This window comes from Molothrus ater, chromosome 4 (assembly GCF_012460135.2).
Source record: "Molothrus ater isolate BHLD 08-10-18 breed brown headed cowbird chromosome 4, BPBGC_Mater_1.1, whole genome shotgun sequence".
NCBI lineage: Eukaryota > Metazoa > Chordata > Aves > Passeriformes > Icteridae > Molothrus > Molothrus ater.
Window position 1 is genome coordinate 35,467,734 of NC_050481.2, and position 1,153,433 is coordinate 36,621,166.

The following is a 1,153,433-nucleotide window of genomic DNA, read 5'->3' on the forward strand; positions in this document are numbered from 1 at the left end:
TGGCCGGGAGTTTGGCTTTATACATGTTGAAGGTCAGAAAAGATTGAATGCCATTGAGGGTCTTCACTTGTCTTAAACTCAATTTTCCTGATTATCTTCTTCCAAAAGGTTTCTATGAACTTTAAACATTTCAACAATATGAGGAATGGTGCTTTAAATGAAAGATTTGTGATGATGATATGTAATGTAATAAATCTTGTTTTGTAAGTTTACGCTTAGAGGGTTTTATACTTGTGAGTTGCTCTACAAGTACAAACCTTTGAAAGGTTATTTTATCTCACAGGTATCCTAGGGACAAAATAATTTCACCATCATAGATGAAAAAAATTTCTGTGTTTATGTGAGGTTTCTTCAGAGTTTTTCAGATAGAAGAGGGAGAACTCTTCATGAAAAGCACTTTGTTGTCATCATCTGTGAAATTGACTGATAAAGTTTGGTCTCTGAAAATAAGGAAAAAGCTGAAGATACTAGATAAATTGGTTTTGTGTACTGGTGGTGCTCTTTCTTTGTGGGTGGGGATTTTTGGTGGTTTATTTTTTAATAAACATTTCCTATAATTTGTAAATTTTCTTAAAGATGTTATGGTGGTCCAAAATATTCCATAGCTAAGTAGTACTGGTTGTTTGCCTTGAGGCTGGAGCAGAGTATTTTCTAAACTTCTTAAGAATGAAAGAAAATAAGTGGTAACTAGATTCTAAAGATTGCATACTAAACCCAAACTTTTCCTTAGACAAAGCTAAGATCTTTCTATTTGTTATAAAATATTATCTTATTTATTGCATTTAATTGTTTTGGCAGTACCTCAATCCAGAGTGTAATTAGATACCGGCCACATATTTTTTTTCATTGTTATTAAAAGGATATGTGTAAATGTCTTTGGTAATTCTGTAGTATTTAAAATCCAGATTTCATACTGTCAGGGGAAGTGTCATGCTTTTGCTTCATAACCAGACAGTGTATGTTTTCAATAAAAACTTATTTAGGAAAGTACAACACATTCATCCTTGATATTTAAGCAAATTCACATCGCAGAATGATTAATTGCATTCAGCCTTTTCATCCACTTCTAATTTTTCAGGGGACATAATTGGATGCAAATTGGCCAGTGTTAATCATTAGATACCCCTAATTAAAAACAGAAGCTGTAGGTAATGGTATGATTATTGGTAGAAATAAATGAAGCAGATCAGGTAACACTTTTCTTCAGGGACTCATGACTTGTGCCTGAGCCTCATTAAATTCCAGCATGTGAAGGTGCCCTGCTGGTAGAGGCTGCAGGAGAGCTGTATTTATAAATAACTTAAAAGTTACATAGGAGGGCAGTGCCTGAAAAAGGAGGTGTGGAACATTGCTGTGGCTCAAGGACTTAATAGTTTAATGAATTAGAAACTTTAAAAAAGCAATTTAATTAGGTGAAAACTGGTTTTGCATAACAAAAAGCCAGTTAAAAAGGACACTAAGGGCATTTATTTTCTGACAGTGTTTCTGAAGCATACTGAAATCCTATGTTCTGGAAATTCAATGGGTACTTTTTTATCCAAAGAATTAATTTCATACTTTGTCTTTTAAAACTGTGATGTTAGATGACCTGTATACTGACTGAAATGGAAGCTTGCTGAAAAAACTGTGATCATTCATTCAAATCAATAACTGTGGTTTGTGTGGGGATTCAGAGGAGATAATTTCGTCAAGAAGAATCTTCTGACTTACCTTTTAATGACTTTCAAAATACACTGATGACCAATGAACCCTTTCAGTCCTCTGCTTTGGGGTTTTTTCCATCATAATCACCAAAGTTCATCAGGAATAAGCATTAGTAATAACTCCCTTTAAGGGATTCATACAGTGGTGGAAAACACCATTTCAAAATACAGATACCAAATAAAAGATGCTAATAGTAGGTCCTGCACTCTGTTCAGTCTTACAGACACAACTAGGGAATTAGGCATTTTGGTTGGGGGGGAGGAAAGAGCTATGAATTAAAACATTTTAATTTTCACTATTCCTTCCAGTTCCCCACTGGTGCAATGTTCATCAGTGATGTAGGCAGTGACTTGGAGTTAAGATCCCTGGTTTTGGATGCGTGACTCTGTCCAGCAGCTTTGCTCTGGCACTGATGTTTTCTGTCTGTCAGCTGGAGTGAAGGACCTGCACAGATGGCAGAGACAGAGGATGGAGATGTAACAACCAGAATTAGCACCTAAGCTTAGAGCTGTGCATACCACGCATTTGCATGTGTACCATATTTCATCTTTTTGATAATGGCTGCTCTTATATAAACTTAGAGTTGTAACTGCTAGTGTGAAATCAACATCATATCACCACTCATCCACAAACATTAATGATGGCTTCAGCATAAAAAAGCAGAAAACTGAATCCTCTTCGTTCCTCCCCGCAATCCTGTCTATTGAACCCTGCCCATAGGCAGAGTTCTCTGCCTATGGAGAAAACCAGTTTTTAATTTTCATTGCAACTTAAAGACAGGAGGTAAAAATCACTGTTGAAGTGAATACCAATGACTTCTTCAACGTGCAAACTAAATACCATCAATGCAACAAAACATTTCTGGTGTTAACAAAGCTATTACTGTGTTTTATATCTACATGGTCAATGCAACAGCTGCCACTGGTCAGGTGACAGTCTAGAGTTAAACAGGCTGATGAGCCAGTCCATCATCATTAGAAATCAATGGGAAGGCTTCCATTGGCTTAGTGAATAACTTCATCAACTGTCATTGTAGCAAATGCTCTTCACCTGTACATTCAGAAGAGCAAAATAATTGCAATAACAGCTCCTCTTCAAGCACATCTGGGCTGTTCTCTTTTGTACAATAAGTTACCAAATGGAGAATGAAGATTCAGGGTGCCTCTTCTAAAACACTGTCAGTCTGCCCACACCAAGCTGGGAAAGGCAAGTAGTAGTTCCTTCGTTTTGTTGTGAGATCATCAAAAAGGTGGACCAAGTAATATATTTGGTTTTCCAAGCAGGAAGCTGGGTAAATCTCACACTGATTAAATGAGTCTTCATAAACCTATTTTGCCTGCTGTTGCTGTGGGTTGTATAGCAGTGCTGAGTAAGCACTAGAGCCCCAAGACGCGTTTCAGATCTTTGTTGCTTCCACGACATATAACTGTGTCCTATAAAAAAATCAAATACCCATTAATTAATCCCCTTTTTTGTTCTAATAATTCTACATTGTTTTTCTGTAACTATGAAGAAGATTATTCTGGGTTTTATGGGTGATGACTAATGTTCACTAAAGTTTATTTGAAATGGTTTTCTAGAATGCAGTGCCAATTTCATGTCACCTATGCGTTTGCACTGAGTAATACAGTATTCTCTTTCTCAAAGGCCAGGAGCTTGTATCATCCTGAGTGCTCAGCATCTTTGAGTTTTTCTGAAGAAAACTGCTGTGGCACTCTTGGTGGCATGAAACATTTAACACTGCTTGGATGTGATGCATGGCTTTATGCAACTTGTCATTCTTGCTTAAAAATCATTAAGATATGTTACTATGTCAGCATCATAAAGGGCCTACTTTGTCTCAATGTGACCTAAAAGTTGATGCATGCTGTTTAGTAGCAGGTCTGATTGATTTTTTTCAGGCACACAACAGAGACTGTATTTACATTTTGTGACTTGTTAGAAGAAGAACTAAGTTTTTTGAACTCATATCATTAGTGCCTCAGTCACAGAATTTCAAACTTGTTCAGACACAAGAGGGGGAAAAAAGATGGTGCCAGTCTTTTGTCAAACATATTTTTTTTCCTCTCCTTCCTCCTTCTACTTTCATCAGGACTTGTCTTTGTCAAAAACTGCACTGACTTTTTCTGACATTGCAATGGCTCCAGTCAAAAGAAAGTGGGGGAGCAAAAGAGCTGTGGAAAAGCACTAAAGCCCTGAAGTGACCAGGAGCTGAGATCCTGCTATGTGAATCCTGCAGGTCCTCTTTTCAGCTGGCTCTGCATTAGTTCCTCTCTCCACCTAAACCAAGGAGAGGGAGAAAGAAGGGAGTAGGGTTTTTTCCTTCCAGATTCTTGTTTTTTAACATATTTGCAGTTGTATAATGTGATTGGCATGAATGTAAGTGTCGATGGAGTTAAATCTGAAAACATATATTAAGAGAGGAAAAAATGTGGGGCGACAGAATGTAAGTATTGAAATACATCTCGTTGTAAATGCAGCTAACATTTCAATGTTAGTAGTCTACCATATAACTCAAAATGACAGGCTACTAATGATTAGGTTAAGATCATGTGAAATTTAGAGATTTGGATGTTTTGATAATTTTTTTTTCTGCAAATGATAATCTCAATATTGCACAATCTATAGCCCTTCCAATTTGTGAAAATGTCATGCTTTTGAAGTGCAAATAGCAGTGATTTCTTTGCTTTATCCACAGTGATTAAAACAGGGCTTCTTTGCCCTGCTGTATGTGTATATCCTCTATTTTATCTTTCAGCTAATCTGTTTTACTGCAATAGCCCTGTAATTGGGAATCTCTGCTTATCTACCCCACGCCCTTCTTTCTTCTTTTGGAAGATTTTAGTATTTAATGTTTTATCTTGTTTCAGAAAGTAGAAATTTGTGTCTGTGGATAAATGTGAGCAAGTTTTCCAGCTTAAAAAAAAAGCACCTTTTTGCACTATACTAACCACTCATAACATTACATTCATATCATCATTAAATACTCAATATATGCACTCTTAATCAGCAGAAAGTGGTACCCCAGGTGTCCTGTTCTCATTTCCAGTAAATTGCTGTTTAAGCTCCTATAGATTTTAATACTTTTGGCAGATACAATATCAGGTGAAATATTTCATGAGATTAAGTGAATTTATTTCTTTATTCTTTTGTTTATCTTTCAAAACAAAGCTCCCTTTCTTTTATATGTCAACAAAATTAAGCTAGCTGCATCTAATTGCAGACATGAGCCAGCATGGCCTATTTTCTATACAAATTTAATCCAGTGTAGTGTATATTATCCATGACTCAGAATAGCATAACAAAAAAAGCCGTCAAAGATTTCCATTATGAATGAAATGGCTGCTAGATAAGATAAATATTCAAGACATGATAGCGGAAATTAAAATTTTATAATTGGCCTTCTACAATTAAATTCTAAATTGAGAAGGAGTTTCTTCCCATTCCATCTATTCTTCACAGACACCATTTATTACATTTTTGTGTAACTTGTAGAGGGGAAAATTCATTAAAGTGTTTTTTTTTTAAAGGATTATTATGATGCAAATTGTTTCTTGTAGCATGTGGTTCCCAATGGTGCTGAGAAAGAAGTTAATTAGAAGAAGAATGGACAGCTCAGTGGACTATAAATGGGAGAAGATGCCTTTTAATTGTAAGGAAGGCCAGTTTTAAACTGACTCTGTTTTGGTGGTCTCATCTATTTTCCAGTAAAGACTAAAATCAGCATATCTGATAAATATGATCATTGTTTATGACAGCAGTCTCTTTTCTGAATCCTTTCTTGTGGGCAGCATTGATTAATTAGTAATACCAAATAAACATTACATGGCCCTTCCTGTGTAATCAGAAAGTATCTTTGCTCTTTGAACATTTAAAAGGAAACAAATAGGGAAACAAGAGCTTCCCAGCTCATGTTCAAAGAGGAATGCTAGTGCTAACATAAGCCCTAAAGAGATGGCACTATGTTTTATTTAGCAAGCTGTTTTTTGTTCTGTTTTTAAGGGCTCAGTCTTTATTAGGTCTTGTATGAGCATAGAGCACAAATGACCGTTGTAATGGCCTTTTGTAGTTTTGTGCTTCTTCGTGGCAATTTTAGGGGTAAGCAAATCACAGGCATGAAAAAAATTCTTGGGGAAAATGTGAGTGGAAATATGGTGCTGAAAGCAGTCTATGGAGAGGCACTTCTTACATTTGGAATGGAGGCTGCCTTTAGAGATGGGAACATGATGAAGAGGACAGATGCACACTGGAAAGGAACGCAGGAAAACTGAGGCCAGGGGAATGTACAAAGAGAAAAGTGAAGTTTCACCAAGCTGACCTCTCGGGACTTTAGCTGGTCAGAGTGACCCCAAGAAACGTTAGAAAGTTTCTTTTCCCAGCCCAGTGGGTAAAGAAGGAGTCAGAGCACTTCAGTTCTCGGTCTCAAGGTTGTTTATTGTATCTTATCTATAAAATTCTTTCTCCTGACCTGCCGAGGTCTGCTCAGCAGGACAGTCAGAGGCACTCTGCCTGCCCCAGGGGCGGCGTTATCTTTTTATACATAAAACTACGTGTACAATATTTACAATTACTTTCCAATACCTATCACCTATGTTAGACACCAATCTAAAAGTGCCAACATCACAACAGAAGATGGAGGCCAAGGAGAAAGGCTGGACATGCCCAGATTTGTCCATCTTGTCTCCTGAACCCCCATTCTAAAAACCCCAAAAATCTATTTTTCACCCCGTGATAAATTCACTATGATTCCACTTAAACTTTCGCGGCTTGTAACTCTTCATATAAGGTTGGTAATTATTTTTTCCAAGGGCTAAATCAAAGGCACAGGGGTCTTGGGCTTTGTGCCAAGGTCTCTGAGCCCCTTGGCAGGGTCTTGAGTCCTCCAGGGCAGCCAGAGGAATTTCTTGGGTTCTGACACTGATCTACTGGAAATTATACTAGAAGACTGGATTACTAGGTAACCCTGTACTGTGGGCAAGAAATGCAAAAATACCTGATCCAGTGCCAGAGCTATGAATCCCTCTTGCTATTTGATTTTCTAGAAATTCAAATTTTCAGTTTTGCATAAAGGCTTTTCTACCTACACCTCATCCATTACCTTTGTCTCTCTCATATGTGGAAATATGGAATATGTATCAGAAAGCACCAGCCACAGAAAAATATTGCAACTGTTGTTTGATGGAATGAATAAGGTAGTAAATGATGAATAAATAAATCAATGTAGCTGGGAGTTAGACATACTAAAAGACCTGTTTGAATTGTGATGCTCTCTTTGCATACTGCTTTGGCTGTGTTTGCCTGCGAATGTAGGTGTTTAATGCAAAGGTAAATGAAAACAGAGATTCTCAAGTTCTAACAGGTAAAGGGAGCTTGTAATGTAACTTACACTGATGGGTCTTTTATCAGCAGTGACTCTTGCATAATTTATTGTTCCAAGAAAATAAAAAATGTTGCATACTCCTATCATATCAGATGTTATGCTTACTGAAAAATCTTTACATTAATACTAATTAGTCGTCTTTACTTACAGGCTAACTCACAAGACATTTAATTTCCTTTTCATCACGATTGTGTTCCTGCTGTCATTAAGGAAAAGACTCTTAATGAAATGGGAACACCCCAGAGTGCTGGTCTGCAGTGTCTTTGAGCAATGGCTCAGAGCAGTACTGTGTGATGCCCTGGAGTAAACAAGGCAGTGAGGAATTCACTCTGCAGCTGGGGATGCTGTGAGCCCCACTCTGCCTGCTCTTCTGGGCCTGCTTCTCCTGCTGCACTTACATTTCTGACAGCTGATTAATACATGGTCTTCTCTATATGGGACTGCACTGTAGATGTTCCATAGTCTTTCTATACTTGTTGGTCACTGGAAGACCATTAGCAAGGACGTAGATTGGCAAAACAGGATTTCGCTCTGTTGGTTTTACAGTTCTTATGCTGCTCTGGATTTTGATATACTCTGGATATAATTTCTTGGGATGATTTTTGAGATAGTACAAATACAGATTTAGCTGAGAATGCAGACATCTTTTCTCCTCGCTAAGGAATATTCTTTGAAGTGATATCTCTGATATGAAAATGCAAGAATTTTTTGTTCTTGTTTGTTTAAAAAAGTAGCAAAAAGCACTCTCCCAGTTTAATAAACCTTATGAAAAGTCCTGTTTTGAACATACATCACAATTCATGCATTTACAGGTATTTGAAGTATACAGGTTTACATATCCATTAAAAAAAGAAAACGTTTTATCAGACAGATCTCTTAAAGACAGCCCAAGAGGTTTCCTGACATGTAGGGAAAAAAGTCCTCAATTTCTAGAACCATTAGGGAAATTCTCTGCTTAATGATGACTGATCTGGAAATCCGTTAAAGATACTAAAAAGAAGTTTATCTTGGAAGCCAGTCTGTGATAGCAAATATAGTGGCACACTTTTGAGTATGCAGAGGTAGCTATGATTAACAATTTACATTGTTTTGATATGTATCCTACTCTTTTTGTTTCCAGTGCACTCTTACTGGTAGTGACAAGAATGAAGTTAAAGATACCAAGAAAAATAGCTAATTTAGACATTGCCAAACTCTAAAAAAAAAAAAATAGAGGAAGTGTTTATACTATTACAAGGAAAATACAAGTTATTCATTAACAGTTTTAAAAGTCTTTACCTCATTGCAAAATTGACTTGAAAGAGTAATAAAACACAAGAGATGGCTGTGTTGTGTCTTGAGTCAAATCACCTAGGCTTATTGTCAATGACTTACAAGTACTGGAGAGGGGATGCCTTGGCTGGAATAATCTGCAAATCCATGCTTAAGTGCGCCCAGGAGACCAAGGAACTGAAATAGTGAACCAGGTGTGTTAACAATGATGGGCCGTCAAAGAGCAACACATTTATTATGTGTCAGTTTTGGGCCATCCAAATAAGATGCTGAAGGTTAAAACTACATTGAGGTTTAGGCTCATGCTGTGAATACATGAGTCATAAATAAATCTCCACTGGCAGTGGTTGTCTGGCATGTCACAGAAGTGAAGGACTGGCCCCAAGGAGTAAAGCAGGGAGCTTGCAGAGCCACGTGAGATCCTGCCTTTGCAGCTGCGCAGCACTACTGTGGTAACTTGCCTGGTAGGGGTGAAGTCTGTGGATAATATAGTTGGTTGGGGTGATGTTCTTTGTCCTTTGGGAGGACAAGGCATGGAAACTTAGAAATTGCTTAGAATTTATGTTTTATTTCCTCTAATGTGTTGCAAAATGTGGGCTGAGTTAGAATGGTAGGAAGTGATGTTGATAGACAGTGGCTAAAACATGGCTAAAATCACTACTTCTCATTACTTCTGTCAAGCAACAACAGTGCATTACTCATTCTTGCTCATTTCTAAAATTAGTCAGTAAAAATTACTCTGCATTCTTGCTCTCTGAACGATGACTGAGTTTCAACCATGGTTTTTAGGCATCAAAGCCAGTGAAACAGAAACTTCTAAATGAGTCTGAGTGACTCAATAGTATTATGTGAGCAACTTACAAATGACCTTGAAAATACAAATGGGATGCAAGAACTGTTGGATACTGCTTTTTTAGATAATGACTTTTCTTCTTCCTGAAAAGCACCTTCCAAAATTAGATTGCTCCCTGGTTAGTATATTGACAGAACATTTTACATGCTTAAAACTGAGAACAGCTAATAGGTATAACAGCATTCATTTAATCATTTAACTAAATAATTATATCCTCAAGAAACAGCCTGATGTGATGACATGCCAAAGACAACAAGAAGACCTTTTAAAATCTGCAGTGATTTAATTAAATAAACACATTTAATATTTGAATATAGAGATTATATTATTTATAATTAACTTTCCAAATAATGTATTTTGCAGCCCTTCAATTTCCTCCATATCATTCTGCCTCATTGATAAGTCCAGTCACATTTGACGGCCAGAATTGGGCATTTATATATGACCACAGTAGACAAAACAATCATTCTTTAAAGAACTTATTCTGAGCCACATATTAAAAAAATCTTAAAATCAGTGCAAACAGACACTTTTGCCTATAGCAGTCATCAATCTGGCCATTTTGAGGCCAAACACATTTTATTATTATTTACTGTATTCTGATTAATTTTATCTACAGTTTAAGGAGAACTAAACTCTCTGGATGCCTTCTCATAGGAAGCAGTAGCCAGGAAACATTACAGATAACAGAAAAAAATTCTGGTTTTAATGGTAACTGTCAGTGAAGGAGTAATTCTTTTTAAGTTATTTAAATTTGTATCAAAGACCACATACAATCTTATTTTATCAATACTCCATCTCACTATCTAGATTCTTCTCTATCTCCAACTCAGTTGTTGATCTTTTCTTCTGACATTTCTGAGAAATACAGAGGAGTTTTACTATGTGGCTCTTGAACTTTTAGTGTCTCTGCTCACTCAGCCTCTTCTCAAGCATGGAAAGTGATGTCTGTGCATTAGCAGATTTCAGTAAAACCCCTGTAAAATTGCATGAAAGGTTATAGTAAATGAGAATCGAACCTCTCCTTATCCAATTGCCTTTATCCTGCTTCATCCAGGTATGCCCATCACAATTTTTCCTACTGTTTGATTTCATGATATAGCCTAGTTCTCTATTGTCAATCTACTTCCAGAAGGTTAGAATGGGTGAAAGGGAATTGCTTGAGAAAAGAGATAGGGGAAGGGCATACAGCAAAGTGGAAACTGCTCTGGAGTCAGTGTTTCTCCCTTTGACCCACATTATGCACCAACTTGCTACTGAAATTATTAAAATTAGATGCTATATTTTTTTTTTTAATTTTTTTTTTTGCCTTAATGGCCTTATGGCCATATAAACTTCATATTCAGTGTTCCTAAAATGCTGATGTTAAGTGTTGACAAATACATGTTTTCAGGAGTAAATATAGAATGTAGAGGACAACTAGTTGAACCCAGTCTTTAATATCTGGACTCAAGTTGTAAGTTCTACACCAAAATTCAAGTCATGGTTTTGACCAGACATACATTTCCATGACTTAATCAAAGAATAAGCAAGTATATGGCTAGCATGGATGCCTGGATGCTTCTGCCAGAAACTTTTGTCTCAAGAACTCAGTCCTTTTCATCAGAATTGTTACTTGTCAGTTAAGTAGAATATAGGGTGCTGGTGGGCTGTCATGAGTGGTCTGTCCCTATTTATATGGGTTCTATTTTTGCTTTGTTCTGGTTTTAGGCACAACACTGCTGTTGACATCTTGGTTACCTGTTTTGTGTGGGATTGAGCCACAAAGTGGTTACCATACATTAATATTATAAGAGATAGTACTCAGTTGCATTTGCTTAGAAATCTAACACTTTTTTTTCTGAACTGAAACTACTTTTAACTTAACATTGTAATATTTTACTATCTGCATCTCTACCCAAAGGCATATTCATTTCCTCTAGGTGTATCTGATGGCAATATGATAGCAATACTTTTACTGGGTGTGATGAGGTGCTTTTGTAAATGTGGATCCACTGATTGTACTGACATTAAAAAGAAGCAGAAAAAGTTATCTTGTTTTGACTGCTTAATGAAAAAATATTGGCTTACTGGCTGCAGAAAAGCTTTCTGCTAAGAAAAAATAAATAGCCTAACTGAATTGGGAAAAATAGTAATGATTTAAAGGTTCAGCTTCACTGAGGTACAATAAGTCTTTTGGAAGTGATGAAGCAATCTTGTGAGACCTAAATCTTATCTATGATAGCTTCTATTCAGATATTTAGTGCGTGAAATACTCATCTTGTCAGAATCATGATGGATTCTATGATTTTTATGTAGAATGTTGCTGTAAGGAGCTGTATTTTTTGACTGTCAGGTGAAAGTGTGGTATATAAGCAAACTGATTTTGTAAGGCAACATCTGTTTGCTTTATAGGGCCTTATTCCAGTAAAAGTTTCTGCAAAGTCATAAAAAGAGGTTAATTTGGGGTAAAGCTCATTCCTCTTAATACAGCCTAAAGGCAATAATTAAGTTTTTCCAAATGGAAAGAAATTCACTCAGAATAGTTATGGTAAATGAAACATCCAGATGTGGATGAATGTGTTGGATGCAGCAAAATAGACTTGGCCAGGTTAAAATTGTACTGGTGCAAACCTTTACATCAAATTTTGATGCAGTCTCTCTTATATTTTTTGTTTAGAAAATGGATTCAGCTTTTACTTTGTGTCTTGAAATGTCTTTTATTTCTAAGCAAACACACTGGAGATGGATGTGCTTACTGGACAACTGTTTGGGACTTTCAAGTTTGTTGGGAGTCTTCTGGAGTTGCACAAGCTCCTTGGTATCTCCATATTTAGTTGATGCTCACAGATACACTGAACAACAAATTAGGTTTTCAATTACAGTCATTTCCATTACTCTGTCCGACTGTGAAGAAAATGTTGTAGATTTAAATGTGGGCAAAGAATGAAGGGTATGATCCAGACTCCAGTGAAGTCAGTGGTATTTTTCTATTTAGGAAGGCAATTTTCAATTAATTCAGGCCATGCATGAAAAACAGATGTAAAAGTTAAAAGGGAATTGGTACTTTCAGGTATTGACAACTTGCTCTCATGTCAATGAACTCTAGCACAGTTCCCAAGTACTTGCATGATTAGCTATTTTACCATTGTTTATTACTCTGGTGTTACTATTTCTCACATTTTCCATATGATAATGAGATAATGAAAAATAATCCCTCATGTGGGCCATATGTGAATAACTGTAGCATAAAAGTTGTACTAAAAAAAGTCCTGTTAAATTAAAATTACAGCTACATTACCATATATCATATATTATGCCTCTGTAACAAATGGGAAACCAGCTCTATTATTGCATATACTCTACTTTTTGTTGATGATAGTAGCAAAATGCATTCAGAGCCACATGAACCTCTGACTTCAAGCCTAAGGCATGTGACCAGTGTAGCAACCTGCTGCTTTCTAGAAATTAAGTGTGTGGTAAATCCCTGAAGCATTTCACATCCACCATTTCTTTTGACAGTCTTTCACAGGACTTCACTGATTAATTATCAGACTGAGTATGCTTGAACTAAGTCATTAATTTTGTCTGAAAAGGTATCATTCCAGACCACTCTCTCTGGTAAGATGATATTGCCTGCATTATTAAATACTTTCTCTAGTGCCTGTCATACACAAACCCTCTGCTCCCTAAGCTCCCTTCTATTTACCTGCTGTTCAAGGGTAGAGACAATGAACTAAGATGAGATTTTGTACTTCAGGTGTCCTTTGATGAAACAAATTGTTTTTCCAAATCTAGAAGAGCTGTAAAAGATAAAATTTGGATATTTTGAAGGTTTTTATTTTGTTTGAAGTGCTTGTACTTAGCTTTATGTATACAAATTTTTGCAGAATTTAGCCAGAGTTCCCTGTTTTCCATGAAGGAACTCCCAGGCCTCTTAAATGTGGCCCAGCAGTGAAGTGAGTAGGAAAATCGGAGACATACTGAAGAGAGAGGGAGTTAAAATGTACTTATTTTTGCTATAAAAATCATAGCATATTAGAGACTTTTGGGAAATAGTTTGTTTTCATTTTAATTTAAAGTATAAATAAAGTTTTTTTTCTATTGCCATTCACATGCCTTAATTTATCTGGTGTGATCTGATATGAAGTAATAAACTGCTGAGGCCTTTTTAATGAGTGTGTTTTCAGACTAATATAAACTTTTACATTCAATAGAAGAAATAAGGATCCTGAGCCTTATTAATTTAGGGAGCTAAAATTATCAGAAGCTGTGATGTTCCTTTGCAAACCTACTTACGTGGCTCTGCAACTGCTCAAGCATTCACTTTTGGCCACTGTTGTATACTATATTGGGCTAAAATGGCTTTTACTGCAGGCCTTTGGCTTGTATGTTCTTCACTGAGATAATTCAGCAAGGAGAAAAAGAAGTTAAGTTTTATGAGTCAGTCATGGTGAGAAATATAACAAGATTAACCCGTATTTAATTGGATCTTTTGAAGAAAGATGTTTTTTCCTCAGAAAAAAGCTAGCAAGACGGAACACTAAAGACTAACAAGCTGTTTGGCATACTGTCTACTCTAACTTGCACATTATATGACCTCATAAGTACATAGAATATTTTTCAACCCACAGTCTTAGTATTTTACAGAAATTAGCTGGAAAAGTTCATTTGAGTTTGAGATGGCTCTGACACTGTTGCTGGGTTAAAATGATGCACATGTTCAACTTTGATCCATGTATTTTTTAAATTATTATTAATTATTATTATTTTGATATTTTTTTATAAAAAACGTAAAGATCAGACCAGAAAAGAAGGTTTATCATTGTGGGAGGTTCCTGGCATGGGCAATTGGAAGGTGCAGCTGGCAGTGGTTGAGCATTCTTTAAAACCTGAAGGGTTTTCCACTTGTAACACATGTTGATTTACAAGCACAGGCACAAAAAGTATGGTGATTAAGGAATTTATTTTCATTCATTGTACCCTGTAGGCAAATGTCTTCAATATTTGACCAAGAGATCAATGAAAGCAAATTTTTCACTGACAACCAGCTAGTTACTTTCCTTCAGGTGAAATACTGCTCTAAGTACTTTGCCATTATGAAGACAGTTCTCTCTCTCTTTATTTTCCATTACTTCCCACATTTCTTTTCCTCCCTATTTTTATTACCTCTCCTTCACGAGTCTCCTTACAAGATAAAAGTGGAACTATGTGGAAATACAAACCAGATAGTTGCTACAGAGTTATATATCAGTCAAACTCCAGTAGGGAGCTGCATGTTTCAGTTTCATGTACACTGATAACTGTCATTTCAAAATGAAGTATAGGGCCCAGAGTGTACAAATGTAGTTCAGGACGATCTGTGTGCCATGTCCCCAACTGTCCCCAGTGCTATTTCACTTGTGTGACAGCATTTTATGCTTTGTTGCGCTAAGAATTTCCCAAGTATCACTACTAGCCAGTACTGAAGGGGGCACAGCCCATGTAAAAATGAATGCCAGCATTTCCAAGGAAGTAATTTTTCTTTCTCAGAGCCATAAGGTTAAGTCTGATGTTCTTTATGATTTTTTTCATAGAATGCAGGTAGTGATGAGAGACTCCTCTCTTGTCATATCCTTTCCTTGCTATGGGAAGTGTGACAGTAGTTGTGAGATTCTTAAAATAGCTATCAAGCTGGGACACAGTACATTTCAAAAAAAGTTGCTGTATATCTTAGAAACTAACCATCTTTTTATATTTTGTGCCCTTGTGGCTTGGAAAATGGCAACACATTGTTAGCTTACAGAATTCTCCATGAGAATTGTTTGGGCAGTGATTTTTTCTGAGGGTCATCGATAAGAAGCTTTTGTTCCAAAGCCAAGTTTATTAAATCTTAAACACTTGTAAACCTGAAGAAGCTGACCCATGTGGAGGGCTATCAGCTTTCAACATCACATCAGTATTTAGAACACCCACGATCTTATCTCTCTAGTGTTCTACATAATTGCTTTTGTCAAGAAACTGCCTCCTTTGTTCAGCTCTCATGTGCCAATTGCTGGTACTAGATCCTGACAAATCACTCTTCTCAAGGAGTAAACTGCATCTTCCACCTATCTTCAGCAGTTACTCCCTCAGGTGTAAACAAGAAAACAACTGAGAAACAGTTTCACATCAAGAAAAAATTATATTTAAATATGAGCTGCTTCTGAATGCCCTCCATAGATATTCTGCTCTGCCCTAGAAGCTTTTCTATTTTCTATGATCCTATAGTGTTTTGTTCTCTACAAACACAAAAGCAAACCACATATCTTGTAGCATATGTCATTGCATGTTCTGAAAATCACTTTATAAAAGACTTTTCAAAAAAATCTATAGTCATTATTCGTCCAAGTATGCTCCTTGCTTAGTTAATAGAAATCTCAGTGCTCTAATGAAAATTGAGTTCTCAGAATTTTGATAGAGAATGTTTACAGAAGCTCCTTATTTTCAGGTAATTTTCTTGCTTTTAAGAAATATGAATTTAGAGAAAGTGTCGCTACCAGAATTGGTAGCATTAATTCAGAAACATGAAGTAATAGTGGAAAAAAATAATATTGTGCTGCTAAAAATCCTTAAATGGGCTCTAAAAAGTCTGGAATGTCTAGAAATAGGGGAGGATACTAGTAAAGTATTTTTTAAATTAAATATTTATTTTCAGACTTCATTATACATTGCAAATATTTTCCCCTTAAATTAAAGGTTGCATTTCCATTTATTTTAATAGCTCGGTATTCAACCCTGTTGATTATTTATGAAATGCCATGATAATAGCAGGGTAAAATAGAATTGGTCAAACAGATCTTTAAAGGAAGATATAACTCAACACAACAATTTTGACAGCCAGAAAATTTCAGCAGTTGAGGTTTTACTATGACAAACACTGAGGTTTTGTCCCTATGTGCTGTGCATGTTGCTCAGTTTTCAGTCTGTCTTTGATGGAAATTTGCAATCAGCGTCACCATCTGAAACACCTATACCTACTAATAATCACGTAAGAAGGGTAGTTTTGGGTCAGGTCAGGTGTTCATCTAGTCTGGCATCCTGTCTTTGTGGCAAATGCTTAGGGAATGGTCATCCAGGTGTGCACAACTTCCCTGGGTAACCTGTTCCTATGCCTCAGTACCCTCTGAGTAAAGAATTTCTTCTCAACATCAAATTCAAATTCTCCTTTTTTAGTTTAAAACCAGTGGCTCTTGTGCTATCAACATCTGCTTGAGTAAAAAGTTGCTCTCTTTCTGTAGTGGGATAGAATATAAGAAATGAAGATAGTGTAGAAAGTATTCTCACCCCTAAGGAGTTGCAGCTGGGCCAATTAGCAAAGATTAGGATCAGGCCTGACTTTAACAGGCCACAGCTGTAACCAATGAGAAGAAGAGTGCTATAAAAGAGTGGGGTGGCTGTTTGAGAAGGGAACTGGAGTCAGTTGGCTGCTTTGTGAAGAAGAAAGACTTGGTGCTCGGAGGAGCAACCCACGAGAAACAGCAAGAAGGTAGGCAACTTTTGCGATAGGAGACAACAGTATGGAACCCCTGCAATAAGATGACAAGATCTTTCAATTTTGTAAGCCCTTTTTAGGTACAGTAAGGCTGCTCTTTAGGTCTGAACAACCACAGCTCTCTTAGCCTTCTTCATAAGAGAGGTGTTCCAGCTCTCTGACCATCTTCATGGCCTTCCACTGCTCTTATTTTAACAGGTCCACATCTTTCTTGGCTGAGAAATCCAGGCCTGGACCACACTCTGGGTGTGGTCTCCAAAGGGCAGAGTAGAATCTAATTTCTCATATAGACCAGAAGCCTTCTATAAAATAGCATAGATACAAATTAGTTATAATACAATATAGTTCTCCTCATAAATCCCTAGTCCTGATATCCAGGTATATTTGTTCTTGTTATTGTGTCTCTGAAATCCATCCATTAATCACAATTTCACAAAGTTGGTTTTCTGTTTTAATAAGCTGTAACTCCACAACATTTTGTCCCATATCTATTTGCTCTAAAAAGGTAGGTTAAGCATTACTCATCTTCCAGATTTTCTGGTCTCAATTCAAATGCACTAAACTTTGTTACCTCAGAAGGATCATCTGTGCATACCTTTCACTTTAGGTTTTCCCATTTGTGTTCATTTCCCCTTTATTCCTATTAGTGTTGTATTGTCATGACAGTTCCAGTTGGCTGTTTGCAGGCTGTTAGTCTGAGCACTGGGCAGAATGTATATTTGACAGCAACTAACTGGGCTGGTAATCCATAATTTGTTGATATCAATAGATACAGGGCATTAGGGGATTGTAAATGAAGTGCTAGTGTAGCAGTAATTACAGACTCTGCAGCATTGCCAGAGTAAGGACTGACGTTTGCTTTAAAGTGTGTTTCAGTGGTTTATGTAATTCAGCTAGGATAATTTGCAGTTGAATGAAACCTGACATGGAAATTGTAAACTCAAATACCAGTTTTCTCTGAAAAGAGTTCAGACAAGAACTGGGAACACAGCAACCATTACAGAAGTTCATTCTACCAGATATGGTTAGATAATTAATCAAGCATATGCTTTTTCAGCTTCCAAGAGTTTATTTTTTGAATGAGTTACATCTTCGTTTTTATAATATATGATCAATGAAATAGTACTTGCTACTATTTTATGAAGCTGTCAAACAACAGCCACTCCCCATATATCCATGAAATGAAGTGTTGTGTTGCAGGCTGGTGTGAGACCATAACCAGATGAATAATTAAACTTTGAAATTAGTTTTGGGTCCTCATATGAGTAGCTCTAAGAGACTACTCTTAATAATATTCTTCACTCTTTCAGGTGAAGCTTGGTCTCCTAAAGGATCACAACAGGTAAAAGCTCAAGAGGGAAATAACAGAGCCTGTAAAAATTCAAATGGATTTTAAATGAAGTTTTCAGCAGTGTTGTGGCTGCATTTCTTAGAATATCAGATTACTTTTATGGGTCTTCACTCCCTTCATTTGGAGCTTTCTCTGTACTCCAAAGTAGAAGAAGAGGTTGCTGGCCAATCAGCACAGCAAATGGATTGTAATTACTTCAGCCCCCAAAGGTAATAACATTTTCCTTCAAGTGACAGGTCTGCATAGCCTTGTGGTAACCAAGGTCACCTGAAAACTTTAATCCTATCTAAATACTTCACTATGAGAAAGGAAGCCCTGTACTTAGGAAGACCTTTCTTTCTTTATTAAAACCTCTGGTGTTCAACATTAAATGCTGCTCAGTTCAGATTTGCCTGTAGTGTATTTATCTTCCAGTACTGTATGCCTGTGCTTACTAGTATCTATTATGCTTACTATTATCTATTATTACTATTATCTTACTATTATTTTTTCAGAAAATTACTACAACAACAGATTAGGTATTTGGTATTGAATGTTAATATTACTTTATGAGACTTAATGCAGTGTCATCCTCTGGATTATGCTTTGTCTTTTCAAGATCTCCTGGCTGTATCTGTGTTATTGAATTTCTAGGTAAAGATAAAATTATAGAATCACAGAATGGTCTGGGTTGGAAGGGACTTTATAGATCATCCAGTTCCAACCCCCCTGCCATGGGCAGGGACATCTTTCACTAGTCAGGTTGCTCAGAGCTCCAGCAAACCTGGCCTTGAACACTTCCAGGACTGGGGCATCCACAACTTCTCTAGGCATATAATATTCTACTTTAATAATGAACCATGCTAAAGCCAAATAGAACAAACTTGCAATAATTTCTCCCTGGGCTCAGACCTCTTTAGTTGCAATCTCAAGTGTTGTTGGCATTCATCATGATGGGATTTGCTCCTCAGAGGTTGTAACACAAAATAGAAAGTGTTACAGGCACTATTACTATTATCATTTCTTGACCTGAGCAGCACAACACTCAAGCTTGTTTCATTATAAGGAGGTATTGGATGTGTTTCCTTGATGTCACTTTATTTATAGAATATGTTTTCCTGAATATGGGATGAATTAAATAGAGGCATCTTGTGTTTATAACCTCAAGACTTTTTCCACTAACTTGTGATACAGAACACTCTTACTGTTGGTTCTGACGTTGCTTTGATGATACTAAGCACTTTATGGGAGCTCAGATTTGATTGGTCTTGAAATGCTCAGCCCCAGTACACTGCTGCATGAAGGCATCTTTATTTAGACAGACAAACTTGAATTCTGTGAATGTATCTTTGTGATACATTTTATTAATAACTTTTCTTGGTCAGCTATACCAAGCTAAGTACTCAATTATGTGTGGTAAGAGTGTACTGACTGGCAAAGCCCCAGTAACCTCTGTCTTCCTTTCAGCTGGGATTGAGCTCATTTTCTTCTCAGTAGCTGGTACAGGCCTTTGTTTTGGGTTCAGTATAATGTCGGTAACACCCTGATGCTTTGGTTGGTGTTTAGTAGTGCTTGCCCCAGCTGAAGGACTTGTCAGGGTCTCGTGCTCTGCCAGTGAGGAGGTGAATAAGAATCTAGAATGGAACATAGCTGGGGTAGCTGACCCATAAGGCCAAAGGGATATCCCATACTGTAAAATGTCATTCCCAGTGTAAACTGGGGAAGTCCCCTGAAATGGGCCTGACGTGGGGGTGAGCTGGTCATCTGGCAGAGAGTGGGTGGTGAGCAATTGTATCATGCATCGCTTGCTCTTCTTAGCTTTTATCTCTCTCCCTCCTTCTTCTTTTTTTATTAAAATTTTTGTTATTTTTATTGCTATTATTATATTTTACTTTGTTTCAATTATTAAGCTGTTCTTATATCAACTCACAAATTTTACCTTTTTCTTTGTGATTCTCCTCCCTGTCCCACTGGGAGGCAGGGGGGAGTGGGCAAGCAGTCATGTTGTTGTTAGTTGCTGGCTTTCATGCTGAAATTCTTCAAAAATAATAGACCCTATTTGACGCTCCTTTCTCCCTGTCTTATTCCTCACTATCTCCCTCTCTCTGTTAGTCTGCATTGCTGTGTGCTTTTGTCTCTTTCACTTTAGTGTGTTCTGTCTTAAATGGAAAATACTGTGTAGTGCTGAGGGTAGTTTGGATTCTTGATAGAAATAGCCTAGAACTTCTGATATTTTCAACCTGAAGAAAATTAGGGGGAGTGCAGGTGAAAAATTGTTACTGTTACTCAGTATTTTTTCTATAAATGAAATGAAGGATAGGTGGTATATTGCTGCTAGTTTTAAGTGGGTTGTTCAAAATAAAAATCAAAATTTCTATCAGAATGGAAGAGGGGAAAAAAATAAATGTAGGAATTCCCAAACACTCTCAAGGTTGCTGTTTTTCAGAACCTGTTTCAGAATCTGAAACTTTGAGATCTGTGTTGTGGGTTAACCCCACTGGTTAACCACTGTTCAACCACTGTTCATGAGACCTCTACTCAGGTGGCTTAGATTCTCTTTTGGACTAGAACTGTAGAATAGGAGATCTTGGAAAAATCAGTACCCTATAGAAACATGGGTTGCTTGGGATTTGATATTTAACCCAGTAGTACAAGAATTCCATACTCTGAGCACCATTCAATGTGTGGGGCCCTGCTTTGCTATGGCTGCCCTTTGGAAAACTGCATAAGTCTCTTGCAAAGGGTATTCATAGTGCACCTAGGGGAACTTGACAGCTTTCGTTTCCAGAGCATATAAATAAACTGCAGCCAACCAGACTGTAGAAAGGTGTTCACTCTTCAGAGATGTAAAATTCACACGCCTTCTTGTTCTATCTAATTGATAAATGGTATGAGACACTTTCCTTGTCTTATTTTCCAGGTAAGAAAGGAATGAATGAGCAGACTTTCTCAATATGAAAATCCTTGAATTTGGTCTTGTTTCTTGTCATGTTCCCACTTAACTTTGAAAGATCTTCTGTGATACTTTTGTGTACTTTATGTCAATCAGTTAAATATGTACCAAGAAGTTTGATTTCTCTCTGCTGTGCTGCTGTGAGAATTCTCTTGGTACTGTGTCCTTACATGTTGCATGAAGCACTGAGTAAATTACAATTTCAGTTCTTGTCACCATGTGGACAGCTTCTAAACTCTGTTACCTCACACAGACTTGTGTTCAATCAATAAAGTTGAAGCACATGTGGTATTAGCAGAAAATCTTTGTCAATTTACAGTCTTCATTTAGGATTATGACTTCTTATGCTGCATCAACTAGATTTAGACAACAGAGGAACCAGTGCCTAAAAGCTGCTAGACTATAACTGTATGTTACTGGTTTTGAGTGGGGAAGGAGAAGAAAATCCTCCAAAGCTTGAAAACTACTAAAATCTCTTGGTTCTTTGTCCATATGACATTAGTCTTTCTGTTGATATAAGCTTTTCAGATTTCTTCACTCAGTTTCGTAGCTGTTTAATGCAAACCATGATTTAAGTGTGCCTTGGGGAATAGCAGAACTTGTCTATAAGGGTGAATTACTGAAAAAATAAAAAGAAATAAATTCATCTATATATTTTGTTTTAAGTTCTCTCTTTATCCTAGCCTAGCCCCTTTCATAGGTAATTTTAGAGCACATGTCCAACATGCATAGCAGAGAACTGTCCGTGCTGGCTTCAGGAATGGAAGCAGTGACGTGGGTGTAGCTGTGCTCATTTTAGGTTGAGCTGTTTCATAGCTCTGTATGTCATGTGCTTGTGCCAGCTTTGCTGGAGAGAGCAGCAGGCTGGATGTGCTATGTGCTGCTGAAGGGTGCTCCTTGCATGCTTGTCAGTAAAAGAGTATGTATTCTTGCTTAGATTAAATTAGGGTTGTTAAATAGGGAATTCTCACAAAACGTGCTGTGCATTGTGTGTTTCACACAGGTTAGTGTGCAATGTAGTCTCTCTTTGTGGGCAAATCATCAACCTCCAGGATAGAGACTGTGTGTCCCTCCTTGCCTCTCCAGATTACCTAAAAGCATTTCTGGAACCAGGGGCTAGAAAAATGTTTGAGTTTAAATTCACAGCATCTCTCACTGGAGTGCTGCAGCTGTTGAACAGTTAAGAAACATTTGTATGGCGGCAGGAGAGTATCTTATTCCTCTGTTTGTTTAGTATCTACAAAATGAGTGATTGCTTGTGTTCTTTATGTGTTAATGACACTGCACAAACTATACTTTATGATGCACTTGGGTGCAATAACTTAGCTGGATGTTTGAATACAATTTAAATATGCAGAAAGAAGGGACTAATGGAGTATCCTCAAGGACTAGCTAATACCTTTATTTATAATTATGTCATGCTATCTAGATTTGAGAAGATTTGTGTTTGTCACAAACATTTTGTTGAAATATAGCATTTTAGATTTAAGTGTAAAAGGACCTCCGTATTTTCTCTGTGGAAATATGTTATTTATATTTGTGTTCGGGTTGGGTTTTTTCTTTAAATCTGTAACCTACCACCAATTCAAATGCCTCCTGACAGTGGGGTCTGAGAGTGCTTTTAGTAGGTGCTGCTTCTCTGCTTAGAAGAACCCTACAGACAAAATAAAAATTTAAACCTAAGCACATTTAGAGAGGAAAGGAGCAATGGAGAAAAAAATAGCAATGTTTTATATGCAAGGGGAAGAAAAGTGCCTAGCCTGGGAACTTGGAGTAGTCTATGAATGTGATGTGAGCTCAAGGAGTGACTGTCTAGCTAAACCTGCTTCATGTCCCCTTTCCTGCTCCACATCTACCAAACGTCACCTGTAAGGGGTGAAATGTCTTGAGTGCTCTGTTGGATGATCTTGTGAAGGGCAGGTTCTTTTCTGGGGCTCCCTCCCCTCCCCTCCCTCTGCTAGGGTAAAGGTTCAGGTAATTCCTTCAGGCTTGCTGAAGCCAGTAGTATTGCACCTTTCCAACAACAGCTAACTTGTGTCATGTCTCCTTATTAAAGTCTCATTGGAGGCCCTCTGTTTGGGAGTTCTGAGCCTCACCTATTGAGCAAAGCTTAATGTGAGTCTCTGTGTTCAGAGGAAGAGAACCAGTACTGGGTAGGAATGTCAAATGTTGGCCTTTATGGTGGGCATTCCTTTCTCTTCTGCAAAGTTTAAGTGGCCGTGTTTTGGAGATTCACAAATAATAACTCAAATAATTTGCAGGTGAATATCTTTCTAACAACTGTAAGATATTTACCTAGATGCCAGCTGGGCAAAAGTACCAAAAACTGTGGAAAACTCCTTATTTCTTAAAGATTAAGTGCATGATTATAAAGTTTTTCATCTTTTCCTGGAAGAATATATGGCCTGAAACATCTAGAACATGCACTTTCTATCAAAGAGCAATGAACCAAATGTGTATGTTATAGCCCCAAGGAATAAATGCTGCCCTGAAGGAATGTTCTTTTTTAAAATTTAAATGCAATTTATTTGGAGCTCTCCCCTAGGTGCTTTCACAGAAACTCATATTCATATGCAGTGAAATCTAGTAGTTTTCCTGATATTCTTAATCAATATGATTGTCAGCTACTAGTTAAATAATCATCTTGGACATAATTACATTTTTTTCCATCTACAATCTGCTGGGCTTGTTTCTATTGCTCTCCAGTCTGCTTTTATTCATTACAGGGAATTTAAATACCCTATTTAGTGTGAGTATAATACTAATTTCCCTTGTATCTGCAAAAGCAGTCATCTTAAAGAAGTCATTAGGTTTCATGTTAACTTTTAATGTGGTATATGTATATGATGAACTATTCTGATACATCTGAAGTTTGCATATGATATTTCTATGTTGCCAGTCCTGTCACTGACTAGCAACGTAGCAGTGCATTTGCAGTTGCAGAGCAGCATCACAGTTTTCTGAGGCTTTTTGAATTTTTCTTGTGAAGTAGTTTTGGTCTTGCAATAGTCTATTGACTGTTCTAGATTCTTTTTCAATGAATATCAAATATTACAGTGCTCCAGTTTTGACTTGCGGTCCCACTGCCTGCTAATGCTGCTACACTGAACCTTTGAGCACTGCAATAGTTCTTTTTCCTTTCCTCCTGGAAGAGCTGGAGGCATTAGACATTTATCCCCTACTTTTCTGTACCTTACCCTTCCAGCTCTCACTGGGCACTCTGGAACACGAGCTGGTGTAATGAGCTGCAGCAAGAGCGTCTGTGACACAATAGACAATCTGCTTAATAAATGTTTATTGATTTAACTTACAGATTATACACATGCATGAGATGGTGAAATAAATTAAATTAGAGCTGGTTATGCATCTGTCTACACTGAAGAGGAGGGGAGATACTGATCTCTCTGTGGTGACCAGTGACAGGACCTGAGGGAATGGCCTGAAGCTGTGTCAGGGAGGTTTAGGTTGTATATTAGAACAAGTTTATTCACCCAAAGGGTGGTTGGGCACTGAAACAGGCTCCCCAGAGGAGTGGTCACAGCACCAAGCCTGACAGAGTTCAAGAAGTGTCTGGACAATCCTCTCAGGTGCATGGTGTAATTCTTTGAGATGTCCTGTGCAGGGCCAGGAGTTGGACTTGTTGATCCTTGTGGGTGCCTTAGAGCTCAGCATATTCTGTGGTATGCCTAAAGCAAGCTAAAAGGATTAACTGGTTGAGGGAGCAGCTGGTGGATTGTTTCTGAATTTATGCCCAGAGGATGAAGAAGGTTTTTCAGGTGCTTACTTTTTGTATATTTTCAAGGACCTCTACCTGATGGGATATTGCTACAGACCAGGCTATTGCTGATGAAAGTCTAGAAATAAAGGCACTTGCTCTATGACCAAGCAGTAAGTTTGGCTTTTTGTGTCTCTGATTTGTGACATATTTCTATGGCCATATTTTATGAGAAAAATGATTTTTCTCTTCCGCAATAAACTGTTGACTTCATTGAACTATTAGTGGTACAGTACGTGTAGCTATCCTAAAAACTTTCTTATAAATTTTGTGCAGAATTAGTTGTCCATATTATTGTTCTTGGCCTTTATACTTTTTTCCTCCCCAAGCCTACAGTTTAGAGGTTGTTAAGCTGTAGAGGATGTTATTATATTCATTAGAAAAGCACATCTGTAAGCTCTACTTTCTAAATCACTGCCTTTGTGATTTGATAATTTCTGGATGTTATTGCCAATAACTTCTCTGTGACTGCTGTAACTATTTGAAATAATAAAAAACTAATCAGAGACAATTTACCTCTATGATTTAGCTTTAGATTGTTTCTTTCAGAAGTTCTGTTCCTAAGAGAAGCTGTATTTATTGCAGAGCAGTGTGTGTAGATAGCAGTATTAATTTGTATCAATTTTATGAAGTAGCCAAAATGATCTGATTTTGCTGATCGAAATGTTCTCCCATATATCACAGTGGATCATGCTTATAGTTGTGCTAACAAATTGAAATAGGTCTGTAGTTTCATTTCTGTGGTACTTTCTAAAATTATCTTCACCCCAGAATCCAGTTAAGCAATCTGTAGGATCAAAATTTTAGGTGATTATTAGATATTTCAGGATGTAGATATCTGCTTTTTTCATTTCAGGGGCCTGGTACAGATCTTACTGAGTTAAAGTCTTAAGCAAGTGTTTCTGTCTGAAAATCTTCCTATCAGTTTTTTCCCACTTGTGAACTCATCCTGTGGTTTACTAGCCTCAAGGTATTTTCTAAGGGGGAATAAAAGGGATTTTAGGATGCTCAGCAATGACTGATGTGTGATATACATTACAAAAGAGTTTCTTACTTCCTTACTGTTCAGATTGATTCTCTTTAGAAGGTTCAGAGATTTGACCTACACAAAAAGAACCCAAATCTCACAGCAAGTTGAGGTGTGAACTGCACAGTCATAAGTATTTCCTCCTGAGTGGCCTCAGAGTTAGTGCAGGCAGGTCAATCAGAGCAGTGCAGCTCCACCCAGCCATGCACTTGCCAAGCTGATAAGCCCCACTCAGGCTGGGGGTGTTGCTGTCAGCCACCTCCAAGTGACATGGATACACTTCAGGGTTTGGCCCAAGGGTGAAGATGGGGCCAATTCAGATTTCTTGGAACTGCCAGAACTGCCCAAATGGAGTAGATTGTGGTTTTAGTTTTTCTCAATAGATATAACCAAGAGTCAGCAGGCTGTGGGGGTGGGAGATGAGGGATGGGTTAGAGGCCACAGTGAGATACTCGATGTGGTTCTCTCTGATCATGTTTCTCACTTCTGCACGTGCTGTCCAGCTGAGAGCACTGGTGGGCTGGGTGAAAGATCTGGTCCAACTCAAGTGCAGCCATGTCAGCTCCTGTCCCTGTTCTTTTGTTTGGATCATGTGAAGTTTTATGTTTTACTAAAAAATGAAGCTGGATCAGTTTCACTGTCTGATTTATCAAGCATTGGCACAGGCTGGTGGTGGGGAGGCTGGAGCATGTAGGAAAATAGCAGGCAGGCAAGAAAACAAGAAAGAGCAATGACTGACTTAATGATGTTGGATGTGTTCTCAGTGTTTTAATGGAGTTGCTTACTTGTCCTGATGCTCCATCTGCTTTACCTTTTTGCAGGTGAGAATCTCAATAACTTCTCATAATTATTTTACATTTGGGTTTATTAAATTTGGTTTTGTCATATAGCCTTGCTCTGACTGCAGTCAGAAGTTTCTCTTCAATCCTCATAAATACTTTACTTTCAGTATTTTTGATCTGAATCTCTTTCTTGTGGCTATGTTGACTCAATGAATGGTTTATTTCATTTAGCATGCCAAGATAATTATTAGCAAAAAGGGAAGTTTAATGGTCCCCTTTTATTTGGAGAACTATTGTGTCTCTTACTAATTATGCTGACTGCTGAGTTTTGGAAATGTCATCTGTGTTGGATGTATCTTCCCTTCATAATAGTAAATACTAATAGCAGTTACTACAGAAGGATGTTGCATGGCTAAATTCATGTTTGTAAATTACTCTGAATTCCTAAGATGCTGAATTGTCTAATGTAACAAGAAATGCTGCTAAGGTTAAGTATCCTCCAATTTCTGTATTACATATTCATGTCCTTTAACAAGGAAAAGAAGCATAATGAAATGCTCATTGATGTTTTTAAGTTCTTCATTGAAACTAATGTCTTATTAATAGCCTGGAAAACTTTGCAAATATGAGATTTAGTTCATTTTCCTGCTACTTTTGAAACCTAAAAACTCTACAAAGCAGCTATTACTTCTTCATAAATAGTTTCTGGGATGAATTTGCAGATTTACTAATGTATTATCTTGGGGTAATCCTAGAGATACTATTTCATGCATATGTAAAGCATGTTTGCTGTCTTTTTCATATTGTAGATTCATGGCAAATTCCAAGTTTATTCAGCAAGTGTCTCTTTCTGCTATATCTTCTGTATATAACAAATGCTTGTTTCTTTGGCAACTCAGACTTCATCATTGATAGGAAATGAGTCTGCAGTGCAGCATTACTATGCTTAGAAAGCATTAAAGTGAATTTTCAGTTCTTCTGTTCTATTACAATGAATACTGAATTTTTCTTTTTTAAATAATTTTCTGATACCAGATTTCTCTCTATCATTCATGGTTTTGCTTGACACACCACAGATAATTTTCTGTTCAGTTATCTCCCTTCCTCCATCTTTATGAACACATAAGTCTGTGTTACACAGAGATCTTCAGAACTATAGACAGTTTTGACAGTTTTCCATCTTTTTTACACTCTCTTCAGTTCTCATGACCACATTAGACTGATATATATTTCAGTTTCCTTCTCACTATCATTTTCTCACTGAAGATTTTTCTAATGAAGTCAGAAATGGAATATCACAAAAAGGCATTTTAGTTTGAAATTAGCTGTAATCTATGAAAAGAATGAGACAATCTTGCAGCTGAGATAAAGCAGGACTTAGAAGAATCTGTGTATTACTGCAGATAGTAGTTTTAGAAGCAGAAATGTCTACATGAAATAAGAAACCCTTTAAAGTAAGCTTAATAGAGTTCAGTGGGCAGGAGTGTCATTAATAAACTTGGAAGGGGAAAAATGAACAGAAATTTCCAGAGTTCAAAATATTCATGGAATTCAAATGGGAATGTAAACTCTCTACAGTAGTTTTTGAGGAAAATACCAGTGGTCATGAAAGCAAAATTGTTGTCTGAAATGTTATTCAATGGACTGCTATAGAGCAGACCAAATATGTTACAGAATGATAAAAACCCAGAGGGTATTATTAAAATTGGATTTTAAATAAAAGTAGAAATTGTCTTGTTTTTTTGATATCAGTCAAACATAAAGATAGAAGAATCTGGACTTCTACTACAATGGATATTTTCTTCCAAGCTTATTTGGCACACTTAGTTCTAGGTAGATACCTAAAAATTAAATACATGAATAGTGCTGAAAAAAGACCACCTGAGATATTGAAATAATTGTTGTTGTTGCTCAAGTGTATAGGAAAATTACAGATGGTACTGTTTACAAAGGCATCAAGAGAGCAGTACCTAAAGAATTATATAGCTCAAGTACAAATGTCTTCTAACATCATTAAATTACAACATAACATGATTTCCAATACAAAAGACTGAAAGTTGTTATGTATTTTTGTAAAAGAAATTGCTTCATAAAACGGACTAGCTGGGATAGCAATCTTCTGAAAGCAGGAGTGGAATGGAAATTTCTACAGAGAGTGTGTTTTAAAAAAAAAAAAAAACAAAACCAAAAAAGAATAGCACAGAAGTGGAGAAAGAAATGTTAACTTGTTGGATGTAGGCAGGAAAACACCCCCAACCCAGCAATATTGATCTTGATTGCAGAATGCCAGTGTTTAATATGATGCTGCAAGCATTAATAAAATTCGAGTTGTGGGCAGCTAGCCTCCGCTTCGCTTCCGTGTGAAAGTGTAATTCTACTGGGTGATTTCCTGTGCTTTAATTGCCAGGTTTGTGGGTGTGATTATGGGGGGGATATTTGAAAGTAGGGGCTTCCTGCCAGCCATGAATCTCCTGTTATGCCTTCCAAGTGCAAAAAAAGAAAAGTTAAGATCATCACCTCACACAGTGGACTTCCACATTGCGAACTGAATTGCTTTTGAATGGCTCAGTAACTCCAGAAGTGAAATTTCTGCTTTCTATAACCTGCTCACCTGCCCTTTCAGCAAAGGGCTTTTGTAAAAAGGAAATTTCTGTTGAATCTAGTCCTCCTCTGTCACAGGTAAATGCATCATTTAATTCCTTTCATTGGTGGGTTTGGTTTTTTTTCTTTACTTTTTCTGTTGCTGGTATAGTGCTTCACTCCTGTTATAAGCTTGTTACTTCAACAATGAGAACAGCCAAACTCTTCATTCCCTTGGATGTCGTAATAGGAGGGAATGTTCAGGATGCAGCATGTCTGCACTGTGTGCTGTTCAGAACATAGAGGGGAAGTTTGGTTCATGCACTTCTGCACTGAAACCTCAAGAAGAATCAGTCAGGAAGTCTCAACTGCTGTAAATGATATAGGTGCTTAACATGGCTACATTAATACTATTTTCAGTTACAAAGATTCCTCTGTTCATTTTGAGACACTTTTTCATTTCACCATTAATGTCTTTTATTTTTCATTTCCCCCTTTATTATTTATTCACAGCCTTTATATTTCTATGATTAGCACAGGCTACAACATTGTCTTTTTTTTTATCTTACTCATTTTTACTACAGCAGTGAAATCCACACTCTTTAGACTGTAGCAAATTCTTCATCCTGTAGTAGTTTGCACAACCCTTAAGGCAGATTATTCACTTTTTTACAACTCACTTATTCAGTCTTTTCCTGTACAGGACATATAGATGCAGATAATTTAAACCTTGTCCACCCATTTGAGTTAGACACATCCTCTGGAAAGGATTCTATTAGTGTAGAATTTCCTTCTGTTCTCATGATTCTCTCAGTTTTGTCTTTATTTCAGTATTTCAGTTTCACCACTTTCTATCTATTAAATGTTAATGGAATTCAGGGATTTAAACAAAATTTAAATGACGTTTAAAAAAATGGCATGTACTACTTTCTCCTCCCATTTCACGTCATCACCACTAATTTTGTTGATCAAAACTGACTTCAAAACTCAAGTATATGGTGTACCAAAAGCAAACCCATTGGCTGGCCTTAAAATTCCAAGTTAACTTCTGTGAAATGTTAGGGTAAAACATAAAACCTCCATATAAGAAGTACTATGTATAGGAATGTTACAGTGAAAAATATGTGGAGCTTCATAACATCAAATGACATGAAAGTGGTGAGAATCATTAGAGTGAAGATAAAGAACATTAGGACTAGTAGAAAAAAAAAGTAACTGGGTAGTTTAAAACAAATATGCTCACTAGTGTGTCCACCAAAAGTACCCATGGGTTCCACCCTTCCCTGGAGCAGACATTGCTTATCTCCAGGTCTGATAGCCTGTGATGAGGATATCCGGCTTCCTAGAAAGCTGTGTTGGGAAGTTAGCTAAACTCCAGTCCACAATAATGTGTGTGAGTGTGTAGCTTTCTCCCAAGTTCACAGGTGTTTTGCAAATATTCTTCTCCCATCCCCTACACCATAAGGAAAGACAATTCTAGATTTATCATTTACTCCAAGTTAGGCCTATACCATTTGTAGGAGCTTTTCATGTTGTTGTTGGAACTTGGTATCAAGGCAGTATGTCAAAATTAATCAATATCCATAAATATACTTATTTAGAACACAACAGTTCCTTAGAAAAGTAAAATTATTTAAAGATGGTTTTTAATTCAAGCAAAGTCTCTGTGTGCTTATCTCTTCCATCGATAGCTGTGGACTTGGAAATACCCAGCTTTTGATATAAGTGATAGTGAAATGCAGAAGTTGTAGGAAAAAAATCAAATAAAATAAACTAGAATGGGTCAGAGGTAGAGGGGCACTCTGGACCTTGCTGTGTTGCTGGTACTTGCTCTAATGAACATTGCTGCTGAATCAGTTTGCTTTTGGAGTTTGCTTTTGTTTTCTTTGTGGAACAGATAATTTGCAGAGGCATGTAGGTGAAAATGCCAGACCGTAAACTATTGATGGGCCCCTGCACTGCTTCATCATTTTTTTGGCTTGCTAAGTCTTTGTTATCTGCCCTAAAGGGGGATTCTACCAAGTTGGATCTGGAGGAGACCAATGTGCCCTGGAGCAGCTGAGCCTTTGATTCAGTGAGAGGAGAATGATTTACATATAAGTTACCTCTGCTTGACTGGAGGGAATTTACTTGCAATTAATTTATCCCCAAATCTTCCAAGGCACAACTTCTAGAAATTTCTGAGACTGGCACACAGGATAGTGATGACAGAATGCATGAACTACTTTACTGAAATCCTTTCTAAAACAAATTTAATTATTTTTGGAACAAGGTGTTAGAGGATGAATAGTAGTATACTTGAAAGCTATCATATTAATTTACCTTTTATTTCAGTGTAAAACGACCAGCTAAGACCATTGTAACGTCAGATGCTTGTACCTGCATGGTATTAGAAAGTTGAATATCAGATACAAGTATTAGTGGTTTTTCTCAAGAAAAAAAATGCTTCTTTCTGTCTGAAAGCCCTTGGAATTTATTCTGATTTTCAGATTTTTGTGTGTTTCGTTAATCTCTGCATCTGTCTTGTACTGTTTTATGGAAAACAGTGTTTGAAATACTCACATATTGTGCCAATGCTTCCAGTCTGCTTTTCATAGAGCACCCCCTGATGTCAATAACTTGCTGAAAGATGACTTTTAGAGAAAGAAAATGAGGCCACAAGTACAGAATTATGTTAAAGAGAAATCAGAGCTTTCTGATTAGTACTTTATGGGGAAAGGTAGTTTTCCAAGCATATGTCAGGTACGTGAATTGGTTTTCACAAGAGAAAAAGAATTTCTAAAATTGTATCATTAAATGAAAACAGAAAATAAGTAGTAGCTTCTTCAGATACCAGCACACTGTTTCCTTGCACAGCTATAGCCTGGTAGAGATCATATTTATCTGAGAGATGTAGGTGCTGGGCTTTGCTTTAATGAATACTGAAGTGTTTTGCACAAAATGGAGCACCTTTGACAGCACAGACTGAAAAATACTCTAAAGCTTTTAAAAAGTATTCCATGTGTTCTTCTCATTCTAAAGTGCATGCTCATGTGTGAACTGCAATGAAAAAAGGTCTTTTTAATGCTCACAGTGTTGCTGTATCAGGCAGCAATGAGTAGGTATCTACTGTGTCAAGCTCTGAAAGGAAATGTAACTCCTGCCTTAGGAAATAATTTATGGTGAGTTTGGAAAAAAATCAGTTTTATGAAACCAAACAATACAGCATTCTAGGGAGTATCACTCAGTATTGGAAATAGATATAAATTCTTCAATAAGATGAGAGAATAAACTATATACATATATATATATATACACGCGTTGACTTCAACTTGAAGTAGTTTGTCATGTGCCTGTGATTCCTGCAATTAGTCTTGAACACGTTGAACTTATTTCAACTTTTCTGAGTAAGGTTTGAAAAATTAAATAATTCAGCCTTATCTTAATGGCTTCGTTCTTGGCACTTACTCCTTGTCAATACCCATTGCTACTTTGCCTATTGACACCTCTTATGAGAATGTTGTTTATAGAGATACTGCAGAGCTTCAAACGTTTTAATGGTTCTGTTTTGGTTTTCTCCATGTCTGCTTAAACCTCAAAATCATGGCCAGGAATATTTTGTCAAAATACTTCTTATTTTTTCCTATTAAAAATATAAAAACTAAGTTCTCAGATCTCTGGCTTTATTTGGCTTTCTTCTATGGAATGCTTAAGTTTGTTTTGGAACCTGCACTAATAGTTAAATGACATTTAAGTAGTACAGAGACTTTGACCTTCAGCGAATGGTCTTCTGAATAAATGAGAAAATATATGAGTGGATGAAATGATAAATGCAGTGCAATTTTCCTGCTTTGTGCATAGTCTTCAGAGGATAATATCTGGTATTCGTGGCTAGACTAATTTAGTAATATGACAATTTTGTTTCCTGGCAAGTAGGTATGACTCTGTGAGATGATGCCTACCTAATTTAAAGGGGTAGATTCTCTACTAAAACATAGGACATTCCAGTTTCAAGAATTTTCCTGTAGAATTAGTAGGAAAAAAACCTTTTCTTTCCCTTACTATACCTGGCTTCTAAATTATGAACATCATGTCTAGATTTTTGACCAGCTGTTTTTTCAGACGTCAGTTTCTTGTTGCTGAAGCACTCTGGATGTGTTTTTCTGCTAACAGAAGTAGTCTCTTAGGAAGACTTTCAGAGAGATGTTGAGGTGCCATACACATAAGCAGGCAACCCAAATATCACTTTATACTTGTATAATATTGCTGTCATTCTGTTGCATTAAAATTTTGGAATGTCAAGAAGCTGTAGTTATATGATTAGGTCAGTGCAGAACTTTACAGGACATGTCAAGTTATGACCACAATTTCATTCATTAAAAGTAAAGTAAATTTCAAATTCCCATGATGAGTCAGTCATTCTAAATAAACTGTATTAGTCCAAAATAATTTAAAATCAAACAAGCTGAAAGTGTCTCTGGGTTTTGCATAATGATTGGCAGCACATTATTAACATTTGAATTATTTTCATTCTTCTATACTGATGAGTTTTTAACCATTTAACTTGGGAAAGGGAGTTTAATGATATAGCTGCATGCTCTATAACAGCTGTTAATAATTTCTTTGCCTATAGAGCTGCTGTAGGTTGAGATCTTGCTGCAGTTCTTGGGAGCTCCCTGCCAGGAATTTTACCTGAAGGAGTGCTTCATTGTCACACCCAAGACAATGTAGTAAATGAATGATTGAGACATTATCTCCCTCTTTGTTTCTAGTGCCCAGAGACAAAAAAAAAAAAGAGAAATATGTACCACAGGAGTGGTACCGGTAGAACATGAACAAGCATGAATGCATTACAAGCAGTTCCAAAGAGATTTTACAGCTTAATAAATAAGCTGGCTCTAAAAAGCCTCATAAACTGTGCTTGACATGTATGCCTTACATAGCAGAAAAGTTAAGTGAGGTATTTATAATTGCTCTTGTGATCAAAATCATGCAGTTAATAAATTCTAACAATTCACAAAAATATTTCCATTAGTGTATCACTTTTGGCATTCATACAAAATTTGTTAATTCTTGCTTAGCAGTGGTAACAAAGACCTTGTTGTGAATTGTCACTGTATGTAGTTTTTAAAAAATCCTGGTTATAGGTGAATTTACAGATGAAAAAACCATTTTTTGTGAGTTGGCAATTTAACACCCACCTGATGCATGATAATACTCATTCACAATGATAGTGTTATGAAATTTCAATCTTTGATCATGCACAAACTTTCCACTTCTCCCTAAAAACACTCATATTTTTGACTGGTGCATGAAAAATAAAGAACAAAAGTATTTCAGAAGGTTATAAGACCTGATGAAGCACTAGGTATGAAATGGCTGTCACACTTTACTTTCACAACTTCAGACATAATTATTGGTGCTTAATGGTTGACAGGCTAGGGTCAATTTTTACAGTCTAAATGTTAAGAGTGGATGATTGCAGCAATAAATACCTTTCACCAACAGCTTTCAAGTAATAAAAAAAAAATCCACTTTTATCTGGTTAGAGTGATAAAGCACATGAAGGTGCACCAATTAAATGCCTTTAAAAGGATTTGTCAGGTTGGAACTGCTGGACATCACTATTTATCTCTTTTGAATAATATTTGTAGCTAAAAATTAGCAACTATTGTCAGAGAGAATCAAATCAGACATGAGGAGAAAAGCAAGTATGAGTTTTTTCCTCACATTTTATTAGGCTACCTGTACTTATGAATAGTGTATGTGGGACTTAGTAATAAAGTGTCTGATCTTATGCTGTTGAGGCAAGAAAAAATGTTCAGCTGTGGGTTATAAATCCAACTCTCAAGTAATCAGCAAACATATTTAGGATACTAACATTTTAATGTATTGGAACTTAAATGCTGTTACTGTAGATTATATTTCTTATGGCTTCTATTGCCTTTCAGCTTTGGTACTAGAGATACAAAAGATGAGTAGTGTCTGACACCTTGATTAACCCTTAGGTAAGGCACAATAAAACTTTCCAAGTTCCTAAACAGAGAATAAGTCTGACAGCTGCTTTGTTCACTTTGCCATTTGGCTTAGATCATGGTGGAAAGGTGGGAGGGAGGGAGGGATGAGGTGCCATTACCAGAGGTGAGTGAGAACCAACCTGCTTTCTGACAGGATGTGTCTGGATCATCTTAATGTTTAGATCCAAGCTTTTAGTGCAATGTCATGGCGCCACAGTAGAGGTCAGTGACTGCTACTTCCTTCACACTCTTCCCTGCTCTGTTTTTCTTGCTCAGGATCTGCACTGTGGCTGGCACATGTCCTCCATGCCCACTCCTGACTTCTAATATGCCATCTCTCTGTGCCAGACTTCTGCTGGGCTGGAGACATGCCTGTGCTCTCTGCCCACAGCAATGAAGCCAGAACTCAGCCCCACTCAAACGTACCTGCAGTTGGGAGGAACCTTGTTTCCAGTTTCCTCTGACACTTTTTCAAGGATTTAATTTATGCTATGGCCTTGAATTCAATTCTGTAGTGGCACAGCTCTGTAAGCCCTGCTGTGGTTTTCCATGTGCCCCTACTTAACCGCTGCTATTTTGGGCTCCTGTTGTCTCCTACTCCTCTACAAAAAGACCTCTCTAAATAGATATAGCAAACACAAGAAATAAAGCCCAAACAGTAGAAAGTTGCACAAGGCTTCCATCAGAGCATTCCTAAAGGTTACCTGTTCAGCATTTGGCTCTTAGAAATCTCCAATTCTGCCTTCTCACTGGAAGGAAATAAAAATGTTTTACTTCCCTGCTTGCAACAATTCTCTCACGTTGAAAGCCCCTTCAATTTTAGGCAACAGGTTTAGCTTTACTAGGAGTAAAAGGTACCTATGCCAGACCATTGTTCCCAGCTCAGTGCTACCATCCTTTTTAGTTTCTCTTTTGGATCTTCAAAGGATGCAATCTTATTTGTGTCTCCTAACCAAAACCACATAGGGCCCATAACCGAAGAGCTGCTGAGAGACCGTTCGCTCAGAGATAAGACAGTGTTTCATCACTTCAGCAAGCTGAACTCTGTCTCCCATACCCAGAGACCTGGGAGTTTTGAATCTGCCCTAAGCCTCAAACACATTTCAAATCTTTTTTTCTTTTTTAATCACACAGCTTTTCTTTCTGCTAGAATTTTTTCCTGACAAACATTTCCAAACTTGTTTCCATAGCACACTCCTTCCTTCAAAAGAAACTACTTGCCCCTCCTGTTTTCAAAGTAGCTGAATATTTCACAAGCAGTGTACCCTGGCTGTGCCGCTATGAACTTGGATCTGAGCTCTTGCCCAAAGATTTCTGTTAAAATACTCATCCATGCTTTGTATGCTACAAGAGTCCAGCCTGGGCAACTCTGGAAAATGCTCTCAAAGCCGCGTTTGTCATAATAAAGATCAAGCCTTTGTACAAAATGGGCAGGGAGTGCAAACCTTGTGTTACAAATATTCAGCTGCCCAGTGCACATCAGCAGATAATTTATAGAGACATATACCTGCAGAAGTACATTAACTGGCATCAGTCTATCCAAGTGGAAATGTTTCTGCTGTTACAGATTTCATGAATGTTGCTTTTCAATCTTTCATCAGATTTCAAATAACTGTTCATTTGCTTTCTTCTTCTGCTACTGTGCTTTGAGCTGTTTATGCATTTGATTTATATAAATTATATTGCTTTTGCATTGTTTATTCTGTGCCTTATGCTGATTGTTACAGAGTTCTTAGGCTGCGTGCACTGCCTCACAGCTCAGCAGACGTTGTAGTTACAGCAATAAAAAGATTGCAAAAGTATTTTAGATTAGTGCTAGAATTGAAAAGATTGACTACTAGACAAGGAGTGTTTGAACTAAACACAAAGAGATTTTCACATCGCCTGTAATCAGAATAAAATTAAGAAACTTCCCAAGTCATGAATTTTCTGAACATTGTCCCTTCTAAACTGTACTGTCTTGAACTAATCTTGAAAAAGGCCCAAATCTTAAGGGTTCCCTCCTGACTGGCAGTGTTCTTTTGACCCCTGATCCACATCTGGTTTAACATGATGCAGTTTGAAAACAGTTTGAGATAAACCATTGTGGCAGTTCTGTAGTTCATAAGGACTGTTATTCTAGGATAATTATCCTTTTCACAGAATCATCAAGGCTAGAAGAGACCTGCATGATCATCTAGTCCATCCATCAACCCAGCACCACCATAATCACCCCTAAATCATATCCTCATCCTATGCCACATCCAGGCAAATTTGAACTCTTCCAGAGACAGTGATTCTACCACCTCCCTGGGAAATTTATTCCAGCACCAAACCACTCTTTCAGTGAACTTTTTCTTTCTGATATATAATCAGGACCTCCTCTGGTGGAACTTAAGGTCATTTACGCATCCCCCCCCATTCTTTTGCAATCTAAGGGCTGACAAGTCAAAAGAGCCTGAAAATAGACTTCACAGAGTGTTTCAGTGCATGTAGACTGGAGACACTTGTGTGTAGAAATCTGCTTAGCATTAACATGGGTCTGGGCTGTTGAATTAGCAAAACTTTGCTTTGTACTCAGATTTAAATCCTGAAACTAGTTCTGCCTAGAATAATGCATAAACTGTAATGTTATCTCAGTTTTCTGTAGGCCTTAGGAAAAATTAGTGGCAACTGGCCATCTGCTCCAAATTTATATGCATTTAATCAAAACCTTTCTGTACTGGTAAACTACAAAGAAAGTATTTTTTAACTCCGCCCTTTGTACAGTTCTATAGGTATTGCCTCAATATGTCTGGTGAAAATGCATGCTTAACTGCAGAGAGTTTTAGAATTTCCATAGCATTTTTTAAAACTTTTAGGCTTTGTTTTATATGTCTGAATTTTAAATTTTTCTGCCCGATGGCTTTTAAATTAACTGTAAAAATGTGCATTAGTAAATCCTTGCTTTTCCTCTAGATAAGTAAAACTGATTTGAACTTGTTTATTCTAGAAGTCCAGAGTATTTCTAATTAAATTTTAAATCCTGTATTTCATATATTGCTTTATTTACATCATGCTTTTCAGTTCAACTGTCAGACACCATTTATCCTGACAAAAAAAAAAAAAATTAAAATAGGACTATGTATGTTTAAAGAGCATTAAATGTTGGTTAAATTATAGCCCAAAGGCTAAATGTTTGTGTCTGTGAATATGTAACAGAGTTATTCTGGCAAAGAGTAGTTTTGAAAATCTATGCTATGTACCTAATTCCCAATGATTTCCAATAGGTGTCAGTTTCTTGTGCTCTGCAGATGTTGTAAAATTATTTAAAGAATATACCTGAATCTGTAATGGAATATCATTGATTCATAAGGATGTTAGCAAATTAGCAAATCACTCACAGGCTAAGAGTGATCTCATCAACTCAGCCTAAGAGATCAGGAGATGCATTCATGGTATACTGTTTTTAATACTTTTTTGTGTTGAAGTAGATTCATAGAGCTGTCTTAGTATGTTTTAACCTTCATGTCTGCTAAACAGATTTTCTGAAATAAATACCAATGATTTAATTACTTTGTATTTAAACATAACATAGCAAAAAAGAGGATGTAGTCTTCTAATGCAGAATTCCATCACAAGACAGTGATTATACTCTGAGCTAGATGATGATGCACTAAGATTAATTTTAATATTGCAAATTGAGATATTTAACATCTGCTGCTTACAAGAGGATCAAGAATGTTATTACAACTGCTAAAGGTCTGAGCCAGAATTTCTTGTAAGTAATGTACCAGTCTCTAGCAACCTCTGAAAGATGCTGAATTCCCATTTCTGTAACATATTTTACCTCAGGGGAACTGTGATATGTTCTCACAGTTTTCTAATGAGAGAAATAAAACTGGAAGTAAAGTAACCAAGTATTTACTTCCACCTGCACCCTTTCCTCTTTCTCTGGCTTTAGAACTGTTTTCCACAACTGCTAATTTTTCTTATATATCTGGGGCAAAATGTAGAATCAAGCAATGTGTTTCAGGAGGAAATAGAATATATATCACAGAGTTATAGGTATAATAAACTTGAATAATTTTTTAAATAATAAGATTCAGTTTGGAGATTTTTAACTTGGAAAATTCTGTCTAAGCTTATGGAAAAAAATACTCTCCTATGTTCTCATATTAGTTTTTCACTCAATTAGACATTTCAAGACTGTGGTGGTTAGTGAGCTATGTTCCAAGTGCCAGAAAGAAAAGTTGTATTGTAGACTATCTGATTGTAGATGCTGACAATGAGATCCTGTTTTCTGTCCCCTACTGAGTTTATGTCTAGATAGGAAGAGGGAGGTGAGAAAATCTGGCCAACTTTTGTAATGCTTTACTTTCTCTGCTTTTATAGCAGGCAGGTTAAAATCCATGTTCCCACAAGTGCTCTCAGCATCCCCACAGGCAGCTGCCTGCTTCTGCTTATTTCTGTAGTTGGTCTCCTTTGTCTTGGTGCCTGCTCCTGAACCTGCCCACTGCCTGTGCCAAGCCATCCCTACTGTTAATTGAAATCTCACAATTAACTGTTTTGTTGCATCAGCACAGTTGGAAGCCTGACCTCAGCTGTTAATGACAGCTCACTTATTGAAAGTGTTTCTTGAAACAAAGGTGGTAAAAACATTATACAAATGATTGATTGAAATAATTTTTCTCTCTCACTATGAAATAATGTATCTGCTTGTTTTTAATATTTTCATTGTGGAAAGGGTTGGATAGCTTAAATATTGGAGTACATCCAAATATATTTTATATACAGTCAATGTATATCAGTAGGCAAATATATTTCATGTAAAACTTTGTGTTTAAAATGAGTAAAGGACAAATACATAAGAATATTTTAATTGAAAATTTATTATTATAAGACCAGTACCATTCCTATACTAAGAGGTATTTGACATAGGAAGCATTTGCTTACCCAAAAATTGTGTTTAGGTCTTTGACTATGTTCTTGCATTTCATGTTCATCTTTCATCTGAAAAATAGTTTTCATCACAGTGTATAATTGCCATTTTTCTTGGCTCTGCTCCATGGTGTAAACCATAAGAAACAATTGAGCAGGGGCTTTTCTAATGGTCTCTGCAGAGGATTTCTCTTGCCAGCACTGAGTGCTTAAAACTATGATGAATTTTCACACTTTCAGGGGTTGGTTCGTGAGCTTTGTGTTGATATTTTTACCCAGCCTGTAGGAATGAATGTATGCATGTGTGTGTATTTATATATCTGTATGAAGCCATGATGAAATTCTTGTTATATCAAAACTGCTTCACAGAATTTTACATGTCTTGCTGAGTAAGTTTCTGTGAACAAAAGGATATCTAGTGAGCCATTACATAATAACTTGCAAACTGGGATTAAAGATACCTACCTGGGTAATGGAAGAGAGTGATTCAAGTCCTTGCTCTGCCAAAATGAAAGCAAAGACATAAACCTGAATCTCTGCTTGAGGGGAGCTTCTTCTCTTCAGTGAATACTGAGAGTTAAGCTAACCCTGTTGCTTTCTAAGGTTACTTGATGAAGTAGGCTGAGTTTTTACCTTTCTAGTACTCCAGTAAATCACTGTCTCAATCAGAGTGAGCAGAGCAGGGTGGAACAGTGTGAGCAGGGGGGCTGGCATCTCACTCAGTGGTACCTGGGTAATTCCCTCAGGCTGGAATATCAGGGTGAGCATCACACTGCCCTGAGCACCACAGTCACTTCCAGGTGAGCCAGCAGCTCCTGCACTGCCAGCATGGGCAACTCCACATCCTGATTCCATGAATGGGCTGGATGGCTTCTGTTTCTGGCCTTGAACTGGCAGAAGTGGGTGTCTGAATGTGGATTTCCTACTGTGTTATTCCAGCCTTCTCTGAATAATGGGCTGTTTGGGTAAGAACCAAGGGAGAGAAGGAAAGTTCTTGAGCAAGATAAAGAATGTGTGCCTTAATGACTTCATTCTTCATGCTGATGAGGTACTGCAGGATGTTTTGAGGCAATAAGATTCTGTGACTGAGCATTGGAAAATTTCAGAATAGAAGACTTGTAAAGCTAATAATAATAGTAATAAGTCAGTTAAATAAAGGAAACACTGGGAGAATGTAGCAGACAAACTTCCTCTTAGTTCAAGGACATTCAGGACTAGGATTTGGCTTCTCATGGACTGCATAGATAAGAATTTGTTGTCAAATAAATTGCTTAAGTGGCTATTTTGTTGATTTTGTTGTGAAGTAGCTGGAGCAGTAAAGCAAAGCACTTTGGCATGTACAGAATGTGAATAAAGATTAAAAAAATCTTTAGGTAAGAAGAGAAGGTTGAAGCAAGAAGGAAGAAAATCCTGATTATTTATTATCAACTTTACTAGGACTTCACTGGAATATGACAAAACAAGATGATAACTGAGATGATTTTTTAAAGTGTAAATTTACAGTTTAGTAAAGGAATCAAATTAATATAGAAATTAATTAAATGACCACTGTGTTGTACTGAATTGTCTGTACAGATTTAAGCTGATTTTTATGATGCACTTTTTTTGCCAACTGGTTCTATACTCGCACACAGTGATTCCTATGCTTATAAAGTTATAGTAAATGTTTTCTTTACTGTTTAATTAGAGCTATTAACTTGGCTTTTCTGTTTATCTTTTGTGATTTTACTGTCCTTACACCAAGATCTCAGGTCATTACAATTCTATTTTAAAAGGAATATACGTTTTTACTAGCTAATCTGTAATTGATGCAATGGAAACAGTAACTCAGCCAAAATTCCTGTTGATTCACTAGAAGAAGGATCCAGTCTTTAAAATCAAAGTGGAGGATTCAATAAAAAATACCTGAGCAGGCCCAGAATTATTTATATTCACAGCAATGATGAATTATATATAAAATGAAATCATTTGATCCACATTGGGTATTTTATTTACAGTACCATTCTCAAAAATAAGTACTTTTGCTTTAGAAAGCAGAGCAGATTTTTTTGGTTTACATGGAGTTAAACTCACAGCTATTACAGATAATGAGAAATTTGCAATTAGCTTTGGTTACAAGTGAGTTCAGGTGAAGAGAACTTGGAAATCCTTCTAATTTCAGGCTGAAAATCATTTATACCAAAGTGAATGAATTGTGTCTGATAAAGATGGAATAATTTAAGACACTAAGCTCTGTTTTCCTGTTCTGCAATTCTGCCTGATTCTGTGAACACTTACTTTCTAATGAGACTGTCAGTGCACTAAATCCTATCTAATCTTGAGAAAGACTTTTAAAAACCCTCACCAAATATCTGATGGCAAGCTGGAGATAGATTTAAAGGGGCTTTTGAGCTACTTGTTGTTGTCTTTTTGCAGAGATTTAGCTACTAACAAAAATACTAGTATTTGTCTTTTCAAGCATCACAGACAGTGAAAATCTGACTACTTATCAAATTTCTTTTTCAACACTTTTCTTTCTATCTCGACCTACCTTGGGGCTCCCTATTGTCTTGAATCAATGTTTTTCAGAGCAGTGGCTTCTGTCAGTCACTCCAGTGCTTCTGTGTCTGGGCACGCTGATATTTAACAGTGGGAAGCTGCCATGGAAATGGCCGAAGCAGGAAGGAGGTCTGGGCTACATTTTCAAAGATAACTTAAAAAATAAATCATCATTATGGGAAAATGAATATTCTCTTAAAAGCAGGGCTCATTTTTACCTAGACCTTTCCAGTACCTATCCCTGAGTCATATAAAGAGTAAGCATTAGAAAAATGGAGTAAGTAAACATTATGACTGTCAAAATAAGATGCATTTAGATGAAGAATCTTTACAGGAGTAGATGGTATTACTTTATGTATTGAAATTGATTATATAGCCTTGTCAAATTACCATGAAGGGTTTATTTACATTTGGCTTATTTCCTAGGCATCATAGCTGCCTTTCTAGTACAGACAAAGCTTATTGAAATCTTTGTCATGGATTTTTCGTGCTGTAGAATTGCACAATTAAAACCAATAATATTTTCAGCAACCCACTGTTAATTTTGCATTAAAAAAGACAATCAAAAAACTTCCAGTATTATATAAATCCCATTAAATGTTCAAGGAAAGAGGCTCCAATTTATTCCTTTACATAAACAAGCTCTGCAGGAAGAGACTTAAAATTGTGCTCAGTACTTCTCAGGAAAAGAGGAAAAAATAGTAAAACCACTAAAATTACCCCTTTTTTTGCAGAAGAAAGCAAAAGATTGTGGCCCTCTTTCCCAATTCTAAATTTCTTTAATATGAATCATTCTCTCATACATTTGGACTTTTTTTTTTAAATCAGGGAAATGATTTTTTTGCATCTATTGCAAAAAGGGATGTTCAGTACTGGCTTGATTGCAACTTAATTTTGAAAAGCAACTTAACTTATTTAATTATCTATATATTCCCAGTGAGCTTGACTTGCTGGCTATTTTCTTGCATGAAGAAACTTGTGTGATGTCAGAGTTTTTATCAGAGGACTCCCCTATGAATAATAGCATCAGGTAGCAGTGAAAAGGCATACAGCAATAAAAAGGGAGATAATATGGATTTTTCAGGCCTCTTTTGTGTTTTTCTTGGTGAGTGTGGGGAAGGTGAGAGGAGTTGCAAAAAAGCCCTTGACCTCCTTATGAGAATGGGGAAAAACCATGGGAGTGAATTCATAAAACTGGATAATAAGTGAGAAATGGCTTGGAGAGCTTCCGTTAAGTAAATTAGGTGGTGGTGAAAATCCAATGCATTCAGTCTTCTGCAGGAGAAGAGCTGGCTGAAGCACAGGAAAACAGTTTAGACTGGGATAGTTGGGCTTTTTCTGCTAGATTATTTTTGCAGTGTCATCTTTATCTTATTTTTCTGTCCATAGTCTGGAAAATTCTTACAGATCAAAGTCAGGGAACTTGCAAGAGTGGGTAGCTTTTGGGCAGGAATTTTGCTAATTTGGAAAGAGAAGAAGGAAAAGCTTGGGGCAAAGCAAGAATATTAAGTTATTACAAATCCTCCACTTTAATTTGCAGCAAATTGAAACAAAATTTTACATTTACTGTTATGCAAACATTATGTTTATCAAATACCAGTGAGATTTACTTATGCTAATAATGACTGTGAAACCCCATACAGAATAAATCATGTTCTTAAATGCTTTATTTGATCAGTAAGAAATGATTGGTGTAACCATATGAATACATGTGAATTTCACATGTTATGTTCACTTCTAATAATAAAAATAATCCCATAAGAGGACAAGTAATTTCCTGTAAAAAAAAAGGAGAGTCTTCTTTGCTACATTATTTAATAAAGCTGAAGTCTCTGGAATACTAGGCAGTAGCTAGTGCTGTTTTCTGCTTTGCCACTGTGGTGACATATTCTCCTTGATGTACAGTTTTGGAGATTGCAGCAATTTTTTTCCAAGGTTTAAATGGGAGTCAACTATTTAACCCTGTTTATAGAAAGAAATTGATCTTATAATAATTGGTATAGGTCTGAAATTATTTTAAAGAGGAAGTGCAATCAAATTACAAGTTAAATATTGTGTCCCATTATTAGCATTAATATAATTCTCTTCTGTGCAATGAGAGCTGTAGAGGTGAAAATATTGGAATTAATATTTTAGTGAGGTTTCTGTAAGAGCTTGAATGTATTTTCCAAGACAGAATCTCCTTCCTGAAGTGAGGGCAGTTTTTTTAAGAAGGTAATATGTGGTGGGTTAACCCTGGCCAGTGACCACACAGCTGCCTGCTCATCTACCCCATCCCCAGCTACCCCAGCAGGACAGGGGAAAGGCTAGGAAGAGCAAAACTCATAAAACTGCTAGAAAGAGCAAAACTCATAAAACTCATGGGTTGAGATAAGGACAGTTTATGTGAAGGAAAAAGGGGGAAAAAATGGAGAAAGTTATGCAAAAGCAATCGTTTACCTCTTTGCACAAGCAGAGTAGTACCCAGCCAGTCCCTCAGAGATGGCTGCTTTTGAAAGCCAACTTGCCTTTCCCCTTCTTCTCCCACTACCCCCATTCCACAGCTGAGCATGACATTCCATTGTATGGAATATCTCTTTCACCACTTTGGGTCAGCTAGCCCAGCTGGATCCCCTCACAACCTTTTGCTCACTTCCAGCCTTCTTGTTACTTCTGCAATGCCTTGAAAACTGCTACTGGTTCTGGTGTAATAAATGTTGTCTTTGTGTTTTCCTCCATCTAATACCGTGAGTTTGAGGGACAGATGATTCAGTCTCTGAAATCTCATAACATACAGACAAGCAAGCCAGAGAATGTGCCAGTTGTTATTTTTCTCTCTGGACTCCCCCATATCACTATCCTTGGAGCCAAGTGAAACAGAAATCTTGGACACAGTTGCTTTCATTTCCCATCCATGTCAAGATAGAACTCCTCCATCCTGCTGAAAAGGCTTTTTTCCCCCCATAATTCCTCTCACTTTTCTTACATGAAGTGGCAGATAAATGTCACTGCATAGATTTCAAGCAACAAGTTTGCTTCATGTTACAACATCTCTTCTTCTCCAGCAATATGCTCTTTTATATCCTGATAAAACATGATCGGACGAAGGGCTTGAGTCAGGGGTGATGGACTGTCAGAAGTATTTGACTCTTTTACACTTAGAGTTTTTGTTTGTGTAAATGTGCCAGGAATTAATGTGTTCCATTTCTGGAGTCCCAGCTGTTTTTTTAAAGATTTACCAAGTACTGTAACAGTACTTGGTAAATGCCTTCAGGCTTGCAAACGAAGAGAGGTTGCACATCCAATTGGAGAACAGGCAGATGGGAGAGACCCTTCTGTGGAGGGTCTTTGAAACTCCATCAGTTGCACTTTGAAAGGTTTGGCTTCGTCAGAAAATTCAGGGTTGTCCTGTGGACTGGAAAGTAGGGTCTGATAAAAAAAAATGCATTAAATCTTCTTATCTGTCTACTTAACAAGATTCTGGCTACTGGTTTACTCATTTAAAAACGTGACTGAATGGAAACTACTGAAATACATTTTACTACTAATAAAGAGGTAAGGATTACATCAGTTTGAAAATTGCCGTGGCAACTTGAAAGCATCTGAACAAACACGGAAAACTTTGGAAATTACTCTGTTCATATTAATTGGATATACAAAAACCTTAAACTGGAGTGATGTAAATTTATAGAGCCCCACTAAACATAGTTATGCCTCTCTTGTATGAGCTACAAGTTTGGTTTGGTGTTTTCTTTCATGTAGTTTAGACATCCTATTCCCCTTCCTGAAACTCAGCTTCCACAGTCCCATTATCTGTCCCTAACTCACAGAGGTGAGAAATCAGCCCACTGAAGAGATCTGCCTTCTTGGAGATGGCTCCAGGCAAGGCTGCCACACAGCAAACGGAATGTCTCTGCCTGGGGTGAAGGATGAGCCAGGTTTTGGGATGGAAGGGCTGGGACCAGACTTCCCTGCTGCTATTTCCCTCCCAGAGGAAGGATGTGGAAGGGAAAGCTTCTGCTTCTCTGAGCAACAAGTGTTGCCCAGCTTCCCCATGCTGGACCATGGAGCAATGGGCAGCAGAAGACAGCCATCCACATTTCTAGATATTTCTGTCATGTGAGGCATCTGTTTTTCTCTGCCTTCAGCTGGAAACAGGACAGCTGTAACCCAAAGTGGTAATGAATGGTAACAGATCCCAGTTTTCAGAAGGCACATAATGTATAATATTCATCTGCTTCCTTCCCTCAGTTACTAGGTTGTAGTGCTTTACATCTAAAGAGTAAATCACAGTTGGTCAGAATATTTAGAATATTAATATATTTTAGGAATAAAGTATTTTCCAATTCTATCTATATGAAACAGCAACTTCTGTTTTACCAGTTTGAAAATTCAGGGGCACACTGAGTTTTTCCTCCTGGTTTTGAGCATTCAGGTTAGTGACAGTTATGAGCTGTCCCCACAAGTGAACTTCAAGGTTGTCTGTCTTCCTTTATTTTATTTATAAAACCTGAACCTTTGTAACAGTTCCTTTTTACTCAGGAAAACACTTAAGTACCTGCTAGAAATTGCTCTCCAGAACAGCACTGTCATCTATGGAAAAAATTAATTAATAATGCAGAGGGTTTGAAAACACCTTTGTGATAGTTCAGAACTAATAATTGATGTGGACATAACTAGGCAAGATAGTTTTTTTAAAAAGTTATAATCTTAAAGTCACAGAGTTTAAACCTACAAAAGTGGTTAATATTCCTAATTTAATCTTTTTGCCATATCTAATGACAGAGACTCCTTGCCTGACCAGAGTAGCCTTGGAAAACTTCCCTTCTTTGGCTATCAACATTATTTTGATTTTTTTCGTAATAGTCTGATAGTTTATTGCAAGTAGGCAAAAATGATGCTGTTGATTCCTTCATACTAAGAGGTAAGGTGATTACAAGTTCTTTTTTCATTTCTAAATGTGGGAAACATACAAAAGTAATTGCTCTTTGTTATACAGTATTCCCTGTTTTTCCTATTTCTGATTGTATTTCATTATTAACATAGGTCAGACATACATTGTGGATGTATAATGTACTTCATATCTTTGCAAACCAAGACCTACAGAATATATCAAAATGTATGAGAGTTGGAATTATTAAACTTAGTTTATTATTGATAAAATAGAAAATTTTTGTAGCTGGTGTGAATTTTGAAACACATGCTTGCTCTTATAGATTAGTGCCAAATGACTTTGATAATCATATGTTTTGGTTCATAATTAATGCTTCTGAGGAAGATGGTATAATTTAAAAGATATTAGTTATAGATGGCATCTGTACTTTAGAGAACAAATTTTTTCCCTATGCCTATGGAGACAGGTTTTATCATTGTGTAAATCAAGTCTATATTTCCCCAGTATTTGTGTATATATTGGATTCTTTTCAGAAAATCTGCAGCAATTTCTGCAACTCACGGAAAGCATTTTGTGGTGCTTTAATTTTGAATTTGTTTGCATGTGCATGAGATTCTGGGAATGCAAACATTTAGAGATGGTGAATTTTAAGCTCAAATGCTATTTCCTTTCTCTGTATTAATCCAGATATTTTAGAACATGAAAAATGCTTAGAAGTGCTGGTATTGAATGGGAGTAATTTGTAAATACTGGACAATTATGGTTGGTCAGTTTTACATCCATTGCCTATAATGTTATTACCTATTACTTAGGTAATATTTACCTATTACAATCATTAAAAATTAGAAATTTTTACAAATATAAACAATTATTACAAATTACCTATTACTTAGGTATTTAGATGGTTTGTCATGGATAGGTGAAACATCTCCTTTTTGCTCTCTGAGTAAGGAAATGTATATATTTGTGTGTCAGGAGAAGAAAAATATGTGGTTTCTGAACCTATATGTTATCTATAACTTAGAGAGATTGTGCAGAAGCTTGTATGAGACTGTCTTATTCCTCCTTGTATTTGGCAGATTCATTTCAGAACATTAGCTGTTGGAAAAACTGTGTGCCCAGTGTGGGCTAATTCATCTGGCATAGATTAGATAAAGGTCTGAGCTTCAAAAAACCAAATTATTTGGTACCAGATCATTGAGTACTTCCCATGAGATATAACTTGAATAAATTGGACCACAAAAGATCACAAAAACTATGGTGGGTGGGAGAAGACCACATCAGACTTCCATTCTACCTCTACAGACCACAAATTATGCTGAAGCTGAACCACACAATTACTTCAGACTACTTCAGCTGAAAAATAGGGAAGAACTAGGCGCCACCTCAGTTTTGACAGATGGGTGTGTAGGACCTAAAAGTGATATTTGTCTGTCAAGATGCTGGTCTCCCAGTGATAGTGTGAAATTCATTCCACTGGAGGTAGCCAGCTAAACATGCACATCTTTCCTACCCCCATGCAGAGAGTCAGCACCTGCTTGAAAATCAGGGAATTTTGGAGGCCAGCAATGGCAGGAGCAGACACATTACCTGGGGTGAAAACTCTCCACTTTTGAGGCTAACAGCAAGGGCAGTAAGCTTGAAGATGTTGGCATGAATACCATGATAATTTTGAATAGATGCTTTCAGTGGGCAGGGGATTGGAGGGTGAACAGCTTTTGACAGCCAGCTGGGGAGTGAATAGCATCGTCTTTGACATAAATGTGCAGGGAGGGATGATGTGCTGCGTGACTATTCCTATTTCTGTGACATAGTGATGCATCTTTCCATGCTAGCCTCAATGAAATACCAAATCTAGGGAGTGGATGATGTCTTCTTATGAACTAGAAGAGGATTTTAAACATAATGTGCCAGAGCTGCTGATTTCACAGGTGACATTGAGCAGAAGGCAGGAAGATAATTCTCACTTACCTTGTCTCCTGTAAAATGTACTAAAGGACAGACATCCCTTGGCTGGATGCACAAAGTGCCTTCCCATGCCAGAAGGTTATGTGAGACTTTTGTTGCCCTTGGCCTCAGCACAGAGAAAGAAACAGGCTTGAGTTCTCTAATGAAGGGCTTCTGATCACTGACCAGCAGCTGGTACAAAGCTCCTGCAAACAGATTTAGCACAGACATGATGATGATGATGAGCTGCAGCCCCCTCTTAAGGGGGTGTGTTTGGAGAGTCTTGTGGTGGGACCACGGCACAGGGAGTCAGCCAAGGAGTGCAATTTACACTGCACTGGTGGGGACAGCACCATAAAGGGACTGTCCTCTGCAGTGTCTTCTGTTCTCTTGAGCCTGGGGGTAAAAGAAGCTTGCAGAATGCATACTGCTGATGCACACAGCACTTGTCTTGATAAATGGAAGCTTGAATCTAGGCAAGTCAAAGGCAACATTACTGCTGAAGCTGATTAGAAAGCTTCCACTCAGTACTGTCCAGGCCACCCTTTGAGTTTGATTACAATGCTGTGATTATTTTCTAACATGAAAACCCTATTTCTTCTTGCCTATTTATATGTCAATCTTATGTTCATATAATTTTTGCAGGTGAAAGTTTCTCTGCATGGATTCTATATGGAATGAGCACAATCCCTCTAGGAGATGGCATATTTCATAATAATCTATTCAGTGTGGATATAAAGGCTCCTGGTAGCATGTTGTATATGAAAATGCCTTCAGGGCTTACCAGGCTTGTGATATGCAACCATAACTCACTTTCCTGCTCTCCCTCTCTTTCTATGGAGGTCTTTTTCATTTTTTGTCTTTTTTTAAAAGATAATTAAAAGTTTAACCTTTTTTATCTGATTCACTTTGACAACTTTTATTCCTTTTGTTCTTACTACAGTGAACATGAAGAACAGGATTTAAACAACTGAAGAGTGCAGAGCATTTATTGATGGGTAAGCACACTGTAGATAGCAAGGACTAGTGAGCTGGTAGGTAAGGGTTAATGTTACCAGATGAACATTATATACTCTCCAATCTGATGAGATTGTACTTGCTGCTCAGGTAAGGAGAGGGCAATAATCTTTGCTTTTAGATTGAGCTTGATCCTTGATCTTGCTGAATTTCCGTCTTCTGCTTCTCCATTACCTTTTAGCATTTTAAACCTTTTAATGTCAGTATTTTTTCCTCTTGAGCTCTCATACTACTAACTATCCCCACATCCACACTCGACTTTTTTTTTTTTCTGTGTTTTTAGGCTTCCTAACTCACATAGCTTTTCTTTTTTCACTTCCTTTCAGTCATCTCAGCAGTTTTCTCAGCAGGCTGACCAAAAGTCACACAGCTTTACTGCCCCAAACTGCTCTTTGGTTCATAGACTTTGTCTGAGGGTTGCATATGAATGGTGTCCCCAGATACTCTCCTTTTCTGACTTGTTTCTTATCTGAAGTTTTTTAGAAAATATTAATATTTGCAATCATGGATTTATCTACATCCCACTAAGCACAAATAGTATATATAAAAAGCCAAGAATAAATTTAGTGTCTTTTCAGTATGCAAATCTTTGCAGAATATAGAATGATAAATCAAAATATCATTATAAAAGACTGAAAATAATACTTAGGCTTCTCATTGTGTTTTGCTGTTCAAGAGATACCCAAACATTAAATAACAAATCATGAAATAAAGTATATTTAAAATAAAACATAAACCACATCCCACTGTTCAGAAGCCAAAGAGTATTATGCTATTGAGTATGAATTATATGGTGAAAATTACTTGACAGAGTTTTGCACAGTAAATAATATAGTATTACTTTCATGTTTTGCCATTTCCTGGTGTACAGAACATTCTATGATCAGCTAGAATTTTACCCTATAACACACTATACTAGAAAGACCAAATAATGATCTCCTCTCAAACAATTTACAATCTTACAAAATGAGGTATGATAGGAAACAAAACTTGAGGATTTGGTGAGATGCATTAGGCTGTAGCATTGGTAGTGTCCTGCTATATGACCTGCCTAACTTCAACCTGGCTTTTCTTAGACATTAAGCAAAAGAGGTTATAAAGAAGGTGTGTGTGTGTGTATATATATATATATATATATATGTATATGAATTTAAGGAGTGAGTGTTGCAGCCTTTTTATCATGTTTATGAATCTCAATCACAAATGTCACGGGAAGCCTGAATTCTATTTATTAGTAAGACCCCAGTGGCTGAGACTGCTGCCTTTACTGCAAGACTGACATTCTTCTTCCCACGTTGGAAGAAATGTCAAGTTAATTATAATCAAAATAAATTAAAATTTCCTGATATTTAGTTGCATTTTTAGAATTTAAGCTTTTAGAATTTAAAGCTGTGATTCTGCCAGCATTTGAACAGGTGTGCACCTTGGCTCATGTGAGCTGTTATCATCTGACATGATGAAGTGCGTCACAAATATCTTGGCAGCTCTCCCCTCTGAAAATACACAGCCTGTAGTTAAAATTTTGACTTTTTGTTATGCTGTGAAATCTCCTGCTATTAGGTCTGCAGGAGCATTTTGAAATAGTCTTCAAAGGTTTCTTGTCTGGTTTTCACTGTGCTTTCTCTTTAAGACTGAAACTTTAGAAGAAATTAAAATCTTCTTAGATGGTTGCTATTCAGAAGTCTCAGAATTCCTCTGGAAGGCTCTTTGGTTATTTTGACAGCCTTTTTGTGCTTCACATATTGAAGTACCAGAGAAAGCTGGTGGGGCGTCTACTGCTCTCTTTGAGCACCTCACCCATTACAATAAGCACACAGTGGTGTGTTAAAGCTTAATCATCTAAGATATTCATTGATATAGACAATGGGATTAAGGTTTGGGTTTTATTTGCTTTTGGTGTATCCAAAGACTCTCAGAAAAAAAAAATTCTCATCATTTAGGGCTTGTATAGTTTCGCATCTGTCTTTGATCTTTCAGCTTTCTTTATACTCCTGTGTACAGGCTGCAATCTGTGTGCTTCACCCGAGAGTAGAGTGGAACCATGTGCACAGATAATATCCCTGTCTTCTCTCCTGAAGATGTATGTGATTAATGATTTCCAGCCTGCAGAGCTAAGATGTGGCCTCTGCCAGGCTGTAGGAGGTTTTCCACCAAGGAACCTTGATTATTGAGATGAATGGATTATTGATGACAAAGAGGAACTCCTTGCCACAAAACATTAGGGGAAGAAATGGTTGGAGTGTCTCTTATTCATCTTGGGATGCACAAGTGGGCTGTGTAATCTCTCAGGATTTCTTTCATCTCTACTTTTTATTATTTTGTTTTTCTGGAAGAAATGTAAGATGCCAGGCTTAGTACCTGTCTGCATGCAATGTTGTCCTGCCTTGAGATCCCCAGGGAACACTCTGGCAGGGATAAAGATTGAAGTCTGGAGCTCATTGCTGCAGTTGATATATGGACCAAACCATTTCTTCACATAACTAAGAATTTCCACATCTGTGCCTTGATCACATTCAGCAGCTACAGCCTCAAACAAAAGCCACAATGAGTTTCATAAGAGAAAGCATTGAGAAAATTATGTGTGTTTTGCATGACCATATTTAATAACAGAAAAACTGGCCTGGAAGGGACCTCAAGAAGTTGTGCAGTCTGTATTGTTCCAGTACAAGTTCTGTGTCCAGCATGTTTGCCGAACTATAAATTCTACAGCTGTAAAATGTGTGTTACTTGTCAGTGCAGATCTCAGCTTCTTAATAAGGAAATCTGAAAAGTGTGGCTTGAGTTTCATCCAATGCTTTCAGAATGGTGAGGAATAAAGGAGTAGAGATAATCTTGACAAAAGAAATTCCTTGTGCTTGTAGAAGGAGCTGATTCATGATTAAGTTGGAAATAGAATTTTCAACGTATGTTGAAAGCTCGTGCTATGTCAATGTTACAATTATTTCTTTTTCTCTTTCAACAACTTTTTAAAAAAAGATTTTCATAAGCCATTTGAACCGTTATGTAAATCCAGCAGCCATGTTTGATTTCAGACTGTGTACTGTCATTTCCCCTGTGGTTTCCAAACATGACCAGGATGATTCAGAAAGTTTGGTCCTTTTCATCAAGTTTGTCCTGAGACATTTATGGACCAAATTGAGGTAGAAGCTGCTGGTGTCTGAACTGAAAATTCTGTGTCTTTGGGAAAGGGGGAGGGCATTTAGAGAGAGACTAGAGCTGAGATACCTCCCAGAGACTGAGGCAGTTCTGCCCAGAAACAATAAAAGCTAAGCTACAGCGATGTATGGCGCTTCAGTCTTGCACAATTAACCTCACTGTAGCTCTTGCTTTCAAGAATAGTTTCTTGTGTTACTTGATTTCCTGGAGCTGTCTGACATTTCCACTGTATTTCTTTTCCTTTCACTCACTTTCCAAGACACTGTTAGTTGTGTCCTAACATAATTTTTTTACCACAGTGTCTGCAGAACAGGCTAAACACACAGAGAGAAGAGAAATTTTGAAAAGACTTGAAGACACTGAAATGTGTTTTTATTTTCTCCTCTCCACCCCTCCTCCCCAGTTAACAAGTCCTAACATTTTTTTTTTTTCTGCTAGGAAAATCTAGATTTTTTTTAAGTTAGAATAATCAAAATGTATCTTCAAAAAAATAAGTGTTGTACATTAAAATTTAGACTTTTTATTATGACATTATACAAACTCATGATGTTGAACAAAGAATGACTGGACAGTTAAAGGCCAGAACTTTTTAGCTACTTTAAATTGCGACATAATCCAGTTTTTGTAAATGTTCTGGTTTCAGCAAAGGAGCCAATTTTTGGAGTTTCTCCATCAGTTTCTCTTCCATTAGCTATTGTTGAATAGGCATGAAGAGAACACATTCCTTGTCAGAAGAGGAAATACTATTGTTAAGCAAAGACTTGTGCTGAATACCCACCACTCAATGTACAAAATTAATTTCAGTGTAGTCTTTTCTATTAAAAAACTGTGATGCAGCTCAGCTTCTACAAGAATAATTGCACAAAAACGCCTAAAAGGAATTAAAAAAAAATAGAAAAAAAAAAAGGAGTTAAGATAACAGGCATGCAGGATAAGAACTTTCAAACCAGTGAACTGGAACCTGAGGTTTCTTATCAATCCTGCTATCTAGATAGTAAAAAGTTCGTGTTTTTTTCCAGAAAAAGACAAAAATACATCTTAATAATATTGAAGAAAATGGTGTTCGTAGTCCTGCCAGGTTCTGTGTGCAAAAGTCTTCAGATTTTACTGCCACTTTGGTTAATTCACTTGCTGATGTGGATAACATAGTAGATGAGGTATTTGACATTACATCACTTATGGTTTGAGATGAAATGTTTTGTGGTAGTTTGGGTAATTTTTAGTTTTGCCTCCTGTTTGTTCTTTGGTATGTGGTGAGAGATTTATAGATGTTTGAGTTTCACACGAGTTAAGGTGGTAAATTACCTTTAATGCTCTCTGGAAGAATAAATACTTTAATCCCTTCCTAAAATCCCCTTTATACCTTTTGTTTTCAGAGATCAAATGAAGGGTACAGACTAAGAAACTCAGTCAAATCATGCAGTTGAAATAAAAAGTAAAATACTGATGAGAATGCCAACCTCTACAGCTGAAAATGATAGAGGTTAGGAGCATGATGTAACACACAATTTATTATAGCAGCTTTAGAAATTAGAAATATCTAATTAGAAAGAGTAGGTTGTAAATAGACATGAACTGGACCTGTTTTTAATCCAGCACTCAAAAGTGTGCTGCAAATTCAGAGAAACTTTCACCTTTGATGCACACAATTAGGAAGGCCCTTGGGAATGCTCTTAATACTGCAGAAAATCCAGCAATTGTGGTGTGCTTAGTGTGTGAAGGCACTCAGATTAAAATCTGTTAATACCTTTGGATTACAGTAATTTGAAGTGACAATATCTTGCTCCCTGCATTCAGTATCACTGAAATTCATACAAAGAACATCTCCTTTCATTCATTAAAATAATACACTGTCCCAGAGCACACATTTACTCATAAGCCTTACTGCTTTCAAAATACTTTTTAATCAATGATGAAGAGATTGGAGATGTCCTTTTATGAAAGAAAAATAATATATGTAATGCTGTTAGAAACGGAAAAAGAATAATAAATGCTATGCTGTTAGAAATGGAAGCAACAAGATTTTTGTGCGAAACTAGGGAAAAAAACCAAAATAGCTCAAAGGCTTCCTGAGAAACTGGGATTTTTTTTTTTTGTTATTCTGAGATTAGCTTGTCCTTAAAGAGCTCCCATGATACCTCATGGTACTACAGAGAAATGCCCCGTTGTTTCCTAATGGAAATATTCCTGCAGAATTGCTTCCACATTTCACTGTGGTCTGCCCTTTGGTGCCTGTGGGATCCATCAGGAGAGCAGCACATTCTGGGTTTGTCCTGTGGAAGAGACTCCTGTGATCAACAGCAATCCACAGTTCCTCTACAGTTTTGTGGAAGTGTATGAGCACATCATATAAATGTTGAGGCAAGGCATAAGTGAAAACTTTCTATTACTCTGATCTTTCAGTACCTCTCCTGACTTTCAGAAGAGCTGTGAAAATTCAGTAAAAGATTACTCCATAACAGTTATTTGGAGTTTGAGCAACTCTATTGTTATAAAGTGTTTCTCCATGATTGTAGAGTGACTAACACAGGAAAGACCTCATTGATGACTTCAGTCTCTGTATCTCACCAAAATAGAGATGATATTGGTGACAAACTGTGGTTGTATGGCACTTAGCTAAGAGGAGAGAAAAGAGTGCTTGATCTGCATATAAAAAAGTAAATGTGAGAGTGTCGAGACTAGCAAAACACAGTCAAGGGATCAGAATAAAACTCCCTACCAAGAAAATTGGATTTCTATAGTGACTAAATGAAAACTCTCAGAATTCTGCCAGTTGCCTTAAGAGGATTGAAAGGATTCTATGTCATAATTTTTTTAAAGAATCAGAAATATTTAGAATAGGAAAGGAGTTCCTTAGCATTCTCATCTCCTTGTAGTATTTTGAATTGCTAAGTGCATCACAGAAACACAAAGCTAGGAAGCTGGGTAGATATCCAAAGGCACTTTGGAGTGTCACTTTTGGCACTTTTATTCTAAATATTCTTTGATCATTGTTAAGCCAGCACAGATTTTTAGAAATTGCTGGAAAAATATTTTTGAATTTCACTAATATTTCACAAAGGGGAATGTAGATATTTTTTCTTGGTTTTGTTTTGCCACCTTTTGGAGTTTAGCACATGGATACATTGTGGAGCTGATCTGTTGTGATGTCCAATGATCCTAATGGTCTCGTTCATATTTATTACAGCAGTTTATAGACTGCAAGCAATCATAAAGCATAAGTCATGTAAGTAGATAAAAAAATTATGTAAAATTTTCTCTAAGTTGCTTTGAGAATCAGAGTAATTTGCGAGTAGAAATGGCTCTGTAGAGTGGTTGGTAGCTTTAAAGGGGATTCACAAATAGTAAAGCTTTTCTCTAATTTATTAACAAGACAAATCATTAAAAAGTCAGTATTACTAGAACTAGTGAATTCAATAAAGTAAGACCTGTTATGTTTTCCTAGAACAATTATGAGGATGAAGTTATATGGGATAGTTGGCAAAAAAGTTCAGCTTGTTCTCTGTAAAAGAATGACTTCTCCATATAGACAATATTGCTTGTGCTGTCTGTTTCCAATATGTAAATCATGCCTGGGCAATATGAGACTTCAGAAAATCAGAGTTATTAATACTTGCCTTTCTTTTTTTCGAAGTTCTTTCATGAAATTGGTAGGTTCTTTCAAACTTTTTTCCTGTGAAAAAGTTATATGTATTTTTACTTGAAGGATTTTAGTAGACTGTGCCAAGTCTAGCACTGCAAAAGCCAGAATGCTTGTTGCAAATCACAAAACATAAAACAATGTTAAAATGCTTGTCTCACTAATACTGAATGCAAAAATCACCAAGATGAATGGACATAAACCTCTGACACTCTCTGGAAATCTGATGTGATTTAACCCCAGACAAAAACCAAGTTGCATAGTGCTGTTTGCTTACACCCCCAGTGGGATAGGCAAGAGAACTGGAAAAGTGAGAAAACTCATGGGGTGAGTTCAAGATAGTTTAATTGGTAAAGCAAAAGCTGTTTGTGGAAACAAAACCAAGCAAGGGATTCATTCACCACTTCCCATGGACTGGCAGCTTTCCCAGGAAAGCTGTGCTCCATCACATGTAGTGCTGACTTCTGAGGATAAATACCATCACTCTTCCCCCAGCTTTAGATGCTGAGTCTGACAACATATGCTATGGAATTTGGAATATCCCTTTGGTCAGTGCAGGTCAGCTGCCCCAGCAGTGTCCTCTCCCAACTCCTTGTGCACTTCCAGCCTTCTTGCTGGCTGGGATGAGGAACACTGCTCAGCAATAATGAAAACATCCCTCTGTTATCCACACTGCTTTCAGCACAAATCCAAAACACAGTCCCATACCAGCTTCTATGAGGAAAATTAACTCTGCCCCAGCCAAAACCAGCACTGATTTTTTTTCTTGATTCTCTATATGGAGAGCTCTTCATGTGAGCAAAGGTTTGGCTGTTGATGGCCTGAATCCAGAAAGATGGGAGTGGAGTGGAAGCCAAAAGACTATAATGAACAAGTCATTAATGTTGTAGGATTGGAGTAATTCAATACACAGGATCTTAAAATAAGCAGATGTACAGAAAGGTTGAACTTTTGTCAATAGGATCCTCAGTACTTATGCCAACCCTAGGGGCATTTTAAAATGCAATTGAATAAATTTTCCTCACAGATGACTTAGAAGGAGAAAAACTGTGGCTGGAAAAACATAATTAGAGATTAAGATGCTAATAAATCTCTCATTTTGAATTGTTAATGCATTTATTGGAAGATAGTTATAGTTTTAATTATACTAAGAAAACAAATTACCTTAAAAATGCAGTCTAACTCAGTTTTGAACCTAAAACATGGAAATGGGTTTTTCACCTTGAGAAAAGAAGAAAATCCTATTTCAAAGACAGGAAATCATTTGGATTATGTCTAGAAATTTATTATGGATGTTTTTGAAATACTATTGGTATTGAAATTGCCATGTGCTATTATTGTCCAATGTAATTATAATTGACTTGATTGCATAATTTTACACATCATGATAATAACATTTTCAGAGGTAGAGATGGTCTAATTGAAGTCCAGGCAGACTTAAATTTTCTGATAATACTGTTAAAAATCTACAGCAAATTGTAAAGGAAGTACATTTTCAATACTGCTGCATAGTTATAATCACAGTTGGACATGTCCATGAAAAGAGAAGATTCAAGGTGCATAATTTAAGGAATTATAAGATTGAACATTATGTGTTATGTGCAGACAGCAGACATTCCAGTTATGAATGGACCATTTTTGGTAATTTTTCTTTCCCAAGTTCGAGAGACAGATTACTAATAATGATTTCTCATTGTACAAAAGAGCTAAGGTGCTGCTGTTCAAATTGCAGATATTTTGGGTATTTAGGCTCATAAATGGCAGTTCAAGAAGTAAAATTTCTCTCCTGAACTTGGGGCTAGTCCAGGATCTTGTTCCCCAGTTTCTGTTGCTGGCAGGCCATAAATAAGTGGGTCTTCATTACTTTGTGTGAGTGTGGTGGCACACAAACTGGCTCCCACCTTTTGGTTGCCGCTCAGCAGAACACACTGCAATCTTGGCTTCTCAGTATCCAAGGCTCCATGGCTTCATGTGGCCATGGAGACTTGCTCTGTGGAGGAATGTCATAGGAGTCTAACCCTAAGTGCTTTACTTCAAACATGGCAGAAATTTGCTGACAGACTCAAAACCTTGTGCAGGAGGGATAAACAGACAAACTCACACCACCACAGTAAAAGCTGCTTAGGAAGCTGAGTTAGAAATGATTTATGAAAATGTTAAGAATTAAAACTTTTAAAAGTGAAGATTAAAAATGCTTTAGAAACCTTTATTTTTTATTGTCAATGCTTTCTTCTTCATTCTTGCTTTTATTTTTCCTTTAATAATTTTCCCTTCACTGAAGTTACCATTTTCATTTGAGGATGTTGAATAAGTGATGAGGATTATGTACAGATGGACATAAGTGGGGAAAAAAGGTGTAACATGTAACCCTACACCTGAATTTTAAAATGGATCATTTTGGCCCCAGATTGAAAAATATGAATCATTGCATGGCAAATAAGTTTAAAGGAAAGACACTAACAAATAGAAAATGGTTTTTTAGCAGCAAAGTGTCGAACTCAGGCTTGGTTACAGGAGGATTATAAACAACAAGCATTCTTATTTCAGCATCACTACAGAAGTGCAAAACCAGATAGTTTTGAGCCATGTTTTTCCACTGTTGTTGTCTACTTTATTTTCTCCATATTGGCCTCTACAAGATTTTGTCTATACTTCTATTCAATAAATACTCTCTTTGACCAGTGTGTTAACACCATTCTTGTTTTGGTGATAACTGCCTTTCTCTCTCCTAATTTTCCATAATGTTGTCTTGCCCAAGACAATCTTTGATAACGTCTGTGTGCTCCCAATCAATGGTTTTGCTCTGTCAGGTTTCTCTTTACTAGGCTCTTTACTTTCCTTCAGTACTGATATGTCTTCATGCTTTTTGCTAGCAAATTGCACAGAATCAAAGTCTAAGCTGGTGGAGTCTCTTCTGTAGATCATCTAGTCCAACTCAGATCATGCTGCTCAGGGCCCTGTTTTCTAGTTTTGACTATCTGCAGAGATGGAGATTGCAAAATCTCTCTGGGAAGCCTAATGTGTGCTTCAGCCTGTGACCATTGCCCCTTGTCCTACCACCATCCTTATCAAGAAGGATCTGTCTCCATCTCCTCTGTGTCCTCCTGAGTGCTGAGCAGAGGGGAAGAACCACTCTACCTTGATCAGTGGGCTGCACTCTTGCTGGTCAGGACTACTGATGCTCCAGTCCTTGCATGTCTGTTTGAGAACTTCTGCTATTGCTAGAGGCACCTAAAGGTAGAATTAAAGCTATAGTCAGTTTTTGGCTTTGGCCTGTTCTGCTTTGCTTCATGTGTGGCTTCTTATGGACAAATCAGCAGCTGCTGTTGCTAGGACTACACTGACACCTGCAGCTATGGACTGCAACAGAAGAAGCACGTGCTCAAGCATTAGCCAACCTCAGTTTTGACCCCTCAAAAAAGAATTATTTCAAGAACAACTCTTCTGTGGTTTATCCTGGTGTGCAAACCGGAGGAATCTTGTGCTGTTGCATTTCACAGAACAGCTCGGTAAAGAGAAAAAAAAAATTAAACCTACAGTAATCCATAAAGTTAATTTCAGGCTCTCATCTTCTTTTTTTTTTTTTTTTTTTTTTAAGAAAAAATACTTACAAAATCATCTTAACTGTAGCTCTGGCTGCATGAGATAAGGAGTAGTTCCAAGACAATCTTGTTTCTTCCTTTCAATGTACACATCTATACCTGTGAGCAAGGACTTTGCATAGCAAGATGAAACTTAATGCATCTTGCTTACGTTATGTATTTGCTTGAAGAGTTTGGTAGAATTGGCAAGGAAGGGATGGACTTAAGGGCAGCATATAGATGTTTACTACTACATCCAGTATGGTCTGTAAAATGAAAATATGTCTTTAAGGAAACACATTCCAATGTTGAAAAAGGCAAGTAAAACTCTTTCCTATGTAGTTTTCTCTTAGTGTTTTGATGCCTGCATTCACTCTACATATGGTTAATGTAGAGTTTCATTAAATCAAACTATTAACACAGCATTTTTTTCAAAGATATTAATGGAAGTGAAACTTGCCATTTCAAAGTCTTGGAGGCAAACCTTTGACCGCAAAATATTTAACTACTGGAAAATGGCAAGGGAAAATTCAACAACAGTGGGCATCTTTTCTGTTTGTGGCTCAAGAAGGACTTCTCTTGGATTCCATTATCACATTCTTGAGCTTTTTTAGTGCCCAGTGTTGAGGACAGCCCAGGTGAGGCAGAGATTTGCTTCAGTCAGGCCTCTGGTAAAGTAAATGTGTAGTTCATACACATTTGTTGTGTATGAACGTTGTTGTCATGAGTGAATGTCAAACATCTAAGCAACAGAGTTTTTCAGAACTGTCCCTACTTTAAAAGAAAGGGGGATTATTTAATGGTTTCAGTAGTCTAGTTTTATGTTAGGCTGCTTATATTCTCTAACATTCTCCTCGCTATTTCATAGATGACCATCAGGAGATCTGTAGCTACCAGTTAGCACTGCAATGGTTGAGGCAAAATATTTTATCTATAGCTGCATGAACCATACGAGCATATATTCTTAGATGCTTTTATTTTGTTGAGCAATTAAAAGCATATAAACTTAATGGAAGTTGCAGATAATAGCAGCCTGTTTACATTTGCTGTGTCTGTAAGATGCAATGTGTATTCCTGACTAAGCTTTTACCTTCCTTGCTTGTTCTATCGCAGAGTGTTTGTTTTCCATAAATATTAGGAAGCTAGATTTAATTATATTATTCTTTTTCAAATAAAGAATACTGAAATTTGACAAAATGGTGTTAGCTTCTAAGTCAGAATGTGGCATAGAATGTTGATAGACACACTGTATAGGGGATTATATCTGTGACCACAGTATCTGTAATTTTTTTTTAAATGTACTCATCAAGTTTTATGACTATACCTTGATAATATGCTGCTAAGGAAATATTCCTGAACCTTTTCCTAGAATGACTTCTCCTTTGAGAGACCTGAATGAAGTACAGATGATATTATTGGGATGTATATCTCACTGAGAAGGGCTGCCCAATTCATGTAAAACATTGACCATTTCTGCAGTGGTCTTATTAACAGGATAATAAACTGAGATAGCTGTAAATCTAGAGCTGTGAGAATGAATTACACATTGAACACACTCCTTTATGTTACTAAAAATAAAAAAACTGCTCTAGAGTCCTACTCAATAAGTCCTTGTTTCTAGAATTCACTTACTGTATAACTGTCTGTTAAGCCAACACCCTTCCCTGACAGTGATGGGACTTGTAATTAAGCATTTAAGTGAAAACACATGATCTAAGCTCCTGGGATAAAATGACACTGTGTGATGCTCTATCATAATAGTAGAACTGAGCTGTGGAAAAGTTGTGTATCTCTGGAAAATGTGGTTAGGAATAAGAATGGATGAAAATTGTTTTTCTGCATGTTGAGAAAACAAGCTGGGAGCTCTTGGAAATTGCATTTTCAGGTATGATATAGACTTAGCATTTTGGTTTTATTATAGACGTTCAATGTTTTAAGATTTCTGTTTCGCAGGAATAGTATTCTGGCTGAAGGTAGTTTATTGATTTACCCTAAAATGAAGGGAGACACAGGAGAAAATGGAAAATGGATTAGCTGAGCTAGCAGGTATTTCTAAGGCCTATGCCTCTTGGAAACCTTTTAATGGCATATCCAAACTTTTATCTTGTTTTGGTTTTTTTCTTGTGTGTTGTATTGGTTTTTATGGCCGGGTTTTGGTAGCAGGATGCGACAGGGGTGGCTTCTGTGAGAAGTTGCCAGAAGCTTCCTCCATGTCCCGCAGAGCCAATGTCAGCTGGCTCCAGGACAGAGCCACTGCTGGCCAAGGCCAAGCCAACCAGGAATTGAAAGTAATTCCTCTGTGGCAACAGATTTAAGAAGGAAAAGAAAGTTATTGCACTGATGTAATTGCAGCCAGGGAAGAGTGGGGTGACAAAATGTGAGAGGAAAAATTGCAGATACCAAAGGTGGTGGAGAAGGAGGGGCAGGAGGTGCCTCAGGCACTGGAGCTGAGGTTCCTCTGGCATCTGTGGTGAGGGTTATGGAGAAGCAGCTGTGCCCCTGCAGGACCATGGGGAGGCAAAAATCCACCAGCAGCCCAGGATAAGGCCAGTCTGTTATCACAGAGGCCTTACCACCATTTCTCCATTAAATTGGCTGGCCTTGGTCAGTGGCACTTCTATCTTTGGAGCTGCCAGGGATAGACTCTCCTGGACATGGAGGAAGCTTCTGGCAGCTTCTTTCAGAAGGCACCCCTGTAGCCTCCTGCTACTAAAGCTTGGCCATGCAAACCCAATACAGGACCATTGGTTGGACCATTTTTAAAGTAGAAAACAGAAAGTATTGACTTTCTAATGAAAACACTCCCTCTGATCCCAGAGAAAATAATTTCACTACCATAGAAAACTAATGTATAAATCAGAGTTTGTATCTGAGCCAGATATTTTGGGTAGTTTTACATGGTGTTTTTTTTCTTAGTGTATATAGCCTATGTGTAATGAATTTTGGAGTGTTTATAGTTTCCTCTAAATGAATTACTCTCTTTAAATGGAAATGCTTGAAGTTTTGGGGTTCTCTTCCTCCTCTTTCTCTCCTTCCCCCTGCCTTCACCTTAGCTGAGGGCACTATTTTAGAATAGTTCTGCATATAAAAGCATCTGTCATTTCTTTTAGCGGGCCTTATTTAGCTGAATAATATATGTCTGTACTCTGTTTTTTGTCATTTCTCAGTTTTTCTGGGGAGAATGAATTTTCTAACCCGTAGAAAGTATTTGATACTGGGTCCTGAATGTATTAGCCAGCAGCACTGAAAGGAATCTAAAATATACTGTCTAAAAAGAAGTACAGTTTTTAAAATTAGAATTTCTAAACCACAAACCTCGTTTACTAATCATGCTTTTTGTTAGGGCAGTAACTTGATTAAAATAATAAAAACAATGTCTGGCATGCACTGTGTTATATATTAGCATCTGATTCAACTATGCTTAAAAATTAACTTTGTCTTGAGGCTTATTTCAGGGATGTTGATGTCAGAAGCACTTTCTTTGCTATAATTTAGGGCCACAAACTGAATTCCTACTGTGTTATCTGTCAGATCCTAATTGGCTGAAAATATGAGCCTCTCTTGTTTTCTCCATGCTAATTCTCATTAAAAACAATATAAAGGTGTAAAATAGGTGGCTAAAATCCTGCTGGGTTTTAGTATATAGACTACACTTTTTAACAGTATTAAGCGTTTTTATTTATTCTTTCATGTATCAAAGAAGAGAAGGAATTTTTACGCTGAACTTCTTGAGCTCTCTTGATATGGTTAAACTTGCATGCAAAAAATTCCTACGCTCAAGACAAACTGAATTATCTGAAGAACTGCAAATGTAATATATGCCAGGTTTTTCTTAGTCTGATAGGTGAGGTTTTGCAGCCCTTGGAAATCTGAGTAGCCAGGCTGGCAGGATGCTCAGTGTTTAGGAGAGAAGCATCAGTAAACAAACTGCAGTGACCATGTGAAGTAGTGGCATAAGAGTGAAGGGAGGTTACTGTGGGTCCAAGGTGTTGTAGCAAGATAGCAAGAGCCCATGTCTTGCTTTTGAAAAGGAACCAGGAATAAAAGTGTTTGAATACTGAATGTCAGAGCTTTGAATATTAATGTGATATTAGAGTCGTTTTTCAGAAGGTACTTGGAGGAAATGTTGCATTTTGTGTTCTGTGTTGCATTAAATAAAAATTGTGTGGGAAATATTAGTTGTGCTTAAAATCATCTAATATGTATCTAAATGTCATAATGGTACACAGAGTAGGAGAAAAGTAATAGAATAATTATATTATAATATAATAATTATATTCTTCTTTCAAGTATAATAACTTTTTTCACATCTTGTATAAACAGATGGGATTAAAATCATGGTTTTAATCAGAAAGCATATTTTCCTTTTTTTGCATATTTTCCCTAAAAATATTCTTACTGCAGATAATATTTCAAAGTAAAAGTATTTTTTTATAATTTTTATTGTAACTGTTATTTTAGTGCTAACTTGCATGCTTACTTTCCTTGGGTGTAAATATATTATGTTAGATTTCCACTTAAGTCTTGGGTTTCATAAAGGAAACAAATGGTAATGTGATGTTTTTATGCCAATGCTAATCAAATAAAACATATTAATGTCATTTTTCCTGCTTGTACCATTCCTGGCATATACACAAAAGCTCTATAACATTAATTTATGCATGCTAGATATGTATATTTCAGTGCTTGAGAGTATTTACTGCTACTACCCTTGCCTACAAATACACACACAGGCATAAACACAGAAATGCCCTTTGTTATAGTTTTGGGCTTTTAAAGTATCTAACTTCAGAGAAAAACTTCACCAGCATTTCTCTCTGCTGGATTTTAGAACCATTAAAACAACCAGTTTTTTATTCTTCCTGATAAACCACTACCACCTAACAATCCTTTACATGAATGCAGAGCTTATTAATGGGGTCAGGCTGGAAATGTTGTTTATGATGGCTTTAATGGAGATCTCATACGTTCACAGTGCCTGCATAAGCAAGTAAAAACAAATTGCCAAGAAAAATCAGAGGACTACGGAGTCAACTATTTGTTTTAAAGAGGCAACATATTCTTAAGTGATTTCAGCAGCCTTTGTAAAGGACTGTGATACTGCATGGTAACAAAGTCTAAGAACACTCTTGGGTATTCCTGGTTTATGGACCTCACTGCAGCTCTTGGCTGCTCTTTGCTGAAACTTCTGTGCTCACTTAATGTTTTACAAAGTGACTGAGCTGTGTTTGCACAGCTAAGGGAAGGTTTCTGTTTCTGCCCAGCATCACTGACATGCACAGCCAGTAATTTCTGCTAGGATGGGTGTGGCAGGTAACTCCTGTAACCCTAGTTTGGGGCTCTCCAGGCTTGGCCTATGACATGTAAGCATCAGGGAGCAGTTTGGTCAGTGCAAATGTGGTCAGTTGTGTGTAAGAGTAGCAGCTTTATTTAGCTCATAGCCTTTATCATGCTTAAGTGTATAATCCATGCATATTGGTGCATGTAATCAGAGGACAGTCACATCACTTGGTCTAGCTGCTTTATATAAACACCAAAACCATCACAGTATCCAGTATTTCTGTCCATGCTGTGTGGCAGTGAGCGTGGTTCCCAGGAACTATTGCTCACAGCCTCCATACAGAGATGAAACCAAAAGAAAACCCCAACCCTGAAGCAATAAATTCCTAATTAACCACGTGTTTTCATGAAATATTAACACATTAATTCTCCTGCATAGTGCTTAATGTTACTAAATGAGTTACTGTAACTGAATGAGTATTGAAGATGCTATAATCTATGAAGTGCAAGGCATCACTGTTAGATGGCATTAGTGCAAATTAGAGCAAAAAGTAACTAATATATTTTTGTGGCCTCTTCTTGGCATGTACCCTGAACAATTGATGTATAATTGATGATACAGGCTGGTTGCATTCATGGATGTAAAATGAAAACATTGATGTGCAAACTCTTGGATTAATTATTCTGCAGCAAATATCAAGGGAAAAACTAATATGTCACATCAATGATCTTTCTAACATGATCTTCACTTCCTCATCATTTGGGAGTGCCTAATGATCCTTTGCATCAGTAGGATGTATATGAAACAAGTGAATTGATTAAAAAGACTTAATTTCACTTTTTAAACAGCAGAAAAACAATAATCAAAAAACAAAGGAAGATATTTCTAGCCTTTTTTTTTCTTTTTAGAAGACATGCAAGCTGGTTTTATTTTTCTTGTTTAAATCAGTTTTCAAAAAACATATGTTAAAATGCCAGTTACTTCTCAGACAAAATCCTAAACCATGTAGCAACTTCTCACAGGTTTATGTTTAATTCATTAGCAATTGTAGTGTAATGTTCACCCTGGATCTGGAATGTGGACTACTTTCTCCTGTGCTATTACTTTCCTTTCTGGCCAGACACTGAGAAGCATTCCAGAAACAATCTGCATTTCATCCCCTACTTTATCAGATTGTACACAGATGCTTTTCTGTGATCTAATGAATTTTAGCAATTTTTGATCCTTGTTTTACTTCCAGAATGCAGTTTCCATAGTCACCGGGGTTCTTAAATGAAAAGTTAAGTGTAATATGCCTCGTTTGTGTAAGTATTAGCAGAACTGTTCTTTCTCTTTGTTCCAGTATCTCTGCTACAGAGAAAGTGACTTATTGAAAAGAAAAATAAATCTAGGGAATGGTGATGCAATGAAAGCATCATTATGACCAGTAAAGAAGGAGGATGTTAGACTTCTAAATATATTAGATATATAGTTTTGATTTGAAATAATTCATAATTTATGAATCGTTGTTACAACCCTAGCTATGTGCAGTATTGTTGGATTTTCATTGTCTTTGCAAAGATGATGGAGTTTTGTACTGATAAACTAGATTGAAAGTTTTAGAGAATGAATAGTGAGAACTCTAATTTTTGGTAGCTCTAAAGCTGGCAGATGACTTATTTGTGAATAAGTTCTGGACAGAATTTAAGGTGGCAAAATTCTTCCCAGTAATGCTTTTCTAAAGGAAAGTAGCCAGTAATGTGGGAGTAGAGAGGACAAAAAGAGGGGGTAAAGGTCTCAGGGTTAGGCTGGCTGACACTACCAACTGATGGTAAAGATGCTGAAATTCACAGGTTGTGCAAGTGAAACCTGATTTCTAAAAGTCTGTGTTCAGACATTAAATCCTTATATATGAGAAGCCTTTGCCTTTTCTTACAGGAAAAAAAAAAAAGAGAATACAGCAGAGGAAAGTTTTTTAAAGTTTTACATCTGTTTTCCATTTACTGGAATGAAAGACGGGATATGAGTGGCTGAAAACAATTCAGGCTGGTGAGATGCCTGATCTTGCCTAAATTTATACTGTCACAAGTGGTTAAAACTCTTCATTTTCAGACATTCAGCTTAACTTAAATAGAGTAATGGAAAGAGGTGCTACTGTTAGACTTGAAGTACTTACTGGAGGCAAATAGATGGTGGCCAAGTGCAATTGCATTATAACTCTAAGAGTAAAACATGAGTTTTTCTTCTCCTCACAGTAGCCAAAAATTATGGTACTCAAAGTATCTGGAATTAGATGGCCCCAAACTGAAATAATAAATTCAAGGTAAAGGTTGGGAGCCAGATATAGAAAGGGAAATATGAGGTTCTTCAGAAAAATGTGTTCTGCGAAAGTTCTGGGTCATACTCATAGAACTGCAAGACCATGCATTAGCACAGCATTCTAAAACTAACTGTCACCTGAATACAGCACCAAGCCTCTAAAGCTGAAGGCTAGAAATAAATATGGAGTAAAAGGTTCATTATTATTCTCTTTTATGCTGCATAATTTGCAAAGAGCTGCGGCAAACAAAGGAGTTATTAAGGCCTCGCAAGAAATGGTGTAAGTATTTATGTTTATTTTAGTCTCCCATAGTGTGCTAGAGCCTTCCACTACATTAAGAAAAGGAATTCTAGCCATGGTTACTTAATTTTAAAATGAGACTCACTTCATTCTGTTAATCTTATTTCCTAGCCCAACCTTTTGTTTTATTTAGGGCTGTGATTTAAAAGACTCTGGACAGCTAACAGGGCCCATTTATTGTTGTCAGATTTATTATTGAAGAGAAAACACGGGAGAGATATTTTTGAAGCTCTTTGTAAGGCTAAAGGTTACCAAAGCAAGCAATTTTATTACAGAACTGACGAGACAGGACTACTAACATTTTCCTTTTTGATATGGTCAGCATTAGGAGCAGAAAACCATCCATTTTAGTGAAGTAATTTCCTGAAGTGCACAGTTTATTGAACTCACAACGTTTAACATCACCAGCTGGCCTTTCTGTTAGTGCCTTCAGGAAACTTCTGGGGAATATGAGAGGTTGCTGTTCTGCTTTACACATAGAAGGTTGTCTTGTGCTAATCTGTGGAGTTACAGCCTGGAAAGCTGAAAAGCTGGGCTGCCTGAAAAGGGAAGGCATACTTATCTCTTTGGCCTGCTGAGCAGGGCTGTTGAATAAATGGGGTATGTTTGCATAGGCAACAGAAGAACCAAGAAGTGTTTGAGTCCAGGTTCCCCTTTAATCCAAGGTTTAGAGTAATTTTTGGTTTAAATCCAGAAAGATAGGAGTTTGAATCTTGGTATCTCACCTACTTCAGAAAAAAATCTGTACATGTGTATAGAGAATAAAAGTATGACAAAGATAGGCTTTGTCACAGTTCCTCCATTTTTTTACAACAATACTGTTATTTACTTAATATAGACACAATATAGTGTTTCTGGGTGTGAGTCCTGAGATGTATCTGGAGGGGAATGAGTTATCCTGTGTATGTATGTGTTTTGATTTTGGGGGTTTGTTGGTTGGTTGGTTGATTGGTTTTTTTAAGGGGTCTGAATTTCATCTGTTCCGGTGGATGCTTAAGGAGCAAGTCATTCTTCATTCTGTATTGTAATAGTACCTAAACTCTTCTATGCAGTGAGACCTCATGCTTTCCTTTGGCTTGTGAATATTGCTGAATAGAGTAGAATCTAAATATTAGGCCTTGTATTGGTCTGAGCTAATAGCTAAATTGGCCTTCAATGGTCTTTAGTCTTGAAACTGGTATTCAGATCATCTAGGGAAGCAGAACATGAAGATATAAGAAAACATATGAAAGAGATGATGCTGCTTGACTGGCTCTGGAAGATGTCCACAAAGATAATCAGGGGCCTGGAGCACCTCCTGAATGAGGACAGGCTGGGAGAGCTGGGGGTGTTCGGCCTGGAGAAGAGCAGTCTGCAGGGAGATCTTAGAGCAGCCTTCCAGCACCTAAAGAGGGCCTGCCAGAGAGCTGGAGAGGACTTACAAGGGCTTGCAGTGACAGGACAAAGGAGAATGGTTGTAAACTGAAAGAGAGTAGATTTAGGTTGGATAATAGGAAGAAATTCTTTACTCTGAGGGTGATGAGGCACTGAAATCACCAGTTATGGATGCTGCATCCTTAGAAGTGCTCAAGGTCATGTTGGATGGGATTTTGATCTACTGGCAGGTGTCCCTGTCCATGGCAGGAGGATTGGAATTAGATTGCCTTTAAGGTCACTTCTATCACAATCTGTTCTATCATACAGAACTGGAAAGTAAAATTGTTTACTTGTATATCCTGAACTGTATATCCTGTGCCTTTGTTTTCACTGGTGACGTCAAAAACTCTGCAATTAAGGTTTGGTGAAGGCAAAGTAACACATGAACACTCCAAGTGACCTGCCATAGAAGAGGAGAGTGTCTCATCTTGAGGTCAGGCTCAGCATAGTGCTGAGAGTAAATTAATAAAAAAATTTCTTCTTTCTTTTCTTAGTTCCCCCCATACCTCCCCCAAGAAAATTTGAATTTGCATCTAATAAGGATGTCATTTAAAACCATCAAGAATAATCTTTTATGGGAACAAAAGATTTTATAATAAAGTATTGCTGTCGTCCCTCCTGGCCTTTTTTTTCAGACTTGAAATACTGTCTTTTGGACTCTACCATGCTGTTTTACAAGTAAGCGTGCACTGCCTGTTAAGTACAGGGTTCTTGAGCAATTTGTTCTCAACGAATTTTTTCATTGTTTTTGCACATCATTTCAAGGCTTATCTATCTTTGCATTTGTTTTAATTTTGTTTAATTACACTTGGGAGGCAAGTAATATCAAATAATAATTAAGAAATTTTATTCAAAAGAGGAAGGTTCAGAATTACAAGGAGGTGGAAGGAAGAAAAATGCAAGTGGAAGACATCTCATTTCACAGTCGTGGTCTATTAAACTTTGCAGTGCAAACAGAAGTGTTCCCAAAATAATAACTCTGCTCATGTCATTGCACGGTATGTTTTCTTCACATACCAGCCTTAGATTACTTTGATATTTGCCCAACAAGTCTTCCAATTTCTCTTCAATAATATCTGAATTATTTAATGCTTAATTTTTTTTTCTTTGAGGAAGAACTTAAGAGTGAGAACTTAAGAATGTCTTGGCAGCATGACCCTGACCACCAACATATAAATAATGTAAGCTGCTGTATGCTTTGAGAGAGATGATTGCCTCTGTAAAGATATTTGGATAAATGTGTTTGCTGTTTGATCCTCATCCACACAAAAAATTATCATCCTACAAACAGCCAATGAAAGAAAAATAATAAATTTTTGCAAGAACTATTGATACCTACAATATCTGTTTTGAAAAAGTAGTGAATAAAGGATATATATTAGTGAGCAAATTTTGATGGATAAATCTGTCATTTCTGAGGGCTGAAAAACTATGGGTGTTACACTTATTGATGCAGAGATGATGGTCATTTGTATTTTAGTAACCAAGAATAGTATGACAAATACAAAGTCAGTAAGTGATAAATCATGAGACAGGACGATTCAGGTAGCAACTGTGAAAAAAGGCTTAATTTAAAGAATAAAATTTAATTTATTTTAAATAGAAGTATTATATCTGAAGCTGAATACTTTTGTGTGAAATGTGGTCCCCTTCTAAATTACTAGGGGAAAGAATGTCAGGGTCTTCTACCACATATTTTAGTGACCTAATTGCGAGGAAAGTGCAGGGCACTTCCTATGTGACAACCTTACTTGAGGAAAATGGATTTTATATTCTGGATCCCTTAATTACTGATGCAAAATTCTGAAAAAAACCCTCTAATTGGTTTATCTGTTCATTGCCTTGGAAGTGGCATGACCTAGATATGTAGAAGTCGAGCCACTGAGCTCCATTTGCAGATCTCCAATAATCTGATTTGTGACCTTGTCTTGCCTTGGCTTCCTTTTTGATTTGTGCTTCTTTCTGCTTTATTTAGGAGTTACTCTCCCATGCAGTTGCTCTCCTCTGTTCTCATCGATAGCTTCTATCTAAACTGTTCTTTAAAGCCAACTAAATCCATCATTCAGGTGAAACATTGTCTCTTTCAAACTCCTCCAAAAGCCATTTCAGGTTTGGTTGGAAGATGCATTCTCATGTCTTCTTTGGGTTACATAGCCAGATCTTCCAGGTTATGTGCATTGCACACGACAAACTGACTTGTGTGTTGCACACGACAAACTGACTCTTCTCTTCACACAGAAGAGAAGAGAACTTAGAACTAAATTAGCAAAAAATTCAGGGGCACGGGGACTTTGAAAGTCACTATTACAAAGTGATGCACACCCAACTGTAGTGCCCACTGTAAGATCTTGTGGTACTAATGCATTACAAATAGTGAAAATGAGGCATTTCAAGTGTCAGGGGCTTTGATGTATACACTGAGTGTACCTATTTATTTTGTTGATGGTCCTGCCTTGTAAGTTCAATGAAAAATGAGTTTCATAATTAATTAGGTTTAGGGTTCATGTTGGACATTCATATGCAACCAATGCCTTTGGGATGACCAATTGGAATTCCTGCTGAGACATCATGGTCCTTTTCTACAGCAGAGAGAACTCTAATTCAGAACTTTAAATATCTATGTGTTAAATAGATGTAATATGAAGCTCACTGTATGCTCTCATCTGTCTTGTATTACCTAAAACCTAGAATTTAATGAGGAGATCAAAGCCCTTTTCATCTGATAGTCTTAATGTGAAGTTTTAAGCTGCTGCACTTGGAGTGTATTTCACAAAGTGTCAATGAAGGCAAAAGAACTTTTGTTGCAGAATATGAGTAGCCCATTGTGTGTGTTTGTGATTGTGTTATTTTAAGAAAACAAGCTATGAATAACTCTTTGACATTATTACATGAAGCCTGGTTTATTGTGGTACCTGAAGTATTGGAAAATCTGGAATTAATGGACAGAACTTTGGTGTTTTTTTGAATTGGTGGCTGTTTTGGACAAAGAGCAGCAAGACTTTTTCTGAGGTCCTGGATGCTCATGCTCATTTCTTCCTAAGATTGCTGATACAGCATCTGGTGCCTTCTTCAATCAGCCAGTGGCTCATGTTCTTGCTGACAAAAGAGAAGGCTGAGGAGACCACCCTCTGTTCCTCAGTCTCTGCTGTGACATTCATCTTCCTTGAGTGTATTCTTCCACATCACTGGACACCCTGTCTGTCACAGCTGGGAAAAAATCATCACAGTGGCCAAGGCCAGACTCATATTTATTGTATGAATATGATTTAAAATTTTAACAAGAAAATGTATGCATTATTATACTTAATCCCTGAGACCTGGTCCTGTTCTGAGGAGCTGAGAATCTCCTCAAATGTGCTGGGCAGCATTTTGGCAGCATTTCTATCTGATCCATTAATGGTGCAGGAAGGCTTCATGCTTCTTGAGTCCAGTAATGTGTTTTTATTTTCTTGCCAGCTCAGAAGTATCATCTGAGATCTTCTAGGACGTCTACATGTAGCTGGTAAAGGTGACATAGGACCTGTAGGAGGTCTGTTAAGAAGCTGTTGACTTCAGGAGCTGATAGGGGAGGTTGTCTAAGGTATCCAGATGAATTTCAAATGGCATTTCATGCCTGTGTAAGGTAAATGACTTGAGCCCTAATTGCCTTGTGCTTCACAGGGATTCTGAGGTTTATGAAGATTAGGAAAATGCCTCTGATGGCTAGATATATCAAACAAGTATCTAAAAGCATAACAATCTTGCAAAGAATGTATCTTGTGCTCACATGAATGCTTGAGTTAAATTATATTTTCTATACAGGAGAGCATTTGAGAACATCCACTTAATTAGTCATGTATCTTTCTTTTGTCTATACTGATTGTGAAATAAAGATAGTAGGTCTCAAGAATCTCAATCTATGATGTTGGCCCCTAACCTGGATTTGTTATTCAGAAAAAATTGGTCTTATATTGAATTTTATATTTATTTTGTGTCCACAGTCACAGATTTCTTAAGCAGTAAACTTTACTGATAATTACAGCAATATCTGTCCCAATCTTCGTTCTTTTTGCTTCCAATACAACTGATATTTTAATTATGATTAATTATGATTTAGGTATTGGGTACTTAGTGTTGTAATATGAATTTACCAAATAAGAAATAGGATATGTTTTTGTTCACTAGTTTCCTGTGTTTTGAATTTGCAAACAGACAAGCTTTTGAATCTTACTAAGTTAGACTTTGATTCTTATTCTTTTTTTCTTAAGTAGAATTATTATTTACTCAAGTTCTCATTATAATCCCATTAACTGACATTTACCAAAAGTACTTTAGCAAAATCTCAAAAACACTGAAGATTTCAAATTAGTAATAAAGCATGAGAATGTAAAAATAACTGACCTGATTTATTTGTATGACAAAAACTAATTTCATGGTGATACTGGCTTTTAATCAGAGGAATATGCTCAAACTGCTTTGATTTGTCCTTTGTATTAAAAGTAATGGTGAAACTTTGAACAGTCACTAGATAATTTATAGTATACCTTTCTGAAGTATTAGTTAATATTTGCTCACTCTAACACCCAAAAAGAACTGTGATGCATATTTAGTTATACATACAGAAGTAACATTAAAAAAAAAATTACTGTGGGAACAGTGACCACCATAATGGCTAGCAAAGTCTGATTTGCTCTTCAATCACTTGTTAATAATGTAAAAAAAAAAGTTACAGTTATTTCAGACCTCTCTTCGTGCTCCCCAAGTACAAATTGACACAAAAATATATTTTTCTGGATGTTGGGTAGGTTTTCTTTTTCTGGTGAAAAAATCAAGAGCAGCATTATGGTATATTTGACAACTAACTGGATAAAATTATTTAAGACTTAGTTTTTACTTTTTTGTGTCACTCATTATCATCGCTTGATAATTTAAAAAAAACCAGATTTAAAATATTAGATATTTTTCTGGTATTTGTGTCACAGTATTAGGAATATAAATCATTGAGCCATGCAGAAGAAACATATTCTTAAATAAGGCAGAATGAGTATAGTGTTTCATTTATTTGAATAAATGCATTACCTCTTCTGAGATGTACCTATAAGGAGAATTTCATGTCTGGGGGTTGTTGTTCCTCTCTAATGAAAATTGCAAATACTGTTTTTTACAATGGAAGCAATACTCTTGCTGTGGTAAAGCTCCACAATGTCCACCTGATCCAAGGCTAATTACATGTACAATTAATAACTTAAAAGTGGATTAAATTTCCATTATAAATTCAGGATATGAGCAGGTAGGATTCCACTGGAGAGCAAGGTAGTCAAAGTATGCATTTTGAAATCAAGATTACTTACTTGTTCATTGACTTTGCTTATGTTTTTAAATTTTAGTTCCACTTTAGGTAATTAATTAAAGTTAAAGCTTAAAAAAATAATGAGAAAGAGACACTGCCAATGTTTTCTTCTACTTGCACGCAAAAAAGCCTTGAACAAGTTAGAAAAAATCCAAAGGTCCCTAAAAACTTTTACATTTCCTTTAGTAAATCATCCGTCCTTTGAATTCAATGACCGCTTTTTGCAATGATCTGAGTAAAGTGTGAATGAAGACTGTAGGCTTTGAACCCCTGAATGCTTGAAGTTCATCATTTGGCTTGCTACTGATTCTTTAGCAGCCCCAAAAGCCGTGCTGGTCTTACTGCTGTTATTGAGAGTTTATAACACAGCTGATAAGTTCTGTATCTAGACAGATTTTGTTTATAAACATATGCAGATATTATTATGTAAATTTATTTTCTTCAGTTGGCTGGGGACAAGTTGATCCCTTTATGGTAATCTGAGTTATCTGGTTAGATGTAGTTTTAAATCCAGCATGGGAAAAGCACAGGAATGGATTTGCACAGCCTATAGCTGCTGATTTTGTTTTCAAGCCCCAGAGGTTGGCAACTGGTGCTACAGAAGCTGCTGCAGAGGCAAAAAAAGTCAAAAAAAGTCTGTGAGGGAGTCTATGGTCAATCTCAGAGTCATGCCACTGCAGCATTTTCTTCTCAAGCAGGCATTCACATTTTTCACTCTACAGAAAAAGGCAATAGCCTGGATTTAAGGGTCCCTTGGGCTGGACAGGTTTCTAGACTGCTACCAAAGATCATCTTGTACACATCTGTATGCAGAAGTCACTGTGACAGCAGGGAGAAGTTCCACTGCTGGGCAGCAGTGGTGCTTCAGTCACAGCCACTGCCCTGTGAATACAGATTTCTTCCTGTATAAAATTATTGCTCCATTAAATTGTTTAAAATGGACTAAGGAGTTCTCAGAGACATCAGCAACCATGTATTGAATGTCCTTGGAAGGACAAATATTAGATTTAAGCCTTTTTCCACAGGTATTTTCCTTTTAATACACAGATTGTCTATAAAGGTCTATATTCTTTCAAATCATGCTTGCAGTTCCTCAAGTTAACATCTGATTTAATTTATTAATTCCAAAGTTCATGGTAGAAAGAGTGTGTTGATGAAATTCATTGGCAAATGGTTAAGAAATACCACTGAAGTTATTCCAGTCACTGCTCTTTCCAGTACTGTTTCTTGTCTGAAAATCCTTGTCTAAGCCACACACTAAAGAATGGATTTTAGGATCACATCTGACATATTAGCATTCAGAGCGCTGTCTCAAGTCACATATTTTAGGTGTCTGTATTAGGCATAGATGGGTGTGAACAATAAATTATTCTATTAATTTATTATTCCTGATGACTAGTCAATTATTTTAATGATGTTTACTGTCCTAGTCATATGTTACTTGAAAGTGATTGGAAGCATATTGCTGTCAAAAAGCCTTTGCAGCTGCAAAAAATTACACTTCTACTTTTATTGTATTCCCTTTACTCCTGAATAGAATACACTACTTCTGTCTCTCCACTCAATGCAGCCATCTGTCACTCACATATCCACGGACAATTACAATGCATTTGCATTATATCCCAGCTGCCTGTGATAGGCTTGTTTTGTCATGCACTGCATGCAGGATAATCTCTCAATATCCATTTCACACTGGAAGATGTTCTTTCATTGGTCACACTCTTTTTCACATAAATGTTCTATGATGTTCTGGTCAAGATTCCAGTGTGTCTTAATCTAAGATTTTTCATGATCTCTGTAACACAGGGCTGCTAAAATCAACATCTCACTTATATTTCCAATTATTTTGTTTTCAAAGTGAATTAGAAATAGTTTGGTTTGCTTTGTAGAACTTCTAACATGTCAAATCAATAATCTATTTTGTAAAGAACATACTTTGTCAGTAACACAATTAGACTGTAGATAGACTGTAGAGGACCAGATCTAAGCATGTTTTGTCTCAAATGTTCTGACTGTTGTGATAGGAAAGGTGTGAGTGGAAGAGAGGGTCCAGTGTAGGTGTGGCATCACAGCTTCAAAAATACTAAAGGTATTAGTGTATGTTCTACACTTTCTTTTTTTTTTTTTTTCCTTTCCTTCTTATTTAGAGTAATTGTGTTTCTTTGATCCTCTTCCTTTCTCACAGATAGTTCTTACCACTCTTGTTTCAACTTCAGGCTATGAACTTCAGTGAAGTCAGTAAATAATGACTTTAGAATCAGTGGAACTTAAATCATATGGTCTTTATTGACAGGAAACATGTAAGTGAATTAGGGTGACATCCAATTAACACAGCCTTTTGCAGGTTTAATGAGCAATGATAAATTTAAATCCTTTTTTTGCACTTTCAAAGTATGTGAAGTTACAACTGAAAGAGCTAGCGAGAGATTGTTGCTCCATTGATTAATAATAAATTATTTTAAATATATTTTGACTGGGATAAGAGGCATCATCTTTGAAGATACTCATAGGTTAGTTATTTGATAAGGTGTCTCATCATAGAATGCAATAAAAATTAATTCCTACAGCATATGGAGTTATATGATAAGATGAGTCATTCTGTTCCCTTATCTGTTTCTTTGAGGCCTAAATGTTTAGTTTGTATAGCCTATACCACTGACCATGTGTCTTTCCTTGATTTCCAGTTGCCATTACCTATTAATAACTCTGAGAAAAGGTGTTCCTGGTTTTGTAGAGCAAAATAGATTTTTCAAAGCAATTAATTACTGTTTTAATTAGCAAGTAATGCCTCTTCTTTTTAAGGGAGAAAACTTTAAAGTTATTAAAAAATAACAACAGTTATGGAATATAGTGCATTTGATTATTTTGGTTCCAGTTTGAGTAGACAAGCTGTTTGTGACTGGAGTTTCATAGGATGCTTTTTGTTTTCCTTCAACTTTTCCAATCAAGAGCAGCAGAAATACTTTTTATTTTTCTATAAGTTGTCTTTCTGGTGAAAGCATTTATGCTTTGTGCTTCTTGTGTTTTCCTGGCATCCTTCTATAAAGCCAGTCATTTCTCACATTAAGATACCCCAAGTGTAGGAGCAGGTTGGTCCGTCTCATTATGACAAATACAAAAAAAACTACTTAAACTACTTACAGGACAGATTCAATCTTTAAATACTTTCAGTGAGTTCTGTGGAGCCTAATTGCCTTATTCCTTAGTATGATTTCATTAGCTTTAGGTGTTATGATTGTTTATAAATAATATCAGAGTTAAGGTTATCAGAGTTTCTAAGAATACCTCTGGGATGCTGATTTGAGGAATTTTTCACTCATCAAATAAAGAAACTAATCCAAAGATTTTTTCAAAAATTAAACCCAAAACTGAAAAAAAAAAATGCCTGAAATAGTGCTTCAGTTCACTGTGTCTTCTTTTGAACAAAAGTTCATGTATAATGTGTATATTGATTATATTTGTGGTTATGATAAACCTTATGATTGTGCTTCATAATTATTTTTTCCTTATGTATCTCAAGAGAATGGTGTGAAATGCAGTTGATTAAAGCTTGAAAAACACAGAATTTTTGTTTGAAGGGTAGAGGTATGGAGAATATAATGAAGATTCACCTAGTTGTAATTTCCATGTTTGAATACTAACAGCTTTAACCAAACATAATCCAAAAGTAACTGTCTTATCTTGGAGAATGAAAATGAAAAGGAATGGTGGGTTTAACTGCTATAAAAGCCCCTAGAAGCCTTTTGGAAACTCTTCATGAAAGGTGTTTTCCACCTGTAAGAGCAGCGTATGAGACCTTAATGGAATGCTGCAGATCTACAGTTTGAATGTAAGCTCATAGATGATGGCTCTTTGTTTCAAGGGGAATGCTCAGAAAGCCTTCATGAGTATGGCAGGAAAAATTATTATTCTTCCACTCTGTGTAATTATGTGATCATTGTACTCTATCATTTCCACTCTACCCCATACCACTGATGTTCCTAGTGAGACTCACATCAGAAACTGCAAAGCAGGATCCCTTCCTTCTAAAATATTGTAGTGCTTCTTTCAGTTGATTCCTTGTAAGTGGAGTTCTCTTGACATAAGTAAGCCTCCCAAATTGTATGAATTTACATAGTTATTGTTCTTAAATCTGAACTTTTGTGTGCTTAATGCCATTTGAGGGACCACCTAAAACCATTTATCATGACCCCAGGGACTCCTATACTTCCACCTTCAGGGTTTGAGACATACTCTTTTCCTCATTATTTTAATGGGAAACAGTCATTGCACACACTAGCAGCTGTCTTATTTATTCTCTTAGTTATCTCATGTTTAGATAGCTGAAGTAGAGTAGAAAGAAAATAGATGAGAATGAATTAATTTCATTTGCTGCAATCCTATTTGAGAAAATGAAATATTTTTTCTTTCACTTAATTTCCTATGAAATGTTTCAACAAATAACTGATAGTCTTTGCTGTTAAGAATTATGAAGAAGGAAACATCCATATCTTGTTCATTGACACTTTGCTAAATTATAGAAAGCGCTTGAACTTCTTTAAATAAAGTTGTTCTTGTGTGTGGTTAGGATATTTAAAAAAAAAACCAGCATAAAAATATTTCAAAGCCTTTTGTTTTATCTACAATAGCCCAAAAATAGTGCTAATATTTTTCTTCAAAACAGTTTGTGTTTCTTTTTTTTTTTCACATTTTAAATAGATTTGTCACAAATGTTATATTTATATTCTTTTTCTCTTAATTTCAGCATTCTGTTGCAGGCTTCCTGTGCTAATACATACTCAACAGTTTACACAAATCCCTTAATTTTTATAATTCTACACTTCTGCCAAAATTGTTTCTTCTATGATGAGTTGGCTTAATTTCCTTAGGAAGTACCATAAAGCTTCATATCCTTTTAAGAGAGAAGACTGCTTTATTGTTGTTGCTTTTTATTATTGTGCTTAATCCAACATTTCAGACTAAAGCTCATATTGTATCATTGATCGCAAAGCTAAAAGCTTCACTGAAATCGCTGAGTAGCTAAAACCCTGAGCCATGAATCACTTGGAGAATTAAGACTTTGAATTGGGAATAGAAAAGCACTGAGAATCCATGGAAAGACTGGCACTTGGGGGATACCCTTGCAGTCACTTGGCTCAATGACGCAGCAGGCAGCTGGATGAAATGCAGGCAGAGGATCCTGACTACTATTTTCACAATATGTCCCTAAATAAAATGAATTATGGCAATGCTCTCTGAATAGGGTGATTTTATGGTTCATTGTGGTGATCTTAGCAGGATAGAATGCATGAAAGACGTTGGGGAGCTGCTGCAACAGATTTATTTTATCAATACATTAAAGTATGCTTTGCCTTAGCAATTATTGTAGCAGAACAGACGTGAAGAGCGAAGACAGGGAGAGCTAGATAAGGATGATGCTCAATCAGGGATTTTTTATTTCCCTTTGCCCACTGTCTCCTCATTTTTCACCTGCTTTAGTCAAAGCTGTGTGTATTTCATCTAGCAATAGAGTGCTTTTCAACTTTGTATGCTCACTTGGGAAAGTGGAGCCAGTGGTGTGTAACTCAGAAGTCCAGCCACAGACAGCTGAATTTGATTGCATTTGGGAATTTTCCAGTATCTTAATTCTTCTTTGTTTCTTGGAGTGAATGGCTTGAGCAAAGGAAATATTTCCAGGCATGTTTTACACTATGCACAATCAAAAAATTCATCTGTAAAACTCAGTAAAACAGAATTCCTTAAATAGTTGGTACTGAAAATTTTAGACTATGGTGCTGTTTTTACATCAGTGTTATGACAGTTCTGGGAGAAATGTGACAGCATTCAGTTTCACAGCAGTGATATTTAATAGGACTGGGGCTTCAACTGATGTTGCCAGAGGAATTATAAATTTATCAAAACCTGCAAGCATCATATTTTTTTTTCCTACAGCAGTTGTTTCATGACCACATTGGATAGACTGGTCTCTCCATTTGTTCATCACTAAATGGCAGAGGCTGGATAGTGCAGTGCTCTGTTCCCTGCCCAGGCACGATTTTCATCATAGAAAGTAAGGCTTCAGTGCTCTTGAGCTTCATTAAAGATAGTGCATCAGTCTATAATCCTTTTATCTGATGAGCTTTAAGAGGTTACTAGGTTTTCTGCTTCATGAGGGCCCATTAGATAGATAATAAACCTTGCCCTGCCACTAACCAGCAAAATTATAGACCACTAACACCCTAAAATCTCCAATCAGACAAATTTCAGACACTTATTTCCTGAAGATTAAAGATTGACTGTAATCCAAGAGGCTAAATTAGAGGATGGGTGTATAATAGCTGTCGATAGTTGAGGAACAGCTATATATGCTGCACCTGTGAAATTTTTTACTTCTAATATTGTTTTTTATCTTTTCTCTCCTTCCTTCATGTTTTTTGTCCCAGGTATAAACCACCCAAATACTCTTATCTTTGTAAAACTTTCCTTTCAGGAGAGCATTCATAACCAAAAAAAACGGCAGATGACTATGGGAAAATGCAAATCCTTCCTTCTCATTTTCTTTTAGTCGTTGTTTGGTGAAGCAAGTCTTTGTAAGAATCCCTTCTCTACTGTATTTATGGTATGTTTTATGCTGGCCTTATGAGAAGTAGTAAATTTATAAGTTTGGAACTTGTGTACAAATCTGTTGCTCTCAACAATCGTGTGCTCAAAAGGAAGCTGGATGTAAGCCATTCCTGTGCAAATAGGGAAATACATTAACTGATTTATCAAGGGATAATTTGAAATATTTATTTAAAAGAAGTAATGAATGAATATGAATGTGACAGCTGTTGAAATTTTTGTACCATACGTTTATTGTAATTGTGGCCTAAAAACCCCCAAACAACAAACCCAAAAACCTCACCAAACCTTTTGTAAAACCCTGCACAGCTTGAGGCCTTTTTCTAGAAATATTCCTGGATATTTGTTGGGTTTTTCTTTCTATATGTAATTTTCCAAGGTTATTGTGTATGCTTTAGAAGCAGTAGGATTTGTACATAATGGGGGCATCATTTTAGAGATGAAATATGAATACTCAACTTCCCAAGCTATTTGCTTTTTTGGTTACTGAAAAATTAAGCTAGAAAGTACAAAATATATGTACGTAAGTCAGAATCATATATATCTAAGAGGCAGATATAGTCTTGGAGTGTATATATTGGAATTTATTGGACTGTATGCATAGTATCCTTAGTATTTCTATTAACAATGACTGTTCAAACTCCTGAAAAATTACAAAATTGGGCTCTGGTTATATCATGTAAATTATAAGCACCAGATTGTTTGAATTTAACCTTTCTTGTTGACTTTCATCTAATTTTGAACACTGGGAAATTTAACTAAAGCTAAATGCCTGGAGATCATAATATTTTTAGATCCCAATCATCTTGCCAAGTAAGAGAGTTTTGAATGACCTTCTGAAGAACACATGAGAAAATTGCCTACTGTAGATAACACAGTAACTGTGACCAAGGACAGAAAGGACATGTAATTCTTTATAGTGAACTTTTTACTGGCTAGTGGCAATCTATTACCAGCAGTTTGAGGCTGAAATGAATATCAGACAGTTTCAGCAAAAAAACTCCATCTTTCACATCTAAGGAAGCGACGCACCTTTTGATTAGTACTGCATCAGGCTGTTCACCAGAGGTTCAAACGCTTGCAAACAAGTCTCTTTAGATAAGGATGAGTGAACTGGCCTTTTTGACAGTTCAGTTCAGCCTGCAGTTCAAGTAATTCATTTTATTCTGGGACAGAAACAGTTTCCTGGAGTCTTTAATAGAAGATAGAATCCCATCTATACCCTTTTCATTTACTTTTTTATATTATTTCATCTCAGCTAACTCAACCTGTTTGGACTAAAAAGCTTATCTTTTATCTGTGTGAAGGCACTGCTGTGTTTACTGGGCAACTCACTCATATTTTTCTATGAACATTTATTAAAATATGTAGCATAAAAAAAAAGAAGATAATATTGAGACATGACCAAGGTGAATCCAAATAAAGAGCTCTAAATCACTGGAGATGATCTATAGGCAAATTCCATGTTTTTTACAAAAGCTTCATACATTTTATTTTCAACTTCTCTACAGTCTGGCCCTTAAGAAGCAGTTTAGTGAAAAAACTTTACATTTCAGCTCTGCTGTCACATTTTGACTGATGTTTCTTCCAGTAACTTATGACTGTGAGAAACAGGGTATTTGGTAGAATTTTTCAGAATCCTCTAAAAAATATTTCAATTCCCCTTGACAAACCTTGAATCAGAGATAAGCTTTGGAACCCTGTCCAACCTGAGGTATTCTGAAGGAAAGGTAGTGAAATATTTCATAGCTATATACAACAGATAAGACATTGTGCAGCATTATCCAGAATATAGAAATACAGTTATTAAGAGCATTGTACTTGAGTCACATATTAAAATGATCAATATTTATGTGCTAGATAAAGTTCAAATGAGAGAAGTTAGACAATCTATCTCAGCAAGGTCCAGAGTATTATTATAGCTATTCATCTCAGTTCATATGTTAGAAAGAAAAGTTATAATTCCTTGAAAATACCCTTTTCTGTATGAGTAAGGTTGGCTTATGTAGTTTCCTGTAATTGATAGAATTTCATCATCTTTTGTCTACTATACCTACTCCTGGGGGGCAGTCAGGAGAGAAATATAAATCTCTCTCTAATCTTAGTCTTTCTCTCTGGAATACATTATCTGAGCATGAGCAACTATGGAATGGCATCTTAGCAATGTTAAGTCTGCTTTTATTTTCACTGCTTGTCACTTTGACTGATGGAAACGGGAAAATATGTATTTTAATCTAAAGGCAACACAGACTAGGAAGAGGTTTAGAGCCTCTCTCTTCCATATTTTGTCAGCAAAACTTTTAAAAGTGGCAAGTTTTCACAGTTAATTACCACAGACAAAGGCTTAAGCAAAAAGAAGCTCTTATTGTCAACAGTCTTTTTGTGAAAATATGATTTACCAAAGAACACCTGCTTACAGGATACAGAAACCTATGTATAGAGTGGTATGCCAGGAGTCTTTGGGGTCTTATTCTTTTGCCACAGTGTTGCACACCATTGGCAAAAGTGGCTTAAAATCTTTTCTAATGTAGACTCCATCTTAAAGACCATCTTAGGTACCAGCTGACATTGCTACATATGCAATTATAATTGAGTACTAATATAAATAAGGCAGTATGTGACTGTTTAAAGGCAGGTAGAGATAAGGGGAAAATCACTAGTACATAATTATCAGTTTGCCACAAAGATTACTCTGTGGATGACAGAAACATGGAGAATATTCTGCCCTGTTTTGTTCTTATTATAAGGTTTAATGTAAATCCCATAGTACATTCATCCTTCTAGTAATTCATAAAGCACAGCAACATGAACACGTATTTCTTTTTACAGTCTCTGGTATAAGTCATTGCAGTATGTTTTTTAAGGTCCACTTATATTTGATAAATTATTTTTTAGAGTGTATTTATGTCTTGGGTGATCAACCAGGGAGATCCACTGGTAGTTTTCAGATCATCAGCTTTGGAGAATGGTGCCATCCTATTTTCATTCTTTTGACAAATGCTAAAATCAGCTTAACACATAGCTGCTGTCAGGGATGGATAAGTAACTAATTTCTTCTGTCTGAATATTTTTTCTTTCTATCCAAGGTGCAACAGAAGGAGGACTTCACATTTAGAAACACTAATTTTCCTGCTGAAATCCAAAGGATACTGAATTAACACTACCAGTTTATCAGTCATGGTATTTTGTTTTTCAGATAGAAGCTTTTTTCAGTATTTAATTTGCATGTGAATAAAGCTGGTAGCTGTTTAAGAAATCTCAAGTTTTCATTCTTTTGACATACTTCAAATGTGCTATCAAAACAAATATTAAGATAAGCAACAGCAGGATGAATCTATAAATGATATAATTTGATTCCTCAATTTTCATATCTAGCAAATGCACACTATGAGGATCTCATCCAAGATGTGTTATTTCTGATCTGTCTGGATCAAAGCTTCTAACGGTCTCAGTAGAAGTAAAACTTGATGGAAATTTTTTTGCAATATACAGATTGCTCACTTTTGTTGACTCTTTTTATATTGTGATGCTTCTCCTTCCCATTGTTTTCTGCTTCCTTTGGAAGATTTGATTTTCCTATCTAATGAACTTTCTTTCCTTCTTAACTGCATATTTATTTTTCTGCACTGCACTTGTGCTATCCAATTCCCATATTTCCAGTAGTGTCCTTGTTCCTTAAGCTCTGATGGAAGAGCTGTCAAATTTCACACACTCTGCACACCTTGGGCAACGTTTTCACACCTTGCCACAGCCTTCATACCCAGCTGGAGTACTGTAGTTCCTTCCTCTCTTGATAGCCAGACAACTTTCCTCTATTTCTCTCACTGAGGTACTTTCAGACCATGGTAGAGAAAGGGATTTAAGATTTTAGCTGTGCTTGTATTTCAAATGCTCAAGAAAGAAAGAAGAAACTCTGAGAAACATTTTATGAAGGCAGCCTAAATTCTTATGCACTTGGGAATACAATGAAATACTAATAATAAAGACAAGAAGCCTTGAGGGAAATCCTTTAAAATGTAATAGAAAATAATAACAGTTTGAGAAACCTGGGATATTTGTGATGCTCTGTCTCTCCCACTCCTTTACTGAAGTAAATTGTTGTTTTGTGTCTAAAATTTAATGCATGATTTTCTAGTGAGTGGATACAAGAGTTTGTGGATCTTTTTGGGGTGGTACTTGATGGTGGAGGCTTGGTTCATTCCCTGTTCTTTAGTTTCTGAATCACTCTGTGTACTCTGATGGTGGTTATATTTTGGAACTCTCTGATGAGTAGTTTATTGCTTCTTACAGATTTCAAAGGAAGACTATAAATTCTCCCAGAGCTTATCTCTGTACTCCATAGGAGTTGGCTATAAGGGAGCCTAAAAACGTACTGGATTTATCTCATAGTACTAACCTTCTTCACATCCTATCCGCATCTTTATATACATATCTGGGTGGGCATGTGAGAGTACGAGGGAGAATTAATGGTGGGAATCAAGTGGAAACTCCTTTTCAAATAAATTGTATCAATAAATGGTTATAATTATGTTGGATAAAGAATGAAAGCCAGATGATGGAAAGATGATAACAAGATGGATGGCTTCTAGTAAAATCCAGAAGGTTCATAAACTGTTCTGCAGACTAAATAACATGAAAAAAGAAGATATTTTTTTTATTTTTTTAGCCTAACCTGATATTACTGGGGTAAAATGCAAATATAAGATTAACAGATCTTTATCATTAATAAATCTTACCTAAAGAGGATGTGGCTTATAGGTATTAGTGGCACTATTAATCACAGAATCACAGAATAAGCTGAGTTGCAAGGCACCCACAAGGATCCTCATGTCCAAATCCTAAGCCTGCACAGCACCATCCCCAAGAGTCACACTGCGTGCCTGAGACCATTGTCTGAACACTCCTTGAGCTCCATCAGGCTTGGTCCTGTGACCACTTCCCTGGGGAGCCTGTTCCAGTGCCCAGCCACCATCTGGGTGAAGAATCTTGTTCTAACACACAACCTTAAACCTGGCACAGCTTCAGGCCATTCCCTTTTTTCCTGTCACTGGTCGCCACAGACAGGAGATCAGAGCCTGTCCCTCTGCCTTCTGTAGACTCAGTTGTAGACTGCAATGGGGTCTCCCCTCAGTCTCCCCTTCTCCAGGCTGAACAGACCAAGTGACCTCAGCCACTCCTCATATGGCATCCCCTCAAGGCCTTCATCATCTTTGCTGCCTTTCTTTGGAATTCTCTAATACTTTCCTGTGTTGTGGCACCTAAACCTGCACATGGGCTTTAAGGGGAGGCCACCCCAGGGCAGAGCAGAGCAGGACAATCCCCTCCCTTGTCCAGCTGGTGATGCTGTGCCTGATGCTCCCCAGCAAAGGGTTGGCCCTCCAATCTCCCACTGGGGGCCTGAGGTAGAACCCTTGCCTGCATTTCTGTACAGGGAGTCAGCTACTCTAATGCATCAGTGTTGATTTACATTTAAAGCTAGTTAAGAGAAAGAAAGATGTGATGACTTCTGAACTGGAAAGTGTATGAAATATAAGCATTCATTGCAAATTGTGAAAAAACTTAGGAAATTAATAAGGGTGGAAGACTGAAAAATATACATCTTTATTCAAGATTATCTAAATAAAAAGAAAAATATCTTTGAGAAAGCAGCCAGCTCAAAGTTTAAGGGTTCAGTGGGATTTTATCATCAGAAAAATAGGCAGAAACTTGTACACTTCAAAAATCTTGCTCTTAGGATCTCAGACTCCTGAGAAACCCATTTGTCTTCTTTAATAGCTTTAAAATGCCTTAGACTCTGATTGAGTGACGTAAGTATTAATTAAATTAGAACATCTAACTGGAGCCTTTATTCATTGTATCTCATCCTATTCATCATAATCAATCCATATAGATTCTTCAAAACAAGAAAAAATGTCCATGAAAGAAAGTTTCTAGTAAAAAAGCTGACAATCTAATGGATGTATCAAATCTATGTTATTCATTGAAAGGACTGCAAGCTCAAATTCAAATCCTGAGTTGAGTGGATTATGTCTACTGAGAATTGCATTTCTTCCCTCACATTTGTGTTTCTTGGTGTCCTTACTGGCTTCACTAATCCTTTGATTCATAAAGACAGAAATTTCCTCCAGGGTTCAAGTTATACGTGATTGACTAGAACATTCCCTGTTCATCCCAGCAGGGTATGAGGCAGACCAAGATAGTCTAGAGTACTATGATTGTTTTACAAGAGAAGAAGCTTTCCTCTTCCTTTAAAAGAATAATAATACAATCAGGGAGAAAAATTGTGTTCAAATGGGGTTCAAATGTTTAGCATCATGTTGAGCCCTTGCAACTTTCAAAATCATATTTCAATGTTCTCAAGACAGTTATTTTATTGTGCTATCACTGTCTAAAAATTAATTTAATAAAAATAAGAAAGCCATGTGCATATTCTACAGTCGACTTTATCAACATTCAAGCTCTGTAAATGATGCTTGTAATGGCATGTATTCAAACTTCATACTTCCTTTTATCTTTCATTGTATTCATTACACATAATTCCCTTCAGTCTATGCTGTGTATTTTTCACCATTCTACTTTCAGTCTCTCATGTCAGGAGTTAATATTTTTTGTTATTTGTTTCCTTAAGATGATTAAATTAAATAAAATGCATTATTCATCACCTCACGATATGAGATTTTATCTCCAGGACCCTGATGTAATAAATGAGTTTCCTACTGCAAATGTCACGTAGGTCATTTTTCAGTACTCTCACTTCCAGCAAAGTCTGGGTGTGCAAATACATAACTCCAGCTACAGGAAGAGAAGTAATTAATCTGCAAATCAAAAGCAGTGCCACACAGTTAGAATCAATGGCATTTTACGGTAACACATCCTGAAGGTATCAGTTCAATTCCTTAGGTGAGATCCTGATCTTTTTTTCAGCTAAATTTCTTTACAAACCTTTTGGCCATTCTTTTAAGGTTTCTGTGAAATGTCCCTAGATTCTTCTCTTGCAGTTATGGCTACAACACTGTCAGGGCTAGTAACTACAGGCTTTAGATCCAGATCCATCAGAAAAGGAGCAAGTCAAAAGCTGAAGAGAAGTATCTATAAGTTACTTGTAACTTAAACTTAAAACTTAAAAGTATTTCATTATAGATATTAAAGTACTGAAAATTACTTGTTTCTTCCATTTAAAGCGTGGTAATTTTAAAATCTTTTTTTAAAAGGGATTGTATGAATTTATGGTTATGCATTAATTTACCAGCTGTATACTGGGGCTCATGATCTCTCATAAAACTTTTCTCCACCTTTTTTCCCAAGAACAATTTTTTCTAATTTTTTTTCTGCAATAACTGGTTAATAAGCATTTAGATCTATTGTCAGTAGAGTGATAAGAGAAACATGAGTGGTTGAATTCAAAGTATGCCATGAAGTTGTTTTCTGTGTGTTTTCAGTACTGCAGCTTGTTTGACAACAGCTGTCTGTCCTTTGCAGGTATTCTGCTGGACTTTCTTATCTTCATTTTCATTTTTTGCTTCTGCTAGCAGCTTGCAAGTGTCTCTCCTTCATAGCCAATACCTGTCCAGGTATGTTCTGCTATTTACTACTGCTTTGTGTTTAAATGATACAAATGTGTGTTGATCGCACAAATAAAGTAATAATTTCTTATAACAAGGGAACAGCAGCAGTCATTGTCAAGGAAAGTTTTGGAGCATCACAAGCAATGCTAAAACCCTGCAGAAAGGTATATTAAGGGGTTATTTCAGATTAAATAGGTATAATGCAAAGATGCAGAGAAATATTAGAAGCAGATTGAGATAAACCCAGGATTTTTTGTGTAAGGAAATGTTACAGTGATAAGTCTAAGTGCAAAGTGCAAATAAACCTGTCCATCTGGCTTATGAACCCTTTTCCCTTTGCTTTGTGCTACCTTTGCACTTATGTGGACTGCAGGATCATGCAATTAGGACCATATGAGTGCTTGAACTGGTTTTTACTTTTTGCTTGACTGCCAGGATAACAGTGGATGCAACAATCTGTGATATCCCATATCTGTGACAACATCTGGCCATCTCATTGGCAGGGCAAGTCTGCATTGCTTTATCCCACCTAGTGGCAGTGCAAAAGGTGTGAATCAGGTGCATCTTCTTCCAGAACTGCAGCAAGGGAGATCTTGAGCCTGGGGGCACCTTTTGCTTTAAGATATGGATGTAATGTTTACTTCGTATATAAAGGTTTTAATAAAATAACCATGCTTTGAGATCTTTGGCACATTATATGACTAATGAGGAAAAAGGTAAAATTTTTGTGATGATATTAAAAGCTAGACCTTTAAAAATCGTGAGAGAACTTAGCTCCACTGGCATTTTACAGCATATCAAGTGCATGCCTCGAAGTCAGGGAAGTTGCACTGACAGTTGATTTTTGGCTTGGCATTTTACTGTTGAAAGAAGTCAGGAGTGTGTTCACTGCCTTAAACTCTGTAAGGTTATTGTTAGTCAGTTAGACTTTGAAATGCTGTAAGATAAGAGATTTGAGCCAAAATGGAGTGCTCTGTGAGATTATAACTGTGCTTTAAACTGCGAAGGTAGGAAACTCTCAGGAGACAGTTCCATATCTATTCTGTGCACTCCATCAAATACGGTACTTTTAATTTTCAAGATTAACAGTCTTCACCTACAAACTACTGAAGGACAGGAAACTTTTACAAATTTCTTTTCCAGTTTGTGTGACAGCATCAATGCATTTGTCACTCTCAGCAGTACTTTCTTCCTGAAACATTTTGACAGAATTGGGAAGCATTAAAATAATTTTTACCTCAAAATTAAAGAAGTCTAGTAACAACTTGGCATTTTTCCACTTTATGAAAAGTACGAGTGACAACACCTGCAGTACATTTCCAGATCATATGTGCATTGTGAGTCTGAAAGACATCACTGGTGTTCTGAGCATATCATGAAGGTTGAGGTACACAGACTTGATCATTGTAGGTCAAACTCTACATTTGGATTGTTGCCACTGAAGTTGTTAGATGTTCCTGATATAATGATGTTTTGCTCCAGAGCTAAATAAAGTAAAATGAAATGGCAGTCCAACCTGATCCATTTGTCATCTTTGGAATAATGTATGTGCATTGTTTTTGAGTAAAATCTGACAGGTGTATGCGGTCATTGCTACTGCAGGGCTATTAATTTAATTACAATTACCTATAAATCTTAAATTAAGTCAGTAACATTTGAATTTGCATGTATCTTCCTTACCATCTGTCTATTTCCTTTTGTTTTTGTTGGTTTTTTTTTAATCCCTTTTCATTTGCCTAAAAAAATATTGCAGGGATCAATTAGCACCCGCTTGTTTGCCTAGTAGCTTGCTGCTGTGTTTGGGCTGCAAGAATAAGATTTACAGGACAGAAACTTCAGAGAAAGAACATTTAGGAAGAGCAAGGAGTCTTCAGTGGGAGAGAGCAAAATTTTATATCTTTTTGTAAAACATTATGAGAGCAGTGACTTTCAGTATAACAGAGCAACATTTACATATTTGTGGAAGATGAAATCCCCCCAAAGACACTTTTCATTAGTGAGTAGGAGGGTGACCATAGTCTTTTCTATGCAGCAAGAGAATACAATGAGTTTAAGATAAAAGATACTAACTAAACTGTTGTCAGATGCCCTGAGTATGGACAAGGGTGGATTACTCTGATTTAGAGACCCTCTTGTAGATCTTGACATATGAACATGGAAAAGAGATGCATATTGAGCTGGTTGCTCCTGGAATCAGCAGGGCATGGATAAATTACTTCAGAGGCTCTGATCAGTGCAGCTTTGAGGAACTGTGACAATCTAACATCCACAGCCCCTTGCAACTGCTGAACTCCCCATAACCTTATGCAAAAATGATTTAAAGTCTGTTTCATCTGCAAGAGAAAGACATTTAAACTACATTTCTCGGCCAGTTTAATGTAGGCCTAATATTTTAACAAAGAGAAGAATTTATCGCGAATTAATATGTCCCTGGTTTTGCACACAATATCTGTTTTCAGAAAGGTGTGGCTGTATGTACTTAAGATGTTAAATACAGAACTGATTTAGGATTACTGCTTTACTTTCAATTCATTCATCAGATTAAAGAAGGCAGAATATACTTTTCTACTGAATGAATTGCATATTGTGTATGATGGGTTTATTTTCAAGAAATGAAGCTCAAGTTCACAAAAGTTTAAAAATTAATTGAACGGAATGAAAAATATTAAAGGAATGATTACTTTTTAAAAGGAATTCAGAAAAAATGCAAGTTTCAGAAAATATTTCTATAGCTGCAGTTGAAAGAAATATTGTAAAATCAAACTTCTACAACCGAATAAATAATGAAGGTTTGATAAGATGTAATAAAACCAACCTAAAAGGACAGTAATTTGTTTGCGCATATTAAATGCAATTTTTTTAATAGAAGATTAAAAGGGAAATTGAAGAATAAGATTGCATGTGGACTCAGATTTGTGTCAATGTGAGTAAATTTTAAGATAAAGTACTGCTTTTAAGGTTCTGTGGAGATAAATTGCAATGAATTGCAATGAATTGAAATGTTGCTCCATTTTTTTCTGTTTTCAGTATTGTAAACAGCAATCTAAAACTTCAAATACCCTAGTCCCTTATGCTCAGTCTGTTATTTATTTGTTTTTTCTCATTGAAGCCAGGTTATAAAGTTTTATTGCCATAATCTCTTAATTGTTTGTTATATCACAGTTTCAAAGCTATCAAGTGACACAACATGAATATGGAAAGATGGTGAATGTTTGCCACTTTCCATGATGTTGGTATGTGTCGCAGATTAGCAGCTGTGCCTTTTATAACATGTCCCCCTAAGTAAGCAAAATGTAATATGCACTAACCTGTAGAAAAAAACCTTTTGAAACTGGCAAACAGCAGATGTAATTTCTTGATCGGGGTTTAGGGGTTTTTTTGGTGGTGGTGATGATGGCTTTGTTTTGTTTTTGTTTGTTTGGTTTGGTTTTGGTTGGGTTCTTTTTTTTTTTCCCTGAAGGAAACTGTTTTTATTTAGTTTGCACTTCTTCTTCTGGCTTAAACCTTTGAGGAAAAGCTGGATCATGTAGCCAACTGGGTACCAGAAGCAGCAGAGCTGTCCCAGCACGTTAGGTGAGCCTGCACTGCACGGTCTCCTGGCTTTCTCAACCATGTTACTTGAGATGAATGACACATTCTAGCAAAAGGCACTTTGGTTTGTGACAACTCCTGTCACTGACTGGCAGCACTGATACCTGAGTTACTGACAGCATACAACCCATGCAGAAACTTGAGACAGGGACTCATAGTATAGAATCAAAGAGCAATGCTTTTCCACTCTCACACAAGTTGAACAAGTAGACCCAAAGAAAGAGCTATTCTGACTGTGCACATTTTCTGAATTATCTGAACATTCTAGTACAATTGTGGAATTCACTGAATAATCAATAAAATAGTCACTGGAAGATGAAAGGTCAGATTGTTTCCCAGCTGTCTCCTTCCCCAATAGCCTCAATAGTACTCTAGCAAGTGGCCTGGCTGTCCTGCTCCTTAGGCATAGGACTGGTAGAAAAAGCAATGACTGCTCACCTTCATCTCTGCATTCTGTTGTCCACCCCTCAATCTGAGAAGAGCCCAACAAGTGGACAGGTTTCTATGAAGAGATGTTTTAATTTCCCAGGCTTTAATTTTCCACACTTTTGCATCAGTGTGTTATAGTTACTATTCTGGTCCTGAAGGAAGAGAGTTCATGAGGGTCGTTACTGAACTTTAGCATTATTCGTTCAATTGCTGGCCCTCTCCCAGTTTATATTAATCATGCCTATAACACAGAATTTCCAGTAGCTCGGATCAACTGCACCTTTGTTGCTATGTGCCCTCTTTTGTTAACTTTATCAATAATCTCTCATATTAGCTGTACTCCTCATTTTTTCTTCTTAATTTGTAATATTTTTTAGTTTTGGATAATCAGCTCTTCTGCAACTGCACTTAAAAATCAATTTCTCAGTATCAGAAACTGTGGTGCTTTCGATGGTCAGGCAACACAGAAACTTTTACTGTTGTCTTTCCTGGTTATCAGTCGAGCCATTTTGAATTTCTGAATGGGAGTGCTGGTTCTGCTATGTCTGTTTTCCTCAACTATATGAAAATCTGTAGTTGCTTTAGTGTAGTTTAGTAGTATTCTGTTCTTCATATTTGGTGGCTTTACTGTAAAAGGTGTAATGCTTCAAAAGTACCCAAGTCATTACAGATCCAAGAGTTTTCAAGAGAAAACTTGTGATAAAAATTCATTGCTCATACTTTTGAAAATATGTCTTTGTCTCCAGGACTAACAAAACTGAAGGGATTAAGCAAGGCCATTCCCTGGCATTACAGGCAGGAAAAACAGATGGTGTGTGTTTTTTTAAAAAAAATGTTTTAGGACCTGTACACTGAAGGAATGATTTTACTTTGTAGAATTACAAACATTTAATGCATTGGGTTTGCATACAATTGCCTTATCTCCTAAATAGAATAGATTTTCATATTATTAAGAATTCATAATCATTAAAGTAAATGTAGCATATAAAAGTACTTCCCACCAACTGAGGTGGGTGGCAGGCACAATGTGGTGAAGTTTGCTACCTCAAAACTTGAAATCTCCCTCAGGGATCTAGGAGGGGAGTAGCACACCAACATCAAACAGAACAAAAACAAAAGTATTGTGCATCTCTCACATAAACACACTTAGAGAAGAAGTAATTGAAATGCTGAAATTTTTGTAGAAAGATTCAAACTTTTTTATTTTATTCTTTTATTAATTGGCATAACTTTAATGGCTGGAATATAAAGCAGAATTCATTGCTTATAGATTTCAGATCTATAAGCAGTCTTCCCCAGGCTATAATTAGTAGTGTTGTGATGTATTTTTTTGCTTCATTTCAAATATACAATGCCTGACCCTACTTCAGCTTAAGTCAATGGCATTATTTTCATTAACTCTCTCCTGTGACAGTCTAGTTAAGCTCAGAATTAAGGAAATGATTACCAGGGTGCTTTATTTAGAGAAATGGCTTTAACTGAGGTAAAAAACCTGAGATCAGCTATATAAAGAATTTAAGATTGATACACATAAACTGACTTATTTCTCTCCATATGATAGACATCCCTTAGTGTTTGTATGTGGAATAATCAGTTGAATAATCAGATTAGAAAGCTTAGATATGCAGTACTGTGTTAGTAAAGGGCTTTATGAAGAGAAGTGAAAGAAAATGATATGGAATATCTTTTGAGTAACAAAGAAGTATATGGAATATACAGCAGCCCCATAGACAAGTGCTAGAAGAATATTTATTGTCAACAGGAATTACTCGAAAGAAAATTTCTGGACTGTTATTGTGATTGATCAGCATAGTACACAAAATAATTTTAGTGCAAATATAATTTTTGGATCAAAAGAAGCATTTCATTTCTTCTTGGCAAGTAAGCCTTGCCAACAGAACTCAACACATCAGGCAAATTTATGTGTAACTTATTCAGATCAGGGCTTGAACTTTACAGTTTATAAATAGAAATGGTAATCTTTCTAGTCTTTCCCTCTTAACCAGGAGGTGTTTAATCACTTTTCAGTAGACTTCATTCAATCCTGCTAATCTAGTCTCTTAAAATTATATTTCTTCTCTAGCTCCTGTTTTGAAGTAGTCATAAATATTCTTGCTCTGACTACTCACTCTTGATCATATGTTGAAAAAATGCCCAAGTTTCATTAAAAACTTTAATGTTGGGGGACCTGAGTACTTTGAAAAATTCTCAAGTATCCTGTAAAACAGCAACCATTTCAAGGTATTTATAAAGCCGCATAAAGCAGGACTGCCCATTACAGCAACACAATGGCAAAACATTAGAAATACAAACCATGTGAAAGCTGGCAAAGTATTTTCAGAAGTGACTGTAGAGTTCTCATAACTTGATATAAAGTCAAACAACTCAAAGCATACCAGAACATTATCAGACATTTAAAAAACAAAGCAAACCCAAAGACTCAGAACTAAAACCCAACCTAAAGCTAAACATTCTATTTCTTTCCAAAACCAGTCCATTGCAGCTTATTATTTTCCTGTGACAACCAAGTGAATTTTTAACATGTGTGAAAATATCTTGGGATTGATTGTATGTATTGCATGTCTGAGAATATATTATTTTGGAGTTAATTGTCTGCACACCACATTTAAAAAAAGTTCTAGGATTTAGTCTGGAAGAGTTTGGATGGCAAATACTTACTATGTGTAAATGGCAAATTTAAAGAGTTATTTATAGAATCCTAGGTCACAGGATTAATTAGGTTGGAAAAGACCTTAAGGACCATTGATTCCCACCATTAACCTAGCACTGCCAAGTTCACTGCTAAACAGATGGTGACTCAACTACTTCCAGGAGAATGCTGTGGGAAACGGCATCAAAGGTTTTCCCCAAGCCCAGGTAGACAACATCCACAACCTTTGCTCATCCACTAAGTGGGTGACCTTGTCACAGAAAGATCAGGTTGACCAAGCAGGACCTGCCTTCCATAAACTCCTGCTGTCTGGGCCTGAGCTCCTGGTTATCCTGGCCATACTGAGAGATGGCATCAGGACGATCTGCTTCCCCTGCATTGAGGTCAGGTTGACAGGATTATACTTTCTCACCTTCTTCTTCCAACATTTCTTGTAGATGAGTATCACATTTGTGAAGTTTTGTTTTACTTGGACCTCTCCAATCAGCCAGCACTGCTGGTAAAGGATGGAAAGTGGCTCAGTGAGCACTTCTGTAAATTTGTCTTTTTATCTGGGGTTGCATATTTCTTTATGGGCTTCACTGTGTAAGGAGAGGTTTTGATTTGCTGTTGTTATGGTATCACTAAATGTTCTTTCACTGAAGCTGATTTCTGTTGAAAGTAATTGGAGAATTTTGGGGAGTTTTTGTGTGTGTGAAATGCAGTAAGATTTAATATAATTATATTAGCAGGAGTTTAAATGCTTCGATTTTTAAATTAGCAGTAATGAATATGTTAAAATGAATAGTTGACACATACTTTGTGAAACAGCATCTTAAGGAATTCATCTTTGTAGTAGCTGACCCACATAAGAGTCCTACTCCTGAATACACTAGATTAAGAGGGAAGAAAGAGAAATTATTTTTAAAACAGGATTTGCTGTTCCCTGCTAAAAAAAGTGCCCTATATCTGTCTCTGCCAGCAAAATTCAGGCTCAGCAGTTTGATATGACACTAATTTACTTGCAGAGAGATTTATAAACCTTCATAAATAGCAGAACAATATGATTAGATAGTACTTCTGTTGATTCCATTACAACAGAGGTTTAAAGATACTAAGAAAAAAAATCAAATGGCCCAAGCTGGAATTAAGCTTTCTTAATGGAATGGGAAAAAAATCCCAGCAGTAATGAAAAAGAAACAAAGAATTTCTGCTGTGATCAAACAGGAAAACCATTTCTTAGGCTTTGATGCATGAATTGCATTAAAAGTTGGAAATCTGAACCGCACATTGTTCTTCTTTGAGATGTAGATTTCATTTATAACTTTATTGAATTGTTTTAAAAATTATTTATTTCAGTTTCCACAGGCTATTTGAATCTTTTCATACAGATTGGGCTAGGTACTGGATAACGCCCTCAGAAAAGCACCCAGAATACTGTGAAGACTTTTTTGGTAGTGATGTATTGTACTTTTATTCCTTTTAATGTGCCATGTCAGCAGTTGTCTGACCATGTCTTTTTTTAAGCTGAGCAAGGCAGGAGTTACAAACTGACAGCCAGCATATGAAAGTGTTTGGAAGCTGAGCCATATGTTAGAGATATGATGTGCCTCTTGCTCTTTGTCTTCTTTGGACAGTTTCCTGTGAGGAGCAAGGGTTCCTTACTGAAATGAATGCAGACCATTCATATGGCTGTAAACTTCAGCACATGGCTTAGCACCAGTAAATCTTCAGTCAAAAATCTCCACTGGACAAGGATTTATTTAGTTCAAAGTTTTAAGTGCCACTGTATGAAGCTTGGCTCCACTCTTTTGCTCAGCTACTTGTTTGGAGAAATTTACATATATATATGTATTTGCACATAGAAAGTTTTTTCCATATTTTCCTGGCAAAACATTTTTAGATGCTTATTAAGATTTCTTTTCTCGAGGAAATGAGTATTGAGTGCTATCAGTAGGTAGGGAATTTATTTAGAATGTTGAATACCTGTATTGCAACCCTAACAGTAACAAATATTCAAATATCACATAATAGTTGGTCCTGTCATTCCAAGAAATACAAGGTTTTTGCTCAGCCCACCATCAGATTGCTTTTTCCTGTTCTTGTCCAATAAAAATTAGCAGTTTGAGCAAGGATGCTGGATTCCAATACAAACTTAAGTATAACATACTCTGCTGCATACGTTGGAGACTAAGGCAAAGATAATTTAGTGTTTCTATTTTTTTTAAAAGGCTCATGTTCAATCCCCCTATTTTTGAAGCTGATTGCTTCTCAGTGAATATAAAACTGAATGAAAAATAGTCTTGTGAACTGTATCTTTGGAGGAATGGTAGCATAACTGGTTAGGAGCATCAGGGAACCGTTATCTGGGCTCTGGAGAAGATTAATGCAGCTGGAATTGAATACAGGAGAAAGTGGTTGTTTTGGAGAGGGTAGGTAGGCTGGAGACCCCTCTTTCTGGCCAAGTCCTTACTCTGAGCCTGTATCTATTTACATCAATGAAGATTTTAATAACATTTAACTGTTGACCTCTGCATTGGCAAACTCAGCAAAGAAATATGCCATCAGGGCTAAGCAAAACTCCAGCACAAAGTTACCAGAGGTCCTGTCAGGACATGAATTAGTGGGGCCTGCATTTTCTTTAAAAGTTGATTGGTTTCCTGGAAAAGACAATGGAAATTCCACCGGTCCTCGTTCTGCTTTGGTAGAAACCATAACATTCCAGTAAGGTTGCAAAAGCCATCAAATGAAGACTCCATAGAACCAAATGCTACTCCTCATTTAAAAGAAAAAAAAAATTGGTCTTTCAACATAAATGGTCTTATGTAAAACAGTTCAGTTACTTGCAGAGGAAATCCTATATTTCTGATATAGTTTTCTGTAAGAAATATAATTACACACAACTTGTATAGTAACTAAAACTTGCTGGTTTTTAGGACAGCTATGTTCTTTAATACTCTTTCATTAAAGTGTTTGGCTCAATCTGCTTATTACTCTTTTATTTCCTTTTGAAAAAGCCACACCCTTTCTGTGAAATATATATCCCAAATAGGTCTGAGAAAATATGCCCAAAATGTCCTCATGTTCTCTGTAGTCAGAAGAGTTATGGCTATTTTTTTCAAATTAGAAAATTAAAATACAGACATACACATGCAACTTAGAAATGTGAAGATATTTTCTTAGATGCAATCTATCCTTTGAAGGAAAAGAAGGAAAAACAATGTCTGGTGGCTTTTTTTTTTTTTGGTATTATTTTGTCTTAAAACTCTAACTGCAAGTAGACTGAGAGGAAAAAACATCCAGAGGGAATAATACTAAAGCAAGGGTTATGGGTTTCCAGAATAAAGGTTTCTGCTTCCAGCAAAGTCAGTATCTTATTAAGTGATGAAAATATCCATTTTTTGGATTTTATCTTTAACAATGCAGAGGAAAAAAACTCAAATCCCCGAACGCTCTTCCAAGTGCATCTTTTTTACAAATAATAAAGTGTAAAAGGGTGGCTAATAATTTATAAAATTATGCATTTATAAATTTAAAAGAATTATTTTCTCTATAACTTGTTTCCAAGTTATATAGAAGTCTATAGATAGTGATGAGATAACTTGTTCTTTCAAAGAAAAACATTTTAATGGCAGGCAAGAGAGACTAACTTTACAGCTTTGCTCTATTCATGTCCTGTAATGTGTAACAGAAAAATACAAACAACAAATTATTCACTCAGTCTTGTATGTGCCATCAAACCAATCTTTTGCAGAAACTGGCAGAATTGAATGTTGCTTGTTTCAATGAACTTTTGCTTGTCACAAAACAGGGTAGGAAAAAAACATCCTGAAAAGTTGAAATCTCTCCTTACCTTGACAAACACAACATAAATCAAGATCTCTAGGTTATCTGCCAGTAAATATAAACACATAAAATGCTCAGAAAAGGTTTGTTTTAAACAGAAAATTTTATAAAAATTTATTTGAAACTTCAGAGTTCAAACATATAACAATGTCAGAAAGCCTTTGTGGCAGTGACTGACCCCACTTCTTTCCTGCTCCCTTTGATAAAATATATAATCCAATAGACTTTCTATAAAAAAAAGTCTTAGGCTTCTTTGATATGCTGGACCTTTATGTCAGAAAGCTGTGACACTGGGCTCTGGGAATGCTACTTTTAGTCTCTCAATATGCTTGGAAGAGGAAAATCATCATCTTGAAATTTTCTGTAGGGTTTGAGCTAAGGAAAAATGCGACAAAAATGTCCATTTACATTTCCCAGCATAGACAACAAAGATACAAATGTCTGTAAGAACACCATTGTGAAAGGAAAAGAAATCAAGTTTAAACAGGATGTTTCAGACAAAATTGTAATAGTTTCTCTTATCAGCTGGGAACCCTGCCCTGATTTCCTGATGAGATCCTACTTATATGCATAATTTCTGGTATCTCAGGTTGTCCTCCTTGGAGAGAATGCCTATTGGCAAAGTTTAGTTTAAATTTTCTATCCAATCCACATGGATCCTTTTTTTCCTCCCTGCTCCTCTTATCTGCACCCTATTTCTTCTGCTTCACCCCATTTCTTCTGTCTCTATTTCATTCAGGAAAAAGAGCAGTATCCAACTTGAATAAATCAAGAATGAGTGCACCTTTTTTGAATAAGTAGATATTCTGCTGACAGACAGAGTTCTTCATCTTATTGATGATTTTCCAGCTTAGTAAAAGTAACCCCTCAGAGCTCCATCACCAAAATGATGAAGTTCTACATTTGCACAACTTTACATAAGCTTACTGAACAAAGCTGTTGTTAAAAACACTGCAGTGTGTTCAGGCTGTTGGGCACTATTACTAATACTTCTGACATATGATCTGTTTGCAAACTCTTTAGAATGTTGATAGGTTTTAGACTGAAATTCAAGGCACGTTTTTTGAGGAATATAATAATGGCAGGAAACATATCCTAGCAAGTAGTATTTAAATGTTTGAAGCTTAGCTTTATAGAAGCAGCATTACCTTCATATCTGTATACACTTGAGGATTTACATGCGATATATTAAACTGGGAATTTAATTGCTTATCTTTCATTATTTCATATTTCATTATTCATTATTTCTGTAAACCTCATAGAGAAATTATGCCTAGGTTTCTTGTCTGTATTTACAAATGGTAGAATTTAGCTAATTAAACTAAATGTCTGTGCTAACTGACTTGCCTCTAATTTACTGAAAAATTTGCAATGCACTTATTGGGTTCCAGGGCATTTCACTTACAGCATATTAGTGTAACAAGAGCACATCTGAGTTCCCATGTAGATTCTGAAAGCCACGCTGTGACCAAGGTGTTATTATCTCTGTTTAACTCCTGCATGTGTTTCATTCACCTGTCATTTTCTCATTATTTTTTCATTCCAAACAAGCTCCAGCTGCACTCCTCATAAGTTGGTTTTATAAAGAGACACTTAGAAAACTTTTAGGAATTCACAAGGTGATTAATATCCTAATGTGGGTTATCCTAATTACCTCATTGTACCTAAAATCTGTACTATGTAAGGTTATGTAGTAAGACCTTAACACTGTTTGTACAGAATTAGTTGTCCAGCTGTCCTATTACCTTTGACAGCAGAGAAATATGTATGATTTACTAAGCTGGAAATCAGTGCAATATGCTGCATGTGTTAGAGCACATCAAGGTGCACTTCACATGAGTGTTAAGGGACTACCACCAAAAATTCTTTTCATATTCACATTCAGTTATTGAAAAGGAGCTATTTTTTTAATGGCATTGTTGGGCTTTGAAGGTTTTCTAAACTTTTCTCTTGAGAGAATTCTGTCCTGTTATTATTCTTCCTGCATTTCTACATGATATACTCTGACTCACACTCAGAATTTCATGGCTTTCTTAATTTGGAGGATCTGTGGAGGAGCTGAATGGAAAAGGTTTGTTGGGCTACACTGAAGTTTGCAGATATTGAAATGGCCATTTGAATAGCACTTAAACAGTTAAATCCTAAACTGTAGTCCTGGAAACTCTGCTGAGCTACTGCCTAATCCCAAGAGAATCTGAACTATAAGTGGACTCCAATTTCAACTTCATGGAAAATCTTCTTGTAGCTTGAGAGTGATATCTTCCTGTCCAACTCACCTGACTGCTCAATCAGGAAAAATGCCCATGTCCTCCTCAGACCTATTCAGAGCTCTTTTTCATGTAAAATATAGTAATGGTCCCTGGCTATCACCAGGGAGATAAAACAAAACCAACAACTCCAAGTAACTTCCTCAGTTCTTCCCACTACTTTTATTCATTCTATTTTCTTCCTTTCTTTTTTTTTCCCCAGCTGTCTTCTACTTCTTGATTCTGACTAGCTTGTCCCAGTCTGATGATCTGTGGTTGTCTTTGCTTGTTCATACTCTAGCCTCTGCCTCTGTTCTTTCTCTCCAGGCATGTTTAATTATGGATAGGCATCAAGTTATCTCCCTGCAGTTGGAGTCCAGAAGTGACTTGGAGAACCAGGGGGAGAAAAAGCATCTCCCTTCCCTTAAGAGAGCACAGTAACTTCCTCTTGGAGTACCATGAATATGCTGAATGTGATGGTTGTGCATGCCCTGCACAGCACAGGAACACAGTCAGGGAAGGCAAATCTCTGCAGAATTCACTGCTAAATTCTGACCTATGTTGCTTCAGCATATGCAAGCTTCATTTTAATAGCTGTATAATAGAGGAAGATCTTAAGGAAATATGGAAAAGGCAGATCCTTTATCTCTTGTCAATCCTCTTTCAAGTTTCATGTTCTGCTGCAGGTTTGAGGGCTTCTGTGTGAACTGTGTGAAATAAGAGTTTAATAGGGTATTAAAACATGTTTATTTTTGTTTCTTTTTCTTAAAAATAATTGAGCTTTTTTTGCCTGAGATTTGTCTAAAGATCTTAGACCTATTACTTGCAAAATTTTAATGTCTTGTTTTAAGTTTTTCAAAATTAGTTATAGTTAGTGAAATAAAATAAAGCAAATTGCAAACTTAGACGTAGCAATATTTGACAAAGAAATTCTTTTGTGATTATTTCAAAAGCCAGGCATAATTTCACCCAACACAATAACAGGACCATTCAAGTGCTTCTCCTGGGAGAAAAATCCCGTAGTGCTTTACCTCTCTTGAGACAAAAAAGAAACTGTATGAAGATTTCAGAGACAGAAGGACTTTTTTTCCTGGACTGGTCTCTTGTTACAGTATCTTGCAGTCTTGCTGCAGGTATACTAACAATGTAAACTATATTTCCATGCTTCATGTGGCAGTTTTGCCTTTGGATAGCCACTGGACTGTTTTCTAAGCAGCTGATGAATTCAAGCAGCCAGCTGTATTCACTGAACTAGATGAGGTTTCCCTAGTGTGGCTGTAAGCAGAATTTGACCGATAAAATGGTCTCTTTCTTCTCTGCAATATTGCTTGTGTCTGCTGGTGACAGGGTTGCTTGTTTTATCTCAGTGCTTTTATCTGTTCTACTCACCAGTAAGACCCTTCTTCCAAATGGCTCCATGCTTCCAGGCATATTTTAATAATTCATCACAAAAAGCTAGAGTAAGCAAGATAAATAACACAGCACGATCTATGGCTGTGCCTCAAAGGCAGGAAGCACAAATCGTGTTTAACCACATAAACATCAAGCTCTCATCTCACTTTACAGACAGGGAGGGAGCAGTACACTTAGTGAAAAAAAATCAGCTAATCTATAAACACCTGACTTTATATAAAAAAAGGAGAGAAGAAATGAATGGGAAAATTCATAAAATAAATGGTAATTATTTAAAGGAAACATTATTCAAAAATATAAAGATGCATTCATGTGCATAACAGTTTTTTAAAAAAATGATTCATGTGGAACCAACTAAATATGTCAGTGGTAAATGTCAGCTCCATTTCTCTTACATCGTATTTTTTGGCTTTCTGGGAAGAAAACCCTCAATAATTATTTAAGGTCTTTGTTGAAACTGATGACTCTGCATGTTATTCAGGATTATTTGGACTATTTATGTAGAATGGCTCATAAGAATATACCTGACCCTACAACTACTTGACAGTTGACCTCTCTTTCTTTGTCCTCCTTCCCTGCTTGTTTCAAAGATCCTATCCATTCACCTTCCCAACTTCTCTAAGTTCTTAGGAAATTCGTACTTGTCCTAGAAAATTCTACACCTGTCCCCTCAACTCCTAGCTCTTTCTCTAAACCCTTTGTGGTGATATAATCTGTCCAATTAATGATATTTCTAAATACTTATCAAAATAGTTGATAAACTGTTCATGTGTTCACTGTATGCTCCAGGGACAGCAAAGACATAAGCATCTCCAAATACCTGGCAGTGGAAGGTGAAGCTATAAAGTGGAAATGTGTAGTGGAAAAGAGGGCAGTTTTTTGGGGATACCCAGTGGGAAAAACAAGTGGCAGATTAAAATGTTCATAATAGCATTATCTACTGCTCTATGCCTTCTGTTCCAGCTTTTGGATGAGACGAGAGGATTAGGAAACCATGGACAGAACAGGGAGATAAGGTTCATTGTGCAGGCACCCGGAACAAACTCTGGCCATGATACAAATACACCAGGAAATGGGCCAGAAATGTCCAATAGCCCCACAGATCTTCAGGCTCACTGGCTTTTCTAGAATTTTTCTTCTTTCTTGGAGATTTGCAGAAACATTCATTCTCAACAATTCCTCACAAATCTTGTGCTATGTCTTAAAAAATTCCTTTAACTTAGGTATTTGTATACAGCAAGTTAGCATTCTGAGAACCTCTTTCTCTTTAAACAACACTTTTCCTCTGGCCCCAAGTTCATTATTTGCAGCTTTCTCTTCACGTTCTGTATTTTTTCCTGTAATTCTTTTAGTCTCATGAAGTTCCATTCATTTGTACTACAGATTACTCACAAATTGAGTCATTGGCTCAAGATAGAGGACAGATCAAACAGCTGCTTTGGTGTATTTTTAAATAACAGTGATAGTGTGGATTGATAAAGCTCTGTTTAATCACCAGGACTTTTGATTTCTCCACCAACTGTAAGTTGTGCAGAAAAATCTGTGATACCCATGGACATTTTCACATTGGCATTTGAGAGGGCTTGTTACAGGTGAAGAACATCCATGATAGCCATGATGAGAAGGACTTGGGGGGATGAGAAGTTGGACATGAGCTGGCAACACACACTTGCATTCCAGAAACATAACTGTATCCTTGGCTGCATCCAAAGCAGCGTGGCCAGCAGGGCAAGGGAAGGGATTCTGCCCCTCTGCTCCACTCCGGTGAGACCCCACCTGGAAAACTGCATCCAGCTCTGGGGCCCCAGCACAGGCAGGACTCATTGGAGCAAGTACTGAGGAGGCCACCAAGATGATCAAAGAGCTGGAGCACACCTGCCACGGGAAAGGCTGAGAGAATTTGGATTGTTCCACCTGGAGAAGAGAAGGCTGTGGGATGACCCAATTGCAGCCTTCCAGTGCCTGAAAGGAGCCTCATAGAGAGACTATTTACAAGAGCATGTAGTGACAGACCACGGGGCAATGGCTTCAAACTGGAAGACAGTAGTTTTAGATTAGATATTAAGAGATTCTTTGAGAATGATGAGGCTCTGAAACAGATTATTGAGAGAAACTGTGGTTGCGCCATCCCTGAAAGTGTTCAAGGCCAGGCTGGATGGGGCTCTGAACAGCCTGGTGTAGTGGAAGGTGTCCTTGCCCATGGCAGAGGGGTTGGAACTTGGTGATTTGAAGGTCACTTCCAAGCCAAACCATTCTATAATATCATTTAAACAGTATGAATTTGGATAGTGCCCAGAGGGGTTAAAGCAGGGTGAATGTTTCCAGCGCTTTTCTTTTTTTTACACTTTAGTGATCTTTCTTGAGAGAGTCAAGTAATCCTATTGATCAGTAACCATATAATGTACAGTATTAATCATGAAACTATCAAATATAATAAATGCTGAAGGAAGTAGTCTTGAGGTTACATGGCCAGATTTTGGTAGCCGGAGGGTTACGGAAGTGGGTTTTGATGCCTAAAGATTTTTAGCCTTTTTCAGATTTGTAGCTTTGTAGATTTTTAATATATAGTTGCATAGCTGTCCTTTCTCACAGTTTAGCTATGTGTGCATATAGCCATATTTGTGCACACTGGAAAGCTTTAAATTAAAGAGTTGCTTTTTATCTTATCATTCTTAATATTGTTTGGAAAGGTTTTGTCTCTTGATTCCAGGCAACAGTTACTGTGAGAAGCTGCAAGAAGCTTCCTCCATATCCAACAGAGCCAGTGCTAGCCAGCTCCAGGACTGATGTGCCACTGGTCAAGTAGAAACTATGAAAACCCCTCTGTGATAGCATATTTAACAAGGATAAAAACCAAAAAAAGTTATTGCATAGGTATAATTGTGGCCAAAGACAAGTAGGGTGGAAATATATGAGAGGAGCAACTCTGCAGACACCAAGGTAAGTGCAGAAGCAGGGTCAGGAGGTGCTCCAGCCACCAGAGCTGAGATTCCTCTGCAGCCTGTGGTGAAGACCATGGTGAAGCAGCTGTGCCTCTGCAGCCTATGGAAGGACACAGGGATCCAGATATCCACCTGCAGCACATGGGGGAGCCCCATGCCAGAGCAGATGGATGCCTGAGACAAGGCTGTGGTCCTGGGAGGCTCGTGCTGGAGCAGGCTCCTGGCCGGGACCTGCAGACCCATGGAGAGGGGAGCTCATGATGGAGCAGATTTCCTGGTGGGATTTGTGACCCTGTGGGGAACCCACCTGAGAGCAGGTTTTGCCTGCAGAACTGCACCCTGTGGAAGAGTCACCCACACTGGAACAGTTTGTGAAGAGCTGCTCCCCATGGCAAGGACTCACATGGGAGAAATTCTTGGAGACCTGTCTCCTGTAGGAGGCACCCCACACTGGAGAAGGGGAACCTACGTGGAATGAACTGACCACAACCTCCATTCCCTGTTTCCTTGTTCTGCTGGGGAGAAGGATGTAGAGCCTGGGAAGGAGGGAGGACTGAGGGGAAAGTGTTTTTAAGATGTATTTTACTTTTCATTACACTGCTCTCATTTTGTTAGTAATGAGTTCCATGAATATCCCCAATTTGAGCCTGTTCTGCCTGTGAAGGTATTTGGCCAATGAACTCTCTGTTCTTATCTCAAGTCATGAACCCTCCATTATATTTTCTCTTCCCTGTTCAGTTGCAGATGCAAGTGACTGAGAGGTTTTGGTGGGTGTCTGGTGTCCAAACAGGGTCAACCCACCACTTACAAATACACATTTGACAGGGGTTTATGTGAGTGTGTCTATTGTCATTGTTTACCTTTTCTGTGTTCTTTTTGAGACAAACTGTTCCTCTGCCATATTACAAGTCACATCCTCCTGTGACTCCTTCATGTTCAAAGTGAAATGTACAAACTCCCAGGACTTGGGACAGAGGAACAGGAAGACTTTTCTGGTAAATTCTGCTTGGTGTGAGAAGAAATCTTTAATTAGCATTTTATGCAGTAGCTAAATTCCTTCCCTGATGTGTTTCAGATAATTAAGTGCTGCCTATAATGTAAACTACGGGATTAGACTGCAGGTGTTTGCTTCAGGTAGTCATAAACTCTTTCAAAATACTTTGAAATATCAATATCAGTTAAAAAGTATTAGTGGGAAGTTAGCTACTGTGGAGATTTAATGGAAATTTTCAATACAGTGCCTTTGTTCAAAGAATGATATCAAGTTATCATTCAGCTGTGACAGTCAACTGGATGCTCAAAGAAGCATGCATCCTCTTCTGAAGGCCATGTGTACTGGAATTATATTTTAACACCATGTGCTATTTTCAGGACAGTGCTGGTTTTGTCAGACTCCTCATTTCCTGCATGCATGACATACCTGCCAAGGATTCTGCTTGAGGCAAAACCATCCTGCATTTGGGTTTTTCATCTCTTCCTCTAGCAAGCCTTTCCTAAATTTCTTATGATTTTTGTTGACCCTACTCTTAGCATGCTATTCTTTTCTTCCTTAATTTCCATACTTCTAAGGAAATACTTTAGCTTTTCAATCATCTGAATTATTGCTGAGATAATGAGTGGTTATTGCATGTTAAACATCCAGATGACGTGAGTTAGCAACAGACATCTTCCAGTTGAAGGGATCCAAAATTTGTGAAATGATTTAATTTAGGGAAATTTTAATTAAAAAATTTGAAAGTAATCAGCTAACATAAAATGAATGTGCAAAATATGGTACATCTTTAATTTTTTCCCCAGCATATAATGTGCATAGTAGTTTTGACAGAAAATTGTTATTTGCTAGCTTTTTAAGGAATAGACATATACAAACATATATACTAATTATTTCCAAGAGCTAGGAAATATTTACAGTGGATTTAAATGCAATATATCACATGAGCAATTCTTTCCTTTTTACCTGTGATGTTCTCAGAAAAAGGTACGTTTCGCTCTGATTTATATTCCTGCTGACTTAGCTGCAAGAAGATCATGGTAGGATAAGTGATCAATACTAATGCACATTTTAGTGACAACACCATCAACAGAAAGGAACCATAGGTAGTCCCTGATGCTATAAAATGTTGACTTGGATATACTTCCATGATACTGCAAGTTTGTAATGGATTTTCTAAAGTTTTTTATATTTTAATAGCATATTCCTTTTTACAGCACTGTTTATTTTTTCCCCAAAGGGACATAAGAAAGAAGACGCTTCAGAGTACTTTTTTAAATATGTAAAAAAATATGTTGAAGCTTTTGGAAATTTTCAAAGAGATTTTGTAGAACACAAAACAGGAGCAAGCATTGTGGAAAATAGCCATTTTGTTGGGAGTATCTCATGCAATTCTCTATGTATGTCATGCAATTAGTCTGTTTCTTCTTCTTTTCATCACCTCCTGCAAGGTCCTTTTTGTGAGATTTAATTGCAACAGAGAGGTGCTGAAATGCAGCGCCAATCTTTTACACACAGACTGCTCCTCAGTTTGTAATTCTGCAAGAAATAGTGGTGAAAACATTTTACCCATTGTTTTTAACATTCTGGTGCAACAACACTGTTATAAAGTTACAAAGAAGAATCCGTTTTGTCCCAATGTTGTTATGTAAACTGCTTTTGGTAATCTGGTTTTCATTTTTACTTTAAGAGCTGGGCAGGAGAGAGGGGTGAGGGAAAGGTGCTTTTGAGGTCTTAGGTTGCTTCTCATTATTTTGCTCTGGTTTTGTTTTAGTAATAAATTCAATTAATATCTCCAAGCTGAGTCTGTTTTACCAGTGATAGTAATTGGTGAGTGATTTCTCCTGCTCTTAATCTGAATCATGAACCTTTTGTTATATTTATTCTCTCCTCTCCATTTGCAGAGGGGAGTCACAGAGAGGCTTTGATGGGTGCTTGGCATTCAGCCAGGGTCAAGCCACTATAGCTACTTTTATAAATAAATCATTATTTTTGTTGCTTTAATTCTCAAAATTGACAACTGTCCTCCACATGCATTCCTGTTCATTGACAGTTAAGATGGGACTTTATGCAAAAGGCTAAGTCAACACTCACAAAGTGGGGAATCACATTTTCTAGGTCATTGTGTCTTTTATTTTCTATAGAAGAGCCAAGACAACCACCCTCAACCAGATGTTTGACCTTCAGGCATGAAAATTTCAGTGAAATGCCTCCCAGGCACGGCACGAAACTTCCGTTCTTGTGGCCTTTCAGACCTTTGGTTTCAAAGTTGGCCCGTTCTGTGCAGTCTGTAAGAATTCAGCTATGAAGAGGTTTCTTTATAACTTTGAGTTCCTCTGATTGAAAGTCCAGTGCAGTGGAAATGAGTCCAAGTAAGAACATGGGTGAAACAGGTGAAGGTGCACAGACCAGGCAGCTGCTCTCCTGACCAGATTGTTTTAGAGTCTGTCTGACAGAGACATTATTCATGGTAGGTAGCAATGTACACACAGCTGAAGTGTCATGTCTGATTTCATCCTTTCTAAGCATTTCATTTTGACAGTGATAGTCATAAGGTGGTTTTTATGAGTTTTAGATATTGTGTTGCCATGATTTTTCCAAAGAAATTGATTTATGAACAGTATTTGATGAATTTTCTATTTTTCAAGGTTCCTTACGTGAAAAAGAAAACAGTATCTTCAAGCTAGCCTTAATAATAATATTTACCTAAAAAAAGGCCAGTTTTTAAAGATCACAAAATCAACACTACAGATAAGCATTGATTTCTATGACAATTGCAAAAATATTCATCAATGTGGCAGTTTTTATTTTTATTTCTGGTCAGTTTCTTTCACATTATGGCTTACTTTGACTTTATGTAAATAGTGGTAAGGATAAAAGGCCATTCCTAACATGGTGAAAAATGTTTCTTAATTTAGTACCTTCCAAGAGATTGATTTGGATGTGTCTATGCATTTTATTAAAGGTAATGGCCCCAGTGTTTCTGATGCTGAAATTAGTTTTGGAACAATTTTCAAGCACTTTTTAGAACATCTTATTATCATCTCTTTAATTGTGCCTCTCAAATGCTTAGATGAAATATCAAATATTATGTGCACATGTTCATGCTGTAAATCTTCGATTATTTTACTTGTTTATTTGATGGTCAGCAGACACGAATGCTGTTCTATTTTACTATGCTTTTATTGCTTTGTCACACCAATTGCAAAGGGATATATCTGTTTCATCATTTTTAAAAAGGTTAATGTGACCATTAATCTCTGTTGAATGTATGCTACACACAATATCTGCCTTAGTGCATATCCATTACAGAACCAAATCTCTGCACATTTGATCAAAACCAAATAGACCTCAAGACCTCTCAAGACCCCTTGTTTGCCTGAAAACCTAGTGCAACTATTTTGTTATAATCCCTTTAGTATTTTCAGTGAATTAGCTACCTGGTACTGTAAGAGTGTCTAGATGACAGATATGCACATTTTCTTCTCTATCAGCCACAGCCTAGTTTAAACTGTGCTGGCAGTGTTACTTCAGTGGAAGATACTTTTAATTTGTAGACTCAACTCTTGATATTCCTTTGAAGGCAGAAACGGGATTTACCGTTTTCTTCATTGATAATGGTGTCTCAGGTTTAAAAAACCCAACTTTGCTATGTGGAACATTTGGCAGATGCCAGAAACCCTCAGATAAGGCTCTTCCACTGTCCATTTCCATCTATGTGCACCCAGCTCTGTTTCTGAGTTATGGAAAATGTTGTGAGCCCCCCGAGGTTATCTCTTGCAGGTGAGATGGAGAGCTGCAGCAGTAGGTGGTGAGGAGACCTGGAGCCACCTTGTAGTGATACAATGGGTGCTATCTCTGGAATGCCTGCACCTGCAAGAATGGATTTAGTTTATGGAAAATCCATCAGTGGGTGCCAGAGATTTGGCAAAAGACAAGTGAATAAATAAATAAATAAATAAATAAATAAATAAATAAATAAATAAATAACAGCCCCATGGAGTGTCAAAGGAACTCTAGTGAATTTGAAAGGGAGGACACCCTCCAAAGAAGTGAGCCACTGGTGCAGATATTTGCAAGGTGTAAAGCACAGAGCTGTGTGCTACCTCACAGATGTGACAGCTCAGGGGCAGAGTGTGGTTTAATCATGGCTGCATGCAGTAGCCACATGTTTATGAACTCTGCTAGGAGGATTCTACAAGAATATCTGCTTTTCTGTTTGTGCACAGTTGTAATCCTTTGGACCCCAGCTGGCTCTTTGTTAAACCAGTGCAGATGCTTTCTTATCTTATTTTCCAGCAGTAGTATTGTGCTTAAATCATCTACTCTGTAGGTGCCTTGCAACATTGACAAGAAAAACCTTATCTATTCTTGCTTAGGTAATCACTGCGAACGGCAAAGCAATGTGTACATTACTTGTTTTGCAATCGTTCTTTTCTTCTAGGTATTTTGTTTCCATTGAAGTGTAAATAATACATTGTTTTACATTGACCATCTGAGTTTTAGAAAAGAAGACTCACAAATACTTGAATCTATTTAAATATGTTTTCATCTAGTTGGGACTTGTTACAGGTGTAGGAGAATTGCAAAAATACTTAACTCAGGAAGGAAAAAATAGCACAGTTGATCTATAACTGACAGATAGTACCCGCTAAAATAATATTGTTCAGGTTTTCTTATTAGAAAGCTCAGCTGGCAAAGCCTACTTTTAAGAACAAGAAACAAAGTTAAGTACAGCATCTGCCATTCAGTTTTGGAAGGCACATCAGTACTTGCTCTGGGATGTTGGACTGGTTTGCGAGTTTATTAAAAAACAGCCAAGAAATTGCCCTATGTATTATTAGAGTCATAATTAAAGATAATTAAATATTTCAGACATTCGAAGTTATCTTCTTAGCAAGAGCCATATGTGTGACACTGAGCAAAAAATGCAAAACTTAAGACTTCAGGCTCCTTTCCAAATCGAGCTTTTTATGTTATCTTCCTCTGTAAGTTAAAAACAGGAAGGATCCCTCCTGTGCTTTCAGCATTTTAGTTGCTTTACAAGCATAGTAAGCATGATATGCCTGCATATCCATAAACACAAAAGGAAAGACATGTCAGCAGCATTTTCAGCCTTATTTATTACCAAGAATGTCAAGGGGATTAGCAAACTAAGTAAATCTATGCTATTATGAGTAAACGTTTCATATTCTGCAAGAAAAATATTCATTTTAATTCCACTACTTTCTCTTCTTGCACAACAGTCTCAGTTATGACTAATTCTTCATCTCAGCTATCTATTCATTGCCCTCTGTATTTCATTCAGAATCCCAGGGGTGTCTTATAAAGGCTAGATTCAGAGTTGCTTAAGATTTACCCTGGAAAGTGTAAAAAGAAACAGAAAACATATCTACTCTTCAACCTGTTTTATTCCCTGAAGGGGTCACTTTCTGATCCATGAGTTGTTTTTCTCTCTCTTTGAAACAGAGGAAGTCATTAACCCTGAAATATATCTTCAGTTGTCTTGTGCAGTGAAACAGGTTCAGACAATTGAATGCCTCTTCAAGTCTTCAGCCTGTGTCCCCAGTAAGCATTAGAAGACAAAGATCAGCTTCAGCCGTGATACTCATCCTTTCAATAACTTCTCATTTTTTTAAAAATACAGCCAAAAGGAAAGAGAATATTTATGGCAGTGTGATATTCCCAATATGAAAAAGTCCTAAGATTTTTCATGACCTTTGTTAATCATATTGGAATTGAATTAAAAATTAATTTTTAAAAAAGAGCATTAAAGGCATTTTCCATCTAAAAGGGATGTGAGTCAGGATTTTCTGATACTCAATAACCTGGACTCTTCAAATGTTTCCTTCATGGAAGGCAAACATGTGGATGAATGAGAAAATGAGAAAATAAGAAAATAAGTTAACTTAAGCCCCTTGAAAAAGAACAGCAAAAAGACCAGTTTTTTGCAGTCTGGCTATGCAATATTAAACAACAGAAAAACTGATCCAAAAAGCACTCTCATTCTTAACTGTCTTTTCTGATGGTTTTTCCTACTTTTACTTTCCCCTCTATACATAAAGCTTTGATGAAGAGGAATGAAGGGACAGACCTAGAGACAGATTTGCCTGATGGTGCAGCAATCAAGTTATATCTTTATCAAAGTGACATCCAGCAGTATGCACTGAAGATCATTTAACAATATGGCAAAAATACTTCACAGACATATAGTGCTACACTGCAGAGAATGATCAGGGACTGGCTGTTGCAGAAGCAAGATGAACACCTCTGATCAACCTGTCGGCCAAAAAACCCCAATAATTTTCTTTTTTCACCTGAAAGTTAAAGGAAATCTATGTTTCTTCTTAAGAATAGGAGGCTAGCTGTGATACTGCCTTTTTATTATTTATTTTTTATTTTTACTCTACTTTGGACATGCTGATCACTTCTAAAATTTAAAACTGATTTTACAATTCAGTAATGGAGAATGCTTAATTTTCTTTTTAATTGAACAAAAGGAATGCTCAGTACAGGAAAAGTACTTCCAGTCCAGCCCTGCTCATAGTGCTTTTTGATTGCTCCTGGAGATGTTCTTTGGATGAAAGCTCCTGTCAAACTCAATAAAATGACTGACAAGGCCAAATTGGCATGCATTAAGGGAAATGACAAGAGAGAGGCTTAATCATGCCTGTACCAATAAATTGAAGCTGTTTCAGTGATCACACTGCCATCCTGTGTGTGTCAGTAAGGCTTCACTTTCATCTCTGTAGAAAAAGCTATGAGGCAAAAAGGCAATTGGCCTTGATTGTGTGCCAAGAGAGCCAAACAGAAAAGCAAAGCTTTCTTGGCACTGATAGCATAATGGGTCACACTAATAAACTCTGCTGTGTTCCACAAAACAAATGGGTAAATTCTAGCAAAATGCAGGAATTAATTCTTTTTGCATGAAGGAAGCTTTGAAGTACACCCATTGGCTCTCTCAGTCCCTATCCCTGACCCAGTTCTGTCAAAAAAAAAGGTCAGTGCTAAGTGTGGAATGTTGTTAGATGAACAAAAACCAGCTGAGTAAACATCAGGTTGGTCCTATATAATGGCTATTAGTACAATACTATTACTACAACTAATATTAAATATAAGCTCCTAATTAGGGAAAGGATAGCCCAGCCCTCTTTTATAGTTCCAAGTGAGTTCATTGAAAATCCACTATGAAGAATTTGGGTTTTTCCACAACCACAGCCTGTACTGAAGTCTCAAAACCTCTCTAATGAGAAATTTTGAGTGACATATCTGGCAAACCTTTAGTTTCTTGGGGCAGTATTGGAAATACAGGAGTCCAGCTTGCAGATAAAACTCCTGAGTGTCTCCCCCGTCATGTTGATTTTTTATATGTTAATGTGCAGGATAGTTATGATAGAAGCATTATTCTGAGAAGCTGGAGGCTGCCAACCATACTACAAGACAGCTCTGGAAGCAGATTTTATTCCATGGACTATAGCTGGCTACCCTTCAAATATAGGTGGGCTGAGTTGTCTTCTTGAATATTGTTATTCTGTTTTCCTTCTTTTCCATAAGTATTGATTAGCATTACTATTAGAGAAAAATAATCTCCACAGCACCTCTGCTTTCCTCCAACCCTTTACTAAATTCATAGGAGAGTTGAAAGTGCTAAAGAAGTACTGATTCTTTGTGTTTTGAAAGTGAAAAGGATGCTGCTGTGTCACTCAGTAGTTTATCAGGAGCCATTCTTAAGCCTAGTTTCAGTCCTCCGTATGGGACAAAGCTCAGATAGGAGAGACAGAATCATAGATAAGAATTATTTGCTTTTCTCAGTTTTGGCTTTTTTTATGTCTCACTACCATAGGGTTAGGATGCGAGGTGAGGGGTACAGAATGTTGGTGGATTTCTCCTATTGCTCTCCAGTCCATTCTTGTATTGTCTGCTTTTATTTTTCTGTTTGCAAATTTCTTCCCTTCCATCTCTTATCTAAGTTTGATTCCCATTCTTTTATTTCTTCATTGTTTAGTTTTGCCTACTGTAAGAGACACCATGATTCAGAGGTATGATCCCTCTTTCTTATATTAGATCATCAATGATTTTTACTTACCACATCTTCAACCTCTCCACTTTATCAACAAATTACCTTCTTTCTAGATACTATGGGACTTTATCACAGTTTGCCTCCTCAGCCTTCTACTTTCACTTTTTCTGACTTATGTTTTTTTTCTATTATTTTTGACCTGGTGTCATTCATTAAGCTGACTCCCCTTTATGGTATGGGATTGTTTTTACCTCTTGCTGTAAAACTGCAGAATCCTTCTGCTGGATGGTGGATATTGGAACATCTCTTTCTGATATGTTTTTTTTTCTTTCCTACCCTAACTAATGCTCCTCGTTTTCTATTCTCACTCCAGTCACCATGGCCTTTTGCTGAACATTTTTAATAGTATTAATATCCTCAGGAGGTTTCTAACATCTGGTTAGAGCCATGAAGTGTCTGATGTGTTTGTGGACTACAATGCTATTAAAAACATAGTTGCTATATATTATGAGAAGAGCTGCATCAAATTATAAGAAAAAATCTTTCTCTAAGATACAGCAAAAAACCCACCCCAAATTATTTTCAGATTACATATAATATATGTAGTACATTAACAGAATGAGTTCTTCATTTAAACAGAACCAGCTTTCAAAGGTAACAATCCCTAAAATCACTGTGCATTAATTGTAACATGCATGACTTGTTTATTGCTGACAACCTGAACTGTAGCAGGCTTATACAAACACAAGGCTATTATAATGCTCAGTAGGATTAGGCTATTAAAAGTCTTAGTTGATATCTCTTTTTATGATGAAGATTTTCAACAAAACTTGGAAATTTTGGATTGTGTGTCCCACCAAAATTCAAGACCTGAGATTCTGCCACTTCGACATTTACTGAATTCCCTATCCTACAGAGTCACTGTGTTAACAAGTACTTAAATGAAGTTCAGGTTTCATTTATGAGTCTTTTTCTTTCATTAACCTTAATGGGCTGTGAATCAGAGCTATTGAACAATGGCAATGAGAAATCAATTACTTATTATAATAATAAGGTAAGGTGTGTGAGACAGAGGCAGATCCTACCCTTATATTTCATGCCTTCCTATATCTTCTCGGTTTATTTTTCACTTATAAACACATAAACAGTAAATTCTGTGGATTCAGAAAAGCACAGATGAGACTCAGAGAAGAGTCCCTTTAAAGTGGTAACGAAATCTACCTAACACATATCATGTTCAATGAATTAGCTAATAATATATCTTAGTAGGTGGTAAATGAGCTAATAAAATATGTAATATATTTCTATGCTGGAGTCCAAAACAAGTGTTAAAATAACATTTACCTTTATGTTTGTAGTAATTTGTATAAGCTGCCTGGTGGGAGGTGAGTGCACTGCGCTACTAAAAAAACTGTAACAGGAAAAATCTCATTATTTGTAGGTGGCATGAAAGGGAGTCTGTAAATTTTTCTCACAAAATGTGCTTTAAGGAAGACCAACTAAGCAAAAAGGTCAGCATTGCATGCTAAAATTTAAAGCCCAAGAACTAAAACTGACACTATCCTGTGACTTAACAAGGACTGGAGTAATTGATCATGTTAGTCAATGATCAACAAACAGAATAAAAATGGAACATTGTATGCTCTGAAAAAGTCATAAAATGAATAACATAATGTTGATTTGAGTAATTTTTGCTGATTCAACAGAATTATAAAAGAGATTAAAAATTTCAATTGAATCCTAACTGAAAAATCTAAAAGAGAGTTGTATCCTAGGACTGCAAATTCTGCAGGAATTGCTTTGAAATGTATTAAGTGTTGTGTAGGGAAATGATGATTCTGAGCTTCCTTCTGCACATTGATTTCAATGGGATTGCATTTGGTTAAACCATCAGGATTGAGCAGCAAATGCAGGATAGAGCTTGAGTTGGTGGCAGTGCCACTCAGCTCCAGTCCCATAGTTACTCAGATGGACTGAGAATAGAAGAGTACTCCCAGAATTTTTTCCCAGTGTAACTAGTGCAAATATGCTCAATTCTTTTGAATGAAGGGTCAGGTAGGTTAATATTTAATTGAACCTGCCTCGAATATTAATGCCCGGGGATGCCTGCTCAGGAAGACACGTACATCAATGTTTAAATATAGTTCCATTCCAAGAGGCACTGAAGCATGAACTAACCTTTGAGCTTAGTTACTCCACCTGTGTAAGCACTCTCTTCTGCTCCCTTTATCCCACAGACTACTGCAGCTGGGACTTTTTGTGGATGGAGGTGTAAAATGTAGAATATCATCTCACAAATGAGTCAGCCGTGCTCCTTTGGGCTGGAGGAATGCTAACAGCAGCTGAGCTGTATTAGAAAGACAGTAGCTAGAGTTTAAGTGCCATGAATATTCCCTTTTGCTTGGATTTCTTTATGCTATACCCAATATACCTTGTTCACTTTTGGGCTACTTGATTCTAGAAGGGACTTGTTTATCTTGGAAAAAAAGAGCATGTAGTAAAACTAGTTTTCCTCCAGTACTTAGGAGCTAAGGAAGAGCTGTGACCAGGCTTTTCAGATAAGTACAGTGAAATAAATGATCACAGCACCACAGAAGCAAGATGACAAGTTTGTAGTTTTACATATGAAAAATGTTTTTCGTTATGAGATTGGTGAGGTACTGAACAAAGTGGCACAGGAAGGTACTGGAGTTTCAGTACCTTCTTTAGATTTTCTGAAGATATTCAAACTTTCACAGCACAGATCTATTTTGAAGTATGAAAATAGCACAGATGTATTTTGAAGTACGAGACTGGATTTTTAATATAATTGGTAATATTTATTGTTTAATTAGGTAATTGCAATCTTCTCTAAGTCTTTTTAATGTTGAAGAGCGATAGATCTGGATATTCCCAATATCTGGAAATTAAACTCCAGTATACTAGTGTAGATTTTTGTTTCAGCTGTTCATGTTATCACTTTACTGGTTTAGGACATGCCAGTAGGTTTTGGGTGTCCCAGTATATAGCTAAAGCAATGTTCAGAAGGTATAATTCAAGATCATAAAACAGCATACTTTGTACAGACCTCAAAATGTAGATTTTCATAATTTACATGCCCCTTTAATTCTCAATATTATTTTATGTTCTATTGAAGAGTAAATATTGATTACTGTGAGTTTTCTGTAATTGCAAGTCATAAATACTCAAAAATTCTAAAACCATTTAATAAGGAATATTTTCTCAGAAACAGGACCATTTAGAAGAATTAAATTGGAATATTGGAATTATTTTTGGCTGGAAAAATCAGGTTGAGATTGGCTTTTAAATATCTTCCGTGTAGAACAATGTAAGAGTATTCTATGGAGGAACATGTGAACATAGTGGTATTGAGATTCTCATTAGAGCTGTAAATGTTACAAAATGAACTTTCTCCTATTCCTTTCAGAAGTGAAGACCTATGATTCATAGAAAAGTGTTTTCATTAAAAGAACATAGTAAAAGCAATGGTTAGCTTTTATTTGACTCATATTTCCTCTCAGTATAATAAATTTTGGTTCTTCTTTATGGCTAAGATGACAAGTGCCTTTTAAGACACGTTGTAAATGCTCTGTATCTTTATATAACCTTCATGTAATAATTTCTTAATACTCTTGTAGATGAATAATTACATGATTTATGAAAAATATATTGAGGTCATTTGATAATACAACTAGTTATTAATATAAGAATATTGATACCAACTGGAGAAAGTAATTACCTGGCAACACTTAAGCAAATTCCTTCCAAGCACAGCAAGGCCAGAACACTCTTTCCAGAGGATGTTAATACTGTTTCAGAATTTAGAATGATTTATATCAGAATCTAATATTTTTTTTTTAATAAAAAGAAAAATAAGCCCTCGTTAAACCCAAATGAGACAGCTTAAGCAGAATATTAAATGAGTAAAAGAAAAAAAAATACAGCTAATACTTAAAAGGCATCTATAATTTTGGGGAAAAAGTTTTAATCATTCTTAAAGACTAATTTTAAAACACTTAGGTAAAGCTAACATGGTTTACTGAAGTTGTAGTATAGCAGTGAAAGCAATTCCTGTGAAACACCAGGTTGTTCAGAGATCTTGTGTGCTCAGAGCAGTGGCATAAGCTAAGATTTGGTGGAAAGAAAGGGACAGGACAATTCAGGACTCCTGCTCTTCAAAGACTTGCTTTAACTTCTTATGTGCCTTTTGTGCCTTTTCTAGGCAATTTACTTGACTATTATCTTTGGATTTTTGGGAATTGTTTTTAGGCTACAACCTCTAGACCTGTTAAAAGATATCCAGGGTATCCAGTCTCCCTAAGGCAAAGCTAACTGACATGAAGGAGGCTTACCTATTTACTTCTTGCTTTAGCTATTTTTAGTAATTCTTTATATAGGAGGCAAGACAGCCAGGTCCCTCTCCCCTTAGGGCAGACACTTCTGTGTTTTTTAAGTCTTTCAATCCAAGGTATGAAAGGGCCCTGGAATTCCTTTTTGTTTATTTTGTGGGTTTTCGGTTTTGTTTTTCTGTTGTCTGTTTTGTTTTAAATTTTCACTTTTTAATGTAATATTATTACTAGGACTAATGTTGATCATTATGATTATTTTACTTCTTTCAACCATGATAGCCCTGGGGCTGGGCAATAAAAATAGTGGAGTTACCATTTGATAATTGCTTCCACAGAAACAGTAAATAAGAGCTTAACCCCATCTTTTCTCAAAACTGCTGGTAGCTGTTTATCAGATGAAATTATTTGACATTTATCTAGAGACATATAGTAAGCAAAATTGTATGAGCAGTGATAGGGAAGTTGAAAGAAAAAAATCCCCTTACTAGGGACTTACTCATTAAAAAAAACAAGAGCCCTTTTTCCTTAAATGAATAGACACAACAGCTGTTAAGAGAGGAGGAAGTCAGTGGCAATAGAATTGAAATGATGGACAGTAATTTCTGTCAAAAACAAAAAGGAATTTTTCTTTCTTGTTTCAGTCTATTAAAATCACCCTGGAAAAACTGTTTTGGATTTCTGTTTGTAAAATAACCCTGCACTAGTATAGAGTGAATGGCAGAAAATAGGCAAAATGACATAAAAGGTCTTATGAGATTTTAATTAAATGAAATTAAAGTTGAGAGGAGATTTTTGGTTTTGAACTACACTAAATATTTAGACTTGTGTTGAATGTACTAAAATGTAACCTTTAGTGACAAGGAAATATAGTGGTATAAAAAAATTTGCCTTCTGCCTATTGACATAGCTAGATCAATGTTTGATTAGCTCACAGATGGTAATTGAATTAAAGCTTGGAAGTGTAATGGATAGAACATTGATTTTTCCTGTTGATTAATCAAGAAGCAACAATTTAGATGCTGAGAGTGAAAAAAAAGTTTGCCAGAAAGTATAATTGCCACTAAAACACACATTGTAAGGCAATGACAAAATCAATAGAAGACTGAAGCCATGCAATTCTGGGTACATCTAATTGCTCAAGATTACTCAATCTAAATTCTGTATTGGCTTTACACTACCTATAAACTTATTGATTTCAGCATGAAATTTGGTCTGGTACCTACAGAACACTCTACTCTTTTTTGTTTTCCTTTCTCACCAGGGGTCATCCCTTGCTGAAATCAATAGCAGAACTCACATTAAATCTCAATAATGCGTGATCATGGAATATTGATACTGAACATCAATAAGAGACATTTGTATGAAAAATGGGAGAAACGACTGAAAAATGGGGATAAGAATGGCAGCTATAATGATGAGGCTGTTGCTTCGCTACATTAGTTGCCTGGTTTAAATCCACTTGAAAAAAAAACCCAGTTTGCATACAGAGGCCTATGATAAGGATCAAGACTTGAATAAAGGATCCAGGAAAGCATATCTGTGTATCCTTAACTTCAGTTGTATGAGCAAAGTCAGTAGAAGTAAAATAATGGTTCATTCATGTATAAAACTAAGGATGTGTAAAAAGATTTTTAGCTTGGTCAGTTGAAATATACAAAATATGTAACTACCCAAATATTTAATGCAGATGTCCTTCAAAAGCTTTGTCTTTTTCTCCATGTGACTGTGGATTTGTAAAGATGTACATTTTGGAGAAGGAGCCTACCATTTGTGCTTTTCTGAACTCATATTTGTTTGAACAAATGCATCATATTTTAATTTTCTTTCTTTTACTGTTCCAGAGAGCTCAACAATTACTGTGTGATGAGAGTCAGGCAGTACTTAAAATGTGGTTTTGTTGTCCCCACATGCCTTTCAAAGTCTGTCCAATATCATGATTTTGTATTGTTCCCCATGTTCCCATTTGGGCTAGTCTGTGCAACTGTCAAACTTTGTAGCTGAGTGACATTTAGAGATGAATACTTCTAATGTTTCCACATAGTGTACTTTGCTTCCCTATTGGAACTATAAAGACACTCCTTTATTATGCTTTAACATATAATCATTACCAAAACGGGCTCCATTTAAACAAAAGTACTTTCAAAATCCAAAGCTTTGATAATTTGCTGAGGCCTCAGTGGCTGAATGCAAATGTGCCTGCCTGTCTATTATGCCAGATGTCCCATTAGAGATATGATAGCTCTTTTCAATCTCAGTGATTAATATACTGTGACATCTATAGATGGATGGGAATTGAAGCTGATTCTGTGTTAGAGGATACTATCTGGTAATTTAGGATATGCATCTATCTCTCTATATACATGCACATGCACCTTTTACATATGCAGATGTAAATGGAATTCTAGAAGATGTAAATGGAGTTCTATCAATTTGGCAAAATTTAATTATAATTAGAAATATTTTTAAACCTGTCTTGTTTTTAAACATAGTAATTTTCCTCTAGACATCATCCTGCCTTCACATGTTAGCCTGCTGAATACCATCTGTACTTATATACATCCCACATTTCATTGAAATGGAAGGCTGCTGGAAGCCTCCAGTCCATGAATGAGGACTTACAAGTTTGAAGGAAAGTATTTTTTCCCATGTCACAAGAAATTAACTTTTTTATCATGGCCATGGAAAATGAGAGATGTGGACCCTGGCTACTTAAAGAAAATGCATTATTTTGGGAGATAAAGCAAAATCTTGGTCAATTATATTAACAACACAGAAGTTTAATGGGATCAAAAGTATTGCTTGATTGGGAAAGCTGCAGATCTCCAAGCAGATCATATCACATACCCAGCATCACAGTAGAAAGTAAGGTGATTAACTGAAAATCATGTCTTCTCAGATAAGAGAACCAAATGGTTAAGTGAGGTGACTGAGAAAAGTAGAATGCAATTTTCAAAACTGAGACATAAAAAGCAGCTCGTTGAATGCAACTCTCTGCCCTTAAAGAGATTCCTGTGGAGAGGAGAATGTAAGATACATGCTGGACTTGCAAATTTAGGAGTGAGTTACTTCATGAAAAAAATTATTCTAGGAGCAGAGGTTGGTTCAATTGGACAAATCATAAAAATCACAGAATATGCTGAGTTGGAAGGCATCCATCAGGATCATCGAGTTCCAACTTCTGGTGCAGGACACCCCAGGAATCACACCATGTGCCTGAGAGCACTGTTCAAACACATCATGAAATCTATTCAGGCTTGGTGCTGTGACCACTTCCCTGGGGAGCCTTTTGTAATGCCCAACCACCCTCTGTGTGAAGAACTTTTCCTTGTACCCAACTCAGCCTCGTGCTTTTTCCCTGGGTCCTGTCTCTGGTCACCAGAGAGGAGACATCAGTGCCTGCCCCTCCTCTTCCCCTCACAAGGAAGTTGTAACTGCAGTGAGGTCTCTCCTCAGTCTCCTCTTCTCCGGCTGAACAGACCAAATGAGTTCAGCTGCTCCTCATTTGACTTCCCCTCAAGGCTGTTCCAGCATCCTTGTGGCTCTCCTTTGGCCTCTCCTCTTCAGACTGGTCTTGGGTAAAGTTATATTTGTGAGACTCACTGTTACCTGTTAGGTAACGTTCAGCCATTTTCTGGCTCAAAGTCCTCACTATCTTTCCTGTAAGTGCTCTGACCTCCAGGCTAGAGAGAAAGGTTTGGTTTTGTGAGGTTCTTAAGGAGCAAGGCACCCTTTGATTTCTCTTTCTCACTAAAAATATTCATGGGATTCTGGCATTTGTCATGTGGATGCTTATTGATGGAATGAGAAAGAAATAACATTCACATTTTAGTTGTTTATAACAAAATCCTGGTATTTTCCTCACTTATAATGATCAAGGTATTAAAACATTAGGGTAAAAATATATCAAAGGCCAGTTACATAGCACAAGCAATTTATGCTCACAAATGTTCTTATGAAAATAGTTTTTTCAGAATATTTGGGGAATATATATATATTGTAGAAACTAATAGTTTCCTCAAAACCATTATTCTAAACTCAGAAATCATGATAGAATTAAGTATACAGATATATATTTTATAAAGGGTAGCATCTGCTGTGTACATGCATGCTTATGTATACAAATAGACATGTACAACTGCTATAGAACATGTAATGGGCAGTTATGTTGAAGGCCACTTTGAGGTGATACACAGCAACCAGAAAGCAACAACACACAACAGTAATACCTGAGCAGCTTTCCTTGCTCACAATCAGCTCAAGAAATCTGCTACCATTTCATGCAAAGTCATGTTAATTCAAATCTGCACTTCAACTACTTCACTTAATGAAGCCTTGATCTCTGCCGGGAAATATTGGGGAAGGTAATTTATTTCTCTGTTTTCTGTACAGGGCATGAGATTAGGCATCTGTACTTACTTGAATGGATGCTGCCAAGTGGTCATCACTCTGGACCTTAAGTCTCTTGCCCTTTGACCTAAATACAGATACCTAATTATTTCCCCCATCTTTAAAAATTATCCTGCCTGGGGGTTGATATGAAATCCCATCTGTTAGTTATAGTTAGTGGGTACAACGTTGTGATTGTTGCTTTATTAACTAAATTTATATTGTTACATTAACTCATTTATATTGTACACTTTTAGTTGCATCCCAGTATCTCATTTATATTTCTTGGTTTAGCCACCCAATGGCTACAGAGTTTAAGGATTTGTCTGTAATCGTTCCCAAATCTCTATTTAGGTCGATGCCCTGATGCTCATTTTCCATTTAGCAGCTATACACTGTTACTTTTTTTTGATCCAAACTCATTAGTCTGCATTTATCTGCATTTGTCATCCATGAGCCAGGTGCATTTATTTTTTACATCATTATGTATTGCATTGCCTTTCCTAATTTGTGGTTCTTTCTAAGCACAGCTGATACAGTATTAGGAACTAATTCCAAACTCACCAAATTGCTATATTTCTTTTTACTAATTTGAAGAAAAGAAACACTGAAGTTGGTTCCATACAATTTTTACAGCTGTCTATAACTTGGACAGGTATTGGTAAATCACAAATCTTCATTAATTACTCTATATTCATGAATTATCAGCCATAAATAATTGCTCACATTGCCCTGTCTGATAGTTACTGTTCTTTATCTTTAAAAAATTTCTAATGGGTTCCCATTAGAATTGAATTCCCATTGCAAAGAAGAAATTGGCATGATGTGTTGAGGCAAGTTAGCATATACCTCAAATATCAATAATCCTATTTCACATACCTTCAGTGCACTTGCTTACCTGAGGGTGAATGGTTTTCAGTCATTAGCACAACTGTATATACAGTGCTTCTAGGATGCCTGTGCAAAAATGTGTGAATACTCTATGAACAGCTACAGAAATGGACATTGATTTCTTGCCTGCTAATACATAACCTTTTCATTAATTTTTTTTTATTCAGTTTCAAACTATATAATTCAATTGGATCGTATTTTACTGCTTGGCAAGGTATAGAACTCCTGATTATAAATCAGATACCCCCTTCAGATATCTGCTGGAAGCACAATCTGCTCTGTGTAAAACACTTCTTATGTGGGTTTCTGTTCATGTTTATCCCTACATTCCACTCAATCTGATCAAACACCACCATAAAAAAACACTGATGGTATTAAATGCTGCTCTCCTACAGTATTATACTCTTTAAACTCTGTTGGTTTGTTTGTTGATTTATTTATTTAATCTTTCTCCTTTTCTCACAAGGAGGAAGGTCCTGACTTGTGTTGCCAGGCATAGGTCATTAGTTGACTTTTTGCTCAACTCTATAGTTTTGGGAAAACATACAATTTCAAGTGGTCTTTTGGATTCTGTATTTAGCACATTCTTAGTGAAGTCTGGCCTGTAAGATGTATTCAGCAATATCTAGTAACTCACAGACAGGCAGAGTAACTTGATAAATGCTGGAGACAGGAAAATATATTTCTCATTAGATACAGTTGGAGAGATACACTCAATGCTAAAAAGAGTGTATGAAAGTTATCTTTTTATTTACATACTTAAAGATGTTTTCCAAAGCAGTCTTAAAAAATCTGCTCTCATATTTAGTGCATGAGAACCTATTAATGAAAAATACAACTGTGAAAATTAAATGCATGAATAGGAGAGAGGAAGAGTGCTGTTCTGAGCCATGTCAGGGACATTTTTCCTCCTGGATGAGAAATGGTGTACAGCAGTTCCAAAACTCCTATAAAGCAATAGAAAGACTTTTGGCAGATAGATCAGGTTTGTACAGACCAAAGACCCAAAACTAAGCAAAACATGATCATTACTACAGAATGGTAACTACCCAAGTAAAATCAATTCTTAGTAAGTTTTTCTGCCCCTGGTCATTGCATTAGCCTAATGTTAGCCTTCCATTACAAGGTGAATGCTAGGTTCTCTTTCTCTACTCATATATTGAAAAATATTGATATTTATAAAAAAATCCTCCATCATCCTTGCATATTATGAACCCTTTTCTGTTCTTTTGTTCACATCAAATCCCCTCTGATTTTGTCGTACACATTTTTACTTGGATACTGCAATTGCATAAATAACTTCTTAGGGAAAAATCTAGTGTATAATTTCCAGAGCTTATTTAAGCAGGTATTTTAATATTTATAATATATTTAATCTAGAAGGCAGTTACATCCAAGTATCTTGATAAACTGATATTGATTTGTTTTTCTGCCTAAACAAAATGGATAGTACAATTTCTCTTGTTGTTAATATTAACATTAATAAATGCTCTGTATTTTCTGTCTTTTTCTTTAATATTGGTTGACAGAATGTTTTGGGGAAACTGAAGTATCTTTTGAAAACTGAAACATTAATTTTTAAAAAAAATATTTTCATGTTCTATTTAGAACTACAATCATTGCATAGATTTATACTCTCGCAAAATATAGTGATGAGATTTCAAAAAAGTAGATTTAATAGTTCCCTTTAGAGAACATGAAAATTATTTTAGGAAGAAGTAACTGTGAATTATATACAGTGAGATCTATAGTATTCATGTGAAAAATGTACAAGCAAATGTGAAATTCATGAAAACACCCAGTCATTCATTGTTCCTCAAAACTGAATGAAATCATAAAATTGCTGCTGGAGCATTCTCAGCAGGCTTCAAATGTACTTTTCAATTATATAAGATCTATTCACCCTCTGTCAACCCCCATATCTGGTTATTTATCTATATGATGACTCACTGCAGGGTGCTGTAAGTATCACCATTATTTAATCAATACTCTGTCTATTTGCACCCCTCTTGGCAGCTTGTGTCCATATCATTCATTCATTGCCAGCCTACCATCAACATGGAATAAAGGGCATCTCTGGCTGCTGTCTCATGGCACCTGCTGCCTTTGGACACATCTGTCCTGCATCCTTCCCATCACTGCTGAGTCCATTCCCATTGCAGCACCAGTAACCACAAAGCTGCTCCAGCCCACACTTCTCCCAAAGGAGGAATGGGGTCTTGCCCAGGGAAGTTGCCATCTTGAGGAAAGACAATCATCTGATATAAAGAAAGAGTGAAAAGGCGATAGAGCCTCTCCATGGGAAATATCAACAAGGTCTGGTGCAAGAAAATTGCATGGAGGTTCCTTATTCCTCATGTAATTCAAATTGTTCCTTGTGGGAGAGGATTCCTCTTCTCAGTCCTCTCATGCAGGAGATCATGGAACCAGACAGACTCTGTGGAGTGGAAATACCTGAGATTATTAATTAAAAGCTGCCTGCAATGCTGAAATTTGCTCAGTATGAATGCTGAGTAATTTGCTGTTACCAACATGGGAAGGGCCTGTAGAGAGATTAGAAAAGAAAAACTTGTGAGACAATGTGCAAGAATTGCAGATAGATTTTGAAAAGAAGCTTCTGCTACTACACACCACAATTTCAAATTTTATTAACTCATGCAATTAAAATTCTCACAACAAATCAGCATGTATTACTACGAAGTCATTAGACTGGCATCAAGTTTATCTATCTTTGCAATCTGGTAGTTGCATGCCATCCCTTTTCCCTAGGAAAGTTGAGGAAGGATCCTCTTTGAAGTCAATTCTGCTCTGTTTGTATGCTTTATGCAAGTAACCAGCCTGGATGAACTTGATCAAGGGCTTTTAATCTATGTGATAGGAATCTGTTAAAGAAAAGTTTCCATGTGGAATAATTAGTCAGTGGACAAGATCTCCCAGCTACAATAGCCTCCTGGAGGATATACTTACAAACTAATTAATTTTCATCAGTGAGGGTGGAAAGAAAGGAAAGAAGTGCAATTTTTCTTTAAGCAGAGTAAAGAAAGGAACGTTCAGTTGCAACAGATTTCCATTTGGTTAGTTAAATTTTACAGTGGCATAAAATATGGTGTCTAGATTTGTTATTAATTGACTATAGAGTTTTGAAATGTATCAGAAGTGAGAGTCAGCTATATAAATGTTAATTTCACTGGTAGAATGGAACAGAATTTAAAGTTTAATGAGAAATGCTTATCTGGAGTGGGAATAAGAGAAAAGTTATTACAACTTCTAATGGTATAGGTGTACAGGTGTTAAGATTTAACCCTGCTCATGGGAGAGGTTGAAACAATTCTCATCAATAATGCAGAATAATAAGGATAATGGCATGAAATTCATAGATCACCCTCTGTTTGCACCTAGAGTATCATAAATTATTACTCTCTGACATTAGGTTAATCAGTGTACACAGAACCCAGGAGAAGATTTTCCAGGTCTTTTCCTCTTCTGGCTTGTTTTCTGCCTCCACAGAAGGAAGAGTCACCTTGGAATTTGAATGACCTTACTCTTTTCCCTCAGCTCAACACAGAGCATCCACACAGAGCATCCTTCTGTCAGTGATGAAGCAACAAAACACCTTTCTTAGTTATTTTAAGTTCAATACTCTAAAGCATAAGTGCCTAAAATATAGGAAGTGATTAGTATTCTAAGAGGGGATACCATGAGCACAATACTTCACCTTCTATAAATAAAGCAGGTAATAAATATAAATGAGGAGATAAGGCTACAGCTAAACTATGCAGAAGAGATGTAAGAAATTAATGTATGCTAATAAATTTCCTTTGAAGTAAGGAACCATAGCCAAGAAAGGAAAACTTGTCCTAATGATATTACATAGAAAAAATATGGATCACAATTGCTGGCAAAGATTCTAAATGTGGAAATTCTCATCTGCTTTCAAGCAATTTTATTCCCAGTATTTGGCCAGCATTAGCCAAGTGCTGGTTAGCCAGGTGCTAATCTGACACACATGAGTGGTCAAAACTGGAAACTGGCCCCCAGCTTTGAATATGAACTTCAATACAAAAGCACATTCACTTAGAAAATCCTCAGAGAAAACTTAGAAAAAATCTTGACAATTCTCACTTCAAGTTCCAGCCCAAGACTGATTATCAGGGATCTTCTCCCCACTGCAACAAAAGTAGCAATTAAAAGAGGAAAAATAAGTCACCCTAGATGGCCAGATGTAACCTAGGCAACTTGAGAAATATATGAGGAAACACTCACAGAATACACATAATGTGCTTAAGCATTCTTGCAAATACATAAAATAAAATACTTGTTTTCTTTAAATAAACAGAACAATAAGTTCTGAAGCATGTTGCCTGTTATTGTACAAAACTGGCAAATAATGGAACATTTTTAATGCTCACATAAATTAAATAAATATGAATGCAATTATCTTGAATGAGTTGGGACTTTCTCAGAGTACTCTAAGGAGGCACATTCCTTCTTCTAACTAAGAAATGAACGAAAACGGCCTCTTGCTCAATAATAAATGAAACAGATTGGTTAATCAAGCTGTTATTTCTTGGGTTTTGTGGCGTTTTTTTACATTCATATCAGAATAAACAGAATCAAAGCCAAGTATTCTAAAATATTGTCTAATATTTAGTACATTTTTTTCTTTTTGCTGTTGTTTGGAGGAGCAATAATCTAAGAAAAATAATTACACACTTTTTCCCTGATTTTGGAAAACGGAACTCATTACCTCTTCAAAATGCTTCTAACTGTATGATGTAATCACATTGATGAACTCTAATTGTTAATGTGTTTTTTTTCACTGCATAGAGAGCTGCAAGTCAAATTACCCATTTTTCAGGCTTTTGCTTTGTGATCCACTAGCCTAGAGCATCAGAAAGAGGTTCTTTGAAAATGTAAATGCTAATAACCTTTCCATGAGTAATCTGTCCAGTCTCTGGTGCTTTAGTATTCTGTCAGTCTAGACAAAAGCAGATAAAGAAAATGAAGTTAAAATTAAATTCTACTCATTTAAATTGGACACTCCGGTAGAATTGCCCACATTGGCACTCAGTTCTTCTGGGACCTCCTGCTGCATTTTTGTTCAAAGAGTAAGACCATTAATTCACAAAGTTGAGTTCTTTCGGCTCTATACTTCAACATGATCAATGCTTAGTGCGTATATTTTATTTAGATTCAAGTTACATTCTACTAAGAAGCTAGCTCTAAAATTTTGTGAGAACTCCATTTTAGAATAGTTTTTCTAAGCAGATGGCTGAGATGGTTAAACAATTAGGCTTTCTCAGTCAGTAGACCATTTTTCAGCAAGGATGTAACCCATCACTTAGTATCAGAGTGATCTAGACATGTCAGTCCTTACTGAAGTTTGACAACAATTCTGCTAATTTATCAAAAATAGATAATGTGTTGGTTAGACAAGAGTAGAGTCAAAAGAGTAGGGCTTATGTGTTAATGAGCTGGTGCAAAGCTACCCTCAGCACACTTGATATCTGGTGAGATTTCTTGGTATTTATTAAACACCAAATGGTGACATTTAGGAAGGCCAAATACATAACCTGCTACTAATAAGCTGTCAAGATGCTATTGCCTATATGAGCATTACTAAAATAGCAGCAGATATGTTTATGTATACACATGCATAAACACACATACACCAGGACCTACAAAATCACTAAGCCATGTGCTGGTCCATGTATTATTTAGCATTTTATTATTCAGTTATTATATTCTGTCTTCAAAAGGTTTTAAGGTGAACAACTACTCATCCCCTTTGTCCATTCACACCACTTGGCTCTGGTATATCTTCTGATATTGATGGGCATACTGGACTTGGATTATGTTTAGTCACACATCCTTTAGAAAAATATTCATGGGCAACCTGCTGAAAAATTCTGAAACACTTCAGAATCTGAAACCACCTCTTTTTTTGGTCTCTCCTCTTCTCTTCTCTTCTCTTCTTCTCTTCTCTTCTCTTCTCTTCTCTTCTCTTCTCTTCTCTTCTCTTCTCTTCTCTTCTCTTCTCTTCTCTTCTCTTCTCTTCTCTTCTCTTCTCTTCTCTTCTCTTCTCTTCTCTTCTCTTCTCTTCTCTTCTCTTCTCTTCTCTTCTCTTCTCTTCTCTTCTCTTCTCTTCTCTTCTCTTCTCTTCTCTTCTCTTCTCTTCTCTTCTCTTCTCTTCTCTTCTCTTCTCTTCTCTTCTCTTCTCTTCTCTTCTCTTCTCTTCTCTTCTCTCCTCTCCTCTCCTCTCCTCTCCTCTCCTCTCCTCTCCTCTCCTCTCCTCTCCTCTCCTCTCCTCTCCTCTCCTCTCCTCTCCTCTCCTCTCCTCTCCTCTCCTCTCCTCTCCTCTCCTCTCCTCTCCTCTCCCCTTCCCTTCCCTTCCCTTCCCTCTCTTTTTTCTTGTCATTTTATATCCACACTTGCTTTTTCAGACATTATGTTGCCAGCCTCTTCTAAAACTCATTTATTGGTCTTGTTGCTCTGTAGATATGTGACATCCACATAAAAGCATCAGCAATAGGCATGCAAGGTTTTGACTCTGTGTTTTGATAGTTTACTAAAGAGTTAACTGAGAGGAGGCTTGGATTGACTGTTTTTTCTTACCATCAAGGCAGAAAGGATTTGGTAATGATAGACCTTGTGCAAAACTGATTTGCTTGAGGTTTCTTTCTCTATTATTTTCAGTTTAATACAATTTGGGTTAAAGTTGTTTCTAGCCTGAGACTGTTACATATTGACCAGAAGGAGTTTTTATACAAGAACTAAGCATAGTACATTGCCAATAAAATGTATCACAGATGATGTGTTCCAGATATCTAATGCATTATTCTTACCTTGGACTATTTTTGAACTGTTTGGGAATATTTGCTTGTAAATCCTGATGATATATATTCTTTATTTATATGTACCTACTGCTTGGAATTATTAAGCAGATGCAGTACAAGAATAAATGAATGAGGGAAAAGAGATGTAAAATAAGAATGGGCAGAATGGAATGTTATTCGATTTTTATTCTAGGGTGAAGCAAGTTGTTTTGTGTGCTTTATCAGGACGTGATCTGCCAATGCCTGCTTTTGTAAACCTGGGGAGTTGTTGCATATGTATCAGAAAAATAGACTAAAAAAACCCAGGCTTTCCTTCTTTGTAGGTTTTTTTTAATAGCCTACAAATATAAAAAACAAAACAGTGATTTTTACTAAAAAAGGTCAATATTTTTACTAAAAAAGGTTTAAAAATGGGGTTTTTTAACTAAAAAGGTAAAAGGTAAAAAAATTGTCTTTTTCAGGCTTGAAAAAGACAATTGTTAGTTTTTGTATTTGCCAAATTATTAGTGGGAGATGGTAAACAATATCTGATAAGATATTAATGGCTTTTTGTAGTCCATAAAAATAATCAAAGTGTAAACAGATAAGAAGGCTTTCAGGAAATTCTGGAATAGCCTCTGAAGTGTCAGTGACACCTTTAGAGATGGATGCATAGATCACTTATGCACATACTGGAGAGAAGATCCAGCAGAGTCCAAAAACTATAAGAAAATGCACAATTCTATGTACAAGGCGCCAGTTAAAAGATTTGTATCCAGGTCTTTAGGCTGGTAACTCTGCCATTATACCATTTAATAAGCTGCAGACTAATGCTACAAAAGGAGGAGACACCACTGCATGAACGGAGACCCTGGAAGAGACTAGAAGCAGACTCAGAAGCAATATCATGGCCAGTATGATTAGCTCCCCCTGAATTAATGGCTGGTAGTTCTACTTGGATGTCAGTGATTCCTAGAGATCAGTAGTAAATCAGTGTCATGAAATTTCAGAAGTCTCTGGTATGCCTAAAAGTCACTTTTGGGATGAATCATCAGGCAATAGAAATCAAACATAGTTAATTCAAACATTGCAAATGACGTTAAAAGCAATACACAATTATACAAGATTTCTAGCTGTGCTGTGACATGACCTATTTGCTACCATCACCCCAAATTTAAAAGTTGATCGTCAAAACCAAGTGAGATAGAACAAACATAAAATGAAGCCACAAGAATAATTTATCCCAATCTTAATTGCAATGATTTATCATTGTCCAGTGGGCATTGCAAAAAAAATTAACAAGTCTTGCAGAAAGATTAATCGGTACCCAGTAATAAACCCACTCTCCACATGATACATAAAATTAAACATGGTTTCCTCATGAGACTTGGATTATAATTTAAACACTTGAATTATTATCACTTTAGTTTTTTATTCTGCAGAATTTCCATTTTTGCTTTAGCTTTAAATGAAATCCCATTTGTGCAGAAATGTCTTGACAGCCTCAAGAGCCATGAAACACGCAGTGCTCAGTGCTGCTTTGTGATGAGCTTGGCCTGCAACATTCTCATACCTTGCGTCTCTCAGCAGGAGAAGCCAGGAACCTGACGAGGTCCCACATGGATCTGTCTGCTTAATTCCACCCAGCTCTTTCCTGAGGGGTTCAGAGTCCCACCACTTGTGAGTGCAATCCTGTTGTGACAGGCAACCACTAAATGCTGCTGGAGTCATGTGAGCCAGCTGGTGCTGAGTGACAGTGCTGTGGTGGGAAACACTGTTAGGACACATCCAGTGAGGGCAGCTGCACTGGGAGCTGCAGGTTCAGCTCCAGATGTGGGAGCTCAAGTGCTGACACTTGGCATACCAAGGGCCCTGTGGCCCATCCGGGTGACCAGACACTCAGGGACACAGCAGGAGCCAAGGACGCCAGACTTTTGTCCCCTTAGACTGAAGTTATAAAATCCCAGGTTTTTCTTTTTTGGGCTCCTGCCTCGGAGGCACCAACTCAAGCTGTTACTCAATTATTGCACAGAGATTAAAGGATAAAGACTTTTGAGACTCTGCTATGAGAAATCTAGGATTGAGCTGGTAAGGAAACCTCATCTGTCTGTGTGTCAGGTGGGGTGAGTGTGACTGCCAGACTGTCTCCTGGATGGTTGAACAGGGAAGTTCCCCTAACAGCACTCAGGGCTCTGTCTTCAAGAGATCAATGCAGAAACCAGCTGGGTGTCCTATGATGGAAAGCATCTTGTGATGAACCCAAACTCCTGAGAGATGAAGAGAAACATCCAGTATGGCAATTCAGTTATTTATATCTTATCTAAAACTTACTTTGAGCATAAACAAGTGACTCATAACTTTGAATGAGGATCTGTCTGTGTTTAGCATATATAGACCTGAAATATTTTTTGAAAACTTTGTGTAATTTTTTTTCAAAATATATTAGTAAGCCCACATTTTTAAATGCTGGCCTTTGCTTGAAACTATCATAGTAAGTCATAAATACCAAGTGGGTTAGTGCCTTCCTTGTTCAGAAGACCTAGTTATCTTCCAAGTTTGTGGCATAGCATGCTAGGCATGTACAGCGGGTGAGTGCAGTATCTTGCCATCAGGAAGGGCTTTGCATCATGTTTTCCTTGCTGGGGTTACAAGGGAGCCCATGAGACTTCGTAGAAAGGGTGGAGTTGGGAAAAGGGGAGGTTTATTTTGTGGAGTTTATGTAATACAGAAAACTGTGCTCTCCTAATTTAGAGGGGCTTCTTTCTCAAATAGGTAATGACATATCATGTCACCATAGGAGTAGCAGCTTCATAACTGCAAGATAAGTGGAAGTATTTCTCCTCACAGATTGAACTGGCAAATAATGGATGTTTGTATGACATGATGAATGTCATGTTTAATCCCTTAGGCAAAACACAGCTTCTAACAAGAAACATTCATTAACTGCTCCTCCTACCCTCAGGTAATTTCTTTCTGATGTCTTTAATTAGACTTTTAAAAATGGACTGATCTTATTGCATGACATTTTCTCCAAAATTCCTGTGTGAATAGAATTTTATCAAATGCTTGAAAGTACTTCATCTTTGAAGCTTAATCAATAAAACAAACAAGTAGGTTTATTAGGGGAATGCAGCTAAAATTAGACAAAATTACATAAACAATAATCAACATGTTTCTTAAAAGAGGATCTTATGTTTAGGTATAAGAAAGGGTTTTGCAAAAGTTATCAGATGACCATATGAGTCATTCATTTTGATGTGTGGGCTGAGATCTGGCGGATGACTGAGTTGCTTGTTTATGTGCTTAGGTACTTTATTTTTGGAATCCTCAAGTGTTATCTATACTAGAAAATTTGCTCAAAGTTATAGTGTATAGCTTCTAGTAATGAAGTAGCTGAGAACTTGTGCATAGACAAATATGGTAAGAGTTGATAGCTGTTAGCATCCTGATTGTGTCATATTATTAATTCCCCCCTCTTTTTCTCTGGATGTGAGTTTTTTGAAATGATGGAATAATTGGTTTGAGTTAAAAATAAAATATCACATAAAACAATCTGAAAAAGTACAACAATAAGCAAGAAAATACTAAACTACAAAATGACACGCTACAATAAAATGATAAACTGCAAGGCTGGCTTTTCATTCAGTGTTTATGGATGTGCTGAGACTTTATAGTGTCTCCTGCTGTTAACAGCTCTTGGGCTAATTAGCAGATGCTTAAAATCTCTAAAGATTTGGCCCAGAATTGCTAATTACCTCCTCTATAGCCCAGACTGAAGAGAGGCTGTAAATACGAGGTATGTGCCATGTACCTTTCAGGCATGCACTCACTCATAAGAAAAATCATGTGAGGTTTTCTGAAACTCCAATTTTTGATTGCCTCAGAATGCATTTTTTTTTAAAGAGGTTAAGATCTGATCACATTCTCACATCTAATCTCTCACATTCCAAGAGAAACCCGATGAACCTGATAGCAGTGATACTAGCTTTTAAGTGAATAAAATCTTCAAGAGAAATGCTTGACTGTCATGGAAACAGCACCCATGCTTATAAAGATCAAAGCTGCTCATTGTGTTAAATAGTGTCCATGCAATGTTCATGTCATTTAACACGTACATATTTAAATCCCAGAAAAACTAACCGAGCAAAGCTCCTCATTTAAAATGGAAACATCAGAAAGTGACTTCCTTAGCTAGTAAGCTGATACTTTGTTTGGAGATGACTGGGAATTTATAAGGTTACATTTCTGCATTTAAAAAAAGGCATCACAAAGCACTGACAGCTGACTCATCTTTGAGAAAAAAATCTTTCTCAACAACCTACATTTTAGGGATGTATCTACAAACAGGTACTTCTGTGTGAACATATGTATAGTACAGGAGACACACTGCCATGGTTTGAATTTCTGTGCCTAGTTTTATAATTTTTTTCACCTACTTTAATAACTTTGTGTAATGAACAGAAACACCTACCTTCAGTAAAGCTAGTTTTTCTAATACTGTTATTAAATAATCATGGCTTGTGTAAGGCTCTGATAGATTTTTTTTATCTCCAGTGCTTTTTACAGCATAAGCTATTCTTGTTAGCTCAGCATAACATAACAACTATCAAAACTGGGCCCATGTTGCTTAGTACTCCATTAGTCATGGTGACAAAACACTTATATCTATCTATGCTTAGTTCAGTCCCACACTATTTAACATCTCAAGGCCTAAAACCTCCTAAGAGCATAGAGTGGTTGTACGTGCCAGAGGTAAGTGTTCCAAAGATTGCTTGAAGGAAAGGATCATATCGGTACAATTAGAAGCAAATTCAGGTTGAGAACATTTTGAAGATTTTCCTGCAAGGGATGTTGAACCTCTCCCAGGATCACCTCTCCTTAGAGTTGCACGTGGAAGTAATACCCACATAATGGATGTGACTTCTTTTACCAACGCAGAGCTAAAATCTGTTCCTGGCTGTGCTGCATTCAGCTAGGATAAAGATGCTTTTCTTCATAGGAGTTGGTATGAGTCAAAGTTTCGAATCCGTGCTGTACGCAGTATTGATAACACAGAGGAGTTACTGCTGAGCAGTGCAGAGTCAAGAACTTTTCTGCTTCTCACACTGTCCCACCAGCAAGGAGGCTGGAGGCACTCAAGGAGGTGGGAGGGGACACAGCTGGGACAGCTGGGACCCCTGTTGACCAAAGGGGTATTCCATAGTATATGGTGCATTGGTCAGTATATAAAGCTGGGGGAAGAGAAGGATGGGGGGGACATTTCCTGGGGATTGCTGAACACCTGGCTACCCGTCAGTGAGACATAGTGAATGAATTCCTTGTTCTGTTTTGCTTGTGAATGCAGCTTTTGCTTTACCTATCAATCTGTCCTTACCTCTACCTGCAAATTTTATTATTTTTACTCTTTCTGTTCTCTCCCCATCCCATTCACTCTCAGGGGTGAGTGAATAAGTACCAGTGAGGGTCTTGTTTGCCACCTTGGCTTATGCTATTACTTTGACCTAACAGTTTAATTTTGTTTGGAATACTCTTAATGCACAATTTTAGGAATTCAAGTGCTGCTCGAAACAAGAATTGTTAGCCTTTGATGGCCATGTATGTTTTAGGAAACATGAGAGTAAGTGGTGAGGAAATACATTTTATTAATCAGTAGCTGACTATTAAAATTTTCTTCAGACTAAAGATATGAACTGCTAAAACCCTTTTCACTTTAATAACTGTCTTTGTATTTTTAACATCTAATCATCCTAATGAATCTTGAAGATGTTACACATAGATTTATTTCTTCGGGAATTTTTATGCATGTCTTATCAGTAAGCTGAAACCATTCCTGATTGAGTTAATTTGATGCACTTAAAAACATACTAGGAATAATGAGTAAGCAGCACATAAAAATCACAAACCTTAACAAGAATTAGGTGGCATTCTATAGTGCATTTTATGTCTGATATTTATCAACTGGCTCAACTTTTCTACTGCACTTTATCCTGATATAAAAGGGTACTGTTCATAATTAGTGACACTGCTGTCTTTATAGTTTCACTGTTGCACAGAAATAAAATAATTTTTGCCTGAGATTCAGAGGCTATATTTTTCCAGACAAAGATGCAGGCCATTCAAATGCACAGGGATGGGTACCAAAACTACAGTAGCTAAAGGGATCTTTCACTTATAGGACAAAATCTGGGGTTTTGCCAGAAAAGAGGAATGAAAGCTCTTGTGCCTTTAGATGCCACATTTAATTCACAGTTGTGTGCTTATGAGGAAAAAAAACAGTTTGACAAGAGAAAGAAAAGTTGAGAAACTATATATCCATTCATTAGTATCTTCCTTATTGACACTCTGCTATAATGTCTGCATATATAAGCATTTTCTCAGAACACCAAATTGAATACATTCTAGGTTGGTTCAATCATGGTTTCTGTCACAGTTGTAGTAGTATTGAATAAGATCATAGGATTTGTACAAGGAAAGTGCTAGTTTAGATTCTAAGGGATGTTAAAACCCTTATCATTTAGAAAGAAGAAACAGTTTTGGCTCCAGAGAAGCTGTGACTTCTCTGGTTGCTGCCTTGTTTGATGGATTTATTTGGTATTTGTACTTAGGTTGTATTTAAATGCTTGATATTTTAAAAATGTTTTAATTACTTTAACTTTGTAGAGTATATTTAGAAGACATTAAATGTCCAGAAAGATGAAAACAACCATCAAAATAGGTATTTGAAATGAACAATATAAATTTACTGTCAGCATTTAGGATTCTGCTTGCTCAGAATTTGCTTATATGGAGAATTTCAACATTAGGCAAGATAAATTATGTCAGAATAAATCTGTCATTCTCTGTCATGCTGTTTTCTTGTTTGAATTGTTGTTGTAGAGTGTCAGTCATCAATGTGAAATATGTGAAAATTTATGGATCAAAAATGTTCTATGAATTCTATTTATTCAGCTAGCAGGCATATTTCTTTGTGTTTTGTAATTTAAATACAAAATTGTGTGTGACCCATGGCACAACTCAGTGCATTGATCAATGCATAATGAAGCCTACTGAAAATGTGGACTGAGTAACAAGCAATAGCAGAGATGGAAACTGTAGCTAGTAAGTCAGAAAATATTTGAATGTTTCTTCCTAGCTTACAATGTTTTGAAGCAGAAATAAAATTTCTTTACTATTTACATATATATATATATATATATATATATACAAAGTCCCTGAGAAAGGACAGACTTGAAACAGACACAACTGTTAGAAATTAAGGCACTGCCATTTCCCACACATTCCTGGAAACGCCTTACATTAACAGTTAGTTTGTTTTTTCCCGTCCTTTGTCTACTCATATTTTTTTATTTAATATATTTCTTATTACAGCAAATAGATGGCATCAAATCTCACATCATAGTTTCTTCAGAAATGTATACAAAAAGCTTTGAATGGATTTAAAATAGAATGGAAGGGAGTGTAACGTGGAAAGTATTAAGAACAATTTAAAAGCAAAGTATGAAAATACATTCATGAAAATGTTAAGAGAGTAAAGAGGCACCATTGTTTGTGACTGTCTTAAGATTTGAGTTCTCTTTTGAAAGTTAACCACTTAAAGAAGGGATCATTTTCTAACTCTGATCTAGTTAAACTGAAGTAATTAATTGCAACTGGACCACAGAAAACCCAACGTTTTATTTTGTTTGCTCTCTAGTCAAACTCCCACAGAGCTTCTCTCTTCTCTTTTTTTTTTTTTTCTTTTTCTTAAGGGGAAATGAATAAAAGCCTAACTTATGTGTTTCTCTCTCCCTGACAGAATAGGAATAGAAAATGGATGAACAGCTGTTACAGCCGTAAGAGTCTGGCCATACTAAGCCTAACAGGTGCCCTAAGGGGTGTTTATGAACGCGGGAGCATATCAGGGTATCAGTAGCTGACCATAAAGGGTCGCAAAATCAGACTAAGAAGGCAGGGTAATCAACATACCTATGCAGTGGTAAATCATGTCTGCTTCCTACTACCATAGATGCCTAAAAATTTTGCAGCTTGTTATATATATTTCATATATTTGTAGCCTTGTAGATTTTTAATATATAGTTGTATGGTTTATAGTATTTTTCCTGCCCTTTCTCACAATAAGCTAACCCTTACTAACATAATTTTTAAATTCTGTTTAGTCTTATGCCTAAGAAAGTAATTTTTGACAAGGAAATTTTGTTTTGCACCAGAACTTAAGAGACATAATTAGAAATGGGGCAAAGAAAACCCTGACCTAACTCTGAGGGACTGACCTGAGGGTGAGTTACTGGAGCAACTGATCTCCTATTGGATGTATCTGCCAGATACATTAGTTAACTAGCCTTATAAAACTTGTAGAAATCCTTTATCTTGGGTGCATATAGCCGTGTTTGTGGGCCTGAAAACTTTCATTAAAGAGTTGCTTTTTATGTTATCCTAATACCGTTTGGAATTTTCAGTGTTATTTTTAGAAAAGATTTTATGTTTTCTTATCCTTTGTCCTGCAAAAGTGATGGGTAGTCCTTGTTCTTATCCTTTGTCCTGCAGGTCATGGGTGGCTTTATAAGGGAAGATAAATCCATTTGCAAAGGGAAAAGGCAAGATAGACATTACCTTAGATTCTACCCTGAAGATAAAGCTTTAAAATGTTTTTTCAAAGTGTTTGAACTGTTTTGACAACTTGCAATACATTTTTAAAATGTTTAACATTTTTATTCAGGTTAGAAATTTTGTATAAATGCTATTATTTACTTTTTGTTTTTTTTTCTGAAAAGTTAGTGCTAATTATACTGATTCCTTCTGCTTGAAATATCTAAACACTGAGTGAAAAAATTTCTTTGGTCAGTCTAAAACACAGCGCTTTACAATGAGTACTGTTGTGCTGTTTGGTGGCTACTGTTTCTGCTTGCATAGAGCAAAGCAAGGACAAGCTCTAAATGTAAAAATTTCAGTTTTGTCTGCTAATAAACCATTTTTAAATGCATTTTCTTTTTCTCTGGCAAATACCCTACCTAGAGACATTACCTTATAGAGGAATAAAAAACTTTAAGATAATTCATAGTTTAAATATAAACAGATTAGTAATAAACAAAACACAAATAGATTCATTTACTCTGGGAAGCTCGTGGAAAAAATGGACAGACAAAATTGCCTAGAAAGATGTAGGAAATGTCTGTGACTTTCTGTGTGAATGAGCTAAAAACAGTAGCAATTCAGTGAGAAAATGTATTACTTTCCAGGAGAGTAGCTATTTGGAGCAATATTTTTTTCAAGAAAGTCTAAGAGTTGTTCAATGGGAAGCCAGAGCTTCTGCTGCCCAAAGAACTGGTGAGAGGCACAGAACAAAGGCAGGATATGAGGCATGAAACACAATGTGATGGAAGCCAACAGGACAAGAAACAAAGATAGATCTTTGTTTTATTGGAGGCTGAGGTGGAAATTTAAAGATGATTTGTTATATGCTGATTGAACGCTATTTCTTTTTCCCTCACACTGTTTGGTTTTGGTTTTTTTTTCTTCAAGGAACCACAGAGTTCAAAGCATTTTTAGGCCACATGCATTTAGTGGCAAGAAGTTTAAAGAGATACTGTTGGGGATGGCAGAAGAGGAGAAAAAGATACTAAGTAGAACTTTTCCTCCCCAGACATAACTGGAAACATTCCAGTCAGTGTCAAGCCAGAAGCAGCCTTCATTCTTTTTGTGCAGTTACCAAATGAGGAAAACAAGTTTAGTCAAAACTGTCTTTTGGACTCATCACTGGGACTTTACAGTTGTACACAGAAATTCTTAGATTGTCCCCTCGCACCCGAAAACGTGCTTCCTACATGGGGCCTTTTCAGTCTTCAGATGATATCCTGGCCTGTGTCAGGAATAGTGCAGCCAGCAGGAGCAGGGCAGGGATTCTTCCCTGATTCTCAGCACTACTGAGGCCACACCTGGAGCACTGTGTCCACTTCTGGGCTCCTCAATTCAGGAAGGACATTGAGGTGCTGAAGCATGTCCAGCAACTAAGAAAAGCAACTAAGAGAAAAGCAACTAAGCTTGTGAAGGGTAGGGAGCACAAGTCCTATAAGGAGCAGCTGAGGGAGCTGGGGTTGTTTAGTCTGGAGAAGAGGAGGCTCAGGGGAGACCTGGTCACTCCCTACAGCTGCCTGAAAGGAGGGAGTAGCCAGGTGGGCATCAGTCTCTTCTCCCAGACAACCACTGACAGGGTGAGCCAAAGTAGGTTTAATTTGGACATTAGGAAGAAATGTCACAGAAAGCGTGATTAGGTGTTGGAATGCACTGCCCAGGGAGGTACTGGAATCCAGGAGGTGTTTAAAGAAGTACTGGATGTGGCACTTGGTGTCATGCTATAACATGACATGGTGCTGTATGGTTGTAGTTTGGACTTGATCTCAGAAACCTTTTCCAACCTCATTGACTCACTGATTTTGTGATAAAAGAGTTTCTTAAGGTCTTCTTGTCTGGACCAAAATTTTATAAATCTCTTAAAATCTTGAACCCCAGGTCTGGAAAATAAGGTTATTTTTACTATCTTCACTTATATATGTGGCAATAAGGGACATTTCCCAGTAGGCACATTCTAAATCCTTAGGTAACGATGAGTAATATATTGTTATACAAAATGTATTATTAAATTTCCTGTGATGTGTCTTTTCTATCACTTTACTTTGAGTCTTAATGAAAATGGAACTTGGAGTGCTTCCATCCAAATCTGGATCATTAATTCTGTTTGTGTGATGGTTTATGCTCCAGCTCATCTTTTTTTTTTCTTCTTATTTTTTTCTTTTTTGTCTAGTGTTGTTTCTTCTGGCAGTACCACATGGGTTTGAGTGGAGCTTGGCTTGTATTTGAACTCTGTCCCAAATCTGTATTACGACTGCATGTGAGTGCTCTTCCATAGTTGCCCCAGCACAGCTGATGTCTTGCTTTACTCTTTGTGACATATTCAAATACTACTTTAGCATTTTTTACTCTTTTTCTTCTTTCCTTAGCCTCACAAAGATAAGAAAAAAACCCAAAGCAAATAAAAAACAAACAAAAAAAGAAAGCCAAAAGGAAAAAAGGGGAAGAAAGCAAAATAACTGCGAGATAGTTGTAATCTACTGCAGGATGAATAACTTGATTGTTAAAAAGACTGTAAAGGAGGAATACCAAAACATCTTCTGCGATCTTGTCTGTGCAGACCAGTATAAAATACTGGGGTTATGTCTAAAACATAGGACCTTCTATAAAGCCAAAGGATCTTCTATAAAGCTAAAGATATTAAGAGCAACAGAGAGAATATATCTATTATAAAATCCCAACATAATTTAATAGCAACATGGATTTGGTGGTGCTCCATGCCCTGGAGCATCCTGGGTCTGTCCCTGCTGGGGCAGTGCAGGGCTGGGCTGTGCTCTCCGGCCTCTCCCGCAGTCCCTCGGCTCCGGCTGCGCTCGCTCTTGGCCAGATGCAGCCACAGACGGGACACAGGAGCAGGACCCTGCCTGTGGCCACCTCTGCAGAGCACTGAAGGTACCTGCAGCCATGCCCACCTGGGCTGGGCCGGCACAGGAGCAACAGGAGGGCTGTCACTGTCATATGTTCTGAAAAATCCCTTCACCAGGATTTCTTCTCCTGGGAAGATGAGAAGCCTCAGAGAAAAAACAATATTATCTCATTTGCTTCTCCCTGCTTTGCTGCTTTGGAATGTGGCTGGAGATTGTTTACCAACAGGTGCATGTTTGACTGTTTTTTTGTTTTTACTCAATGGCCAATCACCATCAGCTGTGTTGGACTCTGAGGAGTCAGTCACGAGTTTTTAATTTTCATTCTTGTTAAGCCTTCTGTCTGTATCCTTTCTCTTTTCTTTAGTATAGTTTTAGTATAGCCTTCTATAATATCATATCATCATATCATATCATAATAAATTAGCCTTCTAAGATCATGGAGTCAGATTCACTCATCTCTCACCTTGTCCTGGGGACTCCTGCAAATACCACAGAAGGCAGAACCAGAGACCGTCCGGGCTTCACAGGGAGCTTTGGGTATGCCTAAGGGCAAATGAAGCAGCAGCAGCAGCACAGTGGCCAAGACTCAGATGCAAGACCATGCCGGTATCCGGAGCGCTGCCAGGCAGTGCCAGGATCCCATGTGTGTTCTAGTCCCCACCACTGAGGAATTGCAGCCCCTGCCTCAGACCCAGTAGGAAAGCAAAGAAGTGAGACCAGAGGGAGGGCACCTTTCCAGTCAGTCTCTCTTGGGCATGGCTGCAAAACAGCCCCTGCTTCTTCTTCCTCCGCCTGTGCTTGGGGTGTGCTGAGGGCAGAGCCAGCCAGGTTGTGCTCTGTGCTCCAAAGCCTTTGGAGAGTGGGCATGAAAAGTGCTGCTCCCACAACAGAGAGTATGCTGTGTTTCTTCTGTCATACCGATGTCCAAGAAAAGTTGAAAAATTCTGTTTTTAAAGGATTATAGTTTGGTAAGGGTACCTACACCAAAGTGATTTGCAAAATGTTTTATGAGCATCTCAATGCTTAACAAAGCCTGTTAAGACTTAGTCATTACTAGATACTTATATACAGTGCTTTGGTTTATTTATTTTATCCTTTCAGAAGACTGATGTTTGTTAGCATATTTTTAGCTAAAAATAGTAGCCATGATATTTTTCTATCACTGTCCAAGCCAGTAATAGTTTGGTGATGTACATACTATATTTTGCTACTGGTAAATATAAGAGGTTTTAAATTTAACATTGCTTGCCATCAGATGTCATCTGAATGCAATATACATTCCCCATCCTCTCCCCCTACATTGGTTCATAGGACAAAGGTTCAGCTGATTCAAATAAATAACAGTACGTTTTATTTTTAGCTTCTGCTCTAGGTCTTCCATACTAAGATGTCAGTGAACTGAAAGGACAGAGGTAAAAGCTCTATGACAAGGGTGAAATAATATTTTTCTCAGGGGAAAACCAGCAATATAACCCTGCCTCACAATGCTTAGTGGATGGTTTAATTTACCTTTCAGTGCGTGGTTTCATTCTCTTTTCCTTGTTAATAATTCTAAGAGACAACCCACCCAAAACTGTTAATTTTCTGCAGTGTTTCTAATGGAACAATGTCAATAACAAAAAAGGGATAGTGAAATGTGTTTCATTTACATACACATAAACATTTTTGAGTTTTGATCCAACATTTTTAGCTAAAAGGGGACAGGAAGACCTCCTAGATGAAACAGTATTTGTTAACACTCTGAAGAATCAGTTTAAAAAATAATGCCAAACTTCTTTGGTTTTGTTTAATTGGGTTCTTAAGTTGATATTACATTGCAATTTAAAATCCAACAACAAAAAAACTTGTATGTCTTGTCAATGCTTGTACGTCTTTCTAGACTGAAAAGGTCTTTGTACATTAGCGTACAGGACTGCATATTTTAATTTGCTTCCACATTTAGAGGGAGATAAAAAGCACAGAAAATGTGAATATATCTTTCCTTCTTTTCTTCCTCAAAGCCTGTGTACCTTATACAAGGCTATTATGATTCAGGAGTTGGATTTCCTTCCTGGCTGATTTCATCCCTTCACAAAGGTGGTCGCAGTCTCCCACAATAATTTGGTAGTTAGCACATTTGCCTAGAATATGAGTGTGACAAATTTAATACCTCCTTTTTCAGAAATGGATCCAAATCCACATCCTAGGTCTTTTGGGAGAGCACCCAGAACACCTGCTCCCATGTAGTGCTGCAGCACTGACCAGGAAGGGCAGTGCAGAATCCTAGCTCTTGCCAGAGACTGTGAAGTTCACATGTCTGATGTACAAAGGCCCATATCAAGTTAATCTTCACTGAGGAGGTGAAGGGCTGTGCATAGATGGACAGTTTGGCTTTTTTCATTGCAAAGTTATATTCAATTATGATTTTTCAATTTTCTTTTAAAAATACTTCATTGTTTTCCCCGAAGAAATCATATCCATTTAGATGAAGACAGCAGTACAAAGTTGGGAAAATTTCTCAGGTATCATGACCTTAATCTTTCTCTCAAGTACTATAATCCACAAGTCCCTGCTCTTTTATCTGGACTAGTGTTGTGTATCCTGATTGCTTCCTTTCTATTATTATCCAAGCAGCATTTCTTTTCAGCTTCTATCTACTTTCAGTTTCCATTAGAGCTCTGAGATTCATTCTTGCTCCTCTATGTACTACATATTGTCCTCAGGCCACCTCATCTGCTCCCATTCACAGATGGTGTCACTAAAACCACCCCTGAACTGACATCTTCTAGATCTTCACATCCCACTTCACCTTTCGCTGTCAGACTGCTTTCTGTCACTTTCTGTGCCTGCTGCCAACTCAGATTCAGACTGGCAAACTCATGTTTATGCTCCAAAGCCCTGCACATCTCCAGTGAAATGTGATTTGAGGGGCAGATTACCTCTCCTCCATCCCTTTTGATGATAAACATACAGCCAGTACTGCAAGAGCAATAACAGTTTTTTCTTTCCTACAGAAGAACCTGCAAAATGCATAGTCAAGGTTCAGTTGTGCTACACAGGAAGCTTCAAGCTGAACAGTCAAGATGGAAGGACCCTTTGTCTGTGAAAAGCATTGCTGATTTCAGGATCCCTTAGTGGAAATCCAGGTGCTGTGCTATTGAGGAAATTATTTCATCCAAGCACAGCTTTTTTGAGACCATTGGTGCTTCTAGACAGGTCATAACTTATTTCTTGATCATTATGTTCACTTAGTCTTTGAATGGGAATGATAGCAGGACCAGGTAGATAATGTCAGTTCTAATATCAGAGGCTAAACAATATTGCAAGCAGCAGTGAGGAAGATTGCTGTGTGCTGCATTTTTATTACAGATACTGTATCATTGTAATGTATACATGAGGGCTCCCTGTGCCCTTCAATTGATCAAATTATGACATACAGAACTGTTGAAATAATTATGAGTTGAGAATACAAGTATAAAGATCCTCCAGAATTGACTATATTTCTGCATAATTTAAATGTTCATGTCAGCAAATATCATTGATTGCAATTGATAGTGTGCTATGATCCTGTTCCATTGAACAGGCAGAGATGCTAGCAAAAAATGTTTAGTTTTTTAATAGAAAGGGACTGGAAATATATTTCATGTTCTCACTTAGTCTTCTTACTTATAATTTGACTTTGTACATATATTATTAAAGGGTAAGTATTGATAGCCAGGACACTTCTGAAGAATGTATAAATAAAACAATTGTTTAAAACTTCTTTGGCTTTGTTTAATTGGTCAATAGAAAAGTGAATTAGCTCACTGTATCTTGCATGGTGAATAATGTTCCTTGCAATAATGCTTACACCTGGAAAGTCACTGGCCATCTTTGGCTACATAATAAATCATAACACAGATTTATTTTTTCTCTGTAGCCTTAGAAGATATAATGGTTAGGACACAATTTTGCTTTGTTTAAAAGAGCCTAGTATAAGACTGACTATAAGCCATTCTTAATTTATGTCATCCTGTGACCATAAAGAGATTTATGTTATTAAAAGACTTAAAGAAATTCTTCTAAAATATCCCTTCTAGTTTCTTCACTTTCTTTGTCTTCCTCAACATTGCTGCTCTGATTCTCTGAATCTGAAATTTTCTATGATTTTCTGCCTTGTTCCAGTGCTGCTCCCAGTGAAGTCAGCAATGACCTAGTATTCATACATTCACTATCTAGAAATTTATTAAAGATCTATGAAATACTTTTTTCTACATAGGTAAAGATATTTACATGCTCTGTATTCAATAGGCAGATTTTTCTACTGTAGAAGTGTAATTAAAGTTTAAGCATAATTCCCCATTTCTTTCCTTAAAATGGACTTATTACCTATGGAAGATGTTGTGGCTTAAAATTTGAAGTAACTGAGGATTAGCTACTTTTATCAAATTGGGAAGAAACTTTGCTGAGTTTCATTTAGTTTGTTTTGGTTTTTTGTTTTGTTTTGGGTTTTTTGTTTGTTGTTTTTGTCTGTTTGTTTGTTTGGTGTTGGTTTTTTGAGTACTAAACACTTTTTTTTCCTCAATGTGAGGTAATGCAGCAGGAGTCATTGTCTTTTCAGTGCTTCATCCTGTTTTTCAATGCAGACTGAGGTGAAAAAGTCTGTCTTCAGGTTTTGTTCAAGTGAGGGAAGGCAATGGAAGAAAAAAAGAACAGGAAAATGTGTTTCCAGTTATTATAGCAAAATCATCTTGTTTTTCCCAATTCCCTTTGTTATTGAGATAAACATGTGCTAATTCCAATGGTTGGCCTTCTGCCCCTGTTCTTTAGCTCTGGAAAAGTTCTTACCCACAAAGCACAGGACTGCCCTCCCCATGGGGTGCTGCCCTACCAGGCAATTAGCTGCTTAGTCTTGAATGCCAAGCTGGAAATGACATGACAATTTCAGTACCATTTCACTCAAAGTTCAATGCTATTCAGCTCAACCCTTTTCAAAACACATTAGACTTCCTTAAAAAAGAATAAAGAAAATGCTTTTCTTAATTAGCTCTTCTTGAGAGGGAGGGTTTGTTGTTAAGCCATGAAACTCTAACCTGTGGTCTTTTCTGTTTGATTTAAGAACTATGTGTGATTTTCTGTATATCACATGAATAGTGACTGTAAAAATAATAGACTTTGAAAGTAATCAGTTAGCTTAAAAAAACAACCCATGCTTCCAGAAGCTGTACCATACTTTTCAAGAGGATGTTTCTAGACCATCTTTATGCCACAGTCTAGATGCAGTCCAGCTTCTAAAAGTACTTAGGCAAAATTTCTAAGACACTAAAAAATATAGTCTTATTGTAATTTTTCAGCATCAGTTAGATCCAGAACAAGTTTCTGTTACCTTGATGGTTCAGATCTAGTTTCTTTGTGCATAACATGCATATTTGCCAGTTCTGTAAGGTATTAAAAAGAAATTGAAATCATTAGTGCAAGGACATGGAACTCAATGATGCGTTCATGATGCTTGTGACTAGGCAGTGCTTTTCAAACATTCCCTGCAAAACACAATTACAGATACTGCAATTTTAAATGCTTTCTAACATTGCAGAACAAAAATTTCTAGAGAAACATTACATAATAATTTACATTAAATGAAAAAGAAAAAGAAAATGGCTGTTTTAAACCCAAACATTTAACAAACTAATTCAAAATGTTTCTTACATAAATGCAGCATGAAGTCATGTGAAAAAATAAAGTAATGACATAGAATAAAGTTGGTATGTTTTTGAATTCAGTGTCTTTAGGGTTTTTTAATATATTGGAGCATGTCTATAGAGATAGTATAAGAATTTGAGTATAGCTTTTGAAAGTTTTTTTCTTTTTCCATTTAACAACAAAGTGAAGTTTATATTTGCAATGGACGGAGATCATTCGGGTGAAATGCAAGTCTATATGTGAAGATTGTTATAACATTTTGGGAAAATGAATTAATATACTTCAAACAATTTAGTTCTATCTATACATTAACATTTGGATAGAAAGGATCTTAAAGAAAACTTATTTCACAAAAACTGTATCTGTCATCAGCAAATTTGATATAGTTAAGATTCAAGAAAGTTTATTCTTTGGTAAAAATTACTGATTACACAGCTGTTCATTTATTGTATGCAGATTAATCAAGCATGAAAGATAGAACTCTATTAGCAGAAAATAAAAAGGTAACTGGTTGAGTTATGAGAAATGAGTCACAGATGTTCTACATTCAGGTTGTAGTAGAAGTAGACCATTAGTATTACAGAGAGATCACACTTCTGTATTTGCTATATGAAAAATATATCAAGATCCATCAGAAATCCTGTCAGCAACATCCAACAGCAATGTCAAGGATATGACATTGCCATGGGAGTGGGATTAGTTTAGGTCAGGAAAAACAGCAAGCACTGTGGAGATATTCCCAAAAGTGTCCTCTGCAACGAACAAACATATATTTTATCAGGAGAAACTACAGCCAGGAAGAAAAGACCCATCATACTGTGTCTAAAAGGAATGGAAATACAGGAAAAACTTCCAGCGAGTTTCCCAGACCATTCTTGACTTATTTGATAGAAATTCATAATGTGATGTATCTCAAAATTACATTTTATATGACTTTAAAAATGTGTACAGAACAGTGTACATCTGATAGCTTACAACTGGACATTTCATATACCTCTGGGTACCTTCACAGTGCTGGGATGAGAACAGGGTTAATAAATGCTTTGTTTTGCCCTTCTCCCAACTGCAAATGAATGCAAGATCAATGGTACCATTACTGGTCTTTTTTCTGCATCAAGGTATTTCTGACAATGTGCACCATGAGTGTAAGAGGATGATTTGACCTCTTTATTGTAGTGGGATGTGGCAATTAATTTTTTTATTGAAATTTCAATTAGCTTTTCTCTTCCCATAATGTTTTACCTAAATCCTCTTTTTAAGTTCTTACTGAGGTTACCAGAAAAGATCATCTAAGCATGACTGTGTTAAAAAGTAGAGGTAAAGAAAACAAATTATTTCTATTGTGTTCAAAATTGAGGTCACTTTAGGTTAACTGAATCAGATTCCTTGAAGAGATGAAGACTTTCCACATCATGAAGAATCATTCAGAGAATTCTAATTGAAAAAAGAAAGACACAAGCCTCTGATAGAAAGAATAAGATACCAAGATTAGTACAACTGAGTGAGAAAACCTGAAACAGATTTTACAGACTGTTGCCTTTATGACCCTTATAAAAGAAGAATTGCCAAATGAAAAACAATGGAGAAAACCCTGCAGATTACTTTAAATTTAGCTGTCTAGCATCCTGGACCAACCGAAGAATAAAGGAATTAGGTTTAGAATCCAATTCGATTCCTTATGCATTGGAAATACTTCCGTGCTAGCAGAAATGTTAAAGAAAAAACTACAGCAAAATAAAGTATATTTCTCACAGATAAAATTTTGAATTTAGTTTCTCAGTACCTGTTTTTGTTAAGTATAATATTTTTTCTCCTTGAAAATTTATTTTTGTTATGCATGTCAGGAAGACCTGTTATACACGTCTTCCTGAAAAACAGAGTGTTTAAGTGAAATGTTATGTCATTAATGAAAACTCAAAACACTCTTTTCCCAATCTTTAGCCTGCATCATGCAGAACTCATTTTGTAATGAGAAATTAAGCTACTTTGAGGAAATGTATGTATGTTTAATATAGGGAATCTGAATTTATTCAGTGGTAAACCAACATTCATACTTAAAATCAGCTTTACTCAATACCAAAGCTGTGTTCAAAAATATAACATTATTATGGGATCTTCTGTTCTCTGTGAAAATGTATGTAATTTCTGAAAGTTGGTCTCTGGGACATGAATGCATTTAAGAAGGAGAAGTTCATAAATTACATGGTAGTGCCTTCCATAATAACGTAACGCATTCTTATTGTTTTGGCTAAGACGCCAATAAACCCATTTTCACAATGATAAAGCCAATATACCTCATAGGGCATTTAACTCTGTCCAAGAAAGGAAGAATTGTTAAATGTGTGCCTGTGCATGTGCCTTTGCTGCAGGACAGTGTTTACCAACTATTTCAGGGGTATTGAGTTCCTCTCATGAAGTGCAGGGGAAAATAAAAAGAGGAGGCCTATTCCATACTGAAATGAAGTTTTGAAAGGACAAAACAGGAAGAAAATAATTGTAGCTTAGGGTCTCGTGCCTACCCTCCGATGTGCAATAACCACAGAGATTTTCTGGAGTTCACAGTGACTGAAAATGAATGCAAGTCCTCCAAGTGGGGGGCATCCTGCCACCCTTGTGAGTGAGCAATGTGTATGTCCTGGGTTTCCAGCTGGGGATAACAATGCTGCATGATGGATGAAATTGCTCTGTGGGGTTTGAAACACAAATCTGTACCTCCAGAAAAGATGTATTTTCCTCAGTTCTTATGTGGCCTGTAGGGGTACTGCAGAGAAGAATAATGTCAACCACCTCCACTCATAACCAAAGCCAGTTGCCATAGAAATAGCACCTTCTTTTTGTGTTAATGGGGGTCAGACCCTGGTGTACTTCCTGGCTATTTTTCAGTGTCTCATGGAGCTACTCTCTTAAACTTTGCAGATGCACACCAGGTGATATGAGTCCATTTTTACTTTTTTAATAATTTAAAAGAAAATATCTCAAAATACATGAGTGTTACTGCTGCACATGAAAAGCTACCCTACATGAACAGCTCAAAAGAATAAATAATTCCTCCAAAAAAACATTGCACACATGCATTTTTTTCATCTATCTTTACAAACCTGAAAGTAATTAAAATCTGTGATTATCCAATAACAATAGGCTGATAGAAACACAAGGACAACTTTCTTCTGTTCTATATAATTCTCCCATAAACAAAAAGTTTGCCCATCAAAAAGAAAAATTATTCTGGGAATTCTTCCAGGGAAAAAGAGTGTAATTCTTCTGATGCATCCTGCTTTTCCTACATGCAGCAGTGAACGGCACCATGACTGTCAGGTAAGCCTCTCTTCAGGTATGCAGTTGGCATCAACCATGATTTTTTTCCCATTAAACTATCAGGTTTGACAATTTCCTATGCTATCATTTGTCATCTGTCCATGACTAAAATAGTTGGCTGCTCTGCTATCATATCACACTTTTACAGGTAAACCTTGACTACATTCATGACCTGATTCTTTGATTAGTCCACAAGCTATATTGGCTTGCTGAGCCTGCTTAGGTGACTTGCTAAAAGTCACCAATCTTGGTTAGAATGAACTTGCAGGTTAAAATTAATTCTTACTTTCTAGAAAAAAATTGTGGTTTTTGCTCACTTTTCTTTTCAAAGCCTTATATTTTTTCAGATGCTTGGATATACTGATTTCTGTTGGAACAATGAAGCTGTAATTCATTAATATCCTAAATGCATTTGTGTTATGTCATCTTTGTGATTTGATGGCTATATGCATATAAAAATATATGAATATCATAGCTTATCATACTACATAAAGTCCTTCTGCTAATGGTGTTTTTAGCAACAGCCTACTGTTTACAGGGTACACCTGTGACATTGTCAGTAGAGAAAAAAGGTCTTTAAACCCCACCCACTGAGCTACCTGGGAATCTCAGAATACTGTAATTGAGGGCAATAATGATCAATGCTACTTTTAGTACTCTGGTTTTCAAATACCATCATGGAAACTGGATTCCAGAAACCCTAAATAGATAACACATCTGATTTCCTTGCTGTTAGTCTGAAACTCTTGGAGAGTAGCACCTGCAGCAGTTTAGCAATCTAATTCATAGGGATAAAGTTCATACACTGCCTACCCTGTTTTACTGAATTTCAGTTCAAGATCTCAATTCCCTTTCATGTATCTACAAAAGAATAAAAGAGAACTGGTGTAACTATGAATAAATTCAATTTTTACAGAAGTGTCCTAAAACACTTAAGAAAAGTCAGTATACATCTCTTTCTGGATCCTTGTCTAAATTAAACAAATATACTTTCAAGACATTTATCTGCTAGATTGGTGATGTTATGAAGCACCTCCCTGGGTCTTAAAAGATTGAAACATTGATCTCTGAATTGTTAGCACCTGCTAACCAGCTGTCCTGATAACTTCTGACGACTTTCAGCTGTCCTGATAACTTTTGATGACTTTCAGCTGTCAGGAGTTAGGTAATTCTTAGCACTGTTAGAGCAACCATAAAACATTCGAGAAAGAGTTAGGGCTGTGAAAGGACAGATTTTTTTGTAGCGGTGTTATAAGTTCAAGGTTTTGAGTTACTAATTTATTAATCAATCTTTTAACAATGGGATTTTTTTTTTCTCTAAAAAAAGTAAAAAAATAGATCAGAAACTAAAAAGTATTCTAAAGGTAGCAGGAGTGCCTTTGTGGCTTGGAGAAGAAACCAGAGCAAAATGCTCATGAGAATTTGGATTACACCCAAAATGGTGAAGAAAGGTAAGAAATAGAAAGAAGAGGGCTCTACTGCTTGTTTAATATATGTTTGTGTACTTGTAGCCTTGTTGCTTAGGGGCTTGCTTTTTCTTTGCTTTTGCATCGTCTTATGTTGACTTAGTGAGTTCTTGTGTATTTCTTTTTAATTTTCATTCTGTAAAAACTCATTGCTTTTTGGAATGCTTTCATAGGGCCTGCTGGCCATTTGGTTCTGTTGCAATGGGCATCTGAAGAATTTACTTGATTAGCTTTGGTTTTAGAGATTACTTTTCTAGTCTGCATTAAAATAAACACAAATTTTGAGTTTAGTGTTTCTCTTCAAGGATGAGAATGTGGGGAAACATATAGTGTAATTTGGTTAAGTAGTAAGTGAGGTTTTTAAGAGTGCTTCTGTTGACTATGGATTTAATTGCTACTTTGAATGTGTTCCTTTTCTTGGCTATAAGTTGTTTTTGAATACAGGCTTTGTTCCTACCCTCCATGTGTTTTGCCCTGATAATTGATCTTCCACCTATTTGTTGTGTTCATTTTCTTGTTGGAGGTGTAGTGTTAGGTCATGTAGTGACGTTTCTGATTTTTTTTTTATGTTTTAGTGACTATGCTACTAGATTAGCTTCTTATGACAAGCAAAAGTGATTAATTTCAGATTGGGCATAGGCATATTAGTGTTGAGATTTTTGGGTTTTTAAAATTGATTTTCTAAATCTTTAATGCACCTGAAACTGTGAGGAGAGGTAATTTGCAATATTATAGAATCAGCATGCTCTTGCAGTTAAAATGTTTTAAAATCAGAAAATGTTGCTGTTGGCATTACTTTATGGTACAATTAATTGGCATTCTGGAGAAATATAATATCCAGATATATTCCATATGTTAATTAGGAGCGGTTTCTTTTTTGTGAGTGATGCTACCTAGGAAAATGAACCCGGAAGTGTTTGTGTCTCATTTGAGAAATGGAAAAGACATGTTTTTTTCTAAAAACTTTTATTCTGAGCAATCAGAAAGTCAAATATCTTTAACACCCAGAGATGCTTTGAGCTATGCATATTTTAACTTGTTTCAAATTAGTATCAGACTTTTTTCAATATGTGCATCTCCCCTAATTCCAAGATGATAAAAACATTGCTGCACTTGGAAAAGAATCTACTTTTAGGGGGTGGTAGTTCCTGGATTTCAATAAATTATGATGATGCAATTATAATAGCAGGTGTTGAATAAAGTTATCTGCACTGGAAATTTTAAAAAACAATTTTGCTTGGACTATCAGTGTTACTATAGTAACAGCATAGGTATTATGCATTAAAGGTATACAGGTTATTTTGTTTGCTTTTGTTTTGTGTTAACAGCTAGGGAGTTGTTTTTTTTCTACAGAGAAATAACAATTTAAGATAGTAATAATTCAAAATATTTCATATGCACTGATCAGTTCTTTTATTTTTGTCACATTTCCATAGAGAAAAGTGCTTCAATGCTGTATTCATATAGATGAAAACCTAATGCAGTGTGCACTGCAGGCAGAAGAGTACAAATGCAGAGAGTTTTGCATCAACTTCCTCTCTCATCTCTGACATTCTGTATTATACTTTTTTGACTAGTGTTGATGATTTTAAGGCAACCGGTAGAGATTTGTGAAGCAGAAGTTGTGGGAAAAACAAAAGAAAAAGCACTGAATCTTGTTTTCAGAATATGAGTGAACTCTGAATGGCCAGGAATATGGGAATTCTATGCAAGATGCTTATGTTATAACATAGAAGAGCCAAAAACTTCCCTAAGGAAAGCAGTAATATTATTCCACAGCTTACTCATTTTAAATTAGCCACATCTTTAAATGAATGTTTGAAATTTTATAGTGAAAAACAGAAATGGAAATGACCTTTTTTTCTCCCCTCTTTCTTTTGTGTCTGATTTTTAATATTTATTTTTTCTTTTTTATCCCCCTAAGCAAGACTAGACTCAAAGCACTACAACTGAAAAAAATTTGCTTAAACTTTTGCCTGTTTTGTAGAAGGGCAGTTAACACTGTCTTAATGTAATGTAATGTAAAGGCTGTTGAACAAGAGCATGTCGTTTTTGCATCTGAGAGGCATGAGATAGAGAACACTTAAAACTCCGGTTTTCCATTCTGTTGTGTTGTTGCACTAAAATCAGAAATTGTGCTTGAAATTGCATGATTTAAAGTCCAAACTTCATTCTTCCACAGTAGTTCTCTGAACAAAAATTTTTCTTGTGACAGTGATCTTTCTTTCAATAGCAGAAATCTGTTTCAGTGAGAATGTGGTATCCAAGCTGCAACCTGAAATGTAGCTGCTTTTATGAAATGTGGAATTTCATAAATGAACTTGGACACATGTCTGTATATGGTCAGTTGGTCTGCAAAGGCTCTTGGAACAGAGCATTACTAGGGATGTGAAAAGAGTAACAGATGTAGCTGGGCATAAAGGCTCTGAATGTGTGAAGACTATGAAAATATAAACACCCATTAGCTTGAATGACTTGCCACGTTTGTGGGTCTGTACTTGTGCACACAGACTGACTCCTTGAGACACCAATCCTTCAGGAAACTGGATGAGTCAGAATATGGCTTCAATTCTCATGGCTGGGTTTCCTGGCATGCATGAAAGAAGATGGTGACAATTTACATGGGAGCATGATAAACCTGGTTTAGTAAACAAACTACAGTTGCTTCTTGGTCAGAATCCAGTAGAATGATTCCAAGTTTATAAAACTTATTTTCACAAGAGAGGGGATAGAAAGCAAATGCATTTCTCCCAAGAGTGTGCCTTACACCATATCATGCCCCTCACTACCCCCCACGTCTCCTAGTCAGTATTGTCTGGTGTATCTCTGTGATAGTTCCATGGTAGAAGTTTGTGAAAAAATGGGAGAGGGAAGACACACATGACACAACACATCTCGCCACAAAACAACAAATGAAACAGCAAAACACAAAAGCCAACTTGGTATCAGTAACTAGCTGAAAATTCTAGTGTGAGTAACCAGGGTGTTTAAAGAACACTAGTAATGCAAGGTTTATATCTGGCAATTAAACTGGACAGTAAACTTCTGCTGAAGGCCAGGAAGGGAAGAGGTAGTGACTCTTGGCCAACAGCCAGTGATTCTTTTAGATTGGTACTAACTTCTGTTTGAGATGGTAGAGAATGACAAAATTTTGGCCATTTATGATTTTGTAAAGTAATTTTTCAGTCTATGAAAGCCAAGTTCTTGTTTAGCCAAGAAACTGTATGTATTACTTGCATACTGAATTCCTTTTATTGGTATTTCTGTCAAGTGCAAGCCACTGTGCATGTTAATGTAATTTGTTTATAACATTCATGATTCACTCTGTGATCATTCACAAGGAAAGTGCTCTATAAACATTAAAGATGACCTATTACTAGGGTAATTTATCTTATGCTGCCTGCTAACTTCCCTGCAGTGTAGGAAATGGAATTGGATCCCATTTAGCCCTTCTTTATCCACTTCTCACAACTTGCAGTACAATAACAAACACTATAAGGTGATGTCTTCACAGCTCTTTTATCTTACTGCTTACTTGTATTTTCCCCTTAAATATACACATAGCCATCCATAAAGATAAGGTATTGTACTTTATTTTGCATTCTTGTTACAAAGAAGATGAAGACAATGCATCTAGATGATGTAGAGACTGTTGCCATTCATGTAAGAAGGCTGAATATAGCTTGGTGGTGTTGGAGAAGGAGCTCAGAGGTACCTGATGCTTTAAGTTTGTGGTTAGATTATATGTGGTTGTTATATTTTAAGAATATTGGCTCCAGGGAACAGGAGAGCTTCACTTCTGTGCTGGTTTTAAAACCAGCCAGAAATGAAATTCCAAATAAGATCTCACAATTCAAGAGTGGCAGCCAGCTTTTCCTGCTGAAACCACCCCTTCTTTATGAAAAGGTGCATGGTGTAGAACAACAACCTGGCCATGCCCATACAGTGCTCAGCTCCACCCCTTCTTTCAACCAAGACAACTTCCAAATCTTGATTAATTTGGTTTTGGTTTTGCCTGATGGTTTGCTGTAAGAATGTGGGGAGGAAAAAGAGATGGGGTGGAGCATAATCTTGAAATACTTCAAAAATACTAAGAATCTTTCAGAAGAGAGGATGCAATTCTCCATAACATTTTCCTGCCAAAATTATCTTTGCTCTGAATATTCCCAGGTAGCCATAGGGATAGCCTAATTTGAATATTCCAGCAGCCTCTGGATATGATTTTTTTTTCTGTGTTTATTACTCTGCCAAGACACATCTTTGATTTAAACATATGAATAGACTCCTTTGTTATTTGTCATGATTGTACTGTTTAGTCTCAGTATTTGGCCTAATTTACGTGGCAGTGATGCTCACCACATTGCTCTTTGCTCACCACCCAGTTGCTGATTGTCCTGAGTAGCCTTGAAGCAATGGTCAGTAGCTGTTCAGTGTGTGCCCCTGTTACAGGAAGGTGTTGAAGTCATATTTAGAAGGGGTTATTTTCTGTAACATGGATAAAAGGGAGTTGGTGGGCTTCTCTGCCTCGTAAATCTGTAGGAATTGCAAATGCTGTGCAGTGGGTAACACTATAGTAAGTAAGGTGTGTATACAGAGCAAAGGAAAGAATTCTAACATTCCAATCTAGTTTGTATTTTAAGAAAATTAGGACATGGGAAGCTCCATTTTGAAACAATCAATGGGATACCTGCTCACTTTTAGAACAACCCTGTAATCATCAGTTTTTAAACAGGATCACCTATTTTGATTTGCCTCTGTGACATCATTGTCATTTTTCAGTGGAAATGTTATGGCTCCAGGTAAAGAATAGGCTTCTAGTGAGAAGAACTTGTTTCAATGCTAATATCCAAGAGAACAAAAGTAAGAATAACAAAAATAAGAAATACAGAAATGCTTCTCATAGCATTCTGAATTAGCATTTGCTTCTCATAGCAAATTTTGTTGAAAATTAAATAATTGCCTAGAGAGCCTCAGTAAAGCTTTTGACAAAAGGAATAATATTCTTGATCAACACATAGGAATGTACTCACAGTGAGTGCTGCAGAAATGCTTATGTTTGCACTTGTAACAATAGGATTTTTGCTGTGAATTTTAATATTTTGAAGTACCCTTCAAACCCAACCTTTCAGCCTTGGTCTTTGTTGTTACCTTCTATTACATGGTTTTGTCTTTCCCTCACTTCCTTCCTAGTCTCATCCTTTAGGGGAAATGAAAATGGATGAAATGGTGCCTATCTTTTTATGAAATTGTACCTGAAAGTAACCACGTTAATTTATTACGGAGAGAATCTTTTTTAATGCTAAAATAAATGTACTGCTGCAAGACTTTTTACCCACATAACAGTTATTCAAATTATTTTTGGAGTGATCATGTCTCTATCCTTTCTGTAAATATCTTGGGCACACAGAAATAATGAAAGGAATCACAAATAAAATGAGCAAAGATACAAATAAATTGTATGCCAACATTTTTTAAGAAAACACAGGTGTCAAGCATCAAATACTTTGTATTCATAGTTTGTATTTACTGAGGTATGCCTAATTCAGAAAAAAATTCAGGTAACTCTTGGGTTCTATTGGTTTTTTTGTTTGTTTTCTCTAAATCTATTTCCTTGAGGAAAAAATACTTTAAGACAGTGACATTTAAGATTTTTGCAAAAAACTACCAAAACATGGAATCATTTAGGTTAGAAAAATATCTTTAGAATCATAGTCCAACATAAAAGCAGGAGGAACCAGAAATTCAGGTTAGCCAGTGGAGGTGATGAGGTTTAAAAATTTTACACTTTGCAAGAAGCAGAATTGGAGGTTGTCTTAAAGAATGTTGGATGGTACATTCTTGTGGGCCTTTGGCTTGCTTATATATCTTGCTTATATTTTAAGCAAGATCCTGATGGTTTTCTGATGGAGGAAGATGCATTTGGGTGCCTGACCACACTGAAATGTGTACCTTTAGAGGTGTGCCATATATCAACATGTGAGCAGAGAGCAAGTGGAGCACTGCACGTGGTGCTCAGCTACATTACTTTTCTCAAGAAAGTTTTGGTGTTGAAAGAAACTGGTGTCTCTGGCGAAACTTGAGATGTCATTTTTTCTCTATGTTGGAGTAGTTGTCTGTACCCTTTCTGTAATTTCAATTTTGCTCCAACCTTTTAAGACAATTTTTTCCTGAAGAAAAGCAGAAGTCTTTCTCTGTTATTTCTGCATTAAGGCATAGTCTCCTAATAACTGCTCTCTGCATCTGTTGATGAAATCTGCCCCATACCAGCAGGAGGTTACAAGGACCTTGGGATATTATTAGTGTGTATCTTTCCACTACTGTGCTCCAGAAACTGTTCTGGCACCATGTAATGAATCTTTTTTCAAGCTGTCAGTATTCAGTTAATGTTCCCATTTAGCACTCCCTATACCTGAGGACTGTGTGAGAATTTATTTTAACATATTTCAATTTACTTTTACTCAGTTAAGGAAAAAAACTATTGAGTTGAAATTACTGCATGTTTTGTAGAGTTTGCTCTTATTGCAGTTACATCAATGGTAACCAGTTTATTTTTGAAGGAGAAAATATATTGGGGGAAAAAAAAGGACATGTGAGACTCAGAGGACCTTGGTGTGCAAGGACAGAAAGATTACCCAAAGCAAACACGTCTGACACTGGAGGTGCCTGCTTTTCAATGCCACAGTTTAGTTCCCTTCCCTGTACACTCAGCTCTGTGTTGCACTCGGAGTCCTTTGGCTCAGGACTTACGAAATCATATTCTCAGGTGAGGTTAAAATGGACATGACTAACAGTTTAGGTGAGGAATGGACTGTGTTTTCTAGCCTTCATTTGTGAAAATGTGTGTGTTTGTGTGTGCAACTCATTGCTCAGAGGCACTTCTAGCACTTCTGTTGGCAGGCTAGTTTTGAATCAGATTTTCCTCCCACCTCTTACCAGTATAGCAGACCAGAAATCAAGGGTCTCTGATCAGATAAAACACTGTGCTGTAACTGGTGCTGTCAGCTGGATCTCTCTAAAAACCTTTTAGACATTCTGTAGTCTTGTGAGAGATGGGGCTTATAAGAATTTCTATTTCTGGAACCCAGCAGATGTTCACTCTTGTTAATGATGCCTGAGGCAGAGGTGCAAACAACCACTATAATGTGCCCCCTCTGTGTCTGCCACTTGGAAGTACTGTGTCACCACTGAGACTGAACATTTTTTACAGCATCAGCCACTTAAATGAAATACAAGAGTGAAGGAAACAAGGAAATAATTTAAGTACAAATGGACCAAATATAAAAAGACAAACTTCCCTCTTCTGTTCTGTGAGAATAAAATATGACCTTGACCATCATTTCAGCAGTGATCTATTTGTATCCTGGATCCATCACATTGACCCCAGTCCTGCCAACTGGAATGGGAGGATGGGGAGTGATGCCTGGTTGAACTATTCTTCTTTCTGTGGAGCAGTGCAGTTTGGTTCTTTCCAAAGTTCCTATTGCTACATACATATGTATGTGTGTGGGTGACAGAAATATATAAAGGTCAATTGTCATTTAATGTGGTTATAAAAGTGCATGTGTAGTAACTGGATGACTCGTTGCCTTGTTCAAAGGGCTATTGCATAGGTTTTTGTTGCTATTTTTGAAAAACTGTAATTTTACCTTTAGAACGAATGAGGCTGCTTTTGCTTTTCTCCTACTTTCACTCTGGGTCTTGTAGAAGGAGCCTCTTAGCTGTGAGTACTAAGACTGGGAAATTCCTAAAGTGTGGATTTGAGCATGCAGAGGGGGATAGGCAACCACAGGAGCAGTGCAGACAGAGACACAGGCTTCTGGGCAGACCAAGAGCTAAGCTGCTCCAAGGCAGAAGAAATGAAACTTTTATAAGGATTCAAGAGGACTCAGAATTCAACCATGAGAGCCACTGAAAGTATCAACACTAGAAAATAGAACTGGAAGAAAGGGTTCTAGGCAATACTGGACAGAGAGGACATTTTCATCTGCCTCATCAATGAGTTCTCGTTTTTTGTTTAGAGGGCTCTTGTTTCACTTTGACTGAGACAAGTTGTCTTTAGAGACTAAGAACACCTAAGGTAGTCTGAACTCCTGTGAAGGAAAATATGGTACAATTCTCCCTCAAAGTCATACTTGTTGAGGGAAGATTGAGGATTACTGGAAATAGCAAAGTATGATCAGGAATTACCATGTTAGCAAAAAAAAAATAAATTGCTATTTACTGGATAAAATCAGTAAACAATTTGATATACTTAGACTTCACAGTAGCAATTTAATACTTAACCTTTCTGAGCTTTGAAAAACAACATCTAACTTCAAAAAAAGTCTTTTGAACTAGTTTGAATTAAAATCAAAAAGGTGATCTGCACAAATTCAGGGATGTTAGTTGGTTTTATCCTCTCAGAATTAACATTTACATTCAGGACATCTCTATCTGACACTCAGAAATGTTGCTACTCATGCTACTCCTCCACAGGACAACATCATTTTAAAATCTCTTATTTTGTAGCTCATAGTCAACCTAATAATATAAAGAATTTAATTCAAACACCAGCTAAACAATAACTTTATTTTGTCCTTGCATTGTACATTTTCAACACTTCAAACTTATTTACTATGATGTTTCCAAACGCGACTTCTTATTCTTTTCTGATGACATTTGAATTATTGAAAGATTGCATCTAGACTGCAAAACTCACTGAATGTCTGAAAGAATCTAAATCTATTCCAGGCAGTATGAATAATTCATGCCCAATTCTCCTCTCAGCTGTGGGAATGCTGCTGCTTATTTACTGCACACTTCAAGGGGAAAAAAACCCATCCTGTTTTATTAACACTTCTCTGCTATTAGATAAAGCTGGTCATATGTTCCTATAGAAGCTACTTAAATATATTTACTGTGATTAGATGTAAATGATCTTTAATTTTCTATTATAATTACTTCGTTCTCCATTTATGAACCTAAATTACCAACTTTGGGCTTTTTTCTTTTTAAATGTGATTTAAATGATCTAGTAAATGAGTGTTCTCCTGTAAGGGAATCCCCCCCATTTCCCTTTTAGAACCAGATATTGAGAAGGATGTGGGAGGCAAGAGTTCAAGCTCCCCCAGGCTTTGACTTGTGTCTGCCTGCCTAAGGACTATGAATATACCCATGTTAACATGCAGGGTCTTGCCATTACTATTCATTCCACCCTAGAATGAAAATAATGCTTTTGAACTTCTCTGTGAATCAAAGTTGCACAAACACTTTTCAGCTGAGTCTTAGATTTAGGTTTTTTTTCCCCTTTGTATGATTCCCTTCTTCAGAAATGACCATAAATTCCAGCCCATCCTAGCCAGTGCCCTGCAATAACTGCTGTTTGATTACCTTCCAAAAAGTTTCTCAGCAAGCTAAGAAATGTAGCTTGCTGGATTCCCTTTGGTAAAATGTGTTTGGATAGGCTTTGACTCTTGTGTCTGATTCCATCCAAAAAAATTAAGGGGAAACTAAAAAAGAAATATTTAGTATGCACTTACCAATTCTTCATTTTCTACATTATTGGTGTAGGAATCTTGAGGAAAATGCTATGTGTAAGTTTCTAACTTGAGGTCTTTCTTTCATACTTCAGATGGGGCATCTCAAAGTGCAAATGTAGATGTAAATATCAACTATTAAAACTAACAAAGACCTCACAGATTTTATTTTACACTAATGTATCATATATTTGTAAGATAACTTTGAGGACTGATACTGGAAGAAAAGGTGCTGCTACTATCATTATGTTATATTGACACTTATAATCCTTTTCATAAAGTTACATAAATTGATAAATCCATAGTTATAGTTCTGTTCTCTGCACCAGATGAGCTATTTCCCCTTGTAGCTGTAAATCCAGATGAATCCTATCAATTAGGGGAATAAGCCACAATGAGTGTAGGACTATACTTCTTTGCTTGGAATGGAAGTAGTTACTGTTTCAGAGAAAATGATTTCATTTGATTCTGGAAATAATATAACTACCTTTAAAGGGCATGACATTCCCTTTTAAGGAGCTTTCCCTAATGATTGGTATATATATCTTAACTACCAATTATAGATGTTTTTGTTCTACATAAAATCTCTAACCCTTTTTAGAGTGTTACTGCTTTTTGGAACTTCTCTCAGTATGTATCCCACCACAGTGTCTTACAGGTTAACTGAGGTCTATGGAAGAGTTCCTTGAGCATTTTGCATCCAATTTTCAGTGGCATTGAGTGGGTGCAGCAGTTGTGTCAGAATCATTCACATTTCTGTTCTCTCCATTTCTAGTTTACTTAAGGTAAATACAAAGCATTCTAATAAAATGCATCCTTTTATTTTAACCTCATTTACTTCTAGAGAGCCTTATAGATATTTTTCCTACTGACAAATAGGATTCTTTTCCTGACTAGTAAAGAATAGTACAACAAATGAACATTTAAATAAATTGATTTAATAATTAAGTTACAAGGGAGGCATTAGATATCACTCTTTCAAAATGCCTGGACATTAAAAACAAAGTGGTATTGAGTTTTTCAAAGGACTTCTCCTCACACAATGCTTTGTGTTCCTCTGGGAATAAATTACATCCACATAATGTTCCATACTTTTCCTCTGGTCTCCAGGGCCTGGGATTGCTGATAGATGATTTTACTAGTAGAGACAAGCTGATAAGACTTTGAGTATCTCAGTCTTTTCCATGCCCTTCCTTTGGCTGCTTATGTATTTCTAGAATCCTTTCCTATTTCCCTTTGCATTGCTTGGTGGTATTGACTCCAGGTCAGACTGGAATTGCCTAACTCTATTTGTGATCCATCAGAATAACTTTATACTTCTCAGAGTATAATTGCATTTTATTAATGTACACTTAAAAGATAAGAAAAGCATGTAATGAATTTTAAAAAGCATATTTAAGAATAAATCTTTAACATAGATATTTATATTCTGCTTATGTTTGCCAGTAGAAGATATTATTTGCCATCTTCTGAAAAAATACAAACATGAACTAAATTTATTTGATTAAAATCTACTGTCAGCTGTATGAATTCAGTTACCCTGTACTTTTTAGTGGGGTGCTAGATTGACCACGGTATAGCAGCACACAGTGTATATCCCATTACTTATCTGTTGGAAAGTAAATGTTAGAAAAACGTGATGGAGGTTCTTCCCTAACCCAGGCTGTTATTACCCATATTACTCTTCAAAAAGCTTTCAAAATCATAAAACAGCTTGGAAAGAACTTTTAGGATCATCTAGTTTCAACACCTTGCCATGGCAGGGACACCTTCCACTAGACCAGGTTGCTCAAAGACCCTGACCCTGATGCAACTTGTGACTATTTAGTGATTACCCATCTCTTCACAACAGTGGAAAGAACATTGAGCAAAGGACATAAAACAATGTCAGTTACATGGAAGCACTAAAGGGTGATTCAGATTAATAGCAGTGAAAACCAGTTGTGGAATTTTTAAGGTACTTGTTATGAAAAATTGCATGGTCAGAGAAGTGCAGTTACTATTTTCATTCTTAGTGTTTGTTAGGTGTAAAACCCAAGTGCTAAAAAGTGAATTCAGTGTTTGATTTCAAAAGCTATTTTCAGGCAGAATCTTCAAACTTCTCAAAGTAACTATTAACTACTTCTGTTGTTGGCATTGGTGATGCAGGCAGGAACATTCTAAGGAGCAGTAAGATTACAGAGCCCCCGGGGTGGTGATAAGGGACTTGCGCTTCCAGTGGAGCCCTGTGTGTGTGGGAATGAGCAGTGCTGGGGAATATGCCACCAGTGTCATCTGCCACTTCTTCTGTAGCATCCTCACAGGGATCTTTTGCTCTTGCTTAGGGTCTCAGTAGCAAGCTAGTGCTTTTCACTCTGTCCTTTGTGCTCAGCATCCTGAACACCATCGTAGTCTTTATCTCCTAAATGTAGTCATCAACTGCTGATAATCCACCTTGCTGTCATCTTCTTTGATGATGGCTGGCTGAAAGCTTTCACCACATGTGCTTCCCACCTGACCATGATCAGCCTGTTCTTCAGGACTGTTCATTTTATTTATGTGCATCCCAGATTCCATTTCTCAGTGAATGCAAACAAAGTGGCCACTGTGATCTATACCTTGATGGTCCTCATGCTGAACCCTTGTTCCACAGCCTCAGAAACTAGAGGTGAAGACTGCACTGAGGAGGATGACACACAGAGTAATAACACCAGGGAAGAGACAGACCTTGACTCAAAACAGAGCCTAACTGAAGGCCAGCTTCTCACAGCTGTATAAGCTGTTATTTCATTCTGCCATTATGTTCGGCTTGCTGAAAGATTAACATTGCCTTTCGCTTGGAGAAGTATTCCATCCTCTGTAATGGAGCAGCATAGCACTGCCTGTGTTCTTCCTCCTAGTGTGTGAGCCTGGGACTCTGGCTTTGATAGCCCAGGTGAGGAGCACCTCATGTCTTATGTTCACTCCTTAGCTAATACACTTTAATTTAGGATGAGTGACTTCTGGGGTCATTTTAGATATCAACACACAGGTGAGACAAAACCTTGTTTGGCTCAAGAGCACAGTTTCTACTGTTTGCATTACAGCTGGATCATTTTTTCCTCAGTAGTTGTATTACTTAATTTGGGTAATTTTATATGACAGTACATTTGGATGCAATTACTGTTCCTCTGGAAAAAAAGAAGGAAAAAACCCTAAGAAAACAAAATAGCAGAGTAGCTGTTACACTTCTTCAGGGCATGAGATCTCTGGAGACATGAAATAGAGGGGACAGAGTCTGAGTTCACCCAATATTCACATCCATACACCCAGCATAATGTGGCTCCTGCAGTCTCTCCACAGCTAGTTCATACCAACGTCCCAAGTCCTCATGTAGCCAGTGCCTCCACCCACCATATCACACCATAATTTGAATTGTTCCAACTTGGGCCCTTGTCTAATACTTATTTTTCTGCCTCTTGCCCTGCTTCCTCACCAGATTGGCTTGAGGTAAGATGGAGTGAATGGTAAATTGCCAAGAGTCCTTTCTAAAACAACAAAGTCTGCCCTGAAGAAATAGAGAACAGGACAGAGCAATTGATATTGATGTGCCTTTCTGGACTAGGATGTCTCCTGGTATAAATATCTCTTGACTAGTAAGAGCAGTAGCTAAAATGCTATCTGTATCTCTCAACTCTGCCTAGAGTCCAACTGCAGCCTACAGTGCTCCCACTAGTGTCCCAATTTTTGTGTCAGCAAGAAAGATCCCCCTGAATTTACTGATGTGGAAATAGGTCTGTAGTCCTCCAGGGACTAGAGGAGCAAACACTGTCTAATCAATTCAATTTCAAAGGCTGATATGTGCTCCCACTCAGACGTGCTACTTGAAGATGTGTGTAAGACACTGGACAGTTTATTTTGTACAGTTACATATTAACAGTTTCTGTGAATTGCAAAACTGCATTGATTTCTTTTGATCACCTTCTCAAAAAGTGCTGTGGAAGAAATAAATGCCAATATGCCTCTGTGTGTATTTATATGTATGGTATTTTGAAAACCATGGACATTTATTTTAATGCTTGTCTTAGTAGGCCTTTTCCTTGCTTTTGTTGTTTTTTTGTTGTTGTTGAGGGTTTGTTTTGCTTTGGGGTTTGTTTGTCTGTTTTCTTTGCGGATTTTTGGTGTTTTGTTTTTTGGGGTTTTTTTTTGGTATTTTGTTTGGGGTTTTGGGAGGGTGTGGTATTTTGGGGATGTTTGTTTGATGGGGTTTGTTTGGTTGTTTTTGCTTGTTTGTTTTAGGTAAATTTAGTGTGTAGTAAAGAACGCAGACTGACTGAAGGCAAACCAAGAGATCCTGCTTGTCACTTCACTGCTGACAGTGCAGAATTGTCTCCTGGGGATAGAGGGGAGTGTTTGTGTAGAGAAGAAATAGCAAAATTACACTTTTTGGTAGTCCTTCAGAAACCTAGCCTAACACTCCACTGTCTCTGTGCCCTCCATAATTGTTGTGTTTTCCTCTATATAAATCTTGAGATAGATAGGAGTAATCTGAGTGAAGGATTTTTTAATTCAGTATCATATTGCTAATCCTAAATACCATTGGTGTTTGAGGTAAAAGTGATTGCCTGCATGAATTGCTCTTTAATAGCATAACTTTGAATAATTGGACTATATTAGAATGAAACTTTCTGTTCAGAGAATTGAAAATGTCTGAAAATATTTATGCTTAATTTTATACTTGTAGAGTGAATCTGACCTTACGTCATTTCTGGTAACATTCAGCTTTGTATTAAGCTGTGCTGTCAGTTTATACAGATTTTCAGTACAAGAATACCTGCTCTTATGGTGTCTCAGCTGTTTTCATTTCAAGGTCTTATATGAAATGCGTGTAGGAGCACAGGTATCTTTGTTTATACTGTTATTTGCTCCAAGATATCCTTTAAAGGTTCAACTAATGTGGATTCCGTCTTGCTGTAGTGTGGGATTGTACTTGTTTAATAATCAAAATAATTCTGAAATACTGCCTAATACATAAAATTATCAATTAAGCATGGTCTTTTATGCCTTAATAGTTTTTGTTCCCCTTCAGTAGCTCTCTTTTCAGGGTAAGCTCTCTCTGCTACTAACAATATCTCAGTAATGAAGGAACATGCCTCTTCTACGGAGAGATTCCTGAATCTTTCCCCAGTCAGATGTTCTAGTGCCTATTCAATAGCGTCACTTCCCTTTTGATTTCTGTGTGCTCACTTTTCCCAAAATTTGAGAGCATTTCCAGTTTTTTAGTAAAAGTAAATACTTGCTCCAGGAGAGATGGGTTCTTTCCTAGCTAAGTCTTTCCTGTCATGGATTATTTTGATTTGCTAGGTAAGCCCCTAAAATCAATGCTCAGGGCAAAAACCAAAAAAAACAAACCAAACAAAATAAAACTGCATTCTGGGCCAGTGATGGGAATATTGGAAAGCTCTTGCTCACAAAGGAAAAGCCTGTCTTTCTTCCAGGTGTTCTAAGACCCAAGTCTTGCTGGTGTCCTAAACAGAAAATATTGTTAATACAGCCTTTCCTAAATATTATCCTTCTGATAGTGGTCAGCACAAAACACTGCACATTTGATAAGAAACAGGTAATGCCAGGTTCCTAGAAGACCTTGTTACTGATCTGAAAACTAAATATAAGGCCTATATTAGATACATCTTTTTTAAAATAAGCAGAAGAAATACTTGCTAAAGTATATTTCCTTCTGAAAAAAGCAACTGATACTTAAAGAGGAATAATAAAGAAACATGTCAAGGGCATATTTTCAAATGTCAGCATATCTTGACATCCAAGAACTTTGCTTGTTTAAAGTATTTAATTTCAATTTATGCTCCATGATATATTATTTTTACTTTGCTTTCCACTTGTATTGCAATGATAAGTGCATTATAATAAAAAATTAATTTCTTGTTGCTCCTGTAACAGATGTTGTATGAAAAATGTTTCTGGGAAGGGAAGAAATCCATCTTATTCATACCAATTTTGAGGGTCAGTACAGTGAAAATGCACGTGAGCAAGTAGAAAATCCTTTGAATCTTAGAGAGCTCACATAGTCCTGCCTCAAACTGTTTCAAGTCAATGTCTTCACAAAGTTGAATTTGTTTGATTCTGTTAAAAGTCACAGGAACACAGCAGATACAGGTCCTAATCAGTATTCAAGAGAGGGAAATGGACTCAGAAAAGGAGAAAGAAAATCAACCTGAAGCCATACTGTTGATGGGGAGGCCACCTTGACTCTCTGACAAGTATAAAGGAATCTTTGTGTCATGTGAAATCTCTTCAGAGTAATTCTTCTGATGTAGTGAGTTTGAGAAGAACCAGGGGACACCAGTCCAAAGATCACATTGAAAATGAATTATTAATTTCCCTGCTTGTTAAAATCTTATTTTCAATCACAGGTACATGATCTTCAGTTCTTCATTTGTTTGATGAACTGTGAAAGAGCAAACCCCCTAACTCATTTCTTGAAGTGTTTTGGGTTTTTTTTGACTGTGCTTGATCCTTGAGAGGAACAGATGAGAAGGAAAGAAAAATATTTTACAGGTTTATTAAATTTATTTGAAGATGGGTAGTACACTTTGCTCTCTAGCTGATATGACATGAACCAATGCCTTTCTCTCTTGATAAGGGAGTGGGGATATGTTGGGGGAAGGAGAAGGACAGAAGGGTTTGGGCAATAATCTTAGACATATATTGTAACTATTGGGTATGGTGCTGTCCAGGGCAGAGAGTTGGACTCAATGATATTTGTGGGTCTTCCAACTTTAGCTTATTCTGTGACATAAAAATATACAAAGTGATGCTATCCTAGGTTGTGTTATGTTATAAAAGATAGCTGGGATCAAGTTTAGACTTTGTTAGATTTGAAATCGATCTCTAGATGTCTCATGACCTTTACATTACAGGTACTGGTTTTGGAACTAGCAACACTGACAGAGTGGACTAGGAGATGTGCTTTCTCAAGTTAGAAAATTACATCATTTGCAAAACAAACTAGATGCACACAGCAGTGAATTCAGAATCTACCAATGCTTTTCTCACTGACACTCTTTCATAGTCAACATGAGTTACTTTCAAGTCCTCTGAGAGAAAGTCCTCATTATCTGTACAGCTAAACAATATACAGATAGGTAATATAGCTAGATAGAGATGTATATTTTGAGTTAAAAACTAGAGATAGTTTTGAAAGTACACACCAGTACTTCAGACTACTACTGGATGAAAGTCAAGTCTTCCTCTGTGTGGCAGTAGGTTGTAAAATCCCTAAAATCCCCATTTTAGTGTTCACTGATAAGGCAGAGTAGCAGTGCTCTGAAGTGTGAATGCACAGGCATGGGTATATCTTGAGCACAATTTACAAGTCATTTTGATATATTAGTTCTGCAGAAATTTGAACTCTGGTAACAAAAATGTAATTCCTTTAAATAAAATACTTATTGACTCTTTCTGGGGTTCCTTCATGTGTTTTTTAGCTGATTACTTGTTAATTAAAGACCAGCTTAGTACTTGATACTACTAAAGAAAAATTAATAGAATATAAGGGTGATATCTCAAAAAAGCAATGTACTGTGTTACTTTGAAAAACTCCTTTTCCATTGGATGAGTGATGCATAGCTTAGCTCTTGTAGACCACCATTACTGCCAAAAAAAAATAGTAACAGGTCTTGATCTATTTCTGGCTTGAGACTGGGATGTGATCATTTTCAGGTTTCTTATGCCTCTTGTAGAGCAATATTGATTTCACTAAAACATCCTTTCAAGTGTTTGTCTAAGAACCAAGAGGATTTTTTTCTGTACCCATAACTAGTTTTAAGTATTTGGGTCTGAACATGTCTTTTATTATAAAGTCACTGATGGAATGTAGCATAAAAGAAGGAAAAGAATGGATGTCAATGTCTTGTGGTTAGTAAGAAATTGCAGAGTCCTTCAGGTAGTGATATGTGAGGCAAGGCAAAGAAAAGTGCAAGATAGAATGTAGAACACATTTTCACCTTCTCAGTACAAGAAAGGCTTGCTAGACTGGATCAGCAAAAGAAATGTGAGTTTCTAGTAGAGTTTTGTATTAGGCTTTATGACCAGTATGATTATTAGTTAGGAGGATTAAACTTCATATGGGATTTTGTACACTTCAATGGAAATTAGGAGTTCATTCCTGTCTGCTGGTGTATTTACTAATTTCTGTGAGGCCCCTGGAAATATGTTCCACCAGGGTAAGGAATTCTGGCTTTCTCAGGATGTTGCTGGAAATGATACATTATTCCACAAAATGGATGGAGAAATTTTCTTAATTTTATTTTCTTAGAGAATACATCAATTCCTGATTTTAATTCTACAGATTAATTTTTACACTAGAACTTGCTGAATAATTTAAAGTTTGAAGATTTTTTTTTTAAGCAAAAGAAAAAAATCCCAGTCATTGGTACTATTTGGGACAATTAATCCAGACCTATGTTGTACAGATAAATCAATTAAAATAACTGTGGGTTCTTCCTCTCACAAAAGATCTTTATCTGGTCCTGCTCTAAAGTCTGTGGAAGCCAAAGAAAACAGTTTTTTTGAATTCAGTATATTTATTTTTCCATTCAACATTGGTCATCCCTGTCTGTACATGAAAATAATGTCTTCTGCTCATTTCTTTCTGACTGCTGTCCCTGACCACATATGCTGTCTTATATGGCCAATGTAAACCTTACCATTTTAAGTATTGTGGCACCCCTGTTATATGCATGCATCTTTGCTTGCTTGTGGAATTTTCTGTTCCATCCTGGAGACTTTTTGCCTTGATTACCTGGCATATGTTTGATCAGAAGTTGCCATTCTTAGCCCTAAGCAGCAAATTGTAGGGTGTTGTCACCTTCATGCTGTTTTGGCCTGTTCTGGAGGTAAGAACAGAGATCATACTAACAGTTTGGATTAGGTCTGTGCTTAAACTGTAGATATCTACCAGAACATGGAGCACTTCCTCACTCATTTCTAGATGATTCCCACAGATTGTGAGTAGAAGGGCTGTTGGCGTGGCGAAGAATAGTTAATTGATCTGACTTAGAGCTAGAGTTCATAATAGGTCTGACAATTTTTTACACGAGAAAGTATGTTTACTAGAAAATGCTTCTCTGTTAAGATCGTGAATTTGCAGTAAAACTTCATTAGTTTAAAATAACATAATCTCTTTCCATGTGATGATTTAATCTCAATATTTTCAATAAATTATTGAAACTCTACTTGCTCTGTGAATACCAAAGTTAAGTGTTAGAGTTGGTCTATACCAGTGTTCCAATAAAATACTAGAAATTTTTGTAGAGTCTGCCAGTCTTGATTGAATGAGGGTTGGGAACTGACCAATACATTCACCTTCTCCACTCACAGTCTGCCTCTGAGGTCTTTTATTTAATCCAGAGGCTTGCCCACAAGAGAGCAGAAACCTTTGCATATAATCAGTTTTGTTTGTTCATTTCTGTATGGCTTCCACCTGCTTCTGTTAAAAATTAATAGCTGTCTCTTTCCTCATAAGTTATTACTTGGTACTTGAAAATATTGATTAGTTTCATGTTATTTCTGTTTAGGTTTTTAAACCTTACATAGGCTTTCAAAAAAGTTATCTATAAGTATCAAGATTCTAAGATAAAAAAATATAAAAGCATGCAAATCCCCACAGCTTCATCTAGCAATGAAATTGAGTGGTTGTTTAATTAATAGAAGAGAAATAGGTAACCTTGACAAGCATTGTCAACTCAACTGAAATACAAACAGAAAAAATTTATAAAGCCTTTCTCAGCAAGTCAAGAAGGAGAAGGAAACATTTTAGAGCATGAAGTATGCATTAAAGAAATCGAAAGTTTAATTGATACTGCCATCTTTTTTTCCAGTTGGTATCCAAAATTAGGCCACTTAACCAGGATGATATCTAACTTTATTGTTTGAGTATCTCTGTTGTGAGATAACAAAATAGTCATGGAAATTTTTTATTTCATCACCGTGACTCTATTTTCACTTTTTATTTTGCCTTTGCAGTTTCAGAATGTATATGCTATAATATTGTTTATTACAATCATCAACTATATCACATAACTTATCCTGTTGGAATATTTGAAATGTGGAATGGGCTGTGCTATTTTCAGTGTGAAATAGTAGACCAGTTATGTGTTTTAGGGTGTTTATCTGTGTTAGAAGAATCAAGCTCATGGTGGACTAGTGAAGACTTTCATTTTAAGAATTTTTGTATTTATACAACTTTTGTTTAAGGGAGGCAACCTTCATCACAGAGTTATACTTTTAAAGTACTGATGAAACAAAAATTAAAATAACAACAAACAAACATAACGAAAATGACTTTATCTAATATATTAGAAGAAATAGAGAATGGGGTAGGCAGGTATAAAAAGACAGTGTAATGTTTTAATCTCTTTTGATGTATTCAGCAGAATCTTTTGCTGACTGTGGTTTTCATCAGTGGTCACCCCAGATGTAGATTAGCCATAGGTGCTGCAGTCACAGCAGCAGGCCAAGTCTTCTACACTACAGATAATAAGTTACAGGAGCCTCTGCATATGAATAATGGAAAAGGTTTGAGTGGTTCAGTGAGGGGAGAAAAAAGGCAATGCAAATGGATTCTTCTAGTTACAGGTTTTAGGGTTCATTTCTAAAGATTTCACCCTAACAAATTGGTTGCATTTAATAGCCCAGTAAAACTTAAAGCTCTGTTACTACACTGCATCTGTTCTTGGTACAATGGTTTATTTTGAAGCATTTAAACTCTGCCTGTCAAGTAAATTACATACCCAAGAAATACAACCAGCAAGTACATTGGATGGAATACAATCTGAGCAGCTTTGAATTTTAAGTACTGTGATATGTGGTATTTCAGAAACTTTGTAATGAAAAATGTCCTTACCCTAGTGAAATGTTCGCATTCATTGCTACTCTGGTTCTAACTTGTCCTCTCACTCTGAAATCGTAGCAAGGAAGACGTCCCTATTTTCTTGGGATCCCTCCCCATTGTTTCTTGGCATGTTAGTCTTCATATTGCTCAGGAGGTTTTTTTTCCTTTTTTGGAACATGGAGAGAAAAGTGAAATCTCACAGACAAATTTATGGAAAAAACTTATGCTTTTAGGTCATCATACTTTAAGGCAATGTTTAAATTTTTTGCCTTTTATCTCTGTTGTAAGATAACAAAGCCCAGCAGCAGAGTGAATTTGAACCTCTTGATCCTTGTTTTCAGACTATAGTAAAGAAACTGATCTGCTTTAGTATAATACACACTATGATTCAGAATGTATGGTATTTTGCCATTCAGAAATCTCAGATGCTGCTTCACAGTAGTTACCATGTTACTTCAGAGTTTCTCAAGGTTACTGAAGTAACATAAATAAGTATTTCATTTACAATATTAATTTCACTATCAGTCTTACTGCGATATGGGAAGCTAGAATGCACAATGCAATGATTCTTTCAATGGGTGGTAAAGGAGGAAAAAGTCAACAGACATCAATAGGTAATTTTTGTCATACCTGGGACTTCTGCATATCATTTCACACATTGGCATGTGTGAATACCTAACTTCATTTTGATTTGCCTGCATGGTTGCTGCTGTAACAGAAGGCAAAAAAAATCACAAATCAAAAAGGTATAATTGTATTCCAGAAGGCTCTCTCTGGGGTTCAGCTCTAAACTACCATACTAAAAGCATAAGCCTGAATAAAATAGCAATTGACAGAGCTTAAAGATGAGAAGATAATATGAATATTCCTAGATAGTAAAAGGCTACAGGGCTATTGATACTAGAACAGCTTGAATGCACGAAGATATGCAGCTCAGGTAATAGTAAGAAGCAGCATCTTCAGCCTGAGCCAAAAAAGAACACAAAAAATCCTGCAGATTGTATGTAATATCCTGAGCCTGTTGCTACAAGTTCCCTACCCCATTACAGAAAAGAGTGCTGGAGAACTCTTCTTGTTCTTTTACAATAAAGATTAATGATAGTCATTTAACAATATATTTTAATACTGAGTTTCTTAAGGCTCGTGTTCTAAAGTGGCTGAAGGGCAAGTGAAGGGTCAGAGTAATTGACAAATTTAATCTGCTGTGGCTAGATTGAAGATCACAAATGGCGCTTAATAATGTGGTAAAATAGAAAGGCCAGGCTCCAGCTTGTCCCAGAAGATATCAGAAGATATCTGAAGATACCAAGATGAAGAGTTCTGTTTGACCTGGTGTTCTTCTATTTTAAAACAAAGTATTATAGATGAAGGGTTTAGGGTACTTTGAGCACTTCTAGAGAAACGCAAGTGTTTTGTAATTGATTTCCTTTAAAGTACTACAAAAGGCATGGAATGTGGGCAAGTCCGAAACTGCCTGTTTCAGCCATTTTTGGAACGAGAGCACTAACTTCTCTGGTGTCATGGGACAGCACTAAAATCATCAGATTGCAGTAAGGCAAACTGATGTTTCATCCCCACAATGGTCTATCAGAAAGAGCCAGAAGAAGGGAAGAACTTGAAGAAAACTTAGGTTTTTTTATTATAAACACATCACTAGAAATTACTGGGATCTTAAGAAGTTAGGGAAATCAGGACCTTTGCAGTATTTTCAGTTTCAAAAAATGTGGTGTTCTAGAAACAAAGGGTTTTTTTGGAGAGTTCTCCAAGTAAAAGCTGTTTTTCAGCTTCGTCTTGGTCATCAGCCAGGTTGTTAGCGTTCAAAAACACATAATCACATAAGCGGTTATATGCGGTGCTTTTTATCGAAGAGCTCTGGGAATCGGGGTGATTTCCACCCAAATCTGATTCCGACCATACATTCAAGGTGAACGTGTTTTATACTCTATCATTATATAACTTTCATGATGGTTATCAAACTTATATTGTTCTATTGTATGCACAGATTTCAGCTAAACATAGCCCCCTTAAAATTTCCAACATAGTTTCTCACGATTCTTCTTATGGTTATATAATAATTACATTTAACTACTAAACAATCATCACATCTAACAATTATATCATTTATCATACTGCTTACGCAGGTGCAGTGATCTGAGAAAACACAAGGCCTAATATTTTCAAAATTTTTAACATTTTCCAGGGCTCCATTATCAAGGTGGTGGTTGCAGGTCTCTTCTTCCCTCCCAATTCCCATCTCTCTGTCTGTAAGAGCTCTTCAACTGCAGGGTAAAGACTGCTCTGAGCTAGAAACCTTCCAAAGTCTTGACTGAATCAAAATTATTTCTGTTTATTGCTAAGTGCAGATACTTCACTTGATTTTGGAATGGCCATATGTATTTTTCTGCTTTGCTTTATCTATCTGTCTCAATGTTTCACTTTGTTATTAGGTCTGAAACTGCTAGAATATCAATATGCCAATTTCTTTGTCCCTTGTTTGTTGCCTTGGCATCTCCTTTTGTTTTTCTTATCAGTCTCAGCTGAGTCTAAGAACTGCATGTCAAGGATGATATGGCTAATAAAATATATAATTGTCTCCTATCACTTGCTTTTATTCTTTAAAAAAACAGAGGATTTTTCTTCTGGTTGGAGAAGCTTTGTTTTACTTTCAGGAGGCAGGAACTTGATTCAGATGAACATTAATTAAGATAAATAGTCTTTCTTTTCTCATCATTTCAATTGAATGAAAAGATGATGACTGATTTCCCCCTTCCCCCATGTCCTTTTCCTTGCTGTTCCGTATAATGAAAAATGTAATATCAGTAATGAAAGGGAATATGGACAGGAAAGTACTCACACCTGTGTTTGTGATAGTATGAAGAATTTAATGGAGATGGAAGACTCATTATTGACAATATTCAGCCAATTTTTATTTAATGCTTTTTTCTGGAGTATAATTGTAGTTTCAATAAGTTTTATGAGACATAAGACTGATTGAATGTTATCTATACTTACTGCTTTGAAGAAATGGCTAATTAAGACAGCATGACCCTTTTATTCAAGGCTGAATTCTGCTCAGTTAAAAGGAGTCGTTTCCCATATTAATCAGGGAAAGATAGAACACTATAATTCATTTTGTAGGCAACGTGAGGTGGGAATTGCATCTACTTGGACCATAATCTGACACAGATATACTGATAAACAGTACTTAAAGGAAAACTTAGTTCAGCATTTTATAAATTTTCTTTTTTTCTTACAAATCTCTCTCCTGTTGCATTTTGTTATGTAACTTAGCTGACATTGCATGCTGAGAAAGTCAGCTATTGAACTTTTTGATGTACTCAAAATTATGTTTTAAATATTGTCAGAAATATTGAATATATGAAAACAAAGCAATCCAGAGAGGAAAAAAATGGGATCTTTTAAAATGGATTTTTTAAAATTGATTTTTACTTGTAAAAGTAAATTTAGGGTAGAAACCAGCTCTGCGTTGTTTAAGAAACTTCAAAGGATCACTGCTTTGTATTTTAAGTAGGCTGTATAGAAACCTGGATGCTGACTTTTTGCTTTCATCTTTTTCAAAAGTTTGTTATCAGCTCTTTAAGACTAGATTTCTTCCAAACAGACAATAAAATCCACAGTAAGTGTATGAGTATACGAGGGTATGTTGGCACAAACAGAAAGGAATTTGGGGTTCCAATGTGCATCATGCTTATACAATGTATGGAGAGTTTAAGATGCAATGGTTTTGCAAGATCCTTACCCCTGGGTGAATTTAATTAGCAGGCAGACACATTATAATAATAGGGAATACATTTAATTCCCTTTATAGCTGTCCCCACTGTACTTTGCTATCCTCAGGCACTCACAAAACTGAAAATCTGATGAAAACCTTTTTTTATGGTTTGTCTTCAGGAAGAGCAGTTATGAATTGTTCATAACTGTTCATTAGTCTGAGCTCTTGAACTCCATTAAAATGCTTCCGTAACATTTCATTAAAAAAATTAAAGGAGAAATGAGAAATTAAGCGAAAAACTAGTATGAGTTGGAAGACATTAACATCTGTTGAGCTCAGGCTTTAGGGTATTGTAAGAGGAAAAGAGAAGACAAAATACAGTCATAGTGCATCAAGGGGTTGACAAAAGAGAAATAGGGTGAGTACAGTGTTTGGTACATAAGGAAAAATGGTACATATACAAAGTTATGCAGTTTTAGAACAGCAAAAACACAAGAGGAACAATGTAGAACTGAGAGAAGTCATGAACTAAGCTGATAGTGATTTCAGCCAAGTACTTAAATGCTGTCACAAGAAGCTTTGTGTAGACAAAAGTTTTGGGTTTGTGGTTTCTTTTTCTTGAAGGGGTAGCGGTATGGTATGTGTGTTTTTGCTTTGGGGTTTTGGGTTTTTTTGGGTTTTTACTTGTGGACTGGAAAAGGGATGCTCTGGAGAGTTTCTGGTCAATGTTTGGGTAAGAGCTTCTCCCCACATCTCTCCCAGGGCTGTTTCAGCTCTGGTGCCCTTGGAAAGACAGATCTGCCAGGTGGGTGTTGTCAGCATTGCAGGGCAGACCAGACAGCAGCCACAACAAACAGTGCTCTGGGAAAATCAACACCCTGGTGAGCCTGCCAGGCTCTGCAGTCCCAGCCTGGCCTGGTGGATGACAGTCCTAGTGTCCACAAGAGTGGCTTTGCATCCCTTACCAAAGTGCTGAGTTTTCCAACTAATTTTAACCACTATTGCTATTAATTAAAACTACTAATTACGTAAATACAAAGAATATAAAATTAATCAATCCAAAATAAGGATGTTTTTTAAATTAAAATAGAGTGCCACAGTGTTTTCTTTCAACTTTGTATAGTAATCAAGATACTCAAGTAATATGCCTTGTCATGTCTTTAATCATCGGACTTCTAACCTACTAAACAGCAAGTTAAATGTGACCATATATCAATGTGCTTATATTTTTGGAGTGTTACAGTAAGAAAAATGCACATAGAATTGTTGCTTTTTGCAGTGTTATTCCCTGTCTGTCCAGAGGAAATACATAATACCCTCCTGAGACTTAGAGAATTCAGGTGAAAAAGATAGAGAAATAATTGCTACTGCACCAGAACACTGCATCAAAGACTAAAGCAAGGTGGGGAAGTGTAACAATGTTTTTAAAATGGATTTAGAAAGCATTATTTCATGACAGCACCATGATTACTGAGAAATGTACTGCTAACAAATTAATTCACTTTTCTGGGGTGTATTGAAGGATGATTATACATATGATATTTAGTACTTCAAACTTCTAATGTAAAATGATAAGGTGAGGAAGTGGCCAAAAATTGGAGGGGAAAAAAAAAGGCGGGGGGGGGGGGGAAGCAACAAACTTGCATATATTTTTTACATTGATTCAGTGTCATCTTTTCACTTCTATTCATTGCCATCGTGACTATTGACAGCAAGACTTAGCTGAGCATTTAACATCTCTAGTTGAATTCTTCCTGTCATTATATTTTGTACGAGACTTTAGAGGTATAGCCTCTGTCCTGATAATCTTATTTCTGCTTTGGTTCTCTCCAGTCACATGTCTAGTCTACTCTGCAATTGGTTGGCAGCTGTCTTTCATTGGTTGAATAGATATTTAGGTGATATAAAATGCAGATTGGCCACAAAATTATCTGTGTATGGGTGGTATATAGTCACAGAATTTAAGGACTGCTTGTTGTGTTCCGAACACTGAGATGTGTACTGCTACGTTAAAATTAGCTAAGCTTATCTAGGGCATGATTGTGCATTTTAAATCTGACAGAAGGCTTTAGTTGATAGTGCCTTTTGTTTAAGCAGGTGTTCGCCAAAATAAAAGGCTATTGTAATGTGACTTGTCCTCTATAATACATTTTCCCCTTTCCTACAAGCTCCATTTGGAACTACAATAGTTCTACTTTAGAAGAATTTTTGAGTATAGCAATAATCAATGGAAGTTTCAGAGGGTGTCATGGAGAAGGTTTCCTGTGTGTTCAAGAAGTGTGAGATAAATTGAAAAGTAGCATTGGAATGTCTGTGGGAGGGCATGAAATGGATCTATACTTACATGATTCACTTCTAAGAGAAGCAAACAATGAAAGACTACAGGTACCCTTCTCTTAAAACTGTTATAGTTTTACTTTGTCCCTTACTAATCCAGTGTGTTTTGCCTTCCTTGTCAGGTAGCACCTCTCCAGGTCATCTGGAGAATCCATTTTCCAACCCATTGTAGTTGAAGAAAATTCTGTGATTTTTCATCAGTCTGTTTTGCCACTTTCTTTTGAACTAACACCAGTAAAAAAAAACCCTAAAAATTAATCTAGGCTTTTTAAAAAAGAATTATATTGAGATCAAATAAGAAAATCAAACCCAAATTATACTGAGAGCAAAATAATACTTTAAATTTTTATTTTTTTCTGAGATAGGGCTCTTCAGTTTTATAGACACCTGACTTCAATCTTTAATCTGCAGAAGGTATTTCTTTGCACAAAATTTCATTAGAACCGAAAAAATATACTTGCATTCAAATAAAACTGTATATCATAATCAAATTCTGCAAATCCCACAAAAATTCTGCATTATTTAACTTCTGGCTTAATAGTGTTTGTACAAATTTAGAACTTAGGTTTTATACTAGGTGAAATTGGGCAGAATTAATATTTTCCGCTGTACAGGTGTCTCAATTCTTTCTGTGAAGCATCTTTGTAAAATCCAGCATGATGTGCACTAATAATAACTATATTAGCTTTAAAACTAAAAGAAATTCAACAAAATTTTTCCACAATGTGTTGGATGAACAGATTCCATCTCTGCTGCATAAATGTGCAAGCCAAACTCAGTTTTCTTAGTCACACATAATAACAGACATAAGTTAATGCTGCCAGTAGTGAACCATGTTGTTCTTGTGGACTTGGGAACCTAAAGTAAAAGCTACTTGAAATTAAATAAATACATAAAATAAATGTACAGTCACATATATGCACATGTATAGAGATCTAGGACTCTTCTCCCAGGCAGAAATAAAATAAAATTTTCATTAGCTAGCCTTAAAGATTGCTAGGCTTTTTATTCATGGAAAAGTACCTTTGCTGCATGATGACTGTTTCTTATTGTTTCTCTCTTCTGAATTTCATTGTAGTGAAACAGGAATACTTATGTACTTAAAGCTCTTGCTCTTTATTTTAGAAATTACTATGGAAGAATGGAGTAATTAGTGAGTTTCATAGGAAGATGCATATGTGCAAGACAGCACCGAAGCAAAATTAGGGCTAAGCACATCTTGAGACAGGGAAAAAAGGAGTAGTACTCATTTAGAGCAATAAGTTCTTGGGATGAAGGACAAGAGAAAGAAAGAAGAAGATGGATGACTTCTTTGAATCTAGATGCTGTTATCAGGGGATTTATCCCATTCTTGGTTATACCATTCATCAGTGTCGAGCTGGAGACTAGTAGTGCTTGTTGCTACCCATTATTGATCAGTGGAACTGACAACAGATTTATAACTGGACATGATTACATGGCTCCAGACAAATGAAAATATCACACCTCTCCTTCTCCCTTGTCTTCCAGTCAGGAAGTCATCTTTGTATCTTTGTTCCAGTCATCTTTGTATTCTGCAGTAAGTCTGATGGAATGGTAAACCCAGCCTTGGTTTAGTACAAAATAGCCTTTTTTAACAAAACCAAGTTATGTAAACTAAGTTGCTGTATGCCTAGTAAATTAACAGTTGTTTACCTCCTAGTAACAAGACAATTTAACTCTCCCAATAAATCATAAAAGAGAAATAATTTCAGTGATTCTTTCAAAACCTTGTTTCTGGACACAGCTACTTATACAGATCAGTAAAAAAATCACACAAACTCAATGTACTTTAATGTTGTCTGCTTTGCTGCTCTTTTCACAAATACAAGCACACATGCACACAAAAAAAAAGTAGAAGAAAAGAAAGACAAGTAGTCCATGGAAACATGACCCAGAATTATTATTCTGGTAGACTTGATCCTCATTATGTCTTGCAAAAACTGTTCTCCAACATACAGATACAAAGCTGCCATTTCAACCTTGAGTCTGGGAGTATGGTGTTTTTTCTTTGTGATGCTAACTCTGAAGTACATAGATAATGAGTTTGTAGACTGGTTTCTGTTGAGATGTTTATTTTGGATATTGTTGATAACTTACTGTGTTGTTCTCAAGACCTATCTCAGTCTATTCAGGCTAAGCAGCCACTTTCTAGTGTCCACATGGACATTTGAATCTCTCCTGTGAAAAGGCTCTGAATTAGTTATCCACCTCTGTGTGTACAAGTAGGTTAAGTTGTTCTTTCCAAAGTACATTCCCGTGTACAACTTTAGAGAAAATGCTTTGTCTGTCATTCTGATGACAAAATGTGTGAACCAACCTCTTCTGGACTTTTGAACAACTAACAGATTAGCACATCTTAACAGAACATCACGTATTTCTCCCTCAGAAATGAAAGCATATATATACTAGCTTAATGCATTCCATGCTTCTTCTCACATTTTCCCAATTCTCCAACAGGAATTCAACTTTTCACATCATCCAATATTTCTGTAACTATGCTGTTTATTGTAATATTAGACAAGGTCCACATGTATGTCTTGACTTTTTACTACATTTTTTGTAATAGCTATACATACTGCTGTTCATGTCCTCTTCAATCTGCCTTCAGTAAGAGCAGAAGTCTTGTCCCAGCAACTGTTCAACCACTTCACCAATCTTAAGAGTTCTAATATGAGCTGCAAGACCAAACTCTGACATTTTCCTCCTAAATTTACACATTATTTTTTGTACTCAGCTGATGAACATAGTTATTTTTATTAATTGATTTATCTAACAAATCTCTTGGCCAGTTCTTCATGGGGTCTTTGGAAGTGAAACACCTAAAAACAAGTCTCTACATTCAAAGACCCAGATCATTTCTGTGTGTTCTAGGTATATCAGTTCCCATTCTGGTGCCTGTTTTCACGTTTTCCTCCCACCTGCAATCAGAATTGAGTCAAACATAAATCAACATAAATTTTGGGTGATGAATCTCTTGTTTCTATATTAAATGGAAACTGTTTCACAGTTCCTTTTTTGTATCTCTTAGTGCTTCCAGATTACTGTGCAGAACTTAGTGACATCAGTATGGTTTGGTCTCAGCTGGAGAACACAGAACCAAAAGTTCAGGTTGCAATACTGGCAGCTGAGGATCAAAGCTAGACAGGTTTTTTTTTGGTTGGGTTTGCTTTGGATTTTTTATTCTTTGCCATTCTGAGATCAGGTTCGAGTTCTGCTTAAGGCAACGTGAATTCAAAGTGGAAGACAGGCAACTAGGATATAGAATAGTACGTTCTAGATAAACTTACAATAGCAATACCTCTGGCAGATGTAAAAGTGAAGCTCTGTCAACTCAGATAGAAGCACAACTGAGTGAAATGGAAAAGAACATATGTGATTTGACAGTACTAAAATCCTAAAAGTTTTTTAGTCTCTGTGGCATCAACTTGATTTTTTTTCTTCATCATCATTTTCTTTGTTAAGAAGAAATGTTTGGATTTTTTTGGTTTGAGGGTGCTTTTTTGTTGTTATTTTTTGGTTTTGGGGGAGATTTTTTGGTTTTTATTTGGGTTTTTGTTTGTTTTGGTTGTTTGGGGTGTTTTGGTTTTGTTTTTTAGTGGTTTTGGGTTTGGCTTTTTGTTTTTTTTTTTTTGTTTTTTTTTTTTTGTTTTTTTTTTTTTGTTTTTTTTTTTTTTGTTGGAGGGGGAAAGGTTTGGTTATAAAATTCTTGTTTCCAAAAAGTTTTTAGATCATGAGAGCTGAACACCATCTCTCATTTTGGTAGGAAAGGGTCACAATAAAAGTCATTACATTTAAGTTTACACCATAATAGTGAGACTCAATTCTGAGCATAATTACTATCAGAGTATCACTGAACTAATAAAAAACTCAATAGTAAGGCAATAACGTGATGGAATAACCAAGTCTGTGTCTTGGATATATTTCTCCCATTGCCTTTAGTATGTCTAAGATCTCCATCAGAATAAATTATCAGCCAGCTCTGACAAGCTCCCAGGTCTTGAGCAAGTTATGTAGTTGAGACATGTTTGACCTTGAATAATCTCATCCTGTGCTAATAACAGAATATAATTCCAATATTCATAGAAAACTTCTCAGGGGATTTTTTGTTTGTTTTATCATCTTTTTAAAGAACTTCCAGATAAATTTTCTAAACCTACTGTGGCTTTTCCAAATGCTTTGAGAATACTGACCTTCACATAAATATTTGGCACTGAAGAGGTCTAAAATCTGTAGCAGTCCCTAAGAGTTCTTTAGACTGTGCAACTAAAGGCAATGTTTATAGTGACTGCTTATTTTTGTCATTGCTAATCATTGTATTGGATTTACCACAACTGATTTTATTCACTATGTTATTCACTATGTATTCAACATGTTTTGTATGGAGTTATATATCTCAACTTTTGAATCTTTGTTTACTTCTGCCTTTTTTGCTGTGGTAAATAATATTCTGAAGACTATCAGTGTGCAATTGGTAAAAGATGCATTTATCACATAGCTACCTGGATTCTTGTTCCTCTTTTAAAATAGACAGTTTTCAGCTTGGAATGTCTCTCTATGCTCCTTTATGATACAAAATCCCAGATGATCAGAACAAGAATGATCAGCTTGCTGCTCTGATGACCCAATTAATAGCATAAAAGGAGGAAAACAAACTCTGTGGTCATATCCTTAAAATTCACTTTTGATTATTCTGCTTCATAGAAATCTAAGTTTAAATGTCTAAGAAGAGGGTTTGCTGAGGAATATGGAGGTTGGAGAGCAACTTGGGTAACAGCCAGTTTATTTAATGATCAGCTAACTTTGAAATTCAGTCTTCAGTCAGGCTCTCATTTAAATAATCAGTAACAGGCATAAAATTGAGAATTAGTAGTATGCCTAAAAAAACACCTGGTTTCAATCTAAGTTTAAAAATTTAGTTTAGCTTTTAGTTCAGTTTAGCTTTGTCAACTTCCCCTCTTCCCAAATCAGTATTGCTAAAATCATATTTTAATTTGTTTTAAATTACAAGAAATTACTATTTTCCTCCACGGGGAAATTTTCTGGGTTAATTTTCTTAAATTACCTCTGAAGTATTCTGCATGATAGTTCTAGGTAGCTAAGGGTCAGTTCCCTTTATATAAAATGGTGCTACAATGCCAGAAAACAGTGGCAGGGTTATGCAATTATCTGAGTTGCTTTACTCTACAAGAATCTCAAAAGTTTCATCTCATGACTGGAGAGGTACAGATATACTTTAAAGTTTCTTGTTGGTAGCAACAGTGATAAATTATCTCCAGAAACAGATATTACACCTAAATGGCACTTGAATTTTAAATCCCTCAAACTATTTAGCCCTTTTTTTCTTGTGCTCTAATTTCATTGTATGGTTTGCTTGGTTTTTTTTTCCTTCTTAGCTTTCCTCTTGGGTCAAGTAGCTCAGTAGTCTCGTTCTGTCAGTGGTCAGTCAGGAAAAATTTTATGAATCAGGATCCTCAAAAACCCAAGCTTCTCTTACTACCAATCACTTCTTCAGTACTTGGTTAGTATTATGTCTGAAAAGATCTTGTTTCACTATTTGAAAAAAATGACTAAATCTTGTCTCAGCCTGTTATAGCTAACTCGCAGCTATATTCATGGCTTGATGCATACCTTCTAACATAAAATATTTGTTCCTGGAAGTTTACTGATAAGCTACTTGTCTGATAGGTGACTGCACAAGGTAAACAAAATATGGTTAACCTGGTCAACTTCAGGAATCTGACTTAATCTCCTTAGGCTCCCTCTAGACTTATCAACACTAAGGTTCTCAAAAGACAATTAATTCACTGATAGATCACAACTTGGATTTTCTGAACTCCTTTTCCAGAAACCCACCATCCTCACTTATGAGGTGGTAACCTTATAAAGTTTACAGGATCAAGTAGTAGCCTTTTAATTTTTGAGAATACCTGTGTGCGTCACCAGTGTAGTGTAAGAACTTGAATGAAATTCAGACTGAGAAAGCCAGAGAGGTAAAGAGAAAGAAGTGGAGAGGAAGGTAATGATACATAGTATATTAGACAGACCTGTTTCTTGTATTTTTCAGATGGAAACCATATTTTTTGGGGTGGTAGAGTGGGTTTTATTGAGTGCTTTTTAATTGTGATAGTATTTGTGAAGTTAATATTTTCAAACTGGTTTATAACAGAAAATACTCTTCAATAAAATTGGAAATCGTACTTTTTTTCCCCAGAAGAATCTTTTACTTTCTATAACTAAAATAAATGAATTGTGCTGATTTCTGCTAGCTTTTTATAAAAAATATTTCATTTGAAATAACAAGTTTTTAAGGTCTAGTAAAATGTAATTTCAAAACTTATTTGCACTTCCAGTCTCTGTAGGAGTTTGTAGATCAAGATTTGCCGCTATATTTTCTGAGTATTTTAGCTCCCTTAAGAGGAGAAAATTACTTTCTCAGCCATTTTCTGCATGATACCTTTAAGAAGACCAGCCCATTGGGTGGTGCAGATTACAAGTAAAACTGTCTTCACAGTACAGTGGGTTAATATGGAAAAAGTAATGTTTAAAGTAATTTTAAAATAGAAGTAATTTTAAAATCAAAACAATCCTAACTGTTTGAAGAAAGAATCATTTATTTGAACATTGCCACTTCTTTAAATCTGCAAGTTAAAAATAGATATCCTAACTGGGATTTTCTCTCTTAGAAAAATACACTCAAAATTTGTCCTTACCTATCTCAGTCCAAATCAGTACTATTGTTCACAGATTCAGGTTTTTAGGTTTTTTCACTTCCAATTCAAGCCTGAGGCCTCATGCATTGATTGCTGTTGCCCTGAACATCTCTAATTTCCCAGCTCCTGTTGTTTAATGAGCAATAGGAACATGTGTAGGCAGGAAAAATAAAGGTCCTTCCAATTTCATACATCAGTCCCTTGAAGTAGTTTTGCTTAATCTATTTTTGGTACAGCTGTCTTACACTGTAGGATTGCTTTTTAATTAGTTTTAGTATCACAGCTTATCCTTCTATTCCTTCAAATCTTTCTCTGTACTTGATGTTTTCAATATTGTCAAAACCTGTGGGTCAAGGTGACCACACAAATCTTTTCATACCTAATTTCAGTGAGGTTCTATCTGTCTTGCTTTTCCTTACTGTGTGGGTTGTTGTTTTTTTCATTTTCCCTCCTTTGGCCATATTGGCTTTTTAAACTCCTCATTTTATTGCTGTATGTTATGCATTCCACATCCTTTGGGCACACTTTAATCTCATTATACACATTTCAGTTTCTCTCTGCTGTTCCCTCTCTGCCATTTCATTACACTCGATTTCACTCAACCTGCTGATTTTTTCCCCTAAACTCTGTTATTCTGCAATCCAGTATCTTCATTTCCCCCCTTTGGTTTTACTGTAGATACAATTTTACACTTAACTAGATTAAAATTACAGTGCAAAGCACTTTACTTGTTCTGTAAACTTTGTGTCAAATACTGTCTGGAACTAAAACATTCAGCACAGTAAGAAAAACATAGAAAACCAAACCACAAAAAATAATTACATGACAAATGCATTAACTGTTCAAACCGATCTAGAAGTGGTAGAGAGTAAATAACAGGAACAGGAGAAAAGTGTAAATAATGGAACAGGATAAAAGTGTGCTCAAGAAACTGGAAAATTAAATCCAAGATGAGTGTTCTGATGTAAAAAAATACAAAAGGTACCAAACATAAAGCAGGTAAATAATATGAATCAAGTTAACAATAAGCCCACTAGCACCAAATGATTACAATAAGAAGAGAAAGATGTCACTTGTCCTCACTCACTGCCACTATGAATAGCTGCTTTCTTCTCCCAAATTGTCAAGTGTTATGTAATTATCTGACTGAGAGAGAGCCAAATGGGACCTGAAAATTCTGGAGAGGATTTCCAGGTATTTGAAATTGAAATGAACTTTTTCTTCTGTGCATTATTTGGAGGGCGAGAAGATTGCTTTTTCACTTGTCCCATAGACATGACATTATTCAGAGGTGACATACCCTTACACACCATTGCCTTTTATATAATCTGCATTTTATTGTGGAGTTTATCTAATATCTTCATTTCCTTTCACACTCAGGAACATTATTAATAATTAAATTTTTATTACCCATGCTGTCTCCTTGCATGTGCTTTTCTTGTTTTCTTATAAAGAAAAGGAACTCTTTGACTAGAGCACATTGTTTTACTAGTCTAGAGTTTGACCATCACAATAATTCAACATAAATGGAGTATTTGGATCATTAGAACTTCCAGAGGAAGAAATCACTGTTATTTTCTTCAAAGAGCAGAAAAATAATGAAAAATCACAATTTACTTTAACTGTAAACTTTGAGTATTGTATCATTGTGTTTCTTTACAAGAAAAATTAAATTGTAACAATAAAAGGCTTAGTGCTTCGTGGAAATATTTTGATTTTTTCTTCTGTTTAGAATATCACTTCAAATTCAATTTTTTTTCCATCTATATGCTTCTGTTTGTCTTATCTTTGCCATTTTGAGTGATTTTTTTTTTTCTTTCATTCAAACATTTCTTCTAAGGCAATTCATGTTAGATGCTATATAAGAGTTCTTTAATATACTGCAATGTCTTCATATAAATTAAGAAATATGGTGACCTCTTTTTTCAATGGATGACTGTCTCCCTCATCTTTTTTGAGAACTAATGTCACAGCCATGGTCAAGTTCCTAATTCTCTAATAACTTCTAGACTCTGGGTACAATCTGAGTTTTGAAACACTGACAATAACTTTTGAGTCTGGCAGTTCAGGTTTCCACCTACCTTATTTATTTATCCCACTCGTATCTCACTGAATTAGTCATAACTGGACTATAAGAGACTGTATCAAAGGAAAGACTGTATCAAAGGACTTGATAAAAGTCAAGGTAATGGCATTCACTGCCTTGTTCTTAGACACACTGCCATCCATCTCATCTTAGATAGCAATGGAAGTTAGGCAGACATGATTTGCCCTTAGTAAATTGTTCCCATTGCTCCTAGTCACTTTCTTGTCTCTTGTTTTAAGAAATAACTTTTAGGGGAAATTGCTCCATAACCTTACTGGGGCATAAGGCAAGGCTGACCAATGTGTATGTTCCTGAATCCTCCTTGCCCTTTTTGAAGATGAATGACATTGGTGTTTTTTTCCAGCAATCGGGAACATCTGATGATTGCCATGATGATAGAGAACAGTCTCACAGTTACACAACCAGCTCCATAAACATCAGTTCCAAAAACTTGAATATGTACAGGGCAATTAAATAATCCATAACTCTGGCTTCCTCTACTCTGGGTACGACTTCACTCCTTCAGATTCTGCTTGGAGGATGACTGAGAACAAGTTTTACCTGTGAAAACGGAGTCGAAGAAGGCAGTGAATACCTCAGCCTTATTTTTTGTTGTGTAAGATTTCCTGCCCTAATGACCAATGGGTTCATATTTGTCTCCTCTTTCCTTCCATTACTGAGGAACTTAGAAAAATCTTGCTTATTATCCTTTAGCTCTTTTGGTAGGTTCAGATTGATATGGGCTTTGGCTTTTTTCTTGGTGTGATTGGTCTTATTCCTCCCATACAGCCTATTCCTGCCTTCATCCCCTATATGTTTCCTTTATGTATTTAAGGTCAAGTCAGGAGCTGCACATTCATCAATGCCTGCTTAGTTTTCTGCAAATGTAAGCCTGCTTTCTGAAATCCAAATTTGTTGTTAATCTCAGTCACTATGCTTCAGATCATAAACTTCACAGTATTTTGATCACTGATGCCAAGGCTGCCCTTGACCTTTATATCATCCAGAACTACTCGTTTGTAAGAAACAGATAGAATTGAATATCTCTTCTAATCTGCTCATCAGTCACCTGGATCACTCACCTTTCCCCTGTTGTGTGGATAATAGGACTAACTTAGCCCAAACCTGAGGTATCCTAATAAGTCTTGTTCTCACCAATGACCAGAACATTCAATACACCTGGACCTGCAGCTCTGCAGGGAGCCAGGTGCTTCCAGTCTGCCCTGCACCAGCAGCTCCCATACTTACCCCAGGATGGGCAGCAGAGCACAGATGGGCTGCAGCAGGTCTTGGCAGCATTGCTTGCACCTTCTCCGTGCTCTAACCAGACTCATGGATGTTCTTTGGAACTATTCTGTTTCTGCTCTTACCACTTAGAGACTAGGTAATCAAGATGAACAAAATTTTTCAGAGACTTTCAGTTTCCTTAATTTACATAATGGAATTTTAATGTGTTTAGTGTTAGTCTCATCTCTTATGCAACCTAATACTTTCTTTGCTTTCTGACTGTTTTGAGCTGAAGTTTTCACAAAATTTCCAGAGCTGCAGTCACATCTCAGTTGTTTCGGCTCATGTTGAAGGTTATGAATGTGTATAAACCTGCTGTGCCTTAAAATCTTTCCTAGGTGAGAATGGCTTCAGCAGTTTTTCTGTAGATTTTATGATCTTGTTTTGTCGTCTTTTTCGCAGGTTACTCTAAATACACTATGTAAAATACATGCTTAAATGATAAGCATGCGTAAATGGGCATGCTATATACAGAAAATGGAACTTGAACCTCATGGTATGTTTGGACTGTATTTATTAGTGTGCTGACTGTTTAGAAGTGTAAAAAAAAGGTGTGTGGCAGGCAGAAGCTAATTTGGCCAATGAAGCTTTAATACACTGCTTTACAGCTGAGTGTCCACCTCCTACTTCTTCTAGTTTGTATAAATAATACTTGAAAATTAATAGAATAAAAGGTATAAAAAGTACTGCAAACTTTTAAAATATTGCAACTGAAAAACATAGAAAAAGAGTAAATAGCCTAAGGAGCTAATATGTGTGAAAAATTTAAAATATGTACTCTGCCCTCTATTGGTCTGCTCCTCTCCCCCTTCTCTTTTGTCATACACAGACAAGACTTGCAGAACATGGCAATTTCATATCAGTGTGCTCTAGTTTTTGTGCATTGCTTCATCCTTCCTATCATTCTTACTCCTCTGCTTCACCCTAGTCAGTTTTTGCTCATGTTGACTTCCTTTTTGGTAGTACTTTTTATAAAAGAAATGCTTGTGTGTTTTTCAGTGCTGCCATGATATATGTTCATTCAACAAATTTGTGGGCTGAGTGAAGAACTGTGTGATTAGCACACTGGGTGGATAGATAAGCTTGTTTCTATTCATTAAATAATGGTAAAATTGGTAAAAGCTTTATGGAAAATTGGTAGAAGTTTCAAAAGTGAGGCAAAATTTTGAAAATTAGAAGAGAAGCTGAGAAATGTTATGAAATTTGAAGGCCATATAGTTTGTGTAGAATGGTGTTTCCTTTCCTAGTGAGATTATCAGCTGTGATCTAGCTGTGACTAGTCTTAGGCTAGTTCCAAACTGGGAGTTGCCTGCATTGTAATTTTAATAAGCAGCCCTGATCTCTGAATACTATGTTGATAATTAAATATTAGACACTGGTCCTCTTCAGAGTTGCAATGAAAATTATGTGACGTGTAAAGTAATTCTGCGCAAATGTTTTGAGGCTGGACACTCATGGAAAAGACTGAGTGAACTAAGTGAACTAAGAAATGCTGAATGTGATGGATGCTATTTCATTGCATTTTGGCCAGGCAGATGTCTGGTATCAAATTCACTAGACATGTAATTCGATTAAAATTCTCAACTGGGAACACAAATTAGAGTTCCTTTGGAAAAAAAAATCTATAAGGTCTTTGAATGAATATGAGTCCAAGCATAGAGCTGATTGGGGTCAACTGTGGCTACTCTAGGCAGATATTTAAATTCTGGGTTTTATAGACATGGGACGTAATTTATTAATTTTGGGATTTTAATTCCACCAACAGCCTAATCCCTGATTCTTTAAGAAACTTTTCACACCATTTTTCTGCAAACATGCACATATACTGTAAAAGGGTATATGTTTTAGATTTGAAATAGAGGCAATTAGGGTTACGGTTACCTACTGGATATCTGCTTAGTCACTGAGGTAGGCTACATCCTTATATGCATCCTTATATCCTCCACTTTAGGTGGAATGGGTTAAGAGCTGCTGAGAGAAATTTGAGACCAGTTCTCTGTCTCAAAAGATAATGGCAAACTTTGTGGCTGTTATCACACTTCTGGAGAAAAGTCTTTCTGAACAGGTCTTAACAAGTAATAAATAATCAATTAATATGTAATAAAATCTGATCCAGACCCCTCAAGCTTCCCACCCACTGATGTATGTCTGATGAATAAGCAGAGAAGGATGTTGGACTTTTGTAGTCTTCTGTACTTGGATTCAGATAATCCTCAGGTTTTCTACAGGGACTTGAATAACTTTAGATGGAAGGACTGAATGTGTGGATTTTGTTCATGTTAGTGGATTTTGTAGTTAAGAAACCTTCCACTGGTGGGGAGCTGTGGCAGTTTCTAAAGAGGAAAAGGGAAACAAACCACTCTGAGTTTGAACCCCCAAGCTATAAAGAATTAAAGGAATACAAAGGACCTCCTGCCCCATGTTTAGAAAGAAATGAACAATTTTGAGGAATAGAATAATTAAACCAGACAGGTTAATCTCTGGTTTCAGTGATTTATAAATAGACTGTTCCCTTGATGTCATAAGTTAAAGCTTACTGTTCTTCCATGTGGTCAGAATTGGAGGAAAAATTGAACATACTGTTGAGCTTATTTGTGTTGCTATTTATATACATTTCTGTGAAGTTACTTGAGTGTTGAGTTATTTGATTGTTCTTTTGTGTAACTAACTGATAGCAATCATGTAAAATTGATATGTACTACCTTGGTAGCTGAGGATGCAGGTTGAAAGAATTCATTTCCTTTAAAACAGTATCATAAAATACAATCTAACTTTCTTGGTATTTTGAACTATTTCAAAACCAAGACTGACCAGAACATAAGTTATGAATTTTCTGCTGATTGTGCTGAGATAGAGAAAGTAATAAACCCAGAGAAGAGTGATTTCATCTATAAATCTGAGGAAGGGAAATTTTAAGAATGGTTCAATGTCTGAGCCATGAGTATATAAAAGTCACACTGCTGTGAGTCAAACATATTTTAAAAACAAGGCCTTTAAAGCTGCCAGAATCACTGTATAATGTTGTCTTCATGCTGACAATTTCTGTTGACTTATTCTATGTGCTTCATAACATCTCTATGTATATAGCTCATCTAAATGAGAGGACATGGAGAAGACTGATTATTCCACTGCCAATACTACCTTATTTTTATCAGAATCCAACCATTATGATAAAAACCACCTGCCTAATTTCATAGAATCATGAATACCTTGAGTTAGAAGGGACCCATGAGTATTGTCCTCCTTGCTCCTCAGAGGACTATCTACAAAACTGTATGACTAAAAACACCATCCAGACACTCCTTGAACTCTGACCGGCTTGGTGTCATGACTGTTTCCTTGAGGACCTTATTCCAGTGACCAACCATCCTCTCAGGGAAGAACATTTTCCTGAAGTCTAGTCTGAACTTGGCCTGACACAGCTTCATACCTTTTCCATTTGATTTTTTCTTTTATTTCTTTGATTTTATCATTCAGCCATTGGTTCATGTTTCCTATATATTTTTTTAAAGACCTTGTGTTCCTTTGCTGCTGTTGGGTTGGGTTTTTTCCCTGTGAAGCTCCATAAATTCTATAACTATTCAAATCTCTCAATAAGTCTTCCTGAGTGGTAGGCACACTCTGCTACCCTGTTTGTGTAGTCATTTAAATATCTTCTGCATAATAAGTTTTTTTTTAAATCTCGTTTTAGGAAAATATTGACTGCAGTTTTGTATTGTCTTTCAGTATTATCCCACCACTATGGAAGACAGCTGTGCGATCATATCTGTGTTCTAGCTCACTGGTTAGCCACTTCACTAGGTTGCCGTATTAGTCACGCAGGTTGAATCTTTTCCTAGTGGTCCTCTGCTAATGCTCCATTCTGAAAAAATGTGTAAGTTTTTTCTTTCTCTAGGCAGAAATCAGAAGAAAATCGCAATTCCTTTGTGAGCTCCATGTTTAGCATTTTCATCCCTGGGTAAGTTACCATTTCTGTGCATCATTGATTTTATTCTCAGGGACCTACATATGCAGCACACAACATCCTTTTGACAGTGTGCTGGAGGCTGGATGGAAGTTAGCCACACAGTGCATCCTGCCCTTCCATTTGGATGTCCTTTAAGGTAATGAGTAGTCTGGAGACCATACCAGTCCTGAGCTACTGTAGCCTCCTTTCCCCAGACCACACTTAGGAACTGAAAGAGAGACACCACTAAACCAAAACTGGTAAAATAATTACAGCCTCCACTTCTGTTGAAATCCATCTGTGCAATCCATTTATGATAAGAAAATTTCCCCTCCTGAGCCTTGCAGTGCATAAGCATGTTTCACAAGAGAGTAATCTATGTAACAGGTAAGCAAATGTATAAGAGTCTTGTGATAAAAATAAAAAAGTTAAGTATAATCTGGCAGTACTTTGCTTACCAAAGAAAGAATCAACTATAGAGTGCTACACTGTCTCTTGCAGAAAAAATAATTCTTTTGATAACCATTTATTTTTCATAAGTGGATGGGAAAGCTCAGCTGAATTTGACTATGTTTTCAAAAAATTTTTACGTCTTCTTTTAAGAACATTGATTAAAATATTAACAATTATTTACAACATAACTGGATAATACCTGTTTCATGTTAACCCTTGCAATAAAAGTTGGAAATTTGAGAAAAATATTTTATGCCACAGAGCTGGTTTTGCCTATTGCAACTGAAGGTACTGTTACTATAGAGGTACTGCCAGAACTGGGTCTTGGGCACTCACTGTTGTTTAGAATAACACTTTGGAAGGTTTTTGAGGTAATTTACAGGAAAAAAATATACTTCAGAAATCCCTCCCATACAATAAAGGCTGAAACTATTCCCAGCTAGCAGTAATGTTGCATTGTCAAATCCATGGATACCTTTTTGCAAGTTATGCCTAGGATGAGGACATCACAGACAGTTGTCTAAATATATTAAATGTAGGATTTGTCTTGGAGTCTGTAATTTTGATTGCCTCTTTCACTTGCATTTACTTTTGAAATATGTGAAAAAAATTGAGAAGGTTTTTTTGTGAGTGTTTTTCACAGCCATATTTGCATTTAACTTTTTTATGCTTTTCTTTTTGAAAGGAATATAGAGCACATTCAATAGGTACAATCCTAAAGTCTATTCTTATGTTTTATTCAGGTAAACTCAAAAGAGTTTCAAAATGACAGATTAAGAAAGGAACTTGTGTTGTCTAAGTGAACAAGGCTTTGCATCACAGAATTTAGCAGAGTAACAAAGATCACTCCAAAATCGAAACCACAAGTTCTGACCAAAAGCTAACATTGATAGTAAGAAAAGCAAGTGGACTTCTGGGCTGAATGTTCATTATGAGAAAGAAAGAAAGAAATAATAATTTAAAAAACAGTTTTCCATGGAGAGAATATGTTTTAACTAACTGGAGTTCTCTCTTTAGTTTTCCTACCCTTTGGAACTCTCTTATGCTCTAAATTAAATCATGTGTATCTTCAACGAGTTACATTTCCAACATGCCAGTTCAATATCAAAGATTTGATCTCTAGAGCAACCAGTGTATAACATAACTAGAGCATATGTTTCCTTCCTTGATCCATGTATTTTATTTATAACATTATCCTTTCCCTAGAGGATTTCAGATGCATGTTGATGCCAAATGCCTTTCCAAAAGTAGCTGTCAAAAGAAATAAATACTTTTGGAGTGATTGACTAGAGAGAGAAAATGTACAGATATTAAGCAAGTCAGCAACATACATTTTTATTTTCAGATAAATGGTCTGAAATTGGTGGCTTGTCCTCCCTAGGATATTAAAAGGGATCATAAGATTTAGTGAGTGGGAAATACAGAGTGCATATTGCTTCCATGGTGCTCAAACATCTAGGGTCTTGGGGAAATGCTGTGAGCAGGTACAGTGGCCTTAATATTTTTTCCTCATTGGGAGCACCTGATATCACATGAGACTTGAAACACTTTACTGGAAGATTCTTATCCAAAATCTTGTCTCAGTATTTCTGAAAGTTAAGATATTTGAAATGCTCATAAAGGCTGATGAGGTTAATGTAGAATGAGGGCCTAGGAGAGGTCTAGGTTAACATGAGATTAAAGATACCAGACAGCTTGTGATAAATTAAAAGTTCTCTTTCATTTCACCGCAGTGAATCAGTAAGAGTAAAGCCATGCTCCAAAGGAATTTTTCTTAGTGAACTTCAGCTTCATGAGAAGCCTATGCCTAAACATTACAGCATTTAAAATGTACTGCTTGGCAACAGCTTTGCAAGTCCTTCTTCATTTACATTATTGAATTTCTTTTATATAAAGTTTAAAGAACTAAAATGATGTTCACACATTTCCAGTGTTTGGGGATTAGGTGTGAAACACAAGGATCTGGTGTTTGTTGTTGGTGTAATTAAAAGTAACTGTTTTTCTGTTGGTCACGTGCTACTGTGAAGCAAATATGAGTTCTTCAGCAGTCTTCTTTCCTGTTACTGTCTTCAAATGTGCTCCTTTTCTTTTCGTGGCAGCCTTTGATATCTCCTTTAGTTATTCTCGTGGTAATAAGGAAGATAAGCAACCAGGTGTTTGCCATGTCCTTTGGACACTGGCAAAGTATTTTTGCAGTGGAGCAGCCTCAGATCATAATGCTGGTAGCCCTTAAGTGGGATCATTTGCATGCAAATCTGTTGAATACTTGATGATACATATATTTGTTTGCAAATTTTTCTCATGTAAATTAGCTTGAGATAGAAATTGCGCTTATCACTAAAGAACAAGGGCCAGATTCTATAATTTTTACTAAATTGTCTTGTGTAATTATTATAATGATGAGTAATTGCATCCATAACAGTACAGGCCTTGGGGAACTTGGTCTTTAGCAAAGTCAAAAAAACAAATACATTTGATAAATATTTTGTGAAAAAAAATGAATGCCATCATTCAAAACAGCACCTATGGGATAAAGAAAAAATCCTTGATTCAGATATTTCCCTTAGTGATTTTCTGCTTTTCAAATTGTGGTCTATCTTTTCTCCATGAAATTGTAAAGCAGAATAAAATTTCTAAGTTCTCAACTCCAGTAAAATGCACAAAAAGCTGCTCTATATTCCCAGATTTTACCTTCCAGTGTTCAGCACTTTACCATATGCATTTGAAAAGCAGTGTTGAGTGAAAGTGAAACAAATTCTGGCATCAGAAGGTATATCGATTGCTCTGACTCAAGTTGATTTTAATATTAATTAGAAGCAAGGTGGACTGATATTCTCCTTGCAGTGTTCCATGTGCTTGAGTTCCTTCTTCTCTAGACCCTTCACCGGGTTCACTGCTGTTTTAAAATGTTTTGGAGAGTCTTTTTTGAATGCATGTCAGGACTTCAATGTCTGACTTGTAGTGAAGTGCACAAAACCAGACTATTTGAGGTGCAGCCTCACCAGTGCTGAGGATGAAAGGGAAAGAAGCAGTGGTAACCAAGACCCCCCTCCACACCTGACAGAAGCCCTTAGGGAGCATTAGCAGCCAGGACTATCACAAACAGGGCAGGCAAACAGGAGATGGTAGGGCAGGGTGTGCAGGATGGACCTGCAGCTCTGTCAGCCAGCCTGAGCAGGGAACAGCGGTCTTGATCCAGCAGAAAGTCATGGCCTCTCTGAGCTCTGCCCCCACTATGGCTGACACAGATGCTGGGAGAAAGCTTCAGTGGGAACAAGCTGACAGCCAGGTGCCAGGCTGTAGGGCGGCCCTTGCTCCTAGCTAGGGATGGCAGCCTTAATTAGAGCTGTGCCAGGTAGAACTCCTCCACTTATTGGCAGGGCTCCAGGAGGAGGTGAGTAGACTAAGTAGGAAAGGGAGACTGAAAGAGACTACTGGAATCATGCCCTGTCTGCCCCGGGCCAGGCCCCACAGGCAGATGAATGCATGACACACAGGCTTCTCTCTCCTCTTTCTGCTGAGCTGAACACAGCATCTTAAGGGAGAGGGAAATGGCAGCATTTACACTAAGTATCTTCCTTTGTAGCCTCTTCTGTAAATTCATGTACTCTATTTTCTCCTTGTACATTCATGAATTTTATGGCAATATTCACCTTGATGTTCACTAATCTCCTGGAAATAAGTTAAGCAAGAGGAAGGTAGCGAGAAAGGAAGAGGATGGTTTCAGCAATGCCAGGTCAGTAGTGTCTGCTTCCTTGGTAAGCACATTTTCCTTGATCACCACTTGTTCCCTGCTTTGCTGACAGTTGCTCAGAAATGGAGAAATGTTCAGTGCTACTATTTCCTCTCTGTAGCAAACTTCTTGATGTGCATGCTTGGAAATTGCCCAGTTCCTGAATAAATGCCTTCTCTGTCCTTGTGGGCCTAAGGATTTGTATGTGATAACCATCAGCTTGAGCGATGTAGCACTTGCTTGTAACGCCAAAGATTAATTTATGGGGTGGTTTTTTTTTTGGTTCAATTTATTGGTTGTAATTTTTCTGTGAACAGTTTTTCATGTGTATCTTTTAGATAAAAATCTGATAAATGGATCCAGTTGTATATCTGTTGTTTTTCCCCTGTTGGATCAGGATGGTTTTTTAGAAATAGAAATGGCATTACATATGCCAACATAAATTTGAAATTCTCCTTCTACTTATCACCATTTGATAAATATGCTGAGTTTTCAGAGTTACTGCAGGAGGTCAGCCTGTCTTCTAGCATGAGAGAATGTATATCTTGTCCCATGGCAGCTTTGCCTGTGCTTGTTCACAGCTCAGAGCTGAAGAAGTTGGACAATCCTCCCGTGAGAATATTCTTGGAAGGATATTTTATCTTCTGCAATTTTCCGTAGCTTTTACTGGGATGAACGATCTTTGCAGGATAGGTTTTCCCTTCCATTTTCATTTAACAGTCTGTGTATATTATGACTATTAAAAAAAAAAGCTGACTATGGTATTCTATTAAAAATAATAATAAAAAGTCTTCTAACTTGAAGCAGGAATACTTTCCCTGGAGAAATGAGAGCTTTTTACTTAAGTGAATGTTATATATATTGAGCTGGAAATGATCCAGACAGGAGATTGACTACTCAAAATAATTGCAGTCCAGTAGGACAGGCTTAATTAGGTTTTTCAACAAAATTTTGGACTGGGTGGAAGCATCTGAGCTTTATCAGCCTCCTACTTTATCATTTTCAAGACAGCAGTCAGGATTTCCACAATGAAATTACTGTATTTGAAAGACATGGTAGTGGTGCTGTGCTCTGACCACACAGCAGGGGATTCTGAAAGCTTATTAAACAATTTGTCTCCCCTCAGTCTGACCACCCTCATGTATCTTTTTTACACTAGTGAATGTATCACTTCTGAATGCTGCTTGACCTTCTCATCCAATTGAAAACAACTGTAATATAACTGTGCTCACAGAGTGTTTCTATGTTTTAAGAATTCTGGACAACCAGAAACTTATCATAGTAAGATTGTGGAAAGCTAAGATTTCCTGATATGTTTAAGATACAATGAGCTCTGCTACCCAAATTGAAATAAAAAGAGTTTTTTGGGTTCCCCACTCCATAATTAATATCTTATACATTAGAAGACATAAATTATTATAGTTTTACTGACTTGCATGGCCTTACACTAATTCACAAGAGCTATGAAACTTCTTCAAAATATCAGGATTAGTAGAGGATACCATCTTAGAAATTGCAGCTCATCATGGGATGTTAAAACTCGTGCTGTAATTAATTAAACCCTTTAACTATTTTGGTGTGAATAAAAGTGGTAAAATGTTATTTAAGATGTTTTCACAAAAACTTGCAGCAATTAATATACTGTGGGCTTGAAATGAGAGGGAAATACCATAAAAAAGGAGCTATCTGATAGATGAGATATACAGATATAATTTAATGGGCAGAGCAGTGTAGTCTAATATTGAATGAAATATTGAATAAACACCTTTGTGAAAAAGGAGAGTAAATAAGGACATATTCTTGTTTGAGAAAGACTACAAGTTGCACACACTCCTACAAAATGAAATGTCTAATAGTTCTGTGGAACTATTAGATTTTTTTCTGTCTATAACTGAAATTTCTGATCGTGCTATAATTTCATGGCATTGGTGCAGACATCTTTTTGTCTAAAAATAATTGCTCTTCCAGGGTAAGTTTTAAAGGACACATGAGTAAGAGTGGACAAAGTGAAATCAAGGCAAGCAAAGTGGTAAAACCCCTCTGCCTATCAAACATTACTGAACGCTCTGATATGGAGACGTTTGGAGTTGCTTTTTTTGCCTGTGTCACTTCCTGTGTATGCACTCTGCAGGATTTTTGTTGTCTTGATGTTCACACTTGAACTTCATCAGTTCTCATAATGCTGATTCATCATTTTAGGGTTGAGGAAAACTCTGTATTGGGGATATGACAATTAAGTGTTATTTCTGTTAATTATAAGGTTTTATAGGCCTTGATAAAGATGAGTGGGGACAAAGTGCTTCAGTACACTGCAGTACTGAGTCCCAAGATTATTTAGATGCCTAAGCAAAATTGCAGGTGTCTACAGCATTCAGAAGAGCTTACCTCAGTAGTTTGGCAGCTAATTTAGCAAATGACTCTCCTGCAGTCTTGTTCGGAAAATAAACAAAACTGTAAGACAGTAAAACAATAGAAACATTGGGGCCTTAATTCTTTGGTGAAATTAATGTATATCTATCTACAGGCCATAAAATATATTTCAAAATATTTCTGTCTCCTTCCTGTCTCGAGACCAATTAAGGGAATTCTTCTAAGGTAATTAGCAGCAGATATACTAATCTGACCTCTAGAAAGATCAAGAATGGTCTATAAGAGAATGCCACACAGGCATCTTTTCTACTGGACTTGGCATTCTATCATGCTATTGAGCTGAACCCTCAGAAATTACTTTTAGCTTCAGTGTTGCATTCAAAATTTTAAGAACATTTCCCTCAGTAATGCTTTCACGCAACAGACAGCTTCTTGCCTGTTACTTTTTTAAAAGTCATTGTCTCTATACCTGAGATTTTTACAAAGTATTCCTGCTTCATAACTGGGTCTTTTAGCTCCAGAAGTTGTTTATAATGAAGCAGGCTAGACACAATGTATTTGTGTTCATTTACTGGTGCTCTCCTGAGTTACTTGTTTTCCACCTTTCATTTCTGCATTTTTAAAATTATATTTCATTTGTCTTGTCTGTTTAGATTCAAGTTGGTGATGACTATTATTTAACCTAAAAATTTTTATTTTGAATGGATTTGAGCTTAACTCACTTTGATCTTTACTGTCACCTGTTTTTGAAATTATATTCTTTTTCTGCCATTTCTTTCTGTTAAAATGGCCTATTATAAACTATGTCATTTGGTTGAAATGACGCTGTTTCATTCATATATTGCTTCAGATGCTATATGTGAGATCTAACTAGTATCAGTAGTACAGTGAGCAGAGGTTAAGAATGTTTGACCATTCTTAAAAGTGTTAAACCAAAATTACAAACAATTTTCTGGTTCAGAACATTTCCTTGCAAAAACCGGTTCTGTTATTATATGTTTGAAGAAAGCAGCTATCTTCTTTACTATTTCTTCATGGGGTAATGAAAACCAAAGGAGAATGTATATTTAATTTATGAACTATGTCTGCAGCACTGGACATTTGTCTTGCATTAAATTTTACCTTAATGCTGCATGAGCGTTAAAGATATAGATCACTCATGCTGTGATTGCATTGAGTTCTCCAGAGAAGTGGACTCTATTTCATCAGGTACAATAGTCCTTGCCCTTTTTTGCAGGGTACACATGTTCAGGGTAAAGATAGCAGGAGAATATTTATTAGGACTGCAGAGAACACAGGCTGTGAATTACAGCAAAGGCAGCCAGTTTACCTACAAAAACTCCAGTGTGGTGGCTCTAGTTTAAATTGGTCCTCTAAAGTCAGAGTGTGTTCCTTGTAGCCAGGCAATGGTGTTTCACAGACTGTGTTTCTTTTATATTCAACGTCTTTCTGCAAGGTCAGACAGAATCCTGGTAATACTGGGAACATTTGACCCAAACTTCTTTTTCAGTTTCTGTGAGGGAACAATGTGGTCTCCTGCACACACATACAAAAAATTATGTAGTAGAACTTCAAGGTCTTCAGTAAAGGTCAAAAATTATATGCAGGTTTTGCCTGTTGATAATGGGTTTTATTTTTTCCATATTCTTCTTGGTAAGTGTAGGAATTGCATACAGAGACTTCTACTTGGAAGATTATTAAATTCCTCCACCTATCTCCCACAGACTACGCATTCAATTTTATGACAGTGGCCCTTTCTTTTGTCAATCAAAGCATGCTTTTAACAAAGAAAATATTTACATTGTTTTGATTTTTGTTCAGGGGGGCATTTTATTCACCTTTGGAAAGCATGTAAATTATTAAAGCTATCCCTGATAGTCTGCAACTGAATGGAACTTCTAATCCTAGTTTAAAAATATAAATTATTCATTGTAAGATCTAATTTGAAAGTAAGCTGCGTGGTTCCTATGGTTGCTTACATTGCACTCCGGTGAAATTGAAAGCACAAATGAATTCCACTAGGTTTTGTTAGAGACCTGACTTAGTATATCTGAAGGTTGTCTTTTATTTCTTTAAATATATAATCCCTTTGTTTTTGCTTCCTGTGTCAAAATAAAATATAGATAAAAGGAGAAAGTTACTAAGAGCTTTCAGCAGTAGCATTTCACTGAATGCTGTCTTCATTCACACTGGCCACAGTTGACTCTTGGATGAAAAACATCCAAGGAAAATTGCTATCTGTAGTTGTAATGCTAATACTTCCATATGTTGTGTCTCATTGTGAGCAAGAAATAAACTGATTTGCTCAGAACATGGTCATTTAAAGATAGTGAACAGTCTATAGCATTCTTTTGAGAGAGGAGTAATAATGGGAGAGGGAATAGTAATGGCCTAGGGCTGAATGAAGTTTGTTTAATTCAGCATAAATACCTTTATCCCCCATTTCTATTCCATCTAGTGTTTTGGAAACATTATGGTTATAGCATTTTACACTTCTGATGTCTTTCAGTAAACTTAGTATCTTCTCTTGTGTCAGTGTTGAATGCTTTGGTATTTTATAGATCAAACTGTGTAGATCCAATGTCCCCTCCCCAACACGTAAAAATGAACCTGGGCTATGCCACACATGAAACAATTTCCTAGTAACTCTTAGAGCATGAGAGAGGAGATAGGGAATTGTCTGAGTGAGTTCTCTGTTTCCTTGTACTTTTCAAAAACAAGAAGTAGGGGAAAATGAGCTACAAAATCAAGAACAGAGCAAAAATAAATATAAAAGCATGGCATCCAAAACAGAATATCCCTTTATTTTAGCCTCATAGAAAGTGAGCCAAAAAAGCAAGTAAATTAAAGAGAATATACTAGATGAAATCTCAAGATTTTTTCCTCTGATTCCATTAGAAATTTTCATAAATTATAATTTTTATTGCAATTTTATTGTGCATCACTTGTTCTTCTTGGAGTTTTTTTTGTTATTATCATTATTACTTTTTCTGAGTTAGATGAAATTGTTCACACCTCCACCCATGAAGTTTTTTCTGATTCTCCTCCCCATCCCACTGAGATGGGGGAATTAGTGAAATGCTGCAGGGTACTTAACTGCTGCCTGGAGTTAAACCGTGTCAAATAAGTGGAATTATGAAGGAGAAAAAGACTCCATACAGGTTCAGTTACAAATTAGTGTGACACAAGAATCAACTAAGTTCCACGCAGAGTGACTGATACATGATAGTTTTATGGGAATCTAGGGCAAAATTGGTCCACAGAGCTGTTATTCTGTATTGAATTGTGTTTAGCTGAGATCAGAATGCGGCACACTGCTGCCTGGGTCTGTTTTGTTTAAGTTAATTCCTTCTGTGTTCTGTTTAAACTCAGTCCTCTTGCTTTTCTGACACAAGTTCCAGTGTATACCCTTTCTGCAGTGTGATGCTTTAGCATGTTTTCTGGGAAAATGCTTAGTTTCTAATTCCCGCTTCCTTTTGATCATCCATACTTAAATATGTTTGTGGTTCTCTAGAAAGTGTAATGTAGCAGCTGGCTGTTACTCCTCAAGCAGATTTACATGCCACAATCCTGCATGGTGCCCCCACCACAGGTGGAGAGCAACCCAATGCAGTCAGGTTTTTTATAACTCTGTCATTTCCCATCACATCAACACTTGCCTTTCCTCTTTTTTAAAAAGAAGCACTTAAGTAGAAAGTTTATTCAAAATGTCAGCTGACACAATCAAAAAACTGTGACTGAGGCTGTAGTGCAGGGAACACTCTGAGATTATGATGTGTGTCAGCATGTCTGAAAACTAAACGAAACTGTGGGAGTTTTTTTAATGTTTTAGTAGAACAGGGAAGAAATACCTCTTGAAAGATTTCAGGGGCTTAGTTAATTTCTTGTTTCCTTTAAGAGACATAATTTCATTAAAAAATAGGGCATTCAATTTTGTTTTTATGAAAGGTACATCCTTTTTATGAAAGGTACCTCTCACTGTGTGCAGAGTTTCCCTCCAGAGTTTCACTAATGATATTTACCTTTTGCAGTGTTCAAGAACTGTCAGGAAATGTCATTTTCTTCCCTACAGGATTTTTGTCAGTTTCAGTGAAATGCGCTTAAGTAGCTTTTCATGGGGGGAAAAGATGGAGAAAAGATTTCTGTCCTCAAAAAATATGTACTGAAGTGACATGACTGAAAGTTGTGAAAAGCAACTTCAGTGTAGAACAGGAAGTGAAAGTGTTTGGGCTTTTTCTTTGTTTTCCCTGAATGCTCTGGATGAGAGGTCATGGATCTGTCAAATATCATGGACAACTTCTGCATGTGTAGGAAGATTTTCCTTTTTTTTCTCTTTGTTTAATGTTTTTTTTTCATTAAAAAAATAGAATCATTTAGGTTGAAAATGACCTTTAATATTACCAAGCCCAACCAGTTTCCTGACCTCCTTTACCACAGAAGCAATATCCCATGATCTCCAGGAGCCTTGCTGCATTGACTGTAGAACACTTACTATAACATTGTAATACACGTTTATTTGTCAAATTTGTAGTCTGTATATTTGGGTTGGTGTTTGATCTTTTCTCTCCCCACCCCACATATCCCTGATTCCAGTGAATGGAACACATTATTGCTCATGGTTTTCTGCTGTGTCTGAAGGATCCTCAGTGATTATTTCTGTATATTCTTCTGCTTGCTCCTAAAAGTTGATTATCTCACTGTCTGTAGTTTTAAGCATGCAGCTACAGCATGTCAAATAGGCAGCTTTGCCACCCTAAGGTACTGACATTTGAATGCTGAAGTTCCTCCTCTCTGCATCATTTATGTAAAACAGAATACGGAATCCATTTTTTTTTCCCTATACTTATAACCAATCTTAGGTTCTCTAGGAAAAGATAAAGCAATATCAAAAAGCAACTCTTTCACTGAATAATTTTCTGATCTTCTAACATTGCCATGCCCATGGCATGGGCATTCCATAGCATTTCTAATCATATAATAAAACACTTTCTAAAGCATACTATTAATGCTTCTGGAATCAAAAGAAGAGTTGTGCAGTGAATATGAGTTGTGAATGCTTTAAATTCTGAAAGCAAGGATAGTTTTGAGGATTTTCTGCTTCCAGACTATGCTTTCTGGAACAATTTCTATTCAAAGGATAGCATACATAGTCTCTAAGGATTTGGCTTATGGCTGAGCTTTCAGGAAACAAACCTCAGAAAATAAGAACATAAGATCAGCTGTTTTGATTCAGACAAATTATTATCTAGCCTGTATCCTTTGGCTAATAGCAGATACCTGGGGAATAAGCATATAATGATACTGCCCTAAATCACTCTCCCAACACCTAGTGATTTGTAGCTCAGCTATTATGGAACCAAAGGCAGTTTCTTCCTTTTTAAGAGACTGTGCTTTTTCTCCCTGTCCAGTTGTTTTTGAGCCACTCTAGTCTTCTAGCCTCAGTAATATCCTTTGGTTGGGGCTGCAAATGCAGACAGTGAGTGCTAGGCTAGTCTAAGTGTAGGCTCAAGCATATGTGCAATCACATGACAAACTAATTTTTCATGAGACTCCTTCCTTCTTGTGTGGTAGCAAATCCATCTGTCACTGAAACTCATCAGTTATACCTTTTTTTTTTTTCTGTTTCACTGTAAATGTACTTAATGATTATATTCTTATATACTTTTGCTGCAGAACTGTGGCTTCTGTAACTCGTGTTACACTGGAGAAGATGCTTGGGTATGACATTTCAAAATCAATGGCAGCATGTCAGATTGTACTTGATAGATACAGTATACTCAGGGTTCCTGTATTTATACTTGATGTCAAAAAGAAATTGGAGCTGGTGTCTGGGAGCTTCACAGCAAGAAATATCACTGAAACAATAAAAATTTCTCAAGGATTTCCATTAACTTACACTTCTATACACCTCGTTCTACTTTTCTAGTATGTAAAAATAGATAAAAACTGATGGAAAATTTTGTAACAAAAATCACCCCTAGAATGTCCAACTTGGTAAATACAAGTAAAAAGTTAATTCTTTGTGTATGACAGGTTTGGAATTGTCTTCAATTCTGTGCTGACTTGCAGTAACATTTACCAATTTCTTCTATGGAGAGATTCTATTTCAGCAGTATGTGAGGAAAACTGAGCGATCTCATTAAATTTTTTTTTTCTCAGATTTCATATCTTCAGGTTGTTTTCTCACTTATCAAATTCAGCAAGGATCTGAGGCTGATGCTGCCTCACAGTTCCATCTATCAACATTGCTAGTGATAACAGATTGCACAATCAGAACTCAGTTGAGGATATATTTGTAAGATGATAGAATAGAGTCCCTGCATTGCTGGCTATAGTTATAGCTAGTTTATTGTCACTAAGGAAGGCAGATACATCTCCAAATCTCATAGAATATAAGTGTTGTACGTAAAGTGTTTCTTGAATGGCATCATTTTTGAAAATTGCTAGAAACCGTCTCAAACACATTTGATTAAATGCTTAACCATAAAGGTATAAATTTTGGTATAGTGGAAATTTACTGTGAGTATAGAATTTCAATGGTTTTCTACGAGAAGCTTTCTGAAATGCATTGTGGAGTGTGGTAGCATCAATAGAGAGAAACAAAAAAATACGTTAAGCACAAATCTGAAGTTTTTTATATAGGTTGTCTGTTTTGTCACAGTTCTATTTTTTAAAACAGTCTGTAGAATTTAGGGGTTTTGTCTTGGACTCAAATGAAAACAGAGTATGAAAAGTGCCTATATGTAAAATACTTGTTTTAATTCTTTAAAAGCTCAAAATTTGATGACTCCAATCATGTTGGGGTTTTTGGTTGAATTTTTTGGTCTTTGTTTTTACAGCTAGAACTCTGGTTCTGTAATGTGTTCTTCATAGTTACATTAAAATTATGTTTTAGCAGATGCAAATTAATTTTAAAATTAGTTTCTCTTTTATGTCTATGCAAATACTATACTACATCAACTATACTATATTCTTTTATACTTTGATTCTTTCCTTCAGGTTTGTTTTTTTTGTTTGTTTTTCCCATTTATTAGATAGCACAAAGTAGACACTAAATGTGATGTAAACAGAAGTCTCCAAGGACAAGTTTGTGTTTAGTTGATCTTTGTCACCAAAGACATTGCATTTGCAGACATGATGGCATAGGATCATCTGCAGGTTTTTAAACTTAACTTTGGGATTCAGGGTGGGGGTTTTCTGGTAATGCAAATGATTTCATCTTCTCGTCTTATGTGGTATACTTTTCCCTACCAAAGAAAGCAGATATGCTCAGATCCCAAATGTATTCCTTATGTATGGCCTGGCAGTTAACGTGATTTATCAAAGAACTTCACAGCATTATGTGGGTTGTTCTAAAAAAGCAGAATTTTGTATGGTTGAGCCTTGAGTTTTAGGAAAATGAATTTGCAAATATCAATTTAAACATATAAGGTGTAGTTGGAACAAGGCAAGAAAACCCATGATCTGCTTTATGCCTTGCACTCTACATACCTAAAGGAAAATCTATATTATTATTCCTAAAGTTTAAGAAATATAAGAAGATGAAGATACAAGACACCCCAACAAATCTTATCTTAAATCAGTGACAAGATTGGTTAAGCCAAAAAGATTGATATAGACTTTGTCAAAATCTTGAAAGCATGTATTATCCTGCTTTGCACACTGAATGAACTTAATTGACTTCAGTTAAGAGTTGTTGCACACCTTTAGTGAGAATTAACAGATTTTGCACTTAATGAGGTGAATATCAATTTCCTAGGAAAAAAGTGTTTGTGTAGTGAGTTTGCAGTGAGGCTAAGCAATACCAGAAGCAATGTAAAAGGTTGCACGCTTGGAGAGTGTGATGAGACTAACTACTGTTAGAATTGTCCTTGTGGAATATACTGCTTCAAATTAGAATATGTTCCTATATCCTTATCTAGAACATTTTAGTAATATTTTTGTATGATATGGCTTTCTCACTAGAGTTTTAGTATTTATGAGAGATGTAAGTAGTATATTTGTAAGGACTCTGCACTTTCCTTGCTTATTCTTCTGCAGTTTAATACTCATGGATGCAATAATCTATTTCTTTTTTTTTCACTCTTCCATTATGTAAAAAATAACGTTTTTCCCCAAATCTTTATTCATATTTTACTACTCTATTGATATTTGGCATTTGATAGATTAACAATATTCATACCTTAGAATCTGAGAAGTTTTGATAAATTGGGGGGGATTAGTAAAAAATAATAAATTACTAAAATTAATTTTTTGCTCTCGATCTTAACTCTTTTCCCATTTGAAAAACGACCCTTTTTATTTTTTCAGATTAAAATTATTTTTTGGTTATTGTATATTGAAATTGACATTTCCGCTTTCTGAAACTTCAGCATATTATTTTTATATGGAAAAGGGGATCATTGGTATCTTTAGTTTTTTCATTTTCCTAACCACAGTGGAGAGAAGACAAAGACTATCAGTCTTCCTTTTTTCTATTGAATGGGAAATAAGTTTCTCGTTATCCAAAGGACTGGTTGAAGTCCAACACAACTTTCAACTCTGCTACCTCTTTGATGCTCTAGCTTTCTAAAGCTAGTACACCAGCCAACAGTAGGAAAGTTAGATGTATAATTATTCTAATTATTTCCTAAGCGTTCTCTACTGAATTATAAAAATTACATTGGCACTTGACAGTATAGTATTTGATCTTGAAATTACTCATAGGTTCAGTAAAACAGTGTATTCAGGAGTGGCTATTTATCAATAGGCCATCGCTAGGATGAAGCCTACAGTGGAGGGCCCCAGTAAAAGAAATTCATTCTCATGAAATTATAGAGCATAAGTCTAAGGCAATAGAAGAAAATTAAAGGGCAGCATGAAAGATTTCCCCTTTGTATATTGATTTTTACTTAAAATGGATTTGTGACATTTCTGCTGTCATCAACTTTATTTAATGTATTTCTCAAGGCATTTGTTAAACGGTTAAACATAACAACTTAGGAATAAAACTTGTCTTTGTAAGAGAATGTGGACCTGAGCCAGGCTGTTTAAAACTTAGGCTACATAAACAAGAGGAAATTAAACACTGAAATGTTCCAGGCACTGGAACTTGACTGTCATTTTGATAAATTGTTGGAACTGTCTTGCCTCAGTTTTGACCCACAGGCTTGCAGATGGTTCTCAGGTGCCACCTGAGGGTGTGCATCGACAGTGGCTGGTTCCAAAAAGCAGTTTGGAAATAGTCACCTCCCCTTAAAGCATAAGAGAGTTTACAGAGAAAGCAGTTTAGTGCCAGGATAGTGGCAGTGCTTGAGGATGCTCCTGAGCACATTAAATGTATTTAGTGGAAAAGCAGCTTTGCAAGCTGTGGCAAGAGTACAGGGGAAAAGAAGGGAAAGCAATGCATGCAAAGTTTCTTGTCTTCAAAGAGTATGTTGCAGGGAATTTTATTTATATAACATTATGTGAGTTATGGTTATTGCTAGAGACCTTAAGATGAATTTTGTTCTTATCAGGAAATGCCTTTCTTTCTCTCATACTTGTCTGCTGGAAGTCAGTTCTATTAAGCATCAGCTCTATTAAGGACAAGTTGTAATGATTACATTTTGTTCTGGGTTACAACCATTGTGGCACAGATGGGAGGAAATACCATAAAATGGCAGATGCACCACTTCAGGGTTAGTAAGAAGATGGGAGGTTCCCAGCAAACTCTGTCCCTTGACATGTGTAAGAAAAGCTTACTTCTAATCCTGTATGACTGGGTATGGGTAAAGAATGTCAACCTTGAAGAAAATCAGACCTGGACAATAACTAGATTTTCATGATCAGCTAAATTTATGGTATACTTTAGAGGAAATCAGTATTTCTCTTTTTTTTTTTTTTTGTTAAAAAATATAAATTTTCTATATTGAAGTAAACTGGAAAAATTTCAAAGGAAAGCTGGTGTAGATACTGTATTGGTGCCATCAACCTGTGCAGTATTCTGTTTAAACAATGTTTTTGATACTTTGTGTATTTATGTCTACTGAAGCAAACAGCTGTCTCTCACAAGCCTCTCCTCCTCCCATAACATTACCTTTCCAGATCCTTTCAGCTATAACTGCTGTTATCATACTCACCTGTATTCGTCTTGTTCCTTGAGTACTGCCATAGTAAGTGGCAGTGAATGCCCCAAAACACATGTAGTGTAATTAGCAGTGTGTTTTGTAACTGGCTAACTGAAATGTCAAGAGAATATAAAAACATTGAACCTGAATGACAAGCCTTATGGGAAAAAACAAACCTAAGTCCTCTCTACTCCATTAGGAAATATATTGCAGTAACTCGTGTCCTCCTGCTGCCTCCTTTTGAAATTGGTTGAAATGAACCAAATATCAGAATTTATGGGATGGGAGGTAAGAAATGGATGGACAGACACTCTATTTCCATGAACGCTCTAAGGTAGATTTAGTTTGAAAGCTAAGGATGGAGCTTGTTTTCAGTAGGAAATAAATTGACAAACACACAGTTGTCATTTTTATGTTGCCAGCACAAAACACTCAGTAAAGTCAATATCCCTGAAGTGGGTCTTTTCACTGGCCTCAGGTTACTAATGTTTTCTGGTTATGAGTCCTCCTCTCCCCTCTCTTCTTTTTTGCTCACTTTCCAACTTTAACTTTCAGGTGGCTAAACTAATCAATTTGCAACAGCTATCTACCTCGTAGCTTATTTACTTAACATACTTTGTAAAAAAAAAAAAGCCAAAACTAATCTTTCAATAAGATTTCAAATTTGTAAGTAGAGCATGATGAGTTCTATTTAATTGTTCATCCTGTTTACAATAGACTCAGCAGGGGCACTGTTTTGGTGAAAGAATGATTACGGTTCTGATCTCTTTTTTACCCCTGGCAGCAGGCTTATTTTAAACCACATTTGTTCACTTTGCTGTGTCTGCTACATGTGATCTAGGTCAACGTGATGCTTTTGTTCTTTTTCCTCTTCCAAGTGGAAAGTTTCCAGCAGCTTCATCTTCTGCTGATCTAGGCCTTCTATTGGCAGTAACAAAGCAAAGCAGTAACACTGGAGTAGACCTGATTCGTGTAGAATGGATCAATATATAAAACAAATGGATTTTTTTACTGCCGAGCTGCTGGTTCTTTGGTTTCATAGTCTAGTGATAGTTCTGATTATAATGGAGATTCTTTCTGATCTACAGAACTTTATCTTGAAAGAGCTAGATATACTGTTCTTTGATTTGATATACTCATTAAGACATTTGTTATAAATCTCAGAGGCATCCTACTTTATTCATATTGTAACAAGGCAATGCTCCAAGCAATCCTTGGGGCATAGTTATGCATCTAAGACATATAATAAAACATTTATAGATAATTAGTAAAATAAATTCAGAACAAAATTTTCCAACTTTCTTGGTTTTTTTAATTTTTTTTAGTGGTAACATACTTTAGGATTTCATATTTCTACCTTTTCAAACTACTTTGAAGCAGGCAGGATTCCCTGCTCTACTTCTAAAAGACAATGTCTTAAATAGCAATTCAGGTTTTGAACAAAATTTTACCACAATTCAAATGGAAGATTAGCATCTGTAAAGCTCATGTGCACTGTCTTGAGCTAGTGAAGTTTAGCAGTCAGACTTTTAGCACTGGATCTCCTCTTGGCTTTTCCACTGTGATGCACCTGTTTTTCTTGGTAAGGCCTGATTCAAGTAACAGGGGAAAAACAAAAAACCCCAACCTCGTGTTCATTCTAGAGGAAAAAGAGCATTCAATGAAATTAATATACAGAAACAAAATACAATTTTTCATTAAGTTTTGGTTTCCAGTGATCGAAGGTTTGCTACTCCATGCTCAAAACTCAGATTTTTCAATTTTATCTGATCTGACACATTTTATTTCATTTTTTTTTCCAGTTCTTGGATATGTCATTACTTATATATATCTTCTATATAAAAGTAGGAAACATTCAATGTAAAACTTATTTAGGATACATTTTAATAACTAAGATTATATAGTTCACTGTTCATTTGGAAGAAGATATTAAATATTCCTGAAATGTCTAAAAAGAAACAAGCTTAATATTATTTTGCTGTTTCATAACACTGAAGAATCTCTCAAAAAGGTTAGCTGTAATTGCATTTTTATAATCTCCTAATGTTTTATTGCTTTTTTTTTAATGCATCATGATTCACAATAATGTTTTTCCATGGCTTCCATTAGATATTTCCAAGGTCTATTAGAATAATAGATTGATTCATGCTCATTTTCTGCTCTATTTTCAAGGTAGAACCACTTTTGCTTAGAATTTTAAAACTTGATTCCAGGTTTTGCATAGCATAATTATATGTCCTATCTTTCTCCAGCTGCGTTTTCTTTGCTTTTCACCCTGCTGAGGTCTCAATTCTCTTTCATCAGATTAATTGCTGCCATTCTATGCCTTAAGCATTAATATAAATTATGAAAGAGACTCATACAAGTAGAATATCCTAAGAAACACCACCACAGTGCCCAGACCTTCGGCCAAAATTTGCACAGTCTGGTGGGAGCTCACTTAGAGCTGCCTGGATGCTACTTCTGGTATCTGAGTCTAGATCTGTGACCTGGTCTAGGTCACAGGTCTGCAATTGCCCTGTCACCCCCAGGCCACCATGGTACTGCAGCCATGACTCCAGCGGCTTTTGGAATACTTTCTACATGGCTTAGAAAACAGGCATAGATCCTTTTTGGTGAGGTAGTGTACAGGTTTCAGCAACATTCATGATTAAAAAACTTAATGTTTTCCAGGTGCTGAAATGTTGCACAAAAATCCTTGGTCTTCAGTTCTATAAGAAAAGAAACCATGTCTTAACATGTTGCTCATAAAAGTTTACAAGTATGAAGTAATACTGTACTAAAGGCATTGAGGACATTGGTTGGTCCTCAGTCTAATCTGTAACAAAAAATAGAGCTGTCAAAAAGGGACATGATCTGAGTTTGAATTTGCTTTTTTTTCTGTTTATCCCTCTGATTTTGTAGAAACAAGCTCATGATTTTTAGGGACTGCCAATTTCAAGCCAGTTGCACACCACCAAGTGTTTCACCTTTTTATAGAAAAGTACCTGTGAAACCCCGCTAGAGCTTCACTATAGCACTTGTATACTGCTTGAACTAAAACTTAGGCAAAGGCCCTGGGCACACTTCTGTTAAATTTTGGTCACTGATAGGTGTATTTCCTTTTCTATACAATAAAAAATTGATTCCAACACTTGGAGAGGAAGTCTAATTAAAGCCTTTCTGTGGTAAAGATTGTGAGCTCCAATACTGCTTTTGATACAGATAAGGTGGGGGCGAGGATTAAAGGATTTGTTGGAAGTTGGTGAATGAGAGACTGAGCTTAGAGACAAGGTTAGAATTTACTGCTCTGTGTGACTCACTTTTGCTGAGGTGGAATAAAAAATAAAAATACGGAGGTGGAATAAAGGACTGGTTATATGTTAAAAGGTATTTGAGAAGGAAATGAAAGTATGAAGAGTTTTAACCAAAAGAGAATGGCCATACAAATGTGATTATTATCCCTTGTTGAAACAGAGAATAAAGTTAGTAGACTGCACAATTTGATTAAATTTTAAGAAATCTAAGAAATACAGTTTTAAGAAAAATTGGGGTTTTTTCTGTCCTGTCTTCTGTGCACTGGGGGTTTTGGTGCACTTGCATGTTTGTATATTTGCATACCCATAGCTGCATTAACAAAAGCTTAATTGGAATGTATGGAAGTGCATAATAGAAATCAGACCTCCTTTGTTCTACAGTCAGAAAAGAGATTGATTGCAAAAAACAATTTGCTAGGAATTGCAGAGTCCAGGATCGTTCCAGATTTTAAACCAGCAAATCTGTTTTACTCCCAGAGAATGAGACTGATATGGTGGTGTTTATTTCTCCAACTGCCACTCTCTACCTTGCAAAGTGAAGTTTAGGTGCTGTTGTCTTAGAACTGGTTTACATTAGCAGAACACCACAGCACCCAGAAACAGGAGAGAAATCCCGTTCAGTACCCCAGATTATCACCTCTGATCCAGGCTAATAAGGATAAAGGACCAACCAACAGTGTAATGGGTGCGAAAAAACTGCAGGGTCAAGTTTTTCTGAAGGGGGTGAGGGCTTGCTGACTATGCTTGATGAAAACTTATTTTTTTGGATATAACAGTTTTTATTGCTATTTTCTATTACTGTGTAGTTATACCCATGCTAAACATGGAAAAAATGTTTAGCTTCTACCTCTTTAATATCTTCATGAGTCACTGCCAAGGCAACAGACCGTCTACTAAAGTTCAGTGATAATGATGTGGTAGAGAGTCAGGTTGAGTAATAGGATGGTGTCCTCTGTGGGGAAGTTGCTGAAGTTATTACAGACTAAGCACTACTACAATATCTCCAACAATATAAAAGCTGAAATCTGTCTCTATTTTAATATTTACTGTGGCCTCAGAAGAATTGCAAATCATGTAACTTGTAAACTCTTTTATTTATGTTTCCCCATAGCAAAAGCAGCACTTACCTGCTGTAAAAATTAAGTTTGCATCACAAAGCTGAACACCAAGCCTGCTTTTCCCATGACAAATCCAGGTCCTGCCAGTTTCCCGAAGCTTCAATATTATTGAGTTACATCTTCCTCATTCTAGTGGAATGAAATAAAATTAAAGCATTTGGTTGGTTTAAATTAATTTTTTTAAGTTTAAAGAAGACACTTAATTTTAGATTACTGGTGCTATGACTAGTTTTATTTAAATTCTGAATTAATATTTTAATTGAGCACAATAACCTTTATGAATTCATGAGGGAAATCTGATGGCATGTCTTTTAATAAGTCAATCAACTAAATGTGCCAAAACCTCATGATTTATTTAATATATAATGAAGGGCAGAAAAGTATCTATGCAGTCTTGTCCTTGGCACAGCTAATCCAGAAAGTTTGCTAAGAATTTGTCCCAATGTAATATTAATTTTCTGATATGACTTTCATGTTGAAAGTCATAGCTCTGTGAATTTGAGGTTTGCCTCTTAAGTCAGTAATAAAATGTTGCCTCTTTTCACCTCTTTTATTTAACTGACTACTAGTAAGTAGTGACTGTGTAATTTTTTGTCAGTTTTGAGGATCCTCAAAGTATATAAAATTTACCTTTCTCTATGCAGACCCACAGAAAAAATTAATGGTTACTGGTCAGTACAATCTAGACTTTTATCCTGATGTATGCAGTTCTCCGGGTCTTTCTCCTTTCTTCTTGAAATGAAAGCCCAGGAAACAATAATCCCTGTATTAATTTTTCTAGTGCCAAAACATTAGTATTGATCTGTCTTATCCTAAACAGGCAGTGGCTGCTCTTCTTTGTTTCTTTGCAGATCTTTTAAAAAACAGCCAGTTCAATAAGAGACACTAGTCCCTCTGCTGTGTCTGTGAAGTCTAAATGGTGGGAAAAGGGGAAAAAAAAGCAGTAGAGGAATATGATTCTTTCAGAAATTAATATTGAGTTCTTTTTATATCTGCAGTGGGTCAATGCTGGAAGAGTAATGGGAAATAACAATGACAACTGCAAATCCTTGTAATTGCTGAAGCTTTCAGTACTGTGTCCCTGTTAGCTGCTTTCTGGAAATCAGGGACCAAATCTGAGTAAATATAATTTTAAATGTAAATCCAGATATGTGCCTTCTTCAAAGAGGAACAGTTTTGGAAAGAAAATAGGTCAACTTAGGTCAGATTTATCTGATTATTCTTTACTTGCTATTGCAGCTCCAGGCCAGTAAACATAGTGGAAATTGCAGAATGTAGGGCTGCCCATTTGTTTCTATAATGACAAGGGGTCATAGGCCAACATTTAGAATGAGCTTGCGCTTATTCCAACAGGTGTAGCTGTAAAGGTTGATTTTAATCTGTCTCTGTGTTTCTTTCAGCTTTAGGTCTCCTTTTGTTTCAGCATTTTTAGTAATTTTTTTAATAATCTTTGCTTAGGCCCAGTGCCTCCTTTCTAGTAGCAAGTTCATTGTCACGTTGAATTGCAATTGTCTTGTCCTGGGTAATTGTGTAATCTCCTTGGGTAATCTGTCCTCTCCTTGTTTTTAATTTATTTTCGACTGTAACCCCAGTATCAGCTCCTGTAGTCTTTCATGGTAATCTTCCCCGAACTTCTCTAATAGTTTTAAAATTGGTTTCCAATTCTTAATTAATGAAAAATTTAAAACCCACTAAGGGCCCCCAAATGTTCTATTGGAGGTATAGGTGCTTTCTGATTGTCATCTTTCTTTTGATATCCACTGCTTACAGATACACAGTGTTTAGGTGCTCATCTTATTTTCTTTCTCTTTTAGATTTTTGACCTTTGTGGGAATTTACTTGCTCTAGCCTCATCAGCTTATTTTATTTTTAACCCTTGAGAATCCAGCAGGCTTTTTGGTGAGCTCTTCATGGTTGAATTGCTGACTATCCATCCCTATCCCTAGGAAAAATGTCTTTCTCTGATATCGTCTCTTGTTTCCGGTGTTCCTAAAAATAAAGGAACACTTCCCAAGAATGCACACCAGGTACATGGTGTAGACTCGTTCAGCCAAGGACACTTTTCTATAGGCTGAGCTACACAGTTCACAGGGTGAATTTACAGCTGTACCACAGTTTAAATTGATTTCTGGAATTAATGCAAAAGAAAAAGAAATAAAAAGTAGAACAGAAAATAATAATTTTCCCTTGCCTGTTATTACCTTAGTAAGCAGCTGATGTTCTGAAACTTGAACAAATTCTTGAACAAATGAAGATGGTTTTCATCCTTCTGGAAAAGGATCTACTGATCGTCTAAAAACTCTTTTCTTGGTACAGGATTCCAAGTTCTGAAGTTAAAACCAAGTAGTTGATAGATTCAAAAGTGGAGCAGATGAAAAAAAGGACTTCTTAGAAAATGAAATGTCTTCTCTTTCAGTATGACCTTGCTTCCTACTTTTTGAATGTACTTCTACATAAATGGAGAAGTAATGTTTCAAAGAAATTTTTAAATTCCAGTTTTACAAAAATCTTTAGGATGGATCAAATTGTGTTCTTTATTCTCTGAAGAATTCAGCAACAATTTTATTTAAATTAGGAATATGTGTTTGGCAAAGGCCTTGAAAATATATGATATGTTTATCACTGAGGGGAAAAAATGACTTTGCAGTGTAGCATAGTAGCTATTTGTAGGAGTTAAGCAATGGATAAGAAACTATCTATGTTTGCTTTCATTAATTTTTGAATTTCTTTGTTTCCTTTCTTTATGTTTTTAGTAGGACTAAACTGTAGTTATACATTTAGCTTGATAGATGTTCCCTCTGGGAGACATGCAACTATGCTAAGAATCTTAGTCTTAAGTAGCATTATATCTCACAGACAGTACCTTGATTAAGCTGAACTTTAATTAAGATAAATGGTGGCTGCTTAGTCATCTGTTTGCCATGGTGAGACTTGTTTCTTCAGATTAATGTTAGAAGTAATGAAAAATTTTCATTTTCTTAGTGAAAGCACAAATTAGATTTTTGCAGCGTTGTTGCCCACCTGTCCTGATGAGTGTGCACCTGTTAGAAAGTAAGCAATTTCGTGATACAGATTTCTCTCTTTAATGAAGTTGTATTATCTTCCCAGCTATCCTAGAAGGATGAAAGTCAGCAGTATCTGTTCCGGGAATAACATTATTTAATCAAGGTTAGCGTTAATTGCTACTGATGCAAACAGTCTGCATTTCTTAATTCATAGAACAGTGAGGGTGGTGTTTTTTTATTTATTTGGGAAGATGGTCCATTCAGAAATCAAGAAAAATTGTTCTGTTGAAAAAGCCTCAAAAAGTATACATTATTTAGGTTTGATGTTTCATTTTTCTTTGCAGTATTGAGTACATCACCTTGAATAGCCATCCATAAAGGTACCATTTTGTCTGTACATCCACAGATAGCTTTGGATCTTGTGCAGTCAAAAACACTGGAAAATAGTCAGTTCCTTAATGTCACCTTGAAACTGAATAGCCTCTTACTTCTGGGAGTAATTTAAAATAGCACAGTGTTATTGGTATTTAAACCAAAGCATTCTCAAGATTGCACTTAAAAAGACAAAAAAAAGAGTATCTTTACGACCCAAATCTACCATGGCAGATTTATACATGTGTTAAATTTTTATCCAAATGTTACTTTTTTGAGCTTCCACAGTCACAGAGAAAATCTGTCCTTTTTCTAGTCTGTGGGCTCTTCACCTGAGTTCCATCTTTCCGCTCGCTTGGTGCTTCAGATTTTCCAAGCATATGTTCATGAAAGATTTGAGAGCAAATGAGTAATGGAAAATACAGTGCAGCTCCCTAGTAGACAAATTAGTATGGATATGATGGTTAGCTATCTTTTTTACATTTCTGTGGGAATGGTGTTTGAGTTACTTGTGTATGGCTGATGCCACGAATTTGTTCTCATCCATAGAGTGATGAGAAATTATACTGGAATATAGCCAGATCAATGAACACCTTTTCTGCTACTGCTTACTTGCCTTTTTTACAGAGGAGGTTCATTTCTCCTCTTATGAGCAATTATCTTCTATTTCAAACATATGGTTAGACAAACTAATTAATGTCTGTAATAAAATTCGTATACAGGCTCTTTGGCATCTCACAGTCTTCAAGGCTGCTTTTTAATAAAACAGTGAAAATATAAGTAGTCTGAAAAACACAAATCCAGTCTAATCTTGAGCTTGATTTAGTACAGTGTCTTTGTTCAAAAGTAGGTTATAACATCACTTACCATGGGTATATGTGCTTCCTTAGACAAACAAAGCAGACTATCAAAAGTGGAAAATAAAACTCTTCAGAAAAGATTTTCTACTGCTATTGAGTATCCAGTTACCTTTTTCACTGTGCTAACATTTGAATAGTTCAATGAGACACACTCTTTCTGTAAATCTAAAGATTGTTACTACAAAGAATTAAATTAATGTTGATGTTTCTTGATATGAGTAGTCATCCAAACAAGTTATAAGGAGTAAACAAACAATATGGTTATACAGCTTACTCCAGATTTTATTGAGAAATAGCACAGTTCTCTCAGCTTCTTGTTAATGTGCCCTGAAAAGACCAAAGACAGCAAGGCTTTGGTTTTGCACTTTGCCATATATATAATCTTGGCTAGATAGGATTTTTCAAAGGCTATCTTCTTACTATAATCTTGAAGGAATTAAACAGTTCTCAATGATACCTAATTCTTGTAAAATACTCTCAATATAGTTTTTGAAATGACCTAAAGAAGAAATAGTCAAACAGTATTTTGTTATAATGAAATATTTTCACTTGATTGTGAAAGCATGTATCACATTATGGTCCAAAGGACAAGTTATGCACTTTCTCAACATCCTAATGTCTGTATATTTTATGAAATTCTACAGCTGGGTATTTTATGATTTACATTTAACTATATACCATTTACTACCAATTATTGTTTTGTTAAAAGCAGGTTTTGTATCTAAAGAAGAAAAAAAGTGAAAAAATCATATAACTTGAAAAATAAAAAACATTATTATCTTGAAATATCTGTAGAGAATATTTTGACAAGCTGTACATAGAAGAAGGAAAAAATTCTAACAATTTATGCTTTACCACTTTTTCTCCTGGGATACAAGCAATATTTTTCTAAACTATATTAATTTGGAATATTTGTTAAATACTTACACCACACAATTCAGCTGCAAAATGAAATTGTACTTCAGAAAGCTTAAAAAACCTAATAGCTTTCAATTCTGTATGAATGTTTATTTGACTTAGTTTATGGTAAATGACAAAGATCATAGTTTTATTAATTTTGTAGTTCTTGACATATTTTCTCTGTTAAGCTATGGTTTTATGTAGTGTAAGACATGTATGTGTAAAAGTAGTGGTCCAGTTAGCTTTTTTATGATTTCTAGGCTTCTTATTTATATAAAATTTTCATAAGAAATACAACACAATAGAGGCAGAACATTTTGGGCAGGTGTAGAGCTGAGTAAGATTGCAACAGATCTCCTAAGCAAGCTATCCTGTACTTTAAAAAAATATTTGAAAATCTCTTTTTGCTTCTTGACCTCTAGTAAATATCAGCACCCTTCATCTCTTTTGCAGTGGCTTTCTAATCTTTAGTGCAGAGTAGCATTTGATATTTGATTTGATAGCCTTGAGCACCAGTTTCACTATTTCAGTGAGGTAAAGCCTAATCTCGTCATCCTGAAGAATCTATTTCTAGAAGGGACATGGTTTAGGAAGAAATTTCAAAACAGCTGCATTTTCTAGTTCTATCAGAGACTCAGAAAACCACACAGAAATAAAATTACTTCCAAGCCCCTTTCTCTGACCTCTGGTATCTGGACTGTGTAATTCAATTTTTTTTTTAGATTCTCTCTCTTTTTTCTACCCTGAAAAGTTGTCTTGAATTACCTGAAAGGTTTACATTTATCTGGGATTTCTGTATATCTGGTAATGTTAATAAACTTCATGGTACCAACCATGGTGATGTGGCTTATCTGGAAGTCCAAATATTATGGCCATTTCTAGCAAAGCCATGTCTATCTAACAAGATACATACTTTTAAAGCATCAGGTGAACTACCTGTGCATGTGTTTAGATTATGCATGCAAGGCTTAAACCCATTAAATCTGCTATATCCCAGTAGTTTGAGGTACACTTCATATGCAGAACAACCAATCAGCAGGTACAAAGGAGCCCGTGTCTCCTTGCAGCACTGCATAACCTCTACACATAATGAGGCCATAATTTCCAGACAAAAGTTAGTGAGAGATGGTATTCCTAGCTCCAGAAACATCCTTGTGGGATGAATCATCATATATGATGATTCAATGATGGGTCACACACAATTTTATGGAATAGAAGTGAGAAAGTAGGGAGGATGCCCCTGAACACCCAAGGCTGGGTTTGTGCATCACCATCTGAACTGAGCCCTGCTGTAAGGACACCTGGTGCAGACACAGGATGATTCCAGAAATTCTGCTGGAACTTCTCATGTGCTCACCCGAGAAGGTTATACAAAGGATCACAGCTATATCTGGGTATGTAATGTGTGCTTTTTACATGCAGTCATGCGGATTTCCTGTGGTTTCTGCTGTGGGGGTTTTGTTTCTTTGTTTGTTTAATACTGTAGCCTACTATCTTGCATTAGCTGAAGCATATGAAAATGGCTTTATACTTAAGTCATTCAACTTGGGAATATATAATGAAAAATCCCCTTATAAACTTCAAGTATTCTCATGAGGTAATGAAAATTTATCATTCTTACTAAGCAGAGCAAATGATTATACAGGTAATACTGAAAAAAAAATCCCACCTGATTTATTGGCTCTGTTTTAATAAAACAGAAAAAATACAATGAATTATTACTAAAAGTTTTAAGGTTTTAAGCAATGTCTGCACTTTTCTTGTTCTGTAGGACCAGAGCTTGGTTTTAGTTATATTTATTTTATTGTTTTAAACTCATATTTTATTAGTGCTTCCCTCTCATTCTTGGCAATTGGAGAACATGGTATGCAGAGATTGACCAAAATCTTTAGTTAAAAAAAAGAAATCATCACAAGGTAAAGAGCATGTTTTTGCATTTGACAAAAATTGTATAAAGCCTCATGGCATACTCTTTTAGAAGAAGGCTGAGCAAGGTGATTCTAGTTGTCCTTGATTGTCTGTGTGGTAAAGCACAAAATTAAAAAAGCCAAGAGATCATGAGGGGGTGCAAGTAAGAAGTACCAGGACAATTTTCCTGAAAGAAAACACTTTTAGATAAAAGGGTAAAAGTTTAAAGATAGTTTTGACTACTTTGAGACTGTTGACTAAAAAAGGCAAAAAAAATCAGGATTGTTTCTTTCTCTCTAATTCCACCATGTTATAGGATTTGAAGGCTTTAGTGGGGGGAGAGGGGGAGAAATGAGTGTGACAAAAAATTGCAGACTATTGTGGGAAAATTTCCAACACTTTAAGACATCTTGTTTGAGTTTATTTGATGGCAAACATTTTTCCATCTTTTACTCCTCTGGCACATGTTTGATCTTCTACTGTTTCATGATGAGCAATCAAGTTGATCTGAGCTCTCACTGATGACTCCCTGTCTGCTCACCTCAGTGTTTTCAAGCCACTTGTGCATAAGATTTTCTCACCCTTTCCAGTGTACACCAGTTTACAGATCATAATTTCTGTGACACACAGTTATCTGAACATTCAGCGTGTTGAAGATTTTAGACCAAGTACCCTGCAATTTGGATAACAGATGTACAGAGCTCTAAGACAAAGCCATGCCCCCTGCAAGGTACCTTTGGGATTCAATTGCTTTGTATGATTTACCTCTTTCGCTAGAAACGTCTCCTCCTATTTTCTCTCTGAAAAGAAAATCAACAACAGGCAGTTCCTTGCAGATTTTTCTTGTTCACAGTCATGTAAAAAATCTCCAGTATTCACTGTCTTCAGCATTTTAACCTCCTTTTTGTGTTTGCTTTGTCCACTCTTCAAAGATTTTAGAACAATTCAGTAACTATACAATCCATATACATTTTTTTTTTGAAGCCCATCTTTTGCAGGTAAATTCAGAGTGAATTCTGGAGTTTTATTCTTCTTTGACAGGACATTTTATGTTATCCAGTGCTCATGTTTGCCATTATGGCATGTACTGCTAATGTTACTGTAAGACATTTTTGCAAGGTCCACATACTTCAAGTGGTTACGATACTTGTGATGCTGTAGCATCAGTTTGTAGAGGATGAGCTATAAAGTTATAAAAAAGCTTTACACCTTTACATTATATAATGAATTTCCAAGGACTCTCTAATTCTTTCTGCTTAAGGTGTAGAGAAAAATATTAAAAAAAAAATATTTTTGCTCTTGCTTTTCACTTCCATAATGCAAATGCCATTTGAAAGCAAATTGCATTAGAAATCACCTGTATTCTTCATCAATGTCTCTGCAAAGTCAAGTGCTGGAAGTTATGTCTGGCTAATTCGTTGGTCAGCTGTCATGAGCTCTGAGTGGTGATCATCAAACCAAGGGCTGCTTTCGTTCTTTCACAGTGTACCAATTTTACTGAGGTTCAGTTTTTGGTACAAACAGTCATTTGGTTTACAAAAGCTGTGACTATGACAGACAAAATGAGAGCTGTCTGTGTGTCTTTTCAACTGGTGATGTGATTGTGTTGCTGCTGTGATAGAATATCATGTATTCACATTAGAAAGAATAGTTTTGTACTATTTCTAGCCTTGTTCTAAATGTATTCATGGTTTAACATTCACTGTCTGTTCCAAATTTATCCGATTGTCTCAGGAAGTCTGATAAAACAACAGCTGACATCTGTGGGTGCTTTGCCTCTCACAAACAATCAGCTAAAATCAACTCAAAAAAAAGCATCTGTCACAGTGCAGATGAAGAGAAGAGTTGTGGAAAGGATGGGAAGATAGAACTAAAGTATACTTTGTGGGTGGAGAGTGGAACAGATGTGTGATTTAAACCTGATGACACCATTACTTTAAAATTTTATGTGGTTTCTGGTTTACTGGTTTGGTTTGTTGAAACATGGCAGCTTGATATTCCAAGTCACCCACAATGTTTTGGGTATTTTGATTAAGTGGGGATTCTGGGGGAGGGTGGGGGGGAGGGAGGCAACTAAATCATCTTCTTTCAGGATGAGATCATTTTTGCAGTATTAATTGAACCAGTAGACAGAATAAAATATGACTGAATTAGAGGAGGCTGAGGGGAGACCTTATTGTTCTCTACAGCTAGCTGAAAGAAGATTGCAGCAAGGTAGGGGAGAGTCTCTTCTTCCAGCTAACAAGTGATGGGTCAAGAGGAAATGACTTCAAGATGCACCAGAAGAAGGTTAGCTTGGATATAGGGAAAAAATTTCCTCACCAAAAGGATTATTCAATGCAGGAACTGGCTGCCTGGGAAAGCAGTGGGGTTACCACCCCTGGAAGTATCTAAAACTTTTGTAAATGTATCACTTAGAGATGTGGTTTAGTGGCAAACATAGTGGTGGGTTAACAGTTGGACTCAATGATCTCAGAGGTATTTTCCAACCTAAATGACCCTATGATACTATAAATTAATGTCTGAAACTAAAACTAGTTGTAGCTCTCTTGCTTTATGAAGGCTTGAGTTGAACTAAGGTAACTAGGTCTTGATCCTGGGAGTTGTGCTTATCTAAACATCCCTTTTTTGCAGTTGAGTAATTCAAATGAGAGCGGACTGGATGAAGTATTTTTTTGTCCTTTAGAGGTCCACAGGTGAAAATCCTCAGTTTTTATCAACATACATTCCTCTTCCCAATTACCAGCAGCCCTATGAAGAGTCAAGTGAAGCTGTAGTTACAAGTTGTACATGCTGCTAATCTGCAATAGCATGATCTATGCTATTACCTTCTGACTTATTATTATGTCTTGAATTAATGATTTGCTTTCAAATTAATTAATGTGTTCAGTGTCTTATATTAAAATGGTTTGACCTCTGAGATGTCTTGTGGAAAGGATCGACTGATCCACTAAAGGCTTTGGCTATAAATTTTGGGGAACACAATGGAATCCCTTCCTGGTTGAACTAGGTGATAAAACAGTATAAGAACTTCAATAAGAACATAGGTGATGGAATAGTGTAATAATGGTTAGTAAATATTGATTTTCAATTAATTCTTGCAAATTAATATATGACAATTCATGTAAGCAATATTTCAAAATAGGAAGTTAGAAAAATTATGATGGGACATAACCTTTTGCTTTTAGCAAAGGAATACTTAAGTTTTGGGGAAAATTAGCAGAAGAACTCACACATATTGTTTGAAAGATAGAGCATATAAGAATGCGATTTGTAGTACAGAAAGATTTTAACCCTTTCAGTTCAACAGTACCTGTCTCATTTTGTTGCAGTGGCTATAAATGTGTTTATTTTTTCACTAAATTTAGACTGGCAGCAAATATTTGTGTGAATTACTGAGTCTGACATCTAATTAACACAGTCTTTACAGGTTTAACGAGCAGTGATAAATTTCTATCCTTTCTTTGGCACATTTTAATTAGTTCTAATTATGAGTGATGTGACCTGAAAAGCTTGTTGTCCCACGGATTCATCATAAATTTGTGTAATTTATATATGTATAGATAGGATGAATTCTCTTGCAATTGAAAAACCAAAGGTTGTTTAAAACATTACATCAGTCATATGGTATCCTTGTGTAAAACTCAGGTAAGCAAAGCATTGCACATAAATATTTGAGTATGCTGCAGATGATGCTTAATAAAATAAATTTATTGTGTTTTTTTGTCTGAAGAAAAAGCAGGCATGGAAATATGCTTCGTCTGTTGCTCACAACAGAAACATTGCTGACATTAATCTTTAGTGACAGTATAAGTTTCAGGAAGACAGTGTATGTGTTTAAAATATATATTTATAAATATTTTTTAGCACTGAATAGTGCTAGAAAAATGAAATAAAAATAAATGACAATATAAGCCTAATTAAAATGATGACACATTTGTAAATTGTGTTCCTTAATATAAATATGAAAAAACTTTCTCAGCCAAGGCTTTTCTTCCTTCACAGGGAATTTGGTAGTCTCTAGACAGAGACATGAGAGAACTGCAACAAGACTAATACAATTTACATCACCTAAGACAGGATATTAAAGTAACCAAAAGATTCAATCATTTAAATAAACATGTATTTCATAAAAATTATATAAATGAAACATGTTGACATCTTATAAAAATCTCAGCCAAGAACCGTACTTGGTATTAAAAAATATAGTTTCATAAAATGGGACTATATATAGCATTTATCTTCTGTAAACTTGATCTTTCACTTCTTGTATGAGTAAGAAGTAAAATGTTTTGAGGCCCAAACTTGTAAAGTGCTACCCTTTGGGAGCTGATAGGAACCTGGAGCATATGGCATCCTGCAGGATTCAGTGCTCTTCGTGCTGCGAAACACAGCGTCCCAGTTTTTTGGTATCTTTCATCCTAACTCCTCAAGTCTGGCAGCTACTACACAACCATGCAGAACATCTGAAGACATGAAAGACAGAAGAAACCAGGTAGGGGTTTTTTGACTGAATTAAAAAAAAAAGAGTAAAATAAATCTGTCTTGTTAATACCATGAGAAAAAACTGCCTAGTCTCTATTAAAGGCAGCTAAAATATGCATGTTGAGAAGTCAGAAGAATATGTGAGTGTATCTGCTTGCACAAGTTGGGTTCAAATGGTCTTTCGTGCAATTGCCAAAGCACTGATCAAATTCCTAGCTTCAATATTAGCAGCAAAGTGATGATTCCCTTGGCATCTCTTGTTACTTTCATGTATGACAACACAAGTTTGGAGAGCCCCTGCTGAAGAACATATGGTAAAATTACCGAATAAGAACTTTTGTTGAACCTACGCCCCATATGTGGCAGCTTGTGAATTTTTGGGGTGGAGAGGGAGCAGTTGAGAATACCTGTGCCTTTCCTTCCTAATCTGTATCCCTTCGATTATGGCTGCTTGAAATTGCTCTGTGATCTCAAGTGTTATCTCAGTCAATCCAGAGATTATACCTGGACAAACCTGAAGTGAAACACATAAGAACAGACCTCTAAAAGGAACAGCCACATTAAAAAAGAACAAGGGACTAGAAGTTGAAACAGGGCATGGATTGCAAACTTTAGATACTTTGGAAAGTTGGGTTTTTTCCCTCAGAAAATCTCTTGAAGATAATATTAAAATTAAATAGTGTATACCTGTCAAACTCAGGTCTCAGTTTTTTGCAATGCCTTATTTTAATGAACTTGCTTTTTTATTCAGCTGTTTCACAGTGTTTACTAGCTTGGCTGTCTGCCTTCGTTTTCATTTTATTTTGTTTCATTCTCTTTATGAAAGATAAGTAAATAGCTCTCAATTACTCTGCATAATGATTGATGACAGTGCCTTGTTTAATTTTTTTTAATGTTTTTGTCTGTCATTTGGGCTGTGCAAGGATGTCTAGGATTTGTTAACACAGATAGTAATTGCAAGTACAGGAAGCTCACTTTTTTATTGGTGAGAAAGTTGTACCAGGTCACATGTGCAGCTATGAGCTTTTTTCCTAGAGAATATTTACTTTTGCTTTATTAGGCAGGTTTTAAACAGCAAAATATAGAGAGTTTTTGGCAGTTTCCTTAGGACCCTAGACCAGATCTGATCAGGAGGACATTTTCTTTCTCAGAGTAATTCTGCATTTTATTCTTTAGGCATGGTTTGTGAATTCTTAGAAAATTACTTAGGAGTTAATATTTAACTCCAAAAGGTACAGACAAAATTTCAGAATAAATTACTCTGAAAGAAATTTGTTAATAGCAGTGAACTTCTTTGCTAAGGATCATTAAATAGTCCTTAGAAGGTAGGAAAAGTTTGACCCCATATTTTAACAATTAGTTCCTTTGTGTTTCTACACTATTTTTCTCAGGATCTTGTCCCTTTATTCATAAATATAATCTCATTCCAAGGACAGTTTTCTCAGTCCTTGGTAAATCTCACATGCAGAGTTTGTTTGATCTGTGGCCTTTCTTTTCAAGCCATTTATTCTCTTCAGTTAACTGAAGTAGCTTCAACTTTCACTTAACTTAAAATCAGTTTTTCTTCTTCAAATGCACTATTCTACAAAATGAGTAAGTTGAGTATTTTTGGTGTGGCATTTTGAAACTGGGCTATGAAGATGCAAATGAGAGCCTCAGCAGATGAACATCAGACATGTGAATACTATTTCTGAGATGGAATGTTAACTTGTCCCACTAACACTTTAAAATATAAAGTAACCAGACTTTAGTGTCTCAGTTTGTTGAGCTGACTTTATTTTATCTCCTGCTATAAACTCATCAGGAGCAAAACAAGGAAATAAAGTATTGTAAGAATCAACATAAAAATTATTCAGCCTGTGGATCTGAGAGAGATCCGGGAATAATTAAGTTTGCTTTAGTAATGCTGTCCATATATTTTCCTTTGTTCTTGATACTTATACTGTCATCAAGGAAAAAAAAAAATTAGTTAAATGCTAAATCTCCTCCACTGTATATGAGCAGAGATATCTCCTCGGACTGTGTTTGAGGACATAATTTGACCTCTATTGTCAATTCTGTCAAAACTGCTCTGTAAATTGGGAAGGAATGATGACAGAGGATACACATCACTGTCCTTACTAATTCTGCAGACACTTAATGATGAGACACATTAACCTGGACAGGTATCACTCTCAAACAGTGGAATTTCCTTTTTGGTATATTTCTAGTACATTTCTAGCTCAATGCATTGTGTTCAGGGCCTGGCCATGCTGGTTTGCAATGTGTATGCACATATATTTACAGTGCAAGTCAACACTTGACCATTTACAAAAGCAAGATGTGGTCTAAATGGTGCATGATCTGAAGTAAATTGATGTGTGACACAGTGATCTCAAACATGTTTGTTTGCAGTGTTGGAAAGAAGTTAATAGAAAAAGCATTTGTTGCATGCACTATTTTTTCTAGCTTTGATTATTTATAAACAAACCTGTGTTGATGAAAGGATGAATGAATGAAATAAACCTTTCCACTTAAAAATGGCCATACCCAGCCAGACCAGTGAAGTCAGTCAAATGGTGAAGATGTTACCAATATATTTAATATTAGAAAAGGAACATCATATATATGATCTGCATTCTTATTGCTTATTAAAAAATTGCACAGTTCCTTATTCTTAAAGGTATTTATTCAGGTCATCAGAGTTTGACTGACTTAATCTAAATTTCACTGGCAACAGGTGAGACTGAAAGTTAGAGGTAGTAAAGGATTTAGGTGCTTTAAAGTCGGATTTAGGCTTTCAAGTCCAAAGTTGTTATTCAGAAATATAAACTTTATTGGTACTGTGGCTCAGGGCTATTTTCAAGTATTTATATAATTTCTTGATTAGTATAAATATTTCTCTTTAGCTGTAGAGAGAGTATTTCAGCATTTCTTAAGCCCTAACAGAATCCAATAACTACATGACACTCGTCTTCAATTTTTCAGGCCAAATTATTGCACCTCCTCAACATAGACAAGGTCTTGCTTCTCAGGAAGCACACCAATTGAGATTTTGTTTCAGGGGAAGGTATGGGATAACATTTTTATGTAGCAAACTTTTCTGTAGACTATTTTCCTGGAAATAAGAAGGCCAGTGATTGTTTAGAAAATAAATAGACCTGAATGCCTTAGCTGCTAGAAGAGACCCTCCTTCCTCTTTCACTTTTTGCACTTTTTTGTTTCACTTTTATTACATTCTCTTTTCTTAAAAATAATTTACAGGTTATTTCAAATGAGAATTCCAATATGTCATACATAAGGATGTTTCCTGGCCTAAAGAGAATTTCTGCTATCTCAGCTGCATCCTTTTCATCTGTTGTAGCCATGAAAAAGAAATAGAAATTTGCCTGTATGGCAAACTTATGTGCTGATTGTTCTTATTTATACCAATGCTTAGAAGATTCTTGTTTGGAAAATGAAAATTCTGATTCGCCTGATTTATAGAGAACTCTTTTGAGAACTATTTTAGTTTTTAATGTTTTTTCACAAAGGTTTACCCAAATGAAACAAGCAAAGTATTACTCGTGGCTTGTATAAATGAGCACTGTCCCATGATGCAGAAAAACTCTCATAAGAATTCTAATCTGCTGCTGAACTTCATTGATTAAAAAAACTGACAAAACCCACAATAACAAAACCCTATACTGATCTGTGTAGAAATTTTAAAAAGTATCTATTGATTGTTTTCTACCTGAAGGATTATTTTATTCTGATAAATTTCTTTTGTGGACTCCAAAAAAAAAATATACTTGTGTAAATAATGGAGTAGATATGGTCGTCTCTGAATTGTGTAAATGAGAGGAAAGAAATTTTTGAAATTTTAGTATTTAATCCTATTCTATGTTGCGCGGCTGGAATTTTTCTATAACAAAAAGTTTGAAGACAGTTCTGCTCTGTACCTTCTGTGTTCAAGGAAACAAAACTGAGAGAACTAGATATTGGCCTGGAAAATGTACATGAAGTATTTAACTGGTTTTATTAGTATTATTATTTACCAGTTATTAGTATTATTTTGTTTCATTTTCCAATCATAAGTGTTGAAAAATGAATATGCATTAAAAAGCTCTCATCAACCAAAGTACCATCACTAAATTTAAATACACTTGAGCTTTGTAATCCTTTCTCGTTTATACTTAGCAGTCATAATTACACTGGTACTAGACAGGTCCAGCTTCTACTTTAAGTTCTTTATGGTGCTACTGCAGCTGTTGGGAGCAGGATTTATTCCATGATTGCTATAACTTATAGTAGCTGTGGTCTGTGTATAAAGCAATAGGGTTTTTTCACTCTTTTCCACTTCCAAGTGCCTTCCAGCTTTGGTTAGCCTGTTTTCAAAAAGGCAAAGATACGGCTGGTTTATGCACTTAAAAGAAGTAGTGGCACCTGTCTCCTTAAATGAAAAAGAAAGAGTTCTCTTGTTCACAACTACCTGCATGTACTGGGCAGCTGAGCAGCTAACAGTAATATAATATACTTACAGTAGTGTAATATGCATTTACTGCTTAGCATAGACTAAATAATTTATAAAATTCTACTCCAAAATAGACATTAACATGCAATAAATGGAGCTGCTGATACTTGAAATGTACAGGGTAAAATTCTTAGTTCTGAGCAGTTCTATTGCTGCAATACTTGGAGAGCATTTTTTTACACCACCTTTGAGCATGTTTTTATGGGAAATGATTACTTGTATTGGACATCAGTCTGCTTTTTTTAACCCTGCTCTCTATTGGCATTGTGGACATCCCATTGTCAAGGTGCAGATTTCTGATTAGCAGTTGTAAAGATTGCTGTATTAGCCCTTCTACCTGTTTGTACTGGGAACTCTTTTCCATGGGTTTTGCTGGTACTGGAGTTGGGAGGAGGCACAGACAGGACAGCTGAAAACAACCGACCAAAGGGGTGTTCCAGACCCTGTGGGATTATGCCCAGCACATGAACTAGGGGGAAGATGTAGGAAGGAAGGATGTTTGGAGCAGTAGTGTCTATCTTGCTAATCAGCTGTTACACACAATGGGACCCTGCTTTCCTGGAGATGGCTGAACACCATGGGCAGGGGTGAATTCAACCCACCATTTTATTCTTCCCAATCCCACCAGGGGAGAGTGAGCAAATAGTTAAGCGGTGCTTAGTTGCCAGCTGGAGTTAAACCACAACAACCTGCAGTTAGACAGGTGAAGTACTTTGTGAGACATTTTAGTGTCATGGCAGGTGTAAGGTGGAATTCACTGTACTACCATTCTTTATCTGCAGTAGATAAAAAAATAAAATATCACTCTTAAATAAATCAAGAGCAAAACTGTGATCTGTATTAAGATGGTTGGGAACTAGCAGTTTCAAAACCAGCAAAAAATTAAACCAACTCAGGATTAGAGGGATGGCTAGAAGAAGGCTGTAATTAGGGAAAAGGGTCGCTGTCACTGTGTACAGTCTTATTGCTGTAGTCAAAACTGGGCTCACCTATTATTCACATAGGAAAGTTTGACTGTAGCATGCTGAATAATAAGTGTTCAGCTGGATTTGGAACAATCAGAGTGAATATTTTTCTTGATATAGGATGTTTTTCCCTGTACAAAATCCCAAGATTTCTCTTGGGTGTACATATGCCTGGTCTTTAATGGTGCTTAAATTAGATTTTATTTATGCTTAAATCTGTACATTAGAGAATTGTCTGAAATGCACTCAAGATGAATTTTGATGGAATTTATTTTCCTGGGTTTTTTTTTTTTTATACTATACCAAGGGCACCAGACTTTATCAGAATTAAGGGGCAGACTTTTTTTTAAATCTGTCACTGTAATCACTGGCTCTGGCACTTATTCTACTGCATTTTTTGCAGATAATAGAAACAGGGGGAGTTAATGTGTTTAGTAACAGAGTGCATCATCATCCTAGAGGCTTGCCATCAAGGAAGTGAAGGTTAGAAATGCATGGGTTTTCCATGCACATCTTAACACTGCATGTGCTTCTCAAAATGCAGGACAGTAGAAGATTTTCTAGAGAGAAAAAATTTGGCAGTAATCTCCAGGGATAGTAAGTGAAGAAAGAATGTGTGTGCATTTTGTGCCAGTAACATTAAAAAGATGTTTGCTTGCACTTGAATACTGCTGAAAGATGGTCACTAATCCTAAAGTACTTCACTGATTTTTATACAAGAGTTGAATGTGGACAATGGGTCTCTAAGCCTCCTCATCAGCCTTCTGCTTTTTACTGTGTCCAGCATGACCAGAAAAGCACACAACAAAATGAAGATAAATAATGTAGCTGGCTTGATGCTTAAGCAGAGTCTAAAGAATGGAAACAGTCACTGGTTTTACAGTGCTAATGAACTGATGGGATTTTGCACTTCCCAAGTGTGTAAAAGAATTGTTTTAAAGTGAAGATTGAGAGGGGGAGGAACTGGCACAAGTGTCCTAATAGGAGTCTTTTCTATGCTTTTTATGCTACCCACAGGCAGCTGTGCTACATAACAGATACTGCAGCAAGTGAGGGATTGAATTAATGGTATTCAGCAGAGGTAGAAAGGAAGGGAAGAAGATGGTAGAATGCCATAAGATCTGTGGGGACCTCTCTATGTGATGGGAACTCCATAGGCATGGCAGAGACAGGTAAAGGAGTTGAGGTGTCAACTCAGGATCTAATGAACAATTTACCATTAGGTCTCAGGATCTAATGAATAATTAATTCATTTTCCTTTCAGGATCCTGTGGAGAAAATTATAACAGGTAACATCAGTAAGGTTTCAAGTACAAACTGCATGCATTCAGAGGGCACCCTGAATTCTACCATCTCCTAGAGTTTGATGTTCGACTCTGAAATTGCTGTAAAATAAAGCTTTAAAAAATCAATTGCTAATATTGAATTTTATTAAACTAAAATTTGTGATAATATATTGAAAAACCTGCTTTTCCATCAATATACAGTAGCTATCTGGGGACATAATCTGAACACTATATTTAATAAATACTTTTAAAATCATTCCTACAGTAATACAGAATCATAAAATCTTTTACATATCATGCCTATGCTGTATACCATAGAGGAAGTAATAAAACACAGATACAAAATGACACACTACAATAAATGAAGTTTGAACTGTTAAAACTGATGATTTATAGGACCTTTTAGTAAGCTTTCCAAATTATGAAGAATAAGCATCTTTCAGTGATTGTGTTTTCAGACACGGCAGCTTTTTAGACATCTCAGAATTGCAGCTGCCAAAGAAAAATAAAATCAAATTATTAATGAAAACATGTACTTTTCCTGTCCAAATTAAAAATAAAAAAAAAGAAACAAAACCAAAAACCTGTTCTAATCAAAAACACTTGCTATCCATAAGGGGAGGGAAAATCTTCATTTTGCATGAGTGCAAAATGAAAAATGTCTTCAAAAATAATCCCCACATGCTGAGACATGACAGGCTCTGGAATGATGTTTGATGACTAAATGACATCCTGTGGAATCTTGCCAGATTTTTTGCAAAAATCAGCATTTTTCTGAAATAATAATGAGATGTAACTGTCAGGTAAGACAAGCTCAATGTGTCATCAAAGAAAATGACAATTGCAGTTATGTACATTACATGGTGTGTGCTTGGAAGTCTTTTCACTCATCAGCAAGGAGAGTGGAGCTCTAAAAGCACTGCAAAACTGAGTTTCTTACCAGCTTTAGAAAGATTTTTCCATCCTTTGTGTTGTCATATAATTAGAGGCTTTTCTCTTTGCAGAAATAGGGTGTGCCACATAAAGTATGACCCAGTAATGAATGAGCTGCCAGACAAATTGACACAAAAGGTGATCCTCTTGCACTAATTTTTCTGAGCTATTGAATTTAATATGAATTCCTGTTCAGGTTGCTTGAAAGCAAAACCTGAAAACCACTTCCCACAGCTAACCACTTGACTTAGATTTGGATATGTGAAGGTACAATCTGTATACATCATTGAAAGTTATTTTCCCAAGTACTTTAAAAATAAATACGTGCCTTAGAAACCAAGCCAGGCAAAACAGCTGGGTCATATTCAGTTTTCACTCACAGGTGCAAAATCTTCCTAATCTCTCTTTTTATCATCAAAGAACTTATCCTTAGTGCATACTTTATTTTTGTGTTTTCTTTTTATCTCTCCCAAGTAATTCAAGGACTGCATGATAGTTTTTCAGTCTAATAAATCTTAGCAGTTGAAAGCTTTTGAGATATTATTTCACTCCAGGTGAAATCTCCTCTCCACGTATACAGTGGGGATAAGTTTTCTTCTATGTTTCATACAGTAATTTTTATGGTTTTTTTGCTTCATAGAAAAAAGCTCTTGTCCTCTTGTAGCTCTGCTTTCTACGTGTTCCTATTTATTTTTTGGTAAGAAGAAATTGAAACAGAAGACATGATTTCAATGCAGTGTCACCAGTGTGGTGTGGTACAGACTTGTTTGATGACATGATAGTAATGCTTGAAAAGTCACTCTTTGCTTCCATACCCATTCATTTGAATCCCATTTTCTCTTCATTTCTACCATATAAAAGACTACTGTCCTAATTTATACTCTTTTATAAAAAAATTTGTTCAGAAATCTTTCATATCTTTATCTATATCTATATTTTATGGCTTAATTTGCTTTACCCATATTTTAATGAATCCTATACTTTTGTAGATTTCTGTATTCTGACCTGTTTATCTTACTATGAATTTTATTAGTGCTTATGCAAGTGATTAATACATTGAGCAAGTGTAACTCAGACTAGACCCAGAAAACCAGATTCTTATCTATATCTAGACTTATTCTGCAACATTTTATTGGAAGCCTCTTAAGAGGGTGGTGAAACATTATTTAATATTGTTTAAAAAGCTTGTCTCTGCCCCTCTGGTCTCCTTCATGTTCTCATGTAAAATAGAAACATTCTGGGTCATATTTGGTCTGGAATTTAATAATGTTGTGAATATCTTCAGATTCAGACTCATAGTCACTTTATCAAGGGAAATAAATGCAATCCTTCAGTGTTTCTGTTAGATTTAATTTGAAATCTGAGGCGACTATTCTATGCCAAACATTGCCTCTCTGTCAGAAATATGAAAGTGTCTGATTCAAGTCCCTACTTTACCTGCTGCATGGCAGGTTTGAAACCAGAGTTTCCTATTGTTCCACCTTTTTTTTTTCTACTTTTCCTTCAGAATTGACCTGGGAACCCAGGACCCTGTGGGAGGTAACTGCTGCACAGTTGGCAAGAGAGCTCCTGATATCCAGTGCAGACATGATTCATCTTCAGTAAGTACATGTGAAACTGCAGCTTTATCTGACCCAAGTATGATACCCAAACGAGACCAAGTGGTGTTTCTAGAACTTATCTAGCCTGTGGTATGTGTATCAAACAACATAAACCACTTTATGAAGTTTATAGGTTCATCTTTATTCATTTTTTTACTTCAGATCAGAAATGAGCTTTTAAAGCTAATATTCTGATCATCCTGATTTTCCAGCCTGGTGTTGACTGGTGATCCTATAGAACACAAGGTGAGTTTTTGTTTATATGACAGTGAAGGATTTTAAAAATGCTGTAGCAGCACACACAAGATGACCTAATACTTAATGGCTGTTTAATCTGTTGAAATCAGGGTGGAGCTATGTCAAAATAAAACATGCTGAAATACTTACAATGCATCTCAGGTGCCTGGCCTGAGGTGCTTTTTTATTAGATAAGATTTTTTAGATTCATTGCCTGCTGTTTTCTAATGTCCATATTACTACCTTATTGCCATACAATCTCCTTATGTAGTCATTCGAGCCTGGTTTTTTATATGTTGGTTTACATGGAAGTAAATTTTACCCACTGACATTGCAGAAACCTCACCAAAATCTCATCTACACAAAAATAGCATTTTTCTATACTTCATACTGTTAGCAAAGAGGTTAAAATCAATAACATGTTATTGTTCCCTTTTAATATGAGTTTTATTAGTCATTATATGAAGCTTTCAGGTAGTTGGGGTTTGGAGTTCTGTTTCCTAGTGATTTTATTCAATTACTATTTGATCTGCTAGACACTTACTTTGTTTTTTTTATTTCTCCCCTCCTGCTCCAGATGTTTTACTCCAAAATTATTTTCAATCCTTGCTATGAATAAGCCAGGGTGGAATCAGACTCCTCAGAACAGCTGAAGTGTATTGTAGGGTGGGAGTAGAAATGTTACAGCTAATAAATTATCCATAAGTATTTCAGCTTTTCCCAAGGTATCTTCCCACGTGAAAATAAATATTGATTTTTTTAAAATTAATCATTTTTCAAAGGATCTTGTTTTCATCTCTGTGAGAAGTCAGATGCTTCTAATTAAACCAGTTTATAATATGCTTCAAATTTACCAGAAGGGATTAGCATAGCTTTTATAGCTCAATTTTTGTTAATAGTATTTCCAGTCAAGGTTTCTGTGATTTCAATAATAACTGAATTTTTAATAGTCATAAATCTCATAAGGTTTTTATTGATATATATTTAACGTAGAGGAAGGTCACAAAACTTTTTCTCAAATGAAATAGCAGGTGAAGAATTTGAGGTGAAGCCTCAAATTCTGCACATGAGGAAGCAAGCAAAATAGAAACGGGCAAAAAGAAAAACCACCCCCAAATCATTGTTGCAATACATTAAAGACTCTAATAAAATGTAAAGAATTTCTGAAACGGAATGAGCAAAACACTACATTCTAAACTCCACTCTTGAACAACCCAAGATTTGTCAGAGGGATCGAAGCTTAAGCAACAATGTGGATAGGATATCTATAACTGTGTCCCCTTCAGTGTTTAATATTAGATAAGGAGTCTTTTTACAATTCTACTTCAGTTCACCTCCAAGTGTTTTCAGAATGCTCAAACTCAGTTCTTTCCTGATGGCCCTGAATTGGTAAGGAGTGCTGTCCTGTTAGAGCACAGCTAATGAGCTCTGAGCCCTAATGGGCATTGGCTCACAGGAGCAGAGGGGGGTGAGTCAGCTGTGATCCTTTCAAATATATATATATTTTATACACCACACACACACATATATATATATATATATATATATATATATATGAAACATGGACTGCTGGTCTTCTGCAGTGAATTATTCACCTACAAATTTCACTGCCGCTGTGCCGTGCTACTGGCTAAATTAGACATAGTCTATATTCATCCTTTTTCTATTGATGTATTTTCTACTGCTTTAGTGATGACAAGAATGTGTCTTCTCTATCTCATGCGACTCAGAGGGGATCTGAAAGTGGACACAGAGCTTTTAAAGAAAAACGAGAATTTTTAGATCCAGTGATCTCAGCTGGATTGAGTTTCAGAAGTATCAAGGACAACCTAAGGCAGATAAAAATAGAGTGGATATTTGATTTGATGCAGCTATTTTAATGCCAATATCTGATAAGAATGTTATGTTTGAACTGATTTCTTTGCTTCTTAGTAAATGCACATTTCACTGATTTCAGCAGAGATTACATGACAAGGTCAGAGATCAGCCATCATCCAAAAACCACTTCTGCTGTGAATCTGGCACATTCAGTTCAAGATTTCTACCCCAGTAAACAAGCATGTTTTAGAATTTTTTTCAACCTGCCAGTTTTACAAATTGGAATTTTAAACTAATGCATAGTTGTCAAGCCTGTCAAGGTGGAATAAATTCACTAGGGAAGAACAAAAGTATAATTTATTGACTGCAGTATTTTCCAAATTATTTAAATGTTATTCCTTTCCTGTCTGCTGTCTCCGAACTTACTATACTATACCCTACTGAGGATGAAAAATACAAGGTTGTAGCAAACACCTCCATACAAATGAGTAAATTTGGTTTATTATTTAGAAAAATGAAGGACATTAGAAGGTCTTGCTATTCCCAGAAGTAAACCCACATGTAGTTTGATACGGTTTCCCTTGTCTGTGATTATGACAAAGAAAACATGAAACCCATTATGTCTGAAACTGGTTCCAGTTTAAGTCCTGTCTAAGAACTGACAAAATGCAAGTGATAGTTCTTCCTAAACTGGCAACCTGTGCCTGCTATCCTTCTGCCCATACGGAGATCCATCTTTCTCTCATTTTTTGCCTGTAGAAACTGACTTACTGGAGTGCTCCCAACAAATGCCAGGTGTAATAGTTTTGTTTTCAGTTCCTTGACTCTAAACCCAGTGGTCTTCCTGTGTTTTCCAAGCTTTGTTTCACCCCACTTGCTGTCCTCAGTAACTTGGACCTGGCATCTGTTATCTGTTTATTTCTTCATTTTCAACTCTACTTGGGAAATTTTGTTTCGTGGCTGAGAACATTTTTCTACCTTCCTCATCTTCTTGGTCTACTGCCCAAAAGCCCTCTATTTCCTGGGGTCCTTTCAGCCTTGTTCACCAGTTTTGGGCTAACTGTTTCAAGGACTTTCTTCACAAACTTTAGGTTTGTTACCCCATTAATTAAAAATATCAGAAGATGAAATACTTGTTTAAGAAGCTTGCTAGTATCACTAGATATTCAGAAGAAGATGGAAGTAATGAAAGGTAGAGAATCCACACAGGATGCAATAAATATTTACCCGTTCCATATCTTGTTATAAAATTTATATAGTGGTATGTTCTTGTGCAAATAATCTTTGAAAAATATTTCTCCTCAAAGCATTCCCTTTAATAGTTTTTGCCAGTTTTAAGGAACTATTGAAAGATGTGTTATCCATTTGGGTCTTGCTTAGTTTATCTTTCAGCAATTACAGACCTGTTAGTGTTATGTTCAAGAAATAAGTTTGGTTTAGAAATAAGAGACGGTCTTATACGGTCCTGTATTGACAGTCTTATAGTTATAAGACAGTCTTATAGTTATATTAGACTGTCTCTAACGGAGACAGTCTAATAATAAAAAGCCCCTGATTTTTTTGCCTGAAAATTCTGCAGATAATGACAAAAAGCAATTGCAAATGCTTTTTTCACTATAATTTTTTTTTTGTTTCTGAGAACAAAGCAGACTGTTATCACCTTATAAGACACATGTTTGTAAGAGATGTCAGAGCTAAAGCAAACAGTATGCTCACTGTCAGTGAAGCAAACTTTGAAGGGAACTGGATGACCACTATGTTTACTATATGTTCTGCCAACTGTGTTGCAAATTAATGTACTGAAGACTGCTGGGCAGAATGATTTTCAGATTTTCAGTGCGAGTGTGAACTGCCAGCATAAATATAGGTTTATAGATCAAACGCTTGGCAGTGCTGGGAACATTGAGAATGATAGCAGCTTGCCACAGAAGGAAATGGTTTTTTGTGTGACCTTCCAGACATCTTCCATGTAGATTAGCACAGACAAAGCCTCAGGATTGATGAAATTGGCCACAAATTCAGTAAGAAATGTATGTGTACTCATTACTGGCGGGTAAAAGACATCTTTGCATCTTCATGGCAAGTTGTTCCCTCCCTCTAAAAACAAAAAGTTGGTTTCTGTGTTCCAGCTGCAATTCTCAGAACTGCTCTGAGAAAACCAGACTTGACAAGAGCAATAGCCATTGGAGCCTGTGCAAAGCAGCTGAGAAAGTATGATGTTGATAATGAAAAGAATTTGAATTTTGGCCTAATTTTTTCAGGCATTGAGGGCTCTCAGTTTCTCTAATAAGATCTGAGGACAATCAGCATTTTTTTGCAATGAACTCAATACCTTGCAGAAATAGTCTCTGAATGGAGTCCAATGAGATGCCCAGGACAGATAATTTCATTGAACAGATAATAAAGAAATAATTGATGATTTTGGTTACAATAAAACAGATGCTTTCTGTCTGGTCACTAACAACCAAAAAACTGTGAGCTGAACAAAGCTTTAATTGCTTAAAGAGTAGGTAAATAGAAGGAATTTTTGTAATTGCCTTCCAGTTCTTTTTAAGATACCAGAGATTGTGGGGTATTGGCTTTTCTTTTTGACAAGTATTAATATAAACTGGAAATGCTCAACCATGATGCCATATTTCAAATTATCATCTATTCAAAGAGTGTGATTAAAAAGCAGAAGAATGTGGCATCTGTTAAAAAAAATAGTAACTTGGAAAATTGTTTGTCTTTCTTTAGAAATTATTTGCATTTATTTTATATTTATTTTAATAATAAAATAAAAATATCTAGGAATAAACATTGTATATATTTAAACAGCAGATTTTGTCCCAGAGCATTCTACATATAATAGCTTCCAATCCCTACCCCACCCTCTGCAGAGTCTTCAATGCATAAACTCTAGTGAAATTACAAAAGTACCAATATTGATTTGTTTTCTGTGCTGATGGATATGTCAGATAACATTTTCTCTTCTTAAGTCAATACTCAATTTTTTAAAACTCTGATAATGGAAAACTAAGTAATTTTTAGTATCATTTTTGCAGCTCTAAGTACTGCTGCTAAGCACAACATACTGTTTTACCGTATAACTTGCTTAAGATAGGAGATGGAGGCCATTTAGAATACTTTGTTCTTGCTTTTGTTTTTCTTTACTACATGCTGTAGTAAGCAGTTACAGCATTAAGAGCAAATGCTGTCTAAATATACTCTTTTAGGTATTTTTCTTCAAGTTGGATGCAGATAGAGAGCACTGAAGACACTGGAACCATCAGTTGGCCCTGGAATTTGCCCCACTTGAAGAGGCAAGTGCTTTGATTCTGTTTCATGTTTATTAATAGACCTGAGAGCTGCAGTAGCTTGTCATGAATTTCAGCAGTATGTGGCATGAACACTGTAACACAAACATGAGAGAAAGGGCAAAATATATGAACAGCTGGTTGAACTTCACCTTGGTGCTGAGAAGATGGTACTCTTTAGGACAGGTTCTCAAGTAGTTGCTCATCAATATGCTGGTTAAAAATCCTTAGAATTGTAGAAGTATGGCTTAAGATTAGGAATGAGTAATTGATGTTAGGTGGACGCCACAAATGAAGGCTTTGTGCTTCAGAACCAATTGACTGAAATGGCTAACTGCCACCTAATGTCTGATGATGAAGCCATGCATGGAGAAATGCAGGAGAGAGCTTCATAAAAGAAATAATTTTTTGCTGAAAACATAATATTCACATTGTTGTGACAGTGCTTACAAAACAGTGTAGTAATCTAATGGTAAGCCTTAATGCATGGTAATTCTTTCCACAGCACTGATTACTGTTTATCACCTCAAAAAGTACTGTACAAATTTCTTGGGTTCTCTGGGTGTGTTTCTGTAGAAATTTAAGCTCCAGCCATAGCCTCAGGTTTGAATTTTTGCCTTTGTAACCAAGATGAAATCTGCCCAGTGCTGGAGCAGAAATTGTGCCAGCAACATCACGCAATGCAAGGCCTGTAAGCAGAGCTGAACTGGGACAGCTCCAGCAGTTCTAGTTGTTCTTTACTTTTCAGGCTGCTCTTACTGTTGTTTTTCTCACTCTTCCTGTGGAAGAACGTGTTTAAAGGTTCTCAGCTTCAGAAAGAGCAACCTGCCACTTAAAAAAATTGTCAGGTGCATATGTGAGAGCTAATAACATGCACCGTAACACAGTGGAGTGGAATTTAGTTCAAGCAGATGTATTCAGTGAGAGATATCTGCTCATGAGTGTACATAAAGGAATTTCCCAAGTCTTATTTCCTAATTCGTAAGAATTTAGTGATGTTTATACAGGAAACCTTACTAAATCAACAGCTAACACAGTTTTGTACTGTGTTTGTACTTGCAATTGCATGGATAGGAGAGGAGAGGAAACTGGAAAGTAGCTTGATATTATAATTATTTTGAGCAGTAGAATAATTCCATAACCTGTAATAATTTCTTTATGAGCATTGACCCATAAAATAAAGTTCTGCTGTCGTGAACATTGTGAGACACAGTCTTGGTCACTCACTAATGACAAAATGTTTAAATTAGGATCAAAAGAGATTCCAAATATTCAGAGATGTATATATGCAGTAATTAGTGGGAAGATGGTTTAAAAAATTTGGGGTTTAGAGATGATTTTAAGAAGGTCATAGGGAGGACTAAGACAATAGTAGCATGTCAATCCACCAAACATTTTAATTGTTTCTGCGCTAATTTGAGAAGGGAAATAAACAGGAAGAGCTGAAATCTTAATTAATGATCACAACAGTGTCTCAATTGGCATATGAGACACTCAGTGAGATAATTCATATGATTAGAATATTAGTGGATTTAATTTGCTCCAGAAACATCTGCAAGGTGGGGAAAATAAGAGAATGTATTGCTTTGCATGGCAAATAGGTCCATAAAGAGATGATACACATGTTCTGGGTAAGGATAAAATGCTCAAATCAGAAGTGAGTCACCAGATAAGGCTTGTCTCTTGGTAGGGGAAAAGACCTTTGACTAAGGAAAAAAAAAAGACAAAGCTTTCCATAGTACAAATGATGGTAGTAAAAATATGATTTAGAAAATAGATAAAAGTCTCATAAATTACAGCACATTTTTATGTATAAAATGGGGAGGAAGAGAATGAAAACTAATTTGAATTATATATGTAACTCTAAATATTCTAAAAACAAGGGCAGAAAATATTAAAATACCAAAAATCCTGAGAATTACTGTGGAAAGAGACTGGTTACAGTTCCCCATGACTAAGAAGTTGAGTTGTTAAGCAATACCAAGAGCAATAAAAAAGTATTAGGCCTTGTGGGTACAAAATTTACAAGATAAAATATTTAAGGCCTGTTTCTAAGCTCCTTCCAATTAACACCCAGAACTCAAAGTAAACTTCTTGTACCCTTTTCTGAGCATCAAGTTTTTTATTTAATCAAGTTCAGTTTTCAGTTTTCTTGCCTTGAAACGTTTTCCTGGGGGAGGGGGTACAGATCTGGGAAGTAAGTATTAGCTTCTTCATACAGGGGCTTGTAAAGGCACCTGTGTCTACTAGTCCTGTGTTTGCTGAAGGTGCTGAAAGCTTACAGGGGCTCAAGGGAAGGCTGGAACATCTTTGGAGGAGATAAACACTGACGGTGGTTGCATTCTTTAAAAGATATGTCTGGCTCAGGAAATCCTTGTACTGTTTGCAGCCTGGAAGGTAATTAAAAAGTACTACCAGATATACATTCCCATTCTTTCCACTTGTGTCATGGAGGCTTGCAGACACTGCTGAAAATACTGCCCTGGTTTGGAGGGGTCCTTGGTGCAGCCTTGCATTCCTGTGAGCCCAGAGCCCCAACTGGTGGGTACTCTTCCTGTGGAGCCAGTGGCTCTGCTGTTCCCTAGCAGATGCAGTGCATCAGAATGGTCACAGAGCTGGGAAGCTCTGTTTGACTTCTAGAGCAAGGCAAAAGAAATGGAATGATCCTAAAGGAAACAAAATAAGGCCCTGCCTGCAAAGGGCAGTGTAAGTTCTTTCCCTTTATCTGCTTGTATAAAGTTCAATGGGTCACCCTTTTTAAAAAGAGTATAGAAACATGTCTCTTTGTGGTGGTTTGACAGGAAATGTGTTTTTTGGGATGCTGTGTTTTGGGCCAATGGATATTCAGACTTTAATATTGGCATTTAACCTGGCCATTGGGACATGGACACGCCTCTGAGAACACGGGGTTAAAAGCAGAGCTCTCCCCTGGGAGGGTCCTCTTGGGTTTCCGACGAGTTCGGGTCTCTGCCCCGGCCCAGCTGCTGGCTGGGCAGGGGGAGGGGAAAGCCATGTGGCCGAGAGAGGTAGGCCTGAGCCCCGGGGGTGGAAGGGTGGAAGAGAGACACAGAGAGAGAGAGAGACACCGGGAGCCATCGGGCAGCCCCCCCTGAGAGACACACAGAGAGAGAGAGAGAGAGAGAGAGAGAGAGAGAGCCGCTGCCTGGGACTGTAACCTTGAAACTTGATAAACATGGGCCTGTGCCGGCAGCACGGCTGGGACGGAGAAGAGGGGGGAGGGTTCAGCCGGCCGCTTGTAGGAGCTTTTAACCCCTTTTTGGAGAATGAGAACTTTACAGATCATTGACCTCTCCTGGAAGATAGAGTGGAAGATGAGGAAGGAAATGGGCCAGTGTGAGAGAGGTCTGGGCGAGTGAGAGATAGTAGAAGAATAGAGAAGAATCCTAGTGGGAAGAGATGATGGAGTAGCTTTTGCTGGACTCTTTTTGTATAGCCATGGTTCTGTCCATGGTTCAGCCGGCCACTTGTAGGAGCTTGGCTATACAAAAAGAGTCCAGCAAAAGCTACTCCATCATCTCTTCCCACTAGGATTCTTCTCTATTCTTCTACTATCTCTCACTCGCCCAGACCTCTCTCACACTGGCCCATTTCCTTCCTCATCTTCCACTCTATCTTCCAGGAGAGGTCAATGATCTGTAAAGTTCTCATTCTCCAAAAAGGGGTTAAAAGCTCCTACAAGCGGCCGGCTGAACCCTCCCCCCTCTTCTCCGTCCCAGCCGTGCTGCCGGCACAGGCCCATGTTTATCAAGTTTCAAGGTTACAGTCCCAGGCAGCGGCTCTCTCTCTCTCTCTCTCTCTCTCTCTCTGTGTGTCTCTCAGGGGGGGCTGCCCGATGGCTCCCGGTGTCTCTCTCTCTCTCTGTGTCTCTCTTCCACCCTTCCACCCCCGGGGCTCAGGCCTACCTCTCTCGGCCACATGGCTTTCCCCTCCCCCTGCCCAGCCAGCAGCTGGGCCGGGGCAGAGACCCGAACTCTTTCCCGCCGGAAACCCAAGAGAACCCTCCCAGGGGAGAGCTCTGCTTTTAACCCCGTGTTCTCAGAGGCGTGTCCATGTCCCAATGGCCAGGTTAAATGCCAATATTAAAGTCTGAATATCCATTGGCCAAAAACACAGCATCCCAAAAAACACATTTCCAAACCACCACACTCTTGTATACTCTGCTTGAAGGAGGTAATAATTTAGTCCTAATTCCATCAAAGATTGATTTTTTATTCCCATTCAGTATTTTCAGTTCATAAAATTCAGGTTTTAAATAAATAAGTCGATAATGGCAATTTTAGGCTACGCATACTTGTGGTTAAATTGGTATTGAATGAAGTTCTTTAAATTTACTTGTTGCTTTTTATTTCTTCCTCAGCCTACTGAGATTACTGTTTGTACAGTGGGTTGTTAACAATTGGATTGGGAATATTTGGAAAATATTAGATATTGTGGAGCAGATGTCAACTTAGCAACATTAACTTATGTTCATAAATTTGGATTTAATGAGTTCTCTCCCTTCAGATTTTATTTTATGGTGTGACTATTCTTAGTTTATCCTTTGTTATATTACTTAATTTTGTGCATAATTTCTAAATATGCAACATTCTAAGAAATTAGCTTCAAATCCATGTTATAAATTGAGGAGTCAATCTTGTATATTCATTAGATTATTGTCACCCCTTTTCCTGTTGTGTTCTGCTACTTCAGCACAGCAAAGCTCTAATTGCCTGATCAAACATTAACTTTCATATCACTGATAATCCATCAGTGATACAGAAGGGAAAAAAGGGCACCATTTTTACTACAAGAAATTGCAAAAAACCGTTTCAATACCACCATTAAAATCTCAGGTCCATTTTGTGTGCATTTATGGTCCCATGCTGTCCTAGATTAGACACATGCACCATGTAAGACTAATATGTTGTGTGGTGTTCCTATGAATCTAGTGTCAGAATAAACAGGAATGGTAAGCTTTAAGCTTTTTGTAATATATCATTTCTAGCTGTGGTAAATATCCCAATTGTATAGAACATGCTAGTTTTCCCTCTTATTCATTTGTGGAAGAATTTGGGTTTTGATTAGTTCCTGAGATAGCTGCACAGACTCTTTGTGTCTCTCTTCCTCAGTCTTACACTCTGTCAGGTGTCTCTCAGCCTCTCCTTGCCCAGGTGTAATCCTTCCAGTGGCCTAGAAGGATATCCAGCTGATGTTCTGAAGTGTTGTGATGGAAGAGTGTCACTGCCTATTTGTCAGGAAGGAAGCAATGGAGAATTGGCCATTGGCAATTTCTTGTAGCAGCTTCTATTTAAATGAAAACAGGCAGGCAAAGACATTGCAAGGAACATCAGATGAAAAGCAATGCAGAGAATCTTATAGCTCAGGTTTACAGTATGGTGCTAGGAATAACATTCAGAAATGTGCAGTAACTGTTTGTTTCACCTGTATGGAGTTCATGCATTGTGCCTGATTGGCTTTTGTTTCTTTTTCTTCATTGCAGGTCCAGTGATGGTGGTGAGGATCTGACACAGCCCAGAGATCTCTCACCATGGCTGTAGTGCCAGCTCTGGATCAGGAAGGTATGTGGGCAGACAAAGGCAAGGCACAGAGCAAGGGTCAATGGGATGGCCTGAAAAAGCTCCTGGATGAAGCAGGGGCAGGTCCATCCAAGACCCATAAGGTTCTTTCTTGAACAGCTCTTCCTTCAGAGAAGTATGAATTTGGGCTAGCTCCTTATCAGAGAGCTGTCCTTGAGTCAGCCCACTGTACTCCTGGGAGGCAAGAGTGTAAACTTCAGGCACTGAGAGTAAACAGGAAATAAATATGCCAGATAGTAAGGAAAATAAGACTGATAGATTATTTACAGACAAAATCAATTACCTAAAGACCTGAAATTGCAGGAAGAAAAGATAATTACTTTGTGAACCATTACAATTCAAAATAACTCTACTTCTTTTTGAAGTAGTGTTAATCCATGCAAGTCAACATATTGTAATCTATTTATTAAATTCTCCTGTGTGAAATTAACTGATGGGGAAAAAAGAGTGATCAAGCCTTTAGCTGTCCCTTTGAAAGTGTTTAAACAATAAGATATTTTTCAACCAGAAACAAGTATGATTCCTCATGAATGTGGAAATTTAAATTACCCTCTTTGGTGTGTCATTGTACTACTTTACTTAAAGCAGTTGTTATAATGCTGCAAGCTAAGTAGCTCTCACCAAAGCTGGTTTGGTTTGATTTTCTGGGTCATATCTCACCACAGCTCTTTGTTTTGATAAATTATTTTGCAAAGAGTGCAGTGGCATACAATATACAATTTTCCATTTGAAATATTTGTCACAAAAAGGAGACTCTGAATATTTTAATGAACCATTTGGATGTTTATAACTTTTATTTTCCTGCTCCTAGGTTAATCCTAGGTATTTCTATGATGGATGATGAAAGAAAGTTCCAATCTATTTACCCTTTACAAAGATAACCCTTTAACTGCTCAGAATTCAGGCCAGTAGTTTTACATGCATTACAGTAGGAAATAGGGTATGCACAAGGCATTACTGTGAAATGCCCTCGCCTCTTACTGGCTATTTTAGGTTCACTTAATGACAATGCCAAGACGAAGTGCAGCTCAAGATTTTCAGATATGTGAAGTGACAGTTACTATCTTAATTATCTATAGAGAGGGCTTAAAACCATGTACTTGCAGTACAAGTATTCATCTAGTAAATTTATAGGCACACACAAAAATGTTCCAAGGATATATTATGTGTACATTTTCAAAGTAATTGCCAATATGTATTTTGAAATTCAATTTTCATTTAGTATTAATAGACAGTGTGAGGGGAATTATGTATCTGCCTTTTAATATCTGTTTTAGTCTTCTGTGTCTCCCCATCACTTCAACAGTCCTTCAGAGTATGTAGTGCTTATGAGTATTTTCTTTCATCCTCCCTTTCCACCCCTTTGCCATTTCATTTTCTCCTAGGTATCGGTTTTGTACTATTAATTCTTATCTTCAAAGTTTTATTTTCATTTATCTCCTAATAAATACTTCTTTCATTTTTCCATCTTCTGTTTCTTCTTGTGTTACTTTATACTTCCAAACTCTCTGTTTTACAACTCTGTTCTTGCTTTTCCTTCATCATCTCTTCATTTCACTCCACAAGGACGTGTTGGGAGAAGAGTAAGGGGAAGGGATTGTGTGCTTGAAATTCTCTCCCTTTTGTTAAATCACATCTTGAGGGTTCTTGTGTTATGGTTGCAAATAATTTGTGACATAATTGTCTTACATATCATATGTGTTACTTAAAAAATCAGCACTTTGTTATTGCTCACATCATATATGGATCAGTTTAAAATCAAGCAGAGATGATGCTTTGCAGGTGGGCTGTATTTTTATTGTGTCCAACTCTTAATTCAGTACACTTCTTTCATCTTATTCTTCAAATAACATACTCAGCAAAAGATATTTAATATAATTATAAAATAATAATGTTGTAGTAAATTTTTCATTAACTATTTTAATTAGTTTAAGGATATTTTTTATACAGCTTGTGAGAACAAGGGCCCTTATATGGCTAGCAGCTTTGCACTCTGGCAGGTGAAATCAAAGTTACAAATATAAATTCTGTGTGATCTTTGGACACTTACTGATAAGCAGCAGCCAAGATGACAGATTTCCATGCATAATTATTTCCCAAACCTTTAAAGTAAACTAAGAATGATTACAAGGAATAAAAGCTATCTCTGTGTTACTGGAAGGGTGGGCTCTGCAGTTCTCCATTAACATTAATTTCTTGTTAAAGCACTCTGAGGCTTTTCTGTCTTGTAACTTTGCCAAATGCTAAACATTAGGGTTGATGGCTTCCATGTCATGCACCTGTCCTAAAGTTTAACTATCTATAAAAATGTAACCCTATATGGGTCATCTTCGCAAGGCCAGGTTGCAAATATCTTATTTTGCAATAAGGAAAAAGGGAAATCCTTTTGTAAGGAAAAGAAAATTTGAAGCTATCTTTATTATTTCATTTTATATGCCAAATATATTTTATTCTTACTAGATTATTTCCTATTGTTATATGCAGCATAATTTTAGCATCTGTGGATTTGAAGTGAGAATTTCAAACTTGACCGTGAAATGGTTTCTGTGAATAAAAGCCTGTTGGCTTGTGTGGAATCTACTCAAATGTGTGTAAGCCAAAAAACTTTCCATGTGCTTTGCCTGGAAGCTAAAAGCTTTGAGGTGTTCTATTGCTGGCAGGGAGTGACTGCCCTTAGTTCTCTTGCAGCTCCCACTGCAGACAAGAGAACGCTTGGTTACCACTGAGGAGCTGGACAGGACTGCAGATGGAAGGAGGACAGAAGTCTCTGTTTCCTCTGCTCATAACTGAGGCAAAAGAAAAATCAAATGCCTTGAATGACTTTCAGTTAGAGAAAAAGCAGTAGGTGGTGGCTTTGGAAGCCTGGGAGCAACAAAAGCTGGGTCAGAAGGGGATAAATGTTGGAGAAGGAAGAATGGAATGGAGAATGGTAACATGGAGGGGAAAAAAGAAAATGGGACAGAGGAGTGGAAACTAGTGAGTTTGATGGAAGGAGAAATGTCTGTTTGTGATTTGGATATTCTGTTTGGCATCTTGAATGTATATTTGTTTATGTGGGTTTTCATTTTTAGTGTTCTTGTCTCTTCCAGACAGTCAGACAAATGTATGCATGGATCTGAGATTGGAATTGTTACCAAAATTAGAGTTTGCTCCTCCAAGAGCATAATAAAACTTCCATAAGATCTCCCTGACCCTGTAATCTATTAATTCCAGGAGCTCAGGGAGAAATCGCTCCAGGGTTATGCTCCATGAAATCAGAATTTGAATACAGAATGCATAAACAACACTTTAAGAAGGTAAAATACAGACATGTACATAGAGGTTACTACTTTTGGAGTGCTTAAATGATACATGGTACTCTAAGTGTAACTTGGAAGTGTTGCTATATGATTTAATGATGTATATAATATTTAGTGCCTTATTACTCTTTCACCATATATACATTTTCTGCTACCACATGTTTAGAAACACTCTAAGAAATACTCTGTGTTGGAAATGAAAACAGACAGAAGCAGCTGCTCCTGCTAAGTGCAATGTTTCATTTCATCCATGTGCATCTCACATGAGAACCTGTAGACGGTGGTGTGTGGGTGGATAGTTAATGGTGAGATTATGGTTAAAATGGATTTAATAGTCTAGCTGAGATGGGCACTTTGGGAAGGCAGTGAAAATTCATGAGTCCCCCTGCTGCTCTCCTGAGTGGCTCAGGGTGCATTATGCTGACCAAACTGGCATGTCTGAGCTGTTGCACAGTAGTCAGCCCATTTTTATTCTACAAGTACAAGTCTGTTTTGTCAGACAGCAAAATCTCTTATTTTGTTGTTTTCTCTCCCTCTAGCCTGATTCTAGTGAAACTTATGCGTTTATGGGTTGTTTTTCCTTAGAGAATATTGTCTACTCAAAAGTTCAGATCAAATCAGGAACTCCACCTTTTGCTGCTTCTGTGTTTAGGCCTGGGTATAATTAGGATGGAGTTTGTGAGGCAGAAGAAAAATTATAGTTCTTACTTGAAACAGAATGTTCTGCCTTGTATTCAGCGTCCATTATGACTCTCAGAGTTTCATAATGTTTGTCCCAAATGTTTAATATGAACATCTATTTCGTTAATCAGCCGGAGTTGCCTGTGCTAAGGCAGGAAAGAAAGTAGCTGAAACCTGGGAACTAGCAGAGCAGAACACTGTGTATGTTTTTAATTGAAGGGAAACTGAACAGAATCTTTCATGTGGATGAATATTGGTCAACATCTGAAATAATTTGAAGGCAGTCTTAAAATCCAGCATGTGAATTCTTGCCTGTCTCCTTGTAGATGTGAGGAAAGGTGAAGAGGGCTACAAAATCTCTGCTATGGAAATCATTGCAAATACTATCTGTTAGGGTGGTTTCATCTATAAGATGATCTGGTGACAGAGTACCTTATTTTCATGTCAGCTGCCTTTCAAATAGCCCCTTCAAATTGACCCGAGACCTCCTAAAACCTGCCTTACTTCACCCTGTAATTAATTAGCCTTGAGTTTTTCTAGAGATCTGGTTTTCAAACCTACTATTCCTTTTCTCTACTTAACAACAATTGTTTATTAGACAGAACAGAAAATAACAAAAATAAAACAATTAAAACCTTCAGTGACACTTCCAGGAGTATTTCCTTTAGAAATCTGCAAACGAATAATGAATTATTAAGATTGACTAAATGGCAAAACATAGCTACCACACAGGCTCAAAACAGCAATAAACCACTTGTAATAGACACATAGACTTGTTTTTATCTCATCAGTTCCTTGAGTCTCAAAAGAGAAATCCAGTTTCTGAAGGGTACATAAGGTTGTCTAAGCATACATAAATAAAAACAAATCGATATATAAAAGTACATGATCCAAGAAGCAGTAATTCTGGTCAGCCAAGGAGCACACTGGCAGCTGTGTATATATCTTTTCATATTTACTGTGCTCATATACTGTTCAAGTTCTCAGACTGACAGAGGAGATACAATCCTAGGCTAGACTAGCTTAATTCTCATAGACTCTTGACATCAGAGCATCAGCCTAGTGAGATGTTTGTTACACAGTCTGTGTTGCTGAGTTGACCTCTTCATTTGAAGAACTGCATTAGAACTAGAAAAGTCCCTAAAGCTCTTTATGGAAACACTTTTAGATACCTGCTAGCGTAGAAATAAAACTCTTACCAAAGCAGGGCCCTTCAGAGGTTTCTTTCATACTATTGTCACCCCCATATCCTTGAACTGAAAACACTTTTTTCAGCTTTAAATCAGTATCAGTTACTGCTGTCATACAAATTAATAAATGGAAACACAAATCAAGCCTCTTGAAATTTTGGCAATGATATTGCCAGTGTGAGTGGTATTCTGTCAGGGTCTTGAGCATCCTACAAAATCTTAACCATCTTGACCAGCTTCAACTGAGGCATGCACCCATACATCCTGTAGGAGGTTCATTTCTGTCCTGGGCATGGAGATCTTTTATGAGCTGTGTTAGATCTGGCTCAGCTTGCTGACTGATTTTCCTCAATGAACCATACACTACCTTGTAGGTTTCTTTGTCTTCAGTCCTGTTTTTGATCATCTTATGCTGCTTGTGGCTTAGCTCCCTGAATAGGTACTGGATTTCAGCCTGTTTGGATACAGTGAGACTGTGACCTTGTTCATGAGGGCTCTGTCTGTTCTGTGGTGGTTCTTGGTTTCTGGCTTGTCATTGCTGTTGGAACATGCACACTCCTGTTTCTCCTTGATCAAAGTGTCAATTGTCCAGGTGTTTCTGCATATTTAGGCATGGGGATATTCAGAAGATGGGATATGATGAGGTCATGAAGGGCACTAAACCCCTGTAATTACCTAAAAGTTGATACTTGCCAGATAGCCCAGTTACCTTGTGTTAGTGAGTATATGAAAACTCTGTCTCCTTCAAAGCTTTGCTGGTGCATCTGCTTAAAAAAGATATAATTTGAAATAATAAACTGCATTTTTTTGTTTTCATAGTACATAAAAGTATGCAATCATGTTGCAAATAGTAAGCATGATTTAAAGAAAGAGATGGAGAATGTCAGCATCCTTGGAAAGCTGTCAGAAAGTTGAGCATCTTTGTTCAATCTTTTTGACTCTTTCATTTCGTCCTCACCAAAAGAGAATTACACTGATATAAAGGCCAAACCACCCCAGATTATTGCTGCTATGCATTGCTGGAGTTTATTGCTGTACTATAACCACTAGATATGTTACAGCAAAACTTACTGACTTCGCTATGTTGTATTCCCAAAAAACCCTAAAAATCTCTGAATCAAACTCTCATGTCTTCTCTGTATTGAAAATAAATCATAAGAAACTACCCACAAAAAATTTTGATGCTACATAGGAAAGAGATCCATATATATTTCTTAGTCCTTCCTTTTCCCTTAAAGGAAAGCATTTGTCAAGTGAGGAAGATTTGGTGCTGCACTTTGACAAAAAGAAAAAGGACTGTGCTGTATGCAATGGGAGGAATGCATTTCTGGCTGATTAAAAGCCTGAAATTTCATTTTCCTGGGAAGGGAAAAACACAAAGTTAAAAGACAACAAAATTATTGTCCTTGTCTGTTATTACTTTTTCTAATTGGTTCAACATTGGCAACTTATTTAAGGTACTGGCTGTATAAAAGTGCTCTGTAAGACATAAGTCAAGTGTTTAGTAGAAAGTCTAAAGGAGATATCCAACCAGATGCTTAATATTGTTTGCATTAGATGTTTTTTCTTGTTCAATAATCACTGTTTCGGTTCTCTACATTAATTACTCTTAATACACGTTAATACACATTAATCCTTGCCATGTCATAAATAATATCCCTAAGTAAAAATCATGAGACAAAATGCTGTTACCTGACTCAGACTAGAATGTATTAAAGTAAATTTTTGTAAGACAAAGGCGGGAAAGAAAACACAATAAAAACTTTTCAGGGAACTCTTTCAACTCAAAGCAAAGGATGTCAGATGATTAATGCCATGATAAAGCCATAGGAATGAATATTTGATAGAATACCTGAGAAAAGTGAATGATTGTTGCTACATATGACAGAAGATACCCTACCCTCAGGAAAACAGGAAATGAAAGACTGATAACACAAGCAAGGTATTTCATATCATATCAATGAAACTCATTTAATGTAACCTAAAACTTCAAAAACAAATTTCATAAAAGTAAAAAGAAACCACTCTTTATTTTTAAGTTAATAAGTATATCAAAAAGGCTGTTTATGTTTTTAAATGCCAAACTTCCTCAGGTTCTCCATCTTTTTCACATCTTTGTGTTTGTGATGTGTTTGCAATGCTGCTTGAACTCCTAGAACACTTAGAATAGAGAGGGCACAGGGAAAACCTTTTGTCCTATAGGTTATCTTAGATTTTGCCATATTCCAGGTTTTTTTCTGTAATAGAGGAGGAAATGCTTGAAAAAGAAGGACAATCACTTTATTTTTTTCTTCTCCACATCAATTTTTGTCTGCAATTCCACCAGGTATTTCACTTGCCAAGTGAAGGATGGTGCCTTTGTGTGAGGGTCTCTATTGCTAGATGAAAAATCAAAGTGCTATTTCTTTTCAGGGGGAGATGACTGTATCTCAGACTAAAATTCAGAGGAAACAGATCTGCAAAGAAAAATGTAGGTTCAAGTTATAAGCTTCCTTGGGAAGATCAGATTCTTTCCTACAATGTGTAAAATTATTCTTCAAGAATCTATGAATCTTTCCAATAACTTCAGGTTTCTAAATGTCTTGCTAGACCTGAGATTCAGGGATACAATCTGAGATGCAGATGTAGCTTCCTTACTCTTCAGCATTTTTTTATTCCTGACAGTGATTCAAAATTTTTAGGGCTTTATTGCTACCAAGTTGTCTGTGCAGTAGCAGTAATTGCATGGTTCAAGGAACAAGAAAGAGTAGTTATTACATAAGGCAACACCTTTTAATTGCTACATCCAAAATTCATCTTACTATCTCTGCTTACTGAAAGTCAGCTGCAGCGTTTTCTCCCAAACTGGCCTTTTTAAGCTGAAATGGCAGTATTTAGTATTTCCTGAAATCATCAGGAAATATTTAAAATTATATTTATATATTCCTGATTTTATATGAATTCCATTTATGCATTCCTGATTTCATACTACTAAGAATACTTCAGGAAAGTTATATTGGAGCTTCCTTTTTTTGAATGATACAAAAAAACAGCTATCATGTTTCTCCCAAGGGCATATGGAACTGGAAGCTTCTTATAATGAAATATTGGTTAATGATAAGGTACTTAAATTTCCTAGGCAAAGCAAACCAAGTTATCCCAAGAGTATTGGCTCTTAGAAACTGGGAAATCAAAATAACTAAAAAAATTTAAATAGCTCTATGGTCTTGGTCTTCTACAGCTAGACTTCTCTATTTATTTATAATTAGAATGAATGTTCTACTGTGCTACTAAATTTACTTGAGCTTAAATCAGTAAAGCTTTCTTTGTGTGGAGGAGTACATTAGATTACAAACTATGACTTAGTCATCTTTTATAGTAACAGTCAGTCTAGAAAAAAAAATGGCAGAGGAATTTTTTTCTTTAATGAAATCTCAGTGTAAAATAGTGAACTTCTGGTATTCAGAATAGTTTATAAAATTACTCTGTAGGCCATTCCAGATTCCAGAGAGGAATTCAGTTAGGAATTATGCTAAACTACTTAAAAATGGTAGCATTATATTTAATTATGTGATGTGGTCAAACCTATGCTCAAAATTGTTCGGCTGACGCACACTTTGCGTGCATGAGTCTCCCTGTGGCTGCAAAACTACGTCGAGGTATTGATAACAAATCCTGAGCTCTGGGCTGCTATGGCAACAATGGTAGCATACAGGAGTCAGCTAATTTTAGACTAGCTTGGGTATGTCTACAAAGATTGTAGTTATGCTGTTGCCTCCAGTAATAACATAACCTTGGTTCACTTGAGCATTTTAAAATATGAAGTAAATCCTGAATACCTAAAAGTGATATTTATATGTATATTATGTGTGACTGGATGTTTGAGCAACTTCAGACTTCTTTTTTTCCTTTTTGCTGTATATTCTAAGATATATTGCAGTAATCAAATGCAAGGCATAAAAAAAAAAAGGACTTTCATGACCAGAATACATACCTGAGGCAAAACCAATCTGCTTGAGATTTCTTTCCATATTTAGTAGATTGAAAATCCAATAATCTCTTTGACAAGAATGTTAATGTCCATGCTTGTCCCCTGGGAATCGATGAAATTTTCCAAGTAGGTATAATATTCATAGGCAACAGTTATGACATGAAGATGGGAAAGGAACATCTAATTTTTACATGAGTGGGGAATAACACAGTGCAGGGATGGAGGTCACCTTGAATTACAACTGATACATGTCACAGACTTCTCTGGTCTGGACAGAATGACAAAGTGCCTTGTGCAGGTAGACCTACAGATAATTTATGGCCTTCAGCAGTCTGCTTGCACTTTCTCTGTATTGCTGATGGCATGTCAAAATTAGAATTTCATTCAAGACTAATGTCAGTAAACTGTTATAGCAAGAATGGATTTTATCAGGATGCTTGAGGAAATGAATTAGAGAATTGAGCTGAAACTGTCACAGTAGGCTCTAGAATACAATACCAGATACTCTGACACAAGCAAGAAGAATATTGTATTGATTTTATTATTTTAATTATAGACTGACTTAACAAAACGTGCTTGCAAATCTGTCTCATCATAAAGGTTTTGATGAGCTATATAGGCTATCCGTTTTGGAAGCTGCTTAAGAAACAGATTGGGAGACCTAAATTAAGTATGTTTGCTTTGTTTTTTCTGATATTTCCTCCAATATTAAAGCATGGTTTATTTTAATGTAAACAGAAGTTTGCCTTGATCTCACAGCTGAGAATAGCAGTGATTCCCTTGCCAACAAATTAGCTAAATAGTTTCAATTTACACACCTTATTACCATTTCATCTTGGGTTAGCTAAGTAACACTGCTATTGAACAAACTACCTTGTTCACAAAGAGTTGCAGGTCTAGGAGGATTTAATTTCTAATAAAACAAACCTGAAATCATCACTGCTTGACTTTCACTAATGCAAGAAAAAACCCAGCTTGATTTATAAAATGCTTGGATTAAAACATTGCCAATCTACATGGCTGCACCTCCACACATGTTTTCTGAACCTGGGGAAGATGTCTGCTGTGATGTGCCCTAAATGGCTCAGGTGACAATTGTTGCTAAACAGCACACTGTTAGAGAAGGGAATGCAGTAATGTCCCCAGTTACAGCACAAATACTTGAAGATTTTGCTGCATATTGGTAATAAGAGAGTGACTCCTCCTTACAGTGGCAGCAGTTTTGTTGGTTGGTTTTTTTATCCTTTGTGTAAGAGGGTTGTTCCAGTGTGTTAGAATGTGTTTTACAGCTTCTGAGATAGACCTTGACCAAACACATTTAGGACTATAACATTCATTCAGTTCTGGAGTGCTACATCTGGTGGTGCTCTCTTTAAGAATTGTCCATTCCTAGTTTACCTGCTGTGACAAGGTTGTAGTGGAAATGGGGAAGGGATTTTGTATGCAAGAAAGGAGAGGAAAGTTCCAGAGAGACACTTTCTGAAATTATCATCTTGACCCTCTGAGCATTAATTTTTTCTCTCTCTCTTTTTCTCCTTCTCTGTTCTCTTCACCTCACTTCACCAAGTGGTCTTCTTACAGATTTGAGGGGGGTTCTGATGTATTTTTGATTATTATTTTCCTGATGCTACCTGAAAAATTTTGGTTTCATCATAGAAAAAAGCAGGAAACAAAGAGCTTTTGAAAAAAGATCATTTGGCCCTAGAGCTGATAGAAGAAAAGAGTTTCCCAAGTTGGATAACAGAATGCAACATTAGGACTACTGTAACTGAAATATATCTCAGAATTTGATGAAACGTTTGTAGGAATAGTATTTTCACTATTTGTGTTATTAGCACATTCTTTTTTTCAGAAATCTGTTTTTCAGAAATGGTCATATGTGATAATATGAAGGAGACAGAAAGCAAGGTTGGTGATTGTCACTACACAGAATATAATTTTGAATAGGGTACTGACAGCTAAAACAGTAAGTAGCCCAACAGACTACTATACTAGAGGAGGAACTATATTAATCTCTCAAAACTAGCTCAAAATCTACTGACTTGCTTATGATCCTTTCACTGCTGAACTGAACAATCTGAATTTACCTTGTGTCAGCGAGATGACATATTGGGCATATTGGATCAATTCCTGAATGTAGTTGTTTAGAAAACAACATGCAACAACAAGTTGTGTCAACAAATCCAGCACAGAAAAATGGCTTCATCAGTTAGCAGAAACTACAATCTGATACTTTCCTTTAAGTAAAAGCTCAGAGGATCCAAAGGAGTGAATAGGAAAATAAATATTTATCTCTTTAGAGAGATGAGATGGAAATACAACCCAAACAACTTTTACTGATTACAGAGTAATAAGGTGCTACTTTCTGCTAGCCCAGAAATTTATATAGTTTTGAAAATAAGTTAGCACAGATAGCTGGTGAGTTTGGAAAACATAAGCAAGAAATACAAAAAGGAAGTATGGCTGCTAGACTTTGAAAGAAACATCTGAGATGTAAACTTGGCTTCCGTTCAGATTTTTTTCTGTACGAACTTGTGCAAGGTCACTTGTCTGTATGCTGTCTCTCTCATTTGTAAATTAAGAATAATACCTGCCTGCCTTAGATTATTTATGCTGAAGATTAATTAAAATTAATAAAAGCACTTTTAGAATTTAGTGCTGCAAAACTGCTAGAAGAAGACTAGTAATTTTGATAAAGAGGATACTTGTGATGAATAGTAAGAGGAAAGAAACACCACGTACCTAGATGGATAATGGAGTTAGAAGAAATGACGAAGTTTTGTTTAGCCTTTGTGGTGGACTATTTTCCTGAATTTTGTACCTTTTTTTCTGAAAAGACCTAAGTTTTATGAATTATTGATCCTTCTTTTTATTTTTTTTCCTTCAAAATAGCCATTAGCTGTACAGCCAAACATGCACACTATGAAGCTTTTAATAATAAGGTGACTTTTTCATGCTGCAGAAGTCTTACTATGACTTTAAATCATGGGTTGGCTACCAAAATTTGAACAAATGGGGAAACTGACTATCAATTACAGTGGAAAAGGACACCCCATTTTTCTTCAAGCAGTCCAACTTGAAAGGGATACTTTCACAGGGGAATTTTCTTTGCAGACATTGTGACCATTTTCTAATCAGGGAAGAGGAAGAGGAGACTGACTCCTTAAATATTTTTCCATATACTGTTTCCTGGAACAGCCAATTACGACCTGCTGTTTGAAATGGGTCTTTGTGTGACCACTTGTAGAACAGTGTGTAGAACACATTTTGATTAAAATGTGGTTGGGTCTGGTGGGTTGGCCTTGGATGCCAAGTGCCCACCAGGCTGCTCTGTCGCTCGCCCTTCTCAGCTGACCTGGGGAGAGAAAATAAGATGGAAAAGAATTTGTAGATTGAGATAAGGCAGTTCACTGGAAAAAAAGAGAAAGGTTGTGCATGCACAAACAAAGAGAAAAAAAGAAAAAGGTTTTGCTCTCTACTTCCCATCCATGAGCGAAGTTCAGACACTTCCTGGGAAGCAGGACTTCAGCACGTGGAGAGGTTTCTTCAAAAGACAAACATTACCGATAACAAATGCCTCCCCTTAGACCTCTTTTCTTTTTAGCTTTTATATCTGAGCTGATGTCATTTGCTATGGATGCTCCTCTGAATATTTTGTGTCAGCTGGCCTGGCTGTGTCCCCTCCCAGGATCCTGCCCACCCCCAGCCCCCTGATGGGGAATGTTGGGAGGCAGCGCTGAGGCTCCGCCAGCCCTGCCCAGCAGCAGCCAAAGCACTGGGGTGATACCAACCCCTTTCCAGCTGCCAGTGCAACGCACAGCACTGTGAGGGCTGCTGTGGGAAAACACACCTGAGGTAGGTCTGGGAATATTCAAATAATAGCACTGCCTGACAGGTTCTTTTGGTCACCTAGATACTAAATATTGCAGACATAAAACTCAATAAAAAGGTAATAACTGTTCATAAATGCAGTATCTTCTTCAAGTCATTTGTGATAGCTCTCAATGAATGTTAGATTCTATTTGATTTTAGAGACATCAGGCCACAATATTGTCAGATTTTTTTAGAACACTATTTCAATTTCTTAGAAACATTAATTTGATTCTTTTTAGACTATTGTGTAGCATCTCTGCATATATGAGTTCTAGAAAATAGCAATTTTTTAAGGTAGGACTGAAAAATCCACTCAGTTTACATATTATCTGCTCTGTAGTGTTTTTATTTGCAACAAAACTAATAAAAAACAGTATCAGTTCTTGTTTTCAACAGAATCAGTGCTTTATAATACTACTGCAGCTTGCTTCCTTAGTGCATTTTTCCTTATATTTCCATATAATGGTATAGTAATGTATATGTAACAATATACTTAAACAAAATGAAAATTTATAATGAAGTCAGAAATATTTTTCAACGGCAAAAATGGTATCTCTTAATTTCAAATACCAAGTCAGCATTTCTTTTTGATTTGCAAAGTTCATTGAAGGAATATTGGAGTTTTTCATATCTGAAAGTCCTAACTGTACTCTACTATCCTTTAAATTCATTTCTCTAGCCATAGATTTTCAAATTAAACTTAATATGGGTAATATTTTAACTGCATTAAAGATTTGCTGCTAGCTCTTTTCTTCTTACAGGATTGCCATCATCACAAATTATACATAGTAAAAATAAACATATGCAAACATATTTCACTGACAAATGAAAAAAAACACCATTATACTATTACAACTTTGAATTAATAGTCAATGGTTATCACCAGTGACACATTTAATTTCCTTCTTGATCCTAGGTCCTTTTCTTTCAGTGGAAAATATCTGTACATATCCTATTTTCTAAGTGCTCATTTCCAAAGGTTCAATTCTTCAACTGCAAATTATTTCCTTGCTTCTTTGCTTAAATTCTTCCTGCCTAAAATTCTTTGCAACCCTTTTCTTAGTGCTGAAAAGAGGTTCTACATTTTTTGATAAATGGCTCCTTCCTTGTTAACGTTTAGAATAACCCATACATGGAACTAATAATTATTACACTCCCTATATCTAACCTCTGTACCAATCAATTATTTCTAGGCATGGTATCAATTCAAATATAGCCAAAGTAAATGTTTACAAAGGTGCCAGGTGAGTTTTGAACAAGGTTCCTGCACTCCCAATAATATTCATGCTTTGTAAAGCACTTGCACTTGGGAGCTGCTGAGCAACAGATATTTGTGGCACAGAAGGTAGGAGGAAATAGTGATTATGTCAAATTAAATAGGAAATAAATAGCAATAAACATCCTTCCTTTTTTGTATATTGAGTAAAAAAATCTAGATATTGCCACAAACATTGTCCTTGCTGATTTTAAATAAATGAATTGATAGTCAGCTGATTGTGATTGTCACATTCTACTCTGCACTGATGTGGCCCCACCTCAATTACGCTGTGCAGTTTTGGGAGCTAAGACTCAAGAGGGCTGTAGAGGTATTAGACAGCATCTGAAGGAGAGCCACAGAGATGGTGGCCTTGAGGGGGAGCCATATGAGGAGCTTCCATTTGCTCTTCACACTCTTAGTAGCAACTCATTTTCTCTGTTTCATGTGAAAAAAATCCTCCCTCTACTTTTCCAGCAAACAGTCTTTCATTAAAGCTTTATTTTTCTGTGAAGTTTTGCACAAATCTGTAATTAGTTTTTGAATCCCAGTCTATTAAATACCGGCCTAGAATAGCTCCTGTTTAGGTCTCATGGTATTTTGGGTCTCTGTGGCCTGAGGGTTAGACTGTGCAGAAAGTAAAAAACTACAGAGGAAGCATTAGTTGGTCTCTTTGGGTTATGTAATCACTTAGTTACCTACCAAAATCCAAAAAAATGTTCATTGAGAGAGAAAGATTTGCAACAGCTGTGTAGTACAGTACGTGCCCTCCTAGTTCAACCACTTTAATAGGGATATAAACCAAGCTGTGATTTTTTAAAATGTTGAAAGGATTTTTTTTTTTTTTTGTAAAATACAATTGCTAATACTGCATTGGTTTTATTTTTGAAAATGCAGTGTAAATTATTTTTGAAGCTTACTGTGTTTGCACTTTTTCCTTGATATGAGGCATGACACTCATTTTATTCAGCTCCTGTCAGTTTAACGTTAACATCAGCTGTATTGATTACAGTGGATTAAATGATGCATTTGTAGATGAAAGGAAGTATAGTTCATATTGCCTCAATAACAGAAGGTGTAGAGCTTACTCTATTGGAGTATTCTCAAAAAAAGAGAAAAACAGACTGAAGGTAGAAAAAAAATATCTCTGTCGTACTTTGTGCTGGGAAACAGCGATTTTATGACCTTAAAATAGGAACAAAACAATTCATAGTTCTCACATTGGGCCAACTCTTTAACTACTCTTTAAACTACAATTGAAAGCCACTGCTCTGACCTATTTTGTTTTGTTTTGTTTTCCTTCTTGTTGAATGTCTGTGTTTCAGATATGCTAATACTATCATCCACTATCTTTGTGGTCTACTAAAATTGCTATTATTACTGCTATTATGTTTTCTTATTATTAAAAAAGTGGCAAGATGCACAGCATGTTTTGCAAAGATTAATTGATCTAACTCCTCACAACTCAATAGAAACTAGGAATAACAAAACTGAAGAGAGTATAGTCCCTTTGTTGAATGATATGGGACAGAAAATTGAGCTTGTGAAAGCCCAGTTTTTGTTAAATGAAAGATTTCTGCATCCAAAAGACCATTCTCTGTCCTGGTCAGAGCTAGGGTTTTTAAGTCACAGCAAGGAAATTGTTTTGAATTTTTTTTGCCTTTTACAAACCCTTTTCTTCAAGGTTTAGGCAAACTGAATTTACTTGTTGTGAATATAGATAAGTGAGTTGGTTTAGGATTTAACATTACTGGTAGAAATGGATGAAATGGATGCCTAATTTCTCTCTACTTTTGCATTGTGTCTGCATTTTTCTTGCTTTTCTCTTTTAAAAACTCATCCTTCTGCCTAGCTTATTGTCAAGATCAGGTTAACAGCTTTGAAACTTGGATGGTTGGGAAGCTGCTCCCTGGGCACCAAAGCCAATGAGTTCTGGTTGCCTGCAGTTCTGTGTCCTTTCTCCCTCTATCCCAGCTGCAGTACCTCTAACTCTCCCTCACCCTGCACTGTACTGATCTCTTTCCTCTATTTTTCCAGGCTCCTGCTGGTGAGCATGGACTGTAACTCATTCCAAGCCAAGTGCTTAGGGCCATCTGCTAGGCTTAACAGACAGGTCAGTCTTGCAGCGTTTAATTGAATGAGACTGGAATTCCAGTACCCAGAAATTAACTTGCAAAACTCAATTCTTTAGTAAAAGAGAACCTGATTAAAACTAGTGAGTTTGCTACAGGATACAGAGATGTCTAACTTAGAAATTAAGTTCTGGATCTGGATCCTGAAAAATGGAATGCATTTATGAATCATCCTGCTTGAGGAGTTTGGTTCTAGAAATTAAGTTAACTTATTTCCTTAATTGGTTGGTTAAAATTCATATGTGTTTACTGTAGTTATAGTTAAATCTCAGCAATGCTGCTTCACTTTTATTCTTGTTAGTCAATCAATGTCTGCAAATAAGTATTTTTTCAGTTTTCATATTCTCAGCTCATTTAAAACACCTAAATCTCATCAGCTGCCATTCTCACTTTTAATACTTCAGCAAGGTATGAAAATCCTATAATTTTTTTTTAATTCTCACATGTATTTTTTGCATGCAAAAGCAGAGTCCTTTATTTTTGAGATGTCCTTTAATGAATTAAATTTTAATGAATTAAAATTTCTGTATGAAAGAGCTCAATTCCTATGGAGAATTAAAAACAAAATATTAGTTCAGCTGTCTCTTACATGCTTCTTTAGTCATTGTCTTCAAGTTTGTGTTTTGATAACTTTCTTCTTGTTCTTAATATTTAAAATTGTTTGCCTTGTTTAATTTCATTTATTGTGATAAAGTGAATAAATATTCCCATCAGCAGACTAATTATGTAGGAGAACATCTAGTATAAATAAAAAATAAGTTAATAATTTTCATCTTAATTTTATTATTGATGGTTTGAAATTTCCTGTACTTCTGGTAATTACAGGGCAATAAGAGGAATGGTCACATGGGTCAAATTCCATAACTTCTTGAAGTTTAGTGTTTGAAGTAAAGAAACTCTATTAGAAGTACCTCTTATAGTCTCACTTCATTATCTTTAAGTTATCCTCAGAGAATAACTATTATATATCTTAGGACAGCCTGGCTGGCAGGGCTGTGTTATTATCTTGAACTTCGCAGTCCTTGCAGTAGGTCAGGGAAAGCAGACTGGAACAGGTTTCTATAGATTGAAGTAGCTCAGTCTGAAGAGCTGATAAGCACACATGCTTCATGTAAACAGGTTACTTATCAAATAAACACTGATATAAGCACGGGGTTTGCATGCAAGCCTGACTTTGTCCATGTTGTGGTATTTTCTCTTGATATTGTGGCATTTAGGGCAAGTAAGAATGTGCATATTACAATCCCACTAAAAAAAAGCTCATGATCTACTTTGAACCAATGAGGGACTTGAGGAAAACTGAATTCCAGGTACTTGGGGTTTGAGGTGCTTACAGGAGCTGAGCAAAGTTGAGACCAGGCCAGCAGTTTTTTATGATTGGAATACAAGCTATTTATGTTCCACTGAATGAGAGGCAAATAGGTACAGCTTGAGAGGCTGATTAACCAGCTGTAGAATACACTTAGCAAAACATTAGTATGAATAGATACTGAAAATCTTCATAATACACTCAAATATGCTAAAAAAGGTGGTTTCCATCCTTTAAAATTGAAACTTCCATTTAATTCTTTTTTTTTTTTATCCATTACCATTGCATGTGCAGTACTTGGTATTCAATTGAGTTGATACACTATCTGAAGTGGTCAGCTTAAGAGACCTAAGTACTCAGTTGAATGCTATGCTTCTGCTTGGAATCATCTCCTGAAATTATCATTCATGATGTAATACCTCTGCCATTTTTTATCTCTTTCGATACTAAAACTGGGAGTATTTTATTTCACCAATTCTTTTAAATATATCACTGTAATTGAAGAGGGATTGCTTACATATTTCATTATAAGAGCATACTCTGGAAAGAAATTCAGAGGCACAAACCCAAGGAGGAAAATGGAAAAATCTGTGAAGGAACAATATTGAACTAAATACTTTACATGTCATCAGATATGACTTTAGATTATCTGCTTTCTGGGATGGATAGAGTTCAGAAAATTTAAAAATCAAATGCTGCGTTCTGTGGCATCTTTATTCCTAGAATTGCTGTTTAAATGACTAGCATGAATTTAGTATTTCATTTATTTTTTCGATATTTAGTTTAGTATTACGGATTTTTTCCCCAATTATTTAAATGAGGTGTTGCTAATGACTACGTACATTATTTAGTTCTCAGTGTTAATTCAGACAGATCCTTGGTGTCAGAACCCATGTCACTACTGAGTTATGTGACAATACTATTTCCTGCTCTGTTGATTGTCTTTTGGAGCTGATGGAATTTGTTCATGAATTCTTCATGAATTTGTTGCAGTCTAAATATAGTTTTGTAGAGGGATAACCATGGCTTTGTGAACTTTTTCTCTTACCATAAACCTTAGCAAAATATTACTATAATTAAGGTAATATAGTCCATATTTAGTGAATTTCACATAATAGTTTAATATCTTCAATCACTTTAGTTACTGAGACTAATTTAGATAATACACATGGTGTTTTGAATCTGCATGAAGATGTATTTACAGGATTGTAAGCAGTCATGTTCTATAAAAATTTAGGAAATCACTTCCATTCAGGAGGTATATGGTAACACTCTAATCATAATTCATTTCAATGCCAAAAAATATGGATTAGCTTCTGCAACCCATTGAATAAACCCTAGCTAATGAGCAGCTGACAGATGAAGACCTTGCCTAAGGTGGATATTTAGGGAAGAGAGGGAGCCCTCAGAAATGTGAATGGTCCAGGAGCTAGTCTGAAACAGGTGCAGAAGAAACTTAGCTTCTACTTTTACAATTCAGATGGGTGCTATTAATTCAAAGCAATATGCTACACTTGAATTCTTTTCCTGTTAACAGTTTTGTCAAGACTCAGGTAATCCTGTGGGAAGCATCCATTATTTTTCTGTGAGAAACTTGATATTGTTCTTACTGTGAGCAGCAAATCTTCTATTGTGTAAACTGAAATTGGTTTTATTTTGTCTGGCAGCAAAAAATAGTTAACATAACAGCAGTAATAATGGGCCATCTGTACTAATGAGGGTAGTAATGGAATGCAATAGCAACTACCATCTTATGCAATTTTTTAAAGAAATAATATCTGTTTAAAACAGCTTTGTATGAAATAAGTATTTCTATATATGTACCTCATGTGACAAGATTCTTTTCACCTATCCATCAAAATGGCAGCATTAGGATTTCTGTTGATTTTGTTAATCCCATTGACTAGAGAAGCAAAAGAAGCTTAAAAATAAAATAGTAACTAAATAGCATCAAAAGAAAAATTTGAGCTGGACTACAAAAGCAGACAGGTAAGATCATGGTTTTACTAAAATCTAAGGCAATCTAGGTTTGATCCATGTAGTCAAGGCTTCATGAAGTGTATAGAGACCTGTTTTGAAGAGGATGGAATTATAGCATGGTCAGATTTTTTTAATAAAAATTGCTAGGGCAAATGCCAGTTTCTGTATGTGGAACAGGGCATCCCTGAAAGTGCAGATGGAGTACGGAATGAACGGCTGGAAAGCAGCACCACAAACGGGGACCTACGGTCATGGCAAATTGAAGTCAGCAGTGGCCTGGCAGCCAAAAGGACCAGTAATGTCGTGGGGTGCCTCAGGCACAGCTTCACCAGCAGGGCAAGGGAAAGGCTCTGCACTCAGAAGTTCTTCACCCAGAGAGTGACTGGGCACTGGAACAGGCTCCTCAGGGAATGGGCCATGCCAGAGCTCCAGAAGTGTTTGGACAAGTGCATTCTGTCAGGTTTATGATGTGATTATTGAGGCTGCCCTCTGCAGGGCCAGGATTTGGACTTGATGATCCTTGTGGGTCCTTTCCAACTCGGGATATTCTGTGATTCTATGATAATGTCACTGGATTGTCTTGATTGTGAAAATAAAATGGTGAGACAACAAAAGTAGTAAAATTCTTTGCTGCTGTCACAATTCTTCACAACGTGCAGCATATTCCAAGGAGAAGAGGAAAGACACAGATGATAAGGAAAAGTACCTCTTACTGTCATTTGTCAGTCTATGATTTGGTGTGGAACTGAAAACAATGTTACATACCATACTAGCTCTTTCTTTTAATCAAGATCTGGGGCTGTTTTCAGACACCTTATTTTCTATAGTGTTATCAGGCTACCCGATTTCTTTTTAATGGTAGTCCTTCACAAGAAAAGTTCAAGACAAATGTAGAAAGGAAATAACTTTGTGTCTTTGGCATGTAGGCATTTGCTGTTACTAAAGGCTATGGAATTCAAGTCTAACTTTTAATTTTATGAGGTATTCTTCTCTAATATTGACTTTTATTTTCTTGGGGGACAGGTGGAGTTGAAAAGGCAATATTGAAGCTCTGAAAGGTACAACTTTTTTATTGTTAGTTTTCAATAACTAAATAAACTTCTTGGCTGTGTCCTGTGAAATATTGCTCTGCTTATTTAAAATTTCTACCTCTACTGAACAAAACAAAGGCTGCCAACAGCATGTTTTACAGGATATGGATATCAATTTATTTAAAATGCTTTCTAAGATAAGTGAGAATGCACTGTACTATAATTTAAGCATTCTTCTGTGTGGCACCTCAGGAAGCTGTTAATAAAAAGAAAGAAAAAAAGAATGAAAAAAGTCATTTCACTGATACCTGCGGGAAAATCTAGAATAGTGGTCACTCATATTAAATTTATATCAACTTTATGAGGTTTTTGTCATCTTGACACATTTATGGAGCTGTTAAGTTTTTGCTGCCTGGGGGATATAATGTACTTGATGTGACCCCACTTATTAAATCGAGACGATGCAAGTAATGTTGATGACTTGTCATTCAGGAATAAAGCAGAGCCAACCCTTCTCTGGTTCTAGAGGAAGGACATATTTGTAGCAAAATAGGTAGAGAAATGGATATGGTCATCTATATCAAGAAGACACTTAGAGGTTGAAGGAGAAACACACAGGCATTTAATCAGGTACTCTCAAAGCTCCTGCAGTAGTTCATGGCTGGTGAAACAGGGACACATGGTGCAATAGCCTGAAAGACCTTCCAGTGTCTTGACATAAAACCTGAGAGGACAAGAAAATATACAGGATTTTTTATACATTTTAGATTTCTGTATTAATGTACTTTATAGAAGCTATGTTTTCTGTATGGCTTTGCAAGTGAGTGTACATTGAATTAAAGCTCATATCATCACTGTGTTGTTGTCACTGCCTTGGAATTACCGTGATCATTAAGTAGAATTTTGTTGGAACCAGATCAAATAATCAAAGACTGTTGGTATCCACTGAAGTTCAGAGAGATCAAATTTTAAATTATTTTGCCTAGAATAACTATAAGTTAGGATTTTATTTCATTAACCATGAAGATTTCAAGCTCATCAGTAAGTCATCATGAAGAAAGCATTCTGTTGCTAAATATATGAGTTTTAAACTTTATTTTTCACAATCACTGAAAAATTTAGAGTGATTTTAAAATAAGTTAATATGTTCAAATTTGGACATTCATATTTTCTACAGGAGATGGTATTTTGGGCTAAAATTTTGAGTGAGAAGGGAACAGTTCTACTTCTCTAAATATTTGTTTAAGAACTTGTATAACCAAGACATTTTGATTCGATTCAAATGCATAGCAATACCCTCAATGTTGTCATTGACAGTTTTTGTTTATTATATCAAGCTAAATGGCTTTATATGTTTGGTGTTTTAAAGTGAATCAAAATGGGTTTATTTTCACTATTTCATTTCTTTTTTTTTTCCCTTGTTTTTCCGTGGTGGAGCACATTCTTCTGGTAAAAAATACATGTTCTCTGTTTCACAGCCAGAATCTTTCTATTTTTACTAGGCACTGACTTTCATGGTCACGCACCTCTTACTGAAACAGTAGGAACCATTGATTATATAGCTTTTAGCTTTTCGTCAGGAAGTCTCATTGTAAATATTCCCATGTCCAAACATGGTGCTATATGGTATTTACTGAACTGAATCATGGCCCTGCAGGTTTGTAACTTGTTTGGAAGTGTCCTAAGTCCCTTCTTTTACATGGAATTTTTATCTAAAGTTATTAACACTGTAGTGATTCTCTGATACTAACAGTGTGAAACTACTTACCTTGACAAACTGTTTAAGAAGTTTTACAAGAATGTGTGTTCTGGCAAGCATTTGTGGTGAAATTTTTCTGTCCAAATGAAAAGCACAGTGATATAAACCATTCTTTAATGTTTTATTACTGTTATTTATTGTTCTAAGTAAAGAAATTCAGTGACACGTGCAAACATATATGGGAATTAATCAAAGCTTTTCTGTGTTGGAGTTGAAGAATCCATATTTCTTATCCTTTCCACTTTTCCCATGGTCATTACTATTCTTAACACATAAAAATGCTCATAAATTATGAAAGTTCTGAAAAAAAAAGTAGTAAATATTTCAGAGTTAAATATGTCTTTGCTATTCCAACTAGTGACATTAACAAAATTCCATATGCAGCACAAAGAACTGTGAGTGTCTTTCCTGTGTAGGAGACAACAGCTATGACTAATGGTAGAATAGCCACAAGGTTTCCTCCTGAGAGCAAATTTTTTTTTTTCTAAACAGGCAAGAGACAGGCAACAAATCTAGCTTAATCAATAAATCTTCTTGACAGATTATAAATTAGCATGCAGACTCTTTCATCAGGGAGATGATTGAATGAATCTGGAAACAAAGGTATTAATATTATTACATCAAAGATATATATTGAGTCATCTACCGTATATTATATATGGCACTGAAACTTCTTTCATTTATGTAGCTATAATAAAAACTTAGGAAATTACTTGAGAAGAGCAGTAGTTCTAATTTCTTGTATCAAAGCCAATTTTATCAAGCCTTCAGCTCTTATGCTATTTATTAATAGAATAAAGCATTATAAGCAATTTAATTTAGGTATTGTTTTATCCTCTTTGTGGGGTTTTGGGGGGTTTTTCTGGTTGTTTTCCAGAAGGTTTAAGTCCATTTAGGACAATTTTCCTATTTAACTTTGTGCTTGGTTTTTGAGGATAGTATCAGAATATTTAATGAAAATTGAGCAAACTTTGTATTTTTATAACTAAAAATAGAATATATAACAAACCTGAAGTTTTATAGTTATCCTTCCCTGTGTTTAGGTAAAGAAGGAATTGATTACAAAAAGACCTGTCTACTTTTTTTCAGGTTAATGAGATTTTTCAGAATGGTTGTGCTGTGTGCCACACCTGTTTGATGTGGATCAGTAACAAAGGTAGAGGTAGCACAGAACAATTTAAAATTATTTTGTTCAGATCGTAACATGTTAACGTACTAGATAGCATGGTAGACAGAGAAGTTAGTTTGTACTTATAACTTACTCTAATTGAAAAAAATACTGTATCCAATGTCCCATTTCTGATAAGGTATACAGATGTTAATATAAAATATTTTAGAAAATAAGGCAAATATTTTGAATTTTACTTGCTTAGTCATATCTATTTGAACAACAAGCCTTCCATGTTTCCAGCTATCATGGGATCTGACCAGTCGGTTTTGAAGCATTGAACCCTGTAATAAGCATCTCCAACTGCTGTCCACTGACACGTTGGCATTCTATGAGTTGTCTCTACACACAGATCCAGTGCAGACTGGACCTCGATTCAAAGATCATCTCGATATTGGAAAGAGGAGCCCAGTGAAAAAAGAAAAAAGTAAGTAGTAATGAAGAACACCGGCTCTTTCCTGTCCTATCCTCTCCATTCCATGCTTTCTTACATTCATTGAAACATCCATTTTATGGCCAAATGGGCTTAGTTACAGTCTTACAGTTTTTGCAATAGTTAAGCTGCACATAAAATATGCTTAGTAGAAAGAATGTATTTATTACAAAAAATGCAAACCACTGAAGAAAACTAAACCACAGATATTTAAAGGAATGTGCATTAAACATCGGGATGTGAGACATGCTATATCTAAAATGTATTACTATCTTACCAAAATTTCAACTATGGATTGCAATAGTTGAAATTGAAAGTGATGGTTTTTTTTTATCCTGTCTGGTAAAAGATGTCTTTTATAGCTCAGTATAAGGAAGAAAATAAATTTCAAGTTTATATTTATGAGCAATTTCTCTTAATCTGTTGATTCTGTACCTGAGTTAGAAAATATCGTTGGAGTCTGGGTGTGTAGGGTGACTAGGTTAACATTAAAAAAATTCTTATGAGATATTGGACAATTACTGTTCTGACCAAAAGAAAACTGGAGACTTTTTCAATGACCTGATCTTCTGAATGCTGTATCAATGAGAGCTTCTAGTTACAAGATTTGTACCAGGTTTCATCTATAAGTAGGTTTATCTATTAGTTAGTTCAATTTTTTTCCAGTCTGTGCTCCCGCTGTTTATCAAAAGCCAGTCAGACAAGATGAGCCTTCTCACTAAGATAAAGTATTTCATTACAATTTCCATTATCACAGAAATAGAGAAAAATCATTCTAAACTAAAAACTCTGTCAAAATATTTAAACCAAATGTAAATTTCAGGGAGTTCAAATATTTAGATTATTCATCCTGCATGAGTCTATTTTTAAAGCCAATGCTTTGAAATCTGCTTGTGGTGTTTAAATGAGCTATTCTGTCAGGATGCTCTTCATCTGCAGGATATTTTATTTCAGCTGCTCACCTATTTTCTCATTCACTTTGTTACCAACTGGAAATAGGTATCAAGCTATTTGAGGGGGAAAATCACCTCTACAGAAAAAAGGAAGTAAGTCTCAAATGCATCAGGTTTTATAACACTGTCTCAGTACTGGTGAAAAATACTACAATAAATAAGTTATTTTACTGGACTTTTCAACTGCTAATCAAAGGAGTGCCATGAGCATTTTAGGTGAAATAATGCCAATAAATGCAGGAAACATGCTTTCATCACTTGAATATTACAGAAGCAACAAATAACCATTAAAGACAAAAGGCGAAGACTAATAATATATTATGTCACTGAGAATACAGATTAGTTTAAGAAATAACAAAAAAAAATCAAGCTTTCTTTTTTGTGTTTTAAACAACAGTGAGAAAACAATTGTTTGAAATGGTAATCTGAAACGGTAATTTGTGTGGCATTGAGCCTCTTACTTTCCTGTCGTAACTAACTCGTAGCGGAGGACAAGAGACTACAGCTCATAGGTTTCTGTGAACTTCAGAAGAGAGAGTCCTATTTCTCTACATTTGAAAGTAAATATATGACAACTATGCAAAATATGTATCTGTATTTTAAAACTTGTTTCAGCAGCATAGCAGAACTATGGTTTTATCTGCAAAAGTAAAACCTTTGTCCACAAAACTAAATATGCTGAGACAGAAGTGACAAATGAGACCCAGTATTTGACATCTCAAGCAGGAAAAGAACGGTATTTAATGTGAAATAGAATTGCAAAGCACATGTGTGATCTTCCTCCCTTTTGCTTGGTTTTAAGAAACCCTGCATATTTTAGAATAACATTTAGCTCCCAATAGATGAAAGAGATGCGGTAAGAACACTATTATCTCAAACTCACTATAGTCCTTTACAGTGGTGAATGAACCACAAAACTAAAGTTACATGACTAGTATTTTTTTTGCTTCTGCAAAAGAGGAAATTTCTAGGAATGTAGTTTTACTGGGTGCCTGATAAAAACAGTAACCAGTCATAAAACTTTGAGCAGTGTCAGTTTTGGATCTCAGCACCTCCCTGAATGTCTTTACAGATTCATTTTCTGTCAAATTCTGGAATTATGTCATATTTAGACATATAATCTTGTTCTTAAATTGGAGTGATTTGATTCTGGAGCTGCTGGGTAAATCAATGCACTCAGTATATCAGGTTTAGATCTTGATATGTTTCCCAAGCAAGTAAAAGTAGAAGTGCCTTGGAACACAACCAATATCAGGCATAGTGTCTCAGTGGAGAATAAGATTCAGCCTCAGAAGTGTTATTTTTTCATCTAGGTAGAATACCTTCCTACTTTCAGTTGCAGAAACAAGTTAATCTATGCAGATAGAAAAGAAATATTTTAAGATTTCATTTTTAAACAAATATATATAATGGACTGAACTATAGGGTTTTTTTTAATGTACCATCTGAAATTCAAAGATCACCTTTACCATTTGTATGTCTGTAAATGCAAATGTAAATTGTAACAGACATACTTAATTATAAGGATAGAAAAGCAAACTAAAAAGGGCTTGAATATCACAAGGATGCAGAAATGAGAAACTGGGGATAAGAATCTTTTTATCCTGCTCAATAATTCATGTTCTCACTTTCTTGTACAAAAATATTTATTTTGAAGGAATGCTGGCCAAAAACCCACCCAACTCTTTTTTTATTTCCCCACATAAAATAATAACTGCAAGCCAAGGTAATTAACATTATTAACATGCATAAGTGGAAATTCTCTTTTCCAGGGCATTTTCTAAGTTATACTTTTTTTCAATGAGTTTCAATATATACATCTGCATGGTACTCAGATAGCAAACTGAAGGTTTTTAACTGTTAAAATCCTTGTTTGTCATGTTTTAATTCATAATTAATTAATATGCTCTCCCTGACAGTAAAAAATTGCTGTTTCTTTTTCCTGAAAGACGTAGGGAGTTGTCAGTTCCTTTAATCTATGTTGGAAGAAGGACAAATCATAGACTAAATAGATGTAAAGCTGTGGCTTGGTTTTTTCTTGCCTTCTGAATTATCCCTCTGGTTACAATTTGTAAGGCAGAACTTAAATTTTAGGTTTTAAGTGAGGCAAGAGCTCACTTCTTGGGCAGCATTCAGCCTGAGTGTGCTTTGTCCCACTTTGCAGTATTGGCAGCACAAACTGCAGGGTTTCTCTAGTTTTGTGTTTGCTTGACCCTGTGCCTTAGGGAAAAGTGCAGGCTGTTGGCCCTGGTCTGATATTCTTCCTGCATACATGAGCTTGATACAAATAATTTTAACACTGCAGAGGGGCATAATGCTATTAAAAAAAAATTAAAAAAAAAATTAAGGATCTATGTGAAGTAACAGCACTTAAAAGCTCCACAGGAGCCCAGAAAAACATCCAGTGACCTTTGGGAAAATGTATTATATCTCTTTGGAAATGCCAGCCACACTGCCCACTGGCAGTAACGTGTTACAAAAGCAAAGATTGACAAGGGCACTGTGTTAGCCTGAGCTCCCAAGCATGCTTCTTCCAGCCCAAGTTTGTACCTCAGATCATCATGAGGCCATGTTATTTTTCTCAGCTTTTTAACAGTCCAGTATATAGGGAGGTATAACCCAGGTAAGCTTTCTGTGTCTTCATTTTATTGCCTTCAAGATCTTACAGCAAGAAGGTCCACAGGTTAATTAAATGTGTGACCATGCAGTTATAAACAAAACCCAACAAAACAACAAACAAAGACCTAACAAACAACAACAAGTTAAACCAAAAAAACCTGAACCAAACAACAAAACTTAAGCAAAACCCACTACCATTGTTTTCTATCTGCATCCTTGTTTGATTTGATCTTCCATAGTTCTTGGAAAAGGCTGCTAAAAACTGTTTTCCTTTTGTCTCTCTTCATTTTTTAAAAATAATATATAGGTGTTCATCTTCCTGTAAACTCTCTCTTTTCCAGACTGAAGAATTCTACTTTTAAGTCATACCTATTTCTTTTCTCTGGACTTTTCCCAGTTATTCCATAAATTTGCTGAGGTGAAAACCAACTGCATACAGTATTCAAGACATCAATGCATGATGCATTCCATTGACAGCATAGCAATGCATTCCACCTTGCTCTTTTCCTTACTGTTTCTTCATTCAATTCCTTTTTTTTTTTTCATTGTTCCTGAGCTTTGAACCAAAGTAGTGAAAACCACTCCTGAGAAAGCACAGCATTAATTATTTTGTATGTGAAATTCAGATTTTTTTTTCCATATGTATCACTATCTTTCTACAGCTGTTTCTAACTGCCATTTTATGGTATAATTGTTCAGTCTTTTTTCCTCCCTGAAATTATGCACATTTGGCTCCTTCCTTACTATCCTAAATAACCTTGTATTGTGAAACTTAGTTCTTCACCTTCTCAGACAAGTTGTGGATACACTAAACATACCAACAACTAGAACAAATCTGAGGTATTCTCTGCTGAAAACTGTTAATTCCTTTTCCTGTTTTTGTTTCACTTTGAATTCATTCTTACAGAGCCTTCCCTATTATCTAAAGCTGTAAGAGGAACCTTCTTGAATATCTCATAAATAGACAAGTGGATTTTTCTTTTCCCTATGCTATTTCAGTCAAGAGACCTGGATGTTCTGTGTTCCTGATGAACCTCAAAGAAAACCTGTGTTGGGACCAGTAGAGTAGTATTTTCCTCTGTGATTGTGCCTGATGCCAATGAAATATGTACAGAGTAAAACCACTGCAGATTTAGTTACTCCTGAAATAATGCCCTTTATTTCTGAGATATTCACCCATTTGCAAGGCCTGTGGAAGTACAGGCTGTATATGGTTTCTTGCATTGTACTCTTCACCAATTTCACTTAGAACTCCAGTCAGGAAGTAACAAGTGTAGCCCATTTGTCCCTAGTCATTATATATCATAAGACGTGCCAGAATGCTGACCAAATGATATGTGTTCTACTTAATGTATTACATTTTATACTTAAAAGTAAAGAGATTTATTGATAAAATTATTTTGGCAGTGTCTGAAGTTGAATTCCTTCTCATTCACTTATTCATTCTGTGCATTCGTTTGTGCATATTTAAGATTTGCAGCTAAAGGATGGACCTAGATTTTCCCCTCATTTTACACTGTGCTGTATCCACTGTGTAATGGAATGAATCCAGCATGTGAAAAACATAAGTAATATTATCTTTTTCAGTAATTGTATCCCTGTGATTATATGGTTCTCTCTTTAAGGATGGCTGGGAAATGTATTCTAAACATCATTAACAAAACAAGTTCTTTTTTTTCTTGGTCAGAGTTGAAAAGGGACAACTTTTTTGTGAAATTGATTTGCAGTATTCTGAAAGCTATTATCCCTATCCCAATGGCAATTACTTTTGGTTATTATGTGTATGTATGCTTTAATAAGAGCTGCTTTTTGAAATCAGCTCCACCTTAGACCTAATCTGGGAATGAAACTGTAATGCCAAGTTTATGATATCTTAGTGGGTTGCTATGGAAGTGATATTAGTAATATTAGAAATCCAGCACTGTGGGCTGTGAGGCAATAGGATGTGATAGAAACCATAAGCATGGATGCAGTAGAAGAAGATTTAATTTCAACACAGATTCAATTCTTTGGAAAAATATGAGAGAAAAAGAAGGCAGTATATCAGAATAAGTAAGTATTTTTAGATAGTGAAGTGTATCTTGATCAGGATGTCTAGAATGTAAGAATATAAAGTTATTAATTGTCAAAAAATGTTTTTAGCAAAATAAATTTAAATGTTAAAATTGCTGCACATGAATTAATATTATTTTTAAGAAAAAAGAAAGTGGTTTTATGGTTTGTGCTTTTGATCATAGGCTTCTTTTCCTTTCATGTTTGCTTATTATTTCTAATTTTTTTCTTTCATTTTTAATCTGCAATGGGAAGCAGATGGTAGCAACCTAGTTCTGTTCCTTTTTAGCTGTGATTATTTCCAGTGACAGTTAAGGTTGTCTTGGGCCCTTGTATAGTAAGCCTGTTGATACCGAGTGATTATTGAATAGCTCTCTAATATGTATTTATGTGTAATTTAAGATACAAAATGATCAGTGGAAGTTTTGTTACAATGTGCTTAGATGCATGGAAAGATGAAAGACTGAAGAGTGGATCAATAAAGTCATTACTAGATGGAATATGTTATGAGAACACGTTGGTGATGTACGATTAAACTGAAGAACAAAAATCATATACAATGACTGCTTCCAGCTTTTGACAGGAAACATGAGCCTTTAGGCATAAATGACTGTGAATGGCAAAATGCAGCTGCTGCCTTCATTTGAATAGCCTAAGGAAGACAGGAGAGCAATCAAAACATGCCCCAGCTATAAGCAATCATTTCAGAGCTTTAGCTGACTTAAAAAGCAATAGCAAGTTAGACTCTGAAGAGTACTAGACAGGATCCTGTGATGTGGCACTGCCAAACCCTTTGGAGGAGATAGAGTGAATAAAGGAATATTCATGAGAAAAGGAATGTTCCATAGAGAATTAAGCAGCTGCACATCCCACAGTCTCTGCATGAAGCATCACATGCGTTCCAGTTTCTGCAGCTGCCCTTCAACCTCCCTTCAGCTGCTGAAGCTCTCGTCTTTGCCTCCCTCTTTCTGATCCTAACGAGTGCTCTGCAGCAGCAGCTCAGGACTCTCTGCATGTTCTTCAGCAGCTGGATACTAAAATCCACTCTCAGGTGCACTGTTTTACATTTACTGCCCCGTTATTTCTTCTTTTAAATTTTATTTTGCTAAGAACTTTGAAAATGAGCATGTACCACCTGCACTTGAGCCGTGGGACTGCCCACAGTAACCATCACAAATTCCTGTTGTGAGTACAATTTATCTACAGTAGTGGCTTCAGGAGGAAAGAAATTCCAGGTAAGGCAAACCAGAGGTGTCATATCCTCACAGGACAGTGCAGTTCCAAGGTTTTTAAGAGCCTTACAATAATAGCACAGGTCTAGAAACAATAGAACCATATTAAGAACATGCTGTCCCAGCTAAAATCACTTTTTTATTTTCCTTCTAGTTCTGAGGCAGAGTTGATCAGCAAAAGGGGGAAGGTCAGTATCATGCTGCCTGGTATGTTTTGCAGATATATGTGTAGCTATCTTTAATCTTACTGATATCAATTCAATCTTACTGATATCAAATGCAGCATTTTGGGGGAAAGTAGGACTGATGAAACAATGCAAAAAATGAAAACAAATGTATCTGTATCATCAGAGGAGCATATTTTGTTGACCTAGGTCTAGATTTTTCTGTTTTGCATAGTTCTATTTCTCTTCATTCACCATTCTTCCTTTTATTGCATTCCATAACTGCCAGAAACAAATGAAATCCAAAAGTTCTGTAGAGAAAAACAAGTTAAGCACCCCCAGCTGTTTGCAACAGCATAAACTGCTGCTTCATTAATTCAAATATGTATGTGCAAAGGCCTCCAGCACAGCCTTGCTCCAGCAACTGCTAGGATACAGAATTATTGTTTATAATAAATCACTGTAAGCCAATTGGAGCTCTGGGTACCCTGGTGCTGTGACACATGCTGCATTTGTGAGAATGGCTTTTCCAAATGTTAAAAAACGATGGGGAAACTTTATTTTTTTATTATCTTTGCTGAACTTACTTCTGACTATTGTCAATTTAATATTATTCTTTATAAAAAGGGGAAGAAAAAATTGGATTGCCAGTGTAAAGAAAAAGAGCTTAAGTAGCTCATAGGAGAGTAAAAATGCTGTATAGCTTTGCTTACACAGAGAAAAGTTTAACACAAGAACCATATTAATTTGAGAAGGGTTAAACCATTTCTGTGCCACCATTCTTATGTTTGTTGCTTCCTGCAAGTGAGTATTCTATGAAGGCAAGACAAAAAATAGCCCTGTCCAGAAGAATTGATAAACTGAGGCTGAAGATAAGATGAGTTGCTGTGGAGAATAAGGAGTTGCCCAAGGAGAATAAATAAAGAATTAGCTCCAAGTCTTTTTGAAAGGTCTGGTCATATGGAGCCATTTTTTTCCCTTAATAGAACATTTTATAATGGTTAAGGGAGAACTCTGCTTAAAATTTGTCAAAAAAAAAATATGGCAAATAGCTGTATCATTTTGTACATCATGTGTGGCAATCATAAGGATTTTTTCAGATGAATCCAGAGCCTTACATAAATGTAGGAAATACACCAATTCTAATTAGTTTGGATTCATTTGAGCTGAATTGAAGTCTGGTTTATAAACTAGGCCTCATTTTTAATTAAGTAAATACACTTGCAATCTTTTGCACTATTTATGTATGCCAGTTTAGATAGGACAATTTTTTTTTTTTTTATTGGAAGGTTTGAAAGTCTGAAAAGCTTGTTTTGTTTATTTTGGTTTTAAAAGAAAGCTAAAATCCACTTCAATTTGTTTACTTACTCCTCTCTGCTGTCAGGATCTAAGTTAAAGCAATTCTAGTTCCTTTAGCTAAAGTGAGAAAAATTAAGTTGGAATTTGCAATTGGCTTTGATATTGATGTTTAGCAGCATGTTTTCACAGACACACTACTTGAGTACACACCTCAGTCTTATCATCTACACAGAGGAGCTAGGTTAATAGGCTCACCTACCTTGAGGAGAATGCAAGCAAGTGTCTAAACACTGTTTTCCAGGTGAAACCCTCGGGTGTAGTTTCAGATAATGTCAATAAGGAGAGAAGAGCCATCCAGTGCTAGGACAGGTGTCAGATTGGCTATCAACCACCTCTATGTGCAGTGAGAAGCCATGGCATATCATGCGAGTGAACATAATGAAACATTGGAGCTTGCTGGTGTGCATGGTACACTAATAATGTGAGGCTGGGAGATAGAAAATTTAACTTGTTTGGAGCTAAATAAATCTTTATTTAGTTATTATTAAATATAATAACTATATTATTAGGGGGGTTATTATTAAAAAGCATTCCAAACCATGCTCATGTCTTAAAACCTTAAAAAACTGTCCATACATAAAATCTGAGTTTTTGTCCAGTGAAATGACAATTTCTACATATGAGAGGAATTCACATTGTTAACATTTACCTGAAGATACAAATCTTAGTAAATGCAACCTATTAATTAAATAGGCAACATATGTGATTTGGGAAGAAACACAAAATAAGGCTGCAAAAATATGTTTAAATGAAAGCAAAATTTGAGTTAAATACCAAAACTGTTGAGTGAACTGAAATCAATGATACAATTGCCTTTGGAATCTGAATATATCCAAAAAAGTTTATGTCCTTTCAAGTGAAAATAAAGTGGACTCCTGCTTAAATGATACATCATTTTATAAATGGTGTACCTTGGACTGTAAATGTAAGGTGCTAAAGGAAACCTTTCAAAATTAGAACTATAGCATAACAGTGCTAGGATCAGAAAGTAGTAATTATGCAGTTTATTTGACAGTTCACTGCTTTGCAGAGAGAGCCAGAGCAGGTATCTACTGATTACCAAATGTTTGGGGGTAATTGATCTGAAAAAGAGAGCAAACTTTAAAGAACATGGAAATTATCTACATTGGGAGAAAAAAGACCAAGCCAGTGTTAGTTCAAAATCCTTGTAATTACAAGTTAGTGCCTGGCACTGTCAATCTGGAAACTGCAGTAAAATGTGTCTCCTCTCAATTTAACATGAGCTTTGCCAGTTTGAGATTAACCTTTAATTCAGTGACTGTTCCACAGCTGACCATGTATGACCTTGTTTTACTTCTGTGAACTCAGGAAATTCCCTATCTGTAAAGCAGATGTCATTTTTCTGCTTAAAGTTGATGTTCTGAGACTTAATTAAGTGTTCTTTGCTTTTAAAGAGATTCCTCTATCAACAAAGCCTATAAGCAGTCAAAGCTGATAAAAATCTTTGTGAGTATTACAAGAGAAAAGGCACAGGCTTAGCTAAATTTTGGATTTGCAGTAAATTGCAAGTCATACCTTCCCGGAATTGTTTTGATAGTTTAAAAAAACTTTCTTGAGGACTGTAGTGAGAGTATAGGAAAATGTCTTCTGTGCTTGTGTGGGAAAGCTCTCTTTACCTTGGAAAGGTTTTATTTGGGTGTTGTAAGCAGACTGGAGTGAGTGTATTTTTCCTGAGTATTGTTAAATACTGGCACAGGCTAGAATCTCATAATAGAATTGGTTTTGTTGTTGTTGTTATTGCTATTGTTGCTATTATTGTTAGTTCAGCTGTAATGATTCTCACACTGTTTTGATTGTATATTAATAAGTGAAAGGATACTTCATTTGCATTTTCACTTTTGTAGCTATTACCTCAATTTCTATACATATGCAATATGGGTTTATATATTTGATTTAAACTATCTAAAAAGTGCTCAGAACATGAAATCTGTTGATTGCTTTGACAATATTTACACGAAAAATTTTTTAGTAGAATTGAAAAAGTCATGTTTATTTTATCACATCCTACCTTAACAAGGACTGAATTTGCATTAGCACACAATTGCATGAAAATGTAGATGTCTATTTTGCATATAATTTTAACAGTCAGAGAAAAGTTAATATACAACTAGAAGCATTATTGTGTGACAGTGAGTCACATTCTCATGTGAATTAGATTGCATGGCCACAGCACTTTGAAAATACTTCAATAACCCAAAACAAAGTTCTACTTTACATTTCCAAGTGTTCTGTAATACACTTTCCCTATAAACTCAAAATGTTTTATAAAAGCTATTCTGAATCATAGGTGTAATTTAGTCTTAGCACTGGCCAAGTAAATATGACCTCAAGGTACTGATCTACATTGAATTTTGTGCCATGAGTGCAGAGGAAAACTTCCTCATTCATTTATCTTACTTTTTGTACTCTCTTTTTTTCTAGCAATGCTTTTAAACTCATTCACAAAAATCTATGTGTTTTTTATTTTTCTGTATTCTGGTATTTGAGATATAGATGAAATAGGACCCAGGATATTGTGGGATGTATTTTATATCTTACATCTCTTATTGGATTGTGCCATTACTGCACATCTATTATAAACACTCTGCTTATTCACAGTTGGGGCTCTCTGCACCACACAGGCTGACCACATCTCCATCCAGGCACAACCCACCCACCTCTTTCAACACTCACTCTCTCTCTGATACTGCACTTTATGTTAACCTTGCCTGATATTGCATTGTTCTGACAATGACGTTTTGTCATCATCCTGCTGGGAAGGATATTCCCTGGGCTGAAACCCTATGTGATGCACATATGTGATGTATCTGTACAAAAATGATAGCTTTCCTTTCCCATCTCTCCTCTCCTACATTGCAGCATATTTTATGAACTCCCTTTTGATAGTAGCTGTTGTCCTCTGGAATCCAAAGCCAAATATGAGGAAAATATATATATGATATTTTTTTGTTATTTTGTTATTTGGGATTTTTTCCCCTCCTTTTCAAGTGTCCTGTGCTTTTAGGAAAATATTTAATGCACAGGCTTCAATGGTCTAACAAAGCAGCATCAAGGTTATCATCACCATAAGGGTAATATTTGTATATTAATTTAAATTACTTTGATTCAATGCTGAAGTTCTACAGGATGTCAGCTTGAAGACATTCTTCTCCCTTTTCTTCCTCAAACAACAGCATTTGTTAGTAGGATTCTGCTGTGAATTGGGAATTTTTTACCTATCAGTTCAAGCTGGATTTACTTTAAAACTATCTATTTCTCAGCGGAGAGAATGATTTTCATTTGTATTTAATTTTTTACATTTAGTTAGTGACAGTTGAATTCTTGTTACCTCGTGCTTTCTTTTCTACTACATAACATAATTCTATGGAATGCATAATTAACTGCATCAATTTCATGTAAGCCTGAACTGAGTTTTGAAGCTGAGTAGTGTTTTCTAGCTACAGGAGTCTCTTTAAGCGAGCTGTTAAATACTACACTGGGCTCAGTTAGAATGCTCTACTACTTAAATGTAGAGTATGATAATTTCTGTCAGTATTTCCAATTTTTCTATATACCTTTGAAACTTGCAAGTCTTTCAAAGCAGGTGAAAATTGTTTATATTACTAAGAAATGTATTTTATCAATCTAGAGGAAAATATGAGGAATTTTGTTGATCTGTGTGTTTTTGACCTTGGCTAAAGTGGGAAATTTATATTCATTGTATTTGGGAAAGCTGATAAGCTTTTGATTGGAAGACTTAGACCTTATAATTTAGCCTATATCATGACTTTAACAGTTAGGCCATGATTCTAATAAAAAAATGCTACTTTGGAGTTTAAATCTATTTTCATCACCCAGAACATCTTATCTGTCAATATCTGATTAGAGGTCCTTGCTGCTTGAGACAGCTTTTCTCTGTCTGACAGATAATCTGAGGCTCTGAGACCATCAAGTGAGGATTCATCTGTAGGAGTGGGGGGGACTAAAAAAAAGGCTAGAAAGATCTAGGAGATAATTTTTGATTACACTTCAACCTATGACTTTTGCCTTGAGCCCAATAGAAAGGCTGAATCTTTCTGTCTTATCACTGCACAGACAGAATACTCCTGTATTGATTTAAAAATTCAAATAAGTTCTAGCTTGATTATTTCTTCATAACATCTCATCTGAGTTGAAGGAAAACTGTAGTATTTTTTTTCTTTCAGTCTCAATTTTTTCTCATTTTAATTTTCAATGCAGTAAGTATAAGTTGTTGGACTAACAGAGGCCTTTGATACCTCTGTCCACAGTGCTACCCAGACCAAGAGAAACTTTCTGTCCAAGCACCTTCTCTGAGGTGATTGCTTCATTACAATACAGTAACTTGCTTGAAGATGAAACAGAAACTAAATTTTCCATGTAAGATATATGTAAAATCAGAAAGAGAGAAACTGGTTGTTGTTTAAGATCCTGAAAGGTCTTTCACACCTACTTGCTACAGTGACAAGTGTTTGTCTAATCTACTCATAAATATGCCTTTTGGGGAAAATTTAATTATAGCTCCTGGTACTTATAGGAAGAAAAATACTGCATTTAATGTTTACAAATATTCACTTTAGTTCCCAAGTCTGTATTTGTCAGTAAGTAGCACAAACATATTTTCCTGACATAGCAATTTTGAGTGCAGAATATCAGGCATTTATTTTGATATTTACCATAAATATGAGAATAGATTTCTACCTTTAGTTCTACAAGTAATTTTTAATCTAAATGCATAGTGTGCATGTGTTGTTTACTCTTCCTAGAAGGATAACTGTGTGCTCTTGCTTGTACTGACAGATGTGGATACTGGATAAGATAAATTCTGAGCCCAAGAGGCAGAGATTTATTAGCTGACGAAACAAAAGTTATGGCACATATTTTATAATTTTATACTCATATCTACTGTGTTGAAATTTCATAGTGCTCTAGGTTTGAAGGTAGATTTAATGTCAGAAAGAGAAGTGTTGGTGAAAAGCAAGGTGAAACTGTGCTATGCCTGGGTGTATTTAGCCTAGACAGAGTCCAGGGTTTTATCTCAGGTGAGAGTGAAAAGCCAAATTAGCCAGGGACACCAGTGAGTATCTGAGATTTCAAGATATCCAAAGATGTAGTATCAAACTTATTCAAGCCAAGCATATGTGAAAACAGGAAATACAACCACTAAAAATTTGCCAGAATTTTTACAAAGAACTCATCTCTACTGACATTCAAATTAATAATTTGATCTAATATGTAGATAGCTGGAACCCAATGTAGGACTCAAAGGGGCTGTTCCTTAGTTTAGCTGTAAGGTCAGAACAATGATAGGGACCCTTAGTAATAGATGTCCAAACAAATGTACCTCAGAGACACTCACAATTATTAGATAACTCATATCTAATTAAGCTCACCATTGGGTTTCTGAACTAATGACCTGATTAAATTTGACTTGCAGGCTTGCCAATTATGCGTTTTCCTTTTATACATCCTTTTTTGAAGGAAATTCGCAGTATGAGCCCAGAGTAGTGGTTTGCACACATCACATAAATGCCATCATCTGCCTCAACTGGAAAGTTTCCTAATCATTCTTGTGAAATGTAATACTCTGCTACTTCCAGTAATCTGAAATTTCTTTATGGAGCTATGTTTGGATTAATCTGCTTTGTCAAAAGCCTTTGAAAATACTGAATATCTTTTTTTTTTAACAAGAATGGGCAAGAATTGTTGATTTTGACCAAACTTAGTGTTGAATCCGCAGGCTTTTCAAGTTTTGAAGTTCAATCACTGAAAAAATTGTCCTGCTCATATTCTCAGTTTCAAAAACTGCCAGCTGAGGAGTAACAGGTAACTTTATTGTTAACTCAGCAAGCTGAGTCATGAAATAACATTTAATGGCAGTCTGTATTTCCCAATTCCCTGAAAATAAGGGTTCTTGGGTATCGTGATTGTAATTTTGAGTATATCAAGAAGAGAAGGTAAAAGCAACAGGAACAACAAAATTTAGTCTTTCTTTTGAAGGAAAGTAAAGCTGTTTATGCATATGCACAACATGTTCTCTGAGACTGGACTGGAAAGATGAGCATAATTATTATTGAGGAAAAAATATTTAATTCACTTTCATTATTGTAGGAATAAAAATGTCATTTCAAGTAACATATTGAATCTGATTCATATTGAAATTGATGCATGTTGAACTTCTATAACCTCAACTATAAGCAAAATGAGCTAACAAAGTAACAAAGTTAACTAAATTTCTGTATTTACATCAGTCTTTTATACTATGTTTAAATGTGCGTGAGTAAAAAACAATTGAATAAACATTAAGACTCTTCCAGATATTATTCTGGAGAATAGGTAGAAGAAAAGTCAATTTTCCTTCTATATACTAGAAAATCCTAGAACAAAGTTAATTGAATAGAGATATTTTTTTCTTCTGTCTTTTGACTGGTCCATTGATGCATTAATTATGAACTTCAAGAAGGAAATAACATACAGGTTGTTAATCATTCAGTACAACTTCACATTATACTAATGCTCAGGGAACTTTGTTATTTTTTTTTTTAATTTGCTTTACAATTGGAGAGATTCAAAGACTTAAGGCAGGATTGGCATCAACAGATGAAGCTATCAATTTCAATTTTGCTTTTCTGTACTACTATTTGCATTGTACCAACCTATTTCAATTCCAGAATTTCCAACACTGCCTTGTGCTGCTTTTCCACAGCAAACATTCCTGCTTTGTTTTAAAAATATTTACTTTTAGATCACCTTGCAAGATGAGAAGGTGACATGCTGTCATATTCTGTCATACATGGAGATGAAGGTCAAAGTGCTACTCAGCTTGGGTGACAAACTGAGCCACCCATGACCTGCTTTGCAGAGTACTTAGCATTCCAAACAGCTCCCTGGTACAGTGGCTCAAAGCAAAGCCCCTGCTGACTTTCTGCTGCAGCATTTATTATTCAGTAGGTTTGCATATTGGGTCCATAGGTCAGAAATCAGGTGATCACTAATTATATGACCTTAGTAATGACCATCCAAGAGAAATGTATTTCAAGTAACTTGCTCATTAATACATAGCACTTCAGTAGCTAAGGAAAGAATATTATTTCATTCTACAGGTTTTCATTCAGCTGTCTTAATTGTGAGTGTGGTTTTGTGATGTTGCTGTTACCCCGAGTTTGTTCTAGGGAAGCTGAGATTGGAGAGGAAAGGAAAAGGGAAGAACTGAGCCTGAGATTGGCTCCTATTATCAGTGTTAACAGGCAGACTTGGATCACACATGATCCTCAGATGCTGCTAAGAAAATATCTTATGGCCTCTGTCTGAACCATTCATAGTATAAATGTAATTTATCAATTACAGTAAAGCTGTCTTTTATAAACACGTAAACACTTTTCTAAACATGGTTTTAAAAGCAGACAATTTGGGCAAACTTCCACAGGCATAGCCAGCTCATGATTTCTATGAGAACAGTCCCTGTTATATTTTAAATGCATACTTTGAAAGCACAGTTTTTCCAGTTAATAGTTGATGAGAATCTATCATCAATAAGAATTTATTTTAATATTAGGGAAAAACCAATTTTCTCTAAATTGTTTTTTGCCAAAATCAAGGTAAAAAAAATTCAAGTAACCTTACATGGAAAATTTAATCTTTAATGATTCTGTTTTGTCAAAATTACAGATAATTGAAATCATTACCTTAAAATATTAATTTGTAAACACCTACGTTGGTACAGTTACACCCTTTAGATTTAATGACAGTAATTTAATAAGGAGTTTTTTCGTATCTCTCCTCTTTCAACAAAATACACTGTTCTCTGAAACCCTGAAGTGAACTGGAACTATGACTAGTTTTAAATGGGCTTTAAACACAGCCTTTATTGGAGCCACAATATAACAAAATTTCTCATCACAACAGGCATTTTTCAACCCCTGTAGGTCACATTTTGAAAGAACCTGGATGAAAGTGCATTAGTAATTGCTTCCTTTTATTCCAAGGCATTCTGTCCACCAGTTCAGGTTTTTGATGCAGTTTTAAGTCAATTGGCCAGTCAACTTTCTTTACATGTGTCTCAGCAGACGGGTTGTTGGAGGTCTCACCTCGCAAATGCTCATCTTATTTTTCTATTTGTTTAAAACTTTGATCATTCATGTAAGATCTTCACTGTTCCTCTTACTGAATATTTTATATGTGCATATATACATATTTTTGTGTACACACCCCTATATATATGTGTGTATATATATATATATATAGAGAGAGAGAGAGAGAGACGGAACCCAGATATTCAGGGCTTAAATTTTATGTTCAAGGAAAAAGCTGTCACTGCATTGTATCTGCTCATGACTAACCAGACTGGAAACTTTTAACTTCTCTATTCCTTTGTGCAGAGATATATTGACAGAAATGTGGGAGGTTTTTGCATCGCTGAATAAATCTGGTTTAATTTAAAGGGAAAGATGCATGTCAATTACATGACACACTGATAGGACACATTAAGGAAATGTCCATCAGGTATGCTTAGACATTTAGCTTCCAAGGCAAAGTTGCAGCTAGGAGTGCAGTATTTTGATGATTATATTAGTCAGCTTTTAAAAAATCATATTCTGATGCTGATATGCTTCTTGGAAGACTCTTTGTTAAGCTCATATTATATTTTTGTATCTTGGTAATTAAATCCCTTAAGTTTCCAGAAAAGTGCAAAGGCTTTTTTTTTTTTAAATTTAGAGTTTCTTAAGTATTTGTGTCTTTTATTTAATGGTGAAAAATTCCAAGGAAAGTGTATTATTCATTACTAAAATCTACCATGTGTCATTATCTACCTGTTTTTCTTTTGCACAGTAGAAGTTCATAGAGTCTGGTGAGACTCTTGAAGCTTTAAGTCTCTGCATTCCATGCAATGCTGTCCTCTTTTAATATTTGCAGGAAAATGCCAAGATATTTCCCCAGACTCAAAGGCAATTTTCTTACTTGCCTAAAATTAAAGGTAGGAATTTTAAAAACATCTCCTTTTCTCCTTTGTGTAGGACAAAAGACTTTTGGAAAACTCAGAAATTTCGACATTTCTAGAAATTGCTTGCTATATTTATTTAAAATAAAGCTATAAACTACAATTAAGGGTTCTCAGGATTTTGCCTGGACCTAAAACCTAGAAAATATTAAATTATTCTGATCATCAAAGAGCTGAAATATGGATACAGAAATAAAATTAACATCTGTAGGGCTTCACTTTTACTGTTCACTTTTTATGTCCATTTTAAGTGGAAATAATTATCTCCTTATCTTTTAAAACTGATGAAACCATAAATGCTCTGCATTACACTGATGCACAGGGGATTCTGATCTATTGAGCAAGTGGACCCATTCCTATTTTTAGTTTAAAAGCTTGATCATCTAACAGAGAGTGAATAAATGATAAAGTAGATCAGTCCAGCTGGGCTTTGGTGATTTCCCATTCATTGCTGTATGTAGACTTCATTTCCTGGGTGTACAAGTTCAGCTTCCACATCTGTGAACAAGAGAATCTTATTTCAGAAATGTCCTGAAGAATTACTCTTAACAGGTTACTTCAGAAGTGGGAACTTGTGCTGAAATAGATCACTGTGTAGATTATACTGCTATGGTGTAGACAAAGATACCACTTTGGTCTTATGTCAATAAGGATCAGGAACAGCTTTCTGCTGGAGCTGAACTTAATGTCACCCAGAGGAGTCATGCATCTCATGACAGAAGTGGATGCTTCACAGCAAATAGAAACTGTTTGGAAAATACAGTGTTAATTATTTCATCTTGCTGGAAAGAAAAACATTTTTCTGACATATTGATCCAATTGAGAGCCACTAGCTGGCTGTTGGGGGCTCCCTATTTTTATATCTTAGCAGTTAGCAACAAAAAGGAGTATGTGAATTTTATATGTGAAAAAAAAATAAAATTGGAAAATCATACAATGTAAAGTACCTAGAAAAAGGAATTATTTAGTCAGAAACACTTCTAAATGTGCTAATGGCTTTACAAGTAAATGGCTTTGTAGTTTCATGTACAAAAGATTATTTTTCCTGGTTATTTTAATGAACTCTTCTTTAATATGTCTTAAAGCTCACTCTGTTTGACCAAGTTTTCTTTGCTGTTGGCCTGTAAAAATAAGCAATGTTGAGAGGGTTTTTTAATATGTCTGGTTTTAATTCCCATCTCTAAAAATCTTCTTTTAAGTTTGGATAGTTGACCTTTAGAATGGCATTTTTCTTTCATTCTGTATTAAGTCTAATACCAGGTAATGCATTCTAAACGAAGTCAATGAATCACAGAAAGAGTTACATGGTAGGACTGTGTAAGAAGTATTTGTGTTTTGTTCTGAGATGTGTAGATAAATATTCTGTAAGTTTGGAGAAAGGCATCTTTATTAAGTACTATTTTTGTGCTAGTGAGATGGAGGTCATTCCATAAAATGTCCTTGTTGCATTCATCAGTCCTTAGTTGCTGTTACAGAAAATGTGAAGTTTCTGTTCTCTAAAGTGCTTTAAAGACAGTGTGAGCAGAACCTTTTTCAACATGTGCCAGTGCAAATTCACAGAATCGGTGGTAAGATTTTTGCATTTGAAAGTAGCACAGCTGCCATTCTGGTGTTGTGGTTGAAAGATGACAAAAGGTGTACTGTAGGAATAGATCAATGGGTAATATTTTTTTATTCATGAGCTTCACTGTTTTCTTTGCTCTGGCTAATCTGCTCTGTGCCATTCTTGGCTCTTTTCTTTTTTAGCTCAGTTAGCCTTCTTACCATTTTATAAACAAAATCCACTCTTTCCTCTTCTCAGTTCACATCCTTGTGGGCAATTTGCCCCTTCTTTGTATCTAAAATGTGAATACTTGATAAGTCATCCTCTATGCTCATCTCTCTCTGCTCAGCTCTGGGGGTTTTGCCTTCATCTCTTGCAGAATCAAATTCAAACCCTTTGCCACATTTTTGACAATGGGTCTTGCCTCACATATTTAAACTAATAACTGCCTCTTTTCCTTTATCTCCCTTGCTTCAATTTACTGGTTTGTTTTTCATTGCTACTCTTCTTGCTTCCTGTCACATGAATAGTAGTTCTCTTACATCCTCTTATTGCAAATTCTTTCTAAAAAATTCCTTTGAGAAAATTCTTTACTCCTTTTGTATCCAAAACCTCCAGTTCTTATATATCTGGAGCAACGGCTTCTGAAAGCCTGTAGAGGATAATATTCCTTAGAAGCAATGCTAAATTTGCATAGAAAAAGGAAGAGTAAGTGATGTGACACAAGACTGACTGGACTGGTGACATGGGTTAAGATTCTCTGACCTGGCTTTGGCTGTTTTCCCTGACCTGCTACATTAGTTTTACAGCTTCAGTTGTTTTAGATGGAATGGTTTACAAAACATAGAACATCAGCTGCCAAAAAAATGACAGGGAGAAATTACTAATGTCCTTTTTTAGTAGGGAGGTTTGCTTTCTCTTTTTTTTTTTTTACCTCTCTGTCTCAGGCATGAATAATTCTATTCTATATTAAGTGAATATGTAGTAGGTCTCCAGATTTTCATCACTAATGAAGACTAACAGTAAAAAGCTGTGATCTGAAACAAAGCCTAAATGATCCTCCCTACCAAAAGAGATATTAAAGGAAACAGGAGAAATCTAATAAATGAAATCCCTCCCATATTCACCCTTGAAACGATTGGTCTTAGATATGGTGTGCTCTGCAAAGCATCAGTATTTGTGCCAGAGTAAATTGAATTAATAGTGCTGAAAAGTGAATAATGTCACAGCACACATTTTGGTTTTTTCTACTGCAATCTTTTTAAAAAGAAAATGAGAATGTATGAACTTTCTGTCATGAATTATTTTCTTATTTTTAGTATTTAACTTCACTAGACCATCATTGTGCACATAATTTCTGATGGATAAAATATTCTTGCAGCAGCTGTATTTATAGTTAAACTTTTTCTACTTTTGATTTATAAATTATTAGAAACATTTACATAGTGGAACAACTTAATCAGACATCATTTCCCTTTCTGGTATATTGCACTAAAAATCCTCTATAAATATACATATTTAACATACTTTAAAATAAAATTGTGGGGTGGGAAAATAGAGTTGGGATGAAATTGCTGACAGGATTCTTTTTAGTTTTGACAGTGGAGGTTTCTTGGAGAGTGGTGGTAAAGTGCAGTTTATGAAGTAAAAGTTCTGTTTTCTGTTTACATTAAAAAAAGCTCATCTATTAAATATCAAATTGAAAATATTATTTGAGAGAGTATTAAAATCTGAGATTTTAATTTTTTGGGGAATTGTAAATATTGCTGTTAGTTTTAACCTTGAAAATTCAGTTCTCAAAGTCAATTGTTGAGCAAACACCAAAATTTCCAATTGAAACATTGGTGTGGCTATGTGCCATAATTAAGCAGAATTTTTTATAAACTTAATTCCACTGCTTTCAATGGGATCACTCCTTCCCAGAAAATCAGTATTTTCTTTCATGTTCCACAAAGATCTGACCTTTAGAAACCACAAAAATAATTTTTTAAGTGGAGAGACTCTGTGGCACGACAGGACACTAGCCTAAACTTCAGAGATGAACAGTGAGCATGAAACACCTGGGATGCATTGCCTAAGAGATGCTCCAGCAGCTCAAGGGAATGCATAAATTACTATTCTAAGATTGGTATATGCAGTGCAGATCCTCAGGATATGAATGTGGTGGATTTGTACTGGGGTGGTCCCACATTTTCCTGTTTATACTCTTTTTTTCCCCCTTGCACGTCAAGTTGTTCCTAGGAGAGAAACAAAGCAAGTAGAGCTATCCAGCTCACTTTCCATTAGGAATTCCTTTGGAAGACTGATAGAAAAAATAAAATCAATTCAGCTCTTTGGCCATCTCACCCAGAAAAACCTTGTGTGTTGTTTTCCACTGTTGTTTCTCCTTATTTCCCTTTCCTGTTTCATGTACAACATTAAGCATAAATCTGCCTGAGTCCTGTCCTGAAACTCAAAACCTCCAGGTTCTCAGACACAGAAATATCAACCAAAAGGACAAGTGAGTCCTCTGAAGACCGACTTTAATATAGTTCCAGGTGGAAATAAATGTGACTTTTTTCCCTTTGTGTAGAACAGATTCTGCTTGCCACAGCCTTGTCAGTTCAAAAAAACAGTCAAATTTCAAGGTCCAGTAAAGAAGTTGCTTCAGCAAACACTAAAAATTCCTTTAGAATGAATTTTTTTCTCTCAATTGAGATTCCATTTCTAAGATTTTTGTCCAAAGTTTTCTACAGATATTTCCAAAGCCTCCAAAGTATTTAAAGCAGAACAGGACATTTGAAATAACTGGAATATTTTTACTATTATAATTTTTTTTTCAATCCTTCATGAAAAGCAAAAGTTCTTTCTTTGAAATGGTTAGCAGAGGAAAAATGCATGTTACTGGGGTCTTGTCACTGTGCATTTACAGGTGACAGAAACAACATGCACTGTTGGAGAAAGGAGCAAAGGTGATGGACAGAAAGGAGATGATGGCTCCTCTGAGAATTTTCACATATAAGCTGGAAGCTTAGATCTTGTAGTTTAAAAGTGGGCTTTCCTCTTACTGATCAACCTCTTTGTATAATGGATGCATTCTGCCATCTAGATATATTCCACTGAACTGATGATAATGTCAAGTGCGTTTCTGATGCTTCCTTCAGTTTGAGAATGATGGATGCATTTTGATGTTCCTTTTACCCTGCTTTACATTTATATGCAGTTGAATGGTGAACAAATAGTTCAAAGAAACACAGTTTCGAAGACAAGAGTACATGAGAATCATTGAAATGCATGCAAGAGTGTATGCCCGTATACTAATGCCTTCCAAAGCACTGTTTTTATAAAATCCATAAATTTATAAATTTTAATAATTGATGATGTAATCTTGAGTAAAGCAGTCACTGTGTTTTGAAGCCAGAGTATGACCAATATGAAATACCACCTTCAAGTCCATGTAAGAAACACAAGCAATTCAATGCTGTTGAAAGATTATGTTCTATACAATTTTTCATAGTGACATTTTAAATATTTTTCAGAGAGGAGGTAATTAGGAATTCATGCCATTGGTGAGAAAGATTGGCCATATGTTATTTGAAGTTGCTAATACAGAGTGTTACATTTTACACTGTATCTTTAAGTGTAGTGTTTTAGAGCCCACACTGTCCATAGATACCCTTACTATCTCTGCTGTAAAGGGAGATTGAATCATTTTTGTTGTTCGCTCATGTATCTAAATGAGTAAAACAAAATCGTTGGCCTCTATAAAAACCCCTATTTCTCTGGATAAAGACAACTAATAATGGCAAGAGTCAAAATGATACTTGCCTGAATGGCCTGAATATTTGTTTGAATGAGAACCACTAACAACCAAAAACTTTGATTCAGTGAAGAATCTTTCTCTGCAAGATACTTATTTTTATGGTCAATGTAAGTTCACTGACTATGATTAAAAATTATGAGGATCTTCCTTTAAAATGTTGTGAATGTTTTTACTTTTGCTTGTTTATTTTTTAAAGACAATTTCTGAGTTTTATTTTCATATAAAAACATGAATCCATGAGAGAAAAGTTTTGGAGAGTTATTGGGTGATGTCAAGGATTGAATGAAAGAAATTATGCTATCTCTACTCTGGTTGTCACTACTTTGCCTGATAGAGTTGTAAAGAAAAATATATTAAAGACTCTTGGATCCTTAATTGTTGGATCTATAAATTATAAGCTGTCTTTATGGTCTTGAGTTCTTGTATTTGTAAGATTAGCAATTAATGCTAAGTAGAACTCTAAGACTTATGTTTTTAACAATTTATGGTTCACCTTAAAATTTAGTCTGTATTCAAATACAATGTAAATATACACAGTGTAGAATAAGCAGGGTAAAAGATTTCTTTTTCATTAAAAATGCAGCTCAGCAGATCTGTGATAAATGGTGACATTATGTATATGCCAATGCCTTCTGGAAAATTGGAGTGATTCTAGACTTTGCCAAGAATTTGACAGGCCACCCTAAATGTTTAATCAGGGATGCTGTGATATTCAATACTGCTTGTTTAAATGTGTCAGTCTAATTTTTATTAAACCTCTTCAAAATGAAACATTTCTGCAGAAAAGAAAAATCATGAGTGAACCAAACTATTAATGTTTCTCACTGGATATGATATAAATAATCTAAAGTTAACTATGATCCTCACTACACTGAGCACAAACTTACCTAGTAAAATTTTTGACTTGGAATAGAACTCAGAGGAGTGCTGTGTCAAATTAATGATCATGAAGAGCATTAGTAGTCAGCTTCTGCCTTGGGTGAGACCAGGGAATAGGTGCCACTCAGGAATGTGAATGGAATTTCTCTGTTAAAATTCTGTCCTTCAAAAATCAGAAGAGCCTAATGGGATTTTCCTGTGACTTCTTCATTGCATGATTCTACTCTGGCCATGGAAAATACATATTGGATTTCAGATAAGATCCAGGGAAGCCAGTTAAGAAGAATCCTTCTTAAACTGTTGCTGCTGCAGATTAAAGGGGCTATATTAGCTAGTACTTCCAATTCTGAAAAGCTTTGCTTACATGCATTATCTTTCATTTTTACAGATATTCTGAGGCTTTTTGCAGTGAGACTAGATGCATTATTAAAGAGAATTTAGCAGAATTTTGGTTTATGGGTGAGTTAAATTTCACAGTATATAATGTATTTTTTAATTAATATTTGTATTTCATAATGATGCTCTTAGTGGTATTTCTTCAGATGACCTCTTCTATACATTTTATTTGCTTCTCATCCCTGTTGTGGTATTGAAATAGAAAAGTAGTGAGATTCTATTCTGCCATCAATAAGTGATAAATGTTTTACCATTGCCAGGTCATCCAGGCTTTAATTCCCAGTGCTTGTGAGAAAGTAATGGTTCCCATCATGGTTTTTATATTGACTTTTATTTGTTCTGGCATAGGGCACTGGGACATGCTGGGTTGGGGGTGTTGTTCTTTAAACACAGAACACAAACACATTCATAGGATAGACAAGGCCGAGGCATATGCACAGGGGAAGCCTAAGGCTAGGAGACAGTGCTGGTCAGTGTAATAAGCATTGGGGTTTTCTGCATGCTCCAAGTCTTCTGAAATTTTACAGAAAGGGTGATACTGAAGCATAAAAACACATTGTAAGACACACCTAAAATAAATGTGTATCTCTATTGCAAGGGAGGGCAAGTTTTCTCTTTAAACAGCCAGAGCTTCCAGTCAAGTGGAGAGGAAAAAGGAACATTTTCTTGTGCTTTTTCTCCCAATGTTTCCCACAAGATGTACCATGTTCATTTTTGGCAAAATAATGAAGACTCTAATACCTTGACCAGCTCTGGACTGTAAAACTATTTACATACCCTTATTTAGTGAACCCCAAACTGCAGAATTGCTGTATTTGTCAGCATTCTTTCCCTCATGGAAAGTGGGTACAGCCAGAATCCCCAGGATCCTTTCTCAATGTGTCTAGATGTGTCTCGTGGAAAGAAATAATGTTGTTCTGTATTTTCTTTGATGTAATGCTGTGGCTCAGGATATGTACAGCAACACTTCTACCCAGACCTAGTATCAGCCTCTGCTGCTGGGTGGAAACAAAAGGTACAGCCCAGGATTATATTCACAAATACAGATTATGCTTAAAAAGAGGCATCAGGTAACCTGGACCTTTCATGGTTCCTGTAGATTCAAGGGTTTTTTAAAAAAATTGGTAGTTATCTGTTACTACAGAGTTTTTATGATGTAAGATAAAGAAAATTCCTATTTAATTTCCTGTAGTCATGTTTCAGGAAGAATTATGATGGACATACTCTCTGAAATATTTTATATAGAAACACCAAATATTTCCATCACATAGGGGGAAAAAATCAATACGGAAGAGGATTTGGGGTTCTTAAGAGAGAAAAAATATTCATGGTTTATCTTGTATGAGGTCTAGTAAGATTCTAACTTTCTTATCTGGTAGTTGGATCTTTAATCTTACCTACTCAGCAATCCTTCTTTTAATGTATCCAGTCATCATTATTCTGTTGTCAGCAAAATTTGGTATATCCAGCAAAGAACTGAAATGCAGGATTAAAGCAAAAGGAGAGCAATGAAAGATGGAAAACGTAATCTAATCTTTCCTACAGTTCTAAAACCCCTTTTGCCATGTGGCTGAAGTCCTAAACTTAGTCACAAATGCATTTTGTGACTAAGTTTAGGGCTTTCTCTGTGCTTGAGATGTCTGTAAATTATACTGTGGCAAGTTGAGAAAACAGCAGCCTGCCTGTTTGTTCTTCCCTGCTCCCCCCAGCCCGAACTGCCTCCCAGTCACCCTGACAGATGGTTAATTCATGACCTTCAATGTAATTAATGATTAGATGAAGGATGAGGATGCTTTAACATAGCTGCTGAGGGCACTATACCCTTACATGTTGCTGGGGACACTGGAGCAAAATATTGTTTGCTAAGATGCTTCTTTTTCCCCTTACAGCACTTTTAACTTTATGTTTATCTGTGTTTATGTGTAATTACAAAATTTTGAATCTTAAAAATACTCCAGCCTAAGCTGTAGAGACAGTCATATGAGTCATGTGGCTTCTTTAGGGAAGAGTGGAGGAGATTGACTAGGGACAAAATAGTATTGATTTGGTATCCAATGCTATCTTCTTTACTCTGCTTGAAATATTTAAGTTGCATTAACAGAATGCTCCATTTGGGGATTGCTAGGAGTTTGACGACCAGTTGGGAAGATAAAGAAAAAACATGCAGGCTGACATGAAACCAACTGCTGTCTGAAGGCAGTTACCTCCCAGGCCTTAAACACAGAGGGAAAAAATTCTGGACACAAAGATTCCCTTATTGAAAATGAGAGGAATAGGCTTACAAATGAGGTTTCTGAAAAAAGCCCAATGAGAATCAAATAAAAATCCAGAGAGAAGTGTTTGATATTAAAACTCCCTATGATTTGATCATGTTTGATCAAATGTTCAGCAACTGTGGAAAAGTAGATCTTATATTTTCTATATTATGTCAGACAATTGAAAAACAGGAATATAGAATATATAAATAACTGGGGAAAAAAATCTTTTACTGTAGTGCAGAAAGTAATGTTTGCATTATTGGATGAAAAAACAAGAAACTGGAGAGCCCTTTTAATCATGCTAAAGACTGTATGATGATATAGCAAGCCCAGTGCTCCCTAGTTACCTGCAGCAGGGTGGTAAAGTCATATTTGCGATCCATGTCCTAGCAGTAAAAGTGAGGATAACTTGCCCTCGTCTTCTGGAGGCAACCTGAGCATATAGAAAACAAAAAAGGGATGAGAAAAGCTGTGGAGTCTTCAAAGTTGCCTTAGGTGTCCTTTATGGCAGAATGATTCCTAGCCTCAGAGTAAAACAACTACCTGATAAATGTATCACATAAATTGCTTTACTCTGTAATCTTACAGAGCATTGTTTAGTTCATAATTTGCTTTTGAAATGTTTTATTTTACTGCATACCCATAACAATAACCACCATAACTTAAATGATGTTTTAATATCATGAGATCTCATTATAACACTGCTTATTCAGTTTTTGCTGATCAGTTAAGTAAGAATGCCAGCTGTTCTGGTTGCATTACTGGGTTCATGGATTACTAAAAAATAAAATTAATATACTCATTATTCCTTTTTTTTCTATTGAGTAGCATTTAGAGGCTCTAGTCAGAATTAGTCTCATTATTATAGATGTTGTATAAACATTAAAGATGCCCTTACATGGTAAACACAACATGCTGTTATTGTTTAGTTTAATGTTGAAACAAGCTGAGCTTTGTTTACAATTTCAGAAAGAGAGGTCATGTTTAAATGTTGCCCATATTTAACTAATACATTTAACTCAGTTATCCAAAACCTGCATAAAGACTAGCAAAATATATATTTTAGACCTAAGATTACACTGAAAACTGTCTAAGATGTACTTCAACGATTTTGTACTGACAGACTAAATATTGTATTGCATACTGATCTGGGAGTGCAGAAATTGAAGTAAACAAATTGTTTTCTATCACAAAACAACACTGAATATAGTAGCACTATTTTATTCACAGTGTAGATGCTTATTAAATAAATTTATTGGTAGCAACCTAAAGAAAATTGAACCAAGGTGAAAAAAATGCAGCATTTCATCACACACTGAAAGAAGGTGTGCAGAAATGTTGCAATTTATTGAAATGTACTGTATTTTGATATACATTGCATACTGCAGCCAAGGAAATTTATCTTTATATCGTATGTTATTATCATATGTGTCAAACAGAAGTTTCATTTGTCACATTTCAAAAAAATATAGGCTCATTTCAGGAAGGCAGTTATCACTCTATGTGTATGTCTGCCATATTTATTTTCAAGTTTTAACCATCACCTCAACTTGACTTTTCTTGGAGAGACAGAAAGAAACAACCATCTTTCTCACTGTTTAACAGAGAAAACTTATGGGCAAATTGGTAAAATCTCTCAAGATTGTTGGAGCATTAGCTCATCTGGAGTGTGATACCAAGAAAAAAAAGGGTGCAGGGCATTTTTGCCATGGTGTTCTAGTAAACACGTAGAAGGAACCCCTTCTTGGAATCAGCAACCTCCTCATGTAGAGAAGGGGCTGTACAAACATTGTCAGTGATTTGAAGTAATTAAAACATTTTTAGCTCTGCTTCTTAAAAACCGTTTTTAAATCAGTAAATCATGCCAAAATGTCAGAATTCTTTGCAAAGGAGAAGTTTCAAAATTTTGCCCAAACTTTTCTAAGAAAAAAATTTCATAATTATGCTATCATTAAGTGACAAACCTTCAATTGCTAATAACTCACTTTGATTACACTAAAAAGAAGAGATAAGCAGCTCTGTTTCTTTTCAGTTGTTGGCTACAAGAAGAGAAGCTTACAATTTGTTAACCTGGGACTGGAAAGATCTCTGAGGATCTAGTAAAAATTCAAGTAGGTAACAGACTTTTTCCAATTTTTACTTTTGTAAGAATACCTGCTTTTGAAAGAAAACAATGGCTACCTTGTTTTGTCAGTATTTAAAAGAAAACTAAAACTGAAGATGAAAAAGTAGATTATACATTGCTTTTTCTGATTTCACTTTCAGCTGCATATTTTCATATAAAATCATTTTTAAATGCACTAAACTTTGAAATTATATTGTTGCAAAAACATTATTTCACACGGGAATATCAGTTAGCAATGATCACTTGGAAAAGAAGTATAACTAGTTTATATAAATTGATAGCTCGGAGGAACCCCAGAACTATAAAATAAATACCCATAACATTATATGAGATAAATGCAGCTTCTGCGGAAATCATTTGCAAAGCTTAATTAGTAAATTTTATTTGTGACAGAAATCTATGGCTTGAATTAGCAAATGTAATAAAATATCCAGACCAAAGCTTAGACTTTTTCCTTTACCCTTTGAGACATACCCTGTATGTGTTCCATTCCCATTTAAGGTATTTTTAATGTTATTGACAGAGAAGATCTTCACTGAAGCAATATTTTCATATTAATATATTGTCTATGCTTTAGTAGGATATTTGCAGAACAACATGTAGCATATTAGGTCACTGCAGTGTGTCCCAGAAGCAACTCATCATTTTTTGCAACAATCTGTGGCTTCAGTAGCTGGCTGTGGCCAGCACAGTGCACAGAAAGTATTTTCTGTATTCAGTTGGTTTTTTGACATTATCACATCCTTTAACACTTTGTTAACAAAAAGTCCCACTATTTTTGTTATGCAACATAAGAAAAATGCCAATAATTCAGTTACAGAAGATTCATTCGTATCCAAAATAATTAATGTCATTTAGCAACGCCAAAGATTGAAGCTCAGCATAGAGGACAAAAGTCCAGCAATAATATGTTTGCCTGTATCAGGCAACCTCACAGGCCAATCATTTTGTCAAAGGTTATACATGCAATAATGTATATGAGCATGTCTCAACCTTCATAATTATGGCACAACTCTCAGAATATATAGTAGATATTTCAATTGTAGAAAAATTCCCTTTTGGGAGCATTGTGGTAAGTCTTGCTATAGCTCACTGTAACAAGATTTGGAGTTTTTATGAAGATTAATCTTATGCAACACACAGATCACTCAGAGCTGAAAGGGTGAAGAAATGAAACCCATGTTGCACTTTAATGTGATGTGATTACTGATTGACAAGTATTGCAATATGTAAACATTCCATTTTCAGCTACCAGTTAAGATCCAATTAGTGAGAGACTCTTCTGCCCAAATTAAGGTGCAAACAAGACCATATGCTGAAGTCAGTAATATGTGTTTTATTCAACAGCAAATGTGAGGTAGAGAGAAAGAAATAGAAGAGAAAGAAATAAAAGAGGGACAGGGAGGAAGAGAGAGAAAGAGGAAGGAAGGGGGGATAAAGAAAGGGAGAACGAGAGAAGGGAGGGAAGGAGGGAGGGCAGTGAAGAGAGAAGGAGAGAGGGACACAGAGAGAGAGAAATCAAGCTATCAAGAGATAGTCACCACCAGTGTCCTGTTGGTCCTTCTTCACCGTGCGCTTCTTTGTGGTGGGGGTCCCAGAGCTGATCTTCTGGAGGGCACCATCTTTATACAGTCCAAGTTCCAGGTATCCACAGAGGTGCATTCCCTTAACTTGGGGTGATCTTTGCTTGATCAGTGATATGTGCATAAGCAGTGGGAATTCTTGTCTGGGTATGTTTAACCAGAACTGTTCTTACCAGATCTTACTTCTGCCAGGGCTGGAATTAGTGCTTTCCTGTCTCAGATTCCTGCCTTCTGTGCTTATCTCAAGTTGTCTCTGTGGGAGCTTATGTCATGTTCCTTCTGTGCTCTTGACAGTGTTTGAGACAGGTAACTGTACCCTTTAGGCCTTACAATACTCCTGTAACTGTTTGTTCTTTCCATTTTTCTTGCTAATGGCTGATTCGGTTAATCCTTACTTTCTGACATGAATTCTAATGTCAGGAATTGTCTGACAGGTGCACTTCCAACAGGTAATCTTGGAGGCACTTAAATTTGATCTCATTCAGCTAAACAGTTTCTGTCTCTACTTATTTCCTGTGTTTCTGAGCTTCAGGGTTGGAGGAGATTTTTTGTTTTATGGATTTTTGGTGGCTTTTTTGGTTTTTTTTTAATTTGTTTTGGATGGTTGGTTGAGGTTTTTTGAAGGAATAAGAATAGGTTCAGAACAGAAATGGGAATCAGAGATGGAAATGCTCATGTCTCTTATCATATTGTATTCTATCCAAGGGTCTAGTTTTTTTATTAAAACACCTTGTCCTTCCAGGATGCATATCAGAAATGTTGATGAAATTTATTGTCTCTAAATCTGAGCCCCAAGCTACTAATTTCCCACTTTATTCATCTGATTTAAACTCCAAAAAGTGTACAGCATGGCTGTATTACAAAATGTTATATAGATTATGTCGTATTTCAACAGGCAAACACAAACCCGATGGTAGCTTCAGCTGCTCACTGGTGTGGTGATGATATTCTTTGTCCTGTTATGGCTGCTTGGATGCTCAAAAGAAAGTTGACTTTGAAGGTTTCAAAAATTATGCCTTTTATGGCAGACAGGCAAAAGCGTGGGCAATCGAAGACCTGCTGTCATTTTTGGCTGAAGACCAGGCAACTTGGAAAAATTAGCACAAAGTTGGAATTTTTCACTCCATCTTTATAGTAGAATGAGACTAATAGTCAAAATTATTTTTAATGATCAAAATTTGATACCATGGTAGGCTCAAAATACTGAAGATACATGTTATGTATTAGGAATTAAAATATCAGATTCAGAGACTTCTGGCAATGTCTTTGGTGTTGCTATAATTTCAGCATCACCTGACAGCTATAATAAAGATCAGTGAGTTATTGCAAATAAGTTGCATATCATGTAGCTTTGCACTTGAAGAATATTTACTGAAATTAATGTCAATGTTAGTGACAGTGAAACCATTTGGCAAAGCTAGCAGAGAATTTAAAAACTAAAAGAGACATAATAGATGTATCTCGCCCTCCTTCTCCCTGTAGTTTATAAACATGAGGACTCTCATGTCAGGTAAGCCTAAATCTCCCATCTAATCTAAGATAAATTTTAATAATTAATCAGATATAGAAGTATTGATATATTTTCTGAATTCCTGATAGTGAGCTGGCCAGAGTTGCCATGTTCAGATAAACCTTAAACATATTATCTTTGACCAGTACTTCTCTCCTATTTTCTGTGAGCAGCTTATTGGCCATGAAATAAAAGGCACAGTTTCTTCCATGCTTGTTAAAGATTGTCTATCCTTATTTTCTTCAGATATCAGAGTACAGTTTGGCCTAAGTGGAGAAAAATACTGCTTGTTTTCATTGCATCGGGAAGATCAGTGCAGAGTACAAAATTTCCAAGGCTGTGTATCAAGTACAAAAGATGAAACTGGGAGTGGGGGGAGGCAGGAGTAGAAGGGCAGAGGCATTTAAATCACACCACAAAAGTGGGAGAGTGATCTGTACTAGGCAGAGCTCACTGGGATGCTGCTGCTGTCCACTGGATTATATCAGCCAGAATAGATCACCCAAGCAAAGCAAAGAAATTACCTGTGCTTTTGAATGTGTCTATCCACTCCTCTGTCCAAGTTTTATGTCACATCAGGACAGGAATTAAAACTCTAAATTATAATAAAATTAAGTTTGCATCTCGGAGGTGAAGGCATTTTTTATTTTATTATCTTTTTTTTGGCATTTCAGTTTTTTTCATGTATTACAAAATTACCTAATTAAATAAGGTTTGATTATATTAATGTCAGGCATTCAGTATCAGATTTCTTGCTTTTCAGAATACCTTCCAAAAAGTATATAAAGGATTTAAATAAATCCTGATAAACATGATTCTAGGGGAAGTTTGCTAAAATGTAAATTCCATGTGTTTGCTTCTACATTTCAAACCTTAATAGTGCAAGCAGTTTCCTTTTAGCATTCATTCTGGATTTATTTACAGATTTATTTCTCTGCTCAGAACAGAAAAAAAACCTTAGGGTGAGTTGCCTTATCTTAAACAGTGGACAATGGAGCCAACATGTAAAACCATAAATTAGCATGTCAGAGTGTTATTGTACTCCCCCAAAATAGTAGGTCTACTTCAAACAAGACTGTGATTTATGGTTCAGAATAACAAAAACTCTCCTTCTAAGCCAATAAAGAAAACATCTAGGAAGAGTCGATCTAAGCTTCTACAAAGCTCAGAGATTTTACCTTTTATAAAGTCAAATTATCTGCTTTCAGCATTGAAATAGTGCTTCATTTTGACAAAAGGACTTGATCGCTTGTGTACAACAGCCTGACTTAACCACAGGCTTCACAGTAACTGTGCAGGAGAGGTTTTGTACATATGGCATTAAGAATAACTGGTGGTTGTCTTGTTTTGGTGTGAGCAAGAAAATGAATTCAAGTAAATGTAAATGATGGTTCTTAGATAGCAGCTCCCATTAAATTTGTGTCTTATATTAATAATTATACTCGTGAGAAAATGAAGGAACTGAAAATGCTATTGATTTCAGAATTTATTTGGAGTTATAAGAACCACGGGATTTGTCACATACACAGTAAACAAAGGTGACTTGACAGATCTTCACACATCTGGAAGTCAATGTGGTTGAAGCTGAAGCTGCAGAAGGCAGACCAAAAACATGAATGACAACTGTCCTAGTGTTCACAAAGTTATCAGATGCTGGCATGACATTTGGTGATGTGATTCACAGAATCACACAATCACAAGGTTGGAAGAGACCTTCAAGATGATCGAGTCCATCCCAGCCCTAACACCTCAACTAAACCATGGCACTGAGTTCCACATCCAATCTTTTTTTAAACACATCCAGAGATGGTGACTCCACCACCTCCTTGGGCAGACAATTACATTACTTGATCACTCTTTCCATAAAAATCTTTTCCTAATATCCAAGCTGTATTTCCCTTGGTGCAGTTTAAGACTTTGTCCTCTGGTTCTGTTAGTTGCTGCCTGGAGAAAGAGACCAACCCCCACCTGACTCCAACCACCTTTCAGGAAATTTCATTTTAAATGCCTGCTTTGTGCTGAATGTAAGGTCTGGAATGATAAAGCCAAGGATGAGGTTTCTGATTTCAGCATACTTGAGGGTAAAACTTTCACTGACTTGAGTTGAGCTAGTAAAACACCCAGCAGGTATTTTTGCAAATATAGCACAAAACATAGGCACTACATATTCTGAGATCCTGCTCAGTACATTTGAACCTCTTGCTTTGCTTTTCTTTTCTACTGACCTTGTCAGAATTCCTGCTCATTGTCTTGATATCATACTTGCCAGACTATCTTAGGGAAAAAAAAGAAAGAATAATATACAGAATTTTTTGCAACATACTACCAAACCAACTTCTGAATCAGAGTGAAAGTATTTTGCAGAAGATTAAACTCACACTAAATCTGTCAATGCAAAATTCTAAGTCTTGTTCTCTGAGCTTTGTGGGGGATTTGCCTGCTGAATCCAAGTGCTTACACAACTGTGCTAAGATATTTCAAACACAGCCTTCAGCACGACTTTAGTGGAAGAGGCAAAGAACGGCCGGTCAGAAATTACTAGCTTGGCACACACTGAAATCTCCAACTGTCTTCAAGTAAGAGCAGGATTTCTCTTTGGAAGAGGCATTTCCATTAGTGATGGATGCTGTAAGGGCTTTCTTATATGGGCAACTGGACACTTGGCATATATAATTGTATTTCCTTAGTATCGTTTACCTAAGTTCAGAATGTGTAATTAATTTAGTGTTTTATAAATTGTTGTTTTGAAGCAGTGCCAGAAATTAGAAGAAAAATCAGAATGACCATAATATTGTTTTGAATGTGGAGCACACATATAAATGGAAGGAACCAAATCAAGACATAATTCAAACTCATTATAAATAGCAGCTTAACACTGAAATGTGCTGATATGGAAAAAATTAAGTACAGGATTAATTATAGTGAAAAATAAAGTGAAAACATGCAGTAAACTAATTAGATGTGAACTTGTTCATAGAAAAAAGAATGTTTACCCTGTCCAGAGACAGATTTAAGATCTACTTATAATTAAAAAATCCTGCTAATGGTTCTAAAGGACATTAAAAATTCCTGCAAAATATTTCATCAAATGATAGGATTCAAAATACAGGAAACTGCATGTGCTTTCAATTCACTTTAGAATCATGTCCTTCAGCAGTTATTAGATATAAAAGCTATATAAAGCTATATTTTCTGAATGGTGCTGCCCTCACAATATTTCTGCTCTATGCTAGTTTTCGTGTAATGGATTTGGTAATGAAACCCTCCAGGCTGTTTTTGAGCACTAATGCCCCTTGCACCAAATGGAAATCAACTTCTTACATTATCAAATGTCATCGGGACAACAAATTACTGTGACAAATATTCACCTGTTCTTCTTCAATTCTTCATCTTTGGAGTCCTTTGGTGTGTAATTTATCGGAAATCCAACTCTAAATGAAAAGAAAATGTAGAATTATACCAAAGGTTGGGTGTCAAGTAGTACATATCCAGTAAGAGAGCTTGTTGCCAGGGTAATGGCGAAAATGCAGCAAGGTAAATTAAATGTTTCAAAGTTTTCAAAAGGCATGTAGCTCTTAGCTTTCTTGTTAGATCAGTGTTTGCTTTAACGAATTATTGAAATTTGCCACAGTCCAAAAATGCTCAGCCCTTTTAAACTGTGTTCAAAACATTCATCAATGCAATCCCAAACTCACTGCTCTAAGCTGGATCTCTAAGAGATTCCAAAATATTAAATAGAGCCAGACTCCAAGGGTCATGGCCTTATCTCTGATCTCTCATTTGGGCAGGAGGGTGGTAAAGGCTATTCCAATAAGTACATGAAGCCACTTGTCTGTACAGAGAGAGATGAGAAAAGGATTGATTTTTTTTTTGCACCCATCTCTGTACTTTATATGCATATAAGTGTTTCAGGAACAGATGAGAACCCTGTGATATGAAATAATTTTTGTTTTTCTTCCTCGTTATATTTTATCCATAAGACTTCCCTTCCCTTCCCTTCCCTTCCCTTCCCTTCCCACTTCAGGCCAAAGCCAAGACCCTCTGATTAGATGGAGTGTTTTTGTGGGTTTCAGAGACACCATTTTTTAAAAGTCCTTAAGACAGCACCACTTACAGAGAGTGTTCTGGATCCTTAATGTTGTTACATGATGGTAAATTTTATAATCTACTGCTGCATAGGGTGCTAATAAATGCCTCTCTAATAGGTGAATACTTTTATTCCTAAAATGTCGATTACTCTAAGTAATTCAGAAATCCTAATGAATAGTTATGTATAAGGAACTAATTTTGAAAATGAGCCTTTGGAGTGCATGAAAACAAAAAGAAATGCAGTTTACTTAAGAGGTGCTGATGAGATCAAAGAAGTCCAACAGAAAATGGAACTCTTGGAGTTGACAGGAATAATTTTGCTAAGTGTGAGCAGATATGACTCTCAAAAAGAGTAAGCATCCAAATAAGAGGCATTTAATCTTACAATAAAACAGTGCTTGAAGCATTTGCAAACATTCATCACATTCTTTCAGTATGGGTAAGGAATATTTTAAGCTGGATTGTCACTATCCTTTCTGGCAGAATTCAACATATGAATACAAATGGCCTCTCTACCTAGCTGGCAAACAGTAGCAGGTTGGAGGATGCCTTTGCACCCACTCCTGGCTTTAAAAAAACACAGCTGATGAAGAGGTCACAGGCTGCTTCTGGGTATAATGTTTCTTGTGGCACTAGTTAAATTTAAAATTTTGACTGATATAATTTCCTGGTTCATATACTACAGTTCAGATCTTTATTCTTGTGCATTTCTTCCCTGGGTTCACTTCTCAGGAATTTATTTATTTTCTGAGCTCAGTGGTATCCTTTTACTCTCAGGCTTTCAGTAAGCCCCTTATTTTCACTTGTCCTTGAAGTAAAAACTTTCTTCAGTATTTCAGAAGTTCTGCAGTGTTTCTACTATCCTGTTAAACTTCAGGTGCTGGGGAGGTTGACCTTTATATTTTGGGTGGGGTTTTTTGGTAAAAATGTAAGGCTTCCTTTTCTATAGGATTTTTTGAAATTTTCCCCAGAGTGTCTGAGAAAAATCTTCCAAACTGCTTCAGGCTTCTTACTCTTTCTTTTCAACTCTGTACACAACACATACAAAAGTTTCTGTTTCAGTCTTTTTTTCCCCTCTCTGGAAATAAAACCTTCAGAAATACTGCCTTTATTTTGCTTGCCATCTAGTTGTCTTAAATACTCCTTCATTTGAAGTATCCAGGTAGAGCTGAGTCTAATAGAAATGTCTATTTTTCTTCATTTGCTTTCAGGCAAAACTGGATTATCTCATGACGTCTTGCATTAAAATTTGAACAATAAAGGATGATGCTGCCTACACACTGTGCACTGTGTGCTAAGGTAGGTGCCTAAGGATTTGATGTGCCTAATGTGCAAACCTTTCTGTGATGTCCTCATGCACATCACATACCTTCTCCTGTCCCCAGTTCAGACAGCATTCTAGCAAACTTCACATAGTACGAACTCAGCAATGCTGCAGGAGTGTGATTAGACTTGGGAGTCCTGTATTGGTAAAAGTGATCTTTTAATTGCTGGTTTTAATTCAGAAATCACACAGCAAAGCATTGTACCAGGTGTTTTAGACTGTGAAACTAGGAGAGGAACACTTGAACTGCCAACTACTGAAATAGAAATGGTTCAGTCTCATGCCTGTAGCTTTACTGAAAAGAGTATGCTATCAATATCACATTGCCATGCTGACTCCAGTGTACATAAACTCTCACTGATAATATCACCAATGAGAGTCAGCACATAGACACAGATAGTTAGTTATCTCATATTACCTTCCTCGGGAGAGTGGGTTTTGGCAGGTGAGTACACCTAAAAATGTTCTGTGGTAAACATCTGGTCTTGTGAAAAGTGATCTGTTCCATAAAGTTTAAGTCATTATTATTTGTCATGTCACTTTCTCAGCTGGTGATCAGCTGCCAAGGATTGAAGAGACATATATTCATCTGTGGGAAGTCAGGGATGGCAGTTTGGTTGAACAGGATGTTCTGCTTTTCTTCCATTGCTATGATTCAGGAAAGCAGTGGCTGTAAGACAAAGCCCAGAAAATGCTTCTGGTGGTCAGAAAGCCATTTTCTCCAGAAAGGGCAGCAAGTGCACCTGCAGTGAAAGGTGCACCTCCAGAAAGGTGCACCTGCAGTGAAGCCCAAGTTCATGCAGCTTCTGTCAAGAGGAACTCCAGAGCCTGACAAGTTCCATGTCTGCCTAGGGTCATGAAAGATGTTTTCAGTGCTTTTTGTAGGCCTTTAGTCCTAAATGGCCTGGCTTTGTGCTCTGTGAACTCATAATGGATAGCACAGGGTTTAACTTCACTCTGTGATTCCTCCTCACTATGTCGGGTTATTTTGCAGGCTTTGCTGTCATGTATCTTTTCAGAATGTTTTCAAGCATCCAAGCTGATGACACCCAGGCAGTCACAATTCCAGCTTGCTCAGAAATGCATTGGGAGCCCCATTATTGGTAATGCTTCAATATATGTTCAATATTCTGAAAGTGGTGAAAAGAGTCATGGTTTCAGTACCGAGGAAGTGGGACAAACTTAACAGGTAGTACTGGAAATTCTGGAGTTTTCATGTAGGTATTCAACACATTTTGGATCCCAAATTAATAGCTACTAATGAAATTCTTTGACCATTCAGTTGAAGTAAAAATTTTTATATAGCACAATATTTCTAAAGCATTAAACAAGTAAAGAATTTCATTCAGACATTGGAATTTTTGAGAAAAGAAAACAACTTACAGTGCAGCCACTTTGGAAAACATAGTAATAAATATATCATATTATCAGGGAAAAATGAAACAATCATAAATGAACATTTAATCTTTCCTTATGTATACACAAAGAAAGAAGCCATTCTGCATTAATCTGGGGTGGAATTGGTTTCAGTTGGCTCCAGTGATGGATCAGAATGCAATTATTTGTGACAGATATGAATTTCTTGTAGGTATTTTATATAAAAACACAGAGAAGTGACAAGAAACGTAATAGGTATTTGGACCACAGTGGAAGTTTAATCTAGCTTTGAACCACATTTAGTTCTGTAGGAGTGTACTGCACTCATCCCTGAATGAGATTTAGTTATTTTGTGCACAGATTATGATATCACCACAATAAGCATGACAAACGTTCCAATTTGAGCAGGAATCCTGTCTGAATGTTAAAGATCCCCTTCCAGGCATTGCCTCTGGATTTCTAATTTCCTAACCATATTCACTATGAAAAATATATGAGATATCAGCAAGTGCACATTTTAATAAAGAACAGGAAAAGCATCCAATTAAAATTCTCTGGGAGAAAGTATTTTAAGTACAAATGCTAAGACACATGCATGTGTGCATCCACATATACCCTTTCTCTATTCCAAAATTAGTAACTGTTTTGGGTCTCTCTCCAGTAAAAACTCTTCATGGGGGTCCTGACCAATATTGTGTTTTGTAAGGTGTTCAGAAGTATTTCTGGTACCATCTCTGTAGACCAAGCAGAACTAGTCTGAAAAATTGAGTTCAGTATAACATGGTGAAATGTAGTGATATTTTCTGACAGCTAATTTTTTTTACATGATATGCAGGTGAAAAATTGATAGTTTTTCATCAAATCTCAAATGTATATAACCTGGTCTTCTTCCAGCTCAAGAATGATGATCGCTCATAAAGCTTTACAGAGAATGGGAAGAGGAGTAACATAAAGAAAAAAGAAATATATTTTGCATTTTGATTAAGTTATCAAACTTAATCAGGAAAGGCATTATATATGACATTAAAGGACTTGTTAAAGTTCTCAAATTTGGCATCATAAAGCATTGCTGAGATTTGTGATTAGTGATTGTAGTCGCAAAATGTCCTTAATCTGATCATGCTTGTTATTTTTTAATGTGCGTACCTACCTTGCTGTGATTTTCCATTTGTAATTTGTTTTTAAACTTTCAAATTTTGTGAAATTATTCCATGGCTTGAGTCTGAGGTAGGGCTCTTATTTTGATCCACTGTGGCTTGTTCTCTGTAATTTTAAACACTTTCTTTTTCCTTGTGTATAACACCTTTTTCATATAAAATAGCTGTCTGTAACCAGAAGATTCTACTGAAGTTGGGAAATTTAATGAACATTTGAACTGTGATACACATGGCTTGCAGTTTGAGCTGGACTGCATGATCTTCTTTATGGTAAGATGAGTTATAAAACTTAATTTATTTTTTTAACATATTGTCAATAAAAACTTTACAAGATTTCTCTTAAGATCAGTTGCATAAACCTGGTTATCCTATGCAAAATTCAGCCCAGTCACACAAACCTCTACTTTATTTTGCCTTAATTCATATGGTACACAAAATTATACCTTTATGTATACACTATATAACTTGTATTTTCTTTTGTAAATATACTTTGATTAGCTATTTGGTGGAAGATTGAGATTTGGTGGACCTAAAAAAAAAGTAAGATGATTCTAACAGAAAAGTAAACTGTAGGACTTATTTATTTAAAACTGTAAACTTATTTATTAATAAAAATAAGTTTTTTATAATTGGAAGTGATCAGTGTGCTTCATGTAATCTGGCAGTAAATGGCTCTGCACCCACAGGGCTACTTAAGTTCAAAATCAATTTGGTAATCTTCCAGCTGGAAATTACAATAAATTAAGGTAATTTCTCCAAGCAATGACAAAAACACTAAGTAATAGAGCTCCTTCCTTTGTGTTGAATCACATAAGTAGAATTAGAGCCTATTTAATTACATCTATTGTTGAATGTTTTGATCAGGCATTTAAATACCTGCTTCAGGAGTCACAATCATATTTCTCCTTGCCAAGCTGGAAACATTAAACCTCCAAGCAATCAGAGAGGCATATCTGTTCTGCACAGAAGGACATAGGAGAAAACTGGCTAACAAGTAAAGCTACAAAGGGAGTGATAAAAAGGGGGCAAAAAAAGACCAAGGCCTACATATTGTGGGTTTTTGCATCTCATTTAAAATATACGTTGATTTCTATTTTTATACCTTGCCATTGCACTCTGTGGTTTTTGGTTTTTTTTTTTCAAAATGTATAAAAGGCCTAGGAAATAAGCGTAAGTAGGGATTTTCCCTTGTCATTTGTGCACATCTCCATGTAATTTTGCAAGGTATCTCCACATCTACCATCTCTCCAAAGGAGAGGCTGATCATTGCAAAGTGATTTGGGGGACAGCGCAGTTAGATTGTCTTTATCCTCTCTGAACTCCAAAAATTATATTATGTAAGTACTCTCATCTTTTAATTTGACCACATGGAAAAAATCCTTTTGTTACTCAGAATTTGCCTCTTGGTACTTTTCCTTGACATTATCTTTAATCAAACATCTAATTTATTCAGTTTCACAAAACAGATTTTTGGAAATAAAGGTTCAGTCCTCAAGCATATGCAGTCCTTGATATGTTTTGCATGTGTCAGTCACAGTAGCCTGAGTATGACTTTTGAGATTTGTTCAGGTTTTCTGATAGTAGGACTGCACCAAGAAAGATGATGCAACTTGAGGCCACCCTGTCTCTTCTAAAAGAACAGACAAAAAACTTGTGGAGGAATTCTTTGCTTTCAGTTTACTCAGTAACTTAGTTTTGTACTCCCCAATCCCTTGTTTTCCTTGCTTATTTAAGGCAGCATGAATAGAAAATGTTTTCTCTAGGGGCTTGGAGAGGCCAAAAGGAAAGACAGCACTACACCGACTGGATGAGATTGTATAGAATTTATTTAGGCTATTAGGTCTTATGAGCAGTAGAGAAAAAACCTGCAAACAGAAGTGAAATTCATGTTTTTCATGTTTAAACACTTTGGCTTATTCTGGTAAACTGAGATGCAATAAGTTGACTCAAGAAATGCAAAGAAGGACTACATTCAGATGGATTAGCTGGAAAAGCCTGTGCAAACTGTAGTTGATGTTGACAAGTGAACTATTGAGTCTGTGTTTTATTGAATTTTGTTCAGTTAAATAATGTATGAAAGTGACAGAAGGAAATGTATTAAACTTATACATATGGATGTTACAGTCATGCATGAACATTTTGGACATAAAAAGCTACTTAATCGTCTTTCTCAGATAATAATGTTTGATGTTGTTCTCAGAAGTACTTTAAATATAAGCAGATAGTATTAATAAAGTGATGGAATTGAATTTTAACTGGAATTTTAGTTAAGTTCATGAATATTCATCTGGGTAACTTCTGCCTCTGGACTAGACATCCATGATTTTCAATGCCAGCATAGCATGACTGCAGTCCTGAGTAGTCGATTAAAACCTTATTATTCATAACAATAGATGAATAAACCAAGACCTCCTACATGGATACAAGTCTATATTGTTGTAAGAGACATTCAATTTCATGTAGACAAAATTGGAAGTTTCTGAACAGTAATTATGCTTTTGCAATCTGTTATAATTGGACAAATAAGGTTGAAAATGCTTTTCTTTTTATATTCTGTAGAACAGTGGTGAGTGAGATATGCTAAAAATACATGAAATCAATTTCTCTTGCTTATTTCACATGGCATTTTATGTTCCATTGCACATTTATAATTAGACTTTGTGAGTATGCAAATGGTACAATGAGGGACAAAATGTTACATTTTTAAAAACACATTATTATAGTAATGTTTAAAAACTTTTTAAAAAAATCTATATTCCTACATTTCATTATCAGTGAGTGAATTGTGGGTGTTTCAGAAAATTGTGGAAAAATACAAAATCCATTCATTGTACAAAGAATATAAAGGACTTTACATTTACTTAATCCTTGCTTAAGGGTTTGCAAATTCGCTCTGTATTTTAACTCACTGGTGAGGTATTTCTTCATTGAAAGAAGAAAGTTTTGCCATTGGCTTCAGCAGAAGCCAGAATTTTTCCCCACGAAGTGCAGAGCATTGTAGATATTTCACTTATTTTCTCAATAGGGTGCTTATTATAAGGTATTAGAGAACTTTCTCCAGGTCTGTACTCAAATAAATTTCACCCCATCAGTATTGAGCATCATAATGACATTCTGGGTTCCAGCAACTAAATTCTGCTTTAAGGATTGAGTGACTACATTCAAGTAACAGGAATTTAAAAATGCTGTGACTGTGTTTTGGAATCCATTTCAAACACAGATGGACTCACTTCTCTTTTCAGATTCAGCCCAACTCCCCTTATCTGGCTGAGTGGTCCCACCTACCTGGAAATTTCCACAGGGATTCATATGAATTGTGAATGTCCTGTCTGTTCTCTCATATGGTTTTTATGTGGGTGGTGCTACTTAGTGTGAATCTCATTACTCACCAGCTGGCACCTGAATAGAAATGCTAAGAAACACCAACATACATGTCAAAACAGGTTTTGGTTTAAGATGCATGTAAATTAGTAATACTTTTTACCTGACGACTGTGTCGTCTTGAGGCATATTGTTTTACAATTGAAAAGGTTATGTTTTGTGTTTCTGCATACATAGCACAGAACAGTCACCTCTAACAAGCTAATTTGAAAGCTTAGCTAAATACAATTAGATTGTAGCTTTTGTGGTAATGAACTGTGCTTTGCTGTGAGACTACTCTTTTCCTTATCCTGAGATAGAGAATAATGTATGCTTGAACTTAAGGAAATGCTTTATAGTGTGGTCAGTAGTCATGGTTCGCTTAATCCCACTTTAATTTAAGTGAGGGTTGGAAGGGCTTCTGTATTGATTGTATAGAAAGCTAAAATATAAACAAATTATTAAAATGAGCATTTGCTTATTAAGTAGTGGTGGTCTGAAACCCAGCATCACCTGCCTGAATGGTTGGTTTAGTTTCAAAGTTGCAGATCATGGAGATGATTTTAAAATTCAGGCAGTAAAATAAAGGAAAGGTTAGAATATTTGTTGCACTTTCTCCCTCCTTTCAGTATTTCATTATTAAAGTGCTCCTGACAGAAACAGCTTTTTCATTAGGTTCTATGAATATACCTCCTTTAAGAGAGACATTTTCAGTCTTGAAAGCAGACAAAAAATTTAAAAGAATTAGATCTCAGAAAGAGCTTAATACCCCTGCTAACTCTGCATACCATAAAGCATAAAACTGATACTTCACTTTAACTATTTGTTAGTGTTTCTATTGCAACAGCATCTCTAGAGTGTCTGATCAGTTCCTCTGGGCTAGACATTGTACCCCATTGTACAATACAATCCTTCCTCCAACAGCTTGTGATCTTATGATCTAAGGGCCTACTCTTGCAATGGATCCCAGTAACCAAATGGAGCACAGAAAGCCCAAAGAAAAGCCCATAATATCCGAACTCATGGACCTTTTAATTCCAGAATTGTAGAAGCAATAAGCAGTGCTAGCAGCAATAGGGAAGAAAAATTTCAAGCTCCTTTTGTTAGTTCCTAACAAGGACCCCATTCAGCAGTGCCTAGTGTGCCAACTAGCAGACTAGGTCACAGTACTTTATGCAATTTCATTATAAGCCCTGCTATTGAGAAATTTATAAGACTGCTATAAAACTTCACTCAAGGCTGATCAGTGCCAAAGGACATTCCTTTTCCACACAAAAATTACATGTGGCTACTCTTGATAAATGATAGGGTTGCAAACGTGGAGACAGAGAGAAATTTGCAAAGGCATAAATTGGGGTTTGACACCCGTTCTCTCTTTCTTGGAATAGCAGCCAATAAATTCAAAACAAGGAGAAGAAAAAACTTTTACACAATTCCTGTGTAATGAAACACAGATTTTGATTAATAGGAGGAAGTAACAATGGAAATTTTTCTGCATAATTCCCCCCCTGCCCCCAGACAGGAAATTCTGATCCAACTCTGTCTTTCTAAACTTAGATTAGATTTGGATCATGCTCTTTTGGTGATTGAAACTTTAAAAGGACAAGTTTGTTAGAGTTTCAAAATTATCTTCTATAACTTTTCCTTCATATAATTTTATACCTGCCCATATTGTCATTTTAACAACTTCCTGCTGTGATAAATTGTAATGACTATCTGCCCATGATCACCTGTCAGCTATAAAATATTGTAATATACATTTTGAAATTGGACAAATTAATCTTTACGTGATAGACTTTCACTGTCTTATTTTCTTACACACCTCTGTAATATTTCTTCTTCTAAATTTGACTGCCTTTTAATTAATAAAATTAAATAAGAAGAGTTAGACAAAGGAAATTAAATTTCAAGTTGCCAAAGGACAAAAAGTTTGAGCAATATGCACAAAAAGCATGGCAAATCAGAGTTCTTCTTGCACCTCTATTCTTCAAGGATTTACAGATAATTTGGGTTCTAAAATCTGTTAATTTCTTTCTGTTTTAGAAAGAATAGTGAGTATGCATGGCATTTTCAAGTATGTATTATCTGGATATGTTTTCTCATTTCCATCAACACTCTGATTTCCAGAAAGGTGTGGTTGGTCCTCACTGACTTGGATATAACAGTCTCCCTGTAAGCATTCTGCCTCCTCTCCAAAAACAAATTAGTCATGTGCTTTTTCAGCATGTTCTTAACCCAGACACATGAAAAAAAAATGGTAGCTACCCATGAGAACACATGGAAAAGGTGATGTTTAGTAAAAGGTGTTTCTGACTATTAGTCTAAAATGAACAGCTGAGCAATACCTCTGTTAACAACTCTGCTGGTTGTTACTTCCTTTCTTTTCACTGGTGTTTCAACTCTCTGTGATGGAAGATGAAGAGAATGCTGCTTGTGGAAGGCAATTTAGTAAGAAGGAATGAATGGAGAATGAATATCACTAGTAAAGTGATAAGTGACAGTAAGTTCTTGGAATACAACTAGAGTATGGGATGCTCTGGCAAATTACCTGCAACCTTCTGAGTCCTTAGGTTTTGTTGAAAGAGACTGACTTACAGAATATCTACCTTTTCCCTCTAAAATTCTCTGACATTCAAAGAGAAGATTCCATAGAGTTGCTTCTGGAGAAGACATAAATTATGTCTAGATAAGTAAAATTTCTTAAAAGATCTTCTAGTAGGAGTTAAACTGCTATCCACGTCAAATTAGGAATTAAAATAGCCTTGTACCCCCTATTGCAAATGACAGAGTTTAGTACAAAATTCCTAATTAATTTTAGGAAAGAACAAAAGGCCTGTTAGAAATGTGAAGTTATCTTATTTAGAATTGTGTTATCTCACTGTTCTCAGATATATATTGCTATACATAGGGAAAAAAGGAGCAATAACATTTTTATATTTTCCTAGACTTATCGTTCATCATTTCATGAATAGATTTATATGTATTAAAAAGTATTATATTTGCTGTGCATAGAGATGTTTTGTTGTGATGTGGAAAATCTGCTTTTCATGGTAGTAAATGTGGCAGGAATTTTTTCCCCCATATGTGATATGGCACTGAATCATTAGGAGTATGATTTTGCAGGAGAATAACAGTTTTAAATATATTACATGTTTAAAATCCCAACTGAACATAATATAACTTTACTAGCTCATTTCTCCTGAGGCATCAACACCATTTATCACTAGTACTTCCATCTGGTATGTCTGAACTATCATGATCAGCATTTTATGGGGAAATGAAAGCATTCAATATGGTCTCTCTTCTCTAATGCTCTTAGGTCAGATATCATACTGCTGCAGGGAGCAAAGATGCATTTTTATCACACACTTGAGAGACATCTATTTGACATACTTTATATTTTCCTAGGCCAAGACCAGCCAAGATTTTCCTTATTTGCACTGACCTGGCATGGGGTCGTTTGCTATACTAACAATATAAAATTAATTTCAATGGCTTTTTATACTGCAGTGTTAAAGATTTGACACGTGTAGGCAAATATTTGGGAGCTGAAACCCAAACTCTAGTCATTTTTTTGCAAATTTTAAAAAGGCAGTGGAATCTCTTGCCCAATATTTTGTCCCAAAGAAAATGCTGCATGTGGTTTTCCTAGCTGAGGTCTTTCTGAAGAGGTGGTAGCTGCTCTTATTCTCTCATGGAGGATTAATGGAATGTCAGCCAGTAACTTGATTAAGTGCTTCTTGTAGTTGGAGTTTAAAACTTAAATTTCATTGAGTAAAAATACTTGGCTGTTCCTTTTCACACCACAAATTCATGAGTCTCTGTTGATTTCGAAGCCTCCGTAAACCATCATGTGAAAAGCAGCATTAGCACAAATATGTTTTATCATCAGATCCTTCATGGCCATTTCTGATAATTTTAAGATGGAGAAGGAGTTACAGAACAAAATTTTAGTCTATAACTCTTCATAGATCACTGCACAATCCTTACATTCTTTAGAACTCCTCCTAATAATGTAGACCTACTTACATAATTTCAAACTCCATTTTTCAGTGGAACATTAAAATAAAGACATTCTTTTTATTAACATTATATAAAGCATGAAAAAATACAGGTAAATTTAATGTAACAGGATGTGGAGTTGCTTGCTTGGAGGTTTTGGATAAATTTTGTTCCTACCATTGTCTTTTGTTGCTTCATGTGTTTTGTTGGTAGGAAATTGTTACATTAAGGCAAAGGATCTTCCAAAAGTTGTAATTTATATAGTCACCCTCATCTCTCAAATTTCCCTTTCACTCTTTTTTAGTATCACAACTGAACCAAGTCCTGTAATCATCTGCTGCAAAAGGGCTAATCAGGTATGTCTTGCACAGGATTGTGGTATTTCTTTAACTTATGTAAGCATGGAATATGTCAACTAAAAGCGGCTCTTCTTTACATAAAAGAAGAGCTGCTTTTAGTTGACATATTCCATACATAAATCCAGGTCCATGTTATATTAGTGCATAGCTAATACCAAGTTGGGGCCTGGACTCAAACACCAGCTCCATAATTGCACGCTAATCTACCAGAAAATCCAGATGTATATAAAAGGAAGACTGGTGATTATTCTAAATTCCTTGTCTCTACTGTGAAACCTGAATTAAGCATTCCATTTGAGAGGTTTGAGCAGAGGAAGAACCTCTCTCATCCCAGGTTAACACTTGTGAGAAGCATGAAAACCATTCCAAACCTACAAGTTCTCTGCTGCAAGTGACCTCTCAGCTGCATTCCAGTCCTGTGGGTGGTGCCACATGAGTGACTTCACTCCTGCCTTATGATATTCTTGTTGGGAGAAAGGAATCCCGAAGTGTGACTCCACTGTCAGTGGAAGCATCCAAGGGAGCAGGAGCCTGAAGTAAACCACTACACATCCCACCTGTCTGGTGCAGACCAATCACTTAGATGAGAAATCCAGTTAGGAAAACTTCCTTTTGAAAGGCAGAGTTTGGAGATGGCTTTGAAAAATTTCATGTGTCAATCAAGTGCTTAGTGTTGTGTTCAATAGCACACAGGTGACATGCCAACCCTGAGGAGAAAATGACAATCATGAAGAAATAAAATCTGTTTAGAACTCTAAATTCAGCTGTGTTTATTCAGCTGGTTCTCTAATACAGACATTTAGTTTATTTTTCGATAGTAGGTAATTCCAGAAGAGAGGCAAAACTGAAAGACCCTTACTGTTAATATGACTTCTGTTAATAGAGTGAAAATTGCTTCTTATATATTAACATTATAATACCAAATACAAATATATTTACATTATCACAACTATTCTGCACATTTTTTTAAAACATCCATATCTGTTAATACTGAAAGAGCTGAATAACTTACTGCCTACCCATTAATACTTCCAAATAGCTTTTCACATTCTCTGGAAACATACATTTCAGTATCTGTTGAAGGAATTAAAATTAGCACAGCTTTGGAGAACTAAACCTAACTGACTAGGATAGCAAAAAGTCCTGAAGGAATGATTCTCCACAGGTTTGCAAAATACTATTAGAAACTTCTGGAAAATAACTAATCACCAAGGGCTTTCTCTAGCTTCACATATGCTTTTATACTCTTCCCAAGAGATAAACATGTTTTATATGCTCTCTAAAGGGAAGAAGGAATGGCTTGACTTATCTATATTTGTTTTTTTAAAGTCTCAGGCTTGGAGTCCTTTGAGCTGTCAAACAAAAATGAAAATTCTAAAAATTAGAATTTAGAGTTCCTAAATTTCTAGCGTTCCATACAAAAACAGGTCTCTGTGCAACAACCCGGCACAAAACTGTCAGAGGTCCTGAAAGGCTTTAGGCATTCAATCAAAAGCAGACACTTATTATAACTAAAGAAAACCTGGAATGCGCTGCAAGTATTTCCTATTTTACAAGAAAAGATTAGTTTAATATTGTATATGAAACAGTAATTAATCAATAGAATAATTATCATTTATATACTGATTTTTATTTTTTTCCCAATTGTTTTATGTGACTTACATGCAGTAATCATTTTGCTGTGAATGATTGTTTTGAGCTACCATCTCCCTGAAGGCTTTCAAAGTTTTATTTGAAATGCCTTTATCATTCTCCAAACATGCTTAGAGAATTTGCATTTTCTTTTGTTTGTTTGGGATTTTTTAAACACAAATAAGTAATACAATGAGAAAAAAAATGGAAATTACCACAGAAGAGCATGCATATTTAAGTAAAAAGTGCTTCTATGTTAAAATCTTTTGTTTAATCTGAGTTCATGTACTGCTTGCCTAATATACAAGCTACTAGATGCTGACCTGTGACCATTTCTGTAAATCCCCTGTCCTCAGGCAGAACTGAAATGTCAATTGATGATTGATGCACTATTACAGCTTTTGACTGGATGGAAATGGAATGTGTCTATAAATCTACCTGGTCAGAAGTCATTAGAGATTACACCAGCAATGTAACTTGGGTATTGCTATCCTTAGTTTGGCAATTACATGTCACATTAAAGACATTTATTAATCCAAATTTCAAATACCTATCAAGTTATATACTTTTCCACAGGAGCATCAACAAGAGCTTATTTTTCACTGTTTCATGGGGTCTAACCAATGCCCTTATATTGCAGAAAATGTGCACAAACAAGGTGAGACAAGCTAAGCAAACTTCTCAAAATCTAGGAATGGCATTCACTTTCCATGTGTGTGCTGTCCTTCATATAAGCCCAAATGAAATCCATTATGTCATCACTGTTCAATGAGGCTAGAGAAAGCAGAGGCATTAGCATCACTGAACTGTCAAAAAGCAGTTCTTGTGAGTGTTGAGGTTGAAGCACAGAAGGGAAAATTTTGCACAGGATGACCAGTTTTGCCTGGTAGAGACACTCTTGAGATGTGGGCCAAAAGTGTCTCTGGCACCATGGCTTAAAGGACATTTTCTCCAGCACATTCAGGGCTCAGCGTTTTTATCATGTTTTAGAGCAGTATATGGTGGAGAGATGGTACAGCTGAGGAACCACCTCTGAATTCAGTGAAAGCAGGATTGTGCCCATCACTTCATTTAAAAAGTAGGGTTTTTTAATACACCACTTTTATCAATACTACAGTTTATAATTCTCTGTTTTAAAACATCTTGCAGCACCTAACACAGTGCTATCAAAGTGTCAGTAATAAAATGTCACTGTGTACCTGCTCTTCAAGATCTTTTTATTGGGCTCCTCACTGTTGTCAGTGAAGCTAGTAGCTTATAATTAAAGTGTATTTAGAAAAACAAATCAAAACACAGGACTGTTTGTAGATGCAAGGTTCTTCTTAATTAATGCACTGGGACATTTCCTACAGCAAGGTGCCATAACTCTCTCCATTACCATGAACATACTTTGGATTTCATTTATTGGAAGAAACTTCAGCTAATAAAGGTTTTATTTACAGAGTTTGAACCTAGGTGGTTCTTCAGAGCTTTTCCCTGCAAAATGAGAATGTTATTATTTTCTTGCTTTCATTCTTTGTGTACTATATGTAAAATACAAGTAAAACATCTATACAGTGAGATTACATGGTTCTATCTTTTCTGAGTAAACACCTGTCACATGAATGACCTTACTTCAACAAATGTGAAATACTTTTCTTGCAAAGCAAAGTCAATATCTGCAAAAACTGTTGCAAAAGAATTTTCCAAAATAATCTGAGTCTCTGTGTAAATAATGATAATGTCAGCAAACCATTGTGAAATTTAGAATGTATCAGGCACAGCATTGCCAGCTGGTCGAGGGAGCTGATTTTTCTGCTGTGCTCTCTGCTGGCACAGCCTCACCTTGAGTCCTGTGTGCCACAATATAGGAAAGACATAAAGCTGTTAGAGAGAGTTCAGAGGGGACAGTGAGGATGGTGAAAGGTCTAGAGGTGAAGCTGGATGAGGAGCAGCTGAGGTCACCTGTTCTGTTCAGGCTGCAGAAGAGGAGACGGAGGGGAGACCTCATTGCAGTTACAACTTCCTTGTGAGGGGAAGAGGAGGGGCAGGCACTGATCCCTTTTCTGTGGTGACCAGTGACAAGACCCAAGGAAATGTGTGATGCTGAACAGGGGAGGTTCAGGATATCAAGAAGAGGTTTTTCACCCAGAGGGTGTTTGGGCACTGGAACAGGCTCCCCAGCTAAGTGTCACAGTACCAAGCCTGACAGAGTTCAAGCGTTTGGAAAATGCTCTCAGGAACATTGTGATTTCTTAGGGTGCTCCTGTGCAGGAGCAGGAGTTGGACCAATGATCCTTGAGAGTCCCTTTGAACTCAGAATATTCTATGATTCATGATGACAATGCTGTTTTAGTGAAAAGTAAGAAAATGGCTCAATACTCTTTATGGTGTCTCTATAAGAAAATGAAAGACTGATTTTGAAGTCAATTCTTAAAAGCACTGAACAACACAGACCAGCTTTCTGTAGTTTCATTCACCTGGTTTCTGTTCTTGCAAACTTCTCCATTTCAGATAACATTTCCCATATTTGCTGCAGTTAATGTGTCTTCTGAGGTTGGATATGTATTCAACTATTCCCATCTACATCATAAAGCCTACAATTAAGGCTATATCTCATTTTTAAAACTCATCAATTCTTTGAAAGAATTTTGAACCTCTACTAATTGGTAAATGTAGAAAAAGAATTCGGTACATTACCATCACACAGAGAAAATAATGTCAGATATGACAACTTGGACCAATTTAATTTCATGTTTTATAGAATCTTTTATAAAATGCTATTCCATGACTGCTTCCACTTATTTCTGCTCCAACATGACTCCTTTTCTCTCCTTCTCAGTCTTCCTTTTCTGCTGCTGCTTCTCACCTCCTCTCAGATTTCTACTGCTGAGTTTTTCAGGGTTTCTGTTGAAATATTTGGTTTTCATAATCCTTTGGATTAACAACTGCTACGCTGTGTCTTGCTGTATGAATACTTACCATGGAGATAGATTGGTGCATATTTGCAATATTAATAGATCATCCTGCAACTACAGTGCTGGGACTTTTTGGCATAATTTATGTAAGACAGTTCTTTATCTAATGTACTTAAATAACTGTTACTTAATTGACAGGTCTTGGAGGCTTTACTTCCAAATCTGTGTGTTATCCATATCTTCAATACTGAAGACAAACTAACGAACAAGATCATGTAGTTAGATAGCTAAAAACTGTAAAGTAAAACAGTAGGTAGTACCTTGCTGTTTCTTTAACTAAGTAGGAATCCAGAGAGTGATAGAACTGTGAAAATCCATGGATTTAATTATCCTGGAACTGTTAAACAGTCTGGAAGATGAGCCATAGATTTTGTCCTGGAAAAGGTATGATCATGAAAACTAGAAATAAACTAGACATAAACCTAGAAAAGCTGACATAAATTTTAAACAGCTAAGTGAAAGTAATACTCTTAAAGGCCAACATGGAAGAATAATTACTCATGTTGCTCAGTTCATCATTTAATATGTTTGTGTAGTTAGAGTGCAAATAGATTTGCATCTTTTAAATAATGACCACAGATTTACACCTTATCTATCCAGTAGCAGAAATAACATTCTTTTTGTTTTATACAGGCCTAGATCTATGACCTTGCTTAGAATTGTGGACTACAAAACTGAGAATCTAATAGCTTTATCTTCAAAGATTTAAAATATGAAAAAGAGCTCTGTATAAATCCATGCTAAGTTTTACAGAGGCACTGGAACTACTTTGCTGAAATGAAGAAGATAAACCATGAGTCCTGGGCATGACACGGAGACAGCAGTATGAAAATGCTAAGGAACTTGTGTGAAAGAAGATAATAGGGAAAAGAATTCATTAGAGATAAAATTAAAGAAATAGGGAAGAAAAAACTCCTATAAACTACAGCATATCTTCACTATGCACAGGTCAAGAGTATTCTACTTAAAAGAAACCAAGTGGGTTTTGATATACACTATGTACTTTATATTTTTAAGCCTCATAAAAGAGTCCAAGTATAAACATATGCTGCAAAAGTTTAATAAGTATTGCACGGCACATATCAATGCATTTTTTATATATCTCAAAAATTTTAATAATTATTGTGTGCTGAGACCTTGGTATTTCTTTCCTAGTTCTGGTTGCATAAGTAACACTCAGAATGTTGAATATTGAGTATGTGGTTTGCAGACAAGTATGGTTGTTCTACCGTCACAACCTAACAGTAAAGAAAGACTCAAAGTAATAAAAGAATGATTGGACAAAGTTATATCATCAGAGTGAGTTGAATTTGACATTGCTAATTTATAGGGAAACAGCAACCAAATGTGTGATTCAAGGCTTACAGAATTTTTATGGCAAAATGGAATTTCACTGCCTGTGATAGATGCTGGTGATAGAGAAACTGAGAAATTATAGACACATTAAGACTAAGGCTGGAGATGAAAAAACTCCCTGAATTCACTTTTGCTTAGTGACAAGACTATCAATAATGGATTTTTTTTTTTTTTTGGTAGGGGTATGACACAAAGTAGTCACTTGGAAATTGATAAGTAAAGAAATTCCTATAACAGAGAAGAAACCAACATGTTGAATTGCAAGTCATTTAGTTAGAACACTGGAAGAAGAGAGTGGACGAATTACCAAAAAGGTAAACTATTGGTTTAGAGTGGGGGGTTTTAATGCACAGCTTTTATTTCCCCTCCCTATTTCAGAAAATGTCAGTATTTCTGAACATGCCTTTTAAGACAGCTGAGCCCCTCACCCTCATTGCCTGAAAGTGATTTTGCATCTCTTGATAGCATAAAGTATGAGTGACAGATGGCATTATGCATTTCAAAGGTTAAATGGCATTAAAAAATTCATTCAGTGGGTAGATTAAAAATATTTTGAATTACACAGCAGAGTTCTGTAAATTGTTGTCTTCTTTGCCTGGAAAAGACTGACATGAAATTAAAATTCACATGCTCAACAAATGCTCTAAATGCCTCAATTCCATTTAAACCTCATATTTTATGCTGGTTAGATTTTTTCTGGTACCTTGGTTTGTATTGGGAATGTGAGCTTGAAGTCGCAAAAACTCACAGATAGTTTGGAGGGTATGGATCAAACTGATCATCAGTTAACAGGTACATTTCTTACAGGTATGTTGGATCCAAACTGATTTTCTACTCAGAGACAAATATCATAATATATGAGATACAAGATATATCTTATGAGATACGTAATAAAAGGAAAAGCCCCATAAGATAGAGGTCTTCAATAGCAGCCAAGCATTCATCTCTCTGGGGCTGAGTAATCAAATTTATTTAAGGTTATTCCTTCCTATATTCCTGCTCACTGTAAGATGTAGAGAATGAGAATTTAAAGTAGAATCCTCTTCTATGTAGATCTCAGTGAGGTTCAGGAAAGGCCAGACTCACCCAGGCTTCTAGAAGCTGAGGCAAACTCCTGAGTAAGTTAGTATGTTGAGTTATTTCTGCTAAGTTACTTCTACTCCTTGAATTCTCAAGAAGACAGATGAATGAGCTAATTAATGCAGCCTGCTAGAGATTTAGGTTTTGACAGAGTGCATTTACACTCAGCTGTGGTGTCTCATCAAAGCCAGCCCCTGCTCTCCTCCTGCATAAACCAATCTCTGCTATAACTTCACTCAACTCCCTGTCATCGTTCTCCTCCTTTCTACCTGATACAGAGAATTGTGATGTGTTAATTACGTAATTAACACATCTTTGTAATTAACCTGGCCTTCTCTTTATCCTGACTATCCACACCATAAAGAATGATGTCAGGTGGATCAATTTACAGCAATCTTAGCTGTTTACAAGCATACAGGCAGCTTAAAACAAGTGGTATGTTAAAGGGTGTCAATAGGGAAAAAAGGCATTTTATTAGCACCTACTGAAGTAGAAAAAATGGCATTTTATTAGGATAATATCTATGTTGTACTCTCAAGTGTCCATGAAAAGTTGAGGAGCATTTGCTGGGGAAAAAAAAATTGGGAAGCTTCCCCACTGGACAGCAATAGGGGCAAGGAAAAGATTAGTCTGAAGCACTTGCCTGCTGGAAGGGTGCAGGTTTGGGGAAAACATTTACTGCCTGCAAGATTTGGGTGAGGCATTAGCAATTCCCTCCTGCTTGGAGCATGTTGCTATGTGTAGGTGAGTCTCCTGGGAAAAAGGGTGATTAGGAGCAAGCAGTTTTCAAGATTCGACTATTTGGTTTATTCTAGTTGATTTAGCTAGATATTACCATGGAGGGATTTTATTTTTAATTTTTATGGTTGTGAATATAACAAACTTTAAAAAAAACTAGGGCTAAATCAAAAAAGAGAGTTAGGTATTGTTACAAAATAATGCTAGTGCCTTGATTTTAAGTCATTGACCTCCTGAGTGGAAACCAAAACCTGTGAAGGACTTTCATTAAAAAGAATATATTATATTCATTCCCTCTCTAGAGCATACCTATCAGACCTACCTACCGGAGTAGGCTCAAAGTTTTAATTTTCTCTACTTTGGAACTCTGATGTGGAGTGCTTTGTTGATAGTTCTCCTTTAAAAAGGAACATTAAAGACAGGGAAAGGGGGAGGGATGAACCAAACAACCCAGTAATTGCAATTCTGTGATATGAATTGTAGCTGATTACTGTGAGAAGTCTAGTGTATAAGTCTGTAGTCTATTTACGTGTTTTACCCAGTTAATGTTTCATGAAAATATATAAATAATCTTGGCACCTAGAGCTTCCCTTCACAGGTAAGTTCTTTTTTTTCTTTTTCTACTAGAGCTGTACATATTCTTTTTTGTTCCATTTTTAGATGCTCTAACAATTGAGTTGCTACATGAAGGTTCTTGATGATATTTTTCTATGCAATATTTAGAAGAATTAAGAGACCTCTAGCATGACTTTATGGGTAGCTTTATTGTGAAGGCATTCTATGAAAATTTTCAAGTGGTAAGAATCACAGGGGCAGGGAAAAAAAGAAACAATTTTTAATATGGTTTTAGGTTTAGGAGGGAGGTCATACGGTCTGTCTGCTCAGCAGTGTCAGGATGGAGGCTTTATGGAAATACACCAAAGAAAAACTTTCAGCTCCTGAGAACCTACTGGGATAAAGAAGTGGAGGCAGTAATGATGAAGTGTTCTAAGTGTGCAGAGGTAGATAAACAGGGACTTCTAGAACTATAAATTCTGACTTATGTCTCCATCTTCTGTCTAAGTTGTGCTTCAGATGCTGAAGTCTTATTTTAAATCAGCCTCCTAAAGCTTAGGTAGGAGTGGTATAAATCCAAAAGAATAATAATTCTCTATTGTTTGGGTGCAGAATAGACTGAGAGCTGGGTTTAAAAAGGCTTTCAGAAAGATTTTTCAGCTTATTTCTAGAATTTGGCCAGTGTTAAATGCAATGTAGCAATTAACTCATCCTCACATTAGGCGATTCTTCAAACCTTTCTAAAGATAAAAATCTTTCTATTGGAAATGAAATTTCTGGAGCACCCTCTTGAGTGCAGTGCACCCTGGTGATGCATGGTGTGAAGGATGCAGTCCATATGCTGTCGTGTGGCTCACAGGGAAAAGGTCCTCTGTGCAAGAGAATGCTGTCAGCTTATCCTGCTTTTTTATATTTGTGTTTAGCTGCTCTTCTGGAAACATGATCAACTTAAAATTAGTGCCCAAGTCACCTTTAATAGATTTGTGTACTTAGCTGCAAGAAAGCAAAATCCCAAGACATTTTTCACTTTAGTAGCAGTAATCTGTCTTGGCCAGAGTATAAGACTGAGCTGTAGATGCCAGGTGTGGTCTTACCTTCATGTCTACCAAGGCAGATAGAATGAAAACACAGTCTCTGAGAAATCAGTTTGCATTATTCCAAACTTTACCAATTCCAGAACAAATACAAAGTGCCTTTTTGAGCCATGTCATCAAGAACAGATGTTAATGAGCCCAGACAATCAGTGTGCTGCAGGACCAGACAACCAATCTCTTGTAACTGCAGGCAATGGACTTGTTCAAGCATGCACAGATCATGTTCTCTCCGTGGCCTTTGAAAGTGCATCTGTGTGATTCTGAAAGTGCTTCCCATCTCTAGGCACCATGGCAGGGAGAGCTGTTGTCTTAGGAGATGCTGGGGGTGTGCACCAGCTTTTGATATCAATTCCTTTCTTTGTTAGGATGGATCTGTACCTCTGAATCCTAGCTAAGGGCGGGCTGCCTCCAGACAGGAAGAAATTGGCTTCCCAGTGTTCATCTAGGGATGCTCCCTGCCTTACAGCTCTTCTTGTGTGTTCTTCAGCCCACTCTAAATCAGCATTAGGCATTTTCATTCATACCAGCACAAACAAATGTTTGTTGAAGACAGCAGGGGCCCTTCACCTGTACTACCTAGTGGCTTTACAGCCAGCATCCAGCCCCACAGCACTTGAGAATGAGATTCTCTGCAAGTCTCACAGTTATTTTTTTAGCAAGAACGTTACTGCTCCAAAACAAAGAGAAGCTATGACAAGTGTGGATAGTTGTGTACGTCCAAGTTAAAAAACCCTGACCAATAAAGAGTGAAATATACTGCATGTTATATCCTGGACATCAGCCAACTAAATCACCCCGATTATTCCTGACATCAGCCTCTGGGATTCCCTCTTTTCTCCTGAACTCTGTGCTCTATGAAGAATTTACAAAATAAAAAATTGCCAACTGCTATTCAAATGATAAGTGGTGCATGCTAATTACGTTTTATACGGTGATTAATTAAAAATAACCATGCAAATGTCTAATTTAAGAGTCACTCAATTCACTAAGTCTTCAGACACTGCCTAGCTACCCTAGGCATTTGGTGGTTAGGCAATTTATTCAAGCTTTCAAAATATTCTCAAAATGTCTGAGATAATGAAGGTCCTTGAAAAAGTTCCAGCTAGCTTGGAATATATAAACAGAGGTTTCAGAACAGTAAAATAGCACTGCATATATTTGCACTTTTGAGACAAAGTACTCTGTGTATACATAAAAATAGACCAGGAAAGGAATAATAGAGATCCTAAATAATCTGAATATTTAGCTGCACAGCACACAGCAGACTAGTTTGTAGATTATCTCAGGAGCTGAAGAAAATTAAATATAATCTTACTTATATCTAACTTCTTTACATAGAAAGCCTTTGAGTCTCATGTAGATGGGGTCTTTGCCTTATTTACACACATATATATATATAGTTTTATCAGGAGAGCTGTATCATAACTGTGATTTGGTTCAAATATACTGAACATTAATCAGTAGACCATGCAATTTGCAGAACGGATTACAATGCCCATATGATAATAAAAGAATACAAGATACAATATGAAGAACATTTTCAGAAAGTAATGAATAACAGGAAAAAAAAAGGAGATATAATTTACCATTTTTGTTAATAGAAAAAATAATATTAGTACCTAAATTGCTTTTTTTATGATCTGGTTCCATATGACTATTTTTTGATAGCATTTTTATTTAAATTGATAAATAAATAACAAAAACAAGCAAAAAAAAAAAAAAAAGAAAAAAACCCATGCATTTAATTCATGTTTCTGCTTATGTAGAAAGTAGTACTACAATGAATATTGCCACAATTCTTCCTAGAAAAAATGCTTGATGTTTTTGTATCATGCAAGAGAGTTTATGCTGTTCCACAGCATCATACTCCCAAAACTTACCTTTCTGGTTTTAAGTCTCTCCAAAAGATACTGAAATATTTTCCACAGGGGTGAATGAGTCTTGGTTTATAACAAATGGTCTTAAAAGCACTGCACTGGAGCAGCTTCCCTGCAGTGAAGGAAAAATCAATACAGCCATCTTGAAGAAGAGAATTATGTAAGGGCTTTAGCCATGCACTTCTGGGCCAGTTGAAAACTATTTAATCTCTGAAAAATTTTTGTTAAATTCTGTGTATACAGCAAATTCATCTTCAGGAATATTCTGGTATTAAACCATAGAAAAGTTAGATCTCTAACTACTGCCTATTCTGATCTATAACTGGATGTGCTTATTTTTTCATGCATAAGGGATGTACCTACTGCTCTCCAAATATTCAACTTTTCAAAAATTAATTCAGCTTTAACAGGCACTTATTTTCTGAGACTGTTCTGTTTACAGAAAGCTATAAATGGTCTTTAAAGCCTGTCTCTGCAGACACCCCTAACTGCACACATTTTACAAGTAGAAAGGTAAAATTAATTATTTGTAGTATGAATTATGAATTATTTTTACAGGTTTATAAATAGCAGCATTTCTTGTCACATACACTGAAACATACAATGGCTGGGATTATGCAATTGAACTTTCTGCTATTCTATAAAAGGAGTTTTAAACACAGAATAAATATTTTACTTTTGAATGTTTAAATAGAGTTTACTGTTTAAACACTTCACATAGCTGGACAGAATCGTGAATAATAGAAATGGGAAAGACATAATGTGTTATATTTTTTTTATCTTTTCTTCATACAAATTGACTACCCTTTATGAAAAAAAAATATGTATTGGGGAGGGTTTGTTTGTTTGTTTGTTTGTTTCAAAGGACTAGTATTTCAAATTATGTAATTCAGGTTACTTTCTCCAGGCAACACCCACTGTAGATGCATCAACACTGGATGCATAAGTCTATGGAATTCCCTCCTTGTGCATCCAGAAATTATGGTTGGTGTCTGTTTTTCTGGTATATCCCCAAATTAAGGGAGGTTTTCCAGCTTACTAATGATCTGCCAGTGGAGGTGTCTGGTACAGTTTGAGACTTTACTAGTTGATAGTTCAAACACTGCACTAATTACAGAGAAGTATTTAATAAGCTCTGTCATCCCACAGTGTTCTCTAGTTCCAAATGAAGTTACTTCATGGAGCTAAGGTTCTGGATTTTCATTAGAAGTGCATTTAATCTAATTTCTTTAACTTCAGATGAGGCTCCAGAATATATATTTATAGCTTTCTCCGGATTTGCAAATACAGCTCAGACCCAGTGTTTGGACTCTTGATCAAAAACTCTCATTTCTGGAGTGGCTGTTTTTTCCAATGTAGATTACTTATACAAAAATATCCGAGATCTCACCTGTATGTCACTTCAATTAGAAGTGATTCCTTGTTTCTCCAGAACATTTACATTAGAAACTAAATTAGAAAATTATTTTTTTCAAATCTATAATAAAATAATAGAAGCAAAATATAGTACATATCCTCAGCAAAATAATCTTTACTCTCCCATTTTTGATCAAATTCCCTACTCTGAAAGTGCCCCAGATAGGTTACATAATTATATTAGTCAGATTAGGTTATGATCTTAGGTCAAAATGTGTGAAATATGTGACCATCTATTGAAAATATGCAGTGTGTAAACCAGAGTATTTCTATCATTTCTCTTTTCTCATGCATTTTTGGATAGTCACAGGAAGTTTTATTGCTTCAGTACCATAAGTGTGATTTATTTCCACTTGATATCTGGCAGATTGACTCTCAGCATGGAAATTATTTCCAGGGAAGCTCAAGAAAGCCAATTGACCCATTGCTGAGAACCAACAAAGTAAGGAATAGAGTTGCTCTTTTTGGCAGAGCACTATATATTCAACATTAATAAGGCCTGTGTCACATTGGTCAGCAACACAAAAGATCAGGTGAAGACCACAAAGCAGTCAGTGAATCAAAAGCCATGTCTTGTCTTGCAGCTGCTCTCTCTCTCTGTTGAAGCAAAGACAAAAGACAGCACTCAGACTGCTCTGGACCTCATGCCTGTGTGGTCCAGAAGTCCAGGACTTCCCTCTCTCTTCCTTCCCTCCACTTCCCTACACCACACCATCCTGGCAGCCCCTACAGGTGTGGTTCCCCCCAGGCTTGCTGTGGGCAAACACAGGTGCCAGTCTGGGAGAGAATGACTGCACTGGGCAGATGGAGCCCCCCCTGTCACAGACATTGTCACCTGTGTGTGCATAGCACTGCATTTAGCTTGCAGAGCTCTGTGATTCAACAGAGTTGCTAATTCTGATGTGCCCTAAAAATTGCTGTTAGTCAAAGCAACTGCCTGACTGTGACTGGCCTTTTTTTCTTTTTCTTTTTTCTTTTTTTAGGCAAATTTTAAAATGAGAATGAAATGGGCTAATAGGATATCTTAATGAGCTTGCTCTCCCTTTCAGAGTATACAAATATTACACATGTGTTAACATATGAAGAGTGTAAACAAAATAGATGTTTATATTTCAGAACATTAATGATCACTCTATCTCGGTATAGTTCTTTTGTTCCATACTTTATCCTCAAAATCAGTTCAAAAGAATTTTAATGGGAAAGCTGAATATAATAAATTCTTGACAGAAAAATACCTAAACATTTTGTAAGCTCATTTACCCTTTTCACAGACCCTGTTACCATAACAACTTGAACTGTCACTATAGTAATATTCTTTTATTATGAAACACACTATTTTTTGTATGCAAAGTATTTTCATTATCTACATCTCCAAAATTAACATTATTTAAAACATTTTCTGGAATATATTACACAGTTTCATAGGACAGTATGTGCAAGGGACAATTTTGAAAAAAAAAAAAAAGGTTTGATTTCTATTTAAAAAAAACCAAAAAGCTTCTCCTAAGAGATAAATGAAAATTTACATACTTATATTGTGAGGGATTTACTATCTCCCTAAAAATTTATTTTTCTACTCACTTAATTTATTGGATTATGAAAATCAGAAAATGTAATATTTATATTTTTATAAGCTTATTTTTGCTTCTCACATGTTTCTCTTCTCACCTTTATAAGAGTGATAAGTATTACTTAAAAGTTGATAATTTCTTTTTATATATGTAAGAACCTAAGAATCAAAACAAGTGAGTGTTTAAAAATATCTTCAGTTTAAAAAACAAACCACTACTATAGTAAAATATTAATTTAATTGATGTTAATAATAAAATATATAATATTTCATATCATATATAATTTATAAATACTAACATTTTCCTCTTTCTTATGCAGCTTCTATAGGTTCTGAGAGAAAAGTCTAAATTTTCTGGATCCAAACAACATACTGTAAGTATATTATATTTTTCTATCAGGTTCTGTTTACTTCTCCCATTGTAGCTTCATAATTCTTTTCCCTTGTGAAATTTTGTGTTGCTTTTTCTGTATGATGAGAGGCTGGTTCCCAGCCTTCACACTAGTTCTCCAAGGGTAGAAGACTATTCTAAAAAGAGCTTTGGCAGATAAATCAAAGCAGTTATAAGTTAGGCTATATAGAGCAAGCTGGTTTTTAAAAAACAAAAACATAAAAAACCCCACCTGAAACAACAGAACTGAAGTTTTCAGAGAGATGCTATTTTTAAGCAAGTTATTTTGAATCATTTGTATATAAACTCCATCAGAATTCTAGTACACGTTAAAAAGAAAATTGGATCAGGAGGTTGATAACGCAAATGAGATATTTTAATTTCATCAGTTCTGATTGTATTTCTGGTATCTATTGCTAGACTCATGTTTTCCCTACATGTTGTGTCCTGCCTGAGGGCCACTTATTTTGAAGATGCTGTCCTCAGAGGTGAGGGGACAACTGCTGTGTTTCTCTGTGGTACTGCCCACCCCTGAAGGGCTACTCAAGCCTTATAAATAGATCCCCTGGGGCAGATTGGAGTGAAACAGCACTGAATGATCGGGGTTTGTAAATATATATGCAGGTGGTTTTATTTTAGAGCAATTTGGTTCAGGGCTGGGGGAAGCCCACAGAACATGGAGTTCCATGGCTTACTGTAAGTTCAGGTTTTAGGTGGGAATGCCCAAGTACCTTCCCAAAGGGGGAGTTCTGTGCTGTCTCTTCCAGCACTGTGGATCTGCTATAACACCATGATCATGCACAGTCCTCTGGTGAGGAACTCCAAGATCAAAAGCTTCCCTAGAAGGCCGTGTAATTAAACTGTTATAAGACGGAATTTGAGACAATTTGGCGCTTGAGGCTTGGAATTTTGTAGTTGAAATGCTGGAAAACTCAGCCAAGTCCTGATTCAGAAGCCTTCCTTCCGAGTGTTAGGTATAACAACTGCAGAAAGGTTAGAAGAATTGATAAATTTTCTCTGTGATGTCATGTAGAGACTGCAGGATATCTATGTTCTGATGTAAACAGTGTTTAACAAGTGCAGCATTTCCATATTTAAGTTTTCTGGCACTGAATATCTGTTATAGGTGACATTTACTGCTTCAGTTTGGCCAAAGCTGTATCCTCCATAATGAAGCCACTAAGCTTGTTCGTTTATTTCTTGTTCATGCAGCTCCTTTCTTGGATTTTGTATGGAAGACTGCAATCATTTATCAGACACTGTTTATCTGAGCAAATTTCTACTTCTCTTATTATGAATGTATTGACCTATGCATATATAACAAGGTGAAGAATGCTGGAGGTCATTTCTGAATGCATTTTAATGCCACAATTCCAAAATCTACAAGAGTGTTCATTTTCTAGAAAAAAGGACTATAAAGTATAGAAATTATAAAGGATTTCCAAATTACATTCAGTTATTTTCTGTCCCCACATTTAGCATTTCTTTCATACTGTACAGTCTTTTAAAAAATATTCACACTTTCAGTAATTGCATTGATAAAACACCAAAAGGACTTCCAGTACTGTCTTTAGCTATTTTTCATTTTCATCTTAATATAGGTATCTCATTTCTCATTGCTGTCTTGTCTGACACTATGTAATAGGTCTTTAGGACAGAGTGGGAGCTTTCAAGTAGGTATGAGACCATTTTTATTCATAGTGTTTATCTCTATAAGTGTATATCTACTCTACAGACACTGACAATATTTGTGCATAACACATTATTAGTTATATATATAAAAATTCATAGTGGACATAACACCCAGTGTCTGTATAGTATTCTATTTCTATATAACATCTTGGATAAACTCCTGGAGCAGTACTACAGCAGCAAATTTATGGTCACAACATAGACACTCTGAAGCAGTTACACTGATAGGTCTTACTTTTAATAATGTGAAAATTCATCTTTTATATGTTGAGGGCAAAAGTCCAACAGTAGCTACTCGACTACCTTTTCTGATAAGTTCTTGTAAGAGAGGTATTAAGTCTTTAGTTTTAATGTTTACATCAGGGGGTATGCCACATTCAACAAGGATTTAAGTAGTGTATATTTGTAAAATATTTTTATGCCTTGAAAGGGCCTGGATCATATTCAGTGTCAGTTATTCATATCCAGAAATATTTCATTTTTGTTATTGAAGACAATGAGAGGGTTCTTGCTACAACAAAAATTAATTTAATTAATGAATTGTGGGAAAAATCAAATCTGAAGATCAGACTCACTAAGATCAAACTCTGATACCAGTGTGAAGTCTGTACAGAACTGGTTTTTACTCCCAATTTTGTCCTGTGCTCAAGTTGTCGGAATACAAGATTGTGCTTACAGTGCTGTAAGGGAAAACTTGTGTGCAGGAGCCAAAAAGCACTCCTGAGTGTAGAAGCCAGGCAGAGGTGTAACTAGCCCTAGCTTGCCACTGTATATTTATTCTGCCCCTGCAGCAATATCAAATGTCACACAGAAAATCTGAAACCTTGGAGGGGTTCCAGTAGAGGGTCTACAAAGGATGGTAAGATCTGTAAGTCAGCCTGTGCTCAGGTGGAGCAGAGTGACTGCTCTGGATAAAACTGGGCATCATTCTGCTACTAGTGTACGTGCCTGGAGCAGGGCTTAGGGCAAATGCTGAGCTGCAACCTGTTTTTTTAACATCCGTAACTCCTAAATTTCCATGTTTAGTAAGTGGAGTGAACATTCACAAGAGAAAGTAGATTGACTTGATTTTTGAGTTCTGTCATCTGCTTATTCCCTTAACAAAGTTTGTGTGGAACAAATCTTCTAGCTTCCCCCATATTCTTCCGCCTCTTGTTTTGCACAAGGGATACTGTAGTAATGCTGTTTACAAGTCTGTGCTGCCCTTTGGATCTGAGGTACTAACAATGCTAATTAATTAGCTTTCTTTCCAGTCCTACCTTCCTCTTCATTGGTAAGCATTCTGTAAGCCTGCCAAAGCAGTCATGCAGTACCTGTCAAATAGGTTGGCTTGTGTTCTCAGGGTCAGTTTGCAAATTATTTTTCTTTATGTTATGAACTTCCTAAATACGGTTAAGTAATTTTTTTGGGTCTTGTTTTGCTCTCTTACCATGCCCATTCACAGATTTCAATGAAAAATCTACTTATAAGCAAGGCTGTATTCACTATATTCTTTACAGCATGAAGGGAAAAATATGCAAATATGTTGGATTTTATAGGTAATCGTAGGATTTTTCTACAAATAGAACTAAATGGTTACACCTAAAATGAGTCCCAAATTTCAGGTTCTAAAAGTTATGTTTTATCTTGCAGTGCTGGTGGAACTAGAGACCTAGAGAACAAATTTAGTGCCATAAAATTCCTCTTAAGAGTTCTGAATTTAAAAATACAGTGCGTAACTATTCAAAGGATCAGTAGTTTGAAGGCAGTAGGTGATTCCACACTCCTCAGGAAGACTTACCACTTGTCCAGGTGGTCTGTGGATGAGAAGAAAATGTCCCATCATATTACAAATATTACAATTGTGAGGGTCTTGGGGCACTGGTGTCAAAACCATGTGTCCTAGCTTGATCCAGGAGAGAGTTAATTTTTTTTCTAGTAGTTGGTATGGTACTCTGTTTTGGAATTATTTTTACCTTGTTGCATTAAAATTTTAATGAAGACACCCTACAATTTATTATCCAAGCTACTGTGAGAGTCATCTTCTCATAGAATTGTTTGGATTGGAAGGGACCTTAAAGATCATTTGTTCCAATGCCTCCAACGTGGACAGGGACACCTTCCACTTTGCCAGGTTGCTCAAAGCCCCATCCAACCTGGCCTTCAACATTTCCAGGGATGGGGCAGCCACTTCTCTGGGCAAGGGTTCTAGAACCTCACCACCTCTCAGTAAAGAATTTTTTCCTATTATCTAACCTAGACCTGCTGTCTGTCAATTTAAGGCCATTCCTCCTTGTCCTATTACTTCCTACCAACGTCAAATGTCCCTCTCCAGCTTTCTTCCCCAGGCAGAACAACCACAATTCTCTCAAACTACCTTCATATTGGAGGTATTCTTCCCTCCTTTTCTCCTGTTTTTAAAAATAACATTCTTGAATGCTAGACAAAATTACACGCCCAATTCTTTTCTGTATTTCCCAAGAATAATTGAAAAAATTAGTTAAGTCACTTTAGCTACTCTTTCTTATACCAATATTAACCAGTGCAAAACACAATCAGGTTTATTTCTTTTCACAATTAATTGTATCTCAAAGTCATTTGTGGTACATTATGTGGTAATTTATTAACAAAGTACATTGTGTGGTAATTTATTAACTTACTAACATTTTTTTTCTATACAATATCCAGGTTTAGGCAACTTAAAATGTTATTTGCTGAATTTAGGAAATTCAGTTTCCCATGTAATAGTGCCCATAGGTGGCTAAGGATTATCTGAAACTAAAATGACGGAGGAGAACACTAAATCCTAAATGCTTTAGGCTATATAGAAGACCTTTAGCCATGCAAAATAATGCTTTAAGGGACTAATCTCAAACAGCATGAGAATGATTGCTTTCTGAAGGCAGGGGATATTTGGAAAAGGTGAACAATCTTAAAATGCTTGTTAAGAATTAGAGATAAATTAGATTTTAAGAAATGCCTTAGAGGTGGATCATTGTGAGAAGGAAATAGGATGAAACTTACCTTTTTGATATTGAAATAAAAGGAAGAATTCATAAAAATATAATATACTTGAATAATTTTGGAAAAATTTAAATAATACTGAATTGGAAAGAGGGGTATAACAGTAAGATTTTGATACAAATAAACTCTCCATTTTTCATTACTCACATCCTTGATTCCTAATGATTCCTAGCTCTATAAAATAAAATGAGTAAGTAATGACAGCTCAATTTCATGTTCTTCAGCAGTAGTAGCTGGGTCTTGCTCACAAATGAGAAAGCTTGAAGCCCAAATCATTCCAAAGTTCCCCCTGCAACAGTGATTGTACATTTGCATTACTGTTCATGTTTTCTGTTGAGAGCCAACAACCCATTCAGTGCCTTCTGAAGCACAAGTGTGTTATTTTTAAAAGATTAATGGTTCTGCAGAGTGGTAACATACATAATTAGGAAGCTTGTATTTCCACATTTAACCTAATTCAATGCCCTTCACTTCAAAGAAATGTAGAATTTGGCATTCTAGCTGAGTTCTGTCAAAACATGAACCAAAAGCAATGTAGTTATAAAAGAAAGTAGAATGAAAGCAAGACTGAAATTAACTTGATCTAGTTAGAGTCAAAGGCACCTTTTCATCAAGTAAGACAGGTGAAATTATGAAGAACATGGATATAATTGTTAAATATGGAAAAATTAGGAACAGTATCACATAAGGAAGGCTATGCCTAATGGCAGCATTTATGATAGGTACTTGAAAGGTAATGGAGCCTGCAGTGGTTAGCATGGCAATAAGCTAAAGCTAAACCATTATATTCAAAATACTATGTGACTGTAACCAGCAGGTAGGTACCCATAAATTCTAAGATAGGATCACAGGATATTTAGAGCTGTCTGAATTGCTGTTTCTTGTTTAACCATAAGAAATAAAAAACACAAATGCACCAGAGAGCATCAAATGTAAATATAACTTTTCTTTATATTTGTATTTTCTTTGATTAGTTTGGGAGATGGCTTTTATTTCCCCATTAATGTTTTATTTTCCCCCACTGTGTCTATATCTAAATTGGTCCTGATTATGTCTGAAACCAGGAATTGTAAGGGAATACAAATATGGTGTGTTATGATATGCAAATGTTTAGCACATTTCATCCAAAAGTTATGGTTGAAATATGGATAATAACAACTTGTTATAAAACTTGTGTTAAACTTTTTTCTTTTACGACTATTCATCCCTGAGACTGTTTTAATGATTGAAAAGTAATTCTAAGAGTGTGAAAAATATTTAGGTCAGGTAATAGATTTCAGAGCAGCACATGTATGTGAGGAAAAAGAACAGGGAAAGCATCCTCTGCAAAACCAGGATGTAGTAAGTAAAACACAGATATCATGGGAGGTAAAGCATCTTGCAAATTTTAGGGACAAGAATTTTGGTTTGATAAACAGGCAGACAAAATTCTTAGCTAGTTCTAGAAATTCCAAGAGGAACTAAAATCTTTCTAAGCAATAGTTCTTTAATAATGGGTCTTGAGTAGACTGCCAACAAGTGCAAAACAGTGTGTCATGCACTAATATAAGGATATTGGAAAGATACAAAAAAGAAAATTCCTTTTGAAAAAGGTTTTCCTAGTTTTTAGGGGTAAAATAATAATCTTGGAAACATAGATGATTCCTCTCCCTTCTCCTGGTGAGTCATGTGCTCTGTGTAGGTCTGGGCTCCCCACCAGGACAAACTGAAGCCAGTCTAGCAAAGCACATGAAGATGATTAAGGGCTTGCAGCACCTTTCATATGAGGAAATGCTGAGAGAGCTGGGACTGTTCAGCCTGGAGAAAAAAGGCTCAGGCTTATCCATGTGTACAAATACCTGATGGTGAGATGGGGAGGGAAGCAAAGGCAACAGATGGTATTTACTATTGCTTGTTTTTATGAGTACCTTTAATGGATGTTGCATGAAAAAATTAGGAGTCTTGGTCGATGTATGCAGCTCAAATTAAATAATTACAAATAGTGTAAAAGTTATATAAGTTTAGACTAGGAAGAAAATGTTGATTTAACTAGATTAATGGAAGTGAAACGAGTTATGGAAATCTCTTCTGTGTAGCAAATCTGCCATGGTAAAAAATATAAATTTTGCACAAACTCTTCTGCTCCTGAAATAAAATATGGAGTGGACATAATCTTCACCAACTGAATTCTTTTTGATGTCCACTATCTCTATAGTAAACACTGGTAAGGCATAGGAAGAGCGAAGGAAAAAAGATAGTGAATAGTAATGATGTTTGGCAAACCTTCATAAAAGGTTTGATAATGGCAATTATGATACAAATATCTACAGCAGTGGAAAAGTTCAATAGACCTCTGATAGTAAATATAATTAGTAAGAATTCCAGAACGGACATTGACTATAATCTGTATCCTATGAGGGTTTTCTTTCTTGCTTTTTTTTTTTAAACCAACCCTACTTTACATTAGTAGTTAGCACACTAATTACTCACAGGTCTTGCCTAGTTCTTGACCCAGCCACTCCAATGACTCAATGCAATCTACTAGAGAACATGAGGCTGCATTGTATTACTGCTTGTTATGTGATCTTCTTTTTACCTCTCATCCAGATGTACTACTCAAACAGTAAAACTCACACTATTTTTCAGTGTATCTCAGCTTCCACATTCATGTTATTTTCTCAAGACCACAGGTTTGGATAGCAATTCTTGATTCATGGAAGAGGTTTCCAGCTAAAATGTGCAGTCCTAAGGAGAAACAGTATGTGAATGCTTTCATATTTTCAGCTGCTGGACTAGAGTGCTGCTTTAGACCGTTAGACTTTGCTGACAGAAAAGTACAACAGTACCTTTACATCTATTCAAAAGTTCACAGAAAAGAATCACAGCAAGGCACACAGTATTTCTTTGGCTTGCTTCCTAAGTCAAGCTCTTCCTAAATACTATGACAATCTCTCAATGCCTTCAGTAAAACAAAAAACAAGGAAACCTTGGAAGTCCACAGAAACACTTGTAGAATGAGCTAATATTCTTTCTGGTCATCAGTTGATGAGAATGTATGGTAAAGCGACTTGAGGATGTGCTAAAAAACTAAAGGAATAGACTGGAATGATGGTGCAATCTGAAAATCTGATACACAACAGGATTAAAATTAGATAATTTTAATATGTTACTTAGTTACTGTTATACCTTTCAATATTTACTTATCAAATAACACAGAAGAGGATTTTTTTTGCCATACCCACAGGAAAAATACTTGAATATGACTTGCTAAAATTGACCTTTACTTATACATAGTGACTTTTACATGACAGTATTATGATAAACTGACTCTAGCTTCAGATTTATTACTCAACCCTGACCTTTGGTTATATTAGAATATTGCTTTCAACCAGACTAAATAATAATGTCTCTGTGAATGTAAGGAACTGGCAGATCCAAGATGTCAATTGCCAGCTCAATTTTCCTTTCACCTGGGATTACAGCATGTCACAGTGCTTTATTGATCTGAGAGTCATTAGAGTTCAGTGTTATAACTCTTCAGTTTTCCACACAGTGCAATACAGTGCACTGTAAAAGGCACGAAGCATGAACTGGAGCATGACCCAGTTCATGGGTCAAAATTTTTGACCCAGTCACTGGTCAAAAATTTTGATACTGGTCAAAATTTGGAATGTTTATTTCATCAGAAATAAGTACAGTGATTTTGATTTTTTTTTCTTAAATTGGAATATGCAGTCAAAATATCTTTGGAAATATATTCAAAATGATCCTTCCAGAATGATTAGTGAAGGGCATTGTGTTGGTTTAGGGTCACCCTAGGACAGGTATTTGGTATATACTGGAAAAAAAACCTGTTTGAGATTTAAACAGCTTAGTTTTGAAGTTACTGGAATGCTTCAAACAATAACGTCATTGCAAGTATATTGTACTCCTATTTAGTATGGCATAGTAAAATATTTTGATTTCATGATTTAATGTAATATTAATTTTATTATAATATAATGATATTATAATTATTTATATTATGTATCATATTTCAAATCAACTTCTTGACAACTTTTTTATTACATGTTAGTGAAGGCGATAGATTTTGCTGATATGTTTTGATTTAGTAAAATCAGTATCGGTTGTTAAAAACTGTTTAGGTAGTCAGAAAATTTTCAATCTGCTGCAAGCTAGAGTATAACAATGAATAAAAGCACCTTCTTGCAACTTCCACCCATGCTTCAGAAGAATTAATGGAATGGAATGCCGTTCAAGTGGTGCAGCAGCTTGATGTGACTTGCTTTTCAGATAGGGACCGAAATCAGTAGGATTCTTTCTTTATGACTATGATTATAATCCCATAGAAAGTTGCATTATTTAAATAATAATTCATTTATGTAACACTACATGCAGATTAAAGAGACTGACATGTATTGGTGTCAGGATTCTTCTGGATGCCAAAGCACATCTCTGCTGCATTCAGGCCTCAAACAATTTTCAAGTATAGAACCATAGAACAGTTTGTGTTGGAAAGGACCTTGAAGATCATCAAGTTCCAGCCTCGTTGCTCGTTGCCATGGGTAGGGACACCCCCTACTATACCAGGTTGCTCAGAGCTGCATCCAACCTGTCCTTGAACGCTTCCAGGGATGGAGCATCCACTGATAAGGACAGCAGAACAGAACAGTGCTTTACTTACTTGATAAGGGTAGTAGAACAAGCAACATTTACTCTTGTCAAGGACAGTAGAACACAACAGCACAGCTTTGGAGAAATAAATAAAGTATGCAACTTAGGCACACTGAAATTATGCAGAATGTAAGCAGAATACTAGCTCAGCTCTGCAAGGCTGACAAAGCAGGAGTTTGTCAGCCTTGCAGAAAAACAATACTGCGATCACTCAAAAGCAGGGGTGAAGGAACAGCCACCTAAAAGGACACTGGACATTGAAGACAGACCCCCAAAGAACCACATAAGGACTTGTGACATATGGATCAGACTGCTGTGGTAAGGGTGTGACTATGTCAAACAAAGGCAAGGGAGTGGGGTAGCTAATGAATGTGTAATCAGCCTGTATGATAAAAACTCTGTTCCAACGCTTGTCACACTCAAATGGGGGAAGGATCCCCCAAGTGGCCAGCATGCTGTAATAAAAGAACACCTGCTTTCTAATACTCAAAACTGTGTTAGAAAGTTTCTGTCCAGCTGATTTTGATATCCCCACAGCCTCCCTGGGCAACCTGTTCCAGTGTCTCACCACCCTCACAGTAAAGAATTTCTTCTGTATATCTGACCTAAGTTTCATGTCTTTCAGTTTGAACTCATTCCTTCATGTCCCATCAGTACAGTTCCTTGTGAAGAGTCTCTCCCTGGCTTCCTTCAGAGACTGGAAGGCTGCTATGAGGCCTCCACCAAACCTTCTTTTCTCCAGGCTGAACAACCTCAACTCTCTTAGCCCGTTTTCATAGCAAAGCACTAATCCTCTTATCAACTTCATTGCCTCTCCTGGACTTGATCCAACTTTTCCATGTCCTACTTATGTTGGGGACTACAGAACTGTATGAATATTCATCAAGCTGTTAGTTGTTGCATCTTACAACAGCTTGTTATATATTTCTGACCACTCTACTGCTGCATGGATGTCTTCTCTGTCCAAATTATTTTTAAGGTATTTGCATTCATTGAACATGAAACTAAGCGGGTAGGTATCCATAATATAATATACATATTTTAACAAGGTTGGTAATGACTTCTAGAAGACATATTGTTGGATTGCTTTACTTGTTCAGTGAAATTTAGTTAACAGTGAAAAAAGAAAGAATGTCTTCATACATTAGGAGTGCTTTTATGGTTTAATATTTTCTTCAAATGAAATACATGTTGGTGGGGGTTTTAATATTTTAGGCATTTTTGTGTGATTAGTTTAAGTGTACATTTTTCCTTTCTTATTCATGGTGGAAAGAAACATGCTACCAAAGCAATTTAATAAGAATAGAGGTAAAATAAAAAACATTGATCCTGTCTTATAAATAGCAATCTCCTTCAAATTCACATTTTTTAAAACCTAATTTTATAATTATTATAGTTGAAGCCATACTCAGGTATTGCAAATAATATTTTATACTTTGAAATCTTATGTAAAAAATTCACTGGCAGTCATTGAACCATCAAAAAGAGGTCTCCAGTTATCTTGTTTTAAATCAGAACTGTTTACAACAGGTATAGGATTTTACTAATTTGATGGCAGCAGCAAGGTTAACTTTAAAATGTTTGTGTTAAAACAAATGTGCTTTCTTGAAAAAAATTCATCATGTGATGCATTGCAAACAGCCATCAGTCAGCAAAATGGTCATAGGAAAATATTCCAACAACTATTGTTAACTTTATTTGACTGATCTGCTAAGGCCAGTATGCCAGAAGCAGTTTGTTATACCAAGAACTCTAACTTTCATCTCACTTAAGGAAAAAAAAATTAACAAATCAATTGTCATTCTCAGCTCTTTAGAAGACTCTGCATCTTATTTTACAAAGCAAATACTTTTTCCTATTATGATGGAGGAAATAAAAATGCAACTTCTGTCTAGAAATTACTGCTTAGCTTATTTCTATTTTATGAGCATTTCTTCCCCCTGACTGAGAGTGCAGCTTAATTGCTCAATAAAAGTGTAAGGTTTTAAGACAAAAAACCTACTATAAAATTAAATGAGATTTAAAAAATGTATGCTAAACAATGTGTCAGTTCATTGCCTCAGAGCTGGTGGCCTTGAGAGCTGAGAATTAGAGGGTCAGATTCATTAAAGCTGTATTATGTCAGACGAAGTTGAGGCAGCATTTTGTCCTAAGTTTACAGCGTATTCCAATTCAGCAAAACACAAAAATTTTGTGGAACTGATCACTACTGGGGATATGAGGTCTTTATTCACAGATAACCACATCTTCCCAAATGAAAACAAAGTCAGATTGCAACAGTTTTTTGTTTGGGGACTTTGGGCTCTGTGACGTTTTTTTCTGTGAATTTCATTTATTGGGCAGTGACAAGGTAGACAAACTGAATTCTTCCTGTGTGCTCTACTGTTCAAAATTAATGAGAAAAGACTGTAATGACTAGGTCTTAAAGAAGACGATGCTGGAGATGCACCACAGGGGAAGGATTTTTCCTGTAGCACTCTTAGAGATTCACAGATTTGTGAATAAAGCCAGTTCCTGACAGTTGGAGAAGATGGCACTCCACAAATACTCCCGTCAGCTATTGCCTTCCCTTCACAAGGCACTTGGTATTTCTGTGCTGGAAGAAATGCTTCAGCTTCTTTAACCTTCAAACCATAACCAGGGCATGTTTTCATACCCATTTCAGCACCCTGTCAAAACAAGAGTGGCTTTTCAGGGGCTGTGATCAAGCAGTGGTCAAAGGAACATCCCCGGGACTGGTGTCTACACAAGGGTTTCCCTTTCCTCTGCCTGTGGAGGAGATGGACACTCCTGGTTCAGGTGGGACTTGGGTGGCAGGAGGCCATGCCTCCTGGCAGGCTGTCACAGGGAGCAGACCCTGAGGAACCATTGATGAAACAGTTCGAGGTCAAGCAGAAGGTTCCAGCTTTATTTTGATATAAAATCACAAAACTCGGGAGTGATTGCTGTTGTGAGGTTTTTTAGAATTACTTTTGTAAACCAAAGCAAAAATCAGGGGCTTTATAAGGCAATGTGATATTAAATTTTAAATTGTAAATCCTTTCCACAATCCTTGCCAGGATTAAAGAATATTGATTAATGAAATATTATGGACATTTTTACACATGTTTGCTTTCAGTTTTTTAATATATATTTCATTGTCTGTTAAATCCTTGCATCACTAGAGAGCCTAAAATAGCTTGCTCCTAAAGCTGAAGCCAAATGGACTCCATTATAGTAGAAATGGCATACTTTTATTCTACTTTTTTTTTTGTTTTGCTACCTCATATATTTCTGTCTGTCACCTATCTTTGTTCGACAGTCTAGAGAAGAAAGAATTCCATACTAGTCAGTCCAAACTGAGTATCAAGTTAAACTCTCTGCCCCTAACCATCATCCTCAGTTAGGGAGACAGGACTTTTTCTTACAGATTGCACCCTTGAATTTAAGTCATGCCTGTTGTCAGAGAACTATAAATATTTACAGGAATATGCTGGCAGAATCTCTCACAGTTCTTGTAATCCGTTATTAAAATTCTGTTTTGTGGATATTTCATGAATTTATGGAATTCCTCCTCGATGAATAGTTACATCATAACACACAGCTGAGCACAAGGCAGCACAAATTTTGAGTCACTGACTGATTCAGGGTGAAACATTTACCAGTGAGGAACACTTATCTGGACTTCTGTTAGTCTATTTGATGCCTCTGTTCTTCTGAGATTGATTCTGTTTCCAGATGGCCTCTGAATATTTGCAGGGATAAAAATATATGCATAAAGCATGTGGGAAAATTCCTCTTAAAATAATGGAAAAGGAGGAAAATATCCCACTTAGAAAAGCTCTGGGTAAAGATAACCATTGTTGTTTCTCTCCAACCTTGTTGCAACCTTGTAAAATGCCAGTAAGAGTAAGCTGAATTTTCAGTTCATGTTTGCAGTTCCTCTAACATATATTTCATACCTGAAAGAAAAGAATATTTTCATTTATGCTTTTTGGAAATGGTGGTTTTGAACATAGTAAAAGCAATGATCTGGTGTTGCAGTTCCACAGCAGAGAAGTGCTGCTGATTTGCATGGGAGTTCTCAGATGGCCATTGAAAAATTTAATTTTGGATTAATCTGATGCTTTTTCTCCTTCTATGTATTTCATTTTATGTATAGAAAGGTGGAGACACTAATTTTTCTGGCTGCTTCTAGCACCTCAGAAAAACCCAAAAAGATATCTCTGTTTTAGAATCTGGTGCCTTTCATTCAAAAAAAAAAAAAGAAGTCTTGGTATGTGGACACTACATATTAAAAGCATTATGTGGATGTTGAAACTATTATGTCAATTTTTAGGACTATATGCTTTTGATTTTCTACATAAATATTTCTTTGTCAAACCCTTGCGTCACTGAAGAACCTAAAATACCTTCAGATCTATGTAGGCCAAATATTTTCCTTCTCTGTTTAACAGTCCCTAGTTGGACCAGGGGCTTTTAATAGCTCTTGATACCTGATTATATACAAAGACATAAACTATGTTTGCCACTGGGATTGTAGCCAGATATTTATTTTTGCTTAATTTTCCATTTTGTTTACATATTTTTGTGAGTCATATCAGTCAAATATTTATTAGTGTAATAAGATATGATTGTACTATAGGCATCTGAGTAAGAGGTCTATGCTTTCCTGCATAGAACCTTTATTAAGAAATGCTCTATGATTCTCTGAATAAATTAATCATTCAGAATTTCAAATGTTCTTTAAATAATATTTGAGTAACTCAGTGTATTACCAAAGAATTATTTCACCCTTCTTTGATATTCCCAAGACTTTTGATTTCTTGGCACACCCAGAAAGCTTCACCACAAGTGATTATGGTTGTGAATGACTTAAAACATTGTGGGAATTACCTTTTATCCTGATAAAATCATATGGTAAGTAATGCACTCATTCATTTTGAATAAACTTTCAATATTTGAAGTTAGTTGGCACTGATTCCATTTTCTGAAGCAGCCTCAGTACTCAGTCTGAACCACTTTGCCATGCTTTTTGCTGCATAAATTATTAAGTTTTACTTTGATGTTTTATTTCATTTTAGAAAATATCAATCACCAGTTGGAAGGAACCCTACTGTTCTTCAGTCTGGGGGACTCAGCAGTGAAGAAGCGAAGAAACTTTTTAATTTTGCTCTGCCAAGACTGGGTCAGTCAATGAAGCAGGCAAAGTATTGAAGAGCTATCCACCTTCACCCTAGAGCAGAAAGAGATAATTCTTTGTTCTCTCGGCTGTTGTATTTTATGTAATTAGGATATATTTTTTCAATCATTCTGGATGCATTCAAGTTGTAAGTGGCTCAGGATGCACACAGTGAATTATTATACTGTTGGCCTATACTGGAAGCTTTATGAGCTGTTCTGCATCCTGATTTGTTAGAGGAAGATGAAACCCCATAAAAGTCAAGCTGAAAGCTACAAAAAACATTACTGCTTTGTTTTTCCTATTTATGAAGCACTGAACTGTAAAGTACTCTAATGATAGCTTGTATTAATTTTAACAAACTTGAAAATCTTGCTGACTAGTCTAACATTTAGGTCCTTTTTCATTCTCTTTCTCACCAACCTTTAGCTTTTTGCTGGAGGCACCACATTTGTTATGTTAGCGTAAGCAGATAATTACAAACAGTTGTAAAATGAAACACCACCACTGGTAAAGCTGAGAGGCTTTTAAAAGTTTCATCCCACCCAGCTACAAAAAAATCAATTTAAATTAAAATATATGGATTGTGAACATAGCAGTTTTATTAAAACAGAATCTTTTTTTTTCATTTGTTTTGCTTTTTAAATAGCTTCAGTTCTGTTAGAAAATAGAGAAAACATTCTGTTTCCTAAAACTAGCGTTTTCTGCTTCTTGTTTTCTACTTACACCTGAATGGAAGCATTTACCTTCCGAAACTACCCATGGGATTTGGGGGGAAAAAAAAGTATTCCCTCTTCTCACAGATTGGTTTTTAACTAAAGGTTAAACTGTGTAGCAGCTGAATCTCAGGTGATCCTGAGTTGTCTGTTGGAGGTGAAGCCCTTTTGTAAGCAGGGCTTTATTTTGCAAAGGCACAGGGGATGTGTTGTAGAGGGGATAGGTTAAAATGGCTGATGTGTTGCACTGAAGACCTGAAGAAGAGAATACTAAAGAGGGAATAATCAGTGTTAAGAGAATAGCATGGGTACAGCAAGTGCCTCCTCATCAGGTAAGTTTAGGACATGAAAAAAAAACAACTGTTGGTTCATTTGAAACCATAACCTGCAGCTGCATCTACTGATGCTGCTTCAAACTTTATTTATGTCTAGGCAGAATATATTTTATATATGTCCTGCAAACATTACAGCTCTTAATGCTTTCTTTGGCCTTTGTTCTGTATCCCATTATCCTGTGTGAAATCCATCTTGGGAGCAGACACTGGGCACAACATTACATGAGGCTCAATGAAGTTGTTATAGTAAAATTTAATGGGATGTGGACTATGTGCTGGCCCTTTTCCAAGGACGAATTTTACCTTTTTTTGCTTGAATTTCTGATTTCTTCCTTTGTGAAAGCTCCTCTATTTCTGTTAAGGTCTCCTTATTCTCCTTAGAAATTAATACATATTTTAGTTCTTTATTAAAAATGTGACAAGAATACTAGCAACAAGGTAATGTCTTTTCTATTCTTTTATCTTAGTGAGACTATTTGTAGAAAAGGAAAAAGAAGGAAATACAAAATCATTGGCACTTCATAAATATTATTTGTAAATCATATCCTCAAAATCATATTCCTTCTTTGTTTTTTTCCTGTCCCATTTTAAGATCAGCACATGCCCCAGGGGACCTTGAAAAAATTGGAAATATGTTATGACCACTTTTTTTATTTCCATGCTACACAAAAGGGTAATCAGCATTGCAGCACTGTAGTTCTTTGATCCCCTGACTTTAGTATGCATGGGGAATGTACATTGCATGCACCGGTGTTTACTAAGCTTGTCTTCATATGATTCTTGATAAAACTAAGAACAATGTCTTAAATCAGGAAATGAGGATATATTTTATAGTAATCATTTTCTAAACATCAAGTTACAGAATTCACTTTTACAGTCTGCCTAGCACTGACCTTTCAATACTTTTTGTTATAATTTAATAATTTGCTGTCTTTTTCAACTATGGTAGTAATTTTAATGGGGTTTTTTCACACAATAAGTGTGTATGCAAGAATTTATGCATATTCAATTCTCTGTGTGCTTCATGGAGGTCACATATTCAAGGAGAGCAGATAGTTCAGGAAAAAATTCCTACACGTATGCACACGCGCTCAAGAACAAATTATTTATGACACAGTTTTTCTGATAGAAACAGAAGTCAAGTATATTGAGTGAAAGGGAAAATTTTAGGCTAAAGAAAAAATACTTCAGTTGTTGTCCTTGCATTAGGAGGATAAACAGTAACTATATGCAGTTTTCCAGGGTTAATAAAATAGCCTAGTGTTAGACTGTGTAAGCAAATGTGAATTGCAAGATAGGAATAAGGCATATGGCAAAGTGGTTGAATATCTTATTGCAGGAATTGTAAACTGATTTCACTTTAGGTCAGTTATTGATATTTCCCAGAACTCAAACCATAGCTTCAAGAATCCTTCTTCAGTAATATTCTGCATTTGTCTCAAAAATGGTGTATTGTTAATTTTTTTTAAAGGAAAAATTAGGTTTAATTTAAAAAAAAAGGAAAAAATCCCTTGCATTTTCAAAGCAGTTTTAAGAGGCAAAAAGAGAAAGAAAGTGCTTTATATCAAGCTAAATAAATGACTGAAAGAAGAGAAGGTTGCTGCTTTCCAACTTCTTTCTTGTGTCACAGCTTCAAAATGTGATTAACTGGTTGTTACACTGTGTAATAAATATGCTTCAACTGAAGAAGTGTTCAATTGGCTGTTAACACTTTAAATTAATCAGTGTGTACCTCACAGCCAGCTAGAATTCATTTTTGTGACTGTAAAGTGCCATCTCTGTCATCTTCTACTACAACATATATACACAGTATTCTCTACAAAACCTTTAAAATAGCTCTGAAGTGGTCTCCAGAGACCATACTTGTCATGAGATAATTACTGTCCTGTGCTATATGAAACTCTTGACTGCTCTTCCTCTTCCAGGATATCCCAGGAGAATAATCACTGTGTAACAATGTCTTTTCTATTGTGATTTAATATCTTCTTATGCTGATTGACAAAGCAGCCAAAGACAAAATTAATTTATCTTGTTCCAGTAGTTTTGTGGCACAGTTTGAAGCAAAAAGACATTGGGCAATGCTGTTCAGAGGTGTACAAATGTCCTCCTTTCTGAAACCAGGCTTCAGCTACCTACATTTCAAAAGGTATGCAACCTGACATCTGGTGAGCTCGTTTTTCTCAGCCACTTTTCGTAAACAGGTTTAAGATCTCCCCAGCTATTTCTTAGCTGCACAAAGCATAGCTGCTGATATGGTTATTAGATCTCTACATACCAGTGTGGTATATAAACACACAGGTGGAGAAGAGGCTGATATTCAGCACCTGGCCAATTCACAGTTTGGGTCACCACTGCCAGGTGGGGTTGGGTTGTACAGGGTAATCCAGATCCCCAAATGTGGGAGGAGGTAAATAGGAGGAACTGTGCAGGCTGACTTCACAGAGCAGGGAGGGGGAGGGAAATTGCTGGGGAAACCTCTGGTCATGTGTACATTTTCCTGGGAGAATGACACAACTACTTCTCTTAGGCTCTCCAAGGGATGGGGTATTCATCTTGGTCAGACTAAAACCTGGAACACAACTTCTGGGGCTAAAATGTTGCTGTTCCTGGCCACCTGCCACCAGCACTAAGGTTCAGGTTTGTACACCAGTATTCCACGGAACAGTTTTTCACCTCACTCCCATCCCAGCCTCTGTGGTGCCTAGGCCCCAGAACAGCACCTCCTCATTCAGGAGACAAAGTCTGCATTATTTTGTAAGATTTAATTGTATATTTTTGTAAGATTTTTAAGGATTTATATCCTTCAAAAGACATGGTATTTTGAAAGGAAAAGGGAACCAGGTCAGAGGCACCTTGAAAAGCACAGGATTAAAAAAAAAAAAGCATTCACAAATGCAAATTAATATTTTAGTTGTCAAAACAAGGATGAATGCTTCTTAAATATAGGATATTAGTTTAGTGAATGTTTTTGTGCCTACACGGTCTTTTGAAATACATGCACCTCTTCACAAAAAAACTCCAAAAAACCAAAAAAACACAAAACCAACACCTTAATTTTTATTTCTTATATAATTCAGCAAGGAAACATATGAAAACAAGGCTGGAAACCATTTATAAATCATTGTTTCATTTATCTGGAGGAAAAAAAAAACCAAGTGAAAATTTCTGATTTCTCACTCTCCAGTTGAAAGACAGAGCAAAAAAAAAATAATATACCAGTGATTTGTGATAAAGTTTTTTATTTTTCCTTAAGATATTTATGAAACTATTATCTTTATTTCCCCTTTTTCTTCTCATTTTCTTTGATTTGTGGGAAAATTAAGAAAAGAAATTACATACACAAAAGCAGCCCATAACTGCTGCATACTCAAATTGATAAATGTGAACCATACCCAGAGTGATATTTAACAGAAATGAAAATATGAAGGTACTAAAGTTATATCTCTTTTTTTTCCTCTTCATTGGTTCTGTTATTAAATGAAAAGAAATCGGAATATGATGTATCTTCACAATGGACTCTTACATACTGAAACACCATTTAGCGTTATTAAAATGTGAATTATTCCTGTAATTGGAATTTTTTTCGACACTAAAACAATGATTGATGTGCATAATATTCACTTGATAATTCACTGAAAGTACAGTAACAGTAAATTTCTAAAAGCAATTAAGTTGTCTTTTGTTCACATTGAAATTACAAGCAAAGAATACTTATTAAATTAATAAAACTGATGCATATATAATTGAGATTGAGGTAGAAACTAATATAGACTGAATTAAAATGTATTTTTACATATAATAAGCTTCTAATAATACTTCTGCTTGCTTAGGGAGCACAAGCTCAATCTATGCACCTTGATGCAGAAGTGAAAATATATGTCTTGGTTAGGCAATGCTAAGTTAATAGCTGTACTCAATAATCTGAGTGGTGTTTTCCAGCCTCAAAGATCCTGTATCACTGAGACGCTCATGACAGAAAGGAAGTTTTATAATTGGAAAAGCCAGCCCACTCCTTCTTTCTTTTATGCTTCAGCAGAGTGGTTTCTCTGTTTCTCTGTTTTCCATGTAGAAAATAAGAATTTTTTGTCACCTTATTGTTATGTTGGTTGTCATCAGTGTAAGATACTGAAGATGATAAAGAAGGTCTCAGATACTATGGTAACAGTGGCTTATGAGCCTGGCCAATCACTAAAAATCACTTTATCATTTGAATAAATGAAAAATGTATTTGCTTGTAGAGACAAAGAAAATTAAAAGAAGGCTGAAAAAAACTGGAAGGACGAAGAGCACAAAGCAAAGATAAGCACAGAATGTGAGTGAAACAGTGCTGTGGTGACGTGCAATGAAGAGTTTTATAGATAATTAAAAACAAGTGACTTGCAGAATCACCTTAAAAGCAGGAATTATATAAAGCCTTCCCATTCTGGTCAAGAAACAATCTTCCATACTTTGGCAATGCATGTTGTATGGTTGTTATATATTTTACAGGAAAAAATGTTTAGAAAATACTGTTTTAAATTATTTTTACCACCACTCTTTTGATTAATAATACCTATTCTCAATCATAAAAACTGAATGCTCAGTATGTGAGGGAAAATATACAATAAAAATACTTTAGAAATCTCTGAAATTGAGGTGAAAGATGTCCTAGCCCATATCAGGGGCACTAGAACCAGATGATCTTTTAAGATCTCTCCTAACCTAGGCCATTCAATGACTCTGTGATGACTATGAAAAGCTTCAGTCTTACTGCAATCATCTAAAGTTTTCTACCTCTTTGTAGGTTACAAAAGACAGCCTTCTTGTGCTTTTGGGAACTTAGACTTCATGGATTCCAATTATTGTAGATTCAGTGGAGTACCATGTGCTAAATATTTTTCTAATTTTGCTAGTTTAGGATTGTTTCTTGGAGAGAAAATTCTCTGAATGAAAGCAAAGCACTTTCTTTCAAACACAGTTGTTGTTTGAAACTATTACTATGTTACACCATAGCTTTGTCAAATTTTCCTAGAAAGCTTCCTAGACCTGTTTCTAAGTAAATGATGTATCTGTTGTGTGCATATGTATGAATGTTATTTCTAGGTGAATAGTGGCACTGAAGTCCTGCCCTGTTTCCTTCTGGAATTCCAAATAAACTTCCTAAAACAATGTTTTCTATCCATGCTCAGGCTTTTTGGGTAAGGAGTAAGGGAACCAAAGTGCAGGAAAGGCTTTGCTTCTCTGAGACTCTAGGTTTCCCTAATTTGCTCCCAAATAGATTAATTCACCCAGATGAAGCAATAACAACAGGAGTTTTGCCATTGTTCAGTGAAATCAAAGTTGCTCATCAAACCACTGCCCATAATTCAATGGCTCAGCGTCAGCAGCAGAAAAAACCCAGCCTTTTCTTCACATACAACATGCCTGCATCTTTTCTTTCTACTGCTTTGGAAAATAAGTGAATATGCACACCTGAGCACCCAGCTGTTACTGTTGGCAAGCCTCCACTTGCACAAGTTGTAGAGGTGCAGGGTTACAAATTAACACCATCATAGTGGGAAAGTGATTCCTGTGTTCTTTTTTGATTATTATTCCAAGTTTCTTCTAGTGTAGCAAAGCATATAACTATGTTTTTGTTCTATTCTGGATGGCAGGACTGACCTTCAACCAAATATTTAAGGAATTCTGCAGAGCCTGATGTGCTCCACACTGCATGATTTGATGGGAAGGAAGCCTACCTCCACAGGAGGGCATCGTGAAAGTGAGATAAAGCAGCACTCTGAAAGGAACAGCAGCAGGACATATCTCAAAATATTATCAAAGGAAAAGTGTTTTCTTAAAGGGCAGCAGTCTCTTGCAGAGGTAATACATTTGCATTGCAACATTTTAGAAGGTATGTGATTTTCAGTGTGGTATCATGGCATTCAGACAAAACGTCACACAAAAAATGAGGGTTTTATAACCTATTGTATGTCTTTAAAACCTGCTTGAAAGTGTATCTGCCACTATGAAAAACTTCAGCAGTTTAAAGTTCTGCAGCTTTCTCACCCAAACAAAAAATATTTCTTTCCCCTTTAAAGAAAGGGACACAGATAAGTATTAGAAGTATTGTCTGGAACTTTAACTATAGATGTTGTATAGAGCAGATATGGTGACAACACATTTTAAAAAAATATTTCTTTCCAGTCCCATTTATTTTCTTCAAATGTATTTCTGAAGGGGCCATCAAGGCTCTCACATATACATGTCAGGAGCACTATTTTTAAAGAAAGGATTCATAAAACTTACTTTAAATTTTGATAGTTACACACATACTGTCATATAATATTTTAGTGTGTATTTATGAAATGTTTCAATGTTCTATGATTATCATACTTGAATGTATACCATCAAGACTGAAGGCAAAGGAATGTCAGAAGAGATAGATACATTATGAGGAATAAAAATTACATAAAACTAGCCTTCTAAGTAACAGTCAGGCATGGCTCTGGCAAATGTCAAAACATATTATGATTATCATGTTCAAATTCATATCTGAATTATGCTATTGAGTAACTGTGCCATGAACTCTGTACCTTGCCTGAATGTTGTATAATCTTTCCCTCATATTTAGCCAAAATTGTTTGCATTACTCTGGGCTTTAATTGTAACATGATAAAAGGAAAATAAGCATCAAAATTTAAATGAAGTGCATAGTAGGTGTCCTGTTTTAAAAAAAAACCCTAATTCTCTCTCCCCCATGAAATAAAAACCTACCTCCCACATAATAAAAAATATAGCCATGACTAGATTTATTAAAAATATTAACCAAATTATTCCAGTTGTCAACAAACACATTCTGACTTCAAAATCCAAATGCAAATATATGACATGAGCTCTTAACTGCCCTGGTTTATCTGAGCATGATTTGATTGCCTAAGCATCCTCTTCTGCCTGAGTGCTGTAGCAAGTCTAGAAATGAAGCAATGCAGTTGCTGTTGGTCCCACTTGTTATAGCAACAGTCCTTCACTGCTGAATCCCATCTCTGACAGGGACCACTCACAGGTGCATGGGGAAAACATACTGAACATATATCTAGAGCAGAGGCATGATCCTTCAGTATTTCTCCAAAGGTCAATAATTTATATTTTATTATGATTTTTTTCTCCCATATCATATACACTAGCTTTTGATGGATGTTTTTTTGTTACTTCTTTCATCATTTCTTATGCCATTTTGGTTGCTGCTAAATTCCAGGGCACAGTTATCTGATTTACATTTGCTATTTTCTTTCACTTGCTTTAAATCTGTTGCTTGATAGTTTAAGGGCATCGTACAGTTCAGGTATTTCAGCATCAAAAAGTGAATAGATTTTTTTTTTTCCACTTAATTGAGAGCCCTCATAGTGCTCTATCAGATTCTCTCCAAGTCATCCCTTTTCCAAAGTGGATAATATATAGCTGCCTATATATTTTTATATAGAAACTATGCATTGGTTTGCCTCATCACCCTTTGTTTGATGTCTAGGGTTTTTTAAATTTTTTTTTAAATACTAATTAAAGTGTGTGTAGCAGAATGTATCAATTTTCTTTGTGCATTGTTGCAGAATAACCTAAATTTCTCTAGGAAGCTGAAATTCCAGCAGTGATCTTCCTTACCTCTGGCACTAAAGCTGATTGAAAGTACAAGTAATCTACTTAACATGCTGGCAATTTCCCATTGAAATATTGAGCAAATATCACATGATCAGTGTGATTTATTACTATTCAATTTATTGATCTCTTATTGAGAATGATTTATTAGCAAGTCTGACAGAAACAATTCCTCAGACTCCTCTCCTGTAAAGAGTGATCTGGGTACGAGCTTCCCTTAGCTTCTCTGTATTGAAATGCTCAATTTTCTTCCCATAGCATTTCTTTCTGTACCTACAGATCCACTCACCCTAAAATCAGAGGTATTTGTCACAGGATTGCAAGGCCATACAGCTGTTGGGAAGGTTCTGTGCTTATGATAAGTCTGTAAAATTATTCATAGCCTTGGACTATTTACTAAAACATTCCTCAAAATTTTTTTTTTCATCTTGCATTGTTAATAGTTTCGTATTAATCTTATGAAGGATAATTATTCTCCTGGTCTGATTTATTTGTAATTTTCCTATCTCTGATTTATTTTTGCTGTAATATTCTCCTCTTTCCTTATAAATGGCCCCTTTTTTCAGGGACAGGGCCTTTTGCTGTAATGTTATTTCTATTCTGATTGGCTAGTGTGGGGCCTTTATCTATTTTCTGTGATCTATTTTACCCTGTCAGCTGCTCTTTTTCATTTCCTTTTTTTTTCAAGCTTCACATTTTTATATACCACTGCTAATTGAAGACAAGCAACTATAAGTAGTAGATACTGTTTCTCATATTTCTGTAAGGACATACCAATGTCACCCTTTGATAACAGTATTTTGAACCAAATCCTGCCCTTGACCCAGAACTGAATCAGGGTGTTTTTTCTCTCTTTTTGTAAGTTCTGAAAGTACTTGCTCTAAGTAGCAGTCATATATGACATCAAAAACATTTACTCAAATTATATACCATCTGACATTTATCCACTTTGGATTATGTTTTCATTTATTGTTTTATTGACCATTTGGAACAAAATATACATTAAGGAGTCTAACTGAGGCTTTCTTCTGAACTAAAAATAGATCAATCAAACTTCTGATCCTGTTTACTTTTATGCAGTGAACATAGCTACTACTGAAATCCATCCCAGAATTACTTTGGGAACCTTAACTTCAAAAGGGATATGGGAAATCTCATCCTCAGATAGGGAATGAAACTAATATGGTTTTTAAACAGGAGGGGAAGAAATTTCTTCCATAAGCTGAAGAATCTGATATCAAAACAATGCTTTCAGGCCCATGGTGTTATTCCTGGGGTGTCCTGTACAAGACCAAGAGTGGGACTCGACGATCCTGATGGGTCCCCTCCAACTCAGAATATTCTGTGATTCTAAGAGAATTTTGAAGCAAATTTCACCAAAGAGCAGACATAGGGATAGCCCCCAGAGGAACTGTAGAGTTCTGTAAGAGTGAAATAAAGTTGCCTACAGAGAATAATTGTGAATATTGTAAAACTTACTAGGTTAGACAAGACTCTAAAGGTCCCCTTTCTCCCCAAACTGCAGGATAGAAAATTGCTTTTATGGAGAGAAATATTAGCTAGAAATTGTGCTTTAATTTAGACTTTTGCCATGTGGTGTATTCTGTAATTTCACATGACAAGATTTCAAGATAAATAGAAGAAATAACTATCTTCCCACACTACTAAGGTAGGTCTCTGTTGTGCTGAGTCTGTGTATTTGCTGCAAGTTAGATTTGTAGTCTAATACATAGAAAATACTCTTTCAAGAGAAAGTAGAAATAAATACTACTATCTATTTTCATAGATCTTTCATCTATTTTCATAGAAATCTTTAGTATAAGATTTCTATGTATTTCTATTCTACTAGTATATATTACTAGTATAACACTAGTAATACTCTAGTATTTCTTCTCTGAAATGTCAACCATACCCATGGTACTCCACAAAAAATGCCATTAAAAATAAAATGCTAAACTAAAGTACTCACTCTGAATTGCCTATCCATGTAATCTGTAAATTACTTTCGATAATCCCTAAAAGGAAACAGACTGTGCCATGTTAAAGGTTTTTGCTGTATCTCAAGTAGTGCAGCTCTGCAGTTGTATTTATTCACTCTGGGAAAATTTCCTAATGCTTCACTTGAAGAAAGGTCTTCAGCATCTTATCCTTGTAGTTCCAGATCTCCAAGACTGCAAGGATAAGATGTTCCTGTAGCTGTTCAGATAAAATAGCCTCCTTCTTTGACAGACAATCCTAGAATGAATAGTTGAAGTTTGGGGGATAACATGGCACTATTGAACAGGGAAGAAATGGAAAGTGTATCGTGTCATTCTGATTTACTACATAGCATAAGTGAACATTTTATATGAAAAAACTCTGCAAAGTGAAGTGGGTACTTTGGGGCCTTTCTTTTGATGATGCACTTGTAGCTCAGAAGTCACTTGATGCCATGCTCAGGGCAGTGTCATATATAACATACATCTGCCACAATCCTGCCCCTCCAAAGAATGCAACCAGGATGCTCCATCAGAAAAGGGGTCCCTTGTAAAGCTGGTGTCAGACCTTACAGCTGCTCTGCACACTGGTCAGCCTTAGACTTTGATGGCTACTCAAATGTTTACAGTGAATTACAAAAAAATTTACAGGATCATTGTGAGAGAGAAAAAGAACAAGCTTTTTCTTCAGAAATCCTAGCAATCATAATATAGAAAGACAAGTTTGGGTGCTTTATGATCCATACCAGAGGAAGATTTCAGCATTCAGTAGTTTAGTACAGCTGCATAACAAGAAACAGTCAAAATAATAAAACTATGCAGCTGAGATACAAATATGCTCATAAAGCACAGAGCTTGGATGCTCACTGGGCTTTGTAGCCCCATAATTCTCTCTTGTGTCATATCAGATGCCTCAGGCACTCTTGTCCTATGATGGCATCTTGTTAGCAAGCAGCAGACCCCAGCAGAAACAAAGGCTTAGGGCAGCTCTGCCTAACTGCCCATGAACTCCAGTTTCATTACAGCTCTGCCTAACAAGAGACTCAGTTACTAATTTGATTTGTAGAAGAGAAAACCCTGGCAAATTAAAAGCAGCAAACATTCCCAAGTGATTTGCTGCAAAATAGAATAAATGAGTAACTGCTTTAAAAAAATCATATTCCATTAATTTCACATAACAGCAAAAGTAGTTGGGTTTTTTCCTTGTTTATGGGTAAAATTGTATAGTTTGAAAACATCCATTATTGGAAGTATTTGTTGATAAAGGTGGTTTATAGAAAATACTTTATGGAAGTCCTTGATGCCATTCAAAAGTTTCCATTTAAACAGTAGTATCAATGTCAGGGTACAAACAAGTCATCATTGTCTTACTCAAAATTGCTTCAGAGTTCATGAGAAATGTATTTGGAAAACAGTAGGAAGATTTTCATGCTTAATATCCTTACCGCACAATTACAAGGTATGAGAAATATTTCTCCCATAGATATCTCACAGTCTAGAGAAATAGTTGCTCTAACAACCAGATTCAAGATTGAGCAACCAGGGCATACTTAAAGTATATTTTGCCATTGTTTTCCCCATAAGAGTTTTACAAGACATTGCAACAAGGGTTAAGTGCAATAGAAGAAATTGAACAGATGAAAACTGGAACAGATAGGTCTATTCTATGTTTTGACATACAGAAGGATTTGAGAATCCAAGATGCCTTGACCTATTTTGCAGGGTCAGAGCTAAGGCAGAGATTCTCAACAATTCTTGAAATAGCAACATTCTCTTCAAATATAAAAATATAGAAAAAGGAGGGCTTCCAGTTATAATGCTAGACAGAATGAAATATTTCTCTTAAAAACAGCACTCTCTGCTCCAACTCATCATTCATTCCCCACCATCTTAATGTTTTTCTCTGCCATTTCCATCACTCTGCTGTAAGCAAAATAAAACAGATGTGTCAATTTTCACAAAGAAATCTCTGCATTTGGTGGTCAGCATCATTCACTGTTTTATTTCCCTTTCTTTTCAAAAACGTATTTCCTGTTACAGCTAAGCCAAAGCTTAAGTTGTAAAACTTAATCCCCTTCTGGTTTAAAAAACAGTTTATTAATCTTTACTCACTTTAGCAGTGTCACTACAGTGTAATGCTTAATTTACATTAATAATTCCAATTAATTCATTTGGTTCCTATTCCTGGCCTGAAAACCAAACACAAACTTTTAATCACATCTTGTGAGCCCATTTGGTATTCTGTCTTGCAACAGGAACCAGATGAACTAATTTGGATTATTTACAAAAGTTAAACACATAGGTGTTTTCTAGACAAATAACCAATTGTCCTTAACTATTTCTCACAGTCAGTAGAAATAACTCAAGTGAATTTTGATTAATATATAATTTCTAACCATTGTGGAAGCAAAACACAAGTTCCCTCCTCAGAGACTGTTTTGGATCCTAGTACTTGTAAGGTGGTAAGAATTACTTTAGGGCCAAGCAGCTGTGGAACAGCAGCATTGTTCAGAGATGCATATTTTTATTTGCTATGGTCATTGCAACACAAGAATAGAACAGTGAGAGTTGATGGTATCCACTTTTTTAATATAATCTTCTTGATAACCATTACCCACCAGAGACAGCTGTTCTAGAAATAATTGAAAAATAGTTTAATTGTGTATTTTGGCTTCAAGATATAATTCTTCCTCACCTTCAGCCTAGTGGAATAGGGATGTTTTAGAAGTATGTGTACTGAAGTGAAAGATCAATCTTAATAGATGAAGTGTGCCTTTTTATAACCATGTGTCATGCTTTTAGCCTTTTTATAAACAACTTTCAATCCTAGGGTTCATGAGAAAAGCTAATGTGCAGGGCTCTGTGCCAGTCTAAGGGCATAGTTATTAAGATATGATATTAATGGAAATGACCCCTGTCAGTAAGACAGACTGGGCTTGCTTCTGAAGCCTTTCTGGTCTTTGCCAGTTTTATATTTCAGTTGTTCCCCTAGGCCCATCTGTGCACTGGCACATAAAGTTACAGAATTAAAGGAATGTAAATTCCACCACTAAAAGTATTCCTATAAGTAAAATAAGTTAAAAAGTTCAAACTTGAGTTAAATTTGTTGAGCCAATGACTTTTGAATACTAAAGGCTTTCTTTTCTAAATGTGAGATTGGACTCTGCAAGAATCTTCAGTATTGGACTAATTTGATCTCCTATTTTGCTGGTGTGGTATCTTCCTTTTACTTTACTTCCCAATGCTCTGGATAAATCATCCAGTTTATAAATAAATTCTATTATCTTTATTTGCAAGTAAAGTTTACTCTTAGGAATAACTCTATCAATCCTGAAATGTAAAGACATGAACCATCATATATTAAACTGTTTGCCTTTACACCAACTATTTCCAAAATCCTCACTTTTAAGAGCAAATTACAAAGCAACTTAGGTCAGGTCCACAGTTTTTTAAATTGCAACTATTTATCTTGGTCACCCATTGGATTATTATTTCAGATATGTGTAAATTACTAGATATTTTTTAAAAATTAGTTTCTGGGAGTGTTTGAAGTTGCTTGGTTTTCCATTGAAAGCAAATACAGACATGTTAAAGGTAATTTTAGAGTTTTTGCTTCACACTTGAGGTGGACTGCATAAATATAGGACAAACTGAAACAACCCTTACAAAATATTACTGTCTATATAAATTTTAAAGTTCCGTGTATGTAAAACACAAGTGAAGTAATTGGGTGCATTTTACAGTATCTATTTTATCTGTCTCACAAAGAAATATAATTATCTCTCTCTAGGGTATTACAGGAAAAGACAAATGCCAAAATACTTTGAGAGAAATATCTTAACATCCTGGGACTAAATTTCTTGGCTTGAATGATAAACCTGTAGTATCTTATTTCCTAAAGTTGTATAAAGTAGTAATATATTCTAAATATTTAGATACTTTATTATCTACAGAAAATCCGTATTTTTTACAAGCAGCTGCTGACACTCATCAATTGCTCATCCACATTTTGCTTCAAAGCCAGTGAATGTATTTTTAACTAATATCTTTTGTATCAAACAGTAGGCAGATTAAATGTAATTTATCAAGTTTGAGGCAGATTTGAGTCAACTTTCCAGCTGCATCTTTTTAAAAACCTACAGGTACCTGAAGTGAGAGGCATTTAGAACTTCCAATAAGCTTAAATCTAAACAATCAGCAGCACGCCTGAGGCTGTGGTGAAAAACTAGGGCAGATTCGCTGCCTTAGAAGGCAATAAAGGCAAGTTTGCTTCATGCTACAGCAACTGGCAAGGGAGCACATCCATTCAGCACCTGCTCTGGTTCAAGCTCCATTGAGCTTCTCCTGGGCAGCTCATCTGATAGCCCTGAAGGAGAGTTTAAATTTGAGTTAAGTCCAAAGAAAAATCAAACAAATGTTTTGTGCCTTGAAGCACTAGACAGAAAGAAATTTTATGTATTGCATGAAGTAGTAACTAACACAGATCTGTACATGCTTTACATGACTTTAAAGGTTATTCTTCTGCTTAGCTGACAAAGGGAATGCCAGCTGACATCACAGCTTTTTCCCCCCACCCTAGCAGAAGATGGAGGCACAAGATGGTGAAGTGTTCTTTCCTGGGAGCATCCTTAGTGGTCACCATTCCTATGAGTCCCAATCTTAGGTACTGTGGATTTTGGTCTTTAAAAGTAAATTTGTAATAGGGAAGAGTTATGATTGCTTTTACTCTTGTAATTTCCACTTTAAGTTCTTTTCTGCCTTGAATCATCTTCTAAATCATTGGTAAGGCATCCAGATTATGAAAGATCATCAAAGCATGTGCTTTGAAGTTCAAAATATATTGATGCAGGTGACCCCCATCATAATGGCCTTAAATTGGGACTGGTTATCACAGCTTCACACCAGATTATCAGCAAAGTATATAATTTCTGCCTTAGGCTTTCTTAACAAGAATTGTCCTTTAATTTAATTTTAGCATTATCAGCTCATTACATGGTATTCCAGAAAGAAATGTCATGTTTCAGACACAAGCTGTAATTTTTTAAAAATGTTATTTGTGTCCTTTTTTCTATATTCAACAGCACAGATAAAACTGCATTACAATAACATGGGTTTTTTTTTTTTCCATTCCAACTGGTCAAACTAGAAAGGTTACTGAGGCCCTTACAGCAGAAAGGTATTTCAGGAAAGGAAATTTCCTTTTTCTATTAAGTTATTTTTCATAGAGGTAACTTTCTCTAAAGTGTTATTAGAGATGAAGAAAGAAGAATTGGAAAGAAATGAAATTCTGGTAAGCAGTTTCCAAGTTACTGTAGAGAAAGGGTTTTAGAAGCCTCGCACAAATTTGGAGTTTCTCTCCAAAGGATATGTCTGCTCTCTCAGATTTGAGAAAAGTGAGATATGTTTGAAACCTTGAAATATGAAAAGAAGAAAAGTTATTTTCTCAGCACAGAGAAAAGCTATAGATGTTTCATAGTGATATAAAGGGGGAAAGGAATATTCTGAGACTGAGGCAATTTAGTCAATATATTCTCTAAGGGAAATTACAAAGTGATTAACAACGTGAAGTAGACCCAGGGCATTCAGCCAGGGATTTATCTCCTCTAATAAGTTAGACATGAGAAGGGGCTATTGCAATGATATTATTTAAAGTCTCACTGAATGCACGTATTATTGGAACATTTGGCCTGACCATTAGAGTAACCAGTCCTTCTTTTTCACCAAGACACCCTCTATTGAATGAAAAAATATTCCTGAATAAACCAAGTCTTCAAGAAAAACAGCAGGTGGGGTCCACCCATCCTATTAATTAAAGCATGGCAATGCTTAATCCCACTCACTCTTAAAAACACATACATTTTCTCAATCGAGTGTCTGCAATTTTAGTTTCATGCAGTGTTTTCTCCCTGTGAAGATACCTAAGCACTACTTGAATTACCACTGATGGTGTTGGGGAGGGAGGGGGGCAGATGGGAAAAAACCACCAGCAGCTGCAAGGTCTCTCACTGCAAGGTACTAGTTTGCCATGTCCACTAGAAGATACACCTAATTACTCATCAATTTGGTGTGGTAACATTTAAATCTTCTTACTAAGATTAGTTAAGCCCATCTTACTATGATTTTTTCACAATGCCTTTAAATTCCTTTATCAGATATCTATGTCCTGCATATGTTAAGTTTCTATTGATTTGTTTTCCATTTCCTTCTCTCTGTTTTCTTATACTGTTAATATTGTCCTCACATTGTGCTGAACCAGGACATGCTTTGGATGTCATTCCTACCTTTATATTGTTACCACATGATTCTTGCTGTCTAGCAGACATCTTTTTTGAAAGAGTTTCCAAATTTTTTTTGACATCTTTCTCTCTAAATAGTTTTCTCTATCCCATTTGACTTATGATGTCCTTGTCCTGGAGGAAATCACTCATTTGGGAATCTCTGTATTAACACAATTCTTAGTGTCTGGGACTATATTCTTTTTCTTTGTGGAGAAATAGATGAGCAGCTGCATTATTGCAATTGGTCTGTAGTGTTTGAAACAATATCCAATTCTGTTACTATTAATCTTCAGTAAGCATAATGATGTCCAAATCAAAATAGAATTGCAGTAAAAACAATGTCTTTTGAGCTTGAATGTTACCTTTTTATTTAGCATTGCTATAATCCCCCTGTTTGGCATCCTATATGCTTTAATCAAACTGTATTTCCCAAAATCCAATTTTTCTTTATGCGTGTTGGAGAACCAATTAAGAATTACCTTATCCTGGTAATGTTTTCTTTTAAGTAACTCTTTCAAATTATTTTTATCATCTTTCTTAATTAACACATGTTTTTCAAAACTATATTTTCTGTGATTTGTATGCATTGAGGTATTACATTATAAGTGCTTGATTTAGGTACAGATTTTTCATGTAGAGAGTGATTCCCTCTTTTTTCTTTTTTTTTTTAATGCCACATTCTTTATCTTGGTTAGCAGCATATTGCTGACTTTTTACCATTCCAGTGGTCTGACTTTTTCTCACAGATTTCAGGCAAATCCTTTGCTCTTCTCATGAGTCATAACAATTCTTTTCCTTAGCAAAACAACTGGCGTTGGTTACACAGCAAGTTTTATATTCCTTGTCAGCTCAGCTGAACTTGTTTGCAATATGCTGAGTAGATGTTTGCATGAGAGTTGTCATTTCAGCACCCTTTTCTCCCTGTTGCTAATGCAACAGCCTCCTTGATGTCCAGCTAGTCTCTGAGACCACAAGTTCATTATAGTGATCAGTGGAAATGCAGCCTGATCTCACTGGCTAGCCTCCTCCCTTACAGGGATGTGGGACACTCTTTGGCAGAAACAGATCTTACACCTTGTACCAGCTATGCAAACAGCAGCATGTCTGTAGCACTCACAAAAATAAATTGTGCTGCAATAAAACTTTGCTAATATCCTGAAATCTTCTGCTATTGAAGTGGACTCTAGCAAAGGTATGTCATCAGAGGCAGCATACAACTTTTGAATTTCATGCAATTCAGTGTTGCATTTTTACTTTTGCTCCAGGCAATTAGCACAGTATCTTGTGCTATCCTGTGAGCCTTCACTCTCACCTGAGCTGTAGTAATGCCTCCAGCTTTTTATCTCCCATCTCTGAAATACTGCATAAGTTCATACATCTCTTAACCTAAGAGCTTACCAATTAGAAAGGTATATTTTAGTTCAAACAGTACTTCTCAGGATTGATCTTACTTCAGAGCTTACTTAACCTCTAACACCAAGACAGATGGACATTCACTCCCAACTCGCAATGTATGTTTCAGTATCTGGTGTTTAAATGAATGTTTTCAATGAATGGAGATGGACTGAGTATTATAGACCAACAGCTATGTATGAAAATGTACTGTTAGTGCTCTGTATCTCCCTCTGAATAGGAAGTACCCCTTCCAAAATGAGTAGAGAATGTACATGCCTGTTGCACATGCAACCTAAAACTGGATATTCTCTCTAATTGCTGGCATACTGAGTGACTATCACACATACAAACAAAACTGGTTTTCATAGCTCATTTGCTTTTATAAGGATTTTTAAAGGTCACAGCCCTGAAAATTCTATCTCCAGAAAGTTGCAGAAGTGACACACAGTTACTACAGTTAAATGAGAAATAAATGTCATTGCTAGAGTGTTAATTACCAGTGAGGACACTGTCAGAGAAACATGGGAGGATACTGTTAATTCTTTAAATTAGACAGGCAAAACTTAGGCAATGCCAAAGGAATCTTCTACAGATGTGACTAGGAATGAAACCTGGGCTTCTCAGCTGAGTGTGTTCTTTGCTTGCTTTAGAACAAGAAGTAACCCACTGTAATCAGACAAAAGTGAGTTCTTCTGATAAGTTCCCAAAGTGAAGATTCACAAAGCCATAAGGCTGTACTGTCCCGTGCAACAAGAAGCAGCCTCCTCTCTCAAAAGCTTTTAATTGGTTTAAGAGACTGTTCTCCTTTGCCTGTGACAAATAGTCTGAACTGTCTATGACACTCAGTGATGGATCCAGATTAATGATTCGCCATCTGAACTCTGTTTCAACAAGTTCATGAACAATGTAATAAACCGGTAGTGCATTTTCTTTTGGGTATCCACAATGTGACAAGTAGAATTGCATTAGGAATCACCTATTCTCCTTCTAAGATAATCTCTCCTGAACTGGGGAGCATATACAAGCTCCCTGGCATGGGGAGCATATTCAAGCTTCCCTCATTACTTTGGTTTTGATGCTTTTTTATTTTTCATTAAAGAACTGTACATTGCTAGTACAAAAATAACCTAGAATTGTTTTAATTTTATGTCATTATTTTTGTTCATATTTTTTTAATGTATATCTGAACATTAAAGTTTATAATGCTTAAAAAGTAATAAAGAAAAAAACAGCTTTCAGCTTTGGAAATGAGATCAATGCTTCACTAAAAATTGATGTATACAGTTCTTTGTATTTTAAAGTACATTTGTGAATAGGAAAAAAATACCCTTTGTTTTATGAAGCTAATTTTGGAATGATACTTTAGTAAATGAATGACTTGCGCACTTCATCTCAATTAAGATGCTTTATACTGAATGATGCTTTTCTTTGGCATACGAAAGTATTTATCTAAAATCAAACATGCTGATTGTCCCCAAGATACTTGATTATAATTTGAACTCTTTGTGAAATGGCTTTGTTTGTATGATTTCCTTTCTGAAATGGATTTTTTTCCCCTTGCTGTGACATGATAGAATCTACACTCAGGGGCAATGAAACTTGACTGGCTCACTACAAAAACAACTAGCTATTTCAGGTAATGAAACAGACTTCCTGACACACTTCAGCTGCAGTTTAGTTTGGGAAATCAGTGTTCTGTAGGGTGTGCTGGAACTAAGTTACCCTGTAGGAAGCTGGATGCTCTCACACATTATTTTCCTGATTCTCTCAGCAGTAAGTGTAAAGCTCATGCTTTTGGCTCCACCATGGAGCTACCAATTGTAACTGCAACTGCACTGTTGACACTCATCATACCACTTGAATCCTAAACATAAGTGTCTTTATATTACTATCTCTACCCTACCTTTGTGTAGCAAACCTTCAGGGTCACAAGATTTTAAAAGAACATGATAAATTATCTGGAAATACTAAGAGTAGAAAGGTTGCATTTCTATCAAAAGTCAAGTTTGTAAAATCAATGCATTTTTGAGACATTATTTAGAAATACAAACATAACAAAAAAAAATCTTTTACATGATCAGTGAAGAAGCTGTTTTAGTACATTCCTATTCATCAAACAACTCAACTTTCTAAAATTTTTTTAACCACATCATAACTTTCCTATGTTTATGAACTTTGCTAGTCATAAAAAATATTTTCTTACTGAAGTATCTCAGGATGTATATCAAAACTGCAGAATTGTAGTCGGTTTTTGTGAAGCTTTTTGTGGTTGATTCCATCTTTAAAGCTGTTATACCATTCATTTCATATTTCATACTGTGTCATTTCCACACTAGCCTCAGCTATTAAATTCTATTGCTGTCTTCCACAATGGGGCTAACTCCTTCCTCCCATGCCTTTAAGAAAATACCTTTAAAAAGAATCTTTAATGCAGTTTGAAATACAACAAAATGATTGCACATACTGACATGACACATCTCTTAGTATTCCCTCAAATGAGGACATAAAACAGTTAACATTGTTAGGCTCACTGTATTTTAGACACAGGCAGCTGAAACAGGAGTTTTAAGACATGCTTTGTGTGTATGGGAAGGATTCATCAGTTGTTCCACCTGATACAGATTTGGATGTGCAGAAACCAAGGAGTATTACTAACCAAGCCTGCCTGTGATAGATCATATTTCAAAACAGATTCTGCTCCAAAATATTGGCAACTCATGCATAAGTCACTTTGTGAAGTTCAATTTTTCAGATTTTAAGCATTTTGTAACTATGCCATACAAATAAAATAAAAGTGTGTATAGTCTAGCTCCACCTTACTTCAGGCACCCTCTTTCTAAAGTAGGCTTTTTGAGAGAGAATTTTCTGAAAGTTACTTGCAATTAATGTTTTGATGAACTTCAGGGGAGCTTTGGCCATGCAAAATACCTGACATTCCAGACATGAAAAACACAGTATATGAGATCTTGTTAGACTGGGAACTTTATGATGCAAATTCCCACAAAAAGTAGAATTTTCTTGTGTGAATTTATCATGATATACACTGAGGAACTTTGGCACTTTTCAATTTATCAAGAGTGTCCTTCTACAGTGACACTGACTGAAATTTCTCGGGCTTTGGACACAGATTTCTTACGTCAGAAATAAGCAAACAAACATCTAAAAAGCTATTTTGTGTTCTGATTCTGGACCTTTGATCTGAACCAGCTAGAGATGAAATAGTAAGCTTGTGGGATTCAGTACATAGTGAGTGACTCAAAAGGGAGAAGTAGCATTATTGCTTCCCTGAAAAGGCACTTTGACCCTTGGTTTCAATAGCAGTTTCTGTTGGACAGAAAAAATATTACTTTCTGTGTTATGCCTGCTTTGCTTTCTTTTCATTTAGCAGCTTATTTGTCAAAGGGACTACGCAATCAGAACCTTCAATTGTAAGTATTTTCAAAAGGATCCAGTTTAGAAATATTAAATCTTAAAAGAATAATTAGAAAACTAGGCAAGAAAGTGCTCCTGGCTCTTGACTAGAAGGGCAATACAGAATTTGGAGAATTTCAGACAGATGTAGGAGTTCCTTTAATTCTTGATGAAAGTTCCTTTCCTCTGATTCTTGATGAAATTTTAGTCTACTAGCCAAAATTTCGTTCCAAATTTTCATTATTGTTTTCTGGGCATTTTATACATGATATTGTCCCAAAATATACTCAACTCAGTGTCACTTTTAGTATTCTAGTCCTTAAGGTATTCTGTATTTTCCTACATTCCTCAACTTCTCCTATTGGCGATGGCTCTCAAAATGTCATTTGCATATACCTCTTTTTGTGCCAAGATTTAACATAATATTCAGCAGCGCTTTTACCAAAGACTGATGTTGGATCAGTCTCTACAAGAGCTGAATTTCACAAAGTGAAGGTAGATTTATGAAAAAAAAAAAGTCTATCTAAATTATAATCTGAAACAGTACATACCCCCTAAAGATGCAAAGCTGTGTATTTCTCAGTTAACTTCACAGAATACAGTCAGAAGTTGAAGAATAGAGATGAAGGAAAAACAAAATACCAAATTATTCATGCCAATAATAAAAAGTGCATCTAAATAGAGGCCTGTATGCACATTGGTTCCTCTTTTCTTTCATAAAAACATTTCATACAGGATGTGGGTGAGTTTAGTAAACTATTGTCCAACACCAGACTGACCAATGACTGACATAGTATTGCATTATTAAGAACAAAAGCCAGGTAAGCTTGGGGTAAGCTTTCCTTTCTTGGAATTTTTTCCCCAATGTCTTCTGCAGTGACAAAAAAACCCTATTATCAAACAGATAAGTGTAGTCTTTCTGAAAATTAGTTAGTATAGATGTGCCTTTTTAAATATATTTATGCAATTATGCTTGTTAAACCTACAAAGAAAATCACTGATAGCAGGAAAAGCACTTTCTCTACATGCTCTCTGTGAGCATCTCCCCCAAAACATACCTCTCTGCTATGATTTTTGGGTACTTTCCAAAGTGTTCAAAAACTGTGCTTAGGTGACTTTTTAAGTGCAGATGCAACTGCATGGGCAAGAGCTATGTATTAAAATCTGTTGGAGCCCAGATACAGAAGAACCTTTCTTGTGAAAGCATGGGGTGTTGGTTACCAAACAGACTGCTGTGAAAAAGGTCCTTAGTTGCAGTGGCCTAGGTCAGCAATTACTTGGTAACAGCAACAAGCAGGTTCACTGACATACACAATGGCAGTTACATCTTCACGCAAAACCAGACATAAGCAGTGCTCAGAAAACTCTTCAAACACTGAGGGATTTCCCCCCTGCCACCCTGTTTTCATCAATAAAATTTGTTCCTCTCTGCTAGATAGAAGAGTATGTGTCATTGTTATTCATGGAAACTGTCAGGCTTTTTAACTCTGCTGAGAAACAAGAAGAGTGAATGACAGATGGGGCCTGCTTTCTTGGCAAGAAAGTTCTCTGCTAGCAGAGTGCCATAGTATGAGCCCTAAAAGAGAGGAGAAATGATAACTTTACTTGTTCTTATACATAAACATCATCTGAAGAGAGGCCTTTCATTGTGAAGTAGCCTGATTTGTCATATGAGCTCCTATGTATATAGGCTGATGCTGTCTTCAGTCTTAGCCTTAGATGCCAAATGGTCTTAAAAAGCTTGAAACATTTATATTAGGTGTAATGCCATAATGAAGCTGCTTTAGTGGCTTCCCAAAAGCTGGAAAGTATTTAAATCAAGTGCGAAACCTTGAGCAGATGAGCTTGAAGATTTTGTAAGAAACTTCAGGAGTCCTACGTATTGCTGAAGTGTTCAAACTGTAGTGACTCTTCATCTTTCTTAGTCTGATATGTTTTCATATGCTTATTATATACTCTTTAGGTCAAAAACATGAATCAGGGCAATACATGCCAATATGACACATGTACATGTGCCAAGGTCCTCAATGCAAGGTCATTTAAAGCACGGGAAAGACGTAAGTGAAAACTCCTCAACTAAGCATGTGTGTGTGGGAGCACAGGTAGGCAGGAGAAGCAGGATGATGGCTGAAAGGAGAAACTGAAAAAGAAAATTAATTTTGGGCTAAGTAAAAATGCTCATATACATTGAAATGGATGGAGTACTTAATGTTGAAACAGAATACTTTCTTTGAACTTTGTTTTACAAAGTCTAAGGTTTTTAGTTGCTTCAAATTTTAAAAGTTCCTTTACAATGTTCATCTTTTAGCTTTTTTTCCCCCCAGTTTGGTGAGGGTGGGGTTTCTGATGTTTTGGTTTTTAACCAATCCATTTGCTTCTACATCAACTCAAACTCAGATTTTTTTTTTCCCATTGAGTAGTCTATAATTAGAGCAGAAAGCTTCTTCCTACTTCTTTTTCTTTCTCCTCTACTGTATATGAAATTGTAGATGTATATAGTTGGAAAAAGTTCTAGAGATTTTGGTATTTACTACTTGACAGACTTCATTAATCACTTTATAAAGAGCTCTTAACATTAGCTATTCTTAAATTTATCATTAACTTCAGGATGAATGCTTTTTGAAAATCCATTTGGCTGTATACTTAGCTATTTTTTATCCTTGAACATTCAACGATCATCTCAATATTGCAATAAAGGACTAAAATTAGCTCCCCAAGGTATAGAGGGTCCTCAGTATCCTAGTTATAAAAAAATGTTTTCTCTAAATAATGAGGCGGGAATTTTCTGAGTTACATTTATTAGGATTGGACAATATCACAGAAAAATGTTTCTCTTACAGAACGTTAGTTTTAAAAAAATATGTTTGCCAAGCCACACAAACAAACATTTTACCTTTAGCCTGATACACCTCCCATTTACTCCTGATTGCTATAGCTAAAATGAAAGGGTTCTTCTTGTCACTTTTAGGAAAAACCTCAAGCTATATGAATGTGTTCAAGAGCTCTAACTTAAAAGTGATAGAACAATACAAAATGCTTGTTGATTTACATTGCAGCAGCAGAGGATGTTATTGGCTTTCCCCATGTACATTTCAGCATTGTCTAAGCCCTATCATCTCTCAAGTAAAGCTTCTGCAGCTCCAGCAGCTGGTGCTGCTTCTGATCTTTTGGAGTCAAAACTTTTCTTTGCTCTCAGTTTCTTGATAGTTATCAGCTAGTCTTTTATTCAGAGTATGAGGACAACACTCCAACACTCCCCCCACAAAAAATTACCCCCCCCTTAGTTTCTTTAAATTTAGGACCTCTTAGACACATGTAACCTTTTTTTACATCTGAGAGTCAATAGTACTTTATTTTGTCACCTTTCTGCTAATATGAAACTCACCAAAGTTAAACATTTCAGTTAAAATTTTTCTATCAGCTTTTGATGAAACTCTGGTTAGTTCCACCTTTATTTCCTTCATAATATCCAGTGATGTCTGTATGTCTTCTGTTTGAGCCTTTAATATATTCTGAGTCCTACTACAGTGGAATATCCTATTAGCCTGAATGTAATCTGAGACTGAAAAGACAGCTTGTGATCTTTGAATTGCAATATCTGAAAAAGTCTTCCAGTTCTTATGAAGACTATTTTGAAATATGAATAACAACTTCCACAGGAAATACAAAATATATGGTTAGTAAGACTGTAGATCAACCTGACAGCAGCTATTGGTAATAAATATAATAATGCTTACTAGTATAAGCACTTTTTCTGAGTGGCATTCTAGTCCTTTATGTTCTACCTTGGCTTATCTCTGCTCTTCAGCATTTGCATGTAAAATGTCAAAGATGTTAATCATAAAAAAGCAGAAAAATCTTACTAATATCCCTCACAAAAATACTTTCTAATATATTTATCTTCAGCATTGTTTCTTTTAGAATTAATTTTCTTAATTGAATATTGTAGAATCAATATTGCAAATAACATTCACATAGCTCATCAGAAATCACTGGATTTAGTGATTATAATTTTAAATAAAATGAAATTTTCTTTTTAATGATGGAGCAGTATGCAGTCATTAGAACACAGGTTATGTAATTGCTGGGTTGCACCCAAAATAAAAGACCATCATCTTGCTTTCTGTGGCATCTATTATGCCTTTCTGCAGTACACGATGGCATTCAATGAACTAATGTTATAAAAATGTGCTGCTTCTTATTTGCTTCATGTTTTCATATACATGCATACTAGAAATTTTCAGTGATGGAACTGGAGCTGTCAGCATTATGATCTTCATTTAAATTCTCTTTGACAATTTCTTCATCTACAAATGCAGAAGGTATTTATACAGCATTCATTGTCCTAGGTTGCCACAGAAATTGGCAACCATTGGTAAACTAGGGAAGTACTACATGTCATTTTGAACTCTAAGCAGCAAACCAACATTTTAGTGTGCCCACTTCTCAAGCTGTTGAGTTCTGCCTTGAGCTCTGACACAATATGGAGAGAAAAAGATGCAGGCCATTACGGTGTTTGAGGTGACATGAAGTGTCTGTGCAAGCCACTAAAGGGATTTTTTCAGACCTCAAAGACATGCAATGTACCCTAGGGAATGGCTGGAACATGACAAGGGTTTGGGGTATGTGATACTCAGCAGACTGGGAATGAATGGGGATGACAGAGGTCTGAACAACCTGGTGTCATCTCACCCATTCATCCTTTTACATTTTTAACTGAAATAAACAATTCCCAGCGCAGGAGCCAGGCTTAGTCCAGCCCAGCATCCACCCAAAACAAAACAGAAGGCAAATGAGCAGCTAAGAAATGTGGAGCTCCCTCTAGCCCATTCTGCTCCCCTGTTTATCAGTGTAGATATCTCTCAAGTTTGCTGGCGATGCCTCTGGTGAAAAATCAGAACTTAAGGTGACATCTGCTACCTTTTGATGTATTCTGCACATTTTACAAGTTTGGTGAGATGAGACTTTCAATCTTGTTAAGGAAGCTTTGCAGAATGTACTGTTTTATTTCCAGTAATGAGGCGTTATTTTAGATCCAACCTGAATCGGGTTGTGTGATGTAAGTGTGAAGGCTCTGTGCATTATCAGACAAAGGAGACTCTTGCATGTGAAAACAGTAACGTTGATGTGAGATCCTACTAGATATTTGGAAAATGTATAGCAAGGTTTCTGAAATGGAACAACAAGAAGACTGAAAAGGAGGGCTGATCTTCAGAAGAGCAAAATGCTTTTCCTAACTATCACCGAGCTGAGTTTTTTTCTGTTCTTGCAAAGCTAATGCTTCTGTTTGTTGAAAAAGATGATCTAAAAGAAGATAACTTTTTTCATCCAAATTTCTGCAAATGCCATGTTCCTGTACCATATTTAGGCCCAAATTACTGGGGATTTGTGTGAAAGGAAGAATGAGCAACTATTTTTCCTGACATCAGTGTTTTATGATTACTGAGCTATTTAGAAATATTTGACATTGTACTGATTTTGTCTCTCAAAATAAACTTTTCTGATTACCCTTACATTTCAGTGATTTCTTTTGTGCAGTAGTGAATCTGCAGCTTGTGAGGTAACTGGCAAAAAGTCTGATCCATCAGCATTTTTGTTTGCTTTCTTGAGTTTATAGTGGCACAGCAACAATGAAGAAGCAATCAACCATCATCCAGCTAGTCAAACAGAACAAAGTTGTGAAAGTGCAAATAATTCATGGTGTTGTCATTACTCATTCAAGTTCTATGTGGCTTTTCTGGAGTTTTTCTTCTAAATTGTAATCAAACTTTATAATTCTGGAATGGGAGTGATGCTGTTTTCTAAATGCCAAACAAAACTTCCCCAATAATATTTTCATATGATTTAGGGTTTTTTATTTTTATAAAACCTTTCTTTAAGGTAATGGACCTTTAAGAGTACTATGGCTAGAAAATTTCCACTAGCTAACAAAAGAGGTCTTCAGATTTACAAATGTTTCAATTTTAATAAATGTTTTTAGTATATTTCTCAATTAAATTTTCTGGATCCATGGAATATTGGCAAACCTAGTAATGTAAAAAACAGAAGCCAAATTTCAAAAACCTTGATAAAATGAACTTGAGTTTGCTCTGGGAACTGAATTTCTTGATTTCCTATATGCATAGGTGGCCTCCTATCTTTCCTTTTCAGCTAAATTGCTCATTTAGTTTTGACAACAAGAATTTGATTCCAAGAAAACCCCAACAAATGAGGTTTACAAGACATATTCCCACAGCAGCAGTACAAATATGTGATGATGATTTTGAAACTTGATGACAAAACCAGAGACAGAAGAGGACAAAATTACTTAGTCAACAAAAATAAATGTTTTATGTATTGTTATTTATAGCCAGGGTCTATATATAAAAAAGCATTTTATTTTTTGAGGCGAATATGTTGAAATATTTCTCTGCAGAAGATATTGAAAATAAAGGTTCTCTGTGGGAATTTCGAGGATCTTGAATTTTGAACTTTTACAAAAAAGTACTTTTTGTTTCACATAAAATTTCCATTTCTACTATGCTAGCAGCATCATGCCTTTCTCTTGAGGTTTAAGTGAAAAGAAGACAAGTGACAGAGAATGTGAGATTCTCTGAGAGACTCTTGGATGTCTGAGGATAAAAATCAGGTGTGATAAAGCATGTCAGTCCCCTAAATACCAGAATCACCAATTGTTTTCAACTCTGTTTTAGATCATGGTTGTACTAGCAAAAGAACAGATCCATTTGCCCTTCTTCTTGCCTTTGAGAGTGGTTTGCAATGCTTTCCCCCACTAAGCAGATGAAAAAAATCATGGGAACAGACCAGGTCATTTTACATCCTGCGTTACCCACAGGTAAATACTATAATCAAAGAAAACTCCCGTTGCATTACCTTTATGCAGTCTTTTACACAGTAATATTACAGATGGTTAATCATCATTTTACTAGATTCATCCTCTGCTTAGAGCACATCAACCTCTGATGTTTGTAACACTGAATGTGAAGGTGGGTACTTTGTCTTTCATGTGAGGGCAGAGTTTCTCTTCTGCAATAAATGCACTGAATAGCAGATTTCCTGCATGAGGAGAATTGATTAGCCATGACCTGAGGTCCCTTTTGAGCAATTCTATACATAAAGTCTTAATCTCAGAAAATTTACCTTGGAGGACTTCAGCTTCTTGGTTTGAAATGCATGTCTAAACAGTTTCTCATGTTCATCTTGCTTTGCAGTTCTTATCCCTGCTAGGGTGTTTTACACTCTTCTGTCCTAGGTCATATCAGAAATCTTAGTGGAAGTTTTGTCTTTGGAGAACACGAAGACTGGAAATGAAAATATGTCTTCAATACACTAAATTGTGGTGCCAACATGTGAATGGTTTCAGGATGCTACTCTTTCATTATTTATCATTTATGGCTAGAGATTTCAAACATAAATACCTCAAGGTTTGAATAAATTCCCACTGAAGAAATTGTCTATTCTGCAGCTCCACTGCAAGTTCTTCTAGGGCAAGCATAAGCTATTGCTGCATGTCTTGTATATTTGCAGATTTTAACTCACACAACGGTGATGGTTTCTTTTTCCATCCTTCCTTTAAGCTAGTTTAATGCTTTAAAAACTCACCACTGCCTAATAGGGCTAGGTGGCTTAAGAGTATGAGAAAAAAATATTTGCTGAAAAATATGCCTTTAATTCTTTACAAAGCAGACATGAATTTGCCAGTTGTGGCCTATGACCCTTACTACAAAATCGTTCTCAGGATTCAGGAAATTAAATTGAATTTCATCTCTTGAGAGTCAATGTCTGCATTCACTTCAACCTCCAGAGGCAGACATAACTGGCAAGCTGTGGAATTCCAGATGCAACATCTCCCAAATCTTTCCTGCCAGTAGTCCTACTTTTTCTACACAATTATTATATGATCTCATAGCAATCATTTCTATACTTAGGATGGTTTTAGCTATTATGCTTTTTTGCACTGAGTGGAAGAACATCAGGGCTGAATGTCTTCACACAAAAAGGCAGCTGAATCAAAATTTCCAATATGCTTGGTAAATTTCCTAACTCTGGATGATGAACTACAAAAATAAGGGAATTTCTGACAAGATCAATGCCCTTTGGTTTTCTGAGTACTTTAATCTTTGGATGGATTAATCTCTTGAATATAAAACCAAATTTTTAAAACTCAGTTGAACTGAATAACTTCTTGGTTAGTTGCAACAATAAAAAAGTGCAAATGTTTGCATGGCCTTTTTGGTGATCTTTTGTGACATCCTTATAGCCTGGCAGGGGTGAAAAGGTACCAGTGATGTACATCCTTTAACAAGCCCTGCACATGACAATCTTCAAAGCAAGACTAGTTTACTTAGGTATTTCAAATTGCCTGGAAACTACAGAGAGAGTAAAGTATCAATGGCATTCTCTTAAATGTAGGAACACACATTTCACAGAGTTCTGTGAGGAACTAAAGTTTTTGCTAACAGTCTGGATTGCAGAATTGAACAAATTTATTACATTTGTATATGATAGTGAAAGATAGGCTTAAATTCAAAGTGGTTTTGACAAACTGGATAAATATTTTGGAAAAAAGTTATATTCAATAGAGACAGGAGAAAATGAAGAAATATTCAACCACAGAAATATGAACAATGGATTAGGTGATCTTGAGGGAAACAAAACTGACCAGAGCTTAAATTTTTTCACTAAGTGATACTGCTGTTACAACCAAAGCTTGCATTCCATATGGAAGCATGGAAAAAGAATACACACTGTGACACCTGCATCATTATCCATCTTTTCTTATAAACAATTACAAGATCCCAAGTAACTTATTAGCTCCAACTTTAGACTTCAAATAAGATACAAATCAGCTGAAGATAGCCCTGATGAAAGCAGGAGCTTTCAGCTCTTGAGATGTCCTGGAGTGCCTAAAGAACAGTTTCTGGAAGTGGGCTTTACCTGTGTAAAGACTGAGGAGAATACTCTGCTTGCTCTCCCTTTGGTGGCCATGTAATACTCTGAAATCACTGCAAGGGAGGTTCAGGTTGTGCATTAAGGAATAGTTTGCAATGGCAAGCCAAAACAGGTTGCCTGAGGAGGCTGGAGTGGTGCTATCGCTGGAGGACTTCAGAATGGGTTAGACAAACACTTGTCAAGAATGACACATACATGTAGTTGATTGTGCCTTGGGGCAGAGCCACAGAGCAGCTGACCTTGCAAGGTTCCTTCCAATCCTGCTTTTTCTTACGTAAAGAGCATTATGCTGTTTCCTCCCATTCCACCTTCATCATTCAGAGTTTTCCTGTTCTGCCTTCAAGCTTTCCCTTATCTCCAGCTACTCTCCTAAAAATAACCTTTCTACTGCCTCTTTCACTATTTTATGCATATGTAGGAAATGCTTCCCGAACAAGATGGTTCTGTGGATGGACAAGACTGATCCCATCCATGGAAAAGGACAGGACTACTTCTCACCATTCGCAGCTATGTACCGTGGCTACAGAAAGGAAAATCTTACTGCAGGATTAAGACCTAGATATTCAGAAAAATTTTAGCCCCCAATAGGAACAGGGACTGTAGCTGACAGCTTTCTATATGCAGGGCAGAAAGAAAGGAAGTTAGATGTAGCTTTATTTTTCAATATTGGTTCTGGACATGTTTGCATTATGAGTCTGATACAAATTTTCCCACTGTTTGATGTGACAAAGCTGAAAGGGCAGTAGGTCCTAGTAAGCTTAACCCGAGCGTTCTCCTGTTTTGCTGAGAGGAGTTAGTTTGGGAAGACAAGGTAATTACACTACGTAGAGAAAAGCTGAGCTCAGACCAGAAGCCCAAACGGGTCCGACTGCAACACGCTGGGTACAAATCGACTTCGCTTTGAACATCTCCTTCCCTCGGTGCTGCTACCCAAGTGGGGGATGACCTCAGCCCCCCGCGGTTCGGGCAAGGCTGGAGCCCCTCAGGTTGCGGCCGGGCGGGCTCCGGAAAGGCGGCGCTGCGGGGGGAGTCCGGGGAGACCCGGGCAGGTGAGCGCCCCAGCACCTCGGCAGGGAGTCGCCCGCGGGCTCTCCGCGCGGTTCCCCCCGCAATTCACGTAGCGCCGAGGAGGACGGACCGGAACGGGAATTGCCAGCCCCGTCCCCGATGCGCGGCGGCGGCAGCAGAACGAGCAGCAGCAGCAGCATCGCCCGGCTCCGGCCCGCGGGCCCCGCACCGGGCTGCCGCTCCCCGCGTCGCCCGCCGGGAGAAGGGCGCGGAGCCGGCGGAAGGCGCACACGGGCCGGCCGGCATGAGGGGGCGCGGTGGGGCGGGCCCGGCACCGCCCGTGCCCGGCCCGGCCCGCGCACGTGGTGGGGGGGGCGCGGGCCGCCCCTCCCTGCCCGCCCCCCGGCGCGGAGGGGCGCGCTGTGCCGGCACCAGCCCTCTTCTCCCGTTTTTTGGGTTGTGGCTTTTTTTGTTTTTGTTTTTTTTTTTGAAGTCTTGCTTAACAAATTGCGCGTGATGAGCTCATGATGCCGCGCCCCCCCCGCCCAGGCTGGGGCAGGCAGGGGGACGTGAGGCGGGCGGGCGCGGCCAGCGGCGGGGGCTCTGCGCGGCCGGGAGGAGGGGGAGCTCTCGGTCCCACGCTGTTTACTGGACTCGGGTTGTGAGGCTTTTCCGTCCCTTTTTTTTTCTTTTTTTTTTTTAATATATATATGTATATTTATTTATTTATTGCCCCTGTCCCGCTGCGTGGCGGGTTGTTTGCCGCTCTGTTCGCAGGTGGATCCATGCGCTCCCCCGAGAGCGGCTCCGCCGCCGCGCAGCGCCACGCCGGGGCGGGGGGAGCGGCCGCCAGGTTCGGCCCCGCCGCCGCCGCTGCGGGGGGCGGCCCCGCCCGGGCTCCGGGTGGGCAGGCGTGAGGCGGGCGAAGTTTCTGCGCGGCGCCGGGCCCCTCCGAGGGACTGCGGGCAGGGAAGAGCCTGGCCCCGCGGTGCTGGGGGAGCTGACACCGCCGCCGCCAGCAGAGCAGCCCGGCTTTGGCCATGAAGAGGAAACAGAAGAGGTTTCTGCAAATGACGCTGCTCTTCACCGCGGCTCTGATTTTCCTGCCTGACATCGGCCTCTGGTCTCTGTACAAGGAGAAGCACCTGGTGAAGCCGCCCGAAGCCGGCGAGCCGCAGGTAGGTGCGGCGCCGCCCGGGAGCGCAGCCCCGCGGCGGGGCAGGGTAGGGCAGGGCGGCAGCCGCCCCTCGGGGCACGGCCCCAGTCTCGCCCCTGCGGGGCTGCGGGGGCCCGGCCGCGGCCGGGGGCGCGGAGCGGCAGCAGCAGCAGCACGTGTGCCTGTCCGACTGCCGCGCCGGAGAGAAAGTTGTGAGAGCAGCTGAGTGTGCCGGCTGGGCTTCCCCGGCGAGGGCGAGGGGTGAGCCGGCGCGGAGGCTGCCTCTGAAATTAGGAGGACGTGGGATTTTGTGCGATGGTGAGCTGAGTGTGATGCTGGGCTCTAATTTTCATTACAAGAAGTGGAGGTTTTAGTGCAACTTTTTGTTTGCCTGCCTCTCTGCAATACTTCTCGAACTGGTGTGTGGCTATAGGTCCACCGAAATTGATGAGATCCATGTAGATGTCTTACCACAGAGATTTTTTGTTTCCTCTTCTGTTGTAAATTCGACAGAAGTGACTGGCGGATTTTTTTTTCTCTTCTGAATATTACTATTGTGACCTGATGCTGCAACGCTGTGTTTAACTGCTTGTCAGAATGATGTCACAAAGAACTTCCAAATATTTTCAGTTTACAGTTTTCTCGATCACTGTTATTAATAAGAGCAGTTGACATAAGCTGTTTTTTGCTCGAGTTATTCTTCAGCTTGATGGGTTTATGTATGGCTCATAAATCCCAGTATGACCTGCATTAAGTGAAGTTTAGTTTTAAGGAGTTGTTGTAATGCACTTCTTTATAACCCTGCCTTTACCAAAGCTTGTGTTTGTTCTGTTCAACAGTACAATTACACTGTAATTGTCAGTGTAATTTAAATATAACATGAATGTTTCATAGATCATTGGTAAGAAATTATGGGATTGTATAATGTTTTAGCTTGTTTACCCCTTACATAGCCTTCACATTAGAGTGTATTAGATGGCATCATATATCATTTTAGTGTATTAGTGGCCTTCATTTCAAGGGTCATCACCCATGTACGGTCAGTGGCTTCAACTGAGCAATAACATATTTGATTCTTTGTTAATAAGGGTATCCATTACAGAAGTTAGTCCTCCAAAGTGTCGTAACTTTGGTTAATGAAATATGCTGAATATTACTAGAGGAGGAAGTTAAGGATAGCTTCTTAATTCAAAGCTTGCTTTATGTTTCCATGGGTTTTAAAATGCAATAGGTGTCAGGTGCTAAAATTTAGTTGGAAGTAATTTCTGCTGAAAGAAAATTATGCATGATCATAAGTGTCTGTCATTAGTTTACAAGGTGCACACTGCAGTCTTTGCAGCTTCTAATTTACTTTGTGACTTAGGAAAGCTAAGGTATTCAATGCAAGTAATGATTTCCATGTGTGCTGCATGGCTCTTTAGGACACACATGCCTTGAAGAAATTTCTAATGTTCAAGAGCGCTCTCCAAGTAGAACATGATTTGATAACACTGAAAGGGAGGATTTATTAAAAAAAAAGGTACTGGATAAAGTGGTGTAAGACATGGATGCTAAGCATATGTAAAGGACTTTCTAATGAGACCCCCAAAAAATTTTTCATTCTAAGTTTTCTGCAAAGGTCTTTTTGCTACCTTCCTTTTTTCTCCCCCCCCCTTTTTTCCCCCCTTCCCTTTTCTCCCAGTCTGAATACTAATTGAACAGTAATGGGACTGTTTAATGGAAAAACAATAAAAATGAGCAGTGAAACTTTGAACCTTACAGCTGACTCTAATGTAATTCTGTTATTATGCTAAGTATTGAAATAATGTTGGCAATGTCATTACCCAGTGAGGATGGAAGGTTGAAGTACAGACAAGTAATGCAATTAGGTTACTTATGTCTTTTGATGTGTACATTATAACCCAAAATACTTACAAGGAACAGGTATTGAAATACAAGTTTGAGTTCAACTCCCTGAAATATAAAGAAAATTTTAAGACATCTTTGCAACTACCCCTAAAAATGAGGGTAGTTTCTTTCATACTAGGAAAGACGGCATTAGAAATAGTATCCTAGTAGAAACGTAACTCCTTTTTCCCTATTAGGTTAGTAGCAGGTGCAAGAATTTAAACACTCAGCACAGTTATTCTTTGCCCTTGAGGTATTCAATTTCTTGAGACTTTGTGTGACTTAACACAAGTTTAGAGGTCAGTCCTACTGAAACTGCAGCAGACTTTTCTTATATATTCTAAGATCGTGTTAGGTTACAAAGGTACATGTGTAGAGTCAGCACATCATGCTAGTGATGTGCAGTTGGACTGTTGTGGTGTGTCCTGATCATGGGAGAGATGCAGAGCTGTCTGTGACTTCAATAATTTAGTTACAGGCTGAACTGGTTTTGCCTTCGTGAGTAAATTGAGTGTCTAGTTGGTATTCTGACCGTGACAGTAGTGTTTATAAATGTGCTATCTTGTTTTAAGAACAATTCATGTTAGAGATCATCAGGTGGTTTTGAGGAGACAGCATGGTAAAATGATGTTTTGACTACTTATAAATTAAGGTTTCCCATTCATTGCTGAAACAAACATCCCCAGCCTTCCCTGTGAATGAGGGCTCTGTCAGCCTCTCCCACCACTTCAGCTGCTTGCCATAGCACCAGAGTGAAGGAGGGATGGAAGTCTGATGGAGCAGGTATTGATATCCTGACAGCAGTAAGCAGAGAAGCTGTTCAAAAGCAGTCCACAAGGCAAAAATAGTCTGTTTCTATCAATGGTAGAACAGTGTCCCCTGGGGACTGTGTCATTTCCCAAGCCTAGATGAGGCACTTGCGTTCTTTACAGCTCTCTAGAAATTCTAAACTAAGAATTCCAGCAAACTAATTTGACTTTTTTTTGTGAAAATAGTGCTGCAATAAGTTACATAAGATTTTTTTTTGTTGTTCTGCAAATTCTGTTTCTGTGTAGAGGAGCTCTTCCTTAGGAAAAATTGAAAAATGAGAAGATGATACAGCTGTGATTTCAGACAACATTAATGATTTTGATCATTACAAAATTGAGCTTTACATTAATTCTATAAACATAATGAATCTCTATAAACCTTTGTTTCTATGAAACTTTTTAAAGCTATCATGTTTTCACTTGAGAACTTGACAGGCTTGATTTTTGTATTTTGGTTATTGTTATTTACTTCTGGTTTATCATATTATTTAAAGTGGAGCTTCAAGGATAAATGTACATTTAAAGGTTCTGAGTTATGTGGTGCAACAAGATTTCCATAAAATACAGATTGACATAAATGGTAGACTCAAGGGAAAAAAAATATAGTTTATTTCTAGTTTAATCTTTCTAAGACTGCCTTCCTTGCTATACTGTGGGAATAAGGGAAATAGAATAGGGTATTTCTATTGCCTTTTTTAAAAAGAAGTCTTAGAAATTCCTTAAAACATTATGGTGTCCTTGAGGTTTGATTACAGTTTTTGCAGTTAGTTTAACTTTGGAGGGGGGGAGTTTGTTTGTTTTTGTTTTGTCATTGGGATATTATGTATGTGATGTAAGTATCTTGTCTGATCTTTCAATAAAATTCCAAGACCAGGTGTATGGATACCAAGTTATACTGGTAAAACTTGTAACTTCAGTTTTGTTTTCTATGGAGGAAAAGCAGCAATTTAAATGCAACCGGTAGGATGTAATCCTGTTATCTCATCCCATCTAAAGCTAGTGCTACTTTGTTTGGCTACAGTAAGGTTTTAACCTTGTCTGTTCATACATTGTCAGTATATGAAGCATAACTTTGTGTAAAAGTACCAAATTTCTTGCAGCAGTTTTCCAGTGTCTGTTATGTAGGTATTGTGACACATGTTTCTTTCTGTCCCCTCTGCATGGGAGGCCAGTGTGGGTGATGACTGAAAGGAGGGCAGTCTGGTGAAGTAACCCCTAGTACATTTCAACTTCATTTTCTAATTTTTTTCATTTGTCACATCCCTGCTTCCTGGTGTCAAATCTCCTCGCTTATAATTGAATTGAACAGCAGCATCTCTTAGTCACAGATGCTCTGTAGTACTTACAGGTCTCTTACTGAAATGCTTTATGATGTGTAAAGTAAGGAAAGAAGGTAGATTTCTGGCTTTGTTTCACATATGCTCTGGTATTTTTTTTATTTTCGTGCAAGCATGGTGTCCAGAACAAAGGGCAAAAGCTGTGCTATGAGGGGGAGAACGTTATTCCATGGGATAGTCATGGAGCTCTCTTTCCATTGTCCTGTGGAGCCTGTGCTGGTTAGCCCCAATATTATACTTTACTCATGGGATAGCGAGGTATGGATTTAAATGAACTCCTTAGGATAAGGAGAACTTAGTCCTTACAAATCCTAGGCCTCTATTGTAGTTGGCAAACAGGCACAAAATTGACTTACTAAGCCTGGTGGTTATGAAAGTAGTGACTTCGTCTTCTGAATCCAAAAAGCAACTCGGCCTGAATTCTGTCTTGCAAACAGTCATTAGTTTCTGAAGTCTGTGAAAGAAGTGAAAATTTAAATTTACCCCAGAATGCAGTGTTTCCTACTGTTTAGCACACAGGTTTTGATAATCATAAATTTTCCAGGACAGTTAACCCTGTCAACTCACTATTGATGCCAGCAAAGTACAAAGCTTGGTTTGGTGAATTCTGTTTCTGGTGCATAAAAGCAGCATCTTGACAGCACAAGTTTCTTTCTCCCCCCAACCCCCACAATTTTTTTTCCCTTGCTTTTCTGGTTGATCTCAACAGCTGCAAAATCTTGTACAAAATATGGTTTGGTAAGGACATAAATATACACCTATTTTCTATTATTACACTCTTAGGACACTGTCAGTTACTTCTGTATTTAGTTCCACTGTCTCAGTTACTTACCTTTGCTTTCACCACAAACTTATGAGACAGGAGAGTTTTGTTTCTCTTTAGCAGAGGAGTAAATAAAGTATAGAGTGACAAACAGGCTCAAGTCTACAAAAGAAGCTGCTTGACTGCTGCTGATGTTTATTTCTACTATTTTTGGAGAATACCTGTCAGACCATAAAAAATACTGATAATATGAAGCCTCAGTTTCTCTGGTCAGTTTCTGTTCATGTGCTGTTCCAAGCTAGCCATTGTTTCTCTCCTCAGAGCAGTAGTTGGACCTGTTGTCTTCAATACTCCTTTTTTTTTTTTTTTTTTTAATTTATTAATGGTCCTGTTAATTGCTCCACTGATTGCTGTGCTGCTGTGCCAGCTCCAAGAGTCCTTGTACCTGGTGTGACAAAACAGAGTTTAGTGCCTTAAACTGCAGAGCATTGGCAACCTGAGTGTGCCTTTTAGGTGTTTTAAGTCACACAATTAACACTTATGTAATTCAGTTCTTTTACCTAAATTGTTCATGTATAATTTCATTCCCTTGTATATATTGGAGCCTATTGAGGAAAATATAATTTGAGTTCTAAAACCTTTGTTACTTTACTGCCAAAAATAGTATTGTGTCTTAAAACAGTATGCTTCTGTTGTATTCAGTATACCAGAGGGAGCCCTCCTGTGGTTAATTTAATACCTATCAATTTTCAGGAGTGTTACTAAATAGAGTGTATCTTACAGGATAAAATAGACTGGTTTGGAGATTTAATTTTCTTTCTATTTAACTCAGCATTTTTAATGCATTTTAGCTAATTTATTGTGCATAGTAATTTTGGCTTAATCCAAATCAAAACATAAGATCAAGAAACCTCAGTGCATGCCGACTCTTGGACTTGTAGAAAGGCTGCTGTGACAAAGGGGATTCCATGGCTGTATTGAAGCAATGGGGTACAAAATTGCTCAATTATGAGGGGGGATACCCAAGCTATGTTTTGTCCTCCCTCTGGGATGAGGTGCTCAGTTCTTTCTTAAACTTCCTCATCTCCCTGTGTAGGCAATTTCTCTTGTGTCTGGCTGTGAAGGATTGCAGTGGAACTATAGGTGGGTCCTGGTCAGGAGCCAGACTGCACTGTGTGTGCTGTGTGTGTAGGCAGGTGTCTGTTCACACATAGAAGAAAGAACAATTCAGCTTTTCTCTTGTTTTTAATGCTCAGACAGGTAACTTATGGTCTTTGTTTATCAATATGCTGATGCACACATTTATAGCAATTGACTGCAGCAAAACTGTGTGTGTACTGACTGCTTTGATGGATTTGGGCCAGGAGCAGACATCTCGGCTACTTTAAATTAGTCTGGAAAAAATTAATTCAAAGATCAACAAGTTAAATGCAATGCAACTCAGGAATCCCAAACTAAAAGTTCTGCCTGTATTGTAAATGTTCCTCATGGTCAAAAGACCAAATTGTGCTGACTGAAAGCAGTCCCATTCTTTTAATGTTTTGGGTTTTTTTTAATGTGAAAAGGCTTCATTAGGAGATGGCAACCTCTGAACCTTCGTTCTGAGAATTCCAGTGTGTCATGTTTTAACTTTGGCAGGCAAGTAAGCACCACACCACTGTGCTCCCACTCCCATCTCAGTGGGATGGAGGAGAGTATCCAAAGGGTAAAAGTGAGAAAACTCGTGGGTTGAGGTAAAGACAGTTTAATAGGTAAAGCAAAAGCCCCACATGCAAGCAAAAAACACAGAATCAATTCACCATTTCCCCTGGGCAGGCAGGTGTTCAGCCTTCTCCAGGAAAGTTGGGCTCCATTGTGCATAATGTTTACTTGGCAAGACAAATGCCATACTGACTCCTGTTGTCACCTCTTCCTTCAGTTTTGTTGTGACTCTGATGCCATATGGTATAGCATATCCCATTGCTTAGTTGTTTTCAGTTGTATCTTCTCCCAGCTTCCTGTTCAGCACCAGCCTCCTCACTGTCAGGGCAGTTTAGGAAGCAGAAAAACACCGATGCTGTGTAAGCCCTCCTCAGCACCAACAAAAACATCCCTGTGGTATCAGCACTGTTTCCAGCACAAATCCAAAATACAGCCCCCGACCAGCGGCTGTGAGGAAAATTAATTTTATGCCATTTGCAATCAGCATGTAATGTAAACGTGTTTTTGAGGTCAAGCTCTGTAATGGTTCGTTGATTTCAATCTGATTTTGACAGTTGTCACATTTGGAAGGGTTTCACTGTGATATTCTTGTCTGGGTAGTCTTATTCAAGACATGTCTTCAACAGAGAAACCCTTTCCTTGTTCTTTTTAAGAAACACCATGGGAGAGACCTGCTTGTGATTGTTTGCTCAAGAGGTAAAGAAGAGGAAGAAACTCTTTGGCAGGGATTTTGCAGGATTTCATGCTTATTTTTCAAATTCTTTACCTTCATTTCTATGATTTTCACACATTTTTCTGTGACATGGCTCCAAGTCTTTGCAAACAGCCAGTGATCCAAGTCAGCTATTTAGTCACCAAACTAATAACAAAGAGAATTGCAGGAACAAAAACGATGAAGTGTATGTCCAGCTAACATAGAAATATCTAGGCCACAATATCCCACTCTCTTCTGGATGCTTGTACTCCACAGGGCCAGAGCTGTCAAGTTTCTGTTCAAGGTCATATTTCACAGGGACAGCGTTTCCTTATGCTGTCATTTTAAGATCTCTTGGGAGATACTATTGAAGGAATTTCCTATTATATCCTTCTCTGGTCGAATCCTGTTTATTGAACACCTCTGCCCTTAGGAAGCAATCACTAGCTGAAATATGAGGCTTTCTTGTCACATGTGGATTTAACAGATAACTACAGCATCCATTTCCACACCAGCACCTCCAGCTGTTGGTTACCTTCCCATGCCAGAAATTTTCAGCCAAATCCCTGATGACAGTACACAATGGTATTTGACAGATGCTTCATTGGATCATCTGAAACCACCTCAGAACAGTATAAGCCTAACTGCCAGACTTTTCTCTGAAGAAGCTGAAGAGTATTTTTGTGTTGTCTTCAGAGACATGTGAACAGTCACCCCTATGAGAACTGTAGCAACAAGAAATTTGGAGATTGGTGCCTCTGGCAGTGCCATGAATGCGCAGTGCCATGAAACTTGTCATGTTTGTTTCAACTGAGATAGCACATCCAGTGCAGTTTCCTGTGAGTTGACAGTTGTTGGTTTTTTTGTTTGTTTCTTTGTAATGTGAAATTTACAGTGCAAACTGGATATAGTAGACTAGAAAATCTGGCCTGTATGATTTAAATGTTTAATTGATCAGTGATAAACCATTGATTCTGTGCCTAAGAAGCAGAGGCAATTGAACAGTTTTCTTCTCTGCTACACAGTGGTTTATGACAGCATGCGATACTGCTAAGAGATTTGGCTAGGCAGTGTAATTATCTAAACTAAAATTTTGTCAGGACACCAGTATTAGTACAAGGTGCTTTAGAAAATGGATTGCTCACTGAAGTGTGTAAGTGTAGATTTATCAGACTAACTTAAGGAGCTCATTTGCCTAAAGAAGCACAATTTTTCATACTTGTATTTAGAATAACAGATGTGTTTATTTAGAAAATTTTAGCCTGTTTACTTATTTTTGCTCTCTGTAAATAGTTTTCTATTACTTAAATACTAGGAGAAGGCAGGCAAATATTTAGGACAGGTAAGAACATTTCATAGCAGTCTATGACAAGTTCCATTTATAGATGAAGATGGCAAAGAGGAAGGAAGGACTCCTTATGTCTCTGTTCAGAGCCAATGCCTGGGAAATACAGGCCCTGCAGTGTTAATGGCTTCTCTACTGTGAGATTAAGTATTTTATCCCATATGTTTTTGCCTCACTGTTATTGAAATCTCCCAATTTTGCATTAGATAAAACAATTTTATGTCACAGGCAGTTTGTCTTTCTGTTTTGTCATCCAGTCCCTGGGCTAAAATTTGCAGTTGTAATGTAACTTTTGGGTGAAGTTTGTGTAACTTTGCTGAAACTTTTTGATTGTGTCCAAGGGAGCAAGATCAAACAGTGCACATGGCCTGGAGATGTTTGTGATGTTCGCCCCCACAGGAGATAGCTCCAGCAGATACAGGCAACTGAAATACCCTCTGTGCAGATTAACTTCATTCACCCCTGGCAAAACTTCGCTTGTCCCTGGCACAGCCTGCACAGATGCAGCAGTAGTTAGCCAGACATAATTACTAGATAACTTGAGGAGGGACTATAAATTGCACCAAATCTAGTGCTGATGCCCCATCCTTCAGTGGTTCTCCAGTTCTGAATCATCTGTCTTGAACAGAATTCATACATCGTTTAATGCAGTAGTTGACTTTTTTAATAAGAGAGCACAATGCCTAATGTGATTTTTCAGCTCTTATTTTCAACATAGCAGCACACTTCATCTCTTTCTGCTTTTTCTCTTTTTTATTTGCTTTTTCTTGGGGGGAAGCCCTCCACATTTCAGATTATTTAATGTTTTTGATATCCCACTTAGTTCCTGGGTGAATTACTGTATTGGACTGAGTTGTGTAAATTTTTTAGATTGCTTTTTCTGTAGAGCAGTAGTTTCACATTAGCATGGAGAATGCACTTAAAAGACACATTAATGCCATTCAACAAGCAATATATTTATATTTTTCTCAGACTCTGATAAATGACTACATTTTGAGTTGCATTTGTTATGGGTACAAAATGAATGACAGACTTGAATGGATGCTGTTTTTGCAAAATTGCTCAATATAAACTAAAGTGACATTCAAATTGCTGATCAAATTTTACAATTATGACACCAGTATAAAAATGTAAATTCAGAACTTTTATGACATTGAGCAACAAATTCTCCTCTAAAGTTACAGAATCATTAAAGACACAACACAGATGAGAATAAAAAATACTTGTGATGGCTTCAAAAATTAGCAGGGATAAAAGTTACATACAAAAGTCTCACAGTGAAATATTTCTGCAGTATATGTGACCTGTGTTTCACATCAGATTAAATCTTTTCCAGCATCCTTGGGCATCCTTGGCATAATTTACAATAATGGTGAAGCAGTGGAAACTTCTCTAAGCGCACGGAGATGCTCCTCCATGGAGGTCATATTTTATTTTGAGTGATATTGTTTGAACTATGGTGAGAGAAGTGTGATTTTATATCTCTGTCTTCCCTAAAGTAATCCATTTCAGAAATACAAGAACAATGTAAGTGCAGCTAGAACAGATATATAAGCCTATGCTTTGCTAACATGAAAGTGAAGTTGTGTTCACCTCCACCAACTGCTTATACGAATGGATTTTGAAATCTGCCATTTTTAGCAATGTAGACAGATGTGCCGTGTGATCAGAAGGGGCTTCAGAGGAGGACAGGAAACTTGCAGAATTCCATCAGGAAAAGCAGGAAAGCTGCAGAGGGATGGGAAATAAATTTGACTAGAAATAAGGTCCATTACCTTCTGTCATCTTCCCCCATCTTTCCTGTCTTCTTCCTCCCTCAAGAGAGTGTGCACCAAGAGCAGTAAAGATGCTGAGATGTTTAAACCCTTTTCACACAAAGTGTTGAGAGGAACTATTTGACAAAATGTTGTTATTAATGAGAGACTTTCTGTTTCATTTTAGTTGTTGTAAAACTGAGGTGGTTTCTAAGTGCTGTAGTGCATGTGCAGACCCCACAATTGTGCAGTCGCTGAAGAGAAAGGTGTTTTCTTTGAAGCAACTTCAGTATGAACATGTGAGAGACATTTTTCTTCAGATGCTGAAGACTCACAACAGATGTCTCCTTCAGAAGCAATGAAGAAAAAATGCATTTTATATTGGGAACAAGGAAATGGAGATGGTATCATGCTAAGCAGCAACCTGCTTCTGCATCTGGAATGGATGTGAATGACAAATGAGCACAGGACATTCTGCTGGTTTCAGATGAGGCAATTTAGAGTAATTTTCTTCATAATTTCTGGTATGGGGCTGTGTTTTGGTTTTGTGCTGAACACAGGGTTGGTAATATAGAGATGTTTTAGTTGTTGCTGAGCAGAGGTTGCACAGAGCCAAGGCCTTTTCTGCTTTTCATAGTGCCGTGGTGGGGAGGAAGGTGGAGGTTCATGGGAGCTTGAGAGGAGACACAGCCAGGATGGGTGACCCAGGAATATTCCAGACCATCTGGCATCGTGCTCAGCATATAAAGTGGAGGGAAGAAAGAAAAAGAGGAGCAACATTTGAAGTGATGGTGTTTGTCTTTCCAGGTAACCATTAAATGTGATAGGGCCCTTCCTCTCCTGGAGATGGCTGAGCACCTGCCTGCCCATGGGAAGCAGTGAATTAATTCCTTGTTTTGCTTTGCTTGTGTTCGTGACTTTTTTGTTCTCTATGAACTGTCTTTATCTCAACCCATGAGTTCTCTATTTTTTATCCTTCCAAGTCTCTACCTGATCCTGCTGGTGGGGGAGTGAGTGGCTGTGTGGGGCTTGGCTGTTGGGTAGAGTTAGAACATGGCAGAGAACAAGGCCAGGACTGTGCACTTCATAACCTCTTCAAAGACATCGATTTTAGAAAAACTTGCCACTTCTTTGTGTTGTAGAAATGTTTGTTCTGTGATCTATAAGAGTAAAATCTTTCTGAATTAAGTTTAAAACTAAAATTCAGCGAGACTTGAAACTCTTCTTCAATGCATTTTAAAGAAATTGTTAGTGGAATAGATTCCTCAGAGATAGTTGTTAGTGTGGGTTTTGAGTTTTTCCTTTTACTTACATGTATATGTATGTATATGTGCACTCGTGTATGTTTGTTTATGGGCAGAAGGTGAAGAGACCATCTTTGCTTCCTGCCGGGAGAGGGTATATATTTTTCTTAGTGTAACATGCTGCCAACAGTCTTGAGAGGAATGGAACAATTTTGTGAAAAACACTATGTGAATACATGGAGAAGCATATGTTAATGAGGGTAAATTGGGCACAAATCTACAGTGTCTTTGGCATTTTTAAGTTGGGGTTTTTTTAATAAATTTGGAGGTTTTTGTTTTTGTCTCTCATCCCTCTTTAAAAACAGATTGCATGTGGGCTGACTTTGTTCAGTGTTTGAACAGCCATAACTTCCAACAATCTACTGAATGTTTTTTCCTCCTCTACTTGAGAAGACTTGAAATCTGTAGTAAATAATGATGTTGGCTCATTTCATTTATGCCCTTGATTGTTTCCAGTCTTTCCTGTTAGTCATGTCTACTCTTTAGACAGTGGACTCACATACAGATTTTTTATGTGTATGTTTGTTTAGGAAACCGTAGACAAGATTGTTCAAAAATAACTTGCCCAAGGCTGCTGTCCTTATAACACACTTTGCTAATCTCCTAGTTTCCTGGTATGTGTGACCAAAAATCAAACAACTGACCTTCTCTTCCATTTAGTAACCTTCTTCATATCACAGATTGATCTTCAATTTACTGATCTGGTTGTTCGAGAGACCAGCTACTATCTTTTAATAAAAATGGAGAAGCCGCCAGAATGTTAGAATGGAAGTGACAAGAAGGAAATATGTAAGTAATAAAAAAATATACACCAAGGAAAATAATAAGGAAAATACAACTCGTCAAATATTCTTCTTGAATTTCCAAGTTGTGTTGTTGTGCTTCTTATGCCTTCTCTTTCATGTTCGAATCTGCATGTCTGGCATCTTTTGATACTATATTATGAGTTTTTTAAATGCATACTGACTGCAACTTTGCTTCTCTCTTTTAATTTATTACAGCATATTAGTAAAGCTGCTTTGGAATACCCTGGATTAATGATGCATTTAAACTGTTTTAAAACAACCCTAGGCTAGGTCAATTATTGAAGTAATGCCAGCGAGGAATATTTTATTTTGATTGCAGTAAGCTCTTAGTTTTATGTTAACTGCATTGTACAAACATGACCTGTGGGCTTTTAATGTTACAATGAGTTGGAAACATGTGAATAAAGCATGCTTTGCATTTGCAAGGAGCAACCTAACTCTCCTTCTTGAGTGGAGATTCTAGCTTCTATTCCTTGGTTGTACACGGGGTCACATTTTTGTGCAAGTGCTCTGAGAATACAGGGCACCGAGATGTTTTTGATATAAAGGGAGGGGATAGTGAGGTGTGGGTGCTGCTTCTGGCATGTTAGGCATCACTGCCATCACCCCTTCTGATACTGGTTGTCTCCCAAAACGTCATTTGTAAAAGCAGTGCATTTAAATTGTTCTTGTAAAATTCACATCCTCAGTTATTGCAATGTTTCTTTTCCTTTTTGAAAGTGTAAAGTGTTACTCTGCTTTATAATTGAGTTGGAATGAGGGCTTATTATATATTTTTCAAAATGTGGGGATGTGTTTTTTCTCATCCCAAATATGTTTTAATCTAATCTACTTTTCTGTTCAAAACTGCACTGTGGTTTCTCTGCTCGATTCCAAGATGATGGGAAGCTTATGCTGCAAATTTAAAAAACGAACAAAAATCAGCTCTATATAACAAAATTTTAGTAACACAATCTCATGTATATAACACTGGTGTCAACCAGTCTTCAGTGATACTGGACTTCACAGGTTTGGCAGTGCCTGGGAAGGTTGACTGGCCCATGAAGTTTTACAAGTAACTTTAGGCTGTGGCTGTTGTTTTTTTTGTTAAATAGGTCTTCTGGAAGAGGAGCTAAAAACTGGTTCCAATCATGGCCTGAAATTGCACCTGTACCAAACTTTTAGAAATTGGCTTAAAATAAACAGATGATATGCTTCTCCAGAACAATGTTGTCAAATAGTTGTGGCCTATTATCCATTTAAAGAGGGGTAAAACCAGTTCATAAAAAGAAGACTCCTACTTTGTTTAGGAGAACAGTGGTTTGACAGTGACAGAGCTGCTTGAGATGAGCAGAGATTTTGAACATTGAGCCACTTGCAAGGTAAAACAAAATGTAAACAAGACCAAAAAGATTCATTCCAATTGTTTCTGAAGACTCACAGGAAGTAAAGTAAAAACCTTTTTGGGGTTTGGAGTTGTTATTAGGCTAAAGTAATTCTCAGGTGTTTGAAAACTGAGATGTTCCATGTCTAGGAATCAAAGGCATAAAACAATGATCTGTGCGTTCAATGGCCAGTGTTTGGAATATACATTATAGTGAAAAGAGTTTATGTAATGGAGAGAAAATAAGGAAGTGGGAAGTTTGGAGTAGAATATAGGCAGAATTTTGCTGCCGTATTTCAGGATCTCTCCATATAATTTTTTTCTTTGTTTAGCCCTCTAAAGAAAAATGTGGATAAATTATAAAATAATGTTTATGGGGAAATAAATAATCCTAGGTTTCCATATGCAGCAATAACTTTTGACACAGTAATTGCTACTCAGGAAGGAGCTCTTGATGCTTATATTAGTTTTATGAAAATGTTAGCTTTCATTTCAAAGTGAATAACATTGTTATGGCTGTGGCGTAAATTAGTTGTGTACTCTCAAATATTGTACAATTCTTGTTCAATCATAGTCATCACAGATGGGATAGAAAAGATAACCTATTGAGGAGACCTAATTAAGTAAAGGTTTCATTGTTGTCTGACTGATGAGAGATCTGAGAATATAATAGAGGTACCTGAGAAAAGAGTAACATGGAAAAGATATGCAGGCATCACTTTATTGACTCTTTCTTTCAATAGAAATAATAGCATCGAATTGAATACTGTACCAGTATCAAAAAAATGGCAGATGCAGGTTTGTGTACAATAGATTATTAAGATATGGAGCTTTCTGAACCAGGGATTGTGGATATTAAAAGCTTACATGGCTTCAAGAAACAATTGAATACATTCATGGAGGAAAAATACATTAGGGATAAAGACAGTGCCTCTGGCTTGCGCTGTCCTTGAACCATCAGTTGCTGGAGTCTGGAAGGGTATTTTAGGGAAGTGAAGTTGTTTGTTTGCCATGTATTTATATCTTTTGCTGTTGTTTGCTGTCAGAAACAGATAATTAGCTGGATAGACCTGTTTGTGTAACTTACAAAGTCATTCTTAAACTAATAATGTGTAGGTTAAAGTTGTCCATAGTTGTTGCTGATGGGAAATCAAGTTGTGGAACAGATGATTTTGAATGAGTTTCTTGATGACAGAGAATGTTCTGGTAAGTCAGAAAGATAGTATTGCCAGACAGGTTCAATGTTGCTGCTCCACAATGAATTTGAGGTGTGGCACACTGAGAAAGTACACACCCTAGATTAAGTATAACTGTAATAATATGCCTTTTCACACATAAATGTGTGTCTTGGTGTATGAGTCAATATTTGAGGGAGACTAAAGATACAATTTCAAGATTTGAAACTTTAATGGATACTTATAGGGGCACTTATCTCCATGCTCTGTTGCTTACTAACAGTAGGATCCTGGATTATTCTGTGTAGTTTGTTTGCTTTTATTTTTATGCAACTTTTTCTCTATTTGAAATAATATTAACTTTTTCCTCCTCAGGTTGAAATGTTGAACATGGGAATGTTGAATATGGTAAAATATCATAAGGAACATTTTCAGTCTGAGATCTTGGTATTGTTCAATATGTGTGAAACAGCTTGGAGGGGTTTTAGGTTTTGATTTCTGCTTTTTTGTTTAATACTGAAGGGAAATATTTTCTTAAATATATATATTGCATGCAAAGAGGAGATTATGACCTAAAAATATTCAGATTATTCTGAGGAACATCTACGGAGTTGTACATTGATTACCCTATAGCCTCATGAGTACAGATAGCTATGAAAATGATGTAGCCCAGAATTTGTTTGGCATTCTGCACTATAGGCGCGTATTTCTGGCTCATGGCAAGCTTCTTGTCAACCAACATTTCCAAATCCTTCTCCTCTGGGCTACTATCAACTGATTCTCTGCCCAACCTGTGTTTGTACTTGGAGTTGCTTTCAGGGTCCCTCTGGATGCACCTCTCAGATTGGTGGTGTTGGGCAGCTTACTGAGAGTGTGCTCAATCCCACTGTCCATGTTGCCTACAAAGATGTTAAATGGCACCTGGTCTTGATACCGACCCCTGAGAAATGCTGCCCGTCACCATTCTCTGTTTGAACACTGAACCCTTGACCACAACTTTCCATCCATCCATGCATGCAATTCTTTATCCACTGCGTGGTCTATCCATAAAATCCATATCTCTCCAGTTTAGAGACAAGGATTTCATGCAGGACAGTGTGAAGTGCTTTGCACAAGTCCAGAACCATTGCATATTACTTGCTAAGATCTGCTCCTAGATTGCACTTTTATATATGGTGTAGTGTAGAAATTGGTTTAATTTCTATCTTTCTTAAGTACATGCCTGCTCTGTAGTCCCAGCTTTTACACACAAGTTGCAATATGATCCAGTCAATTATACTGTTGACCAGGTGTTAGGGTTTGAATTTAACAACTATAGGAGTTCTTGTAGACTACTTAATAAAGATCAACAGGGTTTTGAAAAAAAAAATAAAATAAACTTAATTGGCGTAATCCCCATTGCCAGAGTAAAGCTTCTGTTGCCTTCAATGGGAGCTGAGTTTTGTAATCAGTGCTGTCAGTCACCATCTGGACTGACACAATTTTGCCATGGAGAGAGTCCGTCTTTTCTGGGATGCCATCTGTTAGTCAGTTTCTTCTGACTTGTTTCCAGTATCAACCTTTATACCTTCTTTCATGTTCTCTTTGTGCTCCAAGCAACCTCTCAAATCCTCATTCTCCCTGCTGTTTTCAAAATATATTTCTGAACACCAGTGAACACAATGAAGTAGCCTAGCAATAATGTCTATTACCAAACCCTGGGCAACATCACAATCATCTGAAGAAAATCTGTTAGGAGGCTAAGGCTTGGAAGGCGTTGATCCCAAACCCTTTTCTCATCCCTGCAAGTGGTATTTCAAAGCAGTGGCTGAGGGAGAAGTTTGAACCTCTGATTACTTTGAGGCTTTGCTGTGGATAAAAGAAATCGGTTAGTATGACAGTTAACCTAATAATAACTTACAAAAGTATCAGCTCATGTAAGTTTAAAAATAACATCAAGTAGCATTAATCTAATGGTATAACTGTTCTTGAAAGGCTTTTAGTCTGTAAAGCCAGATTTATGAAGTCTTAAAAATTTTTTTTGAGCAAATGCTTGCTAACAGTCCTGCACACAGTGTTTTCACCCTGACATAGTTAAGGTGAACAATTTATTTGGCACATCATAAGCAAATGGAATAAAGAGTGTGAATCCAAAACCCTTCCATTTGAGAGAGAAAGCAAAAGAATATATTAGAATTAATAATTACATAAGGGGTGCATCTTCCTAATAAAACAAAGAACAGTAGTTACCATGGGGTTTCATTAATAAATTTTAAATATAATTAATGCATCTTATTCATGCATGGGGGAGATGTTGATGTATCTCAACAGCAGCCTTTCTTTCAAGTGGTTTCAGGGTTGTGATTTTTCAAACAAAATTTGAGTGTATTCTTGCTTTATGATTTTGATTTGAACTGTAAGCAAGGATGATTTAGAGTGCCAAAGAAATTGAAGAAGTTACTTTTATAGTAGTAGCCTTTTTTAGTGTGTGTGTATATATTTATCTATCTATATCTCTAAAAAAACACCCACCAAAGTCTTTCACATTGTGGCCTACCTGTAAATAGCCTACAGGTAGAAACAAACCAGTTGATGTGTTCATGTTGTATTCATTCTCAGAGGAGTAGCCCTGGTATTTAAAGGTCAGAAAATGTGTCAGCAGACAATTATGTAATGGATAATTCAGATAGATTTTACAGGATCAGCCTTGCCAACACCTTATGATGCTGTATTTGCTCATAGTTATTTTGCATAAAAATTAATAGTAGAATACTATGTTAGGAAAGTATATTGCAGTCTGATTCAAACTTGACACGTAGATACTTTGATAATTGTAGACACTCCCATTTGTTTAAATGTCTGAAATTAGAATAAGCAATATTCTTTCTGAGAAGTTAAGCTGTCGTAAGATAGCTTCCTTTTTTCCAGATAAAAAATCCATTTCTTGCTGGGAAATAGAGTGGATGACCAAATATTGTTGTGTTCCCTGATGACTGAGACTGTCTTCTCAACTCCTCAGTCCCTCTGTTTGTGATGTCTAGCTTGTTATTTCATCTTTGTGTGATTAGCTTCCTTTATTTTTAAAATACATCTAAGAAGTCTTCCTCTGGAAAGTGGTTCTTAATTGCAGATGAGAGTGTCACAGAAGAACCAGATGACCAATGTTTACTGAGCGACTGATGTTACTGCTGAGCTTTACCTTACGATGATTTCTTGAAGGCTTTTTCCTCTCTGGTAGATGTTGCACAGAGCTGGCTATATACAAGCTTTTTTTTTTCTATAGGATAAGATAGTTGTGTTTATCTTTCAGCTCCACATGTAAGGTGTTATTCTTCTACTGTTCCTCCTTTAGAGGAAAGTGCAGAAATGAGTCTGGCAGAAAACTTAGGTTCTTTATCCAGATTAGTGACACACTGAAGTATTTTTCAGTCTTACATTAAATTTTCAAGGTTACCCAAGCAATCAATCTGAACTATTTCTGCTGTGGAAAACTGTTTCCTTCATTTTCCTTTTCCTTCTAAGCAGGCAAATAGATATGGGGGAAAAACATTATGATTTGAACTTTGTCAGCAAATTTACTTGAGATGTCTTTCTGTGGAACAATAGTAGGTGGGAGCAAGCATGAAAAATCTGGCTGCAGTGCATCAGCTTTCAGCAACTCTGACAGGTTACTACGCTCATATTTTTAAAGGCAGAACTCCTAAGAACCAGGAGGTTCTAATTTGACATTTTTTAGGTCGGTCATGGAATTTTTCTTATTCAATTCAAGCACTCTTAGCTGAAAAGGGAAAGAAATTTCAAGTCTGTGAAAGAGCCACTGTCCTGTTGTCACTCAGCTTCCAAGTTGCCTCCCTCTTCCAAGTCAAATTCTGTAGGCTGGAATTTGCCCTCATTCAAGTGGCCTGGGAGCTTGTGATGTCATAACTGATGTGGAAGGAGCACATATGTGATCTGGTTTTCTTTCCAGGTGGTGAAATATTTATGGTTAAGATGCTGCTTGAAATTGTAATAAAGCAGTGCATGAAGTTTTTTACATGCACCTGAAAGATTTCTTGTTCCTTCAGACTTTGTTGGATATCTCTGAGTGATCTCTTGAAGTACATTTTATCAGTACAGGGGGTTTTATTATACTTATTTGGGGGCACAATTCTATAGTTTTATCACTTTCCTTAGACCAAGTGCTGAGCAGTTAAGAGCCATGAATGCGTCTTCCTGCAAAAGCAACTGATTTTGAACACCTTCTGTGATATGGTAATCAATTATACATGTAGTCATCAGGGAACTGTAAAAAGGCATGTGATAATGGGGGATTGTATCTAGAGCTGAATGAGCTTCTCCATATAGTAGTTTAGTCATGTGCTGTGTCTTAGAAGTCCTCTGAAGCAGAGGTCTCCCAAGGGAAGTTCCCCACTTTTGAAAAGGTCACTTGAAAAATCTGGGCAGTATTAGAAACTAGGTAAAAATTACTTCTACTTCATTTTTCTATGTAAACTTTTTAATAAATATGGTTTATATTTTGTTTGTAACTATTAGCTTTTATTTGTAACTTTTTGCCCTTTTCACTTTACTTACAGTGAACAATCGCAGTATATTTAAAAATATGAACTTCTGTGTTGGGCAAATTGTTTTGTTTTTTTTTTATTTGTCTCACTGGCATCAGCTCCTCTCCAGCCCTGTCTAGTAAGAAGTGTTAGAAAGTATTATTTTTATGCTTTTTGGTTCCTGTGATGGATGGCTGTGGAATATCATGCTCACAGGGAAAATTATTTCTTCCTAATCCTTGTCAGTTAGTGGTTGGCTTATTTCCGGTGGTCTGAAGACTTATAGCCCATATTCTAGTTCATACAGTACTTCATTTTAGTTGGCTTCAAATTTTGTTCATTACTGTCTCCTAGTTTTGCAATGTCATTATTCTTTATTGTCTGCACTTGGACAAAATCAGTCAAGAGGCATCATTCTAACAGAAAGCTGTGACCGATGGCTTTAAAAATAAATGATACTTGCGCTGACACAAGAGAGAAAAAAACATTCATTAAAACTCATGTTGGAGAAGTCTCATCACTCTTTTCCAATTGCATTTGACATTGCCTGAAAGACTGTTATATATTATGTTTATTTTTAGAGACTATTGTTCTCTTTAAATCTGCTCTACAACTTGAGGAAAGCAGTAATGCTTTTGAAGAGAAATTTACAGAAGCAAGACATTGCATCTTTCTGTTGTAGTAAGGGGCTGTTTCATGAAATATCTTATTTAAAAAAGTTTGACTTTGGCAGGGAAAAAACCTGCAAAATATAAGGGAATCAGAGGCTGCTTTAGGGCATACAGATTGAAAACCTGTGTGTCTTTTCTCAAGAACATAATAACATTTGTAAGTGAGACCTTCAGCATGTCATGCTTAATTTTAATAATTTCTTTTGAAGTGCTGAAAAAGCAAACTGCTTTCAGTTAGTTTACTTTTTACCCCAAAATTGGCCTAGTCTGCTGCTCAATATCCTGCTCATGTGCAGAGCTTATACAAAACTAATATTTGTATTACACAAAAAAGATGTTGACCTGTCAGAATGAGACTAGAGGAGGCCACTGATTTGATTAGAGGGCTGGGACATCTCCTACAATGACAGGATGACAAAGTTTGAGCTGTTAAGCCTGGTGAAGAGAAGGCTTCAGAGAGACATTATGGCTCTGTCCAGTACCTAGAGAGGGCCTAAAAGAGAGCTGGAGAGAGACTTTTCACAAGGGTGTGTAGTGACAGATCAAGGGGGAATGGCTTCAGACTGGAGAAAGGTAGATTTATATTAGACATCAGGCTCTTCCCTGTGATGGTGGTGAGACCCTGTAACAGGTTGCCCAGAGATGTGTGGACTCCCCCCATCATGGAGATGTTTAAGGCCAGACTGGATGAGGTTTTGGGCACCCTGGTCTAGTGGGAGGCATCCCTGCTCATGGCAGTGGGGTTGGAATGAGATAATCTTTAAGGTCCATTCCAACTCAACTGTTCTGAGATTCTGTGATAATCCCACAGTTGGAAAGGCAAATATTCTTTCAGAGTTAAATGAATTATGTTTCCATTCCTTCTTTAAGCAATTTATTATAAGCCAATAATAAAATTACAGATTATTTTGGTTTTATCATTGACCAAAGCTAAAATACAGCCAGTTTCTATTAGAGCATATTTAAATACACTGTAAAAAGGATATGGTATAACCAGACAAATGGTAAACAGCAGGTTTCCTGTATTCTTCAGACTGGTAAACATTAAGGGGAAGCCACACATTTTTTGTGTGCTTGCCTGCTTGCCTCAGTTTCTTTGTTCTCCTCAGTGTTTTGATAACTAGTCCATTGGCAAAAAAAAAAATACTAGTTTGAAAAATGCACTAGCTATTGCAGTACCCTTGTTTCTCCTTTCAGGTTCCTTGTGGTTTTATCCCATACAGTAAACATTAAATGAACTACAGGGTTGTGGTTTTCAGGGGCTGTGACTTCACCTTTGCAATCCTTTCATTTCAGTCCTCAAGACTGACTTGTGACTTTTGACTTTTTTGACCTGTGTCAGGTGACACAGAACACATCATCCTACTTACCTGTAAAACACACCAGGCTTCTCTTCTTTCCCATCAATACCAGAGCATCATGTCTTGCTTTCACCTAAAATGAATATTTGTAGGGAAAAAGAGATTCGTGACTAAATAAAAATTCAGAAAGTGAAGCTGTCATTATATATTCTACATTGCTGAAACAGATAACACATTAAAACAGCTGCCAAATTACCTGTAATGAACATCCACACAATAGAAGACACTCTGCATACTGATGAAGTTGTGATTAACACCTATTAACAGGATGGAATTTGTCAATGAAAAAAATGAAGATGATTCAGTGCAATATTCAGAAAGATTTGCTGTCTGTAAAATTTCCTTATTTTGGGTATTTTTAGATTGTTGTTGGAAACCTGCTAGTGGTTTGAAAACATGCCTTGGAAAACTGTGTTCATAGCTACTAAGAAAAGGAAATGTGTTGCAAAATGATGCTTTCATGGAAAAAGTAGTGGGTCTGTCTTTCTTGCTTTTTCCCTCACCCCGATTCAATCCCCACTTCTGACTGAGTTAAATGATCAGAATTAAACCATGAGAATCTTTTTTTGGCATGTCAGGTCTGAAATTTCCATGAACTGTCTGTCTAAATAGTTTCTTTCTCTCTTTCCTTATTTCATTTTGCATTCAAGCTCCATAAAATTTGCTATAGTAACCTATTCTAGAAGGATACAGGAATTGCTGTGATACCAACCCTTTTAATGTCCTTGGAATAATATAGAGAGCACATGGGCTGCTCTGTGGAATAGTTAGTTGTTTTTGGTTTTTTTAATGCCCCCAAAATCTAAGGAGATAAGCAAAAACAATGCATTGAGTATTCCAATTACTTCTCAAGTAGGATGTGGGACTTCAGGGCACAAAGTCAGCTTTGAAACCTTGCTTGGGTTTTAACCAGCTGGGAACCCTAGGGTGGTGTCTTGGCTCTTGTAATGCCATAGAAACCCATGATCATCATTCTGTGAAATTCATCTTTGGAATTTGTGAGATTGTCCTTTGATTTGTTTGACTTAAGACTTGCTCTGAAAAGAGGTCTGAATGTTCAAAGTGCTGGGCTGTTTAAGGCAAGTTTAAAGTGATCCATAAGCCTGTCTCACCCTCAGGGTTCAATGTCTTCATCATATTCTTACTTGGGACCCACATGACTTAAAGAGTGGGGAATGAGCCTGCATGCAGGTAGCTGCAAAAAATGCTGCTTAAGGCTGCTCAGCATGTGGTTTCTTTATGGCATCCTTCTTAAGAAGCCAAGCTGAGAGGAGTTGTTGACAGCTTTCCTCGATGCTGACCCTGGAACAGTATTTTAACATCTGTTATCTAGAGGAGATGCAGTGGCAGGGTTTTTTTGTCTTGTTTTTTCCTTAGCATTTTTCTCTCAGTCATTAACATAGCAATGAGAGCATGTGTAGATTCAGGTTCAGTTCCCTCCTTTGCCTGAAGGGAGCTGGGGGTCAATTTTCATCTCTCTGGAGATGGAAACTACCAATTTTCAGGCAATTTTAAGGTAAGAATGCTTGTTTTTCTCCCTTCTGAGTGCCACATGAAGGTGATTCATCGTTTGTTGGTTATCACCCAGGGACAGTATGTTATTTCACTGTCTTGTCTCTCAAGTGGCTTCACTTCCAGTTTGCACAGTATCCATGTTACCTCACTGATTGAAGAAACAGGGGCTGCTGATCAACTTCCACACTGGGTGTGGGAGTGTGGGGTTCAGTGCAGCTGGGTGAGCTCCTGAGCACTCCAAGGGTAGGTGGTTTTCTGAGCTAAGGAAGCCTGCAGGTGAGGTCAGCCTGTTTCACATCAGTTCTGGAAATACAGTATCAAATCTCTCAGCCTGGCAACAAAAAATTTAGCTTGCCCTCAGGGCTTTGTGAAATAGTAGGTATCAACAAAGCCTGTCCTGAAACACCCTCCCTGTGTTCTACCGAGACATCTCGTGTCAAGAGTTCCTGATTGCCTCTCTTTCTTGCACTGTGTTTTGTCAGATACTTCTTTCGACCCATTCATTGACAACAAAGAGCTTGTCAAATCTTGTCATCATGGTTTAGAAAAGGAATAAATTTAGTAATTCTTTTGAAGATTAGTTAGTCTCTGTGGTAATCTACTGTGTTCTGCCAGCAGAGTAGCATCAGTAGCCAAATTTGGTCTTTGTTTCATCTGTGTAATCCCCACTAGTGCTAACAGAGGCATGCCACTATAGCTAAGAAGAATACCTTGATCCAGAAAACATAAAACCATAAGTCATATGCAAAGAACTGTTGCAGCAATGTTTTTTTCATCACTAAATACTATGTAAATTTGTTTTGGTTGATTTAAGAATGCAGCTTTTTTTATTTTTCCCTGGGACATGACAACTGGCAGAACTCTCTCTTATCAGGCTCTGATAAGACTGGAGATAACTAACTTGGGCTTTGGGCTTTTTTGGTGGATACATCTGTCACTAACACTGAAGCTCAAAAATTGGAAAATTTGAAACATCTGAAATGTTTGTAAGGGACAGGGAAGAGCTGAGTCTGATATTAAGTTATTAGACAAAATTGTAATGTAGTCCTTACTTTATTTTTATACATAGATCTTTTAAAGGTACAAAGAAAAATTATTCCCTGAAGTCAATGGGTATTCATGTTAAAGGAGGACAGGTTGAACTTTATATATAATGTCCAGAGTTGTTGCATGAAAATCGAGGCTGATGTTTTTAGGACTTTAGGAATTTTAAAACTCGAAGATCTCCATTTTATATGTGTATAATCCCTTAAAGAGGCAAAGAGCATAATGTGAGGCACTTAAAAGCATTCAGCTCTGTAACTCAGGTATTTTACTGCTACCAGGGTATAACATATAGTCTAAACTGTAGAATCTGCTGCCTCTTGTTTGTATGAGGTGTGCTTCCCCAACCCTGGACCAGTGACGGGACCCTGATGACCCCTAAAGCCTTGGTAACTAGAATCCCATTGAGATTGTTGTGAGGTTACTCAGGGGGAAAATTGGAAGGGTGGTGGTGAGACCGCATCTCAAATACTGTGTTCAGTTTTGGGCCTCTCACTACAAAAAAAGAGATCCTGAGGCACTGAATGCTTATGGAAAAGGGCAACAGAGCTGGGGAAGGATGTGGAGCACAAGTCTTATGAGGAGTGACTGAGAGAGCTGGGGTTGTTTAACCTTGAGAAAAGGAGGCTCAGAGGTCCTGCACAGTTTGGTGGGGATGGTGAGCACTGGCTGAGTTGCAAGACTTGGCTGTAGCTAAGGCTGCCTCTCCCCTCAGAGCCAGTTCATCTCCGGGCGGTTCCCTGTGCTTTGCTGCCATGCTTGTATCATTAACCTACAACGGGAATGGTTTCAGAAATGGAATAACATGATTAGTATCTTCTACATGACTACTCTGGTAGTACTTGAAGGAGCAAATTTCAAGTGTCATAATTTCTACAAATACATACGTTGAAATGTAATAAAGTTTCAGACCAAGCACAGAAAGCTAATGTGCCATCAAGGTTACTGTTTAAGTTTACTATTTTCTGCTTAGAATCTGAATAACATGCAATTAAGCAGTGTAGTTATTTGGAAAATAATTTAAAACAATGAAATATGAGATTGATCCAGCAAATGGAGATAAGCATATTACAGAGAAAATTATTGATTTAGGGTTTATTTAGCACTTTCAAGTTCAGTTTTCAAGGTGATTTTACATTATCAAACTTTTCTATCTATTTTTCAAGGACTAAAGGATTCAATATTAGTGCACTGAGGGGTTTTTTTTTTGAGGATTTTTTTTGGTTGTTGTTTCATTTTTGCTTTAATCCACATTTTAAACATAAGGGACCAATTTTCCTGTGTGTTGTTTGGAGTTTGATTTGGTTTTTAACCTTGTGTTGTCACTTTTATGCTTTTAAAGTGGATATAAAATGCTATCAGAATAGAACAGCAGTGTTTCACATCTCCTGTGCACATGGTTTAGAAGGTATAAATCTCAACATAGAGGACATACCATGGTCTCATTCTTCTTTCTTGACCAGGATTCTTTTTTTTTAATGGGAAGTAGAGCAACTTAAAATTTTTTTCTGTTGAGTGCTGCAGGGAGTTGCCTGATAAATGTTAACTTGTTTTATATAACTATAGTGTGGACCTTTGCTTCTGCTCACATGAAAATTCATATATTTTAAAAAGAAATAAAATACAAGAAATAAAGTCTGATCTAGGCATAGTTTCTCTTGTTTGTTTTTGTAATGAAATAAGTATGACGTGGAAATGCATGCAATCAGCACTTGTATTTCTATGCCATGGTTTGCTGTATAGGTCTTTTGTCTTTTTGCACTGTGTGCTGACAAAACCAGAGCTATTAAAGATCAAGTATAGGCTGAACACCCAGGAATTTTATCAAATTTGAGGAATTTGATAAATTCAGATATTACTGTTAGAACTCAATGCCGTAGTCCTACTTTTCTTTTTTTTTTTAATCCTCTTAATACTCTTGTAAGGATAATATGGGAGTATTGCAATCATTTTCCTTCCTGTAGTATCTGACTTTCTAGACAGACTAACCTGAAATCTTACTCACGGTGTTACCTTTTGGAAGACAGCAGCTGGTATTTTCTTCTCTCCTACAGACTATGACGGTCTCTTGCCATATTGAGGTATTGTGCCTCTTGTTTTCAGATGGATTTGCTAGTCCATGAGTTTTCTGCTCTAGTGTCTGTCACCTCTTTGTAGTAGTAATCCCTCTACACCCATCTGTGCACAAGTAAGAGGTTATTCAGGTATTGGAATGAAAGGGAAACAAAATAGCAAGATGGATTAAGTGTAATTCCCACATTATTGTGAAATGAAAAAATCTACTTGATAAAGAAACCTGTCTGGTGGAGAAGAGCACAATAGGGGAGGGGATATAACTGCTAAGACCAGACACGCGTCGATTTTAATTTTGGTTCTTAACATGTCAGTAGTTTGCCACAAAAATAAAGGGTGGAAGGAATGCCATCTCCTTGTATAAGAAAAAAGAATGTATGATCCCATAGACCTTGTAGAGCAAAATATAATAATCCATTTCTGCTTTGGAGGGCAGCTTCTGAGCTGTATGCAAATCCATGATTTGTAGAAATTGTAAACAAAAGCGTATTTCAGGAAACTGAAGTGAATTCATGCCATTGCTATTGCTGATTGACTAGAAATACTGTAAAGGGTACAGAAAATACATTATTTTAGGCTTTTTGTATTACCACACAATGCAAGACAATAAATTAATCAAAATAGTTCTGAGCAAAGTCCAAGACCTTCATTTACCTATTAGGAATGTATTTTCTGATGTAATTTTGTGTTGCCAAAGCAGCTTATTATATGGATTCTCATGTGAAAAAAGAAATAACTATTTGTTGAGCTAGATATATGAAATAAAAACCCCTACACATTAGTTGAACTTGTTTTATCATTTCATGTTTTAATATAAAGCCAGAATTTATGCAACTGGAGTTAGTAACTAAAGTTTTGCTTATCCTTAGTGATTTTCTATACTTGTTTTTTTTTCCTTTTCTAATTTTATAATGAACTTGACAGCTTTAGAGAAAGTTAAACTGTTCCCCCTTGTTCTATTGCTACATACAGTTGTGAAAAGTCCCTCTCCAGCTTTCTTGCAGGTTCCCTTCAGACACTGAAGAAAGGCTGCAATTAGGTCACTTGGCAGCCTTGTGTTTTCCTGTTATAACAATCCCAATTCTTTCAGCCTTTCCTCACAGGATAGGTGCTTTAGTCACCTTGGTGGCCTCCTCTGGACCTGCTCCAATAGGTCGGTGTCCTTTCTGTGCTGGGGCCCCAGAGCTGATGCAGCCCTGCAGGTGGGGTCTCACCAGAGCAGAGCAGAGGGGCAGAATCCCCTCCCTGGCCCTGCTGCCCACCCTGCTCTGGATGCAGCCCAGGACACGTTTGGCTTTCTGGGCTGGGAGTGCACATGGCCAGGTCATGTCCAGCCTCTCACCCACCAACACCCCAAAGCCCTTCTTGGCAGGGCTGCTCTCCATCTGTTCATCCCCAGCCTGTGTTGATACACAGAAATATGTGCACATAAATATATATACACATTCCTTTTGAAATGGAGTTCAGTGGCTCTACAAACACTTAACCATATGTAACCATATGCATGGGTTTCCATATGGTCAGTCTAATGGACTTCTTTTGTTGAATTTATGACTTGAGTGAAAGATTGATCAAAAGGGATATGAAGACCTGTAAGCTTTGCTGAATGTAATTTCCAACACAACTATCGAGAGACATTTTGTTTCACTTTTTCTCAGAGTTTAAAATAATAATAATAATAATAATAATAATAAAACAATTAAGAGGTCTCTACCCTTCCCTTAAATCTAGCCCAAATTTCTTAACTCAAGTTCTGTTTGCTAAGCTTGGCTCACTGGTCATTAAAGCTCCATGAAGCGTAAAAGCATTCGGGTAAGGTCTCCATGGGGCAATTTGAAATTAACCTATGTGAACTACAGTTCGCTTATTCCATATTGCAGATTTTGGGGGTTTTACTCCTTATGAGGCTGCAGACTTGTGGCTGAACTTACAGTTCCGGGTAAATTATATTCTGAAAATATGCTGATAAAATGATGAACTGATTAAAGTCAGTTACTGATTTATATAATTTATACAGGTTTTTTATTGCTTTAGTGTTGAATGTTAAATTTTCCTGCAGTTGCCATGTTTTGATGTATACTACCTGCCTCAAAATAAAATGATTGTTTCCTGTTGCATACATATTGGGCAGGTGGCAAAAGACATTTTTAAACCATGAGTAAGGGTACTTCACAACTGCCTCTAGAAAAAAAAATCTAAAATCCTTTAGGTTGACTTCCAGTAATGATGTTTTACTGAGTTCATGAAACATGAGTTTGATAGGATCTGCACAGATGTATCCCTACACCATTTCATCAATCCCTCCTCTTGTTTTTGTATTTCTCCATGTTTTAATAAAATCATTTGCCAGTGTTGAATCCTAGATTTAATAGTCTGAGATTCTAGTGTTTAGCTAGGGATTAATTAATTTGGTTGGCATCTGACAACTCAGTGTAATCACTAGTATTTTTAAGTGTTAATCTTGTTAGGTGTTACCCTGGCTGTGGATAATTTCCTCTACTGTTCTAATGGAAATGGTTGTGCTGACAGTGTTTCAGTGTCAGCCCAACTCAATCCTTTAGTTACAGGCTGTCCTGAAGATGGAAAGTCTCTTTTACAAGCAGAAGTCAGCTGTCAGGGACATGGTTTGGTGAGAAAGTGCTGACTCAATAACTTGGGGCTGTTGGCCAGCTCCTGGAGAAATGGGGGGGTGTGTGTGTCTTGTGGCCTCCGTGTTCCTCCCTACCAGCTGGTTGAGGTGATAAGGAGCAGAGGTCTTTGGGGGCATTAATCCACACCATGTCATGCACCATGCAATACTGATGGCAAGCAGGATGGATTTCCACCTGGTGCTATCCATGAAGGTGTTTGGACTATATGCAGTGGTGTGCCAAGCATGAGAAACATCTGAAGTTAGGCCCACACACCAACCAAGGCCATTCAAATCAGGTATGAAATATCAACACCAACTTCAATGATCAGCAAGATGTGAATTGCTTTTCTGCAGGCAATACATTAGCTGGTAATACACAAGCCCCATTTCAAATAAAAGAAGCTCTTTCTAGAATACAGGAGCTTGAGTTAGTCTGTAAGTGCACTTCTGTTGGAAGAAGTATTTGTACAGAATATTTGCACAGAAGAATTTCATTAAATGAGTCCTGAGTGGGTTAAATTTGCAGCTTTTACAGGTTTCTCCTTTTTAAGTATGACAGCACTGAATGTATTTTGCACAGCTATCAATGTACTGTCCCTGCATATCTACTTTTTAAACAAAATCTTTTCCTGAAAATTATTCAGTGTTGTGGACTAAGTCTTTAACTCTGCTCTGTAGCTTGAAATCATTCTGGCATTACAAAGAAATTTTTAATTGTCTTAATTGGACTCATGTAATTTTTTTTTTTGCTGTGATTCTACATCAGTACTTAAGAGCTTATCACTGGCGTGGCCCTTACCTGCAGGAGAGTTACAGTGGTTTAGTTATTGCCAAAAGAGTAATGCACTTAAATTTGGAGATGCAAATGCAGTTGGGGCAGAATAATGAGTCACTTCCTCAATTATGTAGACAGTAGCAGTGCTGTTGACTTCAACAGACCTGTGCCTTTATACATCAGTTGAGAATTTGACTCAAACCCTGACTAATGAACTCATTTAACTCCTGTGACTAAGAAATATGACTTTTTTTTTCTAACTATAGCTTAAAGGGCAAGCTGTGTTTTAAGCAGATTTAATTAACCTGTCCAAATTTAATCATCAGACTAATAGGTATTCCTGTTCACTCAGGAACGAGACAGAATCATTGTATTTTCTAATTAAGAACTAAACTTAAGGCTGTGTGCCCATTTGAAATATGCAGTGTTTGGACTAAAAGAAAGAGCAAGTTATCAGAACATAATACAAATGAACTTCATGAGGAAGGAAACATAGGCATTGCTGGCCGTTACTCCAAGATAACAACAAAAGACTAGAGAATATACTTTTATTTAATGTATTTTGCAGTTGTCTTGTGTGAGGGTTTGCACACCTGGTGCACATTTACATCTCATTCGATTCCTTTGTTCTCCTTGCAAGAACTGGAGCTGTGGAAGACTGGGTTTATTTCTTTCAAGAGAGCTCTGATTCATCTCACCTCCACCTCCAGACTAAATAAAGCATTTGTGATGCTTTATTAAAGCACATGTGATTTTTTGTTGCTATCTTCCCTGCTGGCCTTAGCTTTCTTTCCCTATTCCCCCCAGTTTCCATGCCTGACAGCTCAGGGTCTCATTTTCTCCTCTTCTGAACTTACCCCCTGCTTCGGTGCCCTTATGTGTTTTACCACTTTCAGAGCTTCCTTGGTATTTCTCTGAATCACGGAAAAATTCTCTTTTTACTTCTCTCCCCTAGGGGTTTTTGTTAGCCCTTCAATTCCATCTGAACTACTGTTGTCTTTCTCTTTCTCCCCCTGTCCCCTAAACCATCATCATCATTCCTCTGTGAGCTGAAGTGACATTGGAAATGCTGTCTCTGTCTTGCTCCTGTTTCTTCTGGGGTCATTTCTTTGCCCCTGATTCCCTCTGTGGGCTCTGACCTTGTTACAGCTTCTCTTCCTATTGTTACTTGTCTCCAGGTTGCTCTGGAACTAGTAGAATGGATATTTAGGACAATATAGATTAGGCATATGAACAAATCTTGGTGATCCTGTTCCTTTATAATCATCCCGATCAGAAAAGTACATTGTCTTTGGCCTCCATTTTCACTGTCTCTTATATTTGCATTTTTGTTACATGAAGTCAAGCTGAATTTCTGCTTTTTAGAGCCACTTTTGCTTTGGATCCCTGTTTGCCCTGGAGCAGTGGTAGGACTTCTCTGTACTCTTCATTTCTCTCAGCTGGTGAGATTGGTTTTATTGTACTGAAGTTTGCTGTATTGAGGACTTGCTAGAAAATATATTTACAGTTTGTTAGCAACTGAAAAAGCAGGAATTTAAATTAGTTTTAAAATAGTGAATAATCCTGTACCCTTCTCATCCTCTGTATCATTAATGATTTTTTGAGATTTTCAGCATCTGTATCTTTTCTCCTCAGTCATTACATTCCCAAGTGGAGAATCACCGTTGATCTAATCTTGCCTTTTAAGAAGGAAAGTTGTGTGCTTGTGATCGTCTGTTCCAGTACTGCTATAGTGTATGAAATTTCATGCATTCTTCAAAATGTAGTCAGACCTTGATTTACATAGCAGCCAAGTAATGTTGGTTCCTTGCCTTTCTAGCAGTTCTTGGCATTCTGTGTTCTTGAATACCTGCTGAGCACTGGCTGTAGTATGTTCTTCACTTTTCCCTGGTGCAAATGTGATTTGCAATTCTGGGCTATGACTGAAGAGTATGTGTTAGTGCACTGACAATTTCAGGTAGGTAAAAATGCTAAGTATGGAATTTGAGTAAAATACTGCAATTAATTGACTGGTATAACTGAGTTTTAGTTTAAATACACAGACACACACATATATGTGTGTATATATATATATATATCAGATAATGAACTAGAGATTGTGATGGGAGTGTTTAGAAGACTGATGTATCAGGCCAGTTCTAAACTTCAATTTTAAACTTTACTGAACTAGGCAAACACTAACAGCACACCTCCTGTTAAAAGTTTCTTGTACACAATTAATCTTTGTCACTGTGTTCAAAGTAGTCAGTCCTTCAAGTGTGCCTTTTGTCTATGTTGGGAGTATACAACACAACAGAGCTGGTGCAGCAGGAGATGGTAAATATTGCTTGCACAAACACTGTTAGTGTGAGCCAAGACCACATTAGGTTTTCCCACCTTCCCATTCCGCACTTGGACTTTTCACAGCAGGTCTGGAGGAAGTTTTCATTTCTCACTCTGAATCATAAAGAGCTGCTTGTCAGAGGGAAATGCTAGGAGAAGCTGGGCAGCTCAGAAGAGCACTCAGGAGCTCAGATGCAGCTGATCTTTGGATCATTGTGACCTGACCCTACTCAAGGCAACATGGCTAGAAAGATTATCTTTTCTTTGGTGTCATGTGGGTCCTTACAGAGCTCTTCTGTGTTAGTGGTAGGTCATATGAATCAATTCACCCAAAACCCCCTAAAGAAGTTCTCTCTGTGTTGGGAACATTAACTCTCAATTCAGCAGTCATTTAAGGCCAGCAGGCACTGGATGCATGGTTTGTGGCAGCCAATATTAACTTTCTTCACAATAGTAGCAGTTAACACTGGAAAATCTTTGCTAATCTTAGGTTTGTGAGATTTAACAACATGGAAAAACACCCCATTGTATTACTGGTAGATTGCTAGTGTTAGAAGAATTTTGCTTGGAAGGAAATGAAAGAAAAACAAAAAGCCAAAATACAAAAAGCCAAACCCATGCCGTGACTGATCTTTAGTTACTGTGGTTTGTAATTCCAAACTAATGGAGCTGTAAAAGTTTATACTGGCTGAGAAACTCTTTAATTTTTTTTAAGTACCTCCGTAGCATTAGATTCTGTAAATATGGCATTTCAGCATCCAAGAATAAGAAGAGTGTAAGTTGATTTTCTGCACTAAACAAGCAAAACCTACTCAGTGGGAATTCTGCATGTGATGAGCACTTCATAATAAAAATCGTATTTAGGCACTTTAGGCATGAAATCAAAATAATTTGGCTGTATTTCTTGATGTACACCCAGGTATGTTCTCTGCCTCTTTCTCTTTTACATTGACTTCGGTTGCATCATCTAACTGTAGCATTTTACCCAAATTGCATGGTTTGCATTTGCAAACTTAAAACTGTCAAAATGTATTTGTAAATAATATATCCATATATATGCAGAAATAGATGTTTTTGAGTAAAGATGCAAGGCTGTGTTATAATTCTTGCTAAATTCTTACCAGAACACAAGAACTACTGTATACAGAATTTTACATATGCCCTTGAGAACTGAAGCTTTCGAAGTTAAGAGGAGAAAAAGGCAGGGGGTGGGAGGGAGAGAAATAAAGAGAAGCAGCAGCAACAATACTTAATAATGTTCTTAAAATTTTCGTTATTTTTTTAAATGGGAAAAATGATCCCTTTTTCATTCAAATAGAGAGAATTCAAGAAAGTGAGTTTAAAGTACCAGCTAATAATCTGCAGCATCTAGCAGTATACTAGGACTTGCAAGAAGGAGAATGAAGTTGCTGTGACTTCAAACAAAATGTTTCAGGTTGCTCTGTGATTTAAAATCCTTGGGTCTGAGTTCAAAACAATTGTTTAGAAAAAAATAACCCAGATTTTCTGCTTTCAACAAAATCAACATAAAATTCTCGCTGAGGAATAAAAAAAAAATAGCTTCTTGGAAAGCATTTTGAAACTCTCATTCAAAGTTATATTTTTTTAAATCTGTTTCATTATGCATCTTTACAAAGCTGTTAATGATATGCATATGCAGCCATTCTCAAATTCCTTTAATACTGTCAAATTGATACTGAGATACTTTTACTTGTGTATAGAGCTTATCTGTAGCTTATTCTGATCATAATGTAAATTTTGTTGTTGGCATAAGAATTATTGTGGGAAGGGAGAGTTACCTGCTTTCTGCAAATACAATTGATTCTACTATTATTGTTCTAATTTTCTGTCTTTTTTTCCCTATAGTCACGCAGTACAAGCTCCACAGCATCTGTAGGTTGTAATCACAGATGTTTGCAAAAAATTGATAATGTGGAAGTACATCTGAAAACTACATGCACAAATTTTCTATTCATGACACTGATAAACTGCTAGAACTATGTCATACTAATAATTTCATTGCAAAGTTGTGATGCTTCGTAATTATGAAGAAGTTAATTTTGTTGTGAAGTAAGGGACTAGAAATGGAAATTAAATCATATTCTACAAAGAGACATAAGGTGTTTTATCTTAAGCTTAAGAATTCTTTCAGAAAAGAGCTAAGTGTCTGGAAGTTAAAGAACAAACTTAGTCTAATGAGGTTATTAAATAATTGCAAACTGCTGATGGGATTCTGTAGGAAAAAGGCATGTGTGACTGCAGTTTTATAAGGAAAGGGTAATGGAAGTGCTTCCACACCTGTACACATTGCTGAGAATACTGTATTTCTAAATGATCAATGTAAAAACATGTGCTGAGGACCTCCACGATGACCAGAGGAGGCAGAGAAGGAGGCCATGGGAAGAAATTAAAAGATCCTCTTCTGTTTAATCATTGAAGAAAATGAAAAAAAAAAAAAAAAAAAGCTACAACTCACTGCAAACATCCAGCAGAGCTGCAGACTCCAAAAAAAAAATGCTCAGGAATAATCAAGTTGAAAATTTGAAGGTGGTCCTTAAATATAAAAATCACGCAGGAATAGCTTGTCAGACCAATTAAGGGGTGGAGAATCCTTGAAGACTATGTTTGACTAGTTTATTAAGTAGACTAAGCAATTTAGGAATCAGTGTTTTCAAGGTTTCCTTGATGTTTCTCACCTAAAAAATACTCAGTTTTATACAAGAAAAACTGAAAATATTCTCCCAAAAGTAGAGAGATTGTGAACTCTAAAGAGCTAATTTATTTAATACTAAAGATTTGAGTTGGACAACAACTCAAAATACAAATGAGTCATATTTTTGAATGACTTTCTAAATCAGTGTTTTGGAGCTTTGTATTGTGATGCTCTGGATGCTTCTAATGCTGCAGTGTTGTGGAAGTTCAGGGTGTCAGCCTCTTGCTTGGTTGTACTTCCTTTCATTTCTGATTTGGCTTGATTTAATTATGTTAGGTTTCTTTGAAACTGCCAAGTTACTTTGTGTGATAATACAGGTTTCTTATGCATAGGGGGTTGCAGACTTAGCATAAATATTCAGAAAGGGAATTTTAATAAGCAGATTTACTATGTGTACTGGAAACAATAATTTACAACCTAATACCAACCAACTGTGTTTCAGGACACAGCTAGTGAATTAGCACTTGCATATTTCAGTGATGGTTGTGTTTTAAAGAAGTCTTCTAAGCTCCTGCATGCTGTCTAAATACTTAATTATTACAGGAGATCTGCCTCCTGATTTTTATAACTTTGTCATTAAGAAAATCAGAAAAGAGGAGGGCAGTTTGCTAGCAGTCTAACTCTTGGAAATGAATTTATAAGAAATTGTCCAGGAGGTTTTTGTCATAAAAGATTCAGCTTGTTTTCTGAAGCTCACAATGTCATTCTGACAGAAATATCTCATTAAAATGTTTCCACATGTACGACGTGAAAGGATCCCTTGTACAAGTTTCAGGTCTCTTAGAGTGTGCCAGAAAGCACCCAAAGTTGGCTGTTTCTAGTGTGTGTATAGGAGGGAACAAAGCCTGGGCAGTGGCCATGAAAGCTTCATTCTGGTGTGGGCATTGCAGTGTCAGTGAGGCTCCTGCAGTGGATCCTACACATCAGTGCACCCTTGTGTGCTGTAATGGTTGAAGCTTTCTGTACCCAGTGAGACAAACGTTGTCACTGCTGATAACTGTGCCTCGTGAGGAGGAGAGGCATTCTGCTAACAGTGCAGGGCCCAGCCCTGGCCTCTTATTACACTAATTATCAACTAATTACGATGACTTGCTGTGCAGACAGTGTCATGGTGCCTCTTGCTGTGAGGATGATGTACAGCCTAGGGGCTGTGGTAATAGCAAAGGCTTTGAAAGCATGAGCATAGGAAGACCCTGTGCCCTGCTGATGGGCAATGAGAAGAGCACCCTGGAGATCTAGCAAAAGGCTGGTTTTGTTGAAGGATATTGGCCAAGCCAATGGGGTGAGGCAGTTTCCATGCCCTGGGAAAGGAACATCTGGTGAGCACCTTGCAGCAGGTGGTGCAGGCCACGGGGTGCCACTTTTCTGCAGAATCAAATGTCTGACAAAAGGACAAGATTGCAAGTGCAAGAAGGGGCTGATCCACGTCTTGACTCTCTTTCTCCTTCTGGATGAGCTCTTTTCAGTGTGTTTGCTTTGCCCTAGAGGGTTGAGACCATCAAAATTGAGGTGACCATCAGCTCAGTGGAATCAGAAGGATATGTCCAAAAAAATCCCACTTTAAAATCTTTCTTCTATGGTCTTAAGGTGAATGTGTAATGTCTCTTCATTGATAGTGTCATGTTTATGAAAGTTCTGTAGTATATCCATGTTGGACCTCACTGAAAGAATACCCTTAGCTCAGATATTGCAAGTTGTGTTTGGAAGACTTCTGTTTATATCAAGTCCTGAGTAGCAGAGGAAGTCTGAAATTCAACAAAGGCAAATGCAGGGCCCTGCACCTGGGAGAAACAACCCCATGTACCTGTTCAGGCTGGAGGCTGAGCTGCTGAAAAGCAGCTTGTGAAGAATGACAGGAGATCCTGGTGGACACTAAGCTGTCCATGAGCCAGCAGTGTCTGTGTGGCCAAGAGACCACTGGTGTCCTGGGGTGCATTAGGAAGAACATTCCAGCAGGGCAAGGGAGGTGATTCTGCCCCTCTGCTCAGCTCTGGTGAGGCCTCCTGTGGAGTGCTGTGTCCCATTCTGGGCTCCTCAGGACAAGAGAGCTTCTGGAGCACATCTGGAGCACATCCAGTGAAGGGTGACAAAGATGATTGAGGGGCTGGAGCATCTCTTTTAGGAGGGAAGGCTGAGGGAGCTGGGCCTGTTCAGCCTTGGGAAGGGACAACAGAAGGGGATCTCATCAGTGTCTGTCAGTATCTGAAGGGAGGGTGTCAGAGGATGGAGCCAGGCTCTGCTCAGTGATGCCGAGCAATAGGGCAAGAGGCAGTGGAAACTGATGCACAGGAAGTTCCACCTGAACTTGAGGAAGAACTTCTTTGCTGTGCAGTTGACCAAGCACTGGAACAGATTGGCCAGGGAGGTTGTGGTCTCTCCCTCATTGGAGACGTTCAAGAACCATCTGGACACAATCCTGTGCCATGTGCTCTGGGATGACCCTGCTGTAGCAGGGAGGCTGGACCAGAAGACCACTGTGGTCCCTGCCAGCATTACCCATTCTGTGTTTCTGTGATGTGGGGGGCACAGACACATCTGTTAGAGCAGCCTACACTGTAGTAGTCTGTAATAGACATACATGGGAACTCATGACTGAGGAGTAGCATGCACAAAATGCAGTAGGTACAGGGGAGCTGTAAGACTGACTTTCTGCAGAGTGCTTTGTTCTGGTCCAATGCCAGTAACCTCAATGTGGAGCCTTTTACCTGTAGGACATTGACTACTGATCATTGCTTGCTGGCTACTAGCTGCAGGGTGGTGCCAGATCCAGTCTAGCTTCCAGCAGGAAAAACCTAGTTTGTGTGGAGAGAATTGCAATTCTAAAGGTGAAGATACTCACAATCACTAAAGATTACTCAACAGCTTCCTTATTTTTCTTCTAACCATATTTTGTTCTATTTTCAATCATTTCCCTGTCCTAGATTATAAAACAGAGAAAGGCTTATTTTTCAGCATGACTGAGAACCAGTTCATATTACTATAGGGAATCTGACTAATTTGCAAGCAAGAAGCTGGAGTGATCTGAAAGGTTCAAGAAAACAGAGTGCTTTTTCTTCATGAGTTACTGAATAGAAAAGACTGATTATGTCTTTTGTTTTTGTGGAGGACAGAACTCATCATCACAACACTACCAACACCATCAATCTGAACAACCCAACAATTTAAAAATATTCTGTCATAGCTTCTGGTTGTGTAGTTGCTCAGCTCCTTTCTCTAGAGTGAAATAATCTTATGCAGTATTGAAACTGCCACCAAGAATTGTTAATGTATAATTTATCTTTGCAATTAAAAAGCATTTTTAACCAAGTGTCACAACACAGTGACAAGTAAATTAGGCTGTGATTTACATTACAGTACTTTGCAACTTGATTTAGTGTCACCCTGGAGGAACTGACAAACAGCCCCAGTGGAGTAAGACAGTGCTTTCAGTAAAGAATGAATTCATTTCCTATGTGTTAGCAAGGATTGAAAGATAGTTGCTGCCTGCTATTGAAACAATGATTCATATTTTTTGTTTGTTTTCTAACATGTTAAGCAATATAATAGCAAGAATTTCTAGACAGAAAGAATACTTGGCTCAGACACAGCGATTGATAACTCAGTGTTTTTATTAAAAAAGGCTTAGTTAAACTTTTTTTATCTATATATAGTAAGCAAGGAAGATGAATCTGGTAATTTTATCTTTTCCTTAGTCATTGTCTTAAATTGGGAGCTTTGGAATTTCAGAATATCATCAAGAAGTCAGGTTAAATATTGCTAAATATAACTCACTAAAGGTAAGTTAAGTGAAAGACAATGCCATTTGATTTAGAAAAGTCCCTTAAAACTCATCACTAATATCAAATATTCGCCACATTATTTATTTTGGGATATCATTCACTCTTGGTTTGGGGCACTTTCATGTTTTCTTAACTTCTTTCAAGTGAGAGAGTACTATTACAGAAAGTAAGTGTGAAGCTATAATGCTGGTGGGATTTTTGATGAGAGTAAAAGACTTTTATACGAAGAGCTAAATGCGTAATTCATTCTCTTCATTAACAGTTAGCAGTAACTAGGGAAACTATATGAACAGGGATAGAGAGTGAGAAGGGCACTTCTGAGGTTTACTTGTACTGTAAACTTGCTTTGTTCTAGCTACTGGAGGTAGCTGAGTGAACTTCTCATTGTCCTGGCAGTGTGAGAAATGTTCTTGTAGTCTGTGGAATAGTTGCAGTTATTAGAGGTGGTTATGCATAACCATTCCTGCAGTGGGAAGGAATCCTATAATCATAGAATATCCTGAGTTGGAAGGGACCCACAAGGATCCACATCATGAAGATACCCATAAGGAGCTTGCATTATTGTGAAGGATTCATAACAGTCAATCCTTTAATCTACAGTTACAGAGATTTTTCTCCTCAGGTCCCTTTAGATTCTCTTCAAGAAAGATGAAGAAAAAATGAGAACAGATCAATATTACCCAAACAGTTACAGACAAGTTAAAAAGGTAATGCTGGTTCCACATTCCAAGTGCATTAACTGCTTTTTACAGTGACTTATCACAGTGGATATCCATGTGCAAACACACAGCAGCAGAGTAAACTGGTGAGTGGGGGCTCTGAGGGCATCCTGTGACCTGCTTACTCTAAGGTCACAAACTCACAAGAGACTGCAAGGAAAAAAGTGTTTCTCACAGTTTATAAAAGTTTTATAAACTCCTCACCATTTTTTTCAAATCAGAGTCTGAGCAAGTGGTGTCAGTTTTGGCAAAAAGTCTAATCCTTTGTACAACAAAGTGATTGGCATTACTGTGACTTGGTTTCATGTGCCAGCTGTTGCTGTACAAAATACAAGTAAAAAGAAGACAGGTTTATCTCCCAGTGGTTTTTTCAAGAGCATTTTCTTCTTGATGGGTTATTCCCATTGTTCTTATTCACCTGCAGTTGCCTTAGTGCCTTAATAATATGTCCTCAAAGCCACTGAAAGAAATCGACTAATTTGGAAGGAATTACATGGCAATATTTTTCCCCATGGACTGTTGATTCAGCCCTAAATACAAAGTGAGACTTATAAGGTCTTGTTAGACAAATGTCATGTCCTCAAGAAAAAGAATGGTAGTTAGGAAGGCAAGATTAGCAATTGCGAGAAGGCAATTATTATTTTTATTTTGGTAAAGCTGTGGTGTTAATTTCCTGATTTCTCAGGCTGAAAGCTTGAGCACTTGGCAGTGCTTAAGGTGATGTGTGCCTTGGTGTTGTCTGCTCCAGATCACTGTAAGACAGAAATAAAAGCAGCACAGAGTGAATTTTCCTTCTTGAGGAAATTTACTTCTGTTCTGCTCCTGCTGTTAGTGGAGTCAATAACAGGACTGGCTTCAGAGCTGAAAGCTGAATCATCTTTGGGCTTTGCTATACAAAAGTCAGGAGCAGAACAATTATAAGAGTGGAGCAAGAGGTGTTTATTTTATACTGACATGCCTCTATTACAAGGGCTATGCACTCTGTCACAGTGAAGAAGGAAAACCCTTCTCTGACCTGACCAACTAAAAAAATCTTATCTTCTGCACATTCTGAAGGTCTTGGAAGTTACTGATTTTCAAAGTTTTTCTTCCTATCCCCATGCCCTCCACCTCTGAATTCTCATAAGATTCTTTTTTGTATGCTGATGACCTGATAAATACATTGAGAAGATGTTTAACAGAACTTAAACAGTTCCCATTCAGTGCCTTTTTTTTCCTGGGTGATCCAATTAAAGTAATTGAGGAATAAATCCAGATGGATGGCAAGCTTTGTAAAGTGAGAGCTTCCTGCTGAAAAACCTGGGTCGACTAATAACTCTTCTTTCACAGTTTTGCTATTAGAAAAATATATTTTCTACTAAAAAGAAAGTAGATAAGTCCTCCTTTCAAAAGCTATGAATTACTGTTGAGAGCGCAGGAGCTAAGTTTGACGTTGCTGATTTTTAGAGATGTGACTTGAATGGTAGTCAGACTTTTGGATTTTCTCTGCTTCAGTTAATGAGTGACCTGCACTCATCTTGATTTGTACCCTCTTTTCTTTTTCTCCATGGCATCAGTCAGTATTATGGAAAACCTCTTTTATGTCTGTCTAAAGTGATTGTATTGTGTGATTGATTTATGCATGAAATATGTCTTATTGTCCAATGTAAGATGGATTATAGGAGGGACATTACCTGACTGTGCATTGTTTTCTCAAGGTACCTAATGATATATTTTCAGTGACGATATCACAATGTGAAAAAGAAGAATATGGGTAGCAAGCACTACAGAGAAAAGGCAAATCTTGTAGCTTGTTTTAAGTACTGGATAGAGGAGCTGCTAGCAAACCAAGCTGAGGGAAGGGACTGATTTTATTTACCTGTTTTGTGTGTGGCATAGAGATAGAGATATTGGTGGACTTGGATTTAGCACTGTACTTACAAAAAAAAAAAAGGAGATATTAAAAGTTAATCTAGTTGAAACTAGCTGGAGGCACAAATGGATGTCTCCATTCCTTTATCCCTGCCTATCTCCAAAGATCTGAAAATCAGTAAGAATTAGCTGCTTGGAGCTGGGCTCCATACTTTCCATAAGACTGTGTGTGGTTTATATGTTTATATACAAAATAACCTGGTTATCTACTGTGTTTACTTTAAGAGTTGAACTCATTTTCTGATGTGGCTAGGGTAGATTAGAAACAGGAAATAAGCAGTGGGAAGGGACAAAAAGTAAAAGTGATGGGGCAGGAGACTTCAGGAGAAAGGTGATGTGACAGTAGCAGGAAAGAATCCTTCCTTAAACAGGAAAATCTTTATTACTAGTGAAAAGATAAAGGTGCCTGGAACTGAAGATGAGCGTATTAAAAAAAAAGAAAAAAAAAAAAAAGAAAATCACAGTGCCTTAGAGTTTTCTGCTACAAAGGAGGTTATAGGACCTTCATCACAGGGCATGGTCAAGGAAGAAGGAGGCAAAAGGAAGGTGAGGGAATTTGCTCTCAGAGTTGTTTTGCATGTGTCTGTTTAGTATTTTAAAATACACACCAAATACACTAATTGCATTGTTACAATTATTGTTATAACTAACAAGAAATCAAGAGGTAGATTTCTGTGATACATTTTTTCCAAACAAATTTGGGAAGGTGATAGAAGAAATAGGCATTCAAGAATTGAGGAACAAAATACTTTTACAAAGTATATTAAAGCATGTATAATTTCCAAAGCAGTTTATTTTAATTTATTATATCATAAATTGGTAATTTTTACTTAATGTCAGCTCAAGTAAACTAGAGTGCACAATCTTTGCTACAAATTTTTTAGATTATTCTTAAATTATAGGGACATTGCAACAATGCTTGCATATAATAGGAGCTTAACTTACAATAGACATACTGTATATATATAGCTGCTTTGTGTAACGACATGTCCTTAGAGCTGTTTCATGTGTGGTTAACTATAGGAAATTTGAGGGCATTTAAATTTGTACAATGTAAAGATAGATCAAAACAGGAAAGGGTCTGCATTATTAATATGTTTGTTTTAGTAGGAAACAGCATGCTGATAGTGATTTGGAGGGAATAAAAATTGATAAATGTTGGGATAGGTTGTGGGATAATTTTTTAAACTAGGAAATTGGTATTAGGTGGGATGAAATTGTGCTTCTGTACTCTCAAATTCAGTTTGTTTCTATATTCTGGTCTTTCAGGCTTATCCAAGTAAATGTCTTTTGTCCTAAAATTTCTCTGCATCCTCTTATGGCATGCTGTGGAAGTCTTCAGCACTGTGTTATAATGTTGCACCACTGCCTTCACAGTGCTTCAAGTATATTGAATGAAAAAGCCCCAAATTATGTTTTGGGCCATAGAAGGCTCCCAGCTGGGGCCAAGCAGCAGCCAGGAGGGTCCTTCTGGGAGCAGCGTGCACGGGAGCCACCCTGGCCTGAGAAGCAGCTTAGTTTTGCCCCCAGAGATTGTGCCAAGTGTGAAAATACGCAACGAGGTAGATGCATGCTGGAAAAATCTGTGATGTAATCTGTTTGATTTCACACTGAGGCAGAGTAGAGAATCGTTCTCAAAGCCAACAGCTGCTGTTCAGCATGGAGTTGGAAAGTACCAGCACAGCAGAGCCCAAGTGAAATGTCTGCTGTCTCTCAGCTGATAGCTGTGCCTGTCTGGATGAGCTTTTTTTCATCTACTTCCATCCAGCTCAGAGAAGTGCTGAAGAGAGTGTATGTTAAAACAATTTGACATTTTCTAAAGCAGAGGAGAACTGAACACAGGCAGGAAACAGTCACTTTTTGTAGGAAAATATGAAAGTATACAAATGTGCATTCAGGGACACATCTTACTGGGAAACTAACTACAAGTAATAACAGAGAAAGTGTTTGCCTGTGTGAAAGAGCAGTATTGTGTATTTTCAGGACCCAAGCTTACAATTACATTTGCTATGCAATCAAAATCATGCTTTTCTTATTGGCATTCTTTCTAATTGTTGAAAATTTATTGTTTTGTTAGATTCTAATAGTGTATCTGAAATCTCAGAGTGGTACTTAGAGCATTTTCCAGTTTCTATTGAGAAGTAACTGCAATGTTTCATTCCCTTTTTGGTCCCCATTTCTCCTTCCCTTTTCTCCATTTATCTTTCTGGAAAAAAACATGGTAGATTTTGTATTTATGTAGTATGTATGATTATGTTCACCTGTGATCATAACATTCCAACCAAAATAATCCATAATGTTGAATGCCTTGGGGGAGGAATGAGACAGGGATGATTCTCTGTGTCGTGGAACTGAAACTCAAAATATAGAAACATTTAATATATAAGATACCTATGTTAGATATTAATATTGCTGTATATAAATCTAGCAATTATTTTGTTTATAAATAAGTTGTATTTTAGCTAAGAGAGAGAAAGGAGAGAGAAGTGCTAATAGGAGGGATGCTATAAAACTGTCTGATCTTGAATCCTTATTTTTTTTAATGTACTGTAATAATCTACTCATTGTAGTTTGGTTGCAGAATTGCAAGTTCTAGCCATATGAAAGATTATGACAGCCGTAACAGTTTACACTATTCACTTTCAATAAAAATATTCCAGAGAGGTGCAAAATTGCAGACAAACACTTAAAACACCTGTATCAGATTTTAAGTTTTTAAGTGGTATAAAGTGCTGTAATTTTACTGACTTCAGGATTAATTCTAATGTGTTAAGAAACTTGTCTTTGAATCTTCAGTAATTTATCACACTAGCCTGAGTTCAGGGAAAATTGCTGTTAAATTCTACAAACCTGAAAGAAAATTCAAAACTCTAGTGGAAAAAAATATTCAAATGAATGCTTAAAATAATTGATATTTAACATCCTGTTCATGAATAAAAAAGTTTATTGATGCAGTTTCTATATCAGAAAAAGCATTGCAATTTAAAACTCATAAGGACTTCTGAAACTGCTTAAGGAGACATTGAGCAGGTTATGGTGAACCTTCTTAGGAAAAGGAATACTTCAGTGTTTGGTCTTTCAGTAGCAGTAGCAGCTTCTTTAAAAATTCATGTGCTGTTGAATTATAATTTTTGATACACCATATTAAAAAAGCTATGATTGTGAACCCTCTTACTGAATCAAATCCCTGGCATGAATACCATGATAAAACTTCTTTTTTTCCCCTGAAATTCCAGTGAGTGACCCATGTGATGCTGACTGCCCCCTTCCAAAGAGACAAACAGGAGAGTTGTTGGACTTAGAGCAAACCTGTTTGACACAGGAGAAGATTTTGTGTGCATCCTCCTACGCTGAAAGCAGACCCAATGCGCATTAGCCAGAGATGCTGTGTGGTATAAGATGTTGCATGTGGAAGACTCAGTAAACAAAGTAGGGACATAAAATGGTCAGTGAAATACGCAGTTCACAGGCTGGAAAATGGACTGCATCAACAAGAATAAAGTGTTTTTTTTCTTTCATATAAAAATTATATAAAGTAAATTTACAAGTGAAAACACTCAAATAGAATGTCCAGCAGGAGCACAACATTTTGTATGCCTCCATGAAGTGTTTTTCATGCAGTTTTATCATTTTTATAGTTTTACAGTGAGTGGCTAAGCAATATAGTCCTTGCAGCTTTTAGACTGATTTATTTCATCCTAAGAATGATTAGGTGTGATAGTCAACAGAGGAAAGGAAGAAATAAGCAGATTATTGCATTGGTTGTTCTTAATTTGGATTCAGTAGAACTCCAATGAAGAAATATGTTCTATATAGATCCTTAGAAATGAGTGAAACAACTCATAGTCAAATCTTGCAAACTATAAACTGTTTAAAGAAATAGTCAGAAATAAAAGAAAAAAATCCCAGCTTTGCAGACAAGGAAGCTCTTTTGGATGCTGCGAAAATAAAAGATAATTCACAGGAGGGGGAGTAACAGCAGTGCATTAATGAGCTCTGAAGGAGAGAGAATGGCAAAAAGAATTGTTAACTCACCGTTGCGCATATGTAGGACTTTTAATTGGGGCTGCACTTACTATTTTCAAGGACAGTGAGTAAGGGTTTAATTGTTGGTTTTATGAAGACATCAACTGGAATGCTTCAGCAATTTTATTTTGTATATCATCCCTGCAGTTTTGTGCAAGTTGGTAGTGTTCTGTCTTTTCTTCCTGACCTTTTCATGGTCATGTCACTTTTTTCAGAGTGTAGAAGGACAACTGGGGGGAGAGAGACGCCTGGTGTAATGAAACTTGTTATTAATAAAGATACATGTATTGGAAGATTAGCACCTAATATTTAGGTGTTTTTGTTGTGTGATTTTCTTCTTCTCCACCTTCCCCTCCCACTCCCAATACTTTACTGAATACTTTACTGTTCCGTAACTAAATGTAAGTTAATTTTCTTTTTCATCTTTTTTCTAAGTAAAAGCTTATTTTTCAGTTTGAAATGGGCTGTATTGCAATCAGTACAGATTTTTTTGTGTTTTTTTTGGTACAGATACTGTTACAGTTTTGTGAGATGAAGTTACATTGTTGCACAGATTGCAACAAAACCAAATAAAGACCCCCAAGCCGGGCAGAGCCCAGCCTACATGATTATAGCAGAGGAATAGAGTTCTGAAACTCTAATCCATAAATTTGACCTGCTCATTGTTGAGAATGTCTTAAAACTTTTAGCTTGACTTGAGGGTCAGTGAGAGCGTTTTGGATGGGAATCCCAGTAAGAATTAGATTCCTTATTTCTAGTGGCTACCATTTTATGGTTTTTTTGAGAAAAGCAGCAGAGATGCAATTGCACATTTCTTCCAGTAAAAGTTAAAAGTACAACCTTCATGTTGGGAGAGAGAAGGAAGAAGAAAATCTCTGCAAACCGTAATCTTTATCCCAAAATAGTATAAGAGATTTGCATGCTGTGAATACATTAACTGTGCATGCTAATGCAACACTATCAGTGCAGTGATCTCTAGTACTATTGAAGTGCATTCCACATTTTGGGCTTATCTAAATTTGTTAATTAAATACTGCATTTAAAATTTGAAAAAGTATGTTTTCTATGCATTAAGGTCTAACAAGTGTGACACACAGCTTATCTTCTAGTCATCAGCAATTTGTCTTAAGGCAAATTGAAAGTCTCCTCTTTCCTGAATACTTTGGAAGGAGAGTTTAAAAATAGAAGCTAGAAGCTGTACCTAGAGCCACTGGTAAAAGCAGTGAGGAACACCTGAAGAAGTTTTGTCAAATGTGGTGATTCAAAGTTTGTATTTGTCATCATAATTAGGAATGCTCGATCTTTAACTTTTCTAAATATTAGTAGCTGCAGAGACTTGGACTGGTAGGCTTTTCCTTCATAATAAGATTCTCTAGATGTGCATACTTTGTTCACTTGAAGAAAATCCCAATGACATCCACAAGCATACAGCTGGTCCGTGTATGTGCCATTTGGCAGCAGGAGCTCTTTGAGATTCATATCTGATGAAGCATTTCAAAGCCTGCTTACCTCTAAGCACAGGGTTTTAATATGATGCTTTCAAAATAAGACAGTGTGTCAATTTTGATAAAATGAGGTGTGAGAAGTTCTAAGTTAAAGAAAAAAGGGAGAAATAAAGAAACCTAACCTACTATTCAGGTTTTCAGATTCAGAAAGAGACTCCTCCTTCCAGACCATTGGTCTGTATATGAGCAATGCACTGTTGCTTCAGCTGAGAGGGATCCAAAATTGTATTAGCTGTGCATTGCAAAGAAAGCAAAAACTTTTGTGTGTTGTTTGTAAAATGCCAAATCTTTCTCCAGTGTTTTCATTTTAACCTGGTGGTAAGGGCAGACCTGTAGCACAGGAGCGTTAGAACTTCAACAAGTTCACTGTTGAACTTGATTAAAATAAGAATTATTTTAACGTCCTACTTGATTAAAATAAGAATTATTTCCCTCAGGAACCCACCTAAAATGTCAGATACTTGATTTGATACTGCCTAAGTAACTAAATATAACTGAAATCAGTAACTATGATTGGAGATTAGTAATGATGCGTAACAGAAACTGCTTCTGGGTTTGAAATTGCATCCACCTTGCTTTTTTATAGTGTTTGGAGCTACCAGTTCATTGGGCTCTGACTCTGGTATTTTAGGCCTATACTGTGTAAACCTCACTTGAGTAGGAGCAGTAAAGACCAAAGATCTTCCCCAGGTGAAAATCCATGATCACAGATCTTAAGGGACAGAGAGCACTATTTCAGGCACCAAACCAAACAGTTGCATGAGGCAGCAGGAGAACCTGTCGTTTCATAGCAGGATTTATATCCCGTGCATGGTTTCCAAGGCGGATGGAGAGAAAGAACTCCTTAACAGACAACCTGTGTTAGTGGAAATACTTGCTGAGTGGGATGGATGTTTTCCACAAATGGAGTTCCAGTCTTTGCATGGAAACAAGGTTACTCTGCCAACACTGAAATCATGTATCCAACTGCTCTAAAGTGACCATAAGAATTCCTTGTTAATTGAAGCCACTGGAGAAACACAAAACAATGAAGTTACTCATGTATGGGAGGATTTGCATATCAAATATATAACATAGGTGTTTGGGTGCTTTTTTCTCAAAAAAATATCAATAATTCCATGGTATATGTGTATTTTAAAAGGAAAAAAAAAAAAAGTGGTTGTGCAAAGTCTGGTGAAGGTGCTCTGGTTCCAAAGTACTGTAGAAGAATCTGATCTAATCAGACAAAGTAATTGGTGGCATAAGGCATTTTGTCTAGACAAATGAAAATCTATTCAGAGGTATTACTTGCTTGAATATAATCTAAAAAGAAACCTCATACACACCACAGTAATCTAGTAAAATTTTATAAATATGAAGCCAAATTTTCATAAAGTTTCTGGTATCTGTCTAATGTTGCTGATGATGTAATGTGCCTTCATGCCAGACAGCCAGGGTTTACCCAGATGGATGTGCACAGCTGCTCACTCTGTTGGTAGTGACCTTCAGCATAGATGCATTTCTAATTCTCACAGATGTTTGTTTCATGCCTGTGCTGTGAAAATATAAAGTGCAAAAGACAGATTTTTAACAAGAAAGTACCATCACAATCTTAGAGCATTTCAGAGTAAACTTTGGAAATCATTGCTCCAGCATTTTAAATCACTGTTTAATTAATTCATTAATTCAGCTAATGGAAATTATATCAAGTTATTTCGTAATAAATTTAATTAATTCATTTTAGAGGAAAAAATGGTGTGGAAAAAAGCCATATCTAATTATTAGCGAATGCTACTGCAGTTAATATCCTCTCTTCAAATAGGATACACTGTATGTCTTAAAACAAGATTTATTCTTGAGAAAATTTCCTCTTTTCCTGACATAGAATAGAGTTGTCTTTGTCACTTCTTAGGTCTGTCATTTTTATAACTAGGTAACATTGGTGGACTTTAGCATTTTTGTTGTAGATTAATACGTATACGTATCAGCCATCTTCCTAGAACGAAGTACCAAGAATATCAGCTTTGAGATACCAGGGACAGATTAGTGTATAAAGTAGGAATCTTTACAGTCCTTTCTAATATAGGCTTTGAAATTATTGGTAATGTGTCTTGTTTATTATCAGCTGTAGAAAAAAACCACAATTCTGGCAAAGTTTTAAAAAAAGTTTTTATGAATCATCCTTCCCTATATACGCATATATCTGTATATACATTCAGTGGTAAAAATACTGTTTTCTAACATGTTCTGAGGCTGGAACTAAAAGTGGTCATTGCATCAACGTATTGTTTAGGAACACAGGAAAGCTACATTTTGAAAAAGTTACCCATGCTTAAATGGAGGTAGTGTATATTCCCTGATTCACAGATGATTTAAACACATAAGATCCGCATCCTTAGAGAATTAATTCTTGATTTTTAAATTCAGCTTGGGAGCCTAACTCTGTCTGAATAATGGAAAACAAGATCGTATGTAAATCAGTAAGACTTATCATTTTAAGTATTTCCATTTGTATTTATAAATATTTTTCTGTGTTTATATAAACAATATACATTTATCTTGGAATTTACTGAAAGACTGAATATGTTTGGTAGCTTATAAACACACCTTTTAAAATCTGAAATCATGTTAACTCATTTAATATGAATTTTTTATGCAGTTCTTGCTAATAATGGTTAATACAGTATATTTTAAGATCTCATCATTCTCTTCTAGCTGTGTAAAACTGAGCCATGCAATTTGCAGTGTGAGAGTTTAAATTATGAATTTCATCAGTTGATTACAGATTATTGCTAAAATGATTTTTTATAACCGTATATTTCTTACATTTTTAATTTTCTCAATTGCTCGGTTCTGGCAGTAAATTTCATAGGAGCCTTAAATGCCACTTGAAGCAGCTGTTCTTCCAGAGTACTGATGCTCCTTCTTGCAAGTTTGTTCTACTTTATCTCTGCTTAAATTTGTATATTGCCCAGTCCCATTATTTTAAAAGAATATGGCAAAGCAGACTGCTTTAAAATTGGAGGGATCTCAAAGTTGCCTATTGTTAGGAGAATAGTGGGAAAATGACATTATTATGTCTCTTATTGGTTTTATATTTGATAAGCAGAAAAATAACTCTGATGAAGGTTTCATACTGCTGGCAGCTTCTATCACTATGACAAGATTGGCATGGCTGTTACAAGATTTGTTATCTAGGAGATATCATTGCCAAATGAGGCCTAAGATACAATGAGGGCATCACCAGTGTTGCTATTCATTTCCAGTTATAGGATATTGTGTTCAATCTTAATTGACAGTGCCTTAAATTAAAACTGAGATTTGGTTGCATAAATGGCAAAATCTTTGCTAGGTAAGGACATCAAATAGAGAAGGGTTTTCTGTTCTGGGTTTGGATGCTTGTCTCTCCTCATTTGCAGTTCTCTCAGTTTTCGGTAGTAGTAATGATAAGGTGAAAAAAATGGCCTTTTTAGTTATGTGTTATTTGGTTATGTGTATGTATGTAGCAAAATGACAGGCTTTATGAATTAGAGTAACTGCACATTTTATCATGTGATATCCTTACCTTTAGCTGATACAGCTATAGTTGCTACCTGTTTTATTGTCTGGTAGAGAAAGAATGAATAAAATGATTGCAAGCAAAAGATTCTTAGGTGGAGTAAGTTTTGCATTTTCAGACTGCATTTCCAGTGAAGTAAAAGGGAATGACTTAATGAGAATGGCAGCATAGTGGCAACATGGATATAGTTTGGTGGATAACTAAAAAAAAAAAAGTCCAAAGATCTCAAGTGCCAGATTACCCTAGCAAAGGGTCTTAAACGTAAGGCTTAAAAGCCATCTGGGACATAGGAAGTTGAATGTCATTATAAGAGAAAGTGTGATCCTCTTCATCATTTGTTTTGAGCACAGTGAGTATGATGAGAGTTTTAACAGGCTGGGCTATTGCATACTGTCAATTTTCAAGCAAGCATGTCATTCTAGGTACTTGTAATAGAGGGGGTAAACTCAGAATTCCTGTGTAAAGATGTAGTCACGCAGTTTGTGGTCATTGGGAGTGGGGCTGTGGCCGAGCCTCATCCCCAGGGGGCTGCAGCTGTGAGCAGCAGGTGAGCAGCATTGACAGCAATGGGCCATGGAGTGCCCAGGGGCACTGACCAACCACCAAAGGGAGCAGAGGGCACAGAGGTGCAATGCATCAACGTGAGGGTATAGAAGGTTGGGCTAAAGAACAAGAAGGGCAGACACAGCCTTCTAGTGTGGAATGATGTTACTCTCTATGTGTAGATGCTAGAAGCCTTCAGATAAGGTATGGTGTTTTCTGTGTTTGGGTGAATGTTTAGTGCCTTTTGAAATTGTGTGGTGATGCTCTGTGTATTGTGGTAGTCTCTACTGTGACATAAAGAATTAATATTTTCTGCTGTTTCAAAGTATATTTGTATATAGCTTTTTGCTTTCAGCAGAGTGTCTCTTTTCATTGCTATTTCATTAATGGAATGCCCTCTGATAAATTCTCTCTTCTTTGAGAATGATAAGTGTTCATATTTTAAGAGTATATTTAAGTTTGGGGAATCCTGATTGATAAGTGGTGTTCATTTTTTTCTCACTAATTTTCATAGAAGTATTGTCCATGATCCCACTAGCCAGAGGATCCAGCATATACTTGTGTTTGGTACTTGATGCAAGACTGTTAAAAACTTTGAATTTAGATTATGAGTTAAAAACTGAGGAGCAAGCAGAGATGGAGTTTCTACTCCTTGCACTATTAACAAAGAGGATGCGAATTTGGGCTGTGAAGTGTGAATCTGCCTCAATCCTTGTTGTGCCTATTGGCTTTCATGTGTTTCTTAATCTGATGTAGGATTCTCCCATTTCCCAGTGTGGCATTTATGTGGTGAGCCTGATGCCCCTGGTTTATTGTGGGTGTGTTAGCATATATCTGATAACCCTGTGCGGTCTAGGTTTGCAGGCTGAGCCTAGAAAGTCTAAGGAGTTGTGAAGGTGTTAGATTCACAACTCAGGTGTCAATCTTACTGCACAGTGACTTCATCTTGGATATGTTGGACTCACTATTAGCACGCACCTAGTTTTGTGCTTACCTTTCTGTAAGTTGTGCCTTTATCTTCTTTACTCTGGACAAATTTCTGAGGGGAATAAAAGCAAACTGCATGTTACAGTTCTTACTTTAAACCCTTTTAGTGGTTGGATACGTTTTTGTATTTGGAGCAAGATGCACCTTTTTTTTGCTGGTAGAATGATATTTGATTTAATATTTGTAGAGTATCAAAGGAAAGTTGAGATGGCTTGTTGTGAACTTTTCCTTTTGTATTGGGTCTGGCTGAGCTGGAAAAGTGTCAATAACACCCCAGGGTTTGACTGCTGCTGGGCAAGGCCGGCAGAGCATCAGTACTGTCTCGCAACATTCCCCTGTCAAGGGGCTGGGCAGGAACCTGGGAGAGAAGACCATCAGTTATCTAGCAGCAAGCTCCTGTGTGGGACACAGAGTTTGTCAGCTGCACTACTTATCTCTTTATTTTGCTGAGTTTGGGAACGTGTTAACACAAACAATGGCTCTGTGCTTTGCCCTAACACTGACAGCCTAGTTATGTGTGGGGAGCTATCCTCTGTGGACAGTGAGGGAACAGACCTCCTTTTCCCTGCCTGAGATTGGTGTGAATGCTTTTATAATGCAGGCTCCCATGGTCATTACTCATCCTTATGTGTACTGTTTAATACTGTTAATAATGCTAATACTGTTGGCACACTGTGAGGTTTGTGAGATCTAGTGTCATCCTGGTGTAAGAGAAAAAACCTTAGGTGAGGAGGCACTGAAATCTGCTCTGAGGCATCCAGTTCCTGGTTAGCAGGGTGTTTGGAAGGATTTAGGCAAGTTCCCAGAATGGCTATCACCTCCTATTACCTGGGACTTTACACCTGAACAGGTAAGCAACCCTGGCACACTGAGATAGAACCTGATAGAAGTCTGCCTTGCCTACCCCAGTGAAAAGCAGCAGCTTCTCACCCTGTACTGGCCCTGGCCTGTGCCTATCAAGCCACAGTTCAGTACTCTCAGAGGACTGTAGTACTCTGTAGAGCACTGAACTGTTGGGGGGGTAGTCACTTCAATAACGAGTTGGGGCAGGAGCCCAAACTGCAGTTGAGGACACTATGGCTGAGACAGGGACTTGGGCAACAACTACTACAGTAATTGTCCCAGTAGGTGAGGGGGAGATATGGCAAGCTACATGTCCATGTCATCCACTAGAAAGGGAGGAAGAAGAAGCAGGAGGGAAACGAGGAGAAAAGGGATTGGATCCAGAAGCCAGTCCTTCAACAAAGAAATGGAAAGGAGTGAAACAAATCAAATAGGAAACAATTTACCTGGTCTGTAGCTTCATCAGAACTTCAAGACTTGGGAAAAGATTCCAGCAGCTCACCAGGTGAGTGGTTTTCTGCCTGGCTGTTGGAATGCTGGCCTAACAGGGCTGACAGCAGTTAGAAGGTCATGAAGCCCAACAGCTGGGATCGGCTGCTAGAGATCAGGGAATTGAAAGAGGAATTAAGAGGAAGCAATTTGCAGTCTCCGGAGATGGCTCCTCACAAGTGTAGGAGTAAGATACCTGTTTAAAGAAAATCTTGTGAGATCCCTAGGGAAGTAGACCACTGCAGATGATGATATTCAGTACTTGAGAGAATCAGCAGTGCTGGAAGTCATCTATAGCAATCTAAAAAAGTGGTAAGGTCTCTAAAGATCCAGAGGATGTCTGTTGCTCAGTGGCCACATTGAGGAAAGCGATTCCAAATGCCGCTGCATCGTATTCCAGCAGCTCAGTAGCATTGTATTACCCACAAAGGGATTAATCAATTAAAGAGATGGGGCCCTCCTTTCCTGTCTCTTTACCACAGAAGGAAGTGGGTATTTTCACATCTCTCTGTGCCCATGCCTCAGCTCTCAGGGGCAGCCCTAAAAGATCAGAGAGTCAGCACTCACACATTTCAAAGCAGAATTCTGGACTGTTTCAGTCTTAAACTCATGTCAAAATGTGGTTCAATGGTTTGCTTTATGGCTTCAAGGATTAATTGGCAGTATAGGACAGTGAATATTTCTGATGAGTAAAGAATTTTCCCATAACGGGAAAATGTTTCTCATGCTGTCTCTAGATTTGCACGTAACTTTATTTCTAGGTAGATTGCTTAACTAAAACAGCATAAGAAAGCAATCTTTGAATGACTTAGGCATAGGGCTTGTTTTGTTTTTCCTTTTTTTAAATTATTATTTTTGTCAAGCATTAATACATAAAGAATTAATGGGCTCAGGTATTTGAGTTTTCCAGAATGGGGCATATATTTGAAAGGAGATGGTCAGAAGAGTGATATGGCTAAATGTCATAACAGTAAAAGAGGAGACTGTAACAAACCCTAAGTTCCTTGTGGGATGGGATGTAAAAAAAGCTGTAGGGGAAACGTACTCTAGTTCTTTGGTCCTATCCAGATGTCAGAGAAAAAAAAAGTAATAGGTGTGCAATAGATTGATTGCCCTCTAATAAGTTCAGTGGGGACTGATCATGGAGCTGAGAAAATCTGGATGGGAATTTCTGATAAATAATTCTGATAAATATTTGGTATTTTATAAAGTTAGGCTTTATAGTTAGTTTTATTTAAACTGTGCACTATGATTTCTTTAGTCATCGGATAACTATGATCAGCATCACTGTCCTACACAAAAACATGTATCCTTAAAGAAAATTGGGTTCTAGTCTGAGTTGGCAGTCACTGGAAGGTTTTTAAAATCATACAGTCTTTTAATTTAAATGTCGTTTCTGAGGGGCATTGAGCAGGGGAATAGTTTGTGCTTGACTTGCTGTATCTGTGGTTGTGCTGTGTATCCGCAGATGGTATTCCCTGGAGTAGAACAGTTGTATCATTCTGTTCCTGAAAAGGGTTGAAATTGTTGCCCTTTGATACCAGAAGTAATTGTTTAATATAATTTTCAAACATTCCTTTCTAATTCACAAATAGAAAATCTGAGGGAATAGGATTAAAATGTCAGGGTCTCTTCCTGACTTGGATAATGACTTGGGGAACTGAGCTCCTAAACCTGATGAAGTCATACTGTTACATCTGTAGAAGAATGGGTCAAAAAATGAGGATTTTTGATATTTTCAGTATAACTTAAGGTAGTTTCTTTCATCTTGCTGGAAGCAGACGGAGATGGTATTAAAGACTTCCCCTCTAGCTTTCAATGTGCTTGGGGGGATTCAGAAGAACATGGTCCTGACCCAGTTATCTTAAGGTGGTGATTTGTAGCTTCAAAGGAGATGTGCCTCACTGCTTTTCCTTTTGAAGCACAGTTGAGCTGAGGTCAACTCTCCTTTGAAGCCCCACAATTGCCAAAAAGAACCCAAGGTCCCGTCTGGCTGATCTAACCTCTTCTGACCAGGCACTCCTGCCCATCTGAGAGTTCCCTTTGTGTAGTGTCTGTGTTTTGTTGTTAATTAAATGGGTGTTAATGTCTTAAATTGCTATGCAAAAAAATTCTTTTCTTCTTCCTTGCCCAGTATCTGAAGAATTACATCCATAAAGACCATACTAGTACCCTGACCAATCAAGTGCTGGACAATAATTCTGTTTAAACATAAATATATAAATACATATGTCAAGAATGTTTCCTTCTTATATAGGGAATTTATTTCCTCAATGTTACATTTTGATTTAAAGTTAGAAATCTTTTTTCCTAGGTTAATAATTTCTTTAGGCCCTAGGCTAAAAATGGGAGATAGACCTTTTTTTAAGGTTTGAAAAGACTAGCATTATATTGCGCATTAAAAAAAAAGTAAGGAAGTTCTATGAAACACTGTGGTATAAGCCTTAACTTTAAAAGCATATTATATAACTTGTTTCAGAATTGGAGACTTAAAACCCCCAAAATTCCTGTCAAAATTACTTGCAGGTTGTGTGGCAGGTGTTGGGCAATTTTAGATAAAATATGGCTATATCTTTGAGTCATCTTTAAGAGGTACTGGTTGTAAAGAGAAGCAGGCAGTGTAATAAAAGTAACTTTACCACACAGTCAGGTGTTCTTTCTGCAGAGATTAATGCTAAGTATTTGATTAGGAAAGATTTAATTTCTGTGGTAGATCACTTGTTTACACATTGCTGAAACAGTCTCGCCCTTGAGCTTGTTCCATTCAGGCAGAGCCCTCAAAGTCAGCAAGGTGGCTTACAACAGCTTGCAGAGGTGGGATGTTACATGTAAATCCAGCTGACCTAAATTCTACCCAGATCCTCACTTCATCTTTTTCTCTTTATTGACTGCCTGTAACTCTCCGGAACAGAGGTCTGGAACATAATAGAATTTAGACTATCTGAACCTGAGCTCTTGTCCTAAAGATAAAATGAGATTCATTGCATGCACCAATTGGTGTTTGTGTCCTCTAACTGATGTTCCACATACAAGGGAATTTCACCCTTTAAAAAATGCATTAGTGTCTTCAGTTCTTAAAAGAGAGGTTTTTATCCTGAAGTTTTGGATTTTCTTTAAATAGCTCAATGCTAAACTTGTAGTAAGTAGGGAAAATTCTGCTTTCATCCACTCTCATGTGGCTTTTGTTTTGGTAATAAATATCACTGAGCGAATACAGAAGCTGTGCCCCAAACAGGCAGCACATTTAATAGGGAAGCTTGGGATATCTAATCTATCTACACATTGCTTTTATTATCAGTTAGTGTACTGTTTTTGTGGAGAATTTTGTGATAACCTTCATAAGAAGTCATATTCATTTTGCGTAGTCATGCCTTTGAATTCTTGCTTGAAAATAGCAGATGAGTTGTTGTTGTTCTGTTTTATATTTTAACTTAGAGTGATTTTTTTGAAAGGAGTATACCTTCTTTGGCTTTTGCACTAGGAGTAAACTATTTAGGGGGGAAAGAAAACCACACCTTCCAAAATATTTTGTTAAAAACAGTTTCTATGCTCTTTCACTGGGCAAATGAAAAAAGACTGAAGGAAGAATACCATGTAATTTGCAAACTTCTTTTAAATTCAGTGTTTAATTGCAATATGATCTGCTTTTGTTGTTATTTTAGCCATGACAACTTCTATAGTTAAAAAAAAAATCATAATCACAGAATAGATATAATTTCCTTTGTCTCTTTTAACTGTCAATTATAATTTAACTGAAATGGACACGAGTTTTTGCTCATTTTTTTGCTCACTTGTGTCATTTATTATTAAAATGGTTTAGTATTTAACTTTGGTTGGCTGCCTAAGGAGGGTGTGGAGTCTCCCTGCCCGGAGACATCCAAACCCTCCTGGAAGTGTTCCTTTGTTACCTGCTTTGGCAGGGGTGTTGGACTGGATGATCTCTGTAGGTTCTTCCCAACTCTGTCAATTTTGTGGGGAAATAACTTATAAAAATGAGTTACTGTATTTTTTACAAGCAATAATCTGTAATTCTAGGTGCATGTGTAGTGGATGCTACAAGGAGATTACGTGTGTGTTGATAGAAGAGTAGGAGGAAAACAAACATGCCTTGCCTTCCAAAGGGGCATGGGGACCTTTTCCTGGAAATCCCCGGTGATAATCTTTAACAAAAAACAAACCAGTGTCTGTGTCATCTTTGTTGTAAGGTCAAGAGTACAGAAATTAGAGCGTGGTTAATAACCAAAGAGAAATGCAATGAATTGGTGGCATGGAAGCAAAGGCAGAGAATATGAATAAAGATGGAATATTTTGAAACACATGCCTAAAATGCTGTATTAATTAGAAATTGCCTAGTCTCACTTTGGACCTAACTTATTCAAATTCTGTTCTCACACTTCAGTACTGATGATATAGCAAGGTGTAATATTTAAGCTTTGTCAATACGGTTGGATGACTGACTATCAATGGAAAGGGAATGATGAGAAGTTCACTTTATTATAATCTCCCATTATCTTTTCAACTGTTACAATGCCTCATAGTGTTCCTAACAATAAAGGATTATTAATGCATCCTCAGTGAATAGAGTTGAAAAATGGATCATATGCTTTTGTTTTACTGTTGAATACTTGTTTCCAAATAAATCTGCTGCAGAAGGACAATCACTGTGAATCAGCAGCTGCTGTTATTACAAAATATGGAATGTTGGTGACTCTGAAGATAGAATTGTCTAGTCTTTGTGAGATATGCATAAGTGTTTTTCTGAACAATTATTATCTAGACATTTGGTGTTTTCATTTGGATCTTCCAGTCACTCTCTTGTATTCATACTAGACTTATAATGTAGAGGAAATCTACACAAGTAAATAAGAACAAATCTTTTTCTTCAGTGGCTTGCATATAGGATCTGGTCTTTCTCATCAAAGTCACTGGCTATGCTTAGAGGTAAAAAGCTTTAAAGAAACCCAAAACTAGGAACAAATATGGAATTTAAATTCATGTCTTTTGTTCTTGTTGCTTTAGTGAGTTTGTTCCACAAAAAGATGCATAGTCTGTGCTCTCAGCTGGTGACAGCTTTCATAAAGAAGCTCTGGCTAAGAGTCATATAATTAGAGCTTTTACAGGAGGATTTGCTTTCCTCTCAGTGTGGCAACCCCACAATAACTAGTAGCAGGTAGGGAGCACCCTGGGAAGGTTCATGATCAATGGAGAGCAGCTGAACAAGGCAGCCCAAAGCCAGCAGGCTTGTTCAAACCTTTCAAAGGCAAAATCTGTCCTGCATGGAAAACAGCTGGTAAATGGAGTGTCACATTTGTATGAAGATCTCCTGTTATATGGCTTTTCAAAGAAAGGGAACTGCTTTGCAGGCAGAATGGTCATGGAGAATTGTTTTTGCACTGTTTGTGGATTAAAACTCACGAAAATCTGAAGAAAATGAAATCAATATTTTAAAAAAAGGTGATTAAGGTATACTTTACCAATAATAGATCTATAAATGTAATATGTGAAATATGGTATGATGTTTCCTAAATGTGTAATAAAGTGCATTTAAGGGATGCAGGGTAATGGCCTGTGGACTTTAGCAGAAACTAAGAGGGCTTAACTCTTGTTTAAGGCTTTGAAGGCCTTCGGTTTAGGTAATCCTAAGTTTCTTAGATGATGGTGAGGATTATGGGGGAGATAGGCAGGAGGATCATTTTAAAATAACTAAGTGAATCACATTTATTGCAGCAATACTTAGTATTAGTGAGTTACATAGTTTTGTAACTCTATAATCCTCATCCCTCCATAACTGTGAACACAATAATTTACACTGAGAAAGGTGAGAGATACAGACTATGTAATGTGCAATAGCGTGCTTATTACACATTTGAGAACTGTTGTCTCCCCAGGGAGACCAGAAAAGCCCATTATAAGCTGTCACACAGAGCTTTTAGGGATAAGAGGCTGTGATTTATACCAGTGAGAAGGGTGCAAAATACTCTTCCTTTATCTTCCAAGTACTTCCATGACAGATGCCAACAATATTGATGATAACTATGGCATTTCAAAAGGAAAAAGAGAATGATAAATGTGTGGCACAACTCAATATGTTAAAATTATTTTAATAGAATTATTTGGTGTTTTCAGTATTAGCCTCAGTTTATCTTGTTTAACCACCAGGGAGTGGTTAGTGAAGTCATGCTATTTCTTCTCCTTGAAAGAACATGTATGTTTGCAAACACTTCAGGAAGGAATCATGAGACGTTTCTGTTTTTTATTTTCTGGAGAATTTGGACTGCTACATTTTCATAGCTTGTTCAGTGAGAAGTAAGTTGTTTCATGAAACCTATACACTTATGTACTTATGTATACACACATTAATTCCCCATTATTTCTTGGACCTCTAACTACAATGCTTTCTCTGTTCACTGCACTGAGATTTTTTGCAGAGCCAAGCCTATAATTCTGGTTAGCTTCCAGTGTTATAATGGAAGGTACAGTTTTTATTGGTGGTTATTAATGTTGTTTCTTCCTTCCCAAATGTAAAAATCCTGCTGGAAAAAAAAATGGAGCTGTAGATTTTTTGTTTTTCTTCCTTACTCCTTTCTTTTCCTTTTCCATTTCCCTATCTCTTCAGTTTGTGTTACTTGTAGAATCAAACCTAGAGCTAATCTTAGACTGAAATTGGTTTGTCTTTCCTAAGAAAATAGGACTTTTTTTCTTTTCACTGCTCCAACCTGCCTGGGTAGATAGGTCAAGGTTTATTTCAGTCTTTTTATTCTGAAACACAAAAGAATAGGTTTTCTGAGAAAATTATTTTTCCACAAAGTTGATGAATTAAAATAAAAAAAGAGAATACCTGACAATATGCAGTAGACAATACATGTACTTTGCAACTTCTATCTTTTTTTGCATATGACTCTTGTGTGGTTTTGTTATAAAATTGAAATGTGATACAGATAAATGCTACATATATACTGGAAAAATCCAATAGTATTGATGTAATGATTGGAAACATTATTTTAAAGGAAAGTAGGTATCTCTTTTTTACCTTTATGCTCCCAGTTTTTTTTTTCCTTTTGAATAACCAAAATTTCAATTAAACCATTTTTGACTAGCTAAAATACAGTCTCTTCCTCTGTCTCTTCTTTTGCTGTATCTCAAAACTTCTACCTAACTAGGTCAGAAATTTCTGTCATATTCCGTGTGAATTCTCCGGGCAGTAAACTTCTTTGTAACAAGTGTGAATTTGAGCAAAGAGCATCTGTCACATCAGCCTTCCTCTGTGGAAAGATTTTGTATCATTGAAGCAAAATAGCTGAGATGTGGCTCACAGTTATTAAGAGATTTTGTTGTGGATTTTATTTTTTTTTTGTCTTAGGCAGCTCCATCACACTGTTTTGTATAAATGAACATGCCATGTTTAGTAGTAATAAAACAGATGGATGTAGAACTTTCATCAAAATGGACTTTATCAGGAGAGAAGTTGTGTAGAACACCTTAGGCTAAGTACCTTCTTGTTCTTTTGTAACTGCATATGCAAATATGTATTCCCCAATATGTTTCTCTTCTAGCAGCTGGGTTTTTTTTTTTTTTGGCCTTTATGTACAAATCATTGACTAAGAAAACATCAAAATACTGATTTAAAAAAGCTTGTGTGGAAAAATACTGTGTACTATAAACATCTATACTGACAAGATTTATGTATAATCACTGCAGGCAATTTTGTTTTATATTTTTTAAGGAATAGCTTTTGAACAATTTACTTACCTACAGCGATGAATCAATAAATGTGTTACATCTGTGAACAGATTTTCAAGTGTTCACTTGAACATAAAAACCCCTCATAGGTATTAAAAGTCATTATGTTTTGAAACTGACATATCTTGAATGTTCTTAATATAATCAGAAATGTTCACCATAGTCACAAAAAATTTGATGTCAGTTTAAAAATTCAGTAATTTTCCCACGTAATGTCTGTAAACAGTTGAGGTTGTATTTATCATTATGAAGTTCTTGGAAACAAGTTTGTTTGTGTAACTTTGGCTGAGTTCTGTACATGTGTTGGCTGAGTTCTTTTAAACATGATGTGCTTTATGTTTGATGAATGGTTATTGCTCTCTCTGCTCTCCCTGTGGTGATTCTATGCTTCCATGCAGTTCATTAATAGAGTAAGAGAACTAGTACCTGGTGTAGAAATACATAGAAATAACTTAATTTCCTTTGGTTTTTGGTTTTGTTTTTTTAATCCGTACATAAATGCTATATTGTTCCATATATATGCATCCTAGGCTATAACATGTCTTTCTCTCCTCAGGAGATTCCTTAATTTATTGTTGTAGAAATAATTTATTGGAGAAAGAAATCCAAGCTTCAAGTGTAATGTTATTCCTAGTGAAATGCTGTGCATTTGACAAAGACAATAATCTTTGAATGTCAGAATTATAATACTTCATTTCCCTTGACCTTGTAATATTCTGGTTTCCAAATCACAGATGACAGTGTCTTTTTACCACTAGCATTAGTTCTTTATTGCAAAGCAGTTTACACAAGGTGATGCAGAGTCATTATAGCAACCTCTAAGTCCCAAAATCTACTGTTGTCTTGGCTGCCATCTATCCTATGTGATGTTGAGCTGTTTAAACAAATCCCAGCTTGGAGTTAGTGTAAATGTGTGTATTCATAAAAGTCTCATGTATACTTTAGAAAGTGATTTAGGAACAAGTAAAGTCCAAAATACAGTGCCATCTGCCCACTCCAAAACATTAAAGTGAAGAATCTTGTAAACATTGTATAAATCACAATATGTGCAGATTTCAACCTGGATTTAAGCTACATTGTGTTGTTGGGTTTTTTTCCTTCGTAAAATTGCCAAATTAAAGGAATTGCAATTTTTTCAAAAGAAATGAGCTGGTCGCTAATCCCTCTATTACCTCTTGTGGATTCCAAATATGTCACATTTGGTTTTAAAAGTTTTTTCCCTGTCTCATCTGACAATTCTCCACAAGAAAAAAAATTCTGTTGTTGAATTAATAAACAGGTAGATTTATTTTCCTTTAATCACACTGTAAAGAGTCTTTCCTCTAAAGCGTTTTGCAGGGTAGAATTCCAGTGAACTGATTACAAAGATACTCATGAAAGAAAAATACCAGTCTCATAATTCTGTATTGGTTACCTAAGCATTGGTGACTGCTGCACACTGTGTAGCAGCACAAGTGTGAATACTCTTTAAAAACTTTGTTCGCTTCAACTTGACAGTTTTATTGTCACATTAATAAATTGTCTCAAGAGAGCTGCCTTTTTTGTATCTAGAAATTCAGTTTTTGTTAACAGAACAAATGTTACATTGCAGGCATAGTCTTACCAAGAAGTGAGAAAACATAATCTCCACATGCCTAAAACTGCAGCCTGTGTGCCTGGCTACTGAATAACTGAAAATGCTTCCTGGTAGATATTTCAATATTGTCTGTGAGGGCAAATGAAATCAGTTTCCCTTATTCTTCATACCTAACCACACCCCAGAATCCTGTGATATGCTGTTTCCAAATGACAAATAAGGCTATTTTTCATTATTAGTGACAATTTGTGGCTGCAGATGAGCTTTCCTCATCTAATTCCTCTTGATTTTTGTTCCTGACCTTTGCTGCTGTGCCTACTGAATGGTATCTAAACTCTGGTTCATTCTAATAGCCCAGATACCTCTTTTCATGATGAAGGCTCAGTTTTTTTATAAGTGGTGCCATTTGGGTTGTAGCAATTTTCTTACTACTGATGCTGTAAAAAAGGTCTCCAGAAATGACAGAAATACTTCTCCTTTTTTCCCTGCTCCCCCTGTGTTGGAGGGTATCTGGTCTCTCCCAGCTTACAGCAAAGTACCACCCACATGGTTCCTCTTGGAGGAGGCAGAGCTTTCGCTGCTCGTCTCTCCCTATTATCTCCCATTGTATTTCAATGTCAAGATAAGTCAGTTCTTTTGTAGGGCAGGAAAATGTTCAAATGAAACATGATTTATTTTTATTGGTGGTGGCCAGCAGCACAGCTCAGTAGGATTATAGTACAGTTCCTTTTATAATAAATTAAACCAATGCTCCAGCCATTCTTAGTGTTCCTAGAGGTTTTGATCTAGGTATGGCCAGTACAAATGCAGAAACCTTGTGAACAATTACAAACCAAAATGTGAAACCTCTGTACAACTATGTAGCTAGATTTGAGCCTCATCATTGTTGTTAATTTTTAAATACTATTGTTTCTTCTTCTTTGTGTGTGTGGTAGAGAGGGGGGAGTTGTCAGATTTTATTTTGTAATTTTTTTTAAGCTGGGGAGAGAAGTTTCTCCATGGGAAACTTAAGAGTAAGAGTATTTCCTTTTCCTCATCTTGTTTATGAAGGCATTACAAGGAAAGTAAGGTTAAGCATAAAATATAATTTCCTGTGAAAGTGACAGTAAATTAAAAAGACATTTTATTTCTTTTGAACCAATAGGAGACATAAAGAAAATGTTGCTTTGAATCAGCTTGTGGTACTTGTTTTCTGAAATAAAACTTTTGCAATGAAGTCTTTTTATTTGTTCTGACATGGCAGAATTCTTTAGTTTGAAACTAAAATAAGTAGCATATATGCCAGTGGATTTAATACTGAAATATTGAAAAAATATTACTGAGATCAGAAAATGTATGGTATATTTAGCGATGGTTAAATTCTTTAATAAGTGTGCTGACATAGACTTTTTCTTTTCTTTGAATAAAAGAGTTTTAAAAACATCTTAATTCCTTTAAATTTGCTGATAATATCAATTCAGAATGCCTGAGTCTTTCATTGGCATGGAAGAATGCATGAGAATATTGGTTTTGGGATTTACTTTTTAAAAGACATGCTCAGTTTCTAAATGTGCTTGCCTCTGTGGAGTATCAGCAGTGATTAAAGCCGGTGTGTGCATATGTGCGTGTGTGTTCCTTTGCATCTAGGGAGCAGTTATCCAATTTGTGAGCAGAACTAATTTCAAAATGTGTGTCTGGAGCAGCAAGATTTTTCTCTCCCATACTTGTAGACTAGAAACTGGTTTGACTTCTCTGTAAACTGTTTTTCCCTTTAAAGGCTTTGGGGTTTTTTTGGGTTTTGGGGTGTTTTTTTTGTTTGTGGTTTTGTTATTTTTTTTTGTTTGTTTGTTTTTTTTTTTTTTTTTGTTGTGAGTTTCTGCCAGTACCAGAACCCCAAGAGCCTGTGTTTTTGTGAATGTTTGCTGTTTGCATGATGTCTGCTGCTTCAGTGTCACTCAATAATGTGTCTGGTTCAGCAGGCTATCCAAACATCTCCTTATTTTCAAACACAAATTTCTGAGCAATTTTGTCCTTAAATAAAAATTTAGAGCTTACTTAAACTCTTTTCTAAATGGGTCAGTGTGCAAGGTGACAAAAGGACATAGGAACTCAAGTTCCTAATGATGCCTAAAGAGTCTACCTGGAACAGAGGCTAGACAGAGTAAGGTTAATCCTTAGATTTTAGAAGATGGGGTGCTCCAAAAATTTATTTAGTGTGTTTTTTTTTTTTTACTACTTCTGTGGATGTTGATATTTGAAAATGTTATCTGTTTCTTACAGATGTCTCTTCTTCAAAGATAAGAACACTGGTTTAAAATCATTGTCATAGACAGAAGTAATAGATATTTGTATGTATTTTGTATTTTTGTTATTTATAATTCAGGGAAAGCTGTTTGAGAACTGAAGTGTCATAATACCTTTAAAATAGCTAATGAAGAGAACATAGATAAAGCAAATTGTTCTCAGTGCCCTTTCAAAAAGAAACTAGATTGTGATCTCTGAATGAAGATTTCAAGGCTTGTTGAAATGTTATCTTATGATATATTCTTTTACTGACCTTTATAAATCCTCTAACGTTGTCTCATCATAAGCTAAATAATTTACCTACTGTACACTTGCATGCATAATATTGCAAAATAAGGAACGCTCTGCCAAAATATCTAAGGATATTTTTCCTCTATGTTCTTTTAGCTGACAAAGTAGGTAAAATTTAGAAGGGATCATTTTCCTGGATGTATTTGAAAGTCTTTACAGAAGACTAGTAATTTTCCTTTTTCCCCCCATTTTGTTGTTTAGTTTTGTCTTCAAATAAAACAGCTCTTAATGCTTTGTTGCTGTTGTGTTTTGGTGACAGAGGTGCAGCAGAGCAGATGTCTCCACATAAGTATCAGGCTCTGCTGTAGAGGCTGCAGTTTGCTTATTTCTTTTACTAATGGAAGTAAGGCTGTAGGTTAAAATTTTATTCTTTTAAGTCACTTTTTAAATGACATCCTTATTATGGTTAAAATTTACCACTATTACTGTTTCAAAATGTTGTCAAATATCATAGATTACTTGGTAATTTGGATTAATTCCTTGTCAAAGCAATGTTTGTTTTGGAGACAGTTTTTTGGATTTCGTATTTTCTTTATGGTGGCCCAATGTTTTTTTCCCTGCAGTTTTAGCAAACCTAAATGGCAGCAGATCAGCATTCTGATCCTAACTAAAATGTGCTGTGCAAGATGATACTGATGATTTAGAGTTGACTTCTTATTTACTAAGTGCAGTGATAAATGTGTTGGGACGTTTTTCCCTCCAAAATGGAAGAATTGCTAACATGAAGGGATAAATCAATTTATCTTATGTATTGATGGAGTTTTTTGCATGGTGGTTTTTTTTTGTGTGTATGTGGCATTAACTTCTCTCTTTCCAGTGTAATTTTGAAGTTTCTCTGCATTCACTTCTGCTTACTTCACTTGTTTATATGGTTTTTCTTTTACCCTCTAAACATTAGATGCCTTACTCTCCTGTGGAAAGTAGGAGGAATCTTTTTTGAGAAGTAGCCCTTTTTTTTCATTGAAAGAATAGCAACTTGTATAAAGACCTAAAAGTAAAATGTAAAGTTAAGTTTCTTACATGGCAATGCTGCATCTGAGGGTCCCTCGAGTAACCTTCTGTAATCTGAAAGCTTTTTTTGTTGTTTTTTTTTTTAGAATATCTGAAAAAAAAATAGAAGTTTGTACAAAACATGAGGCCTTTTAATGAATTTTTACTACTATCCAATATGTAGTAACCCTTTAAGAGCCTTCTAGGAATCTTTCTTTCAAGTTATACTTTCTAAGAGCAGGCAGCATCCTTGCCTTTAGCTCAGTAGCAAAAGGGAAATAGAATTTATCTTCTTTACTGACAATTCCTTTAACTGTAATGTTCATTGATTCTCTGTTCAGTGTTTCTTCTGCTGAGATTTCCAGAAACACTTTGAATCTACAAAATAGAATGGGGTTTCACTGTTTGTGTGATGTCTGAGAAAGTATCTTGTTGTTGACTGGTTGGTTTTTTTCTGTTACCTTAAGGGTGCTGTCCTATAGTTTGCATTATGAGAAAGAATAAATACCTCATTAGCTTTTTTATAAGATTCATGATTTCTGTAGCTCACTAAGCAGAAGAATCTTGAAGCTGTTCTTGGCAGCTTTTCATGTCTTTGATCACTTTTGTTCTTTTCCTTTATACAAGGTTTAGCTTAATTTTAGTTTAGTCACAAGTTTCTGAGAAGGGGATGAACAATCTACAGTACTCAAGGTGCTCAGCCACTGTAGTTATATAGTTAGTGGCATAATAAGTCATTCTCTCTTCCTTTATAACAATTCCAGAAGTTTGTTATCCTTCTGGCTTCTGCTGGAAAGTGATTACAAGTTCTGTCTTTTTTCTAAAAGATAATAACAAATTTACAACTTATCAGAAAACTATCATAAGTGTGTTATCAGCACTCAATTTTGTTTCTTGTTTTGCCAACCCCTCTTTTCCATTTAGCTTTAATTTTCTTTATTATGAATAATTTCAAAGCATCATTAAACTTTGATGTGACATTACACTTTACTTCTTCATATCCTTTGTTGAACTTCCTGAAGAATGCAGAGCTCAAGAGAGATAGTGTAAAACTTTTGGAGGTTGCTTCTTGTGGAAAGGACCATAGATTCTTCTCTCTGCTTTCCCATCACTAATTCATAGTCTTCCATAAAAATGTTTTTGATTTTATTTCATGATAAGTTAGTTTCTTTAGGAAATTTTGAAAAACTAAAATAATTTTTGGAATTCTTCAATAAGGCCAAGCTATTCTTTCTGTAATGTTTTACTTTGGAGAATCTAAGTATATTTGTGAAAGACAACTTTCTCCAAGCCAATACTGACATCAAATCATTATGTAAAACACCACCTGATATGCTTTTCTGGTGGATGAAATTTACCTTTACCAGACTGTTGCCTTCTTGTGAAGGCCGCGGTGACCTGGTTTCAGAGTCCAGCACGGCGATCCCCTCCTGGGATCCCTTGTGGCCAATAACGGACGCTGACACCAATGTGGTGGACGGTTAAAGGCCTTTATTGAGGGGTCTCGAGGGTATTTATGGACTAAGGGGTTTCTCTACGTCAGACAGGGGTTTGGCTATACTTTCTAGGGTTAGTATGGAGTGGAAAGTTACTGGCATCTATAGGTTAGGGGGGCTACATGTTTGGCTACATTCCAAGGGTGATCCTTATCTATGGGGAGAGGGGCAGAAGGAGTCCTGTAATTTTCCGTCACAGCCCGAAATCTTCCGAACGCCTGTCCCTTACCTACCACACCAGACCTTTAATTTATTACATTAAATTTACCAGACCTTTAATCTTTTAGAATTGTCTTATAGTGCTGTGTAATATACACATGGTGCAGTTATTGATAGGTGGTACTGCATTTCTTCTTTCTAGAGGTTTTTTGTCTGCTGGCCACAAATACTTGTTTGTATTTGCCTAACCAGGCTAAGAACCAACATTTTGACTTGACAGTTCTAGATAAATGCTGTGGTGCGGTCTCTTACTCCATCAGTGTCTCCACTGAATTATACCAATGCCAATATGATCGTTCCCATCTTCAGTAGTTCAGTGGAGACAAATAGGTTCTCAGAGCTAACCTGAAAAAGTATATGTGATAGAGGTTCTGTGTGTGACTATTTGAGTGGCTTTTTGAGTGACCTGACGTGGTGTTGCTAAAATAACTTTGAAATCAGTTGGGTCTATATATTTGTTAGATTATTAGGTGTTAAACGACACTGGTTATGACCAGTCATTACAACAAAACCCTCCACAGGATGTAAAAGACTGGGAATGATGAAAAAATGCTCTTTAAAGCATGAAAACATTTAACAGAATATAAATAAGGAATTGTCAGGCTCATAGTTAGATTTATCAGCAGGAATAAGCTCCTTTAACCTTTTAAAACATTAATATCTCCTTCTCATTAACATTAAAGTAATGCTGTGAATAATTGAAAACTGTAGATTGCCATCATCCTGTAACAGGAAAATATTTTCTATTTCTTTATTAGTAAATAGGATTGCAGTAGTTTTACTAGATTTTTTTCCTTTCTTTCCATCTGAGGTGCTCAGCTTAGCTTTCTCCTGTCTCAGTGCTGCTTGTTTTTGTTTTTATAGAGCTCTGAACCAGCTGTGACTAAGGACATAGCCTGAAGCTTACAATTTCTGTAGCTCATTACTATTCTTTAGCACCAAACATGCATATAACATAAAGCAGGTGTATTTCTTCTTTTCACTGCATCTCTGCTTTATCTGGCATCCTACAGCTAAAGACAGCTTCACAGAAAACACTGTTTAGTGGATATATTTGAAAATGTATCATTTAAGTTATTATTCTGAATACCATAAATATGTGAATCAGAACAAATAATTTTCCTGTATGATGTGTTTGTTGACAGAGTCTTCTACATACAGATGATCTGATATTTTAATCACTTAAGGCCACATTTTGTCAAAACTATAGACAGACTCTGCTGTATTTGGATAGCAGATTATGGCAGGCTTCCTGGCTTGTTCAGGTAGCTGTAGCAAGAGGGAGTGTGCCTTGTATGTCAAAGCAGAGAAATTGTCTGTGTTTGCCAGAATTTGTGAAAATTGTCTTTCATCTTGTAATTCATAACAGTATTGCTCATCCTGAAATATCTGGAACCGTTGTATATAGAGTTGTTAAAACTCAGCCTGTGGAAGTGTCACATAGACGCTGAATTTCTGATTTTCTTTATAAGCAAAGTCGCATATAATTAAAACTGCAGGCTCATTTTAGGGGTATTGTTCTAGTTCAGCATTTTTCTGTGCTAAGAGCATTTGCTGCCTTCATAGCTTTTGGTTTTTGGCTTAATTAAAAAATGTTATATGAAACTATGTCAAATATATATATCATTACTAGCTGGAAATCCTTTAACTTCATTAACTTCTGTGCATTTTACTTGTGTTCACACAGAGCTTTTCACTTTTTGTTGCTCGTTGTATGAGACAGCATTTATAAGGTCAAATGATACCTAGGGATATATACAGAGGGACAGTAAAACTGGAACCTGGGAAAAAGCACTTTTCAGCCCACACTGTATGGATGTTGCTTCAGGATCCTGAGTACTATGTGATGAGTCAGAAAATCCTGCTTAGGGTGATTTTGGGAATCTCCAAGTTCACATCACTGTGATATGTACAGAAATTCAGGCACTGCTACAGAAATCTTGAGGTCAAAGAGGATCACATTGTCTTTGGGAAGATTAGCAGAGAAGTGTGGGAAATGAAAGAAAGTTCCTTTATGTTTCTGAGAGATGTAGCAGTTTTAACATTTTGTGTGGGAATATTTTTCTGATGTTAGCAGAATTCCTTAAAATCGCAAGACAGAGGGCATTTTCCAAAATGTTACACTAAACTTGTGGCCTGAGGGAAATCAAAACCAATTTTTTTTCTATTTTTTTTTTAATTATGATTTTAAAATTATTTTACATTTGAGGACCTGGAGTGGGTGGTTTTTGACTTGTTTTTGATGATTGGGTGTGGGGGTTGAGGATGTCTGTTTTGTGGACTTTGTTTCTTTGGGTAGTGGGGTGTTTTTATGGCTGTCTTGGATAATGTAGGAAGTGTGGTTTGTAGAAAGTATGAACTGGCTAATATAATGCCATATGAGTAATGAACTTCTGCATTAGAGGTATCTTGACATTACTGGCATTTTAAATATGTGTGCTTTAAATGTTTATGCAAAAAGAGTAGGGCTTTTGCTTTGTGGGGTGATTTTCTGTCTTTACAAGAAACTACAATATTCATAATCTACGGTGCTCATAGCAGCTTGGAAGAGGAATAGAAGGGAGATAGGTACTCTTGCTGCTAATCATTAAGAGGAGATAAAATAATTTGACAGTGGAAAAACATATGGAGGAAGCAGGACAGACAGATTAGCATGGGACACAGTGTGCTAGCAGTTTTTGCCAACCCAAATGGTACAAGATGGAAATCTGTCTGCCTGAATTGAACTGCAAAAGAGATTAAAAAAATATAACTGTGTATAAATGCCACCTTTCCCACATGAGGTAGATTGTCTGTGTGTAATGGAGGCCAGAGAAACAAGAATTATGTAAAAATTGTTCTTTATCTGGCTGAAAACAGTGTGATTGGTAGAGTAATTACCTTGCAAAGGGCAGTGAAATGAACACTGAGGAAACAGATGTTATAGCAGTAATCTGTTGGGAGTCCAGAAGCTCGTGAAAGTGTGAGCAATAATCTATTGGAAATGACTGAGAAAAAACTGTAATTGTATTGCAGCACTCACTAAGGAGCTGCACACAGATTTCTCAGTTATTTTCTCAAGTGTTGCCAAAATTTAGCAGTACAGTATCTTCTGTATAAGGTGTATTTCGAATTGATAATGAGCTGCTAGTTTATCTAAATTGCCCCAGCAGAGAATGCTGTGTTGGGTATCAACAGGTGAATAAGTTTTAGGATTTGACATAGGAGTGTGTGACACTTTAGATTACACCTGTCAATAAGGAAAAAGATCCAACAAGTAGATTGTGTGTGAAGGGGCATTTTTATTTTGAGATTTTCAGAAATATTTTCCCTGATGAACACTTGAGGTTTTGGTCCTCTGTAACCAGGACTGCTAACTTCAGATGCAGAAATTTAGAAAAAACTAAATTTTGCTCTGAAATGATTTCATTATTGTGTCAGGACTGGAGACAGGACTGGACCAAATGCTATACCACTAAGATTAATATCAATTTTTAACACTTCTGCTTCCCCATGACTATTCACTCCTAATATAACTGCACTTGGCACATATGGGCCTCTGTGTCAGTCTAACCAGAAAATATTGAAGTCCTCATATCCATTCACACTGGTGAACTGATAGTTTTCTGCTGCAATATTTGTCTAGTCCTCTGTGAAGAACTTCATTGGACTAAGGGTACTTTTCTGATCCTTTTTGCTAGAGCCGTACTTGTTTTGCTGTGTTTTCATGTTCAGTTTTTGATCCTTGCAAAGATGAGACCATATTGCCATTGCTTGCACTGTCTTCCAAATTTGAGCACTGCTTATATGCTTAGGCTTTCCCTTGCTGCAGTTTGTGTTGCTTGACATACATGAACTGGATTTTGTGTATTTTTGGTTCAAATGTAGAATTTTAATCCTATTTGCTGTTCTTTCTCAGGAATATTTCTTGCAGTACTTGCCATTATATGTCCATAGCATTGCCCCATAGCACAGTGAGGTTGCTGTCAACTTCTCTGTACACATTAAATGAGAACTAGTGGCTGTAAACTGTTGCAGAGGAATCTAATGTGGACTGTGTTTTTGTGTGATTTTTCCAGACACTTTCAGGCTTTGCCTATTTGTAAGATATTACTCCAGGACAGACTTTTTTTACAGATCCTATAAACTTTTTGCCCATAGCCTTCTCTTATCTCACTGGATCTCAGGTTTCTTATAAGATTAGCAAATATCAGCACACTTGTCTGGCACATTCTGATAGTTTTTGACAGATAATGGCAGGATGTGTCTTTGAGTTTTGTGGTCCAGAGCAGTCTGGTCATGTTTCATGTACTTGGTAGTCTGTGAGATTTTAGGCAGATGGCTGTATTTCTGAAATTTGACACTTTCTCAACGTGTTACTTTTAAGTTAACTGATACGTTATTGCCCATTAATAAAAAAAGAAAGAAAGTGCATAAGAATCAATTCTATGTTCATTGAGAAGAAGCATTATCTTTTTACTGGTGCTCAATAATAATTTGAAATGATATGCGAATTTGCTTTTTTCCATTAAATTTCTGGTCTTTCAGAGACACTTTTACTTAATATTCTTATTGAACACTGTTTCAGCTTTCTATTTCCAGAAGTGGCATAGAGTCATGAAGCTTGACTTTAATAGTGCCTATAGTCTAATCTTTGTATCATTGTTTCTGTATAAGACAGGAACCAATTCCAATAACTAGTTTAAATGTCCCAAGTCTTGTAATGGTACTCTTCTTGCCTTATATTCTGAGTATAAGTGATCACAGGGTCAGAAGTATAAATTGTTTTAGTTTGCAGAGAGGTTGTTGCTTAGATGCATGCCAGTTTTTCCATGGTAATGAGGCAATTTGTTGTTGTATGTTAATCTATTATTTTTCTATTTTAAAAGTATAATGAATGCTTGGTAGGTTGAAATACATTTGCATAAACTGTTATGAGTCAAATTTGTGGATCTTCCTCCTTCTGAGTTTGTAATGAGACATGAAAATTCTAATGAGACTTTCTAAATGAAATAGGTTCTTAATATGATGCAATGAATGTAGCTGTGAAATGTGTTTTGAGAGATAGAACAAAACCAGAACAAGATAGTTTTTCTCTACTAAGAGGTTTTTAAACAGTCAACCTTCCTTTTTAGGACGGCTTCTTACACTGTTTTCTTCTCGTACTCAATCCAAACTCCTTTGAAGTCACCTTTGGAAAAAGATAAGCAATGGAAAAATCAATTGAAAATTTCATAAATTCCCTTTTTATTTTTTTACAAATAAAAGTTGTATTAGCTTGTGATGTGAAACAGGAAAGACATCAACAATTTTTCAGTCAATAGACAGAAAGATTTGCTAACTTAACGTAAGTAAGGGGCCAAGGCATGGCTTAGAGTGCTGGCACCCAGGATGTGATGTTGGTTATGTCAGCTACCAGTGCATCAACAAGATTCAGGGCTCAGGATGTTGGTCACCACTGCCAAATTTATTTGGAAATGACTGTATTGATTTGAGGGTTTGGAGAGTTTGGCACCTGGTGTATCAGTTAATTTTAGGGGGCAGAGAAGGATGTCTCACTAAGTTTACTTACCCATGTAGATGCGGGTTAAATGAGGGACTGCAAATCAAATAATCAGCTCAACTTTGTTCATCTTTATTAGCTAATGGTGAATTTTTGTACTTCTTATTCTAGTTTAGTGTACACAGTGTAAATACTGGTTTCTTTGAACTGAATTTAAAACTTGGACCTATCTCTGAATTTAGCTTGTAATTTCTGGAAGGTGTTGCTCACAGCATTATGTGATTAAGCAACCTATTGTAACAAAGAGACTAAGAAAATCTAGGTATAGATTATTTTTTAAAGTGATGAGCAATAGCACAAAAGATAATTTGTTATTAAAGAGTGTTGCAATTATAAGATATTAATCAAATTCTTTAATGTCATAACTATTGATAGAAAAGTAATTTATTTTAAAATCAAGACATTCTGAAAGATGATGAGTATCAGAAAACCTAAGTTACTGGACAATTTTCCAGAAACTCTTGTGAAAAAAGAACTGCTGAATCCATGCTGTCATCTCCTTTCAATGATGCCTGGTGTGCCAGCGCAGCTAAAAGAGTATATTTATTTTCCTACACCTCATTTGAATCCCTTATTAATGCTGACATCTGTTCAAATCTTAATTACCACATTACCACAAATAGTCCCTTGTCAAATCTAACCTAATTTAAAAATAGCTCAAAAACACAAGTGCAAAATGGGTCTCTATGTAATACAATGATGTTTTATTAATAAAGTAAATGGATACATCATCTGCATAGTATCAAACCCATCAAGATTACAAAGGGTTTTATCCAGTTTGTGGCAGTTTTTTGTCATGAAAATTCATGTTGTTGATAACCTTTGTATAAATGAAAATTGATTCAAATGCATTATACTTGGAAAGATGTCCATTATCTTCCTAGAAAAACTTTTTGTATGATATGTACGTGTTCTATAGTTAAAGTGTCTCTAGATGGTACCTTTTATAGAACTGCAAACATTATTATTGAAAAAAAGCCCCACCACTGCTGAAGTATTTTTGTGGCCTTGATATGATACCCAAATATTGAGCACAGTATCATGTGTTTGAAGTGAGTAACTGAGTAGCAGAACAGGATGTTAGAATATTTCCTTTTGTCAAAAAAACCAAACATCAATGGCCTTTCTTGATGTGCATGTTTTCAGATGCATGGAAAGACCCTTAAAGGTCTATACCATGTGTATGTAGCCAGATGTGCTCTTTATTTTTTTCAGTTATATTGTTTGAGCCTTTGCACAGTATTGTGCCCTTACCTATCAGGTGAAGTGGCAAAATCTTAAGACAGTCAAAATGATGGCAATAGTCAAAATTTGCCCTGTAGGGTTATATAGGTTTACTCTGGTGCTTTCAGGTTTATCTAAACCCTTGATCAGCTGTAAAAGAAGTGTAAAGAATCTCAAATGTGTGTTAGGCTAAGAATAAGGAGTGCCTTCTGGAATACTCATCTGATTGTAACTAAACAAAAACCAAAAAATGTGAAATGGAGGGGGAAAAGTATCTTTGTATATCTGGACTTTGTGCCTGGCTTTTAGAGCTTGGTTGCCAAGGCTAGTATCCAATCTGGTATTGTCCAGTATCTTTTCACCCCAGCTGTTGACAAAATAAGAGCTGTATCTGAAGCTTATAAATTGCCCTTGCTACATGGGTCATTGCTTTTGTGGAAAGTTGTGAGGCAAAATCGACCAGACTGGATTTGAGACTTTGATAATCTATAAGGTTTATTTTGTGTTCACCTTATCTGTGCAAAGGGGCTTTATTAATATTTTTGTCAAACCTAAGAATACCAAAATCCCATCACTTTGTAGACTATAACTATAAAAAGTTGGTCATTCTTATATCGAGTTCAGTGAAGCTGCTTCAGAGCAGGACAGTGCTTCCCCAGTTAAGGCCCAGCTGTCTCATATAGACAACAAATTCTGTGGTGGTCTAGATGAGATTCAGAGGACTTGTAATGTGGGGATCTAACAATTTGTGAGATGAGGTGTCACCTCTGTTCTTTGAGTTGTTTTCAATCTGTAAAAAGCAATTATCATTTAGATATTTTTCTCTTGTTCTTTTTAGTGAATTAGATGATTGTGGTCATCAAGAGATGAGCAATGTTGTTAACATTAGGGACAATCAATGACAATTGTTCACTTAGTGTCTGTGCTGTAAGAGCTCAGGACAACACATTGTAAAAACCTGTGTGTTTTTAAACACATAAGCACTCTTAATGACCTTTGTGATTATTCAGTCTTTCCTTCTAAATAAGTTCAATATTTGTACCTTGCTATTGGGTTGGTTTCTAAATACATACATCTTTTTGTGAAAGTACTGTACTGGAAGCAAGATAGTACTAAGGTACCATAAGCAGGTAAATGTTTAATTGTGCAGTTTGAAGCAAGCTGTTCCAGCATTAAAGACTGTGCCCTCTGATTGCATAAACTTTATTCCCCCAATATGCCGGTTTTAATTGTTGTGCTTTAATTCAAAGGTAAAGCACAAATAGAGTGTTATGCTGCCTTCCAAGTTTACACATGCATTCATATTTAGTTTGCAGACCAAGAACACTTATACATTCCTAGAAAAATAGAAGTGAACAATACCTTCAGATAACCTTGTGAAGAGAAGCAAAACCTAAGCTTAGGTCTTACATTTCCAGTTCTCTACAACATATTTTAACTTCGTCTTCCAGCTGACTGTTAGAAGACTTAGATGATGATCGTTTTTTGGAAGGTTTTTAAACCCGGGATCATGTCTTTCAATAGATGTGATGAATGTTGGTATTGAGATAATCTATTGTGTATTGAGTATGAGGTTTATCTGCTGGCTTGTGAAACATCAATAACACTGATTTTCTTAGTAATGCGTTTTTTGAATAAAAACTTGCAAGAATCTTGGAAAGCTTTGAATGGGACAAATTGCTGAGCTGAAAAATCGAATAATGCCTTCCACCTAAAACTTAGGATTTCTTGATTTATTAGGAATATGAAATTATGACAAAAGTAGGCAGCTGAATTTTTGTTCTGTCAGTAAGAAAGAATACATTCTCCTAATTTTTTCAAATTCTTAAGTGTACTGGAAATCAATTATTTTAAAATATCTGAAAGGAGCACAGATCTGCTGAATGTAAGGTGATGTATCTCAACTCTTTTTGTAATGCGAAAATAATAGCAAACAAGCATTTTGTTTTTGTTTTTTATATCTTTTTGTTCTAAGGAAATTAACTTATTTCTATGATCCAGTGCATGCTAGATTCCTTCTGCTAAAACCAGCACACAGCTCTGCTCTCTTGCTCTCCAGAGAAAGGACTGAAGGGTGGTGTATGCAGAGAAACAAAGGATCCTTAGCCTTGAGAAGCCTGATCCATGCTTAGTTAAATGCTATTTTTTGGCTCAACATTGCTGTGTTCTAGACTACATTTGTACAAATGATAGCCAAGGTATTCAATATGTTCTGGTCCTGGGTATTTCTGTTACATTTAGTGGTGAGTTTTGTTTTCTTTATTCTAGTGCGGTTTACTACCACTGTACATCATTGTCTGGGCAGAGTTCTCTTCCAGTGCCGTGTGGCTTACCCACAACTGATGAGTAACATCTGTGAGGCTCAAGCAAAAGCAGCTGATCCTTACAGTCCGTTTTGGATTACCAAACATTTACTATGTAAAGCAAAAAAATATGCTGACCTCTCTTGTCCACAGCTGGCTGCTGGGGACAAATAATCTTTTTCACATTTAAATGCAGCATATTTTTGATAGCCAGTGGGAGCAGAATGTTCAGTGATGCCTAGTTTAAGAATTTAAACTTTCCAATGGATATCTAGGTAATTCCTTGCTCTTCCCTCTCAGAAGCAAGTGAATGAGGCAAGAATCAGGCAATCTACAAAATCGTTTTCTAATTGTTGAGCCATCTACCTCAAAATGTACCTTAAACTCTCAATCCCTTCTAATTTCTGTCACCTTGCATCTGCTTTCGTAGTCCTGTCAAGAGCATTTAAGAACAATGCCTTTTATTAGTCACAGCTTGCTGTCTTTATCATGAGTTCGCAGATCAATGCCATGTACTCTACCTCCAGAGATCAATGTATTTTATGCTGAAAACTGTGTTATCCACACTTTTGTTTTAGAAATGGTGATGTAAGCCTGAAGCACTGAGGACCTGGCTGAAGGCTTAGACACTTGAAGCGAGCAGCCAGTCTGCTGCTGTAATTGTAGTGTGTTGTTTCTAATTGTTATGCCTGTTGGCTGGGTTGCTTTACATGTGTTCCTTTTTTCATCTTTTCATATGTCAGTCTCTCAGAAATTTGGAGACGTTTTCAAAACAAAGTGAGATTCAGTAAATGTGTAGATGACATTCAGTGACTTGTGATGTGTTAAAAAGGATGTGTATTTCTAAAATAGATGATTTTTCTCATCACTGAAATATTTTGGTATCCTGGTCCTATTTACTCACTTTTGCGAACACCACATAAAGTTTCATATTGCTGTATTGAGAAATATAGTCTATATGTCTTAGCAAGTAATTGACTGAGAAGATAATCAATCATGCAGTGATCAAAATTGATGACTTCAATGTATTGAAGTCAAGTTCTGAATATAAGTTTTTTGAGATTGGTGATCTGAAGGTTACTGCAGTGGTTAGAGCTGCAGGATCATTGCAGACCCTCGAACAAGAGCAGGTTGCAGAGTCTGCTTTCCTGAGGAAAAGTACTTTCTCAAGAGTTTGTTTCAAATCCACCACGTTTTCCTAAAGGTCTTAAAAATTGGAATGCCTAGATGGTAAATAGTAAAGCTTGCTCTTCCATTAACAAATTGACACAGTAGTTGTATGGTCTGCACACACTTTAGGGAGGCAAGTTTACTAGACTTGTGATGGATCTCTCTGCTCCTGACTTTTCTGTAGGAGTGTCCTCAGTTGGTAGAAATGATTGTGTGACCCAGCTGATTGATTTCTGAGTCAGTATCTCTGTACAGGGGCATGAAATATCTGTTGTTCCTCCTTTTCTGATGATGTTCACCTCTGTGTACTGAGGACTGTCTCATTTTAGTCCTGGCAATGATCTATTTTCCATAAATTTATGTTCTGTCCCGATGTCTTAGGTAATGTAATAGCACACACATTCCATCTCAGTCTTCAACCATGGAGATTGTATTACTGGAATTACATTTCTGAAAGAACTGCTCATTCAGGATTGCCTACTGCAAAAATGAGAATAATTCAAAATAATTATTCCATCTTATTTGACTGTTAGTTTGATTTGTTACCACCTCCCCATATTTTTCATTTCTCCATATCTGGCTTCTTTTCTAGATATGTTTGTTATCTTTCATTCCAATTCAGTGCTTTCCCAGTGCTGGTGAATATTCAGTCTCTTCATTCTCTTTTAATTCTTATTCTTTTCTATAAAAGGAATATCTACTCATTCATCATGGAGGCACAGTTTTCTCTGGCTTCTCAAGTGGGTATTGCTTTTCTTTGAGTATAGATAATTCTATTCTAAATTCTTGTACACTGATGGAATCTTTTTTTTTCTTCAATATGATCATTGGTTCCTATCTTCTGTGGTTTGGATTTCTTTTTCTCAGTCTCTATCTACCTGTGCATATGCATTGTTGTAATTTATAGATGTTCATTCATAATTAACTACACGTGGGGATTTTTTTCTGGCACAAAACTGTTGTGGTGTGAAGCAATATCCTGTTTCACCTTTCCCAGCCCCTCAGGTGTGCCAACCTCTCCCTTCTCCTCCCCCTTGCCCCCTTGCTAAGTGCTGTCTGTCAGTCTCAACATTCCAGCAAGGGCATTGTCTGGTTGGTGCAGTTCAAAAGATGCTTCTCAGCCCTGGGGTCATTGGCCAGTCCAGGTGTCATTGTCCCCTGAGACTGCCCCCCTCCCACCTGGTTGGGACACCTACCCCTTCCCCTCCTCCTTTCCCTGGGTTTAAAAAGACACGGGGCCATGTGGTCGGCATTCTCCTGGAGCTGTTACAAGATTCAGAGATCTGGAATAAAACTCAGGATTAAACCCTACGGCAGAATCCGTCTCCTTTTCCTTCACCTTGCCTAAAGCCTTTCCACTAGAGGTAAACCTGAGTTCCTGCTTGCCTGGACTTGTTCCAAGTGCCAGCTGCAGCATCCAGCCAGCCAAAGGTGTCTCTGAGGTGAAAACACCACAGCTGCCGCCTCTGGTCAAGCAGCAAGGGCCGGACGAGCCCAGGCACGTTCCGTCCGGTAATATTGGGATCTTATTCCAATACAAAACATTGCCCTATGAATTCCATCTTTGCTTCGCCACAGTTTTTTGTTAGACTGCCTCTTGTCTGCTCTTAGCACTCGTTTTTAGCCTTTAAACAACATCCTTAGGCATAGATAGGGAGAGAGATCTTCCATGAATTCAGAGTATGATTATCTAATGGAGCACCCGTTTATGTGCTGTTCATTAAGTTTTTGTCTGTACTGAAAAGGCTGGATTATCTTTTCTTGTATCTCTGAAGGATGTTCCTCTTTGACATTACAGTAGGCAAACCTCAGATTGGAAAGCAGCATCAGATCCATATCCCAAGAAGTTTTCCACCCTAAGCATCAGATTCCTATTTGCTGCTGTCAAAGACAAAGTAGAAAGTTGGTCTTCCTTGCAGTTGTATACATAAGTTTATTTCTTGAAACTCGAAACTATCTTGAAAGATGGAACAATTTTTTTTAGAATCTTCTTAGTAATGCAGTAGTAGCATTCATTTGACCAGTTTTGACAAAAGAATCAGTTTTTAGTGTCTCTTGGAGCTGGAAATACCATGTTTTCAGTTTAGATTAAAATTTGCTTTGTTTTCTTGACCTCCGAGAAAAAAGTTCTGTGTTCCATAGCTAAAACTAATTCACTCTATATTCTCTTTCCATATGTAGAACACCAGTGTTAATTCATTATTATTAGTACTAATCACTGACTATTTAAGTATTGCTATTCTTGAAATGTATACAATATTTAAAAGAAATATAGAAGGAGTATCTTAGTTAAAAATATGGAGTATCTTAGCTAAAAATACTTAGGGAAAAATAGGTACACCAAAGCATTTTTTCATGTGGTATTTTTCACAGCCAATTAAAAATATAATTTTTGGTTGCTACAGTGTATATATTTTTTTTTCCATGTAGCATACATTAGAATTAGTAGTTCAGGTAAGCATTGGTTGCATTTAGGTTATTGAGATTACTGTTTAAATTTCTGTAGCTTCAATATGTAGACAGCACCATCCTGTTTATGTTCTTTTCATTTCATTACTGACATGAGGAAAAGTTATTTTTATTAAAATGTAAAATATTTTCTAGAACAGCATCAGTATATATGGGCTGAATAAACTTAATTATATGTGAACATTTTTTGTTTTCATGCCTTTCTTAAACATATGAAATATTTTCTGAATTCTGTTTTATTTTAGAGATTGCTTCTCATATAAGGATCCAAGTAACGGGGCTTTTGCTATTTTTCTCCCTTCAGTTTGGCCATGATTAAGCAGTTCTGCATCCTGTACAACTGTTTGTAGTTGTCTTTGTGCAAAAAAATACCCTTTACTGACTTTATTGGTCTGTGATGCCTGATATTCTATATACTGAAAGCAACTAGAAAACTTCCGTGGCTGTCAGCATTCATAAGCAAGATCAAATAATGTATCTCCCTCCTCCTGTGTCTGAAGTGTTCTGTGTCATGGGAAGTCACAAAATAATTTTCAACAGTTTAGACTGGGTGAAGAGAGGTTTTTTTTGTCCAGCCTGCAGGTAATGGGTGTTCTTTTCAAGATAATTGTGATGCTTTTCTATGTTCCTAAGCATGTGGTCACTCTTAGGTCCACTTGAAAAACTGTATTTGTCCATTATAAGAAGCTTTTTTCTTTTGCTGAGGGTGACATTGCTAAGTGTACACCACTGAATATAAACACAGGAAATAACAAGAGAATGTTAGTAACCTTTATTTTTGATCTATAATTTATGCTAATATATTTCCCTGGTTCTCAGGACATTGTTTCATTGCAATAGGTTCTCCATCACAGGAAAAAGCACTCGATTCTGGATGTAAACTTAGGTTTATGAGTTCAGTAAATAGCAACTCCTAACATCTTTGGACATGGTATGAAAAATTTACTGGTCCGTGTCATAAGACAGAGTGCCCATGGTACAGCTCTGTGGGTGCAGAGTTTCCCATTGGAATTTGCACCTATTACTTCAGTTGAGGTAGGTTATATTATCTCATAGATAAGGGCAATGGAGCTGGTGAAGGGTCTGGAACAGAAGTCCTGGAGGAGCAGCTGAGGGAGCTGGGGTTGTTCATCCTGGAGAAGTGGAGGCTCAGGCGAGAGCTTATCACTCTCTACAACTGCCTGAAGGAAGGTTGTGGCAAAGTGAGGGTCAGCCTCTTTGCCCAAGCAACCAGTGACAGGACAAGATGATTTAGCCTGAAGCTGAGCCAGGGTGGTTCAGGCTGGACATAAGGAAGAATTTCTTTGTGGAAAGAGGTTGTTAAGCATTGGAATGGGCTGCCCAGGGAGCTGGTGGGTGGAGTCACTATCCCTGAAAGCACTCAAGGGCCGTGTATGGCACTTAATGCTGTGGTTTACTTGAGAGGGTGGTGATTTTTTAAGGGTTGGAATCGATGATCTTGTAGGTCTTTTCCAGCTTCATGACTCTGTGATGATTCTGTATTCCTACCTTTTTACGACAGCCATTGCATTTGACATTTTTACTGTGCTGCCTGAAGAAAAAGAACCATTTCTGTTATGCTTTGATTTCATTACCTGAGTTATTTTAAAGAATACATGTAAATTGTGGTTCAGTTGTTGGAGTATGCCACAGCAGACAGCATTTAATTCTGCTCTCTTGTTTTGTAATCGCATAAGCAGCAGCTGAATTATTTTGTTGAAGTTCTCTTTATATTACATTTATTTAAAAATCAATAAAGAAGCCATATTAGTTATTTTTTTAACTGTGTGCTTTGTTTATTCTATAATTCTGACTATGCTGACTTTTCTCCTAGGAAGTCAAACAAACAACACCAAAAATGCTCTATGTCCCTTGTTACTTTGTGGTAATGTTGGCCAAGGTATTTATTTGTGAATTTGTTAGGAGGCTTTATGTAGGTGATAGATTTGCTTATACTGTTGAGGTCAGCTAAGTCTGAAGACATGAAACTTTGGTACTTTTATATAAACTGTATTCACAACTGTTTTGTAATAATGCCTTGAAACACTCTGGGGAGTGTATAAGAGAGATTTGTTTTAAAACTCTAAAGCCTGAATAATATTTGTAATTAACCCCATTACACTGTCAAAAGAAGGGATTTTTTTTCCCCTCATAAAGGTGACCTTATATGTTTTAACTAGCTTTTTCTTAAGCTAATTTATTTTTATAGAATAACATTAAAATGTAATTACGTTCTTTTTTTAACTTAGACCATTTTGATTCCATTCGCTGGTCAACAGAATTCGGTCACTGGTGTTTCTAAAACATGTATCACAATTAAATGCTTTGTCTCAGGGTAATGTGTTTTCAGGAAATTGATTTTTGAGTTACAGAGAACATAGTAAATCTGGGAAGCTTTTATATGCTACTAGTGCTGTTTGTTATCTGTCAGATAGGGAATGGACTTCCATGTTTTGGAATGAAGTCAGTCTTTGCTTCTCAATTGAAGAGAATCTAAATATGGTGATTCAAAAGCATGGTAGCAGTCACGGTCTGCCAAGTCTTTTTGGTGCTTGTGCTTATACTGGTGTATGACTGAGAAAATTGCTATATCTTTCTTCTTCTTCTTGATCAGTAGGAGTGGACTAAAAAAATGCACATTCATGCCTATTTCCATTTTATCTAGGAAACAGCACAGAACATTACAAAATAATTGGCAGCAGTTTTTGGTAGCTATGAATAACCACAGAACCACAACTTTTTTTTTTTTTTTTTACATTAGGTGGAAACTTTCTTGTATTGGTGTTTGGTTTTAAAATGTTCTCTGAAAGTATCCAGTTTGTTTTTTGCTGAATCTGGCAGTGTTGCAGGCTTGTTGGTTTCTTGTGATGCAGTCAACTTTTAACAAACATTTCTCCTTGTGGGATGTCTGTAAGTGTTCTGATCAGTTTTGATTTGCCTGTGAGCAGTTCTTCATATGATGCCTTGTACACCAAGCGAAGTTCTCAAGCTGTTTAGGTAATGGTTCATTTACTCTGGGAGTGGTAATGAATAAGATAATTCATGCGCAGGAACCATATTAAATATACTGGAAGTTCTTACCTTCTCTCCCACATCTGTGGTTACAGTAGAGAGAGGAGCCTGGAGTGGTCAGCAGGATCCCCAGGAAGGGATTTCAGGTGTTAGCCTGGATCTCTCTAGGTGGTAGATCTTGAAGGTCTAGAGAGGGCTTACTGGATGAGCCAGGCCACCATGCAGTGCAGCATGTGAAATCCTGAGCTGATTTCTCAGTAACTGGTAGAGGAAAACATTACAGCTCTAGGTATTATTTGTTCTAGAATTATTTTGACTTAAATGCTTCTACATGGAGGAATACCTGCAAAGTGACAAAGCTATATTAAAGCCAGGTGCAGTCTTTGAGTTTGTCTTACCACATTTCTGGTTTCAAGTTATTTATTGCTTTTTGCCAGTTTATACATCTTGTTCCTAATTACAGCCAGCTATTAAGATGAATGCTTACCTTGAGCAAGCAGTATTTGCTGGGTTTACCTTTTGTTTTGTCTGCCTGATGGATGTGCTGAAAAGAGGTGGTTTACAGGATTCCCCCTCAGAAGCAGGAAGATTGATCAAGTGTAATGATAAGAACAGCAGCATCATTTTGGCTTTACCAGGGGATAGAAGCTTATCAAAATGATGTAGCTAAACCAGAGTGAAAACCAATTAGTCAGTGACTGTAGTTTTTCTGCAGGGATTTTGTTAACCTTTTATCACCTGATTAAATATCTGATTTGTACAGCTGTAGGAAAAGGAAAAATGTGCACTGTTTTTTTTAATACAGGGCTATTATCTTTTAGCATTAACTTTTAATTTATTTCACTAACAGATTGTCACTTGCATTCCTAAAGAGGAGAACACTTGCAGTCATCTCAGTGCAATAAACACACATTAACTCTACCACCAGTGACTTCCGCCACAAGTTGAATCAGAGGAGTTTTAAAATCTACCCTGGAGTAGATGCAAAAAAGCCTTCAGGGCACTTTTTAATCTTTTACCTGTGAAATCTGATGTTTCCTTACTTTGGTAGGCTCTGCCTGTGTACAGAGACCTTTCCTCCTATGTGAAGAGATGTATAGTCTGTAATTAGGACAGTAATGCTGGTTTGTTCAGTTGGGTTTGTTCTTTGTTCGTATTTTACTTTAATTATGACAGAAGTTGAACTAAAGTGACTAAAAATCTGTTCCTGTATTGTTCAAGCTAAGAGATACCTTTATTTTTTAAAAAATAACAGCTACAGTTAAATAATCTGATTATGTAAGATGTGCAGTCATAGATCTCCCTCCCTCCCTTTTTTCCAAATGTTATTGGTACAACTGAAGAACAGAGTTCAAGTAACAGCTCAAGCCTTTAGAAAATCTGCATCAACAACCCCTTTGCCTATGAATTTTCATGAGAGTGGGTGTGGTTGTCATGCTGGTGCACATGAGTAGCACTCCAGTGACCATGACAGGTTTTTATTAGGATTTGACTGGCTGTCTGTGGTGCTCTTTGGGCAGTGTGGGATTCCTCTGTCAGAGAGACAAGCAGCCCCCATGTGGACAGGCACTCTGATACTGCAGTATAGAGATGGCCATGCTACAAAAATCAAAAATGCTACCTGTGCAGGTGGGTTTGAGGAAAAGAGATGGAACAGTTGTGGTGGGTGTCGCTCGTCAGCCTGATGCAGATGCTGATATATTTGGGATGCTCCAGGCAATGATATTTCAGAATATCTTGTGCAGGAAGCACCAAGGGCCAGTTGGTTTTAATACTTCACAATAGGTCATACATGGTGTTTCAGTTCAGGAACTCTTAGCTCTCAAGGAGGAGTAGTCTACAAAGTGGAGAAGGAGGCTAATCACCACTGCCAAGGTAGTCCTTCTCCTCTTTATTGAAAAGTGGAGGCTGCTACAAATCTTGCAGTTTTCATTACTGTCTAATATCCCATCTAATTAATTTCTTGACTTCTTTAAAAATACTCTGTATTCATCTGTTGAATCACAAGGCATTGCTCCCCTAAAAGTGCCTTGACATTGCCTGCAGATTTTAATGAGTCATAAATAGAAGCATGAATAACATTTCCTTCGTTGTAAGGAGCCATTTGCAATGAGTTCCCACACTGCATAATACATAAAAGACTTTGTTAATTAATTGCCCACCTCATTTTTTAAAAGTTTTTTCCAACACATCTCCAGACTTGCTGGGCAGCTATTTTCAGCTGTGTCCCTTATCAAACACATACTTGGGTAGCTGAAGCTTCCCAGTGACACTAAGTCTGGAATTTTGCATGCTTCTGTTTAATCATGTCAAACGAGGCTCTCACCCATACTCCCTTGGTAGATGATCCGTATTAGAACCTTATTATGAATTGAATATATATACTTATATCGAGGCAATTAAATTGCCTTCACAGAAAAAATGAATATGTAACATGTAGGGCAGGCCAAGTTTATTTTTCTGATTGTTGTCATTTCAGAGTTGATATGCTCTTTGGAGATTATATTTTCAGAACACTTTTGTTGAAAGTATAATAATTAAAACTATTTTTAATATTACCTTAATATTGAAAGACTGTTCCATCTGGAGACTACTGAAAAAAGTTAAAAAAAAAGCCTGTTTTTTTCTGTAAACTATTCCCAAATAAAGCTTTTATCTAATGCTTTTTATTTCTTCATAAACTTCGTATTCAACATCGTTTTTTTTGTATTGTAGTGGAGATGCTCAAGTAACAGTCACGTTTCCTGAAATTCAGGCAAATCAAAGTCATGTATTAGAATAATCTGTAAATGGAAAGCCACATGTTGGTTCGATGATAAGACATGGTTTTATTTAACCCAGGTTGCTCTAAGTATTATCTATGTGTATCTTAAAACTGAAACAAGTGATGTCCTAAAAAAAATGAGACTTCAGTAAAGGCTGAAGTAAGCTTTTGAGAATTTATTCCACCAACTATTCTTTCAACAACCGTTCTTAATAAAAATCTAATCTGCATTGTTCCTTTTTGTTGTCCTCTGTTTTTTCTCCCAAAGCTAAATGTGCCAGGCATTGTAATGAATTCATTACACATAGATGTCAGAATTGTCTTTGGCTCTTCACATTTGCTAACAGGTAATGAACTAGAACAATTGGCAATCTATGCAGATTTCTTACTGTGAAGGCAGTTTCTTTAATTTGAACAGATGACCTGAGGACAGGGTCCATTAGCATAACCATAGTTGGTGTGCAAAGGGGTATTTAGCAAGAGGAGTCTCTTAGTATTTTTCCTTGTCTTTCTGTTAACAGAAATAGATATTTAGCATGAGGAGTTTTAGTATTTTTCCTTTTCTTTCGTTTGACAGAAATAGATGACATTTGATTTTGCAGTTACTTAAAGCCAAGAGCACTTTTGTCAAGGACGGTGTTTCGCTAACAGAAAACCCTAAATAATCTTGACACCAAAATCTAGAAGTATGAATTTTTCATGTGGAGTATCTTTACTGGTAAGTTGTATAATGATCATCCCACGGTATACCACAAATAAGTTGTTTTTTGACTTAAAATAGTAAATACCCATTACAGAGCATAGGGACCAGAACCTGGAGTGTGGCACTGTCTTTTTAATTTAATTCTGTAGGCAGCAGAGACTAATTCATTTGCATCCTTCCCAGGCATTATTTCCATAAAATTTCACCTGCAGTCATCTTCATAATTTTCTATTTTTCATTTTTATCTAACTGTAAGGATGTTTATCTCATTATTCCATCTATCCAGTTCTGTTTGTTGAGATTGAGTGCAGTTTTTTAAATAGCACTGAAAATACCTGCAGTCACATTTTGTTCTTGAAGGGTCCAAACATGGTGTGTGAATTGCACATTGCAAGGAGTGTAAACATGGCTATTAGGATAATTTGTTAAGTGCTGACAGCATAATATAAAATAGGAAGACATGGACTATGTTGTAAAAAAAAGCTTGTAAGGGTTAATTGCTGCCTCTGGCTAAGCAGGAATGTAAATGCAGAAAAAAACTCCTACAATTCATAGTTCGTAGTTGAATACTTCCTTGAGTGGTAGATATCAGGCTTTTTTGTAAGTGTCTAGGAAACACAAAGATAAATAGAGGGGGGGAAAAGAGAGAATTGGAAGGAAGATAACAGAATCACAGCAATCTGAAGGATTGTGAAGTTTCTGTGCCAAACACTGTATTGTATTTTCCTGGTTTGTAGGTGCCCTACATGAGTTCCTAACCTCTGCCTGTAAGCTGTGGTACTGCTTCCATTGCCTTCTTTTTTATATAATTTTAAGTAGGAAAGTGGAAAAATGAAAGCAAACACATTTTCTTCTCATGCTGTATAAATTTTAGCACTGTGTGTGTCATCCTGTCCATGATAACCTCCAAACTTAGCTGTCCTAAAAGAGTTTAAAAAAGGGGGGATTCTGTGTTTGCTATCCCTTGTAAGGACTTGGAGCATTTTGCTAAATGAGCATAAAGGAGTACATTGTAGTGCTGAATATCATTGTAAGACAAACTGTGTGTCTTCAGTTAGTTCCTCTGTTGGTGAACTGCTAATGTAGAAAATAAGGAAAGAGGATCATTTTCACTAACACAAACATAACACTTATGTCTGAAGATATTTTCATAAATGCTCTTTTCAGTTCTTAAGAAGTGCTACTTGCAGGAAAACTGGCCACCCTCTTTGTAAGCAGGTATGTTTGATGAAATATGTTTTAAAATTGAAGCAAAAACTTTTTCATGAAGTCACTGTTTTAAATCCAGTACACTGAATCTTGTTGCATTTTATTCAACTTTTTCCCACATTCCTTTGACCTATAGCAAGATTTTCTTCTCAAAGAGAATTTTGAGTGGTATCTGTGCTTTCTCTGCTGGCTCCTGAAGGCTTGTTGCAGCCAGCAAATTTTAAGGCTTCCATTTCTTCCCTTTGCTTGCCCACATGAAGCAAAAAATCTATTCATGTACCCATGCTTGTGTCAAAGTTTAAAAAAAAAGGAAACCTTTTGCTTGCATCTCTTACTGTCATGAATTTTCTTGTTTGTTCTTTCAAGAACTATTCTTTTTATCAACTTATTTCTGATTTTAAAATTTCCTGGATATGCTGGAACAACAGAAGATCTTTATTTTGATATAAGAAAACATAGAATAACATGTGCTACGGATGGAATGCCTGATTTAAAACTCCATCTCATTCAAGCATCTTAGTTTAGCAAACCTTGATATCAAATGAAGTCCAAAGTAGAGACAGGTGCTAACTAACCATTCATCTGCTCAAACACAGTGGATAAATTGGAAAAAATTACTAGATGTATGTGAAACAGTTCTGAACAAATGGAGACTCAAGTAAAACACTGGGCTTCTTCAGAGTGTTAATAATCACTTGATAAGAGAAATGAAACTTTCTGCCTTTCAGCAAAAAGCACCAACAAAATCAATAACAAAGTAATTGTGCTCAGAATTAGCTCTGTAGAAAATAAGCTTCCTGTGCATTTGTCTGTGGTTTGGGATTTTTTCATTTGTTTGTTTTGTTTTTTTTTAGCTGCGTCCCCGTTGTGTTTTTTCAGATCTAAATTCATCTCTACATTGAAACCATTTTTTTAAATTTGTGGCCTTGCTAATCGCATTTCTTCTGAACACAGTGTTTCCTGCATGATGGTGGATGTCAAAGATTTGTCTTTTGGCACATTAATCACAGGTAAAATAACAGAATGGGTCCTGTAATTTCTGTTTGGTTCTTGAGTGTACAGTGGTAAAACCCATTACCGGAAAGGTGGTAGTCTAGATTCTTCCATACAGCCTTTGCAAATTTTCTAGTATTAGTGTTAAAAATATGAATTATGATTTTCTGCCTTCCCTGATGGTCATGAGGTAGTGAAATGATCATCTTTTTACTGAGACAGGCTGAGACAGCTGCTTCGGTCGGCTGTGAAATACTCACTTGTTTTTGTTTCTGTGGTTGTTTGGTTTGATTTGGGTTTTTTTAATCAACTTTTTAAATGAAAGGAGGATTACTGCTGATAAATTGTTTAGATATACATTCAGAAAGGCTCACTGGAAGCTCATATCTTTCTGACAAAATTCTCATGAATACAGAATTCATTAAGGAAGAAGCAGAGACTTTTTATTTATTTAGTCCTACAGTGTTATGAAATGCTGTAATTGCTTCTCTCAACGCAAAGTTTAAATCCAGATCTTACGTTGAAAGAAGGGGAAGCAGTCACGCTAGTTTTTGCGCTGCTGGTGGTAATAGGAGTTATGCTGTCAACAAGCTAAGGACAGATAGCAGTACTTAGGTGTGAAAACAAGCTGTCATTTCTCTAGATCTTTATTTAGTGCATGATCACAGAAGGTCTGTTGTAAGGAGATCACAGAACTCTGTAAATTGAGCTAGAGAACATGTGAAAAAAATTGCCATCTATACACCAACTGTTAAAGGAAGTTAAAGGTAGCTTGTCTTGCATAATTTTCAGAAAATGAACATAAGGAAGTCATAAGAAAGATTATTCAGTCAATTGGCACAAGATTTGCTGGAAAAAATGATTGGACTACTAATTCACCTGCAGGTTAATTTTGTAAACTACATCCTATGCAAATGATTGAACTACCTTACCAATTTTTTAAAAATTAACTGCCTCAGGAAGCATGCATGAGTAATGCAAAGTAGTATAGCAAAACTATGAAATTCTTTTTATAATACAGAGATCACTACAGCAGTCATACAAAGTGCACTGCATGGAATTGAATCATGGTGGTAATTAACAAATGTAGCAACTAAGTGTGTGACCATCAATCATCCTAAAGAATTAAAGAAAAATCAATTAACAATTTAATTAAAAGTCATTTGATGACCTCAGTTATTCTATTTAAATAAGATCATAAATTCACTTCCCAGTTTAGAATTTAGACCAATTATTTAATTAAAATGCCAATGAAGTATTGACCTGGTGAAACCTTTATTCTAGGTGTTTTAAATATAGATTATCAAATTACCTTAACAGCTTCATATCCCATGAGATATGAACAGTAGTGTTCCTTTTATTTTATAAAATATTTTTACTGATGGTGAATTATTACATTATAATATGGACAACTTTTCTGGGAGAAGGGTGGTCAGGCTGTGTTTATCTGTTCTGCAAATTTTTAGCTGTTATCTGAAGAGTCTTTTTCTTTTACTCTCCTACAGTTTGTGTGCGTTTTCTTTCTCCTTCTTCTGATGAGAAGGCACACTGGAAGTGAATTTACTATTTTTGGTCAATTATTTTCCAAATGTCTTTGCTACTGTGGGTTGTCCTTATTTACAAGAGAAATCTCAGTTATTGATTGAGTTGTGTCTCTTGTCTATGGGAATTTCTGTTTTCCTAGATTTAGATTTTGAATCTGCAAGATGCTGTTTAGTCATCTAGGTTGTTTTTAAAAGGCAAATAAATTAATTTTAAATAGACTGTTATACTGTTTATAAATTAGTTAACAAGTGTGTTGTTAGTTACTTGGTTTTTAACTTCATTTTTTTAAAAAGTTCTATGGGGCTGTAGACTTTTTTCTTGTACTTCCATCTGCCCATATTTTTACTAGTAGAAGTTAAAAAAATACTTAATGTAAAAAGAAGCATTAAAACTTTGAATACTTTCAAGTCTTGACCAAAGAAAATGGAGGAGAAAGACAGTCTATAAACCAAAACAGTGCATTATCAGTCCTGTCCTGCCACTGATATACTTAAGATAGTGGAGGACCTAATATGAAAGAAGAAATTACCACCCTCCCTGCCTCTGCGTTCTTCCCTGGTGACAGAAACATCTGCAGTAATGTATTGCTGAAGTACAGGTTCCTGATAACAGAAGGTTATCAGCATTATCACCAGTTGTCGTGGATGGGAAGAGAAGAACTTGATCTAATTAATTTTCTAGGTATCACTTGGTGCTGGGACAGGCACAAACGTGTCAAGCAGAAATGGAGCATGCCAGCTAACAGCAGCTAGTTAACAGTTAACAGTGGGTCTTTGCCACTGTAAAATATGTTACAAAACTTGGAGTGATCTTCATGCATTTTTCTTGAGTAAATTTCAGTTCATCTTCCTTTGTATGCCTATGTTGAGATATTTTTGACAGGCCCTGCTCATCAACATTCATGGGGGTGGGAAATGGAACTTGGGCTCATGATCATCTACATTTTAAGTGTCCCTTTATGCCAGTGAAACCAGTTTGAAAGTTCTGTTTTTTGCAATGGTCACCAGTAAGATATTGGATGACATGGACTCAGTGTAACACTTACTAAATTACTTGGAAAAAATCACTGAATTGGTAATAGAAATAGATCAAGTTCAGTGCCCCATCATCCCCTGTGCCTCTTGAAGGTGACAGAAGTATGCAGTCTTACTGCACAGCTCCTCTGTGCACAGGCTCTCTGTCCCTGCCCATCATTCCACACATAACAGGTTTTAAGTAGAAAGAAGGCAGTTTACACAATGTCAGTTTTACAGCTCCCTTCACTGACACAAGAAAGTAGCAATATGCTTTTTTAAAGATTTATATTACAGAGCAAGCTTTGACAATTTTTACAAAGCTCTAAAGGCTCCAACTGATATCTGTGAGGACTTGCACTGAAAAATTAACAAATTGAACTTTTTCTTATATGGAAGTTATTAATTAAACAGTGTTTAGACTGTTAAAAATGGGGAAGATGCATCATGTGGTATCTTAGTCACTGACCTATTGAAATTCATATTAAATATTTTCTGTGAACTAATAGAAACATTATTGAACGAGTGTCCTTGTCTTTGGGGACTATGAGCCTCCATCCTTCAATCCATGAAAGCAAATTTAACATTTATAGCTCTCCTTTCTTATGTTGCATTTTTATACAAAAATCCAACAGGTATCAAAATGTACAGCCAGGGGCTAATGTGGTTTTGTTCTTTTAACCAAAGTCAATAGGAGTGTAAAATTTAAGAGCTGAATTGTAAGCATTCTGTATGGGCATACACCCTGTGTTCAGTAGTTGTACTACAGAGTATATTAGATGCCTATGCCATGGTACGTTTGGTACTTCAGATCAGTTGCTATTACATCTTGATGTCCTTCCTAAATCGTGGCCACAGTGTGTGTAGTTTTGATGTACAAAAATTATAGTTGAAATATGATTAAATTGATTGCCGTGTGCTTTGGAACGTTTTACATCCTCTTGTCTGTCAATATGTCTTATGGATGTGCTCACCTTTGAACACTATTAAACATTTTGTTTCTTTTAGGCAATCATAGTCAACTGTTACTTGTCCATTTTTATTTTACTTGTAGACCTTTTATATTGCACCTTGTCATTATGTGCTGCTTTACAATTTATTTTATAACACTCAACTGTAAGACAAGGATGGTATCTTTCAGTTGTTTTGCACTAATCCAAAATGATGTACTTCTTGATTTAATAGACCAGGTCATGAGCCAGGCTTGGTTCTGCTAGGTGGAATTTATTTTTACTGTTATAAAATGTGCATTTATTCCCTTCTTTTTTTTTTCTGTCTGTAAATGTGTGATGATTTTGTGATACTTGATTTTCATTTTGACTGAAATATTAAGTTTAAAGCTCATCTTGCTATAAGAATAAAAACTCAGTTTTTCTTTCATGATTTTTTACTTCAATTCCATCTTGCTCTTGCATGATTTAAACAGGATTTTTTTTTCCTTTTTTTCTGTCTAGATCCTGTTTATCTAAGTTGTTTAAATGAGTGTCTGGCTACAGTTGACTAAAGATATCATTTTACTGAAGACTGCAACCCACCAGTTCTGCTAACAAGCAGCATTTCTGTACTATGGGTTATCTAGACCTATAACAATACTGTGAGCAAAACACAGCACAAGTTTATCTTTGGAAGAACACAAATCCCTTGTTGCTGCATGTCAGTTACCCTAAATTAAATAGACAAAGATAAATTATCCTAAGTCTGTGCATCTGTAAGTACCTGGTACTGTAGCAAATTGATGACCAGGATATAAAATTCTGCCTCTGCCCCATTTCCTGCTTTACCCCCTCCTATTCTGAGCCTGTTTGTCTGTTAAACTGCTCAAAATGTCATGAAAATTTTCCCTATTGCAATTGTAAATCCTCTTTTATCTCTAAATTACTTAAATTTGGGGATGTCTTTTACTGTATATAATTTTGTTGTGCTGAGGATCTTTTCCTCACAGTTTGCTGAGATTGTGAAAATAATGTGTTCTCTTCTAAGCTATGTCCGAACATAGAGTTTAAAACTTTTAGGTTTCCATAGATCACAGTTTTGTAGGGTTGGTTTGGTTTTGTTTATTTGTTTGTTTTTTAAAGAAATGTCAAGATACGATAAATTTATTTGGCAAAGCAAGTTTTAGAAAGGTAGTTTTTTCATAAAATTGCATGATTGTAGGAGATTAACAGGAAAAAAATCTCCTACATTCCTTGGAAATAAGAATTGTCAGTATTTTAGTAATTTTCTATGCCATTTCCTTACTTATAAACCTTCTCTATCACTTTGATGGAGTATGCATGTTGCTTTTTATTTTGAGCAGTTTTTGTTCTGTTTTAAGCTTAATCTTAGCTATTTATGTGTAGTCATACTTTTCTTCATCTTACAATATAAAAGTGGAGGATTTATTTGTTACATGATCTTCTACATTTCTTTATATTCCTTTTACCACTGCTATAAACTTTATTTTTTTAAATATTTTAGCGTATGCTCTCTGTGAAAGATGTAATATTGTATTAAGTTTTATTCTTCCCTATAAGTTTGTGAAGATGTTCCGTTAAGTGTAGTAAATTGTTTTAATGTATCATCATGACTATTAAAAATAATATGGTAACATAAACCACCAGGAACATATATTTATAGAAAAAAGTTTGGTGATAATTTTCTTTCCTACTGTGTGATCAATGTTTCAGGATGTAAGTGATAGCAATTTCTAAGTGATAAATCTCTCAGGTTTTATAAAGGCTAAGAACAAAATTTTGCATCAAAAGCTGTCGTTCTCTTCTGGTACAGCTATTTGTTAAGGCAGCCTGAAAAATAAGTCTTTCTTTATAATGACATCTGAAGTTTCACAGCATGATTATTTTATTAGTATTTCATTTTCTGAACAGACCTATGCTAAAGGTAGTTTACCTAGCTTCAGCCTTATTTCGAGATCATTAGTGTGGCAAAAAAAATAACGTGGAAAAATCATCTGAGCTGTGAACTGTATTTCTGCCACATATTGAGAGAGGGGTGACAAAAGCTTTGCCTTCCCACTTCAGTTTTCCTTCAAGTGTATGTGAATTTTACTAATCTGAAGTTTGATGATATCCTTTTTACATCATCCTTTCTATAAGATAATACACGTGAAAATCTGGACATATTTTAAGTATATATGTGAAAGTAGAACTTTTCTAGATGAAGTTTTGACCTTGAAAACTCCTAGAATCAGTAGGGCTTTGTTACACAAAAGCCACTGCTTTTGCCATTAATCATAACAGACTGTGCCCAAAGCTATTGTTGCCTTTTCCAAGTGAATTATTATAGATATAGGAACATGAGGAGTATTTATTGCAGATCATTTTATCAAGCCAGAAGAGCAGGAGTCATTTGTACAGGCTAGAGCAAAAGGGATGTTTTTCCTGTCTTCATTTACAGTAGACTTCTAACTTAGTGCTTTTAGAATACATCAGCTTAAAATCAATCTGCTATTAAAGGAGCATTTGATAAACCAATTGCTAAATATTAGTGTCTTCATTCACAAAAGTATCTTTATTCCAATCTATGTCATCTGAAACTCCTTGCATGTTTAAGCAGTTCTTCTATTCTGTATTTTTGGAAGCGTAGAGGATGTCATCAAAAACTTCTAGGGGCTATTTGCTAGATAAAGAAACAAATACTTGGCTGCCTTTTTATCTTAATTAAATCATCGTTGATGGAATGATGTATTGATTTATAGCTCATAGACATGCCAGGATCTTGAGGTTTTAAGTTCAAATTCTAAAAAAACTCTTTTAAAACAAAATGAAAATTGAATAGCAGTATTATTTTCCCAAAAAGCTTATTGTTCTCTTTCTATTGGCTTTAATTAGTTGAACCACAGCCAGAAGAAAAAAATAAAGAACTATAATCAGCAGTCATAAGAAATACATCATTTATATGGCAGATAAATATAGATAGTGAAGAACTGCTGAGACAGTCAAACTGTGGCCCCTTAATGATGCCTGCCCAAGGCACTGAGCAGGTGGATAGAGTTTTCCTGGGGAAGGGTATTCATGAGAATACTGAATGCTGTACTAGGATGCATCAATTAGGAATTTCCAGGAAATTTGCAGAATTCCATTAACTGGAAATGGTAATTGATGCATCCAATGTCTATTGCTATTCAGAATGGGGAGTTGTGATTTGAGACTTGACTAACAGCAGTTCCTGTGAAACACCAGTTTGTTTTGTGTGTCCCTGAAGAGGTCTGTTTGCCTATTCAGCCTCAGGTACTTCAGGATTAGACTTGAGTAAAAGTAGATTGTGGGGCAGAGGGAAGACAGGTTCCTTCAGAAAGTTCCAGAACAGAGGGGAACCACAGAGGTGAACTGATTCCTACAGAGGAGACTGGAGAAACTTTGAAACCCATTGCCACTCAGTGTTTCTGTGTCTTTGAGCTTGAAGGACCAAGAGGTAAGTAAGTGGAACTGCTAGGTACATCATTCTCTTGTCCACCCATTGAACATGTTCAGATGGCCTGTAGGTGACATTTTATGTTTATATGTGCATAAAAACATAAAAATAGATAATATATGTTATATTACTGTCTATTCTTCAATCTTAGTTTAATGCCATCAGTTCTACAATTAGATGCTATTTTTATTAGTCAGTTGTTTTTATCAGTCTAGGGATGCAAATATTCCCCAAAACATGTTTATAATACCCTTTTTTTTTTGTCAATGTTAAACCAGGAAGGTTTTGAACTTACCATGTATGCTAATTAAATGCATAGTGACTCACAGATTATGTTTATACAAGGATGCAACAACGACACTACCAAGATGTACTCTTATAGCATGGCAAATTAAGTTGTAAAAATTTTTGTGCCACGGTTACCAGCTTTATTCAGCCTTTGAAATTCTTGGGTGTGGAAGAGGATTGCAGGTGAAAATTATCTCATCTTTGAAATGAATTGTAAAAAAATAGAATATTCATAGTACTTAGCAGTGCAGGGGCTGCTAAAGCATAGATGCTCTTTGCATTCTTTGTGTCAGAGTAGAACTTGAGTTTGAAAAGTTTGTGTGCAGTGTCTCACATAAGTTCAGTTCCCTTTTTTAATGTGTCTTACTCTAAGTATTTGGGTAATTTAGAAAGGGTTTTTTTCATGTTGTCAGTGTAAAATCAAAGCTTATTTCTCTAGAACATTGCTACTAATGTAAAACATGCTTTCAAAAACAGCATGTGGTTTTTTTCTCTCTGGAACAAGTTTCTCTCTAAACAAACACTTATTTTTCTTTTCAAGGTGATAATTTATACATAAGGTGCTGTAAACAGATACTTATATTGCATATAATAACTTGCAGATTTCTCTTAATCTGAAAACCCAATTAAGCATTGCCAGAGAAGCTGCTAAATCCTCTTATGGATAAACATGATTTAAATTATTCTATACCTTCCTTTGAGAAGAAAACTTAGGAAAATAAATTTATTTGTACCTAGAAAGAAGACTAAAATGAAACATTACAATGTAGCTATTGAAATGAGATTATAATGTTTTTTATACATCTGTAATATTTTTAACTGGATTTTTACAATTGTTCAATATTTCAGCTTTTAAAGTTTTTAGAGGCTTTCATTGAATCCTTTTACTAAATGAGGACAGTGCACAGTGCTGGATGAAACATCAGAATGCTGTTTTTTCTCAGGGTAAAAAACAAAGGGACATTAAAGATTTGTTTCTCACACAGTGTTAGTTTAGGGGGGGGGGCCCTCTTTCAAGGGAGTCTAAATACACTAAATTTGAGAGCTTGCAGTAGTGTGTAGACTATTCCAGAGCTTTGTTAGATTTTTCTCATGGTATAACCATGCATCTTTCAGCAGTTTAAAGCTATTTCTTCTTGACCTGGTCATCAGATAGGTTTTTCCTTTACATATTTTAGAATGCTCTTGCTCTTGAACTGCAGCTCAGTTTTTATTTTTGTATGAGAGCATTAGTTTGGTTATGAGAATAAATTAATGATGAAGATACCCAAAACAATGAACAGTAGCACAAAGATGGTGACAATGATTAGAGGTGGTACTTTGAAGCACTTGGGCCCTTGGTGGGATAGTCTGAGGTCTCTTGGAAGGATTCCTGTTTTCCAGGGTGCTTCCAGGCATGTGTGAAGTCCAGGGAATAATGTCAGTCTTGTCTAGTATTTCAGGTTTAAGCAAGTAATTTTAGGCCACACAAGCTGCTGGATCTGCATGGGCAAGACCAGCAGGACACTGCTGCTTTCAGGGCCAGGCACGTGTGTTTCATACTTCTAAATGTGAATTTGATAGGAATTTGAGTGTGTGAGTGACAAAGCAGACATTCTGATTGTTAGTGAATTGCATGCTGGTATATAGATCAGATAGCTATATTACAGGTCCTGTAGCTTTATTTAACTCCTATTATAAAATAGGTGATTTGTTTAGGTACATAAACCAGGCAGACTCAATTCATTTATTATTATACTAATTATTATAATAATATAATTATTAAAATAATTATATTATTAAAATTGGGGGAGAGGTCTAGTATTTCTGAAATACTTTGCAGACTGAGGCCAGCAAGTATGTTCTGTGATGAGAATTGAATTCTCTGAGGATTTTGCTCATCCAAAATGGGAGAACCAAAACATAAAGTTTTGAAGAGTCTGAACTTTAAATTTAAAGAGTCCCTTCCTCCTGTTGTATTGTATGGTGGACTTTATTTGTAAAAAAAACCAGTAGATTTTTTCAGAACTAATTTAATGACTAAGTATCACGGTCAGAAGGTATGCAAAAGAGCCGCACTAGGATGCACTTCTGGCAGAGAATTCCATTATAAATAAAAATATGCACTTGGCTTAGGTAAGTATATATATCAATATTAACAGGCATTTAAAATCTTGACTTTAATATGTTTCATAAATTTCTTTCTGCCAAAGGTGGAAGTCTGTAAGCCACTAGTAATGCTTTTGAAGCTAAGTAATAGAGAAAATATAGTATAGTACTCCCAGAAGATGAAGGTGTGAATTTTCCCATACATCATCTTAATGGCAACATTTTCTACAAATTGACATGGGGCACTCCTTTCATATTTCATGACTTTTATTTGCCCAGCTTCAAAATGCCAAATGTGCCAGTGAACAGCACTTTAATATTCATGGATTTCTGGGATGGCTTTGACAGTTGTCAGCTAGAAAAATGGCTTAATTAGGAGGAGTATGACATGCAGCATGTACCTCCATGTTTGTCTTCCACAGAAAATACAGTTCACAAATGAGTGTTCTTTTCCCATCACTCTTGACTATGTTGATTGGAAATGCACTTTCATTTATTTTAATTGCTGGAATAATACCTTAGAGGAAAATATACTCTAATTCAGGGGGGGAAAATCCTGATCAGAATTGAAACTGATGATTTACTATTGTAAATATTAATAAAGTAGCATTATCATTAATTTATGTTATCAAAGAGGCAAATAGAAAGCTAAACTACAGGCAGCCATTTTCCAGATAGCTGAGTTATTTCTGTAAGAAACAGATTTTTTAAGAGATTAGAGAGAAAGCCAGATTGTTTAGAAACAGCAGACGTTCTGGTGGGTGGTCATGTCCATACTGTATTGTTAACAGCAGGAAAGCATAAACTAAACAAAGTTCAGAAATTAATTGCACTAGTATGTAAGAAAAAGCTAATTTAGTGGCAGAATATGTTGTTCTTAAAGGAGGAAACAGAGTGGACCTAAGACTTATCCTAGTGGATGAAGCCCTGAGCAGTTTGGATTTTTCATAACTTTACACACACTTTCAAGATTAAGAAAAAGACTGTCAGTGTGAAAATTTGGAAAGTATCTATAATATCAACTCCTTCTAGTTTGTCAAGTACTCACTAAAAGTGAGGTGTGAACATTTGTGTTAAAGAAAATGAGTTGTTTGGATTGCCCCAGAAGTACCTGATATAAATAAAGAATGAAAATGTAGGAAGAGTCTAAGCATCTTTAAGGAAAACATTAAGTGATCAGATAAAGTCAGAAATAGTGTGTTTTGTAAACAAAAGTATAAAAAACAGGCAGGAAGTTCTTTTTTAGTTCTGGCACAAAATATTTTAAGAAGGATGCTGAGTTTTCTCTTTCAATGAAACAGAAAGAATTCATGTTTGGATTCTTGGTGGACTTTTTTTGCCCTTGGAGCTCACTTGATGCGAATTGAAAAAACTGTTATTTTGATTTGGATTGTTTCTTTGTTTCTTAGGCGTTTTTTTTTTGTTTTAAATTTCATCTTAATCAAAGCTAAACTAACAGGCTAGATTCAAACATCAACAGGATTTAGCGATTTATGACTAGAATTTCATGAGTTCCGCTCTTCAGCTCAAACCAATAGCTAACTACTTTAGACTGTTGCAATTCATGAAATTTCTTCCCCATATCTGAACCACAAGTCAGAGGAAATTTTTTTCAGCTTTAGGTCTCAGTAAGAATTAAGATCCCAAGGCAGTGCAGATTTTGTTACCAAATGGCATAGTGAGATGTATACATTTTAAACTTGTTCTCAACCTAGGTTGTGATCCGATTTCACTGGTGCTATGGTGTACTGTACAGAGGTGTTTTTTTCTCTCTGCATTTTATGCAGTGCTTAATTGGTCCTCATCACTTGTGGATTCCCACATAAAGAGTTCTGTGAAACAGTGTATCTAAACTGTGGATGCTGTACACTGCAGGCAAGTTGCAGAATGGAACATCCTTATCAGTTCTTGACCAAAAGTATTTTCTGCACTAAATTCGCAATTAATTTTTTATTATATAAAGAATTTGTCATAATTTCTTGTCCTTTAGTGCTGTGTAATTTTTTTGATGATGGATCCTGAGCAGTGGAGTTACTTGTGCTCATGAGTGATTGCTTTGCCACACTGAGAGCCTTGTAGAGCTAACTTTATGCAGGACTCATTTCTGAAAAATAAGTAGCATCTTCTTAAAATCCATCTTTAGTCAGGGAAGGACTTAAAAAATTAATTAAAAAACTCATCTTTCTTAGCAGTCAATGAAAAGGTATGTCATCTGAATTAAGTCCTGAATTCTGAACACAAGGTTAAGGCTTGATATGAAAGAGAATCAATCATGAACTTCCTCTTCAGTGGGAAAATCTGCAAAACAAAAATCTGATCTTTTCCTTGTGAAATCTGTGGCAGTCAACATTAATCCGTGCAGTAATTCAGGGTTGTCTGGGTTGTTCCATGATAATTTATTTCCCTTTTAGTTACTTTAGCAATCTAATACATGTTTATGGGGCCTCTGGAAATGTTTTAGCTTTTTATTTTGTTTAATCCCTGTAAAAACGTCTTTTGGAAGAAAGGCATTTGATTTGTTGCACCTGTTTTACCATTAGAGAACTTGTACTTGAATGCATGCATTGCTGTCAGTGCTACAGATAATTAAATCCTGAGAGAGAAGGACAGCAGGGGATTAATTGTTTTTATTAAGAAATTAACATGAAGTTTGATAAATAATGATTAGGGTAGCCATGATATGTAACTATACTGACTTACTGTTTCCATTCATCAATAATTATTGACTTTTTCTGGACTTAAATACTGATCCTCTGTATATTTCTGTTCATGTGTATATAAATTCAAATGAACTTCCATTAACTTCAAAAGAGTTCTCATAAAATTATATATTCATAAGCTTTGCAGAAGTGGCATTTCAGATTATTAATATTCTAGATAGCAACCAGAGAATTAACTTCCACCTGGCATTAACTGAAATAATGCATAGATTTCTGTGATACTCAAGTGATTTATGTTGCCTGATTTTTTTTTTTTCCTTAGAAGTTTTTAGCTTTAATGATTATGAAATTTTGGATTTAGTCAGTATTAGCAGTATTCAAGGTCAGTTTTGCCACATGCAGAGATGGGAGTTCAAGGAGATGATCCAGATGCCAAGGTGGCTGTGTTTATCTTGTCATCCCAAGCACACAAGTACCCTGCCTTTTTCACTAAACAGCATTATGTTGCTTAAGTAGTATTTCATATTCCAGAGTAATGTTTTTTTTTTAAATATTGCAGTTCTTTAATTGTCTGATGTGAGATAATCAAGACATTTTTCAGTGCTGTGGGACTTTCGAATAAGGAAAACAAAAGTAATTGGGCTCTCTCATCATCTGGATGAGGAATAGGTCACTAGAGTATATAACATTCTCAGGTGACATGCCATTATACAACAGGGACATCTCTGAGAAATTCTTTGATATGGCAGTATTTCATAACCTGATTTGCCCACAGCCATAGTCAAATTTATTGTATTCCAGCACAGCTAGTAAATCTGCCCTCAGACTGTCAGTTACATCAGTAAAGGTCCTTTTTCTCAGGTGTCAGTCCATAAATCCTTCATTGTATTTATTGATTGAGCCACAGATTATTTCACCTTTGGCCTTCAAAACCACAAGAATTTGTTTTTTCATCAAAAAGAATGTTAAATATAAATTACAGTAACATTTCACGAAAAAATCTGCATTCTGTTGAGACATATTGCCCTTGATGTAATTAATCTTATTTACTTCCCTTGTGAATAAAATTAGGTAACTGTGGGAATTTTTTGTCTATTTACAAGTGATTTTGTTAAAATAAGTGGTATACTTCAGTGGAAACTCTTGGAGTTTAAATTATAACCTAGAATGTTCCATTTAAAACATTCTAGGGAAGTACTAGAGTGGAGTACTTAGTATGTTCTCAAAAAACAACACAGAAATGAGTGGAGGAAAGATGGAACTTGCTGCTGTTATGTGATGTATACACTAGAAAGTCATGAGAGTGTAAAATGCACTGGACTTTTGCTCCTTTTCACTTGCTAATTTTAGTGTAACTAGAACTAGTTACCGTAATCGTGAATTAAAGGGGATAAAAAGGCTGCAGCAGTTAGCTCTGAAATAAAAATATCAAAAAGCTTTGAGAGCAGTTGATCACAGCAGTAACATTTTCAGTGATGTACGTTGCCCGTATGGCGCTGTAATTTTCTGTGAAGCTTCTGTCTTTATACTACTGCATCATAGGTTTGGTCAAGTTTGATATTTTAGGATTTTGAGCTGTTCTTAAATTTTAGCCTTTTTATAGTGAAGGAGAACTCATGGAAGGAGGGGATATGATTTTCTTTCAATGACAGGCCTAATTTGTGTGTAGCTATTTTTCGGTTTTCTTGTTTGATATAAGTAAGAATATATAATATTATTAATTTTAGTGAAGAATAAGACAATGAAACATGAAATTTTAGGAACATACACCATGGCCAGGTCCTTTTCCCTATTATTTGTCCATCTTATTAAGAATCTTCTGTATTGTTAAGAAAAAATACATTTGTTTGAATGTATTAATTTGAATATTAGTGAGTAATAACAGATAATGAGTCATGGAGCACTAGCATTACAGTGAGACAAGTGATCAGGTACAGCCTTCACCAGGGGCTGGTTTTGAGCTTTTGTATAATCGTGAGTTTCTTGAAAATGTATGGATGTGAGATTACAAAGGGAAAACTGCAGTCTGCATGTGTTCCTTCTCTATTCCTTGGCAGCAGAAGGGTTCTTGGAAATGATCTAAAACGTTAGTAGGTATGAAGTCCATGAAGATGAGAAGATAGATTTTAGGATGTGGGCTGAATATGTGAATCCAAGCCAACACCTTTTGTTTGACAATGTACCAATTTTGATGACAGACTCAACAGAATTGCAAAAAAAGGAGAGGTTTTGGTTTATGTTTGAGAAGGCTGTGCTGAGGACTTAGCAGAGAATTTTGAATTCCAAATTTGTTTAAATGTGTTGGTTGTATATACTTGGCCTATAATGTGGTAATTTCCCCATATCTGAAGTATGTGCGTATCTTTCTTTACAAAGATGTGGTACGGGTTTACATGTGCTGTGACTCAATAAAATACTGTTCCATTTCAATTATTTATTGAGGTCCTCAGTCATGATGGACTTCTCAAAGCTGCATCTCTTGGCTCTTATTTCACCTGCTCTGCAGTCCTTATCTCCACACAGCCATCTCTGGGCCCCATTGCACCCCCTCTCTGACATCCCCCGTCCCTTAAGAGCCTCCCCTTTGATTATTCTTTGCTTTTCAATGCCCATTAATTGCTGTGGGTCTCTGGCACAGTCACTCAAAGCAGTCTGCAGCTTCTCCTTCTTTTCTAACCTTAGTTCCCCAAAACTTGCATTAGCCTTTCCTAACTATTTCTGAAACTGTTGGGACATCCCCATTACTGCACATGTGTCATCCCTATTGCAAGGACACGTGTCTGCATAAAAACATGAAGAGATGTTTTTATGTGGCTGTCACCAAATGAAATCCATAGCAATTGGCGAGTAGAAAATAGCAAAAAAAAAACCCCAAAAAGGTGTTATTTTACCGCATCTCTTCTTTCTTTCCATATCTGCATGACTGTTTTTTAATTACTGCAATATGAAAAGTTTTTAGTATGTTCTTAGGTTACTTCTTTCAGGTTGTATCCTAACACTGTAACTAGTTGAACAGTAAATCTCTAGGGAAATCCACTACCTATCTATCTACTTCCCTATTTGTATCTCTGTTTTCAGTTAATTCAGCTAGATTGTTCATGATAACTGAGTGGCTGTACTTGGTAGCAAGGCAAAAGTTAAGCATATAGGTAATAAACAAAGAGATATGCAAGAAGTAAGTTGGAGTAGAGATATAATTTAGAAATTTATCATAAAGCCCAGATCCTGTCATTATGCTGAAGAATTAAACGGAAAGGTCAATACTTTAATATTCTCTTTGCCTCATCACATATGCTATTAAATGTCAGGGCTTTACTAATGTGCATACTAAACTCATCTCCTGTATTTTGGTGTCTCAGTCTTTGTCAGGGGCTGCTGTTTTTCCAAAGTAGATGAAGAAAGACAAGTCCATTGTTTTAACAGTTGCAATAGAAAGTGTACTCAGGGAATTTTGGAGCGGAAGATGACTCACAGGTTTTGTGTGATTGTAAAACCCTGACTAGGGACAGTGTTTCACAACATCATTACACTGAGCTTAAGCATGGAAGGGGTGCCTGTTGCCCTCCTCTGCTACTCACTGTCATTGTTTAATTGACTGACCCATCAGCTGCTCTTCCTCAGTTGCTGTGTTCCCTGCAGCTCTCTATTGATTTTTTGGTAAAAGAAAGTTCACTGAGACAGCTGTGCTTGAATGTAGCTTGGTCTTTCAAGGTTTGGCTTTGCTTTCAATTAATTTAAATTTGTCTGTTTAAACGAGATGAGTCTCTGGTCTCCTCTCTCAAGGGGGAGATATGTATGTATATATATAGTCACCATTATATTATGATGGCTTAAAACAGTCATTAAATGTTGCTTTTTTTCTTACTCCGTAGCCTGGAAAAGAAATTCTAAATCTCTAAAGTGAAGCAACTGTTATGATATACATATAATGAGTTACATTAAAAAAACCTTATATGTTGTTTTCATAAGAATAAATTTATAGATTTTTGTTCCTTTTTAGATTGTAGCCTGATGCTTTTATAACCAAAAATGAAATTATATTTTTCATTTGTTTGTAAATTCCTTGGTAAAGGAAGTTCTAAATATCAATAGTATTCTTTCAGGAAATAAAACCATTTGAACAGTTGGATTTAGATTTATTCATTAGGTGATTCATCTCTCTTCATCTCTACATGGAATGGAAAAGTGCATGGCTAATTTTGGCTCTGTCATTAAAGACATTTACAGGTGTCTCACACCTCTGCTTACCTAGATCAAGAAGGCATTCAGGGTTAGACATGTCCAGTTTGCATGTATGAAAGACTTTGTTCCTTATCAGTCCACATCATTTTTTTTCAAGTTGCTAAAGATTTGAAAAAATCCAAATCTGTAGAAAACCTTCCTCTGCCATCTCTCATGCACTTTATTCTAGTCAGGGTAGGAACACATGATCTCTCAAACCAGCATTGCAGCTTATCTCCTGGTGTGCAATCAGTTGTGTACCTAGGCCTTTAGATCAATAGAGTCTGAGCAGGGCAATAGAGTTGCTGATAGAGGGCAACACAGATTAAATTAAATCAGGACACATTCAACTAGGTTTAGTTGAGAGAGAACATGGCACAGAAAAGTACAGGAGAATTGTGACAGCATCACATTACTGCTGACAGCTCATATGCACCTTAAATGTCTTTTAGATCTGCCTACAGAAATATTATTTATTGGTGCCTGGGCTGAGTTTTTTATGTGTGCAGTAGTAGTATAATTGCATATAAAAGCAAACAGTAATCTAACGTTAGTAGAGTAGCTGTATGTAAAACACCTGATTGTTTCAAAGATACAAGTTTATGAAGCCTGTCAAACAGTTCGGTCTTTCTCAAGCATAAAAGCTCTGAGGAACAGGACAGAATTATTTCATCTGAAACTCTAAAACTACATGCTGCATGTAATATTTCAAAATAAATGAACAGAATAAAATGCAGCAACTGAAGTATTTGTTTGAATAGAGGGATGGAGTCTAGCCAAGAGTCTTTTCTTAACAAGAGAGCGTATGACAAGATTGTCCCATTGGCACTGGAAGTGATTTTAGACTGACGAATTCCTTGTTTCTCAATTGTGCACTGCTGCTATGAATTCTGTTTTGATTTTAAAAAGTCACATGTCATACTATTTTTAAATGTAGTAGATTGGATGGAGAGAGAAACAGAAGACTAACAGATGATGATCCTTTTTTTCAGGTTATTTGTTTGTTCTGTTTGGGGTTTTGTTTGTTGTTTTTTTTTTTTTTTGGTTTTTTTTTGTGCCTCAAGACTTGTAAACTTAGGCACAATATTATGTTCTTGTGTGTTTAAAGCCTTTTCAGTCATCAGCGGTGGCTGCTGTGGGCTGTTTAGTGGATATAAATACCAGCTCACTGGCAGACTGAAATTTGGCTTTTGGGCTCCCAGCCTCATCTGAGTTCCAGTCCCAGGAGTACTTGCAACTTCAGTCTCCCTGATCATACTGGCAGTGTTTTCCCTTTTTACTCCTTGATACCCTTGCTGCTCCATGGTCTGTCTGGTAAAGCAATCATAAACTTTGTGGCAGGCTGCCACAGGAGAGCTAGACATGGCCTTGGGTAAATGATGCTCAGATAAATTCTGTTATGATGTTAATCGATGTTAATTCATTGATTAATTGCAACCCCATCTCTTTTTCCCAGTAGCCTATTTCTGAATATATTGAAGGTAAAAATCAAAATCTAAAACAATTAGGATGTTACCAAATAATCTTCTTTCATCCTCTTTGCTGCTGGAAGGAAGAGCTCTAATCCTGTCTTCCAGCTGCTGCACAGCACACTATTAGCTGGAAATGGAGATATGATCTATATTTTACATATTAGCATCATATATGTGACAGTCAGTCCTTGGTGTGTTGCTAAGATTCCCCTGAGCCTCTTGCTTCCCTGCCAGGTTTATCAGCCCTTGTTTTTTATCAACCTCTTTGAAAACACTTAATGCACAGCAGCAGTAAACTACATCTGTAAACTCTGCTGTATGTAAGAGCAGGAAGCTTGGACTTCAGACTTTCATTGCAGAAATTTTGTTTTGCAAATCATAATGCACAATGTTGCTTTTTTTTTTTGCAGAGTGGTTTTGAAGCTATTCCTCTAGAGATTCAGAGTGCAGGTTAAGCATTTGTAAAATTCTTCATTATCTACAGAATTTTTGATTGGAGTCTTCCCTGGCCTGCACCACATGTAAAAAATATTGAAAAATTAGGTGGATGTTTTTGAATTACTGTCTCAACAGAGAAAAAAGCCCTGATGTCTGAAGTGTACACTGCTCACAGCTAGAAAGCAATTCTGTGTGATAAGTGTAAGTGTGAAATGAATATGAAAAGATTAATGAAAATAATGGGGAAGTTTAGGAGCAGCATTGGGTTTAAATTTGTTCAGGGTAAAAAATATGTAATTATAAGTTCTATAATCTTTTTTTGCTATAATTACATTCTAGAAATTAGAAGATAATTAGTGCTAAGGAGCATTCCCTTTTATTCATTTCTTGCTACATGCTTTTTACAACATTCTCAAGTCATTACATGCAGCAAAGTACTGATTTGAAATGTGTAATCCATAGTATTCTAACCTCAGTGAGTTTTTCATGAGCTGAAAACAAGGAAGGACATTCTTCCTGCTTTTAAAGTCAAAAAGGGGGGCTCTTGCATTGCATGTTTTCTCGTGAACATTGCTTTTTTGGGGGTGGCCTGTATGTAGAGTTCTTTAGAGGATCAAAGGTAAGGGATTTTTCAAGTTCTGAAATTTAGCCAGGTCCTCTGTGAGTTCTGCTCACCAGTGTACCTTTATCCAACATACACACCTATAAAATACCTTCTCCATTGTCAGCAGGAGAAAAGATCATTCAAAGTTAATTCCTGATTGAATTTGAAAACTGAATTCTCCTTTTCATTTTTCCGTAGTCGAAACTGGAACAGCATTTGCCCCTTTTTCTAATTTTATGAATGAAAATTGTCAATCACAATTGAATTTCCTTCTGAAGAGTTATAGTCAGAAATAGAAAATTTAGACCAAGATACCTAGGAGTGCTTCATGCTTCACTGCTAGTGACATCACTGGAAACTCATTTTGACAATGTTCCAGACTTGATGTTATGACATTAAATATTTTAAATACTAGAAGGTTGAAATTAATTTAGAAGTACTTTAAATTTTGCAGTTGCATTATTCAGTATATTACTTCAAATTAGGTTATCTTGTATTAATATAGTACTAATATAGTGTAATTAGTACAAAGGAGTTGCTAACTGTAATGTCTCAGTAGAAGAGAAGAGGTAACAGGTTAAAGCTTCAAGAGGAAAAATGTGTGCTTGTTGCTGATGAGAAAAAGCTTATGTTATTCTGATATCCTTCAAAAATTATTATGCTTTGTTCACTTATGACATTGCCTGATAGCTTATAAATTTGCATATCTATAAGTTCTCTTGACATTATAACAGCTGGAATTTATGCTTTGCTCTGTTACTTTTTCCTCAGTATATGTGAAAGCTGAGCTATTTGCTTGACCATAAGATTTAGAAGTCTGAAAAGAAAGAGAGCAATTCATCTCTCAACCCCAGCTTAAGCTCTTTCAGACAGTTAGGTATAATACTTTACACCTCACTAAGTGACTATTGAGTGGAGGCGCTGACATCTGACACTACAAAGACTAAAATATTCATGCATATTAAAAATGCAGAATGCAAGAAGTAGTGCTCTCTGCTAACATTCACTGCTAGGAGTTAAGGCAAATATATTAATCATATCTTTGGTTTCCTTGTTACCTTCAATCATTTGCCCAAAACCAAAGATATGACATGCAGCTTTTGAGCAAGTTTTCATCTTTGTTTTGAGTGGTGGTCATGTTGGGAAAAGAAGGTGCAAATCTCCTTTTAAAATTTATAGTATTCATCCAAGTCTCTTCAAAAATGATGTAAAAGAAGGAGAGAGAAATTGAGTTTTTGTTCCTTATTGTTTTAAAGTAATTATTACAATCCCTTTTTCCTCTTAGTTTTGGCAGATTAGAAAATCTCACCCAACATAATGATTAGATGGTGCCATTCAGGATTGGCATATCCACTCCTCAAAAAAAGTCATATGTATGAGAATTGTATCAGTCTGAAGAAGGCTTCTTCAAAAAATAGCTCTTGCACAGGGGGAAAACTATACTTTCTGTTCTGTTTTCTTACTTCTGTGCAACTGTAGTTTATTTTTGGAAGTAAAGAACCAGTATTTGTTCTGTATCTTTCTTTACTTTTAAACAGGCAGTGGGGCTAATAAGGCAATGTACAGAGCAAATGTACAGTACAAACTGTACCAGAGCAACAATTGCTGTTAACTATTGTTTCACTGCCCCTACAGAAATCTTCTTTTGTCAGTATTCCTGGGAATACTTTTGGTTCTGGCAGCTCTTGTAGTGCTTTTGAAATGCTTTTCTGTTTAGTATGCTTGTGGGAAGCTTCTGTAGGAAGGAGCTGGAGTAGAGTGGCAGAGAAGGAAAGACATTTTTCTGTCCTCACTTGGGAATCTGTGTTTTTAACTTAATGAGAGGAGCAAACAAAGCCTGTGATCCACAAAGGCAAAAAGCATTCATTTGAAATGTATTTCCAATATAAAGAAAATATAAATCAATTTTTTGTTTGTTTATTTCAGGAAGGTATATTTCTTTGCCATATCTGTGATTGAATAGAGGCAGATAATTACTTTTTGATTTGTAGGATCAGCAATATTGCTTTTTATAAAACTGTTATTTTTTTCCATGTCTGGTTTGTGAATTCAGTTATCTGATGGGTTTGTGCAAATGTCAGGTTTCCAAATGAATTATATGTGAATAGCTTAGATATACCAAAGAAATGCATGAATTTGTATTAAATATTTTTCTGTTATACTTCAAGTTAGTCACTGCCCACTCAATTGTTTTATCAATTTTTTACCTTTTAACCATAGATAAAAAGGTATCATTTTTTGTCACAGTACAAGCAGTTTAAACACTTGTAAAAGGGAAACATAGGAAAATAAATTTACTTAGCTTGGAAAAGTATATTTTCCAGATTGTGTTGGGGTAATTTTCATCTTAGTAGCTAGTATGGGACTATGTTTTGGATTTGTGCTGGAAACAGTGTTGATAATTCAGGGATGTTTTAGTTATTGCTGAGCAGGGCTTACACAGAATCTGGGCCTTTTCTGGTCCTCACTCCATGCCACCAGTGAGAAGACTGGGGGTGCACAAGGGGTTGGAAGGGGGGCACAGCTGGGAGGACAGATGACCCCAACTGGCCAGAGGGACAGCCCATACCATATGGCATATCCTGTGTTGGCCAGTTGGTAGTATGCAGTTGTCTTTCATTCATATTGTATGTCTATCTTGGGTTTTGTATCTCTCCTTTTATTTTTTTCCCCTTTTTTTTTTCCTTTTAATTTGAATTTTTATTATCATCATCATCATCACTATTATTTACTATCAGCACCATTACTATAACTATTAGTGTTATCATTCTTTCAGCTATTAAACTGTTCCTATTGCAATGCATGAATTTTCTTCCTTCTCCCCTTAGATTTTCTCCCCCATCCCAATGAGCAGGGGGAATGAGTGAGTGGCTGAGTGGGTTTTAGTTTTCAGCTGGGTTTACACCATGACACAGTTACACACGTCTCTGACTCCCAGCAAATTTAAGGAGGCATTAATTTTTATTTGTTTTGTGCAGAACTGAAAGGTGCTGAGCCTGCACACATGATAAATTCCTTGGTGCCCTTCCCTTTCTTTGATGAATCCTTGAAAAGTGGTACTTAGATTTAGTGTTGTTGACATCAAGTTAGACTAATAATTAGCAAACAAAAGAAAACAAATAAAATCTTTATGCAAATAATTTACTATAATTCTGAAAACCAAGAGAACGTTTTATTCAACTGAAATCTTGATTACTAAATAGAAAACATTCTTTTTCATTAGAAAACTAAGAAATCCATTAATTTATTACTCAATGGAGCAAAAAATACATATAAATAAATATAAAAATTAATAATACACTATAAAGAACAAGAGCCATGCCACAATTATGTTCTGACACAAATAAAAAAAAGTTAATTTATAGCTTTGCATTTTTTAATAGAACCTTGTTGTAACCATAGAAGTCTAGAAATGTCTCTCTGTCAACTTTATTCCAAATGCAAGAAGAAACAATACTTTTTTCACCCAGAGCATTGCCTTTGTACTTAACACCACATTTTTTTTTCCTATATCAAGTGTCCTTGTTGTTGCTTTACTATTCAAGAAATCACAGATGAATGATTATAATGAATAAGGGTTGGGGATTTTTTTCTTTAAATTTTTTGCTGTTGTTTTGCATTGAATATCTGTCCCACCCAGTAGGAGGATTTTCAAAATACTAAGCAGTTTCTGATATTTTGTGACTAGCAGAGGAGCTCTGAGAGGTGAACAGGAATAGTAACAAAGCCTAGATGACAATTCTGAGATTGGTAAAATGATATAAATGAGACTTTTTAAAAAATAGATTCTAATGCTACCACTTGACATTCAGAAGAGTTTTAAAAAATTACTTTTCAACTTCTGATATTTAAGGACCATAAAAATACTTGCTTTAGTAGACATGATTTTTGCCAGATACTTCTGTAGTACTCTTTCCTAAATATCAAATTGACTTTGCCAAAGCAGTTTTAATTGTGGCTTGAAAAGTTTCTATTGGAAAGTTAAATCGGATTTCAATCAAATTACTTGAGAAAAAAAGAGAAAATTACTACTAATATTATCTGTGCAGTAATTACTTAAATTTCTAGTTGTGCTTCTAAGATGTTTTCAGGGGTAATTATAGTCTCTTAGCCAGTTACATTGTGAGCAGTGCTGTCTCAAGGAAATGGGCTGAAATTCTAGAGGCTGGATGTGGTGTAAACCTTTAGCTTCATGTTATCTATAAAAGTGATTATCTTTCTGTGATCTGACTTAGTGTTATAGAAAATGTTTGGAGTGCATGAACTGTGAAAGTAATTAAAAACAAACAAAAAGCCCAAGAGGTTATATTCTTTCCACTACTGAAGTGGTAACTGCACTGTAAGTTTGCTAAGTGAGACTCAAATAGCAATGACAGCTACGTTCTGTAATAACCATCCTGGGAGATGCAGTTTCTTTGTGATTCATGTTCTGTCAATGCAGTCATTTCATGTACTTCTGCCATATAAATCCACTCCAAAACCACTTGTCTTGATTGGCAAACTGATTTGTTTCAGATTTAAGATGTAAACTTGTGACTCTTGGTAAATGTAACTAAGAAAAACCTTAAGTATTCTTCAGCTAGAACATTGCCTTGAATGCCTCAGCAGTTTTTATAAGGTTATTTCCATTCCTTGTTTTTAAGTTATTTAAACGACAGAGAGTTAGGCTTTTTGTTGTTGCTATTTGTCTGTATGAGCAGTAAAAAAAAATGTATGGGACTTTTTTTGGTCTCATTTTGTAAGTGGTCTTTTAGTTTTTATTAATCCTTTTCACATAGCTTAAGTTGGCTAGAGTTTACAATTTCTTTTTATGGGTTTAGAGTTCTTGAATTTCTTTTTTTCATGAAAACATGCATTATGGCACAGGATGCATGGAGCATCCCATATGGTATTTGATCTCTGTGTTGTGTAAAAAGCTGCAAGATGAGGTTTATAACTGTGCAATAGTGTGTTTCCCCAAAACATGTATACAAGTCAACATGAGGTGGTGTCATAGTGTCTATGGGTCCATGACACCACTTTCCTCATTGTTAATTTTAAGTTGGAGCAAAAAGAGCTGGAGGAGGAAGCAGATACTCAAAGATACTTAAAAAGGTGTTTCTTTCTTTAGTCACCTGCCTCCTGGATTGAACTCTGATTCTGAAATTACTATTCAAACCATGACCAGTGTCAGAAAATTAAGGCCAGATGAAGAGTCCAGCTAACCTCCTAACCAATGTCTTATTTACTTGAATAGTCGCAGACATATGGCTGTGAAAATTACTATAATTCAATTAAAAGAATCAAGATGAGTATTTACATTTATTTCTAAATAGAGCTTGTTATTGCATTTCACATTAAGGAAAACAGTTGTATGATTAACACTACTGCGTGTCATCTGGTCATACTGCTGTGCTCCATAGAAACAGGAATGACCCTGCATAATACACTGGCTTTTGTTTTTTCCCATTTTTGTTTTCCCCTGTGTTTCCAACAACTTCCCGTGTCTTGGAGAGCCCTTTTTTCCTTCATAGTCGCACCCTCTGTGATTCAGTACTTGCATTTGTGGATGATAGGGTTTGAAGGAAGGTCTTGTTGAATGACTCAATTCTAATGGCTTTGAAGTTATTTATAGCTTTCTACAGAATACTCATTAGACTACCCCTCTGCCTCTCTCCAGGTCTTTTGTGAACACTCTCCAAGATGGTGACCTGGTTGCCTTTCTTTCAGCTAAACAACCCAATTAGCCTCACTAAATGTGCTTGCATTTATTTAGGCTTGTTTTTCTTTTCATACTTCAAGGGCCATTTCTTCATTTGCTGACAGTAACTACTTGTCATTGTTTTCATTAGCTCTCCTTATGTACTTATAAAGAATTGCTATACTCTTTCAATAGTGTTTTTTTTCTAGTGTATATTAACTTGTTCTAATTTTGATCGTGCTTATTACTCTTGCATTACAGAACTCTTTACTGTTCTGCATCCTTGATATCACGCTAATTCAACCATACAGATTAGCAGCATATTTACAGTATTCTGTGTTTATCTGTATCAATACATCAGAAAGTATGTAAAACTGCCTGTAAAGCCTCTCCATGTACAATCTCTAGCATATAGTGCTAGTTTTGTAACTCAGTTCACATTCATTATATTTTTTTCTTGTATATTTTCCTTCAATACTCTTCCCTAGTCAGTATTTTCTGTGATTTATATGTGGTCCTGTAGAGCTTTTCCTCTCTGAGTGTATCTCAATAAAGTCTCACTCAAATTATTGTAGCATTTATCTGGTAATTTTTTGTCTTTAGTCAACATGTTAACTCCTTCAAAGTGTTTTCTCTTCCTAATTCTTGAAAATATTTTGATTTTTATCTTTTCCTTGCTTATTCCACATTCTTGTTTGACAGAGCACTGGTTAAGACATAGTCTTGTTTTTTTATCACCTTTATAATAATCCTGTGCATTTTTAGGTATTCCTTTGTACTATTTTTCAAATGCCGGGGTTGCTGCTTCGTCTGGTTGTGTGATGTGTGATCATGGCTATATATTTTGCCATAAATGTAGCAATTGTTGATTTCTGTGGCTATGATTTTGGTTATACAAGCATTTCTTAGGGTCTTACTAAGACACAGAGTATTGGGTATGGATTTGCAAAATGTTTCATCCCTATAATGCCTTGTAAACTTCCTATTAATAGAAACTCTTACTGTGGAGGGGAAAGGAAGAAATGCAGCTGCTGGCATCCTGAAGTAGCCCAGTCTAATTAGGGTAAGGGTGTCAGCAGCTCAGCATATGCAGAGGTGATCCAAGCTGCAGTGATTTTGTGGGCTGAACATTTAAATAAGATTCCTGCTTTCACTCTGCTTTGACACTTGACATTGAATCAGCTTACCTTTCTGTCTGCTCTTCTCTTCAGCTGCACTGTGCATCAGAGCTGGGTTGGATGTCTGGCAGTGCTGCCATCTGTTTAATGTCACTCTGTTTGTTCTTCAGCAACTCTTCAGTACAGTGTAAGAGAGCTCTTGTTTCTGTTTAAGAATGTAATTTGGGCTCTCTTGCTAGTAATCAGTGACATATTTCAATTGCAAATACAGTAGAAATACATAGCATTGTTTATCTTAAGGAGGAAATGGAAATCCATTAACATAATTGTAAGGCTATTTAATGTCTGCAGCTACAGTGTCATCACTGGACATGGTAGGAGGTGCTATTCTATTCTACTCACATTCAGTGCCTAATATTTCTCAGCCTTTCCAACACAAATGTACAGTTTTTACACCAGCCACCGGGAGGAACCCAATATATGCCAGCTGAAGTCAGCTAGATCGCAAAATAGTGGTGTAAGATGATGCCAGTAAGCGATTCATTGTGTTGTAAAACACTTTGAGGTGGTATGCAGAGGGCCCAGTTTGTGTTTTTGTTGTATTAGATATTTTTTCCATGTATCATTAATTGACAGTTATGATACTGCAACATGAATTTGAAGAAGAAAAGGTAAACTACTGAAAAAACTTCAGAATATTTATTTTCTGAATAAAAATAAAGCATTATGTTTTAGTGCATTATCAATGCAGAATTGATCTCTGACTATTTTATTAATTTTTTTCCCCTTTTAAAATTTGTGAAGGTAACATCTCTCCTTGGGTGGTTGCATCATGGAATCATCCTAGAGTAGTTTGGATTGCAGCTTTAAAGATCATCGAGTTCCATGGTCAGGGGTGCCCCCCATTAGATCAGATTCCCTGATGCCCCATCCAGCCTGGCCTGATCAATTCCAGGGATGGAGCATCCACAGCTTCTCTGAAGAACTTGTTTCATTGTCCCCCCTACTGTCTGAGTGAAGAATTTCTTCCAAATATCTAAGCTAAATCTCCCTTCTTTTAGTTTAAAATTATTCACCCTTGTGCTATCACATACGATGTGTCACACACTGCACAACACAGAAATAAATGTAAAAGTAGGTCACTCACTGTAGTTTGCTAAGTGCAAAGAATATATATGAAAAATCCCAATATTCATGTTTCTTATAGAGTTTATGTCAAGGATTCAGTTATTCATGTTATTTCCAATAGAATAATGTATGAAGAAGTATTTAGTCTTAAAAAAGTAATGAATTATATTACTACTTAATTTAATGTGGCATAGATTACAGTAGGCCAATAAATCATATGCATCCTTAGATGGGCTTTGAAACATTTTATGGCCAAGATCAGGATGTAAATTGAAAAACTGACATACCATTTTAGAATAATGATATGGCTGCAGCAGAGAGAGAGATGGCCAAGGATAGAGAGGCAGACTCATTTTCAGAGGTAATTGCACCTGTTGCTTCTCTCATGGTTTTTGACATTGCAAGAGTTGAGGCCTTAGAAAGTGACTTCAGTTTATTGCCAGTGTTCTTGTCTGGGACAGGGAAAGTTGAAACCTGCAGTCACATGTCTTATGAATTAACTTGTATTATAAAAAATACTTTTATGAATAAATTATGGATTTGTAGTTTACCAAGAAGCTGCAGGCAGTAAATAAAAAAAATACTTCAGGTCAAATGACTCAACTCTCTTTTGCTAATTGTTTTTGTGCCCTTGACTGACCAGGAGTATTCCTTCTCACACAGTTGTTACTTTATTTTCTTTCTCCTCTACCCGTTTTGGGGTTCATATATGACATAACAGGTTATCTTTAGATTTAGATATTTTGACCAAAAATCAAGTTTTTTGCTTTAGGAAACTTGTTGCTTGCATTTTTTTCATTTTTGAAGAAGAGCCTTTGATTCTGTAGCTGTGAATAAATTGAATGAGTATTAAATAAGAACATCTATTCAGGTCTTCTATTTTTTTTTCAGTCCTAAGAAAATTTGAATCATTGAGTATGTCACCCAACATGATATATGAGATGACTGTGGAGCTATGAGCCATTTTAAAAGTACCAATATTGTAAGAGATACTAATGATAATCATTATGTTTAACAAGATGTCCATGTAAAGGTAATGTGTGTACAATTTTATTTGCCTTGGAGAACAGTTTAAATGCAGATGAGCAACACAGCCTACTCACATTTGAAATATGTAAGTGGAGTAGCACTATATTCAGACTTGGGAGAAGATATTGATATGGCCTGACTGTTAGTATCTAATTCAGCAGGCTAAATTACCTCACTAATCTCCCTAGAATCTCTTCAAAGTGTATGAGAGAACATGGCTTCTCCAGAGAGCAATTCTTCAGCAAAAGCCTAATTTAAGGTGCTGAATTGTCCTCTGGAGGAGTTTATTGCTCTCCTTTGACTAAGCCAGGAACTTGGTTAATAACTAAAACTTATTTATCATTGTGCTAAAGTAGGTATCAAAACAGGAAATCAGAATGTGTATGAGAAGTTGACCTAGTTATGCCAACTTAGGAAGGTCTGTAATTTTAGGTGAAATGGCTCACTTTGGTCTCTTTTTCCTGTAACTCCAGACTTCTTGTTGAGGAGCAGGAAAATAAATGCTTACAATTATTTTTACCAAAATATAAGGTATGAAAACAGGTCTCACATGAGGAAATCACGAGAGAATTTCACATAGGTGTTAGATGAAATGTATGGAGGAAGATCAGAAGCAGATTGAAAGAGGCTGTTTAAAAGAACCCATCAATCTACAAATTCCTGGGTGTTACCAAGGTGAATCTTGCACAGCCTGAGAGGCATGCCATCCCCTCCCTGAAGAGTCTTTCAAAGGCACTCTCTGCAAGGGATGCAGAGGCAGCAGCACAGCCATAAATATTACCTTCCTGAAGGAAAGTGTCTTTCCTGAGACCCCATAAATAGCAGCTGCTGAGCTGCGGCCGGAGAGCTCGGCTGGGGACTTCCACAGCTGCTGCCTTGTAGCTAGCAGAAGGTGTAGTGTTGGTGTGGGGATTCTGCTGGTTTGCCTTGAAATTGCAGCAGGGTTGCATTAATTGAAATTAAATGTTTTCAGTAAGTCTTTAAGTTGATGTAATAATTATAGGTCGTTTTCTGCTTGGTAGGTGTTTGTTTGCTGAACGTATGCAATTTCATATACGTACAACATACATAAACAAGCAAGTGAGCTCATCAGAGAAACCTCTGAGGTGAGCTCAGTTTTTAGGCTATGAAAAGCTTTTAAGCAGTACTGAGCTTCCAAAATCCAGGTGTCTTGAGATTGAGCCAGTTTATGGCCTTGTAGGATCTCCTAAATTGAATTTGATTGAATTTGAGCTAGCTCAACCTTCTGCTTAGGCTGTTTCCCAAATTGGAGTAATTGCACTAGAACTGTGAAGAGATTTATTATCCCTTCAGTTCTTCAATTTCATGAATTCTGGCCTAATTGTGTCCACCAGACTCAAAAAGATTTTAAAAAAAAGGAAAAAGTAAATGGTATAATAGTACAATACTAAAGAAGTCTACCTTTTTTATTTTATGGTTTGTTTGGAGGTTTGTTTTTTGTTCAGTGAGTGAGAAGGGGGGTAGCTTTATGAAAACATTTAAAATATCACCTAGATTTTCCTGACTGTTGTGGATACCCACAACAGTCAGGAAAATCTAAGTGATATTTTAAATGTTTTCATCACTGTACTGCAGTCAGAATGTATGACTACCAGATTAGTTAGGCTCACCTCTTCTGCCTTGAATTGAGCTGACCTGAATCATTGCTGGTGTCATGACTTCACAGATTTCTACATGAATTGTACTGTCTTTATTAGACCTTGTATATAAATTTCTATGTATTCACTGCTATTGCTCTTCATGTTCCTATGATACCACTCATGTATCAGTGAAGCAATTAGATAAAACCTCCACTTATGAATTACTGCTATGTTGATTTGATCTGGAGATGTCTAACAGGTGTTTAATGTGTTAATAGCATGTCCTGTTCACTCTCTGGAAAATGAGAAACTTCTTGAATAATGTTTAAGTTTGTGTAACACAACACAGCAGAGATACTGAAGCTTGCTGAACTGCTTTCAGACAGCACAAAATAATTGCAGACAGCTGCAAGTTAACAGCTAACACAGTAGTCCACCTGGGTATATATCACTCTGCTTGTAGTGTAGATAATTAAATAAAGCAGAAAAGATTAAATAAAATTTCCCTCTTTTATATCTCTAGGTTAATATAAGTTCTTAGTGTCCTGTTAAGTAAATGCACTTAAAATTGAAGTATTGGGAGCAATGAAACAAAAAGTTGTCTAATAATGATATAAATAGTGCCATCCTACTTTGTTTCATGAGAAGAAAGTCTTAAGGCAGATTAATCATTTTGTCATTATTATTTTGGCATGTCTTGCCTGAAATAGTCAGCTATGTTTTGTAATACAGGAAGTTGTATTTTCCTAATAAATCAAATACCACAACTTTCCTGTTGTCTAACTTAACAATTTGAGTTCATGAGCTCCAGTTCCTTATCACAATGCTTTAATTTACAGTTCTAACATGACCAATGCCAGTAAAATGTTCTAGTATATTATCTGGCAGTAAGTAAAACCTGTCAAAAATGGGTAAAAAGAACAGTGCTTAACAAAAGACATATGCCTCATAAATAATATGTCATGACAACTGGCAGCCCTAGTAACATATTTGAAGGAAAATGCTTAAAAAAGTAACCAACCATAAGGAGCTAATGGGTTATTTTTGCTAAAAATCTGTGATAGATTTTTCCTGTCACAATATTATTGCATTTGTGATAAAGCAAAGGGATTTGTACTGTGATTTTTTTTTTCTAGCATACTATAGAGATTTCAATTAGCAAATATCATATCACATTTGTTTTTATAAAGAGCAAGTCTGTCATCCTATCACTAATCCCTTCCTATATCAGTATTCCAATAATATTAGTCCTCTGTCTTAACCTCAGATCTGGCTCATTGTTTTCCAAAAGCATACAATGCACTTTTGCAAAAGGCACATTTAACCACTTATGAATCATTAGTTCAAACCATAAAACATAACAATTTGGAAGAAACAGGTTCTGATAGTTTGAAAATGACAAATTATTGAATTTGAGAGTAAAATCTGTGTGTTTCACTTGACCTAACAAACTAAACTTTCAAATCTCTTGAATCTAGTGTGGGGGTTTGGGGTTTTTTTGTGGGTTTTTTTGTTTGTTAGTTTTTTAATGAGTATACTGGAAATATTTGTAGTAAATGGAACTATTTGCTTTGATGCAACATATGATGATGAAATGTAAAATCGCAATAATAGCATGGAAGAGCCACACCACCACCATCCCTCTGGAAAAAGCCCCCCAAACCCCTATGATCCTGTCTCCCCAAAGATGTAAAGGTATCCTGAAACACTAGATCTAAAAGTAAGCTTTTAGGGAGATTTCACAGCAGGAGTTAATTGGCCACTGGAATGAAGCCTGATTTGATGTCACAGAAAGCTTTGAATATGAAGGCCAAATAGTTTTTATACAGAAGATGGTGAAGACATAATATAGGGGATAGGGTATAATGCAGTAGAAAATGGTAGTAAAGTGGTAATAAAATAGAATGGCTAAGGGAGGCAATTTTGAAGCTGTCATCTTGAAAGAATTTTTGTGCTTTACTCTTAATTTTTTGTCAGCTTTTCATTTAGCTGATAAATTTAAATGCAAGTCTTCCATGTGTTCTCAGATGCAAAGAAAGTGGAAAGAAAGCTGTAACATAAATACAGAAGAGTTCCCGAGTACTTAATGGGCTGGTTTATTAAAAGTTCAGTACTTGTCCAATATATCTGCATTTACTCTGTGGGTGGCAGAGCAGCTATTATTGTCTTCCAGTATTAACATAAAAAAAAAAATCATGACATTTAAGTTAAATCTGAATCTTCTCTAATCTTAATACATTCATAGTTTTCTTTTGTTTCATTTGTGATTTTGCTGTACAAAGGACTCAGTGCTCCTGTTAACTGCTGGTGAATTGAAAGTGTGTTATTATCACATCAGCCTTACAGAAGCTGGCATTTGAAATTATGGTAGGAGTGCAACATCACAGCCCTCCTGATGTGTGAGGTGCAGAAGTTGTGCTATTTGCTAATTATGTGCCTTTTCTTCTGTGAACAGAGATACTAAATAAGAGCAGAAATGATAAATAGCATGGGCTCCCTGAATCATGCTTTGAGGTGAGCAGTGGGTCACAATTCAAACAGCAAAAAAGATCTCTTCTTAAATAAGAAATTGTCCTTTAACGATAAGGAACGTTATTTCTGTTATTTCAGAGGAGAGGCAAAATGACCCACTAGCTTCAAAGGCTGTTTTGGATGCTTTTCAAATGTATCTGCCTCAGAAGTGCTGTCTGATGGTTTTGGTGAATAGCATGATAGTGGATATGGTTTCAGTGCCTCTGTGTATTTACCTAGGAAGCATAGTGAGAAGAAACATATATTGAGAGAAAAGAGTAGTTTGGGTCATGTGAGTAATATAAAAAGGATCATCTCAGCATTCAAAGAGTCTGGTGTTCTGTGGCATTTGGGAAAAAACCTCCAAGTAGACAGAAATTTTGAAAGTTTTCTTACATTTCTCCATTGATGAGAAAACGTAAAATATGTGGAAGTTTTTGAATCCCCACTGATGAAAAAATATATTATGAATGAAAAAATATTTCCAGTAAAGTATCACCAAGTTTTACCTTGTAGCATTAGTAGATCTAAGGATGGATCTCTCACTGTTAAGGGTTTTCTGCTGCTACAGTCAGAATATGGACATTTGTCCTACTCAAAACATAGATCCGATGGAAATGTTTGCTGTCTCTGTTGGGGTGGGACTGAGATTAATTATCTTAATTTTGACTTGTGCTATGCCTGCACGTGTCTAATGTCACATCCCAGGAATGCTTTTGGCACCTTCCACTAATACAAATGCAGAAAGCCTTGCCCAGTTCTCTATGCCAGTATTGGAAATTTAAATTAAAATATGCTCTCAGCAAGCAGTGTTGCACAGGCCAATATGTGGAATAATATCTGTTTGCAATTAGGGCAGCATGAATGGTAGCCAAAGAAACCAGCTGTAGAAAACAAAAGACAATATAAGCACTTATTAAAAAATACAAAAATCATACTTAGAAGCCTCAAAGCACTGAGTGGAACCAAAGAAAGAGATTTGAGATGTATCACTTCTAATTCTAATTTGCAGTCTGTTATTGTGATATAATCTGTGGTTCTCTTTGGGGAGCAGCAAACAGCATCTGGTAGCTCTTTGGATTCTCTCCAAACTGCTTTGAAATAGATGTGAATACAGTAAAGTGGTGTGAAGGATAGGTATTCTGTTCTTTATATTCTGGTGAAGTTTATTGTTATAAATGCTGAGTTTAAAACCCAAGTAAGCTTCTTATTTCAGGTGCTGTAATGCTGTTTTGCAGTGTGAATCAGCCATCCTTGAAGATTGCCATGAATTGGATAACGTAGAAGTGTGGAGACTGACTGAGCTTACCAGTCAGTCTGGGGCACTGTGCTGGAGTGACTGAGCCGCTTTGAGGCTGTGGCTGCTTTCGGTTTGCTGTCTCTGATGTGCCATGGCATGCCACAGCCTCACAGCTGTCTGGTCTGGGGCTGAGGCACCATAAGTGGGAAAGCCCCTGGCAGCTGGCTGAGTGCTGCAGCCACAGCAGCCTTTGGAGCCAATAGCTCCAGCTCTGCTGAAGGAAACCACAGTAACCTTTTGCAGATCAATGGGAGCTGACTGTGTCAATCATTTACACTGATGGGAATGACTCTGCTGCTGAGAATAGCTGACAGCTCTTTGGCTGTGTTTGCAGAATGCTGAATTTGTATTCAGCTGATGAAGGCCGTGCTTTAGTTTTGGCCTTTGTGGGTGGCCATCGGTGGCTAAGCTTACATCACCAAACAATGCTGATAGCACAGTGGATGTTGCTGAGCACCCAGTGCCTACTTTACTGTGCTCTAGAGAGTGAAGTAGCTCTAGACTGGTCCCATGGACTAGCTGTGAGCCAGTAGAAGACCTGGAAAAATTCCATTCTGTGAGTTAGTTCTGGGCAGTTAGTTCCTATTTCTCCCCAAAATCTGTTCAGATATAGCCTAGAAGGCCAAGCAGAGGAATACTACTTTGTAGATATAGACATATGCCACACTTTCCTTCCTTACTTTTCTTGGTGCTTTAATAAAATATCACTTTCTTTGGAAAATTATATTACAGTTTAATTAACCTAAGTGTTATGAAATACCTTTTAGTGTCCTGTCTAATTTCTTTAAATTGTCATTCTTTTAATTTCTTATAGTAATTTCGTACAAGTTCTCTGCTTTCCATGAGATGACAGTTCTTCAATCTGTATAAAGGATTTATCTGCTGTATTATGTCATTATTTTCCATTTATAGTTATCTACTTTAAAAATACGAAAAATAAATAAATGGCAAACAAGTATATAAGCAATGTAAAGGCACTTTTTAAAAAAATTATTAATATTTGCCTCACACAGTGACCCTTATTGCCATTTATTTGTCAATGTGCTGATCTCCAAAGATGCTAGTGCCTGTTCAGTGACCTGATGTGAGTGCCCACTATTAGGAATAAGGTTCTTACACTGAAATCCCTACACCTTGTGATTTGTTTTTACGTTCAGAAGTTCCATATTGCGTGCTTAAAACATATGTACCATATAATGCAAATCAAAGATTTAAATAAAATCCATTGTAAGAAGGACATACAGGACTTTTCGAGCCTTTTAGTGAAATCTCTGTTCTCCAAAAGTCACATGAATCATGAACATGAATAGAGGAGCAGTTAAGCTGTTTACTGCTATGTCTTGTAAAAATGCTTACAGCAGTGGGAATGTTACATAAATTCTCATAGTGAAGAAATGCAAAGAATTGGTTATTTAATTATATGAAATGTTACAGAAATGAAATAGAGAAAAACATAAAGAGCTTATTCTTAATGCTTTCAACAGTCAACTGATTATTTTTGGCTAGGAAGTTGAAGTTGAAAGCGTAGCATCCAAACAAAAGATTTCCTTAAGATAGTCTTTACTTGTAATATGAGAAATAGTAGAATTATCTACTGGTTAAACCATGCTCTTTTAATTTCTCATCAGCTTCTTAAGATGTTCTTAAGAACATCTTAACTAGGAAATGTTCTAGATGAGTGCTATTTGTAATCTTACTGGGGAAGCAGAGTGACTCTGAATTCCCACTTGTGACTACTACAGTGCTCTTGTAGGGACAATACAATGATAGTTACATTTTTACTCCTAAAACCCACCCACCCCTATAGGGCTGAAAAGTAGAGTACTTCACTTTAATGCAGTGTGAGTCCAGTTGTTCCTAAAAATCTATGAAAAATAGAATGGAAATCGCTAATAAAGCAATTTTATTAGATCTTTGCTTGCAGAGCATTAGCATTAATCACTAGAAGCTACTGGATCAGTACATTCAAAGTTTGCCCAGTCACTCAAGTAGACATTGTTCTTAACTCTGTCAGAATGTCTTACATGGGGACTTCTGTAGGGTTCTTTTTCTTCTTTGAAATTTGTTTTTTTTTGGGGGTTGGGTTTCTATTTGTTTCTTGCATAAAAAGGCATTCATACAGTTTGCTCTTATATTATGTATTATATAACCCCAGGCTGAAATGAAAGGAAGTAAATCTTACCTGTGACCAGAAAAACAATTGCTTATACTTTGCAAAATTGTTTTTATGTTTATAGTACACAGGTGGTATAAGACGTGATAGACTTAGTGAATTACTTTCTCCCTTTATTTCAAGTACTGTGAATTTCTGAATGATATAGCAGGAACATTTATGGCTCTTAGTGATCTTCACTCGATTTTTAAGGTAAGCATTTTGGGATTTTGTTGCTCTTACAACCAGCTGTGTCCTGGGCTGCTTCCAAAGCAGTGTGATCAGCAGGTTGAAAGGAGGGGATTCTGCCCCTCTGCTCTGCTCTTGTGGGACCCCACCTGCAGGGCTGTGTCCAGCCCTGGGGTCCCCAATGTAAGAAGGACATGGAGCTGTTGGAGCACATCCAGAGGAGGACCACAAAGTTGATAAGAGGGCTGAAGCACCTTCACTGTGAAGACAGGCTGGGAGAGTTGGGGCTGCTCAGTTTGGAGGCTGGAAAGAAGGTTGTGTGGAGACCTCATAGCAACCTCCCAGTATCTGGAGGAAGCCAGAGAGACTCTTCATCAGGAGCTGCAGTGGTAGGACAAGGAGTAATGGGTACAAATTGAAAGAGGGGAAATTTAGGTTTGATATTAGGGGAAGATTATTTTCTTTGAGAGTGGGTAAGGCACTAAAACAGGTGCAGTGTTCAAGGGCAGGTTGGATAAGGCTTTGAGCAACCTGGAGCAAACTTTGAGGCCATGGCAGGAGGCTTGGGACTGCATGATCTTTAAGGTACATTCCAATCCCTTAAAATTCTATGATTCTGTGATTCTTGGAGGATTAAAAGCAGCATTTTTATTCAGTTTAGCTGAAGGAACTGAGATAATTTAAGCAGATTAGTTGATGACATTATTATTAAACTCTTCAAATTCATTATTACAAGTATTGTTTGTCTGCAAATCTTAAAGTGTTTAAGAGACAAATTTGCAAGAGGGATGCTGGTGCCTAAATGTCCCTGCAGGCATCTAAATCAAGCATTTAAATGTCAATGTATTCATACCTCACCTGTCAAGTACTGAGAAGAAAACTCCTTTGGATTTTTAGTTTCAAATTCCGTATCTGTATAAGCTGATAATTTGCTGCTCCTCTGCATTTTCATGGCTTACAAAATGTGACCAGCGAGTTGAACTGCAAGGAACCTTTGCACCAGTGGCTTTATTTGTGAAAACAGTGGGTATGCAGCATGGATGCTCACAATTCACTTTCCATAGTGATATGCAGATCATGTCCTAAAATGCACTGATGAGCTTCCAGAAAAGATGGTGCAAAATGGTTTTGCTTGGAATAGTTTGCCAAAATATTTAAGAGACTGGAGTCACACTTTTTCCCTTTTTCCACAGGTTTTCCATTCAGGTTTTCATGTTAAACAAATGACTAGTCCTTACAGAGACTTTCATGATGGAGCTGTTCTACTTAGAATTAAGTACTTAAATGTCTTTTAAGCCAGAGAGAAGAACTCTGTAACCTAGGGATTAAGGCAGCCCTTTGGGGTAGGAAAGCAGCCTTTCAGATTCCACAACAATGTACATCTCAGTACTCTAAATTAAACATTCATAATAGCAGGGTCTTGAATTCAGTCCTCCATCCTCCCAAATGAATAACATAATCATGGAGCTATGGCAATTCCTACGTGCTCCCTGTGATCCAGTGAGAATCTTGGGATTTATTGTGGTGCAAGGGAGGTGTGCTGTGGGAGCATGAGAATGTGTGCAGAGTCTGTTATCACGAGCTGGCTGTGTTAGTCTTCTGAAAGGGGAGATCAAGTGGGCATTGGAATCGACACCCCTTTGTTTAAAGGGGTTTTGAACCTGTGCTTTCTGTTATCTCATTGTGCATTGACCAGTAACCAGTGAGTGACCGGGTAAAACAGTGACTCCATCAAACGTGTTTCGAAAGAATTGATGCTGCTTATTTTTCAGAAGGAAGATCAGGACCCTGTCTCAGAAAATTTCAGAGTTACAAATAAGGGGAATATCTGCTGCTTTCTGCCAGAGGTGAGCTGCCTGTGGAAGGGAGAGAACTCAGTTGTCTTGACAGCCTTTTGTAGTGACTAGCTCAGTGCTGAGTATTCTGACTGCAGTAAACTACTTTCCTAGACACACACTTCATATATACACACACGTACATATACACATGCATACACTTGTAGCCTTCTCTCAAAACAAAGGTGTAATATTGTAATACTGCATTCTGCAATTGTTTTTTGTAAGAAAAACTATGCATTATTTCTGTATAAGCTTCAAGTTTTGAAATACCACTTAAAAACCCAAAAAAACATTTATGTAACTTTTACTATCATTAAAACCAGCAAATTAGTTAAGTGAAATAATGATAACTGAAAGTGATTTGTATGGAATGAATGTGCACTGCTTTGTTAAAATAATATCAGTTCTTGTGCCAAATGCTTTTAAATCTCTACTTGATTTTTAGGATTTTTGACAGAAGGTTCCTTTTGTCAGCTTTGACAATTAAAATTGTAGTAGAGCAATCTAAGGACTCCCATGATTTAAGTCAAACAGTTTATACTCTAATACATTGTAGAATTTTACACTCAAGTACTTTAAGTAGAACTGATGAAATGTTAGGTTTGTTCAGTATTTCTCAATAGAATTTTTGATTTTAGGTGGCTCATGGCGCTATCAAGCATAAGGTATAATGGTTGGAATTCCTTATGTAAAGTACCTGCATCAGGTTGAATATTTAAAGATTTTTCAGGCAAAACGTATATTTCAGAAACCTCAAGTAGTGAAAACAGTTTTTTGCTTATGTATACATATTATTTTACTTTAGATAGTCTTACTGTCCTACTTTGTAGCAGGAAGACGAAGTTACTCAGAGAAGGGGATTTTATCAAATCCATCCTTATTGTTTGGTTCATAGGCCCAAAGTTGGACAAGTTTTTAAACTTTTAGTAATACCACTTTTTGCATTCCCAATGAAAATGTTTCAGTTCTTCCTAGGTAACTAGATCTATTTGGCACTTTGCATTATTAACCTTGGCCATTCTATGGAATATCAGAGCAGAATCCTGTGGACTAGTAGGTTGGAAACATATGTTGTCTGTGGAGCCAGGCTTAAAGTTGAATATATGGCACAAAAAGTCTGTGTCATAAGTAACATGGGAAAAGGAAGGGAGAAAATTTGGTACAAAATCTTATAAGATTAGGAGATGAATATGGGGGAAAAAATCTAGGACTGTTTACAAAGGAAAGGCAATAGAACAAAGAGAAGCAAAGAGCGGGAATAGAATCTGTACAGTTTGATCTGGTGGTGGTCACTGGACTATGTGATGTATTTTGGAAACAGGACAGTGAAAGCAGGATTTAGTATAGAAATGAGGTGAATTACTTCATAGAGTCTTGATTTCTCCAACGCTGCTGGAGATTACGTTTGGAAGGTATTGTGAGCTGATTGCTTTTTCTCCCTTACAAGACCTGATCCAAAAAACAGTCATTAGGCACTGAAGATCATTTGCATTCCCGGCAATATGAAAAATGTGTTTTAAGCTCAAGAATAATGTTGCCTTATAAGCAGGACAACAGTAGACATAGGAAGACAAAGATAGAAGGGAAATTACTTTAACTTGTTGAAATTTATCATCAGTCTTGACATTGTCTCTGGAGCAGATAGGGACCATTAATATTAGGTATATATTCATTGTGTAGATAATACCTTATTGACTGATGGCTTATTTGATTGCAGATGAGGCTGTAAATGTATTTGTATGGCAGTGATAATGGCTACAAGGTGTAGTTCTTTCATCATTAACTTTAATTTCAAAGAGATAAAATGTCTATTTTCTTATTTGATTTTTGGAGTAGAGATGCACACTTGAAATTGATTATTTGGAATGTTAATGCTATGGGAATCTCAAAGTAGTTTAAAATAGGAAATAACATCTGTCACTGTCAGTGATTTCCCAGAGGAGGCAACCATCTTTTTTCCTTGCCTAATTTCAGCAATAAGTTCTAGCAAAATTATGTGTCCATCAATAATAATTATTCATTGTCATTAAGTTTAGTGAAGGCTTTGACAACCAATTTCACATCTAATCTACATATTTCAAATTTAGGGACTATGGTTCTGTAAGATTTCCTTGAAATACAGGATTCAAAGGATGAGTGATTTAATCTTTTTTCTTCACTTGGGAATGCTCATTCCCATGACTTTTACCTGAAGAGGGTAAACAATACCTTGATAAACCCATACTGCTGTCACCTGGAAGCAAAACTGCACATTCCCTTGCTATGAAGAGGTGTGTGGGAATTGGCCACTTCCCCTCTCGTCATCTCCTCCTCCAAGCTCAAGAGGTGCAGTTGTTTTTCTTTGTTTTGTGTCTGAAGCCATTCTCGTTAAGGTTTGTACATTTCAAATGGTACATACTGCACAAAAAGAAAGATAGTAAACATATTTTCATTGAAATCTAGTTGTTAATGAGGAGGCTTTAACCATGATTGATAAGTAGCACTATTGACACATTACAATACCCTAAATGATGTTTCTTACCAAGACATCACACATCACTTTTGAATGTTTAGTGTATAGTTTTGTTTCTTAGCTAGGAAAAGGGGTTTTTTTTCCATAGAAGTTTCTTTTCATAGAAAAGTTAAGAATGGTTTCTTTTCATTGTTTCTGTCAATTCCCTGTAAGTCTTTGGAAGATGTTAATTTTGCATGTGTAGAAAATAAGGCCAAATTTGGTGCCTTTTGCACCAAGCATAAGGTCTAGTGTAATGATAAATTTTGCTAAACTAGTAATTTTCAATTACTTCATCATTAGGAATAATGATGAATTACTAATACTGAATTACTAATACTGGTTTGGTTTACAGTTTATAGGTTTAGATGGATTCTCCATATTTGCATTATGTTTGAGTCCTGAAAACTAGAAACATTTTATAAATGAGCTTTTGAAAATGAGATAGAACTCTTTTTTTAATGTGAAGGAAGCATTTTGCAATTGACACAATTAATTTGTTAACAAGTCATAGGGTTTTTTTAAGAGATAAAATTCAAGAGATTTTTGCAGCACAGATCAATAAAGGTGGGACAGTATATCAGTGGGCATTAACTCAGGTCATGGAAGAAAATTTAGAGAAAAATTATATTAAGAATGAGAGAAACTTAGTTTTTGAAAGAAAACTGCATGGATTACAGGTTTCTCAGGACACTGAAATACCCACCTTTGGGGATAGTGAAAAGCTGTTTGGACACCATCCTGGGCAACCTGCTCTCAGTGACCCTTCTTGAGCAGGGGTTTGGACCAGAGGACCTCAAGAGGTCTCTTCCAACATTAGCCCTTTTGAGAATCTGTGATAACCCTGTGGGAAGCTTGTATTGCTTGGAGGCTACATTTTTAACTGGAAAAGGTCCTTGGAAGTGAAAATAACAGGTGCAAAACCCTACCACATTTCCTTTTGTTTATTTTTAATGATCCTGCTTAACCAATATTCATGGCTTTTATTTCCTTTTGCAGGAGTTCAGAGCACAGGTGAATCTAATTCCACGTCAGGAATTACTCTCTCTACTCTGATTAATCTTGATTTTCTCAGTATCCTGCAAATGAAACAAATACAGCTGTAGCCAGACCTTGGCATTATTTAGAAAAAGATTTGGTTTACTTTACAATTTATTTATTTTGGGAAATTGTGTAGCTCAAGACAATGGTAATGTGATATATAATCTATCACCATGTAATAACCAGTGTAAAGGTCACCATGATTAGTCATCAGAGCTGTTTTGGCATTCCATTGGGTCACTGAATAGCTTTGTGAAATGAGATTGGTCTCAGTCCAGTTCACAGAGTTTCAGTTTTGGATCTTCACCTGGATTTTCACCTCAGGAAACATCAGCTTTTGCTGACAATTTCCAGAGAAAGATCAAGAACTTCTACAGTTGGTCTGAGAGAAGACTATCTTGTGTAACATAAATGTGTTTTGATGCTGCCTGATGCTTTATCTATATAAAGGTGTTCAGGGCCACCAAATGTTCCTGGGGTTTGTTTGTTTTTAGAAATGTGTATGTTACTAATTTTAAGCAAATATGTATAAATTTTAATAATGCCTTATCTTTTTTTTTCTATTATAACAAATCAATTCACTTTGAAACAATTTAGTTGCAACTGTGTTGTTAGTGTTTAATTGCACACACAAATTTGATGGATATTCTGAGCTTTTCCACTTTTCCTTCTGCTCTTTTGAAGATTTTTGGAGGCTTTTAATTTTTTTTAATAATTAGATCCTGTCAAAAATTGAGTTAGTAAACCCTTGAATTAGTAGAAATCAAAAAAAGGATGGAAACATTTCTTAAGTACAGGGTGTGAATGAGCATGATTTTCCTTAGAATTTTGAGATTTGTTAAAAAATCTTCCATATGTACTATGAGGCAGATTAAGTAATGCATACTATGAAGGCTGATGTGAGGCATAACTGTGGCAGCTTACTGGATCAAATCTCTGTGACTTCTCCCACAACCATCTAATAATTGATCGACAGAGAAAGTATAAATTTAATTTTTACTTGCCAGGGTCTGAAGTACAAGTTTGTACTGCTTTCCTGCTGCCAGTCATTCTAGAAAATAAAATGGTGACATTTTTTGAACATTCATAGCAGTGAAAGACTATAATTTACAAGTTATGCATAGATAGTTTTTATTTTGGATTGGACCATAGGCATATGAAGGATGGTTGTTTTTAAACTAAATGCTCATGAAAAATTAAACCATTTTGCATGTAGTTTGTTCATTTTGGGTAAGAAATTAAAAACCATGGGGTTTTCACTTGCCACTCAGAGCATGGACTACCCTTCATTTGCTGCTTTCTTTCAACTTTCTTCATCTTGAATTATTTCTAGTGGCTGCCCCTGTCTCAGATAGATTAGAGCTTGGTTCCAGTCGTCTATCTCCCCTTCTTGTTCTCTAGTACTCTTTAACCTTTCTAACTCATCCTGTAACTCTGCTACCAGGTTAAGCAGGTCACCACTTGGTTGCTGACACAGCTGCTCTCTCTGCTACAATCCAGTGAAAGAAATGGGCACTCCCTGCAACCTGATACTAGGATGGCCATATGTTGTTTTTCTGGGGGCTCTGGCTGAGGCAGTAAATCCTTTTTGGAGAGTAGGGATGACTTGGCTTCCAGCTGAGTGGAAACCATACCAGAACTCCTCCCCACAGGGCAATGATACCAGTTGAGCTCTGGAGTGGGCAGGTTATCCATATTCTGCATGTGCTCACACTCCGTGGGGGTGACTTATCTCCAGGTGAGGGTAGGCAGTGTCCATGCTGCTGGGTCAGAGCTGCCTCTGAGTCACAGCACCCCCACTGCCAGCTCAAGAGTAGGGTGTTGGGCCCATCTCTCTTTTCCACTGTTGAGGTCTTGCTGGCTAGGAAAGCTCTCCTCCCTCCCTCGGTGGGATCCTCCGCTCCAGAGTATCCTTGTCTGTGCAGTTGCCTCAGAATCTTCACTGAAGATTTATGTTTATGCAATAAATACAGCAACCATGATAAGTTCAATGTTTTGGGCATAGAAGGAAGGAATCACACATAACTTCCAAAACATGTAAGTCTTTATACAAAGAGCTCAAGTGAATTACAACAGTTTGAATCTATAACAACATAGCAAGAAACATTAATCCACTTCTCTGTCTAGTAGTCCGTCTGCTGACTGCTTTTATCCAGCTATATGATTATCCAGATTTTGAATATAGTGTGTAGGAGTGAAATAAGGATTATTTAAGGCAAACTACTCAGAATTTTTTTTTGTGAGTTACGTTTCAGCTCATATTGTGTGATATTTGTGATTCAATCATTGTAGATCTGAAAAAAGATGATGCTCTTTATTTTCATCAAGTTTGTCCATTTCTTTGGAAAGAAAAGGCTTTTCTTCTAAGTTCTCAGTGTATGACAATGTTGCAGTTATTGAGCTTTGAAAAGAGGGAGACAATGCCATACAGAATGAAGAGCTAAAAGGTCCCTGAGAAAAACTTGTTCAGTGTCTCCTTTGCCTAACTAGGGTAACGAAATCTCTGGGAATTGCTAGTTGGATATATCTTCTCCAGGTAAGCTTCATTTATGTTGCGGTATGCAGCAGAATAATGCCCATAAAAGGGCCATTGAAATTAAATCCATTCTATATAGCTTTAATTATTTTATTATTACTCTTCTATTGGATTTGAAGAAAATACTAGCTGAAAAGTGGCAGTAATACTTCATCCACCTTCAGGTAATGCTGGGTGTCTGTCTACTCACAGTTTTCTATTAAGTAAAAAAAGGAAAAACCTGTGAAAGTAATTTTGGTGGCATTTATTTGCTGTATAATTTAAAATAAATTCTCTGTATCAGTGATCAGTAAGAGTACATAATTAAGATGAAGCAGTTATTATACTTTTAGACATAAACCCCACACTTACGTAAGCCCACACATACAGACAGTCCTCTCCTAATCAATGTCAGAAGCAGGGGAGGATGAAAAGCAAGACAGGTTTTTATGGTAGTAGAAATAAGATGAGTAATAATAGCAAGATTACTATTGAGAAATGCAGATTGTGCTATGGGGAATGAGGCTGTGGCAGGCAGAGAAGCAGCTCTGAGATAAAACTCCTTTTTATATTACTCTTATGTATACACAATCACAGTGCAGCTGCGTCACAGATTTTTTATGCATAGCCTCCAAGCTGTAAATATGAAAATAGTATAAAGTGAAAAGTAAGTCTGATGGAAAAAATCACCTATAAGGAAGTATTCAATGAAAATCCATCATCACCTTTTCTTTGATAAGATAATGTAGTTCATTAACTTAAAATGAACACTAGAAAATAAAATTATAGTGGGTATATCAAACTTATGAAGACCACTTCTTCTGCTCTTAACATTTGCCAGAGCATAGTTGCACACAGTTCACCTACCAAGTGCCTCACATCTCTTTTTACTGCTTTCATCACAAGTATTTCTGATCTGCCTTTCAAGATAGCCTTTTGGTGAGGTCACATGTGTAATAGACATTATGCACATTTCACAAGTAAATTACTTTGTCACTGGAGTCTGTGCTACTGTTTGTCCAATACCTCTATTCTTATCTGTATCCACAGCTGTGAACTACTTGCATTCTTTAAAGTCTCCGTGTTAATAAAGCAAAGCAGAGCACAGACTTAGCAATTGAGTGTTCTACTGAGGAGCACTTGATGGTATTGTGAACTTTACTTTTTTAAAATTGAAATAAGAATGATGAATAGAAGCTGAAGCTCTGTTTTTTAGAGGTGCTTTGGACTGTCATCTACAGATGCTGTGTTTCAAGAACCTTGAAATCCAGCTTTTGAGTGTTAGACTTCACCATAACAGCAGGTTTATCTCTCTACACCTGAGTCTTTGCATTAGGTCACTTTTCACAGTATCTTCTGGCCTCATTGGTCTTGTTTTGCTCCTGGTGGTCCATTTTGACTCCATTCTGCAAAGAAACACACCATTTAAAAAGGAAAATGGGATATGTCCCTGTTGCTGCTCTGCTGCTGACATTTACCCAGCTCCCTATCATCAGTTCCTGAGTAAATGGATGTTTAGAGTTAATGGCCATGCTGGTAGGAAACATATTACTCTTGTACAGTGAAACTGTTAAGTGTAGAAAGCTCTTGATTCCTCTGTCAAAGATTCCCCGATAGAGAATTGGCTGCTGGCAATCAGGCTTCTGATACAAGATGGGTACTATAATTTGCAGAGAGGGTTTTGATCATAAATAGCTCTCATGTATTAAAATAAAATTTTTAACTTGAGAAAGGGTGTCTTGAAAACTCCCATGAAGATTTTGCTTTTTTGGATATAGGAAATTAAGTTTTTAGATCTCAGTTAAATGGTTGCCTTTGGCAAAGTAATTTCTGTCATATTTTTGTGGGTTTTAATTTGTTTTTTATTTTAGGCTTTCCACAGTGCCCAGAAATCCCATTCTTGAAGCATATCTTTCTGTTGTAGGTAGAATAATCAAGGCTTCAAGGTCAGCTCTTGTATTCTGTTGTATCACCTTCACTACAAATGCTAAAACATTTCTAATACTGATGTCCTGTTTTCTTCTTGTTGCCTATCATGAACTGTTTATACCAATTCTCAGTTGTTCATCAAGGCATTAATAACTTATTTTAGGTATTTTTGTTATTTCTGCAGGAAAAATAATATACTTTATTGTTCATTAGACCTTGCAAGTAGTGTTCTTGGAAGTTATAATTATCACTATTGCAGTAAGTAATTACAGTTCTAATTATAATCTAAAAGGTATATTTTGTTGTAAGAAGCTGATGTTGAAGTACGAGAAATTTATAGAGTTGAGCCTTACTTGGAAAGGTTTAAAGAATTACACCAGTAAATTGCAGGACCTGTAGTCCCTGTAAACAACAAGGTTTACAAATTAAGGAAATATTTGAAACTTGTGCCTCACAGAAAACCTAGTGCAATATCCATTTTCAGTAGCTTTATGGTATCACTGTCTTAAGTTTAATTTTGCATATAATCTCTAAAAATTCTTGTCTTTATTTCTCAGTTTAGTAGACTGATGCTTCTTGCTGCTAATGTTAGTAGAAATTAAGTATTTGAGTTGCAACTCTTTAAGTGTTTATACTTTAAACTCCTAAGTGTTTTCTCCACTATCGTGGACAGGATTTAAAAGATCAGGGAAGATACCTAGTGAAAGAACCTATTTTCTATTCTAATAAGAACCTATTTTAACTTCTAATATTAATAGAAGGAATTCTTTCTCTATATAGAAATCTTGATGGATTTGGAAGTTCTCATTGTTTTCATTCTAACAAATATAACTTTTCAGACGAGGCTGAATTTTAATAAAAAGCTTTTAGATAGAAATGTGAAGAACATCTTGATGATCATAAAATCACTTTGAGATAAACAAATGAAATTTTTTAAATCAAAAGACTCTGAAGTGCTAAATGTAGAGCTTTCACAATAATAATTTATTTTCATTGCGTAAAATCTGCATTTGATGGAATAGTGTGGGTCATTCAGAAATTTGACAGCTAAGACTAGAAGTATTTTCTTGTGAGAGCATAGGAATGCTATCAGAGAAGGAAATAAGGCACCTGCAGAATTCTGATAAAGAAAGTGGTATATATTGATGATTTTAAGCCTGTGGAAAAAGCTTGTCTAATCTATCTCAACAGCCACTAAAGCAGCTGAACTCATTATTGAAAGCTTGACCTATGTGCTGTAAAGCCTATTCAGTTCTCTGTCTTTCAGGAATTTTTTTTAAAGGGTTATGGATGTACTCTATCACATGCTTCAGTCTCAGCATCACTGAGTTTTTGGTACAGCGATTATGACCGAAAGACCTAAACCAATAAAACTTAAGTCCAGTTTATCTCCTCCTATAATTCTTCAGACACTATTAAAAAAAATAAAAATTACTGCCCTGACACTTATGACTCATTCACCATTTGTATTTGCTCCATCTACATTTCTTGTTACAACTGCTTGTGCATATTATTTACATTAATGAACATGCAAATAATATCATCAGTATTATGATGTATGAAGATGGGAAGTTTTCAGTTTAAAATATACTAGAGGTTGTTTCAGACAGGTCAAATTCCATCAGCCAGACATCATGTATTTATCTTTTTATTTATTTATCTTCTTAGGTGTAAGCCTGTGGGAATGTAGTCAACCACAGATAGGATTGTGACATCCAGGTCTTATCTAGGGATCATATGAATTAAATTAAGACCTTTGGAATTACTATTTCAAGTCTAGAATCCCCTTGATTAAATGTATTTCGATTTTATGTTTTACATTGTAATGTAAGCAATTTGATGTACAGCATCAGAACAGAGCTGAACAAAATTGGTTTTGAAAGGTTAAAATTTGATACTCCTAACCTCAAAGTGCTTTGTGTTACAATTTTTTATTTTTTTTTTTTCATTTCAAGCAATCTGGAATTTCTGTTGTGTTATTTTGGGCACTGAATGGAGGAAAAAATGATAACCACGTCTGCATGTATAGTCATATATTTTCACACATTAGTTGGAATATTGCTAAGGATGATGGCAGGAGTAGGAATAACATTTTCTAGGTCAATGACAGATAAATTTCAATTGAAAATAACATTTCCATATGTTTCTCTTCTGTACTGTCAATGTGTATAGGGCATATCTTTTTTTTTTCTTTTTTTTGTTCTCCCTTTTATTTCCACTTTGATTTCTTGAGCATCCACTACATTTGGAAGCACATAGACAGAAATGCAATATGATGTGTATGAAAGCTGGTATAAATATTGAAAACTGGTGCAATTAATATATATTATACCAGAAAAGTAGATTTATGATTGCTTGCTATTCTAGAAAAACACATTCTTTGTGTCAACAATATTCACACTTTATTATCTTTCCACTCCAAGACTTTTTGCAAGGGCTTGTAATGACAGGAACGTGCAATGACTTTACAGTGACAGGAGGGTATGTTTAGATAAGGTTTTAGGAAGAAATTCCTTCTTGTGAGGGTGGTGAGGCACTGGAACAGATTGCCCAGAGAAGTTGTGGTTGCCTCATCCCTGGAGGTGTTGGAGGCCAGATTGCTGGGACTTGGAACAACCTGGTCTGGTGGAAGGTGTCCCTGCCCGTGGCAGGGGAGTTGGAATGAGATGGTGTTTAAATCCCTTCCAACCCTAAACATCCTGTGATCTTTGAAAGGTCATGTACTTGTCACAATGTATAAGACTTTTAGTAACAGGAGAAAGCTGCCCTGCTTCAGTTTTGAAATGCAGTGGTTCATCATCTATTCTTGCAGAACTGTAATGTGTATTTTATAGTTCCAGAAGCATTGAACATGTGTAGATTTTTGTTAGTTTGCAGTTAAATATGCACCTCTTTAACAGAATCTACCGAGATGCAATATGATAGTCTATAATAAGTAATTCATAAACATGGGTCAGTAATTCATAAACAAAGGTCAGACATTACTTGAAACTTATATATACACTATATGTATATCTTACATAGATATATTATATGTGTGTATAATATATCCATGCAACAATCTGAAATTATTTGTTACATTAGGGTAATGTAGGTCTTTTACATAATTAATACACTTTTTAAAAGTGTAAAGATGTTTTAGGAAAGTAAAAGTAAAAAGTAAAAAAGTAAAAAGATGTTTTAGGAAGAAAACACAGCGGTCATGTCAAAAAAAGCTTTTAACTATCGTGTTTCGGTGTGCATTTTCTGAATTCTGCTTTTTGTCTCACCAGATCCTGTGGAAGTGAGAGCACAAGTTTAGCTGTCCTGATACCTGCACAGGAACCCTGTGCTGTTGTAAGACATTCAAAGGTGTTCATGACAATTTGGAGGAAAAGCAGGTGGAGAGGTTGAGATCTGATAATTATGGTTGTCACAGCCCAAAGTGATATTAGCAGCTAAGCTATTTACTTAGCTATGGAGCTAAGTAAACAAGAGCTATGGCTCCAGTTTAAAAGCTCCAAATCTACTCTATCTATCTACTCTATTTTTTTTTTTTGTTCTCCCTTTTATTTCCACTTTGATTTCTAGAGTATCCACTACATTTGGAAGCACATACACAGAAATGCAATATGGATGTGTATGAAAGCTGGTATAAATAGTTTCTTGGCACATCTGAAAAGTAACTGTAAATAAATTCTTGTTACTCTAATTTAATTCAAACAGAAAGAGAGGATTCTGCACTATGATGTGATGCAGTGTTACCCAATTTTAATTAAAAGAAACATACTCTCATAGGTGAAACTTAACCTGAGTTGAGGAAGGACAAAAGTGATAAAAATCAAAATTTGACCAGAACTCAAGAGGCTATGTGAGGGAAGCAACAATATTATATGGCAATTTGAAATTCACAGGGCTGTTGGTCTGAACTATTCCTGGCTACTCTTGTAGTCTCGGGACTCTGGTCCAATATATTTCCTTTAAACAATCTGACTGGCATGTTTGAACTCTGAAATACATGGCTTGGGTCTCCCAGTATATCTGCCCCATTGTCACTCATCCACACATCCCCTCAGCATTTGATAGCATTCAGGCATCAAGCTTAACCCATTCATGGATACAACAGATAGCAAACAAAGTCAGCAGAGAAACCTTATAGCAAAAGCCAATTTTATTCAAAGCACTTGGAGAAAGGTACTTAAAAAATACCCTTACAGTTCAAGCTGAGTATTTGGATTGGGCAGAGAGAGCTCTTTGTCCATTATTTTTCAATATATGACATCAATACATGACATATGGTGTCAGTAGAAAACATCCTCTTATTTTAAAAGGAATCTGTTTCCACGAGTTCAGCTGGAAATTCAACTCTCTTTCCTTAGTCCCACTCATCCCATCTGTGCAAAGAAAGTGTACTGCTCTAGGGAACAGATGGAGTCAGTGGCTCTACTTTGTTGTGCTGTAGGCTCCTCATTCTGGATTAGTCACGTTCCCTGGGTAGGGTACTTTTCTGCAGTGTAAGATAGCAAGGATTGTTATGTGAGTTTATTAGGTACTCAGCATAAAAGAAAAAAAAGGGAGTTCTGAGTGCTATTAATCAGGCTTCATTCTGGCCTATGAGAATTTCTCTTCCTGGATGCAGGTGAAATGTCATAATATCTGCCTAAATGCTGTACCTGTGTTTGTGGTCATAATTTTCCTTAGTTTTGCTTTTTAATTATATATCTGTTCTGGAAAAACAAACTCGACAACTGTTCTAATAATAAAAAATCCATCCCTTGCAGTTTGACTTTAAAAATATTTGCAGTCTCAGAAAGCACAGTATTCAACAAGCAGTAATTAGTTTCAAGAGAGATTTGTGACCAAAAGCTGATTTTCAGCTTGTTCAACAAGGATAGAGTCAAAAGTCATAGGAACAAATGCATAAGGAAAGTGTGTGGATGCTATCACAGATGTAACATTCATCCCTTGGGTGCAGTTGAGGTTTTTGTGAGAGTTCTGCTATGAAACTTGATTGAAATTTGCTATTTAGAGGAGCCACAAAGGAAACATGAAAAAAACTTTCAAGAGTATGTGAGTCATCAGTACCTGTGTTCCAGTACTACTGTTGTTAAGAGAAGACTTAAGCTTTGTTATTGCAAATGTGAAGTTGTTCTAAGATAAATTTCTACATCTTCTGAGTTTGGCTGAAGTATTATATTAAATTTAAAACATTAACAAAAATATGTTTTCTTTTGTGAAAAAAATGTATTTATTTTTTTCAGTGGAATAAGCTTGCACTTTTTTTTTAGAGCAGATGGCTTTATTTTTCTGTGAAATAAAATAAGGAACATGGACTTTGCAAAAAGAGATCAGGGGCTCAGGGCATATGAAAGTTTTAAATCATCATGAGAAGTGAGAACACATAGCAAGGTCTTCTGTCTGTCCTCACTTCTTCAGACCAGATGCCCACAAAGGCAAGTCTTTTTTTGCATGTACAGATCCTCTTTGATAATGGTGGGTTAAGCAAGAAAAAAGCTTTATTTAATAAATTTTTCTGGATTCTTATGACACGCACTTTTCAGCGTCACTTCAGAAATGCTCATTAACAAAACTTTCTTTTAAGGGTCAAGTCCTTATTTTCAGATGACATTCTCCACTGTTGACACTTGTGTAAGCCATCCAAGAAGGTGACAGGAATTCCAATAACCTGTCAACACCTTACCTGTGGCAGCTACTCACGGGTTATATGTTCTTGAAGCATAGGTCACATTTTTCCAAAAGCAACTGTAATGTCAAATTAATGTCACAACTTTGATACAGATGTGTACAGACACGTGTCTATTACACTAAATAGTGAAAAACAGTAAGATTGCAGAAAACAATAAGATGGCATTTAGAATTTGGTAGAGACCATGAACATTTTATTCTGTCTGCATACATTTTTAACTGTATAGTAGCTGTAATACTTGAGTATTTGTGATTGAATTGCTGTCATATTTGTAGTGCTGGTATTGGGTATGGCAAGTAAGAGGAAGGTATAGGAAACACCTTTGGCACTTTAATTAAATTCTCTCTACTTTCAGTAAATAAGCATGCTATGCTTAGAAGCATCCTACCCTAAGCAGTCTATGTAGTTCTGTGTAAGTGATAGACAACATGGCCTTTATTCCTGTGTCTGCAAAGACTGTTTTATAGATTTAATTCTTTTTACCATTTTAGATAATATTGCTGTGTCTCTTATGTTTATTTACTTTACCAGAATTGAAATATACCAACTGATGAGTCAAACCTTGTGAACTAACTGCAGTAATGAAAATTTGTTTGGGTGCTGCTCAGTGCTCTGCTATACACCATAATAATACCTCTAGTCTCTTCAGCAGGTGTTTTGAGGGTTTGATTTTGAGACTCAAAATGAAATTTAGGAGAGTTACAGGTAATGTATTTATAATTATTTTTATTAAGTCAGTCCACTATATTTTGCAGATATGAAAGAGTTTTACTTTTTTTTATTTTTTTAGTTTTTTTTTTAACATTCAAATTTTGGAACAGAGAATTTGGATGATCCAATTTGACAGTTGATATTTGACTGGTTTGCATTAATACTTTGTCCAAGCACTGCTTTATTGCAGGTAATATACCTCAGATTATTGACACTTCTATGAATCATGACCAACTGTTACAGAGTAGCCAGCATCCTAACTGTGCAGCTCCTGGTTTCCAAAACAAGACATCTGGATGGAAAACACTGGTTGTGAATTGATAATTAAGATATGACTGCTGCAGAAATGTATGTGGGCTAGCTGGTAAGGGACAAAAGCATGGCAGGGATTGTTCTAATGGTTCTCTGTTATAAAAGGCCGTGTTCCTTTGCCCAAAAGTATTCCCAAGCACTTTTAAAACTGTTGCTGCACTGCATGTATACTGCAGTGTATGGCCTGTCACTTTTCATTATCTACAATCCACTCTGTCAGACTATTACCCTTTTAAAGGCAACAAATTACATCATTTATCAGTACTTTCATGTAGTGCCTCATCAATATCTCTGTTATCTGGACTTTTCTGGTAGATGACAGGTTTTTTTTCAGTACTGATTTTCAGACTTATATGTGGTACAAATTATGTTTTTTCATGATTTTCTCTTTCCTTATCGTATTGGAGGTTTTTTGGCCTTTTTCCTCCATTTATGTGACTGAGAGGTGTTATGGCAAGCTTATTCTGTGACATCTGGTCTTTCTTTTGCTTTTTAGTACATTGTACTGCTTCAGTGTAGCCTTGTATTTTCCTCAAAGAAAGACTGCTAAAAAGACTACTAAGACTATTAAAAATGCTGTTTATGGCATTTCTTTTCAGGTACGTTAATTTAACTGAGTGCACTATGGCCTGAGCAGTGTGGTGTTTCTCTTGCCGATGACTCATTTTGGGTCTGGAAGTCAGCTGCCTGTGTGGTTTCACCAGAGGTGCTTTGAGGAAGCCTCTGGCTCATCATACACTCACAAGCCAAAGAAAAGTGACCTCCATCTGCTGTTGCCCTGCTTTAGCTCAGGCCAGGCTTAGCCACTGCTGAGGTGGCACTGAACGAACCGCTTGAGGAGATGGTCTGCTCTGGGCCCTGCTGGGTGTTGGGTTTATCCCACAGAGCCCCGTGTGGATGGATGGCTCCCGAGCCTCAAGAACAGCTTTCTGGAGAGAACTTGTGACCTTCCTTAGTTCCCAGTCAGCAGGGTGGTCCTGTGGTGGTGGCTGGGTGGCCACAGCTGTTAAGTTTCTAACTGACTTTACTTCATGTTATGTAACAATTCATTAATTCAGTCATTATTGTGCTACGTGTTAATTACCGTTATATAACAACCCACTCCATGATTTATATTTCTGTGGATAATGTACCTCCAGCTTTCTGGTGAGTTATGTATTTCTAAAGGCACTCTCAGGCCTTATGGACTTGGGAAAGCGAGTGATATTGTTGATGTAGAAATGGTCAGGAGCAGCAAGTGCCCAGCTGTAGGGCCAGGCTGCCCTTTGGGGTCCTGGTGGCGTAGTCAGGCACCAGCACACAGGTGTGAGGGTCAGGATGAGAGGAAAGCCAGGGTGAGAGGCAGCCTGGATGGCCAGCCTGAAACACAGGGATGAGCAAGCTGCCTGTGGGTTGGGACTGGCCCCATCTGGGTCTCCCTAACAAGATGCTACAGGGGAAGATGTGGCAGTCTGACAAAATTATTCAGTATTAACAGTACCTTACGTAGTGCAGTTTCCTAATGTATCAATTCATTCTAAAAACTGTGAAGCATTTAAAGATGACTGTAATGTGATTATTTGCCACCATATTATTTGCCGCCATAATATTAAGATACAGGGTTAGTGAAAAATATTTCAATATAGCATTCGTAACGATCACATTATGGTTGTCTGATTTCACAATTTTTCAGGTGATATAAATTCATGGAAAAAGATAAAGGCTATGTGTAAATAAAAATTCAGATTAAATTCTTCCAAAAGATTTTTTCTGCAGTGTGTTTTTCCTTTCTACATGTGCATTAGCTATGGGAACCTGGTGATCAATCAAAGGATGATCCATCCTATCCTTTAAAGAGGTGTAGAAAACATAATTGAATTAAAAACAAGTTTCTGCCAGTTGCTAGAGAAATTGAATGAGTCTTGACTTGAATGAATTGCTTTATATGAATTTCTTATTGAAGGAATTCCTTAAGTTGCACTTGCTGCAGAGACTGATATTAGATAGAGATTATTTTTCATCTCAGAAGAAACTGTTTGCAAGAACTGCAGGGCGTTTTGCCCCCTGTGGTATGAGAAGGACAAGGTTATAATTTCTCCTAAAGCTCTTAATTCCTCTTCAGGTCAGCTTAAGGAGAATTATCCTCACTCTTAGGAGAATGGTGTGTTGAACTGGAATTGGGTGGCAGAAACATTAAAAGAAACTGTTCTTAACTTATTTATGTGTGGTACTAAACACAGACTATCTGACAGGTGAGCATAGATGAATGACAAGTACTGCCTTAATTGATAATGAATGGTAGTGAATACAGAGCAGCTTATGCAAATGGAACTGTGGGCACAGGACTGGTGCATGTTTACATTCCAGAAAGGAACGGATGGAGGACTTCTCCAAGTCGGAGGGAAGAAGTTGCACTGCCCAAGTGATGCATTTCCTGTTGGGTTTATGTGTGCAGTATGGGCTTGAAACAGGCAATTGGTCAAATACAGACCTGACAGACAAAGCATGCATATTCTCCAGGAAGAGCAGAGTGACATGACGCTTTTTGTGACAATGTAGTTTGGTGTCATCAAGGCCATGTCCATATGAATGAGATAAAGAGGTACTGGGGAGGGGCAGGAATCCATGGATCTGGTTGACTGTATGAGCCCAAGAGGCATGTTTAATGATTTGTATGAAGAAAATTGTGTCTTAAAAGATTTCTAGACCAATTCCAACAAAAATTAGCAAGCTAAGGACTTAATTCTGATTGGAGGATAGTGTAGTAGGATCTTGTTTGGAGACAAATTGCAAGCTTAAGATTTTTTTCCCCCACATTTTCAGACACATAGGACTTCCTCTATTGATCCATAGAGCTGAGTATTTGTTCAAGAATTAGCATCCCAATCCCTGTTGTCTCTTTCTCCTTAGAACTGACAAAGAACAAGGAAAAGACTACTGCCTTGACTATGTCTCAATGTTGTCTCTAATGTAAAACATTAAACATTCCATTCCTAATTTAAATCCTCAAGTGGGTTGGAGATTACCCCAGCTCTTTTATTAGATTTTCAAATACCAGTTCTCATTAGTCAATGGATCTCAGTCTAAACCCTGGTCTTTGTTTTGTGTTGCCTCAGAGGAGCAGAAGGTACAGTTCTATGAAATAATGTAACTACTCCTAAATTAGAAAGGATACCCTTTTTGTGATGATGGATTCTTGAATTTAGCACTGGTTAGTTTCATAGTGCACTGAAAACATAGTTTTCCATGCTGAATAATATTGTCTCATGCTTATATTTCTCTCCTCATTTGCTTTATTTGTAAACACATCTGGGCAAAAATTAGGTTTTGCTGCTGAGCACTGTAGACTTATGATTCTTAACTAGGGATGTTAGATACTGTCCTAGTGAAGTATCTACAATAAAACTTTAATTGCAACTGTTGTTCATAATACTTCTGACGGTTTGATCATGTTAAAAGCTTAATAAGATTTGCTTGCACTGTGAAATTCTGTTTGAGAAGAAATCTGTTCAGTAGATGTGCAGTTAGTATGAATGCAGGGGTGGTGGTGTTTAATTTAGTAACAGAACTAAATCCTTTTGTTTTCCTTCTGTTAACATGGTTCATGCTGAGCACAGTTAAGTGCACAATTTCAGTTTATTCCTTCTCCTTCACCCTGACTGGGTTTGATGATTCACCTGCAATAAGAGTTTTAACAGGTTTCACCAGTCTAAACTCAGGGAGCAGGTGCAGATACTGATACCTGTCTTTTGAAGGTACGCATATTGGTTACTGTAAATACAGGCGTAGATGCTTTAATGTAATGAAAATACCTTGTTATATATCCATCTCTAAATTTAATTCTGAGATATTTTACAAATTACTGTTGAGCTGTTCATATTTTATTGTATGGTATGTGTGAATGATATTTTTGTATGGTATATCAGAATTGTATGGTATATCAGAATGATAATAGAAAGGATGTCTATCAGACTGAAAATAGAACATTTAGAAGTGAAAGTTTTCAGTTAAATTGATACTATTGATAGCCTTCAGAATGTGCTGTGCTAGGCACCACATGCTTGTAACTGATTAACTGATTTCTCAGAATTACATCCCTAAATACACCTTGGAAACCATTCTAGTTGCTGGTTAAAGTTAAGGAGATCTGTGACTTTGAGGTTGTTTTTCTTTTTTTTTTCCTATGGAACATCTAGTGTTGAATTTTGCTTCACTATATTTCTGCCAAATGTCTCCAAATATTGCCCAGGTTGTTTTCTCTTTTGTAACTAGAAGTTTTTAAATTTCGCATGGAGGAAAGGAATATTTGCTTTTATACCTGTAGGGAGGGGTTGTGTGTATGAATAAATGATAGAGGAAGAAAGAAATATACAAAATATACAAAAAATAAGCAGTCACTTGGTTGACCTATGATCTTTTGCTTTCCTCTTTATTCTTAGATAATTCTTTCCTTGTATTTTGTGTCTACTGTCATGCAATCAGGGCATATTACTTCACCTTTCTGTTTAATCCCTGTATGTCCACATTTTTGCATTATTATATTTATATCTATAGACACTGATGTAGCCAGAACAGGAGTCATGGGAGGAACAGGGGAGATCTGGATGCAGCTATTACTGTGATTTTGTTTGTACTTATGAATTCTTCAGTTTAAGGTTAGTCATCTTCCTCCACAAGTTGTTCTCTTAATATTTGTCGACTCTCCATTTGAATATTATATATGAATAGAACTATGTATTTAATTACTACCCATTTCTTTGTGTTTTACGTGAAAATTCTGCTTGTGAAAATGTGTATGCAGTTCTTAAGAGCCCCTTTAAAATCAGATTTGCTTGAATTACTGTTTTTCTTCTATTTTATGTTCTGGTTTATGGTAATTCTGTGGTTTTGACCTTTATTAGCTTCCCTTGTGAACTTTCTTTCTCTGTATCCTAGGTAAGTCATAGCTCTCTGAAGTTTCACTTTAATATCTCTGTACCTGAAAACTCATTAATGTTTAATATTCATAGATGAAAAGTGAAATTTAATGTCTCCATGGATTCTAATATATATTAAACTGAAAATTTAATGTATTTCCTTTTAGACTCTTCCCCAGATCTGAGGAATTTAGAAGTTTAGATTTTTTTCAGTATTGAAATATCCAGCTAAGAGAAGAGGGGGACTAATAATATTAATCCCTGTAATTGTAACAGTCATCAGTAAAAAGTCAGTTTTTAAAGAACAGCTACTTCGTGGTGGTAGCTGTCATAATATAATTTTTCCTCTGTGTGTACATGGTAATAATGGCCCTGCTTGTAGAGAGAATTGGTCTTTTAGGGAGCCCTGGAGTTTGCCTTAGAGCCACTGAAGCCTAGCTGGTATCATCTCTGCTGGGGAACATAAGGACACTGAGTTCAGCTAAGGTAGAGTGAAGGGAATAAAAGTGTTTTATGTTTATGCATAGAGACTTTCCAAAGACAGAAGGGAGACTCTCCTGAGCTCCCAGCCAGGCCTAGTGGAAGCCAGCCTGCAGGCAGATGAGAGCCTGCTGGGATGAAAGGCCAGGATTAACTGGTCCTGCAGCTGTGACCCAGCAGGAGGCTGCAGGAGGGTCTGCTGCCTGGGGTTTGCTGGAAGCTGGCCCTCAGACAGGGGTCATCAAAAGGGTCTCTCACACCCTGCTGCAGCTCCTGTTCTCAAGGGGGAGAGTGTGGTAACATCTCTCTGGCTGCCATGGCTTTCTGCAGCGTTTAATGGCTCTTGAGCAGACTCTGTATGAATTCCTCGGTGCAATGCCACAGGATGGTCTGAAGTACAAGATGTTTGGATGTAGTAACTACCATTAGCATTCTCAAACTTTAAAGGTAATATCCGTAGGAGTTGTGTGTATCGACAAAAATTAGGATGACCTTATTAATTTATGTAAACACAAATTAAAATACCTAGCTTTGAACATGGGATAGGTCCTAGGTCTTGAAAAACTGGACATCTTAATTAACTCAGGAAGTGAACTCACATTGGAAAAGAACTGTTTTGCATTTTAAGGAGGACGTTTTCAAAATCTAAATAAGTAGCCCATAGCAAAGGTGTATATAGATCTTCTTCCAAAAGAACTATGGTAATTAAATTTAATGCTCATCTTCATTGGTTGTTGTGGGTTTTTTAAAAAAGGATTTTATGTTTAAAAACTTTCCTCATAGCTCCAGACTTATCAATTCGGAGTCTATACAGTACAGGGGGGAGAAAAATTGAAGGTCAAATGTTTGAAGCTGCATTTGAGTTACAGTAGCTTACATTGCTCAGTGATGTGTAACCTTCATTTCCTACCAAAAGAGTGGGAGATGAGGAATTGGAAATTAAAACTTAGTGTATCAATCAAAGCTGTTCACCTTACTTTAATATGCTTTTCACATTCTGGCTGTTGATAAAATTAGATTTAACTAATCACAGTACTCCTTTTAGTGAAATATACTGTGATTGGTTTTTTAATTGAAAACTATTGGCATAAAATGGAAAGGTCATCTTAAATGGCATTAGACAGAAGAGATCATCAGTTTGTCCAATATCAACGTTTTTGGTTCAAAGAAAAAAAAAAGAGGTCGTTGTTTGAATTTGAAACTCTCATAAGTCTTCCCTCCTTCTACTCTTGTTCATGGGGATGGATTTCTTTGCATATGTGAATTCTTTAAATATGCTCTCGCTACTAGGGGAAAACCCAGCATTTATTCAGGCAGAACCAGAAGTACAAGATGTGTTTGATCAAAATTGCTAGTAGTTTGGTCATCTTAAGTATATGAGTCCTGCTGAATTTCAGTGTCATTTTAGGTTTATAACATAATTTTATCTTGACTATCTTAATTATTTATAAACATTTCAGTCATTTGTCTACTTTAATTAAGAGAATTCACTGCTGCTTCGTAAAATAGTATTAGGCTGGATAGGAAATATGAAGTATTCATGAAGCACAACATGGGTATGCAAGGCTATTTTATTCTCAGACAGGGAAAAAGCATGTTACAGTAAATAACTTAATCTTGCTTATTTTTAGGAAATGTAGCCTCCTGTTACTTGTCTTAGTTCTTCATCCATTTAGTAATCATGTTTCTTGTTGGTTTGTTTGGGAGTTTTAATAAGCATTTTACACTTGCTGTTCTTAGCCTTATCCAATTACTAACAAAGTAATGCTGTTCTCAAAGTTTCATATATTTCAGGGTTAGCAAGAAGAAGTTGAAAAAATAAGAACACTTAATCTAGGAGAGAAAATAATTTTCATGTCCATGAAAATGTAGCTGCTAGAAAGGAAATATGTTATTCTTGTCTCTGGTAAAAAGAACAAAGAAATGAAAGGCTTAAATTATGGCAAGTAACACAGGTTAGATGAAAGGGGAAATTTCCTAATTGCAAGAATAATGAAGTATTGATGAAATTGCCTTGAGTGCCTATGCAGTCTCTGCTATTGGAAATCGGCAAGGGCAGATGTGATTTAGGCGTACCCAGTCCCGGTTTGAGGTGGGGTAAGATTGTCCCTCAAAGGAACTTACAGATGATGCATTTTTATGATTCTGCAACTGATTGTTGAACTTCACAAAAAACATCCTTTGAATTTTCTGTAGTAGTCCATTTATTTTGATGTTATTAATTTACCTGTTCTTGCAATTGACTGGATTCATTGAAAGGTGAGCCAAATCTAATCTGGTTTAATATGTTAAGATATTTCATGTATCATTTTGTTATTGTTCAGAAAGTAAGAGTGAAAAACTTTACTCACATGAAGGGAGTATAATAAACAGTGCTATTTTGTAAAATCTCCCACAATTTACTTAAATTTTAGAGAGTTACCTATAAAAAGAAGGATGTGTGGGAATAGCTTGACATGAGAACTCTTACAAAAAGGTAATGACTGGGGGACTGAGTATGTAAAAGGTATAGGTAAGATTGAGAAAGCATGATTAGACCTAAACAAAAAATAAAGTGAAAATCTAAAAAAACTAATAATAGTAGTAAAAAGAGGTGTGGTTCAGACTGGAAAAAAAATGCAATATACATGCAACCTGACTTTACATAGGGAAGTTTAAACCATGTCTTTAGCTCAGAGCTTAGGAACTGTTTTAAGCAGATGAGTCTCAGACTTCCATGACCATCTGTGAACATGTAGAACCACCAAAAATTTTAGTTCCTTTAGGTGCAAACTTCATTATGCTGGAAGCACTAGGAAGACTGTCTTTGGTCTCAGTAAATCTGCATTGAGTTCACGAAAAGCACAGAAATTGTCATGCTTCCAAAGACCTTGCAGGAGGTCTCCTTATCAGCTTTGTGTTAAGATGATTGAACAAGAATGTAAACCTGTCAGTCCTGTTTAATGGGCCTGTTTTCTGCAGCAGCCTGTGGACTTTGCTTGAAAATCTCTTAGACAATGGAAATTACTATCCAGTGCCCACATAAGAAAAGAATTCTGAGAGATTGAGTAATAATGCATATGCTGCAGCATCAGAAAGCCTGCTGATAAGAGTGTTTTCTTTCATTTGTGCACATTAGCTTAAGGTCTTCCTTAAAGTGCAAGATGATAATTCTTTTCCAACATGGGTTCATTACTTTAGTTAACTAAACATTGGGTTTTTTTTTCCTTAAATCCTATGTAACAAAAACTGCAAATTAAAAATTCGGTTATTAATGCCAGAAGCTTGAGTATTCTGCAAATAAGGTGCCTATGGAACATGAATTTTGTTGTGGCATAGATCAGCAAGAAACATTAGAAATACTATACAAAAAAATGAGCAGACAACTACATGAAATAAAAAGTCACTGTATTTCACCTGTATGCAGAGCTATTTCACTGTATGGTCATGCAACTGTAGAGATTATAATTTAATGCTTTTTAAAATATTTGTTCAAAAATCTAGTACTTTCCTTTTTGAACAATTAAAAAATTACTTCTGGAATGCTATTAGCTTCTACATACACTTGGAGATATCAAATTAAGTTCTACCTTGTGTTGCAGTCAAAAATATAGAATCATCTATCTCATTGCTATAGAAAATTATTTTTTGTAACAAATTTTTAAGTTGTGCTAAAACATTCCAGGTAGGAAATCTGGCTCAAGTTAGTTTCTGCATCTGACCTTTCTCTTACAATGTTTCTCCTATAATAGAATGTGAAAAAACAAAAAAAGTAGCCATTTCTACTGAAAATATTGATCAGTAATAATAATTGGTAGATATCTTTTTTCCTAGTATTACTGGGTCTGCTGGATCAGTGGTTTCAGGTTTGCTGCAAAGCTGTTATCAGTTGTACCACAGAGATTTGAACAATGTTCCAGTTATGTTGCAACTCATATTTTTAAAAGAGGTGCACCAGAGGGGGGAAAAAAAAAGAGAAAATGCTTCTGAAATTATTCTTGTTGCCTCATGGAGCAACACATAAGTCGAATTTTACTCATTAAGGGTAACCTAGCTGTAATGAACATTCTTCACTGTTTTTAAAATCTGTTTCCTGAGAGAATACCCTTATAATAAAGGAAACGCAAAGGCAAATAATATCAGAAGTTATCATAAGAAAATAAGATTTTTAATCACCACTGAACAGATAAAGCAAAAAAATTGTTTCCTGCTTAAAACACCTGACATTTGAATCCTGATAAAGCACTTTTTATGTTAAGTTAGTGCTGTAGCCAACACAAAACAGCATGATAGCATAGTAAAAATATAAAGACATTTTTCTAAACTTCAGGAAAAATATGTATATGAAGAGTCTATTAAGAAAAAGTACTGTCATATCTTTATTATTCAGCCTTTTAGAAATTAAGAAATTACTAACAATGGGGTTCTTTCCATGAAGATAGGGTTCTGTTTTGTTTTTTGTGATTTGGTGGTGTCTTGGTTTTCAGTTTTGTTTTGGTTTTTTTAAGGAGAAGAAGGCTGTTTACATAAAAGAACATGCTTAAAATTTTCTTTATCCATGTGCCATATAATTTAACACCTCAGAAACGTAGCATGTAATAAACTCTTCCAGGAGTCACTTGAAGCCATTGTTTATATTGTTCATCAGAATGGTCTTACAGATCTTTTTTGGTTCTAAACCAACCAATACTGGCAAAAATCCTGCTGAGTTTCTTCAAATCCTAGCAAAAATCCTGCTGAGTTTCTTCAAACCCCTTTCAGGTCTTTTGATGTTAAAAATAATTTCTGGAAAAGGTAGTTATTAAAAAAATGCAGCATTAACACGATTTCAAGTATGATTTTTAAAGTTCCTGAAAATGAATAGTCCAATATGGATGCAGGCTCTTCTGCAAGCTGACCCTATTGTGCTTCAAAGAAGTCTTCAGTAGAAAAAGAAGACCTGGAGAAAGCAGTACGTGGTCAGCATGGGCAGTATGTATTCATTTAGGTCCATCATAAATGCTCATGTTACTTGAGTTTGGTTACTTTTCCTTGAATTGAAAATGACACAAGTGAAAATAAAACAAGAAAATACAGGTTTAGGTGTTTTAGTTATTAAGCAAATCTATTAGCAGCTTAGGTCAGCAGGTAGAAAGAGATGGGAATTGCATGGTCTGTGGAATATTGTTGTACTGTTATTATTATTTTATTTTAGTATCCTTTGAGTCTAGACTCTACCTCCTGTCCTACAGTCAGCTTGTCATTTGGAAAGCCAGGGTTCGCTGCCAGACTTTGTAGGTCACCTTTGGCAATTCATGATGCTTCATATTCAACAGATATGGAGTACAAACTTCTCTGGAGTTCTATGCATGTTTTAACTTCATCTTTTTTGCTGTAGTTTTGTGACCTGAAATATATAACCATAGTCCAGCAATAACAGCTTTTTTATACCTGTCTATAAAAGTCTCTGTAATGAAATGCTTGGGGAGCTTGGCATTTTCTAAATAACATTATTAACAGCTTTGATTTGGAATTGATGGCATGATGCTACTGGGTTGTCCATGATAGTCTAGAATCTACAAGCACAAAAAGTGTGATTTAAGTGTCTCGAAAATGAAATAACCTCGAGTCATTCAGATGTCACAGACTAAATCAAGTGCTGCCCTTTTTTTGATGTGCTGGGCTAATTATTTCTACTAATGTAAATGTCAGTGCAATGAACACTTATTTGCTGTGGCATAGCAAATAAGTGGCACAGGAAATCTGAGCATATGAAGAAATTCATCATGTCCTGAAGTCTCTATTATATGGCTTCAAGCCAAGGATATGAAAAGCAATTCAGATTCACATTTTTTTCAAGTGTTTTAAAAGTACACAAAAATGGAGTAAAAATAAAAATAAAAGGCAGTAATTATACAACAATGTATTTTGATTTTTTCATTCTTTTTGAAATATTCTAGGTTTTGAGCATTTACCACCTTTTCTTGATAGCAGTTAGTAGTTCTCTACATTTTACTGGCCGGCCTTGGCTTCATCATCGGTGCCTTCCTGATGGGCATCAATTTTGGCAGGCAGTGGCTGCCCAGCAGCGGGGCAGGACCAATGGGAGCTGTCTGTGGATGCCATTGAGACCTGGGTTCCCCCTTGTGCAGGGCAGCTGCTGCCCACCCCAAAGCCTGCTGCTGCAGGTGCTGCAGCCACTGCTCCCCACCTAGGGGGACAGAATCCCAGAGGAGGATCCAGACAGGAAAATGTAACCTGGAGCTTCAAAACTATCAGCTGATATTGTTAGGCCATGCAAAAATAATACCTGCTCCTGCTATGTTCAGGGAATATTCATGGTGGATTCAAATTGCTACATGTAATACTTTCATTTTATGGCGATGGGAGCTTCACAGGCACTTAAGGGCTGTGTTGTACCTGTTCCCTGTGTGTGGTACTTATACATAGATATCAGTTCAGATAAGGGGCCTTTTTTGTTTTTTAGTCTAACATTGAAGAGATACAGATAAGAAGAGCCACACAGGCAGGGTTCAGAGCTTAAGCATAAAGGTGTAGAGATGAGACAGTGTGATATTTGGGGTTTACACCTTTTCCATTGATCAGGCTGCCTTACATCAGCGCATCATTAGGGGAAATAATATTTTTGTTTTCATCTTTAATATCCTCACCCATTCACTGCACTGGAATGGATTTTGCTTGAGTACTTGACTTCAGATTTGGCTGCCATAGTGCTAAGATTTCATTTTGATGATCTTGTGCTAAAATGTACCATAATCAGAAAAAGGGGAAATCTTTCAAAATAAATTTTTTTCATGACTCTTCCAACTGCTGGGGATGAAGCTTCATGAAAATGTCTGTCTTCATATACTTTTGATAATACCAGAACAGAAATTTGGTAAATGAACATATTGTGATTTTGCAACTGATATATAATGAACATATGGTCTTACACCCAGTGACACCATTTGTTAAAAACTCTTCCTTAATTTTATTTTGATGAAGGAAGGAATTTATTTGCTCAGTGAGTTCTGGTTCTTTTGTTATTGTCTTTTTTTGATCAGAGTAGTTGATCAGAGCTTAGAGTCCTGAGAATGATCTGTGTTGGAAGGGTACAAAAAAAGTAGTGAATTATGTGTTTTACACAGCACTGTTTACAAATACTATACACAAGCTCTTATTCCAAGAACAAAGAGGAATCAAACAGTGGTTATTTTTATGCTTCTCCTGAAATATCCCCAAAGGTGTCTAAGTACTTCTTCACCGCCTTCATTTCCCGCGTGTCCTTTCCTGAGTGTGAAGAAGTGCTTATGTCTAAATAAGATTATTTCTCAAAATTCATTAAACAATTGGAAGTGGTTACACTGATCATTATATGATGTTTTGTTAGTGCAGTATTCAATTATATGTTGGTGTTCAGTAAAATGTCCCTAGAGCCTGTGAGCAAATCTTCAGGCTCAAAGTAAATCTGTAATTTCTGTAATATCTTTTTTTTTTTAAGGTGCATTTCCATTGATATATCCTCTTCCCCTGCATGAGTCCCCTCTAATTGTCTTCCTCCACAGAGTGAAATGAAAAATAAATGAATTATTCAATGAAGGCACTTGTTTCTTAGTTCAAGCTTTCAAATGTCAAAGTAGAGAAGCTTTTTTTCCCTCTCTGAGGGATCTAATAGTATGTGAGTGAGTTTTTGGTAATAGCTCTATTTTTTGTGCTTATCATATTCTCTGTAATTGAACCAGATGTTAAGTCTTCTCTGGAGGAGAAGAGTCTTCTCAGTTTATGTAGTAGCGTATCAGTCTTGCGTCCCAAAAGATTTGAGGTTAATGTGAAAATGAAATAGTAAGGCAGATGCTGTATGTAATGTTCCTGTAGGTGGGTAATCTCTTTTGGACTGAAACACTTAAAAACGTGTAACTCAGAGGAACATACTACATGTAACAAATGGTTGGATGATAAGTTGTTGCAGGATTTTTTTGACAGTCAGTCAAAGTCCAACACTTTGTATGCAATAGGATATTTGCTGTTGTAGTAGTTCTGCAATGATGAAAATGGTTCATGAGGTCAAGGCTAAGGGCTGTAGGGACAGACTGCACTATTTGTGGGTGATGTACAGAAATGTTTTGGAGAGGAAACCCCTGAGTATGTTTCAGCTACTTAGCTGAGCTATTCCTCACCCATTTGTATTGATATGTCAGTAAAGAATACATGTTAAGTTATACCTTTGTGTTAGGATGAGGTACTGGGGAGAAGTGGGGCAAGTGTGCCTGAGTCTTCTCTTTTCTTATATCTTGGTTTCCACCAGAAAGAAGCCTGACTTCATGTGTAGGAAGGAACCATAATGTTCTGAAGTCCTGCTTTCCATTTCTAAGGCCCTTATGTATACCAAAAGGCTGCTAATGCTCTTACAGGCACACGTAGAACTAACACCTCACATTATCCATGAAGTGTTGCTGCCATTTAATTACATAAAAACCCAGGATATGCAAATAGCAAATGTGTATTTCCAGAATACCATGTCTCTTATGAGGTATGGTTCAGTAATTTGCCTACACAGAGGTAATAATCCTTGATAAATTTTTTCTTTTATTGATTGGAACCCAACCTGATTTGGTTATTTGTTTAAACACCTGAACACATTTTTGTGCTGAATTCATTATGCATTTTATAATTTTGATCTGTTTCTACATTATCCCTAAAATGAAGAATTTATTTTGTTACCTTCTTTAGCACTTGTACCTATGTGTTGTGGTTAATTTTATTTCACTTGAGTCGATCAGTTTGTGGTTAATTATGTGTTCAACGCAAATTCAGAATCCAGATTTTTTGGCACACTCCATCTTTTGTTGTCATATTCACCAGCTCAGAACTTGTCATTTTCAGATGGGATGTAGATTTGTATGGGTTTTCTTGTATGCATTTTTTCAAGTAGCAACACTTGGTGGTTGTTATTATCCAGCCATTAAACCAGAGCTGCTTCTAATTTGATGCAAAACACTTTAAATTGTCAAGATAGCAAAATGGATGGAGAACTGAGAAGGAAAAAGTATGTAGGGAGAAGACAAATGCTAGAGTAAGAGTACTACGTTATTTTTCTTTTTTTTTTTTTTTTCCTTCTTCCACAGCTAGAAATTCTTTAGAAGTGGGAGCTCTTCCAGTCATTATCATTTGGGTAAAAGAGGCATGTAAGCATACTTAGAGTTTTACAATGGAGCCTTTTAGCAGTTTTAAAAAATTCCAGAAATTGTGTTTTAAGGTCTTTCAAAATGTGATTTGTTTACCCTTAGGAAGAAGTGAAATGGAGAAACCCATTTTCTCAAGTTCTTTTGTATCTTGTTAAACAATATAGCAACTTTGGAAAAAAAAGGGAAAAAAACATCCTTCAGTTACAGACAAGGGAGATATTTAGTTGAGGGACCGAAGGCAGCTCAGATTTTTTCAGAGCTAAAGAACTTAGCTTCTTGCCAAAACTCTTGCTTTTCCCAGAGAGCTGGTCTGTGCAACTCAGCATCCCTTCCTAAGCCCTGTTTCATGCTCACTGCACAGGTGAAACTAGTGTGTACAGAGTGAATTTAGTCAAGTCAAGTCCCTGTAGGGGCCACAGTGCTCAGCCAGATTGAGGCGGCGCTGTCTGAATGCTGGTTTTACCAAGTGACACACGAGGGCATTCTATTGAATTCCCCTTACACTGAAAGGATGTTAGAGCTGAAAAATTGCTATGGTACAATGTGAAGGAGTTAAGAGATTTATTAAAAAGAAATCCTAGCAATCCAAATAATACTCTCAGTAGTTAAACCAGAACTTCTAATGGCACCAATACAGTGGTTTGTTTCCTGTTTCCTCTTATGGCAATGTTACCATTCCAAAATATGAGCCACAGCAAGACTTCCATTAGTTTTTGTCTATCATATGATATTTGGATTTATACTTATCCTTTTTCTAGATTAATTTTAGTGGATATATTTATTTAACTATATTATGCTTGCAAGAGTCTCCTGGTACATTAGACTTGTAAATGCTATCAGGTAAAGTAGTTACATGTAATTAATATTTTTAAAGAGTAATGGTATCAAAATGCAAATAGATGACAGGAAACCAGCTGTAAACTCAGCTTTCTTTGAGTGTCCTGCAAACTTGCCTTTAAATAACTACTTTTAGGGAAAGAAGCTAGCACAGGAATAAAAGGTCACAAAAGTAAACTTCAGCCTGCTTTTGATAGTTTAAATTGTTGTTCATCTTTGGTTCCAAGTGATTCACACCAGCTGTGCCCATACTGAGAAGGGTACAAGTTTAATTGAAGTGAATCTGTCTGGGTCTGACTTTAAAGAACTAGTTACTGTTTCAGAGTAGATTATTTTAGAAATTTGTGCTTAAGAATCATGATTAATGCTGTTGCAGCCTGTGTTCTACCTTATGCTTCTGACTTTAGAACCCAAGAAATTTCATATTACTATTAGAACATTAGCCTTGTTTGAACTCAAAAATTATTGCAATTAATGATTTCATTTTAATAACATGAAAGGTTAGATGTTTTGATAACCTGACATGTTTTTATCAGGATGTATTAAGTTCTTCAGTTCTTTTATGTGTGAACCTCTGACTTTTATCATATTTAAATATGTCAACAGTATTTTCTTGGAATATGTCTGCAGAAGTGGTAATAGAAGAATAAACAAACTAGCTTGCAGTTTGGCATTATGTAATATAAGTTACCTTTAATACTAAAACTTATAAATGTAGGCCATACTAGCCAAGTGTGATGGATTTTCCTCAGTATTTCAGGGGTTTGTTGGAGAGCACTGAGCTCATGGCACTTTGCCCTGAACATCCAGCATTCTCAGCTGACCCAAAGCAGATATTTTCAGCATATATCTTTGTCAGCCAGGACTTCTAGCATCCTTTGCTTGAAGGTAACCAGTCATGCCTGGCATTCCTAACTTCTTTCTTACAAATCCAAAAGCCTTTGAAATCCACTTTAAGGATGGCTTAGCAACCAGATCTGCACCATGTAGCTTGGCAAATATTTGTCTGTCCTACAAAAAAGAAACCCTAATTGAGCGCGCTGGGACAATCTCACTTGGAGTCAGTGAGTGCTGTCCAGTTCTGTGCAGCCAGTGGTGTAAAATCAGTAATAGAGTATGGGTGAGTCCAGTGTTCACTGGGTTTACAAACTTCACACATGAAGGGCAAAGCTTCAGTGTTACACAGGCATGAGATTTTTATAGGGCTTTCAGTGTTTCCTAGTAGAAGGCTGATCACATGTTGTGTCCCTGGAACTGCTGTTCAGACGTGTTTTCTCATAACTTTGAGAACATTTCTAGCATGCATTTCATACATGCCTTTTGTTCTCGACAGCTTACTGATTAAAACCTGTAATTAGCAGAGCTAGAGTTTTCATGTTATTCTTATTAGCAATGAATCTACATTTCATGTACTTGCAATTGTACTTTTTGATTCTTAATTTTCATAAAAATACTACCTTTTAGCAGAAAGAATCAAGAGAGCTCTAGGAGCTCTAGGAAGATAATGTTGCTTAGAAGCTAAAAGCAGTTTTTATCTTTACCCAAGAATTTGGAGTTTGGAAAGGAGAAGTCAGCTTACTAACTACACATTGCATGGGAATTTCTTTTCTGGGTATTCTGTGGGGTTGTGTTTTGGGCTATTTTTCCCCTTACTGCTTATTGTGAAGATCTACAGGATTTGAAGGTGCTTTGAGAATTTCTTTGCTCTGGGGCCTTTGATGCAGTCCTTCGACCTTGTGTGAGTAACAATAACTTAGTAGCAGCTATTAAAAAAAAAAACTTAGCAAAAAATAAAAGGCGAACATTGTAAAGTGCAGAGTAACTACAACTCCTATCTTGTACAAGTGATACTTTAAAGAAAAAATCCAAGTCCTTCATGTGTTGAAGGATAAGGCATTTTTGAAACCTGATCAGTTTGAGTGGTCTGTTTAATCTCCATGAGCTTCTTGCCAAGCAGTCGTATTGGAACACTGCGGAAAAGAGAAATGTTAAGCTCCATACGTTTGATATACTTGAAATAATTGTTTGTCAAGAACTAAATTCACAGTGTGTTCTCACAATATTTAGAAAAATAACTTCATTTATCACAGTAAAGTTTCAGTATTTGCATTGAATAAACTGAGTATGGCTACTGCCATATTATGAGGGTTCCTCTGTAATAACATGAACCACTTACGTATGTATATATTTATTTGTTATTTATTTACTCTTTTCACAGACACTTCCTTTGGGGCTGGGAGATGGACAGCTCTTTACCTGGACTGATGGCTTGAAAAGGAAGGACTGGCATGATTATGAAAGCATTCAAAAAGATGCTATGCGTTCAGGTATACATGAGTTCAGAACAAATTGAAGTGGCTTGTTTACTCATTCTTTCTCTCTCTGTTTGTTCTTTGAGTCCTTTAGGAGGCATTCCTAATAGCTTTTTTTTGATTGCAGTAATGTCACAAGGTCATCATGTTCTGAATTAAGAGGTCAGACCAAGCACAAATAGTTTATCTCTGAAAGTAGCCAAGTGACAATGTGTTCCCTGCTAGTAACTAAATAATGATTGTACAATCAGCAAAAATGTTATCAACAAATTATTTTCCCTGTTGAAGTCAGTTGTCACACTTTGACCAAACAGAGTGTTGGTTTGCAAAAGGACATGTTACAAATAAGCCAAATCATCCTTAAGTTGATGAACAAAACCCAAGTTGAATACCTGTAGCTGCCAAGAACCTTTGACACTTCTACCATTCGATCCTTTAGTCTTGTTAAGCAACTTCATATCATTCTGACAGTCTACAATTATTTGAAAATGGGAGAAAATTGTGTTTGCAAATAGACTGAAGGACACTTTGTTACAGTGAGTAATGTAATTTTAATGTACCTTCATGTGCTGCATCCCATACGTGCAGAGAGTATGGTTTGTGTTCCTCTTTCTGTCATCAGAGCATGTTCAGATTTGAATTCTTCTTTTACAACATAATATACAACTATTCAACATAAGATGAATTAAATTAGAAGGAAGGAAGAGAAACAGCAGTTGAATTATGCCTTAATCAGTGTTTGAAAGTCATTATTTTACAAAGGCCAATCTACTATTGTAAAAGAAATCACGCTGTCTTGATCCCACTGTCTTGAGACAGTCAAAACCTCCCCCAAAATATCTCTATAACTGAATCTCGTTGACAGATTCATAAGACTTGGTAAGTACTCAATTTTGCAGGAGCCTGAGCTAGTAAAATATTGCAAGTGTATGTTAATTTTTTAAGCTATTTTTCCCTTCCTCTTTTGAATCTTGATCACTAACTAAAGAAATTATCCTTTCCTCCCACATGTGTTTAGGAGGTAAAAAAGATAGGGAGGAGAAGCAAATTATTCTTGGCAATTTGGTAGTTGTCAGATCAATAATTGCTGTGTTCCAAATTGCTACATGTAAAATGACAAATATGTAAGAGAGAATGTACAAAGTAAAAGCAGCATGTATGTGGAAACTTGCATATATGTAGGGAATATCATTGCTGGTTGGAATGGACATGCATGGATGCTTTGGCAATGTACCTTAATTTCTAAATATGTATTGTGGACCCCATATGTTTTGGACAATAACAGTAATACTTATGATTGTCTGATGGCTAGCTTAAGGCATTGCCAGTGTAATGCAAGCCATTGCATGGAGTTGGCTGAGAAACTGAAAAAAACATGTTATGTAGCTTTGTAATTCCCAGTCCTAAACCTAACATAACTGTAGTAGCATGTGAATATTAAGATATTCTGACTTACTTCCATTTTTTAATTTTACCATTTGTTGAGTTTGATATTTGAGAGCTATCTTTTAAATAATTTATATTTGTCATCATTATTCAATAGATTAAAGTACCTTTTAATGCTCTTTTCTTTGAAAATCACAATATGGTAATAGAAATGCAAAGCTAGAGCATCTTGGTGCACTCTTTTGGGACATACTATGTAATTTTTCTTCGTAATGACATTAGCTGAAATTATTAGGTAAAACAATTAGTTTAAAACTAATAGTTTTAACTATTAATTAAATAAATAGTTTCAGTAAATAGTTTAAGTAAATAGTTAACTATTAGTTAAAAATCTATCTGAAAACATGATGTGAAAGGGCTTCTCAGGACATTTCAGGAAAGGCAGTCAATGCTTGTTGTACAGAAAAGAAGAAAGGAGTGAAGCATTTTTTTAATTCAGTCTGGCTGTTTATCTGTAAAGCTTACGATTTCCTAGGCACTAAGGATGTGAATTTCATAATTTCTAATTATGGAGAGGTACTAGTTTCTTCATGACTGCTACTGTTTTGTGGACAAATATTTTGATCCCTGCTCGTTCCACCAATTAAAACCCATGTTTCTGAATTTGGTCTTCCCTCTTGAAGTCAAGAGTAAACCCTTTTGCATGATGTGCAGAAGAAAAAGGTATTATTTCTATTTATTTTAAGTGTTTGTTACTTCACATTTTGTTAGCATGGTGGTACTAATTGAGAAGGTACTTGAGGGGAAAGATGAAGAGGAAGGCTGTACACGTAGCCAGAACTTAATTTAAAAGCACTTTTGCAAGTCTTTGTAAAGATTTACAAACCAGTTCTAACAATAATAATTGGTTAATCTTGATAGAAAAATTCAAGAAGACAGGGAACTGCTGTTGTGTTGCAGAAGGACTAATTGTTATACTGTTGGTGGGACAGGGAGGTTACCTATTTAGTTGCCAGTTATCCGAGCCCTGATTCATGCCATGTCAGAAATTCCTTTCCTATATAATGACTTTCCTTTCCTATATAATGACTCAAATATACTTCTTATAATCTCACCAGTACAGAATAGATGTAGTGAAATGAAAATTAAGTTATTCCGTCAACCCAATAACTTCCGTTCTTCTCTGACTATTACTCTGTCATTAGCTCAAAACCAGTGACTGAAATATAGCAAAAGAAAAGCAAAAGTTAACCTTAAACAAAAGAGTAATTCTTAAAACAGTTGTGATAGATACTTTGGAAGAAGAAAAATAAAGAAGTTTAATTGCTTCCATTTTCTAAAGTGAGCCATTAGGTCAGTCAGATATTACAATGGAGTGGGAGGGAACAAAATAACCTAATCAGAGAAACTGACTTTAATGGAGTTTGTAAGTCATGCCAGCTTTTTAACAAGAAATCAGAATTTAAAATAAGACCTAAGATCTGTTTCTATTAATTTCTTTTCCTTTGGGAATACGACTGATGACATGCCTTGATGAATAATATGCTTAATTTGCATTAAAAATATGAGAACTGTAAACAAATGCAAATCCTACATCTGTCAGTTTTTGTTTTGGTAAGTAATAAACAGTGTCTTCTGTATATCAGAAGAATGATCTTGCTTTGGATTTCAGAGCGGTGCATGAGCGTAGCCTGCGTAGCAATGACCCAGGTAGCTCCTGGTGTGTGTGTTACCCCAGCTACAGCAGTGCCTGCTGGGTCAGGGCACTGTAAATCTACCTGTATCTCTACAGAGGGCAGAGATCCTGCATGCTGAGGCCCCTGGCTTTGCCATGAATCAGTTTCTGTAGTTGCCATTTCTTTGTTTTATCAGGGACATCCCTACTTCAGTTGTATAGGGAGGACTCTGGGGACATTTCCACCAAGACATCATTTCAGGGCCATGGAAGCTGCTGTGGCTCTGATAGCACTGGTTTCCCATGGTTTCTGTGTAGAACTAGGAGTCTGAGATCCCTCAGTGGTCGCATGAGGGATGAGAGTCACAGGAGAGAGCCATGAAAGCCTAAGGTAGTAATTCAGAAGCATCCATGAGAAGACATGATGTTAGTTTCACTTCTGTCTTTATGTCCTGCGTAGTGAGGCTGAAAGTCCTTAAGAATCAGTCAATGTCATTGTTCCTCCGTTTCTGAAAGTTATTTCATCTCTTTCACTCAAGAAATTCTCAGCTTTATCATCAATTACAAGTAGTAGCAGTAATGATGAATTGCAGCTCTTCTCAGGCAAGATGAAGGATTCATGTGTGTGATTCCTGGGCTTTTAAAGAAGTGCAGATTGAATGTTTATGTTCAAATATGGTGCTGTTTCTGATCATGACAATTTATTTCTAACTACTTGTGATAATTTTTCCAATGTAAAGTGGTACAAAAGGGTAACAGATTGAATAGAAAAAGGGAAAAACATAAGGTTTTATTCCTGACAGCGTGCAATCAATTCTATCAGTGATATTAATAGCTGATAAAATGTACTTAGACTATATGCTACAAGTGGGTTTTGTTTTCAATTTTTATTCTTTAAATACAGTCTTTGATTTTTTCCTTTATGATGCTTTGGAGGTATTTTTGTCTGATTGCATGTGTATGCTGAAATGATTACATTCTATGAGGTGGATTGAAAATTTAGTGTAATAAACTAATTTCTGAAGGAATGTAATATATAAGAAGCTATGTTAATATAAATAAAAAACTTTGTCTTCAAAAGAAATCAGCTAAGGAATAGAGTAAGTGGCTGTCAATATTTTTATGTTTGACTGTTGAGCCATTTTGGTCTTGTCTGCTAATAAGATCTCAAAGGATAAAACCTTTTAGAAAGTACCGTAACACCTAGTGTCTATCCAGCAGTTATTGAGCCATTTGCAGTCTTTGTTCCTCCTATTTGTACATTTAAATAGCATGTGGAAGCTTTGTGGGGAGGGAAGGAATGAAGCTTGTAATTCTTTCCAGTATTCAGTATTGTCTTTACCTTTCTGCTTCTTCAAAATGTTACCTTGACTGGGAGAAGAGGATTATAAAGATCTTGACCTTTCCGTGCCTCAGTGCAAGCCTTTCATAGAGATTAGTTCTATGAACAAACAGACAGGATGTTCTATAGTTCTACAAACATTCTTACAGAATAGTTTTATAAACAACCTAAGCAGAGATGTTGAAAAATAAGTGACCTGTACATGTTTGTGGTGACAGTGGAAATAGATTGGAGCTCTGTGTTCTTGGCATAGAATGTCAAAAGAAGGCAAAAGATACGGGCACTTTTGTACAGCAATAACAGGTAGTGAACAGCTGAAATATGACTTCAGTGTCACTTAAATTGTGCACTAGTGATCCTTTTCCATCACTTCTGCTCAAATATTTGGTTAACCCTTATAAGAATTTTGAATAGTGCCCATTCTTAAATTCAGAAGAACTTTTCAAGCCTAGTGCCAGAGTGTTTCTAGAAGATATGAGGCAGAATGATACAGAAAGCAACATTAATTGCAATTCCCTATTTGGTATGAAAAAAATTAGCTCTGTGATGTAATAAAATTTGTGCAAGAAAATAGATGTATACTAAAATACTGGTGTACTTATGCCATATTTCATATGGAATTATGCACTGGAATTTTTTCAGCATTATATATTAAACAAGTTTGCTAAATTTAATTTAGGTCTTTGAACTTGCAATTTCTTTAGAAAGAATTTGAGAATTTGCAGTATAATTGGAACTGTAGTTGTAGCCAAGGTCTCAATAAACAGTCATAACATAATTGTTCATAGCATTAATCATGAATATGCTTCATGCAGTTTACAATATATTGTTTGTAAAAGAGAAAAATGTTTGTCAGTTTATCTTAATGCAAGTCTAATATGATTTAAAAATTCTGAACAGTAATGTTAATCATGGCTTGTCAAGGAGACAGCACATAAAGGATGTATAGTATGAAAGATGGATGCAATCTTCTGCAGTTACATAAAGTGTTTCACATATTAAAATGCATTTGCTCCATAAATAAAGTGCTGCAGACTGTGATCTGATTCTACCACTCTTAATGGTCTGGATGTCCTAATGCAAACAGTGAGATCAGCCTTTAGCTGGGTGCCAAGCTTGATAAAACTATTATACTCTAAAATAATGATTTGGAAAGAGAAATGGGTTTTTTAAGTAGGACCTTCTTGAAAGTTTAAACCCTGATAGCTAGAAAATACAGTTTGGTGTTTTGGTTTTTTGTCACAAGGCCTTAAGGTTTTCTCTGGGTAACTATAGACTGACTTCCCCAGTTTGGGAAATGGCATATCACAGTATTATTTAAGCAGTAGCTTGGGTACACCTTTTCACTGGATCTCAAGTTACAATTCTTACAAGAGTTACACTGCAGAAGAAGCTAGGAAGTATAAGGCTGCAGTTGTATAGAATTTGCCTCTATCAGAAAACTGTGTACATGATAGAACTAACTCTTGCCACTTAAATCTCTGAATAAAAACAGTTCATAGAAGGGTATAAGTCAGAGACAAGCTTCTATTTTAAAGCACAAAGCCTCTGTTGCCTTGGCCAGATATGAGGTCGTTTTTGTGGTTGGGAGTAAATGTGGTTCTTTCCCTGTTCTTCCCTGTCCCTGCCCCCTGCCACACGCATGCTTTGGAAACTCAGTTAAACAATGTAAATGTAATTGGAAAGCTAATTTTTAAGACCTACCAGGGTGAACAAAGAGAGGAAAGCAGAGTTGATAGTATGACTCCTGTTATTTAGAACACTGAAAATTATCTTCTGCATGCTTTTCTGTGCTGGGACTCGGCATGTTGTTTTTTACCTTGATAGGCAGGAAGAAAATTGTATTTCCAGAAACTTGGCAAGAACTATCTATTGCGTCTCACTGTATCAGTGATACATATTCTTGAATGAAACTAGTATCCAGAATTCAAGAAGTGCTCTCCTAGAAAAATTATTAAAGTTGCTAGGTTATCATCTTTCACTGTATTTTTATCTGTGTGGGGATATGTGGTTTCAAATCCTTAACAAACCAAAGTTTACTCTCTAGTACCTTCTCCCATTGTATTTGAATGTTGATCTGAGTGCTCACACAATTTTAGAAAGAAAGAAACAAGCCAAAACAAAAATACAATTAAAAGAAAAGAAGCAGCAGATGCCATCTGCTTGTGGTAGTCCAAGTATAGTATTTCCTGTTGTGCATAGCAGTGAAGACCTGTCTTCATGGACTTACCTCAGTATTAGTGCTCAAGAGGTGATATTGGTGAATGTATTTAATGGGTAATACTTGGGGATTTAATAGAGTTGCTGTCTTAAAAAAAAAAGGAAACATGACTTTATAAATTTTGTGTTTGGGTTTTTTTTGGGAGGGAGGGTATGAGAGGCCCTCTCAGCTAAAATGGACCTTTTAATTTGGCATTTGCGCTCTAGAATGATGGTTCATTTTTTGGCTGTTAGGCATCTTACACTTTGTGTAAAATGTTTAACATTTTCAGGGCTATCTAAGTAATATTTAGTAGGAGTGCTATGTAGATACTTGGCTGGTTTGGTTTTATGTTCGGTTGTTTTTTTAAGAGAGATATGATTTGTAGTAATTCTGGAAAAGGGATTTTATCTGCGTAGTCTTCAAAAACATAGGGCTCATTTGCAGAGAGAGCTTGGAACAACCAAACAGCTTAGAGACTTTCAGGATAGACTTGTCTGTGTATGAGGAGGAGGAGAGCTCCACAGACCATGTAAATTGATCATATTAGCTCTTGTGATAGGTGTAAAAATAATCAAGTTTGTCAGTTCAGGTCAATTATTGCTTGACTCAGTGGAACAAAGAAACGTGCTTAGTTTGCTGTGAAAACTCAAATACAGAGAAGCAGGGGACATTCACGAAAACATTTTTGGAGTCTTGTTTTTAGCTTTTTGGTCTTCAAGAAGCCAACAAGATGCTTGGAATTCCTGAAAAAAAAAACCAAACCAACCCAATAAATAGTTCCTTCTTTCCTGTCATAGCTTCATTGTTTCTTGTAAGGATGTGAATTAAGCTTGCAAGTACAAAAGTCTAGTATAGTTATCTCAATACAGTTATGACTGAAATATGTGTAAGGTGACTTTCTTTTCCTTCCTGTTTTCATTAAATAAGCTGACAGAGGAAAATTATTGGACTGCTGAAACCATTTGTCTGACATCCAGTGAATATATGTGAAAAGGCAGAGATGTATGATTGTTTTGCTATAATTTGCTTTATAGACACTAGCTCATCAAATTATGCCCTATAATCACTGCTTCTCAAGGAACAGAGCTACCTTTTGGATGGGATTGTGTAGCATAAAGTTGTCTGCCCTGCATGCTTGCAGTGAGGTGTTGTCTAGGGAAATCTGTCCTCCTCTTAATATAAAGAAAGTAGAAAAAGAAACCACATTTCTAGGAGTGACATCTACAAAACTGTGTGACAAGTTCTTCTGACTGTGAGGTATAAATAAACTTCTTTACTTTTTTTTAGGCAATCTTGATTAAAAGTTCTGCAGGTGATGTTGAAATGTGAATAGTAAAACTTGCTGGGAGTTTCAGTGGAAAAATGCTCAGATTTAAAAAAAAAAAATCAAGATGTATATTTAAGTTTCAATATAGGTATTCTTAAAACATGGAAACAGTCTTTCTCTTGAAGTTTCTCATGAAATGGTTTACTTTTTCATATTTTTAAAAGACAGCTGAAGTAATTTTAGGTTACCCTGACTATTACTTCTATTGTACCTGCTAAGTAATTGGATAGCTTGTAATTGTTTTGGAAACCACTGTGAATGTATATGAGGTTAGTTTTACTTCTTGCATTTTCTTTCCATGCCAGATTACAAAAGATGAGACTGATCTGAAATACGGTGAGTACTGGTGTGTAAAGTGGGGAAGGAGTAGTCTCCAGAGGGCAAGTTGGTGACTTTCTAAAAGGATACTGATTCTGTTGTCGTCCCAAATCTTGAATACTTCAGGGATTTCTTCCTTGAGAGAACAATCTATTTCTAATATTGTCACACAAAAAGAAAAGAAGCCTCTACATAAATAACGTTAGTTTATTTGGATTTTTTTTCCTGTGTATTTTGTTCCCAGCTTTCACTAAAATGGTTCTACTGTAAAGAAATGCAAACTTCATGTGCCTCACAAAAAGAGTGAAACCTGTGAGTACTTAAAGTTCTGGAGGGCTGACATTTTAATTAGCTGCTGTTAATGAGTAAGTTAAGCAAGTTATTAACATACTGACACTTCAGCCTGGTATTGAAATGACTTCCCCCCCCAACATTTTATACACTTTTTTGGACACTTCTGAAGTCATACATAGAACTTTTGAGACCCTGAGCATTCCTTGGCAATAAGATAAATTTTCTCCAATTTGAGTCTGTTTTACCCATGACAGCAGTTAGTGATTGATCTCTCCCTGCCCTTATCTCAACCCACAAGTCTTTTATTATGTTTTGTCTCCCCTGTCCAGCTGAGGAGGGGAATGATGGAGTGGCTTTGGTGAGCACCTGGCATCCAGCCAGGGTAAAATCAACACGATAGAATATCAGTTCCTAATCCAGTTCAATTCCTTTGTCGTAATTTCTCTCACTATTGTAAAGGTGTTGGTTTACTATTTAAGCAAGTACAGGAAAAATTAAATTTTAAATATATGTAGAAACACTTTCTCTAAGTTAAATCACATGACATGCAGAGATGAATGAATAGCAAGAGAATAGACAGACAAAGTGTTTTTTTTCCTCTGTGGAAAATGTGAGGTGTGGAGATTTTTTTTCTTTCTACTTTTCTAGTTTTAAATATACCTGACAAATTTAATGGTGTAATTTCTGGTAATGCAGCTGAAACAAAACCTACAATTAAAGTAAGTCTCTGATGTACATCCTATTCCTCTGTTACCTGTGGTTATGGAGGGCTGTGAATGCTTGCTCTCTTAACATGGTTGCTAAAGATTTTTCTCCTCAAAAAGTGGGTTTATTGAGGGGCTCTTGATCATACAGCCATAAGTAGAATTCAGAGTTGTTGTGTGCTGCATAAATACATCATAAATCTGCATAATGGCATTTAACGTATTTTTTCATTTTCTCAGTAAGAAAGAAATTTTTAGGGACTTTATATACACCTGAAATTTTGAGCTGTGTACATGTGGGCCTTTGGGCTAGTACTTGACACTTTTTTCTATCTGTGATAAAATTAGAAAGTATTGTTTTGGCTCAAAACCAAAATTTTTAACTTGAATGTCCACCCTTTATTAATTTTTGTCAAGTTCTATAATTTATATAAGATTTGGAAAAAAAATACTGTGATTAAAAAATTTTGGCTTCCAAAATATTTTTTTTGTTTCTAACCCACATATCAACAATTTTTTAAAAAGAATCAGAAAATACTTTTGACTGAATCCAGACATCAGTTTTCAATAAGTTTTTCAGAAAAGTTCCCAATGGACATATTGGGTTCCAACTGAATTATGCATAAATGTGGCCTTGGGATAAATGTTTAGTTCTGTTCTGTAAGTGATGAGTTGTCCTTTTGAATAGAAAATATTTTAAACTAATTAGTTGAAAATTTGTTCAGAGCCTGGGTGAAGGTGGTTCATGAAGTCTCCACTTCTGCCTCTGCATGATTCTACAGCATATATTGACTGGAAATTTCAGTTACCTTTAGTACAGGAAATTTGCTCAAATTTGTGTCAGGCATTTGAAAATTAGTTGGAATTTATTAGACTTGTCTTGTTCAGAAAGATGTGAATCAATGGGAGGGGAGAAAAAGGGCTGTGGAGAGCTGTGCTGAGCTCAGAACAGGTCAAGCATTAACTTTAGCTCTCCTTACCACAGGAATGTCAGTCAGTTGAAAGGCTCTTCAAAGCAAAGAATGCATTTTAAACCATTTTAAAAACCATGCATTTAAAAAAGAGAGATAAAAGGCAATACTAACGATTGCAGCGTTAGTATCTTTTATAAGAACAAGGAAAGGCAGTGGTTGGAAAGTGCAGTAATAGTGAATATATGGAACAGTATATGTAGTATTGAAAGCTTTCACAAGAGTAATGTGTCTGATTTCCCAAAAGAAAACATGAAAAAATTAATAACATTGAGATTCAAAGTGCTACTTAGGGTGTGACAGAACAAAATACATTTTGTTCTAAGTAAAGCAGAAGGTCTTAGGCAGGCCAGTCCCAAGAACTTGGCATTACTTGTCTCACTTGTTCATCTGGGTTTGTATTGCTTGCCTTGATGATAATTCTTATATCTCTGAATTTGTAGGGGTGCCTGTTTTTATATTATCCCTAGTAATTATTTGCATACTCAGTGTATAATGTATAAATCTGAACAGACCTGAAAAAGCAATAAAACATTTCTGTACTACCTGAGAAACTTGCAAATGCTACTTGCTCATTGGCATTCTTCTCAGATTTACAGAAGGAATAAGCTTGTCCTTGTCACTGAGTCACCATGTGGGGAATCAGATGGCTTAGTTCTGCTTCTTGGGTCTGCCTCAAACTTTAACTGTGAATATTTACTATCTCCATATGTAAGAATGGTTATCTTTTATATATATGTATGTATGTATGTATATTTATGTATTTGTTGTTGCTGGTTTTTTTGCTGGTGTTCGTGGTTTGTTTTGTTTCAGGATTTTTTTTTAGGGGTCCTACAGGTTAAATCCAAATTTACTGGGAGTTGTGACAGCTCATGTGTTTTCTGGAGGACATACATCATAATGCTTCATGTACAAGAGTGACTACATTGTTACTCACACTCATTTTTTACAGGTTATTCCATCTTTATGTGGCAGCCACAAAGCCAGCTTCTGGAGTGAGTTTAGGTTGAATTATTGAAAAAAAAAAAAACAGGAAAAAAAAATCCACATTAAGAAATTTGTTCTATGGAACATCCTATTTTTTCCTTGATAGTATATGGTGAACATCACATGATTATAATATGTCTTATAATGAAGAAAAAGAGAGTAGCAAGGATAACTCTTACGTTAATTACAGCTGCTATGACCCTATCATTTTGAATTTTGGGGTTTTCTGAAACACTACCTGTGCAACTGTAATTTTGCATTAGTTTTGTGGATCTGTGTGGTTCCTGTATCTAACCCTATTAGGACACTTTAGTTTGAGCTTTTTCAATGCATCAGCTTGAGCATACACATTAATAAGTAAGACTTTCTGGTATTAGAGACTATTAGAAGGCCATTATTGACACATTTTGTATGAATTAATTCATTTAAGTACAGAAACAAACACATTACCATTATTAGTAGATTTTTTTTTTCAGGTTGTGTTCCATAGTAGATACTTTTTATCCTAGCAGGTCCTTCAGTTACTAACTGAAACTGTGAAGCCTTTTTTATGGTTGAATTCTGTTTTTCACATGCTTGCTCATTGAGTGTTTGGCTCTGATTAATGGTCTACAGCCAGTCTAATGTTAAATGAAAAAAAAACATTCTGGTGGCTGTGGCATTTGGTGATAAGTAGTTAGACTAAATAGAAGATGTACTGTGCATCCCTTGGCTACAGAGTTATGATTAGATTCAGCTCAGCCTGAATACTGCTGGGGATATTGCTTCTCTGCTGCAGTGATAGAGCAACTCATATCAAAACAGCATGTGTTGCTGCTTATCTTGCATTGTACAGTGTGGCATTCTAAACACACTGGACAAACCAAATAGTGCAGTCTGTTTTTTTCTTTTATTTTTGCTAGATTTATTAAAGTGGAAATGAGGGGTTAGAATGAGTCTTTCCACTCAGCAAGCCATTGTAGTACTTGCAGCAAGTTTTAAAAGCCATATCTTTTAAGAAAAATTATATTGCTTTTTTTGTGAAATGTTCATTCAAGCCTTTGGACCATTGACTTTTTAGGGTTCATATGCAGTCATACTTCTGCTAAAACAAAAGAATCCCAGTGGTTTACCTCATGATATATTTTAAAGCAATCACTTCCCTCAGACACATACACACTGTAATTTTACTCTGCAATGACAATGTTGGAAATTTAGAGGCTGCATTTTTAATGTTTCAAATGAATGCAAAAGGGGAGGGATACTTTAATACTCCATAAAGCACAGGTTGTAAGATTTAGAAATTAATTATTGATTAATTAATTGAAAATTACTCATTGAAAAAATGCACATATTTAAGAAAAACCACAGTTTCTTGTTTTTGTATAAATAATTTCATATTGGTTATTTGAAAGATACAGAGTTGGATTTTTCTAATGTTACCTGTATAATTCACTTTTTCTGCTAGGATGCCACTGCCAACAGTAAAGGCCAGGTTGCATTTTAAAGTGACATCTAGTAAAATGCCTAGATACCTGCAAGAATTAATCTCAAGAGCACTGAGCTAATTTTTTATTCTTGCAAATTAATTAACTCAGCAAACAATATTTTATTACTGATAAACAGGTAACATGTAAGAGCTAATTCCTAAAGTTATAACAATAATAGTTTTTCAATCCACTTTGTCAAGGCAACAGCTGGGCCAGCTGATTTTTCCCCATTCCTGAGCCAAAGCCTGCCTTACTCGTGGGAACTGTGGAGTCCTGTGAGGCAACAAGCCCCAGCTGAAGTTTCCAGAGCTTTGTGCTGTGACCTGGGGGTTTTGATGCTCTGACAGATGTTGCTGTTGCTTGCTCCACTTGGTGCACTCATTCATTCTTCTGCTCACTGCCACTACTGCTCCTCATTTTTGTGCTGCTCAGCCCGACCCACTATCATTTTGTATAATTTTCTCTTGTTTCCACTTCAAAAAAATGCACATGAAATGCTAGGACGTCCTTGATGTGTACGAAATATTGGTAATCAGCTTCTGCAGCTTCATGAAGTCCTAAAAAAAAATGTTGTTGCATTTCTTCCTTGCAGTTGGACCCAATCATAACATGAAGAGTTGGTCTAGGCCTGTTAAGTCTGTGGAAATCTGGAAATTATATTTAATACAGTTACAAAGCTGTAATTTACTTTTTTTTTTCCCACTTGGACGTTCTTTTTTATAAAAATGCTTCTCAAACATGTGTAAAATAAGTTCATCTGAGAGGTTCCTATTTGTGCCTCTCATTTCCTCCCCTGGAAATGCTCTTCCTTTACCTACTTCCTACCCACTCTGGGTTGAGGAATGGCAGAACACCTCACCACTATTAGTAGGGATTTCATTTTGTGTTTGTAACACAAAATGGTTCCTTTAAGGAAAAGGTTCCTTTAATTTTTATCTCATGTGAATGATAAGCAAACAATACTCCAAAGATCCAACTACACTATAATTTGAATGTACTCTTCTAAATTTTTTTAGGGAGCATGTTCTTCTCCGTTGGTTTTTGTTTGGTTGATTGAAGGTTTTCATGGACTTTTGTTCTTGTGGTTTGATTGTTCAGCACTTAGTTCTGGATGTGAGCAGGCAGTCAGATGACAAAATTTTAAGTTATATGGTATTTCTCCCTTTTTCTGCCAACCTGTGCTATTTGTATAAAACTGTTGCTGAAGAGAGAAGCAATTTAGTTCATGTTTCTCCTGCTGACATCATATTACTGTAGCAGCAATCCAGAGAGGACAAAGCCTCATACGTGCTCCTGATAACATCTCTATACCACTCAGCAAGGACAGCATGATCCTTGGAAGAGAAAATCTGTATCTACTACTGTCATCTGAACATAGATAAAATACTAGGGACTTAAATGCTTTCTGACAGAAAACTGAGTGAATTTTTGACTGTTTTCTGTAATAGTTTGATATTGAAACTGTAATAAATGAATTCTATTATTTAGAAAGAAATCATTTATTCTTGCTTGAAAATTTATTGTTCAGGATTTCCTTGACAAGGTTTTTGCGTAAGTAAGATTTGATAACTTCTGTAATGCTAAGGAAAAGCTTTTTATATTGCCTCAGACCTTGACAGTTATGTAATAAATAATTAGAAGTGTTGTAAATCTTACTGTAGTGCCTTTTTAAGCTGCTACCAGGTAGTGATAAAATATTGTTAAAAGATACTTTTGATCCTATTTCCATTGATGTAAAATCAATTTAATTCCTTTCCTATAATATAAATTAGGGTAATGAAATTGTACAACTGAGTGAGATACTCTGAGAAGTTTAGGAAAAGTAGAATAAACTTGAAATAAATATACTCCAGTTTCTGATGCAATTTTTATGGACTCTGAGGGAACCTATAGTCAGTTCTCCTCCTATTTCTCATAGCATTCATAGAAATTTAAGGTTGGAATCCATCTTAATAGATGACCAGAGCTGTATCAATCATCTTTCTGAGGCATGTTATCATTTCTTGCATGCCTATACATGTTCCTGGATTGCCTATTCCATTGTTTTACTGTTCATACAGTTATAAAAATGTTCTTTACTTTCAATCTGAAAAGCCATTTTATATACATGTAAATATAGACCTACACATTTTTTGCAAGCTGGGTAGTTCCAGTTGATATGAAGAAAATTAATGTGAGAAATGCAGTTTTAATTTTCTGTCTCAGTAACAAATTGTCCAAGATCATTCATGCATTTATTAAATTAAAATTTTCATCCATTTTATTGGAAATTAACATAAATGTGAAAAACCACAAAAGGCATTTGCTCGAAACAAGCAACTCCTTTTCTAATATGAAAGGAGAAGGTCATTTCTGCACCCTGACCTCCTGTCTGTGAGGAAAAGGAAAAATAAGGAATACAATTATTTTTGTTAGTACTCAGATGGAAATTCACTTCAAAAAAGCAGAATGTGCTGGCAGTTTGAGTTGCTAATCTGTTTTACTTATCTAAATAATATAAAGTCACTCTCTGCAGTGAAAGATGGGAGACTTACAGATAGCTGTGCACTAAGAAAATTTCAGAAATTATGTAAAATACCACAGATTTCTTTAAACAGGGTTTTTGCCCTCTGACTTGGTCAGTTGCCATATCAGGGATCAAAAAGGGGTTTTTTTAATGAAAATTTATGTGTCAAAATGATGTAAGATCTCTGACTTAAGTGTTTTTATTCTGTTGCTGATCTTTATTTCCAATTTTGCCTTCACACTCTTTGAGACTGAGGTGTGACTGCATTCATTTGGAATTTGTGTTTCTCTGTCTACCTTTGCTAAGAAACACAGTCACTCTCTCCTCAGGGGACTTCATTTCTGTATTGAAAGATTGCTCTAGGACAAGATTAAACATCTGTTCTCACTGTGAAAACTTCCATGAGAGAGGATGAGCTTGGCGTTTGTGTGATGAACACAGCCAAACTGTGATAGATTCTCAGTGGAATACTTGGAGATAATTCCTAATATATATTTGAAAGAATGGCAGAATTAACTTACCCAAAATAATAAAATGGCCTACAAGTAAGAAGACTCAATTATTTATAGGTTTACATATTAAAATAAAATTCTTACATATAATAAAGCATTTAGCACATGGAGACTTCTTATTCCCTACTACTGTTTTAGGGTTAAAGGATGCTGAATTAAAGGCTGTGCTTAAATACTTACATGAATTATAGTCGTGACTTGGTATGGCTGGGTAGTCATGCCTGAGTAAACTTAATAGCACTGGAACATATAAACAGTATATAATTCAGTGAGTATAAACAGTAAATAATTCAGATTTGTACACAGTTCTTCCCCACAGACACTGAATGGCTTATGTTCTTTATCCACTTGGTTTCCTGTGTTAAGATGTCAAGCAGTTGCTTAACTTATTAAACTTATATGGCAAAGCCATTTTCTTACCATGCCTGCTGAATTATAAATGAAGTTCATCTGAATTATAAAAACAAAACCCCAAAAGAAAACCCAAAAGTCCCTGAAATGAGAACCTGTTGCCACTTGATTTGTTATTTCTAGTTTTAAGCAAGGTCCCTTATCTATTGCATATGGAATATGCAGCACTCCTGTTGCATTTTCAAACTGATTTACAGTTGATCTATTTTGCCAACAACATCCCTGTTCTCTTTATAATTATAGTACCTGACAACTATACCAATGTGGCTGATCCAGAGCCATTATTCTGCAATTAGATTTTTGTACTGCGTATACAGAATGCTTTTTTATTTTCTTGTTTCACCTTAATAATCTTCCCTTTGAACCATCTGTTGAACAAGAGGGCTTATTCTCCTCCTGCTGTCTCTGCATTATATATAAGCAGAAGATGCCTAACTGAGATGTCCTTGAACTATGAGTTATCACAAGTTGTCAAGCATAGAACTGAACATTTTTAGGGCTGGGTATACAGTGTAGGGTTTCCTAGGAGACTGTAACATCCCTGAGTAGGGCAAAAACCCTTGTAGAGTCTCTAATACATGGCCAAGCCAGTACTTTATCTTGATGCCTTCAATATCTTACTTTATCTTTTTTTTTTTTATGTGAATACCTATGGAGAATCATTTTAAGATGGTTTATTAGAACCCTTAAAATAACACAGTACTAAGCAATGTAGAGATGTTAACTCCAAAACCATCATAGTGCCATAAGAGGAAAACCTAGCATATTTTCATGCTTGCTTACGTTGATTACTGAAATTAAAAATCAGACTAATAATTCTGTAATCACCAAGATAAGACAGTACTGTATGAATTAAACATTGCTGTGAGCTTCCCATGCAGTGGAGCATTCTGATGGGATTTTTGGGCCCAGTTTGAATCTATGTGTCCTTCTTGTGCTATTGGGTTTCTCCCTTCCTTGACAAATCAAAATCCTGAACTAAAACTTCTGATTGTCCTTAGTTTATGAGGTTATTTTTACTTTGCAATTGTAAACCAGCCTCAGAGAGTTAGTATGAAGTGTTAGTGCTGGGTTGGTTTCATCTGTCACATTTGGATGAGTCCCCTTTTGGATGTAAAGGGGCAAAAAATTCACCACTGTGTTTTTTACACTCAGTTCCTACAATATTTTATAGCCTTGTTGCACTTTCTGTATTGCTGTTTTGCCTTCAGACAGAAGAGACAGTATAAGAGGGCTTACATCTGTCTATCACTAGATTTAAAGCAGTCTTCTGTAGCCAGTAATTATACTTAAAATTATACTAAATCAGGGTCCTTTTCACCAGAATTGTACTCTTCTTGCATTGTGAAATTTCCCCTTTTTATCCTGGCATATAGGTCCACCTCCAAACCACTGTGCAGTGATGGAAATGATTGTCAGATATCTAGGAAGGTGAATCAGTGACAGGAGAGTTTTCTGTGCTTATGATGTTTTTTTTTTTATGCTGAGTAGCTCATGCATGGCACTTTTCTCTACAAAGGGAATCCTTCAAGCCTAGTGGTTACCAAAAGTTGTACGGATTTTTTTAATGCTTATCTTTTGAGCTCTCTATTTCTCTCCTTCCAAAGTTCTTCCTAAGGAATAGTCTCTTTTTACCAAAGCTGTTTTAGAGAAATTAGCAAACTGCTTCCAGCTGGATCTGATAGATGGCTCCCCTAGCTAATGATCCCTAGTTAATCAGGAGGAACTGCAGGGTGAGAGAGCAGGCAAACAAAAAGCTGGGAGAAGTAGTCATGACATTTAAAAAGTGCATAAGCCTCTGTTTTTGCCATACATGAGTATTTTGCTAAAGTGTTAGGAAAGAGTCATGCTTTGCACCTTCTAGTGCGCTTCAAGGCTGAACTATACTGCATAAGTGTAAAAGCAATTTGGGCAAATACTTACACAGCATGGTAGGGGAATGTTCTGCCCATTCCTGAGTTGCTCTAGATGGCAACCATGATATCTATACTTTTGGCTTATACACAGTGATATTGCTTCTTATCTGATGGGGAAGAATGGAAAACTGTTTTAAAAATGCTTGTCTTCAGTTTGACTGGCAAGGGACTTTATGAAGAAAACTTTTAGGACAAATACTCATCTGCTGAGGAGCCAAATGCACTCATTTAAGAAAAGCAAAGCAAGAATCAACCTCTCTTCATACAGGATGACTAGCTAGAATATACAGGAAATTTTATAGTAAAAAAATTATTTGCAATAGTATGTTTTAATCGTACAAGTAGTATATTTCAGAATGTTCAAAATATTAATAACTACCTGGATAAAACTCTTATTAATAGCCAGTTAAAATATTCACTTTTGGTTTATGTAGAATATATGCTGAAAGAGAGGGGCTAAAATTTCTATGTCTTAGGTTGAATGACATTAGCTTAGTTTTACTTTATTGTGAATCATATTTGATATAATTGTACCAGTGCATTTGGAGTAGTACTTTGACTCATTAGCTGCTTTTATAGAATCATAGTTCCTCCCCATTATTAGTATGAAATCATAAAGAGTCACATAGAAGCTCAGTCTCAGATTTTGGGTCATGTTAGTGTGTTGCATGCATTTGGGGATAAAAATGACAAAATACCTGTTAGTAATGAAATAGCATAAAGAGAAAGGGTTTCACGATAAGAATTAATTCTCCCCCCCCCCCCCCTTGTAAGTAACAGTAATTGTTTTCATTAAGAATTTAAATGAAGTTGTAAATATATGCACAAATTTTAGAATAAAAACAATAAAATTTTAGCTGAAAAAAGTCTAAAATTGAGTTACTACAGCACCTTTAATTGCATATTTTGTGTTTTTAATGTCTTGTGCTGGTGCAGTGTGAAATAGGGGCACTAACAGAGCCTTATGGGCTTTAAGAATACCACTGGATGTTTCCTCAGCCTCTGGTTGTTTTCCTCTTCATCCACTCCTGTAGCTGCTCCTGATTAGCTGAGGATCACATGCCCTTGATCACTTATTGAATCCAGCTGATTAATTTCTGTATAAGAGCCCAGGTAAAAGGTGGTATTTTCTTAAGAGAGAGCCTGGTGGTAAAAGGACAGAGGGGTTATAAACTGATCAATGGTGAGATGTAAAGGAAAGCATATGTTCTTGAGAACCTGTGTAGGCTTGAAGGGTTTTGAAACTCAGAAGAGTACATCCTCTGCAAGAATGGGAAGAGTAAAAGTAATTGAGAAGAATTGAAGGGTTTTATTTTCTGATTTTCTTTGAACTGTTTTTGTTTTGTTTTTGTTTGTTTTTTTTTTTTTAATGTTCTCTGCTCTCTTGCTGCAAGAGTTAGAGGTATAGTAGCCTGAGGTAGGTACTAAGCAAGCCAACTGACTGATGATGAGAACTAACTTGGGAATAAAAAGCTGGAATAAAAAGTCTGTGCTTTACTAGGGAACGAGCAGATGATTTCTTTGAGGGAGCCCAAAGTGACCAGTTTCTGAAACCAACTCCACAGTGCTGTGGTGTTAGAAACACTGAGTACATCTGTCTTGTCCCTAGAAGTGCAAGGGTGTTCAAGGAGCCTGGAGCAAAACATCTGGTTTCCTTATGGTTTCTTCTGGAAGGCTGGACACCCTAAACGTCACTGCTGAAGTTACATTCTGAAAACATGAATTGGTGTTAGGTGTGCTGTAATGTAAAGTAACTCAGTAGCCAGGTTCCTCATAGTAACTGAAGGGCATATTGCTGGAATTGATCCATTTGTGCATAATTTTGTTATGGAAAAGAAAGGTCTTAGCTTACTTTACTATTGAGTTTTTTCTATATAAAATGGCTTTAACCTGATTGTGTGTCTGAATAGAGGAAAGTTAGATGAATTGGGTGACATCAGAAGGGCTTTTGCATCTTGTTTGTACCTGTTTTCTGGTTTTGTATTGAAAGTAACAGAAGTATTGCTAAAGATATTGCAAGAGATTTCTTTGAGGTGTTCCAGGCACAGTGTACTAATTGAAGTTCAGTGTAACTTCTTTTTGTCTTTGTAGTACATTTTTTGCTGTCAGCTTGAGGTAAATAATTGTTTTGTTTTGTTATAGGGAAAGGTGAACATGGGAAACCCTACCCTCTTACAGAGGAAGACCATGATGATTCTGCTTATAGGGAAAATGGCTTCAACATATTTGTTAGCAACAACATAGCACTGGAACGGTCCCTGCCAGACATCCGACATCCTAAGTATGTAAACAGTTTCCTGGACTATTTAATTTTTAAGATTTTATCTTTGTGTATCTCTAAATATATTTTCCAGAAAGGTAAAGAATAAACAGTCGACACAAACCAATAATTTCATTTTATAGGAACTGGAAAATTTACCACTGTTGTTAAATCATGTGCTCTGTCTTTTAAAGTGACTTCTCATCTGATTAGTTACACATTAAGAATATAAAAGGCCTCTTTTCATTACAGAATGATTTTTATTAAATTTCTCTGTAGTGAATTGGGCTAAAAAGGATTCACATAGTTTCTCATGTTCTCATTTGGTTAATAGCTGCAGATCTTTGGTCTGGGGAGCTGAGTGACAACCTTTATGTCATTTTTGGCTGTGATTGCTGAGTCTTTCTTCTGTTTTGTTACATAAAAAGTTAAAACAATGCAATAGCTTCTGAGTGCTGATTCATCAGCTGATTTATGCTGTGTAGAACTGTGTTAAAAAAGAACATGCATGATGAACAGGCAGAATTTGGGGCCACATGGTGGTATTATTCCCTAAAGCATTAATATAACACAGAGAAATGGGATGAAGGTTATTCTGGAAAATAACCACTGAGTTAAAATCGTGATACGGCAAACCTGAGTTACTTTTCTTGTTGTTTAATTTTTGGCTCCTTTATACAAAGAGTAGAACTTCCTGTCTGTGACAGGAAAAGGGACACCATTGCCATTGTAGGCTCCAGGCTCTTGTCCTCTAGAGTCATTCTGAAGCTGAACTCTGAAGAGGGAGCTGATTTGATTTGTCTCCCTGGCTGGTATTTTCTCACTCTTTTAATTGGATGTTATGCAACTGGTTTATGGGGGAAAGATGAGACAAAACTAGTTGTCTCCATGACTATGTTTGTATTTTCCTGCGGATACAATTCTCTCTATTATGCAAAGATCCATGTTAAGATATAGTCCCGCTTCTTAACTTATTTTGATAGGAAAAGTTGTCAGAGAACAGAGCTGAACTTCACAGCTTGACAGAAGTTCTCAGTGCAGGGAGAAGAGAAACATCATGGCAACTAGCACATTTTCATGTCAAATGTGCAACTGTCTTTTTCAAAGAATTAATACTATATAAATATTGGCATAGTAAGAGTTTAAAAAAAGAAATTAACAGCAGAGGAATTAACCTTTTTTTAGAGATGTTTCTAATTTAATTTTGATTGTTAATTGCCTAATTTAATTGTTGCATTGTTTTGAGAAAAAAAACCTGTTTCTCTCTTAATTTGTAAACAATATTTTAGGTTTGTTTGCATAGGATTAAGTAAAAAGAAACATATTTTTATAACAAGCTATATGTTTTACATACATTCTTTACTTTCTGCATTGACAAATTAGCTGAAATGATATAATGAGTGCTTCCAAGAAGTTTGAGTTCAAATGTACAGCTGTATAGCATTCAAGCTGTGGTAGATTACATTGTTACTATAATTAATGTGTTCATCAAGCAACTTCCTCTGTTAGCAAAACTGCAGAGGATAATGACTAGACACAAAAGGAAGCTGTCAGGTTTTTCATCCCTTTGTGCTTTTGTAAATTGGTCTTTTGGCAACTTCTCTCTCACCTGCTGCTGTCCTCACAGTCCCTGACATTTCCATGCGTGTCCCCAGAAGCAATGTGTTGTCAGAAGTGACGTGTTAGGAACAAGTCAGTGCCACACCAGACTGTCTCTGCCCTCTTTTCCCCAGCACAAATCTTTTTCGGACTTGCACCTAAGCATCCCATTTGGGAAGCTTGTGGTGCCTGCATTGTTGCCATGTTCCAATTCAGCCAGGTTCCTGTGGCATTCAGTGAAATCTTGTGTGTTTTAGTAGTGTCCTGACTGAACTGACTGGAGTCATGGCCTTCTAACCTTCCTCATGTTAGATACATAATACAAGTAGCCCATTAGTTAATTGACTGTATCACTTACCATCTAAAGATAAAGAGAAAAAATGTTCTTGTGCTATAATTGCCTACTAAGTAGTGTCTTAATTAAGGGGACAAAGCTGGGCTCAATTCTTTTGATGGCCATACCTTGAAGCAAGTGTATTTCTTGAACTTGCAGTAGTCACAGAAGTCTGACAGTGCTTTCTGACCTACTGTTAGAAACAAGCACATCTCTTGGCTGCTGTGTGTTAAGTATGGCCAGTCTCAAACTGCACCTCACTGTTGGAAGTGTCTCCTCTCTTCAGAAGTGTGTATGAAATGCAAAGTAGTTCACATTGTGTCACATGACATTGTGCTGCTTTTGGCTGGGGTAGACTTAATTTTCTTGATGAATTTGTGTGTCATCTGTGCTAGAGGCTGGGGCTAAACTACGGCACTAATAGAGTTGCTTTCAGACAAACTATTGGAAAACTATGTAATGTCTGTCTTGAGAAAAGGGTTCTCTTCAGTAACATTTATAGCAGATAAATCAGGTGTGGTATAGCAGGCAGGTCTAGTTTGGCCATCTTTTGAACATTTTAAAGGGTTTGGCTTTGTGGACCTTCTAACTGCTTTGAGGCCTTTAGCTGTCATTTTATGCAAATTTATGGGAGATGCTAGTACTGTAAACTTTGAGTTTTGACCCTCTGTCTCTATTTATTGTATGCCATTTGCACAGGGAAAATGGTTATCTTCTGCTGAAGATGTATTTCCTGAAAATACTGTCTATGATATGTTTTATAGAACCAAATAGAAATGGTTTTATTGCCCTTAGTAGAGAAAATCCACAAAATTAGCCTTCAAATACAACAAAACTGGGTGGTAAATCCTGTAATTTGAGTAAAAACTTACTTAAATTGAAACAGCAGCTGCAGTACATTCTACATTTCTACATTCTTCTGAAATAACTTCAAAAATATTATATTCCAAAGTCAAACCAAAGAAACTTGAAGAACCACTTACAAGTGTTTGATTTTCTGGGAAGTATGCAAAGACAGCAGAAAAAACTTGTTCTTTTTAATCCAAATAAATTTTCTTTTTCTGAGTTTCTTGGGAATTTGGGCTTAGGATCTGCAAATAACACCTTCTGCAGGGGGATGGGTGGAACTAAACAAATGCTTACAGGATTGAGCTCTCAGAAATTCAAGTTTTCAAATGTGTTTAATAATACTCTTTTGCTTTTCCTGTGATACTTATAACACTACAGCAAGATGTTATGATTGATTCTTCTTTCCTTTTTAAGGCCGCAAAATACATGTACTGTAAAAAAACTGTGTAGTTGAAACATTTAACTTCTATTCTACGGCTGACTTGTCCTTTCCTGCATCTTTAATATGTTTTTATTGCATCCTTCTAATATCTCCTGTGCTTTTTTCTGTCTCTCATAGCTGTGCTCAAAGAATTTTTTTTTCCATTTCTGAGTGGTGTTTGATGTCTTGTTTCTGTTCCACTCTTGTGTGAAAGCCTTGGCACAGTGGGTGCCAAGCTACATTAGCTAATTTTCTGTTCTCTGCCCAGCATCACCTATGTCTTTAAGTTTAAACAAAGAAACAATCAAACAAAACAACTTCTTCTTTTCCCCCTCTAATTCTAAATAACAATCTGAAAGAGGCTTATCACCTTAGTTTATTTGGTTTCAGGGCTGATTTAGTGAAACTAAGAGTTCTGGTCACCCAAAGTGAAAGCTAACACTGAGTTTTGGGTAGTGTTGAGAGAAAGCAATGGAATTGATATTTAGGGGCTGGAAATTCTCTACCAATATAAGAAATATTTCAAAACCCACAAGAAGAGTGTTTCCATTCACTTCTGTTTTCAACTGCTTTGTGTAGTGTAGAATACAATAAACCTGCAAATGCTAGGGAAGAAGTTGGCAGTCTTATTTTCTATTGTAAAAAGAGAAATGCTACTTATTCTGATACTGAATGTACCAGTTGAAATTAATTCTTATCTTCTCCACATTATCAAATATTCTGCTATTCATACCAGCTTTTCAAACAAACAAAACTGAATCTGACTTGCATTTTGAATAGCGTTGTAAATGTGATTTTAATGAGACTTGGGGGAAGGACTGCAATCATCTAGTCTGAACAGTGAATATAAATTTTGTGACCTATCCTGTTTCAAGCTCTAAGTCTTTTTATACTAGACAATCGATTTTTTAAGCTTTTCATTATTGACTCAAGGAATTCAAGTTAGTCCCTGATACATTTGCAAGCTTTATAATTAAAATATTTTGTTTTGTATGTTTGTATATCTTAATTTCAAAACAGCTCTCCTTTTATCTAAAATTTGTAGGTTATTTGCCAATAACCATATCCTGGAGTGCATCAAGCACAGCATTGCAAGCTAAGCAAGGGAGGGAATTGTCCTGCTCTGTGCTGGTGCAGCCTCACTTTGAGTCCTGTGTACAGTACCACAATGTAAGAGGCATAAAAAAGCTACTGGAGAGCATCCAGAGGAGTATCATGAAGATGAATGATGTACAGGTGAAGCTGGATGAGATGTGGCTGAGGTCACTTGGTTTGTTCAGCCTGGAGGAGACAGAGTGGAGACCTCATTGCAGTCTGCCTCAGGAGGGAAAGAAGGTGGGCAGACATTGTTCTCTCTTCTGTGGTAACCAGTGGCAGGACTCTAAGGAATGGCATGAAGCTGTGTCAGGGGAGGTTTAGGCTGGATATTAGATCAAAGGTGTTTTTTTCCTCAGAGGGAGATCAGGCACTGGATCGGGCTCCCCAGGCAAGTGTTCACAGCACCAAGCCTGACAGACTTCAAGAAATGTTTGGAAAATGCTCTAAGACAAATGGTGTGATTCTTAGAGTGATTCCTGTGCAGAGCCTTGCTGATCCTTGTGAATCCCTTCCAGCTCAAGTTATTCTATGATTTTATGTCTTGGTAGTCTTAGATAAGATGTGCAAATACTCCCCAGTTTGCCTGAGTAATCTATCACAAGAAACCTCATCCTTTTAAGGTTTCCCTTAGATAGATTCATTTGGTAATGATATTCTTAGCATTCTTCTTGTACATTAAAAATGTCCAACCTGATTATTATAATGTCTGTTTTTTAGCCTGTATGGGCTGGAGTCAGTGTTTTCAATACTTTTCTGCTGGTCTTGCTGGTGATGTATGAAGTTCTGGCTCTTCACTGTCACTCCCAGCAATATTCCTTTTTAGAAGTCTGAACTATGCTCATTTTTCTTAGGCATTAAATTTTTCACAACCTTCAGAAGAAATGCATTTTCATAATCAAAGAAATGAGAGTGTTTAGCTAAGGGCTGGTTACATCTTCTGTGTCCTGAACAGTAATGAGGTTTTATTTCTTTCTAATAACAAAACCAAATTTCATTCCATGGGTTCTGCATAACTGAAACTCTCCTTTTCAGTAGCAGAAGCTGAGAGTGCTTGAATGGTTCTCTCTCAAAACATTTGAATGCAGTGTGGTTGCTCTCCATTGTATTTTTAAAAGAGGCTAAAATGAGTGTGTAATGGGATTTCTCCAGGCAGTATGTTTTTTGATTGGCTCAATTTTTGTGTTTCTTTAGAGTAGTTGCAGAGTTAACAGAGTTGGAGTTGTTCTTAATCTCTATGTTTTAGTACACTTTGCATAGAGTTCTAGTATTACTAAACTCATGGGAAAGGGATATAGTTAGACACATAGGCAGGCAGTAGTACATATCTGAATCTCTTAAAAAACTAATTATTGCATTGTATTTAGTTACTTTCTTTTTATAAATACAGTGCATTTGTCACAATCTAGCCGGTCCATATTGTCCCTAAAACTTAAATTTGTCTTTAATCCAATGCTACAAGATAAATTCTGGTTAATTCCCTCTGCAGTCTATCATCTTAGACAGGCTTTGGTTCTCCTGCCTTGCTAAAAAAACCAAAAATTAGATTAACTATTGCAGTATGCTGAACTTAAAAATATTTAATAAATCTTATGGAAGTAATTGGTTATTTCTGTTGATCTGTTGAATTTTTGATCATATGGTGAAGAAGATACAAAGATAGTAGAAGGCTTTTTCTAGTTCTCATTCATTTTGGGGAACCAGAAATGTCTTCAGGCACACATACACATTGCATTACTTCATATTGCTGATTACTTGTATTAGCTTAATTTATCTGGCCACAGAGAAACCTGTTTAAACTCAAGGTGTGTTTTCAGTGGGTAGTGAAAAAGCTAGAGAATGTCTGTGCTTTTCAAACTGTTTTGTGTAGTTGCTGAATAATGTGAAAAGTCATGTGGTCCAAAACATGATAGGCAGTGTCCCCATTTCCAGATCCGACCAGATTGTTCTCTGCAATTGCTGCAGGGCATCCCATTTGAAGTACAGCTCCTCAAAACAGGATCAGGAATATTTTATACCCAAGAAAACCTATGGCTTTCTGTCTCTGTCATGCCTGCTGTCACTTTCTCTGCAGGATATGTATTGATAGGAACAAATAACATGGAATAATTCCCAAGTGCTTTCTGGGTGCCAGTGTGTCTTTTTTTTTTAGGGCAGCAACAGCAAAAATATGGCTGAAGATTGATGATTCCTCAAGTCTCCTTTTATTGAGAAATGGGCTGCAGTGTTAAATAGGCCAGTGGGGAGAGTCCAAGCCTGATGGGACTGTTTCTGTTTACTGAAAATTATTTGATAAAAGAAATAATCTGTTTATTCAAGGAGAGAAGTAGTTCTCATGTATTTAGATGCCTTGCATGTTATTTAGACTCCAGTAAATCCTCCCACACTGCTGAGAAGATAGCAAGCTGCAGTAAACATAACTGTGAAATCTAAACTTAATGGGGACAGGAATTCTGAAGAATATTTACCCTCTAGCCAGTTCTGTACATCTGGGATAGCCAAGTCTATTAGCATTTGGCAGAGGTTAAAGCTTGAACTTTTAACTGTCAAATAATACAACAGTAAAATTGGAAGGTACATCCAGCTTTGCTAAGATTTGTGTGGAATGGGGGATATTCTGGTGTTCTGTATCTTTGAAGTTCATAGGTGAACGCGATGATATATGTTGTTAATATAGTAGTTTTATGAAGAGCCTCACTACACCTTACCTCAGTAAGATTGTACATTCTTTGCAGTACATTCTCAGTGGCAACACAATTAGCTGTTGCACCTCATGTAATAAAGGACAGCAGATGTGCAGCAATGCTGGAATGGAAAAACAACTTGTATTTTGCCTGATTTGATTTTGAGTAAGCTTCTTGAGCTCAAATTTTCTGAAGGCTGTGCTGGCCACAGGATGTGGTAGTAGACATGAGAATTTACCGATCTTGTTGGCACACATGGTCCATGAGGCCCAACAGCTTTTTCACAGCATTTGTTCCCTTGTTTACCAGCTCTGATTTCAGTATTACAAACACTGGTCAGATCTAGTGCTATCTTGCCCATTATCTCTTTTATTGTGTACAGGTGATGGTGTTAAGAGGTGTAAGCCTGACCACAAATTGCAGTGAAAAGGAGAGGTGAAGTGATGTGGTAAATCACAGAAAGACTGTCTTTGAAAATTACGTATTTTATGCTTAAGCCAACTGGACATAGTAAGTCCATGGGCCTGAGGGGATGTTCCCCTGAATGCTGAGGGAACTGATCTCTGTTTGAGGCTCCTCTCAATGGTCTTCGCATGATATCACAGCAATTGAGAGAAGTACCTGAGGACTGATGCAGAAGTGGCTGAGGAGGGAGGAGTGGCTGAGCTTTTAGAGGGTTCCTAGAAGCCTATGGGGTGCCTTTGGAGTCTAAGGGCAAGTGGTAATAAGATAACTAGGGTTTCTGGAACGGAAATTTAAAGGGCAATTGAATGTCACAGGTTGGTTTTTTCCTGAAGTAGTTTGCTTTAAAATGCACTTTGAAGTGACAAAAACCTGAATTCTAATCCTGTTTCTTCTTCAGCCATGAAAATGACCTTAAACTCGAAATAGAGGGTTGTTATTGATGGTCTTTTTATTGAGGTCGGCATTACTTGTGAGAGACAATCAGATAAGTATGCTAGGGTTGAATTAATGAATTTTAACTAGATTTTTTTTAAGAGAAGATCAGAGAAATAACAAAGTGTTGTGAGGGTGTTTGCTTGTGTATGTATTAAATAAATTGGTCTGATGTTATTTTTGAATTCACAGGTAACAAAGTGCAAGGTTTAAGCTAAAATATAATTAGAGTACCAGGGTGCCTTCCTATGTGCACTTGCTAATGAGGAATTTTGAGATAGTATAAAATGACTACATGTATTATTTCCCAAGCCTCCTAGATTTAATACATATGGCGCATAGATAAGTTTCTTTAAATATATTAATGATTTTTTAAAATTTATAACATCTTTCCATAAGTGATGAGGATTTTAGAAGTCACTGTATCATAAAACAAAACTCTGTAAACATAAACATGCTTTAGGTCAATATAGTTTATCTGACTCTTGGGCTCTTCCCTTGGTTAGAGGAACTTTTTGGTTTGAAGGACAAAGCAAGGCAAATTCAGACTTTGATTTCTTCAGAGACAGAGAGTGCTACTGAAGAAACTGTACATGACAGGCCAAAATGAGGCAATTTGACATAAAGTTACAAGCACCTAATTCAGCTCCATCAGTTCTGATGCATTCCATGCTGAGGGAAGTCTACATAGAGCACAGGCCTTTGCCTCCTTAGTTCCCAAGACATATTGATAGTGCATTTAATAGCACTTTCACAAACAATTTCTACTGTACGATTTATTTTTCTTCTTTTTCATGAAAATCCTACTTATGTTTTGGAGGAGGTTTATTTGTTCTAGTAAAGTGTTGTGACATTTATTGAGGCCCATACGCAGTAATGCCTGCTTGCTTCCCAGCTGTGAGTCACTGTGAAAATAAAGATTACTTTCCCTGCCATCAGCTCACACCCAAGCTAATTTTACAGCCTTGTCAAATAGCAGGAGAAATTACTAGTTATCACTACTTAATCAGGCTCAGCTGACAAGACTAGATTGGAACAGAAACATGGTGTGACTGAAGCTTGTTGCTGTAAATTGAATACTTTGACATGCTAGGACAATTACTATGTAAATTTCACTGGGAAATGTTTTGTTCTGGTAGCTTATAGAGGTCTTGTCACTACCTGGGGGCCCAGTGGGTGCTGTAGTTTCTTTTAATAAAGGCAAAGAAAAGGTCAGATCTGAAAAAACAGCTTAGTTAAGAGAGCAAGAGCTGACAAAGCCAGTGGGGAAAAAAAGGTTGAAAATCTTTCTGTTTTGCTTTAACTTTCTCTGGCACTTCCTATAAGAGAAGAAAATTAGAGGTGGGCTACTTTTATGATCCAGAAATTGCAGTAGTAGGCTGCTGCTTTGTTTCCTAAATCCAGCAAAGGGATGTCTGTGAGACACTTAACTTCTCCTATGTTATTATCTATCAGGGCAATTTTCAAGGCTTTTGATGTGTTTGGAAGGCACAGAGCCTGGTAACTTGACCAGAGCATTGCCAGTGGTATCTCTTAGGTGCATAAAACATTGTTGATATGTCTACAGGGTCAAGCAAATTGCTGCTTTTATGAATCAGCTTTTGCTGTCAATTGGCTGGAATGGTGCCAGCACTGCTCTCCTTTCTCATCATTTTAGAAGCCTATATTCTTTCATTTTGTCTTCTGCAGAGGCAGTATATTTCTGCATCTTTCTGTTAACTGTGAAGCTGTAAAGGGGGATCATTTGGAAGTTCTGCATCTTTTCTTAAACTCATGTGATGAGGACATTTTTTGCCCCCAAATATAAAGTTATTAGGGAAGCAAGCAGAACTCTTACTCCTTGAAGCAAAAAAATACTGTTATTTGTGCAGAGTACGCTAACATACAAAATGAAATCATAATAGTCTTAGGATTTTTAGTACTGAATAAGAAATAAGTGTGATTTAACTCCTTTTCACTACTCTTTTTATGAATAGTCATCCTTTCAGGTTGTGTTTTAAAGGTGCCTCCTGCAGATAGCTTCATGGTGTTTCTGGAACAGTTTTTTTTCTACCTCAGGCAGGTTAAATAGAAAATAGAAATAGAGCAATCTCTTGCTATTTTCTTAACCTTCTGAAAGTCTCCATGCAACTTTGAAGCCAACTCTAAGATTATTTTGTGCAGAAACTTGGTTTTGATTCTTGTTTCAACCCCACAGAAGAATTCTGTATCTCAAAAGAAAAAAGTTGATATTGTATGTTTTAAAGCAAGTTACAGAGTGTGTCTGTGTGTTGTTTCTGTGCATAAGCCTAGAATTCCAAGTACCCAGCTCCAAAAACCAAACTGTAGGAGCAGCATACAAAGCTGGTGAAAAGTTCTAATTTGTCAACTATGTGTATTTAATTTTTTACTGTAGAAATTATTTTCAGATAAATTCTACCTTTTTTTTTTTTTTTGGTAAAGTAATTGGATTTCCAAAACAGTAATGAATTACAAAATTGAATCTCATATGATTAGTGCTTAATTATGTTTCTAATAGAAGGGAGAGAGGAAGGAGATTCTTGGGGCAGAGACTGATTTTCAAAGCAGTAAGTACAACTTCACAATGTGGAAACAGCTCGTGCACTGGTAGACCTGGCCTCTGTTTGTAAAAATCTCATCCAGAAGTCTCTGAGGGACTAATTTAATGATGTAGGGATATTCTATGATAGGAAATACCAGATATTAAGTTCTGAAATGTCGTGGAAAGACTAAACTGATCAAGGAGAGCAATATTTGAAAGCATAATTCAAGGTTCATAACTTTTGATTCATTACAGTCTTGAAAATGACATTGTATTTAACTAATCAGCATATTCATCATTTGATGCCAGTTTTTGGTTGTTTGGGTTCTTTTATTTTTTTTACACAAGTGTTGGCATTTATAAAATACTTTTCGGCAAAGTCCACATTGCTAGTGTTATTTAATAATTCTGTGTATTTGTGCAGTGGCAATGCATAATGCTCCTTTCATGTCCTCTTCTAAACTCACATTGCACTAAATGGTAATGTCATAACTTAAGTAAGAAAATACAGGTGTGAGCTACTTAACTAGCAGGGTGAGGGTTGCTTATCATGGTTATATTCTTGCTAAGTATCTACCAAGACATTTCAGGCTTAACATAGAAGTTATTCTGAGACTCAAGACTTCAGTAAATAAGCTTGAAGAAACCTTCATTTATGCCAAGAAATTTTCAGTTTTTCAACCTTGGATACTGAACCTATTATTCAGAGTTGTTCCATGATCTTCTAGTGCTAGCATGCTGCACTAAAATATGTTATGTTTAAATGCAATAAAAGAGAGACATCTTGAGGAAAGCTTCTGTTGTACATTACTAAGGCCAGTCTGCAGTATTTTGTTAAGATTATGCAGAAAAGACTTCTGCTGAGTAGATTCCTTTTCTACTTTCAATCGTCAGGTTCTTCACCCCCTTGAATAGTATTCCTGCCATGAGTCCCAGATATGTACTGCTGCTTCTTCATCCCCTTAGCCCCACCCAACTTGTTGATCCAGGCATTTGGATACTGCCCTCTAGAAATAAATGACCTTGTTTTCAAAAGAGCTTAAAATAATAATATTTTAACCATAAAAATGGTGCCAGCCATTTATTTGTTTGGAAAAGTACAACCAAAAAGTGAGTAGTTACTTGACTGAACTCTTTCTGAAGAGTTTTGCATTTCTAAGTGTCTAGGATGAGTGCATTGTGTAAAAATACAAAAATTTAAACTATACACTTTCTATAAATTAAAAAAAATCACCTAGAGACGACAATGGGCATCCTCTTCCCGGTTTGCCTGTATGACAGGACCAGCATGCAATAGGATTATATTACAGAAGGAAATCATTTTGGTTTAATAGTTAACTTGCTGTATGGAATAATGCTGAGCTAGGTTTTTCCCTTGTTTTGTGTGGTCAAATGTGTCACTGTGGAGCTCAGCAATAAAATGGATTCCCAGTCTTCAATAATGAAAATATTGGTAAGGGATTCCATAAGATCAGTATTACAGGTACTAAGCTCTGAAGGCCACTGCCTTTTACAGCTCTTGAGAGAAGAGCTTGCAACTGATGAGACTGTGTGGTGAAAGGGCAAGAGAGATAACATGCCCATACGTTGCTGGATTCCAGTCTTGGCTGTGAAATGGGCAAGCTGTTTAAATTCACCAGCCTGGTCTGGCAGTCTGTAGAGCTAGGAACAATCCCAAATTCACCCTCTGGAGAAGACTGGAGGCCTGGGTCTATTCAGTTAGGATGAGCCACAGGATGTGCAGATGTTTACTGGTACGCTGCATTGGGTGCTGATGGTGTAGCATCGCACATGCCTAGAGGTACAAGCATAGATGTGAGCTAAGCTGACTGATCAGCATTTCTTGGAATAATTTATGGAAGACAGCATCAAACCTTGAGCACTTAGGCCTCCAGTTCTGTAAATGATCACTTACCAGCCTCTAAAGAGGAGGCTGCATTATTCCTGTAGCTGAACAAGGTTAGCTGAGGAAAACAGTGTGAGGTTTCTGAGCAACGTGAGTGAGTGGCACCTCAAGCAGTAAACATTAAAAATATTGCTGGACTGAGCTATTTGGTTAGCTGAAGAAACACAAGTATGGAAGTCAGGATTAAAAGTGAGGAAAAATGTAATGAAAACAGTGGAAGACTTAGTCAAATAATGTGTTCTTAGAATCCTTAAGTATTTATCCTCTTATCAGTATGGGAATGATGAGCATACATATGTAGCCAGGGCTGATTAGAGAAAACACTTTCATGGAAATTATAGTGATCAAAGACATAGTGAAAAATCAGTTCGTTATCCTAATTTCAGGTAGACTGATTTAGTTTTCTGCCCTCAATCCCAAAATTATAAAATATCATGACAAGATTTTCTTTTGAAACTTTGTGTGTTTATACTAATAGATAGCTCATTCAAACAAGCTATTTTATAACATATATGTAGATTGAGTTAACAGAGTCAAATAACCTGTCTTCAACATCATTTGCTATTTAAATCAGTCTTGTTAGTGCAGAGTCCTCATATGTTATTTTAAAAGTTAATCCAGTTTAAAGTGTCACTACGACAAAAAACTAGTCCTGATAGAAACAAGCTAATAATAGCAAATAATAAGTTCCTATTAAAATTATTTTGTAAGACCTAGTATTTGTATCCATTTTTCAATTCCCCTCTGATTCTTTTTTCTTTTTTAATTCCTTAATCAAAATATGACGTGATACTAAAGCTGTACAGTATATATTTGCCTTTATCAGTTGAGCTATGATTTCATAATTAAGAGGAGAGCTTAATGATGTTGATTGACATCAGGTACATTGCAATCTTTTCTACGCTGAGTTACATCTTGGAGCAAACCCTTACTTCACTGAAGCTGGCTGAACTGCCTATCTGCCCATCTTAAATCTACTAACCTTCTTTGAGTATTGATTTTAGGATTTATTTCCAGGCCTTTATAGATTTTCTAGTATTTCAAGCCTCAATGAAAGTCATTGTGCTCTTTGGACACTTTATTCTGCCGTTCAAACTACCTGAATGATACTTACTGTCCACATAAAGCCTGCATTCACCTAGTGTGCAAGTTATTTGCAATTTCTTTATGTGGAGGATGACAATTGGAGTTCATGTGTGCTATAAGTACTATAATTTGCTAAAGTGATACAAGTTTGATTGAGTTTTCCACCGAAATTTTTAGTCTCTGGGAAGAATATTATTTTACTCACTAGTAGTTTAAATATTTCTGTAGGTAGTCAGTTCAGTTTCATTTTACCATAATTTAGACAGCTTTACCTAATGTATATGAGGTTATGGTAATCTTTTATACATAGCCTTTTTCCTGTCTACAGCAAACCTTGCTTTATTTTTTATTTTAGTGAATTATGGTAATAGTGTATTCTTCAGGAAATATGTAAGAATCTTGAATTGCAATGTCTCATTTCTTTGGAGACTCAAGAATTTCCCTTTTAAAACAAGAAGCAATGTCTGAAGCTTCTAAGTAGTCTTTTTTGTAGCTAGGGTGTTTGGCATCACTTCTAAAACTCAGGATATGAAGAAGCACACTTGTGGACTTGGAACAAATGGTGCATGCATTATATATGTTTATCCTCATGAAAATACATAGCTTTATTCTCATGGTACATCCAGTGTCTCAGCTGTGGAGGTCTAACTGCATCTCTGTTGCAGTTCCTGGGACTTTTCTGAACATGACAGCTGTTCATCAGCTCTGTCCTGCAGCCCATCAGAGCACAGAGCTAGCAACCCTCTGCTATGGACCGCGTTGAATAGAACTTCAAATAAAATGGATTTCATGTAAGGCTTTTTAAGACAGTGATCATCTGTTGCTGTTAGAGTCTCATGACAAGGGAGCAAGGGGCTAAAAATGAGCAGAATTCCACTTGATGAAGAAAGGCAAGTAAAGCACTGCTATGAAACCTAGCAGAAAATGATTAAGTTTAAGGTTTCATTTCTATGAATTTGAAATCTGGCTAGTTTTTTTATAAAAGCACAAAAGGATGTTTTGGTGGTTTGTGGCTTTTGCTAGAAATCAATTCACGTATACCTTTACAATGGCAATCAAAAGTAAATGTAAATGAGGATTAAAGGTCAAAGTTGAATGATGGAGAAATCTTAAGAAAGTGTTAGATGCTTTCCTCTTTTAAGTGTGGCTCTGTTTTAGATCAGTCTGTTCAGCAGGAAGAATAGAATAGTTGCAGACTAAATCCATCAGTGTTGCTTCTCCTTCTCAGCACTTTAACATAATGCAATTACTCTGACACTGTCAATGTGAATATCCAAATTTAATGACCTACCCCATCCTTACATGCATAAGGTTACAATATTAACCATGCAAATTTCAGTACAACTGCTTTCAAAAGTTATCTTGTACTGGAGGGCTGACTTTTAAAAAATAAATGGCATTCTGATGTGTTTGGGTGTTTTGGGTATTTTTTTTCCTCTTACTCTTTAGAAGTTGTTAGTCTTACATATGTGAGGTTCTTTTGCTTGGTTTGGGTTTTTTTTTTGGCTTGGCTTGGGGTTTTATGGAGATGAAAACTTACTAGCTTGAAATCATATTTACTAGGAGTCAAAAATGCTGAAGGAAAAACTTTTGCTTTTAAAAATAGCGGGAGAGTTCCATGTATGTCTGTTAGTTGCATTTGTTCTAGTCCAAGAAGCATCACTGTTGACAGACAGCTGGCAACAATAGGTGTTGGTTTTGGTAGGTGGCTTTCTTATTTTGCTATCTGAAACAACTAAGTATTAATAATGGACTTCATTTGTTCTACTTCTTCCTACAGGTAAGAATAAAAAATTCTACTAAATTATTTTGCTGCAATGGATTTTCTTTTTTTCAGAAAACATTTAAATATACATACTTAGACTTTTCTGTCACTAGATAATGAGCACTGCTTTCTCCAGAACTTCACATTATTGCAAAGCATCTGTTCATTTTCCAATGTGCATGTCTGTTTTACCAGCAAGCTGCTTACTAAAATGTTTCCACAGTGGTTATTTCAGAAAATGGCTTGTCATTAAATTAATTTGCACTGGGTTTTAGTAAGAAAAGTCTGAACTACAAATTTAAATATTTTTTTTTAGTAAAGTAACTAAAACCTAGTTAGTTTATTTATAGCTACGTAACAGTTAATATTTTGCAAATACAACTATATTAGCTATGAGTTTTTATTATTTCTTTGGAACATTTCATCAGTGTGGTACCTGTATAGTGTATTGGTAAATACTGATTTCTAAGTGACACTTATAAAGAGGAAATGCAATCTAAGCTGCAAATATATGTAAATCAAAACTATTCTGTAGCAGTTTTTGATATGCATAGTTACACTTTCTAACAAGGAGCAAAGATATCTATACTTTTTTTTTTAACCCTAGAATTTGCAGGGCTAAACTTTTAATTTTGTTTGTTTATTACAAAGCTGACAGGTTTCTGCTCTAGGGATACCTTTATCAGGATGTGACTTTCTTTTGAGGAATGAGAAATCGTTCACTTACTTTGTCCCCAGAGGTGAAAATGACAGGCTTTTTAACAACAGAGGAATGTGTTCCTTTTTTTCTTTTTTTCAGCAAAACATAAAAGATGCAATCCTATCAGTTGCAGTAATCTAAATATTTGTCATAAAATATTTTTGGATATTAGGAGACACTGATTTGCATGGCCATTATTTATTTTTGTATGTTATGTTTTTTCTTTTCGAAATGTGTTAGAAACTCAATATTGAAAACAGTCAGGTTAAGCATGGATATTCCATAGCTACTGTGCAATTAAGATGTGGAGCGTACGGTGCTTTCCTTTCAAAGATGAAAGCTTGTTTACATTTCCTTGTTTATAAGTCTGCACTTCCAGAATTGTGTTGCTTTATGTCTATACTTAATAGGAACAGTCATTTTGGATCTGTGGATGCGAAGTTGGAGTTGTATGTGTGGATGTTGTTTTTTGTATTGTAAGCTAGTATCACCCAGGATAACACTGAATTGTTTTCTAGAGTTTATCTCTTTGTTGACCAAACGATTACTTCAGATTAGCTTCATATTATGCTCTGAATTCTTTTTGATAAGAGGATTTGGTTTTTGTAAATGATGTCATAGAAAATATGTCATCTCTCATACTACAGGAAAAAGTTTTCAGTGAAAGAAAATAATTCCAGACAGTTAGATTTTTTTTCACTCATTCCACTTAAATTCTGTCATTGTTCCAATTTCTTTTGTGTTGTAAGCATGTGTTTTAAACAATCCAGCTATTTTCACATGAAATTACTGCTTGTTTGCATTGTTGATTTTATGCCAGAAACCATGTTGGTTGGATGGCCCAAATGGATGACAAGACATGCCAACTCAGATTTTCAGTATGCTTACACAATTATTTCCTTGCCTCTGCAGCTGTAAGCACAAGGTGTACTTGGAGGCACTACCCAACACGAGCATCATCATCCCGTTTCATAACGAGGGCTGGACCTCGCTCTTGCGCACCATCCACAGCATCATCAACCGCACCCCAGACAGCCTGATCGCAGAGATCATCCTGGTGGATGACTTCAGTGACAGAGGTAAGGCCCAGCTGGTTTTGTTCTCACTTGAAATTTATACTGCAGTGTGGTCCAGAGAGAAACTAAAGGGACACAAAAACAGCCTTGAAGTACCCTTTGATTGTTAGCCGGAATAAGCATTTATAAGATGCTTTTGTTCTACGTGGCATGAGTACTGAAATTCGTGTCAAAGGGAGGAGAGACTGTCAACTGTAAATTAGGCTTTATTAATGTTGTATTTTGAATGTTATTACTGAAATACTGCAAATTTTAGTATTTCATCATTTCCCTACACTTCTCTTCTACTCTGAAAATACATCACCTTTGACCATTTTGGAAGCAACTCATTGGCTTTTGATTCTGGAATTTTATTGAGCTAGGCAGATTCACGAACTAGTACAAAATAGCCATGCAGAGAAATGAGGCTTTTTTGAATGAAATGTGAAAAATTGCTTTGGAGTAGTCGATCAAATTTTACATCATTTATATATAGTAAAATTAAGAAAACGTCAATGTCTTACGCTACCATCACTTCTTGAATGCAGCGGAAAAAATTAATGCCTCAAGTTCTTTAAATGAATTTTAACAGTTCTTTAGGTAAAATTCCTCCATGATAAGCATATAGAACTAGGAAATAGAGTTGGGTTTTTTTTTTTCCAATTTCAGTTCATCCCTTAGAAGTTTAAGCATGAAGACCTTTGACTTTGGTGTTTTGCAGGCTAGGTTTTCTGTTTCTGTTGAAACATCGGTTGCTGGTGTGTATGTTGGCTTTGTTATGAGTAGGCTGATAGCAAAAGAGAGAATTGTAACCTTAGCTAATGTTTTACTTAAAACCTTTGTCTCAGCTAGGAACTTAGAGAAGCAGCTTTTTGACCTACTGTTTTAAGAAGCCCCTGGGTGAGTGAGAGAAATATTAGTAGAGTGCTGCAGTAGCAGAACCATTTTTGTAAGATTTTTTTAACTTGATATTTCAGGGTTTAGAAAGATAAATGCTGCACACATCTATCTTGCCCTCTCATATCTGCTGGTTTACTTGCAATATGCCCTTTGATGAACTGCCTCTCGATCTGTAATGCAATTTAAGTGAAATTGTAAAGTTCTGACTATTCTATGTTTATGAAATCTAGACCACAGATGAAAGTTTTGGAAATCAGACCTGTAAAACAGCACACACAGGCTGTTTCTGCAGGCTAACAATTTCCTAGCAGTTAACAACTCAAAGGGAAGTCTGTAAGTTGGTTTTATGAGGTATCTGACAAGTAAAAAAGCTGTTTTTCTTTTTCCCCCCATTTTTTTTTCTTTTTGGCTGAAATAGCAGCTATTGAGGCTGTGCTTGCTCAATATGGTGATACTGTAGCATTTTTTAATGAAGTACATAATTGCTACAGTTGATGCATTTTAAAATATGCTAGTGTTTTGTAAAGCTTATCTACTTCCAGATTATTAGAAAAATAATTAATGCCAGTAAACAGACTCTTGCTCTTACTTGCATGCTCTTAGTTTCTGCTGATTGCTGAAAGAAATATTATTGCTATAACACTATAAAAATCTCCATAGTCTTCATTTCCAGTTATATAAAGCTATCTGACTTTTCAGTGGAACAGTTTTCAGCTGGAAGAAGTAGTTCATATAGCATAGAAATGTTTAACAAAAGTGTTTAATATCAGTTTAAAAACCTGAAAGAAATGTACAAAGCAGACTTAGATGAAGCTGGACCTAGAAGTGTGGTACTGCTAAAATAATTTACTTCTGTTTATTGATGTTATTAAAGTAAAGTTCAGAAATGTGAATGGTTGCCAGTTTTTAACATACTGGGTGCTGTATGTTTTAAGAAGAGAGATAACACAAGAAAAATCTGCTGCAGTCTCTGCTCTGAATTCAGTAATATTGACTTTGAGGTCAGGTCAGATGAATAATTTTGGTACACCTGAAGTGGGTTTAATTCTTGTATTTGTGATCCTCTAAATTTTACGTAACTGAGACTTTATTGTGTTTTCTTTTGCTCTTTTTTCTCTTCTATAAGGTGGTCACACACAATAGAGTTGGATTAGTTTATATTAAGAAAATGTTCATTGATATCTAGCTCTGTCCCCTCCCAGTTCATAAAATAACCTGTTTTTAGGAAGTGGCAGATTCTTTTACTGTTTAGTTACCTTTCTAAGACTGATAGGAGTAAAGCAGCATAAGATATTGAAGCTAGATTAGCCAAAAAATTAAGTTTGTATGTTCAGTTGTCAGAACTCATAGAATCATTGCAAGCCAAGTTTACTGCTGTGTTGAGGCAGTATAGTGATTAGTGATAAATTCATATCCCTTTTCCTTATTGTATAATTTCTTCATGAAGCTGCAGATGCCATATAGCTGACAAATGGCTGTTATTTTGTGAAATCAGTTGTATGTTGTTGAAGCGAGTAAAAATGTTATTAGTGTGTATGCTATTCTTATTCCATGACTTCATATTATAAGGGAAGAGTTTTCTGTTAGCAGTCTAAACATCATGTGTAGATAGTCAAAAGTGAAAATGAGGTAGTTCAATAACAATGGTATTTTAAAAATAGTGATTAAATGCAAACGCTTTTCTTTAAAGTTTTCTATTAATCCTGCTGTTCCTTTTTACAAACATCTGGGAAGTTATGAAAAGTCAGTTCCTATTAGAAGCAGTAAATGAGGAAAACAAGAAATATGAAAGCTGTGTAAAAGATTTTTTTAAAAAAAGGCTCCAGCATTTTTCCTTTTTTTAAACTAATGCCAGTATAAATACTGAAATGCACTGAATAAAACTTTTAATAAGAAATGATGAAAATGTTTTAGTGAACAGCTCAATACCAGGAGTTTGCTGGTTCATCTGCAGAATAACTTGTGTGCCTTCATTTTATTCATATGCACTCCTTTTGCTTTTATGATCAAAACCTAAATCTTTAGATAGTTCATGCATAATATTCCACATAAATTATGACATTTAGATGTTATAAAAGTAAAAGAAAAGCTGCACATCTTTAAATATCAATATAATGCAGAATAAAAACTTGGTATTATGAGGGAGGTAAGAAATGTTATGAAACATGAAAGTGCAATCTTTGGTTATGGACAGATTTAATATTAAAAAACTACATTAATATTAGAAGTTACATGTGACAAAAGAAAATGTAGATTTAGATATAGGTACACAGTTGCAAGATTTCTTTATTCATGTAATTTATAGAGAGTGTTTGTATTTAAAATGGTGAACCAACAGGTAGGAGAAAAATGTCTGATTTAGTGAAAGTCCATTTCAGCAAAAATAACAGCTTTGATTTATATTGTAAATGCAAATGGCAGAATGTTGGTGTACTGGTGAGATGAAAGGGGGCTGAATCTGAAGTTGATAGGTCCTCTAATAAATGTAAAATAAATCCATTGTCACTTAACAAGCACTATAAAAGAGAGGAAAATAATAGGCTTCTACTTAGCTTGCCTTAGAAAGCTACGGATACAGTAAGAGTACCTTTTAATGATGTGCATAATTTTGCATACTAAAGTGTGCAAAGTGTTTCTGATTTTGTGATGGATTTTGGGCTGCAGATCCAGTACCTGATTCATATAAGCCCTGTATTTCAAACTCAAGTAAGACCTATCAGTTTCAGTGTAACCTACCACAGAAAATCAACCTTGATATTGAGGTACCAGCACACCTCTGTGTCATTATCTGCAGTGGCTTTGTGTGCAGCTCTAGTTTTGTGATTCTGGTTCCTGGGAAAATGAGCCTTGTTGAAAGTGGCTTTTTTTTCTGGGAAGGTTTTGGGGTTTGTGAGAAGGTTGTTTGAAATGGAAGGTGGGGAGGATTGGTTTGCAGGTTTTATATTAAAGATTGGGTGTTTCTTGTTGACATAGTTTGCTCTGAAGTCAGTCTGTCAGCAGACAGATATCTGAAAAGGGGCAAGAAGCAGAATATGGGCAACAGTTTTAAAGGAAAGGGCAAAATGAAAAGAAAGCAAGTTTTCATTGGTTCAGTTATGGAACATCTTGCATTTACAGAGGAACACTAAAATTCTAATTAATGTTTTAAAGCTTTGGGGAAGTGTAGATTTGCATAATTCATTAGTTTAACAGTTCATGTAGGTTGCCAACATATGATAGATTTGTACATCAACTTTTATTTCTTTTTATGTTTTAATTACTTTATTATCATAGTCAGACTTGTAAACTGTTGCTAACACAGTATATGCCCAGGAGTGTAAAGTTGACTTACAAAGGATTTTGACTTTACCCTGTAGTTCTTGAACCAGTACAGCACCTATTATAAGAAAAAATAAACAATGCCACAGCCAACAATAAATTTATTAACAGTAACAGTTATTTGGCGGTATTTCAGTTTGAAAAAAACCCCTCAGATCTGCCAAGGGGAAAAAAGGAATTTGAAAACTTAGTAGCCTACAGCTTCTTCGTCAACTAGTTCCTGTCAATGGCAATGAACTGGTTTTTTGGTAGAAAATGACAAACTCGGAAATTTTCCTTCATGTTGATGAGCCAGTCCCTTCTCATATTGCTGTCTATTATGTTCTCCTGTATCTGTCCCCTTGCTTAGGGTTCTTTTCTGCATCATTCATTTGAGAGTATCATGTTGTCTCCTATCAGGTACCATATGGTTTGTGTCAGACCTCTGAATAGGCCAGTTTAGTAACATGGAAGTCAGTGTGCAAAAGCAACTTATGTTTACTTTGTCAGAGCTGTAGTTGATCAGTGAACTTCAGTGCCAGTAATGTGGTTTTTTGCTGTGAACATGGAAAATGAGCTGATGTGTGATTGGGGTTTTTTAAACTGTAGTTTTGTAAACTACATTGGTCATATTATACAATAATGGTAGAGTAAAGGAAGAGAGTTTGTGCTAAAAGCAAAGCAACTCTATCAGACTATCTGATTGTACCACTTTCCCCTGAAGGAATACATGCTATTGCATGAAGTGGAAATTCTCTGTATTTTGTTTGTAGACAGTTTGTACCACGTCATTGAAATTCAAATGTGTGCATGCTTGGCTTCAGACTATGGCTAGATGTAACTTTCTGACAAAAGGGAAGGGAAAGTTTTATATTGTATGAATGACTGTCTTGTCATAGGAAAGCTTTGCTAAAGACAGAAAGTGTCTGTATGATGAAAGCTCATGTCTCCAAAAATTGCTGTGTTAGGCATAGCTTGTGTAAGACATGATTTGTGAGAAGGTAAGGGTGACTGTACATACAAATCTGCTAGGTTTGTAGGCAAATAGTTATACCTGAGGCACAAAGCCTTATCAGCTGGGAAGCCTGTTGCTACAATCAAGTAATTATACAATGGTAAAGAGAGATGTTTTCTGCTTAGTGAAGAATTTGTAGTGGCTTTCTACTTGCTTAACGCAGCATCCTGGAAGCCAGGGTGATCCCACCAATTTGAGCTGCCCTGTTCATTTCACTGATAGCATAAGCAAAACCTTCCTGGAGCAGAGTTTAATCAGCAAGGTTTTCAAGTAATGTTGACCTTAATATTAACGTATTACTGCATCATGTATACTACATCAGAAAAAAATAAAATCTTAACTTATAAGCCTATATGAAGGTGAGCCTCATATTTTAAAGTGATTTAAAAAAAGGAAGAGGCCAAAGAGAAAATGAAACAAATTCCGTTTCAAGATGACTGTATTGACTAGAGATCTAACTAAATGCAGGATTTACATTTTTATACTTGTGATACTGAGCCATAAAATGCTTCTTTCATTTCCTCTACAATGCACTCAGTTACTTGAATTTCATGAAACTTGGACTTGCTTCTGGTCAAAATACTATCACTGTAAAAAGTACAACTTAAAACCTGTATGTGCATAGGTTGCAGTAACCTGACATGAATCTGTAATACCAAGTTTTCTGTTCTTCACTCGACATTCTCAGTTTTGATAATTTAACATTATAAATTCTGTTGTGGAGTTTTTCTTCTGAAATTACAGAGTACAAGATTTTACCTTCAGCTCCTTGATGTACCTTGCAGTAGCAGTTTCATTACTGAAGGCATTTTGACTTGACAGAATGGCTTTACCAGTGGTAAAAGAAAGGGTTGGCCTGAGGTTGGTGAGAGTTCAGCTCAGAAGAATAATGGTCATTTTGAAGGCAACTGCAGCTCATCTTAAAATGCATTTTATTTGCTGGACTAAAAGTATTGTCATGTTATGAGAAAGTCAGAGGTGGGAAGAATTTCAAATAACTGAAGTTTTACACTTTATCTGTACAGAATTGAGAATGTGTCTGCATTGAGATAAATTTAGGAGTATCTCCCACATCCCAATGCTGCCTGCTCTCAGGAAACTCAAATACAACTTGACTGTAAAAATGAAAACTGATGAAAATATTAATATGAAAACAAATTCTTACTTTTCACATAGTTGATCAAATCCATTATAAAAGGTAGGTAATTTCACTTTTGAGTACGTGTGGAGTCAGAATACAAAGCTTTTGCCTTCTACAAAATTGGTCAGTCAATCTTTAGTTGCCCACACTATGAAATGCTTGCTGGGTCTGTATCATGCCTCCACACTGCATCCCTTTTGTTTGTGAACATGTGAGGAATTCTTGAGATGGGAACTAATGAGCAGCCTGCACTTAGCAAGATTGTGTTCTCTGGGTGTCAGAGTCCAATAACTCTTATGCCGTGCTTGTTTCAAGCGTGGTTCTTGAGATACCTGAAGTAAATCTAGATTTAAAACAGTCTAGTTACTCTGAATAATTTTGTAATACTAGAAGCACATTTATTCATGTGGCAAATTTTTCTACTACGCATCTCAGCTTTGGTTTACATTTCCTTAGGGTTAAATTGAATTATGGCTGAAATGACATTATTTTAATATTCCTCATGTGGCATACTCAAGTTTGATCTTGTAAACAGGAAGGAAAATTTCTAACTCTGCATAAACATAGGTATCTACATTGGCTTTTCTCTGAAACATGAGCTGTTTACTTTCCACTTGAAAAAGCATTATTACATTGCAGTAATAGACTAAACAACTTGACAAGAGACTTGAACAATTAGCTCACAATTATCTTCTTCAGCTTCAGTTAATGAACTGTGGCAAAGATGCACATAAGTTTCGGAAAAATTTGAGGAGATGTTGTTCTTACATTTCCTTACATTTCTTCTTTTCTAAGTTTCTTCTTAACTACTTATTTCTCTTTATAAGCTTTAAGAATTTTTTTGTCTTATTTGCAATAGGCAATTCTTAACTAGTATTCCAAATGTATTACTTCCACAACTTCACTGAGTAGTGTAATGGAGATGTTAACTAATTTTTACGTCTTCAAATGATATATCCCCTGAATAATCACTGTTAAAACCTGCAGAAAGGCAATGTAGGATGGAAGCTGAAGTCTGTTGCTTTGGACTTTTTCAAACATTCCATCTGATCAAATTCAAACTGATAAGTTTTTCTTTTCTTCATGGTGCTCTGTTATTAGGAATCAGGAGAATAGGACTGAGATCTTATAAAGTATTGTTTTTCATAAGCTAATAAACTAGATTTTTCTGTAGTATCAAGAGAAAGGATTCTTGCCAAATACTAGTTGTCTGTTATTTCAAAAATTTCCTTTAATTTAAAATTGAAATTTATTCATGATCCTTTTCATGCATGACTGTTGCTTCAATGTTATCTTTAAATAACTCATTATCTTTTCATTGTACACAAAAAGAGATTGCAACTTTCAGTTTTCAAAGTTCATTGAAGTTTAATAAAGTGTGACAAACTTTCGAATTGACATCCTAGTAGTCATCTTTCCAAAAATGGTTGTTTGTTACAGTCAAGGTTGCCTTAATTGCAACATTTGAGTTCATCTAAGTGGACTTTAAAAATATATTTCACCTTTCCTGAATGTAGACTTTCAAGTAAGCTTGTAATGATCAAGCAAAATAACATCCTTAAGGAATAGACAATAGTATTATCCTTAGCTACTACATTTAATGTATCCTTAAGAAAATAATTCCAGAAAACCTTTTACTTCATTTTCCTGTTTTATAAATGTATTTTGTTTTGTCCTTTTTTCCTGTTTGCATATCATGGTGAGCCTGAAACCTGCTAATATTCAAAATATATTATCAATAACATAAGAGAGGTTGTTTTCCTGTTCATTCACTGGTACTGAGCTTCACATAAGGTAAGAGGGGAAAAAGAATGTGGATGGTACAAGGAAAGCTGTGAAGTTATCAAAGCAGGAGGAATTATGATTGTCACTCATAAGAGAGTTTTAAACCCAGAATTCTGGTATTAAAACACTGTGTTTTACTAAAAGATCTATAAAAGTCTTGCAGTCAGATATGGGTATAAATAGTTTCTAATAATTTCCCTGGGAGATGAGTGGGAGAATATTGATTTGATTGCTAACTAAATGCCTCTTTGTTGTGTTTTGTCCCCAAACTACATGCCTTTGTCTTTTCTAGACTGATTCTTACATGTAGGATTGCTACCAAGTGTTTAGTTTACAAATCCTAACACATTCTAAAGAAAGAAGAACAATCCTGTAATGAGATTCGCAGATGAATGTCTTTAAAGCTTTATAGATGAAAAAGAAAGGTTTGTCCTGCCCTATTTTTTTTGTAACTCTGACAAAATCAAACACGTTTAAGGAGTCTTAGTAGGTATTCTGACCTTGCTTCGCTGATGGAGTAAAACAGTTAAGAATTTCCATTCAAGTTCTGGTATATTCTATTTCTGTGAAAGCAAATGAATAAACAACAATAACAAAAAAGCTTACAGAATGCTTTCTTAGAGTATTGAGAGCTGAAGTTCATTTATATTAATTTCATCTTGATGCTTTTCTTTTGAGATAACCCAGTACATAATTTGACAGTATTTGTTTCTGATGATTCTTTCCTGGATAATGGCAAGCAGTTCTCCCATCGTTTTTATTTATTTAATTTATTTATTCTGAATAAATGGATGCCCTGTTGCCAAAAGCATCTATTTGTTTAGTATTGTATATGTTTATGCAGATTTTTATTTTGTGCAGTCAAAAATCAAAAGTGTACTTAATGCAATGTCTTGTTCATTGCTCTGTGCATCTTCAGTGTCTCACAGGAAGCATTTGTGACATATGGAATTGTCTAGTTACAAATCTTCTTGTACAGAAATGCAATCATAATTTTGATTAACTTGAAAAGGAATGTTGTTGCTCTCAGAAATCGCTATCCAGACGTTCAGTCAGCTTTGGGGGCTTTTCTGTGTGTGCTGATTTCCCAAATTGAGCTCATGCATCTTTCAGACAGATGGGCAATTTTATGAAGCTTATAAATGGCTGAAAGCTTTAATGGCTCTGTCATGCGCAGTTTGTTTTTTAAATGCTTCTGATTTGTGAAAAAAGCATTAATAACTTGTATTGAGCAATTATAATGCATTTATTTTTATAGGACTGGGTCAAACTGTGTTTTCTAAATTAGAATAAGTTCCATATGCAGTGGGAAATTTCATTGAAGAAGAATGAAGCAAAAGCATGATTTGCTACATGTAAAGAGATTTTAGCATTCTCCTCTGCCTTCTCAAGTTACAGATATAGACTCTGTTGACTTGGTTTTGGTGATTTTTTTCCCCCTTTTTTTCCAGTTGTATGTTTATGCATTATGAGAGCAGGTACACACTTTGGTTTTGGTGACTTTGCAGGGCTGCTGCATAATTGAGACACCCAGCACACAGAAGCAAACAAATATGCTGATTTCATTTATGGTCAGTGACATAGCAACCTTTGTTCACCTGCTGTAGGAACCCTCATATCTGCCCTCCTCACAAATTCAAGGAAATATGTTTTAGGATAAATGGAAAAGTGTTTGTTGTAAGCAGAATGCCCTACACAATATGGAAAATCCTAACCATTTAGAATAGGTGACTGCTGAGGATTTTGCTGTTATGTGGTATAGAAAACCCTTCTAATCACACTGGTAAAATGTACTACAAAACTGTGCATGGCATTCGGGGATGAAGGCCTTCCAGTCTGTGCTGACTTCTGGCTTTGGAAGTTGAGTGTTACTATTGTCAGGGGGAAGGGGGGGTGGTTGGGGGAGGTTTTGGTTTTCTTTTTCTGAGTTTTTTAACAAAAGTAATCTAATTTCTCCTACTGTTACATCAGAATATTTTCTACAGTATCTTCTATCTTTATTGTTTTACTAGGGCTCTGATAATTCTTTAATAGGTAGAAATCTCTCGATAAATACAGAAGATTATTTCTGCCTGAGGTCTCTTCTTCCCCTTCATTTGAAGGGCAACATACTGAATTTAGAAAACAGAATTGACATTCTTTGTAAAAAGTGCTGTTATGCACATCTGTCAAAATAGCAAATGTACTGCTTTAAATTTAGCAGGATAAACATGAGTTGGCTGTCTTACTCCATTCCTGCCTCATTTAATCACAGAGGAGACACAGATTAATTGTTCTTTATTTGTGGTACACTATTTCTAGTCAACAAGGAAACCCACTCCTGTTTGTAAATATTCTAACTTCAAAAATTTCTTTTTGTAAATGTTCTACAGTTCTAGTGGAAAGTAATGATGCTTTTAAACTGAATTTCAGGTATAACTGATTAATTTAGGAGAATTTGGAAAAAAAATATTTAAGGGTCTTACTCCCATAGTTTTGCATAAAGCAAAGTTCCTGGTGTGGTGAAAGAAAGACATACTATGTACAAGCAAAAGTAATATTTTTGAAATCAGTATCATTTAACACTGCAAATCAATACAGAACAGGTGTTATCCTTGTTGAGTGGTTTACATATTGCAGTTTTTAACTGTAGAAAGCATTGATAGATTATGCTAATGAAGGGGAAAATGAAAATAATCCTTACTACATTTGAGTCTAAAACTATTGCAGTTCTTGAATGTGTTAGAAAACCCTAGCTGAAGTGTTTGCTTCTTATCTACAAACCTCATTCTTATGTTTCTGTATTGGCAGCTTGATATTAACGATAAGAAAACATGCTTTGTGCTATGAGCTTTAATAATACCTGAACATGGCATTGAAGTGTACATGGGCTAAATTCAGATATGTGCATCTAGTCAGTGTGTTATTTACAGGAGCTTACATATCCTTTTTAAACATAGTCCATGGTTGTGGTTTTTTTCTTTGAAAGAAAGTTAAACATGTTCTTAGTCGTTGACAATCCATGTGCCAGCTGTGAATGTAAGGGTGTGAAATGTAAAATAGGTTGATGGTGCCAATTATGCTGGAGCCTTTTTTGTGTGTGTACACCTGAAGTAGAAGTGATTAAATTTTGAAAGAAATTGATGATTGTTACTTCTGAACTGAATTGATTATTTCTGTAGAGTCTTGTAAGTGTTGCTAGTTCAGGTAATTTAACTGAATTTAGACCTTCAGCAAGAACTGTGAGCTAATTCCTTTTCTTCTTTCTCATGTCCCATGTTCATTTTAGTTTTTTGAAGGGCTATGTATTTCAACTTGGTTTCCTACATGGAGTGGGCATGGAGTTAAGCTGTACCTAACAAATGTTGTATTTTTTAAATGCTATGCCTTAATTATGAATGAAATAAAATTTTAAAAAATTCAGTGAAAAGCAAGTTTCCTTTACTTCAGTAGGGTAGAGTTTGGGAACCCTTCAAAGAAATCTGAAATTCTGGAAAGTAAACGCCATTATTAAATGGTAAACTATTCTTGCATACTTGTTGTTCATGGTCATCTTCATTTTTTATATCAACAGTCACTTGCATTTCACTGTGCTGTAGTGGGCTTTGTTTGTCCTTGGGTACTTTTAGAGTTCATGTAGTAGGATGGATGATCTTGTCCTAGTATAAATCAATTATGTTGGCAGAAAAAGATCTGTGATTAAGTTGCTTGTATCTCTTTTAGACTGTCCAATTAAGCTGGCATATACTGAATTTTAGCAACATGCTTCAGGTAAAAAGAAAAAAAATGTAACCTGTCATATGCCCCAGAACAGTTGCCCACCCAACAAGCCCACCTGTTCCCTACCTCCTCCTCACCCCAAAGATCTGCATTCCATACCATGAAATGATATTTTATTTCAGATGATATTTTATTTCAGGATAGAGTAACCTTCTATTCCAACATATTGGCTGCTTCAAAGTAGTCTCTCTATGGTGTGAAAACTGTAACTTGTGTGGCACTCCTACATTACTGAAGCAGCAGCATGAGCTGTGAGGCAAGTTGGCGTACAGCGATTTAACTGCACACTATTTGATATAAAATAATTTTCAATTCTAAGGTGTCATTCTAACCTAACTTTCTAAGTGGTACTGCAGATGCATGCCTGGGTTTTTGGTAATGCATTCTTGCAGTGTTTTTGCAAAGCTGCTTAAATGCATATGCATTCTTCTTGTTAAAAGGTAAATACAAAAAGATAGCAGAATCCTGTAAGCAGAGATACATTCCTGCTTATAGACAGGAGACTACTACTGGAGCAAAACCAGTGTTTTTCTGTTTCTTGTTCTCACTCTCCTCCTTCAGGCTGTGTTTTTAACATCATGATTTTCTCACTTCTTTTAGATTTTTGTCCAAAACACAGTGTCCCTGAAGCTGTAAACCCCTTCACAGCTATGGAATGTGATAACAAATCCCAGGGAACCTGAACAATTCCATGTTTCAGGAGCTGACAAAAAAGAATAGGGATGATGGTGAAGTTATTATTGAAAAAAATGTCTGTTGATGGGATCTTCCTCAGTGCAATCTGCAGGGAGCTGAGGGACAAGAATGAGAATCTGTTTTGCAGGAAACACAGAGAGGGATCATAGGAGAAAAGGATGATTGAAAAAATCAAGACCAGGAACATAATTCTGATAGATTTCTTTTAAACTTTGGGGTGCCTTTGCTCCTCAAGTTTTATCTTGCTGCATAAGGTTGTGCTTTAAGATGAATCAGCAGTATTTTATTTAATTTCTCACTATGGAATCAGAAAGCTGGAGACCTCTCTTATGAAGACAGGCTTGGAGGGGTTGTTCAGCCTGTAGAAGGGAAGGCTCTGGGGACACCTCACAGCAGCCTTCCAGTACCTAAAGGGGGCCTACAAGAGAGTTGAAGAGGGACTTTTTACCTGGGCAGGTAGTGATAACATGAAGGGGAATTACTTTTAAGTGAAAGAGGGCAAGGTTACATGTTCTCTTGGGAAGAAATCCCTTCTGTGAGGATGATGAGGAACCGGAACACGTTCCCCAAAAAGTTGTGAGTGCTCCATTTCTGGAAGTGTTGAAGGCCAGGCTGGATGAGGCTTGGAGCAACCTGGTCAAGCAGAAGATGTCCCTGCCCATGGCTGGAGGGTTGGAACTGAATGATCTTTAAGGTCTCTTCCAGCCCAAACCATTCTATTATTGATCAAGTGTCAATCACACATCTAAAAGCAAGTTCACATCTCCTGTAAAGGTAAAATCAGCTTTTCTGAGTATATTTATATACAAATACAAGTTTTAACTAGAGTTCTTCTTGTCTACTTTAGATAGCTGGACAGAGCTTTGGAATGGTGTGGTTATCCTAATTTTCTAATTGGAACTTGTGGTTAATTTGTTTCTACTTTGGAATGATGTGGTTATCCTAGTTTTCTAATTAGTATGTGGTGTATACATGTTGTTGATGCAATATTTTTAACATATTGTTAGAAATACATACTGACTGTAAATGGAATTACTTAAGCATTAGGTAGAAATATAAACAATGTAGTAACTTTAGTATTCCCAATCAGAGACATACTTCAGAAAAACAAGTCCAGAATTTTGAGCAATGTTGGCTGTCTCACAGTAGCATGTTTACTTATTTGACTGTTTTATTCAAGCAATTTTGTGGAAAGTATTATATAATGCTTTTTGAGTCATTCTTGCCATAAAAAGATTCTTACTGAATGTTCAAATCCAATTTTGTGGATTGTTGTCAGATATATGTGCTATTTATCTCTGTTGCTCTTAGAATTATTACACAAGGAAACCAATAATATTAGTTTTTTGGACATTTTTCTTGAATTCAATTACTCTTTTTTTGGTTTGTCAATGTATAAAATAAGATGTTTAACATGTGGGGGGGGTTTTTGAGAGAATGAATTGTTCTAAAGTTGCTAAAATGAGCATGCCTCTTCTGTGGCATACCAGTTCTCTCCTTTAAGTGAGTTACAGAAATGCAGTGTATGAGGAAACACATTTGAGGCTTTGAGCAACACAATTCACAGAATCACAAAATTGATGGGATCACAGTGGTCATCTTGTCCAACCTCCCTGCTCAAACAGGGTCATCCTAGAGCACATGGCACAGGATTGTGTCCAGACAGCTCTTAAATATCTGCAGTGAGGGAGACTGGCTCTCTGGACAATCTGTTCCAGTGCTTGGTCACCCACACAATAAAGTTGTTCTTCTATTCAGATGGAACTTCCTGTGCAGTTTCTGCCCTTTGCCTCTTGTCCTATTGCTCAGCACCACTGAGCAGAGCCTGGCTCCATCCTCTTGGCACCCTCCCTTCAGATACTGACAGACTTTGATGAGGTGCCTCTTCAACTGTCTCTTCTTGGGGCTGAGCACACCTAGCTGTCTTAGCACTTGCTTTTCTCCACCTCCATGAGAAATATTACTTAAGAGTAATGAATCAGGCTTTTGATATTCTGTTTCATAATTGTATTTGGGTTTGAGTGGCAAGATTTTGGTAGTAGGAGTAGCTACAGGGGTATCTTCTGAGAGAAGCTGCCAGAAGTTTCCCCCAGGTTCAGCAGAGCCAATGCCAGCCAGCTCCAAGATGGACATGCTACTGACCAAGGCCTAGCTCATCAGCTTTGGTGGTAGCACCCTGAAATTAAGAGATTTAAGTAACTACAAGAGCTATTTCAGGCAGAGAAAAGAGAAGTGAGAATATGTGAGAGGAACAGTTCTGCAGATGTCAAGGTCAGGGAAGAAGGAAGGGCAGAAGATGCTCCAGGTGCCAGAGCTGAGATTCCGTTGCAGATCATGGTGAGGCAGCTGTGCCCCTGCAGCCCATGAAGGTCCATGGGGGAGCAGAGATGTACCAAAAGGAGCCCCACCATAAATCAGGGCAGCGGCGAAGGATGCTGTAACACAATGGGGATCATGGTCCTGTCAGGATCCATGGAGACACCCCACACAATCTGGGGCAGATTTGCTCCACTTGTGACCCCATGGGAGACCCACACAGTGCAGTCTGTTCCCAAAGAACTTCATCCCAATGAAGGGACCCATGCTAGAGCAGTTTCTGAAGAACTAAATTCTATGAGAAGGACTCAGTGTAGGGAAGTTGGTAGAGGAGTGTCTCCCATGGGAGGGGAACAGGGGAAAAGTGTGAGAAGGCCTCCCTGTGAGCAGGAAGGAGTGAGTGACTGAGCCAAAGCTGATTGTGCAGCCTCCATTCCCTGTCTCCCTGTGCCATTTAGGGGGCAGAGGTAGAGAAAATGAGGATTGAAGTTGAATCTGGGAAGGGAGGAGGGGGGAGGAGGTGTTCTAAGATTTGGTTTTATTTTCTCAGTATCCTACTGTGATTTGCTGGGTAATAAATTAAACAGATTTCTTCAAACTGAGTGAGCTTTCCTCATGACAGTAATTGGTGAGTGATTTCTCCTGGTGCTTACCTTGACCCATGAGCTTTTCATTATGTTTTCTCTGGCCTTTTCAGCTGAGGAGAGAAGTGACAAGAGAGGCTTTGATGGGCCCCTGGTGTCCAACCAGGGTCAAGCCACTATTGTTTAAATAGAACTGAGTTGCTTCAGGACCAAGGTCAGTATCTCTGATGAGGAGTTGAACAGCTGCCTTGCCATGTGTCACAAAAGCCATGGTTGCCTGGCTGGCACCCAGGAGTAGCCAAGCATGGTGAATGCAGAAGGAGATGGGGTAATGTGAATCATAATAATGACCTGGAAATCTGATTTTCCTTCTTTGTGTAAGACTTAGAAAATGCTGGGGCTAATTAAAATACTAGATTAAGCCATGAGAAATCAAAGAGATGCAAAGTGGCTCATTTCTGGGTCTCTGATGAAACAGCTCTGGGATGATATAAAATGCTATTCTTCACTGTTTTTCCATGTGGCTTTAGGGGACTAGTAGTTGTCAAGGAGAATTGAAGTGGAGTGATTGATGTGTTAAGATAAAAAGTCAGTGATGTAATCTTCATCCCAGAAGGCTTGTTGTTCCATGGTATATCGCCTGTTTTATAGGGAAAGGCTTAGAGTAGATTGATTATGTATGAGAGAGAGTAAGCTAGAGGAATTAGCCAAGAGAGTATAGTATTCATCTAGCCAGTTTCCTTCTTAAATTGAACAAAAAAATCTGTGCGAGTGATGATAATGAAAAGCAAATAACCTTAGGGTGAAACATAAGCAAGGAATTTATTGCATGGAAAGAAGAAGAAATAAACTGTCTTTGTAATCATTGCAATAGGAAAGTGTGTTTCCAGCTAGTTATAGATCTATCTAATGCTTGTCTCTTGTCTGTTGGGCAACTTGTAGGGAACACTATTGGATAAGATGGCATCTAGAAAAAAGCATCAAGATGGTATTATTACATTCGTGTTGTGTATTTTGCCTATTTTAATTCTAATTTCATAATTTATATGGATTATATCCTGGATATATGTGAAGGCATCTAATGCAGCATCATTATTTTCATCCTGTGTTGAGTTCATAGGCCCAACTGGCTGTGCTCCAAATGCATTTGGGAGCTAAAAAAAAGAAAAAGAAAAACTTGGTATTTAAAGAAAAAATAGAGAATAATACATCTCATTGATTCCTATGTTGATTACATTGTTTCTTTCTGTTTGTGTCAATGGGCTTATGTTGGAAAAAAAATCTTAATTTTATGCTGAAAGCTAGTGAGTGATGGCTGCTTTTGATAAGTTATATTTGCTGTTTAATCAGTATAGCTAAGCACTGTGGCTTCTGCTGGTTTAGGAACAAAATGAGCAAAAATTGAAATAGAAGAAAATTGAGCAAAAAGTGGAGTAGAAGAAAAAATAAAATGTATTTGATTTCTGGGAAACAGATTTAGAAGTTCTCCCTTTTCTCTTGAGCAATCTGGTATAAGAAGCTGTCCTGGTTTAAGGCAAATTTGGGAGAAAACCTCTAAAGGGGTTCCTCTAGAAAGCAGATTCAAGCGGCCCTTCCCCTAACTGGTTTGGGAAAATATTTCCTTGGAGAAAAGTGGGGAAAAAACTGTTTATTTAATAGGGAAAGCATTCACCAGCACAAAAAATGAACAATACTAAACTACAAAGCCTCTCGCTGCTCCAAAGAGAGATAACCAATTCAGCAAGTCCCCTCCGTGGGCTGTGGCTCGGCTCACCTAGTCTGTTATCAGTCACTCTGGCGCTGGGATGCTGCATCCTGGGCCTGGTGTGAGTGAGTTCCCAGTGGTTTTTTTGGGTTCTTTAGTCCAGAGCAGCTTCAAACAGTTCCAAGAAAAAGAAAAAAAAAACCAAAAAAAACAAACAAACAAACAAAAAAAAAAAACCAAAAACCCACAGTCCAGGGAACTTCACTGCCTCAGCTAGCAAAAAATTAACGAAGAGCAAAGGAGAGCTCTCTCTCGCTATCCGTTCTGCGAGACAGCACAGTCCAGGAGCAGGAATGTGGAGCAGTGAGTGCAGTTTGTGAAAACAAACTCTGCACTTCTCTCTCCCTGCCCCTTTGCTCTCAGAACCAGTTTTAAAGGTGCAAAACTTACACAGCTACTGGCTAAACAGACAAATGGGGATACAAGTCAGCATTATAAAGTCACCCCAGGACAGAAAATTATTTTTAATTGGGTCATATTTTAGAGGGAGAAAGGATTTTTATACTTTAATCCTGTTTCCAGCTTTTTTAATTGTCTCTAAGATCTGTCTTGATTTTCTTCTCTTCATATTGGACATCTGTGAGCATATTTAACTCCAAAGCCATTCTTGTCTATCTGGTTTTTCGATATCATGCAGTAAATTTGCCAGTGTAATAAACTACTTTGTCTGTTTTCAAATCATTTTTCAACCAGGAAGCCAACAATATCTTATCTAATTGAGCAGAATGAACCCAGCCTCCTTAAAATTCCTGTTGATTTATATGACAGTCTCATAGCAAAGAAAGCATCTCATTCACTAGTTGGCTCAGAAGTACCTCTACCCAGCTGGAATGCTAACCCAGCAGATAAGATTATGCATTTGAGAAGCTTCATACCAAGCGAGTATCGCTGCTGTTGGTATCGGGCAATATTCCACAGGCACAGAACATCTTATGTTAACATCTTATTGTTAACATAATACAGGCTGGGAAAAGAGATTTGCTCTGGGAGCATTCTCAGGTGGGCCTCAAGATTTGCATACATTTATGCTTGTTTTGTGTTTTAAACTTGTACATGGCTCCCTGGCGCTCTGATCAGATCTCTTGCCTTGCCAGCAGATTATCACACAGCAATTGAATACATTCAGTTTGTGGTGTCTCAAAGCACATCTTAAAGACTCCAGTGTTTGAACAGTAAGACAAATGTTTGTTGGCTGAGGGATGCAAGGAAAACAAGATGTGTGTAAAGTGGGGTATACTCTAGTGGTACAACACAAACAATGAATAATGAGCAAAGTTTAAATTGCCTTTTGCACAATTTGTTGTAGAAGTTTAGTGTCTTCCCCTTGTGCTTGTATTCTATTACTGTTGAATACCCACTGTCTTGGGAATACAGCTCTAAGGTGAATGACCAAGTTTTCCTCTGTTCCCTATCTTTTAATGGCCACTGCAATTTTAGCTTCTGTTTTTAAGCTGTGTTCTGTGGATGTTGCAAGCCTTAGGAGAAATATTTTGGGTGGGCATGCCTCAGGTAGGTCACTACAGGAACTAAGGCAAGACATACATTTTTCCTAAGCCTGCACTGAGCACAATTAAGGCATTTAGGGCTATTTCCCCTGCAGTTTATAATACCTTGAGGGTCACTGCTGTTACAGTAGCTATGTAAGTCCCATGTTTTGGAAAAACATTAACAGTATAAATGCTTTTATACTGATAAAATTGTCCACACAATCTTCTAAATGGCTTTCCTTCACTGTTTAATGCAGGATAAACACTGGGGTGAATCAATGGGAAGGTCAACAATCCTAACATGAAGTGGAAGGTCAGCAGCTTTGTAGAACAAGTTGCTTCCCTAACTTGCCTGCCCTTACTGGCATTTTATCAGCAATTTATTTCAGGTTATGTCTAGCCTCAGCATAAAAGGCTTGAAAATAATTTGATAAATCATTAAAATTATAGACTATGACTGAAGAGTTGAAATTATAAAGTTATTTTTGTCACAGAACTGCAGTTGAGCACCTAATGTGGTTTTAATAGAATTATTAAACTATATGATTCTACTGTTTAATTTTTCCCTAAATTGAAGGGTGCTACCAAGAGTGACACTTCATTGACAATACTGGTCAATATGCCAGTATTGCATCATAGCATAATTAGATTATAAAGAAAGAAAGTAAATAAGAGGACTTCCATTTGTTGCACTTGATCATTAAACCCAGTCATAGCTTTTCAATGTTTTCTCACTATGAAAATCCCTTTAAGTCTTGTTTATTTGGTTTTTTTTTTCCTAAAATGTTGTGCATGGCAGCTAGAATGTAAAATGCATATGGTGGAGATTAACAGGAAAGAGTTACCTGTGGTTAGGAAAAAGGGAACCAATTGTTCAGAATGCTCTCCTAGTTCCCAGTGCCCCAGTAGGGCTTCACCACAGGCTCTGCTCACTTCTCCCCTTCTTGCCAGCACTTGCCCAGTTTTGTTTCTTGATGCTGACAGTCAGTCTGGGACTGTCTTGTGGTGTGATGGACTCTTCTATTTTTTGGTACCAAGCACAAACTGCTCCCATTGTGGCAATAAAGTATTTGTGTGTTTTCAGTGTTCCTAACTGCTGCTTTTGCAGCCTTTTCTCAGTATTGTCAGGGGTGATTTAAGCTCACTGTATGTTATGACTGAAGCAAGAAAGTCAAAAAGTAAAGGAGAAAAAGGCATAAAGAATTCTTGACATGGCTTAACTTACATCTCAGACCATTATGGCTACCTAAAACATCTTAACTTTTAAAGCACATTCTTTTATGGCAATTAATTATATTTGTTGGATACGTGGTTTATTTTATATTCATATTATATTGTAATCTTCATCTTATACTGTAGTTTGTAATGTACTGCTCTTTTGAAGACTGAGCAAGCAACTATACAGCATCTACCAGACTTCTGGTAGATAAGACACAGATCAAGTATAATTTCTATATTAAATGTGATCACACGTCTGGAGTATGCTGCTATGGCATGAACAACCCACTTGCCTTGGGAGGTGAATGTTGATTTTTAGCTGTTCAGACACTGGAGTCTTTTGCTGTTAACCTCTTTTGCCTTCCTTTCTTGCAAGTTTTGTTCTCTGTGCAGTTTCTTCTAAAGCTTTCTCCTTATATCCAAGAATATCCTCGTTTTGGTTTTCCGTTGGAATTGTTTGTTTTTAGTTTAATGTGTATTGACTGGCAATGGTGCATCTGGAAGTGGAGTGCTAAGGGCTTCTGACCTGACCAAGTTAGAGGAGAATAAAGCAGCTTTTTTTGAATAAAATAAAGGTTTTATTCCACTACTATCTGCTCCTTAACCACTGCTTCAATAATGCTAGAGGTTGAGGCAGTCTTTAACTTCTATGTGTTTGCATATGTGTTGTGGCAGCTTAGCAGGGTGTGTAGGCAAAATTAAAACATAATTCTAGCAGTAGTCTGTATTCCACAGGTGTATGGGCACAGTTGGCTTGCCTACCCTCTGACTTAGTTAAGCCTAATTGCTCTTGTGTCTCAGAATTGATTCTTATTCTAGTCATTAACTCAAATTTGGCCTTTAATGTTTTTATTATTATTTTAATTATCTACTGAAAGGTAGAACACAGCATCTGTATTCATCCTAAACTTTTTGAGACATTTTGTGTTCTAGGTAGTTCTTAACTGCCCATTAATAACAGCAGCAAAACCCTCTCCGTACCTCCAGAAAAGGCAGAAATTATAAAATTATAAGAAAAACTTTCTTTTTTTTGAAACACACTGTGAAGCTATTGCTGAAATTACATTTTAAATAATTCTTCAAAATGTTTTTGGATGCACTCAAGTGCCTAGCAAGTGAACAGATGCACATCCTGCAGCAGCAAGGTAAAATAAAAGAAAGAAATGCCAATGGCCCCTTTAGGGCTGAGTTTCTTCAGTTATCATTTTATCCTGTCATATGATTTTGCAGTCAGCTGCAGGCTCTCTGAAACAAGAACTATTTTGAGATTTGTTTCTGTGTATGTCTGGTATGGCTCCTGTCTCAACTGATGCATTAGGAATTACTACAGAGCACATTGAAAATAAAAAGAAATGGATTGCCTTATAAACAGCTAATATTAATTGTGTCTTTTAAAGGCAACTAGTAGCAATACCTCAAATATTAAACAGTGCCTCAGTCTGAATGAAGGTTGCTGTTATATGAGGCAGGCATGCCTTTCTCTTCATTAATTATCTAATTCCTTTCTCATTTTGTGTAACAGGTGGTACCCTGTTGAAAATGCTTATAGTTTTTCATGGAAATGGCTAGCAAAGTGTTCTAACACTGTATATTTCCAAAACGATGGTATTTTAAGTGGGAAGTGATCACTTAAAACAGTAAACTGTTCCTGTTTCATGCTAATGTGCACTATTAATCCCACTCCCTTGTGTGGGTGTCTAAAGTTTCCTTCTAGAGCATGAATGTCCATGTGTATACCATCAGTCTCAGTACTTCTTAGAGCACTTTTGTCAGAATTGGATCATGGTTTGGAAACTTCATGTAATTTCAATAATTCCCCATTCAGCTGTGTACAGATATTAATTCCCGGACTCTTCAGATTAGTGAGTTTTGCTCATTTTGTCTTGTCATTTTCTAGGATAAATCGTCAAGACCCAGACAACTAAATTTATTCCAGTTATGAAACATGAGTCAAACTTAATTTTTGGAGGTGAAAATCAGTAGTGTATATCAAAGCATCATGCCACCTCCCTCTCTATTTAGCAGTTTTGTTTGCACTGTGAAGATGGCAACCAAAAGTGGTAATGCAAATTACTTTCTTTGTGATAGGAAAATGGGAGAGAATTGCTTGATTTCTGACATAAAACTGCAAGAGATAAAGAGTGGAAACATAGTATCACATTGGTAACATTTTGTGAGAGATCTCGGAGAAACTACTGTATGCTTGAAAACTAAAAGCAGCTTAAACCTTCTTGGTGAACTTACCCAGAAAGGAAAAACTGGTAGAAAGCAGGCAGCTCTCTTCAAAACTGAACTACAATTGCATTAAAAAAAAAAAAAAAAAAAAAAAAAAGTAGGAAATGCAGTTATAATTTAGTATCCCTTTTATTTGATAAAGAAGATATATAAAGTTTGTATTTTTTCTGTTACTTTTACATCTGTCCTTGCATGGACAGCATTTTCATGAAAGTACACAATATACACTCATTATATTTATTATATAAAGCTCTTACGTCTGCAACATTTTTCTCAGCCTTTTGTGTGTCCCTAGGTCCACTTAGAAGTAATTGTGTTTCTATTTGTGTTTTTTTATTTATTGAGACATAAACCAAATCTGAGGGTAGCAAACTGTTCTCTTTTAATAGTTATGTTAGGATTGCATAGATACTTTCTATTTTTTTTAAATTATATTTGATTGTGAAAGTAGCAATATCATTATTGATATTCATAATGATTTTGTGTAATTTATATATGTCTTTGTGTATGCTAAATAAATTTATTAAATTTAATATAAATCACATTAATTGATTTTCAAGCACTTTATCATCCCTGCTAATCTGCATGCATTAGGTTCTAGTGGAAAGCCAAATAAATAACCCCTTTATGTGACACACCCCCTTGTAATTTTTTATCTTTTGTACATCTTGAATATGCAAATTTAAGATCTGCCAGGTCAGATCAGATTAGATTTAAGATCAAATTTAAGATCCAGCCAGGTCAGGTTGGAATACTTAAACTCAGCTGAGTATTTTCCACTGTGGATATTCTGATGTGTCACTGGCTTAAGTAACAAAGTTGCTTGGAAAGTCTCTAGACTGTACTTGTACAAAAAAGCTTTTGTAGCACATTGCTACAAAATGCTTAGGATCTTTTTAAGACAGCTATTGTCTGAAACTCTGTATTATTACAGATGGATTTTAAAGAAAGCATACTCTTACAAAGGTATTTAGTTGATTCTTTTTCATACTGGGTTTTTAAAATGTTCTGAAATGTTTGCTTCTTGCCTGAGGAATGTTACAACAACTTCTTGTAGTGCAGTGAATTTACCACCAGCTGTTATATTTGTGACAAGCCCACAAAAATAGCAAATGCAAATACAGATTTTTAAGTCATATAAATCCCCTAGTAAAGAAATTTTAGTATCTTCTAGATGACCTAGAATCAAATGTCTAAATGCTCATGTGATGAAGAGGAGAAAGATTTTTATTTTTTTTCCTCAATGATGTAATAGTCACCAGCCAGTGTAAAAAAAAAACTACTCAAAACAGGTAGTCATGCACATCAGACCTTAAATGAACACATAAAAGCCATTGGTGACTTCACTTTTCCACTTGCTTGTATCCTTTACAGTACATCATAATAAATCGGGCTCTCTTCAGTGCTAGCTGCAGTGTTCAATTTGACTTAATTGTGATTATCTAATCTAAAAATTACAAAAACAAGAGTACTAGCCAGATTTATAGGTAGCAAAAAGTATTATTACTTGTCAAATATCTTTCAGTTATTTCAAAGTAACCAGAAAATGGAAAAAACTTATGCTTTCCCCTTTTGAATGTCCACAGAAAATCAGCAGTCCTCATACCGTTTCTTCTTCTTCTGTTTTTGCTCTTGAGGTGACTGGATACCATTGGCTGCTGTTTATCATTAAAGTGGTACTGGATATCTGGGGCACAGTTATTTCTTAGTTCTGGTTGAAGATAGGTATTACGGTCTTGCTCTGCATCCCCGTCCCACAAGGCTGATAATACATTCTTGAGAGAGTAGAACATGCCAAAAAAGGAACAATGTTTAAGTGAAATACTTGTTCAGCAGTCTGTGGCTTAGTAACTTTTTGAGGCTGAAGTAAGTACTACTTTCTTTATTTTTAGAACTTGGTAGCCTTTTCCTTCTAGAAATTTGTGTCATTATTTTGAACAGTGCTTTCTAGCATGGGTTCTGGTTTTTTAAATGCATGTGGTATAAAACAAGTATCTGTTCAGTTCAGTTGCTTGTGCTTTCCTACTTGCCAGTTCTTGCAAAAGGAGAATCAATAAACGAAAGCAGGCTTATCACTCTACCTTTTGTCTGTCATTCATGATTTCACACGTAAGTCTTGCCTTCACTCTTCAGTCATCTCTTTTCTACACTGAAGGCTGTTGGTCTGTTTATCATTCCTATCATTCTTTGTTTCAGAATGTTTCAGAAATAGTTATTTCCAACATCTTTTTTTTTTTTCCCTTTTGCTGTCTTTATCTGTCTTATATCTTGGGTGGCAGTAGAGAAAGTGCTGTAGATACTACTAAAGATTGAGGCACACAACAGATTTGAGTGGATTTGTATATTCTTTGCATTCTGATTCTTGATTTGATTCCTAGTGAATATTAAGATGTTTTTTCCACTGTGATGTCTCTTTATATCCATTGTAAATATTTTTTTCTGTGTAATAGTTTTCAGCTCAATCCAATGCATATTTGAAGTTAGCCTTTCCTTTCCCATGTGATTTATTTTATTCATCTGCATTGAAATCCATCTGCCATCCAGTTATTGATGAAAGAATTTAGTCTTTTTTACTAGGCTTTTCATCAGGAAAAGGATTGTCATTTGACTATTAGCTCCTTTCTGAATCATTTATGTGTAAGTTGAAAAGCAGTGGAATTTGTGTTGTCTTTGCTCTAATGTGAAAACTAGCATTTGCCTATCATTAATCTTGTGATTAGACAAAAATTCTTTCATGAAAGGATTTTTTCCTCCCTGACATTTCAGTTGCTTTCAATTTTTATGTTTGGTAAAAACAAAGTATAGGTACTATAGTATGATAAATTATCCATATTGCATTGATTCTGATTGATAGTGTATTGATTCTGTTTTTCTACTTTCTGTCAGTTTTCTTGATAGTGGTGTCAGACTTTAGGAGCTGTAGTTTCCCAGATTCTGCAAACGCACTCTTTTGAAATACTGAGGCAATATTTGCTGCCTGTTTTTTTTCTAGTGTCCAAATGAGGATTGATAGTTGTGGGCCAGAGTTGCAATTCAGCCATTTCATGTTAGTGTTCCCTTAAATCCCACACAGGATAGCCTCTCCTCCTGACATTATGATACTGATTGCATTATGATGTTTTATAGCTTCTTGTGCTAGTGATTAATTTTGAGACCTTCCACCAGATCTGTGCTAAGGGGAAGTTGTAATGGGAAAAATCACCACAAACTTTTTTACAGTGGATGCAGATGCCACTGAATATGCAAAGATTTCTGCTCTTTTCATGTCTGATTGGTTTTATACAGTAGCCTCGCTTTTTGGCAAGCTTCCCTCTTCGGAAGAGAATTTAATATTAAGCACATATACTTTTGCAAGCTGTTCCACAGCATTTTTTTTTCATTTTGTCCTACCCATGTGAGGTAGGACACTCAATTTTCTAGTCATGAGGGTTTTTTGATCCATTTAGATTTGACTTAGAGTACAACCATATTTTAAATAGGCATTGATGCTCTGCTGTTTGACCAGGTGAACTTCTTTCATTGTCTCTTTTTCTAAATTTTTGTGCATTTATTGCTTGGAGACAAGTGTAGATAGCTTCAAACAATGCAAAGACTGCTAAACCCAAAAATGCTTCCATCAGTGCTTCAGGGGTGCTTTTTATCCTTTCAGATGTTCCTTTTAACAGTCTCTTACTGAACTTTCTATGTTGATGTAATTCTTATTTGTCTGTCATACTGAAATCCTGTGTAAAAATATAGAATGTAGAAAACTCCAAAATCTGCATGGAAGTTGCATGAAATTATTCAAACACATTGAATATTCCTTATGATAAAATGAAAATTCAGTTTTCTTCATGTTGTTTGCTTCACTGTGTGCTAATGTATTTTTTTGTTATCATGAATTAGTCTTGTGTCCTGACCTGAACTTTATATAACTAGCATTGCTAATGAATCATTGCTAATTTAGTAGTTTCCTAGTCACAAATATTTTAATATCCATTAGCATGTCAGTAATTGAGGTGACTGTTTAAAGTGTAGCAAAGTACTGTTTTTCCCTGATCAAACCACAAATATCAGTCTGTATTTACTGTCTGCCAAACCCCCCAGCCCAAAAAAAAAACCTAAAACAGAAAAAATCTCCAACTAACAAACCAAAAAAAAAGTACAAAAGACCCCACCAAGCCAACAAAACAAAAAGAAACCCACCAGCATGATAAAGGAGTTTTTGCTGTACAGTTGGATGCTAGATTGACAATTACTGAGAGGATTGGAGCTGTCCAGTTACACCAATAAATGTCTTACTGTGGCCTTTTCTTTAATAGTAATGAAAAACCAATGCTTTAGTGATGCTGAACAGCTCAAATCATTGTTGGTCAAGATAATTTGGTCTGGGATTTTTATTTTTCAAGCAGGATCTTTCTGGATATGGACTGTAAATACCAAGCTACTTGACATCTCTTCTGGCAAGCCAACACAATCCCAAATCCCCATAGAGTGTAGTAGCCCTGCCATATAAAGGAGGGTAGCTGGTAACATTTTGCCAAAACAAAGTGGAAAAGTCGATTATACCGCATTGCCAATATATACCAAGCTGGCTCATAACAGCAAATATAGGACTTATTGTGGGGTTTGCCTCCTTAGTGTATGTCAATATATCAGTATCTTCCAGATATTCTCATTTCCAGCTGATCCATTAGAGTAACGTAATATAAATAATTACAGCAGACTTTTCCTCCTAAGCATGCTGGCTTCAAGAGGTTTTTCCACACATTATCATCTGTCTGCGTATCTAATATTTGTTGAGTGGTTTTGCTTCTTCATGTTAGTATTTGTCTTATAAACAGCTGAATGTCAACTGAGCACTGCATTTTCCTGTATCCTTTTACAGCTTAGCCCCAAGTGATCATGGGATGGAAGAATTGCTGTTAATTAACCACTCCATTTAGGCATTTTTATGACCTTTAAGCGATTGAATTTGCATCCTCTGTTGCTTTTACTCATCCAAGAGATTGACATGAAGTCATGTACCTGGAAAGGAGACATTTCTAAAATATTTTATGAAATGTAAGAAGCAAAAAATTATGTTTCCTTTCATTAATGATGTGCAAAAACAAAGGCATAATTAATATCTCCCTGCTCCTTTTGGTCTGAATAGGCTTAAGTCTTCAGTGCTGACTGCAGAATAAATCACAACAAAGCAAAAGCTGACCCCCTTGATTGTATCCTCACTGCAATTTTAAGTGATTTCTGTATGTATCATTAGGTGTTACCAACATGGAAGCTTAAGCTTGTGGAGGGTTTGAGGCATATAAATCTTGGCTCCTTTTTTAATTGCAAAGAATTGTGACTATTACGTAGCTGATCTTGCAAATTCAAAAATATTCAGTACTTTAATTATGCTTACTTTATTTAAGTGCTAAAGGCCACAGCAGGCCTGCAATTGCTAGCATACTAACAGCATATAATACAGCCAATTGCAAACAGCAGCCTAATTTGTTGATTTCAACTGAGGTGTAATTATATTGCTTCATTTGCTGAGCAAATCATACAAGAGCTTCTCTAAATCAGCCTGATTGTGTAATGAAGAGCTAATTACAAACAGCAGTGTTCTTGCAGTAAATTTATGGTGACTGCTGATGCCAGGTTGGCACCACTATGACAATGGCTCATTAGTACATTTACAAAAGCAACAGTGGAATTCTGCCCAAAGCACAGCAACTGTTCTTTATTTCAGGAGGAGATGAGAGTGATTAACCCTTACATTGTTACTACTTCAAAGAACAAACAAAAGTACCACAAAGCACCACACTGTTGTCACTCCTTTTTGAAAAGAATTATGTAGCACTTCTAGAAAAGTCCACCATAAGACAGAATGACTTGGAAAGAATTTTTCCTATCATTAAAGGCTTGTAGACTTGGAAAATGTTATTTGGCTAGAGCCTATGCATCAGTGGAGGCCTGTGCATCAGTGGAGGCCTGGTTAGTCCTTTTGTAATTTCTCTTCTTCCCTTGTACCTTTGCTGCATGAAGTCAAGGATTGTCTAGGCAGTCTCAAGGCTGAAAGAAAATTTCTGAGGGAGAATTACTTTTGTGTTAGCCTTGTGATTAAAGAATTTTAAATAAATAAAGAGTTTTAGATTTCTTCAATTTTATATTTTTTCTGTTTTAGTTATAATTAGTGGAGACCTGCTACATCTTCTTTTATGTAATTCCAAATTATGTTTGCTGTCAGATCAACAAACTGAAGTCAAAAGATGAACTGGTCACTGTAAAAATTCACAGCACAGTATGACTTCTCTAGTCTTCCTGAAGCTTCCATTAATCTTTTGGGTTTTATTAATTTCTTTGAATTCCATGAAGCATAGATTCTTATAGGTACTTTCAAGCAATTGGAATAATTTATTTCTGAATTAGATGTGTGTAATTGCCTGTTCGATTTTAAGCCTGACACCCACAGTAGATTGAATGCTGTTTTACACAAAGGCTCCTAATCTATTAAATGGTGCACTGGGACTGATTTCCTATGAAATTGTCTGAATTACTTTTTCTCTTGGCAGAATAGCACAAAATAAATTTCTTCCTCTATATCTCCATCTGGCTTCTTTCTCCTGTAACACAGAAAAATGAGGTTGTGGTCTCTTTTTATTTCTTCTCTAATTCTGTTTAGTTGCGGGTGACCCTTAATGAATGGTTTGAGTTGAACAACCACCCCAAACACAAAAATATGGATTCATTAGATCAACAGCAATGGACTTGAGTTTATAGGAAGCAGACTTCCTTGAAAAATATTTCATATTTAAGTCCAAAATAATGATGGTGTTTTTTCTCCCACAAGCACCAAAGTGGCTGTTTGTTTTCATGCCTTTGAGTTTTGGCTGTTTTTGAAACTTGTATGTAACATAAAGACAGTCCAGAGTAAATTTCTAGATCAACACCTTTTGGTCAGTAGTGAATTTGTGGAAAAGTTATGGGAAAGCTGGTAGGAATAGTACACTAGTCACTGATAGTTATTGATATGGGCATGCATATTTTGAAATTCCAGGAAGGAAATGAAGACATGCAAATTTCATCTAACTGTACATTTATTAGGCATGAAGCACACTTTGTAAATGCTGATTTTTTTTTTTTTAATGGTGGTGTTCCTCATTCTTGTAAAGTGTATATTCTCAATGAGATATTATAGACACTCTCTTCTTTGGCACCATCTTCTAACATAATATCTGTTTCATTAGCCAGATCTGCTCCAAAGCTAATGTTAATAGTTGTTAGTAAGACTATCAACGGAACCATATTTATATTTTTCATGAGACATAGCCAAAATATTGCAGTAGAGAATATAAGTTAATTTATATTTCCTTAATTGTTTGCTCTCTAGAGAACAGGGGAAGGGATGGTCAGAAAGATAGAGCAAAAATTACTTTCCACAATTTTTCTCCCAGTTTTCAGACTAATATACAGAATATTTTTAACAGAACCCTATCAAATTGAGAGAAGTTTGCTTTTTGGATGAAGACTGGTCTCTAACATAGAGGTAGATTCCAGTTTTCTCTTTTGCTTTTGGATTTGCAGGCTAGTCTCCTTATCCACACTTTCAAAGAGCACATATTTGTCTACTTCTTCCCTTGATCTTCCTAAACAAGATTTGTGTTAGAGAAAGACCTTCCATAAATTATTCTCTTACCTTGATTTCCCATTAATACGAATTTTCAAGTTAAGTTCAAAACAAATGATTCCTTTGTGTGAGGTAGGAGAATGGAACAGAAGAGCAAACAACCTCGAAGTGGGCTGATGCCTGAGGAATCTGCATGAATTTTTGTCTAGTTTCTCATAAAAGAAAAGTATCACTTTGCTCCCTCTGGTATTTGCATTTATCACTTTATGTTATTGTGTTATATGAACCGTAGATCATATTTCCTCTGAGGAAAGCATCTTGGAGTTTTCTGGTTTTGGAAAATTAAAAGGACAGATATCTCTCCGTCATGCTCTCTATTTTTATCTCCCTTTGGTTTTTGTTGTTTGGTTTTTTGGGGTTTTTTTTTGGGGTTGGATTTTTTTTTTTAAAGCAAACAAAAAAAAAAAAAAACAAGCAAACAAAAACCCAACAAAACCAAACCACAAAAACACATACACACAAAAAAATCAGATCTCCACAATAAATTGGAGTTTGTTGCCTATGTAAATTTAGTAAAAACTAGTTTGAGTTAGAGCAAATGTAAAACAAATTCAAAGATGAGCCTGCAGCTTTAAGAACTGTGTGAAAAATCATTAAATAGGATGAGATGGCATTATATAGGGAAAAAACAGAAAATAATTCCATTATGAAATTATCATGTGAACCAGCTCAGATAAATTTGATCTTGCAGAAGTTAGGATGAAAATATTGTTGAGATTCAGAATTATTGTTATGTTACTCTAGTTTCCATATGCCTTATCTGTACCATATCTTACTTTGCTATTTTGTATTGCTTGCTTTTAAAAGGCCTTAGTTTTTTGCACTTATGATGCCCTCCTGGATGTGCTTTACAAATGTGGTGTCATCAGTTTGCTTTGCTGTCACTGCGAGGTTGGACAAAGGTGGGCAAAAGCCACTCTTTAATTTGCAGCCTATTTTTATACCGTTTTTGAAGTCTTTGTGTTTAATTCTAATTGGTTAGTAACTTTCTTGCCACTCAGTTCATTGGTTAGAAGGTGCTTGTGTGCTAACATGCTAAGACTTTCTCTTTACACAGATGTTTGTTTTTTCTTCAAGAATTCTCACAGGTGAAATCTTCTTCACATGGGCGAACTGTCATTTTACAAGAATAGGTTGTTGTGCTAACTGATTCTTACTGCTACAAGATTCCGTTCTCATGGGAACTTATCAGGCTAGCCTATCCAGAACAGCAAGGCCTGAACCATGTTTTGCAAGGCCTTTCTATTGTAAGGTTTCGCCTATATGCAACAGTTTGCTACTGAAGGAAAAATGGAGTGACATCACAAGGTTAACTAATGATTTGGCCCACAGAGAAGGATTCATTTATTTCTAAGTCATAGTGACTCAGTTGACTGGAGATGATAAACACACGTAAGCTGCAGAATTATTCATGCATGTTTCTGGAGCAACTATACCAGTTTAAAAGTATTGATTACAGGTAATTACAGAATTACTTTTAATACAGTTTTTTTTGTGTTGCAGCACTTCACAAATTCAGTTGTGTCTGATGTTTGCTGTCAGGGAATTGAAATTTTTTTATGTGTCTTGAAATAACATGAGAAATATTTTCCAAGAGTTTTTGAAGTGTATTTGAGAAGTAGAAGATATGACTTCAACTCTGATTGTAGAAGTTTTTGTTTGGGTATGGTTTGCATGTGGACATACATGTATGCACACATGATGCATGCATGGAATTTAATGGCATTATTCAGTCTAGAATATGAGACATATTCTAGACTGAATAATGCCATTGAATTCCAACCATCTTTATAAGAATTAAGTTGGTATCTTGCTTAGTGATTTCATTTAAACATTTAAAGTTATTTTCACTTGAAGAAGTGTCTCATTTTGGTTAACAGATTGCTAATCATTCTGACTGAAGTCATCTTGCAGTCATGATCCTTTTGTGGAACTGTTTGGTTTGAAGTCTCCTGGAGCTGCCTGTACTTGAGTGTTATGTTCATGCTTTCACGTCTATGTCTACCCTTTAATTGTGCATTTGATAACTGACAACCATCACTGAAATGAGCAGCTGAAAACAATCTCAAAGTGTCCAATTTGCACAGTTTAGGGAACTTAGGATTTCATAGTTAGACAAAAGTAGTACTGACAAAGAGAAGAAAGGAGGAAATTAGGAGGAAATTAGGTTCTTCATTTTCAGTTTGTGTTGCAGCTGCAATGAAATGAGTTCTCCAAGGAAATCTGGTATTTGTAAGCAGAATTCAAGTAGAGACTAGAAACTCTCACTTTTCGGTAGTGGCACTTTCAAGTTTTTATGGTATTATCCCTGTAGCAGAAAGGTATTGTGTTAGCACTATCATAAGGGTAGACCTTGAGTCAGCAAAGGGGCCTAGAACTTTTTGGGTGAGTTGTTAGCTCACCCTTTAGGAAGTAAAATTGAAAGTTACATACTAGTGAAAGGGAACAATAAGCATAAAAAAATTTAGAGCTACCAATGAGACATTCTGTGCATGATTTTCACAAAAGCTTTTAAAATCATACAGCTAGAGTTGTGACATGTAAATGTGTTGCTTTTCTGAGTCATTAATAAAAGTTATGTAATTATGTCCACAGGTCATATATATCAGATTCTTTATGTCTGAGAGGAGAAAAAAGGCAGTCGTCAAACTGTCATTCTCTCTTGGAATATATGAATTGAAATTGAAATTGGTTTACACGTAGGAAAATATCAACTAGAAGGTGCTGTTTTGCTTTTTTTAATTGAATGATAATTTGTTACAGGATTTGTGTCAAGGATTTGTTACTGATATGACAAACAGGACAGTGGGTTTCAAGTGTTAGAAAGATGATACTCTTTAGTTGCAATTCTATATTGTAAATATGATGCACTTTTGCTGTTACAGTGTTTTCAATGCTGGGTCCAGAGCATAAATCTAAAACATATCTAAACTTCATTAAGAAACTGTCTGAATCATATCAAATCTATTTTGAGCGTGCTTTTCATGTAGTTCCTAGTAAGTTGGCTTACTGATTATTTTTTTTAAATTTGCTTGATTTCCCTTTATAAAAGTTTCTTAAACTATAATTTTGGGAAACTAAGCTTGCACCATTGCAGATTTGAAGCTTACTATTTTTGAATTTGAATATTTCAATGAACCCATTACCAAAAAGAAATTTCTTGTCTAAGTTAATTGGCCCATTCTTATTAGAGAGTCATGCATTTGGAGTCTTGATTAGTTCACAAATACTTCATGAACATACTGAGGGAAATAACAGATCAGTAGCAACCTTTTGGAATATTTTTGATTTTAGTTTGGTGGTATATGTAAAAATAATAAATGGTATCTCTAGCCATGCAAAAGTACTGCATTTCTTACTTACAGAGAGATTGCTGTCAAATGTTCTAAAATTCAGTGGCCAATCTTTTCAAGTGTAGTAGTTGTCCTCTAGTATCTTCAGTCATTCAGTATAGCCTTGAAGTGTGACTTTATACCACTATGTGTTATTTTTTCATCACACAACACCAGAATCAGATCATGGGCAAAAAACTTTCTCTGGAAAACATCAATTCAACAGGAATCCAATACGGTACTACCTAAGTGTTTGTGTTAAAGAAACTAGTATGGTACGAGCTGCTGAAATGGAAATCAGTTTTCTGTTTTTCTTTTGTTGGTAGTGATGTTGGTCAAAGAGGTCCCAGTACTGGTTTGCATTTGCACACCCTTTTTGTGGTGTGCTTTTGTAATACTTGTCTCTAACACAGTGCACATCAAACTACTGGTGAGAAGTACTTCCCTGGGGGGAACAGCATTGCCTGAATAATACAGATTGAGTCTGGAGGCACAATCACAGTTTTTCTGGGATTGCTAAATATCAGCAGCAGGAGAAAGAATAGAAGCCTCATTCTCTTAATTCTTGAAACTTAAAAAAAAAGTCCCATCCAGTTTTACAAATTACTTTGTTTTGAATCCTCTCATGGCAAATTACTGGCTTGAAAATCTTGATATCTCATTCTACAGCACAGGTGAGCACTTCATACAAATAATAGACCTTCCATTGTCCTTTTCTTTCTTCTGATACAGTATTATGTAACAAGAAAAGTAAAATTTCTCATATAATGTTTTACCATTGGTGAACATAATTTAGTATTTTCTTTAGTGTTAGAATTAAGTTGGCCTTTATATCCAGGTAAACTCAAATGCTTCATCATTTTAATATATTAGGCAAGATGTTTTACTATTTGGCCAGTCCTACTCAGTGCCTGTCATCATGAAGCTGTGTTCATTGGAGCTTTAGGAAATTCCCATTTAAAAGCCTCAGGAAAAAAAAAATCTGCAGACTTGTTTTGACAAGCAGTTGTTGGAAACATGCAAAGTTTCAATTCTTTGCAGCATCCAATTTGTGTGCAAGTCAGCTGGAGACAGATAAATTTTTGTGTCTAGAATAGGAGATAAACAGTACTGGATGTCAGTATCACATGTTTCCAAGACTCACCACAGATTGCATTACATCTTTGGAAATATTATTCCCTTTTTTTTTTCTTACCTGTACAGTAGGTTAGTATTTACTTTTGAAGCCCTTGGAGGGAAAGTGAGCAGTAGGCAGAAAATTCTCAAGGCATTTGAATTCATGTTCTTTCCTTGTAGGTCACTCTAACAAGTATTCCTTTACCTGTCTGCAAAATCTGGTTTCACACTTTGAAGGTTAATTTACCTCACGGCAGAATTACAAAGGCAGATAACTTAAATGTGACAACATATGAATGTTCTCATCTGAGAAACCCTGCCCTTGACTCTCACATTTCTACAGCTACATGATAGTTTAGTGGTGAATACTTAGAGCCATCTGTGAAGATGGCATGTAGCCCATTTCTAATAGGTGCCAAATAAACATATTCTTAGATGGTAATCCTGTGCAATACTGCAAATGCTATCTTAGCTACAGAAAGGTCATGCATTGTGACAGCTTTGCCAAGCATCTCTTTACACTTTGTGATACTTGTTGACACTAATAGGCCAGAAAAGGATGATATTTCTGAACAGTGAAACTAGGCACCTGTGCCTGCCCACAAGGAAAATGTAATTGTAGGAGTGACCTTGAACTACAGAATTAGTCAGAAAACTACCATACAAAACTTCAGTAGCAATTCTGTATTATTAGTCTAATTCCAGAGTGCATTAGGAAATTAAAGAGCAGGGCACAGATTTCAAAGACATTGATAACTGGAAATGAAAACAGTGCTTCCTCCCACAAACTGTCATTGTTGGATTTTGTTGTTGCCGTTGGACAAAAGGGGATATTACAGATTTGCTGTTTGTCATGATGCTTAGTCATCTGTATTACAGCCAGCCTAATTAGTCTCTTAATTCAGCACAGAAAAGTTGTGACCTTTGGAAAATATCTAATTGATAAAGTGAAAATTTCTTCTCTGGTTTTGTTATCACTTTTTTTTCCTATAAATGCCTGTCTCCTTGCAGCATGTCTCAAAGAATTACTTAGTGTCATCTGCTGTAATTTTCACTGCATTTCAGTGCAGAAACTTACTAACAAGGTATATTTAAAACATTGAGTTGTCATCACATGACAGAAGCCTCTGAAGAAGTTTTCATCTTACTGAAATGTATTTTTTAAAAAATAGGAAAAACCCCACACTAGATGGGGTTAGTATTTGGAAATTGTGCTTCCATGAAGAAATAACATATGCCCAAGCATATCTATACTATACTTTTGAGCATATTTTGTCATTTCAGAACTCATCAGAAAGTTTTTCACTCATTAGAAATTAATTGCCTCTTTACAGCCTTAATAAAAATTCATGCAAGTTTTTACCCAGGAATTATTTTAGGCAGAGTTAAGAGTCCCATTTGAATGGATAGATTCTCTGTGCAGAAGCAACATCATCAGTGTTACATTAGAGTTCCACTTCCTTACTTTTTCTTTTTTTTTCTCTATTGTATAAGAATTTGAGATTTTATAAATAATTCTCTTGTGATCTTAGTACTCCCCACTGCATATACACATTTTGCCATGTCTGAATTACCAGAAAAAAACGGTTAATTTTTCTGATTTGGTTATCCTACAGAGAATTATCTAACTCACTAAATGAGGGGACTGGTAGAATAATTCAACTTGTGCAACTTACTCATAAATCTGAGTGAAAGATAAATCCAATTTTATATTGGACAGAAAAAAATTATCTCTTCCACATTGGTTCAGTTTTGAGTAGTGAAAATTTACAGTATAAAAATGAATGAACTGTTTCATTTTTTGTGAGTTTTTCCACCTTGACTATACTGATGATCCCAAGTTGTCTTGTCATAGCTGGGAGCTATTTGTACGGGTTTTGCAGGATCTGCTCTTATTTTTCAGCAGAGGACATGATTATGGTGCAATATAAACAGTACTGCTAGGTGACATAAACTGCAGGGGCATAATCTGTACCATCTGTGGAATATCAGCAGCAATAGAAGAACATCTCTGCATTGGTATGCAGTTAAGGTATTGTCTTCAGTATTTAGGACTCAGTTGTTTTATTTGCCCTCGGTACAAGAACAGTTGATGTTACTCGAATACAGCAAGTAGAATTGGTGCAAATCTGCTTTAGAGAAGGCCTAGTACAGAACTTGTAGTTGCTGATGAAACACAAACATAAAAGAAGCCTTAATGTGGGGTTTTTGTGGACTGCTTCTTGCAGCAGCATTTGATGTTTAAGGAGGGTGGTCCCTGCAAACAGCACAAATTTGAATTGAAGCAACTCTGGCCAGTTGTGACTTCTGCCACTGACCTGCTGGGTGTGTTTTAGCAGCAATATTGGTAGCAATATTGTTACCTCTTCAGCAGCCATTATTTTGGATGAAATTGTGTGTTAATGGGCAGGGACTGTTTGCACAGTTCCTGGTATAACTGCTACCTGATTAGCTTCACCTTGTATGTTCCTATAATGGACCCTCCTTACCCCTGCGTCCACCAAAAAATTTTTTGTAAGTCTAACTGATTTTTTTTTTCTGTTGTTACTTTTATTTCTCTCCAGTGTTGGTACCACATTTTTCAAGGATTTAAGTTAAAAGAATTAATTTTATGAAAAGTGTTTCTCTTCTTTTTCATACTGATTTTATATTCAGGTTGGAAATTGACTTTTGTTTTTAAATGTATAACTAAAGTTTTAATAGTATGTGGTATGAGTAATAATAAATAGTAAATATTTGAGCACCTAAATGTTACTAAATATCTAGTGAATGAAAAATGATGAAAACTGATATTTAAACTTGGGGTTTTTTTTGTTTTTTTTTCTTTAGAGTGTTGTTTGGTATGTTGTGCATATATGTGGCTTTATCCACATTCTATTTAGTAGAGTCTTCAATCTAGTAGTGTTAAAAAACATTTGTCCTTTTCAAAAAGGACTAGTCATTTATAGGATCAATAGAGACTTTGAGAACCTGTAAGGATATGATCAGAATTAAAGCCAAATTTCACTTAATGTTGCTTCTTTTTGTCTTCACTCTCATTAGTTTCATCCCCATTCCATCATGTTTGGCATCTCTGAACAAGAATTTTTTTTTTTCAGTGTCTAAGACATTTATTTTCCCTCAAGGAGACACTACATTTAAAAGTTAATTAGTTTCCTCACAAATGTACAAGCCAATAAAGTTGCATTATTATTATTATTAAAATCATGAGAATTGCATCAGTCTTACAGATCTGGGAATTCATCACATGCAAATTTCATTGGGATACAGATCATCTGCACTTCAGGCTCTGATAAGATGATTTGCTAGGACAGGGATAATCTCCAAAAAAAAAGGAAGGTCATGTTTAAGGAAACAAAAAGTGAGATATTAATTGGTGCCAGTCTGCAGAACTCTTTTGCTGTTTGGGCTCTCCTTTTCTTCAATTGCTTTTCTTTCATGGTTCCAGCTTTAATTTTGGTTGTTTTGGAAGTGCATTTAAGTAACTTGCCCGTGTACATGGGCTGTTAATAACAGGAGGGTAAGTGCCTGATCCAGTAGGGAATAACTTAGCTACAAGTTGAATATCTGAAGGAAGAAATGCACCAAGAAGCAAGCAGCAATTTAGCAGAAATTTCTGTGTGTCAAATACATTTATTTTCCAAACTTCTATTTTTCACAAATATGGTTTTTTAGGAAATTCAGGACTGTGTGTGGAAAAATATCACCCCAGTATATATGTCCTCCTATATCATTAATGTACGTCAGCACATGTATGGCGTTGCAATATTTAGACCTTAAAAATGAGTTTAAGGATATGTGTTTTCTATATGAATGTTGACTTCTGTAGGCTATTATCTTGTGCATGGAATTAAGCTATTTTATTTTCTACTTTATTCCTGGTATAATTCCTGGTATAAATATTTCTGAAGCTGAGATCAGTTCACAGTTCATGTTGCTACACTTTAGTAGAGTTTTAGCTAGGAATCATCACCATTCTGGCTGAGAGTGTCAAGATACAGCTTCCAGTTTAAAAACCTGTAAATTATAGTTGAATAAATTAGTAACTCATAGGTGAAGCTACTCTTGTATGTGCAACTGTGTTCACAGTGATTCTCAATGACTGCTATTCAAAATGATATGGTGTGTATGGCTCCATATGGTTGTGCTCTGCCTCTGATAACATTATCTATTTTTGGTGATGGAAAATGGAATAGAGCATGTGCCTGTTGAATCTAGTGACAGTTAAAAGCTGTGAAGGAACTAAACAGGATTGGTTGCACAACTTCAGTTTCAAAACATCTTGACTATTTGGAGAAATGACCTGGGGAAAAAATGAATTTGCAGCAAAGTGGTTCACAAAGGACAGATGCATTCCTCTTTCTTTTAACAAAAATATTCAGCATAATCAATATAGGATAAGGAATTTTTGCTTATATGTATGCCTCAAAAAATGTATGTGTGTATCTTCAGTGTGTTCCCTGTATGTACATGTGTAGACATGTAGCGAACATGTGAGACATAGCGTGAAACTAAAGCAATGAGTCAAAACCAAAAAAGTATAGTACAAAACCAGATGTAAATTACTTTTTCCACCACTCAGTTCTAACTTGTAAAAATTGAGAAAAAATAGAACACACTCCTCTGTACACAGCCAAACATGCTAGAAACCTCCACTTGTGTGTTGGATTTCTTTTTCTTTTTGAAGGGAAACCATCTGGAGGATCTTTTATATCACTGATTTTCTATCATAAATGACACTTGTAAAATTATACAACTTTAGCTACTTTTATATATCTATATAAATTGACTTTCATTGTTTAAGCTGTAATTGCCAGATAGTTATAGCATGTAATTTATTAGGTGTATTTAAACAGTTTTATGTTTGTTCTAAATTCTTTAAAAGAGAGGCGACTGAATGTTGTGGGCATTTTCCCTGTATTTTGATTGAATCCTCTGAAGTACTTAATTTCTGTCTCACTTTCAATGGCAAGCTTCCCTGGCAGTTCAGTAGCATCTCTTTTGGACAGCAGAGCTGGCCAGACAACCCTCATAATTGTCACAGTCATGTGTGCCAAAAAACCTACTCATGTTATAACTATTTACCATGGAGGTGGATAATTTAGTGCTATCAGTACATAGCTATGCTAAATTAATGCAAAAGAAAAATCAAATACTCAAAGTTTAATTTTTTTACTGTATTGATATAAACATATACGTACTTTCCTTTCATGAAATGAATGTCAGAGATTTATTCTTCTTTTTATTTCATTTTTTAAAGTTTTAGTCTTAATTTTTAATTTAATTGACCAATAAGCAACAACAAGATGATTTAACGGGCGTACCAAGGCCATAACTGTTATTATAGAGCTGTAATCATAGATGATGATGGACTTGTACTTCAGCCTCACAGGGTTATTCTTCCGCAGCAACACTTTAAGGAAGGGATTTCAAAAGCAGCAAGAATTATTTTTTTTTTTTGCTAAGAATATATTCAAAATCTTATCAATTAATTTTGATATTTGTTTTAGTTGTTCAAGACATGTAGCTTTTAAATTACATCTTGCATTTCAGGGTGATATATCCTGGTTTCTGCCAGGACAGGATTAAATTTTTTTGCAGTAGCTGGGAGAAGTATGGCTGAGGCTGATATTATTCTATACCACCTCATGCCATGGTCTCTCTCTTCTGGGAAAAAGGGGTTCCCAGTCGGTGTTTGCTTATTGTAAGGGCTTTCTGTGGAAATAATTTCTTTGTCCTATACCATTTGTTATTGATGTTGTCTATAAAACTGCTTTCTTACATCATTGCTCTTTCCAGTAAATTGTTCTTATCTGAACCCAGGATCCTCACCTTTAGAGTCTCCAATTTTCAAATCCATCCTGCCCAGCAGGACGGGGAAGCAAGAGAGCAGTATGTGGTTTGGAGAGTCTTAGTGAGGGAACTGAATTAGGGAGTGCCACTCCTAAACCATCACGTGTTTGCATAGAGTTCTCCTTTAGAACAACTGCTCTACTACTCCTTATTCTAACTGAATTCTTGTAATTTCCTGTTTTTTTTTAATGTACTGAAATATAATTTGGTGATTTTCTGTTTCAAATGTACTGTTATAAGCATATCTTGATGATAAGTAGGTATTGCAAAGTCCGAGCTTGGCTGCCAGTGGTTAAATGTACTTGCACATCCTCACATGAATATATGAGGTGAATATATTTAGCACCCATTATTTAATCAACATTATTTATTTTTAAATTATTAGAGAATATCAGTTGAATCTGGTAGAAGCTGGTTTCTAAGCAAACCAAAGGAGGAACAGGTTTTTTTATAGAACACAAGTCATGCAGCTGTATAATGTAGTGAGCAATTCTGTGTTTGGCATGGTGTAAACAGCTTCAAGGTAAGACTGGAAAATTCATTCAAACTGCCTTTAACAAAAACTGTTAGACCCAAAGAGCACTGAGAGGAGCATTGTGTATGTTTGCCCTACTTTTTCCTTACTTTTCGCTCAACATCTCTTTATGGCTTTTGAAAACAAGATAGCTAAGTCAAGGTGTTGATTAATTCTGTACACATTGCACCATGAGCCATAGCTGAGTTTGCTTTTTGAGAGTAACTTGTTGCCATCTTCCTTGCTCCCTAGATTTATTCACAGTCTAAAGTATTTTTAAAATGCTCTTTGCACCAAAAATGCCTTTTTGGTCAAATTTCAGTATTTAATTTTTATATGAATGGAAGTTCTGTATTAAAAGGAAGTTGATTAGAGGATCCAAGGTTATTGTAACATCTCTTAGGCATGTGAAAAAAAGTGCAAATAAATTAAACAATATATCTCACTTGTAGGGTATAGTATATATCTGAATTTTACTTGAACAAACTTTCAGTGGAGTCCAGAAGATTATTCCTGACTCTCTAGTAAAGCATAAGTTAACAAAGTTCAAAACCTTTAAATAGACCAATTAAAAGTAACTAAAATTAAATTTGTTTAGCTATAGAATGGCAGATACACCTTTAAGTCCACCAGAAGATTAATATGTAAAATATTGGTTTAACTGTAAAATAATGTGTTTGTGCACCTATATTTTGCGTTTTCTTGTCTGTGAGATTTCAACAGTCTGCATTTTCATAATTTTTATGATTTACACTGTGATTATAGTTGTAAAGTGTGCTCAGGCTTAATGAGTACAATGAACCTTATGGAATAACTGATGCAGCTATTAGGAAGAGAAAGTATCCTTCTGAGTAATACAAATCTGGGGTAATTTGGATAACAATTTTAATCCTCCCTGTGCTGCTGGGAGAATAAGACATTGTTCTGCAAGTGATGGTGAAAGGAAGCATTTGATCATTTTATACCATTTTAAAAGTCGGGGTAATATTTTCTGGAATATGAACCAGGTAAGAAATGGATCAAACTTTAAGAGCTCCTTTGATAATTTAAAAAGAGATTTGACATCAAAATCAAGTGTATTGAATTTCAGTGCAGAAGGCTTTTTTCTTGGAATAGCTGCTTGGTGCCAAAACAAGCTTCAACAGGGTCCCAACAAAAAATTTGAAGAGAGCTGCTTCAGGCAAACATTTCATGCTGGATTACCTAAACATATAGTTTAGGATCTGATGGCCTGGAGAAACACTGGATTTAGAGTCAGTTATGTAGACAACTTATCAAAAGATAGAAGGTACACTGCCTTACTTCATATCTTCACATATTCAAGTATTACAACTTGAATTTTATTGAAACAGTTGTTCCATTTTGTTACTGACATTTTACTAAACAAGGGAGTTGGAAAACCAGCTTGAGAACTTTTTGTTTTAATTGATAACATGAGTGAAACTTTTCATAAAATTGGCTTCTTTACATAAAACATTTAATTTCATAGGAAGGACAATACTCCTTTTTACCGTTCTAGTAACAAAAGAAAACTCCAAAGCGTAATTTCAAAGGGCAGGCTGAAGTGCTTGGGATTTAGTGGTCTGATTTACTTTCTATATGCTTAGTTCAGTGTGTTGGATTTCTATGATATAAATTTATAAAATCTGAGGTGTACATTTGGATTTCTGACCTGGCTGCTTGAGGGAGGCCTGTCAATAAACTATGCATCACTGTTATAATGAGTGATATCACTGAAATTACTAAATTTTGCTAATTTTCTTCTTCCCCTGTTTGCACATGACTTCTATCATATAAGTTCTTTCTTCTGCCCAGCTCATTCCCAAGGATCTGCAAAGGGAGTAATCTGTCAGTAACCCTAGAATTAAGTGTTCAGTCTGGACTGAAATTTGAGGCCAAATGAGAACACTTTCAAGATCAGCATCTATGTTTATCACATTCCAAAGACCACAAATAATTTTGTAATTGTGGAGTAAATTGTAGTATAAAATTTGTTTCCAAATGGGACTTGAACCAAATGGGATATGGAGAGATTATATATTCCCATACTTCTCTGTTAATAGGCTATTTACTCTTTTTTTAGCAGCAGTGTTAAAAAATGTCAGGATATTCTGTGTTATGCTGACCCTCTCTGAACTTTAGTGTAGACAATAGCCAGTCTACTCTGAGTTTGTTAACAAACTCTACACTGTCTGAGTTTGTTATTTGAAGTACTTCAGTGCAGTATAGCAAATTAAGGTCTCTGCAGAATCTGTTCTCACCAGCAGTGGTATGGAAAGATTGTCTCCACATTTTTTACCACTTCAGATAATATTCTGTCATGTAAAGTCAAGTAGTCTTTATGGGGTTTTTTATTTTACTAATTTGTTTCTTCCTCTTTCTCTTTTTTACTTTTTCTTTTTTTTTTTTGTATAAATGTAATGATTTCTCTAAAATTTTGTTTGCTGAACATGGTGAGCTGTTCTTCATTAGGGTTTTCAAATTTTGTAAGTGGTTTTGGTCAATGCCAACAAATTCACTTACAATTTAAACATCTATTCCCCCAAATTTAAACATGAATTGAAAACATGATGTGGAACTCAGAGTGATTATACTACCTAAGTGCTTTCTTTGCACTTGTATTGAATGCTTCTGGACTGTTGCCACAGTTTAAACAAGAAGGTTTAAGCCTTCTTAAAATAAGACTATTCAAATCTCACTTGAACAGTTATGTGAATTGTAATTATACCAGTAACTATTGAAAAAGTCATTTATAAAACATCCTAGTCAGAAATTTTGCTAATGCTAATGAAAACTAATTAGTTTCCAGACTTAAAAATTGAAGTCAAATTGAGTCCTTGAATTAGTCAAAATAATTGTTAACTTGCACAGTGAGTTCTTGCTTTTGACAAGTTCACCTTAAATAAGTATCTTCATTGATAGACAAAGGATAGTGATTTCTAGTTATTTGTTATGAACATTATTTTGACATGTTTGTTGAACATCAGTGGATTAAATCTTATTGAATTTTGATTGCCTAGCAGATTTGTAGTGAATTGCATAGCATGAGTCATTGGCTTATATTTACAGCTGTAACATACTACTTAAAATTCAGCCTCTTCATAAACAATTTCACTTAATGATTCTGTTTGGCATATGAGTCAGCAATGAACTGCAAAAACTTGCCTATTGCCTTTCATAAGCATGCTTTTATAGAACAAGAAAATAAAAATGTGAGCTTTTTCTCTATTTGGGTGAAGGGTAAAATCTAATTTTATTATGACTGACTTAGACTATTAAATACAGAATATATCATATGGGGAAAATGGCAAGGCCAGGTAAGCAAGAATTTAATTTGGGGTTTTTTATCTCTTTACACTGTGTGACTAAACTTAATGAAGAAACCTCTCCCTTTGTTTCATATTGACTTTTGCTCCATGTATATAATAGCCTGCTCCCAGCAACAACTTACCACCAGCCTTTCAGTTAGTACAAAGTTTCAGGGCCTCATTGACATTCGACCAAATCTGCTGTGTAAGTGTTGCTAGTAAATCTTCCACTCGGTAAATTAGGTCCATCAGGCAAACTTACATTCTAGGAACTTTGCAGAGACTCCCTGTTTGTGCACAAATGGTAGAACGACTGAGGCATCAAATGGAAAAATGAAGGGAGTCAACAGCTGTAGTAGCAGACCTGGAGTGAGACCACTGTGCATCACACAGATTTGTGTAGGAGGAGCTAACATCCTGCTTTGGTGGCCAAAGTGCCTTGGCAGCTTGATCTGCCCGCATTTGCCCTTTGTTTCAGGCAGATCTCCCCCAGCAGTTAGAGTCAATGGTAAAAAGTAGAAGTATTATGCCCTGATGTTGTAGGGTCTCCCTTACTAAGCTCTCCATTAAAAAAAACTCGTTGTAAAGAGCTGAGTTTCACCAGGAAGCATTCTGGTCAGCATGGTATTGATTCTGAGTTCTAGTTCATGTGCCTTCTTTCTGGCATGAATAAGGAATTTTTCTGCACATTTCAGGTCTCACAAATTTACCTTCTATTCATGTATGTATTCTGATTTTTCAGCCGTAGAACAAGTATTAGCAGCAGGCTGCTTTTATTGACCTTGAAAAACAGTCTCCTCGTGTTTTGCTGTATCTGTAAATGTTCTTTAAAAAATTCCTCATCTTTATTATTTTGACGTTAGGGGCCCCTGGAAAAAAGAAGCAACCTCATTTTTGGAATAACCACTTCTTTCCTTTGTAATGTGTTAAGGAAACTTCCTTGTCTGGCCATCCAGGATCCACTCTGTCAGTCACTCATACCACCTGAGATGGGACCAAGGTCCCTCTGCAGATACACACCCCACACTCGCAGTGCTTTCATGCCTAGTGCTTTTGCTGAGCTTTAGTAAATCTTTAAAGAGCTTTTCCTATTGCAGGATTTAGCAATAAGGTTTAGAAAGAAACAAATGACTGTACAACATCCAAGTATTTCTGGGAGGAAGGAAGCAGTGGCTTCATCTCTTAAGCATTTTCTGTGGCACTTGCACTTGTCTTTCTAATGTGCTTCAGCAGCTTCTTTGAGAGTCAACACACATGGAGTGAGTGGCTGGAAAGCAGAGGGAGGCATTATCGTGCTTCTCAGGATGGTGATGCCCTCAAGGTTGTTTCTGCTAATTACTGCAACTAAGAGTCAGAATGGGGCTTAGTTGCCTCACACTTCTATGGTAGAAAAAGGCTTTGGCTCTGTTAGCATTGTCTTCTCTAGGTCTGGGCTAGAGAATATCAAAAATAGCAGGGCACGAGTAGAGTTAAAAGCTTGGATTTCTTCTGCATTCTAGGGTCTTTTGAATGACACACAGCTCAGAAGAGAAAGTGACAGAAGTACTGGGTTGTGAGGAGCTGGGGGAAAAGGGGACAAAAGAGCGTTCCATAGAGAGAAGGGTATAATAGTTCATTTCTTATAGCAAATCTGTAAAGGTGAGCATTTGCTTGACCCTTTGCCATGTCAGTCAACCATATAATGACTTTTAGAAGTCTGGTGGCTGGGAAGCCTCAACTATTGCTGCTGTTTCACTGTTGGTAACAAATTGCAACCAGAAGCTGCTAAGTTGTCTCTCTAAATGCTTTGAGTAGGAGATCTATGTGACAGCCTTTGGCTGCTTCATACAAAGAAAGCTTCCAGCCCTGGATAGCTTAGAAGTTTGGTAGTTCCTACAGAGAGCAAGTTTAAAGTTAAAATTAAAAAATAATAATCTTGGGTTTCATTTTCAGCCTATGCCAAACTTTGCAATACACACAAGTAAGTCTTGGCATATGTCTGTTTGGATTAGTTGATTATTTATATGAATTGATACTCTTATGTTTCATTCAACACACTAGTAGTTTTGCACTCCCTGGGCAAATGGAGAAAGATTAAAACATGAATACTTGTGGTCTTCTCAAACAGTGGAAGCTTCTTTATTTTTTATAAAAGCCATTAAAAAATGCATTTGTGTAGCCAGTATTTAATATAATATGTGTTGGGCTTCTTTATTCCTTCCATGCTAGGAGGTTCTTCAGTGATTTAGTGAAAACTTCCTCAAGTATGCTGTGCCCTAATTCATTACTTGTTAGTCACCTGCTGAGTGTAGGTGTTTATAGCATTACCTTTACATGCTAGCTGAGCATTGTATTTACCAGATTCTCTTTAATTGGCTTGGGGGGCCAGATTCTGGACTAAAACTCTGATGTACCTTTGTTTCAACATGTCACCATCGGAGTTCTTGTTTTTGGCTCTGTGCATATCTGTTAACAGCTAACCGGGCTGTTTGAATCAAATTTCCTGAATGCTAGATTCTGGCAATTCCTTCTTTCACGGTCCTTTGGGAGTAAAGAAGAAAATTTGTTTTCTTACAGGGTCTGTGTTTCCAGTTTCTCACATATAATCTAGTAAATAGAGCTCAGTTTAATATACTTACTCAGTCTAACCCTTCTGAGAGAGTGTTTCATGTCAAATAAAATTAGAGATGCATCAGACTCTTAATTTGAGGCCTCGGTTTGGCACAGAAATTACCCTTTCATCCTTTCACGTGTGAAATTGAAGGTTCCCTGCTGGCTTAACACAGTCCTTAACAGCTGAGCACTTGGCCACAGTGGAAGGCTGTGAGTAGCTTTTTGCAAATACTTCCCCCCCTTCGTGTATTAATCTTGGGGGACTATGAGCAAGGCAGCCCCACAGCATGTGCCAGTTGCTGAGTCCTTCTGGCACTTAAAGAAAAAGTTGAGCTATACATTTCAATAGATCTTTTTCCTTTGTAATGATTATTTTTACCAGAGGTATGCATTCAGAGGTCTGAGTATTTCCACATACATCTGTTTGATAAAGATTATTGTTTGATAAAGATTTTTAAATGAGAAAGTAAGTAAATTAATTATTGTAGCTATATTTGAGTACCATGAAATTCTCCAGTTATCAATGATAGCTGCAACACTCCCCATGTGGAAGTCTGTTTTGTGCCATGTTATTTGCATCAGTGTGTAAGATCAATAGGTATAATGGCTTAATACTCTGATTATATATTTAACAAATCAGCAAATGTTTTATTTATTCATGGTAAAAAAAATCACACTCAGAATATTTGGGATTGGAAGGGACCTCTGGAGATCATCTGGTCCAGACCTCTGCTAAAGCAGGTTTGTCTAGAACATATTGCCTAGGATCTCTGGGCAGCCTGCTCCAGTGCTCTGTCACTCTCAAAGTAAAGAAGTTTTCCTGATACTGAGACAGAACTTCCCGTGTTTCCTTCTGTGCCCATTGCCCGTTATCCTGTTTCTGGGTGCCACTGAAAATGTCTGGCCCATTCTCTTCACACCTGCTCTTAAGATACATGTATACACTGGTAAGATCTCCTCTCCAGGCAAACAGGACCAGCTCTGTCAGCTTTTCCTCATAAGAGAGATTCACCAGCCTCCTAATAATATTTGTAGCCCTCCTTTATAAGAATGGAAAGTTTTTCCAGTGTACCTGTTCCTTCTGTGAATTTTTTTTTTTGTGATGGCTGCCCATCCTTTTCTCAGTTCAGTCAGGTTTGGGTTTTTTTTCATGTATGACCTAAATTAAAATCCTGACTACTGCTGGGAAGGGTCAGTCTCAGAAGAAAACAATGTGTGCCAGCTCTGGTAGTACTATAGCAAAGACATTCCTTCACAGCATTGCATCAACTAAATATTTTTCCTCGTATTCTTGTACTCTCATTGACACATTCTTCCTTATAGCCTGTGATGTTCTATTTGAAACTTTTTTGTGCATAACTATTTTACTTTTAGGTAGAAATTATCTGTACTCTCTTCATCTTGTTCTTCCTTTTAAATTTGGTGGTGGTGTGGCTAGAAAGTCAAAGACTAGTCTATCTATCTCAGATTGTCTATATTCAAGTAATAGTCTAAAAGGCTTTAGAAAATGTAAGCAACAATATTACACAGCAGTATGCAGTGATCATAGTTGTGAGAGCATCTCTTTTTCTAAAACTACTCTCATTATAAAATACATTTGTGTCATTCATGCAAATATGTAAAGTAGTACAGTTAAGTCAAAGGTTAATTCAAAGGTAAGATTTGTAAGCTTTTAACTGGGAGGAAGCCCTGGCTAAATTGAGTGCTTTAATAAATACTTAAAATATGGTAGTTTGTACACCTTTGGGGGAAAAGTATTTTCTGTAGCACTGTTCAACAAGGTGGGAAGAATTCACCAATTATAGGCTTGGCTCAATAGTAAAGAAGCAAAGGTTGATTCAAGTTTTAAAAACTCTTTCAAGAAATGGAAAACTACATGCAGTTGTTAGAACAACATAACATTTTTGTGAGGTTTTGAGATTTTTTTAGCAGAAGACAAATATTAAAAGAGCTTCAAAACATAAAACAGAAGAATGAATTGCTGCCATCCTTCATCTTTGAGTTTAGCAATGTAATGAGCCTCAGGATGAAATCTAAAATATTGTGTTGTTTTAACTGTATTAAGATACACCATTAAAGAATATGTTCTACTAAAACTAATAAATGTAAGAGGTGATTTTATAATGGTTGTATACAAAATATATTTTAGACTAAGCAATTAATTGCAAGAATAAAACTCTATGCAGGTCAATTTCTTGAGCCCTGGAGATCATATTGTAACTGTATAATTTTTTCATTATTAAAATTTAAAAAGCCCACATTACTTGATCTGGGTCAGTGCATGCTCAGCATGTGAAGTGCTGAATGAACAGAATTCTAAGATATCTGAATATCTCAGGTATGGATATCTGAATGGCCAGAATTCTAACCATTATTGACATCCACTAACATATAAAGGCTATTATTGATTGCATTGTCCTTTCTTGAGACTGTGTTGAAGCATGGATTGTATTCTAAAAGGCTGACAGATGGATTCTCAAGAGGGTATTTCAATGCAATTTTTATTCAATTTGAAAAATTTTTCTTCCTTTTGCATGGTGTAAGCAGTTGTCCATCTTTAAGCCTTGTTACAGGCTTAAAACATATACTATCTCCTGCAGATTAAAATTTCTTAGCCCATCTTCATGTGTGGCCCATTTTAATGAATCTTCAGGTGATTTTACTGTATGAAGGTGTTAAATGTCACAAGTTTGTGTGACCCCCGCCCAAATAGGCAGGAGAGGGGAGTAAATGAGAGGTTGTTCTATTTGTACATGTATCCAGTCTAGTTTTTCATTTTCAGATTAACTATAGCACCCCAATATGAGCATGAGTTCCACTCCAAACTGAAAGAATCTTTTAGGGTTTGGAATTTGGGTTTTGGTTGTTAGTTGGGTTTTTGTGTTTGTTGGGTTTTTTCCTAATCTGAAGTATATTTAATATTAGGTCATATACAAATTAATGCCTCGTTTCCTTACACTTGTTTGGATGTTTAAGTCCTCGTTGGTATAAATTTTTGTGTTATTAGTTTTTGTGCCATTTTATTCAGTCTTCAATGCAACTTTTCTAAGTGGAGGTTAGAAGCTGTAGACTTTTATTAGCTAAAAAAAAAAAAGTCTTTATAAAGTGCTTAAAAAGTATATGAGAAAAAATTGAGGACTTATTTTTATTTAAAATCTGTGAAATCCTTACAGTTTGCTTAGTGCTTGAGATTTTTAGTCTTATTCTAGCCAAAGCCTTCTATTGATACATTTCCAGGAGCAATTTCCAGTGGAGTCATGGTACTATTCATGTGCCTGAAATTGCATCTGTGCTTTCTGGGAGGATTTCTGGGTCAATGAAATGATCAAAGGTAGAAGCAATTGCTTCATTATTATTTCTTTTTCTCCTTTTTCCCTCTGTTCCCTAGAACCTAGTGTAAATCATTTTACTGAACTGATAATGGAGACAGAGATGACAAAAAGTCATTGAGACACATTGGGAAGAAGCTTACAGTGCAAGATAAATAGTTGTCAGTGTCCATCACGATCTGCTTCTAGAGAAATTAATGTCTTTGAAAACCTTTTTCTGAAAAGATCAGACTACTGAGTGCATAATGGTTAGTAAAAAAGAAAATCTAAGTTACATATCTTCTAATTCTAAAATAAAAGCACTACTTTGTTTAAAATGCAGATAACCAGGTATCCATTGTATTATTTCAGTGTTTCTTTAAATCGTGACACTGTGCAAATGTTCTCTATGAGGGAGGAAGGAGAGGAGATCTGCTGCCTGCATTTCTTTGTCTATTGATATATTTTTGCTTTTATTGTTGATTTATTTTTCACTGTGGTGACAAAGTGGTGAAATCATGAGTCTTAGTGACTGCAAGGAGTGTCACAAAAACTTGTCACAGTACCACATCTGACTCAAAACTTGATCTGTTTTGGAACGAGATATGAGTGTGACTCCAGTCTGGAGTTTAGTGCATGTATTTATTCTTTTTTTAAATATAGTAACTGAAAGACTGTTGAAAACTTAAGTGTTAAAAGCTTTGTACATTTATGTAAATATCCCAGGCTTCACTTAAAATTGTGCGTCTGTTTTTGAAGCAGGCTTCTTCTTGTATTAGGCTATATTTTAATTTTTTGATGTGTATGAGATAAACATTTTTTTTATGTAGTAGAACTATAGTGGAAAAGAATAAAGCTTCCGGTAATGGTAAAAAAAGGACTTTTTTAAGAAAGTCCCTCAGCTCCTTTTTTTTTTTTCTTTTTTTGTGAAAATACAGATCCATTCACTGGAGTCATCAGTTCTTTTTTTTATTTCTCTGTAAGAGACTAAGAAGGCAGAATGATGTTTGAAGTAACGAGTTTTCACTTTTTACTTTTATATGCACTTTTTTTTTTACTGCTCATGTTGAATAGTCTGGACAATGGAATTTATAACAATAGGCTCAAATTACTAAATTATTAGCTAGCCAATCTTCTTACTTTGGATTTCTTCTATTCAAAGCTGGCAGAATTTTTCGAATCTACTTCTCTGGTTTTTGTGCTTTCATAAAGATACACTTTCCATTAACACAAAGTAGTTTTTGTAAAAGTAATTTGGAAGCTGTTTCCCTCCCCCCCCCCCCCCCCAAAAAAAAAAGCCAACTTAAAATATAATGACATTTCTGTCTCAATAGCTTTTGAATGTACTGATTTGTTTCTGTATATTAAATGTGAGTATGTTGCATTTAATTTTTTTGGGAGGTTCACTGGCATTCATTTATGTTTTTTAATTCTTAAATATTGCAGTAAGTCTCACTGAAAAGAATCTGGCAGACATCCAGAGACACTTTGAGTAAATTTAGTCTTCTAATTAAGTGCAGCCTTCTTAGCCCCTTTATTGTCCTTGGAAAGCATGTTTTCTTCCTTAATGCAACAAAATCATTAAACTGTGCTGCAAAGGAGAATAGGAGATGCGAGGAACCAGGCAATAAGCATTCAGATTTCAAATGGCATTTGGTTTTTTCCTTGCCATTAAATGTTCTATTTTTTAACTTCTGTGTGTGTGCTAAACAACTGGAAACTATTCTCACTTGACAGGATGAAGAGAGTTCACTGATTTCATGTACAGATATCTCAGTTTTGCACAGTGAGCATTCATCTGTTATTAGTTGCATGTGTAATCTTAGGGACCAAAACAAAAGTTTAGTTAGCGTGAAAATGCTGGTAGGACCAGGAACACATTGTCACTACACGTGACAATGCTTCCAAAGCTGGAATAGAAATATTATCTTATTGGACTAATAGCCAAAACCTGTAAAATCTTTACTTACTAGGTCTCATCTGGCACGCTGAGGGATGAGAGGCAGTTCACTGCTGAAAGTCCTGTTCAGTGAAAAATGTATAGAAGAGTAATTGATGGACTGAAGTGAACAAAAACTGCTTTGCAATTTTTAACACAGTTTGCAGAACAAATGATACTACTGGTAAACATTTTTGGCTCAAACTTAATTGTGTAGGAGGCTAAAAACTGTGAAAGACCCTTACTTCCATCATTTATGTGAAAGTAGCCAGAAGAAATGACACCATCAGTATCTCTAGACTAATGGAACTGGCTGAATAGTAGGCTGTTCTTCTTCCTTTATTGGGTGAGTTGATGTTTGGGGTACTGAACATTATGGTGCATTTTGTCAGTTTTACTGCTTGTGGTTCCTTGTGGAAAAATAAATCAGTAAATATTTTGTATTCAACAGTCACAAAACTTGGAAGAATGAATTGAAGGAGTAGATACCTCTTCTCAACAAATGCTCTTGTTTTATATTTTTCCTTCTACTTCTCTTTCCAAATTTATTTGCTTCCTATTATTTGGGTTTGGGATTTTTTTTTTTATTTGGTTGGTGTGGCTTTTTGGGCTTTTTTGTTAATCACTGTGGTTCAATTTCTTTTTTTTTTTTTTATTTTTAAGACAGGGTTAATGATTCAACCTGTGTCCCACAGAAAAGCAGAAGAGTAGAAATGCTCTTTTAGTTTCTCATGTTTTAATAATTAGTGCTGTTCGTATAATGTAATCAATATAATTAAAAGTCATTCAAGTGAGTTCTTTGGTTTTAATGCCAGTAAGTTTTGAATTAAATAAGGAGAAAATAACTGTTAAAGCATTTATATAAACTTGTATGTGATTTCTATAGCTTTTAAACTATCAGGTGATAATAATGCTAGTACCTCAAATGGTCACCATTAAAATATTTTCTTTCTTGATGCTTTGAGTTAGTTAACTCTGAAATATGTACGTGTTGGGGTGCAGGCTGGCAGAATTTGTTCAACTGGTACCAGGCTAGAGACTTGAATCCCTAGGAGTATGCTGGTTGCTCAGCCACTTTTTCAGACACCTTTGTCATAAACAAGTCTGTTCAGAACTTGGCATCATCATAGTCATAGGCAGCTTCTTGATTGTCAGCTTTGATTTCCTTTGCACCTGGTAAGCCTGATTTAGATGGGAGTGAAAATTATTGGGTCAGCATTGTCTTAAAAGTTAGGCATTTTAACAGTATTGTCAAGCAGAAGATAACCTCAGTGAATTATCTTGATTCCTAGTGAACAGCTATAGAGTGCTAATTAAATTCTGCATAGTGCGTAGGCTTGTAAAGGGATTTGTGATTCAGGAATCATGGTGGGTCTGGTCAGACCAACAGGCCAAATGTTCCCTGACACATCTGTCACACTAGGTAAAGCCTGCAGTGGTTTTGTTTCTGTATTTGGTCCTTCAGCACGTTCATAGTCTGCCATCAGGAGGTGAGTTGCTTTGCCCAGCCTGCAGTGCAGTGCACATTCCTGAGGTTCTGTTGGATGAACTAGATGGTGGACTAATGGACTAAAACAGTGACATTTCAACAGGGAAACGGGGCATTTTGCATGTATGCTGAAAATTTCAGCTACTTTGTTGATTTAATCTCTTATATACATTCAAAGAGAAGGTGAGGAATTCCTTTCACATGTGTACTGTCATTTCATTCAGTTTAAATGGCAGAACTTGGGTGTTCTTTCTGTGTGTTTGCAGTAATTGGGGGCATAGTCAATGCAGGGTGAGCATGCTTTGATTTGTTCAGTTTTTCAACTCTGGTACTCTAGAATTACATAACATGATAGCTGTGTGGAAGAGAAAGATGTAAAAATAATGCAGAGGAAATCTTTTCTGCTTTGTGATCTCACTAGCTTACAGAAGACTCAGTCTTTGTGAATTCACATGTCCATGCTTGTATATCTGTGCAGTCTATGACAGGAACTCAGGAGAGAAAATTAGCTTAAAAATGAGCACAGCAACATGCCTGCAATTTCCCTACATCTAACTTTCTCTTCCTCTGTTGATATTACTCCTGATGTGCAAAACCTGATGAAAGTATCTACAGTTCAGATGAGGGAGAGCAGAATGGTGGAAGGTGGCATTTATTTCCAACTGTAGATAGTCATCGATCTGCAAATTCACATTTTTATAAGGACATGTTTATCCACAATGCACAAACTGATATCTTGCCAAAGGCAGTCTTATCTCCATATGCAAAGCAGTCAAAAAAACCCACCCAGTGATTGCATCTTGTGAGGGGATTGTCAGTGTTCTATTCTGACAAGTCTGTGTGTTTGTATGTGTTCACATATGTATGTCTATGCTCATTTGAAGTATTTTTCAAATATGAGCTAAATTATTTCCACTGAATACTCAGTTAATTTTGCTTTTCTTGGAAGACAGTGGATAGAGCTTTACCATCTAGTTTCTGGGTGAAATTCATCTGACGTGACACCATATTTAACATGAGTGGGGGGACGTCCTCACCTGATACATTACTTAATTCTAGTCAGTCACTGGAGTTACAGCAGTACTTATAGATCAGCTTTAAATAAACTATAAAATGGCTCTTCTTCCTTTCCTGAGAATTTCTGTACCATTGTTGCATTCATCTTTCTTGTGGTCAGCTTGTGGTCTGTATCACAGTCCTAAAACGTGTACCGGTATTACATATTTTTTAGAAGTTATAGAGTACAAGTTCTAGCTGGTAATTTCTGCATATCCATTAAGTTCACAGAAATTTTAAAACAGTGTTGGGAATAAGGATCTGTTTTGATATATTTTGCTGTTCAGGCCTACCTTGAATTATGATGGTCCTCTATTACAAGAGAAGGCTCTTCTAAAGTCTTGTCCTCATTTTTTATTAGAATGATTTCATCATTGATTGTTCATCTATATTTAGTATATTGCAGCTGAGAACAGAATTTAACCTTTTTATTGTGCGTGTCCAAACAAAATTGCGTTTTTTCATTATTTTTAAATTATTGAGGCCAATTCTCTGTTAACTGTGAGTGAAATACCTTGACTCTTTTTTCTCACTAAGATTCAACAGGAAAATGTAGTTTTTCCAGAGATTTTACAATTGAGGTATAGAATTTCTCTTCTGTCCTTTTTATGAAAGTAAAATTCTAAAAAAATAAATTCTAACACATACAAGAAAACAACCTACTATTAATTAAGATAGTAACATGGTTGTGAATATAGAGAGCTCCTTAAAAATAAAGGAGGTCAGTGAAAGAGGTAAAAAACTGTTGAATAAAAATATTAACTTCATTTTCTTGATTTACAAAACAAACCACCTTAGATTATTGTGTTTGCTTCATTATCTTCATTATCAATGCTTGTAAGGTCGTAGGGGTGGGTCTGAAGAAAGCTGCCGATGGGAGAGTAAATGGAAGCAAATCTGGCTCACACACTTGGAATTGGAGAACTATTCACAAACAAGTGTGTTTACCAGTATGTGTGAATGAGAGAGTCTGATGTGTGTTGTGCTTGTGCAGTGCTTGTTTGCTGCCTTCCTCAGTGGCTTCTCCATTGCAGGAGGCTCTCGAGCAGCCAAACAGAAAGCAGCAGCAGCAAACTTCCCTTTGGAAACTCACCACTGCTCATAGCAGTGACATGTTTTCAGTTTTCTCATCCATCTCATTATGCTCCAGAAGTAACTGTGAAAAATGAGTAAAAGCACTGCTATTCTGTGTAAGAGAATCCCCATGACAATGGCATCTCAACAATCCCACCTGCTGTTTCTTGGGATAAGGAAGTTGGAAACAATCTAGAAAGCCATACCAACTGTGAAAGGAGGCTCTTCAAAGAAGCTAAAAAAAATTTGGTAGCTACAAAAAGAAAAAATCCGAAAGCAAAAATTGAAAACACTGGTAGTGTCTTATTCTTACCAGAATATTCTTATAAGAACCACTGTCTTCATAAAATTAGAATATTTATTTGTGCTGTTAATGTGAGCTGCTGTGTTGAACTGTCCCAAGCTTTTTGAAGAAGCTTTTTGCTATTTCCCTTCCCCTGAAAGCCAATATCCAGTATCCAAACATTCAGCAATAGAGAGAGGAAAAGTAGAAAACCACAAATAAACCTGTGTGTCAGATTCCATATAGTTTGCATTTTCCCACAGGCCGTCAAGGTAGGCCAGTTTTCAGTTTCTGTTAGAGAAAATGAGAATTCCATACATTCTGTGGAGCAGAAGGTCCTCCCATGCCCCAGTGGAGTCAGAGCTGACAGCTCATCCTGCTGTTTTCCTGTGTTGCCTCCTCCCTGGAGTGAGTGTGCATGTCCTCCTAAAGCAGAACAGACACATGGCTCTCCCACTGGGACTCTATTAGCATATAGCCCTGTGTTGTCTTTGTTTCTGATGATGTTCTGTGCAGACTGGCACTGCCTACTGCGGAACAAGGTGGGCTCTTCTCCACAGCACCTTTCCCATGGGATTTCCATCTTCACAAGTATAATATTACAGGAGATGATATTCCTCTATTTCTAATTGCTGTTGGTTCTCACTTTTAATTGCTTGCAGCTTCATACTGCTTTGTCTTCTGAAGTGTTCATAAAACAGAAAGTAAGAAGCTTTAGCCCTCTTTTCCAACCAGATCTAAACCATTCTTCATTAATACTCTGTATAAATCTTGTAAGGTTCGTCACCAAGAGCCCCAGTCTATGTTTTATACCTCATTGCAGTATCTTCACCCTTTTTTTTGATAAAAGCCCTTTTATCTGTGTTATAGTAGATTTGCTGTAGTATTTGTGCGTGTTTATGGAATATTCTGATTCCTTTACAGATTTCTTTTCTCCCCTCCTTGCTTCTAATCTATTGCATGCTTTCCTGATTTTTTTCTCGTTGTTCGTTCTTTATCCCTTTCCTATGACATTCAAAGCCTTTTTCTTCTTGTATTTTTACTATTTCAGCCCTCACTATAACTATATTTTTACAGGAAACTAGAGGTGAGATCAATATGTTTCAGCATCTAGCAGAATCTGCAAGTATTTGCATCTGCTCTTGAGTGCTAATATTTGGGGGAGAAAAAAGTTAGTAAAATGATTGCTACAATATTATCAAATCCATGGCTGCAAGTCAGCTTTAAAGTGTGTGTTTGCGTATTTGATGTTTTTTTACATGTACTTGCAGATAGGTAACTACCATTTGCACCAGATACCATGTTGTATTTACTGAGCTCTCAAACATGGCCTCTTACTCAGATTATGTACATACATTTAGGAGGGCCTGTGCAATCATTTAAAATAATGACAGATGAAATTGAACTTTTTTTCAAAATGTTTTTATTGTGATTCTGTCCTTATTTTGTATTTCTCTTGTCTCTTTTTCTCATTCGCAACAAATCTTTGATTATGTCTGTTTTGTTAGTTTTCATATCCAAACTTTATTCTCGCCAATTCCTTGCTGCAGAATCTTTGTAAGCATCAGTCTGATCTGGCATGTCCTACACTGTATTTCACAATTGTCTTCAAATCTTTCTTTGATGCTTATAAATTCTATGGTACTGTTACTCATAAACAGCGTGAAGTGCCCTGTCTTCCTTGACTATGAATGAATCCCAATCTCTTTATTCTTAATTTTATGTTGCTACCGCTGTGTGCTTCTTTTTTACTTAAATATATGTGTAGATATATATATATGTCTCCCTTTATATAGAGGAAAAGCAAGAACTGAAGTTACTTCTACATCGTAAAGCTTTATTGTTCTGTAAAGTTTGTGGATATCAGGCAATGCTCATTAAAATCCTAGGGCATCATGTCAAATAACCTTGCTAAAATTCATTTCTCTACAGCGTCTCATTCAGTTGGCAGTTAATCTGTTTAAGAACAAAACTGAATTGTTTGCAATGCTTTGCTATTGGAAAACTTGAGGTTGTTTCTCGTCCTATTTTATAAGTGACTGGTTTTTCTTTTTGGTTTGGCACTTTTTTAAATTTGCTCTAATATTTTTATTTTTTTAAGGGATCAAATCTATTTGGAATAGTCTGTAAATTCCCAGATTCTCAATTGTTCTTGCATTTTATAAAGACAGGTACCATGTCTGCCCTCTTCCAGCCCTCTGGGATTCTCATCCTCCTTCAGTTCACAATAATGGTGTGGAGGTTGCTTCAAGTGCTGACTTAGTGTAGGGTGAGTTCCACCCACTGCTCTGGGCTGGCCTGGGCCTTTTGTCCTTATGATTCAGCTGGTTGAGTAGTAGTGCTACATAATTTATTGTTCTTACAAATACATTCTTTTGATTCAAGTCTCCTTGGGTCACAAAGATTTCCTTAAGGCAGTTACATTATGTCCTTGATACCACTGTGTCTTTCCACCACATCAGATTAGTTTTTCAGGAATTTTCCTTTCTAGCAACTTTCATCCTTGCTTGGCTGTGGTTTTCTCATCAACCGTGTTTTGTAAAACTGTGCCACGATGTTCCTCCTGATGCTGTCTCCAGTGCTGTGCTTTTGCCTCTGGTGATAATTGAATGAATGCCCACACAGTGGAGAAAACTGAGTCTGCAACACATAATGCAGTGCAGCAGAAAATGGTTTGCAGAAGGAAACATGGTGCTGACGAGCCAAAATCTGCACTGTTATTATTAGAAGGAGTTACTGAGGACTGGTTTGTGTTGGAAGGGACCTTAAAAATCATCTAATTCCATGCTCCCTGCCATAAATGGGGACACATCCCACCACACCAGGTTGCTGAATGCCCCATTCAAACTGGCCTTGAACCCTGCCAGGGATGGGGCATGCACAGCTTCTCTGAGCAACCTGTTACAGTGTCTCATCACCCTCACAGTCGAGAATTAAAAACTACCTAACTAGTCCTGGTTTACACTAGGTATGTGCAAAAGGAGACAGTGAAAAAATGTTGATGGTATTTCTCATTTTCTTTATATAGGAATAGAGATAGATTTTAAAAGTTATTAGGTTCAGGGCACAAAAGGAAAAAAAATTGCACTTTGTCTTATGAAGTATAATTGAAACATGGAACTCATTCTTTCAAGATACTACGGATGCATAAAAATGTTGTTAGGTGAGGTCATATAGATCAGATTTATTGATTACTAAGGAAAATTATATTCCAGATACAATTTTGCCTGTGGTTCCCCCACAGGTATGAATCCCTCCCTACTGCAGAGGGATTGCTCCATGCCCAGCTGTTTCCTTCTGATGCTCTGCTGCTGAGCAATGGCAGTGTGGCAGTGTGCCATAATGCTTTCCTCTGGTTATGGGTTGGAGTACTTTTGCCTTGTGTGAAACCTGGGCAAAAGTGAGCCAGATCTGGTCCCTGGCAGATGGCCACACCCATCTGAGGTATCAGAACTAGTGCTGCAGCACTGCAGTCAGGCGCCTCTTGGACTCTCCAGAAAGGCTTGGAAACACTAAACTCCAAAGTCAGTTTGTAACACATTACTACCCAAATTCATCTGTTTGCTAGGTGACAGAACCAATTCAAATTTCCTTAATAGGAACCATTTTTATGGTATGGGTGATCTGTCTGCTTAGGAAGCACCAGTTTTATTATTCTCAATTCAGAGGAGCTGAGATAAAAGGATTATATTCCAGGAAACTGATAATTTGTTTACTGATCTATTTGGTGTTTAGAAAGGGTGAACATGTAGGTGAATATATTTTTGCTGTTAAATGATTCTATGCTGCTTCTAAGAGGTCTTGTATGAAAAGCTACCACTGCATTTATACCTCCACTGAACCTTTGCAAAGGCAGCTTCAATATACATTCTGTACGTAGTGTTGTACATGTAATAGATAAAAATCTTTGTGTTTAGTTATAGGCATATAATGGTTTTCCCCATTTGAAATGTGTCCTAATAGGCCTGTAGAATGTTTTTATTGCTTTCCCTCCACCTCCACTGCCCAATTAATGTACAGGTGTTAGTGGTGACATTGTACATAGTCTAGATTCATTATAGTGTAAAAGAGCTTTTTGCATGCGTAGTCTTCTTTTGGTTTAAGTGAAACATTAGTACCTCAAAAAGGGCAAACACAGCATGTTGATGCTGAAGTCAGGCTGCCTTCAAAACATTATGTTAATATGTTTAGAACTCTTTAGTTCTAAAAGTATTTTATGCAGAAGATAAGTTAGACATTTCACCAGGGCAGTCTTACAGCTATTATTCTTTGACTCTGTTCAGGAGGACCATTAGCTTTGATTGTATTTCCACTGTCATTTCTCATAAACATTTTTCCCAATTAAAAGACAAAAAGACCTCAATATTGTATAGATGTAGTAACTTCTCATAATCAGTAATACCATTAGGCTATATAAACTTACTTACTATAGCCTATAATGTTATTACAGTGATGTAAGCAGGGTCTTTTACATCAGGCAAGCCAACTGTAAACTACAGAAAATGTTTTTGATTCTGAATTCAAAATCATGTCCCAACTGATGGTAAATTTTTATCCTTTGAAGTGACATAGGAGAAATACTATACCCATGTTATTTGTCATGTTAATGCAATTGTTTTTATTTTCTCATAGTAATGATTCCCAGATATATTAATTATGGAAAGAGGTGCTTTTGTCTTGCCTTCCACATGTATTCTAAGTCCACGTGACAATCCATCCCAGGTTACTGTTATTTAGCCAACTGTGTATACAAATGGCCTATTCTATATCTTTATTCCATGTACTTTGATGTTGTTTTCTTTGTTTCAGCTTTCCCTCAACAAATCTGTTCAGAAATAGGCCTCGTTCAAACGGGTTTGGGACACAACTACAGTAAACAGAAATCCATAAAGTTGCCTTTTACAGTAATTGTTTCATGTTCCCAATTCTCCCGAGATTATTTTGCTTGTGCATTTCTCAGAGTCACAAATTTGATTATTCTACTACAGTGATTTACTCTAAGAAAATTAATATAATCTCTTCAAAACTCTCAGCTGTGAGCTGTAACTCCCTGAACTGCTGTTTTACTTTCCAAGCATTATAAATGCATTTCCCTAGTTGTTCCATGTTGAAGTCATCTCACAGTGAAGTGTCATTTTCCCAGTAGATTGATGGCATATAATAAGTGCAAATAATATGTATTTTTTAAGGCTTGTAACAGTCACAGAATGCTACCCTGTTTATGAGAAATTGTCAAATAGTAGCTTTGTAATTTAAACATTAAATACTGAGTGTGAGGTGTTGCGTGTCAAAAGGGTTCAGATCTATGTAACCTGCTGATAGAACCTCATAAACTCAGTAACTTTGTGGATAGCTTTTTGGATCATGAATTCAAAAAAGAAGATGTAGGAAAAGTATAAGAGAGATGCTCACTACATCAGAGAATATTCCAAATTTTAATGAAAAATACCGCTCTGTTGTATCCCTTTCTGTAATTGCAAAACACAAACAGCAGGCTGGAAATGTACGTTTGATGCCTCAAGTTTTAGCTTTTATATTTTTCAGATTTTGTGCTGCTTCAGTGTGTAGTTCTGAGCTTCATATTAGGAGATGGTAAACTCTCTTCACAGAGTAGGTAGACAAAACAATTCCTTCTTTAGCTGGGAACCAAGGACAAAAGATCCAAATTTCAGGCCCAAGAGCATAAACAACATGGACTGAAGAGAGAAAACAAGAAGGATGGAACTTCATAACCTAAAGCTGGAATTGGACAATTGATTCCAGTATGTAAATTGACCAGAATTTATAAAAGTGAGAGACCCCGTGACCGGTTGTCCATTTTGTGACCATTTTGGGTTCACCTTGGGTGTAGCCCTGGCTGGGCTCTTGTAGTGCCCAAGGTGTATCCATTGAGGCTTTCTAATAAATACCTACTCTATTCTTAACTCCATCTAGCTCTGTTCTAGGTCAGACTTCACAAGGCATCATACTTATTTTACTGCATATATTTCATCAAATAATTAATGAATGCCTTTAAACTGCTTTACATAGCAGGTGTTTCAAATATTAATTTGTAATTTCTTCAAATATTATATTTTTGAATACTAGGTTATCTTAGTTATTTTATCATCATATAGATGACAGTATTTGCAATTTATTTGCACTCAATTTTTTCAACATATGCATGTGAAAGGTTCTTCACCCAACTCTGTGTAAAAACTCTGAATCATGATTTCCAGAGTGATAAAAATTCTGCAAGGGAGAAAATTTCTTACAAATTGTAAATATACACATGGGTGAAAACACACAGGTATATTTTTTCCATGTCTAAAGGCCACGTTTATGCAGAAAAATACACTGTTTTCATTTTTCTTGGATTGAGTTTAAGAATCTTTAAATTAATTTGGTTTCTGTTACTAAGAAAAAAGTTAGTATATAGATGTGAAAACACAGATGTCAAAGGGTGAATATTCTTTATAGTAGGAGGTACTGAGTTCTCATCACATTGCTGTCATCCTGTGTGAATATAGATATTTTGAAGATCGTTAAGGTGATAAATTTAGATGGGATTATATTTTGCTGAATGTTGACTCCAAATGTGAATTGACAAAACAAATATGTAGCTAAGCTAGAAAAACAATGCATTTGTTCTCATCAGATCTGAAATGGAGACTCTCAGGAGGAGTTTCAGAAGACTCTATGTTCTCTGGAAGAAGAAGTCAAAAGTATAAAAAATTTTTACTTATTTAAACAAAGTAGAAGAAAAGAGTTGTCATTTACCACATGGTTGAAGGTTTTAGTTGCTGTACAAAACTGTTTTACCACACCTTAGTTTTAGACTGCCGTGCTAACAGATTTCTCGCCATTATTATTGATACAGTAAGAGGCAAAGAAATCCTGGATCTAAAGTTTTGACCAGCTCTAAGAGTCAAGACAGCACCCTCTGAAAAATCATGTCTTACTAAAGAGTAAAATAAAAATTAGGTTAGACTGGTTCTCCAGTTTAGAACACCCTACTGATTTATTCTTGTACATTTGTCCTTGGCTACAGAGATTTGGAGAACAGCCTCATACAGCTGTAGGAATTTGCATAAACAAGCACCTCCAAACCATACCACATGTGTTTGTTTCGAGGTTGCTTTACTTTGGGCAGTGACAGTGATGCTATAGTATATGTTCTCTAAGCTGCTGCCTGAACTTGGTGAGAAATCTGTTGGCACTTGTAATCACTAGGAAGCATCTGGTCCTTTTGTCTCCCTCTTTGTCACCCTGAAGAGTTGAACCTGACTTCTGATGTTACGCTGCTTCATCATTTTGTGACAAAATTAATTTTTTTTCCCGAGTAGGTTGTGTTTCATGCGTCTTACTCCCTTTTATTACCTAGTGTACTCCTCTTGTCAACATGTAGCATTACTTATCCAGTTCAGTTTTTATTTTCACTGTTCTTGAGGAGACATGTTTGTGTCAACCATGATTCCTAGTCCATGCTGCTTCTAGCACGAGTAGCCTCTGATTTCATGTTATGAAGCTCTTTCATGCACCTACGTGTGCCTACAGTACAAAATTTCTGGCACTAGGCTGTAGATTGTATCAGTTGCATCTCACCGACCTCAATGTCAAAGAGAAGCTCTAGGCTAGATGGACTGACTTAGTTTGTCAGCCTTGAAATGCTGCCTTTCAAGCCTGTACAACATGGCAGTTGAGAGAAACAGAAGGTATTGGGTGAGACTTAGAAAAAAGAACAATAATACTCTACAAGCTGAAGTAGGGAACCTTGTAAATAGGTCAAAGTAAGACAAAAGGGAGAAAGGGTTGTTAGGTAAGTGATGTCAGCATCCTTTGCAGATCTAGATTAAGCTATCATTAATAACTTGCATGCTGAGCCTTTAAGTTATGTTTGCAATTGAGATGTCCTGAAAATGAATACACTTTGTGTGTTAGTATTCTTGGGGAAAGCAATATTAAAATGTTTATAATTCCCAGTTTGCAGGGTCCAAGAAAATGCACGGATTGACCATTCAATTTGAGAACAAATTAATTATAGACCTGCTTCGAGGCCCTATTTGGGTGAATTGCATGAATGTCCATGTTGGAGTAATACTGAAATTAAGATATGAGCATTGTTATAATTTTGCTGTTTCATGGTATAAATGGAAATGCTAAATGAACTTTGACTGCACATACCTGCATCTTGTCAGGGTGTGTTAATGTAGAATGATTACTGCTAAGCTTTTCACTCTCCACCTCCTGTTTATGTGTATTCTGGGAATGTTAAAGCAATTGATAATTTTGCTGCTGTGTACTGTTTCTGTGGGTAGGTTGCTCAGCTGCATCAGATATTTATTAAATAATACAGTGATTATTTAATTTGAATTTTTTAAGCTGTTATGTTAGCCACATAAAGTGTACCTTGATGCACATGAGTTCATGAATAATTAGGTACTGTAGGAGATGCCTGAAAATGTGGGTGAGCAGGCTGTGTTGTTCCTTTAAACATACACAGCTTGAAAAGCAGATGGAATTGTGTTCTCATGATGTTTAAGGACTTTTAGAGCACTGCATATCACCAGCATCTGGAGACCAATTACTGAAGAGTCTCCATAGGGGTTCTGCCTCAGGGTTTTTAGTTGGATGAATAATATATAAACTCTATAGTTTCCCACAGAGAGCAACTGGAGCAGTATCAGAAGGAAATAAGCCTTTTAGGAGTTCAGCTAAAAATGAAATAGCACAGGATTTTAAATGAAGCAGTTTTGCTTTTACATGCAAAGTCTAGTATTGTGTTTTAGTCACATGAATTCTGATAGTTCTTTTTTTAGCCTTTATCATTTTGGAATCTTGCTTTTTCTAATTTTAGTATTCATCTATTTGAAAGCCGTAGCAAAACACTGTAAGGCTTATGCAATTAATTCAAGAACTAAATTTCCTTTTGAACAAGCAGTGGAAATTAATATATACATAATTCATTTTACAGTACAGGTTCAGCATTATTGTACTCAAACCATAATCAGATTTTATATTACCTGTTATTGTGTCTGGCTCTAGGTTTACTCAGTTTGCTTTTTACAACTAGAAATAGTTGCAAAATGGCACATCCACTACTATTCAAAACCCTCTTTCAACTCATTGTATATTCCTTAAAATTCTTATTCTTGTCCTCTGCTTAAATTTAATTGAAAACAGAATACATTTGAAAAGGAAATAAAAATATCTGAATGGAGATACTTGGATCTGAAAAGGAATTTTTGTTTTTCTTAAATATAATAGAAATTCTTCTCAACTGGTTTGTTTCAATACAGATACCAGTCAAAATTCACCAAGTGGGCACTTTAGAGCTGAAGAATACATTACCTGAAGAACACTACTGAGACAGACCTAGGCAGAGGAAAACAAATGAGAGTGTAACTTTTATTAAAAAGAACTAAAAGGGCCCCAAACCAACCAACCAGAAAAAAATCCCAGTATTGTCATTGATGCTATGATTGTTTTAGTTAGCACTTCCACCAGATATTTTTTGGTAAATCTGAAAGTTCAGTGCCCTGAATTTCTAAGTGTGGTAGTAATCTTCATGAGACTAATGTTCCTGCCACCTTCAGTGTAACTCTTCAGCTGAATATGCAGCTGAATCACAGAATGGGTTGGGAGAGACCACTGGAGGTCATCTGGTCCAGCCTCTCTGCTATAGCAGGGTCATTCGAGAGCATATGGCACAGGAGCATGTCCAAATGGTTTTCAAACATCTCCAATGAGGGAGACTCCACAACCTCTCTGAGCAATCTGTTCTGATGCTCAGTTACCCTCACAGTAAAGAAGTTTTTTCCTGTATTCAGGTGGAACTTCTGTGCATGGGTTTCTGCCCACTGCCTCTTGTCCTTTTGCTTAGCACTACCAAGCACAGTCTGGCTCCATCCTCTTGGCACCCTCCCTTCAGACACTGACAGACATTTGAGTTTTCCCCAGGCTAAACAGGGGCAGCTCCCTCAGTCTTTTCTCATATGTAAGGAAATAAACTGAAGCATTTGCAAGTTTATCATGACACCAAAATCTCCTATATGAAATCAAAATAGAAGGGAAAAAGGTAGGAGTAGAATCGTGTTCTGAGAGGAAAGGATCAGGATGTATTTGGGAGCTATGTGTTTTATTAGGTTGATCAAATTGATATTTAGAGCTTCAGAAAAATAAATACAGCTTGCCCTCCAAAGGAATAGAAAATGCTTCATTATTAGTAAAATAATTATTGGCATGCAGTGGAGTGCTAGAGCCACAATAAAATCAGAGTATAGTTGTGTCTGATTGCATATCAAGCTGTATTCAAGGCATGTAAATTATCCTGCTTTTTTTCATGAGAAACAACCCATATTGTAAAGGGAAACAAAAGTAGCTACCAGGACTAAGTGTTAGGCTAAACTGAACCTAGCTAAAATCAGAATTCAGGTTGCATTTTAATGAGACTAAAACAGTCCCTTGGCTTTGACTGTTCCAAAACCTGTATACTTACATGAGTAGACTCGAATTGCTCATGTGCATCATTGCTCCCTAGGGCTGGTACTCTGCTTCTGACGATGTTTGGAAAAGCAATTCACCTTCTCTCCTCAGTTCCCTGTTTTAATTTGCAGCCTCTGTTTTCAGTCATGAGCATTGTATCTAATCTGAGTTGTACCCAATCATCCTTGGTCTGGTCATAGTTGGTGCACTGGGCTACTGCTTCTTTGTGAAAACTGTCTCAAGGTAATTGACCTTGAAGTGTAATGTACAATGCTAATCTTTGTGCTTCCAAGTTTACTGGGAGAGTTTAAACGGCGTTGGTCACAGCAGTGGAAATGAAAAAGGATTTAGACTGCATAGGGTAGCAGAGAAAAAAATGATGATGTATATTGGAGGTAGGTACTGGAAAATGGTGATAAAGAGAGAAGGCTTCCAGGTGTCACCTCAAATTTTTTTTTTCTTTTTTTTAATTAATGCTTCCATTAGAAACATAGCCTAAGGAGTATAGTTCAGTCTCTGATTTTTTTTTTTTTTTTTTTAATCCTGTCTGTTTCTCATCTCTTAGTTCTGAGTGTCCAATATTGGTTGACATCTGAGCTCTGCAAACCATTAAGAACTGGCCAGGATGTCTAAGATTACTCAGGAGAAATGAATGGACCAACAGAGTCATGGCAAATTCAGTTAAGATATCATACCTGTCACTATGAGGGAATGAAAGCAAGTCAAGAAGGGAATTTTGGGGGTGCTGATGTTGTATTGTTGGGTTGTGTTTTGTTGATTTTATTGTAACTGAGAAAACTGAAGACTTCAGAATAACCAAAACATGATTTATGTGGAAATAGCAGATCTTGGTAATTTCTAATATGCTTCCAGAGCATGCAGGTGAACTGAACTGAAATCCCTGGGAGCACAGAAGGATGTGATTCAGGTACAAACTGTCTCTGTGATGTCACTCCTGAGCCTGAAATCTAGAGTGATGCTGCTACGAAGCAATTTAACATCTTAGGAGCATTTCAGCTTCTATGGATGCTATAAAAGAATACAGAGGGAATGAGAATGATCCCCATAAAATAATCACTATTCACACTCTCTGCAGAGTGCTGGCTTGGATCAGGCCAAGAGTGGAGGAGCTGCTGGTTTCTGCTGCCTGCATGCAGGGACTTAGCACTCCCTCTCAGGGAGGATTGTACCTAAAACGTTTCATTTCCTTATCTTTTGGTCAACCACAGATATTGGGGCTGAATACACCGCTTTTCTTCTGAGCAATTTAATAGCAAGATGAAGGCTTGTGGGCTCAGCATAGCAAGTCCATAAAATGTGAAGTGTGTAAAAATAGTCAGTAATAGGGCACGTTTGATCCCTCAAGGCATCAGGCATAGGTCTCCTAAGCTGCTGGAACGAATCCCTCCACTCTTTGCTGTAATATAGTTACGTCTCTTGCAATGACTGTTGGACTGGATTCAGCTGCATGTGGGAATGGAAATGCAGGCACCAAAATAAAAGTACACAATAAAAAGATACGGCACATCATTTTGAATGCCTTTGTTTCTACTTATGCTGGCACTTTTACAGTGCCACTGCAGTTCCTGGGGAGACACAAGTGTACCTGGTTTAGCGTGTCATCTTAGTAGCCGTTTCTGCTCCCTGCCCTTCCATCTGTGACAAGTGGCTTACACCAACTTTGCACAGCAATTGAATAGAAAAGATCTAAGCTTAGCTGCTGCAACTTCATGTATTCTTTTTAGTATTAGATAAACTTGAGAAACTATCAATTAAACATAATTCTTACCCTAATTTTTTGAATGTGATTGCTTTGTTGTCTCTCAGTTTCTACATAATTGAAATGCATTTTCTGTTTTGCAGAAAATCATACCTTAGCAAGTTTATTTTCTCTAAAGCTGTATTTGACTCAACTAATAAAACCATAGTTAAGTTACAAAAGAAAAAGCTTTTCTAGTAGCAGGAAAAATTGAAGAAATATTATTTGATTTCAGTTATGGACTTTATAGCATTGAAAATGACAAAGACAACTTCTTGATTTGCAAATTAAACAACTTCACTAATGGATCCTTTTGGAGAAAGTAGATATCAATACTGGCAGAATTCTTCTTTTTTCTTTTCTTTTTTTCCTTTTTTTTTTTTAAGGAAATATGATTTAGTGTACTCCAGTAAGTTGAGAGATGTTTTGTTGCATGTTCTGGCTCTCAGCCTCTGGAGAGCTTACTTTCTCAGCAGCCTGTAGTGATAGCAGAGCTGTCAAGACTCTGATTTTCATCTCCTTTCAGCTTCAGTCTGCATACCTCCTTTGAAAGTTTTACAAAACATTAAAAACTTGTTTCCTCTGGCATTTCTCAACATTTCTTCAACATGTCTGCACATATTTCAAAAAGATACTACTTTCTCAAATCCCTCTCTAAACTGTTTGGGTGTTTTAGGACTACTTTTGAGCAATCTATAATGCTAAAAGTTTAAAATGCAAAGGCAATCAGTAAATCCTAATCTCACTGGATGTTTGGGTTTTTTGAAAAAGAACTGCATGATTAAGTTCTTTTTTTCTGTTATGCATGCAAGAGGAATTTTTGAGTAAAAGAATTTCTACTTACATGTATGTGTATATAAATCACAATTTAGATTAGATAATAATAATGAATTTTCTGCTGAAAAGGTTGCCAAGCACTGGAACAGGTTTTCCAGGGAAGTGGTTGAGTCACCATCCCTGGAGGAATTTAAAAGCCATTTTGATGTGGCACTTCTTGGTGGACTTAGCATTGCTGGGTTGGATTCAATGATCTTAGAGCTCTTTTCCAACCTAAGTGATTCTTTAATCCTATTTTGTCATCTTTTGTAGTGGACATAAGGTAGAAGTAAGAATCCTATCTTTGCTTTTCATAGCATCAACTGCTCTGTTCTACTTGAAATGACAGGTTGCTTGAAAAAATTGTTCAGCAAATTTTTAATGAAAAATTAATTATTTTATTAAATATGCTGCAGTTCTACATCTTTAAAGTCTCTAGCTTTTTAAATCTGGTTTAGCATCTTAAAGAGACAAGAGTTTCAGCTCCATATGGTAGCATAAGTATGATTGTACTCCATAGTCATGCAGTGTTAACAATATGCAGTATTTTATTAAAAATAGCTATTAAATTCTTTTTTCTTTTCTGCCTATTGTTATGCCAAGAGATGTTTAGTCAAAAGCTGTCATCTTTCCAGCAAACTAGCTCCTTTGTCTGATTTCTTCTTTGTCACGTGAACATTGTGACTGCTCAGCCATTTCCCAGGAGGTGAACTGTGATGTTTCATGCAATTCTACACTCCTTTCCTTATTTTTGGTGCTGTATTAAAGCAGAATGGTCTCAGAAGCAAAACTTTTCTTTCACCAGAGATACCCTGCAGGCTCCTTTAATTAACTACCACAGTGTGGCAGTAGTTGGTTTTGATTCCGTGGGCTGCTCCTGCCCTCTGTTGCAAAGCTTAAGTATTTGCTATGTGAAACCTGTCTCAAAATTTTCAACAAATTCCAACTCTTGTGCCACTGATTGTCATGAGATTCCAGGAGCATTATAGAGATGTGATCTTTTATCATCCAGAGTACTTTCCTCCTTCCATTTGAAAGGATATTCATGCCAAATATTCTTATTTATTAAATCAGTAACCAAGACTCAGACATCTCTGACAGGATTTTCTTGGGACACATCCCCCTGAAGTCCTACTGGAAGTAACTAGTTTCAGGTGCACTACTTATATTCTTCCTTCAGGCTCTTTGTTGTTGTTTCCATCATTTCATTACTCTTTCTTGGTGGTAACAATGGTCATGCCATATCTCACTCTACCATCTGATTCAACTTTCCTTTTTTATTTACTTGTTTCTCTAGCCTTAGGCAAGTATGACCTCTAGATGCAGTATTATTCTTTTAGGGATATTGCTGGAATCTTCATATTCAGAATAGCTATGGAATATGAAACCTGCAAGACGAAAAGATTCTGTGGGGGGTTTTCTTTTAGTTTGGGCAGCTGGGCTATGCACTGGGCCTGATGACCGAGTATGTGCTGGTATTACCCATTAAGTGAGGAAAGTTTATCAAGGGGATGCAGGTCTTCCTACAGAAAATGCCTTAAGCCTCTGAATCCAGGGAGTTCATAGAAGCTGAATTACAAATTTCATTAGCAGAAAAACTAACTGGAAGTAAGCTGGAGGGTTATGATAGTTCCTCAAGCTGTGTAGTAGTGCAGGCACTGGAGGGTGAAGGGACAAGAGAATTGCTGATGTCTGGGTGATGTGAATGACATAGCACCTCAAGCTGTATTACCAGTGATTAAAGCAAATAATTTCAGCTACGTTGGTGGATAAGATTCGCTGACAGCTCCAGAAATGGAAGGTTTCTTAAAGGGAAAGTAGCAGTAAATTATCTCAGTAAATTTCTACGAAGCTTTGAAAAGTTCCATGACTCTTCTCAAAGGGGAGGGAGAGAAGGAGGAGGGAATTAGAATTGTTATCCAGGAAACTGGCACTGTACAGTTGTCAAAGATCTGATGAATACTCTTTGTCATTTCTCATTTTGGTGACTTCTTCAAAGAGAGACTGTAGTTATTTCTTAGATATAAAAAAATGAACCAGCTTGAAAATAGATAGCATTTTAAAAATGCCCTCTGATGTTTTGCTGACTGAAAGATGAAGCTATGCTGTCTAAAATTAGTCCTGTGCAGAGTGCCTGGAGTTTTAGTGCATGTGTAAAATTCTGATGTAGTCTTCATATTTATATAGTTTTTACCATAAGGATAAGGTTCCTCTCAATTCCTTGAGTTATAACATCATAATTTATGGATTTTAAGGGGTTTTTTTCTCCTTGGTGTTGTTTAATGCACTGATGCCACCTTTGAGATATAGCTGAAAGCAGGAAATACTGAATGAAGGGTTAACTCTGAAATAGTGGCCATAAAAGTAAATTAGGAAAGGAGTCCAGCAAACAAAATGGAGATCTTGTTATGTCATGAATGTAGCTTTGATCCAGCTGCAAGTTGAATCCTGTGTGGGACACTCTCAGTTCAGAAGTGGCAGTGCTGAATGGGGATAGTTTTTTTAGAGGAGTAGTGTGACTGTCCAACAACATGAAATTGCTTTGCTGCAAGTGTCACAAATGCTAAATGTTTGTGTTGATTTGCAAGACTGGAAAAAATTAAGGCGAATTCATTGAAGTTTCATAAATATGTAGGTATGCCCTTCACCTCAGGACACTGAGGGTCACACTTGCAGAAGCAGAGAGAGGCATTGGAAGACATAATGGCAAATTCATCTGTTCTCATATGCTTTAGAAATTACCCTCTATCAATCTCTCAGATGATGCTGGGCTAACTAAAGCCACAAAGGACTTCTACTCCAAACTGATTCAAGATAAAAGTGAAGGTGAGAAATTTCACACATTAAAATTCCTTTTACAATAAAATAAATCATGAATGATATACAATTAAATCCAGGTTTAGACACTTTGACACAGCTGCCTTAGGCTGGGCATGTAACCCTGCCTTAGACCATTTACATGCCCTCTCTGAAGTAAACAAAATTTTCCTGAGTTTACAACTGCAGAATTATTCAAAACTTTGTTTTTCCAAGGGAAAAATTTCTAAAGGCATGGTCTGAATGAAGAGAATATGGATTAGGAAACAAGTATTTAATGGGAGAGGAATATTTATGGGAAAAGAGATGCTGTTGTTTTAAGAAAGTGAAAGGGATTGATTTTAACAGAAAGCCATTTTTATGTTTTTCTACTGTATTTGTGGCATCATGATGATGATGTACTGTTAAATGACCATCATATTAACTCTTTATGAGAACTGTTACATTTAATTATTTGGGACTTAATTCTGCAGCTCACACATAGAAATCTGGAGACTCATCTCAAATTATTAAACCTATGCTCCGAGGTAATCAAGGTCCACTTTTTTTTCTTGGGAAAAAATAGATGAATAAAATAATAAAAAATAGACTTAGACTACCCACCTAATGAAAATAATAACCTATTCTTTAAAAGATAAAAAAGTTCATATGTAGTGGGTTATTTCAGTCTTTTATTGTCACCATCTCCCTTTATTTCCGCAGCAGAAATCATAGACAATTTAGTCTTCAGAAGTCTGGTCCCTTTTCAGTTCCATGAAATGTGGGATTAATCCTACTTGTGTGAAATTAGCAGTATTGTCATGGTAATTTTTCCTTTGGGTTCAGGATCTACTACAAAGACCAGATAATTTCCCCAATGCCAGGGTTAAATATTGAGACCAATTGTCATTCATTTATTGCTCCTTTTTAGTTTATACTGTAGTTGTGTGCAGAATGTGTTAATCATTATAAAAAACAGAAAGACTCTTCCTGCCTCAGGAGTTTTCTGTTTGTCTTTCAGATCATGACTTGACTGACATTTGCAGATTCTGCAACAAAGCAGCTAATTTAATTTTTGATGTTTGTTAGCTAAGGGAAGGAAAATAATTTCTGCTGTGAAAATAACACAGAAGGTCTACATAATTTTTTTGCTTCCCCTTGGAAAAATAAGGTTTTCTGCAAGTCAGTAATTTCTTCTATGAAGAATCATGGCTTCCATTAAACACTTCAACAGTGTAACAATAGAAAATAAAAAATAAAAATAATTTTTAAAAATATGAAAAGTGAATTCAAAATCATGTTCACTTCCCCTTGTATCATAGTTTACTCTTGGATGTGGAAATGTTCTCAGATTTCAGGATTGCAAATGTTTTTACTTTTTTTGGTTTTGACAAACAGTTTTGAAGTTGTTCAAAGAACTCAGTCTGTAATTATCTCTACATCTCCTTTTTTTGTTGTTGTTGCTTTGCTTAGCTTTGCTAAACAGGCAAATATAAATAAGAAAGTAATAAATTATGAAGCATCTGAACAAACACTTGTACATAGCATAATAATGCCTTGAAAACTTTGTAACAAAGACATATCAAAGAGAAGCCCCATTGTTTTAAGACTTGGGAGATCCGGGGGTGTTTATCAATATGCTAATGAGCTAACAGGAATTCAACTAGTTATTAAAGTCTAAGTTTAAATAAAGTTTAATTAAAGTTTAATGAATGTAGAAAATGTTAGTAAGTGTTGTGCTGTGTGTGTGCTGTGACAGTGTTGGCAGAAAACGGCCTTATAGAGCTTGCACCCACAGCTTTCATAAAACTTTCTTTTGATTTTGCCAGTTCTGCATATCTTTGAAAAGCATAGGTGCAGTTTGAAATGAGAGCATTGTAATCTTGTGCCCAGACTGAAAAAACTGCTCTGCTTTGAGTTGCAGTCCCTCATTTCCACTGTACATTCAGTACATTTGTAGCACCTTGAATCTGCAAATGCATTTTGCTGCAGAGGTTGCTCATAGTTTGCAGTTAATTTTAAACCCACAGCAGATCTGAAAGTGTTGAACTATAAACAAAAAAGGCAGTACTTAATGAAAAAGAATAAAGGCTCTCCTGGGGGTGCCTCCTAAAAGACTGTAAATGCCCCAAGATGCAGAAGGTAACCTGGGGCTCAGTTAAAGCTCACCTACATGGAATCAACCCCCAACAGCTCTGCAGCTCCCTTTTTGCTTGTAAAACAATTACTGCTGATAAAACCATAGTAGGTAGCTAAAAAATTAGAGAAAAAATTGAATAGATGTTTAGTTTTATTTACACATTTGAGTATTAGATACAATTCAGAAAGTTCAACATTTATATTAATGACAAAAATATAGAGCTGTGAGATGTGTCTCTGTTCTCAAATGTCCTTTATATGGGGATAAAAAGACATTTCAGAAATTTTTTAATCTCTTTTTACCTTTGGTGGTGTTTGCCTTCAAATTAATTACTCTTTTTCGATTTCTTTCACCCCATTGCAAGCATTTCTTAGGCCTTTGAAAGACTGAAGAACTCCACATTTAGAATTTGGAGGGAAAAAAGCAATCTTTTTGCACAAACAGACCTTTGGCAGGTTTAGCACATCCGTAACAGCTGTTATAATTTGCCATAATTTTTTATGCAACATCATAAAGAAAAGGCCATAACTCCCATCTCTAAATGCAATTGGCATATTTCTTCCTGCTTCTCCTACTGTGGACTGCCAATTATCAAGAGTGAGTAATGAAAGAGTGAAGCCTTTGGAGCAGCCAATTCTCAGAACCATTAGTTTTCTTTTATATTTAAGCCTAATTCCAGGAATGTGCTATATGAGAAATAAGACGTATCATGTCATTTCAGGATAATACCATGTAATTTTAGGGTAATAAAGAATTCATTTCTGTAGAGAGAAGTGATCTGATATGGAAAAGTTCAATTTTGTTCTCTCCAGAGAGCTTTATCTCTTCAGATGTGACCTTGTATAACTAAATATATTCCAAACATCAAAAGAAATGGCAGCAGAGCAGACAATAGAATTCTCTATTTTATGTAGAAATGAAATGAAATTATATGAAGCAGTCAGTGTAATATAAGATGAAGTAGATTGCTACTATTCATTGTTTCCAGTGGAATTCCTGCTGTTTGATTTTATTCATTACAGCTTCATGAAAAGGCAATCTCATTGAGTCTTTGTGACTAGCTTAATACTCAGACTTAATTGCATTAATTCAGAAAGTACTGGCAAGAATCAGTACTTAATTGCTGTTATTACTGGAATATAAAAAAGAGGCGGTGTCCACTAGACAAGAGGTTACAGATTTCACACATGAAATATCAGGTGCCTGGAGGCTGCAGTTCTGATCCGTAATAGAATACATCTTCAATGAAAGAGGATCTAAATCTTTTTCTTATTACAACAAAAATTTTAAAATATTTCAAAACGAATACAATGATTTCCAAACTACCTGTTTTTCCTAAAATCAACCAACCTCACTAATCTGAGTCAGAAAGTTTTTACTGTTAAGAGATGACAGGCTCAGATACACAAATTCCTAAAATGAGCTGGGATTAGCTCATCATGGTTTTAAATGTTTTATTGCATGTTTATGTGTTTTATTACAGTCTTTATAATGAAGGAAAGTGACAAAAAGATAATGGCTGATCATATGTTAACTGCTAAAAAGGAGTGAGAATGGCCAAAAATATTTTTCCTGAAACAAATATGCATCTTCTGTAGTGGAAACACATTTCACATTCTGTCTTTTCGAGCTGTTGCTAATTATAGTGGTTAATGGTGCTCAGCAAATATTTTTTTATTGTGGTTACTTTTAGAGTGGGGGCATAGTGCTTTTTCTTGAGCTCCTGCTGTTTAAGGGAGCCTTGTAGCACACCAAGGGGGAAAGAAGCAGCGTGCTGTGTCCTCACCCCATGTCTCCCCTGCTTGCAGAGTGGCAGGCTCGTCCTTGGGCCACCCAGGCATGCTGCTCCTGAGTGAGCAGATACTGTGCAGGAGACAGTGTGGATTCACAGAGTCCACGTTACAGAATGCTCTGAAGTTCAGCTTGCACTCTGAGATGCTGTCTGGAAGGCATGGCAAAGATAAATTTTGAAAGTGTTTCCTTTAGCTCTGATTTTAAAGCTTTGGCACTGGGAATGTCAGATGCTATCTAGAAAATATTTAATAGAAGAAGCTCCTTGCAATGAATTGGCCCTAGAGCTTTCTTTAGAGAGGTGTCATTTTAAAGCAATAACATAACATGGTAACATGGAAACTTTAATTTTATAAGTTGAACCTGGTAGAAAATGAGATTTAGATTTCCATTCACTTAGGGTACTTGTGGTTAATGACATTTCAATACTCCCTGAAAAGGCAGTTTTAGAAACTTACGGTCTGAGGTATATTAATAGTACAGCAAGGTGACTCAATATTGAGATGGACTTTCTGCTTCCTTCCCAGCATATGGAATATTAATGAGTTTAAAACTTGAGCATAACAAATTTTTAATTATTTTCTGTATGAAAGAAGTGTGCCAGGTCCAGCATAAAGTGGGGCAGGGTTTTGGGTTGTTTTGGGGTTTTTCCATGGCGTTGATTATATATTAACCCTGCACTCTGGGGTCAGGGGAATAGTGTGTTGAAGAAAGTGTGTCTCAGAACAGTACCTTGTATTTTAAAGATAAACTCATGTTTTATGCGAAGCTAAAGGCAAGTTAGACCACATTCTTGTGGAAAGCAGCTTCTTGAAGGTCCACAGCCAGGTGAACCACTAAAATCTCTTTGAACAGAAAGGCTTCTGCATCTTCTCTACTTTGGCCCAGTAACTTTATACTCTATCAAAAAAAAAAAAGACAGGTTTTCTGTTATGTTATTTATTTTGAGAAAGAAGACTTTAGAATGGACTGCAAAGGTGAGGCATTTTGAGCTGCTTTATTTTTTCAGTGTCTATGTTGTTGACTGATGCATCTGTGTTCAAAAGAAAGTTTCTTGCATTGCTTCCTGGAAGTGTTGAAGTCCTTCTGTAGATATGATTTAAATGAAGGTCAGAACAGGAAACAATTGTGTTATCCAGGCCCAAATGCACAGCTGTCTTAATTCTGTCTTGTAATTTGAGAATCTAGTATGTTGAGAAGTCAAGGGAGGAAGAGTTTTGAAGCAAGACAGGTGGTGCAACTTCAAAATTGACGTTGCATTCATTACCTTTTGAACTATACTGCATCCCTTGTGAAAATTGTGCTTCACAGACTATTTGCCCACTTCCATGTGCACTTTTGCTGGGCTTTTGTAACTGATATACATCTCAATTCAATTCATAAAAGTTTGTTGTCCTCCTAACTCTAGTAAACGTTAATTTTATTGGAAGTTTCCAATTCATGTATTTTTGTACTACTAAAATATTCATTTTTATTCTGTAAATTGCAGTTTTACATTTCAGTTAATTCTAAAATTATATGATTAATCTGCTGTTTATTTTTTCAAAGTGCAAATTGCAACTGGGTATCTGAACATGAATTATGCAAATGCACATTCAGTTTAATATAAAAAGTCCTAGTTTAAGCTTATTAATTTCACTAATATGATTCAGTATCAACTACAGATATTAATTTGTTTGAAATGCTTTAGTACTTACTCATATTAAAGCTCCTAGGAATTTAAGTAGTGCTCTTTGTTCCCCCAAGGATGCTGAATGTGTAGAGTAAAAATATATGAGATGAATACATCAAGCCACTGTTATTGTGGTGGTTAGTAGTCAAATATTCAGGGATTAGAACTGAAGACTTTCATATACATACGTACATAGTTTCAATCTGTGTATTATTTCTTCCAAAGGAAAGATAGTTGATAATGTGGCCCCAGACTGCTATAAAAGATAAGAGCAAAATAAAAAGATTTTTGAATTACTGCTTAAATAAATGGCTGCTACCAGCAGGATAAGGATCTGATAGTGCATGTCATACATTTCCCCATCTGTTCCTGTGTGTTACCACAAAATGACTGGATAATGATAATGAAGGACTTGCTAAGATGATGACTGGTGTATTGTTTATTTTTACAAATATAAACATGAAAATATATACATGAAATTGTAGTAGTCTTTGGCAGAAAAACCTCAGTAACTGACCTTTTTTAGCTTTTCATTCATACCTCTGTATGAGCCTGTTATGCCTTCAGTCATGATAAAATCTGAAAAAAATGCAATTATTATGAAGAAGTTGTAATGACAGCACTCAGATGTAGTCCTGCACTTTTATGTGCATAAGCAAAAGTAGAAAGGAACATATTTCATAAGAGGAGTTTGAAGTAATAGCACTTTCTAAAGAAATGTTCGACATAAGAAAAAAAACCCTCACTAATTTTTCTGTTGCCAGTATCTGAAATACACGTAGAAATAAAGGTTGTCAGTGGAAATACTATCTTCACTATAAGTTTACTTACATAAATCAAAACAGGTTTTTAGCTACTTACTATTCAGAAAGGTAATTTGTCTGTTTTCTCTTTCTCTTTTCCTGTTCATATTTTCTTTCCCAAATAAATGTGTGTTTATGGAGAACACATTGAGGTGTGGTGGGGCAATAAATCCCAGGACATGTGTGTGTAGCTGTCACTGAGTTCCTTGTGAAGTGAGAGGCATGGAGACAATACATGTACGTGTCTGTTATGTGCAGCATCTTCTCTGAAAACTCCTAATCCAGAGGAGTCCTAACTCTGGTTTTACTCTCCAGAAGTTCTCAAGGATGAGTATGACCAATACTGTAATGATCCAAGTGTGATCTTCGGTATGGGTTAATCCAAATATTATTCTTTGTTTTAGTAACTGTAAAATGGCACAATGTATGCTGCAGACTAGATTTGTAAAATGCTTGTCTTGAGAAAGGGTTTTTTGAATATTCGCTAAAGCTGTGATCACAAAGAATATAAAGAAGAAAAAATGAAGGGAATCTCCAATGAATTTAGCAGCTGAAATCTACATCTCTAGGGAATATATGCAAAGTTTGTTTGAAGACTGACATAAGAATGACAAAACCCAAACTTCTACACAAGCTACACCCCCACCTGTCAAATTTCATTTATCTGTTGTGAAAACAAAGTTTCTCAGCAGGATGTTTTTTTCCTTTTGCCTTTTTTCCAAAACAAAGATGCTGATAATTGTTTTTCAACAAAGAAATATTTTTTCTAGCTTTTCAGAAGCTGTTGAGCCATTTTCTGAAGCTACTCTGATGATTAGAAAGTGCAAATAAATCTTCATTAAGACCATGACATAGAAGATTCAAGGACTAATCATTTCGTTTTTGTAAGATTCACATAATGAAAACAGATTTATAACAAGGAATTGTTGATTTTCAATCAACATTATCATCATCATCACAATTTTTTTGGTATAAAATAATTGCATAGCACCTCCAGTGAGCACTGACTGCTTTTTAACAGCAGAGTAGTAGACCCACTCTGGATTAGTATGATATATTTTCTTTTTAAAGGTAGCTAATTTGTGAAATGCATCATTTGTTGGGTTACCTCCAAAGGGATGATATGAAAATAGCCAGTAGAAGGGGCAATTCTTTTTCAATTCCTTGTAGTTTGACTTACCTGTACAGTCATCATGATGTGTTAAGCAAAGAATCAATTTTCTTGAACAGTTTTTCCATGACAATTCATATACAGTTATTCATTTACAAATGCAAAATAAGACAAGGTTTTATTTCTCCTGTTTCTCATTATCATTTAGAAAACAGCATACAATCTCTAGTATCAGAGGATGAAAAAAACCCATAAAAAAGTTAAATTGTTTCAGAATAACTATTCATGATCAGCCTTAACCTTAAGATACCTAATTCAAACCTTGGATCATGCTATATATAAAAGAACTGAAAAAAAAAGAAAAAAAAAACCAAAACAAACCTCTTCATTTTTATTAATATTTTTCTTTGATCTTCCTTTTGAAAGGCAAAGGAATTTTTAATGCAGGCATTATTGTTCCCATTACCCACAGTTCTCTAGTGACTTTTTTCTCATGGGTTTCTAAGAAATGCCTTGATATGTATCTCACAAGTTTTAAGACTAGAGGAGTGAAAATTAGTACCCTTCTGATCACTTTGGGAAATACTGTGTTTGGAAATGCCTTTTTCTTTGGTCTTTACCATTACCTTTTTTTGTCTTTTAGGGAGCTGTTTTTTAGGGAGCTCCAATCAGTCTCATATGAAACATGAGTCTCTTCCAACTATACAGTGATGAACTGTGACATATTAAAGGTTTTATTTGAGTAGTAATTTTCCAGTATTTACTTAATAGAGGAGCTAAACCAAGGGTGTGTATTTGTATTAACCACTGAAGTAGTACCTCTAACTACTTAGGTATTTCTTAATCCTCAAAATATGATCATCAGGATGAATAAAATTAATTAACCTCAAGGTCTTAAAAATCATCTGACCCTATAAAGACAAGGATTTTTTCATCTCTGAGCACTGCACATGGATAAACCCCATTAAATAACGTGAGGCTGTAGAATTGGGTACGTCTTTTTTTAATATAAAGAAGCAAATCAGTCACAGGACAAATGACAGCAATGCTGATGTTTCACAGAGCTAATTATTTGCTTTTTAAAGTGTTTCTCTGCAGCACTTTAGAAGGGAAAAGGCAATTACTCTGAATGTTTGCTCTGATAAAAAATGTATATTGCTAACTCTGAAGATAATGCATAGGAGTGCCTTTTCCAGTTTGTAGCACAAGCTGTTCAGGTGTCAGTAGTTATCAAGGTTGTCAATCCTGTATTGATTTGAAGAGCCACAGGACCTGGGTAGGTTTGTAGAAAGTCTGTCCTGTTTCAGTCAGGGTTCTAAATTTTGCATAGCAAAACTAGTTATTGTGATCATCCTTGGCTAATGCATTCTTTACACCAGCAAAAAGCCGTAAGATTTGGTAAAAATGGTTGTGCCAGTTTTAAAGCAATCCCCATGGGCTGTCTTAAAGAAACTGAGAGAAACCCACTTGAAATTCAAAGTTTGTGCCTCCTTCTGCCTTTCATTGCTGTGTTCAGACCAAAACACCTCATTAGCTCCTTATTTAGCCAACCATGCAATGAGCAAATATTACCAAGTTCTTTGTTTAGTTGAGATGATTGCCAGATAGTGTTCTTGGAGGAGAGTTTAAAAGCAGCTTCTTTATTCTCTTCGATGTTTTGGGGTTTTTTTAGCTTTAGGTGGATATGTTGAAAGACATTAAAGAGTAAGGAGTCACAAATTGTGCTGTATGAAATCCAAAGGGTTTTTCATAAATATTTTTATATAGAAAGAAATAAGAAATGTCATTTCCATATCACCTATCTACATTTTTTTGAGTTTTTTAAAGTGTTCGCTAGTACTAGGTTTTTAGGTTTGTTGTTACAGGATTTTATTTCTTGCAATGTAAGGCTTTACCAGGCACAGTTTACCTGTGGTTTTGTTTCCTTCTGCATACCTCTGAATGCTTCTGTAGATTTCTTTTAGACATGAACCCTTATTTCACATATCACAGTTCCAGCTAGGGACAATGAATACTGTGATGCAGAAAGGGTTTGTGTTTAGCAGCTCTGTCGGTGCATGTGATGATTTTCTTGGCTGTGGGCATGAGCAACAATCAGAAAAGCCTTTTGAAATAGCAGTATTTATATTCCTTATAAGAAGAAAAACATATTTAAGAATACTCCACATTTATTTTCTTAAAGGTCTTGCTAGTCTGTAGTTTCTGGGTGAAAAGACTTGCTTTCAGTTAACCTTTCAGTAAATTGTTTCTCTTCCCTTGCTCTTCTCCCAGATTCTGGTTCCCTGCTGTGTCTAGAGAGTGTTACTTTGTAAACCTCTGCGTTCTTCTGATGTTTGTTGTGCTTCAGCTGTCACTTAAAAAGCAGTCTTTTTCTTTACAGAATTATTTCTTACCTCTCCTTTAGAATTTGCAGGGAATGGACTTAGCCTGAACACTGCATTTCTATCTTTGTACCAGACCTCAAACCAAACTAATATATATAAATATATGTTTAGTAATACATAAACAAATATATATACTTTTCTAAATTTTTTTAGTAACTCATGCACCTGCATAGCATCACCTGGTGCATGGGTAAGCAATTCTATAGTTCTTAACTTTTTTTTTAATATATTGAGGCTAAAATTTTTTATTAACTATCAGCTTTGAGCTCCTTCTGCATCTTGACAGAATAGTTTGAGCAAAGTTGTTTCCATTTCTAAGGTGAAATGAAGCCCTGAAGTAGTGCCATGCAGAAACTAGGAAGATATAATCATTATTCTTTGTTGTGTACTGATATCCTGACCTGTATTAAGTCATAGATTAAATTCTCACTTTACATAAATAAGCACCATTCTGTTTATTTCAGTCTATCCACATGGATTAATTCCAGCTGCAGTTCTGTTCCAGGAAATTCCTCTTCAGCCTGCAAGTGTATAAGATTGAATCATTATAATATACACAATGACTAGGTATTATTCCAGAGGCTCAGGTTCCTTGGAGTGATGAAAGAGAAAAGCTATTCCCTAAAGGATATTCTTAAACCTTTTCTGTAACTTCGTCTATGAGACGAAAAATAGCTACATCATTATTGTCTAATTATGGTCATCACTAAGAGCACTAAATACAATGATTCTGCTACTTTATTTGTACTTTGCTGCTTTCCACCAATATTGATTCTTTGGGCAGTGTTGATAAAGTTGATTAGGGAGACTAATTTCCGCTTTTCTCATCTCAGTAAAAGCAATTTTTAGCTGCTATCTTGGTACCTCTTTAATCTGCCACATGTTAAGTTTTCCTGGTTTTCAAAGCTGTGTCTTCACAGACCCTGTAACTGCCATCTTAAGCTTATTAAGGGGCAATAATAGTTGGATATTTTCTGAATATTCCACAAGAATGGAGTGCATGGCACCCTAGTATCCAAGATTTACAATTTTTCACTGTGATGGAATGTCCTGATATTATTCATTGGGATTTTACTTAACATAAATAAAATTAAGATGAAAGGAAAGATGTTTAACAGTGTACAAAATCCAAAGTGAGCTAAGCACAGTTTAATGAAGGAGATAAAACCATAATTAATTCACTTATACCAAAAGCAAAAAACCATTGTGGCCTTTTGCTCCTTCTTTCATGCAACAGACAATTAATGTAATCAGGAATTCAACCCTGGAACAATTCTTTTAGCTCCTAATTTTTTGGAGGGAAGATTCAAATTCCAGTTTTCCTCCTGAAAAATGTTGATTGTTCAGTGCTCTCCTCTTATATTCTGTATATAATATTCTGTAAAGTTAAGTTATAAATTAAGTTATAATCCCCAATTTTTAATGTCAGCATTTTACACACAAGAATTGATTTAACTGATTTAAAAGAAATAGCATATCAGAAGAACATTGCTTACCATTTTCCTCTCTCATATCCTTCCAGAGTTTTGGTTTGGTTTTGTTTGCTAGGAGGTTTTTTTGACTCAGAATATGCATGGTCAGGTGAATAAAATACAGGTCTATGTCACTTCTTTGCTTTACCTGCACCCAGTAGATTGTGCTTGACAATATCTGCCGTTCTTAAATTCTTTGCACATTGTCAAGATAGGGAAAAGTAAGATCTCCTTTCCCTTCTATGCTGCTCCTGATGTCTAGCACCTCCAATTAAATCAAAGACTACAAACCCAAGAGTTTAAAATGATTCTGTCTTCTCTTCTTCATCAGAAGATACTTTTAGAAATTGCTAATTAGCAAATATTTCAAAGGCTGTCTTGACACATCGAGTGGAACCTGAGTCTGCAAAGGGGTTTGCTGCTCTAGGGCATGGATTTGCTTCCCCTTGCTGGATTTCACATCTCTTGTTTCCAGTTACTCGGCACTATAGATGGGGAATGTTTCATTTACATGAGTTACTCAGCATCTATAGATTTTAGTTATTACTGCCAAATTCTCCAAAATGTATAGAGTTAAGAATTCTAAAGGCTGGCAGTGTGATGCCTGGTATATAATCTAAGAAAAAGTCTAATTTGGACATTTTAAATGAAGAGATTTGCAAACAGGCAAACATCCAGGCCTCTTCTCAGGAAAGACTGTCAGTCCTGTATTATTTACCATTCTGGTTGTAAGTGTCTCTCACTGATGAAAAGATGCTACTAATCTTTTCAGAGCCATTTATTGTTATAAAGCAAGGATATCTGCATATCAATTTTTTTTAAATGTTTTTAATGAACAAAACTTGAAAGCAGATTTGACAGAACCATATTTTTCTTTTCTTTTTTTTTTCTAAAATAGATGCTTAAATGTCTTCTGTAAAACAAACAGGAAAAAAAGATGAAACGCATTTTTGCCCTAATTATTTCTGGTTTCATTTTTCATCTTCATTATTGGAAGAAACAAAGAACTACAGGTTTCCAGAATTTTAATTGCTGTTTATTAACTAGTACAACTAGCAGGAAAACTACAGGGTTCTGTAGTCATTCCTGTAAATTTGTGATTGTGAATCAAATGCAGTATCCACTCTTGCAAATGATCCAAAGCAACCACTGACCAGTTTTTAATGGCCAAGTGGTGGTTGCATTGCAAAACAGATTCTAAAAACTAATTTTATACCTCTTAATACTATTAAACTTTAGCAGCTGCAGAAGATTTAAGTTAGATCATGTTTGGTTCCAGATCAATTATTTTCTTTGCTACACATCTTCACTTTGTTATAATAGTCAGAATTTATCAATATTATTATATATTGCTCTCTCTTGCATGTAAAAGGTGCTTTGATAAAAACAAAGTACTTTATTAATGAATTCATTGGTGAAAAGAAGAAGAGCCACAGAGGTGACTCTGAAGTCTCCTGCAGTTCATAGTAATTACTGTAACCTAGAGTCCTGCATGTGTAAGTGCAGAGGCACTTCTGCTGAGTGTTCCATGCTAATTAATTGGGGATAAGGTCTTTAGTCTTATCCCTTTTCATCTTCTTGTGCATTTGATACGTTATTAGTGATTGTTTTAAACACTGAAAGACTCTTTGGCTCACATAACTCAAATACATCACACAGGTGCTTTAAAAGTATTTAAAGGCTACTTACCACATAAACTGACTCATTAAGGAGTCAGTTACTATCTCAATATGCAATTAACATTCAAGTCAGATTCATGAAACTGCTTTTTTCATTGGCTTTTTGTCCAGTATCCTGTTATTTTCCTCATGTTTTTCAGTGCCACTAAGTAAGCAAAAATGCTACAATAAATGGAGTGGTATTTGGGCAGCTGATGTTTAATGATAGCTTCGATGTCAGGTTTTAATGGTGTATACTAGTTAGCCTTGCTTTTGGAATGAATAGTTTCTTCTTTTAAATCCTGCCCAAATATTCATGAAATAAAAAATCCATATTTCCTAGAGTCATAGACTGAATCTTCTGAAATTAAAGCTTCCAATGAAGAAGATGCAAAGTGCTTTGCAGATGATGGATCACATCTTTACAGTGTAGATGATTTTTCAAGGCATGCAAAATAAGTAAGATAAAAAACTTTTAATTATTATGTATGTTTATTTGAGATGTCCTCTCAGTAATCAAGTATGCATTTATTCATGTTATGCAAGATATTAGTGCTTTTGGGATGGGCCGCTTCTTACCTGGAGAATGAGTACTCTTGTATTTATTTTTATAATACAGAAACATTTCAGGACTATATTTTCCTAGTAATTTATGCAGATCTCCAAAATTATATTTTAAAAAATAACTAAACCCTAAATACAGAAAGCCAGGCAAATAAACTTTTTTCCCCTTTTGATTTGCGTGGTTTAAGAATGCTAAGGATTAAGCTGCTATCAGACAAGATGGTAAAACTCATAAATTCTATTTTGTTAAATCCTTCAATATGTAGTACATATATAATACTGTGTTCTTATTGCAAAGGATTTCCCTGTGATGGAGAATAGTGTAGGGTACTCATCAGCACAAGAATGTGTGCAGCTCTATTCTTTGTTAAAAAGTAGAAAAGCTCATAGTGTTTTTTTGAAGGGAAGAAAAATGTCTCGGTTCCTTTTTTTCTCTGTCTTTTCTCATGTTTACTGTGCCACTGTTGAGTAATCACGGTCATCTGGAAGTCAGTGTTCTGACTCTGCAAAATGGTTTAAGCATTTTCATGGCTGAGTATTTGGTCCAAATTCCTTGTGAAATGGGCCTTGTTTGTTTTTCTACCTAAATCTTCCACTGACAGCACCGTTTAATCAAGGGAATTGCTGTTATTGAAACTTGGCTAATAAGAAGGGTCTAGTACCAGCAGTTACTCTCTGTCCTGCCAATAATTGTCAAGCTGTATTTGTAGCTGGACCCTCTCAATATTTTTAGATACACCTAAGTAGCCAGAATTTAGCTGAAAAGGAAAGAAAAATGCTGAAGAGAACTTGTCATGCCCAGTCTAATGCAAGCGATGTAACAGAGAGAGCATGGTACATGCTTCCTTCAAGGTCAGGCACTGCCAGTAACCATGGCAAATGTTGGATCAGAAGGAAAAAGAGAATATTTCAAGAAACTTTGACTTCAAATTTCAGTGTTTGTGGTAGAGGGGAAAAAATATGCCTCATAATGCTTGTGTTGTAGACAAGTTCATGGTGCGACATCGCTGCAGGTCTAGTGCATAAGTTGTTGTGTATAAACACCGGAGTAGCTTACAAGATAAATGCCAGAATTGCACATCTAATTCCATATATAAAATTAAGAAAAATAAATTGTTCAAAAATAATAAATTCAGAAGTGACACAGGAGGAAGTCCTCAATAGATTACACGTCTCAGAGTGTATTAATTATTTTCTCAATTTTTCACGTTAGACCTGTATAAGTGTGCTTAATTACAATTCTCTGGAAAGAGATGTTGCTAGGTTGTTAAAAGCAACAAGAATTTCCCCAGAATCTAAGGTTCTCTCAAGTCTGGATATGCAAATTGACCTCTGGTTTATTTCATAATGGGCAGTAAAAGATTTCTTTTATAGAGGTAGATTAATAGAACAAAAGCAAAAATTATTTAATTATTGCTATACAAAAGTTTTGCATTTGACAATCTTTTCAAAGCTTGAAAAGTTCTGTGAAAATATTTTTTTTTGGATAGCTGAGATGCATCAAAAAGGCACTTATTTGTTCACATGCCCCTAAGGAAAAAAGAGCCATTGCTTTGAAGTTTTTGTATATGCAGGGCTGCTTATGAAATTTTTACTGTCAAAATGGCTTTGAGTTCTGAATACTTGCTTATGTCTAAGACCACAGAATCCCACTTTGATATGAGTTTTCATGTGACAGAATAAAGATGTAAATGCAGGGAATACAAGGGAAAGAAAGAAATAATTTTTGAAGTAGATAATTATTTTAAGAGCCTCTAGTGTACATATACATATAGAGTTGTATCAGTAGTCTTGGGGAAAGAAAACAAACCCCAGACAATTTTCATACTTGTTTCAGGAAGATGGCACTTATCTACCCCAGAAGACTATGAATATGAAATATTTAATATATTAGAAGTTGAAAAGAAATTTAACAGTACTAGGTTTTAAGGCTATATTTTAAGATGCCTAGTAAAATTGCCTGGTCTCTGACTATTAAGTAAAATAACCAAAAGAGCTATATTTTGTTGTAGTAATTCAGTATTTTTTGTTCATTAGTAATAATAAATTCATATTGATACTAGACATTTCCATTGCTTCAGTAGTATGGGGCTTCTGTGCATGGTCTTTGACTTAATGTTATTGATCTGTATAAGATATTTTAAGAAATTGGGAAGTGACCCCAGCTGATTACTCACTGAAGAGATTCCCTTAAGTGGTTTTGCATTCTTAAAATGTGGCATTATTCCTTGTGGTATCTTGTCAATGTAGGAAGTCTGTGGGCTGATGATGTATGATTACTCCCATAGTTTATAAGCAAATATTTTGCATGTTATGTCTGAGTTCTGGCCTTTTCTGAAACCTCAAGTCTTACTTGATTTGTTCTGTCCTGCTTCTATAGATGTTTTTCATATCACTATTTCTCAGAGGCTTGGTAATGGTTATATTTGCTGCAGAAAATTTGATGCAATGTGATGTTGCAGCTACAACCTGCTGAAAGCAGAGGAAACTTCTGGGAAAAAAAAAAAAAGGGGGGCATTAGAACCGAGTGTCAGGAATACTAGTTGGTGGGGGAAAAGGGTGGGAAAGTGTGACAGTAGCAGGCTGATTCCAATGGGGTAGTTTCAAGGATGAAGAGTATTTATTATAGAAGTATGAGCAGAGTCTCACTGTCCAAGCTGTCTGTCCAGCCCTCTTCCAGTTTCCTGAAGCCTTTTTTTTTTTTTTTTTTGTATGAAAAATGGCCTAGGACTCATCCCCATGACAGAAAATTCTTTTCTGCACATTGAACTGAGCAATGTTGAAGTGGCTCTGGCAGCTACTGAGAGACTTGTGTAAGGATCCAGCTTTCAAATTAGTGCCTGGCACTCAAACTGAAAAGCAGCATGAGAAGTGCACCTCCAAACTGGATAGCACTGTGTTATATTTTTTTCTTTCAAATATTTGAGGTCCACTACTCAAGTACTTCTTAAAGTTTGTTTTAAAATGTGGATCTTTTGTTTTGGTAGTAAATGCATTTGGAAAAAGGCAGTCAAGGTGGGGTGAGTATGTTATGGTTGGTGATGGGGAGAGGGAAGACTCATTTACCAGAAATATTGCTGTGTTCCAAACTGAAATAATGTTACTATTATAATAGTTTATTATACAAGGCCCTGGATCACACTTCTTAATTTTGAAATTAAGTATCCCTCTCCCTGAAGAGGAAGTATTTAGTGGAGTGTGTCAGTGTGGCAACCTTGTACTTTTGTAACCCTGTCTTATGTCTGAAAGTGAGCATTGTTTCTTGTTACAGACATATACCACAAATTTCAAGAAGCTGTAGGAAGTTTAAGGTCTTGATTTCTATTGTCAGCTAATGCCAGAAATTATTTTATTTCCATGCAGTCTCCACTTTTCATGTGATGTCAGACAGGTGTGCTTAGGTCCTTTTCCTTTTTGAGCAAGCAGTCTAGTTCTGAGTCTTGCATCTTCAGCAATCTATCTCTGAAGCTGGATATGTAAAAGGAAAAAAAAACAGTGTCTATTTTCTAGGGAACATTTATTAGGACCTGTTTGGTTATAATATTAGTGGTTGGCAATCAATATTATTTAACATGAACTTTTCCTGTATGAAGCAGTCTTTCATGTGACCAGACATTTTTTGTGCTCTCAGAGCAAACTATTCTATTTTGGTATAATTAATGTGGTAAAAGTATATAATCATGTAGTATGTATTATTTTGTGAGATGCAAAACAACTGGGATTTGTTCTACACCCTTAGAAGACTGTTGACCAGAAATATGTCATAACTTCAGTTTTGGGTGAACACACCACAAAGACTTAGTTCTTTGATTGTCTTAAAAATCTTCATCCTTTTTTATGTAGATTTCCTTTGTTAGCTAGAGAGCTCTCAGGTTGCTTCTATAGGGCCAAGCAAAATAGAAATTTCTGTCAGACTCACTTCTGCAAGGAATCAATCTCCTTATTTTGGCCACAGTCCTGTCAGATATTTCTGATCCTTTTTAGAATTTTTCCATGTCTGTGGTGATGTTCTTCTACAGATTGTAATCATCTGATTACCTTACAGCACACTGAAAGTGATTATATGAAGTTTTTGTAGGTACAGAATACCATCCAAATGGTAAAAAAGGACAAAAGGACAATGTTGTATTTTAAGAACAAAAACTCATGTTGTAACCTGGTTATAGCACCTGATAGATCTTGCTGGCATCTCAAATATTAACCATCCATCATATTCCCTACAATTTCTCCTCATTTATTTGTTGGTAGTAAAACATGTTCTACCCTTAATTTTTAAACTCAGAATCCCAACAGCTCTTGCTGTGATGAATAAATCCTGTAACTCAGCCGTGTAGCAAAACCATATACATTGTTGCATTGTATGCATTGTTGCTCTCACCAGCAATCCTCCTACTTTAGCCCTAGCTTGCTAATTTTCACAATACTGCTTGATGTGATGTTACCTCATTACTCAGTTACTCAGCTGTTGAGATTCTTGGGTGTAAATAAGGTGTGGTTACCTCCAGAGGCTGGGAAGACTTAAATTCTACCAGCAGCTCTCTTCTGTTTGTCTTTTTGGGGTTGTAGTGCTTGGTTGTGGATCATATTTTGCACATTAAGAATGCACACATCAGCAACTTACAATGAATATATCTGATTGCCAGAGGAGTTGTGAAAGGAATACACTTTTTAAACAGCATATCAGGAGTGCTAACTTGATTTTAGAACTTGGTCCTCATCAGCAGGGTATTCCCCAGAAGACAATAAAACAAAACATGTTCAGGAGAATCAGAGACAAGGGCAATTCTGTTTATGTCTTTAAATGAACTGATTCACAGTACGCTGTAGGATTTGGAGGGGAGGCAAAAGGCATCATACTAAACAGGTCAATTGTAATGAACTGTTGAGAAATAAAATGTGGGCATGAATAAGAAGCATAGTTCTTCATCCCTCAAAATAAAAGCTGCATAATTAAATCCAATTATTTATGCTATGAGGGGAGGATAGGATTAAATTTCTGATTGGTACCAGAAATGCAAAATCATAGAAATTAGACTCATGTTCTCAATATTAAAATCTAATTGTTATTCTCTGATAATATTAGCATTCTCATATGCTTAACAGTGCTTCAGTAAGGTTTATTTTCTTGCATAAGACTACCCTATATATCAGCTCTCCAAAGTTGTAATGGATTAATTAGATTTTAGTCATGCAGTAGTCCATACTTGTGTGGCCTAATAAAACACATCTTCACTGCTAATCCAGACACGTAATTAATAATAATATTGACACAAGAAAATAAATTATTCTTTGAACTGTGTACACAGAAGGGGTTACACACAGGGGGTGGAGGCAACAACTGCTTTATGGGCAGCTGCCACTGATGGATTGACTGAGGCAGTGATGGATGCCTCTGACAGAGGGAAGCTCTCAACCCACAAAGTAAGAGCAAGGCTGCTGCACCCTGGACTTTAGAAATGCAAAAAATGAGTCTTCAGCATACAGAAAGGCAACTGGGTTGTCAGCTGTCTCATGCTAAATACTGGGAGTCTTGGTGAGTTAGATCAGTGTTTGCACAGCAGTATATTTGATGGTGTATCCTGTCAGGAGCTAACGAATTACTTGCTCTGAGGATCTGCTGTGTGGGTGGATCACCTCTGACTCTTCAGCTGCTTGTGCTGTGAATCTCTTCTAAAATAAGAGACTGTGCTGGGACCTCTACAAAATACCTGTCTTTCTTCTACTGGTGATGTTGGTCATTTGATTGGTCAAACTAGGTGTGCTGTTTTATAAGCCAGCTGTGGCCAAGAAGGCAATGGCATCCCGGCCTTGGATCAGCAGTAGTGTGGCCACTGGGACCAGGGCAGGGATTGTCCCCCTGAACTCAGCACTGCTGAGGCCACACCTCAAGTCATGTGTCCAGCTCTGGGCCCCTCACTACAAGAAGGAGCTTGAGGGGCTGGAGCGAGTGCAGAGAATGGCAGTAGAGCTGGTGAAGGGTCTAGAGCACTGTGAGGAGCAGCTGAGGGAGCTGGGGTTATTTAGCCTGCAAAAAAGGAGGCTGAGGAGAGACCTTGTTGCTCTCTACTACTGCCTGAAAGGGGTCAGCATCTTTTCCCCAGGCAACAAGTGGCAGCACTAGAAGAAATGGCCTTGAATTGTGACAGGAACTATTAGGGTAAATTTCACCGAAAGGGTGGTCAAGCATCGGAACACCCTGCCCAGGGGAGTGTTTGAGTCACTGTCCCTGGAGGTGACTGCACATTTAAAAGATGTGTAGTTGTTGCACTTGGGAACATTGTTTAGTGGTGTACTTGGCACTGCTGGGTTCACAGTTGAACTCCATGATCTTGGAGTTTTTTTCCAACGTAAACAATCTGTGTTTCTATCATTCTTATTATTCTCCTGTTGCCTTTTTCTCTTATCCATGAGCTGCAGTATGTGCACTTTGTGTGGCAGTGACTAATTCTTACTGTTCCTTCTAGAGCTGAGTCTCAGTGAAACTCTACCTATAGATTCATGTTCTTTTGCATACATTTTGCTTTCTTTCTCTGCTTTTAGAACACTTTAAGGGTAGAAATGTATAACAGGGTTGATACTCAGAAAAGTAAATGTAACCTCTGCTTTACTTAGCAAAGCTCTTAAACATGATGCACTCTCTTGGACAGAGTCTTCCAGTCTGGCTCTAATCTATCACAAAGAGCAGAAGACCTTGATACACGTTGTTTTTGAGAAATGCGACATAACTTCCAGTATTTTGTATGAGACTGTGAGCAGTGGAATATTGCAGTAAACAAACCTGCTTCAGGTTTTGTTTAAAAATTAATTGAATTATTTATGTATGATTTGCTAGGTAACATGTCATTCTCTGTGTCTAGCAGCTCCCCGATTCTCCTGCACAGATAATGAAAATATTTCTCCTTTGTCTGCATTTCCTAAGTATTGCAGAGTTTCAGGAAAACAAAAAGCTGGAAAACAAAAAAGCTGGAGTACCAAGAAACTTTTAAATTGGTTTTGTTTCTCATCAGTAATGTATTCTGCAAGGCATTAGTATTTTCTTTTCTAGTCATAAAGATTCTGTTGCTATTCCTCTGTTAAAGCTGGGTTATTTTTCTGAATTCATAGGCTTCCCTTTTTCCTTGCAGGGTTCTTCTTGTTCTTTTATTGTCTAGATTTTTCTCTGTGTGTCTTCTATATTGTATTTTAAACTCCTAAAGTAAATGGTTGCCATTTTGTATTGTTTCTAACTGTTGTAAGCCTTTCTGTTCTGAGGAGGATTTAACTGCCATGCTCTGATCTCTGTGCTTTCCACAGTCAGTGTAAAAAAATAGTCCCAGTGGCCCCGCTTGTAGGTAGTGTGAAATGAGAAACTGGCAAGTAGTGCTCTGTTGGGATGCAGTTATTGCACTTTGGATCCTGGATGATTAATGAGGTTTGGGTCTAGAAATGAATATTATCATAATCTGATCTCTCTTGTATACTTGTTTGCAGTATACCTGTGGTTTTTTAGAAGTCATGCTCTCAGCAGCACTAGTGCAGCTAGAATGTATTTTCTCTCCCCCTGCACTGAAAATGTCAGTTTCAGACTAAAGGACTTGCTGTGTAACCAGACCTCTACAGAGGAGGACAAAACTTGTCTGAAGAGTCAATCTCTGACTGCCAGTGTGTCCTCATTATCATTCAGAGCAGTGATTAATTTTTCTAAGAGTTTAGAGAGAGAATAATGCCAGTATGATTTCTAGTAGTTGTATAATTAATATTGTGATGTATTACATTTTGTGACTGCATAACTTTGTATGCTCTTGTTGAAAGTTTTTGTGTAGCTGGCATTTTTCCTATCTGTTTAATTTCACCCTATTGATTTCTCTGAGTAAGAAAGGTTTTCCTGTCCAAAAATCAGGAGAGGGACAATATTTGTCTTCTTGTGCTAAATCCATGTTGCATAAATTTTTTATATCTGGCTTCCCTGACGTTTGTAATGCTGAGATCTCTGCAGGGTTTCTAAACCTCTCCTCACTTTCTTTCTCTTCTCTTTAAAGCTACCAAGAGATAAAACAGAGAATAATTGCTGCCATAATTACTGAAATTGTTTACACAGCTATACTATTTGTCAAATTTAATTCTGCTTAAAAATGGTTCTTTATAGATCCAATTCACCAAGCATCAATAAAGAATAAGGACAATTAAAATTGAATTTTAATGCAAATGTGGCCTTTTCCCTATTCTGCATGAATGCACATTTATCAGGCTCATAAACCCTCCTGTTGACAGCATACCATTGAAATAACCAAGAAATACCCAAACTGTTATTGTTTCATGAGCCTTTGATATCAAAATTCATTTCCCTCCAGAAAAAGATTGCAAAAGGTCAGTAACGTGTCATAGAAGTCTGTTCCAAAACAGCTTGGGGGCATATTTGCCTAAATTTGCAAAGTCTGCCACACTGATGGGCCAGATCCATGCAGTGACTTGTTTGAACAAGCATTTAATATAAAAGTGGTCCAATCCTTCTTTCACATATTCCATTATTACTGAAAATTTGTGATTATTGAATCACAAAGTGGTTGGGGTCGGAAGGGACCTCTCAAGATATTTCATTAAGTGCTGTGGTTGAGCTTTAATACTTTTATGCTTTTATTAATTAATTAAATCTATACCAACCACTTAAAAAAGGACTGAATGAAAATTAAATTTTCTGTTTTTCTTTTAGGACTACACTTTTAAATAAGATTTTTTTTCAACCAAACAGATTGTTGGATCAACTCCACTGACTAAGAATATTAAAATATATTCTAAAATTCTGTGATGGGGAAATGTACTTGTTTAATTTTTAAGCCATGCTGTATAGACTTATACTTAAAAGTTGAATGTTTATTTATGTACAGTAGATGCCCTAAAATGAGGCCTCTGAAAGGCAAATTATGAGTTGCAAGACTCATTTCATCTTGGAAAAATTCAGTCATGTTCTCACAATGAGATATAATATCAACTTCTGTGAATTCTAAAATCATAATTGGTATTTAATGCATTGATGTGTGTTTTGCATAGCAAAATTGGACAAGCATCAGTCTTGCTGAGACCAAGCAATTCCTTAATGTGCAGGGAGAATAGAAGTTAGAATGAGCAGGACAGTTTGTGACTGAGCAGCTGTTGAGTTCCCAAAACAAGACTCCAGCTGTAGGTCAGAAACACATGCTATACAAGTTAAGGCAGAACTGATAAGAAACTGAATGATACTTTAACCTTCTGAAGTATGGATTTATTTTTTAAAAAGCTTTACTGCTTCATGAGAGTCATGGAAATTACTTCTTTATTTTATCTTTTCTGTTTTATCAGTTCGAGACTCGCAGTGACCTGTTGCAATTCAGTACTAAAATACAATACCATAGCAGTAATTCTAGAGATTTCATTGTCAGGAGCTTAGACTCCTTTCCATCCAGCAGCCAAATTCTGGGGGGAATTCAACAGTCTCCCATGCTTAGAACTAAACCTGCTCACTACAGACAATGTTGGATTTGGATTTTGTAATTGTGGTTAAACTTTGTGATTATAAGCAAGAAAAGCTTGACATCCATGAGCATTTTATTACATTTAATGAACATTTTCTATTGTGTTATTTCTCTACAGTTAAGTGTAGGTGTGTTTTGGTTAGAAGAGCAAACATCACAGTTGGTCACATATAGATATGATGTGTGATCCTCCTAGCAATAACAATAGCCATGTAGAAATGTATTAGCCTCATTCCAGTAGTGATACTGCTTAATAGATTTTCATTGCAAGCATCATCATCATATTTTTACAGAAAATTTTGAACTGTTGTCCTCTGCAATGATGTGTCCACGTTGACCTGTTTGCCCACAAGAAGTGGGTGCTAAGCAGTAAGACTTGAGCTGTGCCATGTGTGCTTGTTACATGTGAGCCCCATGGCTGATTTTGGAAGGGCAGAACTCATCCTGCATGTGTTGGGCATGCAGAGTCACGATTGTTAGTGTTTCTCAAAATCACAAGTATGAGAGAGAGATTCTCCTTAGAACTTCAAATAATATATTAATGCTCACAATGAACTTGGAGAAAACACTGTGTCCCTAAATTTTTCCTGGTAAAATAAAAGCTACCTTTTTCAGTTGCTTTACAGAGTAGTTATTGCTGCAGACAGTAACTGAGAATGTATCTACATTTGGGAATTACAGACATGGGCCCATTTAATTTTTTCTATACATGAACAAAAAAATTACAAAATTCTTTCCCTACTTTTAGAGAGAACTTGTACAATTTCCCTTCACTTTTGACAGTTGTTTCATTTATAATGGAAATTCCTCAGATCAACTTCCTACTTTTTTCCTCTTGTGCATTGTAAACCCTTTGTTTAGGGTTAACAGCATTAAATTCTACTGCTGAGAAAATGTGATGGAGGATAAAGGGATCATTTGATCTCACAAGATGAAAAGCATTTGTGAGATCAGAAGTCTTCTATGTGTTTTGAACACCAAAATGTCACCCTACTACAACATGATATATAATTTAGCCCATTGGGAAGAAAAATCTATAACTTGATTACATAGCTATTGGAGCAGTGGATTTTTTCAATGGATCCCAGTGCATTTGAATGGGATTTTTGTAATGAATAATTGCTGCAGCTCTATAAGTGAAGGTAACGTAACAAAGCCCCCAAGCATTCAGGTCAGTCAAATTTTACTTTTCATATCCAAACCCCCTCCAAAAAACAAACCCCACAGTGTAAAGATACACAAGTAAAGTGATGTAGGAAGAAGATTGTTTTATCAGTAGATATACAGACAATAAAAATATGTGACAGTTAAAAAACAATGTCAGGAAGAAAGTCATGTGGTTAACTTCAGTTGGGTTTCATGGAGATGGTGGAGGCTGAAAGCCAGAGCAGGCTGTAAGGGCTGGGTGTGCTGCTTAGTAGTGGTAAGGTGATCATTATTGGCAGGTTAGAATATTTTATGAAGACAGCCTGTGATGTTCAGATGATGACATGTAAACTCTTTGTGTTAGTTTCATACTATTTAGTGAACTTTCACTGATGACATGTGCCATAATATATTTGGTGCTTTTTTACAGGCTTTAGTAAAGATTCCAAGTGGAATTGCTAATGCATCTTTGATGTTCAGTAATATAAATGAAATCACTAGTTAGATATATATTGCCAGTTGTAGTCATTGTTCCCAGAGTCCTATTCATTTGCATCCTCCTGAATCCCAGTTACTAAACTAACAGATTTGCTACCAGGGGACATTAATTAGGGGTGGCACTACTTTAGTTCTGTACACATTCCTATTCAGTTGTCTTTATTGTAACTTGATTACTTTTCATTCAATTCTTAAAACTGCTTTATAGAAAATTACCATAGCATAGCTTCTGACATAATTTTCTCAAAAATTAAAATACTTGTTATCAGTTTACTTGGGTTAATTTAAATCATCAATCATGCTGGATTTCATTATTCTCTAGAGGAATGCTTCAGGAATCACGAACACCCCAGGACTGCTGGGCTGTCATCATTAAATATGGGTTACCTGTGCTTTGAATAATACAGAAAGAACTGTTTTATCATGTTAGAGGAACCAGATGTTGGTTTTTTGAAATTATGGAAAGTATTTTTTAATGGATTTCACTTAGTTTGCAAGTTTCCACTTAGTAGCTTACCTGGCATAGGAATAATTGCTGTAATGTGTAATGAATTGATTATTTGTACACCTTAATTTGATCAGCTCTAAGTTGGATGCAGGATTGATTTTTACTTATTGTACTGATAGCAAAGAGAGAGGCATATAGGACTTTCCAGTCAATGCATTCAGTATCTGTCGAACTTTTTAAGCCTAATAAAACCTTTAGTAGGTAGAATTTTACTTCAGACTGTGACAGTAACTTAGTTGCTAACAGAAGTGTTACAGAACAGCCCAGAGTGCATCTCTTTCAGAAACACATCTCATCTAGATGTCCCTGTGCTGTTGCACTGCACAAACCAATGGGACCTTGCTGAGCCCCACTGCCTTGCACAGTAATTTTCAGGCAGGTCCACTTGGAACATTTCAGGGCAGATTAATATTGCTTGCATAGTGATTGGTTCTATGGGTGGATTATCTTATACATAACTTGATAGCTAAGTCATTTTTCCCTAAGAAGCTAAAATATAGTTCTGTTTTGACCTCTTTGCCTGGCATCATTATCTAGTCATCTTTATGTTCTTCTTCACAGGGTCCTGAGATAGGCAAGCAAACTAGTCCTGTTATAAGCATGGTGAACATCCTCGTGAAATGTAGTGAAATGTAACTTTGATTCAGTATTAAGTTTTTTCAGATCACAGGTGGTTAGTTTTATCTGCCCTGGCTTTATAATTTTTTCTCCTATATTTAGACTACAAACCTTTCTGTTCAATGCAGGGGGAAAATTCAGCAGTTTGCAGAGTAATGTAAAATGACATACTCATCAGCAAATCACTTCAGAAAAATATGAGGCATGACTCATATCAGCTATTGAGGCAAATATCAACTATTTTTCTACATTTTAGTGCTGTGGAGGCCTCTTCAATACTGTTTAATTTGAAGCAGGTATCCACTTTTAAAGAAAATCTCCCTGTCATCCCGCTTGACTTTGGTTTGGTTCACATCATGAAATGTTCCTGCTTTGAATCAGCTTACATTGGCAACCTGGTTCTCTGCAAAGCCATCACAAACTCAGAAAATGGTAGAGGTTGGGAGGGACCTCTGAAGGGCATCTTGTCCAAAATGAGGCAGGCACAACTAGACTAAGTTGCCCAGGACTGTTAGACAGCTTTGAAATATCTCCGAAGATGGTGACTCGATCGCTTCCATTGTGAGGAAAAACTGGAGAACAAAAGGCAACAAAATAGAAGTATATAAAGCAAAAAGTTTCAGTGAGTAGCCAGTTATATGGCAAAAATAATATCATTATTATAAAGTGAAACTTGAGCCCTTCATGTATGTCATTAATGAAGATACTAATTAACACTGGTTCCAGCTGGGACACGGAGACACTTCGCTTGTCACTGGTGTCCATCGTGACTCTGCATTGTTGAGCATTACTGAATGCAGCTGTCCAAACAATTCCTTATCCACCTAACAGCCCACCCATCAAATTCTTCTCTCTCAGATTTAGAGAGAAGGATGGTAGGGGTGACCGTGCCTTTACAGAAGTTCCTATCAGTGACATCTGTAGCCCTTCCCTTGTCCACTGATGGAGTCACACCAGCCCAGAAGGCCACTGAATAGGTCAGGCAGGACTTGCCCTCGGTGAAGCCATGCTGGCTGTCTCAAATCAACTCACCTTCCAGATGAGCAAAATGATTCTTCAAATCGTAGTCAGCTATAATAGATTATTTGATAAAGTTTTATGTATCAATTCAACAGTTCTTTTTCTCTGTCATAACAGTTTTCAGACATCTGATGTCTGATTAGAATTTTTATTTTATTTTTTCTTTCAGTAAAATTAAAAGTAATTCAGGTCCACTACTTCTCACTACTCACAATTCTGACAACTTCTATGTACTTGATCAATAGTTTTCAGACTTTCTGGTCATGTAGTGCTTCTGAATTTCAATACCAAACCAGTGGTTTTACATAGAGCTTTTCTATTTGAAAGATGTATCCACGATGTGGTAAAGAATTAAGCTATTCTGTAGACAGAGTTTTTATATTTCAATTTATTTTTGAAAGATGAGTAAGAACATCCTCTGATGCTCTTACTGCTAAGTTTCAATTGCTAGTTTCAATTCTGATTTTAGCAAAGGGAGGCCAGGGAGTAGAACTATGACTATTCTCTTAATTGCTTAGCTAGGCAGTCTTTTTCACCTCCAATATGGGATTATGTGCTGTATATTTATAGGCATTAAGGCCCTTTCCAGGAGCAGTGGGGAACTAGGAAGGAAATGCATACCCAGACATCAGGAACTTTTGGGGCTCTGAACAAAGATAATTTCTCACTTTTCTTTATGCTTTGGTGCAGTCATAGCGATCTTAAGGTTTTCTTTCATACTACTTTTCATGTCTTCAATTACGATAAAGGCATAATTTGGAACTAAATAATTTTAAAGTAATTTTCTTGAAGCAATATTATTCTCACTCCTTTTTTATGTACTCTTTGTAGTTTTATGTCCTCTGTTACTATTTTTTTTCCACACAACCAGTTAAGCATACAGTAAATCACTAATTGTTCTGTCTTCTTTTTCTTCGTGAAAAATCACAGAATTTTAGAGGTCTCTGTTTTGTTGCTTTTCCATTCTTCTGCTTGCTATCTAAAACATGAATAATGATGGATCTTTCACCACAACAGGTTTTCAGTACCTATTGAATTGAGTCTTTCATTTTTTGATGTTCATGGCATTGTCGTTCTGCCAGGCGTGACACAATATTAACAGCAGATATGCACATAGATTCCTGAATCAGAAAATTGTGCTGTTTGTATGACAGGTGTGTTGTTCAGTGGTAAAGGAAATACTCTCTACATATTCTAATTGCAGAATCACTTCCTATTTCTGCCCCAAATGCTGTCTTTTTCTTGAATTTATACATTTTTTTAAGAGTGAAAACACAGTGTAAGGTGATTAAGGGGACAGTTTAACTCTTTACATAATCTCTGTGATATCATGGGTGGGCATTCATCCCTTCATGCAGAAGGGCAATGCTTCCTCCTCCTTCTTCAAATTTCTTCTGTAAGATGGCAGTATATGCTTTAAGCACTGTTGACCCAAGGTGGAGCTTCCATCTCCTATCACTGTTTGTGCTGGGATGAAATTGAGTTGGTAGGTTTGGTTTGACCCATCTATGTCAACAAATGATGTTATAATCCTCTTAATCAGAGATCTGCAAAACATTGGATAAATGCCATTCCCATATGAGTAAGCATTCCCATATGCAAAACATTATTTCCAATTTTTGTCTTTTTGGAAAAATCTGTCTGCTGTTTTGTGAGGCCCATGAAGAGTAGAAATGCTGTTTATCACTCTGTCCTCTTTGGCTCTTTTTTTTTTTTTTTAAGCTGCATTTTTAGCATGTCTTTTCAATACATTTATCTAATGAGCAAAAAATTCCACTTAAACTTTTGAAGAATGAGAATTGAATATGATGTAAGCTTCGTTTTGCCTTCATTTATTTCAACAAAACTATGTGGAAAAGTTGATGTACACTATTTCTAAAAAGTACATTGGGATGATAGTCTGCAATGGTCATTCAATGTAAAGCTGCTCATGTGTTTCAGGGAAGTTTATCAAAGTAACTTGAGCTGCCCCTTAACTTTGTACCTGAATGAAAGAATCTACAATATAGATTTTAAAGGTTGTCTTGCATAGAGACAAAAATCTGTGATTAGTCCTTTGAGAGGTACTGTGTCAAATTGTTTTAGTCTTCAGCAGTAGTCTTAAAATAACTGTGTGGGCTACAATTCTGAGTAAAACAGGGGAAGCATTGTCAGCATTGTAAACTTAATAAGGTGGGTGATGTGGATCAATTTGTTCTGTCCTTGACTTTCTGCTTCTATTAGAATTCTGGAAGATCATTAGTCACCTCTGGGATGTATTTGATTAATAGGCTTCGTTAAACAAAAGAGGTGAGGTCAAGCGTGATCTGAAATTATGAAAAATGTGTATCCCAGTGGGCTTTTCACTTTCCAAATTACAAATGAGGGAAAGTGCTTTCTCTCTTTTGATTCTGATTAATTTAATTGGCTTTTATCATAATGATAGCCTGCAAGAGCTTATTTTTGCCTGTTTAATGCTATTCTGCACTGTTTAAAAGTAGTATGTTAAAGTTTGTACTATTAGTGCGCATGTTAAGGAATCATAAACTTAAATGACATTTCTAAGAATCTAGTGAACAATACATGTTCTTTAACCTAGAATAAGGCAGGGAAGTGCTTATCTTTCTGATGACCTTTTTCTATCTCTGAAGATAAGTGTAGACTTTAGTTTGTATCTACATAATTTCAGGCAGAAGATAATCCAGCCAATTAATATTCCATTATCTATGTGTGTACATTTATTATGTGCCAGAGAAGCAGCTATTGGCTGGATTTTACAAATGGAGATGTTATGGTGGTTTAGAAAGAGTGGAAATGAAAACACATTTTAACTGTTAACAGCCTCCATGATTTTCTACTCCCCTTTCTCTTCAGTCCTTGCTTTTTCAAAAACTGTCAAAACAGCTCATTCATTTCAAGCAGTGATGTAAAGCAGAAATTAGACACACTTATATAGTAATATAGGTTGCTTATCAGTGGAGTTTTTTTCTGTTGCTCCTATTTTCTTCTTCAGGTCCATTGGTTTGTGCAGATTAAGCATGTTTTATAGCTTAAAGATGCTATTTCTGTCTACTTAGTTCCCCGTGAGATGAAAGCAATGAGTTTAGTTGTCTTTATTTCTGTGCAATTCAAAATTAGTTTTATGATCTATACGGAGCATGTCCGTGTCTTATAAATCCAGTCCATAACTCTCGCTTTTCTGATGGTGGCAATGAGTCCCTGGAGATAGAATATGACTTAATTTCCTTATTATAACATCCTTTTCATCTTCTAAATTACTGCTGTCCTTAAAAACGGTGCCAACACACACCGCAGGTTTGCAGTAGCTGGATCTTACTCTGGAACTTGGGTATCATTCTCTTTAATTAATAACAAGTAATTTTCCATTTATTAGACTCCAAAGGCATGATTTTGTCTTGTAAAAGACCTAGCTTTGCCTTTTTTATGCAATTTTTGTTTATAGAATTTTGACGGTTACATCAAATGCTTTACTTATAAAGTAAAACTTAACTTAATTTTTATCTTTTCAAAGCTTATATTACTCAGCATGTGTTTGCTTGTATCTTAAAGACCAAATTCTTCAATAAAAAGAACTTAATACTGAGTTAATTTTTCTGTATTTGTCTTGCTTGCCCCTAAACAAATTAGCTTAATTTTTATTAACACATGAAATTCAGTGTAATTATATATGTTTACTGCAACAGTTTCCTTTATTGAAAGACTTCAAAAAATCTTCCATTTGCAACTCCAGCTGCTGCTATGAAACGAAAGCAACAGTATATTTTCTCTTCAACACAGTCACATCAGTAAAGGAAGATGTGCAAGAAACTATTAGAAGCTGAGTGTAGGGATTTCATTCAGTCGTTACAGGATTTCCCAGAGTTGTTCAGTCAGTATGGACATATTGACAAATACTGTGGACATATTATGGACACTGACATGTGCAAACATTGACTCATTGTACAGTCAGATTTACGAAACAGAATGTAGATTGAGTGCCACCAAAGGGAAAACCCTAAATATAATCATAAGCAGCCATCAGATCTTAATCTAATGGATATGAGAAATCTTTGTTTTTCAGCCAAGTTGTATTATTGACTTAGATTTAGACGCTAATAATTTAGTATCTAAACTACTATAAACTTAAGCAACCATCACTTTTAGTATTTTTCTTGGTTTTATACATGGAGAATCAGATGGGGCAAAATCCTGATGAAGGAAAACCTCCCATTCATTTGACAAAAGGGCTGTTTTCCAGCTGCCACCTCAGTGAAAAGAGCATTTAAATTTACTTCTGGGACAGTACTGTTACAGGAGAAGAAATGATAGGTTTTTCATAGACACTTTTTAAAAAGATGCTTTTCAAATAAATATAACACTGGTTTTCAGACTTTTGCTGCAGCAGATTGGCGATGGTTCATTGGCCCAAGTATTGCCCAAACTGCTATTACAGATTCTTTGGGGATTCTTCATGGCTAACCATTGACTATATCATCAGCAAACTAATGTCACCATGCATTTTAGCTCTTGGTTTTCAAGTTGTTTTTTAATATAAGGAATGGTATAGGTTCTAGAACACACTGTGGCAAAACTTCACTGGCAATCTCCTGTAAGAAATAAGGTTTTTATTTTGCCCTCAACAGAATGTATTTCAATCACAGCATATTTATACATATCAGGTTTTTCATCTTAGGCTGTGGCTTACCAAATTCCTCAGAAACGTTGTGGAAGTCCAAGTGGACTGTATCAACTAGACCACCCTTAGCTGCAAAGAAGTTTGAAATTTTGGCAGGGAAGGATTTCCTTTTGCTGGAGTCATGCTTTTTCTGTATTTATCCTGGTGAGGTGTCCTTCAGCTATACATTCTCATCATTTGGTACTGAAGCCTGTAACTCCTAAGGTGTTTTTTGAAGTCTTCTCTGATAATTTGTAGCTGAATAAGAGAGTTTGAAGATGGACAGAGTTTTAAAGCCTTTCTCCACAAAGTAGGCAGCTTTCATGGCTCTTCTTACAAGCAGAGCTAATAGTGGTGTGCTTGTGCTGGTCTGAGGCATTAGTGGGACAAAAACCAGGTCTTTCCAATAAAACAAAACTGAATAAATCCTTGAACTCCTCCTTTTATGATGATCTGTGTGTAAGCATTTATTAGCCTTGCAGACTCTATGTTTATTGTATGCGCACACATATATATAGGCATACATGTATATTACATGTGGAGTATAAGTGTATATTATCTTACATAGTATGTAACCATACCTACCTAAAAGGATATATTTGTGGCTGTGCATTTACTTTTGAATCTGTATGTTTATTTAAACTTCTATTTAACTTGTAGGTCTATTTAACAGTAGGTTTCTCTTGCCATGTAACAGACGAAAACACCCAAGTTTTATTATGCTGGGATTTGGAAGTCTCATGCAATTATAAAGGCTAAATCTGAGACCTTTTGAGACCCTGAAAATTAGAGACCACAGCAAAAAAAAAATCTGCCCCACCAGAGAGATAAGTTGGGTTTCATGTCTTACTTGTGCGATTTCTTCCTACGTGTCTTTTCCCCTTACTGCTGATATGGAATGCACTGCCTCTGATTGTTGAATTCTTTTTATCACTTTATTGCCAAGTGAAGGTCAAGTCATAGATAGAGCATTACCATAATGCCTCTTTATAGTACCTAATTAGGAGGCACATTGCTTTGGTTAACCATAAATTCTTCATCTACTCCATGCAAACTTAAACAGCTCTCTCTACTCCAGTTTTGGATGCTATATAATAATAGTGTTAATATAATGTTTTCAAATAAGGAAATTATTACCTACATCTGTACAGAAAGAATAGATGAATACAACTTTTAAAGCGTTTAAGCAAACTTCAAATACTGCAGCACTGAGTTTCTTTTTTGGCCTTAATCCCTATCTTGTAATTACAGGAAGATTTGTAGGAATTATAAAACACATTATTTATTTGTTTTTTCTTTATATTTTAAGGAAACATTTTGGAGTTACTGCTATTGTGAGTGCCATCCAATTTTATCTGTGCCATCACACTGATAAAATTTAACAAGATTTTAATTCATATCCTCATGCATTCTTTTTCTCATAACAATCTAGTGTCTTTGCAGACACATTTCTTTCACTTTTTATTATCCATGGATTAACTTTGGAGAAAATATGAAATGGGAGAGGAAAGAAAAAACAGGGGCGAAAAATAAAAAGGGGGCAGGGGGCAAAGGCTTATTGATTGCCTTTATATTTCTAAAATATCAAATTCCTCTAGTTTTAAGGTGTTCATCAAAATCTTTCTGTAATACCAAACAAGGAAGTTAACAGAACTAAACTGAGGAATCTCACAGTGTTCAGCTGCTGCATATAAGTTGAAAAATCGGGACATACTTATGAAGCCACAGAATTTCAGGTGTGCTGAAATGCAGAGGATCAGACACTTTACTTTTCTAAGCAAATCTAAATTATCTGTCATTTAAAAAAAAGTAGATTATTTGATAGAGAAGAAATAATATCAAGTCCTGCAACGCATTCCTTTAGTCTGCAAGTGTTATTAGAATGATTGAGAAAGGAATTATTTCTGACCATTAAGTAATCATTTTCAATACTGAAATAGATTTGACCACCATTTTTAAAATAGTTTTCACAGCTACAAATGTATCTAGAAGTTATAAAAACTGCTGGGCACTTCTTCCTGTCTGGGAAAAAACAGCTTTCTCCACTGCTCTCCCTGAAGTCAACTGCTGGCTCCCTTAAAACCTCTTGTTTAGTCTGGGCTGTCCATCATATGGTGCTTTTTCCTGAATTGGCTCTTGACTAGATTTACATGGAAAATTGTTTCCAGGTGGTTGCAGGGATAGGTGCTTTCCTTGACAGCATAGAATAGAAATTAAGCTAATGGGTTGCATGTGTCTCTTTTTGGCCTGAATATAAAGGCATGGTTAACAAGCCATTACATTAAAAATTTATTTTAAGATTTTTTTATTCCTCTACATGGATGCAGGTACTTTATAAATGTAGAAAGTCCTTTTACTTCAGGTAAAGCCTGTGCAGCTTTATAGCCGTTCCACTGGTAATTTAAAACTGATAATTGAGGTGCTACAATTTAGAGTAAAAAATTAAATCTCACACTTCAAGTGGCTTAAGGTTCAATTTTAGTAAGAATATAATTAAGATAAAATTATGTGACATTTCTTCTGTGTAAGGTGGTATGATCATATATTGGTTTAAAAATTCTGACTTGCTGCTTGTGCTTGAAGAAGTTTTTATTGACTTAAATCAGTCTCTAAGAGTCTTCAAAGAAAGGTGGTACAGTCTGCAGACAAAGCAGTTAACTTTGAATGTTGTTTCTGGCCTTTCCACTTAGCCCAGAAATATAATTAGGAATTTCCCCTCTGCTAGTGTACAGCTTTAATGGGAAATCATGTATGTAAAATTCTTTGGTTTAGATGTTATTATGAAACTTTCTAAAGATCTTTAGAGAATCTTGTAAGTGAGACATATTTTTATCCATTTCTAGAAAGAAAGGAGACAGACATGGAAAAATGGAAAATGAAAGACAATCAGCATAAATAGGGAGTCTTACTCTGTATACCATTGTTAAACATAGGAATTAAAATTGTAGGTGTTTGTGGTTTTCTGTATAGTGAGTTTGTACTAGCTCATACCACATGCGATTACTGCTCTTCTTAAGCTCAGAAAACTTCTGTAGCTTGACATCATCAGTTGAATCTCCCTTCATGGTAATAGTTGCTTTTTAAATTATCTGGCCATATTGGGTTATAATGTTATTAGAGCAGTAACTCAAGTAGCAATAATTGAAATATTAAAAATTGTAGCATTTTTAATTGAAATATTAATAATTGTAGAAATTTTAATTTGATAAGTTCTAGTGAATTTCTTGCTATGATGGGTCTAAGCTTATAAAGAAGAGAATATTGGGCTCATTTTTGTTGTTTTTGAGACCTAAATTGCTTCTTTTCCTAAGTAGACCAGAATAGTCTGAATTATATTGGCAATAATACATAAAAAGAGTATGCTGTATTTTTTGTACTGTTAAATCTTCAACAATGTATTCCTTGGCACATTTATGAAGGATTTTGACAATAAGAATGAAGGCTACAGACAGCCTATCTGTAGGAGAATATGCTTACAGGAGTAAGCATACTCCTGTGAGTATGAGGTCAGTGAGTTTGTGGTTTGATTGAATTTGTATTAAAAGATGCATACAGCCCACTCACTTCTTTAAGGTGCTTTTGTGTTTCTCTGGAATTTTTCCTCCAATGCCTGATGGCTGTGAAACTGAACTTTTAGTCTCGAAATAGAAAAAATACATAGGATTTGGTACTCTAAAAGTCAAAGATCTTCATCATAAAACATGTCAAATTACTTACTCAACAGAAATTTTATCTAAGATGTATTGATAACAGAGAAGTTTCAGTCATTAGAAGAGAGCTTATTTAATTACTGAAGTTTAACATTTCTTGTGAGGTGGACCCATGGCTGGTATTTAGAGACCTCATTCCACAGGTTTCTTGTTTTGCAGAAATACTGCCATGTTTCTGTCGGTGTAGCCATCAGGTTTAGAACTTGTACAACCTCGCCATCTCTACTGTAGGAATAGTAATTACAAGTTTTTTCCTGGCTGAGTATGTGCCTATTGAGTAGATATTGATAAAGAAAAGGTGGGGGTTCACAGTAAATTTCACAGTATAATCTTATTAAGAATGAATGAGATGTACGCTTTTTGCAATGCAATATTCAGGATGGTTCTGACCAGTTTCAAGCTGGCACTGTCCTCATGCTTTATCGTGCTGATTCACCACTCAGACAGTGCTGTCATTTATTTTATAAAATGAAAAACTCTTCAATGAAACATCTTTAGTTTATAAAACAGCAACAGCAATAGAAAACTCCTTTTCGTTCCTTTTTACCCACTTCATTCGATAGCAAGTAAATACCTTAGAGGAGATGGTATGAATTTATGCTTAATCTCATTTTGTAATTATGCATCTGCAGATATTAGTGAAAAAATACAAGAATATAGTATAGCTACTAAAGATGTTGCCTATGATGTAGGGAGTACTTATCTAAGTAGGGAGCACTTAGAGTTCTTATTCCTGATTGAACCAGTTGAGAGCAGTTGGGTCCTTGAATGGCAAGTCCCCTTTTTAACCAGGCACAAGTTGTTCTTAATGCTACAAGAAAACTGCCCGAAGACATCTTTTATCTTTTTCTTTAAAATCTATCTCATTTTAGCCTGTCACTCACATGTGATTAAGTTTCAATTTATGACCTAAGACTGAACTATTACAAAATAACATCCATGTAACCACTTTCCCTGCCAGAGAATTTTTCTTCTAGAACACCAGCATTTTCATTTGTCCATAATTATTCATAATTCCATTTTTAAAAATTCTCCTCCTCTTTCTAAGAGAATAAAAAGTTGATTCTTCAATAGGTCAATTTATTAGGTGAAAACATATATGCCTACTTTTATTTTCTGGTTATAGCAGATCGTAGAGCTGAATGCTCCTGGCTATCTCTTCCACAAAGCATTCCCTTTAGATGTCAGGCTTATAAGAACCCTGCTTTGTGTGACTGAATTTGTTCTAGACTACTGAAGGGTGAAATAGTAGATTGTGTCTAAGCCCATCAAAAAGTGTTCTATTGTTCACCTGCTGACTTCAGTTTTAAATTCTGAGAATGAAGCTTCAGCCTAAATATAAAGTAATGCTCAGAAGTTTTACAGTGTATCATGGTTCAGAATTCCATTTTTCTTTGTCATCCTAAGAAACAGCCATGGTCACTGTAAAAGTTTCTAAGTTTCATAGTTTTCAAGTGTGTTTACAATTATAACCATAATTCATTCCATCAAGGATCATAAAAAGAGACATGATTTTTAGAAATTATTAAGCAACATTCAAATTCTGAATATTGGAGTCTAAGTGTATAGAGTCTAAGCTACAGACTCAGCATCTAAAGAAGCTGCATTTCCTAGATGATTTGTTGTGAAATATTCACTCTGCTGTCAGCTATCAGTTGTTCTCTAAAGCTGAGGGATTATGTCATTCTTATGTCTTCCTTTATCTAATTGCATTTCTTGCCCTTTCTTACAAAGTATTTTCATGCACCTCTCAATCCTACTGGTTGGTTGCTCCACTAGCAAGGACTGTCAATGACTGTGGTTAGTAATTATGCTGATGTGGGCAGACAATCCATCATAGTGGATTTTGCATGTGGTGCCTGATAATTAATCATGGGGCCATGGTGCAGAAACTACACAGCAGAGTAGAAATTTGTCTTTTAAAGGCCAGTTCAGGGTTGGAATATAAAGAATAATGAGCCCATAGCTGCTAACTCCTGTTTACCAATCAATCTTCCTATTTTGCCTTTTAAACTCTTCTGTAGGATTTGATGAAATCATCCATGGAAGTGATAGTAATAGCTTAGTAGAAAAAATTGCACATTTAAAGATTCCACTTTTTATACTTTAGGGTGTTTTTTTTTATGTTTCCATCAAGAACACAGCAAGAGGAGTTAAACACTTGATAAATTGGAAACGGATATACTCGTTTTGGCACCAGGTAAAGAGGGAGAATTGTGTGCAAGGTTGGAAGGTCTTGTTACTATACTTAAGACAGACATAAAGTAGGCCCCATAAGGTCAACAGAAAATGCCCAAAAATAACATAAATATTTGTGATCTTACTTTGGCAGTGTATTTGGAGATAACTGATCAATCTGCCACTCAGGTTCATTGAAAATGTTTTTGCTTCAAAGCATTAGGTATCTTGGCTATAGGTTATTGTATGAAAACAATTAAAAAGCATGAGTGATTTCAGACTTGTTCCTTGAACTTGCTTAGTACTGGCTGTTGTGGTATTTTAGCCCAGTGTTTCCATAAGGATAGGATCCCTCAGCCACACTGTATGTAGTTGAGGAGAATAGATTGTACTTATCTGCAATAATAAAAGTTTATGGAGATTGAAAACAAAAAAGAAGGGGAAAAGCCAGCATTCATTTTATTGTGTCATTATATTATATTTTGATCTATTTACATAAAAACACCACAGCGTCTTAGTAGTGCCAAATTTGATGTATGTATGTTAATTATTAACACAGGATCATTTACAAGGATTGTCTGCTCTGCTTCTTAGACAATTTCTAAACATAAATATTTTGCGTCATGTATTTTATTGAATGCAAAATCCGGTGTTCATCATTTCATTATTGTTTAAATCTCCCCTCCAAGTGTCAGAGTCCACACAATGTTTATGACCCAGTCTCTGTTTTGAGTGATAACTGTATTCTTCTACTATTTTTTTTTCATCCTCTCTGTTTTCTGTTCCACAGAAATCTTTTATAATTTCAGCACATAACACCAGAATATAATTTGCTGTTTGGGAAGCTTCTTTAGCTTTCTGCTACAGCTGTTCTCAAGCTATTTTACTCAGAATCTGAGTCCTTGTAATCCATCTTGGTTATTAACAAGATTTCTGTAATACTTACATATTCTATATTAAATAGTAAATATTTTGATGAACTAGGACTTTTTAAGAGATATTGTTGCCTTATGATGAGAAAATAGTGAATTTTGTCAAGCGGACTCTGGATAAAATTTTGCCTCTGAACTTTGCTGCAGTTGCTGCCTATTGTTGAGCAAGTCGCTTTCCTCTCTGTGTTTGTCTCATGGTCTGTTAAGTGTGGCAAGATCAGGCTCATCTTTGACAATTCTAAAAATTAAGTGTTCTTGGTTTTGTTATTATTCAGGCACCCTAGGCAAAAATAGACGGATTATCCATGAAAGTGATTTAGCATAGAAAAGGCCCTAATTAGAGATCTGTCATCAAGAGGGTGAAAAATTAGAGAAGAGTGCCTATTTTACCCTTTTACCAGAAAAGTAAGCGTCTCTCATATAGCCTGAGATCTTAATCTGATGAAAAGCACTGCTCAGTCAGCAGGAAGATCTGTGAGACAACTCAGGAGCAAACAGGGGAAAGTGAAATCAGGATTTGCTCTGATGAGGAGACACACATCTGGATTTCATTGTAAAAATTGAACTTTTAATATTTAAAACTTTAGTGATGCACATAGTTTTGTCATCATACATAGTGAGGGTCTGTACATAAAAAATTAGTTCTTTTTAGTGATGAGAGCCAAGATAGATTCTCTCTTTTTTTTTCCTCCGTCCTGAACTTCACAAAAAGAATTCAAGGGAGAAAAGAGATCATCTCTCCCAGTAGTTTGTTATTCCTTTACTTCTCAGTTGCAGTTCACAGCTTCTCAACAAACCAATGCTTTTTGCAGTTTGTTTAGTGTCACTTCTGCCTAATCTCTTTTATGTCACCCTGTTTCCTGGTCTGCTCACCTTCCTCCATCATTGTGTTATAATGTTAAATGTATTGAATGAGATTAGGAGTACAACTCACTGTCCAAGATCAACCCATCCTGAAATTATCATATTTTTGTTCTTTTCTCTATTAACTAATAATTTGTCTATAGCTAAAGTAATATCATAATCTCCTGAAATTCCTTTTTTTTTTAATTTTACTACAAAAATGTTTTCAGATTTGGGTTATATAAAATTTCAGTTTTCTTCTGAAATTATAAAAGCCCTGATACTTATTAAAACATTGTCAAAATTGTCATTGTACTTCCTATAACCATGTCAAATGGCTAAGCCAGTGGTCTGAGTTGACTTACTGGCAGTCTTAAAACATAAAGCAAGCAGTAAAAGTAAAGTGAGAGAAAGGGGGGGAAAAAAAGATGGGGCAAGGAACAGCACCTTATTCATTTTATTGTTCTCTTCAATGGGAATTGCATAATATGGTTAGATTAATTTCCTCTCATGACATAAAAATGAGATAAGTAATAATGTGGTACCATCATATCTACTGACTTCATTCTTTTTTTAAACCATAAAAAATAGTATGAAATTAAACGTGTGCTAAAAATTAAAATGCACAAGTAAAAACACCACTGATGAAGCACTTAATGATATCACAAGTGGTTGTGCTCTAAGGACAGCTTTAAAAATTGCAAGACCAAGTCACATTTTAATTAAGGCAAAGATATCTGCAAGAAGAAGGGACTACAAAGCTGAAATAGTCTGTAAAATATTGTGTAAAATATTGAGATCTTACATGACTTGCAGCTACTATACTGCATGGTTTTGCATTTTCCTTTGCTTTGCTTGAAGCACCAATCCACGTGTCCACACAGTCAGTCAGTCTCTCCATTGTATCTTTTCACAAACCTACAGCTGTCTAAGAAGGATGTCCTTTTCTCTGATCTCACCTCCATCTTGGTTTGTTTACTCACTTAAATAATCATAAATTATCATAATTTAGTCATTATGACCACAGGAAGAAAAATAATAATAGTGACTCTCACGTATTTAAAAAGATTCCATTTGCCTTACTGTTTCAAAGGAGCAAGGACATGGGTAAGTATCCCAAGATAAGTACAAGGAATACATTTAGAAGCAGCAGAACCTGGCACAACTATCAGACGTTGTCTGGCTTATATCACTAAGATTTTTGCAGATTGCTAAGACTTCTTTGAGTTTCCTATGTGTGCTGTTTACATGCTGTTGGGCAAAAACTTTAAAATAATTGCCGTTGTTTGAGGCGTGCAGATGTCACCCAAGAAGATTGTTTCCTGACCCTTTTTCTGGCTGCATTGTGAAGTTCCCAATGTGTATTTCAGTACCTGAGCAGATGCCCAGAGGTGACTCTGTCACAGGCAGCTGCAAAACAGCAGGACTTAAAATATGTCAGGCTGACCTGCATGAAGCTGCATTAATTGAAGTCAGTACACTCTAAACTGGCAAACAGAATGATGGTAATTAAATTCTAAGGTTAAAAATGTATGAGGCGGCATAGCAGTTATCATTAAAATATGATGAACACAACAGTCTCAGTGTTTTGAGACTACCAAACAATTTGGGCTGCACTGTTAAAAATAGATTTGTAAAGACCCAACAAGTTTCTGTAGCCTTTTGTATTGTAGGAGTTAAAAATTTGTATGATGACACTAAGCATAAAGATTAGAAGTAGAGAATGTGTTAGTAATGCTTCATAAATTTTGACCCCACAAAGTTCTACATTTCTCCTAAGTCACTAAAGTGCTGCCTACCACTGTGCTAAAAGTATTAGCACAAATTACTATCTTCTATCTGGTATAAAATAACCCATAAAAACAAAATTCTGAGCTGTATTTGTCATGGATAAATGTTCTTTGGGTGTAGCAGAAAGGTCTAATACTCATTGCATCCTTCTGCTTAGTATTTCTCACTCATTATGTCCGTAATGTCAGTTTTTAAAGGTACACTGTATCATTTACATGTGAGGTTTTTTCCTCCACAGTAGCTGCTGTAAATAAGTGCTATCAAGCCTGTGATCCATTTAAGTATGGCAGTTCTGTTTACAATATTGTTTTTATTAAGAGCTTTGTTGATAGTTTTTCCTGCGGTTGAAAGAGGTGATGCTGGATTTATAGATGTGTAAGATGAGAATATGGTTATAAGTGAGAAGGGTGTTGGAGCTAGTCACTTGTCAGAGGGGCAGAAAGGGACTAACAGGTTGCTGCAGCAATGAGACACGAAGAAATTGAGTCACATGTCCAGTAAGGGAGGTAGTCAGGTGAAGTTCTAGTTTCAAAGGTCCCCAAAATGTTTAGGCTTTTAAGGATGGTTTCCAAGCTTCAGTAACAGTTTTACTTGGTGGGGAGGTCTAAAAGAGAGCAAACAAAATCCTTTTGAGTTGGATCAAAAGGAAACTGGTTTGAACAGAACACCTCCTGTGACCACTGCAGAACCCAAAGGTAGAAATAACTGTGTGTTTCTGGAAACTGCACTGCAGGAAGAAAAATGATAAGGAATTTTCTTTGTGCTTTGGGTTGAGAAAAGTAGCAGGATATTTAGTTGTAGGAAGAACATTGTGATGAATACCTTGTGTAGACAAGGGCAGAAAGATTTGAAAATTTAACCAATTACTGCTTCTTTTCCTTACCCTACAGAGTTTCTAGGACTTGAGCATAAAATTCAGTACGTAAAACAGGCTGAGAGTTGGTTAAGAACCAGCTTTTGATCTTTAAGTCAGTTCATAAGAATTTAGGAAGAATGAGGTGGAGATTGAAGGTTAAAAGGGGCCATTTGACTTGCCTCCTGTCTTCTTTGTTTCTTCCAAGGAGAATACACTGCATATAATTGCTGAAGATTTTTAAGTAGCAATAGTATAGTCCAACTTGAGAGAAATTAAGGGGGTTTCTTTTTCTTTTCCATAAAGGATATTGGACAACTGCTTTAGCAACAAACTTGAAAAGGGCATCATGTTCCCAGGATAAAGAAAATTAAGTGGCTCAAGGGAGAAAGAGCTGTTCAAGTTTTCTACAGCTTGCCTCCACTTGGGGATGCTTCTGACAGTATATGCCATGTTTCTTTTGTTCTTATCAAACCTTCCCAGCAAATTGACACATCTATGGATGTTGTTCTGGGGACAGTAGGAGTATGTTCATTATCTACCAGGACTTTCTTCAGAAACAGTATAGAGGAGTCATGATTGCATGTGACAGTGCCATCAGGGGAAGTTAAGGAAGATTGTTGTATTGATTGTCCTGTAAAAACATGGTTGAAATGGTAACATGTGTCTCTAGAACTTCAATTTTTCCTTAGGCAGAAAATACTCTTCTTGGAAATACCAATAAATAGTACAGGACCAAGTATCATTTCAGATGTAGCTCTATTTCAATGGCTACTAAAAACCTATGAAAAGAAAGAGAAAAAAAACCAAAAACAAATACTTACTTGATTTCTTCCTGAAAGCCTAAGAAGTGGGTGGCAGTGATGGTGATGTATGTATTCAGTTTTCAGGTTGTATCAAAATCCTAGCTATATAGAACCATTGGATTCTTTACTTTGGCAAGATCTTTAAGGTTATTGAGTCCAACCCTTAACCCAGCACTGCCAAGTCCACCATTAAACTACGTGCCTAAGTGCCACTTCTACACATCTTTACCTTCAGGCGTGATGGTGACTCAAATGCTCCCCTGGGCAGCCTGTTATGATGCTTGACCACCTTTCCATGAAGAACTTCTTTCGAACATGTGCTGTAAACCTCTCCTGGCATAACTTGAGGCCATTTCTTCTTGTCCCATCTCTTGTTACTTGAGAGAAGAGGCCAACCCCCACCTGGCTACCCTCTCCTTTCAGGCAGTTGTAGAGAGCGATAAGGTCTCCCCTGAGCCTCCTTTTCTCCAGAAAACAACCTCAGTTCCCTCAGCCACTCCTCACAGGACTTGTGCCCCAGACCCTTCACCAGCTCCCTTGCCCTTCTTTGGACATGCTTCAGCCCCTCAGTGTCCTTCCTGGAGTGAGGAGCCTAAAACTGAATACAGGATGTGAGATGTGGCCTCAGCAGTGCTGAGTACAGAGGGACAATCCCTACCCTGGTCCTGCTGGCCACACTACTGCTGATACAGGCCAGGGTGCCATTGGCCCTCTTGTCTGCTTGGGCACACTGCTAGTCTGAGTTAAACCATGATATAACTATCAAAGTAAAGGTTTGCTGTTTCCCTCAGTTTTCACAGAGTGAATTACAATGGACGCTTGTCCTTTGGGCAGTCAGAATACAGCATGCTTTGACTGTCTTCTGATAAATACTGTTACTGTGCATGTAATTTTTTCTTCAGCCTGTAAGAGCATGTTAGACTGTTTGCTGTTTTAAGTAACATTTTTAGTGGTAACGTGTATGTTATGACCCAGAAGTTAGTTTAATTAGCCTTTGTCCAGCAGGTTCATTCAAAGCTAAAATTATGGCATAATCCAGAACACTTAAACGGAGTGCGCACAAATGGCTTTATAATCAAATAATTAATTGAAGACTCTTAGGGACATTAAGTGAGATAGGTGCACAGAAAGCACAGCCAAATGCCATAGAAGAGTCTGTAATCAGCACTCTGAATGTTTTTTTTACGAGTTTTCCATTAACTCAAAGTAAACTTGATGATTGCATAGGGAAGCACTCAAGTTTGATATCATACTGTGCAAGGGGGAAGTCTACTAAATAAACTGGGCTTGGTGAGCCTGTGGAAAATTGACAGTATGTTTTCAAGACATCAAAACAATTGTGTATAGATATGAGACTGCTGTCCTCCTTGAAGAGAAATGTGCTTTTGTATGCACACACTTGGAAAGCATTTGGGTACAAAGCCACTACACTGAAAACAATAGCCAGAGGGAAATTCCATACATGGTGTGATTCCAGCCATTAAGTACTGGGATTCTTTTGTTAGAGGTGTTCACTTTCTTGGGACACTTCCAGTTACAGGCTCCAAAGAAAGTAATTGATTTTGTATGGATGTCAAAAATAATTGAGCTTTGACAAAGTTTCTTCAAAGGAGTTAGGACTACAAGAATTTTATTTCTTTTTTGAAACAGAGAGAAGTGCAAGGATTTTGTGAACTCACTAATAGTATGTGTCACATATCTGCTCATTGTATCTTGCAGATTCTTACCATTGTCAGGTGGGTTTACTCCTTTATGTTTAAAAAATCAACTGAGATCAATCCAATTATGCATTATCCCTCAGGCTTAAATAAATATTTGTCAGGATTAAAGAGAAAAGCTGACCTCTGCACAGAGGAAAAAAATGCCATTCATTTTTAATTATTAAGACAGAGTAAAACAAATTTTTGTCTGCAAGTATTAATATGTTCTTCTGGAAATCTGGAAATTTAATTCAAAAATCTGGCAGTTCGTAAGCAGAAAACTTTTTAAATTCTGTAAATAAATAATTGAATCAATGGATAGCTGACTTAATTCCCCTTTGCTGTGAAGAAAATACTATTAAAAGAGAGGCCATTTGGTCAGCTGATTAAATTCTTGACTGTAACAGCTTTCATGCTTAATTTTGGCACATTTCTGATTGTCTGTACATCATTCCTTTTCCTTAGCTAAAAAATCATCAGCTTCCCTGATCTCCACCCATGCCATCAGGAGATGGCAATGCTTATAAAAGCAAAATGGCATAAAAATAAATAAATAAACAAGGTCATCTTGACCTGGATTTCCCTACTGATTTATGCAGCTGTTTTACAACATAGCTGCAGAAATGCTTGTGCTGGCATGAGAGGAACAAGATCAAGTGGTGGGGTGAAAGGGTGGACAAATTGCTTCTTTTGGAGCTACCAGCTTCAAGTGTTTATGAGACATGATCTTTAATGGATCGTAGGCTCCCTGTATGCACAAAGAGGAGTTGCAGCCTGTTTTAATCATACATGAGCAGCTCTAGCAGAAGAGGCAAGCTCACCATGACTTCAAAACAAGCAAGGTTTTAACTCACCTAAAAAAATAAAATTGCTTCAGCTGTTTCCCATCACAGCCATACAACTCGAGCTTAAATATGCTTCATAGTATACAAACTCTTCACAAGTACCTCTCAATTCCCAGATTTGGAAGCTTTTGTTGTTGTTGTTGTTGTTTTACTTCTCCAAGGATCAAAAGGTAGTTGAGTATTTCTAATTGTGAAGAACCTGCAATCTGCATGGTCAGGTATTCAATCCATGAAACACCACTTTGACAGAAACAACACTGAAAATCAAGCATAAGAATTATACATCTTGGTAAATCCTTCCAGGCTTATCTTGTCAGTGATTTTAGAGAACTGCTTCAGATCATTTTTATACAGTCTGACCTGTTCCCTCATCCTTCTTTGAAAATAACACCCTTTCCAGGGTCGACGTCTCTGCCTGCAGGTTGTCACTTCTGAGGACATAGCAAAGTTCAGTAGTTACCATGAAGGAAAGCTGGAGTTGGCTTTATGCAATTAATTATCTGTCACTTAATTGACAGCATGCAATACCATTTTAAAAAGTGGTGTTCATTCACAAGGAAAAAAAATAAAACAAGTAAACACAACTATAAATTTCTTGTAAAATATGCACGATTTAGGAGACAAATAATTCAAAAGGGATTTAATTAGATAGCAATTTAGAAGTTCATTCAACTAGTATTTCTTTATTAAGTTGTTGAATTTTCACGTTAACTTGTTCTATTATTGCACACTTTCTTCTGTCTCTGTCACCTGAAAATGGAGTGGAGGTCTTTGTTTGCTTCTAAAACATTCTAAGTGCAATCTGTTGGGTGCTGAATCTCTCTTGTCAAGATCCCAGTATGAAAAGTTGTCTTTTAACTGTCCCACCCCATTGTGTTAAGGTGTGGCAAGCTGGGGTTTGCAAAGTTAGAGAACAACTGTTGTGGTTAAGACAGCTGTAACGTGTTTAGCTATGGTATCAGCTAAACTGGGAGGGACTGGGAAATCTGTCAGACAGGAATCCAGCTCTCCACACTTGCGAGCTGCACAGAAAGTCTGAATGTGAGATCAGACACCTGCCCCTTATCTTGCTTTGAGTTCTGCAGCAGATCCGAACATGGTCTGACAAGGCATCAGTACTTTGCTTTGCAATATTTACATATGGGCTTTACAAAAGCTCTCTTAAGTATTCTGTATTTCTGTGGGCTGAAAATGGGAGGTGTAAAGATACATAATGGGTTTGCTTTCCTTCCTGACTATATTAAGATATATTGATTTTCCTATATAGTTTCGTAGAGAATGCATGCAGCACTTTCTCTTTATGAGGAGAAAAACTAGTCTCACTTTTCTTACTGTTTTGGAGGAGGAATTTGTGTCTACTTTTGTAGGCAGTTATTGACAAAATAATTGCATTCTTCCTTAAGAGAAAACAATATTCTGTACCCATATCTCATAGGTGAAGAAATTGTAGCTTGTCTCATCCTTGGATTTTGAAAGAGAAGGAGAATAAATATAATTAATGAATTGAATTTCTTACTTTATTGGGTAGGTACGTTCAGCAGATCAAGAAAGGTTTTATAGGAATATGTGCATCTAACAGTGGTTTTCATTCACTAACTCCAAACTTGATTACATGTAATCTCAGCTTGATTAAATGTGGGAAAAAAATGGATTTTTCTTCTATGAATTCTGGAATTGATCCCACTCTGTATTAAGCAGCTCAGGAAACCCAGTGTAACTGGGAATGATGTGAAAAGATCTGTTACTGTAGATGGCTGTTTCCATTTATTTTTTTAGTGATACTTGAAGTATTTGTGGCAAGAGGTGTAACTGTAAGCTGAGCAGTGCCAGGCACTTGTATTAATACTACAACTCAGTGATCTAGATGGATAAACACTTTAAATTTGTTGAAGAGTTCCTGGTACACATTTAGTCTGAGATAACCGACCATATGAAACAGTTCCCAGTCATGGTTTGGGAGGTACCCAGGACCAAGACTGTTCCTGTTATGCAGTTAGAGAGTTGTTGTGATGGTTTGAGAGGTTCAAAGAATTTAAGAGTATGGTTGTCACCGATCCTTAGCTGACCTGATTGCAAAATTTAGCAGTATTTCATAAGAATAGACCTGGACTGTGAGCTGTGTGTCACACTGAGCCTTGATTCACAGGCTACCTGGTTTTACCTACGCACAGCCTAAGCTCCTGTACAACACACCAGTGCCTGCTAAACCAGCAGACATCCTTAGGTGCTTGAAGCTCCACCTAAGGCCCCACTTTCAACTGTAAAGTGAAGGCAGACTTGGATCTGCTTGTGATTTTGTCACACCTCGGGTGCAGCCCACTGGGCCCACCTTCCCAATCCAGATTTCTGCAGTCATGACAACTCTGGTAATAACTGAAAAGCAGATGGGGAGGATCAGGGAAAAACTCTAACAGGAAGTGTGCTAGCCATAGTCTGTGCATTAGTGAGAGCAATGCATATAAGCTTCCATGGCTCCATCTTGTTCTTTTTCACTTCTGTCAGTCCAGTACCATGAACTCAAATGCAAATTTGCTGCTGAGTATCATTAGAATCAGCATACTTCTGACAAATAGGCATTTGATATCCAAGTTCAGTTTGCCCTGGAATTGGAGCATTCCTACTATTTTAGACACAGAAGAGAAAATCCCTGAGTAAAATTTTGCAATCTGTATTACGTAAAGTGTTTTATTCAATGGTAGAAACTCTCTCTTTGGCTCCTAAAACCACTCTTTCATTCCTCTGAATGTGAACTTTTCTGCAGTTTCTTCACTATGCTGTTCACTATCTGCATTAATAACAATAGTTATTAATCAATGCAATCACCCAACATCCTAATCAAATAGAATTAAATATAAACAATTTGGGTTTCAAGAGCAGGAATTTAGCAGCAGAGATCACATGATTTATTGAAAGCGACAGAATCTGCCTGAAGTACCAAAGCAGAAAGCAGCACAAACTATTGTGAGGTGCAGTAGACAGATATACAAATACACATATATTAGACAGATACAACTTTCTAGTATCCAGAAGGATTACTAGTATTTAATAGAGCGCAGCTGTCATTGCAACTGGAAGTCTGCTGAACTTTTTGTAGCAGTTACAAATACAAATACCTCAGTTCCTTACTGAGGAGGGAATAATAGGTCTGGTGTGATGGTTTGTTGCAGTCAAATACAGGGGTGTGTTTGTTCTCTCAGCTTTATTGTAAAAACCCATAGCAAATCATGGATAGCAGGTTTGGAAGGATCCTCCTGAAACCATCTTGTCTGTCTCCCACTTCAAGGCAAGGATGCTTGTGTGCTTGTCCCTGCTGAGAGATGTTCGGCTAACTTGCCAGTGTGGTGCTCTCAGAATTACTTATGCTTGCTTATTCTCCACCTGCTTCCCATTCCAATATTTCCCATTCAATATTCTAGACTGAATTTACCCTGATGCACTTTAAATACATTCCTTCTCTTATGCACCATGGGTAAAAAGAAAGAGCATTCTTTCAATTTAAGTTTCAATTAATATAATCTTTCCTCTTGTTTTCTAGGCCCCTAATTGTTCTCATTTGTGTTTTCTGGAGCCACTCCAGTTGGCAGGTATTTGTCATGAGTAGTGCCTAAGAGTGAGCACAGCATTTTACCTCAGATTGTGTCAATTCTGAAGGCAGCTTATGAATTTCTTCTCCCTGTTTTGAAAGCTAACATTTATACAAGTCTTATATGCTTATATTTTTTTCACAACTATAATGATTCTGTTTTCATAATAATTTAATCTTTTTTACTTCCATTCAGCTTCTGATCTACTAGGAATCAGGGAATTGCTTTAAGGAACTACTAGTGAGGGAAAATGTTTCCTGTCCAGTCTTCATACAGCTGCTTCTTTGCCCCTCAGTGCTGGAGGCTTTCCTTTGTTGAGTGAAGTCCCTTTTTCTTCAGATCATCTCTCCAATTTGACCAGATAATTTTGAATTCTAAGCCCATAAGGTTTTGGTTTTTTGGGTTTTTTTGGTTTTTGTTTTTTGGTTTTTTTACATTTTTAGGTCTCTGTCATGTAAAAATTATCTGATATGCTTTTGAATAATCAGTATGATCCTTTCCAGATCTTAATGGGAAAAAAAATAGAGCAAATTCTGGACAGATTGTGTCAAATCCACATATGATACCTCTTTCTATTTTGGAAAGTGAATGATTGGCAGTGGAGAAAAAAAATAAAGTTATACTATGTATAATTTTCAGTGGCTAAAAAAGTATGTGAAGTGAGATACACATTAGTAAAAGGTGTGTGTTTCAAGTTCAGTTCATTTAACCTTCTTTAACTTAAACAAACTGTTCTGTATGAATCGGAAAGTTGTGATAGGAATGAATGACAAGTATCTGGCTCTGAAATTCAGTATTTGTTAGTTAAATGTTCATATATAGCCTGAGTTTGTCATTCCTTCCTGATAGGACCATTGCATCTTTTTAATTTTTCATTGCAGCTCCTTTCTGAGGTCTGATTTTAGGATATAGAAGTAGAATATTGAAAACTGGGGGGAAATAAGGAGGTAGTGGGACTTCTTTCTGGTCTCTAGAATCAGGAGCCATGTACAGACCACCAAGTCACTGAAAACTTTGAAGCTACAGAGAGGAGCTTAGATAGGATAAAGGTACTGTTTTATTAATCAGTCAAGTGAGAGTCTAATTTCCCCTGCTAAGCATTTTTTTAGGATGTTCCAGTACTATCCTGGAGTCAGTTTTGGTCAAAGGAAGATCTTGTGAATTTCTCATATTGAAAACAAGCAAATGATACCGGAGAACCAGAGTTTAATAACCATAATGCAGGTTTTAACATGATAAAAAGCTAAAGAACTCCTAAAGTATTTGTTCATTTTGCACAAGACCCCATTACTACAAAAGCTAATTATGTGCTGTGGTACCTGTTCAATCTGAGACAGGAACAGAGCAGTTTAATCATTCTTCTGAAAGACTTGTTGAACTCATATCTGTGGTTCCTCCTGCAGAGTGGACAAACTGCTTGAGAGTGGGGAGGCTTTTTTCTTTGGCTAGCAGCTATCAGATACCAAAGAATGTCAGATTTCACTAATTTCCTTAGGCTGTGAGGAAGCATCTGAGGACAACAAATTCTGTCACATATTTACAAGCTCAAAAATAAAGAAATCCCTGGTTTTCTCTGTAGAGACAGCAACTGTCTATTTTTATACCCATTAATAGAGCTGTAAGTATACTCACTGATGGCTTTATCTGATTACTGTCTTTAGCATATATCTTTAAAAAAAGCCATTATTATCTGGCATTTAAAGATAGTAGTTAAAATGCCTTTTGATATTTATATATAAAGATAAATATGCAATGGCCCGCTCATTTATAGAATATCCTACTGCTGTTTTCCCTGCACTGCATACTTTTCACCTGCATTCAGTCAGTTGTGGAGAGATTTCATTTAAATTCAGTGGAAAGATGTGGAAGCAGGTGTGCTGGAGGAAGCCTGCACAACTTTCCCAGCTGCAGAGGAGCCACTGAGGACTTGTGTATAGCAGGAAGGATTTCCATTTAATGTAGTGGCTCGTGGGGATTACAGAAGATGACTCTTCTGATCTGAAAATTAGTTTTCTAATGCAAAAACTTGCCTGAAGAAAGGTCTCCTAACACTGGGAAGAATCAGGAGATTACAGACCGAGGGGTTTGTTCTGTCCCACTGAGCTCATGAAAAGAGCATGTAGCAGCTCCTGGACCACCACTTGCTGCCAGAGTGTTTCTCTACTGTAAACTGGAAGAAACTGGAGCTGGTTTTTTGCTGGCAGCTTAAAAAGGTTTGGTTTTGCTTTCAGTCAGATCAAATTACAGTAGTTGTGGAATGTCTTATGCAGCCTTCTGGGAAGATAAGCAACTTTAAATCTTAAGTCTGTAAACCTTACAGATTTTTTTAGGCTGACCAAGCACAAAGCAAATTACTCATGTGGGAGAAGTTGTCAGATACCTATACAGACATGATTCGTGATGTATTTTGGTCTAATGTGGTTTTACAAAGAAAATGTCTTCACTTTCCTTAGCCATCTATTCCAGTGCTTTATGTGAGAAAGTTTTTGCTACCATCTAATGTTAATCTACATTGCTGCAAGGAGTTAGGCCCATTTTGTTCTCCCTTGTCTACCATGAATTTGAGGTGGTCTTTTCTTTACAAACAGCATTTTATGTACCCAGACACTTCTCACTCCCTTCCGTGTAGGTGTCTAACGCAGCTCATGACCTCTTCAAACAACCTCCACATGTCTAAAACTTTGCAAATTCTGGAAGGATTTCTAGCTCAGCTGTGTTGGTGACCAGTGAACAACTTCTCATATGTTTTTGTGCTTGGGGTTCACTCTTCACAGTGTTTCACTTTCCCCTCACACTACCATAATGTACCTATGAGTGATAAAGCCTTCCATTTGAATAGGTCTTGCATCATTTATTTTATGAACTATTGAACCATAAAAGGACTCACACATACTGGGTGCTGAATCTCAATATTTTCTAAGTGCAAGCATACTCTTCTTCATGGCATCTTCTCCAGCATCTGTTAGAAAGATGATTTTCAACTTTAGCATCTGTGGATTTATCAACCTTTTTCAAGAAAGAATTCATCTGAAAAAAGAAAGTGTGAAACATTAAATTTTAAGGAAAATATAATATTTCAAAATATCACCAAAGAAAAAATTCCAGCATTACTATAACGTCTTCCCAGCCAGAACTATAGCTCACTTCTCTTCTGACATACGAGGTTTTACAAGATCTCTCTTCATTTTCATCTTCAACACACTATTGAAGTTCTGAAGTTCTGAATGATAAATCCAGCTTATTGGGGTACTGAAGGACTTTGAGCATTCAATAACACTGAAGGTTCCTTGCCTGTGTTTGAACCTCTCCTTGAGACCAAAATAATCAGAAAGAAATAAAAGCAAGTGTGCTATGGAAACAGTAATGGCAATTTCTAGTTTCATCTGAGCACAAATCAGAACAAATAACAGTTTCCTTTATGCTCTCTGAAAATAGAAATGGTTTCCCCCTTAATACTGCACTGTCATTAAGACTCTGTATTTTTGCAAATCTGCACAAGCAGAGGCATGAACCTCTGCAACACTGCAACAACAGAGAAAAATCTTTGCTCTTAAGCAAGAAATTCTTACAAATTGTTGAATCTCTATAGATGATAGAACTAGGTGGGGCAGAATTGACAGTAGTCTGGGAGTCTCTAATTTTGTCCTCAAACAACTACAAATTGCAAGCTAAAGATAATACCAAAAACATATATATATACTCGGGGAGAGAACTGATTGGAAAATATCCTGGATTTCACACAGCACTGCATGCATCACTCCTTTAACAAGCAAGTCTCTAGGAGACTTCAATGGATGAGAGTTTTGTAAAATTGCCAGACAACTTTGAACTGAATTTTCACTTTGATTTGAGGAATTTTCACTTTGATTTGTGCTGTAGTACACATTAGAGGAAAATGAGCTATATCAAAAATTGAGATTAAACTTGTAATGTTTACAAGCAAAATGAGCAAATAAAGTGCAGCCAATCAATGTTTGCTGCAGTTAATCTGCCTACCTGATACATATGGGAAAAGTTCATTCCAGTGTCTTGGTGGCACTTTCAAGATGTGTTGGCATTTGAAATGCAGTTTAGAGGTTCACGTTAATTTGAAATATTTTTAAGGAGGTTTTTGGGGGGAAATGGGGAGAAATAATTTTGAGTAAAAACTGTGATTTTGAACTGAATTTTACCAACCAGTTTCTACTTGATTGCCACTATTTCAAACAAATTCTGCGTGGAAAACAGAGAACACTTGGAAGCAAGTCCAAGACACACAGGTAGTGGCAGAAGTAAAACCAGCAGTCTTCTTCAGTCCTGATGTCATATGCTGTGTTACTAATTCTGATGATTTTCAATAACACTGTGAACCTGAATTTGCACTATGAATCACAGGACACACCACTTCTGTCCCCATGCCCACCTACCACCCACTGGTACAGTTTGTGAGTTAACTACATTTTCTTGGTTCAATTCTATTCTAAGAATTGCTTACATAAGAATGACAGCTTCAGCTGATTATGGGCTTGGGAGCTTTTTCATGCTTTCTGTCTTCAGTTATTATGATATTGTTTGTTTTGCTCTTGACTTTGCTGACATATTTTTGTTTATGAAGAACATATCTTTTGAAATGAGATCAGTAATCAGTCAGTCAACTTAAGAAGCTGTCTACTTGATGTCTATTTACTCCTGTATGGAGCAGGAACATGAGATGCCTTCTTTCACAGATCAGGATGATTTTTAAGGATGCGATACTAGGTTTGTTGTAGATGAAATGTATACTGTGAAACAAGCTGAAACAAACAAAAAAAAAAAAAACCACAGAGAGATGGGCAGAGAATTGTCTGCAATTCAGCAAAGGCAAATGTGTGGTCCTGTACCTGGGAAGGAATAACCCCAGGCACCCGTTCAGGCTGGCACTGACCTGCTGGAAAGCAGCTCTGTGGAGAAGGACCTGGGAATCCTGGTGGACACCAAGCTGTCCATGAGCAGCAGTGTGACCTTGTGGCCAAGAGGCCAACGGTGACCTGGGATGCATTAGGAAGAGCATTCCAGCAGGGCAAGGGAGGTGATCCAGTCCCTCTGCTCAGCTCTGGTGAGGCCACATCATGAGTGCTGTGTCAGTTCTGGGCTCCCCTGTAGGAGAGACATGGAGCTCCTAGAGATGGTCCAGTGGAGGGCAACAAAGACAATTATGGAACTGGAGCATCTCTCTTATGAGGAAAGGCTGAGGGAGCTGGGCCAGTTCAGACTTAGGAAGGGACAATTAAGAGGGGACCTCATCAGTGTCTGTCAATATCTGAAGGGAGGGTGTCAGAGGATGGAGCCAGGCTCTGCTCTGTGGTGCTGGGCAATAGGACAAGAGTCAGTGGGCAGAAATTGATGCACAGGAAGTGCCACCTGAACTTGAGGAAGAACTTCTTTACTGTGTGGGTGACTGACCACCAGAATAGATTGTCCAGGGAGGTTGTGGTCTCTCCCTCACTGGAGATACTCAAGAACCATCTGGACACAATCCTGTGCCATGTGCTCTGGGATGACCCTGCTGTAGCAGAGAGGCTGGACCAGATGACCACTGTGGTCCCTGCCAGCATTGCCCATTCTGTGATTCTCCGGTTCTGTAATTGCCAAGATGTAGTTTAAGCTGTTCCTTGCCAGTGGCCACTGTTGCTGCCTCGCTTCTGTGATTAAATAATTAGCATTCATGCATTATATTGTACCATCACCTAACTCATCTTTGTTTTATTCCACCAAAGTGACATTTTTTCATTAGATGCATTAGATTTTGCAAATCTCTCTAGCTGAGCTTGAATATCTGCTTATTACTTAGTTCTAATAGCACTGTGCTTTACTCTGAAAAGAGGAATATATTCTTCTTGGACTTAGGAGAAACTTTACCATAGATTATTTTTTCATTGAAGTCATTCAGACCCCAAAGGTCCGAGCTTTTGAGTTCATGGGGAGAGTACAAAATTGAAAACCTAGACTTCAAAGTTTCCAGCTTTCAAGTATTTATCATCTTTGTATAAATCATATCAACCCATTAATGAATTTCAATAAATTCCTTTTAAAGATTTCACATAAGAGTTATGAGCTAAAGCAGGTGACTTTGTCATGATTTGGATTTATCTGCATATACTTCACGGGGTCAGAATGTCTGTGCTATTAGTTTTTGTAGGAATTTGTGCAGCCAATTTATTTAATAAGATTTGTGTCCATATGTTGTGCAGGAAGAATCAGGAAGAGTATTTTAAGAGAGTGATGTCCAGAAAATCTGTTTGACAGTACTTTATAACTATCATTTTCTTATTTCATTTTGTTGTCTTGCTGGTCTTGCCTCAGTAGCACAAAGAACTTGTTTTTAGAGTGGTCTACGACAGATGAAAAGAATGAACCAAACTGAATGGCTAACAAAATAAATCGTTATGTTAAGTCTGAGCTGGCTCAATATTTCCTGTTGTCTTTATACTGAGATTCTGAGCTGCTGCCACTTGATGGCTTCCATAATATTCCTTTTGCATCTCAAAGTTTTTGTAAAAGCACAGACTTCACTGTTAGAGAAAAGTCAGATTTTTAGCTAAATAGCAAGCAGTAAAATGGGGGAAAGGGCTACCAAAAATCTTATCTAAGCTAATTATTTGTTTGCTTACAACTCAAAGTGTTGAAAATACCATGACAAACTTTTAGTTACTGCTGTGGAACATGGACTTAAAGGACCAATGAGTGCAAAGGGCTACTAGAATAACCAGTTATTGTACTATCTTGTCTAGTCTAATCAGTGCCGTGTAAAATAATTCAGAAAAAAAATTCCTTTTAATGTAAAACAGAATTGTAAGACTGATTTCTTGTGTGGGGTCACATAGCTGATGCTTTCATTTCTCATTCTTGCTGTCTGTGAAAAGCCAAGGCAGCTATGAATGATTGAACAGTATTTATTGTATTGCAATTCAGCAGAATTGCTTCTCAAAACAAAGCCAGCCCAGCAAATAAATTGGTAGAGGTCTTTGGCTGATATCTGAAGAATGCATTAATAAATAATACATGGGGGGGGGGGGGGGGGGGGGGGCTAAACAAGGATGAAAATGTAAGGTATTCCATATTGTAGGAAATAATCTCTCCAGGGGTGAGGATGATAATTTTTAAACATGCTGTATGTCTGAATTATCCCTCCTGAGGATGAAGCCCTTCCTTTAAGATAGATGGAGGCACAAAGACTCTGTCAGCATCCTCTTTAGATACTTGGAGAGTGCTTTCTCTGTTCCTGTTGAGGCATTTGATGACTTCAATGTCTATGTGTATGCATGTCTGCACAGTTAGGGACTGGTGCTTTTAAGTGACATTCCAAAGAACCAGCATACAGACCTCTGCTTCTGGTAGGAAACTTCTGTTTAAGGGATTTATGTAATATCCTTTCATTATCTTGGGCAGGCTACAAGTGCCTGTTTGCAAGCCTTTGGCAAGAACTGCCCAGATCTGTCTCCTGGAGTTACATGCTTCCTTGCAAACAATAGGAAAGGCCAAGACCATTCTTTTAAAGTATGGTAAATGGGGGAATGAAAATTATGCCATTATACTTGCCAGAGGAAGGGAAATTTAGTGAGTTACAGTACATAATATAGTTTCCCTAGGGAAGTGCAAGTTTTTATTGCACAGACTGTTTGCATATTTTATCCAGTGGATATTTTATTATGCAATATTGGCAGCAAGGTGTGAAATAGAGACCCTTTATCAGGCAAAGCAGATCTTTGCTATATAGCTGGATATAGCATGTGCAGGCTCACACACATGCACACAGATATGCACAGTGCTGGGAGCCTTGACAAATGTGTTCCTGGCTACTTAGGTGCTACAATGTTTGGTGGATTCCATGGGCTGCAGTCCTAGACAGGGACACACATACTTTACAGAGGAGTTTTTTGTGGGTCTCTTCTTAATATTTATTTTTATAAGTCAGGACTGAAGATCTTTTTGTGCATTGTTTGTCTAAAAGTGATAGTGGCATTTTCAATTAGTTATGTGTATGTTGGTCACAGAAGTATTTGAGAAGTATCCATACAGTCAGTATTCTTTAGTCTGACAGCAATGGATATCTTTTTATTCCTACCATCCAATTTATCATTCTCAAGCAATACTGTGGACCATGCTATCAAAATATTTTTTTCTTCAATAAATATTTCTAAAGAGTTATTTCCATGCAGGTAATTAATTCTGAAATTCAAGTCACTATCATAAAAGCAATGAGTTAAAAGACTTGCTTTTTTTTCAAAAACACTACTGTCACAGAATCAAAATGGATATAAGCCAATATTTCTCCCTTTCAAAGGTCTCTTGGCATGAGTCTGGTGAATTTCTTGAACACTCTATAAATATAACTTATGGCCAAGTGTGGTTTACAGCTTTGAAAGCTAACTGAGGTGGATTTGTTGGACTGAGGTGTTAGGTATTACATTTGTTTGGAGCCAAATGTTGTTGTCTATGGCTTTCAACAGTTTATATTTTTATTTGTGGGAAGGAGACTTCATGCTGTGCAAGGTGTTAGTCTGTAGCTTGTACTGATGAAGATCATTTTACTACTCTTCAAGTCAGGAGTACTGAACACCAGATCTTTTCCACTATCCAGAGGGCAGCTGGACTTTTTGAGGTTTTGTTTCCTTTTTGAAGTCCTGATTCTTTGCTCTTAGGTTCATAACTCAAATATCTCCTAACTATCAGCAGCTGAATTCTTGAAAGGAAACTGCAACCTTACCTTCAACTTCTGTGTTGGGCAACTCCCTTAGGAGACCTCACAAGGGGAGGGTTCGATGTTTCCTGTCTTCCTGGCAAGGTAACAATTGTTTCCCGTGTGTAACTCAAAATTATGCTAAGTCTTTGACATGCATTTTTGCAGTGTCAACACAGGACAGTTTAGAAGATCCCTTTCTTAACTCCCACTAGTTATTTCAGTTCAAATTGATGAACTGTGTTGGTGAAGTTTGCCTTATTAAAAAATGCTAAATCATTTCACTGAAAATTAGTAAAACCTGCTTGCCTTAGCCAGTGAAAAACATTGCTGGATATAAACTACTGTCAGACTATTTCTCCTACTGCACCAGCCCTTTCTTCTCACACCACTGATGGTATCAGAGCATCACTGGGGGAACCCACGTGTTGACTCTGCTTCATCTGCCACAGCTTGTGTCACCTGCCTGCCCACCACTGGAAATGTACACCAGCCAGAATAGTGCTGCCTTTGGCTCTCCTCTGCAGGACTCACGTGCCATGAGCTGTGTTTTAGTGACTGAGCTCAAGCTTACCTGGTACTGCCCTAAATCTACAAAGCCCCATCCAGACTAACATACAGAGAAGCTCTCTGTTCTAACCTTCTTCAGATAAACACACACAAACAGATCTGTGGCATATATCCTGTCACTCTGTACCAAAGGCACTTGACCTCAGCTTTCTGCCCTGCAAGTCCTTCATTCCCTAACTTCTCAAATCCTTGCTTTGCATCTATTTTCTGCTTCTTTTCCTGACTTCTTTTTTGTCAGAATCGAAATAAGCCTACCACCCCAGCTGTCACTAGCCCCTGTGCTCTCAAACATGAACAATTGTTTCTTATTGCTGCTTCTGAGGATGTTGGTGACAGAAGGAGCATGTGTTCTCTCCTTGGCAGAACTGATAAATCTGTTGCAGAACATACAGTAAGTCTGAAACATATCCATAGAAATATCAGAAAGTTTCCCTAGGGCTTCTACTACTTTGAGTTAACTCCTCTGTCATAAACCAAAGTCCCATTCATGGTGTGCACTGAGTGTCTTCTTGTGCTGAAAGGCATAGTGCCTGAGACCACAGAGTGCCAGTCATGCAGTGCTGACACCTCTTTTGGCAGTTCAGCAGCTGAGGCCCATGCTCATCTAGAAATACGTAATCTCAATATAATGCTTAAAGAGCAGAGGAGTTCTGGTGTTTCTGAACTCCACAGTAGTTTGAGACATATGCTTGAGACACTTGGGTTTCAGCAGGCCACATACATCCAGTGGGAACCAAAAGCTGTGCAGCAATTGTGGTCATTGCATTAAGTGCACACAAGTACAGTTCTGCTGTGCAGAAATGGTGCCTGTTTTGGAGCTGGATAGTGTAAGGTGGCCTAAGAAAATGCACACAAAGTCTCCCATGTAGACATAAACCTTCTCAGTGAATCTCAGTTTAAAAAGTCACTTTATTTTTAGCCTTTCAGGTTAACTTCCAGTAGCTGGTCTTGAAGTCTCTCTGCTAGAATGTGGATGGACCAGGCTCTCTTCTGTTGATTCTCAGTACATTATTTTTTCTTGGTTTTGCCCTTGAGTTTTTTTGATGAGCAATGAGGTCTTGACCACTCAGCAGAATGGGATATGATCTCATTTATACTGCTATATCTTCTGGCTTAGATTCAGAGGTGTTATTAGAAGGCAGGACTTAGGGCACTGTGGTTGATCTAGATTTATGTTCGAGTACAGTGTATGAAAATCTGATCTATTTTATTTAAGAGTCATAAAATTACTGACATTAGCCTTAGTAACTTGAGAATATTTGAGTTTTTGTGATTTTTTGATAGAAATGTCTATACTCTCAGTTATACATAGCAGTTTTCCCTTTCTCCTCTGAACTTGTCCCTTGAGTAATGTGCTGTAAATATTTTTAAGCTGCTTGAGAAAACCAGTTTTTAATCTTGAGAAGCAATTCCTTTGGAGTTTAAGAAAATTCAACACTGAGTTACATGAATATAAATCTAGGTTAACTTTACGCTGTATAACAGGTTTTCTGTTACCTGCATCGTAATGATATAACCAAAGGCAAAAATATTTTTGAAACATTTTTGGAAGTCAATTTTAACTTCTCTCAGAACATTATTTTATACATGGTTGTTGGCATATAATCATGTTACACAATGCTCTGATAGGGACATCATGGATTTTCCCTAGCTTGCACACTATCTTTTTGCCCAAAATTAAAACATATATGTGATTTATGCTAGAAAATATATTGAGAAATGCTGCACACCACGGATGGGTGTACATGTTGGAAAGGCACTTTACCTCATTTTTCCTTTTCATCCTACCTGAGAATCCTGGGCATATTTAAAGCTGCCCTGGTGAGCTTTCCTTCAACCTTCCCACTTTTCCACATTGCTTATTTGTGTTTCATAGCCATGAATGCTATGCAGTGTCATAAAGGCTGAACATTGTTTGCTTGGCCAGAACCTGGAATACATTTAACAACACATTGGGAATGAAGTAATATCAATTCAAATGTTTAGCAGCTATGCATATTAAATGGCTGTTAGTAGAATCATCAAAATCAATACTTCATTTGTGTCTCAGGATGTGACTGCACCGTAGTTTCATTCATTCCTTGTCTAATTATCCCTAATCTGCTCCTCCACATGCTCAGCAAGTGACGCAATTGAGATAATAAAGTTGTGTTAAGGCAATGCTGGTAATAATGCAAGTGTTTTGGATAATGTAAGAATTTTATACACATATATATATATCTTTTTTTCTTCCCTGTAGGAAACCCAAAGTACAGTTTTAAAAACTTCTGCTGCTTTTTTCTTAGGCTAGGCAGGAGACTGTCTAATTGGTGTGAATTCTGGCAAGAGAGGTCTGTAGAGCATGAGAGCATGATTAAGTAAGTGCATATGCATAACTTTCTATATCATGAGAATATACACATACCGTGTGAGACCACCTTTATTTGTCCTTGGGTCCCTCATGCAGTGTACAGAGTAGGCACAGGAGTTTGTAGTTTTGTACAAATAGATTTTTTTGCTTCTTTGTATGATGGGAGAGGTTTTTGCAAGCCAGTGAAAAGCTCAAAAATGTACTGTTGGACCTCAGCAGCAGTTTTGTTGAGAAGAGCCCAGGACAACGCTTCAGTAAGAGACTAGAGCAGGCAGTGCTAATTATAACAGATTAAAACAATTCTTTACATAATAAGAATAATATTTTTTTAGACTACTACTAGCCTATTATGTACATAAGTTTATGTGTGCATTTATTTTACATCCTTGGCCTTACAAGACAAAATCAATTTCTGAACTGTGATGCTGACTTCCATACTTAGTGGAACGGCCAACAGTTGAGCATATACCCCCTTGACCCATAAGAATTATTGCAGGGTGTGTTTGTGTAAAAGATCTGAAATGTGAATAAGGAGGTAGAAATCTTTGTCTTGAGTTGTAGGAGGTTTGCTGTTGACCTCAGTAAAATGACTTTACTTGAGATTTGAGAGTTTCAGACAATTTCCCCCACTTAAACAGCATTATGAGAAGCTTGTAGTGGATTTGTGAGTTTTTCCATTATAAATGTCTGGGCTGGAGATCATTTTCAGCATGTGTAGTTCTTCTTGGGCTAAAAGTATGTCTGAGTCATTTGCTGTTGCTACTCATCCCAAAGTAGCTTAGTGTAACATATTTTCAAGTTGTTTCAATAGCCTTAGAATTACAGAATCATCAAAGCTGGAAGAAGTCTTCAAGATCTTTGAGGCCAACTGCCAACCCAGCACCACCATAATCACCCTTAAACCACATCCCCAAATGCCAGATGCCTCTTGAACACCTCCAGAGACACTGACTCCACCATCTCCCAAGCAGCTTATTTCAATGCCAAACCACTGTTTCAGTGAACTTTTTTTTTTCTAATATCTAATCTGAACCTCACCTGGTTCAATTTAAGGCTGTTTCCTCTTGAGACATTGTCCTTTCTCTTGAGACATGGCAGAAGAGAACCTCACCTCATTACAACCTCCTTTCAGCAGAGAGCAGCAGGGCCCTCCAGCTCCCTCAATCACTCCTCACAGGACTTGTGCTCCAGACACTTCACCAGCTCCATTGCCCTTCTCTGGACACACTCCAGCACCTCAATGTCCTTTTCGAATGGAGGGGCCCAAAACTGAACATGGGATTTGAGGTGCAGCCTCACTAGTGCAAGTATAACGGGACCATCACTGCCCTAGTCGTGGTGGCCACGTGATTCTTGATGCAGACCAGGATGCCATTGGCCATCTTGGCCACACGCTGGGCACACGCTGGCTCATATCCTGCTAGCTGTTGACCAGCACCCCCAAGACCATCACTGCTGAGCAGCTCTCAAGCCACCCTTCTGCCAGCCTGTAGCACTGCCCTGTTGTGACCCTGGGGCAGGACCCAGCACTTGGCCTCACTGAACCTCATACCGTTGTCCTCAGCCCATCAATCCAGTCTGTACAGATCTCTCTGTAGAGCCTTTCTGCTCTCCAGCAGATCAACAGGGAGATAATAACTTATTCCACTTACTATAGTGTCTGGTTAAGGGTGGAATTACTACTCCTAATCACATAATTATGACTGCCAGAAAACACAATAATCTAACTCCACGGTATTCTAATAACACATCCTTCTAATGAGCAGTCAGTATTTTGAGAGCAGCATTCACTCTTTCTAAATGCTGTTGACTAATAAAGCATGTGCTGAATTATGCTAGGAAATTTCATATAAATTTTTGGGGGGGTTATGAACAGTTTGCTTTTGAATTTTAGTTATTTTAAAGGTATTTTAAATAATATTATTTATTTCCATTTTATTTCTAATAGTTGTAAAATAATTATAGTATAAAACTTCAGTAGGAGCCAAAGCAAACTTTAGATTATTGTCTTTCAAGACACCCTGCATTACTTATGACAGCAAAGTGTAGATAGTATTGATCTTGAATATAAACTGTCTTTCTGTAAAAGGCAAAACATTTCAAAGCTGCTGAGTTCCTTCAGCATTTCTGGCAAGTCCAAATTGTTAGTGGCTGCAGTAAAAGCTCAGAATGTTTACTCTTTCCTAAAGGTCAGTCCAAAATAATTATTATAGAGAAACTAGTGCTACTGAAAAAAAGAAAAGACATATTTTTGTAGAATAGGCATTATCAACATTATTCCTGCCTTACCAGGAACTCAATTATGATTAAATTTTCATAATTTTGGAGTTTTAGAAAAAATCCTTAATTATGAAACGTTACAATTCTTGTAATAAATTGTTGAATCTTCCTGCCTTTGTGTGAGAGGTCCATTGCTGGAGGACTAAAACTCAAGGTTTCACACATGGGTAAATCTTAAGCATTCAGAGTGAATCCCAAAAGCCACCTTCTTACTTAGTTTTCAAATAAATTTTTATTTTCAGTACATTTGATAACATCCAATTACTCTAAGCTTTGAGGCAAACTTTCTTTTTTTTTTTTTTGTAATTATGCCATTTCCTTGTATTTTGTCTTGTTTCTTTAAAATACACTGTGAAGGTAGGATTTAAGTAGTGATTTCAGTAACTTGTAATGTGTGTAAATGTTCACGTTAGACATGGTTTATATTGCAAGGTGCTGAATTTTTTTTTTTATTTCTATTTAGTTGGGAGGTGGAAAAACTGTGAAATGCTGTTATAATGATGAGTGCAGAGGAAGCTTAGATGTGCTGCATCAAAGGTGTGGAAGAAGGGGCATCAGTGTTTTTGTAGCTACATGAGGACAGTTCCTTCTTGGGAGCTGGCTGTATCAAGTAGTAATTGTGCTCTTTGTCTTCACTGTGAGGTTTACAACCATCCTTGAAACAAATTTGCACAGTGTTTATTTTGTCTGTAAAATATTGCTAACCCAATGTCTATAGCAGATTGCTCATAAACTTGGATCACCCACAATCTGTTCAAAGACTGGTTTTCTTCTGCATGTTTCTGTTTATTTTTTCTTACTTGGGGATGGAACTTCCCTTGCTAACATTGGTAGCAAAAGATCTTTTAATCTAATAGGTCCATATTCAATCCTTGAAATTTTTGTGTGCTGCTTAAATTATTCACAGTAATACTCATGCCAAGTCTTTCATGTCTATAAATGTTTGAGCTATTGTGATTTAGCAAGCACTGAATTTCTCTTCATTATTTTTCTTTTTTTTCAAAGTGTGAGGAAAGCATTACCTTGTTTAAATACAAGAATTATGAGTTATCTTCTATAGGTCACTTCAGGACTATGTTACCTAAGAAATTAAAAATACACTCTTTTGGTATCTTTAAAACCTTGGAGGGTTTTTTTGCAAGTATGTGTTGCTAAATGCCTTGGATGTGTATTGCTTCAAATTATAGACTGCTAACTTGAATTCATCCTGCTCACTTCCTTAAAGTGAGATTATGTTTTATTAATATGTATTTTATTTATGTAACAACTTCTGTGTAGACCTGATGACCTAATTGAAAAAAAGCTATATTTTTCATATCACCTACTTTAATGAATGATCTGATCTATATTGCAAACCTCTGTTTCCCCTGTACTCTTTGACTGTCACAGTTACATAACACTGATGTTGGAAATTCTCATGTAAATATAATTTTCCTAAAGTATCAGAGATTCTCCTGCCATGAGTGACATTAGGTAACTAAGTTACCCGTGTACTATTTAAAAGAATTTACACCAAGAGAGTGAAAAGAAAGGAAACTACCAGCAACACCAGCTTTAATAATTTTCTTCCTCTTTCTTGTTTTTGGGTTTTATCTTGTGTCCTTTGAGTCTCATAGTTTTAGACTCCTGCCTTGGCATAAAATAAGGGTTGGTAGGAACTTGGTAAAACTTGCTGTCATCTTCTCAGGAGTCTTCTTCTCATAAATTAGAAATTAACCTGGATCTCTGTTATTTTGGAATAGCATTAACAGTTTCTGACATTGTGTGTGTTACATATTTTAAATTACGTATTATTGTACAAATATACTGAAAGAGCTTCTCAGAATTGATTTCTCATGACATTCAATCAATAGACTCAAGTGCCCATCAGCCTGTTCTCTGATCACTCAGATCACAACTGAGCAGTAGACTATGAAATTCTTCAACTAACTTGAGTAAGAATGTTTAAAGAATATCTCTGAAAGCTTAATACTGGGTTTGATTTTTGTTTTCTTAGTTTTATCACTGACTGTAAGCTCATTAAAATCGTTTTAACTTTAAACAATAAAGTCCCATTTACCAGAGACTATCCAGATTACTAAAGCAAAGACTGAACATAAATATCTGCAACATTAAGTCTTGTCATGGTTGTCTCAACACAGATGAGCCTGCAGGATCACACCAGATTTTCCAAATATTGTGGTAATGGAAGATGTTTCATATCCTCTGCCTTTCTTGTTAGCAAACATTTTATTCATCCCTCATAAGTCATTGTTAGTTGTAGCTGGACATAAATTGTAATGTTCTAGAATAGAAATGAGTTGTAGATAATTGTATGAGATGTACAGTACAGAATGCAAATATGATGAAAAGTGTAAAGGTTTAAATTAACAAGAAGAAACCACCAAACTTTACGTGAATCCCAAGTTAATGTCCTACTAAAACTTCTAGTTCACACATTCCTAATTCTGTGTATGCCATGCATGATGTGTACAAGTTACTTAAGACATTTTTCAAGCTTTGAATATTGTGTGGTTTGGGCATTTTAACTCAATGCAAGAGATTGCTGAGGGGATAAATGTAGTATTCCCTGAAATGATTAGTAACTTCTGCTATTATTACAGAGTGTGTGAAAAATTATGTTCGTTATCAACACCATTATAATTATTGTCCTGTATTATCATTATTATCAGTATTTTCTTTTCCTATACCCAGCTCAAACATCATAGATCTCTGTCCTCTAGGGTCTAAGTCTTCCCCTTTCAGACCCATATCATGACTGAAGTTATGAACTCCACTTGTTCAGTCCACAAACTGGTCTATTTTTGCAAATGTGGGCAGGGAAATATTTCATCATGGAACTAAATATATAGGGAGGAGGGGAAGAAAAAGTGAGTCTCTGTAGAAAACTTAGGAGACTTGGGCTGAAGTGAGCTACAAATCACACCCAAAAGAGCCTTACATAGCAAAGAAGGTTTTGCACAATCAAATTTGTAAGTAAGTTAGTATTTGGGCCTACAGTGAATAAATATCTATCATGTCAGTGCTTAAATAGCTGCATTGTGATTGGATTTTTAATAGGTAAGGCCTCTATTTTAAATCCCATTATTAAATGCACTTTATCAGTGCCAAGATTTATTCTTATTTCACTTCGTTTTTCTTATTCTGATCCTTTCTTCCTGAAGTGACCTTCTCATGCATAAGACACAATGTGATAGTGAAGGTTGTGCTTCAAGTCATTAGACTCACAAGTTTCCATCAATGCACATCAGTAATTTGGAAAACCAATCTAAACTGTCATATTGGGAAACAGATTCTATGTTCATTAAGCTTAGTCCAATTCAAATATGGAGTACTACTTTATTTGTTTACTTGTTTTTCCCAGCATGAGAAATGCAAAATTCAAATTTATATTGATACTTAGAATTCTCCATAGACCAATGTTCAGAAATAATAACCACTGGAATTTTTATTAGGTAAAACTAGTTTCATCTGCTAGACTTGGTATGATCTTATATTCAGCCTTCACAGCCAGCCAGGGTCAAATAGATTTCAGAGCTCCAGACATCCCTAGACTCATAAAGATATGAGTGCATGGCTGATTTTATCCTGATTTTACTGCCTGATCATTTAGCCACTGCTCTCTGGGCTCTGGTTTCCATCTACCCAGGTAGGGGCTGCAGAAGGCTGGTTCAAAATAAGGAAGAGGGAGGGATAGACCAGAATTGGATTTGTCCCCCACACAATCTGACTTTCAGCAAGCTGAGTATGAGTGAGCCACAAATGCTGACACAACATGTTAAGTACTCTACTAAGGCCAAATTGGCCAGAAGAACTTACTGGTTTTTCAAGTCTAATAGTGCCTAATGACAAAAAGTCATTTTTCTACTTAAATTTCCTTGTACTACATTAGATGCATCCATAGAAACTTTGTCAGAGTTAAAGCTGTTGGATCAGATTGTTAATTTGTGCAGATATTGAGCCAACTTTGCTTAAAGTACACTTACTTGTTACAGTACACTTACTTCTGACCAAAGAGTTTCTGCAATGTGATTTTATTTTAACAGTAAGTTGGGTGCGTTAAAGCAGGGGCAAAATGTTTAGTCCTGCACTTTAAATATCAGAGGCTATAAAAACATCCTTTCTGTGATGGCATATGAAATGCAGCTATGTACTATTTTGTTGAAATTTTTCTCAAAACTTGCTGAATAGTTTTTGGTCACCACAACTTGGTTATGGTCAGCCAGAGAAAAAGGAAATATTTCTGTTAATTTTCTACCTCTTTCCCCCTGTTTTTGCCACTGAATAAGTGCCAACAAAATATATTTTACTGGCTGGCTGTAAACAGTTCCAGAGAAAGATTTCCACAGTGTCAGTCAGAGTGATAATAATCTCAATAACACATGCAGCTAGCTTGGAAGCTAGCTGATAATAAAAGATGATAAATTCTGAATGTCATGAGTCATGAAGTGGTAATTATCTCTTCTAATGAAGAGAATCTTCTAAGATTTTGCTTGGGATGTGCAGATTAACATTCTTCTTTTGAGATCTGTGAAGATCGCAGATCACTTATCTTTTTGTACGTTTTGCCAGCAATTAACTTCTTCCATAACATTAGTATTACTGGATTGTATTATCCAGTAACATTTGCAAACTTACTTGAAAAATTACAAAGCCTTTTCTGAACATGCTGAACGTGTCTGACTGTAGTATGTCCTCACAGTCTTCATCTCCCTGAAGCTGTGGGTGTGCACACCTTATTTCTGCTTGTTACCTACAAAGCAGTTCAAAAACCTGCAAAACGTTTGCATGTGAAGGAACTATATGTGAAGGAATTTTTAGTAACTACTATGTTTTGTTCATAAAGGAAGATAACTCTAAAGCATAGATGATTCAGAATGTCATGATGCAATCAGATTAATAGCAATACCCAAACTTCTGAGTTTGCTCACCACTTTCCTCCTTATCTGAGTTACTCTGCTTTGGTTAGTCAGTACTCATGCACTGGTTTTAAGCCATTGCAGTGATAAATTCTGCTCACTAATTGTATACCATTCAATTTTTCAGGTAGCTTTTACAAATGAACTTGCTGAATAAAAATAGCAGGAAGTGAGATTAGAATACTTTTACCTCTTACGCTTTTTTTTTGTTATTAATGAGAGTTTTAAAAGTATTTCAGTACTTATCTCTCGTTGTTAGCAAGGACTGCTCAATGCTTGAAGAGCTTTATGATTCTGGCCATTACTTAAAAATTAGTTTATCTGACATGGTTATTTCTTGTTAAAGGATTTTCTGCATTTATTTATTATTAACTACTATTTTTTATTGAGGACTCACGATGGTAAGCAATGAAACTTTTCTAAAAGCACCTGACTGACTACCATTAATTCTTCTCACTTCAGATGAAATGGCAGAGGGATCTTCAGAGATTAAATAAATGGCAGCTCTTTTCCTAGTGCTCTGCAACATGTGGCTGAACTGGGAAAATTTTACATTATGGAGAAAAATCTTCCTGCCTAATGTGTGCAATTCATAGCTGTCTGAAAGTTTTAATGTGAGGAATTGTTGCTAAAGCGTATCTTCATAACTTATCCTTGTGCAGATGAATTGTGCAAAGTAAAAAGAACATGAATCTTTCAGTGAGGTCTTTTTGAAAGCAGTCTTTGCAGTTTTCCCTCAGCAGGGACATTTATAGGATCTCAATTATACTTGGGGAGAAATTTTTCAGTTCTAAAAGGCAGTAATTGAATTGCTGCCACAGGGCATACCATTCTAGGCTTCCTGTAAGTGTTGCTCTGTGGTAACAGCAGTCACAGTTTTCCAGCTGTATGTTTTCCAGCAGGAAGGTTGGATTCAAGAGCAGGTATTCCTGTGGCAATTACAGGGGGAAATGCAGCAACCAGGTAGAAGGGAAGTCATTTAAATGACATGAAAACTGAGGAAGCATAGATCAGTGATATAGAAAAAAATTAAATTAAAAAAAGAAAAAATCCAAAGCCTAGACACCTGTATTTATGATTGGTGATATGCTGTATTGTTTCAAGCTGGGATGTATAACACAAAGAAAATAAGGAAGTCATTCTTTATACAGAATTTTCATGACTGATGACAGAAAAGTTTGAGAGAAATGATACTGTGAATCAGATGACTATTTGTGCTTTGCTATATTAGCTAAAGTTTTCCAGGAGAAATTCAGTGCAAGGTAACCGTTTTTAAAAGTACATATATTCATCTTGGGTTTATTTTCAGAAAAAAATCAGAACATTCATAAAAATTAATTGGATGTTTAAAAGTGCATGTGGCAGTACTATGAAATATTAAAAGGTAAAAAAAGTTCTGGGGAGTCTTTTTAGTAAGTCTTACGTGACATGCAATACATGATGTTATTCCAGTGCTGAATAACTAAGTGTTTCACAAAGTTACCGATAGTAACCATTCTCTGTTTTGCTGAGGCAATCACCTTTTCAGTCAGAAATATGAAAAGGATATTAATTTTAGCTTATAGTAATGAAAAATAACAAGTGTTGTCGTTTTTCCCTAAAACAGTGCCTGCAGTCTAATTTTTTTCTTTAGTTTCATGTAAACATATCTATAATGGCAATAATGTAGAGTCTATAAATACATATTTAACTGACTTTAAAATCCCTCTCTCTTTTTTTTTTGCAATCAATCCATTTTTGCTCAGGAAGAGAGACTATGAAAAAATGTGAAACCTATAGAAAAAAACAAGACTAAATTAATCAGAAGCATACAATAGATTCAAAATTCCAGTTATTCCCTACAGATATGTTCAAAACATAGGTGAAGTTTGGGAAAAACAAGAAAATTGGGTTTCACTGAAACAAGAAATGTCTGTAGCCTAACAATTAATTTGGTGAAAACTCCAAAGTGAACAGAAATACTTAGAAAAACTCAGTCTCTGTATTAAATTGGCTCCTACCAAATAAATAGCCCTGAATTTGAGTTGAAGCATTTGTTCTCTGCTTTAGCCACCTGAGATGGTAATTTGTTCACTTCTGTTGTCTAACCAGTCCCCAGAGTGAGCCAGGAGCTTCACAGAGAGTGAGTTTCCCATCTGCTGTCAGCTCCCATCCTCGTGTGTATGCACACACAGGCAGAATGTCTGTATTGCTACCTGGGGGCAATGGCTTAAAGGCTTTGTGCTGCCCTGTGCAGTCCTTAGGCTACACTGGCTCACTGCAGTCAGAAATTTCCCTGCTACACCAGCAGCTCTTAAAGCTCCTTTTGGTAGTGACCTTGAGCCCTTCACAGTCCCCAGAATGAGATCCAGGAAAAGTGAGATGAGACAGGGACTCAGCTGGGGTCCCTCAGTACCTTAGCGGCCCTGGTGAGCAGCAGCTGTCAGAGAGTTTGTGCCTGGCTAGCTGAGGTTTAGTGAAGCTCATCTGAGCCATCAAATGTGGAGAATCAAATTGCTTTATATTTTATATCTACCTCCTGTTCTTTTGTATATATTGAAGCTTTCCCTGTATAGTTCACAAATTATCTGCATTATATGAAAGCCCTTTTCAGAAGATCTTGGCTTAAAACAAAGTGCATTTTCATAAATTTGATAAACTTATAAAGCAATTTCTTGTGTGTGTAAAGCTTCCTCAGTCTTATGGCAGGTACTGAATCTTACATTAACAAGCCCTAAGTCCCCTGGTAAACTGTTGTCTGATGAAACAGATAGCTCTGGTGTTTGGAGGCTGCAAAGGGCCTTAAAAGTAAAAACAATATTGACATTGACAAATAGATGAAATACTGGCCTTGCTGACTTAGTTGCTTTCAAGGTATTCTGGAGAGTTTTGCTGGAGTAGCTGCTAAACAAAACACACAGTAGGGTTATTGAAACAAGATATTATAAGAAGTTTCTAGGACATGTTCAAAGGAAACTGAAATATTTTTGATATTCTCACATTCTGTGAGATCCTTCAAAAAGCATGGTGTAAGTGTGCTGTTATATATACAATTTATATACAATTTTAAACGAATGAGCACGCATTTGTATCCAAGAATTAAAATGTACTGTTGATCTAATGCTTTAATTGCCTAATCAAGATATCACAGTCAGTTAACTTAGTGCAATTTAAACTGTATTTACACTTATGTAAATTATTTAATTATTCCTTGTTGTTATTAATGATGCTACTGAAGTAGTTTTAAGCCAGCATCTTATTATCTACCCTTTTCTCTGGTGATGTGCTCACCCTCCTTATGTGCTGCTCCACTGAGTTCAGTTTTTTGCCATCAGGAGTACAATGTAGGGGATGAGGATTTTTTCCTCCCAGGCCTGATTTGTTAGGTTCTTTAATCCTTCCCTGTAGATGCTATAATTTCCTTTTAGGGAGAGAACTATGCAGCAACACACAGCTAAACAAAATGCAACCCAAAAAAACCAAATAGTCTAACTAAAGCTTAGGAACACAGAATAAGCAGCAGCCAATTTCCCACCAGTAATTGTGGTATTAGAGCTAGGGTAAGCTGGACAATAATCATCAGCTCTTTAAGCAAGTTGCAGGTATGGTCTATGTTCCTTATGTATTTTACAGATACAGCAAATCAAGATAAAATAAGTTCAAGACACAGCACAAGTCTCATGTCCTGATGTGTTTAATTATTTTTTATAAAAAGTGAGTTTTTATGAAAAAGCACCAAATCACTATTGCTAGTGCTTGGCCATGCCACACTGGGTGGTCCAGAGAACTTCAACCTAAATGAGTCCTTCAATCTTTATTTCCCTTGGAACTGTATTTTTCACTTGTGTAAAACTCTTACTTTAAAAAAGTTGTCTGGTAATCTTGATAAATGAAGCACATCACCTTCATGCCAAGGGAAATTTCCTGTTGAGGGAGTCTCTTGTCCTAGAGAGAAGTTCTTCATGGCAACCTGAACATGTGTCAGTGAAAGAAAACAGGTAGCATGTTGTATCCTTCTTCTGAGCGTCTCCAGCTGTTCTTCTGAAAATTGTGTTCTTTTGTCTGAGTTTTAAGTATTTCCCCTTTGGCTCCAAGCTGCAAAGTGAACCAAATTACAGGATGTACTGCTGAAATACAGTGTGCTCTTTACAGCAGCACTAAAAGCCCAGCCCTACAGCAGAATGATAGTCTGGTATGAATAAAAGTCATATCCATATCAGAATATTGGGAGCTGGTTTTATTTCACCTTTTACTGATGTGGTATCTGCTGTTTTGTATAATAAAGCCTCTATTCTGGCCTTATTATCGAGCAGTGCAGGATGGCCCGGGAGCCCAGTCCTCAGGGAGACAGGGTGCCCGAAAGCTCAGATAGCTCGAGGCCGACGCCGCGGGCCAACCCCCTTAGCAAGCTGGGTGATGGCCAGCTCTATATGGTATCAGCTCTCTTAGGATCTCAGCTCTGAGCTTGCTAGGTAGGGTGCCCTTGGCTGAGGCTGCAGCAGACGTGAGAGAGGAGAAGGGAGCGCCTTGGGGTTCCACAGCGATGTTTATTGCAAGGGAGGCCGTGAAGGTTCGAACGACAGCTCTCTTCTGTCTAATGGGCTAAAGTAGGCTCCTTTTATAGGGTTAAGGGGGATCCAAACTTGACCAATAGTAAGGGTTAGGTAACATAGCCTATAGGGTTACAGAGATGAGCTTTGGGGCGGGGGTCAGAGAGACAGGAACTTATTTTGCTGTCTCAGCAGTTCCTATTGTCCAGTTCTCCATGGGGCCCTTACCCAGGTCCATGGGGTTTACTACAGTTTTGGGTTTTATAGTGCTCCTCTATTCAGCTTTGCCCACTGTAAGATTTATTAACTCTTCTGTTATTTTTCTGTTGCTATTACTTCCTTTCACTGCTTCCAAGAAAATATGAACACAGAAACATCACTCTAGAAAGAATTCAGAGCTCCAGCTCTCAGGTAGCTTTAAAATTAAGCTAAACACATTTCTTGGTGTTGAAGTGCTGTCACAGTTTACATTCCATAGTCTGATAAGCATCTACCACTCCAGATAATGATAAATAGATCTAGGAATGTCTTAGGTAATAAAAAAAGTTAGAAAATCTAGAAAATTCCATTTTTCTCAATTTTTCAATAATTCTAAAAAATTCACTGCATGAGAACAGTTACAAAACTGGTACATGGGTCAATGGTGGCAGTTACTCTGTTTGCTTGTCTGTGCTTTTGCCTGTACCTATTCCATTTGTTTCCTAATTGTTCTATTTGAGCCTAAGCTATGCCCTCACAAGAAGCAGAAAAGAAGCAAACCTTTGGTAATAAGTTACAAAAAAATTAAACAAAACCTGAAAAAAGAGAGATATGTGGTTGCAATATTTCCATGGGAAAAAACTATCAACTCTACAGATCAAACTACAGCTAAATGCAAAAATACTTGTGTTTTTCCCAGGAAAGCCCTTGCTGGAGCTGCCATGGAGATGAGTAAGCTGGTTTTTGGAAAGATACTGCTGCTTGTGTAATTCTGAGTAGCAGGAGGAGGTTATCTGTAGGTAGCACAGTACATCTCTTGAAATGTGACTCATACAATGAAAAGCTTTTCCAAGGAGAATATTTTCTGCCCTGATTTTTTTGCATTGCACTTAGCTTGCTTACAACAGTAAATCTTCACATGGCTGGTTTTCAACTGTGCAGAGGACACATAGATTAAAAAAAAAAATTACAGGGAATGGCAGTAACTTTCCCGCTCCTTTTGTTGCACCTTTTTGTAAAAAAGAAAACCTTGGTCTGCTAATGGTGGGAAACCTCACACCGGCAAAAAACTGGGGAGAAGTGTGAGTGACACACAGTGTGTGAAACACACTTCCAGTTCATTGAAAAGGTGGTGATGAGGGGAAGATTCATAGAGTTCTGGTCAGAACCAGTGGAATGTCTTGGATCAGTCAAGATATTGACAGTCTTCTGAATACTCAGTAAAAAGTGCTTTAAAATGAAAATTATATAATCTTTTGTTTTCCTATTCAGATATTTCTTAAATTCAAGCTATTTCTATTGTAGATTTAAAGGGTAATTTTTTATATGTCGAGGAAATATCAAGGAAATATGAAATACAAAGGTGATGTTCTCTATTAAATCCATAATCTGCAGGCTTTTTTAACAGTAATATAGGTGTGACAATTGTGTTCAGAATTACAGCATTTTGTCCATCTTTAAGGATCAGTAAAATGCTGTAAGCAGATATAACCATTCCAGTTTTGAAATAGCTTTACACTTTCTAAGAGCAAGAAGCTATGTCCATGGCAATGATTTATTTCTCACTTGATACTGGCTAGTCCATTAATCCTTTACTTATGACAGATATGAAAAGATCACTAGGACAATACTGTGTGTTTATCCAAATAAAATGTATAGCCAGATGTACCAAGCCTTGTGTTTGAATCTGGATTCATGTGGCTATCCATAGGAAGATGAAACAAGCCTAAAGCTCTGTTTTCCAGAGAGATTAGGAACAGTCCATGCCATCCTTATTCCTTGTACTCACAGGTTACTATATTACCATGAACTTTGTTGCCATGTAAAGTAAAAAATACTAGGCTATATCCTTTGTCTTTTGATGCTGCTAGACAGGCAGCTGTTTGGGTGAGGGAGTGGTGGAGGAGTATTCAAAATATGATGTATAGAAATGTGTGGGTGTAGTCTGAGCCTAATCCCTTTGTCATTGTAAGAAAGCTGCCTGGAGCTTGGATCTACTCGTTAATATTCAATATAATATTTATTTATTTAATTAGTTAACCTTTAGGTCTTAGATGTTCATTTAATATTCAGTATGTCTTTCTCTTTCTTACCCTTAATGAGGCAACCTGCCAGACTAAAGAGAATGTGAAGAGCATTAGTGATCCTGCAGAACAGTTGTGACAACTGAGAGAGATAGGAAAAGACAGGTTGGTTCAATGTTTAAAACAAAGAGAGAAAAACATTACAAAGGAAAAAAAAGAAAAAACTCAATGTCTCCCTTTCTAAAGCTTGATTTATGTAGCAGCTCATTTATTTATTCTTTTTCTTGTTTTAAATAAAAAGTGAAAAGCGGATCCATATATCCATGATAAAACATGGTGTTCTTGTTTGATTAATAGCTCACATTGATGTTAGAAGATGCCTAATTATGCATCAGTGTTTGCCTCATTATGTAGAGGAACATCATCATAGCAGATAGTCTGTGAACAGAAAATGGTTTCCTTTTTGCTAATTAATTCTCATACTTCAAAGTATGTAACCAAAACAACTCTTTCACTGTAAGATTTCAATTGATCTAATTTTGGAAGCAAACTGTTTGTCTCAAATAATGAAATGGGGTAAGCAAGGTACCTGACCTAATCTAAAAAACATTACTTAGATTCATTGCTTTTATTTGCCAGTAGGTTGTCAGAGAATTTCCATGAACTGCAGCTTTCTGAAAACCTCTTCAGCAATAATAACTCCATCTTCTTTCACTGTGCTCCTCGACATAGCAGCAAGTGCAAAGGTTATGCAACTAACAGGGCTAACTTCTGCAGTTAAATGATTGAAACAGTTTTGAGAACTACAGTTGTAGCTTGGTAAAAACCAGAAACTTTTTCATTTCAAAGTATCAGAAGAAGAGTTGTATTTCCACTCTGGACAAAATTGAAAAAGGAAAAACTCTTGAAATAACAGCTACAAGAAGAAAATGTTTAGATGATGAAATGCAGCAATTGAGAGAAGGAACTAGATACTTGCTTCATCAATAAGTGTTCCTGGATCTTATAAAGGTCTGCATTCCACCTGTAAAAAAAAAAAGTCCAGTATTGCCAGGTGCTTTGTTGTAGGAAATAGAACTCAGGAGATACGAAGGATAATTAGAAGTGTATGGCTCCATGCTTTTAGCATTTGCACTGCTAGGAATTTGAGGCTTCTTTGAGTAGGTCAGAGAAACCTCATTGAGCATCTATGTATTTCATCTGTTGCACTATGCAGAGCACGGGTAAATTCATCACTCCACAGGAAAGATTTGGTACCTCAGAACTCCAGTTCCTCTGTCAGAGAGGGCACTTTTAAAAAGAAAAATATCAGTACAAAAGTTGGAAGACAACTTTACTATATTCTTGATATAATATCACATTTCAAAGATAAGAGATAAGATATTGCCCACGATCTCCTTTGTGTTTTGAAATCTGAGTTTCAAAGTGTATTTCAAGGGCTTATCTTATTTACATCACAAGTCCTGTGCACTCGGGAAAAAATCTCACTGAATTCTTGAGGAAAAGGACTCACTTCAAGCTCTATTTAGGACCTGACCAGCCTGTGATGGTTAGCACATAGAATGGAAAAGAGCTACAGAAGTACAGTGCTTTCAGTTAGTCAGGAGGTTATTCAAAGATTCTGTGAGTAGATGGCCATATTCCAATACCTTCAGATTAGTCAAGCCTAAGGTTTGCAACACTTTAGAATGTCAGTAGAATTACTCTGGGAAATAAGTGTTCCATGTAGGGAGCTGTACCAGAATCTGATGCCACTTAAAAAGTAATTATGTGTGTTCTGTGACTCCTATTTCCAGTCCTCCCAAGAACCAGTGTTACAGTCCTCTGCAAATATAAGGCCAATACCATCCTTACAGTGGTGTTTTACCAGTTCTCCAATACAAACTTTCCTTGGCATTTGAGAGGTTAAAAAGAGTGTAATGAGAGAAAACTCTTCTCTGGAGACAGCACCTATTGCAAAAGTTAGTGATATATTTTGGAGGAAGAACTAAAAGTATGTCAAAGATAGTTTTAGGCAAAACAGAGAAAATGTCAGTCAAAATACAGGTCTCAAAATCTGCAAGGCTGTTTGCAGTGTTAAAAATACATAACAGAAGTAAGTGCTGCTTGACAGGTCATCATTTACGATTTTTAAGAATCAATATTGTCAGGATGCAAAATTGTGACTGTGAAAGAAAGAGGATAGCATGTGTGAGTAATGTATTGATCTCAAGGAAAGTTTATCTTTTATGGATTCACTTCCAAATAACCTTCTAATTGGCTTTGCAACCTGGAAGAAACCTCACAATATACTTCCCTTGGGGACAAATCACTGTATAAATACCTCTGTAGTAAACAGACCTGTTAAAAACAATCAAATTTTAATGCAGCAAGGTCACTCTTTTGACAGGTCTGTGCTACATAATTGTATTCAGAGAATGACCTATATGAAGAAATTCTTCCCAGTTTGGTTGAAGTTCTTTCCATCAGCCATGCTGCTCTTGTGGTAAAGCAATTCCAGGGAGCAAAATGTTCTGCAAATGAAGGAGCCTGCTATCAGCTGTAGGAAAGACATGCTGCCATACTACAGTGCCATTGAAAGTTTCAAGAGCTACCTCATACAATTGGCAGTTGGAATAAATACATTAAAAAAATCTTTCATTGTTTCCTTATATGGAAGGAAAACTTGGAGCTGTGTCAGTACTAATAACCAGCTATCAAGCCAGCCCTAGATGCTTAGGAGGTGGTTTGATGTACTTAGAGTGTGCTGCATTACTGCAGCCTAAAAATGAAATGTTTCACTTCTTTTCCTGTTCAAAAACCTGAATGAAAAAGTACCTCAAGAGTTTAATGATGCTTCCATGACATCTGTGTAAGCAGTCACCACACCTCATATCAAGGTGTTCAATTACTTGAACACTCATCTTGTTGACAAAGGCACTTCTCTGCTGGTGACAGAATGACTGGTAAGTCACAATTATTTGGGCTGAGGGAAGTGGAACAGAGGAGTACCAGGATCTTTGAATGTCTCTATCGTTGGAGAAGTCTCAGCAAATCCAGCTTGCCTCACAGATTCTGCAGTCCCCATCACTCCTTTCATGACTATATGAAAGCCCATGTGCAACAAAACAGATTTATTCAGAGAAGTTTACTTTAAGTCTATCCTGAATGAAATCAAGCTGTATTCATCTGCGCTGTTCAGCCTCTTACTCTTAGTAATGCTGACCTTTCCAGGTTGTAGCAAAAGAATGCGCATTTACTATGTAGTTTGGAGATTCTTTCAACTTTAACAGGCTGTAGTTGAAATTGAACATCAAAATGAGGGTGCTGTCTGGGAGTTCATAGTCATTGAAGTGCAAGGAATGAACAGAACAATTGCACGTTCAGGATACTCTCCACAGCCTTGTAGTATATCATGCAAGGACTTTGAGTCATTATTAACATCAGAAAAAGAAACTGCATTTTATCTTGACTCATTAATATGAGAAAAAGATTGCATTTTTGCTTGACTCAAGCCAGTTAACCCAAACATCACAGCCAAAACAAGTTTCTGAGTGTTTGGCACAAGTCTCTGTAAGCAGTGCTACTTCCAGATCAGCAATAAATACATGGTGATCTCAAGTGATCATAGTTTTAGGTGTGCAAAGCTTTTTGGAAAGAATGGTTTATCTAGGGCTAAAATAAGATGGCTCTTAGGAAATTGCTATTAAGTAGATATGAATTTTTCTTCTATTTATCAGTCTGTATCTGAACTTACCACACCTAATAGTTTCCACACTACCTGTCTGCTTCTGGAACTTCTTTGTTGTCTGGAATGGCTATGGATCAGATGCTAAAATCTGTTCAACGGAAAAGTTCCCCATCCTTCCTCCACATTTCCTTAGTCAGGACTAATTGGCAGAACAGCTTAGGTAAATACTGAGGTCAATGTTAGACACTGATAACCTGTATGATGAGACAGTGTGCCCTCAGCAAATATGTGTATGGTACAAAAATGGAGACAGTAATTGACACATTAAATAATATAGGAAGCTCAAGGATCAGGCAAAAGACATCTCATTAGGTTCAACAAGGAGTGGTAGATTCTTCACCCAAGTGAATAACTCCATGTACCAGTGAAGATGCAAACTGGCTAGCTGGTGTGATGTAAGGACCTGCAGAGGTCATTGTGGGTACCAAGTGAATAGGAGAATGTGTTCACCTTGTATCACCAGGAGGGCAAACTGGATTGGGCTATGCTAGGATGAGAGTAATCGGATAAAATTAAATTATGCTTTTTACACCATTGGTTCTGCACAGAGCTGTAATTCTGCATCCAATTTTAGGCTCTGCAATTCAAGAAGGACTACAGCTGGAGTCAGCTTAGCTGAGGACTGGCAGGACTGTCATGGGCCAAAAGTATGTGACCTTTGAGAAGAGGCTGACAAACCTGGGCTTGTTTAGTCTGGCAAAGCAGTAGCTAAATGATGATCTAACATCTGCCCACAGTAACTTGAAAGGGAATTGCAGAGATGACAAAACTAAATTCCTCCTGATACTGGCAGATGGTATGAGGCAATAAGTCAGGATGCAGCTTGGAAGATTCAGTTTGGACTTTACAAAAGACTTATTCACAAGAACAGTAGGGCAGCAGTGGATTAGTTTACTCAGAGTTATAACCAGGGGACTTGTCCTTCTTGTAGTCTTTGACTTGGCTATGAAAAGTGGCAGCTGACCTGGTATAGACTATGCAATCATTCTGTGTTTAACCAGCACTTCCAATCAACCTTCTGCAAATAAGAAACTTAGAGGGAAACTAGAAGAAAGGAATATGATGTACTGAAATTCATAGGCTCACCTTGTATTCTGTATTCAGACTGATTGTTTTTATGGTAACAGACACACAGGCAGTGAAAGTAAAAAGAATGGCAATGCACTGGAGAGGGCTATTTTGTCAATTGCAGCAGAAAACAAGGAATAACTGAATAACCATAGGCCACTCCGTTTCCTTTATGTATTTTCTGTCAAGCTTAAGTCAGTCATCAAAAGATTAAGCTGTTCTGGGAAAAAGATATGCTCAAGGCTTCAGGAAAGAAAAGGACGATATCCTCACTAATTTTACCTGGGAAGATAATCCCATCTTGCAGAAAGGAACATAATAAAGTGATGGAGTTCTTCTCGCTATGAGAGCCATGGAGGGAGCATGAGTGTACTTGCAGGTTTGTCTGTGCATATTGGCACAAAGATCTTTGTTGCTAGCCAGAGAGTAAAAAAGATAGAGAAAAATCTTCTTGAGGTGGTCTCAAAGAAGCTGGCCTTGTGTATGTTGCAAGGCAAAATATCCATTTTACTGCTTTAATTTTCACCAAGAGAAATGGTGGTTTGTGTATTGTTTTACTGGCCTAAGGCCACAGACAACTATAATTTTAGCCACGTTGCTTCCTCCCATATTCCTGTGCTGAGATAACAGGAGAGGCCAATATACTTTTTCTATTACTGTAAGGGTTTTTTTTGATTATTTTCATATGGTTCATGTTGGAAATTCCAGAGCATGGAATTACATACCTCTCAGTCAGTTCAGGTTAGAAATAAACAGATTTAGTTAAAATTGTTTATCCAGGCATTTAGCAGACTCTGTTGCTGCTCTTCATTATTTGAAAATTTGCCAGTCAGTGATCCTTAACATAAATTGCTAGTACTTTTTGTACTAGCAGAAATTTGAGGTGCTACAGATGTGGAGAAGGGCTCTGTTACAGGCAAAGATTTGGGGTGGACTTGCCTGGCTGGACTGAAGTGGAGCTTAACAAAATGCTTTATTTTCTTTGTATTTTTCTTCCTTTTTCATGGTCCATACTGCAGTCAAGCACATCCTGAAGACCAGCTCTAGCTTTCATGTAATCTTTTAAGTCTCCCGGACTCATTCTCAATAACCCTGGAGGAACATTTCTTACCACACGGTAATATGGGTACTAATGTGATAATGAAATACTCTCTGTATGCATCCCAACATGAGAGAAGAATTTCAGTTCTGCTTTTTACTATTACATGATTTTTTTACCTGACAAAGACAGAACCCTGGTTTCCAATTTATTACTGGGCACCAAATTAAGTAAATAGGTATTCTGCTTGAGTAGATCTTTAATTATTATGACTAAGCAATTGTGTCTCTGCTATTATTTTGGAAAAACTTCTCCAGACTTTAAATGAAGACAGAGGAGGACCATGCAGAACAATTACAATGGAGAATTTGTTTACAGGCTGCCACTAGAAGAGACATAATGCTTCCCTTTATCATCACTTGTCAGAGCAGTGACAGCCTGTAAACAGCTTGCCCATGCATTATTCTTTATCTGTCACCCTTGTGCCAGCTCTTGCCCTAGCAGGTGCCTGGCATGTGTCAAACTTACATTTCAGGGATTCATCTGATCAGCACTGGAAAGAAAAGTATGATGTATTTTCTTTTCAATTACGAACTAGATATTTGCTCCCATATCTAATGGAAGGGTCTTTGGCTTCTTTGTATGCAAAAAGTACCATTTATAGCTTCCTGTAGAATTTAAATACTGACTTCTCTCTCATGCCCAATTTTGAAAGTGGAATTTATGTAATTCTACTGAATATAAATTAAACCATCCTACCTCCCTGATCTATTGTCATGGCAAATCTGTTCAAATCTGATTTCCTTTGGTAATGAACGGGCAGAATGTGCTGTCCTCTGGACATTTAAATGTCTTTTTATTACAGGTTGCTTTTTATTTTACACACTGCATTATAATTTCTTTAAAATAATTTCTCTAGAATTACAGTTTTGTGCTAACATTGATTCATGCATGTTTACTTGTCTACTTGAGTTTGCTTAGTTGTAAATGTGTATGTGTAACATACAGGGTTTGTGTGTGAGATGCTTCTTCTGTAGATTAGCAATAAAATAGTTGGGATCTGTGCGAAAATGCAGTTGTACTATAGGAAATAAAACATGTGGTGTTCTCTTCTGTGAGGGAAATTTATGGAGTTCTGTGAAAAGGGGAAGTTTATTCTAATAGGTTTGGTTAAAGTCAAGATATTAAATTTGTTAGTAATCACAAACACTGATATTATTTTTTAATCAAAATGAGTTTCTAAATGAAATATATGTTTTTAGTATTTATTTATAGTAGAAAATACTACAGTTTTCTTTAAAACTGCTACTGTTCTACTGTCTCTGGCTGTTACTCTGTGTTTATTTTTGCTTTTAGAGATTGGTAAAATTTGAAACAGATAGTGCCTCAAGACATTGTAGGACAAATTAGAGTATGAGATCACTTTTGTAATGATTTAAGTTTAAAAGATCAGTAGTTATTATTATCAGGATCCAAAAGGAATTTGTTTCCTTCACCTTAAGATATTTTCATTCTCACAGCCATATTGGAGTTGGACATTGAACTTAAACACTTTGTGATGTTTTTATAGTTATTTTAGTTATTGAGAATTTTTTCCCAAATAAATTCCCAAACAACCCTCCTTGCCATATCTCAAAACTAAAGATACAGTAGGTATTCTTGCAGGCCTCTATTTGACTCTTTCATGACTTACTGTTAGGATATTACTGACATGTAACTGGTCTATAAAATGTAGATACCTCATGTCTCTCTAGTAATCCATATACTTTGGTTTGTATGTAGACCTGGTCTTTTAATGTCACTTGCCTAACTAAGCTCTATAAAATTCACAAGTCATTACTTTTGTTTTCTTCCTTACTACTTCCAGATATGTCTAAATGAGGAGGCATTTAGAATTCTGTGTAAAAAAGATGTGCAAATTTTATTTGTGTGTTTCTGCTTTTTTTCTACTCGTTCCTTAGCAACAAGGAGAAAATGATAAAATCATTCCGTCATTGGACTAATTAAATAGATGACAATAATTTTGGGATATGTAATTCTGGCATCAAAAGATGTGCTGGATGTTTTAATGCAGTTCTTCACAAATCAGGTGATATGCTGTCTAAAAGGCATGAAGAGCTATCTGAGAGAGAGGGAAGAAGGTGGTGCAGAGCTTTTGTTTGTTCCACAGAATTGCAGCCAAAGGAAAAAAAAAATTAAAATTTGAGAGACCTTTTTCCTGAGTTTGCAAGGAATCTAAAGCAATGAAAGAACGGTATGAACTACCATCAATTTAATAAATTTCAAGCTCCAATACCACTAATGACAATCAAATCATATTATTCAACTCTATTGTTATTTAGCAATTGATATAAGAACAGAAAAGAGTGTATCATAATTTGATAGTTTACATCATCTCTCCCTGAAGTGTTTTCCTGAGAAGAAAGGCACTCAGCTTTCAGAATTTGCTCGCTGAAAGATGTGGAAGGAATGAAATTAATTCCTTTGCATGAGACTGAATTTCAGTGAATTAATTTGGCTCAAGACAAGTGATAACAATCAGAATGCATTTAAAGGGTGCATTTGTATTAGTTCATTTAAACAGCAGTGGTGGCCATGTTCAAACTGCCTGCTGTAAGGGCAGTAACCATTGTGACACCCAGCTAGTGGAGGCCAACTTGTGTGCCTGCAGGCACCAGAGAGCCTACCAGCACCACAAACAATTTGGATTGTCCAAGTAAGGCTCCTGCTTCTCTCCATCAGAGCATTTAGGTGCTTTCTTGGTAGCTGCCTTCACCTACAAAGAGGGAAACTGCCTAAAAACAGGAAGGAGTAAAGCAATTGTGTCTGACACGTAATGAAATTCAGAGCTGTGTAGTAGCTGGACAACTCCTCGATCAACCGGAGTCTCATCAGTGAGCCCATCTCTGAGGGTAGGCAGGTGATGTTGGGGGATTTGTGCCATAGCCAAGGCATTTAGCAGCTGCTTCCAGAGTTGGAGAGGTGTGTTCTGGCTGAGCAACCCAGTTCTTTTTTAGTGCTTGTCTGAACAATGTGCAGCAGTGTGGCCTTGCTCTTCGTGCTGGGTCCCTATGCACCATTCAGTGCAAACAAACTGAAGACCTGTGGATGGAGAAGGAGAAGGGTTAGGTGACCTTCGAGAACTGCAGGAAATTTCTGGTGTCTGAGGACTAACAGAACCTATGGTACCTAACTGATTAGATTTGATTTACTTTGGAAATATATAATAACCTGTCACTTTAGAGCTTTTTCATTTTTCATGGCTGTTAGATGATACAATTTACAATATAGAAAAAAATCCAGACTGACAGCCCTAACTGACTTTCTTATATTACCTGCAAGGTCTTTGTATCTTTGTTTTTAAGGTCTATTTCCCTTCTTCTATATTTCTGTGCTATGGGAATAGTCTCAATGGAGCTCATAAAAACAGAAAAACAGTTCAATAAATATACACTTTAAACAGTTTTGCCTGTGGGCACAAAATGATCCAGGGCTTGAATAAACCTCAGTTCCGTCACAAAACTGAATTGTAGCTGCTAGCTAGAGTGAGTCAGAGTAGCATACAGGCCTTGTCCTGTGAATATGATTGGTCATACAAAACCCACCACTCAAGACACAGAACATCTCTTGGCATTGTTACTATTGGAATTTTATTGTGTAAATAGTGAAATGGGATGGGGAAAGGGAAAATTCTTTTCTTCTTATTTAGGAATTTAAATGGGTATTCTACAGTCAGACACAGAGCAGAAAACTTTCTATATTTATCTGAATGTCATTATTTATGTTATTGTCTCAGACTTGGCTTTCCTAACTTGACCTAATACTTCTCCTGGGCAGTACAATGAGCATAAACCTCTGTCTTGACTCAGGATATCTCCAAAATGTTGTGTTTCTCCTCCCAGAAGCCCCAACCTGTTCTGTAGTCATTGCAGTGGGATGTTCCCAGTCCCTCTTCTGTGACAGTGTGCATCAGGATTACTCAGTATAAAGGACCATCTTGTGTAGTACTCTTCCACTAAGTACACATCAGTGTTCTTCTTCCTTATCTGCAGGTAGCTTTGGAAAGTTGTATGTGTTTGTCAGCTAGGAAAATAGCAAGATGAAAATCAACATGTGGAGGGAGCTCTATTTCACTGGAGCTTAATTTTGTTTTTGCACAAGATTCTGTATTGTCTGTGCTGTGACTTATTTGCTCATTGCCTTAAATTTGTATGTCTGCATTATATACTCCGGGATACTGCTAAGTGGAAATCCTTTTGGCTAGTCCACAGCAAACTTCTTGCAATTTGTAATGGTGTAAGAACAGGAACAAGGCCTGTGCTGTCCATAAAAGTCCAAAGAATTAGTAGCTGATATCAGAAACAAGTATAACTTGACAAAGCCATTTCCATGAGACTTAGCTTGCAATCCTTAGCATCACTAAATGTAGCTTTCAACTGTTTTAATTATTAGACACTAAGCTTTTCTCTCCCTTTTCTCCTGATGAATGAAATTATCATATTTTTCCAAAGTAATGAGTGGCAAGCTGAGGTGTTGTAGCAAAAACAAAAGATCAGGACTTGTGTTTTAGATGTATTTAGGAAGAGGCAAAACTGTAGGGTGTTTTTTGTTGTTGGGTTTTTTTATGATTCTTAGTGTGCATTTCTTGTCAGAAGAAAAAATATTCCCAAAGATGATGTTTAGTGATACAAACAGAACCAGATTTTGCAGATCAGAGAACCTATCAACTACTCTGCATTTCAGCCTAATTTTATTAGGAAGTCAGCTGTCTGTGTGCTTCATGCTGGTATCTAACTATTAAGCTCTTTCTTCATATCTGTTTCCCTTCCCATTACAAAAACAACCTCATTGTGCTAATTTTATTTTTAAAATTTATTTCCGTGCATAGTACTTCACAATAAGTTCATGTAGGAAACTTATAAATGGAAACTTGGAAATGTCACTGTTTATAAAATGACACGCCAGAATGTTTATGTGGCCCTGGGCTGCAGGAGCAAGAGAATGGATGAATATCCTGCAGCTGTTTTGGCCATTATACTGTGGATGGCAGGTTGCCAGCAACAACTGTGGCACAGTGTCTTCCTCTGTGTGATAAAAGAGAGAATATTTGCACTTTCTGAACCATCTCAGGGGGATTTATGGCAGAGTTTGGAGGACTTGAAGTGACTAAAGATGGAAGTAGATAAGCAGCTTGCAGGTTTTACACCAACCTGTCCTTCTCTTGGCTCCTCCAGGCCTGCCACTGCTGATGGTTTTTTTGCCCTTCTTTCTAGAACATTTGAAAGAGAAGCTGGAGGAATACATGGTCCGCTTTGCCAAGGTGAGGATTGTGCGCACCAAGAAACGGGAAGGGCTCATTCGGACCAGGCTGCTGGGAGCCTCGCTGGCTAGAGGAGAGGTCCTGACATTTCTGGATTCCCACTGCGAAGTCAACGTGAACTGGCTGCCACCCTTGCTCAGTAAGTGCATGAGCATTCATCAGGCGTTAAAAACAGACAAAAAACCAGTAACTGAAGCTGTGTCCCCCAGTAAGCTAGACATACACTGTGTCAAAGTGTTTGGAGTTCTGCTGAAGTTCTGATCTGTCTGAAGTGTCAGTGTGAGACAGAACTCCAAGAAATGTGAGCAGCTGCATTTTGTTTCTTGAGACAAAAGAATTTGTAAAATCTCTCAGTAATGCTTCAGCATATAATAGTTACAATTTATTTTATTGTTACTACTACTAAATACACTGCTATATCTAATATAATGTTATGTCCTTGCTAAAGACCTGAAAGGGTTTGTTATGCAGGTATTGTACTCCTTCCTAGTTTTCCACATTGCATTAAAACAGTTTTTGCTGTAAATATATCCAAGGCCTCAGTGTTAAATCAAATAGCAATAGCATCCACAACAGGAAGCTCAGAAAAAATGATTTGCTATTGACTATTTTGCTGGATTCCAGCTGCAGCCAGCAAAGCTCCATTAGTTAAAGGAATGGAAGGATTCAATTGTTGTAGCCTAAGATTTCTCTTCTGGAAACAATGTTCTCTTTTCTACACACTATATATTCATGCAAAGTATATATGCTTTGCAAAGTGAGTGCTTTTTGCTACCATAACCGAAGAAAATTTCTGAGCTGCCTAATAAAGAAATTTGTATTCATTAAAAAAGTCTGCTGTAAGTACACAGAAGGTTATGGTTTTGCTAATTAATGGTTATTGTTCCTTGAATTCTGATATTGGGACTCTTGGGCCACACAGTAAGCTGATAAAGCATTTGCAGCAACATGTGCATTCTTCTAATGAGCTATCAGTAGAGACCAAGAAAAATACTATTAACTAGTTTCTCTTCAGATCAGTAATAAGATAATGCACAAAATTCCAAATTTTTATCCTTCTTAGCTTTCATATCAAATCATGTATGCAGTTGTTCCCCTTGTTATCTCCTTGCCCTCAAACACATCTGCATTTTTAAAAATAACCTCCATGTCTTCACGTAAAGCAGAAATGTCATAAAGGAGCAGAGAGAAATCCAAGTTGAGGCCAGTTCCCCTTGTCCTATCACTAGGAGAAGAGACCAACCCCCACCTCACCACAACCTCCTTTCAGGCAGTTGTGTAGAGGGATAATGTCTTCCATGAGCCACTTTTTCTCCAGGGTAAACAACCCCAGGTCCCTCAGTTGCTCCTCACAGGACTTATGCACCAGACCCTTCACCAACTCCATTATCCTTGTGTGAACTCTCTCCAGCCCCTCAATGTCCTTCCTGTATTGAGGGGCCCAGAACTGGACACACGACTTGATGTGCAGCCTCACAAGTGCCAAGGACAGCGGGACAATCCCTGCCCTGGTCCTGCTGGCCACACTATTGCTGATACAGGCCAGGATACCATTGCCTTTTTGACCATCTTTTTGGCTCATGTTCAGCCACTGTCAGACAGCACCTCCAGGCCAGGCTCTTTTCCTCTGGGCAGCTTCCCAGATGTGCATCTGTAGGCCTGTAGCACTGCATGGGGTTGTTATGACCCAAGGGCCTCAATTCTTGGTTCAGCCTGTCCAGATCCCTCTGTAGAGCCTTCCTGCCCTCCAGCAGATTGACACTCCCATCCAACTTGGTGTCATCTGCAACCTGACTGAGGGTGCACCTGATCCCCTCATGTAGATCATCCAGAAAGATGTTAGAAAGTACTGGCTCCAGTACTGATTCCCTGGGGAACAACACTTCCAATCTTCCACCAACTGGATTTAACTTCATTCACCACGTCTCTCTGGGCTGTCCATCCAGCCACTTTTTTATCCAGTCAAGAGTGCACCTTTCTAAGCTGCCACCTTCTCCAGGAGAATGCTCTGAGAGACAGTATCAAAGGCTTTACTGAAGTCCAGGTAGACAATATCCACTAGGCAGGTTACCTGCTTATAGAAGATAATGTTAGTCAGGCAGGACCAGACTTTCATAAACCCATCCTGGCTGGGCCTGATCCCCTAGCCTATGTGGTCTTCCATGAGATAATCTGTTCCATACATTTAGCTAGATTTCACCATGTAAAAACCAAAGAAGAAATAGATTGGCATGAAAGGACTCAAAATTGCAGCCAGGTTGCAGTTGATGTTGAACCCTCAGCCTCAAACCAGAAAACTAGAAAGATGAGAGCAACTGCATCTGTGCCCGTCTGTTGTCAAGAGGAATGAAATCTTCCTCATTCCACATATAGTAGAATACCTGTAGATAACCAACCAGCCAGAGGACCTAGAAATGAGTCTTGAGGAATACTGAAGCCCAGAATCAGATCTGTTTTATTTTGAAAGAAAAAGTAGAGCATTACATAAAGGACAAATAGAAAATAAACACACATCCAGTATATTTTCCCTGTGCCGTTTTTCTAAAGGAATGAGGGAATTTTCTTATAAACTTGAGATGGCATATATTTACTGTACTGAAATCAGATGACACCTGGCTGCTAGTAATAGTATAGTTAATGTATGTTTTCAAGTGTTTATCTGAAGTCATATTTTGTGATTCACTCAGCACTGCATGTGCCTGAAAGGTCATTCAGGGAACCACAACAGAGGACATGTAGAGTGTTTATTGCTTTGAAGTTGCCCTGTTTTAGCTCTGACTGAATCTGGCATGTGTAGTGAAAAATCCTCAGCAGGTACATGGTTCAGCCCTGCTCTGGACCGGCAGTCTCTGCTGAGAGGAGCAGTGATTTCCACTGTTCCAAACCAGGTTTTGTTCCAAATGAGACCTTGAAAATTAGAGGCTGGGGAGGGGGGTGAGTAACCAAGACCAATCACTTACAGATGGTTCTCAGAGCTATTTAAGTATCTAACTTACATATTCAGAATGAACTATCAGCTTTTAGGCCAAAGAAAGACTGAGTTATTTCAGTACTTTTAGGGTATCTAAATGGCTTTGTGGAGCTGAGCCACAGTTGTTTTCAGTTACAGTTACTTTTGGTGTACACAACTACAAACACCCTGGTTTTATCAAAACACAAGATTTTCCTGTGGTTCCTTATGTCTAAAATATTTTGGAGGCTGAGAAGTAAGTTCTGCAGAAACATGCTACGGCAGGTAAGCATCATCATACTTGCAGGATTCTTGAGAGAGTTGCAGAAATGAAGACTGGGATTGAGCTTGAGCATTGCTCAAAAAAATCTCCCCCTGGCTATCTACATGTGACTTGGAGATTTCAAATCCTTCAGTGTATTTAAAGATAGCAGCTTTTAAAGATGAAGAGAAGGATGCTAAAGCATTAAGAGTGTACCTTTGACCTGCTTCAGAAAAATCAATCCCATTTAGTTTCTCTACTCCAATCAATTTAGAAGGAGGGATCAGAGACAGATTGTTATAAGCCCTATAACTATTAGGAGGGCCATCCCAGGAAAGAGATTATGTAAAAGTGATTTTATATAATGATCACAGATAACACTGTACAATGTGCCAGTGAATGTAATTATATTTGGCCATAGAAACAGTAATGCAGCCATTATCTCTGTGATGAGTTTCCTAGAATTTTGTGAGATCCTGTGCTTTAAATTTATTTCACTATTAAAGAATAAGGATGTAAAAACCAGCTGAACTTCCAGTCACAGTAATTTCCCACTAGAAGCATTGATCCCTGATTTCTAAACTTAAACTTCTGAGAATAAATATAAAGACCCTGATGTTTTGTGAAAATAATCTTTTTTTCTTAACTCCAGTCCTGCAGAAGCATGGAAGCAGAATCTGTCTTATTAATCATTATACCAGTATTACCTGCCTCCCTAGCTAAGTGTTCAATCCGCACTCAGCCCTCTTATTATTTTTAGGGTATTAACAACCGTCAGTGAAATCTAAACAACAAAATCAAAAAAACAAAAACCAAATTTTCCACATAGGCCCTAAAATATACTAAATAATATAAAGGATTTACGCTGCCATTCAGAGAAAAAACTTTATTATACTTGGAATGTTAAGGTTTTAGGGGGTTTTTGAGGGTTCATAGGTAATTTTTTACAGTCCTTTCATGTCAACACGGCTATAGGTTTTCTCTGTACTTCCTCATTTCAAACCATTATTCCTCTGCCTAGTTCTTGATGTTGGCCTATCTTCTTTACTTGTCTTTCTTTTCAGAGGAGCTCTATAGGATTAAGCAGTAGGATTCACCAAAGCAGACTCAGGCTGAGCTGAGTTTTATGCTAGGGATGGGAATTTGATTTAGTCTCACAGTTCTAATTTTTTTTTAAAAGCAAAACTCGAGTCCTTTCTTTAGAAAGGAGGTAAGAATAGTACTGTGGAGCCTTCTTTAGAACTCAAATATTGGTACAAAAAAAAAGGACACAAGCTCTGTTTTTCTCTTTGTGTTGGAGTTTGCCTTTAATTTGGAGCATTTGATTTCAAAGCTGATGCACTCTACAGCCACAGGAACAGTGACTGAATGGTTGCAGGGGCTGAAATTCACATTTAGGAATAAATCTCTCTCTCAGGGGGTTCCCAAACACACTCCCCACAGATGAAGGGAGTATTTTTACCATTTGCTTGCTGGCCTGCTCCATAGCTGACAGACTGGGGACAGCTCAGCATAGCAATGAGAGAGAGATGCAGATGACTGGACTCCTGTGGGTCTCACAGGGATGTGCTTCCTTTTAAGGAACCATAAATACTTCTAATCATTGCCCAACTGCATTAATTCTACTTTAAATAAAGGTTTGATACAGATTGGAAAGATGAAATTATTGGGGGGCCACAGGGCACAAAGCAAGCAATCTTCAAACATCAGAAACCTGTGGGATTCACTTTGCAGTAATATGATAGATGGCTTGACTAGACATGCCGTTTCCTATTTTCTGCTTTCATTTTTCAGACCAGATTGCACTTAATCACAAAACCATCGTGTGTCCTATGATCGATGTCATTGACCACAATCACTTTGGCTACGAGGCGCAGGCGGGGGATGCCATGCGAGGAGCTTTTGACTGGGAAATGTACTACAAAAGAATCCCGATTCCTCCAGAGCTCCAGAGAGCTGATCCCAGCGACCCCTTTGAGTAAGTAGCGATAAAGGGGAGAGTGGGAACATGAAGAAGGGCAAGCAAAAAGTGTAACTGTAGCAGAATCCAAGCCCAGGCATTTCCATGTAGGCCACTTTCTGCTAATGAAATGTAATAGAAGAAAACACCTGAAAACTAGGAAAAAGATCAAGGCAACGATTTGTAGAATTCACAAAATGGAAACACAACTTGGCTCAGCGACTGTGCATAAGAGACAGGCACATGCTTGTAGTTAAGTATTGGCATCAGAGAAGTGATTGCAATGGCAGGAATTCTGAAACTTTATTTAATGTTTTATTTGCTGGTGATTGATGCAATATATGCACCCACAGTTGCGTCCACGTTACACCAGCAGATGCTTTGTTTATAACTGGTGATGTGGCTGCTGTATTTGCAGTGCTGTAACTTGAACACAGAGCTGTCAAACCTGAACACTGTCAAGATGATTTGTAAATAGTTTTAGATAAGACAGCCTCTGATCCCAGTATTGTAGAGATCAGCTCATTCACAGAAATTATCTTCCTTCTTTTCACAAAGGTACATCCTTTTTTCTTATCTCTTCTTATAATTATTCTCATGTAAGACTCAGCTTGGATTAATCCTTATCAAAAGGGAAAGGACAGACAGACAGACAGACATGGTTCTAATGTGGGAAAGTCTCCAGGTCTCACACAGGCACATCCCAGCAGGGCTGCCAGTAGGGCAGGCTCTGACATTCGTTAGCCCTGGCTGAACCTCCACACTGTAGGTTACGGCAGTTTGAAACCTCAGCGTTCTCCCCTTCCCAAAGCAAAATGTGGAAACAATAGCAACAGAAGAACTCTGACACTAATATCCAGGGAATGACCAGCAGGGAGGAGTAGGTAACTGTGATATTTGTGGGCTCATTTTCATTTTTCTACTTGCTCCTTTTTGCTTATCTCCATCCAGGCCCTTCAGTCTTCATCTTGCATTAGCATAAGTGCCAATGAAGTACTTGACATCAGGTGCCAATGTGACCACTTGTCACTGATTGGGTGGGAGATTCAGGCAAGCCCTGCTTTAGTCTCAGATTTTTGACAGCAGTTTAAATTCAGTATGGCCCGCACCTAAAATCACTGCAGCCTGCAAGTTCTAAGGACAGCAGATCAGGTTCATTATAAAATTAGTTATTCATTTAATAGATAGGCAACCACAGTCAAAAGGCCTTAAAGAGAGCTACTTATTACACAGTATAAAACAAAGAGAACTAGTAGATTACATAAAATAGTGCACAATATCGAGGTACCTATATTTAAGCTGGCAAAGAACTAGTATAGATTAGGAGTCAATGTAATTTACTGCCAAAATAACAATAGTGTACAGAGTGCTTTCACTCAGCTCCCAGGAGGGTAACTTTAAGGCAGGCATCCCAGCTTTGGACAGAAAGCCCCACAGATTTCCAGGGAGTATGCAGAAGATTTCTGCTTTGTGAAAGTTTGATGTAGCTTTTATAGTTTGTAAAGTGAACTGTTAGTCAGAAATTCCAGCTTCCTTTCTAGATCTCACTTCCACAGCAAGATATCTATTGACAGCTGGGAACATTACTTTCATGGCGTCAAAAAAAAGTCACTGCAAGACAAGCTGTCTTGACTGAGTTATTTCACCAATTAGCAAGCTCTCTGAGTTCACCAGCTAACAAGACACAGATAAGCTCTTCTGAGGGGCCAGATGCCCTGCTACACCATTCCACAACACAGACACAGCTAGTGCAATCACATAACACTCCAGAGCTGCTAGATATTCAATTACTCTAAGCCTTCCTGGTCCTCTGAGCAGTTGTAGTTTCTTGGCACTTATTGCAAGTAACCTTTGTATAATTTGGTTCAGCTTTCAAAGTTTGTGTAAGTAAAACTTCTCTATTGCCAGCGTAGCCACAGGGTTGCTTATCAGTTGTTGCACGTTTGCTGTTTGTAGTTTGCATCTTGTAGAATCTTGTTGCGAAGACAAGAGAGGACTAAAGAGGAATCTCTCATAGGAAACCTCCTAGAAAGACAAGGTTTTGTGCAGTACAGAATAGATGTGGTGGCTTTGCATGAACTGCTATTCCACTCAGCATGGCAGCAGCTGATACCCACCTTGCCCTGCCAGCGTGAGACACAGGCAGATAAATGGCTTCTCAAGGAACAAGGTATAGTACAGTGCAGCCTATAAATCTCTTCTAATCTGAGTACTTGTCAGGTGGAAAGACCTCCCTGTTCTTGCACAGATCAGTGAGAGTCTTTCTTTGTTTCCCCATAACAGGATGCACATCAGAGCGCGATGCTGCTGGGAAAGCAGCACTGCTCAAGGAACCATCATGTCTGTCCCCACACATGCCAGCAGGACTGAAGGCTGGCTGAGCTAGGACGATATGCTTGCTTAAAAGTACCCTCTGCCTAAAATGGCAAATGGGAATAGATATGTTTTAAATAATCAGTATGAATTTTGCTTAGGGGAAAGATTATTTTCTGATTCAAAGTCAGTACTGCTTCTCTCCTATGGCCTTCTCTGCTGAGATCTCAAGTTTTTAATACCTTGCTTACAAACAAATAGAGTAAATGTTGCAAACCATTTTACCTATCAGTAACTTAATTGACCAAGACAGCTTCTGTGAAATAAAAGATACAGAACAGTTTTCCTTTAGTTACATATGCACTAAAACTAGAAATTGCTTCAACCAGCACCATAATTATTATGCTACTATTTTGTAAGCAGTAGAGATTTTTTTTTAATTTAGGTTAAATATTTTACTGTTGGTATCGTAATAGTTTTATTTCTTGCCAGCAGAGTCAGATCTGAGATGATCCCTAATGAACTGGAAAATTGCCAGCATTTTTAGTAAAATACCAGCAAATAATGGATAGATGATCCAAAAAGTGTGCTGATGAGTTTTTCCCTTCACTTAAAATGCCAACACAGTATATGTGTGAAGCAGAAAAGGTCACATCAGCCTAAGAAATAATGTACATAAAACCAGATCAAACTACAGAAGACCTAAGAGCAGTTGTTGTATTATCTGCATGGTACATTTACTTTCCATGTGCACATGACCAAAGTCCTGCTGCATCACACACCAGCAGCGTGTTTGCAGCTGACACAACCAGCTGAAGTGTTGGCAGGTAGGCTCTTGGTATGACAGGAGCACGAATCTTACTGAGCTCCAATGCCAGCTCAGCTGGTGCTCTGGAATTAATCTTTTCCCACATTTTAATTTTTTTTAATAGTATTCCACTGTGGTCAGTTTTGACCAGATGCTCTCCCATTAGACACCATCTATCTCAGCATGGTCTTCCAGTTCAAAATCCTTCTTGTGAAGAAGAGACATTCTCATCCATTTGTGGTGTGAGTGTAGTCTTGATTTATTGTTCCCATGCCTGCAGTGCCACTTGGGACAGCATCTTCATCCTTTGCTGTGACAGAACTTGGAGCTTCACTGCAGCTCTCAGCTTTTTCTGATGTACACTCAGAAATGGCGCTCCTCTCACCCCTTCTCAGGCCCCCTGCAGTTGTTCACAACAAGTAGATTTACACCAAGATTTGGCTTGATGTTTATGGCTCTAAGACTGTAAAACGCTCTCAAAAGCTTGCAGTGTGAAATTCAGGTACAGATGATGTACTACCACCATTTGGGCAGTCATATGACAAATTTGTAACTGCACTTGGATCTGGCAGCATTCATGCACGAATTTTATCAGTTTGGTTTACATATAGTTTGTCACTGGCCATGCCAAATTTCCCATAGGTTTCACTGAACCGAACTACAGCCATTTAAAATGTATTTTCAGTCAAAGCTCCCATATGAATTATTGGATATTTTTCTATGCTCACTGCAGCGTATAGGAAAGCTTAACAACTATTCTATAAATGGATCTCATGTAGCTTTTAAGGTTAGCAAGTTTTTTGAAATATCTGTGTGACTATTTTTCAGGATATATTGAATCCTTCTAGGCATGGAAGCTGGATTTCTCCTCTAATAGGGTTGCCTCCTCATCCAGACACTAAGTCTGTGAACACTTTGATTTCCCTTTTTCATGTGCCACAGAAATGAGAGGTTTTACATTGCATTTAACTGATCTGTCCCCATTGCAGATCATCATAGTGACTGTAGTGATTTTTGTCTTGCAATTTGTGTACAACTACCTGAATATACTGTGAAGAGTGCTTCATGCTATTTTCTTCTGCTGCATCTGGGGTTGTGCAAGCAACTCAAATTGGTGTTCTGATGCATGGTGGGAAATTGTCAGACAGTTGTGGAATCATGATTATGTCATGATGATGCTCACTGTCTTGATCCCAGGATCAGTGATCATTCAGCAGAATTGGAACATTTTATTGTAGTCTATAACAGAGATGTTTATCTGCTTTGTGGCAAGGGTCATCTTGGCTTATCATCTCCTGCTGGTTCGTTCCTCTCTCTCAGCAGAGGTTTGAGAGCTTGCCCTTACAGGACACTTAGGTTTGGGACATAAGAGCATGCTCCTCTGTGGCTGTTCCTTTCCATGATGCAGGCTCTCTGATCTCCAGCAGAGCTTGCCTAACCCAAGCAATCGCCACTTAAACTAATGGGATAACCTTGTTGCTGTAATGGACTGCGATATACAGCATGTCAGTTTATATGATTTAATAGCCTGTCTGAGCTAAAAGCTCTGTGGAAGTTCAAAGTGGAGGTTTGATATGCTCAGGCCTGCTGGGGATGACCGCTCTTTATTTCCTGGCAGCACTTACATTATATCAATTCATGGTACCACATGCCTGATCTCAAAGCTGGCATCCATTTCATGCCAGCTGCAACATACTTTTAACCAGACAAAAACCATCATTTCAACTCAAAAAACTATTTGGAAGGGGCTGCAGAACTCCTTGGAGCAGTTTTATGGTGGTGTAACTTCATGATGCAGGAAGGGGAGAAAGGTGCAGGTGAGACCTAACAACATTGCTATTGAATTGCAACTCAAGATGGAAAATTTAACCAATCAGAGAAGTGTTGTGCTATTTACTGGATGCCAAGACTCCTAGCACCTATCTGAGGAAGTTAGAAGTGTTTTAGTGTGTGGCCACTCCCTACTTTCCAAGAGTTCTTTGCCTTCCAGTGTAGAGCTGTGATCTCCAGACCTCCCTGAAGGGAGACAGAGCTGAAGACATGTGACTCTAGCAAAGGACTGGGACAGCAGTTTTGCAAATACTGGGCTATTCAAGCAAGTAGAAACAACTTTATAATATCTGACATTTTAGTTCCTATACTCAGTTTCCTATCTATAATATAGAAATAGAATCACTCCACCATCACAAGGCTCTCACAGTAATAGGAGCCACTTATGTTTAATGGATGTACTTTTGGGTAAAATTTTGGACATGCTCAAGGGATAAAATTGGGTAATCAGTACATTTTTCCTTTCCCTTGCATCACAGGCTCTCAGCCTTGAATGTAATTTATGACCCTAATGTAGCTAGTTGTGTGTAAAGATTGGAAGGTTACTTGACGTATTCTGTTGAATTGCGTACCTAAAATCACATTATTATTTTGCAAACTGTCATCCTGATGCTCTTTTTTTTTTGAATTTGATATACTCTCAGAAATACTCTTTTTCTGCAGCTCCTTATTTTCAGTATTTAAATACATACTTTTTACAACGTGTTCGTGCAAAGAAAGCCTTTGCTAAGACTACATTTCAAATCTGACAAGTACTTTTACAATTTTATTATTGTTTTCTGAAGTTCAGAAAGTGCTTTGGACAATGATTTCTGTTCTATAGCTCCCAGAGCTTTATAGCCTATGTCTTTTATGGCTGATTTCTGCCTATAAATGCATTCATAAAACCTCTCACAACCAGAAACAATCATCTAGTTTTCTAAAGCCTGAGTATAATCTGCTGTTTTGAACTGTGCAGCAGGAATGTTTTATGCAAAGGAATTATTCTACAGTGAAGCAGTCTCCAACTAGTGCTAGTTTGTGTAAGTTACGGTCTTGATTTATTGTTTTGACAAGCTATGGTCTGTAAAAGACTGCTGGTGGAGATAACAATAGTGGATATAAAAATAGCTTTTATAAACTGTCATCTACCCATGGCCCCTTGAAATATCAGAATTTTTTTCAATGAGAGATATTGACACTAACACAGAATTTGTGGGTATGTGTATGCTCATATTGAATCATTTTCTCCTGCCTTTGATAGGATTTCAGTGTAGAGGTACTGTACAACCAGTACATTTTCTCTGAGGACCAGTACAGAGGAGAGGATTCTACAGAGTGTGTGACCTATCAGAATGAAAAACAAAAATCAAGGATAAAATGGTGCTGGTGGTTTAATTTCAATTTTCAATCAAGGAAATCAATCACTAATCAAGTTCTTCATGCTAGTTGAATCGGGTAGATTCAGATTTGATACACAGCCTTTCACTTAAATGGTCATTGTGGCTCATGCCAGCCAAGACAGAGTACTAATTTTTTTCCTAATGGCTAAACTCATATTTCCAATTTTCTTTAATACTTGGGGCATCATATTTAGCATAAAAATATAAACACCTTGAGTATAATCCTTCTAGAGCTGTTAGCCTGCTACTTCACACAAGTATCAACTTTGGAGCTTGACAGTCTATATGCCCATATGCTGGGGCAGATTCAGAAAATGGGTCACGAATACTACCAGTAATTAGAAAATTAAGTAGCTTCTGGGCATGATTTTAATACATCTTTATATAAAAAAGACTAGGATGGTGGCCAAGAAGAAGACAGAGCTATGTTGCTCAGTGCATACAGGTGGGCTATTTAAAACTATCACCATACTGTTGATACAGATGGCTGCACTTTCAAAATTATAAAATCATGTCTGAACAGTTTTCCATAAAGAAAAATGTCACCTTTTTTAGGCAATTCTTTCTATTCTTATTTATATGTTTAGAGCCATTTTTTCTAGAACTTTAATGCAGAATTTGGTGACACCTATTGATTCTAAGAAAGAGAAAACCAACACCCCTTTCTTACATTTTATAGTGTTTATCAGCATAAATTTGGGAGCAACCTCTGCGTCCACTTGGTTGTTGTGGTTTATTTAAAGAATGATCTACTGCTGTCTAAATCTTCAGTCTAGTGCTGCAGTTGCTTCCAACAGAAGAAAGCACAAAGCCTGAACCAATTAATTTGATGGGATTGGGCTGTGCCAAACCACTTTTAAATGTGTCCATTGATGCAAGTTCCATACATGTTCATTGGCCCAGGTTTATTAATATTCCTTAGCATCTGTCCAGGATGGGATGTGTGTGTCGTTTACCCCTTGCTTTGTGAGGTCTGCAGGAGCTCCACAGTGTCACAGTCCTTTCCTCCAGTGCCCATGGTTTGTTTTTTTTCAGAGGCAGTGATCAACTAAACATGACATAGAAGCATCCTCACTTGCCAATATATACCTTCTGATTTTTTTTGACTCTGCATGGAATAATTCTGCCTGTCCAGCTATCTTGGTGTAGCCCTGAGGTAATGAGATATTTCTGGCTTCCACTCTGAAAAAATCAGGCTGTCAATGCAGTGTGTGCTGGAAGCATGAAAAAAGAGGAGATGGGAAAGAAATTTGTATATAGCCAGTGTTTCAGTACTATTCTTACAATAACCAATCAGAAATTTTCCTGCCACAGCTTTAACCCCTTCACATTTCTAATCACTTAACTGCACAGTGGGAGCAGAGCTTTTAAGTACTTGAGGACTCATGTCAGATAAGTTCATTGTTCATTTTCAAGTAAATTATATTCTTTCCTTCAGCCTCTCTTAATAAATAATGTTTTCTAGATCTCCGATGATTATCTTATCTCCGATGAGAACCTACAGCACCAGCCAAAGTCTTACCATTGCCTGGTGGAATAGATGGGTGACTTTGCCTCTCTCAGAGACTATGTTCCTGTTTGCATTTCCTTGACAGTATTGATTCATGCCAGGCTTGTGCTCTGGTGTAACCTCCACATCATTTTCTGCAGATCTGGTATCTAGCCAAGTATTCATCATCCTCCTCTTGTAATTCAGATTTTACACGTGTAAAGGCAAGGCATTTATATTCATATCTATTTCAAGTGCCATGTCCAAAAGAGTGATCTGTCTTCATTATCCATAGATCAGTGTGATATTTTGTATCTGCACATTTGAAAATTTATCTTTTTTTCTTTCTTTACTTCAGTTTTCCAATTTGCTATGATTTTTAAATTCTGCTTAACCCTCCAGTTGTTTACAGCCTATTGCAATGTTACTTGAGCTTTACTTGAGGTTTGTGCAAACGGCAAATTCTGTTCTAAATCCCAATTATAATACTGTCTGTTTGGTCCATGCCTGAAATCGAGGCTTGCAGAGTTCCTGGCTTTCCAATAATCCATTTTCTCAGCCAGAAATGCAGCCTGTTCCACACTGTGGCCCTTGAAAATTTGTCAGCTTCCTGCTAAGCAAACCTTTATAAAATGGTACCAAAGAATTCCTTCACATCCTGTAGATGGCATCTGATTTACAGCACAATAGCAGCTTGCTCTTCAGATCCATTTCCATCCTTGAGATCAAGGCTAGGACTCCATGGACACATGTTCCAATCTGATCCAGTTATGTACAAAACCCTCCATTCCATGGAGCTGCTGAATTGCAGCTTTTAATGCAGCATTGAACTGGATCAGATACAGGACAGTGTCTGCAGATGATCTCAAGACAATTTCCATTTTGATTTTGGATTATAGGATATCAGTAGGTTTTGCATCTCTGTTACATTAATTATGTACCTTCCATATTTCTGCAGTTTTTAACCCTGGCAGTTTATCTGTGAATCAGGTTATTTATCTCAGACTTGAGTGAGAAAAGTGAAAACATATTTTGTTTACAGTCTTAGGAGAGTTCAGTGCAGGTATTGACCTGATGAGTACCTTATTCTGAATTATCCCCAGACAAACTAGCATCTGTTTCATTTTCATATAAGTAACCAAAATATCATTATTCTAGCTGGAAGACATGTTTGTGTCGAGAGGCAAAGGTAAATGCCTCCTCCAACCTGTGAAGTGAAAATTATGATAAACACTCTGAAATGTGCTGTGTTAGTTTATTTATAAAATGTTATGCATGTCTCTTGATAGATGAGAAAAAAATGAGACTCAAAAGAGTTGACATCAGTTCTTTGATAAACTGCCAAGACAATATCCTTTGTCCAGGAACAAGATCCTTGTATAAACTTTACTCATTTCAAAATGTACCCCTTTTGTTTGTGAGAAAACAGCACAGAAATATCTTTTCAAGTGAATTATTTGGGAAATCAGCTCCTGTGATGTTTTCTGTTTTTAAGATGGTGCATCAGTGTTATTTTGAGTGCTGGAGAGGCACTGTAGGCATGAAATTACAGAAGTCCATTTGCTCCCTACAGAGAATGAGATGCCTGAAAGGAAAGAGGAGGTCCCATGCCCTCCACTCTCCTTGTTCTCCAGCAGAAAGTTTAGCTGATGCTGCAGAACTTCCCTGGCTTTTTCATGCTAGAGCAAAAAGCCAGGGAAGTTTTTCTGTTTTCCCAGGAGTGTGTGGACATGCAGGGAACTGGGAGTGGAGAGATGATGGTAAGTCAGGAAGAGCACAGTGGGAGAGCAGTAACAATAATTTTCCTTTTCAAAGCACTGCAAACATGCAAAGGACCTCTCAAAATACCCAGGGGAAAAGTAAACAGCAGGGAAGAAAGTAGTTTGGAGGAGTGTTTTCAGACCACTGCCTGGGTAGGGGTTTTGAAGAGACTCCCAAGGACCCTGAAGGAGAACAAACCCTAAGTTCTCAGACCACAGGAAATGTTTTAAGTCCCCAGCTCTTTGCTTTGCAGAGGTTTTAATGCCTAGCCTGTCATTTAGTGATTTTTTTTTTTTTTGACAGAATGACAGTTGAAACAGCAAAACTGTTCAAAGCACAATCTTTGTTCCTGGCATGTTCAAAGGGCATTCAAGGAAGGTGAACAGTCCTTTGTCAGTCATATATGTGTAATTAGTCAATATAGCTTAATCATATGGGCCCCGTTATTTCCAGGCGTGTTTTCATTTGACCTTAAACCAAACAACATAACAAAACCAAAGGAATTATTATAAATAGTGAATATAAGCTATATTGCATTAATTTTTACACTTACCTTACTGCATTTGCTTGCATTTCCATTTCTGATACATAGGGATATTATTATTCTATAGAAGAGTGATGTTAAGAGATGTGATTGTGTTTTTTGTAAATCACAAGGTATTATTGCTATTGCAACCAATTACCAGTATGACTTCCTATAATGGTAAGTTAATAGATTAATAAATTTTTAATGCCAAGACAGAGTATTGTGACTGTCTTAATGGAAGTGGTAATACTTTAAAAACATTTGTATATGTACCAGAAGGCAATAACATGCTCATAATTTCTGTAGGCATGAAAGGACTCAAAACTTATCAAAATGTGAGTATTGGAATGCCTGAGATTATGTTTTTTTTATACTGCCATGTTTTTTTAATGTGGTATAGCAGAATACTGATCCAGTTTATAAAAATTCTTGAATTTACATATTTGTTTATTAGAAATTATTTTTGCCTTATTACTTTCATTAATAGTTTGTTGGAAATGAAAGTTTCCTAAACTCTGCCGGCACAGCTGGCCCTAGGCTGTAAGACAAGGAAGGCTGATAGATGGGCTTTAACTGCAGACAGATTTCATCTGTCTCATCTAATACTTATTAAGAAATCTAACCTCGGTTAAGTTGTATTATACAAACCTTCAATTGTATCAAGGACTGCAAAATAGTTGTTTTTTTTGCTTTTACTGGACTTACATCTCCACCTACTGGCTGATTCAACAAAGTCCCTTTGAAATATTAGTTTAAATGAAGTTCAAGTAGTGGTTTTGCCTGTTAAAGCTTTTCTTATTCATTTATAGACACATTTTGCAGGTGAGGTTTGTTCGAAGTTGCTTGGCCTCCTATAATATTTGAACTATATAATGAACCCACTGATTTTAAACTTGTTGACCTATGTATATTAGCTTTGGTCTTAATAATGAAAATGTGACAGAATTTTTAAATCAGGAAAAGATCTCTCTCTCTCTCTCTATCCATCTATCTTTCAGTGGGAATGCATGAGTACGTCCAATAGCCAAGTACACAGTACACCTATACAAAGTTATTCCTATATAACTCAATAAAGATTAATAACATAAGATTTATAGCAGTAGAGAAATAATTTTTAAAAAGAAAATCAGAAAAATGTCTTGTAGCAGAGCACTCAGGTGACCCATTGGGTGATTATCATCAGTATTATTGCTGCATCCAGAAGGAAAAAAAAAAAGGCAAAGGAAAAAGAAAATCGTAATGTCAGTTTAGAATTTAGCAAAAAGAACAGGCTGAAATTTGGTAACAAAACGTTCAAAGTCAAGGTGGACTGACAGTGAGAATTTCTTTCAGAACAGTGTCATCCGTAGGTAGCAGTAGAGGAAGAGAACAGCTATTTTTAGAAGCTGATGATCATAGATAACCATGACTCTCCTCTGTGATAACAGCTGTGAAAAGGACAAATGCAATCCTGGAATTTATTTTGCATGTAGCCTTTGGCCCTAGTTACAAAATATTTCCAAATCCCAGCTGACCTTACTCCTTTTCCTCACAAGTCAGGATATCTCCTCACACCCTCAGGTGGGTTCTGTCTGTTCTCCTCTTGTCTTTGAGACGCTACAACTTCACCCACATTTCCAGAGGGAGAAGGTGAGAACATTAAGCAAACACAAAATTAGAGCGCAGGGTGTTCTTTCATACCTTAGTTTTCTCCAAAGGTTTTGCTTTCTCACTCTTTATGATGAGGCATTCACCTGCGAAAGTTGATGTCATGTCCTGTCTACCACCACTTTAAAACCTTTTGACTGGCATTTCTACTTAATTTCTGCTAAATTAGCAAGTCTGTGGCTTCAGAAGGCTTCCTACTAAAAATACAGTGGTAAAATCTTAACTATTATGAGGAACCTAAAGTACACAATCTGCCTAGTGGTCATATAAAGAATAAATACAGTACAGTGTATGGTGAAACTAGAAATCTGCTGCTTGGGCTGAGTAATAGTAATTCACACACACCCCATTAATTTTATGGATGTCAATTTAGATCTAGATACCACATCAGGGGCATCTAGAAAAAAGTCATATGAGCCACTTAGAATTAAATATCTTTTTCTGCAGAAGTTTGTGTTAAGCAATGCTAGAATTCAGATGCTGGTAGGTTTCTTTTCAATTTGTTTTTTTTTTCTCTGAGCAATTTCTTCAAATACTTACAAGAATAACTCAAAATAGGAGCATGCCCTGAATATAAAAGTAGCTATTACCCAGCTGGAACAGAAATATTCCAGAAATGTGGAAGATAACTGAAAGAAAATTGAAAAGCGCTTTGCTTTGTATCTGAAAACAATAGGCACCAGCAGAAACCTTGAGACATCATCTTTGTAGTTCTCAACATAGCTGATGTTTGAATGCTTTCATTTGACTAAAATGGAAGAATTAATTATGGAACTTAAATGAATGTGTGAGTTTATGCATGTTTCTGCATGACATTCCAGACATAAGAAATAAAAAAATACTCCAAAAGAAGGGGTAAAAGCAGAAAGATGTGGAGTTCAACCCATAAAGCAGGAACACCAGCAGACTAGAGGGCTTCCTGCAACTTGACAGTAGCATAGATGATGCCTCAGTTCTCTGAAAATACTGGTCATTCTGGAAATTAATTGAACATACCAAAGCAGTCAGGCAGGTTAAAAATATTTGATCTGTCAGATGATTCCTGGTCCATTTGTAAGAGACCTCACATCCTGTTTCAGTCTTTACTTCCTTGGCCTTTTACAGCCTCATTTCATAAAAGACGAGCTCCATATTCCTCTGGTGGTTCTGGCTCAGCTTTAAGTTTATTTTCACCTCTCCATTTTGAAAAGTGCTGGCCAGATTTGTATGCATCATACTGCATGCAATCCTCAGCACCTGAGCTATATCTGCTGGAAAAATCTTTACTAATAGATCTTAAAGTTGTGTTTGAACTTTCCAGAGCTTATCTGTTTCTTGTTTCTTCCATCCCTGAGCAATCCAACCTTGCGTATCTCAGGTAGCTGGGGCAGCTATTCTTGCAAATATTCAATTAATCCAATTGTTGCTCTGACAAAGTAAAGGGCTCAAGGTGTATGGAAGAGCAGCAAGATGAGATGTACTTGAAAGATTCCCTGAGAACTTTGATGTCACTTTTCCAATACTTGAATCCATTTTCATTCAATAAGCATTGTCCTTTTTTTCCACTTCCATTTCTAATGAGGCCTGAAATTAACATAGCTTTTTAGTTTCCTTTCTTATTTGCAACAGCATCATTGATACTAGTAGCATAGCACTAGGAATAGTTTTTGTAAAGCTAGAGGCAGAAGTCAAAAGTATTTTGGATCCTGTATGTTGGGAAGAGGAGTGTTTTGAGTTATTTGGTCTATCCCAATATAACTAACACTTAACATCTCTACATTTAAGCTACAGTTTGTCTGGGGGAGAGGTAGTCCATGTGAATCTTAGTTAAAACCTATTTTGAACTCCTCAGTGTTCAAAATAGGTTTTGAACCTTACCTTAACAGAGATCCTCTGTTATTAAAAAGCTGATGTAAATGCACTGTTTTGGTTTGGTTTGGTTTGGGTTTTTTTTGGGGGGGGGGGGTGAATTTAATTTTTGTATTGTGATTTGCACGTGTAATGGCATGAAAAAAACCTATATTTTAAGGGAAGAACTATAGCAGTTGATAATTCTGAAATATCTGAAACCCATAGATGAGCATATGCTACTGGTGAGCAAGATTTTAGTGAGCAGTTTTAACAAGGGATTCCTACAGGGATGATTACCATTTTGATATTCAAAATGCACCTTGAAATTTCTGGTGTCTTGTATATTTTCTGTTTTGTAAACACTGACTTACAGCTAACACCAAGTTTATCTGTTAATAATTATGTTGGACAATTCTCCTTTCTGAGCCTTTTTGTCTCTCTCTGGGTTTTGTCCCTGTAAGAGTATTGTTAACACTGTACACATCTTGCCAGAGATATAATAGTAATGGGAAAAATAAACTTAGGGGTCCATAATCCATTTTTCAAAGTTAGATAGTTCAGTCTGAAGAATGCAGTGTTTTGGAGAGTCTCTTGTTGGGACACAGAAGATCTGTAGATGAGAACAATAGCTGGAGCACTAGAGGCTCATCACAGTGCCAGGGGCAGGGCTGGTCACTGACGTGCTGTCAGATTTGTTAGCTGAAACAGATCCTTGGGGATTTTCATGACAGCTTTCCTTTCTGCACATTGATATTCCTTATTTCTGAATTATTCAGCATTGCTGCTGCTTAGCCAGAGAGTGTCTCTGGAGCATAATTAGCTAAACAATGGATAAAAACAGGAAAAAAGAAATGTCCCAATTATATATTCATTGTTTTGTGAGTACTTGAATAGCAGTTTAAAATACCAGCTATAGTTCACAGGAACCTGCAAGCCAGGGCTAGAAAACTCTGAAAAGATACCCTAGCCTCAGTCAAATTAATACCAAAATTCCTATGGTATGAAACAGGGCAAAAGTTAAATCTTTCAAGACATATAAAAACAGACAGACACAGATATATCACCTATCCTACATCTACCTCATTTTTAAGAGAAACAGGACAGTCCCTCTCTCCATGTGCTAAATACTCTGGTTGTTCTTTTCCATTCCTTACCTTTTTTTGGAAATTGAAATTAATTTCATTTTTAGCAAGATAATAATGAGAATCTTTGGCAAGTGTATTATCTACTACTCTTACTGCTGGAGATGTGTTTTGCTAAAAAGGGATGTTTCAGGATTGGGAGCTTGGCACATTTTTGATAAGTGTCTAAGTGCTTTAATGTTTTTCTCATGGTCATTCAGAGTATTCCCGTTTTGTTTCCCTTCAATAAAAATAGGCTGGTTTAGTTTGAAGAGTGCTGTCTTTCTTGACAATGGTTGGGACTCTCTAATCCATGGCAGAAGTTACTATGAGTGTGCAGAATATGTAACCTCTGTCTTTTCCATGACTGATGGAAGAAAGAGGCTTTCCTGCTGGTCCTTGGTCAGTGCCAAGTGACCCACTTTGGTTTTTCCTTTGGAACACAGATGTTTGTGTCAGCTGCTTGCTGGCTAAAATGAACCCATGAAAGTCTCTGAAAAAACAATGTGCACACTTCTTGGGATGGAAACAAAATTTTAAGAAATGAATTAGAAAATTATTTTTTAATTCCTTGTGCACTTAATTAAAAGAAATTACTTGTTTCTTTGACCTTTCACAAGGAGTTTTTAAAGAGGATCTTTCTTAAAAGCTTTTATTTCCATCACAAGTTTGAGTGTTATGAAAGCATCCTACTGAATTAGAAAGGTATTAATACTGGATTTTATAGATGAAGTACAGAACAAGTGATTTACTGTAGAGCCTAAAAAACAGGAGTATCCACACAGGATACTGTTGAGGCCAAATTTTGCTCCCCTATCTTCGGCATTCTTCCCCAATTTTCTCCAGCTGTTAGCTTTCTTTATAACTTACTTAATTTAAATTAACTAGTTAATTAGCTCTTTGGCAGAAATAATCTTTAAAAATCAAGCATTTTCTAAAATATTTTGGACATACAGTTGTCATGTGTATAAATTTAACTAAATAACACAAAAATAAACATCACCAATATTTAATGGCAACTAGAATCTCTTTCTCTTGGTCTTCAGCTGATGATACACAGTTTTATTATCTTAAAAGCTAGTGGAAAATACATTTCAGCTTTCTGTTTGCAGGCCTTACAGGAAAGCAAATGGCCAACAGGATATTTACACTGAAGCAAGGAGAAAGAGCAGTATCATACCAGGTGACTCAGTTGACTGGTTACAACAAAAACAGTTCAAATATGGAACTTCTGATCCATGAAGATAAATTTCAAAATGTTATTAATGAAATAGTTTTAAGTGGAAAAGATGCTCAGAGAAAAGTGCATGCAAATATTTCATAAGCCTAAGAAATAAGCTGATTTTAACAAGAAAAGTGTTTTGAATTTGAGATTTCTGAATGTAAATGTCAGTGTTAAAGCAAATAAATGAGAAGAATCAGAAATGCTGGCATGAAGTCAAATGTTTTGTTAGAGTTCTTGTGTTTTATCATTGTCAGATGTAAGCTTGATGCCTGAGTAAAACATCCTGCAGGACAGACTTAAAGCCAAATTAGCCAGCCATCCATATTAGTTACCTGCAGGAGTGGTGTCAGAGTTGGCTCCAGGCACGCTCCAGCTGGTGCTCTCCAAATGAAATACTGAGTGTCATCAATCTGAGTGCTCCTTGCAGACACACTTTCCTGCCCTCAAGGCAGGGTTACCACGCTCTGATAGCAACCACAGCAAGCAGAGGAGGTGAGCCAGGGAGAAGTTGTTTGAGATGAAGGTTGTGTTCTCTGTGGCTTCCCCAGATTCTTCCCGGAACTGGAGTGATTGTGTGACTCTGATTTCAAGCACCCAGAAACCTGCAGGTGTGGGGCATCATTGCAGGTGCCAGTGATACTGGTGGGAAGAGGTGGACATATTATTCTGAGTCTCAGAAGCATCCTAAAATTCAGCATGCTCTCAGGAGCTCTCTGCCGTGTACAGCAGATGCAGGGGTTACCCCAGTGATTTGTAAATCTGATCTGGTGTGAGGAGGAGGATTTGTGTGGTGTGTAAGGTTATATATGCTTGCTAAAAAGTTTTGGGGCAGTCAAGAGAGGTTTATTGACTCACTCTGGATGAGGGAAGAAGGGAAAAGAAAAGGATGATGGTAGATACTATAGAATACTTAATCTGTGTTTAAACCACCTAATTCAGGAGTGGTTATGGTGGCATTGGGTTGATGGTTAGACTACGTGATCATGAAGGGCTCTTCCAATCTTGATGATTCTGTGATTTTGTAATCATGAAGAAGTACATAAGGCTTTCTTTGATCCTGAAACAAAAAATTGTAAAAAAATACTAAATAATGTACATTAAGTTATCTAAAATGTAATAAAAAATATTAATACGGGCTCGTCAGGAAGTGACCCTGTCACAGAACTGTAATTTCCTTCTTTGATGGGGGATGTGGTGCCATGAAACACAGGGCTAAAATGAGCTCCCTGCCACCAGGTCGAAGAGAGGATACTCCTGCTGTGGGACAGTCTGTCACACTGGTGGCTTGGTGCTCCCTCCTGTGCTTTACAATACCCACCTCCAGGAGCATGTAAACTCAACAAAACCCTCTACACTCAGGAAAATTGTCTTGTTTTCTAGTGCTTGAGTGAAGTCAACAATTTGAGGAAGATAAAGCTGTTGTTCTGTGGGGATAAGACCACACACCTGCAGGCTATAGCAGGGAGGGTTAGAGGAGTGAGCAGGGAGTTCTCTCCCTTTGGGAACAGCAAGACATCAGATACCTTAAGCAGTATTAGGAACTTGGCTATTTTAAAGAATAGGCAGGCAGTGATTGTGACCTCCATTCCAAGGCTTTTGCTGTTGCCATTATTCCTTTCTCCTAAAGTTGATAGAGTGTGGATACACCTTTGTCGTCTTTATTTTTCATCAGATGACCATGACAGGCTGAGAAGTTGCTGCCAAAGAGTAGCTCTGAATGGTTTGATGTTAAGCTGTGAGATTGTCTCAAATATTGGTGCAGGTCCCTGGGGGAAATGGCTCTACAGAACCACACATCCTATTGAGTGTCTTCATTAATTATGTGAAATACAAATTCAGGGGCTTACAAATCTTTGAGAAGATAAACAAAATGCAGTGTTGTTTGGTCCCAACAAACTGAAGAAATAATTAGAAGGAACTGATGTGAAATTCAGCACTAGAAAGCAAAGCGTGCCGCTGCTGAGCAGAAATTTAAAGCATGAATGCAAATAGCTAGTTAGCACTGTGACAGGAAAGGATGAAGGTGTTATATTGTTAAATAAAGCTCCATTTTCATCGTGTGATGTGTTAACGTCCATAAAAGTTGCAGGTAGATATTCTAGTTTACGTATCTGTCATGGACACATCACCATGTCCAGATTTGACCCCCATATCTGGGAACCATTAAATAGTCATTTGAAGATTCCAGAGGAGCTTCAGAACAGAGAGGACTGAGAGAAGGAGGACATTGTACCTTTCTGATATGGAAAAAGTAATTAAAAAGAGGATAGCGTTGAGTTGTTCCAATGGAGACTGAGCAGGTTTTTCACAGCTGTAGCATTGTTCCTCCTTTGTTTATTTACTGAAGTTTGCATCAGGCAAAGGCAGTTTGTGATGTGATCAAGGAGAAAACTTTAGCTGAAGTTCATCAGCCCTTAATATTTTACAGAGGATTGTATAAAACTTCAGTGGCGGTGGTGGTTTACTTGTGTACAGTTAATTTTTTTGCTAAGAAAATTGCTTTTCCACACACAAAGAAAAGTGCTTAGTGATTTGCTGAACTCTCCAGCTCAGTCAAGGGACTTAATTTAGTAACTGAGATGGGGGGAGGAGTATTTTTAATTCACTGATGTACTTCATTTATGTATTTATTTCCTAAGAGGGAAACAATAATGAAATCTTTTGTGATAAAGTCAGTTTGCTAGGCTTACAATAACAGGGAATGCTTAACTTGAAAAGGTTTTATTTTAAGATTTATAATACTGTAAAGTAATTCAAAGAAAAATGCAAACAGTATATTCAAAGTTAACATCTGGGGCATGTGTGAAATAATATTTTTAAAAATTTGTTTTCACTGTAGGCTCCTATATAATAGCACTAAAAATGTATTATAGGTCAGTATAAAGGCTCAGCTAGAGTGGTTTAGTGACTGGGGAAAGACCTTCTCTTGTATCAGTTTCTAAACAAACATATTTTTTGCAAGAACTGATATTTCAAAGGATTATTTATATCAGCAGACAAGACATGCACTTCCTGAAAATGGATTATTTCTGTGTTCTACTACTTACTGCAATAGATCGTATGCTGACTTCTTATTAGAAAATATATTTAAAATATCTTACATTAGTCTCCACCTAGAGTACAAATTAGCTGTGCTTCTTCAGTAGAACTGTAGCTGGGAAACTGAACTCAAAATCTTTCATGCGAGGAAAAAAATGTTCTTGATTATATTCCTTTCTCTGAAACAGGAACTTTTTATTACTTACATTATTTGTCAAGAATATGACACATATTTCTTGCTGCATACTTGGCTGTTGGCTTTTGTCTTGATAATGAAATACATACACACAAACTGTGAATGGATCATGACAGTGGAGTGAACTTCATTATTCCACAGAGAGGTGAAGGAATATTGGCTCGCTTGTGTGGTGTTCATCATGTGGACACCATTGCTCATGGCAACAGGAGTTTGTGGAGAATGACATTATTCATTTGGAGTTTTGCCCGGCAGCTGTCTCTATTGTTAGTGCAGAGCAAATAATGTGATGATCTTGAAGGACTACCAGGGATACATGCATGGATCCTGTGCTCACATCTACGGTGAAATTTCAGAGTTGTTCAATTTACTGAAACAAAAATAGGAAGATTTTTTTCACTGTCTCCTAATTTTCTTCTTAGTCATCACTTCAGATGGCACCTGGCTGTAATTAGAGTCTGTCCTACAGCAGACAGGGTGTGTCTTTGAAAACCCCAAACAGGTGGTGCATCTCCTGCATCCATTTCTCTCTGATTTATTAAATCCCCCAGAAAGTGAAATCAAGTCTCAAGGTGAATCCCTCCCGTGTGATGCAGGAAGAGGAAGGTTGCTTTGTTTGTTGCTTCTGCACTGGGATTTGGAGTATGCTGAGTTTTCTCCTTGGAAAACACAGGTGTATAAACCACTCCTAGATTAATGGCAAGGTATTGGTACAGACAGGGTGAGGTATGGAGGAAGAAAACTGCTAATGCAGAGCATGCTGTGTCAGATTTGCTTGAAGCTGTTCTTCCTGCTCTGGAAAGAGAAGCAATGAAGACAAAATGCTGACCTCTGTGAAGCTCATTCCTCTTCTCAGAAAATGTACTTAGTTTTTCTTTCTTGCTATTATTCTTTGTCAAGAAATTGTGCCTTCCAGGTAGAGCAGATTTCAGCCTCCAGGAATAGTTGCACCAGCAAGTGATTGAAAGATATTGTCAGGAATCTGCTTCACCTAAGCCCAAAACACTGTTTAGTTGTGACCATTTCACTTTTCTGCCTCTGTGGAGAGATTAAGCCTCATCACTAATAAAAAAACTAAGTTATGAGGGGAGTTCTTTTAGTAATACTTGAAAACAAATTTTTTCCCTTTGGCTTGTTTGCTTTCCCACTTGCTCCTAATATTAATTGTTAATGGAATAACATCCTGTGTAATTACAATGGAAGCATGGTTCTGCTTTTAAGTATAGTTATGAGGAGAAAATATTCATAGTGTTAGTTTCACTTTATCTTCATTTATAAGTGTAGCATTTAGAAGAATAGCATCCTATGTACAGCCTTAGAATTAAAGCTTTAAATGCAACTCTGTCAATGCTAATGATTTCAATCTTTGACCTGCAGTTCTGTGTTTCATAATGTACTTATTTGTGTTTTGCAATTTGTATTTTAATTGCCTGTCGAAGAAGATTCATGCATAACATTCTTCCTTTAAATCTTTCATTAGGTTTTTTTTTTTTTTTTTTCTTGTCAGCAGAACATGGCTGAATGTTACAGCAGCTGCTTTACAGCCATAACTCTCCAGTCTTACTGCTGGTAATGACAGCCAACAATTTACTGTGTGTATTAAGTTCAGTTCTGTGTTTTTGTACAGCTGAAGTTTTTAGGAAAATATTTTCACACATGTAGGACCCCAAGTGTCAGACTGACCTAATTACTGTTCTTCTCTACACTTTCTATGGGCTTTCTCCTCTTCTCTTCTGCTAGCTGGAGATGAGTGGTTTGAAAATGTTTTCTCTAGCAAAACATTCAGATGTATTATCTTGGTCTTTATGGCATCATGGTTCTCCTTTCTGGTTAGCTGTTACTGAGGGATTGTTTTTGTTTACTAAAGTAAATGTCAGAAGTGAAACCTGCTAGTGAGATCCATGCTCCTCAGTTCACACCAGCTGCAGAGAGAAGCATCCCCTGAGAGTTTTTCAGGGAACCTGGCAAAAAAAAGTTTCCTAGGCAAAAAAAAAGTTGGGCAATGAGCTATGGGACAGGATTGAAGCCAAGAATTCAGGAGACTCAGAACAAGAGATCAAAAAGAAAGAAGTTTATAGTGACACTGTAGACAGTATAGATTTCTGTCCTTTGGAGATGTACAGATTTTATTCAGTCAGCATAATCTGTGCTGACCCTGGCCACCAGATAACAGATGATGATCTCAAAGATTAAGGGTAGATTACTGCAGCATAAACAAAGGTGATGTAAGTATTGTGGGGCTGAAGTAGTGTCCCATGGTGACAAGTTTTTGGGCAGATGGAGCAATTTTTCTCCTTGGGGGAAACAGGTCTGAGGCCTGAAGCCCATCTCTGTGCTGGCAGCAAGTCGGGATTGGCAACAGCACCTGAGCCTGTCACTGAGATTGGATTCACGACCCCAGGGAGAGCCTCCACCTTTGAGGCTGAGAAGCTGGAGAAAAGTGAGGGCTCAAGGCCTTAAAGTGGACCCTGAGTCATCTTTGAATCTGCATTTGAATTATTTCTCAGAGGAGCTAAGAAACCCATTGAATGAGAAGCACTGAGCACTCTTTGTGTAGTCTGTAAAATAATAACAGTATTACCAATTCCTCCTATGAGTAACATCTACTTAATGCAACTATCTGTCAGTAATGATCTAGATGATACAGATCCCATTTGTTTGGGGTGGTGGATGTGGCCAGTGGTGGAGACCAAGTGAAATTACAGTTCCAGTGGGGTCAGTAGCTGCTATTTCTAACAAAGATTTTTCTGATTGTTTGTGATTAAGGATTTGCTTTTTCCATTGTGTTTGTGTTGGTTTTTGATGGGTTTGTGGATAGTGCTTTTGTAATCTCTTAACAATAAAGCCTGTCTAGGTTAGATTAGCTGGGTTGGTTAGAACATATTGCTAATAATGGCAAGGTTGTGGGTTTGATCCCTGTACAGGCCATTTACCTGTGGATCCCTTTCAACCCAGAAGATTCTGTGATCTTCTCACCACTTAGAAGAGTTCTTATTATTGTTCAGCTTACCTTCCTGCCAGTTCAGGATTTGATACACCTTTTCTTGTGCTTTCTAATGTAACTCTGAAGTGATAGGACTGTTTCTAACGCATTTTTTTAATTTATTTGGGCATCAATTGCCCAAATCACTTTCTCCAAATCTTGAGATGTTTCTTAAAATAACCATAACACTTTTTTTTTTCATATATTGTTAGTCTAGATAAATGCAAAAGAATATTTTTTTTCTGGAAGCAAGTTTTCTGGAGACAGGAGTCTTGGGGTTTGAGTTAATGCAGTTACATTGCTTATATGTTATTTTTTTCAGTTCTTTTTTTTTTCTTGCAGTATTTTCCTTATAGATATCTACAGGTTAATTAGGATGACCCCTCTTGATCCATGTGCTGTTACATGGCAGGCAGTGGGACAGTGCTGACACAAGAGTATCTGGGCTGTGTGAGCATCTGGATCCAGGAGGAAAAAACTTGCAAGGCAGCTGCAGTCTCTGTTGGTCAGTCACCTAAAAGCCAGCAATGGACCCAGTCCAGCCTGAGGCCATATCATCTCCTGTTTTCCTGCTTTTGAACTGCTCCCAAAGGTGCTAGCTGTTCTTAGAAATGTACCCTATACAGCTAGAAGAGGATTTTAGTGTGCAACCTCCTTGAGGGAAGGAGGCTGGTTGTCTCACTTGTACTGTGTAGGGATTCTCGTTCCCAACTCAGAGATCAGTGTGGTTTGCTCAGCAGTTTCCACTATGGCCTGTGTAAATTAGCAGAGCTCCATGGCAAACTGATTAGCTGTATTGCCTTCAAAGTCAGGTGCAGAGTTCACATACTTAGCTTAATTTCACTGCAATTGATAATAAACCAGGAAGGTTCATTTCTCTTGTTTTCCATAGCCTGTCCATTTTTACAACATCAAATTAAAAGTAGATGCTACCATGGGATAATCAAGTGCTCAACCTCATCAGTTTTCAGCTCCTTCGTGCTCCATTGAGAAGTACTTTCCAGTGTTTTTTCTGTCAGTTCTGTACTTGAAAAGCTGCTTTCAGTGCTTCACAGATTCCACAAGAAAATATTCTTGTGCCTCTGGTGCAGACTGGGAGAAATCTAATGCCTGGATCCCCATTACCCTCTCATAATAGGGTAACACAGCAAATTATAGAGCTTTAATAAATGGCAATGATGCATTTAGGAGAACATTTCCAGGATCCCAGAATACCTTCAGCTGCATATTAGCCTCTTCAGGCATACTTTTTTTTTCCTTCTTAAAACTTAGCATTCATGAAATCTTTGACCACTGGCAAATGGATGAGTCGCTTTTTGTAGCAATGACACAGCTACAAAAGCTGTGCCAAGCTCCAGCCTCCCCCTTCCTGTCAGCATGGAATCTTTTCAGGCTTCTGCATTAATCCCCAAAGACAGACATAAATGAAATATTAAAATTACCTTTTGTCCCTGCTTCCCTGCTTGTGTTTGAAGCAGTGTTTGTGCATAAGGGTGGAGTGGGGGCACTTGCTGACAGTACTGTGGAAGAACTGATCAAAGGAATAACATTCATCCACATCCTCAGCACCATGGCAGATCACAGCCATATCATTAACTGCGTGTCTCATCTGGTTAGCCTAGTGTGAGAGCTCTGTCTGCTCGAGTCAGTCACCAGGGGCAGTCTGTGGGACCCTGAAGAAAAGCCAATTCCATCAGGATGCTAGGCAGCAGTGTTTTTAAAGACTTTGCTAAAAATCAGAGAAGGTTATTGTAACTATACTTCCACTTATTCAAAATCTTTGCAACTCAGAAATGTTCTGGAGATGACCTTCACTAACTATTCAGTCTGATCTGGTGTGTGAACAATGGCAGGAACAGAGAAGAAAAACCACTGAAACTCCAGGTGCCACTTCCTTGCAGTGCTTTAATTCTTACCCTTCTTATTTGCCCACCTGAATCAATTTCGTGTCACACAAAGAAAGCCAGAGCCTGAAATACTGCAGGGCATCCAGAACAAGTAAAAGCTTCTCTTTTGTGTGGAGTTTATGGTGGTGATTGCAATTCAGCAGCCTTGTTGGTCTTTTTTCCAAGTCCCCAACTGCTACAAGTGTGGTGCTGTACAGTAGCATGTAGTGTATTTATCAGAAAGGCTTCTTTCCTCACTGGTCATTCTTAAAACCACCCAAGCTGCTGGGTGTACACCTTATGTACAAAGCTATTTTGGGTGGGCTCTCATGTCTTTAAATCTACTTTAATCTGCAATAAGTACATAATATTTTAGAGTTCTAAAAAACATAGGGCTATAGTAATCCAAATAGCTTAGTCAAAGTCATCTGTAACTTTTAACAGCAGACTCCTAACTGATTGGATTTGTAATCTAGGAGTCTTCCTTGGGAGGAAAAAGTCTGAATTAAAGGACTATTTTGAAAATAAGAACTAATTTTCAGCCCAGTGGTCATGTTTCAAAAGGAATCATTTATTATCTTTAATGAAATTGAAAATTTCTCCTTGAGTTTAAACTTTGCTTGTAATGCTATACTGGGCTTAATTAAATCAATAAAGCAAAAGTAAGCCCTGGAAGATAATTTTCTGGTTTATATCTTTCTGTCTAAGGAGGGGAAGAAAACATTGGGTAGCAATTCTCTTCAGATACTGCCCCCATATGTTCGGAGAGAATTTCCTCGAAAATAGTGATGGGATTTAATGAACTGTTGTTATTCATAGAAACATAGAATCAAAGCTCAGCAAAAGCCAAGAAACCTGAAGTTCCTCTTTTAGGGACAGTTGATACTTTTTTTACCTCCAATCTATCATCATTTCTACATCTAATTTTCAAAGATTATATTTTCAAGGGACAACTGTGAATGCAGATAATATCCATCAATTTGAAAAGCTGCTAAACTGACAGAGTTGTTTCAAATTGTGTTTAGAGGTTGTTTTTGTTTTCTCTAGCAGTTCTTCCTACTGATAAATTGAAGGATTTTTTGCTGCTGGTGAACCCCATGTGTCCAAGATCCATCCCTCCTCATGACATGAATGTGGCTCAGCTGAGGGGCTGCTCTCAGCTCTGCTCTCTTGCTTTTACAGCACTAAGGCCTCAGTCTTGTGAGACTGCTTGTGTATTAGATTTGTCTCTTTAGCATGACTTCCAGCTGTTCATTTGCTCCTTGGTTTTATCCTTCTGAACACCATTGCCTGCAGGACATTTCCAGAAGCTTTCATTTACTTTTACCTTCAGGATGCTCATTTGTGCTGACCCACCTGCTTAGTTTGAGTGCTGTAGATCTCCTCTAACAATAATTCAGACAGATTTCTCTTGGATTATGAGAGGTAATTATGGGAAGGGGAAGCCTTTCCTTCAGAGTCTTCAGAGCCTTCTACCCAGCTCACCTCTTTCTCATTAATTTTCTAATATGAGAGAAAAGGGCCTCATAACCCACATAAGGTCTCATTGCTTTTTTACAATATAATTTTTTTAATGAAGTTTAGCAATGTAGTAAGAAAAACAAGAATCTGTGATGAAATTACAGTGGAAACTTCTATAAACTGAAAGTCAAGTACTTTTAGAAGTTTCTTTGTAGCTGACTCTCCACAGCTTTCTGGCTCACCATTTGAAGAATTGGGTTTTATCTTAATATTTCCCAAATAAAAATGGAATTTAAAAATTGAATGTGATTATAGAGAGACTTGGAAGTTGAGTTTAATACAACTTGGCTGCTACCTGTTGCAGCACAATGATCATTTGAACACAGGTAGTTTACATTTATCTAGGGTAAAAGTTGCTCAGAAAAGGGGACACTTGAGTTAAAAAAGAAAGAGAAAATGCCATAAGCTAATGTAACAGTGACAGATTTTACTTTCCGAATGTTGGTGCATTTGAAAATACATTTTATTACATTTTAATTATATTTGCTTAGAGAATTAAGTATATAAAACATTCCACTTTTTTTTTACTTCTTGAGAAATTCACAAAGCCTTATCAATATTCATTCAGCTAATTTGAAATCTTTTACTATGCACAGTATAGAAACTGTCTTTAGGTGGAGCAGCCACTAAATTTTTATTTTTGTCATTTACTTTCTTAACCTACATCACATCCTTGCCATCTGATCAACTCCTCTTAATTTCAGTTCGGTTTACTCCTGTATTCACTTCCTCCAAGTAGCCAAGTCTGTCACTAACATTACACATACATAAATTTTAATTTTCAGGTTTTTCAAACTTTTATTTAGGATTAGTATCAGCTTCTGCTATTTGGTTTGAGAAGCTTTGATACAGTATCAGGACTCACTGCAGACAGAACCTGGGGCAGTCACCAGTGAAACAAGGTAACTGAATCTATTCCCCCTCCTGAGGTGCCTTCGTTGGTATCACTAGGGTGAAGGGACGCTTCTTGCTTAACAAGACATTGAAATTCATTATTAAAAATGCAGAAGCCTAACTCAAAGCTGCATTCAGTAGGTCACCAGTCATTTCTGGGGCTGTCACTGCCAGCAGCACCATGGCCCCTTTCCTCCTTTTCCATTACATCCCTGATGCCACGAGGTCAGTAGGACCTAGTCCTGATTTCTGCTGTGGGCTCTTTGCCTTGGTTTTGTATAATGTGCCAGTGGGTTTGGCACTGAAGGTCAGTTTGTCTGATGTGTCCTGCATGAGATGGACTCCTCTCTCCAGCATTCATCCGTCTCTGTTCAGTAGTTCAGCACAGAGCCTTTTATCAGTCTGGGTTGTACAGAGGGGTACAGAGTGCAGTATGTGCCATTCCTTGGATTCAATTACAATGGCCAAATTTCAGCTGTTTTGAGCAGGGGATTCCTATCAGTGTACCTACTGTGCACGTCATCCAGCACAAGTGCTTTCCCATTTTCATTTCCCTCATTTTCGTTCTGCAGGCTGTCAGAGCTTCTCTTCCCTTCTCACAAATCCTTTAGTTCCACTGTGTGTATCACTCTTGCAGTGTAATGATTGTAAGCCCTGCAGTTTGCGTCTTTGTAACACACCATATTTGTTTCTATTGCAAGTACCTTCATGCTCCTTTGAAGTTCATGTCATTTTTCTCTTACCTTGAAAATTCATAGGTGAAATTATCTCCTTCCTTCCTCTGCATGTTAATTGCAAGCAGTTAAAAAAATCTTTGCTGGCTACAGTTTGAGCTACTGCTACACTTCTTTTAGTGCAGTTTTTTGTTTGTAATGTATCTTTTCCTATTAAGTATTTGCCTGCCTTTTTCTCAGTCTATATTTTTTGCAAAGCAAGTTTTGTAGGGTTTTACGCTCTAACTGAATCAAATTCTTTTTCTGTCTCAGCACAGCAATCCTTGACCAGTTGGGCCATTTTTCAATCAGCTAGCTTTTACTTCCAATATTGTTCTTTCATGTATGTTCAGTGAGTCTGTGCAATAGTTCTCAGGTGGAAGGATTTTTGCAAATATTTTTAAGTTTAGCAACTTTACCCTTTCGGCTTTTGTGATGTTTTAGGAGCCTTTGTCCTTTTAATGTTTTGACCGTAAGAACTTTACAGCTTTCCACTGTAATTACTCACATAATATTATGCTATAATAGCTCAAGCCTGATTGTTTAAGCATCTGAGCAGGACATTTCATGAAAAAATTACTCCTACAAACATAGCTTTGTACTTGACATTTCTATACAGAAGCCACTAAACAAGAGATTAATTCTTCTCCTTTGGGCTCAGTGCAGTTATTTTATCTTAAGTGATCCTATTAATACATAAGGACTTTTCATATCGGCCATGAGTGCAAGACTGGACTCTTGCCTTCATATTTTGGAGACAATTTAAGGCCTGTTCAGCAGTAGCTGCTTGTGGCATGGAGTGGAATTCATGCTGTGCCAAGCACTCCGTTTCACACAGCTTATTACTAATTCCACTCTAATGAAAACCAAAAGGCCATCCTGCTTTTCCTCTTCATTGCTCTTCCTACAAAACAACAAATGTCAGAACATCTTGTGGAATAGGAATTAATGGGGCAACATAACGTTCAATTTCTTCACTTTTTTTTTAAGGAATTGCAAAAATTATGGGTTTGCTATGGTTCCAGTCATTAGGTAGTTTTGTTAACTGCAATAAATGTTCTGAACTTTCACGTCTAAAGAACAAGGGGTTTCGTTACTCAGGATTTATCACTGGAAAAATCTATCTATTCAAATATAATTTGTAAGTACTTGCCAATTATTTTGGAATTTTAAGTCTCTGATTTTTTTATCTTCCATCTGATTTACCTGCGGCAGTTACCTTTTTTATAGGCCATTCACTCTACTGAGGGAAATGCTTAGGAAAGATATTATATCTATGAGAAGTAGAGAAATCCTGCATTTTCCCAGTGATTTCTGGGACTACATTTCTTCTGTCAGTAGCAATTTAGTTATAAGCATTCTCATTGTAAGTCCTTTATAAAAGGACATTATGTTTTGATCATTTAAAATCTGAAGTCAAAAAGGACATGTTGTAATTAGATTTACTTTGGTAGGAACTGAAAATGTATCGTAGTAGTCAGACTCCTCAGGGGAAGGTTTCTAATAAAATCTCTGTTTAATTTATTCATATGTGGAAATATTGAAATATGAAATGTCAATAAAAGTAAAAAAGTATTAGCATTCAGTGTATGTTACACTGCACAGCCTTGTCAGTTTGGATTTTTTTTTCGCAAAGCATTGTTTCTCAAAGTTTCTATGTGTTTTTAAAAAGTAATCTCTAAAGGAAAATGAAATTAGTCTGTAAGAGTCATGAAAATTGGTAGTTTAATTTTTTTTTAAGCTACCCTATAGAAGTGAAAGTAAAATTATCCATAATGTTTCTCATTACCATGAATGCAAATGAGGGGATAATTTTCTAACATTCGTGTGTGGGATTCACTGGCTGCCTGATGGTGGCACAGACCACTCAGCTGTTTGCTTGCTATTTTATCATCTCTACTGCCTTAGATAAAAGACAGCAGCCTATAAAATTGTTAAGGCAGAGAAAATATGGCAGAATATTCCATTAACATGATGTCCTCTTCAGTAAACTTCTAACTTATGCATGGATTCCTGAAACATTTACCAGTGCCAAGTTCACTGACAAATCCTAAACCAGTGGCAAAGGGAGAAGTCTTTGTTTTCCAGTCAGGGCTTCCAGGATGATACCATCTGCTCCCATAGCCCAAAACAAACCACCAGCAGTAATTCAAAACAAAATGCCCCGGGATGGAATAATTTTCCCTTGGAGCTTTATTGCTACAAGACACAGGGCACAGGACCCAGTTTCATGTTGGCTCTCTGCTAAGGAAACATTGCATGGGAGCCATCCAGGTCTCCTGTGGCTTTGTCTTTTCTTCTCTCTCTGACCAGCTATCAGTATGATGTGTTCCTTCTGGCCTCTTGCTGTAAAACTCATAAAGCTAGTGTTGATCCACATTGATGAATTGCATAGTTGGGTTGGACTTTCTTAAGCGTGTTGTTTTCCTCCTGTTCAGCATAGATGTCCTTGTATTCCCCTTCCACCACAACTTCAAGGAATAAGTTGAAGAGCAACATTTGAATTCTGAAAGCTGTCACTGTATTTACTGCATTAGAAAGGTGTTCTTCTTGATACTGAAAGAAAATAAAAAGAGAAAATGCTTGTTTTCCAGTACAAAATTGCTGCCTATAAATTTGCAATATGTTTTTGTCGTTATTCTCTAAAAATAACTTTAAATATCTCATTTGTATTCTATATTGTCTGTGGAAAAGACTGAGTTAATTTAAGAAAATGTCACATAATTATTAATGGAATAAATGGAAACATGGGAAGCATAGCAAATTATTTGCCTATAAGTCAAATTACCACTGTGAGACACATTTGAGGAGTTCTAAATGTTTAGGAAAGCAGATGTTTAACTCCCAACAGCTTCTCTTCAGCCATCTTCTTTCACCTTTCTGCCTTTCTCTAGCCAGCACATATGAGACTGAAATTAATTGAAAACTTTTGCTCACTTTCAAATGCACATTACTTCACATGGTGTACTGAGACTCATTAAGTACTTTGGCAGTTTTCCAGAGTCCCTTTCTTTCTCTGTTACTTAGCAATAAACAGAACTTTTGGGAAGGCTATTAGTTTTTTGGGCTTGGTTTTGTTGGGATTTTTTTTTAAAAAAGAGTTTGTGCATGACTGTCTCCCATTCTCTAGATCTACCACATTGCCTGTTTCTCATCTAGAGCCCCTCTTTGGATGAATAAAGGGAAATATTGTTTGCTTGCACTGCTATCATATATGTTTATCTATGCCTTTCATAGCTTCACAACTCAAACAAACATTCCTACAAACACACCCAGAGGGCACATACACACATGGGCCAAACATCTTCATTATTGTTTGTGTTGCTTTATTCATCCTTCAGGTCTCCTGTAATGGCTGGAGGTCTGTTTGCCGTTAACCGGAAATGGTTTTGGGAGCTGGGAGGCTATGATCCAGGATTAGAAATATGGGGAGGAGAGCAGTATGAAATCTCCTTTAAGGTAAGTCATCAAGCCACTTTATAGAATACTTCCTTGCTGGTGTTATCACGATGCTTTTATTCATCTGGGCTTCTGTCCTTTTTAACTAAAATTAATTTACTACAATGCTTCTTTTCATTAGGAATTTCCACAGTGCCATAAGCAAATGCTCGAGAAGCCATATAAAAGTCACACTGAGTGCAGCTCCCTCTGAAAACATGGTAGCTTACCACTGTCAAAGAATGAAGTTCCACCTTTTCCCTTTTATCAAGTCTTCTCCACTTACCTTCGCTCAGATGCTGTGTTTGTGCTCAAGTGTTGAGCTCAGTTCAACAAGTCAACAGAGAACTAATCCAGCAGAAAAGAAAATGGAATAATTTTTCTGTCCAGATCAACAAGTTTAATCATCTCTGGGGATAGGGTCCCCTGTAGTCAGCTCAAGAAAATAGGTAGAAATAGAGAAATAGAGAAAGTCATAGGAGGAAAGGCTCCTTTCAATAGCAGTGGATCACTAGAGCAGCTCAGCTGCCATGAGTTGTTATCTGCAGGCCAGCTGTTCCAAAGGAAACTTTTTTAAATTGCATTTAAATTATTGTAATGGTATATGGGTCATTTCAAGTGCTCAGGTTATGTACAACCAGCCGTGTTATAGTATACCTTCATATCCTGTATGTGGACATGTGTATTGAAATCAGTTACTTGGTATTTACACGTAGAGCTGAAAGTCTTGTTACTTTCTACATGTCAGACAGGTATTTTTATTAGTTTACTGAGGACTAACATGTCTAATTTTGAGTTTATTTCCCAGTATACCCAAAGACATAAAAATTTTACCTCATGGTCTCTACATGCAAAGTTTTGCAAGGGCTTGATAGAGTATCCTGACTTAGATTATTTGAGTCAAATGTATTTGGATAGAGCTTGGAACTGAAATTGCAATTCAAATTTACCTCCAGGATCTTTCCAGCCTACTTCCAAACTCTGTCAGTGTAAAGCTCTTTAAATAAATATAACATGTCAGCCATGACTAATATCAGATATCTTGCAGCTGAGTTTCAGCTGCAATTAAAACAATGCTGAGGCCATTCTGTTGACTGAAATGTACAGTGTCACCCAGCACTGGTTTTCCAGCCTCTCTTTACAGGAGTTCCAAGAACTGCAAAATGTTTTGCATTAACTGGCTTACTCTCGTGTTTCTCCAAATCATTTTTATACTTCAGGAAAATAAAACAGGAAGGCAGGGGAAACTCAATAGCTAGACTGTATGTTTAGAATATATTGATTTACCTTCTGTCCATTTAGATTGTTTCAGAGGCAAATATAAGTAGTTACTTGTAGCTGTCACAATGGACTCTGACAGGTCGCCCATGATTTTATTATCCTATTTCAAATATTCCTTTTATTCATCATCGCAAAGAATATACTTGTTGTTCTCTCCAGACTTTGTATAGAAACCATGGTAACACAACTGGAAATTGAGATACCAGACTGTCCCAGTGTGTTTTGTTCAAGTGATAGATTTTTTTTTTGGAGGCAGCTGTGGCACACTGCGTCTCATTTCAGTCATATCTCCGGATCTATCTCATTAGTATATAATAACCTTAGGGTCCTTGTCCTTTCTTACTAGTGTTAAAAGAAGAAAAAAATGGTCTTTAGAAATTACTGCCAAGTAGGAGTAAATTCTTATTGGAAGAATTTAAGAGATGTAAAATAAAAAAGAAAATTGTTGTTTGGTTTGGAATAATAAAAAATTGGAAAAAATCACAGAGGTGGAAGAGACAAAGAGAAAGAACTGAGGTTTTTTATGTCAGAATCACCACAATCAGCTTGGGAAAGGTTTCTGCTTCAGCAGATTCTACTGTAGCTATAGATTGAGTTATCTTAAAACTTATTAAATGAGGACAAGTTAGCCAGACAGTTCAATTTACCAGATCTGTTGAGAAAACTTGGTAAGATAGTGGACTTGCAAATTGTTCCAAGATCAGTGAAAGTCAGTGAAAAAGCTGAATAACCAGACTGGTCAGCTTCCTTGGCTTCACTTGAGTGAATCTAGAGATGACAATTTACTCTTTCTTAGAGCATCCACATCTATGGCCTGTGGAAGTGTTGTCGGACAGGTGCTGTGTGTTGATGCCACATCTTACTTTAATTTGCTTGGCAAATAATTATTTGGAGTACTCTGGATGGTGACACAGCCACAAACTGTCTCAAAATATGACTTCTTCATTAAATAGTTTCTTAGATTAAATTTTACATAAGAAAGCATTCAGGATTTTAAGTTTTGGCAACATCAGGGCCCTTTTTTTTTAATCAAAAGGTGTATGACATCTTGCTGACAGTACTCTTTGGTGTGTGCTAGACTTGTGAAAGCTGCAAAGCACTGGAGCTCACCTGATTAATAGCATTTCTTCACAATAACAAGGAAAGCCACTATTTGGGAAATCCTAGACAGGCACAGTTTATGTAGTAATCACCACAATACAGAGTAGCAAAACATACTAATGTCCTGTGTTTCCTGAACATCCTTGTGGTTGACCTTGGCTGTTTGCCAGGTGCCCAGCAAAGCTGCTCTAACCCCCCCTCCTCATGTGAGTAAGGGAAAGGAAATATACCAAAAGGCTCCTGGATCAAGATAAGGAGAGGGTGAGATCACTCACCAGTTACCATCATGGGCAAAGGTGACCTGAACTGGGGAAAAAATATTTTATTACTGATCAAATCAGAGTAGGCCAATGAGAAATAAATGCAAATTTTAACTCTTTCCCCTACCCTTCCCTTCTTCTCAACTTCCCTCCCAATTTTCTCCTCCTCCTCACTCTCAGGGGAACGGGAAATGGAGACTACAGTCAGTTCATCATGTGTTGTCTCTGCTGCTCCTTCCTCCTCAGGGAGAGGAGTCCTCACAATCTTAACCTGCTCCAGCATGAGGTCCTCCACGGGGAACAGGTCCTCTGTGATCTCTGCTCCACCATGAACCTTTCAGGGGCTGCAGGGGCACAACTGTCTCACCATGGTTTTCACCACAGGCTGCAAGGGAATCTCTGCTCCAGCACCTGGGGCACCTCCTCCCCCTCCTTCTTCCCTGACTTTGATGTCTGCAGAGCTGGTGCTCTCAGGGATTGTCACTCCTCGCTCTGGCTGAAGTTGCACAGGAACTTTTCCCTCTTCTTAAATCTGTTATGCCAGAGGCACTACTGCCATCGCTGGTGGCCTTGGACCAGGGCATGTCCATCCTGGAGGCAGCTGGCATTGGCCCTGTTGAACCTGAGGGAAGCTTCTGGCAGCTTCTCTCAGAAGCCACCTCTATTGCCACCCTGCTACCAAAACCTGGACATGAAAACCCAGTGCAATCCTTTGCACTAGACATTCCTTAGGCATCGTAAATCATACCTTAGCAAAAATGCTAATGCTGATTCCCTCTGCTCTTGAAGATAGTCATCTGTATCTACAGTTGTTTCATCCTTATCCATGCCAATACATTTTTTTTAATTCTCTTCATCCCTGTTTTCCAAAACACACCTCCAAGTTCATTAATCCCTTTCATTATCATCATAATCACTATTAATTCCCTCCACAGCTGTCAGTCTTGGCAGCAGATAGGGAGTGAAGGAGCATTACCACTTGTTAGTGCAGTTGTAATCTATATAAAGGACTGACAAATGTGGAATATTGCCAGTTTTCTCAGAATTTTAGAGGTGCTGGTGAGTATTGTTGAAATACCCACAGTCATCAGTTCCTGGTTTACATGGTACCGTTTTAATATTTCCTGACAGGAAATCCCACTTCACCTCCAGTAAATGGTTTTGCAATTTTCAGACCCATTGACTGTAGATTTGCTGTCAGTGATCCTATTTTTCAATTTTTCTTTCATATAGAGGAACATTCTCACTGTGTGTAAAAGTTCACAGGAAAATATTGTTCTTTCTCCTTTTCTACAACTGCCAAATCTGTTCTTTTGGCTTATATTTCAAGAAGAGTGAAAAATCCCATAAAATTTTTATATTCTTATTTTCTACAACTTTTTCAGCCCCACTGTTGTAATACGTTTCTCCTGTTTGTAGTCCATCCCTCTTGCACAATATGAAGAGCACCAAGTTGTTGCCTTTGCATGCAATACTTTATATTCCTCTTCCACCAGTTTACAGTTTGTATTTTCCCTTCATTTCTATGTCTCTCACTGTTGTCTGTCTTGCTACTGACTCTCAGCAGCAGTATATTTCTCAATAAGTTTTGAAGCCTAATCCAAAGTCCATTCAGTACCCTCTAAATCCTTTGCATAATTTGCTGTATGTTTATGTTCCTTTTCTCCAGCAACACATCCTCCACTGCTCCAAAATCATGAGTCTCTTACTACAGTAATTATGACTACAGTGTAGCATATGGATTGGAATCTCAGTCTTGCATGCACAGTATTTACATTTTCCAGGTAGTTTCAGGCTGGATCACTCATAAACCAGAGAGATAAGGTGGGGGAATCACAAGAGAAGGCAGAATTCAATTTAAAAGACAAAGAAGGAATGTGAAAGGAGAGTGATTCACCCAAAATCCCACAGGAGCTCTAGAACAGAGCCAAAAAATACATCTGTGGCATCTAAACTCCAGTTAGGAACAAAGCCACATAACCACAGCTTAATTTCTTTTAAAGCTTGTGTTAATGCCTGCTTTTTGCCTTCAACCATCCCTATAAAATGTTTTGCAACATTCTGTTGGAAGGAGCCATATAAAGATAAATTGTGAGATAGTCTCTAGTTGACACATAAACTACTCTTTTGATCTTTCCAAGCTGGAATTGCATTATTTTGGTTTCATCTTTGTTTTTTATACCTCAGCTGCAGACCAGATTCATTGCTTTTGTAAGAAGGAGACATTAACGATCCTGAGAGTTTCATTGCTTTTGATATAATTTTGCCAAATGTCCCACACCACCTGAGTTTCTTTCATGGTATGCTGGAGGTCTGTAATACTTAACACAGAAGTCATTCTCCAATTTCTTGTTTTTAGTGTGTGTGACAGAAAAATGCACATTTTAAAGACCAAGTTGCCAGAATTGATCTTCTCAGGAAAGTATAAAAAATGCTTTTAATACCATTCTGAAGCTGAAAGATAAACAGGAACAGCTGCTAAATATCCTTCAAGGCAGCCCAAGATTCATTTCAATTACCCTGCACAGCATACCTCAGGTGCAGCACTGCATTTTCAGGTTTTATATCTATCAAATATAAGCCTAACACAGTGTTATTTCCTCCCACTTGTTATTGCCTCAGCATATCTGACTGGGGTTTCTTTATTTTTTTTATTTTATACTGTTACCCTACTGCTTTAGAGGAAATGCAATATATGTCTACTGCAGCTCTCATTGCCTCAGTTAAAGTAATACTGGCCTATATATATATAAATATGTATGTATGTACATATATCTGTAATTTCTGCTTTCTTGTCTTTTAAATTTTTTGCTGGGGCTAACCTTTGAGTCACACTGCTATGCTGTCCTTTCTTCAAAGGCTAAGAAGCCTTGATTAATCACAGCAATAATTTGTCTAGCCTTTGAAATGACACCTCCTTTAAAAAACAAGAACAAATAGTAAACATAGGTCCACACTTTCACTGAGCACTGGGTTGTTTGAAGACAGCCACAGAGAGCAAATTTCCACTTAAAGAAAATACAAATGATGTAACATACAATGGAAATACTGTTAGAAAAGTAAATAACATTATTTTAATACTCTTGCTTTTACGCTATTTTACTATGTTTATGCGCGTTTTCCAGTGAATTAGCTGTCATGAGATGAAACAGGTGAGGATTTCAAGGTTAATTTAAGAGGCAGATTTTACAAAATGTTTTTTTTTTCAAGAAAATGATCCTCGTGTCTGCATGGCATGACTTCTTGCAAGATTGCTCTGGGTGGTAATAAGCTATTTTGGCATGGAGGCAGAACATTCATTTGAGTCTCCATTCCCAATCTACCAGCGAACTTCCTCCTTAAGAAGGACTGTGCTTACTAGGAGAGTAAATGACATGTCCAGAGGCACCTACCCAGAGCTCCTGTGGCTTAGTCAATTCTGTGATGGCAGACAGTAGAGTAGCTCTCAACTCTATCTGACTGCACATCATTGTCCATGGAATTTAAGGACAAAGCCCCACTTCTGCTACTTTCAAGCCTTCCTTAGACATTTACATTAGTGTATTTAGGTTTGCTCTGTAATGAGATTAGATCCTCAAACATTTCATTATCAGGTCTCAGTTGGGTGCCGTGGCTAATTGCTAAGGGACTGTAAGGGCTGATACATAAATGATCTGTAAGAAGCAGCTATCTAAAGCACTTTGTCATTCAAGCCTTCACTCTAACCCCTATTTTCACCATTCACAGTATGAATAGCACAGTCAGTCAGGGGCTGGATTCCAGGACCAGGCAGGTATACCCACTATAACACAAACGGGCAAGCACAATGAAAGTGGTCGAACTTAAACTCCCTTCCAACTTGAACTATTCCATTCTATTCTATTCCATTCTATTCCATTCTATTCTATTCTATTCATTTCTATTTCTATTGTAGTTCTATTTCTATTTCCTTTCTATTCTATTTATATATATTTTATAATTTTCTTCTGAACATACTCTGCTTTTGCACAGTGAGGTTCTGGGGGGGAGAATCTGCCACATTACCATATCCCAGTTACCAGCATGCCAAGAAGACCACCATGACTGTGGGAGGGGTCAGCACAGAATCATGTGGTTTTTTTCCCATACACATTAGTTAAAATGGGTTTTTTTTGCCTCATTTGTTTCCAGGAACCATTCTTTCTTTCACTTGCTTTCTGTCTGCTTTCCAGGTGTGGATGTGTGGAGGTGGCATGTATGATGTTCCATGCTCTCGAGTTGGACACATCTACAGAAAGTACGTCCCGTATAAAGTCCCTTCTGGAACCAGCCTTGCACGGGTGAGTAATTGGGTCTTGCTGTTTTTCATTTTCATTCATTATCAGTCTCTTCATTCCTTGTGAACCAGTTTCTAGTAAACTATTAAAATGGAAAATGAAGGTTTCTTTATTTTTCTGAAATGAGATGTGCAATTACTGCAGTTATCCTGCCTTTCAGAGATAAGATTGCCAAGAATAAAATGGAAGCTTAAAATTGCAGGGTTGGACGTCTCAGCACAGAAGCACGTTTCATGCTGATTCAAAAGAACCCAGGAATAACCTAAGGCTTGTGGTTCTCAAATTGCACAGTGTTGTCAGTCGTAGTTTTTGTAAGCAGCACCAATTTGAATGCACATTTTCTTATCAGTCAGCAGAACTGGCAGAATCTCATGGAAGGGATGTTTTCTAAGGCAAAGGGACTGAGTAACAATTATTTGAGCGTCTGTCTGATTATTGTGTAAAATCTGGTTGTGGCATACAGCCAGCTTGGAGCTCTGAGAGTGAGAAATTACAAGACCTCTAGACATTTCTCAAAGACTACTGAACACATTCATATCCATGAGGGGGCTTTTTGCTCAAAAGAAAATGTTCTGTAACTTTCTGGAGATGTTCACAGGATGTCAAAAGATGGGAGATGAAGGGCACAGATGTAGCTTCCAGGAAGATACTGGTATTTATTCATGCTTGAGTTTAATCTTTTCTGGTTTAGAGGTTTTTTTTTTAATAATAAAATGGCATTAATATTAAAGTCTGCATATTGCCATAGGGTAATACTTTATGAATCATAGTTTTTTCTTAATAATGAAAATGTGGTATGAATAAAAGAATGAATTTCTTGCTTTAAGGGGGAGATATTCTCAGTTTCAGCACCGCAGGACCAGGCTTGCTGTACTAACTGCAGCAGAAAAAGGAGGCTGCCTGTGCTGCCTGCCTGCCAGCTGGCTAGACAGAAAGAAGAATTTGCATTAACAGGACATCAGTGGTACACAATTCAGTAATGGAATTAGCGATGGGGGCAAAAACTGTATTGTCTAAACTGTGAGATTAATATCTTCCCCAAGTATAGCTCTATGTCCTGTCAGAATTGCCTCATCCAGATTTTTGGACTGCCTGAATGAAACTCCTTCATTTATGATATTCCCTGCAAAACATCACACAGAACTGGAAATAAGAAATTCAAACCTCAGTCTCTATTTTCTTCTGTTACAGCACATAGTATCTCATTAGAGAATATGCTCTCTCATGCACTACCTGTCGGAGCAAAATACAGTAATTCCTATTTGTGCTACTGGCATCTTGCACAGTTCTGTGCTGAACTGACTTCCATGGTGGCACTGTGAATGCCTACAACCTTTAGGAAGCCACAGCCTGCAGCCTCCCTGTACTATTTATTTTAGCTTGATTTCAAGAAATCATTTATGAAATATTACTGAAAAAACATTTCTAGTTATAAATCTGATATCTCTGCCCATGCACAGACTGATTACTTTATAACTTGTGGGAAAAGATTGGTTGGTTGTATCCTTCCGTTGGGTAATTCTGTGTTGTGACAGTCCAAAACATGATGCTTAGGTAAATTTGTGACATACAGTTATCACTAACAGAAACTTTGAATTTTCAGATTCACAGCTTCTTTCCAGTACAGTATTCTTTCCATTGCATCAAGGCTAACAAGAGCACAAGGGCATCTCTATGTTTTGGTGTTTTGGGCTATTTCAATAACTAGGCAAGAAGGAGAATTTTGTCCTTGACCCATCATATTGTGTGTAATTTTAAATCTAAAAATACACTCTTTTGCTCATCCTTGCCAGAAAAAAAAAAAAAAAATCAAGGACAGATTAATCTTCAGTGTGTCAGCCCTAAATGGAGCTGTTAGCCAAAATAATATTAGGCAAATATCCACAGGAGTGGCCTGGATATTTCAACTGTCTTTGCTTTATCCTCCAAATATTATGTTATTCAAAGACTATAATCTATGCTTTATGAGTTTTTTATCAAAAACTTTGTTCTAGTTCAAATATATAATGAGTAACACACTCAAGAATATCTGGAAATATTATCCCCACTGCCAAAAGGAGTACTTTTCACTACTAAGTAGTTTCCACAATGGTTTTTACTAAATCCCTTTCTACCTTCTGCTGTTTCAAGGAGCATGCCAGAGATGCAGTTCACAAAGGAATGAGGCCAAAAAGCCCAGCTCTGATTCTATAAATGAGTGCAAGAGACCTTTGTTAATCAAGGGAGAATTTCCCCTTGTGCAGATACTGCCTAAAAGGTTGACAAATTTTCCCATCATTTTCCCCAGCAACAGCAGAAGGGAACTTGGGACTGGAATTAGGAAGAGAACAGATCTCCCAGACAAATTCAGGCACAGCCCAAATCATGCCATGGGTTTCCTTTCAAGCTGTTTCAGCTTATGTTTACCCTTAGAACATAATCTTTAAAGTGAGCATTTTAACTTCCCTTGGGACTTCACCTCTCTTTATCTTTTAGCAGTGAGTTTCAACACACAATTTCAGCCAGCTACGTAATACTTGACCAATCTCAGTATCTGCTTAGAGACCTGTAACCTGGCATGAGAATCATGTCTGCTTTAATAAATCAGAGACCTGTCAAAACCTTTGTTGCACCATCACTAAATAGTCATTATTGTACCACACATAATAGTATGGTTCATGATATCAATTTTATATCTTACCTGTCACTCAAGATTGGGGAAGCTTATGCATATTGCTTGTTGCCACATCCCACATAAACTGAAAAGCATACACATAGAAAACAGTTAGTAATATTGTTTGGTGGTGGAGAGCAAAATTAAAGAAAGCCGTAAATGTGTAGTTTTATAAAAAGATTCTGACAATTAAATGTAGATAAAAAGACTGAATATTTTTTGTCTGAAGATGTCTTAAAATATTGCTGCTTGCCGAAAGCAGTCAGTGTTAAATTTACAGGCAATTGCACATAAAGAAATATTAATAGGCATGCAGATGTCAACACTGATTCCACTTTTTAACCTGGAAACATCACATAATTATTCATTCATTCCAAACCTGTAAATCTGCACAAAGCTGCAGTAAATAATAACTAATTTCACCTGTTTGTTTTAGGTAAGGCATGTTTAGAAAGCAAACCCCCAGATCCTAAAAACTGCTGAATTGTTCTACTGGATTATTTTAGTTGCTTTTTGTATTTCTGATTCTTGCTTCCCTTTTAACAGTTTCAGCTAAGCCATTTACTTTTAGCAAGTTACCTATGAAACTGGACTGCAGTATATCTTAGCATTTTCTTCTAGGTGTATCTCAATTTATTATTTATTTTCTTTAGTTTTCTATTTGCTTTTTGGGTGTTTTTTTTTCTACTTGTGATCCTATAAAAGCTGTAAGAAATATATCAATAAAATCTCATTGTTCCTTAGGATTTGCAGAGATGAACTAAGTTTCAAAATATATCCACAGAATTTCTTTTTCTTGCAGGTATTTTACACAGCATTTTAGGATTAGCCACAGAGCATTAGCACATTAGGCTTTTTGAAGGGAAGGGCAATCCCACTGAAATTCAAATTGGATGCTAACTCCACAGGGTGGTGAATCCTAACCTTAAGTTGAATTCCTCCCTGTCTGCGAGGACATGGGATCCCACAGTTTAGCTATCAAAAAAGATCACAAAGGAGATGGATAACTAGATATTCTTGGACAATAACTACATCAAAATGGTGGTAGCTACTTTTCAGGATTTACTGCATAGACTAGCACTGGAACCCAAGTTATGAGGCTAAATAAATCTATTTGAGTCAAACCCCTGAACTCTTCCAGGCTCAGCTGCTGGGATGGGCTATGGACTGTATGGGTCTGTAACACAAGCATGGCAACAGCCAGCAAATTTGTGGAGATGTTCTTGTAGTGTCATTCTGTGTTCCACAGCCCCCTCACAGCCACAGAGCTAGGGGCAGGCAGCATCCTCACTGGGACCGGAAACATCCCTGCCCCAAACTCTGCAGGTTGGCCTCATTTGAGCAAGAGGTTTAGATTTTCCAGTGCATGGATCTATTTTTGTGTACCTGGTGGAGATGCAAACTTTCATAGAGAGGATGAAATCCTGTTTGTTTTCAGATGACGTCTGTGGAATTTCAAGCTTTAGGTATTTGCAAACTACTGGCTGAAAATAAATAGGCTCTTGCCTCTCTGCCAGCTGTGCTAACTCATAGAAGATTTGTTTATATACCACATGAGCTTTGTCTTCTAGTTAGAATACTGTCTTCCATGCAGATGCATTTCTTTTATGCCTGCAGACATCTCTTTATTTGGGTTGGGTTTTGCTGGTTCTTGGAGTTTTTTACATAAATATTTCTGATATGAAATCCAGTTAAGTTTAAAACACAGTTATGTGTTATAAGATATCCAAGGAGGGGAAATATTGACAAATAGCACTGTGTAAATTAAGAAGGAGTTAGGGGAGAAAGGAAAAGGTATGAAACCCCCCAGCTGAGGCTTAGCTGATGTGGACAGGTTAAAGTATTAAAACCTGATCATCACAAGATTTTGGTTAATGTCCAGGAAATGTTTTATTCTTTTTCTGCTGTAGAAATTCACAGAAATGGTAAACTTTGTGTTCTGACACTGATGGAAGGATCTTTGCACAAAACTGAGAGTATCGTTTTTCTCCTTGTGAGTGCTCTGGAGTTTTATACCCTGCTGCTTCTGGCATCTTAATCCATACTTGTTGGATGAGCTCCTCCAGTCACTTCATTCTCTTCTCTTCTCTGTGATGATTCATTGTAACATTATGCTACCAATATTCCAGAGGAACATAGAGTTGTCTTGACTGGATAGATCCCAATGCACTTTTAAAATACATTTTGCGTAAAACAAACTGTATATTGTATTATTTCCAGCCAAATTAAATACAGCTGCTTGTAGAGGTAAACAGGGCACCCATTTTGAATTAGCCACAATACTATGCTTCACAAAACAAAAATAGAAAAATTTAAATTGGTAAGATGTAGGTGAGGTGAAAATCATACCACTAGAATTTTACTAGAAAAAAAAGAGATTAATCTGCCAAGATTGTTGTGTTATTCTTGGCAAGAGAACAGTAATGTTCCCTCTTACATTTCACAACCAAAATACAGTCGGGCCTCAGACATGGTGTGGTGATTTGTATTTGACTGGCATAACTGAAAGTGATTTTGATGTCCGGCCTCATGTAACAAATACCAGCTGGTGACATCCAGCTTCCTGGAAAATGTTCAGATTAAATGCAGGACAATAGGATCTCATTACAGGTTTCAAATGTTCCAGTAGTAGTTTGATATTGACAAAAGTAAAGTCTATTGATTGAGATCAGGGTCAGTTTCATGTGGTGAGATAGACACAAAAGCAGAAAAGAACCAGTTATGCAGGTGAAATGAAACAAACAATAAAACCATTGTGTTCCTTTAGAGACACCTGATAAAAATCTTTAGAACATCTGGAGAAACCAAGAACAGGAATTACAGTGATATATTAGTTCAAGGGCTGCATCTAAAATGTTAATTGGAAAAGCTGCACCTAGAGGATGGAGGTGTGCTGGCTCACGGTATAGCTCAGGAGCTCTCTTACGAGTGCTGTCATCTCAAGCCAGCACACCTTCCACAGTGACAAAGTGAGAAACTACCCCTCTCATATTAGGAACTAATCCAGTTAAACTTTGCTTAGAGCTTTTATTTATGGACCTGTCCTTTGACATGTCCCTGTGTCACCCTGATATTCCATTCTCATGGCCAGTGTCTGCTTTCTTCTCACTGAGTATTATCACATCTCTTGAAAATGGCAGATGATCTTACACACTTAAAAAAGGGACAGTCATTTGATCACAGAGGTGTATCTACCCTGCTCACTGAACAAAATGGCCCATGAAAAATTTTCTTTTTTCAAGTGCAGAAGTCTTCATTTGTCTCTCTCTTTGTCCAGTCAAGTTGATTTAAACTCTTTTATTGAAGTCTGCTGTGCTGGCTTTGGCTGAGATAGAGTTAATTTTCTTCAGAGTAAATAGTAGGGGGCTGTGTTTTGGATTAGTGCTGGAAACAGTGATCAATGTAGAAATATTTTCCTTATTGCTCAGCAGGGCCTTTTCTGCTCTTCACACCACCACCCCCACCGAGCAAGCAGGGTGAGGAGCTGGGAAGAGACACAGCTAGAACGGCTGATCCAAACTGACCACAGGGATATTCCAGACCATATGGCATCAGGCTCTGTATATAAAGCTGAGGAAGAAGGAGGAAAGAGCGGTGTTTAGAGTGATGGTGTTTGTGCTCCCAAGTCACCATTAGGCATGAAGGAGCCCTGCTTTCCTGGAGATGGCTGAACACCAGCCTTTCCATGGGGAGAGGTGAATGGCTTCGCTTGTGTGCACAGCTTTTCCTTTCCCTGTTAAATTGTCTTTATCTCAACTCTTGAGTTCTCTCACTTTCACTCTTTGGATTCTCTCTCCCACTCCTTTAAGGAGGACTGAGTAAGTGGCTGTGTGGTGCTTACTTATCAGTTGAAGTTAAACCATGACATCCATGTGTCTGTGACATTGTAACTTACTGTCCTGTAGGCTATCGTTGATTAAAAATGCAAAGCAAAATCGCAGTCTTAAATGTGTGAGTTCATATAAACTTAAATAAAATTTGTCTAAATGTAAGCCCAGTGGTAAAGAATTTACTAGAGAGTAAAATTGTAACAGTGATTAAGATTATATCAAGAATGTGTAAATGAGCAACTGATGACAGCTGATGACTCAGTGTGGTTGCTGTCACTGTTGTATTCATCTCACAGTTTCTTTGTGACAGCTGTTACAACCTAACATATAGAAATATGCATCTACTGAAATACCATTGGCCTTATTTATTCTCATACAGAAATTTTCCACTGAAAATGTCAAAAGAGAGAACAAATTGTCATGGGTCTTCTTGGATAGGTCCTGAGAACCTCCTCAGATGTCCACTTAGAGTCCCTCTGACTTCTTTATTTTGTGGGTCAATTCATGTAACTAGTTAATAATTACTTGATCTTCATTGAATTGTTTTTATTTAATTTTTTTCCTTTTTTTTTTTTTTTCCTATTAAGAGTAACCAATCTGGACATCTGTAGCCTTGCAGTGAATTTGTCAACCAAGCTAAGCTACGCCATTTTCAGCTGTAGAAACATGTTGTCAAGCATTGGAACAGGCTGCCCGGGGAAGTGGTGGAGTCACCGTCCCTGGAGGTATTTAAAAGACCTGTAGATGTGGCACTTAGGGACATGGTTTAGTGGTGGACTTGGCAATAATGGGCTAACAGTTGGATTCGATGATCCTTGAGGTCAGTTCGAATCTAAATGATTCTATGATTCTGTTTTTCTTTTTTCCCTTTCCACATTCATTTACATGAGGCTTTCAGATTGAATCCGAGCAAGAGTGATCTACCACAAAGATATCCCCAAACTGGTTCTTCCTATAAGTGGTATTTGATGCCATTTGAAAAACTTTTTAAAGGAGTGTTCTGGACAAAATAACATAAATAGTAACAGGAGACAGAAATCAAGAAGATTGAAATCGAATTCCTGTAGACTCTAAATTACTTGAAGATTACTTTCACTGTGAAACTTAACTGTCTCATGATGATGAAAATTAAATGGGTGGTTAAATGATGCTGTAAGACGTTCACAAAATGCAACCTAATCTGGAAGGCTCCTAAAGTTCTTTGGCCTGCAAGTTCTGGGGGAGTATGCCCACACAGAGTAAAATCCTGTCAAACTGCTTAAAGCCTGGTTTACAGCTAGACTCTGTCAAGATTGGGTAGCTATTCAAAACCAGTCCCACTTGTGCTTATATGACATGCTCAGCTTGTATCTAGCCTCACCTAAGGGTCAGGCAAGGAGGAAGCGACCATTCTCCTTCCTCCATCCATTGTGTCAGACATCCACCCAAATTATGGGAATGACAACTCTGGAAGACTTGTAAAGGACTTGAAATCACATCCTTACCTTGCAGTAAGTCATTTGATTGGTAGGCCTAAAGTGCTCAGAGATGAGGGCTCTTGTTTTGGTTGTGCTCCTCAGATAGGATGAGTAAAAGCCCAGCAGCTCCCTACCATAATTGTCAGACAAGAGTTATGATCCTATGAGGTTCTCTGCAATTTATCATGCTGCTAGACAGCCACAGAATGGGAATTTTCAGCTTAAAAGTTCACCCATCTCATCTTGGACAGCCTGTATTTTTGCTCTAGGAACATGCTGTTCTAAACAAGAAGGTAAATGATGTTTGTCTTTTCTGTGCAAGGTTGCACCAAACCAGCTTTCAGTACAGCAGCTCTTCTTGACTGCATTCAATTCAAGCATGGGGAGTTTTACTACTAGTCTGGACACATTTATGTTAAAAGAAAGTATGGTGATTTGTGAGCTTGTGTAGTGGTAATAAGGATAAGAAATCCTAACCCAGGCTAAGTGAGGTCAACAAACCTCTTTAAAATTAATTTGTTTAGATGCTGAGTGCTTGCCCCAGAAACAGCTTCTTACTACTCCAGAACACAGTGTTCTGTTTGGTCATGTTCATAAGTAGTCTGGAGATTTAGAGCTAGCAAATCAAGAGTCTGTATTTTTAAAAACAAACCTATTGAAAGGGCTGCCTCAGAAGGGTTTGGCTTATGAAATCAATGTATAAACATAGTAAGGATAATATACTAGTTCATTACAGGTGATTTTTAGCATATGATGGAAAGAATGGTCTTGGAAGAACAGGAAAGCAAAGTTTTAAGTAGATTTATCCAAAGTGTCCTACCTGATACTTGGGGAATCGTGGGAAGAACTGACTTTTTTTCTTAATACTGAGTTTGGTGGGTTTACACAAAAACACACATGAAAAAACCAAACAGTTATAAACGTGGTATTGGAAAACAAAAAGATTTTGACCAGTGAATTAAAATTTTGAGTTAGTGACCAGGTATAATATCAAGATTTTTGTTGGACTCCTCTTTTATCGGTAATAATCATCTAAAGCAGAATTCAGTCCTTTTAGTGCAGCCAAGTAACTAAAGAAGAAAGTCCATCAGAGACTACTTCTAGTATAGGTGGTGCAAGACTTACCTTGAATTTTTCTTTTCCAAGAGAACTTTTTATTTTTTACTGTACATTCACTGTATGGCTCTTTTTATAGTATGGTTTTTAAATCCTATCAGAAGAAGTGATTGCAAAAAACTATTTTATAGAACAGTCCTAAACTGCATTTGCATTTGTAGCAAATTAGGTATGCAGCATTGCAGTGAAAGTTATGCTAGAAATCACACATATTTTCATTATTTTGTATTTTTGTTTAATGTTCCTAATAATATTTTTTTGCCTCATGTACAAAATCTCATCACATAATATTTTTATGTGTCAGAAAAATTCTGTGTTACAGGTTTTCTGCTAGAAAAGTGAGATTGTCATTTAGATGACGTTCTTGATTTTTTTCTGGTTTTCATTGTCCTACCCAGTTCCTGTTCTTGAATTCTAATTTCTTGTAAAGTTATTTAGGTCTTCATGAAATTACAGCACAAGTCAAACTTACGTGGAGCTCAAGCCATTTTTGAATAAGGATATGAGTGTTGTGAATTCTTACACTGCTTTAATGTTACTTGCTTTATCCCTGCAGGTTTAGCATACTTGCTTCACAGAGAGAAAGTACACAGAAACTTATCTTGCAGTGTCAGCTAAAAGTGCTTCCTTTGTTCTGTGTCTTGCTGTCTTTGTATTCAGATAAGCCTTATTAGTTCAGAGACATTTAGTATACACAGATTAATAAAATTCAGGAAAAGAATTTTCCAGTGAATCTTGAAGGTAAGTCAGAGTATGAATCCAGCTTACTTAGATGTAGAGAATGTTCTGAAAAGAAACATTACCTTATGTTGATGGTAATCAGATGTATGTTGTCCTCCAGCTTATTACAGAGTGAATCTCAGCATTTTGTAGTTAGTGTTCTATAAAAAGAATATTATAAAACTTGATTATCTTGTTTTTACAATCAAAGCAATAAGAACACCCTAGTGTCTCAAAGTCATCCAGAGAGATGTTGCTTTGTTGGTGGGATAAAAGGTTATTGGGTAGCTGTGGCAATACAGAATAGACCAAGCCCAGACTCCACTACAACATCTGCATATAAATTTGTGTGGATTGAGTTACAGGAGGAATTTTAAAATCAAACAAAAAATACAGAAAAAAATGCCCCCTTCTTGGTGGTAAATAACAATAAAATATATCATTTCAGTCTACCCAGAACTTTTCTTTGCAATGGTATTTGTTTTATTTTATAATTTGAGGCAGCTAATTTAATTAATTATAATTTGAATAAATTCTTATGCAGCAAAATAGGTAACTCTGTTTCCTATAAAATGCCAACAAAAATGAACTTTGTGAAACACAGCCAGAACTGGGTTTCATGGAACCTAAATAGTCTTAGATATGTTCACAGGATGAGTGAGTGCAGAAAGCCACAGGTTGTTGTGGCTCCTATTCGAGGATTGGTCTTTTTCTTCAGATCAATTCCTCTTCAGGGTTGCTTGCCCCCAAACATTCACCTGTAAGATCTCACCCTAAAATTTAGGTAGGAATTGCTTGGTGACTAAGCAGTATCATGACAGATTGAAATTCAGATGCCTTTCAAATGCAAAGTGAAATACATCAGAAGGAAGAATTTGAACCATTCTTCCACATTAGCAGGTCTGAAAAAACAGGGGCCGATGTAAGCAGCAGAAAGGAAATTTTTGTTCAACATCCATCATTAATCAAAAACTCATATGAAGAATGTGCATAAAGAATGTGAAGGAAAATAAGATGTTCAAAAGATGAAGGCTGTCTCTCACAGAGCCAGCAGGAAAGCAAGGTAGTTAGTACTCTGTAGTGTTTGCTCAACAGTGCAATAAAGATAGCATACGGTTACTGGACCTCTTCCAGGTTTTAAGACTGAGAAATGAGACCAGCTAAGTTTAAAAATTGTGTGGAATGCTGATTTCTTGTTTTGTTTAGTTTTACATTTCCCTGTTATGAATATCATTCACTCAAAACATGAGGAAATTAATGTTTACTCTTTTTTGTGCCCCACAGAACCTGAAGCGAGTGGCCGAGACGTGGATGGATGAGTTTGCAGAGTACATTTACCAGCGACGGCCTGAGTACAGACATCTCTCCACTGGTGACATCTCTGCCCAGAAGGAGCTGCGCAAGCACCTCAAGTGTAAAGATTTCAAGTGGTTCATGGCTGCAGTGGCTTGGGATGTCCCCAAATATTACCCTCCTGTGGAACCTCCACCTGCTGCCTGGGGGGAGGTGAGGAATAGATTGAATTTAAATGAATCCAACATTTTAGATTGAGGGAAATTAAAACTATTAAATGAGAGTAAACCTGATGTTAAGTAGTGTTATTAAGGAAGTTCACAGAGGTTAAAACAGTCCCTGAACTATCTGTTAAAATGAGAACTATCTTAGAGCTATCACTGTTGCTTTTGTAACTCATTTCAACTTTGTGTGTAGAGGGCATATGATGTATGCACAATGAGGACAAGAATGAGTAAAAAAGTATGTAGCACTCATTACTGCATGTCACAGAAGATTTGAGATTCGGAGAATCACCTTAGTAAAAAGTAGGTCTGAAGTCACTGCTTGGGATTTTTTGCATATCTACTGGCATAACTCCTGCTGTCCTTACAAGGACAGTTGTGTGCAGATGGAGTTAGGTTTGCTCACACGTGAAATGTGAAAAGCAAAGCCTGGATACTTTCCTTTTAAAATGACTGATCTTGCTCAGCTGTTCTATGAATTCCGTAGGTGCTGTCATCCCTGAGTACCAGTAGCAGACAAATACAATTTCTCCATTGATGGACGAGAGGAGGGAGAGACCACAATAGCATCACTGCAGAGCAAGGGCTGAGCAAACAGCCAGCTGTGATCAAAGATGTTCTGCATTCAGACCTTTGTGAAGAGCAGAGCTGTAGCAAACCTTGCTTTGACAGTTTGTTTTGTGCAGAAGAAATGAGAACACAAGGAGAGCCATGAGAGGAAATTGCTTCCTTAGTTCCACTGAAAAATTGCTGTGGCTTTTGCCCCCAAAACTACAGCAGCTTCACACCATGGATAGATGTGCAGAAAGCTCTTTCCTCTCAGTTTATTAAGATATATAAAGAAAGTTTCACTCTTCCAGTGTATTGTGCTACTTTTTAAAAACTATAGGAATATCTGTACTGTGAGTTCTAGCCTTTTCTGATTTTTTGTGTATATTCTTGGGGCTGTCAGAAAATTAACTTTCATATTTGAAACCAGAGGCTGAAGTTGAAACTTTGACCAAAACATTTGGTAAGATCAGGCACAAGTCTGCATATTCCCAGTGGTCAAGACTGGACCATAGACTTCTAAACATAGGAACCTCTACTATTCTCCAGAATTTATATTTAGAAAGGCAAATTACCTCATAGTGAGATTTCTAAAATATATTTCTCTGGTACTAGCAATTCTTAATTCTTCTTTATAAGCGATCAGTTACAGATGTTCAAAAAACTCCAATTTATATGTGTCATACTGTTTGCTACTTCTTGGCAGTAATGAATTCCTTTGTTGTTAAAGTTTCTTCTTTTTGATGCTGCTGCCCACTTTATGAGATGAATGTGTAGTGAGAGGTAAGGAATTTATCAGTAGAAGTCAGGCTGGATCAGATTGCTGTGACTCCTACTGTGATCTTCCTTCACCATCTTTCATATTTATACATGGGCGTCCTTGGAGGACTGGGATCAGGAGATGTGTAATTTCTCTGGCCAGCTGGACAATCCTTAACTCAATCAAGAGGGTCTAAGAGGAGAAGCTTGTGATTCAGGTATTCATTCTTTTCACAGCAATATTAATATAATCTCTGCATAAACCCAAGTATTTTAACAGTAAATCAAAATCATACCAATGGTGTGAAATCTGTGCCTTAAAAGCATTTACTAAGTTCTTAGGAAGGACAAAGATTTTCTTTTTTGTCTAAAACATACTTTCTCTAAAATGACAGGAAGAGAACTATCAGCCCTCCTTCTCTTGTTTTTCCTGAGATTGTCACATTCCTGTGCAGTTTTAATTAATTTGTTGGCACTTGCAAGGACCTTGAAAGACCTTGAAGGTCAGTGGCTGTGAGAAGCTGAAAGAGGGAAGCAGACTGTAACGTTATTGCTTTGTAGGAATCACTCAGCTCTTGAAACCTTGCTGATTATACACACCAAAAGTCTGTGCCAATACTGACTGTCATTTAGTACCCTCTCTGCTTCCATTTGGAAATACTTTATATCAGACTGCCTGTGCCAGTCTGATAAAGAGTAAACAATGAAGTACACAGACAAATTTGACTCTAGCATTTTGATATCTAGCTAGTAAAAGCATGTGGTGTGAAAGCAGACGTCTCTTAAACAGCCTCTGCTCAGCTCCTCTTTTTTTGCAAACACATTTATTTAAAATCTGACTCTTACATTTCTTGAAAAAATCTGTTTATGATAGAAAATAAGGACATTTTGAAAACAAAAACGAAAAGCAGGTTTTTTTCTACACTTATCATGGTCTTATATCTTATGTGTGTTTGTGCCTTTGTCCCTGTAGCTGGCAGGGTCTACATACCCTTGATAATCTGTTCTGCCATGTAACATCTGAAATATGTGCAGTAGAGCAATGTAACAGCAAATCCAGATAGATTAAGGTTGGTGAGACTGGTGCTTCTCTGTTTGAGTGACGTAACTGTACTCTTTTCCACTGTGGAAAAGAGGAACATTTTCAATTAGGTTTTGTTCTTACTCTTTTGAATATTCTAGAAAGTCTGGTACAAGTTGAAAACAGTAATATCCATCCCATGCTTTTTTAAAGGCAGAATAATATATTTGTAATGTGAATTTGAAGTCCTACCTAAAACAATAGGTGTGAATTTGCCACAAGGTGTTTTCTTAGGAAGTGCTCATGAATTTACAAGCTGTGATCCAGCATGAGTATATTGTGCAGATATCACAGCTTCCAGCATCTTTGAAAACATATTTTGCATTAAATCAATCATATAATATCAGACATTGTCATTTATTTTAGATTTCATGAATTCTATAGTCAAGGTGATGCAAAAAAAAGTTTTTATTCAGTCAAAAGGGAATTATTTAATCTTGGTTTCACTTGCTGTTACATGAACTTCAATAATTTAATGAGGAAATGTCTCAGTCAGTGCAGCAGTGCTAAGCTGTAGAACCTGAGAGTATTCCTTTCTCAGCCCCCAACTCATGGATTTTTACAGCACTGCCATGAAAATGTGGCATATAAAGTCAATGTGGCACATTTGAAAAAAGAAGAAAGCCTAAGAGCTGACTAACTTCTCTTTCAGTTATTTTCCTTCTTTTAAAATGTGTCATCCTCATACCCTTAATGAGTCAGTCTGAGCCCAGCAAGTGTCACACATCTGATGAACAAAAGCAATATAACCCCACCCTGCACAGACCGAGTGCTGCACAGCTGGACTGTTCAAATTCTTTTATCAGGATCAATGTCACACTGAGTAAGAGTCCCGTGTTTCTTCAGTGGGGTTTTTGGCAGTGCTTGACTTCTTTACCTTTGACTTTTTCTTTTTCATGGCTCACACAAAGGATAAATAGTTCTAAAATTACTCTGTATTGGTTGACAGAAGAAGTGGCTCATTTTTATATATTTAATCCATAGACATTGATGGCCCTAGGGTTATCTGAGTATGTAAGCAGTGCACTAAAACTGGCTCTAAGTGCTGCTCATACAAAAGAAAAGTAACATAAATGAATACTGCTAATGTCTTCTAAGAGTTAAATCCATTTTCATTTTTAAGGCACTAAATCAGATGTAGGGGAGAGTATCACATAAACTGATAGTACAAGGTGCTTTTGTTGTTGCTGTATCCGTAAGCATTGTCCTAACACCATCTCCACAGTCATTGTTCACAAATGACGATATTGAACATACAATATTCTATTTGTTCTCAAATTGAGAAATGATTGAACATTCTCAAAAAGTCTTTAGATTGCTACACTTTCCCTCTTTCTGCTTTTGGCACAGAGAATATCATGTCATGGTGAGCATGCAGGGCAGCTCCCAGAACCCCTGGGAGTTTGGCTCTCCCACTCTGGGTCACCACTCCCAGGCTCCATGAAGGGTGAAGTGAGTTACACCTGGGTGACAGCCTGGCTCCAGGGCAGGTGGGGCAAGGCTGCAGGAGCCAGGACATCAGCTACTACCTCAACAGCAAGTCTTGCAGGAACTCATTTGCCTGGGAAAAGTTGTAGAGTTTTAGAATTACCAAAGAATATTGGTCAGTATAACTCTGGTCTCTATGAGGCTGTATTCGCTATGCTTCTACACCTCATCTGCTCTCTGCAAGGACTACAGTGCCCATAGGGAGTTAGGGTGGCATTTCAAGAACTAAGTATGTATGATGACTTAGAGATAGCATCCTGTGCTTTTATCAGAATTTGTTTAATTCTGAAATAGCCTTTAATATCACCACTTACCATCCTTGTCAGTGCATACATAGAAGTCCTTGGAAACATGGTTTTCCTGTGTCCTTATCTGTGTGTACAAATGATGGCATTTAAGGCTGAGCAAAAAAGTTTTGTATGTAGCAACTCAATGCCTTACCTTCATGGCTGATAAAATCTGTCTCCTGTTCATCCCTGGTCTTACAATTTCACAAATAGGAATGTTGGAAACATGTTAGGATCACTAGCTATTTGTTTTCTAGTTGTATCTCATAATCTTAAAAATTCTAAATCCATTGTGCTGTGTGACTGGAGACAAAGCAGTTCAAAAGCATATTGGTGTATAAATGAGAAGAAAAAAACCCTGTGCTTCTGCTTTCCTTCCTTTATCCATGAAAGCATCTTAGGGGATTTGCAGGCTGTGTGGTGCTGATGCTTGGCAGAATGTTCCCCGTGGCTCTGGCTCTGGCATGATGGCTCGGTTCAGTTTCTAGTAACTGCCAAGGCCACACAGAAATGCCAGAGAACAAAAGCACAGACTTGACTGAAATGCCTTATTACAAAAAGAAAACAGAAAACAAACCATGACCCCTCTGCAGCTGAAAGGATGAAACAAAAAAAGGATGAGCTAACATGTAAGCTGCAAAAAACAGAGGAAAAACTAACTCAAGCAAACCTTCCAGGAGTAGAGGGAAGAGGACAGGAAATAAAGAATGTGAGACAGATTCCAGCAGTGAAAGAACTAAATGTAGCTTCCAAGCCTTTTCCAGAAATGGACTGAACACATTTACTACACAGTCCAAATGAGAGAGACTGGGATGGAGCGATGCCATCGAGACAAAATTATGAAAGCCTTTTAATGCACTAAGCATTAATTGGATGTGGAGTGTATTCACTGTCATTTTACAATTCTGAGTCACATAAATATACCCAATTATTAATGGCAATTGTTAGCAGTTCCATTTTAATTAACTTGCATGCTGTAAGAACTGAACTGATGTATCATTAAATTTTCTATTAGACCAGAAATCTTTATCTATACAATGGAAATTTAAGTGCATTGAGAAATGATTGAACGTTCTCCAAAAAAATTATACTCTGAGAAGTTATTTCACATGAAACTTTAAAAATAGATCATTAAATTCTATTCCCCTCATTTTTCTTTCCTGCCTCTTTTGCTGGGTAATATTAAAATGAAGGTTGTTGAGAACTAATCACCTTTCATTTTTTTTACTGTGGGTCTGCCCAGTGCTGGATTTCTGTATCTCATTGTGTGTATGAACAGCTAGTGTTTTACCTCATCTTTAGCAACTTTTATTGTATTGAAAAAACAAAAAATATCCTAGGACTGGGCTGGTCCAATTTTTTTTTTTTAATGTTTCTCTGAGCCCTGGTGAAGGATCAAAGGTTCCTGGAGGCAGTTGTTCAAACTGATGCTCCCCCATCTTTTGCCCAGTCTGCAATTTTCTAAGCTAAACAAATGCACCTCCTGAAACCTTTCCTGAGAGTTTTTACATTTTACAGTTTTTACATTTTCTCACTACCTGTTGCGTTCCCATCTGTGTAAATCTTACTTGAGCATGGTTAATACACTGGATCCCACTCCTGCAGAATCAGAAAAAGAGCAGAGTGGCTCTGGCATGTGTCTGGCATGCACAAGGATTTCCCTTCCTCGCAATGTTTTGTGCAATGCTGTGAAGTTTTGCATCCTTAGGATGTGTGTGAGGATGTGTTGCAGTGGCAATGTGTACGTTTGTTAGGCATATTATGGCAACAGCAGTGACTTCTAAAGTATTTTTCATGAAAAAGCACATATGACTACTCAGTTGTATCTCCATTCTAGAAAGCATCTAGCTTTCTTTTTAAAAAGGATCAAAGTAGCATCCAGAATGTCAAAATATGCAGCTGCTTTCTATATAGTATATGTCTAGAATTTGGCGTGTTTCCGTGCACTCTGGTTACTCAGTTTCTGTTTATCTCATTGAGAGGGTAAGTTTTTTTAAGAAATTCCTTTCATTATGGAGGTGTCTAAAGGATTTTTAACTAGCCCAGCTAAGGAACTCAAGGAGAAATGTGCATGGATTTGCAACACAAAGTTAGGATTTTGCTCTTTTTGGTGGCACTGGGCAAATCTACTTTTCAACTCAACGTTTCAGAGAAAATTTACATGTCAGCAGTTGTACATAACTGGTATGATTGATAGTCATAGATTAATTATTACTCAGTTGCTTCAGCCTCAAGAACAAGATTTTCCTTTTAAGAACAAGTTACACTGCAATGTTTGCAGCAGGCATGCAGGAGGAACCTCCATGGGTAAGCATAGGTTTCAGTACAGATTTGTTAAGTACTTTTTAAAAGCCTAAGTTTCAGTGCAGACTTGTTAAGTACTTTTTAATTTTATGCACTTCAGGGAGTAATGTGTGACCTTATCTACAATGGTGGTATTGTGTCAAAGTAAGAGCATGGATTGGAGCAGGGCATGCCTGAATTTCTATGCATGCTGACTACTCCCATGCCTGGGAGAGACTCATACAGAAATCAGTTCCTTCTAATACTGTTGATCTCTCTTGCTCTCATAGGATGGGAGAAGCAGTCAGACAAGCTTTGAAGTTCTCTTTAGGTTGTTGTGGTTTTTTTGCGTGAAGGTATTTCATAAGACCTACCTTTCATTTGTTAAGCAGAATATTTCAAACTTTGCTTCTTCTGAAGCTGCTCCTATAAAGAGTAGTTCATACCAGGACACAGCTCTCTACCCTGTAAAAAGTAATTCTTACCAGTTTTACTAACTGATAGTCAATCTCAAGTCCTTCAGAGCTAAACCCCTAACCCCCTGATGCTGAAAGCTCCATTCTGCAGCCCAGTTTAATGTGAAATGTTGCTGCTCGGATTTGCAGATTCGAAACGTGGCAGCCAACCTGTGTGTGGACAGCAAACACGGAGCCACAGGGACGGAGCTGAGGCTGGACATCTGTGTGAAGGACGGCTCAGAACGCACATGGTCACATGAACAGGTATTTATTTTAATGGTGGAAAGAGGAAATCAAGGTAACATTGTTGCTTCTCTTTGCCAGTTTTTAAACATTTCCTGAGGGCTTCTCCTATTCTTAAGATAAAACAGAGTGTAGAAATAATTTTTGAATTAATCCTGACCTTCATGGCTTTTACAAAGTACTCCTTAACATAACTTCAGAAATTCCAACAGCCACCTGAGCCATCTTCATTTCCAAAAGGAATTGCAGTGCCCAGAGAGCTTTTTGAGGCCCCATTCTCTACCACCATGTCATGAAAACATGTTGATTTTGGTTGAGCTACCTGAAAATATTTTAACTATAGTACCAGGCCTTTTACAGCTCCAGTCATTGTCTGTTTTTATGCTTTTATCTCAATAAGCAGTTCTATTTTAAACAAATATGAGGCATAAGTGAGATAAATGGGTAAAAGCAAGCAAAAAAGCATTTCAAAAGACAAGGAATTATAAAGACTCAAAAAAAGCTTTTATTTAGGTTGGTTAGGTAGAAAACTATTAGTTGTCAGGAGCATGGAGGAAAAGAGCTCTAATTTTTACTAATTGTGAGCGCCATAGGAAAGGGATCATGACTTACAGGCCGTGGGTCTTGCCAGTGTGAGCAAGGAGAATCCAAATGAAAACTACAACCTAACCATTTATTAGCAAATTTAGTGAGCAAGGAAAAGGTCCTTGATTAGTAAAAGATTTGTAATGCTGAGGAGAAAAATTACCTGGTATGTCACACAACAGTGTGGTATGGCAGTCACACGACACTTTGTAAAAACTTATCAGCTCAGAGAGAGGAGTTCTGAGGGGTATTTGAAGTGCTGAGGTAAAAAAAGCATGCTCTGAGGATGCAGGAGGAGAGCTGCAAGTGCATGAAACCAAGAAGCTGAAGGATTATCTCAATTCAGGTAAGTGACAACATGGCCCAGAAAAAGAAGTTGTTGAAAAAAGACTTCTTCAGATAGCTACCAAAGATACTGCTTGGGGATTGGGTGCCAAAACTAGATAAATATAATTGTTTTGTTTCTGAAAGTCCTACAGTAATTCAGGGAGTTAATTGAAAGAAGTTGAATGGTCCAGACTAAATGCATCACAGTGTTCTCTGGCTTTAAAATCTGCACAGCTTCAAACCCTGCTCAAGAAGGGAGGGGGAATGCTGAGGCTGCCAGATACGAGAAAGGAAAAAAAAAGTTGGATGAAAAGGTGAGAAAATAAAAACGTTAGCAGAGAAAAGGGAGACTTGAAATATCCTTCGAAAGAGTAAAGGCTGGAACAAAGGGGAAATGACACGAAGGGAGAAAGATGTTAGGGAGGAATCCATGTTTCAGCATACTCCAGGCTGCTGCAACCTTTGGGATCAGACTGGATCTAAAGGTCTTGCTTCTGTGCTAGGGACACAAAGTGACTTCCTTAGAATCTTAGAATCTGTAGGTGAAGCTAGCACGAAGGGAGTTCAACCAGGCAGCTCCTTAGACCCCAGAACCAGAGCTGGGAAGCCTCAAGCACTTGGGTGCTCGACGTGTGCCCCAGGGACAGCACAGATCGTCTCCGCCGGGCTGGCGGCGAACAGCGCATACTCTGGCACTGCCGCAGAGCTCGGAAAACTTCCCGGGAGCGGCTCAGCCCTGCGGCGGTGCAGCTGCCGTGCGGCAGGGGGCAGCGCGGCCCAGCGGAACGGGCCCGCCGCGGCACCGGCCGCCCGCCCCTCAGGGCCGGCGGCCCTCACGGCGAGTCCCGCTCAGGGCCAGCGCCGCTCGTGGCCGGCCGCCCTCATGGCCGGCCCTGCGCTGCTGTCACACTCGTCCGTGGCGCATCAAGCCCCGGACCAGCCTCACAGCGCTCCTCTTCCTTCTTTAGTTCTCACGGAATTTGTAGCCTCGATGAGTTCTGCGTACACCAGTAGAAACTAGCAGAATTAATGAAAGTATCAAGTATTTTATTGTTATATTTCGAATAACATGGATTGGCGCTGAAGTGGACTTGTAACTTTTGGTACAGATTTACAGAGTTCGGTGGCAAGCTATAGTAATAGCTTAATGTGACCAATGCGACAGGCGTCGGTGTCAGACAGAGATGATCCTTTGTGCTGCTTGATTCATGTCATGTTACCAGGGCAGGAATTAAAAGCTGACAGTCTCAGACACCACAGCACAGCCCTTTAGCAGATCCCAGGAGAGAAAGATGACTTTCCACCTTAGGGCTGTGCAAGCCCCTGGCAAGCAGCAGTCAAAAGGTTTGTGGGGTGCTCGCAGGCTTTCTGGTAAACAGGAGATTGGTGAGAAGTGAGGATGTGTCACTGTGGTTTTGGGAAATTTCTCCAAAATTGAGAACTGGAGGGGAAGAAAAGGGATGGGAGGATATGTCATGGCACTGCATTCATCCATCTCTGTCTTCCCAAAGCTAGCTTTTGGCTTCAGGGGAAACTGAGGCTCTGCTGGACTGATAACCACCAGCAAAGAAAAATTACAAGTATCACTGTCTCATCAATTTCCCCAGCCTTGCCAAGGAATGGGTGGACAGGCACCATCTCTAACATGGCTCAGCAAATGCCCAGCTCTTTCTTCTCTACTGGGAGGTATAGTTCAAGCCAGAGCCCAGCTCTGAAACGTGGCATTTCTTCTTTGGATGGGGGTACACGTTGTCCCCTCAAGTGTAATGGCACAGTCAAAGCACAGCGCCAGCTGACGGACCCCAGCCAGACAGCGAGTAATTGAGCGACGTCCAGGCTGGAAAGCATTAATGGCATCAAAAGGGCCTTTGTCCTAGAGACAGTCCCAGGCCAATGGCTCTATCAGGCAATCATTCTTCAGGCCCTGTGCCAATTGTAAATGAAGCTGGAAAGCTGTATTTCCCAGTTACTGCATGACAGGGCTCGGCTACATGAAAAGGCAAAGCATGAGGGCTGAGGGGTTGCTTGATTGCAAACGCAGAGGATGGGCTGTGTTTTACAGACTCTGGTATGAGAGAAAGCAAAAGAGGAGAATGAGCATCCACTGAGACAGGACAGAGGGTTTCTGGGTCCAGCAGGGAACAGTGAACAGCAGTGCCATGTGTTGCAGGTGTTGCAGGTGAAGAATCAGGCTGCTGTGAATGATGTGTCTGGGAATTTTGTGCAGCTTGTTTCAAATCAACAAGCAGTCAGAAATGAATGAAGTACAAAAAGGGTACAAAAAGGCTCAGCCATTTCTTGTAAAATCTGACACAGTTTGTTCCTAACAAAGGAGCAATGAAATCCAAAGTGACAAGTGCTGGCAAGGCAGAACATTATATACTCTGGGCTCCAGCTAATAACATGTAGCATTGTTGGACATTATGCAGCGGGGAGATAATATTTATATTGGCCAGATTCAGTTTTAACTAGAGGGAAATTGCTGTTTAAAAGAGGAAAGCTTAGAATTATGAGATTGGAAAGATTGTACACCTTCATGCTGTGTCTGTAATTGCAAGATCTTAATACCAATTGGGTGTATAGAGAAATATAACCTTTTTTCTGATTTTTTTTTCTTTTTCCTCTTTAGTCCTAAAACTGAGTTCCTGTGCCTAAAAAGGTTGGTTTTATAATATCACTAGAGAGAAGACATACTTGTTGATTTAAAAATAAAACATTTTTTTTTAAATGGGAGGATAAAGAAGGAGGAAAAAGACTTTAAGCTAGTCTAAGCATTGAGGTCTAGTATTCCACAGATCTTAATTTTCAGTGGAAGGGAATAAAAGCCCTCTGCTGTTACCATGTCTTGACTTGCAAACAGGACACAGCCCTGGCAGTCTTCAGAAACCACAGAAGAGTGGAAAAGAGCAAAGGAATAGTTTGGATCAGTATGATTTGATTTAAAGGCTGGCTTGAGCTCTTTCAGGTGTACCGATGCATTCAGTGGGGTACTAGTCCTCAGGCCAAGGTCCAGAGAGCAGCAAAAATTGGTCCCTCAGCTCACAGCTCATGCACAGAATGAGAAATTTGGTGAGCCACCCACTGGGAAAGATGAGGCTGGTCCTGAAATAGAATCTCTCTCTGCAGTAGTACTAATGAGAGGGAGAATATCACAGAAGCACTGTTCCACACCATTCCTCTAGGTATTTGTTATTCATCACTTTGAACTCTAGGTTTATTATGTGCCTGTAGAAAGGTAAAGGATAAGATAAAGAAAATGGCTTTTGTTGGCTTTTCGTTAAAGGAAAATTGTCTTAGGCTTCTCTTTTCCTGAAGAAACAGCAGCGTAGTTTTTTCTCTGTACCAAACCTTACTTCTGTCTTTGCTTGTGAAATGATGTTATTGTAGGGAGTCCATGATGATGCTTCAAAGAAACATGAAGAAAAGTGGGATAAGATTGAACCTTTTGAAAAGCAGAAATTGCTTTGAAAACAAGGGTAAAGCTGTCCACTGCATTTTACTGCAGATAAATGTAAAATGCACTCTGGGAGATGGAAGAAATAAGCAGGACCACAGACAAATTAAGAAAACACTCTCTAGAAAACCTATAATGCAGATATAAATAGGGAGTAACAGCAGCTAACAGAGCAAACAAGGGCTTACAGTAAGACAGGGGAAAAAAAGGTAAATATCCTGATATAAGCTTGTATTTAGGGCCTATAAGCCAAGAGAGACAGTAAGATCTTTCAAATGTGGTATTCAGAGGATGGTACAGCATTGAAGATGTGATATTTTTAAGAGGTGTTTCTTTTAGGAAGACTATGGAAAGAAGATCACTATAGCAATGAAAAGGTTGAAACCTGGGAACCACTACAGAATTGTTCAGGATCAGACCTACATGATATTTATTAAGCTTTAGTTTATAGCTGTTTCTATCAGGGAATGTACACACTGGAGGAGCAGGGTGCTAGATAAGGGCCAAAAGGAAGCTGAGATGAGGTGTTGGAGACAGTCTGAATTCAGTCTGGGGAGCTGCTTCTCTGGATAATGAGCCTGCATGCAGTTGCGCATGAACCATCTCAGCTGAACAGTTTCTACTAGCAAAGTTTGCTCATTTAAAGAGAGCTTCACTTTCTCAGTGTTAGTTTCTTTTTTTTTTTTTTTCCTGTGGTAAAAAGTCATGCAGAAAGATGAAGAATAGCACTCAAAAAATGAAAAAAAAAGAAAGAAAATAAAATAACCTCAGAGCTCTTGACAGAGCTTCTAGGTAGTAATTTACAGCCTGCACCTCTTTTCTGCAAGATTAGGTCCATGGAAAGGAAAATGCACTCCACGTCTTTAAATTTGATGCTGTCAGAACTGTCACCTTCATCTAATGATTGAAAGACTGCAGTGTCACAGCATCACTTCAGACAGCTGGTGTCTAATTGAGAAGGATTCCTCTATTAACTGTGACCCTCCATGACTCCTCTCAGGCAGTGAGAAAAAGGGCTTTGACAAGCTGCCTGTAGCTCACAGGTTTCAAAGTAGAAAGATGAAGATCATTTAACATGTGTTGTTTGGGGGAAAAAGACAGTTGAGAGAAGCTATGGTAACAGTGTCCCTTACAAACAGAAGGAAACTGCTCATTAAACACAGGAGAGAGGCTGTGATGGGAAAATCTCTCTGGGCAGCTTGTTCAGACCCAAATGAGGGCTAAAGGAACATCACTGGCGGCAGACTTCTGAGTCATAGGGAGCTGAAATCCTGGTGCATACAGGTGCTGCTTTAACTGGAGTAACTGAAGGCTTTAATGCAGCATATCCCCTCTCCTCTCTGCAGTACTGTGTCACTGGAGATTTCTTCCTTCCCTGACATTGGGATTGTGCCTTCCTGGGATATATTCTACATGGCCACTGATGCACTTTAATTAAGGCAGTTGGCATCACTGAATCGTACACAGGCAGGACCTATTTAACCAGCATCTGGGGTGTGTAAAAAAGGGCATCCTGCATTAACCTTGTGTGTGTTATTTTAAACGTTTTTCAATAATAATACATGATTGTATTGCCTGATTGTTTTCCCAGCTCTTCACCTTTGGTTGGAGAGAAGACATCCGCCCTGGGGAGCCACTTCACACCAGGAAGTTCTGCTTCGACGCCGTCTCGCACAGTAGCCCTGTCACACTGTATGACTGTCACGGGATGAAGGGAAATCAGCACTGGAGCTATAGGAAGGTCAGAGTCACTGTGGGCTTCTCGGAGGTTCAGACTGTCTTGAGCCTGTATTCAGTTTAGCACAGGCTTGTGCTTTCCTGTTGAAAAGCAGTTCTGTTTTAAAATCCACCACATCCTATTCCAATTTAATTTTGTGGTAATCTCTGTAAACATATTCATGTTCCTTTTGAGCATTCAGATATTTAGGTCAAATTTAAATGAAAATGGATCTGATCCAGCTCGGAGGGTGTCTGTATTGGATCTGTTCCCTGAAAGGTGTTTTACCATTCTGGCGCTTCAAGATGCTTGTGTCATTTTAACAGAGGCACTGTTGGAAATATTTTCATCCAATGTGACAGCAGCAAGACATGCTGCTCATGAGTTAAATGTACTTTACTACATTTTAAAGATTATAAGTGGCAGGAAAATCTCCCTCAAAAAACCAAAACAAACCAACAAACAAAAAAACCCCAACAAAAACAAAAACCCACCCAACATTAAATGCACTGCTGTAAGCCCAAAGGAGGCAGGAGTTTATAAACTAAAGATAAGCAGCTTAGAAACTATTTTGATCTGCTGAATTTTGGCCCATTTTTATAAATCACTGAAAACAGGAGGTCAAGCTAGAAACTGTCAGAGTTGCAATTGTGGTAAAAAGTCCTGGTAATGCTATTGATTTGTTGTTGTTGTTGTTGTTAGGGTTTTTTAATAGTTTATCAGCAAGTTGTCTTGATTAAAGATTTCACTAATGAACTATGTATTTCATTCAGAATAAGGATTTCTCTGAAGCGCTGGGGATTTCTCTCACAGGTGCTCCAGTTTTCTTTGACCATTGTGCCTTGCCCTTCACCTTGTTTAAGCTGGGGCCAAAGAACCAAGAGTTGGTCTTTGCCAGATAAACCTCAATACTGTTTTCTAGTTTAAATATATATATAGTACAAAACTAATTCAGATCCATTAAAAACAGGTTTCTCCTGATGCTTTTTTTCTGAGTGCCTACTTATTAGCCTGTGCCTTTTACCTTATTTGTGTTGCAAATCGAGGTCCATCACAAGATTTTCCAGAAATGTAATCTCTTTGAAGCTGAGGTATTACTTGTAGGAAAGTTAGAATGTATGGGGCAGATATTTAGAGGATATAAATTGTGGTGGTTGTATTGCTGCCTGTCTGACTTTATAATGCCATAATAATCCCTTCTTGCTTCAAAACCCTTACAATTTATCTTTTTGCCTACCCAAGCTGCAAATCAAAAAGCTTTCATATTCTTAGCACTTCATTGTTGCTCAATATAGCCAGTTCATAAGACAAAATGCAGGTCTGGAGCTACACTCTGTAAGGCTCATCACCTTTGATGAGGACAGAATATAGCAGGTACTGAAAAAATGACATTTGGAAAAAATACACAGTGTAAGTTTTATTAAATTCTCTGCACAGCTTCATTTTTAATTTCCAGGAGGCTGACAGGGCTCATATAAAAATTCTCAATGCAAGACAGGCATTTCCATCTCAGCAAGAAACAGCACAAAGTTTTGTTATGATGGAAGTACTGACACATTCTTAACCATAATCGCAACCTGACAGCAAGCTGGTCAATTTGCATAAACCTTCAAGTTAAGAAACTGCATTGGAATAATAGAACTATATATATGTGGTTTTCTTTAAGCTTAGTTTTAGTTTGCTACACAGTAAGTATTTTTTAATGTTTCCTGTAATCTGTTTCCTCAGGTAAAGGGCAGATTTATATTAGAGATTTCTGGCAGTACAGCTACACCTCCAAAAACCTTATATGTGATATAATCCTTTTCCAGCTCTGAAAGCATCTTGACAATAGAACTTCTAGTGTTTTCCCCCCTACAAAACAAAAACTGATCTGTGCTAGAGCCTTTTACCTAGGGAATGGTCTGCTAGTGAATCTGAGTCCTAAATAAATAAGAGTAATAATGTAGTTAAGCAAGAAATGTTTCCTTTTAAAAAACAGAGAGCTGGTCAGCCACTCTCTTCTGTTCTCTGCACCACTTATAGATGCTGTAGCTTCCTAATGGTCATGTATCCATCCTGCCAAAAATTCTTCTCATGCTTTAGGAGAAATGACCTTGCTTGTCAATGTCTTATAAGAAGCCTAGAAACCTAATATGAAGCATTTCTTATCATGCTCTCATATTATGTCTATAAAACTAGAAGATAAGAGGTTTTTATTCATTTAAAGATGAGTCTCATGATTATTTGCATCTTGAGCCACTGATAAAAGTTTACAGCAGTGAAATGATTACAAGGTGCTGTAAATGCTATTTGAAGCCAGGCACTATTTTCAGATTCCATATTCTTATAGCATAGAAATCGTAACAACCTGGTTTTGGATCCTGGCGAATAAAAACAGCTTAAATATTTTAGTGGCAAGTAGAATACATTAATATTTTACTTTGGATAAGGAGTGCTCTTCTGGAAAAAATCTACAGCCTACCCCCATTACGTGCACTTTGCTTCTCATTGCAGTGCAGTCTCAGAGCGTGCAAACCACATTCTTTTCAGATGAATGAAGCCAAAACTACCACTAATAAACATGTGTCAAAAAACTGTTCTTATTCCCATACTGCTTAAACTACATCTGGGCAGCTATTTGAAAGTCTCATAAGTCTGCAATATTAAGTAATCAATTTTCTTAGGACCAGTCTGAAATACTGGTCTACAGCCAAGTATACCTTTGAGAAAACCCTGTAAGAAGCAATGGAGCAGAATAAATCCAAGCAGTACTGCAAACATTGCTGTGGGTTGTAAATAGAGGAATGTGAGTAATGCCAGGACAAAAAATATTGGCACCATATTGGAGCAATGTAAGATATTAGATAGATAAATGTAAATGGCCTGTAATTATTAGATATTTGGGAGAATGGCTTTAGCTTCCCAAGCTAAAGCTATTTCTTTGACTCTGCTTGATATTCCTAAGCATGCCTGAGCCAATGATGAGCAGTGCCTACAAATTTCTGTTCCTCATAGTGAAGGAATATGCCTCTGGTTTTTAATGTAGCATTGTTCTGGTAGCCTGACAGGTAGTGCACTGATTCTGATAAAGTGTGATTCAATTTATGTGCCACAGGCCCTCTACTGCTATTTGTAGAGCAGAAGTATCCAAGAGAGGGCTGATTTAGTAGGTCTCTAAAAAGAAACAATTGTGCAAAATCAATTTCATTATATGGTAATTCTACCCTGAGCTTAGTGATTATGATAGATGCTAGACTGACAGCATCAGAACTGTGCCCAGAAGACAGGGGTTTACTCACAGTCTCCTGACAGCTGCAGGGACAAACTGTAAGAGTCAGTTCACTTGCCACGCAGGAGGTGTGTAGATTATTCCCTCAGACAGACAAAGACATGTCATAGTGATAGTGGCTTTTATCATATGGACTTCAGTCCTGCTGAAGCTGCACTGGAGCTACCAACTGATTTCAGATAAACTACTACAGCTACCAGCTGATAATGACTTCCAGTTGCTCTTGACTTTGGCCATAGTTACAGCAGTGACCTATAAGAAATGAAAGGCTCTGTGTGTCACTGCCAACCCCCCTGAACTGTCGGGACCAATTATCCGATGGAGGAGTTTCTCCTTCTGCAAATAATCTTCAGGCTTGCCTTCATGCAGAAGGAAAAAAAAAATATTCTGCTGTTTTCAGCTGTTGGAAATGTCTCCACAAGAGTGCTTGTGGTTTCTTAATATTGGTGTAAAGAGAAATTAAGATGATAAATTAATAGGCCTTTATATATTGCTAAGTCAGCCAGACGTTTTTCCAGAGTGGTAACTCTGTCCCTATCCTTAAAAGACACTCTTCTTTCCTAATAACCATACTCTCTAAATAAAAGCAGCAATAATGCTTCACTCAAAAATTGCCTGCCTGTGATATTTCTGTAAGAAAGACTGCCAGCTTTCTGGAAAGGCTGGAGTGTTTTTCATAGCAAGCTTTTTGTGCTGAAGCTGTTCCCTTTCTTCTTGTACCAGCTATCTTATTAAAACTTCTAGCATTCCAACTTTGACTTTCTAATATATTGGCTGGCCCTCATGCCCAGCTATACTGCAAGAAAAACCATATGCCCCCTTCCTGAAGGTCCCACATCAGGCAGGTTGGCCATGGCACAGTCACTGTGTCCTGATTTTGGACAGTGCCACTGCATCAAGCTCTTGTTAGTACAGAAGGAGCTGGCAAGATGCAGATGGGTGCCTGCACCACCCCCTGGGGTGCCTGGCAGTTCTTGCAGGCCCACCTCATCCTAGTAGGGACACAGTAGTTTTTTGTACACAGTCCAGTTACCCCCTTCTTGCAAGCTGAAGTATCCTGCCTGCTCTCCTTGCAGAACATGAGAGAAAGGCCTCTACTCATTTGGTTTGGTCCTGTCAGCTTTGATGGCATGCCTCTGAATTTCAGTCTGGTGGGGGAGTGTGTATTCATCCACTGCTTTTGGGGAAAGGCCAGTGCTGAAAGTAAAACAGTGGGAAAGGCAGATGTAACACCATCCCCCTCAGCCAGAGCGCAAGGTACTTTTGACTTGGTTCTTTATTGCATATATTAATCTTAAAAAGAGACATTGTACTTTACCATTTTTTCACAAACCACAAATCAGTGAATTTAATCTTTCCTAAATTAAAAAAAAAACCTTAATTTTTCGAAGTGGTTTTAAATAGCTGCTGTTTCTGTTTGTTGTTGTACTTTTTTTTGTTGGTTTTTTTTTTTTCGAATGTGCAGTATTTTTAAAGATAAGTTTCTATGATTGTTGCTGGCACCCAGAGTACTTGTGTCAGTTTTTAATCAATTGCAATTTGATAAGTAGATTTTTTTCCTATCACAAACTGGGCAAGCAGGCACATCCTGGATTAGTATTAAAATAGTGTCAGGGCAATCATTGGCATGGAGGGGAAAAGCCTGAATGTGGTTTACCAAGTGTAATCTGAAATTTATTTCAACAGATGCAGTATAGTCCCTGGAAACTTTCAAACCATCTAATGACTCCCACATCTGTCTTTCTAAAAACACTTGCCTCCATCAACTAAGTATATTGAAACTACCTAACTCACCACCTGCTCAACTGACTGCTTTCACGAAGATTCACATCAGGTTACTTACTATTCGCTCCAGTTTTGTGAAGTAAAATTAATAAAACTAATCATCATAAATATGCTTTTTTAAGCAACTTAATCCATGCCTACCCTCACAAAATCTCCATATGGAGCTAAATCAGTGTTAAGATTTCCATGTTATTAGGGGAGAGAGCGTATTTCAGTGGCTGGTCTTAGCAAGGCCACAGGCATTGAATGGGATGAGAACATCAATCCTGTGTCCATCTGTCCACCACTTCAGTTAATAATTCATTTTTAAAGTCTTCAGCAAGTTGAAGATTTTACAGCTTCCCCCTGCCAAGAAACACAACCCTGTCAAGAGCAAGATTTCTCTAAAAAAGCCCCAAACAAATCAATTTTTCAGGTTCAGACATTTAAATGGGCTTCAAGCAAATACGTGGTATGCAAAGATATTAAAAGACATTCTGTTTTTTCATTATATTATGCAGTTGTTAGTCAAAGACCAGATGATATCTCCCTCTTTCTTGAATCCCCATTTTCATAAAGGATAATAGCCCAAGGGAAGGAAATTCCATTCTCTACAGCTTTCTAATTCTAATAATAGCTGTTGTTATTACACAAGGTTACTGCACAGAGACCAAAAAATCATTTCAAACAGGGCTCTCTTAATCCATGTTCTGTAAAATTAGAACACTTCCAATGATTTGGCATTTGCTACTTAATTCTATTTTTTTTCATTCCTGTAGGACAAAACTTTGTTCCATCCGGTAAGCAGCAGCTGCATAGATTGCAACCCAGCTGAGAAGAAGATTTTCATGAACAGATGTGATCCTTTATCTGAAACTCAACAGTGGATTTTTGAACATATTAATATGACTGTTTTAGAAAAATTTAACAGCAAGGCCAGTTCCTAGAAGGAAAAAAAAAATTGAACACACATATTTACGTACAGACTGCAGACTACATTTTTGCCAGCATCTGGGTCAAAGGAGTCAGGAATTAAATTTCCTAGATCCAGGAAATCTGTTCTGAGGATTAAGAAAATGCCACAGCAAGAGCCAGCAGGCTGTCCTTGTGGATATACAGTATCTGGAGAACTTGGCCAAGAGCCTCACTGGATGCTGCTGAGAACTTAAGGCTGAAAATTCCCTTGCTGGTCAAGGGAAAAACTTTGTTTAAAAACTGTTTAAAAGTACTCCAAGTTAATAAAGTAAAACAAAACTCTAGAGTTTCTCAGGTCAAATCCTGCTGTAGTGAGTAGCTCAGAACAGATGCTATGATTTGGGATGGGTTTATGGTGTGCATGACGCCAACAGGAACCTGAAGAAATCCCAGGTTTTAGAATTAAACATGCTGGTAGAAGAATAATGATGTCCCAGCACTCCCTAGACAAGATATATGCTCTGTTGACATTCTCTTAATAAAAGGTTGGGTTAAGCAGGTTTAACCCTCAGAACTGCTGCAATTAATTTTAAATACCTCCCTTTTGCGTTCCATTCATTACCAAAATAGGAATGGTCGAAATCTTAGGGTCTAGAATTACACTGTAGTGAAGCATGAAATGAACTGTACGGTTTTTCCCTCACATTTTCCCCCTTCAGGAAAAATAAAGCAAAGCAATCAAATTTATATATATGATATATTTAGCAATCGTGATTCAAATCCCATTGTCACACAAGGTGAGATTTTTTTTAGTGACAAGTGTAACAGCAGCAGCTGCAGCATAATGGAAGGCTTGTGGACTATCTGTCTTTTTTAAAAGTAGAATCTTTACCAACATATAAATTAAAATGAAAATAGGCTGGGGAAAATCAGGAGGAGAGTGGGAAATAATTGCATACTGCATGCTGAACTAGGTTAGTCAAATTAATACTGGTATGCTGCCATCACCTAAGAGCATGTTGACTCCCTGCAGTGCAGCTTAAAAGATCTTGCAGTGCTCCTGACACAGAGGAGTGGAGAGAAAAATTGACAGGAAATATCAGTTGGGTGGTTTTGCAGTTTTTGAAATCTGTGATGGAAATCATGTGAACTTTCCACAGTGAGCAAGTGAATGGTATTGTACATGTCATGAGGGAGGAAACAAGAAGTGCAAGCAAGTCACACATTACAATATTTTGGTACTTTAGGCACAGGCACCATTCAGGGTAACACAGACTTCCATCACACTGATGATTATGATGGGTCCCTCAAACCTATCATGCTGTTGGAGGGAGAGGCCTCTAAAACACTTTAGGAAGGGTGTCAATGGTTCTTCTCAGTTCATGCTGATGTGTGGAATGTGACTGATAACTCTGAGACTGTTCAAGGTAAGAGTGAGTATAAATTTATATCAAGTAAATATGTGGCTTTTGCTTGAAAGATGAATTTACAAATGAAAGCACCATAAATGCAGATAGGTGACGTCCTCTGTGCTGTAACTCCTTTCAGGTTCCAAAAATAACATTTGTAATTAAGTTGCTTATTTTGATTGCTGGCGAGGTGGCTGACTAACCAAAATACTGGTGTGCAATCTACCCTGTTTTAAGGGAGTGCAGTGGCTGTGTTTTGTTTATTTCTCCTTAAGCTGTGTTTATGCACAAAGAGCATTGATTTCATCCAGAGGATGGTTCTAGTACCAGTGTGCTATTTTATGGCAGCATCTTGTAGTTGCAGGTCATATGAAAGTTTTAAGAGGGGAATGAGGTCCTGTAGCATTCAGGATGTGTGCACTGGGGAAATTGTGAAATTTCCAATATATTAAGCAATTGCTGCAAGTTATTGAAAAGATCTTTCAAATAATTTAAAGGTATGTGTCCACAGAGTTGTCGTTTTATGATTTTAGAATAAGTGAGTTTGTTTAGGTATTGTTTAAATTTAATTTGAAGATATGGTGTGCTCAGGAACAGAAGAAGTAAGGTTCTGGTATGAGGATACTTCAGGTTTCTTTATCTGTCAGTACACAGAACCAGCCTAGCCTCTGCAAACTCTCAGCTTTCCCAGATGCGGTGCTCACAGCATCATTTATTTGCAGCCTTATCATGAGGAAAGAGGGTTTGAGAAAAGAAGAAGATGGCTGCCTCAAATATAAATGCAGCCCTCAAGCTGCTGATTGTAACTGGCCCCAAACTGTCAGTCCTGGAAGCAGCACTGTATGCCCAAAATAGAGAGGCAAAGGAGGATTGCTAAAGGAAAACAGATTGGTAGGGTTATATCATTCAGTGTCTGACTGCATCTCAGTGGTCTGATTTTGAGATGTCTGATGGGAACGAGGCTGCTCTTAGGGCAAGGAAAATCTATGCCTTTGACAGCCTTTTTGAGTCATATTGCACAGCACCTTACACCGCCAAAGGAAGCCTTCCACTTACTTGTAGCTGATCACAAATGGTAAACTCTAGCAGTCTTAGTCAAAAAGCAATCCATATGACTGCTAGTCAGATATTGTGGGGAAAGAGAACAGTCCTTGCACAGGACTCCTTCAGCAAAAGTTTTATTAATAATAAGTGATCATCGCTACCTTTCAGTTCAAGTCTGTCTTGGGTGTTCTCCAAAGGTTTCCACTGATAAGAGTATTTCATTACTAATTTACCATTCAGAATTTCTTTAATTCTTCCTGCAACCATATCTTTTCCTGCCAATAAACTTATGAACAATTTGATAGCTTGGAGAGATGTATCTTCTTCTGATAATTCTCCAGCAGCATTTAACTCTGACACGTTTTTTCAAAAGACTATGAAATTTCTTCACAGGTTTTTTTTTTTTTTTAGTACCAGGTAGTCCTGAACATATTTTAAATGTAGTGTACAGGTGGAATTAAGTAATGTGGGCTCATCATTTCAGTGGAGCTATACTGATTTCCCCAATTAATTACTTGTTCAGTTTTTTTCAATTTATTATTTTATGGTTTTAATCAAGATGTCTGAAAAGAAGATCTTTGTATCTTTAAGAGAGTTCATCACCATCTCCCCTAAATGTTTTCCATTTAAGGTTAACTGGCCTTTTTTTTGTGGCCAGCAAAGTACTATAACTGGAGAGAGCATCTGGAGAAACTGAAGTAAACTCCAAGTGCAACTAAAACTCTAAAATAACATCTCTTTTCCTGCATATATTCCAGAATCTAAGCTAAACAGAGGCCCTGGGGGACAGGGCTCAAAGGAGAGAGGAGGAGCTGGGAAACAAAGCCTTTCATGTGTGGGAGAGTAGCCTTGTTGCAGAGACATGACAAGATTTCACTTTCATTGGCCACAGTGTTATTTCAGAAAAATGAGATTGCTTTAGAACAAATGTTTCTGCAGCAGTATGGATATTTTAATGATATAATGCATTATTCCTGAGTGTGATCCATTTATGAATAAATGGTCTCTAGCTGCTGAAGTAAGTCTGCCTCATGATAAAGATAGACTTAGCTTGAAAGGAAGCTGACAAGCACTTAACAACCTTTGATTACTGGCAATTTACCAGGCATCAATGTCTCCAGTGACCTTAGGGAAATCTTATGCCACATAGAAGAAATGTGTACAAATAGCTTGACCAAATTGTTTAAATAGGTGGCAGTTCTGCAGGAATGGATGTTACCTTTGTTTTAAAAAAAAAGTCATAATCACAATTCATTTGCATTTTGACTGATAACTTCTGCAAGGGACTAGGTGAGAGAGACTCTTTTAGTCTACCTGGATGGATTGGAGATGGAGCACTTTAGGAAGGCAGTACTGGCAAGCTTTCAGTGTGGCTGACACCAGGGATGCATCCATTTGCTATTTAAAGAGCATCTGTAATGATAAGCGAGTACATTTCAAGAGAACACAGCATATATGGTTTTATTAATGGTTTTATTTTTCTTTTTTAATCCATCAAGATTCGTTAGGGAAATAATTTCAAAGCCCTTGAAAACAACACAAGGTGATCAGGAGTAACATTTTTATAGCTGGTATTTGTATTATAATGTGCATTTATTCCTTTGTTTAACCCCCTCCCAAATATGTTCCATATTCTCCTAAAAAAAAGCACAAGGATCCAAGAGTGCTTTTACATAAAATTTTCAGGATCTTGCACTTTCTGAAAGTTTTGAAAAGCCTTTAAAAATTAGGAAATGTAAACCAAAAGGTAACATAAAAACCCAAAGAAAAATTATTAGACCAATTATGTCTAGTGTATCAAGGGACTTTGCTGAATGTTTGCTAAGATAGTATCTTTTGACTGGAAAATTTTAGATTAAAAAGTAATAGAGTTATTAAATCTTTAGTGTGTAGTGCTTTCTATTTTAGATTTGTAATTTAAAAAATGTAGTGAATTTGTGTGGTTAGTTGCTGACAGTTTGTTTTTTTTTTTAAACACATGTAATACACAAATCTGTTCTTAGGTCTCCTGAAATATTTCTCTCCTCATATTTCCTTGTTATAATTCTGAATTATGCTGGATTTATACACTGGATTTAAGAAAATCTGAACATATGAAAAAATCTCTAAAAGGTAAGAAACATATGTAAAAACAAATAATGAGAAAGTTTAACTAGAGAAATTCAGATAAATGCATCACATTTCCAAAGCTTCAGCAGCATTCAGAAAATACATTTGCTCTGTGAAGTTGTTTTCTGTTCTTTCAGTGTATCAGTAACATCAATGGTACTACTCCTGGGACAGGACTTCTGAAACTGGTGTTACTAGCATTTGTTACTAGCATCACGGTGCCAGAGGAGAAAAAATCCAGGAAGAGCTTCTGAAAAAATTGCATTCAAACATTGCAATCTGGTATGCCTTGAGATTTTTCTTGTTTCTAAGGTTTGTTTCTTAGTCTTTTTTTCTTTTTTACAGAACCTGGCAGTGCAGTAGGTGCTTCAGTGGGCCCTATGAGAACAGTGCAGACAACAGGGAAGCAAAGAGGACATGGGTTAAAACAATAATAATTTGTGTTTATCTAAATGTGTGTTTACCACAGCACTGTCCAGTAGATTAATTATACACAAAGAGAAATTTGTGTATTTTGTGCAACCACTTGGGTTGATGCTTCAGGGAATAGATGAATGAGAAGGAGCCTTGCAAAATGGGCCAGCAGAAAAGCTTGTACTCAGGAAAAGATGTAGGAAAACTCAGAAGGATCCGTTTCAGAGAAGCAAATGGATAAGACATTGAAATGTATGTATAATGGACAGTGTACAGGATGTGAGGGGAGCTGCAGTGAGGCAAGTCTGGTGAGTGGTACTATCCTAAAGATACTAAGACATAGGAAAGGAAAACTTGGTCCTCATTAACCTTAGTCCTCATTAATCTTAGCAGGATCCCTAACACTGTGAAAGTAGTAGTTGATTTAATTAAGTTAATCCTTGATCTCCCCACTAAATGACTCAACCTGGAAGGAACCACTGTCCAAGCAAATTTCTGCTGATCACTCTGGAGCATCTAATCAGCAAAAGATAGCACTAGGCACAGTTTAGTCAAAAACCAACTGACACCAGAACTAAAACAATATTATCGACCCAAAAGATCTGTAGGCCTCTGGCATCCCTCTGTGAAAAAAAGACTTCACTTGCCTGAAGGAGTGATTGATGGCAATGATCCTAGATTAAGAAGATCAAGAATTGTGAGCTTTCAAGGAGGTGAAAGGCCAAATGGTGAGATTAGGAGATGGCAGTTTAATTGAGAGAGGAAGGAGGAAATAGGTGGTGAAAGGGAAAAAGTAGGAATCAGGTTTAATTCTGTATATGAAGGAAGTATGACCTACAAGGGTCAGCCACTGATAATTTTGGGTACCTCTTCATAGCAGGGCTTACATTTTTACTTCCATCACAAATATTTGGGAACTGAGAGGCAATCAAGCCCTTTTGCAAGGACCTAAATTTAGAATAAGGAGAACTGCCTAATCTGAATTGTATTGATTGTGAAATACATGATCACAAAAGAGAAAAGCTTTGATGGACCCTCAGTTTGTTCTGAGTTTTCCACTAAAGATATGTGTGTGTGTTCCTGAGGCTACTTTTTAGATAGTATGTAGAAGCAGAATATTATGGTCCACTTTTTTACCTCAGTTTAATATTTCTCTCTATCTCAGGCTTTTTTGAAAGAAGAAAAATGTTTATCTAAATTTTCCTAGGAAATGTCAACTTGGATCAGTGTGAAGTAGCTCTGCCTACTCCCTTTGCAGATCAAGATAACAAGTGTTTCTCTTTGGACATCGCATACAGCTGTTAAAATCAAAGAATGTTGTGGCTCTGCCTTCATGGCCCCTTGCAGCATCCACCTCTTTTATGCATTTCAGTTTTTGTATGGATTTTTTTTTCTGTTTTGTGTTTCTTCCCTTCTGCTGACTTGCTGTCTGCCAGAATCCTGGTCCTCTTTCTTCCCACCTTTCTGGTCTGTGCCAAAGGTGTTTCTGCTGTTGCAGATCCCTTCCTCAAGATAAGAGTGACTAAAGATGCTTTGATCTTGACTTGGCAGAGCCTCAAGCCCTTCAGCCTTGGGGTACCTGGCTTGTTCTTGCAGAGGGATGGGGAGGAGGAAGGCACCTGAGGAGAAGTTCTGTCATTGTGGGCCAGTCTCACTACAGATTTTGTCTGTGGATGAGTTATAGCTCATAGCACAGACAGACAAACATCTTTGAGGGAAAAGAAATTGCACTGGGATCTACTTTTCATCCATTCGGTGTTGCCCAGAGAGGGGAGGATGTAAGAGCAGGAAGCATCTTATTCAGTGGATATACTTTGTACAAATGTTTAGAAGCAGCTGAACTTCTTGACTTCAAATTTTTAACTTTTGATTATCCCTGGTGAGCTAATAGCGATACAAGAAACTGAGTGGAATTATTTTTTAAACTGTTTTTTCTTTAAATAAACCACCAAGGGGATATGACAACTTTAACTGAAGGCATTATTCCAAATCTGAAGTGGATGTGTAATCTGTGACGAGTGCATGATACAGGTTAACCTCTAGTCAAGCTGCAGAGAGTCAGAGGGGCCTTATTTACAAAAAGAGATTGTCCAATGTGCAGCAGCCTTTTGCTTACAGCTGTACAGGACTCTAGTTTATTCCTCAGCATGTCAGGAAAATCAATATCTGTAATGATTCCCTTTATCAAAGTAACAGCTGCAGAGATGGCAGTAAAACATCACCTTTTCCTTCCTACTAGAAGAGAATCCTTTCACCGGTGTCCTGTATGTCTTTATGCACCACCAGGGTTTATTTGCAACCAGAACATATGGATTAAAGTTATACCCTGCCCTTTCACTAAACAAGTTCCTAGGAAACCAGAGTACCAGTGTAAAGTCTGTACAAAGGAACTGTCCAAAGGATTGTCAGCCAAGGAATGGGAGTTTCATACAAAAAAAAAAAAAAAAAAAAAGACCCCCTAAATGGACAACATGATCTGTCCTCACAGCCCAGAAAGTCAAATATGTCCTGGGCTGCACCAAAAGCAGCATGGTCAGCAGGGCAAGGGAGGGGATTCTGCTCCTCTGCTCTGGTGAGACCCCACCTGCAGTGCTGCATCCAGCCCTGGGGACCCAGGAAGGACATGGGCCTGTTTGAGCAAGTGCAGAGCAGGATCACCAAGTTAATTAGAGGGATGGACCATCTCTCCTGTGAGGAAGGGCTGAGAAAATTTGGATTGTCCAGCCTGGAAAAGAGAGAGCTAAATTTTTTACTTTGAGGATAGTGGGTACTGGAATCAGTTGCCCAGAGAAGTTGTGGTTGCCCCAACCCTGAAAATGTTGAAGGCCAGGTTGAGTGAGGCTTTGAACAACCTGGTCTAATGGAAGGTGTCCCTGCCCACAGCAGGGGAGTTGGAATGAGTTGATCTTTGAGGTTCCTTTCAACCCAAACCACTCTATGATTCTATGATTCTAAAGTTTGTTTTCTTTTATTCCTGTCATATCGGCCTCCAAATTGCAGTTACTGCTCTACATCAAAACATATCTTGGTAATCTACACCTGGAAGGATAGTGATGCATCAGGCCTCTGCTGCCAGTTTTTCATACAAATCTGCAGCATGGCTATATAAACCTTTTCTTTGGAGTTGGAGATTATTCTGCACAGTTGTTATCCTAGCAAGGGATACATTTCTTCCAACTTTGGCCTCACCAGCAGTTTTCCACCTCAAACTCTGCTGGTTGATATTGCCCAGCTCTCCAGGTAATGTGGTTCATTGCATATCTCTCAACACCTCACAGCAGTCCAGTCCACACACACACACAGAGTTAACAAGTGCTAGGTATCAAAAGAGAAATTTATGGTCCCTTCTGAGCCTCTGAGATGCTTCTACTTATCAACTAGTCTTTCTGATGGTCAGAGTGTTTTCCAGGCATCTCTGTGAATAAACACACTTTCCTGCAGGTATCCTGCAAAATATCCATTTCTCTCACTTTTCTGAGAGTTTGGAATTACAGCCTTCACTTGCTGTTAAACAACATTCAGGACAAAACATTTCCTGGCAATTCAGCTATTATAAACTATATATAAAGGGCCAAGAAGAACTGGAGACAACTTTGTGTAACCACTGACCAATGTCCCAGTAGGCAAGACAGACAGAAATGAGCTGGGCTGATAGGCAGCTAGCTATAGTAGAGATCAATTAAAGTAAGATGGAGTTGTCTAATTTTCTGTGAAACAAGATCAAAATATTTGGTTGTTGTGATTTAGGAAAAATATAGCTCTCTAAAAAAATGGGGGAAATATTTTCAGATGTGTGCATTTGAAGTATTATACAATAGACTACAATTAGTAATATATATTATAATAAGTAAAATGAAAACATACACTTCTGTGCTGACTAGTCTGAGATAGTTGGCTTAGATGTTATTAAACAACAGCTGTAGAAACTGACCAACTTTTATGCATTAAAATAATGTTTTCAGGACATGCTTAAAGGATTTACAGAGAGCACATGCCTGTAAATTTCTGGACTGTAATTAAGAACCTGAACTATGGAATAAAAATTGTACACCTGTTCTATTTTATATTTGGATGTATTACATTGCAGGATACAAAGTAAAAGATTGCTGAACAGCAGTTTCAAAAAAATTACCATGATCTGAACGAATAAATACCTCTCAGAAGCTACAGCATAAATTTTTCAGTTTGTTGTACATCTGCTGCTGCTAAAATAAGCTGCTCTGTTGGGTGGGTGAAGAACCGGACAAGCCCAGCCAGCTGCAGGGCTGCCCAGGGACATATTGCTGCTCCCATTCCTGCAACACCAGCCATGCCAACTGTGTAATATCAGCAGAAAGAGAAAACAAAGTCATCTCCTTTAACAACGAGCACTGTTAGCTCTGGCAATACTGTAAATCATGTCTTGAAATGCCACCTAAATAAGAGAAATAAACAAGTGAGGACAAAACAGTTGTATACACATAATAGTCCTCAAGTGACAAGTAAGGAAGCATTGAAAAAGGTTTTGAGGACTTGATTCCAGTAAAAAGTCATGTAAGTCAAGATTTATTTGTCCCACTTCCACACCAAAAAAAACCTACCAACAAAGAACAACAAAAAAATCCCTAGAAATTCCCAGGACCACTAGTCCTTGTACCTACAACTGATAAGACATAAAATAAAATACAGAATCTTCATAAAGAGGATTAACTGCAAAAGTTTGAATCATATAGAAAACAGTATTAGTCAATCATCTTCAAAGACTAAAGAAGAAAGAGTTGATTATTACATATTATTTATCTTTAAATGAATTATCTTTCTTTTTTTTTTAATTTGCATCTCTTTAAGTCCTATAACTTAATTTTATGCATACCCATAAACTTCAGTTTTTCAGTGCTGTAAATCTATCCTAAAACCTTCTAATCGAAAATCATTGATTAAATCCATCCCTGCCATCTACTGCATGAGTCAGAGTTGTGATAAGTGGACACAATCTAATTTTTATTTGTTTCTGAGGGAGCAGTTAAAGTGAACATTGCTTCCAAAGACCTCTGAACATCAAAACTAGCAAAACTAAGAGAACTATAAGCATTCATTGAAAATGTGACTCCTCCTTCTCTAGAGAGCTTAAAGGATACTGTAGTCAGATGCAAACTGAAGACAGCCCAATCGGGGAAAATATTGTGATTTTCTACCTAACCTTTCCACTTAAACTGTTTGGGATTAATTTCTTACAGGCAGTTCTATTGAAGAAACTATTGAAGATATTTGGTAAACATCTTCCCACTGAAACAGTAATTACAACAACAAAACAAATTGTAAGTCAGGGGGCTTTGACAAATAACAAAAACTTCCATCAAGTCCCTAAAGAGACTGGAGTCATTAACATTACAGGCACAACCCTTGGCAAGAGAACAACTAGGAACAGAGAAGAATTATTACTAAGAGAATAATAAAGTGGTTTAGATACATCAAGATCAATTAGGCATTGGTTTTAATATAGCCTAAAGTAAAAGCTGTAAAACAACAGAGAATTTTCTCATTTGCATCATTTAAAGTTCACAGCCCAAAGAAAATAGCATGTATAAAGAAACCAGAGAGCCTTCTGTGAATTGTGTGTCAATTATCTAATTACCTTTGATAACATCAGGTGCAAACCTTCAAGGAAAAAGCTTTAAAGAGCTCTTGCAGGTATGGGTGTATTAGGAGAGTAATAAGACTTGTTGCAGGGAGAAGAGAAAGGAGGAGGTATTGCATCTTGCATTGAAATGAATGTCCTGTCCCTGGCTGCAAGAATGTGAGAGAAGAGTTACTGGAGCATGTTTATCAACTCCAAATGCAGCTTCTCAGCTTGGGAAGAGGGACAGGAGACTGGTTTCTTCTTTGACTCTCACTTCCAGGCTGAGATGCTGTCGTGTGTTCCTGCTAGTCAAGAAGGAGAGAATCCAAGCCTGGCTCCTACCTCCTGGCCTCCCTCCTTCCTCTGCAATGCCTGTGGATGAGGAAGAGTGAGAGCACTTTGAGATCCTGGTGCCTGGCCAGCTCCTTGCAGAGGTAGCAGGGCTCTCTGACTGAGGAGGTCAGGGACAAGATCTCAGCCTACAGACACAGCTCCACCTTAGGGCTTGCATAGGGCAGCTGCCCTTGAACTCCCATCAGGAAAAGCCTGTGCACCACCAGCTTGGGCAATAGCTCTGAACATTAGCTGCTCAGTGGTGGTGCTTACATCCCTGCTTCTCTGACTGGTCATTCCCTGCACCAGTTGGAGGAGTGCTGCCTGTCTGCACGATGGGAATTGCTTTGAGGTCTGGACAACATGCTGCCCCAGCCAGATGGGAAGGAGATGTGTCTGCACTCCTGGTCAGCACCAGTATCTGCCCTCTGATTTTTGAAGGAAAATTGTAGTGACTTCTTCAGCTGGAAGCCGTGGTGAGTAGATGCAGAAGAGGGTGTCTGGTGGCATGTTTGTATTTGGATGATTGCTCTAATTAGCTTTTTTTTTTTTCCTTTTAATATGAGGGGGAAAAACACAGAGGTTTTTAAGTGTTTTTTTCTTCTGCCTAAGTGATTCTCAAGTGACATTCACCACTGTTTTAATTAAACATGCCTCCTGATTTAGAACTGATAAGCTTCTACTTCAAGGAAATGCCAGGGTAAACTTCTATTCTGGCAGGGAGAAGCAAAACTGGTAAGTAGAAGGATAGTGTCTCCTAACAATTAGAGAGGTGAGAAGAGTTCAGAAAGTGCAGCAAGGGAGGACTAACCCCCTTGTAGTAGCACCCTGCAGACTAATCCCTCACAGCCCTTTGCCACAGAGCTTGGCTCTGTAGCAACTGCCTGAACTAGAGGAGAAGATGTGCACTTTGTCTGGATTACTTGGTTATTGTCATCTCCTCGGTGCTTCCCAGAACTCTGATGGAGAGCAGGAAACCAGCCATCATAGGCATCCCCCTGAAGTGCCTCCCAAAGCCACCCCACATGCTTCAGGTGACCCAGGAGGGTCCATGCAGGCACCACCAGCACAGGAGACTGCAATCAGGGGCTGGAACTGCCAGCTCCTCATCAGTCCCACATAGCAACAGACCATGTCAGGGATTTATATAAAGCTTTTACAAGTACATGCTCAGGGTTGGGGTTTTTTCAGCTCTTTCACTCAGGGTCTTGTTTGTACCTCCTCCTTAGTGACCAGCTGAGCCTTCTCCATGTTTGTGACAAGAAACCCACATTTGTGGCTCTTTAAGAAGGTTTGACCCGACTCCTCAAGGACTGGGACACACAACTGACATGAGACCACACCAACCAAAAATCAGGTCAGTGATTAAACTTCTTGATGTTGGCAAGTCAAGTGGCAGTATCAGAAGGGAGCTCATGAGGTCATTTGCAGTTGCAGACCTGAGAGTAAGAACTGTCAATTTAACTCTTCCTGAGATTGCAGCTTTTGGGAGGGGAAGGTGGGGCGGCACAGCTTTTCTGTTAAGAAATGTGTCTGTTGGTTTAGGAGCTGCTATGTCCTAATTTCCAGTAAATTAAAAACAACAACAATAAATATCATGTCCTGTGTGACAGATACTTTTAGTACAGGGAGTATTGCTGAATTTCTGTTCCATGAGAAAAAACCCTTTCTCTTGCATTAGATCTTCACCTGACCCGTTACTGAGATAATCTTCAGCTAGCTTACACCTAAAGACTGGAGCTGTGGTAATTCTGAGAAGAGTCTTGGCAATGCATATGAGATGAAATTAAGGAAAGTCTAGTCATGAATAAGGTCTATGTTTCCAGTTCCCCTGAGAGCTTCCATCAAGCAAAACTATTTCCCTTCTAAAGCATATGTTTGAAGAAGGGGAACTAAATATTTCTCTATTATTTGCCTGCTGGAATATTCTTTACTTGGTGTCTGAGCACAGCGGTGACTTAACACAAATATTGCAGCTCATCTTTTAAAAAAGGCATTATTATATCAGTAATAAAGAAAACAGTTTGCATTTCAGATTAAGAGACAGCAGTATATCACAAAATATTTACTCTGCCCAGAAGAGCAGCAGTTTACAGACTATTTAACAGCAATTTGTGTATGCATTTAAAGATTACATCGTTTTTTAAATGAAGGTTTTTATTTGTGTGCTAAGTAGTTTTCTGTAAGTAAAAGGATCTTTGGATTTTTATTCTGTGATAAGCAGTAGTGATTTAGATCTGAGTTTTTATAGCATGTGGCATGTGAGGTGTGTCTATCTTCTTGTGGAGGTTTTTTAGATTTTTTTTTTTAACTAGATCATAGTCTTTATTTGCTTTTCTGGGGAGAACCAATATAAGTTCATAAGTGTTCTACTTTTAAGCAGTGTACAAAACCTAACCTCTTTGTTAGTTTAGTGATCTTACACCATTTGGTAACATTCAACAAAGAAGAACATTTTCACTGAGAATGGATCTTGGTCCCTGTCTTTCTCTGGTTTTCTTGAAAAAACTCAAAAAACCCAAACATATGATCTAATCAGTTGACCAGAGGGGAAAAAAAGAATCAAAAAATACCTCCACAGAGCACCTATTTTTCCAAATATTATGGAGAAGTGAGGGGAGATATGAGCAGGGAGCATAGGAAGGCTAGGAAGAATGCAGTCAGTGCATAGCCCTGGGGCAGATTCTTCGTCCTTCTGTGTCCTGTGAGCTGAGTGAACTGGCACAGGGGAATTTTGTACTGCTGTCATTAGAGTGCATCTGGTCACAGAAATGGGTTGCAGGCCTCTCTCTAAGGTTTACTGATCGTAATGGTGACCGCTGTGTGCAAGGGTCAAATATGAGCTTACTTGCCTGGAGATGTTCCCATCCGCAAAGCCCCAGTGAAAGTTCTGTGGCCCTGCAGAGCAGGGTGGTTTGTGACTCTGACTGTGAACAGCAGCTGCTCATGTGGAGGGGGGCAAGTAGTCTGCTAGTTCTTAATTAAATACCCTTTACAAGGAGAATGCCTATTGGCACTTGGCTTCTCCCCAAAAAGATGGAGCTGCTGTAACTCCCCTTACAGGGTGCACCACCACTCACTGTTTTGAAGCACATATTCTCAAGCCACAGTGAAGTTAAGTATAGAAGAGGTCCCTAAGTGGACCTTTTGCATGACAAAATTCACCAAGAAGTAATTTGCTTCATAAATGCCATAGCTACCTATCTGTAGCAAAATAAGCCATATCAGAAAACCCAGGCAGCATCTCACCTAATTGCTCTATTACTTGTGGCAATGATGCCTCAGAAGAAATCCCCCAGACTAGCACTGGGGCTCTGGCTCCCACTGCCATGGCAACAGAAGTGCTGCCTGCTGAAAAAGCTAGCTGAGTCCAGAAAAGGTCACCAGAGTTCTTTAAAAACCCTGGGAAACCCTTCATCCTCAAAGGAAGAGAAAGAGGCACAAGTCTGAAGCTGAAAAGACAAAATAGTTTGCCAATGGTGAGCATACAAAACTTCCGGTTTATCTCATAAAGCATATTTTTAATGTGTTTTAATTGCCTTTAGGGCTATTTAAGCACTTTGCATGGTTTTACGAGGGAACTAGAGGGTGACAGGGCTTGGGAAGCAAGGATGGGAAGATTGTGGTTTTCTTCAGTTGTCAAAGCTAGAATTTATTTACAAGGCTGTAAGGACTGAGGCCTTAAGGAAAAAGCCCCAGAATTGCAAGAGCTGGCACAAAAAGCAGAAAATATCTTTGGCTCCTGTTCTGCGCTGTCCCAGTCCAGCACTTGGCAGAGTAGGTATAAAACACAGCACACTGCTTTTGGGAGTGTTTGTTATCTGGGGTTCTCAGACACAGCTTGGTCCCACCCTTTGAGACATCCTGGAGTTGTAGGAACCATTGGATCAATTTACCAGATCCAGGCAGGATCACCTTCTGAGTGAAAAGCTTTTTAAAAAGTTGCAATTCTTTCAGCACCCTTTCATGCTTAAGGTTCTATGTGAATGCAGGAGTTCACTCTTACCTGCTTAAAGCATTTCCTTAAACCTGTAAAAACTAGATCTGACAACAACTATGTTGGGAAGAAAAGCATTTTTTGTCCCCAGGAAAAGTGTATTAAAGCTGCTGGGGTTAATACTGGGAAGAAGGTGAATGCACAGCAGCAAAGGCAGCCTGGCTCACTGACCCGAAACATTGTGCTGGCCAAGGAACAAAAGCCTGACTCCAGTCACCTTTCCTTTGTCTCCCCTAAAGCAGCCATGCCAAGTCACATCACTGGGCAGCAAAATGAGGCAAAAAAAAAAAAAGATGCCACTACCATACCCCTCCCCAAACTCTCTGTATTTAAAGGGGATGAGCTAAAAGGTGCTGGATGAGAAATGTATTGAGGATTCAGACACATTATCAGTACTGCAACCTTCTCTACTCCCAGTGCATGCTAAATAAGGAGGTGATTCTGAATGCAGGAAATTTTTTTTCTTCAAAATTAAAATACTTTAAGATACCTACAAATGCTTGGTGTGACAGTTGTATTACTAAGATGTAAAGGGTTTTAAAAAGAAGTATAAAAGCATAGTTGGTACAAGGAATAGATAAGAATGAAGCCTTCTAAACACTTTAATGTGTGGAAATATTCAACAGTTCTTAACTTATTTTTTAATTCTTCGCCTTTCTACCTGTCTTTCAGCTTTTCATGTCTATGCATGTTATTCTTGTAACCTTAACATTTTCCAGGGTCTGTAAAAGTCTGTGCCTAACAGTTCTGGTTATGTTTTTCTTCAGCAAACAGTTAATTCCAATGAATGGATATTGCTGTTTTAATTATGGAAAAGTCAATATACTTATGCAGCTTTGGGCAGCATGACAGACACAGCACAAGCCTTAATACCTTGCTTATCAAATTACTTAGGCATATGTATAACTTTATGATAACAGGGTCATGGTGAAGTGACTATCACATAATTCCTGAGGAAAGTGAAAGGGAGATGAGGCCATGTGTGAAAAACTCTATGTGTACTAGATAGCTTTTTTTTTTTCCCTCTTCCCTCCCTTCCAGGAGGCTTCCATAGCATTCTTATTCTCCAGTGCTTTGTAATATGATGAATGGCATCGGCTAATTGAAAAGCTGCTGATGGGGCAAAACCATGGCATTCAAAATCTGGTGATATATTGAGGAAGCAGTAGCACAATATGCATTTTTAGTGTGAAAGGGGCTTCAACACATGCTTTGACTAGCTCAGAAGACAGCAGCAGAATGAGATGTGGTTTCATTGTGCCAGGGGAGGTGAAGGAAGGAAAAAAAGCAGTAATACGTGGCTGCATCCTGGATTGCATCAGGAAGTTGGATTTCAGGTTGACAAATGTCCCTCAGCACCCATGGAGAGCACACACAGCCGCGGGTGTGGTGCAGGAGTGCCGGGCTGGCCTGGGGCAATGCAAACACTCGCGCACCAGCCGGTGCAATCAGTGAAGCCACCTCACCCTTTCGGCACGCTGATATTGCTGTGCTGCAGCATCACTGCGAGGGCAAACAAAGGTATCCGAGGTTAGACCCAGCAAACCCAGCCCAAACCGCCAGGTCAGGCAGACTGCAGGCAGTAGTTGCATGTGAGGTACTGTCAGGCAGTTTGATGGGAAATAATAATAGAGAGTATCACGGACTATGAAATGTCAGGAACAGTTGTCTGCAAAACCAAGCATCTTAGATTGACATTTTGGGTATTGCTAACCTGAGAAATGTGGCCCATGAGTTTACCATTTTTGACTGGACTGAGATTTTCCATAAGATATCTACAAGTTGCTGCCACTTATCAGTGGAAATGTGGTCAGGCAAAGAACGAGAATGAGTTGCCTGTTAAAGAAATGTGTAATGCAAATATTTTATGCACACAAATGCTAAGTGCAGAGTGGAGGCAAATTGGACAAAACCTGCAGCGTGTATCAGCTGCTGCTAAGAATGACACACCCTCGGGTTTTAAAGTTAAGGGTAGATGTTCACAAGCTCCTCAAGCACAATAAGTAACTTGAAAGAGAAAAGGCTAACTCTGCTGTAAAGGATCCATGCTCCAAGCACAGTGTTTACAAGTCAGCAGCACAAAGAAACTGATTTTTTAAAAATCTTTAAACTCTAAAGAGTAAATCTTTATAGCAGTGCAAGGGAGTCATGCCCACAAATCTCATTATTCTGAAAGCTGCTTAGAAACTTTAGCCCTTAGAGTCAACATACCACAATGCATTCAGAAATATGATTTCAGATTTACAAATGCTTCTAACAATTAGCTAATTTTAAATTTTAAAAAAAGGAAAGAAGGAGAAGAAAAATTAGGATTTAAAAGGATTTACAAGGAAATAATTGGGGGAGGGGTGTTATAAGTAAAGAAGGAGGTAATTGAAAGGGATTGAGAGGAATACAGTAGGAAGTGGATGTGGTTAAGGCACAAGATTAGTTAAAGAAAAGCATGGTAAAACTGGAAGTAAGAGGCCAAATCCTGGCACAAATGAATATAGTTGCTTTGATGTACTTCGAGCTGCATGATTTATACATACTCAGCATCTAGCCTGTGGACCTTAAGAATGATTGGGCAAAAATAGTGATGAAAGCTTATTAAAATACTACCCAAAAAGCAGTATGCAGAATTTGATGCACAAAAGGTTCTTATACTCTCAGAGATTAAATACCTAGTCAATGGTCCTGAACAGCTGCAGGTATTTCAGCCTCAGGAGTCTTACAGAATTAAGAAATTTAACAGTAATAAAAGCTGTGACTTGCTATGCAAGCTGGTTTATTGAAAAAAAAAATGTCACAGGATTCATTACTGCTTTAGAGATGGATTGTGAGCTTGAAACTCATTTTCAAATGTCTTCACAACAAAGCAGGATGATATGAATGCTAAAATTGGGGTGGATGAGGGCAATTTGAGGTGATGAGTAAAGCTCTGGCACGCAAATGATACGGATTCTAATTAGTGCAGATACACCTTTTGAAATTCCTGCGGGGGTTCTGTATCTATAGAAAACATATTGAAATCCTGGATAAGTAGGTTGCGTGTGCACATGTGTGCCTGCCTGTGGTCTCAGTTTCTTCCAGGATTAAGAGACATGCAAATACATGCCCCATCCTGTAGGTGCTCTAATAAGAGTCTGGACTGGCCTGTGCTAGGCAATTGAGCAAACACAGGACAAGGATATACAATAGACAGTGTATTAAGCAAAAAGACAACAGAGACAGATAAAGAAAGAGCTGAACCAGGTCAGCATAACAGTACCCAAACTTTGTACTCCTTGCTAAGCCTGCAGAACTCCTAGGATCCTTTTGCATTTTGCATACTGAAATCTCAAAACCAGAAGGCAAGGTAATCTCTGTCCTGATGTTAAGCAGAACCATTTCTAAGATGGCTCCTATTTCATTTGCCTTGCTTCAGAGAGCCAGTGCCATGTTCAGAGCACTGTCAGCGTTAAGGAAGAGTAGATGAGCACTGAGAGTTTCATGCTCTTAAAAATAAACATTGTCAGCAAGATGCATAAAATAATGTATTGAATTTGAAACGCAACATCACAGGAGAGTGAAGAAAACCAGACGGATCTGCTGAGGATTTCTGTACAGATCAATTTACATAATGATGTTCTTTATTTTAGAAGTTGGACAGGACAGCTTCAGATCTGAGGTAACCAACAATAGACACCAGGCCTTTATTATGGCAAAAGAGAACCTGTATCCTTTATTTTTAGCTTGGCTCAAAGCTTATGAGGATGCTTATCCCCAGAACCCCTGAGCTTAGACTTGGTGGAAAGTTGGGTGTGTTCAGATGACTACATGAAGATTTGTTAGCTTCATTTTCTGCCGCTTCTTTAGAGCTCAGGTTTTGGTGCACAATACAAGGATTGGCGTAATGAAGGCATGTGCTTTTATGGAGAGCTGAGGAACATCAATGTCATAAACTTAGGCAGGGTGCCGGTATTTGTTGAGGACTTTGATTGTCAGAAGCTCTTGAACCATGACGTCCATTTGCTGAGTGATTCTGCCTGTTGTTTGTGTTTTATGCCAGGTCTCAGGTTTCATCAGCAACAGACTGGTACCACCCAAAGTGCTGGACACTTGTTTGGTCACTGTGAGAAGTTCCTCCTATACCTGCAAATAGCAGGGAGAAGGCTGTGACACCAGCTTTAGAAAGATCTGGCTTTATCTTAGTCTGTGTAATAGGTGTAAATGCTGATGCTATTGCTGGTCCTTTCCATGCACCATGGTGCATGGTGAAACACTTGTCTTCCTACTGGCAATTATTGTGGATAGTTGAATGGAGAGAATCATTTAACTGTACCCAGATAATTGAGCAGGAAACTGGAATGCTGGTATCAGGAACCTAATGAGGAATTCATAATATATAAAACAATCTTTTTTTTTTTTTTGAGGGAGTGGAAAGAATGGCAGACTAACAAAAGGGCAGTAAAAGTAAAGGAAGAACTAGGTGAAAGCTTTGAATGGTCAGAGAAGATGCTATTATGATATGAAGCAATTTCCAGCATTCAAGGCTTACAATGAACTGTTTTAATTTTTCAACAACGATGCAAGTCATGCAGGCACTTATAAAAACTTAAAAGCTCTTTTTAAAATAATAGCGTACATTTTACATGTACTATATGTACTTATTCTCTCAGAAAGTGCAAGTTATTTATCATTCTTGTCTAAGTTAATAGTGCATCTCTGTCTGGATTGCAAAGTTTAATTAACTTCCGTAGGTGTTACAAGGAAAAGTATGCCTAGCTGAGTCTAAAATCCACATTCTTGAATGTGGGGCACTTTTAAATTAACATGACTGATACACTTCTTGAATAACAACTTCATGTTTTTCTGCTTCAAACAGGGCAATAGCGTTCCAATAGCGTTTAGACCCTGTAGAATCCAGACAAATAGCACACCTTTCTCTCTCATCAAGATGCTATCATGAAGACTATAAAGAACTCTAACAACTGTAACTTTTGCTCTTCTACTTAAGGCCGAGTTTGAGATGCTGGTCACAAAAAAAAGATGGTGAAAATTTAGTAGTCTAGTGGGCATTGTACATGATGGGGAATTACAAGATTAGAAAGCATTTTTGGGTCTTCATCTTGCTACCACCACTAAAGCACAGTTTGTACAGAGTCTGAACTGGGTGATGAAGCAAAAGAAGGGGTACATCTCCAAAGCAAAAGGACAAAGATGCTATAATCTCTCAATAATGGTAACTGTCCCACATCATCAAGCTTATTTTGGTATCTTACTTAATGCGTAGCATCAGGAAGCTTGTCACAGTTAAAAACACCAGTAGAAATCTAGTTCATCCTCGTGCTCTGAGTTGAGCTGCATGACCAAAATTCAGGCAGAGCCACATATGCTTAAAGGACTCTTAGATACAGCCAGAAATTTGGGCCATGACAAAAAAGATGTGAGTCCTTCTCCTCTGGTGAAGTCCAGCATCATAGTCGGGGACCTTGGTGGAAGAGAAATGTGACTTGGGAGAGCTTACACTAAGCGGGGTGTTTTTAATATCATATCACCAGCCAGTGTAAATTTTTCACCTGTCAAAATGACAATATTTTTTTACCTATCTGTGTGTTCAGGCTAAGACATTAAATGCAAGACAGCAGGATTTAGCAATTTCACTGCATTGGCTATGGATTGCAATACACCTATTGTACTTTTGCTGCAGGTGCACTCACCCTATGTCTAGAAAATCTGCCTTCCTCCTTCTAATATGAGATAAAACTTAAGATGACTTCTCAAACACAGGTACTAAGTATGTCAATGACCCACAACTGCACATGTGGAGGGCAGGTAAATCTTAACTCAGGCAAAACTCATGACTGATACTGATCTGACTATTTTTCTAGAGATGTTTAAAAAAATGAAGTTTTGCTATATGGATTTTTTAGTGTGTAAGTAATGAGCATTTATGAATAGCATTTCCTGCTTTAGTAATCAACTTACATAGGAAAGGAAAATGAGTATGTGACAAATCTGCATCTTATTTACATTTTTAATATTACATAATCCTGAAGGTATCAATAGAAGCATTTAAATTAAGGTCTTGACAACAATCCTGTACAAAATGCACTGAAAATCCTTTTGATGTTTAACTAAAGGAGATTGCAAGGACATAATTTGAGCAGTGGAGGGTGTAGTTTAAAAACATACCCCACCCACTGCAGAAATGCCTATGCTGTTCTTTGCCTGTGTTTTAAAGTTCATATTAATACATATCCAATAGCAGGTATTTCTTGTTCTGCAACTAGTAAGTTGTCTTGTCATGTATACTTTACCATCAGGTATAAGAAAAATTCCACTGGCTCTTTGCATAGATGAATGCATGTTTACTGAGCATTGATTCCAAAAGTCACGATACTTTTCACCCTCATTATACAAATGTGGCACTGCTTGAGACAGCCAGCACCTTGCATAATTGCATCTAAATTTTGCATTGCTAATTAACAGTCTGTTTTTAGTGCTGTGATTCTGTGCTTCACTATGGTGATACACAGAACATGGGTGCAGTGTGTCCTTAGTTCAGGAAGTGCTCTGGGTTATTTTTCAGCAGCCACCACTTGCATGTCCACTGCTCCACAGTGTTGGCTGGTCTTGATTTAAGCACCTCCCAGAGCTGTTATGTGTCTTTGCAAACTGTTTATGTAATTCTAGTAGTGACCATGGCAGGCTGCAGCTTCAAGTGCAAAAATACAATTTAGTTCCTTAACTTTTGCTGATGTCCAGTAGGCTTTTAGGTGGAATTTTTATTGTGTTTTTAGATCTTTGGTCTTTTCTGATCTTAGTTTGATTAAGCACTTTGTATTCACATTTGGCTTGGAAAAAGGAAAAAGTATGTGATTCTTTTGAATAGCGGATTCAAACTCGGAGATGAGAAGGCTGGTAAATTTCATCCTTAAAACAACTGGGGCTGAAATCTTGGCTCTGTTTAAATGTGGCAACATTCCAGTAACTTCAAGTGCAGCTATTCGCCTCTACTACTTCACATCCTAAGGGCTCTGTAAATTGTTGCATAAACATTATGTAATTATACAATGAAAGAAACCACTCCCATTTGCCTTTAGAAAAGGGAAAATCTTCACCTAAGGTAAAATCTTTGCTGCCAGGTTTCTGAGGGAGAAGTTGACAGAGGTAATCCAACAGTGATGGAATATTCTGGGATTAATTAGACGTGGCCTAGATACACACGAGAGAGTACCAGAGCTGACCTAAATGTTGGGAGGAACAGTGCCTCTATCTCCTGCTTTCTTCTAATCAGCCCTGACACCAAAGACTTAGCAGGGCAAGTTTGGAGAGACTGTTTGGATATAAACCTCAAAGAGAAGCAAATTGTTACACTCATTTTTACTCATATTCAAGTCCGCTTATTTAAATATAAAATGTTTTGAAGACATTCACTTCTGTATCTTGGAGGTTACTAAGAAGTATCCACTTTTTTCAAGCAGTTAGCTAACAGTCTACAAAAGTCCTGCAGTAAATCACCATATTTTATTCAATTCAATATTTATTGAGTATGAAGTTTTCCTATCATTTCTTCTTTGTCCCAAAGCACTTTTGGAGGGAAAAAGAAAAAACAATTAATTATACAGATGCTGTGTTCATTTTGAGATATACACAAATGTCAGAGTTGTTGATAGTAAATCAGGAACGAAATAAACTTCACTTCAGCCTAAGGTTTACAGGAGCAGCTTTCATTACTCAAAGGATCAGTGAATAGGAATAAATCAGTGATTCTTCAGTTTAATTTCAAATAACTTTAATTGGATTAGTCTTCTGCTCTATAAAGATACTTTTCAAGTTGAAACAAGTAATTTTTTTCTTAAGGACAAAACTGTAAATCAACCTTTTCCCACTTACTCTGTAAACTCTAACATCTAAACCTAAGGAATGTCCCTGATTTGATCAAACTACTCAGAACAAAGATTCATCTAAGCCAGAGTAAAAATAGAAGTACAGTCTAGAGATCTGCTTCTAGCTAATTGCACACACCTGGGAATTTAGAAAAGTTTTTAATTTGACTACTCAGCCAACTAGTTTTTAGATCATTGCATTTTGTCTTCAATTCACCCCAGCCAGCAGCCAAGCCCCACACAGCTGCTCACTCACTTCCCCACCAGTGAGATCAGGGAGAGAATCAGAAAGGTAAAAGCCAGAGAATTTGTGGACAAAATAATAAAAAAGATAAAAACAGTTTAAGGGGGAAAGCAAAAGCCAAGCACACAAACAAAGCAAAACAAGGAATGAATTCACTGCTTCTCATGGGCAGGCAGCTGCTCAACCATCTCCAGGAGAGCAGGACTCCCTCACATCTAATGGTGACTTGGGAAGACAAACACCATCACTCCAAATGTACCTCCCTTTCTCCCTCTTCCCCCACTTTATATACTGAGCATGATGCCATATGGTCTGGAGGTCAGTTTGGGTCACCTGTCCTGGCTGTCTCCTCCCCAGCATGGCAGGATGAAAAGCAGAAAAGGCCTTGGCTCTGTGCAACCCCTGCTCAGAAATAACAAAAACATCTCCCCATTATCAACCCTGTGTTCAGCACAAACCCAAAACACAGCCCATGCCAGCCACTGGAAGACACTTAACTCCATCCCAGCCAAAACCAGCATTCTGGTATATATTAGAAAAAGGGGAGTGAGTGGCAGTGAGCTGAGAGAACTGGAAACCTGCAGTATTTGAAGATGGATGAGATCCTGCCATTATCCCTCTTTCTTGTCATGAGTGACTGAAAAGCAGTGGAGTTTGGCTTGCCAGGATGATGACTTTATTACAATTCTTCACTTTCATTTCAATGTCTTTTTGACATGTCTAATAATTTTTTCTCTAAAGTTGGTCGGGTTGAGGGTTTTTTGGAGAGTTGAGTTTGTTTGGGTTTATTTGCAGGGGGACATTTTTGTTGGATTTTTGGTTGGTTTTTTTGTTGTTTTTTGTTTGTTTGTTTTTGTTGAGCTCTCAGTTTGGGAAAAAGATGGAAAACATATTAAAAAAAATTGAAAAAATTATCTACATTGATACCTGAGCTAAAGCTATAAAGGTTAGAAATCATTTAATTCATACCAAGTAGGGATATCTGTCTGGAGCTTTGAACCTGAGAAAAGGGAAAACTTCCCCAGAATTCTGCACTACATGGTGTGCTAAAGCCCTTATGAAATCTATTTCATTATGGTTCTATTTAATAGAAGACTTGAATGCGTGCAGTGTTATGATACAACAGCTGCTATTGCCTGCAATTCCCACAAAACATGCCTTTTATAACAGAATCATTTCATTGAATTACTAATCAATACAACTTGGTGTCAGACCATACATAATAGGAATAATCTACTGTTTGAGAATTTCTCTCCAAATGGCAGCTTACTAAGAAAAGAGGCTGCTCAGCGTTGTGGTGTTTGTTTCCAACCACCGATAACATCAAACTCACAGTTTATAAAATCTGCAAAGAATTAAGAAACCTCAGAGCTTTCTTAACCTTCAAAAGAAGAATTCATTGCATTTCAAAAGCAATGCTTTTGTGATTCACTGCTAAGATCCTTAACTTGCAGTTGCCAATTTGTGATATATATACCACAAACTTTATATGGCTAATGGCAGTAGTCTTGCTATCATTCTCTGTGGCAGACAGCATTCCCATTCCCCAGGACCCCAGTTTGGAAATCAGAGCCTGGAAGAACTCTGCAATGTTATTCAATATATAAATCTATCTATTGGACTGGTGTTTTCCAGTAATTATTCATGGGCCTTTTATGCATTTAAGTAAAATGAGGCAGGCCAGTCTTTCTGGAACAGTGACTAAGCTAAGGAACAAAAAACATAGCCTTGTTTTAGAATTTAGTAACTGTTGTACATCCACACTTTTCCATGTAACCAATTTTGAGTGTCTTTTTTTATTTGCCAGTGCAATTTCATAAGGCTTTATCTTGTGCAAATTTGACATGTTGGCTTTATTTAACTTCTCTAATGCTTTACAAATGCTTCATATCTTCAGCAGTTAGGTTTTGTTTAATTTTGAACAACATGGCAGAATATATCCTGAAAAGAGTTGTGTCAAACTTATTGAAGGTTTATAGCTGATAAATGATACTGAATTGATAACACTCAAGTTTCCAGTTATTTATTAAACTGTCAACAGTTTATCGGTAAATAACAAAATTCCTAAGAAATGCAAAAATATAATTAATCTACAGTTGTAAAATTTTCCATTTTTTCTCTCAAAGTCACTGTGGTTCTTGTTCAGACTGACAATTTCATCAATTTAACTCCACTAACAGTCTTTAAGGAAAATAACTCAGCATCTGAAATTGTGGGTGTTTACAACATTCATTTTTTCAGCATAACAGAAATTGCAGCAACCTATTTCAATTTTCTCTGCCCTAGATTCAGGAAATGATGCAAGTTTAATTTCTGTTTGAAATGCTCAGAAATATGGCACCTTGGAAAAGGAGATTTTCCAGACCTGAGACTGGGCTGAGTATATGACTACTCATGCTTTTGTCTGGCTCAAAATACAGGTAAGTTTCTCTGAAAAGTAATTTAAAATATATATATTGCTTTTTAAATGGCAAAACCATGCTCAAAATCATCCCATTTCTTCTCCTACTTAAATGAAACGCCCACGTAACAGACCATCCCATCCACTATTTTAATGAGATCTAAATCTGTCAAGGATTGTCAACACTCATCAGTGTGGATATTTTGAGGACTTGTAGGTGCAAAAGAAGTTAATTTTTTCTAGACAAAAGCAGTATTAATAATACAACATAGTTCATAAGCATTGACTGGTACTCATTATCAGAAAGGGCAGCTGGAAAAAAAATCATTTTACATTCCAATCTTCAGGACATTGGTAGAATCCAGACCGGTACAAAATAATGAGCTTGCTTACTGTTGCTGTGTGGGAAAAGAGAAGAGGAGCTAGAGGTGATACTGCAGGAATTAAACAGACTAAGTAGGCATGACAGGAGTATGGGGGCTAAATGTAATGACAGGAACTTCATAACACATTCTTCATAAAAGTGACAGGAAAAGCAAAGGAGGCGAACAGCACTCTGCCAAAAGCATCTATTCAAATGCTGAAACACTGAAGGATAATTTTTGGTAGGACATGCATGGCTAAACTGCTGGCTTAAAAGAAGAAGGATAATTAAGAATTACAGGAAGAATGGTACTAAAGACTGGAGATCATGAACACAAAACAGTGAAGATTAAGAAATCATAATCTAACTTGCAACAGCATATATTAAGTACTCCCTAGAGGTACTTGTTTGATTAAAGTATTTTTAAAACAGTCTCAGAAATTAGGAAGAATTTAAAATCCTGTACTTCAGTTCCTTTTTGTCAACTCTGAGGTGAAATATACACACATTGTAAATATTTAGGGCATAACTTTATATTCATCATAATGTATGCCAAACTGTGCCCTTTGGATTATTCCTTGCAGTGACCACATCATTAATCCAGAATCTGTCTTCAAATCCTTCAGTGCTGGGGGTGGTGTCAGAAGGGAGAACGAGCTTAAAATAAAGTAAGGGAGATCTGGCCAGGCAGCTCCAGCCACACATTGAGTTCCTCCCTTCGCAGATGAAAACTAGGGGGAAGGTGTGTGTTGGATTCCAGCAGGACACGCCAGGACTCCGATATGCAGTACTAATAAATGTGCTGTAGCGCTAAGACACTGCATGAGCTTTCTGTAAGGGTCAATGGCCAGATCCAAAGTAACAGTGCAGGAACAGCAAAGGCTTTGTTCAGAGATGACCATCTAAATGCAAGGTCAGGATGGGAAAAGAGATTACAGGGAGCTGGAAGGTTTCACTGGAGCAAAGGTGTTGCTTGTGTTGAGAGTATTCTGTTTAGGAAGGCAAGTTACTTTCTGCCAGCTGGCATTTTCCAACACTTTCTTTAATCAAAGCATGACCAAGTTTGCTGTTACATGAAGGCTAGAGTACATCATGTAGGGAAATACTGCACTTAATGAAGTGCTGGTAGTTATATCTGGAAACATCTAAGGAAAGTGTAACTGTTTGAGGTCTAGAATCCATTTGTCATGGTTTAACCCCAGCTGGCAGCTAAGCACCACACCACCTCTCACACACTCACGCCCACCAGGATGTGGGTGAGAAATGGAAGGGTAAAAGTAGGAAAACTTTTGGGTTGAAATAAAGACATTTAAATAAGTAAAGGAAAAGCTATGCACACAAGCAAAGCAAAAGAAGAAACTCATTCAACCCCTTCCCATAGGCAGGTGGGTGTTCAGCCATCTCCAAGAAATCTGGGCTTCATCACGCCTAATGGTGACTTGGGAACACAACATCACTCCAAACGTCCCCATACCTTCCTTCTTCTTCCCCCACTTTATATACTGAGCATAGTGCCATTTGGTCTGGAATATCCCTTTGATCAGTGGGGGACAGCTGTCCCAGCTGTGTCCTCTCCCAGCGCTTTGTGTACCCCCAGCCTCCTCTCTGGTGGGACGGGGTGAGGAGCACGAAAGGCCTTGATCCTGGGCAAGCCCTGCAACAGCAGCAACAACCAAAACATCCTGGTGTTATCCTTTCCAGCACAAAAACAAAATGTAACCCCATAGCAGCCCCTCTGAAGATAAACTCTACCCCAGCCAAAACCAGCACATCATTGCTAATTTCAAATATTTAATTTCAAACCTATTTACATGACAAAAAAAAAAAAACCAAACAGTTATGTTTTGTGCTGTCTGCACTAAGTAGAAAGATTGTCTATGTGTTGATAGAAGAAACCTCTCAAATGAGCAAAATGTGAGGTTTTATGTAGAATGAAGTCATTAAAGCAGCTTGTTGTATTATGAAACTTTGTAAAACATGATTTTCACCTTGAGAGGTAAAAGGTCTGTAGGATTTTCTTTCAGACATTATGTTCTGAACAAACAGAGTAGTTTTTTGTGGCCAGGTATTCAGGACAGAGTTAAGGGGTAGACCCACATCCAGATGCTTCTCCTCTGCGAGCAACTGTATGAGGTTTTGACATTGGCTAGTGACCCTGCTCCAGACACCATCCCCCAAATCCCCAGCAATAAGGCAACTGCATGGCTTAGGGGATTGGTAATCGGATACCTCACCTCCAGGTCATCCTAGGTCTCTAGTTCAAGAGCAGCAAGGCTTTGTAATGACTTAAATGCCATTGCATATTTATTTGGAGTCATACATGGAGAAGTGAACATATGATTTCTATGTGACAAGCAGTAGGTGTCCACATACAGATACAAACATTGTGACAGTTGCCAGTCTGTTTGAAACATTTGAATGACTAAATATAAGTCTAACAGAGATTGATTAATTCATTAATTCCCTAATAACAGATTTATGTTTTGTTTTAATACTGCCTGTATAGTAATAGCATAATGGTTTATATATATATATATTTATATATTATGTACTTCTTTTATATATACTTATATTTTTATATATAAATTTATATTTACTTACATTTTGTAACTGAGTGGGACTAAAGCCTCTGTTTAACCCTCCATCTTTTTCTCTCCAGGTTGTAAAAGACTTTGAAAAGTGGTTTTGAATAGTACTGGAGGCAATCCAAAGCCAAATTTAATTTGAATTTTCTGTCTCAGCTGATACAAATTCTACAAGAGTGAAAATATGTTCTGTAGGTCTTCTTAGGCATTTTACTACACAGGAGGAGCTGTAAGTGAAGAATTTGAAACTTCAGCACATCCTTAACAAGGATGCAACTGAAATAAAACACTTCCAAGGTCAGTATTAATCTAATACTTCTGGAGTCAGACTGCATGGCCTGTGCGTGAGAAGAAAAAAGGTAGAAGATGCTCGCTGTTGAGGAATCAGGCCAGGCAGGTAGAGCGGTCAAACAAAAATATGACACCTTCTCCAATCTGCTGTCATTGGTGGCTGCGGCAGAGAGAGAGGCTGGCTGGCATGAAGACCCTGTCCATTGGCCCGTACTGCCTCCCAGTGGGCATCGGCTACTTCTCTTTCGGGATAAAACAAGCGCTGGGGGGGTTAAAATTCCTGGTACAGAAGCCATTGTCCTCGGATAGCTAATGGGGGAGTTCACTGACAGCGAGACCTCGGCTATCTAAAACCAAAACGACAAAGCTCTTGATCATCTTCCAAGGGTGTAGCTCTCTGTGAAATCATGGATGTGTGGTTTACCTTTGCCTATGGCTTCATGCAAAATATACACCTCTATCTGAAAAAAAAACCCCCAAACCCAAATCTGGTTTCAGCAGGCAGCCTTACAAATGTGAGTTGTCATCATATCAACTTGCATGCAGAGGGCTCTGTCCCCACCACTCTGAGCTCTGAGGAGCAGCAGCAGAGCAGTGTCACATCCCATGGCTGTACCCTCCATGCAGTGCTATATCTAACTTTATTTTTCTTCTCACTTTCCTTGAGTGTGCTGAGAGCAACAGCACAGGACATTAAAAAGGGATGCCAAAGATGAAGAATGAGACAACATGAGGAAAGAGCACTGTTTGCTGCAGTAAGGTCTCCACTAAAGACTGCAGGAAGAGTTGGAGAGATGCCTCTATACTTCCTTGACAGCCTACTGACCTTCCCAGTTTACAGCCCCAACTTGCCTTTTCCTTCTGGGCTCAGCAAGCCAGGGGATCTGTTCAGGCACCTCAACTCTGTGTGTTTCCCATCCAAAAAACCCTAACAGTCCCTCCCAGCCCTGTGCAGATGTTGCTATCTACCTGAAAACAGTCACCTAAATCTTTGTGTTGGGATATTTATGTTGTTGCTGCAGCTGCACACAGGGAGGGGGCTTTGAGGAAAACAGCTCTGTGCTCCTGTGGAAGTCACAGGGCTGTGCAAACACTGAGGATTAGAGCTGTTGCTCTAATGCCTTAAACACTGCATTTGTCTACATGTCATATCTTGATCTTACAGAATGAGAAAAAAAAAAAGATATCACGCAATGCTATAGCACAAGTTATATGAATAAACAAATACTTCTGTGGCTAGGTGTGTCCAACTACAAAGGTCACTTAGGTGTGGGCAGTTTTTCCTCCAAAGTTATCCTGTTCAAGGTGTAATATCCTGTTTTGTTTCTGCAGTCCTTATCATTGAAAGTTCAAGTTCCATGGATCTGATACTCTCCAGTGCATGTAAGAAATAGAATGGAAAAATATCAGAGCAAGGGGATAGTACTGAATACACAGAAAAAACCTAAAGTAATATTACATTGGAAGTACTGTTTTTGCATCACTCTGGTTTTGGGAGAGCTTACATTTTTCAGGTTTCTGTGTGTGTATGCGTGCACGTGTGGCAGTCCTTCAAAGAGGAAATAGGATGCCTAACTTTTAATGCAGAAAATTAGTAACAAAATAACACACAAGCTGTGGGGCTGATAGCATCTCTGTAATCTTGTACTTAATCTGCTATCCCCAAGAAAAATCTGTTGACTTTGCAGTTCTACTCTGCCCAGGCTGCACGCAACAATTAATGGGCCTTACCCTTCGCCTGTATGACAACCCCTAAAGTTAAACGTTTGCACCTGAATTTTCACAAATCGGTGCCCGAGCAGCGCTGCTCACCCAGCCGGGAAAGCCGAAACCCCACTCGAGGTGTCCCCCTGCTCCCCCCTTTCCCGGAGGGCTGCAGGCGCGGCTGGCCGCGCTCCGGGCGGGAGCAGGTGCACGGGAGCGCACGCCCGGCGCGGACCCGGGGCGGGGGCAGGAGCGAGCGGCGGCCCGGGGCGAGGCGCTCCCGCCCCGGTGCGGGGCGGCCACGTGGAACCGCGCGGCTCCCGCGGCGGCCACTTCCTGCTCCGCATCACCCCGGCCGCTGCGCCCGGCGGGGAGGCAGCGCGCAGCCCGCAGCCTACCGGGGCGGCGCGGGGGTGGGAGAAAAAAAGAGGGGGGAGGAAGAAAAGAAAAAAAAAGTTTGTACGTGCGGCGGCGGCGAGAGGACAGCCTCCGCAGGCGGGCGGCTGCCGGAGAGCAGCGGCGGCCGGGGGAGGCGGGGGAGCGGCGGCGGGGCCGCGCCGTGCGGTGCCGCGGGGGGCGGAAGGCGGCCGGTGCGCGGGGCCGGGCGCTGCGTGCTCGGCGGCGGGAGGCAGAGGGCGGGCGGGAGGATGCGGCTGAAGCTGGGCTTCCTGCTGCGCGCCGTGCTGCTGGCGGGCAGCTTCTTGGGGCTGCTGCTGCTCTGGTCCTCGCTGTCGCCCCGCGCCGAGGAGCCGGATCTCCCGGGACGGACGCGGGTGAGTGCGCGGCCGCGGCGGGCGCTGGGGCGGGCGCGCCGGAGCGGGTGGCGGGGCCGCCGCCCGGGATGTGACCGGCGGCGGCTGCGGGCGGGCGGGGGGCGGCTGCCCGGGCTGCGGCCTGCGGAGCCTTGCAGGCCCGAGAGGGGAGTGCGGAGCGGCGGGGCCGGCCCCATCCGGCCCCCGGAGCCGGCGTCCCTGCCCGGGCGGCGGCGCGCCCTGGGGCTGCCCGCGGCGGGGCCCGGGGGCGCCGTGCTCCGAGGGGCCCCGGGCGGCCGAGCCCGGCCGAGGTCCGGTCCGCGCCGGCCCGCCCGGCTCGGAGCCGCCGCAGCCCCCCCGCCCCCGGCGCGGCGGTGCGGGCAGCGTCCCGCCGGGGCCCGTCCGTCCCCGGGACCTCCTCGCCGCCGGTGCCCTGGGCACCCGAAACGCGTGGGATCGTCTTCCCTTTGGGGGTTTTCCATCCCTGAATAACCGCGTCGGTGTCCTCTGGGTGAGAGTCCCGCAAAGGTCCCCCAGAGCTTCAACAAAGGCTGCAGGTGTTCCCTCGCCAACTCACCTGGCTGCCGCGGATCGGCTTCCCGACGCTTTGCTAACCAAAGGGCAGGTTTGGCCAAGCAGAAGCAGCCGATCAGGTAAATTAAGAGCTGCGCACGGAAAGCCAAAAGGCGCTGGATTTACCCAGCTGGTGGTGCAGATCTCCCATGCCGAAATGGTGGGAGCGCAGGTGATATGCGAGGAGGGCAGCGCTTCAGCTAACTTCCAGAAATGCTTCAGGAGGTCAGACAGACAAATCTGCAGTATGAGTCTTGCCGTGGCCTTGTATAAGTCAGGTGAAAATAATCTGACCCTTTGACACCAGGGTCTTAGAAGGAGTCAAAGTAATTCTTCCGTTTTCACCAGATGTTTTAGAGCTCAGGAACATAACTGGACTTAAGGAGATCTGCTTGAAGTAAGATTAGCCAAGATTAAAATAATCTTGGTAAAGTCATAAAATTTTCTAGTGATTATCTTAAAAAGGGATCTTTTATTATATGTTCACTAATGGTCTTGGACCTCTCAGTGGGCTGCTTTGGATAATTGTGTACTGCAAGTGAATTCACATAACTTGTTTTTGAAAACTGGAAATGACTTTGGACTCCTTCAGGAGATGCTCTGTCTTCTGAAGCTGTTACAGTTTGCTGTATCTTGGCAGTTACTGCTGAGATAATAGGCCATAGCGTTTTTTTGAAGATAAGCAGTTCATTAAGTGGTGAAGTTTCTGTAATCTCTTCTTTTAGACATAATGTGGGATTTTCTGTGTGTGGAAAAATCTTCAGGAATTTATTTGCTTACCTCTGAAGAAAATATCAGGCAGTAGACATTTTGCATCAAAACCGGTCAAATTGCTTTTCCAGCTCAGGAAAGGACTGTGAACAGACATTCAAAGGGACAATCTCGGGGGAAGAAAATTGTGCTTACATTGCTGTGTAGTGACCATCCTCAGGTGCTTATTCTGGGGTGACCACTGAGGTATTGTAGCCCCGGTGTGCTTGTGCTGTGTCAACTTACTCGGGTGCTGTAATGCATCATGCTGCCTTTCTCATGAGCCTAAAGGCTTTTGCTCTGGGACTTCTGAGCTGAACCCTTGTATTCACTTCCATTCACATGCGAGGTCTAATTAAGAAGTCTTTTTTAGCTGGTTTGTGTACCAGTAAAGGAATTGCAAGAGTTTTTACAGTCCTGCTCCTGGTAAAGCAGCATTCTGTCTTGATTACCTGGTCTTGACCTGAGGAGGAAATGTCTGTGACAGCCATCTCAGGAAATAATTCAGTCTTTGTTGAGAACAAATACAATTATATTAAGTAAACACTGTCAAAGATGAACTCTAAATAGAATATCTGATTAATTAGCTAGATGAGCTGTTTACTTGCCTTTGTGATATATATGAAAGTAACACATGCTGCTTCATCATTTTCTGTGGAACATTATTGTTATTACTGAGTTCATGTTTTGGGTTGGAGTGCTTTCCACCTCAGAAGCTGCTCAGGTAAGGGTTATGAATTAAACAGTAATGACTGTTTCCTACTAGTAGTGCTCTGGCATATTAGTGGGAAGCTGTCAGAGCCCAGGAATATGTCCAGAGGTTAGGACCTGCATACCCTGCATCGTGTTAGGAGCAGCTGATATCTTGGAGTGTGCTCCCTGCAGCACCTGGGAGCAGTGTGTGCCTTGGTACAGCTTCAGCATAAGGGAAGTAGGAGTTTAATCTTAGCTGCTTCTCAGAAATGCAGTGGTGTACTCTTTGTTCAGTTGTAGAAATGTGTGTGTTTGCTTTGTTGTCAGTTTCCCAAAAGTTTGTTAAGCTGAAGATGACAGATAAATCTTCTTCCCGTACAACACCCTCCTCCCTTTTCTTGCGCTAAAAGCTCTAACCAACAAATATGAAATTCCTTGTCAGACAGTACCAGCTTAAAATAGAATTTAGCTTTTTAAGCTAACTTCAGGCAGTATCCTTTTCCTCTCTGCAGTGTAACCCTGGGCACTTTTTAATAACAACAAAGCATTGAAGATGCAAAGATGAAAAGATTTGCTGTGTTGTTCTTTTTTCTGTTTATAACCTTCAACGTTTTCCTGCCCACAGCAGCAGACAATAGGCAATACAGAAAATCTTTCAGTGTTATAAATATGAACCTTTAAAAAAATATCCTTTCAAATATTGTGTTGTTTTTTTTTTTACTTATTTAAAAGATTTCAGAGGTCTTTCAGAAAGTAAAAATGATAAATGTGCAGAGAGTTTTCAAAACAAAACTGAAAGTGGAGAAGTAGGAAGGAAATGTCAACCAAGTGGTATTAACAGTATTACACATAGCTGGAGATAGTGCCTTTCTTTCCAATAGAAGACTCTCACTGATGCTTATGCAGAAGCTGGGAGGACAGAACTGTAATCTGGGTAACCTCACTTAGAACTTCCTCCAAGAATCCATTTGAGAAAAAAGTTCTTGTGGGATTTGGAGTGAGAGATTAAGTATTCATTTGCATTATCAGAAGTATCTAAAGACAAACGAACTGATCCTTAAGAACTTTCAGTTTCCAATCTAAATCAAATCGAAACAATGAAAATATATGAAGGTCTGTTTTCAGAGTCTTAAGAGCTTGTGTAAGTGAGGATACCTGCTTTTGTGTAAGTAAGGATACCTGCTATCTGATAGTAGGGATTGCAAGGCTGTGAGGAAAAATTAGGTAGAATCATTGATTTGATTACTATGTTGTGTCTTTTGGATGCTTTCTGATACTTTCTGGTCTTCTGGATCAAGAGGTCACAGTTCTGGAGCCAGCAGGAAATGACTGAGAATCACAGAATCACAGAATATGCTGAGTTGGAGGGGACCCATCAGGATCATCAGTTCCAGCTCCTGGCCCTGTGCAGGACACCTCAGGAGTCACACCATGTTCCAATCACACCACTGAGGCCATTCATGGTAACAAGATTGCTGTAGGGATCCCAGCTACAGTATTTGTTGTTCTCCAGCGAGATGTGTTGCTAATGATCAGCCTCAGAGGTACAGCCTTAAAGCTGCTGCTGTTGTCAAGGAGTAGGTAGTACAGCAGGCAGAACCAATGGGCTGAAACAGTAAAGAAAGATTTGTTACTGAAAAGTTGAAAGCTTATTTAAAGGAGTCGATGTACTGTCAACTTTATCTCTCCAGATCTGACCAATAAAGGTCAACGTTATCTCTCCAGATCTGACCAATTACAAATGACCCTATTCATTTGTCCATATGAAGGACAGTAAGGAGGCGTGTCCAGTGTGTTCCTAGGGTCCAGAGAGAGGTTAGTAAGGTAATAAAAGATTTGCTGGAAATGTGTGCATGACCTTGCACAAGGCAGAAATGTAGTGATGAGACTGCTAAACCCACAAATTCTGTAGTCTGCCCTGTTCACAGGTCTAATGAGGAGAACTTCTTGAAAATTTGGCACTAGCTGCTTGGCCTTATATCTGGGAACCTGGTGCTTCAGATTTGAAGCATTACAGTAAATTCAGCATTTTCCATAACCACAACACCTGAGCCACCCATGAACTTGCCATATATTGAAGGCATTTAATTTTGTGTCTGTAGGTGACATGATTTACTGGGATTTTGTTTAGGTCTTATTTGTTTATCAGTAGTTCTCAGACTTTCTGGACCATGTTGCAAGGGTTTTTTCAAAGTGTGCATGAGTAGTTGGACAACTGTCCCCTTCCTCCTTCCACCCCTGAAAGTGTGCATGTCTTGAGTACCAGATGTGCTTAACAGGAGCTTGTGGGGTCAGTCTGCCAACTTTAGACATCTATACTTCCATTTCCCTGCCAGGACAGCTAGCTGTCCTTGCTACCAGATGTCATGGCAGCCCTGCCAGAGTAAGAGAAGAGTGCTTGCCCTTGGATAGGGACAGGAGGCTTTGCTGAGTGCCCTGGTCAGGTGGCAATTCCAGCACATCCCTCTAGTTCAGGAAACCAGATGATAATCTTGCAGCTGGGGCTGTGGGCCTTCACCAACTGCCAAGTTTAAACATTACAATTCCCACATGGCCAATAGAAGATGGAGAATTTATGATGTGGAGGCAAAAGCTTTAGAAAAATAAGAAGAAATAAAAGCTGAATGGACATTTTCTGAGCTTTTTGGTGACACCCCTTCTTCCCCACTTTAAGGACTGCTAATATCCTGTATACCTTGGCTTGATTGTCACTGAGATCCTAATGACAAGTTGCAGACTGAATTTCAATTGTTATTGTGGTTTAAATTAGATTCTTTGTGTGGAAATCCCAGAGGAAATTGTTCACTTTCCCTTAAGGAGTAAGTGTGCTTAGAACAGAAATTGAGACACAGCAATTTGGAGTTGATATCATTACTGGAGGAAAGGCAGGAATTGAAATAAGATAAAAAATCAGATGTAAAAGGGGCAGTAGTGTTCGGTAGTGAAGGGATGTGAGCTTTCTGAACTTGGTAAAAATGTGATGCATGGTGGTACGTAAGTGATTAAATGACAAAATAATCTCTCTCCAATTATGTTTGGTTATCTATACATAGGTCACTTTTTAAACTGGTTTGCCTTTCTGTAATTGAGTGACACCAACACAAAGGACACTGCATCAGTTCTGCTACTCTGGCATTATCTGAAAGCTGAACACAATCATTCATCAGCTGGGTTTGAAAAGCTCTATTCAGGTGCAGGGCTGGATATAGCCACACTGCCTTCTACAATCAGAGCTGTAATAAGTCACCACTTCTTGTGTGACATTCACCAGAAATTAACACCTTGGCAAACTTTCCATGCTCAACAAGTTTGGCTTGAAGACTGTGCACAGTGAGGAAATGAGCTTGCTATAGCCAAAGTATTGCTGTTGTAGAAAGTAACCATCACTTCTGACAGTAATCTTTTGTGTTGCTAGCAACATAAATAGGCAAAATGTTTTGAGATATTAAATTATATTTTTTCTTAATATGTGCTTTTATCTAAATTTTCTTTGAAAAATCTTATAAATACCTATCACCCTTGGGAGAGTATAAAAACCCCAATCCCTATCATATTCAAAGGGAAATAATTTGACAAGTGCTTCCAGTTATGTTGCAGAATCAATGACCACAGAGCAAATAATGTGTAGAAATGGGGAAAAAAAGAAAGCCTGTATGATACCTACAATTTAGTATACATATATAAATTATATTTAAAATTTCTTTAACTCTCTTGTCATTCAAAAACCATTGTATTGAGTTAGGTAAAGAACTCATTATCTCAAGACTGTTAATTATGTATATGTCTGCTCCTCTTCAAAGGGCAGTTTTGCACCATTTTTATGTATGTGACAATACTCCTTTTGTCCAATTTTAGCCCCAAGTGTTACCATTTGTGAATAATGTAAAAGAATGGAACTGAGCTGAAAAGTCAAAGATCTTAAGCTAAGACTGGCATTTGTTTTTCAAGAATCCCGTTGCAGGAGAAGAGTGATCTAGGGTATCCAGGGAACATTTGGCAGCATCCTCAGCATAGGATGAAAGGTTACTCTGCACACTTAGGTAAGATAATGCAACAAAAACATAGCAGTTGTATTTGTTTTAGAGATCACACAGGTAAAACTATTAATCTGTTGCAGTTCCTAATGAATAAACTGTGAGTACCACAGAAACTGGGATCAGCACCATCGATTGGGTAGTCTGTAATTTGTGTTTTTGGGAGAAAAGAAAAATAGAAGTGGTAATTTGTGCTGCTTAGGGGCCAAATAGTGGGGCATTAAAATAACATGTAATAAATTCCTCTTTTAAATGAAACTCCTAGGTAATAGTTAACTTCAGTTTTAAAGCTAGTGAATATGGATGGCTGAGCTGAAATAGTAGAAATTCTATGCTAGTAAATTTCATTATTGCAAAAAACTCATTGGGCCATCAGGAGGACAGCACTATCCAGAAGTAGATATGTAGATTTTTCTCACATGGCCAAGCAGCATTCACCTTCCCTAACCCAAGCTCAGCAGAGTTAAAATTGCTTGTATTGAGCTGACGTTCTCTAATCAAAAATGACAGCGTCTTTGTCCTATTTTTGTCAGATATTAAATCAGCATTACAGGAGACTGCCAAGTGGAAATAGGGCAGGATAAGCTGTTACTTTAATAGGTTTGACTTTTACCTTGGGGGGGGGAGCTGGGAGGATGCTTTTTACAGTAACTAGGCCATATAATCTGAGAGGACTTTAAGTCTGGCAACAGTTATGTTTAATTACTAGATTTACTCTGTAAGTATGGAAAACAAATGTCTGCTCTGGACACTTAGTTTAAAATTAGCAACAATTAGTTTAAAATTAGAATTAGCAACATTCTGAGTTGGAAGGGGCACACAGGGGTGATCAGGTCCAACTCCCAGCCCTGCAAGGTCCCTGAAAGTCACACCATGTGCCTGAGAGCATTCTCCAAACTCTTCTTGAACTGTCAGGCTTGGTGGTGTGAGCACTCCTCTGGGGAGCCTGTTCCAGTGCCCAACCACCCTCTGGGTGAAGATCCTATATCCAACCTAAACCTCCCCTGACACAGCATCAGGCCGTTCTCTCAGGTCCTGTCGCCACTGGTGCTTTTCCAGCTGTCTGATGGATGTTTTGTCCAGATGGATGCAGAGAGACGGTATCAAAAGCTTTAGGAAAATCCTAAAAGATTACATTGACTGGCTTCCCTTGATCAACTGCTTGGGTTACTTTGTCATAAAAGGAAATCAGATTTGGTAAGCAGGGTTTTGCTCCCCTCATGCAGTTGTGCTTGCAGTGACCAATGACTGTGTTGTCTTTCAGGCATTCTTCAGTACCTCCCAGAATAACCTCCACAACTTTACCAGTCACTGAAATGAGACTGACAGGCCCATGTTTCTAGGGTCCTCCTTCTTGGCCTTTTTGAAAATTGGAACATTGTTAACCAGCTTCCAGTCAACTGGGATATCTACAGATTCCTGAGAGCTTTCAAAAAACACCCAGAGAGGCTTTGTGATGACATTCTTGGATAAAGCCCATCAGGCCCCATAAATTTATATGGATCCAGGTGGAGCAGCAGATTCCTCAGATCTTCAGGGTCAGCTGGCAGTTTAACATTTTCACAGCCAGGGTAGTCCATCATCAGTGTTGAAGGCAGAGGCAAAGAAAGCATTAAACATCTCCACCTTGTCAGTATCCCTGACTGTGAGGTCACCATGCTCCTCCTGTAACAGGCTGATGTCATTTCTGCATTGCCTTTTGACAATGTATTTTAAAGAAATCATTTTATTGTCCCCCACATTTCTGGTCAGCTTCAACTCCAGTAGAGCTCATGCTGGTCAAAAGGCCACCTCCTCCATCAGTTTTCTTTCATATTTTTGTGAATCAAAGGGAATTTATCTTGCTTGAATCTGTATTTAGCAGTGCACCTCTGCCTCACAGTGCATTAGGTTAGGCACAGTTTTGATGAGTGAGGATTCCCCCAGTACTAAGTGCAATGCTCAGGTGGTGTGTTGAGGAAGGAAGATGTCCCCAGCAAAGGGGAGTAGTTAGCAGCCAGCAGCATGCATGTCCTCACAGCCTGTGCTACTGTTTAGGCTTGGATTTGGGGCTTTTCTGGCTTTTCACTTAATACAGGTTGTTGAAGAAAAAATTAAACTCAGTGGGTTTCTTTAAACTTAAGTGGTTTAAGATTGTGCTTTATGGCAAATTAGGATTTATCAGTTTATAATTATAGCCTCCTCCTCTGTGAAGGAGCTTGTGGGGGAGATATGTGCTTTTGTGGAAAAAGTATTTTGTTGTTAATAGCTGTACAAAGATATGGAGGAGAAAGTTGATACTTGTATTCTACCTTTGTTTTTCAAACAAGCATCCTTGTTGTGTTCCCCTTGCTTGGCATCAAATAATTTTGAAATGTTTGCTTATTCATTGGAATATCATTTGAATTAGCAGTTCTGAAATTTGAAAAACCCCAAAACAGTGTAAGCTGTTTTTGAAATAGGTTGCTCCTTTCCTTCCACATGCATTTTATAGCACAAAATTCCTATTTTCTGAAAATCCATGGATTTCCCATGTGGAAATAAAATAATTTTCTTACCAGGCTGCATACAGACATTATTACTGAAACATAAATGACTACTTTTGTAATTAAGAGATGATGCTTTAAAAGGAATTGTATTAATCAGGAATTAAGCCTGTTTCTCCCTGCATAAGCCTGCCTCTTTGCAAGGGAACAAATTGCTCTTTTATTTTTTCTTTCTCTTTTAATAAACTAATTGCATGCTGCTCTTTCTCTTGCGGTGTTTTCTTGAATCCCTCATTCTAATCCCTGAATGCAGTAACATTTTTTAGTATTGCTCTTCCTTTCCTAGGCTACAATGTATTTTCCTTTGACTTCCTTGGTGAACGTTCAGTTGCAAATAGCAGCAGTCAGCCCTGATGTGTGAACCTCTGAGCAGCAGGAGAGAATTGAAGGAGGGTAAAAGGTAAAAACAGTATACCAGTTTACATGTGGAAAACTTGCTTTACAGGTGTCAGTCTCAAAATATAATTGTTAATGAAATTACAGCATGAGCAGATGGTGCTCAGCCCACAAAGTTTCGTACTTATTTTTGTTGTCTTTTAAGAAATTGGCAATGAAAATGGCTCAGCAAGAACTGTTCTGACTTGAGTTGATCTTTTTACTAAGGCAGAAAGGTATTATTTTAAATACTGTGTTGTAGGAAAAAAATGCAATGTTTTTAATGAAATCAAGTATAGTCTTTTTCATATTCAAGCATTTTTGCCACAGTTTGGGGATTAAAATTTGCTTTGTTTTTAACCTGCAATAAAGCATTTTCTTTTTAAGCATTAATAAATGAACAAAGGGCCAAAACATAGCATCCCATTTTATTTCTCAGTTCTTGCCTTTATGGTTTTGAGATTTTGAAGCATTGTCTTTCTTTTGAGTTATTTATTAAGGATTCTATCTATGGCAAAGAATTATTTACCATTTTAAATTTCCCGTAGAAAATGACTCATCTGTAATAACATTTTGAAGCAAAACCTTAAAAAAGTAACAAAGCTACATCTTTAAAAAAGTTCTTTTTTCCAATTGAGAAAAGAGGATCAAGAAAGAAGGCATTAAGATAATGGGGTCTTCAGAGGAAATTAATTGTTCTCTGCACACTTTATTCTTGAAACAAGTTTTGCTACATTCTCAGTTAAATGAGGACTTGAAGTCAGCTCTTCAAGGCTTGTAACATATTGCTTTTATTGGACTGCTTCTCCTGCTCTGCCTCTGCTATTACATCTCCCAGTGTTATTCTAACATTTCAAAGTCTATGAGAAGCTTTAAACCACAGCTATGAAATATATTGTTTATTCCTCGCCTCTTCCATGTTTTCCACCCTTATTTCCCTCCCTTCTATGCAGTTTGTTCTGCCTGTACAGAGCCAGGACCTGCAGTCGTGACAGCATGAGAACAGTGTCTCTGTAAACAGCAGGGACAGAAAGGTGCAGTAGATGGGGTTTTGTTGTTTGCTTCTCTTGATGGAATATGAGATTCTAGCCATAGGAAATGTATCACTCACTTCTAATCACAGAGTTCTTAGCCAAGAGCCCTCAAATGCAGAACAATGCTTCATGGGTTTCCTGTGCCTCAGCTCTTGTTGGTGAGTGGTAAGAATCTCCTGCTCCTTTTGGATAGCTTTTTGGAGATCTTCAGCTCCAAATTCTGATATTTCAGTCAATGCAAGTAAGGTACTCTTACAGCATTACATTAACCAAGCTAGTAAAGTAGTGAGTACTCGAGTACTCTCTGCAGAGGTATTTCAGCCCTGGGTGCCTGAAGTAAGACTTTGAATTAGTTTCTTGGATGCATATGTGTGATCTTGGTGAGTCTCCTGTCCCTCATTGTGTTTACTTAAATACTTGCTTATTTTTTTACTTATGTAAACACTACAGGAAAGTTTGGGCTAAGAAAGGCCAAGAAATGTTAACCTGCGAGTGAGACTGTGAAGCTTTTGAGCAGTTCCAGGCATAATGTCATCCTTCAAATCATCTGAAAACCATCCTCAGCAAGAGCAGCTATCCATGACACTGGAATCAGGTCTGGGACAAGACTTTGGTGCCAAACTTGGGATGAATGGTTACTCTGGCCCAGCTTTGGCAGTGGATGATCAGCGCCTTGAGTGCTCATTGACAGAGCAGTGAGTAGGTGTGCAAGGTGTCAAAGTCATCACCATTATTTTGTGTAGAGAGACAGTGGGGGAGAAATCTCTGCAAGATGCAGAGTTTCTGTCTTGGAGAGCAGGCTTACCTTTTGCATGAATAGGCACATCAGTCACCTCTCAGGGAGTTAACAAGTTTTGCTCCCATTATTATCTTCTGCCAAGACTGGTGATGACAGGGGAGTTGTCAAGCTGTTGTGATAAAAGGGAGCAGACTGCCAGGATAGTTCATGTAGCTTTTAATCTTTGTGTATGCCTGAGGGGCCTTGGGAAAAGAGGATGGCAGGGAGCAGGCTGGATTAATTTTTCTGGATGAAATGGATATGTCCTGGGGGTTGGCCTACTTTAAAAATAATTAGAATTCTTTGAAATCTGTTGTCCTTGAGCACACTTCATCTGTCCTATGTCCCCTTTTCTCTGATTCTCATATGCCTAGATCTTGTGGTTGAGAGATGCCTTGTGCCTCTTTGGGAGGCATTTGTTTTGGTAATATTTCCCAGGGGTGCATAATTTCTAAATCAAAGCTGACTCACGTGTATGTGTGTGGTGAGATGCACACAGGGACTGCAGGTAATCAGAGGTACCCAGTTATGACTTTGCTCTTAAGCTGAGAACAGAGAGGCTGCTCAACTCACAGTGAGGTGTGTGAGACACTGATGCTCAGTTTTTAACATTTATATTTACTGGAAACAAGGATGCGGTATAATCCTGCATGTTTGCATTAGGTGACAAAGGCATGGTTGGATCCTTACAAGGAGCCTTGATGGTGATCACTGATTGACTGCAGCCAGCCCAAGTCCATGTTAGTGTAGTGAGATGCATTGATCTTGCTTATATCTTGATTATTTCATGTTCTTATTCCAATCTTATCCTCATCTGAACGATGAATATCTCATTTTACTCTGTTTCTTTTCTTCCTGTTCATTCTGGTTTTTTTCATCATTGGGAGTTGTGTGGGAATTTGGGGAGTTAATTAAGCTTATTGTCACAACCCCCTGTTCAACAGCTTAAGAATTTTCCTGCATTGCAGTAAGGTATTAAGTGACATGGAAGTAAGGAAGAAAGATAATGGTCAGACTTCTCCTCTTGACTTTATAATTGTTTAAGCAATATATTTTCCTACAGGTTTGTCACATGCTAAGGGTTTTATGCAAAAATTAAGTTTTTATTTTAAACTCTACAATTCATGTCTACAAGTAAAGAAGACTTCGCACCTTAAATATTAAGCACCAAAGTGACTTGGCCAGTTAGCATTGCTGTAAAGGAGGGGCAGATTGAACAGGCTTTTGAACATGTTTTATCTCGTATGATATTTGCAAGAATTTATTTTGTACTCATAACTTGTCAAAATGCTGTTTGCAATCTAATCCTAGCAATCATAATTTTTCAAGAATGGCTTCACAGCTGTTAATTTCTAAGAAACAGAATTTTATCTATAATTTATTTAGCAACCATAATGTACCAAAGGCATAATGTTGCAAGCAGAATTCATTATCATTTTTAGCTTTAAGAATATATTTCATTAGCTTAAAAAAATAATCTTCACTCTGATGCCTTAACATGATCATTGATGAGAATGCTTTTGCATGTCAGAAATAATTGTTTGGGTTTTTTCCTTGTTTCATTCCCCAAGCTGAGATTTCTTTATTGCAGAGCATCATATTTTTTATATATTTCCTAAAATGCATGGGCATTTATTTTAAGGCTGAGTGTTACTGATGAGGAAGTTAAGATTTCTGATATTCTGTAAGTCACTTTGGCTTTACATGTGGAAACTTTTCAGCAGTGTATATTTAGTAGATCTATTCATAGCCTAACATCAAACCCCAACAGCTTTCTTGTAGGAAGTCCATTTTCTGCCCTACATGTATTTATTAATTCTGTCACTTCTTAATGTTCCTTAAATGCTTTCATACTGTACTGTCTATAGTATTCAAAGAAACTTTAAACTAAATGAAAAAGACCCATTTTGGCAACTCAAATGTTTCATAACTGGTGCTGATTTTATCCTAGTGTGTGTTAACCTCCATGATGTTCCTTTGCCATAATGTGTTTAAAATAGAGTTTTGGTTCCTTAACTTATTTTGTCTGCAGACTGAAGACATACCAGCACTAGGCTGACACATTCAAAATACCCTTTCTTATCTAGCTGCAGTGGCATAAAAGATTGGATACAAGAGTGAGAAAGTACATGGTAAGGAGTTATGCCTGACATTTGGGCGCACTTTCTAAGGGAAGGGTAATTTTGGACACCTAGAAATATGTGTTCAAATCATCATGCCGTGAAAAGCCACCAGTTCTATAGATATATTTTAATGAAAACTATTGAGACAGAGCTTTCCTGAAAAGCAAGAAGTGCCCTCTCCTAGTGGATGGCAAGAAGTGCCATCTCCCAGCAACTGCTGGTTATGCACGTCTTTCCTCTCCTCCATGAATTTAAGAACATGCAGCTCTCCTTAATTCTGTAGTAAGAGATAAAATAATCCTATGTGTGTAGACTTGGCTTGAAAGAAGAAAGTGAGATTCATATCGCTAAGAATACTTAACAGAAACATACTTTGTTTTGTCGAGCATAACAGTGTTCCTGCATTACCATTAATACCCAAGGAATCCCTGGGAGAGCTCATAGGCTCCTGGGGAAGAGGAGCAGCACCCCTCACCCAGACCACTCCATCTGTTTTGCTGTTGTGGGCTTCTCCTACTTGGATTATTTCCAGTTGGATTATTTCTGATACAGGATTTGGGTGTGGTGGCTCAATGAACCACTCAGCTGGGCAATTCTGCTGGGTTTTTTTCTGATGTTCTTAATACACCATGAGTATCTGACCGTGAATGCATTAGGGACATAAGTGTGCTGCCTTTCCTGCCTCTGCTTTCTCAGCACAGCAATTGGGTCTCCTCCAAAAGAGGAGAATGTTTAAAGGGAATAACTTGGTGGGGAAGGTTTGTTGGTGTTTGTTTTGTTTACAAGGGCCATAGAATGGTTTGGATTGGAAGTGACTTTAAAAATCATCTGCCATGGGAAGGGACACCTTCCACAGGACCAGTTTGCTCAAAGCCCCATCCAACCTGGCCTTCAACTCTCCCAGGGATGGGGCATCCACAGCTTCTCTGGGCAACCTGTTCCAGTGCCTCTTCACCCTTGCAGTAAAGAATTAATTCCCCACATCTAATTTAAACTGACCCTCCCTCAGTTTGAAGCCATTCTCTTGTCCTCGTAAGGAGTTCCTCTCCCTGTCTCCTGTAGGTGCCTTCAGGTACTGGAAGGCTGCTCTAAGGCCATCCCAAGGCTGAACAGCCCCAAGTGTCTCAGCCTGCCTTCATAGGAGAGATGCTCCATCCCTCTGGCCCTCCTCTGGACTCAGTGTGGTGTTGTAGTTGAGTTGTGTAGTCTTGTTTTAAAGGTACAGAAGAACCAACCCTCCCAAGTCAGGCAGCTGCCACTCTGCATGTACTTGCTGTCCCTGGTGTCCCTCAGGGGTGCTGAGAGGGCTCTGAGGACAGGCAGCCCCGAGCCCCCTGTGTACCTGTGCACAGGCAATGGCTGTGGACAGCTGGGCAGGCAGCAGGGTTCTCTGTGTTTTGCTCCTCCCAGGCACTCTGGTTTTCAGCTACCCCTTGCTTCCAGCAGCCTCCCCCCTGCCCCACTCCTGTTTTGAGCTAGCTCAGCGCTGCTGTTTGCCCTGCTCATGGATGCCAAATATATTTGGTGTGCTCATGCAGCTGTCTGTGGGGAGTCCTTGATCCAGCTCAGCCTGCAAAGGGTGTCAAGGTGCTCACACTGGCATGCAGACAGGACAAAAATGCATGGTGTGGAAGTAAACCGCAAAAATGTAGCCATCCCCCTCCATAGCATCAGCCTGAAATATCCAGCACCTATCAGACAGTTTTAAATCCAAAACAAATTAGTAAAAACAAAAATTTAAAGGCAGCTCATCTGCAGCAGCTAAAAAATACAGTTTTCATAAATCGTCTGCAAGAACTAGGTGCATCTTTGTAATTCATATTTCTGCTGTTCCACAATTCTCATTGCAGCAGAGATGGAAAGTATCCCCTTCAGGTTTTGCTGTATATCTGCAGTGATGGGAAGATAAACATTTCCCTCTAATGCCTCAGTGTTGACATTCAGAAGCCTTCCAAACTTTGCTTTTTAAATCAAATGGGAAAGTTAGCCTTGAGCCTCTTTACTCTGTAGGAAGAGTGGGCAAGTGTGTTTTGGTTTTTTTTTTTTCCTTTGCCACATCTTATATAAATCTGACATCCCTTACAAATCTGCAGTTGCCATACTGTCAGGAATTACAGAACTGGAAGTGCTGTACTAAACAAAAGGAAAATATGCTATATCTAGGTAAAACACTATGTCTGAAGCAACAGCTAATGCATAGACTTATGCTGTTCATGTTCTGTTGAAATTATTAAAAATGGAAAGGTGCCCAGTACCTTATTTTTAAGCTGTTATTTTTTTAATTGAAGTGAATTGAAAAGTGAAAATTTTCAGATTGTGGTGGAATTTTTGCATTGTTTGTTTGTTTTGCTTTATTTATATAATTTACTGGAACTATTTAGTGCAAGAGTGAATCAATCTGGTTTTTTCTATCTTAACTTACAATATTTGTCCAAGTCTGTATCAGATGATAAAGTAATGTATTGAGAAAATGTTTATTTGGATAACTTGCATATGGCAGTCTTAAACAGAGCATATGCCTCTTATGTTGTGCTGTTGTCATTTGTGTGTAATAACTTCTCAAAAGAAAGCACATCATCCCAAAAGGTGACTGATTATTGACAGCAATAATACTGGCATGGTTGACAACCATGGGAATTAGGGTCTCTTACAGAAGAAGCTCTCTTATATTACTTTTCCTTTACCATTTTCTATATAAGAATTTTGCAGTTTATTGAACAGTAGCAAAGCACAGTGGATTTTGTATGTGTGTGTGTGTTTTGATTAGAGTATCATCCTTGTGGATTTTGGTTTCTTTTGCTGATTCTGTTTTGATATACAGTAAACAATTCTGTACTGTTTACTGACTTGTCCTGGTACATTTGCCAGTTCATCCTTCTGTGGTATTTGATGCCTGATGTATGTAGCTTCTCTTCCATATTGGAGATTGCAATACTGACAATTTTCTTCTTTTGCAGTTCCTCCTCCTGGGAGGCACTGTCTCACTCCCCAGTCAGACTAAAGTATGAACTGCCTTACTGACTCTTCATTTTCCAGCTACAGGCCAGATTTTGCTGTGCTAGAGACAACAGACTCTCTTTCCCAGGGACTGCAGAAAGCTTTTGAATTGAGTTTTCTGACAGGCTTTAACAAAATTGTCTTTGTTAGAAGTTGCAGTGCAAGGCTAGCATGTAAAGGTCTTGATTGAGTGAACTGTGTTCCAATTTAAACACTCTTTTAATGAACTGGATAGATCATAAGTAGACTTTGTAATGTCTCTTCTATGGAAGATGCAGTAAGTGAAGGGCACAGTTTTCATAAATGCAGTTATTAGCAGCTCTGTTTGAAAACCACAAGTAATGCACATGCCTAGGGCTTGTGGAAGTCACTCCAGATGGAAACAGCATTACTGGGGTGATTATACCCTGAGGAAAGGCTCACTGACATTTTGAGATCAATTTTTAGCCAATGTTCCATTCTCAGTATTTACATGGAGAGTCTGAATTGCCACAACTTCAGATTTCATAACAAAAGTGCTAACAAGAAGTGAACATTTGTTGAAAAGATTGTGTTGCTGCAGAGAAATGCCTGTTGCTATGCTGTTTGGATGGTGAGAGTATCCTGCAGACAGAGGCACTGTGCTGAGAAAACTGACTTCCATTTTTTCTGAGCAAGAAGGAGCCTCATGTCTTTGTGTGTGTTGTACACCCATTAATTTGAGCAGTGGAATGCTACAGTGCCATGGCTAGGGAGTCAGTGCAGATGGGAGAATGCTCTTCACTTGCATCTTCCCCAGGTGTGAGGTCAGAAATGCCAGCCATAGTGTACCTGAGCTGGAAGCACAAAGGCCATGTTAAAAGTCTCTTTGGGATCCGCCAGATGTAAGGAAGTCCCTCAGAAGATGTTCAGGGCTAGGAGTTAATCCTTGGTGCCATGTTAGGAGAAGGCAGTGGGATGTCAGTTCCCAGTGTTGATTTGGAGAGTAATGTTTTGATCATTAGTCTCATACAGCTTCAGGTTTATATTGTGGCACCAGCATGGATCATCTGCACTGACAAAGGAAATATCAGGGCAGTCCATTACTTAAAGTTCAGGTGCAGCATGGCCACCTTTCTGATTGGCCCTGTGGTCTCAAGGTGCCCACAGTGGCTTCCACGCTCCAAATAAAAGATTCTGCATGGCAAGTGCAGAGAAATGTGCAAAGCTGGAAGCACAGGCTGGTCTAGTGGAGCCCATTTAGGAAGTTTGTGGATTATATTATAGCATTCTTGCTGGCTATCTAAAAGATGCAGATACCCCAGCTGTGCTAACACATTATGTAGCTTCTAAAGCAGGGCTATAAGATAGATTTTTATATTCATCATGTTTACCTCACAGCAAAACAAACAATATCACTAGCTGTATGTGTCACAGAAAGAGCAGTCTATTTACCAAGATTGATTTGTCTGTTCAATATATTGGTTTTTTATTAGTTTAGTGTTGTTGCAGGGTTTTTTGTTTGTTTTTTTTTTTTTCCTTTTTATGCTTCAAATGCATGTGCTGTGTTGATTTTTGGGTTTTTTGAAGTATTTGGTGCAGATAAGAACTTGTCTTACCTCAATGGTTCAGTAGACTATAACTAATTTATTGGCAAACACCACACACATTCTCCTACATAGGAAAGACCAGGAATGAAAGGCCAAGGATAGATGAGATCAAATTGCAGAGAACACAACTGATCACAAGTTATTTCCCTTCACTTGTCTAGTCAAGCAGTACACAAGGTAATTACATAAATACTCTGAATTTTGGAAGTCTTTTGGGAGTTCAGATGAAACTTGCAGAAGTGGGTTTTAGACTGTGTATAATTTGCATACAATTCAGTTTTTGGCTTTAGCTGGCTGTTTCATTGAAGAAGCTTTCAAAATGGTAGGGTTGATCAAATTCTAAAAAGCAATTAAAAAAAAGACAGAAGTAGACTGTGGTAAAGCTTGAGAATGGTTACAATATTTCAAGATAAATGAAAATCTAATCATGCAGTTTGCTCCTAATAGCAAGAAATATGAAATGAGATTGACATATCTCTCTTTAAAAATTGAGGCAGACAAGATACAGCACAGAAAAGTGCATCCCTTGATCAAGTGTGTCCATTAGTGATGGATTTATTGTATTGTGAATGTCATTTACTTGCTGAGTTATATAAAAGAAATGCATGATTTTTAAATATCCATCTGTCCCAGATGTTTGAGAAACAAGAATGAAGTTCCTCCGCAGGCTTGAACCAGTGCAGTGTTCATTGCTGATGCCTGGAGAGCCAGAGAAGCTGGCCTCAGCCACTTGGAACATGACAATTGATGATAGTTCTTGTTTCTTTCTGAGTTTTTTCTGAAAAATAATAGAAGTTGGATTTTATCTATAGTAAAGTTATGGATTATGTATTGTAACTCTTTTAATTCAAAGTGAATGCTTGTCTTGTGGTTTAAGCTCAGTCAGCAGCCAAGCCCCAGGCAGCTGCTCCCCCTCTCCCCCACCAGTGGGATCAGGGAGAGAATTGGATCAGTAAAAGTGAGAAAACTCACAGGCTGAGATGAAGACAGTTCAATATAGAAAGCAAAAGCTGAGCACACAAGCAAAGCAAAACAGGAATGAATTCACTGCTTCCCATGGGCAGGCAGGTGCTCAGCCATCTCCAGGAGAGCAGGGCCCCACCACAGTAACTTGGGAAGACAAACACCATCGCTCCAAATGTTCTCTCCTTCCTTCTTCTTCCCCCTACTTTACAAACTGAGCATGATGCCACACGGTCTGGAATATCCCTGTGCTCAGTTTGGGTCACCTGTCCTGGCTGTCTCCTCCCCAGCATGGCAGGATGAAAAGCAGAAAAGGCCTTGGCTCTGTGCAACCCCTGCTCAGAAATAACAAAAACATCTCCCCATTATCAGCCCTGTGTTCAGTACAAACCCAAAACACAGCCCATGCCAGCCACTGGGAAGAGAATTAACTCTACCCCAGCCAAAACCAGCACAGCTTGTTTTTACCTGCTTATCTCTGCAGCTTAAAACTTAATTACTTAAATTTTGATTGTTTCAGTCCAAAAGAAATAGTTTTATCTATTTCTTTCTTCAATTTATAGAGAACATTCATAAAATGGGCTTGGTCTTAGTAAAATTAAAAGCCTTGCTACTTCCTAGTCCACTGTGTAATAGTGCTACACAGGAAAAGAAAAATAATTTTTGCTTTTTGGAAGAAAATGAAGCTGGACAGAGGACATCTTAGAAATTCTTAAAATTTTCTAATATCCATATGAATAAACATGAGTTCTATTTTTAAGATCTCATTGAAACATATGCATAAAATGAAGGCTATTCCTAGAGTGAAACAGAATATGGAAGGAACAATTCTACTCAACTAGAAAGGTCACAAGCTTCATTTAATGTTGAAATGTAGTGATGAGAACAAATCTCGTATTGAAGCTCTTGAGTGATGCTGTGTTTTAAGCCTTTTCACCTTGGAGGGCACAGCTTCCCAGGAAAAAGGGATGAAGGAGGTTTTTGGGATGGGAAGGAGATGTTTGTTATTGCTGAGCTATTAAGCACTGTGGAATAAAGTTCTCAGCAATTGTAGCAAAGCACTGAGTGTGAGTGTGGTACTGGCTGAGACCAGCTGCTGGGCAGGGCAGAAAAGGTGGTGCTGCTGAGGATCCAGAGCACAGGAGTGAAATGAGAAATCACCAGAGAAAACATCCAAGTGAGAGGGGTGTTGGTGTTCTGGATTGTGGCAATATTGCTGCAAACTATTCCCTTCTCATGTCTGCTTTGTCTTTGTTCCATTTGGTTGCAAAAACTGCAGGAATTGTTTGCCAAGCACTTGACAGTGTAAACAGTGGCATCAGTAGAATAATGTGGCATCAGTAGAATAATACAGTAGAAAGAGTTAGACTACATGGATCAGCATCTACTGCATGGCTAAGACATCAATACAACACTATTTCCAGGTATTCAGGCTATTTTTCCTCTTAATTTTTATTAATCAATAAAGTTGCAGATCTACATTACTAAAAAAAGTCCTCTTTTGCTAGCCTCTAATTGCAGTGCAAAGACAGTTTAAAAATTTCATTCTTACCCTCTTAATTTTTTTAACAAAGAGGGTAAGAAATACTCCAGGAGTCATGAAGAACTGAAATCTGGAGGCCCTTTTACATCTTACAGTCAGCTCAGCATAGAGATGATGCAATTGTCCATTTTGTTCTAATACTCATAATTTTTCCAGTTAAGCATTCATAAAATCCCTCTAACAAAGAAAAGTTGTGGACAGTTGTCTAATTATGATATGTTTCCCTTTTTTCTCTTGCATCATAGGCCAAAAAGGTGTTAGTTATTCAAAGTATTGTCAAGCAATTTGCTACAGCTTAAGTATGCTTCTGACTAAACATTGTTTTCAAAATCTGATTCTATTGCTCCAAGCCACATAGCCCTGGGCAAATGTGATACTCCTAATCACTTGGAGGAGGGAGACAGGATAGAAACACCCTGCATTTTGTGCCATCATTTCTGCAGTCCAGTTTTCAGAAGAGATTTCCTGATATTTATCTTTTGCCTGGAAGAAAGAGTTGGAGAAATTTCTTACCTTCACCTTCTGCCCTTCTCAAATAGGATAAGTAATGGCATCATCCTCATCACAGCATTGTAAACAAAACTGGAAATTTGAGAGAAATGAGAAGGGGACCAGAAGGTGGCATTTGAACTAAGTACATAGCAGTAAATGTTTACAGAAATGAGCGATGATGATATTGATTAGATTGACCAGAATTCTGAGTATTTGGAGATTTCCCATAGCCTTCATCTGTTTAAACATTGTTCTGGCTGTGTCCCTAGAAGCCAGTTTCATGCACTTGTTTTTCAGAAATGCCTTGTTCTTCTGCTGCTTTACTCCTACAGCTGCTGGCACATCAGGTTCAGCAGCAAGTCACCCTGCTGATCCTCTTGTGCAGCAAGGCACCCTCCAGGTTGAGGAGTTGAAAAAGAATTATTTTCATTACATTTTTCAGTGAAAAAAAGGTTTAACTTTCTAGGCAATAAGTGTTGACCTTTCTGTGTTTAGATGCAACTTGACATCTCCTGAGACTTGATGTGAGAGTGGCATCAGGAAAAGAAGGAAAACTGGAATTGATTGGGTCCTCAGTGTCTCTGCTCTCAAGACTAGACAAGGAGCTAGACTTTATCTTGGAAAGATGGGTCAGAGTCTGACGGGCTTTGCTTACCTGGAACAGATTTTCTCCCTGGTGCTGCAGTAGAAGAGCTGTACCCCAGGGCTTGGTGCTCTCCTTCTCTTCAGCCTCTCATGGGGCTTGGCTGTTATCATAACAGCATTCTGAACAACTAAAATACACTAAAATGTCAAATGGCTGGATTTAGCATGAAATTAGTCAGCTGGCATACAAATTAGTTTGTTGGGTTTTTTTAATTGTGTGGTGTCTCATCGATGGTGTAGTAACCCATATGGTGTATTTGAGGGTAAATATAACTAACAGGTGCTTTTTTCTTGGCTTGGAGCTCTGAGTCACTGCAGTCTCTGTTTAAGAATGAATTAATGTGGGTGATACTCTACAGAAGTTTGTAGTTGAACTACCATGCTAAATACATACCAATGACAATGTAGGCTGCAGTATATAGAAATGTATTTATCTGTTAGGCAGAGAAGGAAGGAAGGCTATGGGTGTTTGAAAAGCTTGGTGGCAGACAGTTCTGCAGTCACTGGGTCAGCTGGTGGTTTATTAGATCACTCTTAAGTGCTTAACCTAAGCTGACTTGCCTTGTGTGATGTACAGTATTTGTCTTTCCTCAGTTTGTGTCAAGAAGAGAGCCAGGGTCGGTGCATGCAGGTCTCTTGTGGTCTCTGGTTCCTTGGAGACCAAACAAATTGCACTGGGATGCAACAAAGAAGCCATTTAATTAGCAAGGAGCAAAGCCACACCTGAAAAGATGGGGTGTGTGGGGAGATACTTGCTCTTATACTTCTTTATGTTCTGTCATACTTGATCAAGGCCAGGCTGGATGGGGCTGTGAGCAATCTGGTCTAGTAGGAGGTACCTGTGGCAGGGGGGTGGAACTGAGAGTTCTTTAAGGTTCCTTCCAACCCAAGCCATTCTGTGTTTCTATGATAGCTTCAGCTTTCTTCTACTGAAAATGGTGATTGGTCTATTTGTAATAAACTTGTAATAAATTCTTGCTCTTCTGAGTTTAAAGTTTTTCTGTCATCTTTAGTGTGTTGTCTGTAAGGAGAGGATTTAAGAGGCTTTGGATCATACTTCTGTCTTATCAAGGGTCCTCTAACAGCTTTTCTGTTATTCTGCAGCAAGCAGCTGCAGATAGAGTTTTGTGTTCTTTTTATTGCACAGGTTACTAGTGCCAACATATTTTCATTTCTAGAGCATGGGAGAGACTGAAATACATCCCCTTAGGTAATGCAGCAGCTTCATTTACAATTTAATTTAAGAATATTTCTTTTACTTGGAAGTGATTGTAATCTTAATGATAAGAGACTATTTTGCTTGCTTCAAAACTAGCCTTAAGTTACAAAATCAAGCACAGATTTCTTTGGTATCAGTTTATTCAGGTATTTATCTTAAACTTTCTGGTTTAATCTGTCTATTAATTGCTATCCAGATTACATGGTACTCTCCATAGCCACATGGAGAGGTGCACTGAGAGGTACAAAGAGAGTACGTTTAGAGCAGATATTAGGAAAAAAGTCTTTCCTGTGAAAGCAGTGAGACACTGGAACAGGTTGTCCAGGCAAGTTGTGGATACCCCATCCCTGGAGGTATTCAAGGCCAAGTTGGATGTAGTTCCAGGCAACCTGGTCTAGTGGAAAGTGCCCCTGCCCATGGCAGGGGGGCTGGAACTAGGTGGTCTTCAAGGTCCCCTTTCAACCCAAACCGTTCCATAAGACTGTGATTGCTCTGCAAAGTTCTTGGGCATAAGTGGGGGCTTTGAGTGAAATGGATCTCTGTCAGCCTTCTTTAGCACACTGTGACTGTTGAACTACAGATGGGACCAGGGGTGGTGTGACAGGACCGGGAATGGCAGGATGGGATGTGTAAAAGCTGAGTAAGAGCTGTATCTCAAGCAATCAGGAAGGAGATTGGTAGGTTTAAGAGCTGGTTCAATATTCCCCAAGCACTGAGTGCTAGTGAAGATGAGGACATTAGGACTGCTATTTTTTACAGTAATTTGTTCTGAGGCACTCAGTGTCTTTATTTTACTTGCTTTCAGTCAGGCAGAGTCTAGTTGTGAAACTGCTTGTCACACAGGAATTTGAGGAGTACTGCACCTCTCCTCAGGAGGCATCTTGTAACATAGGTAAGGTACAGGCCACATTCTATCTGTCATTCCTTGTACTCTGAAATCTCCCTGAAGGTGAGGGAGTGACGTTTGCAAGTTTTGGGTGACCAATGGCAGCATTTTTATGAGACTGAATCTAGCACAAGCACTCTGGCCAGCTCTCTGGTTAGTATCTGCTTTCAGTGGAGGTATCTGAACTTCCCAAAGTAAAGGGACTTGCTCAGTCTGGACCAGAAGCACATGAATGTCACAATTGCATTTGTAGAAGATCCAGACTCCAAAGAGAGACAATCCAGCAGTAAGTTCTGGGAGAGTAGTGTCATTGGAAGATGGAGTGAGGAGCAGGGACAGGGGGTAAAGCAGTGCAAGTTGAAAGAGCAATTGTGGCAGGATTGCATTACTTTGCATGAGTTTTTAATGATACATACACAGCAAGGCCAAAAAAGATGACAGAAGTATCCTTAGCTCCCCTTGCAAGTGAGAGATAATGTCACAACAGAACAATTTCATTTAAATGGGATGCTTAGATGGGTATCCTAGTGACATCCAAATTTGGGCATGTCTTTAAACAAGATATTCTGCAAGTAAACAGCTGAAACTCAGGATTGATTATGTTCCTTCTGTTAGGTAAACAACCTGGGAATCAGGTTGTTATTTCGACTGAAAAACATATTTTTCCTTCTTCCATGGGGCTTGTTATCTGAGGGCTTCCATAGCTTAATAGCAGTTCCTGTGCCTTGTGAATGACCTTGTGAAGTGCTGGCTGCAGAGCATGGCAGTATGCAGCACTAGCCTGAAGTCACTGTCCTAGATAAATGCTTGTGCTGTGACAAAGTAGATGACATCCAAGAGGACAGGAAGAGCTAGTGGGTCTTTTTGCCCAGGGAACTCTTGGAGCAATCATTTGAAAAATGAAATAAAGTTGATGAACTAAGCCCTGTCTTCCACACTGTCTTTCTTGACCTCACAGGTTCAAACACCAGCAGAGATGGCCTTAGATGTTAGTGAATATTGTTAATTTTTAGACTCATTACTAGATAACAAGAGGTTGTTTTTATCTCTTAATAGGAATCTGTGATACAGAGGCTCATGTGGATTAATGCAATTGGAACTTGAATGCTAAATTCTGTCAAACTCCTTCATTACAGCAGAACATTGAGCTGTTACCAAATTCACATCTCTACAAACAGTTCCTCTCCTTTACTATGTGCCCTTCTTATTTTTTGGCATGCCACTTTTCCACAAGCAATGCTCTCCTATCTCAGAAATGTCAGCTATAAAATAGAATAAACTTGTTGATCTTGCTCCCCACTAAATTGTTTTGTCTTGGCTAGCACAGGTAATTTGGGGTCTCAAAAGTGCTGCTACTTTACCATTCTCTCAGTGGTCTGAGTCAATATTAATGGCTGTGGTCTGCTGATATCCACTGAAAGCTCAGTAAGTTCTCTACTGCAGAAGTTATATTTACTAGTGGTTGTCCTGTTCTGCCTTATCACATAGGACATAAGGAGTGAGTGGGAAAGGGATTTCTCTCAGTGCTGATGACTAGCAGCTCTATTACAGGTATCTATTCCTGGCAAAACTGTTTCCTCTCCAAGAGCTACTTGGGATCTAAAAGAAAAATAACAAGTTGAATAAAGGATAGTGCAGGGCAATGAGTAGTGTATCACATGTCAATCAGCTTGATAGATGCTGTGAAATCTAGGAAACAGGTGAAGGAGGAAGTTGCTCTGCTTTTCTTTTAATTAAATTTCAAAAAAAGAAGAAATAAAATCCCACCCACAATCTTTTATTTCCATTCCTCAGATATAAGTGGGAGTACAAAACACACCGGTATAAAAGTACTGCTCAATACTCATTTCTCCAAAGCTGCTTGTGGCTCTTGCACCTCATTCACACTTCAGTGTTATGTATTTTTTAGTGAGTAGAACATTTATATATATTTTTAATATCTTGATATTTATATATATTTTAATATATTTTTATATATTTATATATATGTGTAAATATGCATATAGTGTAATGCTTGATTGTTTATATCATCAAATTTCTTTTTATTTGTTTGGACTTTGTGATTCATAAGTGGTTTCTGACCAAGTTTGTGCTGAAGACTCCAAAAAATAACAGATGTGGTTGTTGTCTTGTAGGATTAGATGACTTGCTCTTCAGAGATGCCATCACTGCAGTGTGTTTGTGGTTCAAAGCTGTATAGTCGTGGTAGTTCTATGTACCAAAATTTATTCCAGGATGGTAGATATGAATTGATCTCGTTTAAGTTTGTTCTGTTTCCCCTAGGATATTTAAGAGGGCAGAAATCTACCATGGAAGGGTAGCACTTACTGTGTAATGGACTTTTGTGTTGTCAGTATATGTCCAAATTGAGGGTGACAGCGAACATATAAATATAACTTACAGAATTCTATTTTCCTGAAACTGCTGGTGGCAAACGCCATCAACAGCATGGTTTCTCACTTGGGTTGCACAAAGCATGCAATGGAGGGATTTAGCAATCTCTTAGTTTTACAAACATGCATTTTTAAACTGCAAAAGTTTTGTCTAACTTGGTGTCAAATTGTACTTATCTCTGTGTTTCTGGAGTTCTCATAAATGATCTATTCTAATTTTCCACAAGATTTACAAGTCGTAGGAGCTACTGAGCATGTAAGTAGCATTCCATCACTCCGAAATGCACTGAGAGGAGTCATAGCAGGATAGAGGCTGTTTTGCCCAGGCACCGTGACAGCAAATGGCCCTTTCAAGCCAGATGGCTGGAATGTCATTGCTCATATCTGACGTAGGAACTCTCACAGTCCAACTTCAGCCTCAATTTGAGTCAGCAGGGTCGTCTTGTGACAAAATTGTTTGATGGAAAATTTAGCAAAATATGATTTAGAAGCAATGCTGCATGTGGAGCTTAAAACAGACTGTTTTGTGCAAAAAGTTGTAGTTTTGTTTGGGTTTTTTTAAGTGACAGCAGAAGTGCTGTTGATCTTTATCCTTGTTTTTCCATTTGTGTGTGCTTTTGGTCTGCAGGACCAGCTGTAGTAGGTGTAATTTCTGCTTGCTTGAATGGAGGCCACCATGTTAGGGGTGGGAGGTGTGAAGTCTTATGGGATGGAAGCCCTTGAGAGTCAGACAACTGTGTGGAGGAAATCATTGCTTATTTTATTTATTCTGAAGTTCTCAAAAGAAAATTCTGAAGCAAATCAACTTTTCTAAAATCTTTTTTTTTTTCAGACATTATTTAATAGAGAGTTTTAGGGAGTTGCCAGTCTTGAACTAGTTACTGAAGAAAAGCAGATCATGCAACTTTCACATTGGCAGTTTTATTGCCAGCTACAACTCCAGCCCCCCACCAGATGACTGATCTTGCAGCCTTATTAAGACCTCTCACGGTCTTTCCTTTTACTTTGTATAATTTATAGGCATGTTTTCAAAGGGAAACAGTTATGTTTTCTGTACCTTCAACTGCATTCCTGTCTTCTGCAATAAGGCACCCAATTTGTAAAGTAAAATGACAATGAATAGCCTCCTTTTTTTTATTTCCAAGTAGGATAGTGACTTTATTTATATCACGTCACTGTTTCAGAAACACCCATTGCAGTTACTCATACATATTACCCTAAGGAGTGAAAAAAAACATTTAAAAAATAAAGAAGCATGCACCAAACTGGATCTAGGAAGCTGGCAGGGAATCCTAAGTCCAACCCTATGGGAAAAAATAATGGTCTGTGGAAAAAGCTTTTTTCTGTATTATGTGTCCTTTTTATAAAGATATAATGAGGTTTTGTTGGTTTTGTTATTTGTCATCAGATGTGAGAGAATTCGTAGGTTTTGCTTCTCTCCCCTTATTTTTGGACAACCTAGAAGAGCTGTATTCAGATGCACGTTCTGCTCACTTCTTCTGAGCCCTCCCTTCACTTTGCTGTCACTATCTCCTTCAAAGCTTTTAAAATAAATTTCAGACCTTTTTTTTTTTTTGCCACTTGAGGAAGGTTGTTGTACTGGCTGTCTTTTTTTTTATACACATGCCTTCTGGTTTAGCTGTTATTGTATGACTACTTTTGCCTGAGCCAAACTTGTAATCAGTGAGGAACAGTGATTAATTTTTTATTTTTTTTAATATACCATTATTTTTTTTTCCTTTAAAAGGGGGTGTGGGTCATAATTCATAAAAGAGAGAGGAAGCCCTAGAAGCTCCTGACTCTAAGGCATTGTGGTTTTTATGGTGACTGAAGTAGTTCTTTGATTGTGGTTTGACTTTGCTTTTTTTCCAGACAGTATTTGGGAAATCCTTGTCTCATTTATCTGTGAAGAAATGACCATTCACCTAAGCACTGCTAGTTCCTCTTCTGTTTTTTTTTAATGTCCTTAAAATCCTGAGATTAAGTTCATTTTTTTCATAGCATCCTATATGATTGCTGTGTTTTAGATTTGTGTCCAGGGTTAGGGAGGAAGGAGTGAGCAGCTGTGTCATGCTGAGCTGCATGCAGGGGTTAACCCACAACAAATGCTTTCTATCTGATTTGTCCTCTGAGCATAGATATTGGAGGAATGGGGTCAATGAGTGTGCCTGTGTATTTAATTTCCTTGTTTTATGAAATATTTTTCCATGCCAGCAAATATGGGATATATTTAGTGCGTAGAAGGGAACTACAGATAAATGCAATATAATGCAAATTGTGCATAGCAGTGGAGGCTATGCATAGCATGAGGCTAAATGTAATCCTAATAAATGTTAGGATCCTAATGTTATCCTAATAAAGGATAAGTCAGTTCTGACAGCAGCAAAACAAATTTCTTTCAGAAGTGTTATGCTTCAGTCAAGGAATTGGCAAAGTCGAAGCTCATTACTGTTTTATAGGTAATGGAAGTGTAATGAAAGGTTATTTAATTCCACACAAACCAGGGGAATAAGAAATTCCTGTCTGATTGAGACTGATGATCCAGGGTGGTTGACTGAGTGTGGCAGTGTGTAAACCTGGCTACTTTCTATGCTGCCTTCCCTTTGGACTCTTCCAGCATCTACAGCTGTTTAATTCAAATTTTCAGAGGGTTTCTCACAACCCTTTTACAGTCCCCCTATGGACCTGTCATCCATCACAGTAAACAGTGACTTTCCATTGGGTTTATCCATGACTTTCATGATATTTTAAACTTCAGTCCTATACCCCTCAGCCATTGCATCTCCAAACTGCAGGGTCTTGGAGATGAAAGATGAGTGGCCTTTCTGGTCTTTCATCTCAAGATACATCTCTGCCTTCTCCTTGATTTTGCTTACCCTACTCTGCACTTTCTCTGACTCCTTTTGAGATGTGGAGACCAGAACTAAATATTACTGAATACGTGAATGCATCAAATTTTATGTAGTCAAAATTATGCTGTCTTTAAGCATCCTTCCTGATGATGCTGCCTGTTTTGTTGGCTTTTATAGCTGCCTCCGCACTCAGAGCAGGAATTAGATGTGAGCTGAGAGCTCAGCAGTGTTCTGACAGTCTAGTGGCAAAGCCTTCCTTTTGATTTCTAGGGTAAGTGTGAGATGATGCTCTCTTCAAAAGTCCTCTCAGGGCTTTATTTAGATCCATGACAGCCTTCGACTTTCTTGCAAAATATGCCTTTTCACATGCCCTTAAACTTCCCTTTTCCAACACTGACTTTTGAGTTCCTGAAAAAATGATGATGGAAGAACAGAATAATCTAACACTTCTGCATGTTGTATGTCCTTCCTGTTTAAACTATAACAAACAGAAAACTCAGAAAGTTTCTTGAATAAACTCCTTATTTTGAACTGGAGCCAGTCTGACTCCCACTATTACCATGTTAACCTAGAAATATTGTATACTGTGTTTTTCTTAATTTCTGCAGGTTTTTTACGTGGAATGATGTAAGGAAAATAGTGTGATGTAGTAGGAAGTATTATGGGGTTTAATTGAAGATGGACATGAGTCAGCATTGTACCCTAGTTGCAGTAAAGGCAGAGTGCATAATGGGTGGATGCCCTAGAAAGAGCTTGGCTGTTAGGAGCTCTGTGTGCTTTTTCCTCCCACACTACCCCAACACAGGAGAGATGTTTTCACAGATGCAGAGGACCTAGCAAAGACCTGCTAAGGAGGCTGGGTTTGGCTGGGATATAAGTCTAATGGGGAATCTAATTGCATCTTTTCACCCTAAAAAAATGAAGTTGCAGAGCAAATGGAAATAAAATCTTCTGAGTGGTGCAGACTGAGAGGACAAGATGCAATATGAGAACCTTCTACTGAAGTATGAGGGAAAAAGCTTTCACTGGGTCAAGCAACTGGAACAGGTTGTCCTGAGAAACTGGACAAAGGGGTGTGATTGGACAAGCCTCTGAGTAACCCCACCTCACTGTGAACCTGCCTTCAGCAGGTTTGAATGGGTGACATCCTTCTGATCTCAAAACTTTATTTGATTCTGAGACATTGCTAAAATGTGTGTTGTTTTCTGCAGATTTCTGAATGATCTAGCATTTGTCCTGCTAACAAATAAACAATTTTGGCAGGATATCTGAAGCTTCAGCAATATTTCCCTGTCATACTCTTGGACAGTGGTATTGGAAAAAGTTGTGACTGTGTGTTTTGGAGTGCTTTCATGGGTGGTGCTGTTGTGTTCTGGAGACTTCACACTCAGACACATCAAAGCCTTTCTGTCTTGCGTCTTCCAAAATCACCCACCCTTGTTCTAACCCCACCAGCCTCACTGATCACTGAAAATGCTGAGCAGTTTTCAAAATGCCAGCCCTGCTTCTCAGTGAGAACTTCAAATCTCTTGGTGTGGAGAGAGGGAGGAGTGCAGTAAAATTGTTTTAAACAAGGATGCAGGAGATGCCAATGGCCATGGCAGTTCTCTTCAGCGCCAGCACTGCCTCCCCAGGCAGGACTGCCTGTGTCCATGCAGCTGATCTCGTTACTGCCTGCTGTCCCCAGTGCCATCAGTGTCACCTCCCAGCTGTAAAAAAGCTGTTGCAGCAGAGGGAAGAGCTTGGTGAGAGTGAGCTGGAGGGACAGGGAGTGTGTGTGGAGGGCAGGGATGGTGTGTGGCTTGTGGCTGCCACAGATGAGTGTGCCACGTTACTTGTGGTTACAGCTCTCTCTCCCAGCTGAGGCTGATTTCTAGCCAGCTGGTTTCTTCTGAGGTTTCTAGTAACCACTGGGACCCTGCAGAGGTCTGAGGCAGAGCAGCCTCAGAAACACCCCCTGTCCAGCAGTGGGACCAAGGATGCCATGCTGTGGACTGTGGCACTGTTTGCCTCCGTGTCACCTTCTCCTTCATAAAATGCTCCGTCAGTGCCCCCTGCACATCAGTTTGAACTACAGCTCACACTACATTCAGGTGAATGTGTCTGCATGGCTGTTTGGTCTTTGGGAATTTTTTGGGCACTTGGTCGTTTCCAGGGCCAGCTCACCAAGGTAAGTGTGGACAACAGCTGGTGATGTTCTCCAGCAGTCAATAGCCTTAGTAAAATGTGTTCATTGAACCCCTCAACAGACTTCTCCATCCTTGCTCAACATATATTTAGTACCAACTCTTAGTGCATTAAGCTACTGGATATAAATAAATAAAGGATGATCAATTGATATGGTCTGCTGTGTCTCTGTGTGTGTATATAGGATGACAAAGAAGCCAACAGACCCCTGCCAAACAAAGGAGACCATGGACTAGGAAATGAGAAATTCAAACCTGTGGTACCTTGGCCTCATGTTGAAGGTGTGGAAGTGGACTTGGAATCCATTCGAAGGAAAAATAAGGCCAAAAATGAACTAAATCAGCATGGTGTTGATAACAAGCAGCAAAACATCCTCCAGAGGCAGTATCTCACATTCAAACCTCAGACATTTGCATACCCAGACCCTGTGTTACGACCTGGAGTCCTTGGTAATTTTGAACCCAAAGAGCCTGAGCCTCATGGAGTTGTTGGTGGCCCTGGAGAGGAGGCGAAGCCATATGTCTTAGGACCAGACTACAAAGAATCTGTTCAAGCCAGCATTAAGGAGTTTGGGTTTAATATGGTGGCAAGTGATATGATCTCGCTAGACCGGAGCGTTAATGACCTGCGTCAAGAAGAGTAAGCAAACCTTTTGTTTTCTTTTGGTTCTGTGCTGTACTATACCACATTTCCATATATTCTTCTTAATGCTGTTGCAATGATTCCTTCCATGAATACTTAAACTGTAGTGATTTATCTCTGGAGTCATCTATTCTAGTGTCAAATTGCATGTATTTCCATGCTCCGAGTCTAGCCATAGTCTTCGTTGTAATATCTTTTCTTAGTCCATAACTTAAGATTTGCCTTCAGGAAGGATTATCTTTATTAGACATCCCTCTGCTAGTTAGTTTATTCAGTTTTGATTTACCCTGGTGCCTTAAAATGGAGCATAAATAGAGAACAGAAAGAAATACTGTTCTCTTTAAGACACTGCCTATTTACCTGCAGTAAGAGAAGTATGGTCCTGCCATGGTGATGGTTGGAGTTGTCTTCCAACAGTTTCTCACAGCATTTGCCCTAAAGAGGAAATCAGTCTTAGGAAAAACATTTATTTACTTGCTGAAAGGGTGTCTAATTTGTTGTGGGGAAAATTCTGGAAAGTTACTAACATTTGCTCAAGAGTTACTAACAGGTCTACACAGTCTATTCTGACTTTTGATATTTGTTGAAGGCAATTTTGCTCTCAGGTTAATCTGCATTTGGTGTAATTTTCCTTGTTAAATATCAGGGATGGGTTTCTGAGCAAACTGATTTAATGGCAGGGTATTTTTTAGTCTGTCTTTGGTTGGGGTTTTGTGGGCAGTGTATGAAGTTGGATATGATGTTAAGTACTTTGGAGTTTTCACTTCCCCCTCATCCCCAGCAATGGAGCTATGCTGATCCCTGGACTGGGTACCAATCTCTGGGCTGTATGTTTCCAGCTGTGGTAAATAATCTGTTGGTGGTTCATTGACTGGTTACTGGGGTCTGCTCTGGGCTTTATGGTGGGTCTTGTTTTCTTTTTGCAAGGTAGGAGAGCACTGGCCAGCTGTGGGTCTGACTCATACCCATGCACGTGCAGCTGCTTGAATTTGCTATGTGGTGTGCACTCCCAGAAAGCAAATGAAGCACATGAGCACAGCATTTCCCTTTACTTTGTGCTGTGTTCCTCAGGTGACTGACTAAAGGTTTCCACTTCCTGGCAGTCAGAGGAGAGGACCATGCCTGTGTGCTGTTGGTGGCAAGGAAATGCCAGCTGTCCTGGGGTTCACTTTGCATTTCTTTCTTTGCTGTGCTCAGAAGTTGGTACTTCGTACTAAAGAGATTTTTCTGAAAGGGAAGGAATGCTCTGGGTCACCTGCTGTAGGTCAGCATTTTCTTTTGGGGAGGTTATTCCTTAGACACTGCTGCTCCTGCTGAAGCATTTCTTCCCTCTGTAAGGACAGCAAATCAGAGGTGGCAAGGTGACACATGCAGGTGGGACTGGGCTGGCTCTGCCCTGGTGAATTCTGGCAGCAGAACTCAAGTACTCCTTCCCCTTCATTTTTAGGTGAAGGGCATCAGACAGCCTGTGGTATCTCTCAAATAGTTTCACACCTGTAGGTTCCTGAAGTATTTTTTATGTGATCTCAGAATTTGTCATCTGTTCTGAAGGACATTAATAAATAGATGTTCCCAAAAATGATTAAATACTTTGAGGTAGAGGAGGGACAGCCATGAAATGACGAATTTTAGAAACTGTTTCCTTCAAGCACAGTTGCAGATAAGCCTTTGTGAGGTCAAAGCCACCAGCTCAAATCAGTTAGGTTTTAGCATTTAATGATTTCATGTTCTAAGCAAGCAAACAAAACAGCATAAAAAACAACGTGAACAAAAGCTATTTTTCAGACAACATTATATCCCTTACTTTATTTATTGAATGCTTGGGATGCTTGCAATTACTTGAGTAGGTTGAAGGTTTATAGCTTCTGTGTGTCTCCTGGGAACAGAAGAGAGGGGAAGCAGTGTGAGATGGGCTGATACTGCTCTATGCTTTCAGGCTCCCGCATGCTCACTTTCCTGCTCTCCCCAATACCAGAGAGAAATGCAGCAAAAGGTAGCAGATTACCTATTGGATGCACCATTTATTTTCCTCCCACTGATCTATTTAAAAGGACTTTTGTGGCTGGTAAGGCCACTCAACATTTACTTGAATCCTGCCAAAGAGCAATATAGTAATTTTTTGTTGTTGCTGTTAATAGTAAGTTGGCTTTGCTAATTGAAGAAGATCTTTCTGGTAAAGACTGAATTATTGGTTCATAGGTAGGTAGAGCTCCCTTCAGCCCTCTCTTTCTTCAAGCATCAGAATTTTGAAGCGTTACCCAGTGCAGTCAGGTTTGTTCAGTGAAGTATGCCAAATGCTTTCCCAGGCTGTGCTAGCAAGAGTGAAATTGTGCTGCAAGAACTGTTTCTCTCAGCTTAAAAGCCATATAGCCTCAGGGCTTGTCCCTGCTGGAGGGAGAGGAGGGAAGACATGCCAATAAAGGGAGATTCAATTCTGCTATGCTTGGATTTGACTTTGTAGTCTGACATGTTGCCAGGATGATTTGCCAGCTGCCTTTATTGATTCAGGAGGAACTTTGCTGGTGATTCTGGGCAGTCTCAGCTGCTGTAAAAAGCCTTAATTCTTGCTGTATCCCGTAGGGAGAAATGACACTGGATGGTGTGTTCAAGTTTTTGTCAGGTACATCAGACTATTTCCATTTTGCCAGTACCACATACTCTTGGCTTATGGATTTTAACCAATATATTTCAGTGTTGATGCCCAGCACTTGTGTTGACACAGAACAAGTCATAAGTTTGGTTAAAAAAACAAGATTGTATGGGGAAATGTAAAAGTCAGTGCACAAAATTTAGAAGATGGCTCATCTCACTGCAGTCTTTCAGCACTCTGCAAGAGGGCTGGGGGGAACTTAAAATGGATTAGTTGAGAAATACCTGTTTTCCACCTTATTTCTAGCAGCAAAGAAGTAGAGCAGGCTTAGCAGTCCCTGTCTAAACCTCTGCACAGTAGCTGGAAGAAACTTTTTTCTTTAGACTTGGTGATTTTTACCTTTTTCAGATCTATTTTAGTCATCCTGATAGGTGGCAGACCCTTTAGAGCAGTCATTTATACTGGATTTTGCACATTATCCCTACTTCCTAGCAGACCTGCAATAAAATAATTGTTAGCTTTTGGGAAGAAGGATATTAATTTAATTGCTCCCTGCTTTTTGTATTCAGGAGTCTACACAGAGGTAGAGCTGAAGTAAAAATAGAGTGATAAATTTTCTGGATTATTTTGGATCCAAGATAAGTACACCATGCTAAGGAAATGCAAAGGGACCTAGGTTTGAGGGTGAATACTGTCAGGTAACAAGGTGTGTCCTCTCAAAAAAAAATAAACCCAAGAGATAACTGTGGAGTATTGCTGCTAAGAATAACAAGAATTGAGTTGTTTAACCAGTATAATGACCCATCTCCCCAGAGTATTTTAAAATAAAATCTAATTTTTAAAAATTTATCTGTACTGGGTTTGAACAGTGATTGTTTCTCCTGACAACTTTAGCTCTGGCCAAAAACATATGCTGGTGAGAAAACATACAAGAATGGATAAGCGTCATTCCTGGCAACCAGTGCACCGGGGCACTGGAGCCAAAAATTGCAGCAGGGTTGTCATGCTTCAGAGACCTCTTTCTGTGCACAGACTTGTCTTTTGAATGCATTTATAGTCTTGAAATTAATGACATCCTGAGTCAGTGACTGCAGAATGTGGTGCTTGTTTTAACCTCTTCTCCCAGATACAGATACTGTTATGTGCCTCTGTGACTCTGCTGCCCTGTGACATGGGAATATCAGAGATATCTCCATGAAGTTCCTATAGAAATGTTTCATGTTTCATCCTTATTATTCCTGCTATTTCATTTCCCTTTTCATTAACTCTGAGCTAAAATTCTGACAGACCTCTCCACATTTGACTCCAAGATTTTTTTAACTTTTTTTCCCCAGTGGTAATGCAGAGTTTAGGATCTGTCACTGAGTCTATGCACTGAGTGGTCTAATACTCCATATACAATCATTTCCACTTGCACTGAGCTCTCCTGCTGGCTCATTTCCTTGATAGCATTCTTGAATTATTCTGCAGCTGTTTATAGCCATTTTAATTGCAACTACCAAGAGCTTTCCTATTGTTCAGCAATGACCTGGAAGAAGAGGTGGACTGCTTAGCTCCCAGCACAGTTATGCTGCTAAAGTCACAAACTTGCTTACAATTTCAGCAGTTACTACCTTAAGAGATCTGCCATAGTTTGATGAAGAACTGTACCTGTGAGGAAAACAAAGAACCTCATCAAATGCTTTGGAAATTCAGCTACTGTATTAATAGCCTCACTCATGTCCACAAAAGTTCTGATTTCTTCAAAAGATGGTAATATTTTTCCACAAAAGCTGTGTCTATGGTTTACTAATTTTGTTATTTATTACTGGCTTCTATTCAGCACAGAAGTCAGACTTAGTGGTCTGCAATTCTTTACAACCCCAGAGTCCTTTGATAAAAATTGGTGTTGTGTGTTCCTCTGTTTAAGACTGGAGTCAGCAGTACAATACAAGAGTTTGTTAATTCATGATACATTGTTTAGGAAATACTGGCTTTATTTTAAAAAAAGGCAGTAAGGCAGCATGGCAGAAAATTCCAGTAGAAGCTATCATGCAGATTATCTGAAGGTAGGACTATTTAGTAAGAAGTGTCACTGTGTACTTGCCCTTTATTTTCTTCTCTTCTAAGGGTATCTGGCATTGGGCACTGCTGGGAGTTCAGTGGAAATACTTTATTTAGATTTCCTGCTTCTGAAGTGGTCTCTTTTCATTTTGGTCATGTATCAGCCCAACAGGCTTTCTGGCAGGCATCCTACTTCTGGTGTTTGAAAAAAATATTTCAATAGCAGCTTTCATACTTCAGTAAGCTATTTCTCCAACTTGGGTTTTGGGGGATTTGGTGTTTTTTTGGTTTTTTTTTTACTCTACCTCTTTATTTACACGCACTTAGCTTGAATTAATGCTCATTTCTGTTTCTCTTGTTTGGACACCATCCTGTGCATTTAAAGAACGTATGTCTTACTGCTAACAGCATCTGGTTTTTAGTCATGCTGGCTCTCCCTTCTTTACAGTTCCCCTTTTCAAAAGGAGATGTCTCCTGCCTGTGTCTTCTGTCCTGTCAGGTGCTCTGGTTCTTCCATACACATCGTGATTCTTCCATACACAGGTGCTGAGTGAGTCTTTCTTGGACATCCAATGCTTCTGTGTGGTTCTATTGATGGCTTCCCCTTGTCCTCATGCTAAACAATCCCTGTCACGTCTAGACTCTAGTAAACTGGCTCTGATTTATTCTGGCAGAAAGCAGTCCTTCATGGATTAGAGTTAGCTAAAGTTAATCAGTTCCAAAAAGTTCACCAGTGCTAATGAATTCCAAGTCATCATTTGCTGGATCCTGCTTCTTGAAGGTGGGCAAGAATTTGTTTTGGTCAGTCCTCAGGAGCCACTGTCAAGCACCAGGACCTGGTAAATATGGTAGAGCATGATCTCACAATGACATCACAAACTTCTTCAATGCCCTCTGGGGCCATCCATCCAGTCCCATAGACTTGGGCTCTGTGTATCCCACTTGCTGTGATATGTCCAGGGAAGTGGTCCCTGACTCACCTCTGTGGTGGATATTCTTTCTCTTCTGCAGGCTGCCCCTTAGACTCAGGGACTTGGGAGGTGACAGCAAACCTTGCAAGTAAACAATCAAGGAAATCAGATGTTGAGTGTCTCAGTCTTTTATGTGTCTTTTGACACAAAATTTCATCTCTTTTATAGTTAAACTGTTGTTTTCTTTAGTCTTTCTGAAGCCTACAAGCTCTTCTCATTGCCCTTTCCATCTTATGGATTTCAACTCTACAAAGCTTTGCCTTTAATGCTCTCTTCATGGGCTCAGGCAATATTTCTGTACTCCTTCTAGGTAGCCAGTCCATGCCTCTACCTGCCCTAGTCTACCTTCTGGAGTTCTTGGTGCAGCCAGGAGGGTTTTTTGCCATGCCTGTTTGACTTACTGCATGTGGGAATGGATGGCTCGTGTGTTTTGGGGAGGTTATCCTCAAAGATGCCACTCCTGGGCTCTTTTTGACAAAGTTGTAGCACCCAAAATCATTAACTTCTTATGGCAGATATAAGGAGACATGGAAGAATCAAAAGGGGAGAGAAAGCTGCCTGATGGTCAAAGCCACTGATGACCACAGATGCAGAGCTCTGAGAAGAGGCTGTTCAGTGTATGGCTCACAGGAGCTGTTCCTGGTTACACAAGACCAAAGCAGTGCAAGATGTTCCAAAGAATCTGTATTCAGCATTTCTAAAAAATACTTATCTAGGATGCATTAGTTGCAGTATCCTCGTTTTGTACTTCTAGCTCAAAAGCACTAAGAGTCAATGTAGGTTTTCCTTTTTGAAGTCCACTTTCACAGTAGAACACTCCAGTCCACACCTGCCGTTTCCATTCGTGTATTTTGGTGGTTTGGAGACATGCTTACTGCACTTTTGAAGTCAAGAGGCATTTTCTTACACTATATTTTAAGTGATGCACTGTGAAACTCCCTATTTCTCCTATTAACAAACTTGCACTACTGTAGAGCCCTTAAGCCAGGGATGTTTGTAGTGCTGATCAGATTTCATGCCAGGGTAATTAACTGTGCAGGCTGAAAGAAAGGATTAGAGCTCAACATGCTTTGCTCAGACTTGATATGCTGTTGTTATCCAGTCCTTGGAAGACTTGCTTACAAAGTATTCTTACTGACCCAGAAGGTTTTAGTCTTATGACTTTATTTAAGCTAGAATTTTTTTTGACAGCTTCTTTTGACAAGTGCTGAAGGAATTTTATCTGGAATAGTTTGACTGGGAGAGGAAACATTAATGTTTATGGCATGAGACAAAATAATCTCCTTCTAGATTTTTTTTTTCAGTATGACAATAAATAGCTGCTGTCTACTCATCAGCGTGAGCTAGAATTTCAGCTGCATCACCCACACACATCTGTCAGTATGATTGTGGCAGAATAAATATTTTTAAGTGTTTTTTCCTTCTGTGGATTATCCAGTTTGAGTTTTCTTTTATAAGGACATTGTTGCTGTTACAGGGCATAGCCCCTGGGCCATACAAATTTGTACTTGAATAATTGGATCTGTTGCCACAGGTCACCTTTGACTTCAAACAGAACAACTGGCAATGAGCTTTTGTTGAAAAATCTGAAAAGGTAACTCTTTGTTGCTCGAGTACAATGTTGTGTGCATACAGAAAGGTATTTTTGGACAACTGTTTTTGCAGCTCATTTTATAAAGCAAAAGGGAATGAGAATTGGCTTGTTTTTTAAAATCACACATGTAGTTTTGAAGGGTGTCTGTTTTATTTTTCAATTATTTTTAACATAAAAAAGAGGAAATTCTTGCCAAAAATAGACTTATAACTTTAGTAAGAATACATACATGCATAGCTGTGTGATGGCAAGGCAGAGCTGTTAGTAAAGATATTTTTTCTATCATAGTTTGATAGTGCCAACTTGGACCCTTTTTATGGTCCAAATGTTGAATTGTTAGTGTTAGACTGGAGTTAAAAAAAAAAAACAAAACTTTAGCTTTAACTGATTACTTGTAATGAAGTAAGGCAGATGAGTCTTAGCTCCTCATTAGAAATGGACAGTCTTATTACTCTGGGCAAATAACATGAATAATAACATGAATTTAATATGTTCTCCTACAGTAAGGAGTTACTTGTCCAGTCAGTCTTGTTGTAGCTAAGAAGATTGAATACAAAGGCTCTGGAGTGGAGCCTGCTTTCTTCAGGAATGTGCTTAGTTCCTTAATTATAGCACTTTGCAAATGACATATTTGATACTGTTACAAGAAAAAGGATTTCAGTAATTACTTTTGGTATCTATATCATTGGAAACGAAACATTAGGGACTTGGTTTAATTTCACATGGTACCCTGGGAAAAATCTTTTATTCCAATGCCACATAATACACTTGAACTGTTCTGTAACAAAGAAAACTAGTTCTATAATGTGCACATAAATTTTTGTGCACCTCAGTGAGAGCTGGAGTCTAGAATCAGGTGAATTATAGTGGTCACACTAAATCAGGAAGGCTAGCTTTCCACTGCAGATTATCAGCTGCCTTACTGCTGGCAGGACTCCTGGAGGGAGGAAAAAAATGGTGTTTAAATTGTAATTAGGCATGTATTGTGAGAGCATCTCATGTGGTCAGGAAAGATTTAAATTCCAAGCATTCGCCTTAAAGCAAAACCCGGCATTTTCTGTTAACATTTCAGGTCCCAGTAACGAAAACTACAGAGAAAATGGATCCTTTGTCTCTTTAGTGTTGGCTGCTAGCTCTTGAAATGTTAAGTTTAGAGGGAGAAATAATTCACCCAAAGAGTAGAAAGAGGTTGACAGAGGCACCAGGTGTGTTATCTGTAGCTGGATTTACTTACCTCTCTGTGTGTGCATCTGAAATGAGATGACCAAGCTCTGAACATGACCTCTTACTCAACAAAAACATATATATAGCACAGCACCTGGAGCATATTTAAATTCTGAGTTAAACCTTGACTTCAGTGGAAGGGCAGAGGAGAGTGGGAGCGATTTCCTGCAGCTGTTTGTGTAACCCTCCAGGTGCCAACCTGCAGCATAGGAATTCTGGGGCACATGGAGGAATCATTTTGTCAAATGAGTTGTAACCTGAATGTGAAACTGAAAAATGAAATGCACTTCTTATGCTCTGTCTTGTTCCTGTTAACCAGACTGTACTGTGCTAGAGCATTGAAATAAATATGTATGATACAAGTTATAATGCAGTCCAGATGAGCATGGGTAGGAACTTCAAGGTTCAATATCTGATGAGCAAGGCATGGTGGAAATGCAGCATTTCTGTGAGACTGAGCTCACTGCCTCAAGTTCCATTCTAGCTGTTTATTACATTGGGTATAGCCTGCAAAAGTTTGATAAATCCAAAATTAGGCACAGCCTCCCTGTGATACCCACAGTGTGTCACCAGACTGCAGAAGGCCTCAAGAGCTGTGAGGTCTTCTTCTCTTTAAACCAAAAACGGGAAAGCAGCGGGCTTTTGCTCCATCTCCTTCTCTGGGAGTTTCCCCTTCCCTAAGGAAAGGTTTTGTTTTAGCCACCTAGGTACCCCAGCTTTCCTGCACTGTGTTGTTATCGCTTCAGTTTTTCAATGTTGGGTAAGTGATAGTATGGGCAAGAATCTTGTGATTAGAAAAATTGCAAGTATTATTCCTTTCATTCTCTTGTTACCCCTACTGTTGGGTTTCTATGCAAACCTTGTCCTGATTTGGATCATGATGCTTTCAGAGGTACAGTAGATACAGCTTTTGGTTCCAAGGGCACTAATAATAAAATGTAGTCACATAGCCTCACAAGTTACTTCAGGAATGGAAATGGGCAAAACTTGTAGCTATTCTAAAAATAGCAAATGCTGTTTCAGTATAGGTTTAAGCTGTTTGGTAGTGTGTAATAGAGGTTTTGCTGCAGTCTGCTGAAGGGAAAAAAATTATTCAGCTGACCAATCTGTCTTTCTTGCATTATCTGTTTACTTCTCTTCCAGAAGCCCTGTTTTCTAAGTCCACTGCTGTAATCTCATTTTAATGTTGCTGATGCACAAAAATGCCCCACAAGGCTTCATAGGTAGCAAATCCAGTATTAGCGTTAGATTTACTTTGTTGTATCCTAACAAAGAAATTCTGTGATCTGTTTCTGTCTATCCTGTCTACTCTAGACTTAGGCAATGATCCCTCTGACTTGCAGGTGTTAAGCAGCCAGTCTCAGCTATGACCTTGGGGATGTCAACCATACAGATGAGCAAACAGTTGAAGGTGTTTTGTGAAAAAAAAATTCCCATTCATCTTCCTAGGGGTTAGATTCAGTTCACTGCAGTAGTCATAATAAATTGGTGACTTAAAATAGCAAGGAGCCCTGAATTCAGTATTAAAAGTATGTAAACATCATGCTGTCAGCTGGATGCCTGTCTCCTTGTAAGATAAGAATGGGACTTACTAGAAAAGGAAACTGAAAATGAAAGCAGATCTCCTAACTTATTTTTGGGATTTGCTTCTGCTGGACTCTTTCAAAGAGTTGAGAAAAATGCATGTTCTATAAAGCAATTATAATAGGGGATAATACAACTATGAATTTACTTGAAACATGAAATAAAATTTAAAATACTATTTTAAATTGTGAACAGTTCTATATTAATGGAGAAGATAAATTCAATTTTTTATGTTGGTTACAATTTCAGGATAAATAAAAAATTGAGTCCTTCAGCTTGTACTGATTCAGGTCCTTCATCTTGCAGCAGCTGATTAGCTTCTCAGGAGCTTCTTTGGCTACTGGAGTGATTTCAGGAATGTGATGGCAGCTGCCTGCCCTCTTGCAGGAATCTGTGCTGGTATGTTTTCCTCTTAGCACACAAGTACAGTGCTTTAAAATCCAGAGGGTACTGATGAGTCCTTGGTACCTGCAGGTGCAAGTTAGAGAGCTGACAGTAGGAAAATAGTATCAGGATGGAGAGTCATGATACACAGTCATGATACTCTTACTTCTGAAGCTTAGGTGCTGATATACTGGCACAGTCAGGGGTTCAGCATGGAAGGAGAAACACTTCTGTTGGCTCAAGATCTTAAATTGCCCTCCAAGTATCTATCTGATTGGGCTCACCCTTAAATGGCTCTCGAGGTGCTCTCCTTTTTCAGCTGTTGCATTTTTGTGGGTGGTTCGATTACTCTTCCAGGAAAAGGAGACTCCACTTCTGGCTTTTTTTAAGCCTGAGCCAATTTGAGTCTATATCTGCATCTTCAGTGGTAGCTAACAGGGAGCCTGTATGGCCATGCCAGCCTTGGACCATGTACCCACAATCACGACTGTGGGGCCCCAGGACATCCTAAGAGCAAGCCAGTGAATGGAGTACAAAGCTGTAAGAGCAGAAATTCCTCAAGCCAAGGAGCACTCCAGCCCAGATGCTCAGCTTCTTGCGCAGAGTGTCTCCTGTGAAAGCACTCCTCTCTGCCCTGGCTGGTGCAGTTTGTGACTGAGGGATGAGGGATCTTGGTGTGGCACAGGCTCCAGCAGAGCTGTTCCCTCCAGGGGTGTGGAGAGGGAATAGAACTAATTCACATCCTAAGTATGCAGGCTAATAGACAGAAAAAACATTACTCACCGTGTCTCAATTAGATCACAGCTGTGCCTCCTGAAGGGTTTCATCTTGCTTCACTGGTGAGTCAGTCCTGTTTTTCCCCAGCACTGCAAGCGCTGATTGCGGAATGGAAACTTTTTATTCATGGACTGATCTGAAGGTGTTGTTTCCTTTCACCCATGAGTTCCCCAAGGAAAGGGCACACAAACAGAGCAGCTCTTCCCTGCAGCACTGCCCAGGGAAGCCCTTTGTACATCTGTGTGTGCTTGTTCTTCTTTCCCCATGCACAAACTCTTTACAGTGCTCAGGAAAGGTGATGTGAAGTGTCTAGAGGCAAGCCTGGCTTAAGGATGCTGCCTTGTCATTCCTGCATATCTGCTGCAATGTGCCATCCTCTCAGCTCCATCAATAAAAATTCAAAATACTTTTTTTAAGTGATTTTTTTCACTAATTTGGTTCCCAGTGTGTTGCCACAGCTGGCCTTCAAGCTATACCTAAAGGAGCACTGTGCTAGTGTGTGGGCAGGGGATGAAGCACCCAGGGGATGAAGCTAGAGGTTGAAACATTTAAATCCTCTTTGTCACAGACCCTTCTGTACTTTGAATCTGCTTGTGCCAGTTTTCAATAGCTTGAAGCTTTTGCCTAAACATTCATATCTATTTTACTCTCTCTTTTAAAAATGAAGAGTGTTCCTGGAAATTCAGGCATATTGTTTTCCTTTTTTGGTGCCTAAAATCTGCAGGGAAACCCGTACTGTAAAATCCAGCTTCAAACAGAAGGAAAGTGCATTTATGGTTTCTTGGTATGTGGTGTGCCAGCCACTGGATGTCAGTGCTGCTCCACTGAGGAAAGGCTCCACTGAGGAAAGCTTTGCCTGCTTCCTTCCCTGAAGATCTGAAGGAAATTAGGCCATTGGCTTTTGTCACTCAAACACCTCAGCAACATTAACATTTCTTGAAAAAAACAGCCACAGAGATTAAAACATTTATTAATTGCACATATCTAAAACAACCACTTTATTTCAAACCTCTAATTCTCAATTCCAGATGAGGAAGAAGATTGTGCACAGGAATTACTGCAGTCTGTCAGAGTTTATGGGCTTATTAGACAGCCCACAGAGTCGGTCTGTGGGCTGTCTAATAAGTGAAATAAAGTGTCTGGAAAAAGCTGGAAGCATGATCTTACTAGAGATATAAATGTAGTGCTTCACTGCTTGTAAAGGGCACATTTAGCAACACCCAATTTGAGGAGATTTAAGTTGGCTGTGTAGCAAAAAGCCTGTCTAGACCTTTGGGTTTATGTTTCAAGACTATATTAAATTTTTGTGGAACTGGAAGAAATAAACAACCAAAAGATTTGAATTCTTTTTCAAGGTTTTGTTTTTGTCCTTGAAGGCACAATGAAACATTGTAGCTGTCCCTCTCTTTTTATTCAGAGATAAGCAAAAAAGTTTCCTAGCTAAACTGCAGCAGGTGCAGGTCAGGAGCACAGTGCAAGCTGCCTCAGCTCCTACCTTCTCCTTTGAGACAGAAGTGCAATTCTGCTACCTTTTACATGGAGCTCTTGAAGGGCATTCAGCTGGTATGCTGGTTTTTTTGAAAGTGTAACACCCTGTTTTCCACCTTTTAACGTAACCATATCACCAAAATTAATACTGAGAATATACGTGTGAAGCAACACTGTTCTGTTATAAATCTGTTATGAAACATATTAAATTTTCCTTTTACACAGCCTACTTGACACACCTAGGGAGGGTATCCATTTTATCTCTGCAGATGCTAAGTAAGTTGTTGACAGCTTAAATGCTTGTGCTACAAGTGTTAGTACTGCAACCTGTAATCAGCTGCAATCTTTGAGAGGGATCTGTGGAAGGAAGGCATCCATGGCCTGAACCTTTTAAACAGCCAGTCTAGCATTCTTTATTGGTATACCAATACAATATCATATTGGTAATTATGATTAGCTGCAGCTACTTCAGGCATAAAAACTATTGAGCTGAAGGATTTTAGTCAGTAATTTGTATTTTTAGAGATAGTGCTGTTTCAGAGGTCACTTAATGCACACCTAAGAAATGAAATGCCTCGTTAGATAAAATTTTGTTATAGTCTGTTTTGATTCTATAATTTTCTTCTCCCACAGGAACAAAATTAATGGTATATTTCTAGCAATGTCTTTTCTTTTCTGTGAGGTGATAAATGCATATTGATTCATTGAGAAGTGAAATGCATCCTTCACTAGAGAAACTCTTTAGATACCCATGGATCTGTTATGTGAATTCTTTCCATGTTTAACTGAATGTAGTTTTAGAAACTCTAGTTTCTAGAGTTTCTCTGATCTCTGATGAGTAAGGTAATTCTTTTCAAAACTAGCAATGTTTCTGTGCACTGAAGCTTTTTATTGTGTAAAGACAACTATAACTAGGGAAGTTTGTGCATCTGTACATTTAGAAGTTTTTATTTGTCACTTATAATTTCTTAATACATGACAGCTGTCCTTGAAAAGTCAGGATCTCTCTAGTTGAGACTTCATTTGCTGAAAGATGAAAAAAGGAAGGATTTTTCCCATTGAAATCAAAAGTGCCATGTCTCTATGTTTGGTGATAGGAACTATATTATTATAGTTGGAAAAGGGGATAGTGATCAGGTAGGGAAACTTCCAGTTAAGGAAATACTTGGACTGGTTGTAGGGAGTGAACAGTCTCACTTAGGGGTGCAGTTAGGGAAATGGACAATGGCAAATTAAATCCATTGTTGATAAATGTAATTTAGAAGAATTGGAAAGTGTGGAAGGTACTGGAAGTACTCACATTGCTTGTTTCTAGATCATCTCTAACCCCTCAGGAAAAAAGACCTGAGTTATCTGCACTATTTTTGTTTGGTTTTTTTAATCTCTCTCTTTTCTTACATTTTTTTCTCCATGTGTTATATCTTTCAAGGAAGGAGCCCACTGAAAATGGACCAGTCTGCTTTTCTTTTTATTTGACAGTCTGCTTTTCTTTTTCTTTTTATTTGTTTCTGCATCTGTGATGCACTTAACCTGTATTACCTTTTATATCCTGTCTCTCTTAATTCTGAAGATAGCTGTCAGTGAAGATTTCATTTGCACAAGGATGCTGTTAAGCAGTTCTGTAAAAGACAGTGTGAAAACTAATAAAATCAACTCTTTTTGCAGATGCAAATACTGGCATTATGATGACAACCTGCTCACCTCCAGCGTTGTCATCGTCTTCCACAACGAAGGGTGGTCCACGCTCATGAGGACAGTCCACAGTGTCATCAAGAGAACACCAAGAAAATACTTGGCAGAAATTGTTTTGATTGATGATTTTAGCAACAAAGGTACATTTGGAATATTAACACACTCCTTGTAGAAAGGGAATTTTTTTTTTTATTTTCCTGAAATAGTTTTCTTTTGATTTATTACCTGCCATGGTTTGAGTTGACTAATGAGAGAAAAGATTGCTTCTTCACAGTCCTTTGAGTTCTCTACCACAGTTTTGGGTACTATGCAGAAGAAAGCTGGGATAGCTAGTATCTCTCTTAGCTCTTGTGCAAACAAGTAGTTTGAAGAGTATCAAAGGGGTTAAGCCTGTTAGGAGTAACAGGCTTCCTTTATTGCGTAAGGTAATACAGATGTCTCTTTTTTTAACTATGATAAAAACTTACCTAGGCTATCAAATTATCCAGATTAATTTTCAATATCTTTTTCATTTCTAACATCCTTTTTTAATTAAATATCAGATTAAGCTGCTTATTGTTTCTTATTGAGGGAAGAAAGCTTTTAAGAATTTGAATATGTTTTAATTTCTGCCTTTCTTTGAGTCCTGCCAACATAAGTCCAGAGATTTTCTTCTTTCTTTGTAATTTACGTTCTGATCCTGGTTTATTGTCAGGATGCATGTACTTGCCTTGTAAATGTAAGCATACACTGTTTTGTTTTTTTGCTTTCATGGTGGTATTGTCAGCATTAATGCAATGCAAGGTCGAATACAAAGAGGAACTGAAAGTGGTCTCCTAGAGATAGAAACTGATTGAGACAGGGGAAAACAGACTGTTTTTCTACTTGAAACAAATTTCAAAATAGTGCATCAAAGCTGCTCTTTCTGAGCAGCTAAGATTTTGTTGCAGCATGGTTCTTGAAGAGATATTGACAGAGAGAAAGAGGAGACACATAAATAAAAATATGGTTTTGACTGTGTGGGATAACAGCCTCTTCCAGACAATGTTGGTGATGGCTGTGAGCAAAGGCAAGTTTGGTCAGGGGCACAGGATACTCTCATCTTTGTTTTCACATGGATTATGTAGTGGCATAACAAACAGATGACTGTTCTGAAACTCTCCTTTTTATTAAATTAACTGGGCTTCTTCCAGTTCCAGAGCTGTTTTCTATGGGTGTATTCACTATAAATTTTAAAAATTATCTCATCACATAGCTGAGGTAGCCTTTTTTGAGTATAAGCCACTATTAAAAATAGTTATTGTGTTTTATTTTTTGCATCATACCTGTAGGTAGGTAGGTATCATTTTGTTTGTTTTCACAGGAGAGGGCAAGTTACCTGTATTATAAACTTGACTACATTTGGCTTGGTCAAATAAAGATGCTGAGTGCTAAATTATAGTCTTCTGTATCCTTTAACAGCTGTTGAGAATTTGGCTTAGATATACACACATGCTATAAACCAAAAATATTTTCTCTCCTAAGGGATATGATTTTAATAATTCAGTCAGCAGACATATGCTGTGTTTTAGCTTTTCAGCTAGGATCACAGCTTTCCTTCAGAGCTGTTCAAGGACTGACTTAGCTGTATAAAGTAACTGTGACACTGGTTGTGTCTAGAATACTTACCAGATTTTTTACTAATGATAGGTCTCAGTGTTTGGGTTTCACATGACTTGTAGCTGACTCTGTCCCAGAGTATATGTAGTTCATGGAATATGTATGTCTGATGTAGAACTTGTACTATTTTTCCAATATATGACATTTGTTAAACAAAAGCAGTATTTTTAAAGATTTTTTTTTCCTAGTACAGAACATTTTTGCTTTGTTTATAAATGAATGGTTAGCAGACACAGCTAGCCTGCACCTAAAATCCAGCAGACCCTTGACTCTATATTTCTCACACTTCAATTTCTCAGATAACTTTCTTAAATCAGAAAATTCAATAAAGAAAGCTCAAGGTGCAGTTTTCTCAGGTATGGGTGGCTGCTAAGACAAGCATGGACTGGAATTACTCTGAACACCTCACTGCAATTGCACTAGTTCACCATAATAATTCTTCAAATTGCTTTAGGCTATTACTTGGTAAATATAATTAACTTAATTTCATTAATTCAGTTTATGTTTTAGATGAAAAATGGCCAAGAGAGCAGAATCTTGCTCTACTTCTTTCTCCTTAGAGAGAAGGATGAGCTAGTATGGGCTGCAAAGCGTGCCAAGCTGCCTGAAGAGTTCTCCAGTTGTTAGGAGAGCTGCAAAATACAAACACTCTTAATCACAGCAGAGCTTCTGGTAGCTTTTTGCTTTTTCAGCCAGAAGAAAAGTCATGCTGACAGCACAGATACAGGATTTTCTTCTTCCCCACCTGCTTTCAGGGTGCACTTCATGTCTGCCTTTCCACCCAGCAGACCACCTTCTGCTCTTGGAGCCACACATGCTGGGTTGGCTGGATGTTTGCTCATGTAAGAGTGGCTGTCCTTATTTCTTAGCTGCCACCCTCTCAAGTGACATGAAATTAAAATGGGGCACAGCAGTTGCAAACACTTCTAAAGGCTGGCTCCTAAAAACCCCTGCCTGTCCTTCCTTACGAGAAATCCTGTTTCATCAGAAGGGGGTTACAGCTGCATAGAAGCTTATATATGTTGTGTCTTACAGGGAGGAACAGTTGCATTGCTTGGAAAATGGCCTTTTCATTATAATTCTTAGTATAAAGTCAGTTGGGAGCAGTACTTTTGCTGAATGACACTCTTTCCTTTATCTCTTCTGCAAACAGCAGGGTTTGACTGTGGAGAACTGTGCAGAGATACGTGCTGATTTCTACTCTGGTGTTTTTTTTCTTTGTCAGAGCACAAAGAGAACAGTAACAAGAAGATTGCCAAGCTAATTGAATGATTCTATCTCCATTTTCTATGGAGACCTCTGTATTAATTCATGTTAGAGTCCAAGATATGTTGCAGCAATTTCTACCACAGTGTCAATGAGGCCAGGCAGTTACACATGAGGTTTTGGGGCTTTTTTCCCCAGTTTTTCTTCTATTCTCAATAGAAGCAGTTTATTCTTCTGTGAATGCCAGCTGTGTGAAGGAAACAGCTGTTCTGGAAGGGCAATGAGAATTCATAAAACTATAATTTCTAAAGCTTCCTACAATTACAGTTGTGTGTATAGGTCTCCAGCACTTGTTATGTATTTTGGCCCCAGCTTGCTTGTTTTCTGAAGCACAGAGGCCAATATCTCATCTGGAACTGCTTTTGTAGCCCATGCACCTGTAAAGGGTGGCTGTCAGGTAAAAAATACCAGTGCTCCTAGTAGCATTTAAAGGCTTTGTCTAGCTTTTGTGTTCACTTATATGTTCTTTATTGTTCCCTGTGTTTCCACCTGATGCAGCACCCCGGGAGATAACCAAAGGGGAAGTAATGAGCATGGGCAGGCAGCACTATTTTTGTTAACCTCTGTAGTGGTGCTTGCCATGGGGAAACTGAAGCAGTAATCAGTGCTTGTGTTGGAGCTGAGACCCCACCTCAGCTGTATTACAGCCCAGGGTACTCACAGGCAGGAGGCAGCTGCTCTAGGGAGCACCTCTGATACCTTTTTTCTAGTTCTCAGACTGCTGTCCATGAGTTGAGGGAGAAAAAACCTGCTTTCCTCCTCCTCCTATCTCTTTGTAATCTGCAGTGCCTAAGATCCTTTGGAAGAAACCATGTGTTTTTAAAAGACACTGATTCATGCTTTAATCATGCACTTAGACATGAGAGAGGAACTCAAACAGGGGAAGGCCAGATTGCTGATTATAATATTTTGAAAGGTAAAATATACATTTTTGAACAAAAACCAGATTGCTGTAAGGCTGTTGACAGATGTCATAAATACACACTCTAGGTGAACAGAATTTAATGCTGGCCAAACAATATTTTTGACTGTAAAAGTATCGGGATTTTTTACACTACTGTCATGCAGGCTTTGTAGTATGGGAAGGAAGAAAATTTCAGCTTTCCTGTGGGAAACAGCACTTGCTGCTAACCCTGGCATGGTTTCAGATAATGGACTGCAAAGTCCTGAGACTTGTACTGTAGAAAAGCTTTACACAATCAATATGACAGGTTTTTACAGCTCCCTGTGAGCCTTACATAGTTGAACGTTTGAGAAGTAAAACATTTGGCTTCATAGGCAGGAGTGCTGGAAATAACTTCAGGTTTTAAATCTTTAAAACATTCCTGACAGTCCTTCTGTAACACATACTTGGAATTTGCAGCATAAATAATGGTGTGGTATAAAGATTCTCTTACTACCACTTCAGGATGACCTCAAAACTCTGTTGATTTTATCCTATAAAAATTTATATCACAGCTATCAAATAATATATTCTCTATTTATTACATGGCATGTTCTTCTGTACAGCATATGTGATAAAATTGTTCTTTCTCTAGTTTGACATTTGTGTAACCTTGAAGTTTTCCTAATGCACAAGGATTTACAAAAGAAATTTTTAAATTGTGTGGGAAAGGAGAATACATTAAACTTGGTTGAGAAAACTTTTTCTTTTATAAAGGTGGAGAGGAAGGATAATAAGAGTATCAAAAGATAGTGATTTCTTTGTTCTTTGGTAGAATTGCTGAATTTTCTATATTGGAAACTTCATTTCCAAGAAACACCATTTCCTTTTCAACTATGTGTAGCTTTTTTTGAAACTATTTTTTAAATACTGCTGACAAGAGTACAAAACCTACTGAAACATAAGTTGTGGAAGTCTCTAGACTTCATCATTTTCATTCAGGTTGCAGGAAGTGTTTCTGCTGAAGTAACCTGATGGAATGTTGCTGCTGAAAGGGACATCCTCCTCTACATGTCCCCCCCATTCTGTTGGATCAGCACTATGCCTTAGGATTTTAGCCTTTATATTTTTCAAATCCTGTACTGCATTAGTGCACAACTCTAAACTCCATTTGAAGTGTTAGTTAATTGTCTTCATTTTTGGTCAGACAAAACAATCCCTCTGGGCCTGAGATTGAAGGGTGCCTTACAGCCTCAGGCCCCAAAAAGTATAAACAGAAGTGAACTGGGGGGGAGCAAACTGGGGGAATATGACTTCATCACCTGCAGCTGTGATTGGAGGATTAACCCCTGATCTGTAAACGGACCAAACGTGTATCTGTCTGAAAAACTCATGGCCGTCATCCACCTTGGGTGTAGCCTCTCTTGGAGGCTTGGACTGCCCAAGGTGTCTGTATTGAAGGCCTTTAATAAATACCCACTTTGTTCTCTAAGTCTTGCCTAGCCTCTGTTCCAGGCAGCCACTCCCAGGCACCAAGCACAGGAAGAGTGGCAATCGGCCCCTCGGAGCTGGTGCAAAGCAAACCAGTGCATGGGCGCCTCAGCTGTAGATTAGGTGACTTATTTTGGTTCCCAACTGAGAGAAACTGAAGCTGTAGACAATTCTTTTGAGCCTTTGAGTACAAAAATAGATTTTTAACAAACACAGCAGCTAAATCAGCGCAGCCACAAACAGCAGGCACCTGATTACCAGCCTTTCTGCCTTCATGAGTTTTCTCAGCAGAATCATCTGGGCAAAAATGCTAAGCAACACTAGGATCCTTTTCTCAAACAGTGTGGCAGGAGTGTGGTTTCCAGAGAAGTTTGGCCCAGACAAATACAAATCTGCAAATACAAATCTGAAACCATTTAAGCATAGCTCATCTTGATTCTTGTGTGGTTACTCATCCTTTTACTGATGGAAGTCCCTTTAGCTAAAGATTTGTTTTCTTCTCAGTATGATGCACTTCTGGCCCTCCAATTATTCTCATTAATCTCATTAGAAGATCATCCTAAAACCTCCACAAGAGGGAACAGGTCTAGATGAAGGAGAGCAATAATTTGAACATGGTGAGACTCTGCCTCAGGTTTCCAGATTATTAATAGACTCACAGAAAACTTTGTGAGGGTGAAAGTGAGTGAAGGGAAATGTTTGACTGAAAAGTGGTGCCTTCAGCTGTACATGTGACATCATCTGATGAGGAAAGATGTGTGCTGAAGTGTAGACACTTCTCTGGCTGCTTGGAATGCAGATGAAAAGCTGAAAGCCACTCTGTGATATGTACAAGTGAGTGTGGGTTGTCCACCCAGCTCCCTGAGGTGTGGCCAACCCCTTCAGCTGCCGTTTCTTCAGATGTGCCAGACACAAACCTGTGCCATGAGGTCAGTGGTCTTGATCTCCTCAGTTTTAGTGTTTGTGAGTAGTTGAATTAAAGGTTCTTGTAAATGTCTGTAGATATTTTTGGTTTATATTAAGAGAACAAAACTCTTTATTATTAAACCTCCCCAATTTTTTTTTCTTTGTTATCTGATAGCACACTTACAAGAGAGGCTGGATGACTACATAAAGCAGTGGAATGGCCTTGTAAAGGTATTTCGAAATGAGAGGAGGGAAGGTTTGATCCAAGCTAGAAGCATTGGAGCCCAGAAGGCTAAACTTGGACAGGTAGGAGCCAGTTCACTCACAAGTCTGTTTTTTTTCTTTTTGGGGGGGAAAGGTTGTGATGGCTCCAATAGACATGTGGAAATTATTGATATTGTTTTAAGAAGAGATTCATTTTACTCATTTAATCTTCATTTTCTTGTTTATAATATAAATGTTTCTCAATGTAAGGAAGCTTAATTAAGTAACAATGTTGTACACAAAAATATAAGTTACTTCTTTTTTTTCTTCTTTCAAAGGTTTTGGTTTACCTTGATGCCCATTGTGAGGTGGGAATTAATTGGTATGCACCACTTATAGCTCCTATATCTAAGGACAGGTAATGTTCTCCTGTTACTTCCAGTTTCTGGCCTTTTAGAAAGTAGAAGTCACAGTAATAATCTTCACTTTTCAAACTGCAGTCGATATGTTTTATATCTATATCAAGCTACATCAATTTTTTCCATGTGATGATTATATTATCTCCCAGCATAAAAGATACATAATGAGGAAGGAATATAGTCAGGGAAATTAATCTCCAGGCAGTTTATTTTAATAGGCATACTGAATATTTTGTCTAGTGCAGATTATATGTAACTCTTGCCTTTTACAATGATCCGAGGCACTGATTTTGAAATGTTCTAGCTGAATAAGGAGCATGATTGAACAAAATAACAAAACTGTGGCTTTTGGTAGAGAAAAAATAGCAATAAATGTTTTGATTTAATGGGAGTTTAAAGCCTCTGTGATCTCAAGAGTTTATGACTTTCTCATCTTTAGTCTTGATGTCTGGTCTTATTTGTTTCCTCTGAAGTGCTTTGGAGCATTGTCTGCATCAGAGTGAGGCCAGGCTTGAGCTGTCTGTGCCACTGACCCAGGCACTTGCTGGGAGTCTGTGAGGGGTGCCAGAGGAGAGACATCCCCAGGGCTTTCCTTCCTTCCAGCTGTTGAAATGTTGTTGTTGCTGGGTGCTACTGCACTCTTGGCTTGTGTGGTCAGTGCTATGTGTGTTTAGGAAACCATGTACAGGATTAAACTCTTTAATCCCATAAAATAGCTCCTTAATCCTAAAAACTATTTGTTAACCTGCCATGCTACCAGAATTCTCTTGAAGAATTTGGGTTTGTGTGTTTTAAAGGCTGTAACTAAACCAAGACTAGGGAGAAGATGGAAATGCCTTTGTGCTCCCATTGAGTGTGTATTGCTGTTTCACACAAGAAAGACTGGTGAGAAGAGGGGGGTTTTAGAGACATCCTCCAGCACTGCCCACAGAGGGGAAGGCTGCAGGATGATGACCAGAGGTGCTGAGACACACAGTGCCAGCAGACAGTGCTTGGCAGCCTCCTTCCATGCCCTGGTACCCAAGGTGCAGCCTGCTGCTGCTTCTGCCTCAAAGAACAGCAAGGTGTTAGCATGTCTCTTCCCCCCTGCCTTTTCTATCTCTTGGAGCTTCATTTAAAAAGGTGGGAGTGCTCCAGCCTGAGTCACTGGGAAAACTCATTTGAAAAATGTGGGGAGAAAAACAAGATAATGTCGTTTCCTTGGTGAATGTTGTGTGTGATAGATCACAATGAGGAGAGTATTACAAATCAAACAGGAAGAATTCTACTGAAAACTGCTTCTAGGAGAGCACTAGTAATGTTTTTTTATCCTTAGAGTTTGGTGGGTTTTTTCAGGGCATTTGAATAGGACAGTATAATGAAAATCTGTGTTAACACTAGTAAAAGCTATGTGTTTATCTTACTTGTTGACAGCTAAGATCTGATATGAATAGAAATTACAGGAAATAACTGTACTGTGAGAACCCTGGCCTCATGAGGGCTCCTCTGTTTACTCCAGCAGTGCTTTATTAGAAGACTGGTATCAAGAATTCCACATAAAGAAAAATGTACTGATAAAACAATTGATATATTAGCATCTCAAACATAACTTTTCTGGTTTTAGAACATCTTAAAACAATGTAAAGAAAAGACCATCTCTTTTTTCTTCTATTGAGGCTTCATTTTTTTAATAGTGTGTTCACAAGTGACTTTTTATATACAGTGCTCTATGAACTTAATTAATGGTGTACATTTCAGATTAGACAGATTACTCTTCTGAAATTGTATTTTGCTCTTTCTTTCCCTTCTATAAATGTTTCAGAACTACATGTACTGTACCTCTAATAGATTACATAGATGGGAATGATTATTCCATTGAGCCACAACAAGGTGGGGATGAAGATGGTTTTGCCAGAGGGGCCTGGGACTGGAGTTTGCTATGGAAACGAATTCCGTTAAGCCACAAGGAAAAGTCCAAACGAAAACATAAAACTGAGCCTTATCGGTAAAGAGAGCTGTTTACCTACTGTGAATCCTAAGGAATGATTGTCTAAACCCTGTCCTTTTTCCCTCCCCCCTGTCTCCCCACGAACCTCGGCGGGCGCACGCGTGCCCCGCGCCCTGCCCGTAACTGCGCCCGGCCACCCGCCCGCAGAACCACATGCACGGTGCCGCTCATAGATGTCATAGATGGCAACTCTTTTAAGATTGTGCCACAAGGGGGTGGTGACGAAGATGGGTTTGCTAGAGGAGCGTGGGATTGGAGTATGCTATGGAAGAGGGTTCCCTTGACCAAGAGAGAGAAGGAAAGCAGAAAGACAAAAACTGAACCGTATCGGTAATCACTAAATCACTTACCCGTTTCTTTTTTTTGTTTCTGAAGTCAATATTGATCCACTAAAACTTGCATGTACTTCTAGCCTGAGCACCTTCACTTTTCTAACCACACTAGCTGCTTTGTTTAGTCAGACCTGTTTGCCACAACTGACTATTCGCTCAAAATATCTTTGCTACCTTGTGTTGCCTCTCTGGTCCTGCTCTTGTGTGGTTAATAGGGTGCACATTAGAATTTCTGGGTTCTGTTTGGCAAAATATTGTATAATTGTATATTTCCCTTTGTTGCCGGGGAAAACTTTAATAAGCTGTGATATTTTTTTCAAGCACTGTTGGAAACAGCAGTGCTTGTTTAACAATTTGGTTTGAAATAACGAGCATGCTGGAAGTATTTCTGATAGATGGTAATGCATAAAATCTGTAGCCTGCTGTCATGGCCTGATGCATGCATACAGCTGGAGGATTATGCATGTGTATCAAAAAAAATCCCTTTTGTCATATATCTGCCACTTGCTTCACAATGGATCACATCTGACAAAGAAGCATACTGTTTAAGAATCTTGGCTAGATATTTCCAAAGAATTTTAATTTAATACACATACCATTAAAAAAAAAAGGAAGAAAGATAAAAACAGCACCTTTTATTATGGGAAAATTACAATAATTTTCATGGAATTTCTGCCTTTTTATTATGCTTTGTAGTGGGATATGTTTTCTTCCCAGAAAACAAAAACTGCCTAGAAACCCTAGCTTAGAAACTATGGTTTCTGGATGGGTTTGCAATACTGGGAGACTGTGGTTCTGCTGGTTTTTTATTACTTTCCCTTTCACACTTAACTAATCATTTTACTACATTTGAAAGCAATCTTCACCTCTTCAGAATCTAATGCCCTCTATTGCTTCTATATATGATTTAAACATCGTAAGAACTGATGTTGGTAGTTCCCTATCCCCACCCATGATTGTTCTTTGCTAAAATGGCAACACATGCAAGCAAGTTATGAAGCTTTGATATGTTTTGTATACAGTTTAAATAATACCATTTTCTGATGAGGCTGTCCACATTGGAACTTTAATATTCACTTAGAGGGGGATAAACTATTTCAAACATTGCTGTAGTGTTCTGTGTTTACCATCCAAACAGGTCTTAAAATCGTTTAAACTGTTCCCAGAAACACAGAACACATGTTCTCAGAATGTTTTAAAAGATGACTTTATTTTCAATACCTTCAGATGTACAGTGCTTCCTTTAAAAAGAGACATGCCCTGCATCTGTTTGTCTCTAGGCTGTGTGCCTTTTCTTGCAGCAGTACCAAGGCAAGTAATACCAAGTAAAAGTCTTGCTGAAACCATAGCCAGGATTTCTTAGCTTAAAAAGAAAACATAAAGATCCTCAACAGCTTAAAGCAGCAAGGAAACGTTTTTGTAACGTGAGAATTGCCCCAGGACTGAGTCATTCTTTCAGTAACAGTGCTTACCTCTTTGTATCCTATGAAGTAAACTGCCTAGCTTATGTGGCTTTTACTGTGTTCTTTAACACACTTGGCAGCATCTTGGAGGCCAAGCCTGAAACTGCAGTATCTGAGGCTTCTCCACTTGCCAAGTCTTTATGGTGCTGAGGAAAACCAAAAGTGCAGGAAAGCTGTGGTGCTGTGCTGTGCAAAGTGCTTTCCCCTGCTGTGTCTTCTGGCTTCTTAACCCCTGGATGCAAAAGCAGTGTTGGAGGAAAATACTGCAGGCAGCAAGTAGAAAGGGACATGTAGCAGTACTTTGGCATGTGATCACCTAATTTGGACAGCAACTAAACTGATAATTAATTATGCTGAGAGTCAGCACACACACCCAAGCAAAGCAAAACAAGGAATGAATTCACTGCTTCCCATGGGCAGGCAGGTGCTCAACTGTCTCAGGACAGCAGGGCCCCATCACATGCAACAGTGACTTGGGAAGACAAACACCATCACTCCAAACATTCCCCCTTCTTCCTCCAATTTTCATATGTTGAGCATGATGCCACATGGTCTGGAATATCCAGCCAAACTGTGGTCAGGAATATCCGACCAAACTGTGCTCAGTTTGGGTCACCGGTCCTGGCTGTGTCCCCTCCCAGCCTCCCATGCACCCCCAGTCTCCTCCCCAGCATGGCAGGATGAAAAGCAGAAAAGGCCTTGGTTCTGTGCAGCCCCTGCCCAGAAATAACAAAAACATCTCCCCATTATCAGCCCTGTGTTCAGCTCAAACCCAAAACACAGCCCATGCCAGCCACTGGGAAGAGACTTAACTCCACCCCAGCCAAAACCAGCACAAGCTGTAATCCAGACCACAGCATCTTTTTGACACATTAAAACTTGCTAATTGAATCATGGCATATGGGAAGGGATTTACAAAGCCATTAAAAGGAAAAGGGTAACAGCAAAAAGACTAAACCAAAATGGAAACCTTGGACTACTTCATCTAGACCCTCTTTAAAATTTTACCGAGTATAGTGTAAAGTGTCTCCTAATAGGACAAAAGGAGCTAGAAGATCAGAAAGCTGGAAAAACTCTGTTACTTGTTTAATAGACAATGAGTTTCAATGTGGCAGCTCTTCAGACCATAAACCTGTTTGCAGTTTCATATTATCTCAAAAACTAGAAAAAATTTTAAGAGAGAAACATCTCATCACGCTGATTCTCATCTTGTTTTTTATTTTAATAGAAGGATGTTGACTGCCTGAATGGAAAATTCAGACCAAAATTTTCTATAATCAAATTCATTAATTAAATAAATTACTTGTAGAAGAAAACTCACAACATAATAAGAAACTGTGACCTCACTAAAAATTATATAGATGCCACTTCAGAAAATTGCTGCAAGCTGATGACAAAGCTTTATGATTTTTCAGTGTATTGCCATTTACCTGATCTTTACTACATGTTAGCTGAATTGCTTTCTTCCCTAAAGCTTTCTCTGAGTGCTATTGTTTCCTTTTGGAAGAAGGAGTTACACTGTCTTCCTCTTCACAGGTCCCCTGCAATGGCTGGTGGATTGTTTGCCATTGAACGAGATTTCTTCTTTGAGCTGGGTCTCTATGATCCAGGGCTTCAAATCTGGGGTGGTGAAAATTTTGAAATTTCTTACAAGGTAACACCAATATTTGAGAATTAATTCAATTAGATAGATTTTTTTTTTTTCTGTAAATACTTCTGTTTGGAGTTTAGACAGACCTACCTCTTCCCCATGAAGCCCAGGTTTTGATATGAGGAGATGTGACAGAGATGTGTCTCCTCAGTGTTTCCTTGTGGACTTTGGGACAGAAGTGTTCAGAGAGGTGGCTTTGTGCTGAAACTCAAATGATGCGTAATCTAGGTTTTGTAAACAGTTTGGGATTGCACCCCTAATTGCCCAAATATCCAATATAAAACCAGACTGGCAAATTTTATGGGAGGAAACTGAATGTTCTCATAGTGAGTATAGAAAAAAAATTCCAACTAAAGCAGTATTAGAGAACAAGTAGTCCTCATAGTCCTCAGCTTATGCATGTGCACTTGGAAAGTATATAATGGTGCAACAAAAAGTGATCTGCTTCCTCCCTGCCATATTTGTGAGTGAAAAATTATTTCATATGCTTTTCAGCATTTCAAGAACTTCTTCATAAGAGAAGTCTTCATAATTGAAATACTAACTGCATAATTCATAATCACAGGGAGGATTTTACTTTCACTCCTAGGCATATGCATGCTCTTCAGTTTGCAGGAAACACAAGATGATCCATTAGCTTCTTGTTGCTTCAGTATTTGTAATGACACAAGTGCAGGCAGCAGGAATCAGGCCCAATGAACAGAGCAAACTGAAGATGTCTTACAGCCTCAGCAGCAATCTGTGAAACCGTAGCTGAATTTTACAAAAAGTACATTCAGAGCTCCCTTAGTTACTCTTGCTCTGAGTTCTTTACTCTTAATAACAGTGGAAAACTTTTCATGAGTTAGAGGAAAGCCCTGAGTGCACTTGCTCAGCTGTAAATCCATATGCAAAGGGTATTTATTGAAGGTTATGCACACAGGGTCTTTATCCATATCATTCTCCATCTTGCTTAGATCAAAATCATGACTGAAATTACTTACAGTAATTCTGTGATTGAAATGCTCATTATGTAGACACCTCCAAAGTGGCTTCATGTAGATCACAACCAATCTTCAGAAGAGCTAAACATTTATCAGCCTTGCTCACTCCTAGATAGCAAATAAAATTAATATCCTTGCATACCTGAGGAGGTTTTTTGATGAAACTTTGGAAAATTAATATCATGATGCAATGAAGAAAGTAAGATACTCTGCCCATCTTTCCTGGTACTGGTAAATCATATGTTTAATCTGGAATTTAGAATAATTTGAAACATTCACAAGGTTTGCTTGAATTAGAATTTGGTGCTACAATTAAACTTCTCCAAACTAGGAGCAACTAAATTCTGATTTAAGTATATTTTCTTTTCCCCATTAAGGGATTATCAAAAGATACGTGGGAGTGGGGGAATTTCAGAATGGTATTTTTTTATTTTCAAATAGTTCAAATATTTTTTTATTTTCAGCTACTATACTCAAATAAATATCTGTTTCTGCTTGGAGCAATGAGTTACCTAACACATCCTTATCTCCTACTAATATTGATTAAGAAAAACTTAAATGTGAATGGGCATCTAACCAAAACCCATCTTAATGATGGCATGTGAATTACTTCAATAAAATCAAAATATCAATAATTCTGTCATCATAAAAATTACCCAGTTCCTGATTTTGGGCACTCATTCATTACCGTTGCTCTGAAATAGTGATGGAAGGAGATGCCCAACTTTTTAAAAAGCTTTTTTAAAAATTGCTTTAGTTGAGTAACTTCCTGGCTGAGTTGAAAGTGTACTCAGTATACCTCTCATTTCAAAGACCTATTTTCTTTATGCTTACATCTGGAGCAAAAAATATGTAAATATATGATAGTATAGTAAGAAATGCAGCTGACATTTCTTCCATAATTTATTATCTATTTGTCTGTCTTAAATTCCTGTGCATATATATTAATAATACCTTTGTTTTACCTTGTAGATCTGGCAGTGTGGGGGAAAGCTGCTCTTTGTTCCCTGTTCTCGTGTTGGACACATCTATCGTCTGCAGGGCTGGCAAGGAAATCCACCCCCTGTGTACGTTGGCTCTTCTCCTACATTAAAGGTACAGCTCTAAAGCAACCTGGAAGGTGGTTTTTGATTTCAGATAAGAACAGTTTTAGATAAATGTGTATAAATTACCAGTAACAGTTTAGAGAGCTCTTCATCCAAAGTGATTTACTATCTTAAGCTCAGATGGTCATTCCCACTGGAGAGAAATCACTGTTGTTAAGAGTAGAGAATCCTGGAACCTATCTTCTTGCTCTGAAGCCTTGCCCCACTGTCTTTGAGGCACAAAAGCACTTCCTCTTACTTAATGTCAGCACCTCCAGCCTTTGCTGCGCTGTGCCCAAGTGTGTATGAACAATTCTAGTAACTACAGCACACTCCTGGAGATGAAGATCATGGGTTTGAAATCCCCTTTTATCTTGATAAAGACAGGTATGATTCTAGGCCAAGTTAGTGAACTCTGGAATCTAGCATCTCTCAGACTTTTGTGTCTGCATTTTTTAATTAAGAAGCAGTAAATGACACCTGGGAAGATGGTATGCTCTGCCCTACATCATGAGGCTTTGCAGCTCCTCAGGTACACTGCAGATTGTAGAAGTGTTATTCAAGCCCTGAAATTAAAATTAGACATCAATTCCAGAAAGCAAATGAGCCAGCTCTGTATCTGAAGAGAGAATTTGAATCAAGAAAAACTGTTTATATCAGTTTTCATCTGCCAGCAGGGAGAGAGACAACCCTCCTGTTAAGTTTTTCTATTGCCCAGTTTAGGCTTTCTCTTGGGCTCAGTTCTGGCCATCAGTAAATCCCACTCCCAAAGACCCAGCTCTTTGTAATTAATTCCAATCCCAGAACAATCTTCCTAGACAATGAGTACCTGTAGGGTTATAGAGTATGGCTTGAGCCAGCCTAACAGTTAGTTCCAAAGGCAATGTCCCAGCCTAGCTGAATGGTAAAAACTATCCTGGTATACACACCCCCACATCCCCACAGCCCCCAAAAAAGTCCTGCGTTAGTAATGTGAGTTGATTAACATTTTGGTGAAACAAGGACTGGGACCAGTACAAGGGAGCCCAGGGGGACATATCTGGGGTTAGAGACAGAGGAGTGGGCAACAGGACAGCAAATGATTGGTCTATTGCTCAGTGCAGGCAAGATGCTAGTTTGCCTTGTCTGAAGTAATAAAAATCATTTTAGTGTTCTTAAAAGATGATCAAAAATATTTGTTGAATATCTTAACACCTTACATGAGTCTGCTGGCCTGCTTACTGAATATAAAAAGCACTGCTGAGTGTTCTTAAATATTAAGTTCCATCTCTGTACAAGGCAGGATGTAGAAATAGCTTTTCCCCCTCTTCAGGCACCCTCCTGTCCTCACAGTAAATGTCCTTTTTTTATAGCTTTGTTCAGTTTATGCCAGATGTGGATTAAAGTCTGAATAATTTGTGCCTTCAGTCAAATCTTTTAAGACTTTTTAACATAGGTAATTAACACTAGAAGAATTTAACAAAGTGAGGCATCTAGAATGTGTGCATTCTATATAGAGATAGGAGTCATCAAAGAGAATAAGAAAGATGTGAGGGAGAGGCTTGTTACCAAGTGAGCTATCTGATTTTCCCCCTTCTCCAAGTAGCCGACCCATTTAAGACTGAATTTTTTTCCCTGTTAGTGGACCAATGCATATCATTCTCTTCATTCAAAATTGTAGAAGGTGAATAGAAACCATGAATTACAGTTCTAACAGAAGCAAATAAATGCAACATGTTGTTGCACCCATTACTGAAAAGTCTTCATTTTCAAAGAAACAATCTCTAATCTTAGAAAAAGACTTTGCACTCACATTAAGCAGCCCAATTTAATTTGCTGGCTTCAGTCCTAAACTATCCCTTGAAAATAATGTTCATGTGTCTTGTATAGTGTGCTGATAGTGACAGATTATTAATGCTGTATAACAATACTATGCTGTCACTTTCTAAGAGGATAAATCCTTAAATGTCTGTTATTAACAAGGAGTTACTTCTGGCCTGTTTTTGTGTGCTTTGAGGTCACAGCAGTGTCTTTATTCTTCACAGAACTATGTCAGGGTTGTAGAAGTGTGGTGGGATGAATACAAAGATTACTTCTATGCCAGCCGGCCGGAGACAAAGGCGCTGCCCTATGGAGATATATCTGAGCTGAAGAAATTCCGTGAAGATCACAACTGCAAAAGTTTTAAGTGGTTTATGGAAGAAATAGCATATGATATAACTTCTTATTACCCCTTACCACCCAAAAATGTGGACTGGGGAGAGGTAGGTACACCTATGTATTTTAGGAGCTTTTTTAAAAAAACTATGAATTCAAAAGGAAGCAATTGTGACTTGCCATGTGAACAGGCTATTTGATTACTTCTGTACTAAGCTATATGATAGTAACCAGAGAGCTATAAAGATGTAACCCAGGAAAAAAATTATATCTACTTTTGCAGGTGTGATTTTTTAATTAGTTCCACAGATCCTTGAAGGATAATTTATGTCTAGTCCTGTCCAAAGCACTTTTTTCTATAATTAGAATTTAAGTTTTTTCAAAAGGAAAACATTTGAATCCTGCATATAGGAGTATTGGTGAAGATTGATCAGTGAAAATATCTTTTGTGTGAAGGCCTAGAGAACAGATCATTAAATCCAGGTGGAGTTCATTCTGGAGTTCATTCTGCCTGTGTTTGCTAGACTGGGATGTACTCATACATTCACAGCCTCAGCTAGCCCCTTACCTGCATGTAATGATTTTATATGATTCTGTCACCATTGTTTCCAACATCAGTGTATACAATTATGACTTCACTAAATTAAGAATGTGGTTGCAAATGCAGCACTTTCGAGTGGTTGGCAGAGGAAGTTGGGATATCACAGGTGAGTGCAGGACTCCTCACTGAACTCTGCCTGTCTCATTCTGGCATTTAGCCCACACCTTGGCAAGCACATACTGCAGGTCTCCTGCCTGCTTTCAGATTCTTTCCCCCTCTGCAACTGATTACTTTTTTGCCCTGTCTCTCCTATTTATTTCACTTTTGCAGACTGTTGAGGGAAATTAAGAGGATCTTCTTACTAGCTGAGGAGAACTCCTGTGTCCCCCCAAATTTAGCAACCTTCTTTCCCAAGATATGATGAATATGATACATGGTTTTGCAACTTCAAAAGCACGTTAGAAAATACAGATCTCTGCTGTCTCCTATCACCGAGCAAGTGTCACCTCTAATTTCTTAATGCTAGAATTAGTGATACAGAGCATGTGTGTGGTGAAAGGGGGTACAAATAATCTTTTGTCTGACAGACCAGATGAATAATGCCACCTTGATTTCTTACCTAAAAGCTAGCACAAAGCATCAGCTACTATATGAGCCTTAGACCTCCTCAGGTGTCTACATAAAGAGTTTGGAAGGGACACTAAATATTGCTGTTCACCAAGGTGAAAGCATCTGAAAAGTATAAAATAAAACTGGTGACCTTGCAGGAAATCACCCCTGATAAAAGCAAGTGGGTCTGGTGAAGCAACAGGAAAATTCTGAGTTCAGAGACTTCTCTGAAGTTTTCTTCTTATGTAGGATAACTAGCACCCTCTTCTTCACAGGCTGCTACTTATCCTACATCTGAGAAGTCCTGTCCCTCCTCCTCCCATTTGTAGCACCACACTGATTGCATTTCCAAACTCTAGGGTATAAAAGTGTGGGTTCATCTTCCCTAGCAGTCCCTGGAAGAGTCTAAGCTTAGTCCTTCAGACTTTTTCTACCATTACAAAGAAGAAAGAGGCTCTGGCAAAGAAAATAGGTCTGGAAAAAATGTTATTTATGTCATAAAATCTTTGTAAGGCTGCTTGTTGGCCCTTCTGAGAAGGGAGTGAGATAATCAGCAGTTGAGATGTGCCTTATGACAGGACTTCTGTTCTTTATCCCTGTGCCTGTGCCTGTCCCTCATCAATTTTATTTCTTTTTTTTTCCTGTGTAATTGCTGCTGCAGAAGGTCCATCTGAGCAGCTGGGTCAGTGGGCTGTGTCTGGCTGTGGGTAATTGCTGCTGTGCATAACTCCTCTGCACCCTGTTTCTCTTCATCCACAAGTGAGAGCGACTTACCTGAGTTCCTGAGCTTATTTATAAGACCTAGGAGATGGAACATGCTCTGATAGGAGAGTGCATAAATTAAAATACTTGGCAGTCTTATATTTAGGTGTTATTAATTTGGAATTGAGCTTTGCAGCTCTGGCTTCATCAGCATACTGTGGGTCATAGAAGAGCCTGCAAATTAGCATGGGCAAGTGGAAGCTCCATCTCCCAGAACAGTCAACATCAGTACTTAAATTTCATACACAGGTTTGTCTAATCTCTCTGTCAGATACCTGTTTCTGGTTTGAGAGATAAGTGAGAATTTTCTGAACTCCTTAGTATTTATTTTTGCCTTGAGACTAACTCTGAGTGCAAAACCTCTTTTCCAGATTAGAGGCTTTGAAACCTCTTACTGCATCGACAGCATGGGGCACACCAACGGTGGCTTTGTTGAGCTTGGGCCATGCCACAGAATGGGAGGAAATCAGGTAAGGAGCTTGGAGGCAAGTCTGAAGGAGAATTGCTTGCTGTGGATTGATAACAGGCAGGTTTTCTGTTAAGCCTGTACATCAAGTCACCTAGGTGCCAGCTACAAAAGTGGGAATTAGGGTTTTCTGTGAGCATACTGACATTGCTAAAGTACAGCAGTCTGAAAATACCATTTCAAACATAAATGGTATGAAATTGAAGGTAAATTCATAATCCATTCTTCAGGGAAAGTGGTACATGAAGAAGCAACAGTATCACTGCTTCAGCTCTTAGCATTGCTCCTGATTCAGCACTTACCCTTATTTAATAATTAATCCTTCAGGAAAGAAAGCTTTACTGAAGCTCAAGTATGTGATGAAGTTGTTTTGGTCCAGGCTAAAACACTTTTATGCAGTAACTCGTCTTCCACTACATTAGAGAAGAAAATGAGCAGAAATTTATCTCTGCTTCATTTACAAATTAATTGACAGAACATAATTACTATTAGAGGGTTGCAATCAAAGCTTTTATTGTGTTTGACCTGTATCTTCACAAATGTGCCCACACTACCACACAGACATGCTGTTCTGTCTTTATATCTTCTTTTCTGGTTGGAAAATTTTTCAGAATTTAAAGTGCTTATTTAAGCGCATGTAAATTTAAACCAGGCAGTTTTTTCATGGCAATCATAAAATTGCATTTAGGATGATGTTTTTAAAAAATCCTATATGGATTAGGTCTTAGTAGCCCCTGGAAATGTCTCTTTTATTCTGATATGTAATGAAAAGGTTCCCTAAACTACTTTTTCTGCATATGCTACCCAAAAAACCCTGTAGCAATTATTCTGTAAGAAGTAGCCAGGATAATTTGTATCTGGATTAATTAGACTGATTTCCTCCATGGGTAAAATGCCAAAGTTTTAGTGTCGTCACATGAAATTACTGTCCAGGATCAAGGACTTGCTATCAGACAACCCATTATAAAGATAATGGGTTGTTTGGCCATCAAATCATCTAAGGGTCTGTAATCAAACACTTTTAGAAGTCTCCTTAATATGAATCCCTTTACCATTTTTGTCTTTCTGGTTAAGTTTCTTGGCCTTCTAAGTCCTACAGGAAAGTTAACCATGAAATTTAGTATTGTGATAGTAAAGATGTGTTATGCAAAATAAAGAACCCTCCTGAAAGACAGGTGTAATAAAACCAGAAAATGTTTTGAATGTTATAATTTCATTGTATTTGCAGTGTTTATAGAATGCTCATTGAGTCAACTGTTGTGAAAATGGCTTTTCTTTCCCGTTAGCTTTTCCGAATCAATGAAGCCAATCAACTCATGCAGTACGATCAGTGCTTAACTAAAGGACCAGATGGATCCAAAATTATGATTACACACTGTAATCAGAATGAATTCAAGGAGTGGCAATTTTTCAAGGTATGCAACAGATATATGGAAGAAAATACACTTTTAGATTTCATAGTGTGTTTTTTCAGCTTTAAAATTTGTTTTATGTGTATCTGAAATTAAAGATCTGTAACAAGGTTGACTGAATTGAGTAAATTTTTAATGGCACATTCTCAGAAATACACGCATGCTAGAGAAACTTCCTGTAGTGAAAGATCCTTTTATTTAGTGAATCTAGTTGCTGTCTTCTATAGCAAAATCTTTAAGGGAAAGTCCATGAGGCTACATTTGTTGCCACAGAGATATTAGGAGTTAGCACATGTCTCAGAGGAAGCAAAGAGCATGTCCACTCCTAGTGACAGGCTTTATAAAAGCTTTTAGTGCCATCACCCTTTCTGCTTGTATGCTCTGTTTTAAGGAAGTCTCTGCTGGAGTGCATTTAGAAGCTAGGGTCAGTATTAGGTCTCATTTTGGGCAATCTAAATGAAGTGTTTCTCTGTTTAAAGACAAGATATTTTTAAGCCTACATAGAAGCAGGTAAATGTAAGATTACTCTGCCTTTTCATGTTGTCTTTGTCTTCAGTATTTCACTTCCTTTTCGTTAGGCATTCTCTAGTAACAATAACATGCTCTGTTCTTAATCCTGGGTGTGGTGCTGTTACAGTGCTGTTGCAAAATCTATAAATTTTTAATAAGGACTTGGAATGTTGGCTGATGTACATGTGAGGGCTGCTACAACCTATTTAGTTATTATATCTGTAAGTTCTCTATTCATGTAAGTTTTGTTAGTGTTGCTTTAAAAAATGCCTACATTTCTGTTTCTGTTTGTGTCTTAAGAAAATGAGACTGAATAGTCCAGGGGTGACGTTATCCTTGGATATAGTCACATATAGCTTGGTTCTACATCTATGAAACTATTCCATTTTTCTTCAGCTTATATAGCTAGCATATTGCATATTTATTAATTCATTAGCTGGTTATCTGGATTCTTTATTGTTTGTCTGAAAGATGCACAGTTGAGTGCAGTGAAATCTATTTGTTATCCTTTAAGCTACTCCACATTTTCTGATGTTTGCATAGAGCTAGGAAATATCAGGTACCATAATGCCATTTCCATCCAGCTCAGCTTCCTTGTGCTGGATAGACAGACAAATTTCTTTAAACCTGAAATGTAAAAATCAGTAAGCAGTGGCAGGTAAGGGCCAACTTCAGCTTTAATATTTCAGGAGAATAATATGTAGCAGTTTTTAACTCTCCAGCCATTCTAGTTCATACCAGCATGTTACTTGGCTTCTCTCTAAGAATTTCATTTGTGCAAGATCCATTTCCTCTGCACTAGCACTGGTGGTGTAATTGTTTGCTTATTACCACAAGTTAAAGGAAGCTCAGTAAGCACAGTCTGGGTTATAGAACAAAACACTGACTGGCTTCTGGAAGGAAAAAAAGGGAGGATGAGAATGAAAGGACCACCAAGGGTGTGTAACCAAATACCAGGAACTGGGCACACTGCTGTGCAATACCAAGGGTATAACTGTTTCTTCTAATGGTGAAGGTGTGAGGAATGAGACACTTATGGACTGTTGAAAAATGTTGTGGCCTTCTGTAAATTAAGGCTGTAAGGAGATTTTATCTGGTTGGTCTGTTGGCTGTCTCTGAAACAAGCAGTGTGCCAGTTTGGTGAGTGTAACATGTGCTGCTTGAGCACTGAGCAGTAGCAGGGATTGAGAACAGGGCTGGTGGTGGTCTGCCTGTTGCTTTTGTTTAGACATCCATTTTTCTCTCCAACTAGATGACCCCCATATTTGGCCACACAGCAGGAGCCAGGTATTGATCTGAACCAACATTTGGCTGTGCACATGTGTGTGGGGTGGTGGAGAGGGTCCCCATGCCAGGGGTGTGTGTGCATGGGGCAGGGCTGCAGAGCCCCCACAGAGCCATGGGCTTGCTGCTGCTTCCTTCCCCTCCTCTCTGGATGCAGCCAGTCAGAGTCAGGGCTGCCTCCGGCACAGGGGGTCAGCAAGGAGGAGAGGAGCCACAGACCAAAGGCAGGAGACAGGAGCATGGCAGCATGGTGGGTGTGGAAGGAGACAGATGTGTGAGAGTCAGCCTGAACATGCTTGGCTCAATAGGTTTGCACTTCCTTGGGCAGCCTCCTGCTGCTCTGGAAGCCAGACTTAGCTCTCATACTCTTTATCCCTTCTACTGCCAGCCAAACAGGGAGCCAAGTTAGTACTTTTTTTACCCCTGTGGTGTTAATGTTGGTGTTGTTCATTTGTTTTCTGTGAGGGCTGATTGGAGGAGGGCCTGCCCCGTGAAGTCCTCATAGAGCTGTCCTCAAGAGTTAATCTTCTGGTTTGGTTACAGGATGGATGAAAAGGCTAGAAGCATTTTAGATAGATCTTTGCTCATTTTGTTAGCAGTTTGTTGCCTAAGAGAAACAGGAGGCATCTCAGGAGGACCTACAGGAACCAAAGATTTAATATGAAGGCTGCAAAGTGCTATGTTTAACAAATAGTAAAATGAGTGTAGAACTGATCTGTTTTGGGATGCTGAAACCTGTTTTTTTAAATCACTATATTGCAGATGTAAAGAAATGTTAAAAAAAAAACCCAAACAAATGAAAATAAACCCAACGCAAAAACCCAACACATTTTCCTGGTGGTTTTGTCTTTCAGAATCTGCACAGATTTACTCACATTCCGTCAGGGAAGTGCTTGGATCGCTCCGAAGTCCTCCATCAAGTTTTCATTTCAGAGTGTGACTCCAGTAAAGCAACACAAAAATGGGAAATGAACAACATCCTTAGTGTGTAGACAGACAAAACCTACCTACTGACGCGTTCATTTGTACAGGACTGAAAATAGCCTGAAAACTGCTGCAGTTATTAACTTTGTACAGCTGTGAGCCTCCTGGCTTGGATGAAGGACATAGAGGAACTGTGATTATTACAATAACATTATCATCCGCAGTTAATGTTTACAAAACTGCTTTACCTTAAACTCTGTAGATGTTTACATCTTTTTGTTTCAAGATGTTGGTAAATTAATGTGCTGTTAGCTATGGTTCATAGGAACATAGTTAAAAGCGTTGTCGTCTTTGGGATTACACTCAGGGGTCTGAAGGCAGTTTTTTTACACACACTTGAAAAGGTTGTAGTAATCAGATTTTCATAGAACTTGGTGATTATCAACCTGTTGTATATTTTTATTTAATTTTACATCTTACTAAGCACTGCCACAGGTTATTAGCCAGGGTGGCCTTCTCTCACAATCATGCTGCTTTTTTGGAAGATGAATTTGAACATATTTAGTGCCTCTTTCATTTCTCTCTTTCACAAGGAAAGCATTTGTTGGAAATTTGCAGTGGGTTGCTCTGAGCTGTCACCAGGGGTAGGGACCAGCCGTACCACCCTGTGTAATTAGTGTGCTAACAAAGACAAATTTCTATTGCCAGTTTGGCTGCTCTGCTTCGACGGAGTGCTTGGTACAGTGGAAGGAAGACTGTCCAGTTTAGTGCTAATGTGGTACAATTTGATGGAGGTAAGCACCCTCACAAATCCAAGAATTAAGAATTTATAAGCACTAATTTGCTTGTTTAAACCATGCCTTACATAAAAACAATTAAAATAAACAGTAACAACAGAAAACAGGCTGCACAATTATGTAAAACTTGGAAAGAGTCAAATACTTCATTTATACTGCTATTTTGAATGGAAATCACTTAGAGGTGGACTAAAACTTATAATTAGGAAAAAAGCATCCAGCTACTTAACACATCTGCGTAATTCATCACAAGGACATCTGTCAGCCAGTTTGGATGCCAGATTTCGATTCCAAAAGAGAAATGGAAATCCTGAAATCACACTTGTTCGTACTAATCTTCTTGTTATTTCTGTCATTCACAACTTCTCCAGAGGGATTACAAACACGAAAAACCAACTGCTTGGTGCTACAGTGTACAGAGTAGAATGTGAAGAAGTTGTTTCTAAAAATGTTCTGGAAAGGAGTTGATGCAAACTCCCTTAGGAATATAAATAGTGACTCCGAACAAATAGAGAGGTGGAGAGGAAATGACTTATCCTCACTTCCTTTGTCCAGATTTTGTAACTTAAATGTTGACATCAGTGTACTGATTCCATAACTGTTGTCCCTATAACGTGTCACACAATTAAGTATGACTAAATACTTCCCTGAAGTCTAGAATAGCATTGCATGCAGCTTCCATTGATGTTAACAAGGGTTATGTATCATATTTGGTGACAGACTTGGATCTTTATAGGGCTGTCAGCACTGATCTATTAGTTTGGGATCTTTCCTAGTTTCTTTAAACTTTTCATCTATCCTTTCAGAGCTATGAAAAATAGAAAATAAAGGAGGGAGAAACTGGGGAAAAAAAGGAAAATAAGGTTTTGTGCTGGTACTTGTTCCTTGTGTGTGTGAAAACTGACTCCATTTGTGTGTTGGGTAGATTAATTTAATCATACAACTATGCATAAGAGAAAGAATGGTGGCACATAGATTGTGCAGGTGTGCATTTTAAATGGGTATTATGTGCAATTCATTGAAAGCTGATGCTGTGTGTGAATATGAATCTGTATGTGAGACTGAAACCTTACAAAACATGAGATCATAAGAAGCTGTTGCTGTAATGACTTTTTCCTACTATAGCCGGCTTGGAAAAAAATAATTCCCATTTTCTTGCTTTGTAAGTTGATGATAATATCACTATGCATTTCTACATATTTTATAAATTTGATTTATGCAGATTTTGATACACTGTATGTTTCTGTAGAAATTGTATAAATCTTTAAAAAATTTATTAGGGAAAAATCTGGGAAACCTATGTATATCTTATGGGTTGCTTGTTTTTTAGGTGAAGTAAATAAAATATTTGAATTTTTCGTTTTACTATACTTTTACAGAGTAAAAATGGATTATTATCTTTTTAGAAATGCCCGTATCTCAAAATCTAGGAAACTTCAATGTTGCAAACTTACAAATATTAAATGTGGTTTATTTTAAATTTTATCTAGGTACCTTTTGTTCCATCTGTGGGGACTCAGGTTTTTCCCAGTGAAATGAAAACTTAAATTCCCACTGAGGACTGACACATGGACATATCACCTGCCTGATATAATTAGGTAGATTTAATATGTTCATAGAAAATGAACTTGAGAGTAGAACCAAAGGCCAGGTCCAGTTTATATTGGTTTTACTGTGTCTTATCTTAGTTCATTTATGTTTCCACCAAGAAACATGTTTGAGTCAAACTTTATTTTTTCCTGGGAAGGTTCCTTAGCAAAGGAGGATGTAATTAAATCAGGGCATGAAAGACACAAGTTCTAAGAGCAGTGCTGAAATCTACAGGGCTTTTTTTACAAATGGGATTCTTGCTTCCCAGCCATATCTGTCAGTGCACTTTTGAGTATTCAGATTTCAAAAAGCTCTTTTGACAAAACCCTGGAGTTATGTGACAGACTATTCATGTAGGCAACACCCTTATATGTATGAAACAGGGACCAATAGGAAGGAGGGGACATCTCTCTTTATTACCAGAGATCCTGGCACCAGGATAATCTACAGCAGAACCTACAGGAGTACCAAAGACATTGTCCCCACTGATGGGTTCCTAGAATCAGTGCATTCCCTTTCCCTACTGCCAGTCAGTCTCCTTCACTATTGCCTGCTTCCTCCATACCATTTGCCTCCAAACAGTCCCTAAAGCCAAAACTTATCAACTTACTGCTCTAAAACTACATCAAGAAACTTGAGATCTATTACACCATGCCAGAGATGTTAAAATTTTATGCTTAACTCTTGATCTGTGAGCCTTCTTGCAAGGAAAAGCAAAACATACTACTGCCTGTAAAAACACAAAAGGTGCTTTGGTAGATTTTTGCTGTATATAAAGCACAATTTTCCTTTTACCTTAAAAAACATCAAATTGTGCAAGAATCTATGAAGGCAAAGTAATAAGGAGATCTTAAGAACATGAAGAAGAAATTATCTACACTTTTGAACACAAACTTTGTTTCTGTAAAAGCATTTATTGTTTGTTCCCTGCTGGTGAGCTTAGATCCATCAACTGTAATACGTGTAAAGAAATAGGGGGAAACAAATTGGCAGTGTTTCTGTTTCTGGTTGTTCTTGTTCCTGTGAAAGGCATGAGAATGCTAGCTCTTGCTGTGTTCTGAAATTCTACCCTGCTTACTTTGATGAGAATAATCTGAGAAGTGTCAGTGGCTATCTTCCAGGGTAATATGTACTTTCAGGGAACATCAGAAGTGGTTGCCAGCATTTGGTCCTCTGGCTGTTGACTTTACTTACCCTGCAAGCCTCCTCTGAACTCCTGCAGTGCTGGATCTGTAAATTGTGTGGCTTGGCTGGCACTATATAAAAGGACTCTCTACGTAGAACGAATCTAGTTAGGAAAAGTGATATAGGCTGTCAAAAAAATGTAGGTGATTTTGGCTCCCTTGGGTTTTGAATAAACCCTAAAGCATAAACTGTGAGTGACCCTGAAGTCTGAAAGCAGTTTGGCCCTCCTGTCACGGGGAGCCTCAGTCACTGCTGCCCCCGGTGTGTGCGCTGCTGTGAGCTGTCCCCCGCGTCACGCTCGGCTGCAGGAACTGCTGTGGAGCTCACAAAAGCAGGAAGAAGTGTTCATGTGGATTTTACATCCCAGTAACCCAGGTAATGCTTAGTTACCTTTGTTTTTTAAAATCCTAAAAATCTAAACCACTCTTTATATGGAGGAACTAATGAAGTGTTCCCCATGACCACATAATGTGGGGCCTGTGATATTAAAACTAAGGTGTCTGCACAACCCTTGGGATTTTTACCTCATTGCACTGCTTTGTGGCTTTTCTTATCAACAGTGTGTGTGGATGAAGCCTCTCCAGCACAGTAGTGATCTGTGGTGGCTGATGGGTCTGAGCTGACTGATGAAAAATGCATGTTCCTTCAGTCAACAGGTCAATGAAGGTGACAAGCATCCAAGTCTGTAAGGAGGAGTTAGAGCTGCTGAAACACCAAGATGAAAAGGTTTGTTTGCATGTTAGAGCCTTACTTTTTCTTACTAATCAAAGAAACATGATTGTTTTAGGGATAGGAACAATGTCCTTTCTAAAGTGGAGAGCAGCTAAAGCGGGGCTGAGGGCTGGGTGTGTCCAGCAGCTCTCGTGAATGCAATTGTTCAGTGTGAAAACAGATCTGCCTCCAGTGATCTAACATTCAAATGATGTTTCTTGTGCAAGAGTAATGCCTCCTGCACAAAAAAAAAAGAAAAAAAAAAAAAAAAGAAACAGAAAGGTGGGGGAAGCAGCATAGCTCTAACTCATAATAAAAACTAAACAAATGCCTGAGATGACAGTGATGGCAATAGCAGCCTTCTGAGCCTTCTGGCTGAATGTCCCTGGCAAAGGGAAAATGAATGGAGAGATGATATTTTACTTCCCTGGAAAGGGCTGCTGGTGGCAGTGTGTGTCAGCTAAGAAGGCAGCATGCCCAGACTGCTGTTAAACTACAGCCTTCAGATGAAGAAGCACAGCTTGGAATGGGCTTTCTGAACCATGTGAAGGCACTAAGGTGGAAATGGGAATCAAAATACAGCCTTTCCCCTTGAAATTTGTGGGAGGATTTCCCCAGGAAAATAATGTAAGGCAGTATCTTTCTAGAGGCCCTGAGATTAGACAGGAGTAGGTCTTTGGGTACAATGTCTTCTGTCCCACTGTGTCATTCTGCACAGGAGACCCCAAGCCCTGCCTGGCAATGCAAGCTTTGCCAGCCTGAGCCTGTGAGATGGCTGCAGCACCTTGCCAGAGCCCTCAAGGTCATCACAATTGCCCAACAGACAGCTACAAATGCAGTTTTTATGTTTTTATTTCTCAGCAGAAACTGTGGAAGAAAAGTAGGACTGGATGAAAGTAGAAGCTTTCTGGAAGATTCTTGTGAGTTCATAAGAAGCAGAGATTTGGGAAAAGCTGACCAAGAGAAAAAGCATGGCCAGTTCTGGAAGTGCTGCTATTCATGCTGCTCTTTTGATTGCACTGGGGAATGCACTGAAGTCCTGCCTGTCCTGAAGATGCCAAGGAACCTCTAGAGATACAGCTGATCAACCTGGCAGTGGGAAGGAAAGCTGTCTGTCCTGCCATCTGGGAGAGAAGGTAAGATGGTGTGGGGTGTTGCTGAGGAAAACAATTCTGTAACCCTGTAGCAGAGTGGGGTCTGGTTACCATTTATACTAAAGCTTTTGAGGATAAAGTGATACTGAACAGGTCATTTCCAGCTGGAGATAAGAAACACTCCTGGGTGTTTTTTTCCTGTAACATCATCCCATTATCTTCCAAGTCAGTATAAGAAAAATGGTTTATGTCTATGTTCCAGAATTATCATGGGCAAGCTGAAAAATATTTTTAATTAGGATAAGAACTGAATGTGACGTTAAAACATTAAGCACATGCAAGATCAGATCAAAAGTCCAGGTAGCACAGCAGCCTATCTCACTCAGAGGTCAGAAGGATCAGTGTGGTCAAAGAGTGCAGGGCAGAGTGAAAGGATGCTGCAAGGATACATGTATGACCTTGTCTCTGCTTCTGGCATTATATAACTCAAACACTTTCTGACGAGAGATGGCATTTCTATTTAATAGTGTTAATTCCTCCAACTGCTGCTTCAATCTAGGCGGACTTTAGTCATGTGTCATCTGATTTATGCAAAAAGTTTTAATGTTCCTGAAGAGGTATGCTGGCTCTGCAGTGCACTCCTCTCCTGACAAATCAGTGAGATATAGGTGAATTATGAAGCCTTGTTAAAGGTCTTAATTCCTGAAGGGGTGGTCAGTGCTGGGTCAGTGCAGAGTTCAGCCAGCCAGGAGCTGCTTCCAAGGTAGCAGCACTGACAATTGCAATAATCACTCATTTTTCAAAGGGCTTTTCAGAATGTTGTGGTCTTGTCCATACAAACAACATCCCTCCAGCTCTGCTGAAGAAATTATTTATGGGTAGAAACTTTACCATTAGATGTTTGGGCTAGGAAATTCTGACAATAACCATACAACTTACAGGTGGAACACTGGATCTGCTAGCTATAAGGATTTTTCTGGTGGTTGACTTCATATTCAGTCCTGGAATATCATGAGCCTCTCCAACAATGAGGCCAAGGGAGATTGTTGGTTTCAAGATGTCAGGATAATCAGAGCAATATACAGATTCACTTACTAATTGGTGCTGGCCTGTGACAATTAAGTAATTTGAGGAATTTGTGTAGGGAATCATCTTTTTTATCAGGTAGATCTGAATCTTACGTTATTCCACAGTGAGGAGATTTAATGCATCCCTGAGGGGCTGAGTGCATTGGAGAATGCAGCAGTGAGCTCAGCATCTGGGCTCTGTTATGGGATTCTTGACACTGGATTCAAATAGGATCACAGAAAAGCAGATGGGTTGTGATGCAGCTCAAACAAGAGGCCCAGAAATTTTTGGAAATGCAGAGCCTGCTGGCCAAACACTTTGATTTTTCAGGATGTGTAAAGAAATAGAAGCCAAAATGAGAAAACAAACAGAAAAATCTATGCTAAGGCAACCATCACTAGCACAGCAAATAATCCATGACTGAACAATATATACTAGATTATGTACCAATGTTATAGACCAGATGCCTATGATAAACTGTTATGAAAAAGTTCAGTACATCATTGGCTATTCAAAGGTAAAACTCCTATTTCATTCTTTTTCTGATTTTCTCTCCACAATCATTTGCAACTTATTTAGTGTTCTAGGAGTTTTAAAGCCTATATATACTGAATCTGTACAGTTCCCAGGTCTGTAGCTGTTCTAATCAAGACACACACACACACAAATGCATATTTACAATTTTCCAGACCATAGGTTTAGCTTTGGAAAAATAGGACCGTAGGCTTTGTTCTTTGATGTCCTAAGAAAAGGGAAACCTTCTATTCTTCTAGGAAAATGATAAGGCAATACTGAATTAGTGTTTTGTTTGTAACTCTTTTAGCTGATAATGCCTAACAATCTGTTTGCTTTTCTAGCAAACATTCATTATGTCTTCACAGAGTTATCTGTTACACCTCCAGCATCTCCTCCAGACTAATGTAATATTATCCCATATTACCCAAAACTTGAATGTTAGGCCTGCTTTTCCCCTTTCACATGTGATAGGAGAGCACATATTAACGTGTAATACGATTTGTACTAAAACCATATTTCACCTGCTGGTTTTCCTGTTCTGTCGCTTCAGACTGCAGTCTGGCTTGGCACATCTTCACTGTTAGCTCTTCTTATTCATGCAAGATCTTCCATGGTGACTTGCTTCTTTTATGAGAAGTAGTAAAGCTCAAGTGGATCAAACCTACCTATCTCCTTTACCTCAAGGTTTGCAGATTTCTTCAAAGAATATTTACAGCTCTATGGAACGTGATTTCCCCTTGTGGAATCACAAGTTCTGTTTAGCCATTTGTCCAGCAACTCTCAGCTGTACTGTGGCTCCCACCAACTTGTCATGTGGTCATTCCTGGTCCAAAGCTCTCTGCATCTCCACTGAATGTTTTCTAAAAATTAGTGTTGTGTTTGTGACCTTCCATTCATCTAGCACTTAAGACAGTTTTAAGTGAAAAAAATATAAAGCACAGTTCAAAGTTCAGCCATTTCATCACTTGAATTTCCTTAGAACTCTTGGATGAATACCATCTGTCTTGTCATTTTGCTTCAAATTCTTTTACACTTGGATTTGAGACAGATGCTTCACCATGCCTCTTCCATTAAAAATTTTGTCGGGAAAACTGCCTGAAACCCCTCTCTACAAGGTTAAAAAGTTTTCTTCTAGGCATTGCTACTGTATCTTGAGCATGCATTGTCCCTGGGAGTCTAGCAGCCCTCTTGGTTCTGTGCATGCATAGGCTTTGGATGAGTTAATTTTCTTCCCAGTAGCCGGTACAGTGCTGTATATTGGATTTAAGGGGAGGATAACGTTGATTTCATTGTCACTGAGCAGTGTTTACACTTAATCAAGGACTTTTCAGCTTCTCATGCTGCCCTGGCAGCCAGGAGGCTGGGGATGCACAAGGAGCTGGAAGGAGTCACAGCTGGGACAGGTGACCCTCACCACTGACCAAACAGATATTCAATGCCCTAAGAGTCAGCATATAACTAGGGTGAAAGCTGGCTGAAGCACACTCTTTGGAAAATGGCTGGGCATTATTTGGTTGTTTTTCATTTGCATCACTTCATCTGCATTTTTAAATATTTTTGTTATTTTCCTTTTCAGTATAATTTATACATTTATTATTATTTTATTTCAATTATGAAGCTGCTTCTATCTCAAGGCATGAGTTTACTTTTACCATTCCAAGTCTCTCCCCCATCCCACCGTTTGGGGGAGTGGCTGTGTGGGGCTTGGTTGCTGGTTGGGGCTCAGACGCAACAGATGTGTTTGAAAGTTGTTAGTCTGTTTTCTCATGCTGCTCTGATGCTCTTTTGCTTTGCCACATATTGCTATGTCTGGCCTGCTGATGTGTGGGGTTTTTTTTGGCTTTCTGGTTTAGAAATAACTTGAACTTTCTAAAAATTGCTTTCCTACATTTGTTATTCTCTCATTCTTCCTCTTTATCCACCTCAGACTTATTTTTGGCGGACTTTTGGTCTGCTTTACTGTGTGGGATCTTTATGCTGAATGTCTAGTGCAAAGTGAGAGTTCTTCCCAGTGCCTGCAAACCATTTTGGGCATTCCTTTTAGTCTTGGTTTTACACCTCCCAGTTCACCTCCAGTGAGTCCATATTGAGCAGTGATGTGAAAAACTAATTTAGCTTTTTTTCTATGGCCTTATCTTTACTGAACACTCCCATTATACTTTGATTACTTATTAGTCCTTTCAGCAAGCGCTCACAGACGGGCATTACATGAACTCCCTGACCTGACACATCATACTTTATAAACCTTAATTTGAAAGCAGTAATTTTCATGTACTCTTTTCCATTTGCTTTTATATTGAACATCCTTCTTGCAAAAAGGACAAAATATGGGGTTTTTAAAAAAATTTTAATTATCTTTAGTCATGGCATCATTCTCAGTTGATAGGTCAGCCTGGTGCAGAGTTTTTGGTGTGCAACTTGTAAGGACACCTGAAGGGTTGTATTTCAATTTAAAAAAAAAAACAAGCATTTCAAAAAATCAAATTAGTCAACATACTCTGACTTTACCCCTCCATTGCAGAAAATTTAAATAATCTTATCAGAAAGACTCCGTGAAGCATCACTGTTCTGCCCAGGGACAGAATGTTGGAAGTGAGAGGATGTGGGAAGTCTGAACAGGATGTGGTAACAAGATCAGCATGATCTATAACAGGCCTCTAGATTTTTTGAGTTGAGGATGCAGGTGCTGTAGGACTGTGAATTCTACAGCAAAACATGTTCTTGAGCACTGGAGGTGCTGTTCTGCCTTTCACTTCTGGTTTATGCCTGTGGCTTCAGGAAATCTGAGCCTGAAAAATGGAGCCATTGATCTCACGTGTGCCAAGTTATCTCTGGCAGGTCCAACATGTAAAACAGCAGCTAATCCTTCTGATGGCACTTAAATATCTCAGGGGCACAGTGGGGAGGAAAAAGAAACTCTTGGTGTTCTAAGGCTCTCTAAGATTAACACCTACTCCAGTATAAAAATATTTGAATTGCCTTTACAGTTACTTAATTTCCATGCTTACAAGAATATACTGTTTTTCTCAAGCCTCTTGTTTCAGAAAGTGCTGTTATCTTTGACCTATTCAGTGACATTTACCATAGTAAAGTCCTGAAAACACTTTTTATCTTACACATAGTACAATGATGGGACACAAACTTACTTCATAAGCTAATGGACAATAGGGACACATTTTAAACAAAATCTTGGAAGCCTGCCCTTTATATTACTTAATTTTTTAGACATTACACATTTCAGGGCTGGGCTTTTCAAGGCTAATAAAAGTTATTTCCTGGTATTTAGCTCAACAAATTAAACTTGAGCTATTTAGTTTAACTGTAGGATCTCAAATTTCCCAGTTGAAAATATTGTTAGGTACCTAGATTTAAGCCTTTATATGTATTAAAATAAAAAGTGAGAGCCAAGAAATAGTATAACTGGTGACACTGTTACAACCACGAACAGGAACGCATCAGGAGCACTTGTTCTTTACAGATGCCTTCTTTCTGCAGCAATCTACTGGGGGTAGACATTCCAACATTTTTCATGCAGTTCTGCAAGCTGTGTATTTTATGAGAAGCCAGTAATACTAGAGCCAGGGGGAGAGGGAAGGAGTAGCAACATCTGGGTAGGAAGACATGCCCCTAACCACATCTGTCTTATAGCCAAGGCCAGCGACCCTGAGCTCTGGAAGAGAAGGTTCCAAACATTCACTCATTATCAGCTCCTAAGGCAAAACAAAGGCCTGTGCTTCAGGAGCCTGGGGAAAGATAATCCAGGAGTAATTATCCAGAACTTCACTACTTGAGAGATTTTTTTTCACCCACAAGGTAACACAGGCAAAGGCTACTGTAAGGAAAGCATCAGTTTTAACGAATGGTAGTGGGAGAGGAAATCAGTTAAAGGAGTTTGAGTGGCAGCAAAAGCTCCAGGAGTCAATGCCTAAGGGATTTGCCAGCTCTGCAGTAACAGCAAGAGCCCAGGAACACTGCACGTTCCCACAGAGGATTCTAGTATTCTGGGGGTGCCCAGCCTCTCGGAAACATCATGAACGCAAAAAGAATAATGTACAACATTTTATTACAAAACTGTTAAAAAAGTAATACAATGCAACAAAATACTACAAAATATAAGATCAGCTATTAAGCTACCTTTGTTTTACTTAGCTAAAAAGAAACACCTGGCTATCAGTCACTGAATTTCAATAAAACCATTAAATATGCAGAAACAGCAGAAACATTCAACAACTTTTGTTTTTCCAAACCGAACTGTAGCAGCCATTGGCTACTGCTTACGTTATAAATTGAAGTCTCCCTACAAAGAACCACATTACCTATACACAATTCTGTACAGATTTTTATACTGAAGCTAACAATGAGCTGCACTTGAGTTCACATTCTTAGCAAAATATTGGATCCCGAGCATAAATCTTTACAGCAGGACATTCATTTATTCTTCATCCTCATCATCTTCTTCCTCTTCTTCCTCCTCTTCCTCTTCCTCCTCCTCCTCCTCCTCTGGCTCTGCTTTCTTCTTAGATCCTGCAGGCCTACCTGGGCCCTTCTTTCCTGCATCACTCTTGCTCTTGGCACGATATGCTGCAATGTCCTGCAAGAAAAATGCTTTTAAGTTGCTAGCACTAGAACACTGAAGACAAATCTGCACTGCTTTGGTATCTCAATGCTACTGTACTGCAGAGGTCAGGTACAGTGGATGCAAAAAAGCAGAATTTCCACCTTGGGACTTTCATGCTTAAATCTTTAAGCAAAAGAACATGCAATGCAGACAGTTTTAAGAATTTTATGACCATGGTGCTTTAGAGTCTGACTACATTTATTTTAGCAAGCAGGTGACCTGTCTTCTGGTAGTAAGGCATCTTGCTGGTAAAATCTCTAGACATGCAAACCCACACCCAGGCTCACTGTAAGGGTTCCAGATACCTGCCCTGCCAACCTTTCCATGTCTTCTAAAGGCTGACAGAAAGCATTAAGGATTATAAGCCCCTTACGGTGGGAGTGCAAGACACAAGTCATATATTTACAGTGAGCTCCACAACTTTAACGTTTTTGTATTACTTTTACTGTACCTTTTCATACTTCTCCTTTAGTTTTGCAGCCTTCTGTTCGTATGGCAGTTTATCTTTAGCCGACTGTTCAGACCACATTTCACCTAATTTCTTTGCTGTATCTCCAATAGACAAGCCAGGATGGTCGTTTTTGATTTTCGGACGGTGCTCAGAACAGAAAAGGAAGAACGCAGATCTACATCGAGAGATAGTGTTTAAAGTTAAGTATCTAGCTATTGGAATACTTTTTTCTGTGGGGGAAGGGAGTCATAGAAACACTCACGGTGGTCTTTTAGGAGCGTTGGGGTCCTTTTTCTTTCCCTTCTTCTCGCCTTTGGGAGGAACATAGTTTTTCATCTCCCTGTCATAGCGAGCTTTGTCTCCTTTAGCCATTTCTTCAAACTTTCCTTTTTCCTTGCTTGACATTGTCTGTGGACACACGGAGGGGAAAGAAGAGGCTGGATGAGATAAAGCAGCTACTGACCCACTAACGCCTAAGCAGCAGCTGCTCCCAGGGATCTTTTCCCAGCAGCCCGCAGCAGGGGCGGGGGCTGGCCCGCCAGGGGCTCAGCACGGCTCGGCCCGGCCCCGCTCACCTTCCACCGCTCCGAGCACTTCCGCGAGAACTCTGCGAAGTTGACGGACGAGTCCGGGTGCTTCTTCTTGTGCTCCTCGCGGCACGTCTGCACGAAGTAGGCGTACGAGGACATCTTGCCCCGCGGCTTATTGGGGTCGCCTTTGCCCATGGCGAGGTCGGCGCGGGTCCCTGCGGGAGGAGGTGTGTGGGGAGGCAGCGTGAGGCGGGGCCGCGCCTCAGGCCGCTCCCGCCTCTCGCCCGCTGGCGCCTTCCCGCCCCAGCGCGCCCGGCCCCGGCCCCGCCCCTGCCGCGGCCCCTCTGCCCGCGCCCCCCCGCCGGGCCCGCGGCCCCTTCCCCGCCGGGCGCCTCTCCCCGCCCCCCGCGGCGGCTGCGGCGGGCAGCCCGCCCGGCCCCGCCGCCCGCGCCCCAGCCCGCCCCGCCGGGGCCGGAGCCGCCGCCGCCCTCCCGGCCCCACCCGCCCGCCAGGAATCCTCCCCTCAGCCCCGGGCGTGCCGCCCGCCCGCCACGGGAGCCCCTCGGTGTCTCTGCGCCCGGGACAGCCGCTGCTGTCCGCTCACCCCCGCGCTCCCTCCGTCCCTCCCGGAGCGCTGCCGCCCTGCGGACGCGGGCCTTGCCTGGCTGGGCGGAGCGGGCGGCGCGGGCGCTGCTCCCTCAGGTGCTGCTACCGAATGGTGCCCGGCCGCGCTCTTACCGCCTCTTGTTTTCCGCGGCACTGCCCGCCACAGCAACCCGACCCGCGGCGCCCGAGAGCCCGCCCCCCGCCGCAGCCCATTGGCTGCCGCGCACGTTCAAACTGCCCGAAGCTCCGCCCCTTGGCGTGGAGACTGGACGGGATTGGCTGTCTGCCGCTCTGACGTTAGCGGCCGAGCTACTCCCGGGCTAGGTCGAGCGCGAGGGGGTCGTTGGCGCTTATACCCGTTGGAACCGGTTGGGGCGAGGAGAGTGGGGGGGGCGGGGCTGGGCGGAGCGCGCTGGGCGGTGATTGGGAGAGAGGGACGGTTTAAAAAACCGCGGGGGCCGCTGCCATTGGCCGGCGGGGGCTACGGCCGATCTGATTGGGCGGAGCGCGGGGGGCTGCAGCGTGGTTTAAAAATACAAAGGGAGTGGGGTTGGCGGCAGTTCCCTTAGCTCTGCCTGCTCCTCAGCTAGGCCTGCCCGGCTCGGGGCGGCCGGGGCAGCAGCCCCGCCCTCTGCCTCCGTCCTTCCCTCCGTGGGGCAGCGGCTGGCTGTAAAACTGGGCTGAAAGTTGGTTCGGTGCCCAGGCGAGCCCCGTTTCTGGGGGCCCCCCATGCGGCCCGGCCCGGCCCGGCCCGCTGCGGGGTAGGGGGTGTGGTGGTGCCCGCTCCCGGCTCTAGTCCGGGTTCCCCCGCGGAAGGAGAGTGTGTGGTTTGTAGCGATACCTGGGCAGAGAGAGCTCCTGCTCCCCTCTTCCCGGCTAGAGGGGCTGGGAAGAGCGTGGGGCTGACTGTGAGCGGTGCGTTCCCCCAGTCAGGCCGGAGCAGCGGCAGCGGCGCTCGGAAGGGAAGGTGTCGGCTCTCCGAGCTTGGCGCTCTCTGTAAAGTGCAGCTGCAGCAATGGAAAGCCGGGGACCTAGTCTCGGTCGAACTGAGGTCTTAATGCAAGCCACGCCCGTGGTTTGCATGAGTGCTTTCAAGTGTACCGCTAGTAGCAAATCTGACCCTTTGAGTTTGGGGAGAGAACTGAAGTTCCATATAGTCACCTGGACTGCGATTCTTACCCCAGACTACATTATACTGGTTTTGCTGACGTTGGGTTTTTTCTGTCTGATTATTTTCATTCAATTTTTAACTTCGGGTAAATATTCTTAGTAATCGAAGTGGTTTTTAATGCTCTTGTTTTCTCAGGTGTAGTTTATAGCCCTAGTGAGAAGCAAGTTATTACTTTGTTTACTGAAGATGCGGTGCCTTCAGTAGAACTTTCATCATGTTACCCTTCCTCAGTGGTAAGAAAAAACAAATCCCTAAGCTATGTGAGTGTATTGAGTAGCTGCAGGTGTGATAGTGGCCAATGTCTTGATCTCCAGTCTCCCCAGTTCAGAGTTGCTCAGTATAAGAACTTACTAGGTACAGTTCTTCAAGCTTTGCTTCTTTTCCTTCTGACAAGTGTACGTTCATGTGCAACAGTTCACTAATGTGGTAGTAAATGCCTCCTTTATCCCTGTTTCATTTTAAGCTTTGTGTGTTTGCCCAAACTGCAGCCCTAAAAGCCAAAATCCACTACAGAAGAGGGTAATTGGCAGGTAAATTAACAGAGCAACCCACAGATTATGCATTCCCTCTGCAGATGTCAAAGCCTTCACAAGCCAGTTATTCAAAACCTTGTATCAGTTCACTTAATGTGGCTATTACTTTTGATAGTGTTTAGCATACAAATAAAGCTTAGCCTTCCTTACCTCCTAAAATAAACATTTACATGGGGAATGTTTCGTGTTCTGGTTTGGGCTTGTTATTGCTGTATTCCACTGCTTCTCTGTAGCAAATTAATGTTCTGAGTTCTCTGTAGGTCTGTCTGTCCACTTTGCAGAGAGTTGTTTTGTCATGCGGCTTTAAAAATGCCTTTACTTCATATTTTACATGGAAAGCACTATTTTATTTCATGAGTTAAGCTGCCAGATGGGTCACTCATTTACTTTGTGGTGAACTACCTCTGTATAAAAGCTACTTGTGAAGTGTGTTCTTGTTAATAAGGTAATTTTGTAAAAAGATGGTAGAATTTTACAATACTGGTGTGAGTGAATTGTAGTACAGCCATTGGTATCTGGTGTAAAAGCATTCCTTGTATTCCAGACTGACCTAGACCTCTCTGACAGTTATTGGAGGAGAGGTGGGGGGAAAAAAGTTTTAGGTCAGTTTTATTAACATTTTCACTCTTTTAAAATTAATATAGCACGTTCATGGAAAAAAAATTACTTTGGAACACTCTTTGGAAATTTCGTGATGTAATTGCAGTAAGGCTTCCGCTGTTGCATCTGTTTTTATATCTGCTCTAAGAATATGAAGAAAATTATTGTGGAAAAGCAGGTGGGGTGAGAAAGTGTAATTATTGCTATGGGAAAAAATGAGATCTGCCTTTCAAATGATTTAATCAAATGTTTTAAGAAAGAAATTAGGATCTTTAAATGTTCTTACCTGGAAAAGAAAGCTTTTGTACGCTTTGCTAGACCCACTGTGTGTTACATCATGTTGTCTCATACAACACAGGGCACATGAGAGAAACCAAAGTAACATCTGTCTGTCCTCCAACAAGAAAGGCAGTATTGAGAATTTTCCATGCTTGAACATGATACTGGAAGCTTCCCACAGCAGTGCCAATGCTGAAAGCCCCACCACACAAGAATGCTGATGTTAGGAACTTGTCATTCCCAAAGCTGTGCCTTCCTCCCAGCGCCCTCGTGACTGGAAAAGCACTTCTCTGCTTCCACAATAAGCTGTCACTGTTTGTCATTGTTCCACACTGTTCCTTTTCAGACAAAAACACAGTTTGTGTCTCCAGGGATTCAGTCACTGTTACTCTTCTGAAGCAGTGGTCTATGCAGTATTGACTTTGGTCGGTACGCGTGGTTAATTTATTAACCACATGTGCATGACAGTTGTGGGGAAGAAGCATAAACTCCGGGACTTGGAGTTACTTCAGTGTGAATAATTCTGCTCATGAAATGACTCCTTGGTTTTATAGCTCCCTGGCTTTGAGCCCTTCTGAGTTTCTAATCTGCCCCACAATTTGGGGTGCTATTGTTAACTTGGCTTAATCTTCAGTAAACTGCAAGTGAGAGAGATAAGCAGTGAGGCTAGAAATGCTGGATAGAAGGTAGAGAAAAGACCAGATGGGTGAGACCAGGTTATGGAGCTGAGAAATGGATTTAAAGAGAAGTATGTCACGGACAACAAAAATGTGTGATTGGGGTGATGCTGTTTTCTGTCATAATGTGTCTCTTGGCTTCTGAGGGCTGCTTCTAGAGCTTTTCTGGACAGTGGTGTCATGTGGACAAAGCAAGGGAAGAAAGGAACAAAGGCCTTTTATTTGAATTAAATCATCAGCAGCTCCATTACAACAGATACTGTTCAGCTGAGGAGATTGCAAACTAGTTGCGTGACCTTAGCTCTGACCAAACTTGCATTCTGGTGTATTTATGTAGTGATGCTGTCAGTTTTAATTCAGTGACTTGGATAAGGAAGGCCTGCTGTCACTTCCCAGAATATCTCCTACAAGCCAAATTCCTGTATGGAATATGCCTTAATGTAGCCTAAAATTAGGCAGTAAAATTCTGCTTTGGAAGGCTATCGCTCTAAACTGATAGGCAATTTCTTTTTCCAGGCCTGAGAAATCAGTGGATGAATAATAAATGTGAGGTAAAACTGCTTAATCAAACCAAACTTCACTAATAGGAATGGAAGATGTTGAAAGAAAGCAAATTTAGCTTTAATCAGCAGGTTTCTTTGTTGCAGAAAAAAAAGATTAAAATGCAAGACACAAAAAACATTTAAGTAGGTCACTGCTTTGAAAACCCTTTTAATGCAAGTTACAAAGTCTACAGACAGCAACAATGTTTTAGGCTTATTTTTTGTGAGCATCTCTTACTAGATATGTGGTGGGACCTTTAGGATGAAAAGCAAAAATCAAAACTATTTAAGCTACTGCTTATCTAAGTTCAACACAAAACTTATTTTGTTGTAGTGTACCAGTTATAAGGAGTTATTTTCTTGTACTTTGATAAAAACACATATAACTGCTGCTGCCTAAAAGTTTACAAAACTGGTATTTCTGTCAGTATCTTAAAGAATTACATTTAAGACAGTGTGTTAGAAGTTCCCCAGGTTGTTTTTTGTGTTTTGGGGTTTTTTTTTTTTTGGTGTTGTAGAACATCTAAATAACATGTATGTTGTAAAAATGAAATATATTTACCCTTTAAACATTAGGGTTTTATTATGTGTGCCACTGTAAAGCCTGCATAACCAGTTCAGCAGCTCATAGGCAAATGCAGCTGTGTTAGTTACACCAGGCTGGGTTAGTCTGAAAGCTCAGAGCTTGTTTTGACTTTGTGCTGTGTACCCAGTGCCTAAAACAAAGGCAGCCTGCATGGACACTATCCGGGACAGCTGCAGAGCAAAGGCTGAAACTGCAGCAGTCATATGGTAAGAAATAAACACAGCAAATCTCGTCTGGTACTAACACAGATAATATCAGGAACAATAGCAATTCCTGATCACAATAATTGTTACCTGAACTTTTTCAGTCTTAATTTGTCAGTAACTTTTTTTTTTTTTTTGCATTAGGTTGACAAGCTTTTAACTTTTTAAAACATGTTTTTGCTTTTCTATTCACCTGGCTTTCACTCGCTTTCTTGTTTACATTCAAAGTAATACTCATGCAACATTTTCCCCTCAAGATATCTAAAAATTTCTTTGTTTTGCTATACTGCTAATCCCTTTTTACAGGTGTGAGAAGAAAGCAGCAATTTGTCTTTATATAGTGGATAGTTTCCCAGGAAGCTTAGAGGGGCTCTAAAATGTGCATAGCCCTTATTTACAGCAAGAATATGGTTTAAATGGGTAAAAAAACTTTCAATTCTTCTCTCCCCACCTCCAAACTCTTCCAGTGTTGGTAACGTTGGTACTTTGCCTGAAACATATATACAACTTACTCTTAAGAAATGAAATTTAATTGCCAATAAAATTGTCCTGTCTTTTGTGAGTTGCAGAGCATCGTTTGAGAACTTTTTTTCTCCTTCTAAGCTGTAAGACAAAGGGTTGGACTGCATCTGGCCCTGGAGGTGAGACATCTAGTGAGGAGATCCAAAGAGGTTGTAGTCACAGTCCAGCTTCTGAATAGTCGTGTTTGACAGTAGCTGCTGGAGCTTGCTGCTGCCAGAATGAAGTCCCTGTCAACCCACGGTGACTTACAAATATTGACAAACCAGAATGCTTTGTTTGTTCCTTTGTCCAGTCTAAGGAACTGTTTTCTTCTGTGGTCATGTGGGCTAGAAACTTGAAATGAGGCTGAACCTGACAGTAGGATGTGTTTGCTATGTCACTGCAGCTCTAAAGTCTTCTGGGAAAGAGAATAGTGGGAATTGAGAAGGCTGTGTGTCGTGGGCTGCAAGAGGAAGGAGCCAGCAGAGATAAGCAGGTTTGGCTGGTAACAACCAAGCACCAAGTACCACAGTAAGCACTGTGATAGTCATCAACATACTGGTCTTTGTCTTGCATCCAGATAGTGGAAAAGCTTAAATTAATTTCAATGGGTCTCATTAAACTTCAGTGAGTTCTCAAGTGTTGGTCATGCATCATTGTTAATGTAGACACTGCTGGGAGAATAATTTATTCTGTTACTTCTGGCAACTAGTGCTGTGATATGTCACAGAAATGACCACAGGATACATAGGTGATCTGAGACTAGAAAGAAAACACTCATGACATTTTGAAATTGTTGATTGAATCATCAGTCTCATTTTTAGTCATGGTTCCCATGGGATTTTCCAGCACCTGATGATATAAATGTATCATTTCCTTAGCACCCCATTGCATACCCTACTCTATACTGCTAAAGAACTTTACAGTAACAGGGGAGGTTGAGTTTGTTGGAATATAATCTTATCTGTATCTTTTATCCAGAAGGAACTCTGCAGGAGGTCAGGAAGCATTTAAACCCCAAACGCACTTGTAATTTTATTAATTTTATTTTTATGAAAGTGTCTGCATTAGTATCAGACTATTTTGTTTTTACTGAGGGAATCCAAGTATCTAACTGATGGTTTGGTGGAAGAAGTGTTCACCTGCTCCCAAGAGGCACTTAAAACCAGTTGTTAACTTCAACTAGAGCTAAGTCAGACCTAGAGATGGTTATAACTGTACTGCAAAGACAAGGGCACTCAAAGAGGCTCTTAAGGCTGCAGAACTTTCCTGTTTTCCTTTCTGTAAAATGAATATGTATCAGAAGAGGATATGATGGTGTAACAGAGCCCTGTAGACTCTAGGATCCTCTGACAAAACCTGAAATCTGAAGATAGTGTAGTATGTGTTATACAAAGCAAGAGGTCCAAGCCATTGTCAAATCTGAATTCCTATAACAAGACAACAGTAGCTCACAAAATGCAAGACTGTAGCACATGGTACAGTATGTGCAGTATGTACAGTGCTTTTTGTGGTATCAAGAGTGCATTAGACACCAGCAAAATTTACTGAAAAGATGACAGTTTATCTTACATGGAAAAAAATCTGAGCAAGTTTTTTATTTCATTTCAAAGGATTGAAGAATAATTCTTAAGCACTATACTACATTGGTCTATTACTAGTAGTTAAATTTTTATTGCATCACACAAAACCTCTGGGGGCGATACTTTTCCACAATATGTTTCAGATAGCTGCTTTATATTTCTGAAGAGTATGAGTGATGATTTAATGGAGTTTCTTTCTAACTGTGCAATCTCATATAATATGAAACAAAATGTTAATCAAGCAACCTGGATGAACAGGAGATGAGTGACTGTGAAATAAGCAGATAGAGGTGCTTGGGTTGAGTGGAGGCTTCTGAGGAGGGAGGAGGAGGGGTGTTGAAACTGAGGGGTACCTAAGGCAAACCTGGAGGTTGGCTTCTTTGCTTCTGTGTGGCCATTGTACTTGAACTTCCTCTCCTAACACATCCTTCATTGTTTAAGTCCACTAACGAACAATTTGTCAAGTACATTTAACAAAGAACAGAATTTTTGCACATAAGAATGATGCCTTCTACCAGAAGATCCTCCCATGCTTCCTGTAACTAACAGCTTGTTATGAAAGAGAATTTGCACAAACCATTAAGGGGAGTGTATTACAAAACTTTAAAGCTTTTACAGTACATGGGTTTAACAGTTTTAATCCTAAATTATTCTTAAAATGTGTAGTTTTGGACCTTCTTTACTGCTTTAAATCTTTAAATAAAAGCTTTTGTTATAAATACTCTTTCATACATCTTGAGTTTCCATTGTACAAGGCCAAATGCCTATAAAAGAAAGACTGACTTCAGCTGGATTCAGACCTGGAGATAATTCTGGTTAAAGTTAGGATTCTTTTTTCTATTACTGTACTTCTTGAACCATATACAATAAGGTCTATGTGTACTAATACAGATTATGTTTTGTTATACAATTAATTATCTGAAATTATACTTTAACTATCCTAGCCCAAAACATGTAAAGAAGTAAAAAAATACAGTCTGTAGGCAATTCCAAAGCATATTCCTATGCTTTGGGTCTATGCTTTAACAAATTTGGGCAATAAATTAGAAGTAGAGCAACAGGCAGTAGCAGGTTAGGTGGTGCTAGAGTGGGAAAAGAAAATAAGGTATTAAAAAATCAAGAAAAAAGGAAAAGAAAAATAAAAAAGATAGCACTTGTTTCTGGTAAGGAAGGAGAGATTTGGTCACTGTTCTTTATCACAGCCTATGAATGCTTGTTTATCAAGTAGGTTGCTCTTTTATTAAAATGGAATTTGCAGAATTTTTCAAGTGTTTTAAAGGAATCTTTTTTCACTGAAGTAGTTATAATACATAACAAATAAAATGTGTATTTGCTGAGAAAAATGTCTACCAATAGTTTTCCTTATTATTCCTTTTGCTAACAGGATAATTTCAGGGGCTGAACACAAGTGCATGAATGTACCCCTGGACTTCAAGTGAATGCTGCCTGCTGGGGAAGGGAATCATCCTCCCCAGCTGAACTTTTTGCCATGGAAATGCATACAAAGTTGCAAGAGCCACATTTATCTTCCAGGATTGATTACCAGCAATGCGTTTGCAATGTGCTTGCAATATATCCAAGGTGATGTATCTGATTATCATTCTTCTCTCTCAAATTACAAAACACATCAATCAAAAGCTAACAGGAGCTGGGACATATGGCATCTCAGAGAAGAACAAGCTGCTGGGCTCCCACCTGTGCCTGGCCTGGTGCCAGGAGGGGCCACTGAGTCCCACTGACTTCAGAGCCTTGGAGTTGTCAATCCAGACTTTTTGGGATGCTGTAGCTCCTGCTCTTCTGCATGTTACTTACAAGTCATCCATGCTGTGTTCTTGGCACCCCCAAGGGATACAGATATCTGCTGCCTTCTGTACTACTCAGCTCTGCTGTGAGTACTAGTGACATGTCATGTACAGGGTAGTTGGTTTGGAGCTGCTGTTTCCTTTGAACTGATTTCATTTTTGAAGTTTAATCAGTATATGGTTGCAATACTGCATGTTTTTGTGTTTATTTAAAATATGTCCCCATACATGCTTTGTTTATATCTGAATACTTACAGTACCCAGTACTAGAGTTTATGTTAAAAAATTGTAATTTTAGACAATATACTCCACAATGATTTTTCTTTTATTTCATGTAGCCCAAGCTTCATGAAAGTTTGCAAATCCATTTTGTAGTAAGTAAGCTTCATACTGTCTGATAAGCCCGTGTAGCTGCAGCTCTTTGTATTTTTCATCCCACAAGCGATACAAGATTAAAAGTGACATGATTTCTTTGTTACTGTAAGCAGGCGTTCATACCAAATGAGGTGGTCAGCCCCAGTCACAGTCCTGCCCTCCTACTGCACCATCCTGAGTGCTGGGGCATCCTGCAGCTGAGCAGTAAAGCAGATCAGGATTAAATCCAAACGATTTTTCTTGCTGCTAGCCTAGTTGTAACCAACAGAGTTTGCTGTGCAGCCACAGCAATGTTTTTATGGGCACAAAGAGGCACAGGGCACAGGTGTGAAAACGAGCAGCTTACAGCAGAACCAGAACCATCTTTCTAAGTCCCACGACTCTCTTATCGTGACCTAATCGTGAAACTATGATACTACTTTACTTGATATTACGCTTATAAATTAGCATCTTGGCAAGCACGGCTGGGTAACATAATCAGGCTTTTAACTGCTCCCAAACTGTACAAAGAGGATCAGAAACATTTAAAATGCACAAGTGATCTTTCCATCAAACCAAACAGCAGCCAGGCCCAGATAGACATATTTTATGTTCACAGTAAGGTCAAATCCATCTGAAAAAAAAAAACACAAAAAACAAAAAAACAAAAGGACCTCAAAAGACATAGTCAAAGAGTCTAGAAATTGCTATTCATGACCCAGATTTCCACTGAAGAATTCCTGGAACTCACCCTTGTCCCACTTTTCCCAGATTTTAACACCTGCTATGATTGTTATTGGGGTTTTTGTTCTTTTTTATCTTAACATTATTACAGTTTTCAAAAGTTTGAAATCACAATAAACTGAAATAGTGAGTTAAACTTTTGCTGCCTGAGATTGCTCAGCAGCAGAGCATGGAATTAAACCTAGGTATTATACAGTCTTCAGCTTGGCTGATAACAAAGCAGAGTTCAGTATTTTTTCCAACTCTCCTCCTATTCCCCTCGCTAATCACTGAAACGTGCCCCGTGGATAACTGCTGTGACTTTAGCTCAGTGCAGCTTCAGTTACTGTATCCATCACTCAGCTGCGGCAGTGGGACCGACCCTTATTCTCTAATACCAGGTTACGCAATCAGATTAAGGAGCCATCTGCAGCACAAACTGAAACTGCTCTATAATCGTGTCCCCGGCTCAGGCAGAACTTTGGCTTACGCAGGATCTGTGTCTCCTTGAATTATTCACCAGCCTCCCTGCTACTTCTCTCCTTCTTCAAGCTGGAAATGCACAGCAAGCGATACGGTCAAATATTTCAGCGATTAAATCACTGCGCTTTGAGCACGCTCAGCTCAGATGCCGCTTCTGAGATTTAAAGGAATATTTGCGGGAGTTCAAAGGGAAAGCAAAACCTCTCCCTTCCTTGTGCCTCCTTTGAATGTGCTTGAAAGGACAGTAGAGCAGAGCTTGCTGCTTTTGCCACTCTGCTGTCAACAGCTGAATTGTTAAATGATTTAATACCAATGCATCTCTTATGTAGCTTTGTAAAGCCTCAAAACTAAAAATACCTGCTTTTGTCAAGTATTCTCAGAGCGTCTATTTTACCTAGTCGTATGCACAGCAAGGTCTTGCTTGGTTCATCATTAGCGAAAATAATTCTGCATTCTCAAGGGTTTTCTGTTGTCACAGTCACCTTTACTAACAGAAAGTCCTTTTAAATGACAAAACTGGAAACTCGCACTCTAAGTCGCCTTTGTCTTCAGAGGGCTTTGCCACAGGAACGCAGGACGGAGCCCTGACTACGCGTGTTGTAAAATCAGCTCTAACAAAGGCCGGAGCTCCGTTTGTTTTCTGCCGAGAGACGCACAGCCGCCGGCTGCGCTGCGGCTCCCGCGGAGCTGCCTCCCGCAGGCGGAGCGGCAAGAGCCCCGCACAGAGCCCGCCCGTCCTCTCCGGGCAGCGGGAGCCGCTGCCGGCCATGGCCGACAGTCAGCGGGAAAGAAAGGAGGCAGGGAAGGAAGAGGCCGAGAGAGAAGGCAGGAGACAGACGGTCCGGAAAGAGCAGCGCGAGCAGTGCCGGCTGCGGCTAAAACACTAGAGAGAGAACAAGTGAACCGGGGCAGCCGCTGCGGCACAGCGAGGCGCCGCCGAGACCCGGCAGGAGGCGGCGGAGGCCGCCGGCCCCGCGTCGCCAGGAGCGCGGGTACGCGCTCGGCCGTGCCGGCGGCAGCTCCGACCCGCGACACTCTCCGGGGCTGCCCTTCCACATTCACATCCCACGGCGGAGCTGCCGGGGAGGCGCGGGAAGGGGGAATAGAGAGCTTGACGCAGCGGGCCCAGCCTCCAGACTGGGAGGAAAAGGGAGCGGAGCGCGGAGCGCGGCGCGGGTAAAAGCAGCGGCGGCCGCAGCGTGTCCTGCCCCTGGCGATGGCTGGGCCGCACTCCCGCCGCCGCGCGGTGCCCCGGGCGCTGCGGCCGCGCCGGCCGGGGCAGGGACTGCGCTTCCCGTGGGGCCGCGCGCGGCAGCCGGCATGCGCGGCGGGCGGGCGGGGCGGGGCGGCAGGTTGCTGTTGTTACATAGGAAACAGCTGAAGAGTCTCCACATGACAGGGGGGGAAGGAGGAAGTGGGGCGGCCCGCGGGGCTCTGCCGCCGCTGCTCCGGTAGTCGCGGGGCTCGGCCGGCCGCTGCTGGCGGGGAGAGTCCTTCCCGCGACGCGCGGGCTGACCGCCCTCCAGGGCGAGCTTGCGCCCCGGTGCCGCCGCTGAAGCGAGGCAGGCAGGGAGCGGGGAGCCCCCCGCCGGGCCGCGGCGCCTCGCCGGGGAAGTTTGGTGCGCGGCGGGATTCCGCCGGCCGCGGCGGTGGCGCCGGGTATGAACGGCTTCGCCCCCGAGGAGGTGACCCAGCGCGGGGCAGACCCCGCCGCCGCGGCGGTGGTGGGCAATGCGGGCTCCGCCGTGGAGGTGCCGCCGCCGCCAGCGCCGCCGGGGCTGGGTCCGGCCGTCGCCGCCGCCGCGGGCTCGGCGGGCGGCGGGTGCGCGGGCGGCCCCGGGGCCGGGCAGCTGTGCTGCCTGCGGGAGGAGGGGGAGCGATGCGGCCGCGCTGCCGGCAACGCCAGCTTCAGCAAGCGCATCCAGAAGAGCATTTCGCAGAAGAAGGTGAAGATCGAGCTGGACAAGAGCGTAAGTCCGCGAGGGGAGGACGCGCCAGGGCAGCCGGCGGGGCGGGCGGACAAAAGCGGCCGGTTGGTCGCTGTGTGTGTGTCTTAGTTGGCCGGGGGACTTTTAATCAAGTTTAGTGGGAAAGGAGGGGTGTTTGGCGGCGGAGAAGTGTTCGTTCCCCCTTCCCAGCTCTTTTCCGTAGCACGGCCGAGTTTGGCTGGCGCGGCAGGAGCGCTGGCTGAAAGTCCCTCCGGGCGAGGGACAGCGCCCGCCTTTCCTGCCTGCTCCTGGGGTCTCTTCTAGCCCCAGGAGCCCGGGCATCGACTGCGTGTGCCCTCCTGTAGCCGGAGCGGGGTGAGCGTGGCCGGGAAGCGCCGCTGCTCGCCGGAGCGGAGCGCAGCCTGCATGGCTCCCGGCGCGCTAGTTTGTCTGTGTTGCTGGCGAGGGCCGCGCTCGCCGCCCCGCCTCGTGTTGCAGCGCCGCACGTCTCCTCCCGTGCCGCTTCATCTTCCGCTCGGCAGCCATCGGGCCCCGCGCGGCTCAGGCTCGGCTCGGCACGGCCGGGCAGGGCGGGGGTCGGCCGCCTTCCCGCGGGCCGGGTTGCCCGGGAGCCGGGAGAGCGCCCGCCCTCGCCGGGTGCCGCGGGAGGGGAGGGCAAGGCGGGCTGCAGCGTGGGGCGGCCGGCAGGAGCGCCCTGCGCCCGGCCGGGGCTGCGTGCGCCCGGAGAGACCCCGGCCCCGCTGTGCAGCCCGTCCCGAACGCTGCCCCGTGCTCTCATTTGCCCTGAAAACACGCGGACTTGGGGATTCCGGGCTCGTACGGGCCGAGATCTCCCAAAGCGTGCAGATCCCAACGAAAGGGAAACTTGTTAAAAAGAAAGAAAGTAAAAATAAGTGTGTTGCGTGATCACGCCGGGTAGCGGAAGTAAAACAAGGACGGGAGGATATAGCTGGGGAAATGAGAGCCGTGCAGAGAAAGCGGAGAGCTTGTTTTTTGTTTGCGTGCTGCCCGGCCCCCGCGGTGCGATGCGCGGCCGGAGGCAGGGAGGGAAGGAGGGAGGGCTGTGCTGCGTGGCTCCACAGCCTGGCACTGCTGCATCGGCCCATTGCAGCAGCACAGCCAGCTCGGGGCCCAGCCGCCGGCAGGGAGCTGCAGCGCAGCACACTCTCCCTTTAGAAGAAGCCAGCAGAAAAGCTTCCTCAACCCTGTTAATGTGGCTGTGAGCGCTTAAGGGTTGTCTGTCTTCGTGCGCTCTAGTCTGGGAGATACACTACGTGGGTTTGATTGAAAGATGCCGTTTTATTCTTCTAGGCAAGACATCTGTACATTTGTGACTTCCACAAAAATTTAATTCAGAGTGTGAGAAATAGAAGAAAGAGGAAAGGCAGCGATGATGATGGTGATTCACCAGTGCAAGACATCGACACTCCAGAGGTAGCTAAACAGTTGTTTGGGGTTTTTTCGAGTTACAGTGTTAAGCTTCTTAATGACACCGAGTCCGCACCAACACCACTCTCCCACTTTTACAGCTTATATTACACGTGGGAAAGGGAAGATCTTTGATTTGCATTGTTCTTAATATAACAGAATTTAACTGAGTTTTGTGGAATGTCTTCTGATTAAATGGTGCAGAGTACAATGAACAAGAGTCTCTATTTTTAAGTGTCTGATAGTTCTCTCAGAAATCTACTGTTTTCAGCTTCCTCCTCCTTAGCACTTTGCCACATACCGTCGAGCTCTTGTGTTTTACAGGAGCTAACAACCTGAAGGGAATTGCACATAATGCTTGGGATATAAATGCTTCTCTGTCCTGTCCCTTTTGTGCTAAATGTATTGCAGATGGTTCTTGGCAATTACTCCATTGCCCTAGTCACTTTTAAGACTGAGAGTTTAGTGATGGTAGCTTTGTTTCTGCCCCACTGTGGGGGGAAGAGCCATTTGGGGAGCTCTGCTGTGAAGGAGTGGAGTAGAGAAATACCATGTCTTCTCAACCTCTTTTCTCCACTGCACATCAGTGAAATCTGACCCATTAAAATAAGGGAACTAAAGCGTTCAACTTTTTTCATGGTATAATGGGTCGGTCTTTAACATAAGGCTCTCTTTTTCTTACACATGCTCTGGGTTATTTTTGCTACAACGTTGCTTAGCAGGTGCTCCACAGTGTGTTAATTTTGAGCAGAGGCTGTTATGCCTACGTGGTCCCTTCTGAGAGGGATTGTTTAAACATTCTTCAGAAATTGCTCTGTAAGTGTTAATTTAATGACATCCTTATGGTCAGCATCTGCAGATAACAGCAAGTAAGCAGGAAACTTTGTGCAGGAATCTGTGCCTTTAGGCACGAGGCTCCAGTCTGAAGGCTCTGGCTAAGAGGATTTTAGGAGATTGCAAGTAGTTTGATGCTGGGTGGTGTTGTCTGTCTGTTAAATATCTGGGATTGTTTCTTGGAAGATTCTGTCTAAAGCTAGTGCTGTGAGTGACTTCAGGTAGCTCTCTCACACTGTGTAATTGCAGCTCTCCTGGAAGCCTGTTTTGTTTTCTTATGCCAGGATTATAAAACATGTCACAACTGATGGATATCTCCAGAACAAGAAAACAAGCTTTTTTTTTCCCTTAACAGTAGTACTACAAAAAAGAAAACTGGGAACTGTTTTTGAGGAGTGTCAGCTGGCTGTTTGGACAAGGGCAGTATGTTCATTCCTTGTAATTCCTGTATGCCTTAGATACTTGTTTGCCCTTGACCACCTTTATTTTCAATTATTACCCAGTTTGCTAAGGAAAAAAGTATCATTCTTCTGAAGAGTTGTAAGGCTCTCCTGCTCCATCTCAGTCATGACCTTCTTTACTGGTTGGAAATGATTCCTACAGGAGGAAAAAAAACTTCTGCAGTACTGGTAGCTTCTGGGGCTTGGTGAAAAGCTGCTGCTCCTCCTTTGCATGATGCTGCTAGGGTGGCTTCCCCACTGAGACTTGGGAAGGGTAATTTAATGCCATGTAAACTTTAGAAACACCAAAGGATACCATCCTTTATCTTGCAAGGTGACCTCACTTCAGGCCTGGCCAGGTTGCCAAGTGTGCAGTAGCACTGCTGTTCTCAGTGTTCTGCAGTGAGGCTGTTAAATGAATTTAAAGCAAAGGTGAATGCCTCCAATGCCTTCATCAATCTTTAATGCAGTGAATTTGGAGAATTGCTTCTGTAATTGCAACTGACCTAATAGAATTTCTCACTCAGCCTGCTTTCTGAGCTTGCTCTCCCACTCAGTCATCTGATTAAGCTCTCTTAGGTTGTCAGGGAGGATGGGAAGGGTAAGCTGTTGCTGGGAGAAGTGACTGATCAGAGTACATGGGATTCAAAACTGACAGAGTACTGGATTAAGGCTGTGTATTTGTATCCCTGAGAGGACTTTGTGTAATTCTCTCAACTGTTGAATGACATTGAGAAAGAATTTTGGACGTTTATGCCCATGCACATAACTCCTGCATATTGCTTGTGTAGCAGGGATACATTTGGAGAGCAAGAACAGTTGTTTTCTTTCCTCACCTCAAGCCAAGAATGCTTGTGCTCTAGACTCTGTCCTGGCTCTAATATGTGCTCTTTCATGGTGCAGATATCTTTCATGGTGCACGGTGTCTTGTATGTAATCTGCATAAGATTTAATGGCTGAAATTACGGTATAGGGTAATGATATAATGGCTCAATATACAGTATAGATGCTGATCCTCCTTTGGATCAGCATTTTTATAGATGTTATATAAAAGTTGCTATTGGGCTTGTGTTATCGGGCTGGAACTGGGAAGCAAACAAAAAATCCAGAATGGATGCGAGTACAATAGTGAGTTCAAAATAATGTCCACAGCTAAAGAGAGGTAGAGGCATGCTCAGTAACAACAAAACACTCCTAAACTGAGCTGGGCTATTTTCCTTTCTGCTGGAAGGTTTGTTTTTTGTCAAAATGACATCTGCTGAGCTGACTGTTTACACTTGTGTATCGTGATTTTCCAAAATGCTTTTGCGAGACGAACTATTAATGACTGAATTTTTTTCAGTTATATTAGATTGTTTTCTTCCTCTTCCCCCTCTTTTCTTCTAGGTTGATTTATATCAGTTACAAGTAAACACACTTCGAAGGTACAAAAGACACTTCAAGCTACAGACCAGACCGGGACTTAACAAAGCACAGCTTGTTGAAGTATGTATGAGTGTTTCCCATAATAGAAAATGCAACTTGCTGTGGCATGTGGTTTTCTATGCACTGTGATCCTTGCATAAAGTGCCTATATAATCTGGATTTTAGGAGAACAAAAGGGAGCTGCTTATCTAGCTTCCTTCATTGGCCACAGCTCCTGAGCCAAGTAAATCAAAAGTAAAAGCTCTTTCCAGAGGAGGGACTCTTAACTTCCCAAAGGAGTATATGCTGCTTGTAAACAGTGTTGAGCTGGAGCAGTAAGATGGTCTTCATGCCCCTGAATGTCATAGAATCACAGATTTATTTTGTCTGTGCATCAATCACAGCTTCACCTGAAATGTCCTGCTGAAAAGAACTAGAAACTGAGAGCTGTCAGTGAAGTTCTGGTGAGGTTTAGACTTTGCTTTAAAAAGCTAGTTACTGCAAACATAGGTTTCTGTATATGTAAAGTACAGAAGCGTGAAAAAACATGCTTCTGTTGATAATTAATTCTGTTAAAACCACTGGAATCTGCTGTCAGAAAACTGGAATTACATGGAATTTACTGTTTCCAGAAGTGCTGAAGCTGCATGTCAGTACAGCTGTATGTTAGCATCTTTGCTTCACATGAGTGCTATTTTAAAGGAGTTCTTTACTGCTGCAAAGGTGCAGTCACAGCATATTGATGTAAATAAGTGGAAGAGCTGGTGATCTTAACAGGAAGGTATAGCTGCTGATTTTTCACTTTTGTGCAGTGATACATTCAGCTGTATTTAAGTGCAGACACTGTTTTCATCTCTCCTTAATCTGTGCGGATTAAAGACAAGGCTCTTAAAGGTATGGGTGATCTGAAGGCTGAACTGTAAAGGAATAGCCCTGCTGCCACTAAGTGTGAGAATGCAAAATCAGTCTTCCATTTTCTTATATCTAGGTTAGCTCTTGGATTAGAAGGACTGTGAATTGAACAAGCACAGGCAGTTTTTGTTCTGCACAACTGGTGTTTCGCAGGGTGTGCTTTAGGTACATCTCATAGGATACTTGCACTAGGTTATTCCAGTGCTGCATGGTGTGCACGGGCAACTCTGTCCTGCCACATGCTTGATTTGACTGACCTGCAGGTATTTGTGAGCCATAGCCACAGAGCTTCCTTAATACACAGTACATTTGATTCCTTGTAATCTGTCCTAACATACCATAGACACTGCTCTAGCTGTTACTGAAAATTCACTTCAAATTACTGTGTCAAACTGCTTCTCTGTGAATGCTTTTGGGGTAGAGTTTAGAAAGTTTCTTAATTTTTTAGTTAGGCTGAACATTTATCCATTTATCCCACACATATCCTGTGGTGCTTAAGTGAGCAGTCCCATGTTTTTCACTTCATCCTTTTAATCTACCAGTCTGGCAAAGAGCCAGAGAACAGATTCAGTTACAGTATTTTGCAACTTTCTTTTAAAGCTGGTGTTTATTTTGTTGAAGGGAAAGACTGCTGAAATGACAAGTGATTCAGAACTGCTTACAGATTGTTATATTTCAATGGTTACAGCATGGTGAATTTTCATTAATATCTTTGTTTTGAAGAGCTGAATGTTCGGTTATAATTTTCTGGTAATTCTTGTGTTGAGTTAAATGTTTCTGTATGTGATTTGATGCAGACACCACCTCCCAAGTTGAGTAGAGAGCAGTAGCCTCTCATAATTGTACTGTCACTGTTGATATTCCATAGTCATTACCTGTTATATTCAAGCTCTAACTAAACAAATGTACTGGTAGTCCCATGATTGTTCTGATACCTTTGAGGGTTTTTTTCCCTGAAAAAATTCTCAGCTTTTTACTTTGGAAATTAGGGGTACAATCTGCTACATTTAGTTCACAGTTATCAGTAAAATAGTTCCTGTTTACCTTTTTATGACTACTGAAGACTTCTGAAGAGAGGCAAAATTTCTTTTTTTGTAAACTTCTTAATCGGTCTTTTAAACTTGAATGTAGTACATTTAAATATGAATCTTCAGTTTTTGCATGTAAGAGTCATTATTTAATTTCCTTGCATTCTTCCTTTATAGATAATTGGCTGCCACTTTAGGACAATTCCAGTGAATGAAAAGGACACCTTAACATACTTCATCTACTCAGTGAAGAATGACAAGAACAAACCAGATCTAAAGATGGATAGTGGGATTCATTAGGCAGAAAAGGTTGGGACTGAGACTCAGGCTGCAAATGAAAAGACTGAGGTTTTGTTGATATGCAAAAGCTTTCTTTGTAACTTTTTCTCCTGAGAGAGTTTGTCTGTTTTATTTTTCATAACCTTGCTGATTTGTTTGAAAACCATCTCTTATGAAAGAAATTTCCTCAGCAAAAGTATTTTAAATAAATATCACTGATATTGTTGCTCAAATGGGTGTGTCTGTAGTTTTAATGAGTTGGACTCGATCCTGACAGGTCCCATCCAGCTCAGCATATTCTGTGATTCTATGATACTTGTACCTAATAGTTAAGCTTTAATGAACTATGTAATAATATTAAAATATTTTTCAATTGAAATGTGCCAAGGATATATTTATAAGTGTACCTCAAGTGCTTATGATGCAATGCCTTTAAAAAAAAAAAAGCTGTAGCAGACTTGGCAATAGGTTCTTTTTCCTAAGGTAAAAGGTTTTAAGTGCCAGTTCTGTTCTTAGCTGGGCAGAAATGGCTGAGTAACAATTTTTCCCCCCTTTGGAAACAAGTATTGGAGGATTTTCTGATTTGTTTATTCATTGTGTCATTGCTGAGATACGTGCTTCCAAGCACTGAGGCCTTCCTGTTCCTATATTAAAATGGAAAAAAATGCAGCTCTTGAATTTCAAAGCTATAAGTACAGAAGAGACTGCTGCAGCTTACTGTGCTGAGAAATCCTTTGACTCAGTAAGAAATCCTTTACCTGCTGACTTCTCCATTTGTCTGCATGGACTGCTGCTAAGAACTTAATTGGAGAATGAGAGTTGAGCCTGTGTGGGGTCAATACAGCCTCTTCTTACAGGCACACTGCTTCTTTTCCACTTCATGGATTAGCTCAGGCCTGTCTAAAAGGAATAACCCCCTCTCAATAAACCCAAAACTCTTATGGAGAACAATATCCAGCAATACTTATGCTTTTAATTGATTGTCTTAGAAAACTCTGATGTTGAAGATGGTATTATGAATGACTTCTTGTGTTGCAACTATTGTGCCAGTCTAAATGTGTGGTGTATGGAATATGATTTCTTTCTGCTTAAAGCTGTGCACGTAGGATGAATAAACAGCTGAGGGAAAATAGTTTTTATCTTAAAGCTGAGGAGGACATGGCTTCAGCTGGTCCAGTTAGCATTCATTGCAACTCCCAACCTTATCAGATGTGTATAAGCTTTTCCTTAATTTGGGAAAAATAAGAAAGCAGTATGTCTGCGATCTAATCTGCTTGATGTTAATCTTTTGAGTTTTTTTGAAAATTACTACACTACTGGCATCACTACAACTAAGATGCTTCACTTTGCTTTTTTTGACCTGTGAGGCTTGCATAGAACTGAATGATGATAAACCCTAAGCTCAGACTGGCTGCTTTCCCAATGGTATGATTTCTTTCACTTGTACTGCTTTATCTATTTCCACAATACAGTTCTGCAGTGCTGGCCTAAGTTCAAGACAGTGATATCTAGCTAGTGACCAGCTGAAATTGGTCCTTCTTTGAAGATATGTTTTCGTGGCCATTTCACTATAGGGACTGTCAATTTGTTTACTAGATGTCCTTTGCACACAATCAAGCTTCTTACCTTCAAAGTGCAAATTGCATAAAAAGCCAGGGAACCTAGTCATGGATAGGACATCCAAAGGATAAAGAGTTTTGTTCTAAGTGCATGACAGGGTTGAATGTTCTCACCTAGGCCTGGCAGACCTGTAGATGAAGTTGTGTGAGGGAAGGAGACTAGGGAAAGAAACAAAAGCAAGTTTCTATTTGTCAGTTTTAAAATAGTAACTTAAGTTGACCCTATCTTGCTGCATGTGGAAAGTGGCAAAGTTGTGGATTGTGGATTTTCCAGGAGTCTTGGAAGAAATTTTAACTGAAAGCCACCAACTTTAGTACCCAGCCTTGTATCTGCCTTAACTTTTTTTTGCTACAGCTGTTTTGCCAAGCTGTGAATGCCAGGCATATGCAATGTGATTCTTGTAGAAACTAGATGGCACAAACAACAGAAGTTTACCTACCCTAGAAGCTTATAGAGGACTTTACACAAGAGCACATACCATAGGTTTTGGGGGTTTTTTTTGCAGAGCACTGACTTTGGATATTTTCTCTGGGTTGCCAGAGTTATGGGGTTTATTTTACTATCAATTGATTATTTGGTAGGAAGCCCAAATTATTCTGCTTGAATAATTACACAAATGAGGCTTAAAAAGCCTGGTGACAAACTGTTAAACAGTCAGTAGGGCAAAAATAGTACACACAGATTTACTTGAAACATTTATTATTGGCTGTGGATAATCACCCCCTCCCCCAGTATCCAACCCTTGTTTACTAACAAGAAGACCAGTCATGGTGATATTTTATACTGACAGATGAAGGAAGCATGGTAAGCTGGTGATAGCAGTTTGGGCCAAGGTGTAAGGTTATTGGGTGAGCAGTGCATTTTTTGAGTAGAGAGGACTGCACAGTTCCTTCAGTACTGCACACTTTCCATGGGACTGGCTTGATAGCTAAAGAGTTTATAAGTGTAAAGCAGCAAGTCAGGCTTGCTGCCTATAAGCCTGGCTTGTTCAGGTGACTGCTTAAAATTATGTGGTCACCTCTCAACACGTGCCAATACAGATTGCCATATAACAGAAAAATGGTCAAAATTTATCTCTCTGTATCTATCTCATAGATCACAATACTTCTTAAATATTAAGATGATTATCTCTGTGTTTTCTGTATCTATTGCCTTACAGGGCTAGCCTAAAGAAGCCAGCATTTTAACTTACTTTGGAGTACTGTATTTCAAACAGAGCTTGAATAAAAAAATCTGTTGTTCTAATATTTTTAAATGTTCACTGCTAAGATTAAGCAATTTAAGGGTTTAGAGATGGCATAGTCAAGGCAGGTGACCAGGTGGACACAAGACCCAAGTGTGCTTTAGTACTGTGGACGTCAATTTTTACTCTTTTTTTTAATTCCAGTGAAATACTGTCAAATATGGAAATACAGGCCTTTTGTATGTGCATGTATTTTAAGATGCCTAAACAGAACATGGGAGCTTTTCTTCAGAAGTGCCAGGGATTGAGTGGCTTCAGCTTAAAATGGCATTAAAAGTGTGATGGCAATAATGGAATAGGAAGCTGCAGTGCCATAAGTTGCTCTGAGAGTCATGTTCCTAACAACATGAAGGCTTAGGCTTGAGGTTTCTTTGTCCAGGCTAAGGATATTGTGCTGAATAAGAAGAGTTATGCTTTTTGCTGGGGTATGCAATATACATAAGAGCTCATACAGTCTGTTAAACCATGGAAATGGCTTTATGGAAATTAGGTCAGCTACCAGATTTGAAAAGAAAACTTCTTAGGTATTTGATATTCTATAAACGTATGGAAAGGAAATTCTTTTTACAGTGTAAACTGAGGCAGTGGCTTGTGATTAGAAAGGAAGTTTTTTTTGTTGGTGGTAGTTTTGTTTTACCCTTGAAAACATTATTACATGATCGTAGAATGATGTCGGTTATCTTCACTTGCAGACCCGAATCATTGACTGTTGCAGGGGATCACAAAAGATATCTTTGGTCCAAAGAAAATATCCCTGAAAGATAGGATCACATATTGAAACAATTAGATCATTGGTTTATTAGAGCTTTAATATGACATGCATTTCCCACTGTGGATATTTTTTAGCATGTATCATGATGTATGTGGGATTACTGTGTTTGTGGGATGTCCTTCCAGCAATGCAAATGCAACTGCAGATCTGGATGAAGATCCTGCATTTCTACCTCTGCTAGCCTGCTGTGGGAGCAGTGACCAAATCTTCATTGGCTGAATGGGTGGCAGAACTCCACCCTGGTATTTTAACTTTGAGAAAATAAACTTACCAAATAGGTTATATTATCAAAATAAAGGGCTTTGGCCTGTGCACACATACTGTTTTAGTGCAGTTTGTCCTGAGAGCACAGATGCAAAGCAGGTCCTGTGTACCTCAGGGTGCTGGAAGGAGTATTTCTTCCATATTTTTATCAAAGGAAGAGGCTTTACTATGCTGCTCAAAGGTTGAAGCTAGAGACCCAAGGTGTGATTCAGGGTGAGGACATTATATCTGGTTTCAGGGAAAGTGAAAGATGAAAATCTTAAACCCTGCTCTCAGTTTGAAGTTTTTAGCTTTAGAAGTCTTTCCCGCTTGGTTCAACTCGAGTCCCCTACAGGAGTGCTGAAAAGTTGCCTTTATTGGATTTTAGGGGACTTGAGAAATGAGTATTAAGAGGAGCACATATAAAAAAATAATCTTTGCTTGCCTATATAATGCCATCACATTTTGGTGCCTCTGAAGTATTAGTAAGTTTTGAACTGTTGATATTTCTAATCCAAATTTACTGAAGAAAATGTTGCTGAAGACCTGAATGAAATAATACCTCTTAATACATTTTATTACTTAAAACCAGTATGGGCTGATGTTGTTTCTTTAACTCAGTTATGTTCTTTCTATATAACAACAACAAAAATCAAAGTTCAGTGAGAACTTCACTGTTCAGCTTTGTCAGCAGTGCAAGGAAGCCAGGGAGGTGTTGGTGTTCAATCTTTGCCTTGCCTTATACAAGTATATGTGAACCCCTGTGCCCCTCCTTTGTTTTATCTGCTTTTAACAGCTACTTTTACAGAATTACTTGTTCAACTGACTTATGTGCGTGCAGTTTGGAATAGCAATACAGTTCTCTTCCATGGAACAGGAACCAAATAGGTTGTTTTTTTTTTTTTTGTGGTCCTGAAAACTTCTTCATTGTAAAATGCTCAGAATAAGTGGTTGATGTAGTTATTCTTAGTTTGGATCAAACAGAGGAGTCAAAAGTTGGGTGATGATTCAAATGCTGAATTCCCTGTTAATAGGACGGGAAGGTTTACAAAATATGCTAAGCAAGTCCTAGGTGAGCCCCTGAAAAACAAATCCGCAAAACTGACAGTAACAGAAAATTGGCTATATCTTGATATCATTTCAAACCATCTGAAGTGAGGAATTGCTTTAAAATGATAGCCTATTCTGTGTATGGAAACTGATGGAAATAAAAATGATGGAAATACAACGGGCAGTTGCGAAGAACTATATGAGTTTACATGAAATGAGTGTCATCTTACTTTGGGCAGCAGAGCAATTCATTCAAGTTGCAGTAACAGATCACCTCACAGCCCTTCCCTTCCCAGAAGTGATCTGGCAGAGCATCCTGGACGTGCCGGAGGCTGTCCCTGCCCGCGGGGATGCTGTGGCAGCTGCGCTCCTGGAGGGGCCGCTTGTAGCAGGGAGGGCGCTGGGCAGGTACCGCGGGGGTACCCGGCAGGGAGCTCAGCAGCAGCAGCAGCAGCATCCAGAGCATCTTCATGTTTGCCAAGCTTCCCACAGCAGGGTGCTAAAGAGAAACGAGGTATGTGACACTGTATTGCTGCTGCACAGGGCTCTTTTCCCTCATTTGCTTCCTGCCTTGCGTTTTTCTTTCCTGTGAAGTTTCGGTCATTTGAGCCTGAGTGCTGGAGAGCGTTCTCTCCTAGGAGGTAAATAATATTGCAGCAGAATTGATATTCATTACTTTCTGTACAACCTTGGGAATCCTTTCATTGCCAATTGAGGCTTCTGATGCTGGCAATTTTGTTGTTTCTTTGGCCTCTCACCTTGAGAAAATTGCTTTGAGCTGGCCGTGTTTTTTTGGCAATGTAAGTCATTGTATCGATTGCTACCAAACCAGGGGGAAATGTCTGGGTGTGTGTCCTTGCCTCCCTGGCCACTTTGCCTGTCAAAACAAGAGTCACTCACATAAAATAAATAGTATCCTTCCCCATCAGAGTTGTGGAAAAACTGCTTGCTGATTGAATCCTGTGTCATGGGCTGTGTGAGGAACTGAGGCATTAAGCAGTGTCTGCAGGGCTGCCACGTGCTGCTGTCCGGGCCTCTGGTATGATACAGCATTAGGGAGAATCTTCTTCATTGGGTTTTTTTTAGTACTGCAGACTGCTTAGTTGAGTCTTGCTACTGGAGGTCATTATGGTCTAACTGGCTTTTTAAAAGGTGGGATAAATTATCCCTTGCAAAACTCTCCTGCTGGCCACTAGGCTTTCCTTTGTTTTGTTTAATGTGAGCTCTGCTGTTCTGTGCTGCGCTGCACAGTCTGACCATGCCACAAAGCTTTGGATCCTTGAACTTGCATTCACTTTCAAAATAGGCTTTTGAACAACGTTTCAGCTGAATTTTTATTGGTATTAGGAGAGTGGGTTTTTTACCTTTCCTTATGCTCAAACAAAATGAATCTGTTTTCTTAACTGAATTTAAACAGGAATTCTGCTCAGAAAATTAAAATAAAGAATGACCAGCTCTGCCCAGCGCTCTCCCTGTGTACTCATTTTTCTTGTGTAAGACTTAAGGAAGACTTTGCTGTCCTTCATCTTGTTGGCACTCTGGAACTGGTGCCCTGACATGACATTATGGGCCAGCCCTGGTCTCCATTGTGGGGCTGAAGATTAAAATGGGCTAACCCAAAAATAACAAGGTGTAAGACAACATCTAATCAAAGACTATCAAGGTGTAAGACAATATCTAGTCAGACTATCAAAGGTGAAGTTAAGATGGTAGAGCTATTATCTAGATAAGAAAAAACATGAGGTATGCCAGCTGTAGATATGACTATAATATGAATTACTTTGTAAAAAATCTTGAGATCACCCTTGAAAAACAAACTAAAATTTTAAATATATAAATCTATAGTATTTTTTACTCATTTTTCTCAGATAGTTTTCTTGCCACTATAGTTATCTTACCTTCCATTTCTTCAGCCAATGAGTAAAATGCCATGAGAAAATGCCATAAGAAAATCTGGAAATTTAGATTCATATTAGGGATAAAATGCAACAACTCAAAGCTTTTTGGTTATTTATTTTTATATTTAAACTTGGGTTTTTTTGAACATCAGTAGCAAAACAAAACATTAAAAAGTGGCCAATATATTAAAGAACATGAGTGAAGTGAGAATAAGCTCTTCTGGGTTTTTTTTTGGCTTCTGTTGTAGAAGCAGAATTCATTGAATAATTCCTTTTAGTTTCCATGAACTTGTATGGGAACTCTTAGTAGAAGACTCCTATAAACTACTAGTTATGGAGCCTTGGGGATCTATTTTTAATTACCTCAGAGTGCAGTATTGAATAACATATTGTCTTTATTAGTTTTAGACCTCAAAACTACTACTCAAATAAAGTAAACATTGCCTGGTGTTTTTTAGACTTGAGTGTAGAATCTGTATTATTATATTCATGGGTTTATTTTGTAGGAGTATAAACACTTTATTTATGAGGGTTCTGCTCAGAAAAGTCTAATGCTTAAAGAGAAGAAATTTGTTGATACTATACCTAGATAAATGCCAGTGTCAGGGAGTAAAATTTAATCTTCTGTTCAAATAGTTTGGCTTAATTATTTAAGTATTTAATGGAAGAAAATTTCCATGAAAGAGAAAATTAGGAAGCAGGGGTTTTATGCCTTTGTTTCTTATGATTGGATTATTCTGTACTCTTCTACTGAGGATGAGGTATTCATGATACCTTGCTCTTGTGAACTTTTTTTAAATTTCTAATAATTCAGGTGATCTTTCCCTACCTGGAGTTCAACCTAAATGCTCATTTGACTCTGTTGCCAGCTGCCTACCTCCTCACAATTTGTAGGAATTCACTTCCTGAAAAATAGGCACATTCATCCTGAAAATAGGTGCATTCTCTATACACTGTCAAATTGCTAGATTCAAAAATCATAACCTACAGTTTTTAAGGTGATTCTGTAACTCACTACTTGCCATTTAGTAAAAATAATAGCATATTGCTGTAGTGTGTCATCAGGAGGGTTTTTATGGGTGGGTGCCAAAATCAGTATTAGCTAAGTCAACATGCAGGACAGCTATGGATAGACAGCTCCTCTGACCAGTTATGCATTTTACCAATAATAAACATTGTTATTATTCAGAAAAAAAATTATAATTTTGTTTCTGCTTAAATATTTCCTCTGTTTGTTTTGGGGTTTTTTGGGGTTTTTTTTTGGTTTTTTTTGGGGTTTTTTTGTTTTGTTTTGTTTTGTTTTGTTTTTTTGTTTTTTGGGGGTTTTTTTTTTGTAGATCATAACCAAACAGAAACTTTTTGTGAAAAGGCTTCTCTTCAAATGGGTATTTGTTTCCTGCGGGAGAGCAGTCCCTATTTTCAGATGAAAGGTTGCCAAGGACCTGCAGTGTTCCATCAGCTCCCTGCACAGGATCGATGCAGACCTTTCAGATGCAGCATCTCTGTCTGACAAACTGCTGCAACTTCTTTTCCTGAGTGCTGTTGAACAGATGTTGGAGTGTCACTGATTGCCTGGGTAAAGAACAGAGCTAGTATGTGCACGTTTGTTTCAAAATGAGTGTCAAAGGCATTGTCTGCTGTGGCATAGCACAGAAGATAGGCTTTTCTCATAAAACAAGTCAGGAAAATGTGATGAACAAATCCAATCACTAATGTGGCTCAGAGACTCATTCATTGCCAGCAAGAATCCTCTTACAGTTCTTTATTTTATAAAGCCTTCTGAAAAGATAGCAATGCCAGGCATGCTAAGCCTGACCAGCTTGCTCTATCAAGATTTTATAATTTCAAATTCTAGCAGGAGTAAAGCCATCTAAAAATACCAAAAATGAGCTCCTTGCATTTGCAAAAATTCTTTTCAGTTAATTATTTTGATTATTTTGATGTGATGTAAGTAAAGTTTAACACCAAATGCACCTGGGAATACAAGTGCTTTGAAATAATTTGGAGCTTTTCCTAAAGGAAAATGGTTAAATTGGGAATATGCATGATGAGTCAGGAATTAGTGCTGTCTCTGCTTGTTCAGCTGAGAGTGTTTGAATGATCTTGCCAGGCAATTTGGCACCATCTAGTCTTTGGATCCGCTAGATGCAGAGGTAATCACACTGAAGAGAAAACCCCAGGTCTCAGCCTTCTTGTCCAAGAACAGCAGGGTAATAGTTCATGAGAAGTGATGTCCTTTAAAGGTCACACAGTATTAGTAGGAGCTCAGGTGTTAGAAAGAGAGATAACTGAGAAATGGCACAAAATGTGTATTTTGGCGCTTCTAGAGATCCTGCATGGTTGGGAAAACAGAAATATTTTTAGGTTGGTCCATCAACCATTAAAAATATCAATCCTTCATTAAATATATCCTTCTTTTCCCCTTAAATAGGTTGTATTTCTAGTTGCCTAATGTTGAAAAAAAGAAATACATTATTGGGTACGCTTTTGGTCTATGTTCTTTTCCAGTTTGTCCAGTGGCATGTACCAGGTTAACAAGTTGCACTTCAAAAGAACATATATATATATATAAATTGTTTTACTTATTCAAAATGAAATGTATTTTAGTGTTTATTTATTTGTCAAGTTTGCCTTTCACAACCACCTGTAAAATGCTGAGGATTTAGTATTTAGGTGTTAGTGCTTGATAGTTAGGTTTATTAGTGCATTACTAAAAAATCATTACACAAGAACTGCATAAATGATAATACTGTGAAGAATTTTTTCCATTAAAAAAAATTAGTTACATCTATTTTGCTTGAACAGTTGGTGCACTGTAAGGACAGCAGCTATTCCACTGAGGACGAATTCCGTGAATTACTGCTTTGTAATTTTCATCAATACCATGATTCTTTCCAGAAACTGAGTTCTCATGAAACCCCAATTAGTTTTCTTTAAGACATCAATTCATTGTGAAGACACCTCTCTCCATATTATATTGAGCACTGGAAGGCAATTTAGTATATTTAGTGACTTCAGATGTTCATATGGAGTATCCAACCTTGAAGAAAAGCAAGATAGTAAAAGAATTATTTTGATCTGGATCCCAGCCATGCAACTGTCTTGAATGGTACCTCCTGCCTGCAATATAACAGCTTCTCCCAAATCTTCTTCTGCATGTTCCCATTTTTATTTCTAATTCTGTAATCTGTAACTAGAAGGAGCAGGTAGACAGGGATAATTGCAGGAGCAAAACGTACCTTAATCTTCTGGTTCACTCCCATCCACTTTCTTGGCAGCTGTATCCTTTGAGATGTACCCAGAGAGAGCTAGAGCTGGGATGAGAGGAGGGAGGGAGGGCTGATGGGAGATGCTGTACAAACAGCCCTTTGTTTGTCCTTACTCTGCCTGTGAGTGATGAGCACTGTTCTCCAGCAGTGGGTCACAGGATGGGCTCCTCTTTCAGCCACTGCCAGCCCAGTCTTGGGGCAAAAATGTGATATATCCCTTCCAGCAGGAAACAGTTAATTCATCCAGGATCTGATGCAAAGGTGTCTCCTCAAAGAGCAAAGCATAACACCCAGAACAAGAGAAGAGGAAAGATCCTGTGGAATAACTGTGTCTTGCTTGTGGAGTGTGAGCAGGCTGGGGGAAATGGGAAGGAGCAGTTTTCAGGGGTTGCACAGCCAGAAAAACATGGTTTCTATACAGGTGTCTTATTTTGCATTTGGTGGACAAGAACAGACCTACTCAACAATCTCATGCAGTGCTTTAATTTTTGACTTTGGGATCCTTTCAAGTTTTCTGAAAATGACATAATAAAAAAAACCTTTATTATTTTAACCAGATTTCTAGTACAGCATGCTTAACGATGCCACGTTATCAAGTTCTTTGCTGAACAATGTTTAATCAACAGGTAAAGCATTACATTGAAGAGTATTTCAGAGGAAGTTATTTTAGACTAACTTCAGATTAATCAAATTATCTGGTACCATAAAAACAAGAATCTTAAATGGAATTGAAATATTATGTAGTAATGAGAAAATAGTCTTGAGGGTGAAGCATGTGTCCTCATATTTCTCTTGCAATTTATCTCTTGTTCTACTGCAGCCATCCTGGACCTATTTTGCAATGGGAATAGAGAGGGATGATTGTTGAGCTGTAATTCTTATATTTTTCTTGTGTGTGTTGTTTTGATTCTGATGTTGTGTTGTAAGAGTTTAGTTTTCTCTGTCTGTTGGTCTGCTTCTAGTACAGAGCTCTGTTAGGAGTACAAAAAGGTGCCCCAGTTCAGTTTACAATTTGATGTCTTGGTGCTTGTTCAGCTTGATTTGTTGTCTGCCAGAAGTGAGCTCAGGCCTCTGTAAGAAGTGCACGTCCCATGTTCTGCTGCCTCAGCAAAGAGAGTGGGTAAATGGCACACTTATTTAGAAGCAAACCTTTGGAAACTGAGCCTGCCTACTCATGGTGCTCCCATCCAGCAGGGTGCTCCCCGCTCTCTGCTGGAGATGGGCAGCTGGGATGGAGAGAGCAGGATGCACGGCTGTGCCTCTGCCTCTAGTTCTGGTTAGAAACGTGAGGAAGGACATTTTTGCCACTGTGGTTACACGCACATGGCCACTTCATAGGGGAGGGAGGAGATAGCTGCAGGCAGCGGCTCTCGGAGCGGGACAGCCTTGCCTTTTCAGGGTGACAAAACGCCTGCTGCTCCCTCTGCCTTGCTCCAGAAATTCTTCCCTGGTGCAGAGCCCGGCCCCAGCGTTCCGTGCCTTAAATGAGACCAGGGTAATGCCTGCGGAGTACGCGGTGTCCCAGCGCAGCCCTCGCCGGGAGCAGGGAGCAGGCGGGGAGCCTGCCGGCCATGCACAGCAGCCGGCACTGCCTAGGTATAAGCAGGGATAAGACTTGGACAAGAGAGAGAGCATAGCGTGCTGAAGCGCTGGATTTGAATGCCTTTTTAGTTACTTGCAAATAAATTCTGGTCTGAGTAATTTGAGAGTTTTATCGGAAGGTGTAAGAAAAGGGTATTAGGATTATTAACTTGCTTTCTTTTTAAGTTTTCTTGTGTTTTCCAGGGAACATATGTGTTTTCAGAACTCTTTTTCAGAGCCCTGTCTGGACAGCAGTCCAGTGAGCTGGCAGTTTTGTACATAAATTGGAATATGTGAGGGATAGTTTTCTTCAGGAGATGTCTTGCTGCATTTTGAGAAAAGATAGTTCAAACAAAGTTGGTGTTTGGCTGGTAATTTTTTTTTTGCTCTCCTCCATAGTTCCATGTATGATATTTTCAGTCACTGAAAACTTCCAGGAACGAGAGGAAGTTTTCTCCCTTGTGATGCTGCTACAGAGTAGAGACTGAGAAGCAAAGTGGGATCTGGAGGAAGCAAAAGTTTTGAGGAATGTCATCAGCGAAATGCCACCCAAAAGGAAATCACTATGACTGCTGTAAAATAACCCTTTAAGGAGTTAAATGTGAGGTGTGGGAAATGAATGGAAGGGCTGGGGAGCCTGCATTGGGAGAAAGTGCATAGCAGTACTTCCAGATCTTGCCTTCTTTCCCTTTCTCCACTTTGCCCCGACCCACTGAATATCTGTTTCTCTGCTGTCTGTCTCGCTCCTTGTCTCTCCAGCCCTGATGGCCTTTTCTTCATTTTCAGTTTCCTTGGGCCTTTCTGCTCCAGCCCCACATCCCCGTGGGCTCAGCAGCCGGTGTCTGGCACAGGCTGGCAGGGTGCCAGCTCTGACAGAGGGCTATTGAACACTGCAGCAGCCTTTTTGTTCCCTACCATGGCATCTGGGATCTACAGGGGAACCAGAAGGAAATCTTGCTTTTTCACCCTCCTTCATCTGTGTAGAGAGAGTAATCCTGAGCTGTGTTTGACTCATTTTGTTTGGAGACACTCTTTTAGATGTACATATATCCCTGTTTCTGTCTGAAGAGCTATGGCATTATTAGAGGTAGGATGCAAAGCAGAGCTCCTTTGGGTTTTTTTTTCCTCTTCCCCAGGCTGAAATCAGTGAGAAGTGATGGCCCATGAGGAGGCAGTGGCAGATGGAGGCAGGAGGGGGTGTGACAAGGTAGCAGCAGCAATCTGTAAGAGAGAAGTAGTTTTCAAAGGAGAATGGCCCCTGGTAGGGTGAGACAGAAGAAAGAAAAGGCAGCATTAAAATTCATCTGCAAAAGCATGGCTGTCTCTGACATGTAATATTATTCTAGACTAAATTTGTGTAACATGCCCTGGGAAAATTATATTTTTCTTCCTTTTTTCTTTTATTTTTAAGCACCCAGTGCACTCTAAAATGTGCTTTGCATTTTTAACGTGAGCCACGCAGGTTTAGCTTTTTGCTGTCAATGAAAACCACTTTGCATCTTATTTGTATCCTTGATACCAGCACTAAGCTCTTTTCAGGCTGACAGTGAGAAATAGCAATGCATCTCCACTCACAGTAAATCTCCTTAAAAGATACCACTTTACCTTTGAGTTAACTGGCTCATTCATACATAGAGCTCATATAAGGAGATCTATAAGGAGCCCCAGAACCTGATTTTGGCAGATGATGCAGTCTAAAACTGTACTTGAAGATTATAAAAGAATATAAGTATTATAGGGATGCATAAAGACCTTGGAGACATAATGCCAGTAGTAATGACAGTGCCAGCAGAGCTAAGATATTAACTGCTGTCACCATTTGTTACAGGACCACAGTGGGTTAGGGACCTGGGATTCAATCATCAGCACAATGGGCTTTTAAGCAAAGATAAAAGTCTTATGTGTTCATTTTGCAAGTACACATAAGTGTAAAACAAATATATCTCATGTCACATTTTTCATCACTCAAATTTTATTATATCAGTCAGAAAAAGTATTTGGAAACAGTTTTTGTGGTTTTATTTTGTGTAATTTTATTTTTTTTCATTTGTTCTCTTGATTTTTTTCTTTTATTTTAAAGAAAATGTGCTGTTAAATGCTCTACAATTGCCTTTGTAATTCTTGCATCTGATAATTTGCTTTATGCCTCGTACTTGCATTAGCCTGGGGGATTCATCTGAGTTTTCTGGAACACCTTCATTGTTTGTTCTGTACAGTACTTCTTGTTCATCCAGCATTTCTTCTATTCCTTGCCTTTGTTTTTGGGCACTGCTTTACTTCCAGCTGCTGTTTTCTGCACAACTCCTTTATTTCCTCTCTCTCTCTGATTTTTGGCTTACTAGTATTACTGTCAGTTTTCACAATTATTTTTTCTGCGGGTTGCAATCTGTGCTTGGTTAAAATGTAAACCCAAAGTACTGGACCAATCAAAGGCATCTTTCAGTGTATTTCCTCAGATCAATGGCCTCTTGGCATGCTCAGGCTGCTGCTGGCTTTTTCTCTGAAGGCAGAGAGGATGCAGTATACTCAGAACCTGCGATGTAATGAACCATTAGTTTCAGACAGGCCTAATGAGTCAATGTTTTAAGCGTGTATGTAGAAAGTTTGGTGTCTCAAGCTCGCAAATGAGTCTGAATGTGTTATTGAAAAATTATTTTTAATTGAGAAACTATGCCCAGCCATCACAGATATTGCTTGTGTGATACCTAGAAATCCATGCCTGCTCTGATTCTCTAATGACTCAGGATGTTATTGGCTCTATCGCCTGCGCTAGTTTCTGTCTAGTTAAAGAAAATAAAACTGACAATAAAAACAAAACCTGCAAACTTAATTATAAGATTTGACGTAGTTTTCTTTAATCACCACCACCAAAACCATGGTTGCTGCACTGCCTGTTGGAGTGCTGTGCCTGTCCCATGGCAGCTGTGACCCTACGCCAGGCTGCGTGCTGTGCGCTCAGCTCTGCAGCGTTGCAGTGGCACCATGAAGGCTTGTCCAGCCTCCAGACTGGACAGCCAGCTGAGCCCTGAAAGGCTTCAAGGGTGACCACGTGAGGCAAGAGCATCATTGCCCAGGTTGGCTAGCCTAGGGAGGACAGCCTTAAAAAGGAACAAGATGGGAAGGAAGATGGCAGCCCAAAACTGAGGGAGGAAGCCATCGTAACCTCGAGAAACTTGCAAAAGAATCAGGAGCAGAGAGAGGATTCTGTGCAGCTAATGGTTAGGCTGCCACTTAAAGGGCCTGGAGAAACAGGCTGTCAGGAACACCATGGTGTTCAACAAAAGCAAACATAAAGTCCTGTATGTGAGGAAGAATGGCCCCAGGCACTACAATGGGCTGTGGCTGGAGCACAGCTTTGAGAGTAACATCTGAGTGTCCTGGATGGCACCGAGATGGATGTGCCAGCAGTGGACTCTTGCAGAAAAAAAAGCCAACAGTATCCTGGCAAGAGGAGGAGCGTTGTCAGCAAGCTGGGGTGGTGATCCTTCTCTTCTTCACTGGTCAGACACACACTGAATGCTGAGTCCAGATCTGAGTGACCTAGTGTGAAAGGAATGTGGATGAACTGGAGTGAAACCAGTGAAGGGCCACAAAGGTGATTGAGGGACTGGAGCATCTATTGTACAAAGCCTCTGGAAGAGCTGGGAGTCTTCAGCCTGGAGGAAGGATTCTTGTGTATCTCTCCATCTAAAAATACCTGATGTGGGTTGGGCAAAAGAAGGAGCCAGACTTTGCTTAGTGGTGCCCAGTGGCAGGACAAAAGGCAGTGGACACCGGCTTGATCAGAGGAGATTCCACCTCAAAATCTAAAGAACTTTTTTATCTGTGAGCAAGGTAAAACAGTGACCACAGAGACTATGGAGATCTCCTTAGAGATATAAAACCCCAGCTGAATACAGGCTAAGACGACCAAACTGCTGCAGCTGACCCTGCCTGCAGGAGTGTTGGACTGCTTGGTCTCCAGAGGGCTCTTTCAACCTCATCTGCTCTGTGATTTCAGCCCCTCACTCAAGTGAAAATCAGCTAGCAGTGCAGCATAGGCTCTGAACTGTACTCACCCATACTGAGTGCACCATCTTGAGTGAGCTTGTGTAATTGTGGTTTTACAAAGCAAATCTTTTGTTTGCAAACTCCCTGTCTGTCCCTATTGCTTTTTGTCTGGTCACAGCCCAGATGCACTGGAAGAGCAGCAAACGTCCCTGTGTTGTGGCAAGTGATTGTATGCCATCATTAATTTCTGAACATTAAGTATCAATGGAAGATTTTGTTTCCTTGGGAGCCTCTGATGAGGGGTTTTTGCCAAAATCTTTCTGAAGACTGCAGATGCTGTGATAGAAGCTGAATGACTCTTAGACTTAGTCACAGTTCATCTCGCAGTGATGTTCTTCCACCTGCCTTACCTGCCAGGAATAGTTTTGGGGTATAAAAGCTGAAAGGTCTTCTGCCTTTGAATCTCAACAGAACCTCTTAATTTGTTGATAGGTAATAATGAGCTCATTTTAGATGTTTATTGACAGGAAAAGGATTTGTTTGTCTAATAACTAACATAGAGTAATAGTTACAGTTCTTAAGTATTTGCCTTATTTTTGCAAAGTTGTCCCTCTGGCCTCCTTTATCCAAGGAATTATTACCCTTAGCTTCAATTACATGATCCCTTGGTATCTTCAAATTGATTTACAAAGGTTTTGCACCTGTAAAGGGCTGTAGCTCCTGAGAAGAACTGCAGCTTTCTTTTCCTAGGTCTTTATGAATCCTACAGCTATTGATAGTAAATGCTACCAGCTTTGGGGATAATACAGAATAGCTAGCAAGTCCACTGGAGTTGATAGAGCTAATGGTGTCTGTGGTATTTCATATTTCATGAGATGAAGACTGTAGAGACTTGTTAATTACACCTATGTGTGTACCCCAAATGAAGCCCCCACAAGAAATTTGGAAGTTTCACCCAAGCATTACTGCTGCTGGCTGACACTGCATTCTGCAGCCCTCTGAAATATATTTTAAAAAGATCAGTCTTCAGCTCTCAGGCAGACATGGCTCTATCAGAGGATGAAAATGAAGAGAGGAGCATCTCCACAGTCTGCAGCATTCTCCATGAGAAGTGAGACAGAGTGCTTTGCTCCTGGAAGGGCTGGGTTAAGTATGCTGTGGGCCCTGGGTGAAATCCTGCCTCTGTTTCTTTAATGTAATGAATGAAGAGGAATTTTACTGAAATCACTTTTCATTTCAGACTTTTATTCTGCACTCAAAAAACCCAAAACTTATAATGTACAAGCTACAAGATTGCATCCATAACTGACATTGAGAAAGACTGGTCCCTAGACTTTTGGGTAACAAAACTGTAAATCACAGCTGAAACCTTTTTTTTTTTTTTGAATGATATTAGGCTTGACACTCAACAGAGACAAATAATAATGGTCTTATTTGTAACATATGTCAGTGCAGCTGATTTTTAGTCAGTCTTAACTGCTAAAGGAGACCCCTTACTGTGTAGATTACTATCATCATGATCCAGAAAAATGCACAAAGAATGTTATTTGTGGAAAAATTGATTTCATCTAATCAATCTTTATTTCTGAGCAGAAGCTGAACAGGGATGACAATTATTCTCTTGCTGGGGTATACAACTTGCAATGAATACTTTTTACATTGTTCCTCTTGGTCACTATGGTTAAGTTTATTACTCTTCTGATATTATTTTATTTTTCAATATTTATATATGCTCATTCAATAGGAAAACAAGTCATAAAATGATGTCTTATATGTTTCTTTTGGTGATCCTCAAGTCAATAAAGAGTATATTTTGGTTTCCATGAGCAGTGGTCTTGATAGTTCCTTCAAAAGTACTTAGGCGACTACTTCATTGTTGCATGTTTCTTTTTATCACTGTAAATAGTTTGCAGAGCTTTTAAACTTTGCATTTAATTTTGTACATCATCTTACAGTAGATCTCTGTTTTCCAAGGTTTGAAAATAATATGCATCTTTACAAGATATCTTTCATGCAGTATATAACATATGTGTATATACAGGTCCTCAGCTGCTTCTTATGCAGTTTTCCTTAGTCGCTGGAATAACTGAAAATTTAGTCTAAAGCATTGTCAAAAATGTAATACTTTCCAGACTCTCCCTGCTTCAACAGAGATTTAAATGCATCATGTTCAGAATATCTAAAACTGAATTATTAGTTTATAATCTTTGCACAGCCTCTTGATTGTGTTAGCAAGACCTGACAGTAGAGTGTTGGGTGAACATTATTCAACTCTTCAACACAGAACTAGTAGAGTTCAGCATGTTTTGACACTAAGTTGCCCAAGAAAAAGGACAACTTTACATAAAGCAAAAGCAATTAAACTATTTACTATTGTTTTCTGCAACCTTGGCTCTTTTTAAGCTTAAGATATACCGAACACATGGACAATAAAAAACATAATTTGACATGTGTGTATTTATGTAAATGTTTATAGAAAATTAATATTTTCTATATATTGCCTTAAGCCTGCTCACCACCAAATAATCAGGACTTCCTACAGAGGATTACAGAATGGGTAAGGGTGAAAGGGACCACAGTGGCTCGTCTGGTCCAGGTTTCCTGCCAAGCAGTGTCATCCAAGAGCATATTGCCTTTCTCCTTAAAATATTTCATCATCAGATTTGCAAGGCACCTCTATGGGAGTAAACTATAGCAACAGTTTCATCTGGCTTTTGTGTATGTATCTTAGCATAAAAATTTAATTGCCTGTATGACATACATTTGCAGTAGATTTCCCACTAGATGATTAACATTTTGTGTCTCTTTTTGGTTTATGTTTTCTATTTTAATAGTTAAAAAATTGCAGAGAAGTCTTTCTGTCCATAGGGTGACAACCCAAGCATGAGAATTCTTCACATTTCTTGAGGCATGCTCGTTAGGGAGAGGGCTGGTTAAAACCAGTTCAAAAGGTTACCCAGTCCCTGTTTGCCACATATTTTTGTTGGGTTTGTTGTGCTGTAGTGGGAATGTCTCCCTGGGATTCACAAGTCAAGTGAAAATGATTATTTGAGTTGTACTTCCTTTTAACCCCTCTTGTCAATGCCGTTCCTCACTGTTGGACTTGTGTAATTCAGAGTCAGTGTTACCAGATTGTTTTTGTCAGTACCAGCACATTAGCATGCACAAAAGGGACTGGTTCTGTACTCTGAAATATAAACTGTCACTAAAAGAGCTTGTACAGTTTGGCAAACCTGGAAATAACTGGCATTCAAAGCAGCAAATTGACTTCTAGGTGCTGAATATTCAGCGTTTATAAAGTCATAATGAGAAATTCATGATTGAAGGCTCTTTGCATTAAATTTATTGGGTTTGCTTTCTCACCAACTTAATAAACATAGGAAGGCTTACATAAATCCCAGTTCTCATTCTGCCAGTTCTAGAGGGCTTTTAGTTATCCAATAAGAAAGTAATTTTTTGTTAGTTGTATTCTATAAAGCTGGATTTGAAGAAAAGTGTGAAGACTTGTGGTTTGAATACTCCTGCAGTGTTTACTGCAATGCTCTTTTCTTTGCTTAAATTCTACATGGTTGATCTTGCCTAATTAATGAATTCTTAAATTCTCCTGTTGGATAAAGATTGACTTCTGCTCTCATATTACTTGTTGATGAGTCTAATTTCATGTGGAAAACAAACCTAAGCATAGCTGATTTACTAATTTTTCTTATCTTTATTTGCTATTCCAGTTCTATCACTGTCCTATCACATATAAAGCTCAGACAACACCACCCAAACCCCCAAGGCATTTAAAATGTAAAATTATGAATGCTGTTAACAGCACAGAGCATACCAAAGGTGGATTCTGAGGAGGAATAAATCAGCCTTGGAGTGACCACCACTTACCCCTAGCTAGTAAAGCTAAATCACTGGGTGGGTAATGATTTTTCTAAAAAGTCACTTATTCCTTTGGGCTTTTATTTTCACAGTTTATGCTTTGAAGAGGTTACATGTCATTTATAGGTTGTTTTGGCTGTTTCTGGCTGCTCATGGCTGGGATTTTTCTTAAATTTAAACCCCAGGGCTTGGTTCTGCATGGGGTGGCTAATAGATGAGGGGGATAATGCTTCCCCACACCAGCTCCTAGGAACGGAGTGCCCTTGGTCTGTTAGCACTATTAAAAGTATGTAAGACATGTATGGAAGGGGCAGTCCTCAGAATGCTGAGGAACTTCCTTCCTTGGTGGCTTTCCTGAAGAAATGAGATTTCTAACAAAAAGGGGTTGTGAATAAAGATTAGTCTGTAAAGTGTAATGCAGTTGCCTGATGATGGAGAAGGTGTTCCTGCACAAGATTAAAATGTAGAGAAAGACTATCCAGTTCAGGAAGATATAAAGTCTGTGTCCATCATGTGAGATCTTATGCACTAAATATACCAGGGTTTTCAGGGCTCTCAGAGCTAGTTTTATGCATGTTATTAAACATCTGTCTGTGTATATGTTATTAAACATCTCTCGAAAATTAGTTGGGTTTGTTTACAAAGAAAAGTGATAAGTTATAGCAAGATTCTGTAGAATATAAAATACGTTTTGATTCCAGGAGGCAAACACAGTATAATTGTCATTGAAAGTGTCTAAGTTCACATAATACACAAGAATATGGTCTTGTCATGTTCATGCAAATAGCTCTCTGAGAAAAGTTCTTTATTTGATTTGCTTGAACTTTTCATTCAGGCTTTGTAGGAATACGCCCTTGATCTTTTATCAGAGGAATCTGATCCCCACAGTTCTCCATACTGTGTGATTGGTGTCCAGTCTTGCCACCTTTTACTCATGTAAGCAATGTTTAATTATTTAAATTTGTCTTTTATGGAACTATGTGTGGATGGAGGGAGAGCAGAATTTGTTTGTTGGTGAGCCAGACAACTTCAGAGTAGGAAACTGGGAGATTGGGCTAGTAAGGAAAATAGATTATTTAAACTTTTTCACCCTGTGGAAAGTAAAAATATAACCTAAATAATTATTTGCTTTAGATATTAATGACCACTGTAGAAAAATACAACTGCCACAGGAGAAAAAGTTATCAGTTAGTGAAGCTGGTTTTCGATTTCTTCTACCCATCATCATTACCCTGAACAGCAATCCTGACCTGTAGGTATTAAGTCTGAAGTTTGCAGAATTGCATCACTCCTTCCATCCTTCCTGAACCTCTGCTTAAAGGAAGGAAGTTACAAGAGGGCACTTTGTCTATTTGGTGGTGGAGAGAGAGAACACCCCTAATGCTACTGAATTTGGGAAGGATGCCAGTTCTGCCACTTAAGAACACAAAATTAAAATTAAAAGTAATCCTCCCTGATTACTCATTAAGATTAAAAAAAAAAAAAAAATTAAAGTTCATGGCCTAGTTGATGGTCTGAAGACATCTAGCTTGCAGAGATTCTGATCGCTGTGATTTAAATTGTACCCCAGCAGTGTAAATAAGAAAGGAAAGAGGTGGCATCACAGGAAGAACATTGCAGAAATTGTACCTCATTACTACATGACAAGGCAGTGAATGAGGTTTATATAATCAGCTTCGGACAACTTCATCTTCAAAATGCAGGGGTAAGTATTAAAATCTAGAACTGGCTTTCCTTAATGACATTTTTAAACAGGCTGTTTGACTTCATTCAAAACTAACTCTCCTTTAAAGCTGTTTTTATTAGTTAAAGCCTGACTTGAACACAACCTTTTTTACTGATCAGACAGGTGGCTAATGTGTGACTTTGTGCTGTTTCTTTGCTTGTTCTGACAGTGCTGATCACACACCAAACTTTCCATTGCCTGGAGAACTTACATCAGGATAAATGTGAATCTGTCCATAGGGTTAGTTTGAGAGCACAGTCACGATACAGGGATTGTGTATAGCACAAACATCCATATTTTTAGAGGTAATGTCTATTTTATGCTGCCTCCCACTGCCCAGCCCTCCCTGTTGCTCTGCCCTGGGCAATGGGGATGTGAATCTTCTGAGGGCTGCTAAAGACAGGCTGTGTTTTCATCCTGAGGGAGAGCAACCCTCAGCTGGGATATCCAAGCTTCATCTTTGGACAGGCTCTAATAGCACCTTAAATTTTTTTTTTTTGTAAGAACCTGGTTAAGTCTCTGCTTATGAGTTTATGAGAAGCCTCTCTCCTATGGAATATGTGAATATTTAAATTCTGATTGCTCCCCTTTGCATTCTGCAAAAGAAATGAAATTAAATAATTGGTATCAGATTGAACACCTGCACATGTAAAAGACAATAAGTAAAATAATTGTATTAACCTTGTGTAATCAGGTTTTCCTTGCCATTAGTACACCTACAGCAGTACTGTGCCTTCTCAACAGCTTACATGGTGGTCTTTGAGTGTGCTTTTCTTGTGCACACACACACAGAGTCCAACCAGAATAACATTATTCATTATATTGACTGAAAAAAGCAGAGATGCTTTGGGATTTTCACCTGAGAGGTTTCTAAAACTTCATAGCAGAAGACATTGAACTCCCAGGTCTAGCTTAAGTTAACCCTTCTTTCATTAGACAAATGCAGTCTGTGGCTTCCAAAAGTCCCCTTCAATAGTTTCATGGTTCTGTGAAACACCATGGTACAATGCCTTCATATCAGGCACAGTTACAGTGCTTCTAAAATTACAGTTTATTATGAAAATGTAGAAAAAAGGGGTCTAAAACTTTCTCATGAGGAGAGGTGGTGGGGCAGGCAGCAATATCTGCTTTCTGGTGGCCATCAACAGGACCTGAGGAAACAGCATGAAACTGTGTCAGGGAGGTTTAGGTTGGATGTTAGGGAAAGGTTCTTCATCCAGAGGGTTGTTGGGCACTGGAACAGGCTCCCCAGGATAGTGGTCACAGCACCAAGCCTGACAGAGCTCAAGAAGTGTTTGAACAATGCTGTCAGGCACGTGGCGTGACTCTTGGGGCTGTCCTGTGCAGGGCCAGGAGTTGGACTTCAATGATCCTTGTGGGTTCTTTCCAAATCAGCTTATTCTATGATTCTGTGAAGAAGCAAACCAGCCAGTTCATCCTCCTGTGCCATTGGTCTTCTGAGCAATATCCTGCAGGGGAGGAAGCACCACCCTTTTTAGAGAGCATGACCCATTTTTGTGCCTAGCATGTAAAGTTTGCACTTCGGCTTTTGCAAAGAATGAACTGTCCAGATGACCAAAGCACAGGGTACAAATCATGTCTGCTGGCTGTCCAGCATGTCCCATGTGCACTTACACGCCCCAAAAGCAGGATTTCTCCTTCCCCAAAACACTGGCCTTGCTCTCTTTGGCATGACAAGATATGATTGAGCAGCGTTATCAAATGGCAGCGACAAGGAGAGCTCCACTCAGGAATCTGATGACTTTGTAGCAGATAGTTAGGAGGAATGTGTGGGTTTTTGTGAGCTGCTGAGATAGTTACTGCTGTAACTATCATTCCAGGTCCTGGAATGAGCATCTGCACAGGCAGGTAAAGCCGGGACAGACGGCAGAGGGCACAAGTGAATGCCTTAAGCATCAGGGCTTGCTTCTGACGGGAATCTGAATTTCTCTGGTAGTGTAAGTGTACCCTTTCCGTTCAAACATCCCCCCCCCCTCTTTTTAGCATGTGCTGTCTGTGCCTGTCTGCCTGTCTGCCCCTCCAGTGCTTCCCAGTCACCACTTAGAGGAAGGCATTGCTCTTGGTGAACTCGCCCCAGATTATTTCTGAGGTTTGTTAGAGAAAACAAACCTGTGTGGTTGGGTTTGCCTGTTTGGTTGGGGGGGTTTGTTTGTCTCTTTGGATTTTTTTTTTTTTGGGTCTATTTTTTACACTATCACACATTTCTGCGGGACCTTTTCACCAATTTAGGGAAAAAAAAACCCCAAAAACCCAAGAAACAAATCGGGACAAGCTAAACCAGTGCACGCTGCTGAAACTTGTTATTTGGTGCCACCTGGTGTCGGCGTGTCCGGCCGAGGCGGGCGAGGTGCAGGAGTGGTGCCGGGGCTGGCGGTGCGGGAGCGGTGTGGGAGCGATGCAGGAGCGGTGCGGGAGCGATGCAGGAGCGGTGCGGGAGCAGTGCGGGAGTGGGCCCGAGTCCGGCGGTGCGGGAGCGGTGCGGGAGCGGTGCGGGAGCGGTGCGGGAGAGGTGCAGGAGAGGTGCGGAGAGGCGCGGGAGCGGGCCCGAGTCCGGCGGTGCGGGAGCGGTGCGGGAGCGGTGCGGAGCAGTGTGGGAGCGGTGCGGGAGCGGTGCGGAGCGGTGTGGGAGAGGTGCGGGAGCGGGCCCGGGGCCGGCGGTGCGGGAGCGTTGCAGGAGCGGTGCGGAGCAGTGTGAGAGCGGTGCCGGAGCGGTGCGGGAGCGGGCCCGGGACCGGCGGTGCAGGAGCGGTGCGGAGCGGTGTGGGAGCGGTGTCGGAGCGGTGCGGGAGCGGGCCCGGGGCCGGCGGTGCGGGAGCGTTGCAGGAGCGGTGCGGAGCGGTGTCGGGAGCGGTGCGGAGCAGTGTGGGAGCGGTGCGGGAGCGGTGCCGGAGCGGGCCGGGGCCGGCGGTGCGGGAGCGGTGCGGGAGCGGTGCCGGAGCGGTGCCGGAGCGGTGCGGGAGCGGGCCCGGGACCGGCGGTGCGGGAGCTCCGCTGCGCCGCGCCCGCAGCCGGCCGGATCCGCTCCGCAAGGAACCCACCCGCACAGAACAGACAGCTCTGGGCTTTCCGCGGGAAAGGCGGTCAGTCCGCGCTGGAATTCGCCGGGACAGACGGCAGAGGGCATGAGTGAATGCCTTAAGCATCGGGGCTTGCTTCTGACGGGAACTTGAATTTCTCTGCTAATGTAAATGTACTCTGTCCCTTCAACCTTTCCCCCCTTCTTTTTAGCATGATGATGATGACGATGTCAATGATTTGTCAAATCAATGATTTGTCATTGATCTCTGCAGGCTTTGTTTTAATTTCTGTGTATTTCTTCTATATACCTCCTGTATAAATACAAAGCAAATTATTGCGGACAAACCCAGGTCTGTTCTGCCGGAGGGGATGGGAATGCACCCGCTGAAAAAAGACTAAAAACTGAGGCGTATGGCTGAGGAAGTCTAAGCTTGACGAGGAATAGCAAAAAGCTCAAGCCGTTTTTCCCTCCTTACTGCTCAGTTATTGCAAAAAGAGTCAACTGAGAGGTCCTTTTGATGGGAGAATTGCTGGGTTTACCAGACCCGGTGGAGTGCCTCTTTAAATCTGTGAGACTGATCAAAAGAAAACACTCAGCTACTCTAATCCTTTATAGGCATGTTTCACTCTTGTACTATTTAATTTCTGATAGGCAAGTTCAGGACTGAACTAATTTATTCCTGGCATGAAGCCTGGGATGTAACATGCCAAAGAGCAGTATATAATAACTACAATTGGATGGAGGAGCATAGGTCAGCACATGTTTCACACCACTCCTTTTACTACTGGAGTCATGGGGTAAAATCTACTCTTTTTGCCAACTTTGGTGAAGGTGTAAATGCACATGCACAATGTAATGGCTTTAAATCTTGGAATCCTACTTGTATGCACCAGATGGATCTTGTATAAACGTTCCACTTTACAGCATGTTAGCATTTGCTAGTAGTTAGCTGGAGGTTATAGCTGCCAGACTGCTTTGTGGCAGTTTCCAGGCTTAAAAAAAAAAAAAAGCAAAAAGAGAGAACACAAACAGAGAAAACAACCACCCACACAAGAGAGAATGTCCGAATAATAGATAAAACTAGTTTTAAGAATTGCATGTACCTGTGTTAGTTCATGAATAGTATTTGATTTGACTTGTCCTGATTTGAACTACCTGGGTTACATGCATATTAAGATTTTTGTGAGAAGCTACCTTATCAGTAGTGGTTGAACAAATCTTATAAATGTGTATATATATATACACACAAGTGTATATATTTTTCTTAAGAACAATTCTGCAACCTAGATGGGTTCCAAATTAATTTAACAATAATTTAATTTCATTATATAGGTCAGAAGTATTTTTCAGCTTATGCACTACCATACATAAAACGCATTTTTGCTATCTGAATTTTAAAATGCTTTTGTCTAGGCTAACTAGAAGTCTAACTCTTCCATTCTACATCTTTAAGACATGATAATTTGTATTTTAGGAGGCCATGAATTCTTGCCTCCAGTCCAAATTTGCTATTCTGTATACTTCAGGCGTATATTAATGATCTTGGAAAATATGCTTTAGAATGTCTACTTTTCATATTTCTCCATTTCTCTTTCCTTTTCATTTTCCTTTAGAATTAAATATGTAATTGCTGATAGGAAAAAAAAAAAAGACAAAAGAAGGTTCCAAAAACACAGGAGAAAAAATTCACCAGTTTTATGATGCATGTATATAAAACCTAAAATACTGACTGGGCAATTGTTAGAAACAGGGCAAAGCCAGGCCTTTCTTAGCTGGTGTCTTTCTCTTGTTTTCCTTCTACTGCCTAATTCCCACTTCCTCCCACAACTTTCTTGTACTCCAACCAACAACCACTTTTTTGTCCTAACGAAAAGCACGTCAACACTTCAGTTCCAACATTACTGCTACAGGTGTATAGTAAGAGGTACATGGTGCTGCCAGTGACTTCCAGGAGGATTTCATCACACTGACACAGGACAGTGGGGTGCTGTTAGTCCTGCCAAGTGTGAGGGACATCTTCATCCCTCACTCTCTCCCCTGAGTGTGTCAGAAATTCAAAGCCTTGGTATAATCTGGCTGCAACCCTGAAGAGGCAGCGCCTCTGGGCATGGAGAGGAGCATCCAGCCATGTTTGGTGCTCCCCTGAAAGTCAGTTGCTGCAAAATTCCCCCTGCCTTGCACCAAAGGCATTGGAAATCACACTCTTGAGCTCTCAAACACAGCACATGGGCTCTGTTTCTGTGCTCATTTTAACTTAAGCAGGTACTTGCTTTGGGGGATTAGTCTGGCAAGATCTGTCTCTGTCCTCTGCTAAACCTGGACGGCACCACTCCTGGCAACTGGCTATCGGGTCATGGCAATTTGTAACTTTGTGATTTCCCTCCTCTACAAGGTCATGTTCAAAGTCTTTTGTTGTGAGGGAATTTTTTTTCCCCTAAGTTCCTCCCATACATGAAGAAGAAAACACTGTGATTTCTGTGATCATAGCCAAATGTCACAACTACATCTGCTGCCTTTTCCTTGCAAGGTCTTGCCACTAGTCCTGCATTTAACTTCAGGGAATGGTCTCATGCAGCATTTATAGATGATAATGTCACATTTTTAAAAATGTAGTTAAAAATGTCTGGAAATTTAATAGTTACACTTCCCACCATGGAAAGCAGATTTGCAGAAAAACTAATTGTTACCAATAGCTCCAATTGCCAGCCTGGATCATTAAACTTTGCCTTGGGTCAGCCTTTCACTCTGCCTGATTATTAAGCACAGATTAAGAGGCTATTGCTAGCATTGACTTTGGACTCATGAGGCATCGCTGTTCTCAAATACTGTGCACTTTATCTGAGCGAGCTTAGCAGCACAGCACTTTTCTTAAAACTTCCATTAGGGACCAGCTTCCAGAGGGACAGAGGGCTGTAATCAGATTATTGCTTCCTGCTGGATGCAGAGGATACAGGCTTCTGCTTGTCTCACGCTGCCGCCGGGCCCCTCCCTGCTGCCTTCAACAGCTGAGGAATTGTTGAATGGCCACGGTCTGGGGGCTGTGTCCTTTTGTGCTGGGAGGGCTGGCATTCCCTGCTGCTCTCCCTACTGGATTGCTCGGTGGAGCATTTTAAGCTTTGGAAGTGTTTGTTTCTAAGCTCACCATGCGTTTTAATTCTGCGCTGCTGACCAGGATTGGTCTATGTGGGAGACGAGAGCTTTAAAACACCTTTGGATGTGGTTTCCTAAAAGCTTATTTACCTTATGAATTGTAAAAGAAAGAAAAAGAAAAAAAAAAAGAAGAAATGTGTGTACCACGCTGGGCCATGCAGAGTTTCCAGGCACATCTTACCAATAAAAAAAATCTTTCCTGCCTGTTGAATTTATGGCTGAGATAGCCAGATTACTAGAAACACTTATGTGTTTAATCTTTTCATGTTTTGAGCGGGAGAAGGTAAGGCAAGGAAAATGCCATAGAATTGCTTTTTATTTTGTGGAGGCTGTAAATTCTGTTATGGAAAATGTAATAAAGAAGCAGCTTAAACAAAAAGAGTGGCTGTGTGAAATCGCAAAATTTCCATTGGGTGAAAACAAATCCTAACTTTATGTCCGTTTCCCTGGAGAGATGTAATGTGAATGCTTACAGCTGGCTTTAGTTTCTTATTCCCTGATTAGGTTTAAATTAAAGGAGGGATGTCATATTGAATTATGAAAAATTACTTATTTTGCGTATTTTGGTTTATACGTACTTTCTATCACAGTCTCACTGTGGCGTTCACAAGGACCTACTGAACATGTGCACACAAATAATATTAAAAGTGAACTGGCTGCAGTGTAGTGCTTCTGACAGAAATGTGTCCACCTTCCACCAGGAAGGGAAAACTACCCTGCCATGCTGAGCCTTCCCCTGCCAGACAGGTTGGTTGCTGGCTGAGAAAGAGGGGCTGTGTCCTACCGAAACCTCACCTGCAGCTCCCTCTGCTCCAGTGGTCCTGCTGAGGGACCAGAGCCCAGAACAGCTTTGCCAGCCCAGATCAGAGAGGACAAGTTCCCCGAGACTGTCAGTGTGTCCAAGGCTGAACAATACCTGGAGCAAGCTGAGCAGGAGGGGAGAAGGAACTGTCTCAACCATCTATGCCATTCCTAAATGCAGGCTCTTTATTTTATGTCTGCTTTCAGCAAGCATTCAGGAGATCCTGAATGCTCAGAGGTTTGAAATTCACTCTCTGGGGAGATTTATGTCTCCCTTCCACAGACAAGTGCTTTTTCACTGGAGAAGATGGTATTATATGACTTACCTAAGTAGTCACAGCTATTGGTGGAGCTCAGATTGGGTGCAGATTTGGTTCTGGCACAGATGAAAAGATTACAAGAACTTGGTTCGAGCAACTGGCACACTCAAAGTCTTTGTATGGCTGCGTACAAAGACAAAAACCTAATTGTAAATTGGTTTTAAAGCATTTCATGGGATACTTCCATTATAATATTTCTAGCAAATTACCAGCTCCACAAGAGTTGTAAGACATAAAGGATTCATTAATAAAAACTACTTTGGTAAATAAATAAATAAATATGTAAGCATTTTTAAATTAATATTTTAATTTAATATTTTTAAAATAGAGTATGAAAAAAAGAAAATTATATGAATTGGACAGAAAAAGTGCTGATTTGAGTGATGGTGTTTACAGAGCTATGCTGTGTACTGTAGCACACCGTTTGGGGTGGGGATCAAAGAAGAAGAGGTCTTGCAGGAGCTCTGTGCCTGGTGGGTGTCTGCAGTTTGCACAAAGAATGAACAACTTACTAGCACAGACTCTGCAGTGCAACATGCATTAATGTATTAATCTAGAGATGCAAAATAAAATGTTGCCTTGCTGCAGCTGGAAGTCATGCTCCTCTTAGATGTGCACAGAACGGAACATCCCCTCTATATCTTTGTGCTGCTGTGATCATCTCTCCTCTTTTTCCTTCTCCACAAGAGGTTGTAGTTACCATGCTGTGGTTTTAAGTGGAGAACAAGGAGCCTGCTGTTGACCTGCAGGGTAATTGCAACAAAAAAGGTAGGATAATATTCTGAGAAGTGGGATTCTCAAAGCTGACAGGTAAGGGAAAAGGAGGATGGAGACAATGGTGTGAGAAGCGGTTTGGCCATGAGCCTCTGGGTATCCTGGGGAGCAGCACATCTCAGGTGTGTTTGCCTTGGCTTCCACTGGGCTTCCCCAAATGTTCTGTCTCCCAGTCCCAACTAGCATTAACCCTCCCTCCTCTAAAGATAGGATATTTGGGCTAGGTCTGCTGCTGGGGAAGGGGAGACCACCCCTGGGAATGCAAACAGTGGCAGTGCCTGGTGGTGGGGGTGCTGCAGCCTGTTCCAGAGCATCCTGGTGGCTGAGTTCTCCCTGCATGCCTCAGAGCCTGGGAAGGAAGAGGAGACCATGGAGCAGCATGTGAGATGAGAAAGCTGCTGGTTGCCACTGAGCTTCTTGAGACACTGCTTTAAGAAAAAAATAATAATCATGGCACTGTCATACAGCAGAGATATATGGCCATACCCTTATAATTAATTATGTGACTAAAGAGTAATTCTCCTGCCCTACCATTCTGTCTAGAACACAAGGAAGTTAAAACCCCACTCCCTCCTTTTCAATGTGCTTAGAAACATCTAATCTGAGGACTCCTTCAGTGACCATCAGCACAGCCCCTGGTTTTCATCACCCTGAGTAAAGAGCAGTCTGAAGATGGTGACAATTTGCCAGTCCCAATGTGTAACACTACTTCTAATTCTCTTCAGTCAAGTCCATCTTTAGGTTTGATTCATGCCACAAAGCACTGGAATCTGCCACAAAACACAGCCTCTGCAGGAGCCAGTAGCTGCCTCATGGTCCTTATCCCCTAGGAACTGAATGTGTCTTAGTGTATAAGCTGTCATGTCCTATCAACATCTTATGCATCAGCTTTTTCCTGTCTGCTGGTCTAAAGACATTTGGATATCTGTAGTCTCCAGCAACACCTTTGTGTAGTAGTAGTAGTAGTAGTAGTAATAACAAAAATAGTAATAGTAATAGTAGTAGTAGTAGTAGTAATAATAATAATAATAATAATAAAAGATTCAAACAGGCAGTTGTTTTTATTTTTGGAGAAAGAGTGACCAGCAAATCACATTCTCACCCAGAAATTTCTAGATGCATCATGCTTTATCTGTGTACATATCCCATCTTGCATCAACTCAGAATATTTCTCTGAGTTTTCCCCTCTGTAACATGGAGGCAAAAGAGACATCTGCTTCTCAAAAGTACATTGTAAAATTAAATACCTTTCTGTTTTGAAGCACTTTAATGCAATAAGAACAGGAGCCATAAAAGTACCTCAAACTGAGTGAAAGAATCTTTTATAACACACATTTTAGAAAAAAAAGCCCCTGCAGAATAGACAAAGATACTTTATCAATTTCTCTACCTTCCTTTTTAAATAATTTATGAGAGACATAAATTTGTAACTTCACTACATTGGTGCTTTTTTTCTTTGATTCTCTATGCATATCTGTAATTTATTAGAACTTCCATGCCTTCTTTCAGTCAGACTACTTTTTCCTATCAAACTGTGATATTTTGCTAAGCAAACAGAATATCCTTGAACAATACCACTCTTCAGTCAATCAAGTCACTGAGTTATTTCAACTTTGTAAAACTGACACCTTTTCAAGTTCACAACATACATGTTGCAACCCATATCATGTTTTGTCTGCACACAGCAAATGCAACTCGATTAGAGTCACTGGTACCACAGGAACTCTTAAATTTTTAGATCAGTGAGTAGAACTCTGCCCTTTCTCATGCTCAGGAAAAGAGGGCAATGGGAAAGAATGAGTGAAACAGACAGGTAACTACCAGTTCTACACATACTCATGTGCAAAAAAAAAAAGTTTTAAAAAATTCCCTGTGTTTTTGAAACCTGGGTTTGCTCCTGCATGTTCTTGACTGAGATAGAGACCATGAAGGATGTTGCTCCTGTAGGCCGTAGGTCCCTGCAGTCTCTAGTCCCAAAAAGGGAAAACAGAAACAAATTTTCCAGTACCAACTACTCAATTACACCCTTGCTGTCAGGCGAGGTGTTCCATGAAGTGGGTTGGTGTGTTTTGGACATGTCACTGAGTGATGCATTTAATCAAGAACACCTTGCAGTGGTGAGCCTTGGGTTTTTTCTTTTTTCCTTTCCCCCCCCCCCCACTTTTTTTCATTCTTCTCTCTTTTTTCTTTTTCTGTTCCTCTTTCCTCTGTTCTCTCACCCCTCTTTTGCTTTTTCCTCTCTCTCTCTCTCTCCTGAATAACCGAATCTATTGAAAAGTAAATCCTCTCCTTCAATTACTTTAATATGCTTTCATACCATGTTTGCTCCACTTTATTTCTCAGCTTTGTTATTTCCACTCCCCAGTAAAATCTATCACCTTTGAGTGAGTTATTTGCTTTTCTGGACTGCAGCAAATACCACCCACTCTGTTAAGGTCAGGCTCCAGCTCCTTGACTTCTCTATTGTTCCGTCCCTTCCTTACCCACTCTGTCATTGCAGCACGACAGCTCCAGCTGGGAGGGCAGGGAAATCACTCCCTCAAGAGCAGTTTATCACAGCAATAAATGTTGTGTGTTTTACTAGGATGCCATCAAAGTTCACCCTCACACCATCATGCTAGAGTAGAAACAATTGTTTCTTTTATTCATCTATTATATATACTTTATTTGGTAGGTGTCTATATCCTGCAGAGATCAGCATCCTGAAGGGACAAGGCACTACTTCAAGCTTCTGCTGTGTTGTGAAAATTACAGAATTTGCAGTGAGAAGCATCATAATGTTTTAAATTAATTACTGCTTCTCAGTTTTCTTCCTGTTCTCCCTACTGCCTGGGTTTTAATTACTTTGCTCTCATAGGCGTCTCCAAAGTCACTTCATTAAACAGTATTTGTAGCCTTTACATTTCTTTCAGGTTATTTGCTTCTTTTTATAGTACTGCCTGTGCCAGCTCTATTAACTTCAAAGTATAAGAAGCTTGAAATCTTTGTGATTGCAACTGGTACTCAGCAGAATCTGGCCATCTGAATTGATCTGTCATTCATGAAACTAAATACTTTAGTTAAAATTTTTTTTTAGATACAAGAGAGAAAAATGAAACCTTTGTGCTTACGTTCCCTCCCCCATCTTCCTACTAAGTATTGATATTTCCTCAGCCAAGAGAGCTTAATAAAAGCTGAGAATACACTTTATTACATTAATTTCATACGGCAGAATTCCTTGTAGCAATATGAAAACAAGTTGTTGAATGTGTGACAGGGTAATTCACTGAGCACTAAAGGAAATTGCTAAAAACAAAAAGAAATTTGTTATACTCTAAGCTCTCAGTGACATATGAGAGCTCCAGTATTCTGTTGGGAAAAATGGTCAGCAGCCTTGCACTGACATATGTTAGGTATCTCTATTCCCTGAAATGCAGGTTTGGATTGACTGAAACTATCTGAGGCTTTAGGTTAAATTCCTAACAATTTTTTCAGACAAGAATATGAAGGAAACATTTGAAACAGACTATTTAATGTCAACATTTTTCTGCAGAAACTCCCTTAATTTTTAATTTTTTGGTTTTTTAACTTTTTTCCTTCAGGACACTGTGTGTCTAAATCTGGCTCAGTCTAGTGAAGGGAAGAGAAAGCAAGACCCAAGCCCAGTGTTTGGAGCATCTCCTTCTCTTTGTCTCTCTCTTCTCAGGCTGACCAGGATGGCTGTTTGCCCTCTCTTGCCAGTGGCACTGCAGTTACCTACAATGATCAGTGCAGAGACAACACTGTGGCTGCCAGTGCTCATGGAGACCTATTTCACCATGAAATAGAGGCTAAAAGTCAAGCTAAAACAGAGCCAGCACTTCTTAAAACCACTGTGGGCCTTTGTAAAGACAGATCAGGGATTCAGTGATAGGGCTCCATGCCCCTGTCTCCAGCGTCAGGCTAGGTACCCTTGAGAAAACTGAGTACTCTGCTTATATACTGTTGGAACCTTATTTTGGGGACCCCTGCATGGTTTATTTCATGTTATGTTATACAGGAATTCCAGCTGCAGACCAATTGGAGAAAACTTTGCTTTGACTAATGAAGCTTATCATGTATATTGGGTCTGCAGGAAGAACAAAGGAAGATGTATCACTGGGGAATGGGATTCAGCTTCAAAGAGGTAAATATCAAGTGCAAAAGCAGTGGATCATTAAATGAGGTGATACAGCAGGGCTGTTCATATTGGTGTCCACAGCTGTTTTCCTTCTCCTGGTATGATCAGTGTTCACTTATTGGTGCCTGATTCAGCTGCATTAAAAGCTTTTGATCAAAAACAAAGACATATTTTCCTGCTGCATACTTTCCCAGGTTTGAGGAGGTTTTCCTGATGGAGATAGATATTTGGCCACAAACATTCTAAAAAACGTTGTGTCCTTCCTTACATGGGCTTTAAAGAAAGAATGCTGACTGAACTTTACTTTTTGTTAATGAAAACAAGTGTAAATTCTTGAGCCCTAGAGCAGTGTTTCCTAAGCACACTCCTATTAGGATATAGTGAGACTTCCTAGTACCTTGGCTGCTGAGCAGCTACTGACATGTAGTTCCAGGAGCCAGTCAGGGTTTGGGGCTGTTTCCTGATGGGTAGTTTGGTGGTAAGCAGTTAGAACAAGAACAAGAGCTGAATGAGGCTTTTCAGGTGAGATAAGTCAACATTTGCATGGCACTGACTTGGGTCATTTCATGGTTTCCATGGGTTCAGTCAGCTTCAGTCAGCACAGACTTTGTCCTCCACCAAATTCCTGAGTTAGGGTTTCAGAGGCCTTTGAGTGCCTGCCGTTAGTGCACATTTATATGGACAAAAAATAAACTAAGAATGGATTTGAGTGAGACAAAGAGACAGCTTCCTACCCATCTCAGCCAACTGCAAAAATGGAGATTATTCAAATTCAGCATATCAGCAAAGCTTTGCAGTAAAGGCATAAATGGTTGCTGGCCAGCTCTAATGCCTTCCAAGGTCATCAGAAATTATTTGACTTCCATTTTGGTTCACATGGTCAGGTCCCAGAGACCAAGAGCATAATAGTTCTGGGAATATGCAGGTGCTCTTCCAGTCTGCTAACTTGTATTTAATTTGGTTTGAAGTGTTGCCTCTGGTCAAGGGAGTGACTATGGCTTCCTGTGTTGAAAAGCTTTTCACATCCCTTCCTTGTGTAACAAGAGCTGTTCAATAAAATTGTGCTCTTCCTGCCATTACCTTTTAGAGCTGCATTGCAGCACATCCAAGATAGCTCACTATGTTGAACCCCAACATTAAAAACAAAAAGACAAACAAATTATGTAAAGCCTTATGAAGCTTGCAGTCCTTTTGCATAGAATCTGCAGCTCAGCCCTCTGCCTCCTCAGTATTGAGCATGTTTGGTTAAAATGGTAGGGTCCAAATAATAGATGGAATGGCTGCATCATATCTTGGGAAAACATTTAAAAGGGTGTTTTGTTTCTGTGAGCACATTTGGGGTTTGATGTAATAGAGCTTGCAAGAGTTGATATAGAGGAAATTATTGCTTCTCAATAAAATTCTCCATTTTTATTGGCTCACATACAGAGAATGGCAGCCAGCTGATAAAATACTTGGTGGAATTTTCTTTCCATCTAGCCATGTGCTTCTCTACAGCTATGAAGTGTGTCCTTTTTTTAAATTGGGCATAATTATGATCATTTCAAAGCATTTTGAGTTTATCATACTACTCTTTAGGTAGAAGTCTGCAACCAGACTTCTTTGTCCTTTAACCAAAATTCTGTCTCTTAAACCTGCTAGCTGTAACAGTAAAGTAAATAAATAACCATAAAAATAATAACAGAAATCTCTTATCTTTGTCAGATACTTGCTGGCAAAGAAATTATAATTTTGTATACAAAGATTATACTTTTGTATAATCTACAAAAGCATTTTAAGCTTTTCACATGCTATTTGGATTCCTTATAGAATGTCTAGTTAAGGAGATATATGTATACATACATAATATGGCTTTGTAAGACAGAAACTGTAAACAACATTTGCAAAATATTACTTCATCAGGGCTGTGAAAATCTAGAAAACAGATCAGCTCTACTATCCTCCCCAAGATAAACACAGACTTCCTCAGAAATTTAAACTCTGCAGCATTACTTGCATTTACTAATAACAATTCCTCAACTTTCCAGAATGGAAATTCTTCCATTTCCTACTCATTTAGTTACTGGAAAGTATGAAACATCTTATCACATTAAACTTTAGGTGTTTGGGCTTTTTTTTGTTCCCAAGGGTGAGTTTGATTCCCAAGTATCAGGGCCAGAAGAGGACCTAGCTGTGGAGTTTTAGGTGCCTGCTCTCTAGAACAATTGCCATGCTCTCCATCTTCCCAGGCAGTGCACAGAGAAAGCTGGGTTGCCCTAGGAGAGAAGCCCCTGCAATTGGAATTATGCAGACCCAGACACAGAGCACCAGGGAACTTAAGCATTGTCCTCCTGCAGTGCCACAGGAGAGGCTCCCCTCTGCATGGCATCCACAGGTGCTTCAAGGGGCATCTCCATCAGCAGGGGTAGAGTCCCTTTTCTGCCCAAGACACTAAAAAGTACTGTCCTAGTGGGTATTTGTGAAGGCACCACAAAGCACCATCTGGCAATTTGCACTGTTGCTTGTGAGGAATGGAAGCCTGGCCACAGGGTAGGTTGTGTTTTTGTGGGCCTCCTGCAGCATCTTCTCTGGGCACTAATTTCTCTGGATGCTAGTTTGTCTGGCTAACAAGGGAGCTGAGCCCTCCTGCAATCCTGGCAGATGTAGCTGCCAAGGAATTGTAAAAACATTTTTAAAAGCAGGAAGGCAGTTGAACTTGATGTTACAGGGCCCAGCCTAGAAAAGATTGTGAAACCACAGTTTTGTATATAAATATCAATGTATCACCTGAACTCTGCTTTCCATGCTGTTTCCTGACCTGGCCTCCCATTTCAGTGACATTTTGGCTAGAATTCAGGAGAGGATAGGCTCAGCTAAATAAAAACCTGGCCTAACTGTACCCATCTGCTCTCTATCTAAAGCAGGTCAATGCTGTCCAGATCTGGCCTGATAAGTTGTAGGGGTACCAAGGTACTAATGTATTGCTTTCTGGGCAAGCTGCAGCTGAGAAAGGGATCTAACAGCGGGGAATGAGGTGTCTAAGCCCATTTCTTGTCTCAGCCCTCTCCACTACTTTTGTACTAGTGATACACTCAGTCTGTCCACTTCTCTGTCACTGGAAATTTACAAACTCCATTAGCTTTCTCCTCATTACCCAGTTTGGTTTGCTGGTCACAGGATGCCCCCTCTGGAAACTTCTGTGGATTAGATCCAAGGAGGAGGGGAAATCACACGAAGATGACAGCAATCATTTTCATAACACTTGTAGAGTACACCATGACTGGTCTGTCCCCATAACATGGAAGAGGCAAATCCTCTGACTGCTCCTGCAGAGGCTGGAAAAGAGTACAGCAATGGGAGAGAGCCTTAGTCATGAAAACCACTTATTTTAATGGGCAGCATCCTCTCCACAGAAGCCCTGAGGGACACACTGATGTTCCCAGCTGGTGGGCGGGATTCACTTGACTCCCTCCCTGAAGTGTATCCAGAAAACATCCACATATTATGTACATAAATCAAACTTTCACCTGAAGAATGGGAACTCTTTGTTGTCAAATGAATGTGAGCTGTGAAGAACCTGCAATGCGTACTATAGCAGTCCTGAATGGTTGTCAGCTTTCCAGAGGGTTGTGCTGTTGGCTGGAAATGTCTCGTTGTTCAGTTCCCAGAGTTTTCCAGGTCTAAAGTCTCCTTGTCTGAATTGTCAAACATATCATTGTCACCAGAGACAGCTGGCACAGGAAATAATGCCATGCAAGAATCAAATTATACAGCATTTTTGCAAAACCTTTTACAAATCTGTATTAAAGCCAGTCTTTTATTTCTTATTAAATTAGCATCATACTATGCTGAAATTTTTATGCACTGGTTGAAGAGTTACAGCTAAATGATGTTATGACTCATTATGGCAATATGCAGCAGCATTGACCCAGACTTGTCTCCCAGTCCTCCAAATCTTATCCATTCCACACTTGGTTTACCACAAAAATGGCCTGCATTGCTATAAGTTTAAAACAAAAGGACACACTTTAACATGGATTCTGTGTTTCAAATGTGCAAAAATGGTTTAGTTAACAGGAAGCAGATTCAAGCCTGCGCCAGACACACTGACAATTAGGCATATGTCAGCTCTCCCTTCTGCCAGAGCACAGAGTGAAAGGAGATATCCTTTCTCTGGAGCATGGAGAGAACTAATTATGATCCTAGGAAGTATTTAAAATGAAGTACTAGATTTTGAGTAAATGAACTGTAATAATACATTCTTTTCTGTAATGCCCACTGCTGGGAATCACTTCCTAACAGGAAGGTATAAAGAAGACTGAGTTCTCTTCTTGGGTGTGCAGAGCAGAAGGGCAACAGACATGAACTGGAAAACAGGAAATCCCAACTCAGTATAAGGAGTTGTCAGACCCTGGAGCAGGTTGTACAATCCCTGTCTTTGGAGATATTGAAAACCTGGTTGGACAAGGTGTTGACTACCTGCTCTAAAAACCTTCTTTGAGCAGGAGGATGCTCTAGGTGAATGCCTGAGGTCCCTTCCAACCTAAGTGTTCCTCAAATTGCATCTGTGCAGGAGCAGTGTGTCCTGCAGCACTGTAGCAGTGGGAGGCTTGTTGCTGACACCATTCAGTGAAGAAAGGGAGGAAGGGGAGGGGTTTTTTTAAATTTTAAAATATTTTTTATTAATGCACTTATTCTCCCTTCTGCCTCCTTCAGTGAGGTCCAAACTAGATGTAAACACAGATTTTTAATGCATGTAGTCACAGAGACAACAAACTATGTCAAATATGATTGGGAGGAAGATCCAGCTACAGCAAGAGACCAACTAACTGCTGTGAAAGGACACAGGAACATGGTGAGAAGGCAAGAAGTTGCAAGAAGTGCAAATAGAAGATACTGCCATAGGTGGTAAAGACTCAGTGATGCCTTTGTGTTGTCTTATATATCAAGAGTTCTATTATCATTATAGTGCAGGGGTTCCATATCCTCAGAGTTTTCATACCTCCTCAATGTATCTCATAGGCAGCTCCTCTAAGCACTGACTGCTCCAGATCCCACCAATCACTCTTTTATACCACTTTTTCTTATTGGCTACAGGTGTGGTCTGTTAAGATCAGGCCTGCTCCTAATCTTCAGTAATTGGTTCAGCTGCAACTCATTGGGGGATAAGATTACATTCTATACCAGCTTCATTTACCCATACTGTATCCTCCTACACCTTTGCATTTCCACAGTGTTTGCTACAGCACAAGAGCCAATGGCACAGTCACTGAGCAGTTGTGTGGTGGTTGCTGTTGCCCACAGAATCACAGAGTGTCCTGAGTGGGAAGCGGGACTCACAAGGGTCGTTGAATCCATTTCCTGGCCCTGCACAAAACAGCCCCAGCAGTCACTCCATGTGCCCAAGAACCTTGTCCAAACACGTCTTGAACTCTGTCAGGCTTGGTTCTGTGACCTTTTCCAGGGGCCTCTTCCAGTGCCAAACCACCCTCTGGGTGAGGAACTTTTTCCCAATATCCATCCAAAATCTCCCCTGACACAACTTCAGGCCATTCCCTCAGGTCCTGTCACTGGTCACCTGTGAGAGGACAGATCAGTGCCTGCCCCTCCTCTTCTCCTCATGAGGAAGGTGTAACTGCAGTGAGGTCTCCTGTCAGCCTCCTCTTCTCCAGGCTGAACACACCAAGTGACCTCAGCTGTTCCTTATTTGGCTTCCCTCAAGGCCCTTCAACTTTGGACATTCAAATGATGCCAGCAGATTGTCAGGAACGTTTAGATAGTGGAACTAGACAATGTGATTCTTTAGAGCAATAAGTAGTATTTCAGTAACTGCTTTCAGAGAGAGTTCTAAAAGATGACTTGTGACTGCCCATACAGGGTGTATTTCTCATGTTACTCTTATTGGAAGGAGCCTCAGTTTGAAGTATTGGTGTAGTACTTCTGTGGCTTGGCTGATGACTGTCATTCATTTCTTCAATAGATTTGGGTAAATGTCAAGGGCTTGCTTCAAGCAAGCCTCCTTAAAACAATGCTTCTGACAACAACTGAAACATTTACAAAAATGGGTATTTAAAAATTATTATAATCCTAGTACTGCAAAGAGAAGTGCTTTCTTCTTTTTTTTTTCTTCAGATTCACATTCACAAGTGTATAGAGATGTCATTTATGTCCTAGACACATTAATTTCTGATTTTTTCCTTTAACCCTCTTAATTGGAAGAAAGTATGTTGCTGCTGATTTATGAACTCTTCAGAAGTGCCAGGGATCATTTTAAATGTACACAGCTGCTCTGCAGTAGTTTAACTTGGCAGATAGTATTAAACCATTGAATTGTGTCATTTATTTGTGTATGCACACAATAAGTTCCTTGTGCAGGTTCTTCAGAAAAAGTCTCAATGTTGATTCGAAAATGTGGCCTAAAAATAACCTAGCCCCATGATTTATTGTTTTGGTGCTTGTCTCCAAACAGTACATCTAAAATGAAGAATGAGATACGGTGTATACCCCAGATAAGGCAATGGAATGGAAACCATCCGTAAGAGGAGCTATAGACTGAGGTCTGAAAGGAAAAGTTCCCAGGGTGAATGAGCAAGACACACGATGGGAATCAACTCCTGTTGCTGGCATTTGGGAATGCTGCAACTTATTTCATTGCTAGGCCAGGGAGTGTATGACGTTGTGTAATGAGAAAGAGCAGCAGTCGTGACAGCAGTATCACTGCTTGTGATGGAGTATAAATCAGGGCAGTTTACTCTGTCATTCCATTCAGGGCATCATAAAAGTAACACCTGTCATCTGGAAAAAATCTGAACTCAGAGAATAATATAATGCATTTCGCATGAATGTATAAAATCCTACAGTACCAGAAAATAAAACACCTAGAAATCGAGTCTTTATACTAAGGGGTGACATCTGCAAATATATTCTACATCAATACCATGTGACTTGATTCATGTCTTAAACTATTCTATGGGGGGGAGGGAAGTAGCAGTATAGATTCTATTATAGCTCTAAAAAATAACTTTTTAGGCCATGATACTAATCTCTTTGATCCACACCATTTAATGTATTGGAAAGCAGAAGAACTTCCCTTATTTCTCCTTTGGCTGTAAAATAGACTGAAAACAGCCTTCAGGGAATTGTAGATTCAGTTACATCCTCAACAAGAGAACCTAATGGACAGTGTTTAAAGACTGATTGATAGACATCATCTCTTGATGATCATAGCAGAACTTTTTAGGCTGATGATTGCAAGCACAGACATTCAGGAAAGCAAAATTTATGCCTGCCAGGCTTTTTGCCGTGTTTTGTCTCCTCTTTTCTTTCCTCCTTTCAAACCAGATTTCAGCAGTCAGTCCTGGAAGTCAGTAACAATGGCCAAAAAACCTGAGCCAAAGACTACTATCAGCCATGCAAGCTTCGAATATTTTTCTTTGGTAAATGGCCTAAAAGACAGAAATTTAAAATTAAATAGAAGGTAAGTGTGTCCTAAAGCTCTAGAAAATGGTGAAACGTTTGCACATTGGAAGCTTTAAAAACTATGGGAACTTGGGAGGCTGGATGCAGAATTATTTATTCATGATGAGTCAGTTCTGTCATCCTCTACTGTCACAAAATTTCCATGTGCTCTGGTATGCAAAATTATGGAATATTTCAGGTAATGAAACTCCTGTTTTCTTGTTATGAGGGGCTGTGAAGCATATTTATTTTCTATCCAGGATCAGTGCTGTCAATGTCTGATGAAATTGAAATATCAGCCAGATTTCCCCTTTTATTCCTTGCCCTCTGAGGGGGCAGCTTGGTGCTACCTGTGAAGCAGTTGTGGAGCCACTCAGCTGCCTCACCCAAGGTGTCAGTGTAAAGGAGTTCAGACCCTCTCAGGGTGCAGAACTGGAGCACCCTGAGCCTTCTTCTCTCAAGAAACTGGGCTGCTGTGCTGCCACTCAGAGAGATCAAGCAGAGAGTGCTATCAGTGATCTGAGTGAAGAACCTGAACACTGCTGCCTTCTTTTCTTACACAGCCCCAGGCCTCAGTGCAAATAAATAAGGCCCATGTGCTAACATTGGATCTCTGCACTATGGCAACTGGGTTGCATGTTTATGAACACAACAACTCTCCAGAACACTGGAGAGATCACTCAGGCCATCTAATTCATATGGGACTTCCTGATCCCATTCATCATTCCCACTAATGAGGTACAAACCACAAATCTGGTCTGTAGTATTTTTCTGGCTGCTACTTCTCCATTGCAGTGAGAGTTTGGGGTGTTTTTGGAGCAGACATTGTGCTTTTGGAGAAAAGGTTTCTTTCTTAAGGCAACAGGAAAGGAAATAAATGTCAATATAAGTAACAGAACATATAAGAATTGCCTTGGTAGATTGGTGTTCCATTGTTAAATCCTCTACTTTTAAGTTGGACTATCATAGTATAAGGCATTTCAGTAATTTTTTTTTTTGGGGGGGGTAATTAATACATCTTTATGTTGACATTGCCCACAATTATCTCATTTTAACATTAAAGTATAGAGGGAGAAGTTGGAAGTGTTTTCTATGCATCACTTCACTGTTACACAGGCCGGGCACAATGAGCAGAACAATAAAAATAATCAGTTTACCAAAGCTGCAGCCAGAGCCCCACTAAAATGTTGGAGAATGAAATCTTTATAATTGTTATAAACTTAGTATTTTCAAAGCAAGCTTACAACTGGGCCAATGGTCCAGATACTCCATGAATGGTACCTGGCCCTTCATAAGTAAAAGTTGTGTACCACAAATTCAGGAACCAGTCAGAAAACAAATCCCAGAAAACACCTTTAAACCTGAATAGGGCTAAAATTTCTTTTTTTGGGATGTCAGGTTTACAGCACTGGCATTAATGTCACACTGGTAACTTGTAGATAATTGAATAATGCCCTTATTTAGAACCAAATTTCTGTGTTCCATGGACTGGCCTGTGATACAGATGGGGTATAGCTATACCACAGACTGGAAAGCACTGCAAAAGTCAATCCTGCAAGAGAGCTTGGTCTTGGGTAATTATTCTTAAGGTAAACTCTTCAGAGAAGAGCTAGTTATCACTCGTCTTCAATCTCAGAAGGTAGATGAGAGTGTAATTCCCTTTGCCAAAGACAAATTCCACTTTTGCATCAGTGAAAATCCACATTAACAAGCATAAAAAGGCAACATTTTTCTTATTTTTTCTTCTCCCTTATGGATAACCTTAAAAAGATGTTTATAAGGCACAGGATGCAGCCTTACTCTTCATAGTCCCTTCTGCTTTTTCAGTGCTATGGTGTGAATGCCTTCTGGTGTGTTTGAAATGCAAAGGAACACTTTGCTGCTCTAACTTGCTTCTAACCTGTACTGAAGAGGGGCACACTTTTGATCATGATTCCAAAGCCTGTCAAATATTCTACTTTGGTTTAAACACCTTTCACCAATCTGAATGAACTGGATTAATTAAAGAAAATATATGCCCCAGCATCCTAAAATATTTTTTAAATTCTCTTCTTGGGCCTTTCAAATAACAACAATAGTAGTAATTTTAAAATCCCAGCTTTTGCATGCAAACCAACAAAGCAAAATATTATTTCTTGTGCAGAAGTAAGAAAAATCAAATATCCATATCTTGGGAGGGTGTTAATGTTCTAATTTGTGCCAGAGTGTATTCCTCACAATTTTTATTAGGAAGAATCTGAGGGTACCAGAGGCAAATAATAAGACCCTGACAGAATTTTGAAAATGCAGTTATGCTGCAGAGACCCTGCTGTGTCCACCCAGAGATATCAGATGCAGATCAGTGGAGTCAAGCACTCAAATCCTGCCTATCAGCCAGAAGTGTGATCTAGAAAATAATGGAGAAAACCCATAAGCCAAGTATCAGCTTAGAAACCACATTATCTTCACATGTTAGGATAGGTTAAAAGTTCTATTTCTGACAATAAATATTGTCAGTCTTGATGTTTTTTAAGATAAGTATTTTAAGGAAGGACAGAAACCAGTGCAGTTGTCATCCCTGCTGAGCAGAACCTTATTTACCTGACCACTAGAAAAAAGCCTTGCCTGCTAAAGGCTGGCTCCCTGAGTATTTCTCAGTTCACTGAGTATGGGCATGCAATGTTTTTACAATGAAACATAAAACCAGGCAAAACCCCACCTGGGTTCAGCTTTTTTTAATGAGATGGAAGTTCAGATTTAAGTTTACCAAAGATTGATGATTACTGGAGATAAATGTGTGTTTCAGGTTTGAAATATAATTCTCTGCACACTAAAATACACATGCATGGCAGATATAAAGTATTCAAGTAGGGAACTTGAAATGCTGAGCTATGTCTAGAGCAAATACCTCTAAAACTTCATTTTTCCAATTCTTATTTTCTGTTCAACTGTGAGAGACACAAAATTGGTATTGTGGTAACTACATATAAAATAAATTGTTTCCCTCCAAAAGGCCTCCCCCAGGTGTGTTTGAAAGGTCAGGTTAGAACCTTCTCAGCATTGCATGGTCTAAATTAGTCCTGAACGAGAATTGCACATTAATCAAAAGAATGAAAATTTTCCTTTAGGTGGAGTGATGAGGCCTGTGGTATGGGAGCAGAAGGATGTGATTACTGCTCATCAGGCTATATCCAGACCAAAATCTTCTCTGTTACTCTAGTGTAAACCAGCAATAACTCAGCTAGGTATTGGGATTTATAGCACAATGCACAGGAAGTCAGAAACTGATCCATCTCAAAAATGTTCTTGGAAATTAGCATTTGCTGATCATTTTAACATCAGTATTACTATTGTAATAACATAATGTATAATTAGTTCAGACACCCGTTTGGTAGGCATGCTGGACAAACAAATGCAGATCCATTCGGGGCCCTGGAGGGCAGAGGGATCACACTAAAGCGCCACCTTTGGACCCTTTCATGTGCTTTTGCAGCTCCAGAACAACAATCTCTGAAAATCCTGCTGTGATCCTTTCCAGTATGTCTGTAAAGCAAGCCTCTTAGATGTTGTCATTATAGTGCAGAGTTCTATTATCAGTACGTTGCAAAGGTTCCATATTGCTAGAGTTTTGTACCTCCTTAATGCTTCTTGTAGGCAGCTCCTCTAGACACTGACTCTGCCTTGTCCTTGCAGTAGCCAACTGACTCCAGTTCCCACCAATCCACTCTTTTATAACACTCTTCTTATTGGCTACAGGTGTGGCCTATTAACATCAGGCCTGCTCCTAATCTTTAGTAATCGGTTCAGCTGTAACTCTTTAAGGGATAAGATTACATTCTATACCAGCTTCATTTACCCATACTGTATCCCCCTACACTTAGACCTGCTTCTCAGAATGGTAGATGACTCAGGCAGTAACGGTTCAGCAGAAAAGCATGGATTGGAGCTTGATCCACTAGTGGCACAGTCTTGAGACACATATGAGGGGTTACGAGTCAGACAGCAGCCAAATGTTGTGTTAACATAACAGTTTTATTTATTGACGCTGCGTTAATCAATAACTATTTCAAAAATTAGAACTTTCGCTAACACCTGATGCTCGGTGGTTTTAGACGTATGTGTTGAATCACTGTCAGAGCACAGCTGAAACAATCTTGAACTGCATTTTGGGGGAGGAAGGTCTGTGGAGAGCTGGGATCAGTGGTGCAGTACACCTCATGGGAGGCTATGTAGCTGCACTGGAACACTCTTTACTTCCCTGAGAGCACAGGCCCTCAGCCAGGGAGCCTTCAGCTTCATTATAGCTGGCCAAAGCTTGAGACTTGTTATCATTAGAAAAGTTTGCACAAACTCATTTTGGCATAAGTGTCAGACCTTCACACCCCTTCTTGAACCCCCCCCCCTTTGTTTTTCTCCAGGTATTCCCTGCAGGATCTGTGGGTGGAGGGATTCCTTTGGCAATGTGGCTGCTCTCAGCTGGCAGCACGAACCAGCAAACACCTCTGGAGGGACTGGAGATGTGCTGCCCCAGCAAACACTGAGAGTACATTCTCACCTACAGATCTTCAGCTGTAATGCTGTTCTGCTGGAGCTGCTGTTGGAGATCGGCAGTATCAAAAAAAGGACAGTAAAATCAGATTTGGAAAAATCTTACTAGCTATTATTTAATTTGTTAGTCTATATTTGTTAGCTCATACATGTGAGCCAGAAGAGTAGAGTGTGTTTTGCAGTGAGACACTCATGCAAGACAGACACAATTTTTGAATGTGGCTTTTAATAACAATACAATTAGAAAGAAGTTTAATGAATACAAGTCCTTTCTTAAATGTTGTTATAAAGTATGCTGACTTGCCTATAGACAAATCATACATATATGTACTTTATTATATAAATATATAGAGATATAAATTGGGAAAAACAAGATACAGTTATTCAACAAAATTTGAACTTTCCCTTTTTTATGTATTTGCCCACATTAGATTCCAAAGAGATGGAGATTTCTTTGCCTTTGTTTTTGTGAAAGCTTATAAAATATAAGTCAATAATCCACCATTCCTTGTTAAGTAGATAAGTTCTTTATTCTTAAAATGAAATAAAATTAGGAAAGTCTGAGAGTTAAGAATTGCAAATAGTAGCTGTATTATTCAAGCAGCTGCTTTTCTCCCAGGAGCCTTGTAATGCTGAATATTTCTCAATGGGACTCCTATAACCTGTTCACATGTTTCATTTTGAGCCTTAGCTTTGCAGTTCTTTTTCCTCCTCAGTTAGATTTTTAATGGATTGCAAACTGGTATGTTAGTGCAAGTTGTGGGTCACTTCCTAGGCTGCTCTGGAAGTTGAAGATAACCTGCTGATGAATAGAATTTTTAAAAATTAGAATATTCTTATCCTCTAGTATCTTATAGTTGTAGGTGTTCTTTTTGTTTTTACTGGGGTTTTTCTTGTTGTTCCAGAGGAGATGGAAAGAGGTTTGCAGGTGTGAGAAGTAAGTGTCTTGTGTATCCTGCCCAAGGGCATGGCTGCACACAGGTTAACTTGGATAAATTAACCCAGGATGACATTGCTGTGACTGTGGGGCTTCCTCTGTCTTCTGGGTAGCTGGTTTCCTTCTCCCACAACCCAGCAATCTTTTCTCTTTTTTTTTTATAGATAGCACTAAACTTTGTGCTACGTTCCACAAAATAATCTCCATCTTCCGGACACGTCAACAACTTTCCATTCTCCATCTCTTACTTCATTGTGGCCAAATGCCTTGCAGTTTATGAATAATGGGTTTATTCTTCCTTTGACTATGTACCTTTATGTTATCTTTTGGAATATTTTTGCTTTGCAGGCTGGCACCAAAACAAATTTAAAAACATTAATGGAACTTCAAAACAAGCCACCTACACTTGGAAACCCTACTAGCAACTTGGTCTGCTTTATTTTCTTCATAATGTATTTTGAGATGTTTAGCTTGGAAATGAGAACAGTGGCTGATTCCAGCTTTCATGGCTCTCATTAGTTTATTGCATCTAAAAATGACCACGGAAACTCAAATGTATTTCTAAGTACAATATTATGGTTCACATATCTATTTGGAATGAGCTCAGAGGCATGGCTTCCAAGCAAGCTCCCCCTTTACTTTGGTCCTTACCCTGCCATTTACATGAGTGGAAAAGCAGCATACTGCAGCACCCTGGTTGTGGGGTGCACGCCTACTTTGAGCAGACTCAGACCCATAATTGGTTATCTGAGCAGAGTAAAACTCCTGTGCTTAGTGTAAAGAAAAACAGAAACTCTCTGGAGTCACCCCCTGTCCTCTGACAGGTACATTTGGGGGAGTTCAGGTCAATGCTGGCTTTGGAGTAAGTCCTGGCCTAATTTTCCATAAATCCCTCAGCACACTTTTTTCTAGCAGCAAAACCCTTCATTAAGCTAGCATTCGAGGGAAGCAGCACATGTTACTAGTGCCCTTCCAGAAGTGGAGAGCAACTCACAGGACTGTGTTTTGGATGTGAAGACAGCTGGGCACAAGCCATCAGATGTGCTGGCTGCCCCATATGCAGCCATCCCCTGGGCAGGAAAAGGTGCTCTGGTTTTGTGCTACCAACACATCCTCCTGGGAAACTCCATTTCAATGGCATCTGTGTCCTGAGAGCCACTGAAAAGAAAGCTGGATCGCCTTCATGAGGTTTTTGTTGTTCCCACTGTTACTATGATAATTTTCATATTTTGAATACAGTCCAAGAACATTTTGCATCTTCCCTTTTACTACAGATATGAACAGCTGTTTGAAAAGAAACTGATAAATAGATGAGATCTTGTGTGTTTTCCAAGTATTCGCTTAACTACAATGACTGCATTGGGAAAAAGCGGTTTCTGGACTGAGACTTGATTTGTAAATAGCCAAATTATGCAAAGACTTGATTTATGATCCAGTGAGTAGTAATTTATTCACTATCATGGGACTAGACTGCAAGTCTTGTATTCATTATTGATATACATAGTTAAAGGAAAATTAAAAGAATATTCTTCAGGAAACTCTCTGTTCAAAGACAAATCTCAGGCTTGCTTTCTTCCATTGATAATTTATAATTCCCTGGAAAAACATAATTTTCACCTTGGGTTGATTCTCAACCCTTTCACTTTGGCAACTGGAATTCCCACTGATCTCTGTGATCTGTGGGGACAGAATTTCACCCATGTATACAACCAACTGTGGGGGCACGGATTGTGCTGCTTTTGGCTGGGACAGAGTTAATTTTCTTCATGGTAGCTAGTATAGGGCTATGTTTAGGATTTTTCCTGGAAAGATTGTTGATAACACAGCAATGTTTAAGCTATTGTTGAGCAGGGCTTGCACAGTCAAGGCCTTTTCTGCTCCTCAGCCCACCAGGACAGTGAGGATGTTGGGGGTGCACAAGGACATGGGAGGGGGCACAGCTGGAACAGCTGATCCCCACTGACCAAAGGATATTCCAGACCATGCAGTGTCTCAGCAGACAAAGCTGTGGGAAGGAGGAAGGGAGGCACATTTGCATTTGTCTTCCCAAACCACTGTTACATGTGATGGGGCCCGGCTTTGCTGGAGAGAGCTGAACACCTGCCTGCCCATGGGAAGGAGTGAAGAAATTCCTTGTTTGGCTTTGCTTGTCTGCACAGCTTTTGCTTTATTTATTAAACTGTCTTTATCTCAACCCAAAGGTTTTCTCACTTTTATCCTTCTCACCTCTCCCCTATTCCATCAGGGATGAGAGTGGGCAAGTGGCTGTGTTGCCAGCCAAGATTAAACCATGATACAGGTAGAGAAGAAATCTATTTAATTCCTAATGAGAACTAAGAGCTCCTTTCTATCTGTTGTCAAGGAGGTTGTTTCTCCTTCTCCAACAACTAGTCCAGAATGATATAGGCTTTAAAGAAAAATTCCAGCAGAGGTATTCAATCTGGAGTTATTTGTCAAATTAGTCATGATAGTTGTTTGTAAGTAGTAACAAATGGAAAACTTCATGTTACATGCTAGAAGGAAAAATAGGCTAAATAATTCTTAAGCAATGTTCAATGTCAGGCAGGAAATCCTGTTCACATGGGACCGTATCATGTTGCACACCTTTTTGGGGCTCTTTACCAAGAAAGGATTTCTGTTTCTTCTTAAAATATTGGAAGGGTTGCAGTACAGAGGTGAGAAGATGCCTTTAACTCTGGTGTCTGCTGAGGGCACACTCAGTTAAGACTCATATTCCTGAGCACAGCACATTGTGGGGCTGACTGAACTGGGTGCATTTGGGGTGCAGCCTCACTAGAAGTGGACCACCTGAGCCTGACACACCACAGGGGACTTTGTGGTGTGTCCTGCAGGTGTAGGTGAAAAAAGTCTGTGACCCAAATGCACCCAGTGTCAGCAGCACATGGAAATATATCTCCCAGAGATATTTTGTGTTGGTTTGCTTTTGGCTCAGACAATGGCCCAGGCTAGGACTCCTATTTGGAGTCCTGATTCTCACCCTGCCGTGGGGCTCAGGCAGGCAGGCAGGCAGGGAGGAGGAGCCATCCCAGTCACTGCTGCTGCTGGGTGCCCCAATGCCCATCCTGCCTGTGGGCAAGGAACTCAAGCCAGAGAAGGGGGGGCAGCCAAGCATGTCAAGCACATCAAGGAGGAGTGGGGACAAAAGGCAAATGGGAGCTTAATTTTTAGTCCAGCTGTGGGTTGAGGAAGAGAGGAAACTGATCCTTTCCCCCTGTGACAATGCATATGGGTTTATTTTACATTGGATAGGAACCTGGCTTTCCCCTTGGTTACCACCAGACTGATGGTGCCAGTGCACTCCTGTCACTTTGGGCAGAAGTTTGGTGTCCCAAACTGCAGAACAGATGAGTTTTAGCTGCGAGTTGGGTGAGTGTCCCATTAGCCTGGTGTTTGGGGATCCTCGTAAGAGGGTGGGCACTGTCAGGCTGCAGGTACACCAGACTGCATTGCCCACTTCCAGACCATGTGCTCACACCAGGACATTTGGAAAAAACAAGCTGCTGCAAAGGCTTCTGAATTTCTGAGCTGAACTCACTGCTGCCAGGGGATGATAAGCATGCTAAGGGTAAGCCTAATGAGCCAGGACCTTCAAGGCATTAACTAACATCTCCTCAGCTAAGTCAAGAAAGGATATTATCAGCACAACCTTTGCTACCTCTGTTAAGACTGATTCAGTGATAGACACCTATAATGTAAATTTCTGAATCTGAATTATCCTTTTAGAGTCCCTTTAGAGCAATTTGAAGAAATATACACTTTTAAGGAGTGGTTAATTTCTCTCAAAAGGGCTCAAACAAATGGATGACAGAGATTTGCATCCAAAGAGGAAGGACCCTTATTTGATTACCTTTATCTGCATGTGCTTTTTTTTTCCCTGGCTTGCTGTGCTGAACATAAATGCTTTTGATAACACTGAGGGGCATGGAATTCATGGGGAATTTAATCCTGAAACAGCTGCTCAGTTTAAACAGGGCTGCTTAACTAAAGACTTCCCAATGTGTGCTAGCAATGCACTGTGTGAATATTTGTGATTGTCTGCAAAGCAATGTGATTCAGTGCAAGCCTGGATATAGGCTGAAAATGCAAGATCAAATGCCCATCAATGACAAGGCAGCTAGACAGCCCAAAGGAGCTTTTCATTTCAAGCACAGAGTTCTCACAGCCTGTTTCCATAGATGTGTGCAGGCAGCTGCACTCCGGCTCTGCCCATGCTTGTGGTTGCTTGACAAGGGTCAGTTCTGGAAGCCATTTAACACCACAGCAAAGCCACATTCCTCATGTCTCCTTAGATCTCTGCTGTACATCCCAGAAAGCCAGTCTCTTGATCAGATTTAGTGTATAACTTTAAACCCTTCCCTCCTTCCCTTCCTCCCTTTTCCTTCCTTCCTCCTTCCCTCTTTTCTCCCTTCCCACTTTCCTCCCATGTTCTCTCCCACCTCTCTTTCTTCTCTTCCTACCCGCCTGCCTCTGTGTAACCCACATCATTTAAAACTGTATCGTATTTAAAACCCCAATAATTTAAATGTATTGATTTTTTAATTACAAATAAATAAAGATGGTTCTGGTTCTTTCTCCTATGCTTCTGTGCAGTATCTATGCCGTTCATCCCTGCTGTGTGACTTCTGTTTTTCCTTAAGGGAAGCAAGTCATGTGTCTATGCAGCAAGCATTGCATCCATCTTCATAGACAATTTTTATTGAAATAAAACATGTTTTAGCATAGTAACAACCTCTGCAGAGAAGCAACCCTATAACAATATTTTTTTTTAGGTAAAGGAGCACATTCTAACTTCTAAACATTGATAACAAAAACAAACAGAGAAAGTACATACCTATTCACCCAAAGGATATTTAGAAGAATGATATACGAGTAGCAATGAAAATACAAATAATGTGCAGAAAGGAATGGAGACTAAAAAAACCAAAATAATTTGTTTGAATTGCATACAGCTCTTACTACAGTGCAATTTTTCTTGCTTGAAGAATTTTATACTGAGTTGATGTTTCTTCCCACTTCATAGGATGCACAGACTACAGAAATTACTTTGTAAGGGATCTCAACTCCATTCACATTGTCATCAGACCTACAAAAATATTGGGCAGAACAACTTTGCTCGGTTTATGTTGAAGCATCATACCGAGCTTCTGAAGGCATGAGTTCTCTCCTTGCCTCACCATCTGTCCAGTGCATGACCACTTCAAGTATCTGTGCTGCATTTTCCCATCTGTAGAGTGGGGAGAGCAAAATTACCTGCTTTCTACAAAAGTAATAAAAATAAATAAATTTTTTAAGCTGGCAAAAACCCTATGAAAATATGTATTGTATTTTGGTGTTAAAAAAAATCTTCCAGATTGTAACAGCTAATAAAAGCAAATTATTTCTAGGAGCAAAATATATCTTTGTGAGACTGAAGTGTCCACATTTACAGCTTTTTGAAAGACACACATTTGCATGTGGATGGTGCTTAAACTTTGCCTTTTCACTTACAGAAGACTTTAGCATTATTCAGTAATTCAGGAAGTGAATCAAGTATAAAGGTGTCAGAGTGAAAATTTGAAAATTTCATACAGGAAGTGATGCAGAGGTCATGAGCTACACCAAAAGTAATCAAGCCAAAATTTTTGAAACCAAGTTTTTTCCTGCAGAGAAGATAATGTACAAGGACTAATTTCTTACCCACAGAATTTTTTTGAGCAGAGATGTTTTTGGCCAAGTTGCCTTCCCAAAGGCATTCAGACAGACTTGGTCAAAATGAGAATTGAAATTGATTTCCACCTCTGAATTTCTAGCTACTCTCAAGTAGACATATACAGAAATAAGCTGATTTGTTCCTGTAGCTCCATTTTGCAGCCTAGTGTGCATTTCAACTCTCAGCCACAAAAAAGAGCTTTCATTCTTTCTGAAAATATGCCAATGGGTAAATTACAATTGGCAACAAGTTAGCTTAACTCTTCATCTTGAAAGCACATCAAGCCTCCACTGCCAGTCCACTTATATTTGTGACAACTTTCTACTATAGGCAAAATTGTTCCTCTCAGTTTATTTGTGTCACAAACTGGTCTCTGTGAAGTGGGTGTGTGAAAATATGAAGTACCTAGAGTGTACCAGCAAAGATGGACCTTATTTGGTAGCTTAGGATGGTTTTTTGTTCAAATAACCCTTTTGCAAGACTCACCTGTCTTTAAGTATCTGCATAAATGCAGGGAGTAAAAGTGTTGCTTTGTAAGTCTCCACAGATTACTTGTTCACCAAGGTGCAGAGATTTCTAACCTCTGTTGGCTGGAGACTGTGGTGGAGTTGAAATTGCTTAAGCAATTGTAATCTTGATTAATGTTTGAACAGAGCACATCTGCCTGGCTCCCACCTGACCTGGCACGAAGAACTGCCTGGGCTCTGGCCATTGGGCTGGGCCAAGAAAAGTGAGCCAGCTCCAACTGGAAGTTGGTGGGGTGGAGTACACTGGAAACTGCATAAAGAGAAAATGATTCTTTAATGGGAAAAGTGTGATTTTTCCAAGTAATTTGACCCGAGTGGAAACAAAGCTTGTCAGAGACTGTATTACGTGAAAATGTTTGCAGAATGATGTCAGTGTGTTAGCACTGTTAGCAGACAGTTGGAGCTTTATTCACAAAAAGGGCACATTTTCACTGCATGTAATAGATTCATAAATGAGACTTTCTGTGCACAAGTGAGCTCCATGAAAATACAGCCCTTCCATTTTGAGGAAAAAGACATTTTTTGCATAGATGGGCCAAATTATTTCGTGGCACTCTGAATGCAAGTTATCAAAGGGCCTTCCAAGGTTTCTTCTTGGATACGAGTCCCTCTGAGCAAAGGTATGGGGGGAAGATTGGAGCAGAGGCTCCAAGGCACTTGCCAGGGATCAGGTGCAGCCCACTGCTCTCACTGAGGTGGCTCAGGTCACAGATCCCACTACCTCTGCCTCCCATGTCCTTGGCACTTATTTAGGGAAATGTGTAAGAAGCAAGGAATGTATGAAGTGATTCTTTCTCAGATATACTGCTGGCCCCTGACAGTCTCCACAGCAACCACACCACACAATCCTCTCCATAAGACAATTGGAAAAAGATGGTTTCTTTGGGTGTTACCAGGCCTTCTAGCTCAGTGACGTTTTCTGCTGGAGATGATAAACTCCAACACAGTGTGGACAAGCAGCAAGCACAGGGTGAGGGAATTGGAGGGATGCTTTGAAGAATCTGGGAAGTCTGGAGTCAGTCTGAAGCTTGGAGGCAGGCAGCCAGTCCTTGGGAATATTTTGGCCATGCTCAGCCATCCATGTACACGTGAGTGGGAGTCTGTGAGTGCAGATTCACACAGGACAGAATTCACAGTGCTGGGTAAGGGGAGGCAGAGGCCACTTGGTCAGCTACTGTCTTGGTCACTTCTTTCAGTTCTCCTACTGTTCTTTGCCTCAAAACCAGCACTAAGGAGCCTGTGGAGGAATTCTTCCAGGAAAATCTTCAGTAAAGCCTTTTAATTTTCTGAGCTGGCCCTTGCTCCTCCCTTTGGGAATGAGGAATGAATATTTCCTGTATCATTTTCAGCTTGCTGCCATCAGTTTCTGTGGAATAAAATAATTCCCTTTCCCCTCTGTTCCAACTTTTCTGAAAAGAAATGATATATAATCTGCAGGTGGTCTGTGGGATGGTCCCTTGCTGGTGATTTCATTTTGTTGCAGTGCAAGACATTGCTATTGTTATTTGCACATCTTCAGTAGTAACATGCTAGGGAAATACAGATATTTTTATTAGAACAGGCTGAAGCATCTTAGCATTTGGGAATGATTTTGCTTTATGGTACTTGCTGTGCCACAGGTTCAGTGCACAGGTGTGCAAGCACATCTCTGACAGAAGGTAAAACTTACTTTTCCAGCATGATTCCTATGGATGATTCCTCCCAAACAGGTTCCTATCCTGCACTGTCCACTGGTGTTTGTAGCCTGATGCAGTAGTGCATTAAGTGATGTGACTAACAGCTGTCATGAGTTGTGCTGTAAAGGAAAGTGTGTGTAGCAGATTTAAATCCCTCCTAAATGCACATGTATTTCATTTAAAAGTCTGACAAAAAAAAAATCAGCATGTTCCTACAGTCACGGTTTAATTAGTTCTTATTGTATTCATAACCCATTTCCACTTCATTATTCAAAACTGTCAGTTCACTTTTTTTCTTTCCTTGTTTAATTAAAATTGTTTAAGAGAAATCAGAGCTAGGCAAGGGTGCCTAACTTCCAGGCCTGGGGACCAAATTCTTACTGCATAGGTCAAGTACAATATAGGCAGCTGCAGTGAAAGATGATCTCTAATAATCTGCCACAGACTGTGATTAAGGGAAAAAAAAACGAAGTAAAACTGCCTCTGAACTAACTTCTCCAGCCAAATTTCATCTTCCTACCTTGGTTTGACTTGTGCCCATTGATACCCGTGTTCAGTGCATCAGGACTGTGCAGGAGAGCCTTGACTCTCTGCTTTCCTCACATCTTTCTGAAAGACAGTATAAAACAAGCAAAAGTCAAACAGAAACCTGCACAGCAACGTCTTGGCAGAAATCACGAGCCAACAGGCTTCTGACAAAAACCAAATCTCTTTACTTGTATCTCTGTGCTTGTTGATCTGTGGCACAACTCTCATGAAGGCTGGAAGTCTGCTTCCCTGGAAATTGCAGTGGTGATTGCCCAGGAGTTAGCTGTGCTTCACAGGAGCCAGCTCTGCTTCTCTTCTTTGCTTTGTTTCCAGGCATTTGGGAAGACCACGTCAGGAATACCCAGGTGAGATTTCTGCCTGTGCCATTAAGAGCAGCTGGTGCAGATGCAGGGCTCACCCTGTGCCACCAGAGCTGGCCTGGAGCTCAGTGGGCAGCACAGCAAAGGAGACAGCCAGTGACAGGGCTGGGGGAGCCTGGTGAGAGGGCCTTGGGATGGGGCACTTCCCCACCTTGCGTTCACTGTGGGACGCTGAGAGGTGTTTCCAGGCAGGGCGGCCTGCAAGGTGCTCTTAGTCATTGATAACAGGATGAGAAGATGTGAGCAGAGATAGCTGGGGGCAGAAAGGTGAGCCCAGCCCTCAGAGTGCCCCCAGAGAAAAAGGGTCTCCTCCTCTGCTAGTGCAGAGGAACAATAGGAATGGGTTTGCTGGGGAGAGGATTGCAAGGCTGTATGCAGGGGCTGGGAGGAAGGGAAAACAATGTGCAAAATTATGTGTGGGAGAGAACAACCTTTGCTTTGCATGCAGCTCACTCAGTCCTCCCAGGGAGCAGCTCACACCAGTTTGCTGCCCATTTCCAAGCCCGGTTGACTGACCAGAGAAATTGCTTGTGCTGTACCACATGTCTCTATGGTATTGTAGCAGCTGAGGAAAAGATTTCATCTCAGCATCTGGGGGAAAGCATCCCTAGTGAGGAATCTTTAGCTACTTTCATTTTCTCCTTCCTAAAATCTGAATGCGCCTGGTCCAATAATGCTGACGAAGTTTTATTGAGGGATAAGGGTAGCAAGAGTTTATTGGCATAGGAGAGGTTTGAAGATTTGGGGGAGACCAGGATTTAAATATTTTCTTATAACTTTGAGCTCCTCAAAACTAACAAGACTCTGGAGTCAGCACATTTCTTTGACCTCAAAAAGTCAATGAAACTGTTACCATTGTAAAGAGCTAAACTAGGACATTACTTGGCTTGTGTATTTTACAGCGAACATTTTTTTTTCTGTGCCTTTTACACTGGCATAATTGGGCCACTGTTCAGGTGCATATTGCTCTTCAGGAAGGACACATAAGCATGTGTTTAAGACCTATGAAATCACTAGCCTTTTTTGCCTTTCCTAAATCAACAGGACTTAAGCATGTGCCTAAAGTGCTTTTTCCGAAATGGGGCCTTAAAGAGCTGAGTTAGCTTATCCACCTTCCTATTTAAAAGATGGATGTGGAAAATTTCCCAGATTATACATCTGCTCTTCCAATTTACATCGTGGAGGGTAAGGCTGAGTACAGAGGGAGCAGAAAAGGGGAAAGAAAAGTAAAAACAATCCTGAGCTGGCTGCCTGGCAAAAAGAAAGTGAAACAGCTGCCTGCCAGATTGGGAGGGCTGCATACTGTGTGCACCGTGGCAGGGCCATCTGCACGCCAGGCTTGCACCAGGTGCTGTATTTAGAATAGAAGGAGAGAGCCTGTAGAGAGAAAGCAAACCAGTTTACAGTCAAAGGCTGTCTAACTTTTCAGCCTAACCTTGATGTTTGGCCTCCATCTGATACATTCCTTGCTTTTTCCCTGCAAGCTGTTGCAACGTTAGCAGTCACAGAGAGGAATAATGGGTTGAGGAAGGCTTCTGCCTTGGTTGTTCTTTTTCTCACCATCACTGTGTCTTAGCAGACCATGGAAGCACGAAGAGAACTCTTGGAATTTGAAGATGTGAAATTTGGGGTGCCCCACAGCCAGAAAGATTATTCTGCTACAAATCCAGCCTTTTTGGAGGAGTGACACTTCCTGGGGGTAGCGATGCAGTTCAGGTGTGAGGAGCAAAGGCAGCTCTGTGCCTGTGGTTGTGCACACACTGCCCACAGCCTGCACCTTGGTCCCCCTGCATGGGGAGCCTGCATCCCCTGCACCCATGCTGCCTGCATGGCTCAGGTGTGCCCATCTCCCTGCACTGGTAGGGAGGATGTGTTTGCTCCAGCTGTCACACCCCTGCATGGGCCAAGCCTCTAGAGAACAAGACATTGTAGATACAATCTTTGATCCTCCAGCTTTTACCCTGATGTGGTTCTCATCCCAGACAGTTGCAGTGAAAGTTTTTTTGTTTACTTTCACTGTATTTCCACCCCCATTCCTGAAAATTTTCTTTCAACACAATGAGGATTCAGCTAGTTTTTCACTGAGACTGAGATAAAATAAAATGGGGACCAATCCCAATTATGCCATAGTCAGTCTGAGTTCAATGTAGTCTGATAGGGCAAAATTTAGTGACCCAGAGCATGAACAAGAATGACACTCTGGCATCTCCTTTGCCCTTAAGCCTGGGGAATTTATGAGCCTTATCTTGGCTGCTAGGCCATCCTTCTCTTCCTTTACTTGTGCTTTACTTCCTTCCTATAAGTTTTAAAACTTTATCTGAACCTAGGCTGCTCTTTACATCACATACTCCCTCTTTGATTTCAAAGATGGAAGGGAAGTTATTTAAAAATAGGCTCCATGATTCCAGCATTCTGGCAATTAGGCACGGAGCTAGACCTCGAGAGTACATCTGTGACTCTGAGGGAGGTCAGCATGGTTTCACTTTTGAGGCAGGGAAGAAAATCAAACTGTTCCACCATTTGTCTGGTGAGAGCCAGAGATCCCTTTGTATGAATTTCTCCATTTTGTTGTGTAGTTTGGGATTTTGTATTCAGCTTCCCACTTACTCTGACGAGGTAGTAGGTATCAAATGGAATTCCAGGGAAGAGCACTCAGTGCTGACAGGGCTGGGTGGCTGCCTGGGGCTGTGGCTGCACTTATACAGCACCCTAGGAGTGACCAGAGTGCTGCTCTGAAGACGCTTGCCTATTTGAAGCTGAGCTGAAACTGCCAATATGATCTCTCACTAAATACCAGTTGGTCTCCCATTGCTCTCCTTTAATTAGGCTGACTATGCACTGGGGCTGACTTTCTTTTTGATGCAGTATAAATTGCTGAAACCAACCATGTGTTTCTCCATCCTACGCATTTGCAGTAGCAAGGGGTTGTGGAGGAGCCAGCAATTTCAGATGGCAGGTGATCTTTTTGATCCCAGCACAGGTCACTTGACAGGGTACTGTTCAAGCCAAGCTTTGCCACTAGGCTCCAGCTTGACCCATGGGATGAATCAGCTCACCTTTTGTGCCTCCATTTCCCATCTGCAACATAACATTAAGTGCTTTGCAATCAAAGATTGGACAGCTTCATAAAACAGACATAGATTATTACTGCTTTGCACATGGCACAAGCAGCAAAGAATCAGTCCCAGGGAAACAGTGGAGGTGAGAGCAACACATGGCTATCTGTACGTCATTAGCACTCCCCAGAGCCTCTGGTACTCCCAAAGCTCATAAATGGCAATATGAATGTTTCAAAAGTAACTTTTTAAAAATGTAAAAGGCTACTTTAATTAAATGAACATATCTTTTCTCTTAGATCATAATCTTGGATCTCAATAAGTATGTTGGGAATTCAGAAGCATTTCAAATAATTTAAAAAAATAAAGAGTGAGTATGATGTTCTTTTATAGTTGGCAATTTTACAGGCTTCTTATATTAAACCAGATTTTCATTTTTTTTGAAACAAGCTGAAAAGCTTTTGTAATAAGATATTAAAAAGTGTTTAGCATGCTGGGTCATCAACAGCAATGCTTGAATGCAGACTTTAAGACTTTTAAAAAAAGCAGTGCAAATATATATATATATAAGTTGCTTCAGCTGCTCCCTTTTTGTTTGACAGAACAGGATCTTGCAAAAATATGAGACAAGAATCTTCTTGTTGCAGGCAGTAAGGCCCTGTCATCTGCATTTGCTTTCCTAATATTTATCTTCTTACAGGTTGTCAAACTACATCCTTTGCTGTGAAAACCTGGGAAGTATATATGAACACTGAATACAACATTTCTGTGGGCTTCCCTATCTCATCAGCATTCAGGTCTGCACAACACACAGACAGGAGTGTTAAATTGATAATGTTGTACTGTTGATATTTTTCAGGTGACCAGGAAAAGTAAGAGGCTTGTCAAGGTGGATCTTATTTCCAGTTTAATTTTGGCTGAGCACTCCTCTTGTGTGTTCTTGTGAGAGGATGCTCTCAACTATGTGTGGAAATTGAGGTGACTTACTTAGTGCATATCTTGACCCGGAAAAATCTCCTGATTGTACAGTCCAATTTTGATAGCTTGCTTAATACCTACTGTTAAGATGCCAGAGACTTCTCCCTATAGACACCAAGAAATTGAAATCAGATTTGGATTATCCTGAAGGGTCTTGTTTCCCACTAAGTGGGTCATTACTCCACTAAGTGTACCCTTCCATCATGTACCTCCCTCCTTCATCAAGAAAGGCTAATGAATCATGATGCCTGGGACCTCTCTAAAGCCTGAACATCAGAATCATGCTTCTCTCCTGCTGGCAATCTGCTGTTCAGGACACAGATCTTTTTGTTCATCTCGAGTCATCAGTGCTTGTTGGTCACTGCCCACCTCACAGCCGCTGCAGCAGCTCAATTTAAGGGAGCAGTGACACTGCCTAAATAGGAATCCATCTGCATTACATGTTTGCTGAACAGCTCTGAAGAAGCTCATTTATAAAAGTCAGCATGTTGGTAAATGGTAGCTAGTTCACAAATAAAAACAAAAAGAAGTTGGATCTTCAAGTCACTACAAATTATTTACTGTGTCCAGATTCATTTGCAACAATGGGCTTGGGTGCAAGAAAATCTTGAGCTTTGGCCAGAAATCACTTCTTTTGTTGTTAGCAGTTACATCTGCTGCTCCTTTCTTCTAGTGCTACACAGATCTCTTTAATCCCTAGAATGTGTTCCCAATTTGATTGTATTTACTTATATGTCTATAACTTTACTGAAAATACCAGCCTTACTCTTCATCATATTTCCATGCTGGGTTAGGGTTTTGTTTGGATAATGTCACTTCTCTTGTGCCTGGAAAATTTGGCTTCCTGTGAGGTTTTGGAATTTGACTTCTTCCTTTATATTTCCAGAGATTTTCAAAATTTTTTCTCTCTTTTTTTTTTTCCTTTCCCCCCTTTTTTTTTCTTTGTAGTTCTCTTTTCAGTCTTCTAAGAGAAACAAGGATGCATACTGCATACCCTCTGGCCTGCCATGTTTAATTCAGATGAAGCTTCTGTATGAAAAGCTTACATGAGATTTTGTATTATGCTTGAAGTAGTTGCAAGCCATGCTCCACAGATGAAGGAACGATCACGGACATGCAGGAAGTGACAATGAATCCATCACATCTGAACAAAATCCAATTCAACCAAACAGAACCAAAAGAAATCCAAACTTGTTCTTTCTGACATTTTAATGTTTGATTGCTGTGGCCAGAGCTAGTGTCGCCTCCTGCAGACTCCTGGCCAGTGCCTTCCCCATAGGAAGTGCTGCTGGTTGCAAGCTAGTGCTCAGGACATGTGATGACTCGGTGTCCCCCGAGGCTAGCCTGTGCCTCATTAGGAGATAAAGCGCTCCAGAAGCCTAGCACTCATGTTAAATACAAGGTTGTGCACTGATACCTGACACGGGCAGAGCAATGAAACCTCTCCCAGGGGCCTCAGGGCCGCGGCCCCTGTGTGTGCTGGTGGCCCTGGGGCAGAGGTGGCTGTGCCATGCGCTGCCCATCTCCCACCTCCTCCCAGCCCCTGCTGGAAAAGGAGCTGGCTCAGCCCATGTAAGCCCCTGTGAGCAGAGGGCACTCAGCAGTGGCACAGGGGCTTCTCCAAATCCAGCCCCAAGGCAAGAAGCTTGGGTTGAGAACAGGCTGCTTCCCACTGTCCCCCTGGCTGAGTCCCCAAGGAGCCTTCTCCTCATTCCCCAAGTAAGGAAGGGCAATGAACATGCTGCTGCATCCCACACCAAACCTTTTTATTGTGGTAGGGCTTTTCCACATCAGGAGCTGCACACCCAGACTCCTGGGAGTGGGTTATCTAAGCATGCAAAGTCTCCACAAAGACCAATGCCAACAACTTCTTTAGAATTCAAACATATATCATGACAATCATGAGAGTATTTCTCAATAGGTTTTTTTACCTGTTGGTACAGAAAATATAAAATATTTTTGTCTATGTGATCTTAAAATTTTACACTTAAAAGAGCTGTGTTTTCAGAAAAAATACCTGACTCATCCCTCCAGGAAAATAATGACTAATCACAGCTGGTAGGAAAAAACCCACCAACCCAGTTCTGTGCAAAACTACTAACCCAAGATTCATGGAGCAGATAGATAACTTTATCCAGTTGAAGGGATTTTTCCCAAGGTTTACCACAGAGATTATGAAGTAAAGGTAGATGAATTTTTAAAAGATATTATCAACATTTTTTCACATTAAAAATCAACATATTAAGCTACATCTCATTCCCTTGAAATTTAAATAAGAACTCAGAGTTTTCCACACTCAAAAGAAGCCATCCTGCTTCTATGGTTGAACAGATCTGTTGCATCAATTTACCAGGGACATCCACTTGATTAGTTGAAATAACACTTATAAAGTCATAAATGTTTAGTTTAAGAGAATGCTTAATGAACAAAGTTTATTACTTTCTAGAAAATAATTGAAATTGAAAGCCACATATATTTACATAAAGTATGTGGCATCTGAAAGAAATCCAAAGAATTTTGTTATTAATTTCCTGTGTTGTTTACATGTGTTAGAGCTATGTTTATTCCAGAAGAATCACTCACCAGGAGTGATAGAAATCAAAGTGCAAACTGGTTTATTTTTCTCAATAACTTATTAAGAACAGCAGCAGTTTCTCATGTTAGATAGATGATATGCAACAGACACAGATATTTTTCATCAAATATATACACAATAAATGAGAAAATAAAGCAAAGAAATGTGCAGTCAAGTGAGTTTTTTATTAAACTAAATAAAATAAGAAATTAAATACCATTTTTGCAATTTTGAATTTTTGCTACTAAAACCAAAAGGTATTGCATAAGTCACAAGACAATTTACAATGCAATATTTAGTGTATGTTTCAATAACCAAATTCTTATACAATGAAGCACTAATCAAGACAATAGAAACATCAAGTGTTGCATTATGCTTTCTTAAGAACATATGAATTAAAAAATCAGTATAAAATCAACTTAACAAATCAAAGACAGTAGAATTTATAAAGTCCTCTTTTAAAGCTGAAAAGAGACGTGTATTTTTATGACAAGTTATGATATGTTAAGATAATTTCTCATTTTTCTTATTTGGCATGAAAATTATCCTGCATGTTTCTAAACCTCAGACCATCTCCCCTTGATTTTGGCTTGACTGTAGAAAGCAGCTGGCTTTTTAAAACCACCTATGAAGGAAGTAATTCATGTCCTTTCCTTAATTCCCAGTCCTAACTCCTCAATCCTTAAGTCTGCAGAATCTTCCTCAAAGAGAGTTTTGCTATGGACTAAGTACAACAGTGCAGGACTGGTTTGATCCACTTGTGGACCTGGAACAAAAAACAGAAAGATAATAAGGATTGTGTGGCTTTTCTAAGAGTGCATATTGTATGCCTTAGAACCAGCACTTTCTTGTTTTAGTAAAGGCAGGTATGGCCAGGATTGAATCCTTGAAGAATGAGTCTTCTAACACCAGATAAATAGTTTATATTTGTATTTTATCGTGCAAAATGTGGAATCCCTCTTTTCTTCATCATCTGCCAAATGTTTCTACATTTGGAGTTTGTCCTGCAACAGCTCAGATACTCTGACAACGTAAGGATTGAGTCGTCACACCACCAGTGTAAGTGCAACAATCCCTCTGCTGCCAAGGGGCTGGCCAAGCGCTCCAGTGTAAGTGAGACATGGAGGGATGATGCACCCAGCCTCCCGGGAGAGCCTGTAAGCAGGGAGCTCTGCTGGCAGTGAGAAATGAGGATTTCAGTCCTGCCTGGGCTGCACAAGCCAGAGCAAGGCTCACAGCAGAGGCACAGGGGCTCCAGATCCCCAGGGGGCTGCGTGTGCCTCCTCGGAGCAGTGTCTGTGGCACCCCTCTGCAGAGGGACCAGACTCGCAGCTTCCAGCCCTGCTGCCCTGCAAACCCAGCTCTGCTGTGGGAGGTTTAACACTCACTTAATGAGGACTATGTGTGTGCATACATATGGATGTGTGTATATCTGTCTACACATACACACAATATAAATTAACTAAACATGTTACTAGGAAACATCAGGAAAACCACATCCAAACAAAGAGTCCAATATGGAAAAAGCTATTAAAAGATCCCAGCATTTTAGCTTGTTGTGTATAGGAATAAATACAATTACAGGATACCAATTTTACATTTTGTTCCTTTCCCAATAGCATTTACAAGAGGTGCTGCCTTCTGGGGTTAAAAGAAAGATTGCAAATGAACAAAAGCAATTCTGATCTTTGCAAATAATGTGATGCTCATAAGTTAATTGCCCACCTCAGGAAAACCTGATGATGAGCTCCATGGTTAAAATTAAGAATATCAACCCTTTCTTAAATGTCCAAGGTGCCTCAACAGGACCCAGAGCTCTGTCCATAGAGCTTTTAAAAGAAACTCAGGAAAGAAAAATTTTTGTGCTCAAGATCAGAATACCCTCACAGAAGATCAGTACTGAAAGATGAAGATAAAGATGACATTTACAATCTCCTTTTCATCACAGTTTTCATTTAGACTGACTAGTTAGCCTAAGTAATTTTACTCTTTCACCCTAAATACAAAGACACTGATGCCTCCTTGTACTACTTCACCCAAACTCTGCACTCTACACATAAAGCTGTGAAGACAGCAAATCAGCCAAGGAACCAGAACTGCGCCAGCCAGGTTTCTATAGGAAAAAAGATCTGGGCAGTTAAAATCATTTTGAAAAAAGAAAAATGTGTTGCAAATGTAGACTCTTAGCAGTAAGTGATACAGGCCTGTGACTTCCCTGGGCACCTGGCCCTGCTCCTGTGCCTCACATGACCTGCTGCTGTAAGAGCTGGCATATCCACTGTATTCAGGCTGGTAACATGCAATCTTTCTGGGCTACACCAAATGTGCTGTCCCCAGACACTCTGAAGTGTTAGGGCACGTAATTAAGTGCTAATTTAAATGGCACTAGTCATGTAACTAAAAGTCTATGATTTTTTTTTTTCTAGTCATGATTTTCCACACTGGAATTCCTCTTGGAACTGACTTTGAAGTCAGTAACAAGCCTCCCATTGGGTTTAATGCAAACAGAATCAGCCCTCACTGGAGTTTTTAGCGGAGCAGAGAAAAACATTTTTCCTGTTAAAAGATTTTCCTATTAGTACAAACACATAAAAGACTTCTCAAAGTTATAGTGTTAAATATTTTAATGTCTTGCCAAACCTCATCAATTCTCATTGTTTAGCAAAAATGGCACTGACATTCTGAGTTGCTAGCTATGGCATTTTCTGCGTATTAAGATCAATAATATGCTTCACAAGGAATAAAGGATTGTCTAATGAAAAAAGTCTTTTAAAAGTCAGGACAATTCCAACTGCTATGAATGATTATAAATTATGTGGTTATTTTTATGGGGGTGGGGTAGGGGGTGATTAAGGCTTTGGGCACATGAACCATACTTCCCCCACTTTCTTTCCTTACCAGAAATTGCACTTCCCAAAACCTCCCCTTAGTATCAGCTTTGTGAATTCTAGTTATGATTGCCGGTGTAAGGCACTAAGTTTTCTGTTTTAGCATCAACCCTGAGTTCTTAAAATATTTATTGGAATAAATGTCTTTGACAGGTTCTAGTGACAGAAGGAAGGATTTGGTTCAGGAGGAAGATTTGGTTTCAATTTGGTTGCTTCAAAGATTTGGTTCAAATGTCTCAAAAGTTGTGCTTTTTTGACTTTACGCTCTACTGCCTATTCAAGCAGCCTCAGCAGATATTAGGTGCATGGGTTTGGGGCTTTGAGTTCCTTCACCCAAAGCAATGCAGATGCACATTTAAAGGCCCCTTCACCTGTGCTGAGTTTGCCCTGGCTCCACAAAAACTGTACATGAGGCCAGACTAAATTACAAGGAATTTTTTCCTCAAATGTTAAGGGCAACATGAGCTCTGAAGAAGAAACCTAGGGAGGATGAGGAACCATGGTGAGGACACAGCAACATCTGTGGGTGGCAGAGGAGATGGCTGCACAGAGCATGCAGGATTTGTCCCTGAGGACAGGTGTCTGATGTGTGTGCACTCCCTGGGCACTCCAGCTCATGCCAACGATGCCTCCTTAGGTGGCATCCTGCTCTGGTGCTTTTGAGGACACACATTTCCAGCCACATGGGCACAGTTACACACTGTCCTTACCCAGGACCGAAAAGTCCATCACCACTTCATGCAACCCAAAGAAAGCAGTCCAGTTTGGACCTTTTCCAAAGCATTGACTGATTCAGACTGACATATCAGAGGCTTAAAAAACCTCCCTTCTTTCTTCCCTTGAGAACAAAATCTTCCGTCGCTTTCCTGCAAACATCTCAGCATTGCCTGGGTCTGTCAGGAATGTCTGCCCAGCTCAATGGCTTTTAGTCTTTTCTTGCATTGGGCTGGTGGAAAATAAATCTTTCTAGTCAGAAACTGAAAAATACTTTTTTTATATATAAATATGAGGCCTCTGGGGACCTTATTCAGCTCCTTAGGAGGGTCAAACTTCTACTTCTCACTCTCTGTGACAGTATACTGATGTCTGGGTAGAAACTGTTCTGGTGTTGCCACAGGAGAAGGGAAGAGGGACTTCATGATATGGAGATTAGTGCAGCGCCAAGAGAACAAAGACTGTTTCTCATCCCTGTCCTTTAGATGCCTGATATTATGTAAGCTACACACCACAGTTGTGGGAAATGTGCCTGTGAATTCCCCAAAGCAGAGAGATGAAGATGAACACTGCTAGCTCCTTCAATACCTGCATGACTAACAACCTGCTCTGAGAAGTGAGGCTGCTGGTGCCACTGTGTTCCATGCAGATCCCTGTTTGTGTGAGCCCTCACAGGCTCCTCCAGGGAGGAGGCACACCTTGTCTGTGAATCCTGATGGCATTAGGTGCAAGATACACACTTAGCCCTGTCAAGACCAAAAGGCTTCAGTGCATGTGTGGAGCAGAACTTCAGGCATTTTAGTGGCTTCCCTGGTGCTGGGGGAGTTACTTGGTAAAGACATGATGATATGAAAAAGATAGTCTAAATTTAAACACCAGATTTCCACCTAATCCCCAGTGTTGCTCTGTTTGAGAGCTGGGCTCCTGTCCCAGTTAAGTAATAGGAGCTTCCTAGGTGTAGACGGTATGAAGGATTGCAGTGACTCTTTCTAAATGCTGTGTCTTGGAATCTCTGCAAAAACTTAGTTTTACTCTAGATTTGTTATGGCAATGAGAAATGAGCACACATAGGTACTCATGCTACACATATGTAGCATTTATTGTAGTGCACTGCAGTATGTTGATTTATGCACACTAACAGACTGCTCTTTTTTTTGTAAACTCTCAATATAACACAGTGTGAATGAATGCAAAATTTTAATAAATATGTAGAAACAGTCATTAAAATGTGTTACAAATTCCCAGTTTCCTCCTAAATCAGAACTATATTTGTTACCTAAAATGTTTATAAGATCTTTTTGAATCCTCATGCAGAGCCAAATGGTCTTAATTCCATTTACCATCTCCTATCTGCTCTCCAACAATACATAGCCATAAAATCCTTCACCATTTCCCATTACAACCAATGTCAAATGACTCCATGTCTATGATTCCAGACCTTGGCAGATCACAGGACAGGCCACATGCAGAGGCAAAGGAGCATCCATCGGGTTCTTGGACTTGAGGTAGAGATATTTGCTGTGTTTGGCTGAACTAGATGCTGACTGGAGGAATGTAGATGCAAAGAAAGTCAGATATTGATTGCAAGGGATGAGTTTGGAAGTGGACTTTGAGCTGACACCTAATTTGTACAAGAAAGTAGCAGGAGATGAGTTAAATCTGCAGAGGCCCAAAAAGATAATTAAAACCACCCCTGAATGACAATGGCTACTAATTTGCTGCAAGTCACTGTATCCCCATGGAGGAAAAAAGGGAAACTGGCAGCACCCGGGCTGCTTTGAGAAGCTGTATGTATGCTGTTTGTATTCACAGCTCATCTCTACAGGTCCCTGCTGCTCCTTTATGGTGCCGTGAGGGTGCTGGGGAGCCAGGTCTGATAGGGCAGAAAAACGCCAGGAAACACGTTTTGACAGAAAAGTCCTGCGAGGCTCCCATGTGCGCTCCACATTGTCTATGGCGTGCCTTTGATGTCGGGTTTGGCTCGTGGGAAGGCGTGAGGCCAGACCCTCATTCCGGGCCGGGAGTGCCAGCCCCGCACAGCCATCGCACTGACAGATGACACCGTGCAGCCCCAGGTGAGGATCCAATCCCTTGCCAGCACACGAGGCAGCCTTTTATGGTTTTTCTTTTTTTTTTTTTCTCTTTATTTTTTATTTCACTTTTAATTTTTTTCTTTCTTTCAGCATTTTTCTATTTTTCTTTTTTTCCCTTCTTGTTTTTCTTTTTTTTTTCTATTTTTTTTTCCCTTCCTTCTTCTTCTTCTTCTTCTTTTTTTTTTTTTTTTCTGGAGGGGGGAGATTTTTTCTTTTCTTTTTCTTTTTTTTTTTTTTTCCCTTCCACTAATGACTAGGAGTTTGCTGTGTTTCTCACTGCAAATGCGGTTCTTTCCTCCCCGAATGAAGCACGGTCTCAAATTGCTGTCTTCCCAGCAGGCGCAGGCCCGGGCGTGCCCCGGGCGCTGCCCCGCAGAGGGATCGTGCCCGGCGGGAAGCCTGGCTGCTGCCCGGCCCCGTACCTGCTCGTACCTGGCCTGAAAAGCAATCCCCACCTTCCTGCGGAAAGGAAGCGCTGCTCAACAGCTCTGAGCTCCAGCTCCCTGGCTGCAGGGGCTCGGCAGCTCCCTCTGCCTTGCTCTGCGTCCGCTCTCGGCTCATCGTGCAAGACACCGAAGGCAAAGTACTAATAATCAAACGGTGGGAGTTTCCTCTCCTCTCCTCTCCTCTCCTCTCCTCTCCTCTCCTCTCCTCTCCTCTCCTCTCCTCTCCTCTCCTCTCCTCTCCTCTCCTCTCCTCTCCTCTCCTCTCCTCTCCTCTCGATATTATTATTGTCCTTTCTTTTAACTAAGAATCAGGTCTGAAATCATTGTTTTGATGTGTTACACGGTGACTTCATACAAGATTATTAATGGAGGGGTGGATTTATCCATAATTTTGTACACCACAATGTACAGTTATAGGAGAAAAGATGAAAAAAAAAAAAGAATAGGCAAATGCCTATTCTTTTATAACAAGGTTTTTGAAAGCTCTGAACTGTGCCATGCGAACTTGGAAACGAATTTAAGGCACTTGAGTAAGTTTTGCAAGAAGAACACGAAGGAAAACCAGCCTCGCCTCTCCGCAGTGCACCGAGGAGAAATCTCATCCTGTTTGCCTACTGTCAGCTGGGAGCTCTCTCCTTCAAACTGTTTTTATTTTTTCTTGCGACCTGAAGGGGGGTGTTTGGTATCTGCTCGTAACTCCAGGCTCCTCTTGCAGCCTCCGATGGCTTTCTGCCGGGGAGCGCCGGAGGTGACACCGTGCTGCCTCTCCAACGAGGCACTCGTGTCTCGCTGCCCCACCTCGCCCGAGCAGGGACAGCGTCAGGGAAATCCTGCCCTTTTCCCACGGGATCAGGGGCGGGGGGAGAGCCACAGCTCAGCCCTGGGAGGGGGAGCCGGGCAGACCCTTCCGCGAGATCCACATCCAGAGGACATTCTTATCACACCCCATCACATGCGCATGTCCCATCCTGCCTTATCAGCAAACCGGAGCATTTCAGTAAAGTTCCCACCTGCATTTATGAATACATGTTGATATGTGGTTACATATACATCGTATATTTGTGTATGATTTTATATTTCTAATATGTAAAATGTGTATTTAAAAAGTCCTCACTTTGTGTTGCTTATAGATTTGCAAGCTTATGAAACAAATGAAGGGAAATTACGTGACTAACTAACTATTCTTTAAAAAGGTAACTGGAACAATCTTATATATATTCGTCTATAATAATTGATCATTAATTAATGGTATATATGTGCATGTAGGCACAGGCGGGGAGGAGCCGCGCCGCCCAGGGAAGCACCGGGGCAGGGGGTGAGAAGCGGGATGTGTTTGATCCCACCGCTGCTGCTCGGGTGGCTGCGATATTCGGCTTTAAACACGAGCTCGACTCCTTCCCACCCTGTCTGCGCCTCTGCAGTGACGGCGGCAGTACACTGCCCTCCCGGCTCCCGGGAAGGGGAACAGGAAAGCCCAGGTACCCTGCGGGCGAGGGCGGCGCGGCTGTGGGGGGCACACGGAGTCCTGCATCCCGCCGGTGCCGCCTGCCCCGCACAGGCATCCAGCCAGCGGGGACAGCTCCCCGCGGGTCACAGCTGCTGGCACGGCCCACCCTGGCCCCCGGTGAAAGTGCGCGGCTCCCCGTGCTCTCAACCTCGTCTACAAAGAGCATCCCTTCCCTGGAGGCTCTCCCAGCTCTCGGCTTGGGACTCCATGTGCCGTTGGAATAAATGGTAGCGCCGAGATGAAACGCCCTCATCCTCGGGGTGGGCACGGTTTGCACCTATCCCCGGCTCCGGCCAGCAGCTGGCCGTCAGGAGAGACCCTTGGTGGTTACACCTGGGCGGCGAGGGCACCAGCATGGCTTGTGTGGCACACCCCAGAGCAGATCCCGACTTAGAGGCCTGAGGGCCGTGAGGGAAGAGGTGGCCCCATCCTACGCGGACATCCGCCCTGATGAGATGGCCGAGAGCGTGGAGTGTTTGGATCGGGCTGGGTGGACACGGGGAGGCACCGAGAGCAGGAACCAGCGGGCGATGGGGGAAAGCCCGGAGAGGCGGGAGAGCTGCCACTTTGCGATCACAGCCCTAAAGATGCAAGCCGGGTGAGGCTCCGCCAGCCCCAGGAACGTGGGGAGAGGCTGCAGCCGGCGAGACCCTGCCTGGGGGGTTGTGCGTGTCCCGGGCAGGGACAGGGCCGGGGAAATCGCGTCCCCCGCCTGGGAATCAGCCTGTGACTCGGGAACTGTCCTGGCACCGCACCTGCAGTTTCTCCACTTGCGGAACACTCCGCAGCCAGCCCGCAGGGCATTTTCCGACGGTGAGGGAAAAAGCCTAATCAGGGCTGTGGAGTGTCCCCGCCAAGTGCGCATTACCCATGGATTTCCCTTTCCCGCCACAAGAATTTAACGGGTTTTGAACGGAGAGCAAACGCGAAGCTGAGGGATGCTGCTAAGCTTACAAGGCTGAGAGTGCTCACCAGGGGTTGGGGACGAAATAGCTAAAGGTACATCCCGCTCACATGGTGCCCACCGACCCGGTGTCCCAACCTTCCCCAGCACTATTTCAAATTAAAGGCTGATTACAAGCTGAGGGATGCAAGAAGAGGCACATAACTGTGCCTGGAGGGCTGGAGGGGAGCACGGCAACTCTGGACTCCAGAGATGCTCTCACTTTACGCGGGGGCCAAGTCCTTTGTTTTGTGAAGACAGACACGCCGGACAAATCCCTTCAGGCTCTGAATGACAGCCTACATGTCCCACTGCTTGGAAGGCTGGGCACAGCTGGCCTGACCCCTGAACATTGCAGAGTTAGGTTTGCTGGGTGAATTTTGTGCTTCTCGCAGACAAGTGCTCTTCCTGCGAGCTCGGGAGACCCCAGCCGAGCGGTTTTCCTGGGGACGGTGTTTGCAGGTTTGGAAAGGAGTGGCAAGAAATCTCACCCGGCATTTTCCAGCCATTACTTCAGTGGGAAAACAGGGCAGGAAATCGATCGGCTCTTTCCTGCGGTGCGCGTTCAGTTATCGCATTGTCCCTGTGAGCTCAGGGAAAAAGAGGCCCTGTCCCTGCCCTTGGCCTTGTGGGGTGACTGGAGGCGCTGGGCGAGGTCAGCTACCGCCGGAGCGGAGCGGAGCGGAGCGGCTGCTGCCCTCGGCCCTCCCCGGGGGCACTCCCGCCGGCTGCGGCGGTACCGGGACTGTTACGGTCGGCGGCTGAAAGGTGCGAGGCTAAACCAAACCCGAAAAATAGCCCCCGTTAAAAAAAAAAAAAAAAAAAAAAAAAAAAAAACCAAAAAAACATTAAATTAAATAAAATCCGTCAGCTACAGGTAAGATCCATTCTGTTTTGATACACACAGCCTCCCTCCTCCCTCACTTCCCCCCTCCCCCCCACCAGCCCCGTGTGGCTTTCCTGCCGCCCAGAGGTGCTGGTTGCAGAGTCCAGGCCACATAGCTGACCCCCAGCCAGCTCTCCATGCCGAGAGACTGGTATCTGAAATATTACCCGGGGAGCTGCAGCGGCTCCGGCAGTATCGCCCTGCTCTCCCCCAAAAGGTATCCGGGGAATCCTTCCCCTCCCTGCCCGCCGAAGCCCTTTCAAAGAAAGTCAGCCCGATGTGTTAGCCTAAGTACGAAGCATCCGAGGAATTTCCAGCGGGGAAAGGACCCTTTCGGCGGGCTGGCGGCGCTCCCTGCCCTGCGGCCCGTCCTGCGCGGGGCTGGGGGCCGCCAGGAGCAGCCCCTGCCGGGGCGTACCTTTAGGCATGGAAGCGTTTAGCGGTTTCGGCGGTATTAACTCCTAACAGGGTGTGAAAAGTATTGGGGATTGAAAAAGCTGTGGGAAAGTGGATTCTTTCCAAGTCAGGCTGGCTGGAGCTTTCCTTACTCTACTGGCGGACACCTTGCGCTGCTCCTGCCGCAGGGGCCCCCGAGGAGCAGCCCCTTCCCGGCGGCTGGGAGCCAGACAGCCCGGCAGGTGCGATGCCCCTCGCAGCTTCACCGTGAGCTTTTATAGGTGGAAAACACGGCATCGCGTTGGCCACCAGCCTGCCCACCCCTGTCACCTTGCCAGGGCCATCGCGCTGGGCGCGGGAGATGCCGCTCGGTGGCAGCTCCTCAGAAGGGGCCCTGGCCTTTTGCTGCGGGAGCGGAGGCTGGGCCTTGCTCTGCTTCCAGCCCCGCGGCCCCACACCCCGGCGTTCTTTCATCCCAGCCCCGCCGCCGCAAGCGGCTCAGCGGCCAAGGCACCGCCGGGATCGCAGGGATACCCGCACAAAAGGACTCTTCCCCCAACAACTTATTTATACCGGTTTTTACCCCCTTTCTATATTTTTCACCAATACGTCCGGGTTGTTTTAAAGCGTGACGGGTCCGGAAAATGACCGCGGTACAAATATTTCAGACCTGATCAAATTGAAGGAGCCGCTAACACTTGCTCTAATTAAAGCGGATATTCACACCGCCCGCCCGGCCTCCCCCAAGGAGCATGTGTAACCTGTGTCCGCATTCAAACTCTACCTTCTCGCGGGGGGGAGGTAGGAGGAAATTTGGAAAAAAAAAATCTTAAACCTCGGGGCCAAAAAAATAAGAAGAATGATGATGATAATAATGATCATGATTATTCTAACGATAATAATAATAATAATAATAATAATAATAATAATAATAATAATAATAATAATAATAATAATAATAATAGTTGGTTTCTCCTCTCCATAGAAGACAGCGGATGAGCGGATGGCCAAGAGTTAGCTCCTGCTAACCTGCGCTCGCCCTGACCATGGCTGCCCGGGGGAGAGAAGGCAGCTGCAGGCTCCGCTGCTGCCGGCCTGCCTCCGTCGCCGCCCTGCCTTCCCGCTGGCCCAGCGCCGCCCCTCGGCTCGGGGATGGCGGGTCCCGGCGGTGGTACCGAGTGCGGGGCGGTGAAAGCCCCGCCAGGAAGGAGCCTCCAAGGGCTCCCCGGGAGGGAGCGGCGCGGGGCGAGCCGCTGGAGGGGAACCGAGCGTCGCACCGCTTACCTGGCTTAGGCAAAAGACACAGCAAGAAAAACCCTTCTCTGGGAAAGAATAAGTACAAATCTTCCTCAAGCACTCCCGGTGATGCACTTGGCCAGCGGAGGGGAAGGGCACCGGCCGCGGCTGTTCCGCCGAGCAGGGCGGGAGCGGCCGCAGCATCTGGCTCGCTCAGCGGTTCCGAGAAACGCCGAGATAAAATGACAGGCTCTTTCTGTGGAGAAATCAATTTCTAAGCATCAGAGAGAGGTTTTAAACAAATAAACTTAAAAAAAAAAAAAAAGCCCCCCTCCGACCTGTGATTGAGAGACAGTTAAAAATAATTGCCCCTGTTAAGAGACAGGAGACCAGGTTACAGGGAAAACTACCTTCTTTCAAAGCCCGCTAATGGCCATACGATTCATTAGGTTACTTAATCCTAATAACCTTGCTAGCATCAGTCCCGGTGACCCAGCCCATTAAGCACCACCAGCGAAACCCTATAAAACAGGCAAGGGGAATGTCCAACATCTGAGCACATTTATTAGCATTATGTTCCTGAGATAACATGCCCCCGGCTCCCCTGCATGCTGCTGCGGGCAGGCTGGGGAAAGAGGGAGCTCTGTTTTCGGGAGGGCTGAGCGCAGGACCAGCGCTCCGTGAGGGGGATGGTTGGTCCCACCGTCACTGTCATTCACGGTCTCCCGTTCTCTCTGCTTTCCTCCCCCGGCCCCCGTCCCTCCAGCCAAACAATAGCTACATTTGTGGCGAGCATTTTTTCCGCCTGATTAAACCCAGGCCAACCAATGGCAGCCAGAACGAAACAAAACGCAGAGAGTAACATTTCGATCATAAACGGGAGTTAACAACTAAAAAAAAAAAAAAAAAAAAAAAAAAAGGGGTGGGGGTGAGGGACAAAAGTCAAAAGTCTCCCTTACACCTAAACGTGCCAGTGAGTCAATGCCCTATCATCCTCCGTGAAGGAGTCGGCTGAGGGGGAGAGAGGGAAAAGAGAAGTGAGGGAAGCAGCAAGGCCGGTTCCTCCCGTGCCTTCCAGAGCTGCAGACAAACCGGACGCCTCCCCGGCATCTCCCTGCCAGGGTGAGGTCTCTGTAATTTACGACACGCGAGTTGTGACGGTATTTGCCGCTGCTCGGAGCACGGCTGCTCAGGGCGCAGGCACATGCAAGCGATTAGAGGAGCGAAGGGCTCTCTCTAGCCGGGGAGGGACCTCTCCCAGCGCGGCTGTCACCCCCTTCCTCCGGCCCTCTCGGGGCAGGCAGATCCACTCCGCTCCCGGCCTTGGGTGGCTCCCCGCGGCCGGAGTGAAACCCCTCCCAGGATCTGCAGAGGAGCAAACCATCTTCAGGCTGTGACTCTCTACAATCCCCCTACCAACACTCTGTATTTTTCCTTTCCATTGCTGAAGAAGAACGTGCCCAGAGGCAGCGTTAAGAGGTGCCGGCCCGGGGTAACAAGGGCTCCCGGCGGACAGCGGTGCCAGGCTCCCGCCGCTGCCCACCCAGGCAGCAGGGAGGGGGCGGCGGCAGGAGCCGCCCGCTTGAGTCGAAGGTGATCAGGCAGCGTTCAGCCTCCACAAAGAGCTGACATGACCCCTCGCTATTTTTTGCAGTAGTTTTAACACTCTGGCAGAGACGAAAGCAAGAAAAGCGGCGGGGAGGGCACCGCTGGCCCTGCCGAGCAGCTCATTCCCGGTGCTGCCGAGGGTTTGCCGTGACAAGCCCTGCGGGCTGATCCTGCAAGCCCTTCTCCCCGGGAGGAGTGACCGCCGCGTTCGCCGGGCTGCCGGGGCACGGGCGGCCGCGCCGCGGTGGGGCTGGGGCGAGGCGCGCCCTGAGCCCCGTCCCACACCTCCGCAACTGACCCCAGCGATCCTGCTGCCAAACGCTTGGGCTCTTTTTAAAAATTTGCTTGTTTTTCCTCAAGGGCTATTTTAAGTCATAAAATGTTGGTCTGGCTTGGAACTTGTCATAACAGGAGCCTGCTTCATTTATTGGGTTATTTATTTCTTTTATCAGCAACAATATCCCGAACACAGGCCGGTTGAAAGAAGGAGTTTCCAAAAACAAGGGAGAAAATAGGGCGTGAGAGAGGGGAGCAGTGAGAGAGAGAGGAGAGAAGGGAGGGAAGAGAGGGAGAGGGTGGGAGAGCAAGACAGAGAAAAAGCAAGAGATAAAGAGGGAAATCTAGAAGAAAGCAAGAAGGAAGAGAGAAGCAAGAAGTGGAAAGAAAGCAAGAGAAAGCAAGAACGCAATCAAGAAAGAAGGAAGGAAAGAAAGGGAGAAAGAAAGAGAGAAAGAGAGAAAGAAAGAGAAAAGGAAAGAGAGAAAGAAAGAGATAAAGAGAGAAAGAAAGAGAGAAAGGAAGAGAGAAAGAGAGAGAGAAAGAGAGAAAGAAACAGAGAAAGAAAGAAAGAGAAAGAAAAAGAAAGAAAAGAAAGAAAGAAAGAAAGAAAGAAAGAAAGAAAGAAAGAAAGAAAGAAAGAAAGAAAGAGAGAAAGAGAGAAAGAGAGAAAGAAAGAAAAGAAAGAAAGAAAGAAAGAAAGAAAGAAAGAAAGAAAGAAAGAAAGAAAGAAAGAAAGAAAGAAAGAAAGAAAGAAAGAAAGAAAGAAAGAAAGAAAGAAAGAAAGAAAGAAAGAAAGAAAGAAAGAAAGAAAGATACATGCCAGCTTTTCAAAATTAAAACAAGAAGCCCCGAAGTATTCATTTTGGTATTAATATTATTTAACATTAAAAACTCCGGGAACTTCAAACAAACTTCTTGCAGGGAAAAGAAAGAGAAAAGAACTATTCTCTGGAAACCATTTGTTCACAGCTCGAACTGTGCCGTTTTGGCTTAGAAACAAAACTCGAGACGTCCAACCCTGTCCCTCCTCCCCCCCAGCATATATCTTTTCAGCACACATTTTAAAATAAATATCCTTACGAGTCTTTCCAAAATGCCTCCTTGTTATGAATTGATAGGATACAACACACCCCAGCTGTGTGCCTGGGAGTTGGGATTTAGCCCTTTAAATGCCAGGACAACATCTGGGGGCGAAAGAATTACGGCGGCTTCGCCCCCTCCACTGGGTGCCGCCGGCGGGGGCTGAGGGGGCTCAGCGGGCACCCCCGGGTGCCACGGCAGCCCCGCGGAGCAGCAGCCGGACACTGGGTGCTCTGGGTGCAGAGAGCCCCGGGAGAGAGCCCCCAAATAGGCAAAGGAGAAAATGGTACTTTTTCTGACTCTCCCCGCAAGCTCTTTTAATTTTACCATGCTTTTCATCCTACATACTGCAGCATATTCAGTATCTAGTTTGCATAGAATGTTAATAAAACAGCGGAAAGGTTGTCAGGGATCTCCTCGGAGGCGTCCTGCTTGAGAAACAGGGGCCGAACAGGCACGTTTTTCATCCCAACATAAAATTAGTTCAACCTCGAAGGTATTTTCGTGGACGTTTACTTAATAAAGTTTTCCTGTAGCTATTTTGTCCCAGAAGAGTGCTTATCATTACAAACAAAAAAAAAAAAAAAAAAAAAAAGAAGTCGCAGGAAGAATTTACAGTGTGATCTTCTGTTTTGGGGCTTGCAACAGGTGTCAGAGCTCTCTTCGGGGAGAAGGAAATATATTTATATATATACATTAATCTACATATGTATGTATATACACACACACACGTGTGTGCAGACCGTTAAATAAAATGACCGCTTTTCTTTAAACAAACAAAAAAAAAAGCAAAAGAAAAATGTTACCGTTTTAAACACCTTCTGTGCTTATGCATCTTACGCTCAAAATATATTATATGATCTTATCATGTTTCAATCTCTATTTTCTTGTCGATTTTAATGAGATGCTGTAGTGGGAAGCATCGCTGCCCATCTTTAATAAGATGTACACTTTTAATCTTATGTTTGAGTACGTCTTCTTAGGGTTGGACAAGTAAAAAATACCTTTGTTTTCAGAAATAAGAAAGGCACGCGAGTAATGGCAGTGTGAATGACGAAACACTATGGACATATATTACAATTATGGGCCATCACAATTAAAAAAGTATGATGAAGCACATGTTTGAGGCGATCTACCTCTAGAAAATGAGTTACAATTAGTTACTGTCTCTTCTCGCCTCCCTGTGTCCAGCACGATATTACCTTCTCTCCGCCAAGAGCGGGGAGAAAAATTAATTTAAAAAAACCCCGAACTCGTTGTCCTTCGGGGAGCACAATTTCTAACAGCTGTTTTACAGAGGAGGAGCCAGTGACCAAAAAAACCCTGAGGAGTGAGCCTTTAACCCAAGGTGATGCACAGCTTTTTAACCCATGCTCTCACATATATGTTTATGTCCACATATTCCTACAGCTAGTGCCAAATGCACCAGCAGCGCCTTACTCTGGGAGAGGGAGTGCATACAAAATCCTCGCAGATCTAGTGATTTGAGGTTGCCGCTTGTTTTGGGGAAGCTTAAAAACCTTGTGTGGGGATAATTTTTCCATTCCTTTAGCACCGCCCGCTCGGCAGCGCAGACGCCCGCCGCGCCAGGTACGGGCAGGGCAGAGGGAAGGGGCTCGGAGGCGGGCAGCCCCGGGACCCCCGGCCACCGCCTCCTCCCGCCGGCGGATGTGCGTGGGATGTGCCCGAGGGACCCCGGCCAGGGCACCGTCCGGCACTCCCGACACTGGGAAGGGGCGCGCCCCGCCTGCAGGAGCCTGCGCTCCAAACCACGGGATTGTCTCCCCTCCCTTTTACCCCGGCACTCGCACCACAGCCAAGCCAGAACCGGTTTCCTAAAAGCAAACTGCCTTCTGCAGAGCCCTTTAAATGCCAGCCCGGCCCCGGGATGCAGTGCACACGAGGATGCTGTACGGAGGATGCCAAGGCAGCCCCGACCCGGAAAGTGCGGTGGATTCACGGAGGGAGAGCAGTGCAATATTGAAAGCACTCGCAGCTGGCAGCTCACCGCAGTACCCACGGCAGGAGGGGCTTGGGCGCACACAGCGGGTCCCAGCCCCGGGGTTGCTGCCCGCGCCCACCGCACACGCCCCAGCCAGTGTGGCAGAGGAGCTCCGGCAACGGAGAGGCAGCCTTTTTTTGTTATTGTTTTTTCTTTTACTTTTTTTTGTAATTTCCCCAGAAAGTGCGGAATTCACACCAGGAAACGACAGCAGGGGAAAGAGAGGGTTCCCTGCCCTTGCGCTCGCCCAGCCACGGCAGCTCCCCGAGCCCGCCTGCACCTCCCCGAGGATGGGTGTGCTTCATGCCCTTGTCGCGCAGGGAAACTCAGGCCATCCTGCGAACGACGTGTTGCCTAAATAAAGATAAAACGTGCTATACATCACAGGCTTTCCCGGTTATTCTCAATGACTTGTCGATTCCTCCCCCCTCCCCATCCATCCCCCTACCCCCCGCCACACGTGCAATGATAGAAAATGGTTTTAAATGGCGAAGGGTCACGTAGAGCCATCCTGATCGTTTAGCAAAAATAACAGAGCTATTATGGAGCTGAAGGAAGGAGCCAGGGAGTTCACCCACACGTGCTTCAGTACTGTGCCTCGACTGAACGCACACACATAGGCAAATGTATGTGTGTGTAAAAAATATATTTATATACATACATTTACATGCATACATACATATATATATTTGTGTATATATTTATATACAGGGGCACCGTCCCGTGTGACCCTCAGGACTCCCTCATTAGGCCGTAAATACGTGCACAGATGACAGTGAGCGCTCCTGTAGGGATGGGAGGAGGGGACGCGGAAGGGTTGCTTGCGTCTTTGGGATGGAAACGCACATAAAGGCTTTTATGAGAGCTTGGGAGACAGCAGTTGCTCACTAACCTACTTTTCTCTCTCTCTTTTTTTTTTTTTTTTTTCATCTCTATTGCCGAAAACTGGAAATAATTAAATTCTTTAAAGGTTTACTTTCGAAACCGTCGCCGGAGTAAACTATGATTCAGGTGTAAATAATTACCAAAGTCATGAAAGCAGCAACTGCTACATGTGGTTTATTCATTGCTTGCCTTTTTTTCTTTTTGGTTCTTTTTTTTTTTTTAGTCGTTTGATCATTTTCATCCCTAACTGTCTGCCAAATTCACATATTTGTAATTTACTAAACTTTATCGTTCCTACCAGGATAGGGATGTTGTACATTAGTTTCCAGACCCGTCCTGCCCTGCTCCGGTGAAAGAGCTTGGCTGGATGCTCCTCAAGAAGGGATAACGCTATTACCCCGGTTTTAGAACTGAATAAAAGATGCTTCCCCTTTCATAAACGCTACCAGACCCACTCGATTTTAGGCTCCCGAGAAGAAATGAATTATTAAAGGAAAGAAATTGTTTAAACACAATAGCTACTTGGCTAAATGAAAGCAATCCCTGGGGCAAGACTAGCAGGGTTTGGCCAGAAAGCACAATAATATTAAGTATCCGTTAAACGAAAATCTTAGAGAAATAGGACAGACTTGGACATATAATACACAGCATATAAACAAAAGCCCAGGGTTTACTTCATGCCTGTTTTCTTCAGCCTGTTCCTACTTTTTTTTTCTTTTGCCTACACTACAACTTCAGCCCATTTGACTCTTCAAAAAAGCCATGGTGGAGAAAAGGCAGGAAACCGATTTTTTTTTTCTTGCCCATGTCTTATTTTGAAAAGTAAATTTTGCATAGTTACCCACCACTTGAACATGTTCTGGTGTTGTAAAAGTGTTTTTTATCAGGCTGTAAATTACTGCCACTCTGACAGAGCAGCCGGAAATGTAAATCACACCGTAGAACTGAAGTTATGAAAAAGTTTGTTCCCTTTTCCATGTCCCAAGGAAGATCTCGGGGCTGCTGGATTGGGAAGGGAGAGGAAAGGCTTGTTTACTATTTTCCTTCTTCACCAAACTGTTGGCTCCACGGTGCCTGGGACTTTGATGAGAAAGAATGGACAATGTGCAGAGTCCCTTCCTATGACACCCAGGCCACCGCCACTTGGGAGGTCCTTTGGCCTAATGCAACCACAGCTAACTGCTCCCAACAGGAGGCTCTGTGGATCAGGCAGGGTCACAATTATACTTCTGCTAAAGGCAAGAGTTGATTTAAAAAAAAAAAAAAAAAAAAAAAAAAAAAAGACAAAAGGGAAGCGGGCGGGGGAGGGGGTGTGCGAGCGGTTGACTAAAGCCTTTCAATTCATTTCAATTCATTTGGGGAAGGAAGGACCGAGAGCGGGGTTAGTTGAAACCGTTTCCAACAGGCATGAACGAAATGAGGTTGCTTCCATCCAGAGGGAAATTAGGGCGAATGAGGTCCGGGGCGCTCCGCAAGGGTTTACTCCTACCCCAGGGCTGCCACACCAAAATCGCCCATCGGGAGCAGTGGGCCTTCCCCGCGATCCTGAGAGGGGTTTTGAGGGCACGTTCACGGACAGGAGTTCTCCCTGGTGCCATGTATTGCACGGGCATTGCTTCTCTAAGGTAGGGAGGAGAGAGCTACACGACCACGGTCCACAACGAGCCCTCAAGCACTGACCCATTTGCACGGAGGGGGAGAAGAACTCCAGCAGACGCTGCAGCCGATTGCCTCTGATTTGGGCACTCGGGTGACATCAATATTTTAAGGAAGTGGGAGAACAGGAATATTGCAATTCATTATAAGTCTCGGAGAGACAGAGCTGTTAAAACACGAGCCTCTTGCATTTAAGAGGTGAAAAAAAGCGGGGAGGAGGGAAGGGGCGGGGGGGGGGGGGTGTCCCGACCTCCATCGCTTACCGGGACACCGGCTGCCGGCCCCTGTGGATTCGCAGCTGGCTCCTGGCTCCTGGCAAGCCTGCCGGGTGTGCTCCCAGCGCCCGCCGGCCAGCTTTCCCCCACTCCTCCGGCTCTTCCTCCGGTCCCCCGTTCAAAGTCCCCAAAGTCACGCCCGGTAGCCCGAGTCCCGCCGGGTCCCGGCTGCTGCCTCCCAGCCGCGGCGGGCGGGACACGGCCAGGGGTCTTGCCTTGTCCCCCCATTGCCACCTCATCCCCGCGGCTGGGACGAGGGGACTCCTCAGCCACCCAGCTTCGGGAAACTCCTTCCAGGCAGCGAGATCCGACCGGGGGAGGAGGGACCGGCCCCGGGGATCGCCTCGGCCGCCGGCCCCGCTCCCGCCGCCCCCGCTTACCTGGACGGCGGTCCCTGGGCTCGGCGACGGGCTCTCAGCAGGACGGGGGTGAGAGGGGACTCCTCAGCCCCCCGGGTGCACAAGGGCCCGTTCATGGCCCCCCGCGCACCCCAGAGAGATCCGGCGGGAGGAAGAGAGAGGGAGGAGAGAGGAAAAGCCTTTTCTTCCCCCTTTCTCTCCCGTTTGAGCCGAAGTGACCCGCAGTATCTGGAGAAGGTTTTTGAAGACGTTTGGGAGGGAGAGAGAGAGTTTTCTGCTGAGAAACTCAATCTGCCATACAGTAGCGACGGCATCTGGGATCTGTCACTGCTGACAGCACCACAGGGCACAGACATGATCTTCCGCACAACACTGCAACTCCCCAAAATACCCTCCTCGCTCCCAAGGTATCTGCCGGGTTGCATCGCGCTCCTTTGCCAAAAGGGGGAAAGCAACCTGAGCCCCCGCAAACAAATACACCGAGGGGAAGGCGAGAGAGAGCAACCCTGTCTCCCCCTTCCTCTTCGCGATGCTGAGCACTCGGCCGCCGAGGACGCACGGCGAGAGACGATGTCATGCTCGGAGGGCGCAAAGGCCATAAATGTAGGCTCTCGCGACGCTAGATTCCCGGGAATGACTTTAATGAATAATTTCGGAGACAGTTACGGCTTTAGGTAATTACTTGCCGGCTCTATGAAAACCAGATTTGGGAGAGAGGCAGTCAAGGCCGAGCCGTGCGCTTCGGCTCGCCCCTGCCAGACCGCTCCAGACGCCACCTCCCTCCCCCCATCGCCGCCCGACCCCCGGGCGTCCCCGGCCTCCCGCACCCCCCCAGCCGCCGGGGTCCTGCTGCGGGCAGCGCTGACAGCAACGCTGCCAAGGCTACAGGCTTGTGGGGGGAGCACCTAATTTATATATTTTTTTTTTAATCTCTTCCGCCTCCTGTATTTTCTGGCAGGACATTTCATTGTCTTTTAGGCCAGTTTTAGAAAACTTCTCTGGGTTTGCACATGTATTTATCTTTTTTAAGAAGTTCATTATAAGCAGCTGTTGCAGCCCATAGCCACATACGGCATGCGAATAGAGACCCCTATAGGAGAGTCGGCCTCTCTATTACCCCCACATGTTCGCTCAATAGACGAGACCGGCGAAAACATCCTACTGCTCCGCATTAAAATCGAATTGTACATTTTTCTACCGAATCCTTTGGGCAACGGAGGGGCTTGTTTCTGCTTTGAACAGCCTCCACGGTTAGCAGCTGAAGGGCTCCGGGATGCGGGCCCGCTGATCCCCATTGTTCCGCTCACACATTGCTGCTGTTCCCAGAAGGCCGCTCCGGGGCAGCCGCCCCTCGCCCCAGCCGCAGAGCCCCGCGCCTCGCCCGGGCAGGATCCGCACGGCCTCTCCCGGCGGGGAGACGGCTCCTGCCTCGGGACAGGGATCTGCCTCCCCGGGGAGAGGTGCCGAGACGACAGCCCCAGCCCTGCCGCAGAGCCGCCACCAGTCAGAGGTCTCCCACAGAGGGAGAAATAGGATTTTGCTATGGGGTTTTGTTTGTTTGTTTGTTTGTTTGGGTTTTTGGTTTTGTTTTGGTTTTGGGTTGTTGGGTTTTTTTTCGGGGGGGGGGGGTTGTTATATTTTTTGTTTGTTTTGTTTTTTTCCTTTTACTTCAACAGCATTTTAAAAATTCACTTACTCCCGCCCGACTCCCTGGGCCGGCGGCTGTGGTGGGAAGCCGAGCTCACAGCATACCGTTTGCACTGATTCAGAAAGGAAATGTTCCTTTTCCTTTCGAGATTACAGATAGACACAGAGGACCGTTGCGGTATCTTAGGGGGTTTATTTTATTTTATTCTGCTGGAACAAAGAAATTGAAGTATTTTTAAATTTATTTTTAGGGTCACATGGGGCTTTGTTTTTCTTTTCTCCCTCCTCCTGGCAAGCGTATTTTACCGCGAGAATTTAATCCTTCAGATAAATTGTCTAGTATTATCTTTTTCCTCTGGAGACGAGATCAACTGCTTTCTCATCCACCCCCCCGCCCGTCCTTCCTGCTAGTAGCACTGATTGTAATGTACAGCTGGACAAGTGTCAGCCGTCCAAGACTGCGGACAGCCAGTGGAGGCTTAAGTTACATTTATTCAGTTATTATTTTTTTATCTCCTCAGGGGGGAAAAAATAGAGTGATACGAAACATTAAAAAAATCGTAAAATAAAAAGTTTGTCAAAATAAGCGCATCAAACGTGGTTTTGTGTCCCGCTGAGCCAAGGCTGGCTGTTCAGCGCGACCGTCAGCCAGCCCCCGCTCTCAATTAGAGGCGATTCATTAGGATTTAATAGCAGGTGCAAAGCCATCTCCCTGCCAGCAGCACTGCCGCTTGGGTAGGGAACGTCTCGTTCCACAGCAGCCTCCAGCTCTCCCGGCTCGTCCTAAACCTGACCACCACTTTGGACAGCGGGGTGTCGGCGCGCCTGAGGCTGCCCGCGCGTAAGCGCTGCACTTTGTTTGGCTAATTTCTCCCTGCCAAGACACAAGGTGGAAATCTGCCTGGCTCGATATTTATTTTGGAAGACAGCGCCGTGAGCGAATGCGCTGGGAGAAATCGGGCTGAGATAAAGCAAGCGCTGGGCCGGGGGCTGGGGGCAGCGGGATGGATGGGGAGCAACCCGCCCGCGGAATGCACCGCTTTTGCTTTCTCGAGCTCCCAAACAGGCAAATAAACAAACAACCTCGGCAGCAAACTCAGAGGAGTCGGAGCCTTCGGAGTTCAGAACCGGGCTGTACCGAGGAGCTTCGGGGCTGGGGTGCCGCGTCCCACTGCACCCGCATCCCAGCTGGCGGCCGCGGCCGGGCCGGGCTTGGAAAGCGTCGCCGTGATTACACCCAAGTGGAGAGCAGGATGGCTCCGAGCCGTCTGATCTGACGTCAACATGTCTCTAGCTCCTCGCTGCAAGATAGAGGGAGCAGAGCCGGGGGAGGGACGGCTCTAATCATTCCCAGATGTCTCTAATAGCAGATATAAAGACTTATATAGTGTCTGAGAATAAATTTGTAATCAATGCTCTAAAATCGCATCATCAAAGCAATGGTATTTCTAGAGGAAAACGGGGTTGGGGGGAGGGAAAACTGAGGAAGAGGAAGACACACATCACGCTGGTTTGGAAGGAGGCAGGCACTGGGAACCTCAGAAATCCGCCGGCCTCGCGCATCACTCGGCTTTGCTAAAATTTATGTGAATATATAATTCAGATAACAACTCTGCTTTACTCTCCATTGTATGTGACAAGTTGAAACAGCTGAACAGTAATTGGCCAATTAGAAATAGAAAAGGTGGGAGCTGGTTTGCAAAGGCATATATTTCATGGACCGCAGGAAAAAACAATCCCAAATTAAAAATATATTAAACATTGATAAGCCCTTCGTTACAGCAAAGAGGATTATGTCTGTAGGCGTGCAAAATGCGTTTCCTTCCCATCGCTACTTGGAGATTTCTTCTGGTGGTATTTGTGAGTCGCTGGGAGAGTACGTGTGAAAAAGGAGGATTAAGGTTAGTTTTCCAAGCGCAAAAGGAGGATATTTTGCTTAGAGGTTTCACTATTAACCTTTTCTCCCCACCTCCCTGCCCACCTTTCAAGTTCATGCTGTCTCCATGGCATTACCCAGTCCTGTTTATGTCCCGCGTATGGCCCAGCGCTCGCTCTGGGGGTGTCTGGCTTGGCCGAGAGGCCCCGTTGCACCTCTTTGACAACGATATCAAATGAGAAATAATTATTGCAATAATTTTTTGAGGCAAAGAAGAGCTCCTGGGAATCACGGGGGAGAGGGGAGTATGTGTGGAAAAAAAATCCCCAGACCACAAAAGTAAGCAAAACGAAGAAAAAAAGAACCTCACCACATTTTTTTCTCTTTTGCTTGCCGGACTGCAGGCATGGCATACACATCCGATAGCAACGAGGTCCCGCATGTTGCAGAGTCCCCCAAAACTCGGTACTGCCAGCGCCTGATAGGCTCGCTGCCAGCAGCGGAGCACAGAGCCGGCCCCTCGCTGCGTCCCCGCTTTCCAAAATCCCGACGAGCTCTAAAAATCCACGCTGCTGTCTGCCTCGGGGCCCCCAGGGGACACGCAGCCGCTGGGGAGGTCCCTGCCATCCTGCGAGGGGGTGACGGGGCTGTTTCGGGAGCCGCAGCCCGGCCCGCAGCCCCGGGAAGCGAGGGGCCGCTCCCTGGCAGGGAGGGGAGGCGGGACGTCACTCGGGGCAGTTTGGTCGCTCTTCCTTTTCAAGGGGAGAAAAAGTTTAAAATGCTATGTTCTCTTGAAAGATAGCAGAAGGCCACGCTCCCTTAGCCGTGAAACGAGGCTACAAGCCTAAAGCATGGATCCGCGAGTTAATCTGAGGGGACAGGGCTTCAGCGACCCGGCTGCTCTCCACCTTGCCCTCCCCTCTCTTCCTCCCTGCACCCACAGAGAAAAGTTGTAGGGTGGGAAAGGCTGCTATCCCTCCTCTTACGTGCCTTTTACCTCGGTAAAAGCTCCCAAAAATGTTTTGGCCCCGAGGAATTACCGGACAGATCGGCGGGATGCCGATGCCCCCGGGTGCGGGCAGGATGCGGAGCGCAGCTCTCCGCTGTTATCAGGCCTCGGCTCCGCCGGCGGAGAGCTGAGGCCAGGGCACTGACATTTCCATCTACCATCAATTTACCTTCTGCTTCCCCATTTAGCTTTTAACGTCAAAACCTACATTTTTGTCGGCTCCGGTCTGTCTAGGGCTCCTGTGATTTAGCTGCGGGAATGGCTGCTCCTAAGAATATAGCAACATCCTCGTTAGCAAGTAATTAAAAGAGATCCTCCTTAGCGGATTCAGAGGGGCTCCCGGTTCTGATAAACTGGCGTTACAAAACCGTAAAATTATTAATGTGGAAAAATTGGACTGGCGATTTCTCTCCAGTTCGGAGAGTGGATATCGGAGCCGCCCGCCGGCCCTACCGCGCATACCCCGGGGGAGCTGCAACCCGCTGACTTGGTCGAGGGAAGACACAGTATTTGCAGAGAGGCTGCCCATGGGGTGCCCCACCGCAGCATTCACAGCCACCCCTCACCCCTTTTATTTTTTCCTGTGCCGCTACAAAAAACCAAAAAACTACAACAACAAAAAAAAACCCAAAAAACCCAAAAAAAAAAAAAAAACCAACCAAACCAAACCAAACCAAACCAAACAAAAAAAAAATTATTTGAGCAGGGAACTCAGAGTTGCAAGAAGCTTCAGTTCATCAGCTGGGCAACTAATAGGCAAGGAAAAGCAAACAAGGGGGCAGATTCTTCTCTCCAAGTGTTATAAACAGAGGCAAGTGTCTGTAAACACAGACCCACGGCGGATAGCAGAGCCGGGCTGCCTGACCCGACGGGAGGGAGGGCACATCACTTTTGTCTGGTTGTTGTAACCCCGCAACCTCCCCACTGTCAGCAGGGGCGGCGAAACGGCGCAGGGGCTCCCTTATCTTTTTATGGGCAATTGCACATCTACCTACGCTTACTGCTGGGTCTGGTTGGGAACCACTTCCTTAGGCGCGGTGGCACGGGAAGGCCGGCAGGTATGCAGCCCTGGACCTGGAGAGAGACCCAGCTTGCTTTAAGTAGAGGTGATTTACGTAAAACTTTAAAATACGAGCCCTAATTTTATTATGGAAAAGGTGGAAAACATTGCCCTTAATCAGGAATGGACAAAAACCACCTAGACCAGCTTCCTTTAGTGAAAACCATTCATTTTTTCCTTGCGTGCCTACGATACAGAAGGATGCCGTGCATTTCCCAGCATTGAACTCTGCAGCTCGCCCTGGTACTGGGGAGCAGAAAAGTCACCAGACTGGCACCGGGATCCTTGTAAAGGAATCGATAGACAGGGAGAAATATTTAAGGGAAGAAAGATCCTGTTGGTGAAGCAATGAACGTACTAAAAAGAGACAGAGCATGGGCTGCTGCAGTTTGCAGCTGGATGAAAAAGGTTAGAAATAATTATACTCGCTGTGGCGTACTGGAAACGTGCAACCCAGGAGAGTTTTAGGAACCACAAAGTTAATATTAAGTTCATCGTAACTCGTTGTAAATCTTACCTATTCCCTACAGCACACCCTCCCCACCTCCCCCCCAGACCCCCGCAAATCCCTTGCCTTGTTCGCTCTTTCTTCCTTGACGTAAAATTACCTGCTACATAACCACTCCGAGCACAGCCCGCCAGCCTCCCTGGCCTGCCTCCTGCCCCTCTCCGGGAAGCCGCCCCCGCTCCGCGCCCGCGCCTGGCACCGCGGCCGCCCGCGCTCCGCGGCACGGAAACCGCGCGGCTCTGCCGCTCCCGGCCCGCCCGGCGTTTGCACCCTTGTCCATTTCCCGTTCGCAGTAGGTGTCCTGCATGGAGAACACCACCACAAGGAATTCCTATTCAGATGAACTGCCGGGTTCTGTTCAACACTCACGGGGCTGAGAGATCCCTCTCTCTACCCCTCCGTTCATTCAGTCACTTGCTTAAAAATAAAATTAGGAGCCATCTTTATAATTTAGTTTACTTCCGAATATTTTAAATATTATGAAAAAAAAAAGCCATAAACAACGCTGTTATTCAAAACATTTTGAGGTATAAAACATAAAAAGATTTGGATTTTCTTTTTTTTTTCCTTTTTCTTTTTTTTTCTTTTGTTTTGTAAAAAACACACACAGTGGTTTATTGAGTACTTACAACGTTTACACCTTCAATATTAATTAGATTCCACTTTTTCCCTTACGGACGGAAGTGCACATAACCAATAACTGTTGAAAACATCTTCAAATACTGAACGACCACAACAAAATTACAACACTAAATACCGAGTCAATCGAAACATTGGTGCAACTGCTTCTGTTGAAATATAGCTTTATAATCCCATGAATATTTATATCCAAAAGGCCAAGTATTAAAGATACACTTCACATACACACTAATGCCAGGGAGGGATTTTTTTTTCCTTTTCTATGGTTCTGTTTTCCCCACGTGTTTTATACAGAGCAAATAACATTCACGAAACATTTAGAGACGTTACCCCTTACCAAGCTGGAGTTTCCTCTTCATATATGGAATGCTTTTTCCCTCTCCTTCAAATATCCACATTTTGGGGGGTTGGGGGAGAAATTGCACATAAATAAACTGGATTATTCCAAATACAAAGAGTCCTCAGAGGAGAGCTCACTACCGAGACTAAGAGGACGGCTCCTCCAGTCCTGCCGTGCTCACTGCTTGAGCTCCAAAGCCCAGACATGCTGCGGCCAGCCAGTCCTCCCTTTGGTTTTCTTATCGTTGCTGCTAACTGTGCTTTTCAAGATTTCGTTCTGGGGAGACAGGATACGAGGGGAGAGAGAGAGAAACAGAAGGGGGAGAGGAGAGAAAAAAAGGTTAGATATATTCCTCCCCTTTCTAGGTCGCATCTGCTCTGCTTCGAGGTCAAAACTACGAGGACACCCGAGCTCATCGAGGCCTGCGGGCTTGGAGAGACATCACGGGGACCTCCACGGCACCTCGCCGCGGGAGAAGCCGCCGCCCGTGGCGGGCCAATTCCCGCTCCGCGCCACCCCGCTGCTCTGCCGCGGCCGGAGCGCGGGGCTGGAGGCTGAGAAGCGCCAGCCATCCAAGGGGACTGAGGTAAGGCCTCCCCTAAACCATGCTCTCCCTGAGGGCGGGGAGAAGCTGGGCACCAGCACGTACCGGGGCAAAGCTTCGGACTTGCTGCCGGTAACACATGCGGGAATCAGTCACCCTCACCAGCGAGCACGCCCTGGGGCCTGCACGGAATTGGGCTTGCGCTGCCTGGCCTAAACCGGCTCTCCCGCTAAAAATCGAAAAAGCTGAAGCGCGGAGTGCAGGGGCAGGAAAGCCTCGCGCTGCGAACCTCGGACTTGCCGAAGGCTTAAAGCCGGGCTGGGCTTGGCAGGTAATCATGCCTCCACATTTCATTTAAGAGAGCAGAGACTTGCCTCCTGCGAGATCACGGCTTGGGATACGGGACAAGCAGCAGCCCGGGAATAACCTACCCGGGGGCCCCTAATGCGGCAGCCTTTTCCCCGCGGCTGCTCTCAGCCTCCGGGTCGGATCCGGAGGCCGACGGCCGCCCGTGGCTGCGCACGGTCCCGCTTTTGGCCCGCAGCTACGGCCAGGGGCCGGTGGGACCGAGGTGTCCCCCATGGACATTCCCCGGCGGCTCTGCCCAGCGAGGAGCCGGGTGCGCTCGGATGAGGCGCCGGCGGGCGACCGAGCAGCCTCCCCTGCGCGGCTCCCCCGCCCCGTCCCGCCCCGAACCGCTCCGAAGCACTGACCAGCTCTTTCTTCCTCTTCTCTTCCTTCACGTCTGTCTTCTTGATCTCTGCCTTGAAAGCCTCCGCCTCCCCGTTCTGGTCGTCCTTCGCCAGCAGGTCCATGAGGTAGGCGATGTAGCTGGTGGCCAGACGGAGGGTTTTGATCTTGGAGAGCTTGGTGTCTGCGGGCACGTTGGGGATGCACTCCCTCAGCTCCGCGAAGGCGCTGTTGATGCTCTGAGTCCTGCGCCGCTCCTTGCGGTTCGCCGTGCCCCTGCGTTTCACCGGCCGGGGCCCCCCGAGCCCGGGCGGGCCGTTCCCGGGCGGCACCCCCCCGTAATGGGAGTGGTCCATGCCCGGCGCCCCGTTGGCGTACTCGGGGCTGTAGGACAGAGCCATGCTGTAGTCGGGGGGGGACATCTCCGGGTGGCTGCTGATGAGCCAGCCGTGGAAGTAGGGGTTCTCCTCGTGGCCACAGCGGGTGGCGGCGGCGGCAGCGGCGGCGGCGGCGGCAGCGAAAGGGTAGCCCTCATGGTGCACCACCGGGTGGTGGGGGAAGCCGCCCACTAGACTCATCCCCGCTCCCTAGAGCACCCCACCCCGCCCCCCCGGGCCCCAAAACAAAGGCTTCCCCTCCCCGCCCGCCCCCCACCCCCGTCGCAGCGGCGGGAGATGCTGCCCGCCGCTCACCCCTCAGCACTGCCCCGCTGCCCGCTGCCTCTCCATAGGGCGCTGCTGCAGAGTCCCCGCGGGTGCCCGAGCGATCCCCCCTCCCCGGGCGCCGCCGCCGCCGCTCATGCGTTGTGCCTCCACCTCCTCCTCCTCCTCGCCCGGGGCCGGGTCTTCGAGGAAGCGCGCACAGAAAAAAAAAAAAAAAAAAAAAAAAAAAAGAAAAAAAGAAAGAACAAAACTACGGAGAGATGTCGACCAAAACAAAAATGGCTTGGCTTCCCAGCCTGGGATCTTCCTCGCCTGTTGCTTCCCTCCGCTCTCGCCAAGTCCGCCGCGGCCCGGCCGGGTGGTACTTACACGCGGCCCCCCTCCATGCGCCCCCGGCTCGGGGCGGGCGGCGCTGGCTCTGCCCTGCGCGGCGGCGGGGCCGTCAGTGCTGGGCGGGCGCTCGCATCTCTGCCCGCCGCGCCGCGCTGCTCAGCGCCCCGGCGCTCCTCGGGGCATCCGCGCCGCTCGGCCGGGCGCGGCGGCGGCGGGCGGCGGGCGGCGGGCGGCGGCGGGGCTCGGCGCGGCGCGGGGCACTGGCAGGGCTCCCCGGCCCGATCTCCATGTACAGCTACATGTTTAGGGCCGCTCGGGTTAATATATGTCGTCAGAAGCGGCGGCCGCCAATGGCCGAGGCGGGGGCGGAGCCCGCCGCCCTCCGCAATAAAACTTTTTGATGTTCGCTCTGCTAATTGCCGAGCTCCTCTTTTAGGATTGGCTGCCCCTCCGCATCCCTAATGTAATTAAAACAAGGGGGGAAAAATTATCATGGAGGCAGAGGTTAATGCAAGTGTTTAGCAGATGCCTTACAGTAAAATCTGCATTAAAAAAAAAATTAAAAAACCCCAAACAACAAAACCCCCCTACAAACTCGTTAAAACTTAAATATCGGATAATCTCAAACCAGGTACAGTATGGATCCCAGAAGTTTATTGGCAAAAGTCTATGTGAACAGGCTCTGAGGTTGCTTTGGCAAAGCGTTTTGTGCCGGTCCGGTAGAGGAACAAATTAAGCCGGCTCGGAGGGCACTTCATCGGTGCCCGACTGCTGCAGGCATGCCCCAGCAGCGCTCGGGTCCTGCCCGTATCGCTGGTTAATGCACACCACGAGATCACCAGTTTCCGAGGGGAGGGAGGCGAAGCGGCTCTGCCTCGCCTGTCACCCGCCTTGCGACCCGGCTCAGCACGGGCTGGCTCGGGCTGCGCTCCTCCGGGCTGACCGAGGCAGGGGAGCGCTCGGGGCTCGGACGGGGATGGCTTTGTAAGAATTGTTTTGAGACATTAACAATAAGTCCGACTCTAACTGATTCTTTTCCAGCTTACTGTCTGCCCTGTGCACCTCCACCAGCCCTCACCCGAGTGACTCAAAAATCGCCTGAAATCGGTCTCATGCTTCTTGAGCTGGTATGATCGGTAAGTAACCGAATATTTTTACAGCATGTTCCGAGCTAATTTTCTAGCTTTTACTAAGAAATATATAAAGATTTCTCGGCATTCCTGCTTCTGCAATAAAAAAGACCAGCACCTGCGGAAAGCAGGTTTAGTTATCGAAAGTGAGTAGTTAAATGCTTACTTATCCAGGCCAAGGAGGAAATCTCCTGTAGCTATTTAGGTGCTTTGCTTTAGTAAGCTTGAAGATATTACAAAAGAAAAATGGATCTCAAGCTGTAACTCATGGATAACACGGAGGCGAGGTGCATTTGGTGTCATCCTCAAATGGAGCCGAGCATTACTAAATAGCTGCGAAATACCAAATACCCACTCTTATTTGTGCTGGCTGACGCCTGGGCTGATTCGGCGTATATTGTAATGCAGTTCTACAATATAGGCAGTGTGGAAAACTGTGTCAACAGGAGCTGAGAGGTCATAAATTAAAGAAAGAGAAAAATAGAGATGGAGGAGTCTGCGAAAGAAGGCAGAAAGAACTGTGGTCCAATTTCTGCAGCAGCTTAACGCGCTCTCCGGCCCCTCTGCAGAGGCCGTGGGGGTACCTCGGGGGAAGCGCTGGGTGCTGGGGAGAGGGCGAAAATCAACTCAGTGCCCGGGGAGAGGAGGCAGGCTGAGCTCGGGCGGTCCCGGCGTGAGAGGGCTGCTTGGTACGGGCCGGCTTGTTGGGACCTGGGGGCTTTGCGAGTGGGTCTGCCGGCTCTCGGCCGGGAATGCCCTGCAGGCAGTGGACGGTGTCCGCGGGTGAGGCCGGCCGCCAAGGAGCAGCTCGCTGCCGTACGCGGGGCTGCTTCCTCGGGGGAGTACTAAAGGCGAGGGCGAGTGCCGGCCCCGCGGTTCGGCGGGACCGGGGAGTGCGGAGCCGGACCCAGAGCGGAGACGCGCACGGAGCACAGACATGCAGGCGTAGGTTTTTATAAGCATATACACATATGTGTGAGCGTCTGGGTGTAAACTGAGTACGAAAGTGAAAAACTAGTCCAGATGTAGAATTGATGTATATACACATATATCTTAGACGTACACACACATGCTTGTAGCCAGCTGATGGATATCTGTATCTATATATGCACAAGCACACGTGTATTTATTGTGTTATCCCAAGGAAAGAACGTGTCTGCAGTGTGGATTTTTAAATGTAAGGAAGGCCGTGGGCAGACCGTGCAGGCAGAGCCCTGGAGCGGCCAGGCAGCGTGTCCCCGCCGTTTGGGGTGATATGTCTGCAGGGCGCAGCTTGGAAACCCACCCAGTTTCTGCAGCGGTTCTCCAGCTTTGTTTTGCTGCGATATGGGAAGAAGAAGTGGACCTTGTCGAGGCCGGAAAGTTATACTGGCTTGCAAACGGGCGTGTGTTTCTTTACACTCTCCCTGTTTGTGTACGAGCTTTGCGACACACTGCAGGTTAGACTGCAACTGTGACAGTCTCTGTGACAAGACACTACGGCCGCTCTGATAACATCTCCAATGATGAAGGAAACGGAAAACATGAGGCAGAGAAAAAGTAATAAAATATACAGGAGATATCGATCAGAACACCAGTCTCCAAAGCTAGCGTCGTGATTGCTTAATTAACTTTGGAGAAAGAGGATCTCTAGATAAAGCACCCAGAAGGATCTTATATATATTTTTTCCCTCTTTTCCTAGCAGTTATTTATGGGTTTTATTAAGCGAGTTTTAGAGCAAATGCAACTCTCTTGTCCTCCCTCAGCTTTTAAATGCTCAGAATTTCCCATCATGTGTTCTATGTAGCCTTTCTGTTTGATCCACGCGTTGAAAAATGCTGCAGCTCAAAGTACCTTTCCCGATACTATGCTCAAAGTCCGCTAAAAGCACCATCATTTATACCAATCTTACACTTATTTATTTGATTAGATTTTTTTTGTGCACAAATCATATGGTTAAAAAAAAAACAACAAGAAAAAAAAAAGGAAAAAAACCCAGAAAAGAAAAAGAAACCCTAGTCTTATGTCACTTTATTTCCCTGCCAAAATAGTTGCATGTTAGGCGGCGATTTATTTGGATTCTGCTGCCAAACAGGACTCCCCTACTTGCTATAATAAAGAAATTTCGGTGGAGACTGTGCCGAGGCTGGTTTTCTCTTCCTCTACCCGCTTTTTAGAATTTATTTTCTTTTATTTTTTCGGGAATCGGTGCGTGTGGGGGCTGTATCGTTAGCTTGTGCCCTGCGTTCTCGCCCCTCCAGCCCGGCAGCCCTCGGCGGGGCCGAGCGGGAGGAAGGGGCTGCCCTTGCCCCCCGGTGTGTGCCCGGGGAGCGGGGCCGGAGCCCTGGCGGGGGGCGGCGGGGCCGGGCGCCCGCTCCGCGCCGCCGGGGCCAGCCCTGCCCTGCCCTGCCCCGGCGCTCAGCCGCCGCCGGGCCTCTTATCGCCAGGTCACTCCTCTCCTGCGGGCCAGGAGTGGGGTGGGAGTTGGGATAACAGAACAATAGAGCTGCGCTCCCCCCTCCTCCCCGCCGGGCTTGTGCGAATTAAGCTAAATTGCAAATTAAGCTAATTTCTCCGAATCAGTCGGGGAAAACCGTATGGAAACGGGGAAGACATGCCGACGCTGGGTGGTCGGAAAGCCACATCTGCTGGGGACTCCCGGGCTGGCTGACCTGGGAACACTGAGCTGGGCCAGGCCTGTGAGGAGCAGGCCAGGGGCAGAGAGGCGCCTCACCGGTGCCTGGGCAGCGAGCCCACTCATTTGCTTCTTGACCGCACCTTCCTTTTGAGGAGCGTCCGAAACCGGTGGGGACAGGGCAGCGGCGGGAGCCGCAGGCACCGCTGAGGTGCCCGGTACCCACGCCAGACGCACCCATCCCTGCTCCGCGCAGCAGCACCGGGATCTCCCTCCACAGTTTTCATTAAAGCCGAGAAATAATCAGACACGCGAAAGCACCCCAAGGACACCCTGTCCTTTGCTTCTGAGGCGCTGCCCTGGCCGTGCAGCTCCCTCGGCGTCTCTCCCTTCCGCAGCTCCCTGAGTACCGGGGTGCCGATTCTCCTTTCCCCCGGCTGCCCACCACATTGCTCAGCCGCCCGGTGCACGGCTTGAAAAGCCGAGACGGGTTTGAATTTATAGAGTGCATGATGTCATTGACCCGGGACCAAACGTATCAGAAAGGGGGTATCATTCTCGGGTGGATTCAGGGATGCTGGAGCATCCCGTGTCCAGGGATGCCATGCATCCCATATCTGGGGCGTCGCTTAGGTGTTCGTGAAAGAGCATAAACACGCAAGAAAAGGGATTTTTGAAAAGAGGCACGGAGAAATATGATTTGGAGGTCAGCCTGTCAGTGCGGGTTAATGAAAAGGACTTGTGCCTAATGGGCCTGGCTTGCACCCTCTCTTGTGCTCACACAACCTGTATTTCAACGCCCAGGGCAGAGGGCGGGATCGGGCCCAGCAGGCCCGAATTAATCGCTGCCCTTGGAGGTGAAGGAACCCTGGTTTACGTTACTATTATCGGTAATGAACGCCCACATATTTCAGGCATGATAATCTCTCAGCCGTTGTGTATTAAAAAAAAAAGAAAAGAAAAAAAAAAAAAAAAAAGAAAAAAAAAAAAGAGAGAAAAAGAAAAAAGAAGACCAGGGATGAGAACAAACCAAGACACCAAGACACTGACCATTTCGTAAGTCGCAATGATTGGCAGTAAGCGCGGGACCCTACGCGTTTTACCACTGCATGTGCAAGCAATTATTCGAGGATTGCTTATATTTGTGACTGAGCATCCAGATTTGCATTTAGACCCTGGACAGGAATCAGGGAAAGAAAAGAAAAAACATAACGAGTTCCAACCAAGAGCCCTTCTTTGTCAGAAGAATAGTAATAAAGACCTTACAAAATTCTGCAGTGAACACAGTGTGTCTCTATTTATTGGAGTGGTTACGTGCATCTCCTATACATGCACGCATGTATAAACACGAACACGCAAACAGACAAACACGCTATTTTCCCACTTAATATTTGTTTGTATTCCCGGGAAATAACATCTTAATTTGCTCTTGAGCTCGACCCTGATGAAATAGCTCGCGAATGTAATTGCCTTCATTAACGAATATTTTGTCGTCCGGCATCTGAGGTTCAGACGGTGGAGGAAGGAGAAGGCTAGGCTGGCATCGTTTTGTGTTTAGGTTAACAAAAATCAACACTTCTATTGTCATTCTTCATGGAAAGTCTCCATTTAACGAGGCTGGGGTTTAAGGAGCCTTCATAGATCAAAGGTAACCTCGCTTGGCTTAGGAGAAAAATCCCTCTGGAGCAGTGAAAATTAGCCGCAATTTGGCCCTAACTACACTCCCCAAAATGTCGCTGTCGTCCTGCCCGTGTCCCTCGCTCCGTATACCTGCTGCGCTGCACCTCGCTCCCGCTTGCCCGGGTTCGGCTGCAACACACGGGCTCGTCCGAAAATTCAGCAGCTGAGTCCTACAAATGTCGGCTGCACACTTGTTGCAAGCAAGCATCAGCCCGTACGGCAATTCCTATATGCGTATCTCGGTGTAATTGATCTGGCTGAGTGAGGTCTTTTTGGTAATTTGGATACGCCAAGTCTCCAGTTAATGACATATAATCAGCCTTTAGGTCACTTGGTCATTCTCTTATTACAAACCCCTCCTGCTCTCTCTGATCTCCTTTCAAACTAAATTTCACACAAACAAATAAAGCAAGACAGGGACAAGTCCTTAAAATGCAAGAGTGAAATATTGGAGAATTGCTCTTGGGGAACTATAAACATTTTTTAAAAGAAAAAAGCGAACAGATAGGACAGAACATCTTATCGAGAAAGAGAACATTGTGTACAAAACACGGAGGGAAAACCGGTCTGGCTTGTGTTAAAAGTGACATAAAATTAAAATAAAATAATTACAAACAGAAATGGTATAATGTAAACAGAATACAGGAGATTTTACTAGAAATGCACGGACGCATACCGTAATTTCTTCATTCAGATGATACGATGATACAACCTATTTGTGGATACACAAAATATTCATTTGCTGCGCTTTAGACGGAAAAAAAAATTATAATTCTTTATTCTTCTTTTCAGGAAAGCTAAGAAGCCGGAAAATGGAGAGGTGATCGTCATGTACCTCCCCAGACCTGGAGGGAAACAGAGCTGCGGCCAAAAGGAGCTGGTGTAAATGCGACAACAAAAATAAATACTTTATATCACCCTGAAGAACTTATTTTACTAAGCCAACATTTTGTTTTTCTGTAGCTCACCTTTTCTTTCCTCTAGGGAGAGACAGTGCTCACTTTTTATTAGGTATTCCCTAAAAGTTTATTTTGATCTCCGTCCAGGTGTGAGTATACATACACATACACACACACACACACACACAACACACACATATATATATATATATATATATATATATATATATATATATATATATATACACATGCACACATATATATCCAATCAACACGCAGAGGTTCACGTGTGAGCAGAGGCTGGCGCCCCGGGAAGAGGGGCGTTCAGATGCTCTAGGTAAGATCCCAGGGCCCTACAGGCTGCAAGCAACTCATTGCAAAGCCAAGCCCCGTTGTTCGGAGCTAAAGTTGACTTATAAAATCGAGAACGGGGAGATATCTATGTCGTTCAAGTGTTAGCACATTGAGAAAGCAGCCTGCAGAAGAGGACTGCGATCCACATTCCCTCACAGGCATTAGCGCCTTTCAAAATATCATCGACATTTTTAGCGGAGGTCTCGTTCGTGTGTAATACGGGGCTCAGACAGGCGCTAATTGAGCACGAAGCGTGTGCGAGGTTGCGAGAACGAGTGTCGGGGCAGGCTCGCACCGCAACAGAAATGGGAGCGATGGATCGAGGGAAAGGAGTGCCACAGGCCCCCGCGCAGTGCGTGTTGGTGTGACACATCTCGTTATTAATTCAGTAAGTTCCCTGCCTTTTCGGCATTTCTGAGGGCCGTTTGGATTTTTTTCCCCTCCCCGCCCGTCTTTGGGCTACTGTGTTGAAGCACCAGCCCGCAGCCACACGGCGATCCGACCCACTGCATCAAAGGGCGCTGGGGGTCAGGGCCCCGACGCTGCTCCCCTCTCGGGGCGCACGCTCGGGGACCCGGGCCGCCCCTCCGGGAGCCGCCGGGGATGCTCAGCCCGGCCCCGGCACTGCCCGGCACCCCTCCCGCCGGTGCCGGGAATGCCAGAGGCCGGGGGAGGCGGCGGGCTGGCCCCTGCCCATCGCACCGCCGGGCTGGGGCCGCTGGAAAGGGTTAAGCGCTTCCCCTCCTCCTGCTGTAGCCCCCTGAATGCCGCTGCTTTCCTCTAGAGGTCTCATTAGGGAAACCCTAACTGCTATTTTCAACGTTTCCTCAATCAAGCGCCTTTAAATAGAGCTCCACAAACAAATTGGCGGCAAAAAGCGCAGATCTTGTCACGGGCGAGGCCGATTCAATATTTCACCTTGTTTGCTTAGTAATTACAGCCTGGCTTGTGGCTACCTGCGCGCTGGGGCGAGTTCCCCTCGCCAGCCCCCCCGCCGCCCCTGCCTTCCCGCCTCCGCCGTACGGCCTCGCACACACCTTTCCCTGCGCTGGGAACTGAGCGGCACCGCCCGCGGGAGCCACTGAGCCGGTGGTCTCCGCCAAAACGAAAAAATCATCCGCAATCTCACCGGCTAAATGATTATTAAAAAAAAAAAAAAAAAGTTTTTTTGGGTTTTTTTTTTTTTTTTTTTTTTTTTTTTTTGGGCGTGTTTTGCAACTTCTGCTCCGAAGCCACGAGCTTTCCAGCAGGAGGGGTTTTCCCCGAGAGCCGCCTTGCCCGCTCATGTCGGGGTCAGGGAGCCGGCGGGCGGCCCGCCTGTCCCCCAGCAGGGCAGTACGAGCAGTCGGGTTTATCTGCCGCACTCGCTCCCTCTCTCCCTTAAACCCCTCTTATGATTTGTTATATTTTCCACAGCTGATTATTCTTGTTTGACTGTTGTACAGGGCCGCTTTAAATCTTCGTCAGGAAGAATAAAAGTTGGGAGTGCCTGGACGGGTTCCCGCAGGCTTGCGGGCTGGTGCAGGTCCACCTCGGAGCCTGCGCAACGACCCCTCGGAACACGCAGGGCTCGATAAGTCTGGTTAGTGCGGCATCAGCACAGATCGGAGCTAATTCGATTGAGTCTGAAAGCCCGAGTGTAACAGAGAAGAATTTGGCGTTTATGAACTAAGCTGCTGTCTTTGCTTTGCTATAAACCGACTAGAACATTTTATGATGGAAGGGAACAGTGCAACACAAAGAGGAAATATGACAATAAATCTCTTTTTATGGATTCTCTTTAGCAGCAAAACTTAAGGATTCAACGGTTTTATGACTAAACTATTTTGCAGGTACATCTAAAGATACCTACATAGAAAAGAATAATCCATAGTCCCCCTCCCAGCCCCCCTGGAACAGAGAAATCCAACTCAGTGCACTTCAGTTCAATGAGAAATTAAACTGAAATTCCCTGAGAATTTAATGGAAGCAATGCTGTCACAAGAGTTTACATCTGATCACTGCACGGATGTGATTTGATTATTTATGGTGCCATTGACACTACTCTTTCATAGTTTACTGATACACAAAACTTTTAATTAGAAGTAATGCTCCACCTTTCTTCTCAGAATGAGCACATTAGGCTGTTTTCCTTCTAGTTACTCTAGTACTATTAAAGCTTGAGATAACTATTGCATTAGAGCTAAAATACACTTTTACTTTTGAAGTGACTTTTTTTTTTTTATAGGAATGAGTCACATTCAAAAATAAAGATAGGTGCTTCAGGGAGAGGATTTCCAAGTGGTAGAGTCTAATGTTCCTTGAAATAAGTGCAGATTCTGCACTTTAAATCCAATATGTTTTTTCAGAGTCATGTTCCACTGTAAAAAAACCCAAAAACATTAATACATCCTCAAAGTGTTTTGTATAATGCAAACATATTTGCATCTAAGGTGCTAAACATATTTTTTTCATCTGTCTCCATGCCTTGCTTTAGTTCCTTCTTAAGACCAACTCTTGATTTTGCTTAGCCTGAGCACCTAGATCCAGGTTAAGTCACCTAGAGATCAAGGAATAGCTGGTAGGTCCAGTGGTCTGCTGCTGGGCTGCAGTGATTTGGGAGTGCAGATTTTGAAACACTTGCTCCACAAATCACACAGTGCCGAGCTTTTCCTATCTCAGCCTGCACACATGAACAAAGTATGGCACTCTAAGAGACTGGTCACTCGAAGTCTAGCAGCTATGAAAGCAGAATGCAAATGCAGCATATGCAGTTAAACATATTCTTTTCAAATAAATCCTTTTAGTTGGTTTTTTTTTTTCTCATATAAAGCTAAATGAAAGTTACATTTTTTTCCTGTTTGTGAGTTGTTTGTGTTGTGGTTTTTTTTTTTTTTAATAAAAGAGGTAAGTGGATTCAGAGCCCTGATTTTATTAAGAAATGTTGTAGAACAATCAGTTCAGATATGTCAATCCAAATAATGTGTGGAACAACATCTACAAAAGACATCCATGGGAAAAAAGATCACAAAAACTTAGAAATACAAACCTCATCAGTACAAGCTGTCCTGCTTAGGACAACATTTCATCAGAGTGGCACCTATTTGTATGAATTGAAGTTTTGTATGTGCCTACTGTTGGTGGAAAAAAATTGTACACAGTGAAGCTAGCTTATCTACCATTAGCAGTCTTGCCTAGGGAGGCAGACCACAGTGCAGGCTGGTTTTACTGCTTTCCATTGAGTAAAGCAGCCTGGACTGAGCTCCATTCTGTTACACTAAGGACTGCAAGTACTTTTTTGCAGTCACTTCAAGGACGGCTACACCAGCCTGCAGTCTGCGATATGGACAGAGTAGTGGGAAAAGTGAGAATTGCACATGCATACACCTTGTTTTACCTGGAGTCCAGGGACTCTGCCCTGCATACCTTGGAGTCCAAAAGGGCTTCCCCTCTCTCCGTTTGTGTGCTATTAATAAAGATATGTCCTAGCTTGTAAAAACAGTACATGCCCGTTTTGTGTGATATGTGCATGCACACATCTGGGCTGCATGTGTGGAAAAGTAAAGGCACACACTACAAAAAATTTTACATGTGCAATTTTCTAAGTATGGGTCTATGGGTCTATAATATCACATCTACAGTGAAGAAAATGTCATTCTTCTGCACAGGAGGACATTTTAAATGGTTTTCAAAGGAAAAAAATGTAGAAGTGTTCTTGGTAGCACAGTTAGAAGTTTATTTCTCCTGGTTGCTCCTGATGTTTTCTGCAAACCCATTACGATGGAGTGTTACTCCTCAACAGCAACATGCGCTCAGTGATCAGAATATTTCAGATATTCATTACTATAGGCTGATGTTATTAAAATTAAAAACATCTGCTTCGAGGAATGCAGATTTTTTGGATGCAAATACTTTACTCCCACAGTAGTTTCAGCTACTCAGGGAAACAAAACGTAATGCTAAACAGTCGTCGTATTGTTTGACACAGAAGCAAATGGAACAATGTTGCTCTTAATGTTGTTGTTGTTCAGTGGACAATTGAAATTGGATAAAGGCTTTCATCTGGGAACACTTTTCTAATATCCCTGCAGGTATGGGAGTCCTATTGCCCTGCACACTGGGCAAGGTTCACCCCATCTCGCCAAGACAGCTCCTGAGGAGAGGAGTTTGTGCCTGCAATAGGATTTTAAGTGCTTGTCTGTTATCAGTTCACCGACACGGTTTTGCAGCTGAGGGGAGAGGCGAATGGAGCCCCAGCTGCCTGTGTCTCAGATGCTATCGCCTAATCCTGATTAAAGGCACCCCGCGTTAGAAATTCCTCCGCAAAGCCACGTGAGAGAAACCTCCTCCCTTTCGCACACCCCTTAAAGATCACTGGGAATATCTTCGATGCTTGTGTCAGCTTCTCTTACACTGAAGCTGAGCTGGGCATGTTTGTTTGAGAAAGAGTAATGATGTGTATTGGCTGCCACACAGCACCCTGATTGCTGTGCTAATGACATGAGTGCCACCAATATCAAAGGTGCAGTTGCGCCGCGTAACGCGGTATTTCCATGAGGTATTCTGTCACTTTTGCCAGTCAGGCTGACTCTAAACAGAGAAATACACCAAACGGGGGGTTGCAAATGGGAAGTATCGATTCTGATCATATGGGAATAAAGAAAAACAGAAGATAATCCAGGGGAGGACATTTCCCTAAACTACACGCAGTGTGTGACTGAGAAAGCATTTTGTGACATAGGAGCGTGCATGGTGCTACCCAGAATAATAGCAGTTAATGTCATTTTCTTATTCAGATTCCTTAGAAATCTGCCACTCAGTAAATCTGGGTGTATCAGAAATTACGTATAAGTGGAGCCCATTAACACACAGATTCATTGCAGTCATGGGGATGCTACCTAGGAGGATAGATTCAACTAAAAAAATAAACCAAAAAAAACCCCAAAACCCCAAACCTTGGTACAATTAAAAAAAAGTTTTTTCAGTGACTTAAAAATACTACAATTAAAACCATTATTAAACTAGATTAAATTAAGCAGAAATTTGCTTTCAGGCTTTAGAGCCAAGAATGTTCTTTGTGCCTCTGTCCATTTTTGTGCGCAGTGTACCCTGTGCTGTTTACATAAGGATTATCTTGTTTATTTTACAGATATTATGCTTCATAGAAACTAATCAAGAGAATATTTCTTTTTTTTTATGACAAAAAGTGGATGTCGTATTGCTCAAGTTGCTTTTATACAACATTCTTGGGTTTGTGATAGTGTGATATTTAATAAAGTGTTTATAAAGTCAGATATAATAGTTTATCAGATCTTGGGCAGTCATAATAACAAAACTGCCCTTACCCTGAGTGCTATGTACTGTACTTTGTAATTTACAACATAGAACTTGCTAAATTACTTCATAAACCAAGAAAGTTGCCTACCAAAGAATCAATGTTATAAGAACTATTTTCCTAAATGTTTTTTTCTGTTACTTAGTCTCCATACAAATCTCTAGTAATAGTTTGGAATCAGACAAACACTGCACTCCCTGTAGCACACAACACATGCCTGCTGTGAGATATTTTCCTACAGTACAATCTATTTGAATTTCCAGTGGAAGACACCTTTCAATTTAAAATACTACATGTCTAAAATGCTATCCTGCACAAATAATCAGATAAAGTGGAGGGAAAAGACCAAAAGAAAGCTGAAGATTTTACAGTGGGAATCTAATGGAACAATTCAAGTGGGAGTTAATAGTTTATGAGGCCATGAATAGACAATGGAGCCTTTCATTTCTGTGTTGCTAGTCCTAGTCCCCACCAGTTTATGTCAAGTGTGTTTGGTGGATTTGCTGTAACAGCATGTGTACAGGCTTCTTGAGCAGGAAGCAAAGTCTGTGCCAATGAGTCCAGTCTTCCTCTCTGCTGCAGGACCTGCCCTGAGAAATCCATCTGGCAAGCAGTAGAGGACCTGGGTACACATCCCAGCCTAGTACTAGCCTCTCCCCACTCTTCCTCAAATTCCAGTCTTGTTATTCCCTATGCACACTCTGTTTGCTCTTGCATGAGAAAGAAAGAGAAGATAGACATTTGCAAGCAGAGAACTCTTATGTGGAACTCGTGACTGATTTTTGGTCTGCAAATAGGCAACTACCTCCTTGATAGTCTAGCATTTTCTTAATCCTCACACTTTAAGCAGCTTCTGCAGTTATTCCTGACATGCATTTCTAGATAAAAAACATCCTTATGGTCACTATGTAACCATCATCCAATTACACTTTCACCTTCCATATAGTTTTCACTTTACCCTCTATATAGTTAAGACACAAAAGTATAATTCATATTTACATTGCTAATTGTGTCATTTTTATGAAGCATAAATAAACATCAAATTCACATTCCCTTCTAAGCAGGTGTGTCTTCTCTCTGGACAAATCTAGTCTTCGTATTTCTAATAAGAAGTCTGAATGCACAAAAATGGCATCACTCTTTTCAAAAAGAAATGTGAATTTTAATTATTGATCAGATTTTGATCTGAGAGAAGTGCAGAAATTACACTCTGTTGGAGTTTTCTCTCACAAAAAAAAATCAACAAAGGCTTAAGGGATTCCTTACACATCTAAGAATTTCTTGTCAAATTGCAAGAAATATAGAAAGGATGAGTGATTTTTCTCCTTATTTCTAGTTTTAGAGAGATGTATGGCAGCCCAGGGGAATTATTTAATATCAGAGAGAAGGAGCAGAGAAAGGGTAAGGTTTTGTGGTTGAACATAACATAGGCAGATAAACGTTTTTCACCCATAAGACTTGATAAAGCGTATTCCTAAAGGGTTTTGAGGGTGACTGTCAAATACATCTGATTTGTTGAATGATTTTTAGAAATCAAGGATTGCACTCAAGATCCTATCAGGATGAGAAGTCAGATGCTTGGTTTCTTGCAACATTTCCATGGATTCATGTCACACTGTTATAAGTATGCCTATAAGTATAAGCATCAACACTTTACATGGCGTCTCTGAGGAGGGACTCTAAAGCACCAGGTGTGTGAACAGGTGTTTTTCTTATCCTCCATGGAAAGATATGCAATTGAAAAGCTGCAGACTTGGAATTTGTTCATAGATAATTTCTTGCAAGCCCGTATATACTTCAAAGCTTTGTTTTCCCAAGTTTATACAACCTGGTTAGAATAATATAATTATTTCCCCATTCTATATCAACTGTTAATTTTGCAACAGAATGATTATTCCACAACATTTATAGCAGAAAATACTTGTGATAATCAAACCCCTTCAATTCTAGATAGAAAACACATAGGATTCCTGATGAATTCCATGGCAAAATTGCCTTTGTCTTAGACTTCTTGACCAATAAGAGTTCTTGCATGCCAGGAGGTTAAAAAATGTAGGCAACAGATAAATTTTTCCTGATGGGGAAGGCACAGAAGAGAACTGCAGAGGATGTGATGACAACTTTGAAGATTTTTGAGTAAATTTATCATGGCATGCTGTTTCCTTTAAGAACTGATGGGATGGAATAGCAGGGCAGGTTGTGAGTGAGGCACCATCAGATGAACAGATACCATAACAGTAGAGAAGAAGGTGACATTTGGAGCTGGGTAGAGTGTGACAATTTAGAATTTAAAAAATGTGACTTGAAGATGCAAATCAGAGAAATTAAGAATTTTGGTGAAAGCCAAACTTATAATTAAAGTGTAGTCTGAAAGGAGCAGAAAATAATTGATTTATTGAGTGGTAGTGAGATTACAGACTTTGAAGAGAGAATCGGAGACAGAAACTGAGTCAAAAAAAGGAAAAGGAAATAAGAATAAAGAGAGAAAAGAGCAAAGACAGAAGACTGAAGAAAGGTTAAAGTGCTACAGGGAAAGGACAGGAAAAATGTAGATAAGATCTGAAACATGGGAAGAGGATATGGTGTTAAAACTGGGAAAATTGTGGGAAGTGACTGAAGAGCTGAAGCTAAGGCTTAAGCTGCTCCTACCTGGGGTGTGCCCAGTAGGATATTGGGCAAGCCTGCTCACACAGTGCCTCCACAGAGCACTGAGACCCTGGTCTCTGTAGCCACCTGATTACTCGTGTTCCAGCTCAATGGCAGCTGCTGTGCAGCATTTCCTATTTGAAACCTGGTTGCCCCTTGCTCTAAGCTCTATCAGTTCTATGCCTGCTCTAATAAGGTCACCACCGTGGACACCAAAGACCATTCCCACCTTGAGAACCACATATCCACATTCTGGCTTCCGTTTTTTGATGGTGCTGTGAAACTGGTATTAGTGATGAAATAAAAAAATCACCACTGCTACTCCTTCTGTGTGCCCTCTTTCCAATCCTTGTAACTCCTCAGTTGGAGTTGGAATTGGATAATCCACCATACCTGGTGCTGCTGGCTCAGAATAGTCCCAGAGCCATTAAAAATGTGCCCAGTATAAGTATTTAACATTTCTTCTGGCTGCCTGATCTTGTGGAAGGTGATTCCACCTCAACTACACAGAGCTTTGTTATCTCCCACATGAAATAAAGCAGTACCAGCAGGTCTCTCCACAGTAGCCCCTACTCACCATGCACAGTCTTTGCTGGCTTCCTGGGGAGTGGCACAATCATGGTCAAACACCTCTGGGCACTGCAGATAAAACCACTGACTGTAACTCCAACACAGACAGCCTCCCAGGAAAGTTCAGTCCTTCACCTGAGATGCTGATTTTTGTCAAGATGAGAAAATTAGTCTGTGGAAGAGGCAGAGTTTTCTTGGGCAAGAGACTCCTGTGAGAATTTTTCAGTTTTGTAACTGTTTCCACAGCAACAAACTTCATCAGAAAGGTGAACTCACCAGCTCTAATATATAAAATTTTCTTCCTTTTTTGCTCCTTCAGATCTCACTCCTTAATACATGTAGCCTTAGAAACAAAATAGAACTAAAAATCTCCCAGTGAAAAGTCTAATACACACAGGAGACAGGATGAAAATTGCTTGGTCTTTTGGGCAACAAAATTGTTAGCTTGGGTCACTCCAGTTCTGCTCCAGAGATTCTCTGCTATTTTGGGATGGGTGTGTCACTTTGGGCAAGCCAAAATACAAGTACCTAAATTCTCAAGCCAATATTTATCAGCCTGGAAATCATTCTTAGTTTATAATTAGGTGGAGTCCTGAACAAGTGCTGTAGGTATTTATTTGAATGCAAAGGTTGCCAGTCCTTCCACTGATGCTATAAAATCACATATTTTTCAGAAACACTATCCAAACTGGGAAAAACCAGCTTCCTTCACTCCCCAAGGTGGCATTTAGTCCATGGAGATGGGGGTAGAGGGTCACTTATCCCAGGGTGAGGAAAGAGATGCAAGTGCAAGGGCTGAAGAGGAGACTGTAAACTTCAGGGACAACCTAGTAAACTTAGGCTTTGTAGTCTAAAGGCTACCAAACGGTTGGATTTCCTGAACACATTCTCTTTTTCAGGCCAGAAACATTGTCTGGGCAGATGTTGATAAATTTATACATTTGTTACAATTTCAAGCTGTTTGGAAGCTGTGGCAGGTCAGATTCTCTGCCCAGGATGCTCTACAACAGGTTGTATTCAGCCTGGTGATAACCACAAGACTGCAAGAACCCTCATAGTCAGGCCAACACTTTAAGAGAGCCTCATATTTGTTATGCACATGTGATGAAGTCACTGCATGCCTGCACAGTAAGACTTACACTTCTGGGGATTGTCTGACGGCCCTAGTGCCCATGTGCTGCCCAGTCCCTGGGAACACGCACGGAAAAGCCTCTGGGAGTCAGATTTACTGGGAATCTGCAGAGCAGTGAAATGCTGCATGTGCAACAGGACGTGTTGCTTCCTGAAGTGTGGGGTGGAGTGCACATACGCTGCACAGATTTCTCAGGCTGGAATGTGGGATTTCTATGCTGGCCAAACACTCAGGTCTTGATGAGGGGCAAAATCCTAAGATCTGTCATGCACGAGTGCCACAGGGAGTTTGCTGCTTGGCACGGTGCTTCTGTCGACCTTGTGGCAAGGTGCTTCATGTGCACTGAGAAAAAGATGCTCAGTGCCTGACTTGTACTGGTAGATTCAGATTCCTCTATCAGGCAGGCAATGCAGCTATAGGAGATGCAGAGTTTGTGTTGCTCTGTGGCATTGATCCATTTATGGGGAAGTTTCCCATCTGAATAAGAATATATACAGGTTCACGATAACAAGGATGCCTAATAAAAATGTTGTTAACATAATAAAGATTATGAGTCTTTCAGATTTCATACTGAGTAGGCACTATACAAATTATTTTTATTTCAAGAACAGCAACAGTGCCTGAAAAGCTGAGAACACCTTTATGGTAGTCCTCAACCCCTTATAAGGTAGCATTTGGTTACAATTAAAGAGAAAGTCTCCAACTACTAATTCTTACCTTCCTGAACTTCAGACAAAAAAGGATCCTGATGTGAACCACCTCAGGGTATTTGTTTTACAAAAGAAAAATAAAATTAATGAATTTTTTTAAACCCAAACCATCCCAACTTTTGATTACCTTCAGTTTCAATACAATTTGCTGTTTCTGTTCTACTATTTTTGTGCCCACATAAGAAAAATGTGAGCAGACTACAAGTTAGGTTGATTCTTTGAGGTTGAGCTGAGGTCAGTGAAAAACTGATAGCAACTTTTGAGAAGAAAAAAATCATCAAAGCTAAAGGAAGTTTCTCAAAGTGGGATTTAATAGCAGCTATCATATTGCCTTCAATGGCTTGACCATTTCTTCTGCAGCTGTTTTATTTTAAAAGATTTCACCCCCATCCCACATGTACAGGCCTATACACTGACCTAAGTACGCACATCCAAGTGCTTTGGTCACTCATGATAACTATAAACCCTTCAGTGAACTACCAGAAAGGTAGTTCAAATGGCAGTGGTGAAATTCAATATAGCGTTTAACTAAGTCACTGTCTAAGGTTAAGCCCAAGGAACAATTAGTAACACTGGAAGGGAGGACAAATATATTAATTAGTGCGCAGACACCAGATATGTGTCTTTTCTGGAAGCTGTAAAACAACCACAGGGGTATTTCAATGTGAGTGGAGCAAATGAATCTATTCAAACAGTTTAACTTATTTCTACCTTTCTCTGTGTGCATGTGTGTGTGTGTGTGTGTTTGTGAGTGCAAAACACCAAGATTCAGATTTAGATGCAGAAGAAGAATTAAAAGACAAAAGGCTAAGTTTAGCTGGTAGTTCTGCTTCTTTTCTGCATGTCTAATCATAGTCAGAGTCAAGTTCTCAAAAAATCCTATGTAGCAGGTGACCAAGCTCCATTGACTCTGGGTGGACTAGATTTCTGACTTAATATGGACTTTTTGAAAGCTGATTTTATGTGTTATTCATGACATAACTGAGAGCCTTATCTGTATCTCATACAAAAGTATCACCTTTTATAACAGTAAACATAGTTTAAGTAAGACAGAGGGAGATTATCTAGATGATAAGATGATGGAAAGCATGTGCATGCCAATGGAAAATAATGGGTCCATATATGTATTTATTATGGAATATTTCCAATGCTATGTATTGCTAAAAGGATATCAAGCAGCATTCCTTAATCTCAGTGAAGGATTAGCAAAATTTAAAATCCAAATTTGATTAACTAAAAACATGGTACTGTTTACTATTATTTCTATATTACTATATTACAATTTACTGTTACTATTTATTCTCCCCCTTTGATATGAAAAACATAGCAGTAATTTTGATGCAGTCTTGCACATGGAAATAGGATGGCACAATGTCTGCCATAAAGCTGAGGCTAGAAGAAGAACTGAGAAATGACCTCTTCACTACAGACTGACTGATCCCTGAGATTTTTGTGGCATTGGGCAATGCCTCTTTAACATGCAAACCTTTATCAGTAGCGACAGCAAAAAATTAATTTCTAACTAATTTTGAAATTAATTAAAAAATAATTAATTTCTAAATTAATGTCTAATTCCTTGCTTATTCTCCACTTCAAAATCAAACAGCACTCCTACAAAGTCAGCTGTTAGTTTCTGCTTTAAAAATGGGAATTTTAGTGTCCTGTGAAAAGTAAACAAATTGTAGAATCATTGTAGAAGGAATGGTATGCCAACAAATAGACAAATATTCTCAAGGTTAAATTTTTTTCAGGGCATTATTGTTTCTTCCTGCACGTCCAAGTGAGCTGCTGGCATGTGATGGAAAATCTGTGAAACATCTGATCTGTTTCCTAGCCTCCCATGTAAGTGAGTTTATAAATTGTCTGAAATGACTTGAGATTTCTTCATGACCATTGTATTTTTGAGATGCTACTGATTGCTACTATCTGCATTCATCTGCGACCACTGAATAGTCAAGGCTGGTAGTGCTTGTGGAGGTGTGTAGCCTAGACTCTGTCCCAAAGCAGAATGAACTATGGGGGCAGAACAGGATGCTCAGGGCTTTGTCCATTTGAGCCTGAGAACTCTTGAGAACAGATTGCACATCCTCTTTGCTCAACCTACCCCACTGCTTAACTCTCTTCATATCATCTTTTTTTCCCACAACATCCAGAACATCCTGTGCTTCAGTCCTGATCAAGAATTAGTTTTGGTGGCCTTTTCCTGGACAGATGTGTCTTCATTGGCTGTGCTATTTCTCTATATTCTCCTATTCATTTCTGAATGGTCACTGGTAAGATTTACAGCTTGAAATACATTGAACTTGAATACATGGATCAGGCTAAACTAATTTGAGAGATTTTTTTCTTCTTTCCCATGCTTTGTGCTTCTGTGATTGCTCAGCTGCTGATCTAGCCAGCTTACTCTCACTCAGAACCCAGAACATAACAACTTAGAGGGTACCAGGAAACACCATTATCATTCAATTTGTTAAATGATTGCTGTGACCAAACAAAATCATTAATCTCTATCATGCCAGCTTTTCAATTCTTACTACATAACAAGAGGAGTATATCACAAAGAGGTGGGAGGATTGCATTTATGTTCACTTTTTATTCTGCTTTACACCTAGTAGAAAGATACTTGACTGCAGCTGAACATTTCCTGCACTCTGAATGGAAACAGACTCAACTTGCTGGTTGTTATTTTGTGGAGTATAAGACATTATAGAAGAGACCACTGAGTCTTGCTTAGTTTTGTCAGAAAGGGCACCTAGATCTAGGTCGTGTGGGCATCTCTCCCACTCTGTAAGTACAGCAGATATATTCCTCAAAATAAGCTGCCACCTGAGACCACCAATATCAGGACTGGTATATTTGCCCCTATTTGTGGCAGGAAGAATGATTAGTGATGCTAGAGAAAATACTAGCCTAATTAAATCCTGTTTAATTGGAGCTACTTGAATCCGTTCATTCACAGACATGATTTTTAAAAAACTCACAACAAAAGATCCTATTTGATAAAATAATAAACTGCTTTTTTTCCTGTGTGCTTTTCCTGGAATGCTTTTAAAATACATGAAAGAGCTTTGTGTAAGACACTGAATATGTGGAAATCACATTGAGCACAATCTTCCAACCTGTAATTTAGCACCTGAGCTTTGATTCATCTTTCTTTTTCAATTCTTATGCATTTGTGGAGTGCATTAATGTCAGAAAATCTTAGGTAATACAGCCACCAACACTTTCCTCTTTGTGAAATCCTGTGTCTAGTATAAGACTATATGGTGCTTCATCTTCACTCAGTAGTTTACTCATAACCTCTCTAACTTTTTTCTATAAAATAAACAATTCAAGTTAATGCTTAATGCATCATTATTTTAAAATTACCTTGCTATATATTAGCTCTTCTGTTCAGATATTTGGTACTGTTTGTGATGAGATTTACAGGTCAAGATGCTTTTAGAAATCATGTGTAAATACCAGAGGGACCTAATTTGTCACTTGGAAGTCTGACTAATAAAGTCTGAGATTTGGATGCACAAGAAATGCAGTTGTTTAATAGCTGAGACATTATGAAGTAATGATATTTTCTTTGATATCTGATTTTGAAATAACAAAAGATGTCTCACCTTGGTTTATAGTCTTTTTTACAATCACAGTGACAGCCACTAGGATTATCCTTTCAGTGCTTTCAGGGCTTTAATGAAGTTTTAAAAATAGTATCTTGTGGCTGTTCCCAACTGAGCAGCAAACTGACTGTGTGATAGTTATCTGTGTTTAAAGATAAAACTGTGAAGTTATTAAGCTACATTTATCTAAAGAGCCCAAGAAGATGACATAGATTTAAAGGGGCAGGCCAAGATCAAAGAACACAATAAATGATGCAGGAAATAACAATTTAAATGGGAAAATTTCTGTAAAGCAAAAGCTCATTTGTTAACTTGAAGACTAGTTTTAAGGTGAAGAAGAGACACAATTTTTAATAGGACTTAAAAAAAAAGGTTTTTTTCTGTGCAAGTTATTCAGTATTAGACTTGTATTTTTTGTAGAAGTAGGATTCTGTCATAGTTTTTAATTTCAGTTCCTAAGGCACTTTGAAGCTGCTCCAACAGCCACTGATGACCAGAGGGTGACATCAAACCTTTTGAATGGGGCCCCTTGAAGCTCAGGGCTGTTTTCCCTTTGCTTTGCTGGAGGCTGGGGAGCTGCCCTGCTTTTCTGCTCTCCTGGCTGCTGGTTCCTAGGCAAGAGAGCATGCAAGCGTGGTGGTGGCGTACCTGAAAGATTGGTAAAGCCAGACTGACCAGCATCCATCTTACTGCTGGAAAAACAGCAGCACCCAGGGAGTAGGCAGTGACATCTATGGTATGCTGCAGGATTAGCCTGCTCTTGGGCAAGATGAGCTACCATTCTTCCACTGAGAGAGAAATGAACATTTCAAAGAGTCTAGATGGAAAGTGTTTACTCCAAAATAGTCTAAGATCTTGGAGAACCTGCACTGTCTTTTTCACGTGGCCTGATGAAAATTCTTTCATTTCTTCAGCTTTTAGAAATGTGATGAATTTGTGTCTAAACAAATTTCCCATTTTTGGCCACATATAAATGGTGTTTCAGGTATGTGTTGAGAGCCGAGCACACAAAGACATACACAAATGTTTATGTTTATTTTTCCTAGGCTAGTTGCAAGCTTGACTTCTCTCTATTGTCCTCCCCTCTTGTGAGCCCAGTGACCAAAAACCAGTGAGAAGTTACTAGGTTATGCTTATCTACCAACAAATAGAAACACTGGTTATTTACTTTTCCTGAGTTTTAATCACCCTGGTTTGCTGTAGATGCTGCTGAGGTCTTTAATGTACTCAAAGGAATATCTTTTCAGCTTTCATTTTAGCTCTGAACTTGTTAATCCACTGCTCAATCTGTTTCCAGTTTTGTGTCTGTTGTTATGTTGTCCTCGGACCTAGGTCATTCTCTTTTCTTTTTCCCTGACAAAGATATTTCTCTGTTTCTCTGCAGCTGGAACAGTTTTGGGACAATAACTGCTTTTCTTCATATATCTGTAAATGCAATGTAAATTTGGCCCTGACTGTAATAAATGTATGATATTCTACTGGCAAGAGATAGGATGATTTTTCCTGGAACCACTATTCTCATATGACAGATCAAATGTACTGAAGTTCCCCCATGTCTTTGAACCTGCCATTCTGATGTATATCAGTACCATTTGGGAACTCTTTATCTGTGCTAGTAATTGTTTAATGTTTCGCTGACTAAGATTTACAATGTTTTAATATTAGAAAACAGTAAAATATTTGCAGAAATAAATTGGCAATTTTGTTAAAATCCAGATGTCTCATCAGGCCAGCTGGGTGAAGGCACATCAGTTTGGTAGGAAGTGGCATAGACAGGATTGCTGTAGGTGGTACACTGTCTTTTAATCACAGAATCATTAAGGTTGGAAAAGACCTCCAAGATCATTGAGCCTGACATTTGAGTGATCACCCACATGTCAACAAAGCCATGGCACTAAGTGTCATGTTCAGTCACTTCTTGAACACTTCGTGGGATGGTAACTCCACTACCTCCCAGGGCAGTCTGTTCCGATGTCTGACCATGCTAACAGTGAAGAAATTCTTCCTGAAAACCAAACTGAACCTCCTCTGGCACAGCTCAAGGCCATTTTGTCTTGTCCTGTTGTTTCTTTCTTGGGAGAAGAGTCCAATGCCCACCTGGCTAAATCTCCTTTTCAGAGAGTTGTGGAGTGATAAAGTCTCCCCTAAGCCTCCTTTTCTCCAGACTAAACAACCCCAGCTCTCTCAGCTGCTCCTCATGTGGCTTACTCTCTAGACCCTTCACCAGCTCATTTGGTGCTTCTCTGGACTCACTCCAGCCCCTCAATGTCTTTCTTGCAGTGGGGGCCCCAGAACTGCACACAGGATTCAAGGTGTGGCTTCACCATTGCTGAATACAGGGGGAACACCATAGCCCTTGTCCTGCCGCTCACACTATTGCTGATACAGGCCAGGATGCCACTGGCTTTCTTGGCCACCTGGGCACACACTGGCTCATGTTCAGCCAGCAGTTCGCCAGCACCCACAGGTTCTCTTCTGCTGGGCCACTCTTGCCCCAGTCTGGGGCTCTGTCTGGGATTGTTGTGACTGAAGTGCAGGATTTGGCACTTTTCCTTATTGAACCTCAATGAGATATTAAACAGGACACTTAGGACTGGCCAGCAACTGGATGTGAATCCATTCACCACCACTCTCTGGGCTGGGCCATCTAACCAGAGAGATGACCAGTGATGACTGTACCTGTCCAGTGTTTGACTGATACAGTGCCTGATACATCTTGATGACCAAGAATCAATTAATTAATGCAATATGTGAAAGCCACCTTCTCTGGAAGCTTGGAGACTATGGTGCATGCTTCGGTATCCATAGGGAGATTCATTAAGAACAAGGACATATATTTAAATCAAGAACATACATTAGGTATTAGGCACAGGAAAAGAAATAAAAAATACAAGTTTAACTTATGTGTGGATACAATGTATTTAAAAGAAAGATACTAGAGCTTCCAGCTGTTTTTCAGAGGTGGCAGTGAGCTTGCTTTTGCAAGAGCAATCTCCCAATTCTTACAGTGACATTGTAATTTCACCTGCTTTAAAGTTAACAGTATGAAATTACCACTTCTGTAACTTTCTGCTCTATAATTAGTTAAATCTGCCATTTGTTTCAGTACTAGTCCAAATATTTATGGGCTTTATTTTTTGCAGTTATTCTGCCGTATGCAGAACTACATAAATACAATTGAAGACCCGTTCTTCTCATACTTCTGTTTTTCCTTTGTCAAATTATCTTCTCTCTGATGATATCTACCCTGATGTAGATATCATTTGCAGTTAATTATCCCCAAAATTTTAACATGTAACCTATTTTTTTTATTACAACTACAAAATCTGCTTTTGAAATACAAATAACCGACTCACCATCCCAAAAATATACCACTTCCTTTGACTTCTACTGTCCATTTAGTCTGCTTTCTTCAAAATTGTTTAGCTTCACACATTCTGTGGTAAGCTTTAATTTGCATTATGTAAAAGCTGTTTGCAGTAACTCCAATTGCCTTAGCTTGTGGATATACTGTACCACTTGAAGCAGAAAATGTTTTTGTCTTCCTTCTGACTACTACAGAAGTTAATAATGCACCCCCATTTTCTGTTTTTAAATAATGGCTTAGTAAGGTTGGATAAAAGATGTGATAAAACAGATGGTCTTGGATGAGGTCCTAAGTGTGCCAGATCTGATCTCTGTTTGACTCCTTAAGAAGGAGTACGATGTACAATAATAAGGAATTCACTGAGAGGGCTTAGCGGGAGGAACAGAGGTCGTGGATATTTAATATCGGTAAGAACAAAAGTACTTGTGTAGGACAAGGGGTTTTTTTTAACTATGGTCATTTTCTACATGAATACAAAGGAAGAGTAAAGGACTTAAGGCAGGATTGATGACAGTGGGTAAGGGCTAAAAGGGGAACTGGGAGTATACTTGTGACTGTAAGTAAACAAAAACCGCACCAAAGTTTTATTCTCAGTGAAGAACCTTCATGGACATAAATACAAATGACTGTTGAATGCAGAGACCAAAAAAAAAAGCAATTCCTGATTAAGAGGAGCAACATTTATGATATGGAAAAGAATATTAGAATATTTTAGGGGAGAAAAAAAGAAGAAAAAAGAGACTAAATATTTTTTTCCAGTTCCAATAACCTCCAGTTCCAATAACCTCCTCTAGGTCTAGTTCAATGAAATTCTGAGCAATATAAAATATTTTTCAAATGTTTCAAACACTCTGCAAAGCTGTTGCTACAGAATACATAGTCAGGCTTCTCATGAACATTTTACAGTTCCATAACATAAAAATGACTGTATGTAGCAATGGGTGTATTTATTTGTCATTCAATTTTTACTATTAGAGACTTGAACTATACTACACTTAAGCAATATATTATAGTGTTCTTACAATTAACTTTTGTTGAATATGATACATCAGTTTTATCTTCTTGTTTTATACCAAGCATGGCAGAACCACAACTACCATGAATTGGAAACAGTCTTTGTTGAAATTTATTTTGTAAGTAAAAGAAGATCTTTTTATTGTAGGTTTTATCTCAGGGCTAAGCCAACTGCAAGTGTTAGGGGAAAATTAGTAGAGTGCTTCAAGAGAAAGGTAATGGTTGTAACCTGCAAAATATTTTCTGCTAGTACCATTCTAAGGGAAATTAGAATCGTCCTTCATTCATCTTATTTGTGAAACATGCTGATCTTAAGGGAATTGCACAGGAGCCCAATGTTCCAAAAGATATTTTATGTGAGGTCTTTAAACATCTGATATTTCACCTCTTGCATACGAAGGAAAGAGCTGAAGTGAACTTGCAAGCAATGAGATCCACTCTCAGAGCTATCCACTGTTAGATCTATTAAATTTATGAAGTTTTTCTGTATTAAATGACTAGACAGTATATTTTTTGCTGATTTGACAATAAAGAAATAATTTGTCTCTTCCTTTCAAAAAGCGCTGTCTCTTTTTCCTCCCTGTACAACAAATCTTGAAGAGGTAGTTAAAGAATCAACACCTGTTAGAGAAAATGGAAAGAATACATCACTGGAAATCTTGGAAACATTTCAGCAGCATGTTTGTTTCAGAATAAATTAAGACCTCTCAACTAATCTTCAGATGAAAAGAGGTTCATATACGTCTTTAATTAGATCATGTTATTGGAACACAATATTGTGATAAAGAAGATGTAATAAAGCATTTTGTCTTTTTATTACTTTCGTTTCATGCAACATATCTCCTTATCCAAGCAAGATGTTTCACTTCAAAGGAAGTGCTATCCACCCTCCCTTTGCTCAATAAATAACTCCCAGAGGAGTAAAAACAATAAATGTTTGTAGCTTTGCTGATGCTGCTGAGTGGTGAGAAGATCAATCGTTGTTCTTCTCTGTAGCTGTTGCTCTAAGATGAATCTCTTCCTTAAAGAAATTTCTGTATACTTTGGTGTGTCATTAACCCCTCACCTTCATGAGAGAGTGCCTTAACAATAAAATGAAATCAAGTGATTTCTATTGCTGGTGAACTTTAATCTGAGCTGGGATGAGCCTGAGCAGAGACACTGTTCAAAATTAATACTAATACAGGGACTGAAAGGTAGCTGAAGAAATGTGTTGGATGTATGGGCAGAAAATGATGACAATCTTATTTTTCTTTACTATGAAAATGTTGACTATGCTATCACCATGCCGAAATAGTCCTCCCCTTCAATTTTCAAGTGGAGTCTTTTCAGAAAGAAAGATTGGACTCTAAGGTTGCCAGTGCTAAAGTTGGTTTGACAAGGTATCTCAGCTTACACTGTAAAGCCTAAAAGAAGCCAGAGGAAACAGAAGGCTGGATGGTGTCTGAAGAGGCAAATATTTCACCTTTTGCTGCAAGATATTTTCAACTGTCAAAACCAGCATTCCTGGCAGTGGCTTGTATACTCACAGATTTCCAGAGATTATTCCTATCTTCTACAGGACATTTATTTCAGTATTTAGGCACATTTATTTCAATATTTATTTCTTTCTTGCAATAGTTGTTCCCAAATTTTCACTGAGTTTTCTGCTGCTGTGACTGAAGCTCATTTTGTTTTCTAGTTGCTGTCAACATGGAGCATGGTTCATTCTTTTCTTCTTTGTGTCTGCCTTTCATGTATTTGATCAGCATGCCTCTCCTTAGCATTCTTTTCTCTTCACCACTACACAAGAAAATGAATGTTTTATTTTTAAAAATTATTATTACACTTCTTAAATGTCTAGTGTGTTTTCCTGGTGCTTTAATTAAGCTGTACTTGTATTTCTTGAAATAGTGTAGTTAGTGTGACCTTTCCTGCACTGAGCAGAATTGGAGGTTTACCTCACCTGTCTTATAGCCTGCTTTTTTGTTGATACCTACTCACTCTTTTTTTGTGGTAATTTGATAATGATGGTTTATGTTCAGATTGTGTTCCACAATAACCAGTAAATCATTCCCTAAAATGTTCCCCCAGTCTGGGATATCATCTTCTTATTATGCCATTGATTACACTGAAAAGTGTAATTACTTTCTATTTTCCCCCCAATCACGTCTTAATTTTATTGAGATAATTTTGAATTCCAGTCTTGCCCTTTGATCTACATTGAGTTCTTGGTAGCTTGATGCCACCTTCTGTGTATAAAATATATGCATGAACTGTATTCATATTCTTTAGTTTATAATTTGGATAACTCATGAAGGGCTGACAAGAATCAATTCCTGGACTAATCTCTCCAGAATTCCACTTGATCCACCTTTCTGTTTGCAAAACAAACTATTAATAAGTATTCTGTGGATACCATTTTCCAGCCACTGAAACCTAAAAGTCAGGAATGCAGGGAGGTTAATATCCATCTACCACATGATTAATGAAAACTTCCAGATAAAGTGGTTTGAAAACATGAAAACTGTAAAACTGAAAAAAACCCCTAATGAAACTCTGTAAAAAGCTCAAACTGAAGAAGATTTTTTTTGTGCTCAGTTTTTATTCCTCAGCCCTGCAGCTCCCCAGGACTTGCATGGAACTTGGAAAATTTGGCTAATTATTTGTACACTACATTGTTTGTGGAATGGAAAAATTGGCAGTAGGTATAAACCTGTGGTTACCATTTGGGGTTTTTCAGTCTAAATTAGGTACAAGATTGCATCTGAGAGAGATACATGGTGTCAGACAAACAGGAGTGAAAGAAGATTATGAGCTGGTTGTTTTGAGATTGTGATTTTCCATTCTTTGTTTTACAGTTTGCTTTCAAATGATGTAGAATTTGGCAGGGTTTTCTCTGAGGGAGTGTGTGCTTTGGCAGTGGATTTCAAGGAGGAAACAGGATGGAAGAATGAAATTACCTATTACAATTTAACTATAACTAGAGGAAGAAGGAGCAAATTCTGCTTTTGGTTGTTTTAGTAGGAATTTCAGATCTTGTATAGGTATGCTAAACTCCTGTGTTATGTCATGTTTGTTGCTTAAATTAAAACTCCTATCAAATTTTAATTTACCTGTAATCCTCAAAATCAATTGTAATAAGGTAAACTTTTTTAAGGCATCCTTGTGCATTACTTTTCCTCATTTATTCAGGTTGTTTTAACATTTGCTTTTCACTTTGTATTTTAACGAGTTTGTTCTTCAGTTTTAGAGTAATTTGTGATCAACCCCAAATGGAAATTTATTTTATTTTAGTGTTTCTTTCACAACTAATATGAACTTACATCTGGATTTAAAGAAATATTTAGATAGAAATAACAGAAAATTACATGGTATAAATGTAGTGCCATTCAACTATGTAAATAGCAGCAAATATGTTTAATTGATTATAAAACTCTGGCAAAAGGTAAACATTGCTTGGTTTGTTTCCAGTTGCTTTATCCTTGAACTTTATGATACAAATGAGGAGCACTAATTGATATTGGAAGTTACAGTTTGATGTGTGTTCTCAAAACTACACTTTGCATGTAGAAATATATTCTGCAAATGCCAGTTCCCCTGTTTCCATTGTCTTTAGGGTATTCAGTTCCCTATTTATATATCATATAATAATATTTACATATAATATACATATCTACATAATATATATATTCATAACTAGTCATCACAGTGCAACGTCGTGCACTACCTGTTTGGTTTTATGTACAGTAAACCTGGGCCCAGCCACCCAGCCCTTTCAAAGCTGTGTGCTGAAATAACAAAAGCTTCAAGATGCAGATGATTCTGTGACCATTTTTTAAACATGTTTTTAGTTGCATCTACCAAATTTAAGGATAGATAAAACCCCAGGATCACAGCTGGAGGGAAAGTTGGCCAAACAACAGCAGTAAAGTCTGGGCTTCTGACAGTGAGTGAAGACTGTCACCTTCTGCTGAGGTCACTTTAGGCACCACAGTCTAAGTTTTTGGAGTCAGAGGGGCCAGTACTGTGAGAGATGATTACGACCCTAAGCACTGTGATCCAGAGGAATATCTCTGCTTTTAATTGAAGGTTTCACCCATTAGTTTTACCTTGCTGAAAAGCATATCCACCTCTTTGACCTGGGAGGGTCTTTTGTTGCACAGGACTGGCAATCAGACTTCTTCTTCTGTCTGCCTGCACTCATGTCTCATCACTGCTGTGATTCATGGCATGATTTTCACAGCTTCAAAGGAAAGTTTAGAGACATCTGAAGGCAGTGAAGTGTGGAGCTGTCAGGTTAGACAGCTCCATCATGGAAGAGGAAGAAAAAAATGAGGGCAGAAGACCAAGGGCAAAGAGTGTCAATACATACTTGTTCCCTTTCCCAGCCCTCTTCTTTCCCAGCAGGCTCTACCAATGACACTGGCTGGCATGTCAAGGTGCTCTGTCTGCTTTTGTTATGAGTTAAACATGAGGAAGGATCAGAACACAGAACAGAACTACAAATGGAAGGCTCACAGGGCAGGACAGGGCACCCATCTGTACCAGGGCCCATGGAATTCCAGCCAAACCAGCTTCTGGTGAGGCTGATTAACCCAAGGGCAGAACCCCAGCAGAACATTTAGAAGACATTTACTTTTGTATTTATGCTCAAATTTTGTGCTTAAACCCATTCACATTCTTACCTAGCAATCCACATATTTTTGGCAAGAAATAGAATTTGCTGATTAAAAAGTTATCTCAGAAATATGACTTCACTTCTAAACCTTTCTTTTTTCTTTAATTCATGGTCCTGTGATATTCAGTTTACAGTATTCTGTCATCTTCATACTATCATCTTCTTTTCACATTGGAAAGCTGTTCATTAGGCTTTCAGCTGCTGCCACAGTAAATGGTACAACTCAGTGTGGTAGGCACGGAATTACTGCAGGAAAGAAAATGCCAGTGTGTACTGTTCTTTGTCCAGTTGATTTACAGTAGGGCAAAAGACACTGGGTAGGGCAGTGCAGCACCATAGTTATTACCAAAATTTAACAATTATTGATTTTTTTTCCCTTGTGATAACTGGCTTTGATGTTTACATGAATAAACATCACACTGTTAATTCTCCTTCAATTAAACCTACATGGAAGCTGTGGCCAGAGAGATACACAGACCCATTACATGGCCTCCACACTGAAGTATCATTTTCCAGGGAATGTTCTAACAACCAACATTTCCTGAAAGATGGCTTCTTAAAGTGAAAATTATTCAATAATCACAACTTTTTAGAACTGAATGTGAAATTCTGTCAGGATAAGTTAATTCAGAAAATCATAATCACCTATCAGGTCACATTGTTACTATTTAACTAATAAAACACAGTAGTGCTTCTAACTGAAGCCTTTTTTGCTGTACAAAATATGGAAAATTCATGCCTCTACATCACAAGAATAGTGTAAGACAAGATTTACATGGAAATGAGAAGATGAAGCAAAGACAAATAGATGTCTTAAGAAAAAAAAAATTTAATAAATCAGAAAAGAAAGGTAAGTTAATCTTATCAAATCATGCAGCTTGGTCATAAAAATATGGTTGGTGCATAACCACACTAGCTTCCAGTTTTGTGTTTTACATGCTACTTGTGGAAAACCTGCTAAGTAATTGGTGAAGAAAATTGATTATGAATTTTAAATAATATTAATCAAGTAATTTTGAGAAATGAATATTGTTTAAATCAATAACATCTATTTTGTGGATTAATTTAAAAGACAAAATTAAATTGAATTGTGCCAAATTATTTTCATCTATTACTTACCCATATCTAGTTAAGATTTATCAGCTATGATATTCTTTCAAATTAGAAGTTATATAAACACCTAAAACCCATTAAAACTCTAAGATTCTTGCAGATGCTTTTATTCTGGACATCCATGCCCAATTGTTTCTACCTTTACTATTATACAAGGTATATATTTATTTTTTTTTTCCTTTCTGACATTCTGTATAGCTAGACAACAAGAAAAAATGTGTAGAGGGCAACTAAAATGTTGATTTTATTAAGCTTATTGACCTTAGCCCAGAGAAGAAATCCCACTCAAAATTAAGACTATAACTTGATGTTTTACCAGTGCAACTGTATCTTAGCAGAACAGAAACTATAAAAAGAAGTGCTTTTCCAAGCCTTATTAGTCTTTCAGAAAATGGATTTCAAACAGAGTGAATCAAGGATAAAGTTGTGTATTTCCCTTAATTTCTTTCAGCTTTTCTAGCATTTGTCAATCTTTGCATTATGTGAAGAGTAATTAAATTTATAGATGATTTTAAAGCATGTGTTTAAAAAACAGCATGTCTGTGGTGATGTTATTAGTTTGGGTAAATGCAGATAATTCTGCATGTCAAAGACAATTAACACATATCCTGTGGTCTTAATTACCAGGTTCAAGGAAATTCTGCCCAGGAGAAATTTTAGTAAAACCTCATGGAAAGTTAAAGACCTGTGCCCTACAATTAAAAGGGGAAGGTAACAGACCCCCCACTTTTTTGGTGATTGACTATAAACCTTGGCTTAAGGGACTTTTCTGATAGGTTAGGATTAAAGCAGCCAAGAATAAAAAGAGTTTGTTTTAGTTGTGAATGTTTCTACATCCCTTGGTTGCTCTTCTTACAAAAACCCTAAAACCTTAAAAATAAAAGTAGATAATGCCACACTAAGTCTTACACAGGAAGAATAAGCAGGAGGGGCCCTAAATGTAGGTCAGGCACATTTGTACTTGGACTGTATGAAAAGTCTTTTCTTTCTGTGTGCTACACGTAAGTCACTTTATATACCTGTTCCAGAATAAACAGTCTATTTCTCATAAGCCCTTTAAAAAATTAAATCATTAACTGACATCAAAAGAAGACAATCTAGAATACCTCTTCCATGGCTAATATTATTTTAGCCCATTGGCAATAATTAATCCTTAAGTGTGCAGAGAAGACACCTTAAAAACTGAATCTTAGCCTTTTTGAGTCAAGAGCCAACTGGGCTGTTACCAGGTCTTTTTCCTGTTGGGAAACTGCTCTAGTCCATGGTAGGATGATGTCAGTTGCAGGAGTTCAGCTCCTCTCCTGCACAGGGTTATGCTGTGCTTATTTTGCCTGATGTTAGAAATCTAACCTAGAATTAGTGCTGGTCAACCTGGCCAACCTGGAAGAGCTGAGTATCAGATAAGACAACAATAATTTTCAGTGTGAATTGCTTTATAGTGAAGGGACATAAGGTCAGGAGGTTTGGAGAAAGCTTTAGGTAGTCAAATTGAAAGATGGAGGGATTGGACTTGAGTTTTAGGCTAGGATTTGCCTGAGAAAGACATACAAGAGAAGAGCATGGGGGATAAGTCATTGGTGGGGGGGGATGGGGATAAGTCAATGTAATGGAATAAGCAAGAAAAAGGGGAGAATGTAGAGATGTAACATGTCTACTTTTGCTGGAAGCAAGGGAAGGGTGTCCCATGGCACTCACATCAAACGTGATCCCATGAGCTGCTCTGCCCATGGTTAGCTCCTATTGCTTTTCCAGCAGCCACCCAGCAGCCTGGCCAACCTCATTCTGTCTGTGTGCATGCAGACCCATCCCTGCTCCCCCTGGGATGTCTCTGTGCCGTGCACAGCCAGGTCAATGCCAGTGTGGAGGGCTCAGGGGGAACAGCACAGCCTGAGCAGCATTTCCAAGCCTGAAAGTGCAAGGCAGGACAGGGACATTGCAGAGGTCAGGAGCAGAGTGGCTCAGAGCTATTGGTTTCATTCAGAGGACTCTTGTAGAAAGAGACGTTTGCTGAATGGTTTCTTGAGAGGGAAAAGGCTGGTGCCTGGTCCCTGAGCAGCTGCCACTGATTGCTCTGCCCCAAAGGGCAGGCAGAGGGCAAACAGCCACTATTAGCTATTAGCTTAAGTTAGGGTGCATTCGAGTGGGGAACTTTTGTCAGAGGAGAAACTCTGTAATCCACAGTGAAGTTACTGCTGGCTGGACTCAGGAGCCTTCAGAATTAGGCTGTGCTCAAAAGTAGGATTTCTCAATCTCTGACTGAGAGATGAGATATGTAAAATCCTCTGGGTTTCTGTCCTGAGAACAAAAGACAGCCTTGGTCTTGATATTCATTGAGCCTCATTGTGGAATTTTTTATTGCAAAAAAAGAGGAGAAAGTGAGGAAAGCATTATTACTCAGCTGTAAGGGATAAAAGTGAAGGAAGTTTCAAGAAGCTCACAGTTTCAAGAATCAGAGTTTGTTCCCACATCTTGAAGGTAGCAGGGATTTCAGTAAAAAGGAGTGGGATCTGATGAGGGAAAGGTTTTTAGTCACTTTAATGAGGGCAGTAGAGAGGACAGAAGCTAAATCAACATACTATCAATGTTAATGCCTAGAGCAAGTTTAATAGCCTCTCAGGAATACATTTCTGCCCCGTAGAGTTTTTCTTTGGACACAACCCAAAGGTGAGCTCAGCTCCTCATACCATACAAGGATAAAGCCTTCACTGGATGATTAGTTTTACATCTACATCCTCAGACAAAAAAAAAACCAAAAAAACCCCCCCAAAAAAAAAAAAAAAAACCAAAGAAGAAGGAAAACCTTGTGGTTTCAGAGGAATGAATTACAGGCTTTAATGACATTGAAAGTAAAGCAGTAGCCTTTCCATTGTACTTAAATAAGGAAATAAAACAAACAAAAAGAAAGGCAACATCAACCTTCATTGATGAATAGTACAGGTTAGGTGTTTTTCACTTCTGGTTAATTTTTTTCATAAGCTAATTGTATGTGTTATGCCTATGTGCCCAATTTATTGGTGTGAATCTCCCTGTTGAAAAATTCATTACTTGTATGAGAGCAATAGGTTTTTGTACTTCCCAGTTTGGCCCCACAGCACTGCATGCACACAGTTGCCCAGGGTTCACTTTACAAATCTAGCCTGCCAGCTGCCAGCCATCTTCTATGGGTTTTCTGCAATGTCAGTGGCACTTACTAGGAAAAATTGTCAGGAGGAAAAACAATGGTGCTATCAATCAGCTATACCATTCCCTACAAAACAATGGCAACAAATGTCATGAGTAGAGCAGTGAAAATATATTTATGGTTTATTTCCTATAGACCCACTTTTTTCTTCAAGTGAATGCATATTGCTGTGAAATCTCTTTGTAGAGGTGTTAGAGGAGTGAACTGAAAGCACAGCAAATAGGAAATCTGCTGGGCTGTGCAGTCTCTTTCAAATGTTCTCTTTTTAAGAGCTCTGCTTGCACATACTTTATCATCAGGATTTGTGCTAAGGATGTGTACTCTTTAAAGACTAGTTGCTAGTGAAGGCATAAAGTCAGTCTTAAAATCTATTAGTTTTGTTTGTGCTGAAAGCATATATTTGCCATTCAGGCACAATGCTCCATTTGTATAGCTTTCAGCAAATGTGCTGTCACATAGTTAGCATAATGATTAAGGGCTCTTTGAGAAGCTTACCACCTTTGCTTGTAGAGGTGGGGTGCCTTGACCTATAAAAAAACCCAAGCGGTACACTTAATAAATATATCATTTGCTAGATGAGTCCATCCATGGTCATTTTATTTATAATTCATTGTTATTAGAACTTTTCTACAATGAATTCTTGAGTTAACTCTTAGCTCTCCCTTAAGTCTATTTTGAAGAACTCATTGGTGAACAAGAGAGAGCACAGCTCAATGAATTCTTCTGTTCTTATGAGAGGAAAATGAATGGAGAGTGCAATTTTGAAAATCAAGACCTTCATGTGAAAGGCACAGTATTACATAATCTCAGGTACTTTGAAAAACACTTTTCCAACAGAAGTGAAGGAGAAACAAAATGCTTTCTCCACACAAATTAGTCTCTCATTTCCCATATTTAAAATGAACACTGATGTATTAATTTCCAAATAATTATAAATATTCTGGCAATAAACTGACTAGAATCTTTGAAGCAGCGATTTCTGTGGTAACATTTAGCTACAGAAAAAGGTGAAATGCAAAAGAAAAAAGGAAGCGTCTTTTTCAAGGTACCTTGCCTTTAAAGGAGGGATACAATAAAGAACTCATGAGCTTGAAATGGTTTACCTTTGAGATTCAATGACATTATGTCAATTACCAATTGAATGCTACCTCATTTTTTCTGGTTGGAAAACCCTTTCCCATTGAATATCCAAAGTTTCTGGGTTTCAGGCATGGTCAAAATTTAAAGGTTGATTTTCTTCCAATTTTTTTATTATGTGTCAAGCTTTCAAATAGAAGGCAGCATGCTACACATGTGATGACAACCAAACAAAGCATTTTTCACAGAAATAGATGGCTGGTAGTCTCTCTGTGTCTAAATATCAGTCAGAGCAAAGGCAGGCTAAGTAATGGTAGCACTGGTAATGACTGTGGGTGTCTTGTGCATATCTCAAATCAACAATGACAGAGGCAGTATAAAATCAATTTATGAACCACATTCCTCTTGGGAACTACATTTCAAGCAATAATTTCATCTAAACTGTTTATCGGCTGCTTTTATTTAATGTATGGAGTGTCAAAAATTTTCTTTGACATTAGGCTTGTTATTGTCTTTTGATTTATGTATTAAAGGAAAACATAATAAATACAAAGATTGTTTAGTGGATTTGTGCTTGAAAAAATATTGGAAACATTTGCTATAGTGGTAAAGTCATTCGTACAGTAGTTAAAAATTAAGAAATTGGTCATGAACTTTTAAATCTTAAATAGCTTATGACAGAGAAGATGTGAGCTATAAATTTTTTTACTATCCAAGGCCTCTTTTTCACATAGAAATGTTTATGTTGTGGACACCTTCATGGCCATATCTATGGAAACAAATAGCTGGGCGTGGCTTTCAGAGTTTGGAATGCAAAACATTCCCTGGTAGGTGTGCATGAAGGAATAAATACAAGTACCCAGGAATGCCTGCACAGATCTCTGCATTTGGCATTTATTTAACTTGACTGGTGGCTGTGTGCATTCTCTTATCTGTGAGGTTTTGATTTTAACAGCCACTGAAATATACTTACAGTGAAAAAGACTTGGGATGAAATTTCTTGGAACCACACAGAAATCCGTCAGTGCGTACCTTGGCTGCACCCACCTCTCATCTCTGGAAAGTGTGGATGGCAGAGCCACCAGAGAGGTGCCCCAGTGTTCCAGCTGAGGATAGACAAGGGGAGAACTGTCCCCATATCACCAGATGACTATTGCATGGAAAGTGCAAGTGGCAGCCTTGGATAGCAAAGTGTAGTGGGATATGGCAGCTACTCAGCTGCTGGGGGGGCAGAGCACCCTACCAGCTCAAAACCCTCCAGAGAGTGTCTACCTTCTCCAAACAAAACATGTCAAAACAGCAGGTGATCCCAACTACAAGCCAAACTCCTGTGGATGTATTCCCCATATAGCTGTATTTCCCATATAGCTGCATTCCCATTAGGCATTTACTTCAATTGCCCTTGAAGGCTGGCCCATAAAGAAGTGTATAAAGAACTTTAGACTTGCAGTAATTTAACACATGAAATATCAAATATGGATCTGGAGGACGAAACTCTCTCAGTACCCCTCCTTTCACAATGCTGAGTAGGAACTTTTCCAAGATCAGATGCATTTCTCTGAAGGATGGGAGACACTCACCCTGAGGATATGAAGGGGACAACCCGCTACAGATCTCCATAAGCAGAGACAAACGAGCCTATCATTTTGGGATGATGGGGTAAATGTCTAGAAGGAGGTGACTGCTGTCAAGCCCATCATCATGTGGCATGGGCAATTTGGGCAGTGATTTGCTAAGAGCTTTCCTGGAACTGGCTGGGGAGCTGCTGCACTTAGAGAGACTTGATGTGGGACAATGGATTCATATAGTACAGAAAAGTCAGGCTGAAATGGGAGAAGACAGTTTGAGCATTCAAGTTGCAACTTGAGCATTTAAGGAGCATCTTGCACTCCATGTTCAGCTCATCCTTGGAATATTAAAGCACCTGTTTCCTATGGGTTTTTTTGCTAGGATTTTTTTTTACTTGGCATGTTTTTTCCTACAAATGTATGACCTGCAAGAACAAGTAGTGTAAAGAACAGCCAAACCGAGGACTTGGTTTTTGTACAATCTATAATCATTATGAGTAAAGTTCATAAAACACCAGAAAGACTTATATTTAACACTTGTGCAAACTGAGATGTAAGGTAAAATTATGATGAGCTGTCTGATCTTAGTGTTTACACAGAATTTACCCAGTTTTTTTGCTCCCATTCTGGCTTCAAGGAGTATCTTACAGATATCAGGTGGAGGGAACATATGTTTAGCAGCCTGTTATGCTTGTCTTGGTTTTTGAATATCCTGCATGAAGAAGAACGTCACTGTTGACCCAGAGAGTGTATATATTATGAAATTATCATATGCAAATGATTAAATTAGCATAATAGCTTTTAAGTTGGCACATGTTTTGTCATTTTCATACTGTAGATTTACTGGTCTTCAGCCTACATGGAATTACATCTGAATATTTTTTCCTTGTCATCCTTTGAAGCAAGAGTGGTTTCAGGCTTGGACCCCCTGTGAATAGCTCTCTGAGATGACTCATAGATGGAAGAACTGCTAATCAGTAAGGTTAGCAGCTGCAATAGACTGAAAATGGAAGTATGGTTTAATTATATTTTATGCTCACCTTGCGTGTCTTTCAGCTTATCACTGTTCTTTTTATTTGTGAAGGGAGGCTCTCTGGGAACTGGGAGATATTCACTCTCACCCTGTGAATAGAACTGGTCTGAAAACTCATAAAATCTGGTGGGTTTGTGCAGCTCCTAAAGCCCTCTATCCTGTAAAAGCACATTTTTAATTATTTTGCTGGATCCAGCAGCTTTTGTTCATTTAGCAGAGGAGAAACTCACTAAACCACTAAACACCAATTCAATTTGATTTACTTAATAGGAAATGAGAGTTTTGACAAATAGGTGTTGGGATTTTTTTTTTAAAGATGCATAAAGTCCACCTTTCCACGTGGCTTTTAGGATCATTTGAAATGTTTCAATTATTTTTCAGAATTAGGCACTAAATGCAAGAATCTTCTGCAATCCAAAGAGGCTTAGAGTATAAACGAGAGAGGTTCTGGCTGTGTTTGGGTAATTTCTCTCTTCCCTTTTCTATAGGTTTCACAGTTCTATACTATACTTGCAAGGAGACTTCTCATGAGGCATTTATTACCAATCTTTTCGTAACCTAAGACTGTCAGAAAAAGACCCAACAACCCACAAAACCTACTGAGGACAGAGAAGTGACTTGCCAGGTGAAGGCACAGGTTTTTTTTTCTCCGTAAAGAAAAAGATATTTCCCACCACAATTTCTTTATACTAAGCAATACCATGTATAAACAGACATTAATACCCTTCACATAATAATTTAGCTGGCTGCATGTTTTAAAGGGATGTAAATATCTAGAAAATATGTATGAGCCCTAACTTTTCATGTAGCTTTTCAGGAGAATATAATCTTAGCAGACATGACAAAGGGTCTAAGGCTGGTCTCATTACAGCTGTACAAAGCATTCATCTTTGACCACACTGGATAAGACTCTTCACCTTTTGGGCCTCCGTATTTTAAAAATAGATTTGTTAAAATTGATCACGTATGTAAAACCAGCCTAAACTGAATCAGTCCTTCTAGGCCTTAGAAGTGTGGCAAAACTGCAATTGTGAAGTGTTGCTGACGAGTGCACACACACATAATTGTATTTGGTGCATGTTATGGATGACAAAAGTGAATAAAAGCATTCCTTACTTTTCAGTTTTTAATGGGCTCTGGTGTAATGTACGTTTTTAAAAAAATCAAAGATTTGTGAATGTCTTTGGCAAGCATGGTGCTTTGGGCAGGAGCCTGCAGTACAAATGGAGAAGGATAGCATCAGGCTTTCACCAAAAAATTAAAGACATGGCATTAAGTGCCTACAAGTATGCTTTGTCTTTAACAGGAAGGTATATCTGGGAATATCCTTATTCATATTTGGAAAAAATATTATTATCAGTTGAGGAAATACATTCTATAACATTTTCAAAATCGCACTATGGAATACAAATTGAAACAGTGAGCTTAAATTGGAGCAGCAAATTCTTTGGGGAAATTAATCACAACACCATTAAATGGAGGTATTAAGTTGTAAACTGCTTACAAGTCAAAATTTTCTTAGTAGAAAAATTTTCCTTTGTAAAATTTTGACCTGGCAGTTCAAGAAGTTTAACAGAAAAATAAATATTTTGCTGACTTTTTGTAAAAACGTAGGAAAATATGTTATAAAAGAACCGAAAACCTTTACATGCCATTTTGTGAAAATGTCCTATATTCACTTTGGTTTTGTTCTTCAAGCTTTCAAATTCATGCAAATCCACAGTTTATAAATATAGTCTGTTACTAAGTTCAGAATTAATGAAATGCATTCAATAATTCCTTAATTTTGCTGTGGATTTCATTAACTCCTTGTATTTAGGCAGTCTCAAAGCTGTGTCTTTTCCATCTTGGTGCTCTGAAACAGCAAAAGGACCAGAAAGCTGAACTGCTGCAGCTCAGTGTGTGATCTTAATGTGTCTGCAAACAACAAGAAGAGAAACACAGTTTTCTCCAGAGTACTATTTAGTGTTGAAGTGATTTAGGTCTGGAAAATCAATCTGTTCATCCTTCTGGACAATTTCTGAAACAAATATTTAGCAAGATTTATAGAGTTGTACATATGCAGGCCAAAGGATTCCACTGGAAGGCAGATTTTTGTAATACCATATAATCAACTACTCAATAAGATGTTTTATTGTTTTGGAGCTTTTTTTGTGTGTAATAAATGCAATTCTGCAACATGTTTTAAGGTCATATAAATATAACGAATCATTCAACTTTTCATTTCTTCTGTAAATAGATGATTTTATATTATCCTGTTTATAGAATAGATACGAAAACACTGGAGGCCTATAGATGAAAGCAAACAAACAAAAAACTAAATGAAACACCTCCCCTTACACGAACTTTAATTACTGAAATTTCATTTTCATCTTAGTCATTTGAACCCATTAAAGTGTAGACTTTTCAGAAATGCCTAAATAACCTAAGTTCAGCTGGAACCTTAGCACATAAATATCATGGGAAAACCAGGTTTAAGAATGAGAATCATTAAGGTTGCTTTTAACATACTAAGGCTGTTTGCTTGTTGTTAATAGTACTCGTGGCTCACTCCAATCTCATTGTCTGGGAGTACTGTTGCACAGTGGAATGCCCCAGCACGCTTCCCTTCAAGAATCACCTGAAAGCCTTTACAGTTGTGCAGGAGGTGATGGAAAATAGATAAATGCACGTGTGCAGCCAGAAGAGCCAGAAGAGTCTGGGGTGGGGGGTGAAGTTTGCAATCGCCATTGAGAAGACTGAGAGCGCAGGTGGAGACTCGGACAGGGAAATCCTGCCAGGGGTGAGGAGATGCACAAGAAAGACTTCAAGGCTTCAACTTTAAAATGCAAGTGGTTAATGAGGCTCAGGGCAACCTTAGTCTCTTGGGCAAGCAGGAGCCCCAAGGGCCACTTTGGTATGAGTTTGCAAAAAGAATTGAAGGCCCAAGCAGTCTTTTGTCCACCCCTGAGGGCAGTGAGGGTCTGATATTTTTAGTTTGGCTTATGCTGGTCACTTGTAGTCTCCTCAGGTAAGCATTTTAGCTGCTGCAAAGTGGAGGGGAGGAAGAAGATGAGCTGGGATGAGTCCATGCACAGCCCTAAGCAGAGAGCCCCAATTTGCTGATGGCACTGTTTGCAGCAACAGAAGCTATAGCAAATCTGTGGGTATAGCAGGTGGACATTATTTTTCAAAACACAAACCCAGGACACTTTTGTATCAGTAATTTTTCGGGCTGTGAAGCGCTCAGGTGTTCTGCACTCAGCTTACTCTGATCAGTTTTGTGGGGACTGGGAATATCCCTCTCATGGGATCTGGTTTTGAAAGCCCTCAAAGGTATCCCCATCCCTGTTGTGGCCACACTTGTCTCTCCCTGCAATGGCAAGCTGTGGCATGGCAGTGGCAAAACTCCTCCACCACCCTTGACTTTGATGCTAAAGCCTTGCTGCCTTGCAAGGGATGGTGCACCTTAGGCTCAGGTTGGAGCATGGGCTCATAATGCCCAACAAGAAATTTATAGGGGCAGAAATGAGAGAAAATACTTCATAACTAGGTAGTTGTGAAAAAATATTTAACTGCCATGAGTTTCTCTTAATTTATAGAAAATTTTCATGCAGCTATAAATTGGAATGTGCTCAGAATTGCACAGGTAAAATATGCAGCATTATAATAAGAAGGGGAGAGAGTCCTGGCAAAATGAGGATGTGTCTGCATCCAGGCTTCTCCTCCATTTTCTGCATTTTGATAACAGCGGCAAAGCCAGTCAGGTGCCAAGACACCACCATATAGAAGCATGAAAATGTCTGCTATAGGCATAGCCAACCAGAAGTTGGTTTTAAAGCCAGGGAAAATAATTAATGCATCTGATGAACTCTTTAAAATGGTTAGAACAAACCTCACTGAAGAAAGTTTATTCTTCTCACTCTGAACCTAGTGCTTTAGTTAAAAAAATAAAAATATAATAAAATAAAAGAACAAAGAATGTAAAATTTCTCTGAAAAACAATGGGCTTTATTATCAACTCTTGAAACTCTTAAGAACCATAGAAGAGACCAAATGATTTTGAATCTTAGAATTACTTCTCAGTCTTAAGTATGGGGTGAATTAAAGAGCAATTCCTTCCTCAGTTTTGAATTTGTTACGTTTTGTTTTCACTGAACTTTCTCTAGCTGTTATATCATTTGAGACCAGACCAAAAGATCCTCTTAGTTAATCTTACTGATTTTTTTCAGCATTTTTCAACTATATTTTAATAACACAAAAAATCTTGCCAGTTTCTCCTTATATCAGAGTTTTCCTGGAAAGAGCAGCACTTAGAATTGTTAATTAACTAATTCTAGTTCTTAATAGCATTTAAAAGTGTTTTGAACGTGGCTGCTCAGATTACCACAGTCACTGAACACCATAATCATAATCATGAATATTTGTATCTCAGAAAAGTCTGTGTTCTCCTCTAATCAGTCGTGCATCTGTCTAAGCAGTGTATTCACTTTTTTGATCACATTGGCTCATCTGGAACAATTTTTATGCAACACCATCCTTTTCTCTTTTAATTATGATGAGCTAATAATCCTAAAAAGTGGAAGAATCAGCTGAATTTTTCACTTTATAACCAATGGAAAGGTTTCTCCTGTGTTCTGTGTCCTCAACATATTGCAATTAATTGCAGAATCAACTAGATGAAGTGAGAAAACACAGCTCTTTGCCATTAAGCAAATAGATCTATTTGTTAATGTCTAAATAGTAGCATTTTGGAAACATTTGTTGGTCTATCTCTGTCTTAGAGCAGCTCTCTCCCTGTAGCTACTTATATCCCAAGCAATACATCTTCTTGGTGGTTTTTCTTATTAATTATGACCAGCCACAATCTTTTTTTCTGCAATTATTTCAGCAAGAGTATAACTGAACTGAATTGAGTCTTCATTTTTGATAATGATGGTTATTAATCAACATGCATCTGCGATATAATTATGTCTTCCTTTGTCACCAAGAGAAACTCTGAAGATTCACCAGAGCCATTTGATAAACACTTCTATTGTTTCCTATTCAGCTGCATCTGTTTCTCCTGATCTACAGCCACAAATTGCTCTGGGCACCTTCTTTACCAGGTGAACCTTTCTATCTTTTGAAATACTCATCCCACATCTTATTTTAAACTCAGATGTCCCTAAGTGGTGCACGGAAATACGGCAAGATAGTGTTAATTTGTATAAAAATTATGTTATTGTTTTCTTTGTTTATTTGTCAACTTTGAGAGTAAAGTTTTGCTTTTTCCTGAAGAATTGCTGTTGCACTGATCTTTGTCGTGCCTCTGTGCCACTTTCTCTGGATTAACGCAGCCAATGGAGGGATGAAATGGAGTTTACAGGTTTTTCTTTGCCATTCAGTTTCCATGAATAATCACTGGCCAGCTATTTTCTGCTCCCAGCGTGGCTTATTTTCAGCTACACACACGTCAGGAGGTCAGCCCTGCCGGCTGGATAGCTCACCACTGAGCAATGCCACTGACTGCCGTGCAAATGCACACTGTCATCTTTGGTAAGGCAGGGATGGCCCTGCGGGCGCAGAGCTATTTGTATAAACTGAGGCTACAACGAAAGGCATTCAAATACACTCTGGAGGTGAAAAGGCAGATGTAAATTCAGGCTCTTTTCCAACAGAGTGCATAAGCAGGTACTTAAGTTTAAGCCAACGGGTTGTAAGTGTGTGCTTCTCCCCTAGGGGTATCAAAACCTCAGTAGTGTTTTGATAGGGTTAATAGCTAATTTTCAAATATGCTGAACCTCCATTAAATTTGTTGAAGTAAACAGAAGCTGCATATGATCAGAGAGTATTGAGGCAGAACAAGTCCCACCAAGGGAAAAAAAAACATTCTGCCCAGCTTTCCAGAATGTCAGGGTTTTGAGAGAATAGATTTGTTTTTAACTTGGAACACTCTTTTCTAAAATAATATAACCAATTCATGCTGACAGCAGACAAGCAACCTAAATTGTAGATGAGCTTCAGTGTCATGCACACATATTGCTATATTTATGGATTGTTTTAAAAATGCTCATTTTAGGAGAACTGAGAAGCAAATCCATGCATGTACATTGCAGCAGTTGGTCAGAAAGCAACCATATGATTGGCAATTTTCCAGGGAGACCTGAACGGGGCAAGTTGCATTTATGCGATCTAAATCCACTGGTTGCATTCAGGGGGGATTAACATCTGTTAAAAGTATTATGTTTATCATGCAGGTGTTTCAATATTTGTATTTATTATGTGTTGCAGCAACAGTCTGAGAAAACATTCATACAACAATCTGGTTGTTTTATTGTCTGAATCTGTCAGGACAGTCATTTTCTTACTCCAACATTGTGATCCCCTTGCAAGCTGTAAACTATTTAATGAAGTGAGTATATGGAGAAAGATGACAGACTTTCAAACTTTTAGAAGACAGTTTTACATCAGTGACATTAGGTTTTACACTTGGGATTATTCCTAATACATGTATGGCAAAAATGTTGAATTAGTTTGAAAATTTCCAGAATTCCAATGTATTCCCCTGTGGAGTTCTGTATTTGACATTGCATTCATTTTTTTCAATAAACAATGGACATAAATTCCAAGATTAATGGAAATAAATATTATATAAAGTGCTGGATAGAAGGGATAATTATATCTGACTTTGAAGAACTTTGCTTCATGTGTCTATAATGCTTTTATTGCTCAAAAAGTAACTCTGCATTGTGACTTGCAGAAAAGGCTGTTGCCTGTTAAAAAAAAATAAAAAAAAATTCAAAAGCTATACATCTGCTGATTTGCATTGCAGTGTAATGTGACGCTGCCAGTAACACAGACAAAACAGCTATGTTAAACATTTTAAGGGAGCAAAATCAAGTGCTCAAACCCATGAGGAAATACAACAGTTTAGGTCATCTGTGTGATCTTAATTTGGTTCCCTTGAGTGATGAAGTCTTTATTATATTATCATGGATGTTTTTGTTCACAGGACCTCTTGAATCTGATCCAGCTCATACTGGAGCTAATGGAAATATTTTCATTGACTTCAACGAGTTTCAGGCTGGGTTCCAAATGGCCACTTTTTTTTCTTATTTAACCCATATTTCTTGAAATAACATAGGTGTATATAATGACAAAGTTTATCCGGTGAATAAGACATGATCCTTGTCCTGAAAAATTTACAAAGCCCCTGTTCATATAATGAAAGGAAGGTGATTCATTCCCTTTGCCTAAATACATTGCTATTTTCCTTTGATTAATCCACAAAATGTAAGTTTATTTCTATGTAGAGTTAATTGCTTTACCAAAACAAACAAAAACCCCCCAAACTTAAAAGAAAAAAAGGGCACCAAATTTGGTTTTTTATTTGAGCAAGTAATTTATACCAAGGACAAAGACAACACAGTTCAGCTGTAGAATGGTCTATAGTGGTGACTGGTTATGAAAAAGGGATAAAGTAGAGCTGAAGGAAGAGGTGGGTTTTTTCCCTTTAAACATTTGTAGATAAATAGATTACATAAAGTATAATGACTACTTTGGAAAGAGAATTTTCAATAATAAATGTCCAGCTGAAAATGGTATTTAAGTGAGGTATGATCGACCAGGAAATGACAGAATTACTGTCAAAGATTGAGAAGGGATGAGATCTGTACCAGTCATTTATGCTAGAGAAGTTCTCCAATGTGCATGCCATTTTGCATGGATCGAGAATCAGCAAATTTATAATCATATTGGTCCTAACATTGGCCAGGCACTAGATGCAATTTAATAACTTGCCTTAAATTACTAGAATTGCATTGAAATCACAGCCCTGAGGAACACATTTCCATTTCCCACCCTGTCTGCTGAGAACTGAGATGATTTGATATGTCACCACCTTACCATAACACATCCCTTTATATATTCTTTCAGGTGATTTACACTTATTTCTATTGAGGCCTTCAGAAAAGAAGAATCACAATTTATTTTCTATTTTCCATCAACAATTTAACTTACTGCATTCAGTCCTCATTCAGTGGGACTCTTTCCGGACCATCCAGGTCTTCCAAAAAGTATCAACAGCAGCAACATTAATTTCTTTTTAACTTTTGCATTTATTGGTTCTATCATCAAAAGAATATGACTGAAATGTTTATATGTATTATGTGCTTATAATTTTATTCTTTCTTTTGGCCTTCTGAATTAGTAACATCTGTTACCACTGATGGAAAGTATCCTCTGGGCCACGGAGGAATCACAGTCACATGTTGCCGCTGGAACAGCCGGTGTGAATCAGCGGTAAGATAGACTCATCACTCTGCACCTAACAGATATAACATCAAAATGGAGCCAAGACATTCCTGTCCAAAGTGGGAGGTAACGGCCTAGCCTCTAACTTGAAAAGCGAAGCCTCAAACCATTTCCCAAGTGCTTGCAGCCTTAGAGGCAGCACTTACTTAGTATGATTCACTGTAAACTTCTCATTTTCATCAGCATTAACCTCCCTCGTTATTATAAGGAATAATGTGGCCCATAAGCTAACCGTAATAACAATGACAAAGAGATTCAGGAATACAGAGCGCACAGCATAACAGGCCCCTGAGTCCTCATGTTTTTTTGGTTCTAAAGGATGGCTTTGGAGTACTTTTCAACATTTTTCATTCATGGCAGGTCTAAAATGTCAAAGATCTTTAAAACAGCATGCAATGGGTCATTGCCTCAGGGGGCTGCAACAAGCAGTCATCTAAATAATACCTTGTATGATGCTGATAGAGAAATAAATAAAAAAATTTTGGTTTGCAAAGGGGCAAATTTTTTCCATCTTCAGCAAAATGACCCAGGATCCTTCCAGTATCCAGAATCACTCTGTTGAGTACAAAATGAGTAACAGTCTCTTACTCAGAGCAGTGTTGTTCTAAAAGTAGTGTGCATCAAGTGCAATGCACCCCAGTGAATAAGGTAGTAATCAGGTGTTTTGTTTTATGTTTGTACAATACCCAGCACACTCACAACTGGAGCACGTGACCAGCTCAAGTTCCTCGGGTAAGCCACATGTACTCTAAGCCTCTTAGTCAGGGAGTAATCAAAGCATAAGTTATTATTTCGGTTTCAGAAGTTTTTCTGAAAGACCCATGGCTCTTTCAAGGGAGTCTACATGAGGTTGGAGTTTTACATTTGCAAAGAAGACAACTATTTGTGCAGATTCATTCACGTAGATCACAAATGACCAGTAAGAGAATATTTTATATATGTATATATATATATATATATATATATATATATCTATATGTTGGATATAATTCATAAAGAGTCTCTATTTCTGTGCAAAGCTTTAGGTGTGTTATATTATTTAACAAAATCTGTAAAATAATATGGCATCCAAAGAGAATGATGATTTAGCTTCCAAGTCTACAAATGCAGCAACCCCTTCTGGGCCATTTGTATGTACTTTTGCAAACAGATTTCTTCATTTCACTCGATATATATAGTAATCTTTCATTAATTTATGTCATTAATTTTTAATATTTTTCTTCTACCTCTCTTTCTTTCTCCTTTACTTCTGTATTTATCTCAAATGTTACCATTTTGGGTGAACAACCTCCAGAGCATATACAATAAAAGTCAACAAACATATTTGAATTTGATTAAGCCAAATTGAATCACTAAATGCCATGAGACACTTTTCCTGACTCTTTGTAATCATTTATATTACAGAGAAACAAAGGCTTGAAAAACATAAAAACCCAACTCTCAACACTCTGAGTCAGTGTAGGAAACCTAGATTGTGTCCCCAGAAGTGTTTGGCCCTGGTTCGTTACATACTTGTACTAATTCTCCCTTGCTGTTATCTCTTGAGCAATATCATAGCAACATATTTTGCATGGTAGTAAATTATCAAAAACGGAGAGATGTGATGTATGGCTAAAAATAATGCCTGCATTTTGCACAGCTGTTGAGTTTTAACTGAAAAGCTTAAGCAGCTCTTCAGAAAGTCACAACATCTGATCCGTAAGGTGCCATCCACCTTTGCTTTCAGTGGGAGTTGAGGACGTACAGTTCTCCAGAGACCTGACACCTATAGAGGATATTATAGAAGTCAAGTAACTGCTGTGCGATAGTGTGGCTCATCCAATAAGGAATGGATTGTTTAACACAGACAAAGTGGAGTGAGCAACCAGCTATCAGAGACATTTTTGACATAGAGCCATAAAGTGGGAAGCAGCATGCCATTTTAGCAGGCATTAATGCAGCAGGCAGACTGCTCTAATGATCTATAGATAAAGCAGAAAAAATGTCTTCCTGCCTTAAGTGAATTATCGTTGCCATTAAAGATGATAGTGTGACACGGGAGGAAAGGTAGTGCTACTTTAAAATGGAGTATTCCTCCCGCACACTCATTATTAACTCCAGCTAGAAATTGGAGTAGTACAAACTCAACCTTCTTTTGTCCAGGTTTGACATTACATCCACACAAAAGGAAAAGATAACTTTTTTTAACCTGGAAAAAAATCCATGCAGCCTCTATAATATCTGTAATTGTTCTTTCCCAAAACAAGATGCAAATAGGGAAACTTTCATACAAGTATCTACCTGTATTTTATCTGCATTCTAGTAGAAAATATGGTTCCATTGCGTTGGGAACAGCACAACAACAACTTTTTATAATTTGTTACTCTTTAGCAATCAAATAGCTGGCTGTTTGTTTTCTTGTTTTGTCTTCAAAATACATCTTTTAAGTCATGTTGTCTCAGTTGAAATAAGAAATTTAATGGTACCATCATATGTTAGGCAGGAAGGTCATGAGTATCCAGTGTCACCTCCTGAAGAAAAAAGGGGGGGAAAAACCAGCATCATCCATGAGATCAGACCAGATTACTCTGGGTATATCCAGCTGAGTCTTGAAAACACTCAAGGATGGAGCCTATACAATCTCTTTGGAAACATGTTCCTACCACATGACTGCCTGTGGCCTGTGGGGTGATTTTGAGTGGGTTTTTTTTTGGCTATGAGTTAGGAGATAGGAGTGATCTCTTTGACTTCCCTATTGCTAAACAGAGTGAAGAGATTGTCATGAAAAAATAATTTGATAAGACTGAGGATGACATTGAAGCAACATGTCTTGATCATACCTAGCTGAGAGAAGATTGAGCTGGCTTTGCTTTTGCTGATATTCCTTTTTTGATTGAGTGGTTAGCACTGTAAATCTACCAAAAATTTTATTTTATCTTACTCCAAGCATTTCTACACTCCTGTGTTTCTTCTATCCTTTGTCTTTTCTAAAGAGCATGTTTGCAATTTAGAAATAGCAAAGAGGAAGGTGGGCCTGATGGGTTTCTGATACATGGATCATCTATTCAAAGTCCTTCTCTTAGGACTCTCCATTCACTTAGATTTGGTTTTCGCACTCAGTTGTAGGCCAGAAGAACACACAAAGGATAGAATTTTTTTCCATTTAATGGATAGATACTCACTGCAGTACTTAAAAAATTTAAATAATAAACCTATTCCTCTCTCCAGGAGGGCTCTGAGGGTGCCACTACTGATGTTCTGGGTGCCACCAGATGTAACCCTAGGCACCAGCTCATGTCCTCTGCTGTTTGCATTCTCCAGTTTCATTGCTTCACATGGTCGTGGAGGTTTCTCCCTAGTATGGGACATCTGTGTTGCTTGTCTAGTTTGAAAAAAAATCTGTTTTCCCAGTATTTGTACATATAAATTTCTCTTTTAATTGTAATCAAATGCAGAAAGCTTGAAGTGTTGTATTTAAATAGATCAAAACTCAAAGTCTTGGACTGGGTATTTAAGATTGTTAAAATACCCCAATCATTTTCATGTTTGTGTCTCTAAAATTTAATTTTATAATTCAAAAGGCTATGGATTTTCTTAATTTGAAAAATATGGATGAAAAGAGTAATTCCCTTGTCTTAGGCCTGCTTTCTTAACCTAGAGATCAGTTCAGTAAATCATACGAAGTGCCCCTCAGCACTTTTCCAACGTTTTACAGTGCTTCATTACTGCAGATAAATGTAGTTATAGTTCACATAATACGAACACAGAATTCTTGTACAGGTACTTAATTGAAGCGGATAAATTTTTATGCAGCAGTACTTTGTTCCTCCTAAATCTTTAGTAGTCTGTGGGCAATAATATAAGTGGTAGTAGTGTTAGGTGAACTTTTCTAATGAAAAGAAAAAATACTCACTTTGTTTTGTGTTTTCACTCTCTGACAACAAATGAAATGAAGGAGGCTTATATTCCAAGGAATTATAAAGGGCTAAAAAAACATAGATCTCCATAAAGAAACAACATTTGTAAGTTTTATGGTTAAATCAGCCATTGCTTTGCTGACCAATAAAATGGAAAATGTGTGCTTTTATAGGTTTATAAAAAAGGCAAACTCCAGTTGCATGAAAAATAACTTTCACCGATTGAGTACAGGTGGTGACTTGTTTAAACTCTGAAGATGTAAAGGCTTAGTATGCATGACTGAAAAAGGGAACATGGCACAATAAAAAGTCTTCCTTTCTTTACTCATCAATCCTTTGGGTATTCCATGTCAAATAAATGTTACAACAATTTACAGTAAAAGTATACAGTGGAAGTGCCAACGTTAACACTTCTTAGGATTGGACAGGGTCCAAATTTTTCACACCAATATTTAATGTGAAGTAAAATGTCTTTTCCATTGGAAGTGTCAGCTGTAACATGCTTTCCTATATTTGGCAACATGCTCATGTGAAGTATAAAGTCAAATGCACATGATGTTCCTTTTATTTCAACCATGATAAATTGTGTTCATTTGTTTAAGTGCAAGTGGCAGTTTTAGTGTTCTTACTATAAATTTTGGTTAGCGTCTATTGACATGCTGTATTAAACTTAAGAAAAACAAATTACACTTCACCCGTTTTAATTGACTAAATGTGTCAAAAACACAATAAGTATAACACGAAGGGTCAGAGTCTCAGACTTCACCATAATGGGTGTCATGGCAAGGATCCAGCTTTTTGCGCATTTCATTTTTCATAAAGTTTTAGTAGGAGGCATACGTTTAACATTCACTTCCACTTCAGATTTGTAGCTTAAAACCAACAAATCTCGTGTTCTGTTCCCATTGCATTCCTGGTAATATTGTTAAAAGTTTCTGTTTTTTTTTTTTTTTTTTAAGGTGATAGTACTGATGAATATAGATGAAATGTTATAAGATTTCAAAATCGGCTTTGGTATTTGAAGGAATGAATTCATGATTTATATAGTATAAATGGATTTGTGTCAAAACCCATAGTTGAGACCATGGTTAGGAATCCCTGACACCAGCTTTCTAAATAGACAAGTGTGGTTGAGTGCCAGATGAAACTTGGCATGCCCTATTCCCCAAGGATTTGAATGGAGCCTGCCACTTTTAATGCATGAATTTCGTGCTAGAGAACTGATGTCTATTTTTGTCTTCTGGAAATCTTTACCTGTTTTCAGGATTTTAACAATTGAAAATTAAGGAAAACCACCAATAGATTGTATGAGAATTGGCAGAATGCCCCTAAGCACTGGAATACCTTCATGGAGTCTAAGCCCTTTGAATGTCTCAGTGTGGAGTCATTCTTATGAATTGGGAACAAGGGATCAGCACTCGTTGCAAGTGCCAGAATACTTTTTTTTTTGTTCTCATTGATGGATAAACCTGCATCCACTGGAAGAGTTTTGTTCTCAGTCCGAATCTCTGCCTGGTTAGGTGTAGCAAGGTGGAATGGTTGGAGAGGAGACAGGCTCAGACTTCACATAGGACTTTCAGCAAGGTTTAGCAGCTTTCTTGGGCTCCCAGCAAATCCTCTCAACTACGTTCATCTTTTGGTGAACAGCATGAAGGGGATGTCACGTGCTGCCAAATACTGACAGGCTGAACTCACATGAACAACACCATCTTTCTGTTTTGCACATTAACATCTGGTGAACTCCTGACATGGCTATGCAAGGGCAGGCAAAGCCTTTTCCTGCTCCTGCTTGCTCTCATTTGTTGTGTGGCTGATGGTATAAAGACATTCCTCTGACCTGGGCAGCAGCAGAGCCTGACTCTAATGCCAGTGGTAAAAAAAGATGGGTAGAGATATACATTGGGATTATCTGAAAATAAGAAGCAACATTTTCAGCTGCAATGGGTGTTTCTTTAGCCTTCAGTGTTTTCTACCTTCTGGAAATTTGATAAGATGTATGAACTCCGTAACTGTTAAGGAAGAATTAAGAGGTACCAGAGGAGCTGGGAACTATTTGGAGGCAGTTTATTTCTACTTCCCTAAATAAGGGGAAACAGCTGGGAGTAGATCCCTCACCCTGAGGGTGGTGCAGGTCTTAGTCTGTCTGTGGAGCAGGAGTGAGGAGGAGTGTCGGGCTGCCAGCCTGACTGCTGCCAGCACGGTTGCACACTTATGCACAGAGAGCAAGGTGCTTGAGGAGTGTCCAGGAGTAACCTGGGCTCTCAGCCTGTGCCAGAAACCCAAATCCAGACCCTGCTGGAAGGAGTCCAATGAGACAACTGGGCATTATCTCTCTGAAAAGGTGATTTATTCTCGTACTTGTGGCCTTCTGCATTTGTGCTGAGCGATGCTCCTTTAGCCACAGTTTTGCAGTTGTATCCTGTTGTAAGTGCTTCCACAGTAAGTCAGCTTCTAACATGCAGCATGTGGAACATTTCTTTATTTTTGATTTTTTGATGTGAAAGATTTCTCTTTTATTCAGAGGCACCTGGCTGTATCCATCCAACTAGAAAGTGTTAACGTGGGTGTCTTTTGTTTCAAGGTATATTTTATTTGCTTTTGGGGGTTTTATGATCCTGTAACAACTTAAACAACTCATTTCATAAAGGTATTTTTAGCTACCAGAAAAAGCTATGCATTCCTCAAGACTGAAAATACATCAGCTGGGATCATATATATACACTATCCCAAAGGGAACTTAAAACTTTCTTCATGAGAGACTGGATGACAAAACCTCTCAAAAGTTATAGTTCAGGAGGTAGGAAACCTAACTAACTCCATGAATACTGTCAACAGAACAGGCAGTGCTGTCTTTAGCTTCATTTTCATGCCACTTTTACTGTAGAATTACAAAATATTCTGTTTTCAATATGATTTTGCCAAGCTAACAACAGAATCCTTCTTTGTTGGTGTTTTTTTTTTTCACCTCTGCTGGAATATACCTCTTTAGGGAGTTAGCTCTTTCAAAAAAAAAAAGAAGGAAAAGAAAGAAAAAAGTTTATTGAAAATCTCTCCTGTAACCAACCCATGCAGCCTTAAAACTTGGAAAAGAAAAATATTGCATCTGCTGCTCAGAAAGTGCCTTTTACTGGGTTTCTAATGATATGCCTAAACTTGGCCAAGCTAAGCACATTCAACACCTTCCACTTCAGCAACAGCATCAAAGAAACTCTATCTGCTGGGATCCCCCCTTAGAGTTTAGCAGTTAATTTGCTGAGTATTTCGTTGGAGCTGAGTGTGCTCCAGGCCAGAGCTGGCAGGTTGACAGTTTTCCCTGGAACTGCAAACTCTGGCTGCTGTGGGACAATGTGAGTATGGGGACTGGAAGCAGAGACTACCTCACTCGTTTTCTTTCCGTTCATACTTAGGCAGTATAAAGGAAAAAGAAGAAATTCACTGTAATGAAAAGAGCTCATCTGGGTGTAATAGACTGCAAAGGTACAGAGGGCAGGACTGGGAGCTGATATTGTAAAGAAAACCTTTGCTTTTACTGCATAGTTAAAATTATTCAGTAATGCACAAGCCAAAAAAAGGCAAAATAAAAATTTGAAAAGGGCAATTGAATTGTGGTGATTCCTCTCTTCTGGTGCTTCACTTTCCTTGAATTGTTCCTTTGAAGTTTCTTGTGTATGTGTTTTATATTTCACTTTTGTTTTGTGGATATATACAAATACAATTTGTCATTTATTGCTATAAAGAAAGATAAAATATGAATATTATGCTATCACACAATTATAATATCGCAATAAATACTGTGGCAATTGAGCTTTTGACAGGTGTAGGACCCATGGGCTACAGCAGCCATTCATAAATTTGACCAGAAGATTTCTATATATATATATCAGAATTTTGTCAGAAAGATACAAATACCTGAAGGATCATTCTGATATTACAGTAGGAAAACGATGACTAAAACAAGCAATTATTTCTTTCAAAAGCACCAGTTGAGGATATTTGTCTCCAATATTGCTTTACAGAAAATTTGCTTTATTTCCATCTCTCAAATTTGAATATATCCAGTTTTGATAGCAATGATTTTTTGTTATCTTGATCTTTGAAAATCTTGGCATAGGATATCTAGATGAATGGGATATCTTAAAAGTTTTGGTTTTGAAAATCTTAAGAATACAGTTTTACTTTTTCATTGAATTGCCAATTCCTTTGAAAGAGTCCTGGCTTTATGGTACTCTTAGTGCCAACACAACACTGCAGAGGTCTCTGCCCACCAATAAAGCACAGTCCTACAAGAAATTGTGTAATCAAACTGCAGCAACCAAGTGCCAGGGAGATAAATGGGTTCACACACAATCCAATTCTTACAGAGAAACACTGGAGTCTCAAAAGCTCAGAAATTATTTTGACAAACCAGAGTGAAAGAAGCATGACAAATAGTCAGTGCCATTGGAGCACTCTGACACTGATAATACAGACTTCCACATTTCTCCTTCACCTCAAGGTTAAAGGCAAAACCCATCTGGATCTGACCAAAGTCAAGTTCCTGCTGTGTTTAATATAGTGCCCCTGCTATAAAAATTCTGGAAAATATTCTGCATTGTGATCTAGGTGTTTCTAGGGGGTGTGTCTCTTGAGTTCTCTGTAAGATAATTTTTTATCCTACAGTATCCATTTTTTTCTTTTCTACACACAGTATAGCAAAAGATCTAAAGTGCACTCACTCACTCACTCACTCACTCACTCACTGCTCTGCCTGTAACTGAAAAGAAGCATCTTCATATATACTATGTGTGAGTGTAGAAATTATTCCTTATGATATTTGTCAGTTCTTTCCTCTGCCTTGGATCCTATTATGGGTCCAGAACTCAACTTGACACTAGCTATAAAAATGTACATGCTTCTTTTCCTGCCAATAACATTGAATTATAAAACTGTAGTCCCCAGAAAATAAACAAAGCTTTCCATTAATCTAGAAAATATTCTGCCAAGTAACTAGTAGAAAATTCCATAGATTTCTTATAGTAAGATGTAGTAACTGTTGGCCTTTAAAATATTCTTCTGTTAGATCAAGACAGTGTCTGTATTTTAATGTTGATTTTTTTTCTCCTTTTATACATGAAATCAAAAGTCATCTTTACCTTTTATATTTCAACAGAGTAAACCCAGTGTAGAAACACTGGATAAACTATACAAAAGAATGATTTTTTCCTTCCTTAATATCTGCATAGAATATTTTAACTCATAAATATTAGTAACTCTTGTGTTCTCAGTAGAATAAGTATCACAAATGGACTAAAAGCTAACTAGATGACAAAGTTATCAAAGACGCATGTAGGAATATGAAAATTTCTCCAACTACAAGCTTTGTAGCAAGTAAATGGAGGTTGCACATGGCATCACTGCACAACAGAAACAGCTACACTCCTTCTGGCTGCCCAAGATGTAATCCATTTATCTATTTAAATTTGTTGATACACTGACAAATTTGGACAGGGAAATGCAAGAATGCTGCTTATGGCAGCATGGGCTCCAGCCCCTTTGGAAATTTGTCCATAAAATATTATTGCAATGCATCTGTATGCATTTAAGTGGATGTGCCTGAGATTTAGCAGGGATTGGTAGATAGAAAGAGGCTACTCCAGATCTGTGAACTTCCGCATTTCTGGGACACTTGTTTTTCCAACAAGCTTATACCACTAAAAACCCAAACACATCAGCAGGAATGAATGATCTTCATTCACTCAAATAGTTATCCTACAGTGGGAGGATAACCCACTGTACTTCAAGACTTTTGAGATATTAGAGGCTTTCATTAGTATTTATATTAAATTGTTAAGTGGTTTATTACAGAAATAAGACTCAAGTTTTTTTTTGTGTGTCATTATTTATTATTAATTTATAGACTATTGTTGTTGGCAATGCTGAAACTTATGGATAATTCTTGCTCCAAAGAATTAACTAGAAGGAGCTGAAGATATTTTCCTGCTTGGAACATTTGCCAAATCAGGGAAATTAATTAATTTGCAGGTTTTTATTACTGAAAGCAGGCCCTGGTGAACTTAACAGGTTTGATAAGTTGTGAATATAGGAGAACTGTAGATGTGCCTAACGCACAGGTGTGCCCTGCAGAAATGCTCACAGCAGACAGCTCCCACAAGATTGCCTGGAAAGGCTCCTCAGACTTTGCAGGTTGGAAGCATTGACATGGATGGGGGACCCATAAGTTGGTCTCAGATATCCAGAAGCAAAAGATATATTTTTCAATCCATCCAACTGTAGTTGCCTTGGTCTGGGAAGAATGATGTAGTTTAATAGGGCAATGTATAGAGATACCAAAGCCAACACATTTGGGTATGGATACTAGATGTTGCCATGGGGAACTGGGCATCACAAGTTTCTGTGGGAATGCTTTGGTAGAAATCTGTGTTCAAGCAGTTCATTTGTTCACATATAGTGGTCACTTGCTCACAATTTTCATATGTTCAACAGCCCAGTTAAATTATTGAGGCTTTTTTCTTTTCACTGTACCAGATGTCTAGAATGTACAAAGAAACAGACAAACTCTTCTTCAACAAAATAAAATTCATAGACTAAAAAGGAGAGTTTTTCCTCCAAATAAAAGTAGTATGATAACCTAGTTTACAGTAGATATTGTGACATGGACTAGATTTCAGGTCTGCAGGTTCTTTATCTCACTGAAAATTATCAAGCACCTGAAAGCTTTTCAACAAAATCTGGCATAGTGCCACAAAATTTCAGTTTTGATAAATTGCTGTCTTTCTAGTAAAACAAGGTTACATTGGAACATTCCTGACTCACTAGATTCATCTAAACAGATGCTGACAATATGGTTCAAACATACGGGTTATGGGGGAAGACAGAGCAAATTTCAATTTGTATTGGGACTCTAATTCCACACTAAGAAATGTATAGCCTCACTCCTGAGCACTGGTAAAGCCTTAATGTGGGATTCAGGTCGTGGCCATGGTCAGTTATGACTGAAATTCTTCCCAGAAGAAATTTGTAGCAGCCTCGGTGTAATTCTGCCATCACCTTCTCACCTCTGCGGTGCGAGCGAAGGCATTCAGAGGGTGCTTTTTACCATATCTGCCCTGGCCACAGACATGAGAGTGTATCTGGCAAAGTTGCAGGCCAGATGTATGGCTCTTCAGCTTTCCTTTTGGGATATCTGGCAGGGCTTCAGTGATGTAACAGTGTACTGCCTTCTAAACCTTGACGCACATGACAGACCAAGACTAATGGTTTCCTTTAAATCTGGGGCTGAATACCATTGTTGGCTTTGAAAATTCCAAGAAATATAATTTCACTTTAGATCACTATAAATTTATAACCTGTTGTACAGTGAAGGAGTAGTCTCATGGGAAATGAGCATAAACCTATTATATTTTCATTAACAAATCTGTTTTCACCATTGACTTAATCCACATTTACTGTTGTGGAATTTGATTATACATTATAAAGCACCATAAAACAAAATTAGGCATGTATCAAAGTATCCATTTTCCTGGTCATGTTGAGTTACTCATTTCCTTTGTTTAAAATCTTGGGTCCTTTCTATCTAACTCAAACAAAGACAGTCTGTGTGTTTGCTGTCATCAACCTGAAAAGCAACATAGCAACTTCTTCTGTTTTCTTTTATCTTTTCATTAATGTCTCTTTTCTACAAGAAAAGATAATAGAAAGGAAATTGAAAGGAAAATGGAAATAAATATTTAAATAGATTTAGTATATTAGTCAGATTTGGAAGGGTATTTTATACTCTACATCTTTCTTTTTATTTGATTGTGTAATAGTTAAACATGAAGACTCCCTCTCAGACATAAGTCTACAAAACACACCAAAAAAATATTGACCTATACAGTGTAACCCAGTTCCCTGAGCCTGTCTCAGTGGTGTGGAATGATCAGGGGTTTGGGAAGAAGCAGTTAGGAAGGCTTTAAATTTGGCATGCATGTGGTTTTGGAGTAAACCTATATTTTAAAGTATGATGTGTATTTCAGTGTCACTGTTGCTTGGATGGTTACTCTGAAGTCTGAAATTCTTCACTGTCACACAGTTATAGCTTCTGTGTTTTGTGAATTAGAGAAAATAGTCCACAGAAATGTCAGGCTACTTTTTATGTACTTCATTGCCTAGTGGTCAAATAGTTTTTCTGCATTTAAAAAATACTATTTTTAAAAAGTATTACATCTGGTAAACCATTAACACAGGAAGTCAGCTACTTGAAAATGAGCTCATAGATCAGCATAAAGTAAATTAAATATGTTTCACATAGTCCTCAGATAGTTGGCTGGTATTTCATAGCAGCAAAGGACTGGAAGGAATTTAATGTTAGTGTTACAGTTTTGCAAACAGCATTTCAGGTTGGTTAGGTGCACCAGTTTTATAACAAAAATCAAATCTGATGGTATTTACCTTTATTTTTAAAAAATTGCTGAAGAGTCTGTGCAACATAGAATCATGTGATTGTGCAGAATATTTTGCATGCACCAATGAACCAGGAGAGAAATACAGGATAGGGTATAATTTCAGGGAAGAGATTTTATGCATGAAAAGAATTGTACTTTCTTGATGGCTGTTCAAAATGGATATAAAAAGATAGGTAAAAAAGAAACAAAATGCTAGCAAGTTTTCTATTTAGCAACTTGCTTTTACCTACTTTGATAATAGCACAATGTTCAAGTACAGAGGAAAAAAGGGGAAAGGTCTTGGAAGTTATATTGATAAACTATGTGTAGATCCCACAGCTGGCATAAAATATCTTGTTTGGGCTGTAAAAATATATTAGTATGTCATGTTATCTTCATAAATTCTTCCAACACATAAGGTGGGTAGTGTCCCCCCGAATCCCAGGGCTCATTACCATTTCTGCCCGCTCTTGCCATCCATCAGCCTCTCTGTCACACAGAGCAGGCGCGCGGCTGGGGCCGCAGCATTACGGTTCTGCAGGGGTAGATACTGAGTGAGTTATTAGCTGTGGCAGACAGCCCTGCTCCCAAACACTCCTGAGAAGGTTCTTCACTTAGGCAAGCAACAATTACGATGGCATTCCCAACCCGGGGAATGCCAGAAAGTTCTGAATAGGGCCTGTGGGTTTCAGTTTTCCCTTTACAATGACTCTGATTAGACATTAATCATGATTTCCAGAGCTTTCCAAAGTTCACCAAAGAAGTTCAAGCATTTGGGACATTCACAAGTATTTGTGTTCCACTAAAGCAATCCAATTTACATGTTATTCTTGTTTGTAAGAAAGCTATAAATCCTATTTCTGTGTGAAAAGTTATAATCTGAAACGCCAAGCAACTGAGAATTTGTCTCCAGCTTAACGTGAGACAGAAAGGAAACCTGTAAATTAACACATGAATTATATTGCTTCTCACAGTTGTATTAGCTTAGAAGCATCAGACCATTTTCCTTTTCATCTTCTTTTTAAAGATCTTCCATTCCATCTTCCTTTTTCCATCTTTTTAAATTTTGTGTTTCTCAAATTTGCACATTTAAAAATAGCTATATTTAAGAGGACTGTCTTTGCTCTAATGTTTATTGTTTGCTCTAATGATGAACATTTGATTTATTTAAAGTAAAACTATTACTTTTTCTTACTACCTTATTTGAAGGACGGACAATGGAACACTCTTCCAGACAGCTAATACCAGATTAAAGATTAATAAGCTATTTTAAAAAAGTGAATGTAGATTGATTTTAATAGATAAAGCCTGAGTGGTCTAGGTATGTGACTATCTTATTTTCAAATTACTTAGGAGGTAAATCAGTTTTAGCAGGAAATTAACTAACTTTGGCCTATAATATCGTTAAAATTTAAACCCCCTATTTTTTTTGTTTAGGATTTCACTGATCTGGTATGATGAAGTGACGTTTGCTTTTAGTCAAATCAGCTTTGCTGTTTGTTTCACTGCAGCACTAAATCTTGCAGAACTAACACTGGTGACAGCTTTCAGTTTTCTGTTTAATACACTACACATTGTCAACAGCAAGATGAGTACTTGAAGCAGGAGCACCACAGAAGAATTTTTGGTTAAAATATCTTTGCTCTCATATTTTCAGAGATGTGCTTAAATTATGTACTAATTCTTATTCTTGGTTCTTATAAATGAAGCTTTTACTTAAACTACTTAAATTGGTCTGCTGTTTAGATTTTCAGTATAGGATATATATAGATGGGAAAATACCCAAGAAATGCTATGATAAAATTAAGAATAGCAGTTTAAAAAGAAAGCATGAGTCAATTTATGAGATTTTATCCTAAAAGGCATTCCCTTTGATAGTAAAGGAAATTTTCTCATCAACTTTGATGCATAACTCTCAGTAGAGCACATATAAATATTAGTCATTTTCAAAGCACATCATACATTACACAACTGCAGTTTTCATATCCATTTTTACATATTTCAGTTCTAATTTGGTCTCCTTCCACTTCCAAACAAAGACAAAAGAAATACCTACATTTAAAACTGTTTCCCACATATCATTCTCTTGAGCTATGAAGTTTGAGAGTAGAAGGGAACAGAAATGCATTCAGATGTTCATGAAAAATACTTTCCATTGCACAAAAACTGAGGAAAGCTGTATACTGATTCTTTCACTTAATATGAAGAATTTTTTTGCGTGAAAAAAAACATAATCTGCCTGGAAAAACACAATCCCAGTTTTGTCTCATTAGCCAGTGTGGGTCTTGTAATTGTGCTCTCCCAATGGTTTCTTGCCTTTTCCATTGAGTGCCATGGGCAGTATGCTGTGCTTGACTCTCTCTGCCTTGGTGACGAGCAGTTTTGGGGAGAGTGCAAAGTATCTTATACACATTCCTGCCTCTGTCCTGGCAGTGGTGACATGGAAAGCCTTGATGTCAGCCTTTCTACCGATGCTGCAACCCAGGCTACAGGAAAATCCTTCCACAGAATTTTATATAACTCCCTGCATTGTGATGGTCTAAGTCTTTAGTGGTAACTGGTATTCCTAGACCTCAAATACTGCAGATAGCAGATATTATGGGCTCTTGCTTCTTAGGAGGTAATTTTTCAATCACACTCATTTTCTTAAGCATAGCAATTATTACATATTACTTAAATTTTTTGCCCCTGTTACTTTTTTTCCCACCAAAGTACTTTACTGCGACTTACAAAATATTTGGAAAATATCTCTTTCAAAGTTAGACTCTCTAATCACATTGGAAGGAAACAAATCTTTCTCACTCTCTTCATATTGGATTATGTCAAAGATTAGCTTCGATTTAAGCAACGTTGTACGAAGTTTTGCGAAGGATTTTCTTTTTAAACTACAACCATATGTTTTTCTCCATTGAAACAGCTTACATATTGAGTATATGAGATTGATTGATGACATTTGCTCCAGTCATTTCACTAGTCATTTATTCATTTAAGGTTAGGTTAAGGATGTTTATTAAATGATTAGCAAAGCAACTCATTGATCATTGTTCCCTGTTTCTGTCTAGAAGCAACTGAGGAGCAATGAAGTTAAACAAAAAAATATACTAGTTTGTTATAACATGAATAATTCATGATATTAATTATTGTTCTGCAATTTCTTTATCATAAATACTTACAACAATTACAGTTTCCCCTAAGAAAAGATCCCAAACAAGGCTACAGAATGAACAGCCACTGGCCCAACAGCAGCCGAATCCCAAGCCTCCCTCTTTCCTGTTTCCCACTCACCAAAACAGATCGTAGTACACAGCACCCTAGTTTTCAGTTTCCTTCATTGGCACACAGTTGAATATTTAGAATATCCCTCTTTCTATATAATTTGAGGAAATGGATCCAAGATGCTGAAGAGGCCCCCTTACCTCTCAAAGCTACAGCCTCCCCCTTGATGCTCTCCCTCTCAGTTCCTCAGCATTTGAGCTTTTTCTGTCCTTAGTGATGTTTTCAATGGAGTGGAGCTTGGTCTTTCCTGGCAGATTGCCTGACACAACAAAATTCCTTTTTCCAGGAAGGAAGAGCAACGTGGGGAGTCATTATTTTCAATTCATATGTAGATACTGCTTTCTCTGATCCTGGTGTTCCAAAAAGCAAAAGGAATTGAGAAAAGGGAAGGGGAAAGGAAAAGAAAAACCCAGAAGTAAAAATAAATCCTCTAAGGAGGATGGAGACTTTATGACGTCCTCCTATGTAAATGTTCTCTGAAACAGGTTTAAGGTAATTCCTGAGTAGGGCAGAGGAAGTATAAAAAGGGGAGGGAACAGACAGGCACAGGGAATGTCTGCATAGCTGAATGGTGAGGAGGTGAGAAGAAAAGACTGGCTTATGATCACAACCAGTGGGTTATGGTTTCAGGACTCTGTGTCCATCTCCAGTCTCCACGGATACTGAAGCTCACTGCAATGGCTGGGCCTAAGTCCACAATGCTAGCCATATTTTTGTGGCTAGCATGAGGCTTTATGCACTAATAGACCAATAAACCTGACTTCCATTTCCTGAAAATACCAGAATCAATAATGTCTGCAAGCAGAAATAAGAGTACAAGATTATAAGAAGCAACTTATAGGGATTTGTCAAGAATAAATACTGTCAAGAAATATTAATCTGATTCTTTCTGCTAATGGCATTGAATAGGAACAAGCAGTGGATATTATACAGATTTAAGATACCAAAGTTTTTGGCACGGTCTCAAGGGGTCTAAAAGCAGTGAAATATGGAGGAACTGAAACTGTTGTCAGGTGGGTGAACAGTGGGTGAACTATCCTGCGGGAATAGTCATCAGAACAGTCCTGCTTTGTTTAAAGAGTTTAGAGTGGGAGAGTTCCATGAAAAAGTTTGAGAGCTGGGGACCAGTTTTGAAATCTGCCTTGTCCAGTGCTTTGGGTAGCTTCAGAGTGGTTGTAGGCTGACCCAGGCAAAGAGTTAAGAAAGACCCATCCTGCTAGAAGGTGTTAGAACGTAATGGCGAAAAATAGCAACAGGCCACACTGCTTGTATATAAATGTGTGTTGAGTTTGATATGACTGCCAAACAATTTGCCTTTCAGAGTGTTTCAAGGACTTTTACAACAAGTAGAGGAATCTCTATATAGTGTCCATGTGGGTACATTTGGGGAAGTTCAAAGTTGGAACATGGGGGCTGCTAGATGGGACCTGAGTGCACTCCAGCAGCAGAGGCAGGTGCTCAGGTGGCCCTCAGCAGTGTATTTGTGGCCTAAAGCTCAGCCTCTGCAGAGGGCAGACTTTCACAGAGCAGACCTCAAATATTAGGGAAATAATATAATGGGAATTATTACTTTATTTTCACAAGTATATTTTCCACGTCGTAATTTTATTTGTGTGAAATACTGTATAAAGAGCAAATACACTCCCTACAAACATAAAGGCCAGACTAATTTACACCAGACGAATTTTGCACTTATTTTCAGAATGAAGAGAATATTTTCATAAATTATATTTTAACTCTATATTGTTTCATATAGGAGGAGCTCTCACCAACTAGAAAATAAATTTAAGGGAAATATTATTTATCCATGTCTATTCAAAATTGCTTAATACATGCTTATGCATGTAGAAGCTATGTTGATAGTTAATACATGTAAATAATGCTGAAAATAAGGAAAGAACAGTCTTGGTGAAAGACTGCCAATATTTTAGTCTATCTGCTCCAAAAAAGCAAGTGTAGCTGCTGTATTTGCATATGTAAAAATGTACATTTTGATGTTTTGAAAAACTCATTTACAATGTTTATAAAATTTTGGATTTGTCATCAGAAGGAAAACCAAGGCATAGCAGCTTCCAATGCACTGAAGGGAGCGTACAAATTTTACATTTTAAGTTACTACTAATAAGTAGTTTGTTAGGTTATTGAGGAACATTTAAGGATAGAGGAAATTAATAGGCATGAAGTACAGCTGGTATATTAAAAGGGAACTTACATGACAACTGCCAAATACCCTGCAGCAAAGAGGTTTAATAAAACAAATAGAAAAACCACCAGGATGCTTTCTTTATTGCAGCACTTCCAAAGTGTAATAAAGAAATCAAACACACAACAAACAAAGTAAACTAAAATGCTGATCCTACATTATTGAACTGGTAATAAATCCTACTGATGGCTCTCTGTTAAATGCAAATGGATCTGTGAGCAGTAGGTAACAAATAGGAAAACTCATCTAAGATAGTGTAGATACTGTTGAAGATAATGCCTTCTGGGAAGTAAACACTGTAAAATAATGGGGGAAAAAAGTCCAACTATTTTGATAGCCTACTTGATGCAGCTGGTGGGGAACCTAAACAGCACACTAGACTTTGGATTTACCACTCTCTGAGGACTTCACCACCACCAATAAACTGGGTGTGAATTCTGGGCGATGGCTCCTAGTCAATGCAGTACTACTCCCTGCATCATTAAGGGCTTGACCAGGTGAATGTTGCCTCCATGGTTGCCAGACCACACTAAATTAAAAAAGAAAATAAACTCCATGAGCCCCTGGGGACCTGCAGCTACAGAAGCTTCTTGTGACTCCAAGACCATTATTTCCCCTGGTGACCACAGAATGCTGGATGGAGAATGAACCAGCATGGCTGTAGAGCCGGAATCTGCTCATTTGATTGCTGGGCTGTACCCAGACCACAGGCTTTTCAGAGTGCTACTATGGGTCTACACTGAATAAAGTTAGAGAAAGCCAAATTTGCTAACGTGGCCGTGGCTCATGCAGTCACACAACACATGAGCAGCAGAGCTGAAAATAAGTCCTGCTTCCTAATACCATCCTTCAATCAGCAAAATAAAGTGAAAAAAGCCTCCTTCTCCCTGTAGATACTGGCCAAATCCATTTGTGCTTTTTTATAACACCATTGTTCCACAGTATCAGGAAATCTTATAATCCATGGGCACATGGGTAGTTTATAAATTTAAAAAATTGCTTGACATTCAATCCTTTCCAGGATTTGAACCCAATTCAAGTGTATTTCCACAAATGTCTTTGCCTGAAACTTTTACAGAAGGCTCAGAGCTACAGGTTTGGCCATTAAAAATACATTTCTGTGTTAAAGTCATCGTTCCTATTAAAATTGACAGCCAGGTCCATATGTTCCATAAAATAATGGAAAGGGTCGTTGTGAACAATGCTGAAATGGATCCCAAAGTTCTCATAACCCTTTGGAGTGTGCTTGCACAGTAAATTCACAGGAACCTTTCAAAGAATACTGCTTTGCCTTTCAGTCTTACCTCGCACTTCCACATCGCAGAAAACCCAGCCAAACCCAAATATTCACCTCATTTTCTTATACAGGAGCCCAAATATGCACGATTAATTGCTTTCCAATTTGAGAAGGCAGAAAACTTTTCTGTCATGTTGGGTTAGGAGTTTTCATGCAGTTTAATCCAGTATTCCTTGATAGTCCAAGTAGAGTCTATCTACCTCTGCCTTCTACCTTACTGTTTCTCTGTTTCTCACCAGCTAAGCTCAAATTCTCCCTCATTCTCATCTAATGTGGAAGGTCACTCTATGCTGTTAATAGAGATTTTGAGAAAAGGTTGGAGCATTTTTCATTTGTAAGAAAAACTGACTGCTGTCAATGCAACTTCGAAATCTCTGATTCCTGCCTTTGTTTTTGCCCAGAGATTATACAGCCATGGTAAATTGAGGAGTTGCAGTGTTCTCTGACTGGCTTTTCACACATTTAGTTAGCAGTAGATCACGCTCAAGATTTCAATCATGAATATAGTTTGTCCACAGTCTGTTTGCCTGGAAATTATATTATTCCTTTTAATTTGAAGATCTAGGATTCATTTTACGGGGAATTGCTGTCATACATTCTGGCAAAAAACATAAGATGTTAGAAGAACATACCTCAGTAATCAGCAAGAGTGTCCTGCATTTTTCCAAATCAGAACAATAAGTACAGTAGCCAGTCTAAAGCTGAATCAGTAGTTCATTTAACCATGCACATATCTAGTGTAATTAAAAGATCTTAGAACTTCAACACCTTGGGTAACAATGTTTTCACTATCTGCACTGACAACTGAATATGCTGCACTTGTATCAGCTCTTGTGGGCAAGGTGAAAGCATTAGTCGGAACTGCAGCAGCAGCTGCTGCAGAGAGTTGTCTTTACTCTTCTGTAACATCTAAAAAACCAAGCTCCATGATGATATGAAAAGTATACACTAACAGAGGTCCAACACTTTATCTAAAAGGACAAACATGTTTTGTCAGGAATACAAATTGAATTCCTTCCTTGTTGCCTCGTATACTTGGATTTTTTTTCTGAAGGTTCATGGAGTTATTTCTTGGGATTAGTGGTACCATTTTACTATGAATTTCTCGCTAGCCATCACTCTTTTAATCAAATTTCTTCCAATGCAACCTTTCCCTAGGCTTGGCTCAGCACAGAGAAGGTGCTTTGTGAAGAATACCCCTTTGTGCTTATTGCTGTGCCAAGCAAAGGCGCTCAGGTGCAGAATGTGGCACTGTCAGCTACTGCTTCCACCACACTACTTACTCTCTCAATGCCATTTGTCTTACACTGCAAATAGTGCTATGATCTCATTCTGCTTCTCTATCTCTTCAAGAAGAGAGGTATGGACAATCCTTCTTCTCACCAATATGGGAAGAATGCAGCCTAGGCTTGTCCTCATCTTCTGCCACTGAATGCTAGCAAGCACAGAAACCCCTTCAGATTCTCTATCCCAGATCTACTCCTAAACTGCTGGATTGTCATTTATTTATTGCCATGTATGACCTGTTGTACATCTTAATTCAGCCCACTTGCTTTTTGTCATTGTTTTGCCATTTTTATTTGGTGAAGGATTTTTTTGCTGATGATACTGAAACATTTGAGATAATTCTGTTTCCTCAACTGCCAGTGATTCCTTTTCTTGTCTGTAACCTCTCAGCAGCTTGCCACACACAAAAAAATCTGCTAAAAGGCCTACTCTCTTCTTCCAGGAGATCATCCTCTGCCATCTTAGGTAATCAGGAGCCTGTAGCAGTCCAGACATATTAAAAATTAGTGATTAACTGTAGCCAATGCTATGTGATCATAGTATTTTAGCAGCTAGCACATTTCTTTTGTGTGTTATATGTAACAAAGTCCTATTGTGTTCAATGTGGAAGGCAAGTAATTTTTAAAATGTGATTATTGTGTAAGTATGGACCTTTTAAGTACATGTGGCAAGCCCTATGCTATGGGAATGGCACTTACTGCTCTCTCAGCATGAGTCTGACGAAGTAAACAAAAAGTTAAAATACAGCCCATAGTCTCCCTGGCATTCATTAACATAGCATAGAAAGCAGAAACTAGCCACATTTTATATAAAAAGACTTCAGAAATCTGTGTCTACTCACATTAACATTAGCCAATTGGTGGGTGCCAACTATGCACATAGCATGTTTTATTTATAGGTCTATATAGTAGTCAAAAACATTCTATCATGGAAATGTGTTATTCATTAATTCATATTTTGCTCAGCCTTACTTTACTTTTTGAACCCATCCAGGTGTTTTTTAAATGATGAGGGTAATTTAATACCAGACAGCATTCGCATTCACCCTATTTTTCAATTCCATATAACTAAATATTCCTTCTAATTTTGTCTATTATTTACCTAATTAGCTCACCTATACTGCAAACTAGAATTTCCCTGTGTTTTTATGACAAAATTCCAGACAATGGTAAAAAAGAGGTGGAACAAATCATCAACTTACTGAACAGAGTATTTGACATTACCTTTTTCTCAAATATCCGTTCTTTACATCAACTGGAATGGCAAAGATTGCAACAGATATATATTTCTGAGCCTAATATGTTTTAAAGTGTTCATTTAAAATGTTTAAAATGTTTGTTTGAGCCTACTGTTTAAAAGCTTCATATGAGATCTAGTCACACATTGCAGAACATAGATCATATCAAATGACCTCAACAAATCCAGCAACAAGCAACGTGTATATGTTTTCACTAAAAGAGCTTTATAGGTTTCCATGACTTAATCTATGAGGTTTAAGGGAGTTTAAGGAGGAAAACAAAACCCTTTTCTTGTTGGTTCCTTTTATCTTAAATGGGAATGTGAGCTCGGCATAATCTAATTTTAATCATGAGGAAAAATTAAACAAAGTTAAACCAGGAACAATATATCAACAGTAAAATGCTGTCAATTATTGCTTGTCACATATATCAGTCATATAGGTCATTTATGAATAGCCATAAAGAAACTTCTTCCATTTGCAAGGCACACACCCTCTGCCATTCAGTGCTGTATGTAAATACTGATGCCAGAGCTCCTTCTGGAACACCACCACTGGGGAGAGAGAGGGGAATCTCACTGCCATTAAGGAACACAATCCTACAACCTCTGAAGAAAAAGAACAGTTAAGACAGAAGTAACTTCTTATAATTAGGCTTGATAATAGAGAAAATGTCAACATTGCAAATAATTTCTACTGGGGAGCAGAGTGTTAAAATGGGGTCAAAGGCTTTTGAAGAAAATTCACAAGTTATTGTTAATCTCCTTGAAATACAGAACTATTTTTAAGCCTTGCAGGACAAGTAAATTTTTTCCTGTTAGATATTTTTGTTTTCTTTAAGTTTATATTTGGATTTAATTTATTTTCAGTTCTTTTAGACTAATGACCATTTTGTCGCATCTTCTACATATTCCATTTCTGAGATGTAGGGACTGAAAAACCATGTTTTTCCTCTTCTGTGGAAACCATAAATTTTCAACCACTTACAATATCCTTCCTGAGGTTCACAGCCCCAGATAAACATTTAGTGAAATAGTACAGCATTTTAGAAGGGTTTCAGGTATAGCCAATATTTCCTGAAATTCTCTACAGACCTTCCAGAAGGATTTCAGAGGATACAACTAGTTATTTGGAAGGATAAACAGGACAAGTTCGGTTCTGCAACACCACTTAAAAACTTGAATGTTGTGTTTCACAGTTTAACTTTTAGAAGTCTCCAAGAATGGTATCCCCTGGCTTGTTTCTCATGTGATTCTTAAGGCAAAAACATTTAAAAAAACAGGCTGATTTTAGCACTTTGTATTTCCTCAGGACATATGTAATTGAAAGGCTCATCTCCTCAGACTTACCCAGTTGCAGCAGTTGTTACAGCGATTCTGTTCCTTAGCTCAGAGTTTCTAGATGGGAAGCCTGCAGCTGCTCATGTATTCGGAAAAGGCAAAATCAGGGTCATATTCTACAAAGTGAAGGTTAGTTAGACTAGGTTAAGTCTGAAGGACCTATCAATCAGACTGGAGGACAGCAGAAGAAAGCCAGAGAGTTTAGATAGAAACATTGTCTTGGGGAAAACCTTCTTATTAGGAACTCTATCCCTGGTTTTATCAGCTGCCTGAAGTCTTGAATGAGGGACCCTCTGCTACTCCAGTGAAAACCAGACTTTTTTGAGCAGTGTTTCCCTATAAATAATAGTGGTTATAGTTATTTGACAAACACTCACTTTATGAGTCATGAAAAGCATTTGAGTCAAGCATGCAATTTAGGCAGAGATTAGGTTTCCATGTCCAAAACAACCAACCTTAATCATTACACATCCTGCATTTTCCTATTATTCATGTCTACATGGATCATAACCTTAGTCAGATTGAACCTATCTCTAAAACAGTTTAGGATATTTGGAAGTCCCTTGAGAGCACTGGTGTCTTACACACTGGCAGAGGAATCCCAAAACACTTTGTCAGCAGCAGCAGGCTCTGCACAAAGCAGAGCACTAGAGCCATTTTCACTAAGTAAAATAATTTCAGAAAGAGTAACCCTTCATTGTTTGCATGATTAGTGACTTTTAGTTAGTGATTAAAGCACTTTCCCAGGAAGAGGGAGGCTTGATTTCAGCTCCCTTGCCCAGTCCAAGACATCCAGACTTCCTTCTGTCAGGAGAAAGGGAAAGTTATGCCCACAGCATAAAAAAAATTGCATACCCCTGGTGCAGAATTGTATCCAAGATGCAACAAATTAGAAAGAAAACCGAGTAAGTACTTACCTGTAGGACACACTACTGAAATGGGAGCCACCTGATGACAGTGGTCCTCATCTTTAAACAGTGTAACTGCTCAAGATAATTTTTGAAAGGGAAAATAGTTTTAAATGCTGCTGAGGCTGTTGCTGTTCAAAGTCCACAGTGTTTAGTCAACAACTAACACTGAGAATACATCCAGAATTTGCATCAGTGTTTCCTCTTCCAGCAGGAGGGTGGTCCTAGATATATGCTGAAGGGCAAAACAGTTTTTTGCACAGAAAGAGGTGAGAAAAAAGGTAATATTTTTCCTGTCTTTGGTTACATACTATGTATAGTTTTGAGCCTGATACTCCAAGAGAGATGAGCCTCATATAATACATATATCCAGTATTTTTCTAACAGGTGTTTAATGCAGAATTAGCAAGTGTGACTCCTTCTAGATACATATGTAATCACTGCACTTGAGATACAATCTGACCTTGGTTTCCCCTATTGCCTGGAGATATCATCTTGTGCAGTCAGCCATACGAAATGAAGGTGATAATAAAGAAGTGGATCAATCTTCTGGGAGCTGGTCAAGCCCTGACTTCAACAATGGGGATTCATGTACACAAGGAGTATCCATATCAGCTGCTTACACTGCTCTCTGTGTTTTGTCTGATGTTCCTCACTAACATCTACAGTCAATGCTGAATCATCCATAGTATACCTGCAAACACTTAAGCTGCAGGTGTTTTTCAGGTTCTGCCACACTGAGATTCTGAGGACTCCGCCCAATTCAGTTTCTGATTGTTTACAATCTCCTGCTGTGCCTGCAATATGCTTGAATTGTACTTAAAACACATAAATCTGCCTTCAAAGGCAGCTTGGGAGGCAAAAGTGTGGCTAGGGAATTTTAAATGGAAGGGACAAGCAATGGCTACAAAGAGCTCACTTTTTAGTAGTAGGTGCTGCAGTTTGTTCCAATTACAGCGTGCATTAGAGTGTGAAATGTTCATGCCAATCCAGTAAAAGGAAAAAGTACACGCAATGCTGAAATTAACACCTTTGTAATTACAGACAAGCTTCTTTACTACTACCCACCAAGTGCAGCTGAGGCAGGTTTAGAGAAAAGCAAACATAAGGGGTTGTGGGAGAGCAAATGTGACTTTTTCAATCTGACTCGATAATTGGAACCTTCCTTGGCAGTCAGATAAAATCATTTGCATTTCTGAGGAGAAGAATTTAAGAGTGTACTGCATCTATACTTGTCTCACTGAAAGCAAAAAAGGGGCATTTTTTAAATTACAATTGCCTTTCTTTCCCTCAGATACAGTTGAAATCACAGAGCTATGCATTTGGCATTCTTCAACATAATTTATAGCTTTTTTTGCAAGTCAAGCAAGTAACAGACCATCACAGAGGGGAACATGCCTTTAATTTGCATTAAGTGAGTTATCTCAGACTCATGGCAAAATGAATAGCTGGATATCCCCCAATAATCCCAGTCCCTTACTATTCACACACATTCTCAGTGACTCATCCAGGAAAATATCAATGAGTGCGTCTTTTAATTTTATTCATGTTTCCACTATAACCCTGCAGAGGCTTCTTAGTGATTGTAAGATTATTTTAGTTAGCTTCACTTGCCAAACAGATCTTTCCCCACTTTATTATATCATCATTATTATTTCTGCTATATAGGAAGTATATCGCTGCATATCATATATCAAAACATTACTAATGCCATTAAGACAATGCCAAGACCAGTCACATAACACACATGAAAAGGCAACTCAGCTCTTTAGAGAGCCTTGAGCATTAGCTGACCAACTGCAGTGCAACTAGTTTTGCATGTGCATGCCAAAGCCAGAGACAGACATCCTGCCCAGGACAGAAGGAACCTCTCTCTTCTGAAATAAAGCATGAGAGGCAGAGATACCACCTTCTACTGAGAATCTTTTGAAAAAGCCTTTGGATGAGAGCATGCTGCTTTTTAGATTTTGTCAGTGCCAGAATAGATGTTTCCAAGGAAGACATAATTTGACAAGGGATATGCAGAGAAAACTTTTGACACAGCTGTAACTTTTAACTTGCAAAATTGTTTTTTCCTTTTATTTTTTGTGAAGGGGACAAAAAGAGTGTTCATTTATATCTCAAAGAACAGAAATAAGGTCACTGTCAACCATGATTCTGACATTTCCTAACCTCTTAAATGCTGCCTCTACAACTTTATGATCCCTTTGACAATGTATCTTCTTGCAACTTAATGAGAAATCTCTTAACAACATGTCTTTCTCTGTCTAGGTCTCTAAGCCCAGATATTTCCATCTGCTTATGTGGGTAACTGAGGGCACTACAGTTCTGATCTTTACTGCTGACTTTTTTTTTTTGTGGGGCATCTGAAAGCAAAATACAAAATGGTTTAATTTTTACACTTTGTTTTGTCTAGTTCATGTTTTCAGGTAATCATAATATACTACATAATAAACAAGAAATGGATATGTATCTTTTAATAATGACCATCAGTATTGGCAGGACCCCAACTATTATTACAACCTAGGAAAAATCAGTGTTTGGTCTTCCCTTGCTGCAGTTCACGTTACTTTTCATTTGTATATCTTAGCAGAAAATACAGTGTATCTAGTCACCATAGGAACACATTCCCCATCTGTTCTATTATCACATTTTTCCCCCTTGACTTCTGTAGATTGCAGTCCTCTCTACTGTGTTGTCAAGATATGTAGGGGCCACTTTCCTCCCCATCTAAAAGGAGTTATAACAGGCATGAAAGCAGCCCTGTTTCTTAACTCTTGGAATTCCATGCCTTTTCATGTAGACAAGATTTTCAGCAGTATACCTGCAAACCATCTCCTCCTTTTCCAGCAATACAGCTTTTGAAGAAAGCAGGCTAGGAATTGTGTCAAATGCTTTTTAAGGGAGAATGCAGTTGTTGCTAAAGTTTATGTCCCATTATGCACCACGAGCTTCCCTCTGTCTGAGCCATATGGCTCATCATTAGAGTCACATGCTGTGGTGCAATGGGAGAGAGTTTGCCAAGAAGCCTGGCCCATATGAAAGCCTGGGAACTGGGGGGCATTGCTCAGATTCCCATGAGGCACAATAGGCCAAAACAGCTTAATGCTGAACTGACTTGAAACACAGCCTTCGGGTTCAGTTCAGGAAAATAAAACATTTTGATTTAGTAAGTAAAAACTAAACATAGACATTTCCAAATTGAATTATTTTGCTGCATTTCATTTAGAAAAAAAATGGTGATATTTCAACTTTTTGTTCCTTTTCTAAGGAAAATTATATTGAAATACTGTTTTTGCCTGTGGGATATTTTTTGTTCCCAGTGAGGAAAAAATAGCTTATACAAAACAACAAAATAATTCAAAGTCCATCATATCTTTTTATCCAGTGTATTGTATCCAGTGCTTTCTTTGCTAATTTTTTTTACAGTTTAAAAAGCAATGAGAATTAGTGCCCATGCATAAGAAGTGGATAAAAGCAGTTTTCTGCATTACTGGAATGTGAAAAAGGTTTATGCTACATCCATATAAGTCAATTAGAAAATTTGAATTTAAAAATGAAAAAGATTTTATGGAAAGACACAATATAACCACAGGAATAAATTCACCCATTTAAAGTTTTGGTTTAGACAAGTTCTGGTTTGCTCTTGTAAAGGAAGCTAAGATAGTTTTAATAATTCATTAGGTTCATGAATATGGAAATACCAGCCTGAATTTTCATCTCAGGCTGATTGAAAATCAGCCTCTGCTATCACAGTAATCATACTGCATATTTTTCTTGCATGGATTAATGATGCTTGTTCTTAATACTATTTAGGTTTTGCTTCTACTAATCCTAATTAGGGACAGTAATCCTTTTCTTCTACAAACCACTTAGCAGAAAGCCAAAATTCATTAACAATTAATATTCACAAAATATTATTGTAATTATATGCCTTCAGCAAAATAATTTTCTTCCTCCTCAGTGACCTTCCCAATTTGCTTTGGCTCCAAGACTACACATCTGCTCTTGAGGCCTGGCTTCACCGAGAAAGCTGAATCCATCTCTACACCTTCCTCAAGGCTGGCTGGCTTTCAGATTTGTATCTGACACTCCCCAAGTGCATGCCAGAGTGCCTCCTATTTATTCTCCATCCAGGTGAGATAAAGACTTGTTTTCACCACCAAAGAACATGCAAAATTTTCTCAGTTTAAATAATATTAATCAGATTAACTCCTGGCAGGCTTTTTTTCCAAACACAGTGCATCTCTATGGAAACACAAAACTGCATGGAAAACTGAATATTGAACACACATAGTAAAAACTCATTTAAAATGCTATTGAGGCACATTTACTATTCTTATACAGAGAAGCTATTCACGGGTAAGCCCATATAATTTACAAAGCTAACACTTGCAAGACCACTCCAAAGACTTGGATAGTTAAGTTTTCCTAACTTTTAGGAGGATTTAACTATTTTGGCACAGTATTCAAAAGTGCCTGTCAGCCAGTTTGGATCCAGAGTGTACTTCTGAATTCCACTCAACAGGACTTTGGTTCACACCCTGGAGTAGTCTAGGAGTGAGCAAAACTAGATCCTGAAACTGGAAACAGGAAAATGTGCCCTAGGCATAGTCATGACTGACCTTGAGCAGAAATTTGGCCCCAGGATGAGGCTAACACAAGCCAGAGTGACAGTTTTGGGCAGCACTCCTGTGTCCCTCCACATCTGCTCCTATCAGGACATAGTAGTTGCTACTCATCAGAGCCTCAGCATCTCGTGTTGCGTGCTTTGCTATCTTAGGTGTTTTGCACTCTTAATTATAATCAAATATAGCTCTAAACCCAGGTATAACCACTTTCTCATTTTGAAACCTTGGGCAGGAACTAGTACTTTCTTTTTTGGCCCAGTTTTTCCAATACAGAACAGATGTGGCTGACTATTTAATTTACTTGATATGCAACCCCAGAAGACCAAATAAAGCCCTTTCAAGACCATGAATATTTAACTTATTCATATGTATTTGTTGATACAATGTTTTTTTCTAATCATAATGTTGAGACTTTTTGCATTTTATATGCCTGCCCAAATTATAACATATTCCTAGCTTGGAGTAGAAACTGAGTTGAAAAATCAGAACATAAAAGGATATAGGGAAACAAAATTATTCAGTCATTAAATATATTGGACTATCTCACCTTAACAAAATTCTGCTTGTTGAAAGGTGCCACAATCAAGGTAACCACTATATGCAGAGCATCACCATACAATTTCAGAAAGCTTCAACTCATACAGAGTAAGACCATACCACATCAGAAGGTTTCTGATGTCTGCCCATACAAAATAACATCATTGCATTTCCAAAAGCCGTAAGCATCTGCCCTTCTTGTTCTTTAGCCCAACCTTCTATACCCTCACGTTCATGCACTGCACCTGTGTGCCCTCTGCACCCTTTGGTGGTTGGTCAGTGCCCCTGGGCACTCCATGGCTCATTGCTGTCAATGCTGCTCACCTGCTGCTCACAGCTGCAGCCCCTTGGGGATGAGGCTTGGCCACAGCCCCACTCCCAATGACCACAAACTGTGTTCCTGCAGAAAGGTATGCCCTGAAATCTGCTTATTTTTAACCCTTTTTGAAATCAATTAAGAGCTGTAGTCAGCAGAGTTGTCATTCTCAGGCCCTTATTGGTGAAGAGCAGATTCCCTACTGCCTATATTACAATTATCCTTGTTTCTATAATTATACTATGCAATCATCAACTGTCCAGGACAAGATCCTTATTAGGTTAATAGCAGAAGTTAAAGGGGTCAGGATGCCCTTTTTGGCATGTTTCACACACCCTGTGCTTTTGTGGAGAAATGAATCCACTAAGGAAATGTTATACATTGATCATAATTAAACAGCCACCCCAAATTTTCCCATGATTAGTTTATAGTTATAGTCTAGAGATTACTTTTAATCCTGTTTTTTTTTCTTTGTGTGCTTGCTTGCTACTGAGAGAAATGTTATTGCTTTCAGCCAAAATTTGGAATAAGCTGTTAAACTTCTGCAACTTTGGTTCAGAACTCTCCCAAATAATATGAATAGAAGCAGCTCATCCAACTCTTGAACACTTCTGTTTATAACATTTTAAATAGTTAAATTAAGCAAATGTTGGCTCTACTCCAGTTGGTGCTAACAGTGGAGATAAACTAAGCTTTAAACCATGTGAAGAATCTAGTTTTTTTTCTGCACCAAATCTTCACTACTATTACATCAGGTATCTGAGATAGAAAATTGAGCATTAAAAATTTTTTGACCTTGCACATTGCTTTTATATAACAGACCAATTAGAAATATGAGGGGTTGGAAAGTGGGAGTAGATTGTGATAACTTTTAGTGAATGGCAGGGTTTTCTCATTTCTGACTCTTTACAATAGGTGTGTCAAAAACTGTTAGGTGAGGCTTTTCCTGGTGTTAGCAAAGTGCTTAGGTTTTCCTGTTCCTTCTCTGTGAAACACACAGGTAGACCAGAAAAAACATCCTCATGGTATTCAAATGTCTTCCCAAAGGCTTCATAAGCCATGATATTTCTCCTCATTCAGATAGAGCATTTATATGCTGCCAAACCTGTCTCTATGGATCTTAAAAATGTCTGACTATTGCTAGTTTTAAAAAAGATAGATGGTGAGTATGCTAACACATGATCTGCTCCTGACAGATGTCTGTTTTTTTGTCACATAGTTCACATCCACAGCCTTTGCTTGGACTCAGTGCTACCAGGTGAGTTACAAGATGTTGTTAGGATGTAATAGCAATATTTTGGTGATAGGCTGTGTGCACCATATTACTGCATATCATAGAAAGCTCATGTGCATACAAATGTTTTTTCAAAATGCATAAAACTTTGTTTACTTCTGGAGGTTGATGATGATGGTGGCATTTTAAAATTTATTTCTTTGGACCAAAATATTATGAGAATATTTGCACATTCAAAGGCACCAACAGAGAAATGAAATGAGCTCTTTTTACCTATTTTAAGTTCCTGTCCTCCTAAGGACTCTAACATAGCGTGAAGAATTCCAATGATATATGAGCTATAAAAAAGAATTCTTTCAGTCACCCTTGAGACACAATTTATTTCTAAAGACAAGAACTCCTTAGAAGAACAAGCAACTGAAATTTTCAAATGAGATTTCCTGGACTTAGCAGGGTCAGTACATTGAACATTCTTCCTCTTACAAAAATGCTAAATGTCCAGGAAGCCCCAGATAACTGGGAATGAACTCTGGACACTGGTCTGGCAGCTTATCTAAAAATTGGCATCATCGTTAGAATGACTATGATCTTTCAAGTTCTTTTGGGAAAAACTCTACCACTAGAAATGCCAGCATAATTTGTGTATTTTTTTGCAATTTCTAAAAGAAGAACTGTGTCAGCGGTTAGGCTTGGTGTTGATACTTACCAGAGAACAGGCTAACATTATCATTAGTTTTGTAGGATACATAAAAATTTTAGGTAATTCAGGTGAAATATAGGAGGCAAAAGTAGTTTGATGTTTTACAATGAAACTCCTTTGCTTGCTCCACAATGGTTTTCTTAAGTGTGTATCTTAGAAAAGAAAAATCAAAATAAAGTCTGTATTTTTTAAGGCTGCTTAACACAAAGCTATTACATTAAGTTTCACACCAGTGTGATCTCTTGTCATGAAATAGTTATAGTATTTTAATTAACTTTTAAATTAGTCTTGAATGTCTTTATTAAATTTCTCCTAATGGAATATTTTAATTAGGACTCAAGTATTAGTGTCATAAATTAATCAAGAGCCTGACTAGCTCCATGAAGAAATAAATATAGTACAATCCAAGGTCTAACATTAAAAAATCTGACAAAGTGCTATGGAGCCAGCCATTATGTTATAATGCCTCATTTTCCAGCAACTATCAAAATACACATTTGATGAGTTATTTAAGTTCACTGTCTGGTCAGCAACAGAATTACAATGAAATTTGTTATTAATAATACACTGTAAATATTATGACTACTAAAAAAGATAGACATATTACACTGTCAGACTTGTAGGAGAAGATGTACACTCTTCCTGAAGGCATTTTCTGACCAGAAGTAACTCAATCTAATCTCCGGCACAGCGTGTCCAATCTGTTGTCACATGTAGGTGAAGATTTCTTCTGGGGAAATAAGCAAGAAAAATCCTAAACTAAATCACTGCCCAAATTAATAATACAACATAGGATAACTTTTGTGCTTCTTGCAAAAATAGTAAGTTGTATGCTAATCTGGTGCACTAAACTACTGCAGAAACTCACAATTTGTCTGGAACCCCCTAGTTTACAGGAAGATTTTGAGAAGAAAAAAAGGTGTTGAAATTATTCACTGGATATATCTTGGAGTTGTAAGGAGATGCAAATAGGATATGGCAAGATCCTCAAAATTGTCTAAGGAAGAAACTGAGTAAGAGTGTCTATTTGATATGGATACTTTATCTCTGGAGTCCTAAAAGTGAAGATACTCACTTATATTGTCTGATACTTAAAACCTGCAGATAACTTTAACCTATGTGGGCTCAAAAATGGTTAAATCAGAAATAAAGACATGGCTACAATTTTTACAACAGCAATCCTCCTTCCAAGCAGTTAGGCATAGTGTGGCTGTTTCAACATGTAGGAGTCATGACATAAGCCAGGAAGTTTAAAACATTCCCAGTGCTTTGTTTTGCACGGTATAATTCAAGGCATTATAGCAGACAAAGGAGAAGTCTTTACAGGACTGTGGTACTTGCTGATGCTAGAGCGATACATTCTGAGTGGGTTTTCTCCCCAAGGTATGTTTGAAAAAGTGCCTGAGTAATTGCATCATTACTTCAGTAAAGGCTTTGCTTCTGATTACTAGAGTTTAAAACAGAATTCAGTGTTTAAACGAGTATTCTCTTTGGCTGCTATGCATCATCTGGAAAGATGTGAATTTTTGGAATGGCTCAGCAATAAACCCAGTCTTAGTCAGCAAGGTCTTTTTCTTGGGATCATTTGTGAAGGCTAGAAAGCTATGTTCACACCCAGAGAACAGCACAGTTCAACACATGAAGAAAATAAACAGGCCCTCCAGCTTCAGCCCAGTCCCATGACCCCTGGGTACAGAGCTTAACCTTCCAAAAGGCATTCAACTTTGCTGGGTCACCGGAGGAGGGGTGAAGATGTCCTGCTTACTGGAAAATGACACTGTGACCAGGGAAATCTTTAGTGAGACAATATCCTGATGGCAAGCATTTACCTTTGTGCCATTTACCTATGTTATTTCATGCCAAAGTTCAAGAAATAACATTCCCTTTGGGGGAACAATTATCTATTGAGTGCTACTTGTTCAATCGCTTTTGATAGAGTTGTAGTCCTATACCTCAGAGACTAAAAGAGAAATGAAGTGCCTCATGCAGCATAATCATTGATTTAAAAAAAAAACCCAAAAAACAAACAAGCTCATTTAAATTAGGAACTGTAAACACTTTAAACTTTAATTAAAAATGTATCTTTTATATAACACGGGATAGTAACAGATACCTTTGATGCAGTGGAAAGATCTGCTTAATATGGATGTCATTTTTACCGCTGGAGATCTGGATTGAAATTTCCACTAGAGGATACCTTTACAGATCTCATTTTAGTATATTGTAGTCATGCCATTATAAAACCATCAAATGCAATTTGGCACAGCATGATACTTAAATGGTGGCCTCAAATTAACAGGCTGAATTACTCTCTACAGGCAGCCAAGGTTATTTATAAATAGGAATTCGGATAACTGAGCGAAGGGCCTAACTGAACTTTGTGTTTTTATACCCCCAATCTGTTTTCTGTGCTTTGAAATAGTTTTTCAGTCATTCTTTACTCGAACTTCCAGAATACTTAATCACTTAAAATAGGAGTAAAACTGAAATCAGGATGCTGTATTAGGTACCTATGAGAGACAGTGATTTTACATTTGTAAACTATCTTGTAAAAAGTTTTAATTAAAAGAGCTACATCTTGGCATCTGTGAGGTCTAGTGCAATTAGTTGCTTTAAACTCCATTTTCTCGTCTTGCTGCCAATTAAGCAAAACTTGTGTGCAAGAGTAATGGTTGCCCCAGTGACAAAGTCAGAACATGCTAAATAATGTGATTAAACTTGTTAAAAGCCAAAATAAACACTTATAATTATCTCAAGAAAACCTGCATAGCCAAGTGAGAGCTCTATAAAGTGAAACTCTGCATCCATAATTTCAGACTTTCCTACACAATAGATCATAGTTAAAGATCTGTTAACAGACCTCTGACTGCTGAACTGGGCAGCTTGTGGTTTTCTTCTAAACCTATTGGCAGTATGTGGATTTATGCAAGAGGTGCAAATTGGAAGTTGTCTGCTATTGGAGCCATTGGCAGAACAGAAATCATACTGTAGGGTTAGCAGCATGAAGTACATTGCTTTGAAATTACACAGCAGGGTTTCAGCTTGTTGCTCCGCTTGCCTTTTAGACCAAGGTCTTATACTGTCTGGCCATGATTAAAATCAAAGTGTGGACCTCTTTGCTGGGTGCCAGTAAATGAAGGTGAAAAACAGAAACAATCTGGATTCTTAATTATTTTAAAATGCAACATAGGCAAAAAACTAAGATGAAAGCATTTGTTACTAATCTATCCTAATTATTGCACATAAAATGATTTCCTAAAGAGGTCTATATCTTGAGATAGTCATTTTCCTGTGAGTATGCAGGATCTTTATTTACCATATAGCATCTTTTACTAAACCCATGCATGTATACAGAAAACAAAAAGTGACAAACAGTCTAAATGGAAAGCTTATTTATGTTCAGGTTTAAGGGTACATCAAGCCTTGAAATACACCAATACACACTGAATTTAGTGAAAATGGAATGACCACTAGCTTGGTCCACTGGCAAAAAACCACACATTTGGAAATGCTCCATTCTGCTGCCATACAATAAAGATAAAATATAAGCATGTACATACTGGCAAGTGGGATCAGGAAAAAAAAAGTGACAATAGAAGATAAAGATGCGGCAGCAGCATAGGAGCCCTCAGTATAAATCGCAGGCTCTCTACTCTGAGACTCTCACTCTTGTTTCAGTCACTGTGGAACATTTGCAGTAAAATCATAGCAAAGTAATGGCATTTGACAGAAAGTCAATGCTAAAAGGGAGCACAGTGAGGGCTATCTACACTACTATGAGTTTTACATAGGTGGACGAAGGGGCTTTTTCTTTACTTGTCAGCATATTCCAAAGTACTTACTGTCAGGATGTTTTCCCTAATCAGCTCTTGGAGGTCTTACTGATAGACAGACCTCTTGACTGAAATGAAGATGCTGCATATCTGGAGATAGTCAAGGACAAGCATTAAAACTAATGTGAACATCACTTACCCACTTTAGCTTTGGACTTTTCAAATGTGTAATCTCTTGATTTAGACTACAGTGCCTGGAAGTCACCTTTTTGGCCTCATATGAAAAATACCTTATTTTTCCTAGTCTAGGTTTCTTGTTCATGGTGCCTTTTCTCTCAGGAAACAAACACATGCTTTCCACGTTTCCAGCAGAAGAAATATATTGGATATAAGGGAATAAAGGATTCAAGAAGTCACTTTGAGATGTATTGTATTTTGTCTGTTCTTTTAATATAGTTTTAATGGATTTTGAGTACTTTTTTTCTTAATAATTAAAAATCCCTTTCATATCATCCATCTTGTTGAGTCCTAGGCAACTACCTACAAATACATTTTCCCCTGCCTTCAAATCTATAGCAAAAAGAGGGAGATGTTTCTTTTGTGCTCTAGATCAGAGCAGTTCCTGATGTTAAATTTATTCCTAACTCACAACAACACGTATGTGACCCACTGAAGCCAGTTTTATTAACTGGGCTCGTGTCTGGTCCAGCTGTGGCAAGATTCTATCAGGCAATGTTGGTGAGAGCTGGAAAGGTGAGCTCCTTGCTCACTCCCTTGCTGGGAGGTCATTTGTACTGATTGCCCAAAACCATACTTGAATACAAACATATATTTAAGACCACCCTGGGTAAGAAATTAAGAGCAGTATTACTGCCTCAAGTTTCTACTTCTTTAGGAAAACCCTTGTCATTTTTTCCTATTTTGCCCTTTTCCCTTTAAAAAATCTCATTACTGTTAAGAAACCACACTGTTTGGATTTTGCCCAGTATCCAAGTATGTTGAGTACATACTGTGGCAGATTTAGCCACATAAAAATTGGTGCCCTGCCTTAACTTTCAAAGCACATAATGCAATGCTCCACTGGAGAGCTTTAAAGTGACTTAGAGAAATATATTTCCCATCTTTGGAAGCTGTAAAAGCTCAAAATAATTTAATAAACTGAATTGAAAAGTAGGTAGACAAAATCCCTAATAATGCTAGTGAAACTTGTTTTCTGCAAAACACTCCTTTCGCCTACAAGACAGACATGGAGATCTGACCTATAATATTTCAGCTCTGGTGCTAACAGTAGAAATTGTGCTGGAAGCAACACCCTGCCCACCACTGCTGCCAGTAGTGCCAAGAACAGATGCAATCAATGCTGGTGCAAGAAATTCACTGTCAGACAGGATTTAAGGACTGCATGGTATCCACAGCCTCTTTGCACAGCTGCTGCCATGAGAACAGCCGTATGAGGGATAAAAAGGCAAGGCCAAGCGGAAGCTCTGTCAGGAAGGAGGTGCTCACTTCACATCACAGTCCATCAGAAAGGAAGATGAAAGAAAACAGCTGTGAAGAACAGATCTATTTCATGCAAATTCTGTCAGGAAAATACTGAGCACTTCTTTTTGAATTATTTCTCCATTTCTCTCTTTCTTCAAGTCCCTTCGGGCAATCTGTCCTAAGGTAAAGAGAGGTCTGCAAGTTAAGACTTAGGTGTTTCTCCTGCTGAGCATTCTTGGCAAAATAGTTTTCCTAAGCATTAATTCTCATTCTTCTCCCTGTGCTAGGGCCATACTCCCTGTGAGACAGGCACCTATCTCTCCTTCCCTCTCTTCCAACTTTTTCCACACTCTGCAGATTGCATCCAGTGGATTCACTGGTAGATGAATCCCACAGTATCCATCAGAGGCTGTTCCTGAAAGGGAATCCATTGTGGGATCATTGTTACAGGCTGCTTGACTCCTTGCAATATTGACTGAACCTGATGGGCAGACAGAAAATGCCATTTTTATAGGTGTACCAATCTCAGAGACTTTTTTTGGACTTGTGATCTGCTAGCTGGACACTCAGAACTTTGCAGTACAATGCTGAGAACAAAAACTGGCATTCCTTCTTCGCAAGTTTTGTTTTGGTACACATAACCTAACTTCAGAAATAATGCATTCCCAATGAAATTAATGTATCTTAAACAAAACAGCTAATTCTATTTGCAAAAACCTGGAAATTAATCTCAGCTCCAAGTTAAATAATAAAAAACCTAAACACATAAAACAAGCCAAGGACAAAATAGTGAATTTATCCCTAAGAGTACTATTATATTATGTTATGAGTGATATGGCCACTGAGCCCCGCCATCCTCTGCATCCCAGTCCTGGCTTCTATCTTTGAACAAGTCATTGAATATTTCCCCCTCAATACTTAGAGGATGGGATAAAATACTCATCCTGGTGTGATATGAAGATCATGAATACTTTTTTTTATTTAGTATTTTTAAGCAATGAAGGGGAAAAGAGAGAAAAAAAAATAGAAGTTATTCCTAAACCCACATGGAGTATGCAATATTGAGTGAATAAAAATAAGTGTTGCCAGCAGATTTTTATGTTCTTTAGGACAATTTCAAAATTAATGATAAAATGGAATAAAGTAGCTTAACATACATTATCTTAGCTCAAGTACTTAGTAAAATCTCATGGCCCATAATTTGAAAACATAATTCAATCTTTTATTTAAATGGGGCCAGAGAGATTAGAAAGCAGGATAATGTTAAGTGGCAAAATATCTAACTGTCCAAGCCAATGGAAGGATCAATGTAAGAACTGTTTTTAATTAACATCTTAGTGGTTTGGAAAATGGAATAAAGATCATATTAACTAGATTTGATGCTGATGTTGCACTGAAAGATCTTGCCAAAAGTAAAGCCAGAAAAAATAAAATGGACCAGAGAGGTTAAACAAATATGGCAAGGGAAGCTAACTCTCAACCTGGGGAGAAAAAAAGCAAGTTAGCATTAGATAAAGAAGATAAAACATACATGGGAGAGAAAGCAATGGAAGTGAGCAATTCCTTTGGTTCATGCCAAAATCAAGTTAGATTTGTGGTTTTAGCAAGATCAGACATCAATGGAGTAGTTTTACTCGGGCTGTCTTCAGCCATGGCAGGTGCAAAGGAAAGTGTCTCTGACCGCAGTCTTGTGCCAGTAAGAATTGATAGAGTGCCTGCAATAAACTTCAATGAATGTAAGTTGCTAACCCCAAGAATTAAAGACTTGTCATTCAGGCTCTCTCCTTTTCTTCTTTATTGCAAGTTTTTAAAAGCACCACATTTTAAAAGCAGGAAGCACTGTGATTCTCCTTCATTTGGAAACATTAAGCATTGCATTTTAAGGTTTTTAGTGTGGGAGAGGGCTAGCAAAAAAACTCAAATCAACTGCCTTTGTTATTGTTGGTTTTGTTCCCAGAGATGGAAAAAAAAAAGCTAAGATTTGCTCATTCCATGTAATTGCAGGAGCTGGTGCCTTAAAATAAACAAGTACTATGAGGCAAAATCATTGGATCTTGCAAAAGTATAATATCTTGCAAACTGTGGCATTCACTTGTAGAACCTATGACTGAAGGCTGGTGATTCACCTATGAGAATTTCCAAGAAAGTAACTAAATTAAGATGAAAGGAAATCTTATTCCAAAGGTCTCCTGGTAAAGTGGCTGTTATTGAGCTGTTGCTGTGCAGTGATATGGCAGATGCTGACAGAGGTCAGAAACATCTTCAGTGTCTGGCTGCTCACTTTGAGCATCCCCTGAAGAAGCTCAGCTCTGGCTGAATCTTAGAGAAGACTTTGTATTTATTGCAAAACAGTTCTTTTTGCAGCACATTGCAGCTCAGAAGAGCTCAGGAAATGTATTTAATCCACTTAATATCTGGACATTATTAAATATTATTACCACCATTTCTTTTGCTTGGAAAACTAAAGTGGACTGGTATTGATGTCACAAGTGGTAGTAAGTGGATTAGAATGCAAAATAGAGCCAACACTGAAGTTCTATGTCCAAGTTAGTGTTTATAATTAAAGCTGAATTTTGGCACAGTGCTGTTGAAAATTTAGGACTCTGTTTTGTTTTTGTGCAGCCCACTCTCTCTGCTTATGCAAATGAACACATCCTCCTTGCTATATTTCTGATCTGTTCTTCCCTCAGCATTCACTGCCACCACTGAGAGCCAAAAGCATCCATGCAAGTAGCTGATTCTGTCCACCTCTTCCAAAGTATTTGCAAGTCCTTGTACAAGCACTAAATTAGAAGCTGTTCTTTAATGTAAAATACCCCTTGCTCCAACATGAGGGAGAACTGTTAAAACATGCTACATAATCCCCACCCTTAAACAAAACTATCTGAAAACAAAACAGATTTAGAAACAAATTTAGTTTAATAAATTAAAATCAAGAAAAAGAATGAGACACACTTGTTGGTGACTAAAGGATAAAGACTTAACAAAAGTAAATTTAAAGGATACGAGTATGTAGAAAGGATGGAGGCAAAGGTTAAATTTAAATTCACAATGCGCTTGTGTTACCTGTAATATTCTGATTCTGATTCTTTATATAATTTAAAAAAGCATAAATAAATAGCTTTATAGCTCAACCTTTATTTTTAAAGTATGTAAAATCACCTAGAAAAATTATTTTACCAGAATAATAATAGAAAGAAGTCTCATCATGATTTTTTTTATTTTTGAGAAAATCTGTCAACATTGAATGACCTAGTTAAAGACAAAAGGACCTATAACTTCATGTTTTAACGATTTTTGAAGCAGAATTCAGAATCCTCATTGAGGTATTAACCTACACCTTAGAGAGTAAAAGAAAATGGACATAAATACACAAGTTGAATTTATGTGCACCTTCTCAAAGCACAGCAAGCAGGAAAGACTGAGGACAGACACACAATTTACATCCTTGAGCAACTTTGTTCCAGGAGCAGAGTGGCTGTATTCCAGATGCCTAAACCTCAAGGCTGAGGGAGCTCTGAGAATTGCATCTCTAGTGTCTTTAGCCCTTTTTGAATAATGCAGGAAAATTCTTATTCTTCTGTAATGCCCAACACTGGAGAGAGATGTGCCAGACAAACCAAAATTCTTACTTTAACACAGTTTTTAAATTCCATTAATTCATGCTTAAATGAAATAGAAATTGACCCTTCTGACATGGAATATATATAGTTTAAAAACTTCGTGTGCAAATATTTTCTCTTCATCTCTTTAAAGTAGAGTCTTAAATGTAAAACCACATTTAGACACCACATTAGACAGGCCAAAAATTGTTAAGCAACTGGCTGAAAGAAAAGTGCTAATAATAAAAAAAACTTTTTCCAGCGAATTCAAAGAAAATATCCTTTAAAAAAAAGCTGGGAATGTTGGATTGTCTTGATATTAAACAAACTGTCTAGGAAAATCCCAATCACTGCGAGAACCAAAGTGAATTCCTTGCACTAGTATTCATTACAGAAAATACTGTACCCAAAAATCGTTCTTTACTGAAGAAGAGTATGAAGAACTATCTCTAGCTGAAACATGCGTTGGAGATGTCTGTCATGTAGTGAAAATTGAGGAAGAAAAGCTTTTCAGTACCTAAATGATATTTCCTAGAGTGTCCAAAATAGGAAAATCCTATACTGGTAATTGAGAAGTTTTAGTTATTGCTTAAATTTGCCTCAATGGCCACCTCAAAGTGTTGCAGTTTAGGAATGGCACTCCCCAGTTTAGTACTGTCCCTTCTCCCTGAGACTGACCCAAAACCAGATGCTGCTCAGTCTCCCCACCCTCACCCCTTTCCTGCTCTGAGAATTGAAGGCACAAAAGGGCAAAAATTATGGGTTGAGATCAGACTAATTTACTGGGAACAGCAGTGAGATAAGAAAATAAACAGTAACAGCAACAATATCAACAACAAAAGGCACAAGACAAAGAAACTATGTCAAAGGAAAGCCCAGGTCAGATACCTACCAGCCCCCACACACCATGTTTTGTCCTGACTGGAAAAAGGAAGAACACTATGAGAAATGAGAGCTCCTTTCCCCCAGCCCCTGGGATGGTGTAAGATGGTATCAAACAGCAGCCCTGTCTTGGTCACACCCATTTGGCACAGCCACTGCAGCCCAGAACCCTGGGAGCAAGTGAAAGTGATCTGCTCAGCCTTCCTGGGAACAGAGGTGTGTGCCACTGCACCTGGCTACTCCAAAAAATTACCTCTGTCCTGGGCAGAACTAGAGCAGATACTGAGAGAATATGACACAAACCTTTGCTGTCAGATACTAAACACTAAATTTTATTTCTAGATGTCTTCATGTAAGCCTAGATAAATTGATAGAGAACATATTGGAATATGATGCTTGCATATGACGCTTTGGGGAAGAGCTAGTAAGTTTTGCAGATGTAGAAATGATTTGCAAGAGCAATAAGGTTATTTGAAAGGATGATGAATAAGGATAAATCCAGCTTGTACAGTGTAGCTGGACTTTCACTTGAGCTGTGCCCTTACAGAGTAAAAGGGAAGGACTTGTCACACAGTGACAACTGAGTGACAACTGCTTAAATGATAAGAAACAAAGGGTAGGAATAAGTGGTCATTTTTTTACTGTGAGGAATGTTAGGAATATTCTCCCCCAGGACTCTCTATTGATCCTTTCACTGCTAAAATGGTCAGGATGATGGCCAAGAACAAGTGTGACAGCTAGCAGGTGACATGGAATTATTTTAGGACAATAGATGGGACACTAGTAGGGACTAGTAGGCGCAGGACTACCTTGTATTTGTCAGAATAATTATACACATTTAATTTCTGTGATACTGTTCAGTTCTTTAAGGTGCAGCAACTTGGTCACTGGTGTGGATCCTCTATTTTCAAGAGCTCTGAGACAACAATCCTATCACTGCAGGATAATTATTATTTCGGTGGTGCCCCTGAAATATTAGCATACAGCAGTATAAAACCAGGTATCTGGAGCAGTTTAAACAAGAGTTACAGGATATTTTTGTTTTTCTTAAAAAAGAACATGTGTTTTTTTCTCTCATAGGATGTATTCAATGAAGAGGTTACAATAGGATAAATAGGAGGGAAAAATTATACTATGAATTTAACAAAAGTGTTTAAGCAGATAATTTCTTAAAATCATTAAGAAGTAAGGAATAAAGTAATCTGAAAGGCGTCTTGTTTTCTTGAAAATGTTGCTATGTGAACACAGGAAAAATTGAGTTAAATACCTTGGGAATTAACATAGAGCTTGTGAGTTTTCTCACATATTTCCTTCATGCATGGAATCTCTCTTTTCAAGGAAGATTTGATTAAAAACATGTTTTCTAACATAAATGCAACTCCCTGGTAACTCTTAAAAATGAAATAAAAATTGTCTGCATCTATTTACTTCTCCAGAAAGGCACAGAAGACTAGTGGGCTAATGCTTAGTGTTCTTAAGGAGACAGATAACTAAATAATGACAATGGAAAATTGTCATTGCTAATAAATTGCTAATTTATGAAGAACATGTTAAAAGAAAAAATATTCACAAACTATTATTGAGACCAAATGTATACAATGATATATTAGATCCTGGAGATGAGAGGACAATAAAAATTCTGCACATGGACACCAAAAATAATTTATCTGAAAAGAAAGATCCAACAAAAAAAGTCAAGCTGCCAGAGGTTTTCCACTGCTTGGCAATAGGTGCTACACTCTGAGATTTCCATTTCCAGTCCCTTTCTCACAGCCTCTCACTGAGTGTGGTGCCACCAGTGGAAGTGAGAAACCACAACAACCAATCCTACAAGTTTTCACTTTTAGCACCTGCAGTCCTACAAAATGTGACAGAGAGAAAAATCTCCCATTAATGTTTGAAGTTGAGCTCTTAAAATAGCTTTTACAATTTGCATTCACACACAAGATTATGGTACATTCAAGGGCAATTTGCATCATAATAAGTATTCAATATTCAATATGTGACAGGCTTTCACATGTAGTTTATCACAGCGATAGGTGTATTTTACTGTCCCTACATCAGTTTGAGCTGGGTATAATTTCTTTCTTATATTTCTTTCTTATATTTCTTTCTTGAGGGGAAATAATCCTTCCCCTCAAGAAAGTTTATTAGTGATGTTCATGAATGGTGGGTGAGCCCATGAGCTCTGTTCGAATCTTGAGCTTCCTGCGGTCCTGGGTGTCATGTCTGGGCAACAGACATGGTGTGCAAGCTGAGCGCACCTGTGCATACAGACCTGTCTGGAGTACTGCTAAATCTTAAAATCTTTTTTCAGCTTATATCAGTTGAACACTGCTTTTGCAAAATAGTTCTGTAGCCAAAAATGTGGGAAAAAAATTATGTGTAGAGAGTAATGTGTTCGTTTCTATCTGGATTTATGCAAACCCATGCAAAACCTATGTTATGTCTACTGACACTGTGGAAAAAAAGACAAAAATACACTCCAGCTGTCTGATAAGTCAGGGCCAAAGTCTCTCCTTCTATTCTGACACAAATGTCATCCAGTGAGGTTAATGGGACTGGGGTGCTTACACTATAGGGTGCCTAATTGTTTCTTGGCGGGCTAGCACTCGCTATCAATACACATACAGACAGTATTAAAATAGATGTGTCATATCAGCATGATCAGCTACATGATAAACAATACCCTGGCATTAGCTCTGAATGGAGAAAGATATCCCAGTGTGCAATCAGGGAAAGGAGTTGTTAGAAAGGTAATGATTGCACGTAGCCCCTTGATGAACACTAAGCTTCCAGAGCAAGCCTAGCATGATTTTATGGGCTGCAAGCCAGCAATCAGGTAGCAAAACTGAAAGTTCTTGTCCCTGAAATTTTAAGTGGCTTTAGACCTTCAGATGAGGATGAAATATTTTTTATGCTGTTTTCATGCATCTTTTTGGACAGCTTTTGCTTTTTTCGTTCTGAAAATAATGATTCAGCTGTTAGTATCAACACTTAGTATTTTACTAAAGCTAACATGTCACTTATCAGAAAGAGTGCAGCATATAAGAATCAACTGAATGACTTTTATAGGGTGACTTCTGTAATAGCTCTGAGATCATTGTATGAAAGCATGAGATAATTCTGCTGCTTCAGTAAACTGCAAAGTATCTGGCCTAAATGTAGTCCAATCCATCAAAAAACCCAGCAAAATACTGCAAAGTGATGGATAATATAAATAATACATGGGTCAGCATAGATCTTTGCTGGGCATGAGTTTTCTTCAATTTATAATTAAGCATGTAAAGATTTTTGGTGTTTTGTATGAGCTCTAATTTTTACTTTTGTAATAAAAACCCTCAATGTGTATTGCTCAGTTTTGCTTATGATAAAAAAGAAAAATTTCAGGAAATGTACCTGAGGTATCCATGAATGAAAAGAAATATCTGCCATATTTATTCCAGTCATTTAATCACCTGAAAAACTCTCAGGACCCAGGTATTTTATGGGTTCCTTCACTTATAGCAAGATGGTCTTCTTACAGGTAGATTAATTGTTCTTTTTTTCTTCTTTTAGCTTTTCAACAATGTTTGCAGGGCTATCCTTGAAAGGCAGAAGCAGAATATCTATGTCAAGCTATTGCAATGTTCTTATTACAGATTAGACAAGTCTAGTTGTCCCTATGGAAATACTAGCTTTTGGCAGATTCATTTGGAATTATGATCAATCTGAAGTATAATTCCTCTTTTTTACACTTCGTTCCCGGCTATGACCTCATTAGGGTATATCATATGAAATCAGAGAGATATGAATGTTGAGCAATAGCTCTGGCATGCAAATCTATGAAAATAATCTGTTAGTTTGATACTCTCCTGCAGATTGCTTAAACTCTCTCACAGATGTCATTCCTTACGTCAGGATATACACGTCAGTTTATATTTTGGCTTTATTTAAAAGTCCGGGTTTCTGAGGTGTCTCTTTAAGTCCTGTTCCTGAGAATGGAAATAGTTTGTCAGCTCAGTGGTCTCAGTTTCTTCCACTTCCTCACTCACCACTGAATGTGAGATGTTGAGCTGGCATTGAGTCTCTAACTCATGACTGCTCAGCAGCTGCTTCCTTCCTATGGATCCAGGCTGCTGCTGCTCCAGTAGGCCAAGTTCCTGAATGTCCTTCCTCCAGCAGAGCTTCAGGACATGCTGCCACTGAGATGGATGGATGAAGTGGGGAGAAGAGTGTGGCTGGACTCACTGGATCCCATGGATGAGGATTCCTATGGATGAGAATTTTAGATTTAGGTTTTGCTCTTCGACAAGCAGCCACACTGGCTACAAACACTGCTGAGTGCTGCCAGCTTGGTATGTATCACCTGATTTAGTGCCAGAGGAGGAACCATTTCTAAAACAAAAGAGTTTTGTTTAATGTTTTACAAGTGTCAACAGCGTTCCTTTTTTCAAGTTTTTTAAGGTTCTCATGCGCAAACCCTTCTATACTGGAACAGAGCAAATGAATTTGTCAGGATTATTCCAGTGGGTCAACAAGATAGGACTGTAAAACTATAATAAATTAACTACTTCCTCCAAAACTTTGTAAGAACTTCTGAGAAAGAGATATTCACCCTGTCATACACCTCTAACAGCCACACCACTGCATGAGCCTGTGCTGTCTTCAAAACATGACATGGAAGGACACATCGTGCATGTTAAAAATCATGCAGCGGAGGAAAGCCTGCACCATAAATACAGTCTAATCTGGAAAGGAAGCTACTGGCTCCAGTCCTACAGGGCTCAACAAACAAAACTTCCACCAAAGTTACAAGGGAAAAATATTTTTTTCCAAAATGGGCATGCCACTTTAGATCAGCAAAAATGTGTCTCCAAACCAGTAGATTATGCATTCATCATGCTCCTCCTACATCCTACTGGGCAGAATGTACCTAACAGAAATTTAAGTAAGGGGAATAAAATATTTTAGCACTTTTTTTTTTTCCTTGCATGATACAAAGCTGTGATTTCATGTGGAAAAAAAAATCAGAGGATGAGTGGAAAATGGAATCTTTCCGAAGAGGAGAAGTTAGTTAAGCTTAACATGGGCATCTGATGTTTGTCTTACAGAATACAAAAGGACAGAGAATTCCAGTTAAGATTTAAGTTGACTTTTTGAAGTATTACGGAAGTCTAATGACTACTCTGCATAAATTACTTCCAGATGCTGACCTGCTTGAAAATGGTGGGATAGGATAATTCCATGTTTTAATCAGCACCTGTAACAGGTGAGATATACCAAAATTTGTTTCAAGAAATTAAAATATATTATTTTTTTTCCGATGTGGATGGGAAATGCAATAAGATATAAATTTTTTATGAGCAATTTTTTGAAACAGTATTCTGTACGTCTTTTTACATCCTAGAGGAATATTTAGTCTCATTTTTGTCATCACAAAGTAGAGTAAAACCCCCCAAAACACAAGTGTAAGTCATTAGAGCTGTGGTTATCAGTTTACAGAGATTAAGAATAAATACAATCTGCAAATATTTTCTTATTCCCTTTGTTTCACTTTTCAAATAATTTGCAATGAACCAAACAAACTCAGTTCCAGGGCATAGGCCTCAGTGTGCTGAGCTCCTCTGCAACTGGCCTAGTTGGGAGAACTTTACCAATTATAATGTTGCTTCTGATCAATGTCCTGCAAGTGCACTTGACTGTTTTCTTCAGAGATTGGGAACCAGATGTGAGAATGATAAGCATAACAAACAACCTCAGAAAAACAATGTTTATCATAATCAAAGAGTAAAATCACCATTTTGAAAGTTGTATCTGCTCCAAGGCAGTTTTTAGAGGCCAACAACACTGAGGCACTAAGGATGCTAGGAAGTAAAGGGTTCCTTGCTCGTGAAGGGACTTATTTCTCATTTTTCATTTCTGTTTGTAATCGCTGTCATTTTTGTTTCTCATGCTTTGGATAAAAAAGGTGACTTTTATATTTATTAGAACTGGGTTTCAATAAACATTATGCAATATGGTAGACCAGGGAATGATTTATTGATAATTTGTCACTTATATTTATGGAAGTGTAGACCCTGGAGCCCTAGGGCTGGTAAATCATATTATGCAGCTACAAATGTTTTTTTATTCTTTGCTGCCAAAAGTGCACCATGTAAACTGATTGCCTCACCAAACCCCCAGGGCCTGATAATGATGCACTTGCTAATACAAAAGCAGGAGGGGTGAGTAGAAGACAACTAATTATAAGTTTATTTTTGTTTCAATATGTTTGCCATTTAATCTAGAGTTCCATAAACAACAGATTGATGAAATATAATTAGGAGGAAGATTACTGTTTAATGAGGGAAAAGATTGGGAAAGAATGTAAGTGGAGCAGTGGGCTGTGCAGAGTTTTTAGCTGTTTATTATTGTACAGCTGTAAGGCACTTTCACACAGTTCCCAGATGGAAGCAGCTGTTAGTTCTTCGCCATTAGAAAAAAGGAGGTTCATAGTTCATTTTTATCCACTTGTTCCAGCCTAGTAACTCTCACTACAACACTTCACCAAGTCACAACTCCCATCTACAGCTGAATCTGTCAGGATGGGCACCCTGTCTTCATTTGCCACTTTGCCATTCACTTATCACATCTGGCAACCTCTCAAGCAACAAGCTGTTCCACTCCTTGTAATATGTTTATCTCCCGTGGTGATGTCAGCAAAAGTCAGCAAAAGTCAGCAAATCTAATATTCATGTTCAAACAGATTTGTTGGTGCTCTTTGTTTATAAGAAAGAGCTCTGTATCACCCCTGCAGCTGCTTCCTCTTCAGCAAGCTTTGTTTTTGTACAGTACTCTTCTGATAGGCCTTGGGAGCAGTACAAAGCATGGGCCCGTCTGATTTAACAGGTTTTTGGGTTTTTTTTAATATCTCTTTTCTCCCCAAAGCATGTTATGAAACCTGCCTTTTCCCCTCAGCTTGAAAAGGGCTCATACACAAGACAGAATGTAAAAGGCAAATAAAACAGGAGTTTCTTTAAAAAGCAGTAACTGGGAAAGAAAAAAAGTAGGCAGACTTTCAAAAATGAATACTACAGTAACATTTCTCTTGCAGCACTTAAACAATTCCACATTATGGGCCAAGATATCCACTGCCCTGCACAGGCATTTACATTAGTGCAAAGTGAGTGTAAATCTTTACTGCTTCAGACAGGTTGTATGTTATATTTGGTGCCGAGATATTGCACATGCTACGGGGAATTAGAGAATTTGGTGCTTGTTTTTGTCATGATTTATACATTTCACTCTTCTCATTTCACAGCGTTTGGAGCTGTCTCAGATGCTTTCTATGGCGTATTGTGTTTGGTTTATAGAAGTTTATATTTCTGAGGTATGCTATGCATGATAGTCCTATCAGTCAAGGCAAAGGCAGTGTTTATTCCAGGCTGGCATTATCCATAATGTTTCTGAACAGCTTCTCAATCTGGGTGAGGTATGTTCTTCTTCATTAGTTTCTGTTTTGAGATTAGAATTTCTAAAATTTCTTTTAGGCTACTTCACCATTTATTCAGATGTTTGGCTGAGTTTCATTCCAATTCCACAATTTATTTGTTGCCAGCACAGGATCAATTTGGAGATCTGGGTTTAACTAGGTGGCAATTGTGGCACTTCCTTTTCCACTAATATAAACCAGTCTGTTTCTAAATCTCTCTCTGTCTCTCTTTTTTTTTTCTTCTTTAAGGAAAAACCAAGAGTATTTCTTTAAGCATTGAATTAAATTCTCGTATCTTAATATTATTTTGTTATTAGCTGCCAAAGGACAATTTATTTCACAGTTTCCAAAACACATTTCAACATTAATATACACTACATGTTGCAAATTTAACATTTAGGTGAATCTCAGGAGTAGTATTATATCCTGACCTGTAAAAAGAAAATGAAAAAAATACATAGTACAAAAAAATTCCAACAGTATAAAATTGGGTTTTTTTTAGTTATTTTAAATTGTACCACTATCAACAGGCCACCCACATGCTTAATCTAGAAGAACCACCTCTAGGCTATGAGGAAATCTCTGTGGCCCCAGAAAACTTGGCTATTTCACAGACAAGGATGCTGGTTAAAGCCAATTATGGTGGAGAATTTTATGTTCCAAACAGCTGTCCAGTTGGAGTTCGGCTAAGACCACCAAGTTATTTCATGTGTCACAAATAGCCATCTGATTGGGTAAATAAAGCTGCATATATATTTTTATGAATAGAAGTGGAAGGTTTAATTTGCTTTTGTTTGTGGGGTCTTATTTATTGCTCAAAAGTGTTTGGATGCCTGCTGGGTATTTGTGAAAAAGGGTTGCAAAAGCTGCATGTATTTCACCTGCAGGCCAGGAACAGAGGTACAGTGTTGTGGTTAAGGCTAACCAAAGCAGAAAAAACTATGCTGGAGCAAGATAAGAAAACTACTGCCAAGGTTGTGGACCAAAGCTAAAAATCCACTTACCCAACTAAAAACCCCAGCTAGTATTTATGTATGCTTTCTGTTTATGTATGTGTTTAATATTAAGGAACAATTTATGCTCAAAAATTTTGCTTCCAGTTTAGCTATGCTACTACTTAAAATTACAGCAGTTTAAATTACTTCCTTACCTGCTCTTTAATGCCTGTTTTCTCTTGTTTGATTAGTTCATGCTCCAAGAGCACTTTCCTATGTGCAGTTTTTACTGTTTCCCCTGTTTAGCCAGTCTGTTTTTTCATCCTGTCTGTAACGTGAAAGCCCTATGCAGCAACTTAGGAGAGCAAAACCCTTTTAAATCTCAAAATTATTAATTTTACAGAAAAATTAAGATGCAAGAGCAAAACTGGAAATGCTAGCAAAAGAAGTCCAAGTTAGCCTGAGTGTCTGCAGCTATATCTAACTTCTAGAAAAAGAGCTTTGTTAGTCTAATAGTCATTGGCATCACTTTAAGATACTGACCCCAAAATTCCTAAATTGATGGATCACATTCATATTTCATAGTAACATTACTAAACATTTATAATTCAGCCAACATTTCTGAATTTTCTTTTAAAACATTTTAAAGTAAATTGCTCATCCATGGCATAGAATTAAAGCTCCCTGAGGTTATATTTGTTATTTACTTCCCAGATCCGTGACACAAAACCAAAAAGATTTATTGCAAAATATTTGATTGTCTCTAGAATCAATGCTCTCTTAATGTTTGCTTCCTCTCATAGGACAACTATATTCAGCTTCTTCTTCCGTCTCACTGAATCTTTCTCTTCTTTTCCTTCAGATAGTTTACTTTTTTCTTCACCTTCTCCACCCTTCCTTTAATTTAATTAATTTAATTTAATTTAATTTAAATTACTCCTCTGTTATCATCTGACCCACTCATCTCTTGTCAGTCTGCAGTTTTCAAGTGCAAAAAATTGCTCATGATTTCAAAATGATATTGCAAATAAGGTATAGGGAGTATCTAAATCAAAAGCAGCGTATCCAATAAAACATATCCTTACATATTAATAAAAAAATCCTTCCCTTTTTCTATCTTATTACTGCTGATAATCAACAGTCAAGAGCAAGATTTCTGTGACTTGAGGCAATTGTGTTATATGAAACCAATAATTACAATGGTGATTTATTACCTCACTCAAGAAAGAAGAGTTGTGATAAGAAACACAGGAAAAGATTTTCTACAATCCTGTTTTTCTCTGTGTTAAATTTTTGCAGTATGGGAATGGTTGCGTGGATCCTAGTGAGGAATTTCATCTCAGGATGCCACTCAGCTGGAAATAACTTTTATAACCATTTAGCCTGTTCTTTAGGACAGCCTAACAGAAAGAACTGACTTAATCAATTAGGTTCCTTTAAAGTCCATGAAATACATTGGAGATTAAATATAGCTTTTTTACTTACAGTAAAGACCATAACTAATGGAAAAGCCACTACCCCCCTAGCTAACCTTGACTTGCCCAAAAATAAAGCTCCTGTGGAGGCAGTCTTAACCAGATGAACAAAGTATGTGACACATTTTGGTTTACAGTGAAGCTGCAAGAAGCTTCCCAAAACTAAGCAGGAATGTTTTCCGCTCTAAAAATTTCACAAGAGTTTTCTTAAATGTTGTGGTCTTGAACATATACTGACACATGGTAGCTATTAACTGCAAGGCATGGGTCTGATATCTTTGATAAGAAAAAAAAGACACCAGAAAAGAAAAGGAAGATTTCCAGGCTTTTCCTTTATAACAAACCTCTACTCACCCAAAAAATCCCACAATAACCCAAGGAAATTTTTAGCTTAAAAGCTTTAAAAGACACAAAAAAGCTCTGTCTAAGTATGATCACTAAAATAGCCTGGGTGTATGATTCACCTGCTACTTAGGCTATACTTTGCAGTATAATAGTCAAACTTAACAAATCACTATACCATGGCCATCAATAAGGACACACAGGTTTTAAAACCCACCAGAAATGGAGATTTTCTATGTATGTACCTGAATATCTGCCACTTGGCCTTAAGGCCATTTCAAGTCCTCAAGTAAGCTGATATTTAACACCTCATAAAAAAGCTGTGTACACCTAAGCAGAGGAAAAAAGTGACATTTGTTGGTGGTTTGTATGCAGGATCAGATTACCTCTTTTAAAAGCAAGAAAGATCTTCTTCTAAGTGTTTTGAAGGAGAAGGGGAAGGAAGAAGGGTGGCATTGCAAAAATCTTTGTTTTGGAGAAGGTGTTAAAAAAAGAAATGGGTTTGTACAGCTGCAAGCAAGCATACCATTTTAGAAAAGTGCACAGACTTGCATTGCTTGTTGGTGAATTAAAAGATTTACAGTAGACACCTAAGAAAAATTATAGCTACTCTGCACATACCCTCCAGGTACTTGGTGGCTTTTTGACTGTCCTGTGCTCAGAAAGATCTCTCTCTGAATATGCCCAGATGCATGCAATGGGTCTGCTTTCTTTAAGGCCAAACAAGAATGCAATGAGTTGCACAGTCTGCCCTGCTTTGTTTTCCTCAAGTGAAATATGATTTTAAACTTAAATGCTGAAATGGCACCAAATATTTAAAATATTTTATAGTTGGTGAGGTTTTCCACAGTGCCGGTTTGTTTTCCATTCCCCCCATGACATCTCACAACTCTAAGTGCTCAATGACAGCCTGTAGAGGTTTCGCCATAATCCACCTTTATCCATTAACAGACACTCAATCACTAAAGTGCTTACTAGACTAAACATATTTATCCAACCAAATCACACTTTACAATGCAATGCTGCCAATCAGACCCCAGCTATTAACGAGGAACTGCTTTAAGGGGATTTTGGTGTTTGTGCTGTGAAGAACATGCTTACCTCCAACAAACCACTAAACCAAATTAACATAGCTGTATCCTCATAAAAGAAACCAGATATCCTGTTGTGAAAATAGAAAGCTTGGTAGGACAGGGCTCTTTTGATGGCTAACAGTGTGGCAGACGAAGGCTTCAGACTACAAATCTGGTTACCACAGGCTCATTACAAAACTCTAGCATTAAGCTTTTGCTGACTTTAAAAACAAAATAAAAATTTATCATTTGGGTAAGTCAGTAAGTCATCAACTTACTAAGTTACTATAATAATTGCAATAAGTGGTGTAATTGTTGGATAAGGCTCCTTAATTCTAATTGCTCCTTTGTCCAAGATCATGTTGTAAAAATGCTTGCATTAGCCAAAATAAAATCCAAGAGACACAAATGTGGTAGTAATAATAATTCTTTTTATTAGCCTGGAAAAGAGGAAGAGAACAAAGCTTTAAAAAGACTTCAAAGTTCTGACCAAGAGAAAAAAAAATCTAAAATCGGAGAAACATGCGTACACTCTGCCCTTTTATTAGACTCATACAGACTAAGTGCCATCACCACAACTTAAGAGCTTGACAGCATTTCTTTCCCAGGCAGCAGGAAAAGTTACACCATCCATGTTGCAGGGCTAATTTAAGTTCTCTGTCAAAAACTACATAAACCAGTCCTGTATATTCTCACTAGGAAGCCCTAATAGTTTTAGACTTATTGGTATTATACATACTTTAAATCCCAATATTTTAAAGCTGGATTCAACATTGGCTGGGACTTGATGTATTTTCCCTCCACTTAGCCATAGCTAAAAGAAAGGTTTAAAGTTTTCAACTCTGAGGTAAGTGACTCATGAAAATTCATGTTTTTAAGAAACACTTATCAGTTTAAAAATGCATATATATCCTTCTTTACTCCCAAATAGCTTTAGCTCTGTTATTGAAATATGTATTTCCAATCCTTCACTGCTTATCAAAAATAATGAGCACTTTCTTTTTTATTAGCTTTTATAAACACTTCTGGGGAAAATTTTATGAGCAGCTAGAACAAGTTTTACTTCTTGCAAAGAAGGCTTCATGCTGGAATTGTATCCAAAATGAGCAAACCACAACATGAACAGATTTTCCAAAAAAATCACTAGAGCAAACTTCTAAGTTAGAGTTGGAAACATGTAGAATACAAATTAGGTTGTCAAGTAACAGAGTAGTATACTTTTGTATGGTAGATCCATGCACAACAGTATGTATCCATCCTCACTGTTTCTGTAGTCTTACAGTTGTTCTGAACAGGTATAAGTGACACAAAAATTTCCAAGTTAAGGTTTTCCAAGTTTGTGTGTAAGAATGCTAATATATGTTTTTATATGGAAGGAACAAATTCAGGTTTTCAATGCATAATTATACCACTTAGAAAGGGAAAAACATCATAATACTAGAAGTACAAGAAGAAAAGAACAAATTACAATACAAATTAAGAACAGGAATCATTGTAGACCACAATGAATCTCAGCATTTAGGAAATACTTGTTGTGGTACATGAAAAGTACATGTTTTCACGCCTTTGCTTCATATTCATGTCAATATATTTTATACTCTTTATTGTTTATATGTGTCACAGAAAGCAATGAAAATACACGCAGAAATCTGCCAGAAAGAGCTTTCTCCTGATTAACTGAGAAAGCAGCATTAATAACTGTAATGCTGCCAATTCGGTTCTGTACCACCAATTTGAAACAATTTGTTGTTCCATGGAACATGAATTTCTGAATGTTCCACTTAGTTATTTTTAATTGGTGTTTTGTTTTTAAAGGTACCACATGTAGCATATTGAAACTTTTCAGCCAGCAGAAAGTGAAGAACAGTGCAAACATTGGGGCAACAAAATATTTCATTCTTTCATAACTTTGTTATTTAAGTAAAAAACACAGCCACATAATTAAAGCATTTTACTTGAATACTCTTGCTATGTTTAGAGGCCAGAGATGTTAATGAAATGCATGCCAACTCCTTGAGCACACGGGGAAGGGAGGGAACAAATCATCTCTTGAATTACATGATGCAACTCATACCTGTAATGTGCACAAGTAATAAGAGAATACTGCCCATAGTTCTAAGCACCATGCCCCCAGGTTTTATGTACAAGGCCAGTATTATGCCTTTTCACTTGTGACGCATGAAAGTGTCAAACTTCCCATTTAGTTTCCAGTTGTGTCTTTAAATAGACATAATACATGCAGCCAGATTGCCTATATTTTCCACCACATGGCCAGCACTGCCTGATTTGTCTTCTGGAAATGAGATTATTCATTCTTTAAAGTTGCTCCACTGAAAGGCTTTTCCACATGTTACCCAGTACTGATAATCTCCACAGAACTATATTTGTTGGAGGTACAGTAAATAAGAAAGTGCAAAATTTGTAGCTGCCTCTAAACATTTTTGACATAAATAATAAACATTTTCTGTAAAATACTTTGAAGTTAAAGTAGTTTCAGGACCCCTAAATCCCTAAAAAAAAAATCTAAATTTACTAATATATGATGTTTGTAATTACCCTAAAATGAATAACATTATATAATATTTTGGAATTATTTTATTCAGGCTGAAGATAGAATCTGAAAATAATTAAAAAATAGATTACCAATAACATGATGGGTCTTATTTATAGTCTCTTTTGCAGTTTCTGCTTAATTCAATTCCATATTACAGGTGTCATCATGGCATGTTGGCCAACAAATCTGTAGCACAAGCTCAGATGCTCCTATTAAGCTTGTTTACTATATGAAGTGTTTTTAGCTTATTTAATACAGCTTTACAGGCTACTGAAAATCTCTGAAGTCATTGCACTTATTCTTTAGGTCCTTAAAATATTACGATCAAGATATTTTTCTGTGGGTAATTGGCCTAATATGGGAAGATAATTATGATATTAATTCTTCATTACCCAGGCCAATATAGGCAAAAATGGTAGGCAGCAGAGGCAGAATTTGATATTATGGGGACTGCTGTAACTGACCATGGGGAGTCAGGTCCTTTGGGGTTTTCAGGTCCTCCTTGGTACTATTTGTGCTGGGCCACAGCTTTCTCTGGCAGAGACATCCGTGTCTATCTGTGGTTTGTTCTTTATCTCTCCAAACACAGGAGGGCTCAGTATCTTTAATTGAGCAGAGTATGCTTGTGATGACAACTGTGGACTGGCTCCTCTACAGGCTAATAAGGTCTATATATACACCTACACATATGTGTCTGAATACCTACAAAAAACCTGCTGGCCCAAACTGGCAGGTCAAGAGGAGAAGGCACTGGCTGGCTGGCCAAGTGGTCAGTCAAGACACATTCTCTTGGCTACCCCACACTTGTTTCTTTCTCCTTTCATGCTCAAGAAACTTGGTCAAAAGCTTTGCTTTGTGTAACCCTACTTCAGGGTACTTGATGGACTAGGTTACTCTCCCTTCTGGGTAAACAGATGGGTCACCAGTAGGTGTTCTCTATCTGTTTGATAAAATTGTTTTAAAAATGTTTTCTTAAGAAACTATAAATTCTGTCTCTCTTTTATTATATTAAATAGCATAACAAATGTCTGGTAAATAAGTTAATATCTTTAGTCTAATATTTTGTTAATTATTTAGCGAAAGCACTGCTGCAGTCTGTCTGAAAAGAGGCTCCAGATAGCAATATTATCATAACAGAGAGATAGCACCTAATCTAATATTTGGTAGGAACATTTCACGTAAGAAACCTTCAAACTGTATTTTTCCTTTTGCTAAAATACTAAAGAAAGATGATAAACAGTTCATTATCACCTGCCCTTCTCAGTCTACAACAGAATCTAGAAGTGTATCACATTCCCTCCACAGTTCAATGGCAAATGGATCCTAAAATAAACAGTGCTTTACCTCAAGTGGATGTTACAGGCACATATGGATGGAACATACTGTTCCTCTATGCTTAAGTTAAGCTTTATAGGAAAGTACTTAAGAAGGCAAATTCACAGCAGAAATGAAATATATGTTCCAACTGGAATGCATATAAACAGTGCCTTTTAAAATTTCATCATTCTGACTTGTCAAATTTTGACATAATATAGTGCATTCAAGATTTTGTAAGTCAAATAAGTCAGTGTGATACCAAAAAGGGAAGACATTTGGAAGCCAGAACTGTACCTTGTTGAGCCTTTTGATATTCATAACTTTTTTCCCTACATGTATACAAAAATACATAGTTTCAGTTTAGACATATTCTAATTCAATGTTGTTGGAAAACTATTGAAAGAAATATTTATTTCATTTACATTGACACAGGAAGGGAAGAAATGTTTTTTTGGTCATACAGTGCATCTTTCAGACACATTTGTTCTACTATCTGGTGTCCAAGCAAAGGGCTGCTGCATTCTCACTGTTGTGACAAACTTGAACTTCAATTTTTTCCTCAGAAATTTGCTCTGTTTTAGTAGAGTCTGAAGCATTTCTTCCCTTTTTCCTGAGTCTAAATATCCACAACATACAGTCTACCATATGTATATTTAAAATATATAGACAGATTGATTGACCTGTTTCTCTCAATACTTCAATTTGAGTTAATGAGAAGGTCCAGAGAGATCTGACTAGTCAAGTCAGGCTTCATTGGGCTCAAAAATTTTGGTAATATCTCCATGGGAAAACACAGTACACTTATTAATTAAAAAACCCCAAAACATCTGACAAGTCATTGCTGTTATAACTCTGTTCCATGGCTGTTTCACACCACTGCTGCAGCAGTCACATGCAGGCTTCATAACATTCCGTGAGGTTGATCAGGATGATGTCCACTGACATCTCACAAAGCAGTTTGCATTTAGTAGCTATTGCATTTTTATGAAGTCATGCACTTTCTCCCCCAAATCATATCCCACAACAGTCATCTTCTATTTCTTTCCTCCTCCATATTTATTTTAGAAGTTGGCAGTATTAAAAAAAAGGCCATCCCTCTTCTAGATACTAAATCCCTGAAAAACTGCCATGAAATATTAGTCTCATTTTTTTTTCTGCTGTGAAACAAAATGAATCTATAATTTACATAGGTTTAAGAATGAACATTTCTTTACTGACGGAAGGCCAAATCTTATTTTTTTGGTTCACTTTGTTTGTTCCAAAATAATATTTATCAGGTTGCCTGTTCCATAATCCTTTACTGAAAGGTCAAAGATTAAAACTAAGCACTCTTGTCCTGTGCCCTCAAAGCAAGCATAGCAGACAACCTCTGTTGTCTTGGTTTCCTGCTACTCAGTGTTTGTCAGACACTGATTACGAATAACACCCTGAGCAGTTATCTCTTCATGGTATGTTTCTAAATCAAATGTCATAACCAATGAGTCACCATGAGTAAGAGAAATAAGATTACCTTTTAAAATACGTTTACAGTAATCCTTTCCTTAAATGTCACAGCTAACAACTCATTATTTTGCATGACATGCAACTTTGAAGTAAAACCCATTTGTGAATGTACAGTGACTTGGTATTTCCATGATGAAGAAAGGAGTGCATTGCTTTTTCCATAGACCTTTATTCTGTACATTATGGAGCTCAGATCTCTTTGCCATGCAGACCTAAATTCAAGAGTATCAGAATAAATACACTACCACTTCTTTCATAGATTTCTCTTTTTTTTTCTTTCACAACACTTGATAGATGGAAAGGAAATAAGTCAGACTATTGAAAATTTGAAAGCTTTTAAATAAAATAATGAGCAAAGAATTTTCCAGTGGGTGGGGCAATAAAAATGAAAGGCGAGTCCCCCAAGGGTCACAAACATGGAAGATTATACCATGATTATACCAGAGGAAACAGCCAAGATTGGATAAGCTGGCTGACCAGAGAGAAACAATACCAGAGACACAGGCTAAATGGTTCCACAAAGGAGAATGCCAAGGGAATTTTGAATTGGTGATAAAGTTATCTATTTTCTTTAATTGGCTGATGTAATGATGAATGCAAAATAAAAAAAAAACACAAGGAATCCAACAGAAACCACTAAAATTCAAATAAGAGTTTTGAGGGAAAGGCTCAGAGGAAGAAATTCACTTAGTCTGGTACAGTTTGGGCAAGATCTGTATCTGTTTCCAGAAATGGTGGTATTATAGAGACTAAAAACTCTTTGCTCATGAAAATCCCATAGGCTTATTACTCCATTTAGGCAATTTTTTATGTGCAATAATTTGCATTGTTGCTGTGTCTGCCAGAGTTTTGCAGACCTCAGAGACAGATGCACACTGGCATCCAAGCCCAGGTGCAACTGGGCAGGCTCAGAGGTGCTGTTAGTTCCCATATTTCATACTCAGGGTGAGCAAAGCTTCCATCCAGCACCAGGGGAGCTCTGGGCAACAGCCATGCTCCCTGGCAGGATCCTGCTCTGCTCCAGCACTGAGGGCCCCTGCCTGGAAAGTCTTGCAAAACTTGTGAACCTTATGTTCCTTATCTTGGAAACAAGCATATTTAAAATTTAAAAATTTTAAATATTTAAATTTTAAATATTTTCACCACACACAATACACTGTAGGGGCAAGCAGTCTTTTGCTCCCTGTTGTACAAAACTGTACACATAGATTTGTGAAATGGGTGTGGGTCTGGGACTGGGAAAGTCCTTCAGTCTAATCCCACCTACGGACAAGCTTTATCAAATTTTTTGCTTAGATAGCTCTCTGAAAAAGATTATTTCAAATGGACAAACATTCTTTCTATTTTTTCAGACAGTCTCAGGAAGTTTTCTGTGAAAACCTAAACTTTCAAACGGAAATATCTCCAGGAAATGCAAATCTTCTGACAAACTTTAGGCTTCCTTCACCACCACACAGTGATCCCAAAGTGGGCTTTGGGGGGTTTTTGTTTGTTTGTTTTCAGGTTTTATTTTTTGGTCTGGTTTTTGCTGTTTTTAGTGTTTTTAAATCATCAGGATGCAAAGTTCTTGAACATTTTATCAATTTTTTGAAGATATGCATGTCTAAAAATTTTGAAAAACTTTAGAAGTAACAGATTCAGTGGACAATCTATGAAGGATCATCAAGTCTGACTCCTGGTCCTGTGCAGATACCCAAGAATCACACCATGACTGTGGAGGAAGCAGTTCCAGAAACAGTGAACTGTCATTGCTGGAAGCAATGATTTTTGCATTATTTATGAAACTGAACTACTTTTCTCTTTCAGTTCAGTTTCAAAACCCTTGTCACACCACTTGTTCCCTTTCAGTCATGCCCAAAAACCATTGAATGTAGGAAGTGCTCTACGGGGTTAGGCTAGTGGTCCACCCAGCATTGTATTCTGCCTCAAAAAGTAGCATTATGGGGTATTTAACAAGAGGTTGAAGGCTGAATACTTCATGCAATTCTTTAACTTGTGTTTCTCCAGCATTCATGATTGATGCATTTGGGATATTAGAGGGAACATACTTCCCAGTCATTTTGGAATCCATTTATGGACCTGTTTTTTCTAATAAATTTGTTGAACATCTCATCTTCTACTGCTTTCCTCCACAACATCCTTGGACAATAAGCTCTAAAATTTCCTGATCTGCTGAGAAAAACACTTTTTTGCCTGTTTTAAACCAACTTTATACTAGCTTCATGGACATTGCTGATTCTTATCTAAAATGACTAGCTGAATAACAGTTCCCTGCTTAGCCCACAGTATATAAATGACTTTGTGAACCCAAATTATATTCCCGTTTAGGCTTTTTTCTCTAAATTGTAGATTGCTATCTATTGATAGTCTTGCCTCCAAGGGTCCCATCTTCTTAGCCTTTCTTTTGTTGCCCTTCTCCTCAACATCTTTAATTACAATGAACTTTTTCTCAAGTTATAAATATAATAAACAAACATAGAAATGTCACTAACAGATGTCTTTCTTGTGACTTTGTGAAAAGTTGGGGTTTGAGCTGCAGGTATCAGTGACTGCAGAAGACCTGCTCTTTCTCCACCTGGCACTCATCAGTACGACAGCAGGCTGGTGCACAGCAAATGTGAATCCTTGGCACCTCACTCAAAAAAAGCTTCTCCAGAACAATTACAAAGTTTCCATGAGAAATCTTTTCTCCTTATTCATAAGAAAGTAATTTTTCCCTTTGTATGTTTAAAGAATATACAGTAACTCAATCAGACAATTAAGTTTCGTTAAAAGTATTTTAAGGCAGTAAAACAACTCTGTAACTTGTTGTTGCACTGGCACAATTAAGACCAGGCCCAATTATTTCAAACCTTAAACAAATGCAAAACACATTTAGAGTTGGGAAGCCTGTACTATCAATGGTGTGTGCAAAAATTATAGCTAAATGTTTCTGATTATATTAGTTCAGCATTTTAGTGAAGTCATTCAATGGGCAAGTCCACACACAGTATTTCCTTTTAGGAAGCTAACAGATTCTGTTTCCAATTCAAATGAGAAGGTTTCCAGCCTATGCAGCACTGACTCCAACCATCTCTGTAGAGACTGTGTGTGCTTTATCTTTGTGTGATTTGTTGTATGACACTGAGCAACAGCGGACATAGAGACCCCAACAGCACAAACCGTTCCTCAGGGTCAGATCTCTGCTTTCACACAGAGGTTCAGAGTGTAAAACTGTCCCTTCAAAAGGAAGTTTCTGTAGATGTGAGCTCAAGTCAACCTAAAAGTTAGATGGGACCTTGTAATCCAGTATTAAGAGATGTTCAGGGAGCAAGAAATTTGAGAGAAATTACTAATATCCACTATGCTTCTCCTTTTGTCAAAATCGGTCCCCAGTGTGTACCCTGTCAAAGTAGCAAAGGTTCAATTTTCCTCTAATACATGTTATCCCTTTTAATCAAGAACTAATGCTCATCTATTGACTCTCTACTGAAAGACTATTAAAGTTCTTCTGTGGCAGCAGACTTATTCCTGATTTAAGCATCTCTCAGCTTCCTTTCTCAGTCAGAAACCTGTAAACTGCATCTTCCTAAGAGGAAGAAAAGGTTATCGTAATTCAGACTTAGAGAACCTGTGCTGATTAAACCACAATGAAGTCCTACTGGAGATAAGATTGTTGTAGGCTCAATCTTGTCATTTAGTCAAGAAAAAAGCTAAGATTTTAATCTCTAAATCTTATAATATGAAACTAAATGCAGTTTGTTAAGGTGTCTTAAATAAGGTAGGCTTTCTGAGGAAAACATCGTTTTAGCTTGCTCATTAAAGACATCTCTTGAAAAAGTCAGTAAAATAAATGTCAAATGCTTCTGTTACTTAGAATATTAAAATGCTTTTTGTTCATGATTCTGCACTGTAGAGAACTTAATTTTGTAAGAAAAAACTTGAATTTTGCATGTCCTCGTTTTATTACTATAAGAACTAGGAATGCAGTTTCCACAAGCAATGAAGTCTTATTTAAACTTGGGTGATATTTAGCTTTTTTTGATTTAATTTTTTATTTCCATATTCTTTTGTTTTGACAGTAGAAATCTTCCCATATACTGTAATAAACAGGAAACAAAACTGTGGAGATTTGGAAATCAGTAAAGCCAATGCTAAAATATTCTTTCAATAAGAATTTTCCTATTGATGAAAGAGAAGTATTTTGCTACAGTATACTTGAGGTGAAGGAATTCACATTAATCCCTGGTGACTTTTGAAAGTTACTCGATTTCCTTGCTGCTGCTCTGCCTGAATCCTGCCCTGTCTAATGTGGTGAGGGAAGCCTGGAAGCTCAGCTGCCTGTCACTGAGCATGGCCACAGCCTGGCTCTGGGGGCTTTCTAATGCCCTGCCCTGTACTAGCCAGCAGATTGCTAAAGCTGAAGATGCCAGATCCACCTGTATTTCATGCTAGAGCAGCTGTTAGGGAAAGTGAAATAAAAAGGGGCTTAATTTAAGTTTATAAACACAACAAAGCAAAATGTGAGGAGATCAGAATGTTACGGAATTAAATGTCCCCACAGAACACGACAATGAAAAGAGAGTTGTCCTGGATGGAAATCTTTATTTACTTGATGCATCCAGACAATGGGAATCCTCTTTCCACTACCTGGCCAATTGGCTGACATAAGTAGTGCTTAGATTAGCTCTCAGGGAACATTAGAGAACAAGGTCTTTCTTTTATGTTATTTATTATCTATGTTGGCTGGTCTTCAATATTTTCATCATCTTCATAGTGATTGTGTTTCCTTCCACTGTCTCTCATCATCCTTGGGGACTCTTAAACATTTATGTCTGCACTCAACAGCAGAAATTGAAGATTTTGTACGTGACTTCAAGCTAAATCCTAGGGTAATGTATTATTAGGGAAATCATGACATTCTGGCAGATCTGCCAATTTTATTTGCAAGAAGAGCTATGGAAAAATTTTACTTGCTGCAGTCAAGAAGCAGATGTGCACAATAGCATAATAAAGTGTAAGGCAAGTATTTAACAAATAATATAATTGTTTGCACTTCTGGCTTCTGTAGATTGCAATTGGCATATCAGCATTTGTACTCTTGAATTAAAGGGGAGACTGGTAGTCTTATCTCAAAGATACCACAATTATTTTCCCTCTAGCATTCTAAAATTTCAAAAGAGAAATGATAAGGTCAAACCAGAATTATCAGAAACCTGATTTTTAGTATGTAGGTACTCAACACTTTTTTGAGACTATCAGACTGTTTTGAGGGCAAGGATTTGGGTTATCCATTAGTCATGTTTCTAAAAATATTTGGCATCACCTATTATCTTACCCATGAGCAACTGAGGAGCCAGAACAGCCTTTGTTGTTTTTTTTTTTTTTTCAGAAATGACTAAGAATAGGTGGTTAACTTGGAGCTGTTATCAGCCTATTAAGAAATATGGGATTTTTCACCAGTGAAATATGATTATTACACAACTGTGATATATTTTTCACCATGCTTATTCATTTACGAAACATGCTTTACTCAGCACAGTTGAAATCCAACTTTTAATTTCTTGTGTTACATGACTGAATTTAGTGTTCCATTAAAATACTAAGTGACAAAATATTGTCATTGTCTTCCAATCAAACTTTTTATAACTAACCCAATAGTGTTACTGATTCCCTTAGATCCTCTAATGACACTATCTACTGCAAACGAAGAGTGAAAATACAGTAAAGCTCCACAGTAATTATTGAATTAATTCAAAGGACCTAATTTTATTGCAAATTAATCTCAGACAACTTAAAAAAAGTATTTGTGCATTTGTGCACTAGACCTTCTATGGTCTAGTGAGGGTTCTACTGACAGATTGGTCTGATTTCAGACGAATCTGGGACAGTCTGAGAGCTATGGGGTCACAACCATCTACCTTATTTTTTCTGCCATTGTGAGTCGTAAATGGCTTCAATAATTTTAACCCTGATGCAGTGCATTCAGGGGGAATGATCCTATTAACTTTAGTGGAATCACAACATGTTTTGGAAGTTAAAGAAAAAAAGTTACCTGTTTCCTTTGACAAATCATAATGTAACTAAAAAAAAATCATTTAAATTTTAGTGTTGTGTGAAAGAGGAAATACAGGAGATTGACCACAATTTTATTTTTCTACTTTTCTTCTTTTTTGTAAACATTTCTGTCACAGAAAAGATGCTGTGTTCCAGGTTCTCTGGAGTCTGAATAACATTTTAAAAGGAACCTAAGTGTTTCAGGAGTACCAGAGTCATGAGAAGTTAAAAAAAACACTTCTAAATCTCTACAAAAACTCATTAGTGCTTATACAATGTATTTAATGTAGCAACAAAACAATACTATGAACAAAAAAAAAAAAAAGTGCCCAGATGTGATCATTGTAAAGGGGAAAAATTTAGTATTTCACGATTAGATATTTTAAAAATCTTGTAAGTCTAAATACATGGCTGCTTATGAATGAAAGAAAATGGTTTTGATTTTCAGGTAATCAATTTGTGTCTCTCACAGAAAACACTTTCTCAGGGTCCTCTAAAATATAAAGGACAAAATACTTTTGTCCTTTAACACATTTGCATTATGAAGTTTATTTAAAGGCAGTCATGAAGAAGTAGAATGATCATTCTATTAATATTTTTATTACCTCGTCTTTACTGGAAATTCTTTAAAATTCATTTTCTCAGATTTTGTACTATTTTCCTTTCTACCACTTCTTCATCTCCATTTTCAGAAGGCTACGTCACTTGAATATTTTCCAAAACCTTTAAGTTCATATTTTTGACTGCTTGTGAAAAACAATGCTTTGAATATTTTACATTGGTTTGGTTATTTCATTATTTTAATTTCAAATATGGCCTCTGACTCATGGCCATAGGTCTAGAAGGATTATCATGCAAATTCTTCTTTCTTTTCCTTGTCAGCAAAACTTAGTTAATTTGTTGTGAGGTGAGTGTCCTCCACTACAAACTTTGAGAATGTTTCTGATGAGTGCATTGGTAGTTTTGCAGTCTTAATTATTGTACTTACATAGCTCATCTTCGTCATTAAGTACTGTGTAAATATTTACTTATAATTTTATGCCATGTACAGAAAATAATTTAAAAATGGTTGTCTCAAAATAGTATTTAGAGAAGAAAAAAATGTCAAATAAGTTGCTATATCTCTTGCCTCTTCCAGCTTTACACTGGATCCACATTGTAGAAGCAAGGTTCTAGTTTTCCACAGACTTATCTTGCTACAGATACAACACTGTATCAGAACAATAAACTGTTTGTGTTTTATGATAAGATAAAGACCTTTTCCTGAGGTTTTGTTTTGGGGTAAAAATATTTTGCAGAACTGATAACTCAGTGTGAGCCATTTTGTTATTTTCCTTCACCTGAACCCAGCTGTAGTGAGCTATTCAGATTTATTCAAGAACCTAGTTAACTCTCAGCTTCCTTGAAATAGGAAACTTGTTCTTGCACTTGGATCGGTTTCACCAGCCAAGTGTAGGGAAGCAGGAGTTTTCCTGCTTTTAGCCTATGAACCACATTTTTACAAGCCAATCGACATTTGGCATGGAGATTAGGGAGAAAGTTGGTAAGATTATTTTCAGACCTATTAATCCTGTGTGCATGTTGTGATCTATACCGGTGCTGTGCTCAGCAGAGAAGATCAAGAGCACAATGTCATTGTACTATTTTTCTTCTGCATAAAATACATTTCTTCTCCTCTAATGTCCATTAACCTAGACTGTAAAGAGCAAACATTTTTCTGTATGTGGAAGTGCTTCCCTGGATAGGCACGATTTGGGTACTGCTATCCAATACCACTGCACAAAGTCCAGAAACTCTAACTTTGTGATGGTTAGAAATAATTTACATAAAGAAATACTGCTGTAGACACTTAACTTCCAAAACAAAACCAAAACCCCAGGGAAAATTTAGTGGGTTTTTTAAAACTGAAGAACCTATATGCATATGATCCACATTTTTCTTTTTTTTTCATGCAGCTGTAATATTGTATGAGATTAAATATATTTCTTGAGTATGAAATATCAGAAAAAATTTCTAACTTGTTATTTTCTGTGCTGGCTGAAAAGCTGCTCAAAGAGGATTTGCTCTGATTTCTCTCCAGTTAAAATAGAATGCAAATAGCTGAGAGATCTTAAACTATGTAAACAACAACAGTAAGGGTACTATTAAAAATATCTGGCTGTAATTTTAGCTTTAAAACTCTGTTTTTAATTTTCCTTTCATGCTACTGGCAAAAATGAAAGCTTTTGTCTTTATAGGAACAAATAAGAATGTAATTAAAATATGAACAGTTATCTCTTACATATTTTGACTTATATTTTTCACTCAGTTTCCTACTTCAAGACAACTGCTGTCTGATAATCCACCATCTCAGTCCTTGCTTTATGCATTTCATGTAATTGCTTTCTTACTTTAAAACCTAACAAGGAATGAAGCTTATTTAAGCTGCATAACAGTGAAAATATTCTCCTGATGCTCTCCAGATCTCCCTTGGAGAAGGAGGCGAACCCACTCCGCCCCTGCTGACAGCACCTAGGACAGGGAAATCTGTGTCCTGTCTTTAGGAAGCCAGTGACACTTAATGAAGTCTGCTGTGATTGTTTGCCATCTTTTCGGTTCATACCACCATGCTTACCATTGTCTAAAAAAGATGTTCAAAAATTTCACTTTATAAACCTCCAGTTTCACAGCTAAGCTAGGTAAGAAAGAGATTTTGTGAATGGAGTAGTAGAAGGTGAGCATGCATGACTTACCATAAATAGGTTTGTTCTATCAATTCTCAAGCTTATGAAAGAGGTTGTCCTGGTGTTTAGAACTTATTGTACAGTGGAAAATTTGCTTCTGAATTTTGAGCTTTCAGACTCTTTTATTCTTCTGTAAAACAAAAAAGAAAATATTCCCTAGTCCTAAATGATTTCACTTTTGTTAGAAGTATTATTAACCCTCTGCAGTCTCAAACCTGCAAAAATGAAGGCTGTTCAGGTCAGTTTTGGGGAAGAAGGAAAGCTAAGATTGCTAGAAGGACAAAATAATCAATTGCAAACAGTTTTACTCTGACCTTTTATAGAGGTCTGCAAAAATGTTACAAATTATGAGATAGCAATAGATTCTCTTACTTTGAAAGCCTTACAGTAATTTCTGTATCTAAAGGAACAAGAAGCTTCACAAATTTTAACATTTATTTTGCAATTGGAAACTTAGACCATAGAGACACGCAGAAATAACATCGTCTGTCTGTTTACTAACAACCACACTGTTATTAAGAAATTTTTATTGTTGAACTTCAATATTTTTTCTGTCTAAAGTAGTAGTGTTAGTGATGACTTAAAATTTGTGTAATAGAAAAGAATAAACTTCCCCATCATGGTTGAAAATACTGCTTCCAGCATCAATCTGTGGGCCTGAGTTCTTCTGGGAAAAGATATTAATATTTATTGCTGAAGCAATTTGCTAAATATAACAGTCAAATTTTTTCTGTTTATGTTTTGTGAGGATATGATAGGTAGCAGAGAGACCCAGGTTCTGCAAAAGAGGGAATTCAGATCTCAACCTCTAAATATTTCAAGGCTATGTCTTTTCAGTCACCTGCTGTATACCAACATAGGAAAAGGAGAGATAAAACAGTTTGTGGAATAAGTCTTTTCAATCCTTTCATATTACTTTTAAGTTGTGTGTGTTGTGTACTATGAAGGAAATCTTCAGAATTCAAATATATGTGAATATGGTTGATACCATTATTTTTCATTGATAGTTTTTAAAATGTGACTCTGGTTACTGACATTGTGAGCAATAATATGCAGTTATTTTTAAGTGTTTTTGCATAAGCATCAATGAAAAGGAAGAAGTTTTCAAGTTTAGTAAGACAAAAGCAATAAAAGTTAAAAAATAAAGTGTAATTTCTGATATTTTGTGCTCTCTCTTTTGATGCACATGGTATAGTAGAACATTTAACTATAATGCTAACAATGTTCAAAGAAAGTTTTGAAATTTTTTCTATAGATAAGTTTAGATAGATGATCAGTTTAGGCAATCTGTGGCAAGAATAGAAATGAATTCTTAGAAACCTTCAAGGAAGTTAGTTTCACATCATCCAGACTGATGAGCTCACCAGTCAGTTCAGTAATGCATGCCACTTGAGGGGCACATGATTGTAAATAAAAGCATTCAGTGTTTGAAGAGATTTTTACTGATGATTGGTAAAGTTAAAATCAAGGTTTCTTTTAGTGGTCATTCCACTGTGATCCCTGTTTTTTTTATCTTCCAGGTTGTCTTGTCTTGAAAATAAGTTCCTTGCAGCAGAGCTGCAAACTTTTCATTTTGCTCCAAAGAAAACTTAAAATATGGGTCAAACTACTAATGCCATGGTACATTCTTCTTTCCATGTTCTGGACTGTAATCCCACTCACTGGCCACATGCACCAATTTTGTCAATTCAGTATTATGTTTAAGTCCCAGTGAGATTGCTCAAGCTATGCAAACATAAATCTTTCTAAGACTGGGGCCTAAGGCTGTGTAGTCCCAGGGCAGAAAAAGTTTTTAGCTTTTCTTCTAAAGGGCCAAGCTCACTGTCAGACATAACAAATAAATAATACAGTGGAAATATCATTATCTGAATTGCAAGCCTATTTTTACAGAAGTATCATGTTCCCTGGTGGTTGAAACATTATTCCAAGGCTAGACCAATCTTGAGTTCGTATTTCAACATTACATGTCATAGCATAGACATGTACTATGTAATTCATCCAAGAATCAGGAATCCAGGAATTCTTATTTACCATTGAAACCAGCATAGCTTTTTTATTTTTCAAGTAAACAATTATGATTATATAATTTCCTTCCTATGAATATAGTGAATATAGCATTAAAACAGAAAAGCTCTACTTAATGTCAAATACCTCCTTTCATTTTCATGATATGCTCTGACCTAAAGTTATTGATAATTCCAACTTCACTGTATTCAGTTTTTCATGGTATCTGAAGCTGATTACCATGCATGTCCTTATGCTTACATATGCACAGGTTACCTCCACAGTGACACTTGAGATCAGCCCAGCAGTGACACCCTTTCCAGGTAAGTGAGAACTGAAAAATCCTATAGATCTCAGAGCCTCTTTTAAGTGTTTATCCTCCTGGACTGTAAGAAATTCTGTCAGGGGATTGAAAGAGTATCATGTATTGTTGAAGAAGACTATTCCTCCCCTGTAAGACAGAATCTGCTGCACTGCTGTCACCAACAGGTTTCTTTGAAACTTATTACGAGAAAAATAGTGGAGACCACTCCACCTCTGTGGAATATACTTCATAATCTTCACCACCAGAGAGTCTTCTTTCATATCTAACCAAACTCTTTCCTTTTTTTTTTTAAATGTTAGTAATTATATTCTATTTTCACTCTCTACTTTTTCCCCTTTTCCAGTCATGCCAAGCCTCTGAATTTTTTACACAGGAACAAGGCTTTAGCAGCTAAGAATAAAGCAGTGAAATGCTAGGTGATTCAGCTCTCTGGAATCTTAAAACTGCATATCAAAAATGTTTTATCTCTCATTCTTTGATACCCTTTTTAGACAGAACTGAAAATATGGGTATGAGGGTTCAATCTGCTTAATTTCCTCATCACAATAACCACTGGTATTCCTATTTTGTACTTAATTTCTAAATACTTTATTTCCTAATCAAAATATTACTTCAAATCTTTCTTATACAAAATTATTCTGAATTACATTAACTTTTTTGTTCTACTTTGTCTACAGGTATCAGCTGGACAATCCTCTCAAGTATCCTGTTGGTGTTCCTGCTCCCCAGCTACCTGACAATGAGCTCCTTGTTACCAGTCATTTAGTCAAGGAGAAAGGGAACATGGAAAGGAAATGGGTTTTGTGTTGTGACTCTGGAACCACAAACCCAAGTCTTCAGGGATGTGACGTCAAAACCAGAAATAAAACCTCACCCCCACCATTCCTAATTTTGTCAACCCATTCCACTTTCTGAGAAGTGTTACCCAGAGAATCCCCATGTGTTTTCTTTTCCTGTCCTGAGAGCACTTCTGCAGATACATCCACAGATCACCTTTCTCTGCTCTCCTTCACCAAACTGAGAGATGGCAGCCCAGAATCTCTTTGTCACACACCATCTGATTTTTCAGCTGGAAGTCACCAGCCCTGTCCAGTCGAGGTGGAGGCCTGAGTTGCCATGAAAGAAAAGACTGGCTCAACATCTGGGTTTCTCAGGTACATACTGTGATTCACCCTCTCTTTCATGACTGGTCTACTCCAGCTGATATTTCTGTCCTGGTTACACTTCTGATGCAAGTATACCTGTCAGTCCTTACCCACTTCCTTCCTTCACAGACTTCTCCCTCTTCACTTTCCATGATGTTTATTCTAGATAGAGACTACTGTTTAATTACTCCTTCTGGGACCTGGTTGCTGTTGATTTTTACCCTGTTTCCTCATGGTTCAAACAATGAAATTAGTGATCAGATGTAAATGGTAACACAGAATGTGTTGTATTCACCACTTGGATGGAAGTGACTGCTCAGGGAGCAGAATGTTGGTGAACTGAGTCCACCAGCCCTTTCTGCTTTCAGATATGTCATGCTTCCTTCCTGTAGAAGTTACCTCCCATTCATTGTGAACTGGTGAAGTTAATGAATTCTGTTTTGAAATAGGCTTGTTAATGGAAACATGATTACTGTCAAAACAGTAAAACAAATACAAAATTCAGCTCTGTGAAACATACAATGAAAAACAAAGAAGGGGAGAGTACAAAACATTCTGAAGTCTTCAGAGCAGTGACTTGCTTAGTCAATAGGCAGAGGCAGCATTACCTAAGACAGCTCTGCCATTAGCAGTTTGAAAACCTCTGCACCCTTTGAACCAGCTTGGAAGGAAAAGTTATACCAAGTCTTGTTTCATGATAGTGTTTTCTGTGAATATGCAACCAACAAGAAAAAATCTAGTTTAGGGATCTAGTGAGACTTAGCAAGCAGGAGGTCTCTTAGCAACAGAACCCCATAAGTAATGTGAAGCAGCTGTGGTAATTTTAGAAAATGGCTCAAACTGTTGAAAAGCCATTAGGAAGCTGATATATAGAGAACAAAAGGAACCACTCAACTTTAAAAAGATTTCCCAATATGGAGTGTTATGTTATTTTATAACGAAATCTTAGTCATCCGAAGTTTACACGCCACAAAATTCTATTTATGACCACGTGGCTGGACTTTCTACAAGTAGCTGGAATTCCATCACATATCTGAAATTCCCCCTGAAAAAAGAAATGGCCAATGGCTAAGCACATATTCTCCAGTGGTAAAGGTGCTATCGCTATATTTTAGTGAGACCGATGCCACTTATGGTTTGATTTATTATTTGCGCTTGGAATGGGATCCTAAATAATTGGAATCAATTTCTTTAATCATGTAACTTTCAGTCTCTAGTGGAAATAATGAAAGCCACTTGCTCTTGGTAAAGCTTTGCACATGGCTGATTGTCAGACATTAGCTAACAAGCTTTCTAGCTTATTTGACTGTTTCTTTAATTGGAAATATCCAGTAGCTTGACAAATGACATATTTTAAAAACTGTAACTGGAGCAAAAAATTAGAGGTGTCAGGAATAACAGATTTTATTGGTTTACTCTTCAGGCTGCTGCTGATTGATGAAAAAATAATGATATTTTATTTCTTATATTTATTATTATACTGTGGTCTCATAGCAGCCTAAAACTTCAGGCAGGGAAAAACTGTTCTCAGTCAGTAAGTCAGCTGTCTCCTACTGGATTCAAGTAGGCTGAAGTACTATTTTGGATAAAGGCCAAAGGTTATAAAAGTACAGAATATTAATTAGGCAGTCTTCATGAGAAAGAAAAAGCTATACAAGCTGAGTTGGATGGGCTTTCAGATATTCATCAGTCCTAGATAAAGGTGGAGGAAGCTGCATAATTAATCTGTGTGTGCAATGTGAAAAACTGCTGCGTGCAACCTGGGAACATGAGGCTTACAGTTTTTGAGCCAACCCTTGCCATCAGGTCTGACTGCACAACAGGAAAGCAGTGTTCAGTCCCACTCACTTGTGTGAGCTCCCACTTGCTTACACTGAAAATATTTGTACTTGGAGATTTGATCACAGCTAAACCTACTCAAAGGACTGTGGGTAACTTCTATTTGTCAAGCCTTGTCTTCTTCCTAGCAGAGGGATGATTTTTGGAAAAGCTGTCTTAATGGACAGCAGAGGCATGATATATGCTAGTATGCTATGGTATTGAATGATAACTATTAGGAAATCATATATCTAATCAGCTTTATTAAAATAAAGTTTTGAAGGAAATAATTGAGAAATATGATCAGATGATAAAAATAGCATAAACAGAGTTTCCAGCTCTGATATCTACCCAGTCAGGAGCCCAAAGATTAGCATTACTTATAAAAAATGCAAAAGGAAACAGTTTTCACAAGTATATCAATTCTTGAAAACTCAGTAAATTGTTTTAAGTATTCTCCAGCAAAAAACAGGGAAAGCTCCACTTTTGAGTATCATATTCATGTCTGCCTTTTTAGATTTTCTGTTTTATGGCCCCTGATGTTACGTTGAGAATGGACAGGTGTAAAACAAGTGATGAGACACAGAAGAGACCATACAAAATTTTAAAATCTCATGGTTTAAGCCATTTCTAATTGGACTGACTCATACGGTCTCTTTTATCTGTTATATGATAATAAATTTAGTAATGCTAAAAAAAAAAAAATCAAGATTACCAGAAAAATAAACTAAATCAAGCAAAAGTTATGGGATTATAGGGAAACTTTGTATTTAGTGGCTTTGACTCACAGTTGGAAGGAAATTGATAACACTGGCAAAGCTTCACTTTTGGTTCTAAGCCAGTTTAGAAACCAAAAGAAGTCAAGTAAACTAAAAAGAAAATACTTGTCTAGGAATGTCCATAAAACTCAAGCTATCAGGTTTCACATACCTGATATAGAGACATCTTCAACTCTATTTATTAATTAAGTTAATCACGAAAAAAAAGTAGTAAACTTTTTATAACCTGCATATTGAAAAATATGCAGTAAACAATTATCTAAATCACTCTTACATGTCTAAATCACTCTTATAAAAGCTAATTTATTATAAAGTCAACAAATTTTGGATGAAATTTTTCTGCAAATGTAAATTGCATAATTATGTAAATGAAATACAGGGACCATCACCTGAGGTAATGTGATGACCACAGGGAAGAGGTAAAATTCATGTCTAGCTACTCTTTGTTTAAAAGTTGATTAAATTTCCAAATTTACTGTCAAGAAGAACTTGATGATTGCTCTTGAACTCAATCAAAACTCAGTGTTGCTATTTGATGTAGTAGATAAGACTTTATTCAAAGTAAGATCAATTGGTTTGTTTTTAGTGGCCTGCTATACAGCTGGCAGTGAATAATGTAAAAATATACTTGTTTATATTGCTACACATACATCTGAACTTGTTTACATTGTTAATAATGTTAAAAATCTACTGCTCACTATCAGGTAGCAGTGCAGTCACTTAACAATAAAGCCAGGTAGGCAAAAGCAATCTGTTCCACCATTTAGAAGCTTCCTGAAATATTTACCTTCTCCTACCACTGTCTTTGCTAGGCTGTATCTGTTGCCACCTAATTTCTATTTCTCTCATACAACTACTAATTTCTTTAAAATAATTTATTCTAATTTTTTCTGTGCTTTTCTTTAAAATTCGCTTTCATTCTACCACCCTTTGCTCTTTCTCCTTCAATACCATACAGATGGAATTCCCAGACTAGAAAAGCAGACTACCTTGGATTTTGCTTGTGTCTTGTGCTTGTGTCAGTTTTATTTTATATTGAGTTTAGTAATCCATCTTTTCTCTTACCAATATAAATAATTATCATGAAGCTACAAAAACTCCTGCATGTGTTAAGGCCAAGTGTGTTAAGCATTCACATTTTTTGAAAAGTCAGGCTCTTTGGAACATATTCAGCAAAACACTTAAAGTTCTCAAGAAGACAATCTGCAAGTGCCTTGAAGCCCACTTCTGTGATATACAATACTAAATCTTAGCAACCATACTTAAACTGATATCCTTTCACAGACAGGAAACCATCACAGGATGAAACTGTCATACTTGGCTGCTAATTAACTAACTTTTGGAGTAGTGTAATTTGAGAGTAATAATAGAATAAGAGGTCTCTTTCAGTACTCCTGAGTGATGTATTGACTTGAAATTGTGCCACTGGCCTAACTGCATGCTTTGGAAATGTATTCAGAGCAGTCTTGTTGAGCACCAATACTGTGTTTTCAACATACTAATGAATTATTTATTAATAACAAAGCTACAAGATGCTCAGCTGAGAAACCAGAGTCCACATTCATTAATTCAAACTTCATAGGAGTTTTGTGATAATATCCTTACCATTTGTAAGTGATCTTATTCTCTGTGATATGATTCTTTTCTATGTAGTATTTTACATATCAGATATTCTGTCTTTAGATGTCTGATTTAAGAGTCCAGCCTCTCTTGTACTCAGTGGACAAAAGTTATTCTCTTTCCAAATTTAACTATGCATCAATAAATTAGGGTTCTGATTTGAATGACTATCTGGGAAAATACTATACCCACCTGTAAATAAAATGGAGGGTTATTAGCCATTTTTAGTTACTGGTATGAATATCAACCTTAATTTTTACTCTGGTCTTATTTGTTATGTATATTATATAAAATATTCAGAAGATTTAAATGGTATTTGCTTTCCATTAATGGGCCTGCAGGACCATACTACAAGCCTCTAGGGATGGGGAGGTTGCATGTTTTTCCAAATACCAGCAAGGAAATGCCTGGATGAAGGATAGACTGAATCTCCTTTATGCCATCTTAACATTTAAACTGATTTCTTAGTTTTGACTTCTCAGAGTGAGACTTTCAAGATGGCTTTTCTTTAACTAAAATTGCAAAATACATCATGACTAAGAATACTTTAAAGAATTCATCCAGCTGACTTTTAACTCTGTTTTAATATGTTACTGATATGTCTTAATTTGTGAATGAAGAAAATTATGAGATCTATAAATCAAATGGGAGAGAGGATAAGCAGTCCAAACTGACAATTTGATTAATATGAATTAGTACAAGTCTAGTTTAGTACTTCATTAGTTCATGTCAGCAATGATAAAAAACATTAATGATGATACTGGAACGCTAAACTTTTAAAGTTCTAACTCAAGTATTGTGCATGCTACAAAATAGCCCTGCTGACCCTCAGACCTTAGCTGTAGTGGATGTTTAGTTGGGTTGGAGATCTATAAGTCAACTAATGTTTTCAGACACCTTCATGATACTATCATTCTTAGTTTTTAACGAAAAAAAAGATCAGTTTTGTTAAGCTGGTCCCAGGTAGATGTGTTATAATCCTGTCTCTGGGTCTTTGAAAGAGAATGAACTGCTTCAGTGACTGCTGAGGGAATTACTCAGGGGAATGACAGAAAAATTTCAGCATGTGAAAGTCTTGGTCCCAAGTTCATAGTTCTTATCAAGAGAAAATTCTTATCACCAGATCCTGATAGAATCACATTTAGGGGAGAAATATAAGGAGCAATCAATCAAATAATTTCATTTTACATTATGAAGAGGTCTATGTGTCAAGACTAAAATGGATTTGTTGGCACAGTGGCAACAATTACAGAATAGTGTGTAGGAGGTAAGAAGCTTCTTTACTGCTTTCACATAATAAAATACATAGGGTGAAGGTTTGAGGATCCAAGATACTTTGTAAAATAATTCAACTCTATACTGCTAGTCCAGTAGGATGATAAGAGTGTAGAAGACAATGGCAAACTTTGTGCATGAGAGAAATACAAGTGAGATTACGATGACAGGAGTGGATTTCTATGTTGACAATGTGAGTATCCATCATCTTTACACTGTGACTGTGCTAGGTCTGAATGTTAGAGAGAGTTTCAAATGTAGTCACCAGCCAAAGAGTCAGCTCAGGGATTAAATAAGATGAAAAATAAAAAAGTCATTCATAAAAATTGCATTGGAAAGAAGCCAGATTCTTTGGGGGAAGAGAGCCCCCACATATAATGGAATTGTTATAATTTCTTGGTTTCTATCTATTAGGAGCTTTGGGAGGACACCTTGTCAATCTCTTCACAGTCCCACCACTGCCACTGGTGGTCACTGATAAGAATAGCCAAAGGGAGACTTCATTTCCTAAGGAGATAAAACAATGATGATTTGTCCTTTTTTTCCCAGGACCCAGTTCCTGTAAATGCTGCTACATGCAGTGACTACTAGCATCTTGGCAGGGTTCTGCTTGAACTTCAAGTTCTCTGCAGGGCCACAGGGTTGATTCCTGTATGGCTGTCTGGTCAGGGCTGAAGCAGTCCTCCACAAAATATAGGAGTATGTACACACATGCTTGTACCTTTAAATTTGTCTAATATGGAAGCTGAAATCAATGCATTTGAAGGTTTATCTCAAAGTTCTTGAGTCATTTAGTAAATTTTAAAATGTTGTGAATAAAGTGAATGTGAACAGGAGTATGAATTAAGTATAAAAAAAATCTAATCTTGTTGGCATCAAACATGGAATCTCCTGATTTCAGTGGGCTGATCTATAATTCTGATCTGGTTATAAGGTAATTATCCCATATTCATGGAGAAGACTTCAGCTCAAAATCTGAAGAACTAAACCTTAGAGTTTATTGCTTATTTTCCTCCTTGCAGGTTTATTTTATGAGTGAGTTGTTTGCATTTTTTTGAAAAATCCTTTTTCTTATGTGCTACCGTACTAACTATTTAAAGTAAATCTATCTTATATATGGAGTCACTTCAGTGTTTTGTTGTTAGTGTGGTTTATTTTTTTAATCAGTGCAATATTACATTATTTGATATAACAAAAATAAACTAAAGATTTTTCTTCCAGAAACCAACTTCAGTATGCTTAGAGATATATAAAGGTTTAGCCTTGGGCTTTTATGATGTAGAAGCAAAAATTAATAGCTAAGTGGTATGTTATACTTTGTCTAAAAAGCTCATTTAATTTTATGGCATGGGGTTTGCATCTGTTTTCTTTTTCGCAATGATATTTTACAAAGTTTTGTGCCACAGCTTTCAAAGTCACTTATATAACACAAAAAGCACTTTAAAAACACGTAAAGAGCTATTGTGGCAAAAGAATAAAGAATTTCCTCATGTTCTCTAGTAAGTATCCTGTTAAGTATCCTGTATGTTATTGAGAGTTCCTTCATCATGGAGGGTGGTCCACTGGTAATGTACAAAAAAAGGATAGTGTACAAAAATTAAATTATTATTTGACCCCACATCATTATATGCCACATTACTAATTAAAGCACACTTTAACAATGTACTCTTAATGTGCCGTCTGTTACTTGCATGACTCACTCATCTTTCACAAAGAATAAGTGATTTGTATTAGATGAGAGTTGCGAAGGATGTTTTTGGGGCTAGCAATTGCTGTCATTGCTATGTTAAATCACAGGCCCTAGCCTGGGATAGAAAGAGACAGGCTTATCTTGAGCCAGGAAAACAGCACCACAGGACTGATAGCTCTGACTTAGGGCCTTGTTTAAAAAGTTATGACTCAGTGCAAGCAGCCAAGGATCCTTAGCCTTCCTCAGTTCACTCCAAAGCAGCCATTAAGAGCCCTAATGTTCAGGTTGCGTGCCTCACTCTGATTATTTTTGGGAAGTTGATCACAGCAAGCCCTTTTTTTCCTAATAAGCATTCATCTTCATTTACTGGATGAAGGGAGCTCTTAGTGAAAGCTTTATACATGGTGCAGGATAATGGTAACTTCTGCCAAGCTCTGTAACTGTGTGCATGGATTGTGAGCTTCTCTTTTCTTTCTTTGAATTGTAAAGCAAAAAGCATATATCATAATAGCTCCCCCAGATAAAAGTATAAGCATATTATAGATATGGATAATAATTTGTGAGGGGATGAAGCTTTTTGGTCTAAATTGGCAATTGGTGATGCTAAAGCTATATCATACAAAATGCATAGAATATAAAAGAGTATCTTGTGCAACAGTAGCAAAATTTTAGAAACTGTTGAAAATGAATTAATTTTTTTTTTAAATGGGAACTCTTTTCCTTACCGCTTCATTCTTAGACTTGTTCTGCAGCATGCGCGAGGATAATGCAGGGAAAACTTTTGACAGATTGCAAAAGTAACCTTTAATAACTTGTTTATGCTTAAGAACATGATTATTTAAAACTCTAGGAGAGCTAGTAGTCCTTGGGAGTTGTGAGAATGAGGTTTATTTTCCTCAGGAAGTCTTAATTTCCAGTACAATAGTATAGCGAGACATCTGAATTTAATAGCTTTCTAGCCTGGGACTGAATGTTGGCTACCTGAGCATTAAGACAGCATAACTTTGAGATTAAAAACTCATAGATAAGAAGGTAAAATTCAAATTTTCAAGGGCATAAAAGTTTTTCTGAAGTTATTGAATCCCTTCAACGCCAAAGTGATATTTTAACGAACAGATGGTAAATGCAGCAGAGATAGAAGATAAACAAGGTTGGTATACCACTTTGCACATACAATACAAGCTGATGCCTACTTATTTACATGTGAGAATATGTAGCTATTCTAAAGCAAAAGGATTGTCTGGGTGATTATAGTGTAAAACACATAGAAATTTATGAATTCAACACTAAAATTCTTAAACTCTGCCCCTTGAAAGTATGAGCGTCCAAATGGTTCCTACACTTTTAAATGATGGGATATGATATGTCAGAAAAGATGGTACTGTTTAAAGGGCAGAAATCTGAGGCATTAGGCATAGTAATACATGCAAGTCTCATTGTGAAAATATTAAAATATAAAATATTTAAGCAAAAAATGAAAATACCCAAGGCTACTGAAGCACTGCAGAAGCTACAATTGAAATTAATGTTTCTAGCATGTAATTTACTAGTAAAAATATTTTCTGTTTAATAGAAAGTAAGCTCTCTGAGTACTGTCTTATGGGAATTAAAAATATAATAACATGCAAAAGAATGACAATATAATCTCTTCATTCTCATCACCCACCTGCAAGCAAACACACTCAGTCTAAAAACTTGAGTAGTCCAAACTGGTAAAAGTATGAAAACAGTTTTTTCAACGTAAGGATAGTAGCTAAAATTTCTAAAGGGAAAAAAAAATCTTTGTTTCATCTCTAAAGACATTTGTTTGGCTAACATTTTTCCCCAACTCAAAAGAAATCTGTCTTCATTTTTCTGCCTTTTATTTTCTTCTTCCTCTTTGCCATTTTCCCCAAAATAATAGGCTCACAAGAGGAAACATAAAAAGGTTCTAATGAAAGAGGAAATTACCACTGTTAAAAGTGATTTTTCACTTCCATGTCTGTTGCATAGTTTATGTATTCTCTTATAAAAATAGAAGAAGGAGATAAGAAGCTTTCACAAGACATCTAATTATTTCCTCTAAAAAAAGAACAACCAGTGAACCAAAGATCCTTGTGAATTTGGACTATCTGGAATACATAAATTCCTGGCTCCGCAGTCAGTATAGACCTCCTTTTGCACATCTTTAATGCATTTATATTTTGCTCTTCTCTTTTGATTTCCATCATAGGTCTTTATCTTTCACTTTTCCCTGGAGGTGTCCA

At 37.9% G+C, this 1,153,433-nt stretch overlaps 6 protein-coding genes and 2 long non-coding RNA genes across 9 annotated transcripts; 5 read left to right on the forward strand and 3 right to left on the reverse strand.

The window, feature by feature from the left end:
• The first annotated feature begins 353,106 nt into the window (after positions 1 to 353,106).
• Positions 353,107 to 355,535, forward strand: LOC118686722 (uncharacterized). The gene is made up of 2 exons (XR_004980221.1): positions 353,107 to 353,180; positions 354,502 to 355,535. It is a non-coding gene; the product is annotated as an uncharacterized LOC118686722 (long non-coding RNA).
• Positions 355,536 to 380,244: 24,709 nt separating this feature from the next.
• Positions 380,245 to 815,773, forward strand: GALNTL6 (polypeptide N-acetylgalactosaminyltransferase like 6). Its single transcript, XM_036381717.2, has 12 exons — positions 380,245 to 380,677; positions 539,087 to 539,195; positions 559,344 to 559,482; positions 576,252 to 576,418; positions 733,390 to 733,575; positions 738,443 to 738,626; positions 769,114 to 769,231; positions 776,043 to 776,150; positions 787,208 to 787,429; positions 794,493 to 794,609; positions 800,546 to 800,695; positions 806,486 to 815,773. Exons 1-12 carry the CDS (start codon positions 380,540 to 380,542, stop codon positions 806,651 to 806,653), a joined length of 1,806 nt encoding a protein of 601 aa, XP_036237610.1. The 5' UTR covers positions 380,245 to 380,539; the 3' UTR covers positions 806,654 to 815,773.
• Positions 815,774 to 816,384: 611 nt separating this feature from the next.
• Positions 816,385 to 836,489, forward strand: LOC118686082 (uncharacterized). The gene is made up of 3 exons (XR_004980100.2): positions 816,385 to 818,886; positions 831,910 to 832,043; positions 835,048 to 836,489. It is a non-coding gene; the product is annotated as an uncharacterized LOC118686082 (long non-coding RNA).
• Positions 836,490 to 837,615: 1,126 nt separating this feature from the next.
• GALNT7 (polypeptide N-acetylgalactosaminyltransferase 7) lies at positions 837,616 to 908,458 on the forward strand. Of its 2 annotated transcripts, none has more exons than XM_036382045.2 (12): positions 837,616 to 837,741; positions 868,535 to 868,989; positions 883,313 to 883,479; positions 889,699 to 889,829; positions 890,066 to 890,145; positions 891,948 to 892,130; positions 895,465 to 895,582; positions 897,535 to 897,657; positions 899,672 to 899,890; positions 902,067 to 902,165; positions 903,448 to 903,576; positions 906,222 to 908,458. In XM_036382045.2, exons 1-12 carry the CDS (start codon positions 837,616 to 837,618, stop codon positions 906,357 to 906,359), a joined length of 1,968 nt encoding a protein of 655 aa, XP_036237938.1. In that variant the 3' UTR covers positions 906,360 to 908,458. The 2 variants fall into 2 exon arrangements, with proteins under 2 accessions (XP_036237938.1, XP_036237940.1); XM_036382047.2 differs by lacking the exon at positions 891,948 to 892,130 and adding an exon at positions 892,281 to 892,463.
• An 8,840-nt stretch (positions 908,459 to 917,298) lies between these two features.
• HMGB2 (high mobility group box 2) lies at positions 917,299 to 919,645 on the reverse strand. Its single transcript, XM_036383069.2, has 5 exons — positions 919,513 to 919,645; positions 918,897 to 919,066; positions 918,584 to 918,729; positions 918,322 to 918,496; positions 917,299 to 917,843 (listed from the first exon to the last, which is right to left on the reverse strand). Exons 2-5 carry the CDS (start codon positions 919,044 to 919,046, stop codon positions 917,685 to 917,687), a joined length of 630 nt encoding a protein of 209 aa, XP_036238962.1. The 5' UTR covers positions 919,047 to 919,066; positions 919,513 to 919,645; the 3' UTR covers positions 917,299 to 917,684.
• Positions 919,646 to 930,911: 11,266 nt separating this feature from the next.
• On the forward strand, positions 930,912 to 938,147 carry SAP30 (Sin3A associated protein 30). The gene is made up of 4 exons (XM_036382014.2): positions 930,912 to 931,464; positions 932,755 to 932,877; positions 935,532 to 935,630; positions 937,667 to 938,147. The coding sequence occupies exons 1-4, from the start codon at positions 931,156 to 931,158 to the stop codon at positions 937,787 to 937,789; spliced, it is 654 nt and encodes a 217-aa protein (XP_036237907.1). The 5' UTR covers positions 930,912 to 931,155; the 3' UTR covers positions 937,790 to 938,147.
• Positions 938,148 to 940,070: 1,923 nt separating this feature from the next.
• On the reverse strand, positions 940,071 to 947,950 carry SCRG1 (stimulator of chondrogenesis 1). Its single transcript, XM_036382016.1, has 3 exons — positions 947,834 to 947,950; positions 942,927 to 943,195; positions 940,071 to 941,385 (listed from the first exon to the last, which is right to left on the reverse strand). The coding sequence occupies exons 1-3, from the start codon at positions 947,855 to 947,857 to the stop codon at positions 941,331 to 941,333; spliced, it is 348 nt and encodes a 115-aa protein (XP_036237909.1). The 5' UTR covers positions 947,858 to 947,950; the 3' UTR covers positions 940,071 to 941,330.
• Positions 947,951 to 1,026,096: 78,146 nt separating this feature from the next.
• Positions 1,026,097 to 1,027,731, reverse strand: HAND2 (heart and neural crest derivatives expressed 2). Its single transcript, XM_036382585.2, has 2 exons — positions 1,027,177 to 1,027,731; positions 1,026,097 to 1,026,195 (listed from the first exon to the last, which is right to left on the reverse strand). The coding sequence occupies exons 1-2, from the start codon at positions 1,027,729 to 1,027,731 to the stop codon at positions 1,026,097 to 1,026,099; spliced, it is 654 nt and encodes a 217-aa protein (XP_036238478.1).
• Between the last annotated feature and the right edge of the window lie 125,702 nt (positions 1,027,732 to 1,153,433).

Excerpts from the sequence above, each read along its gene's own strand:
- GALNTL6 (XM_036381717.2), top strand. The coding sequence starts at position 380,540 with ATGAAGAGGAAACAGAAGAGGTTTCTGCAAATGACGCTGCTCTTCACC. Across the intron at positions 776,151-787,207 it reads CTGGAACCAGCCTTGCACGG|AACCTGAAGCGAGTGGCCGA; the intron begins GTGAGTAATTGG and ends TGTGCCCCACAG. Across the intron at positions 787,430-794,492 it reads CACCTGCTGCCTGGGGGGAG|ATTCGAAACGTGGCAGCCAA; the intron begins GTGAGGAATAGA and ends TCGGATTTGCAG.
- GALNT7 (XM_036382045.2), top strand. The coding sequence starts at position 837,616 with ATGCGGCTGAAGCTGGGCTTCCTGCTGCGCGCCGTGCTGCTGGCGGGC. Across the intron at positions 889,830-890,065 it reads AGAAGGCTAAACTTGGACAG|GTTTTGGTTTACCTTGATGC; the intron begins GTAGGAGCCAGT and ends CTTCTTTCAAAG. Across the intron at positions 895,583-897,534 it reads ATTTTGAAATTTCTTACAAG|ATCTGGCAGTGTGGGGGAAA; the intron begins GTAACACCAATA and ends TTTACCTTGTAG.
- HMGB2 (XM_036383069.2), bottom strand. The coding sequence starts at position 919,046 with ATGGGCAAAGGCGACCCCAATAAGCCGCGGGGCAAGATGTCCTCGTAC. Across the intron at positions 918,497-918,583 it reads AACGCTCCTAAAAGACCACC|ATCTGCGTTCTTCCTTTTCT; the intron begins GTGAGTGTTTCT and ends CTCTCGATGTAG. Across the intron at positions 917,844-918,321 it reads TAAAGGAGAAGTATGAAAAG|GACATTGCAGCATATCGTGC; the intron begins GTACAGTAAAAG and ends TTTTTCTTGCAG.
- SAP30 (XM_036382014.2), top strand. The coding sequence starts at position 931,156 with ATGAACGGCTTCGCCCCCGAGGAGGTGACCCAGCGCGGGGCAGACCCC. Across the intron at positions 931,465-932,754 it reads AGATCGAGCTGGACAAGAGC|GCAAGACATCTGTACATTTG; the intron begins GTAAGTCCGCGA and ends TTATTCTTCTAG. Across the intron at positions 935,631-937,666 it reads ACAAAGCACAGCTTGTTGAA|ATAATTGGCTGCCACTTTAG; the intron begins GTATGTATGAGT and ends CTTCCTTTATAG.
- SCRG1 (XM_036382016.1), bottom strand. The coding sequence starts at position 947,857 with ATGGGAGTGAACCAGAAGATTAAG. Across the intron at positions 943,196-947,833 it reads GAGTGAACCAGAAGATTAAG|CACCCTGCTGTGGGAAGCTT; the intron begins GTACGTTTTGCT and ends GTTTCTCTTTAG. Across the intron at positions 941,386-942,926 it reads GAATTGCTCTGCTGCCCAAA|GGATATTTTCTTTGGACCAA; the intron begins GTAAGATGACAC and ends CCTATCTTTCAG.
- HAND2 (XM_036382585.2), bottom strand. The coding sequence starts at position 1,027,731 with ATGAGTCTAGTGGGCGGCTTCCCCCACCACCCGGTGGTGCACCATGAG. Across the intron at positions 1,026,196-1,027,176 it reads AGAAGAGGAAGAAAGAGCTG|AACGAAATCTTGAAAAGCAC; the intron begins GTCAGTGCTTCG and ends CTGTCTCCCCAG.